At 39.4% G+C, this 1,153,433-nt stretch overlaps 14 protein-coding genes, 2 long non-coding RNA genes, 2 other non-coding genes and 4 pseudogenes across 79 annotated transcripts; 8 read left to right on the top strand and 14 right to left on the bottom strand.

Moving 5' to 3' along the window:
- Nucleotides 1–22,902: 22,902 nt before the first annotated feature.
- On the bottom strand, nt 22,903–87,408 carry KCNMB4 (potassium calcium-activated channel subfamily M regulatory beta subunit 4). Of its 3 annotated transcripts, XM_087868935.1 has the most exons (4): nt 86,921–87,408; nt 59,069–59,196; nt 29,227–29,309; nt 22,903–26,432 (listed from the first exon to the last, which is right to left on the bottom strand). In XM_087868935.1, the coding sequence occupies exons 1-4, from the start codon at nt 87,254–87,256 to the stop codon at nt 26,359–26,361; spliced, it is 621 nt and encodes a 206-aa protein (XP_087725061.1). In that variant the 5' UTR covers nt 87,257–87,408; the 3' UTR covers nt 22,903–26,358. The 3 variants fall into 3 exon arrangements, with proteins under 3 accessions (XP_087725061.1, XP_045645542.1, XP_087725060.1); XM_045789586.2 differs by lacking the exon at nt 29,227–29,309; XM_087868934.1 differs by lacking the exons at nt 22,903–26,432; nt 29,227–29,309 and adding an exon at nt 47,588–49,760.
- LOC148108672 (uncharacterized) lies at nt 87,270–87,935 on the bottom strand (the record flags this gene model as incomplete). The annotated part of the gene is made up of 1 exon (XM_087868967.1): nt 87,270–87,935. A coding segment is annotated over one exon (666 nt), but the record flags the coding sequence as incomplete, so codon positions are not given.
- Nucleotides 87,936–100,604: 12,669 nt separating this feature from the next.
- On the bottom strand, nt 100,605–217,736 carry CNOT2 (CCR4-NOT transcription complex subunit 2). Of its 7 annotated transcripts, none has more exons than XM_045789589.2 (16): nt 217,599–217,736; nt 170,297–170,439; nt 143,570–143,692; nt 133,879–133,945; nt 123,485–123,632; nt 122,570–122,752; nt 120,176–120,255; nt 117,205–117,330; nt 115,295–115,419; nt 114,242–114,362; nt 113,994–114,150; nt 111,091–111,152; nt 110,952–111,001; nt 108,916–109,016; nt 106,974–107,118; nt 100,605–100,960 (listed from the first exon to the last, which is right to left on the bottom strand). In XM_045789589.2, exons 2-16 carry the CDS (start codon nt 170,342–170,344, stop codon nt 100,874–100,876), a joined length of 1,623 nt encoding a protein of 540 aa, XP_045645545.1. In that variant the 5' UTR covers nt 170,345–170,439; nt 217,599–217,736; the 3' UTR covers nt 100,605–100,873. The 7 variants fall into 7 exon arrangements, with proteins under 7 accessions (XP_045645545.1, XP_045645543.1, XP_045645544.1 ...); XM_045789587.2 differs by having other exon boundaries at nt 170,297–170,369; nt 217,599–217,732; XM_045789588.2 differs by lacking the exon at nt 217,599–217,736 and adding an exon at nt 149,985–150,072 and having other exon boundaries at nt 170,297–170,437.
- LOC123787335 (small nucleolar RNA SNORA18) lies at nt 160,537–160,669 on the top strand. Its single transcript, XR_006778146.1, has one exon. It is a non-coding gene; the product is annotated as a small nucleolar RNA SNORA18 (small nucleolar RNA).
- LOC123787133 (uncharacterized) lies at nt 217,599–407,703 on the top strand. Of its 32 annotated transcripts, none has more exons than XM_087868938.1 (11): nt 217,730–217,769; nt 218,185–218,255; nt 237,378–237,441; nt 266,991–267,025; nt 286,894–286,982; nt 380,572–380,720; nt 388,441–388,575; nt 388,961–389,082; nt 391,171–391,433; nt 392,871–393,103; nt 405,077–407,703. In XM_087868938.1, the coding sequence occupies exons 9-11, from the start codon at nt 391,196–391,198 to the stop codon at nt 405,242–405,244; spliced, it is 639 nt and encodes a 212-aa protein (XP_087725064.1). In that variant the 5' UTR covers nt 217,730–217,769; nt 218,185–218,255; nt 237,378–237,441; nt 266,991–267,025; nt 286,894–286,982; nt 380,572–380,720; nt 388,441–388,575; nt 388,961–389,082; nt 391,171–391,195; the 3' UTR covers nt 405,245–407,703. The 32 variants fall into 32 exon arrangements, with proteins under 32 accessions (XP_087725085.1, XP_087725086.1, XP_087725092.1 ...); XM_087868937.1 differs by adding an exon at nt 240,996–241,147 and having other exon boundaries at nt 217,758–218,255; XM_087868947.1 differs by lacking the exon at nt 237,378–237,441 and having other exon boundaries at nt 217,716–217,733.
- A 103-nt stretch (nt 407,704–407,806) lies between these two features.
- Nucleotides 407,807–536,966, bottom strand: MYRFL (myelin regulatory factor like). 4 transcript variants are annotated; one of them, XM_087868926.1, is made up of 25 exons: nt 534,312–536,966; nt 525,505–529,991; nt 497,660–497,750; nt 483,594–483,661; nt 483,234–483,495; nt 482,288–482,379; nt 475,704–475,854; nt 472,311–472,506; nt 470,196–470,272; nt 468,180–468,290; nt 466,608–466,698; nt 457,257–457,457; nt 448,939–449,047; nt 447,844–447,953; nt 431,263–431,426; nt 430,554–430,617; nt 425,799–425,884; nt 422,977–423,051; nt 422,844–422,896; nt 422,535–422,714; nt 415,622–415,684; nt 414,904–414,991; nt 412,877–412,951; nt 409,600–410,108; nt 407,807–409,217 (listed from the first exon to the last, which is right to left on the bottom strand). In XM_087868926.1, the coding sequence occupies exons 2-24, from the start codon at nt 525,548–525,550 to the stop codon at nt 409,631–409,633; spliced, it is 2,931 nt and encodes a 976-aa protein (XP_087725052.1). In that variant the 5' UTR covers nt 525,551–529,991; nt 534,312–536,966; the 3' UTR covers nt 407,807–409,217; nt 409,600–409,630. The 4 variants fall into 4 exon arrangements, with proteins under 4 accessions (XP_087725052.1, XP_087725053.1, XP_087725054.1 ...); XM_087868927.1 differs by having other exon boundaries at nt 525,505–525,687; nt 527,191–536,966; XM_087868929.1 differs by having other exon boundaries at nt 407,815–409,217; nt 409,600–409,674; nt 409,991–410,108; nt 525,505–536,966.
- Nucleotides 536,967–537,100: 134 nt separating this feature from the next.
- RAB3IP (RAB3A interacting protein) lies at nt 537,101–669,556 on the bottom strand. Of its 4 annotated transcripts, XM_087868931.1 has the most exons (12): nt 669,405–669,556; nt 650,819–650,897; nt 565,749–566,024; nt 564,751–565,009; nt 554,289–554,384; nt 548,323–548,400; nt 547,479–547,682; nt 544,563–544,691; nt 543,187–543,299; nt 539,832–539,931; nt 539,674–539,743; nt 537,101–537,458 (listed from the first exon to the last, which is right to left on the bottom strand). In XM_087868931.1, the coding sequence occupies exons 3-12, from the start codon at nt 565,997–565,999 to the stop codon at nt 537,376–537,378; spliced, it is 1,383 nt and encodes a 460-aa protein (XP_087725057.1). In that variant the 5' UTR covers nt 566,000–566,024; nt 650,819–650,897; nt 669,405–669,556; the 3' UTR covers nt 537,101–537,375. The 4 variants fall into 4 exon arrangements, with proteins under 4 accessions (XP_087725057.1, XP_045645552.2, XP_045645551.2 ...); XM_045789596.2 differs by lacking the exons at nt 650,819–650,897; nt 669,405–669,556 and adding an exon at nt 579,377–579,573; XM_045789595.2 differs by lacking the exons at nt 650,819–650,897; nt 669,405–669,556 and adding an exon at nt 578,496–578,944.
- LOC123787136 (uncharacterized) lies at nt 579,611–598,753 on the top strand. 4 transcript variants are annotated; one of them, XR_015727190.1, is made up of 5 exons: nt 579,611–584,489; nt 588,474–588,640; nt 590,853–590,982; nt 593,259–594,067; nt 597,587–598,753. It is a non-coding gene; the product is annotated as an uncharacterized LOC123787136 (long non-coding RNA). The 4 variants fall into 4 exon arrangements; XR_015727192.1 differs by having other exon boundaries at nt 579,615–584,489; nt 593,902–594,067; XR_015727191.1 differs by lacking the exon at nt 588,474–588,640.
- On the top strand, nt 612,489–648,790 carry BEST3 (bestrophin 3). Its single transcript, XM_045789598.2, has 10 exons — nt 612,489–612,702; nt 614,247–614,417; nt 617,538–617,632; nt 618,098–618,331; nt 627,069–627,223; nt 628,374–628,451; nt 628,540–628,692; nt 632,079–632,159; nt 633,888–634,039; nt 645,288–648,790. The coding sequence occupies exons 2-10, from the start codon at nt 614,266–614,268 to the stop codon at nt 646,225–646,227; spliced, it is 2,040 nt and encodes a 679-aa protein (XP_045645554.2). The 5' UTR covers nt 612,489–612,702; nt 614,247–614,265; the 3' UTR covers nt 646,228–648,790.
- Nucleotides 669,557–673,632: 4,076 nt separating the features above from the next.
- On the top strand, nt 673,633–676,765 carry LRRC10 (leucine rich repeat containing 10). The gene has a single exon (XM_087868933.1). It carries the CDS (start codon nt 675,836–675,838, stop codon nt 676,673–676,675), a length of 840 nt encoding a protein of 279 aa, XP_087725059.1. The 5' UTR covers nt 673,633–675,835; the 3' UTR covers nt 676,676–676,765.
- A 4,039-nt stretch (nt 676,766–680,804) lies between these two features.
- CCT2 (chaperonin containing TCP1 subunit 2) lies at nt 680,805–697,489 on the bottom strand. Its single transcript, XM_045789600.2, has 16 exons — nt 697,342–697,489; nt 696,509–696,583; nt 696,342–696,407; nt 695,570–695,681; nt 695,179–695,255; nt 694,949–695,061; nt 693,947–694,149; nt 691,975–692,075; nt 691,683–691,810; nt 689,803–689,906; nt 686,693–686,812; nt 686,184–686,312; nt 685,888–685,991; nt 685,500–685,599; nt 684,415–684,556; nt 680,805–681,094 (listed from the first exon to the last, which is right to left on the bottom strand). The coding sequence occupies exons 1-16, from the start codon at nt 697,342–697,344 to the stop codon at nt 681,064–681,066; spliced, it is 1,608 nt and encodes a 535-aa protein (XP_045645556.1). The 5' UTR covers nt 697,345–697,489; the 3' UTR covers nt 680,805–681,063.
- Nucleotides 697,490–700,872: 3,383 nt separating this feature from the next.
- FRS2 (fibroblast growth factor receptor substrate 2) lies at nt 700,873–812,680 on the bottom strand. Of its 10 annotated transcripts, none has more exons than XM_045789605.2 (13): nt 812,515–812,680; nt 774,793–774,891; nt 770,043–770,166; nt 764,090–764,185; nt 763,140–763,182; nt 753,110–753,156; nt 727,546–727,646; nt 716,799–716,893; nt 711,443–711,534; nt 709,986–710,172; nt 708,749–708,907; nt 708,195–708,358; nt 700,873–706,648 (listed from the first exon to the last, which is right to left on the bottom strand). In XM_045789605.2, the coding sequence occupies exons 9-13, from the start codon at nt 711,506–711,508 to the stop codon at nt 705,701–705,703; spliced, it is 1,524 nt and encodes a 507-aa protein (XP_045645561.1). In that variant the 5' UTR covers nt 711,509–711,534; nt 716,799–716,893; nt 727,546–727,646; nt 753,110–753,156; nt 763,140–763,182; nt 764,090–764,185; nt 770,043–770,166; nt 774,793–774,891; nt 812,515–812,680; the 3' UTR covers nt 700,873–705,700. The 10 variants fall into 10 exon arrangements, with proteins under 10 accessions (XP_045645561.1, XP_087725094.1, XP_045645558.1 ...); XM_087868968.1 differs by having other exon boundaries at nt 770,043–770,294; XM_045789602.2 differs by lacking the exons at nt 770,043–770,166; nt 774,793–774,891 and adding an exon at nt 736,548–736,655.
- Nucleotides 750,090–750,377, top strand: LOC148108673 (small ribosomal subunit protein eS26 pseudogene; annotated as a pseudogene).
- Nucleotides 793,088–793,194, top strand: LOC123787337 (U6 spliceosomal RNA). Its single transcript, XR_006778148.2, has one exon. It is a non-coding gene; the product is annotated as a U6 spliceosomal RNA (small nuclear RNA).
- A 68,508-nt stretch (nt 812,681–881,188) lies between the features above and the next one.
- Nucleotides 881,189–899,543, bottom strand: YEATS4 (YEATS domain containing 4). Of its 2 annotated transcripts, XM_045789613.2 has the most exons (7): nt 899,269–899,542; nt 896,597–896,716; nt 894,010–894,076; nt 893,802–893,896; nt 889,159–889,251; nt 888,982–889,069; nt 881,189–881,845 (listed from the first exon to the last, which is right to left on the bottom strand). In XM_045789613.2, exons 1-7 carry the CDS (start codon nt 899,317–899,319, stop codon nt 881,676–881,678), a joined length of 684 nt encoding a protein of 227 aa, XP_045645569.1. In that variant the 5' UTR covers nt 899,320–899,542; the 3' UTR covers nt 881,189–881,675. The 2 variants fall into 2 exon arrangements, with proteins under 2 accessions (XP_045645569.1, XP_045645571.1); XM_045789615.2 differs by lacking the exons at nt 893,802–893,896; nt 894,010–894,076 and having other exon boundaries at nt 899,269–899,543.
- A 10,365-nt stretch (nt 899,544–909,908) lies between these two features.
- LYZ (lysozyme) lies at nt 909,909–915,541 on the bottom strand. The gene is made up of 4 exons (XM_045789616.2): nt 915,320–915,541; nt 913,798–913,962; nt 911,868–911,946; nt 909,909–911,104 (listed from the first exon to the last, which is right to left on the bottom strand). The coding sequence occupies exons 1-4, from the start codon at nt 915,513–915,515 to the stop codon at nt 911,038–911,040; spliced, it is 507 nt and encodes a 168-aa protein (XP_045645572.1). The 5' UTR covers nt 915,516–915,541; the 3' UTR covers nt 909,909–911,037.
- Nucleotides 915,542–931,211: 15,670 nt separating this feature from the next.
- LOC123787099 (tRNA-splicing ligase complex subunit RTRAF pseudogene) lies at nt 931,212–933,942 on the top strand (annotated as a pseudogene).
- A 19,359-nt stretch (nt 933,943–953,301) lies between these two features.
- LOC148108674 (uncharacterized) lies at nt 953,302–968,254 on the bottom strand. The gene is made up of 3 exons (XR_015727194.1): nt 964,680–968,254; nt 954,050–957,265; nt 953,302–954,007 (listed from the first exon to the last, which is right to left on the bottom strand). It is a non-coding gene; the product is annotated as an uncharacterized LOC148108674 (long non-coding RNA).
- Nucleotides 968,255–975,287: 7,033 nt separating this feature from the next.
- Nucleotides 975,288–1,005,815, bottom strand: CPSF6 (cleavage and polyadenylation specific factor 6). Of its 4 annotated transcripts, none has more exons than XM_045789617.2 (11): nt 1,005,684–1,005,815; nt 997,548–997,757; nt 995,929–996,032; nt 992,021–992,166; nt 990,946–991,119; nt 990,705–990,815; nt 989,757–990,261; nt 987,297–987,412; nt 986,641–986,794; nt 984,423–984,615; nt 975,288–977,681 (listed from the first exon to the last, which is right to left on the bottom strand). In XM_045789617.2, exons 1-10 carry the CDS (start codon nt 1,005,741–1,005,743, stop codon nt 984,429–984,431), a joined length of 1,767 nt encoding a protein of 588 aa, XP_045645573.1. In that variant the 5' UTR covers nt 1,005,744–1,005,815; the 3' UTR covers nt 975,288–977,681; nt 984,423–984,428. The 4 variants fall into 4 exon arrangements, with proteins under 4 accessions (XP_045645573.1, XP_087725096.1, XP_087725098.1 ...); XM_087868970.1 differs by having other exon boundaries at nt 984,423–984,618; XM_087868972.1 differs by lacking the exon at nt 990,705–990,815.
- Nucleotides 1,005,816–1,020,106: 14,291 nt separating this feature from the next.
- On the bottom strand, nt 1,020,107–1,020,663 carry LOC123787100 (mitochondrial import inner membrane translocase subunit TIM14-like). Its single transcript, XM_045789554.2, is given in 4 exon segments — nt 1,020,107–1,020,202; nt 1,020,417–1,020,463; nt 1,020,466–1,020,489; nt 1,020,492–1,020,663. Coding segments are annotated over 4 exon segments (333 nt in total). The 5' UTR covers nt 1,020,658–1,020,663.
- Nucleotides 1,020,664–1,040,376: 19,713 nt separating this feature from the next.
- On the bottom strand, nt 1,040,377–1,041,112 carry LOC148108675 (PEST proteolytic signal-containing nuclear protein pseudogene; annotated as a pseudogene).
- Nucleotides 1,041,113–1,066,532: 25,420 nt separating this feature from the next.
- LOC123787289 (cell division cycle-associated protein 3 pseudogene) lies at nt 1,066,533–1,067,219 on the bottom strand (annotated as a pseudogene).
- Between the last annotated feature and the right edge of the window lie 86,214 nt (nt 1,067,220–1,153,433).

Raw genomic sequence — 1,153,433 nt, forward strand, 5'->3', positions numbered from 1 at the left:
TTTCAGTCTAATCCAGAAAATATTTATTCCTACCCTCCACCTGTCTAATTTTAAATCTCCTTAGCAACAAATATTTCACTATCTTCCCTCCCGCCGCCATCAAAGACTAAATACATTATCTAGTTGATCTGTTTATTAAATTTAGGAGTGGGAAGATTTTCCTTGACATTCAGCTCAATTGGATGTATTTTAATTTAATCCCGTCACGTGTGTTGTCTCGGTAAACACTCTGTTTCCTGTCGTGGTGGGTATCCTGCTTGCACCTGTGTGCTCCGCTTTAATCATCCAGGCTTCAAAGTGCTTTTGAGCCATCAAATCTTGGGAGAGTCCCATCTCACATCTTAATCATTATTTATCCAAGTTCTTTATAATTAACTCCTTTAATCTCTACTCATTAAATCGATTTCGTATTATCATTCTGCTGCTCTCTGGATAGCAGCCAGCTTTTCAGCTCTTGGATCAGATTTTTCAAAGGCTCATCTCCCTGCCTGGGCCTGTACATATTTGTCCTAAGTAATTCACCATCCCTTAACACGCCTGAGTCCCTCTTTTTTTCACTACTTGTTCCCTTCTCCTTCTTTGAACATGTTTGTTTTCCCAGTCGGATGTGATTTTATTTATTTTCTGTTCATCGTATCTCCTTAAACCCACCGGCATCTCATAGTCTTTTCAGGCTCCACATTACAGAAGTGATGACCAGGGTTTCACTTTCAAATACTAAAATGGTCATGGCACACAGACATGTTGGGGACAGTTTTATTTGGAAGGGTCTTTAGTTAATTTTGTTATTACCTCTTGGAGGAGAGCCCGAAATGACATGGGAAAATAATATGAAGCCTCCAAGCAGATGTCCAGCAATACAAAAATAGACCTCACACGCTATCCTTCACACTCCGATTCTCTTGCCTTGGTGTCTCAGGATCCAGGTCCTTATATTAAACACTCTCCTTACTTTTTTGCAAGAAAATTATTGGCCATATACTCAATTCCCAATTACTTAGCTCTCTGAGTCTTGGAGGTTGGAATCTGGAAGCCAGAAACTGGCCAGATCTGTGTGACAGCAAATGAGAGGGTCTGAGCCCCAACCTGGAAGGCTCTAGAGTTTTAATTCAGCCACATGAGCCATGCCAAACCTGACCTGGTATGAAAAAGCAGTAGGAAATAGCTGCTTGTTTGAGGTGGTAGTTCAAGGACTTTCCAGGCTCCATGAGGAAATGAAAGTACTTCACCAGCCAAAACAGAGTGCCAGGAAGGAATGGCTGATCCTCCCCCAGGTGGCTGTGAGCAACCCTCAACCCTACCTCATTCCTAAAGAGTCGGAGTGAAAGGCCATTATCAGCCCAAATGCCCTGTTAAGCTTCCGAATATTTTTAACCAGAGATTTCAAATCACATCAAGTATTCAAAAGAAGTTTCATATCAGAGGAAAACCTGTAAATCATGATTGCAGAAAGCAAGAGAAATGATACAAAGAAGGGGAAATATCTGAAAAAGGGAATCTAATCAGACGTCATTAGGAAGAGAAAATGGCATCCTTTCTGTGTGTCCAGACTGTTCTTTGAAGATGTCATGTTTCTATTAGGACATATTATCCTTTGGGGGGGGGGGCTCTCTTTGACTTCACCAGCCGGATGATTTAGCCAATTAAGCAATTGAATTGATTTATTTAGTTTTGTGAATTGACCAGGTGTTTGACTAAACTGATTAAGCTTGGACTTCAAACACACTACCTTAGATTCTTGTAGTGGATGATGCTTTTGAAAGTGGCCATTTTTGTTAAAACGCAGGGTAACATTTGATACAGCCATGGTAATAGCAAAAATCTGTTCTGTTCTAAAAACGTTTCTAGCAAAGGAAATATTTCTGACTAAAAGAATACTCTTGACTTGTAGGGAGGCTCCCTAGGAATAAATGTATGCAACAAAAATAAGGCATTTTATTTTTTTAAAGGTTGCCTATGTAGATGCATTCATGAAATAAGGAAATTGTTAGTGAACCTCTTAAAAATAGAGGTTTATGTAATGGAAATCAAGAAATCTATTAACAGATTTACCAAAGATGATTTTTATAGCCTATATGCCAATGTACATGATCTTACATAAGTTACCAAAGTAAGTCGTTTAACGCTGTGAATAATGTCAGACGAATGTAATGTGCCCCTTCTAGAACCATCGCAAAAAATGTTAGCTATGGCTGTTTTCGGCCTTAAGTAATTTCTTGTAGGAAATACCATCTTCATAAGAGCAAGCTTTCAGGTATGTTTGAGATGTTGTATTTTAATAGCTGAGTGAGTAGGTAAGCATCCCAACAAAAAAGGAGCATATCAGTTATGGCTTTAGGGGTTTGTAGTACGGTGGGACAATGTTCCTTCTGCAAGCCGGGGGGAGAGTGCAGTGGCCTTCGTGAAAGTTCCTACTCTCAGCCACATTGACAACCAGGTGCACCAGGGTGCTCACCTGGAGAGCCCTCGATCTCTGGTCTTCCACGTGGGACTCGTCGGCCTGACATGTTCTACAAAGACGAGGATCAAGTCTTTAATCTTGTCTTTATTGCTACCTTGTAGAAATTATTTCACAGCTCGTACACGTTCCGCATACCCTTCTCGAGTAGAAACATCCCAATACTTGGATGTTAGGTAGTCAGTGTCTAATACCAATACCATCCACAGAAGCTCATGTGGCTACTCCTTGAGTTATGTGCAGCTTAAATAAACACTGTAAATAAATCCAGCAACTGAACATATTATGTTCTATAATAGAGCACTTTCGTGTTTTTAATTTCATGTATTCTTTCTCTGCAACTCTGGTTATTTAAAATGGCAGTAGATGCTTTTATTTTTTCATACTACTGTACCTCCCCGCAATATTGTGTTTCTAACCAACTCTATTCAAACAAACAAGTTCATTAGTCTTCCTATTTAAATTATGTATTTGCTTAATATATTTACACATTTGTAACTGTGGTCAAAAAAATCTCCCTCGTGTCTCACGTACCTTCTCACTAGTACAGGAATAAAACTGCTGTTTGTTGAAGCAAAGTGTCCTGTCTTCTCTTCACCTGGTTCTCATTTGTCAATTTCTGTCATCCTTCTGCTCAGGAGAAAGGTCAGATGTGACTGCTTTTAAATGAGAGAAACCTTCCAGGCCATTATCCTAAGAATATGGTTGTCTTAACCTTTACTCCTGCGAGTGCTGAGTTGGTTACCTAGGTTATCATGTACGTTATAATAGACTCTCTAGTTGACTGTCTCCAACTAAATTCTTGTTTTCAGTTCTTTAGTTCATTAGTAACCAAAATGTCATCTGTTATCAACGGGGTCAGCGTAGTCTCGGAGGCACTGCCCCAGCTGGATCACCGCGAGCCCTTCAGAAGCACTTCACACGTTAGCAGGCAGTGTGACATTTGGTAAAGGGCTGCTGTGCCTATTTCCAGAATTATTATTTTGCCCTTTGCCTTTTCATATTTCAGTTGAAAGATCAGTGTCCTTCACAACTCCAGTATTTCATTTTTCTACGACTTACTCACAGAAATCACTATTTTTTAAAAATGGGGAAGAATAGATTTACATATAAAGCCATTCAATCAAAGTAATGCTTCTCTTTAAAACAGTTTCTGGATTCAAATAATCAAGTTAACAAAATAACTTGACTTACGAGCCTGGACTTTTTTTTTTCCTAAGTAGCTGCTTGTTTGATAGAATTTACTCTTAAAGAATTTGAACTGGGGCACCTGGGTGCCTCAGTAAGTTAAGTGTCTGCCTTGGGCTCAGGTCATCATCCCAGGGTCCTGGGATCGAGCCCCAAGTTGGGCTCCCTGCTCAGTGGGGAGTCTGCTTCTCCCTCTCCCTCCGCCTCTCCCCCTGCTCGTGTGTGCTCTCTCTCTCTCTCAAATAAATAAATAAAATCTTAAAAAAAAAATTTTTGAACTACAGGCACCTGGGTGGCTCAGTCAGTTAAGCCTCAAACTCTTGATTTCAGCTCAGGTAATGATCTCAGGGTTGTGAGATTGGGCCCTACATGGGACTGGCACTCAGCATGGAGTCTGCTTGAGATTCTCTCTCTCTCCTTCTGCCCCCCCCCACTCACACGAGTGCTTGTGTGTGCTCGCTCTCTCTCTCACATAAGTAAGTAAATAAATAATTAAATAAACAAATGAATAAAATCTTTGGAAAAAAAAGAATTTGAACTAATCACTTAGCAATGTTGTTGTTATGTGCTCCACAATCATAAAATGTTAGAGCTAGAAGAGATGGACAATGAAGGAAACCAAGAGCCAAATTTAAAAGTGATACGGCAAAATAGGATAGCGCTAGAATTGAAGTTTGTCTTCCTCCTACTCTTGGGGGAGGGCCCGACCCGTGTACATGTAAGTACACACAAATAGGAACTCTGCTCAGGAGCCAGTGGATGTAGCAGCCATGTCCAACACTGAGACAGAACCTCCAATGGCACTTTCAGCGTATCGTGTAATTGTTCCTCTTATTTTTATATCTCTTATGTCTGAAGACATCCATTGATTAGACAAATCTCAGACTATATTTTAGAGTCATGCCTTAGCAAAGCCATCACAATCTTAAAGCTGAAATTTGAATAGAAAAAGAGAAAACATGATTTCCCAACATGATACTATTATAGAACATTATTAAAGCTAATTAAATCCAACCACCTAAAACCAGAAGAGGTTCAACAGTTCGATTTTGAAAGAATTCACAAGGTTTTGATGTTGGCAATAAAAGGAGCATTCATAATAGAAGGGTAAAAATTAACCAGTAAAATTCAAGTTTGAGTAATAGCAAAAACCATGCAGGGATGGTTCTGTATAGGAGGAAATACTTACCTTTTTACCAAAGGAGGTAACCAATCCCAAAGGCCATGCTATCTCCCCAGCCCAAGATCTCCAAAGGAAAATTGTACTATTACATCAGAAAACTGTTGATCTGAGTAAAGCTTGCGCCCTTTTTTTGGTGGTTTACTACAATGATGCAAGAACCGTTGTGTAAATTATCTTAAATTATTTTTCTCTTTGCTCTGAGTTCTTGACCCCAGGAAGAAATTTGGCATCCATTTTAGTCTTTAAGAAAGAACTAGCAATGGAATATGTTTCCTGTTTCTGCTACTCAGTTGGAAGCCATTGGTGGCCAAGAAAGTTCTGTGTCTTAGGGCTTGCCAAAGAGCTAAGGTAAAAATAACAATAACAAAAATCAAAAACAAAAAGCTGACAGTACACCTATAAAAACAAAGGGCATTCATTCTGGAAAACAGTACGGAGGTTCCTCAAAAAGTTAAAAATACAGCAACCCTACAACTCAGTAATGGTACTACTAGGTATTTACCCCAAAGATACAAATGTAGTGATCTGAAGGGACACCTGCACCCCAGTGTTTACGGCAGCAATGTCCACAATAGCCAAACTATGGAAAGAGCCCAGATATCCAAAAATCATATCCTAGGTAAACACTAATACAAATGTCAGTTTAGAGGGAGTTGGGGGGTGGTGAATGAAATGGGAGGAGGGGATCAATAGGTCTTAACTTTTTTTTTTAAAGATTTTATTTATTTATTCAACAGAGATAGAGACAGCCAGCAAGAGAGGGAACACAAGCAGGGGGAGTGGGAGAGGAAGAAGCAGGCTCATAGCGGAGGAGCCTGATATGGGGCTCGATCCCATAACGCTGGGATCCCGCCCTGAGCCGAAGGCAGACTCTTAACCGCTGTGCCACCCAGGCACCGCAATAGGTTTTAACTTCTAGTCATAAAATTAGTAAGTCATGGGAATGTAATGTACAGCATGGTGACTATAGTTAATAATATTGTATTACATATTACGTAAGTTTATATGGTGACAGGGCAAACTACACTTATTGTGCGGATCCCTTTGCAGTGTTTACACATATCGGATCATTTTGTTGTACACCTGAAACTAATATAATGTTATATGTCAATTATACCTCAATCAAGATAAAAGTAGATATCCACCACTTAATTTCACCTTTGAACTGGAGTTGTATGCAATTAAACTAAGTAATTTGAGATTTTGAACTTTTAGGAGAAAATTTATTTTAAATACATTTGTGTGATATCAAAAAAAAAAAAAAGAGCCCAGATGTCCATCGACAGATGAATGGATAAAGAACAACACACACAATGGAATGGTACTCATCCATCAAAAAAATGAAATCTTGCCATTTGCAATGATGTGGATGGGAACTAGAGGTTATTATGCTGAATAAAATAAGTCAATCAGAGAAAGACAATTATCATATGACTTCATTCATATGTGGAATTTAAGAAACAAAACAAAGGAGCATAGGGGAAGGGAGGGAAAAATAAAACAAAACGAAATCAGACAGGGAGACAAACCATAAGAAACTCTTAATCATAGGAAACAAACTGAGGGTTGCTGGAGGGGAGGTGGGTGGGGGGATGGGGTAACTGGGTGATGGACATTAAGGAGGTCACGTGATGTAATGGGTGTTATATACAACTGATGAATCACCGACCTCTACTTTTGAAGCTAATAATACACTATATGTTAATTAATTGAATTTAAATTAAAAAATAAAATTAAAAAATAAAAACAAAAGGCATTAAAAGTAGAAAAGTTCAGGGGCGCCTGGGTGGCTCAGTCACTTAAGCATCTGCCTTCGGCTCAGGTCATGATCCCAGGGTCCTAGGATTGAGTCCCGTGCTGAGCAAGGAGCCTGCCACTCCCCCTGCTTGTGCTCTCTCTTTCTCTCTCTCTCTCTGACAAATAAATAAAATCTTTTTTAAAAATTAAATAAATAAAAATAAAAGTAGAAAAGTTCAGAAGCCAGGGAACATTGCCAAATCTAACCTCACCAAAAAATACTATTTGTAAGACATATAAATTAAATTTTTAAGCCATATTTTATTCCTAAAGAACTTTCCAATGACCCCTGGCCCAGTCTTCACCCAACAGATGCTCTTTTCCCACTTATGTCAGATGTCTAGGGAAGAAAACAACTGTCCTCCAGCAAAGAATAACCCATTGGCAATAAATAAAGGCAAACAGGACAGAAGAGAAAGGAAATGAATGATCTGCTTTGGTGGAAGACTGTGGGCAGAAGGCAACAAGGGAGTGAGAGGTGAGAGGATCTGAAGCAGCTATGGAGAGTCTCGGACCCTTTGCAGTAGCAGAGGATTTTCTAGTTTAACCTAAGAGAAAGCCATTCTAAGTCCTGTTTAAAGTGCTACAGAAGGGGACATGTTTAATCTCTAGGATGGTCACTCAAAGTTGTGACATTAAGGTTATTATCTTATTGAATGCCTTCACCTGCCGTATACTGTAGATTAGTCAATGTTCCCACTTCATAGATAAGGAAGTAGAGGCACAGAGAAGACCAAGAGCCTGCTCAAAATTAAGCAGCATAGGAACAATCGCTAATGCACACACACACACACACACACATACACACACACATAATGTAACTCTTCACACACCCTAGCTTCTAGACTTATGTTGGAAACAAGGAATCTGAAGTTTAAAGAGACAAAGTAACTTGCCCAAGGCCACAGAGTGCCGAAGCTCAGTTTCCAGTTTGAAACCTTCTGACTTCACAATGTGACCTCTCAATCTCTGTGCCAGCATATGCCAAAGTTTGGTACCCAGGCCAGCAGCAATGGCATCACTTGAGACCTTGTTAGAAATGTAAATTGTCAGCCATCAGAAATGACGATTACCCAACATTTGCAGCAACATGGATGGAACTGGAGGAGATTATGCTAAGTGAAATAAGTCAAGCAGAGAAGGACAATTATCATACGGTTTCACTTATTTGTGGAAAATAAGGAATAGCAGGGAGATCGTTTGGAGAAGGAAGGGAAGAATGAAGGGGGGGAACGGGGGGGGGCGAACTCTGTTGGACTCTGGGAAACAAAGTGAGGGTTTTAGAGGGGAGGGGTGGGGGGATGGGCTAGCCCCGTGATGGGTATTAAGGAGGGAATGTATTGCATGGCGCACTGGGTGTTATATGCAAACAACGAATCATGGAACACTACATCGAGAACTAATGATGTACTGTATGGTGACTAACATTAACAAGAATATAAATAAATAAATAAATAAATAAATAAATAAATAAATAAATAAATAAAAAAGAAATGCAAATTCTCAGACTCACAACCCCAGTCTCATTGAATCTGAAACTCTGGGGGTGGGGCTGGGTAACGAGTGTTGGAACAAGCCCCTGGGCTCTGCGGATGCGTGCTAATCGGCATGAAGTTTGGGCAGCCTCTCTGCTTTGCAGTTTCTCATCAGTCCAATCTAGCATTTGAGAAGAAACTCTATCAAACCAACGAGGACAAAGAAGAGGAGTAATGTGCAATATTTTTGAGCCTTCACACATAATAAGCACTTAACGAATGTTGGCAACTCTTATCATTATGCACGGAGTAGCACTCTGAACTGCCTTACCTGCTTTATTTCAATTAAGCCTCTCCAAACTAAATAAGGGAGGGACTACAATGTTCCCATTCTACACAGGAAGAAACTGAGGCACAGAGAAAGTATCTTGCCCTAGGTCACAGAGCTAGCAAATGTCACAGAGCTAGCAAATGCCTTATTTTGAACACAGAGTAAATTCTGGATGGAGCCTGGCCTCTGAACCACTTTCTCCTGTATCAGGGTTTGGAGAAAAGGTTGATTAAGCTCCATAGCTAATATTAAATTCAATTTGGGGCCTCCAATTCTCAATTCTGTTTTGCAGACTCTCATATGTGCTACAAATCACTTCCCTCCACCCTTAACTATTGACTCTTGTTAAAAGCCCCATTAGTCCATTAGCCCTGATATTGATGTCTCTCCCAGTTTAGACTGAACGTGGTAGCACAGTTACGTATTCGATGCAAACCCTCTGCTCCCTCTGGGGCCTCGGAGCATGCTGCTCAAAGATTCTCCAGTGACAGGAAATTCTTCGTGCAAAGGGACAATGATTGTCCCACGCAGAACCGGTGTGTCACCTCAGAATGAGAGCCGTATAGAAAGAGAATAACCACAAAGAGGAATCCACACACAAGGCAGAAGAAACAGGCTCCAAAAAGCAGCTCTCAACTCACCGGATTCAAGAGGCTATAAAGGTCAGGCCAAAATGACTGCTGAGCTGTCTGGGGAAAGGAGAGAAACAGGAACACTGTTCAGAGCCGACAAGATAAAGCAAACGAGCATTCCCTAGGCCCTGAAGAGTGAGACAGAATGAAGGACAGGGAGGCCAGGACCTCAAAACTGCCACTGCTACCGTGTCCCCCAAACCTAGGCACGAGCCAGAAAGGTGTGACAAAAGGTCCATTCATGAATTCTGTTGGGTAAAGCCAGCACGGATACACGAGTCAGGGGTCCAGCAAGAAACGGGGGTGATGAGCAGAGCTCCTCAAAGGGACCATTGACCAAGAAGTAGGCAGTCTTCCTGGATCCCCTGGGATTTCCCTGGACCAGTCTCTCCCAGCAGCTTCCCAGGGCCTCGGCACCCAAGGCTGTGCACACTTTGCTGGGCAGTTCGACACAAGGATGGAAGGGAAAGTAATAGAGTCAAAGCTATGTGACTTGATGAAGGCCGAAGGACCAGTTGTCTTTTCTACTCACATTCCTGAACAGGAAGTCATCAGTTCTTATTTCTACTAACCCAGAGAGCCAGCCCTTCTCTACCTTGCTGTCCTGCCGGAGCTCAGGTTTTTTCTGAGCCAAGCCCAGAAGTTCTCTGTATGGTCTCTGTACTTCCGTCTGGCATGCCAGTCCTCCCTCCACACTGCCTGCAGAGTGACTTAGCTAAAATACATGACCACAGTCCCTCTGCAATTGACCGGTGACTCCCCGCTGTCCACGACATGCAGTCCAGGCTCCTTGGTGGCTCTAGAAGGGCTTCCGTGGCAGCCTGTGCCTTCCTCCCCAGCTTTAGCGGTAGCCACACCTCTCCTTGCCACTTACGCTTTGCGGTCTCAAACTCCTCGTGGTTTCTAGAGTGCATACTGCTGTTTTGTGCATTTTTGCTCTCGTAGAGTCCAATTCACCCCGCTAAAATAGTTCCCACCAATTCTCTGATTCCTGGGACACATCACAGAGGGGGCAGGAAGGTCATGAGCCCAGGCACCTTCAAAAAAGCCTACAGATATTGCCCTTTGATTTATCTATGAAAAAAATTAAACGTAGACGCTCAGAGATGCAGACAGGAATGAGATGTGAAGACGTGCTTCATATAACTTTAAATTTAGGCCCATTATTGGATCAGTCTACCTGTAATGCATTATAAAGAAATTTTTTCAATAAATCTTTTCATTATTTTGTGAATTAAATAACTTTCATAAGCCTCCTTAGATTTTTTAAATTTAAAGCTCATTTTTATTATGCCAGAAACCTTCAAAAATGGCCATGACCCTCCCTTGACATCTGACACTGCTGCTGACCCGTTCTCTAACTTGTCTCCCCTAACTCCCTTCTTTCCCACATCACTTCTGTATCTATAGAGACATCTTTTGCTCTGTTTTCCCTATTAGACAATGAGCTGATTGAGATCAGATTCTCCTAGGCACCAGGCAAGCAAATTTGAGACAAATTCCAGATATTAGGATAATAATAACACAGTAATACATAACACTAATATGCACATTTCAACAAAGTGCCCTGCATCTTTCATTGGACTGTAACACATTTTAATGGACTCAAACCTCCCAGAAATCCTCTGAGATGAGAAACTGAGACCTAAGAGTCACAGTCAAGAAACGGGAGAGCCAGGATTCAAACCCAGACAATCCAGCTTCAGAACAAGTGTGCTCAGCCACTCCACCAGTGGTTCTCAAATTTCGGTGTGCATCCGAATGACCTGGAGGGCTTATTACTGAAACACAGATTGTTGGGCCCCAACCCTTGAGTCTTTAAATCAGCAGATTTATACCATGCTGTGGTGCTATGAAAAATAATGAACCAAAATGTTTAAGTTATTCCATTTACATTCCTCAATGATGATTTACTCTGATTAAATAGATAAACCATATTTCAGAAAATAAGTTTGTACCTTTTAAGAAGAAATCAGCTTTTCAGAGGATTTTGTAAAGACTAAGTTCTCATATGTAATTGGTCATTTCTCTAAAAGAGCACAGAATTTTGAGACTGATAGGTCTGGGTTCAAAAAGCCCCTATGACAAGCTCTGTGTTTGCACCTACTTTACAAGGGAAATGGGTGCAGGGAAATAAATAACCTATTCAAGTTGCTAAGCCAGCATGCACCCCTCTGGAATGGCCGCCCTAAGAATAAGGCTGAGCTCAGGGCAAAATATTCCCTGGTCGACTATCTGATCATACCAGCTCAGCCCACTGCTCCACACCCAGTTCTTTCTAGCCTTGTTTATTCCTCTCTGTAAAAGTAAAACCCTTCTCTGCCTGACCTCTGAGATGCTTGCAGACCTCATGGATGGAGCATTCTCCCCTTCGGTGGTCCCCTTACCCCATTACAATCATTTCTCCCCCATCCACCCCCACACCCACTTGCAATGATTCTTTCAAATAAAGTCTCTCCTTACCTAAATCTGGATTTCTTTTGTATGTGACACCAGTTTGGATTTGCCTAGAAATACCAAGATTTTTCACCTACCTGGAATCCTGCGTACCTGCTGAGACATAATCTCCCAACAGCATCTTCCAACAGTAAATGATCCCCCTGAATTATAATGAACAGGAGCTTCGAAGTGCTTACTTCTACCACTTCTGACTTACTGGGATGTGACTGCATCATGGTCTGTCATGTAAATCTAGGGTACATTTTCCTAAGAATGTTCTAGATCCCCACAGAGCGAGCTTCTCTGGGGGTGCCGAGGAGACACACTTGTTTAAGGAGCTGAGCTCCGATAAAGCTCTGAAAAGTGATGCAGTGTGTTCTGGAGGTGATTATGCAAGAAGCCTACCCTCTCTGGGTTAAGAGGGCATTTCAAGCTTATGTTTTCTCAGCAGTTTTGGGATGCTCGAATCTGCCCTGCAACGTCCTTGTCCTCACTACGTGGTTGACAAATATTGGGAAACTCAGCACCCGATTCCACATTCAGGCATCTCCAGTAGAAAGCACTTCCTTTTCCTGAGGTAAATATGCTCTGCCTATAACTTCCGTCCATTCGTTCATTCATCCATAATACTCCCCATCCTTTGGTTTGTGTTATGCGTTGAATTGTGTGCCCCCCCAAAATATTCTTACGTTGAAATCCTAGCCACCAGCACCTCAGAATGTGACCTTATTTGGGAATTGGCTTGTTGCAGATATAATTAGTTAAGACGAGGTCATACTGGAGTACCATGGCCCCTAATCCAATATGACTACTGTCCTTATAAAAATGGGTATTTTGGACAGACACACTCATTGGGAGAATGTCGTATGAACATAAAGGCAGAGATCAGGGTGATGCTTCTACAAGCCAAGGAACCTCAGAGATTGCTAGCAAACCACCAAAAGCTAGGAGAGAGGGAGGATATAGATTCTTCCTCACAGCCCTAATTTTAAAAGGAACCAACCTTCTCAGACTTTGAGCCTCCGAGACTATGCAACAATAAATTCTGTTGTGTAAGCCACCAGTCTGTGGTACTTTGTCCTGGCAGCTTAGCAAACTAATACAGATTGTTATTAAAGATAATAATAATGATGATAGATGCTAATATTTATTAAGTCCTTACTCTGTCCAAGAACTCTTCCTCAGTGCAATGCTATGAGGTAGGTACTTTTTTTAATCCTCATATGGTAGACAGAATAATGGGTCCCAAAAGATGTCCACATCCTCACCCCTGAAGCCTGTGAATATAAATAGGATAGATTGCATGGCAAAGGGGAATCCAGTTTGCAGATGGAATTAAGCCTCCTTATCAGCTAACTCTGAGATGGACAGATTATCCTGGATTCCTTGAGTAGGCCCAATGCAATCATAACAGTTCTTATAATTGAATAGTGAAGAGAAAAGAAAATCAGAGAGAGAACAATGTGAGAAGGGCTTGGCCTAGCATTTCTGCTTTTGAAGATGGAAGAAAAGGGCGAGAACCTGAATGGAGGTGGCCTGTAGAGGGTAGAAAAAGAGGAAATGGATTCTTTCCTAGAGCCTCCAGAAAGAATGCAGCCCTGTTGATATCTTGATTTTGGCCCAGTGAGACCCATTTTAGAGTCTGACGTCCGGCTGTAAGACAATAAATTTAGATTGGTTTATGTTGGTATATTCACAGTAGTTTGTTATGAGAACAACGAATATACCCCCGTTCCACATAAGGGATCTATGGTCTAGAGAGTCTATATAATGTGCCCAAGGCCATGCAAGTAGCACAAGATGAAGCCAAAATTGGAACTCAGGTCTCTATAACACAGAGCTTCTATTTCTACTTACCGTGATAAATTTTTTAAAAGATTTTATTTATTTATTTGACAGAGAGAGGGAGAGAGCACAAGCAGGGGGAGTGACAGGCAGAGGGAGGGGAGAGGAAGAAGCAGGCTCCCAGCTGAGCAGAGAGCCCGATGAGGGGCTTGATCCCAGGACCCTAGGATCATGACCTGAGCCGAAGGCAGACACTTAACCAACTGAGCCACCCAGACGCCTTTACCATAGTAATTTGTAAAAAAAAAAGTTCTAGTCCCTCTAGACAGCTATTCACATATTTGTAAGTAGGTATCATATCCTCCTTTAGTTTTCCCTAGAAAAAGCATAGTTTCATTAGCCAGTCTTCAGATGACAATTTCAAGTCCCCTAACCATCCTGGAAAATATGGCAGCCAAGCTGAACACAGCGCTAGTAATGCTCCAACACCACCTTTGTGCACTTCAATCCACTTTGCCAAAATGGGATTTATAACGCATAAAATTTCAGCAATATTTTTTGAGTTTTTCAAAAAATGAAGTGATGGTTTTCTTATATTGACAAATTGGCTGTGAACTTAATGTTCCTACAAAATGAGTCATTTGAATTGGAACATTAATTTCTTTGAGCAGCCGGGTCCACATTAGTCTGAGAAAAGTGCCATTGCTCTGTCCCCACACAGATCATCGCTATGAAGTCCCTAACTTGGCCGTAGTCGTAATAGTTCAGGCGTCCTTCTTGACTTCCCACCCCAGTTCTCAGATCCTGGAGGGGATCAGCCCCCTCTGGAAGAGCGTGTGGTGTGAGAGGTACCCGGCCAGCCTTGCTCCACCTGGAGAGATCAGCTGTGGCCTGAAACAGATTGAATGAGACCACGTGCTTTGTATTGGAGACAAGGTCTTCCTAAGAAAGAGTGGCTGGGAGAGTGTATCTTCAGGTGTGAAATAACCACACGACCTGTAAGAACTGCAAATGCATCATAATTAGGGAAACAGAGAGAAGAATACACCCAGCTCTCACAGTGTTTTGGTATTGGCCCATGAAAGCCAAAAGTTAACTTTTCGCAACCAGTTGTTAAAACACAGCCATTATTATAAAGTAAATTATATAAACTTACAACTTCACTGTTTATATTTTTAAAAAGGTATTAAATCCTCAAAACTCATCACTTCCTAATTATTTCACCACACTGGACTATCATCTCGGCTCTCGAGGTTGTCTTTGCTCTATCTCTATGACTGGAATACCGTACAACGGCGCACTGCGGCGCATATCTTCCCAACACCGAGTTCAGCGATGTCACACTGATAGCCCGCCCTGAGCCAAGTGGGTAGACTTACACCAAAGAAATCGGCAAACGCTATAAATGAGAGCATCCCTCTCACCCCTGGTTGGGTGTCATTTAACAGCGCACCACTTCCCATCAGGAAACCTTCCCACCTCGCATCCCCCAAACACACACAAACACTCCACCCTGCTCCCCGCGTCCAGGACTGAAGTCATCAGCCTCATCATTTCATCCAATAATTATAAAGGGCAAAGTAAACATCTCTGTAGGTTTTTTTCTTTCCTTTTAAACATTTTTTTTTTCTAGCTTGGAAGATTTTATTCACACATTTATACTTCATCTGTTTCCTCTTTAAATTTCAGAGTAGATTTGAATTTTATAATAACACAGAGTTGGCATTTAGGATATGCTGTCTCAGAAAGGAGAATTTTAAGAACTAACGCAGATACCGCAGTGTTTTGGGTGTCTTTTGGTCTCATGTATGGGATATTATGGAAAACCTTCCTGGGCACCCCTCTTCCTAAGTGACCTTTTATGTCCATTGTCCTGAAGCTCTGTCATTGAAGATATTCCAAGGTTTGCTCTAGAGTCCTAATTTCATTAACCTTACAACTTAATCAAGATTCCCCTCTTTAGCCACAAACATGCTTTTGAAAAGTTGTTGGGTTTGGCCATTTATTTGGGGTGAGTGGCAGAGAAGGAAATGGGCTCAATTATCAGGGACAAGGTATTCTTTCACTTTTCATTATTAAAATCAAATGTCACTCCACTCAGTCCCCTTCAAGAAAGAGTCACCTTACAGGGTAAGGAAGGCAAATGTAAAAAATTGAACTCCTCCCTCACCTTACTGCCGGCACATAAGTGGAACGGAGTCAAATGACGGAAGGAAGGACGGAGGAGTACGAGGCCCCTGCCAATCACGCTAGATGAGAAACCTGTGAGGACCCGTGGAGCCGAACCCTGAGTTCAGACAATTAACCTGGAGTTTACAGTCTGCTCGGAGGTCTAAGTAAGGAAGGACTAGGTAATTAGGGGATTATAACGTAGCTAACGTTCATTGAACACCCATTTTGTGCCAGACACTCTATTAGGCATTATGCATTTTGCATGTATTATCTGTCCATACATTATCTTACCAATTACCTTAACTAAATGGCCCAGAAGAGTCAATACTCCTCAGAGTGTCTTTACACACTTCCAGGAAAGAGATTTAAACAATCTGGCTAATAATGGCAAATAAACCTTAAAGAAACCAAAAACTGCTTCATGGCTCCAATAAGATGAATTTTGTGGAGATCCCAGAAAAAAAGCTGTTGAGCAAACAAAGCTGAGTTTATTAAATTTACACCAGCAGGGGAGATGACCTTGACAAAGCCTTGGGAGTTACTCCAAAAGAGAAAGTAAGGATTTTTGGATTTTAAGTCTGAACCCAAGTGGTTTAAGGCACTCTTTGAAGGCACAGAACTTACTGGGACTGAGGCAAGTCCACAGGATAATAGTTGAGGATTGGTGAGGCAACGAGGTGAGCATCATGGAACAAGTCTTGATTATTGTCCTTAATAAGTGAGCTTCTTTCTGATTTTGGAGGGAATCCCTTGTATTTTGTGATAGATTCTTGGAACTTCTCCAAAGATTTGGCCCTCTAGGGCATTGTGGAAACAAGATTCTTGGAAGGTGTTGTCTCTCTGTCCTAAAGACCAGGTAGGGCATTTCCTTTAACCTTCATGTAATCCTCTTTTTTCTTATGGCATTCCACCTCCTTAAGAAACATTAGAACACTTAAGAGTTTCTTAATCATTAGACCATTTTCCTTTGCTTTTTTTCATACAGAGATCTAGGTCTTCAGTTCCTTCCAAAACAGTCCCCACGTCGTGTGGTTGGTATTAGCTCCCCTGTATCTAGACAGCTGACAAGTCCTGGTGAATAGAGTGCACACTGCCTTCTGGCTCACTTTGGCTCCAGTAAAGAGTTATTATTCCAGGAGTGAGTTTGTAACCAAACTAACGTGAGTTCGCTCCTTGGTGAGTCACAGATACAAACAACATCAGGGAGTTGTCACACAATAAAGTCTATTTGTAACAAATTAGGAGATCACCGGGAATGACTTCCCAAGCCGTGACTCCCCGAGCGAGGGTGAATGGGTTCCTTTTGTGTGGAGTTAGAAGGAGTATTTAGGTGGAGAGGCAGCAGAAGTTTGCGCAGGCACCTTGAGGAAGCATGTCTGTACCGACATTGTATGTTATGTAAATGAGGTTGGTGCTCCTTCTGGGCAGAGATTTTGGTATTCAAATGAGGTAAAGCTAACTTGGTCACTCCACGGTCCATCTGTGCAGGGGTGAGTCAGGTGTTGAGTTCGAATGAGTCTGGGTGGTCTGGGCCCCTGGAGTTCTTGCTTCAGGGGTAGTTCATGTTTCCATCGCAGAACATTATGCCCATTGGGTCTTTTGTCAGAGTTAAGAGATAAACTAGAAAGAAGAGCTCAAGGAAAAATGTGGGACAAATGTCGGTGAGTACAAGCAGGTAGGCAGTAAAGGTTAGGTCTTGGGGTCGAGATGGTGACAAGTTGAGATCTTTTTTTTGACATATCCAGCCTGTTAATCCTTGTTTTTGTCTTATGGTCTGACATGTTAACAAACAAGGTTAACTCTGGGTTTTCTAGAGGTGTTCCTAATATATTTGTTCAGGGTATGGACTGTTCCTGGTCAGAGGTTAGGCAGTCATGGTTTACTCCTTTGGAAAAAAAAAGAAGAAAAGAAAAGAAAAGAAAAGAAAAGAAAAGAAAAGAAAAGAAAAGAAAAGAAAAGAAAAGAAAAGAAAGGAAAGGAAAAGAAAAGAAAAGAAAAGAAAAGAAAAGAAAAGAAAAGAAAAGAAAAGAAAGAGAAAGAGAGAGAAAGAAAGATAAAGAAAGAAAGAAGAGAAAAGAAAAGAGAATAAAAGGAAAGTAGCAGGACTTAAAGTATTATTACCCGGGAAGGAAATGTGTGAAGGAGTAAGTAAGAGATTTCATGAGGTAAGGCTACCTGCTAAGAAATACAGTGTCTTTTTAGTAAGCAACGAAGATTGTGTGGTGTTTCTCCCAATCCTATGAGGCCTCCAAATGTGGGGCAATGATGGCTGGAAGCCGGTGGCGTGGGCGGTGAAAGGATTCGCGGGACGAGATAGAAGTGTATGGAATACACCGCAAGGGAGCTGCGGGCAGGGCAGCAGAGGAGAGGCTCTCTGCCCCAAGGAAGTGAGTGGGGGCCATATTTAAAGGGGAAAGGTAAGGAGGTATGGCGACATATGGAATTCTCCCTTTTTTTGATAACTGTGCCTGGTTGTAAGTAGCCAGTTAGGGTCTCTGGATATTTTGAGGTGGGTCACCCAAGGGGCCTGTCTATATTCATTCGGGGGGCACTGTGGCCCTTTCTACGTTCCATCACTCAAGCCTCTGTGCCTAGAAGTGGCCTCTACAGATTGCACATCATGAGACCCCACAAGTCTGAGGAAGACCCTCAACAGAGTAGTCTTCACTACTTTAGCGGCTGGTACTATGACTCCGGGACTAGGAAGGTGGGCTTTTGCCACTGGGTGAAAAGAAAAGCTGTAGTGAGCTTTTCTCTGATAAATACTGAAAAAGGATTTCAACTCCCTCCATTTTTACCTCAGTCTGTACTTTCTAATTGACTAAGTGCTTTCCAGCTTATCTCTTAACTCAGGCAAAAGACAGGGTGGGCAAAACATCCCGTGATGGGAACGGAAACTACCCCTTCAGGCAATAGGGACGCCCTGACGCCAGCAAGACCCTGCATGATTGGCCCCAAGACGGTGATTGACCTGACCTTTACTGCTGACCTGCATGTACCCACCGACCTCTGTCCCACATTTTCCGTACATAACCTGGAAGTATTTTCAGTGCTCTGGAGACAGTCTTTGAGACGCTAGTCCACTGTCTTCCTGGTGCTGGTCTCATTGAAATAAATCCCCTTCTTGTTTCACCACCGCTTGTCTCTCTGCCTCTGGATTTTGTAAGTGGCAAGTGGCAGAAGCTGGTCTGTTTGGGACTCCAGGTGTTCTTGAACCCTTAGGCCCCAGTTACAATACCATGAAATTGAGTCAAAACAACAAAGGCTTGTCCGGATTGTTTATTTATGAATACGTAGAAAGGTTTAAGATACTTAAGTTGACCCAGGGTAAGAAGATGTTAAAAAGCTCACTTTAAATTACAAAATGTCAGCTCAAGTTTGAGTTCCCAAGGAAGAATTTTGATTACTGATAACGGTAAAATCACAAAGAGGCATAGTCATTTTAAAACAGTTGGAAACTAACCGCCTGCAGTAGTTATAAGATCCAGGCAGCCTCTCAACTGACTATGAATGAAGTCTGAACGGCCTGGGAAAGTTTGGAACGACTGTCACCTGTACGAAGTGAGAGATTTGCCCCCTTGGGATTAGTCTTGTCCTAGGTGATAAAATTTGTTTTGACAAAATTATAACATTCCTTCTAACATAAAGTCTTTACTGAGTTAAAACTGTTAAGAAGGTAAGACAAGAATTGCAGGGAAACTTAAGGCCCATAATGTCCTAAGAGGGGGGGCCTGGATGGCTCAGTTGGTAGAGCATGTGACTCTTGATCTCAGGGGTGTAAGTTCGAGCCCCACGTTGGGTGTAGAGTACTTAAAAACAAAATCTTAAAAAGAAAGAAAGAAAGAGTGAGTAGAAGTAGGAGGGCACCTCATTAAATTACTTGAAGCGTAACTGGTAAGGCATATTGTCGACTCCCAGGAAAGCTCAAGCAGGTTTAACTACCTCAATCTAACATAAGGAACTACTACAGAAAGCATAGCACAGATATAGAAGTCTAGAATATGTAACCCCACAATGAAATAGTTTTTGAGTTTAGTGTCACAGGAAAGTAAAGAACGGCTACTTTATTTATGAGTCTGATGTCCTGAGCAAATCTAATCTTCGTGCGTTGAGTTTCTTGACAGGACAGGACAGATACAAGTTGTACAAGGACCAGTATAAGTTATGATGATCTTTTTAGTAGGTTTCAACTCTTTTGCTTACTGCTTTTAGACGTTTTTATGCAAGCTTGGATAGGTTTGAATGCATCGACATGAACCTTGATGGAGTCAGCCCTCAAAATTCTTTTGGTTTAGAAATAATTTTTAGTTCATAGGAGTGCGGAACTTCATGAAGACCTTCAATCTGGTTTTGATTTAGACACAGGGATACCAATAAGTTAGTTTCCAAATTAGCTTTGGCGTGAGTCTGAGTAGGGGAATGCTTGGGACTCTCAAGAAAGACATCTTCACAGGACACTTAATCCGGCAGACCCTTCTGCATAATAGATTCTTCCAATGACATCAGCAGGTTAGTGTTACAAAGGATAAAGGAATGTTCCTTGGTTAAAGTCCAAAGGTAAAAGTTATGGGCTGGGACAGAGAGAGGGCTCAGGATTATTCGAGCTCCCACCTCTGGAGAAGTTTGTTGACCCTGAGGGAGAGGCGATATAATAACGCCAGGGCTTACGGTTGGTATTGAAGCTATCCACTACCAAAAACATTTGCAAAGCTGTCATTTAACATTTAAAGAAATTTCAACGTGTGAATTCAAGAGTAAAGAGCTCACTACATGGCTCGCCTTCCGAGCACCTTTATTGTTCACTCACTGTAATTTTTTCCTTCCTTTTTTTCACTAGAACAATTGTTTTCCAACACCTTTCCTGCTAACAACATCTACAGGCATCTTTCTCGGGAGTTTCTCTCCCATGATGCTTTTAGTAGTTTTATCTACTAAGGACATTAGTTTATTCCCATTCTTGGGTCCCTGGGGCTTTATCAAAAATTTCCCTGATGTATTAAAGATCTGGCAATGGGACTATTCCCAATTTTGGTCTTTGCTTGCGTGTTAACACCCCTATTTCTAACTTAAGGTTATTCATAAAAAGTGAGGAAAGAGCAAGGATCACATATGCTTCACCGTCTACTCTTGAAATCTATCTGCTGTTACTGGCAAGTCCATTCCTGAAGTCTCCAATGACTTCTTTTGGAAACTTCTTCATGTCAGCCAAAAAATGCAGACAATTGGGCTTTGCTTGCTTTTAGTGCCTGTCAAATGAATAATTGTGTTCTTATCAAAAGTTCCCTACTGTAATTCTGCTGGGCTCCTCCTTCTTATGTTTATTCCATGTAACGCCTCTAACCCATGCACTTTCTAATTGGTGGTATTTCACCAAGAATATTTCAAAATTATAGCAAAGCCACTTCCTGATTCCTGACTCTAGGAAACAGTAAGAGAGAATAAATGTCTGCAGTTAATAAGTATTAGTTGGAGGTTATTATTATTATTGTCATTATGGACCAAAAAAATCAATAAGCTATGTTTCTCGTCTCAAAAGGTGGGGAGGTAAGGAAGAAGTAGCGATTAATAGGCATATAATACATGATAAAATCTTGCAATACATGCTGAATTCCGAGAAGAATAGAGTTATGTACAAACTGCCATGGGATCACAGAGGGGGAAGAGATTAATTTTGCAGGTAGGATGCAGGGAGGAGGTTGGGCCTGGAAGGGTAAGGTAGAATTTCCGCAGACAGGAAAGGATATAAGAAACAATGTGTACAAAAAACATAATGGATCCTGGGAGCATTCATTCATTCATTCATTCATCCACCCAATAAATATTTATTTAGCACCTTATTGTGTCGGGCACCGTGCCAGTAATGGAAAAAAAATCCCACCATCATTCTACCTTCACGGAGCTTATCATCTAATGGAAAAGATAATAGGCAAGAAACAAATAAATATATAAGTATAAGCAGCAATAAGTACTACAAAGGAAGAAAGCAGGATAAAGAGGAAGAGGATGACAAGAGAAACCTACTTACATAGGATGGTTAGGGAAGGCTTCTAGGAAGAGTCAATATTTAAGCTCACCCCTAATGGATAAGAAGAAACACATATGCAAATACGGTGAGAAGAGAGGTCCAAGTCACAGCACAGGACGGCATACATACAGACCCTGAGGGGAGTACAGTGCATCTGGACTGTAGGGCATGGGATGTGAATGTTGAGCTATTAGGAAAAGGGTTCTAGGGGTGCCTGGGTGGCTCAGTCAGTTAAACATCTGCCTTCAGCTCAGGTCATGATCCCAGGGTCCTGGGATCGAGTCCCACATCAGGCTCCTTGCTCTGCAGGGAGCCTGCTTCTCCCTCTGCCTGCCACTTCCCCTGCTTGTGCTCTCTAACAAATAAATAAATAAAATCCTTTAAAAAAAAAAAAAGGAAAAGGGTTTATATGCTTTGATATATTTCAGTTAATTTTTCATAAGGATGAATTATCTGAGCCACGTAAATGATTCCCTATCCACGTTGTCTGATAATATTTTGTCCCATTACTAATTCTGCCATTGCATTGTCTGCCCATCACTGAGCTTCAGACAAAGACCTACGAAGCCATCAGAGCTCTTGCAATGTGTGTTCGGGGCACGGAACAGGTAAGGACAGGAGGTAATAGATGTGGGAATCACCAGGTAAGACCATTTAGAGAAAAGCAATGTAAATTATCTCTCCATCATAACAAAAGTCGAAAATATGTGGCTTTGGCATTGTTGCTAGGCAGCTGGTAGCAAGAAAACAGAGACTGCAGGATGGAAAACTAGAGACCCTTGTTATGCTCTGATCAAACATTAGGCAAAACGGTCACTGGCAACAACTCAGAAGGCAGACCCATAGCGGTGGGGAGAGTGATTAGGAAAAAGCAGGGATGAGGTGCACTGGCAGCTTCTCGCTGTTTCTTCAGTAAGGTACCATGGAAAATGGTTGAGTGAGACAAGAAGAACTCGTTTATGAGGAGGGTAGCACAGCTTTGTTAGAGGAGTTGTATCTACGTCCTGCAGCCCACTGCTTCTGTACCCCAAACAGCAGGAAGTTGGCATGTAGAACCTTTCTTAGGAGTCTCCATTGACTAATATTGGCCAGGCAATGGGAGTAGCTCCGCAGAAAAGATCAGATAAAGGGCATTGCATTCCCACTTAAACTTGTTCCAGAAAGCTTCGAGGTGCCTGCCATTGAATTGAGGACTGGAGATACAACCAGAAACTAAGTAAGATGCTGTTGGCTTCAGAACTATAACAAGGGTAGGCTTCGGGCGTGGTTACTCATGTGAACAAACTGGAAGCAAACAGAACAGAAACCTACCGTAGTTCTGATGAAATTTTATCACTTATGTTGTGGGCACCCCTCCAATGGACGGCCTAACCCCAAATTTGGTTTGGATGTCAAGACTAATAACCACACACACATCAAGAGGGTATGAAAAGGTTTATTATTCACATCTTTCTGGGGAGGGCAGGGCAGTCCCCACGCAGGTCCAAAAATGAATTGACTGGTTTGGCTTTTATTGTTCTTAGGGTGTGAGGCTGGAGAAAGGGTTCCTGCTTTCGGGCCAGGCTTCTGTGGTTTGAACTTCCCACTGGGCCAAAGAAGGAGGCCCCCCCACCTTTCTAATCAGCTTGCCCAGATGTGGGACACAGCGGGGAGGGGGAGTAGGGGGGCATGAAAGCTGTCAGCCGTCAAACATAAAAAATGGACTCAATCTCTTTATCACAGACAAATGAACAATAATCCTGGTTTATAAGAGCCTCTGACTGCTCAATGCCTAAGGAAATCTAGGTCTACAAGGGCGGCCCAGCAGGCAGGAGCCTGAAAAGGCTGTGATGAACCCCCGAAGTTTCAGGTGTGGTTATGAGTTTGAGGAGCAACAATTTCCTAGAGGTCGAACCGGGGACCACAGATGACAACGGACAAGTTTCTCCAAGAGAGCAGATTCAAGGTTTAACCAAGGACCTTATTTCCCGTTGGGGCAAAGGATCTTTGTAAGCCCTGCTCAGATTTTCATCATGGCATGGGGCACTGACAGCTAACCATCATTCCTATCCTTGACTTTAGTGGCCTTTGGCACCTGAGTGGCTCAGTTGGTTAAGCATCTGCCTTCAGCTCAGGTTATGATCTCAGGGTCCTGGGATCGAGTCCTGCATTGGGCTCCCGGCTCAGCAGGGAGTCTGCTTCTCCCTCTGCCCCTCCCCTCGGTTGTGGGTACTCTCTTTCTCAGATAAATAAATAAATAAAATCCTTAGTACTCTTTCTGCCCCTTTTAGAAATAGAATCCTTCCCCTGGAGATTTAGGGGAACGTATGTCCATCTAGCTCAAGAGAACGTGTCCCTGCCTTCCTTGAGGCTACGTATAGCTATGTAGTAAGTACTCAAGAATAACTGTGAGCAAAAGGATGGGTGAAATTTCCTTAAAAAGAAATAGCTTGCTCCCAACTTCCTCTCTTTCCCAGGCTGCAAAGTGGGTGTGTTTCTTTGAGCCAATTTTGACCATGGAATGAACACCACCCTTGGTAATAAAAGAAGAGCGAGATAGATGAATCCTGGGGCCCTCCATTACTGTCTGAAACAGAGCTGCCCGCCGGGCCCCGGACTTCTCTGCTGCCTCTGGACTGCTGTGCGAGGAAGAAAGAACTTCTACGAGCTGTCATATTTCGGGGTCTCTGTGACAGCAGCTTTGACCATTTCCTCACATGTACAAAAAAGTGAATTAAAGTGTTAAGAAGTTAAGCTTCTTTACCTTTTTGTGATCTTAAAAATGGCCTTTCCTTGTTCCTCTGGATTTTAGCTTTAAGGACAAGTATAAGGGGCCTCAAATTTAACTAGCTATAAGCAAGTAAGACCTTAAAGGTACACGTGACCTCATGAATTCAGCGTTTCGCCTCTTTTCCAAAAATCAACCTACAGAATATAGTCATGTCTATTCTTTGAGTCTAATTAGAGGCCTTAATTAACATAAACCTATGAGTGTCAAACTGATGCATGAAAACTCAGATCACTATATATTCAATTTCCCTTTTTTCCAACACATCACACATATCCCTGCACTATTTTTATCTAGTCTCTGTAATTAATTAATCAGAGGTTATTGGATTAAGCTATAATGGCGAGTGTAGACTTCCTCTCCCACTATGTGGTGCAAAGATGATGGTAGTCTCAGGTTCCCATTCTCGAGTAACCGTGCTTCCCAACGGCTCACGGTGTTGCTAAGACAACAGGGACGCCGCAGCACAAAGCCGGCACTGAGGTCAAGGCCCCGGAGCTGCCCGAAAGGATGTCATCAACAGCGTGCTCAAGGCCGTTTTCACAGTGAAACTTGTAACACTAAATTAGGAAAAAAGGATCATATTCATTCGACACCCTCCCGTAGGAGACTGTGGCGCTCTCAGTGACTTGCATTCTAAAATTAAGAAAACAGCAGGATGTGAACGAAAAGTCAGGAGATTACCATCCCACTAATATGTCTCTTTCTTAGAACCCTGAGCAAGTACTGTCCTTAAGTGGCCTTCATTCTAAGAGAAGCATATTTGAAGACTAAGAGAAGAAAGCAAAAAGGAATCAGATTGTCAGCTGTTCCTTCACTAAAAATGTACCTCTCATCTAAACAGAGGTTTGATTCCACCTGGTAAATACCTGGGTAGGCGTGATAGCCACGGAGACCTGTGACTGATATTTGGAATCTGACTTTACGGACAGATGCCAGGAAGCATGGTCTCCTCCGTGAACTTCTGAGAAGGCACAGAACAGGAAGCTTGGCGGCGGCAGGGACGGGCGCGGGGCTGTCTCTCCAGGTTTGTCCGAGCAAACGGACCTTCTGCGGCAATGTTCTGGTTTTAATACTGACAACGTCGAGGCAAGAACAAAGAAAATAAAAACAAAATACTTGAACTGATTTTGAATATTTTTTTCTGGCCTAAAAGAAGAAAGGAACAAAAACAGCAGCTGAACAGTGTCCCTCACGACAGGTGCATTCTGCTGTGCCGAGATACAATCCATCAAACCCAACACGGACGCGGGAATGAAGGAGCTCGAGGCTCTCAGAGCCAGGACAGACCTTGTTCAGAATCACCTCCCCTCTCTCAAGAAATAATCTGGTGACAAATAACGGAGAGGCGAAGGCAAGTGTTGGAGGATATGCTTTTCCGATCTTTGAGGATCCCTTGATGAAGAGTCACAGAAATGGCTGAAGACGGAATTAACAGGGCACTTTTCATTTTTCAAGCAGGAGTCAAAAGGTAGTCCTTAGCAATGGGAGGTGGGGATCATATTGTGAGGTCAAGACGTGGGCAGGGGTCCTTAGCTCTAAGTACAACTTTAATCTAGCAGAATCGAATGAATCGGATGAAACCCTTGAGACCCTTTTTTAAAACCCTGGTGTTCTAAGCATAGAAAAGGAAATAGAAAAAAAAAAAAAACCACGGACCACTCTATTTTAATATTTTTAAGTAGCATAAATCATAATGGTTTGTATACTACACTGTACAATTATATACGGTTACTTTCCTAAGAAAATGAACTTCGTATGGGGTTTTCTGAAATGGTTACTCCATTAGGTTAAGAGCTTGCCCCCTTGGCCATCGCTACGACACATGGCATACAATCTATGAGGTTCCGAGTCTTCCAGTTGTGCCGGTTTCTGCTGCCATCGAGGCAGGAGCCTCTCGGAGACCTCCCATAGCCCCTTCCATCTCCTGCGCCAGGAAACGGGCTCTGCGGGGACATGTGTGCCGATGGGCGCAGCTTCTGTGCTTTGCTTTCCACAAGCCTTCTCCCCTTTAAGAGAACTTGCGCTTCTTCATGGCTTCTGCTTTGACTGCCAGGCTCTTGGCGCAGATGGTCAGGACCACAATGAGAACGCCCACCACAAATGTCACCAGGGGCCAGAGGAAGCAATGTAGGAGGACAATCTCATCATGCCTGCGATGCAGGAGCACATCATCTGGTCTGCAAGACAGTGGAGAACAGGAAAGCAAGAAAGAAGCGTCAATTGCCTTGGCACGGCACAACTCTGCAACCTGGAGCCCAGCTTCCTTTCTAGCCCAAAGGAAATAATCGTCACTGAAAGTGAAGACCTCGCTCTGGCTATAAATACTGTATTTTGAGGTTCAAATCCGTGACAGAAAGATCTGAGGTCTTGAATCAAGCAATGGGTGCAAATTCGTATATTATTTATAATATAATTTACACGTTGCAAAATGTCAAAAGTGTAGCAATCTTTTACATTATTATTGTCCTCCATTCTAAGTTGTTTAACATATTCCATTTTCTCACTCACCTTTTAATGTCTGCTGGTCAAAGTGGCACGAATCAGTTACTTGTGGGTTGACATTCTCAAACCCAAACTAGACCTCGGCACTTAGACAGGACCCAAATGATCTTAATTCATGAAAACAGTCAGTTAAAGTCACTGTTTGAGTTTAATCAGAAAGACCTATAGTGTAGCCTGCAGGTCAACTCAGCTCCATTATGTGAAGGTTTTTATTGATGAACAGAGAAGTGAATGGTTAGATTTAATGCATTTTTCCATGCTTCGGGGTGGGGGGAGGATTAGCCCTCATTTTAAACCACTGACCACTTTCTTGATAAATTTTGCAAAGTCTTAGCAATATATTTCTATCTTCTCAATGCAGGGCTCTATTTTCAATTTCAGCACTGGTCTCATTGTCAGGAAGTAAAGATGAGATGCGTTCCGCAAGCCATGATCTCTCATCTTGGGCCATTAGAGAGACAGCCTGGGAATTCAGCCTTCTACAAGAGGTTTACATTTTGCAAGATATTTCCATTTCATCTCCAGGGAGGTTTGTTCTATTACACTAGAGTAGCGGTGCTTCCTCCAGGCAAGGAAGAAGACGATGTAGAGTAAGTAGCCCAACTGCCCTCGAGAACTTCAGAAGCTTTAGAGTACAGGAGCAGTGCATTTAACAGAGTGCATTAGCGAGAGTGCCGTCTAGAGGAGCTCTCGCTAATCATCACTGTCATAACGCAAGACCTGTTCTTCCAGAACACTGACAACGAATGTTGGGTATTTCTCTTCTACCTATAATGCAGCCATCATGTGGCACTAACAAAAACAGTTTTGCAGGTTAGCTTGGAAATTACAAAATCCTTGCCTTTTTTTGTGCATCATTTCAGATTTTGCACATATTTTTGTTGATATTTTATTTTATATTATTTCAACTAAACTTTGGGCTAAATGAATGCAGAGCCATCGTAACAATTAAGCAAAAAGCATCCCAGCTTACAGAAGTTACTCTTTTTTCCGAATTCCTGGAGCAACAGACTGTCTTCAAGACTTGCGCTATCATTCATTTGTGATGGATATTAATGCAATACCGTTTTCTCCTATAAGGCCCTTGACTTTGTCATTGCCTGTTATTCTATACATAGATGCTATTAAATAACACTTGCTCTTGATGGTGGGAAACTGTGTCTATGGCAGCATGTTATCCATGCAAAATTTCAAGAAACTTCAAGTCTTGAGTGTAAGAAAGTAGAGGCCTAGGTCCAAATATAGTCAGGGCACAATATAGCTGAAGTCATATTTTACAGTCTTTGAGATCCCAACCTCCGGCACTGCCACAACTCTTTTCCCAGCTAAGAGAACTCACAGCTGTCAGCTGCCTCTACACAAGTGTGCAAAGGAAAGTAAAAGCTGTCTTGTTTTCAGATCTCACATTTAGGTCTTTAATCCATTTTGAGTTTATTTTTGTGTATGGTGTAAGAAACTGGTCCGGTTTCATTCTCTTGCATGTAGCTGTGCAGGTTTCCCAATACCATTTAGAGAAGAGACTGTCTTTTTTCATTGTATATTCTTGCCTCCTTTGTCATAGACTAATTGACCATATAATCATGGGTTTAATTCTGGGCTCTCTATTCTCTTCCATTGACCTATGTGCCATTGACCTCTTCCACTGACATTTTTTTGTGCTGGTACCATATTGTTTTGATTGGTATAGCTTTGTAATATAGTACATCTTGAAATCTGGAATTTTGATACTTTCAGCTTTGTTCTGGATTTCTCAAGATTGCTTTGACCACATCAAAATAAAAAGGTTTTGAAAAGTGAAGGAAGCCATCAACAAAACCAAAAAGCAAAATACTGAAAGGGAGAAGATATTTTCAAATGACATATTCAATAGGGGATTAATATCCAAAATACATAAAGAACTTATACAACTCAACACCAAAATAAATAAATAAACAAAATAACCTGATTATAAATGGGCAGAAGACCCAAAGTGACATTTTTCCAAAAAAGAAATATACATGGCCAACAGACACATGAAAAGATGCTCAATGTCACTAATCAACAGGGAAACGCAAATCAAAACCACTGAGATATCGCCTTACACCTGTCAGAATGGCTAAAATCAAAAAGACAAGGAATAACAAGTGTTGGCAAGGATGGGAGAAAAAAGAACCCTACCTCACCGTTGGTAGGGATGTAAATTGGTGCAGCCATTGTGGGAAATAGTATGGAGGTTACTAAAAAAATTAAAAATAGAAATAGCATATTGTTACACAATATCATATTGTGTATTTACCTAGTGAAAAAGAAAACACTAATTCAAAAAGACATATATACCTCTATGTTTATTGCAGTGTTATTTATAATAGCCAAGATATGGAAACAACCTAAGTGTCCATCAGTAGGTGAACGGATAAGGAAGATGTGGAATATATATATATATATACACACACACAATATTATACAGCCATAAAAAATATGAGATCTTACCACTTGCGACAACATGGATGGTTTTTATGCTAAGCAAAGTGAGACAAAGACAAATACTATACGATTTCACTGATATGTGGAACCTAGAAAACAAAACAAAAGCATAAACAGAAAAGCTAAATCAGGCCTACGAACACAGAAAACAAACCGATGCTTACCAGAGGGGAGGGGTGGGGGGGATGAGGAGAATGAGTGCAGGGGAGCAGGAGACACAGGCTTCTAGTGAGGGAATGAATAAGGCCCGGAATGAAAGGCACAGCATAGGGAATATAGTCAGTGGTATCATAATAGTGTCGTGTGGGGACAGACAGGAGCTGCACTTGGGGTGAGCACAGCATAACGTAGAGAGTGTTGAATCACTACGCTATCCATCTGAAACTAACGTAACAGCGTGTGTCAGCTACACTCAAATAAAAAAGAAAATAAACTGTAGCATTACTGATTTTTTTTTAGAAAGGTGTTTGGGATGGCCCTTCCTTCCTAACCTCCCTTCTTCTCCCCCCCTTTCTTAAGGGTGAGGGTACACAATGATGTGAATGTACTTAATACCACAGAACTGGACGCTTACAAATGGTTAAAACGGGGGAAAAAAAGGGGAAAAAAAAGGGCAGGGGGAGTGACTTGTATTTTTAACACTATTTTAATTATTTTGCACGTAATTTCCATAAGTGCTTTGCAGTTAATTTTCTAGTAAAATGCTTCAGTGAGTATCCTCTTTTGTGTTCCTTCTCTGGTGTTGATATTGAATCCTTTACCACAATACCATACAATGGAGTCAGGAAAATAGCCATGGGTGAGGTGGTGGGACCCACTATACATATTCTCTGAAACATTTAATTAAAAAAGGAAAAGAGGAGTGAAAATAACTGAAAATGCTGGGCCCAGATATTTGTTTTATTTAGAAACTTCTTGGCATTCCACCTGCTTTAAGAGCCCTTGAGGCAAAATTTTATTTTACTATTTCAGACAACAAAACATGATTCACTTGAGATAGCTATGTTGAATTTGCAAGAGCTTCAAAAGCATTCTTTGAGGCAGAAATAGTATATAAAAATGTTCACATTTCTTTCAAAATAATTAATGTCTGTTTCCAGTTCATCCACTTCTAAGATGCCCCATTGAATCCTTCAATGGAAGGAAGGGAAGCAGAATATGCCCCTTTGGCATAAGGATTACTTTGAGCTGAAGGCAACTGAGAAGAAGCAGATATTAGAAAGCTCTTTGGGGCGTCTGGGCGGCTTAGTCAGTTAAGCGGCTGACTCTTGAGAACTTCCACACGGTCCCAAGATGCACTTGTCAATAAACGTCTCTGTTTTTCTCTTGTTAATCTGTCTTTTGTCAGTCTAATTTACAGAGCCCCAGCCTATGAATCTGAGAGGGGTAGAGGGAAAAGTTTTTCCTCCCCTATAGGAAAAACGGATTTCTCCGCACAGGAATGCTTCGCTTCATTATTCAGTTAATAGGATTTGCTGAGATTATCTCTAAATTGATCCTCGTGACACAATTAAAGTCTGGTTCATTCAAACTGGGACTTGAGCGTCTTGATTTAAAGCACTACCCTACCTCAGTTTCCTCCAATTTGATCAGGCAGCCCTGCATTTAGAATTCAGTTTTCCATAATTCTATAATGGTAGGACTAAAAGGGAACTTTTAAAAAAAAATTACTATTTTCAGGGCGCCTGGATGGCTCAGTTGGTTAAGCGTCTGACTCTTGGTTTCAGCTCAGGTCTTGATCTCAGGGTCATGAGATTCGAGTCCTGTGTTGGGCTCCACGGCGGAGCCTGCTTAAGATTCTCTCTCCCTCTCCCTTTGCCCCTCCCCCACTATTTAAAAAAAATACTAACTGCAGTATTTGGCAAACTGGATAAATGACCTGATGAGATCTGAATATGCTGTAGTATAATCAGGATGGTGAGGAGGATGTAGGCAATATACAAAAAAGAGGCTGATTACTCTTATCTGAGGACTTCAAAAAAGTAACCAAGGGATTTATTTTGGGATATGTAGAAACACTAATGGAAAGCGCTCGTAAATCCTGAGAAAGGGTGGGTACAAGTATCACAAAACAAGAGAAAGTGCTGTGAGTACCCTTAGAAATACTTTCTTAAGGCTTGGCCCTACCCTGAGTCAAGCTCTGAAAGTATATTGTAGGTATATTAGAAAAGAGTTAGCATTCATTAGGTGCTCTGGTAGGGCATTTAATCCCACTCGATCCTTAAAATAACCCTGTGATGGAAAAATTTTTAATTGTCATTTTACAACCAAAGAAACTGAGGTAAAGAAAGATGAGTTTACTCAAGATTACCCGACAGAAAATAATAACGCAGTGTTTCAAAACCCTATCTGTATGACTTTTAAACCTGTACTCTTTACCCCTCAGCTGGCTTTTCTCAAATTTGAACCACCTCTGGTGTTTGTTGAAATGCAACTTCCTGAATTTCAAGTCCTGGTTGCCTGCATCAGAATATGAGGCTGTGGGATCCAGACATCTGCATTTGTGAGAGGCTCCAAAGCTCTAATAGTTAAAAAAAAAAATTGGAGTGAAACAAAAAAGCTACTCAGCTGGCTATTTCTGAAACTGTCTAATTAAATCTTATGTCCAGGTTATTTTCTTGGCCTCCACATACTTTTGGGCAGAAGGGGCAGTGTATGAAGGTGTCCTGGGACAAGACAGGAGGAGAGAAGGGGTGGGGGTGGGGAGTAATGGGGGTAGGGTAGGGAGTAGAAATCCAGTCCTGATGTTAGATTTGCTCAGAGGGCGTTTTTGTCCTAATTAGCAAACAGCACCCCGTAGATTAGCAGCAATGTACCACATAAAAAAGATAAAGATTTGGTGTGTATCATCTTAAATATTAAAAATACATTCCCTTTGACTTTGTCTCGCCAAATGAGATTTCTTCCATCTCTCAAAACCTGTTCTGTTGGCTAACAAGAACAGAAAATGATGACCTCTTTTTTTAATGGGCTGGAAAATTTCTTTTTTTTTTTTTTTTTTAAGATTTTATTTATTTATTTGACAGAGATAGAGACAGCCAGCGAGAGAGGGAACACAAGCAGGGGGAGTGGGAGAGGAAGAAGCAGGCTCATAGCGGAGGAGCCTGATGTGGGGCTCGATCCCATAACACCGGGATCACGCCCTGAGCCGAAGGCAGGCGCTTAACCGCTGTGCCACCCAGGCGCCCCTGGGCTGGAAAATTTCTTAAACTTAACTCAAAGTTCATATAAAAATCTGAACTGTATAAGTTACTGGTATCCCATGATGGTAACTGCACCGATGAAGAGAAAAAATGATCTACTTCCAAGTACTTTCTCCATGAGAGCCTATAGAAAGCAGCAATCTTTTTTTTTTTATGATTTATTTATTTATTTTAGAGCGAGAGACCATGCGCATGAGCGAGAGAGCACGTGTGCACGAGTTGGGGGGAGGGGCAGAGGGAGAGGGAGAGAAGCAGAGTCCTGCTGAGCGTGGAGCCCCATGCAGGGCTGGATCTCACAACCCTGAGACCATGACCTGAGCCAAAATCAAGAGTCAGCCACTTAACCAACTGAGCCACCCATGCGCCCCAAAAGTAGAAATCTTTTTAGATTTATTATCACAAGAACTTTTTGCTTATTTGAGCAGAGAATTTTCCTTTTCATATAGGCTGCTAGAAAGCTCAAATTTTGGCTTGCCTTAGCAAGATCATACAATTTTTTTCTGCCAGCCAGACCCTTCTTATTTTCTGCACATGTTTCTAATTTATTTTATCTTGCTAAATTCTATCAGGCTTAGGGCACTTCTTAAACCCTTCTTAGAGTAGGTACAGATCAATTCTCTACATTTACATATCATATTCAATAAACCTTGGAAACTTTTTTAGTTGTCAGCTTTATCCATATTCGGCAAACTGGATAAATGACCTGAGAAATACAATCCTACATCATTACAGGACTTTGCACTTGTGTATTTTGTGGAAATCTTAAAGTCTACAAATGCTTCATCATATCACAATCATAACACAATTGTGCAGGCATAATGGCAGTCCAACATGCCAGGCCTCTGGTAGAGCAGCAAAATCCAATGACAAAAAAAATGTGATGATCTCATCCTCCAAACATTTTGAACAGGTCCTCTCTATTCCTGCTGTAAACCTTGCTTATCACTTATAACATGACCTACTTTTAAAAAGAATCTTAAATAGATAACAATAAAAACAAAAGACTTAAGTAAGATAAAACTCTTAAACTGACAGTAAAGAGCAAATACAGTGTAATTAGGATAAGAAAAAAATTGAAAAATAGAAAAATAGAAGTCCAAGGTTAAGAAGAGCTCCTGCCTTAAGCATTAAGTGGAATTTACCTCTGAGCTTCCCAGTACCCAAGGGAAAAAGGACAGAGATGAATTACACAGCTGCCGCTATATAAAAAAAGGGAAGCATGCCAATTCATCAGAACAAACTTTTTGCTAGGGCTATACTTAATACATGAGATGGTGTGTATTTTTACATAAAGTAATTTGTGTAACACATTTGAAAGGCTAAGAGCAGCTTTACAAAGCTGGCTAATGAAATCACGTGAGGAGTTTTTATAATTCCAATTCCAAGGTCTCGGATCTACTGAGTCAGACTGAAGTGGTTGTTTTTGTTTTTGTTTTTTTAAGATTTTATTTATTGGGGCGCCTGGGTGGCACAGCAGTTAAGCGTCTGCCTTTGGCTCAGGGCGTGATCCCGGCGTTATGGGATCGAGCCCCACATCAGGCTCCTCCGCTATGAGCCTGCTTCTTCCTCTCCCACTCCCCCTGCTTGTGTTCCCTCTCTCGCTGGCTGTCTCTATCTCCGTCAAATAAATGAATAAAATCTTAAAAAAAAAAGATTTTATTTATTTATTTATTTATTTATTTATTTATTTATTTATTTGAGAGAGAGAGAGAAAAAACACAAATGGGGGTGGGAGGTGGGCAAGGGGAAGCAGATGGAAAGGGACAAGCAGACTCCCCACTAAGCGTGAAGCCTGACCTGGGGCTTGATCCCAGGACCCTGAGATCATGACCTGAGCCAAAATCAAGAGTCGGCTGCTTAACCAAATGAGCCACCCATGTGCCCCAGACTGAGGTTTTAAACAGCTTTCCAGGCGATGCCAATAATTACTCAAATCTGGGAATTACTGACCTTAATGCTTCTTAAATATCAAATGTATCAGCTTGGTTTTTGACAATAACTGAAGAGCCAATCGTTCAAGACTGAAATCACTGACAAGCATCCTATGTTATTGGCTGAAAGGAGAGTCTATTGTCAGGTTAGATTCCTGACACGGAAGTGACAAAATATAATATTTTATAACGAAAACCAAAAATCTGACATGTATTCATTCTCAGATAATTTTCTCTACTTGGAGCTAGGTTTCAGACACCCTTTGAAGGTTTACTCTGAAGCCTCAAATGTATCAACAGGTATTTAATTGAAATGCCACACGTAAGAGGAGACTGTGTATAGAAAGTTTTCAGGCAGAAATTGCTGACCACTGACTTCTAAACTAGAAAAACCTTGATGTGGGTATCATTAAATGTTTTAATTTTTAGCAAGACTCTGTGCTATGGGCTTTCTAGAAGGGGACTGAATTATGACTCGATCTATTGATTGATGATTTTTAAAAGATTTCAGAAGATTTTTTTTTTCTACCAAAAGGCATTGAAGATTGGCTGGTAAAAATACTGAATTTGGTTTTGGCATAAAACCGTCCTTACTGAGGGTAATTAGCCAATGTGTTTAGCTGCTATTTGAAGCAATTTTAAAACCTTGGCAAGAGAAAAGTATGCTTCTCTTATATGACCACGGGAAGGCACTTGAATAGCTAATCTGAAAGCTGTATCAAGTTACACTATAAATTACAGTGCGAATACAGAGACCAGAACATAGAGATCCTCTGCAGTACTCTTCGTGAGTGTGCGTTCTATCAGGAGCCCATCTTTGCCCACTCGAGTTCAGCAATGATATTGTGATAAGGGCTTTGAAAAGCTTGTGACGTACATCAACACCGTAGCTTTGCCCCACAGACGGTTCCTATCTACGGATGAAAGGCTGCTTATAGATCTCTAAGTGTTATAAATACCCTTACATCTTCCCCACTATTTTCTCCAGTTAGGTAAACTTAGAGTCGTAATATTTAATTGTATAGGAGCTGGTCCTCAAGCTTGCCTATTCTTCTTGGGGGAAATTAAATCAAGCCTCAGACCTGTGGTTTCTAGAGAGAAAAATTTGCATTTGGCTTTGGCAGGAAACACAGTAAACTAGCAGGTGTGTTATTTTGGAGCAATAAAGGGTTGAATTAATTAGAAACAGCAAGTCCACCCTGATGGGAAGTCCTAAGTAGCCTTGCAAGTGTAGGGCAGTGTTTCAGAACATGAACTTGAGTTAGACAAACCTGGGTTTAAATATGGGATTTACAACTTGCTAACTGCATGATTTTAGGAAAAATACTTAATCCAAAAAGAAAAAAGAAAAAGAAGAATACTTAACCCCTCGATGTCTTAATTTTTTCAACTGTAAAGTGGCAATAATAATATGTACCTTACAAGGTGGCCCTGAGGAATCAATGAGATAATGTATGTGAGGGGTTTAGGCAGATGATTGCTTAATAGCAAGTCTTTAATAATTCAGTAAGGGTGGTAATAATGATTATCATTACAGATTGGGGGCTCACAACTCAGAAGATGATTTTAAAATGTTGGCAGCAATGTATTATTTGCAAATATCTTCTACCATCTAAGACTATCTGGCTGAAGTCACAGGAAATTCCTTTGATCAAATTATAATTTCTTTTGGTAGAGACGTCTTCGTCCCCCCTCCGCTGCCTGTCCCCTCTCTAGTCAGCCTTCCAGTCCTATAATGGTAGGCTTAAAGGTGGCAATGTTAAGAAACAGATTTAATAAGCAAATGATTCCTTTCAATTTTAATACGTGCATCAAGAAACAAAAAATTCAGTAATATCAATCTCTTGATTAAGAACACAAATAGAAGTTACCCCCTAAATCTATCCCCCAAGCCATCATTTAACATTAAGTTACTGTGATGGTTGGGCTTAGAAAATGTTTTCTGACTGGTTAAGATGGTTGTCCTTACAGGTGCAGCCCAGACAAGGAATTGTCTCAATCCAGGTGTTGTAAAGCAGAGGCCCCGGGAAACCTCTGTGGCCCTGAACTCCCAGAGAAACAACTTCTTTAAGGCTTTAGTCTCACTGTGTGGTAATTATTTTTTATATGTGTCTTTTTCCCAACCTGACCCTAAGAGCCCTGAGGTCAGGAACGAATGAGGGATAATCCCTGCCTGAGAGGATATCTCCTGAGTTCTCAGAAAGAAAGAGGTGTTATTGTCAAACCAAGAAAATGCTTATAACGTTTTGTCTTAAAAAAAAAAAAAAAGCAAACCAATGAATCCATCTTATTCTGAGGCTGCAAAAAGCAGAAAAAGGTTTTATTAATTATAAATCCTCTGTTGTTCTCCCATTGGAAAAAAAATAGGAAGAGAATTTTTAAGCTATCTATATATTCTTTGAGATTAGACCTAAGAAACAGCATTAAATTTATATCAAATCCCCTTCCTTTTCTACCAGCTGCTCAGGAAGTCACCTGTGTCAGTGACCGAGAATGCTGGAGAGCATGACTTCCGGTTGGCTGATTTCACCAGAGAAGTGAAGAATTTTGTAAACCAGATGACAGTTTTGGTCCAGCAATTCCTGTGAGCTTTTCTTAAGAAAAGTACACTGTTCTTCAGTGTGGTCTTGTCTGTGGTGTCTCTGAGTTACCAGGTGAGTTATTCATTTCACATAGGGCTAAAGTGTTTTCTGGACAAACTGCTGAAATTTGGGCTGTAAGGAAAAATATACCGGAGAAAAGAAGAAAATCTATATTCTTCTATTTGAGACAAAGACAATTTTCATCATAGTTCTCACCTTGTGTACCTATTTTGTAGTTTCAATTTTAAAGTGCTAATACAATACCATTTTATTTATTTATTTATTTATTTATTTATTTATTTATTTATTTATTTTACCAATACCATTTTAAATCAGTGAAAGAAAAACGGATTATTCAATAAATTGCGTTGGGACAATATTGGTCATTTGGAGGAAAAAAAAATTTGCTCCCCATCTTATTCGGCTCATCAAAAAAAGAAAAAAGAAAGAAGTTTTAAAAAGAAAAGAAACAGAAAACAGAAAATCCAAACACAACAAAAACTTAGTTGTAAAAAACAAACCATGAATGTTCTAGAACACCTGAATTTTGAAAAATAACTTTGGAATGAGAAAAAAAAAAAAGGTCTTTCTAATGGTTTTGGATTTTTTGTTTTTTGCTTTTTGGGGTTTTTTTTTTTTTGGCATAAGTATGTCCCAAGTATTCTATTTGACTTCTTTATACTAAGAAATTATTCACTGTTTATCAGAAATTAAAATTTAACTGGTGTCTTATATTTTAATTTGCTAAATCTGGCAAATTTCTGATTACCCTAATTCCTTTTTTTTTTTTTAAAGATTTATTTATTTATTTTAAAGAGACGGAGAGCATGTGTATTGGAGTCTGGGGAGGGGCAGAGAGAGGAGAGAGAATCCCAAGCAGACTCCCCACTGGGCGGGAAGCCTGATGTGGGGCTCGATCCTATGACCCTGAGACCATGACCTGAGCCAAAATCAGGGTTTGAACACTTAACCAACTGAGCCGTCCAGGCACCCCTGATTACCATAATTTTTAAGTAAGACAAAAAATCAGAAATTGCTAAGAAAAAATGGATGATCCAACTAGAGAAATGGAAGCATTTCTGTAAGCCAGTAAAACGCCACAAAGACCCATGGGGAAAAATAAAAACAAATAGCTAATATTTATATGAAAAGATGCTTAATTCCATTTAGTAATGAAAGCAAATAAAAAACAAGATACCATGTTTTACCTATCAAACTGGTGAAAAATAAAAGCCAATAATATTCAGTTCTGGAGTGTGTGTGTGTGTGGAAACAAGAACTCTTATGTAAGCTGGTACAACTTCTTTTTGAATGGTTATTTATTAGTATCTATTAAAATTTTAGATGTGTATGACTTTTGACTCAGCAATTATACATCAGTGAATGTATTCCTCAGATATATTCCCATTTAAAAAAAAAACAAAGGCAATAGGCAATTCTTTTCTCTGCGAGATTAAAAAAAATTAAAATAGGAGCATAATTTAGGATATTTTCTTTCAGAATCTAAACTTTTCCATTCACTAGAGCAGTCATTGGTTCTACTTGAAAATTTCCCCTCTACATCTTGTTTTCATTTTTCAGTTATCCTGCCAATGTATGTGGACAGATTGCTATGAGAGCTGCTGTGAATACGTTTACTTGAACACATTCTTCATATGATAAATAACAGAAATCTGTTATTTCTGAAGTCTTTCAGTATAAGCCCATACTGTGGTCCGACATTTTACACGAAGCTTCTCTTTATAATAGGACTTTTCCAAGAAACCTTCACCAGCTAAACAACTGCAACTCGAGGAGAGGGGGAAGAGCCCCTAAAGAACAGAGCGAGGTTGGACTGGGAGTTAGTTCTTCAAGGAGATGAGGTTTGCAAGGGCATATAAAAGAGATGGAAGGGAGGGTGCAGAACCAAGGATGAAAAAACAATAGTGACATGAACCTACAAGCACACAGCCAGGAAGGCAAACTCGGAACAAGAGGAGGCCGGGGAGAAATGCTGCAGACGATGGAAAGGGTGATGAAATCTGTGTTTAAAGGAAGAATCAGAACAAAAACACAGGCTCCATCCTAAGGACAGATGACACAGGTGTTAACAGAGAGAACCTAGAACTAATCAAATCTCATTTTTCTCCTCTCCTCCATGGAGCAAAAATACTATTATATATGATTACATATTTAAAATATTATTAAAATAAATTATTTTATTTTAATCATAAATTTAATATTTAATCATTAAATTTAGTATTATTAAAATAAATTCTGACCAAAACCAGCACAGCTGAAAGCCAGGACAGCAAGGAGATGGTAAGAGATGACACTTCCGGGGCGCCTGGGTGGCTCAATCACTTAAGCACCAGACTCTTGGTTTCAGACCCAGATCATGATCTCCGGGTCCTGGGGTCAAGCCCCACATTGGGCTCTGCGCTCAGCGGGAAGTCTGCTTGAGATTCTCTCCCTCTGCCCTTCCGCCCACTCATTCATGTGTGCTCTTTTTCTCTAAAAATGAATAAGTGAATCTTTAAAAAAAGAGAGAGAGATGACACTTCTAAGGAACTTCCTCTGCGGGCCACAGGGAAGCCCCAGGCAAGAGTGTTCCTACTTCCAAAACAGGAATGATTTTCCACCTTTCCTTTTCTCAGGAAAGAATATAGCTCTATGAAATTTTCATCATATCATCATTGCTTTCTCAATACAATGAGGCCCCCAGACAGAGACTTGCAGGTCCAACAGGGATCTGTGGGTCCCCAGAGAGAACACTGGCTTTGGATTTTCGTTAAGTGCTGACTCTCCACTGACTTTGGCCAGTGACTTGTCTCACCAAGCCTCAGCTCCCTCATGTGTAAAATGTGAAATAAACTCTCATTAGAAAGATCAAATGAGGGTATTTATGTGAAAAGCATTTTTCTGTAAAACCATACACAACATAGATGGCCTCTGTGAAATAAGACACACCTATGATTGGTCCTGGTTCCTGACACAGGGGCTCCTAAAGCCCTTGAAAATTCCTAAGTGATAAGAGAACTAAGAGCATCTTTTGTTCTCATGAGGAAACTCTAGGAAGGCAACTGGAGGGCTCCTGGGTGGGGACGGTCACCAGAAAGACCAGCCATGATTAGAAGCTTAGAACTTTCAGCCCCACCACCCTCCCTCTCTAGAGAGGGGCTGGAAATGGAGTTCATAATTGATCACACTTAGGGGAGAAAGCCTCCGTAAGTATCCCAATAGTAGAGGGCTTAGTGTGCTGGTGTGGAGAACACACGCACACCAGGAGGCTGACACACACCAACCCACAAGCACGGAAGCTTCTGAGCTCAGGACCCTCCCGGACATCACCCTGTCTCTTCATCTGGCTCTTCATGCGTATCCTTTATCATGTCTTCTAATAAACTAGTAAACGTGTGTGCCTCTTAAGTTCTGCGAGCCACTCAAGAAAATTAATCCAACCCAAGGAGAAAGTCATGGGAGCTTCCAATTTGTAGCCCCGTCAGACAAACGTCATGGGTGACCTGGGGACCTACGACTTGCACCTGCATCTGAAGTGGGGGACAGTTTTGTGGGACCGAGACCTTAACCTGTGGGATCTGGCACTCTCTACCAGGGGAGAGCGTCAGAATTGAATGACGTTGTAGGACACCCAGCTCCTATTGTGGAGAATTGCTTGGCATAGGGGAAAAAAAACCTCACAGGTTCAGTGACGAGAAATGTCAGAAGTGAAAGTGTTCTGTATGAGGGGTAAAGATGCACAGTGGGGAGACTGCACTGAGTTTTTTCACCAAAATCAAGCCTCAAGTCCATATCCAAGTTTCCTAACCTTGGAAACTGAAATGAATTTGTCAACCCACAGAACATAACAACACAGAGCCAGAATTTTTTTAAAATGTGAAGTGAAGCATGGGAGACATGGACTCTGAGAAACAAACTGAGGGCTTCAGAGGGGAGGGGGTGGGGGGTTGGGATAGGCTGGCGATGGGTAGTAAGGAGGGCACGTATTGCATGGTGCACTGGGTGTTATACGCAAATAATGAATCATCGAACCTTGCATCAGAAACCAGGGATGTACTGCATGGTGACTAACATAATGTAATAAAAAAACATTAAAAAAAATTAAAATCTGAGCGGGGGACTTTAAGAAAAAAAAATGTGTGGCATTTTCAAAGCTTAGAGTTGAAGGAAAGCTCACAGACATTCATTGTAAAAGTCAGTTACACTTAGATCTATCTATAAATTTCTACCTGTATGTTTTCACCGTTGCTGTAACAAATTTAGTGGCTTAAATCAATGCAAATTTCTTCTCTTACAGTGCTGGAGGCCAGAAGTCTGAAATCTGATTCACTGGGCCAAAATGAAGGTGTTGGCAGGACTGTTGCTTCTGGATGCTCTAGGGGAGAATCTGTTTCCTTGCCTTTTCCAGCTTCTAGAAGTTCCCTACATTCCTTGGTTCATGATGCCTTCTTGGCCTCACTCCAACCTCTTGCTTCCAAAGCCACATCCACTATCACTCCTCTGACCTCTTACCTTCCTCTTATAAACACCCTGTGATTATATTTGGGTGTAACTTTTCATTGCAAAGTCCCTTTTACCATATATGGTAACATAAGGTAACAAGGTAAGGTGACGCAAATCCATGGGGATTAGGATGCGGATATCTTTGGGCGCTAGTATTTAGACAACCACACTACCATAAACTGCTATCTCATATTACACATAGTTCTTTACTAACACAAGTTTTCTATCCCTTGCCCTAATTAGTCATTGAGAATTAAAGCATCAACAGAACATCCAAAACAAAGCAGTGGATGATGAAACTTCTGTTTATTATCCCAACCTGAGTTACAAAAAATACTAAGAGGTACAAACTTGCAGTTATAAAATAAATAAGTCACGGGGATACAAAGCACAGCACAAGAAGTATTGTCAATGATATTGTAATAGGCTTGTACGGCAGCAAACGGTAGCTGGACTTAACTGTGGTGGGCAGTTCATACTGTACAGAATTGTTGAATCACTATGTTGGACACCTGAAACTAATATAATATTATATGCCAACTACACTTCAATTAAAAATAAAAATAAATGCTAAAAAAAATATTTACGGTTGTCATTCTTTTCCCAACATTTGCCCTTTTATTATGACAAAGCCATTTACATACAAAACACACCTGCCCAAAGATATTAACAACACTTCTCTTTTCTTCATTCACACCATTCACTTCCATTGTGCCTTTGCCTACTTGGAGCTCCATTATTTCCCTCACCAGCTGCTGTTTCTAACCACATCATCGATCGAACTTCTTCACTGAAAACTTCCATAAGGAACTGACACCTTATTTTCTATCAGATTTCCTTTTTGTCTTAGTAGTACATCTTTCCTCTTTCCTTCTCAATTTTATTCCTTAGCCAGTGTCCAAAGATTCTTTTTTTTTTTTAAGATTTTATTTATTTATTCATTTGACAGAGATAGAGACAGCCAGTGAGAGAGGGAACGCAAGCAGGGGGAGTGGGAGAGGAAGAAGCAGGCTCATAGCAGAGGAGCCTGATGTGGGACTCGATCCCAGAACGCCGGGATCACGCCCTGAGCCGAAGGCAGACGCTTAACCACTATGCCACCCAGGTGCCCCAGTGTCCAAAGATTCTTGATTCTTCTTTACTCAGATCTTTCAGGAAACAATATGTCACTAGTAACTCTCTGTATTAATTTTAACCACAATCCTAGGCTACATCATAAGTTTGACCTTCCTAAACCTTCTCTCCATTAACTATCCTTCAGATCTTTTTTTAAATTCTGAATTTTAAAACTGAGGTAGGATTTCCACATGTGGAAATAGAGGTAGTGAGGGTATAGTTTGATCAGATCTTCATGTCATTTCTTTTTAAAGATTTTATTTATTTATTCGACAGAGATAGAGACAGCCAGCAAGAGAGGGAACACAGCAGGGGGAGTGGGAGAGGAAGAAGCAGGCTCACAGCAGAGGAGCCTGATGTGGGGCTCGATCCCACAACGCCGGGATCACGCCCTGAGCCGAAGGCAGACGCTTAACCGCTGCGCCACCCAGGCGCCCCTTCATGTCATTTTAATACCATTGATTTCTGATCTTTGCACTTCTATTTTATAAAAAGAGTTTTGTAATTTCTATTCAATCCATTTTACTATTTAAAAACTCACACTGTTCCATACAATTGTTTTTCTCATATTTGAAGATCAATAATGTATTATTAAATAGGAATTTAGCAAGAAGTAGGGAAGTTTAAGGGTGGGGCATTGTGTTGCCAAAGGAAGTCTTTCAGAGCCCATTTTCCATCTCAGCACTACCTATTCCTGGAGAAACATCCTCAGAAAATGGAAATGTTGATGTATGATGTTCATGCTCAGAATACCCTCTGTTTCTCAATTCCTTATCCACAGGAACTAACTCTTGAATATCAGTGACACACATTGTACCCAGCATGTCTGAGAATATGGTGATACAGAAGGGACTTTTAAACAAACTAGGGCAGGAAGAGACCAGAAACAACAGCACTAATTAAACCAGGACATCCCAATATTCCCCTCACTGATCAAAACAAAACAACAGGGCCTCTTATTCACTCTGTGAAGCCAATGCCAAATAGAGAAAGAAGCTGTCGTTATAGAGAAGGCTGCACACATCGAAAGGATCATCAGTGAGCAAAGTAATGATGTGCTTTTTTCCTCAAAATCCTCAAAAACAGGGTAGAAGCTCCCCTTTGAAATGAAATAAGATGATATCCAAGGGCTTAAAAAGTTGAGCCGGTGTCTTGTATGTCCGTCTAACACCATGACCCTGAGGTCCAAGTGCTCAAACCTACTCCAGTCTTTCGGGAGAAGGAGTCATGGGCTGCACCCAGCATAGTCACTACGCATAGAAAAAGACTTCCGAGGGGCGCCTGGGTGGCACAGTGGTTAAGCGTCTGCCTTCGGCTCAGGGCGTGATCCCGGCGTTATGGGATCGAACCCCACATCAGGCTCCTCCGCTATGGGCCTGCTTCTTCCTCTCCCACTCCCCCTGCTTGTGTTCCCTCTCTCGCTGGCTGTCTCTTTCTCTGTTAAATAAATAAATAAATCTTTAAAAAAAAAAAAAGAAAAAGACTTCCGAAAGAGCACATTTTCTTTCATTTGCCTTAGCTAAATCATGTTCTCAGCCCTTGCTCCGTGCACAGAGGACACTGAAAACTAGCAGAGGATATAATCACAGATCACACACTTGCAACGTGGGTGTGAGAAACCGTTTCCAGGGAGAAATGACAAACATACAGATGCACCCAAAATATGCATATGAGCAGGGATTCCATTGGGTGTTTGTAAGGTTGGCAAGAGCTTCAGAGTTTGGTTCTCAAGGAAATAAGGCGGGTAAGGAATCCCCCCAAATGTCAACGTGTCTTCTTACCATCTGAACAATACTGGGCACATGGTGTGCAGTTGAAATGTGGCATTTAAAAGGAGGTTGAGAAACATTTTCCCCATGATTTTTGACTTAAAATCAAGATGGCGGGGGTTCCTTAATTAGTAAAATATCAGTAGGGACAGAGCAACGAGGGTTCATTCACCCACCCCATGACTGCAATGCAGATACCCTCACAAAGAATAGTGGTCTCAGTGGGTCTGCCCAATCCACAAAGCCTGGATTTTTCTTCCAATGGTTTTCACACCTAGAAGAGCATCATGCTGTGCTAAGCTCAAAGTGAGAGCTCAGTAAATGTTAGTGCAATAAGAAGGGAATGAAAATCCAATGCCACAGAGTTTCAGTTAAGCAAATCTGGGGGGCGGGGGAGCTGGTAGGAAGCAAGATCTTAGACTTCATAGGAATTCTCTCAAGGGCCCACATGGATTTGTTTGAGATCATAAATACCATGGACGTATTTGCATAAACAGTCATGTGTATCTGCTTGTATCTCTACAGACTGTGCCAAATATTTTCAGAAAATTTCCAAGAGAGAGTGATCATGTTTACTATTCTTTTCGTCATTACAAAATTTCTTTTCTTCCTGCTTATTTTAAAATCTGTCTCTAGCCCATCCCACCAACCCCTGCGCACTTAACTATCTCGCTCCTTCAACTCACGAGCCCCACCCCCACTTAGATGCTTTGCCCTGCTTGAGAAGACTTCCCTCAGTGCTGCTCCCCCAAACAGCGCTGCCCCGGACACCGCACACTAGCAAAGCAGCCAGCACGAGGGAAGCCAATACCAAATAGCCCAAGCGGGTGAAGAGACATTCTCTTTTCCCCAAACCTCGGAAAGAAATCCTGTATCCCATTCCACAATGTACTCCTAGGAATCATTAATGTCTGATTCAGTGAAGTCCAAGTCCCTGTAATTAGAGCCTCAAGGTAGAAAAATTCGCCAGTCACCACGATTGACTTTCTTTTAAATACCTCTCCCATCAGCGTGGCTCCATTATTTTGGCAGCTCTGAAGACAGGATCTGAAAAATGCATCCTGGGTGAACTGCATATCTTCTTTAGTATTATAAAAGTTCAAAGGAAACAGCGCTACCTCCTGTTACGGTACTGTCATTCTAGAAGCTTCCCACCTGTTAAGAACTCATTTTATTAAGATGTATTATGCACCAAATTGCTGGGGTTTTTTAATTAGATAATTAGTAGAGTAGATATACTTTGTTGCGGCATGTAGGAAGATAGAAATAGGTTAGCATTTCCATCGAGGCTAACAATGAAGCCAAACTAACTGCTAAAATATATAGTAAAGAGTTCATGAATAATGGCTTTATATTCATTTTTGTTATAATCTGTTAAGCAGTTATTTCTCTTGGAAAAGTGCACTGAACATAACACTGAAATACTTCTACACAGTAAAATTAGTTAAATTAATTGCAAAGCTCTTTTCCTAACTGATAAATTGCTATTTGGAAAACAGAAGTTGTATACAGAAATATGCATAACAAATTGATGATTTATGGTACAATAGAATTTTCAAAATTTGAGTAATTAAAAAGATCCTATCGGTCAATCTTAAATTTTCTCTGGGATATGTCAGTAACTTGATTTTACCCTGGTCACATGTGACATTCAAAACTCAAGAAAATACATGTTAATAGTCACCAGATTGTTGGAACTACACATGATCAATTGTTTGAAAATCACTAAAAATTATAGGCATGTGTATCCCTGGGGAAATCTGTTTTCATTTCCTCTGCCATGAGACTGGTATTAATGTCCCAGAGGGGGGCCACTCCTTCAGCCGGGGTCCAGAAATGATAATGGCACAGAGCAAAGCTGCTTATAACCCAAGATAGACAGGTACTGTAAACGGGAAGTAATTTCTCACTGTGAGGAATACATAGATTTTCATGTTGTTATTAGCATAGTACAATTGAGTCTAAGCTGACCAAAACACCCAGATAAAGGCTGGGGACCCTATAACTTGGCTAAGTAAACAGCCATGATGGTCAAAATTAGTCGTCTCTTAACCTCAAGCACAAAAACAGTTTGCAGATGCACATTTGAGCATCTTAAAAGACTTTCTTGGTACTTAATTCGCTTCCAATTAGCCATTCCACGGCATCTGCAGAACACGGACACAGGGCAGGCCCCAGGGCTGTGCCGTGGGGGGGGGGGGGGGCTCTCCCGGGCCAGCCGCAGGCTTGAGGGCAGGAGCGCCGTCTGCTCTGTGTCTGTGTTCCCATTACCCAGCGCAATGCCAGCTGCGCTCTCCAGGCGCACTGTGAAAGTTTGCTGTTTATTGTTGAAACACTGGTCAAAATGCAATGAACATTTATACTAAGGGCAGAGGTAATCAAAGAGGAGGACTGAAGTGTGCCCAGAGAAGTAAAAGAGAAATATCTTTTGAGAAGACATGAAAGGAGAACAGGTGTTTAGAATCCAAATTGCTTGGGAGAAGACAGAGCGCACACGAAACACAAGTCCTTCGGTCTGGCATTTCATATGATTGCGCCACCGGTGGTACATTCAAAGAACGCTATGGTAGCAGTCTCGTAGACCAGATTTCACTGAGTCCCTTACGGTATCCTATCCCAGTACGGGCTGGAATCCTGGCCCATATCAGCGGTGGGACAGCAGAGTGTTTCAGAACATGGACTCTGGGAACAGGGTGCATAGGTTTGAATCTTGCTTCAGCCACTTGGCTGCTGTGTGACTTGGGCAAAGCTGCTTAACTTCTCTGTGCTTCATTCCCTCATGTATAAAGTGAGGACTGTGACAGTAACACCTTGGAGGGGTGTTCCACAGACTCACTGAGACTCAATGTATGGAGCACTTCAAGAGTTTCTGGAACAGAATAAGCACGATACGAAGGTGCCGGTCATTCCTGGGTAAGGCCGAGGGAAGACCACCAGCTGAACAGTCAGGTGTCTGTCTGCGACCCAGTCCTTTCCAGCATTTTTATCAATAACTTGAATAAGGGGATCGAAGTCATTTTGATTTTACAATTAGGATTAACATTTTACGATGAAAGAAATAACAAATATGATGTGTGCCAGGATCAAGATTCAAAGTAATCATAAGAGAGTGGAGGAATCAGAAAAATGTATACAATAAATAAATACAATATGTATTTAAACAGCGATACATTCTGAATTCTTGCATTTAAATGCAGAACACCATCCTTGCAGGTTGAGAAATGGGGGGGGGCCTGTATTAAGAGTAGCATGCATAGAGCCGATGTGGGAGGACTCAGTCTGATTAATTATAAGCTCTGTATGAAGCAGCAGTGTGCCGCGGCTGCCCAAACAAACAGCGCTCCGTCGGGCCCGTTAACTGAGTTTTAGTCTCTAGATGGCACGATGGTGGTGGGAATGTTCTGCCCTCCCCTACACTGGCCAGCTCCAAACGCGGTGAGAAGAGCGTCACACACGGTGACGGCAGTGATGGCAGTGTGGACCGTAGGACGCCTATGGTCTGAGGGTCAAGGTCTCGGGTTTGGGTCCTTAGCCTGCTCCTCCCTGGCCATGGGACCTTAAAGACCATTTCCTCTGCTGTAAAACAGTGCGCTCTGCCTCCCGACTGAGACCATCGCGCTAACCAAGATGAAATTGCTTTTAATGTGGCGAAATAAAATGTAAAAGTGGCCATTTTAAGTATACGATTTAGTAGTGTTAATTACATGCATCATGTTGTGCCACCATCACCATTATCTGTTTCCAAAACTTTTTCGTCACCCCAAAAGGAAACTCTGTAGCCATCGGCAGTAACTCCCATTTCCCTCTCTCCCCAGTCCCTGCCGACCTCTAATCTACTTTCTGTCACTAGGCAGGTGCCTATGCGAGATATTTCCCAGATGAGTTGTTGACAACTAAAAACGTCTGGAAATAGAATGGGCTTCTTCAGGGAGAGGGGATATGTCCATGGTCACCAGGGTTGTTCAAATAGAACATGGGGAATTCTTTCCAAAAAATGTAGTGGCAGGGATTCGCTTTGGGTTGGAGTGAACGACTAGACGTCTCCCAGGTTTGGATGCCCTCCCTGTGCTAGAGGCTAGATCTGGCCTTACCTTATCTGAGACAAAACTGAGGCACGAGCTCCCCAGTAAGTAGCCCAAGGTCACACAGCCGGTCACAAAGAGAGCTATGGTTAGAACCGAAGTCTCCTGACGCACGGCCCTGCCCTGCATTCCACCCTCTGACGATGCTGCACTCTGTGACCTACTTGTCCTACGGTTCTTGTAGTTTTCCTCCCCAGTTCCCCCAGAGCTTTGTTTGATGGCTGCATCCACCATCTTAAATGAAAAGCAATTTAATGACATCCAATTCTTAGCTTTATTGCCACATGATAAAAGCTGTTAGGAGATTAATCTGCAAGTGTAAAAACACTTTGAATAACCATCAGGAAACAAGCCCTCAGGTTTATATCATAAGTAATGTACAGCCGTTTGGATGTCAGACTTTGAAAAAACATGGCAGTGAATTCCACACAGATTCCGTGGCATACTTGGAGAAGCCACGGCAGTCACCACTTTTTTTTCTTTAAGTACAAATTTCGAGACTAGAGAGAGCTTTCAATTCTGATGTAATCTCCCTTAATATGTAACCAGACACAAATGTATATGGAAAAGATTCAATTTGGGTAAGATTCCAGGTTCACTGTTTTATTCTTTAAGACTCAAGATAAATCGTTGGATTCGATGTCTAAAGAGAAAGCCAATATGTTCTTTTCAAATTTTACTACAGAACCAGTCTCTTCTTTAATGACACATTATAAGAAATATTTCTCAGAATAAATAGAAACCAAAAGTAAAAAGCTCTATTAAAAATTGCATTTTTACCAAAGATCAAGTCTAGTATTTAGTAATTCATTCAAAACGCAATAAAATTACCTTATGGAATTTGTTTAAAATATCAGTTCCTATCTTTATATACACATTTTTTCCCCATCTGTATCCCAAGAGGTCTGCCAGCAAAGACGAGGCTTTTTTTTTTTTTAGTAATTTGTCCTACAAAAAACCAAAGGAAACCTTAGAAGCCAATGAAACAATTAAATTCACCATATAAATATATTCAAAGAAATCTGGTTTTAGGACTTCATAAGACAAAAATAAATGCAAAGACATTGTGAAATTCATCTACAATTGACCAATTGTTCGTCACCATATTGGTTACAAATGTATGCAGAGATATGTTTATAAGCATGTTAGGCGCTGTTTGTCTCACATAACGAGAAATCCAGAGGTCGGCAGGCGGGGGAGAGGCAGCCGCTCAATGATGGCGCTGGGAGGCTGGCTCTTTCTATCTTTTTGCTCTACTCTTTTCAATGTATGGATGTCCTTCCTCATGCATGTCACCTCAAAGCTGCCCAGTGGTTTCTGCATTCCTGGCCTCAAACCCCATCTCTCCACTTTTCTGCCAGAACAAGGGGGTAGAAACAGGAGGCAGTGGTACTTACACCAGGAAAGCAGAAGCTTCCCCAGAACCCCCCCCCCCCCCAGTGGATGTTGCCTCCAATACACTTACCCAGGACCAAGAGCTAGAATCATCCAATTCCACCCTCTTCTTAACCTGCCCCATCAGGCATCTTGTGCATCTATAAGTTGGTGGATTCCACTTCCTTCAAGTCTCATGTCCATTCCCTCCCTTCCTTTCTCCACTAATTCTGCCTCTGCCCAAGCTGTTTTCCGCCCTTGCCGAAGTTGGTGCAAAAGTCTATCCTCCACACAGCCAACAGACTGGGAATTCTAAAACAAACGCGACTGTCAGTCCTCCACCGCACGTGAAGTCTAGAACGCTTAGCACGGCATAAGAGCGCAGTACTGTCACCTGAGTCAACCTCGTCAGGTTCATCAACACTTCTCCCCTCAACGCACTTTCCAAGCATATGAAGCTCCTCACATTTCTTTCAGCTGCCCACGATCCTACAAATCGCAATGCTTTTGAACATGCTATCATTTTCCCTGAAATCCCTTTCCCTGGCCCTCATTTGTCTGGAAAAGTCCTACTCACTCTAAAATTCAACCCAAAGTTTCCCTATATATCTATATCTATACCTATATTCTGTATCTATCACTATCATTATAGAACTTATTCTACTGCATTCCAATTATCTATTTACATAAATCTCTTTCATGCTAGTCAAAGAGTTCCTTGAACATAGAGACAAAGTCTTATTATCTTATTATCTTTGACCACTGCTGCCTGGTAGATTGCAGGTGATTAACAAATGTCTGTGGAGTCAATGAAAGCCTAAGTGACTGCAATGGTGGTAATTTTATGGACGAAATCAAGGACACAGAAAAAGGTAAAACCATAAGAGAAGAGTGAAGACGATTTTGTAGCAGGAAGACCTTTGTAGCCCCTAAAATGACATTGTTTATTTCTAGAAGAGAAAGTAAATATTCACGTAAGTGAATTTTCCAAATAACGGAAGTTTAACCTTTTAAGGTGAATAAAAACTAACAGAGATGCTAAAATATTATTGGTAAAAATCTTTCCAAAACTGCATTACACATTCCCTTACCTTTTAAGGACAGCACATTGAACCAAATTTAACCTTTTTGGATGACTCAGTGTCATCATTATGAAACTCAATTATTGTTGAGGTAGGAAGACTGTCTGCTTCCCCATTAAATGGCTCCAGACTGTGAACCACTTAGTTCTTTGCTAATTTTCTTTCTCTTTCACCATTTGGGTTTTTATCTAGCATCTTAAGCTGTTGTAATTGTGTGTACAAGCCTTCAGAATCAGAGAATCACAAAACCATAAAATTCAAGAGCTTAAGGGAATCTTAGAGATCATTTCATCTATCAGTCTATCAAATTTTATAGATAAGAAAACTAAGCCCCAAGTGAGTGAGCGGTCCTTTTCTAACCGGTTGCTTTTAATCTTCTATTTTTATGGCTTTCAAACTGTGTTCTAAAGAGAACTCTACTCAATTTCAGGTCAGACCATAATGTTCATCTTCCTCTAAAATGCTAAGGGTAAATTAAATTTAAAAAGATATACTATAGGACAAAACATACTTTGAATGAACTTAAAAATGAGGATATATCTGTGCAGTATCAGAAGTACAAGATAATCATTTTAACAATAGAATCTCCTCTTTTCAGTTATTTTGTGCTTGTGTTCTATTTTGCTTTACTCATTAATAAAACCCTTACTGCTTATTCACTCCACACCTCACTCAGCCTTGTCAGTGAGTAACCAGACTATTCACTGAATAGTTGTTTCTACCCTAGGCGTTAGAAATTTGCAGGGCAAGGAAAGAGAAACACATCAATTTGCCAAGTACTCACTGTTATGCACTTTTTCTCCAATGTCAATGCTCGCCATGCTCTCCCTCACTCATAGACTCCCTGCCATGATGGCCTTTCAGGTCCTAAAACCCACCAACCTCTCTCTTGCCTCAGAACCTTTACATACGGTGGTGTCTCCTTCTGAAATATTGTTCCCCTCACTTTTCCCTAGCTAACTCTTGAACACCCTCTGGTCTCCACCTAGTCACGATTTACTCAACACAGGCCTTTGAAACCCCCCACCTTGTTGCAATATCTCATGGCAGCACCCTCACTTTTCCTTCACAGCATTTACCCTACTTGGTAATTATCTACGTAATGGTGTGGCCACAGACTCTAAACTCCGCGAAGGCATGAAGTGTGGCTGGCTTTTTCCCCCCCTGCTGCTCTGTTTTTGTTTCCCCATGACTGGCACAAAATTAAACAGCCGAAGTTGGAGCTAGAATTGGAATGTATGGTCTTTATTTTATGGACAATAAGAAGGCAGAAAAATTTAATTGAGGATTGTGACGAGATCGAATGGAGGTTTAAATAAAGCAAAACAAAACTTTGTGTAGTGCGGGTGAGGACGAAAGGCCAAGGCTGAAAGACTAGTTGAAGATCACTTCAATAATCTAGATGAGAAATAGTGAGGCCCCGGACCAAGGGAATGAATTCAAGACTTTGCAGGTGGTGTGGCTGGACTTGTTGGTTGGACAAGTCTGTGTGTGTGTGTGTGTGTGTGTGTGTGTACCTACTATGTGCACTCTTTAAAGTATTATCCACTTAGGAGGACAAAATATTAAAAAGTAGACCTGCATGAAAAAAAAAAAACCACTATGCTCTGCATAAAAGGAAAAGTTCGAAAAATAAAGACCCATCGCTCCTCCCAGACCTTTGATCCCGAGTGAACTGAGGAATGAGTTAACCATTTTCCAAGGAAATGCTCTCTTCAAGGTGAAGCCAGTCAGGCAAAGATGAAGTAGAATTATATGACAAGTCTGGGACTGCAACGAAATTTTTGGTCAATGGAATGAGGATTTCAAAGCATACTAAATAAGAGGGCGTGAGTTCAGTTTCACGGAGAAAGGATAAGCTAGGGAAAGGCTAAGAGAAAATAAAATGGCATAAGCAGGGTAAATGGGACTTACCTATGTAAAAAAAAAAATGTGCAAAAGGAAATCCCCCCATTGGAAGGAGATTGTGAGCCCCGACACTGAGGGAAGCAAAGAGCTGAATGATTGTCTGGGAAGATCACAAATGGAAGCAGCCAGTGCCGGCCATCAAGCATGGCTTCCTCCCTGCGGGTGGGAAAAGGGATGAGCACTGGGGTCTGGCCTCCCATCCCGGGCATGGCTGTTGGTGGCTGTTCTGGCCACTGCAAATTCTACTCCTCAGTATAGCTCTCCTACATAAGACTTAAATAGTGAAAGCTGAGATTCCAATAATCTCTGTCTTCGATTTTCAAAATACTGTAACATCCTTTTCTTGAAAATGGAAACTTCTTGGTAACTATTCTCCCCAATTTCCTGCAGTTGAGTGAAATCTAAAGGTTACTTTAAATATAAAGTTCATCTTATTGAGAGCATCTGGGCGTCTCTACAGTAAGTCTATTTTTATCTCATGTTTAGCAGTAGTAAAAAGTGTACTGAGAGTAGACGGCACCAGGGAGCTGCCATTTTCACACCTCCAACCAGTGCTCGTTTCCTCTTGCATATGTCGTGGTACAGGAGCCAGACTCCAAACTTCTGATTTTCCCAGAGTCGTTTAAAATCATGTCTTGAGTGCTTCTGGGTGGTGATAGACTGCCCCCACTTCTATCTACACCCCCGACAGCTTGGGAATGGGACAGGGAGACCATGGTAGGGAATGGGTACCATTCCGAAGGAGGTATGAAGGGCTGACATTTCCCGTTCAAGTGAACACAAGTAGCATGGAATGCAGGGCTAGGTCTTTCAGAGAGTTCTCACCACTCTGGAGGAATAGTCCTTCTTGTTGGGGACTTGAGGATATTCAGAATTCATGCCCACAGGAGGCAGCTGTGTTTGGGGGACGCAGCCTTCAGAGATGCCTGAGCGGGGAGTGAGGGGAAGTTTGTTCAGATGACCACCAGCTGGTCAGGACAGCCTGGGGGAGGGGCGCCCCTGTTCCCTTCCAGCTGCACGCTCCAGCTCGCCCACATCTGAGACCAGCTCCTAGTCCAGGGCAGGAAGCGTGAAGGATCACTTGGTTCGTTCAGTAGTGGGTTCAGAATCAAACTGTCTTGACCTCTGGTGCCTAGTCCCTGTTACCAGGCTCCCACCTCACAGAGAGAAGACCACTACTCCTTAACCTTTTTATTTCATCCTGCCTCATTTTCTTCAGGGTGTGTTCATTCCACTCCACCTCATTTACTATCTATGTTCAACAAGAGAGCTTCTCTTTTCCTCAGCAGTTTTAGTCTGTAGTGGGCTCATTTCTCTGAACCCATTCCTGCTTCCCTTGAATTACCTCCTCCCCAAACTCTTTTTCCAGATATGGCAAACTTCTTGAAAGAGTAGTCAGCACTTATTAATGCCCTCACATTCTCCCCTCAGGCTCATATAAAATGATTTCTAACCCCATTGCTCTAAGATGGCACCTATACTCTTTTCACAAAGACTGCCAACAGACCTCTGATTGCCAAAACCAACGACTTCTCAGTGGTCCCTTTTTAATTACCTCTTTCTCATTAAAACACTCCCCCTCCAAGACACTATGCTCTTTTGACTCCCCTCTCACCATCTGGCCACTTTCTCTACCTTCCTTCTCCCTGTACCTTCAGTGCAGATGATTGCAAGAGTTGTCAACACTTCTCCTCTCTCTGGGTCCCTGGTATGCATTCTCTCTTTGATTCCGCTATAGCTCCCAGACCTGCCTAACACTGGCCCTGACCTCCTGCTCCTGAACCAAAAGTCTGCATTTCTAGGGGCCCCTGGGTGGCACAAAAGCGGCTGACTCCTCATTTTGGCTCAGGTGGTGATCTCAGGGTCCCATATCAGGCTCTGCGCTCAGTGGGCAGTCTGCTTGGGATTCTCTCTCTCTGCCCCTCCCCACCTTCTTACTCTCTAAAATAAATAAATAAATAAATAAATAAATAAATAAATAAATAAATATCTTTAATAAAAATAAAAGCCTGCATTTCTAACTCTTTCAAGCATCTTCTGGATATCTTATGAGTCCCTCAAATTCAGTGCAGAGCCGGCTGTCCTTTCTCACACCCAGGCAAATGTGCCAGTTTCCTGTTTCTCAGCCCTTACATTGTCATTGAGTTCTGTTGATTGGAACTCTCACACATCTTCTTGACCTACCCCTCTGTGAGCTGCTTCTACTTCTACTGCTCCTCTGGGCCCTCCAAAAGCTTCAGGAGGACCAGGAGACAGTTAACAGAAGGAGCTTCGGAAATCAGACTAACTGGAGTCCAGTTTTTCTCACTGAATAGCATGTATATCGGGCAAGTTACTTAACTTCTTTAAGACTCAGTTTCTTCATATGTTAAATGGAGCTGGCACTTAGAACTACTGTAAGAAATTTGGTGAGCTAAATGCAATGTTATTCACAATGGTTGGCACATGGTAGCCACTCAAAAAGGTTATCTTTTTCACTCAGTACTCTCCTTACCACCCCCCATCACTGAGTTAGCACACTCTGCCCATAACTCCATTCAACACTCAAACCGGTTACTTTCTTTCTTTTTTAATTTTAGATTTATTTATTTATTTATTTGGGAGGAGTCGGAGGGAGAGCGAGCGAGAGAGAGAGGATCCCAAGGAGGCTCCATGCCCATCGTGGAGCCCGACGTGGGACTGACCCCACCACCCTGAGATCATGACCGAAGCTGAAATCAAGAGTCAGAAGTTCAACTAACTGAGCCACCCAGGTGCCATAGCCCGGTTACTTCCTAAATCAGAGATCCACTCAAGTCAGTCTTTGGTTAAAAACAAAACAAAACTTGTCACAAATTGTCATATACCCATATGGTACAATCTCCTTAGTACGGCATTTATAACCCTTTAGAAATCTAACCTCAAATTACCTCTCCACCTCACAAATTCACCACTCCTTATTATATAACCTGAACACCTGATGTATCTTACATTGTCAAGCCTTCATTTCTTTATTGCAGCCGTCCTATCTTCAAGGTCTTTCCCCTTTTCATTTCTAGCTGATGAAGTCATATTTCTATCTGCATAAGCACCTGTTCTTCCCAATAAATTCTAATTTCTTGGAAGGAAAGAACCTTATTAATCTGGCACATTGCATTCATTTATTCATTCATTCACCAAACTTTTATTGACTGAGAAGCAGGCATTGTGCTAAGTCCCAGGGATATAAAGCCAAAGAAGATGGGTCCCACACCATTAACCCCTATACAGTCTTGCGAGGAAGATGGGTACACAAATTATTCCAGTAGAGAGTGATAAGTGAGAGGATAAAGCAGTGGGTCTCAATCTGGTGGCATATTAGAACCCCCTAAAATCAATTTTTAAAAATGCTAATGCCTAGGTTCAACCACCAGAGACTCTAATTTAATTGGTCTGCGGTGCATTTCTTTTTAAAGCTTCTCTGGCATAGTCATGTCAAGTGCGGATTGCAGACCTCTGGGCTACAGCGGTATAAAGAGAACGGGGAAGACACACCTTGTAGCTGGCACTTTTGACGGTTCCGCAACATCTTAGCCCCTTTCTTCTTCATTCCTAGCTACTCAGGTGTGCACGCTTTCTCCACCCGACTTAAGAGATAGTGCCGCACCCCCATCTCAGTGGTATATTCTGATTATTCTTTCTTGTGACTGGTTTAGGTGTATGCAAAAGAACTCATTCTAAACAAGGATACTAAGCAGAGGTCAGTTATGGGAAGTTGAGAAAATGTTGCCTAATTCCAAGAAAAACATACTAAGAAGGGGGGGATAATCAGAAGGGGGAATGAAGCATGAGAGACTATGGACTCTGAGAAACAAACTGAGGGCTTCAGGGGGGGGGATGGGATAGACTGGTAATGGATAGTAAGGAGGGCACGTATGCATGGTGCACTGGGTGTTATACACAACTAATGAATCATGGAACTTTACATCAAAAACCAGGGATGTACTGTATGGTGACTAACATAATAAAAAAATATTAAAAAAAAAGAAGAAAGATAGTTTTATTTTTTGTAAAGATTTTATTTGTTTACTTGAGAGCATGAGCAGGGGGAGGGGCAGAGAGAGAGGGAGAGGCAGACTCCCCTCTGAGCAGGGAGCATGACATGGGGCTGGATTCCAGGACCCCAAGATCAGAACTGAGTTGAAGGCAGACGATTAACCAGCTGAGCCACCCAGGCACCCTGAGAGATAGTTTTCTTTTTGCCTTTGGACATTGCAATGCCTGGCTGCGACATCTGGAACCACAGCAACTGTACTGTAACCATGAGTGGATCTGAGGCAGAACTGAGATCCCGAAAGGGCCTGGTTTCTTGATGACACGGTTAGGTTATGCATCAAACAACCCTAATGTTGGCCTACCGGTGCATTTCTCAGTGCATGCGATCATAAATTCCTTACGATACTTTGAGTCAATTTTCTGCTTCCATGCAACAGATGGCCTCCTAACTAATATACAACTAAACCAAACTTGGAGATCAAGGAAAACAGCCCAGAAATGGTGATATCTATGAAGAGTCTTCATCAAGGCAGTCAAGAAGCAGGAGAAGCAAATAAAGAGGCATGGATATAAATGTATAAGATATTATGGAACTGCACATAGTTCAGAATGGCTATTGCAAAGAGTATGGGCATAAAGATGCGGCTGGAAGGATGGGAGTCTGGGGCAAGAACTCGAGGAGCCTTGTAGGCTGTGGCAGGTTAAATATGGCCACAAAACCTTTGCAGCTTCTTGTATTAAGAAGCAGAGTTGATTTTCACACCCCATGAATCTGGCTGGCTTCCTGACTTGCTTTGAACAATGGAATATATCAAAAGTGATGTTATGTAAATTCCAGAGCCAAGGCCTGGCTCTCGTGAAATGCTGTCCTGAGGCTACCATATTGTAAGGAAGGCGATCTACTGAAGGATGAGAGGCCCACGGAAAAGAACTGAGGCACTTTGGCCACATGGTACTGAGAGGCCATCTTGGCCCACACAGCTATTCCAGCCATCATCTGACTGCCCATAAATCTTCAAGCCAACCCACAGAATTACAAGAAATAATAAACCATTGCTGTAGTAAGCCACTAGATTTGGGATGGTTTGTTAGGGAACAATAGGCACCTGATGGATAGGCCATGCCAAGATGTTCGGACTTTACTCTGAAAACTGGGAGGAGTAACCTGATCAAATTCATGTTTTAGAAAGATCGCCTTGGCAGCAGCATGAACAATGGGCTTGGCCTGGGGGCAGGCTGGAGGTAGGAAGACTGGTTGGAAGACTGTTGTATTAATAGAGCTGAGAAATCATGTGGCTCTGACTTAAGACAGTGGCAGAGGCAAGGCAGAGAAGAGTCATGGAGGTAAAATCAGCATGACGGCGAATATAAGTTACAGTACGTAAAGGAGAAATGTGAATTGGGAATTACAGTTCTCTGGACTAGGTTAACGAGTGGGTGGTTAGCGTGCTTCACTAAGAGGGACTATGGGAGGAAGAGAAGGTTTAATGGAACTGGAACATCTAAGTGGAGAGTACGGCAAGGAGCTGTGAATACTCAGTAAATGTTTAATGAGTAAATCAGTGTGCTTAATCTGGGTGGGTCCTGTAGTATTCTTGTCCAATGAGCCATGGTTATATGGCATAACTTGAGTTCTCTCTAAATCAAGTAAGTTTTAATGGTGTGAACTTGTTTTCTTTTCTTTTTTTTTTTTAAAGATTTTATTTATTTATTTGACAGAGACAGACAGCCAGCGAGAGAGGGAGCACAAGCAGGGGGAGTGGGAGAGGAAGAAGCAGGCTCATAGCGGAGGAGCCTGATGTGGGGCTCGATCCCATAACGCCGGGATCATGCTCTGAGCCGAAGGCAGACGCTTAACCGCTGTGCCACCCAGGCGCCCCAAACTTGTTTTCCTGATACATCATCGGAATAGAAAGGAAAAGGAAAGTAAGATTTGATGCAGTCCAAGACCTTGCTCACAAACCCACATGTCGCTCAGTTCTGTGCATCGGTCTGCAATTCTCGGGGAGCACTTCTAGTATCTGATGTTCCTATCTGAAAGCACTTTCTTAATCTATCCAGAGGGTAGCGCCATGATACACAGGCTCTCTCTTTTTGTCCTGCGTATTTCTCACTTGCCTTCCAGCTTGTGGAGTAAGTGGCTTCCCTAAATCCATGCAAAGAAAGAGTTGAGACTATCCCCATGTCAGATATTTTGTCAAATGAGCATAATCCACAATTTATTTTGTAATAAACTACAAAGGCTACAAACCACTTTAATATGCACATGTAAATACTTACTTACCTCTGAAATTGATTAAAATAGCAAGTAAATGGCTGGGAGCCGATCTCATCCTTCCAGTACTGTTGCCAATTCATGACGCTTTCCAAGTTCTTCTGATTTTCTCTCTTACAGGGAGGAATATAGGAGCACTGGCAAAACAGAACACAGAAAGTAAACCTATTATTCTACAGAACATTGAAATATAGTTCTTTTTTTTATCGAGAGATGGTATTATGCACAAAGTAAATCTAATTCTGACCTACCTAATCTTTAATACAACCAAATTGAAATTGTTAAACTATATTTCAAATTTCCAATTTGGAACAATTACAGAAAATATTCCAATTAAATGCAGCAAAAAATTATCTTTAGTCATTACAGTATGAGGATAGATTATAAACAATTAGTTACAATCCAAAAGCAAATTAAAAGCAAAATATACTCTCTTTATTGTGGGCCTGCGAATCAATAGAGGGAAGCAAAAAAAGAAAGAAAGAAAGTTAATTTTTATCCCCTATTGCTATCTATAGACCTTGGTATTTTCCTCTTCCACTTTTAACTACCAAATCAAGCACACAGCTCTTCTCAGATACTGCTCTCAACTGCTAAAACTCAAGTTTTCTTTTCTTACATAATCAATGCATTTTGCTAACCAATGCCTTTTCCTAGCTCTGCCTCTAACAAAGTGGTTCTCTCTGAAGGGACCCAATTACTCTAAGCAATACAGAATCAGCAGATTTGGAAATTATTCTTAACTCTAGATGTTAAAATTAACCCTTAGCATTCTAATCCATTTTCTCCGATTCAGTTTTTCTATTTTTTAGATTTTCTTTTTTTTAAGACTTTCCTTTTTTTTAAGTAATCTCCTCACCCAACGTGGGGCTTGAACTCATGACCCTGAGATCAAGAGTCAGACGCTCCACCGACTGAGGCAGCCAGGCGCCCCTCCGATTCAGGTTTTTATAAAGATGACGATCACAGTACAGACGGTGCCAATTTACTATCACTGAAGGTTTACAATACGCCCGACACCGCAATAAATGCTTAACGGGCTTTAACCGTGTGCTTCTTACAACCACCCTAAAATGATCTCCATTTTACAGATGAGGAAACTGAGATTTCTGTCAGCTCTACAACTGGATGCTGGTGATTTTATCACATTCGACTCCCAGGTGTTCTAGGAAAGTTTCTGATGTTACGGAATAGGGGGGAAAAAACATTAGCTTCACGGTATAATTTTTTAAAAGATTTTATTTATTTATTTGACACACACAGAGAGAGTACACAAGCAGGGGGAGCGGCAGGCTCAGGGAGAGGGAAAAGCATGCTCCCCGCTGAGCAGAGAGCCTGATGCGGGGCTCGATCCCAGGACCCTGGGACCCACTGAGCCACCCAGGCACCCCATCATAGTGTAACTTGATTGGCATTATCTTAGAGCGTATAACTTGCCAACACCTTCCCACTATTTTCTGGTAAAATACAAACTTTTTAGTATGATGTACAATCCTCTTCAGGATCTGCCGTCCCCTGCCTCGGACACCGCCATTCCTAAGCACATAGTCCCAGGACGCCTGGGTGGCTCAGCCAGTTAAGTGTCTGCTTCGGCTCGGGTCATGATTCCGGGGTCCCCATCCTCTGCATGGGGCTCCCAGGTCATCGGGGAGTCTGCTTGTCCCTCCACCTGCCGCTCCCTCTGCTTGTGCTCTTTCTGATAAATAAATACATAAAATCTTCAAAAACAAAAAAAAAGCAGCAGCACACAGTCCTCAGATCTGCCACGTGCCGTCACTCCCACTGGCTGGTGCATACTGCTCTCTCTTCTTTTAATGCCCATTTTCTTTTAGTTCCCTTCTTTCAAGATGCAGCTCCGGTGCATCTGCCTGGGGGAATCTTGTCTTTCTTACCCCAGTTAAGCCCCCCTTCAGTTGTCCTGCCACAGGCATCACTGCCCACGTGGCCACAGCTCTCATCCCAGTATCACACTGATTGGTCTGTTTTATATCAGCCTCCTCAATTCACTGGCAAGTTGGAACAGGGCTCTTTTCTCTCTCTCTCTCTCTCTCTCTCTTTTTTTTTTTTTCCTGTATCTTCACACTTGGGACTATGCCTGGTAATAGTGAAATTTCAAAAATGTTGGTAGAATTAATAATAACACACTTACATATACATTTTTTATTCAAGATGATGAAGCTATTTTCACAGTAGTTAAACATTTCTCTTAAATTAACAGAAATATTTTAAATTTTAGTAAATTTGGTTGTTTTCTATTGTATGTAACAAATTTACAACATCTTATGCAAATCTTATTTCAGTGATTGGATCACTGCATGTTTACCCTCTGCATGTATAGTTAATGTTCTATTAATAACAGTATAACATATATAAAGCTAAAAATTTCTGTGAATTTCTGAATTCTGAGATCTTCCAACGCAGCAGGTGGGTTTAGAAGCAATAGAGGCCATTAGATATGGCTCCAGTCCTACCATTTTTGGGGTGTTTGGACTTGAGTAAATTACTTCCTTTTTCTGGATTTCATTTTTTCTCATCTGTAAACTCTCCAAAATAACTTCTAGCTCTACATTTCTATGATTCTCTTCTTGGCGATACACCAAGAAAGGACCCAGCAGAAGGCAGGACTACACACACTGTTGCAATATTTTCCCCAGAAAAGATCCTGCCCATTGGGCAAGTGGCTGGGCAGCCTGACCAAGCCACCATTCCAGCAGCAAAAAGGACCTTTCTTGGGGACCTATACGTTGCATAAGGGGCCTCTGACTTTTTCTATTGTTATGTCCTATAATGTGCTGGACATTTCCTTTCCTTCTATTAGAACATTTTTTTCTTTCTATACCGTGGTCAATTAGGTTTATAAAGTGAGAGTAGGTACCACTTGATTGTGTTCTTCGAAGGATGTGTGAAACCTTAAAAATCCGTCAGAGCCTTTTTTGCAATGGCGATACTCGACACAAGAGGTACACTAAACATTTTAGGGAATAACAACTAGCGACCAAATGCAACTAAGGCAGATTTTTAAATTTTGCAAGTTAACTCAGTTGGAATTCTTTGCTATTTCGTTTTTTTTTTCCGGGGGGAAATGGTTTTAAAGGAAATATCTACACCAAATGACAACTCTATGATTTAACCAGGAGAATCACTCCACGTGTTTCTGAAAAGGTCAGACAAAAACTTTCACTGTAGCGTGGATGGATTTTTAGAAGCAAAGTCTTTTTTACATTAGGAAAAATAGCCTGTGATCAAAATTCAAGTATTTTTTTCGTGGACTGCCTTCTTTCCAAGAGTATCATAGATTAAATTATGAGCTTATAATACTCTAGTAACTTTTAAAGCTCACATCACCTTAAAAGGAAAAATTTTTAAAGGCTAAACCTTACACTTTCTTAAAAATCACTGTTGTTCCTTTCCTTGTATCTTGATTCTCCAATTACATTGTCTTTAAAATTTCTGTGAAGCCCTACTTGGATTCTCCGGAGATTCCTTCTCAACTCCGGAAGATCAGTGTAGATTGTTAAGAATTTTAAAATAAGTAATAAATACCAATCCAAAGCAGTGTTCTAGGAAAAAAAAATTCAGAAATTCAGTCAGAGACTCCTTTCCTCTCTAGGCTGTTCAAACCTGATGGGTTTCCAGGCGCTACCCCAGCTCCACCATGAATAGCTCACCTTTGGGGGAGGGGCACAGCCGATCATACACCCCGTATCAGCAGCTCCACTATTGTCATCGTGGCTAACATTCATTGATTATATGTGAAGCATCTCATGAATTCAAATCTCATTTAATCCAAATCAGCAAATGGTATAATCACCTCTGTTTTACGGACGAGGAAATCGAGGGGCAGAGGTTTAAGACAACTTTCCCTCGGTTATGATGGCAAATGAAAAAGTTGGGATTCAGACTGCAGCGTGTTCTTAACCACTGCACCACACTGCCCCACGTCTCTATCTTTAGGGCTTCCCAGTTTTCTCTCTTTGAAGCTCCCTGACTTCTGCACCCCCCTCTTGGAGCACCAGGGTAATGATCCTTTGGGAATGGCGTTGCTGTAGCCCTCCCAGACGGATGGGGGTGGACAGTCTGTGACCGGATGGGGGGGGGGGCAGTCTGTGGCCCCGCTTTGCTTTCCTGCTGCTCTCTCACAGAAGTGCGCTCTAAGTCTTCGCTTGTGCCCTCCTGTCTCACTTTGGCTCCAGGGTTGGTTTTTGGTGCCATGGATGTAATTTCACTTACGTAAATTTAGAGACACGATGTCTTTGGTCATAGAGGACAACGAGCGTTCCCTTGGAGAACCTTCTTCACACAATTCTGACCTTTTTTTGTTTTTCACTTGGAGAGGCAGCGTTTCCCAATTTCTAACATCATTATCACCCAAACAACCTTCGCTATTGTCTGTGTCACTTGCTGCCTAAACTTGCATGAAATCACTTTCTTTAAAAAGTCAAGAGAAAATGAGGAAGGTGATTTAAAAAAAAAATGTTTGTTAATACTTACCTGGTAGAAAAAATTTTTTTGACTTTTGCATTCACAAACCAAGTTGACAGAATCGAGTGGGCTAAGACTTCAGTGAGTTTTTTAAGGGAAGACACTATCATCATTTGACGGGGAATATTTGATTATGTACTTATTATGACTTATATTTCCATTAGCTTATTTTAGGGTTTATCAAGATTTATAATAGCATTCTTTTCAGCCTATCACAATGGATTTGTATTTTAATAGTACCCTCTTGAGTGTGTTCTTTTGTGCCTTGAGGATTGCATTTCAATCATGTGGGCAGAGTAGGCAGAATTCACTTTCTTCCTTTACTGAGTCATTTAAAAAACAACTGCACAAAACACGTGTTCCATTTAAATATGGGGAGTGAGTTCTATGTTAGGCATTATCTAAGAAACGGAAATGGAGAAACTGGTTTTCCCTCCAGTTTCTTTATTGACTTCATTTGGTTAGGGACGAGAGTATTGAAAGACATAATACTAGAATAGGTTTAGCTGATTAAGTAATTTCCAAAGTAAACTTGGTTAAAAAATGAATTCTTGGGGTGCCTGGCTGGTTCAGTCAGTAGAGCATGCGACTCTTGATCCTGGGGTGGTTAAGTTTGAGCCCCACATTGGGTGGAGAGATTACTTAAAGAAAAATTTAAAAACCAGAAAATAAATTATTAAAACATTATCTATTGGAACATAGGTCTAATTATATTTTATACTATAATCCCCCATTTTCTGAAATCCTGTAAGATACTTGTGTCAGCTATGACTTGTAACTTTAACGACATTTTTTGACAATATAAGCATATAATTAGGAAAACACTATGGAATAAAAACTGTAGCTGAGCCATTTATAAACTCCATAATGTTTCATATGCCTCAACTTCATTAATTGTGTACACACACAGCTTATGAATGTAGGTTAATTTAACAAACACATACGAAATTATATGTCAGCTAAAAAAAAAATTAAATTCTAGGGCAGGTGGTTCCAGAATGTGTATCCGAATCTGCAAGCTAAATGAAAATAATTTTGTGGAAGAACATGAAGGTCAAACAAATGGCTTAGAAAACATAAAAAGCAAGGCTAAGTAAGAACAGGAGAAGCTCAAATAAGCTCTTCAGACAGACTAGGCTGGGCAGTTACAGTGTGGTGCCCAGTGCTCGTCAGTCTGCTCCACGGACCACTTGGGTCGCTCATCAAAAAGACCCTGAGGGTCTGAGTGAGTAAGACCAGGAATCTGTATTTTCAGCAGCTCTCCTTCCCCTGGGGATGACAACTTTTTAAAACGTAATTATTGGAACTGATAATGCAACGAACCATTCTTGATTGCTGAGTACTGGACAGAGTACAAAGATTAGATATTACTCACCCTTTACTTGTCTCTTCCCTCCCTTCCCAGGAGCACGCAATGTCGTAGTAGTAGCTTATTCACAAAGTGCTTTGTGATTACAGAAGAGCAAGTGAAGACTTTGGCTTTGCGGGTATGAGAGAGGTTTCACAGAAGAGATGATTTTGATTTGTGTCTTTATGTTTGAACAGGAGTTTGCTTCTCAGAGAATGGCTTGGGAAGCTGACATTCCAAGAAGAAGAAATGGAATGTGCAATGACTTTGTGTATAAATGTCCCAGAAAGACTGAGTCATCTAATGTGCTTGGAGGATAGGGGGCATGGAGGATAGGATGGTGTTGAAAAATGCCCCATTATCTGAACTGCTACTACTCACTGAAGAACTGCTCTTCTCTCCTTTAAATGCTTCAATGAAAAATTGCACACTACCTTCTGCATAGCATTTCCACCCACCCACCAATGCTCTTTTAGTTAGAATTTATTGTCATGTGTTGATACTATCTGCATTCTGTAATTTAGTAATATTCATTTAACTTCTGGATTCAAGCAGACTGTTCAGGTTGGTGATTGTATTAAAACTGAGAGAAGTTTCAAATGACATTCCACTTTCAAGAGAAAATAGTTCATTCAGTGTTAGAGTTAGAAAATAAAAATACAGTGTCTTTACTAAAAATACAGATTGAATCTAAATGGAAAAAGTCAAACCAAAACAAGATTTATCCGGAAAAAGCTTGACAGTTATTACTTATAACAAGCATGACAGAAAATGTAAAAATTAATTCCATGGTGTATGATCTTAATTTAAAATCTTTGAGGAGATGACCAATCCTCATGACCAAACAGAACACTGAAATAAAAGTTTCTTAAGCGTTCATGCATGCATTCAGATACGCCTCACTGATGGCATTATTTGTGTGCTGTATTGTATATTGTACACAAATTTCAATGTGTGTATGTATATTTAATGAAATATTACAACCATCATTTCTGCATGAAGGAGACCAACAAGCCCTGTCCATGCTAAGTGCCCGAGGACCAGGATTGATAGATGATGGTGATAAAAACTTGATGTTTCCTACTTGTGGCTGAATGTGTTTTCCAAAGATGGATGCACCAATGTTTATCCCATTTCACAAGCATTTGCAATGTGACATTGACACTTTTCTATTCAGGCGTGCAGCTTTATCTTTCCTTCCCTAGAACATGAATGAGCCTGTGGTCCTGTGTGACTTCCAAGCCTAAATCAGGAAAGGTGACATAGCTTCTGCCTGCAACTCTCTCTTGGAACTGCCTGCCCTTGGAATCCGGACATTATCCCATGAGGAAGTCAAAACTACCCCATGCAGAGAGATCACACAGAAAGGCCCACGTGGAGAGGAACCAAGACCGCCCCCCACCTCCCCGCCAGCCAATAGCCGGCATCAACTACCTGATAGGTGAGTAAGTGAGCCTTCAGATGATTCCAGCCTCCAGCCCTTGACTATTCCACTGGGATCAGACACCATGGAGCAGAGATAAGGTGTCCCCTTTGTGCCCTGTCTCAATTTCTGGCCCACAGAATTTGCGAGCATAATAAAAATAATTTAATCCACAGGGATCTTTGACAGTGGCTAACAGATGATAGGACCCCTAGGACTAAAAAGATGAACACCCTTTAAGGTTCTCCTTGAACTACATACCTGAAAAACCCTGAGGGTTGGTGACATGTAGTCCAGTGAGCCACTGTGACATACGAGAGGGCTCCTCATCCAATCCCCAGGCCAAAACCTCCTTGAACAAAGGGGAGGCTGGTCATCCTTGGGGACAGACCCCTTGGTAGCACCTGAAGGAGCACCTACTGAAAATTCTAACCTTTCCCCAGAGAACATGCAGACATTTACCACAGCCGTTGTGCAGGGGGGAAGGGCAGACATTTATTTATTTATTTTTGATTCTAATCCCAATATAGCTAACATACAATGTTATATTAGTTTCAGGTGTACAATATGGTGACTCAACAGTTCTATACATTACTCGTACTGTTACTTTCCTTCACCTATTTCACCAACCCATACTCACCTCCCCTCTGGCCACCATCATTTGTCCTCTATAGTTAACAGTCTGGTTTTCGGCTTGTCTAGACAGGGCAGACATTTAGAGTATTTTTGGACACTGGTTCTGTGCTAACCTTTATCCCTGAGGACCCTAAGTATGACTGTGCTCACAATGGGGGCTCATAGCATCAGGAGAAAATGGAGTTTTGGCCCAAGTTGGTATCACGATGGGCCCTGAGAGTCCATGTGGTTGTTCCTTCAGATCCTGAAGGTACAGGTGCAGTAGACAAACTGAACATTAATCCTCAATTCCTCCCTTGACCCCCTTACTCACAGCCAGGAGCTATCTTGGGGGATGGGTCTGAAACTACCTACTCTTTCCCCAAGTAGTAAACGAATAAACCAGTACTGCCACCCCAGGAAGTCACAGAGATTACAGGAGTGGGATTCCCATCTTGTCCCTATTTAACTTGCCTATTTGGCTCCCGAAGAGGGCAGACAAGTCTTGGAGAATGGCTGTATTGTTAAATGAATCAGTGGTGGCTGTTTCAGATGTAGTCTATTTATTGGAGCAAATCAACTTACCTCCAGAACTTGTTCTATGGCAACTGATCTGGCAAATGCTATTCTCTCCATCCTTGTGGACAAAGAGCATCAGAGACAGCTATTTTTACCTGGCCGAGAGAGTGCAGACTTTCCAGTCTTCCTCAGGACTGTCTCACTCAGCACTACCTCAACTCTGTCTGGCTGTTACGCTCTACTCTGTAGGGACCTTGACCCCCCTCTCTCCCACAGAACATTACAGTGTACATTGATGATATCATGCTGATTACTGCACCTGGAAGCAGGGAGTACAAAGTGCCCTAGATTCTTTGGTAAAGCACAGGTGTGCCAGTGAGTGGGAAACTCGGGGCGGGGAGGGCTGCCACCTCAGCGATGCTTCCGGGAGTCTAGTGGTCTAGGGAATTTCTGAATATCGCTTCCAAAGTGAAAGACAGATTGTTGCATCTTTCACTCCTTAAAAATAAGAAAGAGTCACAAAGCTTGGTGGACTTCCTTATATTTTGGCAGAAACATATACTCACTTTGAGATCACTACTCTGACCCCTTTACTGAGTAACCCATAATGCCACCAGCTTTCAGTGGCAGCCAGAGCAGGAACCCTCTCAATTCACCTCTTTGGTCCAGTGCCTGCAACAACATGTGAGGTCTGTGCCAGATTGGGTAGATACATGTAGCCCACCGAGAGCCCTGATAACATAGAGCAGACCCATGCTTTCTTTGACAAATATACTCCTTCTAAGAAACCACTGATTTGCTACTGAGTGCCAGTAGGGTCAGAATGTTTAAACATGGAACATCAAGTTACCACGCTACCCGTTGTACACAGGGCTTTCTGACCCACTAAAACATGAGTGTCATTTACAGGGTTGAAGCAGGTCATGCTGGGAAATAAGTGTCATAAGCAAATGGCTCACACTCCCAGCGCGCCTTCTCTTTTTATACTATCACCTTTCCCAACATGTCCTAATAAATAGTTGTTAATCTAGGCCTGTTTTTCTAATACTGGAATAAACATACCCCCAGGAGTCCTCTGCGGTGTGCTAGTGTGTGCTTGACCAGTTCGGGTGGATGGAAAAAATCTGAGCTCAGTGAGCATCACCTTGAGCAGAACTTCTGACTGTTTCTCTTATAAGGAATGATGTTGAAGGTACAGACCTACACTGATTTATGGACATTACCTAACGAAACTGCATTTCAATTTAAGGGATGAGACTGTGTTAAATTCTCAGAAATAGAACTCTGATCAAAACATAAAATCTTAAAGTTGTATTTCCCATGCATCCTTTCTCAGGAAGCTACTTGAGGATGTACTCCACTGAAACAAAGGTGTAAACCAAGAAATAGTAAGGCACTTTCAAGGAAACAGAGTACTCAACATGGGGAAGACACAGCAGGTCTAAGGTGTAACCAGTTGATTTCAGGGCAGTAGTAGGCTGAAGGAATCCAGAAAGGGCATCCCAGGAGATTTCTTTAAAAAGAAAAAAAGTGGAGCTAAATGGTTACCTGTTATGAATAACCATATGAAAAATAGTGTAAAAGTAGTTTGATGATTCTGTGGGAAATTTTTGGAAAAGGAAGAGAAAGGTGCATAGTAAAGTAAGAATATATGAAAAGGGGATGACTATCAGCTCAAGGAAAATAAGCATTTATAGAGATGAACACTCATTCACATAGTTAAAATAAGTTAATGCTCAATATTAGTTTAGCCAAAAATTAGGATAGAACCATATTTAAAGGATGAAGGGCAGAAAAATGGGGTGGAATGGGATGGTGTAAGAAAGCTAAATCCTCATATTCTATTATGTGTGGTCAAGAGTATCTAAAATATACACATCAGAAAGCCTACTATTTGGAAACATGGAGATTAATATCAGAGAAAAAATAAACTAAAAATATTTACATTGACAATAAAATATTGTCTCTGGGTTGCAAAAGGGATTGAGACAGAGGAATCTCTATAAAGAACTACCCCCTCCCAATAAAGTTATAGCACTATTTGATTTTTTTTAAACTATGTTCATAATAACAATAGCAAATACTCATCAAAGGCTTACCATGCTTGAGGCCATTATTCTAGGTGTTTCACACATACTAACTCATTTAATCCTGATAACCCAATGAGATAGATACTATTACAGTTCATTTTATAGATGAAAAAAAACTGAGGCAGAGAGGCTAAGTAACTTCCAAGGTCATACTACTATTTTCATTAAAAAATAAAGTAGGGGCACCTGGGTGGCTCAGTTGGTTAAGAGTCTGCCTTCAGCTCAAGTCATGATCTCAGGGTCCTGGGATCGAGCTGCCCCCCCCCCCCCCGGGTTCCCTGCTCAGCGAGGAATCTGCTTCTCCCTCCCCTTGGCCCCTCCCCTCTGCTTGTGCGTACTCTCTCACTCTCTCTCTAATAAATAAAATCTTTTAAAAAATTAATTAAATAAAGCATGATAGATACACAAGGCAAAACCCCCAGGCAAACATGCTTAACAGTTGTACATTCTTATAGATGTTTCCTACATTTTATTTTAACATGAATGTGAATATACTCTTTTCTGTCTTAATCTTTTTCTTTCATTTAACAATATATCTTGATGCTTTCATATCTGCATAGAGAGGTCTATCTCATTGTTTTTTCAATTCTACTACATGGATGTGCAAGAATTATTAATTTGTCCTCTACTGAAAAACATTAAAGGTGTTTCCAGCCTTTTGCAATTCCAAAGGAGCAACAAACTTCCTTTTACAAGCATCTACACATACATATGTGAGAACAGGAAAAATAAAAGTGTGTATACATTCAAAACTTAGGACTGTTGTGTTCCAAAGAGATTGTACCAACTGCACTCCTGCTAGCAGTTTACGAAGGGTGCCTATCCTCATATCCTTAAAAAAAATAAAAAGTAATCTGGTATAAACTTTCTGATAGGTGAAATATGGGACTTCTTGTTTTAATTTGCATTTTTTAAAAAGATTTTTATTTATTTGAGAGAGAGAGAGCACACGCACGAGAGAGAGCATGAGGGGGTGGGAGGGGCAGAAGGAGAGGGAGAAGTAGACTGCCCGCTGAGCAAGGAGCCCAACTCGGGGCTCCATCCCAAGACCCTGAGGTCATGACCTGAGCTGAAAGCAGACGCTTAACCAACTGAGCCACCCAGGCGCCCCTAATTTGCATTTTTAAATAGAGGTAATATTTTTTTCTGCATTTTAAAAGCTATTTGTATTTCTTTTCTGCAAATTGACTATCCATGACCTCTGCCCATTTTGGTCATTTTCTTAGGGATGTTTAAGAGTCTTTACACAGCAAAAAAGCTCATCTTTATTGCCAATTTCTCCCGTTTAGTCTCTTTTGACTTAATTTGTGGTATGTTTGCTATATAGACATATGTAATTTGTATCAACTCGGTCTGTGAAAATTGATGCAATTAGACCCACATCAATGACAGACCCATTATCTATAATCACTGAAACAAGGCCGCATCACTTTTGTGTTGTCTTAGGCTTACAAAATAAGGTATGTGACACTGTTCAAAAAAACACTTTAGAAAATATAAATAAGCAAAAATAAAAATTTAAACCTCTGGGGCTTCCATCATTGCAATTACCATTGTTTTCTCACTTAGGATTTTGTGTAAATATTCTTTTTTTTTTTTTTTTAATTTTATTTATTTATTTGACAGAGAGATAGACAGCCAGCGAGAGAGGAAACACAAGCAGGGGAGCGGGAGAGGAACAAACAGGCTCATAGCGGAGGAGCCTGATGTGGGGCTTGATCCCATAATGCCAGGATCACGCCCTGAGCCGAAGGCAGACGCTTAACCGCTGTGCCACCCAGGTGCCCCATTGTGTAAATATTCTTAAGTGAAGTTGTCCCATAATTTTCATCTGAACATGTATGCTATCATAGGTGTTTGTTTCAATGTACTCCTAAAATTATAAAAACTTTTCAGAAGTTTTCCTTGTTTCTTGTGTGCTCTGGCATATTTTAAAATGGATTAAAGGTGAGGAGAGTGTGGGGAAGGGGTAATTGGGTGATGGGCTTATTAAGCAGGACACGTGATGTAATGAGCACTGGTGTTACATCAACGGATGAAATCACTGAACTCTACCTCTGAAACTAATAATCTACTATGTTAATTAATTGAATTTAAATAAAATAAAAATTTTTTAAATAAAATAAAATAGGATTAGTTATCTGTTTTCATAGACTTGACCTGGAAACATTTACAATTGGAGTTTCTTGGAATATTAGTGAGATTACACACATTTTCCATGTGTTTGCTTAGTTGTAATTCTTCACTGAACTGCCTGTTCACACGCTGGCCTTGTGTATTAGTCAGGGTTCTCCAGAAATACAGAACCAAGAGTATATGTGTAGACATATAAGAGATTTACTATGAGGAATTGGCTCATATAATAAAGGAAGCAGTCTGCTGCTCACAGATGGAGACCCAGGGAAAGCGGGTGGTGTAATTCAGTTCAAGTCTAAAGGCCCCCAGTCAGAGGGACACCAAGGCCGTGTTCCAGCTCAAGCAGAGAGCAAATTTGCCCTTTCTCTGCTTTTTTGTTCTATTTAAGCCCTCGACAGTTCAGATGATGTCCACCGGCATTGGTGAGGATGGAACTTCTCTACTGAGACTACCGATTCAAACGCTCATCTCTTCCAGAAACACCCTCATAGATGCACCTAGAAATCATATTTTACTAGTTCTCTGGGCATTTGTTAGCCCAGTCAAGTTGGCACATAAAATTAATCTTCCAGCCTAGTGTACTACTGAAGAGATGATCATTTATTGCTAAGAGCTCCTCGTATGTTGGGTTTTCAATCATTTCTCTACCACAGTGCAAATATTCTCCCCAGTTTGTCATTTTTCTTTAAATTTTAATATTTCTTTTAAACATATATAAGCTTTTCTTATTATGTCATTAAACAAATCAGTGTTTTCCTTTATGATTTCTGCCCTGGTGTCATGTTTAGAAAGGTGTGTACACCCCTAAAAATTATGTAAATATTACCTATATTTTATCTATTACTTTCCGAGTTTATTTTTATACATAAAAATTGTAATTTTATTTTAATTAAATCTGTATCTTATTTTTACCAAACTTTTTCCAAATAATTTGAGTGTTTTCCAAATAAATTTTATTTGGAAAATTAATATTTTAAAATAAATATTTTTCCAAATAGTAGGGAAGTTTTAACACCATTTACTGAATTAGACACCTCTTTATGAGTTACTTGAAATGCCAAAATTTGCAAAGCAAATCTCTTTTCAGCATTTTTTTCTGATAACAGCTTTATTGAAATATAATTCACATACCATTTCATTCACCCATTTAAAATGTACAATTCAGGGGCACCTGGATGGCTCAGTCGGTTAAGCGTCTGCCTTCGGCTCAGGTCATGATCCCTGGGTCCTGGGATTGAGCCCTGAGTTGGGCTCAGCAGGGAGTCTGCTTCTTCTTCTCCCTCTGCCCCCCCCAATCATGCTCTCTTTCTCTCTCTCAAATAAATAAATAAAACCTTTAAAAAATTAAATTTTACAATTAAAAAATATTAAAAAATAGAATGTACAATTCAATGGTTTTTGGTAGATTCACAGAAGTTGCAGTCACTGCCTCAAAAGGTTTTAGTATGTTTTCATCACCCCAAGAAGACATCTTGTACACATTTGAACACATTTTTATGTGCTTATTGGCTATTTGTGTACCTTCTTTGGAAAAATACTTATTCTCATCTTTTGCCTATCTTTCAGTTGGCTTATCTGTCTTTTTAATTGTTGTTGAGTTGTAAAATGTCTTTATTTATTCTGGATATTCAATCTTTATCAGATGTATTATTTGCGAATGTTTTTCCTCATTCTGTGGCTGTCTTGTCACTTTTTTGATGGTGTCTTCTGAAACACAAGTTTTTAATTGTGTTTAAGTCCTATCATCAAGTTTTCCTTTGGTTGCTTGTGCCTTTCAAGTCATATTGAAGAAACTATGCCTAAATCAAAGTCATAAAGATTTACACTTATGTTTTCCTCTAAGAGCTGTATAGTTTAAGCTCTTACATTTAGGTTTATGACCCACTTTAAGTTAGTTTTTGTATATGGTGTGAGGTAGGAGCCCAACTTCATTCTTTTGCATGCATACAGTTGTTCCAGCACCATTGGTTGAAAAGACTGTTCTTGGGTGGGGGGAGGGGGTAACAGGGTGATGGGTATTAAGGAGGGCACATCCTGTGATGAGCACTGGGTGCTATATGTAACTAATGAATCACTGACACTGTATCAAAAACTAATGATGTACCATACAGTGGCTAACTGAACATAATTTTAAAAAGAAAAAAAGAAAAGACTGTTCTTTCCTTGTTGAATGCTCTTGACAGAACTGCCAAAAATCAATTACCCATAAATGTGCTCATTTACTCTGGACTCTCAATTCTATTTCATAGATTGGTATGTCTTGTACCACACGGTCTTGATGACTGCAGCTTTCCAGTAAGTTTTAAAATTGTAAAGTGTGAGTCTTCCACCATTGTTCTCTTTTTTCAAGATCATTTTGGCTATCCTGAGTCCCTTAAATTTCCATATGAATTTTAGGATTGGTTTGTCAATTTCTGCAAAAAAAATCCAACTGATAGGGGTTATAATGGATCTGAAGACCAATTTGGGAAGTGTGCCTTCTTTACAATATTAAGTCTTCCAATCCACAAACAAAGGAACATCTTTTCATTTATTTAGGTCTTCTTTAATTTTTCTTTCTTTTTTTTTTTTTAAAGATTTTATTTATTTATTTGACAGAGATAGAGACAGCCAGTGAGAGAGGGAACACAAGCAGGGGGAGTGGGAGAGGAAGAAGCAGGCTCCCAGCGGAGGAGCCTGATGTGGGGCTCGATCCCATAACGCCAGGATCACGCCCTGAGCCGAAGGCAGATGCTTAACCACTGTGCCACCCAGGCGCCCCTTTTTAAATTTTTCTTGATAGTGTTTTGTAGTTTTCAGGGGGTACAAGTCTTTTACTCTTTCGTTAAAAATACTCTTTTATGAGATACATTCCTAAGTATTTTATTATTTTGATACTAGTGTAAATAGAATTGTTTTTAATTTCATTTTTAGATTGTTCATTGTTAGTATATAAAAATGCAATTGATTTTTGTATATTGACCTTGTATTCTGTAACCTTGCTGAATTTATTATGTCTAATAGGTGGGTTTTTTGTTTGTTTTGTTTTTGGTAGATTCTTTAGGAGTTTCTTTATGCAAGATCAAGTGATTTGTAAATAGAGGTGGTTTTATTTCTTCCTTTCCAACACAGCTGTCTTTTTATCTCTTGCCTAACTGTCCTGGGTAGAAGCTCCAACATTTCTTAGGGGGAAAGTTTTCAGTCCTTCACCATTAAGTATATTAACTATTCATAGTTGCTTTTATCAGGTTGAGGAAGTTCTCTGTTATTCCTAGTTTATTGATTTTTTTTAGTCATAAGAGGATTTTGTGAAATGTTTTTTTCTGCATATACCGAGATAATCATGTGATTTTTGTCCTTTATTTTATTAATATGGTGTATTACATTGATTGATTCTAGCACACTGAACCAACATTGCATTCCTGGAATAAATTCTGCTTGATCATGGTGTATAATCACAAACTCATCCAAACAATAGAAGAGGGAACACTTTCCAACTAATTCTATTACCATGATACCAAAATCAGACAAAGATATCACAAGAAAACTACAGACCAATATACCTGATAACCATAGATGCAAAAATCCTCAACAAAATGTCAGCAAACCAAATTAGGAACATATAAAAAGGATTACAAACCATGACCAAGTTTGGAGAATGGGGAATGAATACTACTGTGTATGGAATTCCTTTGGGGAGTGATGAATATATTCTGAAATTAGACAGTGACGATGACTGCACAATTTTTTGACTATACTAAAAATAATACCTATTAAAAGGACAAATATCATTTTAGTGAATTACATGCAACTTTTTTTTTTTAAAGATTTATTTATTTATTTGACAGAGATAGAGACAGCCAGCGAGAGAGGGAACACAAGCAGGGGGAGTGGGAGAGGAAGAAGCAGGCTCACAGCAGAAGAGCCTGATGTGGGGCTCGATCCCAGATCGCCGGGATCACGCCCTGAGCCGAAGGCAGACGCTTAACCGCTGTGCCACCCAGGCGCCCCTACATGCAATTTTTTTTAAAAAAGAAAGTTGCCAGCGCTCTATATTCTCTTTTCCTCTGTCCTACTGCCTGAAAGGTAGACATGATCAAGTTGGTGAAAAACATGTTAAGGGATGGTAGAGCAACAAGACGGCAGGAACCTGGGTCTTCAGGTAACCTTCCACATCAGACTGGCACAGCCCCATGCCTACAGGCTCAGACATTTACAAAAGAAAAAACAAACAAAAAACAAACAAACAAACAAACAAAAAACACTAGTACCTGCTTTGTTTAGATCACTGTGATTAGGTTCCTGTTAAAGTATCCCATCCAATATCCTAATTAATTCAATTAGGCTGTTTCTACTTTTCACTACCACACACAATTCTGCAATGAAATTCCTCATATACATATATATTTCCCTGGACATGTGTTAGAGTTTTTTTTTAGAGAATATACCTTGAAGTGAAACTGTTGGGTTGTCAGGTGTGCACAGCTTCAGTTACACTTAATACGTCTGATTATTTTCCTAAAGTGGTTGAACCAATTTTCTAGCAATGGGTAAAACTTAGCATTTTCTTGAATCCTCACCAACACTTGGGTCATATTAAGTTTTGCCAAACTGATAGGTGTGAAATGGTGTTCCATTATTGTTGTCATTTGAATTTCCCTGAGATTAGTGGAATTGAGCATCTTTTCACATTTATTAATCATTTGAGTTTTCTTCATGAATCACTTGTACATATCCTTTGCTCATTTTCCCATTATGTCATATACCATTGTCTTAATGATTTTCATTTTTGTTTATTGTTTATTACTTGTTTGGCTGTTATTTTCCACTAGAGTTTGGTTTATACTTCCACTTTGTTTATAATAATTTTAGTCATATAGAAATTATTTTAATGTCTTCAAATGTATCAGTCTTTTCCTCTAATGATTTGTTCTTTTAGCCTCATTTCAGAAAATATTTCTTAAACGTATGTCATAAAGATATTTTCCCATGCCACCTCCTGAAAGTTTTATAGTTTTCTTTTCATATTTAGTTTTTCTTCCATTTGGAACTGGTTCTTATGAGTGTGAAGAATGTGTCAAATTTTCTTTTTTGTGTAGAGCTAATTGTTCAAGCACCATTTATTCATAATTTCATTCTTTCCCTGATGAACTTCCCACATTTTCTATGTCTTTCAGTAAAACTTAACAATTGCTACTTTAATTTCACTGAGGATATAATCTTTATTATTTCACTCCTTTAAAATTTGTTGAGGCTTACTTTATGGCCCAGGGTATGATCAGTTTTTTGTAAATGTTATAGGAGCACTTAAAATAATGAGCACCTTGCTACAACTGGATACACTATTCTATATGTCAGCTGTGTCTGTTGTTAAACATGTTATTTCAATCTATTATATATGTATTGATACTATTTTTGTCTGACTGTTTATTAGTCACAAACGGAGGTGTGTTAAAATCTCTATCATGATAGACCTGTGTATTTCTTCTTTGAGTTGTTTTATTTTTTTTTTTTTTTACGTATTCTGAGGCTATATTTTTAGTTATACCCCAATATTTAATTGTTAATTTATATGTTGAATTAAATTTTTTATAATTAGAAAATGTCCCTTTTTATCTAGTAACAAATTTTTTGCCTCAAAGTCTACTGTATATAATGCAGATATTTCAGCTTTTCTTTTGTCTTTTCTTTCTTTCTTTTTGATTGATGTTTATATGCGTATTTCCCCATCTTTTAACTTTCAACTGTTCTGTGTCCTTATATTTTATGTGTGATTCTTAAAAACAGCATATATTTCAGTTTGTTTGGCTTTTTTTCCAGTCCACAAACTCTGTCTTTTAAATGGAAATTAGCCCTCTTATATTTAATATAATTACTTATAAATTGGGGTTTAAATGTACTATCTTATTATTTTTTTGTTGTTGTTGGTAATCCATCTGTCTACATTTCTTTTTCTCTTTTTCCTTGCCTTCTTTTGGACTGTTTGCTTTATATCATTTCATTTTCCCCACCTATTAATATACTTTTTTACTGTACAAACTCTTGAACTTCAACACAGAACTACTAAGTCAGAAACTGGAGTGGTGTTTCTGATTCAGTGCACCTATGATGAGACTTGAGAATGTGAATTTCTAGCAAAATCACAGATGATACTGATGCTACTGGTCCACTGACCACACTTTGAGAGCCCTTGGTTTGCAGAATGAAATGGACTATATATAAGGAAATCAGCAAAGAGATATTGAAATAATCAAAGCAAATGATAATGGTCTTAACAGGACAACACTGGCAGTGAAATTTTTTACAAGTATTAATAGCAGAGAATAATAGTACCATTGAAAGAAACAAAAGGTTCCAGAATAGAAGCAGGTTTTAGAGAGATAAAGATGAATTTTGTTGCCATTTTTATCCTTGAAATAGAGAAAACAGAAAGTAATTATAATCATCAGAATTGAGGATTTAGCATTCACTAATCAATACTATTTTCTGGTTTTCTATTCTTTAGAACTATTTTAAAATAAAGTTCTCATGAAAACAATTATATAAATTAATTTATTACAGAAAAATTGGATTAAACTTACAAGACTTAAGATTTAAGTTTAGGATTTAATTTTCTCTAATGAGATGCATCATCAATATATGCTACTGCAATATAGGTAGATTACAACTAGCAAACTGGACATTGGATAAGGTTTCAAAGTCCACTTCAGTCTGCTGTAACAATCAGATGAGTGATACAGAAGAATTAGATGAATGGATATTCCTTCACATGTACATCAGAATACAGACAGACCTTCTAGTGACCCAATCTGCTGGATTCTGCTACAGAACAAGGCAAATGCATGAAATACATTTATTTAAATTAGTTTATTTACAAAAATAGTCACCAATTAAATAATTTATATAACCCATGAATTTTAATTTATAACACCGGTTAATTTAAAATAAAAGGAGAGGATATGACTACAACTCAAAAGTACCATTTTTTACACAGTTATGTGTCCTAGAGAATAAGTCACAGCATGAGGAACAGTGAGAAACATACGTAATATTAAAAACCATTCTGTTCAGTATTTTACTTGAATAATTATGGTAATTTTAATATAAATGTATATATTATTTACCTAGGAACTCAACTGAATATGAAACTCTACTAGAGACTGGGGGAAAAAAATGAACCAAGGTAAATAAAATGTGACATCTTCATTCATAGATGAGTGCCAAAAAATGATTTAAATAAACAAAATGTGTCTCACACCATACACAAAGATAAACTCCAAATGCATGAAAGACCTCGATGTGAGACAGGAATCCAACAAAATCATAGAGGAGAACATAAGCTGTAACCTCTTTGACATCGGCCACAGCAACTTTTTTCATGACACATCTCCAAAGGCAAGAGAAACAAAAGAAAAAATGAACTTGTGGGACTTCATCAAGATAAAAAGCTTCTGCACAGCCAAGGAAACAGTCAAAAAAACTAAGAGGCAGCCCACGGAATGGGAGAAGATATTTGCAAATGACACTACAGATAAAAGACTGGTATCCAAGATCTACAAAGAACTTCTCAAACTCAATACATGAGAAACAAATAATCAAATCAAAAAATGGGCAGAAGATATGAACAGACACTTTTCCAATGAAGACATACAAATGGCTAACAGACACATGAAAAAGTGTTCAAAATCGTTAGCCATCAGGGAAATTCAAATCAAAACCACATTGAGATATCACCTTACACCTAGGAAATGGCAGTTAAATGGCAAAAATTGACAAGGCAAGAAACAACAAATGTTGGAGAGGATGTGGAGAAAGGGGATCCCTCTTAACACTGTTGGTAGGAATGCAAGTTGGTACATACACTTGGGAAAACAGTGTGGAGGTCCCTTAAAAAGTTAAAAATAGAGCTACCCTAGGATCCAGCAATTGCACTACTGGGTATTTATCCTCAAAGATACAGACGTAGTGAAGAGAAGGGCCATATGCACCCCAATGTTCATAGCAGCATTGTCCACAATAGCTAAGTTGTGGAAGGAGCTGAGATGCCCTTCAACAGACGAATGGATTAAGAAGATGTGGTCCATATATACAATGGAATATTACTCAGCCATCAGAAAGAACGATTACCCAACATTTGCAGCAACATGGACGGGACTACAGGAGATTATACTAAATGAAATAAGTCAAGCAGAGAAAGACAATTATCATATGGCTTCACTCATTTATGGAACGTAAGAAATAGCAGGGAGATCGGTAGGAGAAGGAAGAGAAAAATGAAGGGGGGGTAAACAGAAGCAGGAATGAACCATGAAAGACTACGGACTCTGGGAAACAAACTGAGGGCTTCAGAGGGGAGGGGGGTAGGGAATTGGGATAGGTCGGTGATGGGTCTTAAGGAGAGCACGTATTGCATGGAGCACTGGGTGTTATACGCAAACAATGAATCATGGAACACTACATCAAAAACTAATGATGTACTGTATGGAGACTAACATAACATAATAAAAAACTATTAAATAAATAAACAAAATGTGCCAACAACTTATAGAAAGCTTTATAACTGAGGTAAGTTTGTGAGAAAATAAATTCATTTTCCCCAAAATGTAACCAAAATACATTGTAACATAACAAATCTCTTTTGTAAAAGTAAAAAGTTTTGTAAAAGTAAAAAGTTTCTGATTAGTGTTTTAGATACATAATTTTGGGGGATCCTAGAAACAACTGAAATCTTCATAAACAACAAATATATTTCAGAGATGGATCACAATAAGTAACCTCAGACAGGAAAATCCTAGTAGTCCACAGATCAGATTGTTTCTAAAGAGCTATAATATTGGTGGATTCTTAAAGTTCTGACCCTAGCTTTAAATATCAAAGCATTATTACTCACCTACTCAAAAACCTTCCTTGGCTTCTGTATTAGATTCCTATTGTTGCTGTAACACAAACTTAGTGGCTTAAACAACACAAAATTATTATCTTAAAATTCTAGTGGTCAGAATTCTCAAATGGGTTTTCCTGACCTAAAATCAAGACACCTGCAGGGGCTGTATTCTTTTCTGGATTCTCTAAGGGATAATCTATTTTCTTGCGTTTTCCCACTTCCTTGCAAAGGGAGGCTGCCTCCATTCCTTGGCTCGTGGCCCCTTTCTGTATTCAAAGCTAGCAATGGCTGGTTGAGTCTTTCTCATATTGCATCACTCTGACCTCCTCTTTCATTAAAGGACCCTTGTGATTACCCTACACCCTCCAGAATAATCTCCCTATTTTAATGTCCACTGATTAGCAAACTTAACTCCATCTGTAACTTTAATTCCCCATTGCCAAAGAACATAAGATACTCACAGGTTCTGGGGATTAGGATGTGGACATCTTGGTAGAGGGGAGCATTATTCTTCCTATCAGGGTTTGCCAATGTCACCAAACCCATGACGGCTGTCAAGGACTTGGACATGATAGATCCCAATTTACTCTCCTGCTTTAGCCATAAGACTCCATTCTTTGTACCCGGTGCTCCAACCACATGGTCTATCTGGTGATTCCCCCCAACAGCCTGTACTCACATAGCTCCACAGCTTTGCTCCTGGCATTTTCTCTTCCTTAATGTTCTCTTCATTCCTCCCTACTTTTCCTCCCCAGATGAAAATCCTATTCATTCTCAAAATTTCATAGTAAATGTTTCATTCCCCATGAAGCTTTTCTCCTAATCTTTCCTCCCTAAATTTTTGTATCATGGTGTTTGTTCTTCCCTACAGAACTTAACAATGCATTTCCTTTGATAGTTATAAGTGTTCTTTGCTAGAGAATGCTCTCATTGAGGGCAGGAACACATGGGTTCATCCTCACTTGTGTGTCTGATAGACATATCTAGGACTAAACTCTTGCTTTTCATTCATACTCCTCCAAAACTACTCTTCTCTAGATTACCATCTAGTAAAATCACCTCCCTTCACCCAGTTGGGCTTACCACAAACTGTGGAGCCATCTTTGACCAGTCCATCAGTGAACTGCACCAGTGCTCCCTTCTGATCTCACTTATCATCCTCATTTGCCTACTGGACTCGTTTTCAATCTTGCCCCTGTATCTCTCCACTTACACGTTCGAGCATGTGCGTATGCACGGATACACACAAACACACACGAATTCTATTCTCAACTCAGCGTCCAGAGGGATCTTTTACATTGTGTAGAAGTCTAAGCCTTATTATAACTCAGTCCTGCTTAATGTCAGACAGCTTACCACCACACGTAGAATAGAATCCAAAATCCATATCATGATCTGTAAGGTGTAACCTCCCACTGTTTTCCATCTTGATTGCTGTAGTCCTGCCTCACTGTCATCCTCCCTGTTGCTCACATTAGCCTGGCAGCCACTTGCCCACGGCCTGTGCACTTGCTGTGCCCTCAGCCTGTGAAACACTCTTTCTCCAGACAGCCGCATGATTGACTCTTTTATGTCCTTTATGCCTCTACTCATGTCCTCGTGTTCTTTGGGCCTCTGTACAAATGTCACTTAATCGACCATCCTATGCAAAAGGGTAGCCCTTCATTTCTTCCACCACTGTCTGTACCCTTACGCTGCTTGAATTTTCTTTACACACCTGTTATGACATGACATCACATTATAAATCTATTTCTTTTCTGCCACCATCCACTGAAACATAAACTTCATCAGGGCAGACACTTTATTTTGCTTTCTATTCTGGTCTCAGAACCTGCCAGTGTGCATAGCACAGAGTAGGCATTTAACAAAGTTAAATGAATAAACTTATCTTTGTATGTCCTCCTGTTTCTAGCTCTGTTCTTTGACCACAGATGCTAAGCAAGTATTGGCAGAATTGGATTTTACTTACTTACCAAAAGTTATTTAATATAATTACCAGAGGAAAAAACCATAGCAAACCACTTTTATCATGGAGTATTTCTCTATGACAGGCAGTAGAGAAATTGTCACAACTCAGCTTAGCCTTTTATTACTTAGTTTTCATATGACGGACCTCCCTAGGTCACAAAGTATATCACACCGAATATTTATTTCAAGGATGGAGTTCAGAAATTAACCCCAGCAATAAAGAAAGGGGTGGGTAATCAGAAGGGGGAATGAAGCATGAGAGACTATGAACTCTGAGAAACAAACTGAGGGCCTCAGAGGGGAGGAGTGTGGGGGAATGGGATAGACCGGTGATGGGTAGTAAGGAGGGCACGTATTGCATGGTGCACTGGGTGTTATACGCAACTAATGAATCATTGAACTTTACATCAAAAGATAAATAAATAAAAATTAAAAATTAAAAAAAAAAAGAAATTAACCCCAGCAGACCACCCTGGCTACACAGGATGTGTGGCTGGGGAGCGGGGGACGGGGGTTCAGGACATGCTAGTATGGATGTGAAGGATACCAAGAAGGTGACTGCAAGCCGCAAGAGCGCAGTTAGGGACACCCAGTTCGGGGGCATACACTCCAAGTCTAAAGTGTTTCTTCTCTTCAATGAATTTCTCTTTCATAATACTGGTTTCTTAGAAACAGACTTTCTTCCTTTGTGTCTAGGTTTTTCAGACCAGAGAAAGAAATTAAAAAAAAAAAAAACAACTCAGAACAAAAATAAAACATATAGCCTCTAATCACCCACTCTCTTGTTGCACATACAAGAGGTAATTTTAAAAATTCATCTTCTCTTTGCCACCCAGTGTATACATTGATGCAAAATCAAATGTCTGGAACTGTGTAAGTTCATTCCATTTCTACTATACCCATTTTCTTTTCTTTATTTTATTTTATTTTATTTTATTTATTTTATTTTTAAAGATTTTATTTAGAGAAGAAAGAAAGCAGGAGACCACAGAGGGAGACTGAGAGGGAGAAGCAAGCTCCCCGCTGAGCAGAGAGCCCCATGTGGGGCTCGATCCCAGGACCCTGAGATCATGCCCTGAGCTGAAGGCAGACACTTACCCGACTAGGCCACCCAGGCATCCCCTATACTAAACCAATTTTAAATGATCCTTTCTACACTAATGTTAAATGATTCTCTTCTTTTCCTTCAGAATTCCCTTGAGTCCCTCCTTTTATACCAGCTCCCCGTACTCAGTAGCAAGAGTAACATCTTTTGACCTAAACACACAAATATTAATCACAATGAATCCTTTTGGTTATTTAACTTTTCTTGCCCAATTGATGAGTATGTTTTCTAAGCCACTGGTTTTTGACTCTGTCTACAGATTAGAATTAGTCGCAGAACTTTTTTCAAAAACACCAAGGCTCAGGACTCCCCCAAGACCTGAGGGCAGGACCCAAGCATCGGAATCTCTTTTTAAAGTTCCCCCCAGTGATTCTCTGGCACGGCCATGGTTAAGAACCAAAGCTCTTATCCCACACAACTGTAAGCCCCTCAGAAATAATGCGGTGATGGGAAGAGTAGCAAGGGGAAGGTGATGCCACGTTTAGATTTCACTATGGTTAAATCCCAGAGCAGGCCATCGCCCCATGTTTAACTAGTTGACTTGAATACTATATTACATGACTGGATAGATGTAGTGATTACCCTTGACAATGTGCATGGGATTCAAAACATAAATAAGCTGAATGGTACTTAAAGATACTTTAAAGAGAGTATTAGTCAAAGGTCACATTTATACACACTATCTTCTTTGGTAGTCTGTGGCTTGAGAAATTATACACTTGCAATATTCTTTTCCTTTCCCTGACTTTTAACTATAATTAATGCAGCAAAGTCAAGGAGGGGAGGGGTCCTTGTTCTTTCTCCCCCCCCCCCCCAAGAAGTGATTTGCTAAATGGTTTCTTGTATAGCAGGTTGCAAAGAAGGAAAGACTGAAAGTGATTAGGATCCATGACACTGAAGGGAATCCAGACATTCTACAAAGGGCCTTCGATAAACAGGCAATGTAAGGCGAAGAAAAGATGTAGGCACCCAAGAGGCAACAGAAGAGGGCAATGGGTATTGCCTAATTACAAGAGTACTGTGGGCACATTTCGCTTCTGTACCAGACTCTGGCACGATATTCCGGCTATGTTGAATTTTTCCATCACTAATTGCTTACGACAATTTCCAAATTGAGCATTTAATCGTCCAAAAGTAGAAAGGTGACTGCAAAAAAACCAAAGTTAGGCTCTATAAATGCTATAATGTAATCCTAATTTGGATAAAGAGATATATACTGACTGGTGCAGCTGAGGAAACCTTGACTAAATTGACGGGGATTGTTGTTCATCACTTTTTGGTAGCATAAATATCTTTCTCCAGCTCCGTCATTTCTTGAATACTTTACTTTATAAAATGTCATTTTGTTCAGATACTTCTTCAAAACAATTTTTGCCAGGATCTGAACTGGCACTGAAGAAAACAGATTATTTGCAACAAAAAGAGAGATAAAAATTGTAGTATTACATAAAGCATTATGACTGCTTCCAAGTGATTTTAAAATCTATGTCCTAATGATCTCAATTTACTTTTTCTGCCAGATCCTTCAAAATTGCCTGGAAATTACAAAGCAGGCTTTTTGCAGTAAACTCTAACCTCTCAATGTCTTGATTAGATATTAGCCATTTACTAGTATATGTGTATACTAGTTATACACATGTTATATTATTAGTGCCTGAAATACTATCTTAAACTAATTAGCAGTGTTTAACCAATTATAACAATGCCTCCTAAATGATGAATTACCATATAATTTCTAAATCACTGTTATTGCTTGGCACCATCTTTCATATTACTGGTTTAATCCTGAAAAAAAAAAAGTGATGTTTCTAAAACTCTAAGATTTCTTTGAAATTCCTGAGTTTTAGCAGATTAACTTAACAAATGTTGTTTTTGAGACATGGCTACTTCAAGACATTGACCATTATACCTTACCTAATCTGTATTTTTATATTTACTTTTTATATATTATCTTCATTTTTAGGCAAATGAATATACATTCGTCAGCAGGAGCACATCTTTTTTTTTTTTTTTTAAAGAGAAGTCATATTTTAAAAAAGGAATTCCTTTTTTAAAATTTCCCAAATTCAAGAATTTACTGTTTGTTTAGGAAACAAGACGCGGAGTTTTACTGCAGAGAAATAGTAAGTTTGTTTTAAGTTCTCTTAAAATGCTAATATAGAAGTGTTTTCTTTTGTAGTGACACATCTTGTCACATTTAACAGAAAGTTTTCCTGTGTACACAAGAGTCATTCCCTTCTGCACTGTTTTTCTGCCTGATCTTTGGGCAGAGCCCTCACAAAGAAAATGACAGTAACTTTAAAGAAGAAACACACCTTTACTCCATAGTTAAACGACTAGAATAGTAAAAACAGACCAAGAGAAGATAAAAAAAAAAAAAACAAAGAAATGTCTTCTTGCAGAAACAGGTACACTACAAAGCTCAATTAGTTCACAGACTGAGGACACTGCTTTTTACAAGTTTTTTTCTCCGCTGGGAACAGTTTTCTGAGTCTCCCTCTCTCTGCTCTCCATCCCTCGAGTCCTAACCAGGTTTTCTCTTTTTTGCTTGAGAGAACGAAAAAAGTTGTCAGGGAAGGAATATTCGGTGCATTTCACGAAGGGTTTTCTATTTTCAGTAAGTTTTACCGTTCTCCAGATGGCTCCCGATAGTCCCTAGACACACAGAGTCACCAGGCTTCCTCGCGACCCTTTTGAGAATATATTTCATGAAAATCAGGAGCTCTCTGTACCCCCCAAAACCAGAATTCGCATGTGATTTCCACGTCGTTTTCGACCCTCATCTTTGCATCCCAAGTTAAAAACGTCTGTTTAGAGTTGAAAGGCAAGGAAGCCTCTAACATCTTCCAAGGGGCCTAAAAGACCCCCTCGACCTCCCAAAGCGAGTGCTGAATGCGGCCAGTGGGAGCTCAGACCTTGACCGTGCGCCCGGGTAGGTGGATCCCTGCTACCCACTGGCTTTAATGGGAGGAAAAGTTAACTTTCGGCTCCTTGCAAGTCTCCAAAGTCCGTCTTACTGTAGGCGCCGGACTGAGCTGGGCCAAGGTCTCAAAATGTGAGACGAGGCAAGAGAAATGTGTAAAGAAAACCTCAGGGCACCACAAGTCGCCGCACGCAAACCCATCTGAAGGACCGGGCCCCGGGGCTCCCGGCTGTGCCCACTGTAGGTTTGAGTACAGCCTCCAACGCCCCCGTCTCCTCCTAGGAACGAGAGCATACCTCGAGCCCACCCTGCGCGGCGTCTGACACCGAGGCTCCCCCAAGCCTCAAGACCTCGGCAGGAGCCAGGCATCCCTCGCGGGGCGTCCTTACCTTGGGGTTGGTCAGGAGCTGGTGCTCGTCGCTGTGCAGCAGCGCTCTGGAGTTGGACTCGGAGTTGTTCACGTAGACCTGGACGCAGGGGTACTGCGAGGTGCCCCTGCAGTCGGCGCCACAGGTGAAGGTGCACTCAAAGACCTCGCCGATCTGCTGCACCGACAGCACCGTGCAGTTGGCCGCCGTGGCTTGCAGATCCTGCAGCGCGGGACTGAGCCAGCAGAAGCCGAAGATAAAGAGCGACACGACGCCGGAGATGATGAGAAACAAGCCGAGCCGGATGCTCTTGTCCTCGGCTTCCGTGTACTCGTAAGCCACCCGGAGCTTCGCCATCGCCCCCCACTCCAGGCGGCTGGCGCGCTCCCCCCGCCCCCTCCCGCCCCCGGCGCCGAGCCCGACTGCCTCGGGCGGGAGGAGCCGCCGCCGCCGCCGCCGCGCGACAGCAGGGGAGTGGGCGGCGAGGGGGAGAGCGCGAGAACAAAGGGGCCGAGGCCGGCGACGCCCCCGGCGGCGGCAGCGCCCCCGCCCCCCCCCAGCCCCGCCGCCAGCCGGGCCCCGGAGGCTCGCGGTGCGACCGCTGCTTCAGAGCCTCCTGCACCCTCGGGCGCGAGGAGCGCACGGGCGGCTCCTGCCTCCAGCGCCCCCTGCCAGCCTCCGCCCCCGCGCTCTCCCCGCCTCCCCCACCCCGCCTCCTCTCGCCCGGTGTCTCCCGGTCTCCATCGCCCGCCCGCCGCTTCTCCGCTGGCTCTCCGGCCAGCTGCCCCGAGGGCAGGCGCGGCTGGGCTGGGCCGAGCCCGGGGGCTCCCCCGTGCGGGAGGCGGCTCCGCCCGGCCCCACCCGCCGCCGACTCGGGCCTTCCCGCCCCGCCCGCCCCGGGGACGTCTCCCGTGGGCGAGGGGCGGGCGAGCACCGGGAAGAGCGGCGGCTGGCTCTTGAGATCCTCCTTAAATCCCCCTTGGAGAAACGCCTGACATGAAAGCTCAGGATCGGTAGAGCTTAACCCGAGTGAAAGTTAAAACAAAAACAGAAAACAGGCAGAGGGCGTAGTGCAAGTGGAGCGGCGGGAATCTTGAACTCTACACCGGGATTGGTCAGCCAGCCGGGAGAGCGAGCCAGCGGCCGGAGAGCGGGCGCTCCGGGGAAAACGGGCCACCCGGACGGGCGGGTGGGGAGGAAGTTCCCCCGGCGAGAGGCGAGCCCTGGGCGTGCCCTGGGGAGACCCCGCCACACGCTCTCAGGCCTGGGCGGGCGCGCGGATCCGCACGCGGTAGGGCTGGAGGCGTGACCCGCCGAGCCCCCCCTCTCCCGCGCCGCCCTTCCACGCCCAGCGAGCGAGATAACGGTCCGGCCGCGGGGTCCTAGCCCTGTCAACCGCCTCGGCGGGTGCCCGCGCTCCCCGGCCCCCAGCCCGCCCCGAGGGCGCCAGGACAGGAGTAAAGAGGCTGATTCAGGCGGAGTTTGCTGTGGAGACGTCGCCCGTGGAGGAGACTGCGACTGGCAAGACCAAGGAAACTCGTTGCCTGGGTGCTGGCTGGACCTAGCAGAAACTTAGGTCTCCCGCAGCCGGGTGGACCCCAACTCGAATAGGGACCGAAGGAAACAGGTGGAGAGGTTTGCAGCCCTGGAAAGAGCCACCACTTTCCCCATCAGGATGGCCCCCCTGGCTCCCGGACTCCCGAGAACAGAATCATTTCTGTTCTCTTTCCTTCCTTAGGAAACTTGCCACCCTTGGCCCACCCCGGAATTTGTAGATGAGCTTTCCAGGAGCGCTGTGCAAGGCGACAGCAGCGTGCAGACCCGCTTTGGGACAGGTACCGTTTCTAGAGCTGCGTCCTGCTCTCTTAATTCTTCCAGTTGCTCCCTCCACCCCCACCTCCTCTGTGCATACCTTCAGCCTCTCTTCTTTTAATGACATTTTTTAAGATTATCTTTTTCCAAGCCACACTTCTATCATAATATGAAAGTTGAGAACTATTTCGACCTACATTTTGAAGAATCAGAATGTTCACTTCTTTGCAAAATATGTAAACATATCTTTTTCTTGACTTGCAAGTCCCAAATGGATATACTCATTTAAGAATATTTATTAATATGTAAACACCGTATCATGGAATTCTTGGCTTCTCTTTCTTGGATTTCAAATGTTACTTAACGGGTACTATCTTTTAACTGCAGTTCTGATATTTTACTTTGAAGTACTCCATTCTTTTATGTGGTGGGTAACAGTATTTCCAAGCAAGGGGCAAAGCAAGTTGAATTACAGGAAGACCCTAAGTGTTTTTCTGAAAAAATTAAGATACAGGGGTTGGAAAACTTCCAAATCAGGAAGACACTTTGTACTTAAATACTTTCCAACTTTTGAGAGAGATTTCCTTCTTTCCTTACCTAAGAATTATTTTTCCCCTCTTGGCATAAAGACAATTGTTAGTGATTACATTACCTGAAAGGCAAATGAGTTTAATTGTTGAAACAGCTTAACCTGAGATCACAGATCTTCAGCCTGAATCTTTTTCCTACTGCAGGTTATAATCGTTTTCCTTTTCAAGAATGCTCAAGCCAGTCTAAGATCTGAGGCAGTGGTGAGCAGATAACAAGATCCAATTTTCCCCATTGGTGTGCTGAGAAACTTAATCTTGAGGCAGAACTAACTCCTGTTAGTGCTCAAAAAACACAGGGCTGGGGTGCCTGAAGATAATTTCATAAATATGATTAATTTTTCAATGACTCCAGAGCTCCAAGAGTTCTGTGAATGAACCCTCTGCCTCAAAACTGAAGCAAGATGGTCTTCAAGTATCAGAAAATTCTGTCTTAATTTAACCTGAATTCTTAAGGGCTTTTAAATCCATTTTTCCCTGGTGTTCTCCAGTTAGTCACTCTTCTTCCTTATAATTAAAGTATTTGAAGAAACAGTTGCCATCTAGCCTTCTGTTCTTTAAACATTTACTTTTCTCCCTTATTTCCTATTTTTAAATTAGCTTTGCTTCTCTTCTAAACCCTTTCATTATCTTCATATCCTTTTTATTGAAAGTCAAACCTATCAAAAGACTTCCCACATTAAATAAATTTCTGTTTTATCCTTAATGGAACACTGTGTTTGTTATTAGTTTCATTGACTTGAGGTGGAGCTGCCATATCCCATTTCTAACATTTAATAAGCCCCTCAGTTTCTGAAAACCAGTCACCAGGGACTCTCTAAGTTCAGGTAGTGGCACAAACCCTTGGGAATCTCAGAGATGCTAAGCTCTGAAGTCACTTAGCATCTTGTTTCCGGTGGAGGGCAGAGGCAGCACAGAAATAAAAGCTAGTTCTTTCTTTGCATGTTTGCCACCAATTAGAATTAAGATAAAAACTGTGATACACAGAACCAGACCGACTTATTTGTTGTACATCATTATCTGCAGCAATGTTTTCAGGAGAATCATAGCCAAGCTTTAATGTTCTCTTTAAAAGAAAAATAAAACCTATCTAAGCAAGAACATTAAAACCATTGCTACTTATAATTTGTTCTCTTGACCAGTATTCTTCAAGAAGCCCTGTGACTAATGTTAAAGTTGCAATATACAATTTTATGTGTATATATCTTCTATTAAAAGATTCAAAAAAGAATTATCATAAGGAGAGCTTTGGTATCCTAGGAATAGAGAGGAATTTAGAGCATGTTGGGAAAATGTTTATACAATGGGTTTTTATTTTATTTTTTTAAATTATTTTAATTTTTTTAAAGATTTTATTTATTTATTGACACAGAGAGAGAGAACGAGAGCAAGCGAGCACAAGCAGGGGTAATGGCAGAGGGAGAAGGAGAAGCAGACTCCCCGCTGAGCTGAGAGCCTGATGCAGGGCTTGGTCCCAGGACCCTGGGATCATGATCTGAGCCAAAGGCAGATGCTTAACCACCTGAGCCACCCAGGCACCCCATACACTGTTTTAAAAATTGGTGCATTGTGAAGTTTTTCAATGACAAACTGTTACTATACATTTGAATAAAATACATAGGAGAGAAAATATCATTATTATCACCTAATTAAAATTCACTTTCTAGATAGGTTTTGGACATTTGTAACCCGAATAATTAGATGATAATAAACATGAATGAAAGCATGAGTGATCCAACAAAGAAAACTATATAGAAAATTTTATCTTTTCATTCAGCTTACACAATTGACAATTTTGTTGTCATAGAAAACTGTTTCCACTTTAGTCTTGACTTAAAAATGTTTACAGTTGAACTAAATCATTTCCAACTTGAGGATATAAAAAAACTAACTTTCTTGCCATGCTTCATGGCAAATATTACATCGTAGACTCAATTTTAAATTCGAAAAAAATTTCCTGGGTAGTCACTATTTTTCTATTTTTTTTTCCTGCATAAACTTTACCTATTATAGTGAGCATATAATTATACTACTTACTACTTTCTATACTTACACTAAGAGAGTAAGGGCTCTTAAGTATCACCTAATTTAACATTAAGCAGGAAAGGAAGCTCTCAAAGACTGCATTTTGTTTGAAATAGTAAAGAATGATTATTAAAAATATTTTTTTAAGTCTGGATTTGTTTGCATATAGCCTCTATGTTTGCAGTTGAGAAAGAGAAGCAAAAAGCACAATCACTTCATATTAGTAAATTCATAATATGGTAGTGGAAGTATGGCTAGAGTTCCTAAATCTTACCACATGTTACCTTTCATGTTAATGGAAGTGATCTTCTATGGGAGATAATATACACACATATGTAGTAAAAGGAAAATCAGCTTTGGAATTAGAAAGCAAGAAGCTAAAAGGTTTTAATCCCAACATTTAATACTAAATAATTTGACATAAATAATTCTAGTTCTTACATTGTTTCCTCCTCCTTATATGAAAGGGTTGGACTAGACGTTTTTCAAAAATTTATTTTAGAGAGAGTCATAGCATGGAGGGGCAAAGGGAGAGGCGGCCTGACAAAGGGCTTGATCTCATGACCCTGAGATCATGACCTAAGCCAAAAACAAGAGTTGGATGCTTAACTGACTATGCCACCCAGGCACCCCTGGACTGGAAGATTCTTGATTCTATGATTTTTATTCCAAGTTGCCTTTGTTCTTGTCCTATTCTTCAGAAACTTAGCTATTACTATCTACCAGCACATAGTCAAGTCAAAAGGTCTTTTAATAATTCCAAATTACGGAGATAACTTGTAGCTCAGTGGCTGAGACAGTATTTATCTTTAGAAAAATGGGCTTACATCTACTGAGCACCTAATATAAACAAATACCCTAATTTAACCTTCCCATGAGATGAAGAGGGAAGAAGAGATTAAGTAAAGCTACACACATATCGACAGTGCCAGATTTCAAGGCCCATTTTCTGCTATACTATACCATCTCTAAGAAACTTCTGTAGTTAGTAAAAAAGAATAGGTAATACAAATGGATTTAAAATGTGCATTGTCAAATTCAGGTAGAGTTAGGCTTCATCGAAATCCCTACTATAAAACCTATGAAGGGGGACGTGGGTAGAGGATGAGGATCTAGTGATTTAACCAGTTCCTCCAGCTTAATTTTACTCTGAATCACTTGTGTTGAAAATAGCTCTTTTTTAGATGCATAACAAATGTAAGTAGTATGGTTTTATGTGTAAGAGAAAGATTAAATGTAATATCGTTTTATGTGGAAGAGAAAAATTAAGTGTAATATTTAGGTTTCAGATAAGCTTGTTAGAAATTCAAGTTAACTCAAAGTAGAGTAAACACAGGGAACAACTGGATGTTAGAACAAGTAATAGTTCTAGGGTAGAAGAGCCTATCCTGCTCCTAATGCAGGAAATTGCATAATATTTCTAATAGTTTTCTTGCCTTTGCTTGGCCATTTCCAGTGATGAAAAATTAACTCCCAAGACTGGCCATTTGATCTTTGGATCTTTAAAAAAATTTCGAAGTAGTATTTTCTTGTAAATTGAAATCTGCCTTGCCATAATGTCCATGTAAAGATTTTCAATTTGCCCTCTGGTATTTATGTGGGATAACCTGCTTTACAAAAAACTCCAATTCCGGGGCAGCTGGCTGGCTCGGTTGACAGAGCATATGACTCCTGATCTCAGGGTCCTGAATTCAGTTCCCACGTTGGATGTAGAGCTTACTTAGAAAAACAAAAACAAGAACGAGTGATTCCACTTCAAATGGGGGATAATCCTGTTCCTTCTAGACTTTTTCTTCTTATGCTACTCTTCAGTTTCTTCAGTATTCCCTTTTGATACTGGTTTAGAAACTATGATCATATTCTTACCCCAAAATGCTAACAACAACAACAAAAAAATTCCAAGTTGGAAAGGATATCCAGTTTTAATATTCTCTAAAACAAGAGTCTACACCTTTCTTTTCCATGCTATCCAACCTATAACACTTCTAGGATGATGGATTTTGTTGTTCATTAATTAACAACGTCATTGCCAATGCAGAGAGAAGCTGGGAAAATTATTTTGGCTCAAATAGACAGAATTTGGATCCCAAATAGTGATGTGCAAGTCAACTAATTTAATAGTCAAATATTAAATCATTTAGGGTGAACTGAAAAAAAATATGGAACTTCAGATTAGAAAAGGAAATCTGGAAATAACTTTTCGAGCAGAGTAAATGACTTGCATTTTAAAAAAAGGCATATTTTCATTCAACTTGTTTTATATTTGAAGGATATTAACCATTTGAATAAATTACTTTAAACATTCAAAATAAAAAATCAAACATGTCTGACTCTTAAGAGGGGAAAATATTTAACAGCTCACATTTTAAGACAGCCCAGTTTTGGGGTGCCAGGCTGGCTAGTAGAGCATGTAACTCTTGATCTTGGGGTTGTTTGAGCCCCATATTGCTGTGGAGATTAAAAATAAAATCTTTTAAAAAGACAGCCCAGTTTTCATGCAACTGCTACATATGATAATTAAAACTACATCTTAAAATAAATGTTCAGTATGTAACAGACTTAGAGGTAGCTTCCAAACATTCTGGCTGCCCCAAATCTTTATTTTTATACAAAAGATGAAACTATTTATGGCATTCCCACATGTAATTTCTTCTCATTGAGCTGTATATTTTTGAAGGATAATCAGTGTTTACTCTTTAAAATATTTTTTTCATTATAAATGAGTACCAATAGCGCTGATCCTAAGAAGAATCAAGCAGAATCAGCCATTTGTCGACATCATACCACCCTTGAAATTTGTACATTTCTTCCAAAATGTTTAAAGGAACCTCATGTATCGTAACTAAAGTTACTTTCAGTATATACTGGAGAATTGATTGGCTTGGAAGAAAAACATCACTTCTTCAAAGTTTTAAAAATTATGTAGTCAAAATATTACTTAGGCAAATACAAATGCAAATTACGGGAATATTACTTTTCATCAGGACATGTAGAGCCCTCTGATTCACAGTGAAAAATTCTATTTTCTTTACCTGGTATTTTCTACTATCGTTTGAAGGAACTGCCACTTTTGGTATAAATAGGGCCTGTTTTTTTTTTTGTTTGTTTGTTTTGTTTTTTTTAAAGATTTTATTTATTTATTTAACAGAGAGAGACAGCCAGCAAGAGAGGGAACACAAGCAGGGGGAGTGGGAGAGGAAGAAGCAGGCTCCCAGCAGAGGAGCCTGATGTGGGGCTTGATCCCATAACGCCGGGATCATGCCCTGAGCCGAAGGCAGAGGCTTAACGACTGAGTCACCCAGGCGCCCCAGGGCCTGTTTTATTTCACCTTCTCTAACAAAATGTCAAAACATATTTGTAGTATGGTAGATGCCTATCAGGCCTCGGAAATGAAAACGAAGATGAAGGAAAAACTAGTTTTGCTACATAGTAGTAGTCTTAGGGATGCCTGGCTGGCTCGGTCCATACAGCATGTGACTCTTGATCCTGGGGTCGTGAGTTCAAGCCCTATGTTAGGCATAAAGATTAGTTAAAAACAAGATTTTTTTTAAAAAAGTGTTCTTATTAGCTAAACATTTTGGCATGTGTCAGTTGGGTCTTCAACAGAGATAGGAAATTATTACAACAAAGACGACTTAACCGTGAATTTTATGACATTTTCAAGAAGTCGTTTAACTGAGGGAAAACTGTATGGCAAACATCTGGAAATGATTAGCTTTTTAAACTGAATACTGAATTCTTACAATAAAGAAGTAGATCATTACATTTTTTCAGGTCATAGTATTTATATAACAGAATGACTAAAGACAAACTTTCAGTTGTGGACATAGAATTGATAATGCATATAGTTACTCTTAGCAGTTTTTATGCATACAAACTGAAGCGGAAACCTAAGGTCTGGCAAAATGTCCCCAGGAAATAGCAAAGGTTTAAAAAGAAAAAAAAAAAAAGAGTCCTTGCTTTTTTATACTCAGGGATGGATTTAGCTTTCCTTGTATTCTGCTCTAACAAGTACTACTGTAATAATGTGGTTTCTGATCTGGAACACTGGATACAGGAAAAAGTAAATGAATGCCCCCGATACACAGGAATGCATTATCCCAGTATTAACTTAGTTGGATTTCACCTAAACTTTAATATTTTATTCTAGTTAGTACTTGCACAGTAGGCAAAGTATAGTTTAAGTGTAAACTGTAGTTCACTAACTTCAGAAATGACCTGTATTTACTAGAGTACAATGGATTCCTGGCCTCTCCCTATACATTTGGTTCAGAATATCTAAAAATGAGAACTAAAACTGACATTTTTAACATGCTCCTCGGGTGATTCTTACGCACATTAAGCTTGAAAATTACCTAACTAGAGGGTTAACTTTGAGTCTGATGAGCTCCCACACCTCTCTCAACCCGAACTAAGATTTTTATACATCAAATTTAATGATGTTTTCTTTTTACATAAGAAATCGGATTACTGCTTCATCTAATTTTTGTGATCACTACTGTAGCAGAAAACAGGAGACTGAACACTAATGCAATGTGTGATTTCAGGCTAAACATTTACCTTGAAACTTAGCAAAAATGGTCTCGTCCCTCCTTTTAAGGTAGCATTAGAACACGTAAATGAATCTAGTGAATATATACACGATTTACTATTTGTTGTGCTTTACTAGTTTCATATTCTTACTCCTAAAGTAAAAAAAAAAAAAAAGTTGAATAGAGTTGCTTCTGTAATTTTTTTGATTATTTAAATCTCTCCAAAGATATAGCAGTAGTTACAAGTAAACACCTTATCCATGACTCACAGAAGAGCACATTTTAGAAGGGTCAATGCTTCCAGCATTTAGCATTTAAGTATTGAGCATTTAACTTTCAGCCCTGAGGACATCATATTGCTTAACTTCAGACCAAAAAAGGGTATCAACATCTTATAGAGCTGAAAAGAGGCCTAGAAGTTATCAAATCCAAAGTTTTACTCAAAAAGGCAGTCCTCTCAATAGCAATTGATAGTCATCCAGTTTCTGCTTGAACATTTTTGTTGAGGAATCCTTACTTCATGTAACAATACTGTGGGACTGATACACAGAACCAAAATGTATCTCCCAACTTCCATCTTCTGGTTTGAGACTTGCCCTCTTCATTTAAGACCTTCCAATATTTGAAGACAGCTGTCATGTCTCCCCTTGTCCATTGTCTCTTCTCCATGGTCTACATCTCATCAACTCTAAGATGCACGTTCTTTTCATGCATGACATCTTTGAAATCGATAAGCATTTTTGTAATTCATGGTTTTTCACAGTTTAATTGAGCCTTTTCTTCATTAGTGGTACAATTAGGTTGTACCTAATGGTTCACAACTAGGTTTAAAGTAATTACCCCACTTTAACACTTTTCCAATGAACAGGAACATTGAAGTTCATCCAGTTCAACTCCTTACCTTATGCACAGAACACTGTCCAGTCAGTCTCTCCTTAGTTATGTTCTGGGGTTGAATCTAATGCCTTACAAAGCAACTCATTTCATAATCTTAATTACCTCAGTTTTAATACTGCACTGAAATCTTTCTTTTTGGTCCTAGTTCTGTTCTTCAGACCGGCAAATGAACAACTCTTGAACTTGATACCTGAAGATAGATACCATGTTTCTAGAGTTTATTCTCTAATGCTAAACTTTCCTACTTTTTTTTTTTTTGATATTTAAAATGTAATTTAAAATGGGGATACTAAAACCTACCTTATGATGCTATGCTAAAAGACAGGATACAATAATGCATGTAAAACACTTAGTATATTGCATGGCAGCTAGAAGGCATGCCACATCCTTTTCTCCTTCTGCCTTCCCCAGTCATAGCAGCTCTTAAAATATAGCAGACTTCCTACCTTGTTCTGAGCACCATACTTCTAATGTAGCTGAAAATTACATCGGTATTTTTGGCAATAGTTACAATTTACAATGATCTACGTATGAACCACTCTTAAGACATGTTACATTCCACCATCCTTTATTCTTTTTTAGCAAGTGGGAAAATAATTATCTTGACTCGTGTATCCTATTTGATGCAACTCAACACACAAAATTACTGGGTTAGATTTAGATCCGGATTTTGACGTGTACTGTGTTTATTTGCTTCATCTCCTAGATCTGTCATGTATTTATGATATGATCTAATTCACTGGCAGTGGCAAGGAAAGAGCTTTCCGTTAGGACCCAGCTTTTTAAAAAGCCATTAAGTCTGGCTTATTATCCACAGACTATCTTAATGGAACCAATGAATAGGTATTTCTAGATCGTCTCTTTTAACTACACAAACTATGGTTAAGAGAACATTAAATATGGACATCCCTTTTATGCACGTGCCCATTTAGATTTTTAGTGACTTTCTGCAAAACTAATTTAGTAAGCAAATCTAAGTTAAATAAATGTGCCCTTCTTTGCAGGCATGCTCAGATGCCCCATATTTTACAAGCACTGGGTGTAACAGAATGGAAGATCTGTTTCTGAACGAAGGATTCAGAGGAAGAATCAACTAGAAAGGGTAGAGTGGGAAAAATTTGAAAGTTTCGAAAGTTAATTGAAAATGCTTTAAAAAAGAATTTTGAAAATGAAATTACAGCAAAAAATTGTAAATTATTTCAAAGCCCAATGCTTTAATTTGTACATTTTATTTTCAAATTGAAATACCAATTTATACCATTCAATCAACATGTATTTATCAAGCACCTACGGTGTACCAAGTTCAGTGGCAAAAAGGAAAAGACCAGTTAAGTGGTTGGCTTTATATTTTACTGTAAGAATTCAAATAAACTTTTCAGTTCTTAAAAATTTTTTATATCTAAGGAAAATTTTGTGCAGTGAAAAAAATCCCTGAAAATGGAGTTTTATCATATAAATTATAGTATCACCACAAGAAGCACAGAATATATATTTGATACTAAATAGGTGAAAGGACTTTCTTTTGCAACTAAATAGCTTTTTACTCCTAGAGCCAATTATAATCACAAAGTTATTTAACATCGTACATATCTATGTCACTAGTTATATAGGGAAAATTTAACAGAATTAAAACTAAGAAAGAAAATGTGAAATATTAGTTCAGGTCAACTTCTGTACATGTATAACCACAAGTTATAAAATCAAAGAATATAACAGTGTGTTATATTAAAGAGTTTAATATAGCACTTTAAAGATTTCAAATAGACTTTTAAAACTTGGATTTGAAGTCAAGAGCATGGTAATTTCGGATATTAACAAGTTATAAAAATTGGTTTACATGCAAGAGTTTTCTCATTTTGATGATTCAGGGTAAAGAACTTAAAAACTGGAAAAGTGTGCATTTAAAACTTTCTAAATGGCCGTTAAGACAAACAATTAGAGTCAAGACAACAAACCACCTGATATGAGCTATTTTGCTTTTCTGAGTCATTCACAAAAGTACCAATCATGATCATGGTGAGACTTTATACTGTTATGTTTGTACTCATAAAAATAAAGATCCCCTTCCCTTTTCTTTCTTTTTAACGGTTTCTCATGGTTATGTAGGAAAAGTTACACTTTACAAAGTCAATTATTGTAGAAAAACATATTTTTTTTTAAAGAAGTCAATTTCTAGGATTTGATTCTGGTTTATGTCAAATATGTGAGAAGGTTTTGTGCACAACAGTTAGAACTACAATTATGTAAGTGCCATCCTTCCTACAGAGGAGATGCTTTGGTTTAAATCTGAAAGGTTAAAAAATCCTGATATTTTTATGTCAGTTTCTCCATATCTCAAAATACATAGAAAAACGTAAATCTTAAGTCATTTCATATTCCTGATACACAAACACAGCAATGTCATAAATGTTTCATTTTCAAACATGATTTGGTAAATGTCAACAACTTTCACTCTTCATAGAAAAATAGGTTAAAAATGAAAATTTAGAAAATCAAAACTCACTGCCTTTTTTACTCTACCTCTAGCGTTTGTAGCTTCAGTCTTCAGACATTTTTAAATACAGTATTTGCCTTTAGATGGAAAAGAATCCATCAACTTGTAAATGTGAAATATCCAGGCCAGCAAACTGAAGGTAAAGTCTACCTGACCCCTGCTTTTGGCTTACCTTAATTTGTGTATTACTTCTTAATGATAAATCTTAAAGGTCTATCAAGAAATGGCTCATAAATTTCTCACAAAACTATTTTGATTGGGTCCCGTGAGTGTTCAGGAAGTTTTATTTCTAATGCAGCCACAATTATTTTTAAAAATTGTTTGTTTTGATGTGGTTAATAACTAAAAATGCACCTGCATTTTTAACCTACAAGTAAAATGATGTACGGTTCCATCAAATTACTTGTCAAAAGCTGAAAAAAAGACTACATTTTAAATTGTTTAGTCACACCATTCAGTTAGATATTTGTAAAACTTGAGGGTTTTGGGAGGTCTACTTTTCATGTTGAAGAAATAATTTCACAATTCCAAATCAAAGTCAACACTGCAGTGAGGAGAGCTTTTCTACTTTATTACAAAGAGAAGAAGCCTTTATGTGGTCAGAAAATACAAGATTGATCTTTTTTTCTCTTCCTATGAAACGCTGCTGTTCAAACAGCCAGAGTGAATTGTCTCAGTTCACTTCTTTAAGTCCCATCACATTCACTTGGGTATGGATGTCCTTGGCTGCTGAAAATCTGGCCCTTTAGTGCACAGGGCGACAAAGTCCCCTGACCAGCAGTTCCAGAATGTCCCATTTTCATATATTGCATCCATGCACACCTCCTAAAAATGAGGTACAGCAGGGCAAACATTTTCCAAAATAGATGTCATATATATAATATATACACATTCGTACATACATACCTTTATTCATGTGATGTCCAAAAATTTAAAAAAAATGTACACATTTATTACAAAATCGTAACAAAGACTGGACAGTGTTTTGCTCATTCTGGAAAGATGAAGCTCAGTAATAACACAACCCTGGAAACCATCCAGAGATTGTGGCAATATCTTTCTTCTAAACAGTCAGATATTCTTGCATTAAGCTTGGCGAAACTGCCTTTCAAAAACAGAAGGGGAAGTAAAATGAAGGAAGCAGACCTTGCTCATCTTTCCAAATGAAATACGAGAAGGATCTTCACATAAAAATGCACAAACATTTGTTATTTTATTACCAATAGTGCTACAATGAACAATGCAAATTTTGTGGTCTAATTTTGTTGAGTCTTTTGTGGGTTTTCTTTTTTACATTTTAGAAACTAAATGGTAAACTTCTGTCAGTGTACTTGCTTGTCTTTACAGACTCAAGTCTGTCTGCTGGCAAAAAAAAAAAAAAAAAAAAAAAAGAAAAGAAATGAAAAAAAATTCAGACCCTGCTCAAACTAGAGAAAAACAAATTACAAATTTAGTTGTTGGGCAGCACATAATTAGTAAGGCAGGACCTCAAATGGTGACCCTTTGCATAAGCCAATTGCCAGATCCTCAAGGAATTAAAACCAGGGTGCCTGAGCCACATCAGTTCTGCAGTTATGTTGAGTATTGTGCTGAGACAGCCATACCCCAAGAAAAGGGAAGTCTTTTTTTAGAAGGCTTGCTGAGCAGGGTTGTAGTTGAAGGTGGATGGCAGGTGAGGCCGTTCTTCTAATTTGTCATATTCCAGATGAAACTCCTATAAAACCAAATTTAAGAATTTAGATGATTTCCTCTCCCTCTGATCTCAGATTTTTGTCAAAATATATTTTACTCGATGAACAAAATACCTACATGTATGAGAATGAACACAGACACAGATGTACCAAGTCTTTTTTTCCCTCTAAAATACAGCTTGAAGAAAAGTAATGTGCTGCAGTTTCTGATAAGTGTAGAAATACAGACTTTCTGTGTAAAAGTCAGAGACTACTCATGAATATCTATTTTATAACCACTGAAACTATGCAATTTTTTGCTCAAAAGTAGAAGTTTGAGCAAGAATTATGGTATTGTCAATAAAAAGCACTGAAAGCTGCAGGATATTTTAAATAAAGCCAACCTCCAATGACGTAAAAAACCAAAAAATTTACTTTTTCCTCAAATAAAAAATTTTTCCAATTTGTAATTATTACACCTACTTTTTTTAAAAAAAGCAAACATATAAAGTTATTCTAACCTTACAACTCACACATCTCCAGACTTTCCACTTCAAACCCAAACACTGAAAAGATAAAACTGCCACTTAAAACTAGACAGTGGTTTTGCTGGAAGCACATCTGAACACACAAACTACGTAGCTCATTTTAAATTAAACTTTCAAAATACATTAACTTCATGACAGTTTTAAAATTTAAGAATAGTGAAGTAATTTCTTCATGATACTTCCCAAGATCAAGAGAGATGCAGAAGATAATTTTGTATGTTAAAAAAAACATACCTTTGCAAATCCAAAAAGAGGTTCTAAAATCACAAATTCTACAATCTGAATTAAATAAAAGCACAAACTAAATTCCATTTAAAACATTATGAAACTTAATTTATACTATGTATTAAAGAAAGCCAACAAGTAGTTAGCACTATGGGTTAACATATCTTACCATACCTATCTTGTTTCAAATGGATTCTAAAAATGGATGTTCCCCTTATTAAATTAAAATGAAAACCTAGGTCATAATGGTTAAATTTTGAGATATAAAACCAAGCATTTAAAATTTAAGAATATTACATTAACAACTGAAAACCTAGTATGTGCCAAAACTAGAGACACAGCTAATTTTATTTTAATCTTTCTGATTATATCTTTCTATAAATATTATCATCTTCATTTTGCACCTGAAGAAATGAGGTTCACAAGTACCTGCCCAAATCAGACAGTAAGTGGCAGATCTAGGATTAGGATTCAGACCTATGTAGCACCAAAGCCCATGACCTTCTAGTGTTAACACGTTATTTTTAATAGTTTTAGCACAAGATCCAAGTAAATTTACTTCATTACACCCCTTATGCAGAAATGCTGAAAAAATTCAGTTCACTGACAAATGTTCTTAAAGAAGGGACACTGTAATGACTTTGATCTAAAAAGGTTCACTTTATAGGACAGAGTAACTAAGGCACATAGGTTATTTGCTTATCATTAAAACTAGCAAACTCCAGAATCACCATCGCCCCCCAATGCACTGTGTAGGCACCACTCTTTCTCTCCCTACCCCTAAGTTTTTAAAAAGCAATTTATTGCCTGGAAGAATATCAAAATGAGTGAAGAAAATATCTTTTTGTTATATCACTCTTTAGAAAATTAAAATTGGCAATTTAGTTCCAAAATATGTGTAGTTGGAGGGTAAAAAGTCTATTTGTAACTGTAACAAATCATAGGCCCCACTAAGTTACATAGATTAAATTTTGTTTGGTTATCCTGTCCTTATCATTGTACATTGGTGAACTACACAGTATTACTGGAATTTAAACTAGAGTAACTTCATCAGTGCACATACTTTCCCCCCTTTCATATTAAAAGAAAAAGATCAGTTTAAACCTAGGGAGCATAATAAATATTTTAATATCATTAAAAAAACTCATATATCAGAGATTCAGAAATTAAATAAGTCAAATTTTGTCTTCCTTTTTCTTATATATTTGTTTTGGTCTTTTATGTATTTTTATTCTTCTTAAAATACGTAAGTCTTACAATATATACTGGTATCTCTTTGCTCCCTTTGATTGTTGGTAACATCTCTTGTTGGTATGTACACACACAACACCCATGCACACATGCACTGATAGGGACAAAAACAGGTCTGTTTTGTAATACCACTGCTTACTTCCTTTGAATATAATGCCATGCTCCTAACAGGTACGTAATTAATGACGGATGAATTAATAAACCAAGTTTTTTCATTTGCTTTAGGAACAAAACATTACATTTTAATGATTTAAAAGGCTATAGAGTGTTTTAGGTAATTTTAAAAACAACTTTTAAAGTCTTTTTCTATTAATCAAATTAGGCTACATATTCTCAAAAGGTCACTGTAAGCAGAACTGAATTTACGTGTACTAGATTCAGATAATCAAATGAAATTATTATGAAAGCATTAATGTAATCACTCATCAAATCAGAGAGAGAAGCATACACTGCAGGAGTATTTTCTCAAACTCTCAAAAATGTCAGCTTTCTCTTACCTAAGATAAATCCTCCAATTTTAGGAAGTTGCAAACTACCTTAAATATACTTATTAGAAATAATTTTTTTACTACTTTGAAGAAAAGTACATATTACTGATTAGAGTATAAAGATATACTAATACTAATGTGTACCAGTGAAATTAACAACAAAAAAATCACATTTATGTCAGGATATGTTATTATAAAAAATTCTAAGCATAAGAAATCCTATTCAGTGTTGGATCCACAAGGTGAAGTCAGGCTGAAAGAATTCTTCAACTTTTAAGTCGTTAGTTTGAGAAAGCTACTGATCACAGAGCAGCCTCCATCACCTGAAAATTCTGTGGATGAAATTATTTTAAAAATTCTACTCATTAAGAATATATACAATCTGAATGACCACTATTTGTAAATTAGTGAGATAGTGAGTAATTCTAGCTAAATTACAAAAGATAGACCACATAGCCTGCTGACAAGTCAAGATTATTTAAAAGGGGAGAATAAACACAGTGTCAAAATTTTTATGGATCATCGACATACAAAAAATACTTTATTTAATGGGCTGGATCCTAGAACTCAGAGTTATGGAATTTTCAGGGGTAAAAAATACTTCCAATTTAAATCACTGAATTTCTTACTAACAATTCTTCAAATCTCTGAAAATATTAAATAATCTGCAAAACAGAAAGAACCTCATACAAGACATTGTGAGATGGAGACCTGACCAGAGTCTAGATCAGGTCAATACTTTTCAACGACAATATGACAACATCAAACTATTGCTTATAATACTAATCAGACAGCAAGTTTCTTACAATGAGTTCAAGTTATTTGATAATGCATGTTTACCTGTGAGTAGTAAACCACACCCACTTTACAGGTGGGAACTTTAAGGTTAAGTCAGGACATGACATTTTAAGGGCTTTTCTGCAGTTTGATAAACTGTTAATACATTATAAATGGAACTAAATGTCTTAATTCCTAAACAATTTGAGAAAACACTGAAAACATCTTTAAAACAAATAAAAAACCAGAAGCCATTGTGAAAAGTTTATTCTGCAAATACAACTTAAAAGTTTTAAGTTCATGAATCTGTATTTTAATATAACAAAAGTGAACTATGTATAATACTTAATAGAAACCAATAATTCTGCTTGCTTTTATCATTGTGAAAATAATTTTGATGAAAAGTGTCGGTGCCAGTGGCCAGCAATTACTCAAAAGAGATTTCTTAAAGAAACAGTTTAACGATATTTCTCAAATTTTATTTTCCAACTTCAGAGCTAAAAATTATAAAGGTAAAGGTTAAGACAAAGCTCAACTGTACAGGAGATCAGATAAAGATGGGCAAAATTATATATGCACACTACGTATTTATACACACACACACACACACACACACACACTTTTCTTTACAATGACATGTATCTGACTGGGGAATTGCTTTTTATGGGAAAGTAAAAGGGTCTATTAATGTTTAAGTTGCTTCTGAATATTTAATTTTGTGGAGTGAAAGTAGTACTGGAAACTGACTTTTTTACATAAGAAAATCTGTCATATATATTAAACTAAAACTTAACTAAAAAGATACATCAATCTACTGCAAACAGCCATCCTTCTTGCATACAGAAGTTTGGAATAACTTACAATGACACTGAACAAAAAGCTTCAAATCGAAAGGAGAAAACTTCAGTTATTTTCTAACAGACTCTTTTCCCCCTGCAAAGATACATTTTTCTTTCCTGTACAATCGACTGACTGAGAAGATCTCAAAGTATGGCTCCAGACAAAGACCATCAAAATCACTGGCATCACTTAGGAAACCATTAGAAATGCAAATCCTCAAGGCCCCATCCATAGACTTATTAAATCAGAAACAATGGCTCAGCAACTTATGTTTTCAGTGACGCTACCAGGTAATTCTGATGCAAGCTAAAGTTTGAGAACCACTGACCTGATCTAACCAACAGTTATAATTTTTCCATCTTTGAAGAAGATTAAGAACACCGATGATAAAAACAGCAACAAACTACAACTACTCCATGTACCAAATACCCAATATATGCTAAGCATTGTACTCAGTGTGTGTACGTGTGTGTGAATGTAAAATCTCATTTAATCCTCATGACAATCTAGAAGCAAATATGATTTCGATTTAAAAGATAAGGAAGCAGGCATGGAAAAGAAACTTGCACATGGTCAAAACATAAACAGCTGAAACAGGAGTTAAATTCAAATCTATGATACAAAGGCTATTGCTTTCTACCACACTATACTTTGTAACAGGTAACATACACAGTGTCTCTTGTACTATTTGTAATGAATGTAACTATTTCCACTTAAAAGGTCAGATCATGGATCTACCTTTTGAAATCAAGATATGCATATTAATTATAATTGTTAAAATAACTCGAATACAGTTTGGTGGTCTATGGACTTCGTCTGAGAAGTAACGACATTTACCACTGACAAACACCCAAAAGTAATAATAAAAAAAGATTTAACCTCTTTTATGTGTCTTGTCTGGTATTTTTACTTGGGAACATCTTTTCCTATTTCCCTTTTCAAGTTTTATATGAAATCATCTTGTGATGTAAAACATTTTTGTGATAAAGATCTGGTAAGCATTTTACACTGTCTTGTTAAAATGTTTTTTTACTTTCTTATTAATTTAGTAAAGTTGACTCAAAGGATAAAAAAGCCCAAACCAACAAATAAAGAATCATCCAATGGACTAATTGGACTAATTGTCAAGAAATATTTTTCTTCTGTTTAAATTTACTGAGAACAAACAAAACTAACTCTTTAGTTTTTAATCCTAAGAATCCTCAAGGGAAAATGTATTCAGGGAAATCTTGGGAGTTATGAAATCAGACGTTGGTTATACTCTCTACTAGGTAGACTAAATGCATACATAAGATACTACATACAAATGTGAAATATGCTATGGCACTAACGAAAATTTTGCACATGGGACAGTTAAATAGGTGTTTTCGTGAGGAAAAGTTGCAAAACAAAACATGACCACCAACTTTTTCCATAGCCCTCTTCCCTCCAATATTCAGCATACTAGTCATAGGAATAATCATGGTTAATGCTTATAATTTTTGTTATATCACTTGCAAATAAAAACTCAAGCATCTTTCCTGCAACGAGTGCAAGTGTTTTAAAAAGCCTATTATCTGTTTATATACCAGTTTCAGGAAAATCTCCTACTTGCTTAAAGTAATAATATAAGAATACATGAGTGGGATTGCAAGAGGGTGATCTTTATTTTACAATTGAGTAGACACAAAAATATTTCAACTGTTACCAAGGCTTGTGAAAAATTACAAAATTTCTTACCAAGTTCAATCATTTTCCTAACTATGGGTGAAATGAGTTGTTTCTGGATACTCCTGGAGTTTAAATCAAGCCAAGGAGGTGAAGACAAAAAAAACTTATTTAGCAAGTATCTGGCACATTATTGGTACATATAAACAGATAAAAGAGGATACTTCTTTTTAAAATCTAGATTTATACATTTACACATTTGCACATGGAAAAAAATATACCTTAGCTACTTTCCTCCAGTTAAGACAGTCAAAGAAGTAATATGTTCCCCTCTCATATGTATTGGTTTTCATTGTTGGCTCCATGCCTGGTGCCCTGGTAATCCATACTCGTTCTTCTTTGTGGTATCTCCAATCACGGTTAAAACTTCAATTTTTAAGAGAAAAAAACAATTAATTTTTTCCTGTGGCTCACATCAAACATTTTCTACATTTTGTAATATTTTTCTCAGAAAATAATTATACAGAAAATATATAAATATGGATGCTTCTTTACCCTGACTTTGTTATTAAATACAATGTTAGTGAAATAAATATAGGAAAAGAATTCCTTAATTTGTCCAGAAAGCACACTCGTTAATTAATATACACATCTTTATTTAACTGAGGAGACTTTTTAATGCAAACATAACGAGATCTTAAAAGCTCTATGAGCAATGTGATAAAAACTTAGGCAGACCAAATAAAGATACATTGTGTTCCAGAAACTTCATTCCTTTCTCGTTCTTCTTAATATTCAATAGAAATTGAGATATCTATTAAAACAAAAACCCCAACTATTTGTATTATTTTATAAGGAACAAAATAGTCTTTTTATCTATTTAAATCACATAACTTTGTAACTATGTTGAAAATTCTTAGTGAATGTATTACGTTTATTCTTTATTCAAATCTCACTGATCCTAAATTCTCAAAAGCTAAAAGGATATCCATTAGAATTCATGCAAGAATCAATAAGAATTTAATATCACTTGTAAACTGGGGAAGTAACATCCAAAGGAGGTAAAAGAATCAGTAAACGTCTCTGGTGGAACAAACCTCCATGTAACAAATACCCTCCTAACTAATACAGTGAGATAATTTTTAGACATAAATAAGATATGAGACAGAACTGCCAGTAATGGATAGATGAATGACTAAATGAATTTATTTACTTATGAATAAATTAAAAGAAACAGGTAACAATTTTTTTATGTTACAAAAATGAAGGGAAAACATGGGAGAAAACAAATTCTCAATAGAGAAATAAAAAAACCAATTTATTATCAACACAGTGAATTTTACATTTTTAAGTATCTGATCCAAGGCCATTTCTAGAAATGTTATTAGGAATATTATAAAATACTTAAATCTGTAAAAATTAGGTCTCTCAATCATTTAACACTATAATTTTCTTTTTATAAGCTCTCTCCCAACGTGAGCTTTGAACTCATGACCCCAAGATCAAGAGTCACATGCTCTATGGACTGAACCCGTCAGGCACCCCATAACATCATAAATTTTTATTAACAATTTACTCTAGTTAACATGGTTAACAGAATAGTCTACTGGTAACAAAATATATTACCAATTGGATATATGAGAAATGACACAAAATTTTTATTTTTAGAGCATCAGGAAAGAACAGAAATGCTCAGGAAAAAACATCCAATAGACCAACTTCTTAATACTAATTTATTTAAGTTGGCCAACAGGCTTCTGATAATGAATATGGACTTCATCAACACTTCTAAACACACAAGATGTATGCAGTGCCTTGCCCATATAATACTCAACAGATGTTCATTAATGATGAAATTCACTATCATTAACATATGTGGTTCCACAGAAGATATGCCACAGTTATGAACCATATCTTATACTTCACATACTTATAAAAATTAGATTTACCAAATTCCTAAGCCAATTCTGTCTTCTTACAAATTTAGGATTATTTAAATCTGAAATAATTCTTTTATGTATACAGTGACCATTAACCATGGTAATATAAACTTTCAATCTAAATTAACTTTATTTTACTAAATGTAAAAAATTATTTTTTGATGGAAATATTTCCACTTTAAGAACAAAAGACAGAAACCATAGTTATCATTTAAAAGAAAAGCTTTCAGAATAAACAAGATCCACTCTAATACAAAAGTGCTTAAAAATACTTTGAACATACAGCTCTACTGCAGCTAAAAGTTGTAATACGTCTCCTCCATTCATGTAATAGAGATAGAAGAGCAGGTCTTCTCCATATCGGCCAAGTTTTATTGCAGCCAGCTGGAAAAGAAAAATCAATTATTCTGAAGTGTAAAATAAGTTTGAAAATCCTAACATATTGCTACCACTGAAGCAAAAATAAAAAGATAAACAGAAACTCTTTTCTTTGTAGCAGATAACCATTATTACATGATTTCGCAGGTAATTATAATTTTAAGAGAGTTTTACCATTTAAATAACTGAAGTCACTTAATTATTTCTGGTACATCCATTTTATGTATTAACAGGATAAGAAGCTATATAAAAACTTCTAACCAAGCCCAAATGCTGTTTTACTCGAGGGCTTATTAATACCCAACATGGTAATAATAGTGGAACCAGTGTTCAGAGATGCAGGACTTATATTCAAGACCTGGTTCCATTATTTACAAATATGACCATGTCCAAGTTATTTAATGTCTCTAAACTTCCATATAAAATGCAGAAATGAGACCTGCAAGGTTACTAAGAATGTAAATGAAATTGATAAAGTATCTGTATATGAATGTACCTTAAAGAGTGCCTCATATAACACAGAAAACTTTTAAGAAATGTTAGCTGAAGCTACATTGGACAGTGATTGACAAATCAGTTGATTATGTATTTTTAGCAAACCACAGACGGTAAATACAAAAATCATAAAGGGACAGCTCTTTATTTTGTTTAAATGGATGACTAAAAGATGACTGCCTTACGTCCTTCCACAAAGCAGAAACATTAACTGCCAATCAAACCATAAAACATTGAGTTTAACAGTCTCGAAATCTTGTATTAGGATAAACCTTTACTTAAAAGCTCACCAAAATAAAAACACTTTTATCTCTTCACCTAATTCTGTATCTAAATGTTTATTTAACGGTTACACAATCGTGGAATATAATTTTTCTCTCCATTCAAGCAGCAGTTTTGAAGGTGACAAATTCTCCTAAATCAGTATTTCTTAAATTGCCCTATGAAAAAGTTCTGGAACCCTTACGTAATTGGAGCAAAAAAGCCCTATCTATGGTGGAAGTGGAAGAAAAATCACACAGTCCACAAACAGAAAAAATTAGTTCTATTTCATACTTCTTGTCTTCCACTTACTCAATTATTAAAAGACATATTGAAAAATATCTCTTTACTTGCCTGTCCACAAAATCAACATCCATTTGACCATGCAACTTCATGGTACAGACACAGAACACCGTCATTTTAATATATATTTTATATATTTATGAAATATTTTAGATTTATACATAAATATATAATACATATTACACATATTTAGATACGTTATGTGTAACATATAATTTTTAATAAACTATATCCCTTCCTGAAGGCCAAAATCTAGGGACACAATTTCTAACAGAAATGAATACTTAGTCTTTCCCCTAAACAAAGTATTTACCATTTTCTTTTTTAGAGTAAAAAGATTAAAACTGTAATCTGTTAATAGTTACTTTAGACTAGAATTTTAGGTAATTAAAACATTTTAAAAAGCCAAATGTCATAGTTTTTAAATATATACTTATATGTTGTTCCATTGAAAACACTGTATCTGTGACATTTGTAAATATATATGTATATATATATATATATACACACAATATATATACACATTTTATTGATAAGGGCATAAAATGAGAATATCAGAAGGAAATTTATCAAATTTTCCAAAAGAGTTTATTCTCATCAACCATGGTTATACCATTATTAATAACTCCAAGAAATATTTTACCAGTCCTACCATTGTTTTGAAAACATATTCTTTAAATATAACCCAGGATCTCATCAAAACATTAAGAAAAACAAAAGTAGAAATAAAACAGTTTTATATAATTGAATGGACACATGAAAGCACACCCCTGAAACCACTTCTAATTATTTCAAAAAACTTTACACCTTCTGAACTGAGAAACAGTGCCTGAAAAATAGATACATTCATGCTGACTGAGGAGAATAATAAACTACACTCACCTTATCCCTAATGTGAATGTTCGTTAAGTACTCAGATGGAACATGGAAGTCTGGATAATAAAATGAAAAAAGCCTTATTAACTGATTCTCAGTTAAAAAATATTTTTTAAAAGGTCTGAACACAAACAGATTCTCCTACCTATGTCTTGAGGTCGACAAGGTGAAGATGCCCAGGGTGATGCAAATTTGGGGTAGAGATTTCTGAATAAGAGGGGGTGAAAAAAAAACACAAACACTCTGAAGTCCAAAGTAGAAAAAATAGATTTCAATTTTTATTTCAGGAAATCAGGAAAAACAATGACTTCAAAAGTAAAATGAGCATCTTTACTTCTAATTTCTTTTCACGTGTTTACTATGACTTACACAGCAGAAAAATGAAACAAGGTTAACTAGGTTATGTATATGTGTGTGTCTATGTATATATTAAGTTATATATATATATTCACACATATATATGTAACTTCAACTCAGAATGCTTTAAATTCATTAATAGCATGTCCCCAAGTAAAATTACTTTCCCATTTATATGCCCAGAAAAAAACCCAGTAATTATTAAAAGCAAAAGTTCAAATTCACCAAATATTTACTGAATGCCCATTATATGCCTGGCACTGTTCTGGGTGCTTTGGACACATTAGTGAATAAAACAAAGGCAACTGACAACATGAAACTTATTTTCTGAGGATGACAGATCAGAGGGAGGCAGACAAAAATAATGTGCATAATAAATAATATTCCATGTTCATGGAGGGGTAGGGATGGGAGATTAATTGCATTAAATAAAGTAGTCTGGTTAGGTCTCATTTAGAAGATCAAATTTGAACAATGATTTGAAAGACATGAGGGAGTCAGCCATATTAATTATCTGGCAGAAGACTATTCTGGTCAAAGGGAACTGCTAAAGTAACTAAAGTGGGGATGTGACTGACATGTCTGAGGTACAGCAAGGCGGCCAGTGAAGGTGGAACAGAGTGAACAAAGGGAGAAGCTGTTGAGGTGGGGGAAGGAAAACATGCCTGTAGAGATAAATAGGCCTATAAAGATTTTAGGTTTTTTTAAAGATAAATCTTATAAAAATCTTACAAATCTTATTTATAAATCCATAAATACATAAATCTGTCAGAGAGAGAGAGAGAGAAAGGGCATGAACAGGGGGAACAGCAGGCAGAGGAAGAAAGGAGCAGGCTCCCCGCTGAGCACGGAGCCCGATGCGGGATCCCAGGACCCTGAGATCACAACCCGAGCTGAAGGCAGACGCTTAACCAACTGAGCCAACAAGGCATCCCCAGATTTTAGGTTTTTAATCATAATGAAACCACAAACCCTCACTGAACATCACGCAGGAAATTAAACTTTTCAAAAAGGATGGTCCTGGCTCCTATATAAAGAAATGATTGTGAGGGACACAGAGAGAATCAGGGACACATGGTGATTGGCTAATGGAGTAATCTAGGCATGAGAGGATGCAGAGAGATTCAAACCAAGGTGGCAGCAGCTAAAAGCAGTGAGAAGCATGCAGCAATGAATCTACTATGTCAAACATTGCTGACAGGTCAAGGAGGATAAGTTCCTACAAACCACCACTGAATGTAGTAACACAGAGGTCATTTGATGACCTCGATGAGAGTAGTTTTAGTGAAGTGGTGAGGCAAAATCCTAACTGACCTTACTGAAATGGGTTTAACAGAGAATGGGAGAAGACAAATGGGAGATGCAAAGATGGCTTTTTTTGAAGAGTTTTGCTCTCCAAGAAATAAGAATAAAGAAATAAGGGCAGTAACTCATAGAAGAAGTTAGATAAGGAGAAGGTATTTTATTAACATAAAGGAAGTAATACAATATTTGTATGCTGATGGAAATGACCCAACAAAAGTGCAAAAAATTGTTAGAGCCATGTCCTTGAGTTTTCAAGAGACATCTTAAGTAGAAAGCATGGGTCAACTATAGCAACAGGGTGGAAGACAAGAATAAGGTGGGTACAGATGGTAGTAGATAGACAGATTTGGGGGTAGGACTATGCTGACATTCTCCTCTGATTATTTCCATTTTTCTTAGTAAAGTAGAAATAAAAACGCAAGGTCTTAAGTCTACACCTGAAACCAGTATTACACTGTTTGTTAACTAACTGGAATTTAAATAAAAACTTGGGTACAAAAAAAAAAAGCAAGGTCTTCATCTGAGAGTAAAGGACAAGGAAAAATTAGATGTCTGAAGAGACAAATGTGAAATAGTTGCACAGAAGAACAAAAGAATGAATGGACCAGGCATGCCAGTTATGAGTGGCAGAATTAAGGGCCCACTTTTGAGGTTCCTGGTCATGAACGTGAAATGAGATCAGGCAGTGAAGCTGTATGTTTTTTTTCTAGCCAGGTTCAGTAGCAGAGGTCAAGAATGGAAGTCAGAGTATATAACCAGGGTTGTAGTTTCTGCCATGCAATCACGACAAACAGCAAGAGAGGGGCAAAGCAGTCAAGGGTATACATAAATAAACAATTATGAGTGACCACATAATTTAACTGGATAAGAAGGAAGTGAGTTCTTCTTACTAGAAGAGAAAGATGTTGCAGAACAGTGAAAAGGTAGAAGAACCAATGGATTAAAGATCTCAAAGAGTCAAATGATTATAGGAGCCAGAACTAGAGGGAGAAAGATGGAAAACAGGAAGTGTCATGGGAGCACAGATAAAACTATAGAGAACCGAAGTTACTGATAATGGCAAAGTCAAAGGGATGATTAAATATATAAGTAGCTGAGACACAGCAGAGGGTAAAATTTTTGAAGGTGAGAAACTCAATGCAGCCAAGATTTCAGGATTTTGGAAGGATCATATTATGTGTATTCTGGAAGTGCCAGAGAGGAATGATATTGTCAGGTGACAGTGATCCAGGAGCTAACATGAAAGGGAATGACCAAAAGAGTCAAGACATAACAGCAACAATGAGTGGCTGCAGGTGATACAATCTGATCACTTGAAACTAAAAACTAGAAATCTGCAAGTAGGTATTATATATAAATGTGGAAGAAAAGAAAAAAAAAACTTACTCAGGAGAGTTCAGATTGAGGCCTAATGTTGTTAAGTCACTTCCTAATGCAAGATGTACCATTCCTGGGTCTGTCTCTGCTGCCCTGATAAACGTTAATAGGCCAATCATTCCAAATTGGTCCGTCACCATCCCTTGAGGAATGTTAGTAACCCGACCTGGATAAGAAGAACATAATAATTTTATCTTTAAGGAAAAAGCAAAGAAATGAATTCTATAGTATCTCTGACATATTTTATAGAGTCCCACCATCAGGTAACACCTGGATCCCTTTTTTCTGCTGGTTATTATTTTGTGTTGTTGAACTTTTATCTCCAGGGAATTTGGGTCCATCTGTACTTGAAGTTGTCTTGCCAGATGTATTCAAATTCTAACATGAAAAAAATGAAATGTGACATTAAAACTTGTTAAATGTAAAAAGTTCAAGTTCACATATTGGTTACCTTTCTATTCATTCTTTATTATATTTAAATTAGTAGTAAATTATTACCTGTTTTTTCAAGTTCTACCTGAAATTTTTTGTTTCCACAACTGTCCCATGGTTTATGAATAAATCCTGTATTTTACACATTTGAGTATTTAAAGGACAAAAAAATATATGGAAAATACTCTTATTTATCTCAGATCTTCGGTCACAGAAAAAAAAATCTCAGAACTTTGTTTCAAGTTTCACTTTTCAGTAATTTAATTTAGAAGAGAAAATAACATATAATGTTGCCTATAATATCAGCATAAAAACCTCCAGGATAAGTTAGAATATATAAACTTCTAAAATTCATATTTAATTCTTACCCAATAATCTTCTTTATCAATTATTTTAACAATATATACAAATTCCCATCACACAAAAAAAGCTATTTTCAGTGAAATGTGGAAGAAATAAACACATTTGTTAAGTCAGAAAGAGGAAGCTGAGTTGGCTGAATCAACACAGGAATAAAAATGTGTATAAAGATTCTTCAAGGAGAAAACTTACTCAAGAAAAACACAGCTCCTTAGAAGGCTATAATATCAAACTTCATGGGATCCAGCTGACAGGGACTACAATAAAAGTCTAAATTAACTCTGAGAAGTTCAACAGAAATTTGCAAACCTATATGAAATAGGAAAAAAATAGGCTATCTTCTAAGTTATAAAGGTTTTCCACATTCTTCAGAAGTTAGACTATAACAGATATTCAAGATAAACAATTTTGTAATAGTATTTAGTAAGTCCTTAATATAGTCTATAAAACTGTTAATACAAGAGAAATCTGAAGGGAAAAAACTACATCACTCACATATATAATTCTCAGTTACTTACAGATTTACTGTCATCATTACTTGATGTTGGATCTTTATAGCTGGAACCAGGTAATGCTGGAAAATCTTCGTTGTGTATTGAGAAGTCCTGGGATTGCTCATTTGCTGGTTTTGTTACCATTCCAACTATGTAATGAAAATAATCCAGAGAATTGCAATTCATATTTATGGTATTCTTCTACAAATTATAAAAAATTAACTTTCCTCATGATAATGTACCAAAACGTTTTTTTTTTTTTAAATTACACTATGAAAGCACACTTCAAAAAATTAGTATTCAGGATAACAATGAAGAACTAAACTTTTATATACTGATTAATAACTCAATATACAAAATAATACAAGGGAAGTTAAGTGGTAATCCTACAATTCTAAATCTAATGTCATATATAGATGCTTAAAAACATAATTTGATATTGGTAATAGTTATCAAAATTTTTGGTTTAAAGCTTGATTTAAATATTTGACTAGCTATTATAAACACCAGTTAATTGTCAAATACAAATGAACAAAATAAATTTTAAAAGAACATGTCAGTATTCTACTTGAAAGTGACTTACAGAGTGAGCAAATTGCAATCAATTATAAAACAACTCCATATTATTTCAGATTTTCTTGGACTCCATGTAATAGATGTAAAACATGCAAGAACTGGGAAGTAATCCTCCCACTATACTTGGCATTAGTCAGGCCCTTATTGGAGAACAATATCCAGTTTGGGGCTCCACAATTCAAGAACGATATGGAGAAACTAGAGTTGGTCCAAGGAGAGCAACGGGAATGATTAAAGGGATGAAAAAATGGACCTATGAGGAAAGGTTAAAAACATTAGAGTCTGAACTGAGAATCAAGTAGCTAGGTACTCAACTTCCAGGGCAGATCATTTTTTTTTTGCTATTTTTGGAAGACTAATTTGGAAACTTTAGAATATTAACAATATATTTTTCCCTTTTTAACATATTATTATTTGAATTCATATTCTGAAAGGCAAAGAAATCCTTCTTGGGTGAAAATAGGAAAAACAGTTATCTTAGAAAAGTTATGAACCGATCCCTCTAAGTTCATTGTTTCTGCTACTATTATCTACCAGATTCTTCCAAAAGGAAACAATTATGTGCAATGGATAGTAAGAATATGGCTGCATTGCTGTTATACGTAATTTTCATGTCTGAATTGTTATTGCACACATTTCATGCCCCCCCTTTTCATTTAGCCAAATCTCTTATTAGAGACAGTTGAGAAAGAGTTTTAATTGTGACCACGAGTCTACATAAACTATCCATGACCCATGAGCCAGTGGTTTTTGACGGAAGGCAATTTTTTCTCCTACTGGACATTTGTCACTGTCTGGAGACACCTATGGTTGTCACAATGATGGGGAGGGGGTACTATCGGCATCAAGTACGTAGAGGCCAGGGATATTGCTAAACATTCTATAATGCACAAAACAGCTCCCTATTTACAAGGAATTATCTGACTCAAATGTCAGTAGTGTGGAGATTAAGAAACTGGCTCAGAAAAAAACCTTCAATGTGTGGTTGGTCATTATTAATCACTAAGAATGTAGGACTGTGTGATTTAAAAAATGTGTGATGAATTAAGAAGAGAAAAGGCAGACCACAAATAATCATTAAGGTGTACTAAGGCAGAAATGCCACAAGAAAATAATCTCTGAATACCAATGAGGATTTCCTTTTGGGGTTTCTGTACAGTTTTCCCATTTAACTTTGCTATCATGGTATTCTGGGAGGAAAATGCACTTTGCATATACCAGCTCTGACAAATTATACTACTCTGATTAGAAAACATACACGTGTGTGTGTACACACACGCACACGCATATAAACGTGTATATGCGTGTGTGTGTGCAATGGAAAGTTTCCATTAGCCATCATTAAAAAGCTTAATTACCATAAGGAGCTCTTCCAGCCAAGGGGTTTATTAATGGAGTTGGGTTACCACTTCCTTCCCTTCTGTTTCGGTCTGCTAATGCTGGAAAATCTGAAAGGTCCAATCCTGTCACATTTTCGCTTCCATCTAAATAATGAGAAAGAACATTAGTTATTGATTCTACAAATACTTTATTTTAAATAAGCTCTATGCCCAATATGGGGCTTGAACTCACGACCCCAGAGATCAAGAGTCACATGCTCTACTGACTGAGACAGCCAGGCACCCAGATTCTACAAACATTTTAAAGAGATTATTAAAGACCAACCATAATATAATTTGAAATGACAGTACCTTCTTCCTAAATAATGCACAGCACTCTACTAGGTACTTGTAGGTGTACAATAAACACATGAACCAATTTCACACAAAAGAATTTCATGAATAATACAGCAAAGCAACATGTAGCCAGCATAATAAAAATCTCAAATCCTAGAGACTTAAGACAGACAATAAGGAATAAGGTGGTACATTATTTCCCCTTGAAGGGTGGCACTCTAAAGTTATAGCTTGTTAGCTAACAAGAGAGACTATTGTGATATAACTGTTCTTTTCATTATATTCAGAAGCGAGGTAGTATCTGGATGCTTGGAGCTTTAGTTATACACAGGTATGGTAATGACAGTGCCTCTTGCAAATGACCATAATCATATCTGAAACACAGGCAGTGGAAGCAGAAACTCTAAGGACTTCTGTCCTGTGACCTACTTGTCCCATACACAAATGTGTGTGTACATGTGTGTGTTTGTTTTGTGTTTGGGGAGTATAAATAGGGTGGTATAGACAGGGTATAAGCAGGGTTCCCATGTCTGGCAAGAGTTTGGGAAGCATGGGAATATGATGCAAAGTTCAAAAGTTTATATTATTTATTACATAGTAGGCGCTCAATAAATATATATTAAATGAATAAAATTATCGTTCATTTTAAATGAAAAAAATCAGCTTGCTTCCATTTAAAAATTAAAATTTAACCCAACATTTCTACTTTGCCTATTTTATTTTTTAAATAAGATTTTATTTTTTAGTAATCTCTACACCCGACATGGGGCTCAAACTCACAACCCCAAGATCAAGAGTCACATGCTCTGCCAACTGAGCCAGCCAGGCGCCGCTCTACTTTGCCTATTTTATCCCCTTGATTTCTTTTCAACGTTTATTATTCTATTATTCTTATAATCTTATATTCTTAGTTTTTGAAGAATTTAATTTTCTACCTTAGTTTTAGCCTGCATTATAGCTTTTCTTTAATCTTTGTTTTGTCTGATGTTTTAATGTTTTATACCATTCTCAATTTATTTGGCCTTTCAGTTAACTTTAAATTTTTTCCAAATTCCATAATTAGAAGAATCTCAGAAACTAATTATCTCAAGATTACTTTGTTGATAGAAAAACAATATACTCTATTAACATTCCAAGTCAGGTTACAATTTAAAATTATGAAAAGTAAAAGATAAAATCGTGCCCACTATTTCTAAACCAATTGTAGTTTATGAACTTTTAATTTTAGAAAGATACTACTACATAAAAAGACGAGAAATTTATACAGTGTTTCAAGTTATAATAATCTTTCTTAAATTATTTAATCACAGCTATACAGTTATAAATTAACTATAAACTCTGAATATATATTAACTTTTAACATACACCTTTAGGTCCTATAAAATGCAATTTAAAATGGCCATGTTATCTGAGAATAATTTTAACCTAAAAATTAGTTAATAAACCCCCAAGTTATATTTTTAGGTAAAGACTTGGAAACAATTTCCCTAAAATTAGTTAAAATTTAGTTAAAACTGAATTTTAAAAATAATTTAAAAATATATGGAAGTGTATGAAACCATAATTCAGAATATAAGATGGTATTGTCAGACACATTGTTACTTTATGGTCCATTTAGGGAAAAAATATAACTTGCCAATTAAACTATGATACATAGCCTGATTTCAGAGATAATATGAAAAAAGTGTGCATTTCAGAAACAATGGGAATATGGTACTTCATAGCATTTTAACACCTTGAACACAAAACTAATTTTTAAATGCTAAAATTTGGAATTTTGAAGTCTAATTTGATCAATCTATGATGCTAAACATATAATAACACTTAAAAATTAAAAGCTCATAGTCACAAATGACATTTCATTACTAAATCCTGTCTCCTGCTTCCACATATGCTCCATTTCACTGCTCATTCTTTCCCTTCCATTTCCTTTATATATAGTTCTCTCTGAACGATCACATTCATTTTTGCTCCTATGGCCATACAACATCCTTTATTTCTTTTCTCAGGAAAGAGTCTGGAGGCAAGGGTGGAAGAGGGTGAAACCTGAAGCAGAATAGAAACAAAGCCTCTTGTTCTCTTCTCTCTGAAGCAGTTGATAAAAGAAATAAACCAACAGACTGCAGGAATTCAAAATCAGAATTCTATGTAATTTACACTTAAAACTGGATAAAAAATCCAAGAGTTAAATGCCAAAATTAGTATTATTAAAAGTATTAAGAAAAAATTGTTAAGTGCTTCAATATAATTTTAAAGGTTTCTTCAATCTGGGTCTCTAGAGCCAGAATACCATACCACTCAACCTAATTTAGACTATAGTGACAGGACTGAGGCTAGGAAAAGCTCTTGAAGCAAAAGAGATTCTGAGGCATAAATATAGACTAAGTTAAAGTTTAGGCTTTCTCTAGGTGTTAAGGAAATAGCCCTAAAGTTATAACACTATGCTATTACCATGTCAAGTGAAAAAATGTATTTAAATATCTCTCAACTGTTCACTGAATTAAACCGTATTCCTGTCAAATTCTCACTAAATTAAATTCTACCAGTTTAACACAAAAATCCTATAATATTTTAAGACCAGTATGTTGAATTGCTTTATATTTCAAAGATCTACCATATTTTTTATAGGGTACTACCTCCAGAATAAGCTTACCTGTTCCATTAAAAATGTTACTTGATAAGGAGTTATTCATTCCAAATGCCTGATTCCTGTTCATTCCAAATCCAGACATACTGGGTACATAGAAAATAATTTTAGATATACGGTAAGAACACTAACTTTCAGATGAAGAAAAACAAAAGTGTATACTTTTGATCTCCTCATATAAAACAACAGTATGTTTAAAAACAGATGCTGATTTTGTTTTTCTGAGTTTAACCTTTATTTAAAAACTCTCCTGAAGTCCTTCCATGAGTGAGAACCAAAATGTCTTAAACAGATGATTTAAAAAACAAAAAGTAAAGAATTTACACATAAGCCTTGAGGAAAACAGAGATTAATGGTACTATTTTAGGTACTTGGAGAACCAACTTACTGGATACACTGGCAGAAGTAACATCTTAAAAACATGCAGTTTAGGGCGTAACTATTGTTCCTGAATACTTGTTTTCCTCCCACTATTGGTAAAGTGTGCCACTATCACTTGCCATAAAAGATCTTCTTTTATACAGTCTTCCCCATCTAGAATCTAAATTTCTCAAGGACAGGGTCTATATCATGGTCATCTCTGCATCCTCTGCCTTTAGTGTTCAGGAGGATAAAACAGGCACTCAATACATGTTTCATTTACCTGAATTAAATGGTGCTTTCCTTTTAAATGAATTTCGTGTTCTAAAAAAAACACGTCATTTTAATCTAAATATTGCTTATCTTTCATCTACTTAAAAGAAAAGGCAAATCTCTCCATAGTACCCTCCATTCTAAATTAACGCACAACTGGTACTTGGTAAACAGTTACAGATGCCTCCCTTTTCTGCACAAGGCTAAACATGAGAACAGAAACAAGTCTGAACTGAAAGCAAAGCCAGAAGTAATTAAGAATGTCAAAAAAAGCTGTTACTGCAAATTTCTACAATGAAAGTATGTATCTTTAACACCAAATAATCTGATAAAAGACAGTGTATCAGTGTTATGAGTAGGGTTAAACTATTTGAAGATGACGGGGTTTTTTTGTTTTTTTTGCCTAACTTTGTAAAACTAACTACGGCCAAACAATATTTTCACAAAATGTGGAGCTGGTGAAACAACAATATTCTAGAGAAGAGTAGGAAAGCCATTAGAAATACTTGTTTAATTAGCATGTTAGAATTGCTGATATAGGTACCTTTAAACACTGAATAAGTACTAAGGGATGAAAACATTCTATAACAAATACAACTTATCAATAGTAATAAGCAGGGTTACAGAGACCCATGTTTCATTGACAATTTATAAGCAATGTATTTTTAAAAAACAATTAAAATGTGAAAAATATGGAAAGGCAAAAATTTAAATATACATTCAATGAATAATGCTACCAGAAAAGATGTGATAAAGTCCAAGAAGTATATGATTAGGAAGCTATCAAGTAGATAAGAATTTTGATGACCCTTTAGAAACAGTATTTATTTTTAAAATTAAGAGCAGTAAAATTATTAAGAGAAATACTCATAAATCTAAATAAAAGACCTAGAGCTTATGGGATGAAGATCAAACAGGAAATGTGCTAATAACCTATTTTTAATCCAGATTTTGCAAGCAGTAGATAAAAGAAAGTGAATTAAATGGGTAAGATGATAGCAAATAGATCAAGATCCTTTTTCCTCATACAGTTCCCCATTTTAAAAAAAATTGGCGAAATTAAACATGATTTTTTCAAGCTACAAAGCCTTATACTGTAGTCATCACTCTCATACAAATTTTCTGAACAGCTTAAAAATCCTAATAAAATAGACAACTGGTCTTCATATTGCCATTATCACTTGCACAGCAAACATATGCAAAAGGACAGTGCAAAAAGGAATGAAAAAGCACAGCAGCTCATCTTCTTGTTTTAAATCCCAGGACGTGACACTACTTTTGAATATTGTAGATGTAGTTTTAAAAAGTCTTTGGTCAGTAAGTCTCCAAAGCACAGAACTGAATTTCAGTTGAAATGGTACTGAACCAAAGCATAAGTGAAGCAAGGCAGTAATAGTCAAACATATCCCTGGTACTGTTCATAAGTCTGGAACTCTTATACATATAAGTGGCCAGCCTCACTTAACAGACGAAGGACATGTCCACAAAAATCTGCCTTGTGGCAACTTGAGAACAATTCTTTTCTAACAACAACAAAAACCTTTAATGTGCTTTCCAAAATCAAACTGATTTTCAAAAGAACATGTCTTTAAGTTTGGAGAGATTAAAGTTGTAACACATAACAGAGAGAATCTTTGGTCATAAAAATATGATGAAACAAACTTATGAGACAGAAGCCAAGACTCAAGAACAGAATGTTGAATATGAAAAGGCAAATTTGAAAATTCCCAGAAAGACAATTATACACAGTATCAATAAACATCTTACCTGTTCACAGTAAAAGGCTGTCGAGAAGGCTGCTGCTTTGGCATACATATTATGCTTGGCGAGCTTCTGTTGGGGCTACCTAACCCTGAACTGCTCATGCTATTTGTCCTGCTAGGAATTCCAATGCCCTGACCAACCTGGGAGTGGTTCATCATATTCCTAGGATTCATAGGCAAAATACCCCTGAAAAAGAAGTCCATCATACTAAATAAGCTCTCTACAATCACTCATTAAAATTCTCTGTAAATAATCAATTGGCCTAACCCCAGAACCTCAAATATACTTTCAAATTACACTAATTTTCATTAATTTAACTCTTCCATCTGGTCATTCTAGCTCTTTGAAAAGTCAGACAAACCAACAAGAAATTGGGTAAATTATAGCAGAACTAATACAAGGTGATATTTAAGATGAGAAAACTATTGGTGAACTAGGATATAAAATAATATAAATGTATTTCACACATATATTTAAAATAAGTTCATTCCAAAGGTATGGCATTCTATCTTCTTCATACTAATATGCACCATCTATGTAATCAGTCTTGTTTTATTTTACTCACTAGAGCAATGAATGTGTGTTGAGGGAAAAATAATCATACTTATCTGAGGAATGATTTTAAATTGCACATCCTCTTTTGAGGAAGAGCTGGCTTCTGAAAAAGCTCCCCAGGTGATGATTAACCCTTGATACCCACCCAGCTGACAACCAGTATGCTAGATGCATGATAAAAACATCTTACACTATACTTATCAATTTGCAATGAAATGAGCATAGGGTATTAACTTTTTTTCCCTTAGTGAAAGGCACTGAACCAGAAAAATGAAATAATTAGTTATCTTATTAAAAAACTAAAATGCTTGCTTACTCTACAAAGATACATTTTGAGAAATATTCTGGTCCATCAATAAATACCTGCTTGGAGATGGAGGCGTGTGAAGTGACATTGTTGGTACCCCTGTTGTTGGCGTGACGTGGCTCGGTAACTGAGTGCCTTGTGATAAGCTGCGATTTAACTGAGGGGTATTGTTGCTCATCCCCCTCATTGGAAGGCCTAGTGCACCTATTAAAAAAATTCAGAAGAAGGAAATTCATTGCCATCGGGAATGAAATTGTTATCCATCTTCTGGAGTTGGCAATTTAAAACATTTTTAAATGACCTAACATGTAATATAATATGCAAATTTTAAATGGATATATTCAATTCACTCCAAATGGACTCTGATTTTAACAAAAATGTTCTAACCTGAAATTTAATATTATGAATGGATACTGACTTCATATTTCTATCTTCTGTTCATATTTCTATCTTACAATAAACTATGTCTGCCAATGGTTTTAACAAATTAGATGATTTATGTTTCAATGAAAACATTTTGTACAAATATGGCTTTAAGAAATTTGCAATCTTGTGTTTTTATGTTTTAAGTCAAAACTGAGGCACACAGACATTTAACCCCACTTTGCTGAAGTAGCTTTAATTTTTATATGATCCCTTTAAAATGCATTTAAGAAATCTCTACTACTATTTATACATACATTTTTCTCAACATTACAATTTTTACAAACCCAACATAAAATGTCAGCAACTCTTAAAAAACTCAAGCTGATATAACTATAAGAGACAAGAATTTAAAAGACTTTAAAACATTTAAGTTTTCAAAGTACAGTGACCTTCTATTCATCTGGTACTCCTGGGGACAGATGTAAAAGGATGGATGTGTTCCAATAGGCATATTTTAGAGACTACTTAAGTTTCACATTCAGATACAAAACAAAAAAAAATTGGGATAAACATTTCAAAAATGTATGACATATTTCCTTTTATTAATATGAATATAAGATATTAATTTCTTAATGATTCAGAAATATCATGGATATCTAATATTCTAGATGTTTAGATATCCCCCTTACCCCTTTCATCCCTCAGAGTAAGAATGTCCAGCTGTCACCAGTTATCATATCTGCCTATGAATGCCTCCATTTGCAGACCCACACTTTTTGGTGCTTTCTGTTTCTAGTCAGCTGTGAAATGGCTTATCAGTCAACTAAACTTATTCTGAACTGGAAGTTAAATAAAAGTGTTAAGATGAAGAGCTAATGAATACATAGATTACTTCAGTGCTAGGGATTTAAAGTGACTTTTTTCTTCTGTTTTTGGTCTAATTCCAGAAGCAAGAATTTCAAGGACCTGAATATTTTGAAACCATGACCTCCAAAAAAGTGGAGTATATGTATGTTCTGAATGTTTTACTTCAAGTACCTTTGCAACATTTACCTTTGGCATAACAATGTCATACCTAACCTAAGGACAGCACTGGACCACAAAGATTTCCACTGGAATCTACCAGCCACAGTACTCAGCTTACAGCCTAACTTTGCTTCTCGACTGAATGAAGCCCATAAATCCAACTCAATGTAGCTACTATATATTCTGTGTACTATATGTACTCTTTTAAGTCAGGTTCCATAAGGACCAGAGGTTAGTTCTACATTTCTTTCAATGACATGAAGGGAACTAACTGGCCTAGATTATATGTTGGTTTAGTTCACCATATGTATGTCTGGTCCCTACAAGTTTTGTGACCATGAATATACCACTGGCTGCAGATACTTTCTCTAAATTGGGACAAAATAAGGAAAAATGGGATTAAAAATTAGCCATATAAGACTTCTTCAGAAGAAATCAGTCTTTTCCTTCTCTTAAGACACTCTAGTTTTTCTGAAGGCCCTCTAGGCGCTCCCACAGCGAACCACCAAAGTGATACTTTTCATATCACACATTCAGTAAACATTTATTGAGTGCCTACTATGTGCCAAGCACTGTGCTAGCTGCTGGGGACACAGCAGTGAACAAGATAGAAAAGGCTCCTACCCTCAGGGAGTTTACACCCTTCTCCCCAAATAACGCTGTCCTAAAGTCAACTATAGCTGCGAATTAACCACGGGAATGTGCTTCACACAATTACTGACCACCAAGAAATATTATACAATTTTAAAGCCAGAAGGGACCTTAAAGATCACCTAGTCCAATGTTCGCATTTTACAGATGAGGAATCTGAGCCTCAGATGAGTTAACGGACTTCTCCAAGGTGACACAAAGAACCAAGACTAGAATTTAGATCTCTTAACTCCTAGTGTTCTTCATGGCAGCCCTATGGCAGCCCAACATAACACTAAGTGAACACCCCTTGAGAGTGCCTACCAATCTGTAACACCTCTTACCTATTTTATGTTTCTCTTGCTTTTTCTTTTTTAAAATATTTACTTCTCTTCAAATTTTTTCTAAACCTCCATCTCTTGGTCTCTTCCCTCCATTTTCTTTCTCCCTCTCTTACCTATACCTGAAGTTTTCTTTCTTCTAATTTTACTTTCCCTTTCCTTTTCAATCTCTCTTATACCGTTATCATTATAAATAAACATACACTTTATAAAAATCTAGCACCCTTTGGCTGTTTTCTAATCATCAATATACCTTACAAAAGACTCACTGAGATTTGTTTACTTTAATCCTTCATGTACATATTATTCTATGCTGTATCATGAAAATCTGTAACTTCAGAAATATCTTAGAGACTGGAGATTATCTGAACATTAGCAAAAAACTTTTGGAGATAGAAACAGGAATGGGTATGGTTATTTATTTAGTCAATCAGGGGCTGGCACATAAGTTAATTTATAGTGCTGAGAATGGAGGAAGACAGTAAGAAACTCAAAGATTAGTGTTTACTTTTATTTTTCCTTCAACACTCTTGATTTCATAAAACAGCTAATAAATTCAAACAGTCTGAGTTGCATTTTGTTGAACTAGGTAGGTATAAAAAAAAAAAGAGATCATCAAGAAAAAAAACCTGGGATCATCAAGCTCTGAATACCTTTATAATCAAGCTATTTCAAATTCAATTAAAAACTGAATTCTTTTAAAGCATGAAGAATATCACTGATAGGAACATACAAAGATTTATTTTTAGGAAACAAAATACACTACATCATTAAATTTGAGTTACTTGAGTCAATGATAACTGGGTAAGGTCAAAGAGAGAGAACTTTACTCTTTTAGTAATATATTTAGAAACAATCACAGAAAATCTTCTCCAAAACATTACACCAAGAAGAAGACATGCAAGCCAAAACAAACAAACAAACAAACAAACAAAAAAACAGGAAAAAAAAAACCTCATAAAAAAATTTGGCAAAAAACAACTACGACAGGTAAAAAATATTATAAATAAGAAATAAATGAACAAAAAAAGCTAAAAAGTAGCTAAAAAGATTATAGTTCTGAATAAAATTTTTCTTTCAATTTAACAAATTGCTAATAAAGAATAATACAATATTAGGAGAAATATATGAACACACTCCAAGTAGATTCCTACCTCTAATTTGGCAGGGTGCTAAACAGATCGCTTTTCAGAAATCCAAAGGAATATGATCTAAGAAATGTTTTCATGAATTATTTCCACTGCACAAACTGATTAACAGAACATCCCTTAAATATCTTATGCCTCCTTTATTCAATCTTTTGCTAAAAACAAACAATATTAATAATACAAGTTATAAGAAAAAAAATCCAACCACAGCAACCAAATCCTTGAATGCTCATACTTAAATGAAGTCTCCTGAAATCTTTATTAAGGGTAGAAAATCCCTAATTGCTGCAAAAGGGCTTAAAGCACCCCCTCTTCCATTTATTTCCAAAGCAAATAGCTTCCCCTAGGAACTCACTGTCCTGCCCACACTGATGAAGAATAACCGCCTTCTAACCTCCAACCTGCCCTCACATCTTCTTACCTCCAATCTCCCCCACACTTAGCTGCTTAATCTTCTCTGTAACATTGTTTTGTTAACTATTTTCCTTCACTGAATTTAAAGGATTTGAGAGATAGAAAAGTCTCCAGAGATCCAAGTTACAAAGAACATCAGGAATTAAGTTACTTGCCAAAAATCACAATGAAGAATAAAAATACAATCCAATTTCTTAACTCTTATTTTCATCCTTCTTTCAACCAATCACTTTCCACTTCTTACAGTAGATGCTAACTTTTACATCACCTGTGGAACGCCAACATCTGGGTCCCATGCCCAGAAACTGTCACTCAGTCTGAATCCTGGCAATTCATGGCTAGTAAAAACTCTGCAGGTGTTTTTAGGGGTAAACCCAGAGTTGAGAACCACTGCCCATTAATATTATATCCAATCACAGTTTAGTCTTTTAAAATTCTGTCAGGACCAAAAAGATTCTTCTAATCTGTTTTCTTAGCCCCCAGCTTTACTGAGATATAACTGACATGCAACTCTGCTGAATTAATATTTTACCCCAATATAAACTCTTTATACATACCACATATTTTACTTACAATCTTCCTTCTTTCCCTGGTCCTCTCTCCAAATCTGTCCCTGCACTTTTATTCATATCTGTCTCCCCACCTAGAATACATTCCCTTCTCTCATCCTATAGAAATACAGAAGAATATCTTTTTTTAAAAAAGTCATGACGCAGGTATTTACACGCAGCAGATGTACAGTGTGCTTTGACGTATATGGGAGAGACCACTAACTCAGATGTAAAAGTAAAATGGATTTGGAATCAGAAAATGTTTCCTGGAGGAGATAGCACATGAATTAAATAATGAAAGAGACCTAGTTACATATTTGGTGGTAGTGATGAGGAGTCAGGAAGGTAAAAATGTTGAAAGAGTTTAGTCTGAAAACAGCAAGATGTATGAAAATGAGGACGTGATATGCCTGGAGGAGGAGTGGGTTTGCTTTTGGGTATTAAGGCTGTATGACAAGAAAGAAACATGGATGGAGTTAACTGGCTTCAACATCCTCAACTAGGAAAAGCTGATGTTATGTTAGAACCAGAAGAGAGTACCTGACAATGGCTGGCTGGATCTTTACAGCAGCTGGCACTCTAGCACCTATGGTACATCCATGTGAAGCTCCGGTGTATACTTTGTACTCCTCCTCAACCTAAATTTCCATTATAGATTCATGGCACCCATTCACAAAGTGATACAGGTCTCAAACCTTAGAAATCCTGGGTCTCTCTTTTTCACATCCTGTATCACCAAATCATATTAGCTCTATCTCCAAAATATCCCAAATCTGACCACTTCTTAACACCTCTACCCCCAGTCCAAGTCATCCTATTTTCTTGTCTGGACTACTGCAGCTTTCTTATCATTTGTCCCTCTCCACCCAGTTCATTTGCTACAGAGCAAAGTGATCTTTTAAAAATAAAATTGTATCTTAAAATCCTTACCATTAAACTTAGAATAAATCCAAATTCTTTATCAAATCGTTATAAGACTCCATGATCTGACACCTGGTACTCTATTAACCTTCTACTTTCTTTGTTCACTATACTAGCCCTCTCACTCTTCCTTTAACACATTATGTTCTTTCTTACATTTTCATAAGGAAGCACTTTTGCATTTGCTGTTGTCTGTACCTAAAGAGTTCTCCCTCAGATCTTTCCAAAGATTTCCCTTTCTCAACATTCAGGTTTCCATTCAAATATCAGCTCCTCAGAGATAGCCTCTTTGTCTGCTCCATGTAAAATAGTAATTCCATCTACTCACCCCTTAATCTGACTTAATTTTTATAGTACTTACTAGAATTATATTACTTAATTGTCTGCATGATTATTCTTTCTCAATTAAAATGTAAGCTCCATGAAAATAAGATCCGTTATTTGCCATTCTCTTAGCTCTTGGAGTAATATTTCACTCATGGTAGAGGTAGCTAACTAAATACTACCATAATTCCCCGATCAGTAGACCCTTGAAATCTGTGGATTTAACATTTGTTGTTTCTACTATGTGCTAATGGCCCTCTAGGGTCATGACATTCAGTAGTAATATGTAGCATCCAGGTTTCAAAGAAACTTTTGTTCTCAACTCATGTTAACATAGTTACGCTTCCTAAGTAATATAATCCTGGCTCTACTAGTTACTGCCTGTAAAACCTTGGGCAAATCCCTTAACGTCTCTTGGGATAGATGTGAAGACTAAATGAGTAAATTCATACAAAATACTTAAAATAGCACCTGACACACAGTAAATATGCAGTAATTATTAGCTTTTGTGGAATGGGTGGGGTAGAATGTGAAACATGCCTATGCAAAAAAAAAAAAAAAGAGTAAACAGGTGATCCTAAAGGTGAAAGTGAAGATTACAGTCTAATGAAGTAATGGTTTTCACCAGAAAATCATTTTTTTCTGTGGGAAAACTGTATGCTATAGTTCTGTTCTTGACCTCAGAAAGTGGTAAAGATCTTGATACATCCCACAGAACTGTAAAGACTGTACTTCTTAAATGAAACCACTGTAACAGCCAAATAGGTTTCCCTTGCCTTGATAAACTAGACCACTCCCAAATCTACCCCATGCTGTGGGTGTTGCTCCCACTACTAGGAACAACCTTATCCAGTCTCTTCAAGGCCAATGACAAACATGACTTCATCTGTAAATCCTTTCCTGATCATTCTCCCAGACACGTGATCACTCCCACCTCTGAAATACCCAGAAAACTCTGTACTTCTTCCTCTGCTCTGTAGTAAAATAACTTGTGTACTTATCTACTACATTATATGCAGGAACCATATCTTGCTCATCATGCATTCAATAAACATTTAAGTGCCTGTCATGTACCGAATACTAAGGATGCAAAGGCAAATGAAGACATGCAATAAATAAAAGTGGCAACATCATAGCAGTATGTACACTGTACAGGGATGGCATAAAGAGCCTCTCCCACACAGTTGCACTACGCAGCATGATGCCATTACACGGTACTTACTCAGTAAGTAATCTATTAAACTCAATTCCCATCTCCTTTTTGAAGCTTTTCCTTACCACTGTAGCTTACTGTCCTTTTCTCTCTAAACCCTAAGTCTGTCCATACCACTCAACATGATATCTTTTAACCTATGTATCAACACTGTAGGCTGTTACTTAACATTTTATACATAAATGTCTTGACCTCCCCAACTATACCATGCGCTTGACCTCCCCAACTATACCATGCGAGAGCAAGAACTCCCAGAATATTAATCCAAGTACCTGTTAAATATTCCTATAATTTCTTGAAGTTATTAAGATGTGTCATTGGCCTAACTGTACTATCAGTAGCATCACTTCTGAACCACCCCACCTGTGCAAGTAGCCTTCACCTCAGTGTTCTTTAAATACGAAGCCAAAGGAATGTTGCTGAAGCATGAGAATATGCCACTGCTCTCAAGTCAGGAGTCCAGATCCCAGAAAGACAAGTTTATTTCTTTCCCCAGATAGATGCCTGGGTCCTCTGAGAATTCAGATACAAGTATGTATCATGGATTCATCCTGACAGCTAGTTAACCTACGTGCCTATAAGACAGTAGGCATATACGAAGCACTCAGTAAGTAGTAGTTTCCCTTTTCTCCAATTCTCCAAGACTCTAAATCCTGTTGGTAAGAAAGTAAAAGTCACTCCAACTTTATTACCACTTAATTTCAATGCACTGAATATCTAGGAGAGATTAATTCCTGGTTCCCTATTAATTCCAATCTAGGAGACAGCTTCGGGGAGCCGAGGGGGTCTTTAAACCTATAAGGTATACCTAAAATCTTATGCACACTTGCAAGAAGATAAGCAGAAAACATCATGCAACTTGAATACAAGATTTCCTTCAATGGCTTCTATAATTATCATTTGGTACACTGACTGTATTCACATGAACTTCTAGATGAAAAGTCAGTTACATACTCGGATACAATCAGACTATACTGGGACCTGTAATCATACAAGGCACTAGTCCAGCATTTTCTAGGTACCCTTATAAACTACACAATTACTTCTACCCGAATCTGGCAAAATGTAGGTTTTAGCAGCTCTGTATCCATTCCAAGAGGGATGTCCTCCCTTGTTTAATCTCAGTGAGAGTACCCTCAGTTTTGGGGGGTACTCTTCCTTCTTCATCTCTAACCTCTGTAATCATCAAGAACACAAAACAGATGGTAGACCTCCATTTTAATGGTACGAATTCCTGCTGAACTTTACCATGAATACAGAGGTAATGGTAGTATTCAATACACTTGGGAAGCAAAAGAACATTTGTTACATCAAGCCTAATGCACAATTACAATCTGTTGCCATAAGAATAACATCAGTAACCTATCCTGCCTGCTATTCCTTCTATCTCTCCATCCTTTATGACGGTTAGCTCCTCAAGTTTTATCATTCTAATTTATACTACTGAAACCCAGACCCTCAAGTCCCCCAGATTAGTTGGTGTTCTCTTTGACAAGGTGCATGCTCAGACTACTCATCAGCTAATTGAGCTATTTGGCCCTAGGGTCGGTCCTAACAGACAGAGACTCGGAATCCAGCCCCCGTCTTTTTTCACTAGTTGTAGTTTTCTAGATCTATACCCTGGAAAGGAATAACTATACCCTGACCTGAGACATTTCAGTTCCAACTGACCTAAGGTTCAATTTTTCTGTAGACTAATACCTACAATGCCACATTAAAAATGCTGATTCACAATTGCTACAGGAATTCAGCCATTTAATATACTAAATTCCAACAGGAAATATCTGTCATATGTGATTTCTTTTATAAACTGAGTACCTTAAAATACTTCTCCTAATGAAAAAACTTTGCTCGTTTATTAATCTTTGTATATCCCTAATAATCAGCACCATCATTTTACACAAATTAAGAAGCTAATAAATATCTGATACCAATAAAATAACTATATTTCAAACTTAAACCATTCTATATCTTAGTCCAATTACAATTTCACATTTGTAGGTTAAAAAATTACATCAGATTTCAGAAGTCCATGTAGCTGATTATATTGTAAAATAATTGCCATTCTCCTTCATAAAATAACCTTAGCTTCTCATATATAATTTTTCTCCATTCCATATCTATTTTCTACTGTGATAAATTGTGGGCTTTAAAAAGAAAACAAAGTAAGTTCTTTGCAGTTACTCTACAGAAACAAAGGGCCGCTTTAAAATTACTAGATATTTTCATGATAAAGGTTGCCAGAAAGGTGAAAGTAGTAGGTTTCATACTCAAACACAGGATAAATTAAGCAAATAACTAGCTAATAATATCCCCTCAGCAATTAGAATGAACATTTGTGAATAAATAAGCAATACCTCTTTAATGCAATATAAAGCTTTTTAAAAATGTTTTCTACTTAACTAGAGGAAAACTGCTTAATATCTGTAAGCAATTAATATTTTATTTACTAATTCTGTATTAACAAAATTGCATTACATAGCAAAAGAGGAAGGAAGAAAAAGTAGATGGAAGCTATATTTGTCTAACAAAATAAGTTCCTTCTACTAACTTCAAAATAAATTTGAAGAATAAAGTGGTCTGACAAACTATTCTGATACCTATCAAAACTTTGCTTTTTTATTATACTAGAAAAGGGTTCCAAATCAAATAACTGATTTTTATTTGAAGCTGGTTAAAATACTCAGTCGTCAGATTGTTTTCTCCAGTTACTCTATGTCCTGTAATCTTTCATGGGAATTTACATCCCTTTTAACACTCCCCTTTCATTAACAGAGATGAGAGATCGGCAGTCTCTGACATTAACAGAGATAATAAGATCTTATTATATTTAACAGTTTGGAAAATTAATGGAAAAAACAGGAAGACTTTATAACTTAGTTTTATAAAAATTTTATGTGATAATAATAGCAAACATTTATTGAGCGCTTACTATGCGCCAGGCACTGTGCTAAGCGCTATTAAAGCATTACAGTACTTAAAAAGAAATAAAATCTTATATGTGGAAAAAGCATTGAACTGTGAGTCAAAAACATATATTCTATATCCAGATGAGCTAAAGTAAAAGAAGAAATATTTGCTAAACAAAGAGCATTTCACAGACTGTTAAATAATGGTCCTTCATTAATAAAAGGGCCAAAAACCACAAACAAAACCCACTCAAATGACCAAACAAAAAAAGTTTAACTTCCTCTCACTGAAAACAGAGGATGTCTATTTTTTTTTATTTGTTTAGCAAATTCTTCTTCAAAAATGCTGTACTGCACAGGAACATACAGATATAAAAGATGTAAAAATAACTTTCAATCTATCCTATATCCAAATAATAAAAAATTTTGAATTAGAAAAGGTCTGAAATAATGAGGCTTTCCTATGTGAAATAAGGAATACTGAAAATTAAAAATCTCTCCTTTTAATTCCTAGAATTGACCCATAAGGGCAGCACTGGTTGTTCTTTATTTTGTTGCTATTTTTTTTCTTAAATAAAGCATCCCAGAATAAATACAAAATTCTTACTTTGTTGCCCGTATAAACTTGCCCCAAACTGAGACAGCTGACCTGATGTAGATGGTGATGCCAGCATCTAGAAACAAATTAATTATATTAGAGCATAAAGAAAGTACACAAAGCAATGCATTTACACTTATGAATCTGTACAACATATTATATGTGAGAGCCAAACCACATTTCCCATTCTTCAAAAAAACATAAACATTAAATAATAAATTCCATGTTTCTTAAGAAAATATCACAACTGGATAAAATTAAAATGTACAAATAAAACTAATTTCTGATTACAAGGTTTTTTTAAGTTACTCTATATGAAACTATAGCAGCATCATTACTTTACTTAAAAAACAAAAAAAACCTAGGCTAACAAAAACATGAAGACAGTATCTCAAAAAGTCAGCCTCCAAAAGTTAAATTCTAAATTCAGTTCATTAAAAGTCGAAAATAAAATTACCTAAACAGACAAGTTTAGTATTTTGTAAGAATATTTCCTAACATTTATATATGCAAATAGTTTATATACAAGATGGGTAGAAAAATCTAACAAACATACAATCATATAATAAATGGAGAGATGACACAATACCAAAGGACAAGTCAAAATTACTTACAAAAATACACAGACATGGTATATAATGTATACTGTCAGTGAGTGATGTGACTGTCTTTCAATTTATTGCATCAGCATCTTTTTTTCCTAATACAATACACGTTTTTTGAGGGCATGTTATACTCATGGAACATGTTGTTTATTCCCTCACAGAGACTGCCACTGTATGTGGCAATGCTATACACAAAGTAGATACCTAAACTGAGTAAATAAAAATGAGTACATGTGAGTGCATGTTCAGGTATTCTCCGTCTTATATTAAGCAACCACCAAAACAATTTAACTAAATAATACTTGGGCCATGGCATCAAATGGGTTATAATCTAACAGAAAAAGAGAATGAATTATGTACCTAATTATACTCTAAGGCACAATGTGGTAAATCATCTTAAGTATCACAAGAGGAAAATAATTCTAAACAAAGGTGAGGTAACAAATATTTTATAGAGCAGTAACATCTGATGAAGGATATTCCAGGCTGAGAATATGCAGTGAGTGTTAAGTATGATAAAAGTTAGTGACATGATTAGAATACAAACAAAATAAAAAAACATTAGTGATTTCATAACAGGTAATTAGTGAAAGGAGATGAGGCATATACCCCTGTGCACATTTGGGCAGAAACAGAAGAATGGGAAATAAGAGTACGCTGGGGCCAGATGTAAAGGGCACATGACTACCGACTGTGGCAATAAAAAGAAAAAAATAATATTAAGGAAAGAAGTGACCTGATCAGGCTCTGCTTTAGGGAGATAATTCCAATAGCAAAACTGGACGGAAATGGTAAGATACTAAACCAGAACAGCAGAGGTGGGACTACAAAAGAGAGGCCTTCTGTGGGGAGAAGCAACAGTATTTCATGACCTGCTGAAATGGCTGCAGTTTAGGGAAAAGGAGGAGAGTAAAGAATCACCAGACAGGGAACTATCAGAGGCCACCTTGGCTTCCAGTGAATTGTGCTAACATTGACTAAGTTAGAAAAACCAGAAGGAGAAATATTTAAACAAGAGAGGTTTTATAATACACATTTCATGCTATTTTCATGTCAAAATTCTGAGTTGTTCTAATTATTTAAAAATTCACAAAAACTTTTATATAACAGTAGTTTTAAATTAATGATACACAACACTCTTCTGAGGTAAGGCTAGTAACACACTACCCCAAAACCAGCACTATTTAAAATAAAGAAACAAATTTTCTAAAAAAGCATCAAACCTTATAAATATTCCTTCTCAAATCCAGAGGGTACATAATCTGAACAATTAAACTGAAAGAATGTGCATTTTATGCCTGATCAAGTTCTTTTGTTAGGTACAATCATCATTACTGTTAACCACATAACTGGAAATATCTCAAGCACCTTAAAGGCTCATTTCCAAATTGTAAAAACAAGATCAAAGAAAATGTGTAATATATAATAAAGCTTTAGTTGGTGACAGAAAGTAAAAGGTTTATATAAAATACTGAAAATCATGATATTCTGTTATCATTGTTAGGTTACGAATGAAAGTAAAAGAGCAGTTTCCAAAAGCTACAAATATAAGAGATTGGCAAATATGATTGCGTGTCTTAGAATGAATGATCCACAATATGAACATGTTAGAATGGACCACTTAAAATTTTACTTTTCCCAGAAATTTATGTTTACTGAATATATAACTCCAAAGAACAGACATTTTAGTCCACTTTCTCACAAAGGTTATATATCCACAAGGAGTTACAGGTGTGCCAAGATATCAACCCTCTCAGCACTAGGAAGCTAAGAGAGGGAGGCACAACATGAAGGTAGACAGGGCATGGCTCCCTGGGCCAAGCACTGGGGATCAAGAGCAGTAGGGTGATCCATTTATAAGTGTGACATAATAACTACTATCATTTCCTCTATGTGTGAGAGTACATGAAGAAGGTTAGTAAACAGTACTTTATAGGAATATGAAAGTAGTTTATTAAACTTAAGAGTTCATAGCCTTTAAAGCATCCATGTAAAATAAGCATTAATCAGTTACGCGAACAGATGTTAAAACAACTGCCTCAAAATGTCAAAAGTGCAAATATATAATTTCTTATAAAACCAGTCCCTAAATGGTATGTATTTTTAAACACTGAAAGCATGCTTCATGAAATATGTCTGTGCTAAAAACATATTTAACACACAATGAAGGAACGTGAATGGGATATAAATGCTATTTATGCGGGCAAAGAAAATGCACAAGAAATGTACCATGGAACAGCAATAACTACAATTAACAGACAACAGAAAACTTATCTATTTAAATGCTGAAAGTTAATAATATAAAGATAAATTTCTTAGAGAAATATAAAAACTTTAGATCAAGAGACATATTACAGTAGGGAGGGCAACATAAGCCCAGCTTTGGAGTCAGAAAAAAAAAATCTAGGTTTGAATCCTGGTTCTGACACTTACCTATGGGAAAGCCAGGCCTCTGTTTCTTTCCTGTAAGATGGAAATAACACTACCTACTTCACAGAGTTGAAGTGAAGATTAAATGAGATAAGATATGGCATAGTATGTGCTCACTAAATGGTAGCAGCTGCTGCTAATTATCTAATTTTCATCCCAATGCAGGACTCCCTTTAACAGCAGGCAGAGGGTCATCCAACCTTTGGGGAATTTACTGCATAGTACCTTACATTTACATTAATTTCTGTCTAAGCTAAAGAAAGAAGTTCATCATCACAAATTTCAGGTAAAATAAGTAGAGGTTGTATTCGTAGATGGGGGAAATGGCAGGAAAGAATTAAATATAACACGACTGGTAGAACACTGAACCAACAAGAAGGTTACTACGTTCCCAGTCCAAAACCTTCATTTCAATTATACTCTTCTCCTCATTTCTCAAACAGTCTATAATATAAACTATATTCAAACAACAACAAAAACCAGGAAGCAACTAGAAGACACAATAATGTGATTCGAGTTACTTCTGTGACCCAACAAAAGCCCATCTATCCTTGGTTTATTATATAGAATGTTAAGAAAATCAGTAAGTTAGAAACTGTATTTGAAAAATTATTTCCACTGTTACTAGATACAACTCGGAAATCCATGACCAAAAAAAGTTTTTAAATTTTTTGTTTTAAAAATACATACATTTGAAAACTTAATAAGCAAATCTGAGTCCTGCCCTCAATCCATAACAACATAAAGGTATTAATTATCCTGTGCTTTCCAATAGTGACCACTTCTCAATTATTCCCTCCAATAAACGTACCTTCAATCACAAAAACAGATTTTGGGACATTAAAAATCAGTTTAGTCAAGAAAGTATTTTCTCAATAACAAATGACTTCAAAATGCAAGAAGATTTGGTTAAATAAAAATTCCCTGACCACAAAAGCAATTAAAAAATGAAATAAGTTCTTAAATATCCTTTAAAAAATTCATTGTATGATAATACTTAAAGGTGTGGTAATAATATAATTCCTAACATTCTGTTAACTAATCCAGGACAAAAATAACAAAGTATAACTTTGACTATATCATATCTACAAACAGGAAGAAAAAAAAACCCACAAAGGGAAAGAAGTTCTAAACCTAGGACAGAATCTGAAGAACATTTAAAATTAAAAACAGTATGGTTTAAAAAATGAAACCACTCATCACAATGAAATCTATCTCCTAAGCATTATTATATATAGGTTCTAAGAACATATCAGTAAACTAGACAGGCAAAATACTTGCCCTTGTTAAATTTAAATTAGTGGAGTAGAGAGGATAATAAACAATTGATGAATATGTACTTTTAGGTAAAGAGGTGTTACGACTGAAAATGCAAGAAAGAATTTAGAAGAATACAGTGGAAGTAATGCTGATAGTATATGCAAGGCTACTTAGGAAAAGAGAGAAGTCTTCTCAAAGAAGTTATTTTAGCAAATATGTGGATATAGTGAGAGAGAGAACCATGTGAAGACTGAAAAACAAAACAGAAAAACAGTGCCGACGTCTTTAGGTAGAAAAGCAATGTGAATGCAATGAGCTGGAGACTCAGCCAAGCAGGACTCCAAAAGTAGTTAAATACTAATTACGATGATGACAATAATGGTGAAAGAAGGCATCTTTATAACAGATTTTCATGAAATATTGGTTATTAATTGGCCTGAAAGAAATCCTAGCAGTCATAATTGCTGTAGGCTAACAAGTACAAAAGCTAGTAGGTATGAGTTCAGAATGGTGGCTGTTTGTCAAAACAAGGAAGTGGTCTATTTTTATCAGTTTTAAGAGTTTCTGTAAACATAAGGAAAAGGTGTCACATTTCATGTCTTTACAGCATGTATTAAACCAAAGGAAAAGGGTTTCCCATGAGTGTGTGCCTTTAAAATGATTACGCTTAAGAATCATCAAGTGCACAGACTCATAGGACTAGAAAATGTTAGCAATTAAAATACAAATATATTTAAACTGTACGCTGCTTAAATTATATAGTCCCCAAAGAGCTGTCTATTAACATCTTATGTGAATGCTTTTAATTTTCTATAATGTCCCCCAAAAGAAAATAATTATGATAAAAATGAAATCAAGTCTGTATCTGCCTATGATTTAATCTTGTGAAAATATTCAAATAACATATCTGTAGTATTTATAAAACTAATTGTATACTTCAAATAGCAAATTCACCATTCTATAGAAGGATACATACATATACAGGTTATCTCTTGATATAGAAGGCCTTGGAAAGTAAGTAGTAGTCCTAAAGAACTATTCAGCAATTTAATTAGTATAGTCACGTAAAGAACACCTTCCCAAATACTTCTACAATCATGCATATGATAGAGTTAAATCTTATACTTAGTGGATAGGGTAAATCAGGATTTTGTTTACAAGTAGCTTAAAGACTGACTCAATCACTGGCCAGTTTTTCTTTATCATAAATTATAATTTGAAATTATTTTCTCACTGTTCCCACAGAGAAAAAAATTACAAAATTATCCCAGTTACTTATGTTTAAAAGCTTTCTCTTCAATAATACATTTCTCTTCAACTGTTTTAATAATAGTTATTTGCAGATGATATACATAACTACATAAAAAAAACCCAACAGAATCAAATGGAATAATACTGTTATTATTGTTCATATTAGTAGCAAAATTTACTTACTGTTTACTATCTGGTCTTCTAAAAGTTTTGCATACAGTTATTTATTCAATCCTTATAACACCCAAGAGTCATGTACTATTTTTCCTATTTTATAGATGAGAAAACTGAAACACACAGAGCCTGAGTAACTTGCCCACAGACAACTAGATAGTAAATCATGTGAATGAGATACAAAGTCAAATAGCAGGACCTGCAGAGCTCATGTTCTTGTTCCTAGTCAACAAAAACTAGGTAAAAGTTTTGTTAGGTAGTTGGTTATAAAGTAAACACACACGCAAACTGTTCTATATATCAACAAAAACCAATCAGAAAAATGTAACAAAAATGGCAACCATAAAACCCTACTTACTAAAAAAGCATAAAGAACAACAGAAATAAGAGAGACACAGACTTCTGAAAGAAGGTAATCATCAGCATAAATGTGCAATAGTCGAAAATATTTTTATAAAAGATGTGAAAGACCTTACCTAAGATGCGAAAATTGTCTATAAAGCTACAGCAATTCAACTACGTTGTAGTTTTGCCATAGAATCAGTATGAGAAACAGAACAAGAGTTTAGAAACAGGCCCAAGAATACAAACATTAATATATTAAGGGAGGATTTCAATTAGCCTTAAATGAATGGTCTAACTCAGGGGTGAGCAACTACTGCCCAGAGGCCGAATCTACCATACTGCTTATATTTGTAGGGTACATGAACTAAGAATGTTTACTTTTTAAATGGTTATATATATACTCACATAATATACTTCACTTAGCCTCTTGGCCAATAAAGCCTACAATATTTATTATATGGTCCTTTATGGAAAAATTTTCTAACCTGTGATCTAAATTATAACTGGTGTTGGGACAACGAGATATTGGACAACCTCAATGAGAGGGCGGGGGAAGAGTACAGGGGTGGAGATCAGGGCACCATAATATTCACACCTTAAACCAATTTTGTTTTGTTTTGTTTTATTGAGAGAGAAAGAGCGTTGGGGGGGGGGGGTAGAGGGAAAGAGAGAATCTTAAACAGGCTCCACACCCAACACATAGCCCCATGCAGGGCTCAATTTCATGACCCTGAGATCATGACCTAAGACAAAATCAAGAGTCAGATTATTAACCAACCAAATGAGCCACCCAGGTACCCCAACCAAAATACATTTCTAAGGCAGCTAAGTTATATCTGAAGAATGAAGCACAAAAATGCTAAAGAAAGTAGATGGAAAAAGTCAAAGTATGGTCTCAAAAACAGAAACCACAAAAATAGAAAAACTGCTGAGTCAAATTCAGTAAGAATGATAAATATTTTTACATTAAGAACCACTCACTAAACTGTAAGCAAAAAAACTGGGGAAATATTTTTAACAAAGCACAAGAGACCATTAATTTATGGAAAACACTTAACAAATAAACAAGACTTACCATCTCAATAGAGAAATAGAAAATGGCACAAAAATAGGTAATCCACAAAGGAAGACATACAAATGGCCAGTAACTACATGGAGAAAATACGTTGAGTGTGTGTAAATTTAACAATGTCTTAATGTATTTTTTAAGGGGGGGAAGGGCAGGGGAAAAGGAGAGAGGGAATCTCAAACAGGTTCCACGCCCAGCACGGAGCCCCACACAGGGCTTGATCTCATGACCCCGAGATCATGACCTGAGCCAAAATCAAGATCAAGAGTCAGACGCTTAACCCACTGACCACCCAAAGACCCCTGTCTTCATGTATTTTAAAACAATAAACTTCTTTTGTATACTGCAAAGACTTAAAGGTAATAGCTGATAAGAGTAAAAACCGGTATAAACTTTCTAGTGGAAAATATGTGTATGTCCCAGAGATTTACATAATAATATTTTTAAAATAAAAATATCTGAAGTATTAAATCAAAATTTTAGGTAAATTATTTCTGACCGGCAAAATTATGGGTAAATTTTCTTCTCCCTTCTCATGCATGTTTTCTAAAATCTGCAATAATGCCCCTATTTTGTTATAAAAAAGGTATCAGCAACAGCAGAAATGTATAAGTAGCTATTATATTATTATCCCCAGTTTAAAGAAGAAAAGGCTGAGGCTTGGAGAAGTTCTTGCTAACAGAGCCAAGATCCAAACACACATAAGGAAAAGGCTTTAGAGCCTGAATTCTTTTTTTTTTTTTTTTTTTTTAAAGATTTTACTTATTTATTTGACAGAGATAGAGACAGCCAGCGAGAGAGGGAACACAAGCAGGGGGAGTGGGAGAGGAAGAAGCAGGCTCATAGCGGAGGAGCCTGATGTGGGGCTCGATCCCAGAACGCCGGGATCACGCCCTGAGCCAAAGGCAGACGCTTAACGACTGAGCCACCCAGGCGCCCCTAGAGCCTGAATTCTTAATCTCTATGTCTTATTAACTTGTCAAAGTTTTGTAAAGCAAATCATTCTGTTATTTTTGTGACAAACAACTAAACAGAAATGGTATCCAATATATGTAATTGTATTTAATCATTCTGACTAAAAACCTCTGATATATATTATTTCTGCTCTCTAGAAGACAGACATCTTTGTCATTCTCTGTACATACTTTATTAAAGATTTCAGTTTGAAAGCTTCATATCTTCCTAATCAGAATGAGTGCTTTTCATCAATAAGTAATATTCTACTACCGTTTTTTCCCCCAAACTTTACTTGCACTATACAATCACAGTAATACACACATGGATTAGTTTTATATATTTTGCAAGCAACACCACCAGAAGATATCCCAAATTCTTTAACTAAAGATCAACACATAAACATAGAAACTTAAATAAAAACAAATTCAATTATAATTTACATCCAAGAGAAAATAGCTAGATGGTCAGTAAAGTAACAGAAAATTAACTAGATGACATTATTCAAGGACATCTACTGTATTTTTTAAGGCAATTAAACTGCGCACTAATTATAAAGAAAGTCACCACATATTTTGAAAAGAGTCTTAATAACATAGCTGATACACTGTTGCCAAAATGACACGACTTTCAAATAAAAATAAAGGGGAGTAACACCACAATAGGAGGGGAAAAAATTCACCAAAATCCTAAATATAAATTAAGCCAACTTGTGAAATTCTAAGACACAGGAAGTGATTTACTAATGATCAACTTAAATGAAAAATGAGAGCACCTGTTCATATTTTAGAATTTTATAAATGCTTTAAACATCAGTAAGAATCTCATTAGGTTAATAACTAGAATAAACTGTTATATAGGTAGAGAAATTAGGAATAGCAAGTTTATAAAAAGGGTTGAAAGGAGAAAAAAGCTGGGTGGGTATAAAGTACAAAAATGCAACTGGTTTGACTACTACAGTATATAGAGGCTTACCAAATTTGAAAATAGCAATTTATTTAAAAATATTTTATCAATTTGCTAATTATGATTTGGCTGTGTTAAATCCTTTCATTCCAAATGGGATTACTGAACTACTAGCCTTCCAAAGCACTTAATCCACACCTCTATAATATAATCATCTTCCATGTTTTGAATATAGTTCTTCAAAAATTTTTCTATAGTAGCATTCCTAACAGCTGAACAGAGGAGATGCTCTTACTAACTAAAGCTTAGGATTACAGCCTGAAGATTACATAGCAAAGGTAAAGTTTCATTTAATTTTGCCATTATTATCTTTAAATCTTACAAATCTACTTTCTACTCTGTATGCGTATTTTAATATAAAAATAAGTTAAAAAAACAACTGATGATCTAGAAGTAATACCATGTTTACCTCTTGTCTTTGAGTACTTCCACAGTATTACCATATCCCAACTTCAGAATCACAGGACATTTAATCTCCCATTAAAATCTAAGTTCATCATTTTTGTATCCCCAGGGCCTAGCACTGTGCCTAAAACATAGTCACTGAACCAAACACAGTATTCTGCAATTCATAAGCTGATTTTCAGAAACCAGAAAGAAACAAACATACACTTCTGAGTAAACACAATATAACTGATTAACTTACATCTTTTTCTGACCGATGTGGAAACATAGAAGACTGGCTGTAGTACATGTTTTCGTCATGGTAGTCACTGTCGACCCCCTCTACAAACTTCTTTCTTGAAGCACCAAACATGCTGTTTGTCACCTAAACAAAAATATTGCTTTTATCAAGAGTAATATTTTGGAAAATGTCAAGCTCTACCAAACTCTTATGTGGAAAACAGAAAATGAAGGAAACAATGCTAAGATAAAGAAACAGATCAACTAAGGAAGGGCTAATGGGGCATGTGAAAAAGTCATAAATCTAACTATAAGAATATAGCATTACATTTTTGCATCCAGGCTCTAAAAGCCAAGAGAAGAAACTTAATAAAGCCTATCATGCAATAATTCCACTTACTCTAAAGAAATAAGTATCACTTTTTCTTGAGAATTTGCAACCTCAAATACAATTTTCCCACAGAAAGATGTTTTAAAAATTAACTTTGGATCTAACTATTCAAAATCTTCACAGGTATCGTCAATATTAGTATCTTTGTCATCCCTATGTCTACTTTGTAAATGAGCTGTTTTTCAGAGCATATCATCTTCATTTACAATCTAAGTTTATTTATTTATTTATTTTTTTTAAGATTTTTTTTTTATTTATTTGACAGAGATAGAGACAGCCAGCGAGATAGGGAACACAAGCAGGGGGAGTGGGAGAGGAAGAAGCAGGCTCATACCAGAAGAGCCTGATGTGGGGCTCGATCCCAGATCGCCGGGATCACGCCCTGAGCCGAAGGCAGACGCTTAACCGCTGTGCCACCCAGGCGCCCCTACAATCTAAGTTTATTGAGATACAGCACTTTTTGAGTCAGCGTATAATGGCAAACTAGAAACTTCATCTCAAGCCACAAGCACCCACTCATAATAGTGATGTTTCATTTATCATCTTGGTGTAAATATATGATTTCTGTTATGTAACCTAAGTCTTAACCAAATATAACACTAGTAATTTTGAGCCCACACCAATACAAATAATTACTAAATCTATGTTAGTTCGTTCGTTCTTTCTTTTTCTTTTTTTTTTTTTTTTAAGGCAATGCTAGATAATGGTCTTCATGCTTCTTTTACTTAGGTAATCTCTCCGCCTAATGTGAGGCTCAAACTCACGACGCCAAGATCGAGAGTCGCATGTTCTACTAACTGAGCCAGGCAGGCGCCCTGTGCTAATTTTTTTTCCTTAGGATGACCTCTTTATAAAGTTTCCAAAACTTTCAAATGACTAGGTTATTTATGGTCAATGTGTCTCCCAACAACAGTACTTTGTAGTCCAAAGTAAAGTGAAATGTCATGATGGAAGACATTTGGAAAGACTTGAATACATGGTGACTATATCTTTTCACAAAAATTTTGGGGGAAAACTCACATCAAATTTGACATCTGTCTTGTACACTCATTATGAATAAAGGTATTTTCTTCAATTATAAATAAGAAATGAACAATTTCTTTCATTTCTCATTTCAAAATAAGACAGTGTAGTTACTACTGTTTATCGGTAAACATGGTGAACTGATAAGCTGCAGTCTTTAATGACCAAATTTGACATGCAAGTTTTTTGAAAGCATCAGACTATTTAATAATTGCTTTATATCTTAAGGTCTCTATTAAATTTTTAAGAAACTCAAATATTTAACCATTCTTCCTTTTAAGGTCAGAGAAAAAGATACTGAGTTAAATATGAGGAACAGTCTGATGACAGCTCAGCCACTGTTTTGCTGTATGCTTTGGGGCTATTAATCTCCTTAGATGTGAAATACAGAAAGTTATTTTTAAAGGGTTTATTGTTTTGTTAGGATATACTTCATCTTTTTTAGTAGTAGACTCCCTGGTAAATCTCATAAACGCTCTTCTGTAATTTTGAATGTTTTTCAGGGAGTAGAATCCCCACATGCCTATCCACCAACCCCCTAAGTAGTCCTTAACAGGAAGAAGAAGTGTTTTTTAGGGAGTTTTATTACAGAAATATAACAGCGGAAAAAAGCACTTTAGTAGCAAATTAAGACTCTTTTACAGATGAGATTTTAAAAGTTTACTTTGAAAAAGTTAAGGAGACATTTAATTCTCTTTAAAGGACCATTACTACTGAATTCTAATTCTAAGAAAGGATAAACATGGGGAAATGGCATGATACCTAGAGAATTAAGTAAAATTTCAGGAGAATATCACTGTTGCTGCTCATCAAATCATACACACATAAATTAATTCGATGGACACAAAGCAAACTCTTTGTTGACAATTTTTGTATAACATTTACCATCAAAACCAATTATAGACTCGTGGAGTTCCAAAATTGAAATGAACTGTATAGAATAAAAAGCTTCATGCTAATATTGTTTAAGAGGCTTTAATGTTTGAAAGAAAAACTAAACATATGAAATGTCTCAGACAAAGGAAAGCAGAAATGTTCCCTGTTCATTAATATAAGATTTTCCCTCACTCACTGTGTGTGTGTGTGTGTGTGTGTGTGTGTGTGAGAGAGAGAGAGAGAGAGAGAGAAGGAGGGAGGGAGAAGGGAAGAGAAGGAGAAAACACAATTATGCAGAATTTCATTTTTGTTTTGTGTGCTTCAACAGAGAAATTATTTATCAGTGAAAATACTAATTATTCTTACATGACTTCAGCAAAAAAAGAAAGGTAAGAGTGTTAATACTCTGCTCTCCAAATGCAACATGAGTCCAGGAATGGGTACTAAGATGAAACAAAGAATTATCTGATCCAGGACAAAAAAAGGAAAGAAGGAAAGAATGGAGAGGAGAGGAGAGGAGAGGAGAGGAGAGGAGAGGAGAAAAAATGAAAAGGAAAAGGAAAGGAAAAGACAAGGACAGAACAACATAGTACATTTCTTATAAAAGCTAGTTTATTTTTAAGGGCCTGTGCTTTAATCTACATAGAATGATGCAACGGAGTAGGAAAAGTATTTTAGAATAGCCACAAAAGATGAAACTAGAAGATAACACTCAAGCAGAGAAGTAAGGGAATCAACTAGGCAAAGACCTGTAGGAAGAACACTCAACAGAGAGGGAAAAATCAAGATCCTCAGTGGTGTGACTCAAGCAGTAGGAACTTAGGAGAGAATGGGAGAAACTGAAGTCAGAGATACTGGTGGTCCCAAATCATGCTGTGCCTTGCAGGTCCTAAGGGACTTTGGATAAAGGGTTGGGGATAGTTTCAGTAACATAACTTGGCATATATATATTTTTAACGATTGCAGCTATTCCGTAAGGAATGGACAAAAGAGGAAGCAAGTGTGAAGAAGGGAAGCAGGCGGTGAGAAAGGACGGTAGCTCAGACTACAGTGGTAGTGGTAGAAGTGGTGAGACGTGGTTGGAAAAAGGATCTATGTTGAGAAAGACCTGACACTAATGGATGGATGAATGGATGACAACAAAGGGTAAGGTAGTCAGGGTATCTCCTGGAAGAGAATAAGTAGGAATCAAAGGAATCTAGAAATCAATTTTTGTTAATTTTAAAGAAGACATATCTTCTTTAAATATATACATAAATATATAAATATTTAATATTTATATACATTATACATAATGTACATAAATATATAAATAATATAAATAAGTAAATACAAATATATTTATAATGCCAAATATATTAGTCAATTTGGTAAATAAAAATTTTTAAAAAATTAAAATTAAATCATACTACATTTTACATTATATATACCATAGAATCTTTAGTATACACAATTTGTCAGCTTTTTTCAAGTAAACATATCAAGGGCTTACATCAACTTTGTTAACTGACCACCTTTTCTCTTGACTTTCATACCAGATGTTTAACAAAAGAGAAGTAAAAAGTGAGATTTTTAGCAAGAAAGAATACATGACATATGTATACACTAAAAGTAGTTTCTTAAGCCTTTTTTGAACATAGATCTAAAACATTTAGTAAAGACATTTTATCTTCCCTTTGATTCCACAAACTCTAATCAGAAAGTATATACATAGGTTAGCTTACACTACTCCTTTCTATCAGCCTAAGCCCCCCAAACCCCACAAAAGAGTTGGTCTCAAAATGTAGTAGTAGAGAGAGGGGGATTAAAGTGACAGGCAGAATGGAAGCACTAAGTTGGCTGGATTTTCCCAACATACTTCTTCATAATTTAATTTGGACTAGCTATGAATTCCTAAGGTATGACACTCTCAACATTTAAACACAGTATTTCAAACTCAAATGCAGTAAATCAGAATAATCACAAAAAAAGAATTTGCAAAACCCCAAATTTAAGATGATCTAAACCATCAAAGACTAGTAAAGTAGCCCCAAGTGGGATAGATGACAAAGAACAGAAGGAAAAAGAAGCAAGGCCTGGAACTTTATCAAGGAAACAAAACCAGGACACTTTATAAATGAAAACCTGAAAATATATATGTGTATATACATATGCAGAAAAAACCACATAGGAAAGGGTGAAAAATAGACTCAGATCATATCCAAAGCAGGATGATATTTAATCTTACACATATTTCCTTCAGCAAGGCCTCTGGAGAGGAACTTACTCTGAAATCATTTATTGTCTATAATGCTGGCAAATGTCCCAGGCATGGAATCCTATTCCCAGGGACAGAAACACATCCATGGCAGAATGGTCCTTTTCCTGATAGCAAACAAATGCAGGCTGATTTCAAAATCTACCTCCAGGCTTAACTCAAGGTTCTAGCAGCAAATTTTAAAGTACCCCTATACATTTCTACCTGAGAAACACAATTAATAAACTAAATCAGTTAATATTTAAAACTGATTTTCCAAGTTACTTCCTCTTGCTTTGTTCTATACATCCAAGTTCTATCCTTTCTTCAAAGTGGCTTTCACATCTGTTTTTGCCATTCTTCCTACCATCATCTTAGTTTAAGCTCTGGTCTAGTTTGTTTTAGCCTCCTGACTGGTCGGCTTTCACATTTCAACAAACTTACCGAGAGAATACTGTATGAATTACACCAAAAGTCGTGATAATGTGGGGTGCCTAGGTGGCTCAGTTAAGCTTCTGCCTTCTGCTCAGGTGGTAGTCCCAGGGTCCTGGGGTGGAGCCCCATATTGGGCTCCCTACTCAGCAGGGAGCCTGCTTCCCCCTCTCCCTCTGCCCCCCCCCCATGCTCTCTCTCAAATAAACAAATAAAATCTTTTTAAAAAAATTATGGTAGTGAATACAAAAGCTGAATAAGTAACAGATCAATGTCTCAAACAAGCTCATAGTCTACCTGGGAAATGTTATCTGTAAATAAACAATTACAATACGAAAATCTGCACAGGTATTTTGGGAACACAAATAAGGATGTATCTGTGTTTGTGGGAAACGGATTGTAAGATTCTATTATAAAAGAACTAATGTTTGAACAAAGACTTGATTGAAAAAGATTAAAAATTTTAAAAGTTGAAGTGTGTGGGGTGGGAGGTGGAAGCAAACCTGTGGCACAAGAGACAGCAGCATACGCAAGTGCTCACAAGTGAGAGAAAGCCTGAGAAACAAGGCTTTCAATACAGCTAAAACAGAGGAAGTCTGGAAGAATGGTGATAGGTGATAAGGAAAGTAGGCCTGGACTTCAATGCCAGGTTAAGAGGGAAACAGTATAGGCAGGAAAACCAGGTACAAAAATCTAGTTTATTATGGTGCCATACTAATAACCACTACACTGACTCACTCTTGTTAATTTCTTCTACCTAGAGGATACAGACCAAGATTTCTGAGATCATGACCTTAATGTAATCGTGTAGCAGTAATTATCTCAAAACCCCAAACAAAATTTATGCCTCAGCTTAATTTGAGTTATTCACAGTTGCTCCTATTCATGTTAATCTCTGAAAAATGCCATCTGTAACTTCTATGATCTTCAACAATTAAAACTCAAGCTGACTAGACTAACTTTAAATACTGACATTATCCATATCTTTCCTAGCACAAGCATCTCCAATATCCTCCAAACAGATTTTTATTAACCCATTCTTATTCCCCTCAAATCTACTCTTACACATCAGCCAAAGTGAATTTTTAAAATAAAAATGTAATTGTTGTAACCCTACTGACTGAAACACCTCAAAAGCTTCCTAAGACAATATTAAGGCTCACAAGGTCCTATGTAAACTCTCTGACCTTAACTCTCTTCACAGGTCCCCTGCCACCACTAAACTGTTGCCACACCAACACAAGATCTTTCCCACCTCAGGGCCTTTGTATATGCTGATACCTCTATTTAGAATGTTCTTCCTCCGTTTGAAACTTTCACACTAAGTTAAGGCTCCTGATTTACAGTCACTGAAAATACTTCACCGAAACTACAATCATACAATAAAAAATAACCTTCATTGACCACTTACTATGTGCCAGGCAATATACTCTAAATGCTTTAAAATGTATTGATTTATGTAATCCTTTAAGTATTTACCTGTGTAGTCCTCATTTTCAGATGAGAAATGGAGAAGTTGGATAACATGCCCAAGGTCATATATCTAATGTGCCCAAGGTTCCATTATCTGATAAGGGACAGAGACGGGATATGAATCCAGGCAATCTGCTAGAGTTACACCCTTTTAACCACTATAGTACACTGATTCTCAACATACAACTAATAGTTTAATGTGTGTATTCTCCCCAAACCGTAAGCCTCAAGATGGGAAAAGGAGTAAGGGGCAAAAAGGGGAGGGTGCTTATTTTGCAGTGAACGACGTAGAGGATGTTACAATCAAATATTTGTGCATGTCAAAAAGATCTCTTTGGCAGAAAAATGAGAATGAACTGACTAGAGGTACATAAAACAAAAGCCACTCACTACCAAACTGATCGTACCTATTTTAGACAAAGTTCCATTAATTTTAGGATAGAATTATGCTTAAACGAAAGAACACTATTACACCAATTAAAAAGTAATTACTGTTTCCATATTCCAAATCAACTAATTTTTTTTTAAAGATTTATTTATTTACTTATTTGAGAGAGAGAGAGAGAGAGAGAGACAGCCAGCGAGAGAGGGAACACAAGCAGGGGGAGTGGGAGAGGAAGAAGCAGGCTCCCAGCGGAGGAGCCTGATGCGGGGCTTGATCCTAGAATGCTGGGATCACGCCCTGAGCCGAAGGCAGATGCTTAAGGACTGAGCCACCCAGGTGCCCCCAAATCAACTAATGTTTTTAAGTACTTTCTAAATACAGTGAAATAATTTAATCTTTCAAGGAATTAGGATTATAAAACCTCTAAATTTCATTATAAACCACTAAAATAGACATTGCAGTGTTAAATGCGTAGAATACCTCCATTAAATGGGTTCAAATAAGAACAAATGCCTAACAGCAACTTCTTGTGAATTCTCTCTCTAATGGAGCCAGGAGTTTTACTGTTAACACGCTGATACATTTGCCCCACCATAAAAAGCAACTATTTCACAACTTTAAAGTATGAAGACTTTTCGATAGTCATGAATTTTTTTCATTTCTAGCAACAGAATTTGCTCCTACCTTGCATTATAAAAGATAAAAAGCACCAAATATAAGTCATATGGTGCCTTGGAGGAGAGGTGAATAAACTGTTCCTTTCTTATACTTTCCCTAACGGAAATTTTATTAATTCACTCTGCTGAATAAAGAATCCACATTCACTATCAGCAAACACTTCACATACATATACACACAAATTATCTGTTGTCTACAAAGTAAGCAGAAACTAATAAAAATTACAGTAATTACCATTAATATTTATCGGCTTTATCAAGATGTAGTCAATCAACATGTGAAACCAATCATGAAAAGCCACAGTATCTGAAGATAATCTGGTATTTTTATTATTACCCATTACAGAGAAAAGTGACAAGTCAAATCTCACTGAGATATTGCCCAAACTTTGTGAAACCAGAACATCCCTATATCAAACATTATACATGGCAACCTAGAAATATCTATAACCCAAGGAATTTTTGTTTTAGGAGTATTTTTCAGTAACGGGATTCTGAGCTACCAATCCCGTTTCACAAGTATTATAAATAATCCTTATTCTATTTCATTCCTGAAAAACAATAAAAAAAAGAAATGGGCTTAAGTAAAGGAAAAAAGGATACATATGCTGGGAAAAAAATAAAAATCTAGCTTCTCAAAAAACAACTCAATATCTGAACATCTTTAGAAAAAGAACAAATGATCTTTCTCTTCTCATATAATAAACGTATTTCTTATGAAGTCCTACCAGTTCCAGAATACTGTGGCTTGATATTTACAATATGACAAATACATAATGAATAGTTTATGAATCTGCTTAAGATGGATCTAAGAAAAGTGAAGGTTTAGATAAATTTTAGAGGTAGAATTTCTAAATCCATCAACTTGAACCACTAGTATAGAAATAAATAAAAGCCATTCACTTCACTTTTAGCAAATGCAGAATGCCCAATAAATGAACAATAAAAGCTTTAATAAATACTCAAAAGGCAGTTAACAGGTAGATGCACAGGAACATACGACGCTGGCTGGGAAAAAAGTGATTCAGCCAAAAACCAGAGGCCTATATGAACATATCCATAATTCCTATTTTGGAGAGCAGGTAAATATTCTGGCACAGGGTTGCTTCCAGGGGTTACAGAGATATTTTGTAAGAGGTCTCAGCCAACAACAACAACAACAACACCAGGGTAGCACTTATCCAAGAAGAAAATGGAGAGGGCAAGCGAAGACAGAGAAAAGAACACATCACTCTTCCTAATCCAAAAACCATCTACTAAAATCTGTTGCCTGAAGCTGCTTTACTCAGAAGATGATAGTCCCCAAAACCATGTACACCATCTCTTAAAATGCACCCCAAAAATCTACAAATTCTCTAAAAAGTGTTACTAAGAGTCTATAAATGCCCCTATCAGTTTGATTTTGATCTAGGGAGAATATGTTGTGAACACCTCAACATGAAGAAACTGATTTTGTGATTTTCCAGAATCTTAAAATCACCTGTATCAATACGCCTTATACAGATTCAAGAACGAACCACCAATATGTAAGCTTTAAAAAGTACGTCATCCTAAAATAAAACCCTAATAACTCAAAACGTGCTAATCCACAGAAGAAAGCACACAACTGTATACCAACTAAAGAACCAACTGTCATTGGTATGCCTTAAGAGCAGTAAGTTTAGAGTTGAGAAATCACATAAATAGGTCCTAAAATTAAAATAAGCAGTACTTCACCCTTAAATTTTAGGATACAAATCTATCATGTACAAGTGAAAGGATATACAACAATAGAAAATCTTTATGTTTAGGATACAAAACAAATCCTATAAGCATAAGGGAAACTTCTGAATGAGAATGAATATCTTAAACCAATCTTAAACTTTAAGAGGGAGGATCAGTCTAAGAGAAAGGGAGGAAGGGAAATACAGAAGAACTATCTATGGTCTGCTTTGTCAAGGGACTATGCATTTCTACAAAGCTCCTAGTAAACTTAGAACAAAAACAAAAAAACAAGCAACTCTAGAATTTACGGGAAGAAAAGGGGGGATAAACTGCTGAGGATTCTATACTTTCAGGACCTAAAGTGCCAAACAGTCAGTGTCCCAATCTCTTTGAGTGTGACACACTTTCTCTAAAGAAATGTTAGCAATCATAGGCCACATTAAGTCTCCTTTCCCTGGATATAATTTTGAATTATATGTGCAAAAGAATGTAGAAATCACTTGAATAAGAATTATACAGGAGCAATGTGGGAGAATGAAAGAAACAATTTCTGAAGGCTTTCTGAGAAGCAAGAGCCTAAAAGGATAGTACTAGTAAGCAAAGCAGTACAGACCTAGGGCTACAATGCTACAAAATTATTTCTAATAACCATACATTAAGGGAAAAAAATCTGTAATGTTAGATCATGATTTCCAGTACAATGCAGACAATGAAAAAATGCATGGAGTGTTACAATTTCTCACACACACACACACACACACACACACACACATACACAAACAATATGGTGACCTTATTCATTCAACAAATCTTTGCTGAACTTCTGTAGCGGACATTATGCCTTCACTGTTCCTACACTCCTTTATGTTAACCTCAAACCTTAAGATGGTAGAAATGTTCCAGTCTTCTTGCCTAGACTTCAGAGAAAAAGATACTTGAAGTTTCTATTCCTGCAAATATTAAAAATACAGCTACTTGCCTAAAATCTCAAGAAACAGAAGAACAGCACGTCTAAAGCTACTGGAAGGAAACTAAATCCTGCCCCATTCTGAGACCAAGTTACAAAATTTTAAGTCTACGAATTTACACCTTCCCCAACTTTTTTTCTTAGCCTCTTTTCTGAAAACAAATTTTCTGGTTCTGCCGTACACTGTGGAAAAATATGAAGTTGCTAAAAAAAATCTAATAACCTTCCTTTGTATTATCATATTAATGGTTTATTTAGGTTAAGGTTTTCTGTTTCACATCTAACCAACAAAAAAGTAAAATTATTTCTTAGGACACTAGACTGTTCTATTTAATCATTTATGATAGTTTTATGAGAAAAATAATTTACAAAAACATTGTATTTTTAAGCTAACAAAATGACTCACTGGTAAATGGCCCAACATCCACCCTCAAAATACTGATGACAGTACCATTTTTCCCCAGACTTTCCCACCACATACTTACCTGTGCAACTTCTTTCAACATTTGCTACTCTGGGGATTGGAAAGCTCAGAGCTGGAGGCTGAAGTGAAGAAGGAAAGGTTGGAGGGTGAGCCATGACACCAGCCCCACACTAGGAGCTCCCCTGAGATACTACAGCAGGGTTGACACCATAGCTCTGAAGTTCAAACTCCAGCAAACGATAAGAAAGGAGTCCAACCAGAACATGATAAACGATGGGATTCTTCTGCTCTTTGAAAAATAAGGAAATCATGCTATAAAGATCTGAACGTCCAGTTTCAACATTATGACTCCCTGTTCACATCTTCATTATTCCCAACCCCAGAATCATCTCAGACTGATTGAAAGTATGAATCAAAAAAAGGACAGGGGGCAAAGCTTTCTATAAACTTGCACACTTTTTCAGAAAATGAAAGGATAGGGCTTACCTGGCGGTCATGAAACCATCTAAGACAGCATGTTAAAATACTTTGCCTATCCACTGCTTGTATACTTTTTCTTGTTCTCCTAAGCACTCAACATTAAATCTTAGATTCTCATATAGATTAACACCATCAACCAGCAGAATGACAGCTAGACTATATGGATGTATTTAAATCCCTAAAAGTGGACCAGTGAATTTTCTGAAAACCAGGAATACCTTTTGGTATAAGTATATTCCTTGGGAGGAAATGATTGAGAACATTGCATTCCAAAACAGCAGAATATATATTCTTCTCAAATGCACATGGAACATTCTCCAGAATAGATCACATACATTAGGCCACAAAACAAGTCTCAATAAATTCAAAAAATTAGAATTTCTTAAACATGTTCCACTCTGATAAAAATAAGGACCCTTCAATTAAAATAACTTGAAGAAACTAAATGATGAAGAGAAAAATGTAAAGACTTTTAAAGAAATCAATAAAAAAATAGGACTTAAAATGTGAATCTTTGTTTTATAATACAAGTGAATTACTGATTCTGAGAAAACTAGATTCCATTATGAATACTACTAGGGCTAATAGAATAAGCCTTCAGTTATTTAAAGATAACATCTATTCAATAACAAATATTACTGAAGGTGGCAAATATTCTGAAATTGTAAACTATAGAGGAGTATGAGAAAAATTATGTTATATGAAGCAGTTAAAAATGAAAACTATTCCTTCAGCAAGGGAACACAGGACCTTTATTTTATTTTATTTTAAGATTTTTTATTTATTTATGTGACAGAGAGACAGCCGGTGAGAGGGAACACAAGCAGGGGGAGTGGGAGCGGACGAAGCAGGCTCCCAGCGGAGGAGCCCAATGTGGGGCTCGATCCCGGAACGCCGGGATCACGCCCTGAGCCGAAGGCAGCCGCCTAACGACTGCGCTACCCAGGCGCCCCAACACAGGACGTTTAAAATACTTCTGAACACCGTGCCATATAAATTAATTCAATAAGCATTTAGTAGGCATCTACCATGAGCTAGATATCACTTTTCTACTCTTACCTACTTTATCCACCTGATGCTCAGAAATAAAGGAACATTACAAATCAAAGGGAACAGAGGTGAAAACACATTTACAATGGCTTCCACAGCATTGGTTAAGTTACCCTTAACCTCTAAATCTCCTACCATTTCCCTTTCTCTTATTGTGTTCCTGCCACACTACTTCCCCACTCCTGTCTCCAGGCCTTTGCACTTCTATCCTCCAGGAATGCTCTTCCCCTAGATATGTAACTATATAGCTTCTTACCCCACCCAACTTCAGGTAGAATCATATTAGTGAGGACTCCCCTGAATATTGAAAATTACACACCCATTCCCCAACCCCTTAGGCACTCTCTATCTCCTTTCTTATTTTAATTTTTTCTCCACAACATTATCAACATATAATTTGTAGTGTATTTTGTTTCTTTTGCTTACTGTCTTCCTATGTTCTAAAATGTCAGCTCCATAAGAACAGAATTTTTTGTCTCTTTGTCTCCTTAGGATCTGGAACACTCACTGCCTTACAGAGTAGGCCCATAACATGAATGTGTCCTCATCTTACTGCCATTACCTGAGTGTTATTTGACACCAATGAACTGCTTACAGCACAGGGCAAAAATTTTCTGACACAACAATTATTTTTAAAACTAATGGAATTATGTTGAAAAATTAATGTTAAACTTTACATTTCTGAAACATATATAAATAAAATTGTTTTATGCCTTTTCCCACTGAAATTGACAACCACTTCCAAAATACCTAATAGACTGCTAAAAACCTTCAGTGGTTAGAGTGCCATACTATGAGAAGCACTAGATAAGAACTGGGATATTAAAAAAAAAAACCTTTTTCCATTTCCTTAATTTTTTTTCTCAAGTTAGATTGCTTTTTTTTTTAAAGTTGTTTTGAGAGCAAGACGTGTCTCTTTTGTATCACAAAATCCCACTAGAAGAATTATACTACTTAGAGCCACTGGGTTGCACTGTAGTCCATGGGAATATGCACTCCTTGGAGTTAGCCAAACAGTGCACTGCCTGAGCAGTCTAACACAGTGGGCCTGCTACAAATTAAGCACTAACAAGTACTGAATGTTTACCGAATGATAAATACTGCTCAAAGCACTGTGTGTGTATGTATGTGTATGTATGTATGCATACACGTTACACAGGGACATATATACATAATGCACATATATATAAAAACTCACTTAATCATAACAAAACCTCTGTAAGATGATTACTTTTACCTCAAACTGAGGCATGGAAGGGTGGGGTCTACAGGCTCTAGATAAATCAAAGATGTTCCCCTATCACAGTTAATCAGGAGAATAACCAACCCCTGTGTCTCCAATAAGATACCAAAGGTTTGTTCTCCAGAAAAAAACCCAAATGGATAGGCTCTAAATCTTGGTACTTAGCCAAAGTGCAGGGGTGAGGCATGGACCTGAAAACTGAAGGATGAAGATTTACATCTGTAACTGTAAATGTTCAATCCTTCTCTTTCTTTCCTTAACCTGCTTATAGAATGCCACCAGTGAAAATGTAAGAACCACCTCTCTGTCCTCCTCTTGTAAGTATATATTTTTTGTGGAAAACTGAAATTGCTCAAGGGAAATGAATGTCACATACTATCCAAATGAGGTACTTACCCAACAAAAAGACTAATTTAACTACATGGTAATAAGCTGTCCACAAACACTGTCACCATGTTTTAAAAACTTCTTATTCGCAAATAATTTTAGACTTGCAAAAATAGTACCAAGCTCCCATATGCCCCACTTTCCCCTAGTGGCAACATCTTATATGACCATAGTACAAGTACCAAAACTAAGAAAGTAGCTATTAACTAAACAATTTTATACAGCTTTCACCAGTTTTTCCACTAATGTCTTTTTTCTATCCCAGGATCCACATTACATTTGGTTTTATGTTTCCTCGGTCTTCTCCAACCTTGGACTTTACCTGTTTTTCCTTGCCTCTCACAACACTGATGTCATTAGTTGTACTTATGTAACTACACCATAAAATGTCCTGCAATGTGAGTAGGTCTTATGTTTTCTCATGAGTAGATAGAGGTTACGTACTTTTAAAGCCACCTCACTGCAGAGGTAATATGTCCTTCTCCAGCGCATCCTACATGGACATATACAGAAGTGTATATGATGATGATATGTCTTATTACAGGTGATATTAATCTTGATCTTGATTAAGCTGGTACATCGACCAGTCTTCTCAACTATAAATTCCTATTTTCCCATTAAAACACTGAATGTTTTGAAATAAGTTCTTTAAGAGTGTGCAAGTATCTGTTTGACCTTAAATTTCTGCCTACTAATTACAGCAGTCATCCACGGATATTGCTTGCAGCATCTATTACTATGATGCTCTAATGGCGATTTGCTATTTTCACCTTCTATACTGTATTTGTTAACTGAAATGCTTCTACAAGGAAACCAATCAGCATTTAAAGATCTCACTCTTAAATATGAAGAGTGTCAAAGACTTTACCTAACTGGTCCAAAGTAATACAATTAGAAAGTAAAGTATAATATCCCAAAAATGTTACTCTACCAATCATATTCTTTCAGCTTTATTACAATGCCTTTACCCCACTAGAGAAGAATAGGTTTAAATTTCATATGTCTCAAGCAGTCTCTCTTGACATTTCTGGCCCTAAATAAGAAAGATCTTCATTTCCTATTTATTTCTGAAAAAATATCTTCCTTTTTCTTTTTTTTATTAGCATATGTACTATGGTGTTGTTAATTTACTGAGCCAGGTTAAATATTAAAGAGATGATTTACTATTCTATGCTACAGAACACATATTTTACTAGGAATACTAGTAAAATTATTACCTCAGCTGAGAAGATAAATGGCTACTGTATTTACAGGTCTATTAGAGTCTAGGAAATCTTGAGGAAGGGAATTCAAGGGAAATCATGCAATTGTTTGCTTTAGGTTAAAGAGAATCACAGCTATGAAGACTTCATGTATGAACTGTAATATATTTGCTGACCTGCACTCTTTTATGTGTCTTTCCAAATGACCTTAAGTGCTGAACACAGGTCTAATATTTCTGTGTATTACAAACCACATAGAGTCTTACACAACAAAAAGTATTCAAAAGCCTTAACTGAATATTGACACAAAAGCTTGTTCTCTTTATCAGAAATGACTTCTCATCTATCTTCTCAACCAAAATATAATTAAAAAAAATGAAATCTTACGAATTGTACTTCTAACCAAGATGGAGTAGGAACAACCTTCCCTCCTGCCTCACCTGAAACAACTTTAAAAAAGGACAAAATACATGAAGCAATGGTTTTCAGACACAGGACATAAGGCAGTTCAAGACAATAACCCCTGAGAGAGAAAGAATTGATGCGAGCCCTAGAAGTGCCCTTGCTTACACACTAGAGGAGTTTCTGCGCTGCAGTGCAGAGAGAGGAAGCCCTGGTGGAACTCAGAAATCTCTGCAAATTGAGGAAGTGTAGCTCAGATCAAGGTAGGCCAAGGCAGCTAGAGAAAAAGTCTAGAGTACCAGACGGAAGAGTGCTGCAAGAAAAAGAGTTATAGAGATCTGAACAAGGTCCTTCCTGAGTCTTCAGCTAAATATTGCTCCACATATGCACAAAGAAAAATACCAGAGGCTGGAAAAAGACACAGTGGAACACTCTCCAGGACTCACACAGGGCTGTTCCCACAAGTCAGAGTATTAAAATATAATTCACAGGGCACTGTGTAGAGTACTCAGAAGAGTACAGTCTCAAAGTTGGGAAAAATTAGCCTAGGCTAAAGGCTACTGGGGTTCTGTGTTAAAAAAAAACGTAAAAGAAAAAGAAAAGAAGTCTCAAAGGGCTCAAACAGCTTCTAAGTAACTAAATTCTGTCCCCAAGGAAGCTCAAGAATATTAACCAAAAAACATACACAGCACTGAAAAGGTTAAATTTCCAATGACTGGCATCCAAACAAAAGTTACTAGGCATACAAAGAAGCAGTAAAATAAAACACATAATGGGGAAGAAAAAACCCAATGATCAACATAAACAGACCAGAAAGGACACAGATGATAGAATTAATAGGTAATAACACTATAACAGTTATTATAACTACATTTTGTTTGTAGAAGTTAGAATAACTGCCGTGATAAAGAAAAAATTAGTGAAACTGAAAACAGCAATAAAAACTAACCAAAATAAAACAGAGGAAATAAAAGAATTTAAAACATCAGTAAGCTGTAGGACAACTTCAAGTGAATCCCCAAAATAGAAAAGGGATAGAATAAACATTTAAAGAAATAATGGATAAAAAATTCCCAAATTTGATAAAAACTCTAAACACAAAATCAAGAGGCTCAATAAATCTCAAACTTATACCAAGATATATCATTCAAGATGTGTAAAACCAGGGGTGCTTGGGTGGCTCAGCAGGTTAAACATCTGCCTTCAACTCAGGTCAAGATCCCACCCGCATCTGGCTCCCTGCTCAGCAGGGAGTCTGCTTCTCCCTCCCTCTTTGCCTCTCCCTGCCACTCCTGCTCTTGCTCTCAAATAAATAAATAAGTAAAATCTTAAAGGAAAAAAAAAAAAGATATATAGGATCGATGATAAAAAAATCTTAATACTAGCCAGAGAAAAAGTTACATTACGTAGAGGATTAAAGATAAGAATGACGGATTTTTTGTCAGAAATTACTGAAGCTAGAAGACAGTAAAGCAAAACCTTTAAAATACTAAAATCAGAAAACCCTGTCAATCTTGAATTACACACCAAGCAAAAAAAAGAAACTTTCAAAAATAAAGATGAAATAAAGACTTCTGCCGACATACAAATGTGAAAGAATCATCACCATCAGGAATGCAACATAAAAATGTTTTTTAGTTAACGTCTATCCTGATGGGTCTTTATCCTATAGACTCACATTCTTGGAAACACTTCATGGAGTAAATATGTGGTTTGCTTTAAGCACAGAACTATTTCTTAGATCTGTAGGAAAAGAACTACTTGACAGAGATACTATATAAGGTCTAATAGTCATTTTTTTTAATCTTAGGAATTGGTCTACCCCAAAGATCTGTACTATTCCAGGGTGTGAAACAGTTTAGGAGTGAATACAATTTCAACTGACACACATATACAGGGTGTCTGAAATTGACCACCAGGCAGATCCAGCTATTCTGACCCTAAAAGTGGCCCTAAAATAAATGGCTTGATGAAACTGGGTCCCAAAGATTACAGGTTGGAAATTTTTGAAGTATGTAATCAGTACGTCCCTATTCAAGTAGAGATCAAAGAAGCCCAACTAAAAGAACTGTGGACAAATGGACATGACAATTGTGGGTTAAGCAAATGTTCTTTTTAAAAAGGCTATATTGAAGATTATGACTCAAACTTTGGAGGAACCAAGTTGATAGGGGAAGGAACCACAACATGCGAAATTCCTTAAATAAAAACTTAATGACTTTAAATAATTCTGCCTAGATTACACATAAAATAAAAAACTTAAAAAGCTCTTCAAGTAGAAGAAAAATGACACTATAAAGAAAGGGAAGGAAAAGAAAGGAAAGGGAAGTGAAGGAGGCAGGAAAGAAAGGGAGGGAAGAAAAAACAAAAGTAGAAGAAAAGAAGAAAAGGAAAGGAAAGAAAAAAAACTATCAAATTTTTTCAATTATGGATGATGATAAGAAGCAGAAATAACACCAGCCCCCCCCCTCAAATTATAACGAACAATAAGAATATATAATAGAAACAGGAAATGCTGCCCTAAGAAGTGAAATTTCAGCTGACACCTACAAAATGATCAAGATATATATTTCTGGTACTAGGGTATACTCTAAACAAAAAACAAAATGCTCCACTCAAAACCAACTAAAAAATGCTCCATGAAATATTGATTCAGCCAACCAACAAATATTTACTGAGCGTATGCCAGGCATTATTCTCAAATGCAGATACAGTGTGAACAAAATATCACTGAAAACTAAGACAGTGATTACATTTTTATTTTTAAATGAATTGTTGAGCCTGGGACGTTGGAAAGGAAGGAGAGAAGGAAATTCAGCACCCCAAAACAAAGTAAAAGCTGGAGTACAGAAAAGCCACAAGTTTATACCCCTAAAGGGGAATCTGTCCAAGATAGAAAACCTGTTAAAAGACCTTCTCATAAACCAGCACCTTTTAAAAGGGTACATCATAACTGTGATAACCTCTTAGTAAAGAAGGCACTTGAATGTCATGATTTTGATGTTAGGCAGCAAGAGGTACAGGAAAGCTCTTCTGAGACTCTATAGCCATAAACCAGCCTGAATTCATAATACCTATGTGGATTGCAACCTAAGCTAACATTTTATTTTTAATTGGTCCTGGATTGGTAGTCCCTTAGGCATCAGCAAAAGCAAATGAAAATCAAATCCCCTTGGGAAAAATGTCCTTCCACCTAATATTCAACAAATTCCCAGAGTTCTAGGAAACATGAAATGGTAACTTAACACACACACACAAGGAAATAAGGTACCATAAGGGAGAATCAGCAGAAACAAAAGACATCAGAATGATCTGTAGCAACTTCCAATTGTTTGATTTATCACACATCAAACATACGAATGTATAAAATAATTAAAGAAATAAAAGGGTATGATCTAAAGAAAGGAATAAATAATGATAACATGTAAATAATAATGGGTAAATATGTGGGTAAAGAAGATAAGAGACACCAAGATTAACAAATCTGATCCAATGAAGAGAAATACAGCCAATACACCCACCAAACGGTCAATATGCATTTTGTTCAAGTTCGTAAACAAGTAGGTGGTACCATATTAATCATATTCTATAGCTACAGTGGAATTACATGAGAAATCAGCAACAGAAAGATAACTAGAAAAATCTCATCATAAACACTTAAGATTAAAAAACATTACAATAAACCCTAAGAAGTAATTAAAGACTGATGAACAAATACAAAATGATGAATATGAAACAAAAAATAAAATAAAAATAACTAAAGCTAAAAATTCCTAGTAAAACTGACAAGTCTCTAGCAAGACTGACAAAGAGAAAAGGGACATAGACAACAACCTTAAAAATGAAAAAAGTGCTACAGAGGAAAAAAATATTTCTTTATCCTGATAAACTACATCTATAAAAAAGATACTGCATCAAATATTGTATTTATTGCTGACAACTTAAAGCTTTTAGGACTAGTAACAAGAGAAAGAGTTCTATTAACACTTCTATTCGACAATGTCTGAGAAGTATTAATGAGTTCAGAAAAGAAATGTAAGTAAAAATTATGAAAGTATCCAAACTGTAATTTCCAGATATGTTTATTTATATGAAAACCCCCAAAGAACCTACAAATAAATTTGAGATTTAAAGAATTTAGCAACACTGATACAATAATCAATTTAAAAAGTTGACTGTATGTCAATATAATAGTAACACCTACAAAACACAATTTTTAAAATACCATTTACCAGAAAACCAAAACTGTATGCATAAATCTGGGTCTATTACTAAAAATATAATAAAACTTTACTGAGAGAAAATACAGAAGACCAGATCATATGAATTCAGGAGAGGAAGACTATCATAAACATATCAATTCTTCCCCAAGTCAATGAAATTCCACTTATAAACTCAATACTTTTTTATATATATTGTAAATTTGTCATTGAACAAAAGGCCAAGAAAGTCGAGACACTCAGGAAGACAAAGGTATAATGAAAGACGGACATGAAGATTTAACACAAGGGTATAGTAACTAAAATTCAGTACTGGTGCAGGTGTAGGCAAACACATCAAAGTAATAGAACAGAGATTTTAAAAACAGACCCATGAATATAAAGTAACTTGATTTATGATAGAATAGTCCTGTTAATTAGTTGAGGAAGGCAGAAAAAAAATCACTACATGATTCTGATAAAATCATCTATATGCCGAGGAATGGAAATTGGACTCCTAACACTGTATACAAAAATCAATTTCAGATAGATTAAATATGAAAGATAAAAAAATCTTTCAAAAGATATCGAATATTTTCACTTACTTGATTTCAACAGGGAAATGTTTCACACAACCTCCATAAATTCTCTAAAAAATTAAAACTTTGACATCAAATGTCATCAATATGAACACTGATGAGGGGGACTCAAAATTAGTAAAAGCACTCCTAAAAATATTCCTGAAAGACCTTTTGTGAATTTAATTTTCCTGAATTTTGAGAATATATCTGGGTTCAAAAAACTTTTCTAACTTCATAAAGCTCCCTCTTCTGTTGTTTTCATGCAATGTTTAAAAATACAATGACTTGTTTTCTGAGATTTTTCTGGCTCTGTTCTCCTCTACCATTTTTATCTGGAGGTTCTCTTTCCTCTGTCTCTGTTGCTTCTATACTGCTCAATTGTGATTCCATTCCCAGAAACTTCTCAGTAGGGTCCTGGGAAAGAGCACTGGTAGGCCAGTCTTTCGAGTTCATAGACAGGACTGCTCAAGTTACTTCAGGCCACAGGTCCTCTACCAAGATCTAATATAGTGAGCAAAATTTCTCCTAGTTTCAAATTGGATAATCACACTTAATCACTTTCAAATTGGTTGTTCACCACCTTTGAAATACTTCTATTCTCAGGCCAGACATTCTAATCCTTCTTTCTACTTTCTCACGCACCCAAAAGTGTAGGTTTTTTGGTTCTCATTTGTTTATATTTGGGGATTCATGGAGATACCTCATGACCAAGTTCTGTTACAAATGTTCTCATGGGTTTGGGTTTTGCTACCTGGTTGTTCTATTTTTATGTGGAAATTCAGAAAGATTTAAAAAACTAAGCTGCCACCATTGATGCAATCATCCCAGAATCTAAGCAGAGCCTGAGTACATTTTAAAAAATAACTTTGTTTACTTCTATATTTTTTCTGATTCACAGAAATATTGCACTAATGTTTTAACTTTCTGTTTAATGATGAACACATTTCATATATATGATTGAGGCAAGCTCCTTAAATGAAAATATTTTTTTTCTTTTTAATGTTTTTTTATTATAGAAAATATTTTTCTGAAAGAGAACATAGTATTTCTTGTGTAAAAACCTATGGCCTAAGTTCCCAAAAGGAGTACCACAGTGAATACAGGAATGCTGCCAGTATTTTAAATCTTGGGGAAACACTGCAGTATCTGTCAGATACCATGCTAATTACTACTGTAAGTGGCTTAGAACTAATTACTGAACAGAGCTGTTAGTTACTTCTTTTGGCCTAGGGGCACTGTGAAAAAGTTACTAAGATACTAAGGGTACAATATACCATGTATCTTGGTGAAACTTGCTTTTTGGAAAAAAAAATCATCTTATTTGATGATTTCAGAAGATGAGGAAAAGAAGATAAGAAAATATAATGCAATCAAAGAAAGGCTAACATTGTTAGAGCCCTGTAAAAACGAGCCAACCAATGAGTACCTTGGGAATTCAATTAACTTCGCGTTCTTGGTTGGCCAGAGAAGAAAAAAGAGAGGTGCCAAAAATAACAAATAAATGTCAATTTATTAAGAAAATATTTAGGTTATGGAGTCAAAAGGACTTCTGTTGTTGATAATGTGATCGTGACATAAGCAGAAGCATCACATTTAAAAGTGTAAATATAAGAGCACCCTCTTCGTGTAACTGCAAGTGAACAGTCATCCATTTTGAGTTTTTTCTATCCCCTTGCTTCATCTCTGGCTACAGATAACAGGTTACAGCCATTTGTTTGTAAGAGTTTCAAGGGAAAAGAAGAGTAAGCTGTGAGCCAGTTCATTGGTTTCAGACATATTTTGAACTAATTCCTTCCTCAGCTATTTCACCTTAACCCAACGCCAAACAGTAACAATGATGAAGCCTCCATCTTTCTGCTCTGGGCACCAGATCAACTTGAATTGCTAAGTACCCCTTTTTAAAAAATTCTTGTTCACTTTTTTAAGTATTCTTTATATTATGTATCTTTAACATACTTTAACCTATTACAGATTCTAAGATGCTCTGATGTTGGTGCTGTTTTCAGTCATACTATAAGGTAACCAATCATTAATGGTTATAAGCTATAATGTTACAACTATGACTCTAACATACCACGTGTAAGATGTATCCTGACAGCAGAAAGACATAAATTTTCAGTAAGGTATAACTTAGAATAAAAGAAACAGGCATTTCAGTCCTTATTTACATTACATTTTTACTGCAGTACAAAAGATAAAAATGTAATTTGTATATAGTACTATGTAGCTGTCTTGCAAACTGAATGGAAACACATCTATTCATGCGTTTGTATGTGTTAAAATAATTAAGCAACTTGTTTAAATGCTTTATCTTATGCAAAAATACTTGTATAGTCAGGTAATTGAGGTTTTTAGCAATATCTGGGAAATTGTTCTGCATGGACTGGAAATTCATTATCTTTTTTCCTATATGAAGTAACGAAATATACAGTACCACTTTCCCCAAAATGACCACACAACACATAAAGGAAAGATGCACCTGTATATTCTGAAACACGCATATAACAAAACTATAAAAATAAAAAGAAGGAAACACAAAATTCAAGCTAGTGATTACTTCTGGGAAGGAGGCAGGGGAAAAAGGGTGGCACACAGAAACTTCCCCATTAAGTACAACTTGCAAGCGCAGAAAATGCATATTTGTTAAAAACAAAGACAACAAATCACATTTGCACCTATATGTCACTAGAAAAGATCTAAAATGATACACTAAACAGGGTAAAGTTTCACATTCTATTTTATATTTCCGTTATTCTTCAAAGCTTTTGCAATGTGCCTCTATAACTTCTGCGATTTAAAAAATTAATAAAAAGGAAATGAAGTATTTAATGACAGGGGGAGGGAAGAGGAAATGGCTATACAATCACCACCATAGTAATATGACATGATATATTCCACAAAGTTAATTAACGTAGCATTTTAGACTGTGAGGTATTTCTTCAGGAACATATGGACTGGGATGCATTAGATCCACATAGATAACCCTGAACCAACCAACATGACATGATCAATGACCTCATATTATAAAATGCTCCATTTGGAGTTACATTTAAAAATCTTGGAAATACCAGTAGTATGTTACCCAGCACACTCCACAATTTCTTCCTTTCACTTATTTTCTTGTTTTAATTTTATTAAAACAACATGCATTAAACACCTATTGTTTACCCAAAATCATGGGTAATTATATATCAGCATTGACACTGGCATATATTGGCATTACCAAAATAAGAAAAAACATGGCTCCAGTTTTCAAGAAGCTTGTAACATACAAGCTGTGTAACATACAGTAACACTGCAATGACAGAAGAGTTCTACACCTGCACTGTTTGATATGGAAGTCGTTAACAGCAGACAGCTGGTAGGAATCTGAAATGCGGCTAACACAACTCAGAAACTAAATTTTTAAATTTAAATTTAAATGAATTTAAACAGCCACTATGGCTAATGCATACAGTATTAGACAGCACAGGTAAGACAAGGACAAATAAACAGGTAACTACAATGTATTACGGTCAGCACTAAACTAGAAGTATTACAAAGGGTATGAGAGCAAGGAAAAGGAGCACTGAGCTCATCAGGGAAGAGTTTCTGGGAGTATTGATAACTAATTCTTTTTTTTTTTTTTTTAAGATTTTATTTATTTATTTGACAGAGATAGAGACAGCCAGCGAAAGAGGGAACACAAGCAGGGGGAGTGGGAGAGGAAGAAGCAGGCTCCTAGCAGAGGAGCCTGATGTGGGGTTCGATCCCACAACACCGGGATCACGAAGGCAGACGCTCAACCGCTGTGCCACCCAGGCGCCCCTGATAACTAATTCTTGAATGATGTAAACAAAGGTGAGGCATTACATGAAGAGGAACTAAAAACAAAGGCTTAAAAGTGTAAAAGTGTATGGGTAGGAGATTAAAATCAGCTTTATATTCCTAATTGAAAAAAATTCATACTAGGGAGTCAGAGAAGAGACACTAGAACGGTAAAAGCACGTTGGGGTCAAAATGTGGAAATACTGTATTATGTTTACGAGCTTGGTTTTATTATATAAGAGAAGTAAAGCCATTGATGAGCTAAATTAGTAATTAATGTAATTAACATGGTTAGATTTGTACATACTTACAGCTGAAGTAAATTAGTGTAAATAGGAAGATAAGAGAATACTAGCGAAAATATTCCCTGGAAAAAGCCTGACAATCCTTCCAAAAAAGAATGAGCTATGAATCATTTAAATAAATTCTTACCTGACCTAATATAGCAGTCTAAGCAAATAAAACTCAACTACTCTATTCAAACTCCAAAAACTTAACTGGGCCTAAATTTATTAAGGAAATGAAACAAATTAAATACCAGTATAAAAAATCAATACTTCAACCAACACCCATTTGAAAGTCAGTAGTTTTTAGCACAAAGGTGAGCGAATGCATATTCTTACACTAAGTTCCTAAGGCTTCCATCAGGTCTATAAGGAAATGAGAATTAGAGAAATTTTATCCTTCTTGTTAAACTCTGGAATATTAGCCTATTATTATCAGGATGCTTAAGTATCACTATAAGACATCAAGTTCCCTACAAAAACAAAAGCCCTCAAAGATAAATTGAGCGTACGAAGAAATCCTACCTTACCCATGAAAAACAAAAAAATTCCTCAAAACAGAATTTTTAAAAATCCAAATCCTTTCATCTCAGCATATACAAACTTTTAGTGCAACCCACAAAAATATAAGTGATCTATTTAATATTCCTTTGAATTTCCCATATGCTTTTAACATACGGATCAACATCAGATGGGAAATTATATGTCTATACATGTAGTTTTCAGGAGATGCTTCAAAAATAAAATAATTTTACAATGGAAATTCAAACAATTGTTTCCAAGGATATTTCAACATGCATTAAGTGTCACTAAGTAACAACAAAAGAAAAAAGGGGAAAATATTTTCAGCCAGAAAAACACTACCCACGAATTTTTTTCAAGTAAGTTAAAGAAGCTAGATTACTTATAAATAATGTAACTGGAACAACAGAATATTTTTAGAGTAGGATGAGCAGGAATTAGGAAATCTCTTCATATGTAAAATATAATTTCATTTTATTCCTTTCTTAAATGTAAATTTTGGAATTCTGTATTAAGATGATTCCATGAAGAAACTTGACCATACTATGTAATCATACAAAAAGTTCTATACTTACACTTTACAAACTTGATTATGAGCACCGAAAAGCCACATAGCCTTGAATCACAATATTCTTAAAATAATTTAGCAAAACCTATCAAAAGACACAACAGCCCAAGTAGTGTGACCAATTAAAATCTTATGAGTCAAGGTAGTTGGAAGTGGTTGTAAGGAAAGAGGAGCTATAGCAAGTACGAAAATTAGCAAAGGCCATGCTGGTCAAGTCTATGAGAACTCTGAATAGAAAAGGTTACAGGGAGAACTGATTCTGCATAGTCACAGTTATGTCTTATTAAAATCACAACACTCTGGCAAGAAACTTCAGACATCAAGTTAAGTGAAAGGGAGGATAATTTGACACTATTTTTATTAGGCACAGTGCCCAAACCAGAACCTTAATCGAATAATCAAAGGCTCTTTGCTATTAACACCATGAAGACCCATTCACAATTTTTTCCATTATCTATCTTTCCAATTTGAGGGAAGAAAAGATTAACTGGACTAAAATAAATAATTAGCAGATAAACGGTTAGTGAATCAAAGCTGTTATCATACTAGTTGCCTTCAACAGTCTAGAGGGAATGAAACTGGCAGGTGAAAGGGTCTGAGGGAAGCTGAATATGTATCAGTGCAGAAAGCCTAAAGCTTATTCCTACTTGAGCTTTGAACTTTTCTGTATTCTGAATCACTGAATAATTTGGTAATAACTTAGTATCAAATTTAAAAAAAGGAGATTTTTTTTGAAAAAATTGAATTTAAAAAATGTTTTTTAAATCACTACTTCATATCACTATCTTTCACCTTCTTTTAAAACCTAAGAAAGAGAGAGGAATATTACACTTCAACCATCCTTTCAGCATCTTTACATGCTACGTAGGGAATGGATATTATTAACCAACTTAATAAATGACAAAACAAAAACCTAACATTATAAGGATAGCAAGCTAATGAGAAATTCAATAGAATTTGGGTCTCTGAACGCCCTGGGATTCATTCGCATTTCTATTTCTTTTATATTATAACCAATTTTATCTACATTTCTGTGATGTTCTATTACCCTGAATATAGCCTAAGAGTTCAGGTTTAGTCATCCAGGAATAATACATATAAAAGTAATCAGCACTTTGTTTTACGGAATACTAGCTCAGAACCCAGCCATGGAGTCATAAATTGTGTATCAGATAATCTACGTTTTGACATACACATGAAGCACCAGAAAAATGTTTTGACATTAAAAGAATATACATTTATCATAGCATGATTTATTTTGAAAAATGTTCCCAACTATTTCAACTGTCAAAGCCAACACATGTATTTTAAATTCTAAGCCAAATTTTTCAAACTGAAGTGTATCTAATCTGCTGGTGTCCGTTAAATATAACACATTAAACAGTTCAATACAGCTATATGAACAACAGAGAAAAAGAAAAAAAAACTGATCTTACCTGGTAGTTTCTTTTCTCAGATAATGTATGTCCATCAGTCCTCACCATAGAGTCGTGTCCTTTCCTCACAGTACTGGAGGCAATCAAATAGAACTGTCACTCAAGGGTCGTGTCACAGGAAGGACCGCCCACCAGTTCTCCCTCTAGAGTGGAATTATCCAAAAGCCGTCAAAATTACTAACATGTAAATATATGAACAGTAGCAAAAATATCCAATATGATACATAGAAAACAAAAAGTACTTTTTTTATGTCATAACTGATCTTCTTCTTAACCACCTAGGGAGGGCTAGAGTGGCAGATACTTTGAGAAATTATTAAATATAAAAAACTCTTCCCTCCCACTTCTCTCCCCCATTAAAACTGTCCACCAGACCTCACACACAAGGAAGACACTTACGGTGAATAAAAAAGTGGACCAAAAAACTAGCCCTCAACTGACATATTTCTTTTAAATATTCTCCTCTTAGTCTCAGAAATATCCAATTAATTCAAATTCAGTCATGTAATTTCAAATCATTCTCCAAATGCTTGTTTATACAGCTGTTATTCATTCAGTTTATGAGGTTTATTCCTATGCCATAAGACTGGAATACATCATATATTCTCTGGATGATTAGTAGATGTGAACTTAATTCAATTTTCTATTAAAATTTACTCCAAGGAAGAGGAGCAACACATGCCAACTTTCTGGATGCCTTTGTCCTTCAATGCGCCAATTCTGTACATGCTCTACTACAATGTATTTCTTCACATTAAAGCAGAAAAATAATGAAGCTCATTTCTTAACCTGAACAGATAAATAATTCCAAAATGATGAGGCACTGTGCACCTCAGGTACCCCCCCAAAATCAATGAAGCAGAGGTGATAGTCCCCAGAGATATGCTAATTCAAGAATACAAATTGAAAATGAAAGATCAAAAATTCAAAAGTGGGGGCGCCTGGGTGGCACAGCGGTTAAGCGTCTGCCTTCGGCTCAGGGCGTGATCCCGGCGTTCTGGGATCGAGTCCCACATTGGGCTCCTCCACTGTGAGCCTGCTTCTTCCTCTCCCACTCCCCCTGCTTGTGTTCCCTCTCTCGCTGGCTGTCTCTATCTCTGTCGAATAAATAAATAAAATCTTAAAAAAAATTTCAAAAGTGATACAAAGAATTTGTAACATATCTTTTCTTTTTTTTTTAAGATTAAAAAAATTTCAAAAGTGATACAAAGAATTTGTAACATATCTTTTTTTTAAGATTAAAAAAATTTCAAAAGTGATACAAAGAATTTGTAACATATCTTTTCTTTTTTTTTTTTTTTAAGATTTTATTTATTTATTCGACAGAGATAGAGACAGCCAGCGAGAGAGGGGACATAAGCAGGGGGAGTGGGAGAGGAAGAAGCAGGCTCACAGTGGAGGAGCCCGATGTGGGACTCTATCCCAGAACGCCGGGATCACGCCCTGAGCCGAAGGCAGACGCTTAACCGCTGTGCCACCCAGGCGCCCCTATAACATATCAAGACCAATGTCCCTCATCTAAGTTTTAGTAAAATGTTTACCCTAGGGAAATAGTAAGTATACCTATTAAACTAACAGAATAACAGTTGCTAACCACTAGAAATTACATTCAAATTTAGAGCAATTATTTAACATCATACTATATTTACTTTGGGAGAGGATAATAAAAACCTCTAATTTAAATTCATAGTAAGTATGAATCAATTTTATTAAAACCAACCAACACACACACACACATACACACACACACACACACACACACACACGGATTACCTCTAAAAAGCAATCTAATAAGGATAGAAAACGTTTTCAAGGAAAATAAATCATTGAAAATTAATATTATTACATTTAACTTTTAAAAAGAACTCACTTAATGAAAACCTATATTCCACCTCTGGTTTTATATTTGATCACAAACACAAAGTTAGTGGGTGCTATATTTTTACTTAATTTTGACCATCTTACATTTTATGTTTGGCTGAAATACTTTAAGATGCCTGGCTCTAGGCCAAAATGTTAATTGTTCATTACCAATTTATATGTACTACTGATATCAAGTATGTCTCTCTCAAAAATAACAGACTTTTTATTTTTATTTTTTTTAAAGATTTTATTTATTTATTTGACAGACAGAGACAGCAAGAAAGGGAACACAAGCAAGGGGAGTGTGAGAGGAAGAAGCAGGCTTCCCAATGAGCAGGGTGCCCGATGTGGGCTCGATCCCAGGGCCCTGGGATCATGATCCTGGGATTATGACCTGAGCTGAAGGCAGACGCTTAACGCTGAACCACCCAGGCACCCCAAGAAAGACTTTTTAAACCTAAGTATAATTTACTGCCATAAATGTAAGCTTTATCATCTCTCAAGGAATTAGGTTATTCACAAAATAAAATTACCAAGTGAACTGATGTCCAAGAATAGTTAAGTGACACATATTCAGCTCCAACTTAATTTTCATGACTGTTATAAAATGAGAGCAAAACTATTTTATTATGCATCCCATAAAAAACAGTAACCCCATTTTAATGTTAGTATTTTATAAAATTAGTAATTTAAAACACTACTTGCCTTAACTCATGGCAACTCTGAATTCAATGGATAATAATGTAAAACTTCAGTTTTTTCTTACAGGGTAAAAATGTTTCCCTTATTAAATTAGTTATGTTTAAATTAAAGTGCATGCATTACCTTCACATTATGCTAGTTTCATCAAAAGATGTTAGAAATCTAAAAGCAGGCAAGGCAATTTTCAATGTAATTTAATGTATGTCGGCATAACCTAAACTATAAAAGTTATAAAAAGACAATTAGGACTTTACATGCTAAATAATACTTAATAAAAAATAAAAGTTATTATTTAATCTGTAAACTTACCAGCGAAAAGTAGTAACTTTGGAACACTATGAATTTTAGTACAAAGGAAAAACTTGTTTTTGTTCATTTCTTGTTTCTCCCTCTTGGGATAACTTCAAGTATTTCATGGTTTAGGGTTTCTGTCAACAGCCACTATATGCTCTAAGGATTATATGAATCAATATTCTATATTGATCAATAACTAAGACTCATCATCTCCTTTTGATAAACAAAGGGAAAAAGGAACAAAAGGTACTCTATTTTCTTCTAGGTAACCATAAAGAGCTAACGTTTTTCACCATTATCTTGTATTAAATAAAATGTTCACTAATAGATTGCACTGACACTCACTGGGAATGAAAGGATACACAATAGATGAAAGAGAATGTAAGTATATACGTAAGAGTATGTGAAAAGCAGCAAGTATGAGAAAACATGCCTTCTAAAGCTGCCTTCATTCACTGAAGTTTATACATTGGTTTTCCTACAAAGTGCTAAATATTCAAAAGTCAGAAAAGACCAGTATTTATAACACTACAGTGAAATTTTCTATAAGGCAGGATGCCTTCCCAGATGGAAAAACAAAGGCTGTATTTATCCTCCTGCCTTAAATAACTAGAAAATTAAATAAAATATATAAAACAATAATTTTCAGACAACGGACATCATCTCAGGATCTGTGTCCTGAAACAACAGAAAAAAGAACAAATGAAGGAATAAGCCCTACTGCTTATGGAAGTATGAGGCTAAAACATAGGGAGGGGGAAGGCAGAACCTAATCGAAGCCCAATGGTTTCAGTGAGTTAAAGATCCAGAGCTAGGGGAGACACCAAGACACCTAGAATTTGCAGGGCAAATGAAGAGAAGGAAGCTTAACGATTTATTTATTTGTGGTAGAGCAAAAGAGCAAGAGAGAGCGAGCGAGCACAAGGCGGGGAGGGAGAGAGGGGCAGAGGAAGATGGAGAAGCAGACCCGCTGCTGAGCAGGGAGCCTGATGCAAGGCTGAATTCCAGGACCCTGGGATCATGACCTGAGCTGAAGACAGACACTTAACTGACTGAAAGCCACCCAGGTGCCCCAGATGAAGCTACTTCTAAGTGCCGTAAATGTAACCCAAAACAAAACCCAACAATATTTAAAATAATACAACATACTCCCAGCATTAAATAATATAAAATTAAATGGCATCCAATCAAAAATTACCTGTCATGCATAGAAGCAGGAAATACACCCTAAACAAGGTGAATTATCATAAGTGGAAAGACAAGCAATGATACAGGTGATAGAATTAGTAGACAAGGAGATTAAAACAGATACTGTAAATATACCCCATACATTCAAGAAGATAAAGAAAACTATGAATATGGTAACAGAAATGCAAGTGCACGGAAAAGACCTAAGTTAGCAACACAGAGGAATTTATGGTGACAGAAAAGTTCTGTTATCTTGCTTGTGGTGGTGGTTATAGGACTCTACATGTTTGATAAAATACCACCAGAATGATAAAGACATACCAAAAAAAGTGAGAGCCTGCAAAGACTGGTAGAATCTGACTTGTAGTCTAGTTATACTGTGTCAATTTTTTGCTTCAGTAATGCACTACAGTTATGTAAGATGACGTCACTGGAGGAAGATATGTGATGGGCATATGGGACTTCTCTGTGCTATTTTTTGCATCTTCTTACGAGTTTATAATTATTTGAAAGTTAAAAAGATTTTAAAAGGCTCAAACTGATCTTCTAGAAATAAAAATTCAGTATCTGTAATTAAACATGCACTGGATAAGATTAACAGCAATCTTTTCTAAACTTTAAAGAAAAGTTTAATGAACTGAAGATACAGCTAGCAATCAAAAAAAAAATCCAAAATTAAACACAGTGAGAATAAAAGGAACTGTGGGACAATGAAATATGAGACATTATTAAGCGAGACAGTGAACTACAGGGCAATAGCAAGCAGCCTAACATTAACGTACTAGTGCCCCAGAAAGAGTGAAAGAGAAGGACAGAAAACAGTGGCCACATTTTTCCTAAATCTGATGAAAACTATACTCATAGATTAAAGAACGTCAACAACCTCCAAAGAGAACAAAACCCTCACAATTTTAAAGTCAAGTTGCTGAAAAACAGTGAAAGAGAATCTAAAAGCAGACAGAAGAGAGAGTATATATATAGAGAGAAAAAACAGGAATGACAGCGAACTTCTCATTAGAAACAATGCAAAGCAGGGGAGAGTAGATCAACATTTTTAAACTATAGAAGAAAAATATCTATCAACTAAGAATTCTAAATCCACGGGTGACTGGATGGCTCAGTTGGTTAAGCATCTGCCTTCGGCTCAGGTCATGATCCCAGGGTCCTGGGATCAAGCCCCAGCTGGGCTCCCTGCTCAGCGGGGAGTCTGCTTCTCCCTCTGCCTCTCCCCTGGTTTGTGCTCTCTCACTCTCTCCCTCACACGCGCTCTCTCTCTCTAATAAATAAAATCTTAAAAAAAAAAAATTCTAAATCCAGCTAAGATACCTTTCAAAAATAAAGACAAAACAGCCACTTAGGAAGAATTTGGCAGTTTCTTAAAAAGTTAAACACAGACGTACCACACAACCCAGCAACTGTGCCCCTGGGTATTTACCAAAGTGAACCAAAAATTTATGTTCATATGAAAACCTGTTCATGAACATTTGTACCAATGAAGATGTCCTTTCAACAGATGAATGAACAAAATAATATATCTATACAATAAAATTCCACTCCACAATAAAAAAGAACAAGCTATTAATTCATGCAATACAAATTTTAAATGTATTTTGCTAACCAAAAAAATAACCAAATGTATTTTGCTTTCCATTCATATGACATTCTGGAAAGGCAAAACTACAGAGACAGAAAATAGATCAGTGGTTGGCAGCAGATTGGAGAGGGGTAGAAGTGACTGACTACAAAGGGGGACATACAGGGAAACTTTCAAAGAGATGGAACTATTCCATATAACACTGAAGTGGTGGATAGATAATACTATACATGTGTTAAAATCCACAGAACTTCACAACATAGAGAATGAACTTGAACGTGTGCAAATTTTAAAAACTCAACCAGGAGGTTAGAAAGGCAGACCTCAAAAAAGACTAATCATAAATGTATGATACAGCCACACCAAAGGGGGTATGTAACCTAAGTAACTTTAGAGAATGATGTTTTGACTACTAACTGTAAGAGGGGAAAAAGAAAACTCTACATAAATAGTGTATTCTAGTTGGTAAAGTGATTCCTCACAGAGTTATGGGTTAATAATTCTGAAACTGCTATGCATGTATACCGGAGGTAAACACGTAGAACAGACAGTGGTTGGTGGGAACCAGGTTTCTCACTATCAGAATAAACTTTGTAGCACTGGATTAGAGTCAGAAACATCTCTATTGGTATTAGTCTGTTCTCAATTTTAAAACACTTTAAATAAAGTAATTGTTCAGATAATTACAGAATCGATCATTTTGCTGGTATATGTCACTTGAAAATAGATTAAAAGTTGATAAAATGCTAGGTGATTAACTGGTATATCAAAATTATATTTTAAAAGATAAGTCTGATAAAAGGGTATTTAAAAGATTTTTTAACAATGTAAACAAACCTTATTTTTAAAAGGCTCCAAATTTTACTGAATATTTGCAACTAAGTTAAATAACTTTATCTCTAATCTTTTCAACAAACTGGTCATAGAATTAAATGTCAGGAATGCACAGTACTCTGTGTAACACATGTATCACTAATGTCTACTCACGTGCAAAAATTTCTCTCAAACTCAAGATACTTTTCAAATAAATTATTGAATACACCAGTATAAATGGAAAAGGATAAACATTTTACACCTCCCTTTTCTGTGCTGAAAACCCTTAAAATAGAGTTAGTCATGCTACCAGCTTAATATCTGACAAGAACCACTGAGGGGAAAATATAAACCAAATCTTAATATGAGGGAAAAAAAACCAAGTAGGCTATTTATTCCAGGTGTTTCCCTAAATCAGAGCCTAATAAAAATAAAGCATGTAATATCTAGAATAAATGATACTTGAACCCCAATTTTTCTTTCAGAAAAAAAAAATTCTCAAAACAAGAAAGTAGTGATCATGAGTAAAATCCCTAGGATATACTTGATTGGAGACTGAAAATAGTTATTAGCTTTACTCTCGTGTTCTTTTAAATTTTAGATGTGACATCATCATATAAAAATGTATACCTTGAATGGAGCAAGAACCAGAAAATCTGAATTCTAGGATTAGCTTGATCAATTTCTCCTCTCTCGCCACAGTTTCCTAAGGAGTTCGGGAATTGTATCTAAAACATCTGTAATTTGGCAGTCTTTACCAACTCAGCTTTTAAACTACAATGTGAATTTGGTCAGGTTAAGACGGTTGAACCAGTTAGACAGGCTTTATTTATTTTTTTTAAAGGGGACATTATATTCCGAGTTGGCTATTAATAAAAACAGACTACCAGATGGGATCAATTTCACTGGAGTTCAATAAAAGCTGAAGTAAGTGCACTTAGCCATTATCTTGAAAATATTAGGGTTTCTCAAATACCAGAACTACATCAAGAAACTTCTTGTAAATAGGAAGACTGTAGTTATAAAATGTTATGAACTTATTTTCTGAACTAATTTTTGGTTCAATCACATGGATAAATGTTTTTAATATTCTGAGTTGATGACCTGTGGTACATATAAGAAACGTGGGCAGATGAAACAGAAGTTAAGTAAAACTCAAGAATTTCAGTTTCATACCAAACTGAGTCTGGAAAAATTGCCACATTAACTAAAAATAGTTTATCTGAACATTTTCATAATACAGGTTTCATGGGGTCTGTAATTATCACGTAAAATGAAAAGTTGCCTATATTTACAAAGAAAAATAAAAGTAAATTGACAGTATTCTCTTAAAATCAATTTACTCTCTGGTTGTCATAATTTCATATTCTGTAACTTAATTTGGTGTGTCTTCGTTCTTCTGCAGTGGTAGCCTTCTTGATGCACTACTTCTAAATTTCTGTGCAGGTCTCTCACATACATGCCAAGGAGGATCGTGGCCACCAGATACACAGCATTTACTATTAGTAGAAAAATCAGTAAACCATCTAAACACCCAGCATCTCAGGACAGAAATTTTCTACTACCCAGTCTTAAAAGTTCCCAGTAAAATGAAATACAATAAAGACAGTCCCACTGAATTTAAATGACAAAAGTTCAAGCTTGGGAATCAAAGCTCGTAATTTATTTTAGGCTTTAATGAAATTAAAGTCCAAATTTAAGACAATCAAGGGCCTTCTAATCTTCCTGCCACCTGAAAACAAGTTGTTTAACCTCTGAGTGATTCAATTTCTTCACGGGAAGATAAGATCTATGCAATCTAGCTCATGACTATGATCAAATAAATTTGTAAACCAGATTTATGATACATAAAACTTCATTTAAGTAACTGTTGTTTGAATTAATTGACCAATCTTATGTGTAAACGGCCAAGTTACTAGTACTTACTAATTTTCTGCCAGTTTACAGCTAAAGAAAGCATTAAAATTAATGAATGTTTTAGAACCTTTCATTACAATTAGCTAAAAATCCACAAAGGTTTCCAAGGACTGAAGTAGCTACTGCCAGAGCAGTCCTTCTAAAATAAGACCAAGTCATATTAGCCTCACAATCTACTGTGGAATGGACACACTAGTTCTATTAATTCAACAAAGGAACTTGCTAAAGTTATAATCTATAATTAAAACGCCTTAAAATATATAACAACTCCCTTGTTACTCTGCCTCGTAGAATGGTTGTAAGGTCATTAAGTATTGTTATTTCATATCAGCAATTAAAAATACCACATGTGAACTAGAAATCTGGAAATTGCAACTCTACTAAACATTTTTATAGGTACTAGATATTTTTTCTCATAATAATTTGTACAAGCTACTGATTCTAGTGATAATGTGATTATCAAAACTGACTAGTTCATATCCACTGCTTAGACCTCCCCACTTCATAGCAACTGATTAGGCTTACCAAATTATCTCTGAAAAAAAAATGATAATCAAGTGATAAAGGGAAATTTTGTGACTTCTTATAAAAAGTAATTAAAAAGTTGCTCTTGAGGGGCACCTGAGTGGCGTAGTCAGTTGAGCAGCCAGCTCTTGATTTCTGCTCAGGTCATGATCTCAGGGTCCTGGGATACAGCCCCATGTTGGGCTTCTCACTGAGCATGGAGTCTGCCTGAGATTCTCTCTCCCTCTGTCCCTCCGCCCCTGAGCATGCACACATGCTCTCTCTCTCAAATAAATATTTTTTAAAAAAGTTGTCCTTGACATAAATCTAACAAATCAATTACATATATTTTTTAACTGTCAAAACTATTTTTCCAGTTTTCATAAGAGTATTAAATAAAGCTTAAGTAAAAGAGCAGAAAATAATTACAGCTGCCCATTTAAAGATAACAGTCAGTGAACACTAACTACATGAACACTTCCCAAACCCCTCAAAGTTTAGTTTTTATACAAAAGAGGCAAACTGTACACAGTTTTTTGTGTGACGGGCAAGGGAACGGCCAAAGGTACTCTGCAGTGGCTTGGTACATGACTTTCTAGGGCACTAACAGAGAGGAAGAGAAATGGGCATATTTATAGAAGACAGAAATAGGCTAAAGGATTTATACTGTTTTTTTATCACAGGATGCAAATAAAATCACCTCGGGATATTTTAAAAAACACTGATGTCTCCTCCCTTGCCCCTACTTTCATTAATTGGAAAAGAACGGAACCTGGTCATTAGGTGCTTTTTAAAGTTCTCCAGATGATTCTAATGTACAGCCAAGGTTAAGGCTATCAGGGCTAAGACTATACAGGAAAGTGAAATTCCAAAGTTTTCATCTCAGCATAAGTATTGACAAAAAACAAACACCATAAATTCAAGGTAGTTTAAGAGCATTATTCATTTCCTTTGCATGCCAATGTGCCCTTTCCTTGCCTCTTATTTCTACCTCTGAGAAATAATGCTAAGCCTTAAACATTAATTTTTAAAATGTTTTAAAAATTCATTGAAATACACTCATAATTAAGTTCAGAAGTCACTAATACAAGAAAGTAGATGCAAACATTACAATAAAACTTCTTTGTTAGAAGAAATTTCTAACACAGTACAGGTTCCCTCACTATCTGAAAGTTTGCATTATGCCACTTAGCTTTTACAAAAGACCTATATTAGTATCTACTTTTGCTAACTGAAAAAAATCCAAAGAGGATTTTCATCTCTAGGAAAAGTTAATTGTTTCTTTGCTTTACGTTGTTTCGCTTAGGTAAGGTTTCATAGGAATGCTCTAGAAACCTGCACTGAGGTTTTATTTTTATTTTTTTTTTTAGATTTTATTTATTTATTTATTTGAGAGACAGAGCACAAGGGGGTGGGGAAGGGGCAGAGGAACAAGCAGCACCCCCCCGCCCCCCACTGCTGGGCAGGGAGCTGGACCTGGGCCTCCATCCCAAGACTCTGAGATCATGATCTGAGCCGAAGACAGACGCTTAACTGACTGAGCCACCTAGGCACCCCTGTACTTAGGTTTTAAAAATATGTCCACAATCTTAACATTCCTTCCTAGAAATGTAATATTACCTATCATTTGCCAAGTATTACGCACTGTGCACTAAATACCTTACCTGTGTAATTTCCTGCAATCCTCAGAATAATTCAGTAAGGTAAACATTACCATCCCCTTTGTACAGATGAGAAAATAAACTGAGAATAAGGTCAAGAACTAGTAGTAACTAGAATTAACAAGGCCAGAATTTGAGTTCATATCCACTTGACTCGAATCCAAGTCTTAACCACTATACTTTACTGCTTCTCACATATATTTTCATGAAAAATTATTTTTTTGCATGAAACCATTTCAAGAAACTCTAGCTGTCAAATAATAATTCTCCTCAAAAGCCTCATTTTTCTGCTACAAAGAAGAAATTTAGCAATGGGGAGAAAAGTAATAGACCTTACTCAGCTGGAGATTCAAAGTTCAGAAAGACCATGATCATGAAGTACCCACAATACCATTTCAGACACAATTTCAGAAGCCAAGCAGAGAAAAAATAGGCACTAACAGCTAAACTGTTTTTAATTTTAAGGCTGGCAGATTATTCTGGTCAACCGACATCTTCTTGTCTGTCTCAGCCACGGAAATGAATAAATTCAATGCATCTTATCTTTACACAATTCTTCATGAAGAATTCATAAACTCCTTCAGAAATCCACTTTCTACATCTCTATCACCACCACCATAGTTCAAGCCACAATTATTTCTTGCCTAATTGGTCTCCCTCTATTTTTCCTCTAAGAACCATTTACCAACCAATTTGGTCTAGGTACCAGTGCATTTTGATATCTAGGAATCAGATGAAGACAAAACAAGCAAAGGAAAAGGAGGGAACAGCAATGAGGGAGATGAAAACCAAGGAGGGTATGTAAGTACGTTCAAAGTTTACCAGGAAAAGTGGTACAAGGAAGAGCATAACAAACTGTTTCAAACACTGTTGATCCAAAAAAAAAAAAAAGACAGAAATTAATCTTTGGGTTTAACAGCATGAAAGTCAATGGGTAATCCTGACAAGAATAATTTTGGTGGAATGGTGTAAATAAAAGCACTGACTGGATCAGATTCATAAAAGAATAGAAAAAAAAATTGGAAACAAAATACAGGCATCCTTTTCAAGGAGTTTTGCCATAAAAGTGAGGAGGAAATGGGAAATAGCTGAAGGAAAATCTGGATGTGAGAGAATCCTTTTATTAAGACAGGAAAACTTACAGTATAAAGGGGAAAGCTGATGACACAAGATAGAGGGAGTAGTACTAGAATGAAGAGCAGGTATGGAGGGGATCTGTAAGAGATACTGGCCTTAGACAGGCAAAAGCACATATCAGAAATATCAGAGTGAAGATAGTAAATGTACAGATTCAGGTATGTGGATAGAGCTTTCACTATGGAATTTCTCATCTGGTTGCTTCTGTTTTCCATTTTCTTAATAAAATAAGAAATTAGGTCACCAACTCAAGAGTGAGGATATAAAAAGAAGTATTAGAAATTTGAGGAGGGAGGAAAAGGTGTGAAACAGTGTTCTAAGAAAGTAGGAGAGTGAAGAGATCAGAGGAAATACTGTGAAGTAGCCCACTTATAGTTGGTATTCGTTGTTCCGCTCTTCTCCAGCCACATGCAGCTGCAGGCGGAGGTTGACTTAACCAAAGCTAGTGAATACAATGAAGCATGAGAAAGAAAAGGAGATTAAGGGTATACGCAAAATAGTAATCATAATGATAGGTAAGAAAAGAAGTGAGGGTATATCTTACCATGTGTCTAAATTCTAACGTATGGCTTTCTTTGTGACTCTCAAACACACCAAGTCAGTTCTCATCCTAGGGCCTTTACTTTTATTGTTCCTTTTCAATGATCTTCCCGCAAATTCTCACATGCCAGTTTCTTGACACTCACATCTCTGCTTACCTATATCTTTCTTCAGAGAGACCTTCCCTAAACATTCACTATGCAAATTTTGTTCTCATGTGTTTACTGTCTATGGACATGGACTCCTTAAAACGTAAGCTCCTTGAACAGAGAAACCCGTCTATTTTGCTTACCATTTAAGTACTTAAAATGGTGTCACGTAATAGATACACTTTACTGATTAAATGAGCCACAAAAATATGCTAAGTCTTTTACTAAGCTTAATATGAAAACACCATTTTCCTTAAAAGTACTGCAGTAAAAAGCATCTTGTCTGATAAAAACAAGCTCAGTAATCACAGGTTAATTTTAAAGTTGCCTGCCGCAAATATCACCCAAAAAAATACATACTTTGCAAATATAATGTACATTTATTCCCTTTGATATTTTCATGCAGGACTAGGCCTTTTCTTTAAGTTTAGGATTACTAATTAGGTTATCATATGATCTTTTTATATAAACCACATCTATAATGCATGTCTTAAGATTTCCAGTTTTAATCTAGTTTACAGTTGAACAAGATCTTAGAGCTACTTAAATAACAGAATCTTTCTGAATTTTTATAAATATTTTCTAGTTTTTTTAGTAATTTTCTCACTATATAGCACTACTGGTTGACTCCATTAACAGTCCTTCTCCGTTGTGAATGCTACGGTTGTTCACATGTTCAACCTTTTCCATATGTGTTAGGGGGAAATACTGATCAGTCTAAGCCAATATGACAATGCTACCCACTTCTCAGCAAATGATTTATGGAAGGGTATTTGAACAAATTCTGGCCATTGAAACGTGAAGGGAAATCTAACGGTAGGATGTTAAGAAAGGGGGAGAAACCAGTCTTTCTTTTTCCCCTGGATGTTGTCATATCAGAATACCCCATCTAGAATTACTTACTGAAGCCATCTCGTAACCATGATGAGACCTAGCTCAAGGAGAATAAGACATTCTAACAACTGGAAACAGAAAGATGGAAAGAAATTGGCCCTGGTGTTAATCACATAGCTGCTGCATTAACCAATACAAAAACTAACACTCCTCCAAATAGGTGAAAAAATTAGTTTTCTTTACTGTTTAGTTAGTTGAACCAAAAGCTTCCTAAACCTTTAGACTTATCTAAACCTAATCCATTAGTAATTTTTAAAGCACTTTTGGTAAAAGTCTTTCCAAAGTATCCACCTTGTTTTTTATTAAAACAATTCTTTCTACACTTCTATTTCAGTAGCTTAGGTCATATTTAGCCTAAAAATTACATTAACGTGGCCATAAAAACTGATTCTTAAGCATATAACTAACCTGACAGGAGACAGATACAAAAGAAAGCGAGAGTAGTTCACTAGCTGTTAAGTGCTCAGAATACTATGGACTATAGGAATTTGAAGCAATGGTTTAAAAGAACATGCCAGTTAAGTGGAAGTTTGTAAGGACATCAGTCACAAACACATTTCTGTGTGTAATAGATTCAATATACAACAAATAAATATTGTCTTTGAGGGGACGATAGCTAAAAAATCCTATAAAAACTTAGGACAAAGGTTTCCAGGAGAGAAATTAGAATTAGAGAAAATCTAGAGTCAAAGAAATAAGAATATGAGCCTATTTAGTCTCAACTCCAGCCAAGCAGCACAGAAGAACACAGAATCTATAAAGAACCTTTACCCCAATATGTATTGTTTTACTGCAAATGAATTGACAACACTGACAAAATTCCGCAATTCAAAATTTTCAGGCAATAAAGACAAAATGTACTATTTGCTTTATTTGCTTAAGAGCCAAGTTCATTTTATCATGTCATATTAAGGATAACTATAGCAGTGTGCCATTTCTAAGGGATATTTGTATCCCCAGTTAAGAACTACTAACTAGGTAAGTTATTTCAAATAGAAATTCATCATTTTGAAGCAACTATTAGGTATTAAAACAAAGATCCTTGATACTAATAATAATCATACTCTTCTAACTTCCTTCCAAAAATAATTACTGAGCTCTACCATATGCTAGGTAATAAACAAATAGTAAAAGAGAAAGTGAGAAACAGCAATAAGAAATACAAAACTAGAGAATTTATTTCTGTAATAAAAATTCCACTTGTAAATATCCTGGGGTCAGAAACCATGTTTCCAAATTACTCTCCACGGAGTTATAATGCAATGAAGTAACACCAAGTTACAAATGGCAGTAATATTCACATCTTGATAACATTCCTTCACTAAGAAATTTACTTAATATGTATCAAACATCATTTAATGTTTACCTAACATAATAAACAATAACTTAAATGTCTTGGTGGCCTTATAGGAGCAGTTCTTAACCTGGGTTCTACAAATCCTTAGTCTGTTGATGAAACGCAGAGGATTCATGAACTTGAATAAGAAAAACATTACATCTTTATTGTAGTAACCTCTGACTGGAATTTAGTATTTCCTTAATTAAAAATATAAGCAACAGGGCACCTGGGTGGCTCAGTCACTTAACAGTCTGCCTTCAGCTCTCAGGTGGTGATCCCAGGGTCCTGGGATGGAGTCCCACATTGGGCTCCCTGCTCAGTGAGAAGCCTCCTGCTTCCCTCCCTCTGCCCCTCCTCCCTGCTCATGCTCTCTCTCTCTCTCAAATAAATAAATAAATATCTAAATAAATAAATAAAGTAAGCAACAAACTATAGCAGTATTACTTACACCTGTGACTTTGTTACCATTAGATACTACAGGTATTTTCCTATCATTTTAGTTGCTTCAAATCTCAAATTTTCATTTATGCATTATTAGATTAAAAATCATACATCACTTGGGGCACCTGGGTGGCGCAGTCATTAAGCCTCTGCCTTCGGCTCAGGGCGTTATCCCGGCGTTATGGGATCGAGCCCCACATCAGGCTCCTCCGCTATGAGCCTGCTTCTTCCTCTCCCACTCCCCCTGCTTGTGTTCCCTCTCTCGCTGGCTGTCTCTCTATGTCAAATTAATAAATAAAATCTTTAAAAAAAAATCATACATCACTAGACTTTGATACATGCATTACTGAATTTATTTGATATTAAAAACATTCTAATACGTAATTAGAGTCCTCATAAGCATATACATTTAATTTTGCAGGATTAAGATACTACTTTGGGAAGGGGTCCACAACCATCACCAGAGAGCAAATGAGTTCAAGGCCCAAAAAGAGGTAAGAACGCCTAGATTAGAATATCAGAACATGGATTAGATTGTTTGCAGAAGGTAACGCCAAAGAATTTAAGGACTGAAAAGAGCCTCAGGAGCGTATTTAATTAAAATTCAGAGACAAAGAAATTGTGGCCTGGTGGGACTTAAGTGCCTTCTTCAAGGTCACACACCCAGCTATTTAGTGACAGGGCCAGAGAAAACAGAACCTAGGTTTTCTGATTCACAAACTAAGACTAAACCAACTTTGATGTGACTGGGATATAAGAAAGCAAGACACGGCAAAGACAGCTCTGCAAATACCTGCCAAAAAGTTATTAGGAAAGAAATGAATTACACAGGAAGAAGAGCTAATTTGAAAAAGAAAATGACTGACTGAGGTGTTAAAAGTGTTTTAAAATATATTCTAGGGGCTTCCGGCCGGCTCAGTCAGAAGAGCATGCGACTCTTGATCTCAAGGTTGCCAGTCTGAGCCCAAGGTTGGGTATAGAGATCACTTAAAAATAAAATCTAAATAAATAAATAAAAATAAAAACAAATTCCACAGCATGACATGCCAATACAAATGTTGAAAAAAACAGTCAGAAAACAAATAGGTGAGACCCCTTTTGCATACTGAACACAAAGAAATGTTCTGAACATCAATATTCTAAACATTATTAAACATGATTAACATATGCTGTTTCTCCCACTTTTCCTGAAACAGGAACTTCTCAGTCTGTTTTCCCACTTTATAGAGAGAAATGGGTAGACTGAAAATTTTACTTTCTTCCTGATCTATAAGAATTACAACAGCATAAGCACAACAGTAAATATCAAATAACAGCTGGAATCAGTGTGAGAGAAAAGAAAGCTGAAACTGTGGCAACTGAGGGAGTCTGTGAACCACCTAAAGAAGGTAGTTGCTCTGCTCATCTCTAGCTCAATGCTACAAGAAGTGTCAACCCAGAATTCTGGATGGAACAAAAGTAGCCTTCAAGAATGAAAATGAAATAAATACATTTTCAGATGAAAGAAAACTAAGATAATTCATCACAAGCATACCTGCTCTGAAGAAATGAATTTTATTTGGACAAAGAGAAACAAAGCCAGAATTTCATGAACAACAAAAATGGCAAATACGTGGGTATGTATAACAGACAAGGAGTTGGCAAACTTTTTCTGTAAAGGGCCAGCCAGAGAGTAAATATCTTAGGCTTTGCAGGCCAAATGGTCTCTGTTGTAACTAATCGATTCCGAATTGTAGAGCAAGAAAAACCATAGATAATACATAAACTAACTGGTGTGACTGTATTCCAATAAAATTTACAGACGCAGGTGGCAAGCTGGATTTGGCCTGCAGTAACAGTTTGCCAATCCCTGTGATACACTATGCTTTTCTTCTTAAATTCTTTAAAGTATGCGAAATAATTGAAAGCAAAACTTACATCACTGTCTCAAGAGGTATTTGAACCATGTGGATGTAACAACTACAACACAGAGGAGGGTGAAGAAAGGAAACTACATGGTGACAAGATTTCCATTTTCTAATTCAAGTAGGAAAATATAAATTTTCAGTGCAGTAGGTTAACTGTACACCTGATTAAGATATATTCAACACCCCTGGTAGCTCTGAATATAACCTTATTGGACACAAAGCCTTTGTAGATGCAATCAAGTTAAAAAGAGGTCATACTAGATTTGGGTGGGCCCAAATCTGATGACTGGTATTTTACAACAAAAGAGAGTGAGGCATAGAGACATACAGAGAGCAAAAATGCCTAAGTGAAGATGAGGCAGAAATTGGGGTGATACAGTTATAAGCTAAAGAATAACGAGTGGTGACAACCACCAAAAGATAGAAGAGGCAACGAAGGCTTCTTCTCTAAAGCCTTCAAAAGGAACATGACCCTGCTCATGCCTCCATTTCAAACTTCTAAACTCCAAAATCAACACACAATATGAATTGTATCTACTGGAAAAAAACTGAATTCACAGTCAAAATCCTCCAGGCCCAGATAGTTTCATCACTGACTTCTACCAAACATTTAAACAATACCAATTCAAGACAACATTTTCCAGAAAAGAGAACATGACGGATTACTTTCAAAGTCATTTTTACGAGACTAACATTATATAGATACCAAAACCAAAGATAATTCAGGAAAAGAAAAACCTTAAAAACCAATATTCCTCCTGAACATAGATGCAAAAATTCCCACCAAAATATCAGCAAATTAAATTCAACAAAATACCCAAATATTAATAAACAATTAACAAATAAAGCTTATTCTGGGAATATACTTGCTCTCCTTCTCTCAGTTTCTTTAAATAACATGAAATCATATGAAGGAATAATAATAACATATTGTTGGGTCTGTAAAATATATGCCTGTAATACGTATAACAACAGCACAAAAAAGAAGAAAAGAAAATAAAGGTACAGAGAAATATGGTTTCTACATTTCACTGGAATTAAATTAGGGTTAAGTCTGAAGTAGACCCTGATACAGTAAGATGCATATGGTAAGCTCTAGTGCATCAATTAAGAAAATACAAAAGAACATAGTGAAAATTGAAAGGAACTGAAAGCTTACATGGGTGGAGTGGGAGGAGAGACACTTGATGCAAAGAACACATAAAGGAGAAATTAAAAAAACATGAAAACATACAAGAAAACAAAGCAAAATGGCAGACACAGGTTACACTACATCGATAACAATATTAAATGTAAGTAAACAATCCAACAAAAGGAAGTGTCAGACTGCAACAAACCAGAACAAAAAAATTACATGCTGTCTACAGGAGACACACTTTACATTTAAAAATGCAAATAAATTGAGGGTCACCTTGTGACTCAGCTGGTTAAGCATCTGACTCTTGGTTTCAGCTCAAGTCATGATCTCCCCATTGAGAGACCAAGCCCCTCTGCTCCTCCTCCTGCTCAACAGTGTGTGTGTCCTTAAACAGAGTTTAGAAGTTTGAGTGCGTGCACACTCTCTAATAAATAAATCTTTAAATAAATTAAAAAATAAAAATAAAAATAAACTGAAAGTAAAAGGGTGGGAAAGATATATCATGAAATGCTTCTACAGCCAATATCAAAGAAATGACTGCCTATGTTCTTCCAGGACTTTTGTGGTTTCAGATCTCATATTAAGGCCTTTAATATGCTGAGTTTATTTTTGTATATGGTGTAAGAAAGTGTTCCAGTTTTTTTCTTCTGCACACAGCTGTCCAGTTTCCCTAACACATTTGCTGAAGAAACTGTCTTTTCTCCCTTACATATTCTTGCTTCCTCTGTTGTAGATCAATTGACCATATAAGTCTAGGTTTATTTCTGGGCTTTCTATTTTGTTCCACTGATCTATGTGTCTATTTCGTGCCAGTACCATACTGTTTTGATTACTACATGTTTGTAGTATGTATTGAAATTTGGGATTATGATACCTCCAGCTTTGTTCTCTGTCAAGACTGCTTTAGCTATGTGGATCTTTCATGGTTTCATACGAATTTTAGAATTATTTGTTCTAGTTCTGTGAAAAATGTTAGCATTTTTAGAGATTACACTAAATCTATGGATTGCTTTGAGCTGTACAGACATTTTAACAATATCAATTCATCCAATCCATGAGTGTGAAATATCTTGTTTGTGTCATCTTCAATTTCTTTCACCAATGTTTTTATACTTTTCAGAATACAAGTCGTTCACATCTTTGGTTAAGTTTATTCATAGATATTTCATTATTTTTGATGCAACTTTAAATGGGACTGTTTTCATAATTTCTCTTTTTGCTACTTCATTATGAGGATATAGAACTGCAACAGATTTCTGTATTTTAATTTTGTGTCCTACAGCTTTACTGAAATCATTTATCAGTCTGGTGGAGTTTTTAAGGTTTTCCATTTACAATATCATGTCATTTGCAGACAGTTAAGGTACTACTTCTTTCTTACCAATTTAGATAGCCTTTTCCCCCCTTTTCTTGTCTGACTGCTGTTGCCTAGGACTTTCAGTACTATGTTGAATGGAAGTGGTGACAGTGGACGTCCTCATCTGTATTTCACTTATTTCTGCTCCAATCTTTACAATTTCCTTCCTTCTAGTGGCTTTGGGCTTTGTTCTTTTTACAGCTCCCTTAATTGTGAGATTAGGTTGTTTATTTGATATTTTTCTTGTTTCTTCAAGTAGCCTGTATTACTATAATATTCCCTTAGTATAGCTTTTGCTGCATCCCAAAGATTTCCGGCCATCTTGTTTTCGTTTTCATTTGTCTCTATTTATGTTTTGATCTCCTTTTTGATTTTTTGGTTGACCCATTCATTCTGTAGTAACATGTTAATTAGGCTCCATATATCTGCATTCTCTCCAGGTTCTTTTGTATGATCGATTTCTAGTTTCATACCATTGTGGCTGGAAAAGATGCATGTTATGATTTCAATCTTACTTAACTCTCTGAGACATGTTTTGTGGCCTAACATGATCTATTCTGGAGAATATTCCCTGGGTACTTGAAAAGAATGTATATTCCACTGTTTTGAATGGAATGCACTGAATAAATCTGTTAGGTCCATCTGGTTTAAGGCGTCATTCAAAACCACTGTTTTCTTGTCGACTTTCTCTCTGGAATATCTATCCACTGATGTAACTGGGGTGATAAAGTCCCCTATTATTGTATTACTATCAATTTCTTCCTTTATGTCTCTTAATACTTGCTTTATGTATTTAGGTATTCCCATGCCGGGTGCACAGATCTTTACAACTGTTATATCCTCCTGTTCGACCATTCCTTTTATCATTATGTAGTGTCCTTTTCTGTCTCTTGTTACAATCTTTGCTTTAAAGTCTATTTTGTCTGATAGAAGTATTGCCACCCCAGCTTTCCTTTCACTTCCATTTGCACAGCAAATGATTCTCCATCTCTTTACTTTCAATTTGCATGTGCCTTTAGGTCTGAACTGAGCCTCCTGTAGGCAGAAATATGGATGGATCTTGCTTTTTTATCCATTCAGTCATCCAACATCTTTTGACTGGAACATTCAGTCCTTTTACATTTAAAGTAATTATTGATAGATATGTACTTATTGCCATGTTGTTACTTGTTTTACAATTGTTTTGTAGCTCTTCTCTGTTCCTTTCTTCTTCTCTTGTTCTCTTTCCTTATGATCAAAAACATTTTTCTAGATATCTCTCTTCAGGCAAGGAAAATAAAAGCAGAATTATACTACTGGGACTATACCAAAATAAAAAGCTGTCACACAGCAAAGGGAATCATCAACAAAACAAAAAGGCAACCCACCAAATGGGAGAAGATATTTGCAAATAATGTATCTCATATGGGGGTTAATATCTAAAATATGTAAGAAACCTATACAACACCAAAAAACCACAAATAATCTGATTTAAAATGGGCAGAGAACCTGAATAATCATTTTTTCCAAAGACATACAGATGGCCAACAAATAACATGAGCAGAAGCTCAACATCACTAGTCAGAGAATGCAAATCAAAGTAACAATGAGATATCACCTTGCACCTATCACAATGGTTAAAATCAAAAACAAAGTAACTGTTGGAGAGGATGTGAAAAAGGAACTCTCCTGCACTGTTGGTGGAAATGCAAGTGCACCCACTATGGAAAACAATATGAACATTCCTCAAAGTATTAAAAACTGAATTACCATATGATCCAGTAATTCTACTACTGAGTATTTACCCGAAGAAAACAAAAACACTAATTCAAAGGATACAGGCACCCCTATGTCTACTACAGCATTATTTACAGTACTTGATATGGAAGCAACCCAAGTGTCCATTGACAGATGAGTATATAAAGATATAGTATATATACACAATGGAATATTATTCGGCTATAAAAAAGAACATCTTGCCATTAGCAACAACAAGGAGGATCTAGAGGGTGTAATGCTAAGTGAAAGAAGTCAGTCAGAGAAAGACAAACACCATACGATTTCACTTGTGGAATTTAAGAAACAAAACAAATGAACCAAGGCAAAAGAGACAAACAAAATAACCAGACTGTTAAATACAGAGAACAAACCAGTGGAGGAATGGGTGAAATAGATAAAGGGGATTAAGAGTACATTTAACTTGATGAGCACTGAATTATTTATAAGAAAAATAAAAGTTATGTATTTGTGTCTTCAAAAATTTTTAAACTTTTCTATCATTACAGGTCAACAAAATTTGCAGGGTTTTAAGGGATTTTAAAAAGACTTCAAGCTCATTCTCTTACCACATGAGTCTGCAAGAAATGATTCTACAAAAATAACTCTTCATTAAGCTATCATGGAAAAAAATTTTCTAGAGTTCCCTGATTAACCAATCTAGGACAACATAGTTACCATCAACAAATTCTTACTCTTATGTATCTAAAAGACAGAGACCCTTTCTTAGTATTCAGTGAAAGGCAATATTACTATATTTTCCATCTCTAAAATTACTTTAACTGCATTCATCAGCTATTGCCCAAAATTCAGAGACATAACAAAAGTACTAGTTCTTGCTTTGGCATTTGTGGGTTGTTAGACTAACCTCAGCTAGGTTGGCATCAAGCTGCTGGGCTGAACTAGGGCTACTCCATTTTCTCTCATTCTCTTCAAATCAGTGGTTTCCTGATGGTCTTCTGGTGGGGAAAAGCAAGAGCACAAAGAACAAGCTCACCTCCACCAAGGCACTGAAAGTCTATGCTCACTCTGTGGGTGAACTGTTTTTGTTTTTAAATTTAAATAAAAGATTTTTGAGAGAGAGAGGAAGGAAGAGAGCACGTGCATACACACAGGGTGGGGGCAAGGGCAGAGGGAGAGGGAGAAAGAAACTCAAGCAGACTCCCTACTGAGCCTGGAGCCTGATACAAGGCTTGATCTCACAACCCTCAGATCATGCATGACCTGAACCAAAATCAAGAGCTGGACGCTTAACCAACTGAGCTACCCAGAAACCCTAAAACTTATTTTAAATGAAAAAATAAAATAAAGCCTATGCTCACTTGCAATTCACTAACATTGCTTTGGCCAAAGCAAATCACATGTCCAAACCCAACATCAATGGAGCCAAAAAATAAACTCCACTGCTCATGGTAGGAACCACAGTCATAAGGCAAAATGTGTGGAATGGAGGACAAGTGGAAAAATAATGTGATCTAACGACCTATTCTCTCTCTTTAAACTAAACCAGCAGTCCGTAACCCTCCTAGGAACCTCAGAAGACCCCACAGAATCTGATAAACCTGTATTTGAATGTTGGCTTTTCCACTGACTAGCTGGGAAAATTCTGGGAGATTATTCATTTTTTCAGGCCCCAGTTCTTGAATCTGTAGAAGGGGAGAGGAAATAACTTTTTATGACTGCTGGGATAACTAAATGAAAGAGTACACATATAAAGCTTAGCATAATGTGCTACCTATAGTAAAATGTGCTCAGTAAATACTAGCTTTCAATATTGGGTCATTCAATAGACATTTAAAAAAAAATCTATTATGGGGCGCCTGGGTGGCGCAGTTCTTAAGCGTCTGCCTTCGGCTCAGGGCGTGATCCCAGCATTCTGGGATCGAGCCCCACATCAGGCTCCTCCGCTAGGAGCCTGCTTCTTCCTCTCCCACTCCCCCTGCTTGTGTTCCCTCTCTCGCTGGCTGTCTCTGTCAAATAAATAAATAAAATCTTTAAAAAAAAATCTATTATGAAACAGCAATCACATGAATTCTGGAATAGCTCAACTAGTAGCATATAAAATAGACAAAAATATTTTTAGAGATAAAGAAGAATATTTTCCTATCATAAATGGGTCAATCATGAAGAAAATGTAATTATAAACATTTGAAGCAAGATGAAGCAAGATCAACAAGCCAATAAGACACTTGAATACTAATATAAAAACTGGACCTAACAAATACATCTAGAACACCTAACAACAGCAAAATACGCATTCTTCTCAAGTACTAATGGAACATTCTCCAGGATAACCATATGCCAGATATAAAACAAACCTCAACAGATTTAAAAAGACTGAAATTATGAATATAAAATATGTTCTTCAACCAAAATGTAATGACATTAGAAATAATAACAAAATGAAACTGGGGAAATTTACAAACATGTGGAAATTAAACAATACTTCTAAATAAACAGGGGGTACAGAATCACAAGGGAAACTTAGAAAATATTTTGGGAACAATGAAAACAAAAATAAAAGATACCAAAATTTATGGAGTGCGGTGAAAGCAATAGTTAAAGGGAAATTTATAGTTGTGACATAAAACATCTACATTTAAAAAGATGTTAAATCAATAACTTACCCTTCTACTTTAACAAATTTTTTAAAAGATTTATTTATTTGAGAGAGAGACAGACAGGGAGGGCGCACAAGAGAGAGAAAAAGAGAGAGCAGAAGCAGGGAGGCAAGGAGAAGCAGACTCCCCATTGAGCAGGGAGCCCAATGCGGGGCTTGAGCCCAGGACTCTGGGATCATGACCTGAGCTAAAGGCAGACGCTTAACCAGCTGAACCACCCAGGCACCCCAACTTTAAAAAATTTTTAGAAAATAAGCTAAATCAAAAGCAAACAAAAGAAAGAAAATAATACAGATGGGTTCAGAATAAGTGCAATACAGAAAAGACAAGAGAAAAATCGAAAAGACTCAAAAGTTGATTTTCTAAAAAGATCAACTTTGAGCTAAACTGTCCAAGAAAATGACTCAAAGTACTAAAATCAGGAATGAAAAAGGGATAATAATACAAACCCTACAGATAAAGGACAGTAAAGGAGTAGTATGAACTGTGTGCTAACAAATTAAATAACTAGATGAAATGGACATATTCCTAGAAAGTCACAAACAACCAAAGCTGTCTCAAAAAAACAGATAATCCGAACAGACCTATAACAAATGAAGGGATTGAATTAGTAATTTAAAAACTTCCCACAGAAAAAATAAAAATAAAAATAAAATAAATAAATAAAACTTCCCACAGAGAAAACCCCAGTGCAGGTGGCTTCACTGGTAAATTCTATACCAAACATTTAAAGAAAGAAAAATTAACAATGCTTCACAAAATCTTCCGAAGCATAAAATAAAAACACCTGGAAGACGTCCCAATTCATCCTATAAGGCTATTATTTATCCTGGTAACTAACACCAAAGACATCACAAGAAATGAAAACTATACATTAATATCTCTTATGAAAAAGACACACACAAAAAAACTAACAGAATACTAGGAAATCAAAACCAACAAAAAAGGAATTATACACCATGACCACGTAGGATTTATCCCAGGAATTCAAAACTTGTCAACATCCAAATATCAAATGATGCAATACACTGTATTATTAGACAACGAAAATCACATGGTCATCTCAATAGATGCAGAAAAATTATTTGAAAAAAATCCAACAGCCTTTCATGATACTTAACACTCAACAAACTAAAAATAGAAAAGAACTTCTTCAAACTGATAAAGGGTATCTAGGAAAAAAACTACAATAAGGCTGTCTACTCTTGCTACTTCTATTCAACACTGTACTTACTGAAAGTTCAAGACAGAATAACTGGGCAAGAAAATGAAATAAAAAGTACTCAGGTCAGAAAGGAAGAAGTAAAACTATCACTATTTGCAGATGTTATGATCTTCTATATTTAAAAAAGCTTAAAAAGTTACTAAAAAAAAGGATTATGTTTTGTCAGTTTAATAATAGTTTAAATTGTAAGAGATTTTATAATAGTTTAATAAAAGAGTTCAGCAAAGTTGCAAGATACAAATGTGCAAAAAAAACTGCATTTCTATATACTAACAACAGAAAATCAAAAAATGAAATTAGGAAAACAACTCAGGGCACCTGGCTAGTTCAATTAGCGGAGCATGCTCCTCTTGACCTTGGGGTCCCATGAGTTCAAGCCCCATGTTGGGCCTGGAGAAAGAAAAGAAAGGAAAGGAAAAGAGAAGAAAAGAAAAGAAAGGAAAAGAGAAGAGAAAAAGAAAAAGAAGAGAAAGGAAACAATTCCATTTGTGAAGCATCAAAGAGAATAAAATACTTAGCTACAAGTTTAACCAAAAAACTACAAAATTAATATTCTGAAAACTACAAAACACTGCCAAAAGAAAAGAAGATGAACTATATAAATGGGAAGACACTCTGTGTTCATAGATCTAAAGGCAGGTAGCACTCCCCAAACTGATCTACTGATTCAACACAATCCCTATCAAAGTTCCACCTGGCTTCTCTGAATAGACAAAGTAATCCTAAAATTCACATGGAAATGTAAGGGACCCAGACCAATAAAAATAATCTTGATAAAGAACAGCAAAGTTGGAGGATTCACACTTACTGGTTTGAAATTTTCATATTGTAATCAAGACATACTGGCATAACAATAAACATACAGATCAACAAAATAGAAACAAGACAGAAAAAGCATAAGCAACAAAATAGTAAGCTAAATTTCATCCAAATTAAAAATATTTGAAAATCGCATATCCAGGGGCCCCTGGGTGGCTCAGTTGGTTAAGCATCTACCTTCAGCTCAGTCATAATTCCGGGGTCCCACAATCGAGCACCACGTTGGGCTGGCTCCCTGCTCAGCGGGGAGTCTGCTTCTCCCTCTCCCACTGCCCTTCCCCTCCCAGCTCGTGCGTGCTCTCTCACTCTCTCAAATAAATAAAATTAAAGAAAAAAAAAAAAGGAAATCGCATATCCAATTAGGAATCTGTACCTAGAATGTACAAAGAACTCTTACAACTCATTAATAAAAAGACAAATAAACTAAAAATAGATATAGGACCTGGATCTGACTAGATATTTCTCCAAAGAAGATATACAAGTGACTAAATACGTACACTCAAAAATGTTAATGTCATTTAATCATCAGGATAATATAAATGAAAACCACAATGAGATCATACACAGTAGGATGGCTATAATAAAACAGATAAAACAGTAACAAGAGTTGGCCAGGATCTGGAGAAATTAAAACTCTCATATTCTGTTTGTGGGGATGTAAAATGGTATGCTGTTCTGGACAACAGTGGGCAATTCTAGAGGTTAAATAATATTACTATATAACCAAACAATTCCACTATGTATGTAACCAAGGGAAATGTAAATATATGGCCACAGAAACGATTGTACAGAAATATTCTCAGCAGCATATTCAGAACAGCCAAAGAGTAGAAACAACCCAAATGTCCATCAACTGATAAATGCATAAATAAAATGTGGTATATCCACACAATGGAATATTCTTCAGCAATAAAAGGAATAAAATGCTTCCACTTGCACAATCTTTGAAAACATTATGCCAAGTGAAAGATGGCAGTCATGAAAGAGCAAGTATTCCATCTACATAAAATGTTCTGGACAGGCAAATGTATAGAGACAGAAAGTTGATCTATGGTTGCGTGAGGGTGGGTGTTGGAAGGAAACAGAGAGGGCCTGCAAAAGAATGTCAGATTTCTTTCTGGGGTGATAAAAATGTTCTAAAATAGACTGTGGTAATGGTTGTGAGACTTTGTGAATATACTAAGAACCACTGAATTTCACATCTTAAATGGGTGAGTTAATGCATGGTAAATGATAACTCAGTAAAAATGCTCTAATAAGGAGTGTCAATCAATACAATCTACCATATCAATAGGCAAAAAAACCAACTGAACTTATCAGTTAATACAGAAAAATTATTTGGCAAAATTCAACATCCATTCATCATGAAAACTTTCTGTGAACCAGGAACAGAACAGAACTTCCTTAATTTGACAAACTTATATCTATCATTATACTTAATGGTAGAAGACTGAATTCTTTCATATTTTAAGACTGCAAATCAGGGAAGGATGACCCAGGCAGTGCGATAATGAAAGAAAACAGAAACAAAAGGCATAGATTGTAAAGACAAATAAATCTTCCCTATTTGAAGATGATATGGATTGCCTGAGTAAGATATGCAGAGCAATTTGCAAAAAAAGGTCCTACTATGTGAGCTTTGCAAGGTCACAAACAAGATCAATGTGTGAAAAAAATCCTATTTTCTATATGCTAGTAACAGTTAGTACAGCACCAAATAATTTCTCCAAAATGGGATTTTAAGTATAAATGAAATACATGTTTATAAATCTAACAAAATAGGTACAGGATCTGTATACTAAAAACAAAATCACTGACAACTAAAATCAAAGAACTAAATAAATGGGGAGATATATATACCACGTCTAAGGACTGGAAAACCCAATATAATTAAGATGTCAACTTTCCCAAGCTTATCGATCAATTAATACAATGCCAATCAAAATCCCAATGGGATTTTTTTATAATGAGAAACATTTCCACTAGTCATTAGGGAAATCCAAATTAAAAATCACGATGAGCCCAAACTCACGATAATGGCTATATTCACAAAAACACAGTAACAAGTGTTGGAGAGAAGTGGAAAAACTAGATCCCTCATACCTAGCAGGTGGGAATGTAACACTGTTCTAGGTGGATACACAGACAAGATACTAAGTAAAAAATAAGGCAGGCAAAGTACCTGCTCTCATGGAATTTTCATCTAGCTAACAATTAACACAAATGATTTCTGATAGTGATAAATGCTAAGCAAGACAGAGAGTAATATGATACTATAGTAAGGAATGGCAAAGGTATAGTACCAGATAAAAGTAATCAGGCATGACCTTTTCTGAGATTACAACTGATATGTCAGTGGAAGGATGAGATGATAATTTCAGTTATATATTTATATAGAGAGAGGGCTCACATGTTCAACAAAACTCAAAAATATTTTTCTCTTACTTATGACTTTATTAGATAAAATGGTTTTTCTATCTTTATTAAACATATGTAACTACCAACAAGGGATTTTAATCTACAGATGACTGCGGTTACCATAAATGGATATGTTTTTCATGAAAAGCCAAGAACAGTTCGTTTTAATTTGCCTGTTCAGTCTCAAAGTAAACTAAAATTTTTCATCAGGTTTGCAATTTTTGAAATAATGAAATAACAAATACACCCCTATCTTCAATGACCCTTTGGGTTCTAAGGCACTCAGGATTAAGAACCACAAGCCCAAATGAAAATGTTTCTGGTCGGGGCGCCTGGGTGGCACAGTGGTTGGGTGTCTGCCTTCGGCTCAGGGCGTGATCCCGGCGTTCCGGGATCGAGCCCCACATCAGGATTCTCCGCTATGAGCCTGCTTCTTCCTCTCCCATTCTCCCTGCTTGTGTTCCTCTCTCGCTGGCTGTCTCTATCTCTGTCAAATAAATAAATAAAATCTTAAAAAAAAAAAAAAAAGAAAAAGAAAATGTTTCTGGTCTATCTGAATGCCTAAAAACCGAATGCTAGTTTTTAAGGATCTTATTTTAACATTTTTTATATCTTCAAAAGCACATTTTATTACCTATCCCACATTATCATTTACAACGTCCTTTAACCCCCACTGTACTTTTTCTACTAAGTTCTATCTTGTTTATCTTCTACATTATATATTTTCAGACTGAGCCATCCTTTCTTCCGTTTTCATCTAATAACTTTTCAAAATGAATGTGCGCTTACAACAGCATGTTTGGTTTAGCCACTTATCAATAAGACAATAAATCAATTAAACTTAACCCATAAAATTTAAGAAAAAATGTAATATACTGGCAAACAGTAAATTTTTGTAGTGAAAAAAAAACTACTAAAAGATATCCTTCGAAATTTAGTATCCCTACTCTAAATTTTGGGGTTTTTTAAGTTTTTACTTAAGTAATCTCTACACCCAACGTGGAACTTGAACTCACAACCCCAAGATCAAAAATCACATGCTCTTCCGACTGAGCTAGCCAGGCACCCATCCTTATTCTAAATTTGCTATGTATACCAAACACAAGCACAAAGCCTACTACTGTTCCTCCAACATTTTAATTTTTTCTTTCCAAAGGTCAAATCTAATTTGATACAAGCATAATCAGAAGTCACTTAAACCATATCAATGTTTATGGTCAAAATATAAACTTTAATAACCTTTTAGTTATTTAGCTAAGTTAAAACTATCTTCTGGTCACAAGCACACATTACTGATTTAATCTGCTAAAAAACATGTTAATTTGCTTCTGCTCCAAAGCCAAATAAAAATATTAATGCATTCAACAAATACACAAACACTTATATAATACTTAAATACCAGGCAATAGCCTGAATAGGGGATTAAAAAGAAAAAAAGCATTAATTTCAAAAGCCCACAAACAGTGAGGTATGTCCTAGATATCTAGTAGGCATTAAATTAAAATTTGCTGAATAAATAAATGGTATGTAGAAAACAACTACTACAAAATCTGACTCAAATAACTGTTGGTTTCCTGGTGCTTTCTCCCCATTAGCATTTTACTCTTTGAAATTATTATCTGCCAATAATGAAAGAGTTAAAAATCACTATTTTTTTCATCTTTATATTTCACCAAGCCTTTCAACCTGTGAAAAAGTTTATGAATCATCCTTAATTATAATTTTAATTAGCAAAAACCTACAATTTTATGACCTAAAAGTAAACTAATCAAGACCTAAAAGTAATCGATTTCACTAGATGAAATTTTAATAAGCAAAAACATGTGTTTCTTCAAACCATTAATGCCTACTAATAAATAATATAAAACTGCAACTCTATGGGCAGGCACAGTTTTGTTAGACAAAAAGCAGACACTAAACACCTCTGTCCAAAAATCACCATTAAATTAATTACTATTTTTACAAAGGTCTAATACATTTGCTTTACATACAATACTTACATGCAGTTTCTTTAGTATTTCAACAACTATAATAACCTTCACCTTAGAAAAGAGGAAACTAAACTTCAGAAAAGTTAGGTAACTTGCCTGTAACGTATAAGGTGGCGAAACAAGGATTCATGCCAAGGTCATTTAGCTCTCTAAGCCTTGAATCACTATTCAAGGCTTTCACTATTAAATCATCCCATTACATAATGTATACACAAATTTAAGTCAAGCGACACGCATACACAGTCTAGAAGAGGTTTTAGCATCCCCATGACAGAAAAAGAAATGCAGCAAAATTGTGAAGGGAGGGATATTACTGTGCTAAATACGTAATCATTCAACAAACATGTTTTGGGCACCTCTTAGAATAGTGCAACAAAATACTAACCAAAAATGAATGATTGATACATAAAACACCACCGATGAAAAATGTCACGCTGAGCAAAAGATGTCAGACACAAAAGAATGCATATTGTACAATTCCACTTGTTTGAACCTCTAAAAAAAAAAAACAAAAACTCTAATCTATAGTGACAGAAAGCAGATCGGGGGGGGGGGGGGTTGCCTGTGGCCACAAATGAGGACTGCCTGAATGATAAACTTTGAATGTGATGAGAATGTTTTTATTTGAATTGTGGTGATTGTTACACAGGTGTATAAATTTGTCAAAACTCATTGTAAGGGACACTTAAATGGGAGCCTTGTATTATATGTACATTTCCTTTAAAAAGTTGACTTAAAAATAAGAATGGTAATAAAAGCACTTAAAAAAAATGGTACTCATTCCTATAGATGTCAAACTGAACATGGATCTTGCCCTGAGAAAGAGAATGGTAACAGAAGATATTCGTATTTTTTAAAACTTCCTAGAATATATATATATTTTTAAAGATTTTATTTATCTATTTATTTGACAGAGGTAGAGACAGCCAGTGAGAGAGGGAACACAAGCAGGGGGAGCAGGAGAGGAAGAAGCAGGCTCATAGCGGAGGAGCCTGACGTGGGGCTCGATCCCATAACACCGGGATCACGCCCTGAGCCGAAGGCAGACGCTTAACCGCTGTGCCACCCAGGCACCCCAAAACTTCCTAGAATATTTAAGTCACATATTAAATTCCTTAAAAAAAAACTGTATAATAAATGTTTCACAGAAATTAGTAGTAGTAATAGCAGCATTAGTTGTTGTTGTTTTTTTTTTTAAGATTTTATTTATTTATTTGACAGAGAGAGACAGCCAGAGAGAGAGACAACACAAGCAGGGGGAGTGGGAGAGGAAGAAGCAGGCTCATAGCGGAGGAGCCTGATGTGGGGCTCGATCCCAGAATGCCGGGATCACACCCTGAGCCGAAGGCAGACGCTCAACGACTGAGCCACTCAGGCGCCCCTAGTCTGTTGTTCTTAATTGCCCTGTCCTCTTAGACTTAATTCAGCCATCTGAAGTTTCCTTACTAACTTGGTAGTTTTTCTGCAAGAAAAATTAAAATCATACATGAACTTTCAAATGTATACATATATTTTTATAATCTGATCGCATAATATGTTGCTTCCCAACCTAAGAGCTAGTTCTATAGATATAAGGATTTTTCTTAAAGTAAACAAAGCAGCCACTCTTATAATTCAGAGCCAGGGATAAATTTGGAACTTCCGGCATTGTAAAGAAAACCATGCAGTGATTTTCAAACAATGGGCTCCAACAGTGGGCCATGAAATCAATACACTGTATTAAGACTAGCATGTTTAAAAACATGTTTTATAATAGAAAGTATTTGAATATATTTTGCACCAAGGGAACTGTTTTCTGAGCCTTTTTGTCCCTCCCCAGTCACACACACATGCATGGACACTCGCCCTGGATCCACACTATAAATCCTGGTTTAAGGGGGGAAAGGGGGAAAGTGAAAGCCTCTAGAAATATGCTAGGACAAGAATGACAGTGTAATGAAACAGCCATAAACTTTGAAGTCAAAGACCTAAGTTCATATCTTGGTTCTGCCACTCATTAGCTATTATGACTTTGAAGAAGTTAACTACAAGCTATCCTACAGAACCTTTATTAACTGTAAAATGGAAAGAATTCAACCAACTATATACCAATTGTGCAGAGTACATATGAGATCATTGTACTCAGAGTTAAGGCCAAAGTCCTTTTAATGGCTTACAAATCTTTCCTGACTAGCCTCTGGTCCCCTACCTTTTCTGCACCTACCTACCATTCTCCCCCTTTCCCACCAGACTAGTCAGACAGACTTCCTTGCAATTCTTCAATCTTAAAACATCAAATCATAAGACATCCTTTCTCAGGGCATTTGGTCTTAGTTGTTGTCCCTTCCTGGAACGTCTTTCTCCTGGATATGCAGAGGATTGCCACCTCACCACAGGCTCATTCAGTCACCTTCTAGGAGAGGACTTCCATGACCAGCCACTTTAAATCTGCATCCCATACATATTTCATACTCCCCTGGTCTCTTTTTCTCCATACCCCTACTACGTTCTACCATGTCTTATCTTTTATTTTGTACACTATATTCTCTCAGAACAGTGCCTGGCACATAACAGGAGTTAAATACATATCTGCCAAATAAATAAATTAAATAAATGAGTAACATACAGAAAATATCTAATACTTAAATGCTACTTTGTCTAACCCCCACTATCAAACCACTTGCTCTTTTCAAATTCACAAGGGATATCAAATTGAAGCCCTCCAGACAACATAAGCCTAAGAAAATCGTAAAAATACAACCTTATTTTGTCATTTAACATAACGTGTTAGCTACATTTTTACTGCTGATATAGCAAATTAAATTAGGCAAAAATCTCTTTAACTTTTACATTATTCGTTTATTCGACTTGAACCACTTTTGTGGTGAATTTTGGTATCAAACTTCTATATGTTAACCTCACTTCGTATTTGTGTGATATTAAATATGATTTGCTTTTCCCCCAGGATATATAAAATGATGCTTGGGAGAGTACCAGAGACAGGATTATAACACTTTATTATTTTACACTTATTTTTATTCTTAGTATTATTATTGAGAATGAAAGATATGAACAGAAAACACATTAAACACAAATTACACAATAAAAACGATCCACTCTTTGAAAAACAAAAAAACATGAATTTTTAAAATTCTAAGTTTATGCCTTCAAATTTTAGGACCAAAAAAAACCATATATATATATGTTTGTTTGTTTTTTAACACAACCATACTCAGTGTCATTAACAATAAAGCAAAAAAGACAATTCACACATAGCTGGTGAGAATGTAAATTGGCAAAGCCTTGCTGTAAGAAAAAAAGTAAACACTAAAAGCTTTGGAAAATAACCTTTCATACATTCAACAATTATTTGTCAGGCCCTACATAAGGTTTCAAATAAATATTAGTGAACAAAGCTGACTCGATCCTTACTCATGATCTATCTAGTGGTAGAATGAGAGACAAAATTGTTCAAATAACGACTATATGATAAATGCTATAGGAAAAGGAGCCTATTTATGAAAGGGCAGTTGAGGAATGCTATAGGCTGTGCTGTTATACATAGACTGTCACTCCTAACAATCCTCTGAGGTTAAGTGTGAATATTAAGCCTCTTTTACAGAAAACACCGAAGCTTGAAAAGTAATTTCACTAAAAACATAGCAATTACTTAATAAGCATTGGAACTACCTCCAATACTTTAAAATAACAATTATAGAAGCATTTTTTTTTAAGTAGGCACCACACTGGGCATGTACCCCACCAAGGGGCTTGAACTCATGACCTTGAGATCAAGACCTGAGCTGAGATCAACAGTCAGACGCTTAACCAACTGAGCCACCTAGGTGCCCCTAGAAACATTTTCTAAAGAAATATTCGAACGAGCAAACAAGAATTCAGGTACAAAAATGTTCACCAAAGTGCCATTCATAAAAATGAAAAATCAAAATAAAATTAGATGCTCAAAGGAATTAAGTCAGTTATGCTCTGGCCATTAGGAATCATGTTTTGGATAAATACTGAATGACAGTGGAAAATGCTTATGATCTAACGGTATTTGTTTTTAAAGATACAGGTTGCAAAACAGTAATTACAGCCCAATTTCTCTATTACAAAAATGGGAACAGTGGTTGTCTCTGGATCTTCTCCATTTCTTTTTATACTTTAAAGTATTTTTTGAATATTCCACATCACACTGTCACTTTAGTAATCAAGTAGAAATACAAGAGACCATAGTGTTTTACACACACACACACACACACACACACACACACACTTATCTCTGCCCAGGTTAATAGTCCTCTACTGTGCAAGATTGCCAACTAATTTTTATTTTTTTCTTTTTCTCATCTTTATTTTCCACTTTTCTATAAGTATTTGCTATTATTACTTTTCTACCAGACTCCTTTAGCATGACCTCCCATTTTATTTGCTTCATAAAAAATTTAAAACTAACAAATACTAGCATTATTTCCTCAGTATACTATAATAATGTATATCTATATTCAAGAATCCAAAGTTATAAAATACGTTAAGTTATAAGGAAGTCATTTCTATAACAAGTCTTCTCTTTTAAAAAAAATTCAACTTCTCAATACATTAATTTGAATAATTTTAGAAATCAAAAGAATTTAACTTCTTTTTCTAAGCCAATTAATAAATCGGAAATAAAGATAAACTGTTTCTGAAATAGTGTTAAAACTGAGTTTTAATTTTGTAAAATCAAAACTCGGGGTGCCTGGGTGATTCAGTCGGTTAAGCAGCTGCCTTCGTCTCAGGTCATGATCTCAGGGTCCCAGGATCGAGCCCCATGTTGGGCTACCTGCGCACAGGGAGTCTGCTTCTCCCTCTTCCTCTGCCTTTCCCCCAGCTTGTGTGCTCTCTCTCGTTTGCTAGCTCTCTCAAATAAAATCTTAAAAACAAAAAACAAAAAACCTACATTATCTTTGCCATGTCTTAAAATTTCAGCACACTATTTACCCAAGACTGGCATATACAATTAAAAATAAAAGCCCTTTTACCATACAATTTAGAATGTAAACTATTCTGAAAAATGAATTCTCTAGTTACTCCTAGTCAATTTCAATTTTACAAGGATGACAGTAAAAGCAATGCCTTTCCCTTCAATGAACAACAATCATTTTCCAAATTTCGTTACTCTGTGATTCACTTTCCTTACTCTGCTACTCCAACTATTTAGTACTGCTTTCCTTATATGGTATTTAATGCCTCAAAGGACTCAGTACCCAAGAGATCTTACAGATTTAAGGGAAGAAAAAGGGGAAAAAAACCCAGTAAAAGTTATTCATACACATTACATAAACAAAGAACATACAACAGTTTCAAACTACTGCACTGATACTCTCAAAGCTCTAGTTGTAAATTACAAATGAATTTCACTTGTAGGGAAAACAGGCATGATGTTCACAAAAGTATGTCTGACTAACAATAATAAAGAGAAAGCACACAAACACAATTACAAACAATGGAATAACCTAAAGAACATTTACCATCTTTCATCCTTAACGAAGAGGAAATGAAGATGAGGTAGACTTCCTTCTGTATTTACTTACAGAAAGTATCAGGACTTCAGCATGCAACAGCATCCAAGTATTAACTGGCCTACTATGAGGAACACTCTCCACACTCCCTCCTCCCAAAAGTCCAATAAGCCAGATACTTAATTACATAAAAATAAAGGGAAAACCACATGGACACAGCAGTACCACAAGGTAAAATAAAATGAATGAATGAATCACACAACTTAAAACTATTGGTTGTATTACAACCATTAATAATCAGGAATCATTACCATAACACTTTTCCACTGCTTTACAATTAATCAAATGCTCTTGCTTTCATTATCTCAATTCTCATCAGCAACGTTAAAATATATAAATGACTAAAAAGCTGAGGCTCTTCAATAGTAATTGATTTGCCCAAACACAGAGCTAATAAATTCATGGAACCCAGACTAGAACCTATTTTCTGAATCCAAGTGTGGTAGTCTTTCCAAAACAATATATCTCCCTCTGTTAAAGATGAGCATATACTCAAAGGTAAATAAATGACCTGAGTTTCTCAACTTTAAAAAAACAAATGATAACTTCTATGCTAATTATTTCCTCTGAACTTCCTCCAGTATTCTGGAATATTTACTCTGCATAAAGGAAAAGAGACATAAACCAACACTGCTATAACTCTATTGTCAGATGTTCTACATGATCCTAAGAAGATATTTTATTCATTTTAAGGATATGAAAACGGAGGCAAAGAAAAGAAACTAGCTACAGATAGCTCGACATACCTCAGGATGTAAGTGGTAGACACCTAAACTAAGGCTCTCTGCATTACGTTTACCCATTTATCAAAGGAATTACTAAATGCCTATTATATGCCACACACCATGCCAAGAGCTTCAGATAGAGCAATGTTAAGATGTATTTATGTTACTCAAAGTACCACACAAAATCCTTAACACAATGTCATCTAAATGAAATTTCTCGTAGGAAAAACATGTGTAGATTCTTAAGAACAAAACTGCATTCTCCTTGTTTACATTTACAAATTTGACACAAAAAGAGCATATAATGCACTCTGAAAAACTGTGGCTAATTCTCTTTTGCTTCAGAATCTCATCTTTAAGTAGCAATCCCACTACAAAAACAAAACAAAACAAAAACTCCACAAGAGCCTTTATTCTTTACATCAAATCTATTTATCCACATTTTTCAAATAAGAAAACTGAAGTTTAGGGAGGATAAGTGAGAGAGTTAATTAAAAGTGGTAGAATGGTCATTCCCATTCAGATTGGCTAGTACCAGAGAATTTAATGACATCATGTAAAACTGAAGCACAATTTAACTCTAATAGGAGTCATAATCAGTTCCATCTTATTCAGCCAAAAATGAACTAAATAGACAATTAGGTAACTTGGGCAGCTCCAAGTCATAATGGTAAATTCATTAACTTTTGCATACTATCAAAGTACTAATTTGCTCAAACTGCATTCTTAGGGAATCAAATCAATTCTTTCTATTTAAAAACATACATTTGAGGGGTTTTTTTGCATTTTGGAATTAACAAATAATGCTAACAACGTAAAATGAGTATGTAACTGTCATATAGTATTTTGAATAACATACACATACACACGTATCTAAGCAATGTAAAACAAGCATTTGTAACCTAATTCAGGTTTCTGCACCATCCAAAAGTAAAGCATTCCTATGAAACCGTGCCATAAAGAGAAGCAATTATCATTAATTCGTATGGAAAAATTTTTGAGCATTCCCAGAGTCCCCCAAAACTTTTTCAGGCTTTGCTGATATCTTAGGACACTTCTTGCTAACAAATGCAAAAAAAAAAAAAAAATCAAGAGAAAGCCAGGTGGCCTCAGACACAGTTCAAAGCTATGGAAGCTTGATGCTGAGTGTGGTTCCCGGGGAAGGGCCCCTCTTGCTGCTCAGAATACGCACTGAAAGGCTCAATGTAAAACAAACTAAACGCTTTTTTCATTTTTCACCCTTTCTCATAAAGCAAAAATCCTCTTCTTTCAGTTAGGGAAAACAGATACTAATGTAGGTAGTTCATAAAAGCAAAAGCAAAGTGGCATAATGGGAACTTTTCAAAAGGAGGGGATACCTGTATATGTACCATTTCCTATGAATGAATCTATCACTAACTCGTATTTTTTGGGTTATTCTCATTTATCCAAGTAATGTTAAATTTCATGACTGCAAATAATGTCAAATAACAACATTTAAATTTTGCCTGCCCGAAAATGTATGCAACAAGTCTCATCCATTAATGTAAAACTTTTAACTACCGATATTGGCTTATATGCACAAGTTCTCTGGAAGATAGAAACTTAAGAGTTTCAGTCATACAGTTCTTAATAAATTAAAGATCCTGCCAGTATGAATAAAATACTCAATTTTTCTAATGAAGAAAATATATTCCTTCAAGAATTTCACACCATCAAGCTCGTGATTTTAATTATATTTTGACTGTGGAATCTAAAAATCACCCCCCAGCACAATCTGATTATCACTAGCAGTGCTTAAAAACAAAATTGAGGGGCGCCTGGGTGGCACAGCGGTTAAGCGTCTGCCTTCGGCTCAGGGCGTGATCAGCCCGGCGTTATGGGATCGAGCCCCACATCAGGCTCCTCCGCTATGAGCCTGCTTCTTCCTCTCCCACTCCTCCTGCTTGTGTTCCCTCTCTCGCTGGCTGTCTTTATCTCTGTCAAATAAATAAATAAAATCTTTTAAAAAAATAATAAAAAATAAAAAATAAAAACAAAATTGATTAATTATTCCTCATCATGTAAAAAAGTGTCCCACACTATGGCAAGTTCATTCCTTCAGCCAACTTCTCATAAGGTCCCAGAACTCCATTAGAACTACAGCAGATTACTTTACAATTCTCCAAATCCTACATGATTCTCCCAAGCTCAGGCTTGGTGTATATGCAATGCTGATCATGTGCCCTCCCCCACCTAGTGAACTCCAATTCACCCTCCAAAACCCAATTCAAATATCTCCTCCTTGAAAACTCATTAACTCCCTCAAACAAGGTTGCTCTACTCTAAGATATATCCACAGCATACGCCACAAAAAGTGAACTTCAAGAATTATTCAGTCACACCTATAACAGTGCATGGCAGTGTACTGAACCGTACAAGGAAACCTGATTAAACATGAAAATCATTACTAATTAATTTCTAAGGAAAATCTACTATGACCAACTTTGCAAAACTAAAAACTCTTAAAGCATTTGATTATTCTATGCGAATACAAAACGTTTAAAATTTACTCTCCTTTATAATCTTCCACTAATACAGGCAGACTCCCAAATCTATCTGATACAGAAAACATCATGGCCTCTTAGTAAAAAATAATCCCTCCTCCCTAGAGCTTTCTATAAAAGTTATTATAAATTACTGGATCCACCACAGTATTTTCAACAGTTGAAAGACAAGGATTGTCTTAATCATCTCTTTTTCCCTTTAGAATTTACCCCTATTTATGCTGAAAGCACTGAGTAACTGTTGATGAAATTTCTTGTTATCACATGCAAAATTTAACCCCATCTCAGGGCCCTCTTTCTGTCTGGGAAGCCATTCTCCCAGATTTTTGTATGGCTTTCTCTTCCTTCAGTTTCTGCTCCAATGCTACCTCCAGAGAAAGGCCTTCCCTCATCACCCTACTTAAAATGGTTTCCTTCTTTCATCCCTAATCAATTGCTATACCCTTATCCTTCTTTATTCTCTTCATTACAATTACTATCTGAAATTATTTACTTGTTTATTTTCTGTCTCCCTCTCTAAGATGTAAGCTCCATGAAGGCAGAGACTTTTCTTGTTCACCATCATATATACCCAGCACTACAGTAATGTCTAGACGAGAATAAACACTCAAATTATTAAAGAGTTTATGTGAAAATACTTATAATTCTAACATTCAATCACTTGAGCCTGAAATTTAAACTTGAACAATTTCTACCCAAATGTTACTCAAAAACAAGTAAATTCTATGAATTCTGTATCTGCAAGGAGACGAAAAAGTCTTGACTTTCTAAAACCACAGAATTTTAGGGTGGAAGTGACCACAGCGATCAAGTCCAGTGGTTTTCAAACTATGCTCTGAAACACCTAAAGAGCAGGTAGAGGTCAGATTCACTGAAGTGCTGAACTACAACTGTTTTATACATATACATCTATTTTAGGATGTGTGACACACACACACACGCACATACACACAGAATACCAAAGTACATTTTACATCAAATTTAAATACTTTGGAGACTGCACTCTGTGGCCAGGGTAAACAGTTCTGCCATGGATCTCAAAGTTCGCTTGACAGGTCTATGAATACATCCACAATTTCTCCTAAGTGGGCATTAGAAAGGTTATAGCTCTACTTTTTTTCTAATCTAAGGCCAGACATGCTCACTCATATTATAAAAACTACACCCCTAAAGCACTATTTTGTGCACTAGTAAATCAAGGCAAAGCTCAAGGCATATCTGCTCAGCACATGCTGTCCTTCCAAAGTAACTGTGCAATAAGTTTATAAAATGTGGCATCAATGTGATGTAATATTACTACCTATTCTTATTATAACACAGTATTATTTAAAGTTCTGGCATTTCTTAATAAATATGTTTACAATATTTAAAAATGTGAACTCTTGTATTTTGCCAGAGTCAACCTCCAAACAAAAAATGTCCTGCTACTTCTCTTTCAAAAAGTCTGTATTAATTATCCTGAATCTGCAAGATGACCAATTAAAAACAAAAACCTTCCACTTATACCTCCTTAATCTGATCAGGATAGAGTAGCATTAGCGTAGCATTAAATTGAGAAATATATTAGATGCTGAGTCCAATCTAAGAATAAAATGGTCTTTATAATTCCCAATTACTAATTTTATTTATTTTTATTTTTTAAAAAGATATATTTATGTATTTGTCAGAGTGAGAAAGAGAGAGAGAGGAAGAGTATGAGAGTGCGCACGCAGGTGAGCACAAGCAGGGGGAGCCTCCGGCAGGCAGAGGGAGAAGCAGGCTCCTCGCTGAGCTAGGAGCCCGACACAGGACTCCATCCCAGGACCCTGGGATCATGACCTGAGCTGAACGCAGACACTTAACCGACTGAGCCACCCAGGTGTCCCACCAATTACTAAATTTAATAATAATCAAAGCAGCTTGATTGTTCTATCTCTATGTTAATGTTAAAATATAAACTTACTTAAAAAGTGAACATCAAAATGACAACCATGTAAAGTTGAGATAATGGGGGCACCTGGCTGGCTCAACTGAAAGAGCACGCAACTCTTGATCCCAGGGTTGTGAGTTTAAGCCCCATGTTAGGTGTAGAGATTATTTTAAATAAATAAGTAAATAAATAAACTTAAAATTGAAATGATGCATATGAAAGTGCTTTGCAAGCTGTAAACCCTTTTTTAAAATATTAAGTAGTAAAATTAAGCAAAAGGAATCAGGTCTTTTGAATGACATTAATTATTGAATACTGTTATGATATCACTCTCTAAAAACTCTTACAACAGTAAATTAAACACAAAATTTGTATGAAGGATAAGCATAATTTACAATGTAAAAAGGAACACAAAAACACATTCCTGCCAAATATGACACAAAACCAAATGTTCCTCTCCCAAACACATTGTACTACATAATCAATCATTACATTTTGTCAAGATGCTGATACAAAATGGAGTTGTTTCAACATCCAAACATATAAATGGTAAAATGGCATATCGATATGTTCAAAAAAAAGCAAGTCTACTCATTGTTACCTAAATTGCCAGGACACATAATTTTCTCTTGCTTATTTTATCATTCCTTGGCTAAATAAAAAATTACTAAATGTGGTTCTCATCTATTTTCATATAAGGAAAGACATTTCAATTCAGTAAAAGCAGAGAAAGGATTGGTGTCCTGAGTACTGGATCAAATTATCTTTTTAAAAAATATACCCTCTTTCTTTATCTTTAGTCTTCAATCATTAAAAAGTCTCTGACAAATATATAAGCAAATGAAACATAAAAAAAGATTTCTAAAAACTTAAGTGAAATGTTAGCATCTCCACTAAATGCAATTCAGGAAGCGTCATTTACTCTGATTTCTACCTCTCAAAAAATGGACACAAAACTGCTGTACAATCTCTAATTCAAACCCTTAAAGGGCAGATGTTTCTCAGAATTTGAATTTTTCAGGTTTTAAAAAGATGAAATAGTGTATATATCATTTATAACCTAATAGCTCCCAGAGTGGCCTAGGCAGCACCAATAATCAAATACATTAACATTTCTGCAGCAGGATGTTGGAAAATCAGATAGACCAATAAAGACTATGGCTAGTTTTACCAATTTCAGTTGGAATTAGCCACCATGCTTGCAAAAAAAAAAAAAAAAATCAGTTTCAGGGCTTTTTAGGCTTTAAACTACCAATAAAGATATATTAAATCATCTTAACTAATTTTCATAAGGAGAATGGTATTTGAACTGGAGAACTAAGCACTCAACCATTAGGAGTAAAAAGGTGAACAAAAAAAACACAAACAATCTAGCTTCAAAAGTCCAAATCCAATAGGAGCTCGTGGTTAAGCAATGGCAAATATATATTACTGTGTAAATAAAAATACAGATCTTCCTCAACTTATGATGGGGTCATATCCGGATAAACCCGTCGTAAACTGAAAATATTGTTATGTTGAAAATGCATTTAATATTCCTAACCTACTGAACATGACGGTAGCTTAGCCTAGCCTAAGTTAAATGTGCTCAGAACACGGACATTAGCTTATAGCTGGACAAAATGCCACAAAGCCTCTTTTATAATAAAGTATTGAAAATCTCATGTTATTTATTGAATATTATACTGAAACGGAAAAACAGAATGGCTGTATGGGGACAGAATGATTTTAGGTGTATTGGTTGTTTACCCTCGTGACAGCATGGCTGACTAGGAGCTGAATGGCTGCCTCTGCCCAGTATCACGAGAGTATTGTACAGCATATTGCTAGCCCAGGGGGAAAAAAATCAAAATGTGAAGTACTGTTTCTACTGAAAGAGTACCACGTTTGAACCGTCATAATGTCAAAAAATCGTAAAATTAATTAACCGTCATAAGTCTGGGACTGTCTGTACCAAATATCTCCGTCAACCAGTGACCTTAGCCATACAAAATACAGCAAGAAATACAGACTTAAACACTCCACCAGAGGCACTTTATACTAATATCCTTCCCTTTCCTACACTTACTCTACATACATTTCTCTAAGAAGCTGGTATTCTAGCTTCCTCTAGGTAATTAATTAGATGCAAAATTATAAGAAAAAATTCAAGGAAGCAAAAGAATACAAGGTGGACCTTTTTTCCCATCCCCTTTTCCAGTCTGTTGTTTCAGGTCTATGGACTGGGAAACAGCACTCTGAAAGCATGGAGTCAGAAGATGATCTGGCCCCAGTTCAGTTTACTGCGTATTTATTGATAACCTACTGAGTACTATGTACTATAGAAGGTACTAGAAATGTAAACATAAAAAAACAAAGTCCTACCTTTTAGGTAGGAAGGTACTTACAGTCACTGGAGGTTATTGGCAGATAGGGATGGACAGTAAATTATAATGCAGCATGACATATTTAATTATAGAAGTTTGAAGACTAAAAGCAGTACAACAGAAGGATCTGGGGACTCAGGAAAGGTTTCATTTAAAAAGTGACACCAGAGTAGAGTTTTGAAGAGTAAGAAGTTTGTCAAACAATAGAGAAGTGGTAGTAAAAGTACTCCCACCCACCCACACAAAAACATACGCATGAAAGCAAAAAAAAAAAAAAAGGAAAACTTTCAGGGTAGCAAATATGTCCCAAATATCTAGCTATATCTAAATAGACTTAGACCCCAAATAAGCATATACAAAATATTAAAGTGTATCCAGAAAAGGTAAATTTTTTCTCCTATATAAATTCTTTTATATTTCCATATTATGTAAGCTATGAGATGTTACCAAAAAACAAATACTATAAAACATTTTATTATTTCATAATGCAGCATACCCCCAAATGATATGTCAAGAGATGTGCATCTGCATCTCAGAGAATAAGCTGTTAGACAAACACAATAGGGAATTCTTTTTACAGGTCATCCCTAAAGTATAGACAAAGTAAATAAAGGAACAAGCCATATCAGCATGGCCTGTCATAGAGAATTTTAAGAATTTACAAGAAAGGATGCCAAACAGAAAAACTAAAGCAACAAGAAAAAATATACATAGTATTTAAATTGAAGATGAAGAGGTTCAATGAAAAAAACCAAGGTAAAGTTTATAATTTTAAAACCTGAAAACCCTAATGTCCATTCTATTTCTTTTCAAAGACAGACTTTCTGTAACAGACATCAATTTTATAGCTCTTTCAAAATACCTAGTGAAAGTCACAATGTTAAGTATCACAGGTAGATATTATCCTTAGTAAGGCAGAATAAGCACCTGTATCCTCAACCAGAATGATTCCTATCACAGCACGAGATCCCTTGATATCAATATTGTATGTAATTATATTCAAAAATTACAGTGCAACTCAGATTAACTCTGTCTGTAAAACTGCCCTACCTGGTACCTTGGTTTCTTTTGCTTCTTTGTATTACAAAATCCACCAGAGGTCTAGGTAACAAACAAAATCTTACTTAGTAGTATCTTTTCCTAAGACTGTATCACTATTTGCATAAGCTGTCCTCACTGCCTATTCAAGTAAACACACAGAAAGTTTGCTTTTAAATATGTAATAATAGAACAAACTTTGTAAGTTAAAAATTTCAACATAATTTAAAAATACTATTTATCACTGCTTTTAAGGAGCAAAAAACGAACTTATTTTTACAGTCTATTAATGTCTACTCATTATTTCATAGATATAGATGTGAAGCATGCCTCTACTTCCTATAGTATCAGAAAATCTTATGAAGCAAATTTGTCACTGAACAGGGCAAAATTATAAGTTCCCACGGGTTGTGAAAAATTCGCTAAGAGTCTTTTAAGATACAAGTACCTTCAATACCATTATCTACCGAAGAGATAAGAACCAGAACAACTAGGTTAGAAGCACTTCTAATGAAATCTACTCATAAATCTGAAGTACTTATTTTCTTATGAACAAAGAGAAATTTCAGGTTATAACTAATTTAAAGTATCTCTGAAAAATCAAAAAGTAAATTAAACATCCAAAATTATTAAGTAAAAATACAGGTAATTAGTTCTCTTGAAGAGGAATATCATTCTGAGTTTTATCTTCATGATCAAGTACCTCTCAAATGAAGGGGATATAAATACACTCTTATATTTTGCCCTAATTTTTCCACCACATAAATTTACTTTAAAACGGAAGTATTACAGAAACTGAAAATTTTTTAAAGGCTGTATTTGTTGCTTGGTTAAGCATACAGGCAATTCTCATTCCCCAAGAGTATCAGATTAGGTTACAGATATCTCTATACAGTATACTTAGAATAAAGGGGTTCTGCTTGCATTAATTTGTTTTTATTGATGCAACATTAATTAGGATGCAAAAAGTGTGAAAGTTTCTCAATTCCTGTCTAAATTACAAAGTATGCACCGAAGTCACTGCAATTCACTGCCCTTAGGAAAAAATGAGAAAAGTACCTTTTTAAAATTAAGACCCTTACAAAATCAAAAAAGTGGAACAGTTTTGTCTGTTACATATATAGTTATTTTTCTTTAGATTTATTATCACAAAAGAACTACAAACTAAAGAGGAGTTCAACATACAAGGCTTACTAAAGATCCTGGTCCATTAAGCAGTATTTCAATGAAAATATCTGAATGTAGACATCTCACCATTTCAGTGCAGACATTTTAACCATTTCAGGCCACTGTGATTCTGAATCAACCCTTTCAATCTGGGATAAAGTTATCTTCCAAAATTGCAAAAGATTATGTGCTCACTGACGTTTAAGAAATAACTGCTATCAAATATACTAACAATTCAACTTACACTCAGTATGTAAACAGACACTTTGAAATTTCTATTCAATACCCCATACTTTATTTCCACTTACGCTATTTCAAAAGGCAAATCAAAAGTTACACTTAACGATTCTAGGTCTAGAAATTCCTAACACCAAGCATGACAGGAAATGTGTTCAACTCTGAACTCGAATAAATTCAGGTACAGCCTCCCTCATGAACAGATTTTAACTCAGTACTTTCTACCATTTCGCCAAGAACGTAAGCGTTGATATCAATGTACTTAATTACTAGAATAGGTCCAGAAGATTAAGAAAGGTGTAAGATTCTCCGACCAAGAGTTCTATGAAAATGAAACAGAATGTGTTGTATTTGGTCTTCTGGATGTTAAAAAGTGAAGGCCTCTCTTAGGATTCAAAGGAAGTTCCGAGAGGGTGGTACCCGTATGTAAGACTTTGTGGCGGTAATACCATACCCATAGAGGCTGGAATAAATGCAAATTCTAAAACCTTGGAAGTGCTTTTATAAAAGAAAACTAGAATCCTCATTCGCTGAGGACTAACAGTTAACAAGAGTTAGAGGCTTTCTCTCCTAGATTGACAACAGCTTCAACTAAAAACTAGGAGGACCTTTCAATCCCACTCATTTCTTCCGTGAAACTTTTTAAGTTAGACCCAAGACAGCACAAGGTGGAGAGGCCCCGGCGGAAGTAGAAACCTAGGACTGGCAACTTCACAAACAGAAGCGTCTCAGGTTCCTCCGCCGCCCCAGGACTATCCCGTCTCAGTCTCTATCACTCCACGCAAGCTTCACACTCCTGGTGCCGTGGCAGAGAAAGCATTACAGCTGCATTCCTCCTCATCCCATCAACCATACCCTTTGGCATCCTAGGGCCTGGGGGCTCCTGAGGCCCGTTAGCCAGTCCCCAGTCCGTCTCCCCCGCCCCCCGCCATCTATTACTTACACACACACGCACACACACACACACACACACACACACACACAGCAAGTCGCAGGTGATGTGGGTGTACTGAGAAAATGTGAACAGCCAGAGACCGCGGCAGCTGCTGGGAACGCGGCAGCCCCGTCTAAAGCGGACCTGGGCTCCTCGGCCACCGCTGCTGCCGCCTTCTCTTCTTCCCCAGGAAGCAGCGCGGCGGCGGCGGCTCCTCCGCGCTGGCGGGAGCCCGGCGGAGCAGAGTCTAGGGGAAGCCTCAGCTCCCGCCGAAGGGACCAGGCCTAGGATCCAGGGCTGCCGCTGCAGCCACCCAAGTACAGCGACGCTTTACGTCCCGTCCACCACCCTCCCCATACACACCCCCTCCCTCCTCCACCGCCGCCACCCCCCCTCCCCGCCCGCTCCGCTCTCCCTCTCTCGATTGGAGCCGAGACAAAAGCAACGGGAAGCGGCGGGCCAGGACGCTGCCCGCGGACCCCGGGCGCGGCCGGACCGGCCCCGAGGCATTCCCCAGCCTTGAGGGGGCCCCGAATCCGCCGCCCCCGCCGCGCGCCCCGCTGCCAGACTTCCGAAAATTTGCCAAAAACTCACCGCATGAATTTTCTTGTCCCGCGGATCCAAGATGGCGACGTATCCACCGCGGAGGCTGCTGGGAGCAAGACCTTTACCCTCTGACCCCCGCCGTGACCCCCGTCGTTCCGGCTTCACTCAAGGCGGCGGCGGAAGGTGGGAGCGGCGATTGCCGACGGGACAGGGTTGGGGGTGGGTAGACCGCTTCCCGCGCGTTCAAGAAGGGGTGGGGAGAAGCGCTTCACTCCCTCACCTTTCTCTCCGCGGCTTCCAGCATGTCTCCCACCAACTCACTGGGAGGCGCGTAGCCTCTTCGCAGCCGTTAAAACGAGCAGGGCCTCTGCGGCCGCTACAGTTCCCCTGGGGCCGGGTTGCTCTGCGCTGAGCACGGGCCTTGGGTCCGTGGCGGGCCGCGGGGTCCAGGGGCGGGGAATGGTGAGGTGGCGTCGGCCCGCCCTCCCTGGGGACGCGGAGCGTGTTTGTGTTTGTGTTCGTGTCCGACACCACGCCCCTCCCACGTCCGCCTGGAAGGGCCCCCACACCTACCCCACCCCCGACTGCCACCACCTGGAGCAAAACTGATCGCTGTCCCCTTTTCGTCCCTCAGCACCCGCAACCTCCGGTTCTTGTGCACGCACTTCCAGGGACTGGCAGCACGTCACCATCACCTCCTGAGAAGTGAGTTCCCCTCTGCTGAAACCGTTGGTATTTTCTTCTCACCACCCTTCCTTTTTTTTTTTTTTTTTTTTTCTTGGTGGGAGGGAGCTTATTGGGGAGCAAGTTTTTAAAGCACTATTGAATGAGCTTGCGCTAGCAAAGTTAGATTTGTAGCACTTTCTCTCGCTCCTACTCCCCAGTCCCCACCTAAGCTTGAGTGACCGGCTGGGCTGTGAGCAAGACCCTTTGAAATTATCGTGGCTTTGGTGGAAACCTCAGTAGAGTGAAGTCTCTGTTTTTCAGAAAAACAATTGTCACTCAAAATTAAATTTACGTTCTTTGAAATAATCTCTTTATTCGTTTGTATATCGGTAAACGCTTCCCTTTTTGTTACTATTCGAAATTTTTGGACTTAAGAAGAGTCATTGCATGTGTGTTTTGAATTGTGTAGTTTCATAAAGTGAACTGTTATTTTATTTTCTATTCGAATGATTGAACTTAGTGTGAAGTACAAGCCATTTGGAGTAAATAAAATTTCTACTTCTTTTGTTGGTTTCTTTTATACAATCACCTTTTCCTCCAAAACTCACTGTAACCCAGTTTTAAATTTATCATTGAAGGGCAGAGGGCATCTGTCAGTCTTAAATAACAAGAAAAATAAACATATGATAAAATGAAAGGTGACTTTGTTATGTTTACAGAATGCAAGGTATTTTTACATATTAGTAAATGTTGTGTGAATTAATTTAATCTCCGAATGGTGCTGATGTAGCCGGTAGAAAATGTTTTGCCCGATTATTCATTTCATTAAATATTCTGCTTCACTCTTTTTTACTTCAGGAAAATTCGAGGAGGAACAACACCTCTGTATGTGCTTTCCTACCCTACCCCTAACAGTTCCTTCCTGCCTCTTCAGCATTCTCTTCTACTTTGTTAAGATGGTGTGTTAAAACACTGAATATGCCTCTAAGTATATGTAATCCAGCTTCATTCTGTTCTTCCCCTTCTGGTTGCTTCCTTTCTATTTCTGTCATGTACCAACCTCTTTCTGGTCTGTAGCAGAGACTGTTAGTTGTCGCTAAAATTTCTCCATTTTTTTAATACTAATAGACATGGACACATGACTGTCCAGAATAAAGACTGTTTTCCAACCTCCCTGTAGCCATGTGGTAGTTCTGGCCAGTGAGATATAAGCAGATATGTCATGTGACACTCTTTTAATACCATCCTTAAGAGACAGTTGGTGCACACTTTCAGTCCTTCGTTTCTTATCCTCTTAATATCATGAACCCTGGAATACGGATGTGATGGCCTGGAACTCTGTCAGTTTGGACTCTAGGCAAAATCTAAAACTGGTGGAAACCTGGATCCTTGAGCCCCTTGTGGAGCACCATACCAGTCCTACACACTCTTTACTTTCAGATTTTGATGTGAGGGAAAAGTAAACTTCTATCTTATTAAAGGCACTATTTAGGGTCTTTTGTTCTCAATTGAATTTAATCTTAACTGGGACTCCATCTCAGGACCTTTGCACTTGCTTTTTTTTTTTTTTTTTTCCTGCCTGGGATGTACTTTCTCTATGTCTATATGGCTAACTCATTCTCATCCTTCAGGTCTTAACTCAGAAATCATCTCTGACAGGCCTTCTCTGGCCGCCATACATAAAGTAGCTCCTTTTCCCACTTACTCTGTTTTTTAATAGCAGTTGTAATTTATCATTATTTTTATTGTTTATTATCTGTTTCCCTTCATCCTACTAAAAATTTAAGTTCCACAAGAGCAGGGAGTAGATTTGTTTTGCTCACTGCATTATTCTCCACACATAGTAGACATTAGGTAAGTCATGTTAAATAAATGAGGCAATTAATAAATAAACCAATGAATGAATGAAGTAGATTCTTATCCAAGATTAGGTAATCTTTTTTTTCTTTTTAAATATCTTGAAAAGTTTCCTTCACATTATGTGTAAAATCTAAGCTAGGAAGCAGCTAGGAAAAATAGGGCTAAACTAATGGAATATGCTAGCTTCCAACCTAATGAAGACGTATACTTTTTTTCTGGGAAATTGATAAGGCCATTACATGAAAAACAGCTTAATTGGTGAGGCATACTGACAGATCATAAGAGTGGTCAATATCATATCTGGGGCAGAAATTCCCACTCCGTAGCGGTCTGATTTATTATGTAACTTACTGGACCTCAGATTCTTCATCTAAACTGTAGGTAAGAGAAGTGCCTAGGTGGCTTGGTTGGGCGTCCAATTCTTGATTTCAGTTCAGGTCATGATCTCAGGATTGTGAGATCGAGCCCTGTGTTGGGAATCCATGCTCAGTGGGGAGTCTGCTTGAATTTCTCTCCCCCTACCCCTCCTCCCACTCACACACACACTCTCTCTCTCAATAAAATGAGTAAATCTTGAAAAAATAAAAGTAAAATGTAGGTAAGAATCTTAAGCTTTGAACAGTAATATAAAAGTTTAATAGTCTGGCTTATGAGTGATATAATGTGTTATACATTAATTTGGTCTTCAGGTGTTATTTTGACAAGTAATTATGTCTTGATAATACTGGCAAGGATTCAGAGAAACAGGGCTTCTTAAGTGTCTGAGAATATAAATCCCCACACTTCTAGAGTGCAGTTCGACAGTATGTATCAGAAGCCTTGAGCATGTGCATTTGACCGTACAATTCCTCTTCTAGAAATGTATCACAAGGAAATAAGAATATGTGTAACAATTTGATTGCAAGAGTATTCATTATTGCATTGTTTATGAGGATATTGGTTAAATAAGTTAAGCTACATACATAGAACAGTATTCAGCCATTAAAGATGATGTGGAGGAGGGTCACCTGGGTGGCTCAGTCTGGAGAGTATTTGACTTGATCTTAGGGTCGTGAGTTAGACTCCCATGTTGGATATAGAGATTACTTAAATAAAACTTCAAAAAAAATGAAGAAAATTTCACTGACATGATATATTGAATGCGAAGAGAGAATTTAAAATGTAGACTTAACCCTCGAATAATGCAGGGGATGGGGCGCCTAACCTCCTCCCCTGCATAGTCGAAAACTGATAGCATACTATTGACCAGAAGCCTTACTGATAATATAAACAGTCAGTTAACACATGTGCTGTATGTTATATGCTTTGTGTATTGTATTATAACAAACTAGAGAAAAAATATTAAGAAAATCATAAGGAAAATACATTTACAGTATTGTACTGTATTTGTTGAAAAAAATCTATGTATAAGTGGACCCATATAGTTCAAACCTGTGTTCTTCAAGGGTCGACTGTAATTCCAGTTTTGTGAAAATTTGTAAGTCTCCCAAAGATCTAACATGATATGCACAAAGGGTTAATTCAGCCTTGCAGAAGTATTTTCATTTACAGCTATTTTTATTTCATTATTTCTATTTAATAGTTTTTTAATTTCCATAGAATAAAAATTGTGTATAATTCTAATTAAAAGGCCACTTCTCTCTTTATAGAAACAAGTCGATAATTTGGGTAATAATATCACATACTCATTTGCCGAGCCTGATCTTTATTCTTCTGTCCTATCCCCACAAATAATTACCAATTCTTGTGTATTTTACCTTCTAATTAAGATATAGTAATAGCAGCAACCGATGTAGCAAACACTTAAGATTCACTACATGCCAGGCACTGTTGTAAGCATTTTACCTATATTAACTCCTGAAATCCTTGCAACTACTTTATGTGCTAGGAACTGCTAAAATCTGTAGTACAGCCTAATTCTCTGTTAGATCGGGGAAAAAAAAAAAGAGGACTGGTGTGTCAGGGATAATTTCACCAAGTGGCTGTTTAAATTCCATGTTGAATGGTTAGATGTGGATGAAAGGAAGGGACATTTTCAGTGAGGGCAATAACATGAGCAAAGACAAATTATATTTGCTAGGGCCACCATACAAAGTACCACAGACTGCGTGGCTTAAACAACAAATTCATTTCCTCACAGTTGTGGGAGCTAGAAGTCTGAGACAGTTGGTTTTTCCCCAAGGGCCTCTGTCTTTGGCTTGTAGATGGCTCTGTTCATAAGTTTACATGGTATTCTCCCTATATGTGAGTTTGTTTCCAGATTTCCCCTTCTTGTAAGAACACCAGTCATATTGGATTAGGATATACTCATATGACTTCATTTAACATTAATTACCTTTTTTAAGCTCCTGTCAAAATACAATCACATTCTGAGTTACTGGGAATTAGTACCTTATAAATTTTTGGGGAACACAGAACAATTTGGGCCAGCTTAGAAGCAGAAGTGAGCATGGGCCAGAAACTAGAACCAGAAACTAGAGTAAGGTAAGCAGAAGGAAGCTAGTGGAATTTATGTAGAATAAGGTGGCAGATTTTGGAGTGTTTTAAAATGCATAATGTAGAAATGTTGATAGATGGCTTTTAATAAGTCACTTCTAATCAATCCATTCCCAAGGTTTAGTCAGTACCAAAAAGGAAAAAAAAAAAAAGTTAAATAGAGGCACCTGCATGGCGCAGTCGGTTGGGCATCTGACTCGGTTTTGGCTCGGGTCGTGATCTCGGGGTCATGGGATCATGGGATACAGCCCCACACTGGGCTCCGTGCTTAGCGCAGAGTCTGTTTAGTTTCTCTCTCTGCCCTTCCCCACTGTGTGTACAAGCGGGTGTGCGTGCTCTCTCGCTCTCTCTAACAAATCTTAAAAAAGTAGAATCATTTGTAGTATATTTTTTATCTTACCCACTTTTATCACCTAACATCACCACTGTCATCTTGCAAAGATAATTACTTTAAATTATCTATAAATCATGTCTAAATTAACGTGATATAGGGGCGCCTGGGTGGCTCAGTCAGTTAAGTGTCTGGCTTTGGCTCAGGTCATGATCCCAGGGTCCTGGGGTCGAACGTCGAGTTGGGCTCCCTGTTAAGTGGGGAGCCCGCTTCTCTCTCTCTCTCTGCCTGCTGCTCCCCCTGCTTGTGCTCTCCCTCTTTCTCTACCTCTCTGTCAAATAAATAAATCTTCAAAAAAAAATAACGTGATGTAATTTTTTCCCATTCAAATCACTGTTATACAATAAACGTTTTTTCCCCACATCATGCAAAAGAATCAACAAAATACTTTTTACTTTCTTACTCAACTACATCAGTTGTTGAATGTTTAAATGCATGGTTAAGCTGTTTTTTTAATAATGCCAATTACTCTATGTATGAATTATAAAGTAGCTTTCACTTAAAAAAGTAAACTCCCCCAAAAGTTTCAAGATTCAATGAATAAAACACATGTAATGAGCCAATACATTTTTTCTGGCCGTGAAAATTAACTGAAATCTGTTTAAAAGAAACAGGGATTAAGTACTGAAATGATAGCAGAAATGAAATTAATATATATACATACACACAATAGGTTGATGAAAGAATTATCTGTGCTTTTTAAATAGTGATGGATTTAGCGATAGCCATTCAAATGCTGAATGTTAACCTGTTTTGTAACTGAGGAACTTGAAGTGAAAATACGTTCAGTATAAAAGAAAATGAAGATTATGAAGACACTGAAACAATAAAGACTATGAAATATATAGATCCCAAGAAAACCTGGGTCCTGGGAGAAGCAATCTAAATCGCCCCCCCGCCCCCACTTCAACTGATTCCGTCCTATTCAGTAATCTTGCTCTCAGGAACTGTTTTATGTTTAACCTAAAATTTTTACATTGCTTTTTTGTTTTTGGATTTTATTTTTATTCCTTGAAACTGCCCACACTGCGAATTGTTCATGGATGAGAACTTAGCAGATTTTTTTTCTACAAAACTATGGTATAAACTTGCTCAGTTTTCTATCTTGCTAATAAATGTTATACCACGGAGTTTGTAAAAGAAACCCTTTAAGGACTAAATGTGTAGAGCATGCTGCAAAGTACAAGAAGTAAACAAAAAATGAGTATATAAACCTACATCTGGACCACCACAGTACTGAGTGCTGGCAAAATCATAACACCGGAAAAGTTTTTTTAGAGAGGTGCAGTTCAGGGGCACCTGGCCGGTTCAGTCAGTGGAACATGTGATGCTTGATCCCCAGGTTGTAAGTTCAAGCCCCATGTTGGGTGTAGAGATTACTTAAAAATTAAATTAAAAAAATATATATTTCATTCCTGAAAGGGTTAAGTAGAAACCTTAATATACTATTGCCTCTAACCATCCATCACACGTTACAGTGCTTGAAAACAGTCAAAAGTCTGGCACAAAAAATTATACACATTCAGTGTACATGAGAAACAGTAGTTTTTTAAATCAAAAGTAAGTAACTTGGTTAATAATTGAGAAACATTTTGTTTCATAAGGGAACTCTCTGTCAGTTACCTGGTTAAATATGAACAGTTAATTTAGTTCTCTAAAACTGCATTGGAAATTTTCTGTGAGTACCTATGATACCAGTTACATTTAAAGATTTATTTTAGAGAACGAGCAGGAGGGGCAAGGGGAGAGGGAGAGAGAATCTCAAGCAGACTGCCTGCTGAGCACAGACCGCAATGCCAGGCCTCATATCATGACCCTGAGATCACAACCTATGCCCAAACCCAAGAGTCAGTTGCTCAACCGACCGGGCCACCCAGGCACCCCCATACCAGTTTCATTCAAACAAAATGGTTGTCACAAGTCTGTTCAGTAAGAGGAATAAATAGTTCACTAATTAATACATACACCAGGATGCCTTAAGTTGCCAGGGTTTAGGAGAGCTCAGCAACAAGTTAAATACACTAGTGTTCAACTCTGAAACCTTTCAAAATACAAAGGGAATAAAGCCTTTAGCTCACCTTCCCAGTGTGTGACAAATTCAGTAGAACTAATGAAAATGTAGTTATTGGATCATCAACTCAGCTTCTGTGCATATTTTTTAAAATCTCATAAAATAGAGCATAAGATCTAAAAATTAAAAAAAAAAAAACAGGAAAAAAATAGAACAGGGGTGCCTGTGTGGCTCAGTCTGTTAAGCATCTGCCTTTGGCTCAGGTCATGATCTCGGGGTCCTGGGATCGAGCCCCATGTTGGGCTCCTCACTCAGCGAGAAGTCTCCTTCTTCTGCCCTTCCCCCTACTCATGTGTTCTCCCTCTCTCTCTCTCAAATAAATAAATAAAATCTTTTCATAAAAAAAAAATAGAACTTACTGTACTTGAAGCATTTACCATTCTAAAATGAGTCATGATCTCAGGTACATGAGATAGAGCCCCGAATGGGGCTCTGTGCTCAGTGCGGAGTCTCTTTATCTCGCTCCCCCCCACCCCTCCTCGATGTGTGTGTGCTTGCACATACATGCTCTCTCTCTCTCAAATAACTAAACAAAATCTTTAAAATGAGTCATTGTGATGGTAAATGACCAGCATCTCTAATAATGCCATAATTTGGGAGGGGGATATGTTCCATTGTACGTATTCTTTTTAAGATCACTTATTGAGATATTCTGTACAGATATTACTGTTTATTTATAAAAACATTTTATACTAGAGAATCAAACTTAAGCATTTTGTGAAACCTCATTATGACGTCCACAGTGACTATCTCAAACACAAATTTATCTTCAACCTGTTACCTCTACATTTCATGCAATATTTGATACTTAAAAATACCAAAATGACAATGAAAATAAAGGAATTTGGACAGTCCCTTAGGGTTTATTATATAAGAATTTCTCCTATAATTGTGTTTCGAAAGTTTTGCATTATTTTCATGGCATTTTCTGAACTCCGTAAATTTTCTGTATCCTTGTAGAATTGTTTTCCAGATACAAACATAAAAGGATGATTTTAATGTGACCGGTTTTGAGGATAATAGAATAAATGCTTCCTCATCTGAATATATTGTTCTGTTCTGACTTGGTATCCATTTATTATTCATTATTCAAATGTGATTGAATCTCAGGTATGTGCCACATACTGTGTTTTATTGTCATGTAATTCTCAAACTATGTGATATAGGTATAGTAGTATAATTTCCTCCATTTTCTTTTATGCCACAGGTATGTAGCAGATCTTCTCCAATTTAAATTTGTAAGCCATATTTTGCCCTTCAAATATCCTTATCCTTATATTGAATTTCTGTTTATTATTCATCACGTTTGCAATGGATCACAGCAACATTAAAGCTGCTTAGTATTTTGACCCAAACATTAAAGATGTTATTACCCTCCAGTGCTTTTGTGGATTACTATCTGTAAAAATAGGTAGCGTACAAGGAAAAACCAAATAAATAAGGTAACCAGTGGGAAGAATATAAGATTCTTAGAAACTAGAAATAGCTGCAACAAACCAATCAGCACAAGAAAACCTCAAACAGTAATTAGAGATAAAATAGGAGGTCAATATTGGCCTGATAATAATTATAGCTACACTTAATTTGGCATCTACTAAACTGCAAGCACCATAATTACATTATTTCACTAAGCTGCATAACATGAGGTAGTTAGTATTCACACTGTACAGATGAGGAAATGGAGGCTCTAAGAAAGGTTGCATTTGATTATACAGATTATTTCCACCTTCACAGCCTGTTCTCTCTTTAAAAAAAAAATGTAGTTTATAATAGTATGTATTTTATATGTATATGTGTGTGTATGTCTATAAGTATATATTATATATAATAAATATATATAAATATATATATACACACACTTTTTTTTAAGTGGGAAAGAGCCCACAGATTTCATAAAATTCTCTAAGTGCTCCCTAGTGAAAAGCTCTTTTTTTTTTTTTTAAAGATTTTATTTATTTATTTGACAGAGATAGAGTTAGCCAGCTAGAGAGGGAACACAAGCAGGGGGAGTGGGAGAGGAAGAAGCAGGCTCGTAGGGGAGGAGCCTGATGTGGGGCTCGATCCCATAACGCTGGGATCACGCCCTGAGCCGAAGGCAGACGCTTAACCGCTTAACCGCTGTGCCACCCAGGCGCCCCTCCCTAGTGAAAAACTCTTAAGAACCACTAAAATTCACTGTTAGGTGGGCAGCTGGGTGACTCAATCAATTGAGCCTTCAACTCTTGATTACAGCTCAGGCCTTGATCTCAAGCCCCACACTGGGCTCCACACTGAGCCTACCAGATAGGTAGATAGATAGATAGATAGATAGATAGATAGATAGATAGATAGATAGATAGATATAAAACCACTTCTAAATTAAAGTCAGACTTAAAAACTTCACTGTGGGTTCAGTGCATTTATTATGAGAAAGAAACTCTAAGATAGTTTGGCTGAATCAACAAATGAATAAATATGGAGAACCCGCATAGATAATTAAAATTCTGGTTCAACTAACAATTACTGAGTTCCTATTATGCGCCAGCCATACGGATTATATAGTACTGTTGCTCAATCTTGAATGATGCAGGAACACCTTAAAAGAATTTTTGTGTATTCCCAATATGATAATTTACTTTTATTATAAAGTTACCCTAACATGTGCTATATGAACATAGAAAACTTGGTGTAAATCTGTGCTGATAGCTCTTTTTTAACTTTTAAACCAGAAATAATAGAAATTAAACTAAAATATTTGAAATTAATAACATTAATTTTAATGTAACAGAAAAAAAACAATATTGTTTTGCTGAGCCTAAATCATCATTGCAAGTCATTAGAAATTAATACAGCACACATTTGTTTTAATTTGGAATACCTATATTACTATGTGATAATTCAATTTTCCCACCAATTTTCTCTGTTACATTTTTTTTATTTTTTTAAAGATTTTATTTATTTATTCGACAGAGATAGAGAGAGCCAGTGAGAGAGGGAACACAAGCAGGGGGAGTGGGAGAGGAAGAAGCAGGCTCCTAGCGGAGGAGCCTGATGTGGGGCTCGATCCCATAATGCCAGGATCACGCCCTGAGCCAAAGGCAGACGCTTAACCGCTCTGCCACCCAGGCGCCCCACATTTTTTTTTTTTTCTTAATCTTCGTTCCAGAACCAAGCAGTCTCAGTATTTGACCTTTATCTGGCATGTATGCATCATTCATTTGTTTGTTTTTATTCTTTATTATAGCCCAGGGCAATTTAAGTTTTATAACTTGGCTCTAACTCAGTTATAAACACAGAAACCTGGCATTCAAATCAGGTGAAAGTATATATAATGGTCTTCCCTGTGATCTAAAGTATAGTTATATTTTTGCATTATTTTTGAAGTGAGATTTCAAAACTTAAGGTTTTTGATGAGAAATCACAAATATTCAAGAATATATTACTGAATCATCGAGGATTTGAGAAGCAAAGGTTAAGAGCTTGGGGTTTTAGAATAGTTCAGAGCTGGAATTTTATCCTACTAAAACACATGCAAGCTGAGGTCCCTTGGACAAGATGCTTAACCTCTCCAAGCCTCAGTTTTGGTTTACCTGAAAATTGTATCTAGAAATATTACCATGCCTTTCAGGGTTGTTAAAATTTTTATGAGATGATCTTTGTAAATCTTAGTATAATGTAGAAAGAAGCAAACAATTATAAAATAGTAGTTGCTGTAATGATATTTTTATGTGATATACTACATGTAATCTAAGAATTTTAAATAGGGAAGCTAATTATTAAGGCAGCATCTGAAAGGGGAAAATGCAAAAAAATGATAGATAATATATACAGCCATTTTAAAAAAGGACAACAGACATAAATGTGCTAGCTGGCTGTTACATGTTTTCTGTTGAGAAATAAAAGTAGGTAAGGTAGGTATTGAAACATATTCTTAAATTATTACATTTCATAGCACCAAGTACTGATTATGTTATACTTTGCTACTGTAAGAATAATTTTTTAAATAGTGGGGTTTTCAAAATAAACATATTAGCTAATCTTTCAGTTTCTGTGATGATATCCTTTCTACAATTACTAACAGGCTTTTAAAAGGCCGATGACTTTTTAGAGACATTGTTTACAAGAAGATAGTTATCAAGTATTTACAGTAATTTTCAAGTAACTTTGTATGAAGTTACTTCATATAACTCTATATGAAGTAGCTAGAACTTATAATCAGTCAGTTAAGGTGTTTTAAGGCTGCCTGGGGAGGTGCCTGTCTGGCTCAGTTGGTGGAGCTTGCAACTCTTAATCTCCAGGTTGTGAGTTTGCCCATGTTGGGTGGAGAGATTCCTTAAAAATAAAAATCTTAAAAAAAAAATAAAAATAAATTAAATAAAAGACTGCTTAGAATAGAGGCATACACCATATGTCACAAAACACTTGTATTTCATCAGGGGCGCCTGGGTAGCGCAGTCGTTAAAGCGTCTGCCTTCGGCTCAGGGCGTGATCCCGGCGTACCGGGATCGAGTCCCACATCGGGCTCCTCCGCTATGAGCCTGCTTCTTCCTCTCCCACTCCCCCTGCTGTGTTCCCTCTCTCGCTGGCTGTCTCTCTGTTAAATAAATAAATAAAATCTTTAAAAAAAAAAAAAAAAAAAACACTTGTATTTCATCAATGTAAGTTTAGTTCCTGCTAGCTTCTATATTTTAAAAGTTGCGCCATCTGCTAAACCTTTGACTGGTGATGATGGTGATCTTTGAAAAATATTATCTCCGTACCTTCTCTTTTCCTTTTAATGAAACAGCCTACAATTAGAAAATCAGTCTTCATAAGCATAACCCACAGAAGTGGGCATAGAATAGTTAAATGGCAAAACCCAAATAAACAGCCAATTATTCATTTACAAGTTCAGCAGCTGCTACTAAGGAGATATTTGATAGTGTAGCATAAAAAGAAATCATAACACATAAGACTTCTAAATAGGAGAGAAGACCTTTTCTGGTAGCCTCATCCCAAAAGCTAGTTTTTCCTGCTAAAAGCCAAGGAATCTTTTTTCTCTTTTTCTTTCTTTCTTTGTTGTTGTCGTTGTTGTTTTTAACTCTTACTATAGTAGCAGAGGAGGGAGAAAAAGCCTCTATTTTGAATGAACCAATAACAGACATCTTAGTAGACTTCTTTAAGTTGAAGAACTTTAAGTTGAAGAAGCATAGATTTATGTAGTTCCTTGTGGACACAAAAATTACTAAGAGGAAAAAGAAGAAAGGGAGGGAGGATCCAAACTGGGTTCCTCAGACTAGTTTCATGAGAGACTGGTAAGTACTCTGTGAAAAAAAAGGATTCTACTGTAAATTAAGCATACGGAATGCTGAGTTAAACCAAGTAAAAGAAGTTTCATTAATGCAACATTTGTTGGAATTTTTAACATGCTAATACATGTGTCTCAAAGTGCCTTAGTTGATTTTAAAACTTAATGCCTCACAAAACCATGAACTATCTAACTACATTTAAGAAAATACTTGAATGGCTTGAATTTTGAATTCCTGTAGACAGAGATTGAGGATTCTCCACCATCAACTTTGTTATAAGGAACTGGCATGGGATATGAACTGGATATTGCAGTTGTTTTGAAGAGGACCAAATAAGAACTATTTCTCTTACCACTTAAGTCTAAGGTTTACCAATATATTAAGCAAGGACTGAGTGACATTTAAAATCACAACAATACTATAGTTATAGCTGAATATTTATAGATAAATTACAACAATGTTCCCCATTGTAGGTTAAAATAACTTTAAAAAACCCCACAGTATTAACTGAGTGCCACAACCGGCCTATCACCACCACTACCACTCCTATCTACTCTTAGTCAAAAAAAAAAAAAAAAAAGAGAGAGAGAGAGAGAGAGAAAGGATAGCTGTTGGAGAAAGTGTTTATGGACAAGCTGTTCCCAACATGTAGTTGGGGTGAAGAGTGCTTGAAGAGAGTCACTTCTAAAGATTGGATTTCTAAAATGGGGGGAGACACATATCTTTTCTCTGTTGGACATTTGCTTAGCCTCAGGACTTTCTCATCTAGAGTGCTGGAGGAGAAAGAGGATTTGAACCATGATAGACTGAGAGGCCAGCAGGACAGCAGGGAAGTAGCTCTATGCCCATCCTTTAGTGTGGCAAGAATAATAAAGTTTCCTGTGGGTGGTACGAATCCCAGGAAAGGCTTGAACCATTTTGTCAGTATGAGGGCCGACTACAGCAAGAGGGAACCATTGCAGCAAGAATGAAAGTGCTCCAGTAAGCTGGAACACAGCTTTTCGACACTGTCACATAGACGTTACCAATATCCAGTCAATGAAGATTGCATTCTTACCCAGTCAAGTAAGGAAACATTTGCCCTTTCTTCTTTCAAGTAAGGAAGCCTTTGCCCTTTCCTTTGTCCCTTCTCTTTGCCATAAACAAGGGCACTATATATAGAAGAGGAAGGAAAAACAGGTGTCTGAAAGCCAGATATTCCCCGACTCCCTCCAAGTCACTAGAGCTTTACCTGTGTTGGGGTTGGTGGGTAGGTGGAAGAATGAGAGAAGAGTTTTTTTTTTTTTAAGACTTTTTTTATTTATTTATGTGACAGAGAGACAGCCAGCGAGAGAGGGAACACAAGCAGGGGGAGTGGGAGAGGAAGAAGCAGGCTCCCAGCGGAGGAGCCCGATGTGGGACTCGATCCCGGAACGCCGGGATCACGCCCTGAGCCGAAGGCAGATGCTTAACAACTGCGCTACCCAGGCGCCCCGAGAGAAGAGTTTTGAATTGAGCTAGAGGGTGAAGCTTTCAAGTTAACAAGACTGATTCTTTAATCTTAGATTGTTAAGTTTTAATAAAGTGGCTGAAAATCATAGGGTATATATGTATGGTATCACTAAAGGAGCCACCCCTCTGAAAAAAAGGAAGTTCTACCTAGTATTTTTGGGGATAGTTATTGAAAATAAGAAGGACATTTCTTATTTATTCTCTTAAGAGTTTGAAGCATTTTAAGTATTTGAAGACAAATACTTAAAAACATTTATGCTTGGGGCACCTGGGTGGCTCAGTCAGTTGGGCATCTGCCTTCAGCTCAGGTCATGATCCTGGGATGGAGCCCTCCCTCCGGCTCCCTGCTCAGTAGGGAGTCTGCTTTTCCCTCTTCCTCTCTCTCTCTCTCTCTCTCTCAAATAAGTAAATAAAATCTTTAAAAAAATTATGCTTAAGTTTTATAAAAAATGTGATTTCTCTAATTCTTCATCAATCTCTTTTGTGAACTTTATACATTTCTGAGATTTGAAACATCCTTACAAGTATTTTAGAGGTGTATCCATAACTGACAGTTTGGGTGAAGATTCTGGGGTCCAGACAGCAAAGTACGCAACACCCTTTACAGAATGTAGTTTTTAAAGTCCTGCTCCTTTTTACATTTGCCATCCATTACAAAGACAGGCAGCTATGTCATTCAATTCTGCTATTGTCACCCAGCCCAGATTTTAAACCAAAAAGTAGGATTAAAGAGCAAAGGGGTCTAAACTATCTCTTTGCTTTTTACACTGGCCTTGTTTAAGTTTATAAGTCAAACGAAATTTCACAGAATTTTAGATCAGTGTGTTTACTTCAAATTCAATAAAATTGATAGTTTCGCCCAGAAAAGAGCAAAGAATAAACCTAAAACTTTTATTTAATATGATTTTAGATTTAGGGGCGCCTGGGTGACTCAGTCAGTTAGGTGTTTGCCTTCAGCTCAGGTCATGATCCTGGGATCCTAGGATCAAGCCCCACATTGGGCTTCCTGCTCAGCAGGGAGTCTGCTTCTGCCCTTTCCCCTGTTCCTGCCCTCTCTCTCTATCTCTGTCTCAAATAAATAAATAAAATCTTTAATATGATTTAAGATTTAATCTTCCAGCTCAGAAGTGAATTCATTGATATTTGATGGAATAATATGTAGCATATATATACCTGTTCAAATCTTTTAACCATCTCACTCAATATGGTATGAAGCATGAAGAATTATTCTTTGTTTATTTGTTTATTAGTGAGAGACTAATACAATACAAGTGATTGCTTAGCAACTTCAGATCTGGGGACAAACAATTGGATCATTCTCATATGAAGAACAAGATGAGGGCATGCAAATTCCCAGTGCATTCATGCTGACAAATATTTACTATGTGCCAGGCACTGATCCAAACACAGGGAAATAGAGCAGTAAGGAAGGTAGATAAGTTCCTTGTTTTCCTGGAGATAGACAATAAACAAATATTTATCATTATATTATGGAATGATAAGAATTATGGGGGAAATAAAACAAGATAAGGGCTGGAGAGTGACAATGGGGTATGGTGCTCTTTTAGATAAGGTTGTCAGTGAAGACTTCCCTAAGAAGGTAACTTTTGAGCAAGTGATCTGCAGGAAATGAGGTTGCACAAGTTCGTTTGATAAACCAGTGATTTTGGTGTCAGCTCTGTTAGCTATGAATTTGCTATCCCTTAAAGACAGGTGGGTAGATAGGTAGGTAGGTAGGTAAGTAGATAGATAGATAGATAGATAGATAGATAGATAGATAGATATAGACATATCTATAGATAGAAAATCAACAGCCCCGTCCAAGAAACACAGTTAACTTGTCTTTACAAAAAGTAGCATATTGCTATGTATAGTTATCTCTTCATAGAAACTGATTTTTTGTTGCTTCTGGTCTCATTCCTTTCATTCCATTTTAATTCAACAGATCTTTATTGAGTGATTGCTATATTTCAGGCTTTATTATAGGCTCTTGCCACATGCCAGTAGGTAAAACAGAGGAAGATTTCTGACTATGTGGAGATTACATTCTAGCAGGAAAAGATAGATGATAAATAATAAACATAATCAATTATACACTGTGTTAGGAAATGATTTATGCTGTACAAGAAAAAGTAGACCAGAGAAAGGGAGATTATAAATATGAGGAGGAGGATAGGTTTCTTCATAAATAGGCTAATCAGGGTGAGTCTCAATGAGATGAGACCAGAGCAGACACCTGAAGAGGTGAGGGAGTTAGCCTAGTGCCTATCTGAGGAAACGGCTCTCGTTGACACATACCTACAACTTACACATATACTTGTGCTTTTGTTGTCAAGGAAGTTACTATCTTTTCTTCAAAGCTCATTATTTCTTTTCTGCTTCACACCCCTCATGGAGCCTGATGTGGGGCTTAATCTCAAGACCCTGAGATCATGACCTGAGCCGAAATCAAGAGTCAGACGCTTAACGAACTGAGCCACCCTGGTGCCCCTCAAGAGTCATTATTATTTGAGCTTATAAAAAATAGAGTGGATATGATATACTATCACTATATATAACTACTTGAAGGGGTAAATCTGTTATCTTTTATCTACTTATATGATAGCCACTATAGATAGATACAGTTTTTATCATCTGAGATTATGAAGCACTACCATTTTTTTCAAAGCATTACCATTTTAAAAGGCACTAAAAAAAATAGCATGATTAGAAATGTATATATTTTTTATACTGGCATGTGTAGGCCACACAGAAAATATACTATATCTTTTCTTTCTTGATCATAGGTGTTGGTGTTAGAAGTTACGTTAGAAATCCAAAATAATTTAAGATAAATTGGAAAACATGATAGATTACTGACTTCACGCTGTAAATTGAATGCACGCTTAACAAGCATCATGATTTCTTAGTATGAGTAGTTAGAAAAATAGACTTTTATGAGTTAATTCAATAAAATTAAAATAATTTAGATTCTTTCATTTTATTTTTGCTTCATTCCATCTGTTTTCCAGGTTTCACTAAAATTACTATAAATTTGTTTAAAGTCAACCCTCATCAATGTACATTCAATGTTTGTTTACTTCTGCAAAGTAAAACCTTCTTTTTTTTTTTTTTTTTAAAGATTTTATTTATTTATTAGACAGAGATAGAGACAGCCAGCGAGAGAGGGAACACAAGCAGGGGGAGTGGGAGAGGAAGAAGCAGGCTCATAGCAGAGGAGCCTGATGTGGGGCTCGATCCCATAACACCGGGATCACGCCCTGAGCCGAAGGCAGACGCTTAACCGCTGTGCCACCCAGGCGCCCCTGAAGTAAAACCTTCTAATCTTTATGTTCCTAAGCATGACTTTTTAAAAAAGTAACTAGACAATTACAACTAGTCATAAAGATATAGTAACTATTTCTCTTCCATTTTCAAATTTCTTTCTGTTTTAATTTTTTAAGGACAAAATTACATTTCACTTCATTGGTTTGTACTTTTGAATCAGTATTGGGTAACAGGCAACTTTTTATGACTTTAATTTTTTTTTTTAAGGAGACTCCACACCCAATGTGGGGTTTGAACTCACAATCGTGAGATTAAGAATCACATGCCCTACTGACTGAGCCAGCTAGGTGCCCCAATTTTTTGTAACTTTAGATACCATTATCTTTCACTGGAAGGTCACATATGTTTCATTAACTTAAACATTTTATGTACTTCTTTTACTAACATAAAAATAATATGTTTGATTTTCTAAAAATATTTTAATTTTTTTTCCTAAAGCTCTTCCTTTCAATCCCAGTCTACAGTGTTCGCCTTCCTATTCTGAACTTATTTTCTTAGCATTTATTTAACACTTACTTAGTAGATGCTGTCTTCTGTCTGTTTTAGCTCCCAAAAACAGACTATACATTTTCCAAGGACAAAGATCCAGTTCTTATCTGTCAACATAATGATTTTTCACAAAGAAACTGTTTCACTGGCACTTTTTGTTTGATTGATGCAAGTATAACTTGTATAACTCAATATTATACCACTGAAATATTGTGATTTTTAATAGTCTTTATTTGGTTTCCATCCCCATTCCTGGCAGAGTTCCTAAAACCCTTGGCGTTTCCTAAGTGGTAAGAAAGATAAAGATGTCTTGTTATTCATAACAATGCCCTGTAAATCACACCTGAGACTGTTTATGAGGTGACTTTTGGAAAGCCCCTAAGGATGGGGGCTGGCTGCCAGGCGAACCGTGACTAGACCTTTCAGCACTGCCCCCACCCCTAACCTCCAGGGAGAGGGGAGGGGCTAGAGCTTGGCTCAATTACCAATGACCAATGATTTAATCAATTGTGTCTACTGTAATGACCCCTCCACAAAAACTCAAAACAATGGGGTTCAGAGGGCTTTCAGGTTGGTAAATATATGGGAGTGCTGGGAGGGTGGTGCACGCCCCACCCCTATACTTTGTTCTAGGCATCTCTTCCATCTGGCTCTTCCTGAGTTGTATATCTTTTAAAATAAACTGGTGATCTATTAAGTAAACTGTTTGCCTGAGTTCTGTGAGCCACTCTAGCAAATTAATTGAACCCGAGTAAGGGACTGTGGGAACCTCCAATTTATAGTGAGTTGTTCAAAGCATAGGTAACCACCTGGGCTTGGGATTGGCATATGAAGTGGGAGCACTTTTGTGGGACTGAAGCTTTAAACCATGGAATCCGATGCTGTTGTCGATATTGTCAGAATTGAATTGAATTGTAGGACACCCACTGCTGTCCACAGAGAATTGGAGAATTGCTTCATGTGGAGGAAAAAACCCACACACTTAATGACTAGAAGTGTCAGAAGTGAAGTGTGGGTATTGTGTGTGTGTGTACGTACATACTATAGTGTACAAAGTTATACTGTACTCTGAGTTTGAAATGTGTTTATATGGTATGCCTCCCTTAGCTAGGAAAGGAGAGAAGTCAAGCTTTCCACCATTTTTCCTTCCTCTGTTGCATTTGGGGTTTTATTACCTGAAAAATTGTGTAGCCAAACTGGTAATCATCAGCTTTTAGATACAAAAAGTTGGTCACGAAGAGTATTGAGTTTAGCCCCAAAATGTTTTCATTTTACATTAATACCAAAATGTTTTTTCTTTTTTTTTTATCTTTTTTAAGTAATTTCTAAGCCCAACGTGGGGCTCAAATCCATGATTCTGAGATCATGCTCTATGGACTAAGCCAGCCAGGCACCCTGTTTTTGCTCTTATATCAACAGTCTAAAGATTCAAAAAGATAAGCAAATGAAAGGGCAGCATTCTATTTTTCTCCCCTAATCTGCATAAATGTTAAATATAGCAGTAGAAACATTCTGGCTATTAAAATAGGAGCATTGTATTTTAAAAGCAGCCACGAGAACTCTGCTGTCTGAAAGACTTAATCTTTGAGTAACTAAGGTAACGCATTCTCTGGTTCTACCCAATTAGACATGCCCTTAGCTACTGATGCTAGTTCCTATGTCAGAAACTGTTGTGTCTAAGATGTCCTTAGAAAAACAAGTTAATCTTTGACTCCTACCCTTTAATCACTTTAGGTACTCATCACTGATAAGTACTTTCTTTCCTGCAGGAGCACTCCAATTCTATCATAGATTGGGTATGGAAGAAGATAAACCCCATCTTGGAGAAATCAGGTACTACACAAGTTATCAAGGCCTAGGGACCCAACTACTTTAACTAGAAATATTATAGGAAGTTGAAGGAGGATTATTAGCCAATTAACCTAATGCAGAATAATGTGATCTATAGCCACTATGCTCCTTCAGTTTTTCCTGACCAAAGACAACATTGACCCATTAGCTTTGGGCAGAGCTGAAGGTTCATGTGAAATTTTAAGTTTAGAACCGTAGGTAGTGGAGACAGATTGAGCAATTCATACTGACTTCCAGTTTCCCAGAAATTTTTGCTGCCATATTTCTCCTCAGTCTGCCTTTCTTCTACCTACTCACATTCTCCATAGAAATTTACTTGTTCTATATATGATCTTCTTAAAGCCAAACAATCCTTACTTTAAAAAGGGTATCAGGTAGTTAGTTAGCCTGATTATACAACCAAACATAGAAGCCTATACTCCTACACAGGTTGCATGCCCATGAAACTGGCCCTCTGATTAAGTACAGGATATATTAATGAAAATTCTAGAAGTCTACTGCAACAAACACAACTTCTAATCTTGTCTTCTGCAAGAACTCTTAAGAATACTTACACTTGTTAAGGTTTTATTTGGGAAGTTATTTGATGATATAACTGTAAGAGTTGTCATTAGCCTATTTTCCCATAGTCCAAATTAAAATGTATAGCTATGTTAAAAATTCAGAAATCAGTATTAGCTAAATCATAATTTTTGTTGTTTTTCTAAGCAGATATAAGTTCAGACTTTCTGAGAAGAAAAATGTTATTTTTCAGATTAAATAAGAGGATGAAATTTCATTAAGCGGTCCTAGGCCTTATTTTCTGTAAGTTAATGGTATCAGCTATGAATTATCATAGTTTCAGTAGAATATTCTGTTGACCTCATTAATAAAAAGTTATGCTTTATCATAGGAACCCTAGTGTTATGCCAAATAACTCCTTCATTGGCCTGATTATTAATAATCACTAGACAAATAACTAGAGGGGAAAAAAGCCACACACATTTCACATTTGTCAGACAAGCTTCCAACTGTAGAACCTAAAAAGTACAGCAGGTAAATTGCAATGTGCTTAATCAAGCTTTTGTAGTTTACATATTCTTATAATGTGGAAACTGGAATTTGACCAAGAACCTTTCAACTTAATCTATAACAACAGATTTAATAGCCCTTCTCTTCTTAAAAACTTTACAACAGTTAAGAAAGCCAAACTAACTTGATTTTTTTTTTAGACTTCTGGTTTGGATTTTTAGGTTGGCCACCTGATTAGTGGACAAAACTGATAAACAGATAAATTCTCATTGTGACAGTTCTTTGTAAAAAAAAATGATGATAATAATGGCTATATAAATACAAAACTTAAGTTTCAACCCTCCTAGATCACTCTCTTGAATTTTACAACTTACTCTTGGCCTTGAGAAACTGGATCAGTGAATGAAATGTCTTCTCATATTACCCTCTCTCTAGCAATCTACTATGTGCCAGGTGGAGATACCTCAGTTAGCAAAACTCAGGCAGCAAAGCTGCTTCATGGAATCAACTCTAGAGAGAGTGAGGCAGGCAATAGCCACTAATACATAAGCAAAATTTTGTTACGTTAGATGTGGTTAAGTACTAGGAAGAAAGAGAAAGCTGAGAAGGAATATAGGGAGTTCAGGGTAGGGGTGTGTGTGTGTATAGGGGAAGGGTTGAAATAATAAATAGGATGAAAGGAAGTCCTCTCTGAAAAGTTGACTAAATGGAAACCTGGAGAAAGAAAGAATATGAGCCATTAATGATCTGGTGGAAGATCATTGCAGGCAACAGAAAACTGTAAATGCCAAGTCCTAGAGTATTCAAGGTCCAGCAAGAAGACCAGTAAGCCTGGGAAGGAGTGAGCAAGTGGTAGTGCAATAAGCAACAAGCTAAGGGAGGTCATGAGGTGAGGGTAGAGAGTCTTGTGGAGAAAGGTACAGGTTTCAATGACATAGTCTTTGTAAGTTACTTTGGTAATTTTGACTTTTACTCTGAGATAACAAGCCATTGGAGGATTTGGAGCAGAGCGGGGACATAACTGAGTGGGGCAAGAAGCAGAAACAGGGAGGCCAGTCAGGATGCTATAGCAATAGTCCAGATTAACGGAGGTAATGACTTGGACCAGAGTAATAGTAGAGGAGGTGATGAGAAATAGATTCTGAATATAGAATAAAGTAGAATAAAGAGCTCCCAAATCTATTTAGTTTTTCATTGATTGAAATATTAATTTGTATAATTATTTGTGTTATACGTTTTCATGGTAAAGGGTGATGATCATTTTCCATTTAAATATTTTCTACCACATAATATTAGTGGCTGTTAGTGTAGTTTGGATATAGCATAATTTAGCCATTGTATAGATAGAACAATTTATTAAATCAGTCTTCTGTTGTTAATCATTTAAGTATTTTCAGTTTTCCTCTATTGTAAATACCATTAAAATGAACATCCTCATTGTTATATCTTTGCAAATATAATTACTACATAATTTAGGGACCTCTGCCTATTGATTTTAAGAATTACTCTGCTAAATTTGAACTAGAAAGGAGAAACTAGAAAAGCCAAACTGTTTATAAGCCAACAACTTAGGTTGATATATTTTTTTAAGAAATCTCTACACCCAACATGGGGTTCAAACTCATGACCTCAAGATCAAATGCCACATGCTCTACTGTCTGAGCCAACCAGGCACCCCTTATGTTGGTATTTTTTCAGCTACAACCATAAAAAGAAGATTATCTACATCAGATGTGCATTGATAGAGCTTAAAATATTAAAAAAATATTTGAATATGAAATATTTATAAATTCCTGTTCAAGGTTGAATGAACATTCTGTGTTTTCAGAATTTGTTTTCTATTTCTGATAGACTTAGTTATTACTAGGAACAGATGACCAATTACAAGAATTGTCACCATTTTAACATTCTACATGAACTGTAGCCAGGCTGGAGTTTTGGCACCTGAGCATTCACATCCATCTGTTTATAGGGCATTATGCCCACTCATTAGATTTATGCTAGTTTCAAAAAGTCACGTGTAAATCAAGATAAGCAATGTATATTCTTTGAGATATAAATCATCTATTACTTAATCTCTTTGAATTATGTTTTTAGAAAGACATTTAACCACTTACTGATTTAAGATAACTTTCAATTAGGCCTATATAGAAAGAAAAATATAAGAAAAATTTTAACTTTATTTTTTAAATTTTTTTAACTTTATTAAATAATAAATAGAATACCAACTTTTTTCAACATGAGAAAGTTGAAATTAGAAAAAGGGTGATGACAAGTCCTTTTAAAAAGTTTTGAATATACTATTCGAGGGAAAGAAACTAACATTTATTTGGTAACTGCTATGTGCAGGGTACTTTTACATAATTTGTTTCTATAATTTTCATAATAATCTTATGAAGTAGGTACATTATCCCCATTTTGCAGATAAGAAATTAAAGAAATGACTTACCTAGGATCACACATAGGAAATACTAAGATAATTTCAAGCCCAGTTTAATCCGACTCCTAAACTCTTGCTCTTTTAGCTATACAACACTGTGTAAGTGGTTGGGATTCAAACATCAGGGTGAATTTACAAATCTGCGATGTGGATTGAAAGTGGTTTTTACGAGTTAAGAAAAAAAATCAACCAGCTAAAAGATTGCTTTACTCTTAAAACTCAGCTAAACATTCCAAGGTAAGTGTGACGATATACATCAGCTCTCATTATCAAGAAGGCAATACCAAATAGCAATTAATTATTTTCACTGTAAGAGAATATCTACTTCCTGAAGCAAATAATACATTATATGTGAATTTAAAAAAATGTTTTAAATGTAAATAATAATAATAAAAGAGAATATCTAATTATATGAAATAAGAGGGAAAAACCAGTCTGATGAACTGTTTGCTTCCCTATGAATCAGTGATTTTTTTCACACTAAAAAAAAAAAAAAAAAAAAAAAAAAAAAAGCTATTTCTTTTTCCCAAACAAAACTACATAAAATAAATGAGAATGGTTGAAGCAAGGGTGCAAGTGGGAGGTAGAGGCTGTTTGTTCCCTGTCCAGTTTCCTCTCCCAATATTGCCGTGACCTCTGAAGGAATGCTTGCTTATAAATCCCAGGACTCAGAATGTCATTTAAATCCCCCATGTTGTGGCTGGAACACTTGGTCGATCAGCTTACCTTTTCAGTTAGTCAACTGATTTATTTTGGTTATCTACCGATCACAGTAAAAATATGACTTGAAAGTGGTAAGAAAGTTCCTAAGGCAATAGTTAAGAACTTTTTATTTTATACTGAATTGTCTTTCCTTCTTTCTCCTGGTCAAAATCAACTAATTTGTCTCAAATGTTTTTGAACCTCAACTGAATGCTAGGCACTACCTTGATTCCTACCTTCAGGAAGCTTAGATTCTAGTTGGTAGAGGCAGATAATAAAGAAGCGAAAAACTCAACATGTGCTATAAAGAAAATAAGTGTTTTTAGTAAAGAATGGTTATTGTATATTTGGCTACTTTATTTTTGTCTTATTAGTAAATGTTACTTGTATTAGGTTAAATGTGTTCCTCAAAAGTTCATGTCTACCCAGAATCTCAGAGTGTGATTTTATTGGAAATAGGGTCTTTGCAGATATGATTAGTTAAGATGAAATCATATTGGATTCCTAATCCAATGACTCCTGTCTTTATGAAAGAGAAAATGGAGACAAAGATAAACAGGGAAGAAAACCATATAAAGGAGATATATTGGAGCGATTATAAGTCAAAGAACATCGAAAATTGCCAGCAACCACTTAGAAGCTAGAAGAAGCAAGGAAAGAAAGATTCTTCCCTAGAGCCCTGGGAGAGAGCAAGGGCCTTGATTTCAGGTTTCTAGACTCCAGAACTGTGAGAGTAAATTTCTCAGTGTTTTTTATTATTATTATTATTATTTAATTCATTTAGCCAACATATAGTACATCATTCATTTCAGATGTAGAGTTCAATAATTCATCAGTTGTGTATAACACCCAGTGTTCACATGGCCTCCCCAATGCCCGTCACCCAATTATCCCATCCCCCTACCCACCTCCCCCAAACTTCTGTTGTTTTAAGGCACCCAATTTGTGTTAATTTGTTATGGCAGCCCTAGGAAACTAAAACGCTACTTTAGATAGAATAGTTAGGAAAACTTCTCTTAGTAGATGATATTTATTTATTTATTTATTTATTTATTTATTTATTTATTTATTTATTTATTTTTAAGATTTTATTTTTAAGTAATTTCTACACCCAACGTGGGGCTCAAACTCATAACCCTGAGATCAAGAGTCACATGCTCCACCACCTGAGCCAGCCAGGTGCCCCATCTTAGTATATGATTTTTAAACAGAGGCAAAAATGATGAGAATGACCCAACCAAGATGAAAGACTTACTGGTGTTATTTTATCTTAATGGTAAATATTCTACAGGTATTTAAATTACTAGTTCTAAAACAAAGTTATTATTTTTCTCCTCTCTCTGAATATCTTTCCTTTGCAAAAACTGTATAAAGTAGATATTAATATCACCAGTTTTCATATAGAGGCTAAGGAATTTGGACAGGGTCACACACGTAGGAAGTGGTAGAGTCTGGATTCAAACTCAGGTAGCCCGGCTTCAAGAGCCTAAATTTACCAGATTATTCTGGCACTATCTCTCAAGTTTCAGGCAACATGCTTTAATTCTGTCTCCAGGCTTTCAGGGTTGCCCATTTGTGATATTCCACTTAATCTAGTCTTACATGTGGAATGTGGCTTTTCTCTTTTGTCTCCTACTTATATTAGTAGTAATAACAATGATAATCACAACTACTAAATTTATTGAACACTGAGCATGCCAGCTCTCTTAATCCAAGCAACAACCCCATAAGGTAGCTATTATTATTATCCCAATTTTCTGGATGAGGTTTCTATGGCTTGAAGAAGTTAAGTAACACATAGGATCTTAAAACTAATAAATGGCAGACCCTTGGTTGGTCAGATCTATCCGATTCAGAACTGGCTCACTTTTTAAAAATTTTATTTTTTAAAACAAGATATAACTTACATATAGAGAAACACACACACAAATATATAGTTCTAAGACTTGATAAGCTATACACCTGTGTAAAAATCATCAGAATATTCTGAGCTCAGAAGGCTCCCTTATGCTTCCTCCTAGAGATAATCTTCCAAAGGTAAATACTGCTCTGATTATCTCTCACCATGCCTATTCTTTTATTATTATCTCTCACTTTTCCTATTCTTGAATTTTCCACAAGTGGAATCATCCGGTGTATACTCTTTGGTGTCTTGTTTTCTTCCAGAGTCTTTTAATGACCACGTTCTACTCTCTCCAACAAAATTGCCAAGTCTTCTGCCTTACTTTCCTAGGCTTTTGCTAAGTAATTAATGTTGATAGTGTAATAAACTAATTCTTGCTAAAATTTTGGTGGAAAATGGTTTAAATTACTTTTTTCTCCAGATAACTTATTAGTATTATAACTGACCTTAAGCCTAGAAGAATGGCTATTATGGAAATTCTAAGCAGAGTCTGAGAGACTTTTTGAAGGGGGAATAGAGAGATTTTGTTTTTCCTTAAATCTGAATGCATAATTTTTTAACTAGTATACTAATTATGAACCTGTAAAATTTCTTTCCAAAATGTAAAAGCTGAATCTGTGACTGCAATTTAAATACTATAGAAGAAATCTTAGATCCATAAAAAGAAAAGTTAATATGATACAGAAAAATGAGCGTTAAAGTTGTCAAAAGTTTTGTGTTCTTTTTCCTGTTGTGCAACTTACTAGCTAATTACCTCTCTTAAGTCACCTAATCTCTCTGAGTCAGCTTTAATATGAACATAAAAAAATTTGCCATGCTTGACAGGATTGATGTGAAGAGCAATTATGAAATAAGCTAACGTATATTAGAGTGCTTCGTAAAGTCTCATATATGATACTTCCCATATACATACATATAAAACCTTACAATCACACTTCCATAAAACAGCTCATATGATAGTGGATATGTGTAAAATTGCATATTCTGACCATCTGATGTAATAGGAAGTCTTAGTGAAATTTCTTTTGGAGAACTTTTTAATTTGATAACCTTGACTACCAATCGCTTAATTCAGGTTTGTCAGATCTCTAAATGAGTTGAGACAACAACCATTTTCTTTCTCCTTTCCTTTGATCTTGCTTTTATATTTCACCTCTCCTCAGGTCTGAATTTTGTTGGAATGCAACACAAAAGTTTTTACTTTTAACTCTTTCCTTAGAATTTTTTGTATGTCACATCTGAGTTTGTCTAGGGATTCTCCTGCAACGAGAATTATCTAAATGCCACATAAGAGTGTAAAGAATTTATTAGAAATAAAAATATGGAAGACTTTTCTCATTGATAACCACTTACCAATCAATCTATAACCAATTAAGAAAAATCTTAGGTGGAGGATTTGAGTAAGAGAGGGTGGGTAGTAGCAGTTATGTTCAGCTTTACTCTGGAGCGCCACCTGCTGGTAAATCCAGTCTAAGAGTGTTTGGCAAACAAAAATAAGGATTATTTTGGGAGATTAGATCAACTTGTTTTATATAAAACACATACTAGTTATTAGAATTATTGTGGAAAATGATTTGATTTACTAACTGAATGATTCAATTATTAAAGAGAGTTTTCTCAAAGCTTTTTTTGAAGGAATTTATTTATTTTAAATTCTTGACCTTTGATCAGAAAAACCACAAATATGAATTGAGGGTCCATTATGTTAGTCAAATATTTAAGGGTTTATGTATCACACTGTGCTAGACACTGTGGATGCCATGGTGAAAGGAATAGATGGAATCTTCTGACCCTCGTGGAACATAGAGTTAAGAATAAGAAGAAAAAGTGACAAATAGATTGCTGAAAGTTGATAAGAATAAAACAAAAGGCAGAGGGAGAGAATACAGGGTGGCTGAAGGAAACTGCTTTGGATGGAACTTTTAGGAAAGGCATTTCTGATAAGACCTTTAAGAACTTGTTCTTTGCTATACTCCTAGCACTGAGCACAGTGCCTAGTACACTGTTAATGCTCAGTGAATATTTGTTGAATAAAAGGATGGATGACACTGAATGATAACCTTAAATAGGAGCATTGAACATAGCTGAAGCATTAACAGCTTCTCTTTTTGGTCTGATCATATGTACATGGGTCATGCTGGGCTAATGATACAAAATGCGGTAGGAAAGAAAGTACAGGGAAGCTGCTGGAAAATGTGTAGCATAATCTTTTTCTTTTGGAGCTGAGCCAGCTTATAAAATCCAATCCAAGTTCAAAGAATGATGAGATGATGACTCAGTTTAAACTACTTTCACTTTAGTTGACCATTCAACTATGAAACAAACAGCGCTAGGGATACAAATGACTGGATGCAGCTCCCTTCTGCCTTTCTTGTACTTCACAAATGTCCAAGTTCAGTAATTGAGGCAGCCCATGAGCAATCAGATCAAATAGTTTGAGAACTCTACACCTTTATAACATTAGGCTGGGTAAAGGGTCGTACTTGATCTAACCCACTACCATATAAAAAGTTTATCATTGTACTATCTGGATGCAATTTGTTTCTTGATTCATCACCTGCCCTACACTGCACCTGTGGGCCTACCAAACCTTCAGTGAAACCAAATCTAATTGGAGAGCTAAGAGTAAGATACAAACTTGCACGGAATAATTGTTAGCTTAGAACTGGAACAAAAATTGAATGAGAAAAAAGGGAAACAACTTTTTTAATGACCTGTCTAAGTCTTGTGAAACTGGCTCCCATTGATAGCCTTTTATTTTGTATTCGATAGACACATCTATCATGCATGTCTTTTTCCACACATAAACATATGCAAATAACATACCTATGAATACAATCTATAAGCATTGATAAGTCCCCTTCTTCAGTAAGAGAACTCTGAATTTTAGTTGGGCATATTGTTGGTGCAGTTAAAGACTATACTTCTTAACCTAAAGCTCTACTATGAGTGGCTATGTGATGAGTTCTTGGCCATTGAGTTTTAGGAGGAAGTATCATGTGGTATTTCTAGAAAATCTTGAAAGAGAAAGAGCGAATACATATTCTTTCCCTTCTTTGATACTGCTGCTTGGAATATAGTTGTCGTGACTGGTGCTCCAAAATTCATGTTGGACCAAGAGGACAAGGGCTGTACCTAAGGCAAAACACCAGAAAACTGAAGGGATCTTGCTATGGTGTAGAGCCACCCCTGGACCATCTCTTGGACCACCCCTGGACCTTCTCTTGTCTCCTTTTATGTGAGAGAGAACGAAATGTCTATCTTGTTTATGACATTGCTTTCTGGAGTTTCTATTACTCTGATGAATTTTATCCTAACCAATCTGGTGAGTAATGTAGATTTTGCTGATGTCTTCCTGACAAATGGAGGAGAAGGCATCATTTCACACCACAAAGCAAACAATCTTTTCATTATACAAATTTTCTCTCTAGTCTCTTTCCAGATCCAAATTCTCATTTGCCCACCTCCCTCAACCACAACCATCTGTAACATTTTTTCCTCTCTTGGATCCCACTGTCACGTCTCTGATCCTATAGTAACACTTGGGCGGGAATTCTATTTGCTTCAGCCCTTCTTCAGGGATTCCTTTCCCTGTGAAGAAGGCCTATTTTACCTGAGCCTTTCCTCAGTGAATATTTTGATGCCACAAGGTGAAAGTAACAGTAACATCAACAACAACCACATGATTAAATGCTTACTAGAGGCAGTCATTTAATTCTCACAACTACCCTATAAAGTGTTATCTTATTTTACCGAGAGGGTAAGTAATCCTCCTTGTGGCAGAAGAGGCTAGCTGTCTACCCAAAATTCATGCCCCTCTTGCCCTAGAACAGAGTTTTCACTGAGAATTCGCTGTCCATCACACTACGTATATATTCATAATTGTCATATTTTCCTAATATATTGATCCTTGATCATTATGAAGTATCCCTTTTTGTCCCTAGTAATACTCCTTTCCCTGAAGTTTATTTTGTCTGATACTAATACAAAAACTCCTGCTTTCTTGTGTTTACTGTTTGCATAGCGTATCTTTTTTCATCTTTCTTACTTTAAATCCATTTGTCTATATTTATTTATTTTTTTTTAAAGATTTTATTTATTTATGTGACAAAGAGACAGCCAGAGAGAGAGGGAACACAAGCAGGGGGAGTGGGAGAGGAAGAAGCAGGCTCCCAGCGGAGGAGCCCGATGTGGGACTCGATCCCGGAACGCCGGGATCACGCCCTGAGCCGAAGGCAGAAGCTTAACGACTGTGCTACCCAGGCGCCCCCCCCATTTGTCTATATTTAAAGCACATCTTGTGTAGACAGCATATAGTTGATATTTACTTTTTTACCATTCTTATTTTTTTTTAAGATTTCATTTTTAAGTAAGTTCTAAATTACTCAAACTCATAACCCCAGGAGCAAGTGTCACATGCTGCACCGACTGAGCCAACCAGGGGCCCCTATTGTGTATTTAAATATGTGGTTTTTTAAAAATTTAAATTCAATTAGCCAACACAATATGTGTTTTAATAAAAATAAAATTTGTATTTAATATGCATATTAAACATACTTCATATTTATTATATATATTATATATTATATATATTATTATATATTTAAACTTATTCACAGATCTGCCATTTTGCTATTTTCTATTTATCTTATTGATTTTTTTGTTTTTCTGTTTCACATTTCCTTCTTTTTTGTTAATTGAATATTTTTTAGTATCCCATTTTAATTCCTCTGTTGACTTTCTAACTACCTTTCTCTTCAATACTTTTTTAGTTTCTGAGAGTTTTTATTTTTTTTTAAGATTTTATTTATTTATTTGAGAGAGAAAGTGCATGAGAGAGAGCACAAGTGGAGGGCAGAGGGAGAAACAGGCTCCCCACTGAGCAGGGAGCCCAATGGCAGATGCTCAACTGACTGAGTCACCCAGGCGCCCCTCTGTAGGGTTTTTAAAAATGCATTTTTAACTTATCCCAATCTGCTTAAAGCTATATTGAATTACTCCAGGTGAAATATAGAATACTTGCAATAGTATAATTCCACTTACCCCTTGTTTTTAGTGCCATTTTTGTCATATACATTACATCTATATTTGTTATAAACCCATCAATATGGTGTTACACTTTTTTGCTTTAAACAGTCATATGTCTTGGGTCCCTGGGTGGCTCAGTTGGTTGGGTGTCTGCCTTTGGCTGGGGTCATGATCTCAGGGTCCTGGGATTGAGCCCCAGGTCAGGCTCTTTGCTCAGTGGGGAGTCTGCTTCTCCTTCTCCCTCTGCCCCTCCCCTTGCTTGTGTGCATTCTCTCTCTCTCTCAAATAAATAAAAAATCTTGGAAAAAAAATAATGTCATATGTCTTTTAGATGAAGAAAGAAGAAAAATATAAACTGATTATTTTTTATACTTACCCACATATTCACTATTTCTACTCTTTGGTATAATTTCACTCTACAATCAAGTATCTTGAAAAATATATGTGTATTTTAACTAGTAATTGCACTTACAGAAATTTTTATGGCAATAATTAGAGATGGGAATAATTTTTTTATAATCATGTTTTTCTCATTGTTTCTTATAATAAGATTTGGAATAATTTAAGTGCCTAGAAAATAAGAAAATCATTACATAAGCTTGTGTTACATACATAGGATGGATAAGCATATTTTTTTTTAGGATATTAGTTAACTGAGGCATATATAATATTGTTTAGTTTTTAGGGAAAAAAGACTGAAAAGAAATCTATCTAGATATTAATAGTGGTTCTTTCTGGCTAATGGATTCTTTGTTTGCATTACTGCCTTTTGTTTATTTACACTTTTCTGCGTTTTCTAAATTTTTACAATATATGTTCTTTTATAATCAGAAGAAAAGTGAAATGAGAAAAATTTAAGATTAGGGAGGTCATTATGTAAACAGTGGACAGGATCTTTGAAACTAGTGAATCACAGTATTGAGAATAAATAATTTTCATAAATATATTTATCAACTTGAATTCAGGTAACATATATCTTTAGTTTGACAAGTTTGAAACATAGAACATAAGAAGGCAAATTGTGGCAAGAAGTATATGAATTTATATATTATTCAGTATATTAAAGCTATACTGTTGGTAGGCTTAGCTTTTCTTGTGTGATTTAAAGATTGCTACAGGTCTGTAAGTGTCTCAAAGTATCTCCCTCACTATGGCTTCATGAGCCCTTGAAATTCCTATGAAGCAATTCCTTTTATTTTCTTCCTCTGGAGAATAGTATGGAGGTTTCTCAGAAAGTTAAAAATAGTTAAAAGGTTAAAAAAGTTAAAAAACTCTATGACCCAGCAGTTGCACTACTAGGTATTTACTCAAAGTATACAAAGTATACAAAAATACAGATTCGATGGGACGCCTAGGTGGCTCAGATAATCGGGCGTCTGTCTTCGGCTAAGATCATGGTCTCCGTGTCCTGGGATCAAGCCCACGGCTAAGATCATGGTCTCCGTGTCCTGGGATCAAGCCCACGTCGGGCTCCTGGCTCAGTGGGGAGTCTGCTTCCCTCTCCCTCTGCCTCTGCCCCTGCTCATGCTCTCTCTCTCTCTGTCTCAAATGAATAAATAAAATCTTTAAAATAAAACAAACAAAAAAAACAAAAATACAGATTCAAAGTGATACGTGCACCCTGATGTTTATAACAGCATTAGCAACAGTAGCCAGACTATTCATCGACTGATGAACGGATAAAGATGATATATGGGTATAATATTTATAATAGAATATTATAATGGAATATTATAATGGAATATTACTCAGCCATCAAAAAGAATGAAATCTTGCCGTTTGCAACAACATGGATGGAGCTAGAGTGTATTACACAAAGTCAAATAAGTCAGTCAGAGAAACACAAATACCATATGATCTCACTCACATGAGGAATTTAAGAAAGAAAATAAATGAACATACAGGAAGAGGGAGAGAGGGAAATAAACCATAAGAGACTCTTAACAATAGAGAACAAACTGAGGGTTGATGGAGGGAGGTGGATGGGGGGATGCACTAGATGGTGAAAGGTATTAAGGAGTGCACTTGTTGTGATGAGTGCTGGCTCTTGTATGTAAGTGATGGATCTCTGAATTCTACTCAGAAATCAATATTGCATTATATGATAACTAAGTAAAATTTAAATTAAAAAATAAACTTCGTTTGTTTTCTTCCAATGAAGTCTACCTTATTTTACCTAGCAGGGTAGCATCCATCGACACATAACCATGGATTATTGTCCCAGACTCAGGACATTCTGATGAGGAATATTTTGACAGTTTTGGTAAAGACCAACAGATACATAGCTGTTGGGGTAGGGCAAGTCTAGGCAGAATTCTGTGGTGGGGTGTTCTAGAAAGTTCAGTGTCAGGGTGAAGGTACTGGGCACTTTTTAGGGTTTTAAGTGGGTAGAAGGGAGAGTAAAAGAAAAAAAGAAGAGAGAATACCAAATAGGGATGCAAGAATCATCCAAAATTTATTCAATCAATAGGCTTATTGGCATGCAGTAGCTATTAAGCTTGTATTCTCCTTCAAGTGGCATTTGTCAGTGACCATTTACTCCCACGGTTCCTTGCTGCTTGCTACTTCATTGAGATAGACATTGAAGTCCTTTGTAAAGTCTACAGTTCTTTACCTAGGCAAGATATGTTTATTATTTTGCCCTTCACACCTTCAAATTCCAAAGAGTTGCCTCAGTAGTTGAAGAAATTAATATCTAACAAAGGGACATAGTGAGTGTACCATACCAGGGGAAATATATATGCTAGTTAATCAGGGCCTCCCAAAGATTATACCTCTTCTTCCCTGGCTGTCCCACATGGTGACAACTCTTTAAGATGAAATTTAAAACTAGATGAGAGAGAAGACAGAGGTCTGCAGATGCTTTTGCTAGATGGGCCTTTCAAAGGATTGTAAGGCAAGTTGCATTGTCAGCCTCTGTTCAGTCTTCTTATAGGAGCAGTCCAAAGGAAGGAATTCTTAAATACACACAAAGTCAGAGATTCAGAATATGTAGGGATGGAATAAATTGAAATCTAACCCTTTCATTGTACAGATGAAAAAGATTTAAGTCTTGACATTTGATTGACTTAACCAAGATTGTAATAGCAGAGCTAGGATTAGAACTCAGGTCTTTTAGCTGCTAATCTAACGGGTTTCTACAATATCACACTGCCCCAAGTCCAGGTATTAGATACACACCTTCAAAGCCCATAAAAACACCAAACAAAGCAAGGCAAAAAGCCAAAAGCAAGATCCTGCAGGTCTGATATCAAACACTGGGAGAAAATGTGTAAACAATAGGTGAATTAGAATCTTTAAGCCACACTTTCTTTTGTTAAAAGTGGATTATATCAACTGTACTAAATAATTTTTTCCTCCTAAAATTGCTAAACAAAAGAAAGGAATTTAGGTTGCTACTTTGTTGGGCCCGGAGACATTTTTTGATATCAAATGATGACTATCATTTGAAATCTTGCGTCAACTGATGTGGGCAATACTTTTTAGCAGAAAGAGTAAGAATGAGCCTGTTGTGTCAAGATGCCTGGCTGAGTGCCACAGGAGTCAGAATAAGGTCATGTTTATTCTATTGGACATTTTATTCTTTATCTAGACTCTATGAAGGCAAAGAACATGATAAGGAAGTCCATTTGGTCACCTAAACTGGGAGGCACTGTCAATGTGAATGAGGGCTGGGAAGTAAAATAAAGTAAATACAAGTTTAAACATGTATGCCAGGGAAGATACAGCAGGACTTCACTTCGGAAGAAACCTAACAGCTTGGAACGGAAATGAGTTCCAGAAATTCTAGGGATAGGAAAGTCACTGAAAATGATAATGACTAAAAAAGAAAGGGGGAATTATAACAGCTTACAAAATGATATAGGATTATAATATGGTGTAGAGAAAAAAAAAATACCCCAAACAATAAGGTACAACTATGCACTTACATACATTTTACATTACATTATATACATCTTCCATTTTGAAACCTTTAAGTAGAAAGATTTCTGTTATTACATTGGGACTATAAATATTTTTCCTGTGTAATTGGAGGTGGTAGCAAAATAACCAAGAGGTGAATTGCATATAAAAGGGACTGTGAGTACAATGTGAAGGTTTGGTAGTATCCTCAGGATCCCATTTAAATTAAAGACAAAAGAGGAAGAATTGGAAAAGAGAGAGAAAGAGAAGGAAATTGCCATTTCTGCCTTCTGTTGTCTATTATGCTTTTGTCTCTGCTGCTTCATCTAGGGCAAAAAAGCAGATTTTTTTTTCCTTAATAAATCCTTGCTAATTTCTAGGTCTAGGAAAGAGCACCCAGGCCACAGCTACAACCCATGGCCAGGTGGTCAAGGTGAGGCTCCCTTTATAATCCTATGAGTATTCTTATGTCTCAGGGGACCAGAGCCAGGGCTGGTCAATTTTTTATCATTCTCCCATATTTTTTAAATTTGAAGGGTTAGAATTCTCTCCATGTGTCTTTATCAGAGCATATAGTAGTCTGTTCCCCACTATTTAAGTAATGTCATGATGAAATTCAGCACATGTGATTGCAACGTAGTAAGATTCTTTCAGAAATCATATGCCATTAGACCAGAGATAGACTCCCTGCACAGTTGGAAGGAGTAACTGAGGTGCCCTTTTCAACAGATACTTTTACAGAAGCCCCCCCTTATCCATGGGAAATGTGCTTCAAGACCCCCAGTAGATGCCTGAAACCATAAATAGTACCAAACTCTACATATACTATGATTTTCCTATACATACATACCTATGATAATTTAATTTATAAATCGGCACAGTAAGAGATTAACAACAATGACTCATAATAAGAACAATTATAAAAATATACTATAATAAATGTTATGTGAATTTGGTATCTCTCTTAGTCAAAATATCTTACTGTACGGTACTCACCCTTCTTGTGATGATGTGAGATGATAAAATGCCTATGTGATGAAATGAAGTGAGGTGAATAACATAGGCATTGTGATGTAGCATTAGGCTACTAGTGACCTGACAATTGATGAGAATATGTCGGGATATGTGAGGTTCATCTGCTTTTGGACTTCAGGTAACTGAAACCTTGGAGAGCAAAACTGCAAATAAGTGGGAACTACCTTACTTCATGATAGTAAGAATCCATTAAAGATTGCAAGAGATATTTAAATTAAAGGCTGACTTACCCAGAAATGTTGAAGGACCAACATATACAAATTCTCATTGAGCCATAGGGAAGTAGCAGTTTAATTGTTCTGCCGAAGTATTATAGAAATGATAAGTGATGTATGAGAAGTAAAAGGGAACAGAATTATAAGAAAAAGAAGCATGGTTTTTAGTAAACATCCATCTAGCCTCCAGTTTTAAGACATTGATTCACCTTATAATGAAGTAGTAGTCATTATTAACCAGCCAGGCCTCCTGGGATCTTAAAAGCAACAACTTTAGATTATCTCCCAGGAGAAGATTTTCCACTTCTGTATTCTGAAAGTCTGGTTGTTTAAAAATTTCAGATGTAACATAGCCATCTAGAGTGCTCTGCTCTTCTCCAACTGGCACATATGCTGTTTGTGGTCATTTTCTCAGACCAGCATGCTATTTTGACAGAGGGCACTGTGTCAGCATTAATTTACCTCACTATATCGTTTCATGAACCAATCCAGGGAGTCCTAAGCCACATCTTTCCTTTGCCTACTCAGTTCTGTGTATCTAAAAGATTTAACTCATAAAGAAATTCAAAGAAAGGCCACAACTCTTCAGATTTATAGAACAACAATATTATATGTGCTGTATTTAAGAGATAGTTGGATGCGAGTGTGTGATAATTGGATGTTTCTGTTAAACACTGAGATTTGGTAGTCAACAGCATTTAGGCGTAGTTAAAATTATGACAATATTAAAAATCTCTCAGGAAGATCAAGTAGAATTAGAAGAAATATGGACCATATGGATACATGGATAATTGTTAAACTAGATTAAAAGTATATATATATACACATAGATATGGTTTTAGGATTATAGGTGCGTGTAATGTATATTTCATATTATAATAACAGAATCATGATAAATAATAGCACCTCCACTAAATTTGTAAATAAGACATGGTACTAATGATCTTAATATTATTTTAGATTCAAAAAAGAAGAAGAAGAAGAAATATGGACCAAGTAGAGAAACTGGGGGAATTCCAACAAAGGTGTTTACATACATAACAATTTCAAAACCTGAGACAACTCAAACCACAAACACAGGCTGCTGTTTAAATACCCCAACAATGCAATATTAGATCTATTTTAGTGATGATTTTAAATCTACATTAAGTTCATGTCTTTCTTTACTTAGACTTTATATTTGTCTATATCAAATATTTTAATAAGCATCTCCACTCCCACTCCAATTAAATTACCAGAATTTTTTTTTTAACTTTGAAGTGCTTTCCTTCTTTTCACTGCTCTTTGAAAACAGATTTGGCAGCAAGTAGAGATTTGAACTGAGGTGAGGCCATCATATTTAGCCTATGATTTTGCAGATTGCTAGTGGTGGCTCCAAAATTTCTACATAGAAAGGATTTGGGCTGGTTGAAAGAAGGTGCTAAAGCAAGATTTAAATAAAAAATGTTTTTACAAGGATTGAATGTTTCTTTGGGAAGAATACGGGTTGATGAAAATTGTGCACGGGGTGGAGGGGGCTAAATTTTCTATAGAGCCTCCACTTGGCTCCATGATGCTGTTTCACATAATTAAATATGTAGCAATTAATGTTCTTTCTTTCTTTCTTTCTTTCTTTCTTTCTTTCTTTCTTTCTTTCTTTCTTTCTTTCTTTCTTTATGAGAGAGAGAGCGCGTGCGCAAGCGTGAAGGGGAGAGGGGCAGAGGGAGAGGGAGAGAGAGAATCTTAAGCAGGCCCCGCACCCAGCACAGCACAGAGCCCAATGCAGGGGCTCCATCTTACGACCCTGAGATCGTGACCTGAGCCAAAATCAAGAGTAAGATGTTAACGGACTGAGCCACCCCGGTGCCCCTGTAGCAATTAATATTTCCAGCTGATATCAAAACTAACCCTCTAAGTAGCTAGTAATGTGTCAATCTGAAAAATATCTCCTGCAACTAAATTGTGCTAAGCCACATCTTCATTGTATATCTAATACCTAGTGTAGATTGTTGATTAAATTACCTATTAACATTCCATTCTTCAGTAGATTGAGGTTGCTTTTTTTTTTTTAAAGCAATGTGGTAGAACTTTCAAATAAAATCACCCGTGGCAAAACACAGCTTTGCTTAGCATCTACTATTGTTGGCTCTCAGTCTTTATACCAGAATTTTTACATAATCATCTAAATCCTTTGTGGGAAGAATCAGAGTATAAATAAAAATGAGTAAATAAGTATATACAGCATTATACTTATTATGATAAATTATATATGTTCTACATCTCATTCACTCTTATGTTGTAAATGACATACTTTGATGTTTGTGTCACAAATTTAATGTTATATGAATGTGCAGGAGTAGTAAGGAACAGAGAACAAACTTTAAAAAAATTGTGAGCTATTGTGTATATATTAATTAACAGTAATTTAATAGATTATACCTCATTGATTTGAAGAATTAAAGCAATTAGTTTCCTTGGCACAGAGTTTTCTTCCCAGGAGAAATTTAGGCATTACAAAATCTGTCATGTAACTGTAACATCGGAAAAAGCAGAGGCAATGTCTCTGTTGTATATGCTCTCTCTAAATAACAGCTTTGCAGTAGGCAATTTCGCCTGGAATCGTTGCAATAGGTCCAATTAAATTGAAGCTTACTAAAATCAAGGTGGTTTTCAATGTCCAGTTTCATGATCAAAACAATGTTTATTGTGATGTTCTGGGAATGTCAATGCATGGCTACTTCTTTAGCACAAGAGATAATGTTTGGTTAAAGAATAAAAGTATGGCAACAATGACTTTTTCCAAAGGCTCATTTCTTTCAAAGAATGCCAAAGAAAGGGCATTTTATAGCAACAGAGTGTGCAAATTTAGAGCAGAAATACTGAATTACATCTCTTAGGACCTCAAAGGTGGTGGTTAAATTTTTTTTTATTTATGAAGAAGAAAGCATATAATAAGAATAGGAAATACAGGTTTGAAGAAAAGACATTCCATAGCTTATTCCTTGTCATAAGAAGTTGGAAGTTAGGCACTGAAGGTGAGATTTTAGTTAATGAGATAGATGATTATATTACCTAGTATTTCTTAGGAAATTTACCTCTGATATGTCCTTTTTTCCCCCCTTAGACCTGATATGAATTACAAATTTCCTAGGAAATTCTCATAAAGTCTGCGGTTACAGATGCATAATGGTAATGTTTACGGGAACATATCTCCCCTGCAGAAAGATGTCAAGTACTTCTTTGGTCTGAATTTTCTGGTTTCAAATTGAAAAGGAACCTCAGAATGTAGGAATCTGGAGTTTAAGGATGACTAAAAAGGAAAAGTCTGCATAGAAAGGCTAAAGAAAATTTCAAGATCCCAAGGTGGTTAGGGGTAACATTTCCACACCCACATTTCCTCTGCCGTATTCCCTGAACATGAACAGTTCAAAAAAGACCAAGGAAAACATACTTGAGAGTCAAAGAATACCAAAATAATGTTAATAGGGAAAGGAACTAAAAAAAATTCATTCAGATATATATAATAATTTTCTTATGGGTCTTCATTCATCAGAGACATAAGTTTTATTTATATCATCTTATGAAAACCAGATCACATGAATGACCAAGAAATCCAGGCAGATGTTTGTGAAACAATTTTGATAGATTTTCTGGGTTTAAGTATGTGCTTTTACTTAATCCACTTTCTAGTAATGTATAATTAATCCACAGTAAATTATAGATTCAGTATTGGTTGATTTTGGGGTAACATTTATATACCTGTGTTACTTCTAGTCATATTTTCAATTTTAAGAAATGGCTGGTTTGGGTCATAATGTGGTTTGTTTTCTATTTTTATATAATTATACGTACACATATAATATGTATTATTTATATTTTATATAAATAATGTTTATATTCATAATTACTTTTTGTTCTTATTATAAAATGGACTCTAAACTGTTATGTTTCAAAATGTTAATTTGCCTGATCTTACATATAAACACAGATTACTTAGTTAATATCTGAATGCCTGTGAATGTTCTTCCATCCCTTTTATCTTCTCCAGTTCTCTCTGTAGCCATCACTTTCAGCCACAATTCTCACTCCATACTGTATCTCCCTGTTCCTGCTAAATCATGTTGAAATAGCCTTTTCTAGGAAATTGTGAATTCAAACATAGTAAATCTAGATTTGGCAAAGGCTGTGAACAATATTTTCATTTAAAAAAATCAAACATTTTCTAAAGAATCTAATTTAGAACAACATTCTTGAGAATGGACATGCAGCACACAGGGCACATACAAGAAGATCCATGGGGTATGTGATGAAACTGCTCCTTTTTCTGTTTCTATTTATGTTTCCTTATTCTCTTAAAATTTCAATCTTCACCTGTTTTACATTGTACACAACTGGTTCATAATATATTAGTCTAGTCGAGCATGTGTAATTTTTTCTTTTTTTAATGCTGGGTGTAAGATCAAAGAAATTAAGAAATCAGAAGTGTAAAGATTAAGAACACTTGCAAAAAAAAAAACATTTGCTTAGTAGTCTGATAGACTTAAATATGATTGTTACTTCTTTTTTTTTTTTTTAAAGATTTTATTTATTATTTATGTGACAGAGAGACAGCAAGTGAGAGAGGGAACACAGCAGGGGAGTGGGAAAGGAAGAAGCAGGCTCCCAGCGGAGGAGCCCGATGTGGGACTCGATCCCGAAACGCCGGGATCACGCCCTGAGCCGAAGGCAGACGCTTAACGACTGCGCTACCCAGGCACCCCCTATGATTGTTACTTCTAACACACACTAGCCATGTGATCTTAGACAGGTTACATAATCTCTCTATCCCTCAGTGTCCTCATCTATGGAACAGAAATAATCATATGATACTTACCTTATAAGTATTATAATAATATAATACTGTCTTGAAAAGTAAATTAAATGATGACTGTAAAGCACTTAGTGCTTAGTATATATGCAAAAATATTAGGTACTTGTATGACTGGAAAAGGTCATGTGGAAACCTATGGAATAATAGACCCAAACTCAAGGTTTTCTTTCACTGAGACATGGATTTGAATTTTATTATGGTCTGAGAAGTTTCAATTATCACATATTATTTAGACAGATCGGTTCATATTTTAAAGAGCAGACTACAAAATCACTTTTCTGAGACCAATGAATTAGTACATAATGGCCTGAGTTATATACAGTGTTAATTTTAGTCCCATTAAAAATATATTTATTTACTCAATACAGATAGAAATTGAATGCCTAAGTACAAAATTCTTGGATCCCTGAAGGGTTCTTTTCATATTTTTCATATATGAAGTTTGCTGATTTCCAATATTATTGCAAAACTCATCCCATTAGAGAGATTTTTTTTTTTGAAGTAATATCTAGGTCCAATGTGGGGCTTGAACTCAAGACCCCAAGATCAAGAGTCCCATGTTCTACTGACTGACCCAGCCAGGTGCCCCAAGAGAATTTTTGATTTTTGTAAAGAGGTAAAATAAAGTAACTGACAACCATTACCCACTCAAAAATTATTGTGCATCAAATTTGTGTGTGTATATATATATGATGAGCAAAAGCTCATTAATAATAAATATGGGAATCCTGCAAATCATCCTAAGAAAACTGATCTATTGATACTTGCTCCAGAATTACAGAATAAACAACATAATTTTTAAAAATCAGTGAGAAAATAAATTTTTATTCTCAGGAATGTAGTCTTACCTCACTGAAATTTGGAAGTCTTCTTCAGTCTTTTATAGTAGAACAGGGTTTGCCCCCTCCTCTCCCCCAAAGCTTTGATAATATCAGATCAAAATACATTTTAAAAGGTTTGTTTTATTTTTCAGTTTAGGCTGTGTTGACCCAGTCAGTCACAGTTGGCCCGACATAAGACTTTCATCTAAATCAACATGACTTTAGAAGAAATTTATCTTAAATAAATATACAGTGAAAAAGCAAATTCAATAATATATTGATAAAGGGCTCAACATGCTCAACAAAAATGTATGAAGCACCTATTACATACAAAACATTGTAAAATTCTGGGAGTAAGGTTGGGAGAGATGAAAAATGGTAAGATATACAGATGAGTAAGACATGGCGTTTCACCCCAAGGAACTTACACTCTGGTGAAGGAGATACACTCATACAAGGTAGGCATAGAAAATATATATTTTTTAAAAACTGTAGGGTAATAGAAGACAACTGGGGTTGGATCTTAGGCTTGGACTCAAAGTAAGTTTCTCTTACTGGTTGAGACTAAGTTGCCGCATAAAAGACAAGACAGCAAGTTAAATTTGAATTTTAAGTAAACAATGAATAAAGTTTTAATCGTAAGTATATTCTATTACATGGGACATACACTAAAAAATTACTTTTAAAAATCCGAAATTCACATTTAACAGGGTATTCTGTATTTTTATTTGCTAAATCTGGCAACGTGCTGGTTATTTATGGTTTGCCAAGTCCATCCATCCTTTTCTGTTCTGTGTCCCTCCTGGAGGCTGACTCCTATACTCTCTTACAGTTGGCTTCTTGTTGAATTCAGTCAGTGGGAGGACCTCGAAGGAGGGTAGACAGTATGAGGGGAGAGAAGTTAGGTTTTCTTCCTTGCCTCTTCCATGCCTCAGCGAAGCATGGTTGGTGGTGGCAGTATTCCTCTATAACTACGGGTCATGCCTGACAGTTCTTCCTACATGACTTCAGCTTTCCTGAGACTCTGGTCATACTTTTTCCTCCCATTGCTCCTTCAGTGTTAGGAAGAGCAACAGCTTTCCTTTGCTGCTAACCTCTGGGTGCTTCAGCATCCTTTTTGGTTTCCCTAACTTTACCCATTTCTTTGTAGGTAGTCTATTATTTAGAACCACTGAGTTAAATTCTGTTTTCTTCCTGGATCCTGGCTGATAAAGCAAGTCTCTTTAACTTCTTTGAGTCTCATCTTTTTATTTTATAAAATGAGGAAAATAATACCTCCCTCAAACATTTTTTGTACAGAGATTATGTATATGGATATTTTGGTGGTGGCTCTAAAATTTGAATTTATATTTCGCACACTGCATTAATTATTCTTTCCAGCTGTGGTATGGCTGAGTAGTGCCAATTGAATCAAATCTCCTGTAGATAACAACAATAAACTCCTGACCAATTTCAACTCTCTGAAGGAATTGGATAATGACCCAAAGCAGGCAAATAGTGTAGTAGAGTTAATAACTGCATGAAGGGAGCAGTGCTGAGTAAGTTTCTCATTTGTGTAGTTTTTGGACTGAAGACATACCCCAGTCTGCACCAAATGGGGTGGCTAAAAATCCAATAGTCTTACTGACTGAAGAACCATAGGACAGAGTTTAGGGCAACTATAGCCACTAGAAACTGAGGGAGGAAATCCAAGAAAGGAGAATTCTAGAAAGAGGGAGTTCCCAATTGTTTGTATAAACTCTTCCCAAATATCTGGCTGACCCCTGAATCATGCCTATGTGGGGCAGACTCAAACACGCCAACTAAAACCAAAGAACAGTACCAAGATTTAAGCTGCCACCTATTGCAGGAGAGTTGGTAGCTTGTGTCCTGCTATTTTAAGTGTCTATTAAAACAATGAACACTTTTCAGAGAACTATAAGAGAATCTAGAGTCTCTACAACATATCACTCACAATGTCTAAAATATAATCCATAATTGCTTGATGAAGAAACAGAAAACATGAAAAATTTTGAAGAGAGAAGACAATTATCAGAGCTTGACCTCTAAGAAAACACAGATGTTGGAAGTACCAGACACAGATTTTAAAACAGCTGTTATAACTATGCTTAAGGATATGAAGAAAAATATGCTTACAACATATGAAAAGATAAGAAATCTCAGTAGGAAAATAGAAACTATAAAAAAATAAAAATTCACAATAATAAAAATATAAATAAAATATATTAAATATATATTTAAAATATATATAATATATATTATATAATATATAATATAAAAATATATACTTTATATATAAAATATATATTAAAAATATAAAGAAAAAATAAAAAACACAATATATGACAAAAAATATCCACTGAATGGGATTAGCACAGAATTCATATGACAGAAGAAAGAATTACTGAACTCAAAGTCATTTGAAGTTATACAAATTAAAGAACAGGAAGAAATGATTGAAAAAAATTTGCAGCCTCAGGGCCTGAGGAACAATATCAAAAGATATAACATTGTATAATTGGAATCCCAGGAGAAGAGAAGAGAGAAAATGGAGAGAACAAGATATTTGAAGAAGTAATGGCTGAAATTTTCTCAATTTGGTAAAAGAAAGAAATTTATAGCTTCAAGAATCTCAGAGAACCCCAATCAGGATAAATCTGCAGAAAAGCCACACCCAGTCATAGCATAGTGAAACCCAAGGTGAATAGAAAATCTTGAGAGAGAGGGCTGAGAAGAATGACACATTGTGTAAAGAGGAACAATTTAAATGTTCAAATGAATTCAAACAATTTAAACAACCCCATCAGTAACAAGGAGGTTAGAAAACACAAGAACAATATACTTAAACTGCTAAAAGAAAAAACAGAAAACCCAGAATTCTATAGTCAGCCAAACATATCTTTCAATAATGAAGGCAAAATAAGCACATTTTCAGTTTACAAACAAACAAGAGAATTCATTGCTAACAAACCTGAGCTGCAAGAAATGCAAAAGCAAGTTATTTAGGAAGATGGAAAATGAAAACAGATAGAAATTCAGATCTTTAGGAAAGAAGGAAAAGCATTTCGAATGGTAAATATATAGGTAAATAAGTATTTCCCAGCATTTGATATGCAAATATTTTTTCTCAATGTAGTGTAACTTTACAATAATGTATATAAATATATGTGAAAGAGTAATAGATCAAAAGTTTCAATGGACACACCAAGATACAATAGAGTCCCCATTCCAAAGGGTACCATAATCTAGATGCAGATTTTGAAAGGAAATAGCCAAGAATATGTTAGATGATTCACCCATGTTAAAAGTATAAAAGGTTTGGAGTTTTGGAAGGTTGAAAGATTTTTAATGATGATTAATTTAGAGATAGCTATGTTGTGCTGTAATTACCAACATTTACCATCTAAAGGGATTGGAGTAGGGGACCTGACACTTAAGTCCAATGAAAGGGGCCTCAATGGGACCATTTGGCTAGCTTGATATGTGTTTCCCATGATTGAAGGGCACAAGTAGTTTTATTTGCTTTTTATTTGCTAATTCCGTTTTATTGAAATACACATATAGTAAAAACCTTTCTTTTTTAGGTATACAGTCCTATGAACTCTGAAAATGTATATAGTCCTATAAATAACACCACGTCATTACCTCCAAAAGTTCTATAGTGCTCTTTTGTAGCCAATTTCCTTATACTCTCAGCTACTAACAAACACTGATTTGATTTTTGTCCCTATAGTTTTGTCTTTTTGAGAATGTCATATAAATAGAATCATATAGAATATAGCTTTTTGTGTCTGCCATTTTTCAATTTTCATATTGCTTTTGAGATTCATTTGTGTTGTTGCTTATATCAGTAGTTTTACCGATGAATTTGTCCTAATCACCAAATGATTATTTTGGGGTTGTTCCCCAGTCTTTCGCAATTATAAATAAAGCTGTTTTAAGAATTTACCTATGGATCTTTGTGTGAACATGTCTTCATTTCTCTTGGGCTAGAAGTGGGGTTTCAGTGGGCAATATGTTAAGTATATGTTTAACTTTATTAGGTTGCTGTTTGACTCTACTTAGCAAATCAGCAAGACGGTCCTTCAACAGCTTTAGCAGGAGGCTGAAAGAGTGCCATCTGCTCTACCAGAGTTTGCTGGATTAAGGAATACATGAGTACTTACTATAAATCAGATAACCTTTGTATCAGTTATTTATTACTGCTTAAACAAAACAAAATGCAAACACCAGCCCAAAATATAGGAGCTTAACAACAAGAAGCATTTATTTGCCTACAATGCTGCAATTTGGGCAGGACTCAGGGCTGCCTTGTCTCTGTCATGTTGACTGGAGTGTCTTCACTCTGTGTTGCTGGAGAATCTAAAATGTCTTCACTCCTGTATCTGGTGCCTCATGGCATGACTGAATTACCTGGGGTCTGGCAGAGCTTCTCTCTCCAGCAGAGTAATTGGACTAATTTACATGATGACTCAGACTTCAAAAGTGTAAAAATGGAAGCTGTAAGTTCTCTTAAATTCTAGGCCTGGAAGTCACATAGCATCAGTTTTGCCTCATTTTATTAGGATCATCCCAGTTTCAAAAGGAAGGAAAATAGACCCCATTTCTTCATGGGAGGAGTGAAAAAGTCACATTGCAAAAGGGAAATGGGATGAGGGGTGAATGTTAAAGCTAGCTTTAAAAGCAATTGGCTTAGCCAGCACTGCATCTGTACTAGATTCTATCCAATATTGCCACTTGGAAGGGTAATAAGGAACTCAGAAGAAGGGAAGTGGAGATGTGCTGTGAGGTTCTAGGAGCTGGGAAAGAGTAATTAACTACCAGAATAAAATCCATTCACCCAGATCAAGGGCACTAAAGTTGAGAAGCCTTTAACAGGGTTGGAGATTTCCAAAGAGCCAATAAAAATGTCCCATGTGAAAAAAGTCAGTTATACATCTTCCAGTCCCAGAGAGCAGAAAGCCACCTCACAACAGTAATAGTCTCATTCTTTTCATATCTTTTCTCATTCTTTTCATATCTTCTCCCTTTCTCATCCCGACTTCAACCCTGTTGGAAACAGAAAATCAGAAACCATTGTTAATATGCTAGGGGAAAAAGGAGGAGTTCTCTTACTCCCAACTTGCTTATGTCCAGCCTGCAGCAGGCCCTTGTTGGGAGAGGCGGAAAGATTTTAATGTTAAAACAATTTTGGCATTTTGGTTATTATCTTTTGTTGGTCATTTATAATAATGCACTCAGACTGTATTTGTGACCTAACATGATTATAAGACTTTACTTAAGGGTGGCCAGAAAATATAGGCGGCCTGCCTGAGCTTTAATCCAAGGGCAAGAGAAATACAACTCACATTGAAAAGCTTAAAAAGAGTAGTGGGAAACAAATTATTTAAAATATCAGTTATCTTGTTAGGTCTGCAATAGGTGAGTTTTCATGATAGTTAAAGAATCATTTAAAGAGTGAAAAATTCAATTAACCAGATATCTGGTATCTCATGACATATACTAGAATGTTCTATCATTTAACCAACTGTGTAATCATAGGCAAGTCGATCTCTCTGTGCCTTATATTTTTTTCGTGTGTAAATGAGATAAATTATATCTGTCTCGTTGGGTAGATTAAGTGCTTAGAACAGTGCCTGGCAAATACTAGTTGTTCAGCAAATGACAGTTATCATCATCATCTGCCCTAAATTGTTTTGCTGAATTGAGTTTTTTAGCAAGTCAGTTTTTCATTTTCCTTTTCTAAGTAGATACTCATCTTTGGACTTTAAAAAATAATAATGTTTTTATAATGAAATGATATCCTTAAAATGATTGACATAATGACTGGAACATAGTAAGTGTTCAATAAATGGTAGTTGTTATAGTCACTTCAAACACCTTCACTGTTCTTTCTTCCCTCCATGTACTAGCTATATACCATGCTGGTGCTCCATTTAACCTCTTTGAATCTCAGTTTCTTTATGTGTAAAATAGGCCTTTTACTTAATTTACCTACCCCACAGGGCTGTTATGAGGAATAAGATCGTTTTTGTGAAAATACTTACAAAACACTCTACAAATATGAGTTAGCATTCTTGTTTATTGTACAAGTTACTTCTTTTTTATATTATATTTACATCTCTTTCAAATGACTTTGAATGATACGCAATATTTTTTCTGTAAGAAAACAGAGCTGAAATCTCTATTGGCATATAAACTGCTTTCTAAAAGTAGTTGTATATTTTCTAGCCCTTACACGTAGATGCTGTGATTGCACGGGATGTACACCATCCCACTAGCCTGCCAGTTTTTCTTCTTTTTGTTGCTGAGCTACTCTCCTACCTCACCTGGAATTTCTTGATTAGTGTTTCTAGAAGGATGGACAAGAAAGTTCTAACATCTGATAACACATTCATATTTTACCTGAAGAGATAATGCAAACTTAGGCATTGAGAGAGGGGACTGTCTCCCAAAATTTCTCAGAGTGAATTAATTGATTAACTAGCCCAGAGTTAGCTAAGAGCATCCATCCTACAAGTGTGAGATTGTAAGATGGGTACATTTCAGCAGAAGAGCAAAACATGATCACAACCATCTAAGAATAAATAGCTCAACAAGCTTTTATTCTATTTATGCTCAACAGACGGTGGCTGCTTCCCTGAGATGCCTCCCACCAGATGGTGACTTCTCAGTTCATTTTTAACTACCTGCAAAATCATGGCACATGGCTCTGACCTCATTTCATTTTAGAATTCACCTTTTGTTTTAGCAGTATATCACTATCACTTCTGATTTCCATCTGGGCAAAAAAGTTCTTCAAAAGGCAGGATGTCAAAGTCATGGGCAAACACATATGCACATGAATATATTTTCTTTTACAAACAACTTACTCTTCATAATCCATCTGTAATAATGGGCAACTGATTTTTTGTTTCAGACCAGGTTCCGCTCTCTACATATATATTAACAATTATCTCTATTGACTTATTGACTCAGAAATGAAAACTGATTTTAAATTATTCTAAAGAAAACCTAATTATGAAGACATTGGAAGTTCTCTCTATATAATGCATTGTAAAGTCAATCCAATAGATTGGATTATCTACATCAATCCTCATTCCCCAAATTTCCCTTTGTTAGTATTCATGACTGAGAATTGACAGCACAATTATATATTAAGCCTCTAGGAAAATCAGGGTAAGGAGTCACTAGGGACCTTAGCCATCACTCTAATCAATTACTTTGTTTTGCCTGAATTTATGACCTCACATTGCCCCCTTAAAATTAGCCTGGAGAAAATGCCTTTTTTTTAAAGTAAACTCTACTCCCAACATGGAGTTTAAACTCATGCCTCTGAGATCAAGAGTCGCATGATCCACCGACTAAGCTAGACAGGTGCCTGAGGAACAGAGATATCTTAGAAGTAGGTGCTGCTTGTAGGAAAAGGTATACAGCCTGTAGAAGGATCAGGATCTGCTCATCACTACTATTGGGAAAATAACTCACAATAAGCAAAAGATGGGCTATTTTGTTATTTTCTTGAATGCAATTTAGCAACTGATGTTTCAGAGAAATGACAGTGATATACTGCTCTGCCATCAAATATAAATTCATCTCAACTATTCTCATCTTTCTTTTCCAGGGTGAATTGATTATTGTACTGAGTACAACAAACAGGTAACTGGGGGAAATGATATGTATATATAAAAAATAATATTAGTTAAAAAGAAATGAAAATATTTATGATATAGTTTCATAACTAATGATAAATCACTACCAGCATCATATGGAGAACTTTTATTGCTGTATACTTTTTAAATTTTCAGATTTTATAGTATAGAACATTATAGCTATTACTCCAAAAAACATGAAGTTGAAAAAGAACATTTGAGAATAACTTGTCCAGCATCCTAGTTTTACATATGGGGAAACTAAAACCCACAAAGATTAGGTGACTTTCCCAAGAACAGACAGCTAACTTATGGCAGAAGATCATACCAAATGTGATCCCACATCTTCTGACTCTTAGTTTTGCATTCTTCTCACTCCCATGCATACCATACGGATAATTGCTTTTATATTAAAAATTAATTCATGCACATAGTTAAAATTATACTAAAAGTGTAGTCCTCCATCTTAGACACGCATTAAACTTATTTGGAGACGGGTGCCTGGGTAGCTCAGTCAATTGAATGTCAGACTCTTGATTTCAGCTCAGGTCATGATCTCAGGGTTGTGAGATCAAGCTCCGAGTTGGGCTCCACACTCAGAGTGGAGTCTGCTTGAGATTCTCTCTCTCTCTTTGCCCTTCCCCCTGCTCACTCTCTCTCTCTCTCTTTCAAAAATAAATAAATAAAATCTTTAAAAAAAATTAGCTGGAGAGCTGTTAAAACTATCAACACCAGACTGTATTCAGATCAATTATATCACAACGTCTGCCAATGGGATCTAGGCATCACTAGTTTTCAAGGTTCCCCAGGTGATTGCAATGAGCAGCCAAGTTTGAGAATCACTGTACAAAAGTAATTATAATAGTTATAATTGTCTTTTGCCTAACTCCTTCTAATTCCCTAGTCTACTTCCTATGGTAGTTCTCAAAGTTAGGGCCTAGGACCAGCGGCATTGTTAAGAGCATCTTAGAAATGCATATGCATGGAGTACATGCCAACCTACTGAATCAGAATCTTTGAGGATGGGACCTAGTAAACTATGATTCTTACTCATGTTAGAATTTGGGAATCCCTACCCTATAGGCTTCCATTTTCAACTATTTTTAGTGATTTTCTCTGTATTTACCTCCATCTCTGAATATGCTTATAATACTATTTCTTGTTTTGACAATTTTCTAATTCATCTATTGACTTCCTGCTATGGCAAATCAGAATTTATTCAGTTCTTTGTACTTTTTCTCCTGCCCTCATCCTTCCAGTAGTTATGTCATATTTTTTTTTTTTGCTGAATCAATCGGTCTGTGTTTACATTATGAATACTATAAAAAGTTTCCTAGAAAACCTAGCTAAATCTATGTTTATATGCTTTTTCTTATAGTTATTGTTTTTCCTGAGATTAATACTTGCTTGGTTGGTTTATTGGTTTGTTTTCTATATATCTATTCTTATTTTTTCGTACATACTCCACTATATCTCTTATGCCTACTAATATCATTTTCAAAATATCCAGCTATGAGATTTTGTGTCCATCCCATTTGGAATCCTATGCTCCTCAGCCCTCCATCCTCCTGTTCTGATTTGGACTGCTTATTCTCTGAAATCTGTGATACAGCTGATATCCTAGAACTTGGCATCATCCTTGACCTCTTTCTCTCACGCTATCTTCAGTCTGTAGGCAAATCTACTGCTTCTACCTTCAAAATGTATCTGGAATCTGATGCCTTCTCTTGATCTCCTCTGCTACCATCCTGTCCTAATCACCATCATCTCTCACCTAGACTGATCAAAATTGTTTCCTTAATTCTTCCACCCATCACCCCCCCTTCAAACTATACTCCACACTGTGGCCTTTAAAAACATAGCTGAGATCATGTTTCATGTATTTATAGCTAAGTGTAAATAAATAAAAGAGCTACGTGTTGTTTGTGAAATGTTTGTTACTTCATGTGTATGGGCTGGGTGGAGATGGGCTGGGGGAGAGGATAGGTGGACAGATTATGGGTGTGATAATTCCATATATCTTCTCACTGATTGCCCTGTAGTAGATCTATGTTATGGGGAAAATAAACAAAAAAATGAAACATTTATATAGCGAATACTTACTATGCACTGTAAGGATACAGAAATAGAACATTTGATGCTAGCCTGTGAAAATTTACAAATTTTTATAGGAGATAAAACATGTACATACATTACACTGGACAAAGCAAGGTTGGATTATATGTGGAAACTAGTGTTATAAGGCATCCTTAGAAATTCAGAGAGTGTATCATTTTGGCTGACTAATCAGGAACACTATACAGAAGGCAGGATTTGTGTTGGGATTTAAAATATGGGCAATATTTTCATGTGCAGAGACTAGATGGAGAAATTTTAGAATGAGGTAATGCTAACAGTAAAGTATGGAGCAAAGAAATATAAGGAATATAGATTAGGACAATTTGACTGATATATTGAAACTGTGCCAGGGAGTAGCTGAAAATAAAATGCAAAAGGTAGATAGGTTTTTATTGATGTTGAGCATTTAGTGGATTGGTTACCCTTTTTAAAAATTGATTTAATTAATCCTTTGTATATTATGGGTAATAATAATAGCTCTCAGCTAACCCAAGAAAGTAGATTTTATTGTCTCCATTTTATAGACAAAGAAACTTGAAACCCAAAAGGGTTAAGTAATTTGCCTAAGGTCAGAACACTAGAATGTGGTATACCTAGTATTTGAAACTATGCAAGCTCATTCTTGAGCCTGTGTTCTTAAATACCACCTATACTGGCTTTATTTGCCTATTATTTATGTGGCAAATACTTTCTCCATTTTTCATTTATCATCTTAACTTTGTGTATGGTATCTTTCACTGTGTCGACATTTAAAATTTTTATGTAGTCACATTTTCAATATTTAAAAAAATTATTTACTCAGTCTTGTTTCATACCAAGAAAAGCTTAGTATGGAGAGTAATAAAAATATTCTTCTACTGAGTACACTTGTCATGATGAGCACTGGGTTATGTATGGAATTGTTGAATCAATATACTGTATACCTGAAGCTAACATAACACTATATGTTGGGTGCGTGGATGGCTCAGTCAGTTAAGCGTCTTCCTTTAGTTCAGGTCATGATCTCAGTGTCCTGGGATGGAGTCCTGTGTTGGGCTCCCTGCTCACTGGGGAGTCTGCTTCTCCCTCTGCCTGCCACTCTCCCTGTTTGTGCTCACTCACTCTCTCAAATAAATAAATAAAATCTTAAAAAAAAAAAAAAGAAAGAAAAACTATGTTAACTACACTGAAATTAAAATTAAAAAATAAAAATAAAACATATTCTCCTACTGTATTTTATTCTGAAGTTTTAGGTTTCATTTTTAACTTTATGATAATTAATCTTGAATCTTTTTACTGTGTGTGTCTATGGTCTGAGGTAGGGATCTAACTTTATTTTTGCCCCAAATGGAGAAATATGTTATTTCAAATTATTCCAAAAATATGTTCTTTCTTTAGTGAGTTGACTTGCCACCTTGATATAGTTGATGTTCAGAAATTAGCCATGTTGCCACACAGTATACCAATTAGTGTTTCATTATGATTAGGCATTCTTTTAGAAATCCAACCCTGGAAGGAATACCAATTGGAAACACTACACTGTAAATTAGTTAGATAATGTTGGTTTCTTAATACCCAGCTGTGATAATGTATCCAAGAACAGAAATTTTGGCTCTGGAGGTCAAATCTTCCAAAGGAAAAAGATGATGAAAGAAGAAAAGTTGATTTTTAATTTAGGGTGTGGGTGGGAGAAACTACTACCTTCTTCACAATTTGGTCTTTCATAGGCAAAATTCTCACATTTTGGATGACAATAATTAGAGAACATCTGGCACCAGTTGAAGTAATGAGGATTTATAACCTGACTTTTTAGTAAGCAAATCTTTCCAAATTTTTCTAATATTCCCCAGCTTTGGACCAAAGGAAAAACCATCAAACAAAACAACCATAAAGATAAATAGTGCAATGAAGGCAATTTCCCTGGAAATGTGAAATTTAAGACGGATTCTGGGGGGAAATGACAAATCTTTTCATTTCCTCCAGGACAAGATCATACATGTATATCAGTGGTCCTTCTGTATAGAGTAGCAAGAAATCTACATGCACATATTGAATAATTTCCCCCCATTTCACTATGTGCGTGCTCTGAACAATTAATGTCCTTACTTGCCTTCGCAATGGTTCAGTGTGATCTAACACAGATTCAACCATCTGTCTGTGTTTTCTTCCATTTGCAACATTTGTTCTTCCTGCTGATCTGACTGCTTCTTTTCTCTGCTTTCTGATTCAGACAAAGCAATCTGTTCCAGAAACGTACTTGTTAGCCAAAAATGAGTACCTTGGACTACAGAAATATAAAACTCACCCCAGCTAGCATTTAAGAAAACCGCTCTTTTGTTTTTTAAGTATATTGCCTGGCAAGCATTCCAAGTTCTTAATGACAGACACTTTTTAACTAGTTGACAAAATCAAATATATATAAATCTAAAACCATGCTTGGAAGAAATAAACAGTTTTCTTTGGACATGGCTCTGAGGATCACTAGTGTCCTGTTTCAGTAAAGTTTCAACATTCCTTCTTGAGATGTGCATCTGAGAACATCCAACTGAAATCACTTACTTTCTTCTTGAAGTACTTTCTTTGGTGGTTCTCTCAATGTGAGTCTTTTAGTGGTAAATCCTCTCAGTTTTGCTTTTTTTGTGGGTTTTTTTTGATAGTATATCTCATTTTCATTCTCAGAAAATCATTTCAATTATATATTATTTCAGTATCTTCTAGCTCCCATTATCATTATTAAGACATCAGCTGCCAGAGTAACTTCCTTGTGGGGAATCTATCTTTTCTTTCTAGCTGTTTTTAAGATCTTCTTCCTGTCTTTGTTGTCCTGCAACTTCACGCTATGTATCTATGTGGGTTTTGTAATTTTTATTTTATACTGCTTGGAATTTATTGGGCTTCCTGAAAGTGATGGCCAATGTCATTCATCGATTTTAAAAAATTCTTAACCTTTATTTTTTCATATGTTGCTTTTACTTATTTGAGTTACCTCTTCCAGGAATTCTAATTAGCCCTTCTCACTTTATACTTTATGTTTACAAAACTCTCTTTAGTGTTTTACACCTATTTGTCTCTCTGAGCTGGCAATCTGAATATTTTTTCAATTCTGTAATCCCATTATTTATTCTAATCAGCTGTATCTAATCTGCTTTTTAATCCTTTGGTTGAGTTTTAAATTTTATTAATTACATTCTTCACTTTTAGAAGTTCAGTATGGTTAGTTTTCAAATCTTCCTGATTAGTTCCTATTGTCTTTTTCTTATTGCTCATGTATTTCAATCTCTTTTATATTTCTGTAAACATATCAAGTATAGTTATTTTATATTTTTGTCTGATAATTCCAATATAAGAAGTTTTTCAGTGTCTGGTTCTCTGGTATATTATCTGCTTTCATTTCTGGTGGATTGCCTTTTTTTGTGTTTGTGATTTTTAAATTATTATTAAATAATACTTAGAATTCTATCTGGAGAAATTTGGGCTAGCCTAACATAAGAGCATGCTCTTCCATGGAGGGTTTGTGTTTTCTTTTCCAGGGGCCTAGAAACACAACACACCAATTCCACTTAAATTTCAACATTCCATTAGAACAAATTTAGGCTCCAAACCCTTGTGAAGGGCCATGATATTGTGGAGAGACTTTTTTTTAAAAACTTCTACCCAGAGCCAATTCTGAGAAGAATCATCTATTTTATTATCAGCAGGATCAGTTTTCTTTTTTCAAAAATTTCATTCTTGCCTTGAAATTATAGGCCTCCCAGGATTCCATCTTTATACAGTATGATCTCTGATCTACTCAAGACTCTTCCTACATACTCTTCTGCATAATAGTTCTAAGCTACCCTGACTCATGGTTGGCTAAGAATTTGATGACTTCAGGGTTCAAGTATGTTTCTAATCTTGTGTTCCTTGCTTAAGCCTGTCTTCAGGAGATTTCCATTATTTTGTTGCAGACTCATTAAATAATTTTAAATGAATTATCTTTAATTTTAGAGAAAAGTTTTAGCTGTCCTGTGGCAGGAAGGTTTTAAGATCTCTAATCCACCATATTGCCATACTACTGACATTTTTATTTCTCTTTCACTTTTGAAGGATAATTTCACTAGATATAGAATTGCTTCTAAGTTGATTTTTTTTCTTTAAGTGTTTTAAATATTTCACTCCACCCTCTTCTTGCTTGCATAGTTTCTAATAAGAAGCCTGCTGAAATTCCTCGGTAAGTAAGGTCTTCTTTCCCCTGGCTTCTTTCAAGATTTTCTCTTTGTCTTTGGTATTCTGAAATTTAAATATGAAATGCCTAGGTATGGGGGGGTTGTTTGTTTCTTTTTATTTTTGTATCACTATTGTTGGTGTTCTATGAGCTTGCTGGATCTGTTGTTTAGCATGTCATTAATTTAGGAAGATTATTGGTTATTACTGCTTCAGATATTTCTCTTGCTCTGTTTCCTCTTTCTTCTCCTTCTGGTGTTAAAATTATACATATGGTAGACCTTTTGCTATTTTCCTCAGTTCTTACATGTTCTGTTCCATTTCTTCTATTCTTTTTTACTCCTTGCTTTTCAGTTTGGAAAGTTTCTATGGATCTATCTTCGAGTTCACTGATTTTTTCCCCAGCCATGTTGAGTCCACTGAAGGCATTCTTCACTTTTTTTTTTTCATTTTAAAATTATTTTTATCATTTCTTTCGATTCTTTCTGAAAGTTCCCATTTTTCTGCTTATGTTACCCATCTGTTCTTGCATGTTGTCTACTTTTTCCATTAGAGTCCCTAACATATATTTTAAATTTCCTATCTTATAATTCAAACATCTGTGACATATCTGAGTCTGGTTCTGATGGTTGCTTTGTCTTTTCAGACTGTGGTTTTACTTGCCTTTTAGCGTGCCTTGTAATTTTTTTGTTAAAAGTCAGATATGTTGTATTGGGTAATTGCAACTGAGGCAGACAGGCCTTTAGAGAGAGATTGTATGTTACTCTGGCTAGGAGATGTACTGTTTAATGTTCACATTTCTCTAGAGCTATTATATTTTGGTCTCTCTTCTGAGGAGGTACCAGTGGGTGTAGAATTTTTTCAGCTGCAATCCCTTATTATTATACTAGAGCTTTACTGGTATGGTGGTAGAGTATGTTGGAGGAGGAGCATTTTATGATTATCTAATTGAGTCTCACTCTTAGTGGGCTTATGCCTTGGGAACTGTGGTCTTCACAAGTATTTCTATTCCTTCTTCAGTTGAATAGTTTTTACCCCATATTCCTACTCTCTGGCTGCAATGTTCTCAATCTATTTTCTTAAAGCCTTGCCCCCTGTGAGTAAGGGTTTTGTTTGTTTTTTCCCTCTTTTAAGACAGGAAGGTAAAAGGGGTCTGGAATGAGGAGGAATTCCCTTTCCTCTCCTGGGATAAGTTTGCAAAATTGTGCTTTGGCAACAACTTTTTCCCTGGAGAGTAGTCTTTTTTTTATGAAGACTCTGGGTGTGGTTTGCAATTGTTACCTTTCCCACCCCTCACTCACCCATTGCCAAAACCAAGGATGAATTTTTGTGGGATCCTTACCATGAGCACTTGATGGGGTTTCTGGACAGAGAACCCATAAAAGTGTGGGAGCCCCTCAAGACCGCAGTTCCTAGGGGTTTTTCATTCTCATACTAGTCCAAACACAACCTTTAGCAAATTGTCAGAATTGCTATTTAAGTGTACTTACCAGTTTATTTCTCCAGTGGTTTCTGCTTCAGGTAGGCAGATTTTGATTGCTCTTTTTCTCTGGTACCTGCCTTTCCAGAATTCAGGGTATTGGTTTGCAATAAGGCATCAGTTCTCAGATGGATCCAAGAAATGTCACTGATTTTTCAGTTTGTCCAGATTTTTCTTGTTGTAAGAATGGCAGTGAAAACTTCCAAGTTCTTTACATGTCAGAGCTGAAATTAAAAGTTTCACTATTGGGGTGCCTGGGTGGCTCAGTCGGTTAAGTGTACAACTCTTGATTTTGGCTCAGGTCATGATCTCGGGGTCATGGGATCAAGCCCCACACTGGGCTCTGTGCTCAGCGTGGAGTCTGCTTATCCCTCTTCCTCTTCTCCTCTCCCCCTTCCAAATAAATAAATAAATAAATAAATAAATAAATAAATAAATAAAATCTTTTAAAAAAAAAAGTTTTATTACTGGGGCACCTGGATGGCTCAGTGGGTAGGGCATGTGATTCTTGATCTCAAGGTAGTGAGTTCAAGCCCCACACTGGGCATAAAGCTCACTAAAAACAAAACAAAACAAAAAATTTCACTATTGACTTACATTTTCTTTGCAGTTTGGGTGTTTTGTTTTCAAACAAAAGAAAAGAACATTGACTAACTTATATAAAAAAGTATTTGTGGGACATCTGGGTGACTCAGTTGGTTAAGTGTCCAACTCTTGATTTCAGCTCAGGTCATGGTCTCAGGATTGTGAGATTGAGCCCCAAGTCAGGCTCCATGCTAGGCATGCCTCCATGGTAGGCATTTGCTTAAGATTTTCTCTCCCTCTCCGTCTGCCCCTCCTCTCTCCCCAGCTTGTGTGCTCTCTCGCTCTCTCTCTCCAAAAAAAAGGGGGGAGGGATATTGGGATATTGAGAACCAAGACAGCTCTGGGGCATTAATTAATAAGAACTATAGGGAAAAAACTTTTGGAGGGAGGTGGGTGGAAGATGGGCTAAATGGGTAATGGGTATTAAGGAGGGCACTTGTGATGAGTACTGGGTGTTCTATGTAAGTGATGAATCACTAAATTCTACACCTGAAACCAATTTTACCATATATGTTAACTAACTTGAATTTAAATTAAAACTTGAAATTACAAAAAAGAAAAAAAAAAGAATGATAGGGACAACTATAAAAACCACTATAGTTGTTGTTTTATCAGCAACACTTTAGTTAGGATACCTCCACTGAGATGAGTGAATTTCAACTACTTTCAGTACCTTAATTAGTATATTCAGGATTCAAATTTTAGGAATTCAGGGAAGGAGGTAGCAGAATTTTCTCAAATCCTTATGCAAAAGTAGGCCAAGCAACTAGATAGCAAAACTATTTGGAGAGGATTTTTAACAGAACTAGATGATGGATGTCCTCCCAAACCCCAAAACACCAATATCTATAGGTCTGTGTGTTATCACTGCCTTGGTAGAAGAAAGCTGGGGGAAGCAATAAGGCATGTGACAGAACTAAGGAACAGCGTAATACCTGAATAGCCAACAGGTATTCCTGGAAATTACAGTGGATCAATTTGAAAACAGCAGCTGCAGCTGGGAAGAATTTTGCCCAATCCAGTAGATGGTAAGGCATGATGTAAAGACTGCTGGAAGAGTCTATATCCAATTCTCAAAATTAATTCACCAGAGTTTTCTTGCAATACTGAGCCACACACTGAAAGAGAAACTTCTGAGAGTAACAAGTTTTAAGAATAGTGGCAACAGAGACTTAAAAAGGGCAAGATTCAGAAAATAATGGGAGAGGGAGAAAGCCAGAAAATCTTAGAATAAACCTCTAATTTTTTTAAACACTATGTGATAAAACAACAGAAAGAGCTTTATATAGGGGCACCTGGGTGGCACAGTTGGTTAAGCGTCTGACTCTTGGTTTTGGCTGGGATCGTGATCTGGGGGTCCTGGGATGGAGCCCCGTATTGGGCTCTAGGCTCTATGCGGAGTCTGCTTGGGAATCCTTTCTACCTTTCCCTCTGCTATTCCCCCTCTGCCCCTCGTGTTCTCTCTCTCTCTCTCAAATAAATACATCTTTAAGAAAAAAAAAAAGAAAGAGCTTTATGTAGTTAGACAAGCTATCTGCAACAACCCTCCTTCTTATAGTTTGAGAAAATTAAATTCATATAAAATTGTATAGAAAAGAATCACAGTCAAATCGCTTACAAAGTTACTGTAACATAAGGAAGAATAAGGAACAGTTAATTTCCTTATAGACAATGAATCATGAAAAACACATACAAAAATCAGATCAGTGCTGTAATACTCTATTTCAAAACAAGCTAAAAGACATTAAGAAAATGATGCAAGGCATAAAAAATACATAAATCAGAATCAGAAAAGATCAGAAATAAGGTGACACTCTCAAGACAAAATTAAAAACAAAAGAAAATATAATTTTAGAAAAAGATAACTCAAAGATAATGTAAGCATTAATAAACATATCAAATACTTCTTTAATAGAAAAAGAAGTAAAAAGGATGCAAATTTTGAAAAGGAAGAAGAAATAAAAAAGGGAAAGAAATTTAGAAAAAAATGACAAATATTAAAGACAGGTAAAGAAGAGCCAATATATAAAGACTTTGTGGCCCAACAGTCTATATTGTATAATATATTGTAATATGTAGCACAGACATATAAAACGTGGGGGAAATTGGCACAGCACAAACATTTTAAACTGAACTAATATTAATTGGTATTGGTATTGGTATTCTGAGACTACTGTGTATGTATGTGGGATAAAACAAATGAATAATTATGGGATATTATGACCTGTGTTCTTGAAAAATGGGACTCAGTAAGGAAGAAACTTCTGGTTTCCCTAGTTTCTTTTTATTTTATTTTATTTTATTTTATTTTACTTTATTTTTTTGTCATAAGTGTAGTCTTTAATCCCCATCACCTTTTTCACCCATCCTCCTACCCCCCTCCCCTCTGGTAACCAATAGTTTGTTCTCTATAATTAAAAGTCTATTTCTTGATTTCTCTCTCTCTCTCTCTTTTTTTTTTCCCCTTTGCTTGTTTCTTAAATTCCACCTGAGTGAAATCATATGGTATTTGTCTTTCTCTAACTGACTTATTTCACTTAGCATTATACTCTCTGGCTCTATCCATGTTGTTGCAAATGGCAAGATTTTATTCTTTTTTATTGCTGAATAATGTATATATTATATATATAATATTATGTATATTATATCACATCTTTATTCTTTCATCTATCGATGGACGCTTGGGCTGCTCTGACAGTTTGGCTATTGTAAAAAATGCTGCAATACACAAAGGGGCACATGTATCCCTTTGAATTGGTGTTTTTGTATTTTGGGGGTAAATACCCAGTCGTGCAATTTCTGGATTGTAGAGTAGATCTATTTTTAGTTTTTTGAGGAAACTCCATACTGTCTTCCACAGTGGCTGTACCACTTTGCATTCCTGTTAATGGCACAGGAGGGTTCCTTTTTCTCCATATCCTCACCTACACGTTTTGTTTCTTGTGTTTTTGATTTTAGCCATTCTGACCGGTGTGAGATGATGTATCATTGTAGTTTTGATTTTCATTTCCCTGATGATGAGGTATGTTGAATATCTTTTCATGTGTCTGTTGGCCATTTGGATGTCTTCATTGGAGAAATGTCTGTTCATGTCTTCTGCCCACTTTTTTAATCAGACTATTTGTTTTTGGGGTGGTAAGTTGTAGAAGTTCTTTATATATTTTGGATACTTTATGTATTTTGGGTACTAACCCTTTATTGGATATGTCATTTGCAAATATCTTCTCTCATTCAGTAGGTTGCCTTTTAGCGTTGTCGATTGTTTCCTTTGCTGTGTAGAAACTTTTTATTTTGATGTAGTCCCAATAGTTTGTTTTTGCTTTTATTTTGCTTGCCTCAGGAGACATATCTAGAAAAATGTTGCTATGGCCAATGTCAAAGAAGTTACTGTCTATGTTCTCTTCAAAGACTTTTATAGTTTCAGGTCTCACATTTAGGTCTTTAATCCATTTTGAGTTTGTTTTTGTGTATGGTGAAAGAAAGTGGTCCAGTTTTATTCTTTTGCCTGTAATTGTCCAATTTTCCCAACACCTTTTGTTGAAAAGACTGTCTTTTTCCTGTTGTATATTCATCCTCTTTTGTCAAAGATTAATTGACCATATAATTATGGGTTTATTCCCAGGGTTCTAATCTATTCTATTAATTCATGTGTCTATTTTAATGCCAGTACTATAGTATTTTAATTAGTACTGCTTTATAATATAACTTGAAATCTGGAATTGAGATACCTCTAGTTTTGTTTTTCTTTTTCAAGATTGCTTTGGCTATTCAAGGTCTTTTGTGGTTCCATACGAATTTTAGGATTGTTGGTTTTAGTTCTGTGAAAAATACTGTTAGTATTTTGATAGGGATTGCATTAAATCGGTAGATTGCTTTGGGTAGTATATACATTTTAACAATATTTGTTCTTCCAACCCATAAGCATGACTGTCTTTCCCATTTCTTTGTATTGTCTTGAATTTCTTTCATCAGTGTTTTATAGTTTTCAGAGTACATGTCTTTCAACTCTTTTGTTATGTTTATTCCTAGATATTTTATTGTTTTTGGTGCAGTTATAAATGGAATTGGTTTGTTAATTTCACTTTCTGCTGCTTCATTATTAGTGTGTAGGTATGCAACATATTTCTGTACAGTGATTTTGTATCCTGCCATTGTTTGTTATGAAAAATTATCTATCACTTGTATTATTGTTCTGCTATATGTTACATGTCTTTTTATTTGTCTGCTTTAAGATTTTCTCTTTAATTCTGTTTTTCAGCAATTTGGCTATCATGCACGTAGTTGGGGTTCTCTTTGCATTTATCCTACCTGATGGCATGATGGACTTCATACTTTCTTGGGAAATTTTTGCCCGTTATAGCTTCATATTGTTCTGCCTCTATTCACTCTTTTCCTTCCCTTTCCATGACTCCAATTATATGTATGTTAGATCACTTGATATTTTCTCACAGTTCTATTTAAGGTCTACTTATTTTCTTCATTCCCCCCCTTTCTGTTGTTTAGATTGGGTAATTTCTATTGTTAGTTAACTGATTCCTTCACTTCACTTACCTTTTCTTTTGTCAGTTTTACCTGAAAATTGTCTTTTTTGGTCTTCATCTTTGGAGAGTACTGTTATTAGATATAGAAATATGGGTTGAAATTTTATTTCAGCACTTAAAATGTCATTTAATTATCTTATGTCATTTCTAATTTGCCGTATATCCTAGTCAGTGAATTTTTTTCTTAGATATTATATTTTCTAGATCAGAAATTTCCATTTGGATCTTCTTCTAAAAATAATTTTTATCCCTCCACTTACTCTGCCCTTTAGTTAATTAATTATGACTAAATTTTAATAGCTGTTTTTAAATCCTTGTCTACTAATTCCAACATTTGGTCTCTATCGATTATTTTTTCAATATGTCTATAGGCCATATTTTTTCATTTCTTTTCATGTTAATAATTTTTTATTATGTACTGGACATTGTAGGGACACTGAATATTATTACTGAAAAATGTTAGTTTTTTTTGGCAGAAGTTGACTTGACTAGATACAAACTCAGAACTCTGCCTCCCTTGGATGGACAGTGGCTGAAATGTGCTAAATACCCTCATCCTTTCTGCTCTTGTTTTCTACTGGGTGCTTTAGAGTTTCCGGTTACATGAGTGTAGTTCTGGGACCCAAAGACTTGGATGGAATTTTTATGCATTCCAGCCACTGTGTCAGCTCTACACTTTGTCTTATGATTCCTTGTGCCACTAATACTGCAGCTTTCTACTTGACTTCTAGCTACCCCATGCTCCACAGACTAGGAATTTCCCTCAGGCAAAAAGCCACAAAGTGCATTTCCCTAATTTGAAAAGTCAATGTCCCTTTAGTTTTGTCTCCTTTTCATTGTTCCCCACAGCCTTCAACTATTTTTTTTAATATTTTGTCCAGATTTTAAATTTATAATATGAAGGAGGGTTAGTCTGATGTATGCTGCTCTGTTACTACTGGAAGCAGAACTCATTCTAGTAATCTTTTCCACTGTGTATGTTTGAAAGCAAAGAGTGCTAATAGCCGTGAGCACATCTAGCCCAGGTTTTGATTTTAAATACCACTTTCCACATTTATACCAGTTCTGTGATATTTCTGACAAAAATGTACAACCAAATCTAATTACAAGAAAAGATCAGACACACAACTTGTTAATCACCCTGGAAATGGCCTGAACTTACCAGCGTACATAATTCCAAAAGTGGGATTAAGTAGAATGGTATTAACTGAGTGAATGGTGCAGGTTTTCCCAGCTGGGCCTTTTTACTATGCTGTGGTTCTGACTGGATTATGACTTTTTTAAAAAAATATTTTATTTATTTATTTGACAGAGAGAGAGACAGCCAGCGAGAGAGGGAATACAAGCAGGGGGAGTGGGAGAGGAAGAAGCAGGCTCCCAGTGGAGGAGCCTGATGTGGGGCTCGATCCCAGGACTCTGGGATCACACCCTGAGCCGAAGGCAGACGCTTAACGACTGAGCCACCCAGGCACCCCTGGATTATGAATTTTAACATACAATCATAGAAAATATTATGGTCCTTTTCCTCCAAAAAGTAACAAGTGGGGTGACTGGCTGGGTTAGTTAGTAGAGCACGTGGCTTTTGATCTTGGGGCTGTGAGTTTGAGCTCACATATAAGTTTGAGTTGATATAAGAAGGTACCAAGTTAGGTGTAGAGATTACAAAGAATAACTCAAAATGAAAACAAAACACTAAACCATAAAATATACAATTTATATACTGAAAATAAAATAAATATCTTCTTTCTAGGAAACAAAATAGTCATTTGGAAAATGTTCCTATGTTTCTTCATTTAGCTTGCCTCTCAATGTTGGTTTCTATACAGTAGATGAAATAACCACTTCTAGTCTTGAAGAAGTGGTCTTGTGTAGGAGGTGATATTTTTTGTTCCAGCCCTGCCCCAGCTCTCAGTCACCTCTCAAACATCTGTGCTTGTCCAAGTATCCTATTGTATGTTTAATAGCTCCTAGTAGTTGAGGATGTTCTAAGAACTGTCAGTGTACCAAGGAAAGAAACTCAGTGTGTAGATTTAGGCTGACTGAAAGCCAGACCCTCAGACAGAAGCTTTTAAAAGTATGTAAATATATACAGTCCCAAGGGGCCACAAGTATAAGTCCCACTGGCCACCAGAATCAGGTGATCTGAAAGTATCCTTTGGGTGGCAATCACAAAACTTGGGGCTTCAGATGAGTGTATAAACTTGTTTCTGGGAGATACTGGCAAGCTAGAGGAAGGCAGAGGAAAAGTGCCAAGATGGCATCCACAGCCTACATTCCTTGAGAGTAGCTGTGTAGGCCACTAAATGTATGCCAAACCTGAAGCCTACACCTCAGTTCAAAGCTCCAGGACAAGCAAAGTGGCATCTTTCACAGAAAGACTGGGGACTGTGCCTCAGTCTGCTGTCTGTGCCATGCCTTGGAAGTGGTAGCCTGCCAAGAACTGTCCATGTATTGCTATAATCCTGTGCAACCCAAGGGTACAAACCCTTCTGTTCACCAAAACCAGGCAATCAAAGAGGCATCCCTTGGGCATCAGCTGCAAAAAACAGGCACCAAATGCATGTAAATCTCCCTTCAAAAAGACTGACACTCTGGAGCATGACAGAGGGCGAGCATAAAGATTGTGCCTACCCACTGAGGTCTTTGGAAGGATTATAGTAATTTACCTGATAAAGAGTTCAAAGGAATGGTCATAAAGGTGCTTGCTGAGGTGCGGAGAAGAATGGATGAACACAATGAAAACTTCAACAGAAAGATGAAAAATACAAGAAGGTACCAAAAAGAAGTCACAGACCTGAAGAATACAATAACTGAATGAAAAAAAAAATACACTAGAGGGGTTCAACAGCAGACTAAATGAAGCAGAAGAAAGGATCAGTCAACTTGAAAAGAGGGCAGTGGAACTCACTCAATCAGAGCAGCAAAAAATAAAAAGAATGAAAAAATGAAGATAGTTTAAGGGATTTGTGGGACAACATTGAACAGATTAGTAGTTGCATTATAGGGCTCCCAGAAAGAGAGAGAGAAGGAGCAGGAGTCTCATTCAAAGAGATAATGGCTGAAAACTTCCCTAACTTGGGAAAGGAAGCAGATATCCAGATCCAGGAAGCCCAGAGAGTTCTAAATAAGATGAACTCAGAGGCAACTGGGTGGCTCAGTCAGATAAGTATCCAACTCTTGATTTTGCCTCAAGTCATGATCTCAGGGTCGTGAGACTGAGTCCCATGTCAGGCTCTGTGCTGGGCATGGAGCCTGCCTAAGATTCTCCCTCTCCCTCTGCCCCTCCTCCCCAATACCCCTGTCCACTCGTGCATGTACACTCTCTCTCTCCTTAAAAAAAAAAAAAAAAAAAGATTAACTCAAAGAGACCCACACCAAGACACATTACAGATCTTCCTCAATTTATGATAGGGTTACATCCCAATAAACCCACTATTGTAAATTGAAAATATTGTAAGTCAAAAATGTATATAATACACCCAACCTACCAAACGTCATAGTTTAACCCAGCCTACCTTGTGAGCTCAGAACACTTACATTAGTCTACAGTTGGGCAAAATCATCTAACACAAAACCTGTTTTATAATAAAATGTTGACTATTTCTTGTCACTTATTTAATACTGTACTGAAAATGAAAAACAGAAAGGTTGCATTTGGTACAGAATGGCTGTAAGAGTATCAGTTCTTTATCCTTGCAATTGTGTGACTGACTGAGAGCTACAGTTCACTGTCACTGCCCGGCATCATGAGAGAGTATCATATTGCATATCACTAGCCTGGGAAAAGATCAAAACTCAAAATTGAAGTACAGACTCACAACATTGTAAATGCATATTGTGTATTCAGTAAAAACATGTATTGCTTTCACACCATTGTAAGTTGAACTATTGTAAGTCAAGACCATCTATATAATTAAAGTGTCTAAAGTTAAGGACAAGGAAAAAAATATTAAAGGCAACAAGAGAAAAATAACTTTCCATGTATAAGGGTATCCCCATAAGACTATCAGCAAATTTTTCACACAAACTTTGCAGACCACAGGGGAGTGACACAATATATTCAAAGTGCTGAAAGAAGAAAAGAAAACTTACAATCAAAAAACTCTACCCAGAAAAGTTATCATTCGGAATTGAAGGAGAAATAAAGAGTTTTCCAGGTAAACAAAAGCTAAAGGAGTTCATCACCACTCTATTAGTCTTACAAGAAATATTGAAAGGACTTCTTTAAGCTGAAAAGAAAAGGTGATAATTAGTAACAAGAACACATACAAAAGAAGAAATCCCACTGGAAAAGTAAACATACAGTAAAGGTAGTGGATTAATTACTTACAAAGCTAGTCTAAAGGTTACAAGACAAAAGTAAGAAAAATAACTATGATCAAAATAATTAGTTAAGGGATACACAAAATAAAAAGAAGTGAAATCAAAAACATAAAATGTGTGTGTATGTGTGGAGAGTAGAAATGTTGAGCTTTAGAAAAAGGTTCAAACTTAAATTGTTATCAACTCAGAATAGACTGTTATAAGTTGTTATAAGACTCATAGTAATCACAAAGCAAAAACCTATAGTAAATACACAAAAGATAGAGAAAAAGGAATATAAACATACCACTAAGGAAGGTCATCAATTTACAAAGGAAGAGAGCAAGAGAAAAAGGGAACAGAAAGGAACTACAAAAACAGCTACATAAACAATTGACAATGGCAATAAGCACATATCTATTGATAATAACTTAAATGTAAGTGGACTAAATTCTCCAATCAAAAGACATAGAGTGGCTGAATAGACAAAAAAATAATACCCATTTATGTCCAGCCTACGAGGACACACATGAGATGTAAGGACACAAACAGACTGAAAGTAAAGGGATGGAAAAAGATATGCAAATGGAACCAAGAGAAAGCTGAGTAGCTACATTATATAGACAAGATAGACTTTAAAACAATGACTGTAATAAGAGACAAAGAAGGGCATTATATAATGATAGAGGATTGAATCCAACAAGAAGATATAAGAGTTATAAATATTTATGTATCCAACATAAAAGCACCTAAATATATAAGGCAAATACTAACAGACAAAAAGAAGAAATAGACAGGCGCCTCTGATCCCAAATTTCTTTCAAGCAAATGGAAAGAGAAGGAAAAGTCAAATGTTATACAGAAAAAAAAAAAACCCATTGTCAGAGAGAATGACTGGCTTACATCATTTGGAGAACCAAGACTCAGAAGGTATCATGGTCCTAATCTATCCTGACTTATCTGTCCAAAATGCTAATAAGCAATATGTGTAGGGAATAATTTTTGGGATAATTGATTATCCATTTTAACGTTAAAATATTATATATCTCAGATGATCATTTAAAAAATAATCCAAAATCTCATACACATTTAGTAAACAAAACCATGTTTTATTTGTAATTGGAAGCTACCATATTTATTTTTCTGAAATACTAATGTTTTGACTTTCCTTCTCTTTCCATTTGCTTGAAAGAATTTGGGATCAGAAGCACCTGGGTGGCTCAGTCGATTAGCAAATGTCTTCAGCTCAGGTCATGATCCCAGGGTTTTGGGATTGAGCCCGCATTGTGCTCCCTGCTGTGAGGGGGCCTGCTGTTCCCCCTGCTTGTTCTCTCTCTCTCTCTCTCTGTCAAATAAATAAAATCTTTAAAAAAAAAAAAAAGAATTTGGGATCAGAATGAGAGACACTGATCATCATTGATAATTTAAAAATCAAATGTCAATATTGAACGAAACAAACCAAGTATAGACATCAGCTACATTAACTAAGGTGGTTGAGTATGCAATTATTTGATCCAGAACATACTCTCTATCTCTGCTGATCATTCATTGCTATTAGTAACTATCTGAATACCTCTGGATGGCATTCTTGGGAGACTGACTCAAGGATGTCTGTGATTGTCTACATTCACTTATAAAATATTTACTGACCAGACAAATGGTCAATCAGCACTTGAGAAGATGCTCAACATCATTAGCTGTTTGAGAAGTGCAAATTAAAACAAAATTAGACACCACACCTACTAGCATGGCTAACGTAAAATGACAAGCAATAATAAGCATTAGTGAGGATATGGAGGAATTAGAACTCTTATTCTTTGGTGGGATTGTAGAATGGCTCAACCACTTTGCAAAAACAGTTTGGCAGTTCTTCAAAATGTTAAAAATAGCGTTACCATATGACCCAGAAATTCCACCTCTTGACATATACCCATGAGAGTGGAGAATATATGTTCACACAAAACCTTATAAATGACTGTTCACAGCAGCATTTTCATGATAGCCAAAAAGTGGAAACAACCCAAATATCCCTCACCTGATGAATGGATAAACAAAATGTAATATATTCATATAATTGAATATTATTCAACCATAAAAGGAATGAAGTGCTGATATAGGCTACAATATGGATGAAACTTGAAAATACTATGCTAAGTGAAAGAAATCAAGGCAAGAAAAGGCTACACATTATATGATTCCATTTATATAAATGTCCAGAATAGGCAAATCTATAAAGACACAAAAGAGATCAGTGGCTTCTAGGGGCTGAAGGGAGGAAAGAGGATTGCTAATGGGTGAAGGTTTTGTGATGATAAAAATGCTATAAAATTATATAGTGGTGATGGTTGCACAACTCTGTGACTATAGTAAAAAGAAATTGTATACTTTAAAAGGGTGAATTTTATGTTTTTTGAATTATTTCTCAATAGTTCTGTTATAAAAAAATATTTATTGACTGCCCGTTCTGTGCGGGAAACTCTTCTAAGTGCTGGGAATCGTGTAGTGAAGACATCGAAGACCCAGCTCTCAAAATAGATGGGTCTGCTGAATCAAGTTTGTGTCCCTAACAGACTGCACATAGGTTGGGGTCCTACCACTTTTTGCTAGGCAAAAATTTGGCAGAATAGTTTTCCCCCATAGTAATTTTCACTTTACCCTTCTCTGTAGCTTTTTCCACTAAGAATATATAAAAAAGAAACCGTCAAAGAAGTAAAAGAGGAGAATGAGCTGTCACAGGTTACAAGAATTTCAAAAAGGTAAGAATGAACAAAATTATCAGATGTTTCAGAGAGGTCAAGAAACATACCCCTTGGATTTGGCAATTAGGAGGTCTATAGTAATATCCCAGTACAGTTTTGGTGGAATAGCGAGGGGAGAACAATTTTGTAATTGTTGCACATAGCAGAGTGCCTGAGACATAGTGGTTGCTAAAGATAATATTTGTTGGATAGAGAATAAGTGTGCCATGAGAAAATAAAGACTATACTTACCTGAAGTCCTCATGAGAAGGGAAAATAGATAATGGGTGGATTTGAGGGAATATGAGTTAAAGGAATTTATTTTTATATAAGAGAAATTGATTGTAGTCTAAGAACATGTTGCTATTAGAGAACAAAAGTTTGTATGTAGTAGAAAGACAAAGGCAGCAAGGTCTGGAAGGTGAGAGGGTTCCCCTGAGATTAAATTAGGTCTTTGTGGATACAGATATATGTGCAGGGATCGGCAAAAGTTTAGGGAAATAATATCTGATGGCTTCAAGTTTATTAATCAGGAAGTGAAATCATCTGCAAAAAATGAGGGTGAATAGTAGGGAACCAAGAAAAGGGCTTGAAAAGAGCAGCGAAGATTCGGAAACAATTGTAAGGAGTGGAAATATAAACTTGCCAAGCACGATATAAACTTGCCATAAAAGGATTGCCAGGGCACGGTGAAGTTTCCAATATAACTGATAAAATTATCTATTAATATGCCTAAATGCCTAAGACTGTGAAGTTTTCTTGGACATACTTTCTTTAAATGTCTTCCAAGAGCTATTTAACTTCAAGGATAAAAAAAATAAGGTGGGTTAATGCTATACTGACATTTTCTTATGTGTGTGGATCTTATTATTTTTGAACTCAATTTAAAAATAATCCAGACTATAAGCCATACTTAATATTTTCTCTTTAATGAAATTGTCAAACATAACTTGTGTTAACTCAGATATCATCTTTGTTCTCTTGGGCCACCTAAGACATGGATGAGACTGAGTTTCCATCATCATCCTGTGGATTGTAGCTGTTCAAAATTTTCCTCAAGATGTATGTGTATTCCCTGAAATCTTGTGATCTCATAATCGTTTCTGGCTTGGAGCTCCTACTTCCATTTACTTGGTCTAGTTTATAGATCATGCACCTTTCTGCTCATGTTGCCTGTTTCCTATCATGTTAACCCAGTTGTGGATTTTGGTTTTCATCCCAGTAGCCACTGGAAACATTCACAGAGGCAGAGATACGTAGAGATGACTTTGCTGAAGGTGGTAATATGCAAGGGATTCTTACATCACAGAAACAGAAAATAGCTCAACTTGATGTCAGCCTCCTATACTTTTCTTACTCTTCTTACTTTTCTGTCCTCTGTTCTAGGGAAGAAAACCTCAGTTCCTTCCACTCTTAAATGGAGAGTCACTTAGCTCACTATGTCTCCTGCTGTCTCCAAAGTAGCTCTCTATGTCTCCATTTAGCTCTCTATGTCTCCAAAGTCAGATTGAGATACATCCTGGCCTATGCAAAGCCAATAATATGCTCTACTGAACAAATGGACTTGTTTTAGAAATCTTTCTGTATCCGTTACATAAGTCTCTAGCCAATTTCATTTTTTTTCTTTTTCAGAACTTATCATTAAAAATGTTGTTTTTCTTGCAAAAGATAAGGCCATTAGGCAAAATAATTCTTTATCTGAACTAAAAAGAAACTTAGATGCAGCCCTTACTCCTGTATTGTACCAAAAAGAATTCCAGTGAGAGGCAGGTCACATAGCTTTTCAAACTACTGAGTTTTATTTTATTTTTTTAAAGATTTTATTTATTTATTTATTTGAGAGAGAGAAAGCATAAATAGGGGGAGGGGCAGAGGGAGAAGGAGACTCCCTGATGAACAGGGAACCAGAGGTGGGGCTTGATAACAGGCAGACATTTAACCAACTGGGCCACCCAGGCACCCCAATATACTCCTGAGTTTTAAAAACTCTTCTATATAACTCTTTTTTTTTTTTTTTGAGGGTAGAGTGGGGCAGAGGGAGAGAGAGAATCCTAAGCAGGCTCCACCCTAGGGCAGGGCCTGGCTGTGGGGCTCCTCAGCATTTAGGGCTTGGGGCTTGTCACCTGGAGTGTGACCTGGGGATGGATCTCACAACCCTGAGATGACCTAAGTCAAAATTAAGAGTCGGGTGTTTAACTGACTGAGCCACCCAGGTGCCCCACTTTTGTATAAATCTTGTAGTCTATAAAACATGCCAAGTTTTCAAAGCAGACCATGTTTTTCATTAAGGCACCAAAGTCGTGTAATCTCTTCAGTGTTTTAATTTAAACTGTGGTATAGTTGATAGGGATCTCCTATTGATCATCGTGGTGCAATCATTATTACATATACTTAAAAATCCCCATGTCAGATTTGTCACCAAGAGAAAAAAAAAGTTTACTTTGGTAACAGCTAGACCTCATTTTTCTTAGTTTGGTGGAGCTTTCTTCTGAAATAGCCAACAAGGTCCCATCTCTCTTCCTGAGGGTGGTAGGTTGAGCTCCATGTGGAGAATCAAGAAGACTGGGTTTATGTCATTAGACCTACCACTAGCTGTTTATGTCAGCTAAGTGCCATAACTGAACCTAATTCATTAATTGTTCCCTTATGGAGGGACGAATAAAGAAGAAAAGGGATGGTTCGAGAACAGTTGAGAAATGTAAAGAAAAATCTTTCTTATTAGATGTGCAAGCAGTGAAATGGCCCAATGAGTTCAAGATAATGCTGTAGGGGTTTTGAAGGAACCAATCAATGGTGAGGAAGGTGACAAGAATATAATCACATGCTGTCCTCACCAGTGGGATAGTACCTAACATATCAAGAAGAATAAACAGGAAGTATTTTAACAGGAGGATGAGAAGGAGCCTGTGATTTGAGCAAACCAATATTCTTATTTCTAAGGAAAACACCCTCCTAGGATAAACACAGCAGGCTTTTCATATACAGAATGGTTCAGCTGTTACATTAATGCAATTGTACCTTAATGAAAAGGATTTCATGCTGTGACTACAAAATGTGACTGGAAATCATTACAATAACATTAATAACAGTAAGGTAATAAAATGTCCAGGGCATGGATGGTCTTTAAAAAGTCATTACTAGCAGCAGTAACTCAGTGCTGTAATATGGCATTGTAAGGAATAGAGAAAGCAGGGAGATCACTACCTGGATGCGCAACATAAACCTCGGTGAAGGAGGCCCTGGGCTTTGTGGAGAAGGGGAAAGAGATGGCTAAGATACCAGAGATGTGGGGTGCTTGGATGGCTTAGGCAGTTAACCGTCTGCCTTTGGCTCAGGTCATGTTTCCAGGCCCTGCACTGGGGGGAATGGGCTCAGTGGGGAATCTGCTTCTCCCTTTTCTTCTGCCCCTCACCCTGCTCATGCTCTCTCTCTCTCAAATAAATAAAATCTTTAAAAAAAAAAAAAGAATACCAGAAGATGAAGAAAACTGGAAATACTGCTAGCTAGGCAGGGAAGAACATCAGTGGCCACACATAAAAGAACACCTTAGCCAATACTCCGTGTTATTCTGACTCTGGTGTTGTATTTCTTTTTGGACATCATAAAATTGTAAAATCGATGATCAGACTTTTTCTAGGACCTTCTGAGGAGTTAGAGAATCCTTCAGAAATAGAAGACTGGAATTGGTAACTTAAGACAAAAAAATGAATAGAATATTGATTGGGCTGGAGATATGTGCAGGCCATTATTCACAAGTGAACTATGGATAATAATAATAGTAACTACCATTTATTGAGTACTTATTCTATATCAGGTACTGTATTATGCACTTTACAAATGGCACCTCATTTAATTTACAAAATAAGCAAGGTATTTTCTCATATATATGAATAAAGGAAATTGAGGTTAATTAGATGCATTCCAAAGACTAGAATCTGTAACATAAATGGGAAGTTTCAAGCAGGCATACTTATAAAGGAAAATTTAGTAAACTCTGAGACCAGAGATGATAACCATCTGGTGTTATCTACTTTGAGCTTTATAGCAGAGGTTAAGTCTTGGGCCAAACTTGGGGTTTTAGTGGAGAAATAATTATCAAAATCTTGTCCTCGTCTTGCTACTTTTTCAAGCACTACTCAGTAGTTGCTGATATTACTATGCTAAACAAATGAAAAGAACCTCAGGGGCGCTTGGGTGGCACAGCGGTTAAGCGTCTGCCTTCGGCTCAGGGCGTGATCCCGGTGTTCTGGGATCGAGCCCCACATCAGGCTCCTCCGCTATGAGCCTGCTTCTTCCTCTCCCACTCCCCCTGCTTGTGTTCCCTCTCTCGCTGGCTGTCTCTATCTCTGTCGAATAAATAAATAAAATCTTTAAAAAAAAAAAAAAGAACCTCAAATCTCATGGAGCTCACATTCTAGTGTGGGAAACATCATAAATAAGTACACAAATATTAAAGTAATTTCAGATAATGATATCGCTATGAGAAAATGTGAAGATGAAATCAGGGAGGTTAACTTTAATTAGGGTGGTTTCCTGGGGAGGCAAATTTGAACCTTTTCTCAAATAATGTGAATAGGTCAGCAGTCTGAAGATCTGGCAGAAAAACATTTCAGATAAACAAAGTAAATTTTGGGAAACGATCTGATTGTCAAATATGGATGTCCTAGACTATTTCAAGATTGCCAGTATTTTGGTAAATAAAAAGAGCTTGAGTTTGTCTTAATGTTTCCCCCAACTCTTTTACTATTTAGATACTCGGTGGTCCAGTCTGCTTCTAAGGTCCCACTATAAATATAGTTGGTGTCCTCTTGTGTGGAGGCCTCTTGTGGCCTTTTCAACTTCTGTCCCAGCTCCTAAAGGAGAAAGGCTTTTTTCTAGCTGTAGTAATTGTTTATAAAGACATCTGCAATGATTCCTCCCATCTGTGTACAAGTGTTTCTTTACAAAAGTGATCTTACTACTTCCCTCATCAAGAAATAAAATCCTTTCCCCACAACCTTGAATCTGGCTGGCCTTGTGACATGCTTTACCAATAGAATGCAGTTGAAGTAACATTGTCTGGCTTGTGAATGTAGACTTCAAGAGCTTCTGCTCTTGTCCTCTTAGGACACTGCCATCCATGTAAAAAAGTCCCAGCCAGTCTCCTCAAGAATAAGAAACTACATGGAGACAGTGGCCCAGTCAAAGCATCACCAACTACCAGACTTTTGAGTCAGGCCAGCTTTGATCATGCATCCCTAATGGCCTCATAATGCAATGAGTGACCATCAGCAGAATGAGTGAGATCAGCAGAAGAACCACCCGACTGTACCCACCTCAAATTTCTGACCCACAGAATTATGAGCAAATAAAATGGTTGTCATTTTGAGCCATTTAGTTTGTTTTGCAGCAATAGATTATTAAGAAACTAACTAGGCTCCTAGGATCTTTCCTTTCGGCTTCATGTTACCTTGCTCTGACCTGAAGTTGCTGACTGAATGCTCCTTCAAGAGATCTCTTGAAAGGTGCCAGAATGCATTATACTAATCTTTCATACCTTTTTCCAAGTACATCAATTCAAGTTATTTTAAGTACGTATATCAGCAGAAAGATTAATTCTCCTTTTTTATAGAGAAAGTATTCCTTACTTATTATTCTGAACTAACAGATATATGACACTGCTAAACCTGAACAGATGGATTCAGAGCCCTTTCTCACTGTTCCAAACTTTCGTTTTCTTTTAGCACATGCCCTAAATTCCCAGTTTAGGAAACTTTTATATATTATGCTACTCACCAAGTATAGCTATCTAGTGTCCTGAGCACTAGAATCTTGACTACGAATTGTCTGTTGATTCCTGGTGTGTCAGGTACCTACCATTACTAATCAAAGGGACAATTTTGATTTGGGATGTTATAAAGATATAATTGAGAATACTAGCGCTCACATTAATAAAGGAATCATACATAGTTCTAGCATACTATGTAGCTCTGGCCTTAATTACTGCTTCCGCCAGTAAGCAGTAATTTGGATTACTAAGATTTGGAAGGATATGAAGACGCTGGTTATGACATGTCTTTATGGTTTTCCATTGTTATGGCTACATTTGTTCCTTTTTGCTACTGAACAGATCCAGGCTGAATAATTCTTCAACTATAGAAGGATGCCTGCTGCAGTTCCTTTTAGGCACCTTTTTGTTGTTGTTGTTGTTGTTGTTGTTGTTGTTGTTGTTGTTACTATGATAGTTTCATAAGGATCTATGAAGTTTGATGAGTGATCAGTTTCTGACATGGGTGTTTACTGAAAACCCTTCCTCTGCTACTCATAGTCCCACCATTCTATGGTTATTTGGTGTATCATTTAATCAATATCCTTTTTCTATTTTCCCATCAGCATCAACTGTGGTGAAAGTTATCCATTTGCTGACCCACTGGGATTTGTGTGGTTTATCCAAGCAGGCGGAGTATACCAGTCTCTCAAATAATAGACTGACCATATAATACCTCAGCCAGTTTCATTTTTAACTCCAGCTTTTCTGCATGGTGTCATATCCCTTTTTGACCACCCTCTTTCTGTTCCTAAGTTTATGTTCCCTTTTAGACTAGGCACTCAACTTCCTGCTTATTAGAAAAACAGCTCTCAGTTTAGAGTAGAAACAAATGGTATTTCTTGAACTCAATCAGTTGTTGAGATTATGCTCTGGTCATTCGCTGCATTGAATATCTCAACGGTTCCAAGCTTTTTGTTAAAGCTTTTTGCCCTTGACCGTGGAGTTGTAGTTCATACATAAAGAAGTCAGCTTATTTTTATTCTTTTCAATGGCATGGGTCACAAGAGAATATTCCTTTCAAAATACAGATTTGAGGAATATAAGATAATAAGTCAGGCTGTGCGAGGCATAAGTTGGAAATATATTGTATTATGCCATAAGAGGTAAATGAATTGATAGCATCCAAATAAATGACTCAGTGTATTATTTTGATATAATTTCAGGTCATACTAAATTATTTGCAGTTTCTTGGCCATACCATGAAGTTTTATATCTCTGTACCTTGGCACATCCTGTTTTCATCTTCCTGGAATTCCTTTTTCTCTACCACTTTTGTCTATCTAGTCTATTAGCTCTTCCCAGTGAGCTAATACAGAGCATGTGCGCTTTCCTCATGCAGTGTTTCAGGTCGTACTGGTAAAGATCACCTTCATCAGATCCAGATCAGTTACTGTGCTTTTTGTAAAGGGACTTATTATTTACCTCTGCTCTTGTCCTTATTGTATTATATTATCATATTATTACTTTTGTCTGTCTCTGTCCCTTACTTCACTGTGAGCGTGACCATCCATCACATATTTGGCATCTGGAGGTGAGTTGTAAATGTGTGTTAAATGAACTGACACTTACATTGCACTGTTCATGTGCCTTGACTTATCTAACCCCTAAACTTTTGAACTAATCAGCTATTCATTTATTCCACCCATTCGTTTATTTATCTCATCTATCAGTTTTATCCATCTGCTTATCCAACTCCATTAGCCTATCCATCCATTCCATCTGTCCCATTCATCCATATCTATCCAGAAAATACTTAATATTGATTTTTAACACTGTTATTGGCACTAGAGATAAAAAATGAGAAAGATGTGATTTCCGGTTTCAAGGGATTCATAAAGGCGAAGTGGAACAAGCTAAAAAATAAATCACTTTTCTATTTTTTGCAGTGATTAAAGTAAGAAGTTAAAGTAATAATAGCATTATTTTTAGTTAACTGCATATTTTTGTTTTCCAAAAATACAATAAGTATGTGTTTATAAGTGAAGTAGGATTTTACATTTTTCCTGGAATTGAGCAATTTTATGGCATAAGAGATAATATTAATGTTCTAGAAAAAATATAGATCTGCTTTTTCCATAATCCAGCAGACTTTTAAAGCAATAGTAGATAATGTGGTGTCTTCTGATATAATGATTTTTACGATTTTTTAATGCTCAATTACTACATAGAGATTGACTCCGTGTAAATAATAAAGCAAAATGTATGAGCATATTTTATTTATTTATTTTTATTATTATTTTTAATTTAAATTTAATTAAGTAACATATAATATATTATTAGTTTCAGAGGTAGGGTTCAGTGATTCATCAGTCTTATACAATACCCAGTGCTTATATGAGCATATTTTAATGTTTATTGTTTTTAAAATGTTTTTTTCAGCCAGAAATAGGTAACTATTCTATTTTAGGAAATGAAATTAAGCAATAAAATTTTAATATTAGATCCAAACAAGATTTTAAAATGTATTGCACACTGTAATTGAAAGAACAGAGAGGAAAGGCCAGCCTCCTTCCACAAGTGGGTAAAAGGACGAGGCCTTGGCTTTCTTACCACACTGGCCAAATGAAACCAGGAAGTGGAAGAGAGACTAGGAGAGCATACTGTGCATGAACACTGACCTTTAACATGGTGTCCCTACCTACTAGTAAAATTCAGCTCCTTCCCAAAAAAGATTCTGATTGATGAGATGAATAACTCCTCATCCCAGTGGTCAGTGTCAGCCCAGAAGTACTCAAGTGTTTTTTCAAGACTCACAGAGCTCCCATCTCAACCTTGAGCAGAATTCTATCTTCCCTATGTTCTGAGGTCAAAACATAAGGAGAGGATGAATGTTTGCATTTTGTAAAACGTTATTTTATCTGTGGATAAAATTATTGCTATGACTTAGGGTATTTGGAGGCTAAACAAAGAATGTGAAATAAAATTTTTCAAGCTTATTACACTATATTTTTATAGTGTATATATTGATATATATATATAGTGTATATATAGATTATATTATTGATTATATTGTTCAACATTGAAAGTAAGCATACTGATATTCTGCTGAACCTCTGGTAGACTTAGACAAATATTCTCATTGAGTTTCTTTTACGAATAAATAAATTGCATCTAAAACTACAATTAACTTGCTGTTTCCTCTAATATAATGTGCATGAACTTTAATGAAATTTATAGAAAATTATGTGTTTCAAGACTATAAATGGCAAATGATTTAATCATTTTTGTATCATTAAATAAATCTCAGTGAAAGAGAGAACAATTTAAATCTAAACAAATATACCTCTAGTTTTACTACCAAAAGTTATCTAAAACCAACATGCAATATCTTATTTTAGTTTTTTAAAATTGTATTTTGAAAGACTTTGTATTTCCTGTTTTTGCCACCTATTGTTATCAACTGGAAGAGATTTGATAATGGGGTTATTTCTGCTATTTTTGTGTACATAAAAATTCAAGCCTGCTGTAAATATGTATTTGTAAAAAAAAGATTTCAAAGCTGAAAAGGTACTTTAAAATATTTTATCTGAAAGCTTATTTTGGTGAAAGAAGAAGATAGAAAAATGAGAAAGTTTGCTACTATGAAAATTAATAATCAAATTATTTTTGTAATTGCTCTACTCTGTATTTACTCTAGAATTAAGAGACTAAATTAAAGCTAAGTCCAAATAGCTCAAAAATCCAACTATTTTTATATTTTTTAGCAAAGTAGAAAATAATGGCATACTGCTCTTTCCTTTGGCTTTCCATTACTAACTCTCATCTGGAAAGTTGCATAGCATAGTATGTTAATTAATTCCCAAGGCTTTAATATAAACTTCCTTATAAAATACGATCTATATACTAATCTTTTGACAATAAGTCAATGTAATATTCTTTAGGAAATGCAGAAATTAAAGGAATTAACAAAAGATATCCATATTTCATAATTAAAAGCACATAATTTATATCAAAGTACTTTAGAAGATAGAAAGTGCTGTGCAAATGTAAAATAGTAATTTAAAAAATTTTTAATCTTACTTTTTCTGGTGTTTTTCCTATTTATAGGGCTTCTTTATACCTTTCATGCGATCCCTATTCCACTTAAACTTTTAGCCAATCCTATCATGCAGAGAATAAGGAAGAGATAGGGAACTAATAAGCATGGTATTAGGCACTTTAAATAGTTCATTTAATCTAAGAGCATGAAAAATCTTGTTGTTGGATAGGCCAGATGTCTGTTTCTCTTGTGGCCATAAATGAAATGGGTCATGGTTGTTGTTTTGTTTGTGTCTGCTTTTGTCTTGATGTTGTTATTTCTGTTAGTTTCCTTGCTGCTACTTTAATGAACTTGAAACCTTTAAACAAAACAATAAGCTATCGTCTAATGATTGGACTCGAAGAGATGTTTAAGGATCCTCAGACCCGATCCATTCTTCATTGTAGAGATAAAGAATCTAAGGGCTACTGGGAGGAGCACTATAAAGACTAAATGCCACAAGCAATAGTTAACTTTTTCCTGTTCATTCTTAAACTACTTCTCTATTTAGCATCTGTAAGTGTTAGGACAAAAGTATGCCCGAGGTGCCATGATAGCATAAGGAGGGATACTTAACAGAGGGGTGTGTGTGAGAGAGAAAGAGAGACAGACAGACAGAGACAGAGACTGAGAGTGACCTCAGCACCCCAGTGAACAACCAGGAGGGAAATGGGTGGGGAAAGGCTTCTGGAGTAATCTAGACAAAGATAAAGAGAGAATGGCATGAAACTCAGAAGGAAATGGCCTGTGGAAAGATACGGAAGTTCAGAGAATATAGGTGTGTGAAAATGAATGAAGAATTGGACTGATGTAAATGGCCAAAGGAAAAGCATCTCTGAAGTTTTTATTACTTCTAAAGAAAATATCGATATTATGAAGACTCAAGAGGTAAATTCTCAAGAGTTCTGAAAGTGTTTATTTTTTTTAAGATTTTATTTATTTATTTGACAGAGAGAAAGACAGAGAGAGAGAGAGGGAGAGAGAGAGAACGAACAAGCAGGGGGAGCAGCAGGCAGAGGGAAAGGCAGGCTCCCCACTGAGCAAGGAGCCCAATGTGGGATTTGATCCCAGGACCCTGGGATCCTGACCTGAGCTGAAGGCAGATGTTTAACAGACTGAGCCACCCAGGCATCCTTGAAAGTGTTTATTTTAATGATCTTATATTTGTCTAATTGTTCATCCTTCCCCCCATGTTTTTCTTTTTTCCCATGGCTACCAGGAAGCTTAATGCTTAATATTATATTTAATTGTTGTAGCTTCTCTGAGACTTATTTTTCTCATATAATTTTGTTTATCTTTTTTTTCATTCCCTTCTCAGTTACTTGCTTTTCATTATTTTTCTCTTGTTTTAAGTTGTCTCTAAAAAATTATTTGTGCTTATTTATCAATGGCCTGGAAAAGTCCCTGATTTGGAAGAGAAGGGAACATCAGAGCAACCCTGCCTACTTCCCTACTCTGGCCAGGGCTGCCCCTGTATTGACCAATGGTTCCTTTTGTGAATGTGGAGAATAATTTTTTGGTGATAATAGACACAATTCAATGGCATAGCCATTTAATTAAAATGTCAAAGCTTAGATGCAAATAGCAAAAATGAAGACTGGTGGCTCAAGCACAGAGTAATCTTTTATAACAAAAAGCATTTCCTTTATTTCTTCCAGTGATTCAAAGTTTAAATAGACTTCTTGTATTCCACATAAAATACATGGTTAAAGTTTCCAGGAAGGTACTTTCTGGAATTCTATTTTTTTTTTTTGATTGATTCTAAAATTGGGATAATGTGCCACTCCCAAATTTCTAAACATAAATTATTTTTTTCATATCTGTCATCACCTGATCTGTTAAAATTACTTTTTTTCTTTTGTCCCATTGTGCTGCATGTATCACTGTAAGCCATATTCAATTCTCTTTGAAAGGAGGCAAGGTATAAAAAAACAGAAGAGTATTTACTAAGTACCCATCTTGCACCAAACAAGATTATAAAGATAAATGTTCATAGCCAATTAAGGAAGGCAAATATTTTTTGAAACTGTTATGGCAATGTTATGGGCTGAATATTTGTATCCTCCCACCAAGTCATATGTTGAAATCCTAACCCCCAGTGCAATGGTGTTAGAAGATGGGCCTTTGGGAGGTGACTAGGTCATGAGGGTGGAGTCCTTGTAAAATGGGCCCCAGAAAACTCTCCACCTCTTCTATCAGGTGAAACACAGAGAGAAGACTGCCATCTATGAATCTGGAAGTGGGCTCTCACAAGACACCAAATCTGTTAGTACCTTGATTTTGGACTTAAAACCAGCCTCCAGAACTGTGAGAAATAAATTTATATTGTTTATAAGCCATAAAGTCTATGGTATTCTGTGAAAGTAGCCCAAACTGACTAAGACAGACATGGCGTGGGAAGTACAAAAGTAGAATTCTCCTATGAAGTTGTCATAGAAAAGGAAACATTTGTGCTGGTTCTGGTCAGCAACAGGAAGTTTGCTCAGTGGTATCTGTGCTGAGAAGTGAAGATTATGAGTAAGGAATTTCATATGCACACATATAGGACCTTTAGAGACGAGCAACCTGGTCAGATACGCTGGACTAGTAGATACGGCAGGATCCTTTGTGATGGCAGAATCCAGAGTGAATGATTGACAGAAAGGTCTAGGGGTGGGGGGTCAAGATCTCTTCAAGGCAGGATGCTACCTTTTCTTTATCCTTATAGTTCCTATAGAACTTTATATAAAGGAGAATTAATAAGACCTACATACAACACAGTCTTCTTCACAAAGTAAATAAGTCCACAAAAAAAAAAACAACCCCAATCCATATCTAGATGCTGGAGATATTTATCACTGCAGTTACTTTAATATGATGTGCAAAGGGACAGAAGGTTAGAGAAAATTGAGATGGGCTTGAAAGGGCAGGCTGACATCTATAATTCTTATTCTTTGATCTTTGCCTCTGGTCTTTGATGTTATAACAATTATTAAATAGCAGTTTGATAATGGTGAATACTGTAATTGGAAGACCTTGTAATTTTCCAATGGTGAACATTCAGTACGGCATTAAAGTGATTTTCAGCAATGTGCCCTGGATTAGGCTAGGGTATTTTCATTCAGCATCACATTATTTTCTGTTTATTATTGGGTATAATCAAGACAATGAACTTATATAGGCTGGAACAGCACAGTTGCCCATATGCTATGGCTGTGTTAGTGGGCATGCTCTGTCTAGAGCTGAAGCATGGCCTCCGTGTTCATACTGGTTATTTTCATGACTGATTGTAAAGTATGTGGCTGGACTGACAATGTAACCAGTCACTCCAACCTGTTGTACAGTAGTTACTTTGTACTTAACCCATATGGGTCAAAAATATTGCCAAGGTAAAGCTTTGTCTAAAAATATAAATTTTATAGGTTATCCATTTAGCCATCACTTCTCACTTCTGTCCTTGTTACTCTATTGCCTAAGCTATAAATCAAAGTTCTCACAATTACCACTGAATCTATCCCAGATGACCGTGGCTACAATGAAAACATACTATTCTATATGAGGAATAGACGTGTTTTTTTAAGGGTTTCATGTAAAGATTTCAAATCCAATTTTTCCGTTGCTTCCATTAACAGACAGATGTTTCCACAGAAAATTTGTTAGCCCTAAGGAATAATAAAGTCACTCTTAAGGAAGCAGCACATCCTTTACAGTAACTATTTTAAAGGAAAATGTCATTATGAATATATCCCTGAGAAAATAAAACAACTTTTCCGTATTACCACCACAGAATTCTTTTGTAGACAGAAGTTTCAAAGGCTGCCCATAAACTGTAGAATAAAATCTAAATTTTTAGTATAATATCCTTGTATTAACTTACCAACTTCCTCTGCACTATTCTTCCCTAAGAGATCTCTGCTCAAGTCTTACGTTTTTCTTGCCATTCTCTGAAGATATGCTGTGATCTTGCTTCAGGATTTTTGCATTCAAACTTCTCTCCCTCTATGCTTAGCAAGCTTCTATTCACTTTTTCCTCCTCTTACTGCTATTTCTGTGCTTACTTAACAACTTATGTCTATTACATTATTTAATTCTCATGAATAATCATGTATGTGGCCATGGATTTAGTTACACAGGTTCATTGTAACAACAATAAGAAGAAAAAAAAACTGGAAAAAAAAATCAGCATCTAACAATAAAATATTGATTAAATAAATAATATGATACATCTATGTAATGGATACAATGCATCCATGAAAATGATTTTATAGAATATTTAATATTATGAGGGGATATTGACAAAATACTATAATTTTCAAAAGCAGGTTATAAAATACATATAAATAATCCTATTTTTAAATATACAAATGTATAAAGGAATGAAAATGCTTAAAAAGAATATTAAACTAATTTAATATTGTCTTTTAGATGGTAGAATACCTGATAATCTTTGTTTTTCTATATTACTATTATTACTCTTATAGTCAGAGAGAATTTGTAGTTATTTTAAAAATCATCTACCTATTTAGATGTCTATTTCATCTAGGTTGGTTATAGGCTCCTTTATATTATAGAGGTAGTTAACATATTAATTTATAAGTATATTTTATATTAATTAACATATTTATCTTTGTATATAAGGAATCTACCATAGTGACTGGTACAGAATAACCACTTAAATATTTGTTAGATGACCAGTAGTATGGTATTTGTCACTGCCAGTTTGTTGATTAAAACTCTTTACAACTCCTTTTTTCATTTCATCAGTGAACTATACATTATTTTACATATAAGGCAAATTCGTTATTTATTATTGAAAGTTGGCCTACATTAATAACTTTTAGGAATTATATTCTGCTGCTTTAGGCTTTGGTGAAACACAAAGGTGGTTCTTATAGAGAAAAGTTAGTATTTTTCAGGAATCAACTTTTACTTGATAACAAATCACCCCAAATTTAGGAACATAAAATAACTACTATTTCGCATGGTTTTGTGGATTGGCTAGGATTTCTGGCCTGGGCAGACTTTAGCAAGGGTCAGTTGGTAGTTTAATGGGGCTGAAAGATATAGAATGCTCTCACTACGTGTCTAGTGGTGGGTTGGATGTCAGCTGGAACACCAAGGCTGACTTGACCACAGCTTCAGTTATCCTAATCAATCTAGGCTTTTTCACACAGTAGTGGTCATGGGGTTCCTAAGAGCAGCAAGACAGCTGCCTTAATGCATAAGCACTTTCAAGACTCTGCTTGCTTCTTGTGTGTATGTCTCATTGGCCAGAGCAAGAGACATGGCCAAGAAGCCTGATTTCAAGGACTGAAGAAGTAGACTCCACCACTTAATGGACAGAGCTGGAAAGTCACTTTGCAAAATGATGTGTATATAAGGATGGGAAGAATTCATTGCCAGTTTTGCAATCTACTGCAATTTGTAATAGTGATATTATTGGGATGATGGAAGATACTCTAGGTATATTAAATACATATTTCAGATTTGAATAACTATTATAGCTTTTGATTTTTTTAAATAAAAATAGAATGTTTACCCATAGTTTACCTTAGTTGCTCAATACATGTGGTAATTATTATGTACTGAAGGAAATTCATCCCCAGAGCATGAAACAATACTGTGAGTAGACAGTGACTGAAATGTAAACTCCAAAGTAGGGAATGGTAAGTGATAAGGTTGAAAATATAAACTAAAGCAAGGTGACAAAGGACTTTGATGTCAAAGTTAAGGAACTTGGATTTTATCCTATAAACAGTATAGAACCTGGGAGGCTGTTAGGCAGAGGAATCGCGGTGAGATCGACTTTTGAAAAGCTTAATCTGAGGTGATATGAAGGGTGAATTGAAAGGGGGGTAATTTGAAGGCTGCTGAAATTTCCAGGCAAAAGAAGAAAAGGAGTCTGATGTTGGGGAATAGATACAGTTGGAGAAATTGTTAGGAAGTATAAAACTGCAAGGTTTTGTTTTTGTTTTTGTTTTTTAGACTGATTGCTGTGGGGATAAAGGTGAGGGAGATGTAAAGGAATAACACTTGGATTTAGTTTGCATTTCTGGGGAGATGTTATTCCAACAATGGAAATGAATAGAGGGCTGGAAGAGGAGATGAATTTAATTATGGAGTGTTGAGTTTTATTTAAAAAAATTTTTTTTAAGTTTTATTTACTCAAGAAATCTGTATGCCCACCATCACTCTCAAACTTACAACCATGAGTCAAGAGTCACATGCTCTTCTGATGGAGCCAGCCAGGCACCCCTAGTTTTAAATTCTTGCGGGGCATTCAGGAGAATTTCAGTAGGCAATATGAGTCTACAGCTCAAGGGAATATCTAGGCTAGAATTAAAAATGAAGGCAGTGATGTGCTGGTATGTGTTTAACAAGCAGCTCTGGGATGAGTGGGAGTCTTGATTTCTAGCATTTGCCAGTTTCTGTGATGTATACTCCCACCGTAGCCAATTTTGAGCAATCAATGTGATATGATATCACTGAGCATGGAGCTGGGAAGAAATTGGTATAAGCCCCTATTGTAAGCCGTTGGGAGTGGGCTTCAGAACACCACCAGTCATCAAAATGTTTTGGGTCTAAGTATTATCTAAAATAAATCTAATTCTCAAAAACCCCAGCAAAAAAAGGTATTCTTCTTCTTTTTTTTAATGAGTACATGGCCACTAATGTTAAAGCTCGACTCAAACCCAGCTCAGTTTAGCTCCAAAAACCACGCTTCAGAGTTAGTCCATGAATTTTGGTAGTAATTCATCCAATTTTCTTAATTATCTCTCTTTTTCTCTCTTTTTTTTTTTCTGCTTAGGAAGCCACACAAATTCTGTAGTTACATTTTATGTTGAAAAGTTATCGTGAAGGAAGTACATACTATATTGGAAATAAGGATAAACGTTTCTGAACAGAATTTCAATTTCTGGCTCAGGGCCTGATTACTTCTATCAAACATATATATTAGGAATATTAATACATTACCCTTGTCTGCCTGTATTCTTAGGTTGGGTTCTCCCTTGAAGCAAAGCCTGAGAATGATTTCTTGAAAAGGTGTTTTATTGAGAAAGTTCTTTCTAGGAGAGGAGTGACAGAAGGATTTATGTATGGTAGTCAAACAATGTTCGTGCTTTTCTTCTTCCAGAAACTATATGTTGAATATGGGTTTTGAAAGAGAGAAAAAGAAAATAAAGAGCCTGTTTCCAATTACTTTAGGATTATATAACAATAAAAAACTCTGAATCCACACAATTTCTGTCCTGAACATTAGTATTACTACGAATTTTTGGCACTGTGCAAAAATTTTGGAAACCAAACCTTATTCTTGGTAAATTGAAAGATATTAATCAATTTTTATTTCTCCTATTTCAAAGAGCTATTCGAGGAAAAGGACACCATTGATAAGGGTTTTCTTTTCCTCTGACTGAATTTTTCCAAGCCCTTTTCATAGTCATAAATTGAGGAGAATTGGCTCAGGTGCCTAAGGTCCCTGTAGAAAGGAACTGATCTTCAGCCATCTAGTAAACTCTGCAGATGAGGATGTTTTGCTGAAAGATTGTAGAACAAAAATGCAAAGCTGTATACGCCTTATAGTTGGGTCCAGACTAGGCAAAAATGTGAAAAAGACAATGTTTTTCTTTGGTGTTCCTGACCTCTCCTTTCATACTCCTTTTTCCATCTTTTTTTTTTTTTAAGATTTTATTTGTTTATTTGAAAGAGAGCAAGAGCAGTGGGGAGGAGGCAGAGGGAGAAGCAGACTCCCTGATGAGCAGGAAGCCCATGATGAGGGGCTGGATCCCAGGACCCTGGGATCATGACCTGAGATGAGGGCAGACACTTAACAGACTGAGCCACCCAGGCACCCCTTGAGAAATAGTATAATAGTATTCCAATTTCTTTTTGTGGAATTATTTTTCTGCTATTAAGTGAAAACTTGATGAGACTATAAATCAAGGTACCTGCTGAGGAGTGGGCAGACAACACAAGAGTCAGACTCTTCCTGGTTCTTTGGCTCTTCAATATTCAAGGATGTGGGGAAAACAATGGTTGGCTCCTCTTGTTCTATGAAGGCTCTCTGTCAAAATAATGGAACAGTTCCTATTCCTGAGACCACTACAGCTTCCTGGTTTTTGTCCTTTCTCATCTTGCCACTTCAGGCTTTTGCTTCCCTTCTGTGATAACTTCCTTGTCTTCCAACACATTCTTTCTTGCTTAGGTTAGCCAAGGAGGCTTCTGTTGCTTAAACCAAACACCCACATCTGACTCAAGGTGTGAGGAGACATGATGGCTCTCTGTGAAATACTTTGCATCTCCAGTTTGGTGTTTTTTCTTTCTTTCTTTTTTTTTTTTTTTTTTCATGTGTGAAAAGGAAGTGGTCAGACTGCATGGTTTCTAATTTCCCTTTTAACTCTAAAAAGAAATAAATATATAAGGCTAACTCTCCTTAGAAGTCTTTAGTAATTCTGAGCATTTGCCCATTCCTCGGTGAAATGGTTGGGGGCTAATGCACTTTCCCATTAACTATGACTTCTAATTTGGTTTCTTAGCATGCCTTCAGCCTCTAGGCCTTGGAGTCCATTTAAGGTCATTTAAGTAGAGGCTACATCTGTGGTATCTGAATTATCTGGCTAAGCATCTTAAATTCACTGGATATTTGCCAACCATATGCCAGATCAGGGTCTGTCAGAATGGCCTCATTTTGAAAGACTATTTAAATGCAAGAGAAATTACATCTGAGAGAAAGGAAAACATGGGCCAAGAGCCCAAGGAACTGGCACAGCTGGGTATCATTAACAATAATCAAACCTTACCTAGTATAAAAAGCAACAGGAAGTGAGATGGGGCAGTGTGTGTATGTATGTGTGGGCATGAGTATGTATGTATTTATGTGTGTTTATAGGTATGTATGTATCTTTGTAGGAGAGTAAGTGTGTAACATTTTTTAAAAATGTGTTTCCTCTGCCTGCTTTTCCCCCTCACTCCTAACTTGAATCTCTGTACTGTGTCCCAGTGGGAGTGCTTGATGTATTGAAATCATCTTAGAATTTCACAGTCTTTGAAGCAGTGACTTTGATGCTAGAGACCCAGAAAAGGGTTAAATAATTACTTTATTAACAGGGGAAAAAGTGCAAATACTAAACAGTTGCTGGAGAATCTAAGATGTTTGAAGAACAGATCCGTATCGTTTTTCTCCAGTTATTATGTGTTTTATAATGATTTATCTTCTAATAACAAAATAATACCTTTATTTAGAAAATAATAACTTGAAAAATAAATGAAGTATATATAAAGGAGCAAACAAATATTACCTATACTCTTACCACCCAGAGGTATCCATTATTAATATTTTTGTATGTATCTTTTCAGTTGCAGAAGATGGTCTTTAATGAAATAATTCAAATTTGGGATATACTGAGCCTAGTTTGGAAATTTTTCCAATTCTGAACATGCATTTGGTCACCAATTTGCTTAATAGTCTACTTGGAGCAAGAGTTCCCTTAGCAACTCTTAATTTTTTACAAATAGACTTTAAAAATAGTTGTCCTGCAGATTTTCTTTTTGAAGCTTAAAAGTATTTTACTCTTGCTCCTCCCCAGCCCCACTCCCTTTAACTCACTGTACTGTACCGTCCTCTGCTCACTCCAAATGTAAGCCAAAAGGCCCTCAACTACACAAATCCATATTATATGTCTAAGTAGGAAGAGATAGTCAATAATTATAACTGAACACATGTGGCAGGTACCACACCTAAGGCTTTTTATGTGTCATCTCATTTAATCCTCACAAAGCCTTATGACAAACATACTACTAATACACTTATTTTATTGATGAGGAAACCAAATATCAGAGACATTGCGTGACTTCCTCAGATGGCCATAAGCTAGTTTCTGGTGAAGCCAACATTTTAGCTCAGGTCTATCTGATCTCAAAGCTACTATGATACTGCAGCATATGAGACCAAAGAAAAGGCATGCCTAGACTAAAGTCTGTATTTTGTGCTCTCGGTGCCCAGCCAGTAGGAGGCCTTTTTGCAAATAGTGTCTGATGAGAAGAAAAGTATCCATGAAAGGCTTTCTCTACTAAGGTAAGTGGGATGGTTTGAACATTATGATGTTCACAGGGAATATTGGCCTCTAGAACATCAAAGCTGGCATCTAGAGCTATACTAATTATAGTATGATCTCATTAATTCCTTCAATTTACAGATAAAAAACTGAGGCCTGAAGAGGTGAGGTTACAATTTCTTGGCATAATAAAGTATGGCTAGAATCTGGGTCTCTGATTCTCTCAACCTACAGCTTTCTATCACACCAAAGCCTCTTTGTTTTCATAATGTAGTCGAATCTGATGAAACAAAATGGCTTTATTTATTTTTTTCTTCCAAGATTCTATTTTAATTCAAGTTAGTTAACATATAGTGTAGTATCAGTTGCAGGAGTAGAATTTAGTGATTCGTCACTTACATATAACACCCAGTGCTCATCACAACAAGTGCCCTCCTTAATGCCCATCACCCATTTAGCCCATTCCCCCACCCACCGCCCCTCCAGTAACCCTCAGTTTGTTCTCTTAACTGTAGAGTCTCTTATGGTTTGCCTCCCTCCCTGTTTTTATCTTATTTTATTTTTCCTTCCCTTCCCTTATACTCATCTGTTTTGTTTCTTAAATTCCACATATGAGTGAGATCATATGGTATTTGTCTTTCTCTGACTTATTTCACTGAGCATAATACACTCTAGCTCCATCCCCATTGTTGCTATTGGCAATATTTCATTCTTTTTGATGGCCAAGTAATATTCCATTGTATCTATATAGCACATCTTCTTTATCCATTCATCAGTCAATGGACATTTGGGCTTTTGCCATAATTTGGCTATTATTGATAGTTCTGCTATAAACATTGAGGTGCATGTTCCCCTTTGAATCAGTATTTTTGTATCCTTTAGATAAATACCTAGTAGTGCAATTGCTGGGTCATAGGGTAGTTCTATTTTTAGCTTTTGGAAGAACTTCCTTACTGTTTTCCAGAGTGGCTGTACCAGGAGACAAAATGATTTTAAATGGACTTTAGAAGGTATTGCTTTTCTATCTGCTAGATGAAATTCTCTAGGTTCAAATTTTTTTGGGCCAAGACCACATAGTGACTAATGTTTACTTTCAAGGTTTTGTATCTTTCTGGTATTTTATCAACAGAAGCACATGAGATTCAACCAATTCATATCACTAAGTTTTAAAATTCCCATGTGAAAAAAAAATTAAATAAATAAAATAAAATAAAATTCCCATGTGAAACTTCTTCTGCACCATCTGTCCCATGTGTCATTTTAATTTATATGGAATCATTTAAGGCAGAAGTTGTGCCTGAAATGGTTTCATATTACAATGTTCATTCTTTTTTCCCTATTTGGCTCTTTGTTTTAATTGTTTAAATGGAAAAATACGTTAAAAACAAAGAATAACTAAATGAAACTACACTGTAAAACACAGTCCCTTCATGAAGTTTAATCAAACAGTGTAGAAAATAAAAGGATAAATTGATCCATATAGATTTATATCTGTTTGAATTCCTATGACTTGATCTCTAATATACTTATGTTAGAAGAGTTCATTCTGAAGTTTTCCATCATGAATTCAGTGCTTTCCTTCAACCCAGAACTCAAGGCCTTATTTAAGCCACTTTACCTTCAGTTTTAAAGGTGTTTGTCTTTCCCATGGCTTTGACCTTAAACTCAGTCTTGGGCCTGAGTTTGACTACTTGAAACAATTAAGATGCAGAAATAAAATCAGCCTTTCTCATTAGGATAGAAATGATGAGAACAGAATGTCCATTTAGTTTTATTCTGATAAAGTGATCTGGAATTCCCAGAAGATTGAATAAGAATAGATAATGAGGGCAGGCGTTATCAGATTAGTAGATTTATGAAGGGCGCCTGGGTGGCACAGCGGTTAAGCGTCTGCCTTCGGCTCAGGGCGTGATCCCGGCGTTATGGGATCGAGCCCCACATCAGGCTCCTCCGCTATGAGCCTGCTTCTTCCTCTCCCACTCCCCCTGCTTGTGTTCCCTCTCTCACTGGCTGTCTCTATCTCTGTCTAATAAATAAATAAAATCTTTAAAAAAAAAAAGATTAGTAGACTTATGAAGTAATTTTGTCATTTGACTAAGTATGTTTTGGTAAACTAAACTCTGTCAGCACCACACCCAGGACATTTACTATAGCATGCATTTCTTATAAGCATATATATTTTTTCTATATTGATGCTTTTTTTTCTTGAGTTTGCTAAAGCCTTGGGTGTGTTCAATGAAATACAGAGAAGAAAGATATTTAAATGCTGGGTGACAAATGAGAGTGATAGATGCCTATAATTTATACATCTAGGTCTATCATCCTTGAGAAGAAAAGCATAGTATATGATTAAGGAGTGAGCTACTTTTATAAATCTCTTGCATTTAAGAATGCTTATAAATTAAACAATTTCATTTATATTTAGGTATATATGGACATTTGTACTTCTTTTAAAATTGAAATATATTTGACATATAACATTATGTAAATGTAAGGTGTTCAAAATGTTAATTTGATACATTAATATATAATATGCCATTGTAGCAATAATTAGCACCTCTATCATGTTACATAATTATTATTTCTTTTTAATGGTTATAATAATTTGCTAAGTCTCTTAGCAAGTTTGATGATTATAATACAATATTACTGTCCATATTCACTTTACTCTGCATTAGATCTCTAGGGCTTATTTACTACTCGTTGCAAGTTTGTACCCTTAAACAACATGTGTCCTATCCCCCAATCCTTCCTGGTAACCACCATTTTAATCTCTGTTTTTATAAGTTTGCCTTTTTTGATTCCACTGAATATCATACAGTTTTTGTCTTTTTCTGTCTGATTTATCTCAGTATAATATACTCAAGTTTCATCTATGTTGTTGCAAATGTCAGGATTATACATACATATATAATTTATAAATGATATGAAATATAAATTCTTTTATATATATAAAATATTTTATGTATATGTATGTGTGTGTGCATATGTATACATGTGCATATGTATATATGTGCACATGTATACATATGCACACACACACATCTTTATCCGTTCATCCATAGATGGCCACTTAGGTTGTTTTCATATCTTGACTATTATGAATAATGTTGCAATAAACATGGGAGTGCATATATATCTTTGATATCCTATTTACACTTCCTTTGGATATATACCCAGAAATGGAATTCCTGGATCAAAAGGTAGGTCTATTTTTAATTTTTTGAGGAATTCTTTATTGTTTTCCATAGTGGTTGAACCATTTGCATTCCCACCAGCAGTGTACAAGTGTTCCTTTTTCACCACATCCTCACCAACACTTGTTACCTCTTGTCTTCTTGATGATAGCCATTCTAATAGGTGTGAGATGATACCTCATTGTGCTTTTGATTTACGTTTCCCTGCTGTTTAGTGATGTTGAGCATCTTTTTATATACCTGTTGGCCATTTGGATATCTTTGAAAAATGTCTGTTTAGTTCCTCTGCCTATTTTAAAGTCATATTGTTGTGTTTTGTTGTTGTTGTTGTTATTGAGTTGAATAAGTTTGTACATTTTCATATTCACTAATTATACAGTATTCAGAAATATCCTATGTCCTTATAATATACCTTTGGCACATAACATAAAGAAAATTGGTAGCTTTTATGCATACAGAAATCCTTTTCTCAATTCTCTGACAGTGGCAAAGGCTGAGGGGAAAAGAAGAGTTTCCACATTTTTTTAGTGACAAGTCCTGTTCTATAATGTTGGGTGATGAAATCCTATGTGGGGCTTAGATTCATTTACTGTCAAATATTTACTAAATGTCAACTATATACCAGGCACTGAGCTAGGTTCTGGATACACAGTAGTGAATGAGATATCTATTACCTCTGCTTGTTGATGCTTTCAGTCCCATGGACAAGACAGAAAAGATAAATAACCATGAATTGTGAAAATGCTTTAAAAGAAACAAACGGAGAACTCTGGTAGGGAGTATGTGGGGTAAAGGTGATGGGCAAGGAAGGCCTCTATGAAGAGATGACATTTAAATAGAATACATGGGGGCACCTGGGTGGCTCAGTGGGTTAAGCATCTGACTCATGGTTTCAGTTTAGGTCATAATCTTGCAGTCGTGGGATCAAGCCCCACATCAGGCTCTGTGCTCAGCTTGGACTCTGCTTCAGATTCTCTCTCTTGCTCACTGTCTGTCTGTCTTTCATAAATAAATAAATAAAATCTTTAAAAATAAATAGATAAATAGAATACATGAGGAAGTGGGGTAGGGGTGAGGTGGTGGTTTTGGTTACTATCATTTATTGAGCTACAGGCCTGGGCTAAATTTTTTAATATATTGTTTAACAGCTCTGTAATATGATGCCCACATTACAAATGAAACTTAGTTACCAAGGTTACAAAGCCAGTCAGAAGAGGAGGGGAAATAGGGAGAGGGGGACATAATCCTGGGTCTGACTCCAGAGTTCATCGCCTTTGAAGCTATAATTCCATTTCTAGTAAAACTATCATAAAGGAATGACCTGAAATTAAATTACAAATTTAAGTAAAAGGATGACTCTCTTAATTGTCTGTTTTTCAAATTTCTGCTAATCTTTCATTTTGGGAATGAGGAGTGATTTCAGATTGAGTTCCAGGCGCATTTAATAACACTTTATTTTCCATTTTTAAATGATATACGTGTAAGAGGCTATAAAATAGGTAAACATAAAAATTGTAGAAACGTGGTCAGATTTTATCAGGTTGTACTTGGAGAAAGGCAAAGAAATAGAGTGGGAAGGGAACATATAAAATGAAAAGGCAAGAAATAACCACAGAGGAGATGGGTTTTGAGTAATGAGAGAAAGTCTTCCACGTTAGATGTTAGCCTGAAAGATATGATTTTCTCCCTCTACCTAAAGCTAGTGAGATCTCCAGAGTTACCCTAAATACAATTACAGAAGGCACTCTTGGATGTTTTTCAGGAAGCTTGAACAAGGAATATTCACATACAATGGGCACATCTCCAACATTTCCTTAATTCCATGGATTTATAAAAAATATAAATTACCTATTTATACAAAATAGGTATAAACAGAAAACCTAGAGCAACAGAAAATATATTTGATGAAATCTATGTAGCTGGGTTTGAAAGTTATTATACTTTAATTTTTTAAAATTTTTTGAAGACTTTATTTATTTGAGAGTGAGTGAGAGAAAGAAAGAGAGCATGAGCATGAGTAGGACGAGGGGCAGAGGGAGAGGGAGAAAAATAGGAAGAAGCAGACTTCCCGCTGAACAGGGACTCAGGATCATGATCTAAGCCTAAGGCAAACGCTTAACTGACTAAGCCACCTAGGCACCCTAAAAGTTGTACTTTTAATGACTGACTATTAAATAAAACAAGCAGAGAAAATAAAAACTCTTGCTTGATTAGAATATTTATATCCTGATTTCAAGTGGGTTTGGACCCACCTAGATTATGGTCCTGAAGAAGCTAAATAAGGAAAGAACATGCCAGAAAAATTACCGAAAACTTCAAAACTTGAAATAAGGCATGTGCATGCACACATACACAAACACACGTACACAATGGGCAACATGTTTTTCATATAAACAGGGGCAAAGGCCACTCACGGATTGTGTAGGGAATGTACATAGTTCATTGCAATGCTTACTGTCGATTGAAGGCCCATACTTTGTGAGTTTGCTTTGTTAACTTAAAGACTTTGTCAGGTTGAGATGGTGGAGACCGGTAGAACAGATTTATGTTCTAATATAACATTAGAGATTTATGGCCCATTGGTCATTATCAGTTTATATCTAAACCAGCAATCTCAACATTGCTTTGTTAAATTTCCTATAAATACCCCAGCTTCTTAAATTCATTTTGAATTGTCATAACATCTTACTGGTTCTCTCATTAGTTAATGAGTTAAATAAAATCTTTTACATGTGTTAATTTTATAGTCATGATTTTTCCTTTTTTTTTTTTTGAAAAGTATACTTTAACATAGAGGATAAAGACTCTTCCCACATTAGTAATTTTATTGTGTTTTATTGATGCCCAGTGAAGTGGGATTTGTCATTTGTTGTGACTATTTATTCCTATTACTCAATTTATAATTCACTTTGTATATTTATGCCTGTTAGTTAAACCTCCACAGAGGAAATTTCATTCTTTTAACTTAGTGCTTTTGCAAACAAATCCTCAAAAATTTTAATTAGGTGAAATACTCAAATTTGGTGGACCCAATTAACATTTGTAGCCAGGACCCTGATGCCCGGAGTAGACAGACTAAGGAAAGGCCAATCTTGTGTTACAGCTAAGTAGAGCTGACATCTGATTTCCTCCTTTGTCTCATTCTCCTTTTGTCCTCCTGTATACACTTTGCAGGGTATTTCTAGACAGGTATTTTAAAGAGCAGTTGAGTGGGCCAGTACTTCATATCTGTTTGCATTCCTTTGTTATTTGCCACTCAGTAAAGTGAATAGATACCCAGTTGCTTGACAACAATCACATATACTTAGGTTCTATGCCTACAATGTTTCACTGATTTAAAAAACTATAGATTTCCATTTCATAAGTGGTGCTTATTAATGGATTTCTCCATTTCCTACACTGGAAGTTAATGACAGATAGTTGAGATTGCTTTGAATTATGAGGAAACTTTGATATGAATAAAGCGTACTGATGATAAAGCATTCACACATATTTATCTACATTCCATTAATTCTATACGAAGTCATGCTCTTTGACTGAGTGTTTTGTGTTTGTCAGCTAATGTACTAAGGAAAAAACATCTTTTATATATTCCCAGCTCAAAGTATCTTGGTATAACAGTTGAAAGTGATAACTTGAGCTTTACTGGGAACTATATCAACACCATCAGTATTTTTCACTTTTGTAAAACAACAATAACAACAACAACTACTACAACGAAGAAGTTGAAATGTAAATGCTCTAATTTTGCCTAATCATTGTGTCGGGCACCTTCCAATACTGATAGCTATTATGTATGAATCCCGTTAGTCATCTTTCTGCAATTGCATGGGAGGAGATAGGAGGGACCAGGGAATTGCCATATTATTGAAAAAGAGACTAGGGGGCTTCTTTTTGTTTTATATTTACTTGCTGCTGATAAGTCAAACCCTTGTTAAAATCCTGGATGCTAAAGTTCCAAAAAAATCTCAAGACCTCTCTTCGTATCCTGAAACTTTAACCTTTTCTCAAACAATTATCTTGCTTTGACGCTAACTGGTGAAGTGATGTTTGGCAAGTCAATTAATCTCTCCCTTCTAAGTTTCCTTATCTTGAGGGGGTGGTTATTGAAACAGGTGACTGGGAAGATTTCTTTTAAGTAAGAATTTTTTGAGTCTTTAATTTGGGCCTTTGTCTAGTGATATCCAGGAATTTATAAACTCTAACTAATTTGTGAGCTTCCTCTTAAAATAATACTTGACACCAGTGTTTACAGTTAACAAATTACTCCCAGCAACAGGTTTGTCCGCTTATAACTAACAGCTTGTAGTACATAGTGAATGCTCAGAATATATTTGCTGTGAATTAATACATTCTGCTATAAATGTTTAAACATTCCTATTTTCCAAGTACTAGAATAATAATAGATGAGGAAAACATTTGGCCTTGACTCATTTTCTTTCTGGACATGAGTTAATTATAATTCATTGTAATAGAAAGTAAATAATTTCTTAAGTGATTTGCAAAAGGTAGAATATCAAAAGAACATTGGATTTGAATATAGATGAACTCATTTCTAGTCTGGCACTGCAACTCAACTGGATAGTTCATATCCCTTACCTGCAAAGTGGGAATTGTATCTCGTAGAGTTGTGATACATATGAAAGCACTTCATCATCTGTGAAGTGCTTTACAACGGTGAGATTTTCACATTCTTTGACTAACTTATATAACCCTACATACTATGTTAAGCTCTGTTAATTATTTTTTCCAGGGATTAAAATGGAAAACTGGAAAGGTTGATGGACTTATGTTCACACAACCAAGCTGAAAAGCCAGGGTGGTTATGACAATGTTAAAGTCTATCAGAAGTGAATGAAACAGAAAGGTCAACCTTCCTAATCATTTTGATCATCTGAATAATGATGACTGACCAATTCATTAGATTGGCCATTGACATCCATAACAGATGTGATCAGCCCTACCATAGGTAATTTAAGAAAAAACAACCATTAACAACACAGGATTGGAAGTAAAGAAACCTGGATTTAGACTCCTGCCAATGACAAGAAATATGATCAAAAGTTAATCACTCAGCCTTTCTGAGCCTCAGTTTTGACTTTTGTGAAATTATGGTTGGCAGTAAATGACTTTCATGTTTCTTGTTTGGCATTATTGCTGATTCTTGTTCCAGCCATGCCTACCAATGATGGAGTTGAGTTAAGTATTTTCTTTTTGTTACATTTTTATGTCTTCTCAAATTTATCTGGAACAGCCTTTTAAATTGTTCTTTATGTGCTTAGGAATCATTGCATTTTAGATTAGTCAAAACATCAGTCTTGGCTTTTATGATTTGATGTTTGAAAGGATATTTCCAAAGGAAATTTAGAGAGACTAATAATTAAATTTACCTGCTCACAATTCAGAGAATAAATTTGTCATGTTCTTTTAATAGCAAAAATTATTTTCTCAACATAGTCCAAATTAATAGTAAACCAAAATGATTGTATTCTAAGATTATGTATATCTAAATCATAAAATGAGACTACTGATTTAAATAAATCAGATTGAACAAGGTTTTTCTTCAACAGCACATCATCATTCAAGATTAGAAATATTTTGAAGGTAAGCAAAGCAATTTCCTAAGCTTACTTTTAGAGAGAGAAATTTGACTTAGGAAAACTAAATAAGTAGGGATGGTAAACTGTCTTCTAAGGACACTGGAGAGTGTCTCCCTTGAGACATGTCAATATGTATCAACCTAGTGAGGCAATTCATGAGTCAACCTTAAGTAACTAAAGTGAATTAGTATCTCCCTATGATATCATATACCTTGTCACCATTTACTCATTTACCTGTCAACCTTCTTTGGCTGCTATAAAGGCCAAATAAGCAAAGAAGTGATAACTCAGGTAAATGCCTCAGGGCTGTAAAGTTTGAGATTGAGCAGGATAGGGGCTGAGCACTGGGTCTTTGCCGCTGGCAACCCCTTGTAGCTATGTTACTGTCTGCTACATTGGGTAGGCAGTTACTGGTATAAAGTTAGGGTTGTTTCCAGGGAAGAGAAAGAAAGTAGCTATTGCTTAGGCAACACTGTCTTCCACACATATTATCCAGCATACTCATAAATGACTAATTTCCTCAAAGAGAGTACCTGTTCAGTCACGATTCCCAACTTTTACTCCCTTCCTTTTAAGCTACAGGGCCACTAGAAAAGAAAATAGAAATCTGTGCAAAATAGAAAAAAAAAAAACAACAACCCAAACTAACAACTTCTTTCACTTGAGTATTACTGAGGTAACTGCCATGGAATCATAGAACTCTGAAAAAGTTTATAAAGCACTATTTTAGTTTGTCATTTTTTCTTAAATTGTGACATCCAAAAATAAAGACCTAATTTGGGGCTAGTTTGGCGTGCATAAAACTGATCTACCAACTCATTTTTTTATATTTGGTAGATGGTTTTTTTTTTTTAACCCAACCTCCATTACAGATCAACCCAAACTCTCCATTCCTTCAGTAAAACTTACCCATTGAAGCCCACAGTGCTGAAGATCCAAGACTAGGGAGGTCATTCTCTAGTGTACTCTACATGTCTTCTCTCTCAGTTGAGTAGTATACTTACTGAGACTCAGTTGTGCTTTCCCAAGCTGTTTATGATAGTTGCACATGTTCCTGTAATAATGTACTTTGAGTATTATGTAACAAAATAAATATGAACACAAAAATAAAGTTGTTTTGTGAGAATGAAGTTGACAAAAATTAACCTGAAATGGATCACTGACCTAAATGTAAGAGCTAAAACTATGAAACATCTGGAAGAAAACATAGGAGACAATCTTTGAGACATTAGGTTAAGCCCAAATTTCTTAGAGAAGACACAAAAAACACAAACTATAAAAGAAAAAAAATCAACAAATTGGACTCTCATCAAAATGAAAAACTTTTGAGCTTTGAAAGAAAATGAACTGGGAGAAAATATTTGCAGCACATACACCTAGTAAAACACACATCCACAATAATAAAGAAGTCTCACAATTCAATAATAAGATAAAGAACCCAATTAAAAAATGACCAAATGGGTTGAACAAGTAAGTAAATGGATGGTGGCTGTAACAGCCTGCTTTCTCAGCGTTGGAGAGGAAGTTACAGGATGAGCAAGAAGAGAAGGTTAGAATGAATCTTACAGTACTGGATTAGAGGTGGAGACATCTTATGTATTAGCTTAATATGTGCACAAACGGATAGATACAGAGACAATTATAGATCTGTGGTTTCATACACATAACCTAATTCTGTCTGCTAAGAGGGCATAAGGGATTTCAAGTACAGCTGGGCCTCATCCAAACAGAAAAGTAGTCTTTTCAATCAGGCCTCAAGAACTCATCAGGCAGCATCTCTCTCTGCCTCTACTGCTCTCTGTGGTCACATGATGTCTTTAATATCTCACCTAATGCTGCTACATTTACCAATTTTCTTGCAACTGGCTTTTCCAAAAATGGCACTTTTATTTAAAAAAATAGCTATATGTTTGGGTCCACTTAGGATCTCTATTTTGTCGTTGATTTATATGTCTATCTTTATGCCAGATCACAGTGTCTTGATTATTGAAGTGTTATAAAATGGTAGTGTAAGTCCTGAATCATTGGTCTTTGCAAAATTTGTTTTGACTCTTCCAAGCTCTTTGCATTTCTGTACACATTTAAGAATCCACATATTAACTTCTTCCAAAGACTGGAGAAATTTTGAATAGAATTGTATTGAACCTGTATATTGATTTAGGAAGAAGTAACATCTTAATAGTATTAATTTTTCTGGTCCATTTTATCTCTCTATTTAGATTTCTCTTTAATTTTTCTTGCTAGTGTTTTATACTTTTCAGTGTGTATAAGACTTATACATATTTTGTTAAATTTATTATTAAATATTTCATGTTTTCATGCTATTTGAAATGTTATTTTTTTTTTGAAGATTTTATTTATTTATTTGAGAGAGAGAGGGAGAGCATAAAGGGAGGGAGAGAGGGAGAAGCAGACTCCCCACTGAGCAGAGAACCTGATGTGGGACTTGATCCCAGGGCCCTGAGATCATGACCAGAGCTGAAGGCAGACACTTAACTGACTGAGCCACCCAGACACACCAAAGTGTTAATTTTTAATTTTATTTTCCAATTGATTGTTACATGTATATATAATGATTTTTTGTATATTGACCTAGTATCCAATGGCCATGCTAAACTCACATTTATTTTAATAGTTTTTTTGTAGATTATTTTTGATTTTCTACATAAACAATCATGTTTGAAGTCAAAAATATTTTTTTGTTTCCAATCTGTATGCTGTTTATTTCTTTTTTCTTGCCCTGTTTTGCACTGGCTATATTGAATTAGGTAGTGAAAGTGAACATCCTTACTTTGTTCTTAATTACAGGGAAAAAGTGTTCAGTCTTTCATTAATAAATATGATATTAAAGTTTTCCATAGATATCACCAATGATTTTTCAATCACAACAGTTCTTGAATTTTGTCAGATGCTTATTCAGCATTTATTATGGTGATCATATGCTTTTTTTACTTTAATTTGGTAAACTACATTGATTGACTTTTGAATATTAAACCAACCTTGCATTCCTCAAACAAATCTCATTGTCATGATGCATTTACTTTTTTATATGTTGATAGATTTAATTTCATATTTAATTTCAAATTAAATTTCAAATTTAAATTTCAAAACTTTTTTATTCTTACAATGTCTATCTGATTTTGGTATCGGGATAATGTGGCCTCATAAAAAGAGTAGCAAAGTATACCTTTGTTGTTTAATTTCTACGTTTGTGTGAGATTACCATTTTTCTCCCTTAAATGCATGATAGAATTCACCAGTGAAGTTCTGCTCCTTCTGATTTCACTTTTCATCCTATTATCACAGTTAACCCCTTTTAACTCTTTCCGACCTGAATTCTTCTGGATATTAGCTTAGCCAGAAGGTATTCGTTGATAAATAAATACTGCCTGAGATAAGTTAAAAACTAGTCATAGCTTAAAGAAAAATGAAAGTTCATCTCACTTACATTATTCCCATCTTCTCTCCTCCTTCATATGTTTTATATTTATATTATTTTTAGTTCTTCTACTGTACATCTTTATAGCTATAATATACATTCATAAATTTCTATTTTTTGTTCCATTGACTTTCAACAATCTCTTTTAAGTCCCCATTATGTTAAGATGATGGTATGAACACATCTTTTTTTTTAATTTTTCATTCTCTTTCTGTAACCCATACTCTGTCAATGAAACTGTAAATTTTCACTGTCAAAGATGTTGAAATTTGCATTTTGTCTTACAAACAACAACTAAGTCTTCAGTATTCTACCCTAAGTTAACTCTAAAGGTGGAAAAGCGATACATAATCTTTATATTATTATGGTAGCGAATTTTATTTAGTGCCAGGCCAATTTATTGTGCCAAATTATATTTCCCTTCATTACAAATTCAAAGCAATAACCTCTGGCCTTTTTGAAGGAATATGTATACTCTTTGTTACACTCTTATTAACTCCCTTTGATCTTTATTAACCAGTGGCTGCACTTTAGTTTGTTTCATAGTCAGAGCATGTCTTCCATGTGTTTTTATTTTATTTTGTTTATCCTGGTGTTTCTTTTTTTAATGTCTTTTTTTTTTTCTAAGTTTTATTTCTTTAAGTAATCTCTACACCCAACATGGGACCCAAATTCACAACCCAGAGATAAAGAGTTGCATGCTCTTCTGACTGAGCCAGCCAGGTACCCCTGTCCTAAGGTTTCTATTTATCTTTCTTTTTCCATTTGCATTATTTGCTTCTGTCTTGTGTTAATTTCCCATTGCTGCTATAACAAATGACCACAAATGTGGTGCCTTATCATAGCACACATTTATTATCTTACATTTCAGTAAGACAGAAGTCTGAAGTGGGTTGGTGAGGCTACATTCCTACTAGAAGCTGTAGGGAAGAATTTGTTTTCTTGCCTTTCCAATTTCTAAAGACTATCCACATTCCTTGGCTCATGACCCTGCATTACTCCAGCCTCTATTTCTGCTGTCATATCTCCTTCTCTTACTCGACCCTATTATAAGGACCCTTGTGACTATGTTGGGCCTACCTGTATAATCCAGGATAATCTCCTCATTTCAGGATCCTTAATTTAATCACACCTGCAAAGTATTGCCATAGACAGGTTCTGGGGACTAGAATATGGACATCCCTGGGGAGCCATAGTCCTATATACAATATTTTCCAACTTCTCAATCATATTTTTTTTTTACTCCATCAAAAAGTAAATAAACATTAGATATTTAGGAGGGTCCTGGAGAATCAGGTTTTCTACAGAATTATTTCCTAGTTTGTTTATTCCTCCATGCTTCTTCTGGCACTAAAATTAGTCTAGAACATTAGTCTGGAACATACTGTACCTCTGTACATCTCCAGATCACTCGACTATCATTTATCTTAGATATTAGACAGAAAAAGCCTTTTGAGCAAAGATGTGTGTGTTTCTCTGTTCGTGGTTCAGCTGAAAGTTGAACTAGAACCTTCTTGTAGGAAGCTACTTAAGGCCTCAAAGTAAAGTCAGCACATTCTTATTCAAAATTTTCCTTCCAAGTCTATGAATGTTGTTGCCTTATTAAATACAATGCCTGAATCCCACAAATCAATGGACAATTAGCTAGCTGTGTGCCACCACAGAACAAGGACTCACACTCAATTCTTTAGTTAAATGAAAAAGCTACTCTGTGTGTACTATATAATATGATAACTCCATAATGGATATAGTAGTGAATTTAATAGTTTCATAGTGATTTAATGAGACTCAATACTGGGCTTTTATAGGGACATTCTATTGAAAACTAGAATTTTTTTTCCTTTAGGATTGTTGTGCAAATAGAGATATCAATTTAGCCATCTTGGTATCACAAGGGGAGAATCTGCCTGAGAGCAAAACCAACAAAGAGAAAAAGCAGAGCCATGAGCTGGAAAAACAGATAGATGAAGAGATTAAGTCCCAATGAGAATTTTTAAGCTTCTTGATCTGGTTATGTCTAAAGCCAACTGTATATGTCAGTTATGTGAGGCAGTAAATTCCTTTTTTTTTTTTTTTTTGTTAAGCTAGTCGGTCTTAGTTTTCTTCATAAAGTAAGAATGCTTTTAAGATAAGAAATTCATGGGGGCAGACACATAGATCAATATTTTACCCATTTGAAAATTTCCCTGAGATAACTTAAAGCTCTCTTCCACATGTCTTATACCATCTTTTCTCAAAAGGTGCAATAGAAAACATAGACTATTGTTCCCTAACATAGACTATTGTTACCTAATGGTAATTTCTGTTAGATGTTTATTTACTCATATCTCAGAAAGAAAGTTTACAGTGGGAATTGGGTGACCGTGACTTTCTAATGGAGGGGGGGAAAGTCCTTTAAACTCTTTAAAATTGCCATTCACTTTATAGTACGTTAAGTTTTATCCCACCTCCCCCCCCACCCCCCGCCCCCCACACACACACTACAGAAAGAAACTGTGATATTCCACAGATAGTTTTAATACTAAGGTCAAAACCATGTTCTTTTGCGGGTCAGTCCTCTTTCTTGTACATAATTACTTCTAAGAACAAAAAAAGAAAAAAAAATCCTTGTTCCAAGCATATGTATATTTGCCAAATAATCCTCCTGCTGCATTTACTTTGGATTTAGTTCTCAAAGATAGACTTTAAAGTCTTTAACTGAAGGGAAAAAAAACACCCCCCCCCACACACACACACAACCACCACCACCATCACCACAAAAACCTAAAACACAAATAGACTTTACCCAGGCTCTATTCCGAATTCTAAGGAGATGCCTCCTCCCCATGTTTTAAATTTTAAGAAGAACCATCTCATCTTCCAATGTCCACTTTATTTTTTTTTTAAAGATTTTATTTATTTATTCGACAGAGATAGAGACAGCCAGCGAGAGAGGGAACACAAGCAGGGGGAGTGGGAGAGGAAGAAGCAGGCTCATAGCAGAGGAGCCTGATGTGGGGCTCGATCCCATAACGCCGGGATCATGCCCTGAGCTGAAGGCAGACGCTTAACCAGGCGCCCCTTCCAATGTCCACTTTAAAAAATATTTTCAGTACTCTTTCTGACTGTTATATGCTTATAAATTTTGGAATTGTTTGTCTAATGTTATTTGCAGGAGAGTGACTTCTTGCGGCTGTTACTACTGTGCTGTGTCTCCCTCCCTCAAATCCCAGGATAATCTCCTCTGAATGTCTGACAGACTTTATAGAATTATTATGACATTCAGAGTGCTCTCAGGGCTCTGAGCCACAGAAAGTATTTTTCAACATTATAATTTATCTGTGATCCTTTTACTGCCATGTCCTCTAAAATACTCAGGAAGACAAAGTCAGCATGGCTTGTTCTTGGGTACTTTTTCTTTTGTTCTGGGAAGACAACTTTCGGATCTGAAAGTGGATAACGCTATACTCACACTTTCCACTTTTTATCATTTATGATGAGAGACACCAAAGAAATTGGTGGCTTTAGACATACATGGCTTGGCTGGCCCTTTGTAACTCTGACAGCAACATGTACCCAATTCTCAATATTTGGGGCTCCCATACCTAGGTTTATTACTTAGGGTAACCATCACACAAGCTTTGATAAAGCTGGCTCTTAGCTCTGGTCTGGTCCTGAATTTGCTTCATAACCCTGAAGCCTTGCGGGTCCCTAAAGGGACCTGATACCAAGAGAGGTGGCAGAGCGGGCAGAGGACCTCTAGACAGCTATTATAGAGTAGCCCTCTGTAGGCAGGCCCATATAGAGTCATCCCTCATCACTAGCAATTTAGTAAGGAATTGCTTTATTCTGAAGCTATCGCCTCAGAGCACAGCCCTGCAGAAATAGGGTTTTGATGTGGGGAAGTGGTAGGAAGAACATTTTGAGGCCCTGGATATGTTGCCTAGGTCTATATGGCACACTCTGAAGGGCATGCTGGCTGCTGTGAGAATCAAGACTACAAGGGAAGAGAAGAGAGGGGAAGGGCACCAAATTCAGATCAGTTTGTCTGTCTTATAGTTTTGCCAAACAGTGGCTCTGTTTCAGGGCTAAACCCTTTAGTAAAGGATTAGGGAGAAACACTCTGAGTTTATTCCCCTCCCCAATCTGATGCTTGCTTGGAGTGTTTTTTCTTTGTGGTCACATCTGAGTTTGCTGACTTCTACATGCACAGAAGCAGTTTCATGCTGAGAGTTTTTACAAAGTACATCAGTGAATTAAAAATAAACCAAAATGTTTGCATTTTAGGTCAAAATGTTTATACTGCCCTGATGAAGAAACCCAGTAATTTTTTTCATTATTTAAATGACATATGTCTACAAGACATTCCAAGGACCCGTCTTTTTTGTAGCTACAGATAAGAATTTCTTTAACTGCTAGCTCTCTACCAGACTTCTATTAGCAGAGCACAAAGTAATTATAGTTGTCTGATTGGCTGGTATTATTTGGAAAAAAGTAATTGTCCAAAAGAAGAGAATATGCGGACAGAATGATTTAATAATTTGTCTATCAAATTTGCCCTTTGGGTGGTTGTCATTAACATATAAATTAACTTATAAATTATATTCTGAACAGTGTGTAAACCCTGGAACAATTAGATAAAATAAAACCTCTCTACACACTAGAATTTCCCATAATTCAGAATGGAGAAAGAACACAAGATTCTGAAAACACATGAGACTGCCTCACTATGCCATTGCATTTTGAATCTCTTCCAGTAAAAGGCTTTCTTTAATATTTGGGTGTAGCGCTCTTGCCAAACAGGTCAGCAGAAGGCAGAAAATGCAAGCGTTAGAAGATCTGCCTTCATGTCCAAGCATGCCAAGTCCTGCTTGGCCACTGAATATTCATACTCTACTTGTAGCTTCAAAATGAGGGTGTAGATTCTGCAAAAAGCCCACTTGAGAACAGACTTTTCAAATCTATTAGAATAAAGCCCAGGAATCATTGCAGTAGTTTATACTATCTGGTCTCAAATGCTTTTGAAGTCCAGGAAGTGGATCATGTCTAAAAGGCCCAAGATAGGGTATTTAAGATATTATAATATCTCTAAAAATATTTATAAATGGCCAAGCACACTAGATGCTAATCGATTCGGTAACCAATGAAAGACATCTTTGTTAATTTTTTTGTTTTATAAAATCCTTTTTCAAGGACACCTGGGTGGCTCAGTCAGTTAAGCGTCTGCCTTCGGCTCAGGTCATGATCCCAGGGTCCCGGGATTGGACCTGCTTTCCAGCTCCCTGCTCAGCAGGGAGTCTGCTTCTCCCTCTGCCTCCCACTCTGCCTGCTTGTGCTCTCTCTCTCTCTGTCAAATAAATAAAATCGTTCTAAAAAATTCTTTTTTCAGATTAGTGAGATCTCTCTCTCATTTATTTATATTTGGGGGGGGCCAAAACATAGAAAATGTAATAAATATCTATGATAAATATTTGCCACAAAAATGAAAATATTAAATTGTATTCCCTTCAGTTATTTTTTCTTTTTTAAGTAAAGCATTAAAATCTCTACATTTTCTCTGCCAGGCCCATTATCTTCCCTTTCCAAAGGTCAGCATTATCTAGTGTATGTATCCCAACTACATTTTTGTTCTTGTATTATATTTTTTTATATTCTTTAACAAAGTTATGTAATATTCTCCATAAGTGCCTTGCCCAATTAAAACATTTTTATTATATTTTCTAATCTTTATTGTTAGTATGGTATTTTTTATTGTCTATCAGTCGTAGATTTGATAATCTTCTGAATTATCTTAATTTTACAAATTATCTGAAGTTTCTTTTGAATTTTCTGGGAAGATAATCATATATTCTACAAATAAAATTTGGTCTTTTCCTTTCCAATTCTTATACCTCTTTTATCTTGTGTTTTTCCTTTGGTTAGGAACTTCAGTTCAATGTTGAATAGTAGAATGAATATAGGCAACCTTGTCTTATTTCTTATCTTACTTGAAGTGCTTCTAAAATTTCACCATTTAGACTGTTTGTTGTTAGTTTTCGATAGATTTACTTGATTAGGTAGGAGAAATTGCCTTCTATGCACATTTTTTTAGGGTTTTTTTCTTTCTACTTTATTGAGAGGAGCACATGACATTTCTTTGTCAATATCTTAATGCAGTAAATGTGATGATTTAATTCGAAGATTTTTCTAATGTTAAATTATTCTTGCTTTCCCAGTGTTAATCTATTTGGCCATTATCTATCTATCTATCTATCTATCTATCTATCTATCTATCTATATCTATCTATGCATTCAATTCCACATGGCAATTTGGGGACTTTTTAGTTAATTACATCATTCATTTAAACAAATATTCATTGAGTACTTCCTATGTGCCAGCCACTTAGGCAATAGAAGTACAGTAGTGAACAAAATAAATTTTTAAAAATCCTTGCCCTCATAGATTACATTTAAGAAAACAGTCAACAAGCAAGATTAGTAAGTAAAATATATAGCATGTTAGATAGTGATTGCTATCAAAGAAAAGAATAAAAAGAGAAAAGGGATGTGAAATCCATGTGAAAGGTTGGACTTAAAATTGAGCATCCAAGAAAGTCTCCACAAAAATGTTAATCTGAGGAAAGGCCTGTAGGAAGGAAGAGGACCTAACTATGCAGCTAACAGAGAGGCCTAGTCAGAGAAAGAGCTGACTTACCCCGAAGCAACTTCCTTGCTTGGATCAGGCCAAGGCGCTGTGAGTTATAGACACTCTAGGAGTAGAATTAGTAAGACCAAGGACAATGTCTCAGACAAATGGGATGAGACACTTCGACTAGAGTGTATTAATAATATTTTATGATGCTATGATATCTTAGGGCTTTAATAGGTAGAGATTATCCCTCTCAGAATTAGATAACTCCTAGAGATAGCAAACACTGACCTGAGAGCATAATCTTTAAATGCAAATCAACCAATCCAGAGCCCATATTCTCAACCACCTCCTTACTGGGCCAAGCCACCATAACCCTGCCTTAATCATCCCAGGGCCAGGTATCAGACAAGTAGGGGCAGTTCCTATGTCTCAGAACCCACCAAAATTATTCAAACTAGCCAATCCTAGGCTTGTCTACTTTGTTTATCCTGCCTGGCACATTCCTTCTTCTCTGTTCTCCTTTGTACTGATGATTCTTTAAGTTTTAATTGCAACTTCTATGCAACCCCAAGCTTATGCAGGTGGTCAGCAAAGGGTTTGAGAGCAATGGCAAAAAGAGGGCAGCTTGTGCCCTTGTGGAATCACCAAAGAGGCTATCTTGCAGAATGCCTTCATGCAAATAGCAGTCATTTGCTGAGTAGAGTCCAAATGGCAGCATGGTATAGTTAGGCAGAGAGACAGAGATTGGGCTAGCAGTACCAAATTTTCATGAGCTCCTCTTGAAAAACCACAATAAAAGCTCTCACCCATGCTTACCTCTTGCTCCCTCTGATTCTTGACTGATCCTGGTGCTTCCTCATTTGGCCGCATATGGTATGCCATGCCTCTTATTTCTAGGGATCTGTGAATATAAACTTCTTCCTTGATGACAATCATTTCCGTTTGTGCATCTTACCATACCTGATTAGAACAAATCCTGGTACATTTTAAAACATAGAGGGCCACATATAGAACATAGGCCTGTGTACTCAATACCATTAGGATGTTAAAGGTCCTTTGCAACCAGATGCCATCTTAAGAAGAAAGACATTTGGGAGGAAGGAGAAGTATTAGAGTCCTTAAATGGGGATTTAAGTAGTTCACAATTCCAATCTCATAGGTAATGAACTCATTGCTGCTCTTGGTGGAAACTTTTTTTTGTCAAACTTTACCTTCCCAAGGGTAGTGGCAAGTGATTATGGATGATACTCCTGTAGCTGCCTAGCCCCAACATTTAGCACCATTAAAAGGCTTCTGAGTGTAATTCTTTAAGTTAGAAATTTTTGTTTGAATGTCCGGTGCTTTAGGCTGCTTGAAAGGATCACAGAAGTAGCATCACATTTTGCTAATATTTAGCATTTCTTTATCAGAACAATGTAGTATAGTGTAATCAAATTGCCTGAGTTCAAATCTAGACTCCATGACATGGGCTATGTGACCTTACACAAATTATTTAACCTCTCTTCACCATAGTTTTCTCACCTATAAAATGAAATCATTATAATAGCACTTACTTCATAGGGTGGTTGTAAGTAGTAAATGAAACAATCCATAGAAGTTACCAATATAATACCTGGCACTTACCAAGCACTCAGTAAATGTCAATTATGATGTTAACTAGAATTATTATTAGTATGTCTTTGTGCAGGTACTGTGCTAAGTGGTCCCTGGCTTCCTCTATCTTCCCAGGACCCCATGGTAGTATTATTAGCTAGGAATAGAGGAGCTGGGCTTGAGTCCCTTGATTCTACACCCTTACTTTTATTAATCACCATCCCCCCATGACTGGAGGTTTAAGAGAGGGTAAATCAAAGAAACAGTTCGGGAATTCTGGCACCATTCTGCTATATCAGCTATCCAAGAGTGAAAAACAAGAGAATGTAGGACGCCTTGTGACATTTCTCATGTTGTCACCAATGTTGCTGGTATTTAGATCACTCAGTCCAAGCTGTAGTCTACAAGACATCTACAGATTTCCTCAAAACATTTCAAGAATGTTATGCTTTTTTTCTTTCCCACAAAAAGGCAAACATTATTGAAACATTTCATTTTTGTTTGGAAAAAGATGTTCTTTGGCATCGAACATCTAGCATGAGGATATTCTCTGGAACATCAAACAATTATTGATAGCTAACAATGATGGTTTTGCTTAAATGAAAGCCATTATGAAGCCACCAAATTGTCATTTGCCAAGAACCATGAGCTTCAATAAGTTATGCAAACATCAGTTTCAAAAGGAAAGATATTTTTCAGCTAGTACAGAACCTGAATGTTAATATCCTTTGGAAAAAAAAAAAAGAGGCAAGGTTGAAGGACAGTGAGAAAGAGAAAGAGAGAAAAAGAGGTTCTGGTTGTTATTTAAAGAATGTACACCAGTGAAACAAACTACTCCAAGTGCTATCATGTCATCGTTTCAAATTAGAAGCAACACTGGTTAGAGGTATAAAATAGTATTGATAAAAATTTTGTAATTAGAGTTTGAGCTCTAAGCGATTGCACTAACATAAATAGTAGTGTGTAAATCCCAATCCAGTAGGGAGTGGGAAACTCCAAAGAGGGTCACCAAGCAAAGAAGAGTAAGATAAAAAAAAGAAGATCTAGACAGGGAAGGACGGAGATTCTCCTTTTGGTCCTCCCAGCTCAGGATTCACCTACCCCTTAACAAGGATTAGAGCAAATACCAGAAGCACCCAAAGTATTATTTGTAGTGTTGTGTTATGAATGATTGCTTAGATTGATACTGGAGGAAAAATATGCAATATAGCATTTATCCTTTTACAATCAATACAAAGTCCTGAGTAAAAGACCTCCTTCAGACATTGTTAATGGAACTGGAGAGAATTCAGCTGATAATTGCACTATAGGCCTGTTACCCTCGCAAACTAAGTTTTTATTTATTTAAATAATCTCTACACCCAATGTGTGGCTTGAAACCATGACCCCAAGATCAAGAGTCATGTGCCCCTCAGACTGAGTTAGCTAGGCAACCCTGTCCCTTGTAACCTTTCTTAAGAAAGGAAAAGACACACACACACACACACACACACACACACACACAGAGGAAAAGAGAGAAAGAGATGGGGTGGGGGGGAGAGAAATAAGACCTAATGTCCTAGGTCACCATTTTGTGTAATGAATTAACTTCTCTTCTTTGCAACTAGAATGTTACTATTTGTTATGTGCCATTATCCTTGGAAGAAAAGATAATACTCAACTCATTTTTTGGTAGAGTTTAATTTTCTTGTGGAACCTGCATTGAGAAAGTCTGCTAGAAGATGTCTTCCAAGGAGGCCTCATGCCATCTGGATGTGTCACAAGTTTCACTGATAAACAGATATATTAAGCTATTGTTCCTTGGTACTAACACTTCCACCAGTGGCTTTAGAATACCCTTTGAAGTATTAACTTTGGAGCTTAACAGGCATGGGTTCAAACTCTGGTTCTGCCACCTCCAGGCTGTCTGATTTAGGGAAAGTTATTTATTTGCACCTGTGAGAAGTACATATATATGCCATAATAGGCATGGCTTCCTTTCATGGCATGGCCATGATGATTTCATGGGACTATGCATGTAAAACAGACCTCAGCACACTATGAACACTCAACAATTGTCATTATTAACCACTGGATGTGACATTCCTGGGAACCCCCACCGCATAGCTTTCCTCTTGGGGAGATTGAGAACAACACAGAACCATTAGTCCTGTCTCCTACTAAGCCATCTGGCATTGATTTTTCAGCTACACATCCTGGGGACAAGATGCACATCACTAGTGCCATAAAATAAAGGAAGCAATAATTCTCCTCTGACCATTCAACTGCTAAAATGAAGGGACCTGGAATTTTACACCCTCTAGGATAGCACAGAAAGCTTTGTAATAGGTTACCCCGTTGCTGGTTTCAGGACTGTTAGCTGAGGGGGAAGGGGCAATTTGTATGCCAGAGGCTTCACATTATCCATTAGCATTGTGGTCTCTTTGAGTTCTTGTCATAACCTGCGAGGTGTTTTATGAAAGAATTAACCCCAAGTAGCTTTTGCAGAAATAAAATAATATGCTACAGAAGACTTGCTCATTCTCTGCTTGTATTTTACTGCTACGTAAGACATGGGGAGTGAGAAAATGGGAGAGAAAAACACGAAGAAAGGCAGAGAGATGTGCAAAGAGGAAAGAAGGAAGTATATATTGATCCTATTCTCCTCTGCTTCAACTAAATATGTGTTTTCTACATCTCTGTTTCAGACTACCAAAAAACTAGCAGGGCCAAGTGTTATTTATTTATTTAAATTAAAGACCACATACTGCTTTTCTTTCTAGTTTTAAAGTATGACATGTTTATTATAGAAAATATGGAAGCATATTTTAGAAGAAAACATTTTAAATTTCCCATAATGTTGTCAACCAGATGTAACCATTTGTAACATTTTGGTGCATTTTGTTCTAATGTGTTTTCTATGTATGTATGTGGAGACCATATTGAACATAGTTTTGTATCTTCCTTTTTTTTTTTTTAATCATTACTAGGTATATTTCTCCACATCTTTGAAAATTCTTTTAAAGATAAAATCTGATCAATTCATCATACCACACACAAAAATAAACATTAAATGAATCAGAGATCTAAATGTTAAAAAATTGACCTTCTAGCAATGCTAGAAGAAAACATGAAGGATTTTTTTTATGGTCTAGGTGGAGGGAAAAGTATCTCAGTATGACTTAGAATTCGGATGCAGTTTAAATAATTGATAAATTTGATTACATGAAAATTAAAAACCATTTTCATGGTCCCTCCCCCACAAAAAAAACCAAAAACCACCAACAGCAAAATCAAAGGACAAACAACAAATTGAGAGTATATATTTGCAATGTATATCACAGATAAAGTACTAACTTCTTGAATATATCAAAAACTTTAAAGATTGAAGAGAAAAAGACCAAAATTCCTATAGAAAAAAAATGGATATGAGATATAAACAATTTATATGTATATGTGTGTATGTATATAGCCCTTAAATAGATAAAGAGATGTCCAATTTTATTTATAATAAGAAAAATACAGATTGAAAGGAAACTGAAATAGTATACCCAAACGTCAGATTGGCAAAAATTTAAAAGTTTAGCAAGGCTGAAAAGAAAAGAGTCTCTCATACGATATTGGTGGGAATGCAAAACGTTAAAATCTCTATGGAGGGGTGTGGTATAATAATAAATATATTCGGTCTTTGTCCCAGTTCCTGGCACAGAGCTCTTAAAACGCTTGGAATTTCCTGAGTGATAGGAATATCTTTTGTTATCCATAACAAGCCTCTTTACATTAGACCTGAATTTATGCTAATGAGGTGACTGAGGCTGGGGGGACGTGGCGGGGGACTGGTCCCTTAAATGTCTCGGGATGAGGCCAGTGACCAGAAAGACCAAGTAATTAGAGGATTGAAATTTCAGCCTCATTCCTGACTTCAGGGCAGGAGAGGAAAGCAGAGGTGGAGATTAAGCTCTATAGCAACTCTTGAACAAGGAGGTTTGATGAATTTGGGGCTGGTTAACACTCAGGTGCTCGGAGGTGGTGTCCTGGAGAGTTTGGAAGCTCCACATCCCCCCACCTTGCCCTAAGCATCTCTTTCATTTGACTGTTCCTGAATTGTATCCTTTGTAATAAACTGGTAAATGTAAATAAAGTGTTTCCTGAGTTCATGAGCCATTCCTATCACCTATTTTTTGTACTCTTACATTCAAGAAATTCACTTTCTGAATGGATGTGGAAAGTTAGACACTAATTGGGACAGGAGAATGGTGAATAATAGCCTGGACATACCAAAAATCATACCCTATGGCTGGGCACTTTTCTTATGGGTAAAGACCCTGAACAGCATAGCCTGGAGATGGGCATGGACAGAAATGAAGGGTCTTCTCACTTTCCTTCAGGCCAACAGTCTCCTCAGTGTTAAGAGAGTAATATATTTATAGACCATTTGAAAATGGATTCGCAATCCAATTACATCTACTTGTGGTTTATATGTATACTAGATTTTGGCAAAAGTTTGAGAGTCTTCGATTTTAGTATTATTGTAATTGTCACATTTCTTCCCATATCATTTCTAATCATTTTAATGGGAAATTGGTAAAAGTTGCATCAGAAGCCATTTAAAAATGTGAACTCTCAAATTTTTTACAGTAGTATTCTATGAAATCCCTTGGGGGATTTATCTGTCATTCTTCATTTTTATAACTTCTCTGGATAAACTGTTGACTTCTCTTGATTTTGATTAAAGAATTTAATTTTTTAGATAAGTGAAAGTTTAATAAGCACAACATTTAGAATCTCTAAGCTAAACATCTCAGAGAAGGCTCTAGTCCTCATTGTTTTCTTATTAGGTTGCTAGGGCTGCCGTAACCAAGCATGACAAACTGGGTGGCTTTAACAACAGAAATGTATTGTCTCAGTTCTGGAGGCTAAAAGTCCAAAATCAAAGTGTTGTCAGGGTTGATTCTGCCTGGCGGCTGTTAGAAACTGTTTTATGCTTCTCACCCAGCTTCTGTTGGTTTGCTGAAAATCTTTGGCATTCCTCGGCTTGTAGAAGCGTTATCCCAATCTCTGCATTAATCTTCACATAGTGCTCTCCCTGTGTGCATGTCTGTGTCCAGATTTTCCCTTTATATAAGGGCACTCATCACATTAAATTAGGGGCCACCCTACTCCAGTATGAATTCATCTTAACTAATTACATTTGCAACGACTCTTTTTCCAAATAAGGTCACATTCCGGTGTATAGGACATCAACAAATGAACAGGTGGGGCCTATAACTTAACCCATACCATTTACTATATAATAAGCAGATCTCCAAGAATTCTAATCCTACCCCCCCCCCCATACACTTATGGCCAACTTTCTAAAGTAAAGACAGTGGGAAAGGACAATTAAAAGGCAGAGGTAAGAAAGTGAAATAACTTTCACTGAACTCTTGTAATGTGCCAGTTAATATTAGGCATCTGAAGCATATTATATCATTTTATCTGGTATCAATTATATCAGGGAGGTAGGCACAAATGACAAAAGCTGAAACTCAAAATATTACATCGCTTTCCAAGGATCAGTTAGAAACTGGATTCAGATTTGGATATGTTTGACTGCAAAGCCCCCACATTTTCCTCTACTCCCTCCTTGCCTCTCTGCAAAGGCAAAATATTGGTAATGTAATTATAAGAATAACAACAACAGTAACTCATGGAAATGTTTCATTAAAGCAACTGCTTTCTTCCAGCATAAAGCAAAACAACAAACAAAGCAATAGATGCTATTTCTGACAGGGTGGTTCTGTTCTCCCTAAACATTCACAGCAGGATTTTCCTTCCTACAGTCCAATAGAGGTTCATTTCTAGGAGATAAAGGGAGAAAAGAAACAATAGAACCCAATTTAAATATTTATGAATGTCAAAAATGAAAAACTCATATTTTTTTTACATTTCATTTTGAAATCTTCAGCCTGATGATAAAGACAGTGCAATCCCAAGACTTTCATAACAGCAAAGCTAACAATTACTGACGCCTCCTATGTGCCAAGCACTGTGCCAAAAGCTTGTCATATGCGAACTCATTTAAACCTCATACAATCTTGTGGGTTAACAGTGGCATTACGTCTACTTTACAGATGAAGAAGCAGAGAAACACAGCTCATCTTCAAAGCCTGGTCCTCAAACTTCTTGGTGAATAGAAATTAAACCACCAAATGGGAGTTGTCTGTGATCAAAATTATGTTTTGTAGTCAAACATGGCTTTGTCTAATGGAGAATTATAGTGGTTGGAGCAAGGAGTTTGGAGTCAGACCTGAAGTCAAGTCCCAGTTCAACCCTTATTAATTACGTGAACTCAGGCAAGTCGTTTAGCCCTCTTGGGCCTCATTTATCATTTTCAAAGTTGGGATAATAATACTTTCCCATAGGGTTATTGTGAAAATTAAGTGAGATAATACATGCAAAGCACAACCACTGCTGCATAGTAGTAAGTATTTAATTTATTATTTTTATGCAATAGGCATAATATGCATTTGAATATTATTCAGATACGTTTCCATGTCTTATAAATCTTGTTAACTGGCAACTTCTCATCCTATAAAAAAGAGAGTTCAAATGCTTCAGGAAAAGGAGATCGTTGTTTATCTATTTCTGTGAGATTGAAACGAGACTCAAAAGCCAACTTTTGCTAAGAAAGAAATGATTTTTAAATTTCTTTTAGCTTTATTAACATACAGAGAATTGAACCTGAATGTCTAAAATATAAATTTCTTTCTTTGGGGAAGGAAGACACTTCTTTGAAGTCTCTCTCCACTGGCTTTCTGTCTAGATTAGAATAAGGACATGGCATAGAGGAAGTAGGGATTAGAGGAAGAAGCACAGCGAAAGGAGATCAAGGCAGTCAGTAGCAGGGTCCTTGTAACAGCTGTTTCTCCTTAGAATTGCGAGCACCAGAAAGCACCTCAGGAAAGTGGGTAGAAAGAAGCACTTTCAGAAACATCCAGGAAGGTAGAAAGCCTCCAGAAACATCAAGGCTAATGGCCTCTCTAGGCATAATATAGGAAGGCTGCCAACCTCTTGGAGAAGTCCAACGTGGAGGGTCACTCTGGGAAGGACATGGCCTCGCGCAAGATGTCTTTCTATAGCTGAAGCAGATCCTGAAGGAGCTGTAAGCCAGAGACCATCTGCTGATCACTCTCTCAGCTACCAAGGCAGCAAATCTTTCCTTGAAAGGGGATCTGGGCAGAGATCCTTATGTCTACCACAGCCAGTGTGAGGCAAAATTCCTAATTCCCCCTACCCGAGGTACTCTGAAGTACCTACTAGCCCCAAAGAAGCAGACTCTTGAGTACTGAGAGGGTAGAGGATGGAAAGGCTGCTGAATAGATTTGCAGACAAATAGGGCCAGTAGTCCCTTGGTGAATGCCATTTGAGAAAGCATCCTTCCAGCCACTGGACATCGGAGACCAGGAGGATTCTGAGACCAGCATAGATTTGAGGACCCCCATCTTGCCACCTAAATCACACCTATATTACTCTTCACATCCAGATGCCATCTTGAAGTTGAGCAAAAGGAGCCCTGAAGCATTTAGCATTTACCGGAGTTAAGAGACCAGAGATTGAAAAACCTAAAGAGATTTTAAATGATTGGATCAGACTAAGATCCCATATTCAGACTAAAACTGGGTTTTTAATTTTCCATTATCTAGCTGGCTAAGGGATCATCCGGGAGAGAACATCAGTTAAGAGGTACTCAAGGAAGCTGCATCTGCTTTGTACATTTGTGTGTGGTGTGAGGTACATTTTGTATCTGCTACATTACCAAAGAAAAACAAGCACCAAAACTTCATTTAACAAGAATTCCAGACTTGGAGGAAAAAAACGAGGTGGGAGGAGGGGTCAGGATAATGTTTTTTGAGAAGATACATTATGCAATCGCTAGCTTTTGTTGGTGGACAGTGTAATTTTTCATACTGGCTTACTTCCTATATGAAGTTCTGAAATATTAGGACCTTATTCACTCTTGCTGACCATAAAAATTATATGTTAAACAAAGCCTAAGATTTAGTAACCTACAAATCATTTCTGACTTCCTGCTACTGTGAAAGCCTATACCCATAGGGGGAAAAAATGGTTGTAGTTGATCATAGTTCCCTATGAAAATTACAAACACCAAAATCTTTGGCAGCCAGAGACTAAAGAAAATTAAATTCACATAAATCTCTTCATCAGCAAGTAAAAGCCAAAAACAACACAATTGAGACTCTGGGATCAAAGAATTGCAAGATGTGAGAGGCAGGCCATCTCCTGTCAGGAGTCCCAGGCACAGCTCAGAATTGATGGACAGAACTTCAGATGAGAGAAGCCTGGGCCATCCTTTGGCTGTGCCGGCCCCTTGAGAAGGAAGCCACAGATGAAAATGTCAAACAAAACCTCGGACCACTGTGGTTTGAATTCAGTTTAAACTTACTAAACCCTTCAAAATGCTCAAATGCTCAAAATGATCGTTTTCACCATGGCTGCAAAAGTCTAGCTCTGGAAGGAGTTGCAGTTCCATTTCTGAATCAGTTTTGGGGGGATAACGGAATGGAACCTGGAGGATGTATTATATAGTGTTACGACATGTGCTCTTAGGCATGTGAACATATCTTTCCAACCTCCCCAAAGTGTCTATAAGTGAACTCCTTTTCCTTTTTCCATCTCCTCTAGACATCCATCATGTTGCAAATAAAACTAATTTTTAAAAATAATAATATTAACAACTGACAGTTACTGCACTTTGACTACATGCCAAGCACTGTTTACTAAATGATTACAATCATTTTTTTCTTTTAATTCCTCTAACTCTTCATGAGATAGGCATTATTTATTATTATCTCCATATTATCTTAAATAATATGAAGCTCAAAGAGATTAAGTAACTTGCAAAGTCACACATTGAGGGTAGAACTGAGTAAAGAGCCAGAAAAGATTCCCAAGTGAGGAAAAGCATGAAATTGGCATAATTTTGTCTATGAATTCTGTGGTGTTGTCTTAGTCTGGGTTACCCAGAAAGCAGAGCCTGAGGCAAGGATCTTATGGTATGTCTACTTGATTAGGGAATACATTTCCAAGTGTGAGGGACGAGGGGAATGAAACAGAAAAGGAGGACCCACTATGAGACAAGATGATCAGGTTGGTAGCTGCCAAGTGAGACTAGTTTGTTCAAATCCACAGGATCGTCCTCCAGGAAGGTATATAAATTGCATCTCAAAAAGTCCATCTGGAGGGAGAAAGGAAGGAGAATTTATCTACTAGCTGTCTGTCTCCTTTTGTCAAATGTTTGCCTCATGGGGCATTCACTCCCTGTATTTCAGTGATTCACATATGAGAGTCCTAAACAGAATCCTGTGGCATTCTGTATCTTGGCATTAACCCCTCCGGGGGTGGAAGATGAGAGGCACATGGTGCAGTCTGAGGTGAGACACTGTCAGCAGGAAGCCATATAGAACTGCTGGTGCTGAAACAAGAGTGGGACGTGGCTGAGAGGATCTGAAGTGTTGCCTCAGAGGTATCTGAGACCTGTGTGTCTTTTTTTCCCTGCAGGATAGAAAGAAGCAACTCAGTTCTAGAGTGCTACAAGTGGTTGGGATGCTTATTAATGACTAGGATGCGGAAAGCTAACTTGGAGTCCCACGGAGACATTGAAGTAAATTCTCATGCCTTACTCTACAAAGCAGTCTTGAGGCACGTTGCACACTAGCAGTTTCAAAGCATAAAAAGGGCCAAAAGTGGAGGAGAAGAATATGAAAATACCCACTTAGTCATTGATTCTTCCCAGAAAATAAACTGGGGGCGGGGGAGGGGGTCCAATCAGTTCCTGGAGTTTCCCGAGGAATCTACCCTTTTTCCTGGAGTGGGAAGTGCAACCAACTGTAGTGTGATTTCATTTTGGTTGGACCATCTGGGTTCAGACCATTGAACTGCATAGAGTGCCATTGCATAGCTCCCTCATCTAGATAGAGTCTGATAAAATGTCTTGGTCCTATGCAAAGGCTTCAGGAAACAAAATCCCCTTTGTTTTGGACTCAGCAGGGTACTAACAGCCACAAGCCCACCTGGAGTCTATGACAGTTAAAATTAATTTAATTTGAAATTAAAATGCAGGGCTTTTAGTGATAAAAGTTGGTAACTCTCCATAGACTAGAACTAATCCCTATTGTTCTAAGGAAAGTGGACCCTGATAAGGAAGGTCTTCTGATTTCTAGAGCCCAAGCCACCTGACTGAACCCTAATTGCAAGGGCAGCTAGGAAAACATCTGTCATTTTTAACTAATATAGTGGGTAGTAATCTCTGCCTTACAAATGAGAAGAATTACCCAAATTCTAGGTAGCCAAAAAAAATGTCAGATGTCCATTTTTGCTCCTTTTTCCCTTTCCTGTTAACTGATTCTTTGCCTGATACCAATGCTCTCCTTGTACCTATGTCCTTGATATTTACTGCTAAATCTCCTTGATAGTTAGCACAATCAAAAAAAAAAGAGACATGGCAGAAATAATCTTGCAGGTTTATCTGGCACTCCTTGTCTGGACTGTCTTGGTTTGGTTGGTCCAACAGCTGCCCAAGCTTGGAATATGATGCTTTGCATTTCAAATCTGCACATAGGATCTGAAAATTGGAACCACTAGCAGAAACAACTACATCACACATAGTTATCCAACTCCCCAGTAGAGTTAATGCTGATTTATTATGATATAGGAGACTTGAGTTATAGCCCTTGCTTTTATTAACTAACATTAACCAACTGTGTGATCTTGAGGAAGTGACTTCATTACTTTGTATTTGGTTGACTAATCTGGAAAGGAAGAAGGGAAGGGAAGGGAAGGGAAGGGAGAGGAAGGGAAGGGGAGGGGAGGGGAGGGGAGGGGGAAAAAGGCTGTGGGATTAAGGATAGGGGAAAGAAAACTAACACATGGGAGTACTGGTAATGTACCAGGAGTTTTACTTTCAGCCTTTACAAAAAGCTGTAAGACATTTTGTTGATGAAGAAACTGAGACAAAAAGGCCAAATCTTCCCCCTAATCATAGAATTAACAAACTGCTGAGCCAGGATTTGAGTCAGTTTCATCCAGCCTCAAAGCTCTTGCTCTTTCTTCATTTCTCTTTTGAAAACATTTTGAATTATAGAAATAATAAGAGCATTATTTTTTTAAAAATTTAAATGAAAAAACTCGTGTCTCCTTAGACCATCATCCCTCCCCAGCCCCACCCTGCTCCACCCGGACAAACCTTCTCATGTCACCATATATAGCACTCTTAGCATGTTAGTGTGTATCCTTCCGGAGTTTTTCTATGCGTTTGTACACTATGCATACAACCATAGAAAGCATATCATATTGTTTATATGTGTGTGTATCTTTCTACAAAAAATGATGATATCATTTTCTCTATATCTTTTTGCAGCTTGTTTTTTCATTTAACAATGGGTCTTGCAGCTCTGGCTGTGCTAATACATAAAGAGCTCTCATTCCTTCTAGTGGCTGCACAGTATTTCACTGCAGAGAGATACAAGTTTCTTTAGCCACTCCCCTGCTGACGGATATTTAGTATGTTTGCTGTGAGCCCGTTTCTGTTCCAACATGGTTTTCTGTTCCCCCACATCCACAGATGAGTCATACAGCCTCTTTTACCTCAAAAATTCTGTGGCGTGAAGAAAATGAAACTAGTCTGAGGACATAATAATTCACTTTCAAACAACTCATTTATTAGGTAGTGAAATAACACCAAATTGTGAAATGCATACGTTACCATGAAAAGAAAAGAGCCAAAGAGACTAAACAAAAGTATCCAAACAAGTCCAGGCAGGCTAACTGGCTCTCTGGCAACTAGAGACAAACCCAGAGTCTACTTCGTGTTCACTTAACTATGTGACTCAAAGTTTTCATGGATATTCTTGATTACAGCAGTTTATTCTATAATAGTTGAGGTTTAACATGAAAGCATGAAATGTTCTGGTTACTATGCATATCATACTATTTTTAACTATAACGATAATCCTTTAGAGCAAAGCTTCTTATCTGCATTCCATTGGTGAAACAGACTGAGTGTTAAAGAGGCTAAGTAAGTTTGGCCAAGGTCACAAACTAGTGACAGGACCAAGTTTCAAACCCAAGTTGTCTGTCTTCTTTCCACTGTCCGTCATCCATTCCTCTTAGCCAGAGTTAATCCAGAAGGACCTGATCATAAAGAACAGGTTCACACCTGATGAAAAGGATGTCAACACCTTCTCTTGTGCTTACCTCTTCACTTCATCTCCCACTCTCTTCTCTCTCCTGGACCTGGTCTTAAATTACTTATAACTCCCCCATAACACATTGCTATGGATTGCGGGGCACACTGTTTCTCTTTTTCTAGAATATTCTTCTACTCTTTGTTGGGGCAACTCCTACCCCTTTTTCAGCTCAAGCATCACTTTCTCCAGGAAGCCTTTGCCGTAGCAGCCCCACTTCACACTTGTCCACCATTGGGTTAAGGACCCTTTCCCACAGTGTTTTCTGTTTACTTTTGTCACATCACTTGACAATGAATGGTGCCTTTTTGTTGCTTGCCTGTCTCTCTACTTGCCTGTCTTCGCAGTGAACTCCTTGAGAATAGGAACCACGGCTCATTCGTAATTGAATCTCTAGCCTTAGCATAGTGCCTCATGCACGGTAGGCGTTCAATAAATGTTTGATGACTAAATCTTAGAGTGACAGCGAAATAGAACCTGGAAGTGGACTCTTTAGCCCTATACATGCTGCTTGCCCCAAGATAGTCACCTTAGTGCTCCCCTTCCCCCCACCAGCCTGTTGAGCTTCCCAACTCCTCACTTCCTGAGCTGGCAGGCATTTTTTTCTGCATCAGATAACATGGGGAGAGTTCGGCAGATGGGTTCAGGAAGCCGGGAGTTTCGAAGCCTGGGAACCTTAGAGACAAAGTCTCTGAAGACAAAGCAACCCTTCCTTATGTAGAATCCAGGTTTATTTGATCTACAAAAGATGGGGCATTCCTCTACCTCACATGAAGCTGGCAGAATAAAAGGCTAAGTAAGAAAAGGGAGCTGAATTTTATTGAGGAAAAAAATACATTGTAGAAGAAAAATAATGGAGATCTCCTAGGAAGTGTCAAGGAAAATGTATCATTCAATAGTTTTAAAGAGCAAAAATCCAAAGATCCAAACCAGGAATGTGTGAAACATAAACAAATTTTGCAGATGATAAATCGCTCTCCTATATGCATTTTTCTCTTTTCAGTCACAGATCATTTGATGAAAAGAATCTGTTTATTCCAAGTTTGCCAACGTAGTTTTTGTTTTGACAGTTCAAGGGATGTATCAACTTTCCTTAATGGCCTTCGAAGCCTCACAATGTAGAAATTTGGTATTCTAGGCAATGTTTAAAAAATATTCATGGAACTGAAACATACAACTTGTGTTGACTAAATATTAGGAAGGAATAAAATAGTAGCATCGGAAAGAAATTGCCATAAACTCCAGAAAAGGTTGATACTGCCATCTGAGTATTTGATTATTGTTAAAAATAATAGGTAACAATTCTTTTTTTTTTACTGCATGCTGACTATATGCTAGCCATAGTGCTAGACTCTAGCAATGCAGCAGGAAGCACAACAGGTATGTCTTGCCCCTGAGTGGGTAGATATTAAACAGATAATTACACAGATATGTATATAATTATAAAGGTTGGTAAGAAGAGAGGATTTTAAAGAAAGAGTAATGGGGGAGACCTACTCTAGATTGATAATCAGGGAAAACCTCCTTGAGAAAATGGTATTTAAGCTGGGACCTAAAGAATGAGAAAGAGGCAGCCAGGTGAGTAGTGGTGGGGAAAAAGTTATAGTCACACAATATATAGATATCTTGACATAGGAAAGAGCTTGGCCTTTCTAAGGAACTGAAAAAACCAACTATGGGTTGTTTTCCTGCTGGTTGTGAGATTAATTGCTGCCCCTACCCCTATCCCTGGTATGTAGCACAGGGGCCTGACCCCTGCAGCCTATTTCAGGCTCTCTTGTCAGGAGACTCTACTGAATAGGGCCAACAGTACGAACTGGTAGGAGACTAGAAGGTAGGCAAAAGGGAGAAGCTAGGGTATTTCTACCTCTTTTTTTCTGGTTCAAGAGAGACTGTCCAGCAGTGGTGATGTTTTCTCCGTGGCTTTAGTTTTTTGGCTTCGAGTAAAACACAGTGATAACCGCTGTCCTTTATTTTGGAACTAAGATCATTCGCTAGGGACACAATCCTTACCGTTTAATGGCACCTCCTTGTACACAGGGGCATAGTGGTGATTACAATCAACCTAGCTGCTTCCTTCGAGAGGGTCATAAGTTTATAAGAAATAGCAAGGCCAACACATTGCAGCATCCACAGATTAAAGCCCCATCCATTTTCCCACTAAAAGAGGGAGGAAAAAGAACCCTATGACCCATTTCTGGAACAGCTTGCAAAGCCATTAAAGTTTTGGTCAGGCAGCCAAGGTTTTTAACAGTGACTCACATGATCAGAAATCCACATGGAAGCAGCTGCCTGAATTTCTCTCTCTCTCTCTCTCTCTCTCTCTCTCTCTCTCTCTCTCGGCTAACGATAGTGAGTGGGGAAGTCTACCCTTGGCATAGGAAAATTGCACATGACCTAGAGTGAGTTGAGTATAACTCACATATTTATAATAATAGTGATCATTAATTGGGAACTATCGCTGTTCTAGCATCCATACTAGTTACTTTACAAATAATATTAAACTTTCATGATAGATCAAAATCACCCTCAAGGTTGTTAGTATTATTTTGTCCTTTTGTAGAAGGGAAACTAAGGTTTGAGAATATTGTGAAACTTACTTAAGTTCAAAGAGACAGTAATTTGATACAAGTTCACATCTGTTTGACTTTAAAATCCATAATATTGTGCTACACTACAGCATTTCCGTTTTTGTTGGTAATCTCAGAATAGCTCAGTTTCAGAGTGGAAATAAGCATTACAAAACTAGGGAATGAATTATATTCAGCTTTAAATATCAACAGTAATTGACCCAAGACCTCTAATTTGTGACTGGTGGCAATGAAAGAGAAGCAAAAGGGTGTTAGATCCTATTGATCTATGGATTTACTTGGGGAAGCCAGTAGTTCTTCAAAACATTTGTTTTTGTTGTTGTTGTTGTTTAAAGATTTTCCTTTTAAGTAATCTCTCCACCCAACGTGGGGCTTGAACTTACAACCCCAAGATCAAGAGTCCTATGCTCTACCAACTGGGCCAGCCAGGTGCTCCTGTTGTTGTTGTTCTAAATAAAAATTTCAGATATGTTGCTCTGGCCCCCAGGTAGTGTTTGATACCCAGGATCCATCCTCTTTGAGTATGATGATCAGCGCATTCCTTATCACAGAAGGCACATGAGAGGTTGTTTGGTGCTAACTACAACTAACCTAGTGGCTGTCTGGAGTATTGTGCAAAAATTCTTCTGGGAATGAATCAACAGAACAGCGTGCCTTGACATCTGTCATGACTTTGGAGTATGATGGAGGCAGGGGGAAATTTATACTTGCCCTCCCTGCCCTAGTAATCCATGGGTGGTACTGACAATGCCTTAAGTGCTTTGTGTTTCCTTTTTCTACTGGATTTCCCAGTCCGGTTCTTCAAACCCTTACAAAACAGTTCATTATAATACATGATATTGGATAGGGAAAAACATATATCTCTTTTTCTTTCTTTTCGTTTTTGAAATACAAAAGTAGGAACAAGAAAAGAGGGGAGTTTGATAATGGTTGCTGATAGAGCACGCACAGGAAGAATGACCTCATACCACACACACTAGACCTCTGAATAGAGTTTATTCAGAGAAACTTACAGAAGCAGGAAGAGGAGCAGGTGTGCAGCCCCTCCTTTGCCTGTTGCTCTCTGAGACAGTGCAAAGTGATCTCGCAAGCCTGCAGTCTAAACTCTGGGCTAGTAAGCAGCGTGCAAGGAAGATCAACATCAGCTGTGGTATGAGGAGGGCCTAGAGTCCCAGCCTTGGACTTTGCCTGACACGCCTTCTCAGCATTCATGTTTACAGCCATACCAGACCCTCCCTGGCGTGAACAGGAGCTCAGGCACAAGTCTTGCAGTTTCCAATGTATGGAACCTTGGCCTCCCAGCCTGCTCCTCCACCTCAGTTCTCTCTCAGGATGCTTGCCAAATAGTCCCGCCCTGCAGGAAGCCTCCCTCATTCTGGGAGGACTTCCAGGGGCTAGTCTCAGATAAATGAACCTTTACTTCTCACTGCAGCATAAACCTGAAGCCCTCTGAGGACCAGCTGAATTGAGAACATCTTATCAGAATGTGTTTGGCTGGGTCTTTGCCAGCACATCAAGTATCTTGGCCTATAGTACTTATATTGTCATCCTATCAGTCAAAAGAAACTGATCAAATCAAAAGTCTTAATTTCACAGCTCAGAGTTGTTCTCTCCAACACATCTGTCTAAATTCTTGGTAGTTTGATTATAAGCAAATATGATCCTTCTAGTAGCCTGACTGATCAGTTCCTCAGAGTTTTTTCCTCCACTGATATTGTCCTTTACCCTACCTCAGCCGCTCATGCCCACAATCACATCATGAATCTTATTATTACCAATAATTGCCACTTATTTATTATCTGAATTTAATATCCGCACTTCTCATCATTCCAATTCGCTGCCTCTAAAGTTCAACTTTAACAATGCTTTGACCTCATCGGGATTTCTAGGCCGTGGATCCTGGTACATTTTCCCTGTCCTTCACCGCCTTTGGGCCTCCATCCCTTCCCCTCTTAAGTCTGTGACAACCATTATCATCATTTTGTGCGTGTACCCTCAATTCCTTTGCTTCTCTTTCACATAAACTTGGGAAAACACAACCTTGATTGAATCTCTCTACCTACTCCTCATAGTTTGTGGTTGAAAGGAAGCGCTCTACCCTGCTATTATCTCCATTTTAAATTCGTAATTACAAACATCAAATGCGCCTGATGCTGCCTGGCCATCTCACTGGACTTGCCAGCTCCATTCACCATGAAACTTTCCTACACAACTCTTTCCACTTTCTCGTCTCTCTTCAGACCCTAACAAACTTCCTCCTCCATCCTTGCCCTCAAATGATCACCTTCTTTCCTACTCCCTTAGGAGAACTGAAGCACTCATAAGAGAATTTCTTCAGCTCCCTGCTGCCTATCTACCCTGTAGTAGGACCTGCACATGCATACACTGCCTTCCTGCCTCTTACTAGAGAGGAACTCTCCATGCACCTCGGGCCAACACCGCCAGTCCCCTTCACACGTATGCAAAGACATCACTCCTGTGAATTTCTTTCCTTCTCCTATAGCATTATATTTCTCCCATTAAAAAAGAAAAACTTTCTTGGTCCCATCTCCTAAAGCTATTGTCCCCATTTCTCTGTTACTTTAGCGGCAATATTTCTCAAAAGAGGCTTCTATACCTGCTTTCTCCAATTCCTTTCTACCCTTTCTGTCGTGAATAACCCAAAGCAGTCAGGCTTTTGACCCCACGACTTCACTGGACCTGCTCTTATGAACTTCACCAATGATTTTTACATACTTAAATTCAGTCAGTCTCTGGAGCATTTGGCAGAGTTATTCTCATTCTTCTCCCTGATGCACCTTCACCTAACTTCTGGGATACTACCTACTCTTGGTTTTCTTCACACCTCACTAGTAACTTCTTATTGTCCTTCACTGATTCCATCTTTTTGCCTAGACTTTTTAACACTGGAAGATCCATAGCTCAGTCTGCGGGCCTCTTCTCTTTTTTTAATCTGCATTTATTACCGTGGTGATCTCATATAGCTTCTCTAAGCTTTGTTAGAAAGCATCTAGGTTGACCTATACTCCAAGGTAGTTGTCCTTAAGGTGTGAATGTTCTGGAGTCTTGACTTAATTCTGTAGATATCCCCTCTGCCTCTCCACCTAGGTTAATTAGAACTTGAACATTTCCCAGCCAAGTGCAAGCTCTGGTAATTGTTCAGTTTCTTCTCCAGGAGTTAGGGTTGCCAGATAAAATATACTTGGAACATCTACAAACTTATTTGTTGATTTTCTGAAATTCAAATTTAACTGGACAGTCTCTGTTTTTATTTACTAAATCTGACAGCCCTACCAGTGTTTGTCCATCCTTGTGGAATTTCAGTCTGCTTACACATAACTTAGGAGTTCAGCTAAGAGCTCACAGTTCCCCTATACAGATTTATGGAGCCTAGTTCTCTAGGTTGTTTTTTTCTCCCAGTACTCTGTTCTACAAATTCTTCTTTAGCCTCCACCAATTCCAATTTTTTCTTTTCAACTCACTAAGAAGACTGTGCTCTACCTCGGCATACTCACCCTTTGCCACAGCCCAGAAAAGGAACCCAAGCAGAAAGCCAGGGCAACTGTAGGGCTCACTTAATTTGTTTTGCTTCCCCCAGGGATTACAGTTTTGGGCTGCCTATGGTCCAATGTCTGAAGACAATTGTTTGGAGGATTGACCATCCTGCTAAAGAATTGTTTGGAAAGGCCCTGAGGCTACCTGAGAGAGAGCAGCCAAGAGGAGTCCAGTCTTTTAGTTAACTCTGCCAGGGTGCCAGACCCTCTAGACTGGCTCAGTGGCTAGCTGAGTACCACTAAGTGACATAGTCATTGCTATGTACAGTGAAATCGTCGCCCAGCCAGGACACCTGGGTGGCTCAGTCAGTTAAGCACCTGCCTTCAGGTCAGGTCACGATCCCAGGGTTCTGGGATCGAGTCCTGCATCAAGCCCCACATCGAGCTCCTTGCTCAGTGGGGAGCCTTCTTCTCCCTCTGCCTGCTGCTCCCCCTGCTTGTGCTCTGTCTCTCTCCCTCTCTCTCTGACAAATAAATAAATAAAATCTTTAAAAAAAATAGTCGCCCAGCCAAATCCTATTCAAATTCCTAACCCCCAGAATCACAAGGTATAATAAAATGGTGATGTTTTAGCCACTAGTTCTAGGGTAGTTTGTTATATATGAGTACACAACTCTAACAGCTATCCAGCTCCCCCAAGACTTTTGATTAATCCATCTTTTTTTCTACTCATTTGATTGTTACTTTTATCATTCAATTTTCTTTTGTAGACCTATTTCTTAATTTTTTATTATGTTTTAATAATCTTCTATTATTCATTTACCAGTTCCAAAATGGTTCATTACAGTAGTTTTATGATATATTTACTATCTGGTAAAGCTCATACTATCATGTCTCTTGTTTTTCAGAATGCCTCTGCCAATTTGTGCATTTTCACATGAGGTTTTATACAATTTTGACATGTGACAAAAAGTTTACTGTTAGTATTTTTATTGGGACTAGGTTACTTTTCAATCTGAATTTGGAAAAAATTCACCGAAAATTTAGAGGAAATTTTCCATTTATTTTTCTTCTTTGATGAACTTCATTTGTTTAAAATTTTCTTTATGTAAGTCCTTGGAAAATTCTACATGAATAATTTACATGAATAGTTTACCATTTTTGTTATTATAAACAGAAATTAGTGTTCTGTTTTTCCAGTGTATTGCTGCTTGAATGGAGGAAATAAATTGGCTTATAAATATATATATATAATTTTTTTTTTAGTAGGCTCCACAACCTGCGTGGAGCCCAGTTCAGGGCTTGAGCTCACAACCCTGAGATCAAGACCTGAGCTGAGATCAAGAGCCAGGTGCTTAACCAACTGAGCCACCCAGGCACCCCCGGCTTGCATATTAATTTGAAACTATTCAATGACCACGAGTTCTTGCTTCTTACAATTATGAATTTGAAATTTGTAGGTTTTCTTTACATCACCCACTTACAATAATAATTTTGCCTTTCTTTCCAACATCAATCTTTTTAATTTTTATTTCTATATTGTAGGCTCCATGAAGGCAGGGATTTTTGTCTCTTTTATGTACTATTATATCTCTAGTACCCACCGGCCAGACATGTGATAGATACTCAATACACATTTGTCAATTAAATTAATAGTGCAATAATTAGGAGGCAGGCTTTGGAGTCGGACTGGCTGGGTTTGAATTCTGACTGCTACTTGTTTGATATATTACTTTATCTCTGAGTTAAATATTCTTAATCTCAGATTCCTTTTTCATCAGTAACTTGGTGTTCAATAGCATCTATTTCATAAAGATGTGAAGATTCAATGAGATGAATAATCCATAAAAAGATCTTAATGGAATACTTGACACACAGTAGGTTCTTGATGTATTTTTCTTTTCTATTATTTCTCTTCATTATAGACTATAATAATAGTAATAATAGTAAATTGCCCCTGCACAATTTACCATTGCCCCTGGCTATAGAGTTTATTCTTTGTCACATGAATTCTATAAATCCTCTTTTTTGGTTTGCACAAGAATAAACCGAATAATTTATTCTGAGCAAAATTCAAAATTATAAATATTTTGAAAATCCTTTCAAAAAACGTGTAGTAACAACATATATTTAATGTGTGATGATTGTACGTTTTAGTTTTAATTTTTTTCCAGTTTTATTGAGATATAATTGGCATAGAACATTGTATAAGTTTTAGGTGTACAACATAAAGAGTTGCTATATGTATATATTGCAAAATGATTATCACAATAAGTTTCGTTAACATCCATCACCACACATAGTTGTAATTTTTTTCTTATGATAAGAACTTTTAAGATTTACTCTTTTAGCAACTTTCAAATATACAATACAGTGTTGTTAACTATAGTTATTATGCTGGATGTTACGTCCCCAGAGCTTATTTATCTTATAACTGGAAGTTTATACATTTTGACCACCTTCATATAAATGCTTCTTTTGCACAGACTTTTCTTCCTTGGCAATTTTACCTGCCGTTTGTCCTTACCCTCCAACTCAAATTGCCAATGCTAGCCTTAACCATTCATGAAAGCGTTAATGATAAAAGGATTGCCTTTATTGTATACAGAGGATATTAAAACTGCTTCCTGTTTATTTGAGTTCTGGCTGCTGTGGCCCCTAAAAGAAATAATTTGAAGAACCACATTTTCCCCAACTTCCAAGTCTTAGTCTGACAAAAGGATTTTTGTCCAAATTTATGAATTTATTTACATAAAAATCCTATGAAAGCATAAAAAGTAGTCATGTTATTGTGCTTCTAATAAAGCACCTTTGCTAAAAAGAGTAAATTACATGAACTTGAGACTATCTCAGGAAATTTCCAGTCTTCTAACTTAAGTTTGAAATAACACTCTTTTAATTCAGTCTTGGTTTACTTCCATGGATACATTGGCCTTTTATACTTTTGACTTCCTTAAATACTTTTATTTATACCACGGTTATAAATATTTCCCAGTGCCCTTGGATTTAGGATTTAAAAGATCATTCTTTCTTCCTGTAGCTTCCCTTACACTTATGAGTTTTTTACCTGGATGAGGTAGAGGCTTAAACTCTTTTTGTGGGTAGATTTTGCATTTTAAAAATGTGTATTCCAGGACCTAAGGCTCTGACTTTCCCATGTTGCTGGAGCCAGAGTTCCAAACCTTGTGGGTGATCACTCTCAGGGCCAGTATATTATCTCACCAGAGCCTCACATCCTGGGCCTATTATTGCCTCTACCTGCCAGGAGCATTGTCTGAAGCTGACAGTGTTTTCTCCTCACTGGTATCCCCAGCCAATCTAAGGCTACAGAAAGCAGCAATAAAAGCTGGGTGATTTATTGGTTTGTGTATTTGCTTTGGAAGTGTCCTCTGGTGCCATGTTTCTGGGCCAATAATTTTCAGACATTTGTTTGTTAAGGTAGCGTAAGACTCTCTTCCAATATAATCTTACATGGTAGCCCAAGAGGTAAGCGAGATGGAAAGGTTATTGCTCTGGTTGATGTAGGGAAAGAGTCTGGAGCCCTGTCTGCTCAGTGTTCCTCATTCCCTATTCCCTCACCTGGAACAGCATCTGAAGGTCTTCGTGGAAGCGCTGGTGTCAAGGTCCCAAGAAGGTAGAGTCTCCAATGGTAGACCTCAGTTTAAATGATTCTGTTAAGTATTCTGTTGGGCCTGCACAGCGTTGTCCTTTACTGTATTTTTTTCCAGCTGTTTTATTTTCAAAGTAATCCCAGTGAACTCTTCCAGCTGCTTAACTTGATATTTACTTTGACATTTCTAAATGGGATGCTTACTGCCATTTTGGATTTGTGGGTATTAGACATTATCTACTCACTTCCTACCATGGGAGATGAAGATTAAACTCTCTTCCTATTTCTCCCCACATCTCTTTCTCTTATCTTCACACTATAATTTTTAATTTAACCAAGAGTAAGCATTTCTCTTATTATGACAATGTAAATATTATTTGCATTTGAGTCAAGTAGGATGTTAGTTTGGGTACAACTTTTGATTTTTCTGAAAGTTAATAAATGTTTTACAAATTATTTTGCTTATTTTTTTTGGACCTTAATTGCATACTTGAATTTAATTTTTCAAATGCTCAAACATGCCGGAAAATATATCTTCCATTCCCCTCTCACACCCCAGTTCTCCTTCTCTGCTCCGGTCTGCACTACCTGCCCTCTAAGTCTGCTGCACAGCTAACATCATGGGTTCTCTTCCATTTGGGATTCCTGTGTTCTGGATGCCATGTTTTCCAATTTTTTAGTTTATCTCCTCTTTTTGTTGGAGCACATGCTCTGATTAGCCTCTTGAAAAATGATTCATGGAAGGCACATACTGCATCTTTGCTGTCTGAAAATGCCTTTTTGTACCTTGACAAAACATTACATATAGAATTCTAGCTTAGAAATAATTTTCAATCAGAAATTTTAAGTTATTTTTCTGCTGTCTTCTAACTTTCTCTCTTCATAAGGATACCCATTGCTGTGTGGCCTTTTTTGCTCCTTGCACTGTGCATTCAGTTGGCCTTTTCAATCTGGAAACTCCAGTTCCTTTAGTACTATATTGTATTATATGTCTGAGTGAGACATTTTTAAAGTATTAATTGAATGCTAGAGAGCAGCATTAATTAAGGATAAGTTGGGGAACTTATTAAATTGTCTGTAGGTAATAACAATGATGACTATGATTGGGTAGAATCAGCAAGTTAAGATATTAATAAATTTCCTGAAGGGGTCTACACATCAAATGCTTTGATTATTTAATTTTTATTTATTTTATTATTTATTTATTTGACAGAGAGAGGGAGAGAAAGAGGGAGCACAAGCAGGAGGAGCTACAGAGAGAGAGGGAGAAGCAGGCTCCCCACTGAGCAGGGAGCCTGACATAGAACTCGATCCCAGGACCCTGCGATCATGACCTGAGCCGAAGGCAGGTGCTTAACCGACTGAGCCACCCAGGTGCCCTGGTTATTTAATTTTTAAAAAGAATCCATCTGGGCAGTTATATACTGTGCTATTAAGGGGTTAAACAACTCTCTCCTGGCCTAATTTTCCCATTTGGAGAACATCCCCTAGAGAAATACTCCTGGCCTCTCTTCTCACTTCTTAACTTATCCCTTCCCTTAGGAGGAAAATGATGTGACTGAATTTATGAGTAGGAACTGAGCATGCTCAGCTTCTCACGTTCTAGTATCTCCTTCTTTGCAGCCAGCCTGGCCACAAGAGGCATGCTGCATTAATCTTTTCTCAGCCTCATATTTAGGGGCTTATCTCTGTGGGGTAAGTTGTCCATCCTGCTTCTGACTAGGTGTGTCTAACTTAGGAGAATATATTAGGGAGTCCATTGTAACCATACACCTGTGTTTTCAAATATCAGTTCAATAATAAGGTAATGTTTGTATTTTAATTGGCTCTGAAGTCAGTAAAGGAAAAGAAATGTTATTATCCCCCCAAATCCCAGCATGTTTGTTACTATATGTGTATATATGTGTACACACACACACACACACACACACACACAATGAGTAGAGGATTATTTACCCCAAATCATGGGTGGTTTAAGGGATTCAAGAGCAATTTTGATATGGCTTGGTTTTTCCTGTCTCACTGCATTTGAAACCCAATACCCACATCATCTGTAAAGCTAGCATACATTATTCCCAGCAAAGGAGAGTGAACTTCATATTTGCTAGCATGTTCTTATAGCCTTATTGAGTGGGTACTGTCAAAGCTAACAGTGACCATTTTCATTAGTAACATAGGGAACATCTGAAGCTGTTTTCACTATGATAAATTCCCAGAGGGTTCAGTTTAATGAAGACATTCGCCTCAATGCACTTGTGTGGCAGTAACATATTTCTAAAATAATAGCAGACTCGCTGCTATTAATCCAAACAGGACTCAGATCCACCAGCTTTTTTAAATCTCATGTTTGTTAAGAGGGTTTATGACTCCATCACCTTTTCAGTGTGACAAACTTTTTCCTATAACAAACATCTAGGTAATCCCAGCCCTTACAGATATGCTGCATGACCAGATCATAAAATGGAAAAAACACCAGCACCTTTTTTTCTCGTGTCTAAAAGATTTTTTTCCTTCACCCATTTAATTCCTTCCTCCATTCATTGAACAGATATCGTTTGTTTATTTGGTGTCAAGCACTATGTTAGATACTAGGAGGTAAAAAAAGAAAAAGGTCATTATGGAGAACACTGGCATAGAATATAATGATAGTATAATATAAGCTGTGTAAAGATATATGCGGATTGCGTTGGGAACTCAGCAGAGGGGGTGATTTTCTCTGGCCAGAGGAGATGGAAAGGTTTCCAAAAAAGACAAATTGCTACATCCTCTTGAGTTTAGCAATCTCACAATTAACTTCTTATATCAGATTTTGACCAAAGGGCAACTATATGAACAAATATATATACGTGTGAAGATTTGGATGAGACTTCAATCATGTTAAAGTTATTTATATTATAAATTATTATTATTATTATTATATTATATAAATGAAATTCAAAAAAAGAGTTACTAAAGCCCAGAGGGAATAGGACTAAGATTGTGTTGTAGTCCATTTAGTTTGGTATTTGGTCCCCACAAATGTAACTTGGAAAAGACCACATAAAAACAAAAATTACATAATTTTTGGTAATGCAAAAAAAAAAAATCTGATTTGGAAATAATTCCTTCCAGAACTCCAAGTCTAATTTACATATTTGAGTAGCAGAATTAGTCTGTGAGCAATTCTATTTGAAAACAGTGATTAATTAATGCATAAAACATTTTTTGAACATGTATACTGTATAGGAAAGAATGCACTAGATTCATGCAGTGGTGGAGAAATAAAATTCCTATATAGATAAGGCTGATAATATAAAAGGCTGAATCAGGCTATAAAAGGCTGAATAGAGAGTGATCAAGCCCATGGTGAAATGCAGAATGCATACCTTACCCAAAGAAATTTTAATTTTAAAAAAGTGGGCAGGCCAAATAAAACACATTTGGTAAGCAAATCTGGCCCATCGATCAGTTTGAAACTCTTGGATTCAGGCAATTCAAATACTAATATGATTCCATCCCTATCCATGGAGTTCCCAGACCATTGGAGGAGATGGACTTGTAAATAACTTTGGTGCCATAGTTTCTGCACTGGTAGAGGGTAGCTGAGCAGTGCTCTAGGAGCGCAGCTCACCGCCTACTCAAGACTGGCAGAAGTCCTAAAGTGGGAGTTAGTACCATCATCAGTCAATAATTCTACCTGTTATCCTGTAAATCATCCCCTTCTTAAGTATACTTCAAGTTTTCTCCCCAGTATTGTCCACAGCTTACTTTTCTTCATTACATATTCTATTATCATTTACCTATATGGAAAATCTATTTTTTTCTGTAATAATTTCAGTTGAATACATTTGAGGTTTTTCAGTTATACAGTTAACATCACACATATGAACAATTTTGCCAACTTCTTCTTTTTCGTTATTTATACTTCTTTTCTTTTTTGGTCCATATGCCTTGGCTGAGACTTCCAGAACAATAATGGTGTATAAGTTTGATTGTGGCCACCCTGTGTTGCTCCAGCTTCCATAGGAATTCTTCAGATATTTTGCATGAAGGTCACTTTAAAATATATTAAAAACTAATTTGAAGGGTATATACTTAAAAGAATCGAAAGTAGGGACTCAGATGCATATTTGCACATCAGTGTTCATAGCAGGATTACTCACAGGAGTCAAAAGGTGGAAGCAACCCAAATGTCCACTGATGGATGAATGGATAAACAAAACATGGTAGTACATACAGTGGAATATTGTTCAGCCTTAAGAAGGAATGAAGTTCTGGCATATACTACAATGAGGACGAACTTCAAAGACATTATGCTAAGTGAATAAGCCACACATAAAAAAAACAAATATTGTGTGATTCCACTTATATGAAGTATCCAGAATAGTCAAATTCATAGAGACAGAAAGTAGAATAGTGATTACCAGGGGCAAGGGGTGTGTATATGGGGGCTGGGAGGGGTTGGGAGGGTGGGGTGTGATAATAAGAAGTTACTGTTTAATGCGTACAGCTTCAGTTTGAGAAGATGAGCAAGTTCTGGAGATGGATGGTGGTGATGATTGCACAACAGTGTGTGTGTACTTAAATATGATGAATTTTATGTTATGTTTTTTTTACCACAGTAAAACGTTTGGAAGTATTTATTTATTAATTTTTTTCAAGTAAGCTCTATTCCCAATGTGAGGCTTGAATTCACACCCCGAGATCAAGAGTCGCATGTTCTACTGACTGAGCCAGCCAGGCACCCCAAAAGTTTGGAATTATTTATAGCATTCCTTATATTCTGGAATAGTTAAAATGATGTAGATCTTAAAGTGGCATCTGTTCCTTGAAAGTTAAAAACAATTCACCTATAGAACATTCTGAAGCTAATTGTCCATTTTTTCTTGATATCTGAGATTTTTTTTTTGGATCTGAAACAATTGCCAACTTTTTTTTTCTAAGACCAATTTTTATTGGTCAGCTTCTATCTCCTTTTTTTTTTTTTTTTTTTGATAGAAAGAGAGTGTGTGAGCCCAGGGTGGAGGGTAGGGGCAGATGGAGAGGGAGTGAGAGAATCTTAAGCAGACTCCCCCACTGAGCACAGAGCCCCACACAGGATTCAATCTCAAGACCCTGAGATCACAACCTGAGCTGAAATCAAGAGTCCAACTTAACCGACTGAGTCACCCAAGTGCCCCAGTTTCTATCTCTTTTCAAGAGAAAACTTGGGTAACTTGTATTTTCCTAGGAACTAACCTATTTTATCCAAGCTTTGTACTAGCCAAAGCATTTCCTTGTAATTCTTTGAATATTTTGCTATATCTTATTTCCCTGTTATCTCTTAGTATTTTGTATATTCATGAACTCTCCACATCCCCAGTGAAATAATAGGCTTGCTATATTAGTTTTATTTACACACACTCCCCCCACCCAGCTATTGTGTTTCTTAGTTCTAAAGTTCCATTTAATTCTTTGTTATGTTATTCTTTTCTGAGATTTTCTTTTTTTTTAATTTGTTTCAAATATGTTCACAAGTGCTTGTTAAGATATTTTTATGATGGTTGTTTTAAAATCCTGTCCGATAACTCCAAGGTCTGTCTCATCTTCTTTTTGGCAATTGTCGATTTGTCTTTTCTCATTAAAGTTGAGGTTTTCCTGGTTCTTTGTATGACAGGTGATTTCAATTATATCCTGGACGTTTGCGGTATTGTGTTGTGAGACTCTGTTTCCTCTTTAATCTTCTTTTGTACAGGTAGTCATCCTGTTTATGTTTGCATTTGTTAAATGTCTACAATTATAATACACTACACCTTTTGCAATCCTGTTTTGGCATTATTTCACTCTTTTTGTACAAAGAGCTTCTCTGAGAAGCCCCACATACTTTGGCTAACTCCATTGTCCTCTTTATAATTAGGATAGCAAGAAATACCACTTGTTTGTGTACTGCTCTTATTTAACTTGTAACATCTCTTCTTTCAAGACCTTCAAATATTGTCTTACTTACCTTCTCCCACCAAGGGCTGCCCCAGGCCATTTTCATCTATCCCATCTAGTCTAGCTTGTCTTCAGCAGCTAATTAGACACATCGGTATTTAGCTTTATAGTCATCCTGCAAATCTTTCTGAGACAGTTAGGCTTTCTCCCCCTCCATCCTCACTTCATAGGCAGCCTGGGGTTCCAACTCCCCTTCCCAGTCCTTCCTCCTCTGGGGGCGCCTGAACTGCCCTTCCAGAGGGGATGTTTGTGCCCACACTCCCTTCAGCAACAGCTGCTGCTAATTAACTTATTCAACTTACTCCTCCTGGAAGAGTGATGTAATGGCTTGGAAATATTGGACAGAACTACTGCTTTTGGGCATTGTGAAATTATTCAACCGGCACAGCAAGCAGTAAAATCAGAGTTCAGTAACATTCTCATCAACACGTAGGCTCTAGGCTCTAAAGGAGGAAGGCTGGTAGGGCTGCAAAAAGGAGGGAGAGGAGAGGAACGCTAGACTGTCTGTAGGGTCAGAGCCTAAAGACCCCTGAAGCACTCCAAGCCTCAAAAAGACTTGGAGAAGTATTAGAAAGTCAGTTAAATACATGTATTCTGGCTAACAACGAAGAAAACGCCTGGACTAGGTGGGATATGAAAATGGCCTGGGACAGCTGTAGGTGGGAAAAGAAAAATAATGAAATAATTGTAGAACTTGAAAAAAGAAGAGATGTAAAAAATTAAATGATAGCAATAGTAAACAAACAAATGGACAGCCTTTCCGCTTTCCTAACTTTAAAGTGGACAGTGAAGTTAGCCAAAGTATGGTGTTGGGCTTCTCAGAGGCTCTCTGTATAAAAAAAATGAAAAATGCCCAAACGAGATTTTTAATACTATGGCATATTGTTTACGGTTTACATTTAACAAATTAAAGCTTTTAACATCATAAAAAGGAACAGTGTGACTGTGTTCTTCACGAGAAAGTTCTAGATTTTATTTTTTTTTAAATTAATGCCCATGATGTAGTCGTCCCAGTTTAAAGTGTGTGATGAGCATTCCCTTCCCCTTCAGATCTGACAGTGGTGCCTTCAGACTGAATGTGTAACCTTAACAGGAAATGGAGGCCTTTTGCATGGGAAGCTTGGGTCCAAGAGAAACGCCTCCCATCCGGTTGGACTCTTGAGTAATGTGTTGAGCAAGGTGACTTGCCTGCTCATCTGTTACTCATGTGAGAACTTGTTTTAACTGTGCTTCCCTCATTAGGCAGATCAGTGGGCCTGCGGGGGGCTAGTGCATGAGTAATAAATAAAATAAATAAATAAAATAAATAAAACTCCTATGTAGGACTTGACCTACTACCTCCATCCTGTTTTCAGGCTGGCTATGGGACAGATGGTGGGAAGATAGTAGGAATGGGAGGAGAAGAAAATATTTGTCTGCAAGCAGGAAATGAAGGCCTAAGTCCCGAACAGGTTGAGGGAATGCGGCCTCTGATCTGTAGACTGATGGGTAGACTGATGGGTTGCTCTGCAGGGCCTGCATCTCAGAGATAGAATCGTATGCATGCAGGGCAATTGTACGCGTGCAGTGTGTTTCTAGGCTTGCACTGTAGCTGTCTGTGTGTCTCTGTCCATGTATGGGTGGCTTCCTGTCTCTATGCCACAGGGCATCTCAACATCTGGCTTGCTTTCCAGGCCCCCTTCTCACTCTCCCATTTTGTTTCTCCCTGTGGGCTTGGTTATTTGATTAAGGAACTCTGAGAAATGAATCCATTTCTTTATCCATCAATCCCCCAGAATTCCTTAGAGGCAATTTCTCTCCCCCACTTCAAGGGCCTCTTCAGTCTCTACTGTCTCTGCCCTTCTTGTCAAACATGGCTCCCAGCAGATCTGATGAACCCGCTTGCACTGAGGAGGCCCCTTCCCTTCCCAAAGCATTTGCATCTGCAAAGGCGACAAAGCTCCAGGTCCACCGAAGCAATTTCCAGGTGGGTAATCCTAGGCACCAGTAGAAAGAGACTCTCTTTGGAGGAGTTTGTAGCGAGAGGTTCTCTGTGTGTTTAGAATTTTAATTTAATAAATAAATTATTTTTAAACTTATAAAATGCAGGTTATAATATCAACACAAAAGAATTTTTGAGGTTTAAAGTGATAGAGTGCATATACCTAGCACAGTGCCACAAAAGAAAGTGAGCGTTTGAGAACTGGCTGCTGTCTGCTGTGGGCGCTACCGCTCAGCTTTGCTTCTGCACCAGGCTCTGGGCGAGGCAATGGCACGAGCACCCGATACAATAGTAACAAAACTGTTCTCTCCAGACCTCCAGGAGCTCAGACTAAAGAGAAAGTTTGCACATGGACAGCTCAGTTCCCTCTCCCCGCAAATGTTTTCTTATATATTACCTCACTCAATTCTCTCTTTGTGCTTGGTATGTGTAATTTTTAACATTTAACAAAGGAATTGTCCAAGTTCCACACCCAACTTGTAACAGGTGTTCTTTAAGTGAACATCAATCAAAAGTATGTATATCACAGCAAAATACTCTCAATACAAGTAATTGTCACTAAATTACTGAACTCAGGGCTATGCAAGAGGAAGACCAATGAAACCAAGAGAAAGTCCTCAAATTTTTGTTTCTGAAAGCATGCATTTGAGTTAGGGTTCAGGAAATATGATCACTGGAAATGTATTATGGTAATTGGAAGTTATTAAAGTGCTTCCTAAAATTGAGCTTTTATTCATGGTTTCATACTGTAAGAGCCATATGCCAGTCTGTCTCCCCCTCCCACCCCCGTGTGTATGTGTGTGTGCGTGTGTGTGTGTGTGTGTGTGTAAATGGGGTGGAGGTTAGTAGAGGGATAATCAGCATGAGTAGTTAGACAGTAAAATAAGCTCTGTGTTGTGGTATATCCTCCATAAAAGTGAGCATTCAATTAATTCCAGAGTACTTCTGTCATTTTATTTTATTTTATTTTATTTTATTTTTTTAAAAGATTTTATTTATTTATTCGACAGAGAGAGAGACAGCCAGCGAGAGAGGGAACACAAGCAGGGGGAGTGGGAGAGGAAGAAGCAGGCTCATAGCAGAGGAGCCTGATGTGGGGCTCGATCCCACAACGCCGGGATCACGCCCTGAGCCGAAGGCAGACGCTTAACCGCTGTGCCACCCAGGCGCCCCTCCTCTGTCATTTTAATTATGATTCTCTCAACAAGTTTTAGTGCCTGTGAGAGGTGCTCACATGAACTTATGTTCCACCTTCCCTGGCATGATAACAAAGGAGGACAAACTGTGGTCAGTGACTTTACCCCCTCTGCTTCCGTATGGGACCTGGATACCGGAAGACAGGATTCTAATTAAATTACGTGGCTTGTTCCTACATATTTCCCAGTTTTTGTTGCTCTTGTGCATGAGATCTATTTTTCTATGCAATGGTTAACTCTTTATTGCTAACATATACCACTATAGTTTCATGGCTCATTTTGACAACCCAAAATTTGATCTTCTCTTAAAGATCACTCTGTTCCCCGGTCCCCTTGAGGATAGAAATGTGACCATGTTGGTGACAGAAGAGGACGTTCTTTGCGGGGTGGGGGAACAATTTTCTAGCAAGTGTGGGGTAGAGGCATCTGGGTCCTTCTGTGTGGCATTGGAGGAGCTCTGGAAGTCCAGCCCTGAGTAACCACAGGGACTGGAAAGTGGTGGCAATGGGGTCTTCACTACACCCTGCGAACACTCGTATATATAGTGAGGCTGGCCATTCCTGGTTACATGGCTTCAGGCTCTAGTTCTCCTGCCCTCCCATAAATTCTGCAAACTGGCTAATATCTTGTGATATGTTCCTTCTCATTTAAACCAATCCTAGTCTCTTACCTAGTCTCTTTGGATTGCTCTGTAGCAGTTAAAAAGAATTCAATAGGTTATACACCCTGACACGAAATGCCTCAAACACTGTTATGCGATAAAAACAAAATGCAGTATCACAAACAAAATGGCACATTTCTTCATGTATGTATATCTTTGCAAATGCATAGAGAAATGCATCGAGAACTTCTGAGGAACTACAAACCCAGATGATAACAGTGACAGCCTTTGGGGAAGAGAGTGGGAGTACGGAAGGGAGTCGGGGAAATGCATGTAGACTTGTGCCTTTTACTCTGTATACTTTTTCTCGAATTTCTACAAAGAAAATGCTTTCAAGTATTGCTTATGTACCTAACACAGCAAAACAAAACAGAAAAAAGAAAACCAGTGAGCCAGAGTGTAGCAAATAGAAAGCAGGAGTCTCCAGCCTATTATCAGCTTGATTCCACTGAACTAATCTTATAAGCGTTGTACCATCTACTCCACACAGCATAGATGAAACTGCATAAGGGAGGGTCTTTCTGCTCTCAGGGGGCCGGACAAGCAGACACATAAAGAGATAAATACTATATAGTGTTGAAAGTAGAAGGATAGCAATACAAAGAGGTTTTGTGGGAGCCCTGGGTAGGGTCCTTCTAACCTGCTCCAGAAAGAATGATGGGTGCTACCAACAACTCTTCCAGGCAGTGTGTGGGCATTTACAAAGAATTTACCCTATAAAATATTGAGGCCTTTTTACAGGATCAGGTTGTATAAGCTCTGATGGGCAAACCAGCCAACACTTGTCTTCCCTGCACTGTGCCCTACACCTGTGGCATTGTCCCACCTTCTTGTTATTGTCTACTTTATTCCTTTCCATCATTTTTCCTACTTGATGTCCTCATGGACACCAGTGGTCAGGACCTCCCAAAGCCTGCCCCCTAACCATTCTTCCCAGCTTCCCAGTTTGAATATCCAGACTTTACCCTTGTCTCAGAAGCCAATCTTTGGCGCTACTAGTCTGACTTTTCTTGGTCTACCTAAGTCTTGGGGCCAGTCTGATAAAGTGAGCCTGTCCATGTGATGATGGAGGGTGATGGCTTGATGAGTTACTCCCTCTGGGTAAGAGATTCATATTTTAACCAAGCCTCCAGGGCAAGCCATCTCTCACCCCAGAGAAAGACACCAATATGTGGGGAAATTTAATCATAGTCTACCCTTCTCCTGCCATCTTGGTCAAAATTAATAACTTGGGCTGTGCCCTGGCTGTTCTAGGTCATCCTCTTGTCCCGTGCTTTGAGGTCCCTGCCTCTATCTCCATTCTTGTCTGTAAACTCCATGAGGGCAGCGCTCAGCCTGACCCTGCCATAGCAGAGCTCAATGCAAGTTGGCTGAGCTCACTCATCCAGCAAATCTTTATTGAACTCCAACTATGAGCAAGATGGTGTTAGTTCTGGAGGCAAAAAGGGGACCTGCTCTGAAAGAGCCAGTTCTTTGTGTGCAAAACCATTCTGCTTCCAGCTTTTGGAGGGTTACAGTGGGTGAGTGAGAAGAGATGGTCCAGGCATAAATAAACCTACCAAGAAGCCAGACACATATAAATAGCAGTGCTTCCCACGTTGCAGCAACAGCTCAGCTGAGTGAAATATATGGACAGATTCCAGGACCCTGGTACTGGGAGGAGGACAGTCTTACATTTGAAGAGAAAGACTTTTTTTGTTCCCCTCAAGTTTTCTATTTTATTATGAAGCATTTGGAGCAGTAAAGAGCCAGTATAGAAAATATCTTTATTCAGACCACATAGATTCAGTGATTGTTAAACATGTTGGCCTATTTACTTCATTTCTTTAAAAAAAAAAAAATAAGGAAATAAAGACTACATGTGGAGTTGTAAGCCCTTATACTTCTCCCTAATTCTATTACCCTGACTTTTTGCCAGAGATCACTATTCTTCTCAAGTTGCTGTGTTTCCCTCTGCTTATATTTTTTATTCTCTTGCTCGATTTATGTGGTCCAATAAATATGTATGGCACTGGTTACGTTTTTAAAGTTTACATGAATGCATTTATACTTTGGATATTTTTTGTAAAAAGTTTCTTTAGTCAACATTTTAATGACGTAATGGTATTTATTTGTTGGATAAACTTCAATTTGCTTGTCCATTCATACATTGATAAACATTTGGCTTAATTCTGATTTCTTATATGTCTCCTAGCAGTGGAATTTCTGGCACATAGGGCATAGGCATCTTAAATTAAAATGGGTGGTGAATGATATTGTTTTACAGATAGTTTTTCTGTTTTTTATGACTATTTATATACCTTTTCTTACTATGTCTATTTTTGTTCTTATTATTTAAAAAGATTTCCATCAAGGCCTCATGCATTATCAATTAAAAGCAAAGTTACACACATTCAAGTACTCCACCAGAATATTCCCAATACCTTCACTCCTTTTGAATGACAAGGTCACCTCATTTAGCCACTCTCTGCCTATCTGGAATCTATCAATATCTTCACTAGGGCCTTGTGCGTATCAGCTTGAGACTGTGTATTGGGAAGAGCCCCGGGGATCTGTCTGCTAAGATAAATAGAAGATTCTCAGGAAGGGATTAGCTGATGGCGTCATGACTAGCCTCCCATATAAAGTGAGTGCACTACCTCAAAACGCTACCATTGCCCAAAACAATTCTTCAAAGCCGCTCAATTTTTGCAATAATGGTCTATTGTGTGGTCATTTGATATTTAAAATAAAAATGATTAAGCTCTTTTTAGGGGTTAAGCATTGAATCAGGTTCTTCAAATTCGTTAAATCTCTTAATCTTTATATAGCCTTCAGGCATAGGTATCATTTATATCCTTTTTACCAATGAGAACATAGATGCTGGGCTGAGGTATGTAACCTGCCCAAGATGACAAAAACGACAGAGGCGGGATTTCAAACTGAGTCTCATGGGGCTCCAGAGCCCATGGTGTTGGACGAAGATAAATGACACGGATTTTCACCTTCAAAAAAATACAAAAAAACCCATTCCTGTAAAAAATGAAAACTTGAAGGGCGCCTGAGTGGCTCAATCAGTTAAGCATTTGCCTTGATCCCGGAGTCCTGGGATCAAGCCCTGCATCAGGCTCTCTGCTCATCAGGAAGTCTGCTTCTCCCTCTCCCTCCTCTGCCTGTGGGACCTGCTTGTGCTCTCTCTCTGTCAAATAAGTGAATAAAATCTTAAAAAAACAAAAACAAAAACCGAGAACTTGAATCGAATCAAAAGAAAACAAACCAAACTGAAGGACATCCTTCAAAACAATTGAGATATACTCTTAAAAAATATCAATGTCATGAAAGACAAAACCTGAGGACATGTTCCAGATGAAAGGAGGCTAAAGACACATGACAACTAAATGTCATGAGTGATACCGGGTCAGAGCGGAAAGGATGCTCTAAAAATGTTACTGGGACTACTGGCAAAACTAAACACAGAATGTATTGTAGATAATAGTATTAAATCAACATTGAATTTCCTGAATTTATCATACCCTTTATGATTAAGGAAAATACCCTTGTTCTTAGGAAAAGCATTTTTCATTATCAGTAATACTGATTACTTCTAATATACCTGTGGATTACTTGTAATTCTTCTATGAATATTCGATTGTTATCTTTTGGCAATTTAAAAATGAGGGAATGATATGACTGGATTGATTTCAGTTTGTTTTGTTTTTAATTGAATGTAATTGTATGCATATTGAGTGGATCACTGAATCAAGGAAAGAATTGGAACAACCAGGCTGGAGGAAAAAGGAACTGACATTTGACAATGTCATTTTTAAGGATTTGGTGGGTTTCTTCAATATAAGAACCCTGCCCCTTACTCATTAACCATTCTCTGTAAGGGCCATGACTTCCTTCTGCCTCATTAAATGCCAATTACACTCTTAGTTTTTAAACATGGCATTTGCACCTAAACTCAAACTATCGTTATATTAAAAATACATTAGCTTGCTTTTAATTTAAGACCTACAGTCTTCAACTAATTTAGGGGCAAAAGGGAGAAAACCACATTATAAAATTTTAAATTAAATTGCCCTAGCAGGGGAGGGAAAATAAGAAGGGCTTCTAGGCCCTATAACCTTTTGAGACTCAATCTGAGGAATACTCCTCCATGAGGCCCTTCCCAGAGGCTCAGATCTGGCGAAGGCCCTTCCTTGATAGTCTGCTGGTACTTCTTTGGCACTCGCGTATAACATTTGATTATTTTGTCAGGGGCAGCCGTGGGTGTCTGTCTTAAGGAAAGATACTGAGTCAAAGATATTTCCTTTTGACCTCCAGTGTCCAACCCAGTGTCTGGCATACAGAAAGAGGTGCATAAATATGTAATGGATTAATCTAAATTTCATTTTTAAAGAAAAAGCATATCCATGTGTATGTATATGTGTCTCTGTGCCTATATCTAAAAGTCAGTGTCTGAGGACTACAGGGGCCATCCTGCCTAACCCTTTATTTTATTTTATTTATTTATTTGCCAAAATTTTCTTTAAATTCTAGTTAATTAACATATAGTGTGATATTGGTTTCAGGAGTAGCATTTAGTGATTTGTCACTTACATATAACACCCGGTGCTCATCATAACAAGTGCCCTCTTTAATACCCATCACCCACCTAGCCCTTCCCCTCCCCTCCCTCCAGCAACCTTCAATTTGTTCCTTATCAAGACTCTCTTATGGTTTGCTTAACCTTTTATTTTAGATAGAACTCTAATAAGCACATCTAGTTTCCCACCTATAGTAGCAACAAAAAACTGAAACAAAAAAAAAGAGGGAATGTAGTCTGCTTCTAGAAGAGAACATTCATGGCAGCAGTAAGTGAAAGACCGACAGAGATGAGGGAAAGAAAATTAGCAAAAATCCGAGTCTGAAAATATTTCCTGTAAATGATGTCGATAAGGGCGATGCCAGTTCACCAAAAGATGATTCAGGTACTCCAGAGCACTCCAGATACTCAGGCAGAGAAATAGCTGTTTGTAAACGTTAAAACAAAAATGTTATAGAACGGGGGGCGCCTGGGTGGCACAGCGGTTAAGCGTCTGCCTTCGGCTCAGGGCGTGATCCCGGCGTTATGGGATTGAGCCCCACATCAGGCTCTTCCGCTATGAGCCTGCTTCTTCCTCTCCCATTCCCCCTGCTTGTGTTCCCTCTCTCGCTGGCTGTCTCTATCTCTGTTGAATAAATAAATAAAATCTTTTAAAAAAAAGTTTTAGAACGTTCAAATTGTTTTTTTATTTTGACATGTCATCCCTGTCCAAAGTTTAATAAGTGGGGAACTGCTATATGTGTTTTTTATTGCTGTTTTTCCTGGACACTCATATGGTCCCTGCTTTTAATTTTAAAGCAGATGAATTAGAACATTTTGTATTTCTCCCTTCCAAAAAGATTCCCAAAATGAATTACTTTTGTGGCCCTCGACCAAGTTTTGTCAGAAATGAAACATGACTTTCCTCAGGCACCATTGCGACCTCCTGAGAAGTGACAAGAGAGCCGGGCGCTCTCCTTCCCTCCCCCCACTCACGTCCACTTCGTAAACACGGCCCCAGCCTGCGTGGCCGGCCCAGGTGGCTCAGAAGACAGGGCTTCCTGGCCCTCCGTCCTCCTCCTGCACAGCCAGCCCCCAGCCTCCAGGCTTCGGGAAGGGTAACACCTTGGGTACAAGCCACCTCTGTCGGTCTCCACCTCCATGGGAAATAAACTCCAGGGGTCACTGTAGTGGTGGACGCCGAAGCATCAGCCATCGGCTCAGGTTCAGCCAGCTTCGCAGAGGGCCTCCTGGGAGCCTCGGCCTGCACGTCCAGCACGGCACACCAGGAAGCCCTTGGCAAGGCCTAACTTTTCAGAGCTCCACGCAGCTGTCCTGGCTACCCAGTTCCTCTTCCTGGAGCCAGAGACCCTTGCGGAACTCCAGCCTCTGGTGGCCAAGGCTTCCAGCCTTTCAGAGACCAGATGCTGCTGTCCCTAACCCATGCTCCCTCCGCTCTCAGAGCTCCAGAAACTGGAGGGTTGACAGGCTCCTTGGGTTCCACCCAGTTTCTCAGGGCTCAGCCCCACTCTGAGGAATCCGGCCTCTTTGCTTTGCTAGAGCTCTGTGCACTGTGGTGGGGGAACTGCGGGACTGTAGCTCAGACCTTGGGATTGGGCTGTGTCAGCAAGGCACGAGGACACCAGAGAACAGGAAATCGTCACATGCCCCCAAGTCCAAGCAGCCCTCTAGGATTAGAAACACAGTGGTGGCCTGGTCATTAACTTCTTCGGATATTTTTGAGAACTAAGAGCTGTGTGACTAGATACTTATATTCTAACCCTTAACCCTTTAAGAGCTACTTTTTAAAATAAACGATAGAAACCACCTAAGCACATGGCAAGGCTCTATACAATTTTAGAAAATTTGGGCATTTCATAAAATTCTTTATATTGCTGAATTCAGTAACTAAAGAGGTTCAGAGATTAGAATAGATCTTTGGAAAATATGTTCCCCAGCCATCTAGCATCTGCTTAACTAGAAAAGAGTTTATTTAAAAAAAAAAAAAAGGCAAAATGACAGATATGAGATATGAGGAGAGGGAAGAAGTGGGCCGAAATGGAATATGATGTTTGAGAACACTAAAATTTGAATTGGCAAAAAATGCCCCAATGCCTAAAAATTGATTACCTCCCTACACTTTGTTCCTGTCCAGTGCTGCCATGCAAGGCCATCTTTAAAGTGCAATCCATCCTTAGGCAGACACAGTACCAGTGTCGTGCGGGCAGGTCATGGTGAGGACCTAATACACTGGCCAAGCATGGGAATGCTGGGTCAGAATGATCAGCCACCAAGAGTCCTCTGTATATGATGACACCCAAGCCCACCTGAAAAAAAATGATGAAGGAGACATATGCTATCTGGGCCAGGACACCGGGATTAACATTCCAAATAAACAGAAGAGAGCAAGGCTGCCCCAATCCCCAGGCGTAGAGTTATCCAGGAGAGCTCAGATTCACGAGGACAGGCCTCCATCTGAGATGCTTCTAGGTTGTCATAAAGGAGTGCTTTTAGTGTGACATCACAGGACAACTGGAAAGATGAAAAGCATGGGTTGCTGGAGGACATCATTTTCACCACTTGGCAAAAGCTTGACTGCAGTAGGAGGGAATGAAGCCAATGGAAACCACAATGAGAGACTAACATGGGGCAAGCCTCCTGATGATCTTATTGGAGGCCCTGAAACCACTCATCGCTACTAGTTCTAGTCCCAGACTTCCCAGTTATGTAACCCTTGTCGGTTAAGCTGCATTGGTTTTCTGTCATATGCAACCAGAACGAACTGACCAACTCGGTAGTTGTTTGGCATCATGTATTTCCTCATACTTACGGGAGCAGAACCACAGAAAGAAGAGCTCATAACTCAAACGTACAGGAGAACAGTACTCTAGAACATAGAGAAACAGAATAAAAGGATTGTGGGAGTAGGGGCCATTATTTCCATGGTATAATTTGTGTTATAAATAATAATGCTAGCTAATTACATCTATTACACCTTTCTTCTGAATGTCTTTATATACTAATTCACTTAATCCTCCCCAAAACCCATTGAGGTAGGTGCTAATATTATCCTCCCCATTTTGCAGGTAGGAAAATCAAGGCATAGAGACTGAGTAACTTGCCTGATGTTATGAAGCTAGAAAATGGAAGACCTGTGGTCCAGATTCCAGGTAGTCTGGTTCCCCAGGCTTAACCACTATACACAGGGTCACTCTTTAAACAGAAAGGAATTTGCTGGCATGACTGGTAGGTTGGAAGTCCTGCTTGTAAAAACTATTATAAATGTTTTGTTTTCTTTGATCTATTGCATTACTCTCTTAATGACTGATTCCCTTGGAGAAGCTAGCCACATAAGAAAATAAAAGACCAAAAAGCAAAAGCCTGCTCAATTAGATTTATTTGTCCGTGTTTCAAGATAGAGAACTGTACACTATTTCACTCATTCCCTTAAAAAATTTTAGTAACAAAGCTTGTGAATATTGTCAAAAGAGGAAATGCAAACAGAACCTCCACTCGGGTCTATATTGCGGCCATTAATAGGAAGAAAAACATGAGGAAGGAAAAAGCATGATAACATTAGAAGAAAAAGGGACCTGAATAGATTAAAAAAAATGTGAAGAGATGGAGACAGCAAGGCAGAGAAGGGCAGATATTAAATTATGAAAAAGAAAGGAATATACACTCGCAGACTAGACGCTCTGACACTAAGAGAAAGAGAGAGAACGAGCACCACAGGAACAACAAAATACTACCTGCAGAAATCGAGCTAGACTGTCAGCTCCCTGAGGACAAGTCCTGTGTCTGATTTGTTGGCCCCTATTCTCCCCAGAGCCAAGCACAGTGCCTGACAGAGAGTAGATGCTCAAGAAATAACTGTTGTCCAAGTAAATGAAGGAGGGAGATAAAGAAACACAGAGAAGACGACAGCTAAGAAGGACGTCTGTGTACTCATTAAGCATGCAGAGTTTGGAATCAGGTGGCTCTGGGTTCAGATCCTAGCTTTCTATCTCCAGATTTGTGCGATTGGGAGTAACGTACTCCCTACTTCCAGTATTTTTGTGTCTCAATCTCTTCATATGTAAAAGTAAGGCCAGGCTCCGGATATTTAGCTATTTTTCTCTTCAGACCAGCCCTCTGTATTCTGCTCCGTGATGCTGGGGCTGCGACCACACGTCGGCTCTGCCGGCTGGCTGGGGAGGAGGAAGGGGCTTGTTCCCGATGGCATGATTTTCCTCAAAGCTTCTTCACGCGAGCCACGAGCGGTTCTCTCCTATCGCAGCAACGAAACCCAGTTTGCAGTTGCTCCAGCACCTCTGGGCCCCCCTCAGATGCCTCAGCGGCAGCAGAGGCCCGAGATTTGGGTCTGAAGTTTGATGATCCCAGCCTCTGCCCTTTGTTTCCCCAGTCCTAGCGGTGGTACCTGCTTCCTATAGCTGCTGCCTCCTTGAAACTTCGAGTCTTCTTTTTACTCTTTTAGTTAGTAATTATCAGCTTTATACCTGGTTAACAAGTCTTTCTATGTCATTTTCCCTGTTTATTTAATTAATTTATGTATACATCCATTTATTTATTTGTTTATTTATTTATTTTTAGAGCGGGGGAAGGTAGAGAGGGAGGGGCAGAGAGAGAGCAAGAGAGAGAACCCCAAGCAGGCTCCACACCTAGCCCAGAGCCTGTTGCTGGGCTTGATCCCGCTGCCCTGAGATCATGACCTGAGCTGAAATCAAGAGTTAGACACTTAACCACCTGAGCCCCCCAGGTGCCCCACCATTTTCTTCCTGGAATTTGGAGTGTGGATATCTGATGTGCTCAGAGTATTGCCTGACACTAGTAAGAACTCAGTAACTGTGAGCTAGATAATGTAGAGAGACACAGCAGAACATTCAAGCAGTAACACCGAGGATGACACCAATGGGCTTTCGTGGAGCAGTACCTTGACTCTATGACCTTTGAGGACTTCGACAGCTGTGCTCTGCCTTCGCTACGGGCGCAAAGTATCCAAGTCAGAGTCTGTATGCCATTGAGGCTAAGATGCCATTGATTGTCACACACACCGCTAATCCTGTGTATTACTAAGAAAATTACTCGTAACTACCGCTTAAACTATGGTATATTGTAGATTGTGAGGCTCATTCTGATAATCAAAATATTAAAATGTGAAAAAACGTATGCCATTGAATTGATGAAATATCGTATTTACATTGAACTGTGGTGAATTTTAGGTAACGCTTGGATGGCTCTGTAGTCATTCTTTATCTCTTTCTCTATAATACCAACACTAAAAATACACACACACACACACACACTTAGGAAAAGTGAAGATGAAGAAACACATTTCCTGGCCCCGTATGGATCCTTATTCAAGAGTCCCTGAGGAAGCCAGCACTGGAAACTGGCTCCAACGAAATAAATCTTTGATTTGGTGTGGCCTGCCTGTGTTAACCAAGGGCTCACCTCCCTCACCCAGCAAAGCCTTCCAGAGTATTCTGAGCAAAATAAGTGAGCACACAAACCACAGGCAAATCAGAAGTTTGCCTTCCATTCAAACTGAGGAGGAATGGGAACCTAAAGTGGAAAGTGCCCTTGCTTATTAGCCTGACCAGTGGTCTGAACTAAAATTATCCTGCGCTCAGAACACTCTGTGGGCTTTTATGCATCAAGCTTTTTAAAGCTCCAATCCAAGTATGTTTTGGAATATGGTTATAATCAGAAAAACAAGGAATGCAAAAATAACTCTTTATGAGTCAATGTATTTCCTGCCCCAAAGTTCTTACTATAGCTGGCCCTGCACAGCCCTGATCTCGTAGGGGAAACAGCCTGGGCCTGATGCCACATCACGCACCGTCCAGGCTGCCTGCCTCTGTAGCAAGTCACTGACCACAAGAAAGTGATAAATCGATAGGCAGAGGGAAGACGTGAGGGGCAGGAGCAAGGGAGAAACATGAGGGGGCGCCTGGGTGGCTCAGTAGGTTAAGCGTCTGCCTTCAGCTCGGGTCATGATGCCAGGGTCCTGGGATTGAGCCCCATGTCGGGCTCCCTGCTCAGCTGGGCTCCCTTCTCTCTCTGCCTGCTGCTCCCCCTGCTTGTGCTCTGTGTCTCTCTCACTCTTGCTCTGTCTCAAATAAATAAATAAAATCTTAAAAAGAGAGAGAGAAAGATGAGTGTGAGACGGATTGGCACTTGAAGAAAGAGGACTAAATGAAACTCTTCAGACGGCTTTCTTTCGCCAGGGTTGCTTTTCTTGAATTTTCACCCACTGGTCAAATAGGGGGAAACGGCAGTCTGTCTTTTTCCACCCTCCATCTTCTGACTTGATCTGAAAGTGGAAAACTGCCAGAGAGCCTCAGGCCTCTTCTACAGCTCTGTGCACTTGTGGGCAAACATTTGTTTAATAACCCTTGCTGTGCTTCTGTCTTAACTCCCACATCTCTGCCTGAGCCATGTGAAGAACGGGTTTCGTGGCACTGTGGAAGTGTTTGTTTTGTGGAGATACGAGTCTCTCTCCGAAACCCTAAACAAATTGCTGGAAAGAATACAGAGACTAGGCATAGAGAGGGAGTTAGATTAATCAGGTGTTGTATGAAATGCCCTGTTTATTGCGCACCCCATATAACTAGCATTGTGTGAGGCACTAGGGATACAAAGACAAATAAGAGAGTTCTAGCCTCTAGAAGCTCATGTCTAATCAATGTGTAAACAATCAACCCAATACTTTCCAAAAGTAAAAGCTGAGTTGAAGGGTCAGGGCCCACAGAAATAACAGAGGAGGAAGTAAATAAGAGGCAATCACCCCAGGACCTTTGCACTTGCTATTCTCCCTCAGCTGGAGCTCTCTCCTGAGATATCCTTGTGGCTCACTCCTTCAGCCATGCTCAGAAAAAGGCCAGAATCAGGGAGAGGGAGGTAAGATAGACGAATCTGTAGGGTTTGTATCATCCCTGGTATCTTCCAATCAAACCAAATGTACCAGATCTCTTACCATATTACTCGCCAACTTTGCTCACAGCACGTTCTCTCTTCACATGTGTGTCAGCTTTCTCTGTACCGAATCTCTCAGAGATGATCAGTATTTCTGAATCACATATATTCTGGGATAAGCCCCTCACAGAAACCTAAGTCAAGCCCCCTCCTTGGTTACTCAGTAACCAATCCAGGTCCCCATGTGCAGTAAAGACATGACCCTCCGGAACTCTAGGCGGCAGCTGCCATGGAGGTCAAGGGCAACGTTGTGCTATTGCTGGCTGGCATGGCTCACGAGAACCAACAGAGTCTTAAAAATTTTGCAAGCCAGCGGCGCCTGGATGGCACAGTCTGTTAAGCCAAGGGCTCTTGTTTTCAGCTCAGGTCATGATCTCAGGGTCGTGAGATCAAGCCCCACATCAGGCTCTGTGCTCAGCATGCAGTCTGCTTAAGACTTTCTCTCCCTCTCCCTCTGCGCCACCCCATTGTGTGCTCTCTTTCTCTAAAAATAAATAAATAAATAAATAAATAAAGATTATTTATTTATTTATTTATTGCTAGCCAGCTGATGACACGTTGGTAGCTTAAAGTCAGCCTTGGCATGATTATTGAAACCATTCACGTCAGCCAGTGGTACATATCAGGGCTCCTTTTCCTTCTGTAAAGCCTGTTGTTAAGTATTTGCTAGCACACCATCGCCAAGGATGGTCCTTCTGGGTTGCAGGGAAGAGCTCTGATCAAATGGCTCCATTAGCAAGAATGAGCCAAAACGTGTGCAAGGGGACAGAGCGCCACACCCTCCTGGGCCCCACACAGGGACCAAAGTCCTCACATGCTCCATGGTCAACTACTCCCTAAGGAGGGGTTGGCAAATGTTCTGTAAAGGGCCAGAGAGTCAGTATTGTCAGCTTTGCAGGCCTTCTGGTCACTGTGGCTACTATGCAAGTCTGTCTTTGTGGCACAACAGTAACCATAGATAGTATGTAACCATTTGCTGTGGCTGTATTCTGACAGAATTGTATTTATGGACACTGAAATTTGAATTTCATATCATTTTTACATGTCACAAAATATTGTTCTTCTTTTGATCTTTTTCCAACCATTTATAAATGTAAAAACCGTGCTGAGCTCACAGGCTGTGCAAAATCAGACAGTGGGCTGGATTTGGCCCATGGGCTTACAGTTTGCCCAACGCTGCCTCGAAGTATAACATATTGAGTAGCGCCGAAGTTGGGAAACATGACCCCACGTCTCAATGAAAAGCAATAACAATTCTCATTACTGAGAAGTTTTTGCACTGAGTGCTATCTTAAGAGCTTTATATACATTTGCTCATTTAATCCTTAAAACGATCCAAAAGTAAATTATATTATTAATGCTTAGAAAAGAAAAATAACATGGTCAAGGTCACATAGTGGTAACATGGCAGAGCTGGCTAGGATTTGGATTCATTTTTGCCTAATTCAAACGTCTATTCTCTTAGCCTCTGCGACCCTCGTTTGAAATCGTGGGTCTTGTGTGCAGGAAATAATCCTGATCGTTCGCCACCAACGCCTGTATTTATCCTCCTTCAGCCATTGCTTGTGGCCAGCCCATCTTTCCCTTTTCTTCCCCCCATTCATGGGCCCTACAAGCCATCCAGCAGACTCACCCTAGGATGGTCAAGGTCACATTTACAACTTTATCTTTTTAAAGGAACTCCATAAAATGTGCAAATAGGTTGAGTAGCACTTGCAACTTATTGCCAAAAATCAGCCGAAAAAGAGGCACCTGGGTCACATGAGGATTAGTGGAGCCCTGGGCTGGCTCCACCCTTGAGGGACATGGGGCAAGTCTAAGCTGACAAGTGTCTTCTCCATCTCAGGAGCTGGCAGGACAAAGCTAGGAGCTCTATTTTAACCATTTTTAAAATAAGGCACAGAAAATTAATTCTTGAGAAGACAGTGACTCCTGGAGGAAAAAAATTTACTTTGGTTTTGCGTGTGTTTGTGTGTGTGTATTTATGGAAGTAATGTTCAGAATATTCAGAAATGAAAAAAAAGCACAAATTATAAGGTTAAATTATTTCTAGGAAATTAAATGTCATAATTTCTGTAATTACCTTACTACTACTTTAGTAAAAAAAACTTGATGAAACATATTAATATTTCCAGCCCTAAGTGAGATGTTTCATTAACAAAAAAATGATAAATGCCTTAAACAAATAGGATGAAAGAACAAAAGACAGATTTTCAAGAACATAAATAACTTTGTGTACCTTAAGTTCTAAGATAAATCAGATGGTTGGTGACCTGGGTGCAACTGAGTGGTGTCCTGACAATGATTTTCCAGTTTAGGTCAGCCCTGACCACAGATGAGCCTTCACTTGGCCATTAATTTTACTCAGCTTTGAAATAAGTCCAATCTATCCTTGCCAGTAAAACTCAGAAATCCAAGCACACGTTTAAAGGAAAATTTAGTTCAACCTTGAAGACCAGGATGAACATTCACTGGCTTATGGAGAAAGTTGATTTGTCCCCTTGGGAACAAATCTTTAGCTCTTTAAATAATACAGTGCCCTGCCTGCTTAACCTTGGAAAAGGTCAAGCTATTGGTGATGGAGCCCAGGCTTCCAAAGAAGAACCAGATGTCACAGTGGGAATGATCAAAAAGACTGATACCGATGGTGTCTAGTGCTGGTGGGAGTTTGGGGAGCTTCGGATGGAAGTGTAAATTGGTGCAACCTTGATGGAGGAAGGAACGTTCCTGGAGAAAAAATTGGCAACATATAGAAAAGCCTTTTTTAAAAAAAGTCTTTGCTGGAAGGGAGGGGATTGGAGGGATGGGGTAACTGGATGATGGACATTGGGGAAGGTATGTGTTGTAATGAGCACGGGGTATTATAAGACTGATGAATCACAGGCCTGTACCCCTGAAACAATATATTATATGTTAATTAATTGAATTTAAATACAAAACAAATTAAAAAAATAAAAATAAAAGTCTTTGTCTTAGAAGTCCAGCCCCTGGAAATTTGCCTTAAGGAAATAGTTGGATAAATGTGTTAATATAAACAAACAGGTTGGTAATTACCAGAGAGTTTACAGTACTGATAAATTTGAAGTGACCTGAGCATTTATCAATAGGAATTTTGTTAAATGATTATGGCATATCTACACAATGAGAAATATGAAGCCATGAATTAGAATGTTATGGCTCTGTATTTGTAGACATGGAAAAAGAGATGTTTATAGACTTGTAAGTGGAAAAAAGCTATGTGACCTCTGATTCTACTAGGGAGGGGGACATGTGTGTGCGTGTGTGTGTGTGTGTGTGTGTGTGTGTGTGTGTGTGTAAGCATGCACACAGAACAAATCTGAACAGGACAATTTTTACAGAAATTATTTTTGAGTAGTGTCAGCTTAATTTTAATCTTTGTATTTCTCTGTACTTTCTGAATTTTCAGGAATAAGTATGCATTATTTTCTTAATTAGAAAAAAAATTACATAAACAAAAATTCTCCAAGAACTAGCTAGTGAGAGCTGGTTATCCTCTTCCTTTAGTTTTAACCCTCTAGTTAATTCTGATACCCTTTTTTTCTTTTTCTTTCTTTCTTTTTTTTTTTTAATACCACTTTTTTTTTCATGACATCTGCTGTGATGGGTTCTCTACCATAGGCTTCTCAGAAGTTGAGGTATTCAGGTTATTTCCATTTTCTTTTGAAGCTCTTAGCATACATGTGTATGTTTTTTAAAGGTGAAAAAACTAAAGAGGGTTCCAAACTTTGTAGTCTATTAGAACTATTTACATTTAACAAATTACTGTTTTTATCATCAAGAAAAGCATTCTCTATAGTTCTCTCTAACAAATCGGATTCATGGGGAAGGTCTACTTGCACTGTATGCAGACCGTCCCGCGGCAGAGAGCACAGTTCAGTAGTAGAGTGCAGTCCCGTAATTGGCCACAGATTTAAAGTAGTATCACGAAGTTCCTCCTCTTCCAACTCTATCTGGCTGTATACACCTTTGGAGATAATATCAGAAATCAAAATATCCAAAATCAAAATTTGAGGCCCTTTGGGAATGTGTGCGTGGAGCCACGGGGCCCTCCTGACACCTTCGTATGGGCTCTGTCTCTGTTCCGAGCTAGACTGGTTCAGTACAATGGCGTACTGCGTTCTATCCAGCCCACATTTCCCTCAGTCTGGCTTTTCCAGGCTGTTCTCTCAGTCTCTGGGCGTAGAGCTTCCAAAATATGGTCTAGGTGCCCCTCAGACTATTTCACCAACAGCTTTTACACCGGAGAGTGCGGCCCTCTGAGAAGCCTGGCTGCCTGGTGCATACAGAGAGGGCCCAACTGCACACCGTCCTGCTGCGGTTTCTCTGCGGCCTGGAGCACCAAAGTTCTGGAAATAGTGATTCGGGGGCTGTGACAAGACAACACTGTCCATGATGGGGAACTACAGTGCTAGGGGTGGACGAAGGAACATTAGACACGTGTCCGTGTCCGGGAAACTCCAGATACAGCCCAAGAACCATAGAGGCACTAACGTAAAAGCCGGGGTCATGTCAACATTTCTATATGACGGGGAGACTGGGCTTTAGCATCTTGAGCAAGACAGAGATGAATCATTCACACAGTGACTTCCTGGAGCAGAACCAGCTGAGCCGGCCGCCATGATGCTTCTTTTTGTGCCAAATTCCTCTGCAAGCTGGACAGAAGCATTCACTGGGAGCTCAGAGTCCTCAAGCAGCTTCCACGGTAAAAACTGAGCAAGGGTGGCCATCACAGAAGAGGAGACAAAACACATCCAAGTATCTCTGTGAGTCATACGACCTACGAGTAGCATCAGGAATGGACACAACAGACAGACATCTTTGGCAAGTGGTGCCACAAACAGGGCAGATGCTCTGAAAAACATTTTTTGTTTATTTGCTTTTGAGTCTTCTATTTAGTGACATCAATAGCCCATGCAAGCCCTCTCCTTTATTTGACTTATAAATTAATTTGTGTAATAATGGAATTATTACACATGCTCCCCATGGTCCTTTCATCATAGGCAATCATTTTCATGTATTTAGTGTGCATATTTTAATTGCAAGCATTTTTGCAAAACATACAATGTTTTGCGTTCAGGGATTTTTAACTTACTAAATGGTTACGTTAAACATCTCATTCTGTTTTCCGGCTTTTCCACTAAACGTGAGTGTGGCTGTATGTTGCTAGCTTCCATATTGCTGTATGTATAGCTAATTCGTTGTCCCTGGCTGCTGCATAAGGTGCCACTCCTGTATCTCCACAACACGTTACCCATTTGCTTTCCAGCGATGGGCAGACACCCACAAATAATATTGCACTTAACGTTATTGCACATGTCTTCTCATAGACCTGTGTGAGAGTATCCCTGGGATATATACCCAGGAACTATATTGTTGGAACACTGGATATGTGTATGCTTAATTTGACTAAACTCTGCATGATTGCTTGCCAGAATGGTTGTACCAATCTATACGTGCATTAGCATTGTCTGAAAACTCTTCTGTCTCCACATCCCCAGGGGAGGGATCATTTTCAAGGAGTAGTTCACAATATGGAACCCCTCCCTTTTAGACTATGGACCTTTTGTGTCTTGTTCCCAGGCTGGGTGCCTGAGCTCACAGCACCAGAGGAGCTCCTGGGAATCCGTACCGAGAATGCCCATTGCTAGTGCTTCCTGGAAAAAAGATGAATTAATGTGCCCACTGCGAGTCAGTCATTCAGCACATATTGAGTGCCTACTACGTGCAAAGCTCCATAACTAATGGAGAAAGTCTCATGTGGTATCTTTTTTGTATTTAGAAATTAATGGGGAAGAATGGTATTGATTTAAATTCTTTTTTAAAAAGATTTTATTTATGTATTTATTTATTTGTCAGAGAGAACACAAGCAAGGGGAGTGGCAGGCAGAGGGAGAAGCGGACTCCCCATTGAGCAGGGAGCCCGATGTGGGACTCGATCCCAGGACCCTGGGATCATGACCTGAGCCGAAGGCAGACGCTTGACAACTGAGCCACCTAGGTGTCCCTTGATTTAAATGCATCTAAATAAATAACCACAAGCACCCAAGGTTATAAATGCAAATTTCAGAATGCTGTGGGAAACCTTACTTAAACAAAAATGGAAGCATCACAGGGACAGGGAGTTTCAATACTGTACTCCAGCTTCCAGAAGAGTGCCTGACATCGAGTTGTCCCTCATAAATATTTGCTAAATGAATGACTAGATGAAAAGAGGGTCAGTGTTTAGGGCGGGCCTCCCTAAGAACATGATGCTCAAACTAAGCCTTGGAAGATGAGCAAGGGTCAGTCAGGGCAAGGTGATGGTGGTGGTGGTGGCGTGGGGGTAGCAGGAGCTCCCCCCGGAAGGAGTTGGAGCTGGGTGCATAACGTCAGCAACGCCTAAACCTATCTATGCAGATACCCTCACCCGTGGCCTCAGGCACAGGTGCCCCGGAAGGCTGATCCCTCTTCTCAAGAAAGCTGCTGGGAGCAAGTTCAGACCTGTGAGGCAGAGCCATAAACAATAGTAGGAAATCGTGTAGCCAGGAGCAGAAGACAATGTTTCTATAGCATGAATTGGGAAAAAAAATTATTTTGTAGTATAGGAAAAAGAGAACACGTTTAAAATCAGGCCCCTGGATTTGAATCCTCCTGCTCTCTCTCTCAGCAGCTAAGTAAACATGTACAAGTGACCTAACCCCTTTAGCTTCCTCAGGAGCAAAAAATAGGAAGGATGATACCAACTTTATAGGGGTTTTGGGATATGTTATATCTCTAAGACACTATATAACAATAAGATCTATTATTATGATGATAGTAGCTCTTGTTGAACACTTACTTGCTAAACACTTTATTTAAATTTTCTCTTCTATCCCTAGTACCTACTTCATAGCGTTCTGTGCGCACGTAAGCACTTAGCGCCTGGTGCAAAAAGCCCTCAAAAAAATGTTAGCGATTATCTAACATAAATAACATAAAACTTCCTATTTTACAGATGAAGAAACTGGGACTTAGGGAGTTAAATAACTTACTGAATTCACCTATCTAATAAGTGGTAGAAATGAGATCAAATGATCCTCAGCCTCTGTGCTTTGTGCCGAAGGCAGTGCCTGGCCCCCAGTGGGCCTCCAGACACATGTTAGCCTCTCTTCTCACCCATCTCCTGGCCTCCCATTTTCCTCTCCTGAGGAGTAGTTAGCAATGAGGAGCTCCATAAAGGCCTTCGAGGGTGGACAGAACTATTAGTACAGGGCATCTAAATGTTCTTCTGTATACACACACACACACACACAGAACTTCCAGATATTTCTGTCTAATGTAGAAGGCAGGCCACAAATATTGTAACTGGTCCTAAACAGACACACCAGAATGTGCCAGCTTACTTCTGGGCACTCTGAACCTTTATGACAAACATCAGTGGACTTCATAAGCCTTGTTTAACACTGGAGGTAATTTAAATTAGGAGATACTGAGTCACTTCTTCATTTTCCCTTGAAGAAATAGGAAAATTCTATTACGGTGCCTGATAATTACTACCTGTTTAATTTCTGAAGGAATCCAAAACTGGGCCAAATCTAGGTCGCTGAGTTCCAGATAGTCAGTTGAATTTTCTTTTAAACAAAATAAACCCAAGGCATGAAGATGTTCAAGTATTCCAGAGAGAGGATTAATCATTTGAAAGAGACATATGGGAGCCTCAAGCATTCTTCTCTCTCTCTCTCTCTCTCTCTCTTTCTGTAATTTATTTTCCAAGGAAGATTTCACTCAGATGGACTAATCTGTTTCCTGAGAGAGTCCAGGAATTCTCTTTGGGTCTCTTGAGGCTCTGGTTGAAGGTACAGTGATTAACTCAGTCCAGATGAAGAACCAAATGTTTTCTATCCATTCTTCCCAGGCTCCCTTCTCTTTCTCTCCCCTTCCCCCAGCTCTTTGAGTTTTTAACCTTGTGATCTCTTCTTAGCACATGGATTTTCAGAGAGTGTACTACCAGAGATGGAAATGATTTATTTTACAAGATGGTCTAGATATCTCGGGCTTTCAGCCAGGCACAAAAAGGACTTGTGACAGTGTGGAAACATACAGACCCAGGGAAGAAAATCCTCACACACAGTATGGAGTGGTTCCTGACCAGAGTTGTGGAGATTTCACCCACGCTCTCAGAAAGGCGCTCAGACTTCCGTTAGAGGAAAATCGCTGAAATCACACACACACACGGAGTAGGAGAAAGGAAGATGGAGGGAAAAAATGGAGATGATTTAGATTAGGTGCAGTTCATATTAACGGTATACTAGGCAGGACTTGAGGGAATAGCATGATGAATAATGAAAATAAATCCAAAATACAATTCTTAGGGCCCCTGCGTGGCTCAATTGGTTAAGTGGCTGCCTTCGGCTCAGGTCATGATCCCAGAGTCATGGGATCGAGTCCCATGTCGGGCTTCCTGCTCAGTGGGAAGTCTGCTTCTCCCTCTGCCTCTCCCCCCACTTGTTCTCTCAGTCTCCTCTTGCACGCTCTCTGTCAAATAAATAAAATCTTTAAAAATAAAATAAAATTTTTAAAACCTGAAAAAATACAGAATCTATTTTCAGAATGAGTATAAAAACTATAGAAATTGTGTCTTATCATATTATATTTCCAACTGGGGATGATTACACAGAACAACTTGTGAAATGAATTCTTTCCATCTCTGGTTAGGATACTCCCTTTTCTCCTGAATTGGAGTTCCACAATGAGAGGGATGTGTGTGTGTGTGTGTGTGTGTGTGTGTGTGTTATCACTATCTACATAAATGGATACTACGTGTCATATTGATTTTCTAGTAATTCAACACTAATTCCAGGCAAAGCATCCTGGGAAATTCCAGACTTATGAATGCTTTTCTGGAAGGTCACAGTCAAGATGTGTAGAAATCCAACTGGATTCCAAACAATTCCTGGATTCTGTTTTGAAAGCAGGAAACACAACTCCTGCATTGGTTTTTCTCCTCTTTAAGCAAATGCCTTTTATTAAATTGCTAGTATTTTAAGAATTTGACCTAATCCTCAAAATACTTCAGTAGGGAATGTGACAAGTGTTACCACTACAATTCTCCAGAGATTAAAGAGAATGCACTTAACAGGCCAGTGGTAGAAGTGAACATAAATGCCAAATTTCATGACTCATAGGATAGTGAAAAGTCCATTACACATGATCATTTCCTTGCCTCTAGAAATCAGAAATAAACTGTGCTTCACTTAACTTTAAAACCTAGGTTTTCTTTAACGAAAATAAAGGGAAGCTGTTCTGTTAGATTCTTTTTCACACAGCGACAAATTATTCAGTCAATTTAGTGAAGAAAAAAAGGAGACAATTGAATTCAGCTGGCATTAAATAAGGAAAAATAACCCAAAGTTGGGTCAGTTAGCTGCAAAGAGATAGATGCTTCCTCCACCTGAATAGTCTCCTTTTCCCTGCTGTCATTTCTCCAATTTCATGCACTTTATTTCAGGTCATTTGAGCTCAAGCCAATGGGTAGCACTACTCTCACTCCCACTACTACAAAACAGGAATAATGAACATGAACACGTGTCCCCTAGGCTCTTTGCCTATAGAAATGGATACTATTATCATTCCCATTTTACAGATGAAACTGCCTCAAAGAGTGTTGAGTAAACTGCCCAATGTATTGAGTAAATTGCATGCTAGTGAAAGTGGAGGAGCAGGGTCCAAACCCAGGGCGGGGCAAAGTTGAAATCTTCATGGAAGGCTCAAGAGCTGACCATTTGCTAACCTTCCCTATAATTAAACTGTTCATTGAGGTGTGACCCCTCCCACACTCATCTGCATTTCAATAAGGACTTGATTAAAAAGGAAACTCTATCAGGTAGGGATTTGGTCTATTTTGATCATAACTGCATCCCTGGGGCTTAGCGGGTGGTAGATGATCCCTGATTAAAGTTGGCTTCATGGGTTTTCCAGCAGAGCAGTGGCATGGGGCCCCCCACTCAGAAGGGCTCCACACTTGGTGTTAAGGCTCTGTAGTCACCATCTTGAAATTCTTAGTGACTGTATCTTTGAATTTGTGTTTTGTAGATGAAATCTGATGGGACAATGGAGCATGGGCAGGGCACTTCGAGCCTCTGCTCACATGTGGTCCCACTTCCCACCACCTCTGCACCTCCTGCTTCTCTGGGTTCTTGGCTGCCCACTCCCCACCTGTAGTGCTCTGGGTGGCAAGTAAGGTAGGTGGTCCGGGTAGGGGGATTTTGACTCTGGCCGGGGTCTGGGCATGGATGCCGAAAGGTTGAAGCTGGGTGCCTGTGCCCTGCTGCATCTCCCCGAAGGGCATGGCAGCAGCTGTTCCACCCTGGACGGGCAGCTCCACAAGTGCGTTTAGTGGACGACTCCACCGTGGGAAGCCTCTTACCCACACCTGATCCAGGAGCCAAGTGCATCCTGGTGGGAAGGCTGCAGTGCCTTTGAGGACTTGCCTGTCCCCAACATATCAGGCGCAGTACTACACAGTGACTCAGGAATGGGGCCCGAGGTGCCTGCAGAGATCACATTTCCCCGGGCGCGTCCCTGTACCCAAAGGAGCATGACATTAAATAGCAAAATTAAATTAAATCAGATTAGTTTAAATGAAATTAACAATATTAAATACACACGGAATAAAACACCATGACAGATCAAGAGAGAACCCACAAAAGAAAAAGGTTAATGTTTTAGTATTGTTTTTTAACAATTATTTTATTTTTAAAGATTTATTTATTTTAGAGAGCGAGAGCGTGAGTGGGTGGAGGGGCAGAGGAAGAGGGAGAGAGAGAGACGCGAACTCCCCACTGAGCATGGACCCTGACACGGGGCTCCACTAGGGGCTCCATCTCGCGACCCTGAGACCATGACCTGAGCGGAAATCAAGAATCAGAGGCTTAACTGACTGAACCACCCAGGTGCCCCTGGTATTTTAGTATCTTTAATCATATTTTCCCCTGCTTTTTGAATGGAGACCATACATTTTCATTTTGCAAAAGGACTCACAAATTACGTAGCTGATCTTGTCAATTATGTATTAAGTTAATAGTTTGGACTCCTGAAAATCAAAACTTTTCGGTCTCAAAGCAACAAAGCATGAAGATCCAGAAACAGTAGCATCGTGGACTGGAAGGTTTTCCTTGACATGATATTCCCCAGGGACAATGGATGAGCAATATTGTACACCCAAGAACTTCTTGACAATCAGAGCTAGGATGGGCCATCTACAGACATCTAAGTGAAATCTCTCGCATGGTAACTCTGGTTTCCACAGGCAGATTCACCCGTAGACATTTATTATTTAGCCAATAAGGTCCTTAGGAGTTGGTATGATTGCTTTTTGGGCTAGGCATGTCATTTTCTAGTTTGGACCCATTTCCTGTGCCGCCCTATTATCTCACATTTGACTGCTTCTCGTATATTCTCACGCTTGTGCATATGAAGCCCGGCCCCTAGAACATTTGTGTGTTTTATTCCTGTTTCCAGTATCACATTTGGGAGGATCTGTCATGCCTTCTTTTAGGGCTGTAATTCTATGAATCTGATACTAAAGAGAGTTCACAAACCCCATGAGGTATCTGAGGGAAGTAATTATTTATTATGGGGTATGATATTTTTATATTCCCCTCTTCCCTACTGGACTATGGACTTTATTTAAGGACACATGTATTCATTGTGGTAGTCTAACTCCTGAAACAAATAAGCCTCAACTCTCACAGTGGCTGAAAATAATAAGGGTAGCTTTTTTGCCCTCAGGCCTGGTCCAATGGGAGTGATTTACTTCACATTGTCATTCAGGGTCCTAGGTTCTTCCATCGTGTGATTTGTTCAGCCCCTACGGCCTCTGAATCTTCTACTAGTTCATTAGCATTTGGCTGACAGACGAGGAAAAATAGAGCCCATTTGGGGATTGTGAGAGATTTTTAGGGGTCAGGCCAGGAAGTGGTATGCATCCCTTCCACGCACATTCTACTGGCCTAGACTGTCACCTCGCCTTCCTTAAACTATGGGGGAGGTTGCCAGGCCTTAGGCATTTCCCTTCTAGTGAAGTCCTTTCTGAAATTCAGATAGGCATGGGATTTAAATAGAGGGAATGGTCAGCTAATGGTCTGTTTTTGAGCCTGTGGTCTACATTTGAACTTGGCCGTACCCTAAGTTCAAATCCCCCTCTGCAACTTTACTAACTGTGTAACCTTAGGCAACTTATTTAATCTTCTCTTAGCCCATTTTCATCTAGCTGTGTGCCTAAAACGAGAAGGAAATAGATTTCACTGGGATTGTTTTTGTTGTTACAGTAAAGACTGTGTGGTGTTTTCTTTATATATATAATGGCTGGCACTAGGAAGTATTCAAAAATTATCTTCCAAATGAAGAAATAAATGAAGTGGGTTCACTAGGATGGGGCAGATTCTGGGAGCAAAAGGAAAATTCTGATCTGGGTAGATTTAAAATGAGAGAAGGAATGTTATTTAGAAAAAAAAAAGAATTCAGGGGGTTGACTGGAATTATTGGTTTGTGTTTGGCCTCTGATCCAGTGACTAAGGAGCTAATATCATGTTCAAACTCAATTTCTCTACCCCATTTACTCTTCTTCTTTTAGTGAATTGCTTTTTTCCCTGTTAGATTCCTTTCTTCTCATATTTGTCTATTCTCCAAAAACTATGCCAAAGGTTTTCCAAATTCTGATCCTGCTTTTTCTGTGGTATCATCAATTGCCTTAAAAACACCCTGCAAGACATTAGTGGCTCAGCGGAGCATAATAAACTTCAGCTTGGCTTTAGGACAAAAGAAATGCCACACAGACATAGACTTCAATGACGCATCTTCCATAAAATAAGCTGCCCCCCAAGTGGGGAGAATATAAATGTAGTGCACATTATCGTAGTAGCAGATAGTCATCTCCGCCCACAGACTCGAGTATGCCAGGATTATTCCCTTGGCATTTTCTCATTTCCTTTAAATCAACTTCATTTTTTCCCTAAGCTCCCATCCCACCTGTCTGGTGCAGAGGTTCATTTTAGACATTATTGGAGGCTGAATCTCTCCAGAATCTGGTTTAGAGCCCAGAACCAGGAGAAGGTCCTCTAATCTCTAGCTTGTCCCAGTTCCTCCTTAGTTCTGTGTTGCCCAAACCAAAGTCCAGATGTCCTGGCTTCCCTGACAGGCTCGCGCTCAGTACCTCAGTGGTCCAGCATCCCGGAAATACCACGTGACCATCTCGTGTGAGGCCTTGCCTATGTGGAGGTATTCAGGGAGTCGAGATTGAAAGTTAATGGTGGAGAAGAATACAATCAATGATTATTAGTAAGGTTTGGTGTCACTCCCTTGATTACTGCTAAGGAACTGTCACTGTTACCCAGATTGCTTTTGCAACATCAGTGCAAATGTCAACATAGTGGCTATCGATGGGAAGACCTCAGCTATCTTGCTAAGGGGTACTTTTTAGGGAGACAAAGTCCATGGCACCTAAAAATCTAAGTTCACACCATGGTAAGGAGTCAGAAAATAAGTTCTATATGATGTTAAAGCAGAGAAACCCAAAGCTGAGTTGGATGGGGTAAGTTCAAGCCCAACATATAACAATAAACCTTTAGAACCTTTGACCCAACATCCAAACCTGGATTCAGTACTCCCACTTGCTTTTCTGCTCTATTTCATTCTTCTGTTATAAGAATTATAATTATGTAGTTATATTACATTATTGTTTCCTAACTAATTACAGTTGTCAATCTAAACATGAAACTAGCAGAAATAGACTAAGTTCAGACACTGCTTTTTTTTACCCACACAATAAATATGGCCATTTCACAAAGAATTAAACTTGAGTTTCTTAAGGATGTTGGATTTCAATCATTACCAAATATTGTGTAAAAATCCCACTAAGAAATTAGATTTCACCCCCTGGATCACTTGGAAAGAGTAATAATAACACTACCTTATGTATGTAGCAAAGCAACTATAATCAGTCAGTTTGATCATCATCCCAGCTCAGTGTAACATAGAGTAGCTCATTATTAATCCCATTTTGCAGAAGGGAACACTGAGAAATTATGTGATTTGCCCATGGTCATATATTTATTAAGTGGAAGAAATGGGACCATAACTCAGGCTATTGTCTAAAAGCCTTTAATCCTTTCTGCTCTCTGTTTATGTACATTTTGGCTCTGTTAAATTATATTGTTTTTATTTTCCCATTAGCTCAAGGACAACATCTTAGTAGAACATCTGGATTTAATATTCTTTTCACAAACTCTTCAGAGTCTATTCATTTGAATGAAGGGCTTTTGTCAACAGTTAACCCTTCAGTCTGCCTCTTAGAAAGGCAAAAGCAAGACAGTACAGATTTGGAACTACATTTTATAGTAGCCAGGGAATAGATTTTACTTCCTAATTCAGTAGAATGAATATTTACAGTCAAGATAGACCACTGGAGCAACCTTTATAGGTCTTTAAGCACCAGACATTTCCAGAATCCAGAAAAGAGAAGGGGTCAGTCACTGAGATGGTTTGTTTATGTCAAAATCCTGATCAGGCATCATTAGAATAGAGAAGATTTAGGAAGTCTGAGATTCCAACATATTTGCAGGGTGGTCAAAGATGTGAAGTCTGAGCATAGTAGGTAGGCCAAGGGAATATCAGTCTTCTCATGAGAGGGAGGGCAGAGGGGTAACACATGAATTCTAAGGTAGGTCCACAAATAGGCCCTGTTCACAGGGGACGGGACAGCAAGATGGGTAGCACAACAGGAAAAGGGCTCAAGCCAAGATCTGTCATGAGCCCCCTATATCCTATTAGGGAAGACATGACACAGCTACTGGGTGTTTGAACCAGGATTACAACCTAAGCAATCCAGCTCCAGAGTCCCCAGGCACTTAATGGCCCAACACATAATTGGTAAGGGCATTTAGAGTATTACAGGGAAACAGAAGGGGAGAGAGACAGGCAGATGCCATTCTGCCTGGAGGGAATAGGGATAGCTTCAGAGAATAAGGAAGGCTTCATGGAGAGGTGCATTTGAATGGGCTTGGATATTGGGGAACAATTTGATAGATGGAGAACAATGTGAATGATGGAAAAAACCCACTTAAGACAGTTTAGGCAAAACAGAAACGTTTTGGCTTATATGCCTAAAAAACCTAGCAACAGCTGTGGCTTCAAGCTCAGCTTGATCAGGGCTCCTAGTAGCATTGTAGGAAAGGAAAAGAAAATTCATCTCTGTACCCTCCTACCTCCTAAGCTCTCTGGCTGGAGCCCTACAAATTAGACTGACAAAAAGCAGATTAACAGGAAAAAAACAACGTGCAGTGTGCAGTACGCAGGAGAAACTCAGTGGCGAGTAACTCAAAGTGGAGGCTAGAACTTGGGGTTAGAACTTGGGGCTCATATAGCATCTTAACAGAGAAGAATAAATTTGTACCGAAGTGATAAGAGAAAGGAAGAGGTTTTAGGCTTCCAAGGGCAGCAAATTGTGGGAAGGTACATTTACAGGGAAAACAGGTTTGTGCAGGTCCATCTTGGTGCCAACTTTTTATCTTCTTCGTTACCATAAGACTTCTGCAGGACAGGACAGTCCTCATTTCTCTGAAGTTTCTGATTTTCGTCAGATGGTAGAAGCTCCAAGAAGGCTTCTTTCTGCATCCATTGATTCTCATTTTCCTCCAACTCAAAATAATCCTTTTGCCAAAGTAGCATATTTTGGGGTGGGGTATTTTGATTTCCTGAAGCATCTTCAGGACCTGGTTTCCCACTCTCTCTAAGCTCTGCTTTTGGCCATGTTGACCTCACCCTCACGCAGGCCTTCTCTTCCTGGAAGCGGGATGGCTGTAGTAGTCCCGTGGCAGGCAGATGGTCTCCAGGACTGCATTCTTAACCACGATACCGACTTGCTCCAGTGTAAAGGAGCTTACACTTTATCCTTAGGAGAGAAGTTTTTGTATGGAGCTAAAAATCAATTGCTGGTACGTTTTTGTGCCCCAGTATCTGAACTACCTTCATACTTGCTCCAGCCTCAAGCTATGTTAGCCTCCATGGCTGTATGGGTAAGTGGGGACTGAACCTATTTGACCAAGAATCAATCTGCCAATGGCTCACCAACTCAGAATGCTTTCAAAATCCCAGCCCTCCAAGAGGAAACACATGTAGAGCCATTCAGTGGGAAACCAAAGGACCTGTCGGTGAATTCTGGAGGTTTGGAGTAGGAAGGCAAACCAAGTCATCAACACTTGTGATGAATGTGCAGTCAAAACAAAAGAACCAATTGCTTGAGAATTGAGTTTGATGAGTTGAAGTTAGGCTTTGTGAATTTAGATTTGTTGAGTTAAAAAAAATATCAAATACCTATGTATGGCTGAATTCTTCAACTAGTTTCTACTTGCTCATTTTGTACATATTGGTTACCTGATAAAACCGATTGGTCCACCCTGAAGATTTTTGATGGCCCTCATTGTTTTTCTCTGGCTGCATAGCAGTTTCTAGTTCATCTACAGAGAGGAGCACCAATCTACCAAAATTTTCTTATTCCACAAACAGGGAGCCACTTAAATGCACAAGGACTCTGACAAGTGCTAAAGACACAGTGCCTGACCTCCAGTGGGGGCAAATCAAGGACAGAGGAATAACTGGTCACTATGGAACCAGTTAAAAGTGACTTGGAGGCTTAATTCAGAATTTCAGCACATGCTTCCCTTCTTACTATAAAAGAAGTCTGTCATCTGGCACTATATGATGAATTCCTTTAAACAGTAACCAGAGTCCAGGGCCCAGCTCCTGAGCCAACAGTTTTCTCCTTCCTCTAACGGTTAGAATTGGAATTTATTTGTAATGCTGGCGGTTTCAGGATCTCTACCACGTCTGTGTCCACAGAGTTTCAGGGAGGTTGAGGACTGAGGGGTGCTAGTTCTAGACTCGTGAAATCTGGATTTGATTCCCAGTTCCACCACTTACCATTTGTGTAAACATGGCAAATACTTTGCCTCTCTAAACCTCAGTTTACCCAAATATAAAATGAACATTACAGGAGTACCCAATTTATGGAGTGTTGTGTGAGGGCATATTAAATACTATGATGTGGATAATAATATGCCACTCAAAATATGCCACTTTGGCATAAGAATTATTTTGAACTAAAGGCAATTGAGAAACGACACAGAACAAAGCTCTCTACCTCCACTGCACCTGCCTCAAAGCAGAGTGTAAATTTCCTTCTGTGCAGGTGTCCCCCCTGCGCCTCGCTCTAGTGCCAGGACGGGCAGAATGACTTCATCACCCGAGACAACACTAGACTCTTATCAGCCCCGTGAGAGCACCGAGAGGAATCTGCATTACAAACCTTACGAAAACGAACAACTCTTATCTTCCCTTAGTTTCCCGCATATATTTTAACTTCCCACAAGCTCAAATTCTTTTTCTTTTGTCACGTTGTATCGCCACATTTATCACTCTTCGTTAAAATGGTCTAGAAGCCTTCCGGTCTGACTGCCTCTTTGGAGTTATCAGTTCATTTCTGCGTGACCCCCCATATTCATATGAAATAACCCCTTTCTCCTGCCAGTCTGTCTCTTATCAGTTTGTTTTTCAGGGCCTCAGCCACTGAACTCAAGAGAGTAAATGAAAGCTGTTTTTTTCCTCCCCAACAAATATCACAGATCAGAGGGTTTGCTTCCATCCTAGCATGGTACATGCTCGGTTAATGCTGGCGGTTCCTTCATGCTCGAGAAATACAAAACCCTGGAAGTTAGAAACATTATTCTTGTTTCGTTTCTGCCTAATGCCACTTTGTCCTACAGGTGGCTCTCAGCTTCAGCAGCCTGTGAAGCAGATTAGTATTATCTTGTCCGTAACACTATTCATATCGAACTCTTAGTGGGAGCTCAGCGTCTGCCAGGCGGCCAGTGTAAGCCAAGCACTATTACTATGCCTGCCTTACAGATGCCCAATGCGAGGCTCTGAGATGCGAAATGACTTCCTCAAGGTGACATGGCCTGCGTGGATCATTATTACGTGATACTACCTCCCGGGGGATGCGGTTGAAGATGGAGAGGAGAAGAAATGCTAAGAAAGAAGGTGAAGGAAAAGGATCTTTAGAAATGGTCTCTTGTTCAACAGTGCCTTGCACTTGGCCGGTCCTTCAATATTTGCTCAATGAATGACTGACCAGAAATAAAATTAAATGAACAGCTAAGGAGGCCAGTCCTCCTCCTGACCACAGGGCCTCAATCATTTCCATATTTTCAGAAAGGGCCAACTGTTCATCCACCCCGAACTTTGCAAAGACGGATTCCCCATCCGTTTACCTTTAAGGCCTCCTCTATCAGGCAATCACATCACATTGCTCTGTGTCCCATTATGTTTTACGTTTTTCTCTCCCTCCTCCCCCCCCCCATAATGTAGATGACAGACCAGCTGGCTGAGAAGATTAAAATCCCTTTCTGCCCCTCCCTTAATGCAGCTCTGTGGCTTTGTTCTATTAGCAAGACCGGATGGAGTGTTGGTGAAACAGCAGTGAAACCTCACGGAACAAGATGAGATCACTCCTGCAACGGTTCTGCCCCCGAGCATATTTATAAGCGAGTAAGTTCCACGTCATTCCTTTCAAATTCTCTTTTCCATCAGCCAAGCACAGAGCTGTGGAAGATTTGATTATTTTAAAACTCTTTGAATGTCATTGGCTGACAGCATGCGCTAATTTTTCTGGGCCAAATCGTTCAGGTTCAGTCACATTAAGGACTTCCATGAGCAGATAAGTCAAGTCCTCTCTGCCCTTGACCCTGTAATTAAGACAGATGAGGCTGTGGCCCCAGACTGCATTTCTACATAGTTCAGAATTCAGTCCAATTGCCTGAGGAACCACTGTAAATATTAATAGAAAACCCCAAAGTTTCTTCCAATTCTCTAGAGAAGATTTCAAACAAGATATGGCTTTGCTTAGCGTCCACAGGTCTGAGTCAGATCCCCCGTAGGCCACAAGTTGACAAATTACATTCTAGTTAGAAGTATTGTAGTTTTAGCTGGGCTGAGGTAGAGGGGTCATCCGATGAGGTAATATGGTCACTCTTGAATGTACTCAGAGTGGGAAAAGGATGGCCATGTGGCCACTGTCTCCCTTAGAACTGGGCAACTAGGTCCTCCACGCTAGGCCCTTCCTCTGACAAAACCCTCTCCATATAGTGAGGAGTCCATAAAGTCGAGAAGACATATCTGTCCTGAAGTTGGCCCCTCACACCTAGAGCACCCCCATCAAATGGCCTGTAGCAAGTATCAGATCCTGCTTGGACTTCTGTCTTGGGTCTGTCCTCCCAAAGGTAGCCATTGCCCTATGCACAACCCTGGGCCTGCGAGATGGCCAAGGAGTGGCTATTGGGCAGGCAGGACTGGGGCAGAACTTGGACTTGATAGCTGAGGAGTCCTCATGGATGCTCACGTGGTTCCTGATGTGAAGACTAGAGCCATCAAGGGGAAGGAGAGGGGACTAAGACACAGCCTTGAGTCCTCCATTTGTACTTTTGCCCTGAGCTCTGCAAATGGCCGGAGTAGGCCTGTAGGCAGAAAGGGTGTGAGGGGATCCCCACAAATGTGCAGGTTAATTAATTTGATTTTGATAGAACACCTTAACATGGCAGCTCTCTGGTGGTCAGTCTCATGCAAACCCACCTCTCAAGTAAGTGGTCGTACAAACCAAAGGCCAGTTCACTTACAATGAGAACCAAAGCTGCCGGCCTGACTGGGATGTTTCAGCCAGTTGATCAAATATTTGTTCCCTATAGGAAATTCTATATGGAAAACCTGATTCTAATCAGCCATGTTCTTGGCAAACATGGATTCAGAGGAAGGGGAGTCAAGAGCAAGGCCTGTGCTTCAGGCTGGTCTTCTCAGACAGCCGTCTCCGGGTTTGCGGATACACCTGCTACATGCACCCCGTGCTTACAATGACAGCTTCTCCTAAGAACAAGGCGAAACACTCGCAATGTTTTGATCTTTGGATCCTCCGTAGACCACCCCGATTTGGTTTGTGGATCCCAAATTCTATCTCTACATCTATTAATGATGATGACTAGTTACACATTTCTTCTCCTTTCACACATAATTTGAATGTACTTCTAGATTTTTGCTTTTCCTGCTTGGAATTCATGCCTTTTAAACTGAAAGTTTCAGAAAGAAAGTATCAGTTCATGGTGTACTGGACTAAATACCAGTGACGAGCCTGGGAGAAAGTTCAGGAGTCTCCAGTGGCCATGAGAAGACTAACCGCTTTACGAATCTCCAGTGATTCCCATCCCTAGCAGAGGAACTGAAACAGAGAAATTCTCAGTTTTTATTAAAATGACTTGCCAGCATTTTTCTTTTCACGTCCTTGGCTTATGATCTGCAGTAACTTGCACTGGTTATTATAAATATGTTTTTCCGTATCCTGGGTTTGAAAGCAAAAATGCAACAGGGAAGGTTTTTGAGCTTGCTGTCCTCCCTTCCCTGCCAGTTCCTCCAGTCATGATTGCCTTTCCTGTTGTTGTTGTTGTTGTTTCCTCATCATGATTCCTCTTTAATTCCCATCACCCACTTCCCCTATCCTTCCACCCACCTCTCCTCTGGGAACCATCAGTCTGTTCTTTATAGTAAAGAGTCTGTTTCTTGGTTTCTCTCTCTCTCTCCTTGGGAAAAAAGCTTTAAAAGCATCAGAGAGGATTACATGAAGACCCAGAGACATCAGGACGCACATGTCCGTCTCGGTGTGTTCGGTGCTTCTGAGGACACGTGTGAGCGCATGATGCGTGCGTGTGGCTGCGCAGGCTTGGGTCCCTCCGGCTCGGTACTCAGGGCATCTGCACAGAGCCTGGGAGGCAACCCGCAGGCCGCTGCTGGTCTCTTCTCCGCCGAGATGCAGGAAGGAGGAGGAGGAGGAGGACACATGCATAAGGGGCCTGAAGGTAAAACACAGGGTGAGGGATTCCGGGTTTCGTAAGCCAAGTAATCCATTTCAGAATGAAATCGCTGTTGAGGTTGTCCAGACGTCCGTGGCTTATTTATGAAGAGAACGGAAAACCCTCACAGTGATTCTAAAGCCATCCCTGACTTGGTATCCACATCCACGCTATAGTAAGGGTTTATAGCCGGCGGCATCTAAAGATCTCAGAAAACCCTTTCTAGACGATGCCATACTCATGATTGCCTCTCGCCTTTCTGTCGTTCTCTCCGCATGCCATCTCTGAATCCGATTTAGCAATCTCAGGACGGGGCGGGGCCTCACGTTTAGCAGCTCCGTGCAGGGGTGCAGGGGGGCAGAAGCCAGAAGGGAGCCAGTCTAGATAAAGGCGCTGCCCAAGGAGACCCCGTTAGTGGAGACCCTACTGAGCACGAGGCTGGCAAATGGCGGTCATCAGCCTCACGAAGTAAGGGAAGAGTGCCCGCTAGAAAATGCCCCAACCGCTGTGGGAAACAGAGCCCAGGAAACAGCAGCAAAAAACATTTACAGAAAATAGAATCACACCTCTAAGCTCGGCAATGAAGGACATTTGCATTTAGAATAATGAAAACAGAACATAAATTGTTAGAAAATTTTGGTGGAAACACATTGCAGGATGAAGTGGAAGGTAGTTGAGTTAAATCTTCATCTACTGTAATGTCTAAATTGACGAACGGTAGCAGCGTAAGCATATTCTTTAGAAACGGCCTCGTTCAAGAACAAAGAGCAGAAATTCCTTGCTGCTGGTGTGTGAGAGAGAACTGTATCCTCACCCGTGAGCTCACTGGTCCTGTTCAACTCCCGAAATCACATGCATGTATTATTCTGATAAAATAACATTTAAAAAATTGAATTTTGTCCACTTCCATAACTCAATGCATAGGGAAGTCAGCATGACTAATTCCTCATTCCCTGTGTAAAGACAAAAGATCACAGCTTCTCCCATCTTGCACATTCCTCAATTTGGAGCCCTTTATCCTCCGCAATCCAAAAACACTGTAACTGGGGCAGTGAATTCCCCTGGGCTAGCCTGTCTATGAAGGTCTATTTTCAACATTTCTGGGTTTTCTGCACGCACAGGCTTCACATACAGGAGCTCTTGTTGAAGGAAGATCATTTGATGACATTGAAACACTTTGCAATGAGACAAACATTTGCAATCATTTTTAGGGGAATGTCCGCCTTACATTGCAACAATGAGAATAATTTGCATTCTGAATGAAGAGGAAAACAAAATAGTGAAATGTTAGGCATGTCTTGGTTTGTAAAGATGGGGACTAGCCCCCTGGAAGTTTGTACAGTTCCTCCCGTGAAGCCGTTTGTACTTCTTCATTGTGTATTTGCACATACCTGGCTTCACACAAGTAAGAAAAGATTTTTGTTTCTTCTGCTTATCCCTTAGTTGTACACCAGATGCCTTACCTGACACTTGAAGACTGGGGCAAGGCTGCTCCAAACAAAAGTACCAAAGCTCTGAGCCAGAGAGTTCTCTGGACACAAAGGCGTTGCAATAGAGAACTGTATAACGGGGCAGGAGGGTCAGCAGCAGACGGATGCCCCCGCCCACAGCCCAGGCTAACCAGCTCCCTTACCTTCCTCCGGGATGGAGATGCCAATAGCACTCGCTTCAGCCAGGTAAACGCCGATTCTAAACCCAGCCATCTCCAGTCTCCGGGTGGGGTTGGAAATGTGTGCCTGGGGAGAGCGATCCCAAGTCCTGGACTGAGGGAGCGCTCCTGACCTGCGCACCAGGGACCCCGCCAGCCAGTTCTACGGCACCTGTGGCTCAGCTCGGGGCTCCTTGCCGTTCAGTCCATACTCCAGGGCCCTCCAGGTCAAGAAGACAAATGGAGAAAGAAGATAGTTCGGTGATTACTGTTGCCCAGGCCACCCATGGATCTGTTCGGAATATCAAAAACCTGTTGAAAACCCAGAGTGGCAGTGAGTGCAACGAACATCATAATGGAATAGAAGTCAGCCAGGTCTCTAGGCATCAACTAGTTACTGTCTGCTACAGAGCAAAAGCTCCATCCTAGTTTGTTAATAACATTGAAACCACTTAAGCTTTTTGGGCCTCTGTGGCTCTATATTAAAAATAAGGAGGTTGAGGTGATGCGTAATAATGGTGCTAACATTTATTGAGCACTTACTATGTGCCGGGCACGGTTGTGAACTAAATATTTTAGTTGTCACAAAAACCATAATCTCTCCTTTCAAGATAGAAGGAAATCAAAGCACAGAGAGCTTTCTCATTTGGTAAGAGGCAGAACTTGGATTCAAAACACAGCCCCTGTGTTTACCCATTATGCCTGCCTTGACTTCTAGCATATACTATTCTTCTCGTTCTGTTGTTTTTATCAGTAGGAAGATGTTTAATCTCTCGTTCCAATGCTCTATATTTGACTTCTCATAGATCAGTCCTCTATGTACCCATCAGCACCTGAGCCTCCAAGCATCACTGAATAGCCTATAATTATAATTCAGATATGAGAAGCTAGGAATTTTGTACCCATCTGTGGGTAAAATATGAAGTGGAGAAGGACAGTATATCGGATGACAGAATCGCCAACCAAACATGCTAACAAGCCCCATCGGGAGCAGATGTCACCAGAGTCAAGGACTAGGGACGCACAGCCGTGTGCTGTAGGACCAACGCTCTGAAACAGAAAAGCCGCAGTCGGTCATTCCGTGAGGCCCATCATGGGTGGAGGGCTGATGTGTGCAGACGAGCCGCAGTCCCGTGGGCGGAAACACAGGCCTCGGATTCAGATGACTGAGTATGGGTCCTCCTGGTTGCATGCCATAGGCAAGCTTGTTTTCCTCACTGAATCTGCCTCCACTTCTGTAAAATGGGGATGCGTCAAGTACCTCACAGGCCTGTCCTAAGAATTGAATGGGGTGCAGAAAGGATGAATGCCAACCATTTACATCCCCATGGATGGAACTGGAGGGCAATATGCTAAGTGAAATAAGTCAAGCAGAGAAAGCCAATTATCATATGGTTTCACTCATATGTGGAATATAACGAACAGTGCAGAGGACCACAGGGGAAGGGAGGGAAAACTGAATGGGAAGAAATCAGAGAGGGAGAAAAACCATGAGAGACTCTGGACTCCAGGAAACAAACTGAGGGTTCCAGAAGGGAGGGGGTGGGGGGATGAGGTAACAGGGTGATGGGTATTAAGGAGGGCACACAATGTGATGAGCAGTGGGTGTTATACACAACTAATGAATCATTGAACACAACATCAAAAACTAATGATGTACTGTATGTTGGCTAATTAAATTTAAATAAATTTAAAAAAACTGAATGGATGACATAGGAAAACACTTGACAAACAAAGACCTGCTATTCAGAGAGGTTCCCCAGACCAACAGCATCAACATCACGCAGGAGGAGTTCATAACAAGGCAAGTTCTCAGGCCCCCACCCCAGACCTTCCGAATCAGAACCTGCAATTCAACAGGATCCGGATCCCGAGGGCAGTTGTGGGCACAGTAAGGTTTGAGAAGTCCTGCTCTGGGACACTGAACAGCCTGTTATCTGAGCTCTGTTTTCCTTTCATATCTGGCCAGTGAAACACAACATGGTCAAATGTAAAGGACTGGGCCTTCTTAAAGTTTCTCCCACCCTCCTTCCCCGGTCCTGCTGAATTGAGCAGCTATGACGGGACAGGTTATTCCTGGCGAGCGGTTAGTTCTCCCAGCTCAGGAAAGGACCACTCAAGAGAGGCACTGCCTTATATAATCCTGGGCTATTTTTGAGGTGGGAGAACCGATAAAATGCCAACCCACATACACAAAACTGTCTCAGCCCTGGGAAAGTTAGTTAAATATGAGACTGAATGTAAGTAGCAGCCAAAGTGGAGTTGAAGTGGATTTTGATCTTTCCCACTCAGAGTCCTTGAGAGCAACAGTTCAAGGAAGCAAGTCAGAGTGGGAGGGTGCCTTTGAATGCATTTGTCTCTTATTAGATCCCTATGGAGTGTGAGAGACTTATAATAGGTACTTCACATATACCTGTTAAACTGGGTTGAATGCTCTATCAGCTTCCTGTTAAAAGATCTTAAATACAATTGTAAGCCTGTTCAGACACTGGGGGTTAGATAGATAGAATATAAGGACCCCTTGATGTTTGGCTAGTGATGGGGTTCAGGACACACTACCCCCAAATATGGCATCTTGAATATTTTATTTTTTCCTTTTCTTTTTTTCCTGAGGTATAATTTTTTTTTATTTAAAAGATTTTATTTATTTATTAGAGAGAGAGAGCATGAGTGGGGGTGGGGAGGCAGAGGGAAAAGCAGGCTCCCCGCTGAGTGGAGAACCCAAATTGAGGGCTCAATCCCAGGACCCTGAGGTCATGACCTGAGCCAAAGGCAGATTCTTAAACAACGGAGATTCTTAAACAACGGAGCCACCCAGGTGCCCCTTTTATGAGGTATAATTGACATATGTTATATTAGTAGCAGGTATACAACATAATGACACAATGTTCGTATATACTGAGCTACGATCATCACAATGAATCTGGTGAACATCTGTCACCATACGTGGTTTTTTTTTTCTTGTGATGAGATCGTTTAAGATCTACTCTTAGCAACTTCCAAATATGTAATACAGTATGATTAACTACCGTCACCATGATAAGTTACATCTCTATGACTTATTTATTTCATAACTGGAAGTTTGTGTCTTTTGACTCCCCTCACCCATTGCACCGAACCCCCCGACTCGTGCAACCACCATTTCTATGCTTTAGATGAAACAGACACCTCACCTAGTCTTGAAAGAGTGACCTCCCATAGGGGATAGGCCGTATCACTCAACCTTGCCCTCGCTATTAGCTGTCTCTCAAACTTCTGTGATTGTCCCAGCAGCCAATTTTATTTTTAATAGCTCCCAGTAGTAGAGGATGTGCCAGGACCAGTCAGTGTCACAAAGGGGAGAATCTCAATCAGCACCTTAGAGTCAGGCTGATTGGAAGTCAGACCCTTGAGGCTTTTAAAGAATGCAAATGTAAACCTTTCACAAGCATAAGCCTTGTTGGCCCTCAGAGCCGGGTGATCTGGAGGTGTCCGGTGTCTCCTTGGCAGCAGTCACAAAACCCGGGGCTCCAGACCCGTATACAAGTTCGTTTCTGAGATATCGGTGGGCTGTAGCAGGCAGACGGAGAGCGCCAAAATGGCGTCCCTCTGCCTAGATTCCCTGAGAGCGCCTCTGGGGCCTCTAAATGTGCGCCGAGCCTGAAACCTCCTCCTAAAACTAAAGCTCCAGGACTAGCAAGTAGGTCTCTCACAGAAAGCCTGGGTTTGTGTTTCAATCTGCTGTGTAGGGCCCTGGGGTGGTAGCCTGCCAAGAACCGTCTCTCCCATTGTTACAGTCCCCTGGGACCCAGGAACACAAGCCCTCCCCCCACCACCAGCCCCCACCCCCCCAACCCCGGGGGCCAGAAGAACCAGGCGATCAAGGGGGATCTCCTAGGTGGCAGCCCCAAAAACCAGGACAACTGGGGTACCGGACACCTATAAAAGCTCCCCTCCAAGAAACGCTGGCGCTCTGGAGCACAACAGAGGGAGAGCAAGACCGTAGTGCCCACCGTCCAAGGCCTCAGAAAAGGTTCCCAATCAGCCCTTAGAGGTGTGCTTCATTAGAATCCTGCCCCTCAGGCTGCGGCTAATTGATCAGCAAATAGGCCTCTTTCCAAAACAATTGAGCTCCTTGGTCTGCCGTCTCTTGCTGTGCCTTAGGGGCACTAGCTTGACTGCGAACTCTTTCTCTATTGGCCACAGTCCTGTGCCACCTGCAAGCGTAGCCCCATTGGCCACCAGAGCTAGGCAGCGTAGAGGTAGGTGTCCCCTGGCAGCAGCCACAAAAATCAGGGCACCAGAGAAGGGTATAAGCCCTTTCCTGCGGCATACAGGGGGAGCCAGGGCGAGGCAGAGGGAGAGCGCAAAGGTTCTGTTCACCAAGAGCCCCTTTGATGCCTGTAAGTGTGCCAAACCACAAGCCTGCCCCTCAGACCAAAGCTCCCAGAAAAGCAAATATGCCTCTTTCTCAGACAGACTTGGGTGTGTTTCAGTCTGCTGTCCATGTAGTGCCCTAGGTGTGGTAGTCTGCCAAGAACTGTCTCTCCAAGTGTTACAGTCCGTTGGGGCCCAGGAACACAAGCCGCCCCTACCCCCGCCTCCGGATCCAAACAATCAAGGGACATCTAAGTGGCAGCCACAAAAACCAGGTCACCAGACATAAAAACCAAGGCACCAGACTTGCGTAGAAGCTCCCCTCTGTGAGATACTGGCACTTGAGAGTGGCCGGGGAGAGCATAACATGGTGCCTACTGGCTGGAGTGAGACAGAGAGGAAGTACAAAGATAAGACTCACTGAAAAAAGGGTTTTAAAAGGGGGGGTTGGAAGAAAAAGGGTGAATTTTTTTACAAAAGTAGTGATTGCCCACGTCAGCAAAGAAGAGGGAGAGCATGGAAGACGGCCCCCACTAGGTGGAGCATAGCAATGGCACCCAAGGGAAAGGGAAAAAAAAGATGGCACCTGTCGGCTTTAGCAATGTGGAGGGAAAGCAGGAAGGTGGCATCCAACAGTTTCTCTCCCTGGACGGTATCCCTGCAGCCCCCTGCCACCTTAGCCCAACACTTTAAAATTAGGAAATGAGCTACTTTCACACAAAAGGGGACTTTTCAGAGGGCTGCTTCTGCACTGGCCCTGGATCAGGTGAGTCGACACACATTCCCTTTAAGAGACTCAGTTTGCCATAGCCCCGTGGGTCTGGTGGATAGGTGCCCTGATGGTCTTCAAAGCTAGATATTTTGGGGGCTTGTCTCTCAGGTGCTGATCTTAAAACATGGGATGCAAATGTGGAATATGAACCCTTTGCTCCTTGGGGAGAAGCCCCAGGTTTTGAGTTCCCAACCGACTGTGGGTTGCCATCTTGAACCGGAGCCCCATATTGAATACTTTAAGCTGAAGGAGTTGGAGAAACAGCAAAGTGGACCCTCTTCCCATAGTTCTTCTCTTCTGCAACAGGTCATAAAACCCCCATTTGAGAGATGTCCTCCCTGTACCTGGAGGAAAGGAGTGTTCTTATCTCTGAAAATAAAGTGACACCATCAGGAAGAATCTGAACAAACAGGCGTTGCTCAATTTCCCCCAGTTTACTACACTTACCTCATACTTTTTTTTTTTTTTAAAGATTTTTTATTTATTTATTCGACAGAGATAGAGACAGCCAGCGAGAGAGGGAACACAAGCAGGGGGAGTGGGAGAGGAAGAAGCAGGCTCATAGTGGAGGAGCCTGATGTGGGGCTCGATCCCATAACGCCGGGATCACGCCCTGAGCCGAAGGCAGACGCCCAACCGCTGTGCCACCCAGGCGCCCCTACACTTACCTCATACTTTTTGACCTATCATATTTTTACATGACTGTCCACTTCCCAGCAAACGTAGCATAAAAATATTCAGGTTTATCTGTTTTTTTCGGGTCTTCATTTCCTTATGAAGATTCCTGTGTCCTGTAAAACTTACACTAAATAAATTTGTGTGCTTCTCTCCTATTAATCTGCCTTTGTCAGTTTAATTTTGAGACCCAGCCAGGAACCCTGAGTGGGTGAGGAAAACATTTTGCTACCTTACTCTAGCTTGACTCCAAATTATGTGCATAGACACACACACACACACACACACACACACACACACACACACCCCATTGTTCCTACTTTTTACCACTCATATCATTTTCTCCATCTTCCAGTCCCCTGGTCAAAAATTAATCACATGGGGGCGCCTGGGTGGCACAGCGGTTAAGCGTCTGCCTTCGGCTCAGGGCGTGATCCCGGCGTTGTGGGATCGAGCCCCACATCAGGCTCTTCCGCTACGAGCCTGCTTCTTCCTCTCCCACTCCCCCTGCTTGTGTTCCCTCTCTCGCTGGCTGTCTCTATCTCTGTCGAATAAATAAATAAAAAATCTTTTTAAAAAAAATTAATCACATGAACACATAATTTTAATAACCTGTCAAAGTGTCAGAATGGAAATGGAATGGTGCCATTTGTAAATCACTATTTACCAAAAAAAAAAAAAAATATTTGCATTTCAAAAGTGATTTAAATAGATGTCCTAAATTTGGTTTGTTTAAAAAACAGTCTGTTCCAGAAAGTCTGTGACTAAGACATGAATAAAAAAACTAAAACACATTAAAGAAGTATTAGTATACAGACTTAAATAATTGGGCATTGTTCTAAAACTTCAAAGGTCAGAGATCTTTGGGTCAGGGAAGAGAAAATTTCTCATTTGGGTTTATGTGCTTCTCAGGAGCAGTCTATTCTCATTTTTTGTGTGTTTGGTTTTGCTCTTCCACAAAGGAAAAATGGAAGCCAGCCTACTGGAAGGGCCAGGAGACCCTCTTTGAGAAGTTAGCTGCCAAGCACCAATTCTCTGGTGTAAGGCGCACACAGTGCCTGAGAGGACTTGGTTGCCAAGATCCTCCTGCGCCCAGGAGCACAGGAGCTGAAGTGGAGCTGTGTGGGTCCTGGGAAACATTTGCATCTCTAGAAAGGTAGATAGGAGTTGGTTTGACTCTGCTTCAGAGGTAGGATTATACAAAGCACAATTTGATAACAGTAGAAAGTCTGTCTGAAAGTGCATGTATTTATTTACATTTTGTTCTAAAATCTACATTCACTTAGGATTCAAGCACATCTGACTATGGGGTGAGTCTCCAGGGTCTTTTAAATGACAGACCAAGGGAAGCAAGGATAGAGATACGCATCAAGTTTTAGGTTCTAGGACAACACTGCAGCCTCCTGGGAGGTGTTTTTAACACAGTAAAGTCCAACTTTCAGATCATCCCCCATCCAAGTGGCATGAATTCAGTCAAGGCCGACTCCTCGGAAGAGGAGGCTGCCAAAACAGAACTGCCTTAGCACAGGGTCCATGGAGGACCAGCACTGGCATCACTAGGCCCAGCACCTCTTGGCTGTGGTGGCAGGCAGAGCCCTCGGGACAGGCGTGCCAGAGGCTGACGGGCTTGGGGCATCTTTGGTCAATATCAGTGGGGGAGCCAATGAATTTGGCAGTGGCGGTGACCAGAGACAACTCCCCAAAGAGCCACAAAAGAGAAGAGAGAATGGCACCTGTCCCATCACAACGGAGGATGAGGACCCCTGCTGTGCATGAATGACATTCCTTCAGGGACACTTAGGACTTGGGGGGGGAGGGAGGGGTGAGTCCTGCACAGCGGGTCCCATCAGGGACAAAGAAGCACAATTTTGCGACTGTCCTGATGAGCTTTTCCTTCCCTCCCCTCCGCCCCACGCCAAGACGGGTGGATATGGGAGACAAAGGCGAGAATAGAAGAGTCTCGCGGTGGAAGCTGAGCTATAAATCGGAGACCCGGCCACCCACGCTTACTGAGGGCCCATGCGGGGCCCTTCATAACAACACACGGCGCCTGGGGTCGTGGCATTTGCTACGCACACTTATAAATTAAGAATGAAATTCTCAGCTGCCTCAGCTCCTGCGCAAACCCCCACAGGCGCCCCGGGCACGGGGCCCACGGTTCTCCAGATGCGGCCGCTCGGGAACGTTCTCTAGCACAGTCCTCACGCTCGCCTTGCCTGCTCGAGATCCGTGGTTCAGCTTTCCTTCCTTGATCTGCTCTTTCCAGATCACCACTGATCGATTCTTTCAAACCTGGAGGTGGGACGATTAAATCCTTGAAAATGAAAACTAGATAAGACCGCGATGCTCAAGAAACGGAGGCCAGCTAATCCACGGCGGACGCAGCCGCGCCGAGGAAACAAGCTGGATCTGGAATGAAAAGTCTGGGCTCTCGGGTTCCACCTGTGTCCCCTACCAGTCGCAGGGTCTCCGACTTAACCCCGAGTCTTCTGTGAAATGGGGACGGGAATCCTGTCTGCGTCTCAGAAAACCAGGGCCCCCATGGGCTCAAGCTGCTGTCCCGAAGCCGCTGGCGACTCCCTTCCCTGCCACGCTCCCTGCTGCCCCGCACTACCCTCACCGCGCAGGTCGGAGGGGCCACCGCAGCCCGCGGGGACAGCGGAGCCGGGCTCGACGCGTCCCTCAGCTGCCCTCCGCACGTGCCGGCTCCGCGGCGCTCGGCGCGAGCTCCTCTCCCGACAGCCATTGCGCCCGGACGCCGCGATAACAATGCGCCCGGCAGCCCCAGGCCTGCTCCCGCCCGCGGGACGACTCCCACAGGGTTACCGCCTTGCTCCCAGGTCCGGCCAAACGCCCAGCCGGGGCTGCTGAGCCCCAGTCGGGGCATAGCGTGACCCCTGCCAACCGCGGCCGAAGGCGTGCGCGTCCCCTTCCCGCCGCCCGGGTCACGTGCTTCCGTGGCGGGAGAGAGCGTGGCAGCCTCGCCGGCTTCGCAGAGACAGAACTGCAGCGACCGTTCGCCAGGGGCAAGCCGGGGGGACTGTTGCCAAGACAAGGGGCAAGTCATATGGGGAGGACTTCGAAGAGATGCTCCCAGCTCTTCCCACCGTGCGCCCTGAGGTACAAAAATGAGAAGTACATTTTCTTTAGGAGGGAACACTCGACTTTAGAACGGGCAGACGCTGCAGCCGGCCGGCCGTCGCCCCCGCGCAGATATTTCTCCCGCCCGACCACGGGGAGCGCGGTACCTGCGGAGGAGCCAGGCTGGTCCTGAGGCGCCGCCGCCGCACCCGCAGGCTCCGGGCCAGGCCCCTGAGTCGCGCGCGCCCCGCCCAGCGTGCTGCGCTTTTCCCACAGTTCCCCCGAGTCTCCTGGGACAGACGGCTGGCTCCCGGAGCGGCGAAAGGAAGGGGTGGCTTTCCGAAACAGGAGTGCCCCTCCTGTGAGCAAAGCCGGCAGAAGGGCGGGCTCAGGTGGGTGGGGTGGTAATTATTCTCTCGGCAGTTCCTGGTGCGCTCAAAATCAGATTCTTTCTTATCAAGAATTGATTCGTATGTAACCTCGACCTTTTTAAAAATTTCTGTTTAAAAACGAAACAACAGACAAAACCAAAAACCACATACCGTTCTTTCAGAGCCGGATAGCTCAGATGTCTCTTCCTGCCGGAAGCCGCCCCCTTTCCGTCCTTCATCCTCTTTCCCATGTACCTGAGAGCAGCCCGAGCGCCCCTGCCCTGTCCCCTCCCAGCACCACGTCCATGCCAGTTAGACGCTCGTCCCGTCGTTGGGTGGCTAACTGTGCAGCCCTCTGGCTGGTGCACCGGCTTGGGGGGGGGTCTCAGGAGGATCAGGGATGATGTCCTGCTCCTCTTGTTCCCTAGAGTCTGGCACATAGAAAGTCCTCCCCACATGTCTCAGTGAAGGAGCGAGAATGAGCCAACTGTTACCAGCGCTCGGGGCGAATGTGTGAAAGATCATCTACAGTGGAGTGTCTTCCCAGAGGTCAAGGGGCCTCTCCTGAAGTAATGAAGCCTTTTGCTTCTTCACATAATCTTGAGTAGCTTCTCTACTGCCGATAATTCCAAAGACTGCTCTTGAGAGCCAAGAATATCTGCACTAAAAGGAAATGTTTTTCGGTAATCGTACAGGATGATAGGCCTGAGGTCTTACGACTCACTGCAGGGGAAAACCTCAGCAGCCTAATTGCTGTCGTAATGCTCCATGTTTGGTTCTAATATGAAACATTCACTAAGTGCTTTATAATTCATCTGCAATTAATTTAGATTCTTATGCAATTGTGCTTTATGGGAAAAATCAGTATAAATATAAATGATGAATAATAGGCAGGAGCTGACTATCAGGGTCTAAACTCCTCTAACGTGCAATAGGCCGTGTGATTTTCTAGTTTTTATTGGAAGTCATTTAGAGGTGATTTAAATGTGTTTGGTGAAGAGTAATAGCCTATTATTCCAAATAATAGCAATAAAAAATAACAGTGAAAGAGAGAACAATTCAAATCTGGTTTACTGTGCCATCTTGCCATATACCCTGGCAAATATGAGGAAATTTTTTATTTACCCACCTTCCACTTCATACATATTAATTGAGCATCTACTGTGTGCTAGGCAACATGTTTTCCAAAGGAAGAAGTTGGTGGATGGGAAGGTAAGTCACTTCCCCTAAGCATAACGGACTGAAGCTTGTTAAGAGAAGTGAGGATTTCCAGCTTCTTATTCAGTTGTTCAAAATAATGTCTTCCCAAGGACCCTTTTTTTTTAGAAGATTTTATTTATTTATTTATTTATTTATTTATTTATTTATTTATTTATTTGACAGAGAGAGACAGCCAGCGAGAGAGGGAACACAGGCAGGGGGAGTGGGAGAGGAAGAAGCAGGCTCCCAGCAGAGGAGCCTGATGTGGGGCTCGATCCCAGAACGCTGGAATCACGCCCTGAGCCGAAGGCAGACGCTTAACGACTGAGCCACCCAGACACCCCCCCCCCCAAGGACCCTTCTTAACGCACCTGTGCCGTGTTCCTGCGGCACCTCCCGCCTCACAAGATGGCTCACGTCAATTTGGCATTCAGTGTTCACAGTAAATCTTATGTGGGAGGACAATCCTGGGTCCGATTTTGCAACCAGGGTAGCGAAGTACCCAAGATGACACCAAAGGCCAATTGTTGAGCCAGGCCCCAAACCAAGTTTCCTGGCTCTGGCCCCGGTTCTGTTTCCAGTCCCTCTGCAGTTAAACAGGAGGTCAGACTGGTGCGGCTAAAAACGGCCTGAGAACTCAGCTCTGGCAAAGACGTGTTATCAGGAGTCCTTCTCAACTGTGAGCTCATTTATGCTCGGGTGGGGCCGTAGAGACGCGGAAGGGTTGAGACTGTGATCTTGGCACCCATCCTTCCCTCCCGTTACGTGTCCGAGACCGTCCCCACTCACAGAGCCCGGCCAAGGGACAATGGGGTTGTATGCGGAGCACTGCAGACAAGTTGGGGGTCCCCAAAGGCTGCACGGCTGCAAGCTTCCCACGACCACTGTGAAGAACGCACTAGATTCTGAATCCTCGGATGCTGCGTAAGAGCTCATCTGGCTCTTCAGAATCAGACGCGAATCAATGACACGTGTCCTTGAAGACAGGAAAGCCCGAACACGTTCAGCTTTGCCGAGGGAAGATTTTCCCGAAGCGTTCCTCGGCCTGCGGGAGGTAGTTAGCTTTCTTAAGTGAGCCCTTGAGCCCCAGTGCAGTATTGATGGAGCCGGGTGGCCACAGGAGATCCCCCTCCTCTCTGTCCCTCTGCCCTCTCTCAGCTCTGGGGTCGGAACTACATGGCCTCTAATAAATCCTCTCAGTTTACAAACCCTGGTGAGTGTAAACATCGCTTAGCAGACTATTCGCCTGTTAATGCCTTTTGGGTGGGTCCATATCTGAGTGGGTGGTCTGTTGCAAACTCCAAGGAGTTGTGAAGTAAGGAAAACATTTCGTGAGGGTAAGTGATGTAATGGTCCTGACTGAATCTTCTCCCTTTGGAATTCCTACGTCGTAGCCCTGGTCTCCAGGCTGTGGAGATGGGGCCTTTGGGAGGTAATGAGGTTTAGATGAGGAGACGAGGAGAGAACCCTCATGGTGGGATTAGTGCCCTTCGAAAAAGAGACACCAAAGAGCTTGATTCTTCTGTCTCTCCACCTGTCTGCACAGACACACAGCAAGAACGCAACTGTGTGCAGCACAAAGATGGAGCCCTCACCCGACGCTGAGCCTGCTGGACGTCCAGCCTGCAGCACTGTGAGAAGTACACGCCCGGTGTTCGGGCCACCCGGCCTCAAGTCTTGTGCGGTGTCGGCACTGACGAAGATGGCCACATAGGGGAAAGGGATGAAACGGAGCACCAGAAAACCTGGCTCGTCTCTTGTCCTTGCTTAACCTCTTTGTGCCTCAGTTTCACCTGCAGGATGGGGAAATAGAAGTCCCCTCACTGCCAACATCACGAGGTCGTTGTGAGAATCCAGCCAGGGGAGGTTTGAGAAGGGCCGCAGGGTTGATCTCATGCATGCAAATTTTTTAAGTGAGTTTTTATAATTTCGTTGTCTAAAAATCTGATAGAACTTTCAAAATCTTGTTGAGTTTATTAGAACCCATAACATTATCATAATTCTACTTGTTTAGATGATGTGATTACTTTATATTTTAAAGTGGTTATATTTTATATTAATAGCATGTGCTATGACGTTAGGGGGCAGTTAATTAAATTGATATGCAGAATCGGACAAATAATTGGCAAAGTAGTTACTGTGTTTCATATACTGTAACTGACATATAAATGACCTGAGTTTAAATTGTACCTGTTTTTCAGGACTGAACTTATGTTATCACAAATGGCAGCTGGTGGCCACATGTGATATTTTAGCCCAGCTCTTATGTAGACTTCTTTTCTGACTTTTTTAAAATATATTTTTTAAATTTTAGAGCAGATTTAGATTTATAGAAAAATTGTGAAGCTAGTACACAGAGTTCCCATAAACTCTACATCTCATTCCCCCTATTATTAACATCTGTCACAATAAATGAACCAACATTGATACATTTTTACTAACGAAAGTCCAGACTTTACTGAAATGTCCTTAGTGTTTATCTGCTGCCCCTCTTTGGTGCCAGGCTCCCATCCAGGGTACCAAGGCAAATTCAGTTCCCACATCTCTTTAGCTCCTCCAGGAGCTTTGACAGATCCCCAGACTTTTCCTTGTTTTTCATAACCTTGAAGATTTTAAGGAGCATTGGTCAGGTATTTCGCAGAATGTCACTGTTTGGATTTGTCTGATGTCTTGCTCATGATCAGACTGAGGTTATGAGCTTTGGGGAGAAAGATTTATAGACCGTACTTAAATTTGGGGATATTCCAGTAGAGAGTCAGGCCATTCTCTGGCACAAGGAAACATCTTTTGACCTGAAGCAGCATGGTCCACAGCAGACATCTCACAACTGGGGAAGTGTTTCCAATACAAAGAGAATCTTCCAGCAAAGTTTATTCTCCTAGTAGGCTTAATGGATCCCAGGATGCCACAGATTGCCACAGGTCTGTTCACTACGTTAACCCCTTACTTTCTGAAGACTTTCAACGCAGTCTCCTGTAGGACATTGTTTTGTTTTGCTTTGTTTTGTTGTGATGGGAAAAAAGACTCTCAGTTTTGTAATAGAATTTAATTTTAAAGCAGGATTTGTTTGAAAGAAATCCTCTTTTGGCAATGTTACTGAGCTACATTAGGTATATGACCCCCCCCCATTATCCAGAACCTAAGTGCACGAATAAGAGCATGGGGTCTGTGTGCTAGAAAGAACTCTGTAACCCCGCTGCTGACAAGATTCCTTTCCTAGTGGAAGAGTCAAATTAATGGAGCCTCTCCCACACCAAGCACCTGGGATGCTATTAAAAAATGAAATCTCTAGACGGAGGTCATGCTGGGACAGACTGATAGGACAACTGAGGACAACCAAGTCTGAATTTGAAACCAAGCAATTGCAGGAATCCTGAAATCCTCCTCCCAAGAATTAACTACCTTATTTAATTTCCTATCAAGGCTATGCTGTTAGTAAAAGGGAGAGCAATTTTCCAAATATAGAAAAAAATATAAACATTATGTAACACACATGCATATGCTCTATCTGCAGTTTGGTTTTGACAGTTGACCAACGTGCCTGATGTACGTGGGAGTGTTCAGTGACTCAACCCCTTATAATCCCATTGTAATCGTTGCAATGATTCTGTGACGTGCAGTTATAACAATAGTAGCTTATATTTATTTACGGCCTATCTGTGCTTGACATATTTTATCTCATTTAATCCTGTCTAAATACTTACTCTCCTCTTCCTTAAAAGAGGAAATTGAGGCTTTGAGAAGTTAAATATCCTGCCTAAGGTACACAGATAAAGTCAGGATTGAACTCAAGGCATGGACTGTTTAGATCCGAAGTCTCAGTCCTACTGGGCTAAGCTACCTCTATGTCATTGAGTTCATTTCAAAATGCCTTCTGGGAGATCAAGGACCATATCTCTCTTCTTAATAGATGGGGTCTCACAATTAATTTCCATTCACGTGGCACAGGTTTAGTAATATTTGAAAATAAGAAAGAGGAGGATATATTATTACTACTGATCATCACTGTCAAGGTAAAGAAAAAAAAATCAAATACTCTTATCTCCTAATTGACTCCCAGGCCAACAGCAAGATAAGGGAAGGCCACCACTCAGCAGCCTTGTCACCTGAAACTACAGCTAGAGGGGCTCAAATCTCCATGTCCTAAGATATAGTGTATTAATAGAAAATTTGAGCTACAGGAATTGCCAATGATTGCCACTAAAAAGACAGTTTGTTACAGTTCCCAAGAGAAGGGGATATGCCACATGTGGGGGGGCGGGGGCACAGTGGAAAGCACCAGGGTCAGTCAGGAGGCAGAGGAAGAGGGAAGAGCTATGGGCAAGGGCGTTTAGTGTGGTTTCTATGGGAAAGAACAGGTGAGGCAGTGTGAACGGGCTGGGGATGGGCTCATCTGAGTAATTTCAGCAGGCTCCGGGACACAGGGGCTGCGCCTAGTTGCCTGGTACCTGGCCCTGATGTGGTCAGGGCAGGGGGAGTGTGAGAGCATGGCACAGGAGGGGGGTTGCAGTGTGGACTCTGGATTGGTTAGTTTGTATTTGAAAAGCACTCATGGGCACGTTGTTTACTCTCTCTAGGAATTGTCAAACCCTAGGAGGTAGGGGCCCACTAGGGTCAGCCAGCTCCCCAAATGTCAAAACATCAGAATACAGAAAATAAAAGACACCGTTGATAGTCTCCAGCTAGAGGATTTCTGGCCATTCTGAGTAGGGAAAGCATACAAATGTAGCTATAAGCCAGACAGAAGTATCCAAAAGCTAACTCAGCTGTAAACTGGAGACGGGAACTAATGCCTTGTAAGAGAAGACCTCGAATGTGAGGAAAAACAAAACAAAAAAAACCAATGACAGCTGGAAGATTAAATGCAACTCTCTAGGCCTAGATTATCTGGGTTATCTTAAAACACTTGTCACAAGTTAGTGCTTCACAAGAGAGCACAGAAAACTTCGTGTCCATCAGCGTTACAGGGTATAATTGCAACTATTTCTCTTAAATCCAGCTCATTAGCAAGCTACGTTCTGTACTCTCGTGTATATAGTTCTCTCTCTCCCCCTCCCCCCCACTCCTCTCTCCCACAAACACATAGCAATAGTTTGCGTAAACGTGAGCTCAGGTATCAGACACCACCTATCTGTCCCCCTAATACAGACCATATCACACACTCCAAAGAGTCTGGTGGGTCCAAGTTGACATGGATAAAATGGGCCTTTTTATTTTCTCAAAAGCTCCAGTAAGAAACACATTGGACAAAGTAAAGTTAGACCTGCCTCTTTGACCTCATAGATTCCTTAACATCAGAAGCAGTATTTTCAAGCCCAACCGTGTTGTTTACTTCAAGAAATGTTTTCTTCATAGTCATGGTAAAAATCAAAGACCACATCATCTCAAGTTGCAGCAAACACTTTATTCTCCTCATTGATGGCTCGAAACTGTTGGAAGCCTGAAAGGCTTCACCTTGATAAAAAAGCCCGTAAAAGTCCAATGGCAATAAATGTGAATGTTTTACAAAGAGAAAAAAGAAATTGCGAGAGGTTATGCTTGTGTTGACCATATTTCTGAGTATTTTTCTTCGGCAAAGTCCTCAACCAAACTCGAATAAATTAGACACAGTGCCGATAGAAGTAAAAGAAGTAATCCGTAAAGAATATCCCAGCAAAATAAGGATCGGTTGAGCAGTCCGCTAAATCCTGTCAGAACAGAAGAAAAAAGAAAAGATGAATGTAAGAAGTAGTTAAAGAAATTGACTGATTGGGGGCGCCTGGGTGGCACAGCGGTTAAGCGTCTGCCTTCGGCTCAGGGCGTGATCCTGGCGTTGTGGGATCGAGCCCCACATCAGGCTCCTCTGCTGGGAGCCTGCTTCTTCCTCTCCCACTCCCCCTGCTTGTGTTCCCTCTCTCGCTGGCTGTCTCTATCGCTGTCGAATAAATAAATAAAATCTTTAAAAAAAAAAAAAAAAAAAAAAGAAATTGACTGATTGATTGATTTAATGTCTGTTTCTTTCTCCTTGGAAAGAAAAAGACAAAAAAAATAAATAAATAAAGGCAGAAGCAGAAGCAGAGGCAAGCTTACCGGCACCGCTACACGGAAGTGGTACGTGCTGTCAAAGAATGGGGCCACGGGCAGGCTCCAAATGTGCTGATAGCCCTAAATAACCAAGGAAGGAGAGATCCGTGTCATAACCACACCGTGCACTCCAGTGGAGAGACGACAGCCTGAGAAAGCATTTTTTTGACTCCACTAGGAAAGGTATCTGTGGCAGCAGTTCTTGAGAGGAGTGGCTAGGACAGTCTGCAGCCTCTGAAGGACCCGTGGAAGACGCCACGCGGAGCCCGGTGACTAGGGTCAGGCAGCAAGGAGAAACACAGGCGGGCGGCTCGGGGCATCCCTCTCTCGGTAGGGAACACAGGCTGTGCCACAAGTCTAGACACACTTCTTCGGGAACGGGGCTGGAATACGTTACCTGTGTCATCTCTTGGGAGACTTGGCGGCTTTGTGTCCCTTTGGCTCCCATTTTGCCATGGAAACATATATTTCCAAGGGTAAACTGGCACTGGAAGACTATCAATGGCTCTGTTGTGCTTCAAGAGAAAGGGCAAAGGAAAAGCAGTTACCAGCTCCACTAGGCTACACTTGATAAAAAGAGGTACGAATGGAAACATAACTTGGAAATCATTCAGTTTCACGTAAGCATTTTGTTACACGAAGCTCCTCAGTGCCAATATGCCCATTCACGTGTCCTTATTACAGAAAGTCTCAGGATTTCTTGTGATACACTTAATGTTCTTGTTTCCCTCCCCCAAATTCATATGCTCAAATCCCAACCCCCAATGTGATGTGTGAGGAGGTAGAGCCCATGGGAAGTGACTAGGTCTTGAGCGTGGAGCCCTCATGAGGGGCATTACTGCTCTTCTAAAAAGTGCTCAGAGTGCTCTCTTGTTCCTTTGCCAGGTAGACACAGTGAAAAGACGGCCTTCTATGAAACAGGAGGCAGACCCGCACCAGACACCGGATCTGCCCGTGCCTCCATATGGGGCTGCCCGACCTCCGGAACGGTGGAAAGCAACTGTCGGTTAAGGCACTCAGTCTACGGTGGTCTTGTTAGGCAGCCTGAACCGATCAGAACAACCTGAGGCAGCATATGGCAGTCTCTAAGACCCGATCTCATGACTGAAATCACTCCAGCAGCAGAAGTTCTTATCACCGTAGATCTTTAAATCATTTTTGGGGCGCTTGGGTGGCTCAGTCAGTTAAGCGTCCTACTCTTGGTTTTGGCTCACGTAGCGATCTCAGGGTCGTGGGATCAAGCCCTGCATCGGGCTCCGTGCTCAGCGAGGAGACTGCTTGAGTTTCTCTCTCGATTCTCTCTCCCCCTCCCTCTGCCCTTTCCCCTTCTCGTCCTCTCTAAATAAATAAATAAATAAAATCTTTATAAATAAATAAGTAAACAAACTCAGCTTTGGAGCTATCCCTTCTCTTTTCACTGGCAACTGAATTTGCATCTACCTGCAGTTTCCAGGATTTCAGATTCTACAAACCCCTGATCTGAGTACGTACTGTTCGAAGCAGCAAGGTAAACAAGCAGGGAGGGATGTGGGGCTGAGCCCCGTTAGAATTTACCCACCGTCGCAGCTATCAGAGTGGAAGGCCTGCCAGAAAGAATGATTCTCCCCTGGAGGTTAGCCCATTAATTACCATCAAGAGAATGAGGTCCATCTGTCTTTGGAAATGATCTTTATGCACAAGTGGGACAACCTACAACCTCAGTTGAGTATGTATGTTATTTTTAAATCACCCATATTAGAAAAATGGTTCTTAAACTAAGAAGCCTGGTTCAGTGGCTCACAATGGTCTCCTGCCACTTCAGGGGATACACCATTTCAGCTTACTTCGCTCCATCGAAGCTAGGAATGAGTGAGCAGAGGCTACTCCAGGCTGCGCAGGGAGCACTAGAAGACAGTACGTTAAGCTCTTGCTCCGCATGAAATGTGATGAGTTCTGAGTCACGAAATACTTGCTGCTTGAAACAAACCTTTCCAAGGCAAGCAGTTGGCTTGAGTGTCATCACCTCATTGTAGAAACAAAGTTAATGAGAGAAGGAGTATGGAGCCTGAGTGAAACCGAGCTAGGGACAAGAAGCGGAAATGGATGGAGGTGGAACGACAGAGCTGGGGAAGCAGAGGGGAAGAGCGGAGGACAGAGGAAAGGGAAGGAGAGGGAGAAACAAAAGGGACGAAGAGAGGAAATGTGGAGCGTGGAGAAAAGGAGAGACTACAATCGAGAGACACAAAATAAAAACCATCTATCCTCCCCGTGAGTAGCTCATTGCATAATTTGAGTGAAGTGGGTCGAAGTCTTAAAGTACTGTAATTATTTATTTGGTAAGAAGAGATTAAATTAGAGCTTTGTGGTTTTGAAGGAAAGGTAGTCATGATAAAAGCTACCATTTATGAAGCACCTACTATGTGCCAGGAAGGGGCAATGTCCTTACATCTCTCATTTCATCAGGAAGGCAGGAAAGTGGTGGTTTAAAGGATGGGCAGAGTTTGAAACCCAGCTCCACAGCTTCCTAGCTGTGAGTTTCGGGACAAGTGTGTTTGATCTCTCCAAACCTAAGTGTTCCCATCTGAAAAATATAAACTAGAAAAGAAAAACCAAACTTGGAGGGTTATTGTGAGGATTATATGACCCACTATTAAAGTGGAGAGTGTCTGGAATATGCTCTGTGCTCAGCAAATAGTAGTTATTAATTTCACTGTTATTAACAGTGATTCCCACAGCAGCTCTGCTTCTCGTGGTATTATTTCAAACTCATTTTATAGATAAAAACAGCTCAGAGAGGATAAGTGGTTTCTCCAAAAGGTTATAGAATTAGTAAGTGGCAGACATAAAATTTGAACCCTGGTCTGCCCAACTCCAAACTCTGACTCCTTGAACTCCCCTGGGGAGGGGGTGGTGTCTGCATTACCACTGCTGCCAGAAGCTCAAAAAATGGGCAGCTCCCCACCCAGGGGATGTGCTATTCCTCTTGTTCCCACCCCAGTTCAAAGGGACACAGTCCGGGGTAGTCTGCAGCTTGTGAGCATCAAACCCAAGGTCACTCCCATTCTGCAGGTGTGAGTGTGAAGCCTAGAGTCTTTCCGTTCCACTGAGGGAGGCTGGAAGACCCCAACCTTCATTTTGAAGACTCCTCCCTCCAGCTGGCCCACCTCTCAACCCGACCAGCATCAGTTGACTCGGACTGGTAACTTCCCACCCTCTAACTTACTGATTAAATTGTGTAGTAAGTTCAGACGTGCTATCCAAAGAGTGACAGAAGCAGAATCGTTTTCTACATTTATGCACTTACTTGATTTCCAGAGAGAATTTGACATTCGTAGGTGTGTGCTTATTAACAGGAATATTGTAATTGTAACTTCCAGGGCTAATTATGGAAAAAATAAAAATAAAACCATAGATCAAAATACACAGGAAAGGCTTTGAAAGGCTTTTGTTACTCGTTATATACTATGTAAGCTGTGAACTACTCCATAACACACACAGAAAATCCAATTTAGCACAGTAGGCTCTCTGTTTTTCAGAGACGTACCTGTCAAATTTCAAAGTGATTTCTTTTAGGTCGTAATATACAAACTCTACCACAAAGATTTATGGCTTGTTAGAACACACGGACGGAATGATGGAAAGCCAAATCCCAGGCCAAATGCATAAAACCGAGTGCACAGGAAACGACTCCGGCCACCGTTAAGGAGACGGAGATTTCAGGAGACAAATAAGGCAAAGCCCCAAACCAACAATCCCTCTGGAAAGGAGGACTGAAAATAATGAATACCAGCTTCTCTACCCCGAATCACTCCCTTTCAGGCAACCTTCGCAGGAAATACCATGCACTTTGAGAACTTGAATCAACTACATTCTGATAGCCCTCATCGCCATTCTGTGATGGAGGAAACTAGAGCCCCGAGTGCTTCCACAAACGCTCCTCCCCCACACCCCATGGAGGGGAGCTACTTGGGGCAAGGAGGGGGGGGCTTCCTGAGATTCCTACTGTAATGAAAATGCCAGCAGAAAAGCTTAGTGTATCTAACACAAATTCTTATGACCAGGCCACACCTTGAATTATATGGAGAAACAACTTAAAACCAGATACACTGGAAGAAGAGCTCGTCATTTTCGATTCCCTTTAAAAATCCTAAAGTAAGTTGTCAAAAATGAGAAAGCAGAAGTAAAAGGATGAGGGATGCCAGAAGTAAACTGGGATCAGGAGAGCCTTGTTCTACTGGAAGAAGCTGAGAGAAATGGAATTCACTTCCCACCATGTGCCTCCTGGCATCTGCATGCTTCTCGGCAACCCAACTCAGCCGCCTCCTCTCACAGATGAGAAACGGATGCTCAGGGGGAATAAACAGCTTGTCGAAGTTCTGGAATTTGATACCGAATCGTCCCACTCTTCTCCATTATGTCACCCTAGCACAGTCACTAATGACTGTCCCACTGAACCTCGGGTTCCTTAACAGCAGAATGGGGATCAACTATACCTCATAGGGATTTGGGGAGAATTCCACGCGACAATGAGTGTCAAAGCCATAAACAAGTCATAAAGCACCATACAGCTCAGTTTTAAAGCTCAGGGTCATCAACTTGAAGTCTAAGTGACATCAGGTTGCAGAAGAACTCCGGCTGACAATCCCAAGGATTTGTGACACCAGTTCCAAGCACAGGGCCTTGCCTTTCACCTTGCAGTCACCCTGTAAATGTTTATCGGAGAAAGAAAACGAAGTCCCCATTCTTAATGCCTTCGACTTGCATACTGTGCTAGCTGAAGCTACTTGTAGTCTGCTTTGATTCTAGATGCATCGTTACCTGACGGCACACAATAGACAGGTTGCTGATGACTTTTGCAATATCTGGATTTTTTTCCCTCCTAACTGAAAAAGCCAAGATAAGCTTTATTATTTAGCAATTAAAATAATGATATTCCTTCTTATTAAAATGTACAAATGTCAGCTCATTCATCACTTGGTGCCATCAGTAACAATGTCTTTCTTGTCGATACAATTAACCAGCAGCCCTGTGCCTATGGTCTGTGCATCCTCAGAGAGTCACCCGCAGAGCTGCCCCCTTAGCATCTTGCTTTGGACTCACATGAAAACAGGAGCCTGGAATCACTGGAGTTGTGGGTTATTGACGTTTGCTAATACCCGCCATTTTATGATTTCCTCATCTACCATGTAACAAATGTGTTTTCACGTAAGGAGCGATGTAAGCACACATTGATTTTTACCATGTAATTTTAGCTTTCAGAAAAGCCTCAGAAAACCGGAGCCCTGAGTAAATTCCAGAAACCATCAGGGTAGAACGGGGAGGCTTACCCACCTGCACTGGAGGCCTCCGCCACAGTACCGATGATCTATTACTTGCTGGATTTCCATGATCTGAATAGAACTAATGGTTGTATCAATCCCTGAATTGAGAATAAATAGAGAAAAGAAAGTCAACTCTTCTGCAGAGGAAGAGTACCAGACTTCAGCAAGGGCTCCAAATTACCACAAGTGAAAGACAAGTTTCCTAGATAAATGGGTTCCATTTACATTCAAATGGAAAAAGAAGGGGAGGGAAGGGGAGAAGGCTTTTGTGGTTGTTGTTATAGTAAATTTTAAGAAAACTCATAAAAATCCAGGTTCCGATAGGCAGTCCCATAACATCCAAAAGAATTTCTGGGCCCTGGGAGTCCTACTAAATTGACATTTATTGAAAAATGGATGGTGCAGTGTGAAATGAAATCAGGCCAAGAAAGAAAGCTTTAAAAAACTTAGAAAACAAACTAAAAGTACTGTCAGAATTGAAGAAGGTAAGAAGTTCAAATAAATTATTAAAATCCATGGAGATCAACCTCCACTCATCTAGTAGTGAGCGGCCATCTCTAACACCTCCATGGTTGGGCTGGCATTGATTATAAAAACGTAACACCCCTGAGTGTTCACGGCAGGGTGCAGCCTTTGTCCCCTTCCTCACTGCTGTAATGCTTTTACAGCCTGTCGTTACTCTGCTGGGCTCCAGAAGCCAAAGGATGGTCACTTAGATGCAAACTTACAGTCACTCCCCCAGTCAGGGCTGGTTAGAGCATTTCTTGCCAGGAATGACAAGCTTCTGTTTTCTGAAGAGGAAGAAAAGTCTGTCAATATTTAAGGCTTGGTCAGGATGAGAAGAAACCCAGTGTGTGCCCCTTTGTCTCTGTGGTTGAATGTTTCCTCACCCGTTCTCTCTCCGACCTTTCAACCCATCCAATCCCCACCCCATTTCTTGCAGATCTAGAATGTTCTCACCTTCCTCCAAAAAGCCATCTGTTTTTGGATGAATTGTGTCCCCCAAACTCTTGCGTGGAAGCCCTAACCCTTTAGAATATGACTGTATTTGGAGGTAGGGCCTTTCAAGAGGCAATTAAGTTAAAATGAAGCTGTTATGCTGGGCCCTAGTTCAATCTGACTGGTGTCCCTCCCTATAAGAAGAGATTAGGACACTTGAGACACCAGGGACAGGCAGAGAGGAAAGACCTTGTAAGGACACAGCGCAAAGGTGGCCATCTGTGAGTCCAGGAGGGAGGCCTCCGAAGAAACCAGACCTGCTAACACCCTGATTTTGAACTTCTGGCCTCCAGGACTGTACGAAAATAAATTCTGTTGTTTGAGTTGCCCAGTCTGTGGTACTTTGTTATGGTGGCCCTAGCAGATCAGATCACTGTGGGTCATGGCCCCTCCTTCCTGAGGTCACAGCCTGACTACCGAACGCCCAGGTGGTGCTCAGTTAGTGATCTGTCACCACATCAAAAGCACGTCATCTCTGTTTTATTACTTAACTTGTATGTATTTGTGCCCTTTCTTGACATCTCCAGAATAGGGAACCTCTATTAAAATTCTCGGAATGCTCTGTAACTCCTAGCATGATGTGATCCACACAGGGAAAAAAGAGAGCTTAAAGCCCAAGGTTGCGGGGCGCCTGGGTGGCACAGCGGTTAAAGCGTCTGCCTTCGGCTCAGGGCGTGATCCCGGCGTTATGGGATCGAGCCCCACATCAGGCTCCTCTGCTATGAGCCTGCTTCTTCCTCTCCCACTCCCCTGCTGTGTTCCCTCTCTCGCTGGCTGTCTCTATCTCTGTCGAATAAATAAATAAAATCTTTAAAAAAAAAAAAAAAAGCCCAAGGTTGGGACGGCGGTGCCGAAGCATCAGATCAGTGGTGCAGGCTGGAGTTGGCTTGTGGGGAAGAGAGCGGGAGAGTGGCTTTCCGTGTCATAGCCGAAAAGGCATTTTAAAAGCAATTTTGGAAAGGTAACTATTCGGATGATTGTTGTTAAGGCTCTGGGGGGAAAAAACATATTCTTAAAGTGAACACTGAAAGCAATTATTTAGTGGGTTGCTGAACAAGTCTTTAAAAAGAATTTTGAAGGTTTTGCCATCTTCTTTTTTAATTTGCCTGTTTTTTCTCAAGTATATGTACTGTTCACTGTGTTCCTTCATTTGCATTAGATAATGTTTATATTTTTCAACTTAGTTTGGGGCAAAACACAAAGACAGTAACCTCATTTAACAAGAGACATAAGTTAATAAAAGGTGTGCTGCTTTCATGGGAAGCAAAAGAGAGGCAAGATCTAAAACAAAGTTCTATTCAAGTTTCTGTGTGGAATTTCAGGAAAGCAAACGTGAGAGTGCACGTTACTTACGCACCATCCCTCCTAAGTAAATCAGCCCTGGTTAGTACCTTTTACACTGGACACATGGGCTTGTTTACCTGTCCACAAAACTGACTGTGAGCTTCTAGAAGCCTGCACACATCTTGTGCACCTGCCATGGGCCCTGGCAAGGCAATCCTGGGCTCTCTGCAGGTGCTCAACAAATATTTGTGGGAGGATGGAAGGAAGAGAGGCAGGGAAAGAAGGAGAGTCAATCATATACTCTCTAGAAAAATGTTTCCTCTTACACACTCAAAGGGGAAATTGCCCCAGATGGGTGCAGAGGGATGCTGGGAATGGACATGGGAACCTGAGCTCCTTCACCCTGTTGGCAAAGGGGAGTGAGATGGAATTTGAAGGAGAGGCAGGTTTCCTGAGCATCTTGCCTAACATGATCCTTTTCATTAAAAAGAAATGGATCTTGACACATGAGGATTTTCTAGAAAATGGAATATATATTTCCCTTTAGATATAAATATGTGTGCTGTCTAAAAGACCTCTAGATTTCTTGGATTCTAGCTATTCCAATAATAATTGTCAAACCCATGTCCCCTGCTATGAGTTTTGCTTATGATTGCTTCCACAGAAGGTTGTAAATTTATAAGGCAAATGAGGCATAAAAAGAAGAGGAAACCAGAACTTCTCCATCCTGTCTGTTTTCATCCCTTCCCTTTTTTTCTACTTTCCCACTGAATTTGCAGGAACAGGGCTCATTATAAATTTTGGCAACAGAATTACAGAGTTGCCTCACTTCCACAGAGGCATGTTTTCAGGGGCACCTGGGTGGCTCAGATAGTTAAGCGTCTGGCTTCAGCTCAGGTCATGAGCCCAGGACCCTGGGATTGGCCCCTGTTGGGCTCCTGGCTCAGCGGGCAGCCTGCTTCTCCCTCTCCCTCTGCCTCTTCCCCTGCTCATGCTCTCTCTCTCTCTGTATCTCTCTGTCTCGAATGAATTAATAAAATCTTTAAAAAAAAAAAAAAGGCAGCATGTTTTCAGGCTCCTGGAGACAAAGAATCCTATGATAGGATTTAGTATCTGATAGGATAACAGTATTTTTAAGAACAGTAATAAAAAGGTAAAGGTGAGGAGAGATAATCCTGCAGATTCGAATTATGAAAATCGCTTTTCAAATGCAGGATTGGAAATAAATTTTCAATCTCCTATAAAACATCTCCAATTTGTCACTTCTCTGAGGCAAGACTATTCAATTCTGACAGGCTGGTTATTGGAAAACCGTAAATTCTTCTGTAGTCAAACAGGGGTGCCTCTCATTTTATAAATGCCTTCCAGTAATATTCACTATAAACTTAATATACACCCCCAGCAGTTTTCACTGTGAAGCTGGAGATAGATTTTGCAATCAGCAGAAAAAATCTCCCAATAAACTAAATTAGAAACTTCTGGAGAGGAGAGATTTAAGATGGTGCCCAACCAAAGCACATCCTGTTGTGGTAAAAGGTGTATATAGCATTACTTATAAAATTGTGCTGTATGGCTGAGTTCCAAAACAGCATCTTGAATACCTTTTTCTTTCCTGATTGAACCAGACTCATGCCAAGAAAAAGTCAATGAGCCCAACCAACTGATGACTGCGTCCTTTAATACAGGGAGCCAGTTTTTTTCTGCCATTTGCTCTTCTCAGAGTTCTGATCTCCAAAACAAAATAAGCATGAAGCCCCATGCCTTTTAGTTTCCTGAGATTTTTAAAATCTTCAACAATATTCTTAACCTCTGTAGAATTCCATAGATTTTTTTCCTCTCAAGCTCTTTACTTTTTCATATCTAACTCTGTGTATTTAAGTCTATATTGGTTCCATAGATTAAAATCTAATCCATCACACTCAGTTGGCTCCTCAGAGTAGAAGCTCAATATTCCAAAATATCTACTCTCCACCTCCTGATTAGTTTTACCCAAACCTTTTATATTAAGTGGGGAGAGGGGATAGCCTTTCTGAAAGACGGTTTACACAATCCGCTTGGGCCCAAAAGAAGAATAATGACTTGTGCTCAGCATATCCTAAAAATGCTGATTTCCCTTCCCTTATTTTACTAGTCGTCTTACTCCTTAGGAAAGAAGCTCGTAAGTGCATTCTGGGACTTGGTAAACTGCTAGATATTACTCTTCATCCTAGAGACTTATTCCAACTTGGTTTTTGTTTTTTTTTAACACTTGAACTTCTTTTTTTAAAATTTTTAAAAAAATTTTTTTAAAAGATTCTATTTATTTGTCAGAGAGAGAGCACAAGCAGGGGGAGCAGCAGGCAGAGGGAGAAGCAGACTCCCTGCTGAGCAGGGAGCCCAATGTGGGACCGATCCCAGAACGCTGGGATCATGACCTGGGCTGAAGGCAGACCCTCAACTGACTGAGCCACCCAGGCATCCCCATTCTTTAATTTTTAATTAGTTGTCAATGCCTCAGAAACATCCGGTTGAAAGAGTTTGCCTGGCTTTCTCTGCTTTCAGATTGAGGAACCCCAGTGTCCAGGACAGAAGGATGGATCAGCAGCAGAAGAGAAGAGGCTTTCTTTACACCCTCAGAAATAACCCACATCGGGGACATCTCAATGGCTATAGGCAAACTTGGGGGAGGGGGATGCTGTAGGGGCTTTCTGGAACCATGGAGGGAATACTTTCTGCTTCCTCTAGAGTTGATCCCTGGTGCATGTGCACACGGTGCCCAGATAAAGAAGGCACAACGATAGATGGGCAGGAACCCTGGACAGGGAAAGGGGGGCTCAAGTTCCCATTCCAGCTTTGTTAGTAACTTACTGCAGAACCTTAAGCAAGGTCCTGGGTCTCCATTTCATCAGCTGGAAAATGGGTGAGTTGGTATCAGTCAGAGGTTTTCCTGACCCAGGGATCTTGGAACCCCAGGTGATTGCATAAAGTGGTCAGTGGTGTCCGTGGACTTGAAAAGTAACAACTCTCCCACGGATTTGTACTATTCTTCAAATATTGCTGCAGGATTAACAAAAATGATTTGACGAAAAGCTTAACTGAGTTTATAGTAACATTCTTCCTCCTTAAGTCTAACCAATATAGACTTAAATACATTGTAAAAAAAAAAAAATAATTGTAAAAGAATAATGAATTAATCGTAGATTCTACAGGTCAAAAAATTAGGTACCACTGGTATACTGCTGACATTCTATAAGACTCTAAATCCCCAAAAGTTTATAGGTTTCTAGAAGGGACAGTTAAGAGAAAGTAAATCCTTTCTGTCTTTCTCCAACTGGAAGAGGGAAGAGGGAACAACTCTCCCCCTTTATCAGGGAGCCTGCTAAGGCAGGACTTCACTTTCAGCCAGAGAAGCTGATAACCGTGTCTAGGAGGGCACAGCCAGGCCCTGTGGAGCAGCCCCTCTTTCTCTGGGAGTCTCTCCCGTGTCTCCCACACTTATGGCAATGTAAGACATGCGGCACCCAGTGTCCCAGAGAGGAGAGCAATAAACCTTCATCCGCTTTGATAAGGCTGCTCTGCCCTCGAGGTGAAGAGCTGGTTGCTGCAGGAGTGAGTCAAGAACATTTTTGAAATGAAGATTGATCAGTCCATGACCTCTCCCTGGGCAGGATCCACGGTTACACGTCTCTCACAGGTGAGAGAGGAGGAGATGAGGCCTGCTCTCAGAAAAGGCCACCGAGTACACCCCAGGGGGACTCCCAAGGTAGGAAAAGGGTTTACTAGCCACAGGGTCCATGTGCTTTCACAGAGATGAAGGTTTGAGGGGATTTTTTTTTTTTTAACAGTACTGGACTTTTCCATATTTGAAACTACTGAGAATATGTTGACTGAAACGAATTCCTTTCTTCACGTTGAAGCTTTATCTTTGCCCTACAGTGAGGGGTCTGTTCCCAAGTTCAATCGAAGTTGCTTTTATGAGAAAAGCAGCGCGAGCATTGCCTCCTACAGGTGCAGGGAAAAACTCTCTACGCCTCGCCCCCGCATTGGAAAGAATGGAGATAATAGTGCCTGTCTTTTAGGCTTGTGAGGATGGAATGGCTTGGTCATGTAGATTACTTATGGTGGTGCTTTTGTATACAGTAATAGCTCATTACATGATGATGATGACGGCGGTGGCGATGGTGAGGATGATGATTTGTGAAAGTTATTTATTCAACTCTAGGATATGGAATAATATCCAAAGGAAAAAGAAATCACATTGCTGCCCCCAACTTCAACCCCTGACCATACTTGTCAGTCATTTGGACTGCTCAAAAATATTCTGGTTCATCTTCTAGGCATACATTAGGTCTGCATTTTATCAACTGTTTTTAAATGAGACATGAGCAAAGTCACTTGCTTTGGCCAATAAAGTGTAAGCAGAAGTGACACGTGCTACACCCAGGTGGGACCTTTAACAGCCATGTTCTCCTACCACGGCTACAGAGATTGTAGAAATAGGGACTGAGGGGGAGTCTCCATTAGTAGGTTCTAAAGGATATGATGAGTGAGAGCCCTCTTTTGACCCACATTTGACATAGAGAGAGAGAGTTAGAAATAAATTTTTGTCCCATTGAGTCACGGTAATTTGGAAGCTGTTGTTGCCACAACATCCTGATAGATAAGCCATGCTAATAGGTATGTATTGCTATCATTGTCATCATTATTCTATATACTGGTTGTGGGTTTGCAGAAGGTTCCCCATAACAATAATGAATTAGTATACATTCGGTTGTATTATATATGGTTTTACAGAGATAATTATACTTTTAGCCCTTGATCAAGTCTCCATAATTTTTTTAACATGAGCAATCTGCTTCTTAAGAAATTCTCTGTGTGTGCGTGTGTGTGTGTGTGTCTATGTGTGTGTGTGTATGTGTCTATGTGTGTGTGTCTCCCTAGGAGGAAGAAGCAGATATTCTGACAGTGGTGGTGATTTTCACCCTGAACTCATCAGCGTTCCAAAGCCTTTTACATTTTGCCCTACTTGGTTTGGGCAGAGAGCCCAGATACGACATCATTTTATAAGTTCCAAATGAGCCAGAAAATCTACCCAACCACCCAGGATTACTTTACATGTTCCACTATTACTATCGCTGTTGGCAATAGACAAATGAGATCTTTTCACTTGACTCAGTCATAATTTCATCCCTGGGCAGGGAATTCAATATTATAGAGGACTGCAAGTTTGCGTACTTGTGTTTTTGAAGATCTTGCTACCCCAAAGAGAAAAGTAGAACCATTGTCTGGAACCATTAACAGGTTAGGCAAGTAAATATTTGCAAAGAAAAACACGTCAGGTTTCAGAGTCCTAGATGCTTCTCTTTGAACATCCTTTACCTGCCCACGGCCTCTGATGGGTTTCCTCCTCCTGAGCCCACCTTCGTGCAGGACTGGAGGGGACTCTTCTCTTTCCCCAGATGGGACAGCAGTAAGTCTCCTGACAGGGCAGGATCTCACAGAAAGTGATTTCTGGTACTTGGAAGGAGGACTGTGTGGTTGCCAGGGATGTATTCGGTGCTGGAGAGCATTGGGCAGAGGGGAGGGAAGCGACAAGGTTAACCTGAAAGGCTGGTTCTTTTGTTGACAATTCACAGGAAACACAGGGCTGGGTTTGAGAGTGAGGAATGTGAAAATCTTAAATCCTACCTGAGGGGGAGGCTGTGGGCGGCAGGGCCGGCTCCTGAGAGCTTGTGCTATTGCTGGAGGAAGAAAACAAAATGATTAATGGAGGCTTTCAAGAACCCTTCTCCCCAAAGGAAAACAAGACCAAAACTCTCACCTCAGAGGGAGATTTGGGGCACGTTGGTTTTGATCTTTTAAGCTAAGTATGTAAAGGGAGACTATCGTCAAGGCACTGTTTAAAAAAAAATAAGAAGGAAGCATTATGTGACAGATTTGAGTTCGTCTATATCTCACACAAGCAGCTGGCCAGAGATCTACTCTCGCACGGATGGGAGGGGGTGCGGCCACGGCCACAGAAGCACCATGGAAACCAGCACAGTTCTGCTTCTCTGCCCTGCTGAGAGAAAGCCCTCGCCTTCCTAGAGCAAAGGGGCTCTGGAGTACTCCCGCACTGATGGATTTTTCCAGAGAGCAGACCCCTGGCCTGGCAAGCTGCCTCAGAAGCGTCTGCCACTAGTGGAAGATTACAAGAGGAAGCTGTAAATCGCTGGAGGCAGCCCTCTGCTCCTTGCAGGAAAAAGTCAGAGCAGAGTTCACATCCCACTGGTGGAGGGCGTCCGCACCGTGGCACCGGGAGAGGAAAGGCCGCGTGGGTTTAGTGAGCTGTAGACGCCAAACCCTTCAGCTGCTTCTCTAACATCTTCTGGCTGCCTGTCTTTTCAGAGCACAATATACCAAATTGGAGGAGGGAGGAAGGAAAAGAAATGCAATGTAGCATCCATTTCTACACTGTGTGACATCCAAATAATGACTCTGTCTTTTTTCCTCCAATGACCAGAACTTATATATTCAAAAAGAAGCTTTTCTTAAAGGTTCTGAGCCTTGGGAAGCTATTCTCAACAATGCTCATGCCTCCAAACACTTAGCATTCTCTTCTCACGGGGGTGTCTCTGGAACTTTCTCATGAGCCGCACAAGAGAGTCTGCCGATGACATTACAGTTCCACTGTGTGCTGGGTCTGACACAGAGTGACCTAACTTGACTTCCTGCCAGCTTGATTCCACACCTGCTTCCCTAGACTCGACTCCCCGTTATATGGTTCCCCTTCAAAGGTGGTGGCTTTACTATTATTAAATACACACGAGGAAATGTGCCGCACATTTGAATTCCACTCCTAAAGAAAAAATTTCCAGAGTGTTCTCAGCAGCAGCTGGCTACTGCCCAGCAGGCACAACCCTGTCTGGGGAAAGTGGTGCTGAACCCCAAAGATGCCCTCAGACAGAATCCATTGTGTCGTGCTGGCAACTGCTTGCAGTGATCCAGTCTCCCTCACTTTGTTCTCCCATACCCCCCACTCTATCTCCCTATAACTAACCCTGAAGTGCTCTAATTTGTCTCTGGCATCTACTTCAGCACATGACCCAGAGAACTTCTAGAACTGTAGAATGAAATAGACATCTCCTTTCTCTGGGGGCAAATTCTGCTTTTGACCCTTCTTGCCACCACAGGCCAGAAACAAGAAGCCCAGTAACCTCCCCTTTATGATCTTAGTGGTCAACAATACTGGAATTCGTAAGATCATTCTGATAAGCATGTTTAGAAAGCCGTCTCTGTACATCAGTATTAGACTTCCTATAATCTTGCCACTGGGCTTTCACGGGACCCTATATCTCCAGAGAATGTACTCCGTATGTTTGCTAAAGTAGATGCTCGCTCTCTTCTGAGCTGGGAATCCCAGGGGAGGACAGCTCACTTAGGAGAGTGAGAAAAAGACAATGGCTTCAAACGGGAATTCTGTGTCGTGGTGTCAGATCCTCGGGGATGCCTCACACGTGGGCAGTAGCAAGTGAAAAGTTGGAATGCTGAGGGGAGAGAAGGGTACAGAGACACTCACACTGTCCTCCGTAGATCAAGGAACTCCCAGCACCGTGGCACCACCCTTACTCTGCCTCTGAGAACAAATGTCTCCCTTGAGACAAGGCCCAAAGGCCATCCCTTCCCACACTCACAAAGCATTTTTTGAGTGATAGATAAATACCCCACTGACCCTGCAAATGGACAAAGAACAAGAAGACCCAGAGGACATAGGTAAGATGACCAAGGCCTGAAGCCTGAGGGGCCATCCCAGCAGCAGGAGCCTGCAGACCAGAGCCCCAAGGAAGAGCCCTGCATCCCAGTAAGGGATGCCTCCCACTGTCCTGCCGGGGCCGGAGGGCAGTCAAGTCCCCCATCACTTGCTGCAAATCCTTTGTCCTTACTGTGTTTGCTTGCCCCCACTGCTGAGTACATTTGGCTGCAGTTTCAATATATTATGTATCTTGGGGTTATCTCATAGTCCCTTTGGTGTGAAGTCTTCACTGAAGAATCTAGAAGAATCCTAACAACAGGAGTGTTGCCCTCTCACTCCTTTCCCCCAAGTAGACAGGAAAGAGAACTAACAATGTCAGACAATTATTTGTAAGACTGAAACACACACACACAGCATAGTGAGCTCCTAAAAATTATCAATTGATTGAAAAAAAAATCATTCTTCATCTCACATTTAAGAACAGAAAGCCCATGCTTTTTTCTTCAGAATAAGAGTTTAAAAATGGCCCCCTCGGGGCACCTGGGTGACTCAGTCAGTTAAGCGTCTGCCTTCAGCTCAGGTCATGGTCTCGGGGTCCTGGGATCAAGTCCCATGTCTGGCTCCCTGCTTAGCCGGGAGTCTGCTTCTCCCTCTCCCTCTGCCCCTTCCCCCTGCTCATGCTCTCTCTCACTCTGTCTGTCTCTCTCATTCAAATAAATAAATAAAATCTTAAAAAAAGGGGGGGTATGGGGTGCTCCCTTATCTCTAAGCTAAATCCAAGGTCAATGCCCAGGTAAAGGGCTCCTTGTCTTCAAAGTACATAAGTCAGTCCCCAGTTCATAGGTGAGAAAAGGAAAGAAGATGGGAAGAAAAAAGAGCTTGACATAACATAACATTGAAGTTTTTCTTACCAAAATGCCATCACAGCAATGAGAGTTATAACCAAGGTCTGGAAAACCCAGTTAGGACACAACTGGTTTTTTCCTGAAAAATAAACCTGTAAAACAGATTCAGTCAGGAGCTCCGATAAACCAGCGATGCCAATTGTGAGAAGGACCCCTGGGGCCTCACTCCCAGCAGGGATCTTTGTGGCTCCCAGTGGGCTGGCCAAAGTGCTCTCTTCAGCCTACATTTCCCTGCTGTCTGCCCCCTGAAAATGAAGTTCTTCCAAAGCCTCGCTCAAGCCTCTCCCTTTCCTTGACACTTCAGCTTATGGTCATCTGTTTTCCTGGGCGTCCTGCAGGACCCACGTCTGTACCATTCATTTAGTGCTTATTCTCGAAGTTTTAGGAGAGCAGAGGACCTATCAGACAAGATATCGTCAGAACCCAGATGTTCATCTCCTTTACTACAACACTTGTGAAAACCAAAAGGTCTTCAAGACAGGATGGAGTAAATTCCAGTGGAAGAATTTCAGGCATCATGACGCACCATGGAAAAGACTTTTATGGTACGAAATACGAAGTACTCTTTAAATCATCCACATCGGTATTCAATTCTGCTACCTGTTTTTAAGGACAGCTCTGAGCCTGTGTCTTATTGATTCTTATACCCATTCAGCAAATATTCATTAAGCACTATTATGTATAACACTATAGGGAATCTAAAAATAAGTAAGTTCCGGTCTCTAGGAAGCCAATGAGGCAAACCTCTAAGACTGATACATACTGGCATAGAAACTTGCATATGAGGAAAAGGACCGAGAACTACAGAAGAGACAGCTGTGTAATTGCTGGTGAATCTGGCTGAAGAGATAGGAGAGGTTTTCTGTGCACTTTAATAAGGTGCCCCTGAAATGGGAGCTTTTCTGCTAATGCAATAGGGAATGTTATGTTTGCTTCATCCTTCGGGGTACAGGGTGGAATCATGCTTTTGGCTGGAAGAGAATGAAGGATGGTGGTAGTTAAGAAATAGCTTAAAATTGGCCTTTATTTGAATTTCTTGGGCTGGTTATCTGAATAAATAAGATGTTTCTCAATGTTATATTGGGGTTTGGGGTAGGATTAACCATGTAAGTTTTTAACAAATATACAAACCCATAGGGCTCTTATAACCGAGTCACCCTAAGGGCAGCTGGAAGCCACTCTGAATACAGGAAGTGAATAGCTTATACCGTTCCTCATCTCACTGGAACTGTTCAGAGGAGGGTCTGGTCTAATAATGTGCTGGGCAGAGAAGGGACTCAATGAAATTTGTTGAATCGATTGGAATTAAATAGCACTAGTCTCAGGAAAGGAGCTTCCCCCTCCAACCTACTCCCCACAGCTGCTGGATTATTTTCAATCTCCATGCTTTTGCTTCAAATCCTCTGACCTAGTCTGGGGACATGCCCTAAGACCTGGAGTCAGGCTTGGAGTCAGGTGCTGAACAAGTCGTCTGAATGTCATTGATCCGCATTTCCCTCATCAATGAAATAGGAATGAGAAAATAATACCTGCCAACATTTCAGAGTAATTGGGTAGGTCCAACTAATTGTGCAGTGGTTCTCAAATTCAAGTCCACATGAGAATTACTTTGGAATTTATTAAAAACCAAAATGCCCGAGAAAATTCTGCTCAAAGGCCTGAAGGCCTACCCACCTCACCCCAACCACCAACACACAGTGGGGATCACCCACCTATCTCTTGGAGGTAGAGAAAGAGAAGGAAGGAAGAGGGACACTAGATCGGATGAGAGCTACTTGGGAGGCCTTGATCTGCCTCCGGAACAAGCGCCACCATTGGCAGTGGTAGGGAAGTCGAGGCAAGGCCCAGCCAGGTTTCTTACAATCTGGTAAGGCCCACCAACGGCTCACAGCCAGCACTCTGCTCATCAATGTGCCCACCAACCCAAAAGCAGCACACTCCACCCACACACACACGTGTCAGTGACCCAAGGATCACGGAGGCTCTGGGGAACAGAGGATGCCTAGGGGTTGGTGTCATGAAAGGGATAGCGAACCTCAGAGAAATAGCCATGACCTTCTGCAAGGACAGCACAGGGGAAGCGAAACATCCCCATGACTTGTACTTTATCAAGTTCCCTGGAAGACTCTGATAACATGCCAAAATATGAGAACCACTCAGATAGTGGGTTTGAAAATGCTAATAGGAGTGAACACCTGGGGTGCTTGGGTGGCTCAGTCAGTTAAGCATCCGACTCTTGATCTCAACTCAGGTCTCAATCTCAAGATCGTGAGTTCAAGCCCCGCATTGGGCTTCTTGCTGGACATGGAGCCTACTAAATTAAAAGAAAAAGTGGGGGAAGTGAACACTTATCTAGCACTTATTATGTGCCATATTCTTTTCTGAGTGCTTTATATATACTAATTTCTTTAGCCCTCATGATAATCCTTAACAACCCTATGAGGCAGGCACTGTTATTATCCCCAATTTATGGAGAAGGGAAAAAATGAAGGCTAATTTCCTTATGCAAGATCACACAGCTAATAAGTCACAGAGCCAGGATTTAAACCCTCAAACATTTGGCTCCAGAATCTGTGCTCATAACCACCATGCTCTGCTGCTGCCCTTTTTCTGGCTATAAAACAAGAGAACGCTATACGACCTAGAAATTATCGTTCTTACACAGAAGGTTTTCACCGCTTACCAAGTGAACTCCTTAACAGGTGGTCCAAGATATCCGAGGCCTACCTGTATTTTCAGCCTTATCTTCTACTCTCCTCCCTAACCAACCCTTACCTAATCCTTCAAGGAAGCCAGTGCCAGCTCCCAGATCTTTGCTTACGCTGTTCCCTCTGGAACCTCTCCTATTCCTGCGCAGAGCTTACTCCTCCTGGAAGGCCCGGCCCCCATAACGCTCCTGCAGCCCTCTGAGCCTTTGCGGTATTCACCACATCCAGATACAACTGTTCTTTGTATTGTCCTCTGATCTTCCCTGGCTACCTAGAAATTCCTTGGGCGAAGGGGCCGTGTCTTACTCACCTTTGCCTGCCTCCCACAAGGCTGCAACAGCAACTCTAAGAGGTCTCTGAGTTGAATGGGTGTCCTTTAATACCTACATAAATCTTGTGTCCACAACCCAATCCCCGTCCCCCCCACCCCCCACATACCCAAGAAATTGAACCACTTAATGTTTTTAATTTAGATTGTGAGCCTTCAGGGAAGATTATCAGACTGGGCTCTCCATTTATGCATTCATTTAACAAATTTTTCTTGAGTACCTACTATATGCCAGTCCCTGGGGATGCAGAGTGAGGAAGGCAGACATGGGGCCTGTTCTCATGAATGACTAGTTACTATTCTGAGATAACTGCAAAATAAAGAGATTCTCTGGGTGCAAAGTGAGAGCTACAGAGGTTGCACATGACCAAATTGTACCCATCAGGGTCACCATGGGTGTAGGTACCATTCCCTCCATCCCACTGCAAACTGGTTAGTACAAAGGGCGACTTTCTTACACAATATTTTTAATAGTTTATGTTTATCGAGCAAACTGCTACCTGCTGAGCACTGTGGCTAAGGGCTTCACCTTATTTAATCCTATCAATAATCTTTGCAAGGTAGATAACTATTAAAATCTTTATTTCTCAATGCCATTAAGTAACTTGCGCAAGGACACTTCTACATATATATTTATCCATGTATTTATGTTTATTGGTACACTAAGTAGCTTGTCAGCAACATAACCTTTTAGCAGTTTTTAGTAGAATATTAAACTCTTTCTGAATCCTTTTAGAATAGGTCAGTCAGTGTAACAAGAGCAGAGATAGCCCACACACCGGGTCAGCCCTTAACAGGATATAGATTAAGGTCAGGAATATCTTCTCCTGGGAAGGGCCACCTGCGGAACACTGGTGGGTCAGAGGAAGTAAGCTGAGTCTCCCGGCTATCTGTCTATGAATTGCAGCTAGGAAGGGAATATTGCAGCTTCTCCCTCACTGACACTTCTCTGCTTAGAGAGGGTGAACTTTAAATTAATAAATGATTAACCTTCACCTTTTACTGTACACTTACTGTAAATGTTACCCTGTTTGATAAAAGTTCTCTTTATTCATTAAAACAACCATTACACTTTACCTTTGAAAGAAAGTGAATACCTATTTCCCCATTTGCACAAACAGTACTAAATATCAAAGGGAAAAAAGGGATTTGGGGATTAATGGAAGTCCCTCTGGGATCTTCCGAAGCCACAGATAAGGAATTAGGTCCAGTTAAGGCATCCACACAGAACTTGCAGCCAAGGGCCATATGCATGTGGAGGCTGATGAATTTCACTTGGGGGGGGCGGGGCAGTATAAACAAAAACTGGCAGAATAATATTTCTGAAATGAACATGTTCTGTACTCATTTCTCTAAACATCTTCTGAAAAACTAGTTAGTGTCTATTAAAGCGGTAGTATTTAAATGCCTAAAGTGTTGGGGCGCTTGGGTGGCTCAGTCAGTTAAGCATCTGCCTTCAGCTCAGGTCATGATCTCCCTCTCCCTCTTCTCCCCGCTTCTCCCTCTCCCTCTCCCTCTCTCCATTGCTCATACCCTGTCTCTCTTTCTCTCAAATAAATAAATAAAATATTTTTTAAAAATACCTAAAGTGCATAAGGATGCAAACTAGGGCGTCTATCAGCAAATAAATGAAGAAAAGCATTTTTGATCAATTTCTCTAAAGACTTTTGGGGGAGGGTGATAGAAAACATCATCACTGTTCATTACAAATTTAAGTCTATTTACCTTGTTGGGTTTTTTGGGAATAGCCCTTCTTGGAGAAGATGCACTAACAGCTCTGCTAAATTTGCTTTAAAAAAGAGAGAGAGAATGTTAATTACTATTCAAATGCCTCTCCAGGAGTTATAAGACAAAAGCCCAGGCTGCCACTAACACAGCAGTATGGCTTTTTGTTGTTGTTGTTGTTTTTGTGATACTGTGGTAATTTTAAAAAGGAAAAGTCAAGGCAATTGAGAGTTCCTTTTGTGGAAAAGAACCTTAGTAAGCATAAATGAATGCATTAAAATTTATATTTCTCTTTTTCTCATAATTAGACCCCAGGAAATGTGCATTTACCTCCTTAAGTAATGAAAAAAACAACCTAGAAGTTTTTTCCCTGAGAACCAAACATGGTTTTCTAAATTTAGAAACGACCACTTCTCCTCCTTAAAGGAGAAGTCATCCTTTGCTAAAACGTAACATTTCCTATAACACCTTGCTCTTAAACAGATACTTCATGTTTTGTTTCCTTTTTCAAGCAGCAACAGAAAAAATAAGAAAATCACCACATAAGGCAATTGTGTTCCAAAACATTCTAAAAAGAGAGGAGGGACCACATCACAGGAGAGTAACGGTTGCTGCTGCATCAGAAAGACCATCTCAGTGGATCTAGTTACAGAAAGGCCCCGTTCTCTCCTTCCTCCCGACTCCTGTGGCGCTTGGGGAGGGGAGGTACCTGATGGAGCTCGCTCCGCTGGCGGAGGACTTGCAACTACTGAGCCGCTTCAACCTGGCCAGCTTTCTGTTCCATATTTCTAACTCTTCTATCCTTTCTTCAAGGTTGTTGGTTAGTTTGCAGAGTTGCTTCACTGCACCCACATTTTCCATAAAGATCTGGTCCTAGAAATGAAACAGTACAGAGGGCATAAATCTACAGTGTGAGACCACCAGGGAACTGTCCACAGTCCATTCGAAGACAAGTGAAAGATACCACTGAAAATGATCATCCACATACACAACCTCGAGTTCATTCAAGATAAAACCAGAGAGGGTTGCAACTTAAAATGATCTCACTAAACTGCTGGCTGTGTAGTAAAACTGCTTGGGTTCAATTTGCAATAAAATGGAAATATGTCCTTGTAATCCAAGAGACAGAATAGAGCTGAAGGACGTTGTCAAGTTTGGAAGCTGAAGATTTATTTTGTATGGCCATTATACTATATTTAAAACTCATAAAGAGAAAGTCAGAACAGGCTTTGGAATGTTGATTCGTGTATACATCACTAAATCCTCGTAAGAAATGATTCTAGTTCTTCCTGGTAAAAATGTGCATCGAATTGCTCAGGTGAAGGAGAAAGGAACGAAGAGCTGGGATTTTCTCTGAGTTCTGCCGCTTACTAGATGTGAGGCCCCGCATCAAACAGGACCACTCTCTGAGAGTCAGGATCTTCATCTATGAACGAGAAGACAACTCTTGTGTGTTAACTTCTGCTTTAACACCCCATGAGCTATCCAGTACAATTCTATTTAGCCTAACTCCCAAACAAAATTGAAAACAATAACACTTACTTCTATCTGTTTGGAGAAGGTCACCAATGCACCAGAAAGAGCAAGAAAGGGAAACCAACCACAGCCAGAGTGTGCCAGCCATGCCTTCTCCCACCCACACACTTCGGTTGTCATAGAAACATGTGTGTCTCTCTCAGCCACAACAAAAACACTGGCAAGCTCTCATCAACTCACATCCTGATCCTGTGACTGCCCCTCCTCGCCCTCTCTCTGTTTACAAGTTCTGAAGGCCACAGAATTCTTTGGGGCTCACAGAGGCCTGTCCACTGTTGTAAAATGATGAGCTCAAGGCCAAAAGAAAAGGATTGTTTTGTAGTTGGGGTATCAAAGTCGGGGCTGTGTGTCTTTGAGATTCTCGTGATGCCAACTGAAGCTTTAAGGGTTTCAAATACTGTAAAACAACCTCTCAGAAAGGAATCAGAAGCTGAACATTACACACTCAAGGCTTAGTTTATGAAGTGTAAAGACACGCATACCAGTATAAAACACACCAGTAAAGGTAAATATGTAGTCCATTTCAAGATACTATACTACTGTACTATGATGGTATATAAATCCGTTTACTCTAGCAGAAAAGTTAAAGGACAGAAGTACTAAAAATAACTACAGCTACAATAATGGTTAATGGTACACACATAAAAAGAGGTATATTATGACATCAGAAATATAAAACATGGAGATGAAGTAAAAGGGTAGAGTTCTTGTATATGATCAAAATTCAGTTGTTATCAGCCTAAAATAAGCTATATCTATAAGATAGTTTATGTAAGCTTCATGTGACCACAAAGCAAAAACCTACAAAAGATAAAGAGAAGGGAGTCAAAGCATACTATTACAGAAAATCAGTTCACAAAGGAACACAGCAAAAGAGGAAGAAAGGAACAAGGGAACAGCCAAAAAACAATTACTAAGATGGCATTAGGAAGTCCTTACCTATTAATAATTACTTAAAATATAAATGGATTAAAATCTCCAATCAAAAGGCATAGAGGGAGTGAATGAATTAAAAAAGAAAAAAAAACAACGTTGCTATATGCTGCTCCCTACAAAAGATTCACACCAGCTTTAAAGACACACATATCTTAAGGAATGGAAAAGGATATTTCATGCAAATGGAAACCAAAAGAGAGCAGGGGTAGCTATACTTACATCAGACAAAATAATATTTAAGTCAAAAACTGTAACAAGAGACAAAGAAGATCATATACTGATAAAGGAATCAATTCATCGCTGACAAAGGGGGGTAGTCATCAGAATATGACACTGTAATTATATATCTCTATACTCTATATCTATCTCTCGAGAGAGAAAGAGAGAGAGATCCAACATCAGAGAACCTAAAATTAAGCAAATACTAACAGACCTGAAGGAAGAACTAGAAGCAATATAATAATAGTAGGGGACTTTAGTATTCTACTTTCAATAATGGATAGCTTATCCAGACAGGAAATCAGTAAGGAAACATTGAACTTGAACTATGCAGTAGACTAAATGGACCTAACCAACATATCAGAAATCCCACCTAACAGAGCAGAATACACAGTCTTCTCAAATGCATACAGAACATTCTCAAGGCTAGATTATATGTTAGGTCACAAAACAAGCCTTACAAATTTAAGAAGATTAAAATCATACCAAGTATCTTTTCTGACCACAATGGTATGAAACTAGAAATTCATAACAGGAGGAAAACTTGAAAATTCACAAGTAGTGGAAATTAAACAATATATGCTTGCAAAACTAGTGGGTTAAAGAGGAATTCAAAAGGGAAATAAAATACCTTGAAACTAATAAAAATGGAAATGCAATATAATATAACTTACAGGATATAGCAAAAGTAGTTCTTTTTTTTCTTTAAAGATTTTATTTATTTATTTGTCAGAGAAAGAGAGAGGGAGAGAGAAAGGCAGGCAGAGAGAGAAGCAGACTCCCCATTGAGCAAGGAGCCCGATGTGGGACTCAATCCCAGGGTCCTGGGGTCATGACTTGAGCTAAAGGCAGGCTGCTTAATCGACTGAGCCACCCAGGTATCCCAGCAAATGTAGTTCTAAGGGAATTTTATAGCAATAAACACCCACATTAAGAAGGAAAAAGAAAGATCTCAAATAAACAACCTAACTTTACACTCAAGGAACTATAAAAAGAACAAACTCAGATGTAGAAGGAAAGAAATAACAAAGATCAGAGCAAAAATAAATGACATAGAGACCAGAAACACTATGGAAAAGATCAACAAAAGTAAGAGCTAGTTTTTTGAAAAGATAAACAAAATTGACAAACCTTTAGCTAGATTAAGGAACAAAAAGAGGGAAAACTCAAATAACTAAAATCAGAAAGGAGAGGTGACTTTACAACAGATACCACAAAAATACTAAGTATCCTAAGAAACTACTATGAACAATTATACTTCAACAAATTGGATAAGTTAGAAGAAATGGATATTCTTAGAAACATACAACCTACCAAGACTGAATTATGAAGAAATAGAAAATCTAACAGGCCAATTAAGAAAAAGAGATTGAATCAATAATCAAAAACATCCCAACAAACCAAAGTCCAGGACCAGACAGCTTCACTGGGGAATTTACCACATGCTTAAAGAAGAATCAACACAAATCCTTTTCAAACTCTCCCAAAAAACTGAAGAGGAGGGAACACTTCCAAACTCATTTTAAAAGGCCAGCATTACCCTGATACCAAAGTCAGATAAAGACATTACAAAAAAAGATAATTACAGGCAATTATCTCTGATAAACATGGATACTCAATAATACATTAAAAGGGTTATACACCATGATCAAGTGAGATTTATTCCTGGGATGCAAAAATGGTTCAACATATGCAAATCAATCAATGTGATATACCACATTAATAAAATCGTATGATCATCTCAATAGATGTAGAAAAAGCACTTGACAAAATTCAGTATCTTTTCATGAAAAAACCTCTCAACAAAGTATAGATGGACTATACCTCAACATACTAAAAACCCTAGATGATAAGTTCATACCTAACATTACACTCAATGATGAAAAGCTAAAAGTTTTTCCTCTAAGACCAAGAACAAGACAAGGAAGCTCACGGCCCCCCATTTCTATTCAACATAATACTGGAAGTCCTAGACAAAGCAATTAGACAAGAAAAAGAAATAGAAGTTATCCAAATTAGAAAGGAAAAAAACTGAATCTGTTGCAGATGATATGATTTTATACATAGAAAGTCCTAAAGATTCCACCAAAAACTGTTAAAATTAATAAATTTAGTAAAGTTGCAGGATACAAAATAACTATGCAAAAATTAGGTGCATTTTTATACACTAACAATAAACTATTTGAAAAAGAAATAAAGAATCCCATTTACAATACCATCAAAAACAATAAATACTTAGGAATAAATTTATCCAGGAGGTGAAAGATCTGCACATTGAAAATTACAAGACATCAATGAAAGAAACTGAAGACACAACTACATGGAAAGATACTCTATGTTCTTGGATCAGAAAAATTAATATTGTTAAAATGTCCATACTTTTCAAAGCCATCTATAGATCCAATGTAATCCATATCAAAATTCCAATGGCATCTTTCACAGAAACAGAAAAAAAAATCCTAAAATTTGTATGGAACCACAAAAGATCCCCAATATCCAAAGTAACCCCCAGAAAGAACAATGCTGGAGGCATTACACTTCCTGATTTCAAATTATATTATAAAGGTATAGTGATCAAAACAGTACTAGCATAAGAATAGACATATAGACCAATGGAATAGAATTGAGAGCCCAGAAATAGACTCAGACATATCTGGTCAACTAAAATTTGACATGGGAGCCAAGAGTACTTAATGAGAAAAAGATAGTTTCTTTAACAGTGTTGGGAAAATTGGATATTCACATGCAAAAGTATGAAATTGGACGTCTAGCTTATACCACTCACAAAAATTAACTCTAAATAGGTTAAAGACTTAAATGTAGACCTAAGACCATAAAATTCCTAGAAGAAAACATAGGGAAAGAATTTCTTGACATCAGTCTTAGGAAACATTGTTTTGGATCTGACACCAAAAGCACAAGCAACAAAAGCAAAAATAAACAAGTGGGACTACATCAAACTAAAGAGTGTTTGTACGGAAAAAGAAACAATCAACAAAAGTAAAAGGCAACCTGAAGAATGGAAGAAAATATTTGCAAACCATACATCTGATAAGGGGTTAATATTCAAAATATATAAGGAACTCGCGCACCTCAATAGCAAAACACAAATAATTTAACTAAAATGTGCAGAGGACATGAATAAACATTTTTCCAAAGAAGATATACAAACGGCCAAAAGGAAATGAAAGGATGCTCCATATCACTAATCGTCAGGGAAATGCAAACCCAAACTACAGTGAGATATCATCACGTACCTGTTAGGATGGCTATTTTTAAAAAGGCAGGGAAAAGATAACAAGTGTTGGTGAGGGTATGGGAAAAAGGGCACCCTTGTACACTGCTGGTAGAGGTGTCATTGGTTCAGGCACTATGGAAAACAGCATGGAGATCCCCCCAGAACTTCTGGGTGTATGGCTGAAGGACATGAAATCACTGTCTCTAAATCACTGTCTCTAAGAGATATCTGTACCCCTCTGTTCATTGCAGCAATATTCACAATAGCCAAGATATGGAAACAATCTAAGTATCCACTGATAGAAGAATGGATAAAGAAAATGGGATACACACACACACACACACACACACACACACACACACAAATGGGATATTATTCAGCTATAATAAAGAAGGAAATCCTGCCATTTGTGACAACATGGATGGAATTGAGGGCTTGTGCTAACTGAAATAAGTGAGAAACAGAAAGACTGTGTGGTGTCACTTATATGTGGAAACTAAAAAAGCCAAACTCAGAGAAGTTTATCTTATTTCTCGATATCTTATATCTCAATAAAGTCAACAAATTCAGTTTGTAAGGAAGGATAGTTGGTGGGAGAATTGAATAAAATAAGATAGGACACAAATTGAAAACTGGCAAATCTGGGTGAAGTATATACATGGATTTCACTATTATTCTAAGTTTGCATATATTTGAAATTTTTTATTAAAAATGTTAATAAAGAAATAAATCAGAAAACAAAAACCGAAAATTTCCAGACAAAAGCTCTTTAAAATTTTCTAATTCTGGTACAAATATTCCTTTACTTCTAAATTTGTTTTAATAAAAATAAGGCAGAAATAATGAAGACAAGAATAACATTCTATGGCTCTAAATCACAGTAAATGTCATATGACCATTCACTATGTTTATGCTGTACAAAGCCTTACACTCTAATTATAACTGGTCATTATGTCCAAGCAGTGGTCCCAAACAGATTCCCAGCCATCATCTCTGACTCCTCCCCATCTGCTCCCCCAGGGGCAATCCACCATGCTGTGCTATCAGCTCAGTTTCCCAAATCTCCTGAATCCACCCACTTTTCTCCATCCTCACTGGCACTACTATACCTAATATTCTTTTTTATTTTTCTTGGCAACCAGCTTCTTCTTTTTTTGATGTTTGCCTGAAAGCATGAATTTGTGATTTAGCCCAAACGAGAGCAGACCATGGAGGAAGATACTTAAGTCCCCTCTGAAGCAAGCATTCTGCAATATCTACCCAACAGGACTTTCAATGCTGCCTCATGAGATATGAGCAACTGGCTGCGATTGTCCAGTTACTTGTAAATAATGATGACAAGCCAGCTCTGATTTCTCCAGCTCAAATTTGCTGGCACCATACATCTTCCAGGTAGATCCAGTAGGCGAGAAGATAATTCATGTGTTTTCCTATTTAAGAGGACATAAAGGTAGAGAGGAAATTTACTACTACCTTCCTGGTTATAATTATGGCCCTGACTTTATGGATCCAATGGAAAATTACCAAAAAATAAATTTCTAGGACATTATGTTATAGGGATTGACTCTGACTAAAATTCTTCTGACTTCCGTCCTCTCACACCATACTGACGCCAGTATAAATATGTTCAAAAAATAATAATCCAGAATTTTCTGAAAGTGTTCTTTTCTATGCAAGTGATAAGGTCTGTGACTTCACTTGAACCATGAACATACAACCAGATGCCTGGGAACTTTGTTTAAATACACACATCCGGGTCCCATGTAAAGGTTTGTATTCATTAGGACTCAGATGGGCATAAGTCTGGGGCATTTTGAAAAGCTTTCCCCATCTAATACCCAGTGTTGGTTTATAACTATTTTATAATTGAACTTAATTTAATTATTCATCTCTGTCCAGTTATCATTAACAATGTTAAAGGGGACCCACTATCTTGGCTGAAATGTACCTTTACAATTGTGATGCAAAAATGATTAAACCCCCTTGCCACCAAAAACTGCTCATGAGACTCTGGGGGGGAAATAGGAACTACTTCAAATCACACAAGAATCTTGTACCCATTTATGACTTGCTTTGGGGTGAAGGTACAAATGGACAGCATGACATATTTTCTGAAGGACACGTGGAGCAGTTTGGCAAGTATATGACACATGAACAGGAAGCATTATGAAATCAGGGCCATTACTGAGCTTAGAGCAGGTCCCTTACCTAAGCCTTCTCCTTCACCATAGACTCTGTGCTCTAGTCACGTTGAACCATTTGCCCTTTGTCGAACATCTCAAGCTTTCTCTAGTTTCTGGAGCTAGCAGAGAATAGGCTGCTCCCTCTACCTGAACCACTCGTCTCCCCCACCTCCCACTTCCCTTCCGCTTGGTGTCATATTTACCCATATGATAAACACCCAGCGACACATCGTGTCCACAGTCAGTTCGCAGTACAGAGCAGGAACTCAGTATGTATTACACGAGTGAATGCTCTTACAAGGACTGTTCATGTCATGCAGCATTGGGAGGCCATAGCACAGTTCTCTAGCGAAATGAAGAGAGTGGCCAAACTTCTAGCTTATTCTTTTATTTGAGGCTGCTCTCAGAAAAGCAGAAAGACTGAGGTCCAAATTCCACTTCCGTATTAGGAAATATCCATGGAAATTTGGGTGAATTAAACAAAGAGATAACAGTGTTTCACATCCTCAGTGCAGCCGGGGATGGGAAGCTGGTTTGACTCTAGCCAGCAAACTGGTTTCCACTCTGATCAGGTCCTTTCCACTTCGGGAGGGTTTGGCTCGGGAAATGGGTAAAAGTTCCTTCAGTGCACCCTCGCTCCCTAGATAAGCCTTGAAGAATGCAGTGTGCAAGCTCTGGGCCCCCTCACCCTGTCCTCCAACAATACTTAGTAAGGGAACTCAGCCTGATCGCAAAGAAAGCTTGGAGAAGTTGAAACAGGCTGTTATTTCTTCCCCAGTTAGAGTCACAGACATGAAAATTTCTCCTCGTGGCATCTGATGTTGCATGGACTAATGTTTTATAATAAAATCATGGGAGGGGCACCTGGGCGGCTCAGTCAGTTAAGCATCTGCCTTGGGCTCAGGTCATGGTCCTGGGGTTCCTGGGATTGAGCCCCGTGTCTGGCTTCCTGCTCAGTGGGGGGTCTGCTTCTCCCTTCTCCCTCTCCTTCTGTCCCTCCCACTCCCCCTGCTCATGTTCTCTCTCTTTCAAATAAATAAATAAAATCTTAAAAAAAAAAAAACAAACTTTTCCCTATAATAAAATCATGGGAATACTATAGCCTGCAATTGAGCATCACGAGAATGACTGCCAATGGGAGAAAAACTGTCTTTAGCCAATGGATGTGCTTGGCAATTATTTGGGCTTTGAATAAACTCGGCTTTAGATCTTCATCCAGGCCTTGATATGGATTTAAAATAATAGAATCCCTAAGCCAGAAAAGCAGACTGCTGAGTTACACTTTGGTAAATAAAGCATAAAATTCCAGGTATTAAATCAGGGGCTTGAATAAACAGGCCTGATTTTCAAAGTATTGCCACCACCTGGGGCCACAATATTTAAATTGCAGTTTTAGGTGTCTGGAACGATGTCTCCTTTTCCCAACATTTTATTACAAAAATTTCCAAGCGTATGGAAAAGTTTTCAAAACTGTACAGTAAATGCCCATAAACCTACCACTTAAATTCCACAATTAGCTCCAGCCATCCATCCAACCGTCTTGTTTAAATGCATGTGTTAAAATAAAAAACAAATGGAGACCAGCCTTGAAAATTCCCTGAGCAGACAAAACTAGTGTAGTCATATAAACAAAGCTTAATCTGACTTATTTTACACAACTAACTTGACCTGTATCATCTCTTGCTTGTGCGTATGGAAATCATAAGCAAAACCTGAACTGCTTCCCGAGGTTGATATGAAGTAACCACTGACCCATTTCCAATCACTTAAGAAATTCTAATATGATAACCAACCACAGTGAAGAATAAACAGGCACTACTTTCTCTGTCTACAAGCTGCTTCCTCAACTGCCTTATTCCATGTTTTGGTTTCAGTTTGCAAACTGTCTTTTCTGTGTGTGCACAGTAAAGTCTTACTAATTACCACCCTGGTGATCCATTGGTTTTACTTCTGTTAGTTCTGAACTTTTAACACATGAAAAAAAAATGAGCAGTAACTTTTTTAAAGAAGACATAATTACAAAAAGAAGTTTTCCAAGAAAACAATAGATTTCCTATTTCTCTTTGAAACGTTTACCAGAAACAAGAGGATCTTCTCCCTGCTTCTGGTGTGAGGAGCTCGTAAGAAGGAAGAAGATGGCCTACGAACAGGTGATCAGTTGTTAAAACAGCCAGCGTTGGTTTTAATAAAATACTAGCTCTAAAGGAATCATTCAGCTTGGAGTCAAATCAATCTTGTGAGCGCAACAGAGAACGCTTTCCCCCTACAGGACACTTACCGCCACAAGCAGTAAATGAGTTCTGAAACCTCCCTTGGCGAGAAAAGACTGGATTTTTAAATCAACTGGACATTTAAAAGCCCCATTTGGGGTGCAGGGGAGTGGGAGGCACAGGCTCCCAGTTACGGAATGGAGAAGGCATGGAAATAAAGGAGATACAGTCAGTGGCGTTGTAATAGTGTTGTGTGGTGACAGAGGGCAACTACACCTGTGCTGAGTGTAGCATGACCCACAAACGTGTTGAATCCCTACGTCGTACCCCTGAAACTAACGTAACATTGTGTGTCAGCTATACCTAAATTTAAAAATGTAAAAACAAACGAACAAACCAATAAATAAATAATTGCTTCCATTTAGATTCTGGGCTAACCATATGAGCTCAAACTGATAGAATTTTTTTTACCACTCAGTTGTTCTGAATAAAAAAATAGTATATGTCATTCTATTAAAAAAACATAAATCATTTCAAAGACACCTGAGGTGGTAGCATCTCTGACTGACATCTGGAAAAAAATTTCCTAACAATTAACCATTTATTAGGTTATACTATATTATAGACCTAAAAGTGGTGGTCTTAAGAAAATTTTTATTAACCAAAATCATTTATAAAAGCAATTGTTTCAGTGGGGGAAAAAGTGACCAAGGTAGAATTTCAACTTGCCATACTGAAGTCATTTTTACTGAGAACTGTAAAGAATAAAATAATTTGTTCTGGATAGCTGTGAAAGTGACCTCATTATCCCCAAAACTTGCTGAGCCAAGCTTTGGACAAAAGTCTTATCTGATGTCGAAATTCATGCGCTTAACCACTTTGCCATGCACTATGGGTGATTCCTCAATTATTAAAATCAACAACATTTTGTTAACATTCATTTTCTCCTCATCTCATCTCTTTCCTCCTCATGTCCATATCCATCCTCTCTGCTCACTTAACTTTTTGACACTGTGCTTACTCCATACTCTGCTTTAGCCCAACCTTCTTGGCCTTCCCAGGCCTTTTCCTTCCCTCTCCTGGTCCTAACTGACAGGAATCTGAGCTTTTCATCTACTTGCTTCTCATTCCGTAAGAACTGAAAGCCTCCAGGCCAGGCGGGTAACAGGAAGCAGTGATGGGAGGGCCCATGAAGTCCTTCTAAAAGGGAGCCACTCCTCAGCCTCATGTCGCCAGATCCAATGGTTTGAGGGAACCAGAAGTCCAGAATTTGTGTGAGGACCTCCTCCTCATTTTTAAAAATAGGCAACAAATTTGAAAATTTTAAAACACCATGAGGAAAAAAAAAAAGTCTTCAGGCCAGACTTGGCCACAGGTTTCTGATCTGTGACCTGCATCCATAACCTTTCCCTAATGAATGAATACCTTCACCATGCTGCAGCTTCCCCTCGGGCCCCAGCTGCTCTCCCAGCTTCCACACACCCGGTCACCTCTGGACATTTTCATCTGAATATTCAGCTGACATCTCAAACTCAAAATTGAACTCGTTTTCCCAGCAGAAAACCACTTTTCTGTCAGACTTCCTTATTTTAATGGAATCACTTCTCTACCTTTCAGTGAGATTCAGAAACTCAGCCATTAACTTAAACACATCCTTACTGAGAACCCACAATGTACAGATACGGTGCTAAACAACACAGGATGGACAAGGCACATTCTCTGACCTTGAGAAGCTCACAGTCTAGCGGAAGAGATATGGAATAGAAAGGGAATGACAACACAGTGTGACAAATGCCCTAGAAGATGTATATTCAGGTGCCTGAGCCAACATAGAGACAGGAGCGATCAAGACATCACAGAATTTATTAATTCATTTAGCCAATATTTGTTGAATTCTTATAGTGCTCTAAGTCCTGGGGTTGAAGCCACAAATAAAGTATTGGAGATATAGCTTTGAAAAATATAGAAGATTTTGGGGTCACACAATGAGCCGGGGAGGCTGGTAAAGAATAAATAGGCAAATAAGATCATTCCAGCTTGGGACAGAACTCTCCAGATCGCCGTGAAGCAGTCTGCAGTGTGTGCCCTGTGCAGAGGTCCGGCTGAGGGGGCGGGTGGGGTCTGCAGCAGAGAGAGGAGACCCGTCTCTCTAATTACAGCAAGGGCACTACGCACGCTCTCCGTAGCCCTGCATCTTACAAAAAAGTGAAGCCAAGTGATGCGGAGACTGTTCTAGATGAGGTGATCGGGAGGGTCTTGGCACTGAAATTCAAATGGCAAGATCATCTAAAGGGAGAGTCTTCAGGGCAGAGAACACTCAACACAACAGCTCTGAGGCAGAAACAAACCCGGCGAGCGTGAGAACAGAACAGAGCTGGTGGCAGAGGGGCTAGCAAACCAAAGGTGCCGGCGTGAGCACAGACGTCCTGTTCTGAAGGCATCTGGGGCCTGGCGGGCTTGGTGTATTAGGAAACAAGTTAGAAAGAGAAGAGATTCCATCCAGATGGTGGAGGGGTGATAATAAGCCAATGAAGAGCCAAAGGGGGTAAGGGAGATTGTACGATCAGAGATGTTTAGTTTTGTTTTTGTTTTAGGGAGAAAACTGGGAAGCATAAAAAGAATAAAGAGGGAAGAGAATAGACAAGAGAGGGGGCCGACATTAGAACAGCAGCACTGGGTGTCAAATCGGATATTGTGCACGAGAAAAAGGAAAAATGGAAAGTCCCCTGCAATGCTCCTCTCCCGCAGCCACACCTTCCGTCCCCAAGGTCTGCCACTGTCTTCTTTCACTTGTCTCTCAGTCCCCCCTTTCCTTTCCATCTGCAAGCCCTGCCTGGTGTCCACAGACAGGAGCACTGTGCATCCCACGGCACCTGTCACGCTGTCACTCAGAGCTCTGTTCTCATGTCCTGTCTCATCACCCGGCTTAGACTGTCAGCTGCCTGAAGACAGGAACCCCGTCTTACTTATCTTCGCATGACTTGAACACACAATTCCTTCCAGTCGAAGGAAAAGGAATATCAATGAGAATCAACGAGCGAAAAGGAACGACATACTAAGGTATAGTAGGGGAGCTTTATAACATGCATTTCGTAAAACACACACACGGATTATACAAGGCCAGTCACTCACAACGGAACCTCATCTTCATACAGACTTAGCTGTAAATACGTTCAAGGCCACTCTGACATTTGTTGGGCACATTTTTCTTACACCAAGTACATCTAATAATAAGCTCGAGAAATATAAAAACCTACTCCCAAATAATCACAGAAATAAATAGAGTTGCCAAGTGAAGAGACAGATGAAGAAGCCGCAGGGCAAAGCCCTAGGGTCTCACGCAGGGTTAGACTATGGCGTCCCCCTCCCGTGACCCCCTGGCTCTCAGGACCATCCTGGAGCCTGCTCATACCACCTCCCATCACTGAGCGTTCACCGGGGCACGCAGATCATGAGGAATTTATGAGAAGAAGCAAATTACCCCAGAGAGGAGAAGTTTATCTTACATAGTCATCTCTTCTGAAAGAAAAATGATTTATACCTTCTTCGGCCAGCCTCCCTGTCTCCAGCTATGGTTGGTCACATAGACCGTCTGTAAAGATCCAGCCATTCTGCTTCTTAGTTGTGCATAAAGTTGCAAAGTACATTTGGAAAAGATACAGCAGTCATGAAGGGCAACATTTCAACATTTTCATGTGCATTTCTAGTTTGCACTTTAGCTTCAATAAAAATTTCTTTATACAAAAGGACATTGGGTAGAAGAGAAATGGAGTGCAGAGGGGGACACTGTAACTAAAACTGATCTCCACCCACTGCTATAACACGTGTGGCCAGGAGGTCCTAGAGACATTCCTTAAAACGAGCAGTCCTGGGGCGCGTGCATGGCTCAGGCCCTGATCCCAGGGTCCTGGGATTGAGCCCCACATTGGGCTCCCTGCTTAGTGGGGAGCCTGCTTCTCCCTCTCCCTCTGCAGCAACCCCCCCCCCAAATTAAAAAAATAAAATCTTAAAAAAAATAAATAACAAGCAGTCCTGAATGTGGCAATCAAGGCCAACATGGTGCCCACACAAATGGGTAGGAGGCCAGGAAAGCAAGAGGGTCTCTGTATATCTTGCTTATTGTACAATTAACAGAGAGTGTGGGACAACAGGAGTCACATTATCTGTGGGTTTTTTTTTTAAGATTTTATTTATTTATTCGATAGAGATAGAGACGGCCAGTGAAAGAGGGAACACAAGCAGGGGGAGTGGGAGAGGAAGAAGCAGGTTCATAGCGGAGGAGCCTGATGTGGGGCTCGATCCCATAACGCCGGGATCACGCCCTGAGCCGAAGGCAGACGCCTAACCGCTGTGCCACCCAGGCGCCCCACATTATCTGTGTTCTTAATAAGAAAGAATAAAGAAGCAGGACGCCTGGGTGGCTCAATCAGTTAAATGTCTTCAGCTCAGGTCATGATCTCAGGGTCCTGGGATTGAGTTCCACATCAGGATCCTTGCTCAGCAGGGAGCCTGCTTCTCCCTCTGCCTGCCACTCCCCCTGTTTGTGCTCTCTCTCTGACAACTAAATAAAATCTGAAAGAAAGAAAGAAAGAAAGAAAGAAAGAAAGAAAGAAAGAAAGAAAGAAAGAAAGAAAGAAAGAAAGAAGAGAGAGAGAGAAGAAAGAAAGAAAGAAAGAAAGAAAGAAAGAAAGAAAGAAAGGAAGGAAGGAAGGAAGGAAGGAAGGAAGAAAGAAAAAAGAAAGAAAGAAAGAAAGAAAGAAAGAAAGAAAGAAAGAAAGAAAGAAAGAAAGAAAGAAAGAAAAAAGAAAAAAAGACTAAAAGAGCTATTCTGTGAAGTATTATAACGCAGTGGAGGGATATTCCACAGTGTTGGGGATTACACCAGCAATTGAAGTCTCTCCTCGGAAGTGCTGAAGTGGAAAGCCAGGCCTCAGAGCATGGAGACGTTCACCTGCTCGTAGGGTTACAGATTCTGTGCGTGAGTGTGGCCTTGGTGATGGCTCCACAGACTGAATCACTACAAGATCCTGTTACTAAGGGAATCACAGCTTGTCTCTTCAAGTGACTCCTGCCAGTTGTAATTACTTACAAACTGAATGCTGCCTTGGTGTGGACTGCTCCTCGGAGGACAAACGGACCCGGTGCCTCCACGAGGAATACCACCCCTTATTTTCCCAGGGCTCTGGGCTTGCCTTCTTCGGAATGAATTTGGGTTGTAGCCTCCCCGGGGGGCAAAGGGGGTGGGTCGCCCTCAGAGCCGCTGCTGCTAATAGTCCTGACTCTCCTCATTCAACTTTGCTGGGAATGGGAAGATACTGGGCCGGGGGAGAGCTTACTGTTTTCCTAGAGAGCGATAATCGTAAGGCCCTGGGCAGCTGTTAACCCACACAGAAAACGCCGACATGTCTTTCCTGGGGGTTCTAGGGGAGGGCCACTGCCAGAAGTGACATGGCTGCTACCAAATGAGTAACCCCAAGGGCCCCACCTTGACGGCCTAAGGGCACACTCCCAGGGCTGTGCCCGAGTCAGACAGCTGCGCCTACATGTTTTTGTCTCACCCAGAAGCTTCTGAAAAGGCGAGAGTGAGGGTGACCTTACTACATGAATACCGCAGGGTATCTTTTATCTTATATTTTAAGTAAATAATTGAAAACGTCATTATTTTATTACTAAAAATAGATTTCTCATGATACACCTCTCAAGGGAAGCGACAGCCCAGTTGGGAGACCCAAGGCGGGTGGGGGAAGCAGGAGGAAGTCCCTGGCTTCTGCCGCCCCACCCCCGAGCACAGGACAGAGCAGCCCATCCACACCCCGTCAGCCCAAGCAGTATTTGTTGCCGAGAACCCAGAGGAAGAAGACTGAGGAAGGGCCCCACATAGAAAGGGACCCTCCACCTCGCTGCTCCGAGTGTGGCTTGCTGACCAGCAAGACCGGCAAAATCGGCACGACCTGGAGGCTGGTTAAACGAGCCAGCTCTTGGGTGCCACCCCGTTCCTGCTGAATGCCAGTCTGTGTTTTAGGCAGTTCCGCCACTGATGCGTGTATGCTTTGAAGGTGGAGAAGCACTGCCCCCGTGAACGGACAAATTACAAATTAGTCTGCACTCAGACATCTCTCCCCACGACTGTAATAGCCCCGCGTCAGTCAGTTTTCCCACAAGTATCGAATACAGCAGAGCGATGTACAGCGGGTCCGCTGCGGAGCGAGTCTGCGGACCTTGCCACAGACCAGGATTCACAGAATTAATAAACACGGTCTCGGAGTCACTCACACCAAGCAAGCAAGGGAATGGCCGACTGAGACCCCTGTACCACCGCAGGGGAGCTCAGCTACAAGGACGCAAGGATGGGGACATTCCTTCAAAACAGAATGATTTGAATATCAAAGAATTAAGACAGGCCCTTGGCGAAAAAGATGAGGCTCATGAATATCTTTGTAAGAGTGACCCCTTTAAGATCGTGCTGCGGAAGTGAAACATACAACCTTGAGAAACTGTGCTGGCAAAGAAAAGCCAACGCTTCATTCCATCTTCAATCCTTCTACGAAATTCATCATTCTATTCTCACGATAACCTAAAGTGTATTCTGGGTGAGAAATTACACTTTCCGGAGTTCTAGTTCCATTTTTTAAGACAAATCTTATCACAGTTTGTTGTCACTATTTCACGTGTCGTTAGGTCCTTGGTTTAGGTGCACGCCTGGTACGTGGACTTTGCCCAGGTCGGTCTCCCTCCAACAGGAAGGCCCACTGACCTCTACTGTCACTGTTACACATTCCTTTTTCTTTTTCCCTTAGGGGGCTTCTTTTTGGTACCTATACCCGGGGTGGCATGGCTGATACCAATTTCGGCACAGCTCAGCGAAGCTTTCTTGTTTCCTGGTTGGATGCTTCAGTGCATTGCGAGGCCACAGAAAAGGGGTCCCCCATGGGGTTGTAGTTCCAGAGGCAGACCGATCCTGTAGTTACCTTATCGACCATAAGGAAGTTCTGCAGCGTCTCTCCATTTTCACAGGTGACGTCACCAACCTCTCTGACGGCTCCAGGCAGGATCTCTCGTACCTCCTGGGCAATCATCCCTAGACACAAACACAACACGTTTAGTCAGGAAAAGAGCTTTCTGGAGAAAATCTTCTCAGGCCTACATCAAAATGGACCGCTGACAGCCCCCCAGGACATCTTTGCAAATAGATGCTTATTATCCCTTTTCAGCTTTTGCTTTGATCTATGATACATTTGAAGCAAAGAAGGAATTTTGAGCCCATAACCACTATAGGATTAAAAGTAGAGGTGTCATCTTCTTCACTTTTCCTTGAGACTCTGGGCCAAATGTTGGGAGGAGTGGGTAAACACCTTAAAATCCCTGTATATAGAAGTAAGAGCAGGGGCGCCTGGGTGGCACAGCGGTTAAGCCTCTGCCTTCGGCTCAGGGCGTGATCCCAGCGATCTGGGATCGAGCCCCACATCAGGTTCTTCTGCTATGAGCCTGCTTCTTCCTCTCCCACTCCCCCTGCTTGTGTTCCCTCTCTCGCTGGCTGTCTCTATCTCTGTCGAATAAATAAATAAAATCTTAAAAAAAAAAAAAAAAAAAAAGAAGTAAGAGCAGAGCATTAGCTTGATTTCCTCTTTTCCTGCAGAAGGATTTGCCACCTAAACGGTCCCTGTGTCTTTAGGATTCCTGGATTGGAGTATAAACACCACTTTGCCCCTTCTCTGACCTAGACCCACCTACTCTGCCACCTTCCCCTCTCCCAGGTCTGCCCAGTGCTGCCCCTCCTACAGTGGGAGCTGCCATCTGCCCCTGAGCCCTCATCCCATGAGCAAGACGGCACCAGTGAAAAGAAACAACATATTCAAAATATTCCACCAGTACCGTGGGGTGCAGGAGTAGGGATGGGGGTGTTGAGTAAAAATGACACAGAAATTTCTCTAACCTTTCCCATTCTAGTGATTGTGGATTTCACAGAGCAAACCAATGCCATAGCACATAACCTCCAGATAAAGAGGGAATTAAACTTTCATGAGTTGACAACACAAAATTAAAAAGGGAATTTGTGGGCATACCTGTTTGATGGGCTGTGTTTATTCCCATTGAAGATGCGAATTCAGGTTTGTAGTCATATTCCACAATCCTCATTTGGGCTATTCGTCTTAGCTGTTCATTTGTGTCAACCTAGTTTAATTAAAGAAGAGCAGGTTTCAGCCACTGAGATATTTCCTATTTAAATCAATGCTCAAAGGGACCCAGAGAAATTAGGAATGTTGACAATGGGACTATTCTTTCCTCTTGCCCAAACTATTTTAAGAGAAATTTATGTTTTTTTTTCTCAGAGAAACTCAAGCATCATGGTCCATATCAGTAACTTCCATTTACTGACAAATTGAGACAGAGTTTTTATGTCTAAATTGCAGGGTGAAAGCTCCCTCGTTCACTACTCTTGCCTTTTTTTCTCTCCTCTGAGAGTCAAACTCTCCTTCTGAGAATGGAGACTGATTACTTAGGAGAGAAACAACTGCTATTCAGGAGTGCAAGGGATCACTTCCAAATGAACATACAGTATAAACACCAAATAAATATAGGCCAACCTTGTATTTACAAATTGAAAAGGCTTAGTTCAAGTAACAACCTTTAAGGAATAGATATATCCTATATCACTGAATTCCTTTTGGACACCTTGCTGGAGAAAATCTCCTTAAGTGGCAGGTTGCAGGCCTGTACTGCCCACCTGCTAGGTCTTTCAAGATCCAGACTCCTCTCTGCTGCAGATAGCTTCTCCCCAACCACTCTGGTCAGGGGCGGTATGCTCCTCTGAGTTCACTGCTCTGACAGGTTACTTAAGGTATTTCCAACTTTCACTGCAAATTCCTCAAAATAATGTCACCGGGTCCCAGCAAAATGACAATAGACAATAGAGTGATTTTTTCCTAAAGCCAAGTGTGTTTGACTCAAAGGATTCTCTTTTGAGGTGGTTTTTTGTTTTTTTTTTTAAGATTTTTTCTTTATTTATTCGACAGAGATAGAGACAGCCAGCGAGAGAGGGAACACAAGCAGGGGGAGTGGGAAAGGAAGAAGCAGGCTCATAGCGGAGGAGCCTGATGTGGGGCTCGATCCCAGAACGCCAGGATCACACCCTGAGCCGAAGGCAGACGCTTAACCGCTGTGCCACCCAGGCGCCCCTGAAGTGGTTTTTTTTGTTTTGTTTTGTTTTTTTGTTTTGCTTTTTAACGAATTCAGGGTACCAGCAGAACCTATTTTTTTTAATGACCTTATTCTATAAGGAAAATGCTGGCAGCCCTTTTTCTTTTAGGATATAATTTTCTTTTAGGATATAAAGATTACAGAACCAGTAGTCTCTTGGCAATTAAAATTATACTGCTTGGACATTCATCCATGTGTTAGAGTAACCAAAAGTGCTTCGTTTTTCTTGTTATATGAAAACCCCTGACATGGCCCTCAACTCCTCCTTTGACCCACTCTGTTGGGTGAGTGGGAAATCTCCTCCAATATCATTAAAAGCTCCCTGTCCTTCACTAGTTTGGCTGATTGTGAAAGGTGGTGGCTTGACACTGAAGTGGCTAAATGGGAAAAATTTAAGTTCTTCTTGTAAAGTATAATTTAGAGCTCACTGTTATTTTGATACCTGCTGTTATTAAAAGCTTGGTTCAATTCATTCATTTGCTGTTTTATTCAACTAACATTTACCAATCACCTTCAACATACCATCTACTACACTAAGTGTTGGCACTTTAAAAAATGATTGCCTTTATAAGTTTGTGTTCTACCAATTGTCAAACCTGAAACCATTAAGCTCCTAGAAGAGAACATAGGTAGTAATTTCTCTGACATTCACCATAGCAACATTTTTCTAGATATGTCTCCTAAGGCAAGGGAAACAAAAGCAAAAATAAACTATTGGGACTACACCAAAATAAAAAAGCTTTTGCACAGCAAAGGAAACCATCAACAAAACAAAAAGGCAACCTACTAAATGGGAGAAGATATTTGTAAATGATATATTTGATAAAGGATTAATATCCAAAATACATACAGAAGTTGTACAGGAACACCAAAAAACAAATAATCTGATTGAAAATGGGCAGAGGACCTGAATAGACATTTTCCCAAAGACATCTGGATAGCCAACAGACACATGAAAAGATGCCCAATGTCACTAATCAACAGGGAGATGGAAATCAAAACCACTGAGATATCGCCTTATCCCTGAACGGCTAGAATCAAAAAGACAAGAAATAACAAGTGTTGGTGAAAATGTGGAGGAAAAGGAATCCTTGTGCACTGTTGGTGGGACTGTAAATTGGTACAGCCATTGTGAAAAACAATATGGAGTTTCCTCAAGAAGTTAAAAATAGAAATACCATATGATCCAATAATTTCACTACTGAATACCCAAAGAAAATGAAAACACTAATTCAAAACAATATAGGCACCCTACATTTATTGCAGCATTATTTACAATAGCCAAGATATGGAAGCAACCCAAATGTTCAATCATAGACAGATGGATAAAGAAGATGTAGTATATTCATATAATGGAATATTACTTAGCCATTAAAAATGCTAAGATCTTGCTATTAGTGACGACATGGATGGACCTAGAAAAAATCATGCTACGTGAAATAAGTCCGAGAAAGATAAATACAATATGGTTTTACTTATATGTGGAATCTAAAAAATAAAACAAATGAATAAACAAACAAAAAGCAGAGTCAAACCTATAAATACAGAGAAGAGACTGATGGTTGTCAGAGGGGAGGAGGGAGTGGAATGGGAAAAATGGGTGTAGGGGGTTGGGAGGTACAGGCTTCCAGTCATGGAATGAAGAAGTCATGGGAATAAAAGTGCAGCGTAGGGAATATAGTCAATGGAGTGGTAGTAACAACATCGTATGGTGACTATCCTTGTGATGGACATTGCATGACATATAGAATTATTGAATCACTATGTTGCAGCCTGAACCAAATGTAACATTGTGTGTCAATTACGCTCAAATAAGAAATAAATAAGCAAAATAAAAATAAAGAAAATTTTAAAAATTAAAAAATAGAGAGGTTTTCTGATTGTCTTGACCTTGTATCATACTGTTTCTATGGGATTACTCATTCCAAGTTTCCTGAAATTTAGACTTATTGAATGAATATCAAAAAATTGTTGGTCATCTGAACAGGAAGGCAGACTCACCACATATGATTATATTACAATGTGAGAAATGCAGAGTAATAATGGAATTATGAATAGAGAATTATGGTAGCTCCAAGGAGATCTCTAAAATATTCCTAGGGGATCATAAAGGAAGCCTTCCCAGAGATGGTGAAGCCCCACCGAGATCTTGGCTTATTTTGGTTCTCAAACAAATTCTGCTCCTTTCACTTCCAGCCTTTGGCTCAGGGCATTTTCCCTGCCTCAAAAGCTCTTCCTTCCTACTCTTACCTTCTCCTCCCCCAGCATAAGCATCCCTTCACCAGGGAAGCACTTGGTGATTTCCAGTCCTACGACGGGTCCCTCTGCCTTATGTGCTAACGGGAGCTGTTGTTTTCCTGCATAGTGCCAATCAAAGTTATCACCAGGCTACTAGCTGTGTCACCTTTATTACCTGTCTTCCCTATAGGATATAGACCCCATGAGGGCGGAGACATATTTAAGGCCGTGGTTTTCGGTTCACCACCGTATTACCAGTTTCTAGTACAATTCCTTGCGTGTAGTTGATGCTCAACTAACATTTGTTGAATAAATTAATAATTTGATAAATAAATCTAATAAAAGTAAATTTGAGGTAGGAGTTAGGGAAAGAGGCAAGGTAGGGAGAAAGGATGGAAAGGGTGAGACCAAGGCAGGGAAGTTAGGCAGAAGGAACACCATGAGCCGAGCCCCAAGAGACTAAGTCCCCTGAATGTTGTCTGCAACAACCGGGGCAGAGGTGGGCGCTACTAGACTGTAAAGATTAAGGCCAGAGCGGGGAGGGCCTTGCAGGCCATGCTGGGAAGGGGCAGTCACACATCTCACACTGAGCTCCTTCATTCATTCAACAAATATTTATTTTTTTTAAGATTTTATTTATGTATTTGAGAGAGTGCATGAGCACGCGGGGAGGGCCAGAGGAGGAGGGAGGGGGACAAGTCATTCAGCAAATATTTAATGAACAGCTACTATGTGCCGGATGTGTTATACCAGGCATTGGAGATTCAGTGAGTATTTCCTACTTGGAGTTTAAATTTTTAAAAAAGTTCTATTTTTGAGGGTAAGGCCCACAGCTAGCTCATCTCAGGACCTCTGCAGTGCCTAGCCGTGTGCCTGACATGTAACGGCACCCAAACCCTCCAGTGAAAGCAGCAGGAATGAGAGGATGAAGGGAGCGAATGGCCGGACAGTCCCTGACGCTCACAGAGTTGAAGATGGGCTCAGGCGGGAGCCAGCTTGGACTGGCCTTGCACTGGCCAGGCCCTACCCAGTCCCCCTTGGGAGTTCTCGGCCTGCTTTGCTCCTCTTCCTTCTCTGACCCTCACGGGGGGATGTCTGCCCCCAACAGAAAGCAGAGAAGGCCGTGCGCTCGCTCAGGCTGTCCAGGCCACTGAGAGGGAACATGAGCCGGGGTGACTAAGCCGCCTCCTTTAACGCACCTTCCCTGAAGACATTGCTGGACACAGTGATTGGGTTCCACAGTATTATTATCGTGGCACTTCAGACAGATTTTTGTCTGAAGAAAATTTTGAGGGTTGGTTTCGGGATCGAAATACCTTCTCTAACAATGTTTCTGTAAGAAAATGCTCTTCTGGTTTCTGATGCGGGGTTGTACACTTTCCCAAGCTAAGTATCGGCGACCTGTTCTGCGCGTTCCCTATACACACCCTAGCCCTAGGGAAAGCCCTGGAAGCAAGGGCTGTGCCTTCTCGGAATCCTCCTCCAGGAAGCAAACACTGGTCAGCACTTAACACCACACCTTGCTCATCCATGTGCTTGAGCAAGAAGCTAGAAGCTGAATTCAGGTGTCTGATTTATCTCACACATGGCAGTTTTGGAAAGTTTTGACCCTGATGCAAATGGCTGTCATTGTCTTGTGGCTTCATGCCCAAGGCTTCTCTAAGATTACCTCAAGAATTGCACCACAGAAAAGGCATTCTTGGCTCTGGGCCTGCGGTTTGGTCAGGGAGGGAGATGTTGTTATCCATCACCTGGCCACAGCCTAGACGACCAGTCTCCCGTCAGGAGCGGCTCGACACTTTCGTCTTTACTACACTGCTGATGCGGCTGGGGAAAACGATCTCTGAGCATTTCGTCTTAACGGATTTCTTTCCTGGCTTTTATTTTTGAATTTTTTGCAGCCTTGTTTTCATTCTTCATAACAGAATTTGACTGATGCGTTCGACTTTCAACTTCCTCACTTTTTTTGCATTGACCTTGACGTTTTTCATGCTCCTTTGTTTTTCAGCCTATTGGTTCCACCCCAGTTTCCGGGTTTCCATTGTAAGGGCTGCATTTCCTTCTACCGTCTGTCTGTCGTCCCGTCAGTAAACACAACGTCTGGCTAAGTGAGGCTGCTGCTCACTTAGGCTGACCTCATCTTCCCAGTCCTTCCACGTCCCAGGTTTCAATCACCTCTGCCTTGTCGTCTGAGTCTTGGATGTGTGTCCGGATGAGCACAGGGATCCCCACCAGGGCTCTCTATGCAGAGCGCTCTGTGCTTAATCCCCACAAAACCACCTCCGTTGCCCTGAGCGAGGAGGCGCAGAGCAGGGCAGGGCAGCAACGTGGATTCACTTTCCCCAATCACCGCACCGGGCACCGCTTTTGGCCGCTATGTTTTGCAACAGCTATCCAGAAGCCACCCTGGTTCCCATGCATCCTTAAAGAATGAGAAAGTGCCTCCAGTCCTGGGCTTGTATCAACCAGAGGTCCACTTCTCAGAATGGAACGGCTATTTTTAAAGGTTGGAAAAACTGAGTCAGGGGGAGGTGAAGATGAAGCTCACACATCTGTCAGCCCCGTCATCATTGCCATCACCTCTCTTGTCCATAATGGTGAATAGGACTGATAAGTGTGGTGTCTCTCCCGATCAGATGGGGGCCCCCAAATGTGAGGCGACCCACCTGAGTGGAAGCTAGCAGCATGGACAGTGAAAGGATGTATCCAAAGCAGAACAAAGGAGGCAGACGTTTACTGAATACAGCACAAGGGAGCTGTGGGCAGCACAGGGAGGGAGAGGCTGTCTGCGCCAAGGCAGTGGGTGGGGGCCGTATTTGAAGGGGGAAGGGGAAGAGGTATGGGAACGTATGGAATCTTCCCTTTCCTGGTGACTGTGCCTGGTTGCAAGTAGCCCATTGTTCAGTGAGGGCTTATGGGTATTTTAAGGAGGGTCACGTGATAGACCTGTCTGTATTCAGCCAGGGGGGCCCTCCTGGACCCCTGTGCATTTCATTGCTCAAGACTGTGTGCCTAAAAGTGGCCTCTAGGATAAGATTTCTAGATACCTACATTTCATAAATGTGGATAACCCTATTAAGAACAAATGTATTAATATGAAATAATTTAATAAATGAATTACATATAATCTTATACAAGTGAATAATGATAGTATGTATTTGTACAGCTAAAGAATGCTTCATGTATGTGAGCTGAGAAGACGCGCCAAACACAAGTGAGTTGAATATGAGCTTTCCTGGTTCACAGAAGAATAAGCAGAGACATAGAACATGTCTGTGCCAAGGTTCCTGGGCCAGTGGTTTCCAGAATCATGAAGCTCTGGCCTTTATGTTTCCACAAGCAGGAAGGAGATACAGGAATTCCACATTTAGAGCCCGGATTGGGGTAATATTTGATTTATCCGAGAAGGCTGCCTAGAAGAGGTTTGAGAAGTTCTAGGGAAGCTTGTTATTTTAAGACAGTGTGTTTTCTTCAACCCGAGACTTTGGGTAAGTGAATTCCGGGTGGTAGCTTGGTGGTAGCAGGAGGGGCTGTAGAGGACTCCCCAGCTTGTCATTTTCCGTTTGCATTTAGATAAGATCTGGTAAGGAATTGTATAGCCAATTGCAAAGGAGTGAGTGAGTTGGTGTGATCTGAAATGCAGACAGTTTATCTCTCTCTAAAAGTCAAAAGCACAATATCTAGGACTGGGATCTGGAAATGTATGTGAGAACTTTCTAGCCCTAAGAGTTCCCATCCGGCAGTAGGTCACAGCTCTTCTAACATGAACCACAGCTTTGCAATCAGTATAAAAGTCTACAATTACAACCATTCTTTGGAATCCACTCAGCAAAGGAGGACATTCCTTGGCTGGTTCAGAAAAACCAGTGCACATTTGCACTGGGAAAGGAATGCAGTCTGGAAGAATGGCCAATGATTTACAGATTATGCCTCCTATTAACTAAAAAAGACTGAGGAAAGGAGGTTCAAACACAATTCTGCCACAGCCTCAAACATGCTAACAGGAGAAGCAGTGTGAGTGAGAAGATGGGGAAATGGTAGAAACAATGACTGAGAAAGAGAATTAAATGGTGGACGAGCTAGAACTGAGTGTGGTCTGGCTAAGGGATAAGCATCTTAATCCTAATCTCTTAGGCCTTCATGGCAGTTGTGACTTTCCAAGACGATTCTTATCTCAATGGGTTAAAAACTATACAAGACTTGGTAGGATTGAGCAGAGAGGCACCGTTTCCACCTTCCAGATGAAGGCAGTGGGTTTGGGCGGAGTTGTCTTATCTAGGGCCACGTTGCTGGGATGAGCCCAAAGTGGAGAAACACATCCTGATTTCCAGGCCTGATTTCTGGTTTCCACCAGGTGACTATCTCTCCACAGATAGGAGAAGGTCTTGGCCCGGAGCCTTAGGTGATGGGATAAACCTCATTGGAGGGAAGAGGGGGAGGAGAAGCTCCACGAAGTGCTCCTCAGAGAAAGACGATGAGTGAGGAAGACAATGGCTGGCAGGGTCTCTGGGAGGAAGAGGCTGGGAGGCTCAGGAGAAATACAGGCAGGAACTGGACTGAGACAGTGCCTGGAAGATGAGCAGGGAGATGGACATCTGGAGATGGCAAAGGAAAAGGTAAGCTCCAGCAGCTGACAGTGCGTGGAAGGAAGGGCGGTGGCCCGTGGCCAGTAACTTGGAGACTTCCTGCTTGTGAAGCCAGCGCCGTGCTGTCATTGCCCACCGCTCCTGTCAGGTAAGTCCACTCTCCTGAGTAGGAAGCACGTTACAGTCTCAGCAGAGATGCCTTTCGGCTCCCACACTCACAATTGTTAAGCACTGTGTTCGTCTCACACCAACAGGAGACGTGTAGAGATGCCCTTTGCTAGGCATGTCAGCGTCCAGGAATGCCCAGCACACCTGACTCGGGTGTCAGAGCAGGTGCCCAAGGCCTGCCCTGTGCTCACCTCCTGGATGTTCTGCTTAGCCCGGCTGTCAGAGGGATGCATAATCGTCCCCATCACTTTCATGTTGCCACAGACGACCAGGGCTTCATCCGGGGCATCTGTGTTTATTCCCACTCGACTATGACAAACAATAGATTCTGGAACTTGTCCTCGCTGCCATAATGCATCACTGTCATTTTCAAACTGCCCAGGGTTAGAGGCCTGGAAAAAATACATAAATATGTTACAATTAAAGTTACAGTAGCAGGAAGAGATGATTGCTTTATTCCTCAGAGCAAAGGAAGACAGAATGTTATCTAAGCCTTTCACCTGAGAATCATATGTTCGACGGGACATTCTGACATATCCAAATAACTGTGGCCCCACACTGAGCCAGGAGACTCCCCTAACTGCTCTGCTCCCCACAAGCAGGAGCTTAGTATGTCACGGTTTGGGACGTCCAGGCTCTATTGCAACTATCTGGAAATCAGAATGTGTCAGTTACACTGGGTGGATATCAGGAAGAAGGAAACTCAAAATGACCTTCTTTTCAGGGATAAGAATTTAAAACCAGAACCTTACATCAGAAGATATTCTAAGCTTATGAAAGCCCAGAGACATAAAAATACTTTGTATTTAGCTAGCTCTTTTATAGTATTAAAACACTTTAATATTTATGATTTCATATGCAATTGACAAGCAAATGACAGCACAAATATATTTAATACACTTCAACTATTCCCTAAACACAGATGACACTGAAGAAAGAATAACAACATCTACATTTGTTGTGAGCTAGTCCACTCCCCCATTCTATGAGATGTGTACTATTAGCCTCATTTTATAGATATCCAGAAGCCTTGGAAAGGATAAACAAATTGCCCAAGGCCACAAAGCTAGTAAATTCTGGAGCTGGACTTACACTTCCCTTAATGATTAAATAATGATCCTAACTTTTCCTATTAGAAGTAACCCTGGCTGGGGGCACCTGGTGGCTCAGTCGGTTAAGCGACTACCTTCGGCTTAGGTCATGATCCCAGGGTCCTGGGATAGAGCCCCACATCAGGTTCCCTGCTCAGCGGGGAGTCTGCTTCTCTCTCTCTCTCCTTCTCCCTCTGCCCCTCCTCCTGCTCGTGTTCTCCCTCTCAAAAAAAAAATTAAATTATATTTTTAAAAAAGTAACCCTGGCCAAATGCAGTCTTCAAAGAGAATCCAAGTGAAACGATGAGACCAAAGTTCTGGAGATTTTACTCTTAAATAAAATTCTTTGCTGAAGAATTTTTCACTCTCCTGCCTTCCCTCCACCCCACCTCCTATGGATTCTGAATATATTTCCAAATATCTTTAAGTAAGGATCTCTGAATCCCTCCAAATCCTCACAACAAAATTAATTTGTTTTTAAAATTATGGCCTATTGTTCTAAATCCGATTTTTGTGTGTTTGAGGCAAGTTGTCACAAATTCAGACCAACAGTATAGACCCTGATTATCTAAAAAGTCAACCTTAATGCAACGTCTTCACTCTCTGCCTTTCTGGGCAATGCAGGAGACTGCAAACTCAGGGCCTGGATATGCATGGATCATCTCTGGAGAATACTCAAGACACCAATAACAACGGTTTCTTCAAGGACAGGAACTGGGAGATGTAGAAAATGGGCTGGGAAGGAGATTCACTGCTCAACATACACACTCTTGGTATCGTTTGGATTTTTCTTTACCATAAGCATGCGCTACCCATTTTAAAATAATAATTTTTAAAAAACACCACAAAGTTTAGTTCTTAGCTTGGGTTCAGTGAAAGAACTTTTAGGTGTCTTCAACTTTTTTGTTGTTGCCTGTTTGAAATTTGAGCTGCACGACTCAACCATTGACATTTGATAGATTAAAGCAGTAAACGAATAGAAAGTAGTAACTTTGGACATTATTTTGTGTGACTTCACTTAAACAAAGTACTTTGCTACAAGGTCCCTAGAGCACCCTTGGTCGTGAATGGAAAATTGGCTTTGACTCAAATCCCTTTACTGCGAGCGATCAACTCAGTCCAAAGGTATACCGTATAAAGGTTGACGCATTTTGTTCTATTCTGAACATAACGAGCCACTTCAAGGAAGCAAAATAGACAGTGATGGATTTTTTCCTTAATGAGCTTTGGGATAATTATTATCATAAGCCTGATATCATGTTGGAACAGCAGATATAAGTAGACTTAATTTTTTGGAACAATTCTAACAATCTCACTTAGCTTTCATCAGATGAAAAATCGGATCCCTAAAATACGTCCAAGTCATTTTGGAAAGGGCCACAGATCTGCAATTTTCTAAATATATAGACCTATGGAGGGGTCCTCCTCATCAGTAATGGGAAATGTTATAAAGTCTGTAAACTTTTTTCCCTTCTCTGGAACCCACAATCTTAATGGGTCAAAGCAAACCGTCACATACTACCTCTTTCTGAAATTATGAAGCTGTGTTCCCATGTCGTTCAAGGGTGGTTCATTGATATCAAACCCCAAAATGAATTAAAGTCTCTAAAATACTTTTCTTACTTATCCCACAGCCCCATATATTTAGGGAAGACCTGAACGGTTTAATCTGTGTTATGACACAAACTGGCTCTGTGGTCTTGGGGCAGTCACTTAACCTTTCTGTACCAGCTTTTTTTCTTTGAAGAATAAAGATAAAATGACTTCTTTACCTATCTCACAGTGTTGTGGGAATTTATTGAAATCACGTATAAATGAATACTTTGCAAAAATGAGGATGAATGGTCTCAAATTATCCTTCACACACTGCTGTGCATAACAACTACTGTCCAACCTACACAGGCATGCCTCTGTTTATTGAGCTCTGCTCCACTGCACTTCACAGATAGTGCATTTTTTTTTCTAAATTACAGGTTTGTAGCAAGTCTATATCTAGGAAGTCTGTCTGCACCATTCACGACTAATGCCACAGCATCTGTTCATTTCATGTCTCTGCCACAGATTTGGTAATTCTTGAAATATTTCAAACTTTTTCAGTATTACATTTGTTATGGTAATCTGTGATCAGTGCTCTCTGATGTTACTATCGTGATTTGCAGAGCCACAAGCCATGCCCATAGAAGACGGCAAAACTTCATCAATATGTGTTCTGTGGGTTATTCTCACGGTTCCACCAACGAGCCATTTCCCCACCTCTCTTCCTCTCCTCGGGCCTCACTATTCCTCGAAACCAACAATATTAAAATTAAGCCAATTAACAACCTTGCAAAGGCATCTAAGTATTGAAGTGAAAGGAAGAGACGCATGTTTCTCACTTTAAATCAAAGGCTAGAAATGATTCAGCTTACGGAGGAAGGTATGTTGAAAGCTGAGACAGGCTGAAAGCTGGGCCTCTTGTGCCAGATAGCCAGGCTGTGAACGCAAAGGACATTAAAAGTGCTGCTCCAGTGAACACACAAGTGATAGGAAAGTGACCCAGCCTTATTGCTGTTGTGGAGAAAGTTTGAGTGGTCTGGATAGACGATCAAACCAACCACATTTCCTTAAGCCAGAGCCTTATCCAGAGCAAGGCCCTAACTCTCTTCATTTCCATGCAGGTGAGGGAGCTGCAGAAGAGAAATCTGAAGCTAGCAGAGGTGGTTCCTGAGGTTTAAGGAAAGAAGCCATATGTATAACACAAAGGTGCAAGGTGAGGCAGCAAGGGCTGATGTCGAAGGTGCAGCAAGTTATCCGAAAGCTCCAGATCGTTCAAACAACAGATTTTTAAAAGATTTTATGTATTTATTTATTAGAGAGAGATCATGACCTGAGCCAAAAATCAAGAGTCGGATGCTTACCCGACTGAGCCACCCAGGTACCCCTAAAGGACAGATTTTTAACATAGATGAAACAGCCTCCTATGGGAAGAAGAGGCCATCTAGATCACACCTAGAGAGAAGTCAATGCCTGGCTTCAAAGCTCCAAAGGACAGGCTGATTCCACATTGAAGCCAGTGTACATGGACCATTCTGAAAAGCTTCAGGGTCTTAGGAATTTATGCTAAATCTATTCTGCCTGTGCTTTATAAATGGAACAAAACCTAGACGACAGCACATCTGTTTACAACATGGTTTACTCAATATTTTAAGCCCACTTTTGAGACTTACCACTCCGAAAAGATTTCTTTCAAAATATGACTGCTCGGAGCACCTGGGTGGCTCAGTCCGTTAAGCCTCTGACTCTTGATTCTGTCTCAAGTCATGATCTCAGGGTCGTGAGATTGTGCTCAGCAGGGAGTCTGCTTGACATTCTCTCTGTCCCTTTCCCTCTGCTCCTCCTCCCCCTGCTCTCTCTCTCTCTTAAATAAATCTTTAAAATAAAAAAGTATCCTACACCTTAAGAAAAAACAAAAAACATATGACTGCTCATTGACAATGCACCTGGTCACCCAAGAGCTCTGACGGAGACGTACAACGAGGTTAGTGTTGTTTTCATGCCTGCTCACAACATCTCTTCTACAGCCCATGGATCAAGGAGACATTTTGACTTTCAGGGCTTATTATTTAAGAAATATATTTCATAAGGCTATAGCTACCATAGATAGTGATTTCTCTGATGCATCTGGGCGGAGAAAGTTGAAAACCTGTAAAGGATTCACCATTCTAGATGTCATTAAGAACATTCCTGATTCATAGGAAAAGGTGGAAATATCCACATTAGCAGGAATTTGGAAGAAGTTGATTCTAGCCCTCATGGAGGACTTTGAGGGGTTCAAGCCTTTAGCAGAGGGAAGAAACTGCAGATGTGGTGGAAATAGGAAGAGAACTAGAATCAGAAGTGGAGCCTGAAGATGGGACTGACTCGCGGCAATCTCATAACCTAACTTTCATGGATGAGGAGTTGCCTCTCATGGGTGAGCAAAGAAAGTGTTTCCAGAGATGAAATCCACTCCTGTTAAAGATACTGTGGAGACTGTTGCAGTGACATCCAAGGACGTAGAATATTACATAAACTTAGTCTATGAAACACTATCAGGGTTTCAGAGGATTAACTCCAATTATGCAAGAAGTTCTACTGCGGGTAAAATGCTATCAAACAGCATCTCATGCTATAAAGAAACCATTCATAAAAAGAAGACTTCGTCAATGATGCGGCAAACTTCACTGTTGTCTTATTTTAAGAAATTGCAGGGGCCACCCCAAACCTTCAGCAGCCACCCCCTCGATCCTGCCAGCATTGAGGCAGAACCCTCCACCATCTCTAAACCATTGCATTACTCTCTGAACGTTCAGATTATAGTTAGCATTTTTTAGCAATAAAATATGTTTTGATTAAGGTATGTACATTGTTTTTTAAGACATAATGCTGTTACTTACTAGACCATAGTATAGTGTAAACATCACTTTCACGTGCACTGGGAAACCAAAAACTTCATTTGACTCGCTTTATTGCGGTGGTCTGGAACCAAACCTGCAATGTCTCCAAAAGGGGCCTGTAATCACTTAATCTGCTCTCCTCAGCGACAGACCTGCAGAGTGGCACAATTCTGCGAGGAAGCTCCACTCGCTGAGTAAAATATAAATGGCGCCCTCTGCAGGTGCTTGGAACAGGAAACAGCAGTTAATAGTAACTTGAGATCATTCTAAGTTTGGAATGGAAAGCTGGAAATTCTTTGTTTTACCATTGTTTGAGCTTCGAAAAGCAGCAGCCAAAGAGCATATTAGGAAAGCTTGAGTTGAGGAAGACAGTTCATAACAAATTTTTGTTCCTTTTGAGAGGGCTCGTGGAAAATGGGACTAGAAATGCTCCCTATCAGTGCAGCTCAAAGTGTGGTCTGAAGGTCAGCAGCCTCTCCTGGAAACTTGTTAGAAATGTATATTCAACCTATTAAATAAACTGTGGAGGGAGGATCCAGGTATCTTTGTTTTACTTTCTGGGGGATTCTCTGTCCCATACACTCCTGGTCGAGTTACCCCCTCCAGAGTTAACAAAAGTTGAATCCCAACCACGGGGTGAAATGGACATTGCCCCACATACTGATTCCTTTGGGTAAATAAAAATTCATCCAGGGGCGCCTGGGTAGTGCAGTCGTTAAGTGTCTGCCTTCGGCTCAGGGCGTGATCTCGGCATTCCGGGATTGAGTCCCACATTGGGCTCCTCTGCTGGGAGCCTGCTTCTTCCTCTCCCACTCCCCCTGCTGTGCTCCCTCTCTCGCTGGCTGTCTCTCTGTCACATAAATAAAATCTTTAAAAGAAAAAAAATTCATCTGAACTCCAGAAGATTGGTGTGTGTGTGTGTGTGTGTGTGTTGTTGTGTATGAGGGGAAGGAAGGGAGTTTTGTAGAAAAGGGCGAGAGCTGGTAAAAATGGAGCTGGGCCCTGGGATGGCTCGGCTCTATACCCATGCCTCACCATCCCTTGCAGCCCCATTATTTCTTTTGCTTTCCCTGCCCCTGTTTGTAGGTTTCTCATCTTAGGACTGTGCAGTTTGCGGGGCAGTAGGGGGCATTTCTTGGGGACGTGCGTGTTTTTATTCTTCTGGAAAAGAAACTGGAATAATGTATTCATTTTCAAACTAGGAAACCCCGTGCATCTTTGAAAAGGCAGACAAAAGTAATCATCCCTCCTGCTTACAACACAGCACTCCAAACCAGGTTTAATTATGTGTTTTAGAAGGAAAGTGGAGCTGAATGAAAACCTAGTCATTAACAAGGAGAATCTGAAGGAACTCCGTGGCAGAATGCTCCCAAAAACAAAAGACCTGGGAAATAAATCTGTCTTTGGAGTAAACCTTAATTTCCATGAAATTGGTCAATTTACACGACAGGACCATAATATATTTCTAAAGCTGTTCTGATTGACAACCCAGATGAACAATTCCTGGGTCTTGCCCATCATCCTCTCTCCAAGGAGAATTCTGACAAGCTAGGTCTCCTGAAGTCTTCCTGGAGGCCGGAAACGCATCTAGTCTAAGCCTCATACATTTGCCCTCACGTTAATCTCCGTTCTTGGGAAGAATGATTCTCAGGCCTCAACATGAATCTGAATTTGCTTAGTGTAACTGGCAGTTCTCCATATAACGTAGTCTGCTCTTATAACATGTTCAGTGGTCAAATTTTTCTTCCTTCATTCCCGAGCTAAAACTAACAGACCCAGGTTATGGCCTAAGAGAGCACATCTGGCTGTTTTGGAGAATGTGGGCTGGTCTGCCCTCTGTCCAACCATAGGTATATGTCCAAGGCATAGAATCCTAGGCGCAGGAAATGTGCTCTGTGAACATTTCAAAAACTCACTCATTCGAACAATATCACCATTTCTGAAGCTCAGTTTTTTTTCTCTTGGTTGGTTTAAATGTTAAACAGTTAAATAGATTCAAAAACTGCATTCATTTTCACTTCTGCATTTGGGGTAAGAATGAAATAATATCAATAAGATATTTCTAGTTTGGGGGAGGAGAATGGTTTGCACTGTTTACCATTCTCCTTCTTCTCATTGTTGCTAGAGTAACCCCTGTATTACCCAGAGCACTTCTAGAATAGGGCATCCTCTTTAACCAAAATTTATGGCTAGAAGAAAACAATGAAATCTGGAATATAATCACTTTTTTTAAAATAAAAATTTAGTGAATAACGTGACATCCAAACTATACTAAGTGTAATCTAATGTTTTTTAGTATTCATAGCGAATATGAATTGCAGGAACACTCAACCTTTCAAAGTGATCATGAATTAAATCACCACTGCGTCTGGATATAAGGAGGCGCCAATTAACAGAGTCCCGGTAATAGAATATTAGACAGTAGCACTCTCTCGTATTGTTGCTGTGTGGACTTGACCGCAGCCAGAGGACAGAGCTTCCAGCAGGAAGTGGAGAAACCAGACACCAGGTAAATTATTCAAGGTACGCAGGTGACTCGCAGGCTGCCTGACTCAGGCATGAGTTTCCCAGCTCAAAGCAGTACTTCCATAACATCTAACCTATGCTAACTCTGAAAAGAATGGCGTCGTCTGTCTTTACTCCTCCCAGGCTTCCAGACTTGACTTTTAAATCGCATTTGTTAGTGCGGCACAGCAATCCCAGATGACATCAGGCCAGGGGTCGAAGACCGCCCTGAACCCTGCTGGGGGATGGAGAACCACTGCCCTCAGCCCATGACCAAGGAAGAGGGCCCCACCAGCCTTCACTGCAGGGGAGCCTTGCTTGCCACAGATTAGATCAGGTCCCACAAAAACCGGCAGGGACAGAGCCTGGCCTTTACCTGGGACATCTGGACATAGGGGTTTTACCTCATTTCCATCATCCCTTCACCTCCATTGAAGCTTGGAGATGCAGTTTAAGGATTTCCACTTACACGTAGCCTATGATTTTTAATTGATTTAAAGAACTATACAGAGGGCCCTTTGTTTCCGAATAGCCCAATGCAAGAAAGGAAAGACTCATCTCCCCAAAGAGGTACATCTGGTCCCCAGGCCCAAGAGTAACAGCCACAGAAGTTGCTGTACTGAATGATTTTTCCTGTTGGACTTTACATGTCCTCCCTGTGGCACAACACAGCCCCTCCCCAGCTGCCAGGCCTGCAGTGACCTGTTACCTTAGGCCGCTGGTATTCTCAGCGGTGGCCAGCCTGGCCTCACACAGCTGCAGCTCCGGCTGCCAGCAGTTTTCTGTGTCTGTGGCTGCCAAGATTCCCGTCCACAGCCGTGACCAATCATTCATTCAGCAAAACGTGCCGAACCGTTACCATGCGGTAGGCAGGGGACCAGATGTTCCCTGGGTCACCAACATTTGGGGTAGGGCATGCCTTCTTATTACTTTCCCCACCCTGTGGGCTTCAGGATCAGAGAAAACTAGGTTGCAGCCCAAGCCCCATCAGTCACAAACCGCGATCAGGACGAATTGAGTTTCTTGCCCTCCTGAGCCTACCTCCTCTGCATGTGAGGAAGGTAACGGAAGTGTGACACAGTGTAAAATGACGTCATGCTGAAATTAGTCAGCCCAGTGCCTGGACCAGAGTTTCTCAACTACAGCACTACTGGCATTTTGGAAGGGGATCCTGGCTGCAGGGGTATCTCGTTCATTGAAGGTACTGAGCAGCACCCCTGGCCTGGACCCACTAGAGGCTGGTAGCACCCCCAACTGTGACAACCAAAAAATGTCTGCAGACATTGCCAAATGACCTTTGAGGGACATAAGTTCTCCTGGTTGAGAACCATTATGTGAAAATGAAAATAATAATATCTGCCATTATCATCATCATCCTTTGAGAAACAGCAGACTTCCAGCATGCCACTGAAAATGCAAATGAAAAAAAATTTTTTTAATTGAAAAAAAAAAAAAAGAAAAGAAAATACAAATTCTCCTTCAGAGGAGAAAAGCAGGTGGGATCCAGAAACGTCAAAGAACTGAAGCTTACCCTTACAATGATCCGTTCAGAGATGTGGGCAGACAATAGATAGCACTGGTCCTGGTGAGCAGCATACAGTCCAACCACCAACATGAAGTACCTAACTCAGAAACAGCAGATCAACACATCAGGAAACAGAGACACGATTTGTGCCAGCAAATACCACCCAACACTTCACGGTGAATTTACCTAGATAGGTTTGCATATTTAAAGATTTTTCTAGTCTCCTCTAAGTTGCCCTTCCTGTGAAATGAAAGAACAGTCGATTCACTCAATATTTTTCTGGGTCCACCCTCGGCCGGGTCTGAGGTATTCGTGAGCTGTTCCTCACATCACTGCTCACAAACAGATGCACAGCAGGTGGCCACCCAAGAGGTCCCTTTGCCCAGAGCCATGCAGGTCACGCACCCTATCCCAGCAGGGCCTGCCCAGCCGCACTGGATCCCTCCCACCCCGTCTGCTCTTCCCCTGTACACCCTCCACTCATGACTTTAGTCAAAGACCTCGACCCTCCCTCCAATTACTCCCAGTGCAATTTTCATCAACGTTACTTCAATTACTTCTTCCTATGTAACACTGATGAGGCATTTTTAAGATCAGATCATTTCTTGAAAGTCAAAATAAAACTATCCCTATGAGAGCAGCTTTGGCTTTAAGAACGGCATGTGAAAACCTTCCTCTGTAACTCCACAGAGTCTCTAATCCTTAGAGAATAAGAGTTGTCCCCCGTATCGAAAGTAAAATAGTTATAGTAATAATTGTTCTTTTCATTACAAACATTAGCCGTCATCTGAGTCCTCAAAATGTGTCATACGCTGGGCTAAGCCGTTCATCTACAGTATCTCACTTAGAATCGAGAAGGATATAGTCGTTGTTCCCATTTTACAGCATGGGTTAAGTTACATGCTCGAGGTCACCCAGCGTATACGGCAGGATCAAATTTCAAATTCAAGTCTTTCCAACTCCAACACTTACGTTCTAAAACCAGTGTTCCCAGATTTGAGGGTGCATCCAAGTCACCTGGAGGATTTGTTAAAATACACATTACTGGGCCCCACCCCAGAGTTTTCGATTCAGCAGGTCTTTGGTGAGGCCTGAGAAATTGCACCTCTAACAAGCGTGCAGGTAACATGGTCTCTGAGAGTCTGGGGCCACACTGTGAGAACCACAGGTTTAAATCATTAGTTCATTTTCCTTTTTTAACCAGAAAAGGCGACAGCAGAGCTCCAGGACTCAGGGCTTTATACTGGTGACGAGCACACAGGTTCAAGCAGGGCGGTCTGACGGTCCTCAGCCTTTGGACAACAGTGAGGCATAAACGTGTGGTCACTCCAGAGAATTAGGGAGGGAATCAAGGCAAGCAGATTTGGAGCTGGACAGGGGAGCAGGCACTGTGGGGGTGAGGATGGACAAGGAAAGACGCCTAAGGGAAAATGAGATGTGTTAATAAATGGCAAGAGTCCAAGAAGGGGGAAAGGGGCCATGGGCGGCCTGGTTTACAGGCTGGTAGGACCGAGAGGACCGAGGGGCCTCCGGAGGGCACCGGCTGGCCACGATGGGTGTGCACGCAGATGCTAGTACCTTTGGTCAGGATTTGGTTTGCCCTTCTTCCTCATGTTATTCGCTGTAGTCTCACTGAAGTGTAACCGGCCCAATGTAACTTTGGTGACCTGGTCAGCCAGCAGGTCGATTCTAAAACAGACAGCAGAAATACCAAGACACTGTGAGAGAATGTGGACTCTGATCACCTCTAACTCGTTCTGAGATTCCCAGGTATGTTCGGTCCCCCGTCCCCATCACAGTGCGGAGGACAGTTTACTCCAGGCACTGATTTTTAATAAACTCTCCACAACACGGGCAGGAATGGCTGCCAGGGAATTAACTCTCGGAAGGTGAGACATGCTCATTTAGCAGAAGCTCGAGCCCAGCGTTTCTGACTCATCAGGGCGGTGTGCTCCCCACACCACGTATGGGTTCCTTTAACTCCACCACGGAGAGAAAGGACTTTTCATCTGTGCCTCTGCCACTGTTGCTAGGGCACTTGCCTCCTGACAAGCACTGTCTCTACGTTCCTCATGAATTCCTTTGCCTCGCCTTCTGTCTTTGCCTTCTCCTGGCCTGGCTCCCACGGAAGACCACGCCCAGCCCGCCCCGGCAAGGGAGAACCAGAGGCACCAGGCAAGTTCAGTACTGCTCATACATGTGGCTCCTGCCTGAGCGTCAGCCTGCGCTCCTGCTTGGTCTCTCCAGGCAGTAGGATCTTCTTTCCAGCCCAGATGGGATTGACTCAGGGTCAAAACACTGAGATGTCTCAACTACATCCCAGCCAAACAGTCCAAAAGCAAATCCCACTCTGAGTCCTTCCACAGGGTGAATGCTCCCTTTGGACTGCCATATTGCTTTGGATAATGCCAGTCCTGCCTGCTATTTTGGAACCCACCGGGCAGTCCATCAACATAGCTTTAAAAAATAAGAAGAAATGAGTTCTAAGCACAGCATGAAATTAAAAGAAAGGTCTAACCATAATCTATGTCAAGGAATCCAGGTAGTTAGCAAGGGTGTTATAAACGGTTGTAAAAATAATGATGACTTGGGGCCCCTGTGTGGCACAGTCAGTGAAGCGTCTGACTCTTGGTTTCGGTTCAGGGTCCTGGGATTGAGCCCCCACATCAGGCTCTGAGTCCAGCGCAGCATCTGCTTGGGATTCTCTTTCCCTCTGCTCCTCCCCCCTGCACTCACTTTCTCTCTCTCTCTCTCATGAATAAATAAATCTTAAAAAAAAAAAAAATAATGATGGGGCGCCTGGGTGGCACAGCAGTTAAGCATCTGCCTTCGGCTCAGGGCGTGATCCCGGCATTATGGGATCGAGCCCCACATCAGGCTCCTCCACTAGGAGCCTGCTTCTTCCTCTCCTACTCCCCCTGCTTGTGTCCCTCTCCCGCTGGCTGTCTCTATCTCTGTCGAATAAATAAATAAAATCTTTAAAAAATAATAATAATGATGATGACTTACAAATGGAACTTTTTACAAGAATTTGTTTGAAATTATTCAATGCATTTTACTTACTTTGTTTTTGTTGCTAAGCATGTATTCACAATATTAACATATTACTGATGTAGTTTTTACAATGGGATTCCTTTTATTTTTTATTTACATTTTTTAATTGAAGCATAGTCGACATACAATGTTACAGTAGTTTCAGGTGTACAACATGATGATTCAACAACTTAAGCTATGCTCACCAAAAGCGCAGCTCCCATCTGTCACTGCACGGCATCACTACAATACCATTGACTCTATTCCCTCTGCTGTACCTTTCATCCCCGTGACTTACTCATTCTATAACTGGAAGCCTCTGCCTCCCACTCCCCTGCACCCATTTTACTCCTGCCTCAACCCCTCCTCTCTGCCAACCATCAGTTTGTTCTCCATATTAATAGGTCTGTTTCTGCTTTTATTTGTTCATTTGTTTTGTTTTTTAGATTCCACATATAAGTGAAATCACATGTCAGTGGGATTCATTTTTAATAATATAAATTAGGCAACAGGTCTTTCTCCCAATACATTCACAAAGGAATTCAGACAAGAAATTCTTACTTAACAGGATTGAAAATCTTTTTGCTTCTATCTGCTTGGGATTGCTCAATAGCAATTATTTGATTGGTGGCTTCTACCTGTGTGGAACAAGAAAAAGTAAATTAGTTACCAAATCCATACATTCATTTAATAATAAAAATGTCCATTAGTAAAGCAAGTCCTTCAAAAGTTTTCCAAGCCATCATGATAGGCACTGGGTAGAAGGAACAAGTCACCGAAAAGATGTATAAGACAATGGCCTCAACCTTAAGGAGTATGCTATTGGTGAGAAAAGAAATGAATACGTGTAAAACTAAACAACAAAAACACAAGACAACAGAAAACTTCAGGTGAGCAGTGAAGATGGTGTGAGCTCGTAGATGATTAAAACAACAGGAGCAAAACAGGAGCAAGGCAGCTCAAAGGGTACAAGCCTCCATCCACTCATTTACTCATTCATTCCATAGACACTTGCTGAGCACCTGCTATGCACCAGGCACTGCTCAAGGCATTCGAGATGAGCCGTGGACAAAATTAACAGAAACCCCAGCCCTTACAGAGTTAACATTCCAATAAGAATAACAATAAACAATGAAAATAAATTAAATACAGAGAATGGCATTTTTTTCAGTACTTGCTACAAAACTCTTCTTGCTCTGAACGAATTGTGGCAAGGGTGTGGTGAGATCTGTCCTGTCATATATGGCCTGTGGGTATTAGCATAAGGACAATTTTTCTGAAAAGCAGCCGGGCAACATACATCAAGAGTTTTAATAACGTTCATGCCTTTATATATAAATTCTTCTGGAATGTATCCTCATGCAGAGACAGGTATACATGGATGTTTACTGAAGTTTGATTAACAATGAAAAATTGAAAATAAGCGAATCTTATAATAATGCAGGAATATGGTACATTTATACAATAGAAGCTATATATTCTTTGTAAATGATATTTTATAGGGTCTTTAATAATATCATATGTTATTTTCATAATATACTATTAACAATATGAGATTAATTTTAGTAACAGAAAAAATTAGACTACCAAATGCTGGATCCCAAATATGAATGAATTTTCTCTCTTCTTTATAGTTGTCTATTGTATTTCAAAATTTTCACAATGGATTCATATTATTTCCATAATCAGAAAAATATGTTTTGTTGTTGTTTATCTGTTTGTTATCTGTGTTTTCTTCTGTTTTGTTTTGGTTTGGTTTGGTTTAAGAGCTCAGTTTGGAGCAAGAGCACCTCATGCGTCAAGCTCTATTTTGGGAGACTCACTGCCTAAACTCAGGTTAATAATTGGAATAAAATATGCAATTAATGGATGCTTCTCCCCCTAAGCGCTGGATCTGAGATAATAAGGTTACAAATCCTTGTTGACCACTCAGAAGTCATCCTACCTGTATTCTAAACCCAGCTCCCTCATTTACTCACCTTGGGTGAATTGTCTAACTTTACCATGACTCAGTCTCCCCTCTGTTAAACTGAAAAAGTGGGGACATTGACTAGATTAATGGCTCCTTGGCTTTTTTAAGTCAGAGACCTATTTGAGAATTTGGTGAGAACTACAAATCTCTTGCATATGAAAATGCACCAGCAGCAAAAAGAATAAAATATTACAGTTAGTAAAAGAAGTGCAAGATTTTTATAGTGAAAACTATCAAAATGTAATTTGAAGTGATGCTGTACCAGTGTCTGAGCCAGTTTCAGGCTTAAGAAGTTGGCAGTTCCCACTTCCTATGTCTTGGAACATTTATTCTTAGAACTTATCCACCATGCTGTGAGGAAGCACAACCTATCCCACAGAGAGGTCCACATGAAGAAGAGCCAAGGCCTCCGGCCACAGTCTCATTTGAGCTCCCAGCCAGTGGCCAGCCCCAGCCTGACAGACATATAAATGAGCCATTGTGGAAACTGGATCCAGGCCCAGCTGAGTCTCCCCAGCTGATGACTCCTGAAGAGACATGAATTGCGAAAGCCAACCCCTAACCAACCAGCACATTTGTGACCCAAATAGAGATCGTCATTATTTAAGTTGCTAAGCTTGGGGGGGGCGTGTTATGCAGCGATAGATAAATGGAACACTTAATAAATGTTGGCTTAATTGAATTGAGCTCAATAAAAGACTTACCTTAACCCCAAAAGCTTTCAAGTAAAACATTTCTATTGGTTTCAGGCCCATTTGGGTTTTGACAAATTTTGGAGTTCCCCAAACTTGGATATGGATGGTTATCTGAAAATGGTTCTTCTTTTGGCAAACAAAAGCTTCATCTGCTGGTGAAAAATTAAATCCTTTGTCTGTGACAACTCGGTAGCCTATATCAGGTCTATGAAAAGAGGAATCAAGAAAACAATTTAACAAACATTTTCTACATATTTTCTTCCATTAATAATATTAATAGTATAAACATTTCAAGAAAATATACTGTGGAAAGTGACTTTTGCTATATTTAATCAATTTTGTGGATTTTTGCTGAGGAAGTAAAAATGCTATTTCGAAACACAGATGGTTATCTCACAGCATTTTATCTTCTCCCAGGGAAGAAGTAGTTCTTGACAAATGGAAGCACTGTCTCCTCAGCCTCTCTCTTCCCTTTGTGCTTTCTAGAATTCTAATTTGACTTCACCATACCACAGAAAGATGTAGTCTAGAAGTTGAGAAGTACCGCATTAACTCAGACCTGTGAAATACCTGGGATAAAATTCATCTTTTGCTTCCCTTAAAAAAAAGGCCTAAATGTCATCAGCAACACCACACGCAAACAGTCCCTCAAATGAGTGAATATTCAGCCTACTAGTGGTTAGAAGAACAAAGCAGGCTGGTCAAAATTACTAGGAATAGCTTTAAGCCAGATTAACCAGAGCCAGTCAGAATACTGATTGAAGACCCATTTTCACCAGAGTTTGGTCATTTCCTTTTTATCCTCCTGATCCGGTAACAGCACTCAAAAGCTATTATGCTGTTTACTTCTGCTGGGAACAGAAGTGGTGGGGTGGCTAATCAGACCCTTCCTATCAAATTATTTTCAATATCAAGACTTTGTATATCACGTTTAATTAAATACCTTTAAATGTTAATAAAACTAAAACACCCTACATGTGTACCATTACTGAGTAGAGAAGAGAATATAGAAGGTGAAACTTTTTTGGTGAGTTTTTCCCATACATGTTGTAGATATGGAACATGATTTTTAATTCATCAAGATTCCTAAAAGTGGGTTTTTCCTCAGGAAGGAAGCTCCTTCCCAGGACCGGAAGCAGAGGAGGGCAGGACTTACTGCTCTGCTGCCGTGTGGTTCTGTGCTTCCTGGGATCTCAATTTGGACGGCTGCCATTAGAAGGAACAACACTGAGTTTCTAAATTTTCCTCTAATTCCAGAGACAGAAAATATGAATGAGTCTCTTGGGAAAAGAGTGTTCATTTTCTTTGCAAGTTAAGCACCTTCCCCATGGATCACGTCACTGGGTCACTGATTACTTCCAAGTAGCTGATTCGTCAAAGGCTCCACAATCATAGTGCCCGCCAGCAACAAAGTCAAGAACATTCACTGAATGAAGGATTTGATAAAGACCACATGTCTTAGGCTACCTGGAAACTTCATATTGACTCACGTTTCTAGAACTAATCTTCTAATTTACTTATCTAAAGGCTAGATGAATGGAGTTGTATAGATTTTACAGCAGAGGGTAATAAGAACTGTCTTGGTTGAGAAAAAAGGAAATACCTTTTTGTGATCTTCCATGTTTCACTATAAAAAACTCTGAAGGAAGGAGGTAAGGTTTATAGCTCAGTCAGCTATAAGCATTAGCCTGAAATGTAAAGACAGCTAGAAACAGAAACTGAATCAACCAAAAGCAATTATGCGGCTGAAGATTATTCTGAATCTTTAAACACCAATCTCTAGTTATAGAAATCTGTTTACCTAAAAATAGTGATTCTCTGTCTTTGATATCAAAAGTTAGACATAAAGTCAACTAAACTGGGTTTTTAAAAGCTCTTTTAACACAGGTTTTAAATATCACTCAAAAAAAAGTTTTTAATAAACCTTCTATCCCCTAACTTTATTGCTTTTAGGTAATTTAAGGAAACAATATTTTTGTGGCAAATTAGACATAATAATCTGAGACAAGTGATTTTCTGTCTCAGTGATAGGAGTAGTGAAATCAAGACAACCTGAAGTCTAATGTAGATTAATGTTTTCTTCTTCTTGCACTTAAGAAAAATGAATTATGTCTAAGCATTCAAAATAAATCTGCCTCTATAGTTTTGAGCTGATACCATCCATGTTCTCCTTTTTTTCCAGATCAGTGGAGCTTAGATAGGCTGTGCAAATAAACTTAAAAAATCTACTCAAGTAAGAAGAAGAATAAGTTGTCTCAAAAACTTGATCAAGGGTTTCATACCTCAGTACTCATATTTAAAATAGCATATGGACTACCCAAAAGACAACCAAATGAAGGCTAAGACTCGAAACCAAGACCAGTGGACCCTTCCTTTCTTTTTCTAATTGTACACAGTGGCAAAGACACGAAGTTGTGACATTTCAATGAGACAATTAGTAATTTGCTTCATTCTGCTTCCCATTCAACACACCAACTCCCAAAGTCTGTTTAAGTCCTTAGAAATTTTTTTAAGGAAAAGATTTCTTCCTTCTAGTTCATTCAACATGAAAGTCCTAGAGATAAGTTTTGCTCTTAAAGAAGCAATATTTGATTTGGAAAATACCATGGAAGGCCCTCAAGTTTGCAGATCAACGTTTCTCATTTCATATTATATTTATGACTTGAAAGTCCTATTCTTTAACCATTAACATTTTTTAGATTTTTCAAGAAGGCATTTATAATCTTGAAAATTCTAGAAGACTTAGGTAGGTGAATTATGCTCTAAGGAAAAAGAGAAGGCTCTGAGGATGTTTAAGAGCAATAATATGTAAGTCCACATTTATTTTTTAAAACTATAATGTCGTATGATTAGGATGACAATTTTCCAGTTTAAAGATAGTTTGTATGGCTTCCTTTCAGTCTCTACACACAAAGCCACGACCAGCTAGGATAGTTGCAATGTATGTTGACAATGAGCATGAAAATACTGATTCACAGCGTAGATATTGTGTGTGGGGGGAATGTCACCAGCTAGCTATTTAATGTGGCCACCGAAACAGTATTCTGTGGAATTTTTAATTAACAGCAGGATTACATGTTACTGATTTGGGAAATCCCCATTTTCCAGTTTGGAGTTTGAACTGGGTATGTGATCTCAGATTCACTCTCCCTCCATCATTAGTGGGTCAACTGTAATGAGATAGAACTACAATCCGGATTCTAAAAGGTCAGAAGCCCGTGTCCCAACTATTCATTAGTTGGAATGCAAAACATAAGGAGTAAGACACACTTCCTCATGGACCCACCCTATTTGATCAGAGGTGGCATCAAAGCCCAAATCCTTGGATTTAGTCTTGAGAGTTATCACTGCCTTTCTTCCCTCACTCCTCAGTACACCACCAGGAGGCCCTGGGCCACTTACAGTTTTTCATAATGACCATTGAATAAACCGTGCCAAGGCACACTTTGGTATGGCTGCCACTTCAGAGAAGGAGAACACTGGTCCACTGGCGTCATGTTCTGTCCCTCACTGTCGTAGTCTTGCACTTCGCTGCTGAAACTCCTACTTGTCACTGCAAAGAAATCGGTGTGTTAGAGCCTTCCTCCAAGGCTGATTTTCCTAGACTCACAGGCAGTTGCACAGAGCAAATGAACTGGCCACGTATGAGAAAGAGTGACCATGTGGGAAGTGACAAATGTTGGGAGGCAGGAGACATGTGGCTAGCCTTGTTGGAAACTAAGCCCTCAGTGTCCATCTACCCTATTTCCTGCCTAGCGTCTCCCCACTTCAAGTCAATGTGGTTCCAGTGAAGTCCACTCCCAGCCAGAGGAGGACACGGGGACCCAGGTTGGATCCGTTAAAGTACAGTGTTTACTACTTGCATCAATAATTGGGTCAGGTTGACTCATGGCCCAATCCCATCCAAGCAGAGTGAATCTCAGCACTTCAGGAGACACTGGTTCAAAGATGCCAACTCTTTCCCATGAGCTTTAAACCCATGAGATACATCCCCAAGAGCTGCTGGCACCATTTTGGGACATGAAGGCAAAGCCTGTCTGGGAATGAAGCCCACACAGCAGAAGGCAGAGTTGAGGATGAAGGGCACCCAGTCCTGATGGTGTGACTTAAGTTCTGGGATCCAATTCTACACTCTTGGGGGGCAGGAGCCAATAAATCCTCCAGTTTTGTGGAGGGTTTTTTTTTTGTTTGTTTGCTTGTTTTTTGCTTCAGGCAGTTTGAGGTTTTGGGGTTTTGGGGGTTTTGTCCTTTGTTTCTTTGTTTTTGTTAATTGCAACGAACACATTCTAATCTGTTACAGGTCCCTTGTGGCACTAGCTTTCTGAACTTAGACGAGCTAATTATTCACTTAGTGTCTTACTTCCCTCAACTGCAAGATAGAAATTAAAACAGATGTCTTGCCCATCTTGCAACGTTATACAAGCAGAGAGAATATCATAGTACAAGTGAAAGCACTTTCAGAAGCTAATGCCAAGATAAAGTAACAGAAAATGTCGTAAGTATGTAGTATTGACTATATGAAATTGCTACTGTTCTGTGTTAAAATAACAGCAATTTCACATGCGCAAGCTACTATTTTTGCATAATCCTTGCAAATTGTCTTAATTTGAGTATGCCTCCAAACCGTATGATTCAACCTCAGATAATTTTTATGTAAATTCTATTGGTACACTTTCTGTTTCTCTTTTCTTTTAACTCCATGACTATCACTCATGCCTGACATCAAGAGTGAAAGGGAAATGGTGGGTGTTCACAAGATCAGGTGCAGGCCGAGAGCAACAACACAGAAATATGAGCTGAGCTCCTGGAGAGCGTGCACTTAGCCCGCACCTTGGAAACTGCAGGGTTTTCTTTCACTCGTCTAACTTCCTTTCTCTATCCTTCCACTGAGGACTTCCTCAAATGAATAAATGACGGAGCTGCTTTGGGTTGTCTCTGATCTCAAATGTCAAAGAAAATGTGTTTACCTTGGGGTAACCCTATTATGCGTCACCTAAGCAAAACATCGATTTTTCCAGGTTTGTAAACAAGCATTTTGAAAAGATTTCTCAAAATCATGAAAAACTATTTCCCAGCTTAGAATACAGGAGGTCAGCAATGCAAGGACCTCTTCATACCATCTCTCCTCTAAAAGTTATCAGACCTAAAAACTTTTCAAAACAAACACCTTCCATGGTTCTCCCACTTTTACCAAATTCAGAGAAAGGAAGAAACCAGTTCTACCAGCTCTCCTTCCTCTGTCCTCCAGTGGAGAGAGGGTAAAGGAAATTCAAGAGCTTGGGGTTTGGAATCAGTGGGCCTGGGCTTGAGTCCCAGCTCCACACTTACCAGCTATACAATCTAGGGAAACGGTTTCTGGTCTCGGGGCTTCAGTTTCCTCATCTACAAAATGGGAGTAACTGTATGAAACCTCCCGGGGTTGGTGAAGGGATTCGACGAGTTAGGTCTGTAAGTGCTTAGCACAGTGTCTGTCCCCAGAAAGGGTTTAAACAATGGAGCGTTTTGTTTATATCATTGGCACTGTCCTCATCACATGGTCTTGTGTCAGCTCAGGTGACTCGGTTATGTCTAAGAAGCCTCATCGAATACTTCTGTTCTTGGCCTCCATGGTAACGCTCTCTGATGTGAAATAACTCACACCAAGTGCCTGAGTGAGTATCAGCTAACTTGGGCCCTTTCCCACTCATGCATGGTAGCAAAGTCAAGGATAACAGCATATCCTGCTTTTTTCCATTTTAGCAGAAAAGGGATGGGGCAACCACTCCAACAGGACTGACATAGCCATGGCTTCCCTGGGAGCTGGATATCAGCTGGTGAGACCCAGAGACCACAGGTCCATACTGAAATTCGAGGCACAAGCCTGAGCCCGATACTGGGACCTATTACTATTCACACTAATAATAACATCTACTACTCCTGTGTACTTTCTTTTTTTTATTTTTTTAAGATTTTATTTATTCATTTATTTGAGAGAGAGAGAGGGAGGGAGAGCACAGAGGGAGAGTGAGGAGAAGCAGACTCTCCACTGAGCAGAGAGCCTGATGTGGGACTCGATCCAGGCCCTGAGATCATGACCTGAACCAAAGGCAGACGTTTAATGGACTGAGCCACCCAGGCTTTCTCCTGTGTACTTTCTGTACCACACGCACTGTCCCCAAGTACACCAAGACATTTGACATAGTTTCTCATCAACTCTTCAAGGTAAGGATGCCTTTGTTTCAATCAACTTTCTTTACTGAAGTATAAGATACATAAAGAAGAATACACAAATCATTAGTACACATTTTGATACTTTCTAATAAAATGAATTATACTGCGTAACTATCATTGGGCCAAGAAATAGGACATGTCCGGCACTCCAGAAGTTACCCTCATGCCCTCTTCCAGCTACTACTTTCTCCTGCCCAAAAACAAATCACTATTCTGAAATTAATACTATAGAGAAGTTTATAGAAGTGGAATTATATGATATGAATTCTTATGTGTTGGCTTCCTCTGCCCAACATTATGTTTACGGGATTCACTCATTGTTGCAAATGGCAGTCATTTGTTCATTTCTATTACTGTAGGAATATACGACAATTTATCCTGCTTTGGATAGTTGTTTGGGTTATTTCAGTTTGTGGTTCTTGTAAGTAATGCTGCTGTGGATAATTTCGTGCATGTCTTCTCGTGGGTGTACATACACATTTCTGCTAGACATATTCCCAGCGGTGGAATTACTAGGTCATAGGATATGCATTAGTCCATGCAGCCAAACTGATTACAGGAGGTTATGAGATCAGGATTCCTAATGTCATTTAACAAATGTGGAAATTGGGGTTTAACCATCTGAAATAACTTGCTCAGTGTCACAGCTGTTAAGTGGGAGAGCCAGGGTTCAAGCCATCCTCTTCCCTTCACGCTACACTGAGGGTCCCTAGAGAACATGCAGCAGAAAAGGAATAGAAGTGTGAAGGCAGCAAACTGACCAAGTTTCCACTTTTTGGAAAAATTCATAGCTTGCATTTTAATGTCTTTCAGAACATTCATTTATACATTACTTTTAAAAAATCTTAGAAATGGGTGAAGTAGAAATTATGATTCTCTTTGATAATCAAGAAAAGTCAGTCTTAGGGAGTCTGGGTGACGCAGTCAGTTAAGTGTCTGACTCTTGGTTTCAGCTCAGGTGGTGACATCAGGGTCCTGAGATCCAGCCACTCAGTGCAGTTTCTGCTTGTCCCTCTCCCTCCCCTTCTGTGCAACCCCCACCCCCATGCTCTCTCTTTCTCAATTTCTCTCAAATAAATAAATAAATCTTTTTTTTTAAGATTTTATTTATTTATATGACAGAGAGACAGCCAGCGAGAGAGGGAACACAGCAGGGGAGTGGGAGAGGAAGAAGAAGGCTCCCAGCGGAGGAGCCCGATGTGGGACTCGATCCCGGAATGCCAGGATCACGCCCTGAGCCGAAGGCAGACGCTCAACGACTGCACCACCCAGGCGCCCCAATAAATAAATAAATCTTAAAAAAAAAAAAAGCCAGTCTCAGAAAGTCCCAAGTTGCTGAGGAGATGAGACAGATACTTTTTCTGACTTTACAGCGTGAGCTCAGCCAGTGCACCTCCCTGGGGGCCAAAGGCCACAACTCTGGGGCTAAAAAACCCTTTTATATTTGAGGTTCACACCATGAGTCCATGAACCCTCTTACATGTGGGGTTCAGGTCAGATGGAAGCAGGAACCCTCTCATATGTGGGGTCGAGGCCATGTGGGGCTGGAAACAGCTAGCAGGAGGCTGCCCACAAGCTATTTGCTCTCTAAGCAAGATTTGACGTCTGCCCACAGCAACCCAGTGATTCCACATTGTGAGCCTATAAATGGTAATCTTGGAACCCGTGGACAAAATGAGCTGCTCGGGAGAAGGTCACCAGAAAAGCCTTCCTGAGTGATTTAGAACCTCCCCTCCCATCAAAATCCCTGTCCAAAAAGGATCAGACTAGCATAAGCTCCTCCTTCCTCCTCCCATGTACCATTTCCCCAGGACCTTCGTAAAAACCCTTGGCCTCTGCCACATCAAATATGATTTCTTTACTAGAAAACTGCTAAAAATATAAACTGTAATGAAAACATAGCATTTGGATTTTTGCCCCCTCCCCCCACCCCCCCAGCCCTGGAAACCTGTTCATTTACATTCTGGAACCATTGTCTGGAGCCAATTATCTTTAGTCAGCTTTTCAGTGACCTTCATTCGAATAGGACTTAAACAAGGGATTCAAGGTTTCCTATCTGTTGAGACATTTCAGTTTCTCTCCCATGATTTTCTCTGGAGATGGTGAAAAATCAATGTCCTCTCCAGAGACAGGCAGCAGAAAAATCATTACAGGATGGAGCTTAACCCTGAAATGGCCAGGATGATTTGAGCAGCAATCTGGTTTGATGAGGAAACGCCTGGAAGGTTTGGGTGGCTTGCCTGGTTCTCTCAGTGGGCCGGTGCATCTGTGGGAGAGCAAACAGATGGTTCCCTCGTCTGGCTAGGAACTTACTCAGCCTTTTGTGTTTGAGAGTCACATAGAAGCTGTAGGCTAGATGTAAGGGTTCTTGAAGAAATTAAAGTACGCTTACATAGGAGGCTGGATGGTGAGCTCTATATTACCCAGAAAGGAGACTTCAATTAGCATTTTGTGTCTCAATACGAAAACTGAATAAGAAAAACCAAGCAGTGGTTGGCCAGGGTGGATCGATGCAAACGAAAAGGAGGCAGTGAGAGGTTTGGTTCATGCAAGGACTAGATGCCCAGGGTGGTTCTACCACAGCACTCCCAGGGGGCAGCCACATGTGGGCCTTGGCTGAAGGACCCTCCAGCTCATGCTGGAGCTGAGGCCAGACATCCTTGAAAGGACCAGCAGGCTCCACAAGCAAGCACAGAGGACTGGCTCTAATCGCGTGGCAAAGAAAGACAAAGGCAGCAGCTCAAGCCGGTGAGGAAGCCACCCACATCACCTTTCAGGGCAGTAGAAAGCCCTGGAGTTTGGGGACAATAGTGGGAAGGGGAGCCCCAAAACAGAAATCTTGAACATCCTGCCAAGCTGATGCATGGGAATAAAAGAGATATACCCTGAATCTGGGCTGCTCGGCACAGTGCCTACACCTGATTGTTTACAGCGGCTAATAGAGGAGGCGTGGAGCATTGTCCTTTTGCCTAGTAAGTGCCATAGCATTTATTCTGAAAGTTCAAGGCTGCAGACTCCAAAACCCCAATTTGTTCACAACTTGAAGGGGTCTCTAAGCTCAAAACATGATGTGTCTGTCACCCATTAGGTAGACCAAAAATAAGGTAGGCTGACCACTTGGGCATCATATGATTCTGCTGAAAGTCTTCGGAAATGATCTTACGAAATCTCAAAGATCTGCTTGGAACCTGCTAACTTGAAGCGAGTGCTAGGGGAGCTCAACCCTCTGCCTTTCTGCTGCACTGGAGAAACCCTCCAAAGCCTGCTGCTCAGAGCAACTTCCGTGGGCCGGCCGCACTGGGAGCACCTGGGAGCCGTTGGCAGGGCAGAGTCTCAGACCCCCTCTCACGCTTACTGAATCAGAACCTGCATTTTACCAAGACCCTATTTTATTTGTGTGCACATAGAGTTGAGAAGGGTTGTGATGGACAAAGCAATAGCACGACAGCAGGCCATGAACGTGCCGCCACATTGCAAGCTTCCACCGGCCTGGAACCTATGTCCTCTGAGACACGCTGCCCCTAAAATCGAAAGGACTGGCATTTCATCTCCACCAGCGAGAGAGAGAGAGAGAGAGAGAATGGCATCCCTTCCTAGGTCATCTGCATGACCCCACCTAAGACTGCACGAAACATATCAAGAGGAAAGAAATAAACTCCCAGGGCTTACCCTTGCCCTTCCATGAAAGAGAAAATAATTTTGTAGGGCTACTACAAGGCTGTTTAAAATCCCTGACTTAACGGCGAAAGCAGTGACCGGCCCCCCGGTTGGCTCACTTGGTCTGGAGTGGTGGGCCCACACGTGACAGTCCCTGGAGTCCTCCAGCGCCTGTGTGCACTTCCTCTTCTTGGTTGGTGGCAGTGAGGCTCTGAAATCAAGAACCCAAAATGAAGGTTAGGAGTTTTTGCCCTCCACATTACATTAAATCAGATTCAGTTTCCCAGGTCTCTGCTCTCGGCCTTCTTAAGACTAATTGCAGTCGGTTAAGACTGCTTGAGGCGAACCGATCCGCAGTACTTCCAGGCTGTACGTGAGTGGGCAGAACAAGCTCCTACTCCAGGAGCCCTACCAGTCTGAAACGCAGTTTTCCAATTTCCAATAGATCTGAGATTCACCTACTTGAAAAATAAATGGACAATATTTCCAAAGGCAGAGGACTCATTGACAGAGAAGATATGAACTTGAAATATAGTATATAAAAATATAAAATAGAAGTGTATAAAATATGTATACACTTTACACCTGACATTTTTTTTTCACATGGAATTTTACCACAATATTTGAGGACCTTTACTCTTTCTGCCATTCTTTAGATTCAGAAGTAGGATGAAAGAGAAAAGAAGAGGAAGGAAAAGAGGAAAAAAATAGTATATTAATGCTTAATCAATAGGTATTTTTCTGAGAGCTCATTCACAAATTACTTGCGTATTCTAGCTGAGGCTGCAAAAGCAAACAGTGCTTTCTCCATCACTCAGAACGTCCCCATATATTTCTGACATTTTAACTTTCCATTGAATGAGGACTTTGGGTTTAGTTGACTTTTAATTAGAAGATGGTCTGAAGCCGAGAGCACTGGGGGCCTGTGCGGTATCTGATATATGTCTCAACACCGCCATCTCCTGGAGAGAACGCCACTGTTCAGTCTTTACCAGCACTGCGGGGTAGGGAGGGGCGGTGCTGGCTGCTCTGAGGTCTTTCATAACTAAATATCTTGCCCTTTACCCAGGGCTGTGGCACAGAGGCTGCTGATTGTAAGGACGGCTTATTCCCAGATGGGAGGACACGCACTGGTCCGGGGTGGTCGTAAGATGACTGGTGTCTGGGCAGCAGTTGAGAAAGCTGCTGCGGCTGTGGGCAGAGCTGCTCATTTCACAGGAGCTCTGCGGCCGGTATCTAGGTAGTGTCCTGGGAGCAGCTGCAGACTGGAGAAGAGTAGCTGGAGTCTTCCCGGCCCCAGGTCTCATCACGGCTGGGCAGCATGCACCTGGGGGAACACACCGGTGAGAAGGGCCTCTCTCTCTGACCACCCAGTGTCCAAGAAGAGGGGCAGGGCAAGGTGTGCGGGAGGCAGAGTGCACTCACCTTTGATCTGTGGAGGGGAACAGGAGTCTGATGCCGAATAGGGTGGAGTATCTGGGAGCTGCTGCTGCCTGAGGATTAGAGACGCACATTGCTTTTTACTGTGACCTGTTCCATCATTATAGCATTGTCACAAATGGGAGACAGCCCTACGTACTGCATGCACAGCGCACCGCCGGGGCCAAAGCCCACCAGATCATGCCTAGTGTCCTGTGTGAAGTAAATGGGCTTTGAGGCAGATGGAACAGGGTTTGGGGTCCCAGCTCTTCCGCTTCCTAGCTGTGTACCTATGAACAAGACTTCAGTCTCTCCAGGCCTCCATTTCCTCACCTACAATATGGGAATAACCATCATGCCTTCCTCATAGCATCGTTGTGAGAATTAAATGAGCTACTGTATATAAAACCCATAACATGATGCCCCCAAACGGAGTGCGTGCTGTTATAGTTTATATACATATCCATATATATGTATATATTTGTTTATTACAGTTTAATTAACAGTATTGTTGCTTCTTAATGTTTTCAAAGCACTTATACCAGCGAGATGGTTGGGCACACTGTTTGGGCTAAAGCCCTATATAAAGTCACCACCAAAGCAACGGTTTTCCATCTGTACGCTGGGAAATCCCAAAGCTCTTGGAATGAGCTCAGTGGTTTTACAAAAGAAAAAATTTAAATGCCTGGGGGGGGGGAAATCATAACTTTTCCTGTTTCATATATTGAGGTGCAAGTAAAATTTCATTTAAGAAAAAATGAGTACCACCACTAAAAAAGTGTGAAATTTTCTGTTCCAAAAAACCTACAAGTTCCTTCTCTGGGAAACTCCGTGATTCTAAGGCATTCATCAGCACCACCACCCTCCACTTGATTCTCCTGCTGGAAAGCAAGCCATCATGCTTTTCTTGGTTAAGATTTTAACCTCATACAATGAAAAGCCTGTTTTTATTGTTTACTAGAAAACTTAGGCTTTCTCCTCAAATTGGCCCTTTATAATTTATTCAATCTTTAGAAAAAAAGGAAGAGAAAATCTTCCTCCAAAAATGCCACCTTCCTCCAAAAACGCCACCAAAAAATGAAAGTAAAGGAATAAAGAGGCGTAAACACGAAAGGACATAGAGTGCGTGTGCAGAGTGCACAACAGACCACATTTTAATAACACTGGGGTAGACAGAAGTAGGATGGATGGTAACTGGATTAACAGAATGGAAAAAGCAAAAACAAGACTGCCTGGAGATGGCAGAAGGGACACAGCCAACAAGAAATGATCCAATTTTAATGCAACTCCAGAAAAGCCCAAGACATTGGAATCACCAGGAACCTCTGAACTCAAGCTGAAAACAAAAGAATCAGTTGAAAGTTTGATTAAGGAACAGTTGGACGCTTAGATTAGCTTTCCCAACCTGTGCAGCCAGCCAGCCACCTCCATCAGCCCAACAGGAGTTAGAAAGGTTTACTCTCTGGAGAAAGAGATTCCAGGGACACTGTAAAGCTACTGAGCTAAAAGTGGAAAGATTCATTAAAAGTCTAAATGCTGAACCCTGAGACCCTTCCTCAGTTTGACTTTGCAGGCATCCAAGCAGATTTCCTACAGTAAGAAATTGGAAGATTGCTCCCCAGAAAAATGGAATGTATTCAAGGGGGAGAAAAAGATTTTGAAGTTCTCCCCCACCCCCTAAAATGGCCCATCCCTGCTTAATCACTCTACGATGAGACTCATCCCCTGAGAATAACGGCTTGCACACAGAATGTCTTACACAGGAACAAAAGATGAAGGGCCAGACATTTCCAGAAACCTTTAACATTAAAGACAAAGAACAAACAACTAGATAAAGAAGGGATGCAAAAAAAAAACCCGCGAAGAGCTCTTCTGCTTTTGATATCACTGGTAAGCTCCTACCAGATTTGACCTTTTCATACTGTGAATTCTGGAAAATTAAAAAAAAAATCTGCCTAAAAATACTGGAAAGTGGACAAAAACAAGAAGATTCTGGGGGGACACTGAAACTTGGATGAAGGTAATAGCATAAGGTGAGTTACCTGTTTACAGCTTTTGGCCTTAGGACCAGTTGAAGGCAGAACCACAGAACAGTTAAAACTTCAATAGAAACATACAAACTTTCTCACCTAAAAAACCAGAGAACAGAGTTTGGGACAAACAGCTGCTTAAATTGAAAGGGGAATCTTGGGGAAAAGAGATTCAGAGAGGGGAACCCCTGATTCTGTGTAAAAACCCCTGCCAAGAGTCTGTCTGATTCCCAAGCCATCAATGTATGGGGCTGACTGCACACAGTCCAACAAAAAAAAACTCAAAAAAACTCAAAAAAAAAAACCCCAAAAAACAAAAGAGCAAAATGAACAAACAAACAAACCTGAACTAAAATTTGAGCTACTGCCCAGGAGACAGAGTTTATAATTTGAATTTAAGGAAAGTAACTGCCTAGTAAAACAGAAGTATATATATACTCTTCAGAAGAAATTAAAAAAAAAAAAATCCAGACATTCACAATGTCTAGAATACAATTAAGGATTACTCAACAAATGAAGAAGCAGGAAAATATGGCCTAACCTTGAGGAAAAGAGCAATTAGTGGACACCAACCCAGAGACGATCCAGATACTGGATTAGCAGATAAATCCAGACTTTAGCAGCAGCTATTATAAAAACAGCTGTTGTAACTAAGCCTAATGGAGTAGAGGATAATGTGTTTGGAAAGAATAAAAAATACAAAATCTCAGCAAAAAAATAGAAACTCAAAAAGAACTAAATGGAAATTCTAGAACTGAAAAAAATCAGAAATGAAAATAAAAATAGAAAATGAAAAAATCACCGGGTGGTATAACAGAAGAATTTGAAGACAAATCAATGGGTATAATGCAGTCTAAAGAACAGAGAGGGAAAAATGAATCAAAAAAGTAGGAGAGAAAGAGAGATTAATGAACAATGGAGGGGATGTAACAGAAAAATAATTAAAGATATAATAACCAAAACCTCCCCAAATGTAGTAAAAGACATAAATTTATAGGTTCAAGCAGCTCAGCAAATCCTAAGTAAGATAAATACAGAGAAAACCACACACAGGTCATCAGAATCAAATCAGCAAAAATAAAGAGAAATTTTCTTAAGTAACCAAAGAAAAACAGCATATTACATGCAGGGTAATAGTGGTTCAAATGACCAATGACTTTTCATCAAAATCTCCAGAAGTAAGAAGACAGTGCAACAACATCTTTAAAGTGCTAGTGAAAATCAAAACTGACAATCTAGAATTTCATATCTGATGAAGATATCTTCCAAGAATAAAAGCAAAATAAAGACATTGTTAGATTTAAAAAAAATTTTAAGTGAAACCGTAAACAGACATGCACAATAAGAAATGTTAAAGACATTATTTAGGCTAAAGGGAAAAGACATCAGATGGAAACTTGAAACTTTAGGAAGGAATGTACAGAATAAAAAATTGTATGCATCTGAATGCAAATTGGTTTTTTTCTTAATTTCTTTAAAATACATAGGACTCTTTAAAGCAAAAATTGTGACATTATCTCATAGCATTTATAATGTATGGAGGTGTAACACTTAGGACAACCATAGCACAGAGGAAGGGAGTGGGGGATAAAATAGAATTACACAGTGGAAGTTTTCTACACTTTACGTAAAGTGATACAATATTAATTCATTAACTCTAAGTAGACTGTAAAAAGTTAATTATGCAAAGAGGTATAGCTAAAGTCAATAGATAAAATGGAATTCTAAAATTATTCAAATAATACAAAATAAAGTAAAAAGGAGTTACAAAGAAGAAATAGCAAGGATAAAAAGAAGACAATAAAATGGCAGGATTAAATACATTATAAATGATTACAAGATATATTAATGAACTAAAAACTCCAATAAAAGGCAGAGATTGTAAGAAAGGATTTTTAAAAAGCAAGACCAACTGTACATTGCTTTTAAGAAACACTTAAAATATAAAGACTCAGATAAGTTGAAACCTAATGGAGAAAAAAGGTGTGAGAAGGCAGAAGTGATTTCCTGAATAATAGGTAAAATAGACTTCAAAATAAAGAGTCTTACTAAAAATAAAGAGGCTCATTCCATAATAATAACAGTCCTTTCATTAAGAAGGCATATCAATTATGATTGTTTATATATCCAATAACAGGACTTCAAAATCATGAAGCAGAATTGACAGAATTAAAAAGAGAAATAAATAATTGTATAATCATAGTTGGAGATTTTAACATCCTTCTCTCATCAATTGATAGAACAAAAAAGTCAGTAATGACAAAGATCACTTGAGAAATTTTTTTTTCTTTTTTTTTTTTTAAGATTTTATTTATTTATTTGACAGAGACAGCCAGCGAGAGAGGGAACACAAGCAGGGGGAGTGGGAGAGGAAGAAGCAGGCTCCCAGCAGAGGAGCCTGATGTGGGGCTCGATCCCATAACGCCGGGATCACGCCCTGAGCAGGAGGCAGATGCTTAACGACTGCGCTACCCAGGCGCCCACTTGAGAAATTTCTTAAGAAGAAAAGGAACTGGTGTGTTTCAATACTGAGAGGAATTTTGCAGTTCCCTTCAGAGAATTTGTGGGAAGAATTAATGATAGTTATATTCAAAGCCAAGAAGATCATGAAAAGAAGGCTACGGTTCAAGAAAAACAACGAGATCAAGAAACAAAATATAATCATAATAAATTACACGTGACCACATAGTGATAATAATGTAAGCCCTGGGTACTGACCTAACTAAAAATTTTTATAGACCTTTCTGATATTGGGAGGCTGGTGCTAGAAGTGGGTGTCAGATGTGATATAAGAAAGTTAAATCCTCCCTGAAGATAATATTAAGTTCTCAAAATATATAAAAGTAAGAAGAGCAATATAAAACACCATTTAGATATAAACCCAGAAGTCAAACTGGTCAATGAACTCACACAGCCTTTAACAAGCTCTTCTCACAGAGCTACGCGGGCTACCTGACCCCGTTCGCAACACCGCAGTAAAGGGCTTCTCAGCCCCACTCCATGGCGGCAGAACTAGAGCGAGCAGCTGCTGGCGACTCCTAGCTCATTCTGCCAGCCAAGCGCCATAAGCCAAGTCCTAAGTAAAACCCAGAAGAAGCTCAAGCATTTGAATGAAATGAAATAAAACCCGCAGTTGATGCCTCATGGACCTCATGTGTCTTTAAGGTCCACCTCCTGCGAAGTCCCCCAGTCAAACCTGCGAATAGGTGTCACCCCAGGGCCCTCAGCTGGTTCCCTCTTACCCCGCAGGTAGGACCCCAAGGCCAGCCTGAAGCTCACTATGATATGACCTCCACTGACCACACTTACTCAAAACAAACCAAATTATTTGGTTTGGAACGTAGGAGGTGATGGGGAAGGAGGCATGTTTGTGTGGCTTCTCAAACTATAATGTGCACGTGCAGTCCATGGGGAGCCTATTAAAAATGCGAGTCTGAGTCAGCTTTTCTGGGGGAAGGTCTGAAGTGCTACGTTTGTAGCTCCCAGGTCAGGCGAGTGCTGCTCCCTGACACACACTTAGAGTAAAGAAAGGAAGCAGGTGAACCTCTGGGCATTTTTGAAGGAAACAAAGTCCGTTTTAAGATTCACTAGTCTCTTTTCTGGAGTCTCCCTTCTATAGACACACACACACACACACACACACACACACACACACACACACTTCTTGTCCTTTTTCCCTGCAACCTCCGGGGTTTTATGCTATCCCCTAAATATCTAGCCCCCTCCCTTCAAGCAGCTCTCCATACCTAGACATTTCCTAGTGTGTCCTCCAGAGCTTACCTGTGTACCTAGTAGGTAACTGGCCGGCTAACCTATAGGGAGACCAGAGGACTTCAGCCACTCCTCCTGGGCAGACAGCTGCCCTGGACTCTGCCACACAAGGAAACAAAGGGTTAAGGGCAATATTCAGAAATTTTCACGTGCTGACAGGCTGCCCTTAGCTCAACATACCAATTAGATTCACACAGAAAAATGAGAAAGTCCTGAGGGGCATATCCCAATGCTCATGCGTGGGTACCTGCCTCCCAAAATGGGTCCGTGGCCAAATAAATTTGAGAAACACTGTATACCGCCTCTCTTCCCCAGTTGCACATTAGCATGACAAAAGCTCTGAAAAGTCCTGCGGTAAAGTTGATTTAACTTTGTTTAAGCCAATGACTCATAAGCTTATTTACTCATCATGGAACTTTTCTTTTTCCCCCCACAGCATCTCATGGGACCAATTTTGCATAAAGCATCTAAGGGCATCTGTTTTATAGGGCCAGTAATTCCATTTTTTAATATGTTTGAGATGTGAAAATCTCCCTGTTAGATTCAAAGTGGTTCTCATCAATTTAGCAGCCTAGTGGTTTCTTAGATCGTTTAGGCAAAGAGTTGTCACTGACTTTTTTAAAAGCATAATTCATAGGCAATACAGTAGAGGGGAAGTAACTCAAGATTGGTCATGAACTTAGGTTTGAATCCTAGCTTTGCTACTTATGAGCTGTAAGCCCAGGCGAGAAGACCTGCATCTCTAGGCTGTTAGGAGGAATGCAATTAAATTGCAAAAAAGAGCCAGGTATTTAGAAATAGTCGACAATTGGAGTATTTGAATAGGTTGTACAGATGTAATGATCTGCGGACCCGCTGAACAGCCCCATGGTCGTGGATGCACTGGAGCTGTTTCCGTGCTCAGACTGTTAATGCAGCCTCACTTAACCGCATGCACCTGAGTGGTTTTTATCAAGCAGTGACAGGTTATCTGATTATCGGACTTTTCTTCAATGCGCATGGACTCTGACAATCTTTGCAAACTATAGCACAGACCCATCCTGAGTCACATCGTTTGTCAGATAATTTTAGATGCATTGAATATATTTCCCCGAGGTTCATATTCCTCCAAAATATGACCTAATTAATCTAAAAGCTGCATAAAGAAGAAAGGTCATGTGTTGTAGAGCCAGGCGCATTTGAATTCCAGTCTTGCCGCTTATTGACCTGTGGAGAGTTACTTATTCTCTTTGCACCTCCATATTTATAAAATATAGATGATATTGTATCTATTTGGGAGATTTGTTCAGAGAATGAAATGTGTGAAATCAAATATGTAATTAAATAAATGAATGCATAATAAGTGCAAAGAACATTGCCCAACACTTGGTAATTGCGCAACAATATTAACTCCCTCCTCTACCTCTATTACACCCGACCACCCCTAAAGGTAGAGAATGAATCTGGTTGGGCAAACCAATAGTAATAGCCTATAAGGAGATAATTCTTTTTTTTTTTTTTTAAGATTTTATTTATTTATTTATTCGACAGAGATAGAGACAGCCAGCGAGAGAGGGAACACAAGCAGGGGGAGTGGGAGAGGAAGAAGCAGGCTCATAGCAGAGGAGCCTGATGTGGGGCTCGATCCCACAACGCCAGGATCACGTCCTGAGCCGAAGGCAGACGCCCAACTGCTCTGCCACCCAGGTGCCCCCATAAAGAGATAATTCTGGTCCTATAGGAAGGATCATTGTTATCCTGGAAACTACGACCATATGGCAGATTTCAGACTTCCCAGATAAGAAGACAGTTCTTTGAAGAGACTTTTGTTCACTTCTCCCCGCCAAACAGCTAAAGTTTGTTCTGTGACTTATAAAAGTGATCCAGATGATTAAACAGAACCCTGGTACAATTAGCTGTACCTTCTCTTAAGGAGCAGTTACATAGAAGAGACACTAGACAACTTCTGGCAGATTGTTTTCAGGCCAGAGATGGTAAGGATACATACTGCCCACTCTTTCCACAGGAATTCACACCAATGGTTTGGATGGAGTGAAGGGGAATGTGAGGGAAGGCACAGGGGCAATTATTGTCTGAGTTCAGCCCACACAGTGCCTAGAGCAGAAGAGCCAGATCAGAGGTGGGCTCACACATTTGGCCACCCACCAGCTGTGTGTGTTTGTGCTTAACTAGCTTGCAAAATGTTGAGCTTCCTTCATTCTGTGGTCATTCAGCAAGGATGTTCTTGTCAGCAAAGAGCAGCAAGAGCCAGGTACCAGAGATTTCCACAAATTGGTTTCCTCAATCCTGAGATCAGGTCTGGTTTCACTCTTTCATGGGCTGGGTGTGGGGGAGCATTTACAGGTATACCAAAATAAGCTCAATAACGAAATGGAGGTGACAGAGGAAGGTCAGTGAACTTGAAGACAGATCAGTAGAAATTATCTAGTTTGAACAACACAGAGAAGAAGATTGAAAAAAATCAACTGAGACTCAGGAATCTATATACAGTATCAAAGGTCTAGCATTTGTATCACTGGAGTCCTAAAAAGAGGTAAGAAAGACATCGGTACAGAAAAATAAACGTGAAGAAATAATAGCTGAAAACTTCCCAGATGCAATGAAAATTATAAATTTACAAATTGAAAAACATTATGATCCCAAACAATATAATCTCGAAGAAAACTAAGCCTAGCGGTGCCTGGGTGGCTCAGCTGGTTGGGTGTCTGCCTTTTGATTTTGGCTCAGGTCATGATCTTGGGGTCGTGGGGTCAAGCCCCAAGTCGGGCTCCAAGCTCAGCACAGAGTCTGCTTGTCCCTCTCCCACCCCCTCTGCCCCTCCCCTTGCTCGTGCATGTGTGCAACCACACTCTCTCTCTCAAATAAATAAATAAAATCTTAAAAAAAATAAAGGCATAGAGTTTGGGACATACAACAGTCCCAATTTGTAAATGACACGATTGTAAACATAGAAAATCCTGAAAAATCTATTTAAAAAGCTCTCAGAACTAATAAATGACTTCATTAAGATTGCAGGACCCAAGCTTAATTTATAAATATCAATACTATTTTTATATGTTGGCAATGAATAACTGGAACCTAAAACTTTGGGGGGGAAATTGTTATTTACAATAGCTCAAAGAGAAACATGAAATATTTAGATATAAGTCTAACAAAATATGTGCAGCTTTACCATGCTGAAACCTATATAACGCTGATGAAAGAAATCAAAAAAGGCCTAAACAAATGGAGATATATACCATGTTGATGGATTAGAAGATTCAGTTTTGTTAAGATATCAGTTCTCCACCTATAGGTCTCTGGACTTAAAACAATCCTAATCAAAATCCCAGCATGACTGTACAGATATCAACAAGCTAATTCTAATATTTATATGGGACACCAAAGGAACTAGAATAGCCAAAACAGTTTTGAAAAAGACAAATTTGGAGCACTTACACTACATGATTTCGAGACTTATAATAAAAGCACAATAATCAAGATAGTGTAGTATTGGCAAAATGATAGGCACATAGATCAATGGAACAGTGTAGAGTCTAGATACAGATCTACACAAATACGGTCAGCTGATTTTTACTACAGTGTAAAAGTAATTTAATTTAGTAACCTTTCTAGGTTATTCAACAAATAAATCTGGAATTGTTGGACGTCCATACACAAAGAAATTAATCTCAACCTATGTCTCAAACTTTATACAAAAATTAATTCAAAATGGATCATAAGCCTAAATGTGAAGTGTAAGACCCTAAAACTTTTAGAAGAAAACAGAAGAAAAGTTGGGGAAGCTTAGATTAGGCAATATCTATACTTCTTAGATATAAAGCATGAACCTTAATGAAGGAAAATCAGATAAGTTGGACACCATCAAAATTTTAAACTTTTGTTCTGAGAACGATACTGCTGAAAGGATGAAAACTTAAGTTACAGAGTGGGAGAAAATATTCACATATCTAACAAAGTTCTTATATCCAGAATATTGAACAATTCTCTAAACTCAAAGGTAAGAAAGCTCCAATTGGCAAAAAATTTGAACAGACCCTATACCAAAGAAAAATGTATGGATAGCAAGCAAGAACACAAAATGATACCCAACATCATTAGTCATAGGAGAATGTAAGTTAAAACACAATGAGATGCCACTGTAGCATGGCTTTTTACTTATAGAATGGCTATTATAAAAATTTTCTGAACTGACAATAGCAAGAACTGGCAATGAAGAGAAGCAATTGGATGCCTGATACGCTGCAAGTGGTAATGGAAAATGGTATGGCTGTTCTAGAAAATTTGGCAATTGCTATAAAGTTAAGCTTATATTTACAATATCACCCAGCGGACTTCGCTCTAAATATTACCCTCAGATCCTCATGGGGAAAAACAGAGCTTTTCCTCTATGGTCAGGAACAAGACAAGGATGTCCACTCTTACTATTTAACATAGCACTAGAAGTCTTAGCCTCAGCAATCAGACAACAGAAAGAAGTAAAAGGCATCCAAATCGGCAAGGAAGAAGTCAAACTGTCAATACTTGCAGATGATATGATACTCTATGTAGAAAGCCTGAAAGACTCCACCAAAAAATTGCTAGAACTAATACACGAATTCAGCAAAGTTGCAGGATATAAAATCAACATAGAGAAATCTGTTGTATTTCTACACATGAATAATGAAGCAGCAGAAAAAGAAATCAAGGAATCGATCCCATTTACAATCACACCAGAAATAATAAGTTACCTAGGAATAAACCTAACCAAAGAGGTAAAAGATCTGTACTCTCAAAACTATAGACCACTTATGAAAGAAATTGAAGAGAACACAAAGAAATGGAAAAACATTCCATGCTCATGGATTAGAAAAACAAACATTGTTAAAATGTCTATACTACCCAAAACAATCTACACATTTAAGGCAAACCCTATCAAAATAACACCAGCATTTTTCACAGAGCTAGAAAAAACAATCCTAAAATTTGTATGGAACCAAAAAAGACCCCGAATAGCCAAAACAATCCTGAAAAAGAAAAGCAAAGCTGGAGACATCATGATTCTGGACTTCAAGCTGTATTACAAAGCTGTAATCTTCCAGACAGTATGGTACTGTCACAAAAACAGACACATAGATCAATGAAACAGAATAGAAAACCCCAGAAATGGACCTGTAACTATACGATCAACTAATCTTCAACAAAGCAGGAAAGAATATCCAATGGAAAAAAGACAGTCTCTTCAACAAATGGTGTTGGGAAAACTGGACAGCAACATGCAGAAGAATGAAACTGGATCACTTTCTTACATCATACACAAAAATAAATTCAAAATGGATGAAAGACTTAAATGTGACACAGGAAACCATCAAATTCCTTGACGAGAACACAGTCAGCAACCTCTTTGACCTCAGCTGTAGCAACGTCTTACTAGACATGTCTCAGGAGGCAAGGGAAACAAAAGCAAAAATGAACCATTGAGACTTTATCGAGATAAAAAACTCCTGCACACTGAAGGAAACAATCAACAAAACTAAAAGGCAGCCTATGGAATAGGAGAAGTATATTTATAAATGACATTATTCGATAAAGGGTGGGTGTCCAAAATTTATAAAGAACTGATCAAACTCAGCACCCCAAAAATAAATAATCCAGTTAAAAAATGGGCAGAAGAGGGGTGCCTGGGTGGTTCCGTCAGTTGAGCTTCTGGCTGTTGGTTTCAGCTCAGGTCGTGATCTCATGGGTCATGGAATTGAGCCCTACATTTGGGCTTTCCACTCACCAGGGAGTCTGCTTGAAGATTCTGTTCCTCTGCCCCTCCCCCAACCTATGTGTGTGCATGCTCTCTCTCTCTCTCAAATAAATAAATAAGTCTTTAAAAAAGAATGAAAGAAAAGAAAGGAAAGAAGGAAGGAAGAAAGAAAGAAATGGGCAAAAGACATGAACAGACATTTTCCAAAGAAGACATCCAGATGGCTAACAGACACATGAAAAGACGCTCAACATCACTGGGCATCAGGGAAATGCAAATCAAAACCACAATGCAAATCAAAACCACAATGCAAATCAAAACCACAATGCAAATCAAAACCACAATGCAAATCAAAACCACAATGCAAATCAAAACCACAATGCAAATCAAAACCACTTCACACCTGTCAGAATGGCTAAAATTAACAACACAGGAAACAACAGATGTTGGCGAGGATGCAGAGAAAGGAGAACCCTCTTACATTGTTGGTGGGAATGCAAACTGGAGTAGCCACTCTGGAAAAGAGTATGGAGGTTCCTCAAAAAGTTAAAAATAGAACTGCACTACGACCCAGCAACTGCACTACAAGATATTTACCCAAAGGATACAAAAATATGCATTTGAGGGGCACCTGAGTGGCTCAGTCGTTAAGCGTCTGGCTTCAGCCCAGGGCGTGATCCCAGAGTCCTGGGATTGAGTCCTGCATCAGGCTCCTCTGCTGGGAGCCTGCTTCTTCCTCTCCCACTCCCCCTGCTTGTGTTCCCTCTCTCGCTGGCTGTCTCTCTCTCTGTCGAATAAATAAATAAAATCTTAAAAAAAAAAAAACAGTAACTATACAACAGAGAAATTGAACAATGTTTTAAAAAAAATAAACATTTGAAGGGATACATGCACCCTGATGTTTATAGCAGCATTATCAACAATAGCCAAACTATGGAAAGAGCCCAAATGTCCATCAACTGATGAGTAGATAAAGAAAATGTGGTGTGTGTGTGTGTGCGTGTATATATATATGTATATATAATATATACATTATATTATATATATGCACACTATACATATATATAATGTAATATTACTCAGCCATCAAAAAGAACGAAATCTTGCCATTTACAATGATATGGATGGAGCTAGAGTATATTATGCTAAGTGAAATAAGTCAGCCAGAGAAAGACAAATACCATATGATTTCACTCATATGTGGGATTTAGGAAACAAAACAGATGAACATATGGGAAGGGGAACAAAAAGAGAGAGGGATGCAAACCATGAGAGACTCTAAAAGATAGAAAATAAGCTGAGGGTTGATCGAGGGAAGTGGGTGGGGGATGGCCTAAATGGGTGATGGGTATTAAGGAGGGCACTTATGAGGAACACTTATGATGTAAGTGATGAATCCCTAAATTCTACTCCTGAAACCAATATTACACTCTATGCTAACCAACTAGAATTTAAATAAAAATTTGAATAAATAAATAAATATTACCCTCGGAAATTAAAACTCTTGATCACATAAAAACCTGGGCATTAATATTTATAGAAGCTATTCATAATGGCCAAAAACTGTAAGTAATCCCAATGTCCTTGAATGGGTAATTGGATAAACAAACTGAGTTATAAACGTTCAACAGAGTCTTTCTCAGCAATAAAAAGAAATGAACTATTGATCAAAGACTTTATGCTTAGTGAAAGCAGCCAGACTAAAAACGTTTTATCCCACAAATTTCATTTATGAGACATTCAAGAAAAGCAAAACTATAGGGACAGAGAACAGATCGGTGGTACCAGGGGCTGAGGTGGGTGATTTGTTTGACCACAAAGGGGAAGCACAAGGGAAGTGTTTCAGGTGAGGGAACAATTGTTTGTGTTGATCATGATAGTGGTTCTACAAGTCTATGAACTTGTCAAAACTCACAACACTATATACAGGATAAAAATTGAATGTTACTGTATGTAAATTAAAAATACAAGAAAGCTGGAGCAGCTATGTTAATATCAGAATGTAAGAGCAGAAATCAATAAAATACAAACCAGGAAAACAATTAAGAGTATACATTTAGCCAAAAGCTGGATCTCCCAAAGGGTTCAGAAAACTGATAAACCTCTTGCCAGATGGACCAAGAATAAAAAGACACAAAGTATTGACATTAAGAACAAAAGGGTTATCACTATAGATTTTATAGACATTAAAAGTGATATTAGGGAATACGATGAGCAACTTTATGCCAGTGAATCTGACAACTTGGATGAAGTGAATAAATTCACCGGAAGACATTAACTGTCTAAGCTGATAACTACCAACAGATAACCTGAATAGCCCCAAGGCTATTAAAGATACTGAATTGGAAGGGGAGGACCTTCCTGTAAAGAAAATTCTAGGCCCAGCAGACTTCACTCAGGAAAACTGACGGAGATTAATAGAAGAAACAATACCAACATGCCCTTTTGGAAAGTAGAAGAGGAGGAAACACTTTCCAGCTCATTTAATTATTCCATAACTTATAAAACATCAAATGGAGAGCAGTGCTTTCATTACTTACAAGACCCCCAGATCGAAATCATTGCCCAAGAATTCCTCCAGCAGACTTGTATCCAGCACCGGGTTCTCCAGAGTGTCACTGGGCCCCTGAGCTGCAAAGGCAAATTAAAAATCTTGAGATTCATGAAGATTTCAGAATGGCTAGCATCTAAAAACATTGACATGCCTGCACCCAAGAATTCTAAAGCACGTAAATAGTACAATACATTCATCGAGAGTGTGATCTTTCTTCCATTCAAGTATTTCTTTTAGAAATCTCTTTAGGTCGTGATTTAATGAGCACTGGGTATTATATAAGACTGATGAATCACTGACCTCTACCTCTGAAACTAATAATACATTATATGTTAATTAATTGAATTTAAATAAAAAAAAAACACTCTTTAGATGTTACTCTCTTCCAGTAACCTTCCCGAACTGTCTAAGGCTGGTTTAGGTGCCTTTTTTTGCGTGTGCTTCCATTAATGGCCTGTGCTTTGCCTTATGCACTATTATAATTGCTTGCCTTTGTTTCTCTACCTAAAGTCTTCAAGAGCAGGGACCATGTCCTTCTTCTAGTACCCACAAGAATGTATCGTATAAAAAAGGCAGCAATAACCACTTGCGGATGGATGGATGGATGGATGGATGGATGGATGGATGGATGGATGGTTGGATGGATAGTTGGATGGAAGGAAGAATGGATGGTTGGTTGGTTGGTTTGTTAGTTGGACAGATTATTTCCAGTTAAGTTAATCAAGAAGTACCTCGCTTCACATTTTTGTTGACTTCCCAAAATGTAACACAATATTTTTGTCCTTTTTCTTGGTTTAAAAAAATGAAAATAAACTTACTGGTTTCTTTCTGATCATAATAAAGATGGTAGAATTTTAAAAGAATGATAAAAGAACATAAAACACAGGAATATCTAATCAAGAGGACAAAACAATATTTATTTGCAGATAACATGACTCTATACCTAGCAAACTCAGGAGAAACAATTGGCAACAATTAGAAATGATCAGAAAATTCGAAAGAGTAGCTGATTAAAACTAAATATAAAAACAACCAATCTTATATATATCTTATATATAAAAAACAACCAATCAACAATTACAATCAATATAATGAAGAGGATTCTATTCAAAATGACAAAAAGTATAAAATACCCAAATAAATATTTAGGGACAATATTTTTTTAAAAAGCTAAAAAAACTCTATGAGGGGTCATAAGAAGAGATTTGAATAAATGGAAAGGCATTGATCTTAGGCTAAAAGATTCAGTATCATTGGGGCGCCTGGGTGGCTCAGTCGTTGAGCATCTGCCTTAGGCTCAGGGCGTGATCCCGGCATTCTGGAATCGAGCCCCGCATCAGGCTCTTCCGCTATGAGCCTGCTTCTTCCTCTCCCACTCCCCCTGCTTGTGTTCCCTCTCTCGCTGGCTGTCTCTATCTCTGTCAAATAAATAAAATCTTTAAAAAATAAAAGATTCAGTATCATAAAAACTTTTACTAGACATTGTTTAGAACATCTGCCAAACCCATATATTCATTTTCTGAGAACTTTCTCCTTGTGAAAATAGTCTCCAGCAGCCATATTTGTAACACAACCTCTACAGGCACCCAAATCAGGAAGACCCAATCCATTGGTTGATCAGTGACCAATTCTATTATTTCTCCTAAGAATCTGAACTAGACTTTAGAGCTAGTGGTTGAGATTAAGTCATGTAATAACTAAGGCGAACTAGAATGATAGTTTAATATTTCCATCCCGTTAACCCAGGTCCTTCCTGATTTTTTTGTCCTAACTGAAGCCTGGTTGTTCGATTTTCACTCCAAATACATGACAAACTCTTGGGTATACCCAATAAACCCTTTTGAATTGGTTTGTGTGTTACCTGAAATTAAATAATCCCCAAGTTAGTGTTCTGAAATTCTTCTGGAAAAATAAATAGCCAAAAATCACCAGAAAATTATGGAGGAGGTAAATCTGAGAAATTTACACAAGGACATATCAAAGGATGTAGGATATATCTGGGATATATCAAGAAATATCACATATACATGTAATGTACAAGGACTTTTAGTACACAATAAACAAATCCTTTGACACCAGTGAAAAAAGATTTATTATTCAATAAAAGTCTTGGGGAAAACTGGTTAGACATATGAGGAAAAAAATCTGGATTATTTTCCTACTTCCACACCTAAATTCCAGATAGAGAAAAGATTTCAACATAAATAAATACAACTATAGAAAGAAAATATGAGTTAATATTCTTATGATCTTGGGATAAAGGTTTTTCCAAGCATGGCATGAAAGCCAAAAACTATAAAGCAAAAGACTGATAAATTTCACTTTCTACATTTTTTGAGAAGGAAAGAATTTTTAACATTTTATTTTGAAATAATTTCAAACCTAAAGAGAAGCTACAGGAATTTAAAGGAACTCACTTTTGCCCTTCACTCATATTCACCAATTATTAACTTCATGGAGTTTTTGTCCAGGTACGATCTAAATATATAACACCTCAACTTTCTACCCCCCACACTAATATCCCTCATGTGCAGCGCCTTGTATCCCTCCCAGGGGCAAGGTACTTTCACATTCAGATCACTGCACTAGTTGTAGGAGAGCCACTGTATGTTCAACTTTTGGCTTGCTATCTCATTTATTAAAATAAAATTTAAAAAATCTTGAGCACCTCCCAAACAAGCAAAACTGATGGATGCCAGAGATAGATGGAAAAGAGGGAGGAAGAAAGAGAAGAGGAGGGAAAGAGCAGAGAGATCACCAACTCTTTTCAGTTACATAAACTAAGAGCAAAAAGGATGGAAGATATTCTTAAACGTTGTGATGGTCAGAATTGACCTCATAGTGGCAATTTAGTCTTGAGGGAGGCTTTGAAGAAAGGACAGGATGGAGATGAGCAGGATAAGACACATTCATTCTCTCACTGATTCAACCAATACTTATTAAGCACGTACCAAGTACATGCCAAACACTGTACAAGGTTCTGGGGACACAGCAGACAGGAAAAAAAAAAGACAAATTCCTTCAGAGGGCCTGAATTCTCAGGGAAGGAAAGGAGGCACCGGTGGGGATGGCGGAGGACAGATGTGACATATGAGAAACAATAAATAAACAGGATTTTTTCACATGAAAATGAAACAGAGTGGTGTAAGAGGCTTCAGGGAGATAGAGATCCTTTTGATTGGGAGGGCTTCCTCAGAAAAGAGCCAGCCATGCAAAGACTGAGGGCCAAGCATGCCAGGCAGAGGGGAACAGTAAGGGCAAGAGAACAGGGGCTGTTTGAGAAATAATTTCAGGATGGAAAAGCATAGGAGCACAAGAGAGGGGGTAGGAGAGGTTGGTCAGAGCAATGGGAAGGCTTTGGAAAGTGATATGATATGCTTTACATTTTTAAAAGTTTTGCTCCATACAACCACTTTGACAAACAGTAGGGAGGTTCCTCAAAAAATTAAAATGATCCAGCAATTTCACTACTGGTTATTTACTTAAGGAATATAAAAACATTAATTTGAAAAGATATATGCCTCCTGGTGTTTATTGCAGCATTATTTACAATATCCAAGATATGGAAGCAACCTAAGTGTCCATCAATAGATGAATGGATAAAGAAGATGTGGTATATATCTATAATGGAATATTACACACTCATAAAAAAGGATGTGATCATGCCATTGGCGACAACTTGGATGGACCTAGAGGGTATTATGCTAAGTGAAAGAAGTCACACTGAGAAAGACAAATACCGTATGATTTCACCACGTGTGGAATCTAAAAAAACCCAAAGGAATAAACAAACAAAAAGAAAAAAATGAAGACATTTATTCTGGTTGTTTGGTGGGAAAGGACTATAAAAGGATAAGAAAAGAAGGGAAATGAATTTGAATGCCATCCCAATTGTCCAGGGGCATTCAGAAGTGGTTTGGATTTCTTACTCTGAGCTAAGCCAAACTAGCGGCACTTTACCTGACTCATTAATCCTCATAACAGCCCTAGGAGGTAGACACTAATATCCCCAGTTTACAGGTTAACTAGCTTGCCCAGGGTCTCACAGCTAGTAAGTGATATGCAAGGAAACCAAGCAGGCTGCCCTGATTCCTGAGCAGGTGCTCATTCCCCTCCCCACCATCACCGCCCATCTCACGCTCCAACAGCAGACAAGAATGACTTGCTTCTACTACTTCTTTGGGCTTTGGTCAAGCTGATGGCTAAGAGACACAGATGGAGGGAAGAATCTGCTTAATTTCCCACTGAAGCCCCTGCTGGTGTCCCATCTGCTTTATACAGCACGTGTGTGTGCACATGTGTGCACACACGCACACACACACACACACTCTGCCCCAGGCAAAAATTGGAGGTGGCCCACAGATGCTAAGACCTGACCAATGTATCACTTGCTTTATATTGCCTCCCCTCCCCCACCACCATCCCCAGGCAGAAATAGGAGATGGTCCACAGCTCCCAGGACCTGCCCCATGTGGCATGTCCAAACACCTTAATGAACAAGGAGAGATGATCCCCCCCCCCCGAGTAGCCAGCTTTCTCTAGGACTCCAAAAGCACATCTGTGCCTTCCAGACTCAAAGGAAATTACTCAACAAGATAAATCCATAGTGTCAGATAAAATTGTTTTCAGGAGGCTTTACACACACAGGGAAACTCTTAAATGACTGTTAAAATAAATCTCTTGCTTTTAAAAATAATCACTTAGCTATAAATGTCTTAAACACTTATTTATTACACCCAAACCTGCAGAGATGGCATTGTTGGGCATCCCACCCCCTGTCAGCAAGATTCGGTTTCAAGCTTTGATCCCACCCTGCTCTACATTTGTCTTTCGTGGCTGTCACAGTCCTGCTCAGAACAGGAGCAGCTGCCAGGCCTCCTGGGAGTGCCAGAGAACTGCCCCCTTTATCGATCTCAGAAAAAAAGCCCTTCTTCACCCTAGTTCTCTGCCTCCCCCTCTAGGCTCAGGGACATCTGGCACATGGTAACCTGTCCTGCTGCTCTTGGCCTTGGGCAGACAAGAAAAAAGCACATAGTTAGAGGATCAGTCCACCAGGGAGTACCACAGACAAGCCCAAGTTGAATCCACAGGCCTACTAATAGACATACGTATACCTTTGGGGAAACAGTGCTCCCCAAAGGTGTGAGTAGAGTACACAGCTCGAGGACCTTGCTTCCTCCATCCACCTGTCCATCCACCACTCACTAGTCCTTTCTTGTTACCATCTGATAGGTTCTGTTCCCATATCACCTTCCTCAAACCAGATGTCCCGTTTCTTCCTTTATCAACTCTCACCTTTTGTCACATAACATCACTGCCCAGAGTATTCCGAAAACAGCCAAGATGACAAAATTAGTCTGTTACAATAACTCTAGGTTTTTAAAAGATTCTAAAAAGCAACAGTGAAGATCTCCTAATGGTTGCCCTTTGGATTTAAACATAAAGAGAGTTTCCCTCTGATACACCAGTGTTCATGAGAATTTTGAGCAGAAATATTCATAAATATTCCAAAGAAGAAGGAGGAGGAAAAGAAGAGAAGACAGAGGAGAGGAGGAGAAACCAACCATTCCCCTTCTCTCATTTGCGAAGGATATTTTGACTTGAAAATAAAGTTGGATTTTAAATCTAATGTTGGTGTTTAGAGCCACAGACAATTCAAAGTTAGATGAGCAAAGATGACATTTCCACTCATTACTTCACTAATTGTTTCATTCATTTATTCAACATTTACTTAGTATCCACTATGTGTTCAGGAATAAAATCAGAGATGAGTTCACAACCCAGTGAGAGGGACAAGAAAATCAGCTAGAGCAGTACATGGTATTAAGCGTTAGGACGGCTGCAGATAGGAATACCATGGGGCCTTTTGATTAGGCTGGCTTGGGTGGGGTGGTGGTGGCAAGGACTCCTTGCAGGTGACACTTGAGAAGGAATTTTCAAGGATAAATATGATTATTAAGAAAAAATTCTAAGAACAGAAAAGAGCATGTGCAAATGAATTCTAAAACTCAGCAGGTGGACTTGTGTGGAAATGTGCCAATAGTATGGCAAGAGCCAAGTGACGGACATGTATGAGACTGAGAGCAATGCCTGTTGTGTCCCCCAGTGAGAGCTGGATGCACTTCTGTTTCAACCACTGTAGCCCCTAGGTGATGCGTGTCTGTCTCTCTGCACTGAACTCTAAGCTTCTCTAGGGGAGAGACCGCCTCTTTTTGTACACATCCTAGAACAAGGCCTGGAACCTTGTTAGACCTGATTATTCAACAAAAATTGCATCTGTTGGATAAGTAATAAAATTTGAATGAATAAATGTGATTATGAATAGCGGAAGGTGTATCTAGAGAAACTGGCAGACACCGGATCATGAAGGTTCATAGGTATCAAGGTAAGGAATTCATCTTGAAAGTTATGGAGACATTGAAACACTTTCATCAGATGGATAACATGATGAGGTTTATAGTTTTGAAAGGTCATCCTGCTTGCTGTTGGGAGATTAGGCTGAAGCTGAGAAGAATAGAGCAAAGAAACTAGTCAAGGATACTGCCAATATTAGCCTTCCCTCACTACTCAACACACAAGCAAAAGGCACCTGCTATGGACCAGGCAGAGTGCCAAGTGCTAGACACACAAAGAAGCCTTAGTAGTTAAAGGTCTTGGTTCTACAATCAGGCCTGGGTTCAAATCTGACTCTAGATTTGTGCAACCAGCTATGCAACCTTGGGCGAATTATCTGGCCTCTCTGTGCCTCACTTTCCTTATCTGTAAAATGAGTATAATAAGAGCATCGACCTTACAGTTATTGTGAAGATTAAATGAGATAATGCACTTAAGATACTTAACATAGCTCCAGCTCAGTAACTACTACCCTTTGTCGTTACTATCAGTTTCTGTGCTCAAGAAGTTCATAGACCAATGAGAAAGACTGACATAAACACATACCATTGCGTTGTGATATGACAATGAAGATGTACACAGGGCATTACGGGTCACCTAAATGACCCAACAGAAGCAAAAAGGTATTAGGAAAGCTTCCAGGAACAGGGCTCCATGAGGCTAGAATAGCCAGCAGGGACAGATTCGTGCGTCTTGAAGGCCATGAGACTCTGATCTAGTGCAGTGGAGGTCGGGGCAGGAAGGTGGAAGAAAGCACAGTGCCTGGAGCCAGCTTGTATGAGCCTGTGCACATCTCTCCCCAACTCCACATTCCGTGTCTTCATGAGAGCAGCTTGAAATCAGCCATGGAGGGAGGATTTACACCATGGAAATTGGCAAACATTACGAATTGGGAATTTTTTTCCCCAAAAAGTTGGTTCTTGAATATTCACCAGCACACAACTGGGTGTGAGTGGTATTTGAGAGGAGAAGCCCACTAGACTCTGGGACTGAATGGAAGGAATCTAGGCAATTCCCTAGTCCCTATTTTGCCGTGGTTTTTGAGTAGGAGGTGGTGCTGGTGCCTTGAGATAAGAAAAATGAGAGAGTCGGGTGAGGAGCCAGAGAAGGAGCTTGGGGATTTCATCTGCTCTGGCTGGTACCATGTCATCCTGTTTTTGCGCTCAGAGACAAAAGGGAGCAGCAGGGCACTGCTCCCAAGAGGAATTCCACCTAAAGACCTGGAAGCCTGCGAGTCTCCCTAGTTCTCCTTGTACAGGTAGTCCTACGTTGATCCAGGAAGAATCTAATCAGCTCTTTAAACCACAGTGAGCACAACCCATTGGAAACAGTGACCAAATTAACAGACTGTCTGTGGACTTTAACATGATATGAATCACCTGAAATTTATGTGCCTGATAATCAAAAGATAAAGTGGATATTAACCTTTATTCAACTTGAGTAAAATACTTCAAGCACATTGTGTAACAGGATGGCCACGCCCACAAAGGTTTTCCAGAAATTTCACAGGTGCAAAATTCTAGAAAGGATCACTAAAAACTTGGCTGCTGGACTCAAGAACAGCAGAGGACATCAAAGAACCTGTCTGTGCCCACCAAGAACTAGCCACATGGACAAACTTCATTTCCTTGCCTGTTCTACTTCCCGACCAGCAGATTAGAAGACTCTCCATGGAAATGTGTCTTTTGACTTCAACTAGACGCTTAACAAAACTGCTAATTAATTCATTCAACATTTAATAAATATTTAATGAGGTGCATATGGGGTAGCCACGGGAATACAAGAGTGAGCAACACTTGATCTTACCCTCAAGGTAGGGGAGGGGCACAGAAAAAGAACAGGCAGCACCCACACAGTGTGATAAGTGAGGCCCAAGGAGACTCCTGGGGAGGCTTCCATCTGATTTGAGGGAGGCAGTCAAGGATGGTTGTATTTGTCGCTAAGATGGAGGAAGGCAAAGGAAAGTACATTAGGATCAGGAGAATTTATACCTGGGAGAAAAACATACCCCAAAATGCTAACCCGGAGAAATCCTAAAATTCAGTATAAAATGGCTCTGTTCTCCTCCTTGTCAATAATGTTATTTGTGATTTTTAGAATTATAAAGAAGGCAAACTGGCCAAGTATGCAGATGACCTGAAGGAAGTAAGCGGGAACAATATGTTTTGAAAGAGTCAGGCCTAATCTCAAGCTGGCTCACTCTGACAAGATGACAGCAGGTTAGGCATTCAGCTCTACATTGACTCTAAATCATATAAACAGGAGATGGGGAAACTTGGCTTATGAGTGAATAGGTGACACAGACAAAGGTCTTTCAGTTGGGCCATCATGGGGAAGTATTGGAAAGACAAAGAAACGAATGTAGAATTATACTAATAAAATCATTGAGTACAGAACTAGGGTGGTGAGGTCCCTGTTCCTCTATGCACAGATCTGACCTTGATGACCTGGGTCCCACACATTCAGAGGAATGTTGACAAATAGGGTGTCCAGGTGAGATCCAATAGAGTGGGAAAGAATCACAAGTCAAGCCAGAGGAGAGATTGTTAATGGAAAATAATAATAATAATAATAATAATAATAATAATAATAATACTTGCTAAATCTGCTGAGCACTTTTTATGTACCAGCATTGTGCCAAGGATTTTACATTTCATTCTCATTTGATCCTCACAATAATTTTATTCTATCATATAGGTGCTATTATTACCCCCATTTTTCAGAAGACCAAATATTCTTAGCCTGCTTAAGTAACTTATTCAACTTGTAATAACACAATTGTTCTTGCAGGGTCTCAGGTGCTTTCTACTATACCACTATGTATGTGTTCTTGAATAACCTTGCTTTCTGCAAAATCATGCAAAAGAATGAAGGAAAGTAGGGTTGGGTCAAACCACTCAAAAACTAATAAAAAACAATAACATTCTTGGTAAAAAATGTAAAGGACATGTCAAGTTATTATTAAAATTGTTAGGTGCTTCAGTGAAGAGAGGAATTTATCCTTTATAAAAAGGATGATGGAAGGGTTTGCAAGAGAGAGAGTTACAGCTGCCGAATTATGAGGACAAGGGGAGAGAGAGGAGGAACTTGATACTTGATTGTGATACCTGATTTAAATCAATTATATTAGAGCTTACCCTTCCTGAGCTCAAGGACTCTCCTCTTCTGTCTGAATGATAAAGCTTCTGCCAGCAGAAAAGAAGGTAGCTGGGCCACAACTGGGAAGGCAGCTGATGGTGTCTGCCATATACAACTTAAAAATGTCGCCGATCTATGATCTTCCAGCATTAACGTTATGACATTCCCAGATGAATGTGTCCAATTTGCTTTTTCACAGACTCAGGAGCCACTCAGTATAAATAATAAATGATTGCTGATTGGCTCAATACCTTTGGAGAGCTGCCCTTGTGGCAATTTGCATGGCTTCTCAGTGAATAATCTAAAAATTTGCATGCGATTTAAAGTGGGAGGGGAAAATGGTCAGTCTACTGCACTATGTTTTCATGGAAATATTTCAATGTCTCACTAGTTAGTTATCAAGTTCACACTTCTTTTCCTTTCAAATTAATGACTTGCAATATAAATTAAGCAAGATCCTCTGGCCTTTCTGGGAATCTGGGAATCCAGTTTTCCAGGAGTTTTGGAAACTTACAGCCGAGGTTCCTCCCAGCCCTTCAACATGAGGATTAAACTTTTATGCTTTGTCCACTTTCTCTTCGATAAGCCTATGGGATATCTACCCATAGGCTTTACAGGTGGTTTGGTTCCTCTGGAACGTACAGTGTTGAATAGTAAATCGATGCCCCCAGTGGGGGGACCCTGCCTGGCACAAATTCAGGGAAATGAGTCATGGAAGCTGCCCACCCTGTGCTTTCAGGAGCACCTGTCCTGCCTCAGCAGTGCCTTCCTATCCTGCCAGGCCAGGCAGACAGGGAGGGGACAGCCCAGCAGGGCACTGACCGAGGGCTGAGTCATCAGCCAAGTGTGGGACAGAGACGCATGTCTTCTTGGATGTGAGACATAAAGGAGGGAAATCCAGCACACTTGGAAGGAGACCAGGCTTGGGGTTTTTATGTACTGATTTGATAAATATGTTGGAGTGACTACTATGTACCAGTCCCTGGCTGCTGAGGCTGAAGGAATGAATGAGATCTAGTTCCTTCCTTCCGGTTGTCCACAGGAGGCAGACACAGAAAAAGGCAAGGCCCGCTTTTAGAGGTGAAGTGCAAAGTACTACGGAATACACAGAAGCCCTGACGGAATGATGCCAAAGTGGAGACCTCATGAGTGAAGAGCAATTAACAGGGGAACAGGGCAGAGAAGGGTATTCCAGAAGGAGGGAGCCTCCTGTAACGTGAAAGCAAGGAAAAGCATGAGATTTGGAGAACTGCCATCAGGCCAACTTGAGATAAATTCTAGTTCTACTGAACTTCTCTGGGCCTGTTTCCTTATCTGGGGTGGAGGGGGGATGAGGGGGAGATGGGTTTTTACCACCTTAGAGCATTGCTCACAGACTAAATGTGATGTGTAATCCTGCTGCTGACAGATTCACTCCTGGATCAAACTCTACTCAGGCCCCTCTGAACTTTTCAACAAGGCCTACTTTCATGTTTCTGTCTGCATTGGCCAATTTTAGCAATTGGCTATTTGTCAGGACAGTTTAACCAGACAAACCAGTTCAACCAGAATCTCCCATCCTCCGTATCTGATCACCCTTGATACCCAATCGGGTTCCTCATCCCCCACCTTGCCTTGGTGATGTCTGGTCACCCTAGCCTGCTTTTAGCAAGAATCCTGTTAGGCTGGTCTAGCCAGAATCCCCCCTTACCCTACTCTGGGGCTATACATTCCCACTTGCCCATGCATATTCCAGAGTTGAGCCTAGTCTCTCTCCCCCACTGCAAAATTCCATCCCAGTGGTCACTCTATCTGTTTTGATGGTCCCTCCCTTGAATAAAGTCATCCTTAACAGGCTTTAATAAGTATCGCTGAATTTTTTTCTTCTTTAACACTACTAGTGCTCAGCGCATAATAAATGTTCTTTCCCTTCTTATTCCTTATTTGCTCCTCATCCCCACTCCCCAAACACAGGACTCAGAACAATAAACCAATCGCTTGAAGTCAGGCCAGATCAGTTTCATCAAAGCAGGGGGCTAAGTGAAGGCCCAAATGATAGGAACTTGCCGGCCCTGTTCTGGAAAGTAGATGCAGTGAGGTAGCCAGTGGCCGATTTGTGGGAGATTAACATGGTGACTGGGGACAGGTAAGGAGAGGAGGACAAAAGGGAGGAGATTTTTCCAAAGGCCGGCTATGTTTACTGAAGTATTAGTCTGACATCTACCCTAGAATATGGAAGCCAAAGAGGCAAGGCAAGTGTTAACCGCTTTTTCCTTTGGGAAAGCAAAGTGGAATGGAGAGGGAAAGAGCACTGGACTTGGAACAAGAAGACAAAGGTTTTGCCACCACCACTGGCATTTACCAGGCTGGTTTTAAACACATCTTTCAACTTCTTTAAGGCCCCATTTCTTTCGTCTGCAAAATGCCTTCCTCTCAGGATTGCAAGAAGGACTAATGAGTGACAGAAATGAAAAGAGTTTGTAAAATGTCAAACTCCATCAACAAGCGTAATACAACTGGAAGAGTGAGAAGAAAACTTGGAGGATGGGTAAGGAATGAACTGGCAAAATAAGACAATGTCAAAATTGGTGGCTGGGTATGGATTTCCATTTTTTCCAACATTTCCATAAATAGCCAGCAAAGGGAGGACCAAGTTCTGAGTACGGTTTCCAGTCCTGACTACCATGAAAGGTCAGTTCAGATCTTCACACAGAAGCCTGCTTCTCCCAGGAGCAGACTGTTGTCTTTGTCTTATCCCCTTGCAGATAAAAAGAAGAAATGAAAATTCTCCAAATACTTCTTAAGGCATAACACTTCTTGAGATGCAAGGATAATAGATTTTAAAGTTCCCTTCTACCGATCAATTAGAATTAACCAAGTCATGCTAATAGCTAGATCTTACGCTTTTATATTTACGCACAGAAATCATCCCAATGTACATTTACTCTTTGCACAAGAGTCTTGACCAGCTCCTTCCTTGGCAAATTTATAGGAAATAGTCTGTAGATAGCCTTTCTGCCTCTTCCGGCATATAAAACATCTTGTGACTTAAGAGATTTGTTTCAAAGCAATGAGCTTGCTTAACCCACCAAGGGAAGGAAGAAAAGAGGATCACTGCCTCCACTCTTCGCCTCTAGAGAATCCCACCGCATGTGTAGAATGCATATGGGACAGGAGAGGAAAACTCCCGTTGAGATACTCTAATCTGCTTTTGTACTGTTTTAATACAGACACATGGAGAAATAACTATGCAAATTTTAAAAACTGTTTCTATACATGCTTTTATGAGCTGTTAAAAATACAAGTTGGACTGGAACACTTTATAGGATATTAAATAGTAATACACACTTTCTAGTCTCTTTGGATTTCTGACCTTTACCTCCTGATTATCCACAGGCAAAAACAACAAAAATAATTAAAAGCATTAATACCTTTCAAAGAAGAAGAGAATTTAGTTCAGTTATGTGCCTCAAAGCCAATTTCCCTAAACCCTGTCAATGCCTGGTTGAATGACGTGTTTGAGGTCAGCAGTCACCAAGGTCAGCAGATAACATCCTTCATATGAATTTTATATCACCCCAGCCTTTCCGGAAAGACACTGACAGGTCAAAGAACTAGTTCTCCTACGGTGAGAGCGTCCTCAGAATATAGATTACGTGAAGCAAGCTCTCTCCTTAAACTAAATTTGCAGTCTCCCATCTTCAGACCTTCTTACAGATTTATTGTAAAATTAGCACAAAATGGTTTAGACTATTCAAGAACAGGACAATAATAACAATATATTCCTTTCAGCTCTGATCCCACCCCCAAACAAGGAATGCTCACAAACCTTGGAAATAAAGTACTTTCACGGTTCTGTCTTTTCTGAAAAATGTTGATTTCAAGACCAATATGGAAAAGCTGAACCTTTTGCAATAAAAGGAAATACTCAGTACTTTGTCCTATGTTGCTTGGCAACTAAGGGCTATAAATGGATTTTATGATTATAAAGGCTCTGGAATTAATGTGAACATGTAAAAGTTGTAATAACTCCCTGGAGACAGCAGTGTTTCTTTGAAAAATAAATGTGTGTGTGTGTGTGTGTGTGTCTGTGTCTGTGTGTGTGTGTGTGTGTGTGTGTGGCTTGTACTCATTCTTGTTTCAAAAGCAAACAAGCAAGCAACTTGGTTCCTTTGCACTTGTAAATGTTAACATAAAATCAATAACTATCATTTATTTCATCATTTATCTCCATAACCCTAAGAAGTAGATGTTATTGTCACCATTTTACAGATGGGGAAAACTGAAATTTTAAAATGTTAAGTAATTGGCCCAAGGTCCCACAACTAAGAAGCAGAGGAACCAGGATTCAAACCCCAGTCTGCCTTGGTTCACCAAGGCCTATGCCACCGCCCACAGCCGTAAATTCATAAGCAGCATATTTCTTGGCTCCTAATATTCGAGGCTATTGCTCACTTTCACCCTAGGGGAGTGACACTCTTTCCAGCTACCAAGTCATCTCACGTTCTCCTTAGAACACATCACCTCACACTGCATACATGACAATTGTTTCTTATGTTGCTGCCATCAGGGTAACAAACATCAGAGTATCATCTCACTGGACTTCTTGTCCTGACTCTGGTTACCAAAAAAGCCAAGTTGGAGAGTTTATATTTTCTACTTCACTTCTGAGCAGCCCCGCTGCCTAAATCCCCGCTGTAGATGCTTGGGCTGCACCGAGCAGTACCTCAGGCCGGCGTTGGTGCTCTTGTATCTTTGCATTCTAATTGTAGCCTTATCTTTAAGGTATCTAGCTGCCCGCTCTACGAACATAAACTCTTGCCTTTTTACGACTAACACCTCATCTGATGGCACTGGAGCTGGGCTTCAAAAAAAAAAAAGATGCCAGATGGCACTAATGTACCAACCTCACTCCAGAATAATTTCACCTATGGAATGGAATTACATGCAAATTGGTAAATTGCCACACACACACACACACACACACACACACACACACACACACACACACGTCCTGGTTATTTGAACAGGAACCGGAAGTTCCACAGCTAAATCTACAGATGTTCCCCTGCAACCTGTTTAGAAAACACTGGGCAGAGTGATGAGGAGCGCAAGCCTCCAGAGAAAGACAGGCTTCTGTCCAACTCCAACCTCTCAGACATAACCGCTGTGCTACTTTGGGCCAGACACAAACCTCTGAATCTCTTCTTCCTCATCTGTAAGGTGCTGATAACATTATCTCCTTGTTCATGTTGTGCAAATTAAGAATTAATACAGCTAAAGGTTTAGCACAGTGTCTCCCATAAAGTCAAGTGTTCATTACATGGTAGTGCTTTTCTTACTGATCACAGGTGCTTCAGGGAGCTCCTTTAAAAGAATACACATTTTCTTAATTATAGGTTACGGATAATATTAATTACTTCATTGGGCAGTAACTGTGGGTCAGGCATCATGCAAAGCACTTTGCATATATCCTCTTACTTAATTCTCACTCCTCTCCTATGAAACAATATCTACTTCATTTGAGAGATGAGGACACGGTCTCAGAGAGACTCAGTCCTTTGCCAAGGCTGCATCCTAAGTCCATGGTAGAGGTGAGGTGGGATTGGCACCCAGGGCAATCCAGATGCAAAGCCTGTGCTCTAACCACCATGGCACTCATCACCACACATGCGGGTTACAGTCAGGAGTTCAGGGTTAATGTGTGGGATTTGTAATGGTGCCTGATTTCCAGAGGTGATGTGGTGGCCTGTAAAATGTGGGAAAGACATGTAATCAGGCAATCCCCAAGATCATTCCTACAACCCACCCAGGGCCATTACCCTGACCCTGTCTCCTGGTGCCTGGACCTTTTTTTTTTTTTTAAGTGAGCTCCACACCAAGCATGGAGCCCAACACGGGGCTTGAACTCATGACCCTGAGCTGAGATCAAGAGTCAGATACTTCACTGACTGAGCCACCCAGGTACCCTTAGACCTTTATCTTTGCTCAGGACTGCAGCGTCCACTCCCCTGTTAGACTCCAAAAGTCTCCTGATGACTTCTGAGTATTGATTCTGATTCGCGGTTCATGGCCCAGTTTAGGTTAAAGCCTGAACCTGTCATAAAGGGACTTGGGTTTTGAATCTCTCTGTCCCCAGTTAGCATCTCCGCCACATTTTCTGCGGAGCACCACACCACCTTCATTCCCCTCCTGCTAATAGTTCCTTTTAAGGAAAACGGGGTAACCACACTAGAGGAAGATCACTACTATAGATCACAGACCCAAGAGTAACCTACATAACAAACCTCGATGAGGAGCTGTACACTTCCCCTCCAGAGCTGGTCTGGATATTAAAGTATCTGTGAGAAAATGAGCACAAATGGAACCACCACCCATTTCCCCACCAGAAACTCTGGTCAAGAATCTCACTGACTTAACACACGTTCAACAAACATCTTCTAAGTAACTGCAACATGCAAGACAGTGAGCCTGCAAAGACGAGCGAGACAAAGGCGCATCCTCACACGGAGCAGCTTGCATTATCCCCTGAGGGAGACAGACATGTAAAACACAGAAACTGAACTCTAATGTAAAGGGCGCACATCCAAAGGTGTGGACACAGTGCTGGAGAAGCATGGAGAATTTTGCTTCTAACTTAGCCCAGGGAAGTTTGCTGGAGAAAGAAGTAGGAAAGTGCATTCTGGGTAGAGGGCACAGTCAAAGATCCAGTGTTATGAGAGGGCAGGATGCATTCAAGAAACCATGAAAAGCTGTGAGGCTAGGGTATAGATAATAGTACGGACAATAATGAAGATAATAATAGTAATGACAAACATACAGTCATCCAGGGACTGTTCTGAGCCTCTTGTATACTGCGTCGTCCAACCTTCCCAAAGCCTGTTAGACAGTTACGCGTAGGATTCCAGTTTTATAGATACACAACTGAGACACTGAGAGATGAAGTAACTTGACGAAGGTCACACAGCTAGCAAGGGGCAGGGTCAAGATTAGAACTCTGGCCCTGGAGCATGCCCTTAACCACTTTTATCAAGCCACCTGTAATAGATATGAGTGTGGAGGAGTCCCCTGCGATAAGGACACCTGGAATGTTATCTTGGGACAATTATGCTAAGCTCAGGCAAAGGAGATTCCACAGAAATATTTAAGCAATGGCATCCACATGAGGCAACGGCAAAGTGAAAGGTGGTCAGCAGAGGGACAGGAGTTAGGAGACTCTTGCGAGAGATGAAATGTCTGAACAAAGGGGTGGTTGCAGCTGAAAGACATTTCTGAGGGGGAAGCAACAAGCTGATAAATGATTCGCCATAGAGTATAGAAGGAGTGATCAAGAGTGACACCCCAGTTTCTGGTTTGGGAGGTTTGTTGGAGAGTGAAGGGCATACGGGAGGCAGAGAAGACTGAAATCTGAGAGAAGGTTAATGAGTTCCACTTTGAACGTGTGGATTTGGGAAAACCGAGGGACACCCCGGCACATACGTATGTACTTTAAACAGCTCTAAATCTAGGTCTGGAACTTGGCAACAGAGTTTGGGATATGCTGATCCGTGGGAGTGCCCATTCAGGGTAAGCTTTGGTGTTCAAATAACAGTTTCTGAAACAGGACGCGTGGGCAGACAAGGAGGGGGTGAACTACTGAAAGCACCCGAAAGGACACAGAGGCTGGAAGAGAACCAGAAGAGAAGGTGCCAAGGGACCAAACAGGAGAGAGCTTCCGTGAGCGAACAAGGGGCAATGGTGAAAAATCCCAGAGACACTGCCAGGAGGATGAGGGCCGAAGGGTTTTTAATGCAATCTAGCAATGAGGAGAAATTCCAGAAGAGTAAGTCAGAGCAGAAGCCTGACTAAATTGGGTTGAAAAGCAAACAGGAAGTGAAGAATAGAGAGGGTATTTTTCAGAGTTTGGTGATGAAAGAGAAGCGAATATCTGGAAGGAGGGATAGAGTTGAGAGAAGAGATTTAATTCCCCTCAGTGACCCACGGATACCTGAATTCTGCTATTATTAACACCCCCCCCAGGATGTTTTATTACCCTCTCCATTCCCTTGTATTGACTTTATTTTAAAATGTTCTGTAATGTAAAGTATTCCCAGAATCTTTTTAGAAGCAGGCGAGGCACAAATAATCAACGGATGTTGCTCAACTGCCACGAGCTTCCTCCCAGCAGACTGGGCCCCCGGAAGCCGTTCTTCAAGGGCTTCGGGCATGCCCCTGGGGACAGAAGGAAGCCCAGGGCCAAGGAAATAATCACCTTTTCCTGGTGGTTTTTCTATACCCACCAGTAAAACTGAGAGCAGACTTTTAAGAATTCACTCCCTTTGTGGTTCACTTTGGTATAAGTGTTTTCTGATACGGTGACAACTCAGAATATAGAGACGAAACCCTTAACTTTTTTCATCACTGCTTTTAATCCTGTCGCCAAATCTCCCTTTCCCATCTCAACATTTTAAATAGAACCTGTAAGTTTCTAGACTCTGATTGTTGAAACATGCCCCCATCTAGGATCTTCTCCCTAGTTCGAAGTGCATGCTCTCCATCACAGGGGGCTCCAGGCTGGGGCTCCTTCAGGAAGAGCAGGTGAGAGAAGCCACCAACAGCCTAAGACCAGAGCAGGGGTTCCTCACTGCTTCTGAGTCATAGACCTCACTGGACACCTGATGAAAAGTATGGAGCCTTCCCCTAACCCCTACACAAATACCTATTTCCACTCAGTGTCAGAGGCTTCAAGTCCCCCTGAATCTTATCCCAGGTTAAGGACTCTAGGCATAGAGTATCTTTTTAGTCAAAAAATGAAAATTAATATCAGACAGCAGTCCACAGACTGATTTTTTAAAAACTTCCAAGCAGATAATTTGGCAATACTTAACCAAAGAACTAATTTTTTAAAAAATCTATATGCCAGCAACTCTATTTCAAGGAGATTCATACAAAGTAAATAACTAAGGGTTGGGGGGCAGATTTAATCGCAGTATATGTATAACAGGTAAAAATCTAGAATAAGCCCAAATGTCCAGCAATTAGAACTGGTTAAAGTACAAAACATCTCATTTACCCCAAAGATACATAGTGAAGAGAAGGGCCATATGTACCCCAATGTTCATAGCAGCATTGTCCACAATAGCTAAATCGTGGAAGGAGCCGAGATGCCCTTCAACAGATGACTGGATTAAGAAGTTGTGGTCCATATATACAATGGAATATTACTCAGCCATCAAAAAGAGCGATTTCTCACATTTGCTGCAACATGGACGGCACTGGAGGAGATAATGCTAAGTGAAATAAGTCAAGCAGAGAAAGACAATTATCATATGGTTTCTCTCATCTATGGAACATAAGAACTAGGAAGATCAGTAGGGGAAGAAAGGGATAAAGAAAGGGGGGTAATCAGAAGGGGGAATGAAGCATGAGAGACTATGGACTCTGAGAAACAAACTGTGGGCTTCAGAGGGGAGGGGGTGGGGGAATGGTATAGGCTGGTGATGGGTAGTAAGGAGGGCACGTATTACATGGTGCACTGGGTGCTACATACAAGTAATGAATAATGGAACTTGACATCAAAAACTAGGGATGTACTGTATGGTGACTAACATAATATAATAAAAAAATATTATTAAAAAAAAGTACAATACATCTCAAATAAAGTTTCTCCCACATGTTCCTGGGGGCTGAAAAGGGGAGATATTCTCCTTGCCCTTCTGCTATTTTCAGATTAGCTTTCCTCCTCCCTTCTTCTGAAGAAGCGCATGCCAGATGACTAGCCCCCTCCCGGTAGTGCCCCCTAGCAACCTCCTGCTCACTCACTATTCCTGCCTCGCTGAGCACTCAGCATGTGCTTCCCTCTCTTCCTCTCTGTAACACCACTCTCGCCCTCACTGCTGGGTGCTTCCACATCCAGCCGATACTCTCCCAGCCTCTCAGCTTCTTAAACTCCTCACCTCCTACTACTTTTTCTCCTGTCATGGCGCTCTGTGAAACCCTGGCATCAAACCAGTAACCGCACCATCATTGGAAGTCTCACTTCCAGGTGTTGTATTCTCTGACCAGCTCATTCTTTCCACTCTGACACTTATGCCTTTACTCTAATATTTCACCCACTGGGATCCCCCATTCATGAACCCTACTGCCACTTTTCCACACCTCCTTACCGCCTGCGACTCCCCCTTCCCTTCTTACCCAGCTTAGATGTCAGGGCCCATCCCTCCACCTACTACTCCCTTGCAATGACTAGTCACTCTCTTCCCTTCTCTCCATCTGTGTGGCTCACCTGGGAACACCTCAACTGTGTAAAAATCCAGTTCTCCACCTGCCCCAAGCCCGCACTGAAGTGGCTGCACGTTGCTGAGAAAATCACACAAGTGTAGTGACGGACCTCACTTAGAGTAACTGAACACAAGCCTCACACGGACATAGCAGGGACCAGCAATCCTACCCCTGTAGACGGCTTGCAGGAATATCACCTCCCCAGAAGCTTTCCTGATTACCTGAGCTCATGTAACCACTCTCCCTCCCATCTTCGGCCTTTCGCTGTGCAATTTTCCTCATAATTAAGGACGCTCTGAACTCCTGATAGTAACTTGCTTACATCTTTATCGTCTTCTTTCCTCAGCCAGAAGAGGAGCTGCTTCTGAACAAGGACTCTGCTCATTCACCACCGAATCCCTAGCCTCGGGAGCAGCACCTGCCTCACTTTGGCTGATAAATAAAGGACAGGGACACACGGTGAATGCGCAACCATTTCCTACCTGGATGGCCCTCAGGCAAGTGAGCCTCGGGCACTCTGGATTCTCACGGGAGGATAAAGGTCCCTCACAGGGCTGCTTTGAGGCGACACAGAGAAAACGATAACAAGGCAACAATGAGAATACCGACCGCTAACATTAACTGAGCTCTCTAGCCAGGCTTAGCCCTTTGCAACCGTATTTTGGGATAATACAGTCATCCGCATTTTATAAATAAGGAAACTAAGACCTGCGGAGTTTGACTTCTCCATCACCCTAGAGGCAATAAATGGCAGAGCGGGATTCACATCGCAGACGACTGACTTAGAATCCATGTTCCTAACGAAAATTCTATACCCAGCACATAGTAAACGCTCAATAAAAAAAAGTCATAATTGCTAGTTATTATCGTAGGACGTGGCCAGGACACAACAGGATGTCCAAAATTCCACCACCAGAGAGCAACCAAACCTATGCTTAGAAATGGTAACCTTTGGGGCGCCTGGGTGGCGCAGTCATTAAGCGTCTGCCTTTGGCTCAGGGCGTGATCCCGGCATTATGGGCTCGAGCCCCACATCAGGCTCCTCCACTGGGAGCCTGCTTCTTCCTCTCCCACTCCCCCTGCTTGTGTTCCCTTTCTCGCTGGCTGTCTCTATCTCTGTCAAATAAATAAATAAAATCTTTAAAAAAAAAAAAAAAGAAAGAAAAAGAAAAAAGAAATGGTAACCTTTATAACTCATTTGATCAAAACATCTCCGTGTCCTATGAAAGCACGTGGAGCACAAGACTCTGGAGAGATGTATGGTGACATCAGATCATTTGCTGTTTGTATCGTCTGTGCAAGCCCAGGTTTTATTGGCACAGAAAGAAAAGGTCATAAGGGTGCTGGGAGGGTGAGAAAGTGGTGGTCCCAAAGTGAAAGAAAAACAAAGCATTGAGACCCTGGCCTGAGGCCAAAGATACCCTTTCCCCACAAGACCGCCCTGCCTAGGGCCAGCCCCGGCTCTGCAGCCTCTGCCTCCCACACCGCTGGTAGCCGCTCGGAGCTTCTGATGCCTCTCACAGGAGGTCAGAGTCATCAACCAGCTAGAGTTGGTTTCACTTTTGGAGAAATAACGTGCAAGGACCACTTAACACATTTACCATTCATCTGAGGCCTTCGTTCAACTGGAAACACTCTGTCTGCTCTGCTTCTGTTTATTCTACTCACTGGACCTTTCCACGTACTGGGCAAGTTTTCCTTCTTCCTGTATTTGACCTTGCTGGGCTCTCCAAACCTAGAGTTCAACCACTCTTTGTGGATTAGAATAGTCTTTTGCACTGTTCTATAAGCATATAGACACTCTGCCAAGCGACATCTCTCTTCCCCTCAACAGTTCTGCTTACCTTCCGTCGAAGCCTTTCTAGATCCATCCCATGGGGGCTGGGCATTTGAGTCACTGCTCCAGAGCCTTCAGCATTATCCCCATGTTCCTAAACACTTGGCCTCTCCATGGTATCCCTGTACAGTTCATGGGCAGCTGATGTTTTTGCCTACCCTGCATCCCTACACTCTCATTTAATAACAGCTACCTTAAATCATAGCAGAGAGATGGGGCAGAAACTATTTGGAAGTTTTGTTGACAGCTGCTTCCTGAATGGACCGTTCTTCCTCTTAGATCTCAGAAGCTGTCAGGTGGTTCCTGCCTATCCACAGCTTCGGGTTCTAGAAGCAGCCTGCTCCCCAAACTTCTATGAGTGTGCTGGAGTTTCAGTGGACCAGTGCCTTTCTTGTGCTTCTCCTTGTTATCTGCTCTTACTGTGTGGTTTTTCCCACTCCCCTCAGTCAGGGCAGGAATCTCCTCTTTTGCTTTCAGCAAGTGTTTGAGAACCTACTTCAGGACATGACCAAGAAGAAGAGCCAAGTAGGTTCTCAATTCAGCAAACTTCCTCTTTAAAGATTAAATAAAATGAACAATTAAATATTCTTCTAGAATCATTTTTTAAATTTTTTTAAAAAAGATTTTATTTATTTATTTGTCAGAGAGAGTGAAGGAGAGAGAGAGAGCACAAGCAGTGGGAGCGGCAGGCAGAGGGAGAAGCAGACTCCTGCTGAGCGGGGAGCCCGATGTGGGATTCGCAAGACCTGAGCCAAAGGCAGCCGCTTAACAGACTGAGCCACCCAGGCGTCCCTCAAATCAGTTTTTATAAAATGTTCTAAAAAGACTGGGAATAACAGATGAGCTCTCTGATATCAAGATAGTCCAAAAAAAAAAAATACCCATAAGGAAACATTAAGAATGTGAAGTCCCAGCTTTCAAAAAAAAAGAAAGAAACTGAAGAATGAGATTTACTGCATTTCATTTGCTTATTCCTTTTACCCAGTGTTATTGTAAGAATTAAATAAAATAATGAATGTAAAGTGAATAGCATGGTGCTGGGCACATGGTAAATGTATAATAAATGTTGTTATTAATCTGGTTCAAACTTAGGGTGAAACTGATAAAGTGTCCAAGGTTAACCAACTTAAAACTTTTCAAGTATTAAAGGATAGCTATTTTTAAAGATAAAATCATGACTTTCATATAAATATAAGATGAATGCACATCAAAGATTTTATTTAAATACCTAATTTTTTTTAGAAGATGTATTTATTGAGAGAGAGTGCAAGCAGGGGGTGGGGCCGAGGGAGAGGAGGAGAGGGAGGGAGGGAGGAAGGGGAGGGGAGAGAGAGAGAAGCAGATTCCTTGCTGAGCATGGAGCCTGACGTGGGGCTCGATCCTACAACCCCAAGATCGCAACCTGATCTGAAACCAAGAGTCCGACACTCGGCTGACTGAGCCACTCAGGCACCCCTTAACTACCTAATTAACAAAAGAAGCAGGAAGATGTTACAACTGGCTCAAGGTGAACTGAAAGAGCAGATCTCCACCAAGATCTACAACACCTGTATCTATCTATCTGTGCCATGGAATGAATTTACAAGTGAAGGCAAAACTGGCTTTTATTAGATCTGTCGATGCCCCTAAAAGCAAATTCATTTGCATATCTATAGACAAACTCATTTACATGGATATCAGTTATCTACAATGCAGAGAGTTTTAGAATAGCTCTAAGACAAGGAAAGGTATAAATCCCACAGAATCTGGTAGCCCAGAAGGATGTGATCTAGGCATGGTTTTCCAGGGAAGATGTCCATAATCTTTTTCATCTGTATCAAAGTCTTTTATAATTTTTTCTTTATATATGGATCTTAAACGGAAGAGTTTTGCTGAATTAAACTCATTCTCCTCTATTTAACATAACCTGATTATAACATAATACATTTCAATTACGAAGCGTTTAGATAATAAAGAGGAAAATGAAAATCCCCATACTCCTATCACTAAGAGAGAACAACTATTAATACTTGAAGTGTATTCATCCATGATGAGGGAACAGAAGGCAAGCTGAGGACAAAGCAGAAACTGACACCCTGCAACCCCCCCCCAAAGGGATGTATGTGACATTCCTCAGGCACTCCTGGCTGCCCTAAAGGACAAAGAAATAGTTAACCTATAGATACCACAATCCTGCAAGACGTAAGTCTCCCTCAGTTTACAAATGTCTTAGCAGTTTATAAAGAACGAAGCATTTCTACCAATAACCTAGCTTCCGGAAGGGAACATAAATACAATTAAATGTCCTTATAATCTGCAGCCTCCAGGAAGTTCCCAACCATCTTAATGTTAACGCCTTGCTAGAGGGAAAAACAACCTTAACTTGACGATGGCAAGGCCTCCGGTATCCTGTGAATCTTCTTTAACATATGAAAGTATTTTCTCAACCTCCCTTTTTCCTTTCCTCACCCAACCCCATGGTATGTAATCAGCCACCCCTCACAACGCGGGGCAGCAGCTCTTTCTGCCCACGGGTCCTGTCCCCGTGCTTTAATAAACCACCAATTCTGCACCAAAGACGCCTCAAGAATTCTTTCTTGGTCGTCGGCTCCGGACTCCACCCCACTGAACCTCACTGATATTCCCCAACCTCATCGATCCAGTTGTTTCTATGTGTATGTGTGAGCATGTATGTGTATACACTAACTGTTTTCAATCAGTTTTAACAAACTTTGTTCTGGGAAGTTATATATATGTATATATTGATACATATATACATATTAATAGTATATACCAATTTATAACCCACTTTCCTCCTTTATTGAATGAACATTTTTCCTTATCATTATTTTTAGTTATAAAATATTCCATTACATGGAAAAACCATAATTCATTTAATCCACCAATATTAGAAATTTAGCTTGCAACTAAGTTTTAGTTATTATAAATAAAATAATGCGATTCTCTTCTAATAACCTTTCTCTTGCAATGGTACCAGCTTTCTTGAAAAAGCCAAACATGTCACATAGCCTCAGTTTCCAGAGGGTGTTGGGATCCCCAGCATACTCGATCTTCCTCTGCTTAGTTAATTGGCCTACCTATTGCATCAGTGGCAGACTGGGAATTAGAATTGCCAGCTACCTAAAACCGCCCTTTGTTCTTGGCATTTTCCTGACGCACATCATAAAGATTTAGGCATATCTGAAGTTTAAAATCTAAACTAAGATCATCGTGAGCTTTGACACTCAAGACCATTTCACTGAAAATGATACTGTCAATCCAGATACTTTTTAATTCTATTATTTTTTAAAGATTTTATTTATTTAAAAGAGAGAGAGTGAGGGAGAGAGAACACAAGCAGGGAGAAGCAGAGGGAGAGGGAGAAGCAGACTCCCCAGTGAGCAGGGAGCCCGACCGCAGGGATGGGACTCCAGGATCATGACTGGAGCCGAAGGCAGATGCTTAACCGACTGAGCCACCCAGGTGCCCCAATCCAGATACTTAAAAAAAATTTTTTTTTATTAAGTAGTCTCTATGCCCAGTGTGTGGCTTAAACTCAGTACCCTGATGTCAAGAGTAGCACGCTCTACTGACTAAGCCAACCAGGCACCCCAATCCAACATGTTCATAAGGAAAAATGCATTTAAGGCTGAGTTTCTTAGAATGAAGGGTCTGAGGAAACAGAGAAATATAGCTTTCAGCTAGGTAACAAATTGCCACAACTTTTCTTGATTTTTCAGACCTTGATTTTTTCAATGCAAGATTGCACTTAATTAGAATTGATAGGGGTGCCTGGCTGGCTCAGTAGGTTAAATGGCCAGCTCAGGTCTTGATGTCTGAGTTGTGAGATCCAGCCCCACGTCGGGCTCCATGCCAGCAATGGAATCTGCTTAAGATTCTTTCTCTCCCTCGGGGCACCTGGGTGGCTCAGTCGTTGGGCGTCTGCCTTCGGCTTGGGGCATGATCCCGGCGTTCTGGGATCGAGCCCCGCATCAGGCTCCTCTGCTGAGAGCCTGCTTCTTCCTCTCCCACTCCCCCTCCTTGTGCTCCCTCTCTCGCTGGCTGTCTCTCTCTGTCAAATAAATAAATAAAATCTTAAAAAAAAAAAAAAAAAGATTCTTTCTCTCTCTCTCCCTTGGCCTCTTCCCTCTCTCTCCCTCTCTAAAACAGAAGAAAACGAAACAGAACTGATACATCACCAGGAGCATGAGATTCAACAACTGTCCATCCTCATGAGAATATCATATCTAGTTTTGAGGTCCTCATTCTAAGGGATATTTGAGAAAGGAATCACCAAGATCTAAGGGAAAGACTTCAAAGCCCTACAAGCTACCATTTAAAAGAGGTGGTTGTTGGGCTGGGCATATGGTAGGTGTTTAATATTTGCTGAATAGTGGAGGTAATAAGAAATTGACAAGAAGCTGTGTGGTTTTCAGGGGCAAGGGAATCACTTAAGCTAGTGCCTCTATTTTTTTATTTCTGAGGAGAAATGACTGCTCCCTCATGAAAAGAAAGGCTTAATATGGAGAAACAGAGTTTGGTTTAAGCTAAGAAAAATACTATTAAAATAATAATCAGATATTAGCAAGTTGCAGAGAAGACTCGTGGAAACTGTATCCCTAGAGATGTCTGAAAATAAGACAGTGAGAGTCTAGGAATACTACAGGTATAACAGAGCTTCCAAAAACCAGAAGAGACCAGATTAACTTTTTAGCGCTTCACCAGCTCTAGAAGGAAATCAAGTAGATTTTATGCTTTTATAAAATGAATCGATGGTTTCCCTAAAATAAAGCATATGTAACTGTAGCTTTGAGCTTGCTACCCACTGCTAGATGAAAGTTGCATAGAATATAAAATCAGGCAATAACAATCGAGCTCCGTTTGTGTGCCTGTGTCGACACACTGATTTGGCCAGTGTCAAGAGACCAAATATCCAATGGAATGGATCACAGCAGAGATAATGTGATAATTCTGTCTTACATTTCTTCTTGTCACTTCTGGCAAAATCCAAGCCACAGGAACCACCATATTGTATTGATTCCTTCTGATGGTGACCCAGAATCTCACTACTTCTTCAGTGTGATCACTCTGTATTTGGTACTATTTGGTGTTGGGTCAATTCCATTCAACCTTTTAACATCTGGAATTTGTCAGGCACTCTACTAGTCACAAGAATGCCAAAAGCACCTCTCAATATGCTGCGAACTGCCCTCTGGATTCTGCGAAGAAACAGGTCTGCCCTCATTTCTCCTACTTCCTCCTGGGAAATACCTTTGAAATGTGTAAAAGCTATGGTCACAGTTCCCTTCACGTGGAAGTCCAAGTGTGGCTGATGAAGAACCAAAGCGGCACTGAAGTCTCCAACGGCAAGTCCTTGCTGACATTCTCAACAGACTCACCATGAGAATATCAGCCCCACTAAATATGAAAACCTTTACTGCCCGCTCAGATTTTTAGAAGGAAGATAATCTGTTGTAACCATGTCCTATGTCATGCCTCTCCCTTGGGGAAAAAGCACTCATTCTTGTAGTATGCATGTCCCTTCAAAAACAAATCATTCTTCAATTGCACATTTTTAAAGTGTTGTGAGGAACACCTGGGTGGCTCAGTCAGTTAAGCGTCTGCCTTGGGTTCAGATCATGATCCTGGGGTCCTGGGATCGAGTTCCGCTTGGGCTCCCTGCTCAGCGGGGAGTCTGCCTTTCCCTCTGCCTCCCCATGCATGGGCTCATGCTCTCTCTCTCAAATAAACAAATAAAATCTTAAAAACACACACACACACAAAGTGTTGTGAAAAACAAAAATAGGAAGGGGGAGGTGTTCCTTTGCTGTTTTATATTTAACTATACTCAGAGAAAAACTGTCTTAATAAAATCTTACATCTTTCTTGTGCTATATTCAGTAACTTTAGAGACAAGACAAACCTGCACTTTTTGAAACGTAGGGGATTAGAAGAAATATAACCTAGCGTGGGACAGAGAAAAACACTAAGAACATAGATATGCTGACCCCGTGATTCTTTTAACCAAGCTTAGAAGATGGAAATCCTGTGTTTTTTTAAATCACTACCATTGATTTTTGCTACAAACAGAGCAAATAAACCTCCACTTCCAATTTTAGGCCAGTTAGTACAATAGCATTTCTTCCAAGGCCAAGTTTACGTGAATTCCAAAAAGGTGAAACAGTGATCGCAAGCAGAGCCATTTCTCAGAAGCAGGAAGTGCATGTTGGAAACTGGCCTCTTACCTTCGAAGAAATGCTGCAGGGCCTCATTTTCCCCTAACACATCCATCCTGGGGTCCTAGTAATATTTCCTCCCGGAACAAGTGTTCTCAGAGCTCGGGAAGCTAGTGCTGTCCTCTCGACTTGAAGCTTATGAATGCCCTTGAAAAATCTTCATTTTCTTTTTATTGGAGCGAAGCCTATATTCTGCCAACAAATTGTGTCCAGAAAGATGGTTAGGTTCTCAAAATGATTATAAAGCCAGGATATGTGACCATGCAGAAAAAAAAAAATTCATGAAGAGGGAAGTGGTAACAAATCCATCTGTCTTCCTGTAGGGAACTGTTTCTACTCTGCTTTTCGTCTTTGTTTTAAGGACCTTTGTCCTTGGTGACACATGTAATTACATAAATGGGCAATAAATACATAGTCTTATCTCTTATTTGTCCTTTTACACCAATATATTTATATCTCCCCCTCTATCAACCAGATCAATTTAGCCATCACCAGGCAAATATACAGAGTTTGTGTGTGTTTTTTACTTAGAGAAAGGGGGCATATCAATATAACCATTTTTATAGATACTTTGAATAGCAGATAATTTAAACGGGCTTGTGCTAATGAAAAGTGAGGATTTGTAAAGTATTTCCAAATTTAATTACAGTGGAAACTTAAATTCCTTTGATACACACCTATCTCCTCCAGGTTTTATTTTCTTTGAAAATAGAAAGTATGAGAAGCCCCTCTAATGAGCAACAAAACTGTATTTGATTCAGTAACTCTTACAACTGAGTATATATGGTTCACTATTAGCTGGTTTCGCTCTTCAATATAAAAGTTTTGCTTTCCTGCTCAACTATTAATTTACTTAATAATCGTCTAAGAATACAATTAGGAAATTAAATTGTCTCTTTTAGTCCCTTCCTTTTCTCTTTTCCCCCAACTTTTTATCTTGAAAGTTTTTAATCTATAGAAAAGCTGCAAGGATAGTACCATGAAATAAATACCCACTTACTCTTCATCCAGATTTACTAATTACAAATATTTCCCCACTTTTGCTTTTTCTCTCTTGCTGTATACATTCTTGGCTGAGCTGTTTGAAAATAAGTTGCTGACATCTTGACATTTCACCCAGATATAATTCTGTATATGTCTCCTAACAAATAAGGACATTCTCCCTCATAATCACAGTATTATTATATCTAAGAAATGTAATATAAATTTAATACTAATATTTCATTAGTATTAACCCCACTGTCCCCAAAATCTCTTTTACGACTTTTTGTTTTCTAATCAAAAATCTAATGAATGTTCGTGCATTGCCTTTGGTTATGTCTTTTAGAGATATAGAACACTCTTGTCATTTTTAGTTCTTTGGCTTTTTATGACATTGACACTTTTTTAACAATCCAGGCCCATTGTCTTATAGAATATCCCACATTCTGGATTTGTCTGATTGCTTCATTATTGTTAGAATTAGCATAGGTGATGTGGTATGCTTCCTAATAAGTATTTTTTTTAATTTTTTTTATTATATTATGTTAGTCACCATACAGTACATCCCTGGTTTCTGATGTAAAGTTCGATGATTCATTAGTTTCCCTAATAAGTATTCTAAAACCTCACACATATAAACTGTTCCTCGAAAACAAGCAAGGTAATTCTATATTGGAAAAAAAGAGAGAGAGAGAGAGAGGCTTAAAATCTTACTTTGAAGGTCGCCTTGGGCTCCAGACCTTGAAGGACAAGTCATCAAGTTGCTTAAAGAAATAAATTTTCTAATTTTTTTTTTTTCCAGTTCAACTTGGGTTAAGCTCTCTGCTGGGTGCAGGAAGGAAAAAGATGAGTAAATAATGGTCTTGCCCTCCCCAGGTTTAAATGCAGGGCATGCGAAAAACGCAAGTAACTTTAACTCAAGGCAGACTCTGATAAGGCTGGGAGAAAACATCTCAAGAGAACAGAGGAAGTAAAGATTTATTTAATCTAGGGGGTGTCATTGAGAGCTGAAACTGGAAGAGACTCAAACAACAAGTACGTGTATGCAGGAATGGCTGTGGCAGTGTGTGCTTCATGGAGAGAAAAGGTGGCAAATAGTCCGAAGAAGGATTTGGGCTGCATCTGATCCCATGCATATTTATACTCTCTGTTGATGACTGCTATTTAGGTAGTGGTCATGCACGATGTAATTAAATCTAACTGGAAAGAGAGCTGTGTTGGAATGTGCTGGTTAGGGCGGTAACTAAAGTTAGACCAGTCATAAAGCCTGAAGATGGTATAGAATCCAAAATTGGCTACTGATTGGATGTACAGAGCAAGGAAGAGGTCAAGTGGTATTTTTAAGTATATGCCTTTAGGTGCAATATGAATTAAGATGCTGAAAACATGTAGCCCAGGGCTCAATCTAGACTCCAAGAGAAGTTCCCAGCCACGTTTTCTGGAGGCCGTTGGAAGTTAAGTCATCACGCTGTATTCGCTGCCAAATGATGATAGAGGATCCTATCCAACAGTTCACCCAGACACCTCACGTTCTCAGCAGCAGAGTAATGAGAGAGTGGAAACATAATAGGGAAAGAAATTAGACTGCAGGTAATGGGCTGAGAAGCAAAGGTTAGAGTAGGGTCCCAAGCTCCAACACTTACCAGGCCAGGCAGATAAGTGAGTTCAATGGGTCAACATAAGCAAAAACCAACCATGTAAGCATATTGATAACTGACAAGTGCCCCTTTACTCTTGATGTCAGGAAGACAGGGGTGGTGGGGCATAGAGCAAACAGAGGCTATAGGCCCTGCTAAAGGGTGGAGTTACCCAGCAGGTATAATCACTTAACTTCCTCCAAGAATGTGAATTCAGTGTTGTCAAAGAGGCCAATTTTAAAAGTGAAGCTAGAAATGCAGATTTTAATTTTAAATCTCGTTTTTAAATGATGCAACTAATTTGTTCAGAAACAACTCAAAGGTAAAAATAAACCAAAACATTGTCAAGGACAAATACCACATAAGTGAAAATGGGATTCAGCCCACAGGACTGCAGTTTGCAGCCTCCGGGTGAGAGGCTAACCTGTAACAACCAACATGGTTTGAGGAAGGTAAAGAGAATCTAGAAGAAAGTTGTTGGAAGGCCTGGAAAATATAGCTGTGTTAATTAATGAGTCCAGAACACACAGCTGAAGGCACAATCCAGCTGGTGACAATGGGGGTTTAAGGTTTCTCCCTCTCAGAGAATAACAAATAACCACCCATACTTCCCTGATCATGGTCTTTGTCTCTAGTCCTAATTCTATTGGGCACCCCCATTTTGCAGAGATCTGGTGGAGATCCATTTCTTGAGCAGTGATCTAAGGTAGCCATGGTTTAGATGTTTGGGTACTGATGTTTCCTAGAGAACTCCAACAATAAATAGGTAAAGGCTGAGCTGCTCTGGTTACACCTGGTGCTGTGGTTCAAGTTGGGAATGTAATGACGGGGATTTCGTCTCTCTCAATTCTGTCCCTGAGATCTACAGCTCCAGAATTCTCGTACTCATACCACAGTCCCACCTCTTGCCGTTAGATTATAGGTGGATTTGTACTTCCTAGAGAGCTGCTGTTAGGGGTTCTACTCTTCTCTATATTTCAGCAGCTTTGCACATTTGTGGTATTGAAATGGTTTTATTTTAGTTTTTAAAAGATGCTGGCTTGGACTGAGTGGTAGTGGTGGACGTGGAGGGAAGTGGAGAGACCCAAAGTATGTTTTGCAGAGTTGATGTGACTTGCTGATGGATTGGATTGGAGGTGGTGGTGACAGAAACCAAGAACAAGCCCTAGACTGTTGCGTAAGCAACTGAGCTAATGTTGGGTTTGAGACGCCCATTAGAAATCCAAGCGCAGGGGCTGACAGGCAAATGGATACCAGAGCCCGAAGTTATGGAAGGGATGTCAGAGTTGGACATGTAGAGTTATATGCAAATGGTGCTTGGTTTTCAAAGCCAGGGGCCCAGATGAGATGATATAAAGAATATTTAGATAAAGAGAAGGGGGCCCAGGGCAAAACTCTAGGGATTCCAGTATTTAAAAGCTAAGAAAGAGCCAGCTAGAGTTGTGACCAAAGCTGTCACAGAAAACCTCAAATTCCCCACCGTGGCTTACTAAGACCTACATTGTCTGATCCATGCCTCCCTCTCCAGCTTTCTCTTACCAAACTCCCTGGCACCAACTATACACTCAGTCTTTCTGCCGTTTTTCAAGTTCATTTCTTCCTTAGGGGCCGTATGCCAGCTTTGAGTTCTCTTGCTGCTTGCCTCCCTTCACAAGCCTGGGTCTGGTCAGAGCCCAACCTGAAAATGTGGCCTTTCCTGACCACCCAGTCTGAAGGACTTATCCATTCCCCTTCTAGCCCATTACCCCATCTTAAGTATCTTTAGAGCACTTATCTTTTAGTATTTCTTTTTGTCCATTTCTCAGGGAACTGCGAGCTCCACAAGACTGACCTCACCTGTCTTGCTCACTGCTCTATCTTTGGCACCGACAGCAGCACCTGGCACACACAAGACCCAAAAATGTGTGAATGAGGAGGAGGAATTCTGTCTAGAAGTTCTGCACAAAAATTAACAGACACTGCTGGGCCCTTATGTGTCTATATAAAGACAAGAAACTTAGTTGTCTGTTGAGATGGTAATTGTACTGCATTCCATGAAAAAAATAAAGAACTATTTTTCTAGCACAGAAGTTAGACACAAATATAAATTCATACTGCTTTGACCTGTCTTAAACATTTTGTCAAAATTACTGAGGGAAAAACACAACAAAGAAAACCTTTAAAAACAAAGTTTCTGAGTTAAGAGCAGACCCATATAAGACTCTGGCTGCATGAAACAAAAACACACAGCATTCACATGGTCGTGCTGCTAAGTGGATAGGTGGGTGGTTGCCACTTCAGGTCTGAGACCCAATGCTCAGAAACCAAACCTTTGCTAGGGCGCCTGGGTGGCTCAGTCGTTAAGCATCTGCCTTCGGCTCAGGGCGTGATCCCGGGGTTCTGGGATCAAGCCCCACATCGCACTCCCTGCTCCACCAGAAGCCTGCTTCTTCCTCTCCCACTCCCCCTGCTTGTGTTGCCCCTCTCGCTGGCTCTCTGTCAAATAAATAAATAAAATCTTAAAAAAAAAAAAAGAAACCAAACCTTTGTTCTTCCAGTGTAAATGCTGAGCTAAACGTTGTGGATTGTTCTAGAGCTGGGAGAGACAAGAGAGAGTACTTGATTTAGCCTTCGTTGAGGAGGTCAGAGAGGAGTGGTGACCTGCCTAACCAATCAGTGTTGGGAACCACCCCTGGAGGATGCAGTTCTCCTGAGCAACTCCTGATCCAACTTCTCTCCATCAGGCCAGGCTCTCTCCTCAACTCTGAACCTATTTATAGAAATTCATCAAAGAGTCTTTTCTTCTTTTTTAGACTTGGTAGTCTATGCAATTAAATTCTGTCCAGAAATACTCTCCTGAGCCAAGGTTAATCAGCACACTAATGATTCCATCTCCTTTGCCTCGCCATTTCTACTAGCTCCTCTGTAGTCAGTCTTCTTTGCAGGCTGTTTCCCTGTCATGGTTACATAGGGCCCAGTGCCATACTTCTCCATCTCCAAAGTATCCCTAAAGCTCCTATTTGGTCCCAGGGCTAAACTACTCCCAAATGTATCACCTAGCCTGACCTTATTGTTGAAGTTGAACCTGTATATCAATACCTACTTAACATCTCCATTTTGATGCTTAATGTGCATCTCAAACTCAACGTGGCAAACACTGAGTTCTTGTATCTCTTCCACACTTACATAATTTGAACCTATCCCAGATCTCCCCATCTCAATAAATGCAGTAATAGCTCAAGCCAAAAGCCTAGGATTCAGACCTGACTTCTCTCCTTCTCTCTCTCCCAAATCCAATTCATCAGCAGGTTCTGTTCTGCTCTTTGGTTGTGAATGCAGGAGCATTGGACTAATCATAACCCTTGGTTCATAACACACCACCAATGGTCTGCGCACAATCGTCCTCATTCATATACGCACTCTTCATGACAAGTGAACCCATCATCCAACCCAGGGACTAGAACATCCACAATGACTTATACATATGCTCCTCCCAGTTCTCTCCCTTTTCCTTCCTCCTCCATACCAGAGGTAACCCTAACCTGAACTGTGGGTTTATCACTATTTGGATTTTTAAAAAATAGTTTTGTTATATCTATACACACACACACACAACTGTTCAGTTTTAGTTTTTGAACTTTATGAGAAAAGTATCATACGGTCTTCTGAGCATTTTGCTTTTCCACTCAGTCTATGTTCTATTCAGCTGCTGTGCTGCATGTAGCTGCTGTTCGTTCACTTTGCCCACCACGTGATAGTCCCCTATGTGAGCGCATAACGCTTTACCCTCCTGTTAGATGGACATGTGGATCTTTTCCAAAACATTCTTAAAGATGTATTTTGCGGCACTTCGTGCAAGTATTTCTCTTGAGTATATGCCTACAAGCTGAGCTGGTGGGCTGTGGGGAATGTCCAACTTTTCAAATGAATGTTTTCTCACAGTAGATATACCAATTGACCCTTCCATGAACAATTTATGAGTAATCCTATTGAAATTCTCTGACTTCATTGGGCTTAATTTTTGCTAGTTGAATTTAAACCTGTCACTGTGGTCTTGATTTGTTCCCCTGTTAATAAATGAAGACCCATTTAATAGTTTATTAGCCTGCATGCACTTCCAACTCTGTGGAGGACCTGCTCCAGCCATTTCCCGTTTTTTGTTTTTTTTTTGATTTGTAGAATTTCTGTATATATTCTTGATACTAATCTATTATTGGTTATGAGTTTTGCAAATATCTTCTCATAGCTTGTAGTTTGGCTTTAACATGCCTTTTGATGGACAGAAGTTCTAAATTAACAATTTATAACATAGCGCAACTTTCATGGTTATCTTTTATGGTTTCTTTTGCTTTCAGTTTAAGAAGTTCTTAGAAGCAGATCAGGAAGGTATCCACCTATATTTTCAAAATATATTTCACCTATAATTTCAACTGTATTTTCTACATCAGAAGTTCTACAGTTTCAGGACATTTAAACAAGAGTTTTTGTGTGTGTATGGTGTAAGGAAAAGATACAATTTCATATGTTCCTTTGTCTTTGTCAGCTCCATTTAATGATTAATCCAATCATTGACCTACCTGTCATCTCTGTCAACATGAGATTTACAAATACGTGTGGATCTACTTTGGAGCTCTCTCTCCATTGGCCATTTTCTCTATTTCTGCACTGTGTCCCTCCTTCTTAAATACTTCAGCTTCATGAAAAGTCCTTCTGGCAGGATGAACGCTTCTTCCTTTCTTGTTCTTCAGAAGTGCTTCAGTCATTCTTCATCCTTGACTCCGCCACATAAATTTGATCAATTTGCCAATTCCAGCAGATTTGGGGATTTGGTTTGGAGATGCACTAAATCTACACATTCATTTAAAAAAAAATAATGTCCTACTCATGAACATAGATCACTCTAGTCCTCTTCAATATTTCCTTTAGTAAAGTTTTATAACTTCCTCTCCATAGATCTGACACATCTTTGGTTAGATTCATTACAAGGTACTTCAGAATTCTTTTTGCAATTGTTTGGTGTCTTTCTAAAAATCTTATTTTTTAACTGTGGCTGTATGTAAGTACAATTCACAAATATATATTGATCCTGTATTTAGCCACCTTACTAAACTCTCCAATTATGTCTAATAATTTGATGGAAGACTTTATTTTCTATGTAGACAATCATACCATAAGGAGTTTTATTTTTTCCTTCCCAATCACTGTATCTTTATTTTCCTCATCTTGCTGCACTAACATTTATTTACAATATAATTTTTATTTAATACAAATGAGTACAGTAATCATCTTTGTTCCACTGTTGACTTTAAAGAAAATGTTTCTAACATTTCCCACCTTAGGATGGTGTTTACTGTAAGATTTTTTAAGCTATCCTTTATCAAGATGAAAAGATTACTAAACGTTTTTCTACAGCTATTGATCAGATGGTTTTTCACTTTTATTCTGTAAATGTGAATTAGATTTATAAACATACCATTTAAAAATATTTTTAAGTAATCTCTACACCCATTGTGGGGCTCAAACTCATGACCCTGAGATCAAGAATTGCATGCTCTACTGACTGGACCAGTCAGATGTCCCTCTAATATACCATTTTTGCATTCCTGGGATAAATGCCACTTGGTCAGTGTGTTACATTGTCTGTTTTTGCATATCTACCAATGACAAAATGGACCTGTAATCTTTCTTTCTTATACTGACTGTCCCAATCTGGTTTTACTATCAAAGTTATATTGGTTTTTGATGTATGAAACATAGTAATTCTATTCCTCAGAAGAATACATATAATTCGTTCTTTAAAGTTTGTTAAAGTCATTTTTTTTTTAAAGATTTTATTTATTTGACAGAGAGACAGCCAGTGAGAGAGGGAACACAAGCAGGGGGAGTGGGAGAGGAAGAAGCAGGCTCATAGCGGAGGAGCCCAATGTGGGGCTCAATCCCAGAACACCGGGATCACGCCCTGAGCCGAAGGCAGATGCTTAATGACTGCGCCACCCAGGCGCCCCAAAGTTTGTTAAAGTCATTTATGCCTAGAGTTTTGTGACAAGATTTTTAACTACTCCTCTCCTTGAATAGTAATAGTACTGCTCAGGCTTCTGATTTCTTTTTAATCAAAATACATTTTCTAGGAATTTTGCCATTTTGTCTAAATTTTCAAACATATTGGGATGTTGTTCATAATATTCATGTTTAATATCTGCAGTATCTATACTGACATACCCTTTTTCACTCCTGGTATGGTTATTTGTGTATTTTCTCTTTTTCTCCGTGACAGAAATTTGTGTCCATTGTGTTCATCTTTTCAGTCAACACACGACTTTGTTGATCCTCTATTGCATCCGTTTTCTATTTCTGTTCTTATCTCCTTCCTTTACTTTTATCTTGTCCTGTAACTTAAATGAACACTTAGCTCATTTTAAAAACATGTAAACATTTAAAGCTGTAACACCCAGTGCTTTCACCCAATTATGCAACTGATAAATTACTGATCACTACATCTGAAACCAATGATGTACTATATATTGGCTAATTGAATTTAAATTAAAAAAATATTTAAAGCTACAAAATTTCCTTTGCAATACTTTCTTTTTTTAATTGAAACACAAGTGACATTAGTTTCAGGTGTACAGCATAGTAATTGGACAATTCCATATATTATGTAATGCTCACCACAGTATAGTCACTGTCACCAAAGTTATAATATTGACTATATTCTCTATGCTGTAACTGGAACTTTGTACCTCTTAATCCCCCTCACCTATTTTGTCTGATGCCCACTCCCTTCCTCTCTAGCAACCACCAGTTTATTCTCTGTATATGAGTTTGTTTCTGTTCGTTTTTTAGATTCCACATTTAAGTGAAATTATATGGTATTTGTCTTTCTCACACTTATTTCACCCTGCATATTTATAATATCCACTAGGCTCCATCCATGTTGTTGCAAATGGCAAGATTTCATTCTTTTTGATGGCTAATATTCCATTGTGTGTGCGTGCACACACGTGCACACATCACATCCTCTTTATCCATTCATCTATTGATGGGACACTAGGGCTGCTTCCGTAATTTGGCTATTGTAAATAATGCTGCAATAAACATAGAGGTATTAGGGTGCATATATCTTTTTGAAGCAGCGTTTTCATTTATTTTGGGTAAATACCCAGTAGTGAAATTATTCTGTTATTTTTCATAGCAGCTGCACCAATTTATATCCCCACCAAGAGCACATGAGGGTTCCCCTTCTCTACATCCTTGTCAACACTGTATCTTGTCTTTTTGATACTAGCCATTCTGACTGGTGTAAAGTACCATTTCATTGTGGTTTTGCTTTGTATTTCCCTGATGATTAGTGACATTGAGCATCTTCTCATGTGTCTGTTGAGCATCTATATGTCGTCTTTGGAAAAATGTCTATTCAGGACCTCTGCCCATTTTTAATGAGATTAGTTTTTTAATGTTGAGTTGTAGGAGTTCCTTATGTATTTCACATTTGGTATTATTAGTCAGCCCTAGTATTTTTATATTTCAATTATTATTGTTATTATTATTAATTTTCTTACTAAGTCTTCTTGGTGAACTCAATTTTAGCATTAGATAGCACCCATCTCTATCCCTAATAATGCTTATGTTTTAATGCCTGTTTTGTCAGATAGTAGTAAAACTACACTAGCTTTCTTTTGGTATTTTCCTTTTTCCAGGCTTTTATTTCAACCCTTCCACGTCCTTATGCTTGGTGTATAAATATATGACTTCCATATCACACTATTCATTTCTCTACTTGACCTTTTTTTCTTTGGTCCTTCACATTTAATTGGTATCTCTCTCTTCCATCTAACAAGCAAGACTGGAACTTTAATTACCCTCACAATCTCTGGTCTCCTCCCACTGCCACTGTTAATTAAAGAATTCTAATTCTAGATTGTTATATAATTTTCTTTAGCCTTACCTTTATTCTTTTAAAGTCATCCACAAACTCCATAAGTATCTCTTTTTTCCCCCATATCTCTTGCAGCATCTCTCGGATTTGTTTCTCTTCATACTTACTTTCTCCAAAAGTGTTTTAAATTTGCATTTTTGGGTGGAAAATTTTCTGAAGTTTTGAAAGTCTGAGAACATATTTATTATGCCTTCACATTTGAATAACTATTTATCAGGACATAAAATTCTAGTTTCAAAGTTCTTTTCATGTTCAATTTCAGATTCCTGAGCTGGGCATGGTAGTGATGGTTTCTACCACACCATACCATTCTCAAATATCCTTTTCTCTGAAGATTCCCACCCATCCTGGTGACTGAATCTTCTACAGGTAAGGTTGACCAATCTCTGAAGACAGGATTGAAAACAATGCCATCTTCAGAAAACTAGGTCTCTCATACACTGTTGCTGTAAAAATAAATTTGTTCAACTTCTGTAGAGAGCAATTTGGCAAAGCAGATCAAATATTTTAAAATACACATATACCTTGACCCAACAATTTTACTTCTAGGCAAGTCTACACGAAGGAGACAACCCAACAATGTGCAAAGAAGTACGCATAAGAATATTCGTCACAGCATTATGATATGAAAAAAAATTTTAAAGCTAATTTCCAAACCAATTATATTAACATCCTATAGTCAAAACCATGTAGTGATTAAACACATGTAGAAAAAATATTTAAGTTAAAGAAGAAAGTCTACTTTTTTTTCACAAATATGCATATGTAGGTAGAAAATATCTGAAAGCTGAAAGGCTCTTCTTCAGAAATACTAACAGTAGCATTCTCTAGATGGAGAGATTGATTTCTTCTTTTTGTCTTCTTTAAATAAAATCCTTCTTTGAAGTCCAATCTACAAAACAGACAAAAATAGAGCCATTCTTGTGGGGGGACAGAGCCGATCCTGTCTGCTTAGCCTTCTTCCTTGCCCCTCACAGGCTGCTGTGCAGTTTGAAAACTACGTTTTCAATACGTTCTGCTTACCCTACATGCCATGTCAGAGCTAGAAGAGAAAGCAAAAACATATTCAATCTAACGTTGATGTATTTCTTTATTTAGCTTTTTTTTTTGCAACTATAAATTACAATCACTAGTACACCTGTAATTCTTCACAGTGTGTTCAACTAAAGAGTAAGCAAACACAGCATAGGTCAATTTAAAAGAAATCACAGTACTTCTCAGTGTAATCTGCAAAAGAGGGAAAAAGTCTTGGGCCCACTCCTTGGAAATAAATATCAAGTAACCATAAAAATATTCAGCCATCTTCCAGGTATTCAGGGAGGTTCACGCATGGTCCCAGGCAGAGCATCAGAGTTCCTCTTTGAAATATCCCAGCTTTGCCAAGGACATCTCTTTTCTCAACTGCATAACTTCCCAAAACATCTGATCAACTATACAAATAAAAAAGGAGACATGTAAATCATAAAATATCATCTTAATTATTTTTTAGCTGTATCACTGAAAATTTAACATTAACTGAAATGCCAACTGGGCATTTCCTAATGATGTACCTAATGCCTCGCCATTTTACTGCTAATTCACACAAATTTTTTCATGTATTTGTGAGCATCCCAGTTTTATCAATAAATGAGCAATATTCACCAGTTTTGCCACAAGTGTTTGTCAGATACGTCAATGACCACTATAGCCCAACAGAAGGTAGATGCTTCAGTGCCCTGAGTAAATGGCAATCGTGTTGCTGTTGTAAGTAATTACATTCGATCCTCAATTATTCTAACTTAGTGATCATCTTGCTCTAGTTTGCTACGTCTTGGCCATTCCACGGTTTATTAACACAGAGTAAAACAGGAAAAAAAGGAAAACAAAAGACAGTCCAGAGAACTTAGTAACATTCTTTTTGAGAAATAACAGAGAAAGGTTTTGTATATGGCTCAAATTAGAAATAAAAATAAATGTAGAGACTGATCTGTAAATTTCAATTATCTCTACTTTGGCAAGCCCCCTCTGTAAATGGAAAAAAGTTGGCTTTATATTTCTGATAAAAAGTCTTCCTCTGACATATCATCAGAATAGAGACTGATTTCGATCAGCGGTTTTCCACCAGCGGAGATTTTGTCCTCAAGGGTACATCTGAGAAAATGTCTGGATCCGTTTTTCATTACTAGCATCTACTGAGTAAAGCTTAGCAATGGTGCTAAACACCCTACAACGTACGAGACAGCACACGCACCCCCCACGACAAAGACTCATCCAGCTCAAAATGTTAATAGAACCAAGCTTGAGAAACCCTGCTTTAGATTTAGCTGCCCTAAATCCTTTCGGGCACAAGGCACAGATAGTACACATATTTTAAAATTAGTAATATTTATTTGCTACAAACCCACACATTATATGATATGTACCAAGTACTGTGAAGTGGAAGAGTGACAGAAACCAGAGAAGAGGCCACTTTTATCACCATCACCCCCACTACTAGTCATGACAATTTCTCCCTATTTTCATAAAGGAAATTATCTTTCACCTTCCCTACAAAAACTTACTTTAACAAGGAGAAAAAACACACTTGACAACTTAACATAAATCATCTGTTCTGTGGCTTAAATCCTATTATCCACCAACAGGTATTCAAAAATATTTCAATTTTATTGAAGTCATAAAAACTATTATACACTTTAAAGACTACTTTATGCTACTCAGCCTTTTGAAATTCAACATTAATGAGAGGTTTCACCCTCACTCTTTTAGGCATTAAAATCTAATTATATGGGGTTCTAAATAAATATGACTCTTCTCAACACACCAGAGCTTTGAAATGCTAAATTAAGTTTTTATCAGCACGACTAACCTTCCCACAGAATTAAGATTCACTGGTTTACATGACTGCAAGAGCAAGCTTCTAGTTTTTAATATAAAAATATTTTCAGTTCCCCAAAAAATATGAATAGGAAATTTCCTACAACTTCAAATACAAAATGCGTACGGACTTATCCCTGGCTTACTATCTGCTGTTTGTTTTAAAACAATCACATGTACCCAAGAAACACTGCTTTGGAGTTGTTGGGCCTTACTGATGTTTAAGACATTTGGCTACAGAATCATCAGTAATCATGAGAGACTGTATTAAAAATATGAAAACACTTGCATGAGGTTGGCTTTCTTGGATATATCATCTATATGTTTCGGCTGATTCAGAATACAGTAATCTTTATTCCATTCAGAACTATCCTCATGACTGCTTTATTAATTCACACGTGAAAGTACAAAATACAGAAAAAATTAATTGTTAGATCCCCATGGCTTTCACCAATTAAAATGAATCTGATCATGTCTAGAGCTTACTCATTTTTATTTCTCAGGAGTAATTTCAAAAGCTTTTTACTCCCCTCACTTTTACCATCTGGTTTATCAATATACCCCTTAAGAGTTATAACTGATTCTGCTTAAAACGTGTATCAGAGTAAAATGAGGCGGTTTTAAGGGTTAAATACGTTTTAAAAGACATTAGTTCCCAAATTCTCCACACATTAGAACTATGAGAGATTCAATATGAATGTACCAATAATAAAGTTTGAGCATTACTACTATGTTCTATACTTTTTGCTGAAAGTTTATGTACGTATTTTGCAACCAATTAAGAACACTCACCATCCTGCTGTTTCACGAGCCCCTGCTGAATATATCGAATGTATGTAAAAAAGTTACATACAGAGGTGATCTAGGCCGAAAGGGAAAAAAAAGTCATAAACAGTCAAATGTCTCATATCAAAGTGAGCTTTATTAAAATTCATGGCTCAGTTACTTACCCTGTATCTGCAAAAAGGAGAAATATAGTAATAGTTGCTTGAGTCCCCTAATTTAATTCTGTGTTTACAGGACTTACTCTGGCCAGTCAGAGCACATTTTCTGTAAAACAATGACAAAATTTTAGTTTTTTAAAATTGAAAGCATTTTGCTCCTAACTTCTGTAGAAGTTTCATATTCACTAAGACAACAAATATTTGAGACTTAGTACGTACCCGGCACTATTCTAGATGCACGCAGGCCTGAGAAATACAAAGAAGCCACCTTACAAAATACTGACTCTCAATAACTCTATAAGGGGTGCACTATACTCAGACATCCCATCCTTTCCATTTGCAAACTACTACAGACTCTCAGATTTGGTATGACAGCTTTCTGGCTGGAATGAGACGGTACGTCTCTAAGGGGCAGAGACCGTATCTTATTCTTCTTTAAATGCCAGGCACCAAGCAGGTGCTGGGTACACACCAGACATTCAGTGACTGTTGGTTAAGTGATGAGCCACCTCTCACTCCACTGCTCAATCCAGTGATGCTGGCTTGTCTATCAGGGCAGACTCTGAAGCAGCCCACCTGTTACCCTCCTAAGCTAGGACCATGGCTGAACACAACTACCACTCCCTATCAAGGCAAAATGAGTATAGCTGTAATGAAGATAAAGTGGTCGACAGCATTTTAAATAACATAAACTATATAACGAAGAAAAATGTTACATGAACATTAAATTTCAGCTATACTTATGAGAAATATGATACAAACGTGCCTCCATATTAAGAAAACAAATGGAGAATGTGTATTTAAAATAGGGTCATTTTGGGGGCGCTGGGATGGCTCAGTCGGTTAATCGTCTGACTCTTGGTTTCAGCTCAGGTCACAATCCCAGGGTTGTGAGATCAAGCCCCATTGTCGGGCTCCATGCTCAGTGTGCAGTCTGCTTGAGATTCTCTCCTCCTCTTTTTCTCCCTCTCCCCACTCACACGCTCTCTCATTCTCTAAAATAAATAAAATCTTTAAAAAAACTTTCATAAATAGGATAATTTTGGAGGTGGCCATTCCAACCACAGAAGAATTCTCATATTTTTGAAGAAAGCTTGCCTCATTGTTCCTTTCTTAGAAAATTCCTTTAATGATCTATAACAATATTTTTAAAACACTAACTACTAGCTTAGGAAGGATAGAAGATCAAGAAATTTAAAAATGGGACAAGTACTGGAGGTCCTTGGAACTTCCAAAAGTATAATTTACACAAGAAGGAAAAGTAAGCATTTAACTATAAAAATCGATGTATACACTACTCTTCTGGAAACAGACATATAACTGTTTGTCTAGTATTTTGTCTTAATTTTGAAAGGGCTTTGCTAATGTGGTTTTAAGCATCAACTTCTGAAATAATGAAAGTGTTTCTTACCTCATTTCTAAAGCCATCTTTGAACTGTCACAGCCAACACATTCTTATTTGAGCTAAGGTTCAACGTCGAGTCTTCTGACCTCCAAGGCCAGTGTTTTGTTAACATGCTACACTTCCTCAACACCTCTTGGCAGCTCTAGTCCCCAGATTTTAAGCCCTTCCCTACCATTTTCACTTGGGGATGTCAACATGTCTAAATCTAGACCTGCCGTCTTCTTCCCCAAACCAGAGCCCTTCCCACTAACTTCGAAATATCACCCCATTCTTCTAGTCGGCCATCTTTAACTCCTTTCCTTTTACTATCCCCACCTGAATCTCTTCCTCTCCAAAGTTCTCTTCAAATTTGTCACATCTTTCCCTCCATACACTCGGCATCCTCTGAACACATGGTTTCTTGTTTCCAGACCTTCACTCATATGTACTCTTCTTTACCCAAATTCCATTCCTGCTTCAAAAACCCAGATCAAATCTCCCTCCCTCTGAGAACACCCCTGATCACCAGCCACGAGATGGGTCTTGGCTTCCTCAAAGTTCCCACAGCATGAGCCATTTACATCTTCACCACCTAGAGCCTTGGCCAGGGCTGAACTTCACATTTCAGAGAAGAAAATATCTTCCTGAAGCTTCTCCACACAACATGCACTCCAAACACCTTGGCATCTAACCCCATTCCTACAAGCACGATATTCCTAAACTACATAAACTGTTTCCTAAACCTGATCTATATAATTATTTTACTAAAATATAAATTCACTTTAACTGACATCCTCATTTGTCATCATGTGATATTTGCACATGTACGTGTTATATATAATGCAAGTAGAAATTTAAAATTCTATAATAAAAACTGCTATATGCTATATTTAAAATAAGGTATACACAACCTTAAAGCACAAAAACTGCTATCATTGATGATCAGGATAAAATACTTGGGAGCTTGTGGAAAGAGAAGAATTTAGAAATGTAAATCCCTTCCCCAAGACTTAGAGGCCGCTGTGCTACAGTCATGGCACAGAGGGAGTGTGGTGGACGTCTGGCTCACAGAGCAAACACGTGACCAGGCACTCCCCACAAACAGCTACCTGAACACTGACACTGTGTGATCAGGAAGAATGACACGACTCTACAACAGGCTTTCACAGACCTGTCAGTTCATCTCTTCCCTTCTGCCTTCACAGTGACCCAGACAGGAGTCAACTACTGCTTTCTAGGAGCTTTCTCAGACCTTCCGGTCCCCTACACAGATCTAGTTCTTAACCACCAACTAAGCACCTTCCTCCAAATCTTTCCAAGTCACTTCACAAACTGCTTTGCCAAAGGTTCTAGGAACCACTGGTTTCAGTCTTTCCTCCTCCTAGGACTGGGGAGTAAAAGGCCTGCCCTGCCATGAAATGTGGGAGTCTTACCTCTGAAGGTTTACAACTACCAAGTATCTGTCATGTATGAAAGACAGAACCGGTTATTAACCAAAGTGACAATCCTTTATATGATAGTATGAAAGGGAGGATTACAGAAGTCTTTCTGGCACCCTGTTTTCATGCTTGATAAGACCTGGTCTAATTCACTATCTTCCCAACCGATTTTTAATGGCAACTCTCAGGAAGAAATATTTTACACCAAAACTTGTATGTATATGTGTAATAGACAAAAATTCTGCTTATGACCCACTAAAAACTGATTTTATGATCAACTAATGAGTCACAACATATGGTCTAAAAAATGTTTCTAATACCTGGTCTAAAATATGTATTTTTTTTAAATTAAAAGGGCTCTCTTTTGATGCTAAATTTGAAATGCTATATCTCACACTGTCTGAGGATTTGTCTTCAGGCTGCACAAACTACTAACAAGATATTTAATCACATTTAAAACTAGAAAAACTAAATATTTACAACATATAAAATTTTTAAAACTCAGTGTCTTCCCCAAGACATGGTTCTGAAAACGTACTTGGGTCCTCCACATTCGACTGCAGAAGCTTTCACGAATCGAACAGGTTGTAATCCCACCGGTTCAATGCTCAGAGTATTGTTTTCCACAGCCTCCAGAACAGCTGAAGCCAACTTCAAAAAAACAAAGTATCAGATGCTATGCTGGCACAAAAATATTAAAATTGCATTCCACAGTAAACTGGATTTTTAAAAATTATTCTTTCCCCAAACTCCACTAGTTTGGTCTCAGGCCAATGAAAAAGAAAGAAACTACATAATCTTGGTTTGAATTCTTGTAAGATGCAAATATTGTTACAAAAGGCAATTCAATTACAGCTAAGTAACTTTTATCATTATCTAGAGGAGGACTGAGGGCATTAATTCCAATCTGTCCATGTCTTACCCACAATTTACATCCATTATTAATGCCACTGCAAAATGAATACCCCAATGCTTTATTTTGCTAAACTAATACACATTTTTAAATACTGGTCATTCATAACACAGCAATATACACAATTACAGCTATGTTTTCTCAACTTGTATTTACATGCACAAGAGTGACCTACAAAAGAACTAGCTGGATTACCAAATATTAAATGTCTGGAGATGGTAGTAATTGACCAACAACAGATGAAGCCAGCAAACTTCTTCAGTCTGGCAAGACTACTAATCTGGAATGGACTCCCCCAAAACACACACAGAGCCATAATGAATAACATGTACCTATCAAAAGTGTCTTACTGTCCATCTTAATTTCTCCTTACAGGTCATGTTAAAATTAAGTCCTCTGCAGACTTAACATAAGACTCTTAGGATTACATTTCTTAAACAGTGATTGACAGGATATTTGTAGACAAACCTTCCACATGTAAGAACAGATTAAAATTATGACCTTACATCTGCATAGTACCTTGTATTTTTTTTTTTTAAGTTTTCGTATGTACGTAAAATTCACTTCATTTCATCCCCTTAACTCTGTGACAGAGGCAAGGAAGCCATTTTTTTTTTTCTGTTTTAAAGATGAAGAAACTAAATGTGATTTTTTGTCATGTACAGATAAACCCAATAAACACCTCGGAGTGTGGAGAACTTCCTTTCCACTGACCTGCAGACTAAGAATCAAGAAATAAGCCTCACCCCCAATGCACATTTACTACTTCACTCTGGTGTAACACATACTCCCCAGTGAATAAGCCTCTACTCCAGGGAGCAAAGATGTTCAGTAACTCAATGCCAAGAAATGATCATGGTCTTTGTTTGGAATGGGGGAAATGATGAAACATGACATGTTATTATAACTTATTCATTTAAGAGAAAATATACAACATGATTTAGCAAAAGGTACAGGAACAACCCTAGTGCATTCCTATTTAAAATAAAAAAAAAAATTACCTCACTTTTTGAGAACGTTAAACATGGAAAGATATCTTCCTGATAAATTTTGTCTAAGAAAGGACAGGATCTATCCATTGTGGGATCATCCTTCCAAGATCTGAATTCATTATACAGAGATAAGTCAGCCTGACAAACAAACCAAAAGAAAACACAAAATAATCTTTTTAAAGGTACAAACATAAAATCACTTTATAAAACCAAAACCTGATTTAAACATTATTGAAAAAGAAATCCTCTTCATTTAAAACGATGAATTGAACCATTCTTGATTAGTTACAATACATGGTACCAACTTTCTTTTAAAAAAAAAAATTCAAACTCCAAATGACTGACTAGCTCTTCTCAATGGATCCACTATGGTGTCCAATGATGCTACCTTGATCCCCACCCCACCCCCCAAAAATGTTGGAGCTCCTCTTAAGACACATGTGCACACTGCTCTGAATATAAAACAAGTGATGAGAAGTCTTTTCTGAAAATAATCAAAAAGTAATTTGGAGCCAAGTTAATTAAATAAAGTGTCTGAATAAACAGAGACTAAATTGTCAAACCTAGTTTGGGTCAAAAATGACACTACTTGTTCTGCTATTATCTTGACGGCATTTTCAAAAGAACTTCGAAAATGTTTACTGTATAAACAGCAAGACTAAAAGCAGCACATACATAATCTCCTAAATTGACTACCTTAAAACATAACATTTATTAAGATATATTTTGGCATTGCAACCATCTGAATTATCAATCCAGGCTGGCACCCATCTTCCTATTCACCCTTCCAGTTGTCCCTCTTTTCCCTTCCTCCTTTTAATAAAATTTCCCCAAGTATTCTTCCCTCCGGATGCCCTCTACTCAGCTCAATCCTACCTGTCACACACACACAGCCACACCTGCCCCCAGCTGCCCACTCACGGCAGTGCCCCCCATCCCCCTGCAGCCCTAAGCCACTCTCATCCAGAAGAGCCGGACACACCATGAATGACACACTGACTAGCTATGGCCTTCACGACAGCTTAATCGGACATGCAGGTGATTTACATGACGGTAATAAAAGGCTGAGTGTATCCGAGCTTTCCTACAGACTTTCTTTTAAGGTATATAATGGCAACTTCAGTGTGAATTTTTTTCATCCCAATCCATAAATTCTTTGAATCAAAACTAAAGGCAAAAGGATAAAAAAATAGCAGATAAATAATACTTACATTCCCAAATTCATTTTCTTTGTAAAGTTTACCCTTTAGTGGACATAAACCCCAAAGCAGGTAAGCAGTACTCTACGGAAAGATTCTAGTTGAAAGGCAGTCATTTAAACTATTAAGAGCCGACCCTGCGCCAGGAAGTACGGCAAGCACTCCAGAGATGCCTAATCCTCACAGCTGTGCAAGACACACATTACGATCTTCATTTTTTTTTCGGTAAGAAAACTAGGGCTTAGAGAGGTAAAGTAACTTGCCCAAGGCTACAGATCAAGAAACCTGTAAAAGTTCAAATTCGTGTCTCAGTGACTCAATGGCGAAGCCCTGCATAATGCATGTGTACGAGTACAAGTATAGACATGTTTTAAGCGCTTTTAGAGGCTACATTGCAAATGTCGTTTCTGACAGCCTGTCTCATTTTCTACAGAAACATGGACATGTTTTACTTTCTTCCCAACTGTTTTACCTCTTTCTAAGGCTTACACAGGTCAACTTTATGTGTTTCCTTTGTCTAATTAAACTTTTTGATAAGTTTTCACAAAACATTAGAATATGGGATATACCTGGAAAGCAGAAAAGTTATCATTCTGGAGTTGTTTGCTGCCTATTCATATTTCATGAGACCTCATAAATTAAAAACAAAAGTTTAAAATGTCCCATGAGAAAACATTTAAATTTTGTTAGTGTAAACAACAGAAAACAAGGTATATAATCACACATACCGAGAAACCGCAGCAAAATACAACTTGTACCAAGCAACTAAAAATGCTAATTAAATTCAAAGAAATTGAAGTTATGACTAAAAAAAGTTTCTGAAATATTTAACCAACATGATTTTAGATTCTGTCACATTCAGATTTGGCCACGTATTGAACTTCTCTCTCACTAGCATCTCTTTTATTAATAAGCAACCAAAATGCAATTCAATTAAAGTAAGTAACGACTTTGGTTATTCAATTTAATAAAATCCTGGCTTCCATGCAAAAACTTAACCAAATGAGCAGATACAGCTTCTTAAAGACTGATGATGAATCTGCATACAACCATGTAAAATACCGCTTTTCAGAAAAAAAGGGGGAAGGGTTGCTCCATGATCAATCCCCTTGGAAATGCTTTCTCATTGTATGCAATGACAGAATGAAAAAATATTTTATAATTACACAATTTTTACTCAAAACTCAAAATATTTCCACAGTATCTCAATTACCTTCACAACATATCTTTTAAAATTATAAGGAACCATTAGTTCTATTTTTTGTTGCTTAATTATCTGAATTAACTCCAAGATTCTCTTACCGATATAAAACTCTACCTCCCCCAGAATTTAAGTAAAAGCAATGTACTGTTCAAGAAAATCACCTTATTTTCACACATTTCTTATATTCATATTCTGTTAGAGCATCTTACCAATTAATTTTGACTAGTCAGATCATTAAAGCCACCCACTCTCCTTTATACAACACATGACAGTTTGCTCCCTAAATGAAATATCAAGATTAAGAAACTTACCAAATTTCCAGCAGGTAACTCCAAGGTCAGCCAAGTAGAGAATGGAACTGAAGATTCCCTGAAAGCAGCCAGCTCTAGATAAAGCCTCCCCCATCTTAATATTGCATATTTTGCACTAAAAATTTTGCTGGCAAAAATCATAACTGACACCTCAGTGATGAGAATTAATAAGTATCAACAGAGTCAGAGGGGACAGTCCTTGACGAGTTACCTCTTTGCAGTCTTTTACAATTGGCTGTATCACACTGAGGTCCTGATGACTGCCACTCAGAGCACTGCTCGTACTTTTATTTCTTGTATGCCCCTTTTTAAAAGGTGTCTTTCCACCTGGCAGAGGCTCTTGTGTAGGTGATGTTGGAGAACTGGACAAGACAAGTGTCTTCAATGCAGCTACTTCAGCTTGAAGGACATCGATCTTGAAAAGAAATCAACAAGTTCTGTATACTAACTATGTTTTATGACAGATTCAGCTAAATGCTAGCAACCTGGTCAAAATACTTTCAAAGAAGACATAAAAGTTTAATTTGTATTTGCTGTGGAGTAATAAAAAGAAAGTGAAACCAAGTTGTTTAATATTTCTATATGGCTTGGATTTGGCTCTTATTCACAATGTGAAATGAAATTTTTTAAATTACCAAAATGTCTGACATATAATTCATGTGAATTTTCAAAATCTTCAAAATATAAATAGCTTATGAATAGTTGTGGTTCATTCCCAAAATAATAAAATCTATTAACAGTTTGGTGGCTTTTTTTTTCCTCAGTGACTTAACAAAAAATACTAACTTTAAAATGTGATTATATAATCCTTTCCATAATACATGTGATTCACAAGACGTAAAAATCCTTTGGTTCTAATATAAATGAGCACCGACTGTTCACTATTCATTGCATCTGTGTGGTAGCTGTTTTCTATTTATAGTTTCCTGTAGTTTCCACATCTTCTAAAATAAGCCCTAGTTTACAATAGGAACAAAATCTAATAAATGTTTAAGTATCTTTAAAACAGTAATCACTGATTTTATTTTTTTACTATTAATGCAGCAAAGACTTACTTTTCCTTGTGCTTCCTTTAGCTGTTTTTCTGCTGTTGCCTGCTTGACATTTGCTTCTCTCACCATCTTATGAGCTTCCTGAAAAAGTTAAAATCTCAAATTTTGGAAACAAAGTATTTAGCCTTTGTTTTCAAAAATCTTTCAACAAATGTCTATGACTACAGCAAAGATAAACTACCAAAATTTAACCTGAAAATAAATATTCAATGTCAACTCTTGAAATAGCAATTGTCATCTGATAGGTAAACTGGTAGGAATTAGGAATAGGTGCTTTCTTTTAGTACTAGTATCACTGACATAGCCAAGTTGAATTCAATCGTCCTGATCAATGTTTGTGTAAAGACTGAAAGAGAGGAAAGAAAATAAACATCCCACGTGTCAAACCCAACCTCTTTGTACTTAAGTTTCTGTAATTTGGCCACAATATATATATTCATATGATCAGTCATAGCAAAGACATACAGAAGGGACAAGTCAAAATATTAACACATCAATAATGTTGTAGTTTACAGGACTAACAGCTGAGAAGCCTTAGAGCTTCCAATAAAAACATTCACAAAATGATATTGACAACTCTATGCAGAGCAATCTCAAAGGGCAAATCAGAGATTAGCCTTTAATAAGGTCTTAAGTTTTCAGTACCATAAATATGAAACTCTAGGTATTTAATTCTTATATTTATTCATCAAAATTTACTCATTACATCTCTTTGTGAGGTACTATTCCAGGTGCTGTCCTGGGAAAAAGAAACAAGGTCCCTCTCTTAAGGAGCTTACATTCAGTTTATTCTAATAACCAAATAAAATTCCAAGTAAGAATTCTGGATTTTACTCTAAGTGCAATATGAAGCCTTATGATCTTTTAAGGAAGAAAGTCACTGATCTTATATTTTTAAAAAAATTACTCTGCTGTATGGAATAGTCCCATAAAAGATTAAGGATGGACTAGAACCATATATAGGGTGCTTGAGATAATCCCCTGGGATTTAAGGACACATATGTTAGAACTTCAATTTACAGTTTATGAGGGGGAAGTGAGGGAGGGAGGAGGTAAGCAAAAGAAGAAATGAAGGAAGAAAGGAAGAAGGAATGGAGGGAGGTAGGGAGGTTGGTTGGTTGGTTGGTTGGAAGGAAGGAAATCAGCTCAAAGACATTTAATACATGTCTGACAATGGCACCTTTACTAAGTCTGTCAACTGTTCAGTGGAAGAGTAAACATTCTCCACATCAGATTCTGACAGCAGCACTTCCATTTGCTTTTACAGTAGTAACGAACTACAGCTTGTTTATATGCCCATGAACATGAGTCTACAGACCACATTACCTCAAATAAGAGGTGCTTTACTATCAATGCTTTATAATGAGATGAGATTCACTGTGAAAATCTTCCATGCACAATTATGCTGGTTATCTTGTATCAAAATCCTTAAGAACTTCCAATTTAATGAGTAAAAGTGGTTTTCCTTTTAAAATAACAAATGTTTCAGATTTGCTAAATTTTTCTGTGATGACAAGTGGCTGTCAACAGATCACTATTTGGCAGATATTTTCAAAATAACAAACATAGCTAATCTGACCCTTCAGGATTGACTTTTAACTATAAATGCAAAAGTAACTCATGATAAGGAGAGATTATTTGTTTAAATGTTTGGAAATGGACTCTGCTTTCCTTAATAGTGGACAATGCAACGTGGACCAAACCGCCCATGGAGAATAATTAGAGAAGCTGGACAAAAATTTTCTTAAATGTGTCTGACAGTATTAGAGAGCTAACAAAATAGTGAAGAACGAAGGAACCAAGATCCAGGAGAAGATGTAAACCTGGAGAAGAGAGCTGGAATCTGGGGGGACTTTTCCTGGAGGTATGAGAGATACAGTGAAAAGGTGTAACCTACACGTAACTGCAGTCCCCAAAGGAGAGAAGAGCACGCTGGAAATGAGGCAGAAGCAGTAGCTGAAAAGATAGCGCACAGGATTTTGCAAACTGACAAAAGACATCAAACAGTAGGTTCCAAAAAAGTTTGAAAATTTTCTATCACTCTGTCATTCTAAAGGTGAAAATGATACAAGTATCCTCTACACCAGGAGTCAGCAAACTCCTTCTGGAAAGCGTCAGACAGGAAGCAGTCGGGGCTCGCGGTGGTGTCCCTGCTGTGGTGTGAAAGCAGCCGCACACAACCCATCAACAGTGAATGCGCCCATTTCAGTAGTTACCAGCACTGAAGTCTGAATTCCAGTTTTCAGGTCACAGAGTAAGACTCTTGGTTGTTTGTTTTTTTTTCCCCCTAACCACTTAAAAATGTAAAAACTGATCTTAGCTCAGAAGGCTGCCCTGCAGTGGGCAGAGACTAGTTCTACCCTGTAGGCTGTAGTCTGCAGACCTCTGATATAAACGTTCAGGTCTATACACTTACAGACTTTGAAAATGGAATTCTCTTCCTATCTGGTTAGCAGGGATTCAAACGAAGGTGTTTCTCTTCTTTCTTTCTTTAAAATAATGTTTAAACTCAACGATCTTCTTATTAATTTGCAAAGACAATGTGCTGCTATGAGAGAAGACAAATTCACTAGAGGATATTCTGGAGAAACCTTCACATAACCAGTAATGAAGCTGAAAATTCAGTATAATGGTTTCATACAGGGAAAGATGTACTTCTTCCATTTGGATCCATATATTTGTAAGTTATCAGCTGCATTACATCTAATTTTTAAAAAGGAATTTAGAAATTTCATCTGAATCATAAATTGTTAAAACAAGATTTTCAAAAACAAGGTAAACATATTCAATCATACTCCTCTCATTAAATATACACATACACACAACATATTATAGTGAGACTAAAATATTTTTGTACAATAAAAAACTTAAGTGTTTATTATTGTCTTGCTTTTTAAAACTGTTGTTTTATAATTTACGTAACACGTTCTTAGTGTATATATGTAATTTATAAGTATATATGCTCTTAAAACAGTGCCTACCACATAGATAGGTAACCCTCAATAAATATTACTTCTTTTCATCATAATAAAGGTACATGGAGTACATGATCTCAACAAAGGTCTGGCGTCTATTGGTCTAGGTAAGAAGGAATGATGGCTTGTAAAATGGTGTTAGCAATATCACAGTACAAAGGCAGATGGATTTGCCTTACATCCCAGAGGCAGTGTCACAAGATTTTCCTTGTGAATGCGGGATACAGGAGAGGCTTCAGTGAGGACTCCTTTTCTGTGGCCCGAGACAAACAGAAGTACCGCTTATGATTTTCATAGTACTTAAGGCAAGGGTCAGGGTTATGAACTTGAATCCCAGCAGTGCTCCTTAACCTCTTATGCCTCATTGTCTTCACAGATAAAATGACAGTAATTTGCACTGTATGCCATTATGAAGCATTATGAAGAGAACACTCGGCATTATCAAAGATATTGACTAAAACTGGCTGACAAAGTGTAAAAAAAAAAAAAACAACTTTGTAAAGCATTCTTTCACCCGACTTTATTTTTATATTATCGCAAAATCTGAGATACTAGCTGGAAATATATATACATACACACACCTATATAATTTTAGAGTTCTTATATTTGGTAATTTTAAGACCCAACTTTGCTACAAAGTGTAATTATATTCAAGATTATTCATACACAACAAACTCCTAAGTTGAATTTACATGTTAAGTCTACCAAAGCTGTGCACTGTGTTTATTCAAAATAATCCTTAATTCTTAAAAAACTATATATACATATACCCAAAATACAAGCAAAAAAATCTTTTCATAAGACAATGGAAACTGAGATCACGAACACACAATAGACCACAGAAAAACTTCCAGCACCTTTTTACAAAATTCATAAGTAACTGGTTTGAATACAATTTTCTTCATTACTGAAATCATCTTTTGTCAATGTAACTTCTTTCGCAGAAAGCATATATACTGTCAAGGCTATTAGCCATTGTCAGGTCAAGGATAGATCAGGGACCCAAAAACTTCAAGATATACCTTTTCATTTATTGCAAAAACTGCATTTTTGGTCCTTCACATTCTGCTATGGAGAGGGAGAAGTTTCCTCCCGTTTGTTTTCCTCCTACTTCATCTAACAGAAGCAGGTCTAAAATCTTGGGCAGGCAGGTGAGAAGCTTAATATATTTGCTTTCTTATCTAGTATCAATATATCATTATAAAATTCTCTTCTGGCCAGACAATACTGGAAGAAAAAGTCTAAGGTTTCTATCTACCCCTTCTACAAACAAAAATGTAGTAAGTTGTATACCTCCTGTCCTCTAGTCTTTGATGACTCGCTAACAAAAATAATAATAAATCAGTTTTTTAAATGTTCATGAAAGAAAATGACCCCCAAAAAAGACAGAGGACAGGGCAAAGGGGCATGGAGCAGAGGGGCCAAAGAAAACCCACATCTGAAGAAACCCACATGTAACTTGTTAACAATGTTACTTGTAATGATAGAAATGGTGGAATATGCAGTTGGTGGGTTATGACTCTCATGACAATGACCATGTAAATTAACATGAAAACACGTTATTTGAAGAAAAAATACGAAATATATTAGGATTACAATTATGTAAGAAAATATGCATACCTCTAAAACTGAAATAGATCTGTATAAATAAAAATATCAAAAGGGGAAGAAAATTTTCTAACATCTTTCACTACAAAGTTTTAAAAACAAATTTTTAGAGAAAAAAATAATTATTTTATTTAAAATAAATTATTTAAATTATTAAATTATTTAAAAATAATTATTTTTTTAAAATTTTTATTTTTGTAAGTAATGTCTGCCCCCAACATGGGGCTCAATTTAAGACCCTGAGATCAAGAATCACATGCTCTACTGAGTGAGCCAGCTGTCCTCTCCCCACCCCCCAGGTTTACAACTTATAAAAGTTGCCAAAATGATCAAGCAGTATGACTAGCATTTCGGGGCCAAAGCCAAGAACGCTGGTTAATTTTATGTGCCAACCTGACTAGGCTACCCGATGCCCAGGTATTTGGTCAAACACTATTCTGGGTATTTCTATGAAGGTGTTTCCGGATGAGATTAACATTTGAATGGGTATGTTAACTAAGTCAGATTGTTCTCCATAATGTGGCCCGGCCTCATCCAATTAGCTGACGGGCTAAATAGAACAAAAAGGCTGATCCCCATGGAATACAAAAGAATTTTCCTGCCTTCAAACTTCAAGTGAAACATCAGCTCTTGTCGGGTCTTAAGCCTGTGAGCCTTGGGACTAGAACTGCACCATCAGTTCTCTGGTTCTCAAGCCTATGGACTTGGACTATAATTACACTATCTGCTCTTCTGGGTCTCCAGCCTGCTAACTCACCCTGCAGATCTTGGGAAGAGCCAGCCTCCATAATCGCCTCATTCCTTATTATCGGTCTCTTTCTGTATACTGTGTATGTATATATACATATCTTATCGGTTCTATTTCTCTGGAGAACCCTGACTAATACATCAAAAATACAAAATGATAATGTCAATGGCACCCCTCATGAGAAAGACTGCTCAAACTGGGCAGAAACTGTGGTCCGTTGGCAGGCTGGAGATAAACAGGTGGGCCTTCTAACAAGTAGATGGGCCTTCTAACAATCCTCAAACAATTGTCTATCAGATAGCTACCTCAAGGGCTTGTTCTCTTTGTTGTGGAGTCATAAGATTACCCTAAAGCAGCCCCTAAACACTTGATAAAAACCAAATTAAAATATACCTCCTTTCTTTCCACATGGGCGTTTTTTAAACAACCTGATACTGGTAACCCACAGGGTCTTTTCCTTTTCCCATCATTTTTTAAGTTGTAGACTCTACATTTCTTAAAGAATTAATTTTTCTTAGATGACTTATAAATTACGTGTGAAGCTAAGCATATCTTTTCCAAGATTCCCTCAAAAAACAATTCTATCAATATATAAAAAATCAAGATGTTGCTCTTGGCCAAGACATAAATAGACCAACCTCAAACAGACTAGCTGTGAGCTCCTCCAATTCCTGTCCAAGTTGATCTCGTACTTTAGAAAGCCTCTCACACTCTTCATCTTTTAACTTCAGTTCCTATGAGAAATTGATCATTTTATTTTGAATTTCCATGGTTTGAAGTTAGATTCAGCAGACTATATAATCTTTACTAATAAAATTACAAATTATTAATACTGTCCCCTCCTACAATGTTCACACTGAAAATATTTAGCACTTTCTATGTGGAAGACAATCAGGCAAATCTAAAATTATAAATAATTCTAACTCACATATTAAGTTTTCATGTTTCTTCCACGAGACATCCAAAGATTAAGCATGACTTACATATTACATGTGAAAATAAACAATTAAATGACTTCATTCTTTTTTCCCTTTTCTCTGAACATATTTCCATCAAGCAAGGAATCTAACTGCATTTGTCCATTTCAATAAAAACTCAGTGGGCTTTTTTCATATTTACTTTAAAATTTGCTCACTTATGGATAACTTTATGTACCATATGGCAATTAGTCTAAAGTTTCCATTAGGAGACTATACCCATTTAGTACTGCACCAGAGGCAAATGACACATATTTGCACTAAAAACTAAGAAAAATGTTAATGACAAAATCACACCCTCATTTATACATGACTTCTCAAAAGGTGTCACGTAGATGTGTAAAAAATCCTTTAAGATGCAATTTTGTATGTTGCCCTAAATTAATCTTTCAAATTTAGGGATAAAAAAATCCAAGCTTCCTATATATTGGTCACAATTACATTAATAAAATAATGGGTTAGTTGTATTGTAATTGTGGTAGCAGCATAGCTTTTGAATCCCCCAAAGACAACTCCTGAAAACCAAATACACCAACTGAAATATCGAAAGAACCCAATGACCACGAAATCTTCCACACTAGGTAAGGGAATCCCCACAAATCATAGGCTACAAGAGAAGTGGCTACACTGCCAATATGGCAGAATCAGCAACTATGTGGAAGGGACAGCAGGAAGTGGAAGAGACTAGAGGTAGCCTATGAAGCCTCAAAACCCAAAAATCATTACATATACCCCAAAGGAGAGGACTTGACCTTAGTGGAAACTAGGAGAATACGAGAACAAATGGAGAAAAAGGAAAAACAGGCTGCAAGTTGCAGGTGGAGGATGAAACCCTATATGCAGTCCTGAGGCAGCAAACAGTACCGTAAAGCCCTTAACTCTCAGGAACTGCAGAACATCCAGCAAAGAGACCCTTCCAGGACACAGCCCACCTCAAGGGAAAAACTCATGAAATCTGAAACCAAATTGCAAGACAGGAATAATGGAGACTAAGAGAGAGAAGGCTCAGACATTAAAGAAGAGAGAGGGTGGCAAGGTTCCAAAGCAAAAAGATCACAGAAGGTAGGATAAAAGTATTTTCCTTCTAGGTCTAGAAATATTATTTCTAGACATAATGTAAAACGCTGTAAATTTTGCAGAGACACTGGGCTAGAGGAGAAAACCTTCTTGAACAAGGCTTACCTCCGAGAGACAGAAGTGGTTACACAGACAACGCCAGTAACAACAGAAGGGAAAGCCCTTGAACATAAAATTGAGAAAGCTATCTTAGTTTATTCTACTCCTTCACAGGAGCCTCCTCCTGGCAGTTCAGAGAAATCCAATCCATTTAAACATGGAAAACAAACACAAATTGTGAAGCTACCATAATAAAAAAGTTAAAGGCAAAGCCAAGTCACCTTTATAAGGTAAAGACAATCAGACTGGTATTAAATGTCAATAGCATAAAGCTAGAAAATAGCAGAATAACATTTTGAAGATACTCAAGGAAAAAATGTGAAATGAGGGTTTTATATCTAGCCAAAGTGTCCTTCAAGTGTTAAGGACAGAGACCAAGAATTATAAACCTATAGAACTTTAGAGAATACATCTCGTATAAGCATGATTCAGGGATCAAGAACAGAGATTCACATAATCCAGAAGAAGCTGAAGAAGCTTTAACACTAAGGAACTGGGGTTGAGAAGCAAATATATTTCACTGTAGAACTACAACTAAAAGATGAGCATATCAAGGAAATGAAATGACAAGCCACAAACTGGAGAAAGCACTTGCAAAAGACCTATCTGATAAAGGACTGTTATAAAAAATACATAAATTCTTAAAACTCAACAGTAAGAAAACAAATAACCTGAATGAAAGATGGGCAAAAGATCTGAACAGACACTTCAACAAAGAGGATATAGAGAAGGCAAATACGCATATGAAAAGATACTCCATATTATATGTCATTGGGTAAATGCAAATTAAAACAATAATGATACACACCGATTAGAACTGCCAAAATCCAGAACACTGACAATACTAAATGCTGACAAGAATGGGAAGCAATAGGTACTCTCATACATTGCTCCTGGGAATGCAAAATGGCATAGCTATTTTAAAAGACAGTTTGGCCATTTTCTATCCAAACTAAACATACTCTTAACCATACGATTCAGCAATCTCACTCCTTAGTACTTACCCAAAGGAGCTGAAAACATGTCTACACAAAAACCTGCACACAGATGTTTATACATTCATAATTGCCAAAACTTGGAAACAACCAAAATGTCCTCAGCACGTGAATGAACAAACTCTGGTACATCCAGATAATGGAATATTACTCCGTATTAAAAGGAAATAAGTTACGAAGTCACGAAAAGACATGGAGGAAAATAAATGCATATTATTAAATAAAAGAATCCAATCTGAAAAGGCAACATCCTGTATAATTCCAACTGTATGACATTCTGGAGAAGGTAAAAATACGGAGACCGTAAAAAGATCAATGGTTGTTAGCATTTAGTGGGTGGGGAGGAATAAATAGAGTATAGAGAATTTTTAGGGCAGTGAAAGTATTCTGGATAATACTACAACAGTTGATACATGTCATTATACACTTATCAAAATCAACAGAACATACAACAAAGGGAATCCTAATAGAAACTCTGGACTCTGGGGGATAATGATATGCCAATCTAGGGTCATCGATTATAATAAATGTACCGTTCATAATGTTGAGGGGCTGTGCAAGTGTGGGGACAAGAGTGAATAGGAACTCTGTACCACCCTCAAAATTTTACTGTGAATTTAAAATTGCTCTAAAAAATAAAGTCTATTTTTTTTAATAGGGATAAAGCTGACAAAACAGCTATTGAAATGTTCTAAGCTTTAGGAATATAAAAATAATACACACACAAAATATAAGAGAAAGATGACATTAAATTCACAAATTTCTTAAATATTAATGGGAGGTAAAGGGCTGTAACTTGAGGCACACAACTCAACTAGTATAAACCTAAATGTATCTAAGAGCATAGAGATTAACACTGAGATAATAGTCTGACTAAAATCAAATGATATAAGAGAAAATCAGTAACTACATAAGTTTAGTATTGTTTATGGGAGGGCACAAAGGCAGTATCTAAAGAAAGGCTAAGATACAGATATCTATATATATATCTTGAATTAAAGAAAGGTAACAACTAGGATGGAAATCAAACCTTCCAAGGTACCAAAAAGGAGGATGACACAAAGAAAACAGAGCACATAGGAAAAGGTTTGTATACACACACAGTAGACATCTGAAAGCTATGTGACAGAAACAAGCCCAAATGGAGCTAGTTTATCAATAAATATGCGTACATATAACTCACCTAATTAAAAAGAAAATGATTTTCAGATTGGCTTAAAAATGCAAAATCCATCTCTATGCTCTAGATAAGAGACATACCTAAAACAAAGTGATTCAGACAGATTAAAAGAAAGGGCAGAAGTCTACTAAAAAGTATAATACAAATAAAAATAAAATAGGAATCTGAATCTGGTATCAGACTAGACAGAATACAGGACAAAAACCATTGAAAACAAAAAATCTTCACAATGCTGAAGACCACAATGCAAAATGAAAACTTTAAAATACTGACAAATACAGAAACACAAAGGTAGGCCTAAACAAACAGGAAGAAGGACATACCATGTTCTTGAGTAGAAAGACATCATAAAGATGCCAATTCTCCCAGAGTTAATCTATAAATCTATAACTGCATAAATTTAATGCCAAGTTCTTTCAAACTCCAAAATTTCACTATTTTGTAATTACATATGAAAACTAAGTCAATTCATTCAACATTTCCTACTAGGTGGTCACTACAGTAATCCTCAAGCTACAAAACCAAGTAAGATACTGCTCCTTGAGAAATCTGCCATCGGTTAGAGCAATACATATGTCATTCATGAGGGGAAAATTCTTGAATAGCTCCCTACCATGTACCAAAGTGGTATAAACCTCACCCTAATTCTAGAAGCCCTCTGCATGTGTTCAATTTCCCTCTTCAGAGTTTTCTCCCTTGATCCATACTCCAAAGCTAGAGTTAAACTGATCTGATTCACTCATTTCACTCCCCAGCCTGAGCCCATCCGTCTAGTCTAATCTCTTCCCCATAAACATCTGACTACTTTCTCTCTATGCTTTGAGATCTATCCTCAATCTACCTATATGAAGTCAAAATCATATTTCATGTGAATATTTTTTAGAATTTCTACTTTTCATGATCAGAATCTTATATTGTATAACTATACATATCCTATATGTATACATATACATACACTGTATATATGTATATATACACATATACTACATTGTAACATAGTTATTGAAAATTCATTCCTTCAACAAACATTAATTTTGTGTTGATTGAATGCTAATTTTTTGTTAGCATCAGGCATTCATCTAGGTGCTCGAGACACAGAAAAGTGAGACCCGGTTAATGATTTTCACAAATACCCTGTTGAGGGTAGCAAATCTTTAAACAGATTCACAGGGCAATTTGATAAGGGCTATAGTAGTGTGTATACACACCAGAAAAAGCAGGAGTTTGCCAAATGTAGAAGAAGGAATAAAAGAGTATGTTTTATAGTAGCCAAAGACGAGAAGGGATGAACACCACAAAAAGATAATGCCAGAAAATTAAGTGTATGCCCCATCCTAAAAAGCACTGACTTGGAAATCAGGGCCATGGGAAGTCACTGAAGGATTTTAAACAGGATAGCAACAATCAGATTTGCAATTCAAAATTGTTACTTGGAAGTATGGCGAGGTTGCTGAGGTTTAAAATACAAAAAAAAGGCTAGAGACAAGAAAAATAGTTCACTGATTACTGCTGTATTTTAGGCAAGAGATACAAATTTAGAATGGTTGTACTGGAGAAAAAAAAATTTAGAGATATTCAAAACACAGAACATCAGGACTCTGATCAAGTATATTCTATCAAACTTAAGACTGGTCTTTAAAATAAACATTTTATATTATCAAGAATGAAAAAAAATGCTGTCAATGAAACTACATTTTTTTTTTCACTTAGAATTTTCATTTTACATTTATAGTAAGAACTCTTTTAAGCTGACAGAGATTTTTTTTTATATACCTTTATGTTTCAATGTCCTATCATAGTGAGGTCATTTTGAAGATATTTAAGTCAGTAATTAAGACCAACAAATACAGAACCCAACTCACATAATTCAACTGAATTAATCACAACATGAACAACTACGACCAAGTTCACACACAAGTAGGCAAAGATGAGTGTCATGATGGTTAATATGGGAAAAAAATGTACAATTCAGAATCAGTGAAACAGGACCATGTATACATGTCTTTTCTCCCCAACTAGTAAACACCTAAAGACAGGGTCAAATCTCATTTATTTTTGCCCCCATGAGGCCTTGTACAATGCTGTCAGTACTAGGACAGAGAACTTATCTGTTTATGAAAGAACATAGTACATGTTTATGAACATCCATAGCCACAGTTGGTAGGACCATGCTGAATGTGAATTTGACACAGGTATGTGTTTCTGAGTGACTTTATCTGGGCTGCAAGCTATTCCACTAAATTTTTATTTTCCAAGTTATTTCATTCTCTTTTAAAGAAAAATAATTAAAAATTGGAAGTAACACATTATACCAGTAGGTATCACACTTAGCAAATATAAGAATCAACAAGGGAGTTTATTAAAAATGCATATCCTCAAGCCTCAAAACAATAATTTTATTTCAGCAGAATCTGGGGTAGAGTCCAGGAAGCAACATTTTAATAAAGGTAAACTAAAGACCAACTTCCACCTCAGAAGTCCATCAAAACTGGTCTTCAGCAGCGACCTATGGAAGGCCAAATAAGTGAAGAACTACATCACCTCTGGCATCCCTGCACCTTGATCACGAGGGTATTCCCCCTATACACAGTATGGATTTGTAGCTGGGGAGTGACAGCCCAGCCAGGGACTACATTTCCCAGCCACCACACATCTAAGTATCAGCAGAAAACTGGTTTGCACCAATGGAATGTGAACAAAAGTTATATGTCACTTCTAAGCCAAGGCTTCTTAGAAACAGGTGTGCCTTCTCAAGCTTTCTTTTCCCTTCATCTCATTGGTTAGATACAGATAACAATAAAATTCGAAAAGACTACAAAGATCCAAGACAGAAGAAACACAGATCCCTGAATTATTTCATAAAGAACCACATACCAACTATGTGCATCTGCTGCAGAATGCTCAATAAATAAAAATTAATTTCTTTTAGGTTAAGTCACTAAAATTAAGGGGTTGCTTACAAGCAGCTAGCATATCCCTAACTAATATGTGTGTCTATTCTACAATAATGTCACTGTACACACATATATATATTCATTCAATCAACAAAATGTATTGAGAACCCATTATGTGTTCAAAACGTAAGCTTGAGCAACAAACACTTGCAATCTCTATCCTCATGAAGCTCAAAATTACTGGAGCATGTGTAATAAGTGCATGTTTTTGTGTCAGGGTTACTGGGATGGTGCAGAATAAATAATATAAACAGAAACAGAACTCTGACTCCCAATCAAGTAACAGGGATCATATTTACAACCCCATCTGACACAACCAAAAAACTGGAAAGAAATTACATAAAACAATTTTTAAGACACTAGGCACCCGGCAGCAGACAGTGATCCTCCAAATATGGGAAACAAATTAGGTGAGCCCTACAATTTGGCCCAACTTATCACCCAAAAAGATGAAAGCATTATTAGACAGGATTAAAACACTTACTAAACTGAATTTCATATGTCTTGAGAAGCTAGAGGAAAGACTGAAGTTATTAAAAAGAGCGAAAAAATATTAAAGAGACCCAAATCAAACTTTCAGAGACAAAAACCACAATGTCTGAGATAAAAAATATACTGCATAGGATTTACAGATTAAATTTGCAGAAGAAAGGAGGAGTGACACTGAAGAAAGAGATAGCAACAGAAACTATCCACAATGAAACACAAAGAGGAAAAAAAAAAAGATTATAACATAAATGAACACAACACCAGTGAGCTGTGGAACAACTTGAAGCAGCCTACTGAATGTGTAATAGGAGTCTGGAAGGAGAGAAGAGATAGGGGAGGCATGTAAAAGTTTTTTAAGAAGTAATAGCCTAAATTTCCCAAATCCAATGAAAATTAACAAACTACAGATTCAAGAAGCTCAACCAATCCCAAGCACAAGGAACATGAAGAAAACTACACCAAGGTACACCATAATCAAACTGCTAACAGCCAGTGCTAAAGAGGAATCTTACATCACATGCAGAGGAACAAAGGATAACACCTCACTTCTTGTGAGAAACAATGCTAGCTAGAAGACACTGGAGCAACATCTTTAAAGTACTAAAAGGAAAAACTATCAACCTAAAATTCTTTACCAAGTGAAAATATCTTTCAAAAACAAAGGTGAGGAAAAGACACCTTTTCAGGTACATAACAACTAAAAATAATTTATCGCCAGTAAACATACACAACAAAAATGTTAAATGATGTCCTACTGGTAGAAGAAAAATGATTATCAGATGGAAATCAGGATTCACATGAAGAAATGAAGAGCAATGGAAATGGCAGCTATATGGGTAAATACAAAGATTATTTTCTTATCATCTAAATCTCTTTAAAAGATAATCAATTGTTCAAGCAAAAAACAGTAACAGTGCATCGTGGAGTTTAAACATACGAACAAGTGAAATATATTACAACTGTAGCACAAAGGCTACAGATAGAACTACACTTTTGTAAGGTTCTTACGTTATATGTGAGGTAGTAAAACATTACCAGAAGATAGACAGGAATAAGTTAAATACGTATACCATAAACCCTAAAGCAATCACTGAATTAGTACAACAAAGGTATATAGCTAATCAGCCAAAGGACATAAGATGAAACCATTAAAAAAAAAAAAATGTGGAATTAATCCAAAAGAAGGCATAAAAGGAAAAAGAAGAAAAAGGAATAGATGGAATAAATAGAAAACAAAACAGTACAATGGCAGATTTAAACAAAACCATATTGGTAACACATTAAATGTAAATGGTCTAAATATACCAATTAAAAGGTAGGGATTACTAGAAAGGAGAAAAAAAACAAAACCTAATCATATATCACCTGCAAGAAACTAACTTTATATAGGAAGACCAAAATAGGTTAAATGTACAAGAATAAAAAAATGGTAACTATCTGGTCTCTCTTAAAAGAATAATCAGAATAAAGAGAACGGCTATAGACATAATTTTGATTCACAAGTTGCTATAATTCAAGAAATATTTTCATATTCAAGAGGCATTTTCAAGCCTGAGCTCTAAGTATTAATACTATCTTGTACTCTTCAAAATTCACCATATATATATGTTCACATCATTATTATTTCAATTACCTCAAAAGGAGCTCTAAATACAGCAAATTAAAGATTTCAAAAGAAATTTCCAACCTGAGCTAAGAAATTAGCAATCTGTTCTATCAATAAGGAACCACCAATATATTCTCAATGACGGATATATATGTTCATTAGTTTACCTCTATATAAACTGTAATTTCACTTAATACTGTATATGAAAACAACAGAGTCTGATCCAGATGACAGAAGCCAAATACAATAACCTCTCAGCAACACCTTCCCTTTGGAAAAAGATAAAAAAGGCTATTGATTTTTCTTTGATAAAATATATTTAACCAAAAATGTTTTAATATACCTGCATGGCTATTTAGTTATCAACCATTCACTGGAGCATTAATAAGAAGACATATATTCCAGGCATTGTATTGTATTATGCTAAGCACCAGGGATACAAAAATCAGTGTTAAACTCTTAAGAGACAGGGGCGCCTGGGTGGCACAGCGGTTAAGCGTCTGCCTTCGGCTCAGGGCATGATCCCAGCGTTATGGGATCGAGCCCCACATCAGGCTCCTCCACATGAGCCTGCTTCTTCCTCTCCCACTCCCCCTGCTTGTGTCCCCTCTCTCGCTGGCTATCTCTATCTCTGTCAAATAAATAAATAAAGTCTTAAAAAAAAAAAAAAAACTCTTAAGAGACAAGTCTGGTAGCAAAGAGGTGGGAATGTATGTTTGTGAAGTGTCATAACATGCTAAAAATTACACATATAAAATGTCCTATCTTATCAAGTTTCTAATGTGAATTGGTCCACTGACCTAACTTGTCAAATTTACATAGTAGTTCATATTATTCCTTTACTGTATTTCTGACATCTGCAGCATCTGCAGTGACATCCTGTTTCATTACTGCTATTAATAATTTGTCTTTTTTTGTCAGTCTTCTTAGATGTGTCATTTTGTTGATTTCTTTTAAGAATCAGCACTTTGTTTCATTCATCTTCTCTAGACTTTCCAATTGTCAATTTCATTAATTTCTGCTCTTTATTACTTCCTTCCTTCTGCTTGCTCTGATTTTGCTATTTTTTCCTGAGTTCTTAAAGTAAGAGCTTAGACTGCTGATTTAAGACTTTTCCTTCTAATTATAAATATTTGGTGCTATAAATTTCCCTCTGAAATGTAATTACAGTCACAGAAAAAGAGTAAGACATAGCGACAAATTTGGGAATAGATAGCAGAAATTTTAAAAATGACCAAATGGGAAATACAACAAATTACCAAGAAAAGAAAACTCTCCAAGGTAAGGTACAGAAAATATTCAAGCCCAGCTGAATGGCAAAGGTAATTATTACTAAACAATTCCTCAAAACAAAATGACTTGGACCTAAATGACTCCAAGTGAAGGACCATAAAGTCAACTACATACAAGAAGGGGAAAACCCACACATGGAACATAACCCACGAAATCTGCATTGATGATGACTTAAGACAGGGAGCAGGCAATGTAGGCAACACAAAAAGAGTTTCAGATTCTCATTTTTCCAGTGAGTACTCTCAGATGAGCTTCTTTACTACTCCACCAACTTCCCAGATGCCTAGATGCTGCCCAACAGGAGCTGAGGCTGTGCATATGGAAAGGTAAATGTAGAACTGCAATGATTTCATTTGAGTTGCCCCACATCATGAATACATGTTAATTTCAAATACAAAACACGGAAGAATATAGCATCTTTTTTGCTTACCCTCTGAGCTTTTGCAAGTTCTTCTTTTAATCTTTCATAGCCCTTTTCTCTGACTTCCAAAACAGATGGGCTTCGTAAACGGGACAGACTATCAGTACTCAACCCAAAAATATCGTCACTGCCATCACAAGCCTCTGTTATAGTAGCACCCTGTAAAAACTCCCTCTCTGCATTACAGTTGTCCTTTTTCGTAGTTAATTTTGTTATCCCAGCTGTGACTCCAGAGGTAGAACAAGGCGCTGGATCTGTAACATGGATGCTGTAAAGGACAGTTCAGAAAACATCAGCATATGCTCACAAAGAACTGGCATAAACACAAAGGTCTAGAACTGCACGATCCAATGTGATAGCCACTATATTTAATTAATAGCATTAATTTAAAAATTAAATTAACTTATAAATTAATTATTAATTAAAAATTAAAATCAGTCAAAGCTAAAGCTAACACATTTCAAGTCTAGCAGCCACAAGCGGCCAATGACTATCACCTTTTCATCATCACAGAAAGTTCTATTTAATAGTGCTACTCTAGAACAGGGGTCAGCAAACTAAATGCAGACTAAATCCAGCCTGCTACCTGTTTTGCAAGGCTCATAAGCCAAGATTTATTTTTACATTCTCAAGGGGTTAAAAAAAATCGAAATAATAATATTTTGTGGCACAGGAAAATGATATAAAACTCAAAATTCAGTGTCCATACATAAAGTTATATTGGAGTTTATTCATTTATGTACCATCTGTGGCTACTTTCAGACTTTAACAGCAGAGCTGAACAGCTGCAACAGAGGCTGTATGGCTGGCAAAGCCTAAAATACTTAAAACATGGCCCTTTACGTAGAAAGTTTGCTGACCCCTGCTCTTGAACATTAACACATATTGCTCCTCCTTGTGGACAAGCTTATTCAAATTTTCTAAAATATTAAAACTTAAGACAACCAAGCAAACTGTCCATTTGTTTAACATGATACTCCAAAATAAGGATCTTGATGATCTCCTACCTGATACTAGATATTTCTGCACAATTTAAACGTCTGGGGGATGAATACACAGGTTGTGTGGGAAGGTCGGAAACATCTAAGGCATTAGCCTGAATAGGGGCAGAGCACAGAGCTGAAGGATGTGGCCGATAGATGACACCTGGTGAGGTAGTCTGCTCTTGAGTTCCTGATTCATACACACCAAGAAGGTCTGGAGAAGTAGGTGAAGCAAGGTTTACTTCATGGAAGCCTTCCAAGGGGTCATTAGCCATAGCAAAAGCCTCATCATAAGATAACCTATGTTAAAACAAAAAGCAGGCAGTTATTTTGATAGTGACGTTTAAAATTAAATTAAGATGTATAACTTATAAAACATGGTTAACAGTCCATTATAAAGTATAAACTTAAAAGAGCAAAGGAAAAAATACCATAATCATTTAACATTTATTAAGTGACCTCAGAGTATAAATATTGCAAAAGGCAAAAATCTGACTTGAAATAACCTTGAAAGTTATAGCTAATGCTGTTAAACTGAGTAAATAAAGTACAATGAAGAAGAAATAAAAATTTGCTTAATATTTTTAACTTTTCCATGATACGACATTGGTTAGAGTAAGTAAGAGAGGCAGTAAAGATACGTACATATATGCACATGCTTGGAATGAAATATATACATTACACTGTATAGTTGACACTTGAACAACACAGCAGTTGGGGCACCAAATCCTACACAGTTGAAAATCCATGTACAATTTTTGACTCCCCAAAATCTTAACTACTGTTAGCCTCCTGTTGACCAGAAACCTTACCAATAACATAAACAGTCAACTAACATGTATTTTTGTATTATATGTATGTAATACATATAATATTCTTGTATTCTTACAATACAGCTAGAGAAAATATTAAGAAAATCATAAGGAAAATACATTTACAGTACTGTATTGTATTTATTCAAAAAATCCACATATAAGTGGACCCGTATAGTTAAAACTCATGTTGATCAAGGATCAACTGATAATCTCAAATTTAGGTAAGAGTTGCAGAGTTTTTATATACCTTTCACCCAGATTATGAAACTGTTAACATTTTGGACCATCTGAGAATAGGTTTTTCAGGCATGTTGCCCGTTATTGCTCAGTATCTCAATATATATATCTTAAGTACAAGGACATTTTCTTTTCTAACCACAAAACCATCAAAATCAGGAAGTTAACACTAATCGATATGACCATCCAATCAACAGGCCCCAGTCAAATTTCACAGATTGTCTCAATAATGGTCTTATTTATAGGTCAGGATCCGATCTAGGATAATGTGTTGTCTTTCTCTAACCCTTAAATTTCTCCTATGATGGGGTAAGAATGGGAATGACAACATTCTCTCCATTCTCCAGGGTGCTGTAAGGATTAAGACAGACAATCCAAATAAAGTACTTAGTAGTGTGCTGTGTAATTGGTATGCAGTATGGCCTCAATAAACATTTGTTACCATAGTCAGCCATTAACAATAACATGGACACTTCAGTTTCTCCATAAGGAAAAAGTATTTCATAACTACTCAATTACATCACAAAGGTTACATTAAAACTAAGAAGTGTTTTTCATTTTTCACGTGAAGAATGTAAATCTTATAAATGCTTTGATTTTCCAGTGTCTACAGAAAAAAGTCCAAACTTAGCCTGAAAATCAAGTCTTCTATGATCTGAACTCAACTTTTCTTCCCAATTTTTTCCTCCCTACAATAAAAATGTGATAATCATGAGTGACACCCTCCCAGAACTTCCCCAAATCCCCAAACACAAGCACCAATGTAGCACCTAATTTCTTCATAACACAAAATATTTCATTCATTAAACTGAAAAATTCTACTTTTTCATATCCTTAATAAAAAGTGTTTAAAATAAGACAGAGAACAAAAAGGCTGCAGTAAAGTTGGGAAAGAAGAGAGGTGACCCAATATGTACACTCTTTCAAAAGCACAATTACAACATGTCACACACCTTCAAGGACATATACGGACAATGAAAACTATAACTATTAAATCTGCAACTGCCAAATTTCAAAACCAATCAACATTTTCTTTGTTGTAGCAAACAGTTTGAGTCCTCAAAATGAAACTAATTTTTGTTTTTTCACCCAAAATATTCACTTGCCAAATGAAACATCATATTGACAAGGAATTTAAAGTGTTTAATACTCAATTCATTATTTTTCATCCAAAAGAATATTTTTCATTCCTTATTCATAATACACACAAGCATACACCAACCATCTAATCCTGAAAATTTCATTTTCACTTGAATATAGTTTACTAATCAATTCACTTTCAAGTAGAAGAGGTTTTCATTAAACTTTGACATTTAATCAGTAACTACTTGATACTTCCTTTCATCAATCCTATATACTTTAAATTCACATCTTTACACATTATAAGTTCACTGAATCATAGAATGTGAAAGCATTTGCAATTCTGGAAATGAAAAATGGTACAAATCCTACGGAGGAAAATTTGACAATATCTGGCAAAATGACATATTCATTAAACCAACATGCCCACTTTCAGGGCTTTATCCCAAACATAAACTGGCAAAATAAGAAAGAACAGATACACGCATAATGCTAGCAACATTAACAAAAGACCGAGTACAGTCTTGTTACAGCAAAAGACTGAATGAGCTAACGTACATGCTCATAATGGAGCGCTGTACAGCTGTACAAAGAAATGAATAGTATCTACATATGCTATGAAGGGATCGTGAGGATATACTGACAAATTAAAAACCAAGATAAATAACTATGCACAGGAAGCTACCTTTTACCTGAGAAAGGAGGAAATACAAATTTATTTCCACGTACATATATAATTGTATGTGTATATATGACATATAGATGTCTTAGTATGCATACAGACTCATATTTTAGAAGTGGAAGGATAAACAAAAACTAATGAAAACTAATAGAAACAGGGAATCTACAGGAACAGGGAGAGAACAGGAAGAGAAGACAGGCATGAAAGCTAGACTTTTCCAAATGGGCCTTGCCTTGTAGATTTGAATTTGAGCTTGGAACCATGTAAGTGACAATACTAAATTTTAAAAAAGAATCCCTAAAAATAAAACAAATAAACTTAGCTGTGTATTGAGACAGTAACTTAACAACACAGAAAAGAGCTATTGCAAGTGGTTTTAAAACATAAAATTGTATACACTTACCAAATATATTCTAAACACAAAAGGATGTGAAGGAAGTTTTTCACTATTTTCAGTACTCATATTATTAATACTGCTGTTATAAAACTATTATTTATAACATTAAGGAAATAAGTTACTATATTAATGTCATTCAGAATTAAGATTTTCAGCATGAGAAGAAATATAAATATAAAATCAAAGAAGTAAAAACTCTGAAGTTCTAAATATGGATCAATCAGAAAAAAAAATTTCCATTAAAACAACAAATTCCTAAGTTTATCCACGGAGGTGGTAATAACAATGGTAACCAACTCAGGGTCAATGAGTAAGTACCCCTTGTGCCCAGAGTAATAATACCATTTCCTACAAAAAAAGAACAAGGGCTCCTCAGAGAAATAGCTGATTTCCAGGCCAAGGGCAGTAACGTACAAAAAGACCCTGGAACATCCTGTTATACCAGGAAGCAAGAAAGCTATCAAAGACTACTGGAGTGGTATCAAAAGGATTCCCACTAACCAAAGATAGGACAGTCTGAACATCAAAAAGATAGTATCTGTAAAGAACTGAAACAAAAATATTTTTAAATCGTTGAATTCATGATGATACTAAAAATACAATCAAAATCTCACTGGTCCCCTTGGATTGGTGCTAGGGAGTCAATTCATTATTTTGAACACTGGTAACATTAAAGAATCAGGTACAAGTAGGAACTAATGAGAAAGATAAAGCCCTTGGAAGGGCTTTTCGGGCATGTCTAAAGTATGAAAGCGAAGTATTTATGGAGAATACAAATATGCTATAAACTGAAGCAAAGCTAATGAAAACAAAATGCAAGTCTCAAACAGAGGCAGGTCTGAATCCTGCTTCCGTCAAATTAATGGGTCAACCTATGCCTCGGTTCTCGCATATGGAAATGTGTGACTGGATTGTTTTGTTTTGTTTTGTTTTGTTTTGTTTTGTTTTGTTTTGTTTGGAGAGGGAGAGAGCAAGCTCGAGCAGGGGTAGAGCCGGGGAAAGGGAATGGAAAAATCCCACGCAGGCTTCAAACCCAGCGTGGAGTCTGATGCAGGGCTCAATCTCACAACCACGAGACCATGACCTGAACTGAAATCAAGAGTCAGGTGCTTAACCAACTGAGCCACCCAAGTGTCCCCTATGCCTGGGTTTTCTACATTTCATGATGAGAATGAAAAGAAACACACATAACACTTAGGACAGCACCTCTGGGCCATGCCTCTACCAACAATGTTTTCATTCTGGAGGATACATTTAATCTTTGTTTAAATTCAAGTCACTTCTGAAAAGATTATTTTAAGATTAAATTCAGTGCTTTTTTCAAGCATACGCAATTTCCATAAAATGTAACTTAGCTGGTAATGAGCCACCAATCACACTCATCTGAAAATCTTTTGCTCTTTAAAATATATGGAAGCTTTAAGATTTATTTCATATTCAAAGTTTTTATATGAGTAAAATAAGCTGCTATTTTTAAGCAGTAGTATTCTTTGCAACAAGTAATGAGTAATTTAAAAAAATTAATTTCTTTTGGAGATTATCCCAATTCGTAAACTAAACCTGTTAAGGATCACTACCAATGTGTGAAAAAGTTGACCACGTTAAATTCTTATGGGTGAATTACCAAAGCAGCCTACCTGGCTTTATTATTACTGAATTCTAAGCAATAAAGCTGACACTGAATCATAACGAAAAGCTGACCAAAACAACTTACTTCTGATCACCGTATGTATTTCATGTTATTTCCTCTTTCTAGAAGTCAGTATTATCACAGCAAAAACAGCAATTATTTACTGAAAATTAACTATGTGTGTCAGATACTGTTGCTAAAAATACATGTGAATGTATTAACTCATTTCATGAATGCCTAGAGAAATCCTAATAACATGTCATAAAATTCTTTTTTTCTAATTAACATGAATTTTCTAATTGAAAATAAAAGGCATCCTTAGGATAACTCAAGAAATTAAGATGAATTGCTGATACAATATTTTCAATTAAAAACTGAAGCACTTGGATACTACGGATATGAGTACATCATTTAAATGAAATAAGAAACTCAATTTATATTAGTAGTCCAAAAGAACAAATAAAATCCATTTTCCCACAAAAAGCACATCCCCTTTGACTTACTTAAGTGAAAAACAAAGGATTTACTTACAGGGAAAAAAAAAACACTTTAAAGCCATAATCTTAATCTTTTTCCATATCAATTTAATATCTTCAAATTAAATAATCTTAATTCTGTATTTACTACAATTCCTCCAAGCACACACTTTGGAAAGTAAATCCTTTCCAAGGCAGGAGGTTATATGCATCACAGCAGAGCAGAAACACCAGTACCTGAGGAAGAAAGCTAAGGTTTTAGTTTTAACAACCTCTAACTTATACCTGCAAACTTGGGCAGGTCATTAAACTTCTCCAAGCCCAAATGTCTTCATCTACTTAGTGACAGAATTGGACCTAAAGATCCTGACTGCAAGGTTGTGAGTGGATCTGTATGTTAGAGGGAAGACAAGGGTCTGACTTCCCAAAGGGAAGAATTCCCAGTATTTGTTACCTCACCAGAAACCTTGTACTCTGGAACTGGACTCAAGTCCTAGTTCGACCAGTTACTAACAATGTGACCTCAGAGCTCTAAGTCTAAATTTCTCACCTGAAAAATGGGGCTAATAACTGTACCAAACTCATAAGGTTGTCTGAGAATTAAGTCAGACAATACTCATCAAGGGCTTAGTACCACAGCTGCCACTGGCCAATTAAAATTAGTTATACTAAGTATAATGATCTCTAAGGTATCTTCTAATACTTGCCAAATATTCTGTCACACTATCTCAGCACAAACATTATCATCATCATCAAAGAGAAAAAAAAATGGTATTTTGGTTTAAAAATATTGCTAAAATTATAGGCCTATTCTTCTAAATGTTCTTCCTCAACAAAGCAAGCACCTATATATAATACTGCATATATATACACACTGTATATAACAGACATAGATGTCTACATATGTATTATTTTCCTCTTTCAATTTATTGACAGACTGCTGGAGGATGGAAGGCAGGAAAGAAGGTCCAGATGCTTTTATTAATTCCCAAATGACTTCTTAATTTAGCACAAGTTCTGGAAGAAACAGCTTCTGTCATTAAAAATTAGATTGCTATTTCAACAGTGTATAATGAATTAAAGTGTTATAAATTCCAACAATTAATTCACTTCCTTAAAAACCATAAACATTTAAAACATATTAAACACATTTTATCCATATACAGTATTAGTGCATTTAATAAAATTTTTTACCAATTGTGTTTCTTCTATTTAGAATGGAAGAATGATCGCCAGCTTCATCTCCTCAGGGCAAATCCTGGCACCAAGTTCTAAGAATGGCGTTATGAAAATGGACTGAGCTATGAAAACGGACTGAAGAGATGGCTCGCAGCCTGTTGTGAGCCGCTAAATGATTACCCTGAGGGCTGTGGGGAGAAGGGAGGGGGGTAAGGAAATGTTTCAAGGAGAAGAAAAATATGTTAGATTTTAAATGCTGAGTAGGAATCCAATAGGTGGACAAGGCAGGGCATTTAACAGGACAGTCAGGAAAAATGGTTTGGCACAAATGAAACTAACAAAGGACAGAGTGACAGAAAATCAGGCTGGAGAAGCAAATATGTGACAGATTATTAAAAGCTTCATTTAACATGGAAAATACTGCTTGTAGTTTATCCTGAAGAGATGGTCAGATCTGCATTTTAGCAAGTGCAGGTAACTGTGATGTAGTCATTAGAAAAAAATGACTCCCAAGGCAATAAGGACTTTAGAGAGAAGAGACTAGAGGCAATTGGTTAAGAGTTATTGCAACAGTCTAGCCAAGAGGTTATAAAGGTATCGCCTAATGTCAAGGTCATACTTTGAGACCGGAAGGGATGGAGGCATACATATACACACACACGAAAAACATTCAGAATAGTGTCATCGATATTTATACATACATACACGTTCTGTATGTATGACATACACACTTATACATAATATACAATATTCTACTTATTCCTCACAGCATCCCTTTGAATGGATTTTTTTTTTTTACAGAAAAAGAAACAGGCTCAAAGAGAATAATTAATTTTGTTCAGGCCAAATGGTCAATAAATAACAGCTAAGATTCTAACCCTGGTGCATCTGATTCTGTCACCTGACTCCACTACATCCGAGAATCACTTCAAAGGGAAAACTGACTGGGAGGGGTAGAGGCAGGATTCAGATAAAGGGTAGGTCAAGATAGAGGCTCTCTAGGGCAGGTCTCACTCAACGACCTATGAGTGAGTGAACATTCTAAACAGAGTACTGTTTAATCTCTGAACCCTTGTCTTACTTCCAGAAAGTCAAAACTAAAGTTTCTCTAACGCACGGCTACTGAAATGAGCATTCACTATAGCTTTGTGTTTTATTCTTTTCTCCTATATTCTCTTTGCTAACATCATTTCCTCCTCTATTCACCTGCTATGTGGAATTTAAAATACTTACTCAGCCTATAGAACTTGGCGGGGGGGGGGGGGAGCATATAAGTAAAAATAAACAGAATCTTGATTTTTTTTTATTGTGGTCTTATGCTTATGTGAAACTGTGGACATTTGATACTAAGGAATTATTGTTAGTTTTTTAAAGTCTGTAACAGTATTGTAACTAACTGCCCTTCATTGTTTAAAAAAACACACTGAGGGGCACCTGGGTGGCACAGCGGTTAAGCGCCTGCCTTCAGCTCAGGGCGTGATCCCGGCGTTATGGGATCGAGCCCCACATCAGGCTCCTCCGCTATGAGCCTGCTTCTTCCTCTCCCACTCCCCCTGCTTGTGTTCCCTCTCTCGCTGGCTGTCTCTATCTCTGTCAAATAAATAAATAAAATCTTTAAAAAAAAAAAAAAAACAAATATTTACAGATGAAAGTTTACAATGCCTGGAATTGGCTCAAAATAATACAAGAAGGGGAGAAGTAGATGTGGCAGGACTGACCCTTCTTGCTGACTCCTGGGCTAAATGACAGGAACTTTGAGGTTCATCACCTTTTTGCATCCACTTATTTTATTTGAAATTCTCCATTTGACAGCTTTCAAATTAATTCAAATACTATATAAATAAGAAAAAAACCCAAAAAAGTATGTATGTGTTATTTATATATATCAATCATTTTCTCATTAACAATCACTATAATTTTAAAGTTGGCTTCCCAAACATTTTGGTATTAACAACAACCAAAAAAATCAGATTTATATTTTAAGAAGCATTCTATAAGTGTAAATTCAATAAATAACCGAGAGGAAAAATTAGTCAGATGGTCAATCAAGCTACACAATCTTCCCACTCTTACTAAAACAGGCCACAAATTCAGTTCCATTTACTAATTCTACGGGACGCAAATGCACAACATGACATATTCAGAGATGCTACTCACTGCAGATTAAGGATTTTCAGAAAATGCTCAGAACTTAGCAACTGGCTTATTAATATTATATTTAACTACAAATCCTTAGAACAGAAATATAAAAAAATGTTTTCCAAGTTTCTTTTTCTTAATAATGTAAGTCTCCTTATTTTGCATATAGAAGAATATATGTCATCATTCAGTAAGCACTGAGGTGTATACTGATTGGATAAATAAACAGTCAGAGTCTTTAGAGAAAATGAATAGCAAAGCAGAAAGAGTAGATAGAGTGATTCCAGGCTTCCTCTGTTTCAAAAATAAAGGTGAAACAGTTAAGTACCTTGAGAGAATAACAAGACTAGAGAAACTGAGTTTTTAAAAAGTTTGGGGAATCCTGAGCATTTTATCTAAGTGGTTCAGAAAACCTTTCTAGTTCAGGTTTTACAAGTCACTTAATTCCTCTGGGCCTCAGTTTCAACATCTATAATGGGTGGTATTATCTCCCCTGCCTCTATCTGACAAAATCAAATGGCTTGTCCATCAGTGTAAAAATGTTGCATAGATTGCAAAGCACAATACAAACGTGTGCTCTCTGTAAAAATCTAAGAAGGAACACACAAAAGTGAAAATCACAAGATACTAAGGGGTCTGTCTTACCCCAGAACAGATCCTTATTTATCTGACAATAAAAGGGAAGAAAAGGGAAAGCATGTTTTTTTTCCTGAGGTATAGAGTTCAAATATAACCCTCTTCCTAGCAGGAAATTAATGCACTTTTACTTATTGTTTTCTGAATTTATTTTGGTTGTTTTTTTATATTTTACCCTGATCTGTCAACCAGGTGCTCCCAAACAAATACTCAATACTGCTATCTAGACACATCAAATTACAATTCACTTATTTAATTAGTTCTAAGCTATCATCTGTATGCTCTTTTAAGCTTCTAAGGTACTTCACATTCTTGCAGAGTTTCTTTATACCAGACTGTCGATTCATATATGTAGAATTCTATCGACTTCCGTTAATGCTTATGTTTACAAATACGTTTTTAACTACAAGACACGAATCCCCCGCAAACTTGAACTATTTCAAAATTTTCCATTCTTTTCCTCTGATCTAAGTAATCTCAGCTAACGGCTATAGCTATCTAATTTTCTTTTGTCGATATTCTGAGATATATCAAGATTACTTTTTTCACTTTTTCTAACCATGACTAGGTAGAATTTAAGCTTATGAAACTACCTCATTTAGTTGTAAGTTGAAAGGGAAAGCAGAAGGGAAAAAATAGAGATAGCAAGTTAATGCTAGCTGCTGGAAGTATATCCCTCTCTTCCTTCCATTAGTCCCCACAGTTCTTACTCAGAACACATTTCCATTACTACTGCTAGATGAATTTCAATACATCCTAACATTCTTCCACTGAACCCATCACCAAACACAGCCCAGTACCTACGGGGTTCCAGGCCCGGTGCTAAAGCTATAAAATGGGGGTCAGGATGACTTACGTATGCCCTGACTTCAAAGCACATGGGCACTAGGGGAAGAGAACTCACTGTCAACAAACATTTACAATACACTATGAATACCAAGACTAATAAATACCAAAAGACAGGCATGTACTCAGTACTCTGAAAGCATAAAAGAGAGGGGGAAAAAAAAGTACTACCTGGCAAAGCTAGGGAGAATAGTAAAGGAGGAATTAGCTAGCAAGGAGTTTTCAAAAACTCAGATATTTTGTTTTTAAAATATCCAAGTGTGTTTAAGTAATTAATTTAGTAACCAACTTACTATCCTTTAATGAACTACACCTTAACCAAAACTCTAAGACAAAGCTTTACACTTGAAAAAGTGCACTCCCTCAGAATATCCTGAAAGCTTTCCCTCATTACCTCAACACACGGTATCTCCATCCACGACTCAGCCTTCCTCCCCACTCTCCCAACTATTCTAATGCTCTGTCTTATTTGGCATGCATTAAAATTACAACACATATATGTGAAACATGCCTTCTAAATTTTGAGAACCTTATAAAAGATACAGGAAGGATTATAAGGCCTGCCTTCCAGACTCCATGAATACTTTCCTTCAACCCTCCACTGTGACTCGCAGAGTAGATGCTCAATGAATATTTGATTTAAAAATCTCTGGTGACACATAAAGAATTAGTTATTATACTAATATTAAGTATCTCGTAAAAACTCAATTAAAAACAATTCAGCATAACCTACACATGAAGCAGGGGAGTGTCGTGGTGAAGAGCATGGACATCAAAGACAAGCTGCCTGACTTTTCTCATCTGGTCCTGTCGCTTGATTAGCTGTGCCATCTTAAAGCAAGCTAATAACCTTTCAGTGTCTCAATCTTCTCAACTATAAAATGGGATAAAGCATTAGCTAACTCCTAAGTCACTGTCAGAGTAAATGAGTTGGTATAGTGCTTACAGCAGAACCTGACACGTGGTAAGCGATAAGCTCAAAAGTAAGAGTAGCAAGAGCGGTACCACCATCACCAGAAAATCTGGATACTTTTAACCAGAAATACAAATGACAATAACACCTTTCATCTGCTGTCTCCTTAATTACAAAGTTCCTCTACAGAAGATGTGGACAGGAATGGAAGGAGCAAGCGTGTGACGAGTTCCACTTTGGGCAGCCACATTCAGTTTTCAATCCTGGCTTGGCTCTGCCATTAATCATCTATACGACCACTGACAACTAAGTAATCAGAGGCAAGTTATTTTACCTCTCTGAGCCTCAATTTCCTAATCTGTAAGATGTGGTAATACCACCTATATCCCAGGAATGTCCTGAGGACCAAAGGGGTCAAAGTACCTAGAGCAACACAGTGTATGGCCCACTACCAAGCTAATATTTGTTCTTTCCCCTACCCCCCACATCTCACACGGAATATATAATTTAATTCTCATCCCACCATTAAGATGTTCATATTAGTTTAACCATGCTAAAAACAGTTGAAAACTGGCAGTCACGTGGTTTGCCCTAATACTCTATCCACTTTTACAAATGGAAAAAATAAGCTCCGAGAGGTTAAACGGTTTACTTCAAGGTCACATGCGCAGTAAGTAATGGAGCTAAAACTTTAAAACTGATTAATAATTTTTTATATCACTAGGTAACTAATTGGTTCAGTCAGTCCTGCTCAGGAAAGAAAAAAGGTGAACTAACTACAATACAAGCAAAACTACGGTCACCTACAAGTTTTTGCTCTGCCTTATTAAAAATTGAGATTTCTAAGAAATCTTCCATTGTAAAAATTATTTGTGGGACGTCTGTGTATGTGTTGTGGGGAACTGAGGGTTTAGAGACAATTAGAAGAAAAAAATACTAAAGGGAGCATATGCATAACTATACTAATTCAAAAAGTACAAGTGTATCCAATTAGAAAACCCACAAGTAGCCAAACAGCAAATATCCATCCCAGGAAAAGGTAAGAGGTATTCAATACCACAGTTGAATTGTTTGTCAAACACATAGGGAGAAGTTACATTCAAGTGTCCGCTTTGGTTAATAAACATATGGACTAATATCTAAATTTACTGTTATAAATATATATAATAAGAAATACACTATTGTAGTGAAATTGTAGAACTGCTAAACTAACTTCTGTAAATTCCACAACGGCTTTAGGATTAGATCACATAAACCATAGTTGGGATTCAATGTCTGTCCAAACAAGAAAAGTTCCATCAAAATGCACAGGACTAGTAAATAAATAACAAATGTTAACAGAACAAGGCCCCATAAAACTGGTGGAATATTTAACAGTATCAAATATTTACTATGATCGGTCTACACATCTATTCTGCCTCTTTCCTCCTTGATCTGTCATTCACCGTTTTAAAAAACCGTATGAACAACAAAATAAGAAGGAGGTTAATGAACAGAAACTGGGTCTTTCAATCGATTTACAATAGAAGTTTTGTTTTAATTCGCTTATCGGTCTCCTCCAATTATGTAATCATTCCACGGCAAAAGATTACACGGCTTTTTTTCCTCAAGGAAGGAGTTGGAGGGGGAAACACCGTGGAGTGTGAAACAGGTAGCCTCGGAATATGCTGTATTTCCACGAAACTAAATTGCTTCTTAGGGGTCAGTATGAACTCAGCATTCTGAATTTTCAAGACCTTACCCTTTAGCCATTATAGATTTGTTTTCTTAATCCCATAACAACTAGCAACTCTTCACGTAATGCGGATTCCACCTAACATCATCACTTCTGGAGTCCGTAAGAGCTTGCTGGTCCCCGGGCGGTCGGAGAGAGTTGTCAACGCTGGAAGGGCAGTGTAATTACAATTACGTCGGTGCAGCTCGTCTCAACTCCCCCGAAACAAGAGTCTGGCCGAAATGCGCCGCCACCTAAGGCGCGACTCCGGGCGCTTGCTCTGGCCCCCCAAGTTTCGCCGAAACCTGCCGAGGGTGACCTCTACGCCTCGGCATGGAACCTCGCTTGTCCTTTACTAAGACCGCAGATCCATGCCTACTGCTTCACCCCACTCCAGGTCCCGCGCAGAGCCGGGCTCCACACTTGTTCGGGAACTCTCTTAGAACCACCCCCCAACTCCGCAACCTCGGCCCCCCCCCCCCGCCCCGCTCCGAGCTGCGCGCGCCCCGCCGACAGGTAACCGGGATTCGGGTTCACAGCCGCGGGCGCTCGGGACCGCGCAGTTAATGAGTAACGCGCCCGCGTCCGGGGGACGGGGGAGGAGCCGCCGCCGCCGCCGCCGCCGCCGCCCGACGCCCCAGCGGCCCCAGACACCCCGAGGCGCCGAGCCCTCCCGCCGCCGCCGCCTCCTCCTCCAGGGGTCCTAAAGCCCGCGTGCCGAGCCGGGAGCCGGGGGAGCGCGCTTGCCGGACCGGGGCTGCTGGGCCGGGTCCCCACGCGCTGCGCCCGCACCTGCACCTGCCACGGCTGCCCCTCCAGGCCGGCTCGCGGGAGGGAGGCGGGCGCGCGAGCGCCGAGGGGGGCGGTGCTCCGCGCCTGGGGCCTCTCCCTCCCGCGGCTGCACTCACCTGACGAAATCACCGCGGTCACTGTCCGCGCTCAGGGGCGCTCTTAGCGCTGGACGGAGCGCGCCCAGAAGCAGCGAGAGGAGAAAGAAGACGGCCGGCCGACGCCGCTACACTCAGCCGCAGTGGGCGAACTGCGCTGGGAGCCGCCGAGGGAGCGCGGGACTGCGCCTGCGCGGGGAGCGGGGCAGAGAGCCGGGAGCGGCCTGGCCCGAAGGAGAGAAGGCGGGCCGGGGGCGGGGCGGGGCCAGGGGCGGGGCTGGCGTGGGGCTGGCGTGGGGCCGGCGTGGGGCGGGAGGAGCCGACGCGCTCCCGCGCCCCCTGGCGCCAGGCGGGACTCTTCGCAGGTGCCGGGGAGCGTGCCCCAGGTGCCTCCGCGGGCGGTTGCCCTGGGAACAGAGCACTCGCCTCGCTGGACCGTGCCTCCCTGGGCTCGACAGGAGGCCTTGAGTTAACTTCGTGTCGGACTGTCCAGGAGTCGGATAATGAACCTTCGATGTGAGTTAAGGACTGCTAGAACCAACCTGAAACTTGACGTACATATATATCTTACAACGTGTGCGCGTAGTGTGTGTGACTGGGGATGGGAGCAGAGGAAGCCTGATAGAGCCAGATTCCATCATTTGAGCAGCGCCTGGAGTATTCGAGAATGTCCTTTCTGTACCCGCCTTCTCTCATCTTTTGAGTCAACTTTTTTAAATCAGACTTCCACCCCACTTAAGGTTCTCCAGGTAGGAAAAGTGAAAAATACAGAACCGAGCTCCCAAAATCAGATCAAAAAGAGGCGATCACCTTATGTGTCTCTATGTATAGTAGCAGACATGCAATTTATGTGACATTGAATAGAACCATCATTCTAAATATTGATCACATTTGTTAGAGGCGGTGAAGAAGAGTACATTATGTGTATGACTACAGGAATCAGAATTCCTGGGATTGAAATCGCTGTGGCTAGCTGGGTGACTCTGGGCAAGTTGATCTCTAATAGTTCCAATTGCCTCATGTAAGTAGTGATAATAAGCATATCTACTTCACAGAGTCGTTGAGAGATTAAATGGTCTAATACATGTAGAACAGTGTACTGCATGATGCAGACTGCCTAATGAATATCAGCTGTTATTAATAACATTATTACTGTTACTGGGCACCTATAATCCAAACAGAAACCTGTAAAGTCATTACTTACTCTCTTATACCCCATCGCCAAAATAGCAAGTCTTATCCATTCTAATTCCCAAGTAATTCTTAAATCTATCCCATTTCCTATTCACTGTCACTAGATAACCTTCCTCCATCAATGGACTCCCAACTATTCTCCCTTACCCCCTGTCATTAATGCCATGTCCTGAATGAATACTATTATCCATCATTTACTGTGCTCCATCTCTGTGCTTACATGGGGACAAAGAAACCATTACACACAATCTCCACCCCAAGAACTGGAACATAGCAAGAGAGACAGGCATAACAGTAACTAGGTAGAATAAATAAACTCAGCATACAGCAGACTACTTGGGTTCTCCAGTCTTGTCATACTCTCTCATACATATGTTTACATATGCTCCTTTTGCTTAAGTCCTGACCCTCCTCCTTTTCTTTACCTAATTCCTGCTTATCCTTCATTATTCAGTCTAAGCATCAATTCTGTTGTGAGCTCTTCCTTATTGCTTGCCACCCAACCCTATCCCATCACAGTATGGGTTAGGTGCTCTTAACTGTGCTCCCATAGGACCTTGTCTCTTTCTAGCACTTATCACATGGAATGATAATTGTAGTTTTGTCTATTTTCCTAATTACTATGAGCTTCTTGAGAACAAGTATGACATGTAGTAGGACTGGCTCAATATATGCAAATGAGTAAATGACATACATGCAGATGTACTGTCTTGGTATATAAATGTTTAGAGGTTGGGCACCTGGGTGGTCAGTTGGTTAAGCTTCTGCCTTTAGCTCAGGTCATGATCCCAGAGTCCTGGGATCGAGTCCAGCATCTGGCTCCCTGCTCTGTGGGGAGCCTGCTTCTCCCTCTCCCTCTGCTTGCCACTCTCCCTGCTTGGGCTTTTTTTCTCTCTCTCTCTGTCAAATAAATAAAATAATAAATAAATAAATAAATAAATAAATAAATAAATAAATATTTAGAGGACAGGCCCTATGATATGTTTTATGTAGAAGTTAAGACATGGAACATCTACAGGAAATAGTAAGTGGTAACCTTATGCCTGAGTCCCAGGCTGGTCCATTTGCAAATCACCTAGCATCCAAGAGTCTCTTTGGAATGTACTTAGAGGTGTTTCCTCTCACATGCTTAACCTGTGAGCACAGTTTGAGAATGCGAAGAGCAATATGAGTGGTTACCTATAATAACATTTCATTGTCTTTGCAGCACAGAGACCAAAATATGTTATGAAGTGTGAGACACTCAGAATCTCAGCCTGCAAAGTATATAAAATGTTGTAAGCATCTTAGGTTAGATTGCTCACCCATATATTAAAGGGACAGACCCTTCACAAACTTTAAAAACATGATGATAGATTTTGTAGTGTGCTCAAATTTGCCTTCTTTCTCTTTCATTAAGAAGTAAATTATGCAATTAATGTCAAAGACAACATATAAAATAATATCGTATTTTTTAAAGGAATCCTAAGACTTTCCTATCCATATCTGACGCGATGATTACAAATATCTAGAAATTTTAAATTGAACAAGTCATTCTAAGGTTGTTATCCTTAGTTATAATTTTTTTATTGCTTGTTTGCCTCTTTTGTTTACAAGTCCAGAAAATTTACAGGGTACTTTCCAGTTTCAAACTGACTTCACACTAATTATCTCATGAGTCTTTTACAGAGAACAATTGGACATAGGTAGAAGAGTAGTTAGTCTTCCTCTTAAAGATAGGGAACTTGGGCTACCAAAGTTAGGGCCTAGGTCTTCAGAATACACGGTAATATCTTACAAACAAATCAAGTTAAAACTCTAAAAAGCATACTGGACTTCATGTCCAGTAGTATGACAGACCAGAGAATGACTGGTTGTCCCACCAAAAGCAACTCAAAGTGCTAGGTAAAATATATAAAACATCTCATCAAACATTTCAATAAGCTGACAAGAACATAAGAAATCCTCAAGGGCAAAAAACTAGGTAAAAGCAGGAACCCAGACAATAAATAATAACAATGCAAAACACAAAAGACAAAAACAAAAGAAAAAAAAAAAGCTGGTTACAGGGAAAAATAAACCAAAAATAATCTATCGTTTCCTTATCTAACAAAATAATTATTTCTAAGCCAGTGTTTACATTCCCATAAAAATTTGCTTTTGCAACTCCTGTACAAAAACAGAACTGTCTCTGAAGTGTCTTTTATTAGATCAGTTATGGACAACTCTGCATTTCAGGCCCTTTTTCTGATGTTGGAATAAACAACTGCACAAATTTGGAAGGCTGAGAGAAAAGGTTAACAGAACAGCTTAGACTCTAAAAAGTATGGTTCTCTTCAAAAGAGTCACTTTAACAAGCTACATACATAAAGGAAAAGTTTTGGTAATTGGCTTCAGGTCCATATTATCTCACAGACAACCAAATTGCCATCTATTAAACATGTATTTATAGCTTTGCTCTGCCAGGTACATAAATTATCTGCAGTAAGAAGAGAAGGAGGGGTGAGACACAATGAGAAGACTTTGTGGCTTCCCCAGAGTCCCAGATTACAGTCTATTCCTGAGGCTTCCTTCATTCCTACCCATAGGTTCTGTGACAAATCCTTGTATTCTTAAAAGAATTCCCCATTCTGCTTAGATTTTGAAGGGATTGCTATCGTTAGCTACCAGAAAATTATCCTAAACAATGTATAATGGAGGGGTTAGTTTCTATAGAAGTTAAAAACTCAAAATAGCAGTAGCTTACACAAAATAAAATGATTTCTCTTATATAAGTAGAGACAGTTGAGGGCTGGTATGGTAGCTCTCTGATCAACGCAGACACAGGGTCTCTTTACCATGTGGATTTACCGTTCTGAACGTGCTGTTTCTACCTTATGATCCATAATGGCTGCTCAAGCTTCAACCATCACATCCTTATTTCCAGCCAGCAGAAAAGATATAGGCGCAGAAAAGGACACATCCCTCTTAAATATTTAAGAACACTTGCAGGGGCACCTGGGTGGCTCAGTCAGTTAAGCGTCTGACTCTTGGTTTCAGCTCAGGTCATGATCTTATAGGTCTTGGGATTAAGCCCTGCGTCAGACTCCACACTCACCGAGGAGTCTGCTTGAAGATTCTGTCTCCCTCTGCCCCTCCCCCCACTCACTCTTTGTCTCTCTATAATAAATGAGTAAGTCTTAAAAAAAAAACACTTGCAGAACTTGTATATGTCACTGCACTTACCCCTTATTGGTCAGAACTTAACTATAAGTAATGTTGAAACATGTCATTTCTATTGAGTAGTGATGTGCCCAGCAAAAAATCAATAGTTCTAATAACCAAAGAAAAAAACAGATATTAGAGATAACTAGCAATCTCTGGCTCATCATCTGAGATCAGACTTAGGAGGAGAGAAATGGTGATGGGGAAGAACATAAAAATACAGCAAAGGCATTTGCTCGCAATGTGCTCAGTGATGGGGAGCCCTGCAGATTAGGGGCACGTGGAACAAGTACAGGTAGATAGTACCTGGATAGATATGTGGCAGCCAGACCCTGGGAGATTATAAATGCCAAACTGAGGAATGTGGCATTTGGGAGTCAGAAGAGAGTTCCTAAAAGATTTTGGGTTGAAGGGTGAAATGATGAAAACGGTGCTTTAAGAAGAGTAATGTGGTGGCAATGCCTAGAATGTACTCGAGGGGGAATGGGAGGCAAGAAGATTAGATAGGAAGCTACTATGAGATAACGAGTGCCAATACCGTAATAAATAAGGAAAGGAGAAATATTTCAAAGGGTGAATTTGTTTAATGCAACAAGTGATTAAATATCCTCTCTCTTTCTCCCTCTCTCTCTCTCTTTCATGTTTAGCATCCATTATACCTTTTTGAAATCAGCACAGTGATTTTATTTGGAGAAGTACCCTTTCACCATGTTCAGTCCACATGATTCAAGTGGAACCGAATTCTGCCTCTTCAAGGGTGAGCATGTGACCCAGGCTTAACCAATCAGATAAAATGTCCATGACTATAGATGTCAGAAAATATCAACAAAGCACACTTTTACACAAGTAAGTGACTTACCTTAGGGGCAAAACCAACAATCCTGCATTTGAAATAAGGGGATCAAGTCTATGGGTTAGCAGCAGTGCCTCCAGTCAACCTGATTTATTATAAAAGAGAAGGAGGGAAGGCACAGTTGAGAGAGGGATGTTCAAGCATACCATATATGCGGGAAGCATTCTGTTGGTGAGATGAGATGGGAAAAAAAGTGCAATTGAGCAGTCCTGCAACTGCCAGTCTCTTAGAGGGAGAAATTAAAGGTAGTCATGCACGACCTTTGTATCATAAGGATTTCTGTTAGGCTGGAACATGATCCAAGCCCCTCCTCAGCACAAACTTTCTGCACATAGCGTATCTTAGAAAACTTGGAAAACCTCTTCTTCAAAGATGAGTAACCAATCAAAAAGGAACCAGCATGCAATGATACCAAAAGAAAAAAGAAGGGAATGGGGGGGGGGGAAATGCCAAATTAAAATTTTCATTTAAAAAACTTGCCATTGGGTGCCTGAGTGGCTCCGTCAGGTAAGTGACTTCCTTTGGCTCAGGTCAAGATCCCAGAGTCACAGATTTGAGTCCTGCATCAGGCTCCCCACTCAGTAGGGGTCTACTTTTCCCTCTGACCTTCCTCTCTCTCACGCACTCTCTTATTCTCTCTCTCAATTAAATAATATTTAAAAAAATAAAAAATAAAAAATTTTAAAACCTGCCATTAAGCAAAAGAAAATTTTAACCAAACATAGAGCCAAAATCAAGAGTTGGATGCTTAACCGACTGAGCAACCTGGGCGCCCCCAGAGAAGCTTATTTAAATACAAATGTAATATACGATATTTTTGAACAAGTAAGCAATATGGTTTTCATGAGGCCTTTTGTAGGACAGGAGTAGAGAATTAACTTCAGCCAAACAAGAGATGAATTTAGGACCAAACCAAATCAAACCAAACAAAAAACCCACAAAAAAACAACTGGCAGTGATCATTGAATTCATTTAACTGTAGAATTAAATCTAAAACAAGTGTTACAATTATGGTCATAGAACAGAGAGTAAATTATAGATCCTGACAATGTAGCAAGGAAACAGCCAAAAGAAGTTGAGAGAGAAAAGAAATAAGGTGAACGCTACAAAAAAAAAAAAATAATATAATTAGGGAATGGGAGAGGAGGTAGAGGAAATATATTGCTTATTGCTTTGAATAGTATCTAAAAATACAGATATAAAGTTATTAAGATACCCACTGGAACAGAAATACATGCTTTCCAAACTCAAAAACATGCATACAAAAGAGTATAGAGGCCGTATAGTGACAAAAAGTTAAACAAGTAATATAAACTAAAAGTATAACCAAAAAAATGATAGGTGGACTAAAGTAGAACATAGCTTTCATTTCGATAAATATAAAAAGATTAATTTTCCCAATTAGTTGAAAATTTTTCTCAGAATATCAAATCAAATCCCAACTATATGCCATATACATAAGATAACGAAAGCAAAGTGCTTTAGAATGAAAATAGGAGAGAGAAATTATACTAAGCAAATGAAGCCAACATCAAAACTACCTCAAACAAAACTTAATTCAAGGGAAAAGCATTAAATGAGACATAGACAGACAGTTTTAACAATAAAGCATGAGATACAAAATTAAGATCTCACACTTATAAATATCTATATACCAAATTGCATAGCATTTAAATTCATAAAGAAAAAACTACAGAAGTTTCAAGGAGGAATCAACAGGAAACATGATGAATTTACCTCTCATGCAGAACAGATCAAGTGGTAAAAAATAATAAGGATAGAAAAGCCCTAAGTAACATAATTAATAAGGTAGATTATATATATGTTTATAAATTTATATAAATAGATGTGACAGAGAATAAGAATATATCTCCTTTTCATATACTTATGCACTATTCACACACATTGACTATGCATTGAAAGGGGCTTCATACAGGCCTTAAGGCAGGGGAATGCATTTTTATTCTCTGTCCCCCTTTACTACAGCTAGCTGTTCTTTATTTCCTTTACATAGTGAATTTCCAGATAACAAAAAAAAAAAGTTTGAAAACCACTGTGATACACACACACTTAACAAAGTAAACGTATTTATTTTTATTTTAAATTTAAGATGCACAACCCACCTCCCAAATGTATGGAATGGAATGTTATAAAGCAGCGGTATGCAGCAGGTGACCTAATTGACCCTGGCTGGCTAGAACACAGAAAGCTTTCAGGGGCTCTCTCTGCCAGCAAGGAATTTGGGAAGTTTGGCATAAGCATGGGTGTTTTGTCTAGGTGGGCTATCTGCAGTGAAGTGCGGTGGGAGGGAATGCTTCAATCCTAACTCAAGACAAAAGAGGGGTCTGATGTTCCTCACATCCTTCATCAGGAAGTTTGTGACCTGAGCTGCCCGAGATTCTTTTCCTGGTGTAAGAATGGAGGCTGTCATGGTTGTCAGTATGTTTTACGCCTGTGCCCTTAACCACCAGCAGGCTGGACGAAGACAGAGCAGTGTGTACAGTTGGGTTTGTTTTAATGCATTCAGGCTAGACTATGGGCACTAGTTAAAGAGGTGTTTTGAGGTCAAGGACTTTGGGGAATTGAAAGGGCTCTCAGAGGCCCAACTTAACTCAACGTGCGGGGGGAGAGATTGTGCTTTCTTGCTGATCTGATGAAACACCTGAATACACTGAGCTTGAAACCGTAGGGGAAGGGAAGGGCTTTTGTTTCAGGAAATGAGAGCTCAAGCTCAAACCAGGCATGTGAATTGAGCTCGTGGCAACTGGGCTTAATGGAATTATAGATTTTGAGGAGCTGCTGTACTATTTTGGTAGGCATAAAGTCCAGATTTCCAAAAACACATGCTTTGATGAATATGAACCATACTGCAGCTGCTTTTGGCACGCCAACCTCAAGATGTGTTTGAATTACCAAGTAACCCTTCTATCTGTGCAGCTTGGTGACAAGAAGAATTTAATTTCACAGACCTGAAAAGGAACTATACTATCAAAAAAGACACAATTTAATTAGAATTTGAGAAGTGGCCTATGAATCACAAAATTGTGCTGAATTCCTGTCTACATGCTCTCTTTCTGAAACTACTGCACTCCAAGCTGATGGCAGCTCTCAGTAACAACAATTTGGAATAGAAATAACCGTACGCTGCTTGAATACAGTCCAGACATCTCAAGAATTGTTCGGTCACATACCTAACTATATTGTCATTGTCATAAAAAAATGAATCAGTGAGTTTCTGCTTTAGGTAAATATTTTTCAGGACCAGAAATACTCTGACATCATCCCCATGTGAAATAAATCTTGCCAGACAAGCAGGCACTTTTGGCTGCAAGGAATGGACTTCTGTCCCCAATTCAGTGCCAGCAATGCCAGCTCAGTACCCGAACAATTCAGATCATTGTAGAATCTGACCTTGAGGCAAACTGGAAGTAGTATGGAGATATCTGAATACTGCCTAGCATGGTATTTTATACAGGGTAAATGAATAATATAAACCCTTAATTGGTCTGTCTCTTGGGGTCTTGAAATTTCCAGCCTATCATAATTCTGAGACTTTAGCAAGGCCTAGCCAAGAGACATGAGTCATCCCTAGTTTTGGTAGGCTTTTGCACATTTTATTAACAGTTGACTAATTTTGAAGGACTCTTTCAATGCTATCCTAAAAATCCCTCATTTTGAATATCATTAGAGAGATGTTTCTGATTATCCATAAAATGTAGATATCACTATTCTAAGGAATTAGAACTTTTGGTATGAACATGACTAGCTATATTAGTATTTTCTCTTTCTACTTTTGGAAGTCATGTAAGAGCTACAAGGATTATAAACACAACCTACACCCCTCTCCCCCAAATCCACAAACTGTTTTTTTCTTCTTTTGCAAACTAGGATACTAGTATACCACCCAGACTCTGAAACATATATAGGAGTTGCCAAAAACAGCTAAAGTTGGGTAGGAATTATGTGGGAGAAAGTAGACAGAAAAAAACATACGGATGGATCTCAACAGCAAGAAGACCCAGCTGACACTGCTAGCAAAAGTGTAACACATACAGGTAAGGAACAGACCCTGAGCTGAAGAAATTTTATCCTTTGTTTTACAAAAAGGGGTGTGGAACCTGGGGCAGGCCACACTGGGATTGAGCCCTATATTAGGTTCCCGCACTTAGTGAGGAGTCTGCTTGAGGATTCTCTCTCTCCCTCTGCCCCTCTCCTCCTAAAATAAATTTTAAAAATCACACAGGTAAGCCATATTTGCAGAGGCAATCTGTTCATGTGGCAGGAGAAGAGAGCCCATACCTAGTGAAAATGAGCTTCCTCGCACCTATACTGGAAACTCTTACAAATCGTTAGTCCAGGAAAACACATTTCATTTGCTGATAAGAAATAAGAAAGGAAGTACACAGCACCAACATAAAGAAACTATACACAAAAATCTGGGGGGAAAGGAGTAAAACTTAACATGGGAAGCATACTTTACCAGTAAAATGTCACTATGACATAATTTTTTTTGAAAGCTATCTTTCCCTGGGGTGCCTCGGTGTCTCAGTTGGTTAAGTGACTGACTCTTGATTTCGGCTCAGGTCATGGGATCTCGCTCAGCGGGAAGTCAGTTTGAGATTCTTTCCCTTCCTGCCCCTCCCCCCAGCTTGTGCACTCTCTTTCTCTCTCTCTAAAATAAATAAATACATACATAAATAAAACCTTTAAAATAAAAGACAAATAAATGAGTCAATCACCTCTATGAAAAGAAAACAAACAAAAACATAAAGCAGAAATGCAGGAATTCAAGGAAGATTATGGCAAACCTCAAGATAGAATAATTCAGAAGAGAGGCAGTAGAAAAAAAGCAAAACCTTCAAAGAAATAAAGACAAAATTAAAAGGAAGGTAAGAGAAAAGAAACTTAAGATAACAATATAGAGAAAAGAAGTGAGAACAACAAGCAAAATAAAATGACAGTCAAAAAGATTCGAAACAAAATAATAGATATAGAAAACCATAATGGAAGAAAATAAACATTTAAAGATATGATTGAAGAAAACTTTGCTCAATTAAAAGACAACTCTTCTATTGAAAAACTGTATTATCATCCAAGGACATTTTACCAATGACATTCACCATGCTGACTACAAAGAAAAAAAATAATCCTTTGGGGAAGTTTGCAGATAATCAAGTAACTTATAAAGGGAAATTGTCAGGCTGGTCTTTCATTTCTATATAGTAATGTACATTATAAGAAGACATCGGAGCAACATATATAAGATACTTAAATATAGAAAGTGGACACAAAGACTTTAAGTCTAACCAAACTGTCTTTCAAGTATAAAGACGAGAAACAAAGAGTTTTTAATATGCAAAAACCCAGGTACCATTGTTCCTATTGGCCTTTCTTAAGAAAACAACTAAAAGATGAACTTCAGGCAAAAAGAAGATAACTGGCAAAATTACAGCAGAAGTTCTGCTTGTGAACATTGTGTAGTTAAATGAAATCCTTCCGTTGTACCCTCTGGAATTCAGGCATCATCAACCAAATTCCCTGTATCCTCAACTTCTTCTCTGAGCATTTCATTCACCTCGTTGCTCTGGAAACCTAGTTCTTCCCTGAGGATACTGCTTCCCCTGCGACCGTCTCATATATAGTGACTGGTTTTCTCCCACGGTCATATACCTGGGCCTCAGGTGGGGTAGGCCACCTCTTTGCTCTCGTTGTCACTTTCAGACTTTTCTCATCCCACTCACTAAAATTCCCCAGCTTTAAAGCCCTTGCTATCAGATTAGTTCACCTAATAATGTTCATTTTTGCTGTCCTCCATTGATACTTAGGTATTTGCTCTTGTTTCTCAATGAGATTAGCTACAGTCTGGTAATCTCTCTCTTTAGTCTTAATTCTTGGTGATTTTAATAAATATTGTAGGTGATCCTTCCAACACCATAGTCTTTCAGTTTTTTGAACGCCTCCAATCAACCTGTTTGTTGAACCTATTGTTCTCACCATACCTCAGTCACTCACCCCGTAGTCCTGCTCTAGACCTTGTCATTATCAATAACTTCATGATCTTAATTCTATCATTCTATTTGCTCTCCTCTCACTTCCTATCTTTCCAACTTACTCCGTTTAGTGCCCCAACTCCCAATAATCCTTTGATCCCTAATCAAGGGAAAAATGACATATATGAAGTTATTCACTGCAGCATTGTTCTTAATACAATACTAGAAACAAACCAAATGTACATCCTTAAAGGCCTCATTAAACTATTTGTTTAAGGAAGGAGGAAGTTACTTGAACCAGGAATAGGAAGAAGGCTGAATGGAGAGCGCTGCCTGACCGGAGCTCTCACCTTCTGACAGGAGATGCAACCAGCCTGTGGTGACTCACCACACAAGGAACTATGGAAGTAAGTACCTACCCTCTCTCCCATCATTCTCTGTTGTTTTCTGCCACTGACTCAGAATCAAATAACAATTATTAAATTGCCTTTTAAAGGCCACTATAAGAAGAGTATTAGGCAGAGTACAAGTTTCACAACATTAGTACCATCTAGGAAATGATAAGAAAATAGCTGCCTAAGAAAATGGCTACCAACCTGGGGTCTCTGGAAACTTGAAGATGCACAAAGGTCATTATGGGGGTCAATAAATGATTTTCAACATTTCAAAACACGTACTACGTAGAAATTGTAGAAGAAATGTCTTCTGTACAAGCAAATGGAAATGTCATGCTTTCTAGCCTGAGCTGGTAGAGTGTGAACTCATGCTGATCAGAAATGTGATAGGTGGTAGGTATTTCCTGATCTTAGAAATCACTGAATCTAGAAGGCATATTCCATAATTTAGGAAATTATTTTATGACTAAGAATCACGAAATATATTCCATAATTAAATTATTATAACTAAAAACTAGTGGTTGTAATTTGTTCACCTGAAATTATCAACTAATTCTCCAGGCTTAATATGATAAATAATCAATAAAGTGGCATAAGATGTGTGCATTAAAATATTAAATGGCATCATATAAAATAAAAACATACTGTTTTGGTTCTAAATTCAGGGGCCAGGTTTGTTTTTTTAAGATTGTAGAAGCTTTCTTTGGTTCACTCAACATTACTAGTCAACCACTTTTAAGGGCTAAGTTACACTAATAATTTTGTCTTTTCTATTTGGTCTGATCGATTTTTTAAATAGTTTTATGTAAAATTTGATTTATGTTTTATAACAGGTCCATGTTATTAAGATTCTCTGAGAAAGAAATCAAAAGGGCACTAGAATAAAGAATATTTTGTATCCTATAGTATAATTAAATCTATTGTCTGAGGGGGTTATTTGACTTTTAAAGTACAGTGATGGGTTTATTACAGTCAGAAAAATTGCAGATTTGAGAAATGCCATAGTTGACCACTGCAGGATAAGTAAGAACGGATACCAGAGTGATCGTCAGAGGTTGTCGCGGTGGGCTGGAGACTGATGGGATGAGCTGCCTGAAAAAAAGAAAAAGCAGATGGAGTCCCTGTTGTTCCCCATAAGGGGTCATTACCTTCAAAACTGTCAAGATGTCAAAACATTAACAAGATAAAAACATAAGGCAAAAGAATTTTCCTCCAACATATGCCTGAAACCTGAGATAGAAGATATGTAAAATTTGCCATGTGGTGTTTTTCTTATCAATGAACACTTCAAACCCCTGGTCAGGGAATGCACAGTCTGGTCCAAGTTCTCACCCAGACGCCATTGCCTGACTAATTACATCTCCCTAGATGATGGGGCTTGCGAAACCCAGACTGGGCAAGTCAGAATGCATAGAATTTCATTTCTTTATTTCTTTAAGACACTTATTCACTGACAAAATGCTCAAATGGAAAGGCTTTGAACACATGCAAAAATGGAAAGTAATCTCTCTGAGTTAGGAGCCTCCCAGGAGGGTAGCATGCTGTATTGATGTTGCAGACCTCCAATTGAAAAGCCAGCAGATTGCAGTCAGGGACATAACCTCAGAACTGCCTGACCCTGGGCAAAATGCAATAGGGCATAATTAGTGCGGTCACAAGGATCAGATCAGTAAAGCTCCAGACGAGTGTGGTGGCTGATTTTAAACAAGATCTTTCTCTTCAAATTATTTTTAGCACCCTAAATATGTCCTCCAGAGAGACTCATACATGGTGCTTAAGGATAATTACTGTAATGTGGAAAATTGGGAACAACGTGAATGTCCATCAATAAGGGAAATGGCAAAATAAATTACGGCATATGCATTGTCTTGAATCGTAGGCATTTGTTTAAAAGAATGATCACAACATACTGATGGCCAAAAATGGCTTCGTAATTGACAAAAGCTGATAATTTCAGGTGAACAAATTACAATGACTTTTTATTTATTTATATTTTTTGGCTATGACTTTTTAAAATAAAACAAGTATTAGAACAACATGTACGATTCCGTTTTTACAAAATTTCCATTTTGCAAATCAAGTGTATTGGATGCAATCTTTGTGCACCTTCTCAGATTTCCTCCACTGCTTCTTCTTGCTGAAGGCAGCCCTGACACCCCTATTGTATCCTTAACACAATCATTGCCTTTGCTGAACTCCTGAAATGCCTGGAATTCAAGTGGGAACCCTGGTCCTGCCTAGCCCTTACTCCCCACACACTAAGCCTTATCACATCAACTTGTCTCTAGATTTGGATGAAATGCCACACCTTGGAGCATGGGAACTCGCTTCCTGAGTGACTGCCAAGAGCTGAAAATATAAGGAGTTCCCTCCCAATGGGGTGAACATTGGCCAATGGGAAATGAGAGACAGAAGCGATCTCAGCAGAAAAATCGCCCCCACTACCTTCTTACAGAGGACTACTCTGAAGGACGGCTTTTTCTTGCAGCGTTTTCAGAGGAGTCATGCATACCAAGCAACAGACCTGCCAAGCACCTGCCATATCTTTGCCAGGCCTGTTAGGAAACTCTGGCCGGTGTGGTGACACATCACATGCCATTGTTTGCATCATTTTTACCTAATTTCTATTGTTTCTTCACCCTCACCATCTTTGGCTAGCATTTTCCAAGTAAAATGGCCACACTTTCATCCTTGCCTCTGATTCTCTTGTCTTAGAGGACCCAGACTAAGATCACAGCAAACTAAATATTGAAGCTATACCGTAGTCCCCCTTTATCCGTGAGAGATACGTTCAGGATCCCCAGAGGATACCTAAAACCACAGATAACACCAAATGCTATATATACTATGTTTTTTTCCCTATGAATACATACCTATGATAAAGTTTATTTGTAAGGGACAACTCCCCTTATCTGTGATTTCAATTTCCAGGGCTTCAGTTACCCATGGTCAATGATGGTCTGGACTGACGATCTTCCTTCTGACATGTTGTCAGAAGGTCATTGGTAGAGTAACGCTACGTCACAGTGCCGACATCCTTCACCTCACTTCATGTCATCGTGTTGGCATTGTATCATCTCACGTCATCACAAGAAGGGTGAGTACACCACAATCAGATATTCTGAGAGAGAGAGACCACATTCACAGAACATTTATTACCGCATATTATTCTTGTTCTATTTAATTACTAGGTTATTATTTTTAATCTCTTCTGTACCTAATTTATAAATTAAACTTTATCATAAGTAAGTATATATAGGAAGAAAGAGTGTGAATAAGGTCGAGTACCACCTGTGATCCCAGGCATCCCTGGGGGTTTTGGAATGTCTCCCCTGCAGATAAGGGGGGACTACTGTAACCAACTAAACTCAACTTTAAAAAGAATTCTGTTTTCGGTAGGGTAGCCCTAGTGTTTGAGAAGAAGAACATAAATAAGATGTAACAGCAGAAGGTGACAAGTCAACAACAAAGAATTTAGGTTGGTGGTGGAAGTAGCAATTACCACGATAAAGAATTTAGGTTGGTGGTGGAAGTAGCAATTACCACGAGTGAGAGCTACCATTTCATGGCCTGGAGCAAGGCCCTCACCCAAAACCTGGTCTGACAGCCCTCCTTTCAGTAGCTTCAGAACTGCAACAACAAAATTAGCCAACTTTAAATTACAGCCACGGGTGGGGAAAACAGTTGACACAGGCAAATACTCCTCTGTGCAATTTCTATTATCCTGGTACCATGTGCCAGGAAGTGTTCTAAGTGCTTGCGATTCAGCGGTGAAGCAAAGGGACAAAAATCCCCACCCACATGGAGTTTATATTCTAGAACTGGGAGGGGGGAGTGGGTTGGGAGGGAATATAACCAAAAATTACAAAAATTAATTTTAGCCCTTAGTTTCCTAGCAAGGCTAGCTCTGAAAAAAACTTGTCAAAGCAACAGAGTTCTATTATTTTCTTCCCCCCTCACTCTCTTTATAGCCCTGTCTGCTCCCTTCTGCATCTTGCTTAGCAGCTTCCCCACCCCCATCCTGCTTCCTCTGGGCTGTGTGTCTAGTCAACTGAATCTCAGGCTCTTGGGATGAAGCCCACCAATCTTCCCCACCCCACCCGCCCAAAACCCTCTCCAGATGGTTCAGATGATCAGCCAGGCTGCTCCTCCCTGCTGCCACCCATCAAAATTTGCCCAATTTGTGGTTTTTCCCCCCAGGACTTGCTCACTGCATTCCAAAGTGATGCTGTTAGCTCAAGCTAATGTGTTACTTTATTTTAAAAACTTCATGGTTCTAATAGCCTCATATTTGCAGAGTGCTTTTGTGTTAGCATAGCATTTTCATATACACTATCATTTTGGTCACACTCCTACCCCAAGGAATAGGCAGGGCCAGTTTATTCCCCTCTTTTTACTGCTGCAGAGACTGAACCTCAGAGCAGTAGAGTCCTTTGCTCAGGGTTATTCTGCTGGGAAGAGCAGAGTTGGTATAAAGATCCTTCCAATTCCTTAATTGTCCTGTTTTCCCTGTTCTTTTGCACTGTTCTCTCTGGATGATCATTTGAATGATTTTGCTGACATTTCATTACAACTCTAAAGGTGGAAATGCCAGGCACCAGGGTAGGCTGACAGAAAAGAATCCTGGGACAGGTGTTCCTTTGGTGTCTTAAATCAACCGGACAGATTTTCTGGTCCACTTTCAAGAAGAGCCAATGCTGTCAGAATCAAAATCACTATCAAGTCATAGATATGCAGCTAATTAGACTAAGTGATACAGCCCGTGGGCCAGTGTTTATTGGCAAGTGGGCTACTTTCTGTCCCTTCGAGCGCTGCTGCTGCTCCTTCTCCCGCGGGCTGGCTGTCAGGAGCCAACTGTCCCTCCCACACACCCCCACTACTCAAGAGTCAGCATCCAGATGGTGCCACTCTTTCCTCCCCTCTCCCCATATCTGAAATCGCTAGGGTGACCATGTAACTTATTCTCTGAAGCAGAGCAATTCTGAGAGAAAACGAGGGCAGAATTAATAATTATGCCAGGACCACAGGTGTAGACCAGGATTGTTCTGGCTAAGCCAGGACCCTACTTCTCACCACCAGATAAGTGGTGAAACTTTTTAAAAAGCAACTGAGTGAATTAAAATTCATTTTTTCTTTCTTGGTGTGCTTCTGATAAAGGTGCCAGTCCGTACAAACATATCCTCACATCACACAGAAAGAAATATGCCTGAGAGGTTGCAGGCTATAGAACGCCTGAGAAATTCAGCTAGTTAAGGACGCTTGTGACTTCTTTGAAAATGTAAAAAAAATCCTTTCACAGTGCCTTTCCCATGTCCTGTGTAAGGTCTTGAAATTTAAATTTTCTATAGCAGTGTCTCACCAGGTAGCAATCTATCCTGGCCACAGTTACCCATAGTAGAATATTTAATTCCCACAAAACCCCTGGAGAGCAGCGGTAACAGTGAGCACAGGGAAGGACTCTGCATTGTTGAAGAATCCTACTGGAGCGGATACTGCTGCCCAGTCTAGCAACGAAATCCTCACTCACGCAGCGTTTGCTCTGGGTTTTAATATTGTAAAATAGCACGCACTCATTGTGAACAAAAATTGAAAAATATAGAAAAGTGAAAAGTAGGAAAACAAATCATTCATAATCATTACCTCAGTAGTAACTATTATTAGCATTCTGTATATTTAGTTCCAGATATTTGTATTTTTTATAACTTATTTTTCACTTAGTTGGGCTCATTCTATATCATTCTTGCTTTTCACTTAACTTACATTACATGTATTTCTCCATGTCATTATAAAGTATTTATAAGCGTAATTTTAAATAACTGCACAGTAATCCATTATGTAAAGAACATCCTGTTCACTTAACTATTCGCGGCTTATAGGGCATTTAGGTTGTTCCCCACTTCTTATAAATAATGCCACAATGAATACCTTATACTAAAAGCTTTTTCTGTGCTTCATGTTATTTCTCGAAGCTAGATTCCAGAAACAAATTATCTTAAAATACATGAACATATTTAAGATTCTTGTTATATGTTATAAAAAGCCTTCCAACAGGCTTTTATCCAGTTTATATACCCATCAATAATAAATATGACCCTCGCCAGCACAGAATTTATTCATATGCGAAACATGATGTCTTTTGTTTTGCATTTCTTTGATCTCTAGAGAGGCTTAGCTATTTTCCATATATGGCTAACTAATTGTATTTTGTATTACACAAATTGTTTATATCATTTGCACACCAGAATTTTTACTAATGTCACAAATTAGAAACGTGTAGTTGTATGTTAAAAAGCTCTGTATGTTCAGTATTGATAAAAATAGCAAAAAGATCCACTAAGAATTATTATGTGGATTATAGAATTAGAATAATATACAATTTTCTATAGAGAGCATTCAAGACATAAGTATATAAGCAACAAAACAGTGATACTCAGTGAGATCCTGATACTAATATCCGTCTTCATCAAGAACTGGCAAAACTCGGAGCCAGGGAGACAGCAAAGACGACGCTGTCAGTCCTGGGCACTGTGTGTCACATTCGGGACTCATTGTCTCACTTCCCTGAGCGTCTTCCTTTGTGCTTGAATATTTAATCATTTCATGCCTCCTGTCGTAGGAGCTGAAGCAGATGTTATTGTCATCTTCACGGATAAGAAGAACAGAGTTCAGCAAGGCATGCAGCTTGCTCGAGACCACGCAGCTAGAAGAGTCAAATGCCTTCTGATTCTAAACGTCAGATCTTTCCACTAACGTGCTCCTACCTGAAGTCAGATGTCTAAAGGCATTCAGAAAACAAGCAAGCAAGGGACCTGAAAATGTACTACAGCAGCAGCTGTCAAGTATTGGAGATGCCCTCGCCAGACTACACCGAGCATTAGTAACATAAAAACATTCATTTCACGCTCTGGATTATACTTTTCAATGTTTATAAAAATTCCTACCTAGCCACAGGCTGGTTCTTTGGGGTACTAGCTTACCTGAAAGGCAGGCTAGCGTAGTGGGTAAGGGGACAGGCTCTGAAGCCCACCTGCCTGAATGTGAACCCCAGCTTTGCCATTTGCCACATTGTAACCAGGTAACATTACTCCAATGCCCGGTGCCTCGTGTGTAAAAAACAGGGAGGAGGTGGTAATAAGAGGACTTACCACACAGAGTTCTAGGGAAGAGTAAGTGTAGTAATACATGCAAAGCACTCAAAGTGATACCTGCTACAGAGAAAATACTCAAGTAATGGCAGTGGTTGCTGTCATTAAATGTATTAAATCATTTAAACTTATTACAACCCTGTGACTCTATGCCTACCCTGCCGTGATCTCCCATTTACTGATGAGAAAACAGAAAAATTATACCAATTATAAAAACGTAACATAAATACTGTTTAAACCTAAAAAAGGATCCCTGGCTATAGGTGTGAAGCGGGCTTGAAAAACACAATATATTTTCACATCAGCGAAGTATAAAATGTGAAGGGAAAAAAGTTACATTTTACATCAAAAACAAAATTAAGTAACATTAGACACTAACATAAAGGGTTTTTTTTGTCAACATTGAATGTGCAAAAACAAAGAAAACCATTGAATGTGTGAGAAATATTGCAGAGATTTATAAACGGTTTTCTTAGAAGTCACTGACCTAGAACAGTGACAGGGATTCCGACAGATCAAGCCGTCATCCTCCTTTGTCCTATTTAAATGCCACGTATCCCTATTCTCAATAGGCTTGAATAGGCTTGCTTTCAGATGCCTGTGACTCATATTTGTAAATAATAAATGTATTAAAAACATATTCTGTGCATCAACATATACTTTCACTTCGAATGAAAAGTGCACACACACCCAAACATTTTTAATTTTAAATCTTTATCCTGAACACAACCATACATCAAAATCCTAGGGGAAGTCAATATAACTAAAATATTTTTACGAATGCTGTTCTTAACAAATACGACCCTGGGGAAATGGTTACACTCCTCTCCTTCCTCCTCTTTCAAATATGGGGATAATGTCAGCTGGTGGATGGCCTCCTGCTGTGTGCTGGGCACCCCAGGCCTGACTAAAGAAGGCAGGTAAAGGAGGGGAGCAGAGGATGAATTGCAAATGTGAAGACCTAGAAGAAGTTACCAATGAATGGCAATCTAAATGTAAGAACCCTAAAGAAAGAGGAGATGGTGGTCAGTGAAGAAAGAGGTAAGACACAGCAGAAAAAACAAGAGGAGGGGAAAGAGATGAGGACTAAAATGGCATGCAGGCCACAGCAGATGGGTGAGATTCACCTTTGCAAAAGGAAATCAAGCTACTGAAGAGACCTCTGGGCTGTGGTGGAGAAAAATGAAGTGGTTTCTTTCTAGGGCCACTGAAACTATTACATCCAAGCCAAGAAGTATAAAGCATGGCAAAGAACGAAAAAAAAACAAAAACAAAAACAAACAAACAAAAAAACACCACAAAAATAAAGCTTCTCAGCCTATTGCTGTGTGTTTACAAGATTTACACACTCCACAGGACAGCAAACAAACTACTTATCTAATTGAGTTTACTTATATGTAAACCTGACCTGTGGGGTCTCCTGGTTTTCATCTACTGGAGTGATTGAATAGCTGGGACATCTATATCAGCAAATCTGTATAAGTGACAACCTAGCTGCGTTGCGGGTTGTAACCTAAGTAATTCCTTGAACCATCTGGCTTCCTAGATTCACTTTAGCCATCCTGGAGATGAATTTCAAGTCAGTATTGAGTCTCCCTGAGAAGTGACGTAAATATTGTGTTCAGAGAAGAGGGAAGAGCATTCAGATGGGTGGGGCAATGGGCCATGGGAAGGTTTGCTAATAACATCTGAGAGGATGGCTCTCTCCTCCTGACCACTAACCCCTGAAGTTCCCTGAGTGTGTGCTATTTCACACCTTTGTGTTAATGCTGCCCTTCAAGAGCAGATTGTAATCTCTCCCCACCTGACAATGATGTGTTTATATACCTGACTTCCTTCTAGACAGTGAATCCCTTGCAGGAAGGGTTTGGAGCCTTACTCATCTTTGTATGTCTAGCTCCCAGCACCAAGATGGACACATAGCTGTTACTCAATATTTATTTGTTGAATGAAGGAATCAAACGCTCGAATATATTTTTTTAACCTATGAAAATTTTTTGTTTATGAAACTTTCTTAAAGCCTAAAAAATAAGATGGAATGCATTGTTTTGTGTTCAAAATCACATTGGCCCCTGTGGCAATCAATGGAAATTTATGTAATCTGATTATTTATGATGTCACCAAAACTTCCAGAGTTAGACACAGACTGGAGGGTTGGACCCAATTAAAAGAGACAGACATATGAGTACTTTGCACAAGTGACAAATTAATATAAATAAATTTAAAGGCTATTAAAATTTACATCTTGGAGTTAACCCTAAAGTAGGTATTCTTAATTTAGGGGCCAAGGATCCTTAGCAAGGATGAACTTTGAGGGGCATATCTAGGAACCACACAAAAAAGTCGAAGTCAAAATGAGGTATGTGAATATGTGTATTTTGCAAGGGAGGTGGTGCATAGCTCTCATTAGATTCTCAAAGGTGTCTACAGTCTAAAAATAATACAATCCATTCATGCAGACACTTGTAGAAACACGAAAAGAAATATGCACAAGGATGTTTGTCACAACATTTTTTGAAAATGGAAAATCGGAAACAATCTGAATGGACTTCAGTAAGGGAGTGTTGAACACATCCACAAAACACGTGTGATGTGCAGATACATATCACAGCATGTTGTTCAGTGAAAGAGCAGATTACCACACAGCATGTATAAGATGGCCTCATTATGGAAAATAACGTGCATGTGTATCTAGGCATAGAACGTGTCTGGAAAGACTGTCATCAAATGTTAACAGTTATTGTTGATTGGTGGAATTTGGGGTGGTTTTGTCCTTTCTTTTTACTATTCTGAATTGTTTGAATTTTTACAGTGAGCATCTTGTCATTTTAACAAATAATAATACTGTTTTCAAGAATTGGAGGGGATGTTTAGAGAAATGTACGGAAGGTGGAATCATAATCGACAACTACTGGAAACTTGGAAATTAGCCTTAAAGTTGGCATCACAGAGATCACTGCTGCTCCTTGAGTGGACAACAGGGGAAGATAAATCGTAAGGTGGACCCAGCATGGCACTTCCTATGTCCGAGTTTAAGAGCATTCAAAGGAAGTGACAACTGGTCTTGTCAAGCTCACCATGAACTGGTTTTTCTGTGAAGACGCAAGAGCTCCATACAATAATAAAACCATGTGTCTAAGAAGTAGAAACAATTGCATATTACCACTTATGGTTGTGCCAGTCAGCCCGGTATGTGGCATGACCAGTTCCTGGAAGAGTTCAAGTTGCTCATCATCTGAATCAGGATCAGATTAGATTTTTTTTTTAATGTTTTTAACACCTTTATCGAGGTATATTGGACATAATTTTTATTTCTTTTATTTAAAAAATGTTTAATTCCAGTATAATTAACATACAGTGTTGTATTAGTTTCAGGCATACAATATAGTGATTCAACAATTCTATACATTACTCAGTGCTCGTCACACTAAGTGTACTCTCAATCCCCGTCACCTATTTCACCCATTGCCCCCACCTCCTCTCTGGTAACCACCAGTTTGTTCTCTATAGTTAAGAGTCTGGTTTTTTTGTTTGTCTCTAGAAACTTCTTTCCTCCTAAATGGTCAAAGACCTGCTTTCAACCTTAGCTTTGAAATGTGAAATGTTTATTTGTGAGATGAAAACCCTTCGCAGAAAGACTATGTATGAATGCACATTTGCCCTGAGTAACCGTTGTCCCTTTTAATAGTTCTTCATGGAAGCTCTCTGGTTTGTTGTCACAGGTATATGCCTCAAAAACTATGCATTTTCAAAATGTCCCTTTGCTTGGTGCCCCCCCCCAAATTTCACAACTTGAAATAATGCATTATAGTAATATTTGAGATGGCCAAAAGAATGATTTTCTTTTGTCAAGTAGAACTATGAAAGGAAAGCACATTAATTTTAGGAGAGAATATATATATAAGGAAGTTGTGGGTCTAAAAAAATGATTCTTAAAACTTTTCATGCCCCTTTACCTCCTCAAAACCCTCAGGTATATACCAGGAGTATGTGTACCCCAATTTGAAAACCATTGCTTTAGTCTACCTCATTTATTCATAGATATGGAAACTGAAGCCCAGTGTAGTGGCCAAACCAAGATTGAACCCAGGTGTTTCAACCTGCAGACCAAAGGCCGTACCATACTGCCCTTTATTGTGACATGGAATGTATTTTTCCCCCTCTTTAAGTCTTGTTTTGCTCATCTGTAAAATGAGAGAGATAAACTATCTCAATACTTGATGCCCTCCCTTTTTTCCTCCACATCCACTTTCCAAACTTCTGTACTCTGCTCTGAGTCCCTAAAGGTGCATATGTTTAAACTGACCTCCAGCTTCTGTTTGGGTACAGCCAGCTGAGGCCCTGGCAGGAGCTTGGAAGGCAGAAGAGGAGTAAGACTGGGCCATTTTATTCACCTGGCTCCCCTGCTTGGTTACTCTTGGTTGGTTGTGTCCTACCCCTGAAGGCACCCACAAATCCCACCCAGTGTCCTTTTCATTCAGCTACCCTCTTTGGGTTCCACCAACTTCTCCTTCCCCTCTCTCATTCAGGCAGAGGGGTGGTAACATTTCCCAGATCATTCCATCCCACTGGATTCCCTCACCCACATCCTACCCCACCATTTTCCTATTTCAATTAAATCTTTTCTCTAGGAAGGGAGAGGGATCAGAGGCAACTTAATTTAATAATCCCAATTTCCTTCCTTAATCCCTTGGTTTTTTTGAAAGGGAAAGTAATGATGTCACTCTACCCATATTTTCAAAATCTTGGCTCAGCCAAATGTGAAAACAAGCAAAATAAACAAAAAGGTTTTAAGTGAGAAAGACTTTTTAAAAAATTTATTATTTTGAAGAATTTTAGACTTAGAGACAAGTTGCACCAATTGTACAAAGTTTCCATATACCCTTCATCCGGCTTCCCCTAATGTTGACATCTTACCTAACCACAGCACAATGGTCAAAACTAGGAAGTTAGCATTGATACAATACTACTAACTAGTCTTCAGACCTTATCCAATTTGACCAGTTGTCCTACTCATGTCCTTTTTCTGGTCCAAGATCCAGTTGTCATGTTTCCTTAGTCTCCTCCAGTTTGTCACCTTTTCTCAATCTTTCTTTGTATCTCACAACCTTGACACTTTCAAAGAGTACTGGTCAATTATTTTGTAGAATATCCCTCAATTTGTCTGTTTTCTTGTTATTAAGTTGAGGTTATGCATTTGAAATAAGAATACAATGGAGTGAGGATGTGCCTTTCTCAGTGCCTCATCTTAAGGGTTCGGATGTCAATGACTTATTAACACGGTGAAGTTGACTTTGATCGCTTGGCTATACAGTAATGGCCATGTTTCATCTCTATAAAGTTACTACTTATTCCTTTTGTAAGTAAAACTATCTTGTTAGGAAATACTTTTGAGACTATGCAAATACCCTATTTCTCAACATTCTTAATCTTCACTACTTTTAGTGTCTATTAACTCTTCTTGTCTTTGCCTTTTGGTGATTTTCTATTCCCATCATTCCTTCTATATTTGTTAAAGAAGAGCTGTTCCTTCTCTCCATTTACTTATTTACTTATTCAATTATTTACTTGTGTCAGCATGGACTCAGGGATATTTATTTCACTTTCTGGGTTATAATCCATTTCTATCATTATTTATTTTTTAGCTCAACTTGTCCCAGCTTTCATTAGAAACTCTTTCAAGTTGGTTCCTGTATCATTTTTACACATGCCATCATTTTTTAGTACTTCCATACTTTCTGGCAACGTAAGATATTCCAGACTCATCTTATATTTTCCCTGGAATCAATCATTTCTCAAAGAAGCTCATTACTTATTTGTTCAATCCTAGTATACATAGAAAGTGTTTCAGAATTGCTAACCCATACCCCTGAGGAAAAAAATTTACTAACTAGAGTATAATATTTGCAGGCAGTTCTGTCTTTAGCCTTACATTATACAGTCTAAATACTATTTTCCAGAGTTAGTTGGTTCTTCCCCAGCTTCTTTAGAAAGGTTATGATATTTATCAGTAATACATTTGCACCAATTTGTTACTCTTTGTATGCCAGATTGGGGTCCCCCCACATCCTGGTTAATTTTAATTCTTTATTTTTGGGGTATGTGAAACAGTACTACAGTTCTAAGAGTCAGAGCCATCCCAAACTACAAAACAGAGTATCAGGTAAATGTCATTCTCCCAACCCTCCTACCCACTCCTACTTCCTCATTCTTCCCACCCCGCTCCCACCCAATCCTGAGTAACCGATTTCATTAGATTTAATCCTTTTATATCTTTTGCACAAATGAACAAATACCTGTATATTTTCTCTCCCCCTTTTTCTTTCATGAAAGGAGGCACTACTATAGGAACTCTTTCTTTTGTACCTTTTTAAGGTACAATTCATAGACTATAGAACTGTCCATTTTAAAGTGTACAGTTCACTGGTATTTAGTACATTCGCATGTCATACAACCACCAGCTCTGTTTGGTTCCACTGCCCCAAAAGGAATCCCCATTACCATTAAGAAGCTACTTCTCATTTCTCCTTTCCCATAGACCCTGCCAATGACTAATCTATTTTCTGTCTCCATGGACTTACCTAGTCTGGAAATTTAATATAAATGGCACTATACAATATGTGTGACCTTTGGATCTGGCTTCTTTCACTTAGCATAATGTTTTTGAGGTTCATCCACACTGTAGCATGTATCACTACTTCATTTCTTTTTATAATTAAATAATATTCCATTGTATGGATTTACCACATTTTGTTTATCTGCCCATCAGTTGATGAACAGTTGGGTTGTTTCCACCTTTTGGCTAATGTGAATAGTGCTGCCATGAACATTCATGTACAAATATTTGTTTGAATATCTATTTTCAGTATTTTGGGATAAAAACCTAGGAGTGGAATTGCTGGGTCATAGGGTAATTTCATATTTAACTTTTGGAAGAACCACCAAACCGTTTTCCATAGCAGCTGCACCATTTTACATTCCTACCAGCAATGTGCAAGCTTCTCAATTTCTCCTCATCCTTGCCTACACGTGCTATTTTCCATGTTTGTTTATTTTTTAATTATAGCTATCCTAGTGGGTGTGAAGTGTATCTCATTGTGATTTTGATGTGCATTTTCCTAATGACTAATGATGTCAAATATCTTTCCACATGCTTATTTGCTATAGGCACTCACCCTGGAAGTCACTCCCTATCAATTTATAAAGATCTGTAGTACTTCATTTTGTGGATTACCATAGTTTGTTCCACCACTTACCTACGTAAAGGCATTTAGGTTCTTTCCAATATTTTGCAGCAACAAATAATGCTGCGATTGATTTCTTGGTACATAAACATTTTTGCATTATTGGAGGCATACTTCAAGGTGGATTTTTGGAAATGGGATTGCTGAGTCAAAGGTGAGTTAATATGTAATTTTGTTAGATATTAATGAAGTTTGCAAAGATGATTCTCCTAAATAGTTCTCTTAAATAGTCTAATGATAAATACAACAAAATTAAACTTTTTAAAGATGGGTTTGCAGAAGGGAAGCCAAAGAGAAAAAAAACAACCCCCTAGTTTTACCATGAGGGAAAGGAAACTGTATGTAACTTACCTTTTTCTTTGGTCTTCTTATAACAAGATAATGCTATGCTAAGGGAAAAGTAGCCTTGTCCACACACAGACTTCATTTTCCCAAAGGCAAGATTTATGTTTTTATAGGATGCCATGAGATCTATGAGCTGAATTCTATGAGTTTGCTTTTATGCAACTAATTTTTGTGCTTTTAATTAAGTCTAATCATGAGTCTATGTGAAAAACAGATAAGAGTGAATGTGAGTCATCCCAAAATTATCAGGGTATGTAGACGGTAGTAAAGAGTGAAAATAAGACTTAATTCTCAACTTACCTCCATTTTTATGTCACAGAAATACTGAAATATATCAGAATATGCTCTGAAATACCCTTTAACAGAATATCTACACCCCTCATATACTATTACTCTGCTATTGGGATTTAGTCATTAAAATTACACTAAAGGACTTTGGTAATTTAATCTTCACCAAGAATCATATCCCCTATCCCAGGAGGGCATGCAAGGTCAAGAACCTCGAGGCACCTTATGTGCCACAAGAATGATATCACCACCACCTAGACCATCATTAAAGAACATTTACTGTATTCATCCTTTCATTACCCTGTTATTTTAATGGGTGTGCAATGCATTTGTCATCAGCAAAGTGAGTGCTCAGTCCCATGCCTGGAACAAAATGATGCTATGAAGTAGTCAACAGGAAGCAGAAGGAATCAATTTATTCCTGCCTCTCTCCTTATTGCTATTTAATACACAGTGGTGTCCTCATCTGAATCTCCTTGAGGGCAGAGTAAAAAAAAAAGCGTAAGAGGCAGAGTTACAGATATCTGGATGCCTGGAAGAGGCCATTCACACCCCTACTCTCTAAATTCCTGAGTTAGCTAAGGATACAAAACTTCAGAAGAGAGATGACCACACAATGCAGGTGTAGCATTCCACAGTCCAGAGAGAACGCAATACTCAGAGGTCCCTAAATGGTATCAGTCTTTCCCTCTCTGGAGTGCTGTAAAACTGCTGCAGGAAAAATACTGAGACTCCTCATTTTCATTCTATAAAAAGTGTTTATATGAAAAGGATAGGCTAAACATCTGAATAAAAATATATGTTCTCTTATTCATTTCACAAATATTTATTGGGTGCCTATTAGATTCCAGACACTTTCCTGGGCATTAGATACAGAGCAAGTAACAAAATAATGGAATCTGTTCTCACGAAGTTTACATGAGAAAAAGTGGAAACCTCTCTAGTCTCTTTTTAGATGTACTCATTCAATAAATATTTCTTGAACTAGGCATTGGACGCACTTTGTTTTCATCAGTGAGAAAAACAGTCCCCTGCCCTCGTGAAACTTCCAATTTAGTAAGGATGAGTAGACAATAAACACAACAAATGTGTGAATTAGATGGTATACTTAAAGGAGATAAATGGCATGGATAAAAAGCAAAAGGATAAAGGGGATCAGGAGTGCAATGGGGAGAGAGGTGTGCTGGGTCAGTATGCAATTTCAAGTAAGATTATCAGATCACTGAGAAAATATTTGAACAAAGATTTGAAAGAGTGAGGGAGACAACCCCTCAAATACCTGTAGGAAGGGCATTCCAGGCACAAAATGAGCCATTCCTAAGGCTTTAAGATGGGACCATGCCAGATATATTCCAGGAAGGAAAGGAGACGAATGTGACCCATAGGATAGAGGACAGTAATGGGAAATGAGACCTGAGAGGAAATGGGGCAAGCCATGAACCTTGCAGACTGTTTAAGGCCTTGAGCTTTTAACAGAGAGCCATAGAGGGGCTGACATCACTCACCTGACTTACCTTTCAGTATGAGCACTCTGCCTTTTTGTCAGAAGCCTGAAGGGAGGAAGTGGAAAGCAGGAAGGTGTGCTAGGAAGCTGCTAGAATAAGCTGGGAGAGTGATGATGGTGGCTCTCGGGAGGCGGGAGAGGAAGAGACAGGGATGTGAGGACGAGAGGAAGAGAAGAGAGTGAGGTGACAGGTTCTGAGTCTATTTGGACTGTGGAGGATTTGTGGGTGACCACAGTGGTATGAAAAAAGAGGAGCTGAGAATGACTTCAATGTTTTTATCTTTTGGAAGGAAGGAATTTTCATCAACTGACATGAAAGGTTGCAGGTGGAGCATTTTTTAGAGAAAAGATCAGGAGTTCAGTTTGGGGAATGTTGGATTTGAGATGTTGATGAGAATATGAAGAATATTCTGGAGTTGGGTGAAAGATCTGAGATATCAAATGAGATTTTTTATTGCATATGATTAAATATGAAAATATGGATGTTATTTTAAAAATACAAAATTACATGGAGCACAAACTGAAGTTTCTCCATTCTCTTATTCCAAACCCACTACCCTCTCCAGCAGCAGCCATTAAGCAGCAACCCACCATATGAGAGAACCAGAACCAACATCTGTTTTTCATTTCCACATGCGTTTTACCTCAGACAGAAAGGTGTCTTAGAGGTGTCCAAATATTTATGCTTAGAATTTTTCTATTTCCCTATACCTTCCCTTTGCCCATATAGTTCTATAATTTCCAGATGACCACCTTCTACCATAACGGTGGTGAAGTAACAGAATTTCTCAGCTGTTTGGAATAAACAATATACTTGGATTTGCATGGTTTTTCATGTAAAACTAAACTGTTTTTTAGTTGGTTCTATGTTGCAGGGTTTTTTTTTTCTTTAGTGATCAGGAATGTACCTGAGCTAAGCAGTACCATCCATTTAAGAAATATCATTGATTAGAAAGCCCAGGATACACTGACTCTAAGCTTCCATCCCTAAAATAGAACAAAGTTTCTATACCTTCCATTAGAAAAAGATAACCTTCAGAATTTGAACTAATGCATTTCTGTTCGGCTGAGTTGGCAATTACTCGGTGTAAAGAAAGTAATGATGACTCTTCAAATATCCAGTCTCTTATGAGCTTAGAGCTTCATCTGTAATAAAATTCAATAGTCTTTCTAATCCTAGAGGTTCTCTATTTCTCCCCTGAAGTCAAAAAGAAAAAAATTACTTAACCCCGCTTTGGTTTGGTTTTTGCTGAGTTCTGTCGCTAACAAGTATCAGAAACCTCCATACATCCGGCCTGACACATGGCTTGTCCCAATCAGCTGCTTGCTATGCAGGGATTGCGTGCTTCATGGCAACCAGTAAATAGGGAAAGAGAAACAAGAAAGACTAAGGTAGGAGTTCTCAAGAAGCTTACAGTCTCTCTGAGCCAATAAGAAATTATCTGTCAGGAAAAACTCACAGTGCATGGTTCTCAGACCAACTGAACCAAGATACTCTGCTGTGGGAAAAAAAAAATGCATGAATGAATGTTCTCAATTGAAAGTTTACTCTGTGAATTTTTCTTGGGCTTTAGCACTGACTGTTATCTATTTCAGAGAGATCCAGCATCTAGCAAAATGAGTAAGTGCCAGAAAAATTATTATTAACAGAATTATTAACAGAAAACCTGAGGATTAGCTGATCATACATAATTTGACAACTTGACTTTTTATTGGCACATGAGCTCTTACTTGTGATTTTACTTTGCACCCATTTTTTTCTGATAAAATGTTCCTATTTGCAGGATCAAAGAAAACATCAAAGTCACATGGTGCCCTACAGAGAACTGTGTCACTTGAACAAATTTGAAATCATATTCTGCAGTTCTTGTTCTTCATAAGCAAACGGGTTCAAAGGACAAAGCAAGAGTCTATCAGACACATCTTTCCTCCTCCTCCTTTTGCTCCCCCCAGCCCCTGCAACTTTTTCTGCCTCTGGTGGTAGTTTTCCTCAGGGCTCTCTCTCACCATCCTTCCCCTGCATTCCACTCACCCACCACCCAGTTCACACCAGAACAGCCATAGTAACTCCAAACTTGTTCCCTTCCTATTGTCCCTGCCCACTCAAATCCATCATACTCTGTGCTCACAGACAGGTTTTTTTCAAACCCTTTTCCTATTCAAAAACGTTTGCTGATTCCTTATTCCCCATTTAATAATGTCCAAAAGTGGGGCACCTGGGAGGCTTAGTCGGTTAAGCATCTGCCTTAGGCTCAGGTCATGATCCCAGGGTCTTGAGATTGAGTCCCGCTTTGGGCTCCTTGCTCAGCAGGGAATCTGCTTCTCCCTCTCCCCCTGCTTCCACTTGTGCTCTCTCTCTCTCAAATGAATAAATAAAATATTTTTAAAAATCCAAAAGTCTTAGAGTCAGAATTCAGTTCTTCAAAATACAACTCTGGCCTTTGAATATTTGAAAGCAAAGTTTTGCATGCACACACATGACCATGTTCAACCAAACACTCCAGAGAAATTTGGTAAAGATTTCTCACATCAATAAAATAAATAGAAGAGTCTAGGGACGCCTGGGTGGCACAGCGGTTAAGCATCTGCCTTCGGCTCAGGGCGTGATCCCGGCGTTCTGGGATCGAGCCCCACATCAGGCTCCTCTGCTATGAGCCTGCTTCTTCCTCTCCCACTCCCCCTGCTTGTGTTCCCTCTCTCGCTGGCTGTCTTTATCTCTGTCGAATAAATAAAATCTTTAAAAAATAAAATAAAATAAATAGAGGAGTCTAAAATGGCTGTGGTGCTTTTTAAATAGCTGGTTCTCCTCAAGGAACTGGCAGTGGCTACCTCAATTTGTTCTTGTTTGCCCTTGAGAAACAACGGGTGATTTATCCTGACACCTATGGATGAATATCAGTATTTTCATCACTTAGAAGTGATCAGTTGTTCTTTTTTTATGAATTTTCCTGTCACTGGATCTTTACTGGAATCAAAGACAAATGTGTTTATTAGGATTGTTGAGAGCCAGAGTTTTCAGGATCACATAACCTGATGTTTGCTGTCAAAAGAAAATATGACTGGAATAGTGTATACACACACACACACACACACACACATATATATATATACACACACACATACATATATACATACATATATATTGCTTGTTCATATATTTATATATATACACACACAGAGAGAAATGTCTATCATATTGTTTGCTATTAATTATAGGAGTTAAAATATTTTCTACAAAAATCTAGAAAGACAAACTTTATGCCAAATGATTGCCACTCATCTAGGGTATCATGATAGAGTATGACTCTGTTCTTTATATGTTGTTTTATTTTTTATTTTTTAATAAGCATATGTTATTTTCAGAATCTGGAAAAATGTCTATTTTTAACAAGAAACTTTAAAGTTTTCTTCGAAAAGTCATATGAACAGTTAACTGTGCAATTTGGTGTTTGTTGGATATTTTGAAATGAGCTACAGTGGCTTGTCCGCTTTAATGAGTTTATCTCTGAAAGACATCTTTCGAGACATGTTAGAAATAGTCACCGGACTCAGAGCTCAATAGTGAAAGTTTGTTCATTTAGTCTAATCCTTATTGACTAACGTGCATTTAGAATGTGATCTCAACCATTAATTAGTCATTCCTCAAAACAGCGCAATGGGAAAGATGAATATTATTAACCTTGTTTAAAAGTGAGACAGGCCAACAGTGCCCCGCAGAGGAGGCCGACTCCCCCGGTTACACAGTCATGACTGCTAGTAAACATTTCAGGGCCACCACACATCCAGTAGGAGACACAAAAGTGAGAATTTAAAAAAATACCTCCCATGTTTCTATTTCACAAGCACTTGGGTTTAGATTTGCTCAAATTCTGTAACATTGATCAGTCTTGCAAACCCTTATAAATGCACCATCAGTTCTATCCAACCACTTTTCATGGCAACCAAATGCAAAATGTGCAGCATTTTATATGAGCTTTTAAAATGTTCACAAATTCCCCCAAATGTACTGACAGAGTATCATAGTGATGATAAGATGATAATCAAACAACAGATGCATATTGAATATCCATTATACACAGAGCTTCATTCTGGAACTATGAACAGGGATGGGGCAAGAAATCAGATGCCTATGCTCCGTCTTTGCTCTAGGGTACTTATAGTTTGATAAAGAAACCAGGTAAATGCATATAAAACCTTAAAATGCTGTAAAAAAAATCTTTTCAATGTATATTTCTCAATTGTAAAATAAGCATCTTTTTTAATTCTTTTCTCACAAAAATATATGTTTTTCATAGTCACTTCAGTTAAGCTGAAGTTGCAATGCCTGGTGTACGTATTACTTTAGAAGGTTGCAAAGGCCCTGAATTGACCTGGAAATTATTTATTTCATTATTTAAAGAATGCCAATGAACTCCCTCTTTGAAGAAGGACACTATTGGAAGCCATTTTGAATTATTAAAAAATGTTCCTAGCTGACCACGGAAGGATGAATCCGTGTTTTATTTTCCACTACACTTAGCCATCGCACATAATAATTTTCTATGCTCTTATAAAATATGCACGCGCGCACACACACAAACACACACATGCTTACTTTTAATGGAAGAGCATTCTTGACACCTCGCAAACGAGAGAAAATCTTGTTTATTTTCTCGTCTGCCCCAGTTTATAGCCTCACAACAACTCACTCTTCATCCTAAGCACACACAGACTGTCCCGATTCCCCTTTCTGGCCCGTGAAGCTTCTTCAGAACACTTTAGGGGAAAATAGGTTTTTCTTCCTTGATCCCAGGGTAGAATCAAAATGAAAATAACAGACTTCAAGGGCCCAACCTCCTTCACGTCACCTCCGACTTCTCATTCAAAGGGGTACTTTGGGCGGCAGGTGGAGTTATAATTATAGAGTAGAAAAAAGCTACATCAGCAGCTGTTGCTTCTGTTTGTTCCCGGCTATAACTGTCATCAGTGGGCAAACTGGCATAAACAGGCCTCCACAAGTGGAAAAACATTTAACTCCTGGGCTTGTCACACTCCGGGTCTTCTCGGTGGCCAGAGAAGGAAAGAAAATCTGAGTGTGCATGAGCGAAGCGTGAAGCTGAGCGAAGCGTGAAGCCGCGAGCAACACCGACCTGAAGGCTCCTCTTCAGGGGGAGCCCGAAATTGGAAGATCTTCTTTCCCGTCGGAGACTCCAAACCCAAGAAATAGGTTAGTGCGCAAAGAGTACCCATGCATTTTCATTCTGACCTCTACTCTATCTGACCTTAGTTTTTCTGAAGGCTGAAACAGAAGGGTGAACTGTTAAAGAAAGTTGAGGACTATTATCTAAAACGATGCTGCCCGTGAGAACAAATTATGAAGTGGCCTTAATTTATTATGCTCCTCTCCCCCAATTTTGGCTGTACTCACATTAGACAGATAGACAAGGTAAAGATGGAAAAATGAGACTGGTTTTGCAGCATAAATCCCAGCCTCTCGTATCTTACTTACACCAAAAAGCCCCTGTTTCTTTACTAACATCAGTGATGTTGAAGGCTTAAGTTTGTGAATATAGTGCCAGAGTTTTATTTCTCTAGGGAAACTAGGCAAATTAGAATTTGATTGTTTTCCCACCTCTGAATAAAGATAGGAAGTTTTCTTGTTTAGATAAAATGTGTGTTGCAGGCTACTTCATGTAAGAAATCTGCTAGAGGATTTATTTCCTGTGTCTAGCCCAATTTACCTAAAACCTCCATAATTTCTGTCTAAGTAGCTCTGTAGGACCCTCCTCATAGATCCTTTTGAAGCAAAAAAGATTTCAGAGATGTTTCATGTTATCTGTATATGCTCCACGTTAGAGAGTAGTGGTGCAGGATTTTCAAACAAAGATTAGTTCGGGCCAACTCAGAACCTGAATGCTTGCTGTCTGGTTGAAAGCAATGGAATTCCAGAGAACTCACTGGAAGTAGGCATTGGGGTCCAATTCTTATCCTCCTCACATCTATGAAACAGATCCAAGAAGAAAGAGCCCTAAATAATGGCCTCATTTTGGGTCAGCTCCAAACAGAAAGTGAACCTCCCTAGGTATTTAATGCATGACTTTTCCATGGGGAAAGCACACCTTCCCTCCTATCGCGGTGGCCCTACCTTGTGAAGTCTACGGAGTGCTCACCGTGCACTCAGAACTCCACTAGAGAGAGATCCACATCCTACTAAAGCCACCAAGTGACCCATGAATTGAATTCCCACGAGAAGCTTCTTTTCAACAATACCTCCTGATTTCTAAGAGAGCTGTAAGTTCCCCTTAGGAAATTTAAGGCTGAAATAAATACTTCTTTACGTACTTTATCAAATAAAGACCCAAACAGTTAAGTTTGGCTAGTGCTTTTGAAAATGACAATTAATAGAGCATATTGATACCCTAAATCTTCCCATGGATTAAGAAAATACATGACAGGCATATATCAAGACATATTTCACATATCATATTTGTTCATTCAAATATTACTGAGTGATGACCATAAACCTGAAAATAATACTTAGAAATGAAGGCAAGTTCTAATATCACTCTTTCCAGAGACTACTTTCCTCCCCTTTCCTACTAAAAGATTCAGCGCGGAGATGGTGCTTATCCCCAAATTCCAAATTGTTTAAACAGAGAAAGGTAGAATGGGGAGATGGCTGGTCAGTGGCTTGAGCTTCTTTCGGACATAGACTTATGCTCAATCTTAAACATTGCTTTTTACTTGTGTTTTGTCTTCTTGCTCTTCTAGGGAAAAAAAGCTTTCCGGGATGACTGTCACGTACTCCAGTAAAGTAGCAAATGCGACTTTTTTTGGATTTCATAGGTTACTCCTCAAGTGGAGAGGCAGCATCTACAAACTACTGTACAGGGAATTTATTGTCTTTGCTGTTTTTTACACGGCAATAAGTTTGGTGTACAGGTACCTTCCTTTGCATGTCTCACATGGCCATCAAATCTCATGTAAGAATACAGTCTCAAAAATCTGAGCCTTTGGTTGCCGCTGACTTTTGCATTATGTAACCTCCTCCTTTGCATGATCCTCTCTTGCCGCCTTCAACTCAGGACAGGGTGTTTTAATCCACACCTAGCCAAGCTTAGGATGTGAAGTAGACGCCGACTATCGTATTCAGGTGGCTCTCATGCCAGCCCCACGGTAACTGGTCACAACGAGGTATTAGTCATGCTGTCAGAACGTTGCTAGAGGTATAGAAGGGAAGACTGATACTTAAATCCGCACTCAGGGATGATTTTGAATGGCAAAGGCCACAGGTAATCATTTGTGCCTATCTCAGCTATGTCACTGACAATTTCAATTTGTGATTTGACAGCTTATAGCAACCACCTAGCTGATTAATGTGTCCGTGTATATCAGGCGACTTTCCTTTCTTTTGCCTGGAATGACAAGATCTTACCCAGGATGGTGCCCGCCAATCCTGCCAATACCTCAGCCAAATAAAGGCCTGTAAAAACTAATTTATTTTATTTATATCTTCTGAGCTCGGGGCATGTTATAGTCACAATGGGAGATGTTTATTCTTTATAACATCACAACCTATGCCTGTCAGATTGACAGAAAATTTGAGCAAAATCATGCCCAAGAAATACTTTCATGATTAAAATCATAGCCTTAATAAAATTTTATCCGTAATACAAAAAAGAAGCTTTATAAGTTTTTTTTATTAAAATTGATTGCATACATTTCTACTCTGGGGGAAGTTAAAACTTAAAAAAGCTAAAGGTTTTTGAGGCTGTATTTCCACCCTTTCTATGTACTTCCGTTTGTTCTTTCCTGCATACAGATGAACAAATTTGTATTATCATTGCTCTTACCCACCTTCTTCTTTACAGCAGCAGGACTCCATCTGAAGAAGAGGGATAGTAATTTGGCCAGCTGATAATTATCAAAAGTAGACAAGGAAGAGCTATTTTGCTGCCTATCAAAAATATCTGTAAAGGGAAAGTTTTATTTACAAACCTCTAATAATCTTTCAGATGTGTCTTATAAATACAATATTATTTGGACAATTTATTTTTGTGTCACCTAATCCTTCAAAATATGAAATGGTGGAAGGCACATGACGTTTCAGATTAATTGTCTCATTAGTTTATTTTTACTAATGTGAGTTTATTGCTGCTACTACTGCTTGGGACAGAATAGCACTTAGGGCAGCTGCGTCGTAGCCAGAAATGCTCCATGGGGCCTCAACTTTTGCTCCAATATCTTATTTATACCCCATAAAATTGTATGCGTATATTTTTTCTAAAGACCAGGAAGTGCTTACATTTATAACAATGATCAACTGTGCAAGTCGTTCTTCATTTTTTTAAAGTTCAACCGTAAAATCTTGTTAAAATAGATGCTTGATCTCGACTGAAGGTGTACCAAGAACTATAAACTGGATTTACCAAGAAAATCAAACATACCTGTAGAAAAATATAGACATACTGTCATTCTCATGTGTACTAATAATCCTAAGTTTTAAAATTCTATTATAAGCCAATAATTATTATACTCAGCAACAATCACAAGCCAAAGCCAGAATTCATTTATTTGATTATATCTCTTTTTACTTTTGGATGAACTTGACAAAATCACCAATTTAGTACTTTCTAGCTAGTAAACTTTCTGTGTAGCTATTAGCTGAATATTTTTTCCTTTGGCCAATTATTAATAATAACCACTTTATTACCGATTAAGCATGACACCATATGTTAAGTAGTTGTATATACAATATATTCCTTAAGCCTCATAACATTCCTAACACATAGGTATTATTCTCCCCATTTATAAATGAGAAAACTGAGGCTCAGAGAGATTTAAAGATATGTTCCAAGTCCAAATCTGTAAGTGGCAAATCTGGGATTCAAACCTGGCTTCATCTGATGTTATGGTCTGTGCTTTCCACGTTTAAATCCTCTTTGACCATTTCCATTTGAGTGTCAGAAACTGTTCTGGCTGTGACTTGTCATTGACATGACCTTGATAGGCCCGAGCAACCTGTTCCTGACTTCAGAATTTCTGACACCTCCTCCAAAGCTAAGGCGGGAACTCCAAGCCCACCCTGCACTCCAGCTCTTCTGTCAGCACTAGCTCTTCATCTGCAACTGATTGTTGGCTCACTGTTACCTCATTATCCCTCTGCTTCCTTTATCCAAGTTCTGCTGACTCAAACAGGCCTTTGACACATGTTATAATGAATTTCCAAGGGATTTCTTCCTCCCTTGGAACAGCTGTTCTCATTCTTTTATGCAAATTCATCTGTGTTGCTCCTCTTTGTAGATCTTGACCATTACAATTAACCTGCCTTGAGACTTTCTTCTTACTCTGAATCCCCGCCCTATAATATAAATATCAGTAATAGTTTCATTAAATGAATTTATGTCGAACAATGCCAGAAAATGAGTTTTGGTCAGATCTGTAATATAAATTTTTGTATTTATATTATATAACTACAAACCCACCAAATATAGTAATAAAAATTTTTACTTCTTCATATCTGTGTTATTTTGTATTTTAAGTAATTGTAGGCTTTAAAGTGAACAGTTATAATATCCCTTGAAGTACAGCACATATAATCAAGAATGTGCTAAGTAGCATATTCAGGAGAAAGTAAGATCAAGATGCCGAATTTAAGGTTATTATTTAGTAATTAACTTAATAACTATAATTTACTTCATCAAGACACTCTTTTTTTTAAGCATACCTGATGAATAATTGAAAATTGGACTCTTTCATGAGGTATTGTGCTCTATGTATTCATCATACAAAAGCTTGAAATACAAAGTATTTAAAAATAAAAGTTAATAAACCCCACTGTCTAATGGCCAATAACATTTATGTGCTAAAAACATTGGTACTTGAACCATTCAGCAATTAAAAAGCTTTTGAGATACATCAGCTTAGGTAGAAAAAGAACATTATTGCTCCCTTAAAAAAATTACAATTATTTGTGCTTAATTGTTTGCACTGAATATCACTTGCAAAGCAGGTGCAAAAGTATAATATCATAAAGGGCTGTGCATTTTATTTTTGCTCCAGATTGTTACTTACAGGAGCCCAAAAACGTTACTTTGAAAAATTATCAATTTACTGTGACAGATATGCTGAACAAATTCCAGTAACCTTTGTGCTTGGTAAGTATAGGTCACACGCAGAATGCAGCCACACAGCTGTCTCCGTTAGGATGACACCGATGACTCTGCATGGGAGTGTTTCCAAGCTCAGAGGCATGCCTGAAAAGCCACTGCTTGCAATAGAACCAGAACCACCCGTAAGGTTTGCCTTCAGAGCTGCTTTTGCTAAATTAACACCAAACAAGTTTGAGGTCATCATTTGCTATTGGACAATCAAGCTTCCTCTTCACTAACAGTCCATTTTTGCTGTCAATATTTGAACTCTAATACCCACTCACTGGGTGCTATGGCATTGCCAGGCACAAATTACTTATTTTTTTTTTTTTGGAGGGCAAAATCATAAGATATGGATAAAACCATACTTTTACACCCCAATCCCTAAAAAGGCTGAAATTCTGCTAAAAAGCATCAGGGTCAACATGTCTGCTGTAAGAAATTGCTTTATAGTTTGCTATTATTTTACAGGGTTTTATGTTACTCTGGTAGTGAACCGATGGTGGAACCAGTTTGTGAATCTGCCCTGGCCAGACAGGCTGATGTTCCTCATCTCCAGCAGTGTTCATGGAAGGGACGAGCACGGGCGGCTGCTCAGAAGGACATTGATGCGCTACGTCAATCTCACGTCTCTGCTCATCTTCCGCTCTGTGAGCACGGCTGTGTACAAAAGGTTCCCAACGATGGACCACGTGGTTGAAGCAGGTATCGTGAATGGCTTTGCCCTCCTTGGACGCCTCTCAGCCTAGATGGGAACCTTCAAAATTCCTCTGAAATTTTCTTTTATTTATTCATTCATTCAAGAAACATTTATTGATTACCTACTATGTGCCTCAAACAGTTTTAAGAGGCAAAAATGAATAAGACGTAGTTACTGCTCTCAAGAAGTTTACTTGGGGGGCAAAAGAGGGGAAGTGGCAGACAGTCAACTTCAAATTAAGTGGCAGAGAGTAACATGGCCTTTAGGTAAATATACCATAATAATAATTACCATATTTATTAGAACCATTTTAATATCATCTGATCTTTTCTAAAAGTAGATTCCTGTAGGAACCAGCAATGTGAGTTTTCATCTAGGCAGTGTGGCTCTGTTGTCTCTCCCCCACTCCTCAAAGTGGATGGAGATGGGGGCACCTGGCTGGCTCAGTCTGCAGAGGGTGCAACTCTTGATCTCGGGGTTGTGAGCTCAAGCCCCATATTGGATGCGGAGATTACTTTAAAAAAAAAATAGATGCAGTTATTCTACCTGGGCTCCTGGACACAGTATGCTGAGAACAAATCCTGTAGGGAGGATGGTTCTCTTTGGTGTGTTCATATTTAGAGAGAAGCTGTTAAACCAGCCCTCCATGGGATGAGGATTAAGTGAGATCATTGTTGGCAGGCACTGAATAAAAATTGGTTGTTGTGCTGGGTTGTTCCTAGTCGATCTGATAGTGTGTTGGGATATGTTAATGAATACACATTTAAAAACCATGAGATGATTCTGCCTTTATATTGAGTACAGTCTCAGATTAGGTTGCTGTATCCAGTCTCCTCTTCTGAAATGTCCTTGAAAAGAGATTTTCTAAAAAGATTAGTGCTGGGGGGCTTTTTTGGAAGGTTTTATGCATGGGCATAACGAGCCTCATTCTGACTTCAGTTACTCAGTTAGTTTGTGTGGAGCCTCAGAAGAAGGACAGAACTGACGGAGCCAGGAGGGGGCTAAGGCCGGCGGGTGCCTCTGGGGCCACCGCTGACATCACAGTGAATATGTCCCTGCTGTTCTCATTCACACCCAAGTGTTCTCACAAAAAGCAGAAAAGGCGGTAGCTGGACAGCTTGTGCCCACAGGAACATAAAGTTTGTGCACTGGGCAGCAAGGCAAAGGTTCCAAACCACTGCCTGGAAGCTGGGGGAGCCACTCCAGAGGCCGGGTCCTTCCTGACTCCCCATGGCTCGCCGCATGAGTGGGCACCCGCTCTGCGGACTGGCAGCCGACTCACCAGACTCCTTGCTCCTTTCCCCAGCAGACAGGGCTGACTCAGTCTGTACATGGGGTCAGTTTCTAAGCTCCCCCGGCTGGATACATGCCTCCGCCACTGTCTGACTGTCCTTGGCCTGTGCCAACGTTTCTGGGAAGAACAGGAAGTTCAGGGATGGCGGAAAATGTTTGGCAGAGGCCTTGAGCCCAGAGCCAGGACACCTGCTCCACCGAAGGGCAGAGAGGGCTGGTGAGTAAAGCCCAGGGGCCCCAGAGGTATAGGGGCAAAGGCTGGAGGCAATGTTGAAGGCACAAGAAAACCTACTTCCCGTCAAGTGACTTTCCTACATAAAATTGCCTGTCAGAAAAAGTATGTGTTCTCAAACCTTAATGTACGTTAGGTATTGTTACAGATCAATATTGCCAAAAACGCAGATCCCGAGACACCACCCCCAGAGATTCGGATTCAGTAGATCTGGGGTGGTGTCCAGCAATGAATGGATTTAACAAGCCCCTGGACACTTTGAGGCAAAGTGGTCCCTGGATCACATTCTGAAAAACAATGGGTTTTAAGACGATTGGAGTTTCCCTGTAACCTCTGCCTGGCTTCAGGGAGGGTCCCTGCCACAAAGATTCAGGACCAGCCAGGAGAAACTGAGTGAGAGGGTGGGGAGAATAAAGACCAGCATCTCCTTCTGAAGCATCTGGCAATCTCTTGACCGGAGCCGGAGGAGCTAGGTCATTCACCTGCTAATCCCTGAACTTTCCTTGCTTTTAAGTTGGACAGTCAAGTTACGGTACTCTGGAATATTAAAAGGACCAAATGCATGCTATTGGGGTAATACGTATGCTTTGATGTTACAGGTTAAATTTCTCAAATTAAAAATAGAATGGTTTCATTTCTGCTCACACGAAAATAGAAATAACAGTAGAGTGTAAAATAATATCTATTATGCTGAAAATTCCCTAAACTGGTCTGTTATCAGTTATTTACCAGAGGAGCTATAACAGAAGAGTCTCTATCATTTTGCCTATTGGCAACAAACCTGGCCTGGAAAATTCCAGTCATTCCAGTCAGCAGCCCTGGAAGATGTCACTCACCCCGTCAAATCAGGTGTACAATTCCAGACCTTCGCTGATTCAAGCGATGGCCTTAATTGGGTGTTTGCATTATGAAATGAGACTGAAACAAAACATTTTATCTGGTGTTTCACAGTGATCAGAAGAAAAAATATTTCTCTTCAAAATTACTCACCAGAAGCACAAAAATAAGTAATGGGAAATTATCTGCATTCCTCTAAAAGAAACGTCACTAAAGCTGTTGCTAAATCTGTCATGCATTTGCTTATTTAACAAAGATCTGTGGAGTGTATATGATATGCCAGGCACTGTGCTGAGCACGGGAGCACAGCTATAAGCGAGAATAGATATGGTCCCTGTCCTCAAGGATCAGTAAAAATTGCTACAAAACTTTGCTCACATGAATCATTTTTAGAGACAAACACAAATGTATTTACAGCTGAACTTTATATCTGTACATCGCTTTTCTATTTCTCCAAAATTATTTCCTTCTGTGCTTGGTAGCCCATAAAAGTGATTAGAAAACAGTAAAGTTTGGGATGCCTGAGTGGCTCAGTCAGTAAAGTATCTGATTCTTGATCTCAGCTCAGGTCTCGATCTCAGGGTCATGAGTTCAAGCCCCACATTGGGCTCAGGCATGGAGCCTACTTTAAAAAAAAGAGAGAAAGAGAGAAAACAGTAAAATTTGAAGAAAGGGCACTGTTCAGTTTTCCTAAAGCCCCAGAATCTTAACATGAAGTTCCTTGAGCTTCTCCTATGAGAGAGCCTGAGGAGAGACCCCATCAGAATTTTTAGTGGCACTTATGGTTAACAGACATTAACACAACTAAGCAAGCTCCCAATTGTCAAATGGCTGTTGAGACCTAAGTTCTACCTTTAGATGCACTGGCTGGAAGGCTAGCCCGATACTTAGATCATGTAACCTGTGATCTTCTCTCACTAAGTAAAATCAAATAGATGTTGTATAGTATTGACTTTCTGCCCTGTGTTCTGCTCTTCAAGTTCTTTTGGATGCATTCCATGGCGCCGGGGCTCCTTGATCCTTGTAAAATCTTCAGCTACTCTGCGCTCCAGAGAGAGGAGCAAGGGGATGGTGGTATTCACAGCTGTGCCAGTTTTCCCTGTTGGCTGAACTTTTACAGGCTGAGCCAGTTACCCCTATAGTCTCACATGATGTGCCCAGAACAAACCAAATGTTATTCCGTGAGTGAAACTTGACTCACCTGTGCACACTTGCTCTACACAGGAGAGAAAGTACACAGAGGAACTAGCCCTCCTTGAATTAATGCCATGGATGCGTAGTCTCAGTGGGTCAAGGTTTGAAGATTCCACACAGTTCTAAAAGTTAAATCAAGGCATCCACTCAATGTTTCTCAAAGTATGATTGTAGACTACATTCATTTATCACAGGTACTTTAAATTGCACGTTCCTGGGAAGCTGGCGGAATCAGAATATCTGGGGCTTAGCACCCAAGAACCCCATTTCAGACGAGCTCCTGGAAGCACCACAGGATGTTTGAACTGGGCAGAGGATGCTAAAATGGCATAGCAATTCTGTGCACTAGGGTAGACGTTCCTAAATTTTGTTGCAAGTTGAAATCACTAAGGATCTTTTAAAAATACCGATGTCTGGCTCCCACCTCCAGAGATTGGGATTTGATACATCAAACACCTTGGGCATCAGGAATTTTAAAAGCACCCGCCCCCCGCCCCCGGCCATTCTAACATGCAGCAGAATTTAGGAAGCACTGTACCAGAGCATAGAGCACTTCTATTAACTCTTCCAACCTCACCTGCAAATCACCTCGGGTCTATCCACTCAGGGCAAATGAAATTCTGGGCCACCCGGACAAGTGAGGGTTAAGAGCACTGATTTGGGGGGTGTTATTTCCTGTGTGTCATGTGTAGAAGGCAGTGAGCTACCAGGGGACAGGGATATGGCTGAGTAGAGATGTTTTACTCATATCAGGAAAAGAGAGAAGGTTCTCTGTCTCTTGTCAGCATTGCTATCCTAGAAACTGATTTTACTCAACCATATCCTATTTCAAGCTTTTCAAACTGTGGGTTGTAACTCATTATTGGGTTCTTAAGTCATTTTAATGGCTTCAACCGGCATTTTTAATGGAATGGAATGGAATAGAATAGAACGGAACCGATCAGAAAATATCAGAGAGCCCACCAGCTGGAAGAACCAATCATTGTTTGGGAACCCCATGCATCTTACTGTGGATCATGGTTTAAAAAAAAAAAAAAAGTCTGACATACTGCCCTGCACAGAGCTGTCACAATGTGATGCCATCTCTCTCCCCCTTACCTCCCTTTGATTTTTCTAGTTGACAGGATTTCTAAACCTCTACCATTGAGTTTAAACGAGAGCTATAGTTGAATCGTTCATTTCGGAAGTACAGTAGAGAGATGAAATTGAGCCAGGCACATTGCAATCTTCCTGAAAAAGTCATCTCTCTGAGAGCGGCTCAGATGCTGAATGTACAACTTTCTCTTTCAGAAAGAACTGGCAATGAACCCATTCTGCCTTCAAGTTTTGAGATGCCAAGCTTTCAGTTCCTCTGCTAATAGAGTCTCATTTGCACACTCTGCTTTAAAAGCAAAAGACATCTGCCTCAGCTTCAACTGAGGCTAAATAGACCAACTGTACAGCAGATGAAAATCTTTTAAAGACTGCAATATTGTTTATCAGCGGACTTAATTAGGCCTTTGGCTTGAGGGCAATAACATTTTGCCTTAAAGTAGGAGGTCCTACTCCATCAAATTACAATCCAAGTTGCAAGTAAAAACGTGTGTGTGTGTGTGTGTGTGTGTATGTGTGTGTGTGTTTTACTCTGATTTGAAATATTAAGGTTTCTTGGGATAAGTATGAAAATTGCTGAGCAGAGCTGAACTGGCCAGAAAGCCAGAAGGAAGAGAGAGGAGTGAAGCTCTGGGCAGATGTTAACAGCAAGATAAAACAGCAATGTCAGGGTTGTGGATAGGGCCCGAGGGAGCATGGCATGGAGACTGACAGGTCAAGGTCACAGGGTCGTGTGAGGACCAGCCCAATTGACAGTGCTACCAAACTGTGGCAGATCAGTATCTGCAGATCACACAATCCTAGAGATGAGAGTAATGACAGCATTCTGAAAAAGATCACTGGTCTCCGGTTACAGTGGCCTGAGGTACTGATAAAGGTAACATTCCATTTCATAACAAAAGTTCTTTCAATTGATTTGACCAACAATTTATAGATTTCCTTGTAATCGACCAATGCCTTGATTTCCAAAGACGGGGTTACTTTAGATGAGACGTGTGACCCTGTGGGGAACAGCAAATACCACCGTGCCTGGGCACTCTCGGAGGACGCATCACTGTCTGTTTGTCATCCATCTTCCACGGAGCCTAGCAAAGGACTCTCTGTACCTCGGGGCTGAAAAATTAAAAATCACCAGCTTTCCTTGCTCTGCACGTCCCCTTCCGGTTGGTGGGTGTGCTACCTGGGGGAGAAGCTAACTCTAGCTTTAGTGTCTGCACTGAATAACCCTCACTCTGCTAACAAGCCAAGAAAGAACTTGCAGGAACAAATTGATCCATACTCCTGAATAAAAAATAAGCAGAGGTAAAGTTATTCTTTGGTCAAATGACACAGATTGCAGCCAGTACATAAATGGGGTAATTTTTGAAAATTGCGGTATAAATCCCAAGAATATAACTACTAGCCAATTGATATGAAATGTCTGAGAATAGGTTTCCAGGGAAAGGATGAACCACTGCCACAAATCTTTAAGTACAGAGCCAAGACAGGTCAAGTTTATTAACTTCTTGTAACAAGGTTCAATCATGCTCTGCAAGTCTTTAAAAAGAAAAAAAAAAAAAGCAGAGTATTTGGATCAGGCAGCAACTTTGAGATGCCCTGAGAAACAAGAAGAGAATGATCAGGCTCGTTGTTCTGACATCCAGAGAAAGTCCGGTTCCTCAGGCACGGGCAGAATCCTTCTAAACTAATATAAATAACCTGAGCATTATCTAAAAGGAGTCTCCTGTTGGTAAATATTGGCTTTGTAGTTGATACTCTGTTTACTTCAAACACTGAATAAATAGAATCTTCATTCGGCAGGGCAATAATTTTCAAACCTTGCTGTGTGTCAGAATTTCCGGCAGAGCTTGGTACACATGCGACTGCCTGGACCCAATTAACGTTAAATCACTCAAGAAGATTTCAATGAATGCTGACGCCCAGACTCACTCTAGACCAAATGAATCGGAATCTCTGGGGATAAGCCAAGTTATTTTCTAGAAGTACCCATGTGAGACTCTAACGTGCAGACCTGGGTTGAGAACTCCTGCCCTTCTGAATCTGATTTAGTAGGTGAGGGTGGAGCCTAGCCCTCTCCCCATGTGTGACAGATGTCACAAGTCACTCAGATACCCATGATCAGTGGCCCTTATTCTCAAAAACACTGACCAAGCTCTAGGTATCTCCAAGGCTCTATGAATCAGTAACTCTCAAAATGAGCATGTCTCACTTCTCCTTTGACTCCTTTGACACCTCGGAAATAAAGCTCAGCCTCCATGGTAAGGAAGGGGGATTACTTACAGCGGAATAATCAGATTCATAAATACGATTAACTAGAAAGCAGCCATTAAAAACAATAGTGCTGCTCTGTATATATTAACAAAAAAAGATCTCCAAGATATAACCAAAAAATAGAAACAAATGACAGATATGTATGTAGTATAAAGCCATTTGTGTTCTTAAAAATTAAGCATGTATGATATTTCTCTGGAAAGATACACAGAAAATGGTCATAGTGATTCCTTCAGAGATGGAAACTGTGTGGCTGGGAAAATGAGACTGACTTTTCTTATTAATATTCTTTTGGCCCCTCTGGAATTCTGTACCATTTGAATGACTCAATCAAATTAAAAAAAAAAAAAGTCAAGTGTAAATTGCAAGCTTTTAAAGTACATACTTTAGGGGCGCCTGGGTGGCTCAGTCGTGGGATCCAGCCCTACAATGGGCTCCATGCGTAGTGGGGAGTCTGCTTGAGATTCTTTGTCTCCCTCTCCCTCTGCCCCTAACCCCCCCAAAATATATATAAATAAAAAATAAAGTACATATTTGTATGAACAAACCCTGGTACATAGTAGATATTCAGTAAGTGTTTGTTTATTAAATAAACCTGCTACCTTGTTTCTCCTCTCTTCTTATTCAAATCTCTTCTTTCCTTGGTGTGCAGGTTGGGGGTGGGGTAGATAGCTAAAATTTCATAATGTATTATGCCTTGGCACTTACTGAGTGCTAAGTATGTGCTAAGTGTTATGTTAACCTCTTGACATGTATTCATCATCTCAGGAATTTCTGCAACATCCCTGGGAAGGAGATATTATCATTTCTCTTTTACACCCAGGAAAACTGAAGCTAGAGAGATCACTGCAAGCTCAGGCAAACTGTGTTTTATAGACACGCACACACACAAATAAAGATTTTAAGAAAGAAGGGGGTAAACAGAAGGGGGAATGAACCATGAGAGACTGTGGACTCTGGGAAACAAACTGAGGGCTTTAGAGGGGAGGGGGATGGGGGATTGGGATAGGCCGGTGATGGGTAGTAAGGAGGGCACATATTGCATGGTGCACTGGGTGTTATACGCAAATAATGAGTCATGGAACATTGCATCAAAAACTGGGGATGTACTGTATGGTGACTAATATAACAAAATAAAAATTATTTAAAAAATTATACTTTTAAGATATGCTTTGGGCACTATGAAGATCGTACGCTCTTTGCCCTTCCAAAGGGTCTTGGCAGGAGAAATCTTTATGTATGACATTCCTATAACATAAGGTAACAGAGAGCACTGTCGGGGAGCTTCGAAGGGGAGAAATCCCAGGGGAGGGAGAAGACAGGCATCAAGGAAGGCTTCACAGAAGGGGACCTGGCTGATCAGGACTGTGAAGGGAGCGAGCGGTCAGGAGGAAAAGCGTGCTTTATATGTTAACGGCTTTTATTCTTTTAATCCTAACATTTCTAAGTATTCTTACTCCCAATTTTAGATGAACAAACCAGAACCTAAAGAGGAAACCTTCCCCAGATGTTCTAGTCCACATTTAATGTCAACTTACTTCCTACTGGCCATCTCTACGAGGGATTACCAACATGCCTTGCCTTATACATTATTGTTAGATAGCTTGCGTGTGCATGCACACACGCATGTGTGTGTGCACTCACACATACACATTCCTTATGTCTAATACAAATATAAACTACTTGAGGCAAGAACCTTCATTTTATGCATTTTTAATATCCCCCCATTGTATGCTCGCGTAGTAACCATGAAAATATTTATGGTAATGTATTAGTGCTAAACTAATTCTGCATAATTGCGCTGTTTTTATTTTGTGCTAAAGGTTTTATGACAGCAGATGAAAGAAGATTATTTGACCATCTCAAATCTCCTCATCTGAAATACTGGGTTCCATTCATCTGGTTTGGAAATCTTGCAGCTAAAGCCCGAAAGGAAGGTAGAATCAGAGACAGTGTTGATCTGCAATCATTGATGACTGTAAGTACATCACAAACCATCAGTATAAGATGCTAATCAGAGACCAACAGGGATTTGGATATAACAGGTCAGACCAGGACGAGTCTGCTTTGTTCTGGTTCCAAAGGAACCAGAAAGACTGGGCTAGTATCAGAACCCTCGACATGCAGGACAGGAATAATACACAGGTTTTAAGTCACATTGATTCGTGGTGGTAGCTTAGAAACTGTCTAAACAGAATTAGGCTTTGTAATAGGCTCTGTGCTGCCACGAGTTCTGAATGACCTGGCGCCTACGTGGCATATTTACCATTCCTGGCTCCAGGATATTAGAATAAAATTTGGAGTAAAAATAAACCTGCCCAGTCGGTTCCCCCAAACTGGAATTTCCTGAGGTTAAGCCAACTTTTCAGATACGCCAGGAAACAAAATGATGTTTTCATTAAATGAAATAACCCCAAGTTCATCTGAGAAACAAATTAATGGAAGGGCTAGATAGACATGTATCATGACAATCTCCTGCCTGAATTAGGCCAAAAGGAATGAATGATATAAAAATAACTCCCAAATTAACACAAACTCTTCTTCCCAGCCTTATATAATAACTTATGCATGATAAAGGAATATTCGATGGATTCGAGTCCTTCCTGCTCCAAACCGAGATATTTTCTATCAATATAAGTGTTGTAAAGTCCTCATTTGGGGGAGGGGGTGCAGGATGTACCTCTTTTTTTCTAAAATCTATAGTAAGCATGTTTTCAAAAGAGGGAAACCAACAAAAAAATTCTGCCCTCCACAGAAATTAACCAAATGGATAGAAATGACTTATTTAAATACTAACCCCCACCTTTCCACCACCACTTTGGGCCAATAAACATGTTGGAAATTATGGATTCAACAGAGTAGGGGATGGTTCTATAAAGTCCTGATTTAATATTTTTTTAAATGTCCAACTGTAGTCGTCCTTTTTGCCTCATGGAATGATGTTGATTGTCATATTCAGAATTTTCCTTTTGGAGTCGCCTTCAGAACCAATTACCAGCCTTACAAAGTCAGCCTCATCCTTTTACAAACATATTCATAAAAGCCATGGCCACATTATGAATCTCAGGAAATATTTATTGCCACACCCATCATTTTAGTGAACTGTGTTTTATTTGTTTCTGGCTTAGGAAATGAACAGATATCGCTCTTGGTGCAGCCTCTTATTTGGCTATGACTGGGTTGGGATTCCACTCGTCTACACCCAGGTATCAAACATTTGGCACGTGGTTTTTCCTTGCTCCTTGCCGCGGGTGCCTGGCGCGGGGCTCTCACTCAGGCTTCTCTCCACTGCAGGTTGTCACGCTGGCTGTCTACACCTTCTTCTTCGCCTGCCTGATTGGACGCCAGTTTTTGGATCCCACCAAAGGCTACGCGGGGCATGACTTAGACCTTTACATTCCAATCTTCACTCTCCTCCAGTTCTTCTTCTATGCGGGATGGCTCAAGGTAGCCCACAGTCTCCGTGCTTGAGACCTGCTCTGTAATCCCTGTCATGTTCTACACTCTACACACCGGTCCTTTACTGAGTTGCTCGTTCATGAGCCCTTCAGAGGGAGATTTAATATTTAATCACCCAGAGGTGTTATTACTTTTAAAGTAGGGATTCAAGACATGTGGTGAGTACCGTATTACAGCAATCTGAAGCGAAGAGATGACAAGAATACTCTTTTATGGCTACTGATTTTTTAAGTCTCTGTGTGCTCCCATCAGGATTATAGTAATGTAATTAAAGAACTGTAACTGCCTTGAAATTTTATGCCACAATAGGCAACTAGGCAGAAAAAGGGAGTAGATAAGAAGCCTTGTGTATCAGACTTAAGCATTAGTATTGTATTATTATCTTGGTTCGGCTAGACTCCGTAGTTAACTGTGACTCTCGGAAATTCCACTAGCTGTCCCACATTAACTGCATCCCATTTTCAAAACCAGAACTGAGCCTCAGAAAATGATTCATCAGAATCAAAACCAGAAATATCAGGATATGACGACATTCAGTTTGCCAGGAAATTAAAAACAGGTCAGAGCCGTGAGAAGGACTTGTCCTGCCATTAGTGCAGAATTGCATTTGTTCCCCCCCACCCCCCCACCCCCCACCGTGGACGCATGCATTAACACCCCAGCCTGAGTCTTCCAGCTCTTCTGTGAACTTCCAAAAGAGAAGTGCACACACAAAGGCAATGGCTCCATTAAGTTAATTGAAATCTAATGACAGTTTGAAGATGACTTGAATAAAATCGAATTGTCCAATGTTTGACCTTCCAGCCAGCCACACGCTGCGTGCAGTGAGGCGGCCTTCCCGGCTGTGGCAAAATTTTCCCCGCCAGTGCCTTTATTTTCATTGGTTTGAATCTCAACCAGGAAAAATAAATATGTTGGCATTTCAAGAAGTAAAGGTGTGTCCTTTATAAATGGCAAAAATATTTTCAGCCGGGTGACAGTGATTCTTAATTATTTTTCCCCATTTAAGAGAGAGAAAGAGCAAGAGAAACAAACGAATAGCTCTCGTCTCCCATTAGAGAAAAAAGCAGACTCTAGTCTTATAAGCAGAAAATCCCCAGGCTGGCCCAAATGCTCGATCATTCTAGTCTTTTATTGTTCTGTCCCCTGAGTTATGCTGAGCTTTTCATTCTTTGCTTGGTGTTCATGTGAGGTGTCTGACCAGCCTGTACGGAACCATGAGCAGTTCCTACCTTCCGAAATGCTCTCTAAAACATTACCATTCTGTTACTTTATAAAATACTTTTAAAGGCAAAATATGAAAAAACAATCTTTTTTTTTTTAAGATTTTATTTATTTATTTGACAGAGATAGAGACAGCCAGCGAGAGAGGGAACACAAGCAGGGGGAGTGGGAGAGAAAGAAGCAGGCTCATAGCAGAGGAGCCTGATGTGGGGCTCGATCCCATGACGCCGGGATCACGCCCTGAGCCGAAGACAGACGCTTAACGACTGCGCCACCCAGGCGCCCCTGAAAACACAATCTTATCTCCTTTAAGAGACAGACAACCCTAAAAGAAGTGTTTTCCCACCCAATGGATTATATCTCAATTTCTAAGCAGCTGTTTTATCTTGCCCATCCTAACATTTATAAATCTTTTCAAAGTGTAAAAGAACCTATCTTAACCTTATAAACAGTATATTACTCAGTTATTTGCTGGAAATGGAGCTTCTAAGAAAGTAAGATAATCAATTCAGACACCTAAGTATCATTTGGGTGGGTAAATGTAGACTCTAATACTATATAAGGGATTGAGACCATAAAAGTGAAATTCTGAATGTAACAAAAATATTTTTAGGGCCTATCCAGTGGCCCATTTAAGGAAAACCCTGGGCAAGAAAGGGTGGATAGCCCCCTGGAAGTTGCAGTAAAGGACTTTGACATGGATCTTGCTGTGAGGCTGGCTGATTCTGGGCACAGGCCCCGCCCAGTTTTGTCCCTTAGGATAAGAGTTGTGCCCCTCCAAGCCGATGGTTCTCAGCTCCAGCCAGGCACTAACATCTCCTGGAGCTTCACTCAGTACTGATAGCTCAGCTCAACCTCACACCCCTTAAATCAGAATCTCTGAAGGGGGGACCCAGGCATCAAGTTCCTTTAAAGCTCCCCAGGAGCTTCATCCAAGGTTGAGAAGAGGTGCTCTAAGTGGTTAGTGGTGAGACTTAAATCCTAAAACTTAAGTAGGTAGATTTTCTACCAAATAGTCTGAGAACATAGAAACTCAGCTAATCAATGGTGCCTTTATTTTATATACTTGTTTTTCTCATTTATGCCCAATGTAAAATTTTTCTCTCTCTCTTTCTCTCTCTCTCACACACACATCTAGATAATAAAAATCAAAGGGATTATTTTTTTTTAAGATTTATTTATTTATTTGAGGGAGAGAGGGAGAGTTCGAGCAGGGGGAGGAGCAGAAGGAAAGGGAGAGAGAATCCCAAGCAGACTTCACACTGAGCGCAGAGCCCCATGTGGGGCTCTATCTCACGATCCCAAGATCATGACTTGAGACGAAACCAAGAGTCGATGCTTAACCAACTGAGTTGCCCAGGCGCCCCTCAAAGGGATTATTTAAAAAGGAGATAAATAGGTGAGTCATATTTGGCATATAAATCTCTCATCAAGGCTCTTCAATTCTGAAACATGATAAGATCATTTCATATTGATCAACTATTAGAAAATATGTGAAAAAAAATGCGTTAAGGAGCTACCTAAACTTTTCCCAGGGGGAAAGCTGACATACCAGGTAAAGGCAAATCCTTTAGAGTAAAACAAAGTGTGACAAATTTCAGCTTTATGACTCACTAGCTCTCTGACTCATTCATTTAGCTGTTATATCCAATAATTGTGAAAACTCCTTGTGTTATTTTAATTGTGCTTTAAGTCTTTCTTGGCTGTTTATCTTCCCCATGGTTACATTTTGTCTCATCACCTGGGCTACGTAAATTCCTTAAGATCACAGGCTACATAGCCCTGCAGGTGCCTAGCACAGTGCCTGGCGTCTTGTCAGTGCTCCTTCAACTTTCACTGGCTTGATTTGTACCTGAACATCAATTATTTGGCTCCTAAATGGTACACAGCTTCTCCTGGGGAGGGCCTGCACCTTCCCCAGCTGAACAGACAGATCCACTGGAGAGCAAACCCATGCAGGTGCCTCATTGGTGGTCTGAGAGTGCAGTCTCACTTGTGGATAAATATTGGTGTCTGTGGAATGACCCACTCCCCTCTGGGCTTCATGTTATGAAGGTGGCAAAGGGCATCAGCTTCATCACTGTCAGCCTTCTTAGTTCTTAATCTTCACAAACATCATGATGGACTTACTCTTACATTCTCAACTGCAGGTAGCTGAGCAGCTTATCAACCCATTTGGAGAAGATGATGATGATTTTGAAACCAACTGGTGCATTGACAGAAATCTGCAGGTGAGAGGAGCTTCTCTTTCCTGTACAAACATTAGTAATGAATCACTTGTGATGTTTCAAATCTGAACAGACTCTGAATGCAGGCCCCTGAACTTCAGAACTTTAGCCACAGATGAAAGAGATTTGGCTTTTCAGTATGTTGTCTCACGTCCTTCCAGAACCTCACAGGTCCTGGGTCTCCGTTGCTGTGAAGTTTAGTCCCTTTTAAATAGAATATCAAGCCAATTTTTTTGGTAAGTTTCTTTATTAGCTTCCCACAGCCTCTTCCATCTTACTGCAGAGTAATATTTTCATCCATTCTTTCATCTGTTTTCTGTTGCCACCCACGTGAGGTTAGCAAGAAGATAAAATGGCAACCAGACATGATCTGGTGTGAGGTGAGTTCCCGAATTCATGTGATGTAGGAGCCTGCTGTCAGATTTCCACACAGCTGGATACTGGGCACGCGGGCCACACTGACCTGTGTCTCAAATCTGCCTGAACTAAACCAAATGGACCCCAGGACCCTGACCCCAAAGCATTATGCCAGAGAGGTTTTTCATGAAGAACCAGCATGAGAGAATTTTCCTCTCTAGCAGGACTCTCCTCAGACCATTCTCTTCCTCACAGGCTAGAAAAGAATTTCAACTTGTCTACTTGCTTCAGGCTCTTACTCAGCTCCTAAATACGCTCAAATGTTTCACCATAGATCACTGTTGGTTCACAAAATGGCCTGAACATGAAGGGCCAACAGAGAGGGAAGAAAGGCCACTTCAGATTGGTAGGTGGCAGGTTGACTAAGCAAGGGGACTGACAGACCAGGCTTGGCTTGGGTGGCCACAAGACAAGTAGATCCCCAAGCCCACCTGCCAGAATCTTCAAAGTTTATATAGAGGCCTTAACTGGGTTCAGCCACACTTTCAGTCCAGATGGTCTCAACCACACTTTCCTCTGTCAAGGCTGTGTCCTTGAAATGGCTGCACTGTGGGAACAGTAAGCACAGTGTACATTCCAGTGACAGGGGAGGGGTGGGGGGTGAGGGGCCTCTAATTGTCTGGGTTCAGCTCTCAGGTCAACAGAGGTTACATCCTCTCCGTGACCACCTCCAGCAATCACGCTGTCAGTCTATCAGGGAGGAAGCATAATGGTTAGGCCACTCACTCTTTGTAAAAATTGGATTTGCAGAAGATTAATAATTTATTCATGCATCAGTGTGTCAAAGTCAAGAAGAGAGACCATAGCCCCAAGCAGTATAAACTTGCTGATATACTTTTCCAAACAAACAAACAAAAAATTAGGGTCCATAAGAAATGATATCAAGTATGTTTATGGCATCCACTGAATGGGATATTGAGAATCTTCAACTTCCTGTAACATCTGGAACTATGAGCTTGCTCTCAGGATAGCCATTAGACAACATGGTAACTTTGAACAAAGAAGAAAAAGGTGTCTCTCCTGCCTCCAGGTAAAATGTAGCTAGCTCCATTCTGGGCATGTGGCTTGATAAACCAAGTCTGGGCAGTTTTATAGTCCTACTTAACCCCCATTGCCAAGGGCTCTTGTGCAGTAAACAACATGTACAACTGTGTGGCAGCCCTGGTTACAACAAATATGAGCAATAGATATTTGTATATTTACTCTTTCAGACTGTTCTATCCTCCTGAAAATCCCATCCACCAACTGGAACTTACTCTCTTTCTTTATACAACTCACATCCAAATTACTCTAACAATAAAACAATGATTTTAGGTCTCTCTTTTAGCCGTGGATGAAATGCACATGAGCTTACCTAAGATGAAGAAGGACATTTACTGGGATGATTCTGCTGCTCGACCACCTTATACACTGGCAGCTGCTGACTACTGCATACCCTCATTTCTGGGGTCAACGGTTGAAATGGGGTAAGTGCATTTTTTTAAATCATCAATATTTGGAAAATAACTAGGGCACTGTTCTGATATTTTTATGCCCTGATCTTGAATTTACTTTCATGACAACTCTCAATTATTAATATCTTAGGAGGGTAGCCTTTTCAAATTATCAGATATAACTAATATGCCCAAGAAAATTTTAGAGTAAAGAGACTTTAGTTTCTGAATTAAATGTGGTGCGTGTGTACACACCTGAGTGTGTATTTGGGAGTAATTTGCACTTTACCTTGTTTTTATACCCCAGAAAACTTTTCCAATTGTTATGAAACTATCCTCTTTTTTTCCCTTCCAATTTGAAAAGTAGTTTAATTATTCAATTATACAGTCATTTAATCGACTGTCATAATTAAATGTATTTGTAACAAGTACTAATTGAGTGTATACACGCGCAGGCACTGTGTTAGACTACACAGAGACAAGCAAATCTTAAGGAATGAGATAAGTTTTATCAAAAGTTTTCTCTATGATTTTGATTCAACTATGTTTAATAGACAAGTCAGTCTCTGTTCTGCGGTTTTAACATAACAATCTGTCCCTGTGTACTTAGCTTTAAATAAATGGGCTGAGGCCTGAAGTAAATCATGCACAGTTTTTGAATAATTTTATTAAATCTGATAATGTATTTGATTTTGGAGAAATGTGTGAATGTGGGGGAAGTTTAAGTATACTTGCTGAAAGCAGATGCCACAGTTTCCAAGTAACTTAAAGAGAAGTCTGTGGACAAATTTAGAAAAATAAGAAGAACCCCTCTAAAAAATTGTAGAAAAGGCAAAAACTTCTGCAGGATTTTTCTTATAACTTTTGGCAAAACTGTGTTTGCTAGTCTTTGAGGCTCTCAGCTCTCAGCAGATTTGTGAGGCGAGTTCATGTCCTGTTGTTGCCACCCGGGACTTTCTTTCCTCTCCCCCACAGTATTCAGCGTCCCTCTTTCCCTACCATCAGGCTATCTAGCTTCAACCCTATTCCCACAAGGCTTTACCCTTGGCCAAATGTCTCTTCATCCTGACAAATAATGGTTGGTGGCATTCCTCCTCCAAAGGAGCCTCTGAGGCTGAAAGCCTTTCAAGATCCAAAGGAAAAGATGACAAAGTCAAATTTCAGGAGTTGTGGCAAATAATGAGATGATTTACGAGCCGGGAGATTTGCCTTGTTGTCCTCAAAGCACATGTTAGAGAAGGTTGCATGTTCCAGGGTAGGCCTCTGCTTCTAGAGGCCTGCTGAGCCCCGACTCTCCTGGCCAGGGCTTCCTCCAGCCTGGGGCGCTCATTCCTTCCCACCAGCTGGTTGGTCGGGATCCACGAATAGTCATTTACTGCTGTTCCCACTTCTCAGCGTTTTGTCATTCATTCTGCAGGGGCAATTTCATGGCTTTTGAAAACCTTCTCAATTTTGAAAAATAACATGTTGTTCTGTGAGTTTGTTTTTGGAAAACTCAGTAGGCTTTAACCTTTCCCTTCATTCCCATCACTGATTAATACAAAGTGTCTAAAGATCAAATTTGTAGAGAAAAGAAACCAGCACATTTGATAGGGCCAGGGAATCGTTGTGGTGATGCTGTTTAAACTATTAGCATCGTTGGGCTCCATTCGCCAACCCTCTCGTGCCTAGAGTAACACTGCCCAGTAGAAACATGATGCAAGCCACATATGTAATCGTAAGTGTTTTGGTAGCCAGATAAAAAACGTCAAAATAGACAGGTGAAACTGATTATAACTAACTCGATATTTTATCTCAGGCAAATACCCCGTGCTGTTGTCCCTTTAGTTATTTTTGCAGGATGGTTAAAATAATATTTTTTTGGTCTTAAGATTTTTATCTTGATCTGCATATTCATCCTAATCGTCATAATTTTACATTCTCATGGAAGTGTCCATGTTCTTTAGAAAGTATTAAGGAAAAAAAAGTATTTCTCCTATTTCTAAATATAGAAACTCAGAATTAGGGATTTACAAGACCTCAAAGTAAATATCTACCCCAAACAATTATTGAGAAGATCAAATGAGATTGTAAACATAGAAACAGTCTAGATATAATCATAGAGCATTGACAGTATTGACTTGTATAAATCTCTCATTTGTGGATGTCAAAGTGAGGTATAGAAAGAGTAAACAAGTCTAAGCTATTATTTGTATTAAGCTAGTTCTGGGAAATTAAGGACAGAAAATAAAATGCTTCAGAGAAAACTAGGAGATACGATGTTTAAGCATGCAGCAAGGTTTTTAGCTGTCAGAGAGAATTCCTGTAATTAAGACGGGCTGTTTGCTAGCAGATGGAACAGGCACAAGCAAAGGCCAGAGTCTGTCAGGGGAGGCATTTAACTGGACTCCTCTAGAACCAGTTGATCAAAGAAAAATTAGGCAAAAGCTTACTTGATCTTAATTTTCTGTATGAATGAGGACCATTCAAGGGGAGCCTCACAACCAGGAAAAGTCGCTACAAGAATGCAGGCTTTTGGAGAATTCGAAGAACTGCCCTCTTGATCCATCACTGCTGATTCCTTCCAGGACTGTGATATTAGACAAGTTGTTTCTGGTTGCCTGTGATAGAAAACCAACCCCAGCTAACTTAAGCAAAAAGGGGTTTCTTGGGTCACATCTAGAGACTGGCCTCGCTTTGAGTGTAGCTGGCTCCAGAGGCTCAAAGAATGTCACCAGGACTCACTATTGCCCTGTCTTTCTGTTCCCACTTTTCTCTCCACTGGCTCAGGTTTCAGGCAGGCTCTCCCCTCCTGACGGCAAAATGGCAAGACAGCAGCCAGAAGCTTTAGGCCTATGACCTATTTTCTGAGCAAATCCTACGGAAGGAGTATCTCTCTTCTCCAACTCTTACAACTAAAGTACCAAATTAATTGGCTGGGCTTGGCTAACATGCCCATTCTTGAACCAATCACTATCAACAAGAAGACATGATGTTTTAATAAGCCAAGGCTTGTTCATGTGTCCATCTTTGGACCAAGGGGTGTGGTCAGCCCCAACCAACCATATGGACCACATAATGTCTTAAGAAAATTAGGGTGGTATTAGCAGGAAAGGGTGAATTGTTTGCTAGGCTGACAAAAGCAATAGGTGTCCTCTGAAATCACAAAAGATAATTCCCTAAGCATTGTATTGTTCACTCACCAAATACAAGGTCAGTATCAATAGAGCCATCTGACTGAGGCTCAGGGAAAAGGGAAGGTAAAAGTAAGGATTATTGTAGCACAGATGATTTTATTGATGATGACTGAGCTAATGAGCCCTTTGCATTAGAATAAAGACCAGGTGTCAAAATAGTATGGATGCAAACATTTCAGACAAGTGTTTGCTGCTTGATGTGCATATAAAATCCTTTCCTGGATGAGTACATTTTTTATTTTCTTATTCTATTGAGGACGCATGTTCCCAGTTCCCTTATCTTTTTCATATCAATGTTTCAAGCTTATGATCACAATTCCCATGACCCAGAAATTCTAAAAATCAAGGCGATGCCCTTCAATAACTGAGCAAAAGTACTATCCAGGGGCAACCTGAGAAATTACTCTGTTTCATATTTCATTCACACTCGGCACACTGCTCATTTCCACATAAAAAGGAAATTCCTTAGAGACAATTCCTCTCTTCTCTATATTCAGGAACACGTTCAAAATATTGCCCTATTTTCTACACATTTACCAAATGTACATTAGTGAAATAAAGTAAGTTTTTCCCCCATTTTTTATGTTAAGTACAAATTTAAAATATCATGTTTTTCCTTGTATCTTCACATATGCAATGAACTCATCCAATTATTCCAGGCAAAATATGCTTTCAGGGCCTGGTATGTGGTAGCTTCTATACCAAATGCTAGGCAGAGGCAGAAAACCAAAACCAAAACCAAATAAATACCTCTTAAGATCACAGACATAATGAAGAGACAGTTTATAATACAATGTGGTAAACACAGCAATAGAGGAATGCTCACCCAGCCCAGTGAATCAGACAAAGCTCCTTAAGATGAGGAGTCTAATGTGCATCTTTAAGAATAAATTAGGAGCTAGCACAGATAGGAGTAAGGGGATTCAGCACAGGGTAAATTCCAAGCCAATATAAGCAAAAGCAGCAAGGAATGATAGTGTACTTCAAGTAACAGGGGTTTTTTTGTTTTTAATTTCAGCTTTATTGAAGTATAGTTGACATATAAAATTATAAGATATTTAAAGTATACATGGCAGTGATCTGCTGTTTTAATTAAGGCATCTTGTCATTGTCTTTGCCGTGGGGACACTGTTAACCAAGACGAAGAGAACACACACAAGCAGCCATATGAACAGCTGTCCATCAGACACACGAAAAGAAAACACGGCCCAAGCCCTGAAATGCAAAAGGGTCTTCTTTGGGCACTACTAAACACTTATGTCTAATAAACCAAGCTTTACCACAACAAACCTAGAATGCTTAAACTCATGCCAGCATTGCTGAAAATAAATTTCTTTTTAAAACAAACAAAAAATAAGATCCAGGCCTAGCCTACCACAGCTAGCTGGAGGTAGAATGCTTTTCACATTATACCACCATGAGTCTCTCCAAAATCCTTATTGTTTTTTAAATACCTGGGATTTTCCATTAGTGCAAATTTATAAGTCTCCGAGGAATGGAACACAGGGAAATGAAAAGACCCAAATTCTCCTAACTCCCTTGAATCCTGTCTTGAAAATCAAAACCACCAAGAATCCCTTAAAGGCGCTGGAAAAACCCTGATGAAATATCTATCCATAACAGCTGAAAGATTCCAAATGCTGGAGAAGAGGGGCTGTAGCTGCTTACAAAATGGGTCACTCAAGTGTGTACACGTGGGACTGTGCTCGCTCTCACTGTCCTGCTGATGTAGACGCATGCTCTCAGCCTGGGAACCTTGAACTGCTGGCTGCAGCGCCATTTAAAGAACACTGCTTTACTGGGCTTTCAGCCAGGATTCAAATATGTCACCACTTCCTCACATTTAGAGCGAGAATGGGTCTATGAAGTCAGTTCAGGACATTAGAAAAGAAGAGAAATATACAAATGTTTGTAAGAGTTCCTTCTAGTTCCGAGCTGAGGGATTTATTTAAGATTTATTTGGTAGTGTTAAACAGTAACCACTTACCCGGAAAGAATGACTTTTACTTATCTATCTTTATTCCAAAGGTTCTAAGAATATGTAGAGATAATACAATTATCTTTTTGCAATTATACATATATACTTAACGTGCACAAAGCATTAGGATTGCACAGTATAGCAGAAGTATTTTTAGTGATACTAGCTGAAATATACCAAAATATGCATTTAATGAGCAAATAGTTTATTAAATTATGGTTAAATATACTTCTAGATGGATGTTTTAGTCAGTAATCCTTTCTTAGCTAACTATATTCAAATATTTTAGCTTTACAAAAAAAATACAGTCTGATATATACTATTGCATGCTTGGTTATAAACTACCAAAAATATCTCCATTTCTGAATCACTAACTTCAACAAAAATGTATTCTTGGAACATTGATCTTCACTTAATGTACCAGAAAGGAAGGAGAGATGGAACCTCCCAAGGAGATGGCATTAAGTTTGTAATTTTAGAACTTTCTCAGGGATTCTTTCATATGCCGACATGGGTTTACCCTAGGCACTCAGTTTTCACCTTCTAAAAGATATAAGAGGTATAGATGACTTAATTTCCTTTTCTAGCAAAACTCTCATAGAATACAACAGTGTGGAAACGTGGGGGACTGTAAGTGAACCCCACTTTGGGCCACAATTTATTTTTGAGTCAGTCAGCAGAGGCCAAGTGAGCATAACCGGAGGGTAACATGAGGCTACGTATGCCTGTTCTTTTACCAGATTTGCCATAGTCCTTGGTCCAAACTAGCAGAGAGGCAAGAGAGAGGTAGCTGGAGGGTCACCAGCTCTGTGTGCACCTCTCTGGGCTAAGCAAATCTCCTACGATGCTCCACTTCTGGACTCTGTCCCCCAGCAAGGGAGTTGGGAGGAGCGCTGCTGGGTGGATACAACTTTCTGTCTGCTGGGTTTTCCTCACAGTGCTTGGCCCCACAGCTCCCAGCTCAGTATGAGAGTTACCTTTCCCATCTCACAAATCCTGGGCTACTGCTTTGACAAGATTCTGCAGCGCAGAAGGTTATAAATAACAGCCTTCGCCTCCAATGGGTTTGAAGAGTGCATTTTGCTTTGCCATGAATAAATGGTCCTCCGCACGTGCTCCTGCTGCCCTGATAGATTTTCAGGCAAATTATCAGCTCCCTCCGAGGCAGCTGCCTGACTTCGAGTAACACCAGCAATTAGAAAACAATCAATCTGATGTGAGAAGTAGAACTCATCCTATTAGATATCAATTTCCTAAATTCCTCATTAAAATTCTGCTAAAATGACCTAAATTCATTGAATTTAAGTTGTCAAAATACCATTTTAATTGTGGCACAACAAGAAAAAAAAACGGCAACCATGTGAGGTGACAATGTTGGCTAACCTTATTGTGGCAAACATTCCACGATACACACGTGTATCAAATCATCACATCGTACACATTAAACTTCAGAATGTTCTATGTCAGTTATATATCAATAAACCTGGAGGGATGATTTAAAAAAAAAGTGGCCCAGAGAAAAAAAGGCAAGCATCATCCACTTTTACCCTTCAACCTTTTGAAGCTCTATGTTTACCTATCATTACATGAGAAAGGGGTTGCTTTGTAAAAAGCTTGCTCCAAAAAAAATGCATTAAATCTCTCAAGTCATCAGGGCTGTTTCGGTCTTGCCATATCAGACACAACCCAAGAATTCTGAAAGTCGCCGCCGTCTCCAGCAGTCCTGTCCCCTGCCTCTTATTATGGCAACAGGAGGTGACAAGTGTTCTTCGGCACTCTGACCAGCTCAAGCAGCTTCTTGAGAGCCCTTAACTAAATCACTGCTGCTCATGCCCTCAGATATCTGTCACTGGCAAGGGAGACTGTGGGGCTGATGGTGTTGTCGGTGCTCAACATATATTGTGAAAATGTGGTTTGTTGGTCTTTTTTAACAGCTGAGATTGAAATAAGAACACATCCAATCCTGGTGCCAGTGTGACCTGTAGAAATAATGCATGCTCTCCCTCCTAGGCTCGGCTAGCACCAACTAGCCTGACTGGCTTAACGTAACCTATTCTTGGTGCCCCACCTCCCCTTCTCTACCCCTTCAAAAAGAGCCCAACAGTTGGCATAACCTTCCTTATTCTCAATTCTTCTGTACTGATGATTTGCCCTGTGCAATCCATGTTTACTACAGGATTTGGCCATGTCTGCAAGTGGTACGAAAACCACCTGATAAGCCCCATCGTCCTTCTCCGGAAGAATGCAGTTTCTCCCATCCCCATGCTTCCTCTCCCTACATTCAGTGCCCTCGTCCATGAAATGACTGCTAGAGTTTTCCCTTCTAAGGTGTTCATTGTCAGTTGGCAGCTCCAAGATGTAGTGACACTTTTAAAATATACTCTTGGAGGAGAAAAGGGAGTAACCTTCGGGCAGACGCTACCCTTCAACCAGGTGCGAGAAGTCAACGATGACTTAGAAGTCAACGATGACTTGGAAGTCACCTCTGAAAGTCTGCCAGTCGCTGACAGAGTCCTTTTCATATCATCTACTCCTCAAAGCTTTTCCATATCTATTACTCCTTTTGAACTCCCAAACAGCCTGTGAGGCAGGTAGAGTACTGTTGTCCTCGTGTATCAAGTATGATACTGAGTCACAGAAAGGTTCAGTGGCTCTCCTAAGGTCACACAGCTGGTTAGAGTCAGCCCAGGCAGCAGAAATCCTGGCTTTGCAAGCTCCCAAAATAAATCATTTTCCTCACCACAGAGGCAATTCTCAAATTCCATCTTCTGGACACTAATGGCTGCATGGCACTTTCCATGAATGTCCTCCTAGCTCTAATTACCTGCCTATCTAAGTCCAAGCGAATTCCAGAATGTAAGACCTTTTTCAACTGACCTTCTCTAATGTAAAGCAATATAATGTTTCTGCTATCATTGTTTTGAGGCATTTTAAGTGGTGCTATATTTGGGCCTCAGGATTGTACTAACCCTTCACTAAAGGTACACTTTAAAAACCAAATAAGGAGGAGAAGAAAGTCTAAAAGGACCTAAAAGGTACATCCAAACCTCCCAACTGGGAAATGAAAAACCTTTAATGTTTTCTATTCTGTGTACTCTAAGTTTTAAACCATTTTGTTCTTAGACCATGATTTCTGCCATCATATTGGGAACCATGACTTTGGGAGAAAGGAGATGGGGATCTCGTGCTGGCAGTGAAACGTTCGCTCACGGAAACATTTGGATGATAGGTCATTTGGTTCATCATGCAGGGGAGTCTCACTACTGCTCTTTGATAGCATAAACACCCAGAGGGCCTCCTTCACCACATCAGTCCCCCAAATCACAGGCCACTGAGTGTTCTTCCAAAGACCCACTAATGGGTCCTTCTGACTAACAGCATGGAAAGTTCCCATGTATGTTTCTCATCCAAAGCATTTCTAGATGACAACATTCATCAATGTTGCTTTCCATGTAGCTTTTCCAGCTTGCACACTACTACCAAACAGCACACGATCTAGTTATGCTCTCCATTCGCGGAGTCCAGAGCTGCCCGCTGCTTCTGCGGTAAAGTCCAAATCCCTTCACCTAGTATGTGAGACTCCTCAACACAATCCAAGGCTGTCTTTTCAGCTGTATGCCTGACACTCTTCTGTGCTTGATACAACACAAGTATCTCCCATTCCTTACAAACACCCTAGAGTTTCCCCTGTGTTATTTGCTCAAGTCACTTCTTCCCCTTGGAATACTCTGTCTCTTCTCTGCTCATTCGATTCCTACTAGATGTCAAATGTCAGCTCGAAAACTTACTTGGCCCCAAATGTAGCTATTTATATACAAACCTACTCCCTCCTTTTAAATGATGGGTACGGTACTTATACAGCCGATTCATTCATAGCCTGTGCTCAATAGATTGAGTTGAGTAAGTGAATAAATCTCATGTGTCCACACCACAGTCTCCTGAGGCAGGAAGGTACAGTGGGGTCTCGTTGGCAGCCATGCCTGGTGTCAGCTGGTGAATCAGTATTGATTGAGCAAGAGCACTGCCCTTTGTGCAGTTTGTTCTTCGCAACTGGTTTGTTTTTCTCTAATTTGTGACATAGAACATACACATCCATCACACCAGTGCATAGTTAGAAAATTGCATCCTTAGGATTTACAAAGTTTTGAAGTACTGATAGTATAACCATGTTTCCTGGAAGATGTTATCGTGCTTTCAGGATTGTGTGGTTTAGAGGTAGTCAAGGAAGACAAATCCCAAATAAAAAGTCAAGATCCCAAATGGAGGACAGAGGCTCACCTATAAAGGGGGATCGCCAGCTCCACCTGAGATTCACAGCGTGGCGATCTGAGCAAATGACCGCACTGTCACTCCTCCAGTGCCCTCCGTAACCGAGTGCAGTCCTGAAGTGTGACTGCAGATCTGACCTCATGAAATCCACCAAGCCGGGCGGCCAAGGCCGCGGAGGCATGAGTCTGCGTTTCTCAAGTCCGTGTAACAGAATCAGACCATGCACAGCCGGGGGTGCTGGCCAGAGGCTATCTGGTAGCCAAGGGCCCTGCTGGGGCTTTAGAATAACAGCACGAGGTTGTAATCGGACACCATCCAAGGACATTTACCCAGTTAATCATCTCGATCAGCCATCTTTTATTCATAAACACGGAGGAACGTTTTTGCTGCTCACTTTGCCCTTTCAGGTTACATCAATATCGTGCTTTTCCAGCTTTCTCCTTTGGATCACAGAAAGTGCACCTGGCACTGTGTAGGCATCTTGTTCCCATGGATGTCCACACGAATCCTGGACCCGGGCGGATTGGGCATGGTGGCTCCCAGAGCCCGTGTGAGCATTTGCAGTTTAAGGGCGAGGTTTAAGTAGCTCTTCTTCGAACCTCAGTAAGACCATACACGCACCATGTACTCTGAGGCCAGACTAGGCCTTATTACCCCAGAGCCCTCACTGTCATCCCAATTATCCATTTTATTTCGGCCTTGAAGGAGATGATTCAAAGGGTAGGGTTATTTATTTTATGTCTCAAATGTTGAAAATTCAACATTATCGAATCAATCAAGCTTCAGCACTGGGGAGCCCAGCCACATTTCGAGGCCCTCCTCGATGGATGTGCTCTTTCCACAGAGTTCATATTTCTCCTTCCTTAACCCTAGGTGAGCAGACCAGGGATGGTAATAAATTACCTGTGGGCAAGGACCGTCTTACTCATTAATCTGCACTCCTCCCGCCCCCAGCTCTACCTTATCACCTGACACCCATGTAGCAGACTTTATACAAAAGAAATTAAGAACAAAGGCTTCGGACTTAGATTTCTGAGTTCTAACCCCACTGGTTACAAAGCCTTCAGGAATCTCTCTGGGCCTCAGTTTCTTCATCTGTAAAGTGAGAATCATAATAGTACCAGTTCACACAATGAATGTGATAATTAAGTGAATTAATGCATGGGAGGTTCTTAAATGTGAATGTCAGTTGTGTTTTGCATGGTCTTGAATTTATCTGTGGTCCAATGTTTTGGGGCATTTTGTGGATCCTTAGTTCATGGCCTTAGTTCACCTGTAATAAGGGGGAAGGAACACACATTGTATCTTTTTCTTTTTAATCTCCAAATCTCTAGATTAGTTATTTTCAAAGTGTGGTTTGGGAACCGCTAGGAATCCCCAAAAACCAAGACCCCAAGACCCAAGCCCTTAAGGTCAAAACTATTTTTGTAACAACACTAAAATGTTATTTATCTTTTTCAGTCTCATTCTTTCCTGAGTGTACAGTGGAATTTTCCAGAGGCTCCATGCTCTGTGATGATGTCATCACTTAACATTTAATGGAATGTGTGCTTGCACATTCTTGTATGTGGGGTTTTCTTTTTTTATATTCCTCGGTTATTTCTAATACAGTAAATAGCAATAGCTAGAATCCACATAAACAAATATCTTCGGGGTATTCAGTAATTTTTAAGAGTTTAAAAAGCTTCTGTGACCAAAAGTTCCAAGAACCTCTGCTGGACTATCTCAAGTTAAAATCCCCTCCATTTCAAAATCTGGAATGTGAAAATACCAAACTCTGTCCTTAACTTTGAGATGCTACCCAGAGAGTCGGGGCCTCGAAGCTGCGCTGCCTGCATTGTGTCATTATGTGTTTCAGATTGTCCGGGTCCGACTTCCCTGGTGAGGAATGGCTGTGGGGTTATGAGAAGCATGGCCACCGCCGTTCCGTGATTAGGAGAGTCAAGAGGTTCCTGAGTGCCCACGAGCACCCCTCCAGCCCCCGGAGGAGAAGCTACGGCAGGCAGGCCAGCGACAGCTCCATGTTCCTTCCCCCAAGCGGTGATGTCAGCCCAGCCAGGGATCTGCTGGATGTGCCCTCGAGAAGCCCCCACCGTGCCTCAGCCACCCAGAAGCAACCCTGCTCCCCAGAGGAGAGCAGTAAGCTGTACTCCAGCCTGGGAGAGCTGTCCACCATCAGGGAGACCAGCCAGACGAGCACTTTGCAGAGCCTGAGTCCACAGTCCAGCGTGAGGGTCTCCCCCACCAAATTGCCGCAGGTCCCCGAGGTACTGATCACAGCGGCTGAGGCACCAGTGCCTGTGTCAGATGGCTCCAGTGCCTCCATCCAGAGCACAGAGTTTACTGGGGTAGAGCCAAGCAGGACTGGACAGCAGGAGGTCCCCGTGGGATTGACTCCATTCCCCTCAGAGAAAGGGACACCTCCTAGGGACCCCAGTCCCCAGACTAGTTCGGCCAAAGATGAAAGAAACATCCTCCCATTTGCCTCTGGGGAAGACCCTAATGATGACAAGTTGCTGAAAAGGTGGAGCCTCCCGGGGTTCCTGGAGTCCAACCACCCCTCCCCGGCAGGCCTGAGTCCACATCCCATGAGCCCTGAGCCTGTTCTTTTACTTGACACAGAAACATCCTCAGAGACCAGTGGAATCAACATTGTGGCTGGCTCTCGAGCCTCTCCTGATATGCTGTATTTAATGGAAAACCTGGACACCAAGGAAACAGATATCATAGATTTTAACAATGAGCAAGCTGAGGCATCAGCCAAAGGAAGACCAGAAAGGCCAACGACCTGGTTCTAGATGAGGCTCTTACTTTCCCAAAAGTTCAGCATTAGTTCCAGAACATACCTAGGGACTGGTCAACTTTTTAAAAAGCCACCATACTGTATAAGCTACTTAAAACTGAAGGGCATTATGATCCTGAGTTTCTGAGAACTGAGAAAATCAATACATTCACATCATCCATTACAAGGTGACTTTCATGGAAGTCACACAGACCACAGCGACCTATCTTAACCAAACAAGGAATCTTAATAGTATATATGTGACTTATAATTCAGGGATTGTTAGATTTGGAAAGGGCTTTGTAGACGATAGTCCCCCCGTTTCGCCTACAGGAGACAAAGGACGCTCTCCTCCCCACTTTTTCTCTTTTCTTTGGCTCCTCAATCATAAAGAGAAGGGAGAGGGGTCACACAGTGCCGCAAAAGCTCCTTCCTAATACTGACTCTTCAAGGTTTCTAACCGTCTCACTCCCACTTTCTAGAACTATTATCACTTCTTGATTCTTAAGCTTCATCAACATCACAACCACCATCTCCCTTCAATTTCTTTTTCTTTGTTTTCTTTTCATTCTCCATCCTTTTGTCTTTCCCTTCTACTCTGTCCCACCTTTCAGGATGTACTGTTTTCTCTTGCCTACCCTGCTGCTTACTTTTCGCCACTGTTTCCAAACTATGAGGCGTTAGCAGCACCTCCCACAGGGCAACCAAAGATATCAGCCAAGTCCAACCTGACACACTTGGGCCTCCCAGTGGAAGGGGCGGGAGGGCTGATGGCAGCCATTGCCATTCTTTCTGTATCCACCCCCTGGTCTTGAACACTGGAGAAATTGGAAGCCAAGAGGACAAGGAACCTGCATAACCAAACGCTTATGGAACCAAAGAATAACAAGGCTTGAGTGTATTTAACTCAAACTCTTAAGCAAAAATCCCAATCATGTCACAACATGGGACCAGTTACTGTGTCTGCCAGGTTGTTTGGCATAAGGTAGGATACTGGAGCTGGGAGGTTAAGGGGGTCCAGGATGGCACGATGGGGACAGGACGATGACCAACTCCCTCCAAGGAGTTGTTGGGGGTAGCAGTTGGTTGGGGCCTCAGACTTTGTGTGGAGAAGGCCATGTCTTAGGAGTGCTGCTCTCACTATCTCTGTCGTATGATGAAGCTTGGCTACATGTGACTTAAGAAATAAAGTAACCCTAACTGCTACCATTGATTGAGTGCTCAAGGGTCCAGGCAGCAGAGTGTAAAGTTCACAGGGAACCTCACTAATCCTCACAGGAATCCTATGGGTCGATATACTATTTTCTCCATTTTAAAGATGAAGAAAACAGAGCTTTTGGAAAAGCATAATAGTGTAACTAAAATCACATAGCCAGAAAGTGGTAGAGCTTGGATTCAAACCCAGGTTTACCTGACTCAAGAGCCCACCCTCTTAACCTGTGCACTCCCTCACTGTGTCATGCCACCTGTAAGGCCCTGAATTGGCCAGCAATTTGCCCACAATTCTGGAGGATGCCCCAAGGAAGCCATGCCTGAACTTCTCCAGCCTTGGAAGGCCCTCTGGGTCCTCCCTGAGTCTACCTGGTTTTTTTTTTTTTTAAGATTTTATTTATTTATTTGAGAGAGAGAGTGGGGGCGCAGAGGGAGAGGGAGAGAATCTAAAGGAGACTTCAAACTCAGCATGGAGCCCAATGTGGGGCTCAATCCCACGACCCTGAGACTCTGACCTGAGCCACTCATGAGGCTCACAAGACGCTCAACTGACTAAGCCGCCCGGGTGCCCCTACCTGGTCTTTTATGCAGACAGGAGGGCATAGCTCCCCCTTTGAGCCCAGCCATGGTCCTCTCCATTCTTCTGACAGAGCCCTTCCCTTCCTCCTCCCCAACTTCTCCCAACATGCAATGTTATAATTAGCACATTTTTACAAGACACTGCATTTAACTGGGCCACCCAAGCTGTATGACAGCAGTGACATTTACTTTAACTGGGTTTTCTCAAAAGACTAAAACGAAATAGTATTGGAAGAAATACTATACACTGATGGTTCTCTACGTGGGTCAAGAGTGTTAGCACCTGGGAAGGGACCGATATTCCCAAAGCATTAGTATGGACTATGCAATCAATCCCCGATATCACGCAGCTAAGAGCCAGGAACACTAACCCTCCCCCAGCCTCTTAATGCTATTTTTTTGGCTGTTTCAACTTAAGTCCCTCTATTCTCTTCTCTTTGGCTTTATCTGTTCCTCAAATTCAAACAAGTTTCCACTTAGCTGCTTTCAAAATATAATCAATTTTTGTTCATAAATCCAAGGTGATAAATTATACACAGACTGTATGATTCTAGGAGTCCACTCTCCTGGACTAGGAGAGTGTTCATTCATCTCTGCTTCCATCCATCCCTTAAGCACCATTATTTAATTTCCTCAATATTTCATCAGACTCCGAGGTGGCCTCCCATTTCCTCCTTGCACTGGAAGCTGAATAATGACTCATTCAATGAGCCCATGTGATTGAATTCAGCTATAAATTCAAGCTAGCAATTGCCCAGATCAGAAGAAGAAATTCTCTGTTTATTCTAAAATGAGTTTTTACCCAACATGGACCAAAGCTGCAAAGGAAGAAAAGAAAGAAAAGAAAAAAGAAAAGAAAAGAAAAGAAAAGAAAGAAAAGAAAAGAAAAGAAAAGAAAAGAAAAGAAAAGAAAAGAAAAGGAAAGAAAAGAAGAGATTTCTTCTCTGGTGACTGATTTCATTGCCTGCCTAGCCTATTTTCTCCTGAGCTCTGGAAACTTCTACCCCCTGCATGAGTGGTCACCTGGCCTGGTGGCTTAGTCTTTTTGGCTTGTCCATTCCCAGAACAGGCTCTGCTGTGCTTTAGAGGCACTCCTCCAGCCAGAGAGCGCAATGAGGCTGAGCCCCCTCCGGCACCTTCTCTCTCTGCCCTCTGGAGCTGGCTGTGCCCTGACGCCTGTCCACAGGTCATGGAAGGTAAAGGGCTGTGAACTTTTTCTCTGTTGTCCAAGAATTCAGGGATGACCGGCCCCCCAAAAAACAAAGAATTCTCCCCCCTCTTTAATTGTCCCATGTACTTCATGGCTCACCACCTCTGCCACTCCAGCCATCCACTTTCAGCTGGGTTGAGCTAAGACATAGAAAACACATTTTAAACGGAATGGAGAAATGTAAAATTGTCCATTTGTTTAAAGACTCACATACACTCTTTTTCAGTGTCTTCCCCCTCTAGCTTCTTCTCCAGAAAAATAGATTCGGTCCTCAATCATTTTTCTAAAATTTTCTCATCATAACATCTACTCTCTGAGAATCTGCTGAGCCCGGGCGGCCATGTGATGTAACAGAATGAGGAGTACGAAACCGTCATGTTGACTTCTGCCCCTGTAGCTTTATGAACTTGAACGAGCCCCCATCCTTCTGACTCTCATAGTCTCACCTGTGAAATGCGCTCTTCTCTGCACCATCTCACTGGCCCTTGTAGGAGCTGAGGGGGGATATGCAAAAAGGCCGGGAGCCCCAGGCAGCAATGTCTTGTTGATGGGTAGGGCTGGACTTGATGCCCCCATGATTCTGCAGGAAGAAGGACTTGTCCCTTTCCACTTTAGCCATTTGCTTGTCAAGATCCCTTTATTCTCAAGGATTCTAATCTCTTTCATTCAAGAAACCTTATTATTTCTCTTTTGGCTTCATTTTTTTTTCTTTCATATGCTTCCCAGCATCTCCCACATCTTCCTTCTCTCCAGTGTCTTGTCATTCCTTCACTTCTCACCATACATAGCCCAGACCTCATCACCATGGTGATGAGTGCCTCCTCCGCCCAATCAAAATGTGGAACTTGAAACAATTAATTGCTCCTGTTCTTTCCACTGTAATTCGAGAGGATTTAGCAAACTTCAAACTTGGTTTGAAGTTTAAGGACCATCTTAGGGCATCTAATCTTCCTAAACCTGGTTCTATATCAGGTAATTTTTGAATAAGCACCACAACTATAAAAACTCCTAAGCAAGAGCCAAATTCGAATTTGATTCCACCTGCCCTGCCCTCATCAAATCATCATGAACATGACCCACAACAAACATTTTCCGAAGTGCTAGGGAGTATTAACAGTAATAACCAAGGATTTTCCTTATTTCGTCTTAGCCAACTATCTCACGGAGATCCTCAATCCCTTCACATGCACTCTGTTTTTCTTAGTTCTATGAACCCTAATTTTTAGGACAGTCGTTCCCACTGAAATGGCCACTGAGTCAAAGGAACCAATTCGAGAATGCCCGCCTTGTCCTATTGCAAATCCTAGAAAACCCAGGAGAAGGATTCCAACCCACTGGCACAGCTGGAGAGAGGCGACCCCAGCAAACATTCACCTCTTTCCAGCCGCTCTTCACACCTCTGCCGAGCATGCATCCGTGGCCAAGGCAAACAGGAAACAGAAGCACTTCCCCAGGAAAGCAGCCACACAAGAGCCACATTTGCCCTAATGACTCAATTAACTCCGACCAAGGATTCTGTTTTTGCGCTGTGTTGTTTTGTTTCTGAATTAATTCAGGAAATAGGCCCAAACCTTTTTGCCACAGGTGGATGTGGCCAGAGGATTACCTGGAACCATCTTCTTGGAGCTTCTGGTTTTAAACATTTACCGAACAGAGTCAGCAACGGGAATGCTGCATCTTGTATCCTGAAACAAATAAGAACATTTCTAAAATAGATTGTGTACAGGGGCGCCTGGGTGGCACAGCGGTTAAGCGTCTGCCTTCGGCTCAGGGCGTGATCCTGGCGATCTGGGATCGAGCCCCACATCAGGCTCTTCTGCTATGAGCCTGCTTCTTCCTCTCCCACTCCCCCTGCTTGTGTTCCCTCTCTCGCTGGCTGTCTCTATCTCTGTCGAATAAATAAATAAAATCTTTGAAAAAAATAAATAAAATAAAATAAAATAGATTGTGTACAGAAATGCTGATGTGTCCCCCGGCTTCTCTGTGCAGGCTAGTGGTTCTCCACTGGAGGTGATTTCTTCCCCAGGAGATATTTGGCAATGTCTGGAGATGTTTGGGGTTGTCAAACTGGGGAGCACTACTGGCATCTAGTGGGTTGAAGCCAGGGTTGCTGCTAAACTAAGCATCCTACAATGGACAGGACAGACCTCCGCAACAGCTATCCAGCCCCAAATACTGAGTTTCGGAACCCTGATTTAGGCCGATAGGAAGGTTAAAATGAGACAACCATCAAGGAGACTAATGAAGAGAGATGAGGAACAAATAGGACTAGGAAAGAGCAGATGAACTCAGTCACTGGCTGACCTACTCAGTGCACCAGCTGCAAAGCTAGTCATCACTTCTTCCTGACGCTAAAGGAGCTGATAGGTCAAATTCAGAAAAGGGGGAACGAACCCCGAGGTTCACCCGTAGAGAATTCCTCAGATGTCTCTTACCAGGAAGAGTGGCAAAATGCCATTGCTAGCCTGACAGTGTGGCTCACAGAAAGGGTGGCGACAGTATAGTCTACCAAATACTACATAAGAACTTGTGCCAATACACCGCTAGATAACGGAGAGCGACCTCATCCAGCTTCAGCCTTTATATATGTCTCCCTAAGGACCAAATAAACCATATCTTCTAGAGAAATAGTTTGGCATTTTATTTTGTATAGAAGGGTTTTTTTAGCAGAGAATTGTTACAGTGGGTAGGATGTCTACCTCCTCCCCTCCGGCCAAGCAACCTCGTGGATTTCCCAGCGCTCCCAGAATAACATCAGAGAATTGGTGGTCTTGGATGACATCGCCAGCTGGACTTTTATTCAAAGTCACTTGTGAGACATGAGGCAACTGCTGAGTGGAGGACATTCAGCTGAAGCTGGGCAGGTGGGAGTTAGGACCCTCGGCCTCCCGCATCATCTGTCTCCCTCTTCCTGAAGTTCAGCCAGTTTGTATGTTTGTTTCCTTTCATCCCCAATCCTCCTCCCCTCTGAACTTTGTTTTAATGTAAAGCCCTTTATAAACATTCTTATACAACCTGTATTTGGGTGTGAGGGTTAACTTATGTAAATGATTTTATATTATAGGTCTCATCTGTTTGTGTGTTTGTTCCCTCAGTACAATGTTTTTAAGGTCCTCCCAAGCTTCCTTGTGTACCTCTCATCTGTTGCTTCTAACTCTGGCATGTTCTAAGATGTCTTATAGCTCACCTGTCTACTGCCCTATTGCCTCCATCCCTTCCACGATAAGCTCCTTCAAAGGCTTCCTTTATGGCCCCATGGAGTGCATACCCTGGAGCAGCGCTGCAGGGTCCGGGAGTCTGGATATACTTAACCTGAGACCCTCCTGCCAGACGTGCTCCAGAACTGTAGCTGCAAGCACAGCACATGGTTTCTCCACCACCCCCTCCCTGCCCCTGCTTGGCACCACCTAAGTTTTGAATTTTTCCAGTCTAACAAGTGTAAAGTGACACCTAATTGTCATTTAATTGACATTTACCTGCCAATTAAGTATTATTGATCACTGTATGACATTTACCTGATTTACTAATGACATTAAGCGCCCTTTTATATACTTCTTAATTCTTTTGGGACTTCTCTTCTGAATTGCCTTTTCAAACTCTTTGCCCTTTAATTTAATGGGGTTTCTATCTTTTTCTTGTTGACTCTCAGGAGTTCCTTACATTCTAGAATAATAGTAGACCCTTGTTCGTTTTGGACATTGCAACAATCTTTTCAACGCTTCGAGTGCTTATTAAAAGTGTCCGTGCTGTTATTTGTTGACTAGAAATCCTTAATTATAACATAATCAAGTTCATCAAGGTTTTTTGTTTTATGTTTTTGCAGTTTTGGATAAGAAATCCTTCCGCACCCCTATGTCACGATGCTCTCCTACTCGCCTAGATTTTCCTATGATCCTACGGTGGTACATAGGTATCCAGTTTTATCTTCCTCTATAGATTGAGGCAGTTTCCCCCTATTGCCTCCTGCTAAGCGAGCAGTCTATAAGTTCCATGTATTTCTTGAAAGGCAGATACACTGGTATGATGGAAAGTAGCATCTGAGAGACGAGAAAGACGGAGTAGAACGGGAAAAGAGAAAGCTGGGTCATAACTCCATAAAACTCTAACTCCTCTCCACTAAATACAAACTGCTTCCAAAATGCATTCCCTCCTGTTGTATTTTGACTAGTGATTTGCCCTGCCTGGGTGCCTGAAGGGTGTAAACTCCTAGTATACTCGACTGCATAAAAACCCGCTAGAAATAAGCCATCTCTTCCATCAGGCTGAGACTGACCTGTAAGAGCTGAGCCTGGCACGCAGGGAGCTCTCACTGAAGAAGATACAGTGACTGCGTTACAAGGATAGCTCGGGATCCTGCGACGGTCAAAGGAAGGCAGGATGGAATCCGAGAGGTGGAGTCCACAATCATACCGCCATCCAGCCCTGGGATCCAGGGGGGGAGGGGGTTACAGCGGGAGGCCAGCTGTAGGTCTGCCCGGGACCCTCTAGGGCTTTCCACTTTCCACAGTCGTCCTCATCCTCCTGAAACAGGCTTTGCTCAGAGATGGGTGATGCTGGGTGTTCACGGCCACCCTCGGCCCAGTCCTGAGGAATCAGCTGCCGTGCTTGGGACAGGTGGCAGATGGTTTCAGATGAGAACTAATCTCATCTCCCCTTTATTCCTCAGGAAACAAAGCTTTCTGAAATGGGCAGCATCTTTGATACTAACAATACACTTGTTATTCAGACACATGGTCACTGGACCCCACAAGCTCCAAAGGAAAAAGCACTGTTCAAGATTAGAAAGTACTTTCAAACAAACCATCAGTCGTACTTTTCCCCAGTAAAAATGAATCTCAATTACATTCATCACTAAGGAATGTGGGAACACAGGCAAGTTCCTGAATGACACCTTCCCTTCTCTTCACCATTACATTTGCTCCTCCTGGCCCCGATTCGGAGGCTCTGTGCTCCCCTGCTACTCTGCCAAGGAAGAAGGTCCAGGTTTAGCTGGGAGAGGCCAGGTGGGACCGTGCCACCCTCGTGGGTATAGTGCAAACCGTGCATATTCCCACATGTCCTAGGAGGCAGCCATACCCCTTCCATTGGGTGTAAGCTCCAATCACTGTCTTGTTCAACCAGGGTATCCCCCTTGCTAACGACACTGCCTGACATGTCTCCAAAAAATATTAGATGAATGAATGCTAGAGAGAAAGAGAAAGAAAACTGTATCCACATTAAATCTAGATCCAAAGTTAAGAGACCTGGAAATCTCAATCAGATGTGACCATAACCTTAGCTGTGTGGTCTCAGTCAAGTTACTTGAACACTCTGGACTTCATTTTGCTCAACTCTAAAATTAATGGTTAGATTAAGTGATTTAAGGTCTCTCAAATGCACGTTCTAATAACATTTCTGGAGATTCTAGGAATGCGGGAGGAAGGAAGAGACAGTTATGATGAATATTAAGAGTGGCAGAAAGAAACAAATGGCAGAAACAGAAAGGGGCAAGGGATGAGGGGAGGGAGAATCAACACCTCTCGGGTACTTGGGGTGTGCCAAGTGTTCAACGCACCTCACTTCGGCCGGTCCTCCAAAAGAATTAAGAAGTACATAAATTAAGAGGTATATAAAAGTATATTACCCCCTCATTACACGGAAGGAGACAGAGAAGCTAACCAACTTGCTGAAAGGAACACAACCGTTAAAATTTCAATCCTGGATTTCAGCCCAGGTCTCCTAGGCTCATTGCTGATTCTACTACTCCACACTGCATCTAAAAAACTATCAACCAGGAGAGAATAGAAATTTCTGTATTCAGAACACAACAGATCAGCAGTCGATGGCCGTAACTACTCAGCCAGCTGTGTTGACATAGCCTCCAAAGTCTGTGGGGACCCCGGGAGGCCAAGACTGACTGAATACCTATCATGTTTTAGGCGTTATGCTAAGTGTTATACGCGCGCTCTCCCAGTTGATTCTCTTAATAAACAGGGAGGTGTCTCTATGCCCATACTACACATAGGGAAACTGAGGCTCAAGGAGATGAAATAGCGTTCTTACGTCACAGGGCTGACAACTGGCAGAGCTGGGGCTCAAAATCAGGTCTGCACATAAACTCTGAGGCTAATACATCATTTCCCTGAGGGAGAGCCCAGCTCTAGAGCCGATTTCTCTATAAACACCTTTCTTGCAGCTAAACCTGATCTCCTCGCAATCCCTTCCTGCACTGGGAACAATTTAAACCCATGGGCATAAGACAGGACTGTCCTTTGTCTTTAGTTAAAGCCGGGGTGGGTGCGTGAAACAAGTCTGCGCATCCAGAGCAGGACTACTAACTCCTTCTCAGTGCACATGGAATGGCTGTAGGTGTATCCTGGAGAACGAGAGAAGCCTAGGAAATGTGTGTGATCTGGATGAATTCAAGGAAGGAGAAGCACGTGTACACACGTATAAAGAAAAGGACCGCCTCACGTCCACCCTCCTCCCCAGGGAACACAGGCCTCAGAGGGAGTGGGAGACAGAAGATGGGGATGCCACCCCATCGGCTCAGTTCCAGTATGCGGAGAGCGAGTCCTGCGTGTGAAGGCACAACACTAGACCTCCTCACACAGTTTGGCTCCTAAACACAAGCCGAGCATTGTCTGCTGTTCCACTGAAACGCTTCCAGTGACTTTTAGTATCCAGGCACGTGGGTTCCCGAGAAAGATCCTAATAAAGTGCCCACCATGGTCCCTCCCTAAGAGATTCTCCGTGGTAATTTCCACTCTACCAATGTTCTCATTACGTGCTGGATTGAGGGTCTTGCCTCTGCGTATGCTCGCTGGGAGACATTCACTACGCAAGGATCGATACAGGGGCATCCCAGAAGCCCAACGAAGGGAAAGTGCAAGGGCAAAAGTACTTGAAACAGCTGGACTGTCTGGGCCGAGCCAGAGTTGGATGTATGACTTGGGTCTGCAGAGGAAAACTCACGGCCGGTGGCCTGGATCTGAGTTCCTTACAGTTCTTGCTTGTCCAGGATTCTCGGACTGATCACAGTCTCCACCACTGCCCACTGCCCCAGCCTGGGCCTTCTTCACTCCGTTGTGGCCTATTTGGCCCTGGGGGGTATCCTGAGTTGGCAGCTCTTTTACTAAAGCATCCACAGCTCCATGGAGACCTCAACCACTGTGAGATCCCTAATCTGTGCAAAGAGGGAAAGAAGAAGAAGATGCAAAGCTAAGGGTGGCGGGTCATTATTCTATGTATTACTCTAAACTCCAGCAGCCCCAAGCTGCTACCCACACGTGATAAACCTGTATTCTCCCCTCTTTCTGACCTGCTTCTCTGGGTGAGCTGTACAGTTGAGATGTTCTCCCTGGCTCGCTGACAGCGCAAATCATTTGAGACGCAGGGACTCTGGCACTAGCCGGCCGCGCTTGACCAGGCCCCATTGGCAGCAGGCCTTGCAGGGATGTCAGATCCAAACAACCCAGGAACAGCATGTCATTTGTGTGTCATTCCCACAGGAGAAACTCTAGCCTCTGTTCATAGTAGCCGGCCGGCTGGCTGTCTCTTGCCATGGGCCGAGGCAGCCTGGAGCCCTCCTGCTATTTCCAGCCATCGACCTCAGTCTGAGGTCAGCTCCCAAGCAAGCTGCATGGAACACTGACTAACAGGGGGTAGCTCTGCAGAGAGGGCAGAGAAAAGGATATGTAATTTTTAAAAGCCAGGTTCACCCCCCGCCCCCGTAAGGAAAAGGGCAGGTTTACTTACTAGTAGGAGAAAAAACAGCTAAGCCCTAGTTGGTAAACCCTGTTGGTGTGGGGAAGGGATGGCTGAGAAGGAACCTCTAACAGCCATAAGTAACTGGCTTTGTGTTCAGCTCACACCAAGTCCAGAGTCACTTTCCTCAGAATATACTTCAAGGGACACTCAGAGAGCCTGTGGGAGGCCCTGAGGAGATGGAGAACCAAAGTAAGACGCCCAACATCAGAGTAGAAAGGACCCTCTCCCTGTGTCCCGTCAACATTTGGGGTTGGGGTCCGGCCACCAGGTTCTCTGCAGCTGCCTCACCTCTGTTACCTGAGGCCACCCCCACGCATGGCTTTTGCAAACCCCACTCTGTTGTTACCCCACCAAACAGGCAGTTCAATTCTGCTATAAACAGCACTGCTAAGATCCAGAGCCGTCTGGAGTTGGCGGCGACATGGAGAACCTGCAAGCTACTGGTATGCAATCCCATCCCTCAGGGCCACCAGGGAACTCAGTGAGCAGATGGGGGTCACGTGGGCACCCCAGCTGCCCAGCCCCCACAACCCAGGGCTCGCACCTTCCCATGTATGTATCAGCGGACACGCATGCTTCTGCCAGTCCCCAGGGAAGGGCCCAGGGCATCAGGGCCGCAGAGGGCGGAGGGAGCTCTTGGTTTTACTTCATGTTGCACTCAGAAAACTCAACTTCGAATGTGGCCTAATCACCTTTTGTCAAGAAGAGAACCTAAACGGTATGAATGTAAACTTTTGGACGTGGACGGTGTGGGTTTGAATTCTGGATCCACTGCTGCTCGTGCAAAGTTACTTAATCTTTCTGCGACTTGGTTTCCTCGGAGATAAAATGGGGATCATCGTAATGCCTGTTATTGTTAGTATTAAATGAATTAATACAGACAAAACTCCTAGTACATTGCGTGTCATACAGTAAGCACATAATAAATGTTTGTTGCCATTATTATATCCTCATGGTATTAAATAAGATGGTAAGTAAGAGCTGGGGGACAGGTTCTAGTCAAGCCCAGACACTTCCTAGCTGTGTGACCTAGGTCATGTTGCCTGACCTGCTCTGGCCTCTATTTCAACAACTATAAAATGGCGTTAATTCCCGTATCTTCCTCACTGTGTTGTTTTAAAAATCAGATGAAGTAGTGGATATGAAACAATTAACAGAGGACCTGATGGAAAGTTATGGCTCCCTAATTGTTAACAGTCTTTACCATTATTTAATGAAGTGGGCCTGACTTTAGAGCAAAAGTAAGATTTGAGAATGTTTAATATTTTTTCCCTGAACATATAAAAAGGACTCCTTTCCTGAATCAAAGATCGAGTTACATAATTTCTTAAATGTCCTGCCTTAAAGTGAGTTGGCAAAAGCGTATCGCAAACTCCACTTGCAGAGGCAAAGGCCCAGGAGGGGGACAATACGGGGGTGTTTCTCCAACAGTGCAGCCCCGACCTGCCTCCAGGTGGCAGCATATCAGCATGTCGAACTTCGGGAAGCCCCGGGTCAGACCCTCCAGTTTCCTCCACCTAAACCAAGGGTCATCCTGATGTTTATCCCTGAGGGCTGCTGAAGCTTCTCAGATGCACTAGAAATTGCCCCTGGGAAAGGAAGTTTGGGACACAGACAGGACTAGAGAGTAACCAGGGGCATGACTAGGGTGTGCGAAGCCCCTCTCTGTATAAACAATTTGAGTCACCCCAAATCAGAGTGCCTCTTCTGGAGGCCCAATCTTATGCCAAAAAAGAAGAAGAAGGGGGGGGAGGAGGAGAAGGAGGAGGAAGAGCAGGAGAAGGAGAAGAAGAAGGAGGAGGAGGAGGAGGAGGAGGAGGAGAAGGAGAAGCAGCAGGAGCAGAAGAAGGAAGCAGAAGAAGCAGAAGCAGCAGAAGAAATTACACTCACCCCAGCAGTGATCCACTGGCCAGGAAAGTCCCTCCTGGAACCAGGTCCTGGTCACAGGGTGCAGGACACCCCCATCAGCCTCAGGACACCCTGCCTGGATGGCACTGTCAGCCCCACCCTCACCCCAGTCCCACTGCCAAGGAGGGCCTTGAATGTGTGAAACCAGAGGAAAGCATTCCAAAGTAGGGAAGGGCTTCGGGTGGGAAGGCGGCTTACTAGGGGTGGGGGTCCCCAGTCTAAGATGATAAAGGAGAAAATAATGGAAGTATGGGGTGGTGTGGGAGAAAAGGGGGAAAGGCAAAAATGAGGAGGGGTATCCCATATAATCTCCCAGGCCCACTCAGTAATCCCAGTGCCTTAGGTGGCCTGCCTCCTCCTTATTCTGAACAGCAGGCCAAACACCCCCTCCTGTGATCCAAGGGCATTACCAGATTGGAACTAAGGACAGCCCAGTCACACATAATTTGTTTCGAAAAACTTTGGTTCACATTTCAAATCTCTTCTAAATGGGTTGCTTACCAAAGAGAAAAATCTAAGAAATTGGCAGCTAAGAGGCTTATCAGGAGGGAAAACAATGTAATAAAGATGAGCGTGTTGTCTGAGATCAAGGAGGTGGTTCCACAAGCCCCTCCAGATGTGTGTGCTCAATGCCTGGGGATGTCAGCGTGAGGAAGTAGATCAGGAAGTAGATCAAAGGCTGCCTCAGTAAAAAGTCTGACACACTGGTCTGAGCAGAGCTGGGGAGCTTCAGCCTTCACCATATCTTGCAGGCCCCTCAGATCCAACTGCTCCTCTCTTCTTGAATGGATGGGACATTATGGAATAGAGAGGCCCTTCATCAGCAAGACACTTGGGGGAACAGACCCCCAAGGTTGCTGATACCCCACTGGCACCAGGCTGGTTACAGAAATGCATCCACACTGGATCTCCATATCACTGATCTGCCAGTTCCTGGAAACTCGGGGTGGGAAGGAAATTTTGGTGTCGCCTAGTTCAGCACCCCACTGCATGACAGAATTCTCTCTACAGTATCATTGCCAAGATTCTTCCAGCCAGAACCTTCCGGTGAAAGACAATTCACCCCTCCTAAGATGACCCACTGCGTGCTGGAACATCACACTCAGTAGATGGCCCTCTCCACATTGAGCCAAAAGCTGCCTCCTGGCAGCCATCCCACTCGCCCTCCAGGTTCATACCTAATTTGTCCATCCTTCTCCACACTGAGGGCCACCCGCAGACATTTGAAGGATGCCATTACGCTGCATCTACAGAAGCCTCCCACACGCACGCGCGCCCATATGCACGTGCACACGCACGTGCACACACACGCACACTTTTCTTGAAACCAAACCTTGCCAAATAATCTTTACATTTCATGATCCCTTCCCCATCCTTCTCTCCCTCTCTCCACTGAAGTGTGTCATTATTTCAAAATGACCCTACTCAAATGCGTACCCAGAAGCAAGCATAATACTCACAAATTTTTGCGGTTTTTCCCCACCAGTGCACAGTGGAGCAGCACGGTCCACTTCCTTGTTACAGACATTTGGCTTCTATCCATATAGCCCCATAATGGGGGGAATCACCGCCATAACGCCTCCCCTGGGTGGACGCTCAAGAAAGATTTGTTTAGTAAATGAATGACATTTTGAGAGTATAGGCTCACTTTTGTTTTGTTTCTGTTGTAGCAGTCGGTAGTGATGGTGGTTGTTAGCAGTCAGGAAGAACTTGGGGATATATTTAACCCTATCCAAGTAGACACATCAAATGGACAACTGGATATCAGACAAGTCTTGAGATTAGAGGAGTGGTCAGGGCTGGAGAGAGATAGTGGAGTCAAAACTCGCAGAGAGTGTGGCCCTCTTTCCACTTGGTCTCCTAGGGCCAGTAACCAGTAGAACATCAGCTTCTCCTCTGCACCCCACTCAACCCAGATAGTAGAACGCCCCGACTCACTCACCTGCCGCTCTCTGTCCCCACTATGCCCTGGAGATTCCAGTCCCGAAGGGGGAATGCTTGCCTCTTTGCCAAAGGGAGCCCCACAGGAAAGATCGGCATCCATCACATGTGCATTTCTGTGAGCAGCATGACCAGTTTCCACTACGGCTAGAGAAAGTCAGCCACTTCCAGCTCTAACACGAATTTCTACCTCAGTCCGTGGCTGGGAACTCAGAGATCCGCAAGCAAGGCAGGGGCATTTGTGCGCTGTCTCCTCACGTCCATCTACCTAGGACAGGCGCATGAGAGTGGACTCCTGGTGTCCCCCGTCCTGTGGACTCCCGGGGTCGGGAGTGCCCTCTGCTGGTCACAACAACACGGATGCTCCGGCGAGTAACTAAGAACATCAGGAGCCCATTAGTGATCATAATGACCACCACTTATCGTGAGCATTTACCATGAGCCAGACTGGTAATAAAAATTTTACCCAGATAATCGCGTTTATGCTCATCCTAACCTTACCAAGCCCACTATTCTACTGTTTTCCCATTTTACTAATGAGGAAATTGATCAGGGCACTTAGATGATTTTCTCAAAGTCATCAAGAGGAGGTTGGCTGGTTTGCTCGTGGTCAACCCCTTCAAATGCCTCAAGACAGACATAAGGAAAGGGGGAATTTAAACATGTATTTTTTCCTTGTAAAAGTAAACACCTTGTTTTGGAAAAACTGTCAAGAAAAATACATGGTTCCACATCGAAACAACTGTTAGTGTTTCAACATGTTTCCTTTCAATCTTTTTTTCCCCCTCCTTTCCATTATTTATTTTCATAACTGAAATCAAGGCCTAGTATAAATTCTTCACTGAAGAAGATTCTTAAAGATTTTTTTTCTTCAAGAATTTACTGTTCTTAGACGAAATTTTCACATGTTTTAGTCAAAGCAACAGGTAATTTACTTGGACCTTCAGGAAGAATCTGACCTAGAGTTCCTTGCCAGCAGTTCTATAATATCGCGGCCTGCCCAAACGCACTTCCCGGAGAGCCAGGGCTGCTATGGAGACTGAATGTGGCCAGGAAACCTCAGGACAGGTCACAAGACCAGTCAGCCAAGGACACTGCTCTCAGGGCCGGTGTCCAGGGTGAGCTTTGGGGACTGCTGCCTGGCACACTTCCGGCAGAGGTTAGCACAGAGGCTCTGAGCAGGGGGAGCCCCCAGGCAGCCATCTCCAGGGCCTGGGATTCTTGGCACGTTTCCCTCCGGCCGCCATAGGGACGTGGCCATGTGGCAGCCCCCTCCGTGAATCTGTTTCACTTTTCTGCACTGTTTCCTGGAAAGTGGCTCTTCCTTACCAGAAGCCTCTGTGCCTCTAACTTAGAATGAAGATACTCCCCTCCAGTGCTGTCCCTGCAGACTATGGCATCTTTGGCCAGACTCCCAACTCTGCCACTTCCCAGCTCCACAACCTGAGCACTGCTGAGATTCTCAAACCTGTTTCCTCGTCTGGAAAATCGGGGTAACTGTTCAGATTCCCCACAGTGTGGTTAGGAGAGGTCAGTTATCTGAGTACCAAGCACATAGTAAAAGTTCAATGAATGGTGGCTATTGTTCTAGAAACCTTCTCCAGATAGACGGCTCCTGAAGGAACATGGAGAGCAACTGTCTGCACAGAAGGCAGCTGGAGACCACTCATCATTTATTTGGAATGTCCAAATTCCCAGATCCTCTGAGTTCTATACAAATGCCAGTTCTATACATACTGCCTGAATCCTCTCCTGCTCCTCCTCCCTTCTCCCCTCTTCCCTGGACCACTTCCCAAGAACACAGGAAGGACTCTACCAGGGGTAATTCTCAAATTATGTAAAAACTCAGACTGAAGAAGTATGACACCAGCCATGGAGCTGAAACAGGGTCTTGGGAGCCTCCTGTTATACCAGGCATTACCACCCTATTTCCTGGATTGTGGGGAGGTAAGGGGTCTCGGGACAGGGGCCAGAGAAGCTGGTGCATTGGGAGAATCCTCAGAAGACTCTGGGCAATAGTTCTTTACCAACCGATATAGCAATATGTTTACATTTTAATAAATATGGCCAAACCACCATGTACTAACGGATTTATCTCCAGTTGAGACCCCAGGAAGGTTATTCTGGGACCCCCTCCTCCCAAGAATATAAGGGGCCACAGAATGGATGAAGCCCATTTGGACTCGCAGAGTGAATGAGTTGGGGAGAAGAGCTTTACTGCCCAAAAGTCTACTTAAGTGTTAAAACACCCCTATCCATGTCATTCCTCACTGCACGCCTTGCTGTTACAATAGGAAGAAGAGATCTAGAAGTTGGGTGATCCCAAGTCAAACACCATGGTGAATGCATGAGATGGGATGTCAGTGTTGATGTTCCAGACTGGGCCTAGAAAAAGAACCACCAAACCCAGTGTTGCAGTCCAGCATCAGCCCCTTATGCCCAGTCATTCAGTCATTCATTCCACCAATACCCACTAATCTCACCTTAGGTGCCCAGTGCTGTCCTGAGGGCTGGGCATACAACACCGAGCAAGACCACTAGCATCTCTGCATTCATGGCGCTCAGCCTAGTAGGGGAGCCAGACATAGCAGTATAATACAGGGTGACAAGAGCTACGATGAGGAAAAGACAGGGTGTTAAAAGAGCAAAAGGGGGCACCTAACCCACAAGTCTCACTGCATTAAATAATGTGTTAGCCAAGCCCTGAGGGCGAGTGGGAGCTGGCCACATGAAGAGGCGGGGAGAAGCATGCAGAAACGTGGGCCAACACTGGAGGCTGGCCGAGCCCTCAAAGAGCAGAACAGTCCACCTGAACGTCAACATCATCGTTTTGATGTGTCAAGTTTGGGATGCAATTAATACTCACATGTGGACCTGACTTCTGACTTAACCAGAGAGTGGTCTGGAAAGACTATGACCCCATAAATCTAAATTTCCAAGCCAAAGGTGCAGGCAGGTTGGCAGGGAGTCCAGGTTGGGTGGGAGGCAGTGTCACAAGGGGCTAAGTGTTGGACTTTGTTGTCCCATGAATTCATGTTGAAGTCTCGTCTGACTCTGCTTCTTAGCTGGGTGACTTTAGCTGAGTCAGCTCAAGCTCTCTGGGCTGTAACTTCCCCACCTGGAAATGGAGAACAAGGCAGGTATGTACTGTGTAGTAGCATTTGAATGAGACCAAACATGCAGTCCTCAATGTGGGAAAGAGCGCGGGGCTGACTCTCGTTACAGGCAATCCACCCCCAACATAAACATCATTCTGTGCCCAAGCATCTCAAGTGCTTTTGAGAACAGAAATCCGACCTAATCCAAAAGTCACAGCTAATACTTATTGAGAGTTTACATACCCCAGCCCTGTCCTCCACACCTTATGTGGGTAGCTTTATTTCATCCTCACAACAACCCAATAATAAAGGTGCTCTTTTCCAGATTTCACAAACTAGGAAACCAAGACTTAGTGACTTGCTTCAGGTGATCAAAAGTTTCAAGAATCTAGAACACTGACAATACCAAATACTGGCAAGGATGTGGAGCAACAGGAGTTCTCATTCACCGCTGGTGCGAAAGCAAAACGGCATAGCCACTTTGGAAGGCCATTGGGCAGTTTTTGACAAAACTAAGTATTCTCTTCCCATATGATCCAGCAATCATGCTCCTTGGAATTTACACAAAGAAGTTGAAAACTCTATTCATAATTGCCAAAAATAAAAAATAAATACAAAAACTTGGAAGGAACCAAGACGTCCTTTAATTGGTGAATGGATAAACTAAGATACATCCAGACACTGGAATATTAATTGATACTAAAGAGAAATAAGCAATCAAGCCATGAAAAGGCATAGAGGAAATTTAAGGGCATACTACGAGGTGAGAGAAGCCAATCTGAACAGGCTACAGAGTATGATTCCAACTATATGACACTCTGGAAAAGACAAAACTATGGAGACAGTAAAAAGACTAGTGGCTGCCTGGAGCGCCTGGGTGATTCAGTCAGTTAAGCATCCAACTCTTGATATAGGCTCAGGTCCTGATCTCAGGGTCCTGGGATCAAGCCCCGAGTTGGGCTCCGTGCTCAGCGGGAGGTCTGCTTGAGATTCTCTCTCTCCTCTCCCTCTGCCCCTCCCAGTGCTCATGCACACAATCTCTCTCCAAAATAAATAAATAAATTAAAAAAAAAAAAAGATTAGTGGTCCCCTGTTAGGGGAAAAGGAGAGATGAGTAGGCAGAGTACGGAGGGTTTTTAGGGCAGTGAGACTATTCTGTATGATGCTACAATAGTGGACGCATCACTGTACATTTGTCCAAACCCATAGACTGTACAACACCTGCAGTGAATCAGTCAGACTCTGGACTTTGCAAAGGTACTAATGATGTGTCAGTGTGAGCTCACTGATTTTAACAAGTGTACCACCACGTGTGGGATGTCCATAGTGGGCAAGGTTGTGCCTGTGCGGGGACAGGGTTATGGAGGAACTCTCTGTACCTTCTGTTCAATTTTTCTATGACCATAAAACTGCTCTTAAAAAAATAAAGTTTACTAATGAAAAAAAAAACAAAACAAACAAACAAAAAAAAACGAGGCTTCAAACCCAGGAAGTTTGGCTCCAGAGTGCACCTCTTTAACCACCATACTATACTATCTCCCAACTTCTGATGATAGAAAAATCCGATTTTTGATAGAAGTAAAAAAGAAAAAAAAAATCTGTCCATGTAAAGTGAAACAAGATCGCTGGGCTTTGGAATGTGCTTCCAGCTCAGGCTGCCAACCCTTCCTTAATCCTTTCTAGGGGGCTGGCAAGCCTTCCCAGCTGATTACGCCGACTCCTGCCTCACACGTCGTGGTTGATGAAAAGCACCTGACATGTGGCTAGGGGCCAGCATCCCCAGGGCTCTTTGGTCTGGAGAACAGCTGTGAGTCATCTGGGGCACGGGGAGGAGAAAGTTTTATCAGCTGGCCTGTCGCGAAGCTGCCGGCAAGACTATCTGCTGGTGTAGCCACACCTCCAACTGCCCTATTTTTAGAGAAAGGCATTCATTCCAAGGCCGTGCTTCTGACAAAGGAGCAGGGCAGCTCGGCCCAAGGTACAGCCAATGACCATCAAGCCACTTTCACTGGTTTGCCTGACTTAGGGCTCATTTTCTGCAAGCTTGTGGACCGCCATCCAAAGCATTTAATGAAAGGATTTATCAAATGCTCGCTCCTCCTCCTGCTGAGGGAACCTGGTGTGATACTGCTTTGTGCCCCTGGAAGGGGGACATCAGACATTGTAAGACTATTCAAACAGCAGCATCTTGCCAACATGTCAAAGAATACCATTCAAGGTCAATACAAAGCTGTTTTTGCTGTATGGAAACAAAACATCTGTATGGAAGACCATAGGATTAATTTCTGTTTTAATACACCATGATGGGGAGAGGAGTTGGGGGAGTGCATAGTGGACCAAAGGGGTATAGAATTGGCTCAGTGGGCTTTGGGTCTACCCAACACCGAATCAGGAAGCCAGCTGGGGCCCAGAAACTGAGAGAAACAGCCCCAGGGCTGGCCATTAGGACTCCCTGCAATAATCCCAGCCCAATAGCTAATCATAACACTAATAATAAAAGGATAATAATATCAACCGTTTTTCAAGTGCCTTCTAGTGTACAAGATACTTTAAGCACATTATCTCGTGACAACCCCGTGTGCTGAGTGTGACTACTCCAATTTTACAGGTAAGTGAGCTGAGGCTCAGAGAAGGGAACAGCAAAGATACGCAAAAGGGAAAAAAAAAGGAAGGCTGGGTCAAGGTCATTGCGATTTTTACTTAGTGTCCAAGAATTTAAACTAGAACAAAAATATCAACATTTTTCTCAAGCACAGTCCCCACCCCACTTACCCACCCTAACGAACCCGCATTTGCTTGGCTGAATGACACAATGTGTGTGGGGACATTGAAGTCATGCAGTGCGAAGCCTGTGCTGCCAAGCTTAATGGGACTTTACGGACTACCTGGTCCAACCCTCGTGTCTCCAGATGAGGGAAAGGAGAGGGCAAGAAGTTAAACAACTTGCCCACAGTCATACAGCAATTAGAGACATTCCAACACAGATGCCTGGAGTCCAAATAGCGGCCTTTCCCATAGCACCCTCTCCTGCCATCAGTGTGACTCTGACTGGGCAGGATTCGAATGGAGCCCAACAATCTGAAAGATAGCTTTGATCGGGCAATATTGAACGAATGCTAGTCCTCCCTCCAAAAGTAGATGGGAGAGGGGCGCTTGGGTGGCGCAGTAGGTTAGGCGTGCAATTCTTGGTTTTGGCTCAGGTTGTGATCTCAGGGTCATGAGAACAAGGCCAGCATCATGAAAGCTACTTCAGATTCTCTCTCTCTCCCTCTGCCCCTCCTGCTCATGCTCTCTCTCTCTCTCTCTCTCTCTCTCCCTCTCTCTACAATTAAATCAATCAATCTTAAAAATAAAAACAAAAACAAAAACATAGATGGGAGAAACTCTCCAACAAGAGAAAAAGAGAAAAACATAGCTTGCCTTAGGCCTCTGGGGATTTCAGTTTAGTTTGTGGCCCTTCAGAGCTAATGTCCCCAGACCCCCACCCAGTCTACTCACAGAATCTACTCCTGTAAATCACATTAACTGCTCTTCTGTCATTCTCTCATGTAAATACACTTCCTAAGGGAAGTGTCACAGATAGCTCCCAGCAAAAACTTGTGGCTGGTGGTCTTTCCCAAACTCCTCCAGAGTCCCTGCTTCTCCAAGATGATGCCTGCAGAACTTCACTTGGATCAAAGAAATCCTGACAATCAGGCCCATCCCCAGTTTCAATCTGTCCCATCCCAGTGTCAGCTCAGCAGTGTATGGGGGATGGCAGGTGACAGTCAAGGAGAGACGGTGTCACAGCCTCTGGCTGTGCCAATGTTCCCTTAACTCTCCACACCTTGATGAGCTAAAGGCACAGCAGAGTCTCCAAGATCAGCTTCACTGTCCTGGTTCAGTGGCTGCCCACTACTCACCAGGTTTTTGAGAGCTCACTGGTTGCAAAAGTTGTGAGGTTGCTCCATCCATCCTAGGAGGTTCTAAGTTAGCAGGAATTTTAATGATGTGGCTGGAGCTTGGGCAAATATTGACATTCCATCGCACCAAGCAAGTATTGATTGATAAGAGAGAAAGCATACAGTGGGAAGGAGAAAGCTGACACTGTATTAAGCTTCTACTACATTCTGGGCATTTACTGTCATTCAATCCTCACCATGACATTATTATCATCTCTATTTGACAAATGTAGAAAGACCTTCAAAGAGATTCAGCGACCTCTCAAAGGCCATCCAGGCAGGAAACGCTAGAACTACAATTCCACCCCAGATCCACCAAACTAAACTACCAACCCACACACACGAGGCGTGCCCATGGCAGGCACTGCTGGTTTCCCACCGAACCTCTCCTTTCTTCCTTGCTCATGGAATCCTGTTCGCAGGAGGCAGCAATGTGCCCAGCCCCAGGTGGCCCCAGAATTCAGTAGCATCAACCATCCTCTGAAAGCCCCTCTGGCTACTGGGCCTGATGCTTGAGCTGCAACTCAGAGTCCCATTTCCTCATGGAAACCACATCTTATACACAGAAGTCAGTAAGAATGCAACCACTGTATCATCACCGTACTTCTGTTGTTCTATGGATTAAGCCAATTCTTGTAGATTAACCTGGGATGCCACCATTTATAGCATTGTTTCTACTGGAAAATGCATTAAAGATTCACCCACCCCCTGACCCCTACTCTGCAAAAAAACAAAAGAAAGAAAAAAAAAAATCCCAACAAGTTATAAGAGCGTTCATGAGTCCTTTATAAAGTTTATAAGCAATTCCAATTTCCAAAGCTACTTTCACATTATCAGCCCTTTACTCATCAGAAAGATCTAAGAATATGGAGAATGCCAAGGAATTTCTTGAAAGTATATACAATGGGTCTTTCTATACCATCTTACTCCATCTTATTCAATTGAAAGAAAATCTTTCCCTGGCTGAAAAAAAAATGTATTCTAGTCAAGATGCTAAAATACTAGCTACTGGCTACTGCATGCATTTTACAAATACAGCGCTGCTCTTCCTGGAGAGAGCTGGCTGGCATTAGGATACAGCCCACAGTGTCCAACCTCGGCACCGGTGACATTTGGGGCCAGACAATTCTTTGTTGTGGGGGCTCTCCTGTGCATTGCAGAATGCTGAGCGGGATCCCTGGCCTCCATCCACCGGACGCCAGGAGCACCCTGAGTTGTGACAAACACAAATGTCTTCAGACATTGCCCATGTCTCTTGAAGGGCACGATCGCCCCTAGACAAGAACCACGGGCAAAGGCTGACAAATTGGGAGGACCGATTTCCTAACAGGGCTGCATTAAACCTGCCAGAGCCATGAGACACTCCAGGGAAGGAGAAGGTCCTGATCTGTGCTCCACTAGCAAATCCCGCCCCCATACAGTGGGGGGCGGAGGGTCACCGAGGCCTTCAAGAAAGCCCGCGGCAGAAGAGGTGTCCCCCTCACGGCCGGCTCCTCAGGGTTGCCAGGCAGAATCCCTCAAGGCCCGCGTTCCCGCCCTGGGTCCTTCCACTCACCTGCAAGCTGTGAAGCGGCGGCCTGTCCCACTTCCTGTCACTTGGCGCCGGCCCTCGACGCGGTGAGGAGGAGGAGCTCCTTCAGGGCTCGTGTTTCGAGCTGCTCACTTGGGAAGCTTCCTTTGCTCAGCTCAGCAGCGGCCACGGCCCGGATTCCAGCAGTTGCGCACCGAGAGCAGCTCGGGAACCTGACAGAGCGTCTCGGGAGCTCGGTGGGAACCCGCCGCCGCACCTGCGCACCGAGCGGGCCGGGCTCCTTCCGGGGAACCTCTGCGCTTCCGCCCCAGCTCTGCCCTCGGGAAGGTAGCGGACCGTCGTGTATCCTCCAGGTTACCAAGCACCTGTCAGCTCCTCTCCGGGTTCTTCCAACGCTGTGCAGTCTTGTCAACTATTCTGGGTAAATCCTGAGTCTTTCTCAAAACTCACTCCCTTTTACCTCAGTGATAATCAACGGTAGAGAAAATCCGTTTGCTCAACATACATCGTCACGTTACTGGCTGCTAGGGATTTGAGTTTCCCGTATCAAACGGCGAGTAATACATGCGCCCGTCCTTCATTCAGATGCTCCGGGAAGGCAGGGAATTTGGTCTGTGGCTCATCACTTATTTTGGGATAAATTAATGCCCACTCTGTCTGAGGTGCTGTCGCTGTGCTAAGAGTGCAGCAGTGACCAGAACTGGCACATCCCTGGCCTCACAGGCCTGCAGGAGAGCAAGAGAACTAAGAAATAAAGAAAACGAACCCAAACTAAGAGCTAAAAGGGAGGGAAACTGTAGAGCGGAAACAGTCTCACTTAAATAGGGTGGTCAGGGGACCCTCTTTGAGGAAATGCTCGTTAAGCTGAGACATGAAGATGAGGAGCTGGCCTGAAAACATTTTCAAGGGGCCACACACAGAAACACATGCACACATGCGCATCTGCACACACACGCATACACCCGTACACATGCATATGTACCACACACATGCACGCCACACACACAGATACATGTGCATATGACCAGACACACACACACACAAATGCGCGCACCACACACACATGCACACATGCAAATATACGCATACATGCACACACTACACACAAATGCCACATACAAACACACATAAATACACGTGCACACATGTACACACATGCGTGCGTACACACACACATCCCCTTTGCTTCAAGGGAACATTTCAGGGCTAAGGGAAAAGACTCTACTACAAAGACCCTGAGACTTAGTTCTTTGTATTACTTAGTAATAAAAAGTGTGGAAGACACTCTATTTCCCACAATTACCACAACACTGGGTGATATATATGTAAGAAGACCTTGACCTAGTAGTGCTGGGGGTGATGGGAAAAGAGAAGCCTTTATTCCTAGGCCTAACCTTGGACTTACTCCAAGATACACAGATTTGATTTGATTTGACTTATATAGAGAGTGTGAGCAGGGGGAAAGGGAGAGAGAATCTCGAGCAGACTCCATGCTGAGCGTGGAGCCCAAAAGGGGGATCAATCTCACGACCCTGAGATCGTGACCTGAGCCAAAGTCAAGAGTCAGACGCTTAACTGACTGAGCCACCCAGGCACCACAAGATATATAGATTTTAGGACTATGCGCTTAAGATTTTATTATTTATTTGAGAGAGAGAGAACAAACAGGGAGGAGAGAAGGAGGGAGAGAGAGAGGGGCAGACTCCCAGCTGAGCGGGGAGCCTGACACAGGGCTTGATCCCAGGATCCAGAGATCATGACCTGAGACGAAGGCAGACGCTTAACTGACAGCCACCCAGGTGCCCCAGACTATGACCTTAGAAGTAGTTTTTATTTAGGGAAGAAAAAAACTTTACCAGTCAGAAAAGTAAGTTTATTATTGCTTATCATTCTTTATCTGAAACTATCCACCACAACTCCCCTTTTCTCAATGAAACAATTACCTTTTTTTAAAAGATTTTATTTATTTAGTTTGAGGGGGCAGAGGGAGAGGGAAAAAGCAGGGGCTCAATCTCACCACCCTGAGATCACCACCTGGGCCGAAACCAAGAGTCAGATGCTTAACTGACTGTGCTACGCAGGTGCCCCAACAATTACTTTTATAATGTAAAACTTTATATATATTTATATATCACATTATAAGTACAATCAGGCGTGTGTGTGTGTGTGTAAAACTCAAGGTTTTTTATACAAGGTACTGATGGGCATAATAAATCTACAGCAGTACTGATGGGCATAATAAATCACATCTGTGTTCTTTCCTATATTTAGTGCTGTCTTTAGTACTTAAAAATAATTTTCTGTATGAAATCAAGGCCTACTTCACCGGCCAGTTGGCATCAGCTCGTTTATTGCTGCTTGCTGAGGACCTACCAAGAGCCAGGCACGGAGGTGGAGACAGACAGATGCAACAGGAAGCCAATCCCCGCAGATCTGCCCTTGTGGAGATTATAGTCCCATCGTGGAGATAGGCAATCAGTAAGTTTTACAGGCAAGTACTGTCAGCACCGTGTAAAATCACTAGACGGAGTGAAACCCAGTCTGAAGGGTCGGGACAGGACATGCACGGTACAGCGGCACCAATGAGAAGAGTGGAGAGGGGTGGGGGTGGGGGAGGGTATCCCAGGCGGAGGGGCTGCACGGAGGGGGGGGGGTGTCCCCCCTGATGCGGGGACGGGTGGAACATTCGATGAGCCACAGGAGGCAGCAGAGGGGAAGGAAGCTCCCAACAGGCTGGAGAGATGGGCAGGGCCGGATCCTATAGGGTCCTGTAAGCCACGCTGAGGAGTCTGGGCTTCGTTCTGTGGGAATCAGAAGCCCCTGCCCAGACTTGAGTTGGGGCTTTGATGCCACAAGGAGGCCTTGCAACCAACAGGTGGGAAATGGGTAGGTGGGGGCTGGTAAGGGCAGAGTGAATAGAAAAGCAGATGAAAGGCAGAGATGAAGTGGTCAGTGCTCCTCTCCTGAAGCTTCAAGATCAGGCCATGAAGGCGCTTGAGCTCGGAGCCCTTGGGAAATGTCCCAGGAACCAGTCATTGTCAGCAGCAAGCCTGTCTCCCCCATCTCCTGCTTTAAACTGCTGCTCTCTCACACTCAGGCCGCTGTTCTGACACTCCTTTTCAGAGACTTCTCACCAACTGCAGTTCTTGGCTGAACTGAGCCCTGAATATCTCCTACCTGTCCCCTGTCCCCTTAGATCAACCAGTACAGAGCCCTTTGGGGTCACAGGAGTCATGTGATGCATTTTATATATTCAAAGACATCTGTAGCCATAGAGGATGTGGTCTTTCCTATGGCTTTGTGATAAAGATCCCGTGGGCCTATGAAATGCAATCAAATCTGCAGGCTGTCCCTTTGCCAGGGACAACCACCGAGGTCGGTCAATACATTAATCATGGTTAATCCATAACCCTCTGTGCTTCTCAAGGGACATTCTATTCACTTTAAACCCAATACAAAGGCGTGAAAAGTGACGGCAGGACAAAGTCTGAAAATACTATAGTATGGCTAGTTATAATCTTCTTCTGCTCTCTCCATTGTTTTTGTTTTTTGATTTCTTTTATTCTGCTTATTTCCATCTCCATCTTTCACACAAAAGAACTTTCTCAACTGTGTGGTTATCCTTAGCTACCTGCTCATATTAGGGGCTGGTATAAAGTGCCAAGTGAAGGGGCACCTGGGTGGCTCAGTCAGTGAAGTGTCTGCCTTCAGCTCAGGTCCTGATCCCAGGATCCTGGGATCAAGCGCTGAGTTGGGCTCCCTGCTCAGCGGGGAGCCTGCTTCTCCCTGTCCCTCTGCCTGCCGCTCCCCCTGCTTGTGCAGTCAAATAAATAAATAAAGTCTTAAAAAAAAAAAAGTGCCGAGTGGAAGTTCTGTGAGGGCAGTTTGTCAGCTGGTGGGAACTTCACTCCCGGAAGAGAACCCACCACTCTCGCTCTCTCGCTCTGGTGGAATTGTACCCTTTGTAAGATAGAGTCCTAGCTATCTTGTTAGCCACAGGATTCCTGCATCTAGAATTTAGTGGGTGCTCGATAAATATTTGCTGTTATTATGAAACCTCTTGGAGCCTCAGTTTTCTCATCTGGAAATTGGGGATAAAAAATATTTATCTGAGGAGTGCCTGGGTGGCTCAGTCGGTTGAGCATCCAACTCTTGATTTCAGCTCAGGTCGTGATCTCAGGGTCCTGGGATCGAGCTCTGCATCGGGCTCTGAACTCAACGGCGAGTCTGCTTCTCTCTCTTTCCCTCTGCCCCTCCCCCCTCGCTACACTCTATCTTTTTTAAAAAAAATGTACCTAGCAGGTGTTCTGAGAAGAGATGGTAGATGGAAAGCACCTGGCACAGTGCTTAGTATTTAGCAGATTAGTTACAAATAATAACAGGTAGCAGTCATTGTTCCTGTTATTTCCACAGGCAACAGGGCAGTGGCTTCATGACCATCTGTGGTCATCAGTGGCCAGGCTAAATATAGAGGCAAAGCACAGTACTTGTTGAGACGCTAGTTATTATAGTACAAATCAAGGAAGCAAGGAGAAGGCTCAAGATAACAGCCTCTGACATTCAAAGTGTAGAAAATCCGAGGACGTCCAGTCTTGAGCTGTGACTGAGAAGAAAGGTGGGTAGTGACGCTGCAGCACCAGAGACTCTGGAACAGCCATTCGCGTAGAATGCTCTTCTCCTGCTCTCTCAGGCTCTTAGGAGCAATTGAGCGGTAAAGGCACTGGAGGAGGGTAAAGAATATGCCAGTCCTCCCCCTGAACCCAGGCACGCTATCCATATAGCAGGCAGGCTGATGGACTGTCTCTTTTGGAATAGGTTTAAAATATATGTCTATAGTTTAAAGAAGAAAAAAATATTCAGACAGCACAAGAGGGTACTTGAAGAAAGATGGAAAGGTCAGGATTTCTATCACCCCCAAACCTTCACACAGATTCCCCAGAGATAATCAGTTATGTCTCAGTGATCTTTTTATGCATGCACAAGAATATATGCCTATTTTTTCACAGATGGGCTCTAAAAAACTTCTGAAACGTGCCTCCCTCCCCAGTTCATTCATCCTGAATATCTTTGCATATCAGTATATTTAGACTTACCTCATTTTTTAACAAATGCTCTATTCGTTAAGATAATGTAATAGATACACTCCCAGATCTGGATGGTTTAACAAAAGTGAGGTTTATTTCTCATTTATCTAAATCCAACCCGTGGCAGGGAATGTGTGTGCAGGGAGGCGGGGAAGTGTGCTGATCCTAGCACTGATTCAGGATGACCAAGGCCCTGCCAACTTCAACACGTGACTTCCACACGGTGGCTTCTAAGGTCACCCTGGGTGTTGATATCCAGGAAGCAGATGGGGAGAGTGTGGAGGAAGGCAAGGTTTGTTTTAAATGAGCCAGGCCTAGAAGAGACATGTATCACTTCGGCCTACATTCCACTGGCCAGAATCAGACTCTGTCCGAGGTCAGTACTAGGCCCGGTCCTGGCCGGACAGCTGCTTCCTACGGCTGGACACTGTGGAGGAAAAGCACAAACCTTAGGTTGGCAGTTAGCTGCTCTCTGTCACAGACACACTGGAGAAATACGTCATTTATTTAAGCCTCAAGAGGCCAGCTTTCCTCTTCATTCTCTTCTGCTTTTCTACTTGACTTTTGTCAAAGGCAAATTGTAAACTATGGAAAAGTATTACCTGGGACGATATGTACACTGGTTCAGATGTGGTGGGGTGGGGAGGAACACTATCAAGGAAAAGCCTTTAAAAGATGCATATATTTGACCCAAGAACACATCTAAGGACATGTCCTAGGGAAATTCGTGGGTAACTGCTCACACTGCATGTAGGAGGATGACTGTAAGCCACCCAGGTGCCCGACATTAGAGACCTGTATACACTTACGATGCCTCCATATAATGGAATACAGGTGGTTAAAATAATTGTGTAGATACCTGCAAACACAAAAATGTCCATAGTTATGATAAAAGACTCCTAAACAGTATTAGTAAATTTTTAAAAATAAATTGGTTACTTGTGGCAAAAAAGGCTGGAGGACATACATTAAAATATTCATAATATTTATCCCTGGGTAAGAGGACTATTCTCTTGTTACGCATTTATATAATGCCTGAATGTTTTACCATTTGAAAAAAACAGTGAAGCTATTTTCAGCTTGAAACAAGCAAACAAAAAATGTAGATAAAGGCAACTGGAGCTTAGGTGACTGAAAGCAAGTATGTGAATCAGACCTGGCGTCCCAGCCCCTGTGCGGCGGGCCTGTCACCCGACACTCAAGCTGCTATCGTGAGCACTTTTCCCTGTTGAAGTGACTGGCTTTCGTCAGGCCGGTCCCCGGTTATAATGGGAGACAAGCGGCCTCCGGGCAGTCCACAGCAGCCCCCTCCCCCGGCGCGCCCTGTCGGCGGCTCGGCGCGCTGGGGCGCGCGGGGCCTCCGGCCTCTGCATGGGGAACGCCATCAGGGCCCTGGTGGCCTTCGTGCCCGCCGACTGCTGCCAGAGCTACATGGTCAGAGACCTCCGGGAGATGCCGACGGACAAGATGGTGGATCTGAGCGGGAGCCAGCTCCGCCGCTTCCCCGTGCACGTGTGCTCCTTCCGGGAGCTGGTCAAGCTCTACCTGAGCGACAACCACCTCAACAGCCTGCCTCCCGAGCTGGGGCAGCTCCAGAAGCTGCAGATCCTGGCCCTGGATTTCAACAACTTCAGGGCTCTGCCTCAGGTGGTGTGTACGCTGACACAGCTCTGCATCCTCTACCTGGGTAACAACAAACTTTGCGACCTCCCCAGGGAGCTGAGCCTGCTCCAGAATCTCCGGACCCTGTGGGTCGAGGCCAACTGCCTCACCCAGCTGCCGGATGTGGTGTGCGAGCTGAGGCTCCTGAAGACGCTGCACGCCGGCTCCAATGCCCTGCGTCTGCTGCCAGGCCAGCTCCAGCGCCTCCGGGAGCTGCGGACCATCTGGCTCTCGGGCAACCTGCTGACGGACTTCCCCGCTGTGCTGCTGCACATGCCCTTCCTGGAGGTGATCGATGTGGACAGGAACAGCATCCGGTACTTCCCCAGCCTGGCCCACCTGTCAAGTCTGAAGCTGGTCATCTATGACCATAATCCTTGCAGGAACGCACCCAAGGTGGCCAAAGGTGTGCGCCGTGTGGGAAGATGGGCAGAGGAGACGCCAGAGCCCGACCCCAGGAAAGCCAGACGCTATGCTTTGACACAGGAGGAAAGCCAGGACGGAGAGGGACCTATCCTGCCGTCTCTGCTTCTTTCTCCCAACTCCTGAAGAGCTTCAGTTGTCAGTCAAGGCCAAGGACACAACTCCAGCATCTTCTGGAGGCCTCTCCTTTAGAGTGCAAAGGACTGCTCTGGGACATGTGGGGCCCTCTGCCAGTCGGGGGCTGATGTAATGAGAAGAAATGCCTCAATCACACCAAGAAGAAAACATTTCTGGCCAAAACCTCCCCCAAAGCGAAGCTGTGTGCTCTTGGTAGCAATGAGGACTTCCCTGACAGAAAATCAGCTTCTCCAACAGATATTTTGAAACACTGAAGAGCAAGAAGGGCTAGGACATTTTGTCCTTCTCCACTCTCCACAAGTGGCTGGTCATGATGCTCATGAACTCCTCAAATAAGGTATTTATGAAAGAATTCACCTGAGTTCTGGTGGCCTGGCTCCAGCCCTTCGCAGGATATACTGTGTTAGAATAACCATAAGTGATATGAAAATGCTAATTCGGGTCGTTTATAAAAGACATTTCACCTAGTCAGTCAGACTCAGAGACTCTGTGCTGTTGAAAGGCTCAAGATGAAGCAGCTTAGTGAATGCTGAGAAGACCCCTGATGGACAATGCCTCCTGGCGGAGCCCAGCTGCCACCGTACACTTGACAGAGGTTCACGCTAACTTAGCTGGTTTTCCCTTAAAGGCTTTGACCCAAGGTCTGCTCTCAACTGCTGTTACTCCAATGCTAGAAGTCATCTAGGAAGTAGAACCTCTGGTTGGCAACGTGGCCTTATTAAAATCAAGCCTAGTTGTAATCCTGCCTGCCTCTGTAGAGCAGAGCCCCTCTGTGTATTCACATTAACGAAGCAGAGCTGAACTGAATCCCCTTCCATTGAAGGAAACCACATTTTCAGAACCATATTAGGATAAAGCTAATAGGTGACATGTTTACTTGAAACAAGCATCTGGAAATCTGAGTTGCAGGATGTGGTATACATAGGATGCTTCTGCCTCTAGCCATAGCTTCTCAGCCTTTGTACGGATTTAATTTTTGTAGATAGGGTCTTTTGATGGTCAGTGTATAGCTTATGTATTTTGGCCGTTGTTTCAAATGTAAATTGTGACCTTTTCTTCTTCCCACAAATACATCAACCTTAAACACACTGCTGTCAGTGGGTGATTTAATAGGGTCCTTTATGTTCTTGAACCTTTCCAGCAAGGACACAAAAAGTATCATCTTAACTAAAACTTTCATGTGTTCAGCTTTTAAAGTTACTTTTGTCCTAAAACCGTCTTTACCCAGCAAAGTTTGGTTCTAAAATGACACCGCACAGCAGACTATTTTCATGTGTTTTCCTACTATAAATATTTCTTACTAAACCAGAGGAAGAAAGTTTATCACAGCACTCTTCTATTGCTACCTTCCAGGCTGTAGAATATGTGCAACCCACTGATTAGACTGCCAACAGATCCCTTTAATCATTCAGTTAATAGGCTGTCAAATATTTAATTCCTTTAGTAACCAGTCCAGATTTCCATTACACAGCTAGAATTTATAGTTTATTTTCTCATGTCTGACGTTTTGAAACAAAACTATACTTAGTCGATGCTAGAAACATGATGCCAACTGCCTTCTCAGCTGCATCTACAGCCAGCCTTAAGATGGCTCTTTTTCTTTTGACCATGTTTTCCTCCTCCCAAGATTAATGGGCCCACCTTTTCTAATACTGCTGTAGGTTACGCCATAAAACAGGGTGACACCAATTGACCTGTACAGGGTTCTCATCTAATGAGCTAACTGGTCTGAATCAAATGTCAAATTATAAACATCTGACACTAGTCAAGTGGTTTTCTTTTAAAATAATATAGAACAAACATTTCTCAAACAATACGGTTAAGGGTTCACCAGTGATTTTGCTACCCGAAAGTTTTCGCTATAGGATTTCAATCAATTTTATAAAGTAACCATGTCAATGCATATTAACATTTCCATAACCCTCTGATGTTTTCTTGAAATTCTGACATAATTAGAAAGTTAAAAAGGCAGAAATGAAGCACCCAATGTAACTTTTTTTTACTCATAATTTTAAAAGCCTTGAAACCCAAAAAGTTATGCATCAGAGAAGAATCTTTTTGAAAGATTTGAGCGAGCGAGCAAGCACTCGAGCAGGTGTGTGCATGCATCAGGTGGGAGGGGCAGAGGGAGTGAGAATCCCACGGAACTACTACTAGACAAGACGGGGGGTGGGGGGAGATCAAGATAGTACTGAGACAGCCAGATAGGAGTGTTAAGAGCAGCAGTCACCACCCATGAGGTTGGATGAACAGGGAACAGCAATGTTACCCTACTCTAGTAAGAGCTAAAGGGCATGAAGAAAGGGTTACCAGTGCAACTGTAGTGATAGGTCTCACAGGGATGCAGCCATTTCCAGAGACAAAGAGCAAAAGCAGGAAGAAAATACCAATTCCCTATCCCCATATCCTGCTGGTGCCTCCTGAGTTAAACCACAGGAAGTTGCGAGGCAGTCAGCAAGGAAAGTGGGCCCGTGGCCTCCAAGCAGGCGAAGAATGGATCCTGGCTTGAGGACAGTAAAAGGAGAATAAAGAGTATACATAGTATCCTTCAAAGAAAAACTGAAGGCTACCTAGAATAGATTTAAATATCCTAAGCACTTTGACAACTTTTCATGTGGTTACTATTAACATACATTCCAAATCTCTCTTTACATGTCACAAAAGTTTTGTGAAAAACTCGTTGCTTCCACATTTACTGTTTCTGAGTTACAAGAAACTCCATCCTAAAACTGTTACAGGAATAGTGGGGCCTAGGTTGGTATTTAAGTTCTGACTGAAAAGACATTAAAATTCATGAACCTGAGATAGTCTAGGTTCATGACAACAATGTAAGGGCTTCAAAGGATATGAATTCAAAGAGGAAAAGAGGAATGGGTGTATTCTTGGATATAACAATGAAGCTCCCATGTTTCTACCTCTTTTTAGATTAATACTTACAGGTGTAGTCTTTTCAAGACCTCTGGAGAAAACATGCCCAAGTACCCTTTTAAGATCTTACTCCAGGCTATCTAGTACTCTAAGGACAGAGGTTTAAACCCACTTCTACTGAAACCTCTGTAGGTCTTCTTGGTCATGATATGCTCACCTGTTCCACCTGAGGTGTGGAGATGAAAACTGATGTTATGATGTGATAAAGCACTTTAGAAAAAAATCAGTACAATTCTCTTTGATAAACTCAGGAAAAGTTTCTCCTTTATGTGAATGTTGGGAGGACATACACTAGGACCACAAAAAACCACAAGTTTTCCCAGCTTTAATAGCTTCTATTAATAATATTAATATTATTAAAATGTTGAGACCAATTTTTTAGACAAAAACAAAACAGTCTGGGGGTGCCTGGCCAGCTCAGCTGGTAGAGCCATGTGACTCTTGATCTCAGGGTCATGGGTTCAAGCCCCACGTGGGGCCTACTTTAGAACAAACACAAGAAAACAGGTTGTTTTATCAGCATTTCTTTGAAAACCCTTTTGCTCCTCTATGGAAATGAAATGTTTCTCCATTAAGGTATCAGAGATACCCTGCAAAAACTCAACCTACTGCTAGGCTTTCTCTCATTTCTTGGGCATTCTTTTATACAATGATGCATTAATAACCTCCAAATCTAAATACACCTTTAAACCATTAACTCAGTACACATCTATCCCTATTTCTACTCTTTCTCGAATCCATTTGCCAAAAACAAAAAATCCTAACTAAACAACCAACAATGCCTGTATCTAACCACATCCATCTTCAAGAAGGTATTACCTGTTAAAGCACCAAAGGTGCTTGAGAAGAAGCGTACCAAACAACTTTCAAACCAGGACTCTTTAAAACCTGAAGTAACAGAAACCACGATCATTTTGTCCTGTGTAAGAGATAGTACTTAGACTACACAAAATTAAATGAGTACTAAACTTTAAGATACTTTCACTAAACAAAATTAAACAGCTAGTAAAGGTTACATATGATTACAAACCAAGAGATTAACCTATGTTTATCACATCTGACTTGGACTTAACAAGATCATTATTTCATAAACATGTAAGGTCAATCATTAGTTAAGCCGAACAACTCCATACCGAGAGTATAATCATTTGCTTCCATTAAATTTAAAAAAAAGTACAACTCACTAAGATAAGAACAATTGTTCAAATTTTTATTTTGATGCACAGTATGAGAAATGAACTTTTAAATCAACAGAATTTTATGGAAAATGAAACAGCAAATAAATTAGACCCATGTTAAAACAGAAGGTCAGTTAAATGTCCAAACTTAAGGATGTAAGAGCCACAGATAAACTTCGATTCCACAGTCTTCTTTAAAAGGTCGAAGTCTTTCAAACACAACTCTGCCATGAACTAACTGGTCCAGAGCTCGACAGCAGATGGGAATGTTTAACAGGGGTGGTGATCAGGGACACGTTTCCTGTAAGTATTACAAAACAAACACTTAAGAAAACACAATGGTAAAATTGAAAAGCATGATTATAACCAAAGGTTTATATTAAATACAAACACAGCTGAAATCCTAATTTTATCAAAACCATGACAGCCAATTCTTTATAACAAAGATGTTTCTCTACTTCATTACTAACATCCCTCAATTATTACTGTATTAGTAAGAAGGCAGTACAAAATCTGCGGAATGTGAAGATCTGTAAGTATTTAGCAACTCTCAACTTCTCATCCAAACAACCTATTTAACAAACACATATTCTCCAGAAAAAGGTTAATTCCTCTTTTCAACTAATGTATTAGGGCATTTTACTACATCAGTCAAAGACAAAGACAGTTTACTCTTAATCAGAAGTTGTAAAATGACAAGGCTTTGGGGCCTCTAGAAGAAAATCTCTGGATCACTATTCTAAATGAATGAAAACGATGCCAGTAGATAGGCTAGTGACAGGGTCAGGTAACTCACTAAAGTATGTCGAAGGCGCCTTTCACATACATCTTAGACGTTAAACTTTTATTCTCTGGTGAGAAAATAACGAATCCCTCAAGGAGGCACGGCAGGGGTACTAGAGAACTTTTTTACTTAATGCCTATGTAGTAAGCACTGCTTCTAGCGTCAAGTACAGATCCAAAGAGACCGTATAAAGAGAACGATCTTCCAAACCTGGAAGCTTAAGGGAATATGATTAAGGATGCTGAAAGATATCAACACAGAAAAAGTTCTCCAGCAGCTGTCATGGGGCAACCAATCTGGAAAACGAGTCCCCTGGAGATTAAGTAGAAAAGTCCCAAAGAGTCCTTCAGGAAGGTTGATTTAAACACAATTACTCATGTTTCCTTACTATAAATTACGAAGTACGTCTACTAAACTCAATAGACACTTAAACCACTAAAACACGGATATCGGATCAAATGAGGTATTTTAGTGTATCAAATGTGGTTGAGGGTGCCAAGTCACTGCAAAGATTCCTGAGGGTGGGTGTGGTTATGTGATCTTGCCGCCAAACCAGGAAACTGTACAGACCTCGGTTTCCTTTTGGTATCCTTCTGCTTAAAGACAGGAGAAAACAGAACCACACTCAACCATCTTTGCTGGCACAGTTTCCAAGAAACTTTCTCTCAACTTCTCCTTCCCACACCAATGTTCCATTCCAAAATATGACCGTTCCTCATTACCCTACCCTACTACCAGGGGCAGAGAATCTTCAGATTTTTCAGCCCAGTCCTCCCTCCATTACACCACAGTAGGTACAAATACCACTCCCCTTTTCTCTCCACATCCAAATCACTGTTTTCTCCTCTTTCCTTCTAATAATAAGAGGACAGCTGCCATTTACAGAAGCAAGCCACTGAAATGGGTGCTACCGGATTTTGCACAAAGAAAGTCCTCATAACACAGTCCATTTAAGGTGCAATCTCCTGATAGTGCTCCTCCTTCCCTCCTGTTCCCAGGGACGAACTCCCCTGTGCTCCCCGTGCTTCATCGAAAACCAAGCCCTCCTCTCATTCTCCCATTCCTTCTCACAGCTACTCAGTGGGCTGCTCCCTCTTCCGCATCCATCATCCCCTACAAGATCGCTCCCACATACAGCACTGTTCACAGTGAGACCCACGTCCTCTAACTCCCATCCCACTTCTCTGCTTCCATTCACAAGAGACTCCCCGAGAAGGCAGTTTATACACACTTCCTCCGATTCTTCTGTTCCTGGTCTCTGTCGCACCTACTTCAGATTTTTGCCCCCTCCACTCCACAAAACTGCTTGTCAAGAATACCAACGGCCTCTGTTGCTAAATCCAATCTTTAAGGTCAATTTTCAGTTTTTATCTTACTTGACCTATTTGTATCACTGTGGCAGTTGATCACTCCCCATCCCTGAACACTTTTGTTTGGCTTCTGAGACACACATTCCCTGGGTTTTCCTCCTACCTCAGTGGCACCCACACCCCCAACCTTTAAAATTCAAGTATTATGGAAAATTTCAAATGTACAGAAAAGCAGAGATTATATACAGAATCCCCATGTATCCATCACCCAGTTTTAATCATTACCCTTTATCCATACACTTCATGTTCCTTTTTAGTGTCCTCTAGCAGTCGCTCCGAATCTTTCTAAACTTATTACTCGAATCTCAAGCAGCCAGTGCCTATGAAACCCCTTCCCTTCCTTACCTACATTCCCTCTCTTGGGGACACAACCAATCTCATGGCTTTAAATACCAAATGTAGGCTGACAACTCCTAAATTTACAATTACAGAGCAAGCTTCTCTGCTTCAGCTTCAATTACCTAACTGCTTTCTCAATGGAAAGCTTGAATGTCCAACTCTGACACCCCCACCCTCCTTCTCAAAGTCTTCTGCATCTGAGATAAGAGAAGCTCTTTTCTCCCAACAAAAACCTTGGATTATCATTCATTCCCTTTCCCCCCACAACTTATATCCAAACCATAATCAAATTCTGCTGGCTCTACCTTCAAAATCTTTTATCAACCCCTTCTCACCACCCTTACCCCTATCTCCTGGTGCAAGCAACCATAGTCTCCCATCCCCCAACATTTTAATAACTACTAGTAACAAAATTAAAATTATTAACTGAATCTTCAAAAGTTAAGATTTTTCTGGCTACTTAACTATTTTTTGTTTGAATGAGTTTCTGAAAGTTTGACATCTTAGAAAAAATGATGAGGGGCCTGGGTGGCACAGTCGGGTAAGTGTCTGACTCTTGCTTTCGGCTCAGGTCATGATCTCAGGGTTGTTAAGATCAAGCCTTGCATAGAGCTCCGAGCTCAGCAAGGAGTCTGCTAGAATTTCTCTCTCCCTCTGCCCCTCCCTGTGCTCATGCTCTCTAAAATAAATAAATAAATCTTAAAAAAAAAAAAAAGCCAAAACAAATGAACAAAAAACCTGCTGAAATAGGAACATGTAAGAACTCTGCACACTATGAGCTTAAGATTATTTATATAAAAAAAGTGTACCCACGACAGAAAATGACTGGAGTGGATTCAGCCTGGTAAAAAGACATTCGTTCTTACCCCCATTCAATCGGGTTCTTGACCTTTCCAAGCGTGGCTCTTCATGTGACCTTTCAATTCTGAAAGCTCCCCCGTGTCATCCATACCTCTCTCCCCCTCAGCTTTTGACTTAAATCTTAGAGTTGTGACTATGTATTTTAAATAATGTGCATAATACCTTCAGCTAGGCAGAAACGCCTTTTTCCATCAACTACAATTACCAAATACACGTAATTATCTATTTTTTGCTTCCTACAAAATGTTTGTTAAAGTGCTACGATACCTTGGTGCTGCTTTAATAATGTTGTCCACACGAAGAATCACCTCTGCTGCTTCGGCTGCACTCAAAAGAACTTGTCGCTTCACTTGGAAACTTTCTGTTATACCCAGTACTGCCATATCTCCAACGGTACCTTCCTTCATATCTGAAAAAAGAAAGTATTTACTAAATAAACAATGGTTTTAACAGTGAAATTATCGAAGTATCTCTAATGACTTGTAACAAATAAAATTAATCCTGTTATAAAAAATGAGATCACAAGACTCAACTACTCAATTTAGTTAGAGCATTCTCATCAGCCTAACACTCAAGGAAAGCATTTTAGAAAATTAAAAGGTCAACTACTCATCATCTGTATTAATGGAGGACAATTAGCTCAGGTAATGGAAAGTGTACACAGAATACTCAATCACCTATCTTTATTACATACATATGTGTGTGTGTGTAGTGTGTATGTGTACATACGTATATAAAATCACTACAGAAAATGTGTTCATCACTAATTACCAGGGATTCTTAAGAACTGGAAGAGAATTCAAAAGTCATCTACTTTTCCTCTTGTGAGAATCCTACTTCACTTTCTGACAGATCATTATTCATTAGCTCTCTCTTCTCTAGTGACACAATTATCTACCCTCTGTAACTATTCCTGCAATGTCCTGGACAGTTCATTGGGAAATTTTTCAATCTGAATTAAATCTATCCTTCTGGCCACTTATCTATGTAAAGATCTGCACTCAAGAGTATCTTATATCTGTGAGATTAGGATGTAATATTGATATTCTATAAAAATTTTAATAAAGTTTGTACTTATTTCAGAATATTAGTACTATTTATATATTTAAATCCTTCAGTCACCACATTGTAACTAAGTACAAGCCTTCTAACTATAGTTTCATACCCCTTATGGAAGAACAGTTCTGATAATTTTGAAAATATGAAGTTACATTCTCCTAGGATATACAATGGTTACTGAGGCAAGCACCACAGAAATCTTCTCTATGCTTTTAAGAATTCATCTTTAAAAAAAGAAAGAATTTGGTAAAGAATTACTCTTAATCACTTCATGATTCCAATCGCTTTCTTACCCAGTCCAGCAGTTGTATTGCCTTCACTATGGGCAGCTCGGAGCTGCGCCACCAGATCTGCACTGTCATAGCCTGCGTTATCAGCTATGATGGTTGGCAACTGGAACGTGAAAAAGACAAATGGTAAGTATTCTCCTATAAGAAAGTTGACTCAGTCCTAACTAGGACAGCTTTTTATAATTACGCCTTTAGAAACAATGTAAAATTGTTCCTTTTAATTACTGCTCATAAAAAAGATATGCTCCAGAATCAAATTTAAGTGGTGTGAACCAGCTCTTTTTCTTAAAGCCAAAAATTAGCAAACATGTCCGAGAGAGAAAAACGTATGCATTTAAAAAACCATCAATACTCACAAAATGTGTAAGTTCACATGTCTTTATCAACTTACCATTCTCAGGGCTTTAGCGTAAGACTCCATTGCAACAGCTTCTTTGCCTGGTGTTCTACTGGCAAGCTGTGTCACAGCATGAGCCATCAGCATCTCAGAACAGCCTGCAGATGAAAACGAAATTCCAATAAAATATGTTATCTCCCAACACAATGAATTACTGATTTCCCTTAGGACACATCAAACATTTTAAAATTAATTGCAAAAGCATTATATATAAACTTTCTAAAAATCATTAAAGCCAAAACCATTACTATACTTTAATAAAACATGTTCAATATTTTGAAAACGTTTACCTCCTCCATAAACTGTTCTAGTATCTTTCACAGTTTGGGCAAGAACACAAAGAGCATCATGCAAAGATCTTTCTGCTTCATCTAAAATCTGTTGAGTGGCACCACGAAGAACGATGGTACAAGCTTCACCTAAAGTTAAAAAATAATATTCTTAGGTCACAGTGAATACAAAAAATAAGAGTTTCCTTTCTATGATTTATGTAGATATCGGTTATGATTATCTGGTTTTAAAAGCTAACATGTCCTCTGCTGTTATACATTCTTTCTGCTAATTATCCATGTTCACAATAGTTCTAAGTTATCTAAAAATCACGTTGAATATACACTGTTCAGAAAGGCAAGGTGTTAACCTGGGTTTGACCTCAAGAGACTGAAATTAACCTGCATCCCATGCTTCTCACGAATTAAGACACATCATATTCTAGTAAATACAGTAACTATTTCTTTCAACTTCAACAGAGCCTATCAAAGATTTAGGAACCTAAAACAGGATCTGCATAATCACTCACCAAGAGCTACGCCAGAAAAGTGGATGAGTTTATCTTCTCCAATCATGACTTCCTCAATAAGCTTGCAACTTCCAAGCTTCACTAGCTCTGGGTGGTCAAAGGTAGAGGCAATTTCACCACCTATGAACATAAACATGTTAATTAAATGTACAACATGTTTAAAATTTGTTTTCTAACAAGAACTAAGGAACAGAGAACATTAAGTTGACTGCTTACTATACACCAAGCACTCTGAAGCACTTCACATAAACTAATCTTTACAACAACCCTCATGAGAGAGGTTGTTGCTATCTGATACAGAAATAATAAAACTGAGGCAAAGAGATACTCTGTTTCTTATTCAAGGTTACATAGCTCAAACAAATATAGGGTGAAGCTGAGATTCAAATCCAAGTAGTCTTACACTTATATGTGCACACTGTGTAATACTATTTCTCAAAAGTTAAATTGGGACTTTTAACATTTACTTTTAAGTCTGAATTTAAATCCCAGATTCTCTTTTGAACCTAGTCTACAAGACCAGTACCCTTATGATCCAATTTCCCAAAACATGAGAAGTATTTGACTAGTTCTATGTCAACAGATGTAGACATTAGAAACTGCTTACAGGAGCACATGATACCTGCTAATCATCATGATAACTGAAGTCTCAGAAAGTCCCTATAAGGCCTAGAAAAAGGGGAAATGTATACTGAGAATTTCCCAGAGCAGACCTAATGAGGTGTCAAAAAAGTAAATTTATTTTGGGGCACTTGGGTGCCTCAGTCTGTTAAGCATCCGACTCTCGGTTTTGGCTCAGGTCATGATCTCAGGGTCGTGGGATCCAGTGGTGCATCAGGCTGGCACTCAGCGTGGAGTCGTCTTGACCCTCTCCCTCCCCCTCTGCAGCTCCTCCCATGCACCCTCTCTCAAATAAATAAAATCTTTTAAAACATAAAGCAAATTTATTTTATTCTTGTGTCTTATTTCTATTCCTATTTTCCCTACATCTTCCACGGTGTAAACTGAAAGGTTCAGCTATTTCCTTCCCTAGTTCTTATTTGCAAAAGTTCAGTTTCCATTTTAAAAGCCTTTTGTCTAATTTTTTACTCTCCTCTAATGAAGTAGATTCCCTCTACCATCATCAACCAACCCCTCTTTTCCTACTCCTTACTGCTAAGTCTGAATAATCAATACTTTATATCTGCTTTACAGAAAATTTATTAGAAGTACTCTTGTCTTCCCAACTCTACTGATTTATGCTCATCTGTATAGCTGAAGTTTTTTTTGACTTTTGATTGTCCTGAGACTGCTTTGTGTTCTAGATGTGACGCACAACAGATATTTGGGACCCCATACCCCCCAAATGAGACTAATTTCACTTAGGAGAATTTTCACTTATCCTAAATTCACTCACTTATCTACATTTGCCGACAAAATATTTCCAGACATTTACAAGAACAAATTTCACACATCTTGACAACACATAAGTTAAGGATGGAAGGCACCATGGGGTCAACTTTGCAGTGGGTTGTGCTTGGTGCAATGAATTTTCTTCTGAGTGTATGTGGCAATTTCATGTATCAAGTCCTTATGGTATCAACTTATCCCACGAAGGTGCTATCATTCACATTTATTTCTTATGTCATATCTTTAATTTTGTTGCCTTGAAGGAGGAATTACACCATAAATTTTATCACCTTAAGCATCAAGTATGTAATGGCTCTTAAAGAACTTTATTTAAAATAAGGAAACCCACTTCAAAGTAATTAATGAAAGAAAAATGTCTCTTTTTAGGTCAGAAGACTACGCTTCTCAAAATATTAAAAGTGGATTAAGAAGTTCTAAGATGAAACCAATTCTACCCCCTTTACATTAGTATACTTTTATTTCTAATACCCATGGCACTTGAAAACTGAATTCAACATTCCTAGTGGCTTTTATCTCAAACCCCTCTCCTTAATTCTCATTGCAAGATCTCAAACCAACTTCCCAACCCATTCATTCATTTTCAAAGGCCTGAAAATTAGAGGATAAAGGCTGCAAAACTTAGTCTTTCAAGGGCTACTTAGCAGTTACTTTGAAAACTATTACTACAATAAAAAGTCAACAAGCTGCATGCTATGTCATTTTGATGTAGACATTACCTTAATTATAAACACATTTTTATTCCACACAACTGGGATTATGAAACTCATAGCTCTATTAAAGGGTATTATAGTATACTAACTTTTCATTATTCATTGCTGGATTGTTTCACACTTATTTCAACATTACTTCAATTTTTTAAAAAGATTTACTTGGGGGAGAGAGACAGAGTGTGCACACGAGCACAAGCACACAAGCAGGAGTGGCAGGTAGAGGGTAGAGGGAGAAGCAGGCACCCTGCTGAGCAGAGAGCTGGATGTGGGGCTCAATCCCAGGACTCAGGTTCATGACCTGACCTAAAGGCAGATGCTTAATCGACTGAGCCACCCAGGCGCCCCATTACTTCCACAAATTTTAAAAAATAAACAAAACATTTAAGCACTTGACCCACTCTCTGACATATAGTTAAGTGTTCAACAAAGGTTACCATCATAACTTACTACCACAAAGGGCACAAAGCATTCGACTACTCAGCACTAGAAATAAACAAATGAGGGGTGCCTGGGTGGCTCAGTCGGTTAAACATCTGCTTTTGGCTCAGGTCATGATGTCAGGATCCTGGGATCAAGCCCTGTGTCAGGTTCCCTGCTCAGTGGGGAGTCTGCTTCTGCTACTCCCTACCCCCATGCTAATAAATAAAATCTTTAAAAAAGAAGAAAGAAATGAATAAACTAGATAAAACTAAAAGAGTCCTTTTTTAAGCTTTAGTTTCTTCAGACAAGGGGTAGAACGTTAGTCCTGTGGGTTTGTGAGAAAAGATGTAATATCTTTAAAACAATGTAACAAAAAGGTATTTATAACCCATGGCAAACATGGCAGATAATTTGGTATCCAAGGATGTTAAACCTATACAATCCGATTTCAGAATATTTATGTTCTAAGCCCCTTAAAAGTATTTCTTTGTATTCTCAGAAGTTACATATCTAACATTCAATAAATCCAAGAGTGATTAGTGTTAGAAATTAATGCCTTTTTCGCCATACCTGTGACAAGAGCTAGGCGTTCCACACCTGCAAAATCTGCATGTTCAATCGCCATAACACCAGCAGCGCCAAAGAGCTGTTCAGGATAATTATAAATTAACTGCCTATAAATAAAATAAAAATGTTGTTCAAAATGGTTATTTCCCAAGTCTAAAATACATCAGACTAAAAAACATGGAACCATTTTTACCAAAATACAAATTAGAAATACCATATACAGTAATTCATAAATTACACAACGTAGGGCATCCATGCTAGCAATGCAAACAGGTCATTTTTTATATTGCTATTGATAGGATAAACTGAATCATAATTCTGAACAGCAATGCACCAGAAATGCATGAAAAACTGTATCAATGTTCACATGCTTTAATTCCACTCCTGAGGCTCTACAGCAAGAAAATGAATTCGGATGTTAAAAATCTTTAATGAAGGTATGTATAAAAATTTTTACAGAGAACAGCAAAACCTGCCAATGACTTCAATGTCCACTAAGAGTGTTTGTGTAAATCACAATTTACCAATTATGAAAACTAATTTTAAGTAAGAATTTATACTGTTAGGTTTAAAAAAAAAAAGGCAAGTTACAAAAGTTTATAGCATGTGTTCCCAGCTAAGTGAAAAACTGAAACTTGGAACACCACACACACATACATACGCAAGTCGGCTTCATGAAAGAATAAATTTCAGGAAAGTTAAACCTCAGATTCTGTTTCTTCTTTATACTTTTCTATTTTCCAAAATTAGCAGAAGTTATTTTTTAGTAGGAGTAAAAAGGACATGTTTAAAAGTTTGGAACTTTAAAAAGGGCCAAGTATTTTTTTAAATTCAGTATAAGGGACCCCAGGATCGCTCAGTTAAGCCTCCAACTCTTGATTTCAGCTCAGGTCATGATCTCAGGATCGTGGGATCAAGCCCCATATTGGGCTCTGCACTGGGCATGCAGCCTGCTTAGGATCCTTTCTCCCCCTTTGCCCCTCCCCACAAATATTTGATTTTTCATCAAATATTAACTGTCTGTCAAAATATTTTCACCATTTAAAAAACCCAAAACATCTAAGGGAAAATTGGACACAAAGGCCCTGAGGTGGGAATGAGCAAACAGTTCAAAGCAGTGGGTTCAGGCCCCCTGATCCTGGAGGGGAATAGTGGACTTCTTGCCAAAACTTCAGCCTGAGCTTCTGGAGCAAAAGGGGGACACGGTGAGTACGAGACTCCTCTGCTACCCACTCTAGACCCTGCTATGAGGTGGCACGCACTGGCCAGACAGCAATGGAAGAAAGCTGTGAGCCCAGAGTGTCTGCCACCTGGACACTGATTCCATGTTTATGCTGCCTCATGCCACTGGCGTGGGTAAGATTCATGACTTTTTATAGAGCCTTTCCTAGTTTTACTGAAAAAATTTTTCCACTGCCTTTGAAAAAAGATACCATAAACACTTTAGATACTAACAATTAAGAATACATGGGAAAAGTTTACCCATACTTTTCCATACAGATTAAAGCCCTAAAACTGTTACTTTTCATCTCTTCATTCTTTTTTATTCCATTGCTACTAGCTTTTTACTACTTCAAAGTCCCATCGTTTATTATGAAACTGAAGCTCTCCACCAAATACATGTACATTATAGGCCAAAACTAAAATGTAACTGCAGATCAGAGAACTGTTGTGACTATAAAAAGGTTTATTAGTAAAGTATACTAACATAAAACATCACTAAAATTGTGATGCCAATGCCCTGCTGTGAAATTCTAACTGTATTTGGAAAAAACACCAGTTCCTAAACAAGTCACTAATTCAATATGAAGTATTTGCATATGTCTTTGTAGACAAATATCATTAGATTATTACAAATATTGTTAGCAAAAGCACATACACACCTGTTAATAAAGCAGTTTATCCCATGCTTAAGAATACGTTCAACTTTCTCCTTCATTTTTTCCTTTTCAGCATGTTCTATTTCGGCAACCTTTGCTGTAGAATCAACTCTTACCCTGGAACCAAATATCTAAAACAAAGGAAAGCATAAAAATAGCATCGCTTTCATTACTCGAGTCCCACAGCATATTTTTATGAAAATAAGCTAAAATTACATATTTGAATATATTCATATATATTCTAGGTTTTTTTAGTGCAACTGAATTAGAATTCCAAGAAATGTAGTTAACATACCTTTATTTTGTCTGTATCCATACCAGTATTTGCAATGAGAATTTTAGCGTTTTCAATTCTCTTTGGTTGGTTTACTCCAATTTTTTTATCCAACAGAAAACCTACAACACAGAGTATTGTAGTAAATACTTCAAAGCTATACTGATAAATCTTTACGTCTGCTTTATCTTTCAAAGAATGCATTTAAGTCCAATTCACGAAGCTACTAGAACTTAGAAAGCATTCCACTAAAGCAAGTGATCATAAAAATCAATTTAGCAGTGGAAATGTAAGGGCACAACACAAATCTTAAAAGTTTCAAAATACTGTGTTTATTCTTGTTTCACATATATACAAAATATGCAGGTGTGGATTATAATATAAAGCTAGTAAGTCCACTTTCATTAGCTTAAAACCAACACAACAGAAAAACTGTGACGATTCAGGAAAACAAGGTATTGCTAGAGATTACTGAATTTTTTAAAGAACTGAGACTGGTGATAAAATGAAAAAAAAACAAAAACCAAAAAAACAAAAAAAAAACCCCACACAAAAAACCACGTATAATGGAGTCAGATAAACCTAACCCGCATCACGCCCATGCTGCTTACAGGCTATGCGTACAACCTTGGACAAATTAACCTCAGCTACTCATCTGTAAAACAAGAGTTATCACCACTGGCACAGCGCTAGTTTCCAGCCAATGGGCCTGTGATTTGGAACTCTCTCTCCAGGTTTCTTTTAGATGCACGTATAACTTTTACCTTTTTAAGACATGATCATCTTGGGTTTTCTGCCCTATTCAGATGAATTAGGTTCATCATGAGGAATAAATAAGATTTTAAGTAAAATTCCCATTAGTATGCTTGCACAGAACATTCAAGAATGGTAGCTATCCTTCTTTTCATTATCTTTCCCTACCACTAGCCCCTATTAGAAATGCTACACAGTCCTTGCATATAAAATCAACAAAGAATATTTTTAGAATTGTTACTCCTTTGAAATAGACACAAATGGGGCGCCTGGGTGGTTCAGTATGTCTTTAGCTCAGGTCATGATCTAGGGGTCCTGGGATCGAGCCCCACATCAGTGGGGAGTCTGCTTCTCCCTCTTCATCTGCCCCTTCCCCCTGCTTGTGCTCCTCCTCCTCTCTTCTCTCAAATAAATAAATCTTACCAAAAAAAAAAAAAAACCACGACTACAGCAAAACCTGGAGTACAATCACTGGTAAAGCACAACTTGTTCCTATTTCTCCTCTATAGAAGAGAATGCTTACACATTCCGCACCATAAGACATTCTGTAAATACAATGTAGATGTTTTGAAAAGTTCATACTCTTAAGAACAAAACACACTATTACTAAGGAAATAGCAGTTGCTAAGACTTACTACTTTTTAAGAACACCAAGAACTATGGGGCGACTGGGTGGCGCAGTCATTAAGCATCTGCCTTTGGCTCAGGGTATGATCCCAGCTTTCTGGGATCGAGCCCCACATCAGGCTCCTCTGCTGGGAGCCTGCTTCTTCCTCTCCCACTCCCCCTGCTTGTGTTCCCTCTCTCGCTGGCTGTCTCTATCAAATAAATAAATAAAATCTTTAAAAAAAAAAAAAAAAGAACACCAAGAACTATGACCTCAACACCAACCAATTAAATATAACTTACAAACACTCTTCCTAGAAAAAGTGCCATTTGAGAATAGCTGACTTTCACTAAAACTACAATTTCTCTTTATTAGAGATTGCAAGAACTTCAAGGTATAAAATAAAACCTAGAGATTATCAAAGAAATGCTGGGATAGTGTGAAATGAAGCATACAGTAAGTATAATGAATGGATTAAAAAGACAAAAATGGTTGTAATATGATTTGTATTCTTAAAGACAAATTTTCTGGCTTTGTAAAGTGTCAAGTCCTGACCAGCTAAAAAATAGGATTCACTATTTAACCCTCAACATCTGATCAAAGCTTGTTTTCCCATATTCAACATATACATACCTTCATCTAAATAGGAATCTGCCAGACTTCCGCCTAGCTTCTTGATGACGTGAATTGCCTCCAGATTACCAGAGCCCTTCAGTCTGAGAACAGCTTCTACAGCTAACTGAGTGAAGTGGTCTTTGTGATGAGTAAGTAGTTTTGAGGATAATGTTGTTCCCGCAATGTTCATTAAATCTTGACGGAATTTAACTTCGTCAGAACTAGAAGAAAAAAAAGACTCATGCCAGTTTTTAAAATGCTTCTTCAAAGACATCAATCCTATTTTTCTTTTCAAAATTTATCCAAATACTTGTCAACAGATAATTTCACCGTAGCTGGGGCTCTCAGCCACAGCAAAAGAATTAAAGTTCACCACTAATCAAGAAATGCAAAATTAAAGGATACTATTTTCCTCACCAATCTGGCAAAACATCCAAAAAGAAACACAAGTAAACAAAAGAATACCAAGTGCTTCAAGAACATGGATAAAAAGGAATTGCTATACAGATATTAGGAGTGAAAATTAATAAAGGTTTTCTAGAGGATTACTTTTAAATAAAAATGCATTAAAATATACATATACATTTGGACCCAACAATTATACTTCTTGAAACATTTTTCTAAGTAAGAAGTTTGTCACAACTATTATTACAAATCTAACTTATCAAAACAGATCTCTAACTATACATAGGTAAATTACACTACAAATAACCAAATGCATACCCTCTACTAACTATTGCAGAAAATATCAACACCCAGAAATATGCTTATTAATCAACTAAGTTAGAATGACTACACAATGATTCTATTTGCTTTTTTTCCTGGGATTTTTACATGCGAAAAACTGGAAACCCAACTGCATCTGGAGTGTAATGTGGGGGTTTGTTTTGTTATCCGGGCAGGATAAGGCAATAGGGTCATGTTTGTGTATGCTTTTCACTGTTTTCCAGACTTCCTGCATTGAACGTATTTTGAAAAGAATGTTAAATGTTTAAAACACTATTATTTTGGTATACCAACCCATGATCAACTGCAGAATTCAACAGAGCCTGTCTTGCCGCCTTTGTGGCTTCTCTCCAACCCGCAATGATGGTCTGTGGGTGAATCTTTTTTGCAATCAAAGATTCTGCTTCCTATTAATAAATAGTGGAAAACATTCACCAATAAAAAACACATAAAAAGGATCTAATTCTGATACAAGAGCAAAAAAACAAAAAAAAATGAGGTTAAGGTTGCTCAGATACTCTTACCCTTAATAATTCTGCAGCTAAGACAGTAACAGAAGTAGTGCCATCACCAACTTCATCATCTTGAACCCTTGACATATCTAGAAAGAAGCTAGTTAGTAACTCATTTATATTTGATATAAATGCATTTTAAATTACTTCTCCACAGCTTACCTAATTCTCTAAATATATCCACTACCAACCTGAATCTCACTTATCTATGTTTCCTCACCTGACAAACTCTCTGGAACTTCTCATCTGAAATGTTTTATTATTAATAATTGCATGGCACTCCAGAAGCTTATAGTTTAATAATGATAATGATTAAAAAGGACATTAATTGAAAGTAGTCCACAAAGCTTATTTAAAAATGTGTTTCAAAATGTTAATGAAACCTTATTATTTTCAGACTCACCAACTAAAACTTTAGCTGCTGGATTGTCCACACCGATGTTTTTTAGAATAGTTGCACCATCATTGGTTACCATAAGAGAGGCATCTCGTCCACTGCTTAACAGAATTTTATCCTAAAAGGAATATATTTGATTTAAGTTAGGATATAAATACATCTGGAAGAATGCATGGGTCAAACCATACTCTCATATACTGCTAATGTGTAAATACTCTGGATAGCAATTTGGCAGTATCCATCCAGATTTTTTCAGTGCATATACTCCATAAGCAAACCCTGTTGTCTGCCCCAAAAACAGGGAATAGGGAGACATTAACAAGGTTGTTTCAGCACTGTAATAGAGAAAACAGTGGAAACAAAGTGTCCATCAATTCGGTAATAAATATAAAATATAAGTATCTACACTGAAAGGGATTTTAAAAAGCAACCCTCAGAAAGAATACACACAAATAATTACAATAAAAACAAAATATATATAACAAAACACATAATACATAAAATGCACATAAATCTACATAAAAACAAATACTGGGAAGACTTACATCCAAATATAACTACGGTTGTCACTAGGGAAGGGATTGAGGATGGTGATCCAGGAGGGCTTTAGCTGTAGGAGTACTGTTTTGATTTTTAGAAAGGAGGACATATCCAGGTCTTACATATACAAGAGTTAACTTTCAAAGCTTAAAAAGCATCCCAGAAGAGTGAGCTAACTACATTCCCAACAACGGCTCTAAAGCAATATCAAAACATAAAGATTCCTTGTTTTTCTTACCATGCCCTTAGGTCCTAGTGTGCTCTTTACCAAGTCTCCAATAGCGATGGCACCAATAAAAGAAGACTGGAATAAAAATCAGAAATTAAAAGTAAAAATCAGTTTTACAGTCTTAAAATTCCTAAAGTACAACTGGATCTTTAAAAGAATGGGAGAACAAGGCTTACCAGCCGAGCAGTCTCTGCTCTCTCTTCATCAGCTCCAGCCTTGAAGATATTAACAGGTGCGAGGGAAAGGGACGCCTACAATAGAAAACAGTGATCAGTCTGAATACCAATATTTAACACGTATACCTAGATGCATTCCGCCAGAAATACATGTACATATTTAAGAGAAAATTAATTTACAGCATAGCGTACTTTTTCAAACAAATGATCTCCATCACCGGAGCGGTCATTTACTTAGGGGGAGTGAGGGACTTACACAACCTGTGTAGGGGAGTTTGCCTTTGGGGTCTACAAGTGGTCTACGAGTAAAAATTATACACCAAAAAGAATAGCTGTTAAATATGACAAGACTTAAGATGACTCTAAGGATAAGGCAGGCAAGGGTTGCAGGCCACTCGCGCAACAACCGTCAAGGCGGACTAGGCAACGCGGCCGAATCGCCTCCATCTTCACCCTCCACCCCTTCCAGCCCCGCTGCTCCAGGCTCCGCCCCCAGGCGGAGGGCGGGGCCTGTCGCACCGACCCGCCCGGGGCACTAGAAATTTCTTCGCTCGGGTTGACCCCCGGGCCTCGGGTTCTGAGACTATGGAGAGGCCGAGTTAGCACCAGACGCTGGCATGGAGGCCCTAACCTCCCGGTTAAGTATGGAGGGCTTCGCCGGCGGGCCCGGCTCAGGCCGCACGCCGCGCCCCGTGCCATGTGCTGCGGTCTCTGGGGACAGACATGAGGAGACCGCGGCCATGGGAAGACAGAAGGGGCAGCGGGCGGCAGGGCGCGGCAGGGCGCGGCGGGACGCGACAGGGTTTGGGCAGGGTCGACGGGGCCGGACTCACCATGGTTCCGACGAGTTCGGCACACAAGCTAATCCCTCAGCTCACGCCCGGGACCAGAGGGAAGAGAAGCCGGAAATGACGGCACACGCTCTACTGCAGGGGGCGGAGCCCCGGCAGGCGCGCAGCTCCGGCCTGGCACCGCCCTCTGGGGAAGGGAGGGGGTGCCAGTTTTGAGTGCAGGAGCGCGGTCAGAAATGCAGCTCGTCATACTGAGGGGCGGGGCTTTGACTCGCGCTCCGCCCTCTGCGGCACCACCGGCTCGGGACCAGGGAGGGAAGGATCTGACGTGTTGGGTGGAGCCGGGCAAACTGGGAATGGAACCCCCGAAGAACAAAAGGGACGCCGCGATGCGGGCGTTGCTATAGCAACGGAGTTCCTACTCGCATGTTTAATTTTTCTTAAATTTAATCTTTAAAAATGTGCCTTAAAATACCACATAATACACAGCTTAAAGTGTTACATACTAATAACGAAAAACAATTCACCAACCTCAGCACTTCCTTCCCCAGAAGCAAGCACATTCAGCTTTTTCAGTTTGTGTGGGAGTGTTGGGGTTACCATTTTATTATTAAATATCTTTATTGCTATTTTAATTTTAAACGTTATTTATTGAGTTACGAGGAAGACTTACATTCCTTTCGTTGAATTTTAAAAAGCTGTTTTAGATTGGACGTTGACTGTCCAGGATAAAGTCTTGTGAACTCTGATGGAGACATTTTATCTTTGCCCTGTTTGCTCATTTTCACGTCTCACATTTCACTCGTTCTTTTCCCCTCCACTAGTAGAGATGACTAATATATTTTTACATAGTGTGTTGATAGAGACCAAGATTGATTCCAAATATTTCAGTTTATTAAAACAATTTTCTACTTAACTCTTTAAGTTGTCCGCATAGGACAGTTAAAGTGTTTGTGCTTTAAAAAAATCTATTAGTTTTCTATCATCTACTGATACTTTTCTCTCCCTTTTTGAGTAATTGATCACGTAGCAAGTGCTTGGACTTACCAGCAATTGTTATTAACATTGGAAGATGTTTTCAATTTTTAATTGTTTTTACCCTTCAGATATACTTTAAGAGGGTTACTTTACCTCAGGGGTTGACAAACTATGGGGAGGGAACCAAATCCAACCTCCCACCTATTTTTTTATGGCTAGAGAGTTAAGAATGTGTTTTACATTTTTTAATGATTGGGGCAAAAAAAGGCAGCTATTTCGTGATACATTAAAATAATATGGAATTTGTATTTTGGTGTCCATAAAGCTCAGTTGGAACATAAGCATACCCATTTTGTTTAATATATATATTTTTAAAGTTTGTTTTTTGTTTTTTTTTTTTTAGTAATCTCTACACCCAATGTGGGGCTTGAACTCATGAGCCTGAGATTAGGCATCACATGCTCTTCCAACTGAGCCAGCCGGCTGCTCCTACCCATTCATTTTTATACTGTGCAGTGTGATACAGAATTATACAGTAGCAGAGTGGTTGTGACAGTCTAGCCCATAAAGCTTAAAATAGTTATTATCTGATCCTTTACAGAAAAAATTTGCTGACCCTGGTTTACACTATTCTCAAGGTCCATCATGAAAAGGGGTGTTCAGATTGGACAAATCATTATTTTAAATCTACCAAGATTTTGAAAACTTGCTCTTCTTGCAGGAAATGCACTTTAATGGGTAGATCCCAAATCACATACTGGAATGAGAAGAGTCACAATGAGCAGCACAGATGCCTGCACAATATTAAAAAGGGCTATTTTCATTGTGGGCCAAATCACTTACCTGGAAACATTATCTCCTCCGGCAAGCCTGAGACTTACCTAAGATTGAGACCCTGGGTGATGGAGAAACCAATCAATGCCCCCTCCCTTCTTGGCTTTAGTGAAGTTGGAAGATAGCCAGGGGCATTTGGATGGGGACTGGGAGGCAGGCCTTGCCACCTGTGGAGCTAGGCCAGAAACACCCAGCAGACCCCCTATTTGGGGACTCAGCAATTTGTTCTTTCCCCTTTGCATGTGTTTGTGACTCTTCCTTTCCTACTTCCTTTGGTGTCACCCTTGTACCCAAGGGGTTAAACGCTCAGCGTCTGTTGTCTGTTATCAGGCTGCACAGGTTTGGATTTCAGCTCTTCTATTTATTAGCTTTGTAACTTTGGATGGGTTCCATAGTCTGCCCACCCTGATCTACAGCAATGGGAGAAATAACAGGATTTGTTGCTTTAAACCACTATGTTTTAGGGTGGTTTGTTGCACAATAACTAACCTAAATACTCTTTCAACAATGCCTTTGAAAAGGCATTTATCCAGTTTTGCTTCCATTTTTATAAGAGCCTAACTCAGCCTCCCTGCTTCATTAAAATGTCACATCCTCCAGTGTTCCTCCATGTTGATGTCAGAATAATCTTTTGAACTATTGTTTCTCCAACGTTTAAAATCCTCCAAATTCTCACCTCATTTAGATTAAAACAAAAATCCCTTAGTATTCTACACCTATGTGCTCTCATTTCTTCTTCCTTCTCTATCCCCTACCCTGTCTTTGCAATCTACGCTCCAGTCATATGGAACCACTTGCCGCCATTGAACAATCATGATCTATGTATAGTTAAATACAACTGTGCCTTTGTACCTTATTCCTTCTCCCTAACACATCCTTTCCTCTCCTCCTCTAAATCTATGAAGACTCTCATCAAACACCTTAGGGATTACCTCCTCTAGGTTTTTCTCGAAGATCTCCATTCTTAGACCGAGTTTGATGCCCTTTTTTGTGTGTGTGTCTATATCATACCACATATACTAAGAATTGGAGTAACAATTTTGTTAATTCTCCTAAGGTATACAGCTAGTACCATTCTAGAGGTATCAGAATAACTTATTATATACAATTTGCCTCAGGGCTTAGTTCTCTGGGGGCGGGGGAGAAGGGCATTGCCCCCATTAGTAAAGCTATTCTAAACTACAAATCCTTTTGAGCACAAGGACTGCTATCTTTATTAGTAGCAGGGAACTAGTTTGTGCTCATCCATTAAATAAGAATAACATGTGAATAACTACTGTCTTCAAAGGAACTCAAAAGAAGAATACAGAAATAATCCAAAGAAGTTTTTAATTTCTGAGAACAAATGCCCAAATTTCCCAAGATGCGGTCTCTGCCACATCTTAACCAATCAATCTATGGGTTCCATGGTGTTTGGCACATAATAAGCAGCCAATCACATGTGGTCTTGTCTACCCCTTCATTGTTTAAATGACCTCCATCTTGAGCCGTACCCAAATAGAAAGCTTTGCATTTTTTACTTAAAAATAGGTTTGGAGTCCCAAAGCTGAGAACTACTAGTTTGAATGACCGCATAGATAAAACTGTGAGGGAGTCTGTCAAATACTTAAAATTTCATTTCACTTTGATGAAACATGATCTTTAACCCATTCATTATATATCACTTTGAAAATGGACGCAATGATATGAGACTAAGAAATAAACCCTCTTATCATAAAGCTTTAAGAAATGTATGAAATATAAATACAGGAAAACTTTAAATAGGTATCCAACCAAACTTTTATTGGGGTTTTATTGCAATCTACTTTCGGCAATAAGGGGAAAGTAACCATAAGAACTCTGATCAGATTTTATTCAACAAAGCAGTTTTTCATGAATGCTTAAGGTCAGTGTATATATAGTCAGCTCAGCTTCCAGTATCAACTTGAGTACCTCATTAGGGAAATTTATGCCAGAATGACAACAGTAAGGCATTGCAAGATCCTAAATCATCTAAGATTAAACCATATTTTACATATAATTTTTAGGACAGTATACTAATACTCTACAATAAATAAGGATTTTAAAAATGTGTTGCTTAGCCCTTGTTGAACTAAATTCAATTATTAGCTTATTAAGTACTCCAGTTAATAAAGGTTCGATTGTACTCCAAGAACTCTGACTTTTCCAAAGATAAAAAAATTAGTTCTCATTTGTTATGACAAAAATTAAGCTTAAAAGCACATTCACACTTGTCCTTAAAAGCATGTTTACATCATATATGAGATAACTTCTCATGCCTGGAGATACGGTTTATATGGCAAAAAGTCATATGCAAAGAACGACTAGAGGGCAATCCTCCCAGCTCCACATCCTCCAAAAAGCCACACTTGGCCTCAGTGTAAAAGTTATATTTTATTGCCATGCTACAAAATGTATGAAGTTGGCACTGATAGGGAGAAACAGAGAACAAAGGGTGGGAAGGGATAGAGGGCAAAAGGTGTTGTTACATATACAACAAGGTTTTAATCAACAGTGGTAAATTTTGCCAATATTAAAAATGCAAACCAAAATTTAAAATGCTGATATGAAACAGCATTAATATACAATTTATGCATAGTACAGTATCACTTATGTCTTTTATTAGAGAAATATGGAATGTTTATAAAAGAAATTAACCATAGGGGATAAAATTCCTATTTCATATACAATTTGGCAATGGTAGTCCCACTGTTAGACAATTTTTTATAAAAGAAAAAATTAAAAATCTAACAAGCTACCTTTATACAAAGTTGCTATATTTATGCCTTTACGTAGGAAAAAAACATTTATAATGCAAATTAGGACGTACAATAATCTTACAGTATTATACAATGTAATGAAAATAAAAACATAACACAAAATTTTTCCTTTATAAAATGTATATTTTGCATTTACTAATGCAAATGTGGCACACCGGTGACTACTGTACTATTAATACCAGTCCGTTTCCATGCTATTATTGTCCAATTGTCATAGAATTGCAATTCTATCGATGCTACAAAAGAATTGTGTTATACGCCCCAAAAATGAGGAAGTAGGAATGGGGAATAGGGATGTAAAGAACAGGATAGATAGGGTGCTGGTTTGGGCAGAGTATATTGTGGTATGTCATAAAGTATCTGTTAGTTTTTCAAGCCAAAAACATTTTCTATACATTCTGTAATTTCGTACCAATGCCTTTATTCAAATTTGGCAAACATCGGGGAAAAGGTAATTAGTACCATATACCTCACATATCAGAAATATGAATAAGATGCCAATACATCAGCTACTTCTGAATGTTGTCTCTGATGGTATGTCTATTCCAAGGAGATATAGATATATATATATATATATGTATATACACATATACATATATATATATTTACACACACACACACACACACACACACACACTACACATTGCACAAAACACTTGGGCATTATAGGTTAGGAACAGCACAGGGGGAAGCGGGAAGTACTTTTTAGCTTGTTAAAACCTTTACCTTGAGGCAAAAATATGGTGGCACATTATTGGGAAATTATGAAAACATAAGGCCCCTGTCCCATTTTTAATAGAACATTACTGAGGTACATTTTTATATGTTGTGCCACAGATTTTTTGAGGGGAGAGGAATAAACATACATTAGCTTGACTGATAACATTGAACTGTGGGGGTCAACATTAATATCTATAAAAACAAAGACTGCTTGGCAAATTTTCATAAGTCCCAAATGTGATCTATTCCGGATATACTGGGAAGTGAAAAGCTTTTTGCTGAGTCTTCAAGAGTAAAGTGCATATCTCATCACTCCACAGCAGCAGTAAATAAAAGGAACTATTTGCCAATCTTCCTGGAGGGAGGGAAGGCACCATATTTGCATTTTTAAAGGAAGATGAAACTGGGAAATAAAACACATGAAGAAAAAACACAGGTAATACCCACATCAGTTTCCAACCTCTGATCTGGGATGAAAGGCTGTCATCACCTGTATGGATAAAAGAGGACTCTATTGGGGGGAAAGCATCTGAACAGTGATTATATTTCAAAAACCAAAAAGTGGGATCCCATGGTCTATCAATGGAACAGAATATCTAAAATTAGGTTTGTCTCAGAAAATCTGAAACATATGGCCACAATTATATCCCAATAAAATATCTCATTCTAAAATGCACCTAGTACCAGGTACATTCTTCCAGGACAGAGCTTAATGCCCATGACTAGACTACTGCAACGGACAAGTAGTGTTCTACATCACTTTTTATTAAATAGGAGCACAGGTGATTTCCAGAGACACCTAGAAATAAACACCAGTTGTATACATCTTCCTAATACTCATAGTACCTAAAATCAAATTCTTAGCAGACAAATTGGTCCCATTTTCATTTTTAAAGCACACGGTATTTAAAGCATAAACTGCGATGATTATATTGGAGCTACCTAAAATATATAAAAACTAATTAGAATCTGGAAGGAAAATGAAAATGATGAGGAAAAGAAAGAAAATAAAGTATCCAACCTCCAAAATGAATCAGCAGGTCAGCCCTTTCATTTGGAGGTTCTGTTCTGACCGCTCGTTTTGGAGAAAACCACGTGTACTGCTTCCATTATAACTCTTACTCCACCTTACAAAAACCATCACATGGATTTGGCACGATCAGCAATCCACTCAGAAGAAAGCATAAATGGAACAATATATTAAAAATGGAAACCACACACCTATACCACTGTTCTCTTTTTAGAGAACAGTGAACACTTTAGTAAGCACCAAGTTCACAGGGAAAAAAAAGAAAGAAAATTCTGCTATGCACATAAACCAATGGCACTGAAAATAACAAAGACACCTTTAATAATTTTTTTTCTTTATAATGGTCCCACTCTATTATTCTGCTAATCCATCCACTGTCCTATAATTAGGTTATTTACTGATCAGGTTGGGTGCTGTATGACTGAAACCTTTTCATGCTAAATTAACCTTAGTTACATCTGGTAGATAGATCTAAATCATGACCTCAGACTTCCTCAGATTTAGAGAAAACAGTAACCTACGCTTTCCACTCCACTGTCTCTTGTCTTCTCTAGTGTCTGAGAAACTGGAACATTCTTGATTTTCCAAGAGTTAGACATATGGACTCTCTTCGGTTTTATATAAACTTCAATTCATTTTAAATCCTAAATTATGACACAATCTCATTGCTATAAGACTTCCACTGTACCTGCTATGCTGGCGACAATCCTAACATTCTAATGAAATCAAGGGGTAATCAACGATCCAGCTATGAGTGAAAGGACAGCAGAGCTGAGTAGCACTACTGTGGGCAAAGTACAGTTGCAGCCATGTGATGAGGGAATCACTGCTAAAGTGCTGGGGAGAGTGCCCACAGAGAAAACACAGTACCTTTAGGGAACTTTGCCTGTTAAAAGAAGTTTCCTTTTTTTCTCACTGTTAAAGAGATCACCTATGGGCACAAGTGAAATTTCAAATTGAGCGAATGTTTTTATCAACTTGAAAAGTAAACAGCATATAAATAAATACTGGACAAGGGCAACCCTGTTATAGAATAACAGTAAGTTCCAAATGAACCTTCAAAACCACAATTTGACAAAAATGCAAACTAAGCAACAACGAACACATAATCCAATTTCAGAACTATATACAAACTCAAAACATTTTAAGTTGAAAAAAAGACACTAAACAACAAAATAAGACATCCCAAATACCAAAGGAACAAACTGAAGGTAAATGGCAACCTAATGGCACAAATGCCTCCAGAAAACAATGTCACTGTTAATAATCTAGAGGAGAGAAACTTTCAAGAGATCGTGGTTCAGATTTCCAAATGTGTTTGGGTAAAGTGACCTGAGGCTGATTTCTTGAGTCTAGTGTAATTCGGATTAAGATACCTGGGCATGCCCTTCAAATGACATCATGAGATGAGTAAACAGAAAATCTTGTCTCCTTCCTGCCTTTTGATACACCAAGAGCAAATCATATTCACGGGCACAGGGCTCTTTCTAGTAACGCAGAAGGCAAAGGAACTGACTGGTATACAAGGAGGTGTGGTACTTCTATTTCCTTTACATATGTTTTGGCTCAAGTCAAAAAGCCTACAATTAATGAAATAAAGGATTCCTCATGTTACATGCTGGAGGCCATATACCATGAATAGTGAATCTACAAATATTACTTTCAAAGCCTAGAGTTATCTGTTAGCGATGCACATTATCAAGAGGCTTTATAAAATGGTTTAAATGCCAACCATGACTTAGACATGAATGATATGCGTAAGTCCAGAATATTGGTAAGAATCACCCAGCATGTCACTCACTTCAGCTCTCATTTGAAATAGGCACTGTGAAAATGGGAATGCTGCTGCACAGTACTGAGTAGTATATACGGAAACTAGTGTTCTTTAATGAGTACCTGCTCTACATTAATTCCCTTTAGTTAAAGAAGCACAGGAAATATTCAGAAAAAATCTTATCAGTCTATAAAGGGAGTTAGTGTTTAGAAATGAAAATGAAGCACTTGCATCTTCATTTTTTAAAACTTCACAAAGGTGCAAACAAGGTACCGCTTTCCGGGCTCACATGGGCAGGTCAGTACTATTATGTCTAGTCTTCCTCGATGTACCGTCATCTCGTGGCAGTGCTTTCTGTAAATTTGACATAGCAGCAGTTCTCTCGATGTCTATCACAGCATACAGCTCTGTACGCCTGGTAGGGGTTTGCGGAAGGGGAGTGGTAGGCGTTTTTGGAGTCTGAGGGTTGTCAGAGTCACTGCCGCCTTCCAAGTCGACCTGTATGTAATTGAGCTGCCTGTGTTCTAAACTTGGGCGTCTGATATCGAAGTTAAAGACTGTCGGTGTACAGTCCCGACGCCTCGAATATTCTATCTTGTGAGCACTTGCCGGCACTGTTACATTCTCCGTATTTACATAGTTATGCATTGGGTCTAGATTATTATGGTAGCCATTTAGAGATGGCGTCTTTGGTCCTAAATTGTCATCTTCATCCCTACTAAGCTTGCGGGCTTCCCAAACAGGAGGCAAAGATGGTAAATTTTCATAGTTTAATAACGCAGTTCTTCTCTGAGCTGAGTTGTTGATATTCTGGGTATCTGAGGTGCTGGATGTCAGACGACCCCTCCTGACCCCTGAGGCACTAGGGATAGATAACCCATTTATGTTTTCATACACCAGTTTGTTAACAGAGGGCGCGTCTCTTCGCTCGTCACTGTCATAGCCAGTGTCCCATTCTGTGCTATTGGCACCACTTCCGCTCACTTGGTCTCTTCCGAGTTGCTCCAGTTTCTCTTTTTCCATTAACTGCTTTTGAACAGGGGTTGGTCCTAAGACAAATTTGACTCCTTCGGGTTCAAGAAGAATCTGAGGGTCCCTGTCTTCAATACTACTTGGTTCTTCTTTTGGTGTGTTGCTTTCAGCATTTGAAATCCTCGCCTCCAATGGGACATGCACACTTGTGCGGTTTTTCCGCTCTTCTTGCACGCCTGTAGTGTTGACATAGGTATGTACCTAAAGCAAAATGGAAGAGTGGATAAATAACTTGCTTAAAACAGAATAAAAAAAAAAAGGCTGACCATATCCATTAAATGTTATCGATTAACTTTCTCCCTATACTCTTCCTTCAAAGCTTTTGTATTAGTTTTTCACCAATAAAAAGGGGGGAGAGGGGAGGAATGTGGAAATACTTTCTTTACTTGATAAAAGAATAATTAACTCTAGGGGCGCCTGGGTGGTTCAGTCAGTTAACCGCCTGCCTTTGGCTCAGGTCATGATGTCAGGGTCCTGGGACTGAGTCCCATGTTAAGCTTGCTGCTCAGCCGGGAGGCTGCTTCTCCCTCTCTGTCTCAAATAAATAAATAAAAATCTAAAAAAAACCCAAAAAAACAAAAACAGAGTAACTACTCCCAAATAACACATAACAGTGTACTTGATACATGAAAAGCATTCTGTTAAAAAAACATCAGGAACAAATTGGGATTACCATTTTGATGTTGTTTTAGAAATTCTCATCAATGCATTAAAACATGATTCAGAAATAAGGAATAACAAGAATTAAAAAAGAGAGAGAGACAAATTTATCAAGATCTGCAGACAATGGGACCAAATAAGGAGTTAAAAACCCTGCTAGATTTAATAAGGGTTCTATAAAATGCACTTATACAAAATAAATACTACCTACTAAGAAATCATCACTATTTAGAAAAGGTCAACAGTATTTTGCGGGAACAATATAAAATGTTTGGAAGACTAGGGGCACCTGGGTGGCTTAGTCACTTAAGCAATGACTCTTGATTTTGGCTCAGGTCAGGATCTCGGGATCTTCGCACTGAGCACCGGCTTAGGAGGGGAGGTCTGCTCGGAATTCCCTCCCTCTCCCTCTGCCCCTCCCCCTGCTCATGCGCGCGCTCTCTAAAATAAATAAATTTAAAAAAAAAGTTTGGAAGACTATATATAAAATTTGAAAAAATTCAAAAATAAAATGCAAAAACTGCAGGAAGTATAACTATGGTAAATAAGAATTAATTTAACATGTAAAGAACACAGAGATATAGATTTTAAAACAGTAAAAATTTCTTAATGATATATGACCATTTGGTTTACAAAAGATAAGAATAACTAATTAATATATAGGCAATGTTCAGCCAAATACTTCATTCCTCAAACGAAAAACAGAATAGTCAGAAATATTACATAGCTTCATAAAAACACTGACAATAAAATCTACCTTCCCGCTAGTAGTCCACTGATACAAAAGGAATTTAAATTCCAAATCCACCGGAGGTTACTGTGACAGGAACTGACCATTAGTTCTACCTGTCTTCATCTACAGATGTGCCCCTCCTGAGCCCACGGGCTACTGCGATGCTGTTTCCCTCCACACCTGTATGCATTCGGCATATGTTAGAAAACACATGCGGTCTCCTCTGATTCTTCACTACAAACATCACCAACAAACGGTGAAAGCTAAAATTCAGACTAGAACTTCCACGTATCGTGCAGCAATGCTTTAAGGCCACACAGTCAATCCGCCTGTTAGACAGCAGTACGTGCTTACTTGCTCCTCCGCCACAAGCAGAGGGTGCGTAGATTCTTCACCCACTGACGGCAGGCGTGCGCTTCCCACGGAAGGATGTCTGCTTGAGGGATGGGACGAAGCATCTCCAAACGAGGGGTAGCGGGGATAACCATTAGGTAAATTCTGAGCAGCAAACCCTGGAGCTGAGTTTTTGTTTATTGGTTTAAGAAGAAAAGCAGGATATCGGGGCAGGACAGAGAGATAAAAGTGAATGAGAATGGAATGTGCGCTGAGAAAATTAAGCAAGGTGTTTCTGGTAAGACACGACAGAAACCAGAGCACGAACGACACCCTCCTTCCACCCCAACTTTCCATTCACGTTTTAGATAACATAGAACTTTTAATGTTTTCCTACTTAAAATATTAAAAACGTTTATAATTATAAGCTCTAACAGTGTAAAACAAAAAACCTGACTACTATTACACTTATGTTAGCCAATGGTGACTTCTAAGGCGTTACAGATTAAATACCCATAATCCAAAATTTATAAATGTCTACTATTCAAAATACAAGAGGGAAAACTGGTACTTACTTGTAGGTGTTCGAGGTGTTCTGGGGACTTCCAATTCTGTCTGATGATTATTCCTTTCTACAACTGGCTCTTCCACCACATTTATACTATTATTTTGCATAATCTCTTGCAACATGTTAAATAATTCTTCTGCACGGGCACACTTAAAGGCAAAGATTCCTACAAATATAAAAGAGAAGGGGAAAACAGTAGCTATAGCTTTTTTTAAAAAAACACAGGAACACCTGTCAAGAACGAAACTGTAAAGTAAGCATTCTATGCACTGACAGGAAGAAAGGCCTTTTAAATAGATGCCTGATAAATTAATGATATTCTGTTTCAAAACATAAACCCAAAAGGAAATTCACGGAATTTTCCTATGTCTGAGGGAGCTGGCCCAAAACAAGGCAGACAAAAACAAGATTTGAATACTTACTTTCGTCTGCTTTTTAACAGCAGGGGGCGCCCAAATCGCCATTACCAAGGTGATCCTTTACTATTTGACAGTCCCTTCATGGATAGTTTACAACCCTTACCTTGTTTAACCATCACAACAGTTCTGTGAAGTAGTGATTAGCACTGCCCACGATACAGAAGAAATTTGATGTTCTACCAAGATCATGTAACTTGCCCAAGGCCTTTCAAGCCGTAGGCCGCAAAAAAACCAAACCATGCTCTGTTTGACTCTAAAGTTTAGGTTCTTCCCCCAAAGGGTTATAACAGTAAAGATACATAGTCGATTTACTGGAGCTAATCATCTACTGAAAATCTTAAATAATATGAGTCAAAATTCTGGACATAGAGAATGTGCTTAATAAATTCCTGATAGGGGCGCCTGGGTGGCACAGCGGTTAAGCGTCTGCCTTCGGCTCAGGGCGTGATCCCAGCATTATGGGATCGAGCCCCACATCAGGCTCCTCCACTAGGAGCCTGCTTCTTCCTCTCCCACTCCCCCTGCTTGTGTTCCCTCTCTCACTGGCTGTCTCTGTCTCTGTCAAATAAATAAATAAAATCTTTAATAAATAAATAAATAAATAAATAAATAAATAAATAAATAAATAAATAAATAAATAAATTCCTGATAAATGAAGACACAGTCTACTCTATCTCTTTTCTTAACAATCCACTTAGTTGGGGAAATTTTTTTTCTATCAGGAAAAAAGTAAAGTATTTATTTAAACATTGTAAATAGAATAACTGAAAGAGCAATTTTCAAATATGATACTGTTTGGGGAAAAAAATTAAAGGCTCTACCTACCTTGTCCAGTTTGACACCTTCGGCCACTTTCAAAAGAAAAGAGATTTGAATCATAGCCATAGCGCCGCAGGCAGAGATAGTGCCATTTGACCGAGTCACGTTTGCGAGTGTATAAAATCAGCTCTGTGTCTGTAAGTTCCATTATGCCAGAACCTAACTCATTCCCATCATCATCCACATTAATGACCTAAAAAAGAAAGTTCAATTAATGCTAACCTAACGTTCCCACTTGACAGTCATACACGAATTCACCAATCTGTCAGTAAAATGCACTGCTGCTGATTGGTTCAGTTATTCGCTCCTTTGTTAGTTCATTCATTAACCAATGTGTGTGCCGGGCATGGATTATGTAGCAGTGAAATATCCTGCTCTACCCACAAGAAGCTCACATGCCCAGTGAGGATATAGGATATACAAACACGAAGTCAACAACACAACGCTGTATATGAGCGATTGACAAATGGGTGCGACAGAGGCTGCAAAAGGCAGGAAACGTGGCCTAGGTGGCTGGAGAAGCCTTCACCCGAGAAGAGGAGGGACTTCGGCTGGGCCTCAGGAGAGAACTGATGGGTCAGGGGCTGTGGGGCACATGCTGAAGATGCAGTGCCGTGGCAGAGACGAAGAAGGTATGCTTCAGAGAGACCAAGACAAGACTGGCACAGAGCTCACGGAAGGGGGAGGCCTCGCACTGCTGAGTTTCTGAAAATGGCTAGAGACTACGAGGAGTAGGAAACACTTCGAGAAAACGGTCTATATTCCTGGGACTGGCAAAGCGCTTTCCACATATTTTTCCCATCTAATCCTCAAAACAATCCCAAACTGCAGGTAATACTATTTTCTCCGCTGTACAAAACTGGAACAAACACACAGTGATAACGTAACCTGCCCAAGGTCACAAAGCTACAAAGCAACAGGGTTTCGACTCACACCTGGGTCTGTGTGACCCAGAGGCCACAATGAGTAACAACCTGAGGTCAGACTACAAGAGACACTAAATGGCTGTGGAGAGGTAAGAAATGGAGCATCTGCGCTCTACGTAACAGAACACCAGAAGTTTTAGAATGACGGAAGAGTAAGATTAATATGATGTCAACTGCAGGATGGGTCACAAAGGTGACTGACTCAAGGCAGAGCTAAGAAGTTACCCAGGCATGAAGCAATGACTGGGAGGTGGTGACCAGACTGAAGAGGCACTTATAAAATGGCATTAAAAAAAAAATTTACTAGAACTGTATGGCTCTAATTGGATACAGAGGACCAGAGGGAAAGCAAAAGAGGATTCCACACTGTCGGTAAGAACATACCGTCATCATTTGTTAAAACAAGAAAAGGCAGAGTGGACACAAAGAGAAATAGAAGAGTCTGGAGATAAAAGTGAGGAAGTATGATACATTATGTGAAGAAAAAGAAGAACATCCGACTAGGCAGAGAGATATAACTCAACCAGTTTTACTAACCTTAAACTTGTTCCGATGGTTATCTGGGACAGTGTCTTTATCTGGACAGCTACAACAGCTACCCATGGCTTCTTCAGAAGACCATGTGAGCACTACATGAAAGATAATTTGGAAAAAATTATTAAATGTAGGATACAAAAATCATGAAACAGAAAGAGACAGAAATCATCTAACACAAGTCCTGCATTATTTTGATAAGGAAATTTAAGCCCCAAGAAGGTACAGGGCTGAGCTAGATTTCACACACTCAGCTGGTAAATTTTGCTCAGTGACAAGAAAAATAATTTTGTGAGGTAGACTTCATGGAAATCTCAAATTTCCAGTTTAATTTGCAAAGGTCTGCTCTATTTTTAAATTATCTTAAAAAAAAAACAAACCACAAACCAATTAAGGTCTCATCTCATATGTAACACTATTTAAATAAAGTCGTTCATGGAATTAACCCTCAATGGTTTATCAGAAATTTCATGTCCCTCTTTTAATAAAATTCCAAAGGGATGTTGAACTTCAAGGTTGGAAGGTATTTTGATTCTTATTACTCACTGTAGTATATCCTTTATGTATCTCACCAGGCAAAAGTTGATTGGCAAATAAGACACAAAAACAAATTTGGACTAGTTCATTAAGAGAGAAAAACAACCCAACAATCAAGGAGTAACTCAACGTAGAAAGTATTGGCAAAACTGACACAGCGTGTCTGTCTAATCCTTCTTTCCCACACAAGATTAGAGATAATAGGTTACAGGTGACATTAAGTGTTCAAGAAAACTCCAAATGAACAATGGAAAAATTCAAAACATCACTTAAAAATTAAGGGGGAAGAATCAGAATGAATGTGACAATATTTGGAAAAGGGGGAGGGAAAGAAGCATAAAAAGCTATTAAATTTTAATCAAAAACATAAATCTGATAAAACGGGCTTAAAATTCTTCAGGGGCTCTTCACCATGTTTAGGAAAAAATTTGAAGCTTATCAGCATGAAATGAGGTTCTTCACCATCTTGTCACTGGCTACAGATCTAGTCTGAACCCTCTTTGTCGCTGCTTCAAGCCCTCCCAAGTCACACTTAACAATTTCCCCAGAGCAACCATCCTTCCATGCTGCTCCTTTCCCTTCTCAAGATTCAACTGCACAGTTCCTTCAGGAAGCCTTCTCTGATTCCAAGCAACTGGGAGAGTTACACTTCTTACATACCTCCCAAGGCACCCTGGGCTTCCCAGTATCATAGCATTCTTCACATTGCTTACTTAGTAGAAATTGTGATAGACCATCTGTTTACTTAACCATCATTCCCCCTCTACCGAAGCTCCTTCCCAAGCAGGAAGAGACCTTATGCAGTTTTGCATTCCCCACACCTAACATGTTACCTAGCACACAGCAGTGCTCTAAGTCTCCTGTGAGCTGGATGAACTGAATTGTGTTAAACAAAGGTAAAGAATGCTGGCAGGTATTAAGCAGATGAAAAAGTATACTAGTGCACAAACCAAAAGAAGTGATAAAGTAGTAAAGTTAATTAAGACTCATATTTGGTACTTTGCTCTAAGTAATATGCCAGCTAAATAACATGGCATAAAGATGATTAATCACAGCATGTACTTCTGAAGAGTCATGAGTCTAAAGGGAAAGACAGAGATGTAAACAGATAATGCATTATGATTAAATGTTATATGAGAATATGAGAAGACTTCTGCGGGCACAGAAAAGGGAGCAAATAACTTTCTGGGTTAGCAGGGCAGGAAGCACCATCTGAGCTGGTACTCCAAAGGGTGAACGGAAACAGTACACTGGGCAAAAGATAGAAACTTGAGACAGATAAGAGTACAAAGAATACAAAGACAAAGGTCATGAAAGATCATGAAAGATGGTACTGCATTCAGAAAAAAGTGAGGTGTCCAAGATGACTGGAGCACAGGGTCAGCTGTAACATAAGCAGGGGCCAAACCATATAAAGGGTCCTGAACAACGAGGTGCGAACTGGGACTCCAAGTAACTTGAAGCTAGACGGCATCCAGTGTCTTCCCAGTCAAATGGACATGACTCTATCATGGCATTTATCACATTCTACTGTAATGTTTATCTGTCTCAACGTTCACTTCACTGTGATTTCCCTGAAGATAGGAACCTTCTCTTCTTAATTTTCTAGGGCACTAAACGTACCACCTGACATAGCCACGTCCTGACGTGGTCCGCAAGTGTTTAATTTAAAAAAATTAATACAGGCATACCTTGGAGATATTGTAAGTTTGCTTCCAGACCACGGCAAAAAAGCAAGTGTCACAATAAAGTGAGTCAATCACTGTTTTGGTTCCCAGTGCACATAAAAGCTACGTACGCGCTAGACCACAGTCTAGTCACGTGCAACAGCAGTATGTCTCACAAAACAATGTACGTACCTTAGCGAAAAAGTACGTCATTGCTAAAAACGCTAACCATCAATCCAAGCTTTCAGTGAGTCATTATCACTGATCCCAGTTCATCATAACAAATAAAATAATAATGAAAAAGTTTGAAACACTGTGAGAATTACCAAAATGTGACACAGAGACACAAAGAGAACAAATGCTATTGGAAAAATGGCGTTGACAGACTTGCTCAAAGCAGGGTTGCCACAAACCTTCAATTTGTAAAAATCACAGTATCTGCAAAGCACAATAAAGCAAAGTGCAATAAAACAAGGAATGCCTGAAAACACTTAATAAATTATGGGATGAGAGAGAGGCAAAGGAATACTAAAAACATTTTTTTTAAGTAGAGGGATAAATGCCAGAAACCAAGTCTTCTTGAAATTACACGCCCATCCTCCCCACTGACCTGCTCCTGAACATGAAGAGCTAAGAGATTCCTACAGTGTAGCTTCTGCTTCACAAGGTGGGGCTTCAAAGGAATAATTTTAAACTATTTCTCAAAAGGAGTAGAAAATCATTCTTTTTTTGTTTTGTTTTAAAGATTTTTTTTTAATTTTTTTAAAGTAATCTCTATAGCCAACATGGGGCTCAAACTCACAACCCCGAGATCAAGAGCCACACGCTCCCCCGACTGAGCCAGCCAGGGAGCCCTAGAAAATCATTCTTCTACTTGCCACCTCCCGGGCTACCTATGAAGGCAGCACCTCCTGTGTCGTCAAGGACATGTGGGCTGTGGCGCAACCTACTTGAAACTCTATCCACACGGAATGTTTCAATTCAGTACAACACTAATTAATGAAAAGCCTAATATGCGACCCAAAAGCCTTGTATGCCATACTAAGGAGAATGAATTTTATCCTACGCATGATGGGAAGCCAGCGAAGAATCTGAAGTAGGAAAGTGAGGTGCTCAGAATTTCATTTTAAACATATCCACCTGCAGAATAAATTTAAGTGGTAGTTCAGCTCAGAGAAGAAAAACCAGTTCAAGAATACTGAAAAATGAAATATGCTACAGACCTAACTCCAGAGCAGCAATACTAGGAATAAAGACAAAAAAAGATGAATTTTTAAAATACTCAGGGAGACCCGTCAGCAGCATGGAGCAGTTGGCTAAGCAGACAGGAAGGGAGAGGCACTTTCTAGCGTGGCCGATGATGGGTGCTGGTTCCATTACCTGAGACAGAAAACACCACGGTGCTCTTCAAGTAGAAATGGTGGTGGTTAGTTCAGTTTTAGACATGTTAAGTGGAGATTCTAGAGAACCACCAAATGGAGATATGCAACAGAGTTAAATACATGAGTATGGATTTGAGGAAGGAGGTAAATTATTGATACACACATGGTATTTGAAGCCATAAAGCAGAAAATACTGCCCAAGGACAGTATCAAGAGGGGTCTATAGTTGAAATTCTGGGGAATTTCAATTCTAATTCTGGGACACGTGGAAGTACTGGAGGAGAGGGAAGAAGTGAAGGAGAAAAAAAAAATCAAAATAGTACCAGCTGAAAAAAGAAAGTGTCAAGAAGGAGGGTTCCATTCACAGTAGACTGCTAGAAGCAGAAACCAAACCGAAGCGAAGAAATGGAAGATAAGGAAGCAGCCCCCCAGGGAATGGAAACTGCTGTTTCAAGAACAGGTTCAACAAGGAGAGGGCAGAGTGCTTCAGTGTAGAAAGACATGGTTTGAAAAGAAAATATGTTGCTTGAGTTATTTGTTTTCAGATGACACAGACTGATGCGGGTTTGTGACCAGTAGGTCAGGAAAGGTTAAAATATTTAGGAAAAAAACCAAAAGAAAAAAATGTGCTATATGATGGCTCAAGACAGAAGGGGAAACTGGAGAAGAGGAGTTGCAGGACCCAGAATGAGAAGTCTGCCCCTAGAAGTAGGAATGCCTTGTCCTCTGAGGAGAGACGGAAGAAAATAAGGATGGACGAAGCATAGTAGAGAAGCTGAAGAAGGTAACACCTCTCATCCTAAATGTCCTTCGTGAAATAGAAGGCAAGTTTGCAGAATGAGGGACTTGAGGAGAATGGCAGGATTATTCACAGAGGGGCTGCCCAAGAAAGGCAGCAGGATGATTAAGCAGGCTGCCCTGAGGGCTCAGTAGAAGCTGGAGGGGAAGACTATGCTGTTTCTGCAGCAGCGCTCGGCAGTTCAGAGGGCAGACTGTGCAAGTGACCCAGGGTCAGAGGGTAAGAGCGCAAGGAAATTAAAGGATATTGGCAATAACGGGGGTTTGAAGTGATGGATCATCAGGTCTGGTCAGGACAGAAGTAAAGAAAGAGGCCTGATGAAATGGGGAAGCAAATGGAGGCAAAAAGGAACAGGAGGCCTCAGTAAGGCTGAAGAACAGGCTTAGTAGGAGCAAGAGACTGAAACAGCTGGAACAATGGGAAGCTGTGGTCAATCCTCCAACACAGGAGACTTTTTAATGTGGAGTCTCATCCACATCTCTGAGTCCTCCTCCTGAACCACAAACTCCTAGGCGAGGGGAAAGGCAAGATACCAGATATTCTGCATTTACGACCACCAGGTTAGTATTTGGAGACCACATCTGAGTTGTGTAAGACCTAATAATGTGCACTAATAAACACTTGATGAGAAACCATATGATTTCACCATCTTACCCAACCAAATTCATAACCCGGCAAAAACATAACTATGCTCCCTCGAGAAAGCAACACAGGAAAGTAACCGAGCGTACATTCAAGAACAAAAGATAGCTACGGTTTGGGAAGATTGATACTGCAGAAAGTTGGCTAAATATTTTAAATTCGTAAACACTGCCTTAGTTTAATTAAAGCCATTTGTCCTTATTCGCTGGAGGTGACAGCAAGTCAAGGAGGCAACATGATTGCATTCAAGAAAGCTTGATTAAAATCTCTTGTTTAAAAGAATATAATGTGAATTTGAAGTTTTTTCTTTTCTCAGGTAAACCTCAACTTACCTAGATCTGGCCATTAATATTCTTAGCCTCTTCTGCAGCATCAGGAGTTTAATCATACTTCAAAATACCATGTTTTCTTTGTTTGCTGACTTAACCTAGAAACAGAAAAAAGTCAAGAATTTATTTCTTTTAAAACAATGATTTTCCTTATGAGACTTTTGGTAGCACTGTTAGTTCAATTAATCTATTTCAATAAACTCAAAAGTATAAAGATCTGATTAATATATAAGATTTATTTTTAAAATGAAAATGACCTGTACAGGTTATCATTCATACAGCCAAGTAAAAATGCTATAGTCTAAGTTCTAGGATGTTTGGATATCAGAACCTTTAGAAGCTGTTGACTCTGGCTTCTCCACTATAGCTATGACACTGGACAAATCACGTATCTCTATACTTAAGCCTCCTCAGCAACAAAATGAGAGGTGAGACTAAACCACCTCCGAAGTTCCTTTCCAGTTCTAATTTCACCAAGTGGCAGACTAATTCTCCACCACCAGTCACTTTCCTTAAACCTCGCCGCCACTCCTCCCAAGAACAGACTCTTCAGAGTCCACCCACCGTACCTTTCTAATCTACAAGACCCTTCCAGAACCAAATCAGAGCACTCAGTCATCAGGAAACGGTCGATATGAACAAGAATGCCACACAATCAGGATAATGATATACCTTATAAGCAATAAATTACAATCTAGAGTTTCAAGAGATTTCAATATACTTTTAGGAAATTTCTGGTCAATCTATTCCCTTTTTACAACACAGAAAAAATCAAACTCAAACATGGGCGCTAATGTTTACCGAATAACTACACTGTATCAGGCATTAGGGGTTTTGCAAATACTCCCATTTTAATCTACATATTAACTAGAGTTAAATGATTGATATCCAAAACGAACACTTTCAAATCATGAACCCACGTGCAAACAGAATTTTCAACTCTGGACTTCAAACCAGTATACAAAATAAGCAGCTTGGCCAGGCGTCTGCTTGTGCCCCTCATCAGCTGCAGCTGCACCCCATGGTAGAGTGAGCAGCACCCCACCGCCTCTGCCTCAGCACACCCTTCTTTTCTCCAGAAGCTTAATATATATTATGCTTCATGTTTGGCTTGCAAAGTTATCTAGCTAATTCCAACAGAAATCATTTCTCTTATATGAATACATATTGTTTGTTCATCTCTCTCTCTTCTGGGAGATGTTAGCCAGCCAATTAACTCAGGAAAATCCCTCTTCCTCTTTTTATTCATTCCATTTATAAGTATCTTACAACTCCCATCCTGAAATAAGTTTAATCATAGTAAATAGGCTTAAAAGAGGTGATCCTTCCATAACCCTAAATCAAGGAAAAGTCTTAAGTTTTTTGAAACACATTAAAGAATCAGTGTACCAACCTACACAGCTCTTGAAAATATTAAAAAGCATCCAACAAAATCTCTGAAAATTTCTGTCCCACCTTTAGACTTTTTCCTCTTTTCCTAATTTTCTTTGAGTAAAAGACACATAAAATTTACCATCCTACCTATGTTTAAGTGTCCAGTCATGTTAAACATACTCAATAGTGTTGTGCGACCACTATCCAGAACTTCTTACAAAACGGAAACTCTGTACCCATTAAACAGCTCATTTCCCCTCCCAGCTAATCCTGGCAACCACCATTCTACTTTCTGTCTCTATGAGTTTGACTGCTCTGGGTACCTCATATAAATGAGATCAAACAGTATTCATCTTTTTGTGCCTGCCTTCTTTCACTAGGCATAATGTCTTGAAGTTCATCCATGTTGTAACAGGTGTCAGAATTTCCTCTTAAAGGCTGAACAATATTCCATTTATACACATACACACACACACACACACACACACACACACACACACACATTTTCCTTATCCATTCATCTATTGATGGACATTTATCCACCTCTTGGCTATTGTGAATAATGACGCAGCTGTGAACATGAATGTACAAATCTCTTTGAGACCATGCTTTCAATTCTCCTGAATACAGACCCAGAAGTGATATTGCTGACCACATGGAGATTCTATTTCTTATTTTTTGAGCAACTGCTATACTGTTTTCCATAGCAGCCGCAGCATTTACTTTCCCACGAGCACTGCACATGAGTTCCAGTCTCTCCACATTCTCACCAACATGTTTTCCGTTTTTGTTTGTTGGTATTAGCCATCACAATGGGTGTGAGGTGGTATCTCAATGTAGTTTCGATTTGCATTGCCCTAATAATGATCTTGGGGATCTTTTCATGTGCTTATTATTAAACATTCATATATCTTCTTTGGAGAAATGTCTATTCAAGTCCTTGGCCTATTTTTGAGTTGGAATGTTCTTTTGTTTTGGACTTTTAGAAGTTCTCTATATATTCTGGATATTAATCCCTTATCAAATATATGGTTCACAAATATTTTCTCCCATTCTGTGGGTTGCCATCTGCAGTCCGTTGAATAGTGCTTTTTAATGTACAAAAATTTTTATTTTTCATCAAGTCCAACTTGTCTATTTTTACTTTTGTGGCCTATGCTTCTGGTGTCATATCCAAGAAAGCACTGCCAAATTCAATGTCATGAAGCTTTTGTTTAATGTTTTCTTCTAAGAACTGTATTGTTTTATGAATTATATTTAGGTCTGTGATCCATTTTGAGTTAATTTTTGTATGTGGTATTAGGTGAGGGTCCAAGTTCATTCTTTTGCATCTGGATATCCAGTTTCCCCAGAATCATTTGTTGAAAAAATTGTCCTTTCACCACTGAATGGTACTGGCACTTTTGCCAAACTTCAGTTGACCAAATATGTGAGGGTGTGTTTCTGGATTCTCTATTCTATTCCATTCTATCTATTCTATTCCGTTCCATTCCAAAAACCATGTTGTTTTGATTACTGTAGCTCTGTAGTAAGTTTTGAAATCTGGAAGTGTGAGTCATCCAGTTTTGCTATTCCTTTTCAAAAGATGCTTTGGCTATTTGGGGTTTCTTGAGATTCCACATAAATTTTAGGAAGGGTTTTTTTCTATTTTTGAGAAAAAAATCATTAGAATTTTGATAGGGGTTGCACTGAATTTGCAGATCTCTTTGAACAGCACTGACATTTTAACAATATTACATCTTCGAATCCATGAACATGAGGTGTATTTAGTTATGTATTCTTTAATTTCTTTCAGCAATGTTTTGTAGATTTTACTGTACAAGTCTTTCATCCCCTTGGTTAACTTAATTCCTAAGTATTTTATTCTTGTTAATGGAACTGTTCTAGTAAATGGAGCTGCCTTTGTAATTTTCCTTCAGATTGTTCATTGTCAGTGTAGAGAAGCATAACTAATTTTTGCCTTTATGTCCTACTACTTTGTCAAATTCGTTTATTCGTCCTAAAAATTTTTTGTGTGTGGAATCTTTCAGTACATATAAGATCGTATCATCTGCAAACAGATAATTTTACTTCTTTCTTTCCAATGTGGATGCCTTCTATTCCTCTTTCTTGCCTAACTACTCTGGCTAGAACTTCCAGTACTATGTTGAATAAAAGTAATGAATGTAGGCATCCACACTTTGTTCCAATCTTAGAGGAAAACCTCTCAGTCTTTCATTACTGAGTCTGATCACTGTAGGTTTTTCATAGATGGCTTTTATTACGTTGAGGCAGTTTCCTTCTATTCCTTGTTTTTTAATGTTTCTACGAAGAAAAAATACTGAATTTTGTCAAATACCTTTTAAATGAGATGATCATGTGGGGGTTTTTTCCTTCATCTCATGAATGTGGTACATTACATTGCTTGATTTTTCTATGTTGTACCACCCTTGCATTCCAAGAATAAATCCTACTTTGTCATGGTATATAATTTTTTAAATATGTGGCTGAATTTGGTTTGCTGATATTTTGTTGAGGATGTTTGCATCAACGTTCATAAGAGATACTGGGGGGCATCTGGCTGGCTCAGTTGGTGGAGCATGCGGCTCTTGATCTCAGGGCTGTAAGACTGAGCCCAACGTTGGGTATAGAGATTACTTAAAAATAACATCTTTTAAAAAAGGGGAGGGGAGGATATTGGTCTGTAGTTTTCTTTTCTTACAGTGTTTTTGTCTGGCTTTGGCATCAGGGTAATGCTGGCCTCATAGAATGAATTAAGGAGTGTTCCCTTTTCTTCAGATTTTTGGAAAAGTTTGAAAAGAGCAGATACTAATTCCTTAACTATTTGGTAGAACTCACCAGTGAAATCAGTCCTTTTCTAGTCAGGATATTTTTGATTACTGATTCAATCTCCTTACTAGTTACAGGTCTATTCAGATTTTTCTTTCTTTCTTTTTCCTTCTTTCTTCCTTTCTTGGTGTTTTTTTTTTTTTTTTTTTTTTTTGGTGATTCAGTCTTGGTAGGTTTTGTTTCTAGGAATTTGTCCAATTTATCAAAGTTATATAATTTGTTAGTATACAACTGTGCACAGTACTCTCTTATAATTTGGTAGAATCTGTAATGATGTCCCCACTTTCATTTCTTATTTTAGTAATTCAAGTCTTCCCTCCTTTTAAAAAATAGTCTGTCTAGCTAAACATTTGCCAACTTTGTTGATCTTTTTAAAGAATCAACTTTTTTATTTCTATTCTCTATATCATGTATCTCTGCTCTAAACTTTATTTCCTTCCTTCTGCTAGTTTTGGTTTTAGTTTATTCTTCTTTTTCTAGTTCCTTAAGTTATAAAGTTAGGTTGTTAATTTGAGGTCTTTCTTATTTTTTAAAGTAATAAGCATTTACAGCTGTAAATTTCCCCCTTAATACTGCTTTCTCTGGGTCCCATTAGTTTTGGCATATTGTGTTTTATTTTCATTTATCTCTAATCATTATCTAAGTTTCCTAGTGTTGTCCACTGGTTGTTTAAAAATGTGTTAATTTCCAGAATTTTGTGTTTTTTTTCAAGTTTTCTTTCTGTTATTGATTTTTTTTTAAAGATTTTATTGGTTTATTTGAGAGACAGAGTGAGAGATAGCACCAGAGAGGGGAGGGTCAGAGGGGGAAGCAGACTCCCCACTGAGCAGAGAGCCCGATGTGGGACTCAATCCTAGGACTCCAGGATCATGACCTGAGCCGAAGGCAGATGCTTAACCAAGTGAGCCACCCAGGTGCCCCTGTTGTTGATTTCTAACTTAATCTCCTGTGGTTAGAGAAGATACTTTGTATGATATTAATTTCATGTATAAAAAAATAATAAAAATTAAAATTAAAATAAAATCTAAGACTTACTTTGTGGCCTAACATATCATCTATCCTGGAAAATGGCCCATGTGCACTTGAGAAAAATGTGGATGCTATTATTGTTGGGTACAGTGTTTTGTTTTGTTTTGTTTTTAAAGATTTTATTTATTTATTTGACAGAGAGAGACAGCCAGCGAGAGAGGGAACACAAGCAGGGGGAGTGGGAGAGGAAGAAGCAGGCTCCCAGCGGAGGAGCCTGACGTGGGGCTCGATCCCAGGACCCCGGGATCACGCCCTGAGCCGAAGGCAGATGCTTAATGACTGAGCCACCCAGGCGCCCCTGGGTACAGTGTTTTGTATGTCTGTTAGCTCTACTTGGTTATGCTATTTTCTTTCCTATATTCTATTATTGTGAGTAGGGTGCTGAAGTCTCCAACTACTATTGTAAAACTATTTCTGCCTTCAATTCGTCAGTTTTTACTTTGTATATTTTGATGGTCTGTCATTAGGTACATAAGTGTTTATAACTGTTATACATTCTTGCTCTGTTGAATATTTTATTGATATGTAATATTGTTCTTTGTCTCTTATAACCTTTTTATTATTTTTTAAAGATTTTATTATTTGACAGAGAGAGAGAGAGAGCACATGTAGGGGGAGCAGCAGGCAGAGGAAGAAGCAGGCTCTGTGGGGCTCAATCCCAGGACCCTGGGATTGTGACCTGAGCCAAAGGCAGACATTTAACCAAATGAGCCACCCAGGTACCCCTCTTATAACCTTTTTAAATTTAAAGTCTATTTTATCTGATATTAGTATAGCCACTCCTGCCCTCTATTGGTTACTATCTGCATGTAATATATTCTTCTGTCTTTTTGCTTTCAATCTATTTGTCTTTGGATCTCAAGTGAGTCTCTTTGTAGAGAGCATATAGTTGGATCGTGTATTTTTATCCATTCTGCCAGTCTGTCTTCTGACTGGAGAGAGAGCTTAATGCGTTTACAACTAAAGTAATACCTGATAAGGAGGGACTTCTGTCATTTTCTATTTGTTTACTACATGTCTTACGCTTTTTTGTCTCTCATTTCCCATATTGCTGTCTTCTATTGTGTTTAGCTGATTTTTTATAGTGAAATGTTTAAATTCCTTTCTAATTTTCTTTTGTGTGTATATTCTATAGCTATTTTCTTTGTGGTTACCATGGGGATTAGATTTCACATCCTAATGTTATAATGGTCCAACGTGAATTTATCCCAGCTTAACATCAATAACATACAAAACCTCTGCTCCTTTACAGCTCCATCCCCACTCCTTTCAGTTACTGATGTCCTAAAGCTATCTTTATACACTGTGTGCCCAAATACACAAACTAATCATTCTTTTAAATGTATTAGTCTCTCTTTTTTTTTTTAAGATTTTATTTATTTGAGAGGAGAGAGAGAGAAGGGGGGGAGACCAGAGGGAGAGGGAGAAGCAGACTCCCAGCTGAGCAGGGAACCCAATGTGGGACTCGATCCCAGGACCCTGGGATCGTGACCTGAGCTGAAGGCAGACACTTAACTGACCGAGCCACCCAGGCACCCCGTATTAGTCTCTTATATAGAGAACAAATGAATTACAAGCCAAAATTACAATACTAGCTTTTTCCTCCTTTAAAACATATTAGTTTCTTAATCATGTAGAAAACAAAAAGTGTAGTTACAAATCGTTCTTACAACAGTACTAGCTTTTATAACTCCCCTTTATTTATCTTTAGTGAGACCTTCATTTCTCCGTATGGCTTCAAGTTACTGTCTAGCGTCCTTTTTGGTTTCACCTTGCAGGACTCCCTTGCATATTTCTTACAGGGCAGGTCTAGTGGTAATGAACTTCCTCAGCTTTTGTTTATCTGGGAATGTCTTAATTTCCCCATCACTTTTGAAGGACAGTTTCACCAGATACAGAATTCTTGGTTGACAGTTTTTTTCTTTTAGCTCTTTGAATATATAAGCCTACTGCCACCTGGCCTCCAAAGTTTCTAATGAGCAATTTGCTAATAATCTTATTGACGATCCCTTGTATGTGATGATTTGTTTTTCTCTTGCTGCTTTCAAGATTCCTTGTCTTTGGGGTGTGCCGGGGTGGCTGAGTTGGTTAAGCATCTGCCTTCAGCTTGGGTCATGATCTCAGGATCCTGGGATTGCGCCCCACATGGGGCTCCCTGCTCAGCGGGGAGCCTGCTTCTCCCTCTCTCTCTGCTCTCCCCCACTTGTGCTCGCTCGCTATCTCTCTCTCTCAAATAAATAAAATCTTAAATAGAAAAGATTCCTTGTCTTTGGCTTTAGGAAGTTTAATTATAATGCATCTTGGTTGTGTCTCTTTGAGTTAATCTTATTTAGAGTGCAAAGAGCTCCCTGAATGTTTATATTCGTGTCTTTCATCAAATATGGGAAGTTTTCAGCCCTTATTTCTTCAAATATTCTCTCCTCCCCTTTCTGTCATCTCCTTCTCGCACTCCCATATGTACGTCGCTCCACTTGACTATGTCCCACAGGTCTCTCAGACTCTGCTCATTTCTCTTCAATCTGTTCTTCTTCCATTCCTCAAACTTAATAATTTCCATTGTTCCATTTTCAAATTTGCTGACTTTTTGCTCTGCCTACTCACATCTGCCTTTGAAACTACTGAATTTTTCATTTTAGTTACTGTACGTTTCAGCTGCACAATTTCTATTTGATTTCTTCTTGTTTTCTCTTTATTGGTATTTTTTCTGTTTTCCACATTTTCCTTTAATTCTCTGAACATCTTTAAGACCATTGTTTCATCTTTCTGTAACATGTCTATCATCAGAACTTTTTCAGGGGCAATTTCTGTTGATTTTTTTTCCCTTTAAATGGACCACACTTTCTTATTTCTTTGTATGCCTTATGGCTTTATTGTTGAAAACTGGATATTTTAATAAAAAATATGGTAATTCTGGAAATCGGATTCTCCCCTTTTCCTTTTCCCCTTTGCTGTTTTTTGTGATTGTTTTTATTTTTATTTTTTTGATTGTTGTACACTGGCTCTGTGCCAACAGTCAGCCTGACATCTGAACTCGAGTGCTTGTCTTTTCAGATCTTTTCTGGGCCTTTTTCTGGACAAGTGTGGTCACCTTCAAATTTTCCCTGTATAGGCAGTTGTTTTTGAATGTTGTAGTCTGTAATGTCTGTTTCCCAAAAGGGAAAAAAAGAAAAATGAATGGGGCAAAAGAAGGTGCTAGTCCTTTAAAATCCTAGAAGTCACCTTCACTGGAGGGGAGGGGCTTGCAACAATGGCGGAGGCGCAACAACAATGGTTGGTTGCCCGCTTCTTTGTGTGTACCTCTGTGATCAGAAGCAACAATCAGTGCCCAAGCACAAATCTCTGACATTTGGCAAAGAGGATCTTTTTTGCCTATCCTGGCTTTCACAAGCTGTGTGTAAGCTGCGCAGGGCTGGAGGAAAAGATGGGTAGCTGTGCTAAGAGGTAAAACTGACTGAAATTAATTGCAATTTATAACCAAGCCTTCTGGCACATGCAGGTCTTCAACAACTTCAGTAACTTGGAAGCACTAAAACAGCTATGTAAGATTCTGCCAGTGCAATTGTGGGGAAAGATTACTGATGCTTCCTATTCTACCATACATTTTGAGTATCAATATATATTCAGTTTTGTCATTTTAATTCCTTGATTATCAGCACTGCCAAAGTATTATGAAGTTTTTACTTGCTTTTATTGTTTTTCAATGCAAATATTCAGCATGTCCGTTTTATCAGGGATTAAAAGACTTTATGGGCTTCATTCAAAAGGATACTTCCTATACAAAAACACATTCTGAGTTCCAAATAACTGATATAAAACAGCACTCCTGGAATGAATATAACCCAATGGACCAAAGGTGTCCTGCATTTGACTCTGAAACATGACTGCTATCCATGAAACAAAAGACTATCCATGACTTGTTAACTGTCTTTGGTTTCTTCCCACCAGCAAAAGGCTTAGAACCAAAAGGTGATTTAGAGGTCGTGAAAGGAAAGAGGTAGCTACAGACACTATATGGAGCTATAATCTTGTTGTAACATGGATGTTACTTTGTATATCATTTTGGTGTATCAGACCAACTATGACTCAATACTCAAGAAGAATACAATGATTTTACCAGGAAAATAATCAAGAAGCTAAAAATTATACTAAATATTTTCTATAGCAAACTGATTTTAAAGCCTTCACTGTACACTACACATAAATGCATTTGGATTATCTCAATCTAGACAACCGCCCTGGGAGGTAGGTACTACCATTATTTCTGTGTTCCAGATGAGGAAACCAAGGCTTGAAGAAGTTAGGTAGCTTTCCCAAGGTCAACAGCTGATAAGAGGAAGAGCCAAATTAAATCCAAATCTGACTCCAAAGCCCAAGTTCTTATTAATCAATATGTATAAAAAGCTTAAACCAGTCCCTAGTATATAGTAAGCAATTAGTAAATGCTAGCCACTGAAATAATAAGTAATTTATTTTAAAACAGTGTTTTAGATGGCAGTCAGTCAACCTTTCTGTGCCTAAATTTCCTCATTTATAAGATTAGGATAACTATTTCACAGAGTTATTGTGAAAACCAAATAAATTCTAGCTATCAAAACATTTAGAAAAATATACGGTGTTTAAAAAGACAAGGAATTATTATATCACCACTGCAGGTAAAATCCTGTCTCTTGTATTACAAAGGAGCCTTTTGCACTATAAGCACAGAAGCCTAAAACTTAAGCACTATCCTCATAACAAGAGTTACATTAATAAATTTAGTAAAGCTGTCTTAAATTATTCCAATATGATTCTTGCAGAATGACAAGCAAAGAGAACAGTGAACTCTATTCATGAGTGTGATTATAAATTTGGTGCTTAGGAAGGTATATTTGCTCTTTCAGTTCAGTAGCACTGGGGGTGAATTTGGCTTATACTACAGTAGTTCTGTTCAAATGCAGCCAGGACAGAATATCTATAGTTAGAAGCATAGCAATATAACTCTCAGTTTAGGGCATAGCTAACTGCCACATTTAATTACATTAAAACAATCAAGAGAATGACATTCAAAAACCTTGTTCTTTATGTCAATGGTCTGACTGGTAATTGGTATGTACGAGTTTCCCGCTTATTCTTAACACTTAACTAAGGATTTTTTATTCTTTATATTATTCTGAGGAAGAGTTAAGAAACTAACAAAAAACAAGCTAAGGGGAGAGATTTCTCAGTATATTCTGCTAGTCACCAAAACCAGAGCCATTCTGTGAAAAGTAGGGACACCTGCAACATAGTTTCCTTGTTAGCTGAAAACTGAAGTACACACAAACACACAAAATGAAAACAGTACCCAACCATTTTTTAAGTATCTATTCATGAATATGGTTGTATCTGCATATTCCTAAGTCTATACAAGGAGATTGTTCTTCCTTTAGGTTTTTTCTTTTACTAGGGACTGTGTTGGTGAACCACTTTGCAATTCATAACCATTTAACCACACCACCCTCCTTTTTAGACTCTTCAAAAAATCAATGACATTACTTACACACTTCAATATCTGGTACTTTATTTTCTGGATACTCTTTATGTCTAATCTAAATTCCTGGTACTGCAATTTAAACCAGATTCCTCTCATTTCTGTTTTCTCTGTAAGAGATAAGTAAAACCAGCATGATCAAGAAAAATTAAGTGCATACTTATGTATATTTAAACTGTTATCAATTCATTTTCCTGTGGATAAATCTAAAATATTAACAAAGTGACATTTCCTTATTTCAGATATAGTTGTTTGACTTAAGCTAGCAAAAAATTACTTAGTAAGGTAACAATAATTTGTAAACAGTTATCAATATTAAGGAGAGAATAAAAGAATAAAAAATTGAGTTCATTCATTTCTCCATCTTCACACTGAAGCATTCAAGCAATAATTCTCTTTGCTAGGCACTGACTTAAATGCTAGAAATAAGATACACACATATTCTCTGACTTCAAGGAACTTACTGTTTAGTGAGGGAGACAGATAAGAAAATGAAAACAAGATTGAGTTACGAGCCCACAGACCAGTGCCATCAGAACATCTCACAGCAGATGGAAAGACAAGTGACAGAAGGCCTCCTGAGAATGGCAACCTCTAAGTCAAGTCCTAAAAGACTGAGGGGAGTTTGCTAGGGCACAGGTAATCCAGATCAAGAATGCAGGCAAAAGCACAGAAGCATAAAAGGACATGGCTCGCTCCAGACGCAGCAAATAATTCCTTACAGCTGGAATGTAGGGTGTGCATGGGAAAATATTAAGAGACAGGTAGGAAGACAGGCTCGTGCCATTAAATGAAGCAGTTTGCACTTTCATAGTTCACATTCTCACTTATAAAGATACCACTAATGTCTTACCAAAATACTGTCCGATAGAAGCAGAAAATCTAGAGTCCATAACAAGGAGAACTTCTAATTCCTAAGAATACAATTAATGGTGTTTTACTGTCTATGACGCCCAAAGTCTAACCTACCAGTCACAGCATCCACCTATGAACATAAGCATTCTCCCAACATCATTTACCTGCCTACAGTGAGTGTCACTATAGGATGATGACCTAAACCTCAGATAATCCTTCTAGACCTAAAAGAGTTACCCACTTTAACCTCATATTTCACACTGATTTTGAAAAAGTCATTTTCAATCACACATTTTGACTTTTAAGAATGAAATGAAAGAATCTATAGCTATATCTTTACCATTTATCTACCTATAATTTTATGTGTGCACTTAGCAAATACTCAGAAAATGGTACTAAAATTGCTTGATAAAAATAAAACAAGAGAAATTAAAATGGAAGATGATATAAAACACCACTTTGGGCGCCTGGGTGGCTCAGTCAGTTAAGTGTCTGCCTTCAGCTCGGGTTATGATCTCAGGGTCCTGGGATCGAGTCCCACATCAGGTTCCCTGCTCAGCAAGGAGCCTGCTTCTCCCTCTCCTCCCTGCTCATGCTCTCTCTCTGTCGCTATCTCTGTCTCTCTCAAATAAATAAATAAAATCTTAAAACAAAAAAACACACCAGTTTGCCTTTAATTATACTTGTCATAATTCAATCCCGGAGTCATCTATAACCTTGGAATATACTTATATCTAGAAACACTGGTGATGAAATTTGTACAATTAAGTCTGAGTGTCCATAATCTCTGACCTAAGATATAAAAACACACTACAGATGTGCAAACCCAGCAGATGAGTCACTCTGCCTTAGCTAACTCGATAATGTAATCAGTACCAATGGCAACAATCCCAGCACCTTCAATCATAGGAAAAAATATCATCAACCTTGGGAACTCTCGAAGAAACTCTTAGTATAGTACTTTATGTTGTGAATAAAAATATGCACAAGGAAATCAAATACCGTCCTCCAGTAACATTAAAGTGATGAACGTTCTATGTAACAGATCACACAGCTCTCTCCACTAAAAATCCACAGACTGCACCACAGAAAGACATATAATTTTAAGACAGCAGTAAGAAAGTATAGGCATTCTCCAGAAAATATTTATCACTAGCTCTGAAAACTGGAATATATTTGATCTTACAGAGATAGTGCATTCAATTTTCTGAAAGTACTGTATATCAGAATTCCATGTTCATATTCTTCAACTCAGTTATTTCTATATATTAATTCATAGAACTGTATCAAATTAACAAATGATGGCTTAACCCTCACAATAAACCTCTAGTTTATAAATCTCCTAATAGAAGAGTAGTCCACTAGTCCAGACTGAACTCTAGCATAATATTTAACCTATAAGGTTTTACTAAACAGAGCAACAGTAAGAGGTAAAACCTAAGTATGAATTTAACAGTATTTTGCTTAGTAGGGTACACCAAATAGTTCTTTAAAAGCACCTGGTTTAATTCTGTAAAACAGCAAACATTAAATGCAAGCCACTCTAAACTTCAAACTTCATGTTCAAGGATGAAACTTATTAAGTATCAATCAAGCTGTCAACATCTACAAAATAATACAAGACATGCAAGAAAACCTCTAGATATCTTCGCTTTTTCTATTATATGCTTAACCTAGAACTAAATAAACACTAATGAAGGATATCAGCAAAGGAAATAAAGTGGTAATTGTCAAAGCTGAATCCTTAAGTGCATAGGTAGAATATACCATAAATCTGTATTTTCAAACACAGGTGGGTATCATGCAAGTACCAGACTGATTTGTGTATATAAAATGTACGCACACAATCTGCCTAAAACAAGGTTAGGCAAACGCCAAGCAACTCTAAATAACCCTCAAAACAAATTGCTTCATGAACAGCTCACCCGTTTCTGCATTAACTCAACCTAAAAATGCTCTTAAACATATTCTCTAAGGAAAATAATCTTGATTATTTTCTACTTTTAGAGCAATGCATTAAAAATCACTGTTATAATCTAGCATTCAAATTACCTGATTCAAGTACACCACTAAGAAAATGACTGATGTGTGTGTGTGTTTTCTAACACTCCTCAACCTCACAAAATGCCACCCAACACACAAAGTTAACGAGAAATATTTACATCAGAGTACATCTATCCATTTGATGAGCTCTCATGGGGCCATTAATAAGTATTGTTTAAAGAACACTTAATGACCAAAAAAAATGTTCATGGTCTGAAGTTAAGCGGGAAAAAAGAACAAAACTGTTCTTTTAAAATGCAATATGGTATCCTGGGTGGGATTCTGGGACAGAAAAAGGACATCAGTGGATAAACTAGGGAAGTTCAAATAAAGTCTGTAGTTCACAGCATTGTGCCAGTGTTAATTTCTTAGTTTTGAAATATGTACCATAGTTACATAAGATTAACATTAGGGAAGGCCAGGTAAAGGGCATATGAGAATTTCTGTATTATCTTTCCAACTTTTCTGTGATTCTAAAATTGTTCTGGGGAAAAAAAAAAGGTTATGTTAAAAATTACTCTTTGTGCCCAGTAGCAAATACAAGAGGCTTCTCATTTTAAAAAATAACATTCACACTTACTTTTCTCTCTCCCACCCCTACACACAACACATAAATCCAGAAAAAAAAGACTAGACTAAAACACACTAAAATATTAACTTTTGTTCACTGGTGGTAGGATGAAAAGGAAATTTTTCTCTTTATATTTTCTATAGTGAATTGCTTTTATAATCAACAATAAATTATTAAAGAATATACAAATCAATACTTTATTAAAAACTTCTTTTGAAAGAAAAGCTATAAATGTCTAAGCAGAGCCCAAAGGCAGACTGCATACAAAACAGTTTAGGGCAGAGGGTGAAGAATGCAGTGGCCAAGGGAAATTGCCAGGAGTAGTTAAGTAGGCATAACCTAATTAGTAAATGCTGGAAACCTGCCAATACACAGAACTTAACATCCACTCTGAGGCTAAAGGTGCTCACAGCCAGCAAAGTTATGCTCAGAATTCACATGTCTTAGGGGAATGTCCTGAAAGGCTCCCGTAATACTAAGAATTTGTGGAGATATATAGCTTGGGTTTGTTTCAAACAAAAATAATGCAGTTGGAGATGCCTGGCTGGCTCCGTTGGTGGAGCTATCTGACTCCTGATCTCAGGCTTGTGAGTTCCAGCCCCACACTGGGTGCAGAGATTAGACAAATAAAATCTTTAAAAAATAAATACTAACAATGCAGTTGGACATCTGGTGCACAACTGCCCACTGAGAGCTTCTAGAAACATTCTTCACTACCATGGTGTGCTCTTTAGGTATTTCTCCTCTACTTTTTCCTTCTCTAGCACCTTCCCACAACCTATGCCCAACCTTTAGCCCTCAGGCCTAAAAATGTCACTGCAGAATGATGAGGATCTAGAGACCACTGGGATTATACAATCAAATCCTATTTCAGATGTCTGAAAGTTATCACAAAAGTTATTATTCTGATACCTTCAGGGCAAAATATGTTCTGGAACTCCATTAAGCAATAGGAGGGGAAACGTAATCAATAACAAATGTTTCCCGCTCAAAAGTGAAAAAATAAAATATTTTGTCCCTTAGAGGAAGAGCCAGTGGGACCAAACAGACTGCATTTTGACAGAGTTTCTTCCAAGCTATAATCAGGCTGATTTACGTGTATCAGGCTGTCTGTCCCTACTTAACACTAGCAAGTGCTATGTGGTCAGTGCCGGGTTCTGTGTTGTTTTCAAAAGTTTTTTAATTCTTTGTATAGGGTCACCCTCATTCTCAGTTGATAGTACAGCAGGTCCTAGAACTCTCACTTAAACATGTATGTGCTTTTTTTTTTTACTCTTGAATCCTTGTGGACTCTATAATCGGATAACTAAGCCTATTAAGAATGGGTGCAAAATATGGCCCTGTACTCAGAGACAAAGGAATATTTAATGTTAAAATACATGGTATTTATTTCATGAGTTTTATTACAGCACTTTTAAGCATTAGAAGCATTTTTTGCTTACTTCCTGTCATAGTTACGTTTGAGAAAATAGAAGCGACCAAAAAAGATCCTCAGGTATGGAGGACACAAGAACAATGTATTACTGTTGTTATTATTTTGAATATCAATGGAGATACACACTGTTTTTCATCAAAGCTAAGGCACAATTGAGTTTAAGGCTGATGTTTTACACACCACTAAGAAAAAAACGTTGCCCACTGAACTATGACATGCCACTGATTGTTAAGATACACCTAAATTTCTATTAATAAAATCGGAAAAAGTCTCTTAGAATCAATGAAGTATAAGATACAATGAAAACTATCAACTCATTACAAATGACACTAAGGGATGTTTGTTACAAATCTTTTCTTTGCTCCTTCCCAGATGTTAAAAGATAGTTACAATCAAGTGACAGGATTTCAGTGTCCAAAACCCAGTGTTCTTCTGAGTCTTGATAAATATTTGTCTAGAGAACAATCTTTCAGTGCAGACTGCTGGGAACTATTTTCTTCATTCATATGGGGAAATGAAGTGAAAAAATTAATCAAAATTTTACTAAAAGCCAAATTTAGAATTTTTAGTTTTCCTGTCTACCACTTTAACAAAGACAATATTCACTCTTTCCCTAAAGGTTTCAAGGTTTGTTTTCCTTCAGTTTTACCTGGATCTTAAACTAGGATACCAATCATCCAAGATCAAGATAATTCTGAAGAGCTATCTTCAAAAGTACAGCTAAGATCACTGGGGATATTCCCTTTGAGCACAATTTATGATAAAATATAATTTTAAAGCAATGGTGAGAATATTTTTCTTTTTTAAAGGCAAATGTGGAGAAAACAAATGTCTACAGAAAACAGTGAGAATTTCTAAGATGTTTTACTCTGTCTCACTCTCCCAATATTTTTTCACGAGTAATGGCTGAAAAGCTATCACTTTAACTCTTTTTTTTTTTTAGAAATCTGTGAACTTAATTAATTCAACAGTTAGCCACAAAGAATATTAGTCTCATATAATTAGGTACATGTAACATTCTTGTCAAAGCCTTAAAAATTTTCTACATGCGAACCGCAAATGTGAATGCTCTGAAACTATGAACCCTGCTAAATATGAGGCAGAATGCAGCTAGGGCAAGATTCTCCTTCTCATATAATTGATAAATGGCTTACAACAGCTCTGCTGTCTTAATATATTTTAATACACCACATCAGAATCTAAAATAAAAGGCTTTATTTTCAGCATCCTAAGTCCCCCCGGCAGGAGGCAGTATTAATGCCAGCAAGGCAGCATGACAGAATGCAAATATAATGGGCTTTAGGGCAACAGAAATCTGAATTCTTATTTAACCTCTCTGAATCTACGTTTGCTCACAGGTAAGTTAAAAACACCACCACTCCCTACCTCATATGGTTGTTACAGGTTTGGAGGCTGTTGCAGTAGTAACAACTGGGGGAAGGGTCTGAATTAGGGTAGTGAACAATGAAAATGGAGAAAGATGGATTAGAGCAAAATATAAAAGTTCGAATCAATAATGATTGATTCAACTGGGAAGAAAAGCAAGGCTCCAGGAATGAATATTCATTGAGCTGGGCTGGGGAACACAGACGGACACAAGGTTTAGAACAGTTTTAAACACATTGTGATGCCTGTGAGATATCCAAGTGGGAATAGGCAACAGGCAAACAGAAATACAGGTATGGAGGTGGGAAAAAGATCTGAGTTGGAGATATAAATCTAGGTTGTCAACTTACGGATGCAAGGCTTGGGACAAGATGAGACCGCCCAGTGAGAAGAAAAGTAAGGCCTACAGAAACTCAGAAACACTAATATTTAAGGGAACTGCAGAGGAAGGGAAGTCCAGAAAAGAGACTGGACAGGCACTGTCCAAGGACCCAAAAGAAAATCTCAAAGACGGTGCTATCACAAAAGCCTACGGAACAGAATGATTCAATGTGAGATGGGATAAGAAACAGTGTCTCATTGGTAAGACTGCAGAAACCACGGGAAGTTTGAAGAAAGTAATATTTAGCAGTAAGGAAAAGCAGAGCAGAAACAGTCCGTTTTCATCAAATTTCTTTCTGCTTCATGGAATAACAGACTTCACTTGCTCCTAAAACAGAAATTAAACCAAAACACAGAAGTCGGTGAGAATAAAACAGACTTCATCTTCTAGAAAGAACTGAGTTCCCAGTCACTAGCAATGTTCAGTAGATTCCACTACCGGTCAAGAAGTTGATGAGATGACTTTGCTCTTTTCTTCAAATGAAGGAATTTTCAAGGACTAAACAAAATCTGAAACACCTGCATTAAAAGGACAAAGGGAGGGGCACCTGGGTGGCTCAGTTGTTAAGCGTCTGCCTTTGCCTCAGGTCATGATCCCAGCGCCCTGGGATCAAGCCCCGCATTAGGCTCCCTGCTCTCTGGGAGCCTGCTTCCTCCTCTCCCACTCCCCCTGCTTGTGTTCCCTCTCTAGCTGGCTGTCTCTCTCTCTGTGTCAAATGAATAAATAAAATCTTTAAAAAAAATAAAAAATAAAAAAATAAAAGGACAAAGGGAAAGATACAACAAAAAGGCTCTTAAATATTTAGAAATAGAAAGTAATGGTTCTACGAAGTTTTAAAAATCATTTTCAATTAATTCTAAGTAAAACACATAAAAGAGAGAAAAGCATTTTTTTAAAGATTTATTTAATTTAGAGAGAGCATGTGCGTGCATGTAAGCAGGAAGGAGGGATAGAGGGAGAGGGAGAGACAGAATCTCAAGCAGACTCCCTGCTGCGTGCAGAGCCTGACATGGGGCTCAATCTCACCACCCAGAGATCATGACCTAAGCTGAAATCGAGTCAGATGCTTAATCGACTGAGCTACACAGGCACCCCAAGAAAGGCATTTTTAACCTTGTAAGTCCAAAGTAAAACATTTAATGTGATATAAAAACTTGTAGAAAGTCATCCAAGATGGTGGCACAGGAAGAGCCTGAACTTCCTCCCATGGACACACCAAATCTACAGCTACATATGAAAAAATTCCCACTAAAAAAGAACTGAAAACTAACCATCTGAACAGCTCCCTCCAAAAGTGATAGAAGGACCATATCAAGTTAGGCAAGTGAGGCAGAGACACAGTCTCACCAACTATCCTACCTCCTCCCCCCCCCCCCCCCCCCCCCGCCACAACCACCCACAAGAAGTAATCTCACAGTCCGGAGCCTTTCCCCAAGGAGTGAAAATCTGTGCCCCACTTCAGGCGCTCCAACCCTGGGGACCTACACTGGAGAGATAAGTCCCCAAAAACATCTGGCTCTGGAAACCAACAGGGTTTATGTCCAGGGGACGTGGGGAGCGGTGGGGATCTGAGATACTCCTTTTGAGGGGCTTGTGTGTGGACTCACTTATCCCTGGATCCAGTGCAAAAGCAGCAGTTTGAGAGGTAACTGAAATATATGTGAAGGAGATTTATTTACTAATCTTAAAGTATCTGCTAGAGGAGCAAGAACCAGTTGGGAGTTTCTTTGGGGAGAGAGGTACAAGCAAGTGCCATTTTTGTACCCTCCCTCTACCTTACCATTGCAGGCAGGCACATGCAGACACAGCCTTGCCAAAGCCACGGGCATGCCCCACCCCCAAAGTTCTTTCCTTGCCTCATGAAGATTGCAGGCTTGTTCTACCCTTGGCACTCTCTAGCATGCTAGTCTCATAAAGCCCATGGGTGAGCACAGTCCACACAGGGGATGCCCCTTGACCACCTGGCCCTGGTAGCCAAAGGGGCTTGCATTTCTGGGCTCCACAGGACTATAAAAATAAGAAAGACAGTTCTAGGAAGGTTATTACACCCAAGGCACTGAACAAACAGCAAACATAAACATACCCTCAGTACCAGGAGGTACAGGCTTCAGGTCTGCCACACACTTAGAGGTTATAAAGGAGCTCTCAGGGAATGTAAGCAGGGAGCCACCACCTGGGCTGCACCACAGATCACTGTTACTTCCCAGAAATGAACTTACAGACTTCTCTGAAGCCCTGATTTTTGCAACTGTGGCCCAGGGGACATCTCCAGATCTGCTGGTCTGGAAGTCAGCAGGGTTTATGACTACAGTCCCTCAGTACTGTATTTATTTGCATACTTTTAAAGCCTGAGGATCTGGCTTCCAACTGGCCTGAAACCAGGTACTGATTGAGATCACTCCCTCTGGAACACTGGCAGGTCTTGGCACATCCTCATCAACTGGGACCTGTTGAGAGTAAATCAGGCTACTGAGACAATCACAAAGGTTTGAGAAACTACCAAGAGCTAGAGTAAGGCTGAACAATAGGTTCATCTAGGTTCATCATCTACACAGGGCCACTCCTTCAAGACTGGGAGAGATAGGTGATTTACCTACTACACAGAAACAAATACAGAAAGACAAGCAAAATGAGGAAAAGGAGGAATATGTTCCAAATGAAAGAACAAGATAAAACCCCAGGAAAGACCTTAATGAAACAGAGATAAGTAAGACAGTTTACCTGATAAGGAGTTCAAAGCAATGGTCATAAAGAAGCTCGCCAAGCAGGAGAAGAATGAATGAACACAGTGAGAACTTCAACAAAGAGATAGAAAATATAAGAAAGTACCATGCAGAAGTCACGAGAATATACTGAATTGAAAAACACACTAGAAGGGTTCAACAGCAGACTAGATGAAGTAGAAGAAAGGATCAGTAACCTGGAAGACAGAGTAGTGGAACTTACCCAAACAGAGCAGCAATCAATCAATCAATCAAAAGTGAGGATAGCTTATGAGACCAATAAGAAAAAATCAAGCAAACCAACATTCATATTATAAAGGTCTGAGAAGGAGAAGAGAAAAAGAGAAAGGGGCAGAAAACTTATTTGAAGAAATAATGGCTGAAAGCCTCCCTAGCCTGGAGAAGGAGGCACAGAGAGTTCCAAATAAGATGAACCCATAGGGATCCACACCAAGACACATTATAATTAAAATGTCAAAAGTTAAAGATAAAGAATCTTAAAAGCAGCAAGAGAAAAACAACTTGTTACCTACAAGGGGAACCTTCATAAGATTGAATTTTCAGCAAAAACTCTACAGGCCAGAAGAAAGTGGCATGATATATTCAAAGCGCTGAAAGGAAAAAAGTTCCAACAAAGAATATTCTACCCAGCAAGGTTATCATTCAGAATTGAAGGAGAGATAACAAGTTTTCCAGACAGGCAAAAGCTAAACCAACCTTACAAGAATGTTAATGGGACTTATTTAAGCTAAAAAGAATAAGAAAAGGATAACAATAAGAAAACACAAAATAAAAATCTCACTGGTAAAGGTGAAAATATAGTAAAGTTGGTAGACTAATCACTTACAAGCTAGAATGAAGGTTAGAAGACAAAAGTAGTAAAATTAATTATAACTATGATAATTTGTTAAGGGATACACAAAATAAAAAGATGTAAAATATGATGTCAAAAACATAAAATGTGGTAAGGGAGAAGCAAAAGTCTACAGAGTTTTTAGAATGCAGTCAAATTTAAGATTGCTCTCAGCTTAAAATAGACTGTTAAATATATAGGCTATTCTGTATGAACCACATGATAACTACAAAGCAAAAATTATAATACAGCCACAAAAGATAATGAAAAAAAAAATCTAAACACAACACTAAAGAAAGGCATCAAAACACAAGGGAAGAGAGCAAGAGACAGAAGGATGAGAGAAGAACTACAAAAACAGCCAGAAAACAATTAATAAAATGGCAATAGATACATATCTACCAATAATTATTTTAAATGTAAGTAAACTATGGATTCCGGGAAACAATCTGGGGTTTCGGGGCGGGGGGAGGGGGATGGGGTGCCCCGGTGATGGTTATTGAGGAGGGCACGTGTTGTAATGAGCAGTGGGTGTTATATGCAAATAATGAATCATTGAACACGACATCAAAAACTAATGATGTACTATATGGTGACTAAAGTAACAAAAAAATAAAATAAAATAATAAATGTAAGTAAACTAAATTCTCTCATCATAAAACAAAGAATGGCTGAATGGATTTTTTTTAAAGACTCATCTATACTTTGCCTACAAGAGACTCACTTCAGATCTAAAGACACACACAGACTGAAAGTGAAGGGATGGAAAAAGACATTCCGTGCACGCGGAAATGGAAAGAAGGCTGGTGTAGTCATACTCCTATCAGACAAAATAGGCCTTGAAACAAAAAGTGTAATAAAAGACAAGGGTATTACATAATAATAAAGAGAATCCAACAATCCAACAAGAGAATATAACACTTGTAAATATTTATGCACCAGCATAGAACACCTAAATATACAGAGAAAATATTAACAGGCCTAAAGACAGAAATTGATGGCAATACAATAATAACAGGGGATTCTAATATCCCACTTGTATCAATAGATAGATCATCCAGAGAGAAAATAAACATTTATTTAAATGAAACATTTATTTAATGACACAGATGTACTTAATAGAAACATACAGAACATTCTACCCAAAAGCAGCAGAATACACATTCTTCTCAAGTACACAGGGAACATTCTCCAGGATAAATCATATCTTGGGCCACAAAACAAATCTTAACAAATTTAAGAGGACTGAGGGGAGCCTGGGTCCTCAGTGGGTTAAAGTGTCTGCCTTCACTCAGGTCATGATCTCAGGGTCCTGGCTCCCTGCTCAGCAGGGAGTCTGCCTCCCCCTCTCACTCTGCCCCTCCCCCCAGCTTGTACACGCTCTCTCTCTTTCTCTCTCAAATAATAAAACATTGTTTAAAAATTTAAGAGGACTGAAATAATAAACATCTTTTTCAACCATAACGGTATGAAACCAGAAATCAGTTAAGAAGAAAATTGGAAAAATCATAAATGTGTGACAATTAAACAACATGCTATTGAACAACCAAGGGTCAATAAAGATATCAACGAGAAAATTTAAAAAATACCTTGAGACAAATGAAAATGGAAATTCAAACATCCAAAATCTATGAAATGCAGCAAAAGCAGTTCTAAGAAGAAAGTTCAGAACGATCCAGGCCCACCTCAAGAAACAAGAGAAATATCAATCTGTTATACTTAAAGGAACTAGGAAAAAAAGAACAAAGCTCAAAGTTAACAGAAGGAAGGAAATAATAAAGATCAGATTGGAAATAAGTGAAAGAGAGACTAAAAAAAACAATAGAAAAGATCAATGAAACTAAGAGCTAGTTCTATGAAAATATAAACAAACCTTTACCTAGACTCACCAAGAGAAAGGCCCAAATCAAATCAGAATTGAAAGAGAAGATAGAACTGATGCCACAGAAATACAAAGGCTCATAAGAGACTACTATGAACAATTACAATCCAAAAATTGGACAAAGAAGAAATGGATAATTTTTAGAAACACAACTTCCAAGACTAAATCAAAAAGAAATAAAAAAATCTGAATAGACCAATTACTAGTAAGAAGATTGAATTAGTAACGGAAAACCTCCCAACAAACAAAAGTACAGGACCAGACTTCACTGGTAAATTCTACCAAACATTCAAAGATATTAATACGTATCACTTCCAAACTCTTCCAAAAAGCTGAAGAGGAGGGAATGCTTCCAAACTCATTTACAAGGCCAGCATTATGATGTACTAAAACCAAAAACACCACCAAAAAAGGAAGTTACAGGCCAATATCCGTAATGAACATAGATGCAAAAATCCTCAACAAATATTAGCAAACCTAATTCAATACATTAAAAGGATCACGCATCATGATCAAGTAGGATTTACGCCAAGAATGCAAAGATGGTTAAAATATGCAAATCAATCAATATGATACACTACAATAACATGGTGACAGATGGAAACTAGACTCATGTGATAACTCTGTGGTGTATACAAATGTGATATTATGTTGAATACCTGAAACTAATACATTCTGTATCAATTTTACCTCAATTAAAAAAGAAAAAAAAACTTCTGGGGCACACCTGGCTGTCTCAGTGGGTGGAGCATATGACTCTTGACCTTGAGTTTGTGAGTTCAAGCCCCATGCTGAGTGGGGAGATTATTTCAAAAGATAAAATTAAAACAAAACTTTTAACTGTCAACCAAATTTTATGGTTGATTTTTAGCTGTAATAATCCTGTTTCGTTTAATGTCATTAAAACCTACCCAACTGAGTTTTTATAACTTCTACTACTAAAAAAGTAATTCTTTCTTTTCGTCTTTTTAAAGTGCAGGCACATAAGTTTGTTTGTTTGCTTACTTGTTTTTATGACAGAGTTTAGAAGCTATTTGCAATTCTGGCTATTTTCCATTTGACCCTCCAGAGCCACTCACTCTGTTCTGTTCCCTAGAAGCCTGACCTGCACGGAATGCCGCCAGACCAGGTTGGCTGTGGCTCCATTCCCCACTAAAGCTTTTTTGATGGCTCCTATCAGGAACCACCCCCCCCCCCAACCTCCGTAAGTATGACTACTGCTGGTTCAGGTAATCATTTGGTCCCCTGTCCCTTTCAGATCTAGAAGTGGTAACAGCTTCCTGCTATTGCTAACTAGCTTGGTCATCATTACGTGCTGCTTTCCTTTAACCTGCCTACACTTTGCAAATAATCCCATCATTGAATTATTTTCTATTATACTTGTCAGTGTCCTGTTTCCTGCCAGAACGCTGACTGATACAAGTTGCTACTGATGTTTTCAATATAGTAATTATATATTGCCCTCTAACCCCTGGAGAAAAGAGCCTATGGTCACCAGCTTTTACATTTCTTACTCAAACCAACAAAATACCTAAGAATAGAAAATAAAAATTGCCAACCTAAAAATAATTAAAAGGGAAAAGGATTTTTTACCAATTTTTAGGGGAAAAAATCTCTTTAACTTCACTAAATTTTATTATGATTAATACCCTCAAATCTCGTAGTCATCCTTGACCCCTCACTCTCACTTTCCAATCTATTAATCCTTTCAGATCTATCTTCAAAATATATCCCAATGTCAACCACTGTTTACCATTCCTACCACTAATTCTCTGGTTCAAGTTACCATCATGTCTGAATTTTTGCAATAGACTTCTAATTAATCTCTGCCTTTGCTCTTGGGCTGCTCCTTTCCTCAACAGAGCAACCAGATTAATTCTATCAAAAAGTGTCACTGATTTTTTTCTAATGGTAAAAAGACATGACTCATACACAAAGTAAAATAAATATGTCCAAGATATTATTGAAGTCATTAATTAATAAGGGAGTCATTAAAATGTTACAACTGGTTCAAAGAAAAACTCCAAGAACCACACACACACACACAAAAATTGGGAATTCTGGCGTGAATTTACAAATAGATCCAAAATTCTGAGGGCAATAATCAATTGTATTCCGCTGGACACAATTCATTTGCACTATGAATGTGAACTGTGTACGTTTTTAACGGTCTTCTACAAATTACAGAATTAGAAAGTAACTCAAAGAAAATCCGAGACAGATAAACCCAATAGATGAGCAAGATAAAAACCTGCTTATCATTTTTTACCCATTTCAAAGTTGTTCACAACTTTTCCAGACAAAACCTTGCATGTCTCCTTCTATTCCCCTAAAAGTAAAAAAATTAAAGAACTTTTAATGGCCTGGCCTACAAGATCCCAAATATTTTAGTATTGTTTCCTGCCCTTCTGGCTCCACTACTGATCTCGCGTACTAACTCTCCCCTTCCGCATCTGTTCCAGCCACACCAGCTTCCGGGCTGTTTCGAAGACACTAAGCGTGCTCCTACCTCAAGGCCTTTGCAACTGCTGTCCTGTCGAAACCGTCTTCCTCCAGATACCCTTGCTCCCTCACTTACTTCAGGTCTTTACTCACAGATCAATTTATGAGAGGACTTATCTGAGCACCTTACATGAAATAGGTAAACCCCTGTGCCACAATGGTACCTCCTTTCTTCCTTTTTTTTTCCTTACACTGCTATGTTATTCTCAAATGACTTATTACCAACTAGCATGCTACATACTGACTTATTTTTGGATTCCCTGTTTCTCTCCTCCATAGACACCACAAAATGTAAACTTCATAGGAGGGCAAAGACTTTGTTTCCTTCACTGCTATATCCCCAGTGGCCACACAGTGCCAGACACATACTAAATGCTCAGTAAGTTTCAGCTGAATGAATAAAAGGCACTGGATAATGTTTCACAATTACAACATAATTACTGACACATTCTGCCCCTGAATTTCTTCAATATAAAAACATATCAATAAAACTACAACCAAATAATCGTACATTCTTACTAATTGGCATGTTACTTAACAGTTTTTTATTAAGATTACGTTTTAAAATAGAGCTCAAAATTACTTAGGTTGGTCTGAACCCTGACGGTTATTTCATGAAAAATGCTTTAAAACTTAGCATATGGTGCCACAAAACTTCTCTCAGAAGCAACGTTATCCTGGCGCTGTCAGAGTGAGCAAGTATACTCACAAGACTCAGGTGCCACCAGATGTCCTCCTTCTCATTCAAAGACTGTGTGATACCTGAAGAGTCTAACTGGGCAACTCAACTGCCTCGAAATCATTGCCCAAGCTGTTTTATTTCCACCAAGCTATGTCAGGTCACTCCTTGAAGTTCTATAGTCTTGGCACAGACCTAGGTGAAGGTGAATAGACTTCTAGGATTGAGACTACTATTTACGTTGGATTTCTGATCCTAAACCTTTTCCTAGCCACTAGACCACCAGGGAACTGTGTTGATCCTAAACCTTTTCCTAAGCTCTTGTAATTGTTAACCTTAAAAGATGCCTAATAAATTAGAATTTTCTTTGAATAACACCTGAATTACCTACCATATGCAATGGCAATACTAGTATCTTTGGTCTACTTATTTGATATTTCTTTGGTCTTGTTATTCGGTAGCTATCTCTGCTAAAAGAGGAATACGATTATGTAAGTGGAAAGCATGAGTTTGGAATATCACAGGCTACTGAAATGATTTCGCTATCAACATTCATTAGCTTCTTCAAATATTTTCTTTCTTTACGCTAGTGACTCAAAAATCTGCTTAAAAATTCAAAGGACAAAAGAGCTCCTCTTTTTCTTCTTCCATCTACAAATAAACCGAAAGTAAAGCTGACGAAGTAAGGCTTTGCTCCTCTTGTTGACAGGGTTGCAACTGTTCGAGACTGGGTTTGTCAGCATGCGCATTTTCAGTTTTTAATAAAATGCTACAAATTAATGTGTCTATTTCGTCAAAACCAAGTGTGCTAGTAGGGGGAAATATCCAGCACACTTCCCCAGCCCCACCCCCCAGCAAGAAAATAGGTGGGTTGGGGGCAATAAATGCTATTTTCCTAATATATGGCCCCAGTGACACTTGCTTTAGTAATAAAAAAGATAACCGTATCACCATTCAAGTGCCTGAGACAAATTTATTCTGAAAAATAAAGAAATAAATTAATTACTGTTTGAAACCAGTACTCTCTTTAAATTATTAAAAATGTGTTAAGATTAAACTAATGTAACATTATGCCTTAACTACACTCAAATAAAAAAAATAATTAAAAATGTGGTAAGATGAGAGTAGCCTCTGAGTAGCTCGGTTAGGTGACGGACTCTTGATTTCGGCTCAGGTCATGATCTCAGAGTCATGAGATGGAACCCTACACAGGGCTCCACGCTCAGCAGGGAATCTGCTTGAGATTCTCTCCCTCTCCCTCCACCTCTGCCCCCCCACCCCCAGCTCCTGCATGCCCGTGGGCACGCTCTCTCTCAAAGAAATAAATCTTAACCAAAAAAATGTGGTAAGATTATATCAAAGAATAAGAAAGGGCTTTTAAGTAACAAACTATACATTCAAAGGTATGGCCAATATTTTTTAATAAAAAGTTTGATTGGTTTGAAGATAAAAAATTTCAAATGATACTAAAAAGGACTTAAGATCAATAAATAGAACTTTCTACCATTTGAGAGTAGGCCAAAAGCTGGCATTAAATACATTATAAACATGGGCCTGTTTATAAGAATCAATTATGTAATACCCTCAAGCAAATTGCTCTTTTACTAGACCTTTAAAAACTTGGGTTCCTCCAGGACTAATATGTATTTAAGAGTGGAATATGAGCAAAAATCTAGTATAAGTTGTTAAGTACATGATTTCTGGGTTTAAAAACATACTTAAAGGACATAGTGGGTTTTTTTAATAAACTATTTTTAAAATAGTTTTAGAGTTAGAGAAAACTTGAGGTGATAGTACAGAATTCCCACAGACTGACACCACAGCTGGTGTTACATGTTAATAACATCCTACGTTAGTACGGCACATTTGTTACAATTAATAAACTAATACAGATATATACTTATTCACTAAAATCTATACTTTATTCAAATCCTCTTAGTTTATACATAATTTGCTTTTTTTGTTGCAGGATCCTATTCAGGATAACATATTACATTTAGTTATGTCCCCTTAGGCTCCTGTTGGCTACAGTTTCTCAGAATTTCCTTGTTTTTGATACCTTAACAGTTTTGGGGAATACTGGTCAAGTATTTTGCAGAATGTCCCTTTACTGCGACTTCTCTGCTATTTTTCTCATGATTAGACTGGGGTGATGGGTTTTGGGGAGGAAGACCACGGAGGTAAAGTGCCATTTTCATCACAGCATATCCTCTGGAACAAACTATCGATATGACTAATGACTACTGACATGGCTATGGTAGTGTTTATCAGATTTCTCCACTTTAACTTTACTCCAGGAGTAAAGTTACTCCTCCCAATCTCCTTTCACTAGTGTATTCTTTAAAAGGAAGTCACTATGCACAGCCCACACGCAAGGAGTGGGGAGTTATGCTCTCCCTTGTTGAAGATGGAGTATCAACATAAATTATTTGCAGTTCTTTTGCAGAGGAGATTTGTCTCTTCATTATTTATTTATTTATTCAACAACTTATTTATACCATATGGAGCCATGGGTATTTATTTTATACTTTGGGTTATAGTCCAATACTACCTTACACTTATTTTCTTGCTCAAATTTTTCCACCTTTGACCACTGGGAGTTCTTTCCGTTGGCTCCTACGTCCCTTTGATATAGTCCCATCGTTATGAGTTTAAGCACTTTCTTACTTTCTGGCGCTACAAGATGCTCTAGGCTGATCTTACATATTTCTTGCCCCAGTCCTTGAATCAGCCATTTCTCCAAGGAGCCCCGGTTTCTTTTCATAGAGAACTGCATTAGATATCAAGATCTAGGGGCGCCTGGGTGGCGCAGTCATTAAGCGTCTGCCTTCGGCTCAGGGCGTGATCCTGGGATCGAGCCCCACGTCAGGCTCCTCTCCTGGGAGTCTGCTTCTTCCTCTCCCACTCCCCCTGCTTGTGTTCCCTCTCTCGCTGGCTGTCTCTCTCTGTCAAATAAATAAAATCTTTAAAAAAAAAAAAAAAAAAGAAATCAAGATCTAGGAACCAGGTGTGCTCTTGCTCCTGGGATGGCACTGCTTCCAAAAGGGCCTGTTTTTAACTGAATTTTATGTTATTTTGGGATAACTTGCATAACAAGATATAGAAATACTTTCATGCATAGACTGTGCTAGACCTATGTAGTTTTAATGCAATTATAGATGTATTTATCATCATTTTACAGATTTCTTTTGAAAATAAGCTGAAAACCATAAAGGAGACTGAAATTTTTTAAATATAAAATTGGGACATGTCCCCTTTTTTTGAAAAAGGAGAGGGGGACAAATGCATAATGTCAGAAATACAAATGAAATGTCATTATGATTTCTGTAGGTCAGCAAGCAGTTCAGCAACTTTTTGGTCTCAGGACCCCTTTATGCTTTTAAAAATTATTTGAGAATTTTTTCAAAGAGCTTTTACTGGGTTATTATCTATGGATATTTACCAAATCAGAAGTTAGATGTGAGAAATGTTTAAAATATTTGATTTATTTAAAAGGATAAGCTTATGATGCATTAATATAAATAACATCTATGTGAAGAAAACTTTTTTAAAAAAACTTATTTTCCAAAAAACTTGGTAAGTAACATTATATTTTTGCAAATATCTGTAATTTCTGGCTTTATAGAGGATAGCTAGATTCTTAAGACTGATTCTGCAATATGCTGTTTTGGTTAAAGTATATAAGCATATGAAGAAAATCTAGACTCATTACAGATATAGAGTTGGGAAAGAGAATATTTTAATAATTATTTCAAGTAACTGTTGATATTCTTGAAACTATACCTGAACTCAACAAATGGTCATTTCCTGTAGGTTAGAGGATTCTAAAACTGTATCAATGAACTTTTCATATTCTATTACATTAAAATCCACTGATTTATCTTGCGCTTTGAATGGATCTTTTACCCACATGTGATTTAGTATCATGACACATTGGTCATTTGGAAAATACTGATTCACTGAGTTATGCAGGTGTTCCTCAAAATTGACACAATTCAGAATACAATATGAAGAAAAAGAAAAATACAACATTCTTTAATATCATTACCCACTTTGCAAGAAAAGCCTTCGAGTATCTGGGAAGCTGTCAAGCTCACAGTATAATGTACAAGTTTTCCAAAATTCTAAATTTTACTTGGAAGTTTTTATTTTATTTTTTTTACGATTGGCTACAAATACAGCTGTTTTTCTTGAAGTGTTAGGCCCACTTAGTTCATTTCTGAGAAAAACAAATGTCAAATACATAAGTTCAAATAATCAAAGTTTGCCTACCCTGTTTTTTCAAGAAAGAAAAAGGTTGTTACAGAAAAAAGCAGTAGTTCAGCTCACACCTCGGTTGCGCAAGTACTTTTTCTGAAGATGAGTATCATGCTTCAGTATACAGGACGAGTACTCGAAGTCAAGATCTAAGGAAATCAGTATTTTTGGGCGTCTGGGTGGCTCAGTTGGTTAAGCGTCTGCCTTCAGCTCAGGTCATGATTCTGCAGTCCTGGAATCAAGTCCTACATCAGGCTCCCTGTTCAGCAGGGACTCTGCTTCTCCCTCTACCCCTCCCGCATGCTTGTAATCTGCCTCTCACCCTCTCTCTCAAATAAATAAAATCTTAAAAAGAAATTAAAAAGAAGTTCATCTTAAAAAGAAATTAATATTTTTATTGCTTAATGCAAAAGGATATTCTTTTTTTTCTTAAGGGGGGAGGGGCAGTGGGAAAGGCTGAGCAGTGAACCTGATGCAGGACTTGATCCCAGGACCCAGGGATCATGTCCTGAGGTGAAGGCAGAGGCTTAACTGACTGAGCCACCCAGGCGCCCCACATCAAGGACATTCTTAAATAAAACTGGATTTTAAAAAAACTATGAATGTACGGCAGTGAAAAATATAATACATCGGTTTGATGCCACTGCGTTAATTTGTGTTAAGGTGTTAGCAGTTTTATTCACCATTGCTTTTACGGCATCACTGCAAATGTCAACACAGTGGAAAAGAAAAAAAAAACCTTATTATGAAAATAGTTTTGACCTTCCAGACCATCTGATCTCAGGGACCCACACAGGTCCCCAGAACAGTTTGAAAACCACTCAAAATTAGGTATTTCAAAGATAAGAGAATATTACAACAATATCATACCAAAAAATTAAGGAATTTAGATGAAATAGATAAATTCTTAGAAAAAATTAACTTGCCTAATCAAATTCAAGAGGAAACAAAAATATGAATAGTCTTAAATCTTAAAATATTCAATCAGAAATCAAAAAATCCTCCCATAAATTCCAGGCCTAGATGGCTTCACAGATGAATTCTGTCAAACATGCACTTAAGAAATAATTTTACACAACATATTCCAGAAAATAAAGATACCCTCTCTGACTCATTTTGAGACTTGTATAACCTTGATACCAAGCACAGCACAACAAAAGAAAATGATAGGCTGATGTCCTTCATGAATATTGGTGCAAAATTTCTTAAAATAGGAGCAAACAACGTCAAAGTTGGTTTAACATTAGAAACACCAAAGCAGAGAAAGACAATTATCATATGATTTCTCTCATCTATGGAACATAAGAACTAGGAAGATCGGTAGGGGAAGAAAGGGATAAAGAAAGGGGGGTAATCAGAAGGGGGAATGAAGCATGAGAGACTATGGACTCTGAGAAACAAACTGAGGGCTTCTGAGGGGAGGGAGGTGGGGGAATGGGATAGACTGGTGATGGGTAGTAAGGAGGGCACGTATTGCATGGTGCACTGGGTGTTATACGCAACTAATGAATCATCGAACTTTACATCGGAAACCAGGGGATGTACTGTATGGTGACTAACATAATATAATAAAAAAACATTAAAATAAAAAAAATTAAAAAAAAAGAAACACCAAAATAATTCTCCATGTTAAACAAAAGAAGAAAAAAAGGTATCAATGTTAATAGTTTCAGAGAAGATAAATCTTTTCAGATGTTTCTCTCAACAGAAAAGTAAAGCTTTAAGGCTGTTTTGGGAAAGCCAGGTAGCCGAAAAGGACTAGCTTCCTGGCCTCAAGGAGAAATGAAGCTGCAGTATTCCCAGAAAGAAGCCTCTGTAAGAATAAGGTGCTACCAGTATCACTTTTTCCAAAAGAAACAAACTAGGGTCAAAATCCTAAGCAAGTTTTTCTTTTAATGTTTCATATTAAATGCAGTCGTGGTGTGCCCTCACACATCTGTTCCAACGTCTAACAAACTTCTTAACAATCAATTTGTAAGACAAAGATGGCCTATAATTTTGCCCCTAACTTACTACGAATCATCTGCACTAAAGGGGAGATGAATGGTACAACTGTTCTTGCACTGTTATTCAGAACACCTGGGTACACTTGCCTTTTTCCCTATCTTACTGCTACTCACACAAGGGCTCCCCACCTAAAGGAAGCAAGTACTCTTTCCACTGCCACAGATATTAAGCAAGTTCAGTAAAACCCATCTCGTCCAATTTAAAACAGACCTTAAGTTGGTCAAATCAGAAAATTAATTGTGGGTGGGGGTGTGTGTACCTTGAACATTTTATTTTCGCTTACACATAAAAAAAAATGTATGAATTATCCAAACTTAGAGTTAGGAACTTTTTTTTTAATGGAGGCCTGCTGGTGGGAATTCTGTGCCACATTTATTACATAAATCTTACCTAAAATGTATGTTTATTTGAAATGGATCAAGGATTTCCGTTTTTGGCAACATGGTAGGTTAGATGCGCAGACTGGATCTACGCATTCTAGCCTACATCTAGAATGCTGTATAAATATTTCTTCAGTATTTTTAAATTTCCCAATTTGGCACAAATGTACAGAGAAGGTGTACATTTGTACAAATGTACTGGAAGGTGGCTCTTGACTTTAAGGTTACCTCACAACACTACTTTGAAAACTACAGAGCTGGAGACAGGTTGTGTACCCTGAGACTCTCCAATATGGGCAATGTAATCAAGGAACTTTGCGTGTAGCTGACAATCCAAAAGGCTACACCTGCAAAGCAGAGCTGAATGAACGGTAAACCTACTTAGCAGAAGCTGAGAACAAGCACACTTGCCTGCTTGACCTTGGTGCCAGTAGAAGGAAGAAAAAAAATCTCGTGTAAGAATTTATAACTACAGCCAGCTCTTAAATGAATTTGTAGAGAAGGAAAAAGAGGAAAAGGGGTAAGAAACATGGAAAATAGATTAAGAAGGCCTAATAAATGTCATCAATGTTACAGAGCCCTTGTTTCCAAGACAACCATGAAAAGAAGGTACAATGGTTGTGTCAAAAAGGGCTGCAGCCATATACAGCCTATTTGCTACACTTAACTGCACCCAACAGCTTGCAAAGGACAAGGTCATTAAGAAGTTCATCACTGGAAACATAGTAAAGGCATCAGAGACATTTCCAAAGTGAGTGTTTTCAGTGCCTATGCAATTCTCAAACTGTATGTAGAGCTATATTCTTGTGTGAGTTGTACCATTCACAACAAGAAAGTCACGAATTATTCTCATGATGCATGGAAGGACCAAACATCCCCACCCTAATTTAGACCTATGCTGCCCCATGACCTCTGCCGAAGTCCACATAAGAAGCTGAGTATTTACGTTCTGAAGAAAAACTGTCCTCTGAAGGGAAAGAGGAGAAAATAAAGAAAGAGAAAATAAGAAAATAATAGGCCATTATTCAGAGAGATAATGGTCAAGAATTTAACATAATTGTTGAAAGACATCCTCAGATCCAGGAAGCCCAAAGAATCCCAGGTAGAATTACAAATAATAAAATAAAATAATAAAGTAAAAAAAAACCCCAAAAAACAAAAAAATTCTTCAATACATTCTATAAAACTAGGAACACCAAAGGAGGGGAAAAGGTTTAAAAAACAGTCAAATAAAAGATTATTTACAGGGTCGCCTGGGTGGCACAGCAGTTAAGCGTCTGCCTTCGGCTCAGGGCGTGATCCCCGCGTTCTGGGATTGAGCCCCACATCAGGCTCTTCCACTGAGAGCCTGCTTCTTCCTCTCCCACTCCCCCTGCTTGTGTTCCCTCTCTCACTGGCTGTCTCTATCTCTGTCGAATAAATAAATAAAATCTTTAAAAAAAAAAAAAAGATTATTTACAAAGGGAGGGCAATTTTATTTCGCAACAGCAACGGTGGCAGTTAAAACACCAAAATAATGTCTTCAATGTGATGAGAAAACTTAGAATTCAATACACAGTGAAATTATCTCTCGAGAATGCAGAGGAAATAAAGACATCTTCAGACTGGGGGGCCTGGGTGGCTCAGTCGTTAAGCGTCTGCCTTAGGCTCAAGTGATGATCCCAGGGTCCTGGGGTCGAGCCCCGCCCTCCCCGCCAGCCATCCCCGCCATCGCCATCGGGGCTCCCTGCTCAGCAGGAAGCCTGCTTCTCCCTTTCCCACTATCCCTGCTTGTGTTCCCTCTCTCGCTACCTCTCTCTCTGTCAAATAAATAAAATCTTAAAAAAAAAAAGCCATCTTCAGATTAAAAAATAAACAACAAAACCATCGTCCACCTTCACCAAAAGACTTTCATTAAAACAAAAGTTCCAAAGGATGTACTTCAGTTAGAAAAAAATTATTTCATGTGGTAGGTCTCAGATAATGAGCCAAGAAAACAGTAAACAAATGTAAACAAAGATAACTACCTAAAACAATAATTTGTCTAAAATTTTTTATGTATGCAAGAGATAAATATGTTAAAACTAAAATAATAGACAATGGTGTTATGGATTTCTGGAAGGAGGACAATCAGAGCATTTTAAATTATTACATTATTCAGGAATAGGTTAAAGATACTGATTTAAACTCTTCCTTTTAGAAAGGACTTCTTAAAAAAGCTAGAGCAACCACTGAAAGAATAAAAAACATATTAACTTACAAACAAGAGTGCATGTGTACAAGGTGTTAGGGGGATTGAAATGAGAAAACACGCCTACATGAAGGCTTCAAACATGTAACTCCACACAAAAGATTAGAAGACTAGGATGGAAGGGGAGTAGGACAAATAGACCACAAAACAGAAATAAATCTAAATCTACCAGTATCACAAGTGACTACAATTCCAGTAAAAAATATTGTCATTCAGAACAAAAACACAATTTAACCATACCCTGTTTACAAGACACAAACTAAAATACAGGACCAATGAAAAGCTAAAGGATGAAAAACACTATCAACCAAAAGAAAGCTAGAATAGAAATACGAATCCAAGAAAACAGCCAACCACAACAATCACAAAACTTAAGGCAAAAAGTTTTGGATACAGCCTTTCATAATGACAAAGTTCGATTTCACAGAAAAACAATTCAAAATGTAAGTACTTAATATAGCACAGACTCAAAATACATAAAACAAAAATTACCACATCTAGAGGAGAAACTGCCAAACCTACCATCAGGTGAGAGGCATTAATATGACTTTCTCAGCAAAGAAACAGATAGGAAAGTCCCAAAATAAACCCAAACCCAAATCCAAACAAAACCCAGGCAAACCATGAAAGATGTGAGTAGAACAGTTAACATGAACTCATGAACATATATGTAGCACTACACTAAACAATAGATTTCACATTATTTCCAAATGCATATGGAACATTCATGAAAACTAGCCATATGCTAGGTCTTAAAGTTAGTCTCTACAAATTACAAAATTATGGGGTCTGAACATAATGAAATCAACTTGGAACACTATTGCAAAAATTATATTTACAAAGTTAAATATTTTGAAATTAAGTATATACACTTTTACATAACTCATGAGGCAAATAAGAGCTATTTTTTCAATGAAAAAAACAAAAATACTGTATATCAAAACTTGTAGGAAGGCAGCTCAAATGACACGTAGAGGCAACTTTAAACACTAAAAACCCCAATTCAAAAGTCTTTGTAAAAGGACAGAAAAAAACAAAAACCTGAAAGTTCTGAGAAAGTAGAAAGAAATAATAAATAGCAGGACCTAAAAGGACAGAAAATATTTACAACAAGAGGATAAGCTAGAAGTTCATTCTCTGAAAGAGTAATTATAATTATAAACCTCTGGAAAAACTAATTGGGAAAAAGAAAAAAACTAATAATAAAGTAAAAGGAAATATGATTACAGATGTTGTAGAGATTAAGCTGATAAAAGGATACTGTGGATAATTTTATGGTAATAAATTTAAAAGTCTGGAAAGATTTTTTTAAAGTGTTTAGAAAATACAATCTATTAAAAATGAATCAAAAAGATTTAAAACTTACACTTTCCAATTTCAAAACTTACCATAAAGCTACCGTCATCGAGCACCAAATCACCAAGTGTGGTACTGGCTAGAAGAGAAATATAGATCAAATGAAAGAGAATTGAGAATCCAGAAATAAATCCGTACATTTATAGTCAACTGATTTTCAAAAGGGAGCCTAGATAATTTGATGTGGAAAAAACAGTCTCTTCAACACATGGTGCTGGGACAAGTGGATTTCCAAGTGCAAAGTAATAAACTGGGACCTCTACCTTATACTATATACAAAAACTAACTCAAAATGGATCAAAGACCTAAATGTGAGAGCTAAACACCATAAAACTCTTGGCGCACGAATCTTTATGACCTTTAGGCAAAAGTTTCTTTGATATGATACCGAATCACAAACAACAAAAGAGAAAACAGATAAACTGGACTTCATCAAAATAAAAAACTTCTGTGCTTCAAAGGACACAATGAAATAAAATGAAAAGACAATCCAAAGAGTTGGAGAAAATATCTGGAAACCATATATCTGAAGAGTCTAAAATCCAGAATATATACAGAACTCTTAAAACTCAACAATAAAAAGACAACTCAATTTTAAAATGGACAAAATTTCTAAATAAATATTTTTCCAAAGAAATTATACAAATGGTAAGTCCATGAAAAGATGCTCAGCATCCCTAGTCACTAGGAAAATGCACATCAAAACCACAGACTCTACTTCATACCCACTAGGATGGCTATAAGCAAAAAGGCAGACAACAGCAAGTGTTGGCCAGGATGTGGAGACGCTAGAACCCTCACACACTGCTCGTGGGACTGTAAAATAGTGCAACTGCTTTGGAAAACAGTTTGGGAGATCCTGAAAAGGTTAAATATAGCATTACCATATGAGCCCAGCAATTCTATTCCTAGACACAGAGCCAAAGTAACTGAAAAATCTGTGCATGCAAACCTTATATGTGGAGATTCACAGCAGTATTCATAATAGACAAAAAATGGAAACAATCCGAATGTGTGTCAACTGATTAACGCATAAACAAAATGTGGTATAGCCACACAATGTAATAATATTCTGCCAAAAAAGGAAAGATATACTGATATTGGCTACAAATGTGAATAAACTTTGAAAACATTTCACTGAGTGAAAGATCCTAGACAAAAAAGGCCACATATTACATATTTCTATTTATAGGAAATGCCTAGAACAGGCAAATCTATAGAGAAAGTAGATAACTGGTTGTCAGGGATGGGGTAAGGGAAAATAGAGAGTGGCTGCTAATGGGTATAGAACTTCTTTTGAGGACAATGAAATATTCTAGAATTAGTGGAAATAGGTATACAATTTTGGGAATATTAAAAAAAACTGAATTTTACACTTTAAAGAGGTGAATTTTATATGTGAATTATATATCACTTTTTAAAGGGCAAATAAATCAACTGAGCATTTAAAAATAAGAAATAGAGAATCTAAACAGAAAAATAATAATTAAAAAATCAAACAGTGGGGTGCCTGGGTGGCTCAGTCAGTCAAACTTCTGCCTTCGGCTCAGGTCATGATCCCAGGATCCTGGGATGGAGCCCGGCATAGAGAGCTGCTTTTCCCTCTCCTTCCCATTTGTGCTCTCTCTCTCTTGCTATCTCAGTCTCTCTCTCAACTAAATAAATCTTTAAAAAAAAAAAATCAAACACTTACAGTTTAAAATCTTTCCACTAAAAAAAAATAATCAAACCCAGATAGTTTGACAGGTAAATCCCACCAAACACTGGAGGAAAAACAAATTAAAAAAATTTAAACAAATTCTTCTAGAGAACAGTAAAAAAGAAAAACACTTTCTAATACATATCAAAATCCAACCAGGACAAAGGATGCCAACACCATTCAATGGAGGAAAAGACCACTGTTTCAACAAATGGTGCTGAGAAAACAAGATATCCACATGCAAAAGAATGAACTTGGACCCTTACCTTACACTTTATACAAAAATTAACTCAAAATAAATTCCTAAATATAAGACCTAAAAGTATAATACTCTTAGAAAAAAACTAGGGGTAAAGATTCATGACATTGGATTTGACAATAATTTCTTTGCTATGACACCAAAATCACAGGCAACAAAAATAAAAACAGATAAACTGAACTACATCAAAATTAAAAACTTCTAGGCATCAAAGGAAACAATTAACAGCCTGAAAAGGCAACCTATGACAGAGGAGAAAATATTTACAAATCATATATCTGAGAAGGGTGCTAATATCCAGAATATATAAAGAACTCCTACAACTCAGCAACAATAGTAACAACTACACAAATAACCTGATTAATGGGCAAAGGACCCGAACAGACATTTCTCCAGAGAAAATACACAAATGGCCAACAATTATATGGAAAGATCCTCAACGTCACTAGTTACTAAGGAAATGCAAATCAAAACTACAATGAGATATTACTTCACAACCGTTAGGATGGCTACTATCAAAGAAACAGAAAATAGGGGCATCTGGGTGGCTTCAGTCAGTTCAGCATCCGACTCGTTGATTTTGGCTCAGGCCGTGATCTCAGGGTCCTGAGATGGAGCCCCAAGCCCCACATTGGGCTCTGCTCTCAGCGGGGATCTGTTTCTCTCCCTATCTCTCTGCCCCTCCCCCTATTTGTAAGGGCACACACGCACCCTCTCTTTCTCTCAATAGCCTTAAAAATAAATAAATAAATAAATAAAATAAGTGTCGGCAAGTGTATGGAGAAACTGGAACCCTTCTGTACTGCTGGTCAGAACATAAATGGTGTAGCTGCTATGAAAAACAGGATTGCAGTTCCTCAAAAAATTAAAAATAGAATTACCACATTATCAGCAATACCACTTCTGGTTCTATATCCAAAAGAATTTAAAGAAGTGTGTAGAAGAGATATTTGTACCTATATGTTCACAGCAGCATTATTCACAATAGCCAGAAGGTGGAAGTAACATACTTGTCCACTAACAGAGGAGTGGGTAACAAAATGTTTATACATACAATGGTATATTATTCAGCCTTACAAAGGAAATTTTGGTACATGCTACAACATTATGCTACATGAAAAGCCGACACAAAAAGATAAATACGGTATGAGTTCACTTCTAGGAGGGATCTATAGTAGTCAAACTCATAAATATAGGAAGAATGCTGGTTGCCAGGGTGATGGAAAGGGGTAGATGAAGAGTGTTTAACGGATACAGAGTTCCAGTTTTGCAAGATGAAAAAGTTCTGGAGATCAGTTGTACAACCAATGTGAATATACTTTACACTACACTAAACCATAAACTTAAAAACGGGTAAGACGGTAAACTTTATGATAGGTATATTTTAACACAACTAACATTTAAGAAAAGAGAGATGTTAAAAATCTAACCAGGATGATAAGAGAATGGAAAATTAAAAGCCAATCTGACTCATGAACACTAATGTAAAAATCCTAAACAAAATGTAAGCAAACCGGATCCAATAATTTACATAAAAGATAATCCATATATGATTAAATTGGGTCTATCCCAGCAATGCTTAGGTGTCCTAATCTGAAAATCAATGTAACTGACCACATCAACAAATAAAGGAGAAAAAAATTTAATCATTGCTGAAGTTATACAAAAGCCTTTCAATATAGTTCAACATCTATTCATGATTTAAAACGAAGAGATAAACAAAAGTCCTAGTCAGGTAAGAACAGAATGAAACTTCTTTAATTTGGTAAAGACCATCATTTAAATTACACGTATCATTTTAAATGGTGAAATTTGAAAGCATTTTTTTTGAGGTGATGAACAAGACAAGAAATAAAACTGAGATAGATATCTGAGATATCTAAGATAGTACAGTAATGATTCAGAGGTAAACAAAAGATGGGGCGCCTGGGTGGCTCAGTCGTTAAGCGTCTGCCTTCGGCTCAGGGCGTGATCCCGGCGTTATGGGATCGAGCCCCACATCAGGCTCCTCCGCTGGGAGCCTGCTTCATCCTCTCCTATTCTCCCTGCTTGTGTTCCCTCTCTCTCTGGCTGTCTCTCTGTGTCAAATAAATAAATAAATAAATAAATAAATAAATAAATAAATAAATAAATAAAAAGGTAGACAAAAGACCAATCGTACAGAAGAGTGAGTACAGAAATAAAACTACCTATATATGAATACTTGATTTATGACATAGGAAATTTCACATATCAGGGAAGAAATGAAGAACAATTTTAATAACTAGTGCTGGGATAACCAATTATCCATACAGAGAGAGTGAATTCATACCATACCTGTCACAAAAATCAATTACTAGGAGATCTGAGGACTAAATGTGAAAGGCAAAACCATATTTAGTTGATAGAGAATGCCAAAGGTATACCATGAGAACAACCAACTGAATTCAATAACAGATTATTTTAATCTTTTAATTTCCCTCCATATTTTATAAATTAATCGATTAAACAGCAATTGTGTCAAAGTAGCCTATCTGTTTAAGAACAGGGTGCTAATGTAATACAGAGCTGCCAATGTCCAGTGACTTCACATCTTAAAGATATTCCACATTTATGCTGTCATTTAAGATCAACATGTTATTGTCAGGATTTGTTAGCAAGGATGGAAAAAACAAAAAAACCTCATGGTTCATTCAGTGTCTATATCAATGTATGTGGCTATATCTCATTTCAAATATTAGCAATGATGTCCATGGTAAAATCTAAATAGTGTTTCAGGTAAGTGGGCTTGTTAGTTTGACACTTCCTACTGTTCCTTGAATCATATTTTTTTACCAAATGCCAAACCTATCTTTGGATGCTTCAGGGAAGAAACACAATGTATTAATATAAGATCTCCCTTGGGAAGAGTAAGAACTATAAAAAAAAAAGTTGGGGGGGAGGGGGAAGAAATGGACCAAATAGACAACATATTCTTAGGACTTTCAAATAATTCTGAAACTAAAAGTGTCCAAGATATAGAAGGAACACATCATTCACTTGGGGAACTAATAACACTGCACATGTGACTGAAAGGGATGAGTTGGAAAGAACATTTATCCCAAGATAATTTTTGTTTTTACAATACGAAAGTATGTGTCCATCATACAATATAAATTCATTCCCAATATATCTACCATCAAACACCCTCCCCTTCACCCAAAACACACACATAGATTTATACGAGGTAGATGTTTTCAGTCTAAACTGTAAGCCTCTGGCTCACATGAAAACAAAATGATTTTACCCACACGGCACTGAGCTCTAGCACTCAGATTTGTAGTTTCTCCATGCTGCCCACACAGCACTTTGAGAGCATGTGATTAGGAGGAATGATGCACAATCACACCACATTCCTTCCCTCAGCTCACACATCAAGAACTTGCCCTCTCAGCTGCATTCTTCTCCAAACAGCCATGGTCACCTTAGCAACCCAAGGCTCCTAATATGGACAGCTGGTCCATTTAAAGTCAGCCCTTCTTGGCAGGAAAAATGCTTGTTCTTCAAATTGGGGGAGAGAGGAGAGGTTTTCCTTTCAATACACATTACAGGGGTTGATTTAACTTGATCAGCACTTTTGTTCTGTGGCAGCAATTTGTGTCAAGTTTCAACCTATTCTGAGTTTTTGGTTTTTTGGTTTTGTTTTTCTTTTTTAAATTTGAAAGCAAGTGGCTTTAAAAAAAAAAAAAGCCGCTCACATGGAATTCTAAAGAAGACTGGAACATGAAACAAAAAGGTATCTGAAATAACTGTAAACTTTTATAAAAAGATAAAATTATCCACATTTTTTAAAGTTCAAATTTACTTAAATTACATTTGGAGTCTCACTATACAATAAGAAATCAGAGTCAGAAGACCTGTCTTTTTAACACCATAGCCTATTTTTGAATCACAATAACATTGCTAAACTTCAAAGTCCTATAACTCCAATCTACTCAATAGACTATGAGTCAATCTGTGCTCCTTTATCCCACCACCTACATGTGAAATCTCTCACAATCTTTCCACAGGATCAAATGTCAATGAGGTATTGAAACCAAATGGTTAGTATATCCAAAGATAGTTCAGACCTAGAATGCCCCAGGATAATGCCAAAACTGGATTAGTCAAAACCAAACTTGATCTGTACTTATACCACTAAAGCTGGGCCTGAACCAAATTAAGTCACTCAAGAGAAAAGATACAGGTTTATAACACAGTTTTCCTGATTTTCACACTATAAACAAATGATTTGGGGGGAAGGGATTACCATACTCTGAAATATGTGAGATCAAATTGCTTATTCCATTCCCACAAATCGGCGATTCTAATTCTCCCATCCATCAAAACTAGACACCTAATTCTTAAGTAAACAGGCATACTCTAAACTTTAAAAAAACTAAATTTATGGTATTTGTTATAAATCGGAAATTTTTTTTTAAGATTTTATTTATTTGAGAAAGTGAGAAAGCGCTCAAGTGCACGATGGGGGGAGGTGGCAGAGGGAGAGGGACAAGCATATTCCCCACTGAGCGGGGATCCCCATGTGGGGCTGGATCCCAGGATCCTGAGATCATGACCTGAGCTGAAGGCAGACACTTAACCGAAGGAGCCACCCAGGTGCCCCAAATTGGAAATATTTTTGAAATAATGTTCTATGTAACAGTAATGGACAAAATGCAAATTAATTTATTAAAGCTATTTTAGTGAACCTTAAGGTTAAGTGATTATCAATAATTATTCACTGGTTATAGTTTTGTTTGTATATGTGTGTTTTTTAACTTTTTAGGCTCTGAGGTTCTTCTAGTTTAGAAACATTTCTTTTAAGTTTAAACTAGTAATTAAAAATTCTATATAGAACAAAGTATCAGTTGACAGGGTGGCAGCACAGATTAGTAAAAAGATCCTAAGGCTCACTCCACTTTAGTGTCATCATTTGTAAAATGAGAATACTATCTGTTTTTCTTATGCCATCTCTTAAGATAACGAAGTGAGAATAATGAAATTACTATGCCATATAAAATACTTAGAAACAAATGAAACTAGAAAAAGAGACTATGTTATCTGATGTCTAATTCTCTGAACTGTTATTTTTAAAAAGAGCATGGGGAGTATTCAACAATGCATGGGATACTAACTCAATAACAACTTCCAGAGTTGCTGGTCTTCTCACCAGAGATCTTACAAATACGTCAGTGTTCACATATAAATAAATAAACAAACAAGCCTCAACACTGGCTTCACTTTTAGCAAACAAGAATTCCCTTACCCTTTTCCATTCCATTACTGAATCAGTAACACATTTTTTCCTAACCCCCAGAACTAAGTGACCCTAAGTTCCTCCTCCCACACAAACTGTTCCCCACAAGGTACCTTTAGCTTTTTCTATCTGTTGGAAGCCCTTCCCTGATCTGATCACAGCCGTCATTATCCTCCTCCTAAAGTCAGGAATCTGGTGATTCCTCTGGTGAATCACCAGATCCTCTCATAGGAGCAGTCCTCTCTCTCTCCTCTTCATTGCTGCAAGGCATACCATCACCATGGACCTGGAGCTTCTAAAGTTCCCACTCTCTGGTAGTTTCTAGTTAGGGGATCCAAGAGAAGTTGCTTTTCCTGATAATGTGCTACTATAGATAAAACTGTATTTCTGCATCCCAAACTTAGAAACCTGCTTTTGTACTATTCTTACTCTGTGTTAGATTCAGTGATGGGAATTCACAGAACATGATTATGCCTCAAAGAAATAAAAGAAAAAATATGATGAATGTTCAAATATAATACAATGTAGAAACTAGTAAGTAATAGGTAATGGGGAAGTTCCAAAATATTACTGGTATCTTTCAACTATTAAGCTTTTGTGGGCTAACACTGAGACCCAAGCATTTTAACACACTGTTTCTAGAAGAAAAATACATGTTTTTGGTAGGTCCCACAATTCTTTCCTTTGACTGTTCTAACACTCTTAGCCTTTGAAACAGATGTTTATATTTCCATAGCATCTAATTCCATTCTTTAGATTGAATTCTAATATAAAAAAATGAACACAAATTGGACTTTTCTTAAATGCTCACTTAATGTATCTTATACATTTAAGGAATTTTACATTAATAGCTTCATTTTAATAAATAACCTAAAATACAATGTACCAGTTAGACAAGACAAATTAGATGAACACTCATCAGCATAGCCAGATCTTAGAAATAAAGAGAGAGGTGGGTGAAGGGGACCACAAGAATTCGACTAAGACCTAATATATAACTGAAATACATGAAATAATAAAACCTTTTATAAGACATAAAAGGATACATATCAAATATATCAAATATATTAAAAGGTCACCTATATGGGGACTAGTTATAAAGGAAAACAGAGAAACAGTCCTTTAATGAACCAATGATGATGGGTATGACACAAACTAAGGAATATGATTAACTCAACACTCCTGTACTTGAGGTTAAATACTGATACTTCAAACATAACCATTCTCTTTCAGAGTAAACAGAGTTGCTCAAAAATTTAAACAATTTTTTAAATTGCAGTAAAGTATACATAACATAAAATTTACCATTTCAACCATTTGCTAGTATACAGTTAACAATAATTTTTATTGAAGTTGTCATTGTCCTTTTAATGCCTCTGACTGTGTAGGAGGATGATACTATATAAATATGAATAATCTTGTTTTGATTATCTTCTACTCTAAAAAAGCTATGAAAGGATCTGGGCTTTTATAAAAATAAATATTTACTGAACACTCACAGGAGAGCCCTACGGGTACCAAACAGTATGACCCATCATCACTGTACCATAAATTGTATTAATGTTTAAAAATTCAAACTTCATTTGCCCAAAGAACAAAGACAAAGGTGCAACAGATCAAGTTCACTAGGATTAAATCTTCTGAAATTTCTGTTTTCACTTTAAGCACAAATGGTCCAGGAAAAGAACGATCTGGATTTCTCCTCAAGTACTGCCTTTGAATAGTGCCCTGGAGGATCAGATAGTGCTACACACAGGTTCCAGGACTCCCTCCCTTAACCCTCTAGAGATAGGAGAAAAATACAGGGGAAAAGCTTCACAAGAAACTTTAAAGTGAAAACTATTAATGTTTTGCTCCCCACTCCCTCCTCATGAGCCAACGGGTCTCTTTATTTTAACCCTTTGTTTTCAGTTATCAGGATAAAAACTGACCTGATTAAATCTGTGGCAATTCAAAAATAGGTGGGAAAGATGTGTTTGAGAGTGCATGTTCCCCTCAGCACAAAGGACAATAAATGAGAAAGAGCTATTGACCTGAATAATTCACTTTATAAGCATTTTCCAGTTGACAGATTAAATTCATCTGCAGTGATCACTACTACCTGTACCAAAGAGTTTCAGAGAAAATTTAAACAATGTAACTTCTTAAGGCCAAGCAATTGATTTTAAGTTCCTGGCATAGGGTTATAAGCACATCAACAGGTGATTTTACTACCTACTCAGTTGAACATTTCATCCTTCAGAAGTCTAAAAAGTGTAACAATCTAAATCAATGATGATTAAAAATTCATTGTAAAGATGATCATTTAGGATTTTTTAATACTAAATGTTACTAAATATTTTATTATCTACCTAGTAGAAAGCATTCCACTTTTTAAACTAAATGTAGGAGTTCTATAATTTTCATAGGTAGAAACATAGGTAAATAATCTCCCTTAACTTACAGCCCCTACTAGAGCTTCTATGACTCCACCACCCCACGTCATTCACTGACGTAAAAGTTCAATGGGCCCCAAGGGAAGAAGAAAACTTTTTTCCTAAAACGGACAAACCCAATCCTAAGGATGTTAGGAATAAGTTCCTTAATAATGCTAGCAATAAGGATGCCATGAAAAGCAGTATTTGAGTTTCAAAGGTGACGACTTTTATCACACTCTTTTAATCTTAACTTCAAATAAGATGAGATGCACCTTGTTTGCAAAGAAGGAGCTAACAAACTTGTGATAATCTTGTAATAATCAAGAAAAAATGTGAAATAAATACAGGGAAAAGGGATTTAAAAAAATCAAGAGCAATTAAGCCTATATTCGACTATATTTGTTTTATTACTATATTAACAATTTCTTACCTTGTGGAATTCTCTTCTGAGAAAAATAGATACAATTCTGTTCCTAAAAAAAATTTCAGGTAGAAAAGTTGAAATGTTAGTTTCAAAACAGGAAGCCTCTTAAAAATAAAAAGTTAACAAAATACTGATAGAGTACATTCAGAATACCATGACATTTGGTATTACCAAAACTTGAGACAATAAGTCTCTAATAATAAAAGTTATTTTGATATTTTTATTAAAATATTTATAAAATTTATTATTTTTATTATTATGAAAACATTATTCTACTGACTATCAAATCATTTCTTCTAGGTACATGGTGATATCTTGGCACATTTTCATATTCTAACTCAGTTGCGTTTTACTCTTACCAAAATCTGGTATCCTGAAGGGTAGTTTTTAGGTATTATCCATATGTCATAAAATTCACCCTTTTAAAGTGTAAAATTAGTGGTTTTTACTATAGTCACAAAGTTGTGTAACCATCACCACCATATTATTCCAGAACATTTTCATTACCCCAATAAGAAACCCTGTACTGAAGAGTACATTTTTATTCGCAGGGAGTAACATCTGAAAGAAATTTAATTTTAAAAGATATAAAAGAAGCATACTCTTCACAACACTATGATCAAAAATGATGTTTTTTAAAAAATGTATAGAACAGAGACTGGGAAGGAAAACAAATATCTAAACATTTTTAAAGTAGTTGTATTTGGCTAGTGGTATTATGGTGACTCTTTTTCATATATTTCCTCTAAAGCTATGATTTTATAATATTACCTTTATGGTTCTTAAAAAGGTACGACACAGACATACATTTTCTAGAGCTGCATGCTCTAATTTGTACTACAATCCAAAGTAAAAACAGAAATACAAGTTGACACTTAAGAAAATGTCCACTATACTTTTTATTAAGTGTTTTTCAAAGTAGATATAAAGTTTAAAAAAATTTTGGCCACACTTACTAATCTGGTTGAAAAGCCACAGCTGCATCTTACTTTATGACAAATTGACTGTTTCATCACTTTTGCATCTGGGCATCTACTTCTTAATGGTCATTTCTGAAATAAAGATGTAGTCATTAAGAATATATTATAACAAAAACATAAATCTGTAAGGACAATTTTCTAAACTTTAGTGTCTATAAAAGGAACTATCAAAAAATTTCTTCAGCAACCTTCTAATAAAAAACATTAACAGGGCTGAGGATGAGGTGAGAGAGCTGGAATATATGCCATCATCCCACAGGTCCCGAATTATACAGTTATGTTACACATACTGAGTATAAAGAGCTATAAATTCTTCAGTCCTCAATGCTTTCCACCCACCAGGGTCTTGCAATTCCTAAGAATGCCATTTACAGACTGGAAAAAGAAAAAAGGAAGATGTAGGAGAGGAACCCTAAAACTCCACATTCGAAAACAATAAATTAATTGATTATGCGTGTTTGTCTCTCCCCCCACCCAACACCTGTAAGAAAGGAAGCTCCAGAGGAGATTTTTATTGGCTTTATTTACTAATACCTTTTGAGCACTTAGGACAGTGACTGCCACACAGTAAGTGCTCAGTAAATATTTATTGAAAGAATGAATAAACTGATGAGTGATGTAACTGATGAAATATTTAACCTGGTACTATTTCAAAATGGCAAATTCTCAAAATGCCATTTCTTCCACACATACACCATTGATATCAATGCCAATTACAACATCGTTATTGTTTCTTCCCCAGTAAACAAAGCCCATAATTAAAAGACAAGATACGGTACCAGCCTTCAAGGAACAGAACAAAGGGCATAGATCACTTTGTGATTTTGTTACTGCAATCTTTGGGGAAAACTTCTTTTTTTTGGGGGGGGGGACTTCTGAAAGAGGAATTGCTACATATATAATTTTGCTAAATACTGCTAAATGTTGCAAGTAGGCTGTTTTTTTTAAACATGTATGTTCTTTAGCTGCTTGTTGTGGAGATGCTAGGAATATAAGAAACTCTTTTACATGGAATAAAAAATTCACAAGTCTCAAGAATAACCCTCAAGGAGACCAGTAGTTCCCTACTTCCCATGCTATACCTGAGTTAGCTTCCACACAATGCTATTCCACACAATGCTATTCTTTTTGTAAAAAAAAAAGGGGGGGGGGGATAGGACGACAAATATTAACATAGACTGGTGGTTTTTTTCTTTCAAAAGGAAAAAAGCATTGGAAGGATAAACCAGAATCATTTTTAAATGGTTAGCTATAGAAAAAAGAGAAAGCAGGATGGGAGGGACAGGGATGGAAGTCAGACTTCTCAGAACTTGTTTTACAATTTTTACGTTGGAGACGTGTTTTAAGGTCAAATGAACATCAAATCATAGTGACATTTTGAACATAAAAATGGTAACGACTACCACTGATTGAAACATTAATTTTTTTTCTTTTAAAGATTTATTTATTTATTTTATTTATTTATTTCAGAGAGAGAGAGAGAGAGAAAGAGAGCACACGCAAGCAGAGGAAGGGGCAGAGGCAGAGAATATCCAAGCAGACTTCCACTGAGCGTGGAGCCCAACGTGGGGCTCCATCCCATGACCCATGAGATCGGGACCTGAACAGAACACCAAGAGGCAGATGCTAAACTGACTGAGCCACCCAGGTGCTCCGAAACATTAAATATATTTTTAAAAATCATGGTCATCTCTAGAGGTTGCTATAGCACTAACTTATTATTCTAAAAGTTGATAAAGGGAAAGAATCAAGCACTTATCCTGGCTTTCTTATATGAAAAATACCTTAGAGTAACCAATCAGTCAATAAGTGAAAGCTCTTTTTTATAGGATTCCAAATTATAAATGTAGAAGGAATGATAAAACTAGAAAATCATCATTTTGTAACATGTAATGAAATAACGGATCTAAAAAATGATCAATGGTTGCTAAAACCATTAGGTAGAAGACTAATGGGAAACTTTATAATGGATAAATTAAGTAGACAAAATTTGAACCCAAGAATTAATCTTAACATCATTTAAAAATGGGTCAATCAAACACTATGTGCAGAAATATCCACTGCTACCCATTAAGTGTTCATCCTGGGAGCTCCAGTTTCAAAAGACATTCATAATGTTACCACTTTTAACACTTCCACTCTGACCACCATGGTCCACGCCACCTTAGTTCTCATCTGCATTACTCTAATAGTTCCCTATCTGATCTCCCAGCTTCTCCCTTTGCTCACCTCAGTAAGTCAGTCAGATTCGTCCTTTTCAAAAGAAAGTCAGATGTCATGTTTCCGCTCAAACCCTTGAACTGAGTCCATCTCACTACTCTAAAAACCAAAACCCCTATCAAAGGCCATAAGGACCATGATCTGATATTTCCCTTCCACATCTCTTGAACATCATCTCCTACCACTCTCCCCCTTGTTCACTCCATCCCAGCCACACTGGCCTCTTTCCTTTCCTTAAACACTTCAAGCACGTTCTCACTTCAGGGCCTCTGGACTTGTCTTTCCCTCTGCCTGGAATACCAAGTATCTCTCTGTCTTATTCCTCCTCCACTTCCTCTAGGACTCAGTTTTTACAAGTTATCTCATCAACAGATAGGTCCTGTACCCTAGGCGAGCCCAAAATATCTGCCTCAGATTTCCTTATCTGGCAGAGAATATGTAAGGAGAAATATTTTGGGGATGATAATCATCCAAAATATGAAAGTCACCAATTACCATATCTTTGTGTCTAAACATCTGGAGAACTATACTGTCCCTTTTAAAAGATTCTTACAGGCCCAACTCCAAAGAATTAATGAAGGTATAGCCACCATAGGGCGCTTTTATTTGTTGTTTTGTTTTTAAATCATCTGTATCATAACTCTAGGGAGGAGTGGTAAATGATTTGAATTAAAAGAGTCCCATTAAAGGGGCACCTGGGTGGCTCAGTCGGTTAGGCGTCCGCCTTCAGCTTAGGTCATGATCCCAAGGTCCTGGGATTGAGCCCAGCATCGGGCTCCCTGCTCAGCGGGGAGTCTGTTTCTACCCCTGCTCATGTTCTCTCTCTCAACTAAATAAATAAAATATTTAAAAATAAATAAATAAATAAATCCCTTTAAAAAACAACAACTAGCAAAATAAATGGCCCTTTCCACCCACTCCTTTAGGGACGTCTCTTTGGGATTACATTGTAAAGTTCCCAGGAAAAGTTTAAATTACTTTCAAATTTGTTACCTTTAAGCACCATGACCACCAGAAAGAATCAAAAGAACTCACTAACTCTAACATGACTAGACTAGCTACGACATGGTAGGGATGTTTGAACTTAATTATTTTTCTTTAAATAAACAAACTCCCCTGGGCTAAAGCCTACTCTGCCTTTTAAACATCCTGTGGCTGGCAAGCTTCAGAGTCTTAAGAGAGATAGCCAGGGGACAGAGAAAACAGCAAGTATGACTCAGTGATCACATTTAATAGTCTCTGAAGACCAAAACAAAGATACCAGTTCTGGCAAGAGATCTCTAGAAGTGCCCTAAAACTGACTTATCCACATATCTTTCATCTGAACAATCTATTTTCACTTAGTTTAAGGTTCACAAAGCACTTGTTATGTGCCTATCAGACCTTAGGTACAAAAATAAACCAAGAGTACAAGAAAACAATCAGCAGGGGTTCCAAGAGTTGGATGATGAAATTTAACGTTAAAATCTGCTTTGTTTGGGGAGGGGGGTGAAGAGAAGTCTTGAGTATTTTTGTGCAGAAATACCCCCACTCATTTAGAAATCAGACTTCAGCAAGTTCAACCACTTAAAGAAGGCTTGTGATATTAAAAGTAACCTTTCTTGAGCAACTCTTTTTTTGAGAGAGAGAGAGAGATGGAGAGTACGTGTGAGCACAGAAGGGGGGGGGCGGCAGGGACAGGGAGAAAGAGAGAGAATCTCAAGCAGGCTCCACCCCTAAGCAGGGCTTGATCTCATTACCCTGAGATCATGACCTGAGCCAAAATCGAGTCAGACGCTCAACTGACTGAGGCACCCAGGTGCCCCCTTCCTGAGCAACTTCTGCGTGCCAATTATTGACATTAGCTCACTTAATTCTCAGAACTCTATGCGAAAGGTATTAACAAAGCACACAGAGTGGTTAAATAACTTGTCCAAACCAGAGAGAAACAGCTCCAGGATGCAAAATCTCTCTTTCTTTTCACTATTATAACCTGCCGTAAACTGGAATGAAATTATTAGTCACAAATACCACATACGCCCTGTAAGAGTAACATGTAAATCCAGGTGGCTCATGTAAGAAATGTGTTCCATTCTTCCAAAGCTGCTTTAGATAAGAGAACAAAGGGGGAAGATTCACTGTTATATATTAATAAGAAAACTATGGCATTAAGAAATGAATCAGAAAAATATGCTACATTGAGATCTAAGGGAACTAAGTAACTAAACTAGTCACACCAGAGCTCACTAACTAGTATTCTTTCACAATGATTAACCTGTATCACCTCTAGGTCACTGATGGCTATTCCATACACTCAGAGAAGTCAGGGAAAAAATACTAAGATTTAATAGACGGGGTACACAGGTATTTATCAAAACAGTTTTTGTACTTTTCCGGATGTTCTGAAATATTTCTTTCACTCTTGACATATAGATACATACAAATACATACATTAAAGTATCCCATTTGTTTCTTAAAATTTACAACAAAATGAGTAAAGATTCCTAATTTTCCTTTTGTAGAAAATTCTCTCATGTGGAACACCTTACTTCCTGATTCCATGAGATAACACTTATTGGCCTCAGTTCTTTATACTGAACAGAATCTAATGTTTAATGAGTCATCAATCAGAAAATATTTTGTAGAAATATCTTTTCAGAAATGTAAATTTGATTATTATTAGATGACCCTACTGCCTATGACACAATAAAATAAATAAAAGTAACATACTTATTGTAAAATAAAAAGGCAATTACAATCAGGACACATCACTGAGGAAAGGTACCCTTGCGTCACTGATGTCCCTAGTCATGTGGAGGAGGTGAAAATTCCTTGGAACTAATTATTCCCACTGACTAAAAAACACACCATTTAAATGAGTGGACTCCTTTACAGAGAAGAGATTCAACAGATTGATGATTTAAAGTTTCCAAAGGCCTAAATACATATGCTGGTCCTCTAAATACTTGATTGTGTCCTGGGAATTGTCAGCATAAATTAACACAAAAAAAAATCTCTCTCAACTTTAATTCATTGCACTAATGGTTAGGAATGATGAAAGGGAGGACACACTCTCTCCCAGAACACCAATTATGAATAATACAACCTTATTTTTATTAAAAAAAACAAACCCTTAGGATTTTAGTGTTTCTCTCTCAATGACAAAATACTTCATGGGCAGACCTATCATTAAGACTAAATAAAGATAATGGGATGGCCTGTATGGTTCTGAAGTCAATGTCGGGGGCACCACCTACAGCATTTGCTACTTTTGTTTTATATTTTAAGAAAATGGAAGTACACAGCATACAGAGTATTTTTTCTTAAAACTTTATCACACACACAATCTCTCCCTACCGTGAATGTTTGTCTCTTTCTCTCTCTCCTTCCTTTCCTTCCCCTGGCACTCACACACACAGCATGAGTAATTATCATTTTTAAAAACTTTTGTTTTGAATACAAAAATGCTAGGCACATGTTGGCCATGATATAAAATGTATTTCTTACTAAGAAACAATAGAAAAATCTTAACATGTGATTCTATGTAGAACATCAAGGTAAATATTTCCAGAGTTAATTTTCTTCTATGTTTTCAACATTATCCATAACAAGGAGATCTATACAAATCTAAGTATCAGAGTCTGTGGCTTTATTGTTTTTCATGAATTTTAACACTATACACAATAAAATAGTCACTATGGAGAGTGTCTTGATATTAAAGCAGGTTTACCTTTCTTTCAGGAAGCTGAGTTACTTGAATACCAAAAGACCTCAGTATTTGATACCTTCTTCTTGAAGACGCTGTCATCATTAAGGATGTGTCCCAGGAACTGTCACCCAACTCCATTAATGTCCTCAAAAGTGGAAACAATGTTTATAATGCTCACTTCAGCCCTTTTCTTTTCTAGGCGGTAACCCATATCTTCAAAAATAGAAATCAACCAAGAAGGAGTAATAATTTTTTTCTAAATTCCTCCTTTATCTGTTGGGAAGAAAATACCATCTTCATTCTTTAGTAGTTCTGGTGGGCTCTAAATATTTTTCAGCAATATATTAGAGACTTTTTTTTCCCCAACCAAAGTCTTTTAAGATAATTTCTCATGATAGGTATTGTAGAAGAGACAAAAAGAAAGAAGGAATGACCAATGTCTTCAACTAGTTTCCAGCGAATTAAAAAGCCGAATTCATATCACATGAAAAGACCTTCAATAAACCCATATCCTAAAACACCCAATACAAGCTATACCTGTTTTCTTTGAACTACAGCTATTAAATACCGTTTCTCCTAAAAATCCACAGAACTTTTAGTTACAGCCATCAGATAATTCAAAGGGATTCAGTTGCCCTACATAACTTGTGCCTCCTTCATGATACATAAAGAACTTGCTTAATATTCTATATTTAAATGGCATGTAGGGGGGAAAATGCTAGGAAGGAGGGTGAGAAAGACAAGCCTTATAAATTGGCCATATTAGAAATAACAGAACAGATTTTGAGAGTAGCAGGGGAAAAAAACTGTGAAATCATTTTATATTTTACAGGTGAAGAAACTGAAACAGCTTATGAGCAAAGAAAGAACTGAAGTTCACATTATAAATGGTATTTTTCCCCAGAGCTACCCATCCCAACAAATCTATAATAAGTATTTTAGCTTAATGCATACATAACACAATCAGAACGGAGTGCCATGCTGAAGAGTTTAAAAGAATGCACGAATTCTGAGTACAGTACGTTAAGTTAAGGGAAATTAGAAACGGCCTACGTGTCCTTTAGGAATGACAGAATTCCAATAAGTAACCTGTTTCCCTGCTGCAGCTCTTTAGGACAGTCTGCTCTTTAGGACAGTCTGGGTTGGATGGATCACCGTTCTGGCCCAGCAGGACAGCTCTTAAAAGATGACTAATTAAATTCACCATTAGCTAATGTCCATAAAGATAAGAAACTTATCTATATGAAAACATCATATTTTCAACCTGGTAGCTTAATAAAAGGACTACTGCCCATTTGAGGATTGCTGGCCCACTAAAAATGTTAATAAAAGAGGCTTAAATCTCAGGGTAAAGTAGAATAGTCGAGTAAATAACATAATTGCATTTATACAAAACTCCTTTGTATACAGCCGGCATTGGACAAAACAAATTCATAGAAAAATAAGAGTTCTCAAATTAAAATTTATATCCTAAGAAAGAACAGACGGAGGTAAGGACAAGAAACATAGTATACTCAACATTAAAAATGTAATATGTAAAGATGACGAAAATCACTTTTAATTTCATGGGCCTTTACATCATGTATTTCTCTAGCACCCACCCCACATTTAGACTGCCTACGAGAGTATGTATGTGGAAGGGCACTTGATCTACTCACTTTCACAAAAATTATAGCTGCCCATTTAGTCCCAAAGGCACAAGTGAATAAAATAAGATTATTATAAAGCTCTATTTTGGTAGCATAGAAAAATCTGCAGGACAGACAGACTTGTGCTAAAGCAATAATTAACAAGAGTTGTGGTTTATGAAGAAATACTCCAACTTGGCTGACATCATAGTAACTATGGGAGTTTCTCTTTATGATTCTCCCCCCCACCAAACCAAGTTGGATACATCCCAAGTTAAATAACAGCTCCTGTTTATTACCCCTAGATATCACATATTTTTTTAGCTTTAAAATAGAAGTACATAAGTCAATTTAAAATGGAAACTGGTACAGAGGCTTAAAACTCACTGTTTACTCTAAAGAAAGCACTGAATCGAACTTTAAAAAAAAAAAAAAAGCCCTCAATGACTTTCCTAAAGCAGAGAAGGGGGAATTCCACCATGTTTCAAGCTGCCATTACAAACAACAAAGGACACAAAGAATGATGCTGCTTGTAGGGTAACATGTGTGTCATGTCCCCCCCCCCCCCAGCATTCCTTCCATATGTATTTGTGTCTCCTTGGTGTGTGTGTGTCTGATATTTCTCCCTTCCTGCCACAGTCTTGGTCACTCTACCTCTCCTTCTTGTCCATCTGTCTCCCTTACACTCAGCAACTGGCTTCCAAGCACTGATATTCCGGAAGAAAGCACTGTATCAGGCTATAGCCTGTGGCAAAGTCACAAAATGAGAAATGACAATTCACAAAATGAGAAAAAGAATTAGAAATTATTCAGTCATTTGATGGGGGCGCCTGGGTGGCTCAGCGGTTAAGCGTCTGCCTTCGGCTCAGGGCGTGATCCCGGCGTGATGGGATCGAGCCCCACATCAGGCTCCTCTGCTATGAGCCTGCTTCTTCCTCTCCCACTCCCCCTGCTTGTGTTCCCTCTCTAGCTGGCTGTCTCTATCTCTGTCGAATAAATAAATAAAATCTTTAAAAAAAAAAAAGAAATTATTCAGTCATTTGAAAATAGAGAAAATTAAAGCCACAGATTTTCAACTTCTTTTAAAATACCTAAATACATATAAATGCCACATATAAGATTTTAATAAACTCAGTGGTCAATCTAAAGGTTTATTTACAAGATTTTGAGATAAATGTATTGGGGGGATTTTTTTAAAGAGTCAGTTTAATACAGAGGTTATAAGCACAGGCTTTGGAATCATAGCTCTGAGTTTGTGTCTCGGCTCTGAACTGACTAACTGTAGGATCTCTCTTGGCCTATTATTTCATGTCGATCGCTGTGAGGACGATCTGTGATAGGGCTTGTGAGACACTTTAAGCATGGTGACCATCACAGTGAGGACTCAACACATACTACATATAAAACATCAGATGCAGTCAATGTTTATCTTCTTTTTTTTTTTTTTTTTTTTTGTCTGCCTAGCATCTGAACTTGCCTGTAGTTTGGGAACTTCCCCAACTTACGATTTCAGAAGGTCAAATAGTTTTCCGCATCTAAAATTTGAGAATCCACCTCCCCAATTTTATGACTTCGAAAGATTAAACACTTTCCCACGTGTCCTATACATGTAGGACATGGGTTCTGCCAAATACACATGCCCAGCCCAGACTACACAAATGGACAACTAGTGAGCAGGCGAAATCGAGACCAAAAGGAACTCTCTCCCACATTAACGGTGGAGTAATTGCAGCAAGGTCAAGTCCAGGGCAGAGGTGGCAGAATTCAGAGTCATCCAGAGCTAGCCGTGTCACTGGGGCAGGCTGTGGCGTCTGTCAGTCTGTCTCTAGATGCTACCAGCATCCTCATGGGAATCATTGTGCAATGTGATTTTGGGCATTGTTTCTGGCTGCTTAGCCCTGAATACTGGTTCTCTAACCCTGGAGCAACAATTTGATGAGCCCCTGAGCTCCACTCATATCCTTTTAAAATATGCGATATGCTTGAATTGGTTTTTACTGCCACCAGGAATTCTTACTGACAAATCAGGTAAGGGTAACATTCATTTTTACTTGCCCCACCCCGACATGGGAAAAGAGACTCTATTTTAAATCTCTCTGGAGACACAAAAGTATTGTTCACTTTCAACCAACTGATTTATCATGTAAGGTCTTAGAAATCTTATTCTTACACATTTCAGATAATCGCTCCTAATTTAGAAGATGAGAAAAAACTCATCAATTTTAGATTTATTTCAAAAGAATACAATCAATTATAAGCAATGACACAAGAAAATAACTAAACGCAAGGAGTGACTATACTAGGGTAACAGAAATTACCCCAACACGCCTAAAACCACCTTTATCTATTCTCAACAGCTTTCTTCCCGGCAGGAGTTATTCACTTGAGGTTCTACAACCAAGGGGCAACCTCTGCCTTTTTGGGGTCATTTTAAGGTCAAAATTTAAAAAAAAAAAATTATTATCAAAAGGCCTTAAATAGTCCTCTTTTGTTTTTAACAAACAACTCGGTAAAATATCTGTATTTGACAAAACTATTCAATTCTCTGTTAAAACGGTGCAGAGCAAGTAAGTGCCTGATTGCCACAGGCTGACTTTTCAATATATAAAACACACTCCTCTTCCTCTGCCAGATTTCTCTGCAGGGCTACTTTACAGTTCATTAATGCTTTCCCCACTGTTTAGAATGTTAAAGCTCAAATATGTTAATTTTATTACTTGTCAATATAAATGTGATACAAGGTTTGTGGGGAGGGTGAAACTGGGGGACTCTATGTGTTTTGTTTTGTTTTGACTCTCAGGAGCCAGTTACCATATAGAGTTAAAACTACACTTTAATGACTAGAAGAACAATCTAAACAAAATCAAACATAGCTTTAAAAAAAACTGATAGTCTTTTCAGATTAAAATTTAGAAAAAATAATCAAGCATTTGGAAATGCATACTGACATCTAATAAATACCTAAAGCATTAAAAATTCAGTAGGAAAAAAAACTGAATTTTGGCAGGGATTTGTGGGGGAAGAAAAAAGGCCACAGATTTTTAGGGTTCATGACAATCATGCATTAGATGTCCTAAATTATGTTATAGGACAAAAGCAGCCGAGGCCATAAAAGTTAAAGACAGCTCACTCAAGGAACCTACCTTCTGATTTCTAGCTGAGTAATATCATTAAAACATCTTCAGCCTGTCCTTCAAATTGAGTCAAAATAAAGCTCATTGAACACCATATGGTTTTAATTCCTGGATTTAAAAATAACAAAAAAAATATTAAAACCAAGGCAAGTGATTTCAAAATCCAACTGTTAATACTCTTTTTAATATAAATAAAGGTCTGATTTATGATACCTTAGAAATACCCTGGACTTATCAATGTAGAAAAAGTCATCAAGAAAAGTAAATACTTTTTATAGTGTCCATAACCTCATTTCTATATAACTTTCAAAATGTGTTATAAAGCGAAATCATTTTTGCCTATGTGCTAAGGGATATTTCATTAATCACCAGTTATAATTTATTGATTGTAGTTTACTACATAAATTATACCTAAACAACATAAATTCAAACTTATGCCATTTAACAACGACAAAATTTTTCTGGTTATAATCCACCTGCCCTGAAAGAAGACTATAATCCCTTACAGAAGAGTTCTTGCATTTGATTGAAGCTAAACATAGCTTTCTAGTTAGGGAGTAAGAAGAAAAAGTTCACACAGAACCTAACTCTTCTTTAAATGAGACATGTTCAAAAAAAATAAAATAAATGAGGCGTGTTCAAGTCAGCCTTACAAGCTAGCTCTATTTGTGTTTCATGAGAGGCCTAGAAGAAACAGGACTAAAGAGGACCTAAGGCTATTTCTGGATTACTACTCTATAATGAGGAATAATTTATGCTATCAAACAACAACAGTAACAATCAAAACGCTTTAAAAAGCAGGCAGATGAGAGCTAACAAACTCCTATCAAAATAAGGTACAAGAACAAAAAATACTTGAAAACCCGAAGGGAAAAGGAAGTGACTATGTGCACAAAGAGACAAAGTTTAAAGCAAGGAGAGCAAACCCAAGGTGATATACAGCACTGCTACTTCCCCTCTTTCAAAACTGACCAAACGGGTAACAGGTGACAGCTCTATAGAGCTTGGCAAAAGCCTCGGAAACCTCTAGATGGTTATCACAAAGCAATGGGAGTTGTCAGACCAAACAAAACACTGCCATTTCTGGTTTAGATTGACTGGAGGAAGATTATAGAGAAAAACCATTAAGGAGGGAATGAGTATAAGGAAAACCAGTAACAGGAAGAGCCCCAAATATCTACTGAGGTTTTTTTTTTTAGGTTACATACAGTGTTCCATTTAATGCTCACAACAAACTTTAACACAGACCTGTGCGCTTTACCACTCCTCTTAACGGATCATGGAATTCAACAACTGATCTAACCCTCTAGTCATCCTCCCACATAATTGGACCAGAACAGATGTTTTAAAATACAATGTTAATTATTTAAGTAATATCATGTTTTGTTTTTTTTTTTTTTTTTTAAGATTTTATTTATTTGACAGAGATAGAGACAGCCAGCGAGAGAGGGAACACAAGCAGGGGGAGTGGGAGAGGAAGAAGCAGGCTCATAGCAGAGAGCCTGATGTGGGGCTTGATCCCATAACGCCGGGATTACGCCCTGAGCCGAAGGCAGACGCTTAACCGCTGAGCCACCCAGGCGCCCCTCATGTTTTTAATTGAAAGCCTGGAAAACATAGTGGATGTACCAAAAGTCATGTCTTTTTTTACTGTTTCTATAATTAATATTTTCATGAACACCTTGTGCATAAATTTCTGTGCACATTTTTATTCCATTTATAATACTTTATAAATGGAATTCTGGGTCAAAGAGTGTGAGTACATTCTGCCAGAACATCTGATCTTCATATTACCGAAATGATGAAGGGATGATGGTTCCTCGAGAAAAACAATTATGCCTTCTTCTTGCTTGCATCCACAACGCTTAGGTGCATAAGCAAGTTTTCTGTGACTGCTGACCGAATGGTGGAGGGTTCTCTTCCCTCAGCACACTGTCTCGGAAGTGAGATGTTAGAAGACAACAAGCATGCCAGAAACGAAAGTCACCAATGAGCTGCCTGAAACTCTTCTTAGGAAGAAAAGAGCATGAATATTGACAGTGTTATCTAATATATTTCTGTTGAAAAGAATCTGGGGATCTTAGATTATATTTAAAGAATACAGAATTTTAACAGGTATATAACACATGGAGGACACTACTTCTCCCAGATTAAATTATTATCTAGATGCCATTATCTGTTATCTAAGCCCATGGAGATCATTTCAGAACATGTTCATATACAAAAGACAAAGAACTAAATATTTTAATAGTAGCTAGATTTGTCATTTTACTTTGATTTTCTATCAAAAATCATCATCTATTATCATCAGATGCTAATGATATTATAGGAGGTAATCTTCCCATAAAGACGAAAAAAGGCTTCACCATAAAACAATGTGCCAGGCATTGATCTAGCCTGCAGAAGTAGTCATTTAATTCTCACAACATTACATGGTAGCTATTACCTCTATTTTATAGGTTAAAAAAAAACTAAACCACAGATAGTTTAAGAAACTTGCTTATTTATCTGAACCCAGGCATTTTCACCACACAGAACGACCTCCAGTAACAAGCAAAAAGCACCTAACAGTTTCTGGCATAACTTTCAGTAGACACTGGTGATAAAGGGCATGAGGACAATATACTTGCTAGAAAGCAGGAAATGCAATCAGTCCAGGTGGATTAATTTTCATTTAGTAAATAATTATTTATTACTTATTGTGGACCAAAAACTGTATGAGAATGTGGGAATGCTCTCCAAACCTTGTGAAACACTAGGCCTAAGAAAGAAAGGAGACAGATCACATAATGTAGTTATCTAGTATAGACAGACCCAATGTAGTTAGAATGATTGACAGGTGTCATGGCCCAGAAGGAGAAATTAATTCTGCCAAGGGCACTCAGAGAAGTTGCACAGAGGAGGAAATACCTCAACTACACTTTGAATAACAGACTTTTACAGAAATTTCTAGGTAACAGTCTATCACCCAAAATCACTCCCCACTTCTGTGCCAGGCTCTCACTGCTATGAAACTGCTGTAGCAGCAGAGAATATGTCTTAGCACAGTGGGCCCATCCTGGGTATGCTGGAGGGAGGGAAGAGGAGGTTGTAATAGGTCTGAGGAATCAAAACCAGCCAACCCAAAAGGAATCAGGGATAATGAAGGAGCACATCTATAAATCCTAATTTGAGAGACAATACAACTATAAGTCTGTCTTTATTTGTCTGGCACACCTGTATCTAAATTCCTAATTAAAAAAAAAAAACAACTGGGGCACCTACGTGGCTCACTTGGTTAAGCATCTGACTCTTGATCTCGGCTCAGGTCTTGATCTCAGGGTCATGAGTTTAAGTACCATGTTGGGCTTTAAAAAATAAATAAATAACTGGGTGCCCGGGTGGCTCAGTCAGTTAAGCGTGTGCCTTCAGCTCAGGTCATGATCTCGGGGTCCTGGGATGGAGCCCCACATCACACTCCCTGACTCCTCAGGGAGTCTGCTTCTCCCTCTCCCTTGCCCCTACTCATGCTCTCTCTCACTAGCTCTCTAATAAATATTTTAAAAACTGAATTTTAAAAATGATAAACGAGGAATTTAGGGGGGGAGAGCAGATCTTCAGTTAAGCAAGACTGACCTTGACTCCTTCCTAAAACCTCACCTTGAAAGGTTAGAATTTTTAGAATATAAAACCCGTAAGAATAAAGAAAATGAGAACGATACAACAGCAAATGAGAGAAGCCAACAATATTCTGGAAGCCAGAAAGGGAGAAAAGTGGTAACTAAATTAACGAGAACAAGAAAGCTGAAACCTAAACCCAAGAAGCAGCCATCGAGAAGCAAGCTGGTGAAGACAGGAAGTAGAACGGTTGCTAGGGGCTGCGGTGGGAAACGACATGGGGAGTTAGAGTTGGGTAGGCACAGCTTCAGTTTGGGCTGATGTAAAAATTCTGAAGACTGATGGACAGTGGTGATCATTACACAACAATGTGAATGTACTTAATACCACTGAACCATACACTTGAAAGTGGTTACGATGGAAAATTTTAGGTTATGTATATTTTATCATATTACATATCACAATAAAAAAGAGAAGTAAGTTGATGCATGCTGGAGAAATTCAGATATTGGAAGCGTGATGAAGACAAAAACGCAGCATGGGGCTAGAAATGAGATGACAGACTGAAACTTCATTTAAGTGGCCTCCTCCCAAAAACCAATCTTCTCCTCATCCCTGACGAAAGTCTAGAGATGCATCTCTGGGGAGGATGGAGCAGAGACCCCGATCTCAGGAACACAAGCCACAACTGAAAGCAAGACGAAATTCCTTACTGAAAAACAGGAAGAATTATGTGAAAGTCTGCATTCTACATAGGATACAGAAGGCAGTCTCCAAGAAGAAAATGAGGCAAAGAGACTGCCTGATATATCCAGCCATATTGAAAGCTTCTTAGATTTGTCAGAGAATTGCAAATGGATTAATAATAGGCACAAAGCACATAAAATTTCAAACTCGGATAATTATTTGAAAAAACAATTAAGTTGGACAATAAAGGAAACGCAATCCCACTGAATTTGTGACTCAGCTGGGAAAAATATTTGCATAGTCATAATAATTTAAATACTAAAGAATTTACCCAAAAAATCCGATAGCCTATAAAAGGAACATGACAGAAAAGGAATTTTATGCAAATGTTTGCAGGCAGTAGATTAATTACAATGACTAATCCTCATTTTTCTTAGAAAGAAGTCTAAATGAACTACTACTAAAATGAACTACTACCTAAAATGAAAAGCCAACACAAAGCAGAACTGACTTAGAATATCAGAACAAATAGTTAAAAGAACTGAAACTAATTGCCTCTAAAGATTGGGAATTAGAGGTAAAAAGAGGAGAGGACAACCGCTGTTTTTATAAGCTTTCAAATATTACTCGACTTTTAAAACTACATATATGCAAATATCACTTAAATGTTTAAATAAAAATAGAAAAAATAAAAAAAATTGAAGAGGTAAAGCAGATTCTGTCATGTTAAAAAGATCTAAAACTGTCTCAATTGAGTATACATCACTTTTTCAAACTATTATGTTGATTTCTGTCAATTCTACTGAATTTTCAGTAGTACTGAGGCCCAGTGTACTAAATACCTTTCTTATAACACAATTCATGAGCTGATACAGTATGCAATTCACTGGAGGAATACTTTGGGCATGTAGCAATTCTAAAGCCTAACTGTTTAAAACTACTCCATAAACACAGTGTTTTATTTATTCCTTTCCCCCAAGAATATATATTTGGATATATTTATACAAAAGCTTATATTATTTGTAACTCTTGGGTCAAATCCAAATTTTGACATTTTCAATGGCTAGCATTTGTAAGCACCAGGGATGGTAGTGTTTAATTTACCTTTAAGTATGAATGTCAAACAATACACATGACCAAACTGAAAGGCTACCTCATGGAAAAATATACAAAGTACTAAATATGCAAAAGAAAACAGGAAACAATCTTATCTGCAAGAACTGTAGCAACTTGCAACTTTTTAAAAGTCACATTCTTGTGGGTACAAATTCACCAACTAAATATAATCTAATTAACATATTTCTTCTTACACAGTCAAAACCAAGAACCTCATTCCAGAAAAAGAAAACGCTTCAAAGCACAAGATTAAAACCATGAACAACTACATCAGAATCTATTAATTTTTTAAATTAATGAAGTTCTCTTCATATAAAGATAAAAACCATGAGACTCGGTTTCCCTTTCCAGTAGTACTAATGGACTATGCCGATTTACAACATATAACTGCTCAATTTCATGTACTGACTACGTAACAGATTTCCAAATATAAACAACTACAAGGGCTTAAGAGCCTTAAAATCATATACAGTAATCCCCCTCCTCTTGTCCATGGTTTCAGTTACCCACGGCCAACTGCAGTCCAGAAGGAGATGATCCCCTTCTTACACAGTGTCCGAAGATCGATAGTAGCACAACGCTATGTCACAATGCCTACGTCATTCACTTTACTTCATCTCACCACGTAGTCATTTTATCATCTCACATCATCACAAAAAGGGTGAGGACAGTACAATAAGATATTCTGAGAGAAACCACATTCACATAACTTTTATTACAATATATTGTTGTAGTTGTTCTATTTTATTAGTTATTATTAATCTCTTACTGCGTCTATTTTATAAATTAAACTTTATCATAGGTATGTATGTATAGGAAAAAAATATAGTGCATAATAGGGTTTGGTACTATCTGCGGTGTCAGGCATCCTCGGACATATCCCCTGCAGATGAGGGGGGTCCACTGTATATTATTTACATTGAACACCCATGTACTGAAACAAGAAACAGACTGAGAGGTACAGCAACCAAAGAAAACTTAAGTATTTAACAATGAGTGCCCACATGTTAGGAACCATGAAAGGGAGAGATGCATAAGAGACAAGACTCCTGTACTCAAGGAGTTTGAAATTTAGCAATGCAGAAGAGGTGTGAAGTGTGTGTGGTGGGGCTTGCCAAGATTAAGACATGAAAACAATTCATGAACAATATCAAAGAGTGAAACTGCTGAGTATTAAACTATGAAATATAAATGATAATTATAAATTTAGAGAAGAGAAAAATAATAGTTGCCTTGAAAATGAAAAGAGGACTTGAACTGGGTCCCAAGTAGAAAAACATTTGAAGAAACTTGAAGAGAAAGATCAATGCCTCTCTTTCTAGATTTTGCTGTATACTTAAATTTTTTCATAATGAAATACTGAAGGCAAATGTATGCAAAATTTTTAAAAAGTAAACTGAAAGAGAACTGACCCAGGAAAAGGGAAATGAAGCAGTAAACAGAGGGAAAATTATCCACGAAGAAAAAACAGAACTTAACCAATAACCATATATCTTGTGTATCAATAAATGTTCACATTATTTTGATTAGTCTCACTCCGTTATTTAGGGAAGAATAAAAGTGTTATAATCACACTTCCATAAAGAGACTAACAACGTTTTGTTTAGCAACAAAACTATATAAGGACAGCTGAGATTTCCTGATTCCCAGTCCTATAATCTATCCATTATACTGCACACAACTTTACATGTTAAGTATTTTACACTGGATTGATTTATCAACCTCAATCTCCTGTAACGGCCAAAACCATTAGAATGCTACAGCCACTGTAAAAAAGAAACAACACCCATTTTTGAGTAAGTGTGGTGTAATACATGCTAGCCAAACAGGTCTTACTTAAGGCCATCAAACTTTTAGGACCAGAAACATGGTCTTTCCAATAAATTGAGATATGCTACCATTCCAGTGTGTCCTCTAGGTGACAGGCCATTCTAAGGGTCAGAGAATGGGAGGATGATGCTCGGGCAGCAAATTTCGGAGCTAGAGTCATGGTTTCAAGAATTCATATACAGAATTTTTTCAGTTTTATCTAAATTATTTTGGTTGTAAGCTGACAGCAACATAAATAGGGATTAAAAATCAAAGAAGGGGGGCGCCTGGGTGGCACAGCGGTTAAGCGTCTGCCTTCGGCTCAGGGCGTGATCCCGGCGTTCTGGGATCGAGCCCCACATCAGGCTCCTCTGCTATGAGCCTGCTTCTTCCTCTCTCACTCCCCCTGCTTGTGTTCCCTCTCTCGCTGGCTGTCTCTATCTCTGTCGGATAAATAAAAATAATAAAATCTTTAAAAAAAAAAAATCAAAGAAGGGGCACATGGCTGGCTCAGTCATAAAGCATGCAGCTCTTGATTTTGGGGTCATGAGTTCCAGCCCCACACTGGGTATAGAGATTACTAAAAATAAATAAATAAATAAATAAATAAATAAATAAACAAACAAACAAATAAACAAACTCTAAAAAAGAAAAATGCTTAATATGCCTAAATGAAGCATTGTAAAATAATCACATTCATGAAATACACAAGTTATTATGCCATATGGTTATCAGTCACAAACTTATTATAAGCTTTCTCAAAAATTATATTACTTTTTATACCTAAATTTTTCCTTTCTTTAAGTTAATAAGGTCTTATTAGTTTTTCCACATCTACAAATGGTACCCATTCTTACTAGTGTATTCCAGACTAGATTACTATTCATCACAGGGGCACCTGCGTGGCTCAGTCAGTTGATCATCCCGACTCTTGGTTTGGCTCAGGACATGCCCTCAGGGTTGTGAGATCAGGCTCCACACTGAGCTGAGAGTCTGCTTGTCCCTCTCCCTCCTTTTCTGTTCCTTCCCCCGCTTGTGCTGGTTTTCTCTCTCTCTCTCTGTCTCAAATAAATAAATAAATAAAATCTTTTAAAAAGTACATTCATCACAAACTGAAAAATACTCATTGGTCTAGCAGGTAGGAGTCATAGTCCCTTATATTCTCTCTCACTTCCTTCTGCTTCCCCATAGGCAAAAGAAGAAGATTCTCATGCTTCCCCGTTACACTCCCACCTGACACACCCCTGAGCAATAGCCAGGTGCTTCCTCCTCCTTCCACAGAAAGCCACCACTGAATTAACTGATCCCATTCACTTAGTATACAAAGAGTGTAAGTTTCCTTCCAATATTTTTATGTGTGTTTTATGTATGACTGGAAGGAGCAGGGAAAAGAAGTCTTGAATAGAGGCACAAAATAACCAAGCACAACCTTCAGCCCTTTATTTTTTTTTTTTTTTAAGATTTTTATTTATTTATTTGACAGAGAGAGACAGCCAGCGAGAGAGGGAACACAAGCAGGGGGAGTGGGAGAGGAAGAAGCAGGCTCCTAGAAGAGAAGCCTGATGTGGGGCTCGATCCCAGAATGCTGGGATCACGCCCTGAGCCGAAGGCAGACGCTTAACGACTGCGCCACCCAGGCGCCCCAACCTTCAGCCCTTTAAAGCAGCTGTGACACAATACAAAAAGCAATTGTACCTGGAGTGGGAGACCAGAGTCTTAATCCCAGATCTGCCCCATTACTACATCTTAGTTGAGTGATCTCCTTCTAGCATTTCAACTTGCCATGCTTAGCCTCCAATGGCTCATCTTGGAAACTACCTTAACTTAGCAGTCTTTAATGATGATGATGATAATGATACAGATGCAGAAAAAGGAGATGAAGCAGAAGCAGCAGCAGCAGAAGTAAAAGAAACAGAAATACAGAAACAGAAATAGAGAAGTGGAGCTGATGGCAGTAGCAGTAAGCCTTAGGAATTGGTAAACATTTGAAGGCTGCAATATGAAGAGACTGAAGGATCCTACGATTCTGGTAAATGACTACAAAAACACATGAACTGTTCTGTAAACTGTAATTTAAAATCTCATTTAACCAACATTTATATAGTGCTTATTATGTGTATCACTATTCTAAGCACTTTACAATTTATTTAGTCTTCATAACCTTATGACATAGATACCAGTATCCTCATTTTACAGATGAAGAAACTGAAGCACAGAGATATTAAATCACTTACCCAAGTACCCAGCTAAGTGGTGGAGTCAGGATTCAAATTCAGGTACCCTGACCTTAAAATCCATGCTCTTACTCCACTAAGCAGACATGTAGCTGTGGATGAATTATTTGTACTTACCTTTGGATATATTGTGTGATTTTTAGTACACATCTTCCTGACCACAACTGTCTTAGATAAACATTTAACATTTTAGTGGCATCCAGGTGGCACAGTCAGTTAAGCATCTGACCCTTGGTTTGGGCTTCAGTTGTAATATCAGGGTCGTGAGATCAGCCCGTGAGGTCAGGCTCTGTGCTCAGCGAGAAGTCTGCTTAAGACTTTCTTTCCCTTTCCCTCTGCCCTAGCCAGCCCCACCCCCTCCTGCGCATGAGCGCATTCTCTCTCTCTCTCTCTCTCTCAAATAAATAAATTTTTTTTAAAGGGAAGCTAATGAAGGTTTAGTTTCTTTTTTAAAGATTTTATTTGTCAGAGAAAGAAAGAGTACAAGCAGGGAGAGAGGCAGGCAGGAGGCAGAAGCAGGCTCCCTGCTGAGCAAGGAGCCAGATGTGGGGCTGGATCCCAGGACCCTGGGATCATGACCTGAGCCAAAGGCAGACGCTTAACCGACCGAGCCATTCCAGTAAATAAATCTTAAAAAAAAAAAAAAAAATTAACATTTTATTATCTGTATCCTATCTATAAGGAAGTAACTGTAGTGGGTATCAAGAACAAACCAGAAACTGAGATTAGTATTTTATCACTCATATTCACAAACTCAGTAATGAATAGTAACAATCATTAAAGTACTACTAATTTAGTCTTTCAGGAATTTATTATTTTTAGTTTTTTGAAAATATATCAGTTCATGTGCCATGCACACACACAAACACACAGAATATGGACTATTATGTATTAAATTATTAGTCTGTTTCAATGATCTGTATTAGACTAGTTAAATATTTGACCAACAAAATATACCCTAATGGACAGAGTTAGACACCATTTCACTTTAGTTAAATTTCACTGATAACTATAAAAAATGCTACATAAACTTCCATATCTTACTAAAAATTACATCATACAATTTTTAATTGCTGCCACCACAAAGTTTTAACTAATAGCTGAGCACAGTATTAACATTTATTAAACAGTTGCATTAAATATATTTGTTATTAATAGTAGTATATCTTATTCAAATAATTTCCCCTAAGAATACATATTGGCACTTCCCAAATTTATCAGCATAATTACATTTGCATTACCATTCTAGAATACTGGATAAACTAGACAGAGGACTAAAAGTTAATTTTAATTTTATGAAGGATCTGGGATCAAACCGAATGTTACACAACCCAATTAAAACGACAAAATCAAATATATTCTTTGGAATATAGGACCAAAAACCAGACTTCTGGAAGTCTTATTAACATTAAGACAATAAACTAAATTTTGAAACAATTCCCAGAAGTGTTAATGCTAGATGTGACTCTTCTCCGTGAGGAGAAATTTATGCAAAATAAGCATGTCTTAAAAGCCAACTCAAACAGTGTTAGGGTGAAAATAAAAGACATCTGAAGACAACTTTACTGAACACTAGGAGAAAATTTTAGGTTAAAGTAGTATAAAAACATTAATTGAAGAATATGTGAAGAGAAGAGAAAAATTAGTAAAAAAAAGAAGGGGAGGTTCTAATTAACCGAAGACAAAAATAACAGAAAACAAACAAGGAATTCAAATGCAGGAACATTTTTTGGAATTTGCACTGAAAATTAATGGTACAGAGTAATCATCAGAAAATATGAGGTCTCAAAGCATAAAGAGCGTATATCACATTTTTCCAAGCATACTCAATGAAGACTTTCCCTCCGCTACAAATACACAAAAGGTTTTTGTTGGTACAATTTACTATGCCTATTCTCAGCCCTAGGATATTTTTGTACCCAATCTCAAATTGGAAATGGGATACTATCTGTCCTCAAAATGTCGAGTTACTGGCAGAAACTTAGCTCCATGTCTAATAAAACTTTTATGCTCCACTACAAGTCTTTTAAGTGGTATTCTTGTTTATTTGTAACTAAGACCACCTGTGTATTTTAAAATATAAATCAAAACTTATGGGACATACTGTTCACTGATTTAATAGATCTGAATTTCTCCCTAATATGAGAATACAATCTTAGTTAGCACTTATCATTAAACCCTACTATTAAACAGATTAATTCATAGTATGTGTATCCCTCATTTTATGGAATTAGTTTTCCAAGGTTAGTACATAGTGAATCCTACTTTCCCCCCACTAAAAAGCAGAAAAATGTTCCCACAGAAATATATTTCCAACACATAAGCCAGAAACCGTCTACTGCAAAGGAAGGCTGACATTTCCTTTGCTTCCATTTCCTCATAGGTAATATCAGATACCATATGACATGCAGTACTCCTTAGGAATGGAAAGTGGAAACGTGTTAAGAATTAGAAGATTTCTACAACCAGATGCACAAGGGTGACCAACTTAGGAAGCGTGGAATTAGAACTTGTTGTCCATTTACTCACGTCAGACTCTATGATTCTACTTTGATGATGAAGGAAAAGTTATGTGTGTGTTTTTAAAGTTAAATTAATATGCATTAAGCATAAAAGACATTATTACATTATAAGAATTTCTCTACCTGAAAAAATATATTTTGTAATGGGATGCAATTGTTAATATAGTAGACAAGTTATTGTCCTCTATCAACTATGCTTTGTTTCATTAGTTTTCCTAAATAAACTCTCATTTCAGTCTCCCAGATCTATGCTTTAAATTCCTTTAAAAGCTCTGTATTTTAAAAAATCTGTAAAGGGGCGCCTGGGTAGCTCAGTAGGTTAAAGTGTCTCTCTTGATTTCGGCTCAGGTCATGATCTCAGCGTCATGAGATCAAGCCCTATGCCAGACTCCCTGCTCAGCGCAGAGGCTGCTTGAGATTCTCTCTCTTTCCCTCTCCCTCTATCCCACTCCCCCGACCCACCCTGCATGCACTCTCTCTCTCTCTCTCTCTCTCTCTCTCTCAAATAAATAAATAAAATCTTCTAAAAATCTGTAAAAATATTTAACTAATACCAATTTTCCTTTTTGGGAGGCAAAAAACCCTTGGTGATCTAATTTCTATGAAACAGCTAAACTCTAAGCCCCAGGGGTGAAGTAGGCCTTGAGAACCTACCCTTCTACTCTGCTTTCTCCCCTGAGCCACCATTCCCTGTCTCATTCCTAGCACTGAGGAGGAAAATGGAAAAACACTGCTCCACCACTCTGACTACTTCCTACTAACAACTTCTGACGAAACTCCTCTAAGGAGCCCAAGGGAAATCCATTACTATCACTGCAGAAACTCATGATATCTAATTAACGTACCGAGGACAGCTGCCGATGGTCCTCTTCACACACAGCAGTGGCAACTGCAATACTTACTGGCAGCCGTGCAATGGGGACCATCTGTGGTATGAGAATTTCAAGATCCAAGATCTGTGCTTCCCAGTGTACATACCCTGCATTGTCCGTGTGAATACGATAGATTTCATTCCCATGATAATGCTGATTTTTAAGAAGCTGACTTTAAGAGGGGCGCCTGGGTGGCTCAGTCGTTAAGCGTCTACCTTCGGTTCAGGGCGTGATCCCAGGGTCCTGGGATCGAGCCCCGCGTCGGGCTCCCTGCTCCGCTGGGAGCCTGCTTCTTCCTCTCCCACTCCCCCTGCTTGCGTTCCCTCTCTCGCTGGCTGTCTCTCTCTCTCTCTGTGTCAAATAAATAAATAAAATATTTAAAAAAAAAGTTGACTTTAAGAAAATGATTATTCAGGTGGGCCTGAGCTAACCACATAAACCCTTAAATCTAGGTCTAGAAATAAGACAGAAGCCAGGGAGATTGGAAGGTGAGACACACTAGACATGAGGATATATTCTCCATAGCTGGCTTTGAAGATGCAAAGGGCCATGTGGCAAACAATACAGGCAGTATCTATGAGCTAAGTGCAGCTCCTACGTAACAACCAGCAAAGAAATGGGATCTCGGTCCCGCAACTGCGAAAAAGTGAGTCCTGCTAACAAGCTGAGCTTTGGAAGTAAGCTTTGGAAGATCCTCTATACAAGAACTCAGCCCATAGGACAACTTGATTTCAGCTTTGTGATGCACTGAGTAGACAACCCAGCCACGCTGCACCCAGACTTCTGACATACAGAACCACGAGTAATAAATGAGTGTTGTTTTAAGCCACTGAGTTTGTGGCAATTTGTTACACAGCAACAGAAAACGAATACAGGGACTCTGTGGAGGAAAAGGGTGTAGGCTGCTACTGCGGCAGGTTTCTTTTTACCAATAGCAACACCACAACAGGAAGGCCGGACACAGAGCATAAATTTGCCTGCAAACTAAAGAAGGGTCGCCATAATGAAGAACATGCTTGGAAACTGGAAACTGCCCTGCTTTCATTTCCTTCATATTTATCATTACCAGACCATACATATTCATTCGTTTGCTGCTTGTTTCAGGCAGTGGAATGAGAGCTCCATCAGAACAGGGACATGTCTCTTATTCTCTGCTGCATACCCAGCACCTTAAAAAGTGCCTGGTACACAGGCAGGCAGAAAGTATTTCCTGAATGAGTAGTCCACAACCAAAATTCACAGTAAATTGTGTTATATATGAGGTTTCTTAGCATAAGAAACTGAAATAACTACATTATCAATTGGACATGCTGCACCCAGCAAAGTCCATCTTAATAAATAATTTCCCTTTAATACAAAACAGATAGGTGTTTCTCCATGCATAGTTGTTTCACAGATGCTCTCACTGATGCCTAAACCGATGCAATCCATTAAAGAATGCTTGCAGCCTGGTAAACATATCAATAATAATAGAATGGCATTTTAGTAAATAATATGATAATGAAATCCCAACACAAAACTACTGAGGAATTTATTTTCAGTAGATGGGGTCAGTTCAAGTCTTTGCCTCTTTCTACACAACTACCCCACACTCCGCAGAGCCAGAGTTGAAGAATCCTAATACGCTTGAAGAAACTCAGAACGAGAAAAATCTCCAGATGAGCAGTAGAGCCTATTTGTACACCGTGGATCACATTTCCACCTGGTTTCTTTGTTGTAACAAACCGAATGTTGCTCAAAATAAGTTTAAAATAAGTATAAAGGCCCTAATACAATATAAAAGAAATATCATAATAATCATACTTCCACTAGAAACAGACTTCAGACTTGGGCACTTTCCAGGGCATATAATGGCAAAAGAGATACCCAACTCTCTTTTAACACATTTCTTTTCTGCCAGAATCAATTACTTCTACCGCACTTCCCAACTTAAACATGGTACATTCCAAAAAATGATTTCTTGGTTGGTTGCTTGGGAGTCATGAACATCTTTCTGCCCCACAGAATCACTGTTAGAAATGGCGGGTCAGTGATGCAGTACTATACTTCGGGATGGCTGGGGGCCTGGCAACTGCCACTATGTATTTTGTCTACTTATATTTCATCTCATTCTTTAAAAGCGGGCAAGGGACTAAGGCTGAATCATCTTATGTATCAATTTAATTAATTTTCTCAAGTATTACAATTCCTAAATAACTCTTTTTTTACATCTAAAAAGGTTAATCTTAAATCAGGACCACCTAAAGTCAGCCTGAAAAAACGTGTGGAAAGCACATATTCTACTTAGGTATTCTTGAAAATAAATTTTATAATGCAGAGAACAACAAAGTACTATTATGGGTAATTCACAGAATGATTTTAGCATTATGAACTCAAAGAACTTCCAAAACTTATTCAGAGTTCAAGAACAAATTTTCATTTTAAGGACAACAAAAATAAAAGTAAAGTGTTAATACACTAATTTCACCAACCCACTAAAAGTAAAAAGAACTTCACATCTGTGACCAGTGTTGGTTCATTCCCTGGAGTATGACTCAGAGACAAAAACTCTGCATAATAACTATTCCTCAAAATTACCCCCTATTCCTATGAAGATATACAATCAAATTGCCTCAGAATAGGCTCCAAAGGGGGGGAGGGCTCCTTCTTTCTCTTTAGGGAAACCGTAATTGTGTGCACGCACACGTGTGCGCGTAGGTATGTGTGTTATGTATTTGTCTACATATATGGCAGCCTAATTCATGTTTATGCCTCAATCTAAAATTTCATTTACTGAATCATTACTATTGAAGTAACTAGTCCTGCTAAAATCTGTCATAAGCATAACATAACCAAAATAGTGTTCTAACAGTTACTTATTTGAAAGCCATGAATATATTTTCCTCATAATTGTCTTGTTCCTTCTCCACATTTCTTTTCACTATTTATACACCCCAGATAAAACTTGCTAACACACCGAGAAAGTATTTTATCAATCTCCACATGTTTGCCAATGGGAATTGGCTGAATCCAAATGTATGAGAAATCACCAGAATGCGGAAACTTCTTGGTGTTAATTAAACAGACAACACCACATCCTGATACGCAAGTTATCAAAAACCTTTCCTTGATTTTTCAGCAGCATCACATATACCTTTTTGAAACTCCCTAAGACTTGTAGGACATCATCGTTCTCTCCCGCCTCTCATTTGTCTGATCACTAGCTGCCTCCGTCTCCACAGAAGGTTCCTCATCCTCTATCACAGCTCAGCATTTCCCAAAGCATGGGATATATACCACAGTAGGTGACACATATATAATAATGAATCGTTTCATGAAAAAGTTATTAGCTTGTCAAGGCCTTGGGCCTTCTAATTACAAAGTCTTACTGTTTTTTCATTTCTTTTGGTTTTTTATTGAGTAGACTTAAACTCAGAGGATTTAACAGGTAATGGTATTTAGCTAAAATTTAATACCATTATATTTGGTGTGATCACTTTCATTTTTCCATTGCCAACTGCTTAAAGCAAGTTACACTTGTTTGCCATTTTTATAATATAATGTTCCCCTCTAAAATAAATGTATATAAGCAAAAGAGTCACTTAAAGAACAATAGTAAGGAAATAATTGCATTTTGGAGTGGTCCTCAAAACACTGATGCGTCATAAGTACTGTTCTGACCAGAACTGTGGCTATTTCTAAACTCAGTCCTTCCTCCACATTTTCTCACTGTGATCACCGCAAACACTCAGAGAAGCTCCAGATTTCCATTTAAGATATTGTGCCAGCACATCTGATTCAATACCTTCAAATTAAACCCATTCTCTTCTGGATCACTCTATCACTACCAACACCACTTCCAACTTCACCATCAAAAGCTAGCCAAATTCCCCTTTACCACTATTCACACAATCTCAAAACCTAGGCGTTATCTTTGTCTATTCACTGAATTCCAGCAGTTACTAAATTCATTCATTCCACAAACACACGTTGGGTTCCTGTTGCATATGAATAAAATTACATCATCTTAGAAAACCATTTTCTTTAAAAACTTCCTAATCTATGAGAAGAGAATCTGACTTTGTAGACTCCTTCTCTGGGGTGGGGGTGCACTCAGAAGGACATAAGATGAAAAAGAACTAAAAAGGAATGCCTGAGAATATTAAAAGTGGTTATATTTCTAAATGACAGAAATAAAAATAGGTACCATCTTGTCCACATTCTTCTGCATTTTATACATCTACTGTATTTTTAAAATCAAGAAAAAATATATCTTACAAAATGTTCCCATCCAGACTCATCTCTCCGTTCCTGATATTCAAGCATCCTAGTTCGGACTCTCATTATGTCCTCTTGCCTAGCCTCTAAACTGACCTTTGTGAAGGTTGCTGCCCAATACATTATACATACAGTTGTGAGAATAATATTCCTGAAAAGTTATCTTTACTAAATTACTCTTTCATTCAACAACCTTTAATGGCTCTCTATTGCCTGTAATAATAAGAGTTGTCTGCTCTACTAAAGCTGGTTAGCTACTATCAGCTAGCCCCAATCCTACCAATATAAAATAAAGAAGAAAAACAGTATTATCGCAAGTCAAATATTAATGCTTTATCAAAAAGTTAAATGTAAGTTAAAACTATTTAAGATTCCAAATCTGGCGTGCTATTAAGAATTCTGTACCCAGTGCTCATCATTTCTTATTAGTCACTTTTGCCCAAGAACATGTGTTCTAGGATGGGAGATGAAAGATGCAAAAAGCTCCTCTCATACTATTCTTCAGTTCCCAAGGAACATCTAAATGCTTAGGGGTTTTATTTCTCCTATCATTACCAGAGAACACTGAAACAAAACCTAGAAGCCGCAGGCTGGTGTGGGAGAACTTTCTCGTATGTGAGAATTAAATGCTAGGTAAGCACTTTGAAAATCCTTAAATTTTGTGCCTTAGGTGCCTCCTTGCTTCACCCTAGTCCTGGCCCAGGGTAGAGCCAGGGGTACTGCTAGACATCCTTTAATGCACGGGACAATCTTTCACACCAAAGAATTACTGCCCCAAATGTCCACAGTGTTAAGAGTTAAGAAATCCTGATATAAATGAAAAAACACCGTTAGAATGTCAACTACAACTTATTAGCTAAGTGACCTTCAGCAAATTATATAACCTGTTCACGACAGTCTCCTCATGTTTAAAATGGATATCATCCTTATGCCAAAGGATTTAGGAGGATAAACTGACACAGAACCCTTTAGACACCTAAAAATGTTAGCTTCCATTCTTCAGAAAGAGTACAAAAACTTCTCTCAGACGTAGAGCTCTGGCCCCCTCAAACATAAATTCAAAATATGAATGACAGGTGGTACTATAACTGATTTATTTTCTCAATTTCTTATCAAAGTCTAAGCAACCTGAAGGCAGAGTCCTTACCTTTGTATCCTCAGCCTCTAGAACAAAGTAAGCATTGGGTAATATCTGTTAAACAGCTATACAGGGCTCGCTTCGGCAGCACATATGCTAAAATTGGAACGATAAACAGAAGATCAGCATGGCCCCTGTGCAAGGATGACACGCAAATTCGTGAAGCGTTCCAGATTAAAAAAAAAAAAAAAAAAAAAAGGCCAAACAGGTAAACAAGTTCTAAGTGTTTACCCACAACAAGTCATTCATTGCATTGCATTGTGGGAACTACCAAAGAGTATATGATAACATAACTCTTGTACTGGAGAAAGTTAAAAATAGTAAGAGATAGCTAACAAAACAGAATATACAGATAGATTCAACACAGAATAAGCACTCAAAAAAAGCTCATAGGTTGAAGAGCAAAATTTACATAAATACTGAGGCCACAAATAAAAACTAATGGCATGCACACAAAAGAATTAAATAAGTTTAATCAGGGAAACAATTACTCTTTTATGAGTAATCTAAGTAATCTAAATCCCAGTGTAAAGAAATGAGTCCCTTTACATTGTCTTCTATTTTTTTTTAATGTGTTATCTGTTCTTTCTCCTAGTTATCATGTCAAAAAGTGTAAAACTTGTAACTTTGTTGCATTCACAATGGTATTTCTATTGGCTGCTATACCTAAACTAGTGAGGAATCACTCTGTTTCTATAAATATGCTCATTTTAGGATACATTTAGGTCACTATTTTATAGCATTTGAGCAGTCACTGTATTTCATTAGATCTAAGACATAGTCAGTTGTATGATACACTGTCATGTTAATTACCATCAAGAAAGAACAATAAAAGAAATTGACAGTTAAAAAAATTTAATCAGGGAAAGGCCTATTTTTAATTAGTATAATCCTTCAGGGTACCTGCAGCTAATCTCTTCCAAAGGCATGAAACAGTACACTTAAAGAACAAACATCAAAATGACAAGTGCTATCATTTGACATTTTAGCAATACTCAGCTAAATTTCATAATTCATATGATGGTAGCATATTTTAACATACTTGAAGGCCACTTTAAGCAATTTTTTAAACCACATTAGATTTTAATGGAAGCTTATCAAATTCCTAACATCCACAATCCATCTTAATTATCTTAAATGGTCTGACACAGAGTAAGACCAAAAGGGCTGATGCCCAAATGTCTGAGTACTTTGCTGAAAAGGCTGAGCTCCAGCATACCCAAAGTGTGTTAGAAGCAACTTTTAAAATGCACAAATGTAACAATTATTTTTAAACCGACAATTTTAGAAAAATAGCAGTTCCTATCTAAAGCTTATATAAATATAAGACATTGGGTTTGCAAATGTCAGCAGAGTTTTAAGATCCCTTTCTAAAGTAATAGTCTCCTGTTTTGCTTGGTATCTTAATTTGCCTTTAGTTTCAAAACTAAGCTTGCCAACACGATTCCTCTCAAAACCTCAGGAATTCCATTACAGTTTTAAGCTAAATTAAAGGAAAACAGACGCATTCAACCCATGGCAGAAGTGTGCACAAAGTGTTTGTTGACGCTCATGAACAGGCTGAGAAACGCAGCCGCGTCTGAAGCACAACGGCCGTAGAGTCAACTCTGTTTTGCTCCACCAGGGAACCAAAGAGAAAGAGAATTATTGCTACCACTTCAAATGAGACCAGACCAGATACCTTTAAACCACCCGGGATTTAACAGAACATTCTCTTTAAGTCAGAACCTTTGTGTATGTCTCCTCTTCAAGGAAGAATGGTTAGAGTACCCTTTAAAAAAATCCACATGAAGCCAAGATGTCACTATTCTCTCCCCCAAAACAATGCTTAAAATGCCCTCAACACCGCTCACCCACTCGCCTCCAAAAAAATATAAAAGATTAAAAAAGAGAAAGAGATAGCTATAAATGCTTTACAGATGGTTCTTTGTCTTATCACTAGAAATCTTTTCTATTCCACTTCCCTATCCTCAGCCTCTATAAACCTTCTGATATTTATAGACATTTTCACTCCTCATCCCTCTTCATCACCTCCATCAAGGCTTAATTAATCTCAACTCACCTGAATCCCAGGTATCAGGATCTCCTGAATGGGACTAATAAAAGAAGTAAGTTACTAAGAAGAAAAAGGAAGGAAAATCCTGTCTCCCTCCCTGCTCCCTCCCTTACTCTGTCCCAGCAGAGCCAGGAAAAGGAAGGAATAAACCGCCTTCAGTTCACTCTATTGCTCTTTCTCACTCTTTTACCTCCAACTCATTCACTACCCCCTCCAGGCATTCTGCTCCTCAGGCATCACCCTATCTAACCCCTAGTCTCCAGCCCCAGGTAATGGAAATCACAACCCAGCTCCCTAAGGTAGGGATGCAGCAGGATGAATTTCCACCAGTATTATAAAGGGTGTTTTGAATACATTGTGATATAATGGGTTACATCATTTTTTTATGGCCTGACCTAGTAAGCTAAACACCATTTTCACATGATTAATTAGAAGAATAGGCTCCTAATTCCAAATTCCTTTTTTCAACTCCCAATTTCCCCTACACCCAACCCTTAGCCAAAACCCTTTTTAAACAATTCATTTACAAGATACGGCTACCTATGTAAAAGAGTAAAATTATAATGACTGCTAGTAATTAAAACAATACATTTTGATGAAGTAAACAAGTGAATGTCGCTTGTGCAATGTGGGCAATCCATTTGCAACCACCTTATTAATAAAAATAAGGAAAATAAATCTAGTTATAAACAACACGTAACCAATTAGCGATCATACATTTGCAAACACTGCCTTACAAAACTAATATTCTAACTTTAGAAACGAATACACCAAGAACAATTTGTCAGTATCTATCAAAAATTTTAATGCATATGTATAGTACTGGCAAAGAATTTGCACTTCTAAAATTTAAAGTACTGATATATTTGCACAGGAATGAAATATGCATACAATACTCACTACCACATTATTTATAAGAGATAGGAAACAAGCTTAATGTCCACCAGAAAGGGAACTTATGGTATAGTCAACACAACCGATACAACACAGCTAATAAAAATAGTGGATACAATTGTAAATGTAGAAAACTTGCTACAAACAGCAACTGTCTCAAGGGAGGGAACCTACAAGACAGGGAGGTAGGAGACTTGCTTTTCACAATAAATCCTTTTGTAACTTTAAATTTTGGACCATGGACACATACTGCCCCTTTTGTTAAAAATGAGTAAGTTAACAGGCACCTGGCTCAGTTTGTTCTCTTGATTTCAGCTCAGGTCATGATCCCAGGGTCACGAGCTGGAGCCCTGTGATGGGCTCTGCACTCAGTGGGAAGAGTACCGGAGATTCTCTCCCTCTTCCTCTGTCCCTTTCCTGCTCTCTTGCTCCCTTTCTCTCTCTCTCTCTCTCTCTCTCTCTCTCTCTCTCTCGCACTCTCTCTAAAATAAATAAATCTTTTAAAAAAGTGAATAAGTTAAAAATTTGTTAAGGGATTTAGACAATTCTCCCTGATCCTCTGATGCATAAATAGTTCCACTTCCTCTTCTGCAGGCAATGTTAACTAGGACTAGGACCGAGAATCTGCACTACTAGAGGTTACCCAACAACCAACGTACCAGAGTAGAGGGCTCATCTCCTCCTTAGTGGGAAGATGTACAACTACAGCAACTTCGCATCACTCAAAACAAAGCATAACAGCTGAAGAAATGGGTGAAGAATTTATCTCACTCAAAGCAACCTTCATTACAGAAATAAAACTGGATGCAATGTAATTCTGTCAGCACTCTTAAAAACTGTGCTTTACCAAAAGGAAAAAAAAAAAAAAAAAAAAGCCACCTGGCTGGAATTCCTGGTTAGGGTCTAGATCTCAAATGGCTACATGCACCAAAAATACTTAGTAAAGAATCTAGGTGCCAAAATCGTTGAATCCAAAAGGCAGTTAAAAAGCAGGGGGAAGGGGAAGGACAAAGTCATAGACAGTAAGTTTCAAACGGCAAAATAAAAAACTTTTAAGATACCATTTTTCTAATGGAATTTTTCTCTTTATCTCTTAAATTCCAAGTAACATCGAACACAGCAGTCCCTCAACTAAAACTCAAGAAATTAAAAGAAACAGTTCAAACTCTAAAGCTAATTTTTAAATGTTGCTACTTAAAATGATTTTTGGTTTTGCTTCTAGATGAAAAGAACAAATAATAGAGCTGCTAATACTAATCTGATGCCCTCTTCCTCCTTCGTTTCAAAAGTTTATTACAATCTGACTGTTCAATTATAAAATCAGAAAAACTAGGGAAAAAAATCTTGAAACGACAGGGCGCCTGGGTGGCTCAGTCATTAAGCGTCTGCCTTTGGCTCAGGGCGTGATCCCAGCGTTCTGGGATCAAGCCCCGCATCAGGCTCCTCCGGTGGGAACTTGCCTCTTCCTCTCCCACTTCCCCTGCTTGTGTTCCCTCTCTCGCTGGCTGTCTCTCTTTCTCTCTCTGTCAAATGAATAAATAAAATCTTTAAAAAAAATCTTGAAGCGAGGTGGAGTATATAACATGGTAATATGTAGGGAGAGGATCACATTTATTTTTTGTAAAGTAAGAAATCCTTTTATTGGGTCTCTTATTAACAACACTGACTTGCATCTGAGCACCCAGCTATACTGCTATGTACCATTCTAAATTTATAGACTTAATGATCTGTTTAAAACAAAACAAAACAAAATCAAACTAAATAGCACAAAGGTTTGTTGTCATAACCAATTAGTCTAATGAGGTCTAGAATATATGCAGTAAATGAAAGATGCTAGCTGGCATATAAAAAAATTCATACATTCCCTGGCCAGATTCAAATATTCGGACTAATGCAAACAACAAACTCATAAAATAAAGATATACCTAAGAAAACAGGAGGTAAAAAGTGCCTCAGCATTATTATGTGAGGTTTATATACCTTGACATTTACAAAGAAATAGGACAAGAATGTTATCAACTGACAATTTTCACTTTTATTCTATATTTATTACTAAACTATTTGTTATGCTCAAGAGTGTCTGAGGTACTTGGTACACTCAGAGTACTGCTAAAAAAAAAAAAGAGTACTGCTAATCATAATATTAATTATAATCAAATCAAAGTCAGGGATTAACAACTACACAAATGAACATTTAAATTCATATCAGTGGTTCCAGTCCTGAGTCAAGGACCACCTAAGGTAAAACTGAGAGTTCCTTAATCTATTTTCAAGCTTTAAAAATAGCCTAATAATAAAAAAATAAAAATAAAAAAAAATAATAAAAAAATAAAAATAGCCTAATAGTCTCATATACTATCTGAAATACAGCTTTCTATGCTAACTAAAATAATTAAATTTCTTTTTGGAGGGCTGGAATTAAAACTCAATGTGGAAACACCAATTATCTCATAGTGATCAGAAGCCCTGGTTGTAGTGATAAAAATAGAAAACCCAATGAATTATTATGTAATACATGTATTTTATTTTGTGGCAAAACTTTTTTGGATTCTAACATCTGGAAATCAATGGAAATAGAGTATTTTAGGGGTGTGTGTGGGTGGGTGTGTGTGTGTGTGTGTGTGTGTGTGTTTACGGTTTAAAAAAGCAAAATGCAAAACTAAAAATACATACCAGACTCTAAATATTGACAAAACTTTTATCAGGAAAAGGTTTATGTGTTCTGGCTGAGCACAGAAAGACACCTATAAATTACAAGAAAATATCCTTTTCTTTAAATCCTAATGGCTCAAACCATGTTTCATGAAACAACAAGTACTGACATGGATAAAAATGACTGGTCAGATCCCAAACTATGAAGGAAACTTAACAGGAAAAGAGCAAAGTTTATGTCTGTATTCTCCACTCCATTTTTCCCCTTTCGGTTTTTTATTTCACAATTTCCTCAGCAGTTACAACACTGCAAGATTTTAGCCATATTTCTCACATATACACATCCAATATAAAATAAAACGAATGATTATAACCCAAAATTTCACCTGGGTATGCGCTCTCATTTTGTACAGAGTTAGAACAAAAGAAATACTAAAGCGCAAAATAAAACTAGGACCCAAGACGTGGACTAACTACAAAAACACTACCCCAAGCATAACCTGAAGACCACTCAAGCGTACTCATGGAACTGGCTGAATCTGATGAGCTGAAAGGCACTGAGCACCTGCATGGCAGATATGAGGACATGCTATATTTGAATCTATACGTATTTCAGGTACAAATCCTGGACTCTATCACTTATTAGCTGTCTGACCTCGGGAATGTTACTCAACTCTCTGAGGCCTCAGCTTTCTCACCTATAAAATGCAAGTAAGAACAATAATTCAGTAGAAACTCTTTTAACAGTCCTCTATTTTATCCTAACTTACAGAAATAAAGCTCTCCAATCCCTCCATAAATCACTCCCTGATGCCCACCACAGGCTGACCACTTGCACCTGGTAGAGTCTTCGAAGTAGACCACTTTCTTACTATGTCCCCACCCTTCTGCTCTCACCAAATGAGCTGGACGCTTAACAAGAGCCAGCTGTTTCTGACAGATTATGAGTGTGAAAGGGGTCGTTTTCTCCGAAAGTTATGTTGTAAAGTTCAAAAAGATTCAAAGGCTAATTATTTTTGAAAAAGTTATTATGGAATTAGGTGTATGTAAAACAGCTTTAAAAGAATAAGGAAAAAAGCATAAAGCCATAGAAAGATTTTCTAGAACACACTGAAGATGCCTTAAATTCTCTCTTCTATAGGAAAGGGATACTGTTATGATATCCAATAGATAATGCCTCCTGGGTACAGATTATGCTAAAAAGACAATCCAGATTTTTTTTAAGATTTATTCATTTATTTTAGAGAAAGAGAGAGAGTAAGTGGGGGCAGAGAGATAGAGAAATGTGCAGAGCACAACATGGGGCTTGATCTCAGGACCCCAAGATCACGACCTGAGTCAAAACCAAGAGTCAGATGCTTAACAGACTATGTCACCCAGGCACTCGTAGACAATCCAGATTTCTAATCAAAGGACCCAACCACAAAGAAAAACATTGACGCTGTAGAGGGGGAAAAGAAACTGGTAAAGGAATGCAGTATATATTCAAGTTAACATTACAAATAATGTATCATTTTTTGATTCCCTGCTAGCCAACTTTCTCAATTATCTACTCCACATTGCAAATGAGATCTTCATATCTAGCTACCCCAAAAATTTATGGGAAAATTGTGAAGACTAAATAAAGTACTTGCACAGTGCATGGCACTTAGCAACATTCAACTAAAAACTGTTCTACTTTAAGGGTTATGTTACTACTACCCTTATGGTCTACTGCTCTAAGAATATAATATTGCTGTCTTCTAAAACATACAGAAAAGTAAAAGGTGTACAATCTCCTTGTATTATTTTTTGTATTCATGAACACTATACACACCCCATACGTTATTGGCCATATAAAATTTCTGTAGTGGCCATCAAAAAAGTGAAGACATTTAATACTAATGAATGCCCCAGAATACTGTACAGAGTCCCCAGGATTATACTTAACCATAAGGATAACATCACAGTAATGCATTAACATGTCTGCATGACCGTGCACTTAAAGCTGACAAGAACATAGGAAAAATGAATGAGGTGCCGGTATGGTACCATTGGAGGGAGCAGCCATTCTCTGATGAGGGAACAGACAGGGGAAAGGTCAAGGATCCAGACTGAGGATAGTAACTAAGAGATAATGGCAGAGACTGAAGAGAAGCAATGCAGAAACTGGCAATCATTTGGAGGTAACAAACCCGCCAACTAAGGAGGTTACAGTTAAGGTAAAGAGAAGGATCTGGTGATTCAACCTCTTCCTCAGAACGGTTGAACACTAACAGAGATATTAAAATGCTTTCTAAATTACTTAAAAGCAAAATCATATTTTTAAAAGTTCATGTCATTCTGACATTACAATCAATTTTCCTCTTCAAGGAAAACAATGTTACATAAAGCATTGCACTCTAAAATTAGAACAATGAAGTACCTTTTTCACCTTATTAAGTTGGGGGGGCAGGGAAGTAACACTAATATCCACTCTAAGAAGGATACAGTGAAACAGTACTAGTAATACTATCCTCTTGAGAAGCAATTTGACCAAATGTTTCAAGACTAATAAACCTTCATATCCTTTGGCTCAATATCACACATCTGGGAATCTGCCCTAAGGAAATAACTAAAAAAATGAAGAAATCAATATGCTCAAAGGTGTTTTCTGCAACATTTCTTATCATAGTGAAAATTAAGTACGATGGTAACAAAAAATATTTAATATAACATTAAGTTTAAAAAAGCAAATAAAATTGAGCATATACTAAAAATATGATCTAAAATATCATATGAAAAAGGCTGTAAAAAAAACTCCAAAATGGTGACTATTAGAAGAGTGGTTTCAAAATATGTTTTTTCCATCGTCTAACATTTCTGAAATGTTATTTTACTTTTAGAATTAAAACAAATTATATTTTTAAGATACGCACCTCAAAAGATTACGTACTGTATTATATCATTCACACAATACTCTCATAACGGCAAAACTAGCGTTGGGTAGTGTTGTGAATACGCAGAGGAAGCACTAGGGAACTCTTCTGTGGTGATGGAACAGTTCTGAATCTTGATTACGGTGGTTACACCAAACTATACATGGAATAAAACTGTACAGAACTATAACACATACACAGAAATGTGGATTTTAAAAAATGGTGAGACCTGTATATGGTCTAGTTAACAGTAATGTACCAATACCAATTTTCTGGTTTTCATATTGTATGACAGCTATGTAGATGTCACTACTGGGGAAAATGAGTGAGAAATATATAGGACACTACTATTTTTGCAACTTCCTATGAGTCTCTACCTCAAAATAAGTTTGTTAAAAAAAAATACATGTGCTTGCAAATAAATTACGTTTTTTTTTTTTTTTTGAGGGGTTGGGAGATAAAGGAATGTAAAATGAGCCGTGAAATACAGAACTTTCAAGACACTACTACATACTAACTGTGCACAAAACCACATATGAGGCAAACAGCAGTCTTTAGATTGAACCATAACTTACTTAGGTCAGGCTTTAATAAAAGGCTTCAATTTAAATGAAAGTATCAGTCAATTTTCAGAATATGCTTAACTGTCTAGTTCTGAATCTCAAACCCTATACTTACACATTCCATTAAGCAATAGCCCTCAGAATCCTCTCCCTTGCCAGATAAGTTCCAACAGATATAAATATGATTTTCTTACATATATTCAATTTAAATATATAAATGACTAACACAGACAAAGGATATAATAGTTCATGACCTCTAGTCTGTGCTATATGACAGCAACCACATCCATCCTAATCCTCCATTTTAACCTCAATGCCTAGCAGGGTTCTTGATACCTACTGGGCTTCCCAAGAGCTATTTACTGACTCAGTCAGCCAGTGAATGAATTCATGTTCCAGCCAAGACTCAATGCCCACATCCCTCCAGCTTTAACCAAGAATGGGAGATAGAAAATAAAAGGTAAGAGAAAAAAGGCATGAATTTGGCTAGGGCCCAGCTTCTACCAATTCACCAGGTCAAAAGATTACATTAACCAACACTTCATCCTACTTTGTCAAATGCAAAAAGTGACCTTAGGAAAACCCTGAATCATTTCCTCTGAATCACCTAAGTCTTAAAAGAATTGTTTAATAACTAGAAAAAGAATTGAACTAGCATCAGAAAATCCACCTCACTAATCTTCATCACCTAATGTTTTCAAGGAAACCAAATTTTCTTTGCTATAGGCAAATACATCAAATCTTTGATCTGAAAGATCTTTTTTTTTTTAAAGATTTTATTTATTTATTTGACAGAGAGAGAGACAGCCAGCGAGAGAGGGAACACAGTCAGGGGGAGTGGGAGAGGAAGCAGGCTTCCAGCGGAGGAGCCTGATGTGGGGCTCGATCCCAGAATGCCAGGATCACGCCCTGAGCCGAAGGCAGAGGCTTAACGACTGAGCCACCCAGGTGCCCCATGATCTGAAAAATCTTAACTAGAGTTATGCAAAGCATCAAAAACCCCTTCCACACAAGCTCTAAGCTCTCAGTGATTATATGTATGTAATTATACATTATAGATATCTATATGTATATATAAACATAAAATACATAAATAACAAGATTACAATAGAACACCTGTCAGACAGCAACTCATGTCTATGTTGTTGGGTTTAAGATTTTATTTATTTATTTGACAGAGAGAGAGAGCGTGCACAAACAGGGGGAGTGGCGGGGTGGGGAGGGAGAGAGAATTAGGGAGCCTGATGTGGGGTTTGATCCCAGGATCCTGGGGTCATGAACTGAGCCGAAGGCAGACGCGCTTAACCGACTGAGCCACCCAGGCGCCCCTATGTTATTTATTCATTCAAAAGTCCAAGGTACTGACGGTGTAACAGCGAACAAGACACAGACCATGCCTAAGTTTACAGTCTATCTTGTAACCTAAAAGGCAAGCATAGCTAGTAAAAAGAATCTTAAGAAAACCAGCGTTTGAATTCCAATGCCACCTCTTATTAGCTATGTCTCTGAGTCTTTTTTTCCAGAACTTTCAAATAAAATCATAAAATATAAAAATGCTTGGCAAACTAGAAGGCCCCATAGAAATGTAAGGTATATCACTATACTTAGTTTTTCATCAAGAAAAAATAAAACACTAGGATACCTCCCTACAGATTATTTATTAGTTGTAAGGGGGAAAAAAGTAACTATACAGTAAATAAACCAGGTAATACCTTGAGCAAAATTTAAGAAAACAGGAAATGAACCTCCAGGGGTTTATTTATAAGCTCTCACCTATACAATTTTAAAGTACTATTAAAAATCACTCTGTAAAATTAATACAGCAAAACAAACAGCAGAATCATATCTGCAAAGACTTCAGATATTGGAATAATCAGAGACAAAGTATAAAATAAGTATATTTAATGGGTTTTTAAGAAATAAAAGACAGCTTGAGAACACAACCAAGAAAAAGTATGACAACCAAAAAATAGTAAAGATAAAGCAGTCTTAAAAAGGAACTACCAGAAACTTCTAAAAATGAAAAAAGTATAGTAAATAAAATTTTTAAAAACTCAGTGAACATGCTACAGCATGAATGAACCCTGAAGACATTTTGCTAAGTGAAATAAGCCAGACACAGAAGGACAAATAGTGTATAATCCACTTATGTGAAGTACCTAGAATAGTCAAATTCATAGAAAAAGAATGTAACATAGTTCTTGCCAGGGGCTGGGTGGAGGAGACAATGGGAAATTACTGTTTAATGGTCACAGATTTCAGTTCCTGATGATAAAAAAAAGTTCTGGGGAGGGACAGCAGTGACAGTGAATGCACTTAGCATCACTGAACTGAGCACTTTCAAGTAGTTTAAAGTGGTAAATTATACTTATGTATATTTTACTATAAAAATGAATATAATAGTTAAAACAAAGTGAAAAAAATGTTTAAATTCAATAAACTAGTTGAACAGAGATGAAGCAAGAATTAGCTAACCGGAAGAAAAGATCTAATTATCCAGAACACAACACAGAAAGATAAAGAAATGGAAAATATGAAAAACAGGTTAAGAGGCATGGAGGGTAGAGTAAGAAGACCTACTTCAAATACAAGTTCCAGATAAAAAATATGGAAGATAAAATTTGAGGAGAAAATGGCCAGAAGTTCTCCAAAATTGTTGAAGGCACCAGTCATCGGATTCAATGGCCTAGTGAATTCCAAGCACGGAATAAAAAGAAATCAACTTCTAAACATCAAAATGAAAGTGTGGAAAACAGATGCTAAATATTCTAAATATAGTTATAATAAAAGAATGACAATTAGACGGATTACAGAGTTTTCAACGGCAATAAAAGCCAGAAGAGAATGGAATAAGATCTATAATGAGCAACAACAACAAAATACTGCTAACATAAAATGCATACTCAGAAAAACCCACCTTCAGGAATGAGATAAAGACATTTTCAAACAAATGAGAAGTTTTCCAACAACAGACCCTCACTGAAGAAAATTCTGAAAGATATATTTCAGGCAGAGAGAAAATGACCTTAGATCCCAAACAAGAGGTCTGAGATGGAAATGAAAATGATGAGCAAAGATACTGTAAAGGCAGAGGCAAATTAAAGCAAGTGTTTAAAACAGTAATAATATCTAATTTGCTGGGAGTTAGGGAAAACTAAAATAAAGGAAAACTACATAAAGTTTAACTTCCAAACTGGAAGAGAGAGGGAAATAAAATTTCCTTTAATTCATGAAAATTAAAAGGAAAAGGGAATGATTAACACAAAATTAACACAAAATTTAGATGGTGGTCTCTCAGGAAGTGTGTCAGAGAACACAAGTAGTAAGGGTTATAAATTGACTTCAAAGATACTGGCAATGTAATTCATTTTATAATTGTTTAAATTGTACATTCCGTACACTGTATGCTTCTGTAATAAAAGTAAAATTTTAAAATCAACACAGAAGAAAAAAAAATCAAGACTAGTGATCACTCTCTAAAAATCAAGAATACTTCGCAAACTTTGGTCTTAAAAATTGAAACAACAAGGGAACCTAGATGGAGTGGTCAGTTAAACCTCTGACTCTTGGTTTTGGCTCAGGGTGGTGAGATCGAGCCTCACCTGGGGTTGCACAAGCATGGAGTCCGCTTCAAGTTTCTCTCTCCCTCTCCCCCCAACATGTGCACACTAGCGCTCTCTCTCTCTCTCAGTAAATAAATCTTTTTAAAAAACTGAAACAATAAAAATATTATTTGAGAAATATTTAAGAAATACTTACCAAGGGCCTAATTTTGCCTATAACTGAGCATGAAGATTTCTAACCTCCCTTCTCCATGTCTTCCTAACCCCTGATAGCAGCATTATCTCTAATACAGTACAGTCACTGGCCGCAAGTGGGGCTATTCACATTTAAATTAATTAAAATCAAATAAAATTTCAAATTTAGTTCCTCTGTAACCCCGGACACATTTTAAGTGCTCAGTAGCCAAATGAGGGCCACTATATTGAATAGCACAGATACAGAACATTTCCATCATTACAGAAAGTTCAATTAGACACTGCTTCTATATTTTTTATAACACTAGAAATATAGTGATCATGAATAATCTTAAATACAAAGAATATCTTAAAATTGATTAAATCTCCTTTTAAAGGCATTTTATCTCTATGAAACTACAGCTCCTTGGTGGTATTCAAAACAGTTTGCTGTTTGTTAAGAACATATAAAAGCGTCAATAATTGTCCACTATCCCGTGTCCCACCCTATCCCGTGTCCCACCAAAACCCATCAGAACACAGCATTTTTTTTTAATGAGCCAAAATTAAAAGGTGAAGCACAGAGCCACTGAACTGCAATACAAGCCATGTCACAGAGATATGAAAATCCACAGGAAGAACATACCGCCCCTTTTTGGGGGCACCAATTTTAGTCGACTTTAAAACACTGTTTACATCTACATAAAATAGCAAAACATGAAATTCATGTGAATTTTTAAAAATAAAACCCTACAGGAATCATGAAATTTCTACTTATAGCAGGACACTTTGGGCTACCTCTCCAGACTTCTAAGCATACCATTCATTTCTGCCAGTAGGAATATTCTGGAGGAAAAATGTAAGCATTGTTAAAATAAATGAATTCTATATGATTCTTTTATTTACCAGAAACAATGATATACAACGAAACTCTATAAAACAATAACATCCTTAATACCTAAATCAGCAAACCTCCAGTTTCCTTTAAAATTGAAAGACAGAGGGCCTAAGCTTTTCAGCCTAATCTGAAATTTTGCTTTAGGCATTCTAACACATATTCAGTATTTCTATAGCACTCCCAATTTTTAAAATTACCTAACCAAAAACACTAAAAGGAAACAAATGTTAAGCCTTAATTTAACAGTCATTTAGGCCAGGTCTGCACCTTAACTTTTCTGCATCTGCCTCTCAACACTAAGTGAACGAGGGAGTCAAATGCTTCTCATCTAGACAACTGAATGTAATTTCAATAGCGCTTATGCTAATAATTGGTTTGTGTCCCCAGGAGGACTTCTGTGGCTCCACTTACATAACCCATTATGCAAAGTGCTGAACTATTCTTTCTCTAGAAGGCATTTTGAATACTGATATTTGTACAAGGTTTACTTGCTTTATTAAATAAAAAAGCTTTTCTTGCTCTAGCGTCAAAGATCTTCCCTGCAGAAGAGGTGAAAAGGAAAGCCAATTTCTACTACTTCACTATGTCAAAGGCTAGTTATTTATCTTGTTGGCTAATCAACAGAGTAATGACTTTCAGCAGCACCCCCAGGCAGCCCCCCCACCCCCCCAGTTCACCAGTTTCCTCTTGGGACTCTGGTTGAGAAATACAGCCTTAAATAATTTGAAGCAACTTGTTTGAACTGAAAATAATCTGAACTGCTCCCTGAAAGTCTTAATGTAAAATCTGACAACATTAAATTAATTCAGTCGTGGTGAGAATCAAAATACAGTTCCTATAGGATAATACAACGGCAGAATGTACTCCCAAACCTAATTTGACTATGTATAATATATTGGATGAGTAATCTCCCCCAATTCCCTGGTTCTGTTTAAGCCAAGATTTTCAGATTTCACAGAACCATAATCTTAAAAACAAAACTGGGGGACCAGAATAGAGTTGCCAACTTTTATTTTGCCAAGAACATTTAAAAAGAAAATAACTACCAATTACCACCACCATAAAAGAACTAATATGCTTACGTCAAAAATGGTAAAAGACAATTTTAGAAAAAATATTATCTTTTAAATTCTACAGGTTTAGCTTTACGAAAAGCTAACCCATTCTCATTTCAGACAAGTGAAAACTCTGTCAGGGACTGACACCTCTCCATAGTCCAGCACTAGGGAACCACAGGTCTAAGCAGCTAACTCCCAGCTGGAAAAAGAAAACAACGGTAGGACATGCCCAAACCAAATATTAACCTATTCAATAATGAGGAAGTAGAGGCTTGGAGAGGTTTAGGGACTCTCCCAACATCGCAGACCAAGAATTTTGACACAGGTCTGTCTAATTCCAGAGTCAGAACTACTAACCATTATGCTAAGTTTCCTCTAATATTCTTTCAGTGGTATAAAGATCCATCCTAATCCAGTCACCTTTGTGACCAATGACAACCGAGGAATTTCCAAGACAGCTGGCTAGAGGTGTACTTCCCTGGCCATCACTCAGACCGAAGCTAAATGGAACTCCTGACCTTTGCCTCATTAATACCAGGCTCACTGCAACTAAGCCAACCAGCCCAGACAAAGCACACACAAAGCCCCCTGCCTCCGACAAGACTGACACAGGACTCTTAGGACATTCCCAAGAGCCTGTGATATAGTAAAAAACATATTTCTCAAAAACAAAAGGAATGTATTAATTCTCAAGAAGGAAATAAACACTTCCCTGGTAACTCGGTCTAAAAATAATAAACTTGCCCTCAAAAAGTTACAACTCTAAGCCTCATTCTGCAAACTATTACAATCTTTTACACAATACTCAGGTTCCGCATATTTAAATAACAAACAGAAAACTACATGAAACTCCGTAAGTTTATAGTCCTCAGTTTCCAAATAAAAATAGTTTTTATAGATGTATCATTACATGATGGATAAAGGCAGCTTATCATTCCATCCCTCTAGGATAATCAGAACATTAAAGACAAAACTACCTGTGTTAATCAAAAGTACTTATAAAAGAGAATTGGAAGAAAAATATGTAATTAAATACCATTTTCCATGAAAGGCACTATTAGCAGCCAGGAGGAATAGGAGGGACAAAAATTATATTTGAATATTCAAAGGCTCTTGATATTGAAACCAAAATTGAAAGTCATAAATATGAATAAATAGAATACCTATCAGAGATGGCTTCCAAATCCTCACGTATCACTTGCCAACAAAAGCCCAAAAGAAAACCAAACAGCTCTTAAGTAACTAAAGCCTAACACTCTGTAACAAGTGAGTCTGAAATAGTTCATCCTCCATGAAAGCGGGTAATGATAGCATAATATCCTTGCTAGCAAAGGCAAGAAAATTTTATTTCCCAAATGGATTTTCAATGATCAGATTCTTTGTACTCCATCTGAATTTGCAATGAGAGGGAGCAGAATACAGTACAGACTATCTTTTCCTTCTGTTTTCAACAGATGCCATCTAAAATAAAGGTTCGTTTTTTTCTTTCCTTGTAAACTCCCTCTCAGCTCTTTCATCTCTTTACACGGATTCAACTAGTACATCTATTTGTATTATTCTCTCTACACCCATGTTTAATATATGCCTAGCACTGACCTCTCTCATGAACTACAAACCCACATTTCCAAAAGCCTCTGGGCAATTCCAGCGTTTTGCAAGTATATAAAAAACTCAACCTCTTCAAAACTGATCTTATTATGCACCTCCTTGCCTATATTTCTAGTAATAGTACCCCCATCACCACCACCCACACTTAAAATGAATATAACTTTCAACTTCCAGGTTCTCCAAACCTTCCCCAACAACCCCTCCTCCACCACTCCATCTCAATGCCACTGTCCTTGCCCAGTACAGATACTACATTGAAAGCTGGCTTTCTACAACAAATCCCTTCACATCCTACACTATTAGACCTAGCAGTTTCTCAATACCTCCTAAATGTTGAACTCCTAAATACAGCATTTAAACATGCTCCTCAATCCAGACCCACTTAAAATTTCAAACCTCATCTCTTATTTCCAAAAATGAACCCTATATTCTAAGTAATCCGTCCACTAACTTTTCTGTGTATACAATGAACTTTCCCACCTCCAGCCTTGTGCTTACATCACTCCCTTTATCTGAAAAGCTTTCATCCACCTACTCCCAACCCCTAAATTCTTGTTGTAGAAAAGTCTTACCCTCTGCAATGTGAAACTCAGGCTACCAGTTTATCAAGAGGTAGCATGATAGAGTGGAAATGCACAGGCTTTGGCACCAGGCAGACCTGGATTCAAACTGAGGTTCAGCTACTTAATATATTTGAGCACTGTCCTCTTATTTGTTAAGGAAGACGCTTATATGTTGTTGTGAAGCTTAGGAAATGTATGGAAAGCAACTAGCACAGACCATGATGCTAAGTGCTCAAGAGCTTCAGAGTTATTTTTTACCTCCCCACTTTCCACTTTTTAGCTGATTACTCCAGTTAAAAATGAACCCATTTTCCCTTCATATAACTCCAAACTTTAGGCCCAACCATTCACACAGTAAGTATTTACATATTTTTATGTAAATATCTTACATCCCCTTCTAGATTTCAAATTCCTAAAGACCAAATACTTAATCTTTGTACCCTGTAATGCCTGACAGTGCTTTTCATGAAACACACAACGCTCACCTACAGTTAGAAAAAAATTGTAATATGCCTAAGCAATACAATTTACCTCTTCATGATTTCTGACACACCTTAGAAAATTATTGCCAAAACATGAATTTTAATGGTTATGGCTGTATATGTGTTCCTACATGGTTGCCCAACATAGCTTGATGCCTAACATAGCAAACATTCTGTACCCATTGACTTGAATAATACAATAAAATTTGCAACGCAAATACTCAGTATCTACTGAATGGACTTGAACATAATAAAATTTACAGTGCCTAAGTAACTCCCCGATTACCTTTTTCTGCTCTTACAATTCTTGAAATATTTCCCTTCAAAACACATTAGCTTTCATACTCTCACTATGGATCCATAATATTTAACTTGACTCCTTTTGCAGATTTTCTCAATTCCAAAATTCCAACCATAAGCTCTGAACAATTAAGTACTTCAAACGGCTAAGAATCTACAGTTTCTATCTAAATCTAAAAGTTGGGCAACTAATCTTCCCTCCACAATTTTTTCCAGGGACTTTAAAAACCAACCACCCTCTGACCACAATCAATAAAGGAATAAAAGAAACAGAATTTTTAAAAAAATTGATCCACCCTTTGCCTGCTGAAAATCAACAACACTGAAAATTTCTTTTTCACAGGAGAGCTCACCGAACTTACCGCTTCAGTCTATTTTCCCTAACGCATGATATTACCTCCCCTTTCAGTAGTAGGAGGAGAAAGAATGAGATAAGCACCCAAAAAACTACAGTATAAGTCCTAATATAAGCACAAGATGAGAAATGCAGTTAAGTGTCATTGGTTTCACAAAGGTGGCTTGTGTATACTTTACACTGCAAAACAATGGTCACCCGCACGCAGTCACAACCTGCAGTAACCACATTCTCTTGTGATCATAATTTAAAAATCAGTACTAAATGTAGAAAACCTTCATCACCGACAAACCTTCCAGCAGTTTACTACCTGAAATCTGTTCACTAAAAAAACTACCTACATCACTTTCTTCTCTAGGAAATTCTTAATTTATCCCAGGTGAACATTTCAAAATATAGGTTCACACACACACACACACACACACACACACACACACCTCGGTCCACTTGTGTGAACCTCTGCATTGCAGCACAACTGTGAAGTATAGGGAGCCTCTAAGGAGTTACTGAGAAAAATTTTTCTTTAAAAGTTAAGGAAAATGACAGGTCCAAAAATGAAAGTATACAAACTTAGGGGAAGAGGAGGTACAATTAATTCTCCAACCCTCTGTAATCAATTCGTGCTATAACTGCAGACTGAACTCGCCATTCAACTGTGACTTTAGATAGCCACCAGAATTAGGAGTGCGTATTAGAGAACAGCATCCTTTTTTTAAGTCTGCAAGAAAACAAGGGAACTTATCTTAACTACTGATTTTCCTCAAGCAAGCTGTTTTTCTACATGACTTCAGCAACAGCTTGAGCAAGCTTTCCAGTGAGTAAAGATCATGGGAGGCACGCTGGTGCCACACTGACCTAGGTATCCAGAACCGGTCCCAAGCGCATTCCAAATCGATCCCGGGCAACCCCTAGGCGGGTCTGGATGAAGAGCTTTGCAAAAGATCCCCGGCATCTACACATTCATCGCCCAGCCCTGGGGCTGAGAAGACGACACCCCTGGGACCCGGGCTAATTAGTGACCCGAGGACAGACCCTGAGGACGCGAAAGTCGGGAACTGGAGCCCAAGAATAAGTCCGGCGTCCAGGTTCCCAGCCCCAGGTGAAGAGAGAAAACCCAATCCGGGAGGCAACGCGAAGATTTGGGGGAGCAGAAATGAGGAGATCGGATGGACCGAGGCCCAGCCCATCCCCACTCTCAAGTCCCAACGGCTACAACAGCTCCAGGAACCCCCTCCCCGGCTCCGCCCCGCCCACCCCAAGGCCCCGCCGCCCGCTCCTTCCCGCCCGGCGGAGTCGGTAAGGACGTCGGCGATCGACAAGCCCCTTCCCCGAACCCCGACAGCCGAGCCCGCAGCGTTGAGCGGGCAGCGGGGGCCCGAGAGCACAAGCCCTGACGCGGCCCGAGGCCGTCCGGGTGTGCTCCCCCGGCCACTCACCGTCGGCCCGGGCGCTGGGAGGAGGCAGGCGCGGGTCGGCGGCTGTGGACCCCCGAGCTCCAACCCGGGCAGGAGCCCCTACTCGGAGCCGATCGAGGCTCAGCAGCTGTGCCTACAAGGCCTCTCTCCGGCCCGAACCTTGGAAAAGCACTTCCGGGGAAGCGGGGGAGGGAAGAGTTTTGGCACCGGAACTGCTCGCGGGCTGGAGCTGCCAGGGCCTCCCAGGCGGGGCGGGGCGGGGTGGGGCGGGGCCTCTCCCGCTGAGCTCCGTAAAGCCGCCCCCAGACTCGTCACTAACCCTTTCTGCCCCGAGGCCCCTCGCATTTCCCAGCGACGGCTACGTCTCTTACTGCTCTTCCAGTTATTCCACTCTAGCCACCTAATTTTACAGACCACGAAACCGAGGATCGGAGAATTTTGGTGCAGGGCGTATACAGCGTATACAGCCGGTCTCCCGACTCTCCAGTATTCTCTCCACTCCAGACCGCCTCCTTTAAAAATAGTGATAGTTAACATTTATTGAACGCTTACTACGCGACAGGCGCTGTATTACGCGCGCTTCGGATGCTTCACTCAGTCAATCATCCCCAACCCCTTGGGGTTGTTGTTATTATCTGTATCTTGCATCGGAAGAAGCCGGTCAAAGATACCAAACCCAATACCACAAACCGTGGCTCTCGACTTTAGCTGGTGGTGTGTGTATAAATCTCATCTACCCCTAATAAGATTTTTAAGCTATTTAAGGGCAGGAGGCAAATTATATTCCTATATTTCAGCATTACTTGGAATTTGAACAGAAGCCAAGAGCCAGGAGGCTCTGGAATCTTATTGCCTGCATCCTGTTATGCACTTTCACTTTTTCACCTTGAGCAAGTTGCTTGACTTCTTTAAGCCTCGGTTTCCTCATTTGCATATGTGTGTATCCGTATATGTATAATCACCTCTGGATTGTGTGGGAATTCAAAATGAACATGCATGATAAACACTTCAGTGTACCTAGTTCCAAGTAGGACTGGATAAAAGTCCACAATTCTACGTCACCATCAACAGGAACGGTTTCTCCTCCTGTGGATCACTCTAGAAGGGGGCAGTTTGGAAAACTGGGTTAGCAATAGGCGATAGAAAAGCTTAGTTAAGGAAATAAAGAGTAGAGAGTTTTGTTATAGGAAAAATGAAGGTAGGTAAGCCAAAGAATGTCATGGGGCCGGCCTGGATACTTGTGACGCTGGGAGCTGAGACAGCCTGAGGACTCACAGGCTCAGATGCCAAGCAGGGAAAGGAGAAAAAAAAAAAGAAGAAGGAGAAGGAGAAGGAGAAGGAGAAGAAGAAGAAGAAGAAGAAGAAGAAGAAGAAGAAGAAGAAGAAGAAGAAGAAATTCCTCAGCCACAAAATCAGGAAGGCACTGAACATCTGAGGCAGATTCTGTATCTGAGGCCAGATATGGGAGGAAGGGTGGGGGGGATCCTTTTAACATGCATAGTGTCTGCAAAACATATTTACAAGCATCTCTTAAAACTGTGGGGGAGGAAGGTTTTTTAAAATTTTCTAGTAAGAAAGGCAGGAAAATGGAAATGGTTCAGAACCCGTTATTATGAATTTAAGATGTAAACAATACCTTTGCCATTGGCTTTATTTACAGCACTGTCTTGTTTATTTTATTTTTGTGTTTGCAGAAGTGTTTGTAAATACTTCCCTAATACCCAAATAAGCACCCTTCCATGCCTCACAGTGTGAAGAAGTGAAAAACAGAGCCTGGATTGGCAGGACTCACTAACTTCTCTTTCCACGGAGAGGCTTAGAAGGATAGTGAGAAGGAATCCTGACCTTGTCAGGCTCCTGCAGGACTCAGATATGCTGGAGGTCTTTCACCGAACTAGTTATCTAACTAGTAAATGGCGCAGTCAGCATTCGAATGTTGAGTCTGTCTCCTCAGATGCTTTTCATCACTATGCCAGTGGTTTTCAAACTGGTAAGTGCATCAGAATTTCCCAGAGGGCTTGTTAGAACACAGACTGCTGGGCCCCACCCCCCCAATTTCCCTTAACCATGCTAGTGCTTCTCTGAGGTGTCCTCCCTGGACTAGCAACATCAACATCGTCTGTAAACTTGTTACAAATGCAAATTATTAGGCCCTACTCCAGACCTCCTGAATCAGAAACTCCAGGGTGGACCCAGCAATCTGTATTTTCACAGGCCTTGTAAGTGACTCTGATACATACTCAAGTTTTAGAAACACTGCACTGTACTATCTTGTCTGTCACATAACTCTTTTTTCTAATTCCCCCCGACAGGAATAACCCCACTGAAGCAAAAGTTCTCCCATTGAATTAAACGATGTATAGAAGCATTTTTATTCATGTTTTGCTCTCAGTGGGAGATGAGGCTAGAAAAAAAAATGAGTATTCATGGAGGATTCTTTTTTGATTACTTTAAATCTGTACTGAAATTTAACCAGATAATACTGGGTTAGGGGTGGAACTAATCTTATTTGGGAACTACTCTGTGGCAGGGCTTTACATGCATTTTCTAAATTAATCTTCACTACACTAGTATGAGGTTTTATGGTCTTAATTTTACAGAAGAGAAAAACTGAGACCTAGGTGAAATAATTGACTTAAGGCCACATTCTTACTGAAAGGGCAGAAATCTGGATTGTTCAAACAAAGATTTCTCTAATTCCAAAACTCATGCTCTCTCCACTTCGTGGCAGGAGCTTGAAGAACCGAATTCCAGTGTGGGCTCCACCACCCAAACTATGCAACATTGAGTAAGCGACTTAATCTCTATTACAATTTCTCCATCTATAAATAATGTTATCATAAATCTTCCCCTCCCACACTGGAATGTTAGAACAAATGAGGAAATAAAAGTATAAGCACTTTGAGCTTTTTGAAGAAAAACAGTAAAAAGGCAAGTTATTACAATATTGTAAATTTAACCAATGTGAGCCATGTGAGCCTGAGCGTCGAATCTTTCCTGGTTATCTGCGAACTCATACGTAAGGGGTTCAAAGGCGATACTTGATGCCAAAGAAAAAGTTGTTTGACTTCATTTGTCAGTGTCCCTAGAAGTTAAAGAAGATGACAGAGGGTTTTATGTGTCTCTTTTAAACATCACAGGGAATCTCTCACCAGGTTCATAGGCTCCAGATTGTTGCCAAATTGCTGGCCCACCCTCATCCTAGAGATCTTTCCTCCAAACCCTTTTCTTCTCCCCATTACAGGCACCCCTCCACCCTCCTGCCTCCACCCAGTAGGCAAAGATTTAAAATTCCTCTTTATTATGTAGAAGGATTTAGCTCAATCCTCCTCTCAGGCCAGACTCCAGGCCTATCTTTGTTGACAGAGTTACCAGGTTGCACAAATCCAGGGGGTACCATTCATAAAGAATACAATCTGAATGGTGCTCGAGGGGGTGCCAATTGCACGAGCCACAATAGGAATGGTCCCCCTGGAACCGTGCAAGGCTTGGCCCTGTCCATGCAGAGCTCCCACCCCAAAAATCCATTAAGGTGTTTTGTGAAACAAAAGAGCCATCTACTTGGGTGTCCACCGTTTGCCAAGCTTTCAAATAATAGGCTTCTTTGTTTTTTGTCTGTTTTAACCTAGGCCTGATCGAATGTTTAACTCACCAGGCTTAAGTCCTGGGTTCCACCCTCTGCTACAGCATTTTTCACTCTCTTCTCTGACATTATTGCCCATCTCCCCATTAGACTTGTGAGTTTTGTAAAGACTTTGTCATATTTTGTCTTCCCCACCTTTTATTCGTGCCTTAGCACAAGTGCTTGGAAACCATGTGCTGATTTGACTAACAGCACAGTGTACTTGTATGTACGTGCTAGTATAATTGGCCGATATTTGACAATCAATGGCCCTCAAATGTGTTGTTTGACCCACAGACTTTTGTACTAAGAAATAAATCGAGACGTAAAAATTTAAAAAAGAAAAGAAATAAATTGAGTCAAAAATTTTTAATTGAGAAATATCACGTAAAGATCCCAATTTCTGGCATCCCTTGAAAATTTAGACACTCTGGCACACTAACTGTGCATCCCCCAGGGCGTCAGCGTCTTTAGCTCAGAAGCAGCTCCTTATTCGGATAGTACAGTAAGTCAGCCTCACTCACGTGCGGAATCTTCATGATGGGCCCTGAGTTTAGAGCCTCTGACTGTTGTGCGGGGTCATATGGATGTTTTGAAGAAACAAGTATAGAAGATTGTAGATGTCACATGGGCTCATAACTACTTATCGCAATATATTTTAGGGTAACTTTAAATTGTTTCTCTGGGGTAGACAATTGTGGGATACCATGTTGTACCATTTCTCAGCATGCCAGATTATAAATATAACCACCAATATTTTAAAGGCATTGTAGCTAATGTTATTTGTCAACAGCCTTGAAAATAAAAAAGACAAATAACAGCAAATACTTGAATAAATTTCATGATAACTAATTTAATGGAGAATGAGCCTTTCCCCCCCACCCCACCCCCCACCCCAGCTGGAGAGACACAAACATCACTAGTTTAGTAAGTAATGGAGCCAGGATTAGAACCCAGGCAATCTGTCTCCACAGACGTGGTCTTAACCACTAAATTAATACTTTTTGAGCCTTTCCCATGTGCTAGAGCCATGACTGCCTCTCAACTGAGACTAGCAGATTTATGGAAGAGTGCTTGCTATCTCTTCCGGGCTTTTAATAGGTATTGTAATAAACTCACACAGAACCTTCTCATCTCTCTCTCTCCCAAGTCATGTTGATATGTTTATAATCTTCAGTTTTGAAGTGTGTAAATCTAAAACTAAGTGCCAGAAATCAAGACTTCCTTTAACTCCAATATAATTCCTCCACACAGTTTGTTTTCATTGCAAGTTATCATGAACAGCTGTGTGCGCGCAGCAAACGAAAGGGTATCTTTGAAAAACAATGGAAGCAATTTGAAGCAATATAATATTGACACTGGAAACCAAGATCTGAGGTTAAATTGTGCCTGTGTGGCGAAATGGGAGATAACAAGGTTGAATTCAAGCAAAAATGTCACATTGACATAGATGCAGTGAAAGTTCAAAAATGGAATAAAATCTTCAAAAATGGAAGATCTAAAAGCAAATGGTCATCAATCTTAAGCATATTTTACATTTAATTTTTAAAAGATTTTTATTTATTTATGTATTTGAGAGAGAGTGCACACGGAGGGAGAGGGAGAGGGAGAAGCAGGTTCCCCAGTGAGCGGGGAGCCCAACGCGGGGCTCCATCCCAGGACCCTGGGATCATGACCTGAGCTGAAGGCAGACACTTAACCAACTGAGCCACCCAGGTGTCCCTTACATTTAATTTTTAAGTAAACATCGAGAAAAAATATTAGAACTGACACTTCCCTTTAAAAGGTTTCAAGAATTAAACTTCTGTTGTTGTCCAGATTCGGCTGTTCAGTGAGTCTCCAGACCTTAAGAGGTCGCGTTTCCACCCTCCTTGTTTCTTATGCAGCTGTGGCCCAGTTTACTCTGCCTCAATTTCTCTTTTTGCAAGATACGCACAATAAGTGCATCTTGTAGCATAGAGATGTTGTGAGACACAGCTAATAAATGATTATAAAGCACAGTTCTTTGAAGTATAAAGCACTGCATAATTACTAAATACTATAATAATCATCCTCATAATAATAGTAATTTTCAACCAACACATCAACCAGACCCAGATGCTTATTCACCTCCCAATTAGGCAAAAGTCTATATGCCACCTATGAAATAAAGTAAAAATCTTAAGCTACAGATGGGTTCCACCTCCATCCTCTTCCCTGTGCAGAATGTGAAGTCGGCCTGCCAGAGACCTGTCCCAGTTGCATCATGCGCTAGCTGTATGATCCAGCTTGCATGAGAGAGCGAAACCTCTCCAGCCTCTACTCCTTCCACTATACAATGACAGTGATGGTAATGCCCACCTCACAGGACTGTTGTGACAGTTCAACCAGTGAGTACATGCAGAGCTGTGCGCAGTGCCCGGCAGACCGTAAGAGCTCACTGACTGGCAATGGTGCTAATGACTAACAGCGATATCTGAGAAGGACTAAGAGTGGGTAGCTGTCAAACCATGTTACTGAATGAAAGAAAAATCAGGACACTCAGTTTGGAGGATGATCTGAGCTGCCCTCCAGATGATGTGAACGTTCATCAAATATAAGCATTTAATATTAAAATTTGATAGCAAAGTAAAGATTGAGAGGAAAATGTGGTGGAATATATACATACATGTTTACTTATATATAGTGGAATATCACACAGCTATAAAAAGAATGAGATTGTGTCATTTACAACATGGATGGAACCAGAGGGTATTAAGTTAAGTGAGATAAATCAGACTGAAGAGCATTGTGTGGTGACAGATGGGAGCTACATTTGTGGTGAGCATGGCATAATGTATAGACCTATCAAATCACTACATTGTATGCCTGAAACTAATGTAACATTATGTGTCAACTACAGTCAAATTTTAAAGACTAAAAAAAAAAAAGAAAGAAAGAAAGAAAAGGTGAGGCATTTTACTTTCCCCGTGTGTTTATTTTAATACCTGTACATGGAATAAACGACCACATTTTGGGTATAGATGATGAGGGGAAAAAATAGAGTAAAATGGAAAAGTACAATGCTCCCCATTCCCCAGCCCACTCTTGTCTGCAGGTGGAACCACTGTTAATGATTTGGTGTTCTCCTTTCCAGACCTTTCTCTGTGCATTTACATTCACGTAAATAAAACAGAATTACCCAATAGGCAGATAAAGCATGTACTTAAGGCACCAACAAACCAGGACCCCCCAAAATTTTTTTCTAAAGAAGTTGACATTTTTACAAACGCATAGATTTTTAAAAATCAGAATTTGTTGGGACTTCCTTATGCTTATTTAATTTTAGCATGGTTTTAATCTTAAAGTAAATAATAGGGATATTATTTCATACGTACCATAAGCTCTTTAGAGCTTAGGACCTTTCTTCAGATCTTAATCTAAGCTCGCTTTTTATAGGATATAAATACCTGTATTTTACAAAACATAAATATAATCGTGTTGTTTTGCAGCTTGCTTTATTTGTGTGAGTGATTTCAAACATTGTGCTATTTACTTACTGGCAACCCAAATAAGAAGGAACTTTTCCCATATCTGTCATTTTACTCCACCAAGAACTATCCCTGTTTAAGGGCCTTATTAGAACAATTTGAGTTTCAAAAGCTTTCTTTCTTGGTAAAGCAAATTTCATTTTCCATCAGATTTTCAAGCCAACGTAATACAATCCTTTTTTAATCTCCTCAGAGTGTATGATGGAGAGAAATCCTGCCGACCAGGAGCTTTCTAAATGGTGACTATGGAGAGACGCCAAGGAAATCAAACGGTGCCAAGTGCAGAATCCTCAAGTTGCTCTCTAAACTAACAGAAATTCGTTTAGAAGCTGGATTTTACTGAGGCAGGAAGCATTTCACCCACAAAGGTAGTGCACATGTGGAGCCTGTATTTGGGACCAGGGAGAAGAAAGAAGTAAAGTAAAGCTACATTATACTTCAGAAGACAGTAAGAAGAGAACACTCCCTGAAGAGAAGATTGATGACCTTTTGTGAAGGAAAAAGAATGCTTAAGCAGTAGTTTGTAACTACATGTATTTAAAATATTTCCCTTATAGTAAATTAACTGCTGAAATTTTATTACTCCTTCAATAAGCTCAACATACTTAGAAGATACAAACATATATGTAAAGAGAGAGATCAAACAGATAGCGATAGAGATCTATAGATATAGATACACTTGAAATGACACTGACTCGAAACTACCAGAAATGTTTATTACACACATACTGTGAATAAGACACAGGGGGTCTGAGGACACTAAGAATTCTAGTCACAGAACCTGCCCTCTAAGACTCAAAAGGCCAGTTGGAGAGAGAAGTTATGGACTCATAGAGGAGGAACCACAATAGTGCCAAACATGCTGTGGTAAACGCTAAATGAATAATAGAACCTCTTACCTTTGGAGACCTCTTCCTTCACGCGTGGCCTTAGGACCAAGTAAGAGGTGTAACTTACGTAGTGTCTTAAAGGATTTGTAGAAATTACAGGGAAAAGAGGGAAATAAAAAGGATCCCAGCTTTCAAAAAGGCGTAGTAGTAGAAAAGCACAGAGCGCATTCAGAAGACCTTGAGCACGTCCCTGCAGCTAAAACAAAGAGTTTGGGTAAGCAGGTTGGGCCTGTAGTCTGAAGGGTGCTGACAACTAAATTAAGATATGTGGGCATTATCTTTTCAGGCAGTAAAGAATCAAAGCTGGTTTCCCTACTATGAAGCAACATAATTAAGTTACGCTTAAAAAAAAAAAAAAGAAAAGAACACAGCTTGTTTTTGTTTTTATTTTTTTGAGATTTTATTTGTTTATTTGACAGAGAGACAGCCAGAGAGAGAGGGAACACAAGCAGGGGGAGTGGGAGAGGAAGAAGCAGGCTCATAGCGGAGGAGCCTGATGTGGGGCTCGATCCCAGAACGCTGGAATCAGGCCCTGAGCCGAAGGCAGCTGCTTAACGACTGCGCTACCCAGACACCCCGAGTTTTTGTTTTTGTTTTTTTTTTAAATGAGAGGCATTTGCAAAACACAGAAAAGCCTAAGAAATAAAATAAAAGTCACTTGGAAAACCACCACCCAGAAACATGTTACACTTTCGCTGGGATCACATATAGCACTTTTTTCTGGTCTTATATTTGTGTGTGTACATGTGCATGTTTGTGTATAAATTGGGATTATTCTTTCTTAACTCAGCATGATTTTGTAAGTATTTTCTTATTAAAAATCACAGCTGCACTGTATTTCATCATGTAAATGTAATATATTTTTACTTACTCAATTTTCCATTTTTTCATCTGGGCACAAAAAACTAAAATTCATCCAAGGTTAACCTAAGCGGTATAAAGAGAAGATTGGAGTAAAGGATAAGCTGAGAGTGGGAAGATCACTTAAGAAGCTATTGGCAGAGGACAGCTTATATAAATTAAGGCAATATTCAGAATAGTTTATTATATTACAGTATAATTACTGTTTCAAAGAATGATGCTGTTCCTCGTGTACTATTCTGGAGTAGTCTCCCAGACATATTTTCTCTTCTCCCCAGTCCCCTGAATTTGGAATGTTCCAGAACTCAGTTCTCTCTTCTTCCCCATTTACATTTATTTCCTCCCTTGGTGATCTCCTCTGGTCCCAGGGATTTAAATGTTGTCTACATGATAACCACCTGATGGCCTGTGGAAAGAAAGGCTATTCTAAATTCAGGAATGGATAGAAGTTTTCCGAAAAAGTATTTGAAATTGTACATAAAAAAAGGCCTGCTCCACTCCGATGCTATCCAATAGGAGATGTTACAAATACAAAACGCAGGTGTCCTGCTCTGGGAGGGGTCCTTGGAAGTGAGGGGCCTTCTATGCTATAGCCGAAGCAAGGGCCTGGAGAGAGGAGCAGAATGATATGATGAAGGAATCAGTAAGGGGATATCACTATTTCAAAGTCAGGGGATGGGGTGGGTGGAAAAAAATCACCCATGGATTTGGGCAATTTGTTCTTTGCCTTCTATTCATTCAGATGTCTATAGAACAATAACCTGAAACTATCATTTGATTCGGCTTCCTAAAAAAATGGTACATTGCTCATTGTGAAAGGGGGTAAAAAGAGAGTTTCTGTGGGCTACTCAACAAAATAACGCTCCTGAGACAGCAAGCAAATGTGCATGATTCTCCACATCAAAGTTTTTCTCACCGCCTCTATTGTAAGCTCTGCTTTTCAGCCAATAACACGCTCAGCTAAAATTTGCAGAGAATTCTTTCTTTCCACATTGAAAAGGCCTGGCTACTTTGATAGGACTGTAGTCTGCCCCTCATTATACGTGAGTACAAACATGCAAAAATATTTATACATCTCTCCAATCTATAGAAAACCATTCTGGGGTCTTGAAAACAGTCTCTTTACAGATGGAGAGAATGTGAGAGAAATGCCCTCAGTGTGCTGGCTAAAAACTGCAATGTCTGCCCAGCACTGTGCTTCCTCTCATAACAGGGGATGCTCTGCTGAATGAGCCCTTGTATGTCAAAATTCAAAAAGTTCTTGTTTGCTCCAGTTGAACAAAGCTCTCACAGACAGTGGGATCTGCAGGGTAGCCACCAAGTGTGTTGAACCCATGTTCCCTCCACCACACTGCCGAATAGTTTATCGTAATGGCAGTTCTCACCTCCATGTATAGGGCCCGGTGTTCGCGGTGCCGTCCTGCACAGAGCTCCCACTGACTTCAAAGGAAATGACATAGAACAGAACCCCATGGTGTAAGGAGAAACAAGCAGCATCTGATCAGAATCAGGCCATATTTTTTTTCATTCTCTCTGTATAAATGGCTAAATTTATACACAGAATATTTAAAGGCTACCTTTCACTTCAGCAGTTTATGAATTGTCAGATATACACATACTTATTAGGGAGCTCAACACTGAACTGCTTATATAGGAGGGAAAGGGAGACGGCTGTGTCGTAGAGAAAGCCATCCCAGTTCCACGTTTTTCTTGGTCTAAAAGACCCCCCCCCCCAAGAGACCAAAGCGATTGGGGCTGGCTTAGTGGCTTGTTATCTTAAAGCTGGCCTTAAGGCAAAACTTGATGAAAAAGAATGAAGAGACAGAGGAGAATAAGAGGAGAGGGAAAGGGAGGAGGAAGGAGAAGAAGGGGGGATTATTAAATCCCTGCATAGGGGAGGTCTCTTTTTAAACTTTAAGGGGAGGAGGAGTCACTAAAGAACAGTAAATTTAACTACAAAAAAAGAAAAATTTCACATGTCAAGAATCAAAAGATAGATTTAAATGACAAAAAACTGGGGAAAATATTGGTGACAATAGGTAAAGAATTAATATTCTCCTGAATTTACAAAGAACTCAGGAAAGCTGATTTAAAAAAAGAAAAACTCTCCCACAGCCAATATCACACTCAATGGGGGAAACCTGAAAGCTTTTTCTCTAAGATTAGGACAAGACAAGGATGTCCACTCTTACCACTTTTATTCAACACAGTACTGGAAGTCCTGGCCAGAGCAATCAGACAAGAAAAAGAAATCAAAGGCTTCCGAATTGGTAGGGAAGAAGTAAAACTGCCGCTATTTTGAGATGATATGATACCGTACAGAAAATCCCGAAGACTCCACCAAAAAACTATCAGAACTAATAAATGAATTCAGTAAAGTTGCAGGATACAACTAGTTAATTGGAATCTGCTGTGTTTCTATACAATAATAATGAAGTAATAGAGAAATTAAGAAAACAATCCCATTTGTATTTGCATCAAGAATAAAATACCTGGGAAAAATTAAACCAAAAAATAAAAAGTGCTAAAATTCCCATAGAATGAAAAAGGATCCATACAATTCACAAAAACATAAATTTAAATGGCCAATAAACATTTGAAAAATGTTCAGTGTTACTAATAACCAATAAGAGCAATGAAATAAAAACAATGTTTTCACTTCAAACTGGCAATTATGAAAAATGAAACTACATATTGTAGCCTTTTCAAATATAAGCAATAATCAGAAAATACATCTCTTTAAAAATGCTTTTTCGAAACACCAACAAAACAAATAAAATACCAAAGGCTATACATAATAAGATATGCAAAACCTAAATTTAAAAAAATGAACTTTCTTCCTGGGCAGAAAAGCCTCATGGGGGACAGGGCCTGCTCAGGGAGGGTACGCTAGCATGGCGGCAGCCTAAAGGTGTCAGGAGATTAGCTACACACAGGGAGATCAAGCAAGTTAGTAGAATCTTGAGGATAATGAGAGGCAAGTTTCTCACTGTGAGAGAAGAGTGGTATAAATAGTGATGGGGGAAAGCTAGAATGAGCCCCGTAGTACTGGATTGGAATGGAACATGAAAGCGTGAACTCACGGTTTTCAATATAGGTAGATAGACACAGAAATAAATATGGATGTAAATGCGTATTTTTATATATGTATACAAGTGTATGTAAATACATATTTATGTACATAAGTATATGCATACATTAATTTCCTAGCTCAGTCCAATGACAAGGCCAGGGAGAAGAGACACTCTGGTAACTGATCTAGTGTCTAACTAGTACCTTCTCTTCTCCACATGGACTTTGTTCTTTGGGGAGCCCACCCATTTCCTAAGGCTTCATGCTGAAGCCTATGTCAAGATTAGACCTTTCACCTAAACTCCAGATATTCAATGTATTCAACATATTCAAACTGCTAATATGACTTCTCTACTTTGCTGTCTCACAAACATTTCAAACTTAACATAGTCAAAACAGAATGTTTAATTTCCTTGTGTTCTCCCCAAGCCATTCCTCCCTATCTCTATAAATAATAACACTGGTCACTCAGTCACTGAAGTCAGAAGCCTGGGAGTTATCCTAGCCCCCTCCCTTTCTCTCACCCTTCACAGTCTCTCCATCAGCAATTTCAAATTGTTCTACTTCCAAAATATACCTTGAATTAATTCACTTGTCTCCATCTCTACTTGTGACCATGCTAGCTTAAGCTGACACTCTCCCTCTCCTAGATTGCTGCAAAGCTGTCTAACTAGTCCCTCTACATCCATGGGGATCTCCTTACGTTCCATTATCAACACAGCCAGAGTGAACGCTTAAAATGTAATTGAAGCATGCCTTTCTCCTCCTCAAACCCTTAAAACCCTTCTATGATTTTCCGGCCTGTTAGAACAAATCCAAGTGTCTGACTACGGCAAAAAGACCCGGCATGATCTGGCTACCTGCCTAAGGCCTCCGACTTCATACCATGCACTTTATCCCAACAGTTACAAGTCTGCATTCAAAGTTCCTAGAACACCAAGCTCTTATCTGTTTCAAGGTTTTGTTTTGTTTTGTTTGCACTTGCCCTTCCTTCTGCTTGCCATGCTCTACTTTCAGCTTTTCACATGATTGCCTCCCTCTCAGTCTTTAGTTCTTAGCTTAAATGCCAGTTCCTCAAAGCAGAATTTCTTGGCCATCCTACCTAAGTAAGATCCTCTATTATTCCCTATCACAGCCAACTGTTTATATACTTCCTAACACCTGTTGTAATTGTTTTTTTATTTTTTATTTTTTTGTTCTATTGCCTGTCTCCCTCAGTAGAGTATAAGCTGTAGGAGGGGAGAGACCTTGTCGATCCAGTTTTCTTTTTCATTCCTATATCTGCTATATACCATGCAGTTGATACATTTTTATTTTATTTTATTTTACTTATTTGAGAGAGAGACTGAGATAGGGAGAGAGAGCACGAGTGGGGAGGAGAAGGAGAAGCAGACTCCCTGCTGAGCAGGGAGCTTGATGCGGGGCTCAATGCCAGGACCCTGCAATCATGATCCGAGCTGAAGGCAGACGCTTAACTGACTGCACCACCCAGGCGCCCCTGTAGTTGATAAGTTTTTATCAAATTCAAACAACTTATAGAAATTTACTATGTATTAGATGCGAAGGATGCCGAAGTAGAACACAAAATTTCTCCAACTGGCTTACAGTCTAGAAGGGAAGCAAAGAAGCAATTGCAACTCTGAGCGGGTAGTACTGTAATAGGGAAAGTCTCATATGGGAGAGGCCCCTAATCTGGGCTCAAGGCTTATTGGACACAAAAGGCTTATTGGAGGCAGTGACATCGTAGTAAAACCTGCTGGATAGATGAGTGAGTCATCAAAGATACAATGAGGTAGGGCAGAGGCCAAGAATAGCATGTGCCTAGAAAGGAGGCAGACCGTGACATAGTCAGGAGGCTAAATGCCAGGGGTGGAGAGTAGAGATGAGGGTGATGAGAGTGAACAGCAAGAGATGAAGCTACAGAAACAAGGTGACATAAGGGTAAACCCCATTAAACGGTTTTAGTAAAAATCCATCTTGACCCATCTTGAGGAAGTGGGATGGTCAGTGGAAGGTTTCATGCAGGGAGTAACCTGATCAATTTTGTGTCACACAAAGGTCATTTCGACCACAGCATGTCTAAGGAATGGAAGACCAACAAGGGTTAGGGGGCAATGGCAGCAATCTAGGTAAAAGTCAAGCAGGATGACAGTGACTGAAACTAGGGGAGTAACAATGGGAATACAAAGACTAAGACAAAAAGAAGGAGAAGGAGGAGAAGAAAAGAAGAAGGAGGAGGAGACAAACTTGGGGACTATTTTAAAAATAGCAAGTGCAGAAACTGGCAATTCAATAAATAATGTGTTAAATGATGTGAGGACAAATGGTTAGATATTTGGAGGAAGGGTTAGAGCCCTACTTCAAAACTATCAAAATCGGGGCACCTGGGTGGCTTAGTCGGTTAAGTGTCTGCCTTGCGCTCAGGTCGTGGTCTTGAGGTCCTGGGATCAAGTCCTGAGTGGGGCTTCCTGCTCAGTGGGGAGTCTGCTTCTCCCTCTCCTTTTGCCTCTCATCCCCTCCCCCTGCTCATGCTCTCTCTTTCTCTCTCTCTTTCAAATAAATAAAATTTTCAAAAAAAAAAAGAGTACATCAATATAAACTCCAGGTCAATTAAATATTCACATTTTCTTTATAATGAAATTATAAAACTGTCAGATTTCCAGTCAAAATGACACTTTAATGCACCCCATCTCTTCCAAATCTACAGTTCACCCACTTATGATAAGAGGTAAAAAAAACAAAGCCGATGACAACCTTCTTTCTGCCGTTAGGGCATTATAGAGAGCTACAGACGTGACAAGGTGTAAGAACAAAGACAGCAGCCAGGGACTCAAAGATGTGGGCCACTCTCTCGATGGCTGGATCGGCAGCATCCTGGATATCCCAGAGTTATTGCAGGAACTCTGAAATGCCGCCCAAGGACATGATTTTGGATTGGGGGGAACAGACTGAGTGGAAGGAGCCACAAAACTGCTGGATAAGGAGAAATGAGCACAGGAGGTGTGAGAAGAAAATAAGCGAACCACAAACAAAAGAAAACCTCTTACTCAGAATGAGTCGAAAACCTAAATCCTCAAACACATGAAACAACACTAACGCTTAGGGGAAAAGTATACATAGTAAACAATAGGCATGTGGATTCACTCCAGTTGTATAGAACAGTCTGACAATTATTTTTTTAAAGATTTTATTTATTTATTTATTTATTTATTTATTTATTTATTTATTTATTTATTTGTTTATTTGAGACAGAGCACGAGCCTGAGGAGGGGCAGAGGGAGAAGCAGACTCCGCGCTGAGCAGGGAGCCCAATATGGCGCTGGATCCCAGGACTCTGGGATCATGACCTGACCTAAGGCAGACACTTAACAGACTAAACCAGCCAGGGACCCCCAACAATTATTGTTAAATAAATGTTTTTAGGATGTTAAAAAATACAAGTCAAGGAATAACTTCTATTAATATTAATAATAATTTATAAAAAGTGAGTATACAGAAAATAAACATCTGGATATAAAAAAGAAGCAACTAAAGATGATTAGAATTTACACATTTTTATAGCCATTACAAACTTAACAGAGGAGCTAAGCTCTAGACTAGATACATTTGAAGAGTGACTTTACTGAATTGGAAGACAGTGCTGAGAGATTTACCTAGAACACAGCACAGACAGCCAAAGAGCTAGCTAGCTAGCTACTTAGCTAGCTGAAGAAAAAGCAGTTAATTAGGAGACATGAAAAACAGATTAAAAGGCTCCAGCCTGCATTCAAGTTTCAGAAGAAGGAGGGATGCTGGAAAAACAGTATTTGAAGAAATAATAGGCAAGTAATTATAGAATTAAAACACACACACACACACACACACACACACACACACACACACTGAGTACTAAGCAGCATACACCTACAATTTCAAAAGCTATTACAGAATTAATATGATGGTGGTAACACTGTAAAAAAGAGTGAACTTCATGAGGTTGTACTTCAGAAAATAGATTATATGGAGAAAATTAAATTTGTTTTCTATCTCATATCATACATAAAAATAAACTTAAGAGGAATTAAAAACTTAAATGTGAAAAGCAAACCTATAACACTTTTAAAAGAAAATTTAAGATAATATATTCATGCCTTGGGGTAGGGGAGGATTTCTTAATTAGGATTTAAAAACGAGAATCATTAAAAAAGTGAATATATTTTCCAAATTTAAGAAGGAAAACTTTTATTTAACCAAAGACACCATAAATGAGTGATAAGACAATCCACAAACTTCTCTTTGCAAGGAAAGAACATATTTTCAAAGCCTGTATTATACCACTGGAGGTAGACAAGGGGTAAGTGTCCTCCTTGAATTGCTAATTAAGCTTTTCTCCTTCCCTCCGTCCTTCCTAAGACCCTCTGTTTTGATTAACATGTTATCTGACTATACCACTCACTTCACTTATTATACCCATTCTCCTCTCCTGAGACACCTCTCTTTCCTTGAAGATTTTAGCTGGCAGTTCACTGTCATCCCAACACCATTCTTGTTATAATTCTTGGTGATTTCAATATCCATTTCCTGGGGCGCCTGGGTGGCTCAGTCGTTAAGCATCTGCCTTCGGCTCAGGGCGTGATCCCTGGGTCCTGGGATAGAGCCCCACATCAGGCTCCTCTGCTGGGAGCCTGCTTCTTCCTCTCCCACTCCCCCTGCCTGTGTTCCCTCTCTCGCTGGCTGTCTCTCTCTCTCTGTCAAATAAATAAATAAAATCTTAAAAAAAAAATCCATATCCTGATATGGTCTTTCAACAATCTAGTCTCTAAGTATTTGGCCTTCTCTTCTCCAGTAATGTTGTCTTCCAACTTAGCCACTCACTAACATGGTCAAATGTCTAGAACTGCACTCCTCAATCTGGTAGCTACTTGTTTCATGTTGCTTTTAATTTTAAACTTACTAAGTTTAAATACAATTTAAATTCCATTTCCCTAGTTGGCCCATTTTCAGTGATCAGTAGCCATGAGTGGCAACCATATTAGACAGTTGACACGAAAGAGTCCGACCATCACAGGAAGTTCTATTGAATAGTACTGCTCTAGATCTTTTTATCGCCCATAGCTACAACTCCTCCCTAATGTCAATATCAAGCCTCACACTCTCTGACCAAGACCTTCTACTTTTTAAGCTTATTTCTGACTCCAACAATTTGTCAAATATATTTGGACCTATAATCTATTGAGTCTTCCACTATTTTATTGTTCCTTACCCTGTGCCATGTTCTACTTCCATTATTATCCAATTTAAATTCCACGATCAACCATTATGTACCTCCCCTTGCATACATCTTAAACTACTTTCTCCCTCTTACTTTTTTTTAACATGATAAATTCTAGTTAAATCTAACTTTCTGCCTGTTTGTTATCTGGATAAATCCAATGCTCCACTTAACTCTGCACCCACACCTCTGCTGCTGACTGTGGGTGGAGAAAAAAGAACAAAAAACCCACACAGCTATCACTAACCTCAAGTAGGCCCTTACTGCTACCTACCAATCATTATTGTTCCGCAGTGCATTCAGTCTCCCATTCTCTTAGACTACTTATACTTTCTTCTCATTTTCAAACCTCTGATAACTTCTCCCTATTCTCACTCTCAGCTAATGATTTACATCTTATTTAGCTGAGAAACAGAAGTGATCAGAAAAGAATTACCATCTGCTCCCACCACCACATCTACTCACCTACCTGCTGTTGTGCCCATTTGCTCTGTCTTGTCACCTGTTGCTATGAACAGACTGTCTATAATTCTAATGAAGACCAGTCCTCTACTCTATACTAGACCCACCCCCTCCAGCCTATCTAGGGATCTCAGTACACCAATTGTCTACTTTCTCTTTGGCATTATCACTTTTTCCCTTTCTACTGGATCCTTCTTATCATCATGAAACTATGGTTTTATTTATCCCATCTTAAAAAAAAAAAAAACTACCACTGACCTCACTTTTCCCACCAGTTACTCCTTCATTTCCTTCCTTCCCCTTTAAGCAAAAATCTTTGAAAGAATAGTCTGCTTGTACCCACTATCTCTAACTTCTCTCCTCCCACTCTTGAATCCACACTGGTCAGGTTTTTGTCCCTACACTGCGTCATCAATTCTCTTGTCAAGATCACCAAAGATTTTCATGTGGCTAAATTTATTGGTCAATATCAGTCCTCATCTTGCTTGACCTATTAGCAATGTGTGTGACCCAGATGATCCCCCCCTTTCTTCATGAGACCCTTTCTTTACCTGACTTCCAACCTGGTTTTCTCCCTACCTTACTATTTGCTCCTTCTCAGGCTCTTTTGTTGGTTTTTCCTTATCTCCATGACCTCTGAACATTGAAATATCTCAGTCTTCGGATTTCTTCTCTTCAATGTCTGTACTCACTTTGCGGTAGATTGAACTATGGTTTACAACAATTTGCTCCCTCCCTTCTATGAAGATTGTACATCCACACTTTTGGATTTGTCTTGAAATGCCTCCTCAGTGCACAATATACATCCTTGTCTCATTGCAGGGCTGGACTATGTGACTTTCTTTGGCCAATGAGTGGAATAGAATGTAGGCATGTGTTGTATGCCACATACAAAGAGAAGCTTTAAATTGGATTGCATTGTTTAGTTTGGCCTCTCTTGCTTCTGCCCTTTGCCACGAGTGTGCCATGTGCCAGATAGTGGCTGTTTCTTCAGCTTAGGGCTCAAATTAAAATACGTTTGGATCGGACATAGCTGGCTCACAGCCTAGAGTGGAGCCATAATCAATTTGCCACCCATATGTAACAAGAGCGAGAAATAAATGTTACTCTAATCCACTGAGATTTGGGGGTTATTTGTTACTTCAACAATGCTGACTAGTAAAACTCCCTTTAAATTCTCCTGAACGCGTCGTTCATATGTCCAGTTGCCAAGTGGGCACCTCCACTTGAATGTCTATAAGGGAACTCAAATTCAAGAGGTCCAAAAATGAGCTCCTAATCTTCTCTACCAAATCTGATCTTCTTGAAGTTTTTTCATTACTAACTAATAAAAACTCTAACCTCCTAGGATTAAAAAACAAGACAAAAGCTAAAGTCATCCCTGATTTCTCACTTTTACTTATATTCCATGCCCAATTTATCAACAAATCCTGTTAGTTCTGCTTTCAAAGTAACTCTAGATTCTGAAAACTTATTGCTACCTTTACAGGTACCACCTTAGCCCATGCTATTACCATTTTTGCCTGTTTACTGTTATTGCCATACCAATCCCCACCAAAGGGTTGGTTATCTTTGCTTTCTCCATCCACACTCTTGGGTCCTAAGCATGACTAGAGAAAGTTCTTCTAGAGTAGAAAAACAAAAATTAATCAATAACTACCCAACAAATGCTTCCCAACCTCAGCTCGGTCACAGTTACTCATAAGTTATCTTTTCATCTTTTCTGATCACTTTTTACCACCTCAGTAACGCCTGAGTCCATGATCTTCCACCTGGATTATTTTGAAAGCCACTCACTTTACTTCTGATCTTGTACCCCACAGTGGGCCTTTTAAGCCAGTAAGTCAGGGCACCTGTCTGGCTCAGTTGGTAGAGCATGCAACTCTTGATCTCAGGGTTGTGAGTTTGAGCCACACATTGGGTGTAGAGCACTTAAAAGAAATAAAATCTTGAAATATACAAACAAACAAACAAACAAACAAACAGTAAGTCAGGTTGTGTCACTTCTTTGCTCAAATCTTTCCTTTCCTCAAATGGCTTATCACCTCGCTGAAAGTAAAAGTCAACTCCTTGTAATGGTCTACAACATCTTTTACATTCTGCACACACACCTTCCCCACCTTACTGCTCAAATCTCATCTCTTGTGACTCACTTTTGGCCCCACTGGCCTCCTTGCCGTTCCCTGCACAAACCATTTATGCTCCAGCTGCAGGGCCCTCGCATTTGTTGTTCTAAGATGCTCGTCCACCAAATATCTCTGTGCCCTGGATCCCCAACTTCCTCAGGTTCGACTCAAACGTCAGTCTCTCGGTGAAACCTTCCTTGACCACCCTATTTTAAGTTGTAGCCCTTCCCCAGAACTCCCTATTTCCCTTTCCTGCTTTATTTCTGCCTATAGCATTTATCACAGGGTATGTAAAATCTAATACATATAAACATCCCTTATTTATTGTGTTTATTGCTTCTCTCTCTATACTAGAATGTATGTCTCAAGAACTGAGTTTTTTCATGTCTGTCTTGTTCACTACTATATCCTCTAAGTGCACTAAGTGCTCAATAAATATTTATTGAGGAAATTATTGTAACTAACAAAGGGGAATATGCAGAATATATAAAGTGTTCCTACATGACCAAGGAAACATAAAAGCAACCAACTGAGGGGTGCCTGGGTGGCTCAGTCAGTTGGGCATCTGACTCTTGATTTCAGCTTGGGTCATTATCTCGGGGTCATGAGATTGAGCCCCCCCGTGGAGTTCCGTGTTGGGTTTGGAGCCTGCTTAGGATTCTCTCTCTCCCTCTGCCCCTCCCCCTGCTCTCTCTCTCTCTCAAAAAAAAAAAAAAACCCCACAAAACACAACCAACTGAAACATTAACTGAGGATATGAATAATGACCTCACAGAAGAAACACATAATCAATAAACATAAGGGACCCAACTTCAAGTGATCAGTGAATTAAGTAAGGTGAGATATCGTTTCATAACCATCAGATTGTCAAAAATTTTAGAAGTCTTACAATACCAAGCATTGGCAAGGATGGGGAGTGTCAGTAACTCTCACACACCTGCTGGTACAACTTTGGAGATGTGAAATAGCTAGTAAATACTGGAAATACACATACCCTTCACCCAGCAATTCCAGTCCTAGAGATAAGCCCAAGAAGTATGGTGCTGACAAGTCTTTTTATGAACGACATGTAAGAGATTCTTCATTTCAGCATTGTTAATAATAGCCCTAAACTAGGCATTCAAATGTCCATTAATAGAAGAATAAATACATAAATTTGGTACATGCAAACAATGGGGAATTTTATAGCGATCAAAATGAGTGAACCATAGCCAAACAAGAACACAAAGACTAGATTCCTGACCCCCGGAAACTGTGAGATCATATTTGTTGTTTGTGAGATAATGTTTATTGTTCCTTGCCATTAAGTTCTAGAGTATTGTGGTATACAGAAATGAGTAAGTAACACAAAAATGGTGGTATTGGTAGGGATTATTAGAATTACTTAGGGGAATTTTTAAAATTATTAATACCTGCACTCTGGTGTGCTGGTATATCTCACAAATTCTCCACACAAGGACATGGGAGAATATCCTATCACTCAGACGTGTCTGTGGAACAGTGTGAGAATCATTTAGTAGGTCTGAAAAGGTTGCTATTTCTTTTCCTCCCAAAACTCTAATAAAAAATGAGAATTTAAAAATTACAATCATTAAGTACAACGGAATGGAAAATGAGGCAAGGGTAGATGAGAGATATCAACAAAATCTTCAGAGATGAAAAGTGTATGGAGAAGTAGTAACTGTGGGGTTTTACCTTCTCCATTCTGCAATGTGCCTGCAGAGCGGGAAACCTGGGGGAAGGATTCTTATTCCTGCCACAGACCCTTAGAAGTCTCAGGTATATTCTCTTTTACTGCCCTTGCCCTACTGTGGTAGATGTCATGGATTATCTTGATCAACAACTATTCTAATGCTTCTGGTGTGCAGAGGCTGGTTGGAAAGTTTAAAAAAAATGCAGACTGTTTTATATCTAGTTTTCGGGTTATGAAGCAGGTTCCAAAAATGAAATGCACTTACATTAGATCTGGAAGGTAGAAATTAGGTGCAGGCAAACTTCCTGTTCCTTTGACTGTTGCTTCCAGCCAGCACGGATATGGAGACAATGAGTTTTTCTGCTAAATTCTAGGTCTCAGATTTGAGAATGTGGAGATACAGCGACAGCATGGCAACGGTGGCTTCATGAGCCTTGGGACACAGGTACTAAATTTAGTCTATTTCAACCCCTGGAGGCTTAGCCTCGCCTTCTTTCCAAGCTCTCCCAATGAATTTGGAAGCTCTTTATTAGTTGAATTAAACCCCTCTCTGATAAAAAAAAAAAATCTAGATTGGCTTCTGTTTCGTCTAATGAACCATGACTGATATTCTTACAGAATAAAGGATATTTACAATCTGGAGAGGTACCAAAAATGGTACTAAAATATCACTCCATGGATTATTTGCTGATTGCAAGTGAAAAAAAAATGTAGTTTCACAGTGGGGAGATCTGGCTGTTGCCTCCTTAACCCAGTAATAAATGTTAGCATCAATAAAAGTGGACAATCAGAAGTAATGTGCCTAAAATGATATGCGATATAAAGTACATAAAACCAGTTACAAATATTCCTCACAAAAATGTTTAACTTGAATTGAAATCAGCCTTTATATTTCATCTCCAGTTTACAGGAAATATAGGGGTAGATGAACATGTTAAATGACACCAAAAAAGAAAAAGAAACAATCAAACCAATCCAGAAGGTGGGACAATGCTAAGAACAGTGGGCCCAATTCATAATTCAATGACATAAAAAAGAGGAAGGGGAGCACCGTTGACATCAAAAGAAAATTAAACCACACAGCAACCTGAGGAACACGTGGTTTTTATTTGAATCCTGGCTTGGGAAAAAAAAACAACAACTGTGAAACATATTTTTTGAAACCATTGAGAAAATATGAATATGGTCTGTTACATAATATGAAGGCATTATTATTAGTTTTGTTAATTATGATAATGATATTGTTTCTAAGAGATGCATTTTAAAGTATTTAGGAGTGAAATGTCATAATGTCTATAACTGAATTTAAAATGCTTCATGAAAAGAAAGATGAAGAGGAAATGGCCAATTGTTCAATCTGGGAGCAAGTATATTGGTAGCTACTACGGTATTCTACTTTTCTTTTGCTTTTTTTTTTTTTTTTTTGAAGATTTTATTTTTAAGTAATCCCTACACCCAACATGGGGCTTGAACTTACAACCCCGAGATCAAGAGTCACATGCTTTACCGACTGAGCCAGCCAAGCACCCCTTTACTTTCCTTTATATTTGAATATTATAATTAAACTACAAATAAATTTAGTGGTAGAAATAAAGTAATGAAGTCATAGCTTGAGGCAGTAACTGAGTCAAGGTTGCTTTTACTGTGGACATATTTGTAAGTTGAAGGGAAGAAAGCAATACAGAGAGACAGGGAGGAACTGATGGAGTGAAGTCAAGAAGTGGGACAGAATGGATTGTAAGGACATGTGAAGAGTTTGAACCCAGAAAGGAAGACCAGCACCTATTCCTCTAAGACCAGAACAAAAAGTAATGAGTGAAGAGATGAGAGCATTCTAAAGTGGAGTCAACCAAATGGGAACAGCCTTCCACCGGAGGAAGGCTAAGGATAGACCAAGGATAGTGAAGGTAGGTGTGGGGACTTGAGGAGAATGAGAAAGTTCCAGAAATGATGCTGGGTAAATTCTGTAGAGATGCATTTGTGAAGAGAGGTGTTACCCAGATGAAGTTAGATAGCATCCATTCATAAGTGAAACAAACCAGCATGATTTTATGATTTCCTTCAGGCATGCTCATCAATCTGGGAATGGAAGAAAAAGCAGAGAATACTAGATTTGCCTAAAGTGGAGGAAGGGAAAGTGGGACAATCCCACAAATCAAATAGGTGAGTGCGGGTGTTTCTGTGTTTTTAGTAAAGCCATACACAACTAGCTGCTCATAGGAAGCCCCCTGTATGGAGCTTTGAGTAAGACTGGAAGAGTATTAACACACTAGGACGAGAAAGGCTGAAAGGGATAGGAAGTCATGTTTGCTGTCAAGGATGGTGGAAGAGGAGTGAAGATGTGGGACAAGTAGAGGGAATGAAAAATTGTAGTCAAGACAGGAAGCACAGAGGGTGAGAGTCTGGAGATTATAAAATTCCAAGTGGTGTTGAGGTCCCATATATGACCACCCAGATGTGTAACTGAAGTAGAAACTAGTCAGCCAAGTTATTAGATGAAAATGAACATGGATGTAGTAAGCAGCCTCTGAGACAACCCCTGAAGATCCCCACTCCCGTTACTCACACCTTTGTCTAATTCGCTCCTTTTGACCACAGACTGGACCTACTGACTTTTTTTTTTTTTAAGATTTTATTTATTTGTTTGAGAGAGAGAGAGTGTACAGAGCAAGAGAGAGAGCACCAGAAGGGCTGAGGGGTACAGGAAGAGGTAGAAGCAGACTCCCCACCAAGCAGGGAGAGCCTGACACGAGGCTCAATCCCAGGACCCTGAGATCATGACCTGAGATGAAGGCAGATGCTTAACTGACTGAGCCACCCAGGAGCCCCTTTACTGACTTACTTTTAACAAATAAAATAAGGCAGAAAATAATGGGTTATGACTTCTGAGATTAGGTTGCAAAAAGACTCTGGCTTCCATCTCACTTGCCCTCTCGCTTTTTGATCTGTTTGTTCTATACGAAGCCAGCTGCCATGTTGTGAGACGCCCAGTGGAGAGACCAGCCAGGCAAGGAACTCAGGAAGGCCTCTATCCGACAGTCCATGAAGACATGAGTCCCACCAACAACCACATGAGTGAGCTTGGAGTGACTCCTCCCCAGCCAAGCCTTAGATGACGGAAGTCCAGCTGACACCTCATTGCACCCTGTGAGAGTCCCTGAGCAGAGAATCCAGATAAGTTTTGCCCAAGGGCGCCTGGGTGGCTCAGCCGGTTAAGCATCTCACTCTAGATTTCCACACGGGTCACGATCTCAGGGCTGTGAGATTGAGCACTGTGTTGGGCTCCACGCTGGGCATGAAGCCTGCTTGAGATTCTCTCTCCGCCTGCCTCTGCTCCCCCATCCCCTGCTCTCTCTCTCTCTCCTAAAAAAAAAAAAAAAAAAGAAAAGTCTTGCCCAGATTCCTGATGCACAGAAACTGTAAGAGAATAAGTATTGTTTTAAGCAGATAAGTTGAGGTGATCTTATATGCAACCGTAGATAACTAACACAATGGATGTTGATGTCTGAAGAATGACAGGGGACAAGACAGAAAGGAAAACCACGCAGCCAGGAGCAGCAGGCATCCTGAAGATTTAAAGCAGAGCTTCTCCAACGTTGGTGTGCATACAACTCACTTGTGGGTCATGTTAGAATTCAGATTCTGATTCGGCATTTCTGGGGCTTGAGGTGGGTAAAGGGGAGTTAGGAGAATCCAAATCAAATGCCTGTGAAAGGGGTCAAACCATTCACTAAAATAAAGAGGCAGATTAAGGCATACGTAAACCAGGGCCTACGGTGAGGCCAGGGAATAGTAATAGAAAGATCAGATAAGGAGATCAGTCTGGGTGAAAACGTAATGCGCTGAGTATTGCCTAAGACTAGCTTTTATGGGTTCTCCACGGTATAATGTTTGGACAGGTCTCTCACGGTTGGGGAGTAGGAATCTCTCTGTCTCTCTGTCTCTCTCTTTCTCTCTTAATATCTACCTACCTCTATTTAATAAAAACTAATTTAGAAAGGCCATTAGGGTAGATGGAGAAATAACTCATTTATTTAGCAACCGTGAACTAAGCACTTGTTATGTCCTAGGCACTGAGCAACAAGGTGGATGAGAGAGGCCCTGTCCCGGTGATGGAAACAGGAGGGGAGCTAGACACATCAAGAATTGCTAGAATACAAGGTGATTGGCGCTATAGTAGAGGTATGAAAGTTATGGTAGCCTGACCGGGTAAGTGATTAATTTTTCCCAAGAACCCAGAGGTAGAAGAAGTTTCAAAGAACAGGTGAGGTGTGCACTGGGAGTACACATTGAAAGGAAGTCAGGGAATTCTAGGTAGATCAGTTTGTAAATAAAACTGTCTCAGAACCCTTCCTTCTACCAGTAGCTGATGCTTACACAGCAACAGACTTCTACTTTTTGTTTGGTTTCATTTGTGGGAAGAGAACTTTCAAACTGTCCAACATAAATATTGCCCCACTTGGCTGCTATATTTCTCATTGTCAATGATTAAATTGATTTTCTGATACAAATTAGACTCACGTGAGTTTGGGATGCAAGACCAGTTTTTCTCGGGGCCTGATCAAGCCAGGATAAGCCCAGATTGAGTGACCCAGATCTACAAGGACAATCCAGAAGAGCAACATCTTTTCTGACCAACCCCTCACTCCCCTTCTGTACACAGTGAATGACAAACCTAAAGAGGACTCAGGTGATGCTAACATTGTTTACTGAAAGGTACAAAAGGCAAATACGGTAAGACTTAGGGTGGGGTAAGAACCTTGAAAGCAAGCTAGCCAGAGACCTAATGAACACATTTGAATAGATACAGAATTTGGGGGTACTGCCATCCTTTGCGTGCATCAACGGGGAGCCCTTGGTGCCATGCTTTTATGCTTTTGGGGGCAGCAAAGACCAATAAAGAGAAGAGAGCTTGGTGCACTGTTCCTGGAGCTTCTTTGAAACTGTACAGAAGGTCAGTTTGACATCACACACTAATGTTCTGCTTGATCAAGTCTGACCAGTTTTTCTCTCAGTTAATAGGGCAGTACTTTCCCTGCTCTGGGACTTGCCACCGGCCTGGAGCTGCTGTGGTAGCAGCAGGCACTGATGGAACCCCAAGCCCAGGTGCATGTGCATCGCTGAGCAACCGCAGTGAAGCTGCCCTGGGCGGCCGCGCCCTGTCCCCGCTCCGACTGGAATGTTCTCGAACACGGCCATCCCAAGATAAAACTGTCACCATTCAGAGAGGGAGGTGGGGGAATGGGATAGGCCGGTGATGGGTATTAAGGAGGGCACATATTGCATGGTGCACTGGGTGTTATATGCAAGTAATGAATCATGGAACATTGCATCAAAAACTGGGGATGCACTGTATGGTGACTAATATAACAAAATAAAAATTATTAAAAATAAAATAAAAAAATAAAACTGTTGCCGTGTCCTTAGCCCGCCCTCTTGTATTGAAGTCTTCAGGTTTTGAGTTCCACGTCTTGTTTTTCTCTTCACAGTATAAAATCCTATGTGGGGGTCCTCAGAAGAAAATTCCAAAGGCATTATTTTCCCCCACTGAAATTATTCATTATTTGACAGCGAGAGAGACAGTGAGAGAAGGAACACAAGCAGGGGGAGTGGGAAAAGCAGACTCCCCACTGAGCAGGGAGCCGGATGCGGGGGGGCTCCATCGCAGGACCCCCGGAATTATGACCTGAGCCAAAGGCAGCCGCTTAACCACCGAGCCACCCAGGCGGCAAACCCCCATGTCACAGTGGATCTGATTCACATACAGTGTCAAACATTTCATTACTTTTTATTTACTGCCCAGTCTTTGTCAGTCTGTGCATGCGTATTTTTACGTTGAAATCAGGGTGTTCGGTATCCTGTTTCTTAAGCTGGTTTCACATTTGCCCCTTTTAGACACAGACACGGAGACATAACTCGTGCTTCAGGGTAGACCAGATTCTTATCATTTAAAGTAGGTACAGAGTATTCCAGTGTATTGAGAGGGCGGGATTCGCTTAGCCCTGCCCTTTATTATTGCGTTTTGTTTTGTTCTCAGTTTTGAATATTATGAATAAAGCTGTTACGTACATCCTTGTACAAATTGCCCTTTTTTCTCTTAGGTTATTGACTTGGAACATATTTCCCCAAGGAAGGAGGCAATGCGTAAACAGTGAAGAATCACTGAAGGATTTTAAGCAGAAAAAGGGGCATGTCATATTTTCATCTTCAAAATATCTGTCCAGGGAGGACAATATGTATTCCAGGGTTCTTGCAAACACTAAGTGAGGCCAAGACGGTGAAAGAAGAGTAAAAAAATTATGCAGACACCCATCATTCTACTCAGAATGTTCTCAGGAAGTCTATCTAACAGAGTCTAATCATAGTTAGCTGCAGACCATCCGTGGCTTGCATCACACGATCACACACTCAGAGTGTTTTTCTTGGGTTCTTATTTTATCTTTGTATGCTGAGGACAACACAGCCCATGAGAAGCAGTGGACCTCAACAAATAACCATTACAAAAACAGACCTGTGCTTTGTCTCGTGGGTAAGCACCTGTTTCAGGAACCCAAACCAACCTCAGAAGCAGGAAAGTGGCCTCCTCTGCAGCATGACAACTTCGGTGACCTGAGAAAGAGAAAGGAGACATTATCTAGTCTAGACACTGGCTTAAGGGCAGCTCCTCACATTTCTCTGCTCTCTTTTCATTTTATCCATTGTAATCCTCTTATTATATTTAAGTCCTGTTTTTGCTTCTCTCTCTGCTCTTAAGAGCACCCAAAATGCTCTGGCTTCACCACCTCTGGGCTCTGTTTTCTACTGGAAGAGCTGATCTTGATGGTCTCTTCTGGCCCTTGTAGCTCTGAGATGGGGGGTTCTGTAGTGCTGCCCACTTTCTCGATGGCAAGGCCTGGTCTGGCTCCAACCTCAATACTCTCACACCATGAACCCCTGGCTCTTCAGGGAAATCTGTCAAGGTGCAGCATCAGAGTCATCTTAAAGCTAAAATGTAGAGGTTCCTGGTTCCAGGGTTGCAGAATCAGAAGCTTGGGAGTCATGCCTGAGGAAGCTGTTGTTTTAATCAAAGGCAGACATGTATTCAACAGCATGGCTACTGCCTTAAAGGAACACCTATCCCTGCAAATCCCTTCACTCTTTACCATCCCAGGCAGTGGGTCTTCTTCTTCAAGGTTCTGCTTTCTAAAACAGGTCCAAACAGTCACATTAGAGTCACACCGGAGACATCAGGTTCAAATGACAGGACTGGCATCAGAGAGACGCACAAGGAAGAAGACCTTTTCAATCCCACGGATTCCAATCCTACCTATCTGCAGTTGCCTAATCTATACCATTAAGGCTGGCATGGAATGTGACATTGGAAGACTGTCATAGGTAGAAATGTGTCTCCCCCATACCCCACCCCAAATTCACACGCTGAAGCCCTAATTGCCAGTATCTCAGAATGTGAACCTTATTTGGAAATATGGTCTTTACAGATATAATTAGTTAAGATGACGTAATACTGGAGTAGGGTGAGCCTCTAATGCAAGACGACTGGTGTCTATAAAAAGGGCAAATTCAGACACAAAGAGATAAGCACACAAGGAGAAGACCATGTGAACATAAAGGTAAAGATTAAGGTGATGCGTCTATGAGGTCAGAATGCCCCAGACTGCCGACAAATCACCAGATGGCCGGAAGAGAAGCATGGAACAGATTCTCTCTCCCAGCCTTAGGAGGAACCCACATTGCCAACATCTTGATTTCTCTCTTCTAGCTTCCAGAACTGGAAGACAATACATTTCTGTTGGCAAGCCGTTCAGTTTGTGGTACTTAATTATGGCAGCCCTTTGCAAATGAACACCGAGAACTTGGTTACAGTCCTGGCTGGGTCATGGGGACCTTGGGCTATCACTCTAACTCCTCTGAGCTGTGCCGTCTCATCAGAAAGACAGAAAATATGTTGTGTTCAACATTGAGATCTGTGTGACAGCACCTGTGAAGCACTGACTGTTAGTGAAACTTATTGTTCACCAAGTGGTCAATGGGGAACAGCTTTGGGAAGACCATCAAAGAATTCCTTAACCAAGAATGATCTTTACCATGTAAAGACAGCACCAGATTATGTAGGTGTCTTCAGTTAGCCAAAATGTGTGGTTAGTACAGAAGAACTCCCTGTGCTCCCGTCCAGAGCCAACCCCTCCACTTGCATACCAGACCGCATCCCTTCTCACCCGGTCAAGAACATCACGTCTGCATTCCCCCCTTTCCTGATTACTCCATCTTGATGTCCTTTGCTGAGTCCTCTTTTTCTCTCAACTCATTATTGTTGGCATGCTCAAAGGCTCAGTCCACAGACCTCTTCTCTATCCCACACTCACTTCCTTAGTGATCTCATTCAGCCTTTGGCTTTAAATACCGTCTGGATGCCAACAACTCCCACATTTATAACTCCATCCCAGACTTTTCCCCCGACCTCCAGATTTGTATATCCAATAACTTGCAGCCTTCTCCATCTTGATGATCATAGGTATCTAACTCATCTGGGGTTTTTTTGTTTTGTTTTGTTTTTTTGTTTTTTTTTTACTTTCGTACACACCATATCTGATCCACAGCAACTCTAATTGGTTCTACCCGCAAATGCTACCCCAAATCTGACTACTTCCCACCACGTCCACTATTACAGCCAGCATTATCTCTTCTTGACAAATGAAATTGTGTTCTATAGGGTTTCCTCCTTCCCACTCTTGCTCTCATATGATCAGCTCGCAACAGAGTAGTCAAAATGATCTGGTTATAACATAAGAGCGAACATGTCACTCCTTTGCTCAAAACCCTCTAATAGGGGGCACCTGGGTGGCACAGCCGTTAAGCGTCTGCCTTCGGCTCAGGGCGTGATCCCGGCATTATGGGATCGAGCCCCACATCAGGTTCCTCTGCTATGAGCCTGCTTCTTCCTCTCCCACTCCCCCTGCTTGTGTTCCCTCTCTCGCTGGCTGTCTCTATCTCTGTTGAATAAATAAATAAAATCTTTAAAAAAGAAAACCCTCTAATAGGGGGGCGCCTGGGTGGCTCAGTTGTTAAGCGTCTGCCTTTGGCTCAGGGCGTGATCCTGGAGTTCTGGGATCGAGCCCCATGTCAGGCTCTTCCGCTGGGAGCCTGCTTCTTTCTCTCCCACTCCTCCTGCTTGTGTTCCCTCTCTCACTGGCTGTCTCTCTCTTTGTCAAATGAATAAATAAAATCTTAAAAAAAAAAACTCTCTAACAGAGTCCCATGTCATTCAGAATAAAAATCCGACGGTGTAAAAGTAGAAGTCTCTACAGTGGTCTACAGGTCCTTGTTCCTTCTCCCATCTTCCACAATCCCCTCCCTACTCCACCCCACAGCTCCAGCCACCCTGGCTTCCTGATACTCTTCAAAAATACCAAGCACATTCCTTTGTCTGATGCACTCTTTCCCCAGATGTCCACTTGGCCAATCCTTTCAACTCCTTCAAGTCTTTGCTCAAATGTTACCTTCTCAATAAGGCCTACCCTGACTATTCTATTTAAAATTGCAACCAGCCCCCAACAGTTTCAATCCCTCTTATTCTGCTCTTTGTTCTTTTTCTAAAACACTGATAGTCTCCTAGCATACACTATATAACTTACTTATTCATTAGGTCTATTGCTAATTACCTATCTCTCCACACTAGAATATAAATCCCATGAGGGCACGAATTTTTGTTTTGCTCATCGATCTATTTCAATCTCCAAGAACAGTGCTTATCACATAGTATAGGCACTCAAATATTTGTCGAGTGAGTGAATGAAAGATTAAGAAAATAGGAATTTATATTTCTCTTTAGAAAGGATTAGTCTTATTTTTTTGGTACAAATTCTCATCCTGAATTGAAAGCTAAAGGACTCATCTGTCAAGTTCCCAGTGAGTGGTTTGGCAATTATATCAACTACAGGCAGGTCCTCTTAGGTCGATAGACACCTGAGGCTATTTATTTTATTGGTGAAAGCTTGGTGTGAGAGCATTTTGGTCCAGTTCACGAAAACAGCAGTGTTCTAACCAGCAGCTCCAATAAATCTTACACATTCTTGAGCCCATAAGTCCTGGCCTCTTGCCTCTCTACACATCCATTCATCCAACTAAGAAGAACTTCTTGTTGGAGCACACAGGAGCACTTGATTAGTAAGAGCAATGGGAAGGAACACAATCTTCTTCCTTTTCTGCCCTGGGGACAAAACTTTAGAGCGACCAGCTCTTTGCTCCGCACATACAGCATGTGATGAGAAAGATTTTGCATCTCTTTCCACAAATACTGGATGGCTTGCCCAATGACCAGAGACAGATAAAGTAAACACATGGAGCCATACGGTGATACAGTCGTATTCCAAGGCAAGTTGTGTTTACCTCTGGGATTGTCAGTTACTACATGGCCATCAAAATCCATAGAGACTAGTAGGCTAAGAGACGATTCATTCCCAAAGAGTATGTTGCCCATAATTTTCTGATTTCAATCTTCCTATCTATATCTCTTGCTTCTCCTTTGCTCCAACAACTACACTAGCAGTCTCTCGTAACTGGGACCGTGGCTTATTAATTCATGAACTCTGAAGCCAGATTGCGTGGGTTGAGTCCCAGCATTAGCACATACCAGCTTGGACGAGTTATTTAACCTTTCTGTGCCTTGATTTTCTAGACTGTTAAATGAGCACAATAACACTACCTGCCTCATGGGATTGTTGTAAGGATGAAATGAATTAATATATGTTTATATATAAAAAACTCTTAGTAAAACATCTGGCAATAGGAAGGTATAAATATAAATACTATAAATATATATTCATGTGTGTATATGTATATGTGTGTGTCCTCATTCATGTAATTAAAAGCATTTTGTATTTTGGTGAGGTGACAGAAATTATCTAAGATTGTCTAATGTAACCCCTGCATTAGAATCATGAATGAGCCAGCTGTTTGCTGAAAAGAGTCTAACGAGATGTTAGGGAAAAGGGTTGAAGCCTAAACCCCAACATGATTATATTTGGAGATAGGGCTTTTAGGAGTTAATAAGATTAAATAAGGTCATAAGGTTGCAGCTAATCTCAAACGATTGATGGCTTTATAAGAAGAGGAAGAGACAGAGATCTCTCTCTCCGTGCACCCACTGAGGAAAGACCATAAGAGGACGCAGCAAGCAGGCAGCCATCTGCAAGACAGAAAGAGAACTCTCCTTAAGAATTGAGTTGGCCAGCACCTTGACCTTAGGTTCCCCAGCCTCCAGAAGTGTTAGAAATGAATTTTTGTTGTTTAAGCTATCCAGCCTACAGTATTTTATTATGGTATCCTGAGCAGACTAAAACAAGTTGAAACAGGATGTGTGCCCAGATGATCCCTGATAATGGGGGTTTGTTGCTGGGATTCATGGGCCACCATGGGATGTCCTCTGCTTTGTGACAGCCATTCTTTTTTTTAAAGATTTTATTTATTTATTTGACAGAGAGAGAGGCAGCAAGAGAGGGAACACAAGCAGAAGGAGTGGGAGAGGAAGAAGCAGACTTTCCGCTTAACAGAGAGCCCGATGTGGGGCTTGATCCCAGAACACTGGGATCATGACCTGAGCTGAAGGCAGCCACGCAGGCGCCTCAAGTGGCAGCCATTCTTGGCCACAGAGCTTCCCAGACAGGGATATCTATAGGCTCATGGAGAAATGAAACAAAAGCTCAACATGGATTGGGATATTGCCTACTCTTTGTTTAGTTAGTATCTGTATTTCCTGTTGAGTAGATTTGTCACCATCTAACACAGAGTGAGCCCTATCAGGCAGTTTGACACCAAACTCTTCTTGCCTCCTTCTGACTAGCTCATTGCCAGGAAACTTTGGTTCTAAGGATGTGTGGCTGGATTAGTAGCAGTGGTTTCACATGGTAAGAAATATAACAACTTTATGCAGAACAAACCACAAGGGACCTATTTCTCAGAAAAGGGCTGTGGGCCTAGAAGACACTTGAGAGCTTCAGGGGTTTCTCCCCGGTATAGAGTCTAGCCCTTTCCACGACAACAAAGTTTGAAAACAGCAATTTTGAGGTAAACTGTCCTATAATGCTCCTTGTGTTTATTTTCTAGGGCTGCTGTGATAAAGTAGGACAAACTGGGTGGCTTAAAACAACATAAATTCATTCTCTCACTGTTCGGGAAGCCAGAAGCCCAAAATCAAGATGTCATCAGAGCCATGCTCCCTCTGAAGGATCTAAGGAAGAATTCTTCCTTGGCTCCTTTTTTTTTTTTTTTTTTTTTAGGACTTTATGTATTTGTCAGAGAGAAAGAGAGAGTGAGAGAGAGAGACAGGGAGCACAAGCAGGGGGAGCGGCAGGCAGAAGGAGAAGCAGGCTCCCCACTGAGCAAGGAGCCCAATGCAGGACTCAATCCCTGGACCCTGGGATCATGACCTGAGCTGAAGGCAGATGCTCAACCGACTGAGCCACTCAGGCATCCCTCTTTCTTGGCTCTTCAAACTTCTGATGGCCTCAAGCATCCCTTTGCTGTATCAGCGTAACTCCTTCATCTTCTTACGGCCTTCTCTGTGTGCATCTCTTGCATCCCCTTCTATTCTTCTAAGAACACCAGTCACTGAGTTAAAACCCATTTGAATCCAGTATAACCTCATCTTAACTACATCTGCAAAGATCCAATTTTCAAATAAGGTCAAGTTCTGAAGTTCTGGGTAGACATGAATTTTGGGTGGGGTGGATGGACACTATTGAACCCACTATATTGCTTTAGTTAAGATTCTTTAGTTGAAAGGTACAGAAAAACACAGGAGCCATATTATGAGGGAAAAAAAAAGGAAGACTTTATTTCTAGGACACAGGAGTGTTTTACAGACCCATAAAGTAGTCAGGGCAAGAGAAAGAACCCAGAACTGTGCAATCATCCAAAGTATTAATCCTCTCTCTCTCTTACTCTAATCTCAGTTCCCCCTTGCCTATCAGCATCATTCTCTCTCTAGACTGACTTTCTCCACATCTCCCCGCCCTCAGCAGGCAGCAGATGACCAACCCATTGCTCCACAGTTTACATTTCTGTTCGAATAATCAGTTCGAACTGGATAGACTTGGTCCTAATTCTAAATTCCCAGGAGAATCTGATTGGCCCATCTAGGATCAGTTGTTCAAACCTGGTCCAATCCATTGTGGGTAGGTGGGTGGAGTGATGTAGTTAATCCAACTGGGGGATGGGAAAGTGACTCCCAGAGAAAGATGAATCACTGGGAGCTGGGTGGGTAACCCAAAAAAGGTCTACACATGTCTTGTGTTTTATAGCACTGAAGAGAGAACAAAGTGTTTTTGTGTATAATCTCATTTGATTTGTGCAAATTCATCCAGAGTAGGCATAACTGGCCTTTTGCCTACTTTACAGATGTAGAAACAGACTCAGAGATGAGATAACTAGCCCATAAAGATGGTCACTGTCAGAGGCCAGACACAACATCATGTCTTCTGACTCCCGGCCTGACGCTTTAACCTCAACACGCAACTCAGCTTTGTAGTTTGCATTGCAACCCAATGTCACTTACGCCTAGTTTCATTACCCAAGCTTACAAATATACTTTCAACAATAAAATTTCGCAGCCTGAAGATTACAGCCATTCTACTCTTGTCCAACTCGTCCAGTTTTTTTCCACCTCTCATTTTCTTCTTCTTTCCCGGGGCACAGTTTCTTCACCATTCTAACCCCCCTCGACATTCTCCCAGGAAGTTTTCACTGGGATTTAGTATACTAAAATAAACAGGGAAATCATTTTCCTTTTCACATTTGAACTCAAACCCCCCTCCTTTGCATTTTGTTATTTCCTTCTTACTAATTCTGGCATCCACTCAATTCACAGTGTTTGGGGAAATGGGGCTGTTTGGGGCTACCCCTCTGTGGTTCTTTTATTCATTGCTTACATTTTCTCTGATTCAGGCTCCTTCTCATTTTTTTACTCATTGGATTTCCCAATCCATGGCCTCTTAGTAAATGATTTTGCCTCCTGTTTACTGAAACTCCATTAATTACTCAGGCCTTGTTTAATTCCCTTGAACTTTCTGTCTCCATTTTATATTCAGCTTCTTTCCATTATCTCAGGGAAAAATCATTCCTCTTCTCTTTAGAGATAAAAGTTTTCTTTCCTAAAGCTGCCTAGCACCATCAGCCTCACATAATTCCTTCTTTCTAACAATTGTCTTTAGCTTACATTTTTAGGTTCTCATTTTTTTCCTAGGGAAAAACAACAACAATCCAAACCTTTGCTAGGCCTTGCTGCCCCTTTCTGTCTTTGCAGCCATCCCTCTGGAAAAAATGGTCTCTGCCCCATATCGTGCTCCCCATTCCTTCTCTTTTCTCGGTCTGGTGTCTTTCTCCACCACTCTGTTGAAACCGCACTTTTTGAAAATGTCTTCCATTTCTCTCTCATTTTGTTCATGTTTTCTTTTCTTTTTTTTTAAGATTTATTTATTTATTTATTTATTTGAGAGAGAGAGAGAGAGAGAGAGCACACAGAGGGTGAGAGAGAGGGAGAAGCAGACTCCCCGCTGAGCAGGGAGCCTGGCATGGGGGTCTATCCCAGGACCCCAGAATCATGACCTAAGCTGAAGGCAGATGCTTAACCGACTGAGCCGCCCAGGTGCCCCACTTTGTTCATGTTTTCACTTAAATAGTCAAACATCATTATAAGAGCTGCTTTAACATTCTTATCTGCTAATTCTATCCATCTTTATCATTTCTGGGTCCTTTTTGGGTGATTTTTCTTCTAGTTATAGGTTACATGTTCCTGCTTCTTGGCACATTTAGTAAATTTTTATTGGATGCTGGACATCGTGAGTTTTACATTGTTGAGTGTCTTGGGTTTTGTTGTCTTCCTTTAAAAATTGTGTTTTGTTATGGTAGGCAGTAAAGGTACTTGGTCCTTTGAGGGCTTGTTTTTAAGCCTTTTTAGGATGGACATAAAGTCGCCTTTATTCTAGGAGTAGTTTAGTAACATTACTAAAGCATGGCTTTTCAAGTGTTTCTGCAGAACACTCCCAGTGATCAATGAGGACACTCCTCTCTAGTGAGAACTTGAGCAATTCCAGCCCTGTGTAAGCTCAGGAACTGTTCAGTTCACAGCTCCCCAGCCTCTCTCTACCTAAACTGTGGAATTTCACTGTACTCAGCAAAGATTCCAAATATACCCATACAGACTTCTGGAACTCTTTTTCTAGGTAGTTCCTCTTCTCTGCAGCTCTGCCCTACAAACTTCCAGCAGCTTCAGCCTTCCTAAATTCTGATCTTTGTTACCTCAACCTAATAAAACTATTGTGTTTTACGTGGAATCTACCTTCCTATTCTGTGGCCAGGCAGGTGCCTCCAGGCAGAAAGCCATGGCCATCTTAGAGCTACCCTCTTTGAGGGATCACAGTCCCATGCTACCTGTTGTCCAAAGTCTGAAAACAGTTGTTTCCTATATTTTGTCCAGTTTCCTAGTTGTTGAAGGTTAATCCCAGTTCTAATTATTCAATCAAGGCAAGAAGATGGAGTGTCTGAAACTGGTCTTTTAAGAATACCAGTGATTGCTTCGAAGTAATTCCAAAGGCTTTTCCTTATTCTTCTCGTGCTGGTGGCAACATTTGGGTCACAAAATTCTCCTCCTTGGACCATCCTACCTCTCTTACCATTCCTTCCCTATCTGTTATTATCTTTTCTCCTCCAGAGTGCCTGATGATTAGGCAAGCTTGATTATAAAGCAGGTCCTAGTTGATGCTAGCAATTTCCAGTTTGATCAGGGAACATAGTTACAAGTATCTAGGCAGTGGTCTCTAGACAAAATCACCACAGTTAGCACTTAACAAACATTTGCTGATTGATTTTAGGTCCTCTGTACCCTCATCCATTAGTGGATGGTTGAGAGTTGACTGTGTTTAATATGTACATATTTTAGTATTAATACTATTATTTTCCAATCTCAATTGTGGGAGTTCTGAAGACTTTTCTATTCTTAAGAATGTGTGCTTGGATAATTTGAAATTCAAATTATCAAGAATGTAATATTTGCCAGATTTATTGTATTCCATTATTTTTCTTGATATGTCTCTTTTGACTTGTATAATTCCTCTGTTGGTTCTTCCCAGAGCAGACCCGATATTTATTCTTTTTTTCTTTGTATATGTATTTCTGTTCTGGGTAGCTTAGCAATATGCTAAAATTTTCAGACTTTGTTATCTCAGATAAAATTATGTAGGTTAATATCTTTATTGTAAATTATGTTTTTCATTTACTTTGGCTAATGATTCCAGACCCCTACAGTTAAGAGTCATCCATAAATTCAAGATGATTATGCTGCAACTGAGATGGAAGCCTCATTTTTCCCCTGAGGACATATCCATTAATTATACATAATTCCTCCATGTATTCAGTATGAAACAAATTTAACTGCATCAAAAAAACGTCTGTGATAAACAGAATAATGACTAAAAAATAATCTAGTATTCCACATTTATCAAAACAAAATAACTCAGATACTCTGATCACTTGCTGTAGCTTTTATTGATACAAGATGACATTAAGATAACCAAACATTAAGCAAAAGTTAATTGTGTATTTTTCAATTATTCTTCCAACTCTCATTCGAGAAACTTGTCAACACAAGCTTGATGTCTTGAGAAATAATGCCACTTTAAAGGAGTCATTATCAAGCTCAAACTGACAACTCAGTGTTTAAAATCAAGGACAATGAAATATTTGCTTATCATAGGCATTAATTTTATGCCCTTCAGACCTTGTTTCCCCTCCTTTAAGAATGTTTAAAAAATTAGGGTGCTAGGTGGCTCAGTCAGTTTAGTTCTGCCTTCGGCTCAGGTCATGATCCCAGGGTCCTGGGATAGAGCCCCACATTGGGCTCTTTGCTCAGTGGGGAGCCTGCTTCTTCCTCTGCCTCTGCCCCTTCCCCTGCTCATGCTGCCTCTCTCAAATAAATAAATAAAATGTTTTTTTTAAAAGGTATGTTTAAAAAATGGGCAGACTGATTTTTAAGAAATGCCTCTCATAGATAATGGTTTACTTAAAAAGAGTTTTTAAAAACCCTGTGCTGTTTGGCATCCCTGGCTGCCTATGTTTGAAAGAATATAAACTGAGGTGGCATCCACAAATATACAATATATTTTAAAGATGCAATAAGAAAACTGACACTGAGTAACAGAATCTTTCTCTTAGCCTAAAAACAATGGTTGAGGCAAGGGTATATGCTAATATGACTAGAAAGAAGGAGATAAAATCCCAGAGCAGCAACAGTGAGTAGAAAGCAAGTCAATCAGGGATGGAGAAATAGTAAATACAAAGTGGTGCATTAGGGGACTGGTGATGGCTTCATGAGAAACACAGTGAGTTGCTTGTTCATGCCATATGGAATCATGGTGCCCAGCACGGTCCTTCAAGGAGGAAGGGAGAAGAGTTAATGTACTAGCTCCTCGTCACCTCCTGTCTTTCTTTGGTCAAAGTAGACCTCACAGGATGATAAATCCCTTGCACTCCTGGGCAGTGTAACCCAAGACCTCTGTAGGCAGCCACTGGGGAAGCCACAGCCTGAGTGAGGCTCTGAGTCTGGAAGTGGTAGGTGGAGTCAGAGGCTCCATGAGTCAGGTTGAGCTGGCTTGACACTCATGGTTCCAGGGCAGCTCTTACTGTGTGGGTGCGATGGAGGCCACGCCGGAGATGTTCCTCACAGCAGGGGAGGTAAACATCATCAGGACTCTCTATCAGTGAGTAGCTTGAAGGTCAGTAAGGCAAATCTGGGGAAACATATAAAATAGGTCCAATATTCTCTTAAATGTTTTTTAAACCTCCTATCTCAGAGTTCCATTTAAAACACATTTTTTTGAGCCTCTACTATTTGCCAGCCTTTGTGCCCAGGGCATATAGATAAAGAAAACAAGACCCCTGGTGTCATAATTTTTTTTTTTAAGATTTTATTTATTTTACAGAGAAAGACACACAGAGAGAGGAACACAAGCAGGGGGAGAGGCAGAGGGAGAAGCAGGCTTCCCACGGAGCAGGGAGTCCAATGCGGGGCTCGATCCCAGGACCCTAGGATCATGACCTGAGCCGAAGGCAGACGCTTAATGACTGAGCCACCCAGGTGCCCCCCCTGGTGTCATAATTAACTATAGTTTAATATAATAGCAAGACACTGGGACTTTATTTTTTTTTAATTAATTAATTTATTTAAGTATTCTCCACACTCAACATGGGGCTCAAACTCATGACCCTGGATCAAGAGTCACATGTTCTACCCACTGAGCCATCCAGGTGTCCCAAGACACTAGGACTTTTTTTTTTAATATAATAATATTTTTTTATTATATGATGTTAGTCACCATACAGTACATCCCTGGTTTTTTATGTAAAGTACGATGATTCGTTAGTTGCGTATAACACCCAGTGCACCATGCAATACATGCCCTCCTTACTACCCATCACCAGCCTAATCCATTCCCCCACCTCCCTCCCCTCTGAAGCCCTCAGTTTGTTTCTCAGAGTCCATAGTCTCTCATGCTTTATTCCCCCTTCTGATTACCCCCCCTTCTTTATCCCTTTCTTCTCCTACCGATCTTCCTAGTTCTTATGTTCCATAGATGAGAGAAACCATATGATAATTGTCTTTCTCTGCTTGACTTATTTCACTTAGCATTATCTCCTCCAGGACTTCTTTTTTTTTTTTTTTTTAATTTACTTATTTATTCTAGAGAGCGCGCGCGCAGGGCAGAGGGAAAGAGAAAGAGAATCTCAAGCAGACTCTGCCCTGAGCATGGAGCCCTAGGCAGGGATGGATCCCATGACCCTGAGATATGATCTGAGCTGAAAGCAAGAGTTGGATGTTTAACCAACTGTGCCACCCAGGTGCCCCGACACTGGGACTTTATTTTTTTTTATTTAAATTTAACTAATTAACATATAGTGTATTATTAGTTTCAGAGGTAGAGTTCAGTGATTCATCAGTTGTATATAACACCCAGTGCTCGGGGTGCCTGGGTGGCTCAGTCGTTAAACGTTTGCCTTCAGCTCAGGGCATGATCCCAGGGTCCTGGGATCCGGCGCTGCATCGGGCTCCCTGCTCTGCTGGGAGCCTACTTCTTCCTCTCCCACTCCCACTCCCCCTGCTTGTGTTCCCTCTCTCGCTGGCTGTCTCTCTCTCTGTCAAATAAATAAATAAAATCTTTAAAGAAAAAAAGTAACACCCAGTGCTCATTACATCATGTGACACTGGGGCTTTAAATGAAAGAAATGAATTATCTTTAGGAGACAGCAAGTAAAGCTACAATGATGAGAACACGGATGGATGAATAAGGTAGCGTTGTCTAATTTGGGTGTGACATGTGGAAGGGAAGGGTAAAGACTGGTGAGAGATGTAGAAGATTAACCGACAGTATGCATTGTATCTTTTGAGCACAGAAGTAGAACTATACATGAGTGACTACCTCTAGCAGTTTGGGATCTCTTGCTTCTTAAACTTTCTACTGTGATGTCCACATATAAGGCAATGTGGCAATTAACAAAATATCCAACTAATCATGACTTAAACTGTGGGTGCACCAATTACTGACTTAAGTTCCAGGCAGGTTATCCCAGAGTGGTTTTGGAAACAAAACAGTGTCACCATAGTTGGTTTGCAACTTTGAGAATTCTCTAGGTGAAATCTGAAACTGGCCCCTATGCATGGGGGCAAGGAGACATCAAAGAAAGAGGAGGACCACTCCAGATTGGTAGGTGGCAGTTTTAATAAGCAGGGGGACTTACATATGAGGTTCATCTTGGGCAGCCACAAGACGAGTAGATCTCTATGTCCACTCACCAGAATCTTAAAGGTTTATATAGAGAGGCCTAAATGGGGTTCACATACACAGTTCAGATGGTCTCTACAACACATTACTTCCTCAAGTTGTGCCCTGGAAATGGCTCTGGCTATAGAAATTGGTGGGCAGAAAGGTATACTCCAAGGACAGGGAAGAAGGTGAAGAACCTCTGATTGCTTGGGTCCAGTTTGTGGGTCAACCAGTGGTCAAATCCTCTTGATGACCTCCTCCAGCACCAAGAGCCCAGGGTATATCTTGTGTTCTGCCATCTTCAACTTGTTGCTTTCATCCTTAGACTCACTGCTTCACAATCTCAAAATAATTGCTACAGCTCCAAACATTATAGTCTTCACAGAACAACATCCAGAAAGAGAGAAAGAACAGGGACAACAGAAGCTTCCTCTCAAGTCCTACGTATCAAAGCCTACTTTCCAAGAGGCTACTTATGGACATCATTTTAGACCCTGTTAACCTAAAGTGGACTGCATGTCCCAATTCTAGATCAATAAGTGGATAAAGAGATTAAGATTGCCATCATTAACTTAAATCAGTCGAGATATATCCTCTGTGGTTGAGTATGTAATTGCACATCAAAATTGGCCTCCTTCTTGATCTTCTCGATTCTAGTCAGTGTGTTCTAACAAACTGATGATGTCACTGTCATGCTTGAAATCTTTCTGTGGGTTTTCCTTGTCTATAGGGCAAGTCTAAATTCCATGACCATTCATATTTCTCTGTGTTTACTCTTCAATTTCATCCTTTCCAGCTCTGCCAAGGGCTCTCCGTTTCAGACACATGGAATTAGCTGAAATTCTCAGAATGCACCATGCCTGATGTTACCTCTAATGTTTTGTATGTGTTGTCTCTTCTGATTTCCACCACTGCCTTCACAGTGACTACAACTTCTTTTTCTTTTTCTTTATTAAGTTTTTTTTTTTAAGATTTTATTTATTTATTCGACAGAGATAGAGACAGCCAGCGAGAGAGGGACCACAAGCTGGGGGACTGGGAGAGGAAGAAGCAGGCTCATAGCGGAGGAGCCTGATGTGGGGCTCGATCCCATAACGCCAGGATCACGCCCTGAGCCGAAGGCAGACGCTTAACCGCTGTGCCACCCAGGCACCCCTTTATTAAGTTTTAATTTTAATTCCTGTGTAGTTAACATACAGTGTTATGGTAGTTTCAGGTGTCCAACATAGTGATTCAACACTTCCATACATCACCCAGTGCTCACCACAAGTGCACTCCTTAGTCCCCATCACCTATTTCCCCCATTCCCACAACCACTTTCCCTCTGGTAACCAACAGTTTATTCTCTATCACAACGTATTTTTCAAATATAGACTTAAATCCTCTCTCCTCAGAAAGCCTTCCAGGATGTTTCTCTTCTTGTCCCAAAAGCACCCTATTTGCACGCCTCTGTGACATTTACAGCCTTGTGATAATTATTTACTTCTTCATCTATCTCCTTAACTTGACTGGAAATCCCCAGGTGCCCAGAATACAGAAGCCACTTAAAAAGTGCTGATTAAACGTAAAATCACTATGGATGCATGCTACCAACCTCAACCACATCTTTATTTGTTTGATTTGTCACTTGTTGTACACTAACCCTGGGGACTACTGCTACATTCCCCATCCTTCTATGGCCCAAGTGAAGTCCTCACCTCCCTCTTCCTCAGCAGGCAATCTCAACATCTACTTCTTAGAGTCCACTGATGACATTAAGTTCAAAGTCCTTAATCTTCCCTAATTTTCCTCAAGTCTCATTCTCAATATTTAACCCTTCTCTCTTATTCTCTTCATCCCTCTCATTTGAAAGGAAAAGGTCTCTCTTCTTCCTATGGATCTCATGACTTCTACCTCCTCCCTTGGACCTCTCTTTCCAGAATCTTCCATCTTCTCTCTGTTACCTGCTAGCACTCCAGTCTCTAAAACACCCAGCAGACTGGTTATAGCTTAGAAGATTCCTCTCCTCCCATCAAAGTCTTCAAACCCTGCAGAGGTTGTTAGTAACGGTGACTCAGTTACCAGATACAATGTATAGATGTGTTTCATTTGACTGACATATCTTTAAAATTGAAAAATTTCACTTAAAAATAAGAATTTCAGGGGCGCCTGGGTGGCTCAGTCATTAAGCGTCTGCCTTCAGCTCAGGGTGTGATCCTAGCGTTATGGGATCGAGCCCCACATCAGGCTCCTCCACTGGGAGCCTGCTGCTTCCTCTCACACTCCCCCTGTCTGTGTTCCCTCTCTCTCCAACTGTCTCTCTCTCTCTGTCAAATAAATAAATAAATAAAATCTTTAAAAAAAAAATAAGAATTTCAGTCTTCCCTGTAAAGGTCAGGTAGCTGGCTGTCCTGGGTCATTCTTTCCATGTGGCAACAATGGTCTGGGCATGGCTGCTACCTTTGGGTGGGGCATGTGATCGATCACCAGATCATCATAGTCTCCTTGCTCACTTCTGTCACCTCTCTGGTCCTTATAAGCATTTGGGTTTGCAATTCCCTGCTAGACTTTTGGTTTTCTTCCTGTCTTTCAACTGGAGGTGCCCTTTTGAAATTTGCCACTGATCTTCCAGTTATGTAATACGTAGGTGTTTCCTCCATCCTCATTGTTCTTGAACTCTCAGCATCAATAACCTCTCTAGAAACCACACCCAGCTTGGCTCCCTTAGCCCCCTATTTCCTGTTCTCTTATATCCCTAGGACTGGGGAATTTTGCTGGCTGTTTTTCTCCTGCCCCCTAAATGAAACCTTTTCCTAAGATTTAGTCATGGAATTCTCTAAGACCCTACTCACCTCCATGGACTTACTGAATCATGTGGCTTTTGCCACCCATCCCTTCACGTGAAGAGCTTCTAAATTTCTCTGCCTCTAATGTCTCTTCCTCTCATCCCCATGTTCTTTTCACATATCTCTAATGATCTGCTGGAAGCACATCCAGGAGGATATTTCCAAGGCTTAATACATCTGAAATGTAATTCATCATCTTGCCTCTTGCCCCCTCCCCCTGACCAAAACAGATCCCTCCTGACTAGTTAACTGCTGATGGAGTTCTCACAGTGACCTGTCTGCAAATCACTTTATTCCTTTCCTTTGACTTCTGAGGCATTTCTTTAGGCCTTCAAAACTCCTGGCCTCCCAACTGGCCTCCCTGACCTCCTTCCCCTCATCCAGATCTCATTCTTTGTACCCTGGCAAAACTATCCTTCCAAAGCACTGCTGTGGTAATGCTGTGGTAATGTCTTTCTACTACTCTACATTCAGTAGCTAAAAGAATGAGACATATAATTAGTCAAGATTCCTGTCCACATTCTTCTCAGCAACACAGCCATATTTAAACCTCAAAGCAATGACAGTCCACCCTCCCACACCATTCTTGGTGCACCAAAGACTTTTAGTAGTTCTCTATCATTTGAAGAAGAAAATCCCAAACTTATGAGCCATCTGAAGGTTTCCAACCTACCCTCCCACCATTTCCTGACACCTACTTAATGTCACCTGGACAACATGAAATTCACCAGACAACTTAGATACCTCATGCTCTCTCGCAGATCTTGTTTGGAAGGTCCTCCCAACATCCTTTTGAGTCCCATCTCAAATATTTCACTGATAATGCCACCTGTCACACACAATCTTATATTGTATTTATGGCCAGGTCTTCTCTGGCCCACTATGTTGTATGCTCCTTGAGGAAAGGGACTGACTCCTGCTCCATCTTTTATCCCAGCAGGGTGCCCAGAACATGGCATCCTTTCAATCAACAAGTATTTAGACAAGCCTTCTGTAATGGCAGACATGGAGCCAGGTGCTGGCATACAAAGATGGATGAGGCACAGACCCTGCCCTGATGGGGTTCACATTGGAACAGGTGAGAATGCCACATAAACATGTGACTATAAAGTATGGTGAGCAGTAGAGGAATATGCAAGTAAGGGAGGATTTCACTCATGGAGGAGTGACTGAGAATTGGAAAGCGAGGGTTCAGAGGATGTGACACTTGAATTGGGCACTAAAGGAAGAAAGGTCAGAGAGGTGGGCAGGAGAAACGACTGAAGTGAAAATTAAGTCAACTATATTTAAAATTTACTGGCAATGATGACAGTGGGCAAGTAGCCAGGTTGAAGGCTTAGCCCAAATGTGTTTAGATTATGTAGGTTTTCATTCAGTATGAAACAAACAAACAAGAGTTAACTACCACACAAGGATGGAGTCTACCAGGGGAAATAAGTGGGGGAAAATCAACCAAAGTCACTTTAATTCTTGGTTGCTGACGCTCTCCAAAACATACATCGCTTTGTTGACAGGTGAATGTTTTAGACTAGCAGTTATTTATTATTGACATTTAACAAAGATAGTTGGCAATCAGGATTTGGTACAGATCAGAAAACTAATAAAAAGTGCCTTCTACAAATTGCAAGCACATTATCTGCAGTCCAAAACTGACTTAGATTTTGGAGCTCTTCCATCCTCTGAACATGACTTGAACAGCATCACCACCTGCCAAGGCTGAAGTCACTGCTAAAATGGCTTCCCTAATACAAGACAATCACCAGAATCTGTCTTTGGCCTTTGGCCTTTGACCTCTGGTTTCTTCACTAGAATACACAGCTTTATTTGACTGAGATAAACAAAAAAAGTCAGAAACTTTAAATATGACTGATTTTATTTGATCACCTTAATTGAAATCTCTACATGAGAAAAGATTCCCCATCAGCGGTTTTTTAAAGAGACATCTGGCTTCAAAAGCTTTTACTGCTTTTTTTTCCAATTGCAAAAATATTAACTCAAGCATTTCTGGGGAGGCATGCAACAAAAATGCCCACATCAAGCTAAGTCCTGCTGATTTCCACGGACACTGTTTCCACAATGACAAATGGCTGCTGTTTTTTTTTTTTAAGAGAAACACCAATAAATAAACAGTCCTAGAAACACAGCACATGGATAGTGATCAATAACATTAAATATTTCTTCATTCGAAAGCTAGTCCTAAAACATCACAGGATTACTAGTAGAGAACACTGATAATTAGACTTGTAAAGCAAAGGATTTACAGTCATAGCAGTTTTAGCCTACCTGCCCACGCAGCCTTTAAGCATTAGGAGGTGGCCATCCTTTCTCATCTGCTCAGAAGCTTTGAGGACATTCAGCTGAGATCTTGAAAATTTGGCCCTGACACAACTGGGTACTGACCATCCATCTCCCACCGATGGCATTCTTACAATCAAAATTAAGCATTACACACCAACTTGAGAGGAAAGTGAACAGTCACAGATGATTTGTAATTTTAAACCCAGACCCAGGTGAAGCCAGCCTAGGTAATCCAGCAGTGGTGGGAGGGTTGCAGGGAGCTGGGCAGGGAATGTGACTCACTGTGTGTCTTGAACTGCCCTTTGAACCAAATCAATGGAAGTCTTTCCTTACTTGTGATAAGTGCCTTCACACACTGATAAGCGCCATTTGGAAATCTTCACCATTCTGATAAACACCACTAGGCCAACAGGAGTGTTACTGAATTCTGGGTCTTTCCCTGGGGCCAGACAATCGCTTTGCAACATGCCTCCTGGGCAAATTCCAGTTCCCTAGCTAGAGGACTGTAAATATGACAAAACTCAGGAGAATTTCCTTTTATTGCTTGCTAGATAACAAATTAAACACATCAGAGGACTGAAAAGCCTCTAAGTTGTTTGTTGCTGTGTTGTTTCATGGGCAAGAGAACAGCTGACTCATCAGGGTGAATTCTTTGTACCCGTTTGCTCTTTGAAGCACAGCGTATACATAAGAGTTAGTGGGGGCGGCAGAAACAGAGATGGGATGCGATGGTGTTTTCTACTCTTCTGCCACCTGAGGTGGGACCATGGGCCCGGGAGATGCCAGGCTTGGAGAATCCAACTGCCTCTGGCTTCCAAGGCTGGTGTAATGGCTCTGTTCTCACAGAAGTGCTGACAGAACATGACAAATAGAAAACAGATGTGAACTGACTTTCCAAAAATGTATTTCAAGGCTTCTTAATCTTCATAGGAATCCTTCAGAGTGAGAGATGCCACCTTCAGGCTGTGATGCATATGACATTTAAAGAAGGGCAGCTGGACACCCAGACACCCAGGACCCCGTGGACAGTCCCCTACTCTGTTCTCCTCCCACCCCTCCCTTCCTGCATTGCCCTCACACACACAATTCCCCTCAGAGTCCATTTCCCATGTGGTCATCTCCCTGCACACATGCTTTTGTCCCACCTGTCCCCACACACAGACAGTCTTGGCTTTTATAGATGTACCAAGCATGAGGGACATTTCTTTCCCATTTTGGATCCATACTTGCTTTGAAACTGTCACTGTCACTGGGTCCATAACCAACTCCAAATACATTTGTGAGACTAAATATTGATTTGGAACCACTGAGTACACTGGACTTTTGCCCACTTAAGTTAGAAATACTAGAGGGGCCCCTGGGTGGCACAGTCAATTGAGTGTCCAATCCTTGGTTTTGGCTCAGGTCATGATCTCAGGGCCGTGGGGTTGAGCCCTGCGTCAGGCTACTAGCCCAGTGTGGAGTCTGTTAAAGTTTCTCTCTTCCTCTCCCTCTGCCCCTCCCCCCCAAATGGATAAGTAAATCTTTAAAAAATATATTAATAGAGGGGTACAAAGGCCAACTGGGGAAACAAGTTTGAGGGTCCCTGGCTTTGAGGACAAAATACTGCTTCATATGCACGTGGGCTCACACTCTGCATGATAGTATGACTTTTGAATTGCTCTGCTTATGTTCTTTGCAGACATCTGTCTGCATCCCGCAAGAATTTGGGTGAATTTCCCAGAGTTTTGTCCTCCCGATGACTACAATATTTTGTGGAGGACTTTCTTCCTTGCCCAGTTGTTGATGTCTCACAAAACAATTTATGGCAACATCTCTCCTGAGAAAGAAAGCCGTTTAAGTGCAAGGCAGTGCAAATTCATTCCTAATGCCACTGATGAAATCAACCACATCACCCCAGTTAATCCCAAATTAGTCTGGTTTCAAAGGCACTTCTCAGTGGGCCAGACCAGCTCTTACCCTTGAAGTCCAGAGGATTCTCTGTTTGACAAGTAAATGCATTCCCCTACTTCCAGACATCATATGCCAAAAAATTCCCATCTTATTTTGAAATAAATAGAAAGTTCTGGACTAAAGTGGATGGAGTTTCTGGAACTTAAACATTTATTCTTTTTTTTTTTAAAGATTTTATTTATTTATTTGACAGAGAGAGAGATAGCCAGTGAGAGAGGGAACACAAGCAGGGGGAGTGGGAGAGGAAGAAGCAGGCTCATAGCGGAGGAGCCTGATGTGGGGCTCGATCCCATAACACCGGGATCACACCCTGAGCCGAAGGCAGACGCTTAACCGCTGTGCCACCCAGGCGCCCCGAAACATTTATTCCTGTATCACTTAATACTAAATCATTTATCCAATTTGTGGGGTAATCAAAATGCACTCTTTATCAGAATGTGGAATTGTTATTTAGATAGTTGAACTTTGCAAATGAATAGAAAGTGTCAAACATGCAATTTGTGTGCATGAGCTCAGTTAGAGTGATGATAATCCTGAGACGGGTAATATTATGTCAATTTTATGGAATAGATAAATGAAGCTTATCAGTGTGAAATAATTCATGTTAAAGCTAATAAACGGTAGAGCAGGGTTCAGTTAATCTTGTCTGTAATGGAGGCCTTGTCTGTAAAGGGTTAGATGGAAATGCGGGCAGAGGACTTTTCTTGAAACTGTGTTTGCATAGCTAGCTCATCGCTTTACTTAGTGTATTTATTTGGGTTAGATAGAGGGGGTGATGGAGACCTGGGGCCTTTACCCCTCCCACTGCAAGCTGCTTCTTGGGCTGCCATTGCTTCTCTGACTCCAAGATCCATTCTCTTCCAATTGATATATTTGCAACATGAGATCCCAGGAAAATATTAAAAGATGAATATGCAATTAGTAGATTATTGACCCATAGATCTATTAACCCAAAGTTGCATTCCCTGCTTTTCTGGTTCATTCTATATCACCACCCCTCACACATTTGGGGATCCAACAACATGGTGGAGTTTTTTTCAGTCTTTCCAAGGCCCTGCTTTCTCACTTCTAGATCTGTCTTTGTACATGATCTTCCCTGTACCTGGAACACTCCCCTTCTCATCCCTGCTTTCTCTTCTGCCTACACCCACCCTTCCCCCCCGGCAAACTGTTAAACCTCAGCCTCAGGGCTCCTGGATGGCTCAGTTGGTTAAGCACCTGCTTCTAGCTCAGGTCATAATCCCAGGGTCCTAGGATCGAGTTCCTGATCAGGCTCCCTGCTCAGCGGGGAGTCTGCTTCTCCTTCTCCCTCTGTCCCCCCCTTGTGTTCTCTCACTCTGCTCTCTCTCAAATAAATAAAATCTTAAAAAACAAAACAAAACTTCAGCTTCAAAGGCATCCCCTCCCTCTCATATCATTCTATTATAACCCCGTCATGGCTGCCATCTTTAAGGGAGGCATTCTGGAACACAACCCACTGCACTTGAATTCCGTCTTTGCCTGTTGTGCTACTCACTAACCCTCTCAGGGATTGACTTTCCTCCCCTTTAACGGGAACAAGAGTGGCACCTGAGTTTTAGAAGTAGATCCAGGTTCACTGAGAAAACACCTTTCCACCTCTTAAAGCCAACCTGACTTGCAGTAAGCCCTCTATTCATAGTAACTACTACCATCGGCTACAGTAATGGAGGAGGGACTGTCACTAGGCTCGTCACCACAGCATCCCAGCACACATACAGTGCCTATGAATTATTTGCTGAATAAACGAATCTCCAGTTGCACAAATATAGCATGTCCACTGCTCCTGACCTCAACCACCATGTTTTATCTGGATTCTGAAATGTACTCCTGCATCTATCTTGGGTCCCCTCTGGTTCATCCACAGGGATCTTTCCAAGCTTAATGCCGATCACACTGCTCTTCTGTTTCCTCATCTCACTTGGAATAACAACTGAAGTCCTCACCTTCTGCTACTCTTCCCTTGATCACTCTGTTCCAGCTGCGGTGGCCTCTTGGGTGCTCCTTGAACACGCTAGTATTTGCTTTTGCTTTAGAGGGTACACTGTGGCTGTTCCTTCCGCCTGCACCACATTTTCCAGAGAGAATTGCTAACTCGACCCCCTCCTGTACTTCTTGCTCTAATGCCACCTTCTCAATAAGGCCGACATAAATCACTCCATTTAAAATTGCAACTTCATGACACAAGAAGAGAATAATAAATAAAGAGGGCAGGAGGAAACTTTTGGAGGTGACGGATCCATTTAAAGCATACAGAGTGGCGATGGTTTCACTGCTGTATATGGTCTTCAAACTCTTCAAGTCGATACATTAAGTATGTACAGCTTTTTGTACGCCAACCACACATCAGTAAAGTGGCTTGGGAAAAAAAGTAAAAGAATAAAGTCGCAACCTAGTCCATGCTCACCACGAGTGCTCCCAACCCCTTTCCCTCGCTTTAATTTTCCTTAACTTCACACCTTCCGACTTCACACTTCCGTTAGCTTCTTTATTCTGACTATGTTTTGTGTTTATTTGTTGGCTTTCTCCTCTCAAATGCTGGCGCCACCAATACAGGGATCTTAGTTTACTCACAGACAGATTCCCAAGGGCTTAGAGAGGTACCTGGCACTCAGAAGGCACTTGGTAAATATTCTTGAGTAAGTGGTCACACATACACTTAAAGGTACCCTGATCCATAGTTTCAGTTTGTAGTTATTCTGGGTTAGTAACGTGAGCAGAGGGCCCAACTCTTCCAGGAAAAGCCAAGACATCAATCGCCATTTGTAGTTTTGACATAATGCCCTCGCTAGATTGCATCTAAACGGATCTTTTCAACAGAAGGGGTGTTGCACAGAGCTCCATCTCTGTGCAGCCTGGACACTGTCTTTGGCAGTTGGGGTGCTCTGCTGTCTGGGTGCGGCCCTGGATGTGTGGTCTTGTTGGGATGTCCCGATTAGTTACCAGATGGGCCTCAGCAGCTCTGGGGCGTAGCCCGTCAGCTCAGGTCTCACCATGGGAAGCGGATCTCATTAGCGGTTCTACTGCAACCCTTCTTGGGCTCTCTCTCCTTCTGCACCTCGAGAGAGCACTCTCCCTCAGAGTCTTTTTTTCCTTACTGACCACTAAAAACAAGCAATAATTTCTGCATTTATGATCACTCTGGTCGTTTTGACTATTTCAACCCCATTCCGACAATTCTGCAGTACCATGGAATATTTTTTGTCTTACTTATATTACAAATAAACTATAATAGAAATGTGACTGTGTAGAAGTTACAGGGCAATACATGCAAACTCAATAGAAGACGTTTGAACAAAGAGAAAATCAGGATATAGAATGTGCTGACTCTTGACATGTAAGATTTCCTAATCGTTGGAGAGGATTCGTATGACGAGAAGAGACAAATCATACAGACAGAAAATGAGTGGTCATCTGGGGCTGAAGGTGGGAATGGGGAATGAATGCAAATGGGGGCAAGGTTTCTTCTAGGAGTGAAGAAAATATTCTTGGATTAGATTGCAGAACTGTTAATTTACTAAAACTCACTAGATTTGACATGAAAATGGGTGAATTTGATGGTATGTGTTTTAGTTTGCTAGGGGTGCTGCAACAAAGCACCACCGACTGGGTGACTGAAACAACACAAATGCATTGTCTCACAGCTGTGGAGGCTGGATATCGGAGATCAAGCTGTGGGCAAGGTTGGTTCCTTTCAAGGGCTGTGAGGGACGGTCTGTTCCAGGCCTCTCTCCATGGCCTGTAGATGGTCATCTTCCCCCTTTATCTTCATATCATCTTCCCTCCATCCATGTGTGTGTCCAAATGTCCTCTGCTTATAAGCACAACGGTCACATTGGATTAGGGTTTACCCTAATGGCCTCTTTTTAATTTAATTACAACTTGAAAGAGCTAATCTCTAAATGCAGTTCTTTTTTTTTTTTTAAGATTTTTTATTTATTCATTTGACAGAGAAAGAGAGAGCACAAGCAAGGGGAGTGGCAGGCAGAGGGAGAGGGAGAAGCAGGCTCCCCGCTCCATCCCAGGACCCTGGGATCATGACCTGAGCCAAAGGCAGATGCTTAACCAACTGAGCCACCCAGGCAATCCATCTAAATGCAGTTCTATTCTAAGATACCAGGGGTTAGAACTTTGACATAGGAATTTGGGAGGGCACACAATTTAGCCCGTAACACTACAGGCATACCTTAGAGATAAGGTGGGTTTGGTTCCACGCCACTGCAGCAAAGCAAGTATCACAATAAAGCAAGTCAAGTGAAGTTTCTGGTTTTTCAGTGCATATAAAAGTTGTGTTTATAATATACTGTAGACTATTAAGTGTGCAATAGCATTGTGTCTAAAAAAACCCATGTACCTACCTTAATTTTAAAATATTGCTAAAAAATGCTTCCCATCATCTGAGCTTCCAGTGAGTTATAATCTTTTTGCTCAAGCAGTGTTTTGCCTCTATGTTGATGGCTGCTGACTGATCAGGGTAGTGGTTGCTGAAGTTTGGGGCGGCTGCGGGGATTTCTTCAAATAAGATCACAACCAAGTCTTCTGCATCAATCGATTTTTCCTTTCACAAATGATTTCTCTAGCATGTGATGCTCTCTGACAGCATTTTACCCACAGAAGTTCTTTCAAATTGAAGTCAGTCCTTTCAAAACTTGCTTCTGCTCTATCAACAAGTTTATTTAATAATCCATATCGTTCCTTGTCATTTCAACAATCTTCACGGCATCTTCACCAGGAGTAGCTTCCACCTCAAGACGCTACTTTCTTTGCTCACCCATACGAAGCAGCTCCCCACTTGTTCAGTTTTATCATGAGGTTGCAGCAATTCAGTCCCATCTTCAGGCTCCTCTTCTCTTTTTTTTTTTTTTTTTTTTAAGATTTTTTTCTTTATTTGAGGGGGAGGGAGAGAGGGAGAAGGAAAGAGAGAATCTCAAGCAGACTCCCTACTTTGTGTGGAGCCCGACGCAGGGTTCCGTCTCACGACCCTGAGATCATGACCTGAGCTGAATTCAAGGGGTGCATGCTTGACTCACTGAGCCACCAGGAGCCCCTTCAAGTTCCACTTCTAATCCTAATTCCCTTGCTATTTCCACCACATCTGCAGTTACTTCCTCCCACTAAAGTCTTAAACTTTCAATTTAGAAGAAGGCGGTGTCTGTGAAGTGCGATAAACTGAAGCACAATAGAAGTATGCCTATGTGTAAGTTGTACTTCAATAAAACTGTTTTAAAATAACTTATAGTAATTGAGCATTCACTAGGTTGTAGGTACTATGCTAAGTACATTACATATATCATCTCATTTGATCTTCTCAATAACGGTATCAGGTAAGTATGTTTGTGCCTACTTTAAATTGAGGAAAGCACAGAGCAGTTATGTAATTTACCTGTGGCCACAAAGCCAGTAAGCCACGGAGCCACGATTGAATCCATGTAGCCCAACTCCAGAGCCCACACGTTTAATTCTGATGCTAACACCTACATGTACCAGGCACTCAGGCCCTTTAAGTCAGTCCTCTGATATCAATTTCATAATCTCAATTGTATGCAAGAGAAAACTGAAGCTCAGAGAAATTAAGCACCCTGCCCAAATCAACACAAGTCTAGGATTGGGCCTTCTCCAAAAACCCAAGCATTTTCTAAATATGTCGTATTTCTGATTATGTATGACTATGGCTCTCACCTTTTTGATGGGAGACCTCCTGGACAAGAAAAAGCCTCTCAGCACAATACGTGCTCGATAAATAGTTGTGGAATGAACAAGAACATACTGGAAAGGACTGGTCTGTAGTTTAAACTCCACTGTGGTGGATAAAGGAAACTGCTCATGCTGGAGACCTGAGCAGCCTCAACGTGCAATTCTAGAGACTGACTACTCAGGCCGCAGGTCAGGGGATCGATCATCTTGCATGTGCAGTTCATGATACAACTCCACAAATTACCTCTTTTTTTTTTTTTTTAAGATTTTATTTATTTGACAGAGAGAGAGAGACACAGCAGGAGAGGGAACAGCAGCAGAGGGAGTGGGAGGGGGAGAAGCAGGCTTCCCGCCTAGCAGGGAGCCTGACACAGGGCTCGATACCAGGACTCTGGGATCATGACCTGAGCCAAAGGCAGACGCTTAATGACTGAGCCACCCAGGCGCCCCCAGAAGTTACCTCTTGGCTGAATGCTTTTGTATGGGGAAATGGCACCCTCATAGTCTACTGGTGGGAACACAAACTGGGATGAACTTTTCATTGGGCAACCTGGCAGTGTGTATCAAAAGCCTTAAACAGAACACACGCATACACACATACCCTTACGTCCTGATATCTAAGAATTTATAAGTGTTAAGAAAAATATTGGAAACAATCTAAATATCCCATAATAAAAGAATAATTACGGTATAAGTCAGAATGGAATAATATGCAGTCTTTATTAATGATGTTGCTTTTTATTACTGTTATAAAGTTCCTGTTATATATTTAGTGAAAAAAGAGCAGAAAATAAAACAGTTACATGGCAGTTCACAGAAAAAGAAATGCAAATGGCCAGTAAATGTATGAAAAGATAGTTATTCTCATTCAGAATGCAAAGTGCAAATCGAAACCCATGAGATCAGCTAAGAGTTGGCCAGGGGGGTAAACATGCACTCGAAAGCACAACTTTTTTTTTTTTTTTTTTTTTTAAGATTTTATTTATTTATTTGCCAGAGACAGCCAGTGAAAGAGGGAACACAAGCAGGGGGAGTGGGAGAGGAAGAAGCAGGCTTCCAGCGGAGGAGCCTGATGTGGGGCTCGATCCCAGAACGCCGGGATCACGCCCTGAGCCGAAGGCAGACGCTTTAACCACTGTGCCACCCAGGCGCCCCGAAAGCACAACTATTGATAGTATAAATTGGTACAAACTTTTGGCAGAAATTTGGGAATATCATTAAAATTAAAAATACATATTCCCCTTTATGACCTAGCAATATTACTTCTGGCAATTTTACTTTGTCCTATAGAAATACATATATATGCAAAGATATTCATTACAGCACTAACTGTAGTAGCAAAAAACTTGGAACCAAGTTTTCATCAATAGCCAAATGTTGAAACAAATGTGGGAAATCTGTACAGTGAAACATAAGCAGCTCTTAAGATAAATGATGTCAACCTCTGTGCTCATTTGCAAAGACATTTACATTAGTCAGGGTCCAGCCAGGAACACAAAATTCATGTTAGATAACTCAATAGAGAAAATTTAATATAGTAATTGATCATGAACGTTTGGAGGCAAGCTATTTTATATCAGAGGGTGGTGATTCAAGGACACAGGCAACCCTGCAGGCAAGGCACAGGCAGCTGGGAAGTTGGGGGGGCAGAAGCAAGATTACTCCACCCATTTCTTCAACTCTCCCTTCTCTGTGTGGACCAATTTTCTATTCTCCACGCACACAGTAGCACCAGCTCTAGTTCAAGCACTCGTTAATGGCTGAGGATAATCCCAGGAGATAATCCGATTGATCCAGATTGGGTTAAGTATCCACCCAAATCCAATCATCTTTGGCCAGGGGGAAGGGCCACATGATTCACCTCTGTGAATAGAGATTGTAGTTCTCACTAGAGGAGCCTCGGTTGGAGAGATCCTGTATACTGTTGACAATATGGCAAACCGGAGGTACTGATGCCATCTACCAAGGTAGGGAATTCATGATGGGGAAAAGATCAGAACGGATGACAATAACTTAGGTGTGGGGCATGTTCAATTGAGATGCCCACAGAACATCTAAATATATTCTCTAGGAGGTAAATGAATGTATGGTCCAGAGTTCAGCATGGGAATTTGGACTAGAAATCTAGGCTTAGGACAATTAGCATAAAAACAATATTTGTAGCCATGGGTAGGTAAGAAAAAAAAACTTGGTTCAAGAGAGAACCCTAGAAAATAAAAAATATATATATTTACAGAATAAACAGAGGGAAAGAGGGAACACTAAAAGAGCCTGAGAAAAACTGGCCCAAAGGACTGGTGAGAAAACAAACAGACAAAAAAAATCATGGAGGAGGAATGCAGAGAAGAAAGAGAGAAGAGGTTTCAAGGAAAAGAAAGTGATCAATTCAGTTAGATAAGATAAACCCTGAACATGCCCAGTTGGATATGACCCCAAGGTCTCAGATGATGTGGGCATCAGAGTGAAGGAAGAAACCAAATTGCAATGCATTTAGGAGGTTAGGAAACTAATTCCTAGTGATGTAATGCTTTCGCAGCCACTCATGAAACAGGGAGGTTAACAAGCCTCCGTGTGATTAAATAGAAGAAATAAGTTAGTGTCCTTGTGCTTCATGGTTCTTTTGCAAAGCTCTTTTGTATGGGATAACTTGGACTAACCTAGTCAGCTCGGGGACACTGACAAAGGCCCAAACGGAGGGTTCTGCTCTGAATTCAGAGCAAATCCTAGAGCTCCCTCTTGGGGTTGGTGATTCTTGTATATTCCTAGTCTTGGAAACAGAAGAATCAGCAGACTAGGGCTCTGGGGCGGCATCTGGCCCTCAGCCCATTTTTGTATGGCCTGTGAATTAAGGATGATTCTTTACATTCTTAATGGTTAAAAAAATTCAAATGAAGGAAAACATTTTGTGATATGGAAATTACAGGACCTTCAAATCTCAGTGTCATTAAACACGTTTTCATTAGAGCACAGTGCTCACTTGTGTAGGCACGGCGGCTCTCATGCTACAACAGCAGAAGTGAGAAGCAGTGACAACGTGTAGCCTCACGAAGCCGAAAACCTCTCTGGCCCTTTTGGAAAACGTATGCAGACCCCTACCCTAAAAGATTGGACAGGGCAGTCCTGGCACTTTAGGTTGCTCTTTGAGATATAAAAAAAGTTTAGTTCAGGTCACCAAACTCAACAAAAACACATTATAAATTTGTCAAATTTCCTTAAGTCTTTTTTTCCTCTCTTATTATTATTATTTTTAAAGATTTATTCATTTATTTGAGAGAGAGAGAGAGCCTGCATGAGCTGGGGGTGGGGCAGAGGGAAAGAATCTCAAGCCGACTCCCCAATGAGTGTGGAGACCGACATGGGGCTGGATCCCACGACCCTGAGATCATGACCTGAGCTGAAATCAAGAGTCATATGCTCAACCGACTGAGCCACCCAGGCTCCCCTTTTATTGTTTTTTTATTATGTTTTTAAAGTTTATTTATTTTTTGTAGTAATCTCTACACCCAACATCGGGCTCAAACTCACGATCCCGAGATCAAGAGTCACATGCTTCACCAAGTGGGCCAGCCAGGCGCCCCTAAATTTCCTTAAGCCTTAAGTATGAACAATGTCATCATATTTAGACCCACATGAATTGCACATTTTAGGCCAAACTCAGTTTTCACTTTCGACTCATTTGTGCTTGTGGTATCTTGGGACACAGCGGGGCAAGACTGTGTGCCCAGTCCTGGGACAGGCTATACTCAGTCAAGCAAAAGCCGAGATCTGCAACTAGAACTGTGCCTCAGTGTGGAATAGACCTCGTGCAGATACTAAAAACTAAGTGACAGAGAATACTAAAATGCCAGTGACTGTTTATTGACCACTTCCTATGTGCTAGGCATGCCAAATGCTTTACATACAATTGTCAAGATAAACACAATGAACTCCCTCTCTTTTGCCAACAGTGAAGAAAATCTGAAGGATGGTAATAGAAGTGTATCATAGTTTTTTCCCAGCAGGACGAACTACAACACAAAAGAGAGCAGAAGCAAGATACTATGGTAGTTCAGAGGAAGTGAGCTTACTTGGGAGTAAGGAAAGGGAAATTTGGGCCTGGAAGAAAGGAAGCATTTTAACAAAGGAAGAAGATGGAAGGTGTATGAGCGGGAGAATGCAGGGTATATTTAAGGAACAGCGTGCAGATTCTGCTGGATGAAATGGAGGGTGTGTGTAAACTAATTTTTTAACTTACAAATTTATTTTCAATTTGCCACGAAAGCCTTTCTGACTCTGCCTAACAGGGAAGATCTTGTTAGGTTCAATGACACCTTGACTCACAACGCTGATGTAGACCACACTCGGATACTCCAAAGGCCAAGCACGGGCACCACGGATCGCCACCAACACTCCCAGGAGTCCTTGCAGCAGTCGACTGAGCAAGCAGCTTAGATCTAAGGAAGCAAGGTGCTCATCAGGCAAGCACAGAAGCTGCCTTGGCTTACAGGCCTCACTCCCTACAGGAGCCGATATCTCTTGTAACCACAGGTAAGCTTCTAGGGTTTCTATGAGAGACACAGCAATTACTAGAGTCACAGCACTCAGGCAGTCCAAAGATGTGACTTCCGGCCAGGGACTGATAGTTCTCTCACTCCCGATGTCATTTACCAGAGAGGGATCATTTTTCCCATGTGCAATGTTGCCTAGCAGCAGGGAGGACACTCTATCTTTATCAAGTTGCCTGAGAAACCAAGGGTCAGATCCTCACGCATGAAGGGAAAAGGTTTTGTTAACCCTTTGCTCATCCTCCCCAACATCCACTCCAATTTCAGTACTTTCTTCCAAAAGTAACTCCTATTAATTACTTTTAAGAATTTACATAAAATTGTGTACATATTGGTAGGCATTTAATTTAGATTCAGTTTTTCACTATTACAAACAAGCAATGAACATCCTCATGTACATGAGAGTGTTTCCTAGCAGTGAAATTATTTGATTAAATGATAAATATAAAATTCCGATAGATAATATTAAATCGCTGTTCATCTTAATGCACACCAGCAGTGTATGAGTACCAATTCCCCTTCACTATCTGTGACGCTGTTTATTAGAAATCTTTAAATTTTGTCAGTACAATGAATGAGACATGGTCTTGTATTAATTTGCATTTCCCCAATAACTAGTGAGTTTACAGATCTTTTCAAATGTTTATTGACCACCATTTGTATTTTTTCTTTTGTGAATTACTTGGTCATATTCTTTGCCCATTTTTCTATTGAGTTTATGTTTTTATTGATTTGTTGGTAATATATATCTATAAATACACCCATATCTTTTTTTTTTTTTAAGAGGGTGGGGAGGAGCAAAGGGAGAGGGAGAGAGAGAATCAAACAGGCTCCACACCCAGTGAGGAGCCCAATGTGGGGCTCGATTTCACAACTCTAAGATCATGACCTGAGCCAAAATCAATAGTCCAACGCTTAACCAACGTAGCCGACCAGGTGCCCCTTATATCTATATTACTATATATTATATGTATTATATACTACATATATGTACTATGTTAGGCATATATGCATACTACATATATATTACTACATATATATGGCATACAGAAGTGTTGTTTATATACACACACTTAAGTATTTGGGTATTGTCAGATATGTATTGGGGATATTAATGATTTTTGATCAGGACAGCTTGGTGCTGGGAGTGATTAAGACTGGGGCTTTGGAGTTAGACTTGAGTCTGCTCAGCTCAAGTGCTTCCTAGAACGTGTCCTTGGGCAAAGCACTTAATTTCCTTGAACCTCAGTTTTCTTATTCGTTAAATGGGGATAATAATATACATTCACTGGGTTATCTTTAGCTAAGTTTGGGGCCATAAAGTATTCAGTAAATGGTAACACTTTTTATATAATGAAGTTCAATTTATCTATTTTTCTTTAGTTGCTTGAACTTTAGGTGTCATACTCATATGGTATGTGTAATTCACATACCATAAAGTATATAAGTCAGTGACTTTTTAGTATATTCACAAGGTTGTGCAACCATCACTGTTATCCAGTGCCAGAACATTTTCATCACCCCAAAAAGAAATCCTGTACCCAGTTATTCCCCACTCCCACCCCCTGGCAAACCCTAATCACTTCTTTTTTAATGTAAGATTTTTTTTTTTTTTAGATTTTATTTATTTATTTATTTGACAGAGGGAGAGAGAGAGAAGAAGAGAAAGCACAAGCAGGCAGAGCGGCAGGCAGAGGGAGCCGCAAGCTCCCTGCTAAGCAGAGAGCCCGATGCAGGGCTCCATCCCAGGACCCTGGGATCATGATCTGAGTCGAAGGCAGACGCTTAACTGACTGAGCCACCCAGGCACCCCTAAATTTTTTTTACAGTAAGCTCTATGCCAAATGTGGGGCTTGAAATCATGATCCTGAAATGAAGTCACATGCTCTACTGACTGAACCAGCCAGGAGCCCCTAAACCCTAATCACTTTCTGTCTCAATGGATTTGTCTATTCTAGTCATTTCATATATGTGGAATGATACAATATATGACCTTTTGTGTCTGGCATCTTTCATTTAGCATGTTTACAAGGTCTATTCATATTATAACATATTATAGCGCTTCATACACTTTTACTGCCAAGTAATCCATTGTACTGACACACCACATCTGATTTATCCATTCATTAGCTGATGGACATGTGGAATGTTTCTACTTTTGGCTATTATGAATAATGTTGCTACAAATATTCATGTATAAGTTTTTGTGTGGACATGTTTTCAATTCTCTTACGTATATACCTAGAAGTAGAATTGCTGGGTCACATAGTAACTCTACGTTTAACTTTTTTTTTTTATTTATTTAAGCAATCTTTACCCCCATTGTGGGGCTCAGACTCATGACCCTGAAATCAGAAGCTGCATGTTCCACCTACTTAGGTAGCCAGGCACCCCCGTGTTTAACTTTTTAAGGAACTCCCAAGCTATTCTCATCAGCAGCCGTACTGATTTACATTCTCACCAGCAATGTATGAGAGTTTCGATTTCTCCACATCCTTGTAAATACTTATTGTCTGTCTCTTTTATTATAAATAGTCATCCTAGTGAGGTGGTGTCTCGTGATGGTTCTGATTTGCATTTCCCTAATAACAAATGATGTTGAGCATCTTTTCATGTGCTTATTATCCACTTATAATTCTTATTTGGAGAAATGGAGAAACTCAAATCTTTTGCCCAATTTTTAATTGGTTCTTTTTATTATTGAGTTGAAAGAGTTCTTCATATGTTCTGGATAGTAGCCTCTTTTCAGATGTATGATTTGCAAATATTTTCTCCCATCCTGTGAATTGTCTTTTCACTTTCTTGATAATGATCTTTGAAGCATGAAAGTTTTTAATAATGAAGTTCAATTCATCTATTTTTCTTTAGTTGCTTGAACTTTAGGTGTCATACTCATAAGTATTTTATTCTTTTTGATGGTGTTATAAATAAAATTGTTTTAACTTTATTTTCAGTTCATTGCTAGTGTATAGAAATGTAACTGACTTTTGTATCTTGACCCTATATCCTGCAACCCTACTAGACCCATTTATTAGCTCTAGTAGTTTGCGTGTGTGTTTCTTAGGATTTTTCTAAGTACAAGATCATGTTATCTGCAAATAGAGTCTGGATGACTTTTATTTTTTTCTTGCCTAGTTGCCTTGGCTAGAATTTCCAGCATGATGTTGAATAGATGTGGTCAAAGCAAACATCCTTGTCGTGTTCCTGATGTTAGGGGAAAAGCATCCATTATGTATAACGGTCACTATGAGGTTTACGTAAGTGCCCTTTATCAGGTTAAGGAAGTTCCCTTATATTCCTAGTTTGATGAGTATTTCTATCATAAGAGGGTGTTGGATTTTGTCAAATGCTTTTTCTGCATCTGTTGAGATGACCATGTAGCTATTGTCCTTTATTCTTTTAATATGGTGTATTAGTTTGCTAGGGCTGTCACAACAAAATGCCGTAGGCTGGGTGGCTTAAACAACCAAAATTTTTCTCACAATTCTAGATGCTGGAAGTCTGATTGGAAAGTGTCCGTAGGGTTGGTTTCTTCTGAGGCCTCGCTCCATGACTTGTAGATAGCTATCTTCTACCTATGTCTTCATACGGTCTTCCTAGTATTTTTATAAGGACTCGGTCATATTGAACTAAGACCTACCCTAATGACTAATTTTAACTTTATTATCCCATTAAAGGTCCTATCTCCAAATACAGTCATATTCTGAAGTACTGGGTTAGGACTTCAACGTATGAATTTTGAGGAGACACAATTCAACCCATAACAGCCTGTAACACAGAGTGTTTTTTACATGTTGAACCAACCTTGTATTCCTGGTATAAAGCCCACTTGATCATGAGATCACTTAATCCTTTCTATATGTTGCTGGATTCAGCTTGTATTTTGTTGAAAATTTTTACAAACAGCTAGCTAGAATTATTATTCTTTATTCCTACCATTCAAAGTGTTTTTACATACGCTGTTTCATTTTCCCTTAAACAGAATTCTATGAAGTGGGCAGTTTATTCATATTCACTAAAACAAACTGAGGCTCAGGAGAGTGAAGCAATTTTCCCCCAATTATAAATTTGCAGTAGTAGATAGTATAGACTGGAATCAAAACTATAGATGGGAAGAACATTAGGGGGATGAAAGAAAGCAGGATTTGGTAAGAACAAAGAGAAACTTTGGCTGGCTGGAAGTGAACAGGGTCAATTTGAATGGCATCAGTGATCTCAATGATGTAAGAACTGAGGTCATCTGCTGATGTGCACACTAAGAGTAAATAGACTTGTGCTTTCAATTCATGCATGTAATTAAACCAAGTAGGGATGACAATTCTCATTAATTTTGAGATGATTTGACCAGATTAGCTGAAAGGAGAATAAACCAAAGTTTTGATAATAGGGATTTGACTGTATCAGTAACAATACATCCCTCCTTCATTCTTGGAAAGTTAGTTTCCAAGGTGACTGCCAATTCATACAATTTTGTCTAAGCCTTGATGGAGCTGCACCTCTCTAGTACCATGATTGCTCAGTCAGAAAATGCTGAATTCAAATTCTACCTCTGGCCCCAACAGGTTGTGTGACTTTGAAAGCCATTTAATTCCTGCAAGACGGTACTCCCTCATCAAATGGGGGAATTGAATTAGATGTTCTCTAAACTCCCTTCCAGCTTTATGACTCTTAGCGAATAAAAGTGGTGATTCAGTTCACCGGAAATTTTCAAATAGCAATGATGAATTCACTAAGGATAGACTAAGGAATTACTGAAGAGCAATGAAGCCTAGTGAAGGATAGAGAACAGTTAAGCCAGGCTGGGTAGCCAGTGAAAGTGGGAAAGTAAACAGCCTGGGGTAGGTGAGGGGGAAGCTACCCAGAGTTAGGAATATCATGGGGTATATTATACAAAGCTACAGAAACCTAGGTGGCCAATTAATTTAAAAAATAGCCAAAAATAATTACAAATAATTAAAAAGCCAGACCAGAGCATACAGGCTGGGACAGAAGACAGATAAAACCCCAAACTTTTAACCACTTATTTTTACATCAGGATCATGATGTTATTTATCCCAGTTCTCACTGGATGATGCACTGAAGAGCAAGGATCTTAACCTGAGTCCCTCCAGTAAAGTTCCTGAAGTTCATCAGCTTCTCAAATCATTCACAAGTCATGTTTCATTTCTCTGAACTGTCACACGATACTTCATAATGATCTGGCTCACAGGAGGCAATGTTCTGATAATCAAGATATCTCTTTTTCCTGTTCATTGAATTTTAAACTATTTTGTTGTTCTTTTCCACTCAAATGAAATGCACTCACTGCAAAAATTCAAACATACACATACATAATGTAAATAGTGACAGTCCCTATAATTCCTCTTCCTACTGTTAAAATTGGTAAAAACTCCTCCAAGTGATTTTTCTCTCCATACTCTAACATATTATTTACAAAAATAAAATCGTGAAGTTTTGCAAATTGCTTTTTTCCCTCTCACTAACAAGTATAATCCAGATATTTTTTCATGTCAGAGCATACAGAGCTTTATTCATTTTATTTTAAGTAATCTTTACCCCCAACATGGGGCTCAAACTCATGACCCCAAGATCAAGAGTCGCATGCTCTTCCGACTGCACCAGCCAGGCGCCCCTAGATCTGCTTTATTCATTTTGACAACCACAGAGGAATCCATTTTATCATCATAGCATAATTTATGCACATCCTATTGATGCCATTTACCTTGTTCACAATTTTTTGATACTGCAAACAATGCTACAGTGAACATCCCTGTATATGCCTTGCATATATGAATAAATGTTCCTAATCAATATATTCTTAAAAGTCGAATCACATCAATAAAAAATTAAACAAATGTAAATTTTAGAAGTAAAATTACTGACTCAGAGTAGTTTAGTAGGTATTGTCAAACTGTCCTCCCAAAATGTTGAACCAATTTACAATCCCACCAGTGTAGGAGAAAAAGCTGTTTCCCCACTCTCTTGCTAGCACTGGGCAGTCTTGTTCTGTTTTGTTTTTTTAATCATTCCTATCTCAGGTAGACGTAGAATTGTCAAATAATAAGTGAAAATATAGGACATCTAGTAAAATTTGAATTTCAGATTAAAAAAAATAGAAATTACCCAACTCCATCTGCCAAATGGCCTGTTTTTAGTCTATCCTTTGGTATCATCGATGGTGTCTTCTGTCAAAAGTTATCTGAAACATTTATTTTATCCTAAATGGATGCGAAATATCTACTATTTAAATTTGTTTACTCTTAAGATTTGATGATATCGAGCATATACTTTGGCCATTTCTATATCCTCTTTAGTGAACTACCTCTTTTTGTCATTTGCTCCTTTTGCCAATGGTTTGTCTTAATGATTTGTAAGAATTTTTTTATATTAAGGAATTAGACCCTGTTACATGACCTAGTTTTCCTTTTGACAATTTTTTGTTATTCCCCCCATTTAGAAGTGTTGCACTTTTATGTAGTCCAACATTAAGCTGTGCCAATATGAGTTTCTCAAATCACCTGGATACTTGTATAAGTGCAAATTCCTAGCTAATCAAATTTCTGAGAGTGAAATCTGGAACTCTCTCCTTAAAATCCCTGTAGGGGATTTTCTTCCTTTCTTCTTTCCTATCCTTCTCTTCTTTTTGTATCCTTTTCTTCCTCCCATCCATCCTTCCAGACATTTTGGGGGGTGGGGAAGGAAAGGGAGAGAGAGAATCTCAAGCAGGCTCCATCCCCAGTGCGGAACCCCTCTCAAGGCTTGATCTCAGAACCCTGAGATCACAACCCTGAGATCATGACCTGAAACAAAATCGGACACTTAACTGACTGAGCCATCCAGGCACCCTCTTCCTTCCAGACTTTCATCATATCCAATCAAGAGTGAAGAATTTGCTAGAATTATTAAAATAAAGAACACAGAAGTTAATATGTAAACTATGCAAATGGAAGCTTGCCATCTTCTCAGTGTGTGCTGTTGATTAAAATGACTTATTCTGGGGCTCCTGGGCGGCTCAGTCATTAAGCGTCTGCCTTCGGCCCAGGGCGTGATCCCGGGGTTCTGGGATCCCTGCTCCGCTATGAGCCTGCTTCTTCCTCTCCCACTCCCCCTGCTTGTGTTCCCTCTCTCGCTGGCTGTCTCTGTCAAATAAATAAATAAAATCTTTAAAAAAAAAAAAATAAAATAAAATAAAATAAAATAAAATAAAATAACTCATTCTTTATCAGTTCTTGACTTCGGGGAGAAGAAAAGTAGAATTTTAATGGTTTCTTCTATCTGATGTTAAAAAAATTTTATTACGGAAAATTTCAAGCATATACAAAAGTAGAAATAATAATTCCTATTGCTCAGCTTCAAAAATTATCTATATAGGGTCAATCTTGTTTCATCTATATGCCCTATTCCCCCTACCATCTCCCATTCCCCAGATTATTTTAAAGCAAATCCCAAGAGATTCCCAAACTCATTACATTTGAGATCCAGAATTTTATTATTTGAGTTTCCCATTGTACTTTGAAAGTTCTTTCCAACTCCAAAAAATATTAACTCATGTTCTCGCTAGCTAATACCTGCCTGATCTCATTTTCTTTGGTTTCAATCTCAAGAATTTAAAGTCTATTACTATTTAGGAAAAAAAAAGACAACAAAAAACCTGCAGATATTAGGGATAATGCAAGGAACAGGTACCTGAAATGTCTTCTACGTGAGATTCCAAATATCTATTCTTTAATATTCCAGCCAATCGAGCTTAACACCAATATTTTCTTAAATGTTACTAATAGCTAGGCAGATTCTTATCTCAATGCTTTGCATTCTTGCCACCTGATGTTCCTATTTGATTGTCTTAAATTACTCCAACTACTCAAAGAAAGGAGATTTGAGAAGTATTTAGGCATGAACAATAATTAAAAATGCTAATGCTTTGAACAGAAAAATTAAGTCTTATAGAGGCAGAAAGGCCTATTAATATCTGAGTCACATTGTTGGTTGACTTAACATCTAGCTATAGTCCCTTTGTCTCCTATATATAAAATTTGGATAGTAACACTATCTACCACACTGTTTAGAAAACTGAAACTTACGCTTTCATCTTCTTTTAAAAAGTGAGCTGCCTCATTAGCTGTGTTTGTTTTTAGTCTTTAGCTCGAATTAATCCTTGGTAAATACTCTCTTTCACTTGGAGAAGAATGAGGAAATAGAAATCAAGAGCTTGTAGAATATTTTTAAAGTTTGTATAATCTAGACAAAATTTGCCACTTAAATGTTTAAAATATTTTGAGATCAAACTTATAGTGTTCATTTAAACCATTTTTAGAATGTACAATTCAGTGTTTTTATATATTCACAAGAGTGTGCAATCACCACCACTAATTCCAGAACATTTTATCACCCCAAATAGAAATCCCCTTCTCCCCATCCCCTGGCAACAACTAATCAACCTTCTGTTTTTACAGATCTGAGCATTCTGGCAATTTCATACAAATGGAATCATATAGTATGTGGCTTTTGTGTCTGACTTCTTTCACTTGGCATATGTTTTTAAGGTTCACTCATGATGCAGCAGAATCAGTACTTATTTCCTTTTGGCTGAATAATATTCCATCGTGTGGACATACATTTCATTTATTCATTCATCAGTTGATGGATATTTGGGTTGTTTCCTTTTTTGGCCATTATGCACAATTCTGCCATGAACATTCACATACACATTTCTACATGAACATGTTTTCATTTCTCTTGGGTACACACCTCAGAGAATTACTGGATCATAAGCATAACCAAGCTTAACTTTTTGAGGAATTGCCAAACTATTTTCCTAAGTGGCTACACTTTTTTACATTCCTATCAGCAATATATGAAGAGTTCCGATTTCTCCACATCCTCACCAACTTTTCTGTCTTGTTTTGTTTACAATTATAGACGCTTGGTTGGTATAAAAGTGGTATCACAGTGGTTCTGATTTGCATTTTTCTAATTATGAATGGTATTAAGCATCTCCTCACGTGCTTGGTGGCTATTTGCATTTCCTTCAAGAAATGTCCATTCAATCCTTTGTCCATTTTTAAATTGGGTGGTCTTGAGTGATAAGAGCTCTCTGCATACTCTGGAGAGATCGTACTTAAAGTCAAAACAAAAGTGAGAACTGATGGAGCACAAGATTGAGCCATAATGACCTATTTTGGACTCTTGTACTCTTCTACGCCTAAAGTCAGATCTACTTCCATGAACCAACACATTCTTGGGGGCTAATCTGACTAGAATAATGGAGGGATAATCTCCCATGTCTGGATCCCTTAAGTAGAAAGGGACTTTTTCCCCCATTAGTTTTCCTGGTCAATCCCCAAGCCCACCCTATACTGTGGGCATTGGATAGGAGGTAGGGGAAAGATGAATGATGCCTAGCACAATGAGAAGTGCCATTTCCAATCCCATAGGCCCTGGCAGAAATTTTAAGGCCACAGAGATCTTTGCACAACCTCGTAATGCTTATAAGTGCCACAACTTAAAAAATAAAGCAACAAAGTAAATACTCAAAGTAACCTATCGGGCAGATACAAAGAATCAAATGCTAGAGTAGATAGTTAAATAAGAGGATACAGAATCCTTACATTAGGTATAGGCATGGTTGCCATTAACTAATATTGTTACATGTTTTCCAAAATACTTTCCTACCTATTGTTGTCCCTAGGCTGCCTAGACAGATCAGCCCATGTGGCCTTAAGTACTACTACATGTTCCAATTAGATGAGTCCAAAAGTACAGGGTTCACTATGTGGCTCTGAACAGGAGGCTAAGGAGAAAGTGGAGAAATTAGGGGCCATATGTGAAGCTGATACATAGCTGATGTATCTTTGGAAAATGTATGAGGGATTAAGTATTTTTCTGTGTGAAAATGAATGACACTGTGGTAGTGAGGCAGAACAACACTTAAAATATCATCTTTGCCATGTCTAAGCGACAATGAGTGCCAATAAGAGATGTGTGATCATAATATAATGTAACTAATTGTAAGGAGAGAGATACCGGCACTTCATCATCGAGTAAAACACACATCAAGAGGCAGACACAAGATCTGTAAACTACATTTATTGAGTACTTATTGGGCAGTTGGCATAACAGATACAAAAGAGTGAGGATGGGGACAGGTAAGAACTTAAAAAATTAAATATACATGTTAATTTACCATCTAATTCTACCAGGAAAATACAAAATTTGTACAACTTATACTTTATTATGAAACTGTGATGCCTGTCAAAAGGATAAGCTATACATACAATGCAAATTTTTTTTAAAATTGTGCTTAACATCATTAGAATTACCCCAAAATGGGTTGATAAAATGCCTAAACAGCATTCATTCTTATTACACACATATATTTCACTTTAAAGATTGCTTGAAAAGTACAAATCCTTTGACCCCATTGCTGGGAAATCTGTGGTCAACACCTACATGTGTCGTTTCTCTAAGAAACACCAGGGCATTTGCGGTCCGTTTCTCACTTAAAAGTCCACCTTATTTCCAGCTAGCTTACTAGCAAGTCCTCTTAGAACTGTTTATATATCTTTGGTCTGATCATCTTCTTCAAGTTTCCTGATTTCATTTTTTAAACAATTTATAGTTTCACGACTTGCCTTTAATCTCTCCTTAAGCTCTGCAATTTCAAAGCTTGTTTTTTTTTTCGCAGCTTCTAATTTTTCTCTGGTTTTCACTTCAAGTTCTGCAACTAAGGAAAACATATTTTTATTGAACTATTTCATTTCTCTCACCTGCCTAAGGTATGTCAGAGACTAATAAATATGGCATTTTCTTAGGTCAGTTTCCAAGATGAAATATAAACAACTTAAGATACATTAAACATAGGGAGGTTGGGAGAAAGTCTAAACTCTCACAAGAGAATCTGAGACGCTTTCTACAACTAAGAATGAAATTCTGGCCACCCACATTTTATTTCACAGTTAAGATGTTTACACATAATGTCCTTGTTTTTCTCTCCACACACATATTAATCTGGAAATAAGGTGGCATACAATCCAAGAGACACCCAGCTAAAAAGAAGAGCTAACTAAATACAGTGTTCTTAAACATATGTATGTACAGGTAAAACTTACATAAACAAATTCACACTGGTAAAACAAACCCCTATCTTTTTAAAAAAGATAGCACTAACCACCTAGGTCTAAATTCCAGCTGTACCATTTACTAGCTGTGCCACCCTAAGTTATTTATTATTTCTGTGTTCATTTCTCATTATAATGATGTATGAGACTGTAACACCTCATATTACTTGAAAAAATTTTTTAATTTTTTTAACTTCTAGTTTTAATTGTCTCCTTTAATATATTTTGCAACCTAGTTCTTTCCCCCAAACTAGTCTTAATGGTTTTAGAGAAGTTCTGGCAGATAATGTGCTATTAGTTGAGCTTTTCTATTTTCTTGGTGTTTGTGGAATGACACCTACTGGTATTAATGACCAGCTAGTAAAGAGGACCTAACATCTTAGTAAGCAGATCTGTAAACTTTTATTTTTAGTTCATATGTAAAACTTCATTCAAAAATTTTAAATGAATTAATGTACATGAAGTATCTAGAATACTGTCAAATACAAAAAGCCATCCTAATTACCATTATGACAGAGGAACATTAAATGATATTTAAAACATTTTAGCTGGTTATATAACAAATTACTAAAGAAAATATCGTTACTGCAAAATAGAACACACCTATTTAAATACCCCACTTGGATAATGTTTTACATTTATATTATAACATTACATATGTTTTACAAAAGAAAAATGCCTACTTTCGTCCACCATTTCCATCTTGTGGTCATTTCAGGTAACTGCTGCTGATGACTATTAAAGCACAGCTGTACTTTTGATAAGGTAATCACTATTTGGAAGCAGCATGGTTTGGTGGTGGGGGTAAAACCCTTTGAAATCAGAAAGACTTCAGTCCAAATACAATCTTGGCCCCTTATTAGCTAAATGCTGATATCCCCTAAGTCTCCCTCAATGTGGTTTCTATTTGGTACAGTTAAAACTGTATTTCTTAGAGAATATCTGAGGATTAAGTAATCAATGTAAAGCATCTAGCACATGAAAACATGCAATAATATTTATTTTGTTTATGGCTGGTGGCTTTCTTTTTATGATACATTTTATAATACAGGTAAAATTTTATATTGCCAAAACAATCCTTAATTTTCTTTGTAATTTCTTTCACCACTTTTAATGAAAATTGTTTTTGAGGGGCGCCTGGGTGGCACAGCAGTTAGGCGTCTGCCTTCGGCTCCGGGCGTGATCCTGGCGTTATGGGATCGAGCCCCACATCAGGCTCCTCCGCTGTGAGCCTGCTTCTTCCTCTCCCACTCCCCCTGCTTGTGTTCCCTCTCTCTCTGGCTGTCTCTATCTCTGTCAAATAAATAAATAAAATCTTAAAAAAAAAAAAAAAAAAAAAGAAAATTGTTTTTGAAAACAGGAGTACCTACATATGATACAAAACTAAAAGGCTGAAAAATGTAGATAATGAAAAAATGTCTCCTTCCACCTCTGGTCCTCAACCAACCAGTGTTTCTTCCTGGAGATAATCAGTTTTAGGTTTCTTTGGTATCTTTCCAGAAATATTTTGTTCACAGACGAGCACACATCTAAGTGTGATTTCTTCACACCCCCAAAACAAGTGGTATCATACTATCTACATATGGTCTACATCTTGCTGCTTCACTTAATATTACGTCTGAAAGCCCATTCTGTATCCTATAGCTGTCTCATTCTTTTAATGGCTGCAGATGACTTCACCCAATAGACATACATAACTCATTAATCTGTCCCCTTTGATATACATTGAGTATTTCCATTTTTTCTTTTATAAACAACGTTATAATGTGTATGGTGTGAGAAATTATTTCAGTATATTTATGGGATAATCAGTACACTTGTAGGATAAATTCCTGTAAGTACAATTGTTGGGATATATGTACTTGTAACTTTGAAGGAATGCTGGGTAACTCTTAAAGGTTCTATTACTTTACAATCCTACTAGCGTTGTATGTGTTTGCCTACTGTATCAACTTCTTGATCTCAGTTACCCCAACGGTTAAAAATGGTATTCCAGGGTAAATTTAATTTGTCTTTCTCTTTTTACTACTGAGGCTGACCAATCTTTTTATGTTTAGGAGAGACATTTCTCCCTTCCTTTTTATGGATTGTCTGTCTTTCCTTTGCCAACTTTTTAAAAAAGATTTTATTTACTTATTTGAGATAATGAGCAAAAGATTGAGCGAGTGAGAGAGAGAGAGCACACGAGCAGGGGCAGAGGGAGAGGGAGAAGCTGACCAATCACTGAGCAGAGAGCCAGATGTGGGGCTTGATCCCAGGACTCCTGAGATCATGACCTGAGCCGAAGGCAGATGCTTAACCGATTGAGCCACCCAGGTGCCCACCTTTGCTATTTTTCTATCACATTATTGGCCTTTTAAAAAAATTGAAGTATAAGTGACATATTAGTTTCAGGTGTACAACATAACAATTCTACATTTGTATAAACTGCAAAATGATCATCACGTAAGTCTAATATCTGTCACTACAGTTACAAATTTTTTTTCTCCTGTGATGAGGACTGTTAAATCTCTTAGCGACTTTCAAATATGCAATACAGTATCGCTAACTATAGTCTCCATGCTGTACATTACATTCCCATGACTTATTTATAACTGGAAGTTTGTGCCTTTTGACCCTTTCAGCCATTTCCCCAACCTCCCACCCCACCTCTGACAACCACCAATCTGTTCTCTGTATCTATGAGCTTTTTTTTTTTTTAAGATTTATTGATTTTAGAGAGAGTATGTACATGTGAGCAAGCAGTAGAGGGAGAGGGAGAGAAGCAGACTCCCTGCTGAGTGCAGCACCCGATGTGGTGCTCAATCTCATAAGATCATGACCTGAGCCAAAACCCAGTCAGACGCTTAACCGACTGAGCCACCCAGGCACCCCAGTTTTTTTTTTTTTTTTTTAAAGATTCCATATGTAAGTAAGATCCATTTGGCATTTGTCTTTCTCTGACTTACTTCACTTAGCATAATGCCCTCAAGGTCCATCCATGTTGTCACAAATGGCAAGATTTCCTTTTCTTTAACGGCTGAATAATATTCCATTGTGTATATATACCACATTTTCTTTATTCATTCATCAACAGACACTTAGGTTGTTTTTGTATCTTGGCTATTGTAAATAATGCTGTAATGAACGTAGAGGTATATATATCTTTTCAATATTCAAGTTAGTGTTTCTGTTTTCTTCAGATAAATACCCAGAAGTGGAACTGCTGGATCATATATGGTAGATCTGTTTTTAATTTTTTGAGAAACCTCCATGCTGTTTTCCATAGCAGTTGCACCAATTTACATCACTGCATCAGGGTTCCCTTTCTCCACATCCTTGCCAACACTTGTCATTTCTTGTCCTTTAGAAAATAGCCATTCTAACAGGTGTGAGGTCATATCTCATTGTAATTTTAAGTTGCATTTCCCTGAAGATTAGTGATACTGAGCACCTTTTCATGTGTGTGTTGGCCATCTGTACGTCTTCTTTGGAAAAATATGTATTCAGATCTTGCTCATTTTATTTTTTTTTATTTTTTTATTTTTTTTTAGATTTATTTATTTGACAGAGATAGGAACAGCCAGCGAGAGAGGGAACACAAGCAGAGGGAGTGGGAGAGGAAGAAGCAGGCTCATAGTGGAAGAGCCTGATGTGGGGCTCGATCCCACAACGCCGGGATCACGCCCTGAGCCGAAGGCAGACGCTTAACCGCTGTGCCACCCAGGCGCCCCAGATCTTGCTCATTTTAAAACTGGATTGTTTGCTTTTTTTGCTGAGCTGTAGGAGTTCTTTATATGTTTTGAATATTATCCCTTTATCGGATATATAATTTGTAAATGTCTTCTCCCATTCAGTATGTTGCCTTTTCATTTTGGTTTTGCTTTCCTTTGCTGTGCAGAAGCTTTTTAGTTATTGGCCTTTCTTACTGATGTGCAGGAACCTTTCATATATTAAAGAAACTAGTCATTTGTGATAGGAGTACAATAGTTTTTCATGGCTTGTCTGTCTTTAGACTTTGTCTAGAATGCTTTGTTTTACTAAGCAACAATTTTTATTCCCTTGCTTGCTCTCTCTCCACACCAATTAAAAAATAGATACTGAATGAAAGGCATTTTGTGAGATGTTGGGGTAAGGTAGATGATAAGACAAAAAGAAAAATGCAGTACAGTGTCAAAGGGACCAATGAGAGCAGACTGGATTCATTCCAGCGTGAAAGGGTGTGTGTATCAAGGGACGCTTCTTAACAGCAGTAAAATCTGAGTGGAGTTTTATAGAATGAGAAGGAATTAGATGGATGAAGCAGACATCACAGGCCCTGGAAATAGCACATATAAATTTGGGAAACAACAAGGAGTCATGTACAATGGTTAACAGGTAGTTTTAAAACTAGTCAGGAAGACCTGATCCAACTTATTTGTCAAAAGGACAGCATTCACTGTAGGTATAGATTCTTGTTGTTTGGTTTAGTCATTACACTTCATTTTCTGACCAATCATAAGACTGCAAAGGGCATGATATATTTGGAAGAAGACCTAATCAGCAATGAGATCATAAGGAAAAACATTTTAAAACTTTTTAGCTTGTTTCAGTTTTCTCCTTCCTATTTATTAAATGCTTATAAAAGAAAAATTTGTTTTAAATTTCTCAGTTAAGCCTCAATTTAGAGTAAATCAACCCAAAGAGAAATTATTATTTTTGCACAGCCAATATAACTTACTGGTTAGAAGCACAGAATGTAAGGCTTTTACACAGAGATAAAACAGCTTATTGATAGAACAGACAGAACAGCTTGGTTTCAGGTTAAATCCTGGCTCTGCTGGGTGATTTGAGACAAGTCATCAAGTCTCTCTATACACTAGGGCCTTGATCCACAGAATGGGGCTAATAGTAGTATCTTCCTCCCAGGGTTGTCACATCCATAATTCAGTAAATTCAGAAATGTAAAGCACTTATCTAGTACACAATAAGCTCTCATTAAGTGCATACTATTGTTTTAATTTTTCCTTGTAGAAGCAATTATTAACAGCTAGATCACTGTGCTTGAGCAAATCTCCAAGAATTTATTATGAGTATAGTTTCATGAACTTTTAATAAGCTTGATAAACGTATTCTCTGACTGGATATTTAAAATTTAAAACTCCAACCATCTCCTCCCACCAAAGGTGTTCCCTTCCCTGCTGTTTTTCTCCATATCACCTAATTACTAACTTACACTTAACTGTTCTCCTTATTTAATACCTGCCTTTCTCTCAATAGAGTGTAAGCTTCATGAAAGAGAGATTTTTGTCTGGTCTGGACACAGCTCTACCTTCAGAACCTAGAACAATGCCTGTTATATAACCAGCACTCAATATACACTGTAAGCAAACGAATGGAAGATCCAAGAACCACTGAGTGAATGGTGACATAAATGTTAACACAAGGATGGCAAACAGGTATCATCTTGAGTGCCAACTGCAAATGATTGGCAGTAGCTGCATGGAGTGTGATGTGTAAGGGATTCTGACGCCATGTCAGCTTAGAGGGAAAATATAACATGACCAATTATCATTGTGTCATTCTAGTATTCACCACCCCAGCATTGATCTGAAACTATGTAAAATGACATAGGTTAACCAAAAAGAGATAAGCTAGTTCACAGTACAGTAGTCCCCCCTTATCCATGGGGAATACATTCCAAGACCCCCAGTAGATGCCTGAAACCACGATAATACTGAACTCTATATACACTATGCTTTTTCCTATACATATAGACCCATGATAACATTTAATTTATAAATTAGGCACAGTAAGAAATTAACAATAACTAATAAAATAATTATAATATACTGTTATAAAAATTATGTGGTCTCTCAAAATATCTGATTGTACTGTACTCACCCTTCTTGTGATGAAATGAGATGATAAAATGCCTAAGTGGTGAAATGAAGTGGTGAATGATGCAAGCCCTGTGACACAGCATTAGGCTACCACTAACCTTCTGACAATGTGTCAGAAAGAGGATCACCTGCTTCTGGACCACCACTGACCCTAAGTAACTGAAACCTCGAAACGTGCAATCATGGATAAGAGGGGACTGCTATACACAAAAGTATACAGCTGACCATTGAACAACATGGGTTTGAACTGCGTGGGTCCACTTATACTTGGATTTTTTTTTTCCAGTAAATACTACGGTACTGTAAATGTATTTTCTCTTCCTTATGACTAACACTTTTTCTCTAGCTTACTTTATTATACAGACTAAAATATATATAATATACAATATATGTGTTAATTGACTGTTTTATCAATAAGGCTTCCAGTCAACAGTAGGCTATTAGTAATTAAGTGTTTGGTAATTGAAGAGTTATACAGATTTTTGACTGTTGGCGGTAGGGCAGAGGAGGGTGGTCTGCACCTTTAACCCCTGCGTTGTTCAAGGGTTAACTGTAATTATGTTCTGTGAGGTTTTTCACAGATTTTATTAGCAAAGACTAGTAAACAGGTTGACTGACAGGTTAAGCAAGATTAATGAAAAGCTATGCTTAAATGTAATTAGGGAATAAAAGACAGTATTTCAGAGAATGTGAGAGGCTACTTTGTGAACAATTTAAAAATCCTTCTTTGAGGTTCTATAGTAATACATATATTTTGTAAATCCTAAAAAATTTACCTTTATATATCCTTAGAAAAAAATTTAATAGTCACTAATCATAATGCTTTCACCATTACAGAATACATTATTTTTCAGGATTAATTATGAACTCATGGCACTTACATTCTGTTTCATGTTTATAGGCTCCTAATGTTAGCTGGCGAGATGTTGTTAATAATTGTTGCATCATTGCTGTTGGGTCTTGAAATATCTAATGGGACAGAATGAAAAAAAGCCCAATAACTTCAAAGTTCTACAACTTAAAATGCTTTTAAAATTCTCATTATAAAATCTTCTTACCATTTCATCATAGAACTCTGAAACCACTGTCTTTTTCCCCAGCATTGCATTGGTGTCTGACTGAAACAGCTTTAATAAATGATAGAGGGTTACCTGTGAAATAAAAATAGATGTCACATCTGTGCAATGGTTTTCATCATCGTGAGACATCATGATTTCTGTAACTGAATTAGAAAGCAGAATTAGTTAACATGCCAAATTCAGGATCTTATTTCAACTACAAGTTACTGTGTGGCAAACCACTCAAATTCTGTACTTTTATTTTTCTATTAGGTATTATTATCCATCCACATCTACTAAACATGAATGTTTTAAAAAGAGGAGGTATAGATGTTAGAAAACATCTCTACAGAGTAACTATGTAGAAAAATAAAATAACAGCTATAGAAATTAAACTGGAAAATCACTAAGATACGAACTTTTTTACTTACACAAGTAAACTTAGATTAATTTTGACAGTTATTCTGCGAAGATTAAAGTTTACAAATTTACAGGGGGAGGAAAGATTTGACACTTTCAAAATAAATAACCAAAACTAAAATGCTCAGTGAAGGCAAGATATTTTCTTTGGTGATCTATAATATTATTACACAAATAACATAATGAATAAACAAAAGTTAATGATAATTCACTTTGGTAGAAGCAATATGTCCTCAAAATACATAAAAACAGGTATAATAAGACATCAAAGGAAAAGCTTTGCAGCACAATATGTGATTACTTGAGCAAAATAAAACCTAGCTAATAAAACAGCAGAGCTGATGTTGGTTGTAGAAACCAATTCAGAGCCCTCAAAGAATTTTCCAAAAGGTTGGTTAAAATAATTTTAAGGAGGGACGCCTGGGTGGCTCAGTCGGTTAAGCGTCTGCCTTTGGTTCAGGTCATGATCCCAGGGTCCTGGGACCAAGTCCTGTATTGGGCTCCTTGCTCAGAAGGAAACCTGCTTTTCCCTCTGCCTGCCACTCCCCCTACTTGTACTCTTTCTCTCTCTCTCTCTCTCTCTCTCTCTCTCTCGCATGCGCTCTCTCTCTAGCAAATAAATAAAATCTTTAAAAAAAAATTCTAAGGAGCATGCATTATATGCCATATTTAAAGCAGATAATTTGACAAATTTCTCAAGTAGACAGAAAGGAGGTGAGACTACACAAGTGGATAAACCATACAGAGAAATTCACAACATGAAAACTTAAGGCAGAAAACAGCATCAGAGGTTGGAGCTAGTGGAGACAGGGAGGCTCCAAGCCCAAAGCTGGCAAGCGCGGAAATCAAGAATGCTGTGTGGTGGCTGGGCCTTTTAACCTTCCTTCTCCCATCACTCAGAGATGAGAGAGCATATCCCCCTGCGAAATTTAGATGTTTTTACCCAAAAAATCAAGTATGCGGTAAAAATAAAGATATTTTCAGTAGCAATGGCTCTGAAGGTTTATTTCTCAGGCATTCTTTCTGAAAAAATTCCTCCAGAGAAATGAAAAAAGAAGCCGGAAACAATGAAGAAAATGGATCATCTGTTATCACATGAGGTGGTGACAGGTGCTATTGAAAACTGAAAAATCCAAATTTAGAGATTTAAATATATGAGATGCATGGGAGTAATTTCTAGAAAACAGAAAACAATCATTATAGTTTTCCTAGGGAAGGGGCCAGAGGTGGGAGAAAGATGATGTTATGGGTTGAATTGTGTCCCCCAAAAACATATGTCAAAGTCCTAACCCTCAGTACTAGTAAATGTGACCTTATGTGGAAATAGGGTCTTTGCAGATGTAATAAAGACAGGAGTTACTAGGGAAGGCCCTAACCCAATATGACTGGTGTCCTCATAAGAGACACAGACACAAGGAGGGAGAGGAGCCAGGTGACAATGGAGGCAAAGATTTTAGTTATGCCACTAAAGCCAAGAAACACCTGGGGTTACCAGGAACTAGAAAATGCAAGAAAGGATCCTTCCCTAGAGGTTTTGGAGACAGCACGGCCAATACCCTGCCTCCAGAACCATGAGAATAAATATCTGTTGTTTTTAGCTACTCAGTTTGTGGTGCTTTGTTATGGTAGCCCTAAGAAACTGACAGAGGAGACTTTTTTAATTTTTAATATCTTTTTTAAACCACGTGCATATAGTACTTTTGTAATTTAAGAACAATTTAAAACTGCGTCATAAAACTGTCCTTCCTTGAATTTATTATTCATTTAGAGGCATTCATGTAGATATAGACAATGAAAAATGTCAAGACAGATGTCTCTAATTTTGAGGGGTGTTTAAAGATTCTTAGAGCAATGAAAATGCCTAAACTAGCCACGAAGATATTCCTAGTAATAAAAGCCCAATTTTAGCATTTTACTTTTAGGAACAATCATTCCTTTTATAATGGTTTGATCTATAATCTATAATGGTTTGATCTATATATTTTTAATCTATAACCAGGTAACAGGAATAAAACACACATTACCGGTATCTTTCTTTTGTATCTTAAATAAAACTTCATGACTTAAAGTGCCAATAATTAAAAATGGATAATGGTTTCATTATACTAAAAGAATACAACAACAGTTTTTGGGTAATAAAATTCAGACCTTTGTAGATCTATATGGAACCTATTCAATAAATTAATCACTGCAGAAGTACAATAACCATTCTTTTCAAGAGTGGACTTTGAGAGTTGTCTCATAACAATGTTATATGATATAATGATTTCTTTCAGAGATGTATTTTCCAATTGGGAGCGGTGTATAGGACAGATGAAAAAGAGATAGTAAGGCAACATATTCTCAAAGTAAAAATGAATTCAAAGTAATCTTACAAAGTTAAAAAGAGTTTCTGCCCTAGTAGCATTACTGATTTCTCTTCCTTCTCTCTCAACATCTGCTGTATTTCTGTGTTCTATTCTCCCTAACAGACTATTTTCATTGAAGACAGGAGCAGTAGCTCATCTTTGTATCCCACCCCTTGAACAATATCTTGGGAAATAACGGATATTTAATAATTTCTTGCCAGATAGAACATAATGTCTGTTGAGAGTGTTCTAGAAGGACAAAAGAATGATAGGACATCTGAAAACCTTATCACATGGAAAACACTGAAATGAGCTATAGATGTTTTTCAGGAGAAAAGAAAATGAACGAATGAATAGTCATCAGTAAAAAGTTCAAGGAAGCTTAACATGAACTAGAGCTTTCTTACCACTAGAACTACCCCAGATCTTAAGAGGATGTTTCACTTAATGACAGAAGTCAATAGTCTCTCTACTGGATACAGCAAGCCCAAACAAGACTGTTATTTGAAAGACTGCCTAAAGGAATTCCTACATAGACGAGTATGGCCTACACCTATGGGTCCTAAATCTTACTGCACACCAAAATCACCTGGGTGATTTTGAAGGGTGCTGGCCCCTCTCCAAACCTACTAAATCAGACTCTCCAGGGGATGGGGCCTTGGAGTTTGAATTTTTAAAAAATAACTCAGTTATCTCTGGTGCAGTCCACTAGGAACTAATTTTCTTTTTTTCTTTTTTTTTTTTTTAAATAGATTTTAGTTATTTATTTGACAGAGACAGACAGCCAGCGAGAGAGGGAACACAAGCAGGGGGAATGGGAGAGGAAGAAGCAGGCTCCCAGCAGAGGAGCCTGATGTGGGACTCGATCCCGGAACGCCGGGATCACGCCCTGAGCCAAAGGCAGACGCTTAACGACTGCGCCACCCAGGAGCCCCAGGAACTAATTTTCTGAACTACAGACCCAGGTCATAGCTCCTTTAGAAGCACATACAATTTTAAAAATGTAATCTGATTATTAAAGTGTAAATGTTTGGTGCTAAAGGAATGCACTGAATCTATCAAGATGAAAATTAATGGTGATGACCTGATACTGGAGTCAAACACCAACGACACACATGTGGAATGAGAGAGCCATAACTGAGTCGTGACCCTATGGATTTACAAACAAAACAAGCTGAGTAGTTTTAGTCAAAAGAAAGGGTCACGGAAAGAATGTGAGGCCTGAATGCAAATAACCTGGGTTCAAAAACTAGCTCTGCCACAGTTAACTGTGTTTTTGACCATAGGACTTGATCTCTGAACCTTAGTATCCTCACCTCTAAAATGACAATATCATATACCTCACAAAACTGCTGAGGGATCAAAGTGAAAGTTTTTACATTATCAAGCAACAATCTGATAAGAAGAGAACAAAAGATGAAAAAATCAGTGGTTATAAATAAAAATTCATGAATAAAATAAAGCTGCTAGTACTGGCAGCAATTTGAAAAAGCAAAAAGACTGTTGCTAGGGCTGTTAACTATAAAAAGCAGATACTCTCATTCTAGACAGCAGATGGACTCACCCCGTTTATTACTAATAACCAAATAATATTAACGAATTTTAAACTTCTTTGCTGTAGTAATCACATGATTCCATGGTTTCTTTCTGAGAAATATTCACATTATATCCCTTCTTTCTATACTTGAAAAATAAGTTTTGAAAGGCACTTCCCATAAAAATGAAAAACCTTAATTCATGGCAAGATACACCATGCCATAAGCTTACATAAAATGTATCTGAATAAAAACGTCAACATATAACAAACTATTACGTATGTTACGTTTTCACAATACAAAAATCTATTCAATGTTTGCAAAGATTATCATTACTCACAGGTCTCTCATTAGGATCAATGAAAAATATTTTGATGATTATTTCAAATTCACCCCATCCTGTTTCAGTAATTTCATATGGAGGCTTAGTAACAACTGAAGAGAAAAAAATAAAACAATTATAAATTATAAATTACTGATACAGTCTCCTACACCTTTTAAATTTGTTAAATAAATTTTATATTATGAATCAAAAAACTGTACTGTACCTCTTAAAGGATTGCCATAGCTTTCATGTAATTTAAATTGGATTTTCTTCACATATGCGGACATATCCTAAAATACAGGGGAATTAATAAGTTCTGCCACCTACATATAAAAACTACGAGGAAAATACACTGAGCATCGTACCTAATTTTATAAAATATACTTTGCCTCAAATTTTATGGAATCTAATTTTTTCTTTTCTTTTAATTCCAGTATAGGTAACATACAGTATTAGATTAGTTTCAGGTGTACAATATAGTTATTCAACAATTCCACACATCACCCGGTGCTTATCCTGACAAGTATAACTCCTTAATCCTACTGGAATCTATAATTTTCTAAAAAACGTGAATTATACCTAGGTTTGGTTTAAAACAAAGGAGGCCTGAACTGAATTCTTTCATAACTCATAACATACAGGAATATACATGTTCCTAATTCACTTGTTTTGCAAATCCTATTTTTACATATCTCCACAGACGATGCTCTAAATCGATTTTGATTTTCTATAAAAATAATAGTACATTTCCAATATATTTTATAGAAATAAGCATATAAACTAAAGCACATCTAAGAACTACACAACTTTAAAGAACAAAATTATATTATATAAAGCTAAGGTCAACTAAAATAAGCAACTTAAAACCATCAGATATAAAACAACTCCTTTTCCTAATCTTACTTTGAACCACAGGAGCATATTCATGAGTTCTGGCACATAAAAGGGATTCTCCTAGGGAAAGTGGCTTTTTCAAAAAAAATTCATTGTAGAAAAATAGGAAAATGCAAAACCGAATCAGTCACACTCTACAATAGTGTTCTTAATCTTTTTATTTGCTTTCAGGTAATTTTTCTATGTGATTATCGACATTTTTTTAAATTGGGGTCATAATGATGTACGAGCATCTGCATTCATCACTTAACATTGTATTGTCAACATTTTCTGAGGCAGCTTTTCATAAGCATATTTAAGACTCTTTGGGAATACTTTCATTCATTTTTTTCCTACAAATGACCAATACCGGGTACCAGATGCTACAATGGTAAATAATAGACTCTTGTCTTCATGGTAGGGAGTAGACAAGAAAATCAGCATTTCAATGTAATCTGTGTTAGGAGGGCAGTAGGTACAAATTCGTAGGAATGGCACCTAATTTAATCTTTGGAAATTGAGAGAGTAGTTCAAAGAAAATACACTTAAACTAAGACCTAAGGGAACAATAAAAATGGAGTAGGTAGGAAGGAAGGAATGAAGACATTTAAGAGTGTCCCTTTGGGAAACAGAGTAATCTAGTATTGATGGAAGGTAGGAAATGATGAGGCAAACACAGCAAGGGATAAGGCTGCAGAGACAGAACTGGGAAAGACCATGGCAGGCCTTCTAAAACTGTTTTTTGGTTTTTTAAAATATTTTATTTTTAAGTATTTTCTATACCTAACGTGGGGCTCAAACCCAGAACCCCAGATCAAGAGTTGCAAGCTCTACTGACTGAGCCACCTAGGCGCCCCTAAAACATGACAGTTTTAACTTTATCCTGAGAGCAATAGGTAGTCATTGAAGATTTTTTGTTTTGTTTTGGTTTTTCCTAAGTAACAGTTTTATCAAGATATTCACACACCACACAGTTCACCCATTTATAGTAACTATTCAATGGTCTTTAGTACTTTCAGAGTTGTACAACCATCCCCACAATCAATTTTAGAATATTTTTATCACACACAAACTCCATACCCATTAGCCACACACTCCTAAATCCCTCTTCCACCCATCCACTGGCAACGACTAATCTATTTTCTGTGTCTATGGATTTGCCTATTCTGGACATTTTATAAAAATGGAATCATCCAATGGAATTATCCAATATGTGGCTTTTGGTTTGGCTTCTTTCACTTACCATAACATTTCTAAATTTATTCCATGTGGTAGTAGCATGTATCAGTCCTTTATTTCTTTTTACTGCCTAATAATGTTCTATTGTATGGATATACCACATTTTACTTATCCATTCATCAGCTGAAAGATACTTGGGTTGTTTCCATTTTTTTGGCTATTATGAATAATGGTGCTACAAACATTCACATATAAGTTTTTATGTGAACTTTAAACGGTTTTAAATCGACAAATTTCATTCAAGGAATATCTGCTGAACACCTACTATATATTGACTGTATTCCAGGCATTAAAGATTCAGCAGCAAAACAAAATTACCAGCAGCCAGATTACAGAGGAGTTTTTTGTCTTTCATCTTCTCTGATGGTATTACCAAATTGTTCCTAGAAAGTATGAACTACTCTTCCTGAAACACCTGATTAAATACGAGGCTAACTTAAGACATAATGATTGGCAGATGTGCTGTTTATAGCATCGTTCTTGTTATCATAACTTTAGTTAGAAAACATTACTGGAAAACTGATTTCTACTAACAGTTACGTGATGACAACTCTCACTTTATTCTTTCAACTTTTGGGGGGTAACATTTCTACAATGGGCCAATTCTATAATCAGAAAGTTACTATAATACTACAATTTATCTTCAATCGAAAACAAACTGTGGCTTCAAAAAAGTTATAGGAGAAACAAGTGCCTACCTCATTTCTATATGGTTTTACATACACTGTCCACTGATGGGTGTGCCCATCCTCTTCTCTTTTCTTTCCAAAATAACGAGCAACATTACCGTAAACTATTGGTTTAACAATAGTAACCCCCTAAAAGAAAAAGAATTTCAACACCAATTAATATTGCGTCATTACCCAAATATACAGAACAACAGCTCTGAAAACTTGTTTTAAGGAACGGCAGGCAATCTAAACACCTAGAGATTGCTTATAACATGGATTTCTCTCAACAAATCAGTATCAATTATCTTCATATTAACACAAGTAACTAAAAATCCAGATTAATTACAATGTTCTCACTTTGAAAATGTCTATTTAAATCATGTAAAATACTTTGAGAGGTTTTTTTTTTTTTTGAAGAAAGGCAAAAGGCTCTTTATTTACAAACTTTAAAGTGAGCCTCGGGAATCAAGACTGCCAATTTTGACTGCCATCACCTGATGGTAATAATGTCCTGATTTATCAGCTTACAGCAGTGTTTTCCAAAGCACAGTACAAATACTAAAGGCAGTCTGGGAGAGGCTTTTAGGTAGAATTAGGGCAAACATTTTTCAATTTATTATTAAGTTCTGAGATGTAAGTACATGTTTCTCATCACATCTTGTATGCATAGAGGTGGTGACTGTTGCCAGATTATCATGAAAAGGAGACAAAAAGTTCAAGTGAGGAGAAAACTGAATGTTGCACATGAAATTTGAGACTAATTGTTCAACAGCAGGAATGTATCTGAAGGTCAAAGAGCAAGATATACCACATATTAAAGGTGCTGCGCCAATGAACTCAACAATTAAGCAGCAAGGAAAAGCAGTGAATAAAGTGAAAAACTTTTCATTTTGGCTGGAAAATCAAATCCAATCCCCATTAGCCTCTAGTTAGTTCAAAAGAAGGCAAGCAGTTTGTATGAGAATTTAAATAATCACAATAAAGGCTATTTGACACTTGTGGCAACGATATAGATGGGGCATCAGGTTCAAGGCCTGAATAAATAAGCGTAAGGAGCATTGGCCTGGCGAATGGCTAATACATCCTGCAGCTATTACTGTGGTGCTAGAAATTGCAGATTTCCTCAGTGATGCAAAGGGGGTTCATCAGTCAATAGACTTTCTAGCTGAAGGAAATTTATCTGAATTGGAAAAAGATGCCTACAAAACCACCTAACAATCATCAAAAATGAGAAATAAATCCTTAATTTTTAAAGCTTTACATGACTAACTCACAGGCATTTTTGGTGGAAAAGCATTTGAGAACTACAAGCCTAATCTCCTCAAATCACTTTGGACTTAAAACTTTTTGAACCTTACATGATTACAAGTAGAGAAGTTTTAAGTTCTTCTCCAAAACCTAATATTTTAACACTTTGGTAGTACTTTCCTATCAGTCCAAAGTCTTGCCCAAAGCTTGGGTAAAATGTATACTTATGATGAAGTTTCTGATACTATGAATTTTACCTAACATCTTTCCATTAAATCTTGGTAGTTTCTGAAATTTTACAAGAACTCCTACTTTGCACGTGGTATTAAAGAACTGTGCATAATAGTTGTACACACGTATAGTCAAAATTATGTAAAAACAGTATGACACAGATAAGGACTCGATGAAAAGCTAGAGTAGATTGGTGCAAACGTGCGTGACTTCTTTAAGATTTTACTTATTTATTTGACAGAGAGAGCAAGCACAAGCAGGGGGAGCTGCAGTGGGAGAAGGAGGAGGCTCCCTGCTCAGCAGGGAGTCCGATGTAGGGCTTGATTCCAGGACCCTGGGATCATGACCCCAGCGGAAAGCAGCCACTTAACCATCTGAGCCACCGGGCGCCCCGCGTGTGATTTCTTTTTGAAGAAAAATTTTCTTTCTACAATATATCTAAAATCAGAAGGGGTAAAAATGGGTGTTTTATCCAGAACCAGATAGCCCTGCCTTAAACACTAACGTACCAGGGGATGTATGAAAATGAGAGGGAAATAGGTTGGTGTCAAACATTACGTTAGGCCCTACGCTAACAACTTTAAAAACAAAACTAGTATTTATTGAATTATGTGCGGGCCAGTGTTATGTTCTCTGCATGCCTTGATTAATATCTTGGCCGAAGCTCTGGGGCTTTGTGAACATCAAGAACTCGCGCAAGTTTTCTGAACTTTTCTTTCCCCACCCCCCCCCGCCCTTCTTCAGTTCTCGCACTTGCACATGCTGGGTGGATAAGCTTTTGTGAGGCTGCTATAGGGACTGAATAGTTGGCTACTGTGCTTGGCAAGGTAAAGGCGGACTTGAGTATCTGAAGCTCTTATTATCCTCACAATCATGTGGAGGGCACCCCCAATTTACCGGTGACCTGGGCTGGCAGAAGATGAGTACCAAGCCCTCAAAGTAGCTATTTTCCTCGGCAACAACGTGCAGCTCTCCCCCAGGCCACCACCGGTTGTTTTTTGGCGGGGAGGGTAGGGGGTGGAGAGGCGGTCAAATCGTCGCCAAAAGAAACACTGATTTTCCCGCAGCGGCTTTGACTCGCTCTCCCTCTAGAAACCACTGTTCAAACCCGAGCTCAGAGGGCGCGAAAAGGAAAACAACCGCGCCCTCCCCACGCTGCGCGGGGAGGAGCCAGGACGTGAGAGCCACTCCCGGAGGGGAGGCGCGTGCTGGGCACTGACCTTCACTCTCCCGCCGGAGTCAGGCCCAAATTCGGCCATTCTCTTGAACATATTGTCCTACGGAAGAAGCCGCCGCCGCCAGGGAAAGAGACCGGGGCCGGCGGGGTCGCCGCTCCCCTCAGAGGCCCCGCTCCTCCCGCGCGGGCCCAGGTGGATGGTTTCGGGCTAAGCAAGGGCGAGTCTCCGCGGCTCGCGGCGCTGAGGAACAACCAACTCCTCGGAGCGGGCGGCGTCCCGGAAGCGCGTTTAGTCCCGCGCGGTGGGGAGCCCAACGGAAGGAGGAGCGGTGGCGGCGCCGTGCGCAGGCGCGAGGAGCTGGCGCGCAGAGTGCGCAGGCGCCGGGCCGGGGCCCTACGGCGGGGCGGGTCTAGGTGGCGGGAAGCTGCTGGAGTCGGGGTGGTCCAGTTATCTTGACGACCTCCCCCTCCCCATCACTTGGGTACGGAATAACCGAGAAGTTGGCTTTTGGAGCCAATACCTTTTCATCGTTAAAGAATTACGATTTTGAAATCAAATTCATCAAATCTACTCGCCTGCCCACAGCTTTTCCTTGTTTTCATCTAGACCTCCGGGCTTGAACGGCTAATTTCTTATTTACCCCCTTCTTTCTTTCCTTGCTATCTTTTCCATTCAGAGTTTGTAGTCCAAAGTCCATAACTTGACGCAAACCTTCCCTCTATTGCCAGTTCAGTGGCACCGATAACTGCGCAGATTCGCAGCACAGAATTAAGTCAAATCAATTGAAGTCATAGATGCTAACCAGAAGTTCTCGCTCCTTTTTCTCCACTAGTTAAACTTTCCCCAGTCTCAAACCTCCAACTCGGATATCAACCCTTTCACTCATATCGGGTGACTGTGCATGTAATTCATAGAGAAAACAAACCTCCATGCCCGCAGACCTAAACACAAGCTTTGGTTTGCCTAGTACCTTCCATCCCTTTTCTTCTGTTTAAGAGAAAATCTTTCAGTTTAAAAGCAGTTCTTCAGTCTTCTTTGCTTCTTCAAGGATTTTGCCCCATCAATCATACCCACTCCACTGTGTATCTTTAGCTTTTCCTCTACTTTGGCTTTTTCCCATAGTAAGAGTTAAGTTTAAATCTTTCTCATTAAAAACAGTATGGAGAGGAAGCCTGGGTGGCTCAGTCAGTTAAGCATCCGACTCTTGGTTTTGGCTCGGGTCATGATCTCAGGGTTGTGGGATCCAGCCCTGTTTTGGGCTCCATGCTCAGCTGGGAGTCTGACAGAGATTCTCTCTCTCTCCTTCTCCTTCCCCCTCTAAAATAAATAAATCTTTACAAACAAAAAACAAAAACAGTATGGAGGTTCCTCTAAAAGTTAAAAATAGAACTACCCTAGATCTAGCAATTGCACTACTGGGTATTACCCAAAGGATACAAAAATATGGTTTTGAAGGGATACATGCACCATGATGTGTATAGCAGTGTTATCAATAATAGCCAAATTATGGAAAGAGCCCAAATGTCCATCAACTGGATAAATGGATAAAGAAGATGTGGTATAAGGGTGCCTGGGTGGCTCAGTCTTTTAAGCCTCCAACTCTTGATTTCAGCCCAGGTCATGATCTCAGGGTCCTTGGATCAAACCCCTCTATGGGCTCCATGCTCAGCAGGGAGTTTGCTTCAGGATTCTCATTCTCCCTCTCCCTGTGCTCTTCCTTTCACTTGGCCACACACACTCTTGCTCCCTCTCTCTCTCAAATAAATAAATCTTAAAAAAAAAAAAAGGCATATATATACATACACACACAATGGAATATTACTCAGCCATAAAAAGAATGAAATCTTGCTGTTTGCCATGACTTGGATGGAGCTAGAGAGTATTATGCTAAGTGAAATAAGTCAGTCAGAGAAAGACAAATACTTTGATTTCACTCATAGGTAGAATTTAAGAAACAAAACAGATGAGCATGGGGGGGGGGCGCGGAGAGGCAAACCAGGAAACAGAGTCTTAACTAGAGAACAAACTGAAGGTTACTGGAGGGGTGGTGGGCAGCAGTTGAGTTAAATAGTTGATGGGTATTAGGGAGAGCACTTGTGGTGAGCACTGGTTATTGTATGTATGATGTATGTATGATATGTGTATGTATGATGAATCACTAAATTCTACACCTGAAACTGATGTTACACTGTATGTTAACTAGCTGAAATTTAAATAAAAACTTGAAAAAAAACTTTCTTATTAAAAAACCAACCAACCATTTTTAATCCTGCATATCTCTATTTTTGTATTATCCTTAAAAGTCGACCTTGAAAAGGCTCTCAGTATTTCCTGTTTGTTACCATATGCTCCTCAGTCCATCACCTTCTGAATTTAATCCTCACTGAAACCTGTCTGACCAGAGTTATTGACTTCTTTATTAGTAAATACATTAACTGCTTTCCCCTAACTCATTTGACTTCCTGGCAGGATTTGACGCTGCTATCCACTGCCTCCTTTTGTGATGCCCATTCTCTTGGTTTCTCTGTTGTTTTCCAGCAGCTGATTTCCAGGTGGTTAGTCACGCTTTTCTTTATATTCCCACAGTGCCTAAGGGATTGTAACACTTACCATGTTCTATATTAATTATTTGTGAACTCCATAAGGCAATAACTGTATCTTATTCACCTTAGAATTCTTAGGCCCTAGTGAACTTTTCTTGTGCCCAATAATCAATGTTTGTTGAATAGTAAATAAATGAAAAACGGAGAACTCAAGAAGACTTGAGGCTATTTTTCCAAAGGTAGTTGAAACCAGCGAGACCTGTCAAAGCACACTGTCCTACAAAATCCTTCGCATCACAACACGGGGTTTTTTTTGTCCCCTGTACCCTCACCCGAATTTCACCTTTTTCACATTACAGCTTTCAGAATGTGATCTCTGGAACCCAAATTTGCTCTTTACAATTATTTCTACAGATTTCCTCTTTCTGCTTTTCTCCTGTTTCTCAGAGATTTTTTATTCTTTGCTTAAAATATTACTCTAAGTATTTTTGAAGTAAGATACATTTAATAAAATAAAATTAAGCAAATACATAAAACATATTGGGAACTTTTGTGGAAAGATAATGGATTGAATACATATCTTTTGCCTCCTCCTGAAACTCCTTTAAAGCAAGTAAAGAGATTTTCAAAAAGGCACACACCTTTAAGGAAAAGAAAATGGGGGGGGAAAAGAAAAAAAGTAAGAAGAATGGGAGGGAAGGCAAAACAAAATTTGAAATCTGGAATACAAATGGTGGTATAGAGCAGTCCTGAGAGCTAATAGCCCCCCGACCAAGTCTCAAGAATTTGTGTTTGTGGGGAATCTCTGGACATAAGGTGAAGGAGATGGAAGAGAGAAGCTAACAAAGACTGGTTGAGAGTCTGTTTCCTGGGTGGCACAGTTGGTCAAGCCTCAGGCTCTTGGTGTTGGCTCAGGTCACAATCTCAAGGTCTTGAGGTCAAGCCCCACTTGGGTCTCCATGCTCAGCATGGAGTCTGCTTGAGAGGAGATTCTCTCTCCCTCTCTCCCTCCCACTCGTGCTCTCTCTCTCTCCCTCTCTCTAAAATAAATAAATTAATCTTTAAAAAAGAAATATTAATATAATCAAGCAATTACCTGTTATTTACCACCAAGGAATAAAAGAGGAAAAACATGATCTCTGTTTTGGAGAACACTAGATAGAGTTGAAGGAGGAATACCATACAGAAAATAGGTAGATTAACGAAACATATGCTCGCCAGGTGCTAAGACCTCTGTCCCTTACTTAACTTTTAAAATGCTGGCAACAAGGCCTTTGTTTTCTTTTTCTTTTCTTTTTTTTTTAAAGATTTTATTTATTTGACAGAGAGAGACACAGCAAGAGAGGGAACATAAGCAGGGGGAGTGGGAGAGGGAGAAGCAGGCTTCCCACTGAGAAGGGAGTCCTGTGTGGGGCTCGATCCCAGGACCCTGGGATCATGACCTGAGCTGAAGGCAGACGCTTAACGACTGAGCCACCCAGGCACCCAGGCCTTTGTTTCCTAGTAGGCAATAGGAAGAACTTTCTCTGGGGAATCTGACCAGTCCGATGAGAAGAGATCTAAGGATCCCGGATGAAACTGACTCAACCCAGCTTGATCATCCTTCAGCAAAGTACACATGGTCGAATCCACATAGGCCCTTAAAACTCCAAATTAAACTTTTAGTTTTCCACTCCTAAATTTAAGTAGATAACCAAGGATTACCAAATAACTGAGAAATGCCTCTAATATGAAAGGTACAATTCAAAATAAACAAAATGGTAGATTAGACGAAACATAGGGAAGTAAAGTAAAAACTAACAAAACAAAACTATTATCATTATTATATTCAGATAAAATAAAAAATAGTAAACATGACACAAAACATTTAGAGAACAAAAGAGAGCTGTTGGAAATGTAAAATATGATAGTAGAAATGAAAAAAAATCAATTAAAAGGCCAGATGGTAGGGCACCTGGGTGGCTCAGTAGGTTAAGCATCTGCCTTTGGCTCAGGTCATGATCCCCGGGGTCTTGGGATTGAGTCTGGATTTGGGGGGTCCCTGCTCAGCGGGGAGTCTGCTTCTCCTTCTGCCCCTCCCCCTACCCCCTGCTCGTGTTCTCTCTCTCTCTCAGAAATAAATAATAAATAAAAAATTAAAAAAAAAGGTCAGATGTTAAAATCAAAGAAATCTCCCAGAAAATAGAACAAAAACCAAAGAAATGGAAAAGAGGAAAGAAAACATAAGAACATCTGTATTAGTTTGCTAGGATGGCCATAACAAAATACCACAGGCCGGGGGACTTAAACACTAGAAATTTATGTTCTCACAGATGTGGAAGCTAGAAATCTAAGATCAGGTTGTTATCAGATGTGGTTTCTCCTGAGGCCTTTCTCCTCATCTTGCAGATGATGACCTTCTCGCTGTGTCCTCATACGGCCTTTTATCTGTGCATACACATCATTGGTGTCTCCTCCTCTTCTTATAAAGTCCTGTTGGATTGGGGCCCCACCCTTATGACCTCATTTAATTACCTTAATTACCTCTTCAAAGACTTTATCTTCATATACTGTCACATTGGAGGTTAGGGTTTCAACGTACGAATTTTAGAGGGACACAATCCATTCTGCAACTACATCAGACGACCAGTCTAGGAATTCCAAAGAAAATGAAGAAAATGGAAGGAAGGAAATAGTCGATAAATGATTCAAGAAAATTTTCTTGTACTTAAGGTTATGAGGTTCTAAGCTGAAAGATCCTACCAAACACCCAGAACAAAGATGAAAACAGATCCGCATCAAGGCACATCATTTGGAACTTCCACAACACTGGAGATAAAGAGGAGATCATATGTACTTCCAGGTTATCAATTCAGAATGGCTTCAGATTGCTCAGTAGCAACACCGTAATCCAAGGGAGTAATGGATTTCCTTAGATTCAGTTCCCTAGGTAGTCCCATTTCAGTAGACCACCTTCAAAATTCTGAAAAGAATTGATTCCAGCTTAATATTCCATGCCCAGCCAACTACCAACCAAGTGTGCAAATAGAACAAAGACAATTTCAGACAGGCTAAGTCTCAAAAAAAGTACCTCTCATGTACCCTTTCTCAGGAAGATTCTGGAGATATGACCCACCAGAATGAGGGAATAAATCAAGGATGAGGCAATTATGAAATACAGAAAACGCAATAAATATCAAATATGGAGATAAGAGAATCCCAAGATGATGCTGAAAGAGCAAGACCAGGATGATAGGAATGTTTTAGGCGCAGACAGAAACCCGTCCCAATTAGATCTGGTGGGAAATCTTTGGGAATTACTGCTTTAAAAAGATGAAATTGGGGCACGTGACTGGCTCAGCCAGAAGAGTATGTGACTCTTGATCTCAGGGTCATGAGTTCGAGCCCCACATTGGGTGTAGAGATTGCTTAAATAAATAAATAAGCTTAAATAAATAAATAAATAAATAAGCTTTTAAAAAAGGATGAAATTGACAAAATCCTAGCTGCATCTGAAGACTTGAGAGATTTAAGTACTTAATACTTAATGTTTAAACATTAGACCTAGAGTTTGGGAGGTAAACCAACTAGATACACAGAAAACTAAGCAAATTTAAGAGTCAAGCAGTTATTAGTTCTAGGGAAAATACAATCTTCCATTAGAGAAGAAAATAATTATGGTTATGTAAATACTGAGTATTGGTCTAACAAAAAATATATAATTACATTGGAAGGATGGGCACTGGGGAAGGGTGCCATGTGTGATGGAGATAGAGGAGGAGGAAATAGAGCCTAATCCTTAACTTCTATAATGGAAAGTCAATATCCTAATAGTCCAGGATGATGGAGAAATCAAGGAAATGTAATATTTGCCCAATACTTAAAAGCATGGAGGTAAATATGAAAAACATTAAACTAAAAGAGTAGAAAGCAGTTGCATGTGACAGGGGAGAAATGAGGACGTACATCTTTCATAAATTTTGTGGAACTATCTGACTCTGTAAACATTGAGAATTTATAACCTTATTAAAATTAAAATTGATTAAAAAATATAATTGCATAATAGACATGCATTTAATTGGAAAACATTGTATCTATGAATGACATTAGTCACTCCTCATTATAATTTTTATTAATTCCCTTTCACAACTTCTAAGTAAATATTTTTTAAATGAGTCCACTGTGGGCGCCTGGGTGGCACAGTTAGTTGGAAGCCTGACTTTTGGTTTCGGCTGGCGTCAGAATCTCAGGGGTGTGAGATCAAGCACCACATCGAGCCCCAAGTCAGGCTCCGCATTTGGTGGGGAGTCTGCTTGAGAATCTCTCTCCCTCTCCCTCTGCCTCTCCTGCTTGTTCTCTCTCTCTCTAAAATAAATAAACAAATCTTTAAAAAAATCATAAACGAGTCCACTAAATAAAAGTGCAAGAAATGTGTTCAGGGCTTAGTTATAATTAATCCCACATAAAGAGCTAAGTTATCATCTGGAATATCACTTTGCATTTTAATAATACCCTGGGGTAAAACTAAGTAACATACAAATTGAGTTTGATTTTTATTCCATTTCCAAATAAGAATAGAAATTTAGTTTGGGAACTTGACTGTATGAAAATAACAGGTATAAATAAGAAATGACAGTTATCAAAAACATTAAGCAAAATCTCCAACAAACATTGCTTTCCCTCTTCAGCCAACTTTTGCTAATCTCTGGTTGTTTCTTCAGTCAGCCTGTGTCGCTGAGCTATCCTGGTGCTTTCTGGATATATGCCATCTCTGCATCTGAGCCATCACTCATCAAGTCTCTCTCCCCTACCTTGACCAATTCTTTATACACCTTTGGGTGACCTAATACGAATAAACCCATATTTTTTCTGGGTTTAATCATGTTAGAATGGTTCCAGAATCTTGAAGCCTGAGGCTGCAACTGTGTTGGGGACCTCTGCTGCCCTCCCATGGCTGGTCTATGCATTACAGTCACATAGTCTTGAGACCTGACCCTTGGAATCCCAGAAGCTGTTACACTGCAATCGTGTGGTCCTAAAGAGTAAGAAAAATCCTAGAATGGTCAACATGGAGGAATATACTAAATAATCAGAAAGAGAGTCATTTGATCAACTGTTTACTGAGCACATGTCATGTTCCAGGCATTGTTTCAACTGTTTGGAATATAGGTATAAACAAGAGTAAAAAAACTCTGCCCTCCTTCCTATCAGAACAGTGACCCAGTATGACGTGTCAGAGATGTAACACAGTTAAAAGGGTGTGCAGATGTGGAGGAAGGGGTAGCCAATGAAGGATATCAGAGCCTGAGTGGAGAGGGTCTACTCCATGGTGTGGCAGTGTTGGGAGATTGGTTACATATAGACAAATTGATCAAATACATACATGTACTAAGGATACATTATAAAGCTATTAAGGACAATGGATAGCAGGTTTCTTACTATCAGAGAAGGAGTTAATAACATGGAAAAGGAGAAAACTAGAATGAACCCTGTGGTGTGGGACTGGAATTGGAGATACTGATATGAATTCAATATAAATAGATATAGTGATCAATATTGTGTAAATACATATATCCTCTAGTTCTGCCCACTGGCGGGGCCTGGAGACAAAGACACTCTAGTGCCTCGATCTTGTTTTTCAAATACCATTGCCAGGGCCACCTGGGTGGCTCTGTCGGGTTGAGCACTGGACTCTTGATTTCAGCTCAGGCCATGATCAGCGTCATGAGATTGAGCCCTGCATCGGGCTCCACACTCAGTGGGGAGTCTGCTGGAGATTTCTCTCCCTCTCCCTCTGCCCCTCCATGCACACTCGCTCTTGCTCTCTCTCTCTCTAAAATAAATAAATCTTTAAAAATAAATAAACAGGGACGCCTGGGTGGCATAGCGGTTAAGCTGCCTTCGGCTCAGGGCGTGATCCCGGTGTTGTGGGATCGAGCCCCCATCAGGCTCTTCCGCTATGAGCCTGCTTCTTCCTCTCCCACTCCCCCTGCTTGTGTTCCCTCTCTCGCTGGCTGTCTCTATCTCTGTCAAATAAATAAATAAAATCTTTAAAAAAAATAAAAAATAAAAATAAACAAATACCATTGTCCACTATGAGGAATCAGTACTTTTTGGAGAAATGGCTGATTCCAGCGCTGGAGCAGGGAAAGAACAAGGTGAGTCTTAGCACATCTGTGCCAGAAAACAAGAAAGTGCTCAGGAAAGATGGGGACATGTCAAAACGACACAGAAGCTAGCTTGCAGAGATGCTCTACTAGCCAAATTACGGACAATGTGAACATCAAAAGAAATGATAGTAATGGATTGCAATTCACTATAATTTGAATAAAATAGGAAGCCATGGGTCCATATTGATATAATAAATAAAGGCATGAATTGAAAATTTGATAAGGAACAGTCTCAAAGTACCTTACCCCTTCGCAAATAGTTCACAATGGAGGTCACTTAATCGAATTACCAAAGTAAACATCATCAGTAACAGAACATTTCAAAACTGCGTGCCACCTGAGAAGATACAATGGGAACAGCACAGCATCATTTCTGTGTACTTCTGCTAAAGATGCACAACCTAACCTAATCGAGAGAACATCAAAATAATTTTAAGACATTTTGCAGCATAACTGGTCTGTGGCCTTCAAAATTGTTAAAGTTGTGAAAGGCAAGGAAAAAAACTGAAGAAATGATATAGACTGAAGAAAACTAAAAAAAAAAAAAAAAGGCAACCAAATACAACACATAATTCCGAATTAGATCTTTCTATTGTGAAGAATTTATGGGGACAATTGATGAAATTGAATGGGATGTAAAGGTTAGGTGGTAATAATGTATCGATGTTAACTTCCAGATTTGGGTGATGTTTTAAGATTATGTAGGAATCACACGCTGAAGGATTCATGGCCACATGGGCACCAATTTACTCTCAAACTGTTTAGAAAAATTAAGGCCTTTGTACTGTACTTGTAAATTCTGGGGAAATTGAGTTATTTCAATGTCTTTAAAAAGTGGGAAAAATCTGTTATTTTAGAAGTTATATTTCAGCAAGAAGAGACAAATAAATTAGTAAAATATGTAGTCTATCAAATAACTATAGGCTTGAGTTCTGGGCACGCCCTCAATCAGAAACTAAACAGCAGAGGAAAGGCCAGGCAAGGACTAAGAAGGGGCAATCCATGAGGCGGGATGTGATCAAGGAGAAGCTGAGGGAGAAAAAGCTTTCTAGAAGTATGAAGTGGTTCACTTGGTCAAGTGCCACTGAAAGATGAAGGGAGATGAACAGAGATCACTAGAATTGGCCCCAAGAAGTCTCAGGAGGATCCTGAAGGAGAGGTTTCAGCTGACTGAGGACAGCAGCCAGGTTTAGAAGGTTTGAAAGGAGAACAAGAGGTGAGGTCATGGAGTCAGTGTGTATAGAACTCTCATCCCACAAGTCAGAGTGATGTGGTTAGACGCTCGTGTGGGGGTAATGGAGTGTCTTTGTAAGATGCAAGGTTACCAGAACATTTTGTACAACAGCAGGGGATATCCAGCAAAGAGAGAGAAACTCAGGATGCAGGAAACACTCCGCTAACTTGGAGTGGTGAGAGGGATGCCATCAGAGATTGCATGTGGAGACTCTGGCATTGGCCAGAGTGGAGGAAGAAAGGATGTGCCCACGGGAAGGTGTGACCTCTGTTACAGTGGCAAGGAGGGAGAATTGCGTATGAGCTTGCTTCTGTTTTCTCAGTGTAATGTGAGGTCAGGTCATCTATTAAGAACAGAGACGGTGGAAGGTGAGTGGTTCGATGTGTGTGCTGGGGCTTTGAAGAGAGAGGAAGAGAAGTAAAATAGTAAAGTCATTTTGGGGAGTGGGCACTCCAACACAGAAGGAGTGCAGAGAAGTGACTCAGATGGCCATGCAGACTGAGGGCCCATTAAGATCTGTGGTTATCAAAGTGAGATCTGTCAGAATGCTTGTGGATTTTTTCCCAGCAATATCCAGCTGTTTGGGTACAGGTAAAGATATAGGATATATCTTATACTAGAGATGTATTCGATAGGTAAGTCTTCAGATAAGTTTTCACCCACATTATTTCTATTAGCAAACTGAATAATTCTTTTTCAAATACACATATTTTTTTCTTCATAGACACTAGCTGGATTTAAACAAAGAAAGACAAGTTATGAGTTGCAAAGCCTTTAATGATAATATTTGTATTATTTTTATAACATGCATAATTTCACACCTGTGGTTAATCAGCAATTATTTCAACACTTGCAAAGTCATTTGCCTCAAGATTTAGTCATAATGCGTGAATGCAAGTTAATAAAATCAAAGAACAGCAGAACAGCAACAGCTCATCTAATCCTTCTTTATATTCTTTCATGATCAGAAAGATGCATAGAAGGGTTCTTTTAAGTGCCAAAATAGATTGACATATAAACTGTCAATTTATTTTTAAAGCAGTATGAAAGCAACATTTCTGAGAAAATACTTAAACAAAGGTCACACTTTAGAAAAGCAAAATTCTTAATTCGGGCTCTCTTCATTTTTAGCCATTTGGCATTCTGCTCCTCTTTAAAATTTGTATTGCCCAACAGAGAGTGGTTTTGGTTTGTTTTGTGGTTTTTTTGGTTTGTTTTGTGTTTTTGTTGTTTTTTGGTTTTTTTCTTTTTTTACTGTTTTTGGAGATGACTGAACAGATGCCTATTCAGCTAGGATTTTGCCTAAGATCAGTTTGTTTTTAAGATAATCTTTTGTTACATTTTTATAAACTATTGGGGAGTACTAAAGATTAAGTTGCAGTTATTTCTTTAAGAACTGAATATCCTGGAGATGTATTTGATAGGCAAGATTTTATTTTATTTATTTATTTATTTTAAGATTTTATTTATTTATTTGACAGAGAGACAGCCAGCCAGATAGGGAACACAAGCAGGGGGAGTGGGAGAGGAAGAAGCAGGCTTCCAGCGGAGGAGCCTGATGTGGGGCTCCATCCCATAACGCCGGGATCCCGCCCTGAGCCGAAGGCAGACGCCTAATGACTGCGCCACCCAGGCGCCCCCTATAGGCAAGATTTTAGATACGTTTTTACCAGCATTATTTCTATTAGCAAACTGAAAAATGTTACAGGCTATCAAATAATAGATACATTCGTAAACATGAAGCTTTTTAGAAGAAAGACCATATTTTGTTCCTGCTTCTGTAAAAGTGTTATCGTTTGAAAGAATGGTCGTGTGACCTTTCACTCAACTACTGCTCCCTTAATATGAAAAAGAGATAGAATGAGCTGCAGAAAGAAAACTCCAGTTACACTCCACAATTCCGAACATATTGAGAGACATCTCGGTTTTCACAGTGTGCTCTCCATGCCACCCTGTAGAGAAAAGTGAAATAAACGTTGATAAGGTTAAAACATATCTTCATTGTAATAGACACACTTCACATCCTCTGGGAGAACAGAATGTTTTACTGGTAAATGGATGACACGCTCCAGATAGATTCCAGTATTGCTATTTATTAAATGGAGCTATGTACACCAAGTATGTCACTTCTCCCCGGAACCCACACGAGAGCACAGGACCCTGAACATGAACGTTGATCTATGCATTCCACAATAGCAACTGCACAGTGCTTTCCACATTTACTTAGCTCCAAAAGCAATTTCAAGATAAGACAAGGAACTGGTAGTATGTTGAAAATCTTAAAAACTCTAGAAATCCTCTAAAATAAATTGAAGGGGAAAAGAGTAAGATTCTGAATCAGATGAACCAGGTTGTTTCTACGAAACTCATTGCTTAGGGTAAGTCTAAAGCTGCGGTGTTCAGTTCTCAGCAGCATACTTTGGTCTTCGAAAATCTCTCACTTCTTTCTTAACACTAGGGCAAAATAGCTGTCCCTATTTATATATTTATTTATTTATTTATTTATTTAATCTTTTGAAAGAGAGAGAGAGGGGTGGGGGGAGAGGAAGGGCAGAGGAAGAGAGAGAATCTTAAGCAGGCTCCATGCCCAGTGCAGAGCCCAACACAGGGCTCGATCCCAGGACCCCAAGATCATGACCTGAGAGAAACCAAGAGTCGGACGCTCAACCAACTGAGCCACCCAGTCACCCGCCCCACCTTAATGCTTAAACGTACCATGCACGAATGCCATTTGGATCACTGACAACCCTCTTTGCACATGCTACAGCTTGAGTGATGTCATCTGTCAGCAAAGCTGAAAAAGAGGTGGTGAGGAATGAAAACAGCTTCCATAGAAATTTCATGTTAAGTTTAGGTTTAGTGAGCTTTATTCTCTTAGGAGGATGACAGAACATTAAGATTATTTTCCAAGAGTCCATTTATCTGTGCATGTTGGGGGGGGGGAATTTTTCTTCATTCCATCTGATTTGGCATGAAATAAAACATTCTGTTTCTCATTTACCAAAGTCATGGGAAACTCTGGAATTGTTAACTAATGTGACAGAAGGTTCTCTTTTTACTATTTACTAGGCACTGTTAAAACAAAACAAAACAAAAAAGACCCAAACAAACAAAAAACCAAACACAGACTAACAATTTTTAAATCAGCAGTTCTACTACTGGAAATTTTATCCTAAAGAAATAATAAAAAATGTACCCAAAGATGTACGCACAGGACGTTTTATAGCATTTAACAAAGGGGGAGAAGCTGAACAACCTAAGTGCCTACCAGTAAGAGTTGGACCAATAAGTTACAGAACATTTATTTGTGGAGTTCTTTCCATCCTTTAAAAATAATACATATCTGTATTTGTTGACATAAAAACAATTTTGTGTGATAAAGAGCAAGCTGTAAAGCAGTATATATAATACGGCTTCATTTTTCTTCATGCACATTGCTTACATGTTTGTATGTACGTACTTTTGTGCTTGATATAGCTTTACATTCATATACATGATTGATACATATTGTGGAAGAATATATACCGAAAGTTACCAGTGGTCATAAATCTCTGGATAGTAAGGATTTTTATTCAATGGCCACATATTATTATATAATACAAGATTTTTAAAAAATAAATTAAAAATAAACTATCTGGATACAAAATGTATTCTTTTTTTTTTTTTTAAGATTTTATTCATTTATTTGACAGAGAGACAGCCAGCGAGAGAGGGAACACAAGCAGGGGGAGTGGGAGAGGAGGAAGCAGGCTCCCAGCAGAGGAGACCGATGTGGGACTCGATCCCGGAACGCCAGGATCACGCCCTGAGCCCAAGGCAGACACCTAACGACTGCACTGCCCAGGCGCCCCACAAAATGTATTCTAAGACTACTCTTGTCTATTAAGAATTTTAACATTAAAAAATTTAGCAATATCAATTTTACAATGCTTCTCCAGTATTTTATACACTAAAGATTCCACATGTTGTTTCTATTTTTTCTATAAGTTCAATAGAATATTTGTTTCACCCCAATTAAACAAATCCACAAATTAACTTGTTAGGTATAACAATAATTATATAAGCACTGTATTTTCCCAAGATGCTAACTGAAGAGTTGAGAAACGAAAAGTCACCATGTTTCTAATTCACTTTAAAATCATGCAGCAAAAAGAAAAAAACCCATACACATAAAAAAAAGTAAACATGACAAAGTGTTAACAACTGTTAAAGTATGTCATAAGCATACGGCTATTTATTATACGAAAGTCTCTAAATTTCTATATACTTAGGACATTACAAAATAAAAAGTAAAAACAATTTTTAGAAAAGGGCCACAGAACCAAATTATCCCTAAACCATCCCAAAGGCAGCGAGAGAAATGGCATTGTTTTCTACAAAGCGTCAATACATCCATTTATGATAAATTAGTAGATCATTTTAGAAACTTGTGTACATTAGAAAAAATGAACTTTTTATGATATCACCAGCTCTTTAACTTCTTAGGGAATTAAGAGGAGGATCATAGTTTCTAGGCACTGAAATAGAGTTTTTCTAGGTCCCTGATGAACCTTTCAAGACTTTTTCATTTGTACTGAGCCTCTGTTCTCGTGTCAGTATGACCAGAGGAGCCCTGTGTCATCACTCAAACATCATCTTGTCTTACCGCTGCAGGGTATGCGACAGGCGTTCACGGCTCGGGGCGTTTTGCCATCATTACACCAGTAGCGGCTATTGATCTGAAATATCCCATAATCGGTGCTTCTGCTTCCGGGATTGTAGTTTGTAGCCCTTGTGTTATAACTACTTTCCCATTTGGCCAAACACACCCCTGAAAAAAACTTATTTTTAGTAAGAAACATCAACATCACATGATGTATTTTGCATACCATAATCAGTTCCATTTTGCTATTCTATTTTATTAATGACTTACTTTATAAATATAAAGGTATGTTTTCCTTGTAAAAAAATATATATATATATTTAAGATTTTATTTTTTTAGGTAATCTCTTACATCCAACATGGGGCTTGAACTTACAACCCTGAGATCAAGAGTTGCATGTTCCACTGACTGAGCCAGCTAGGCACCCCCGAATATATTTTAACATTTTAGTGAGAATCCTTTTGTTAGCAAATCATTTTGTAATACTAATGAACTAGATAACATACTTTTAAAATATTAAAATAGCTATTTCTTCCATTGCCATTACCCTTCCCCTGCTCCCATCCCTCAGGCAAGGTTTAGCCTAGAATGGAAAAATCAACAGAGTTGTTGAGTGGATTTTATAATTAACAGCAGATACATACACACACTGATGGAAAAATGCTTTTTATTAGGAAAAATAATTTTCTTGGAGAAATAAATTTTCTTAAGCTACCTAAAGATGAATTTTGTTATCAAATCAGAATCTGAAAAACAAGAGATATAAATAGGAAAGACTAGTTCATGCATCCATCCACTCGTTCATTCAAAAGTAGTTATCGGGAGGAAATGTTTGAATTCAACCTGAAAAATACAGTGATCACATTGACAAAAAAGAACCAAAATATAAAGTAACTTTTACTTGGCCATATCTTGAATTACGTGGAAGAAAGTGACAAACAGTTAATAAACAATACTGAGTAAGAATAATAAAACACTATTACAAGCTGCATTTCAGGGATCCTTATATAAACAGTCACCGAGGGGAAATAGGCTGCTACTGCCCCTGCACTGAGAGTTCAACATAGGGTTTTCAAACTTTGCTGTTAAAAATCTCATGTCATGGCCGAAGAAAATACTCATTGCTCTAGGTTCATTATCCTTGAAACCAAGTTCCAAACAGGAAATGCTTGGCGTCAAGCACCAAGGACTTGACAGGTATCCCAGATGCTCAGCTAGACCTTTTAGTCAGCCTACATGTGCCACCGAGTCTGAGGCAACCGACAAATTTAGCGGCACCAGAAGAGCGCAATGGTCCTGGTTTCCTTAGAATGGCAGAGAATTTTGCCCTCCCATGCCCTCATTCCTTCATCTGGCATATCCGATTCTAAAGAAACAAGTTGATATTTTTAACCATTGTAAGTATACAGACCCTCAAAAGAAACAAAAGAAGTCCATTCATTCAAAGCCTCTTTATTACTATTCACCCTCAACCTATCCCACACCTGGCTAACTATTTGGAAGTAGGAAGAAGAGTTAACTTACAGTTTGCCAGGCTGACACCTTTAAAGCCAGCCAGCCCAAGTCTTTTCAGAGTTCTGGCCAGTTCACACCTTTCAAAGACCTTGCCCTGGGCGGTGATGGAAAGGAGGAGAAGCCCCAGAAGAAGAAGAGCCTTCATGTTGACTGGGAAGCCAGACCTCTGGGCTGACCAGGGAGGGTTGTCCTCAGTATTTAACATCTTTTAACTTCCTTCTTCTCCTAGTGGTTTGGGGGTTCCACACTTTGAGAGATGTGAAAAACAGGAACTCTTTATTGGTTCACTGACTTTAAAAGCTTTTTTTTTTTTTTTTTTTGAAAAGAGCTATTCTGATGTCCTAAGAATTAACCTACAGGAAAATGATGAAATGGCATTGTTTAAAGAACTGGCTCAGGAAGAATTGGGAAGTGGGACTGTTTGCAAACCAGGAACTATCTCCTGTTTTATTATGAATTTGAGCAACTACAAAGAAAAGAAGAAGAAGAAAAAAAAAAACCCTGTGTGAACATTTTACACAACAGAAAAAGAGCTCCAATTTTTGATTTTGCATTCACTGTGTTGTCTTCATCTTTTTCATTCAAAATTATTTTCTATACTCTTTCCCCAAAAGCACATAACATGTTATCTATCATTTTAGTGGGTATATAGCATGATACCATATTGCTCAGCCATATCCCACTCTAAACTTTTTGTTGCTATTATGCATTTTTTTGCTTATAAATCAGTGTTTTACTATTATAAATAAGCCTCATGTGAACAATGTTTCTAACTTTTTGACAATGCCTTATCTCACATTTTGATCTTAGAACATAAGGGGTCATTTTATTTTATTTTATTTTATTTTATTTTTTTAAGATTTTATTTATTTATGTGACAGAGAGACAGCCAGCGAGAGAGGGAACACAGCAGGCGAGTGAGAGAGGAAGAAGCAGGCTCCTAGCGGAGGAGCCCGATGTGGGACTCGATCCCGGAACGCCGGGATCACGCCCTGAGCCGAAGGCAGACGCTTTAACGACTGCGCTACCCAGGCGCATAAGGGGTCATTTTAAAGCAAGGGAATTTTATAATCAAACCTAAAGAACAGTAGCAAAATATGCCACCTGAAAATCTTCCCTTTGGCACAAGGATTATTTTGAACTGAAGGCAACTGAGAAAAAGCAGATCCAAAAAATCTCCCTGCCTTCCCCCTATATACCTGAAAACAGAACCACCTAGGTTTGTACGGGGAGTTAATCACTGACAACTCTACATGCTTATCACTCCCAAGACAGCATCACAGGACTTCACATAACAAATTTTACTGACTAGCTATTATCTTCCAGTGGCCACTAAATATTTATCTTCCCAGAGTTTGCTGCCCTTAGAAGCCTAAAAGTCAGGGCGCCTGGGTGGCACAGCGGTTGGGCATCTGCCTTCGGCTCAGGGCGTGATCTTGGTGTTATGGGATCGAGCCCCACATCAGGCTCCTCTGCTATGACCTGCTTCTTCCTCTCCCACTCCCCCTGCTTGTGTTCCCTCTCTCGCTGGCTGTCTCTATCTCTGTCAAATAAATAAATAAAATCTTAAAAAAAAAAAAAAAGAAGCCTAAAACTCTTTTCCTCTGTCTTGTCATTCTTCTAAAAATGTATTGTTCTTTGGTTAAGATGGTATATAAGCCCAAATTCTGGCTACCTCTTTGAGTTACTCATCCCTGTATTTCTCTCAAATATATATAAGATATCCACATTCCTAAATTTACTTTTCTCTTGCTAATCTCTCTTGTTTTAGATATAAAAGTCCAAATCTTTAAAGGTATCTCTACTTCAATTGTGACTCCAAACCAATAAGCCTTTTTATGGCTTAAAATCAGTAAGCCTTTTATGGCTTAACCATGGACACAGAGAGAGTGCAAACGATATGACCCTCTCAAGATGCAGAGCCCCTCCCAAGATAGCTTAAGAAAGCAAAGAGCCTCACTGTCACAGGTGGTAAAGAAAGTTCTATCTCCCACAGAGGAGACACTTTAGTTCTACAGATCCATGAATCTGTGTTACCAGAATGTGATACTGGAATAGGAATTTTCCTAGCACAAATGAGGAAAGGATAATAGAGACAGCAACAGCCTCCTAGCCTGCTAGCCTGCTGCCCCGTGCAAGCCTGACAACACGCACTCCTCCCCTTCCCCCGCACAGGTGGCAGAGACCAGAGAGAATGTTCTCACTAGATACAAAGCCAGGTTCTCAGTACCTGAAACAAGACAAATGAAGAGTCTCATCTTATGATTTTTATCCTTATGACAAACAATATAGAAGACAAAGGAAAACATGACTATTTCTGGGAGGCAAAGAATCAATAACCTGTAGGTACCCAAAACTAAATTCACAAGAGTCACGATTCGAGACCCGTTTTTACAAATGTTATTCTTCTGCCATTATGAATCTGGAAAGGAAGAGACAAGAAGAAAATTTTATACTCTTCTCTGTCTGGGCACTATAGTCAGAGAGCTGGGAGACTGACATGGTAAGGTCTCTTACCTTCTGCTGATCTGTCATCAGTTCCCCATACATCAACTGCAGTCTCTAGGGAGAGAAGAGTTTTCCAGACGCCACTCTCCCATCCTCATCACCAGAAACTACAGGAGGAGAAAATTTGCCTTCTTTCTACTCTTTTAGGGTTTCAGCTGGGGCTGAAACGCAGATTCATGGACCTGTAGCACTAAAGTATCTCCTCTGTGGGAGATAGAACTTTCTTTACCACCTGTGACAGTGAGGCTCTTTGCTTTCTTAAGCTATCTTGGGAGGGGCTCTGCATCTTGAGAGGGTCATATCGTTTGCACTCTCTCTGTGTCATGGTTAAGCCATAAAAGGCTTACTGATTTTAAGCCATAAAAAGGCTTATTGGTTTAGAGTCACAGTTGAAGTAGATATACCTTTAAAGATTCGGACTTTTATATCTAAAAGGATTTTTAAGAGAGCTCTCATCCTAAACAAATGTCCTATTGGTACCTACAGGAAGATCAGATAAGATAGAGAAAGAGAAAGAGAAAGAGAAAGAGAAAGAGAAAGAGAAAGAGAAAGGAAGGAAGGAAGGAAGGAAGGAAGGAAGAAAAAAAGGAAAGAAAGAAAAAAAGAAAGACAGAAAAGAAAGAAAGGACAAGAAAAGAAAGAAGAGAAAAAAGAGAAAGATAGGAAGGAAGGAAGGAAGGAAGGAGAAGGAAAGAAAGAAATAGAGAAGAAAGCCTTGGCTAGTATGATGGGGGGAAAACCCCTATACTTCCTTAACTAGATTAAGAAGTAAAGATCAGACTCAGAGCAAACATTAAAAACTGCAAATGGCACTCAAGCCGGTATGAAACATGAAAATACTGATAGCCAGGAAATAGCTTTGACAAAAGCACAGAAAATGCACAGGAAGGCTTGATTTATTTGAGCAGATCCCACGAGGTCCAGGCCTTCCCATATTTCTGGCCTGCACTGCAGGAAAAAAAAAATCATCCGACTGTCCTACCCTTAATGAAAAACGGAAAACTTCGTAAAATGACCCTCGGTTTTTGAGAGCAGGCAAATATGCCCCTGAGTTCCTTCTTAGATAAACCTTATATACTTTCTCAGTACCTTGACAATATTAATCTTACCATGTCTTTGAAATATAGGTATCCAAGGAGAAAACTGGCTAAAGCAACTTCTGAGACTGGAAAAAGACAGGTTTTTAAAAAAACAAACTGCTACTTCATATTTCTATAGGCTCCTTGCCCAAAATTTAGTACACAGCCTCTATAAGATTATCTACTAAAGACAAACAAAAATCTTAAAAGTTTTCTCCACAAATATTGGTAAAATCTTTAGCTATCTAAGTGGGTAACCTTAACTTGTTCCACCGGCCAGAAACACCATTTAGATCTAACTGTTCTTTAATAAGCTAGTGAGTTTTGTATTATTGTACTTGATATGTGGCTAAAATTTTTCAGTGAAAGCTACGAGATCTCTGCTTGCATCTGTCTGGATGTTTATGTGTGGCAATGGGTGTATGTTACATAATATGTGGTGTTTTTCTCCCTCTGGATGGTAGTCCTAAAAACTAACTTGTGGAAGAGTTCTATTAATTACTTAAAGAAAATATAAGTACTTACATAAATTAAGGCTGGTCAAATTAGCTTACGATCATCTCTACTAGATATTTGAGATTATAAAATTGTAAATTCAACCTAAGAACAAAACATACAATAAAAATGATTTGCTGGGACACCTGGGTGGCTCAGTTGGTTAAGCGTCTGCCTTTGGTTCAGGTCATGATCTCAGGGTCCTGGGATCAAGCCCCACATCGGGCTCCTTGCTCAGCAGGGAGATTGCTTCTCCCTCTGCCTGCCACTCCCCCTGCTTGTTCTCTCTCTCTCTCTCTGACAAATAAATAAATAAAATCTTTAAAAAAATTTTGCTTAATATATGTCAATATGGCAGAACATGTTATATGTGAAAATTTTGTAACTTTTTAGGTTCTTTGAGAGACTAAAGATATTTGGGTCTGTTAATAACATATTCCTTTTACCACATCAAAAAACTGAGCTATAAAAATGCATGTGTAGAGATTACAAAGTGGCATATTCATAAATATACTAACCTACTCACAATGTTAGGATGTAGCAGACAGTTCACAACTGCTTACTTCTTAGCTTTTATTGGAAACTGAGTTTACTAAAGGTTAAGAATTCCAATGAATATAAGTGAAACCTACATATAGAAATAATAAGGGTAAAGAAAAAAAAACTTTAAGCAAAGCACACAGGGATAGTAAAATGTGTTCTTGATAGGGAAAGGTATGAGGTATGACAATGCATTTTTGTCAAGGGAACAGTAGTAATTTGTCCTAATTTAGAGGTTACTTAAAGGTTATTTTAGACTAGAAAAAAAAAAAAGAAAAGAAAGGACAAAACCTAAATGGACATAGGAAGTTAAGAAAAGAGAGTGAGAGAGGCAGTGGCGGGGGTGGGGGGGCGGGCAGAAGGGAGGAATTGTTATCTCGTGTGGTCCACCTGCTGAAAATTGAATGAATTTATTATAAGGGTTTTAAAAGTGAGCTTTAATAGCATCAGGGTGTCTATGCAAAACTGGAATTTAATTTTCTCTCTCTGTTAAAAGGACAAAGTTTTCTTGGATTATTGTAAAAGATTTTTCTTTACCAGATAAATAACTTGCCTGGAAAACAAGGATTCTGTGTCTCATTAAGATAACTGCTCGTGCTTCACGTTCTTTATCAGGCCTTTGATTACTAAAAAGACTGAGTCTTCTCAATATTAAAAGGTTTTTTTTTTTTCCTCAGATGTATTTGCCTCTAGAATCTTTTATTGTCAGTTTGGTTAGATAAGTAACTAAATACTGTTTCAAGTAATCTGTCATCTTATTTAATCAGTGTTCAAACCTTTTGACATTTTTTACAACGTTCCCAAATCAAATTTTAAGTAAAGTCTTTTTGACCTTAAGCTAACTGAGATTTGCCCAAGGATCCTTGGAAAATCTCAAAGATTCGTTCTCTGTCATTACAAATAGAGAAATGTTAAACCAATTAGGTTTATCTGCTATGTTATATTACATGAGAAATATTGTCAAATGAAAGGCATGTTTAACCTTCCTTGGGTTATATTTGTATGGGTATATGTTATTAATATAAGTGTTCCAGAAATTGTAAGAAATTCCTAGAAATCTGATATGTCCTGGTATTATGTTATCCGTCAGAATTCCAATTAATCATCTTGAAATGTTGTATGTCACATAAATCCCCACATTTCCTTGTTAATTGCATTTAAATGAGTTCTCATCAGATCTTTAGCCACACTATCTTTTTAAAAATTTTCTTAAAGATTTATGTATTTATTTTTAGAGAGAGAGAGGACGCGTGTGAGCAGGGGGAGGGGCAGAGGGAGAGGGAGAATCTCAAGCAGATTCCCTGCTGAGCCCTACATGAGTCTCCATCTCACAACCTTGAGATCATGACCTGAGCCGAAACCAAGATGAGATGCTCAACTGACTGAGCCACCCAGACACCCCAAACCACACTATTTTAAGTCTTTTGTCGGCCACAGAGTTATTACTGTATTCTTTTTTTTTTAATGTTTTTTTATTATATTATGTTAGTCACCATACAGTACATCCCTGGTTTTTGATGTAAATTTTGATGATTCATTAGTTGCGTATTACTGTATTCTGATTCTTCTGTGAAAACATTTGAAACTGCTAACCCAAGATTGAGCAGAGCAAGAATTAATTACATGGGACTAAATGAACTGATGAGGTTATTTACAACTTTCTAATGACTTTTTGTTTAATACACTACTGGAATGTTTTACAAAAACAAAAAATTAAAAAGAAAAAACCAAAATACTTTTTCCTTCCCTACATTGCCCAAACACATATATCCTACTACGTGCTACCTTTAAAAATAGTTATCTTGGGATGCTCCGCACATTTGAAAAAACTATGCTGGCAGAACTCAGAAGGAGTTGTTCTTCTCTGTACGTGCGTATGAAGACTGGTTCTGAGCCACACGAAATGTCATAATTTTGTAATTACCGTTATTTTTTCATCACGGGTGGTCCCTTTCTGCTGGGCTCTAATGTTATTCACTAGTTTGACTCTGAGTGACTACTTGATTCTTGTTATTTGTTCAACAATCAAGAATAACTCCTTTCTTTAGGCTACACCTATTTTTGATTCTTTAATAATAAATAGACAAATTCTCAGGACCCAAAGAGAGAGAAACCAGTTAAAAGAGGTAATCTTTGGTTCTCTTTATATTCTTCCCAAGTCAATGCTAAAGAACATCTAATTATTAGCCATGCTAGTTTTGACCTGCCATTCATGGGATTAATTTATCTTTTCACACATCTGAACAGTTACAATTTGGTTGGATTGCGTATGGAAATATTCTCTTACACCACATCCTGAACCAAACAGATAGCATGATATTGTGTGACCACTTCACAGGAAAGAGGTGTTTTGATCCCCTTAATTATATCCCCTGGAGCAGATATTATGGGCGATGATAATATCTAATCATAATTCTATTATGTCATTTGAAGTAGGTTTAATGAGCAAGTTATTTAAAAATAAAACAGCAAGTAAGCATGATTTGGAAGCAGAGATTTTTTCCCCCCAGAAATTCTGTACGTATCACATGTTATATTTGATGCAATATATGCATTTTATCATTTTGGGAAAGATGGTATGCATACCAGGTTATTTTGTTGGATTCTAATGGACAATAGTTATAATTTATTCTTTCTAGTTGTTTCCCATGATAAAGAAAAAAATAATTATGATGTGTCTGACAGTTTGATCTCTCAGGCTTTTTTGACTATTTCCCAAAACTAAAATTATCCTTAAAAGAAAAAGATTTGCCAGGGTTTAAGATATTCTAAAGAATGTACTATAGGACCTCTGTTAAAAGTCAAGGGTGAACACACAGGTTTATCTTTGCTCCCTCCCCAAATCCCATTAAAATATCAACAAAATGAGTTTTATTTTTTTTAAATATTTTATTTATTTATTTGACAGAGAGATTGAGAGAGAGCACAAGCAGGGGCAACAACAGAGGGAGAGGAAGAAGCAGGCTCCCAGTGGAGGAGCCTGATGTGGGGCTCGATCCCAGAACTCCAGGATCACACCCTGAGCCGAAGGCAGCCGCTTAACGACTGAACCACCCAGGCGCCCCCATCTGTTTTGTTTCTTAAATTCCACATATGAGTGAAGTCATATGGTATTTGTCTTTGTCTGACTGACTTATTTCACTTAACATGAAACACTCTAGTTCCATCCATGTCGTTGCAAATGGCAAGATTTCATTGTAAGTTCCTTTCTTAGATAAATGTCTGAACCAAGAGAAAGGACCTACATACACTAATATTTGAGGCCCACAGTGAAATGGCCAGTCTTCCCCAATGGTCATTGGTGAAATCCACTCAAGTTCACAGATTTTCCACTCAGCTTTTTATGCTCAACTCTTAAATATACACAACTAGCAAAGGTTGCCAGATACTTGGGACAGCAGAGTGTGCAACTCTTAATCTCAGAGCTGTATGTTTGAGCCCCATGTTGGGTATAGAGATTACTTAAAAATTAAAAAAATAAAAATAAAAAATAAAGATTGCCAGATACTTGATGAAAGCCACTGATGTGAAAGATCAAAATAAACACTTAGAGAAGAGGACCTCAGAGGAAACAGAGCAAAACAAAACAAAATCTAAATCATAACGAATATCTCAGAGAAGTAAAAGAAAATATCACATCTAAGGACACATGGGTGGCTCAGCCAGTTAAGCATCTGCCTTTGGCTCAGGTCATGATCCCAGAACCCTGGGATTGAGTGCCGCATTGGGCTCCTTTCTCAGTGGAGAACATGCTTCTCCCTCTGCCTGCTGCTCCCCTGCTTGTGCTCTCTCTCTCTTTCTGACAAATAAATAAATAAAATCTTAAAAAAAAAAGGAAAATATCACATCTATGTAACAAGAAAGGATGCTATAATAACAAAATAATCAGAGAATTTTAAAAAAGGAGCCCTTGAGATTTAAAAATATGACCACATAGGGGCGCCTGGATTAAGCATCCGACTCTTGATATCGGCACAGATCATGATCTTGGGGTTGTGAGATAGAGTCTGTTGTCAGGCTCTGTGCTCAGTGCGGAGTCTGCTTGAGGATTCTCTTCCCCTTCCTCTTCCCTTCCCCCCCATGCATGTGTACTCTCTCTCTCAAATAAATAGATAAATATTTTAAAAAAATATGACCACATTAATAAAACACTTAATAGAAAAATCAAGAGATAAATTTGAGAAATATTCCTGGAAATAGAATAAAAAGACTGAGATGAAAAACAGGAGAGAAAAGATGAGAAAATGAGAACAATAGGAATTCTTAATAGGAATTCTTAAAAGGAATCACAGAATAAAAAAATATATATAAAATAAATGTGAAAAACTGAAGGACACAGATTTCCACATCAAAAGGCAACCAAGTGCCTGAAACAATGGTATGGAATAAAATTTATACCAATGCACATCCTCATGAAATTTTGGAGACAGAGATAAAGAGAAAATTTTAAAACTTAAGGGCAGTGATCTTCAACCTACAGTCCTATATGCAGTCAAACCATCCAGTGTGAGAGAAGGAAAAAAAAAAAAAACATTCTCAGATGTGTTAGGACAATAAAACTTCACTTCTCTGCACCCTTTATCAGGAAGCCCCTGAAGGACATGGTCCATTTTAAAAAGAGCTAATAAGAAAAAAGATGTGGGATCTAGGAAACAGGGATCTATCATAGGAGAGAAGTGAAGGAAATTACAAGAAAAAAGAAGTGTTGTCCAACATTGATAACCTTGCAATTGGTTAAAGAGAAGCCAATTCAGATTATAGCAAGAGGATGAATGGCTCCAGGAGTGTGGACTCCAGCGGGAAAACCACACTTAGAGATGGCTTGGAATGTCTGAACCTATTGAAGGGAGTTTAAAAACTTTGGCTGAGACTTTGGGTAATGAATTATTACATGAACAAGTACATGAAAAACTAAGCAAATAGAAAAACAAGGCAATTATTAACACTACGAAAAACAAAAAGTTAAGAATGGAAACACAACCAAATTATAGCATCATATTATAGTCACCTGCAAGTGTTGGTGCATGCTTGTAAAGAAAAAGAACAGAGGAAGGGAGAGGGGTGCCTGGGTGGCTTAGTGAGTTAAACATCTGCCTTTGGTTTCAGGGTCCTGGGATCGAGCCCCACGTCAGGCTCTCTGCTCAGCGGTGGAATCTGTTTCTCCCTCTCATTCTCCCTCTGTGTTCTTCCTCTCTCTCTCTCTCTCTCTCTCTCTCAAATAAGTAGATAAATAAATCTTAAAAAACAAAACAAGGGAAGGGGGAGTTGAGAGAGAGCTAAATCTTTATTTTCCTTGGTGGAAATAAATAGAAAATGTCTATGAAAATCAAGAAATAGTAGAATAAACATGCTCTTGAGATATATGGCAGTAAATACTAGAAAAAATAAATAGCTAAAGAAGTTAAAAAGAGATTACCCTAGTGTTGGGTATTAGATGGCAAAGATTAGGGCAATTTTTCATTAAATTTAATTAATTAATTTAATTTCATTCAGTTTTCATTAAATTTATAACATTTTATTTTACTCTAAAAATAAACACATATATTTTGTGATGAAAAAAATGAAAGTTAAAAAATATGTTGTGTGAGAAAAAGAACTAAAAGACATACACCAAAATTTTTACAGTGGTTATTTATGAAAACTTTTCAGAATTTTTATTTACTTTGTTTTTTTGTGTTTTTTTTTGCATATTCTAAGTGTTCTTTCAGCAATTGTTACTTTTGCAATTAACGAAGTAATAAATAAACACACAGGGGATGCCTGGGTGGCTCAGTGGGTTAAGCATTTGCCTCTGGCTCAGGTCATGACCCCAGGGTCCTGGGATCAAGCCCCACATCAGGCTCCCTGCTCAGTGGGGAGCTGCTTCTCCATGTCCCTCTGCTGCTCCCCCTGCTTGTGCTCTCTCGCTCTCTCTCTCAAATAAATAAATAAAATTTTAAAAAGTAAAAATAAATAAGATGTTAAAAAATAAAAGATTTAGCCTCAGAAAGCAACTGACACTAGTAAATCAAAACTGTGTCAGGGTGCCTGGCTGGCTCACTTGGAAGAATGTGCAACTCTTGATCTCTGGGTCTTGAGTTTGGGTCCCACATTGGGATAGAGATTACTTAAATAAATTAATTAAAACTTAAAAAAAAAACCTGTCTGTATTAATGGAGGGAGGCATTGGCATAGGTTTTGTCAGAGGGTGTTAAGGAATCACTTGCCAATGAAACACTGCGATTTCCGTAAAGCTGGTAAAGACCTTGGGAGACCATGATCAGAGTAGCTGTACTCGCCTCCTTACTCAGCTGATGCTGTCTCTGCGGAGTCTGGCCCAGGGGTGCAGAGGACCTAGTCTCATCTCTCCTGTGGCAGCATGGCTCCTGGGAGAATATGCAGGGGTGGGAGAGATGGAAGGGAAGCAGTGGGAACACCACCTCAGGTCTCCAAGGACAGATGCTGAAAAGTTAAGGTGAAGTATTTTCTCACTCAACAAGCGGGGCTTCATCTAGCTTCGTAACAGCCTGGGCAACAGACGCAGCATCACTAGCAGCTGCTCCTTCCAAGCCCAGTAGCCTGGACACGGGTCAGCGTGGCTTCCTGTGGGAACATTTCCTGCTTCAGGAGCGGGGCTTGACCCCAATCCAAAAGTGGCATTTTGCTGGCCTCTGTATCCATGGGTCACTGGCAAATGGTAAATAATTTGGGTTTGCCTAATCTAGACCAGTGTATTTATTCCCCCACGGCTTGGTGATCATTTCTGTTCTTTTAGTTCTCAATATCCCCGTGATTTAAGCTCCTGCTCTTTGCAAGGAGATCAAATAAGAAAGATAATTTCTTTCGGTGTCTCCTGACCATCCAAGCTCTAGACATCATTTAACTTTTGCCCCTAATTTACTCTATGGCCTTGCTGTTGCTGTGTTTTGAGTGAGGTAACTGATTCATACTGAGAGGAAATAATATTTAACATACACCGGAGGAATCATTGCTACGGTAGTGCCAATACTGTGCTACACGAGTCTCTAGTTCCCGGGCTCTAGCACGGAGGCATGAGTTACTGAGTATGGAACCATCATCACTCAGTCTAATAAACAGGCCTGGCCTCGGAAGGTCTGCCATATATTCTACCTGCAGTTACAGACGCGATTGTGCCATCCCTGGGATTTGCTGCGCGCTCGCTCTCTCCTCTGCCTCCATGCCTGCCGTTTCTGCAGTCGTCTATGCAGACCCCGAAAGAAGGGCCCGGATGTCTGGTGAACTACGGCAAAGAGCAATGAGGCTGGAGGGTTGAGCAGGGTCAGACAGGTGGTTAATACCAAAGACAGTGAGATTTAGCACGTAATCCCAAAGACAAGGGGAGACTGTTTTTGAGTATTTAACTGGAGAGTAACAGGATCAAAATCTTTTGTAAAAATCACTCTAGATTGGATTCAGGAATTGTGGTAGAGAACGGCCAGGTCATACCGATGGCAGACAATGGTGGGGAGTGGAGACAACTGGGGGCTCAAGAGATAGTTAGGAGGTTTGAAAAATCACTTTAAATACACATAATCTATAATTTTTACAGGGATCGTAGAGGTAGGTAATATTTCTGCTCTACAGATGAAAAAACATGTGCCCCAGAGAAGCAAAGTCACTTGCCCGGAGAAATAGAGCTGGTAAAGGACAAAGCTCCGAGTTAGACTCAGTTCATTTCCATGGCCTTTTCAGTGTACCACACTACCTTGTAAAAATTGAAGTGGAGAGAGAAGAAATAAATATTGAGACCCAATTCTCATCCCTTGACAAAGCTATAAATTCTTTGTCTATTCCTTGTCTAATTTTAGTTCCTGATATAGTTTTGCAAACCCATTTATGGTTTTGCACACCCATTTTATACATTTATTTTTAAAGTACGAGTTATCTCTGAGAGGTTGGTCTCACACTTCTTAGATGCCACTGAACAATTAGAGGCTATTTTAAAAATCAATATGCTTGGTGTGTGAACAACTAATAGAATAATTCTGGATGGCTTTAGATTCTTTGTGAATACTTTCTGAATACACTATTATTTCTGCTATCTTTAAGCTGCCAGCGTAAATACAGTTAGAACTTTGGCTGGATCTCACTTCCCTGTTTCACATTATAAACAAATATTTTCCTTCCCACTTTGGTCAAGTTACAAAAATCTTTTCTCAATTTACACAATAATTGAGCATTCAACATTGAGAAATTATGGTGAAATACTGAACTGACTTTTCCAATGTGTGATAAAATGTAGTCTTACTTGCAAAGAGATGGACATGTTCCCATTTTGATTTCCTCTTTCCAGAAGAGCATTCTGATTTCATTTCTTTATTGAGTATGATCTTTGGGTTTAAGATTCTGTATGATCTTTTCATTTGTGGCAATGCCATTACATTTTCTTTCACTGAACTAGAAACCAGTGATTTCAATCTGTAGATTAGCTCTGTATAATCACAAAACGTTGGAGAAGGAGAGGAAAAATTGTTGCAAGTAGGAGAATGAGATCATATACTTGGGTTGTATTTTCCTTACCTCTTGACAGACATTTTGTTGCTACCCTTAGCAAGCAAATAAGATAATATGCTTAACAAATTAACAATAATTTATGTGTATACACGTAATAGAAGATAATGCGATTCTTTCTCCCTTCTGGCATCACTCCAAGGTGTTTTGGATGCAGCCATACTATCTTTTCATCCCTCCACTACCAACCCCAGGTCAACTACCTCTGTGAGGTAGCTGGTTGCTGACATGAAAATATTCTATTTCCAACTCGGTCAGGTAGGAACTGAACTCACAAACATAGTGCCATTTATTACAGGTCTCACAATGACCTGACGAATGAAAAGATGATGAGAGCTATATTAGTGTCTTATTTATTGATTTTGGAAAATAGTTCCTTTGACTGCCGATTCAAAATTCTTTTCAATTAAAGAATAACTTAGTAAATTTAGGAATATTATAAAAATACAGAATGGTAAGCTCTAACCTGTTTTAAAAAATGAGTAAGGGGTGCCTGGGTGGCTCAGTCGGTTAAGCATCTGACTCTTCATTTCAGCTCAGGTCATGATCTCCGGGTCGTAAGACTGAGCCCCACATCAGGCTCTGTGTTGAGCGTGGAGCCTGCCTGAGATTGTCTCTCCTTCTCCCTCTGCCCCTCCACCTGCTTGCTGATGTGTGCGTGCACGCTCCTTCTCTCTGGGAAAAAAAAAAAAAAGAGTAAATGTTTCAACATCTAGGAACCTAAATTTCATGACAGAACTACTGACAAGGCTTTCTCAGTAGTCTCTTCTCCAAATTCTCTCCCCTCCAACCCACTCTGCACCCAGAGCGTGTCAGCCTTGAACTCAGAGGACTCGGTGTTTGTAACATACATATGTCAATCACATGTTTCTATGACTTTATTGTGGTTTACTATCATATCGTCCATATATTCAACATCACAAGCTCTTCAAGAGCTTACTCACCTTACAAGGCTTCTCCTCTGGGGAAGCACACTTACATGTATAATATAGACATTCAACACAATGGATAAATTCACTGTGTAAAAAATGCATTCCACCTGCAATTAAGGTGTTACTCTCTTCTCTTGACCACATGTTAAAACAGGTTTCTGACATTACAAACCCTGCAAGTAATACAAACTCACAAATAAAAGCCAATCACAAACTACAAAAGAATGTGTTTCTCGAACATTAGAGAAGAATTAGAAAGGCTAGAATTTAAAAAAGAGGGAAATTACTTTTTAAAATAGAAGGCTAACTCAGGCTTCCGGAATAAATTAGAAATACAACCATATGTTTGAGACACAGGATTCCTCATGCCAATGTAGGTAAACCATTTTTGAAGGTATGATTCAACACTTCATTTAAAGTTAGTAAGGGAAGAAGTCTCCGCTTCACTTGCCAAAAAATTATATATGAGTAATTGAATTATGTAAGAAGTTTCTGTGTAACATTTGATTATAAAATTTAATAATTTGTCCATTAATTCAATAACTAATAAGGTTTGATTGAATATCTTCTATGTAAGGGGCACTGTATTAATGCTGAGGCTAGAAGGTTGATTGTTTTCTTCTACAGGACATGCAAACCAACAATTACAATCCAATATAATAGTTGCTTTTTTAAAAAGATTTTATTTATTTATTTGTCAGAGAGAGAGAGAGAGCAAGCACAAGCAGAGGGAGTGGCAGGCAGAGGGAGAAGCAGGCTCCCTGCTGAGCAAGGAGTCCGATGCAGGACTCAGTCTCAGGACCCTGGGATCATGACCTGAGCCCAAGGCGAACACTTAACTCACTGAGCCCCCAGGAGTTCCTATAATAGTTGTTTTAATGTTGGTCTGGACGAAGTACTGATGGAGTGTGGAGTGGACCTGAAATCTGTGAGGAAGAAACAGTGATGGCTTCACAGCATTTCAGCTGAATAAGATTTGGAGGAAGAACAGGATTATGTTTGGCGGCCAGATGGATTAGGAGACTCGTGGTAGAAAATTTCTTTTTTTTTTTTCTTCAAGATTTTATTTATTTATTTGACAGAGAGCAAGAGAGCACAAGTAGGGGGAGCAGTATGCATGTTTTTCTCAGAAGACAGTCAAAAGCTTTATTTATTATTTGCTCTTAAAGGGAAACATACCTAAAATATGTTAACGATCATTGCTGAAGGTAGTGTAGATACTCTGAAATATTCTGAGCAAGAAAAATGACACAATTTTATTTTTCGCATAAAAATAACTTTTTGGTAGCACAGACTAAAGTGATAGTGTGTGCATGTCTGAAAAAGAAAGGCAGGAATAACGGCAAGACGATAATAAAGACAATGATCTTCAAACTTTTTTGATCGTGGTCCACTTTGCAACAGGAAGAAATGATCCCATAACTTAGCTTACCATACCACGGCCACTCTCCTGAGGAAAAAGAACTGAGTCTTTAGGATGAAAGGCCATTTTTTTAAAAACCGAAGTTTGGTGGAATGGTACATACCTCTACTTTATCATTCAGGTTGTGAGCGTGCATCGTTATTCCATAAAAACGAAGGAAAAAAAACCATTCAGTTTTGATCAATTAATACTCTTAGGGGGACTGTGGACTGCAAATCATTCTTTGAGAGACCGCTATTACTATCTACAAGAGAAAGAAGAGGCCAAGATAGAAGAAGGTAGGAGGTACAAAGAGGAGAAGACAGATAAGACATATCAAGGGATCAGAATCAGCAGAATTTTTTGATTGCTTCAATGGAAGATACAAGGCAGAGCAGAAAAGCTTGATATTTTTGGTTTCCAGTGAACCGAATATGGGGCATGCAGGATGGCAGATAAACCTGGAGGAGGATAGGGTGGGTAGGAGATAATGAGTCCAATTTTGAATATGCTGTGTTTGAGATCCCAAGTAGACGTGCCTTGCAGGCAGCTGGATTCTGGGATCTTTCAGTTCAGTAAAGGGGTCTTGGGCTGGAGCTATAAGTTCCTAACTTAGGAAAATAAAACATTCATATTATAGTCTGATTTCTCTATCATTTATAAGAATAAATAGGAATTCCAATTAAGAATTTTTTTATGATACCTCTTGGAATAAAATAGAGAAGTCAGAGCCAATTAAGAATCGCTGAGATACAGCAAGAACAACTACATACTTAGGACTTGAAATTCTCACTGAATGAAGATACCACTGCCTAATTTCTTGAAATTATGTTCCATGCATCTTTTTTTCTCCTTACCAATCTCTCCCTCTTTAAACCATGGAATTTAAATGTTCATTTACTTGTTCTGCTGCTATTGGGGCTGTTTTTACTTTTTATTGATACATAATTTACATTTAGCAAAGTTCACAAATTTTAAGTGTACAGCTGAAGGCATTTTTACCTATTTCTGTGTAGCCAGCACAGAGACCAATTTAAAGGATTATAGCCAGCAACCCAGAAGGTTCACTTATGCCTCTTTCCAATCAACACTTCACAAAGCTAGCCACGATTTTGATCTGTAATACTGTTTGTCCTTTTCTGGGCTTCATAAAAATGGAATCAGGGAGTATGTTTTCTTTCTCTTTTTGAAGATTTTATTTATTTATTTGTTTGTTTGTTTGTTTATTTATTTAACAGAGAGATTTATTTATTTATTTATTTATTTATTTATTTATTTATTTATTTATTTAACAGAGAGAGAGACAGCCAGCGAGAGAGGGAACACAAGCAGGGGGAGTGGGAGAGGAAGAAGCAGGCTCCCGGCGGAGCAGGGAGCCCAATGTGGGGCTCGATCCCAGGACTCTGGGATCACACCCTGAGCCAAAGGCAGATGCTTAATGACAGCCATTCAGGCGCCCCAGGGAGTATGTTTTCTTCATGTGTGGCTCACCTCATTCCACCTCACAGTAAGTCTTTGAGATTCATTCATGTGTTGTCACTTCGTTGCAGTAGTTCATTTTTTCTGTGTAATATTACTTTGTATAAATATACCACAGTTTGGTCCTTTTGCCACTCACCAGCTCCTCTTCACCTCTCCTCTCCCCGTGCAAGCCCGGGGCACCAGACTGAGACATGGGGACCATGTCCCCACACAGCTGACGGCCCTCAGCTACCACAACCCTGCTGGCTTCAACTGCAAAGATGAAACAGAATTTAGGAACTTCATTGTTTGGCTTGAAAACCAGAAAATCAGACACTACGAGACTGAAGATAGAGGTGATTTAAGAAACACCCACAGCAGCGACTAGCTCCTTCTCAGAAAAGTATCTCAGAGATGTAACTATCCATTCAAGATTCAAGATCATTGTCTCTAAGATTTGCAAGTTTCACTATTATATGCTGGGGTGTTGACCTATTTTTATTGATTTTGAGGGGAGTTCTCTGTCCTCCTGGACTTGGATGCCTGTTTCCTTCCCCAGATCAGGGAAGTTCTCTGCTATTAATTTGCTCCAATATACCTTCTGCGCCCCCCTTCTTCTTCTGGGATCCCAATTATTCCAATATTGTTTCACTTTATGGTATCACTTATCTCTCGAATCCTCCCCTCGTGGTCCAGTAGTTGTTTATCTTTTTCTCAGCTTCTTTATTCTCCATCATTTTGGATTCTGTATCACTAATTCTCTCTTCTGCCTCATTTATCCTAGCAGTTAGAGCCTCCATTTTTTATTGCATCTCATTAATAGCCTTTTTGATTTTGACTTGATTCGATTTTAGTTCTTTTATTCCTCCAGAAAGTGATCCTCTAGTGTCTTCTGTGCTTTTTTCAAGCCCAACTAGTATCTTTATAATCATTATTCTGAACTCTAGTTCCAGCATCTTCCTTGTCCACACTGAGTAGGTCCCTGGTAGTCAGTATTGCCTCTTGTTCTCTTTTTTGAGGTGAGTTTTTCCATTTTGTCATTCTTGCAGAAAGTGGTCACTTTTCTATTTGTAGAGTTGCAGCTATTCTTTTCTTAGATCTCCGGTTGAGTTCGCAGGCGTTCAGAATGATTTGATAGCTATCTAGCTGAATTCCCAGGACCAGACAAAACTAAGGTCTCCTACTCCTCTGCCATCTTGGATCGGAACCAAGATTCAAGATCAACAAGAAGCAATTGACTGGCTTCTTGGTTTAGCTGTTAGGCTTGAATATGGAGATTAATGCTGAAAAATACAAGGACTTGGTAACTGATAATACAAAAAATTCTGACAATGCAGCTAAAACTGCAGAGCCATTGATCAATTTGGATGTAAATAATCCCAGTTCCAAGGCTGGTGTAATGGCTTCAGCTAATCTTCATGAGAATTACCTGGTAATGCTTAAGGCAATTTGCATTTTGATCCAGAAGCACCTGACACAGAATGCAGTTGCTAAAGCAAATCAAACAAAAGAGGGCTTGCCTCTTGCTTTAGACATATTCTTAGTTTTGACAGAGGAGATGCGGTTCTTAATGAAGTTGCTCAAATCCTGCAGTTGCTGCATATAGAACAGCTACAGACAAAAATTCACGAAGCCAGAGTAGCTGTTAAGGCAATCATTGCTGATCCAAAGACAGACCACAGACAGGGGAGAGTTGGAAGATGAACCTTTCAGGATTTCAGCTTCTCTCCTACTTAGTATGATTGGGAACCAAGTATGCTCTAGCATGTGTTTGGAAATCAAATGTTCCATTTTTGAGGGAAGAATTCTAGAAAATTGACAATAGTCTCAAGATTTAACATCATTGTTTTTTCATTAAGTTCAGGAAAGTGGGGAAAAAATATACCACAATTTGTCCATTCTACTATTGGTGGAGTATTTTTTTTCATTTTTTTGTAAATATGAATAAAGTTGCTATGCACATTCTTGTACATGTTTTTGGTAGGCGTATGTACTTGGTTCTCTTGAGTATCGTCCAAGAAATGAAATTGTTGGGTCTAGCACAGGTGTTTGTTTAGCTTTAGTAAATTCTGCCAATATCCCAAACATAGTGTGCATACTAGGCTTCCACCAGCAGTAATTAATGTTCCCAATTCTCCACACTCTTGGTATTAACAGAACTTTTCATTGTAGTCTATCTGCTGGGTAGGAAGTAGTATCTCTCTCTCTCTCTCTCTCTCTCTTTTTTTTTTTTTTTTGCTTTGTTCTGTTTTGTTTTAAGATTATTTGAGAGAGAGAGAGAGCGTGCAAGAGTGGGGGGAGTGGCAGAGGGAGAGGGGGAGGAAGAAGGAGAGCAGCAGACTCCTTGCTGAGTGTGGAGCCCCACAGGGGCTTGATCCCACAACCCTGAGATCATGACCTGAGCTGAAATCAACAGCATCCGACTGAGCCACCCAGGGACCCCTCACATTGTTTCTTTTTTTTTTAACAGCTTTTTTGAGGTATAACATACATAAACTTCATATATTGAATGTCCAAATTGAATTCTGACCTATGTATACACCCATGAAACAATCACCATGAAGACAGTGAACATATCCATCACCTCCAAAACTTCTCTGTGCCCCTCTGTAATCTCTTTCCCCTCATCCTTACCTTCCTATTTCTAAACAACCACTGATTTGTCATCACTATAAATTTGCATTTTCTGGAGTTTTAGGTAAATAGAATCACACAGTATGTGTTTTTTGTTGTCTAGGTTCTTTAAGTCAACATCGCTACTTTGACATTCATCCTTACCATTACATGTATTGATAGTCCATTATTTTGATTGCTGAGCACTGTTCCATTGTATGGCTATTTCACAATTTGCTATTCCATTCATCTGTTGATGGACTTTTGGGTTGTTCCCAATTTTTGGTTATTACAAAAAAAAAAAAGCTGTTATGAACACTCTTGTTCAAGTCTTTGTATGGACATATATTTTCTTTCTCTTGGGTAAATACCTAGGATTAAAACTCCTGGATTACATGGTAGGTGTATGTTTAAGTTTTTGTTTTTTTGTTTTTTTAGAGATGTATTTATTTTTATTTGAGAGAGAAAGCAGGGGAAGGGGCAGAGGGAGAGGGAGAGAAAGAGAATCTTCAAGCAGACTTCCTGCTGAGTGTGGAGGCTGATGCTGGGCTTGATCCTAGGATCCTGAGATTATGACCTGAGCTGAAATCAAGAGTCCAACACTTCACTGACTGAGCCACCCAGGTGCCCCTATGTTTGACTTTTAAAGATACTGCCAAACTGTTTTCCAAAGCGATTTTAACACTTTAAATTCCTAGTTTAATACTTTAAATTCCAACATGCTTGCCAACACAGGGTATGGTCAGTCTTCTTAATTGTAGCCATTCTAATAGGTATGTGATGACATCTCAATTTGCTTTTAATTTACATCTCCCTAATGACTAGTGATATAGAACATGTTTTCATGTGATCATTTGCTATCTTTGGTACATGTTCTTTGGTAGTGTCTGCTGAAATCTTTTGCTCCTTTTTAAAAATGGGTTGTTTTCTTACTGCTGAGTTTTGAGCATTCTTTATATACTTTAGATACAAGTCCTTTATTAGAGATTTGCTTTGTAAATATTATCTCCACGCCTGAGAACTGTGTCATGTCCTTTAGTCTCCTAACATGGTCTTTTGAAGAACAGCAATTTTAAATTCTGATGAAGTCTAATTTATCAATTTGTTCTTTTATGGATTGCGCTTTTGGTCTTGTATCTAAGGTCCAATGATTTTCTTCTATGTTTTCTTCTAGACAGTTTTAGGTTTCACATTTAGGTCTATGATCCATTTTGGGATGATTTTTATATATGGTGATATGGCACAATGTATGAACCCAAACTGATTTTCTTTTTTACATTTGCACACACACCCCCAAACACACACACCCCTTACTAAATAACCAGAGATAAAACTGTAATCTCAAAAGAAAATAGATTTCTTTCTGGGTGGTGTTTGCCACTAAGGACTATTTCCAGATGTGTCTCCTCTTCTCCATCAGGCTATTGGAAATTAATCTGATCTGTAGTTGAACTGTGTCTGGCTGTGTTATGGTTTTAGTGTGATTCAGTTCACCACTGGCTTCAAATTTGTAAGAGTGAGATCAGGACTTTCTTTTCAGCAGAACCTGGGATCTGAAAGCTAACAAGATCCCAAAGAACCACCTGGGCTTCATAACCACATCATCAGTTTTTAGAACTATGGGGTTATCTCCTTGCCAGTTATTGGGTTGCTCGGGAGATTTCTTTGTTCTCCAGTCTAGCTTCCTTCTTCTGTGCTTAGACATCTCCTTCAGTCTTGCTGCCCATCCTCTGGCCTTTGGAGGGCAGCTGCCCTTCTGTCCATAGAGGTCCAGAATGCCCAGGGGGGTTTGTCCCAGCCTGCCTGCTGAGTTTTCAGGCTTTGGTAGTTGGAAGTGTGGATTGCTTGCAAGGACTCCTGACCCATCTTCAGATCTTCGTAGCTGGACACTGGAGTACCTCTGGTGGACTTTTCTTGCCAGCCTCATGAGCTGTTCCTCTTGACTTCAGAAAGTAGCTACTTTTGAACTGGCAGGAGACTCTGTATGCCTCAGTGGAGGACCTCTTTGAGCTTTCCTTCTCTCCTCCCAACTTTCTGCCTGCTGCCCCTGAATAAAGACCCATAAGAAAGAGTGAACTGGGTGGATGCAGACTTGCTCTTGGCTGGGTGTCCCTGGAATTTTGATCAGTCAGGGTAGCCCATATGTGGCCATTATATAGTGACTAAAACTTAGCCAATTCCTACTGACACCCACCTATGGCAGGTTCTTTTTCCTGCTATTGCTCCACTGATGAGAGCAGCTCTAGGTCTCTTCTCTCCTAGGAAGGACTCATCAGTTTCGGAGTTTCTTTGTGTTTCTTTTCTATGTTCCCTGTGTCTTCAGCTCTCTAAAGCATTTATAAAAACTGTCTGGCTTGTTAACATGAGATTGACAGTCTTTTGTGACTGTCTTACAACTAAATCAGAAGCAGAACTGAGATGTGTTCTTAGTAATTTGAGAATTGTGGCTTTACAAATAAATTTATACTTTATGTCTAAATGGGTAACTAAGGTTAAGAGAAGAAATTTCCCAAGGTAAAAAACTAAGGTTGGGGCTGTCTTGGTTCAGCTGCCATAACAAAATACTGTACATTGGGTGGCTCCAAAACAAAAGGAATTTATTTCCTCAAAGTTCTGGAGGCTGGAAGTCCAAGATCGGTGTGCCAGCACAGTCAGGTTCTGGTGAGAGCTCTCTTTCTGGTTTGCAGATGGATGAATTCTCACATGGCAGAGAGAGCTCTGGTGTCTCTTCCCCTTCTTGTAAAGGTACCAGTTTAATCGGACCAGAACTGTACCCTTAGGACCTCATTTAACCTCAGTCACCTCCTTCAAAGCCCCATCTCCTATTACAGTCACATTGAGGGGTAAGACTTCAACATATGAATTTGGGAGAAACACAATTCAGTCTAGAGCCTAGCTGAATTATAACCCAGAAACTTTATTTCCAGTCTTTCCAGGGTAAAGACTAAGAAGGTATATATGGGGTCAAGGGGGACTCTGGGTCAGGTTAGAGTTTTAAAAGCATGGGCTGTGAAGTCAGAAAATCCTGAGTTTAACTTCTGGCTCTGTACTAAAACTGTGGAATCTTGTGAAGGGTCTTCATTTCACTGAGCCTCAGTTTCCTGGGAGATGTGAGAGTTCAGTGGGATCATATATGAAAAGTTCCTATCTGTCTTGATCGTATCTGTGGGATTTTAATTTATGGAGGTGACTGAATGATGATACAGAGAGGCTAATGTCATTGAAAGATTTTATTGTTGGGGCACCTGGGTGGCTCAGTCAGTTAAGTATCTGCCTTCAGCTCAGGTCATGATCTCAGGGTCCTGGGAATCGAGCCCTGCTCAGCAGGGAGTCTGCTTCTCCCTCTCCCTCTGGCCCTCCTCCTGCTCATGCTCTCTCTCTCTCACTCACTCTCTCTCTCAAATAAATAAAATCTTAAAAAAGAAAGAAAGAGAGAGAGTGAGAAGAAGGAAGGAAGGAAGGAAAGAAGGAAGGAAGGAAGGAAGAAAGGATTTTGTTACTCAGTTCCCAAGACGAGGGGCATATGACAGCATGCAGGGCCACAGTGGTTAAGCACCCTGGTCAGGAGGCTGAAGGAGTGAGGGGGAGAGCATGACTTAGAGTCTTTATTGTGCTCTCCACAGCAAGGAAGGAATGAGGAAAGGTAAACAGCTTGGATTGACTAGTTTGAATAATTTCAGTGGGCTCTGGGCTATGCAGTATTCTGTAGTTGTTTGGTACTTGGCCCTGGGGTGATTTAGGAGAAATGCTGGCTTGGCGTGTAAATGGGGGAATTGAGAGTATGGGAGTTGGATTTAGTAGGTCTGCATATGAAAGGTAGTGTTCCCAGGCAAGCAATTTACTATCACTAGGAATTAGCTATCTCTGGGAGGGGCAGTGTTTCCCCACCCAGCAAGGCCCCCAAGATGTCAAACCATCATAAAATCCAAAAAATAAAACATGATTAATACACCATCCCAGTTTTTGGCATATTAGTATAGGCTTTATGAGTGCTTGTCTCTCCCTTTCATAGTCCCTCCTTTGTCAACCCCCCTCTCACCTCAGCAGCTTCTGAAAGATGATTCACTTTTTTTCTTTGGGTGATCCAGGACTTTGTTTCTCTCTGTCATAGCCACAATTGATGCATCTGGCCTGAGTAAGGCTTAGAGCCCTACTAAGAAGAAGCCCTTCTAGACCATGATGGAGGTGGGAGGGCAAGAGCAGGGAATAAGAGTAGTCTGTTAGGGGTCAAATTGTTGAGGGACAGACATCCCTATCCTGGAGCTGGAAGAAAGGGAGTCCTAGTTTGAAGTCCCATAGGATGTCAATCACAGGTCACTATGCATCAGCATCCCAGCAATAGAGAAGACAAGCAGAAAATCTGTTCCCCTTGACTGAGCTGCTCACATGTTTCAGCAACAACTGGTCTCCATACTGATGAAAGGGACAGTCTGTTAGCCTCCCCTCCAGAAGGACTAAGGCTTAGCAACTGCTATGATGAACAGGTTATTTTCTTGAGTTGTCTGGGTTGTCCAACTTCAGGATGAAGTAGGGGTAAATAGGATAGATACTCTAAAGTGAATAAGTGTCCTTGGATTCCTTGAACATCAAAGAAAAAGATGTTTATAGAAGACAGAACATAATTTTCTGTTAAAGTAACCAAGTAAAGCCTTAATTGGTAAGGCACCACTCAATGTCAAAGGTGCTTTACCAAGGTGCTAAGACAGGACAGCATTCAGGATATCGAATTATGAAACCCAGGTACTCGATAAATAGTTTTTCTTTTCAACCTCACCCTACCATGAAGAGGTTAGCCATGGCTGAATTATCACCAACAGAGCCCACAGTTTCTGTGAGTGATATAACCTTGGCACCAGGTGCCTCATACATATTTGCCCAAGTAACCTCTCCAAAAGAAAGATTAAGAAGCTGCACGCATCTCTATGATCCTGGTCAGTTATTCATCCTCTATGAAGCCCAATCTCCTCCTGTATACACTGAAAGTACTAATGTTTACTTTGTAGCTTTGTTGAAATCATACTAGGAAGATTACAGTAAAGTTTAAACAGTCAAGAAATGACAGCTCCTTCTCTTCCCCCCTCCAGTTCTCTCTCGTCTATAAACAATAAAAATAAGTTATTATAAAGTAACCAGAACAATCAAACTGATATAAACTGAGCACTTACAGTGCATTAAAGACTATTCTAAGTGCTTAGATGTCTGATCTCATGATTCTATGAATTTAATAACCTTTTGAGAAAAATTCCAGACTTTGAATATATCACATGCCATAGCATTTACACATAACACTCTCCTGACTATGTGAATAAATCACAAATCCAAACAGATGCAAATAAGATGAAAAGATTTTTATCACAGTTGATTCAACCTGATACTAGAATAAGAATGAGAGAAATCAGAGAAGAGTTGTTACCTTCATGGCATCTATTTATTAGGTGATTTTAGAAATTTTTGAGAAAAAAAATAAGAAGATGCCAGCTGAAAACACAGCTGTTAAAAATTGATCATAGTTACCAAGATTGGTATGATATTGAAAAAGAGACAGACACACAGATCAATAACAGAACAGAGAACCCAGAAACAGAAACAAATATGCTGACTTAATTTTTGACAAAGGAGCAAAAGCAATTCAACAGAGGAGGCATGGCCTTTTCAGTAAATGGTGCTGGAGTAATCGGATGGACGTCCATTAGCCTAAATAAATAAATAAATAAAATTTAAAAAGAACACAACCTAAACCTCACACCTTATGCAAAAATACGCTCAAAATGGATCACAAACTTTTTTTTTTAAACAAGAGTATCATTTTTTTAAAAAGATTTTATTTATTTATTTGACAGAGAGATAGAGACAGCCAGCGAGAGAGGGAACACAAGCAGGGGGAGTGGGAGAGGAAGAAGCAGGCTCATAGCAGAGGAGACTGATGTGGGGCTCAATCCCACAACGCCGGGATCACGCCCTGAGCCGAAGGCAGACGCTTAACCGCTGTGCCACCCAGGTGCCCTGGATCACAAACTTAAATGTAAAACTGTGAAACTCGTAGAAAAGAATATACAAGAAAATCTTTGAGAACTAGGGCTAGGTAGAGAGTTCTTAGACTGGACACCAAAAGCACAATCCATAAGGGGAAAAATAGATAAACTGGACCTCATCAAAAACCTTTTCCTCTCCCAAAGAGCCCATTAAAAGAATGAAAAGACAAATGAGATACTGAGAGAAAATATTTGCAGAAAAGACAAATGAGATACTGAGAGAAAATATTTGCAGATCGCCTAATTTGCAGATCACACAAAAGCCTTATATATAAAAAACCTTCAAAATTCAACATAAAAAAAATAATCCAATTAGAAAACTGGACATTGACACAGAAAAAACATTCACAGACATTTCATCAAGGAGGATATACGTATGGCTGGCAAATAAACACATGAAAAGATTTTTCAATCTTTTTTTTCAATCAATTTTCTCTAATTGTTTAGAGAAATACACATTAAAACTACAATGAGATATGATTATATACATATAAGAATGGCAAAACTTGGGGCGCCTGGGTGGCTCAGTCGGTTAAGCGTCTGCCTTCAGCTCAGGCATGATCCCAGGGTCCTGGGATCAAGCCAGCATCGGCTCCCTGCTCAGTGGGGAGCCTGCTTCTTTCTCTGCCTCTGTCTCTGCTCCTATCCCCACCCCCGCTTGTGCTCTCTCTCTCTGTCTCTCAAATAAATAAATAAATAAAATCTTAAAAAAAAAGAATGGCAAAACTCAAAAATAGTAATAACAGTAAATGCTGAAAAGGATATAGAGAAACTCCATCACTCATACAGTGCTTGTGGGAATGTGAAATATAACACCCATTCTGGAATATAGCCCAACAATTCCTATCAAAATTAAAAATGGATTTACCATACAACCCAGCAATCCACTCATTTCCCAGAGAAATGTCTTATTTCCATGTAAGAACTTGTACATGAATGTTCATAGCAACTTCACTCTTAATAGCAGAATCTGTGAACTATCCAAATTTCTTTTATAGGGTGAATGGTTAAACAAATGATGGTGTGTCTACACTATGGAATACTACTCGGCAATAGAAAAGGAACAAATTATGGATACACACAACAGAAGCTTGAAGGAACTTCAAGGAAATTATGCCAAATGAAAAGAGTCAATCTAAAAAGGATACATACTAGATGATTTCACTTATTGAAGGTTGGAGAAATAACCTAACAACAGAGATGGAGAATAGAATAGTGGTTGCCAAGGGTTTGAGATGATAGGGAAGAGATGGGAGTGGTTGTAACTTGGTGACAGGAAGGAGTCTTGTGGTGATGGGTACAGTTGGAAATCATGGTTGTGGTGGTGACTGTCCAAAGCCCCTATGTGAAATATAGCTTCGGGTCACACACGCAGACACAAGTACATGTATAACTGGTGAAATTTAAATAAGCTCTATAGAGTATATGCGTGTCAATAGCTTTGGCTTTGGCATTGTACTACAGTTGTGCAAAGTGTGAACACTGGAGGAGCCTAGAGGAAGAGCATACAGGGTTCCTCTGTATATTCCTTTGCAAGCCTCTATGCATTTATAATTATCTCAAAATAAACAGTTTTTTTAAAAGCTGTTATGAACCTTTAAAATATATGTGATTTATTTATGATAAATAGGTTTGCAAGATATACGGAAAAGAGTTTTATATCTGTTAAATTTTCCTGAAATTAAAACTCTCTTCCTTCTCTTCCCTTTCATTGAAAATCTCACAACAGAATTATTTTAACAATATAGAAGTTGGTATGGACAAAACAGGCCAGTGAGAAATATACTTTTATGGTTGTCAGGTGTCCATAAGTGGGCTAGACATTCTGTCATTTTAGGAAAAAGAAAACAACAAGCTGGGCATGAAAATACAGCATTTATCTTTAAAGGTTTTCCCTGTATGTATTGCAGGTTGCTTGGACCTCAATATTGTTTTACGTATTTATTTAATTTTTATTTTGGTTTTTTTTTTAAGATTTTATTTATTTATTTGAGAGAGAGAGAGCGTGCAAGCAGGAGCGGGGGAGGGGCCGAGGGAGAAGCAAACTCCCTGCTGACCACAAAGTCCACCATGTGGCTTGATCCCTGGACCCTGAGATCATGACCTGAGCCGAAGTCAGACACTTAACTGACTGAGCCACCTAGGCGTCCCTATTTTATTTTATGACAAGAAAAAAACACAGATGTTGCAAAATTGTGAAAGAATTATTTTTATAAAAGAAAGTTCTGCTGCCTGCAAATCAAAATAGATTCTAATAAAAATATTAATATTAATCAATATTATTTCTGTATTAATATATTATTATATCCATTAATATCATTTTTTTGGAAAGCAGATAAACTAATTCTAAGGTTCATACAGAAAATGAATGGTGGTTTTTAAAATATGTCTACAAATTCTTTAAGAAGTGGAGCTTAACTCTCCTGTCCTTGAGCGTGGCTAGACTTACTTCTAGTGACTATGATGAAGTGACAGTGTGTCCTCTCTGAGACTGCCATTAAAGTTATGTGGTCTCCTCCTTGCTTTCTCTTTTTATGTCACTTGCTCAGGAGGAAATCAACTGCAACACTGAGTATGCTCAAAAAGGTCTATGGAGGGGTCCATGTAGTGAAAAACTGAAGCCTTTTGCCAAAGCCCACTTGGAAGTATATCCTTCAACCCCCACTAAGCCTTCAGATGACTCCAGCCTCTTGACTACACCCTCATGAGAGATCTTGCACCAGAAGAACACAGCTTAGCTGCTCTGAAGGTCCTCACCCACAAAAATGGTGAAATTAGTAATTGATTATCATTTAAGTCACTAAGTTTTGGGGGTAAACTATTATACAGCAATAGGTAACTAACCTAATGAATAAGTAATAACAGCCATGAAATCTTTTTAAAAAAAGGGGAATTAACCTGATCATATAGTAAAACATATTCTAAAGCTTCAATAATTAAAACAGTATGTTAGTGGCGCTTGGTGGCTCAGTCGATTAAGCGTTTGCCTTCATCTCAGGTCATGATCTCAGGGTCCTGCGATCAAGCCCCGCATTGGGCTCCCTGCTCAGCGGGGAGTCTGCTTCTCCCTCTCCCTCTGCCCCTCCCCCCTGTGCATGCTCTGTCTCTCTCTCTCAAATAGATAAATAAATAAAATCTTGAAAAAAAATAAAACAGTATGTTACTGGCATATGAATGGACATACAGATCAAAGAACTATAATAGAAAGTTTATAAATACATATATCCATGTGAAAATTTAGTATATGGTAAAGGTGACATTTCAAATCAATGGGAGGAAAGACGGCATTTAACAACTGAAGAGCCATCTGGAAAAATAAGTTGGATCCATACTTTACATTTTATAATAAAACTGAATTACGGATAGATCAAATAGTTAAATATAAAAGAAGGATTAAAATAAATTATGGGAGAATAAAAAACATTTCTGAGGGGAAACTCAAAAGCCTTAAAATAAATGATTGATAAATTTGATCATACACTTTCTGCATGGCAAAAACATTATGGACAAAGACAAAAGACAAACTGGAAAAATACTTGCTGCTCACACCCCAAATAAAGCACTTATCTTCCTAATTTATAGCGTTCTAATGAATCAATAAGAAAAAAACAACAACCCCCAAAAAATGAGTAACCTGGACACCTGGGTGCCTCAGTTGGTTAAGCGTCTGCCTTTGGATCAGGTCATGATCCCAGGGTCCTGGGATTGAGCCCCATCATTGGTCTCCCTGCTCAGTGGGGACCCTGCTTTTTCCTCTGCTTGCTGCTCCTGCTGCTTTTACTCTCTCTCTCTCTGGTGCTTTCTGACAAATAAAGTCTTTTAAAAATTTTTTTAAAAAAGAAAAAATACAGCTTATCAAAATTTATGGAATGTAGTGAAAACAGTGCTTAGAGAAAAATTTATGGCATTAAGTACATATATTAGTAGGGAAAATCTAAAATAAAATATCTAAGCTCCCACCTTAGGAAACTAGAGAAAAACCAATTAAAGCCTAAAAAAAAAGCATAGGGGAATATATATAAATTAGAGCAGAAATCAATGAAATTGAAAACAAGAACACAATAGAGAAAATCAACAAAACCAAATATGGTTCTTTGAAAGGATCAATAAAATTGATAAACCTCTACTAGACTAACCAAGTAAAAGGGCAAGAAGACACAAATTACTAAATTCTGATACATATGCTGATTAGTATCAGTACTGATACAAGAATGAACCTTGAAAACATCCTAAGTGAAAGAAGCAAGTCACAGAACTGCATATTATATGATTCCATTCATATAAAATGTCCAGACCAGAGAAATATTTTGAGAGATAGAAAGTACATTAGTGGTTGTGTTGGAATGGGCAGGGAGAGATGTTAACAGATAGATGGGTGATAGCTAAAGGGTATCTGGTTTCTTTTTGAGGTGATAAAAATGTCCTGAAATCAACTTTGGTGATGGATATACCTATCCGTGAATATACTAAAAACCACTGAATTATACACTTTAAATGTGTAAATTGTATGGTATGTGAACTATATCCAATAAAACTGTCTTTAAAAAAAAAAGTAAGGTGCAAAATATTGTGTATAGCAGGTTGATATTTGTGTAAGAAAAGATGCGAGGGAGGTGACCAAATATTCAGCACAAAATGCTTATCCATGCCTAGTATTTCAGGGAGGACTCAGGAAACTGAATGTATTTTTTGCTCCAACAGAGAACTAGTAGCTGATGGACACATTTGGAAGGAACTTTACATTATATTATCTTTTTGCACTTTTGACTTTTGTACTATGTACAATATTAATAGGCTGATTTACTAAAAGTTAATGAAGTTTAAGCTTTGGGACCCCTCATTTACCTGGGCTCTTCATAAGGCCCTAGGAGGGACCCTAATAATATGTTTACACGGTCATATGTTTTTGTAAAATTTGCAAAAATAAGATACGGTAACTTCAAACAGTTAATCCTGCTGGTTCTTTCCACTCCAAATTCCCCTCCATTCACTTCCCCTTTTATGTGATGTGTGGGGGAGGGAGAAGCGGGAATCTGGATATAAACATTTTTGGGATGTTGTTAAGGGAAAGCAGGCTCAAGAGATACTTGTAGTTGGGTTATGTGGACAGCCATCACTTCCTGCAGTTAAATTACTGCTAGTTGATCTGGTGTTTGAAGTGACTTCCAGAGATCCTCTTGTTATCCGCTGTGCCAATTCATCTGGCATCGCAGTAAGAAGGTGCAGGGATGGAAGTCATATTTTACAATGAACATGTCCTACCATACTTGGCACCATAAGCAATTGGGTATGAAAAACGAGGTTTGAAATAGTCACAAGACCATCTGGGAAATTTTTTTCCAGTTCTCAGAATACAATTGTAACCAGAAGATTAGTAAAATGCATGTCAAAATAGAAGTTCTTTCCTGTCAGAAATGTACCTAATGCTGCCAATATCATTCGTCATTTAAAAAATTTTTTAGGGGTGCCTGGGTGGCACAGCGGTTAAGTGTCTGCCTTCGGCTCAGGGCATGATCCCGGCGTTATGGGATCGAGCCCCACGTCAGGCTCCTCCGCTATGAGCCTGCTTCTTCCTCTCCCACTCCCCCTGCTTGTGTTCCCTCTCTCGCTGGCTGTCTCTATCTCTGTCGAATAAATAAATAAATAAAATCTTTAAAAAAAAATTTTTTTTAAAGTGATTTCTAGCCCTGGTGTCAAACTCTATAGCTCTTTCACCTGTAAAAGTTTAGATACATTTGCCTAAACATTTTCATATCACTTTCATAAACATTTCATTACATCTTTTTTATTTTAAATATACCAAAAAAAGCCATTCTAATTCCATTTTTGAGCCTCACATTGGTATTGATCCTTACACCATCTTTCATCACTCCCATCCCCAAAATAGCTCATATCACAGATACCTGTTATATTAAATGATTGGCAATGAAAACTAAGGTTTTAATATTGTGGCACAGGAGTGTCAAAATATTTTTTTTAAGGATTTTATTTATTTATTTGACAGAGAGACAGCCAGCAAGAGAGGGAACACAAGCAGGGGGAGTGGGAGAGGTAGAAGCAGGCTTCTCAGCGGAGGAGCCCAATGTGGGGCTCGATCCCAGGACCCCGGGATCAGGCCCTGAGCCGAAGGCAGACGCTTAATGACTGAGCCACCCAGGCGCCCCAGGAGTGTCAAAATATTTGTAACAACATCTTGCTTTATTCCAGGCAAAGTAAGCAGCACAATGTAAAAACACGAAGACTTTAAACAGTTCAGTTCATTTAGTGAAATGCCAGTAGTTTACGTGGCTAGAATATAGGATAAAAAGGGGGCACAGCCAGAGAAGATACTGAAATATAAGAGGGTCAGATGATGAAGGGTTGGGCTAAGGAGTTTCCATTTTATCCTATAATGTTCCTAATTTTATATGAGCATCAGGAGTTTCAGGAACCACTTTGAAACTCAATGCAAAATATTATATGTGCATAATGTATATTTTTCTAGGGAGAGAGTCCATAATTTTCACTCATTGTCCGGGATCCCCTAAAGGTTATTATTATCCTTACTGCCATGAATAAGCATGGAAGAGGAAGTTGCATGATTCATTCACTCAAGAACTTTTGTGTGGGTTTACTACATGTCAGGTATGGTGCTTCCTTGGCTAAAGTGTGGAGGATGATTTGGAAAAGAGGTAGGGCTGGGATGTAATCATGGGAGGGCAATTTATAGACTTTGGTAACTAAGGCAAGTGGTAATAAGATGAAATAAGATCAAAAGAGATACTGGAAACTTGAAGAAGGTAAACTAAACGAGATTTGCTCTCCAGTTGGCTTTGGGAAATGAAAGAAAGGCAGATGTCACTCTCGGTTTTCTAACTTAGATAAATGAAGACGCTATAGGGTATCATCGCCAAGAGAGAGGGATGGATTTAGGTATAAATATTATGAGTTCAATTTTGGACATGTTGATTTGAGTAGTGTGTGGAATTTCAAAGAGAAGAAGTTTCTATCAGGATCTGGAAAGAGAGAACTCTGGGATAGAAGTGAACATCGCAGGTCCTTATAAGGTAGAGTTGAAACTCTTAAGAGTAGATGAGAACACCCAGAGAAAATCAAAAGAAAAGCTAAGTAAGAACCCTGGGAAACACCATTTATAGCCAGTCAGATTATTATCAAGAACTATTAAAAGAGATTGAGAAAGACTGAGCAGAAAAGTATGTAAGTGAGAATAATGTGGTGTCCTGGAAAGCGAGAAATTGAATTTGCTATTGGGAAGCAATTGGTGATCTTTTGTCGGATTAATTTTTAGGAGTAGAGGTGATATACGCCAGGCTGAAGTGAATTAGAGAGAAAGGAACGTGAGAAAGTAGTTTTTTTCTATTCTTTTTTTCTAAATCATATTAAGACATAAGTTGCATTCAATAAAATTTACCCATTTTAAATGCACTTTGATGAGTACTGACAAATGTAAACACCTGATTATCATTGCAATGAAAATAAAAACATTTTCATCATCCAAAAGAGTTCTCTCTGCCCCTTCTAGTCAGTACCTTCTGACCCTGACTCCATGTCCACACTGACCTGTTCTTTGTCACTATGGATAGTTTTTTCTTTTCTAGAATTCCCTAGAAGTGGAGTCATACTACAGATACTCTTACATCTGGATTCTTTGGTTTATTTCAGGATGCTTTTGTGATTTGTCCATGTTGATGAATGTATTAGTTCATTGCTTTTTATTGCTAAGTAGTAATTCATTGTATGGCTATACCATAATTAATCCATTCACCTATTGATGAACACTTGAATAGTTTCCATTTTTAAGTTATTATTATTATTATTTTTTAAGATTTTGTTTATTTGACAGAGAGAGACAGCCAGTGAGAGAGGGAACACAAGCAGGGAGAGTGGGAGAGGAAGAAGCAGACTCCTAGTGGAGAAGCCTGATGTGGGGCTCGATCCCAAAACACTGGGATCACGCCCTGAGCCGAAGGCAGACACTTGACTGCGCCACCCAGGCGCCCCAATTTTTTTAGTTATTATGAATAAATCTGCTACAAATATTGTGTTCAAGTCTTTGTGTAGATATTATTTTCATTCCTCTAGGAGGAGAACTGCTGGTGCATAGGTGTATATGGTTAAAGCAGAGAGCTAAACTGTTTTCCACAGTGGCTGTCCCATTTTACACACCCAACAGCGGTTCCAACTCTGTAACATTTCACATTGTCAGACTTCACAATTTTAGCCTTTTTAGTGTCTATATTACAGTATCACATTGTGGTTTTAATTTGTATTTCTTTAATAACAAATAATGATAGACATCTTTTCAGGTATTGTCATTCATATATCTTCTTTTGGGAAGTGCCAAGTTCAAATCTTTTGCCTGCTTTAAAATTGGGGTAGTTACTTTTGATTAGTTTTTAAAGAATTCTTGATAATACCCGTTTACCGGATATATGTATTGTGTGTGAATCTTTCACCCAGCCTGTAGCTTACCTTGTCTTTAAAAGAGTGTCTTTCAAATAGCAAACATTCTTAATTTTTATGAAGAAAAATTGATCAATTTTTTAATGTGTTTTCTGTGTCCTATTTAAGAAATCTATGCTTATCCTAAAGTTGAAGATATTTTCTTCTACGTTTTCTCCTAGAAGATTTATAGTTTTAGCTTTTATATCTAGGTTTAGAATGTACTCTGAGTCAGGATTTATGGGTATGAGAGTAGAGGTTCACTTTTTTCCATAGAGCTATCCTGTTACTCCAGTACCATTTGTTGAAAAGACTCTCTTTGGGGCGCCTGGGTGCCTCAGTCGGTTGGGTGTCTGCCTTCAGGTCAGGTCATGATACCAGGGTCCTGGGATCAGGTTCCGCGTTGGACTCCTTGCTCAGGGGGGAGTCTGCTTCTCCCTCTCCCTCTGCCCCTTCCCCCTGCTTGTGCTCACTCTCTCTCAAATAAAATCTTGAAAAAATAAAAATAAAAAAATAAAAGCATATGATTTGGTAAGTTTTTACATATGCATACACCCATGAGGCCATCACCACAGCTGAGAGTGAACATATTCTTCACCTCCAAAAGGATTCTTGGGTCCCTTCAGCATGTATATGCTTTGCAAAGATTTTCTCCCAGTCTTCTCATTATCTTAGCAGGGTATTTTAGAAAGCATCATAAATATTTAAACTATGTTCAAGTTCAATTGATCTATTTGTTCCTTTCTTGATTGTGCTCTAAGAAATCCTTCCCTAACATCCGGTCACAAAGGGTGTCTCCTATATTTTTTTCTAAAACTTTTACGGTGGGGTTCCTGGGTGCTCAGTCAGTTAAGCGTCTGCCTTCAGCTCAGGTCATGATCCCAGTGTCCTGGGTTCCAGCCCGACATCAGGCTCCTTGCTCAGCAGGGAGTCTGCTTCTCCCTCTCCCTCTGTGGCTCCCCCGCTTGTGCTTTCTCTAGGTCTTAAATAAGTAAAATCTTTAAAAAATAATAAAAATAAAACTTTCATGGTTTTAGGTTTTTCATTTAGGTCTGTGATCCATTTTGAATTCTTTTTTGTATGTGGTGTGATATATGGGTTCAAGTTAATTTTTTTGCACATGGATGTCTAATTGTCCCAACACACCATTTGTTAAAAAGCTATCCTTTCAGGGCTCCTGGGTGGCTCAGCCGTTAAGTGTCTGCCTTCGGCTCAGGGCGTGATCCCATGGTCCTGGGATCGAGCCCCGCATTGGGCTCCCTGCTTGGCAGGAAGCCTGCTCCTCCCTCTCAAACTCCCCTTGCTTGTGTTCCCTCTCTGTCTCTCTCTGTCAAATAAATAAATAAAATCTTAAAAAATAAAAAAGCTATCCTTTCTCTACATTGCCTTTGTGCCCTTAAAACATTTTTTATATTTACAGAAAAGCTGCAAAGATAGAACAGAGAAGTCCATCACCTGGCTTCCCTAATGTTAATATCTTAGTTTTGACAAACAAACTGGGGTTATGTAAGATGTTAACATTAACATTAGTATGTTACTATTAACTAAATTTAGACTGTATTTAGATCTCTCTAGTTTTTCCACTTATGTCCTTTTTCTGTTCCAGGATCCAACCTAGGACACTATATTGTACTTATGTCTCCTTATGTTTCCCTGGTTTACACATAAATCAAATAAAAATGCACCAGGCCAAAGCCTTATAACACAGACAAGAAAGAACATTATTATTCTGAAGTGCTAGTAGTTGCAGCTATTAAGATTTTAAAAGCAAAATACAGAATTTCCCTTCAGAGTTCATAATGAACAGTGGCATTCTTAAATAACAAACATTTCATGCAAGTCATCAAAATAATTGCTGCTTTTAATCCACGAGCATCTGAGAAAATATTAAAATGAGAAAAGCGAATTTAGCACGGATCCAAAAAATTTATTAAGAGTTAATTTAACAATGGGAAAGTATGTATAAAATTAGGTGGTTAAAAATAAGCAAATTAGCAGGAATTAATAGGCAATTATTGGAGATTTTCAGATATGACAACCCTGGTCAACTGCTGACTGTTATATAATACAGTTATGATAGAAAACCGTAGGCTTAATTTTTAACCATCTAGCTGTGGCTGTATTCAACAAAGTGAAGCAAGTTCTGGATGATGTGAACCTACTGTTGAAAGACATTTGTGATCAGTTGTATAACAACACAGGTGTAATGACAGGTGTGAACAAAGTGTTCTTTAAAAACATGAATAAGCACACAATTGTGCTCTGTCTAGCTATTTTTTTAAAATCTCATTGGAGAAAATACAGCTTCTTCGCTACTAGGATTTGCTGACTTGGATTCAACATTTCGCAACTATTATTTGTATTCTTTTCAGATTCATCTCACAGATGAAGTATTTTACAGATACCTGCCAACTAGATGACCTGCCCATGATGAAGCTGTTCAAACTTTGCAACATGGGCTCAAAAACATTTTAAGGACTCCAAAATATATTTTCAAAGATTTAAAGAGAAACCGAATCATAAAGATGCAACATGTTTTTTTCTAAAAGCTGATAAAGCTCAAATACACCACTAAATTCCTTTTAAATAATTATAAGACTATAGGAAAGTTGAAAGAATATTATAAAAACTTTCCCTCAATCATTTGAGAATAAATTGCTGAACTGATGTCCATCACTTTGGTGTATTCTTACAAACAAGGACATTCTCCTACATTACTACAACCAAAATCAGAAAATTAACACTAATATGTTAATCTGATCCTCAGTCCTCATTCAAGTTTCACTAATTATCCCAATACTGTCTTTTAGAGCAAAAGAATTCAGTTTACATTCACATGTTGACTCCTATTGTCCCATCTTTTTTTTTAGTCCTTTTAGGCTAGAACAGTTCCTTAGTCCTTTTTTGACTTTTATGATCTTGACAATTTTGGAATAATGGTAACTTATTTTGTAGAAATGTCTCTCATTTTTGGTTTGTCTGATTTTTCCTCATGACTAGATTCAGGTTATGTGTCTTTGGCAGAAATATTACAGATACGAGGCTGTGTTCTTCTCAATGCATCCTATCAGGTAGCACATGGTATCCATTTGTTCCATTACTAATAATATCCACTTGATCATTTGATTATGGTGGTGCCCACAAGGCATCTTCACAATAATGTTTTCCCCTTCATAATTAGTAATTTGTGGGGAGATATTTGAAATTATGCAAATATCCCATTCTTTATCAATTCACCCTTCAATTTATTTGTTTATATCTGTACAGGCTCATTCTTCTTATTTTTACAATGTGTTAAAATCTTTTACTGTTTTTGCAATTTAAAAAATTGTAGTAAAATACATAGTATAAAATTAACTAAGTGTGCAGCTCAGTAGAGTTAACTATATTTACATTGTTGTGTAACAGATCTCTAGAATTCCCTTCCTTCCTTCCTTCCTTCCTTCCTTCCTTCCTTCCTTCCTTCCTTCCTTCCTTCCTTCCTTCCTTCCTTTTAAAGTAGGCTCCACACCCAATGTGGGGTTTGAACTCATGACCCCGAGATCAAGGCTCACATGCTCTACTGACTAAGCCAACCAGGTGCCCCTCTAGAATTTTCTCATCTTGCAAAACTGAAAAACTGAAAGTCTATACACCACAGAAAAGCAACTCTCCATTTCTCTCTTCCAAGCCCTGGCAACACAATTCTACTGTTTCCACAGTTGTAACTGGAAATTTGGAATCATGATCGTGACTGGGGATCGCTCTAGATATCTCATGTGAGTGGAATCATACAGTATTTGTCCTTTGGTGACTGACTTACTTCATGCAGTACAATGTCCTCCAGGTTCATCCATGTTGTATCATGTGACAGGATTTCCTTCTTTTTAAAAGCTGAATAATACTCCACCGTGTATCTGCACCACACTTTATTCATCTGTTGAGGGATCTTTGGGCTGCTTCTGCCTCTTTGATACGGTGAATACTGCTGCAATAAACATGGGTGTGCAAATGTTTCTTCAAAATTCCTCTTCCAATTCTTTTGGATATATATTCAGAAGAGGGATTGTATGGTATTTCTATCTTCAGTTTTTTGAGGAACTTCCATGCTGATTTCCATCATGGTTGCACCATTTTACATTCCCACCAGCAGTGCACAAGAGTTCCAATTTCTCTACATCTTCACTAACATTTGTATTTTGTATTTTTTGATAGTGGCCATCCTAATGTGTATGAAGTGATATCCCACTGTTATTTTGATTTGCATTTCTCTAATGGCTGGTGATGTTGAGCATTTCCATATTACTTATTGGCCATTTGCATATCTGCTTTGGAGAAATGTCTATTCAGGTCCCTTGCCCATGCTTTAATCGGGTTAATTGCGCTTTTGTTAGAATTATTTATTCTGCATATTAACCCTTTATTACATATATGATTTGCAATTGTCTCCCATTCTATAGGTTGCCCTTTTACTCGTTTTCTTTAATGTGCCAATATTTTTAGGTTCGATGTTGTCCCATTAATATATTTCTGCTTTTGTTGCCTGTGCTTTCGGTCTCATATTCAAAAAATCACTGCCAAATCCAATACCATCAAATTTTTCTATGTTTTCACCTAGGAATTTTATAGTTTTAGGCCTTACCTTAGGCCTTTAACCCCTTTTTGAGTTAAATTTTGTATATGGTGTAAGGTAAGGGTCCAACCTCATTCTTTTAACGACTGCGCCACCCAGGCGCCCCTACAACCTCATTCTTTTGCATGTGGATATCCAGTTTTCCCAATACCATTTGTTGAATACACTGTCCTTTCCCCATTGTGTTCTAAAATCATTTGACCATATATGTGAGGGTTTATTTCTAAACTCTCTACTCTGTTTCATTGGTCTATGTGTCTGTCCTACCACTTTTTCTGTTGCCAATTGTTCCCAATTTGGCCAGGGGAGCACCCATTTTAACTGGCTTCTGGGTCATTTTGGTATGTTTCCATTTTCTGAGAACTTCCTTGCTTTCTAGCACAAGATGTTTTGTTATTACTATTATTAGTATTACATTATTATTATATTTTATTTTTTTAAAGAGAGAGTATGCATGTGTGCACAAGCGGGGGTGGGGAGGAGCAGAGAGAGAGAGAATCTTAAGCAGGTTCCACGCTCAGTTCAGAGCCCTACGTAGGGCTTGATCTCACCACCCTGAGATCATAACCTGAGTTAAAACCAAAAGTTGGTCACTTAACCAACTGAGCCACCCAGGCACCCCTACTCTGTTATTATTCACTTTGCCTTTGACAGCCTCAAAATCAGCCATTTCTCTAAGCAGCCCTAATTCCTTTTGGTGGATATGATATTTAGAAGTCAAGATCTAGATACTAGATATCCTCATTGATATTAAAGTGTCACTGTTCACAGGCCCTCTGAGTGGATAGATGTAGGAAATATATTTACATAAAACTCCAACAAAAACAAAAAAAAAACCCCACAGGGTTCATTCTATTTTTCATCCTTTCTATATTTTTAACTTCCTTCTCAGACAGTGAGAAACCTGTCTTCTATCTCCCTTTTCCTGTCTACTCAGTTCCCTCATATGTACCCAATCTCCCATCTTCATTGCTACCCTCTTATACACAAGAATATCTCCTCTCCCTGCTTGGGTTCTGCCACTCTACACCAGGTCACACTCCTGCATAGATGCCCTTCCTCATACCTGCTTAGCCTCAGACTCCCCATGTTGGGTTACTTCCATACATGGTTGCCTTCCTAACAGTACAGGCTGTGGCCATAATAGGCATTCTTCACCTTACTCAGGATCTGACTCACCATGCCAAAGTGCAGCCCATCACGAACCTTTTCCTCATTTACTTTGGGCTGTAATGCTCTAAAAGGCTATTCCACAATGTGGGCACTTTGGACTCTAACCTCGCCTTCCTTCCTCCCTGCACCACACACACACCCCACCTATGCTACTCCTTCAGTATAGACACCCTGCTAAATGGCATCCGGGCTCCAACAGCCTATGTGAGGCTGCCCCCATGTGGGCAGCCTCATCACCCTGCTTGGCTCTGCACCACACACTAGACCAGCTACCATGGATGGAGTCCCTTTTCATCCTGCTCAGTTGAGACCAGGACACCCTGTTCTATTCTCTGGAAGGTTTTGTGTAATTGGTGTCATTTCTTCCTTAAATGTTTGGAAGAATTCATCTGGTGGTTTCTTTGTGGGAATTATGGAATTCAATTTCTTTTTTTCTTAAAAGATGTTATTTATTTATTTGAGAGAGACAAAGAGAGAGTGCGAGGGGGGAAGAGCAGAGGGAGAAACACACAGACTCTGCGCTGAGCCTGGAGCCCGATGTAGAGCTCAATCTCACAACCGCAAGATCATGACCTGAGCCGAAATCAAAAGTCGGACGCTTAATCAACTAAGCCACACAGGTGCCCCTCAATTTCTTTAATAGACAAAGGACTACTCACTTTTCTCGTTTCGGTTTTGGTAAGTTGGTTTTTGCCCGGCGGAACTTGTCCTAATTTTCCCCTTTTCATTCCTGATGCTGGTTGGTTACTTTTTCTTTCTCAATCTCTATTAGGGGGGCTTAGCTTTTTAATTACCTTTTCAAAGTACCAATTGTTGACTTTGATTTTGATTCTCTGTTTAGTATTACTACATTCTGCATTTATCTCTGTAACTGCTTTCTATTTCTTTTAAATTTCCTGTTGTTTTGGTATCTTATCAAGGTAGCTTAGATTGGGGGCTAGCAAACTTCTGTAAATATTTCTGGTAAATACTTTAGGCTTTATGAACCATAGAGTAGTTATCACTATGCTGTTAGAGTACAAAAGCAGCCACAACATACATATATGAATGAGTGTAGGTTTGTTCCAATAAACCTTTATCTACAAAAACAGGCAGGGGGCAGGATTTGACCTATGGGCCATATATTGCTGGCCCTGGCTTAGGTCATTCGATCCCTTATAGGTCTGTTTCCATTATCGGTCATTTCTCTTAAGTTCTGTCCGTAACTTGTCTTCTATAGGTAAATCAGGTTATTTTTGATTGAGTGCCAGAGTTGCATTCGAAGGACTGTAGATAGTTTGAAACTCTGGATGATGTTAATCTTCCTCCAGATAACTCACTTCTGCTTCTGCTAGGCAGGTAGACTCACTTGCAGTATCTTTAATCCAAACAGGGATTAAGAGAATTTGAAGCTGGATGAGCTCTCTGGGGTCCCAAATGAAAATCTGATGTGTATACCTTTTCCTTGCAGTCCTCGACTCTAATTTGTGTCTCTTTAGCCCCATGCATGTCAAAAATTGTGTTTAGCTTCTAGACCTCTTGGCCTCTACTTTCAGAATTGAAATTTTAGAATATTTTTCAGAATCTCACATGCCAGACTCATATCTCCTTTCCTACATTTTAATCCTGCAATTCTTCATGCATGCTTGCTTTTGATGCTTTCAAACATACATAATTTCTCCAGCTTTCTCAGTTGCTTTAGGTGAGAAAGTAGGCCTAGGCCATTCATTCTGCCATCAATGGAAACAGAACTCTCTTTGTACTAACCTAGGACACAGTGTGCCTTTTCAATGTAGAGATTTGAGTCTTCAGTTCAGAAAATTATGTTGATTTTCTATTTAGAACTTCAATGATGTTAGGGTTTGTTTTTTTTTTTTTTTTGCCTGCCTTCCTCCTATCCCCATAATTTTAAAATAGCAATGATTTTTAAACCTTAAAAAAAAAAAAAACCACTTACCTTGCTGTGCTCCTTTTCAATTTTATTTTCATTTCTATTACGGTTTTTCTTCTTTTCTTTCCTCAGTCTGTCATTTCATATTTCATCTTCTGTTATCCCGCCATCTATATTTTTGTATTTGACACTGTTTTCTTCTGCCATAGCAGTAACTGCTTCATGGTTTGCAGCTTTTAATTCATGGCAAATGTTTGACTGGTTGACTCCTTTCATTTGCAGGGTCTGGGGCAAGAATATAAATGGGAGCCCCTAACCATATGTCTAAATTTAAAAGTTATTAAACTTTAAAACGATGAAATAAAATACATTCAGCCCTTCTACCTCAACAAATATACCTTCAAAACAACAAGAGATGTGTAAAGCTGTGGTTTTTATATGACTGAAACTCATATAACGTAAATATCAGGTAACTAAATTTAATTATTACTGTACATGTCTAGGTGTTCTCTTGGGACCAGCAATGCTGGCATACAGCATAAAATAAGCACATTATTTCATAAGTTATATTACTTATCCCATGAATTTTATTGTTTGCCTTTATTTCAGCAAATCATTAATAATGTTATCCTATTTTCACATAATTTGCATTCCACTGACAGTAACAATTTTCAAGACTACAAATTTAAACATAATCTTACTCAAAGTATACCAAATTTGTACAGAGGTATATACACTCTGGTACACTTTGAACATAAAGAGAAGAAAATCAATGCTTGGCACTTAGTGGGAAACTGCTTTGTTATGCAGGAATCTTTTGCATTTGTGCTAAGGAAGAACGTGACAATTAGTCTTTTCTGTGCCCCCAAACTTCGGACACCCAAAGCCTCCTTGCTCAATGAAGCAATATCAGTAGCAGCACAACCCACAAACCTGCATGGTATTTGGACACAGTTGTCTTTTGAAGATATTAGGCAAAAGATGTGCAGAAGCATTTCCCTAGGGCCTGAATGCAGTTATTCACAAGAGCAGGAGTTTAGAGTTACTAATTGCACTGTGCTGGCACTGAGCATCGGAGTCAAAGTGACAGTGCTGCCTGTGTGTTAATATGTTTGTGTGCCTGTGATACGTGGGTCCCTCTGAAGTGTGGGACCCAGAACAGGGACTCCTTTTGTCTAGATCCACAGGTGGTACTGGAATTTGGTTATAATTTTCATCTTCTGCACAAAATTTTTTCTGGCTACTTTTTTTTTTGTCTGATGCCAAGTTTTACTTCTCTCCTTGCATTTTTTTTCTTTCGTATGTTTGAATTGGTGCAATGCCAAATACTTCACACCATATATCCTTGCTGGCTCTTTCTAAAAGCTGCTCTCTATCCCTCCTCCCCCACTACTCCAATAGTATCCATTCGCACTTGTTTTTAATACCACTTACATCTTTTGTCATTTGTGGATTTTGGTCTATAATCCAGTTTTACAGGTCAAATTGTGTCTGTTCCCTTCTGCAAGCCTCCCCCCCCCCCAAAAAAAGGATATGTTGAGGTCCTAACTCCAAGTAGCTCAGAATGTGACCTTAGAAGTAGGGTCACTGCAGATGGAATTAGTTAAGACTGAGTCATACTAGAGGGTGGGCCCCAATCCAACATGACTTGTGTCCTTATAAACAGTCATGAAAAGTCAGAGACACACAGGAAGAATGTCATAACGAAGGCAGAGATTGGAATTATGCAAATACAAGCCAAGGAATGCCAAAGACTCCCAGCAAACTACCAGAAGGTAGGAAGAGGAAAGGAATGTCCTACAGTTTTCAGAAGGAGCATGACCCTAAGATCTTGATTCTGCACTTCTAGTCCCCAGAACCGTGAGCCAATAAATTTGTCGTAGTGCTGGTACTGTTACAGCCGTGCCAGGAAAATCATACGTAGGCTGGCCCTCCTGCCTGCTTGTTGCTCTGGTCAGTGTCTAGAAGGTGGAGGAAACTTTGGATCTAAGCTGTCACGGATTTCACTGCCTACCATTCTCCACATTTACAAGAGAACTCTGTCACTAGAATTCCCTACATGATTACTCCAAAAGGAATGGGTTCCTATTCCGCATACTAACCTACAAAGGATCCCGAATAAATATATACAAGGAGTATTTTCATACATGGAGGCAAATAAACTTCTCCATAGTATAAGTGTGATGACAATATGGAAAACTTCTGAGTTACTGTGCGCTGGTGTCCTTGCTAAGTGCTTGCATTATTGGGAACAAAGGCTCTCTATAAGTAGCTGCACAGTAAGTTCTGGTAAAAGTCCATTATGCCCTCTAAATCCCATATGAGACACAGGCTTACCGTGTGAGAGAAATGGGAAGCTCCACTGTTAGGACTATGGAAGCCTCAATGTGGTCACAACTCTAGAACTTTAGATACTTCTGCTATTCCCTGACCAGTACTAGCTCACTGGAAAATACCTATTTTGCAAAATTGTGTACTTCTTGGGGGCTTCAAGTTTATATATAAGAGGCTTTTCAAACAAGTGCAGAGGGCTTGGCCACTCTGAATGAATCACCATGACACTTGATTTGTGCAATACTCCAAACATCTATCGAGTAGTAACATCCCTACCCAACTACTTTCCCATTTATTTGCTCTTCACAGTATTCTTTTAAAGACTATCTCCTTTAAAAAACAAACAAAAAAAAATTAAAAAAAAATAGACTATCTCCTTTCTCTCCTCCCATTCCCTTCCAAATTAATTCCATTCATCTTTTTATGCTCACCACTCCACTAAATCATACTATTCAAAGACACCAGTGAATTCTGGATTGTCAAATCAAATGGTCGATTTAGTCTTCACCTTACTGAACCCCTCAGTAGCAGGTGACACATTTCACATCCTCTTTTGTGAAACTTGGCTTGAGACACCCTCCTGTTTGTTCCTTCTTTCCTCTGCTTCTCCTTTTTCTCCCCGCTTCCCACCCGTTCTTCTTTTGGCTTTCTCACCTCACAGGCTGCCCCCTCTCAGTATTCTCGTTGCACCATTCCATTTTCCCTATTTCTAGCCATAAAAGCACCCTATAGTTCAGTCTGCTGACCTCTTCTCTTTATTTTCTCTCTGCTTTATTTTTTTCATTGTTTTTTTAAAATTTAAATTCAATTAATTAACATATAATGTATTGTTTCAGGGGTACAGTTCTCTAATTCATCAGTCTTACACAATACACAGTACTCATCACAACACCTACCCTCCCCAATGTCCATCACCCAGCCACCCCATCCTCCACCCCCCCTCCCCTCCAGCAACCCTTAGTTTGTTTCCTAAGATTAAAAGTCTCTTATGGTTTGTCTCCCTCTGATTTTGTCTTGTTTCATTTTTTCCTCTCTTCCCCTATGATCCTCTATTTTGTGTCTTAAATTCCACATGAGTGAGATCACATGATAACTGTCTCTCTGACTGACTTATTGCACTTAGCATAATACCCTCTAGTTCTGTCCCGTGGTTGTAAATGCAAGATTTCATTTTTTTGATGGCTGTGTGATATACATATACCACATCTTCTTTATCCGTTCATCTGTCGATGGACATAAGGACTTTTTCCATAGTTTGGCTGTTGTGGACATTGCTGTGAGCCCACTGCTTTAAATTCTATTTAGACACTGGTATCTCCCACAGTTGTATCTCCAGTCCTGAAATTATCCCTGAATTCCAGGTAAGTATATCCAAATGACTACTTGATATCTCCACTTAGTGTTCAAAGTTTTCTCAAACTTCATATAACCAACATGAACCTTTTGATATCTGTTCCCACCCCATTCTCCAGTCTTCTTCATCTCAGTAGAAGACAACTCCATCTTGTTTCTTAGGTCAGAAACTTTAGAGAGATCTTGACTTCTTTCTCTCACATTCACTTCTTGTCCATCAATAAATGAAATTGGCTCTACCTTAAAAATATACTCGAAATCTGCTTCATTACTCCAATCTAAACCGCTATAATTACATACACTAATGCAAAATCATTCCAATTGGTCGGCCTACTTACACAATTCCTCCCAACTGCCTGTTCTTCAGATCGCTACCAGTGATAAAATGTAAGATTATTACTTTTTGCTCATACCCTTCCAAGTTTCCTGTCACACCACGAGTAAAAACTAAAATCTTTACCATTCCCCATAAAGCCCTGCACAATCATGTTCCCCAAATACATTCCCAAATCCATTTCCTACCATTCTCTTTCCTCATTTTACCAGCCTGCTTCACTGACCCTTAAGGGCATTCGCACTTATTTCCTCTGCTAGCATGGTCTTGATATCTACATGACTGACACCCTACCTTCAGACCTGTCCAAACTGCACTTTACAAGGGCCTTCCCTGATGAGCCCATATAAAAATACCGTTTTATTTCACTTAATAACGTTAACACCAACTGGTGTATTTCACCCCTATCTTTCCTCACTAAAAATAAGCTCCAGATGAGGAATGTTGTCTGTTACATTCAGTGCTGCATTTCTAGCACCTATATCGGTGGCCAGCATGTTTGTTATATGAACACAGGACTCCTACTAGAGAGAGATGCTAACCATACAATGTGCTGATTCAGACACCATATTTGACCTCACATAAATTCTTGTTCCAAGACTTCCTGAATACTGAAGCACCACCTCTTCTGGGGCTAACCTTGAAAAGTACACATATAAATGCCTAAAAAGTGAAGTTCCTGAGCTGTATCTTCACCCAAGTTATCTCCATCATATTCAACAAAAACTCAATCATAGCAGATTGGGAGCTCTCCAAACTGACGAAAATATACCACTGCTTCATAGAAAAATTACCTTCTCATCTCTTCACTAATTTTGAGATGAAGGCATTTTTTTTTAGTTTGGCCCTACAACAGTGTCTGGCATCTAGTGGGCAACTCAGTAATTGCTGGAAGAATGAATACATAGAACCCATTGGTATTTAAACCTTTCAAGTACTGGAAGACACTATTCGCTACCACCTGATACTAGTTTCCCAACCCAGCCTGGCCTGCCACCTAATGTTAGTTCCTTCCAATACTGTGCTAGGGCCCATTCTGTCCCATGAAGCGTCTGGTTTTGATGACTTCCATCTCAGCCAATTTCTTCAGGAAGCAGACACCAACTGAGGTTACCATTCCAAGATCTGGGAGCAGTTAGCGCAAATGTTGGGCTGAGATACAGGCTCACCAGAGTGGCTCTACAAAGCATAAAATTCTAAACATTTTGCTCAGTGAGAAAGGATGGCTCTTCAGACTACCTCTAAGTACATTACTTTTTTTTTTTTTTAAAGATTTTATTTATTTATTTGACAGAGATAGAGACAGCCAGCGAGAGAGGGAACACAAGCAGGGGGAGTGGGAGAGGAAGAAGCAGGCTCATGGCAGAAGAGCCTGATGTGGGGCTCGATCCCAGATCGCCAGGATCACGCCCTGAGCCGAAGGCGGACACTTAACCGCTGTGCCACCCAGGTGCCCCTAAGTACATTACTTTTATTTATCATTGCATCCCATCCAAGACAATGAATACAGACACTTTTGTGTAGCCTCATATGCACCTCAACGTTTCAAAATGTTTATCTTGTTACTGACCATCACTGACAATTGCACTTCTCCCAACACCCACTCCAGTACCCTGGACCAGACACTTGGCTTCCTCTACCCAGTACTGTGTGAAGTACCATGTGAATTTTAAGGCTGTTCCAAGAGAAATTAGTGTCATGGTCTCACTTCTGATAATATAAACCTTATGCTCTCCTTTGATGTTACTTGAAATCTTAAAACATAATCAAAGCAACCATTCCGAGAAATAAATATACCTTAGGAGCCCCTGTGGAACAATTCCCTTGATTGTATTCCTTTACTATGCTGAATATCGTTAATGATTTCCTTGTATTACTTTTCTATCATTTCCCTAATACTCACACTCACAATTTTGCCTGTTTGGGAACTTTATAGAAACGGAAAAACACTGTAAGAACTCTTCTGTGACTGCTTCTTCCAGTAAACATAATTTTAAGATTCATTTAATATTGCTGCATGCAGCCAGAGTTCTTGTATTTTTAGGCCAGAGTACTTAATTGTACAAATGTCCTAACAATCTATTGTCGGTGGACACCTGAGCTGTTTCCAGTTTTTGCTATTAAAAATGTTGCTATAAACATTCTTGTAAATGCCTTCTAGTGCAGAGATACAAGTTTTCCTAGTGTATATATGCTCATTTACAAAGTAATGCTAAACTGGTTTCCAAAGTGGTTGTACCAATTTACACCCCTTCCAGCAGTATTTTTCATTGCATCACATCCTAGCCAATACTTAGAACCAATTAAACATTTTTTGCCTACCTCATAAATATGAAATGGCACCTGTGATTTTAATATGCATTTCTTAGATTACTAATGAAGTTAGAAATCATTTCATATACTTATGGAATGTTCTGTGAAATGTCAGTTCATATCTGTGGCCCATTTTTCTGTTGGGTTTCTGTCATTCTTACAGATCTGGTGTTTTATATTCTTGATATTAGTCCTTCCAGATTGCGGCTTCTCTTTGCACTGTCTTTGTGGTTATCTTCTTTTTTTTTTTTTTTAAAGATTTTATTTATTTATTTGACAGAGATAGAAACAGCCAGTGAGAGAGGGAACACAAGCAGGGGGAGTGGAAGAGGAAGAAGCAGGCTCATAGTGGAAGAGCCTGATGTGGGGCTCGATCCCATAACGCCGGGACCACGCCCTGAGCCGAAGGCAGACGCTTAACCGCTGTGCCACCCAGGCGCCCCTGTGGTTATCTTCTAATGAACAGAAGTCCTTAATGTATTCACATGTATCAATCTTTCCCTTTGATTTGTACTTTCCCTTACGAAATTCTAATCCACAGACATAAAATTATTTTCTAGATTTTCTTACATTTTCCTGTATTTTCTAACTTTGCCTCTCACATTCAGTCCACATCTAATCCACCTGGAACTGGTACTTATGTAGAGCATTAGGTAAAAATCTTAGTTTTTCTCAGTATAGTCCATAGTAATCTCCAGTCTAGCATAAATCTAGCTTTCATATATGTGGTTTTGGCCTCTCTATTTTGTTTCATAGTCTGTTTGTCTATTCTTACACCAAGACCTATTACACTCTACTATCTTAATACAAGTTTTGACTGACAGGGCCCCTTCCCCTGTCTCATTCTTGTTTATCATTTGCCTTTAACTTCCACATAAAGTTGAGAAACAGATTATCAAGCTCAATAGCAAAAAGAAACAAACCTCTTGGAATTTTAATTGAATTTGTACTAATGCTAGATCAGTTTGGGGGAACTGTCATATTTATAATACCCTTATTCATGAACATGGTATGTCCATTAATTTGGATATACATTAATGTCTTCCAATAAAGGTTTAAAACTCTCCAAAAGAGGGCTCTCACATCTTTTATTAAATTTAATACTAGCTACTTTGTTTCTGATTTCTGTATTTTGTGTTCACAGAGCTTGCTAACTTATTAATTTTAATAGTTTAACTTCAGTCTTTCATATCATCGCCTATCATCTGTAAATAACGACCACTAACAAGACCCACTATTACATTCTCTAGGGTGGCTCCTCTGACTCCATGGTAGAGGGGATCAGTGCTTTGCTACTGAATCTTTCTAAATTTGTTTCCTCATCTATAAAATGAGGAACCCCAATAATACTGTTTTGACACTTACATGAAATAACACATGGAGTGGCCAGCACATATTACTCTCATCAATTCTTTCTTCCAGACAGCACACTGCTTTCTTTCTTTGTATGCTCAAAGTATTTTGCACATTGCAGTAATTTTGAGTATTCATTGAATAGAAACTAGTCTGGCTCCCCAAAACAGAAAAAATATTCCTTGGATTATAGCTCATTCCTGAATTCCATACTTAGCAGAGAGTAGGCACTCAAATGCTAAAAAAGATAGGCTTTCACCTAGGGTTAAAAACAAAAACAGTATTATATAATTAAATAAAGGTAAGCCCACTGTTACACCTACCATGAGAATTCTGTTCGGAATGACATTAGGATACTACATACACCTCTTCAAAGAAACATTAAATATATTCTCTAATTAAAGTAACAGTCTCTGTAGAAGTACAAAATTTGCAGGTACAAAATACCTTCCCTTCCAATGACTTACTGTGTGCATTGAGCAAATTCAGAAATATTTTCAGTATAAGGATGGAAATAAAAAAGATTTTATTAACTGATTAACTGGCTTTATTAACCATCAGAAAAATCAGGGTATTATTTTTATTACCTCATCCTGGTTTGACCATACTGCTGTGACTTACCAGAGATATTGGATTAGAAAAGTGTCTTTCGGATCTTTCTTGGATATTGGAACTTGGCTTGGATCTTTCAGTTCTTGTGTCTGCCCTTTATTGGTTGCATTAGTTTGGGCCTGAATGCATACACTGAACTCAATTGTAAAATGGAATTACTAAATCATGACTTACCCTTTTCTTACATAAAGCTATCACTAGATGGCAGCATACTAACCTTTTAACATATTTTTAAGTGTTTAAAATATTTTAAAATATGAAAACATTTAAACTAAGTCATTGTAAAAATCACAAGATATTTAAAAATATGATACCAGTTTTCACCTCAAAAATGGGGAGGGAGAGAGATATATTTAGCAACCATTATTGAAAAGTATGTAGAGAAATGTGATTTTTCACATACAGTTGGGATGAAGGTAAATCAGAGGGCAATGTTACGTGTCAAAAAACCTCAAATGTTCGTATTCATTGAATCAAGCACTCTAAGAAACTACTTTTTGGAAAACAGATCTTTAGATTTATTTACAAGGATATTCACTGCTGTATCTTTCATACTAGTCAAAAATCAAGTGAAATAACCTGAATACCCAATGACAAGAACTGATTAAAACTAAGTTGAAATACCAGGTAGCCATTAAAAGTTTAAAAACCCAATTTGTTGATCATTACTGTGCATAAGTCACTTGGGCATCTTGTCCAAAACCAAATTCTAATTCCCTAAGTCTGGGATGGAGGCCCCAATTTAGCATTTGTAACAAGTTCCCCACTCAGGTGATGCTTACATTGGTACTACAGACCACGTTTTTAGTAGAAAGCTTATAGACCACTTAATAAGAAAATGTTGATACTGTGTTAGCACTCAAGTGGCTCCCATATAACCTAACTACACATTTTTTCTATAAACAGACTTATTCATATAACATACATGTCCAAAAGCAACTTTTTAATTTTTTAAAAAATAATCTCTACACCCAATGTAGGGCTCGAACTCATGACCCCAAGATCAAGTCACACGTTCTCCCGACTGAGCCAATCAGGTGCCCAAGAACTCCTGCTCTTACTAATTACATGTTTACTCTTCAGTTGTGTTTGCTCTTCAACTACGTCAATAGTAGTTTTTTCTGTGACTTAGTGGCTTTCTATCATATAAACCAGTGAAATGAGTGTAAATAGACTTGGTTCAGTGAAAACTAAGCTTCATATTTTGGAAAGACTCAATCAAGATGAGTCACTTTAAAAATCAGTTGATAATGGCACATTACTTCATACCCATTAAGATGGCTACCATCAGAAAAATGAAAAATAAGTGTATGTTAGGATGTGCAGAAACTGAAGTTCTTACACATTGCTAGTAGGAATACAAAATGATGCACCTGCTGTGGAAAAGTTTTGGGGTTCCTCAAAAACTTAAACAGAATTACCACATATGATCCAGCAATTACACTCCTAGGTATCTACCCAAAAGAACTGCAAGAAGGGACTCATACTTGTACATGAATGTGCACAGCAGCATTATTCACCACAGCCAAAAGGTGGAAAAACCCTAATGGCCATCAACAGATGAATGGATAAAAGGTGCTATACACATACAGTGGATTAGTCACCCATTAAAAGGAAATTCTGATTCATGTTACACCACGGATGAACCTTGAAAACATTATGCTAAGTGAAATATACCAGTCACACAGGACCACATAGTATTATGACTCCACTTCTATGAGGTACCTAGAATAGGCAAATTCATAGACAGAAAGTACAGTAGAGGTTGTGAGGGGCTGGGGGTGAAGTGGGAATGGGGACTTATTGTTTAATGGGTACAGTGTTTGCTTAGGATGATACAACAGTTCTGGAAAGGGATAGTGGTGATGGCTGTACATTGTGAATGTATTTACTGCCACTGAAATATACATTTAAAAATGGTTAAAGCGACATTTTAAACAAATGTTTTACCATTTAAAAGATGCTGCTGAATTAGCTTTTACAACTACTATTACAAGTTTCCCTGCTAACCAAAAGTAATAAAAAGGCATAAAGTGAAGGAATTACCATTAATTTATATAGAAAACTTTTTGAACATTCCCAGACTGAAAAAATAACCTCAGGCTTTTCTAATACGTTAGGACACATTTTGCTAAGAGATGTACAAAATAAGTCAAGATAAAGCACAGATGCTCACAGTTTGAAGCCAAGGTGGTTTGATCCTGAGTGGTTTCCAGGGAAGGAGCTTGATGGTGCCACTCAACCGCTCAGGGTACACACAGCCTCTGTAACAGCTGGCTGTAAAACAAGTGCTTAACACTATTTTTACTTTTTACCTTCTTCCATAAAAGCAAAAATCCTCTGCGAATTTCCTTTGGTTAGCAAAAAGAAGGCACTAATGTAGGTCTTTCATAAAAGTGAAGTGGCGTAAATGCCAACTTCTGAAAACTACAGGATACCTGTATAAGCTTAAGCTAACAAGATAACGTGGTAGAGCTGCTAATTTAAAAGACACTCATTCACTCATTTACTAAACCTCTATGTGGCACACGCTGATGTAGGAACTTAGGACTTAGAAAATAAGCAGAATCCTTGTTTTCATGGGCCTGCATATTCTGACAACAAACGGACCATACATTGTTAGGGTAACCTATATTGTGTTAATAAGCACTTGGGAAAAAGCAAGAGTAAGGGAGTTAGCAGGTTCCATTCTTCAATAGAAGGTGAAAATAAACCTCATTAAGATGACAGTCATGCAGATATCCAAAGCATTCCAGGTAGGGGAAATGGCCCCTGCAAAGGCTGAGAGGCAGAAGCATGCCTGGCCTGTTTTAAAAAAAACAAGGCCAGAGTGGCTGGAATGTAATCAGTGGAGAGGGGGAAGTTGTATTGGGAGATGTGGTCAGAGAGGTAATGGGGCCATATCATGGAGAAACCTTTTAAACACTGGAGCTTTCCTGATAGAAATAGGGAGCCACTGCAGGATTTTGAAGAGATATGATAAAAAAAAAAAAAAAAAAAAAAAAAAAAAAAAAAAAAAACCCAAACACAAACTGACAGTTGTGCTGGGAAGACTGTAGGGAGGCAAGAGCAGAAAATGGGGAGACCTATAGGAATTATTGCAGTAATTTTTAAAAATTTTTAAAAAGATTTTTTTTTTTTTTTAGTTTGAGAGAGCAGGGAGGGGCAGAGGGAGTGGGAGAAGCAGGCTCCCTGCTGATCAGGGAGCCCAACACAGCGCTCAATCCCAGGACCCTGGGATCATGACCTGAGCCAAAGGGCAGAAGCTCAACCAACTAAGCCACCCAGGCGCCCCTACTGCAGTAATTTAACAGACAAATGATGAAAGCAGTGGAAGTAGTAAGTGGTCAGATTCTAGGTATTTTCTGACAGAAAAAAAAGACTTCCTGATGTATTGGATGTGAGGTATTGAAAAGTCAAGAGCAATTTCAAAGTTTGGATCTAAGCAACTGAAATGAGTGTTAGCTATTGAGAAAGACTGTGGGCTTAGCAGATGGCGGGGGAGTGAGAGAGGATGAAGAGTTCAGCATGTTGTTTGATGTGCCTATTTAAAGTGCCTAGTAGACAGTTTGGGGAAAAGGTCTGAATTGGAAATATAAACTTAGAAATTGACAGCATATTAAGACCTAAAGCCAGGAGACAGGAAAAGTGCACCAGTGCACGCAGGGAGGCAAGCCCCTCGGAGTACCCCAAAATTAAAAATCTAGGTAAGAAAAAATAGCAAAGGAGAGCAAGAAGGATGTAGGGAATAATAAAATGTAAATAAAAATCTTCATTTTTAACTCCTGCCTACTTACGTTAACTGGTAAGAGGGCATGTTCCATTTTCAGTATTTGCATAAACAGGGGTAGCAACTGGTAAAAAATAACCTTAGGAAGATTATGGCCCGGGTATCCTCGAGATGAGAGAAGTTGTGCCACTTATCTCCATCCTCCATTTCATGTTAGATCATTTAGAAAGTCAGGGACAACATAAAACAGACTGCTATAAGCTTTAGATAGACAGTCTCCCGGTGTGCACAGACACACAGCATGTTCACGAGTAATGTGAAATATGGAAGAGCTTAAGTTTACACATTTTTTAGAGTTCTAAATTTTATTACAGCTATAATTAACCATTTTTTACCTTTATGATTACAATTTGTCATTTTTATCTTTTTAAAGATTTTATTTGAAAGGGACACACACACACACACACACACACACACACACACGCACGCATGCACAAGTGGGGCGAGGGGCAGAGGGAGAAGGAGAAGCCCACTCAGGACCCTGAGATCATGACCTGAGCCAAAGTCAGATGCTTAACCAACTGAGCTACCCAAGAGCCCTGTAAATTTACACATTTGGGGTAGAATGGCTGCCAGCAATCCTGGAATAATTTCCAAGTTGTATAAAAATAACTTGAACAGGCAAGTGTTTACAATGAATATACCATCAACTGAAAAGCCAGCCATCACTAAATTCAGTAACAATTAGCTCTGGTCTTCACATTCTGCAAATCACCTTCTAATATATTGAACATGTTCTTGGGGTAAGTTAGGAACATTTTTTGCATTTTGTATTTTCACTTAAGGTGATTCCCCATCTAACCCACCCCCTACCTGGGGAAATCTAAAGAAGCAATAATGTAAACTGATTTAGGCAGTTTGGGGGATTAAAAAAAACTGAAGTGGTACACAGTGGTATGTATCCAAGTTTCTATACTGTACTGGAGTGAAACCCAACTTTTTAGTCAACGTCCAAATCTTCCACAGTGTTAACATTTCCACAAATGTTATACTCCTCTCTCTTATACCTGATAGTTATAGTAATTATGGAGGTAGAACCCATGCAAGTATTCACATATTTAGAAAAAAAAATACCACTAAGTTGCTAAGGCCTGTCTAACACAGAAGTATCCAGCATAGTATATTGTACAGAGTAGGCATGCTCAGTGTTTGTGGAATTGTAACATTTAAAAACATGTTCCTAAATGCTTACAGTTCAGGTAGGCATCGATAAAGCTTAAGTTAGCACTTATAATGGGGGGAGGAGGGTTCAGTTTGATGACATTTAGCAAGTAAGTGAAAAACGCGGATTTGGAATCATAAACACATTCTTAACTTCTACTTACCATTCTGCTAGTAGTCCCCTAACTCTTCAGAGCCTGTTGGCTCACTTGATAAAGGAGAATACTATCTTATAGGGTGATTTAAGAAACTAAGAGAATAGGCACTACAGCAATTTAAAAAAGTGCTGATGGCACCCCTCCCCCACCATCAAAATAACCAACCATCAAGAGGGCATGGGTGACTATTCTGCAGGTGGGTTGACAACCTTTAAACAGAAAAGTGATGACAATTATTAATGCCTTCCCCATCCGGGAGCTTGATCTACCTAACTTCTGGGTGACTGAATGTGTTAGTAAGTGGAATGCCACCACAAAAATGGAGCCTACTTTCAGCTAGACTAAATCCCAAAACACCTATCAACATCAGTTCATTCTCCCAAACTTAAGCCACAATGCCCTGAACTGTTTTGAAGTCACTAGATATGTCTTTAAACTACCACCTACCTTCAGCCCACAAACGTCCATATATTTTTATCTACCTACACTTTCCCTCCTGAGGAAGGAGTGTTTCTCATCTAATCCAAAGCTACTTGCTCTCTGGGCACCTGGCTGGCTCATTCAATAGAGTATGCAACTCTTCATGACCAGGTCATGACTGCAAGCGCCATGATGGGCATAGAGCTTACTTCAAAACAAAAAACCAAGTTTCCAAAGCTATCTCTTCTCATGCTTACAAATGAGCATCATTTCCCAAATGAAAAACCTGGAAGTTGTACCTGACTCCTCACCTCCCCTGCCTCCCCATGTACTGGTTTCTTCTCTATTCTGTTACTACAAAGTTATGGCTTTAACCCACATCTTCAAAACTCCAAAACTATGTAACTAATTACTACTTGCTATTTCTTGGATCTCAAAGGCACAAAATTCATACTATCTCCACGTTTTTTCCCAAAATTTCCTGACTCAGGCAATGGTATACCATTACATAAGCTTTAAAAGCCATCCTTTCTCACCTCATACCCAAACATCCAGGAAGTATTTGCAATTTAGCTTCCTAAGTCTTTCACTAAATCAACTTTTCTCTACATCTATTATCCTATTTCCCTGTAGTCGAAGACTTCTGTAACAGTTTCACTGGTTTACCCTATCTATTCTTTTCCTGACTTAAACTTACAGCCATAAAGTTTTTTGAAATGCTAGCAATCAACACTTCATACACTTCGACAATTCCACATCATTCGTGGGGCAATCTTTAATGTGATTTACAAGCCCCACAGTCTTGGCTTTTGCCTTTTTCTTGAAACCCATACAGGCCAATGTTTCTCACTTCCACTTCAGCCAAACTGGCATTCTTCCAATTCCTGTTAATACACTCTCTCCTGAGACAAAAGCCCTCTTCAATTCTCATTCCTTCTTCAGGTCTCAGTGTTATCATTAAGGAAGTAAACTCTATTTCCTCAAGTTTTCCTATAAAGCTGCATACAGATTTCTGAAAGTTAAGATAATGTATATTTATCCTTTATTGGGCATGGACAACAGCAGCTGACAGAACTGATACAAAAATCCAACAGCTCTGTTAGTGAAAAATAAAAGGGTGACAAGATGGAAACAAGAAGCATTGGAACCCACTTCTAGTAACATTTCTTGTTTCATAGTAATGGTTAGGTAATACAACTAGGAGACTGGGTAAATTCTGTCTACCAGTCCTTTAAAAAAACAAAGAAGTCCATCTTTTATGCAATCAGGCCTTGATTGACTGCTATGGAGTCTTGTGTGGCATCTGGTTAAAAAAAAATGTTCCTAATAATATTTCTTTCAAATACTCTGCAAAAGTCTCAATTAACTCAACAAAAGGTGGATCAATGAATGCAATCTTCTTCAAAATGTAAACATGTAACAGAGTAACAGCGAAACTAACAAAACCTGAACCACAATTTTAGTGAGGCATGTAAAGGGATCCTAGGAATAGTAATTTACTATTATTTCTCAAATGGTTATTACTGTATATAGACTTGTTACCTTCGCCATACTTTGAAGCCTACAGGTGAGAAATCTTGGGCCTGATTGTAAGAGCCGGCATACAAATCCTTATTGAAATCACAATCTGTTACTGTTTTAAAAGTATTCTATGTTGTTTCTAAGCTAGCAGGTGAAATATTTTTGCTGTAATCTAGAAACATTTTTATTTGATTCAAGTCTACTAGGGTTAATAATCCCCTAAACCTAAACATAATGTGCTCTGAACCTTAGGTTTGAGAATAAAACAGCCTAGAACTGTTCTACGTTTCTAAAGCCTAATTTTAAGCTAGGTATCATCTGCTTTAAAGACCATTACAATTCAATCCAGAAGAAAATAACCTCTGCCTAGGAGGCTGGCTTAAAGAAAAATACAGACAACAGTCCAATTTCTGTTATACTGTATACTGCCAATAGATATGAATTATTCATACCATACACAATGGTTAAATTACAAACCAAATAAAAAGGACAAACTGTAAAGTATTATCAAAACTGTGTTTTATTTTCAATACAAGATAAATACCATGCTTGTTACTAGTGCAGTTTAGGGCCAACAATGGCCATATAGCAAACTGCTGAACAGTCACCTAAATGCTGAAGAAAGAAAAGACAAAGTAAACATTAAACACAAAATTGCAATTACAAACATTTTAATAAAATGGAATGAGCTTTTTAATAGAAGCTAATATGGAAGTCTAGTTCTCATGGACACCAAAAAGATGTCTATTTGATCAAATATCACCTTACCTTTTGCACAGAAATCTTATTGTGAAGTCACCAGAGTCAATAGCTAAAATTTTAAGACTTTCTTTGGCCTTCTGGTATTAGACAAATTATTTACAAACCGTGATTTAGTTAATTCATGGATACTGGTAATATGATACAATTTTTTTGTTAAGGGCTTTCCATTAAAAATTGTAAAACAACTTTGTAAGGCTGTACAAGGCTGTAAACTACTTTGCTAATATACCATGGGATGAAGAGGAAAAAGAGTAAGAATAGACCTTTTTTTAAGGCTAAAGTCATCAATGTTATAGATGCATTCCTTAGAATACATTATGATTTACCCCAAGGATCCTTTCCCATTAAATACCACCTGAGTACTACAATTTTCAAAGTAAAAAAATAAACATGAATTCACCATTGTATTTTAAAATAATTTAACTTACAGAATGCTGAGAAGTGTTATGCAGTAACAGTGTGACAAAAAGAACACATCTTCAAAATGAAATGTTTTTACTAAATGCTGGGTCTGTCCAATTATGAAATTAATGCAAAACATTTACACCCATGGCAAATTTTAGGATGCTCGCACATGAAAAACTTTCTGTAGTATTTACTATCCGCTGATACCATTTCAAGATTTGTGTGACTTCAATTAAATTCTACCTAATATTTTAAGACTCCTATTACAATATGTTAATATAGCAGGAAGTCTTTAAAACATTAAAATCTGTCTACACCTAACCAAGTGTTTATATGTCCCATACAAAAACCACAGTAGCTGCATACTCAGAGTGAATGCCAACAACCTGAAATTTTAAAGAAACATTGGTTAAGACAAACCTAAATCAATCTAAACTGGATACAATTGCCTGAATATTTGTAAAAATTCATATTGCTTCTTTCTAATGCCGAGAAAGAAGAGTATAAGAACTTCCTCCCAGAAGCCTAGACATTTTAACACATTTTCTATTTCAACTTACAATGAAACTTTAATCCAGAATCTTTTGATTTCTCTAATCAAAAATCTCACATTACAAACACAAGGAATGCTATATGTAAGGCCACATCTTAAGGAATTTATAATTTTTGGTTGAATATTTATTAAAAAATTAGTCTAAGGCTTCTAAGAGTCAAGTTGCTAAAAAAATGAAATAAATACTCCAGTGTTTAAACTGAAGGTTAATGTAAAAAAACAACACACACACAGAGTAAGAACAGAAAAATAGAATGCTTTGCTACAAAAATCCCACTTAATATATTTTAGCACAAAAATGTCTAATATGTACAATGGATAAGCGTGCATTTAAGTACATACAACTGCAGGAAACATTTACAGACGGCTATGGGATGCAAATGAACTTAATGAATAAAATTTAAAAGGCAGTTATCTGTAAAACAGTTAAGACTCTCAATACTGTATTCTCAGTAAAGAATCAGAACATAAACTTCCTCTTAAAATAACAGGCTAAAGCTTAAAACACAAAATTGGAGCCATCTTATAAAATACAGAAAATGCAATGATCATTCAGGTATGAAAACCAAAATTTTGAGAGCACTCCAACAGAAAGTCTCATAGTAGCATTTCATTGTATAAAACAGTATGTATTTAGGTTATTGGCACATTTAAATACATAAGGGAAAGAGAAAGTCTTTACCCCTCCAACAATTTTCCCCTTTCACTATAAAATGTTATACAACATTCATTAAAATCCCGTGTTTGTTTTAAGAACTGACCTTAAACTAGTAAAAAACAAAGCAATATTCTCCACAGGAGAATTAAATGAAAATAATACCTTAAGCTACAATCCATAAGTTATCTGTGAACTTCAAATTGTAGTTAACTGCTTAAGAATATTCTAGATAAAGGGGCCATTAAATGGGCTAAACTGTGATCAACAGACATTGCAACTTACTCCAAATCTTGCTTATGAAAACTGACAAAATAAACACTTCCAAATTTACACTGGAATATCCCTTCCAAAACGTATGTCCTTTAACTAAAAGTAGCACAATCGATTCAAAGTGTTGCTTCAGAAGCAATACGACTGAGGTGCTGCATCACTCATTCGTAACTACTGGCTGAAAGGAATGTGACCGCATAGCACTAATAAAAGCCTATGGTTTAACGTTAAACTCAATTTGTTTTCTTGTCCACTACAATTATTAGTAAAAAGAAATGAAAAGGTCTCTGAAACTCTCTTTCTCTCTCAGTTTGTTTTTTTTTTTTTTTTTTGGTGTTTATATAATGATTTCTCTTTGGATTGTTTTTACATGTTAAAAAAAAAAAGAAAGAAAGAGTTTTCAAATAACATTAGATGAAGAATAAAACAAGGCTTGCAATTTTCACCTTTACTGCTATACATTCGTGTGTTATCAGGTAGAGGACTGTAAAAATTAATGGGTCAAACCAAAAAGTTATTTCCTTCTGACAACACTTAAAAATAATGGACTAGCAGCAAACAACTCTAGTACACTCACATTGTTTGCAACAAAAGTTACGTAATGAATTCAGCCACGTAGGGAGAAGAGTGATATAGAATGAGCAAGTAAAGGGTTCCACTGATAAAAAACGAAAAGATAAATGATTTAATTAGTACAAAATTTCCAGTTTCATCTCAAGTTCAAGCAGTTAGATTTTTAGAACTCCATTTAAAAACTGTCAGAGAGTATCTTATTCTCATGGACATTTACTTACCTTTTAAGCTTACTATTAACTAACTTCCCTTGTAATATAGTTATGTCCATACTTCTTCACATTAGGGCATTGTAATTAAAATATAAAAAAGCTAAGGAATGACAAAACACCTATACACAAAACAAGAAAACTGATTTTGGTACAACTCTCAAATAATGTTAAAAAGGCAACTGCATTTTCAACAAGATAGAACACTCGAAAAATTTCTGAGAGCAAACAGTTCTGATAAACGCCAGTGATCCCATGCACAAACAGTCTAATCACAAAATGTTTTAAAATAAAACTAGCAATAATATGAATAACTTTTTGAAACAGCTAATTCTGTGAGAACTAGTATGATAGCGGACAAAATGAAAAGTGAAGAACTGCAGTGCAAATCTCTGGAGGGTTTCTACAAGTTGCACATGACATAATATCCAGGGTACCTAAATACTTTTAAGCATTGCCCTAAAATTTGGCTATATTTTTAAAAAACCAATGTGTATATACCAGATTGCTCCAAGATAATCAGATCTTAAAAACAAATTAACTTGCCTAGGATTTCAACTCAAATTTCTGAAATAGTGATTCGGAATGACCTTCCTATAAAAGTATCTAATCAAGTTGACACTCTGCCTATGCTAATTTTGCAATTAAGAACACATGCTAGCCAAGTGCTTTTAATGTGGGCCTATATGCATGGCAGATTTGAAAAAAATCTTTGATTAAGTCACTCTAGCATGAATCAAAAGGTTGCATGAATACACACAAGACTCCTTAAACTGTGGTGACAGGGTACACCTATAGTCACCCATTACACATACAGAACACAACTCGATATTAGTAAGCATCACGCCCTTCCAAAATCTATAGTAACCAGAAAATAAAACTAATGCTCTCCTTACTCACATTTGTCTGCTGCACGGCTGTATTTACACTGCCTATGGCTTCAAAAATAAACCATAAGCACTATTAGTATAAAACAGCAAATAACTGCCGCATCAAATCAGAATTGTCAAAATATTTCTTCAATGCTAGCAGTTTACAATTAAGCGTTTCAGTACATCTGTGTTGTAATTAAGCTGCATTACTGTAGCAAATAACGTATGGGTTTTTACTAAAATGTTAAAACCACAAAATTTTTTTTGACCCCTAAACACATTGACTGGATTGCTATGTCTGTGAAATTTTACAAGTTTACATACCATTCAGCAAAATCACAAGCTAACTAGGTAAAAACAGCTAGAAAAGCAGAATATAGAAATATTAAATATCCATGTAATCGCCTATTCTAATATCAAAATCAAGGGCAAGAGACACTTAATTAGTATGTTTAATTCACTGAACCAAGATTAGATTGGTGCATATCCAAAAACGCTATTGCAATGCTTTTTTAAAGGACAGTATAAATGTCATAGTAACATTATCTTTAGATATTGCTGAACACAAGACTTTCCCTGAGGTGTAAACATCAAATAACTTGAACAGCTTTACACATCAGCCCCATTAAACAGTTTATTACAACACTACATCTATTGTAATCAAAGTGGTGCTGTTTACAGACATTATCATATGAACATTTTTAACAAGAACAAACTACTATAAAAACAAGCATTTACTTGACGTTTTTTTCCAATTGCTTGCACATTATAATGGCCAAATGTATATAACCAGTAATAAAGTTGCAAAAGCTATTAACTTTTTAAATCACACAGGTTTCCTTCAAATAAAACAGTTAAGCAACATAAAAAATAAAAGTAGAGCTACTGGTTACCATTTATGCAGATTTGCTTTATTCAGATCTATTCCTGTTCATTTTATCCATGAATCCTTACAGGTTCAGTTCAATCACAAGAAGCAAACTGCTGGACAAGCGTCATTTTTCCCCCATGAAGACTGTTTTGTCTTGGAAGGTGTTCCTCTTCCTTCAGCTGTAATGTGTCAAAATTTGTGATGTAGATTTTGCTATTCCCCATAATACACAGAAAAACGCTGGCTTAACTATACATACACAAGTCGTGCATCTACTTCACTGTTACGTATTCTAACACAATAAGCATTGACTGAAACAGTAGCTGCCTTTATGGTGGAGAAATGCTCCCAATTTATGTGCTGATTAAAACCGAGACATTCTGATTTCATTCTTCTTAGTTATTACTGCCTTATTAATTTAATGACTGGAACAGAGATGAAAATATAGCAGCTGCTGTTTCTGTGATGATGGAAACATTTATAACTCATTTTCTAAAGTATGCATACTACAAAAATAAATGGAAAAATGCTTGAATGGTTTTAATGTAAATATTTTTCATTCACCCACATATCAATTCTAAAGAACCCATTAACAAATGTGAACTGAATATAAAATGCAATTAATTATTTTACAAATTAGTTGTATTTATTTGACAGCATACAGGAACTTCTGCAAATGTTATAAATCAAACTTTCATGTTACAAAATTTATAAATAAAATTTATATATAGCTCAGTATGCACATTTAAATAAATATGACATCCACGTACAAATCTTTAGACATAATACAAGTTTAAAACATTTACTTTACTTTCACTCTATTCCACCTATATTGAAATAACTAATGTAATATATAAGCTAACCAAAAACAAGCTATAGAATCTACAATGATAAATTTCATTGAAAACTCACACAAAGAAAAAAAAAACAGTAAATTTGATAAACTAAAATTTCAAGAATACAAAAATATGCAAACTTCAGGTAGAGGTTCACAAAAGAAACATTCAATTAACTTGCATGTAATGATCACTGAAACACCAGATATTTAAAATATAAATTCCAAGAGAGCATTTTAATAAGATGATGTAGTAAGAGGTAAAGGGCACAATATTTAGTGATATTCTTGCCATAAAAGTAATTGGAAAATACTTTCTGCTTTGTAATTAAGAGTAATTCATATTCTGTCACAACTATAAAATGTTATATTTTGTCCTTTCCTCCCCAACTAGGCTGTAAGCATCTTAAGAGCATCAATACATATATGCATTCACATTGCCTAGCAGTAAAAACCTAAATTTTACAACTGCAAAAGAAAAAAAAAAAAACAAACAAACCCCCCCCCAAAGAGCCCCCCAAAAACTAGATGTTTTAATCCTGGACTTTCTCTTTTAAATAGTTTCTATTTGCCAATATTTTTCAGTGAGATACTTAAGCCATTTCAAATGTTACCTTTTATTGTACCTTTATCTTATGTTGATGAAGCTTTAGGTGGAATTATTTCATGGGAAAAAAATCTAGAAAGGTAGCTTTCATAGGTTTTATTGTTATTCCTTGCAATGTATTTTTAAAAACTGGTATTAAAGAAAGATAAGGAATATGTTCTAACCTGAAAAGACGCACTACTAGGAAAGTCATAAATATTACTGCAAAAGTATGTTATCTCCTTAACCTTTTTGTTGTGATGTGAGAGAGAAAGAGAGATCTGGTCATTAAAGAGGGAAAAATTATTTAAAGTCACAGTGAGCAAAAAATACCCAATCCTTCCAAAAAACATATGGCATACACTGCAACTTATTCTTATTCATCACTCCAAAGGAGAATTTTACTACTTTTTCTGCAGAGAATCCTGTTTGTGAAATTATAACACACATCTTTTTGCAGGACAAATGCACTCATCTTTTGCTCGATTATACTTCATAGATCTTTACTATTAAGAAGTCCCTCATTTTCACCATACAGACATAAAATCTGGGGGGTTGTCTGACAGTTTTTATTTCTCTTTCTAAACACTTTACATTTATCATTTGGAAATACAAATTTTACAAACTCAAATGGAAGCAAATTTGAAGGCAATACAACCCATTTCCAATAATCCAATCCCATATTATACTCTCAAATTTCTAGGTAGACATCTACATAAACAAAGATATCAAAAAAGCTTAAAAGTGACATACATTCAATGCTCATGTTTTCAGAATACCATTTAGTCGAATATGTTAATGTCAAAGTCACACAATTAACTTGTTTTAGCTATCAGTTATAAAAAGATCTATGTAAACACTTGTTAAAAAACTAAGAAAAATGGAATCTACAGCTCTTTAATGAAGTCTACAAAGTAAGCACTAAGTAAAATTTCAATACAGAGAAGCACCTGTATTTTGAGATAATGTAAGATCAAGCCAATTCTAACAACTCAAATTATGAGCATTTCTGTTAGAAACTTAAGTAAATTCGTTAGCATCAGTATTTCTAAACTCATGGCCAATTCACCTTTCTAGTAAGGTTCAAATATATTTTTGATATGGCTCTTTCACAGGTTTTCACATTTATATTGAATTAAAAGAATTAAATGAATATTGAATTGAAAGAACTCTAATACACATTTAGAGATGTGCTTCTATTAACTCAGTGAAATAAAATTCACTTTTCTGAAAATTTCTCCTTAATGAGAGGAATGAGGATGGAGTGGGCAAAAGAAATAGAAGATTCTGAATATAAGTCAACTCTTGTAAATCAAAATTCCTTCTTGCATTGACTAAAACATTGTACATAAAAATTCTGTTTATTGCAGATATTTACAAAAATTCCCTTACTACCACAACATTTGGTATTTCCTTCTTTCTATCTGTGGACATAGTACTTACCTTACCTCATTTTAACTAAAGTCTTTCATTACACTATAAAACATGTATATACAAATGGATGCTCTAGGCAGTTCACTATAAACTTCACCACAGTCAAGGAAAACTCATCTTTGTCCCCCAAATTTCACAAAATGGACATTTCAAAATAAGCTATTTAAGTGATTTAGAATTTCCTGTGAGGATTAAGAATACCCTACCACAGAAGGCAAATTAGTAAATTTGGATAGCATATATGGCACACTTACCCCTTTTTGGTTATTAGGTTTTCTTTAAAACCATGCTAACTAAATATTCATTCAAAACATTAGTTATTCAAAGTGATCTAATTTACAAACTGAAACAATGGTAGTAAATTTCACACTGAGATGAAGGTGAGAGCAAGGTGACTCACATTGGCACTGAATTTTCTTTTAACAGGGAACATTAATCATTTGTAAACAAAACCCATTCTTAAACCACAGTGAGCAAAAAACACGCTATACATCCATTCAAGGGAGTACTTCCTATCCTCCTGTCACTTCAACTAAGATAGCTGTGTAGTCAGGTTTCACAAATATTAAAAGCAAGGAAACTTGGAGCAAAAGAAGTGAGAACTAGCATATCGGGATGAAGCACAGCAGTTAGGGTATATGGGAAAACACAAACACAAGGCTGGATAATACTAGGCAGATCTCAGATGACCTAAGAGTTGCAGAAATAATTTTTAAATACCATTACCACCAGTATCATTCATTGGATAATTAAGAGAACTTAATTTTCACGTTGGCCTCAAAGTAACACTAAATCTTAGCATATAAAAAAAGAACTTTTTATTCTTTTGGCTTTTTTTGTTTTTCTCAAATTAACGAAAAACTATAAACTAAATAAAGAATGCAAACCACACTAAATCTCGTGCAATAACAACACAACCTAAGATTATGGTATCTATGGTAAGTCTTACAACAAAATGTAGTTATTTAATCCATATTCCACACAAGATGCTTAAAAATTTAATCGAAGAAATGGACAATGATTTGAAAATATGTAAAACCTCATATTTCAGGGAGAGAAAAAGCATGAATAAAGAGTATATTAAAAAATATTTTGGACTCATTACTCTTTGTACACAAAGAAAAACTAAATCATTTACAGAAATCTGTTGTGTGGCATTGTTCCAAACAAGTAATAAGAGGAATGCAATCTAAAAGAAAGTAACTGTGAAAGTAAAATTATTTCTGTAAGAAGTGTACAATCTTAAAACACTGAACTACTTTTGTTTTGCTCAGAGTGGTCTGAGAATAGAGGCAGAAATTACAGAATATGAAATACAATGTATTTACATACTGAAAATTTACAATACTGATATTCCCATTAAAATATTACCTACTTGAACTTAGATACTGGATGTTTTTAGAAAAATTAATACATATTTTAAATGAGAGAATGCAATTAACATTACCAACAGTTCAAACACAAAAAAAATTAAGATGGGACAGACATTAACAGCTTGCCAACATCATTAAGATTCCAGTTAAATTAAGAACTTGCCCTTTTAGCCATTCATCACTTAAATAATAAATTACATTATTGTTTTATTTATATACACGCTTACTGACATTCATGTTAACTTCCAAGTTACTTGTATTCCATTTAGTCCATTTAAGATTTACATGAAAGCTCAAAAGGACTCATATTTTAAAAACTTCTAAAAAGGTCGACAGACCCTATTACGATAATAGTTAATGTGCAGATAGTTTTTTTTGTTTGTTTAAAAGTTTTTCACTTGAATATATTTAATCCTAGCTCCCAACCCTGTAAATTCACATCTACATCCGCAACAAATACTGTTTGGTATAGCAAAGGTACAATATTCCAGGATAACAGAATTTTTTGCCCTAGAAATGCTTATGTAAAATTTTGCTTGGATGAAGGCACATAACAATATTACAACTCAATTCTGATTAATGTACAAACAAAACATGGGAATTTTGGTATGGTACACATCAGTGATTAAGAAAAAATGTCAACAATAGTTTGCAAGTTAGGAATTCATAGTTAATGTCTGAATGTAATGAAACTCAAGCCATGATATAGTTAGGTGTACCCATTACTGGAATGTAATGTTAGTTAATTCAAAGTATTTAAAATTAACAATGGACTTTTCAAGGCGTTTACTTGGCTAACTATGCTAGTTTAACTAAAACCAGGAAGAAAACTCATTAATTAACTTTGGTATAATCTGGTTCAGAAGCCCCTTGATGGGCACATCCAATCTTGAAGATTAATTAAAAATGTATGAAAGTTTTGTTATCATGCCTTCAATAATTAAAAGCTTGTAGATAACTGGCAAAGTCTAAATAAAAATATAATGTGCAGAACCTGACCTTACTATAAATGAAATGGCTGATATAGTTAAGCATTCAAGTAATAAGTTGGCCATTCACCTTAAACAACTGATGGACACTGAGAATTTTTTCATAAGATGGGATTAAGATTTGTTCAACCCAAGGGGGGGAAAAAACTACATCTTTAAAATTTAGTGTTTAGATTTTACATGACACAACATTTAATCCTTACATCCAAAAACAGTATTAATTTCAATAAGCTCAGTTTTAAAGTAAGAGATGTTATGCTTCATACTAGATGTTTTGAGATTTACATTAACTTCTGAAATACAATACATGGAAAACTATTTTAAAATTAAGGTTTTGATAAATAATTTAAGATGCATGTTCGAAATGCTAGGAAAGTATTAAAACTCGCCTTTCACTTCAAATAGCCCATAAAACTGTAAATAATGTAATAGCTAATGTACCATAAAAATAAGACTTACATGTTTATTTTATAAATAGTATTATTCAAAAAGGATCTCATTTGCTAAAATATACCTATTATAGTTAAAGAAACTGCTATTCTGTCACAGAATTACATACACTTGATAGCCTTTGGTTTTGCCCATGACAATTTAAATACTAACAATTACCACGACTAAATTTTCAGTGTTTCCCATGATTATGGAAAATAATTGTGTAGAGTAGTTACCTATAAGGGGTTTGTTTTAGCCTAATTTAATTTAGATATGCCACCAACATATAAAGAAAAATTATTTGTTTACAGAATAACCTTCGTGTCACATGCACAAGCCTCATAGTGCCCTCCCCCTACTTTATTCACATGAATAAATGCTGTTCACAAATATAAAAATAAAATTACACGTGAAAATGAAGTATAAACAGACAACTTCCCGCTTTATGAAAAATGTACACAAGAAATAGTTTTAAAATACAGAAAAAAAGACACAATGATTATGGTTTATGAATGAAACATCAAAGAAAATTATTTCAAGGTTATTCTAACCTGGGATGCATGATTTGATACAATTTAAAATTCTTAGATATGGAGTACCCTGAATCCATTTTAATTAAGTTTCATATCTTCTTCGCAAATTAAAGGATATGGTTTCTTTTATTTTAAAACAAAAACCAGATGCCAGTAAAAGTGTCTTTTCTAAAGAGTATTTTTTTTAAAGTACAAAAGCTCTTTCAATGCTGAGAAACCATCTTCCTGTATTATAAGCTATTATAGTGTTAGATTTTCTTTAAAAGTTTTAGGGAGTTAGTTCAAGGAGAGAAACTTTCGATTTACTTTTAAAAGTCCAAGCACATTTCATATATATATGTATGTATGTATGTATATACGTATATATATATGAATTAACTTCCTGTATTTTATATTTCAAATTACATACAAACTATCTATATAATTAAGACAATTCCAATTTTTAGATTTTAGAAGTAGACATGAGTCCTCTTGATTGTTTTCTTGCTTTCTTAAGACCATTAACAATCTCAAAGTTTTAACTCAGCAATACAATATTCAAGGATAAAAGGTCAAAATTTTTTTTTACCTGTCATTACTCACCTGTCATTTGTCTCAGATGTTTCCAGAAGATTAAATTCAGAACAAGTAGTTGGACCACTTAAAATGTAGGTTTATACTGTATAAACGATAGCCTTGGAGTTATAATTACTGTTAATAACACATATGCTAAATATAACAGGAACAAGGAATACCCACCTTCTTCTAACGATGACGATACTCGCGTTCTCGGTCCCGTTCTCGGTCCCGATCTCGGTCCCGGTCCCGGTGTCTCTCTCGCTCTCTGCTTCTCTCTCTATAATAATCATCATGACGATCTCTACTACGGGATTTATGACGCCGACTCTTTTCTCGTGATCTACTATGGTCCCTCTCTCTTGATCGTTCACGTCTTCTAAAAGAAATTACTGGATTAATGCTCTCTGTAAGTGGATAGCAGTGTTTAAAAGTACCCAAGGAAAAACTTCTTTACAAATCTAGTTTAGACTTAGCATATCCTGAAATTCCAATAATGATTTACCAATTCACCAACAAGCATGAATAAAAATCCCCCCTTTTTTTTTTGAAGATTTTATTTATTTATTTGACAAAGAGAGACAGCCAGAGAGAGAGGGAACACAGGCAGGGCGAGTGGGAGAGGAAGAAGCAGGCTCCCAGCGGAGGAGCCTGCTGTGGGGCTCGATCCCAGAATGCTGGGATCACGCCCTGAGCCGAAGGCAGACACTTAACGACTGCGCCACCCAGGCGCCCCAGAAATCCCATTTTTTAAAATATTCACCCCCAAACTGGGAACCAGACACACTGGGGCAATACATCGTATCTGCTATAACATCTAATAGCCTAAAACAGACATGTAATATTTACTGAACAAAAAACAGAAAGGTAAAGGAGAAAAATTTTCAAAGGACAAGCTGTTTCAAACTAAAGACTGTACAGAAGGTAGTTTTTTAGACATAAAATTCATGAAATTATGAGACTTAAATACATAAAAATTACCACCCATTAACAGGTGACCTAAACTTATATCTAAGTATCAATTTTACATTTGTAAGTATACCAAATATGATTCATCGTAAGTCCTACTCCACTAAGAAATTTTCTTATATATGTTTGCTGCACGGATGTGTGACAGGGACCTGGGGAACATGGTGAGAAGCAGAGTTCAAAACTCAGCACTTATGACCACTAGAAAATATTGGGATACAATTCACATTGTTATTCAATAAAAAGAAATGTTTCATGAGCTGCCTTCAAAAATAAACCAGGGGCACCTGGGTGGCTCAGTCAGTTAAGCGTCTGCCTTCAGCTTAGGTCATGATTCCAGAGCCCTGGGATCAAGTCCCACATTGGGTTCCCTGCTCAGCAGGGAACCTGCTTCTCCCTCTTCCTCTGCCTGTCTCTCCCCATGCTTGTGCACGCACACACTCTCTCTCAAATAAATAAATAAAATCTTTAAAATAAAATACGTAAAATTTCAAGGTTAGCTGCAATGCTAAAAAAAGGAATTACCTAATTAGAAAACTGAGAACAGATCATTTATTCATTAACTCCCTTGTTCAAAGAAATATTTATTTAGCACCTATTCTGTACCGAACACTGTTTAGTCATTAGAAATACTGTAGTGAAGAGGACAGGTAAGGCCCCTTCCATCTTCCAACATCTGTTCTAGTGAAAACAAATGTGCAATAATAATAAATAGGGATGCCTGGCTGGCTCAGTCGGTTAAGGGTCTCTTGGTTTCAGCTCAGGTCATGATCTCAGGGTTACAAGACTGAGCCCCATGTCAGGCTCTGTGCTCAGCACAGAGTCTGCTTGGGATTCTTTCCCTCCTCCTCTCCCTCCCCCTCAAAAAAATAAAATCTTAAAAAAAAAAAAGACTATGGAAAGTACTATGAATATTCTAAGTACTATCGAAGAAATAAAAAGAAAAATATGACAGAAAAACCTGGGAGAAGACCTCTCCTAGAAGTTAGATTGAGTTGAGGCATGAAGAGTAAGAAGCCAGCTATGTGAAGAGCCAGGGAAAAGGGCTCCCAGCAGAAGGAATACCAAGTATAAAACCAGTGAGGTGATTAAGTATTGATGTATCAAGGGGAAGAGAAGGGAGACCACCATGACTAGAGAATAGTGGGAAAGGGGTGAGGTACACAACGAGGCTGAAAAGACAGGCGGGTATTACACAGTGCCTCAATTTTTACAATCTTATTCTAAGAGTAACTGGAAACATCTGAAGGGTTTTAAAAGCAAGCAAACACCTGACATTTGATTGAATGTAAAAAAAGAAAAAAAAGTTACTCTAGCTGTTTCATAAACAGTAACAAGTAAAATCAAAGTCCTATTTTAAAGTCCCAAACACAGTATTTTTTCTATTTGTAAAGTAACCGTTTTAAATAGACATGAGACAGGAAAGTTCTACCTTGATCCAGAACCATAAGACTTGGATTCAATTCCATGAAGGCAATCTTGCAAAGAGCTAATGAGAACTTTGCAACGATCATCAGCAGATACTTTGGATTGTTTAATTAAAGAAATTGCAGTCACCAATGTCTCAATAGCACTCCCATAATCACCTAATGAGGGAAAGGAGAGGGGGTTGAAATCAAATAAATTGTTTCCAAAACACCACCAAACCACTTGGGGTTAAGAGTAATAAAGCATTTTATAAAAGACCGCTAAAATTAAACTACAGAAGATGTCTTAATTTTTTTAGTGTTTCACCATTTGGAAAACGCTTTTATTATGTGTATGAAATTAGCACAATTTGTTATTATTACAGCTGTGTAAAGCAGCTATAGTAATATGAGAATCATATTTAAAATATGAGAATCAAATTTAAGCCATTAAATATATGGACTAAAACTTAAATCTACACGTAAAAATTTTAAATTATGGCTCTTGTCATTAGTGTGACGCATAGTTTCTTTCGATGTCTTTTAAATAAACACAGGTATGATTTGGGAATACGACTTTAAGTACTAAATGCAAATGACCAATCTTCAAGATTGCACATAGTTTTAGGTCATTCCTAATAACATAAATAAGAAATATTAATACAGGAAGAAATATACAAACCAGCACTGGCATCAGACACAGCTCTTGAAATAGCACTGCTTGAGATTGCCCTATTTCTATTCATGATTTCTTCAAACTCAGCTTCACTCAATGGCGTTCTTGCAGTATCCATTTCCCTATAAAATAAAAATAAATCTTAAATTGTACTCAACAAATTTTCTAAGTTAGTCCTAACAGTATAAAACAATTCATACTAGTTGCTTTTGACAAGTGTCTCAGAGCTAGTAGTTATTTTTCCAGAATGAAGCATACTATTTATCCTACAAAGAGAACTAGTCTAAGCAAAATTCTCTTATACCACTATCTTTCAGGCGAAATAAAGTAGCAACTTAGAATCCCTGTCTTTCTGGAGGCCAGAAATAATGTATTTACATATCTACAATATAATATTTTTCAGAGTCACACAAAAACAGATATAATAATAAACTGTTCTGATGAATATATATGATAGTGATATATCATTATATCTTTTACTTATATATATTTTTAAATGATGGCAACAAAAAATACAGCCCTACATGATTAAGGAATTTGGTTACATTTATGTTTGGATCCTCTAGGCACAAGGCCCAACTCACAACAGGATAACAAATGTCTGATTAACTAACAGAACTTCAGGCGGGTACAAGATCTTAGACCATCTTGTTTGCCCCTGAATCCCCAGAAGAGTATCTGGCAAATAAAAGATAGTAAGTATAAACAACTGTTGAAAAAAATAAGTGCCAAAATTTTCGGAAGCTGCTTGACAACTTTAAAAATTATACATGTACATTGTGTGTCAACTATATTTCAATAAAAAAAGAAAAAACTGTACAATGTACTGTATAGGAAAAAGAAAGCTTTTTGCCATCTGAGTTACTAGTTACTACGTAGGACACTGAGTTGAGGGAGGCAGTAGCAGTTCATCCCAATGAAGAGAGAAAAGAGTTAATCTATCTTTTGCATGCTTTCAAGGTATTACTGTTATTCCCCAAACTTTATAAACATCCTAAGCAAATTACAAGTTGTTCAAAATACAAGTATAATTTCAACTAAATGCTGTGACTTGTGCCCATCCTATCCCTCTTAAAAAAAAAATCCCATGTATGAGTTTTCTCTAATCTTCAATTAAAAATTAGTCATTAATAACCATCAACCCACTCTTGAAAACGTAATACTGCAAAAATCCGATTATGTTAGGAAAAAGATATGAAACTCAAATTTTAAAGAGTCAAACCAAGTCACATAACCCACTCTTCTATACTAAAGGTGAACACTTAATATGAATTCACTCATTGGAATTAAAGTGAACAGAAGTTATACTTCAGTTCTAATAGTTTTCTTTAAAAAAAGTATTTTTAAAAAAAGATTTTATTTATTTACTTGAGACAGAGCGAGCACAAGTGGGATGGGTGGGGGTGGGGCAGATGGAGAGGGAGAAGCAGGCTCTCAACTAAGCAGGGAGCCTGACTTCGGGCTCGAACCCAGGACCCTGAAATCATGACCTGAGCCGAAGGCAGACACTTAACCAACTGAGCCAACCCAGGTGCCCCCAAACAGCATTTCTGACAGTCATGCAACCTCTACGAATAGATAATGGTCAATGGACTTTGCTTACAACATCGAATTTATTGCCATGTGCCTGTGCAATTGCATGGAATTAGGCAGATTCTCAAATCCATTCCTTCAGGACATTATCAGACAAAATGAAATACAAAGCAGTTTAACAGTGATAGTTTAAAAATATAAACTCAGGAAGAAATTAAAGGGGGCAAATTCAAATAGTTCCTAGAGATTATAAACCTAGCTCTCTAAATTATGTTTTGAGTTATGGATAGTTTTTAAATGACTTTCAAATGACCTTCAATAGTGTTTCCACCCAGCTCTTCTCCAAGGATCACCATTAATTATTTTAATTTCCACAAAAACTGTTTTATAAGCCTTTGTCTAACTAAATACACTTATAAATTATTGAATGTTCCCATTTTAATTAAAAGTTGGTAATTTGCTACTCAGGACTCCTGATCAGCATGAGATAATCAATAGTACCCATATAAGAAACTGATCTAATTCCTAAAATGAAGAAACTTTGGTGCTCTGTGTAGTATCACCAATGGTAAGTGAGATCCATTTTAAAATCTTAAAAGTAGCTTAGGGAATCCCATCTGCTCACTTAAATTATCTTTCTTAACCTCTTTTACCTTAAAAAATAATGAAAATGAACCCCCAGGATTAGTGACTTGCTCTAAATCACGCAGCTTTATTAAGTGGCAGAGGTAGATTATTCCCAATGCTGTTTTGTATGTCTTTCACCATACGATACTGCCTCTTCTAACAAGAGAAAACAATACAGAAAATGAAATATCGGGGAAAAGGCCATAATTTAAAAAAAGCAAACAAAAACTTAAGTGATGAGAGTGTGGAATATCTTTTACCAATCAAATACACCAACTCTACTGTCATCAATACATACTAACTTACCTTCCAGGAGGACCATAGTCACCCCTATCATATGGTGGGGGTCGGCCATATGGATCTGTTGGTGGTGGACCCCGACTATCTGATGTAGGCATGCCGCTGTTAGTCGGTGGAGGAAAGAAAGCTGGGTTCACATGTGGAGCTGGTGGTGGGGCACCTGGAGGTGGTCCAGGAAGATGCGGAGGAGGAGCAAGTGTAAGGGGTGGCCCAAGAGGACCAGGTGGGCGAGGTGGAAAGGGGCCTGGAGGTGGAGGTGGTCCCTGTTGTGGAGGTGGTGGACCAGGAGGGGGGCCGTAGCCTGGAACTGGAGGTGGAGGGCCAGGAGGAAGCGGACCCAATGGAGGCTGCCCAAAAGGTTGTCCAGGAAAAAGAACTGGTGGTGGAGGGCGATCTCCTCGATTAGGAGGCCCAGCTAAAGGAGGAGGCAGAACCTGACCAGGAGGTGGAGGACCCGGTGGACCAGGTGGGCCTGGAGGACCTAAGGGTGGACGCGGTGGAGTCTGTCCAGCTATAGTATAAAGGAGAGAGGAGAGAGAGAGAGAAAAAACACTTCAATAAAGTACTGTAACCTTTATGCCAAGATACTTTTAAAGCACAACTCATAGACCAAGATTCTTTCTCTTTAAATGAAACCCGTAAGGTAAATGCTACACTAACAACTACAAAAGTGAAGTATATCTTTACAAATTTAGCTAGTTCAATTTATGCTTAAGAAAAATTATTGAAACAAAAAATGTTAATAAAGATTACAATGCTTAGAGATAGTTTCCATCTTTCAGCGTACACACATTTCTTACAGTGAAATCACCCACCTTATATTCTACTCTGATGCCAAGCTAGAAAGTGAAACAAGGAAAAATGGTCTTGAAAGGATTTTTTAAGAGGTAAGAAAATAAGACGGATGTAAATATTCTATATATAAGTCAAGCAAGTTTGGAGAAAAATAAAGACCTTTTAGGCCAAAAATGGGTATTTCCTCTATGCTGTGCCCCATATGCCATGGAATCCTAGTTTCCAGGAACAAAGGCCGAGTTCCTTTAACAAGATGCTTGATCAAATTTCCTGGATTCCAAAAATAGCATAACAAGGAGAGTAAGTCACATTAATAATGCATTACTTGAAAAAGAGAGAAAAGGAAAAGAGGTATTAAGGTAGACACATTTTATCCATGGTAATTTAAGAAAAATTTTACCTGGAAAAGGTGGGGGTGGCCCTCCTGGTCCCGCTGGTCCAGGAAATCTGTCCCCACCGGGAACAGCCCCTGGAAAACGGCCCCGTCCTCTACCACCTTGTGGAAATGCTGCACGTGAACTGCCTCCTGGAGGACCAGCTTTACCTTCCCCAGACATTTGTCCTGATTGTGTAGCTGCAAATATCCAAATACTCATAAATAGCATTTATTAAAATAGTCCTCTGAAATGTAACCACTGCTATTAAAAACAATTCTATTTCAAAGTTCACGTATGCTATGTGCTAACTTGCAGATGCCCTGGGCCTGTCCATACTACATGAAGAAGTACTGGTTAGGAAACATTCATATGTAGTTAAGTTCTTCTCGAGTTTCAAAATATCCAGACTTAAATGTATTTCCAGTGAGTAAATATGAGTTACTTTCAAAATACTAGTACTCTACAGCAGCCAAGACTGAAATTCCCCCAACAGAAATCTGAATTTCAGTGAGCATGGATAATTTAAATTTTGTATCATATTTTCAGTTAAGTCTTAAGTGCTAGAACATTAAAAAAAAAACCACCACTTGAATTTTTGTTAATTGCATGATCATCCACCTTATCTCTTTAAGTGATAGCATTCATTAAGTGTGTAATGGCAAATCTTTTCTATATTCACTTTACCAAGTGGTGGAAGGTCTTGGTGCCAAGCAGAAAATCAACGAGTATTTTCTGGTTACCAGTGGTTTCTCCCCCACCACACACACATCCACATAACTTTCCTTCAATCTAAGGATTAAAATGTAGTTTCTTCCTTTCTCTAGGATGGGAACAACAGGATAAGAATGGCAGGGCTATAGAACTTGCACACTGTTGTATAATACTGGGTCTGAGACATGTAGAGAAAAATGGGAATGGGTTTTCAGTACACAGGACCACAGTCATAAACCAGATTTAATTCAAAGGATAGACTTTCTAAAAAGGACTCTCCAATGAATTAAATATTAAGATGACTTCTCTAGTGTAATATCTAACAAATACTAGCAACATTCATTAAAATGCACATCTTTTAATAAAGGCCTCTGAGGGATTGCTTACTTTTCCTGGACTGCATTTCAAATTGACTCAGGAACTGTTTATTGCATGGAGTTACAACAGGATTCTGACCATGAAGTTCTCTTTTAGGCAACAGATCCATTAACTTTTTTGAGGATGCTTCAGATCCAACACCAACAAGGGCAAACCTAAAAGACGTTTAAAGGAGTGAGGAGGGTAGGTGAGGAGAGATTAACAAAGCTACTGTTACTAAAAAGGAAATGGTATGAATTTACCTTTATCTAAGACAAATGAAAGTATTTCTTAAATTAAAACTATACAAGCTCATACTTTCATCTTTAACTTTTTCAAAGTAACAACATACCATACACTTCACTCATTTAAAGTGTACAATCCAGTGTTTTTTTAGTATATTCAGAGTTTTACAACCATCACCACAAACAATTTTAGAGCATTTTCATCTCAAAATGAAACTCCATACTCACTAGCTGTCATTCCATTTCCTCCCATGGCTCAACCCTAGGAAGCACTAATTCACATTCTGTCTCTATGAATTTGCCTCTTCTGGACATTTCATATATATGAAATTATACAATATGTGGTCCTTTGTGATTAGCTTCTTTCACTTTAGCATAATGCTTTCAAGGTTTACACATGCTGTAGCATGTATCATTACTTAATGTCTTTTTATGGCTGAATAGGATTTCATATGGATATAGCACATTTAAAAAAATATCCATCAGTTTATGGACATCTGGGTTGTTGTTTCCATTTCTTGGTTACTATGAATAATGCCACTGTGAAAAGATGCCCAACATCATTAACTATCAGGGCAATGTAAATCAAAACCACAATGAGATGCTGTTTCATATCCACTAGGATAGCTATAATCAAAAAGATAAAAAGTGTTGATGAGGACGTGGAGAAATTAAAATTTCATACACTGCTGATAGGAATGTAAAATGGTGTGGTTACTTTGACAAATCGTCTGGCAATTCCTTCAAAGGTTAAATACAGAGTTAACATATAACCCAGTATTTCCCGAGTGTGTATGTATGTGTGTATGTATGTACGTGAGTGTATATATAAATACACACACACACACACCCCCCTAACAGAATTGAGTATGTGCTCATACAAAACTGGTACAATATTCAAAGGGGCATTATTCACAATAGCAAAAGTGGAAACAAGCCTAATTTCCACCAAATGATGGATGGACTAAAGACGTAGTATATCCATATGGTATTTAGCCATAAAAAGAATTAAATACTGATACATGCTACAACATGGCTGAATCTTGGAAACATTACATTAAACGAAAGAAGTCAGTCACAAAGGACCACATATTGTATGATTCTATTTATATGAAATGTTTAGAATAAGCAAATTCATAGAGATAAACTGTTAATGGGTATGGGATTTCTGGGGGTGATGAAATGTTCTGGAATTAGACAGTGATAATAAATACACTAAAAACTATCAGACTGAACATTTTTATTATTTATTTATTTTTAAAAAGATTTTTATTTATTCATTTGTGTGTGGGGGGGAAAGCATGCATGCACACAGGCAGGGGGAGCAGCAGGGAGAGGGAGAAGCAGGCTCCCCACTGAGCAAGGAACCCGATGCAGGACTCAATCCCAGGACCCTGGGATCATGACCTGAGACGAAAGCAGACACTTAGCTGACTGAGCCACCCAGGCATCCCAGACTGGACATTTTTACAAGGTTAATTTTATGGATGTGAATTATATCTCAATTAAGAAAAATAAATTTAAAAAAGAAAACAAAAAAAGAAAAAGAGAAGGAAAGAAAAAATGAGAAAAAAACAAATGGCTACCAAATTTCACACAGTTATAGGATATTCTAGATTATTCTCAGAAGGGCTCGTAGCAGCTTAGAATCCTTCTCTTCCTAATGTTCAAAATGGCCCTTTAACTAGATCCTTATTCTAGTCAACAAATTCTGCTGTGTGACTCAACATTATCTTCGGTCACAACACTTAGAAACAATTTAATGAATTCATTAATTTAATAAATATTTATTGACCACCACCACCTACATGCCAGACACAATCCAGGGCTGGGGACACAAGAGTGAACAAAACAAAATCCTTCCTCTAGTGGAGCTTACTATCTAATGGAGACAGGACCAATAAGTAAAATATACTTTAATAAAGAAAAAATAAAGAAACACAGTGAAAGGAGCAGAAGGTAATATTTTGTATAGGACGATCAGGAAAGAAAACTCTTAGTCCTGAATGAAGTGAGAGAGAGAGATCCATGTGGATATGTGGAGGAAAAAAAACAACCAAGAATAAGAAACTACTAGTGTAAAAATCCTAAGTAGGAAGGTGTTTGAAGAACAGCAGAAATAAGTGTGCCTTAAACAGCATAAGGAAGACGAAGAATGGTAGGATCTAAGGGCAGACAGGTGGTGGGGAATAGATCACATAATGCCTTCGAGGCCACAGTAAGATTCTGGCTTTTACTCTAAGTGATAGGGGACCATTAGAAGAAGATCTGAGCAAATACTGATGTCACTTTTTTCCAACGTTTACATTGTGCAGTAACATAAGCTGTAGGGGATTTAGGGTAAAAGCAAGAACACCAGGTAGGAAGCTATTACAAAAGTTCAAGTAAGAGATAATAGTGGCTTAGGACCAGGTAATAGAAGTGAAGTTCGTAAGAAGTGGTCGGATTCCACATATATTTAGAAAATCTTTTTTTTTTAAGATTTTATTTATTCATGTGACAGAGAGACAGCCAGCGAGAGAGGGAACACAGCAGGGGAGTGGGAAAAGAAGAAGCAGGCTCCCAGCGGAGGAGCCCGATGTGGGACTGATCCCGGAACGCCGGGATCACGCCCTGAGCCGAAGGCAGAGGCTTAACGACTGCGCTACCCAGGCGCCCCCTCTTTTTTTTTAAATTTTATTTATTTGAGAGAGAGCACGAGCACCAGTGGGGGGAGGGGCAGAGGGAGAAGTAGACTCCCTGCTGAGCAGGGAGCCAGATGCAGGGCTCGATCCCAGGACCCTGGGATCATGACCCCAGCTGAAGGCAGACGATTAACTGAGCCACCCAGGTACCCCTATTTAGAAAATATTCTTAATGAAAACTAATACACTGAATATAAAACAAGAATAAACTAAGGCATATTCCTTATCATTTTGCATGTAGCAATTTATCTTTAAAAAATCCAAAATCCGGGGTGCCTGGGTGGCACAGCAGTTAAGCGTCTGCCTTCGGCTCAGGGCGCGATCCTGGCGTTATGGGATCGAGCCCCACATCAGGCTCCTCTGCTATGAGCCTGCTTCTTCCTCTCCCACTCCCCCTGCTTGTGTTCCCTCTTTCACTGGCTGTCTCTCTCTCTGTCAAATAAATAAATAAAATCTTAAAAAAAAAAAAATCCAAAATCCGCACCTGAAGGTTGTTTTGTTTTTGTTTTTTTTTAAAGATTCACTAAAATCTTAAGAGTGATCATTTATGGATGGTGAGTTTGTGGATTTTTATTTTCCTATTTCTGGGTACCTGTATTTTATAATGTTGCTCTAATGAACCTATCTCATTTATATAATTTAATAGTTAAATTAAACAAAACATTCATGTTACATTATTCTCCAGTTGCCCATCTTTCCCCACCCCTTAAGCACAAGATAATAATTCTTCTTCAAACTGTCTTATCAACAATCATTTCAACCACAAATGGAGAAAACTCAGGAAAATTAAATAGACCTAATCTATCCATACTTCCATCTTCACTACTTTTAGTAAGTTAGATCACAGGGTAAATGAAATAAGTGAAATGAAGGGAATCTCTGCCCAAGAACCTTCCGCCAATGTGGATAATAAAGCATGCGTATAGTTAGCATTAAGAATAGTTACTCCCAAAATTATAATCACTAGCTACTAACATATTAGGGGAAAAAATGAAATTAAAATTCTTACCCCTTTGACTGGCCATTTGCTCGATTTTCAAAAAATTTTATCTCCAAAATATCATTTACTCCCAAAGAATGAACTGCTTCAGTTAAGTCTTCATCTGTTGTCCACTGCAAGACATTACCCCCTCATCAACCATCAAAACATATCCAAGATTTTTCTTGTTTTAACTTGTTTTTAAGAGTAAACTCAGAACCCAAGAGACAGTTAATGCTCAGTGCAAATCTAAGCAGAGTTACTGCCAGTTAGTCTTTAATTTTTAAGTGGCATAAAAGCACCTGAGGACCTAACTTTATCCCTTGATAAGAGTTACAGAAATTAGAAGGTATATATCCTTGGAGATAAGTGGTTTTTTTGTTTGTTTTTTTTTAACTCTTAAGGAGTTTCTGGTCTCTCCCAACTTTAAACTGCTATGATGTTAAATTTTTAATAAAACCAATCTCACTTATCACTTCTCTCCTTAAAGGAAATTATTTCGGGAAATAAATTCCACCTTATGTTTGAGTACAAGATAAAAAAAAAAAAAAAGCACTAACATGTATCAAGTACCTATCATGTACTTTACATTAAATATTTAACTCTTAAAACAAGCCTGTAAGTCCTATTATTTTTCCCATTTCACACATGGTGCAAGGGAGAAATTTAAAAAAGCTTGTCCAAGATCAAAAAAGTAAATGAATGACAAGCTAATATTCAAAGTCTTATTTAGCAATCACACTCCTCACAACTACATTGATACTGTCTCCAACATTTTAAAACTGCTCAGATTGAGTGGTTGGAGATAACGTTAATTTTTTTTTAAATGTGAACATTTTAAAATAAAATGCTACTAAGGAAAAGAGAATGACAAATTTTTATTTCTAGACAATTTTTAAACTTTCAAATGTATATACTAAATGTTTCTAAGTAGAGATGTAAGGATTCTATAGGACTATTTCAATAATATTTAAGATTTAACGCTAATAAGAGCATAAATATACATTGAACATCCAGTTAATGAAACTCCCAATCTCATAAAAAAACCCAAATTAAAGTACAATGTATATAGCAGTGTTTCCATAAATGAGATTTCAAATTTAAAAGCAGAAATGAAATTCAACAAGTTTTTAATATAAGTTAGATAATGAAAACTTCTTTTTAAAAAGATTTTTAAGTAATCTCCACACCTAACACTGGGCTCCAACTCACAATCCCAAGATCAAGAGTCACAGACTCTTCCGAGTGACCCTGCCAGGAGCCTTAATAACGAAAACTTTTTAAAACCCTAGGTCAAACTGTTTGTTCCTACAGTTCTGAATGCTGGTTTCAGACCTTATGAGTATTTTTCTTTGTAATACCAGGATAGCAGAAATGTAGAAGTAGTAAAGTAAAAAGAATATGTGATTTAAACTCAAAATAACTGAATTATATTTAACTGGAACCTCTACCAAGCTGAATGACCACAAAATTCAAAACTGGATTTGGAATTTATTTAAACGTACTTGAATTTCTCTCTTCATTGCATAAGCAAGCATACAGGACAACAAATCTTCAAATTTCTATTTTATAAAACTGGAAGAAATTAACTACTTGAACAGTTCAAAACCAACAATCAATAGTTTAGTTCATATGTTAAGTTTACTTACCCATGTTAAATTTCCAATATACAATGCAATTCTCTTTCCAGTATACGTATAGACAACATTTGGTGCTGCTCCTTTACCCACATCATCACCAACAGTTGGTGGGAGAGTATCCATGTAATCACGGTCTTCTGGCGCATCTCCATTATTTGCAGATGGAGAGATGACATCATCATACAAATCTATCTGATCATGCCCACCATATTCAGCTTCCTGAGACACAGAAATAATGCTCTAAATTATACAACAGTTAGACTACCACTAAACAGATTTGAATACAAATTCATTCAACTATTTTGTTTTAAAAATCTGGTAGAAGATAAAGCCCCAAAGATGTCAGTAAAAATCTTCTCTTACTTTACGCCATAGATGTATTCTTGAATGGTACCTAAAAAGTGAATTTCTATACAATAAATCCTATTTTCCCACTTACATATTCTATAATATAGGAAATAATGTTCCTCAGGGAAAAGAATGATATGGAGACAAAATAAACTAATAACATACAATTTTCCTTGGAAGTACAATACTCTTAGAGTAGAAGTAACAATACATGAATGCAAACAGATGGGCTTCAAAAAAATGACACAAAAATATCACAAACAAAACTCAGAGCCATTATAAATCTTTAATATTTAACTGCAGAAAAATACAACTATTATTTTCTATGGTATTCAGGATCTTGTTTACCAACCCTGTGAAAGGTATTAGTTTTAGACAAAAGCAGTGAGCTAAGCCAAAGGGAAGGAATGAAGAAATGTGGGTACATAAATTATTCCAAATGTCATAACAAATGAACAAGGAAAAAAACAAATAAAATATGCATAAAACTATCCAAATTAGTATATAGCAATAGTTTCATTATTCTCAGTCAACAAAGAGTTAATGCTTACCTGACTTCTTAGATCTCTAGTCAATTAAGCAAGAGATATCTAGTGGATTAGCAAGAGAAAAGTGATATGAACAAGGATCTAGTAAAGCTATGCCACTGAGTGTCATCAGCAGAATTAAAACAATGCTAGTGGATGCCACTTACATGCCTAAATGGTAAGCAAGGAAAAAAGGAAAACAAAAAAGAAACAGAAATGTATACAGAAAAATGAAAAAGGAGGGTTCTACCATAAATAATTACAAGAAAAATGAAATGCAGACTTTGGCAGAACACTCAACACCACTGAAACTGCCCCTAGTAAGGGCTACAGGCTTGACTAGCCAGAATCAGAAGAAAATCCACTTTTATCTTCCTTTCCATTACTAAGTATCTAAATCAATGTGAACTATTTTATTTTTATGAGATAGAATATTTGAGACTACAATATGGGTTATATCCTCTTAATACAATTTATTAAGGATGAACTGTTATATAAATGGCATCTAAGGAGGAGATAAAAGTTCTAATAGTTTTAAGGACTATTACAAGAATAGAGAAATGACCCAGAGAAAGCATTTGTAATAGGACTATAAACAGATCAACAAAATATTGTTATTACAGGCCCCAAGAGAATTTAGCTATTGCTTTGTTATCCAGAAGAGCGTCAGGGTTAAGATTTTTTTTAAGAAGAAAAAAATCTAAAAGGGGAAATACCAATTATACACATAGCCAAAGGAATCTGAAATTACAAAGTCATCTTCAGGTAATCTTCTGCATAACTGAGTCAACCGATTTACTACTTATATAACAGCATCTTTACATAACATTTTGTTATGAGGTAGAATGTCTGTAAGACTTAATCTAATAAAGAATCCAAGACCTCTAGGTTAAGCCACAGAACAAAGCCATCCTAGCAATGGGCAGAAACTAAGACCACAAGTCACTAAATTATGCCTTGATTTTATTTTGTTTGTACAGCAATATCAAAATAATCTTTTAGAACTGAGTTTTTGTTAAACAAAGTAACATGCTCAAATTGCAGTGATAGTAAAAATTAGAAAAAAGGAGGATGAGTTTTGTTATGAAGTTTCAGTGTAGCTGAAGCTTCAGGTAGCGTGGTTGCAGCAGTGGTTCCATACCCTTAAAATACTAGAAAGATTCCCACAAGTGTTAGTGGGCATTTTAGACTCTTGCAATCCAGTTCTGTACATCAAGTGGAATTATTATTATTATTCAAAAGGAGTTGTGTTTCCATCCTCCTCAGCAGAGACTATAATCACAATATATGGTCTGAGGGAGAGTAAAAAAGAATGCAAGGATTATTTAAATTTACACTTTCATGAAACAGGTTAACACATTATTTGATTTTTCATTAGCTGTAAACCTAGGAAAATGTTTACATAAGTAGACAATAATTTACAAGCATAATCACAGCTACACTAACCTGGTGAATCACAATCACTTACTATTTTTGTCCATCCACGAATTCCTATGTTGACACCAACCAATTTTCCACATTGATATGATTCTACCAATATTTAGGATCAGCCATTTTGTCTGGTAGTTGGACTGCTTCCAATTGGTTGAAGTATGATGCTAATTGAGACCAGGGTCCTGGGGTTTGATATCCATGTGGACTAGTTAGCTTCGCTCTGTTCCAAGGCCACAGCCTGTATTTCTAGCCCCAACGGTATGCATTTGGACGTGGTGAAAAAATATTAATGAATCTGAATACATTTGCTGCCATTACTAAAAATGCAACTCAAAGCACATACTCTTGAAGTATCAGTAATCCTCCTTTTCAGCTTCAGCGTATCACATCTATCCTCCACATTAGGAAAAAAAAATATACAGAACACATCTACTTTCTGTTCCCATTTTAAAAAGGGGGGAAACACATATTCTGAAATTATGCAAAATGTGTATCATAGGTCATATACGAAGGTGAGCTCTGAACATCCATTGAACAAAAAAACAGCTTCTACTTTGTCAAAGAGAAATGGCCAACAGTGTCAAGTTCTATTACGGAAAGAATCTTTTCAATTATTATCTTTAGGAAATTTTAATTGCACTCAAAAACAAAAACAAAAATCAACACTGCCTCTCTAAATACTTTAAATGCCAAATGCTGCCCAGTCTATCTACTTTTCATAGTAACTAATCTACTGACAGAGCAGCACATTACCTATAACTTCCAATAAAATAACCATTCTCAAGGTTTGTTAAAAAAAAATCTGGTAATATTTTTCGTTCCCTACATTCTTAATCACTACAGTCATTCTAAAGGCAAGGCATCCTTTTAAGATTTTTACACTTCAAGCTTATGCTCTACATGATACACAAGTAGCTGCTGCCACATTAGAAAAAACAGTTTAAAATAACATGGAGAGTAAAATAACCAAAATTCTATTAGCTCCCTTTTATTTTTTTCTAAAGATTTTATTTATTTATTTGACAGAGAGAGACAACCAGCAAGAGAGGGAACACAAGCAGGGGGAGTGGGAGAGGAAGAAGCAGGCTCCTAGCAGAGAAGCCTGATGTGGGGCTCGATCCCAGGTCGCCGGGATCACACCGAGCCGAAGGCAGACGCTTAACGACTGCGCCACCCAGGTGCCCCTCTATTAGCTCCCTTTTAAAGGCAATGTTTCTTCTTCCCTCCAAGGACTTATTTTTAGACACATTTTCCTTAATCACTTCCCATAAAATTTTAGTATCATAAATGTCCTGTATATACATTCTGTATACCATCACTGGGCTGACCATGGAATAACTGTACTACACTCTTCATTCTCCCTGACAAGCCCAACAGGGCTTTCGGTGATTCTAAATTGTAATAATAGCGTCCCTGCATTATATGAGAGTACCAGTAATGGTACAGCAAGGGCCACTTGTTTCAAAGCCCCTCTGTTTAAAAAAGGAGGAGGAGGAGGAGGAGAAGTAAGTAAAAGAAAAAAGAGAAAGGAACTTAAAAGCCATTTCCATGTGGAGAAATATAAAGGGGGGAGGTTTTCATTTTATATTTCCAAAATGTATTCTATACCAAGGAAGAAAAATACTAGCATGCAAAATCCAGCAGAAGATAATCTAATTCATATTTATATTTATAGAAAATACATCATTTTCTGATTTTTATCTACTTAAGTTTTGAGTACATTTGAAAATTAGTTTGTAATCCCTGTAAAAAGGTCAACTAATGGTAAAGAAGCCAACCTGGTACTCAAAATTTGCCACATGAACCACAAATGGTGGACAATTCACTGGCAGTTGAATGAATAAACTACATTCATAAATTATAAAACTGGGCGGATAGAGTTCTAGCTCCCCTAAATATTGCTACCAAAGTTTCTGAATCAATCTCTACCTATCTCATTCTCAACCTTACAGCCTTATCTCAGAGGATTTTCTATTAAACATAAATTTATCAGAAATAAGGTTTCACTGACTTTTGACTAAGAAACTTATTTTCCAGGGGCGCCTGGGTGGCACAGCGGTTAAGCGTCTGCCTTCGGCTCAGGGAGTGATCCCAGCGTTATGGGATCGAGCCCCACATCAGGCTCCTCTGCTATGAGCCTGCTTCTTCCTCTCCCACTTCCCCTGCTTGTGTTCCCTCTCTCTCTGGCTGTCTCTATCTCTGTCAAATAAATAAATAAAAAATCTTTAAAAAAAAAAAAAAAAAAGAAAGAAACTTATTTTCCAAAATCGGCTAGATAACTGGCTAGAGTAGATACATAATGATTAAATATAAAGAATAATAACCCATGAAATAAAGGCAAGTTGACTTATGAGACTGTCTAGGTCCTTAATTTCTAAACCAATTTTTTCCCCAGCCACAACCTATATACATTTTCATTTTAAAACTCAATGGTCAAATTACTGAATCAGCACTGTTAACCAGTAACCGAATATTAGACCGATCAATGACTAAATTCGGTATTAAGAGCTTTTGATCTCCAAACAAGCAAAACATGCTTCAATGTATACAGTGTAAACTTCTCTGAGGTTCCTACAATTTCTGACTTTCCCCATCAATAAAAATTCTACAGATACACATAAAGGAGTTTTATAATACATGACCTGTCATAATGTTATAATTACGTAGATGTCTTTCACCCCCACTACAGTGCATTGTAAAGACTATCTGAAATTTGTATCCCTCCTTGATGGCATATAACAGATACTCAAGAAATGTATTTGAACAACTGTGTCTGAAAATTTTTTAGTTAGTGTTGGTCAAAATTAAAAAGTCTGTAATTATTAAATATTAGGTTAGTAACTACCACATTAGAGTACAAATTCCAGTTCAAACTGGACTGACACATACTATAGAGGCTAAAACAGAACTGCTTTCTTTTCAACTCCAAAATCAAGTAATGTAGAGGTTTGGAAGTAGTTCAAATTCTCCTTCCACTGGAGCAACTAACTGTTCTCAATTTGGTTACATCCAAAGACCTTTAAGAATTAAAGAGCACCAATGAAGAACAGCCAAGTCCCTTGTGCCTTCTCCCTCCAACTTGATTCTCCATTCTTAAATTCATCTGGTAAAGAAAGAACTCTATAATTTCACTAAACTTATTCTCACCCCATTCTGAAATTAAAGTTTCTTCTAAGACAGCTGACTGTCTCATACTTTTTGAAATAGTTTTATACTGTGCTTAACCAAAATACACACCTGAAAAAAAAAAGCTTCATAAAGTATCACTTAAAACAGAAGAAAATGGAAAATACAGACTACAGATAATTTCAAAGTACACAAATGCAATTAAATCTGCAGCTCACAGTGAAGAACAAGGCTTTTTTTTGAAGGTTTACACCAGTTTAGAAGCCAAAGTCAGTCAACTTTGGTTACATTTAGTAAAACACTTCACTCAACTACAGTTAAAAGTTATAGTTTACTATAGCAACCAGTACAAATAAGGTCACCAGCTCACAATAAAGTGAAAATTAAGTCAGTTATAATTCTGTAGTTGCTTCTAATTCTGATCAGTTTTCAAAAAAATATTTCAATGACAGTAACATTTTAAAAAAGAGGATGGACCTTGAAAACGACCAATTATCCTTTTGTGGCCATATTTTGTACAGGAATTACCAAAGCAAGCAGATTACAAAGGCCAACGATATGCAAAATAATAACAAAAACAAAGCCTCTATTTAATCCCATCAATGTATTCAAAAGTATGAAGATTTTACTGGTAAAATTATACAACTATGTGAGAGATAAAACAAAAAGCTACATTTTTAAGAGAACCCTATAAAATAGTTCCTCGTCAGGGCCACAAAATTTTAATCTCTTCTTACCTCCTGCTCAGTCAGCACTAGTTACTGCACAAGGATAAGCAAGTATCACTCCTTCCAGCTATATATATTAGAGAAATGGCCATCCCAAATTAAGTATGGGGAAGCCTAAAAAAACATCTTTCATGAAGAGGTCCTGAAGAAAGCTCAAATTCTAAAACTGTACCCAAATTTTTCTTTTATCATAGGGAAAAAGGCAAAGCAAATGTCTTTTCTTGTTTAAAAAAAAAAAAAAACTACTTAAGACAGTCTTGAACATTTAATTGCTCCTTTACTCTCGGGTATGGCCCTCTTTTGGATGGAATGTTATAACCATTTGATAAATAAAAAGAAATTTCCTAGAGTTCTTTGTCTACTGATCTGAAAAGCATTAGACTCTGATTGTAGTGCCCAAGATAAATTTTCTAATTTGCCACTGACACAACTCAGGCATCACAGATCCAAAATACAAACACAATAAAAAGAACTAAGATTTTAAAACTTAACGTTTGATGACAACATCCAGTCTTTAGCGGAGTAGCAACCATTTAAAGCTAAATGAAAAATATTTTTCTTTTCTAATACTTAAACCAGGAGCACAGTTAAGGATTTCTAGCTTTCCCTCTTTTTAAAAAAATCTTGAGCCCCTAGTCAGAAATAAAGTCCTGAATGTAGTGGGGGGAAAAAAGAAAAACACATTAACCACTAAAATTGTATCGAGCTTCTCTTACGGACCTGGAATATAAAAAATAAAGCTTTTAGGTGCACTACAGTTAGGCACAATTTAATTTTTTAAAATGTGTTACTTAGGCAGTAAAGATGCGAACAACAGGCTTAGAGCTTACACGTCACTACTCTAGTAACAAACAAGATCTTTTGCAAGGATGTCCAACATGAGACATCACAGCTCCGCGGCTAGTTCTTCTAGTCAACTGTGGCTTGTGAGATACCGGAAAACCTTCCATTCTCACTTTCTCCAACCTTTCAAAACGTAAATTAGCAGATCCCTCGGAGGGCACTTTACATTTGCTTTTGAAAACCGGGTCTTACTTACAACCCTTTAAACTATACTGAAAGAATTTCGGGTGAACGTTCTTTATTTTAATCACTCCTCTTATCTCTCGGTGAGCTACCATCTCCCCCCCCCCCCCTCATCCAACCAACACGCTTCCAAGTCTTTCTTTTGGCTCAGGCCATCTATCTTCACAGGTATTTTCATCACAAAAGGAAGGACAACTGGGCCTCAAAAGCACTGCAAGACCTCGACCACCGAGGCACGGCCCGCGCACCGACTTTTAAACACAATCAATCGATGGTGCAAAAGTCAAACGACTTGTTGCAAACGTGCCCACACCGAAGCAGGCTTCAGAAAGCGTGAGGCGAGGAGGAAGAAGGCGCCACGCCGAAACCTGTCGCAAACGTGAGCAGGAGCCCAGGAAACTGGGCGCGCGGGATACAAAGGGCCATGAATGCGGCCTTCCATGAGGCGACCGTGCGCGGCCGGGGAGACAAAATGGAGCGACGAGAGGAATCGGAGCCCGAGCTGCAGGGCCGGGGAAGAGGCGGCGGCCGGCGCGCGCCCCGCCGGGCTTCTTCCTCGACCTGGCGGCGGGGGAGGGGGCGCGGCGGCGGCCCGTTCTCCCGGCCGCGCACACGCGGCCCCACCGCCCGGGCCTAGCGCGGCGGGAAGCGCCCGCCGGCCGCCGCCAACAATGGGGAGGGTGGTGGCGGCGAGGGAGGGGCCGGCGGCGGCTGCACGGTGGCCCGCGTCCGCGCACCGGGCCCCGCGGCGGGCCGTAGCGCCCGCGGCCCGCGAAACGACGCGGTAGAACGAGGGGCGAGGGGGGCGCCGCGCCGGGGTGGGACGGCGCGGCCCACAGGCGGCAAGGGCGCACGGTCTGCAGCCGCGCCGGCTCGCAGCCCGCGGCGGGCCCCGGGTCAGCGTCCGGACCGCAGCGCCGCCCGCTTCGGCGGCGTGGGCCCAGGCCCTCACGTACCTGATTGAACTCTTCGCCCACATCCGCGTAAATGTCTATGTGGTCCACACCGTCCGCCATCTTCTCTCGGCCGAGGCCGCCGCCGCCTCCTGCAGGTCTGCCCGCCGCGGCAGCAGCAGCGGATCTAGCGGCGGGGGCGGGGCGCGCTGCGTCACTTCCGAGGCCCGAGGGACGAGGCGGGGGCGGCCGGGGGCGGCGGTCGCCTCTGCAGCCCGGCCGCTCGGCGAGCGCAGAGAAAAAGCTTGCGTCTCTACTGGCAGAGGCGGCTTCTTTTGTGTGTCTAGGTTAGGCCTGGGGTTTGGGGGGACGTCCCAGCTGTTTCCAGAGACTGTGTTTTCACGTTGCGTCTGACACACTCAAACGTTTTGTAATATTTTCATTTCTCAGTTTTTCTTACAATTCTCACAGCCAAGGCTTCTAGGGAGGTGGAAGTTTTATGTCCATGATTAAATACGAAGTATAACCCAGCATTCTGTGAGCGCCTTGAGAGCGAAAACAATGTTCTTATCCCTGCGTCCTCAGAGACCCGCAGATTCATTTGCCTAGTAAACGCAGGATTCCCGTGGATTGTTATGTTGAGTAATTTGCAAGATACTTAGGTTATTTGCATGCTATTAATGTTTGCATCTCTATCTCCTGTCACCGTCTCCTTTCATCTCCCCCTTTCCCCGTTCGTTGACCTTCGTTTTTCCCCCTTAGATCGCCGTTGGTTTTTCTCTGTAATAGTTCAAACGCCTCTAACTTGAACGCAGCCATCCTAGAGCCCACCCAACAAGGTAAAAGCATCTTGAGGCAAGGGGCTTCTCCCTCAGAACCATCGAATGTCTGAGCGAGAAGGGAACTGGAAAAGGTGTCATTAGGTCCAAACATCTATTTTTCAAATGAGGGAACTGAGGCCAAATAGAAGGTTAAGTGATTTAACCGGGATCACGTGATCAATAGAGAAAGCTTTTACCACCAGCTTTTTATTCAGAGATATCTCTCCGGTTGGAAATCTTACTCCATTCTTTCTTTTTCACCCATTTAAAAACCCACCAAATTAGAGTATGTTTGCTAAGATACAGAAATGTTTCACACAACGATAAGCCAAAGACTATTCCAGTTATAGTTGGTATGTTGGCAGAAGCTTAGTTGGAGTCTTTTAATAATGTGGTGATGAGGATACCAATTACTAGTCAGTCAGCTTACCAGCTAGATGACCTCAGTCGAGTTACCTAACCTCTCTCTCATGTTCAATTTCAGAATCTTTAAACTTGAGGTAATAATATTTACCTTACCAAGGTTGAAGGTTGGTGGTAGTTTAAATGAGGTGATATGCAAAATGCCCTATCCTTTTCTACTTCTTGGAAATACCGATTTTCTAGGCAGGATGGGCCCATCATAGATGGCCATATCCCAATCCCCAAAATCTGTGACTATATTACTTTACATTGGAAAAGGGATTTCACAGGTATTATTAAATTAAGGATCTTGGCTTATCCTCTATTTCCTGGTAGGTCCAAAGTAATCACAAGGGTCATTATAAGTGAAAGAGGGAAGCAGGAGTGGGGAGATTTGATGATAGAAGCAGTTTATGTTCTTTTAGTGCACTTAAAAATCATTCCAGGGTTCTGACTTCTGTTGCCTATGAAAAATCTGCAGTCAGTGTGACTGTTTCTTTGAAGGTCATTGAGGTTTTTTTTCCACCCCTCTGGCCGTTTTTAAGATTTTTTTCTCTTAGACTTTGGTTTTCTGCTCTGTTACTATGTATGTTAGGAAGTGTATTTCTTTTTATTTATGATGCTTGGGATTCACTGGGCTTCTTGAATATTTGATTGATGCCTTTCATGAGTTCTGAAAAATTCTCAGCCTTTACCTCTTCAAATATTTCTTCTGCCTCACTCTTTCTTCTCTCCTTCTATAACTCCAATAAATGTATGTTAAATCTTTTCTATAAACTATTTCTCTTACCTTCTCTTTTTTGTCTTCATGCTTCATTTTGAATAGCTTTTTTTCTGATATATTTTCTAGATGACTAATTCTCAAATAGAAATAAAAATAAATAAATAAAAAATAATGGGGGTGCCTGGCTGGCTCAGTGGGTAGAGCATGCGACTCTTGATCTTGGGTTCACGAGTTCAAGCCCCACATGGGGTATAGAGCTTATGTGAAAGAAAGAAAGAAAGAAAGAAAGAAAGAAAGAAAGAAAGAAAGAAAGATTACTAATTCTTTCTCCTATGATGTCAAACTATCTATTTAGCTATTAAATTTGGTTTTGGGTGGGTTTTTTATGGTAATTTTAATTTTTAGAATTTCTATTTGATTCTTTTTAAAATCTGTTATGTTCATTTTTATAGCATTCTATTCCTTGACAAAACAGTGAGTCTTGGCTTTCATCTCTTTGACTGTAGTAATCATTGTTGGTATACAATCTGGGTCTCTGCCAATTCCAATATCTGGGGTCCCATTGAGTATATTGTTGGTTCTTTGTTTTAGTTATCTGTTGTGGTTTTGTTTTGTTTTGTTTTGTTTTGTTTTGTTTTGTTTTGTTTTTTGGAAAGAGGAAGAGAGGCGGTGGGGGCCGGGGCGGGCAGAGGGGAGGCAGAATCTTAAGCAGGCTCCATGCCCAGCCCAACACAGGGCTCTGTCTCACAACCCAGAAGATCATGACCTGAGCCGAAATCAAAAGTTGGACACTTAACTGAGTGTCTGACTGAGCCACTGAGGCACCCCTATTTGTTGTGTTCCTTGTGCTGTTTCTCACTCATGTTGTCTTATTACCTGACTGTCTTTGTGTGTTGGACATCATAATTGAAATACTTGAAGAAATAATGTGAGTCCTAGGATAAATTTTTTTTTCCATAGAGGATTTTCATTATATTCTGCAGGGCATCTCGGGACACTAATAAATAGGATCACCCTAATCCAGGTGACCTCTCAGCCATTTCTTTTGAATCTGAAATGCAAAAGCACTCTAAATGTATAGGCCTATCCTTTCTACATCTTGACCAGGTAATTCCTCACTCCCTGGCTGGCTTTTTAATGATTTTAAAATGTTACAGCAGCGCTTGGGTGGCTCGGGTTCGTTAAGTGTCGGACTCTTGATTTCAGCTCAGGTCGTGGTGTCAGGGTCATGAGATTGAGTCCCGTATTGGGCTGGACGTGGAGCCTGCTTAAGATTCTCTTTCACCCTCTGCCCCTCCCACCCCTGCGCTCATTCTTGCTCTCTCTCTTTCCCTCCTTCTCTCTCACCCTCTCTAAAAAATAATAATAATAAAAAAATAAGATGTTGTTACAATAAGTTGTTGTTACAAATAAGATGTTGTTACCTGCTTACTTAGTAATGTTCAAGAAATGAAATATTGTAGATTACAAAAGAAAATGCATAATAATAAAAACAACAAGTGAAAACTATACACTTATTCAGTACTTCTATACACCATCCTTTTTGTTAGACCTCATCTATGTACATTAATGTACATAGATGAAAGATTGGAGATTTGGGTTTCTATCCTGACTTTACAACTAACCAGCTAGGTAACCTTAGACAAGTCCTTTACCTCAAGTCCTCCATAAAGGTCCCTCTCAGTTTTGAAATTCTATTATTCAAATCTACACAGAATTCAAAGTCCAGAGTGCCTTGAGAGGAATTTAACAAAAAGGTATTACCAGAAATGTAGTGGCTTGAAACAACACAAATTCATTGTGTTATAGTTCTAGTGATGGGAAGTCCAGAATGGATCTCCCTGGGCCAAAATCAAGGTGTTGACAGGTCTGCATTCCTTCTAGAAGCTCTAGAGGTGAATACATTTATTTGCCTTTTCCATCTTCTAGAGGCTGCCCACATTCTTTGTCTGAGACCCCCTCCTTCCCACAATCACATCACTCCAATAATATAAACGATATAAAATCAAAATATTTAAGAGTAACAAAGAGGTTGGAAGCAGGTAAATACTGTTCTAAGGTTCTCTGTACATGTCCTTCCTTTCTATATAGAAGAACTTTCTCTCCTTTTCTATGCACATGTCTATGCAACAATGGCAACCTCAGCTCCAGAGTTCAAACAAGCACTGTTCAGGAAAATGGCTATCTGTCTTAGTTTCCAATCACAAAATCTAAAGAGAAAGCAACTGTTTAGCTCAATTTTTTAGGAGTCTACTTTTAGTCCAGTCAAGTTTGTCTAAGGAGATGGAGTCATGGGTAAAAACACAGCTTACAAAATCTGCTCTGCGAGTTAGGAAAGGGTGGAAAATTGTCAGTGAAAGACAGTTGCTCTGAGCTAAGCTGATACCCCAAAGCTTGTCTAACGCATTCCACCTATTGGATGACAACACATAGACAAAAGCCTGATGGCTGGAGAAGGAAAATCCAAATCCATCAATATTTAACACATATTATCATTCTGACTTACTTCAAGTCAGTCAATTCCATAATCACCATAGGAATATGATTTTGGTTCTAATGTACTGTAGGTCATAGTTAAGCTCTATGCTCCCCAAACTTTTATTTTTAAATTTTTTAAAAAAGATTTATTTATGTATTTATTTGAGAGAGAGAACACAAGTGGGTGGGGCAGAGGGAGAGGGAGAGAGAATCTCAAGCAGACTCTGTGCTGAGTGTGAAGCCCAACATGGGGCTTGATTCCTTTACCCTGAGATCACCATTTGAGTTGAAACCAAGAGTTGGACACCCAACCAACTGCACCACCCAGGTGCCCCTGCTCCCCAAACTTTAAAAAATACCCCTAACATTTTAAACATGCAGCCATAATATATGTATATGTAAATATTATTTTATAAGTCATTTTATATTAACATTTTTATACCATGAACACCTGTACAAATATATAATTTGAAGGATGAAATAAACAAGATTTCTTAAAAGATTTTATTTATTTATTTTATAGACAGATAGAGAGCACGAGCAGGGGGAGGGGCAGAGGGAGAGGGAGAAGGAGAATCTCAATCCGACTCGGTGCTGAGCATGGAGCCTGATGTGGAGCTCGATCTCACAACCCTGAGGGCATGACCTGAGCAAAAATCAAGAGTCAGTTGTTTAACCGACTGAGCCACCCAGAAACTCCAATAAATAAGATGTTTTAAACACATGGCTATTATAATGGCCTCATATTATCATTAGTGGATATAAATCCATATTTCAAATAGTCTTGAAATTTTGGTCCTGCTCTTGTCAAATCTGATTACATCATCCTTGTTTTCATCTCATTATGGGACTGACAAGAATTCATACTAGGAGTAGGTGTTGGCTCTGACACTTTCTTGTCTTTCACTTGTATTTTCATTATTAGTATTAGCTCTGAACCATGGTTTCTTAGGATTCTTTTTAAAACTCTTGGGCATTTTGTGATGGTCAACTTAGTTAAAGCAAGAAAATAAAATGTCTAAGTCCATGTAACTGGGCTCTCATAAACTGCCATGCATCATAATACACAGCAAGTGAAGAGTATTAAGTGCCTGCATGAAAGAATCCCTTTAGAATCCTCTGTGTTGGGGAGAAAATTCCCCCTCTTTCCTCAGGACTAACCCCAACAAAAGCAATTATGTGGGAAGTGAAAAAAGTTAATGATTCAAAATCCCTCACTTTCCTTGGCCCCTTCCATAATTTGTCTAAAACCACTATTCCTTTCCATGCCACTTCCCTCTTTGTCATACATTGTCCCCTTTGTGTTGGATGGGGGTTGGTGAGGCAGCGGCCATATTTTTGCATCTAAGCGGAAGTTGAATGAGGGGTTACATTTAGTTTGGATTTAATGGAAAATATTTATGTATAAGTTATTGTTAACCATCCTGACATAGGAATGCTTTCCAGAAATATTTTTACTGCCACTATGCCAACTCATCCAACTTCTGCGATATGAAAATGCAAAGCCAGAGGTCATATGGTGATCTGAGTGTGTCCAACCATGCTAGGCAATAGAAGTATGTGGCTACTGGAGGAGAAACAAAATTTGAAATGTATGGAATCAGATACTATTCTTCAGAAAATTAGTATAAAGAGACATGCAAAATTACGAGTGAAAGATTTGGTTCTCATTAATGCTTAGTCAAAGTGGAACTCTCTACTAGCAGGAATATACTACATAATGAGGCATATAAAATTATCAACTTGCTATATATTCTTTTTTTAAGATTTTGTTTATTTATTTGAGAGAGAGAGAGGGCATGGGAGAGAGAGAAAGAGTATGTGCGGGGAGGGAGGGGCAGAGGGAGAAACAGACCCCCTGCTGAGCAGGGAGTCTAATATGGCGCTCAATCCCTGGACCCCAGGATCATGACCTGAGCTGAAGGCAGATACTTAACAGACTGAGACACCCAGGTGCCCTCAACTTGCTATATATTTTTTTAGTGAAAAAAATCACAAGAAATTGAAATTCCTGTGTTTCTTTTCTTTTTCTAAATAACAATTTGCTTTCATACCTTATTTTGTATTATTTTTTTGTCATTTTCTTTAAGAAAGCTCCCAAAATATGAATATATCAGCCCCCAGGAAGCCTAGATTTATGCCTGCCACATACCTTAGTAACATGAAATCATTTGACATATGAATTGAGCAAGGACACTATTTCTATATTAAATATTAGTTAATCTTAACTTTTCAGTTTTTTTATAAAAAATATAAAAATACATGCTCTATTATCTTTCCATATCCCAGTCAATATGTATGCATTCTCCAGAAATAATTAGTTAAACCAATTGCTATGGCTAAATAAGAAAGACTTATTGCAACACCAGAAAAGTGGGGCATTATACCCTTGACTGTTCTCCTTGAGTCAGTCAGTTCCACATTTTTTTAAGTACTCCATGCCCAACATGGGGCTTGAACTCACGACCCTGAGATCAAGAGTCACATGCTCTGTGACTGAGCCAGCCAGGTGCCCTCAGTTCCACATTTCAAACACTGCACTTCCTGTTACTAAATTCTGTTAGACCGTACCATATAAAAGTGCAGGCTTTATGGGTGATAAATGGTCTAATGCTGGCATATCATTGGCATTGTATATGTGGTATTCACCCTGATATATCATTTGGAATGCATTTGGCGGCAAGTAAAAGAAATAAAACTCAAACTGACCTAAACAATGAGGAAATGTATTGTGAGGACATCAGTGAACTCATAAAATTGACTAAAGGCTTGAGAACCACTTTTGGAAAACAGGCAGAAATCAAAGGGGAGGTAAAATAGAATCAGGATCACGCTGCAGAGATAAACTGCTTAGGAAGCTAGTGCTGGCATCGGTGCCGCTAGACCATTGCTGTCACTCTACTGAGAGCCACCATTGATGGTTGCTCAGCTCATTGCTAGACTGCCACACCTTTGAATAAGCGCAGTCACCTCGCACCAACTCTAAGTGTTGTTTTTTTGTACATTCCCTTGAGATTCAAAGTCCAGAGCTGCAACATTAAATTTATAGCATATGGCCAGGGCGTCTGGGTGTCTCAGCTGGTTAAGTGTCTGCTTTCGGCTCAGGTCATGATCCCAGAGTCCTGGGATCAAGCCCTGCATCTGGCTCCCTGCTCAGTGGGGAGTCTGCTTTGCTCTCTGCCCCTCCCCTGCTCATTCTCTCTCTCTCTCTCTCTCTCTCTCAAATAAGTAAATAAAATCTTTAAAAAATGTATAGCACATGGTCATGCACATACTGCCAGGGTTATCAGCTACTGGCCAAAAAAAAAGTTAATCTCAATTACATACAGACAAAATGCTGCATAGAAACGTGTTCAAATATTAATATCATTTTTGAACAGTGGGATTATGAGCATTTTTAGTTTCTTTTTTATACACTTCTGTGTTTTTAATATTGCTACAGCATGTATTTATTAACTTTATAATCAAGACAGAATTTCAACTTTATTTTTAAAAATAGAAAAGCATAGAGGTGCCTGGCTGGCTCAATTGGTAGAGCATGGGACTCTTGATCTTGGGGTTGTGAGTTCAAGTCTCACGCTGGGCATAGAGCTTACTTAGAAAAGGGGGGGGGCACTTGGGTGGCTCAGTTGGTTGGGTGGCCAGCTCTTTTTTTTTTTAATTAGGATTTTATTTATGTATTTGACAGAGAGAGACAGCAAGGGAGGGAACACAAGCAAGGGGAGTGTGAGAGGGAGAAGCAGGCTTCCCGCCAAGCAGGGAGCCCAATGCAGGGTCGATCCCAGGACCCTGGGATCATGACCTGAGCTGAAGGCAGCTGCTTAACGTCTGAGCCACCCAGGCGCCCCGAGTGGCCAACTCTTGATTTCAGCTCAGGTCTTGATCTTGGGTCGTGAGTTTAGGCCCTGTGTTGGGCTCCATGCTGGGCATCGAGCCTACTAATAAAATAAAATAATAAAAATTAAAAGTAAAATGTTTAAAAAATAGAAAGCATAAAATTAAGATTTTTTTAATGCAGTATAGCCGTACCTTGGACTCAAGATGGAGCTTGACATTTAGAAACCTGTAATAATAATGAGTTACAAACCTGATTGAAAACTAAAAACATGTGAAGGCTACACTGTAGTTTGCCATAAACTTTTTTTTGCAGCACTTGTGTGAACTGTGTTTAAAAAACAGACATTTCTTTGTAGATCTTGGATACCAGTCTTTTATCTGTAGTATCATTTGCAAATATATTCTCCCATTCCGTGGGTTGCCTCTTAGTTTTTTTGACTGTTTCCTTGGCTGTGCAGAAGCTTTTTATCTTGATGAAGTCCCACAAGTTCATTTTATCTTTTCTTTCTCTTACCTTTGGAGATGTGTCATGAAAAAGGTTGCTGTGGCTGATGTCGTAGAGGTTGCTGCATATGCTCTCCTCTAGGATTTTGATGGATTCCTGTCTCACATCGAGGTCTTTCATCCATTTAGAGTTTATCTTTGTGTATGGTGTGAGAGAGTGGTCAAGTTTCATTCTTTTGTGTGTAGCTGTCCAATTTTCCCAGCACCATTTATTGAAGAGACGGTCTTTTTTCCACTGGATTTCTCAACATTTGCTGCAACATGGACGGCACTGGAGGAGATAATGCTAAGTGAGATAAGTCAAGCAGAGAAAGACAATTATCATATGGTTTCTCTCATCTATGGAACATAAGAACTAGGAAGATCGGTAGGGGAAGAAAGGGATAAAGAAAGGGGGGTAATCAGAAGGGGGAATGAAGCATGAGAGACTATGGACTCTGAGAAACAAACTGAGGGCTTCAGAGGGGAGGGGGTGGGGGAATGGGATAGACCGGTGATGGGTAGTAAGGAGGGCACGTATTGCATGGTGCACTGGGTGTTATGCGCCACTAATGAATCATCGAACTTTACATCAGAAACCAGGGATGTACTGTATGGTGACCAACAATATAATAAAAAAAATTTTTTTTAAACCCAAAAAACAAAAAAACAGACATTTCTCACCATGGTTTTAAAGTGTATTGTTTGATACAAGTGGTCTTTTTTTGTGCTATGTAAAATGCATTCATCTTTGTGTTTTGAATGATTTATTTCTGGAAATCACCGAAGATGAAATTGGAATATAAAATCCATGTGAAGAGCTGGACTTCAGCAAAATACAATAACATTAATATGAGTGAAAGTATTTTTCAATATCGAAAACTGCTTTTTTTTTTTAAAGTAGGCTCCATGCCCAGCGTGAAGCCCCACCTGGGGCTTGAACTCAGGACCCTGAGATCAAGACATGAGCTGAGATCAAGAGCCAGATGCTTAGCCAACTGAGCCAACCAGGCACCTCAAAAACTGCTCTTTATGGAGCTAATGGGACTCAAAATTAGTAATCTTACCACTTTTTTCCATACAACTTATACAGCAACTAAATAAATGTGTAAGTGATGACAGAATTTATTCATTCTACTATCCAACAAATATTTTAATGCAACTCCTGCATGGGGGCCACTGTAGTAGGTAAGAATGAATAATACAAATGTGAATAAGATTCCATTATCATGTAGTGAGACGTGGCATGGCAAGGTGTAATGTGACAGATCTTGGTTTGAGACCCAGCTCTGTCATTTTAGACTCAACTGTGACATTTTGGGCAAGAGTTACTGAACTTCAATGGGACCTGTTGAAAAAAATAGAGATCATACTGTCTACCTCAAATAGAGGAATGGAGAGAAGCCAACAATTATTGAGCACATAATATTATGCGCCAGCCCCTGAGATACACACTTCATGAGCATCGACTCAAGTTAGAAAGTATATGTACAGTGTGAGAGATGGGGGAGCTGGTAATCCTTAGAAGTACAGATATTACATTGGAATCTCTGGGAATATGTGGCAGTCAGAACCTGGCAGGAAAGAGACAGTACACTCAACGGGGAAATGGAGTAGAATGTAATGGAGTAACCATTTATGGGGGTTTGGACAGGGTTAAGAGAAACTAATAGAGGATGACGAAGCACTTCAGGGCAAACCTGAAGGGATAAAGGGAGCAAACAATTACTAAAACGAGAGAGAGAGAGAGAGAGAGAGAGAGAGAGAGAGATCTAGCTGTTGAAGAAGGCTGCCTGAATCAGCTGGAGCCTTCAGGCATACAGTGGAGAGATCCTGGAAAATAAATCCTGATATTACTTCTCCCTTGACCTTAGATCTCCTGGTGGGGCCTCCCACTGGCTGAACCCAATTGGAAGTCAGAGGGGAGCAGGTACCATTCGTATGGCCAATAAAGGTCACCCACTGGAGCAGAGAGCAGGGTGGGAAGAGTGGGAAGTAGATCTGGAGAAGCAAAGGAGAATATCTACTACAGAAAGTATAGAAATGAGCAAATGTTGCCTCCCATGTATGTTCACCCGTGGTATCAAAGAGCTGTAATCCACCTTTTTGAAGAGCGGGGACTTAGGAGAAGGCATCTTTCTAGGCCAGGCTTACTTCAGAACCAGCCTTGTTCTAAATTAAGCTCAAAAGTGATGAGATTTAAAATGTATTAGTCAACTCTGGTTAAGCTTTCCACATGGCCAATTCAGTGACTGAATTGTTCAATAGTGAGCATAACTAGTTTTTAAAAATGTCTCCTCTTCACTGAGTCAAGAAAAAATGTTTCATCTCACTAGCTAGGTAAGCTTTTGCAGAGCTTGGGTTCTGACTAGCAAGCTACTGTATCCCTAACTCCATCTCATTTTCATAGACCCTCCCAAAATGAAGCTAATTCTGCCACTCCTTTTTCTATATGCGGTCTCCCTTCATCAAGAAACAACCCCAATTGCATGGATCCAGGAACAGAAATACCTAGGGTGAAGTTACAGTCTGCGCTAGGCTCCAACAATGTTAAGATTGGCCTTGGAAGAAGCAGGCCTGAAGAAAATGAACATAGGTGATGATGATGGTAGTAGTGATGATAATGATGGTAAACCCTTATATCACAGCTCTTACACTCTGAATTCCTTGAGGTCAAGGAACACATTTTTCTCATCTTTCTATTCCCATAGCATCTGGAAGAATGCCTTAGTTGAATAAGGTATTTAATGAATGTTGGCTGAATTGAATTGTTAAAAAGAGTCAACGAATTTCAGAGCTAAGAGGGACCTATGAATCCAAGTCCCCCCCCCCCGCTTTTCCTCTTTCTTTCTTTCTTTCTTTCTTTCTTCCTTCCTTTCTTTCTTTCTTTCTTTCTTTCTTTCTTTCTTTCTTTCTTTCTTTCTTTCTTTCTTTCTTTCTTTCTTTCTTTCCTACAGAAGAAGAAACCTAATCCTAAACAGGTTGATGGTAAAACAGTGCTGGTCCCACTACACAAATCTTTGAATACACAAGTGAATGAACTGAGCTGTAAGTGTTAGCTAGGTAGGGTGGGAAAAAAAAGAAAGGAAAAAAGTGCAAATTGTTGAAAAGCCTAGGTTCATTCAATCTCAGATCTGTTGAACTTTCCTGCAAATATTTTTTTTCAAGATTTTATTTATTAATTAATTAATTTATTTATTTATTTATTTATTTATTTATTTATTTATTTAGAAGTGCAACCAGGGGGAGGAGCAGAGGGAGAGAGAAAACCTTAAGCAGACTCCGAGCTGAGCACTAGCCAACGGGGGGCTTGATTTCATAACCCTGAGATCATGACCTGAGTCAAAATCAAGAGCCGGATGCCCAACTGACTGAGTCACCCAGGTACTGCTTCCTTTCAATATTTCTCAAATACTTTCTATTCTTCTATTATTATCCTGATGCAGACTTTCATCACTACAAATATCCAATATAGATAATCTAATCCAAAGTGCTAATTTTACAATGGAGGAAAGTGATTTGCTCCAGATCATGGTAGAAGAGATGCATTTTCTTCCCTTTTTAAGAGCCATATTCAAGTTTTGCCTAAAGTGAGAATAGAATCCCGATCTGTTGGCAAACACTTTGTTGCCTTGGTTTTCCTAACTTCCTTTGCAGCTAGGATAGCATTATGGCTTGGTTCTGGCCAATGCAACTTAGTTGAAATTTCCACAGTAGAATATGGGAAAACTTTTGCTTTCTTAAATAGGATAGACATAACCTCTCTCCCCCTCTCCTTTTTTCTGTTTTGAATATAAACTTGATACCTAATGGAGTTTGGGCAATTGTATTGCAGCCATGAGACAATAAATGTGGGCAAAACCCAGCATGATAAAGATGGAATGCTGAATATAGCCTGTGCTAAGATTCTGTGCTGGAGTATGATAGAACTATTGAAGGGGCACCTGGGTGGCTCAGTTGGTTAAGCTTCTGTCTTTGGCTCAGGTCATGATGCTGGAGTCCCAGGATTGAGCCCTTCATTGGCTCCCTGCTCAGTGGGGAGTCTGCTTCTCCCTTTACCCCTCACCCTGTTTGTGCTCTCTCCCACGCCGTCTCTCTCAAATAAATAAATAAAATCTTAAGAAAAAAAAAGGAACTACTGAATAACTTCAGACATTGTCAGAAAAAATATATTGAATTGTTATAAATGTTAAATATGTTATTTAAAAAATTAAAGGTGGCCTCCCAAACCAGAGAAACATAATATATAGCCTTTACATCAGGGAGCAAAAAGGTGGTGGGGAGATGGACATTTTTTGCTCATCTAACAGGAGCCAGGAAAGGAGAAAAGAAAGTAAAACAGAAGTATAAATAGAAAACACAAAATAAGATAGTAGTTTATGTCCAAATACAACAGGACACAATACATCAAAAAAACTCATCAATTAGGAGACCTAGGTTATCAGAGTCAAAATGATCTTGACATCGCATAGGAGACACACCTGACCAAAGACGCATAGGTTAAAACTAAATGGATACAAAAAGATGTGGCAAGCAAACAGAAGCTGAAAAAAAGCTGCATAGTGATGTTAATATCAGAAGAGAAAATTTAAGAGAACTCAATCATTAATAAAAATAAAGACAGCAATATATCTTCTTTTTAATTTTTCCCAGTTTTATTGAGATATAATTGACATACAACAGTGTATAAGTTTAAGGTGTACAGCATCATACTTAGATTTACATATATTGTGAAATAATTACCACAATAAATTTAGGTAGCATCCACCATCTCATATAATACTAAAAAAAGAAAAGAAGTATTTGTTTCTTGTGATAAAAACTCTTAGGATCTACTCTCTTAACAGCATTCAAATACACCATGCAGCAGTGTTAACTACAGTCATCGTGTACATTACGTCTTTAGTCCTTACTTGTAACTGGAAATTCGTACCTAGTGATATATCTTCTTTAAAGTAATGTTGGAATGCATAAAAAAGAAAAAGGTAAAAGAAAAGTCACTGTGTAGAGGCAACGACTATTAACATATTGGGTATTTTCTTTGAGTATTTTCCTTTGCTTCTTTCCCTAACTGGAAATAACTGTGTATTTTTTTATATGCTGTAGGGAACTGATGTATGATAATTAGAGAAAAATGTAGACAATGCTGAAAATAGAAAGGGGAAAGTAAAAATTAGCATTATAACTAGAGATAATCCTATTACCATTTCATGTATATCTTTCCAGGTATTTTGATGTGCATGTAGAAATACACACTTGTTTTAAAAAATGGTGTCATGATGTGTGCCCCCTTTTCACCCAAGGATTTAATGTAAATGTCTTTTTATATCAACAAATATCCTTTTGTATCACTCTAATGGGTATATGTTATCTTTGTGTGACTTTACCCTATTTCTCAATGCATATTTTTACAAAGTCGAAGTGGTACTGTGTATCATTTCCCATCTTGCTTTATTCATTTACTATAAAATAAGCAATTTCTCATATTACTAAGATATTTTTCTAAAGATAAATTTGAATGATCAAATGATATTTTGTGGCTGTACATAACTAGCTTAGCTATTGTTCTCTTGTTGAATATTTAAGTTGTTCATGATATTAAGTTTCGCTCAGAGATGCTTCAACAATAATCATATTTCAGAATAATTTTTTAAAGCGTGTAGCTTTGAGGCATTTTATTACAAAAGCTGGCACTTATATACATAAACTAACAAGAATTTAAAATTCACCACACAATTACTTCACTTTTTAGCCTGACTGTCTAGGAAATCTTTAGCTTCATTGATTTTGACTGCTAGATAAGGAGATCCAACCCTATCTAGGTGATTTAAGCATAAGTCATTGGGGCGCCTGGGTGGCACAGTGGTTAAACGTCTGCCTTTGGCTCAGGGCGTGATCCCGGCGTTGTGGGATCGAGCCCCACATCAGGCTTCTCCGCTATGAGCCTGCTTCCTCTCCCACTCCCCCTGCTTGTGTTCCCTCTCTCGCTGGCTGTCTCTATCTCTGTCAAATAAATAAATAAAATCTTTAAAAAAAATAAAATAAAAGCATAAGTCGTTGAAGAGCATCTCTTATTTCCCCTTTATTGGCATAAGGTTTATGCCTACTATTAATGCTGCTTCTGTTTCATCATTTTGGCTTCAGACCCACCTTTGTAATAGCCACCACTAAAGACAGATTTTGGTAGACTTCGAAAAGCGTGTTTTACTTGAGGCTCCAGATGTTTCATGCCTTGCAAAATATAATGGTTTGCAAAGCCTGTGGCAGCAGTGATCAGTCCAGCTGCTCCCATTGTACTGGCCACGGCTCTGGCTTGGCTCCCTGGTCTCCACTGAGAGCGCAGTTCGTCCCAGCACAAAGGCCACGGCCACCAATTCCATGCCTCTCCAGATTAATTTTTAATAACATTTAGATCCCCTAGATTTTCCATCAAAGTTATTATAAATACAAGGAAGTCATCAGCAAGGCATTAATTGAATGTCTAATTAGTTATTAATGCGTATATAATTAGCATATTTGCCCTGGGTAAGTCAAATGTATGATTTAATAATGTTGAATTTAATGTGCTGGTTATATTCTTCATGGTGTAGTTGGTCTTCTTAGGAAATCTATGCAGATAGGACATTTATTTCTCTTTTATGAGACTTGAGCAGCTTATTACAATTTCTAGGTGTTACAGGCTTTTCTAGTTGTTTATTTTTTAAAAAATATTTAATGGGTCAAATTTGTGATTTGTTTGATACAAAGTCTTTTATAACATGATACCCTAATCACAACATTGTTCTTCCCTGAATCCCTGCTTACCTAAGTCATAAGGACCAGCTGGGCTGGTGGGGGAGGTCGGTTGCCTGAAATTGTAAATGTCATAGGAATCAAGGGAGCATGCCAAACACAGACGTATATGGATTGCTGAGCTGAGAGAGCTGCAGAAAAGAATTCTGGGTCTTCAGACTGAAGGTGAGGGTCAGAGACAGATATTAGAAGTCAGAGAATTGTGCCAGGAATTGAAAAGCCAGGGACAGAAGAGTGGAGAAAAAAGACAGATCTGATGAAGAGTCTGTAGTCTGGGCCTGTCTGTATACCTGGTTGGAAACTGTTACTGCTGGCTTTATGCATATACCTCCATATGGCCCAAGAGGGTGTGTTCAGAGAGTTAGGATACCAAGTGTCAGGTATCACCAACATGCCCTCCTTGCCCCTCCAGCTCATATCCTTCTTTAAGTTCAGCAGAATCACAGCTTCCCTATGTTAACAGGTAGAAGGCTCGTGTATTAGTTCCTAAGGCTGCTATAACAGATGACCACAAACCTAGTGGCTTAAAAAGCACAAATTTATTATCGTCTAGTTTTGGAAGTCTGAAGTCTGAAATGGGTCTGCCTGGCCTAAAATCAGGGTGTTGGCAGGGCAGGGCAGGGTTCTTTTCTGGAGGCTTTAAGAAAGAGTCTATTTCCATGACTTTTCCGTAAAAGATCAGTCTTCAGACTAAAACAAATGTCTAGAAGAAACCATGGGCTGTTTGATTACTGCACAAAGGCCTCCATGCCTGTACACAGAAGTCCCTTTTGAAAACTAAGCGGCCCTAAATAGGGCACATTTTGCAAAGCCTACTTCAGATGTGGCTGTGGAGACAAATGGACAAGACAAAACTCCTATAGGACAAAAACTGGGGTCAAGGAGAGGAAGGGACAAGGATTCAGGAGAGAGGTCTCCACTGCCCCCTCCCCACCCCCAGGCAACAAGAATACCAACTGCCAGATGGGATAACCTTGGAACTTAACTCCACTACCAGGACAGGAAGTCTTTGCAATTACTGCTCTGTGGGATTTGATGATTGCTATGAACTAGAGACTGTTGTTTTCTTCCCAGTCTTCCTTCTTTCAGACAGATTTAAAGTATATGTGTATATTGGCTACCCTATTCCTACTCTACAATTTATAACAGGAAGATTGGAGGGCGGATCTCTTATCTTCTAGTTTATAGGCTACCAGACCATGATGAATTATATATGGACATTATAAATAGGACTGAAAATTACCCAGAGATTGTGAACTTTGAGCCAGTTGCAGAAGCTGGATGGGACTTTGGTGGTTTCTTTCCCTGAAGAGGAAATAAATGCATGGGAGGAAGGGTGCACATGGATATTTGGATGACTCAGTGGGAAAAATGGGCCAGAAGCTGTTAGTTGCCCCTCAATATCTTGTTTCTTCTTTCTTAGTATTAGAAGTCTTTAGCTTGGCACATGGCTACCCAGAAAGACAATATATTTCCCAGCCTTGCTTGCAGCTCAATTATTCATATGATTAAGTCCTGGGCAATGGGATCTGAGTGGGAGTAATGTTTGTGACTTCTGGGTTGCACTCCTTTTTTTTTTTTTTAAGATTTGTTTGTTTATTTATTTATTTATGAGAGAGAGCGAGCGCATATGCATGAGGAGGGGCAGAGCGAGAGGGAGAGAAGCGACTCCCCGCTGAGCACGGAGCCTGACCAAGGAGGGGGTCCATCTCATGGCCCTAAGATCATGACCTGAGCCAAAACCAAGAGTCGGAGGCTTAACTGACTGAGCCACCAAGGTGCCCCATCTGGGTTGCACTCTTAAAGGAGTGGCATACTCTCTTTCTCGTTCTCTTTTTTTTTTTCTTAAAGATTTTATTTATTCATGTGACAGAGAGACAGCCAGTGAGAGAGGGAACACAGCAGGGGAGTGGGAGAGGAAGAAGCAGGCTCCCAGCGCAGGAGCCCGAAGTGGGACTCGATCCAGAACACCGGGATCACGCCCTGAGCCGAAGGCAGACGCTTAACGACTGTGCTACCCAGGCGCCCCTCTTTCCCTTTTTGCTGCTCAAAATGTGATGACATTGAGCCACATGGAACCATGGAAACCAAAACAACACCGTGCAGATGGATAATGGAGCAATGAGATGGAAGGAGCTTGGACCCCAGACACTGTGGAGTGATATACCAGACTTCTACATGAAAGAGAAATATCCTTTCTCCTGTAGAGCCAGTACTATTTTCAATCTCTATTTGTGTGACTGAATCAATATCTTAACGTTCAGAAACAGGTTGAATTTGAGGTACCTCTAGAAAGTGTCTTATGAAAAGTGTCACACACACAAAAGCAGAAAGAATAGTACAATAATTTCACGCATACTCACCTTTGGCTTCAAAACTACTGTTTCCTCTTATTTCAGCTCAACCCGAGTTTCCTCCTGTCTCCCCTGGATGACCTGGAAGCAAATCCCAAATGTCAGATCATCTCTTCTGTAACTATTTCAGTATGTATCTCTAAAAGATAAGGATTCTTTTTTAAAAAATAAGAGTTTGAAATGATTTTGAGCAAAACATATGTAGATATCCAGTTGAGTTGAACATCTCTCTTTAACATTCAGGAGAAAGTTCCTGGCCCGAAGGTACTGCTTTGAGAGACAACTCTCATGTGGAAGATATTTAAGGCCTTGGCAGCGGATGAGATAACCTAGGGAGAGTGGTCACCTGAGTTGAAAACAGAAAAATTGCATCAGTTTAAGATGAGCAAAGTTTTCTTTCACTGGTGTGAAGTAGTATGGGGAGTTACAGAAGACAAGGTAAATGTGTATGTGTAGAAAGCTTTCATGGACATTGTTTCCATTACCCCCAAATCCAGTCCTCATCTTATTTTCTTTCCTCAGCTCTCATCTCATTTTCTAGATACGTTGTTTGTTCAGGTTTCGTCACGTATTTTAGTCACAGCTGATGAGACCCAAGGAATGTTTGCTGGGACTTCTAGGAAAGCCTTCTCATTCTTCAGGAACTATTTACATCTGCCTGGAAGGCGTAGTGTGATGGAATGTGCTGGAAGTGTTGCAGTCATTTCGTTATCATGAGAGGATTCTAGAACTACCTTAGGGCCCTGATGTAGAGACAGAGAATGAAGCGAACACTGAGTGGAGACATGGAGAGAAACCCAGTCCTTAGTGACATGGTTTGCATTGCAGTTTCAAGCCTCTTCAAGCCAGCCTCACTCTGGACCTCTGAGTTACATGAGTTATGAGCTAATTTGCCTTTGTTGTTCAAATCATTAAAATCGTTTAAATCATTTTCCATCACTTGCAATACAAAGCATTCTGACTGATAAGAATCGGCCGTGTGTCCAATGTTTTTCAAGACATGGAGGAAGCCCAGTGCTGGTCATCTCAGTTTTAGCTGAGCAGGTGATGTATTTGCCTAAGAAAAGTAACTAGATGCTGTCCTCCCCTTAATATATTTCTTTGGTGTTCACTAGCAGTAAAATGTTGCTTTTTGGCAGATAGGTAGATTTTCTGCAAGCTTCTCTCACAGCTTCTACAGGTACTGGCCAGTTGGCCATGGGTGGAGGGTGGTGGGGGGAGTGCGCGGTGGTGAGGTGGGGTGGGGGTGATCGTGGTGCTTAAAGGTATGGGTAAATAGCAAAAGTGGAACCATCTGTGAAGGAATGTGTTCTGGGTGAAGAAATGCAGTGAGTTGTGGATAAAATATGCTTTGATTATGAGATAGACCTAGTTATTCTCTGCAGAAGCACAACATGGAGGTCTTGCTCTAAGACTTTATACACACAACCAGATAGACAGGAGGATGTAAAATAATGTCTTTTCAAAACATATCCTTCAAAACAGCGGCCAAACTGGTGTGAATGATTCTTAAAGGTAGATATTTCTTTGACAAAATTTTAGAGGGAGGGAAGATAGATGGTGTTAATGGTGGCCTAGGGCAAGATGAAATGTACCATATTGATGAGGGATGACTTCAATCTTCAGGTTCCGTGTTGAAGTCATGGGGCCATCATCGCCTAACTGTGATTTCATTCTGCAGCTGACTCTTCAAGTAATCATTACACAAAGAGTGCTCAGTGGCCGATGATGTAGACAGTTACTTAAGTCACCCCTAAGTGATTTTTTTTTTTAAAGATTTATTTATTTATTTATTTGACAGAGATAGAGACAGCCAGCGAGAGAGGGAACACAAGCAGGGGGAGTGGGAGAGGAAGAAGCAGGCTCATAGTGGAGGAGCCTGACGTGGGGCTCGATCCCATAACGCCGGGATCACGCCCTGAGCCGAAGGCAGACGCTTAACCGCTGTGCCACCCAGGCGCCCCCCTAAGTGATTTTTTTATATGTGGAAGGGGAATCTTTTTTCCATTTTCCATTCCACTGAGAAAAAAGTGGCAGTCATGAAGATTCTTTGCTAGGAAGAGCACTCACACTTTTTAAAAAATTAATTAATTGATTAGAGAGAGAGAGTACAAGCAAGGGGAGCAGCAGAGGGAGAGGGAGAAGTAGACTCTCCGCTGATCAGGGAGCCTATGCAGGGCTTGATCCCAGGATCCCGGGATCATGACCTGAGCCGAAGGAGATGCTTAACCGACTAAGTCACCCAGGCGCCCCACACTCACACTTTTTGACAAGCAATTTGCCTGGGAAATTAGCTGAGGTCACATATCTGTTATTAGATAAATGGAAGACAGCATATGAATATTTCAAAAAAGCAAATTTTGACCTATTTAAATTTAGCTCAGTGTACTACAGCTTGTTCAAACTCCATAGAGAAGGGCCTGTAGAAAAACAGGCTTATTTTCATTGTTAAGTACCCAGAACTGGGAGCTTCATGAAGCCAGAAGGGATTTATTGTTTAATTATAAAATATTTATAAATATTTGCATTAGCAAATCAAGCATCTTCTTTGGACTCTAGATTCTAGGGTAATAGGATTAGTAACCGCATTTGCCACCGTTGGGATCGGGAGGGGTGGTGGCTCTCTTAGAGAAAGATCGCAAAATATCCCAAGGGGTGGGAAGACTCCCGGACACAAGAGTACAGAGCCCCCTGCTGGCAAGAAAGGACAGAGACCAAAATGAAGCATTCACGTAGTGCTGTCAGAAATAATGAGGGGTCAGAAAGTGAAGGTTTAAGGTTGACAAGGCAGATCAGATTTATTGCCATCCTTGGCAGGAGAAGCCAAGAATTTGCAGAGTTGGAGGAACTTGGTGTGTCCTGAGAGACAGGTGGAAAAGTTTACCCAACTGGTACAAACTAAGATAGATGACCTGAGTAGGTGGCAGAGAATCAGCGGTCGAGTCACAAACCAGAGTTACAAGTGTTGGTCTCACAGGGGAGAAATGAATCGGTTAGTGTAGAAGTGGTGATTGGGGTCTGAGGGGCAAACGTGGCCAACCATTTCTCCAAAACTGGAAGGAGTTTTTGAGATGGTAGTGTCTTGAAGTTCCTGGCCAGGAACCTAAAGGTGAGTATGCAATTATTATCTACCCTCCCAAAGCCCTCCCTTCCCCACCCCACCCAGCCCCCTGGACTTATTTACCAAAATGCTTAGGAGCTCTGGCCTTATGATGACTAATGGAACCTCAAAGAGGTCACTATTTGAAATTGCTGCCTGCTGCTACTGGGCCCCAAATTTCTGAATGCCTTAGGCATTTTGCTTCCCTGAGGGCAAGGACTATGGTTTTTTTAAAAATCTTTTCGGGGCACCTGAGTGGCATATTTGGTTAAGTGACTGACTCTCGGTTTTGGCTCAGGTCATAATCTCAGGATCTTGGGATTGAGCCCTGAGTCAGGCTCCGTGCTTTCCCTCTGCCCCTCCCTCTCCCTGCCATTCCCTCTTTCTCTCTCTCTCTCTCTTTCAAATAAATAAATAAATCTTCTAAAAAATTAAAAATCTTTTCACCTCTGACGCTCCCTAATACAATGCCTGGCTAATAGTCGATGCTTAATCCATATTTGTGAAGTAAATACGTGAATCATTAAGCCAGACCTGTGGGAGGTTTATAATTTGGTGATGTCTCAGGAGGGTAATTTACTTATATATTCATTTACTTCTCACTTTATTTCTATTATGTCTTGCTCCACAAAGGATTTGAAAAAGCTTCCAAGAATACATACTATCAAAGAGAAAATATAAATAATAAATAAAGCTAGGATCATTAGAAACATGTATCAGGCAAAGACGAGTCAGTGGAGTAGAATGAGTTATGCAAGCAATAGGGCTCCACATAATTATCTGAGCCACAGATTCAGGTCTGAGTTTTCTGCTGAAAAAAATGAAGGCCAGAAATGATTCTCTTGACTACAATGGCAAAACATTCTAGTTTCTCAAGCTTTTTCTGGAACTTAGTTCTAAAATAAATTTCTGGTGTGAAGCTTTATATCTGGGACATTGAGTGATGTAGTAAACGGTGTCCTCAATGATATTCTTTTTTTTTTTTTAAGATTTTATTTATTTATTTGAGAGAGAGAGAGAGACAGAGTGCATGAGCAGGGGGAGGGGCAGAGGGAGAAATAGACTCCCCACTGAGTAGGGGGCCTGACATGAGGCTCCATCCCAGGACCCCAAGATCATGACCAAGCCGAAGGCAGATGCCCAACTGACTGAGCCACCCAGGCGCCCCTCAATGATATTCTTACAGCAAATCCTATTGGCTTTTTTTAAAGTTGTGTCTTATAGCATGAAAACCTGAGGCTTGTCCTATAGTGCAACTCACAGAAGTAATTTTATAGGAGACCAAGGAGATATGGTTTAAGACTGAAACCTTCTAAAATTTTAGCTAAATTAAAAAAAAAAAATCTAGGAAAGCCAGAGGATTGCAAGTCCTTCAACACTTCCCCATTGAGATCTCCTCCCTGGACCAGACCTTTCATAAGGGTCGGGCTCAGATCTTTGGAGTTTCTATCTTCTCTCAAGGCCTGAAAGGTCCTTGCTCTATTCATTCATTTAAAGTAGCAACACATACTATCATCCTCAGATGAGATTTTTTTTTTACAACGTTTTATAAAAATGGAAGCATCTAACCAAAACCTTCAGGATGGATGGCTAGCTACCCTCTGTTCCAGTTATCTATTGCTGCCTAGCAAACTATCTTCAAACTTAGTGGCTTAAAACAACAATGGCCATTATTATTATCTTTCATGGTTATAAGGGTTGACTGGGCTCAACTAGTCAGTTCTTGCTCAGCTTTTCTCATGCAGTTATAGACAGTGGCTGGGGCTGGGATCATCTGAAGCCTGCTCAGTCATACATGTGGCACCACATTAAGAAGACTTGATCAGCTGGGGGCTGGAACAAGGGGCTCCTTGAGCAACTCTATGTGGTCTCTGCACATGTTTTCCCCACAGCATGGGTTCAGGATAGCTGGACTTCCTACACAGGGGCTCAGGAAGAGGGAGAGAGAGAGAGAGAGAACCAGATGGAAGTCATATTATCTTTTTTGGACCTAGCCTTGGAGGTCAGTCATGCACTGTCATTTCTACAACATTCTATTCATTGAGGCGTGCACAAAAATCTGCCCAGTTTCAAGAGGAGGGAGAAATAGACTCCAGGAGACATTGATGGGGAAGTGGCAGTGTTTGGAAGAGCATGTGGGGCCAGAAATATTGTTGCAGCCATTTTTGTAAGATACAGTCTGCCACACCCTCCTCCTTTCAAAGGTCCACCAAGGGAGTACCTATAACCAAGACAGGATTTTTCTTAAGGACCCCATTCTGAGCCTTCAATAAGTGAATAAAGGGAAGTCTTTCAAGTTTTTTGTTTTTTGCTTTTTTTTTTTTTAGCATGGAAAATTTTCAAATAAGCTTTTTCCAATCACTCACCACTGACATAGAAAAAAACTGCATGACGCTCCCATGGCAAGCCCAGTTTTGCACATGAAAGCCATTCCTAGTTCATGTCTCCAGTACGGAGGGAATGCAGCCGGACCACCCAATAGTTTTCTATCATTCAAAGAGCAGTTAAAAGGAAAGTGTGGGAAGGGGGGAGAATATAGTCCTGCTTTAGTCCTTCAATATAGTTCTTTGGTTTTCCAGGAACTAGATCTATCTGAACACAGATACTGACTCTTGCTAAGATGTTAAAATGCACCTTTTGTATAAGAACCAATAACTAGGAATTAAATACTGTGTTCAGGAAGCTTTGCCTAGAGTAAAGGAGTAAAGGCAGAGAAGGGGTAAGTTAAAACCAAACAGGAAAAACCAACTCTGTAATTCATTTATTTAAGTTTTAACGTCATACCCATTTAATTTCAAGAACCTGAGGTCACTAATAATCTATTATATATATACTTTTTATTCGAGTATAATTAACATACAGTGTTATATTAGCTTCAGATGTACAATATAATGATTCGACAGTTCTATACATTACTCAGTGCTCATCACAATGAGTGTACTCTTAATCCATTTCACTTTTTTTTTTTACAGATATTATATATTAATTTGACACAGAGAGAGAGACAGCGAGAGACGGAACACAAACAGGGAGAGTGGGAGAGGGAGAAGCAGGCCTCCCGCTGAGCAGGGAGCCTGACATGGGGCTCAATCCCAGCACCCTGGGATCATGACCTGAGCTGAAGGCAGATGCTTAATCACTGAGCCACCCAGGCGCCCCTCACCTATTATTTTTGATAATTTTTTTCTGTTAAGTAATAGTAGAGTATTTGTGCTTGTAACTCTATTGAATCTTGTGTAAAGTATCAATCCAGAAATCCTCAGTCTGACAGATTTTAAGGAAGAAATAGGCATTAAGTTTAAATGGAATGTTGAACAAACAGATGGCTCTATATTTTGGAGGAAGTAATTTAGAACAGGCTTTGCATAATTTTGATAGCAGAAAGTCTTTACCTGCTGCTTTATTTAAATTAAGCCTTCTAGCCAAATGGAATACATGAGGAGATGTTCCTGGGTAGCAACCCTAGAAACTATAAATTTCAATGTAGTCTTAGGATGAGACTGGCAGGAAGAAAGGGAGGCCTCCCAGTTATCAGCTGAGATTTGTGTGTATTTGTGCTGACCATAAATAATTATGTCTCCAGATCTATCGTCTTTACTGGTTCTGACAGTAACAACCCAGGCCTCCTCCAATGTTCGTGAAATTGAATTTTAGGCACTGGTTTAAATTTGAAGAAATCCTATCTGGTCCTTCTGCATTCCTTTTACACACCACTGCACCAACCCGAGTAACGATCAGAGGAATATTAACTAGAATATTAACTAGAATTCCAAACCCCCCTTTTTTGGCGACTCAGTGGGGAATGTACTTGAGGTATTGTAGGACGAGCGGGAACCTCTGTTCTTAGACCGCCTAGAGTGGGTGTACTCATTGCTTACCCAATGGTTCCTTGGGAATTTGGGAATAGAACTCCCAGTGGGTTTTTCTTTTCCTTTTTTTTTTTTTTTGTAACTTTTATGGAGGGACAATACGTATACACCAATTGCACCAATCCTAAGTGCATAGCTCAATGAATTATTGTACACATGTCCACTTGTGTCACCATCACACAGATCAAGATGTAGAAAATTCCCAGGACCTCAAAAGATTCCTTCTTACTTCTTCCCAGTTTGTACCCCAAACCATGGGGAGGTAATCATTATTCTCAGTTCTATCATTATTGACTAGTTTTGACTGTTTTTAAACTTTGTAAAAGTGGAAACATACAAGTATGCATTCTCTTAAATTTGGCTTCTTTCACTCAGTTTAATATTTATGAGATTCTTCATGTTGTTGCATGTACCAGTAGTCTGTTCTCTTTTTTAAATCGCTGTGTGGTATTTTATTTCATGCATATACCACGACTTATTTATTCTTCTGTTGATTGGCATTGAGTTGTTTCCACTTTGGCTAATACAAATAAAGCTGTGATGGGCATTCTTATGCATGTTCTGTGGGCATAAGTACTCATTTCTCTTGAGTAAATTCCTAGAACTGGAATTGCTATCATAGGGTTGGCAGTGTTTAGCTTTAGCAGAAACTGTCAAGTTGGCTTAGGAAGTAGTTATAACATTTTACGCTCCCATCAGCAATGTAAAGAATCTCAGTTCTTCCACGTATTTGCCATCATTTGGCACTGTAAGTTCTCTTAATCCAGTCATTCTGGTTGGTGTCTGGTAGTATTTCATTATGGTTTTAAATTTACATTTTCCTAGCAAGTAATGTTGCCGAGCACTTTTTCATATGCATATTGGATGTTTGCTTATCTAATTTTGTGAAATACCTGTTCGAGTTGTATGTCCACTTTTGATTAGGTTGTTCATTTTTTTTCTTTTTTCTTTCTTTTTTTTGGGGGGGAGGAGGAGCAGAGGAAAAGAGAGAATCTTAAGCAGGCTCCATGCCCTGCGCAGACCCCAACACAGGGCTCCATCTCACATCCCTGAGATCATGACCTGAGCCAAAATCAAGAGTTGGATGCTTAACCGACGGAGCCACGCAGGCACCCCTCTTTTCTTATTGGTTTGTAGGAGTTATTTACATATTCTGAACGTAAGTCTTTTGTCAGAAATATGTGTTTTGAATATCTTCTCCCAGTGTGTGACTTGTCTTTTTATTTTTTAATGAAGTACGATTTTTCAAGTTTTTTCTTTTATAATCGTGCTTTTCGAGTCCTGGTTAAGGCCTTCCACTGATTGAATCAGGCTCATTCACATTATCTAGGATATCTCTCTTACTTAAAGTCAACTGATTTTGAACTTAAATCACATCTATAAAATGCCAATATCTAGATTAGTGTCTGATTGAATGAGTGGGGACTATAGCTTAGTCAAGTTGATCAAAAGATCATTGTCATTATTAACATATTTTTCTACGTTTTCTTCTAGAAGTTTTACTGCTTTACCTTTTCATTTAGTTGGACGATCCATCTTAGAGTAATTTTTGTGCATGGTGTGAAACAGGGGTCCAAGCCAAAATAGTTACGGGACAGAATATGCTCAGGGAAGATGTGCTATGGCCCCGGCCCCAGGAGATGAATTGCAGATTGATCCAAGCCAGTCATGGTGATCCATTCATTCAATAAGTATTTATTGAGTCCTTACTATGTACCAAACATATTCTCAGTTCTGAGATGCAACAATGAATAAAACAGGTAAAGTCCCTGCTGTTGTGAAACTTTCCTTTGCAAGTAACTGATAAGAGAATAGGTACATGACCCCATTCTAGGCAATGGTACCTGAAGAGACATGGTGTAGACATCTGGTAAAGGTGTTACTTCTTGATAAAAGGGAGACTTTCAAAGAAAAACTCTGCCTTGCACGTGGGAGCATGTCATATTTGATATTAAGGCAGTCTTAGAGTAATACCCAGAGAATGACAGAAAAGCCAACCCAGAGCCCTGACACCTTCCAGCTCCTTTATTATCCAGTTCTGGAACAGTCCATCTCCAGGTTTCTAATGTGACATAATTAAATATTCTTATTGTTCAAGCCATACTTGGGCATACTATCACTTGTAGCTGTAGATACACACATTTCCTGGCATGGTCCCACAGCTCTCTAACACTTGTGCTATTAACTCACCTTGGTTCCTTTCACTATCCAGCTCTAGCCTTAATATTGCCTTCCACCTTAGACACTTACACTCACAACTTCTCTAGCTTACTTTCCAACTCGGTTTGGCTTTTAATGAAGCAAATAGATCCCTTCTGCTGAGGTCACTCTGCTCCAAAGTTTCCACCTCAAAACTATATCCATCTTAACTTCCCTGCCACGGCCAACTTTTTTTTCTAGTTTGAATTCCATCTCTCCAACCCTCCCGTACACCAAGCCCCAGCTGCAGAGGTTATGACCATAAATAATTATGGTTATGCAGTGCTCAATTATGGTTATGCAGTGCTAGAGCTATGGCTGGTGCATTTTTTGATGCAAAGCCACATGGAATAAGATGCTATGGGGGCACCTGGGTGGCTCAGTTGGTTGAGCATCTGACTCTTGGTTTTGGCTCAGGTTATATCTCAGGGTTGTGGGACTGAGCCCTGAGTCAGCCTCTGTGCTCTGTGGGGAGTCTGCTTCTCTCTCCCGCTTCCTCTCCCTCTGCCCCTCCCCCTGCTCTTGCACACTGTGCGCGTGCGCTCTTTCTCTCAAATAAATAAATAAATCTTTTTTTAAAAAAAGAAATATGATGCTATGGAGGAGTAGAAACTAAAAGCCTTGCCCAGAAGCCAAACTTCAGAGAGTGAAGTGGACATACAACAGAGTCGAGAGAACACACTGTCCCAGAAAGACAGAGAAAGACAGAGAATAGCTGCTCAATGATTTCTGGTTACTATAGGCCTGACTGTATTTCCCACACTGAGTTCCTTGGAAGTTCCTTGAATTCTCATAATGAAACTCTTTCCTTAAGCCACCTTGAAAGAGTTTCTGTTTCTTGCAAACAAATCACCTAGACTATGGCTCTTGCAGTCCCAAAGGGGGCCTTATTCTGTCAAGTGTATAATTCCCTCTGTGAGAGAATGTTTCCAAGTGTTTGGGGGGAGCCACGTATCTGTCATGTACACTTCCAAGCTGTGCCAGCAATGCCTTCTACAGATTCTAGCCTAGGACTCTAAAATAGAGAACAAATCCTTTCCCAGTCCTTCCTCAGGGTGGGTTCTTAAATTCCTAGAGTTCCCTTTCTTGAGAAGCCAGGAGAAGCATTTAACTCTTCGGTCTTAATTTGGGTTGTTCTTCCCCAAAAGCAGAAGCCTTGGACCAGGACTTGAGTTCGGTTAATTTATTTGGATGGTGACTTGAGGAAGCAGGAATGAGGAGCAAGCAGAGAGTGCCACAGGACAGGAGGAAAAAGGCAGGAAGTGGCTCATTATTGGGCTAGTTACCACCAAGTGACAGGAGCTCAACTGCAGGGGAAACTTTCTGAAAATCCATGTAGTATGTGCCTTAGAATCCACCTACTCTGTCCGTCATTGATTGAGGTTTGTCCCCAGGATGTTAATTCCCCTATACTTTCGGGCTGTTCTGCACAAGGGAGAAAGGAACTCTTCTGGCTTCAGAAAAACCCCAGAGGCAGAAGAGCTGAGAATTATAGGACACTCAATGTGGGACACTGGCAGTGAGCATAACTGTTCAACTTCAGCAGAAATCGGAGGTGGGCTAAGGAGATGTGCCCAGACCATCTTCAACATCCTCTCTTTGGGGGGAGGCTTTTATCCAAGTATCATTAGACTTGGCTGTGGGTCCCCAGAAGCAGGAACCCTAGAAGTAAATATGGTTATCTTTTGTGACAGAACTGCCATCCATCACCCAAAAATCCACATTCTTTTCTTCCTGGGCATTCTGCTGGCCCATATTTCCCAGCCTCCCTTGCAGTTAGGTGTGGCCAACTGACTGAGTTCCAACCAATGGAATGTGAGCAGAAGTAATGTGTACCACTGCCAGGCCCGGCCATAAATATCCTCCCATGCATACTTTTCCATGTTCTTTTCCCTTCTGTTGGCTTGATGTCGATTCTCAGGCGACCTTCAAAACCATATGTTGAAGATAAAAGAGCCTCTGCCTTCTGGGTCCCTAAATGACTGTGTGCAACGCACCATCTCTCCCTACTCCTTCTCCCATTCCTCCAGCCCCACCTCACTCACCTGGAACTGCCTTGCTCTGAGAGAGAGAAGAAGCTTCTATGGTGTTTGGGCCATTATACATTTGGGGATTAATTTATTATAGCAGCTAGCTTACCCTACTAACATACCAACCACAACACCTTACCATTCCCTAGGCACAGAAATTGTTCTTCGGTGTCTCTGAACTACACTAATTATGAAAGACTTAAAAGTTTAGAAAGGTAATTATAAAATTGATACATACACAGGTACAAAAATTAAACAGTATAAGAGAGTCTAAAATCAAAGTAAAAGACTCTTATCTCCCTTCTCGCCCCATTTCCAGCCTTAGATAACCATTTTTAACTATTACTCCCCTTATTTTTCTGATTTGACAATCTATATAATCTCCTACTTGTAGTTTTACCAGTGTTGAAAGTATTTATGGTATCCCACTATGAAAGATGAGTAGTTCCCAAAGTTGTTTCTCTGACCTAGGAAGGTGAAAGAGCTGTAGGCAGAAGAAATTATGCGGTGGTAGGAGGACCTCACACCTGCTTTAATTACACGAAGGTGAAGCAGCATGGTGATGTGGGACAAACCCAAACTCTGAACTCAGATTTGTGTGGAGTTTAGCTTCTACTCCTTATTTGCAAGAATCAGAGTTGATGGAAGGAAACAACGCATCTGCAGGTGTTGCTGTGGATTCACCCCTAGAAATGTTTCCACGGTTTTCACACACCACCACGCTCTATGGTAGGTGCCAGTTAATCTTAGTGTCAAATCTTAAGACCAAACCTTTCTGGAGGGTAACCTGAAGTGCCTTGCACGTACATTACCAGAAACACATCTTAGGCCCCTGAATCAACAAATCCACCCAAGTAGGCACGTCTTGCTCCAGCCGATAGAGGGCAGTAAGAGACATAGAGTGCGTTTGCCTTCAGCGCAAGAAAAGTCTTGCTAGCAATCACATCATAGTAGTATTTCAATTGTTGTCAGCCTATCAATGTTGGCCAGAGCCCAGAAGTGTATAAAATCATCCTTCTCAAATGATACGTCCATCTAAATTACTTCAAAAAGACATCCACCAGATTTCTTGAAACATCAACTAATCAATTTACATTTACATCAAAAATAATAAAATAACATACTATTAAACATCATAATAAAATAATATAATAACATTACATATTCATTCAGAAATAATTAACCTACCTATTTAGATATTTTGCTCAACCATTAGGTACCACCATAGGAAGATTATGGTCCTGTTGCTACTGTGTTCTTGTATCAAGAAAATAGCTCATTTTTTGTTCTCTGTATTATGTCCAAAGTGATTCTTGTGCTGATTCATGTTACTAGACAAATGATATTATCTAAAATCTACCACAGAGTATTCTTTAGTGAAACTCTTCTCTCAGTCTGTTTAAATGTTCCACTATGGAATTTTTTAGATTGGAAAAATAACAAACTCCTGACTATTCAGTAATGGGAATTCTCAGGAATCCTTAAATCACATAAATAAATGATGGAGGGAGTCTGCCTTAGGCCGGATGTGCTACCGCGGGTAGAAAGATAAACGTCAGGCTTTCGGACTTGGAAAAATAAGTCACATTTTCCATTGCTACTTGATCTTAGAATTTAAATACATTTTGATTAATTCCAAGTTCAAGTGGGAGGATAATATGGGGGAGTAGGTGTAAGGGAAGAAGGAAGATGGGAATATGCTTCAATATCATTCTTGAATTTCTTCGTCAGAAGTAAGCCTGCCAGGACGGTAGTTGGGAGCCTCATCTTAAGTGGGCATCGGTTGCCAGAAAAATAAAACATCTGACACACAAATGAATTTAATATTAAAATAAAAATAAATTATTAATATATATTTAAAAATCTCTGTGTAATAATAAAAAACTAGCGTTTATCAGAAATTTTCTTAGTTAAATGCACAATTCATTCTCAGTTTTTCTGCATGTATCTCTAGACTCTTTCTTGATTGAGAATTTTCACTGACCCTATGGGTTTGCATATTTAAGTAGAAAAAACACCATCCTTCAAATAGTCAGTTTATTTGGTGTAAGTATTAGAAAAGTTGCCTTTTTAAAGTAAAACTGATCAGGGGGCGCCTGGTTGGCGCAGTCGGTTAAGTGTTTGACTCTTGGTTTGGGCTCAGGTCGTGATCTCAGGGTCATGATCTCAGGGTTGTGATCTCAGGGTCGTGAGATAGAGCCCGACGTTGGGCTCCACACTCAGTGAGGAGCCTGCTTAAGACTTTGTCTCCTTCTGCCCCGTCTCTCCCTCTCTCAAATAAATAAATAAATCTTTAAAGTAAATCTCATCAGGAAGTAACAGACAGGGCTCTGTGTTAGACAGATGGGTCTCCTACTTCAGCTCTACTACTGACTGTCCGTTTGGAATTTTTTAGATTAGAAAAATAACAAACTCCTGACTATTCAGTAATGGGAATTCTCAGGAATTCTCAGGTAAATTATTTAGCCTCTCTTTGCTTTAGCTTCTCATCTGAAAAGTAGGGATAATGATAAAATGCCCAACCCATGGGGTTGTACTTGGAATATGGTAAGCACTCAGTAAATACCAAGGTTGTTGTTTTTGTTTTTGTTTTTGTTTTAGTGTCAGAAATTATTTTTGAGTAAATGACTAAAAAATGTTACCTGCTATCATCACTACCTTGGGCCATAACTTCAGCAAATATGTTATTTCAGCAAAAAAAAAAAAGTTATTTCATTTTTTCCTTTATTACCTGCTTTGGAAAATCTAGAACTGTCCATATTCTGATGCTTTTTCCTGCTCTAGCAAGAATTTTACAGCATCTGTCATAATTATGGTCTTTGGTAGGGATAATCTGTATAGACTGGAGGCCAGGACCAGAAGAAGCAGATTCACAGTTAAGCCTGCACATCTGAACACAGGAACCAGGGCAGGACACATGTGTTCAAGACTGAATTTGGGACATCAGCTTACATGGGAGAAGGAGGTAAAAGGGATGGGAGGGGAGAGAGAAGTATAGAAATATCATTAGCCAATTGTTTCTGCTGAATCCAGAATCCTGGGTATGTAGGACTCAAGACAGACAATGGGTATGTAGGACTCAAGACAGACAATCAATGGGACTTAATTCACCAATATCTGGAAGGTCTTTGTATACAGTTAGTATTCAAGATAGTCATCAGCTGATATTAGTGCCTCCGTCATGAGGACACTGGGATTTAGAGGTAAGAAATCCAGACGCTGCAGAGAATGAGGTACCAGAAGGAATTTGTTTTGGGGGAAGCTGGGGAAAGGAGAAACTATAGGGGAACTCAGGAAGATACAAGGATTTATTTCAAGGGAATGAGTTAAGATTCTCTTGGGCAAGACCACTCCTCTGTGTATGGCCCAATTTGAGTCATTTGGTATCAGTGTGTCAGCGCCACTCGGTGGCCCAATTTCACGTGATTCCAAGGGAAAAGGTGCCTGCTGGCCAGTGGGGCCATATGGTTATTCTCTGTCCTCTTGGAACTGGAACTATTCATGGGCTTCCACGGTGACTCCAAAGGTACAGATACCAGAGCTCTTTGGGGCACCTGGCCAACCCCTCTGTTTGGGGGTCTGTTTGGGGTATGGTGTTGGAAAGTGCCCCAAATTATAGAAATGGGGACTCAGATCCACACAAATCCTGCTCTAGCCTTGGGTCCCATGCACTGGATGGGGACTATAAAGTTTTGAGGAAGGTGCTACAAAGAAAGAGGAAGTGTGGGGCTCAGCTTCAGGGCTCTGCTTGCCCAGGTGCAAGGATGGTACTTAATTTAGGTCAGAGTGAAGTCAACAGCACCTGTATATTAACTTATTTAGTTAGAGTAACTGTCTGGAAAAGGGATTGGCTTAGAGAAGGGATGACGCTAGTTACAGCAGTTAAACACTTGTAGCCGTGACGGTTAAGCATGTTGGTTCTTAGGGGTTGCTACTAACGTTGGCCAGTGGTTCTTGATTCTGGCTACACAGTAAAATTAACTGAGAAACTTTAAAACAGAACAACGCAAACACACACAGTGCTTGGACTCTCAATTAAATTAGAGTCTAAGGGGGTGATAGACTGATATCATGATTTAAAAAAAATCTTCCCAGGTGGTTCATTGTACAGCCAGATTTGAGAATCACTGCCCTAGACATTCCTCACCCACCACCCATTTCTCTGGTGATAGCATTCTTTATTGCCACTTGATTCCTGGGAACTCACTTGGTAGTTTCTGAGCACAGGTAACTGCTCTCCTGCCGAGTCTGGATTACCGACAGTTAGGGAACCTCACTTACTCTTTACTTCTCTAAGCCACAGATGTCGTAGATCTTAGCTCAGTCCTTCCCAAAACTCTTGACTTCAGTCTGGTACTTTCCATTGCTTGCTGTTTCTGTTTTGTATGCACTCCATTGCACACTGTTATTCAGTCAATATTGAGCTGAAAGCCTCAGTATTCTTGGAATCAAACAAATGAGTTGTTTGACCTTGAGACCCTTCAGTCTTACCTGTTTGCTAAAAATGCTCTGTGACCTCTACTTATTTTTTCACCATAAAGTAAATAAAAAGTAGTAGGTTTAGAGATTTCGGAGGTGCCTTAGAATGTCATAAACTAGAATGAAAACCAATTGCTATAAAAATATCTTATCTCTTTAAAATAACAAGGAAAACCCTAGCAGAAGACTTACCATCAGCTCTTTCTTTTTCTTTCTTTCTTCCTTCCTTCCTTCCTTCCTTCCTTCCTTCCTTCCTTCCTTTCTTTCTTTCTTCTTTTTTAAAGATTTTGTTTCTTTATTTGACAGAGAGAGAGACAGCCAGCAAGAGAGGGAACACAAGCAGGGGGAGTGGGAGAGGAAGAAGCAGGCTCCCAGCGGAGGAGCCTGACTTGGGGCTCGATCCCTTAACGCCAGGACCACGCCCTGAGCCAAAGGCAGACGCTTAAGGACTGCGCCACCCTGGCGCCCCCATCAGCCCTTTCTAAAAGCTTATCTATGCACTTAGGCAAATGTCCGAAGCGTTTGTGGGTATTCCTCTCCAGGACAAGGGAAGTCTACTATACACAAAAGGCTCTAAATTCCTCTCTCTCTCTTCTTTCTCTCTTTCTGTCTTTTAAGGCCTTAAATGGCTTCCAGGTGCTCCTGCTGAAGGAAAGTAGATGGAACAAGCAAGCTACCAGAATACTTTTTAGCCCCACAAATCTGATCTGTATTTGCCGCTTAATTAGGAACAGCTACTTTATTTTACAAAATCCTTCCTCAGTGAAGTATCCATCTACCAGCTTTCTAAGTTCTCTCCTAAAGATGCTAGCTTCGTAAGCCAAAGGCATTTATGTGTGGCCTTCCTGTGATATTTTAAAAGTCACTCAGAAAAGCTGAAAACATCTTAATAATAATTTTTATGTGTAAAATATCTTTATATCCTTTATCTCTTTGGAGCCTGATACCAACCTGGTGAGGGGCAAGGCATATATGTCTAATCCCATCTCATTTTTCTTTTTCTTTTCTTTTTTAATTTCAAACTCTCATTTATTAGTGTACCACTCATCTTTTTTTTTTTTAGATTTTATTTATTTATTTATTTATTTGAGAGAGCGCATGAGCAGGGGGAGGGGCAGAGAGAGAGAGGGAGGGGCAGAGGGAAAGGGAGGGACAGAGGGACAAGCAGACTCCCCACTGAACGAAGAGCCTGATGCAGGGCTTGATCTCTGGACCCTGAGATCATGCCCTGAGTTGAAGTCAGATGCTTAACCAACTGAGGCACCCAGGTGCCCCAGCCACTCAATCTTAAAGGAAAGAAAAAAAAGGCGGCTCCAGATAGAGTCTTCTACCATTCTTTAAAAAAGGAAACAGTTTCTTTTAACTTTACACTCACCCTACACCCCATTTTCAAAACATATTTTTTAATTGTCTTGGTCATGGACGTTTCCAAGATGAGATTTTATATTTCGCTCCCATAGCTTCTGGATTTCAGAAAAACCATGCTTCCCTTTACTGAAGGAGTTTGGTCCTGCTGATGTTCATGTATCCCTTCCAATATTCTTCATCCTCCTCCTTGCTTCTGGAGGCGTTTCCTCTGGTTTGCTATCCTCATCTTCAGTAAAAGCTGCTTCTACTGACAGGGTTTTTGGGGCAAGAGTTGGAATAGTTTCTTGAGGCTTCCTTGATCCAAGTTTGATGGCTAAGCTTCCTTTGTCGTGTGACTACCTATGGCAGATCCAAACCTGGACATCTTTGTTGGCTACGTTGGGAGGTCTGCAGCTTCTTCTTCAGTGGATTGCTTCTCAGTGCTGTGACGGCAACTTTCCGCTCCATTACTCTGGTGGCTCTAGCTTGCTGCAGCTTCTCAGGCTTCTCCTCTCCCGCCATTTTCCCCACTGTGGCCTCTCCTGCAGCCACATCAAGCCCCATTTCCTTTTCTCTACTTTACAACCGGAGGACAGAGATTCAGATGGCTTACGTGGCTCTGTGGAAAACACACGAGTCAGAATCAGGACTCAATTCACAAGTCTGGTGCCTCCTCACTATTGAACTGTGAAAATGTAAACCCCCCACATTCATTACAAGTACTGTATTAGTCTGGGTTCTCCAGAGAGAAACAGAACAAATAGGAGATTATATATATGATTTACTATAAGGAATTGGCTCCTGTGGTTATGGAGGCCAAGAAGTCCCAAGATTGTGGTTGGCAAGCTGAAGACCCAGGAGAGCCAATGGTGCAGTTCCAGCCTGAATCCAAAGACCTGAGAACCAAGAGGCTGATGGTACAAGTTTCATTCCATGTTCAAGCCCAAAGTCAGAAGACCAACATCCCAGCCTGAAGACAGTCAAGCAGAGAATAAATTCTCCCTTACTCCACCTTCTGTTCTATTTAGGCCTTCAACAGGTTGGACGAGACCCACCCACACTGAGGAGGTCAAGTTGCTTTGTTCATTCTACCAATTCAAATATTAATCTCGTTCAGAAACACCCTCACAGACATACCCAGAATAATAGTTAGCCAAATACCTGGGCAGCCTGTGGGCCAGTCTAGTCGACACATTCAATTAACCATCACGAGTACCCACTTAATTGTGTGTACACCTCAGTGCTAGACATTCCTGGGACTGTCCCCTTCTTGTGTCACTGCCCAGAAGTCAGAAACCCAACTTGCCCTTTTGGCTTTCACATGAACTGGCTGTGGTGGACAAGTCATTTCATCTCTATGAGTCTCAGTTTTCTCAACGGTAAAATAACAAGGGTCAGATTGAGGTGACTTTGTAGGACACTTACAGCTTGAAAAGGGTGTTTCTGTGATTCTATAATTGAATTCTAAGATTTAAAAACTGATTTATCTCCCACTCCCCCTGCTTGTGTTCCCTCTCTCGCTGGCTGTCTCTATCTCTGTCTAATAAATAAATAAAATCTTTAAAAAAAAAAAGTCTTAAAAACTGATTTGACTACTGTTTCATTCAAAGTTGTTTTCTGGGTCCAACAAACGCATGAATATTACAGGTACTTACTCGTCAAGGTGATCATATGAAGGTGATAATGCTGTATCTGTACAGAGAAATGTGAGCGTCCAGTATGTGGTCACCTTTAGACTGAATACCATGGTAGGTATAGCTATAATTTGTAATACCATCCTTGCACCAAGGACCTTACCATCTGTTGGCAAAAAGATTGGCACAGAAGAAATCCCAGTATGACTTAGTGTGAAGTACAGCCTACGGGAACCATTACCAAAGAAAGCGGGAAGTCAATGAGTCAGGCTTCCCCTAAAGAAGGAATTAGGGCTTGGGCTGGGTTTAAAGAACAAAACAACACAAATAAAAAACACAGGAACAATTTGGATCAACAGCGGCAAAAGAGGAGGACTTTCCAGGCTAGGGAAAACCCAGGCAAGACTAAGCAGGGATCATTTGTATGAGAGCGAGTGGACCGGGAAGACGTGTTTGGATAGGAGATGGCCGATAGAAAAAGGCAAAATAAGAATAGTATTTGAGGGGCGCCTGGGTGGCACAGCAGTTAAGCGTCTGCCTTTGGCTCAGGGCGTGATCCCGGCGTTTTGGGATCGAGCCCCACATCAGGCTCCTCCGCTGTGAGCCTGCTTCTTCCTCTCCCACTCCCCCTGCTTGTGTTCCCTCTCTCGCTGGCTGTCTCTATCTCTGTCAAATAAATAAATAAAATCTTAAAAAAAAAAAAAAGAATAGTATTTGAGGAAGGTATCACCTGACAGCTATGGGAGGATGGATTGAAGGGTTCTCAGAAACTCGCTACCTTTACTGAGTGTCTACTATGTGCCAGGCTCTGTGATAGAATTTAATGTTTGTTATCCAGAATATTTGCAACAGTCTACAAAGTAGGCTTTCTTAACTCTTCATTTTACAGATAAGGAAATTCAAGGTCAAAGAGATTAAGAAACAGTCCAAGGCAATCGAGCTGATAGGAGGCTCAGTAAAAATTCCAACCCAGTTTGAGCTGACTCCATAATAACCCCTTATTGCACATCCCACACTGCCTCTTCCCAAACCAGAAACTGCTGCCAGTTTCAACAAATGAACCCAAATGTGATCACTAGTGGGTTCTGCCGCTGTGGCAGCTAGTTACCCAACAATTGATTACCTTGCCTGGCGGTGCTCTTGCTTAGTTGCTATGAATGTTTAACTCAGTCAGCCACGTGGTGGTCTGTCTTGAGGACAGATGATGATCCAGTGTGTGGCTGGCCATGTGGCCGAGGGCAGAGAATGCGATCAGACTGGTAAGGGCTCTCCTTACTGACACCCAGGGGAGGACTGCAGAGGAGGGCCCTGTGAGGACCAAAGGGCAGTCCTTTATTTGTGCCTCATGTGGAAAAGTCGTTAGTCACGCACCAGTCATTTCAGTAACACCTGCACGTTCCTGGCCTTTGAGCACAAATTAAAAACCAAATTTGAATTCAGACATTGAAGTTATTTACATGAAATGCTCTATAATCATACAGAAGATTGGAGGGAGAGCCAGAAGTAGAAGCCATAGTTTAGGATCCCCATGTGTCTTTTGTTAGTTTCCCAAAGAAATCAGAAGAGAGATGGTAGTATGTTTGAGGGGGGAGGCAGGGACCCTAGTTCTGTACCAAAAAAAATCTATTCAGTTACATTATAAAGACAAATCATTGCATCAATCCTAGTTTCAAAAAACCTGTCTTTTCTTCTTTTAATAATAGAGATTTGGTACCCTGTGCCCCACATCACTGAGGCAGTTCAACCCAGACATAAACAGTCTGATGACGTCACTGCTGCACATCCAGCTAGTTTCTCTATTGAGACCTTCCGAGGTGTTAATTGCAGTTGCGAATTAATCATTATTCTAACTGAGCCAAACTCTTATTTTCCTCTTAAAGCTTGTCATTACTAAGTTTGCTTGAATTGGTTAATTTACCGTCAATGCAAATTAGCATTCTATAGTACACAACTAAACATGCACAATTGTTTTTATTATGCATGGAATTTTATATGTAGAAGAGTCATAATTAACTACTCATTCTAAAATTCTGTTTTCATGCCTTTCTTATAGTTCAGCTTCATGAGCTCAGGATTTTTATCAGGATCTCCTTTTCTTTCACATTTTGAAATCTAAAAGGAAAGCCACAATGGTTTCAGTCATTTCAGAAAGTGACCTATTTCAGAAAAGCATATCAATAAATATTTTTGTATGAGTGCTTTTCAAATATAATATCTCTTTTCTGCTTTTCTGTACATTAACAAAATTTTTACAACATTCTCACCAGGATAAAAATAATTCAGCAAAACTGGTCATTAATCTATCAAGATGACCCTGTATAATTTCCCTATTCTCCAGAAGTTTCCATGGCTCGAAGTAAGGTTTTGTTTTGTTGTGGTTGTTGTTGTTGTTGTTGTTGTTGTTGTTGTTGTGTTTTAATGGAACTTAGGGCTTTTAAAGTGCCTCATCAAGAATAGCTAGAAGAGAGCTGCTCCTTTATTTTGGGAACCAGTGGGACTCGGTAGGGGTCTAACCCGGAGAAGGTTTAGCATTCCGCACAGAATCCCATACTGGTGTGGATCAGGCCCTGGAGATACTGATCTGGTCACATCTCCTGATAGTGGAGGTCCTAACTGGCAACCTTAGGTGTTCTGTGCTAGTCCGGTTCTAGTCCGGACCTGGGGTTGGAAAAGAGAGAACCAAGGTACAGAGATTGGAGCCAGTTTGATGCTCAGCAAGTGTCCACATTTTCAAAAACATAAAATTCAAAAAGAGTCAGAAATCCAGGCATGAGTCAGCAACTAGCTAATTTATCAATGAGCCACCAAGTTGGGTTTCAAGGATAGGCTCTATCCTTGGAAGAGCTGTCTTCAAGCCAAGCTCCAGGCCCAGGAGGGGATGGAGTACCAGCAGAGTATTCTAGAACCACTGCTCAGTGCACTTCTAGAACTCTCTACCCTCTATTGTACTCACTTCCCCTGTGAATACTACTTTAATGTCTTCCCCAGAAGCTCCATGAAGGGAGAGATGCAGCGTGTAGGTTTACCCCGGTATCCAGCCCTGTGTGTGGTTTTCACTGCTCCAGGCCAGGCTATTATCAGTTCTTACCCAGATCATGGCAATATCCAGACTAATCTCTCCACTTCTACTCTTGCATCTGAACAATATATTCTTCACACAGCACTGCATTTCAAAATGCAGATCTGGTTTTGCTCTCAGCCTTCTTATAACCCTTCAGTGATTCCCCATTGTCCTCAGGATAGAGCTCAAATCCCAAACATGGTCTCCAAGCCAACCAACCATCCTGGCTTCTTTCAGTTCTTCATGCCACACCCTTTGCCACCTCCTCCCCAGGCACCCCTTCATCTACCTAATTCCTTCTTGTCCTTCAGCGCTCTGCCTGGCAATCATTTCCTGGAGAAATCCTTCCTTGAAACCTTGGTATTCTCTCCAATGGCGCTTCTTTTTCATAGCGCTTTCCAAGCGTGTGACTCATTCATCAGTATCATTTTTTGATTAATGTCTGTTTCTCTAATTTGACTTGTAAATTCCATGAGTGCAGGGAATGTACTCATTTTGCTCAGTCCAGAACATAATAGGAACACTAAGCTTATGTTGAATTAGCTCATGAATATTTTAGGTACTAAGTCCAGTAACAAAAATGGGAGCTAGGAGAGGCTTGACAAGTGAAGGGTCCTGGGGATGTTGGAATTGGGGCAGCTCCACACGACGCCACTGGGAGGTGGTCTAAAGGGACATAAGCACGTCCCGTCTCAGTTCTAGGGGCCTCATTGACCTCTCCCAGCAATGCTGCACTTCGGTTTAGATGAATAAATTACACCTTTCCAAGATCACCTAGCTGGTCTAGGGGGGACCCAAGACTCCCAACAGGCTTTAAGCTCAGGTGTCCCCTTTCACACCAACGAGCTCCTATTACTAAGGTGCCTGTCTGGGACTTCTGTCTGGCTTCTCCCGTCTCGTTCTCAGTAACGACAGCATCTGCATCACTCAGCCATTCTTCAGTCGTGTCTAGCGTGGGAGCGGATGATGAGGGACATTACCTAGAGGTTTGCGTAGAACATCTGAGTCCCAGGCTTTGCTGCTGGTGATTGTCTTCTGCCGATTCCCGTGGGCTCTGGCGTGGCCAGGAGGCTGACGGAGCTGCTCAGGAAGCCGGATGGGAGCTTGGTCACACTGCGAAGCCACCAGGGGCCGACAAAGCGGCAGAGCGGGCAACAAGCAGTGTGGAATACGGACGTTCCTGTCTCGGGAAAGGCTCGGGCAGCTGCGAAGCAGCAGGCTCAGAAAGAAGTGCCAGAGGCAGTCTGCCCAGCAGAGGCTCAAGTGACATCTCATGCTGGGTGGAAAGCAACGGTGGCCACATTTCCACACACACCGGGAGCTCCCGCAGAAGAAAGACACTCTCCATTTTTGTCGTTTATTCGGTATGAAAGCTTTTTTGTGAGAGGAGATCTGCGGTGTGAAGGGGGAAGCTTCCCTGCCTGGGTGTACTGCATACTGCGAAAGCTATTTCAAGGGACTGAAGACATTGCCTACCGGCTCTTTGTACAGTTGTGTTTCTATCGATTAGAGGACTTGGCCTGGGTATCCTTCTTGGTTTCCTTCATTCATTCACGACCTTGATTTCAAATCATTTGGTAAAGACAGAATTCACACTTACTGAGAAAATCTTTCTTTTCGGAAGCGCATTTTCTGGAGCCCGTTGGAAATTGTAAAACCCCGTCTCTGTCTCAATTCCACGACATTAGATATACAGTTGATACAAAGATGGTCTCAGGAAATGATACTACTTATTACCTTTTCAAAATTCACTTAGAATTCTCACTCCTAGCTGTTTACACAAAAATGAGTTTCGATACTTTTGTCCCCTTTCAAACAATGGCAAAAGCTTTATTTCAAATATCTTTGCTAATTTCTTCCTTTATTTACAAGGTTTACCAAACGACCGCAGTCAAATGGACATCTTCATGAGAAAGTAAATGCCTATAGAAAGATAAAAACAAACTGTCCCTTAATTTACAGACTGTGGGATGTTCTTCATGTGTCCTTGGCAATCTCTAGTGAGTTCTGTTTTTATATCTAGATAGGCAGTATCTGCAGCCACACGTGAACGTGTTTAGAATCAACCTTTGAAATGTTGAACCACTGACTATTTTAAATACTAAATCAATCACATGTCCGAGTCGTTTTAGAAATGAAGGTTACATAACACACTTATATTTCCACACTGTATTTTTGGAAGCTATTATAAACTTAAGATATGCTTTAAATAAGGCATTATGTTTATTATTAATCTCAAGCCCTCTTTCCCCTTAGCTACGTACATTCTTGAAGCAGGGAACATACAAACATAACAACAGTTCACTGATTTGGGGTTTCAGTTCATGAAATGAAAGTTTGCACTTTCTCATAGTCGTTCCAATTTTCCGATCAGACAGGTACTGTTTAATTAGGGTCATAAGATTTCAGGGTTCGAAGGGCCCTTTTGGAATTTGTCTGGACACCATGGGTGCCCTTAATTCTCAGGAACCTGGCCTTGGGAATCCGTCAAAGACTCTCAGCCCTCGGGATGGGAGCTCTTCATGTCTCCCTCTGAGCTTGTGTCATGTGTCATTTTGCAAACCCCAGACTTCAGTTGTTCTCATTCTTTTTTTTTTTTTTTTAAAGATTTTATTTATTTATCTGACAGAGATAGAGACAGCCAGTGAGAGGGGGAACACAAAGCAGGGGGAGTGGGAGAGGAAGAAGCAGGCTCATAGCGGAGGAGCCTGATGTGGGGCTCGATCCCATAACGCTGGGATCACACCATGAGCCGAAGGCAGACGCTTAACCGCTATGCCACCCAGGCGCCCCTAGTTGTTCTCATTCTTGTCTCTAGGACTTGAAGCTTTATTTTGGTCCTTCTTGGCTTCCTAGCAGGCCTCTTGTGAATGTGTATTCCATTCCTCTTTGCTTTATCCAGCTTCAGCCTTATGCCAGATTGTGGCTCCCTTTGGCTCCATGTCTCCCTTCAGGCCAGTCTGACCCACCTTGGAAATAGAAGAGACAAAATTTATTTCCTGGGGAGAAACCTAACCATCATCTAACCTGTAAATGTTTTGATACTGATTCATTCAACGGATATTTATTGAGCAACTCTACACTCTGCCAGGCCAGTGCTGGGAGCTCAGTAAAATGCATAAAGCTCCCAGGGTCCCAGCTCTATTTAACTGCTCTCTGCAGCATTTGGCAGAGTGGAACACTCTCCCTTACCTGAAACCTTTGTCCCTTGACTTGTAGAGCACCATTTCCTCCCTCCCACCCTCCCCATTTTTCTTCCTGTTTCTCTGAAGACTCTTCTTTGTTTCCTTTATGGTTCCTCTCTCTGGTCCTAGATGTTGGGGTTCCCCAGGATTCCATCTCTGGCCCCTTCTTTTCTCTTTCTATCCTTCCTGGGATTTCCTCCAAGCCCAAAGCCTCGGCTACTATTTATGTGCTGATAACTCCCTGGAGGAGGCCTGATAGACTGAAACCTCCAACAGGCCAGTGGTATGGCAAGAAATAAGATGCAGAAGTCTGTTGCTAGGGTGCGGCAAGAGATTCCTTATATGGAGACAAGCTGGACACTTGAAAGATGACCTATTTTCCCCTCTCTTCACCATCCCCTACCCCAAGCTTTGCCTAAAATAGAATAAAAGACAGCAGCCTGAGCCCCATGATTTTGCTTCTCTTGACCCATAGATTCCTCACACCTAGGGACTGCTGGGACCAGAACTCCGCCTAGGGGTCCATGTGCACTCACATGTCCACATAACCTCGATACGTATATATCCTTTGCAGAGTTTGTTTGGAAATAAAATAGACTACAAAGTAGTCTTTGTTGAGTCCCCAGTCATCGTTCTCACAAGTTCTGGAAACTGGACTGGCGTCTGTGGCCTGCCTGGCTCATTCTCAATCCACGGTTCTGGTCCAAGCCTCTCATCCGACAGGCTCATGCCACTGTCTACCAGCCATATTCACCCAGCAGGCCATGTGCCCCACATGGGATCTCCCTCCATCTTCTTGCAAAAGCCTTCCTGGGTTAGATGCCTTAACTCAGTGATTGGCAGTGCCAAGCCATTATTCTACCTACTTGCTCATGTCAGAGATCTGACAAGCAACCTGTTCGCTCCTCTCCACACGATTCCATGTCATCAATGCCTTCACGACTTCACTCCTCCCCTTCCCATGCCCACTGTCATGGCTTGATTCAGGCACCCTGGATCTGTTAAGGCTCAGGGTTACGGCTTAAGTGTGGAGCCAGGAGCCCTCTATGATTTGAAAAATACAGATAAAACTATAAAATGAGATAACTTCATTCCATTATTAAGGGAATGTACTTAGTTATAGGGATTACAGTTATGTTTCTGGAAATGGAAAAGGTTATATAAAAAAAGTTGCCACTGATTTTTACCACCTGACCTACTACACATCTGTTATTTTTGAAAATGACGATTATCTTGCTTTTCCCGAATAATCAAGGAATTGAAGAATTTTTTTGTTGGCTCACTTTCCTCTTAATTACCAGGTCTTTACTATCCACAACTTAAACTATATCAATCATATATTCTCCAGTAACTTTTTTCTTTGTTTGAGTCTCCCAGAGGACTGGAGACCAAGGAAGCAAGTTCGGTTATCTCACATAGGAACACAATAAACTGAAAGGTAGAGATACATGATGGGGCAGGATGGTGCCTGTTGGGGGCCAGGAACATAACTATCACATCCCCAGAACATGCAAAGCTAGTCCCAAACAGCCCTACGTGGATTGAAAAGCTCTCCTAAATATCCTTTCTCTATATTTTCTCCTATTTCTAGATATAAATTATCATTAGCAAGTAATTATGGTGAATAAGAACACTGTCACTTAATTTCCTGCCAGCTAAGGCCTGGCACAGTCGAAGCGTGCTGAACGGGAGAGTGTGCGATTTTCGCATTGAACAATTAAACTCAGGGAAGATGGGAGTAGGGGTTACCGTGGCAACCTGATCCCGCAACCCTGTGTGTGGCCGTATTGTTCCAGTGTTTGAGCCACAAAGGCTGGTTATTATGATTTAGAATACGGGCAACGTTTGGGCACAGATAGTTTCCCTGTGCATGCTTAGGAAGGACAGATACATTGGAATCCGCAGAAGAGGATTATATGATTTTCGGCGAAGTGACGCTGAATTAATGAAAATAATTAGTAGTTGTTAATGACAGTGTGTAATTTTAAACTATGCCATAAAAATAATGGAGATACTGGCTCTGTAAAAATAAGTGCATTGGAATTTAATAATTAAGTATAATTGTATAACTAGTATAACTAATTCATTCAATAATACTGATTAAATCCTAATATTTGCCAACCCTGCTGTAGGTCCTGGTGTTCAGTGAACAAAATAGGGGAGACAATATACAGTAAATAATTTATGGTACTGAGTGTGTTAGAATGTGGTAAGGAGTACAAGGACAAAGTAAAGCAGGGCAGGGGGATTGGGAATGCTGGGGAGAGTAGGGGTGTGGTATGACAGTTTTAAACTGGGTTCTCAAGGAAAGCCTCATGGAGAAGATGTCATTTGAAGAGACTCAAAAAGGCTGAGGGAGTGAGCTATGCAGAAATATGGGGAAGAACATTCCAGGCAGAAGGAATGCCAGTGCAAAGGCCCTGAGGTAGAGGCATGCTTGCTATGTTCAAGGAGCAGTAAAAAAAATTGGAATAGAGTGAGTGAGAGGGAGAAAAATAAAAGGTGAGATCAGTAGTAACTGGGCAAGATCCTATAGGGCTTGGTAGGTCACTGAAAGTATTCTGGCCTTTATTCAGAGAGAAATAGGCAGCACTAAAAGATTTTGAGCTCCTAACATGACCTGTTAGGAGCCAAGAGCAACAACTAAGGGCGGAAATTATGGTGACCAGGGAGTTAGTAATGAAGCTAGGAAGAAGCAATCAGATTCTGGATATATTTTCAAAGTATATACAATAGGATTTCCTGATGGATTAGATGTGGGGCATGAAAGAAAGGAGAGTCAAAGATGACTACAAGCTTTGAGGCCTAAACGACTAGGAATAATGGAATTACCATCATTTGAAATGGGGAAGACTGTGGTTAGAGTGGGTTTGGTGCGGGAGATGGGTTGGAGTGGGAGGGCAGAACAAAGACATCTCTTAGACATACAAGTAGGGAATGAGAAGGCAGTTGGGTATACAGTCCAGAGTTGAGGGGAGAGCCTGGCTGGAGGTATACAATTGGGAGTCATAGGGCAAATAAAGCCACAAGATCAGATGAGACAGCCAAAGCATGGAGAAGAGATAATGGAGCCCTAGGGCACCGTAACAGTAAGATGTGGAGAAGAAAAGATGGGACCAGCAAGAGACTAGGGGGAAGCCAGAGAGATAAAAGCAAAACCAAGTGAGTTCAGGGTCCTAGAAACCAAACGAGGAAAGCATTTCTAGGAAGAGGTCGTTGGTGCCCTTGACTCATCAGAGTGATGAAAGTGAGGCCTGATTGGAGTGGATACAAGAGAACAGCAGGCAAGGAATCAGAGGCAACCTGTAGACAGTTCTTTTGGGGAGTGTTGTTTTTGTTTTTTGGTTTTTTTGGAATGTCAGCTAGAGGGAAAGTACACTCATGAAAAGATTTTAATTTTATTTTTACTTTTTAGGTAGGAGATTTAAGATAGATAAAAACAGGGCGGGGGCACCTGGGTGGCACAGCAGTTAAGCGTCTGCCTTCGGCTCAGGGCGTGATCCCGGGTGTTGTGGGATCGAGCCCCACATCAGGCTCCTAGGCTATGAGCCTGCTTCTTCCTCTCCCACTCCCCCTGCTTGTGTTCCCTCTCTCGCTGGCTGTCTCTATCTCTGTCGAATAAATAAATAAAATCTTTAAAACAAAACAAAACAAAACAAAAAAAACCCAGGGCGAATGGGTGGCTCCTTGGTTGGGTGTCTGACTCTTGATTTCTGTTCAGGTCCTGATTTCAGGGTGGTGAGACCAAATCCCGCGTCAGGCTCCGTGCTCAGCAGGGAAACTGCCTGTCCCCCCTTCTGCTCCCACCCTCCCACTCTCTCTCAATCTCTAAAATAAAAAAATTTTTAAAGAGATGGATAAAATATAGCATGTTTTTATACTATGTATATATGAAATTACTATTTTATATTCCTGATTATTTTATATTGAAATTTATCTTCCGGACACTATAGACCCTATCCCTAGCACCTCCAATAGTTAAGCCTTTGTCTTGGAATATTGATCCTTTCCTGAAGACATGAGTGTTTTATTCAGCCTGGATAACATGGGCAGTCTTTCAGTCTGGAATTTCTCACCAACATGGAGTCTGAATGCCCCCAGGCTTTCTGATACGCCCAGGGTGTCACTCCAACACGAGTGTATCCGTAATATTCTCAGTCTCCGTTCCTAGTCTCAAGTCTCACAGTGAGGCTGAAGGAAGACAAAAAAATGCAGGCGTGACCTGCCACTCGCCCATCACAGCCAGCCCCAGCCAGGCGCTTGGCACTGGGCTGCGTTTCCCTTATCTCTCGTTAGTTACCTATTCAATGGATCCTAGGAGCTGTTTTAGTCTGGGCCAAACAGGAGCATTTGCAGGCCCTGTGCCGCCAGGAAACTCTACCCTGCTGGCCAGAGGACAGGACGGTTGTCAATCCTGCAGCGTCCCTGCAGCCCAACGCGGAGGCAGAGCTCACGGGCAAGCAAGAGAGGGGTGTGCCGTTCGCACACTAGCAGCAGCAGCTGGCCTTCGCGGGAAGACGCAGCGGAGCAATGCAAAGCTCTCTAGAGATCTGTTCAGTGCGATGATGCTCTTGACGGGTGAGCTCTGAGAAGTCACCGGCAGAAACTGAGAATCCTGTTCTGTGTGCACAGACCCTTGTTGCTGGAGTTGGCCATTCAGAAGCTGGCAGGGAAAGAGTGAGGCCCAGGGGGTGAGTAGGTGGTGTTCAACCTGGTTGAAGAGAGAAGACGATCCGCACTGCTTAGGGACCAAGTTTTCCTTTCACGGCCCACGGACCGCAGGGGTCGAGTTGAGTTAATTATGCTCCTTGGCTTGCTTGATGTCTCCCTGCCCAGTCCCACCTAACCATCCCACCCATGCCTTCCTTTTTTTTTTTTTTTTTTTAAGATATTTATTTATTTATTTGACAGAGAGCCAGAGAGAGGAGGGGCGAGAGGCGGGGCAGTGGGACAAGCAGGCCAGGACTCTGGGATCATGACCTGAGCTGAAGGCAGACGCTCAACTGACTGAGCCACCCCAGGCTCCCCTCCCAATGCCTTCCTGAGTGGGGTTATTTATAGTTCGGACAACACACACACACACACACACACACACACACACACACTTTAAAGTTAGCTCATATTCATAAAACTGTGCCAGAATATAGCCCTTATTCCATTTTGAGGGTTCAGTTGTTCTTGCTCTTGCTGTTTTCATAAAGTTATGAAAGAATCCTACTCCGGTAGAGTTAAAGGCCGATCGAAGCTGGGCGGCCCCACTGACAGCGGTAGTCAAGATTTTGGTGCAAAGGGCAAGCCCTTCTTCTCTCCTTCAGGAAATATTTACTGACTGTCCCCTACGTGTAAGTGCTGATTTTATTTTTCTTTCGACTTATAGAACTACTGCATTTATCAAGTATTTACCTGGGGTGCTTTTCTGACAATCAAGTCTCCAACTGTAGCTGCGTGTCCAACAGTTCAATTCAATTCCGACACTGACTACTCAGAGTTAGAGTAGACCGCCCAGGGTAAGGACTCAGTCCCACAAGATCATTCCCATTTCAGGAGCCAGTTGCAAATTGAGGGCCACCCGTACATCTGACCAACAGGCTATAAATCAGAGATTCTCATGATCCCCTCCTCAGGTTCCATCATTCGCTAGACTGGCTCCCAGAACCCAGGAACACACTTCATCCATGATTACCAGTTTATTATGAAGGTCACAACTTAGGGACAGCCAATGGCAGAGATGTGTGGGCGAAAGATGCATATGGGGTGAGGGGTGGGGACACAGAGCTTCTGCGACCTCCGCAGACACACCTTTCTCCCAGCACTTGAAAATATTCACCAACTTCGTTCAAAAGTTTGTACAGAGCTCAATCTCTACCCCCATCTTCTTCCCCAGGGCGGGGAGGGGGTGGGCTCAAAATTGCAATTTTCAAATCACTTGGTCTTTCCAGTGACCAGCCCGATCTAGTTGACCTTGGGGTCCCACCCCAAGTTACCTTGTAAGCATAAACTCAGGCGCAATGAAAGGGCTTGTTATGAATAACAAAAGACATCTTATCGCTCAGGGAATGTCAAGAACTATACGAGCTGAGCTCCGAGCTCCGTGCCAGGAACCAGAGACAAAGACCACACACGTTTTGTCTTCCACCACAGCACCATTTGTCAGTTTCTCCGCTGTGTGGCCCAGATCCCCAACTCAGATCTGAGCCTCATTCCCTCAACTGCTGGGAGTGCTGTTTGCAGTTGACAGCTTTCAGCGTCTGGGAATTGCCCTCAGCTGAGGACAATCACCTCATCCGAGGTCACATAACATCCCTGGGGGATGTCAACTGGCCGATGGGGTGCAAGGCAGAGCCACTCGGAAGGACTTTCCCAGCCTCAGGGCTTACCGTTCATTCTAGTTCAATTTTCTTCTCTGCCCACTCCTATTTCTTCCCTCCCCCATATTGATCCCAAGGGCATTCCTTAGTAAAACTCCTGCACGCACATCTCAGAGCCAGTTTCCAGTTTCCCACCTAAGACAGCAGGCATTATGCTTGGTACTTTACATGTAACATATATTTTAATTTTCCTAACAACCTAATAAGGGAGACATTATTGCCACTTTAGAGAAAAGAATACCGCAAACTAGTACAGTTGAATAAATTTCCAAAAGTCACAGAGCTAAGAAAGTGGCAGAGGCAGGATGTGACGCGAGTAGACTTAACTCCAAAGCTATGCTCTTGTCAGTATGACACCTCAATCTACTGGCCACGTTACCTGTTCGGGTGACACCCAGAGCCTGAGCCAGTCTGGTGGGAAGCAGGGGAAAGGGAAGTGCTAGGGTCAAGTCAGGAGGGTGTTAAGAATGGCTGAGCTGGGGGCACAGGGGTGGCTCAGTTGGTTGAGCGTCTGCCTTTGGCTCAGTCCTGATCACAGGGTCCTAGGATCGAGCCCCGGGACCAGCTCCCTGCTCAGTGGAGAGCCTGCTTTTCCCTCTGCCTCTGCCCCTGGCCCTGCTTGTGCAGTCTCTCTCTCTCAAATAAATAAATAAAGTCTTTAAAAAAGGAAAGAAAAAAAAGAATGGTTGAGCTGTGAGGAAGTAATGGAAGCAAGAAAGGCCTCAAGGTGGGAGGCTGGAGAAATCAACTCTTCCGCCAGAGTGGGGAGGCTGACATTGAGAGGCTGTAGGTAGGAAGAGGCAGAAAGAATGAGTTGAGGGAGTGAACAGTGGAGCAATTTCTTCTTAATCTGCAACCCAGAATTACTTCTGTGTGAGCCCCGGAGTGTCGCTGGTGGACATATCTCTCAAGGAGCTAAATTAAGTGTGACTTTGGCAGTTTCCCATAATTATTATGTATTTTTGTCACTTAAGAAAATCCACTTTTATCCTCTAGAGTTGCCATCAATCCAAGTAATTTATTACACAGATATTAGGAAATGTCCATGTATAATTAAAAAGAGGGTTCACTTACCTGTTCTACCATTTACTGCTAATTCTACATTATTAAGTGTATAATTGTGGTCTGCAGTTTAAAAATATTTCTTTGTCACATGAGAAATCACTATGCTTCTAGGAGGTGTAGGTTTCCAAGTACACTTATATTTTTATTTCTTCTTGCCTTCTTGCCGGTTCATCCTTCCATGAAGGCTTTAAGGAACACTTATTATGTTAAACAGCAGGCAAACAAAAATCAATAAAACACAATTCCTGTCGAGGCATTAATAATCTAGTGGGAGAAACAGACACTGAAACAATAGCAACAATGACAAAAAGGCATGTATAGCAAGCTCCAAGTGCCCATTGAGGGGAGCTACTAACTGATGGGGTAACAGTCCTAGAGCATGCGGCTTAAGGGCAATGTCCAAGATTGGAAACCAAGTAATACTGAGAGCAAAACCAGTGTTAAAAAGCAAAATTCAACTGCGTAAATTCGAAGATCTAATTGGCTTTATGAAGGGATTCGTGAATCAGGCATCATCCCATCTAGTAAGCAGAGGGGAGCTCCAAAGGCCTACAGAAAGGGAATGGTTTTTAAAGACAGGACAAGGAAGTCATACACAGGTTATTTGGGGGAGGTCACCTTCCTCTGGGGACAAAAGGGTCTTATTAGGTGATTACCTCAACTTCCTTTGGGGGATAGAGAGGGCCCATGTGACCTTACTGGTGCTGACCAGAAAATTCCTGACTGGCCAGTTAAGACCACATTTCTGGGGGAGGTGGAAAGGGCCATTAGGTTAGGTAGTAAGCCCTGGTTTGGTGATGTGGCCTAACGTAAGTGATTCCATATTGGACCTGTGGTTTTCTTTTTGTTGCCAGTAAGAATCAGTTCACAACGGGGGTGCCTGGGTGGCTCAGCCAGTTGGGCATCCGACTCTTGGTTTTGGCTCAGGTCGTGATCTCATGGGTCATGGGATGGAGACCCACATAGGGCTCAGCACACAGTCCTCTTGGGACTCTCTCTCTTCCTGTCCGTCTGTCCCTCCCCTCCACTCTCTCTTTTAAATAATTACATAAATCTTTTAAAAAAAGAGAATCAATTTACAATGGATAAGATTAGCCATCAGGAAACATTATCCAGTATGTTGTCTCCCGTGCTTAAACTCTTCATTGGTTCTCTGTTGTCCTTTGGAGTAAGTTCAGACTTATTACCACGACCCTCCATTATCCCTGCTTGCTTTTCCAATTTCATCTCAGATTCCCAGTGATTCATAAGCACTTCAAAGTTTGAGAATCACCTGGGATCATACATGAGAGCTTGACATTTGTGCCAGTTAGAGTCTTTCAGCTCCAAATGGCCTAGATCAGCCTTGTGAAGCTGACTCTGGGCTTTGCCAGCTGGCTTGCCGCTGGGCTCTGCCTACAGGGGAGCTGGAGGGAGAGGGCTGGGCTGGAAGACAAAGGTGACCCGTCCTCCCCTTGTCCCTCCTGCTCCGAGAGCCTCACTCCCGCAGCGCTGTTCCACAGTAGCAGGTCCCTCCTCTGGCAGCAGTCGAATCCCTTTGGCAGGTTTTTCAACATCTGCAGACCCAGCTTCATCATGCCACCTCAGAAAGGCCAGCACCAGCAGATGTCTGAGGGCTTAAATGCGGCCTTTTCTACATTTTTAAGGTTTTTTCTTTTTTTTAAAGATTTTATTTATTTGTCAGAGAGAGAGAGAACGCGCACAAGCAGGAGGAGCAGCAGGCAGAGGGAGAAGCAGGCTCCACACTGAGCAGGAGCCCGACGTGGGACTCGATCCCAGGACCCAGGGATCCTGACCTGAGCCAAAGGCAGACGCTTCACCGACAGGCCACGCAGGAGTGCCTGCATTTTTACGTTTGAATGATTCCAGCTTCACCTCTTCATTCCTCCATCCGTAGTGGCAGTAGATGCCCTAGGGCAGTGGTTGTCAAGCAGGAGGAAGTCCGCCCCGAAGATGTAAGTTCCGCACTGTCTGCAGAGATTTTAGGTTGTCATGATTCAGCAGAAGTGGGGCAGCGCCCCCGGCATCCAGGGAAGAGCGGCCAGAGAGCCGGCAGGCCCACTAAGCGTCCCACAGGGCCCAGGACAGCCCACACTACCAAGACTTATTCCATCTGAAGTGTCAACAGTGTCAACGTTCAGAAACTCTGTTCGTTTTTCAGTTAATTTTATATGCAACAAGTCTTTATATTCGATTCCTTCTGGCCAAATAATTGCCTGGTTTTTAATGGAATCCTGACTCAGCTCTCACGAGTGTTAAAAAAAGAAATCGGATGACTAGGGGAAAGTTGAAGATATCCGTGGTTGAATCTAAAAAATATGTGAAGTGTAAGTGACTTTAATCTTCATGTATCATGATATGAATTAAATGCGTAATGCCTAAAATGTCTAAAATGGATAAATCAAGAGGTAGTGGTATTATATAGGAAAACAGAACTTTTCCTTGGGATGGCACCTGAGAGAGGTGGAGCAGGGGATTGCGGCTTTTCGTTGTAAGCTCTTTATACGATTTTGAAAAACCCCTGCTCATGTATTATTTTGAATAAAATATTTTAAGGAAGAACATTTCATGACTTATGTACTTCTCTAAAGATAGACGACTGAAGCCCCGAGCTGGTGGTGATCGACAGATGTGTTTTGTTTGAACTTCACTGTATTTTTGGCCAATGTTGCAAAGATGTAATATTGTGCATGAAAATCCAATTTAAAAAAACTTGCCTGAAAACTCAGAAAATCTGGCAGTAACAAGCCCTCATTTGCATGTGATAACAATCAGCTATGCTTGAGTGGCTGCCTGCTTCAAACAAAGTCTGTGTTTTCCATTTTGCCACAGTCCCCACGACTCCCCGCTTCTTTCCCCGAGTATTCTTGCGCAAGGCCGGCTTTCTTCTTTTGGGCTACTGGCTTGTGCTTATAGCCTTCAGAGTTTACAACCCCAGATGTACAGTAATAAATAATCTCCATTGTCTTGTTCCACGGTATCATCAGCATACAAAGCCACAAAAGGAATCTACATGAGTAGATCCTGGTTCAGGATTAGCATGGGCCTGGTACCATTGATATTAAGTGAAGGAAAAGAAAGGCTCCTCTTCGCATCAGTTTATGATAATTTATGTGCCAGCATTGTTCTAAGTGATCAGTTAATCCTCACAACAGCTCAGTGAAATAGGTGATAGTATCCATTTTACAGATGAAGAAACCAAAGCCCAGAGAGGTTGAGTAACTTATACAATATCATATAAGCCCTCCCCCACAAGTCATCTATTTTTAACCAATATTAAAAAAACAACCCTTGCAGTTAGTTCAGTTGGTCTTTGAATTACTGGGGACTGTTCCTGCTCCAAATACCGGAAGCCAGCTCGGACCAGTTTTAAAACAAAACATCTCAAATGTGGATTAACAGACTCACACGGTCAAAGCGCGGGATGTCAGCATTGGCTCTGGCCCCAGGGTGATAGCATCCAGCCAGTTGTCTTGTTCTCTCTCTCTAATTCAGATTCTCTTTGTGTGTTGACTTCATTCGTTCCTCAATGTCGCGAGTGATGCAGGCTGGAGAGAAGACCCTGATATGGAGTTTAATGCTCAGAATGTTTATTAAGGTGTACGTCGGGATTAATACGTAGGGAAGGGAAAAGCAGGATACAGGATTGGGCAGAGGGAAAAATCACGCCGTGGTGTGGACCCAGTGCCAGCCTCAGCTGACCTCATAAGCAACAGTGGAGTTTGAATGGCCCGTCAGAATTGTCCCACATCAGATAGAGATGGCCTGACTCCTGGGTCACTCAGTCTTTGGAGGTAGGCTGCCCAGGGAAGGGAGTGACCTTGAGCAAGGAGATTTACTGTAGCTGAGACAATTCCTGAAGGCTGACATTCAAAGCCGTGTGCCAACAACACTCCCCACAGTGGGGGCAAGTCCTCCAGTGAAGGGGAACCTTGGCCAGGCATCCAGTGGGGGATGGGACTGTCAGCCATTCTGGGGTGACATTCTTACAGCTTTCCATCTAAGGAAAGAGAAAAAGATCTTCCCTGAACTCCAACAAATTCTAGAGAAGGACTCTGGTCTACCTTGAATCAAATGCCTACTCATTGGGCCAATCATTTGGCCAGGGAGTGATTACTGTGATGGGCACATTCTTGGTCGTGCCCACCCTTGTGGGCAGCTGGGTGTTCAGCAGAGGACTGGGGTTGGCAAAACCCCCTAGAATCAGGGACAGCATTTCCCCAACAGAAGAGGTGGTGGTGCTGTAACCCCAAGAGGAGGAAGGGAGTGTGTTATGTGGACTGAAGCAACAACTACTGCAAATTTTCCCTTTATCTTTTCTCAGTTCAGCCTTTCAACGTTGACCTGCCCCTGATGATACTGGCAGCCGTATCTTCCACTCAGCTGGAAACCGGAGAAAGGCATGCAGCTATCTACTTAGATGAATTAAAGTCAGCTGGCCCCTCCAGGCCCCCAGGAGTAAAGGATCAGTCATCAGCCAGTTTCTGACCTCAACCTAGCCCCATAACAGAGACTCTTAGTTAGTGCCCAGCTTTGGCGGAGTGTTCCCCCTCCCCCAGTCAACCAATGAGAACGTGGTCAGTCAGGAATTTCACAGTCCGTCTTGCCCCGAGAGCTTTAAGTCAGCTTGATACATACTCCGAACACCTGCCGGCTCACCAAGGTAAGGTGCAAAAATCCTCCTGTCTTAATGGAATATCGTCTCAGATCCTCTTCATCAGCTCCTGGACGGCTTCCTCTTCATACTCATCCCTGTCCCACTCCCGAATGTTGCCTTTATCTTGTGATCCTCTTGCTTTCCTTGACTTTGGTGTTTGCTTTGGATCTTTCAGATGCTGACTTTTGGCTCCTACTCCCTTGGATTCACTGCCCACACCCGTCCTCGTCAATCCCATGATCCCCACTGACTTGACAGCCACGCTCCTATCTGCCTGTTCCCTTGGGGGCGGGGGCTGACACAAAGGGTCGGAAAATGCTGCACTCTGTACATCTATGTGGTTTTAAGTTCTTTGAAAACACCCCAAATGGAAAAGCACACAGTGATTAAAAAATAGAGTCCTGCAAATAGGAAAAGCCAGAAATCTGCCAAGAGATAGAGGAATGGTTACGTGATGGACTTGCCCTGATCCAGGGTCTGACCTTGCAAGTGACTGTATGTGATCTTGTCAGTTGGTTATAGTTAGACATGGTGCCTTATACTACTGAAACTTTACAAAGATGGAAAGTTATTAATAAGAATGATCATCTATTATTTTACAGAGGAAATGTAACTACAGAAGGGACTAGATACTTGAGCCTTCTTGCCAGCACATTCTCTCCTTTATGGCAAATTCCAATTTTGACTACTTTTATAATGTAATAAGGAAAAAGGCAACCCAATATGGCCTTGATTTCAGGAATCTTCAGAGGAACCGGGTTGACGTGGATGAGCTGAACTATTGGGTGGCGGGCAGTGCCACCTTGTGGTAGCTCCCGGTGTCCGCTGGCCCACGGAGCCTGGAAAGGGCACGTTCGGTGGGAGATGATGGCTTGAGGGTCTTTGTTATCTATGAAAGCGTAGTTGGTGTGACATACACGGGAGAGGCAAGAACTGCCTCTGCTCTTTGCGTTGTGCTGGCCTCAGAACCATTTTGTCTCTCTGGGCTGCGTATCTCTGAGCAGTTAATGTAATGTGTTTACATCTCAGAGGGGAAGTTTATTTTCAAGCACTTGGGGGGACAGTTTACTGTCTCCCCTGTGTATAGACCATGCGGCTTGTGCTCTTACAAAGGTCCGGGGAGTGGGGCCCGGCCAGCACTCTTGTGATGCTATTAGAGGCTGTACCCGGTGGAGCCCGTTTCCTCCCGGGTCTCTTGAATAATCCATGTGCTTCTGCTCTGCCATCTTCTGTCCCCCAGCTACCTCCAGGGACTGCCAGAGACCTGCTTCTCTCTAGGAGAGATTTCCAGTTCTTATTTCCTTTGCTTCCTTTTGGATATTTGAATCACCTGGCTTATCCTCAGCGTGATTTTTCAACAGGTGCCTAGCTTCCTGCTGCAGGTCTGCATATGGCCCGTGCTTGGGGATCCAGTTTCTGTTCAAAACTTGAGTGGCAGGTCTAAACTGGACTGAATCTTTTTGCCGGTGTTTGGTCTTTGATCTTCTGTCACAGGAAGGGTGCCCGCTCTGACCTCCTCTGTGTCCTTGCTTGCTCCTTTCTAGCTCCCTCCCCCCTCCCCCCACCCTGTCCAGGTACACTGTAGGGCCAGTGCTCCAAGTGGAGGACCCCAAACTCTTGCTTAAAAAAAAACACTGCCCTTCTAGCCAATCTGACCTAGAATCCCTGTTTGTATTTATTTATTTATTTATTTATTTTTATTTATTTATTTAAAGATTCTATTTATTTATCTGAGAGAGAAAACACACACAAGCACACAGCGGGGTGGGGGCAGGGCAACTGGATCTCAGGACCCAGGGATCCATGACCTGAGCTGAAGGCAGACACTTAACCAACTGAGCCACCCAGGCGCCCCTAGAATCCCTGTTTAGATGCAACCTCCTCCCGCAGCATAATTCTCCAGCACCGTACTTAGTGTTATAGTTGAGCTCAAATACATTTTCCTGTCACAAGCAGGACACGAAAGTGCCATTCTTCCAAGAATCATTAGGAGATGTAATGTAATGCACTTAATTTATTCTTTAGTTTAATAGTTTTGCTCTTTTATTAAGTAATGATGAACAAGATAAATGAGGAAGAAGATAAATGAAGAATATGGTGCATTGGGGGCATTGTACAGGAATATTAGGGGAAAATTAAGCTGAGAGTTTTAATACATTCAATTTCTACATTAATTTGTCAATTCTATCCATCGAGCACTTTTGCATGCTCTATTTAATTTCCATAAATGTATTCTGCAGTGTAGGAAACCTGGACAGAGGGTTTCCTGCATTATGTGACTTCTCTGGTGTAAACCTTATCAGCTCCCCTCCAGTTCTATGCCTCGGCAATCCCAAATGCCAAGTCAAATATGCCGTGCTCTTTCCTACTTCTGATTCTTCTCTCATTGTGCCTGAAATAGTGCCTGTTCTCATTCCAACCTCTAACTGTTGATCTAGTCGTTTCTACCAATCCTTTACATTTCCATCCAGCAAGGTGGAGAAACGTCCCTAAACCTTATGTCCAGGTAAAGTACCCCCCTTATGTGCTCTAGTAACCAGAGCTTCCCAGGGTGCCCACCTAGGAGGGTGCTAAAACAGCCCTGGAAACTCAACTTCTACATACCTGGGGAGATGGAAATCGGTTTCGGGTCTACTGTAGTAAACAACACTTTTGAGTGGAACACTTTAATTTTTTAATTTTTTTCATTTTTATTTTTTAAGATTTTATTTATTTTGAGAGAGAGAGGGAGAGAGTGAGTGAACGAGAGAGAGCACCAACAGGAGGGGAGGGGCAGAGGCAGAGGGAGAAGCAGACTCCCCGCTGAGCAGGGAGCGGATGTGGGATTCAATCCCAGGACGCTGAGATCATGACCTGAGCCGAAGGCAGACGCTTACCCGACTGAGCTACCCAGACGCCCCATTATTATATTATTCTTTTAAAAAACAATTTAAAAATCAACTTTTCCCTATCCCTCACTGAATACATGTAAAGTCATGTCAAGCTAAGAGCCTCTCAGGAAGCCCCCGTCTCGTTCTTGCCGTGCCCGTGGCATTTTGTACTTCTGATGACACGGGACAGGATGTGAATTGTCTGTCTACTTCTTTGTCTGTCTCTCTCCCAGTGGACTGTGAACTCTTAAGGGCACTGATTCTTCACTGCTGTCTGCCAGGCCCAGGTGCAATGCTAACAGAATTGCTGCTCAATCAGTATTTGTTGAACGGGTAGGTGGCTGGCTGGGTATAGCGTAGGGTAATGTCCTCAAAGCAGCCAGCTAAGCGGTGCCGAAAGTCCAGCCTCTAGGTTTCTGTCATTGACTTCTCTCATCCTTCTTCCTCCTAACAAAATCTCAAGGGGCTGCTTAAGTAACAGGCTGCATAGGGCATATGCTCCAATGGCAAACCTCATCCACAGCTCTCGGTCCCTAAGGAAGAGCTCTCTGGGAGGTTCCCGGAGACTTGGGTCACCCTGCTGGGTGATTTTGGAGAGAAAGGGTAGAGGTGCTCTCATTTATTCATGATCTGCCATGTGCTTAGAACCATGTTAGGTACTTGCACATATAATGTTCTCACCTCGTTCTTACGACCATACTGTAAGGTAGGTATTATTATACCCGCGTATACAGATGGGAAAAATGGAGCTCCGGAGCAATGACGGACCTTGACCAACTTACAGGCAGCAAGAGGTGGCGCCTGGGCTTCCTCTAGGGCTGTCTGGCACCGATGCCCAAGCACGCTCTTTCTACACGTACTCCATGCTCAGACAGAATGCTGTGACCTGAAAGGAACTCTAGAGGTTGTCCACGTAATGCAACTTTTGCAATTAAAATAATTTTTTAAAAAAAAAAAGAACTTTGGAACATTCCTCTTGCCAAATAGGATTCTGCAAATCATGATTTTGCCAAGACAAACAAAGAATGCTCAATTACCCTTTAAGTCTATAATTGAGCAACTCTTAAACTTAGCCAGGAACATTTTTGGCCCCAGTGGATGAGTGAGGCAGCCTGCCCTGCCACTCTGCACACCTAGGGCATACATTCTGGCTCTGCTCTCCATAACGTAGGGATGACTTTTGTTTGTCTCCAAGGATAACTCACTGACCGGCTTCACCAGTCTTCAGTGCTGCCACCCGAATCATCTCAGTGAATCCTAACTGTGACCCTAGTGAGAATGTACTATAAGTAACCCCATTTGATCTTCAGGAAAACAATAACTTCCTCACAGAGACTCCACTGGTGAACCGGGTTTGGGATCCCGATCAGTGGGAATCCAGAATCCGTGTTTTTACCACACCTTGCTGAGCTTGCCCTGCAGGCCAGGCAGCAGTCAAGACTTGAGGAACCAGCCCCCCTGCGCTCTGAACAGCTCACATTATCGCCTCCCGCGGGGCAGCATTTCCTGTTGTCCTGAGACCAGGAGGTAGCTGCGACTAGCAGGCTCATCTCCAGAATCACAAATCCCTTTCATAATTAGAAAAGATTTCCTTTGTCTGGATTTTTTTGTAAGATACTTTCCTTGGAAAGACTCCTTTTGTTGAGCAAAGGCAGAGAATTCTGTTTTCAATGTGGGCTCTTGGAAGAAAAAAAAAAGCAGTTACCTAGTAGCTCGAGTGTAGGAGCAGAATGGTTGAGGTTGCAGCCATTTTGGGGAGTTCTCAGTGAACAAGATCTATTTGGCGAGATTTATGTCCTGCCTAGAGCTTCGCAACAAATGATTCATTTGTTCTTAAATTATGAGGATTTATTTCTTAGGTAACACAAAGATAAACAGACAGTAGAAAACACCCTCAGGACTGAACTAGAGGAGTAAGTGGTATGTGCAAACAGCTGCCGGAGAAACTTCTTGAAATTCTGTTTATGATCACCTCCTTCTGGGAGATGCGGAAAGGAAAGCAGATGTCAGCCTGTGGAATATTTTACAGAGGATTGTTTATGATTATGTCACCCTGAGTAGAAGGAATGTAAAAGAGACACTTGATGTTCCTTTGGAAGGTGGGGTGAGGGGGGGCTAATCTGGCCTTGGTGAGCAAGATTGGACCACGCGGACTACTGAGCCAAGAGCAATTAGAGGAGGGGGATTAGTGAGAAACTGGCCCTGCTCATATGGATAGGACGGGGTATGCGTGTGTGCGTGTGTGCATGTGCGTGTGTGTGTGTGCGCACAAATGCATTAGTGCACTAAGTCCTAAGCAAAGACTCTCCCCTTTGGAGGCACGTGTTCTGCAGTGACATCTACCAAGGTCTGACTTGACCCTTTACAATTTCCCGAGAAATTGTAGAAAAAGCAACCAAGAATAGGGACTCTATCCGTGACCCCCTAAAAGGGTCACTAATAGCACATCTATCCCTTGGAAGAATACCCAGGCTGGAGGGGCATCCTTGCAGCCAAAGGTCATGGAACGTGTATGAGGGGAGGGGTTGTGAGTGAACAGGGCACGGTGCCAAATGCTTCCTATGACACCTCTGAGCCTGTCACTTTTCTCTTTTTAAACAGTCTTGTACTTATTAGATCTTACTACATGGGTGGGCTGAGGAGGATTTTTTGTTATCTATTTCCTTCTACAAAAACGTCTCCAGCTAACTCAGAGATGCCATTGGCAATGTAGCACTAGACAACTCAGGAGACTGCCCACTTTCTGCCTCGGCTACTAACGAGCTATGTGACCTTGAGCAAGTCGCTTCAACTCTGGGCTTCAGATGTGTTATCAGTAAAAGGAATAGACTGGTAAAAAGATGATTTCTAAGGTCCTTGTCAATGCTAAAATTTACAGGGCCAACTTTCCTATAAAATTCAAGGCTTTTTGTGTCGGTTCATATGTTGTGTTTTGGGTTTTTTTTCATTTAAAATCACTTTCTTTAATATACCAGAAACACATGAGACACAAAGAAAGCCCAAGAAAATGCTCAGTCCCTGAGTTGGTGGTTTGAGGTGGGGTGAGGGGGCGGTGGGCAAAGACATCAAGCCTTCTAGTCTCCCAGGGAAAGAAGGGATTGAGAGGACACAATATCTCTAGGCCCCTGGTGAACCCAGTGCAGAGGCTATGCACATTCTAGTTCTCCACCAAGTTCGGGAGGTACTGATTTTCCTAGTCCTGGTTCTGGCCCTGCTCCCATACTCAGCCTCCAGTTTTCAAAAGTCATCCAGTTCCCAGAATGGCCCCTTCCTTTCATTCCCTAGCAATTAGGCTTAGAACCTGACGATCAGGGAGTCTCAGGGTCTTTCAAGGGCTAGTCCAAGCCCTAGCTGGCCAAGGGGTTTCTGAGGGCTGTCCTGCTTCCTCCTTGGAGAATACCTGCTTGGAGGGGAGCTCACTCTGGCTCCCGGGGGGCATCCGGTCCTTAAGGGAAAACTGGGTGCCCAGAGGCAAGTTCAGTTCAGAAGGTGAAGTTGCCTGCAGGGACAGAACAGGCTCTGGGGGAAGATTCAACTTGGGGGCTTCGGCCTCAAATACTTCACCCAGCGGTTTCACCAGTCGGCTTGAGGGCTCTCTGCTGCTGGTCTTCACAGGTGTCCTTGCAATGCCAAGGGTAGGAGAGTGGGGATCTGGGTCTTGGGCCTAATTAGGACCCTCCAGCTGCTCCCCGGCTGGTTGGTTTGGCTGTGGAGAGCTCTCCGGCTGGGTGGGAGCGCACAGAATGCTGGCGCCAGGTGAACGGGGGTGCACCACTCGAGCCAGAAGCTTGTTTTCTGGCAGAGGGCACATGGGAGTGACTAGGACATGCTTGGCTGAGCCCATCTGAACCAGGAGGACTCAGGTGGAGCAGGGCCTGGCCTGGGGTGAGGAGGGGTTGCTGGGCCCCCATTCCTTTTCTGGGTGCACAGCAGTTCGAGCTTCAGCTCCCAACACTGAGTTTCAAAACCTCGAATGTTGTATTTCAGTGTCCCCAAATGTAACTTGGTAAAGGATTAGTGATTGGGTTGTGGTGGGAAATATGGGCCTGCAATGGATGGTTTCAGCCTGGAAGATTTCCCCACCTCCTTTCACGGTGCCTAGCAATAAGGAAGTTTCTACATTCTGTAAGCTGAGCTTTGACAAGTCTACACCTACGTTCTTAAAAGAAACATTTGTGGAGGATTCCTGAGATTATTCCTTCATGATCACTTTATTCCTTTCAAATGCAACCTTTATTAAGTAGTCTCATCGCCTTGGATCCTCACTGAGATCTTACTGCATTTTAAGGAAATATGATACTGAGTGAAACCTAACCCTGTATGATCACTCATCTCACGTCATCATAACTTACCTGTTTTCCAAACCGCCTTGCCAGCTCAGCGGTGCGCCCTTGAAGGTAGAAATCGTGTTTGATTTATTTTTCCATTCCCTACTGCTGAGTTTAGCCTTCTGACTCAAGAGTTACCTTTTGAATGAAAGATAATTAATTCATCACGGTCACCCCAGGAGTCACAACTGGGATTTGGCGCACTACTTTCGTGCACTGTTAAGAAGGGCGAGTGGCATGGGATTCATGAGGTTCACCTGAAAGCCTTCTCGGGCTCCTCCTCGTCCCTCCTCATTCACACAGTCTGTGGCAATGGGATGGTTCTATTTCAAAAAGGGTAGCCCCAGATGATTGTAATATGCACATTTCCCATCTTCCCAAGGGAAAAAGAAACACACAAAAGTTGCGCATTTCCCAGGTGTCCCTACTGAGGGCTCTGGGCTCTCTGGCTCCTAGGCTGCTGGAAGACACTATAGCCAAATTATGGAAGCAGCCCAAGTGTCCATCGACTGAAGGATGGATAAAGCAGACGTGGTGTGTGTACGAACTCTTTGCAACGATGTGGATGGAGCTAGAGAGTATTATACTAAGTAAAATAAGTCAGAGAAAGACAAATACCGGATGATTTCACGCATATGTGGAATTTATTGAGCAAAGGGAAAAAAGAGAGAGAGGCAAACCAAGAAACAGACTCTTCACTGTAGAGAACAGAGGGTTACCAGAGAGGAGGCCCGTGGGGGGAGGGGGGTGAAATAGGTGATGGGGGTTAAGGAGTGCACTTATTGTGATGAATGTCGTATAGAAGTGTCGAATCATTGTGTTGTAGACTTGAAACTAATATTACACTGTATATTAGTTAACTGGAATTAAAATAAAAACTTAAAAAAAGAGAGAGATGCAGGGTGGTACAATGCTTTGGGGAGGAGTGGAGACAGCCTCTTTCCCACTGTACGTCGGAGCAGAGAGAGGGAACATAATATGCCCTTCTCTGAGTGCCTGCTCCCCTCTCAACGGGCAAGGAAACTGTACACGTCCAACCGAAGTCTCACGCACCAGGAATGAACATGTCTTCAAGGTCAGTTTGTGATGCAGCCGACAGAGACATACTAAGAAAAAGGGGAGTAGAGAACGATTTCATAAAAATAAGTCCTACCCACCTGCCTTTCAAGCATCAAATAATATAGAGCTGTTCACAAAGAAACCTTGCCAAGAGAAGAAAATTTCAAATATTTGGAAATATTTTTTTTTAAAGATTTTATTTATTTATTCGACAGAGATAGAGACAGCCAGCGAGAGAGGGAACACAAGCAGGGGGAGTGGGAGAGGAAGAAGCAGGCTCATAGCGGAAGAGCCTGATGTGGGGCTCGATCCCATAATGCCGGGATCACGCCCTGAGCCGAAGGCAGACGCTTAACCGCTGAGCCACCCAGGCGCCCCAAATATTTGGAAATATTAAACCAAAGCAATGAAATGGCGTGAAGTAGAAATGTTTGGATTAAGCATTAATTGGAAACAAACCAGAACATCCATTAATGTTACGGAAGTTTGAGATCTTCAGCTCAAATACCGCCTCTGGGAGGGCTTTCCTGAACCCTGATTTAAAGCAGCCTCCTGGAGGGAAGGAAGGAAGGAAGGAAGGAAGGAAGGAAGGAAGGAAGGAAGGAAGGAAGGAAGGAAGGAAGGAAAGAAGGGAGGGAGGGAGGGAGGGAGGAAGGGAGGGAGGGAAGGGGGAGGGGGGAGGAAAGAAAGAAAGAAAGAAAAGAAAGAAAGAAAGAAAGAAGAAAGAGAGAGGAGAGAAAGAGGGAGGGAGAGAAAGAAAGAAGCCTCATGGTCACTGTTTCATGTCACCTACCTCATCATATTGTCCTGTTTCATCTTTTTCCACAGCACACATTATCTGAAATTATCTTGTTTTCTGTAGAACGTCCTTACGTGTAGGCATCCTGTCTTATTTTCTCCTGTGCCCCAGCTCCCTAGGCAGCTGCTTGGTAAAGATTTGTTGACTAGATGACAGAATGAATATTGGGCTCAATGGAGATAGTTCCTTTCAAGATGGTAAAACAGAAAAAACACACAAAAAACCAAACAACAACAACAACAACAAAAATCTCTCTGGGATTTGTCTCTGAAGAATACTTGGAGAGTGTCCTTAGCGTGGTGGCTGATGGCACAGGACGGCAAGTCAGACTGCTCGGCTGTACCTCCTGCAGAACCCAGAAATCACCCACTCACCATCTTGTGAGTCAAAGTTTCAAAATTTAGTTCAAGTTTGTGCCCACAGTTTTGAGAACACATTATTTGGAAAACACTCATGCACCGCGTCCCAGATTGTAGCAGAATGAGATTGACTTTGAGGATGAACTAACGAGGTTCTTTATTAAAACAAATTCCGGGCTTAAGGAACGTCTATACTTACTAACCTCAAAAACATTTTTTTCTTCTGTCTTCCACAATAACAAAGATACTGACATCTTCATACACTCACACGTGCCACATGGTTTGTTCTCTTGGCTGTTCTATGCAACACTGCAGAAGGCCGATTCCAGATATTAGCTCGGGTTCAAATTCTGCCACTCGCTGACTTGAGTAAATCACGAGTCCTACTTCATCTGTTAAAAATTAAAGAAGCGATAATACCCACCGACATTCTTGGCCCCTGCCCCAGGCCCGGGGAGCTAGTAGACGCCAGGGATATTTCGCCTGTGAAAGCGCTTAGTAATATGTCAACTGCGGAGGGTTGTAAGGGTATTACCTATTCTTTACATAGACGATGGAAGAATGTAAGCATGTTATTGAAGCTGGTGTCTGTCTTGTCAGTTCAGAGGAAGGAATGAACACCAAGGGTCACATCACCCCGACACAGCTGGACCGGCCAAGGAACCTGGAGGAATGCAACCTCGCTGGTTTCACATAAAGAATCAAGATATTTTTCAGAATCCGGGTCTCTTGAGATGCAAAAGGCCTCTGAGGGACCAAAGTGGCAGCAGAGCACCTGCTAGGCTGACCTCATGGGCTTCTAATCAGTGGCTTCCACCTTCTCAAGAGACCCCTGCCCCAAATTTTGCGCTTAAAAACCCTGACTTGTTCGGGATTTTTGAGCATTAGCTCTTGTTCTCCTGGGTGGTGTTCCACCAATAAATCCTCTCTCTCTCTTCACCGCAGACATTCGGTGTCAGGTTTTGGCTTGCTGCGCCTCCGGTGGATGGACTCTCATTTGGTTCCATTACATTATGACTTTGTGACTGATGGGAAGTGTAATTATATTTCGGTGATTAGAGTGAAACACTCAGCTGCCTGCACTAGACACACTGTTGGCCTTCAAGATCAAATGAAGTGGTAAGTGCAAGAAATAATAATAGACTAGAAGCTGAAGTTATGGAGCCATTTCTGTGCTAACTGGGCCAGATCTCAGCAGTGTGTTTATCAGAAATTTAGCAACTGGAATAGATATCTAGAAATCTAATTATATGGTCTCTTATCTGCAGTAAGAGCCACTAAGTTGGAAAATTATCTCCCGATCCCACCTACTTATTCATTAACATTCGAATAGGTAAATCTTTTTCTACTCCACCCTCTCTCACCCAGCCCATCAAGATTACCTTCTTATATTTAAAAAAACCTGCTTTCTTCCTGAAAACTTCCTTTTCTGAACTACAAATCTTCATAGGTTAGGAAGTAATAGGCTAAAATGTTAACAGTGGTTACCTGTGGGTGACAGAATTATAAGTAACATTTTCTTATTATATTTTCCTGTCCTTACCAAATTTATCATAATGAGCATTTATTCTTTTCATACTAAGAGAGAAACAAGGAAACAGATTTATTTAGGCAACACTACCCAATGAGTATAATATTAATGCTTGGCAATATCCTGCAAGGAATAAGATACAATATAAATTTGGGAAATACTAGACACTATCTCCTTTTGGGAGAGTCCCAAAACACAGTAGTATATTAAACATTTGCAAGATCCTCCAAAATAAGAAGCCTGCTTCACTTAGTTTAATTCTGCACTTTCTAACATTTTTCGTAAAAGATGTTTTTCATGCAAAATCTGTAACTATTTTGTGGAACTAGTAATCCACAGGATATCTTTTTGGGAAACACAGGCAACTGAGTACAATTTTATTTTTTGAGCAAGAGGATGACACGGGTTTTCTCACCGAGGGTCTGAGGATCCCTAGAGGGTCCACAAGTAGGCTTTAGGCAGGTGCCACAAACCCCAGAAGTTCTTTGCACAATACTGAGTATATGTACATATGTGTGCTTTCTTCCTGGGGGAGATGGTCCCTAACACTCATTAGATTCTCAGGCATCCACATCCTGAAAAGATAAAGGACCATGGACATAGAGTAAAATCAGCTTCTTGACATTTGTCACTCTTGGCTAATTAACACTTTGCCTTCAAAACAGAAAAAAATCAAGAAATCTGTTGCCATATTTAGCAAAAACAAAACGAAGCAAATAGGCTGTCCAATTAAAGGTGACTCTCAGGTGCACAGTGGAAAATTTTTTAGTTTAAGAATACTCCATGCAATATCTGGGACATCTTTATACTAAAAAATTATTTCTTGTTTATCTGAAATTAAAATTAAACTGGGTATCGAGGCGTCTGGGTGGCTCAGTCGGTTGAGTGTCTGCCTTCAGCTCAGGTCATGATCCCAGGGCCCTGGGATTAAGCCCAACATGGGCTCCCTGCTCAGTGGGGAGCCTGCTTCTCCCTCCCCCTCTGCCTGCTGCTCCCCCTGCTTGTGCTCTCTCTGTCAAATAAATAAATAAAATCTTTAAAAAAGTTTTAAAAATTAAAGTAGGTATCCTGTATTTTATCTCACCATCTTAGTTAACTCAAATGTATTAATGCTGGGGCTATGGAGCAACCATCAGAAATGTCTTTGTACTCTATGTTTGACCCATGGGACAGGAACACCAACATCACCTGGAAACTTACTAGAAATGCAGATCCCCAGGTGAAGTGTTCGCATGTTAAAGTCTGAGAAGCCGAGATATGAAGAATTCCTGACCTTGTGGTTGTCAACCTTGGCTGCACACTGGAATCACCTGGAAGCTTTAAAAATACACATGCCTGGGCTCACTCCCAGGGCATCAGATTTAGTTGAGCTGAATGACAATGTGGTCATTAATATTTTTTACTATCCGCTGTCTCCACCCCAAATGATTCTAATGTGTAGCTGTGATATTGTGATTTATAATAAATATATATTTGGTTATCCAGACCATCAAAATATATTTCTCATATATATATTTGGTCTTGTCTATGGCTCCTGGCTCACAGCTCCTAAAACCCTTGCAATTTCTCAAGCAATAAGAGCAATGGGAGCATCTTGTGTTGTAGTTGGTCTCTTGACCCGAAATTGATTCAGAGCCCTCAGGGGAAAATTGTGTCTTGTTATTCCTAACAAACCCCCTTCCACCTGAACTGGGTTTTTGTTAATGAAGTGACTTGGCCCGCACCTAAGGATGGGGGCTGGTTGCCAGGAGAACCAACCATGTGATTGGAGGGTTGGAACTTTCAGTCTCACCCCCCAATCACCAATGGCCAATGATTCAATCAATCACACCTATGTTGTGAAGCCTCCATAAAAATCCAGAAGATGAGGGTGTGAAGAATTCCTGGGCTGGTGAACGTGTGTGGAAGTCCGAGGAGAGTGGGAGCCTGAGAGCGTGCAAGCTCTGTGCGCTTTCCCTGTTCTTTGCCCTCTGCGTCTCTTCCACCAGCTGTTTCCCAGTTATATTCTTTCAAAACAAACCAGTAATGTGGTAAGTAAAATGTTTCTCTGAGTTCTGTGAGCTGCTCTAGCAAGTGAATTAAACATGAAGAGGGGGTTGTGGGAATCCGGCTTAGAATGAGTTGGTCGGAAGTACAAGGAACAACCGAGACTTTCGACTGGCATCTGAAGTGGGGGGAGGGGGACAACCTTGTAGGACTGAACTCCTAACCTGCGGGATAGGACACTCTCTCCAAGTAGTGTCAGAATTGAGTCGAATTGTAGGACACCCAGGTGGTGTCAGAGAATTCTGCTGCTGAGGAGGAACCTCCCCACCCCACCCCCACATCAGAATTAGATGTAGAACCTTTAGGAGCCAAGGTGGCATCCTTACATAAAGTCAGGGACGCAGCCAAGGTGAGGACCTTACCAGAACTACTTGTGGGGAGCTTCCCGCCATACATTTCTGTGCCTGACTAGGTCTGTTAAATCAAAATTTCCAGGTACGCTTGCGATTTCAGAAAGTATCGGGTACAATTCTGCTATATATGCCCCAGTTGAGAACCATTAATGTTTCGGACGATGTAAAATGGGATTCTCCAGCTTCTAGCCAGCCACCAACTTATTGGGAGAAGAGGGTTTACCCACAGGAGCTCAGCATTCAACGTAGGTTAGGCTTGGTTTTCCTCCTGGTCTCCTGGCACCCACAGAAGCACAGGTGGCAGGACTCAGAAGAGCAGGCAGGATGGCCTATGCCCATCAGAGGGAGTTTTAAGAATGTTCTAATTTCTTTGGAGAGCTGCTGAGCTGTCCGAGGATGAAGGTGTTCACTGTCTCTTACCAGATTAAGTCATTTGTTTCGGCTCTTAACATGTGAAATGGCATCCCACACGCCCATTTAGAACACTAAATGAATTAGGAAAAGAGTTCTAGCAGAAGCAGGGAATGATTTAAATAATTCTGAGTTATATTATGCGGTGCAGGTGGCGGCTTGTTTGCCTGCTGATAATGTAAAACCCAGCTGCAGAGAATGACAGAAAGGACTTGTCAGGTGTGTTGGATCCCTGGGCTGAAAAATGGGCTAACCGGCAGCAGTTAAATTACCTCCTCCTTTTCTCTGGCACATGGTAATTGAGTGCAAAGCTTGATAAGAGGCAGGCAGAATTTTCAAAAAAAAAAAAAAAAAACTAAATTAAATCCTATGGGCTTCGTCTGAGGTTTGAGACTGCAAAATGTCTTTGTCTTTTAGTTTTGCATCTTCTTTTAGAAGAAAATGAGTATCAACGGTTTTCTCAGCCTTGGATTTATTTTCCCAGTAATTCAAAGGAATCAAGAAATGCTTGGTTTCCTTGGGGGAGGATGAGAAATGGGAATACATTAAGAGTCAGGACAGTATCTTTAAATGAAGCAAATAGGTCTGTTTCTGGGCTGATGACCATTTGGTAGCCTGAAGGCTTACTGGCAAGTTCATCCGGTCGATGACGTCGACACAAAGCAGCTAGTGGGGTAACTAGCTCAGAATAGACAAGCCAGCGTTCTTCTTTTTCAGAAGTTCAGAGTGGGTCTCCTTCAGGGCTGAAATGTTTGAGGAGTTTATTCAGGACAATGCATTGTTTTACTGTCTTTATGTTGCAGTAAGCCCTAGAATGTGGCATGCATACGGTTCATTGGCGATCTTATTAAAATGCAGTTTCTGAAGGAGTAAATCTGGTGGGGCCTGAGGCTGTGCGTTTCTGACAAGCTCCCAGCTGAGGCTGATGCTGCCGGCTCGCCGAGCTCCCTTGGAATAGCGAGGCTGTAAGGACTTCAGCTGGGTGGACCAGTCAGGGTTTTCTGGAGACGGAAACAAGTAGATACAGATACACACGTGTGTGTGTGTGTGTGTGTGTGTGTGGAGAACGTGGTATTTATTTTAAGGAACTGGTTCCTGTGATTGTGGGGGTGGGCAAGTCCGAAGTCTGTAGGACACACAGGCTGGAAACTCAGGTGGGAGTCATCTGCTACAGTCTTGAAGCAGAATTTCTTTGCCAAGAAACCTTAGTTTTTGCACTCAAGGCCTTCCAACTGATTACATGAGGCCCACCCACATTATTGAAGGTAATCTCCTGAGGTCAACTGATTATAGACATTAACCACACACACACACACACACACACACACACACACACACACACACCCCTTCACAGCCACACCTGTGTGTGATTAGTGTTTGATTAAACAGCTAGAGCCCAGCCAAGCTGACCTATAAAACTAACCATCACATCTTGGAACTCTTTCTTTAAAGGGCAGTTTCCACTTATGCTTAAAAAGCAGAATAGAGAAAGCAGAGAAGTGCTCTGGCTAAGTTATCGCTCGGGGTCCTGGAGCCTGGCCTCTCCTTCCTTGGGCTTCCTGCTTTTCCCAGCTCTGGCCTCCCCACCTCCCATAGTGAGAGAGCCCTAAGGAACGAAGTTTCAAGATCCCTGTCTATTTCTTCCCCCGTAAAATAGAGATAGTAGTACTTGGGATTAAATTAGATGATCTGAATAAAACCATTTAGCGAACACTTGGCACATTTGTAGGTGTCTTATACATGTTAGCTGCTTCTAGTGTTACCATCAGAACTATTGAAAAATAACCTTTCTTTCAAAGAAAAAAAAAAGCCCTAATCTTTCAGTAGAAGGCTCGGTGTATCCCAGTGAGCCTCTAAGATGTATTTCTGCTTCTCCACTTATGCTGCTCACCTGGTGGCAGAGTAGACCAGCTCCTTTCACCTTGGCCCCAGGTAAGCAGCTGCACGGAAGATGAGTTTTATGGGCCCAGCCCTGGGACAGACTCAAAGAACGGAGGGAGAGAAGGTCAAAGGTTACTGCTTTGTTCTCTTGATGGCCTCATGTGGTCACACTTAAACTTCCAGGTCTCTTGACCAAGAGCATAAGGGTGGTTCCTCTCGCTTGGTGGCGGGAGCAGGTAAACAGTAGCTCTTAACTTGAACTGCCAAGAAATCTCACTGCTGCTGCGGAACAATTTTCTGCTATGGGAAAAAATAACCGTTCTCTGAAGTTTCCGTAGAAATTAGAATGTGAAGAGCAAAAGAAGTGACACTTGAGAATGCTGCTTCTGTGTACAGCTAATAGAGGGAATACAAATGTGTTTAAGAAAAGTCTGAGGGGCGCCTGGGTGGCTCAGTCGTTAAGCATCTGCCTTTGGCTCAGGGCGGGATCCCGGCGTTGTGGGATCGATCCCCCACATCAGGCTCCTCCGCTATGAGCCTGCTTCTTCCTCTCCCACTCCCCCTGCTTGTGTTCCCTCTCTCGCTGGCTGTCTCTATCTCTGTCAAATGAATAAATAAAAATCTTTAAAAAAAAAAAAAGTCTGAAGTTGATAAGCACCTCGAGTTTAAAAAATTACAAAGAGGGTTGCCTGGGTGGCTCAGTTGGTTAAGCATCTGCCTTTGGCTCAGGTCATGATCCTGGGGTCCTGGGATCCAGTCCCACATCAGGCTCCTTGCTCAGTGAGGAGCCTGCTTCTCCCTCTGCCTGCTGCTCCCCCTGCTTGTGCTCTCTCTCTCTCAAATAGAATCTTAAAGAAAAAACAAACAAACAAAAACTTCAGAACTACAAAGAATTTTCCCTCTCTAAACACTGGGCTGACAAAACTTTTTTTTTTAACTTCAACTGCATGTTTTACAAAATCCTCCTGGAACTTGAAGGTATAGGCTTTCTGTTTGTCTCAGCGACAAATACAAACAGTACATAGGCTTTGATTTGACAACTGGTGTTTGTGATGCGCGGAAGAGACTAGCCTCCAGCTTCCCGCACGGAGCTGTACTAACCCTTGCAGGGAAAAACCCATGAAATCTTGGCTCCGTCAGTGAAGTGAGCAAATAGAACTTGAGGAGATGCTAGGAATAGTTGCTTTGAGGATGAAGTTACTAATTTTCTGGGCAGATTGTGGGGCGGTTACCCAAGCATTAAGTTCCTGGTCTATAAAATGTAATAACGCTGCTAAAATTTTGAGGATTAAAGAATACCAAATTCTAAGAGATTAAGCGAATCACATGGAATCATCTTTAAACTGTCCTAGGGGCCAACTGGGCCGACTCCTATAGCTGCTTCACTGAGCAAGGTAACCTAAGTGGCTGTTCTCTGTAATCTAGCCTTAGGACCTACCTGATAGGGCTTTTTCCGAATAAACTGAGTAATTTTAGATTTACGAAAAAGTTGCAAAGATAGTGCAAAGTCTTCCTGAATACCCCTCTCCCAGTTTCCTCTATTTACATTTTTGCATTATCATGGTACATTCATCGAGTATCAAACTGACATTAGTACATTACCACGAAACTCCAGACTCCATTCGGATGTCCTTGGTTTTTCCATCAGCCTCCTTGTGTTCCAGGATCTATCCAGGAAACCATTCCACATTCCTTTGTCTTGTCTCCCCAGTGTCCTCTGGTTTGTGACCATTTCTTGATCTTCTTTCCCATGACCTTGATGATTTTGAGGAGTACGGCTCGGTGTCCTATAGGATGAACCCCTAGAGTCTAGGCTTGGTTGTCGTTTCTCTCAGGGTTCGACTGGGGTTACCCCATAGGGTTTTTACGGGGTTTTGAGAGAATCTAAAAGCACTCAGAACCCTTTTGGGTAAGTTTTCTTTATCCATGTGCATTTTTTTTTTTCTTTTTAAGTAGGGTCCATGGCCAGTATGGAGCCCAACATGGGACTTGAACTCATGACCCCGAGATCAAGAGTCTGATGCTTAACTGACTGAGCCACCCAGGTGCCCCAAGCGAGGAGCACTTTTAACACAGGAAGGCACAGCGGAGTTGTGGCTGGGAAGAGCTCCTCTGCAGCCTGGGTCCGAGTCCCCCCACCACTGCTTTCTAGCTGTGTGACCCTGGACATGTCTTTAAACCTCTCAGTTTTCCTCCTCTACAGATAAGGATAATAGCCTTTGCCTCATAGGCTTTTGTGAACATCGAATTGATACATAGGTGAGCTGATGTAAAGGGCTTATTGCCTTCTGGGCACCCGGTCAAGCAAGCTCCCTTTACTTTTTGCTTTTCATAGAGATAGTGTGGCGCCATCTCTTCCCTCTTCAGCGTGACTCTCCATCTTGGGGTAGCTGTTTGTCTACAGCAGGTGATGTCTGTAAGGGTGTGTTTGGAGGGTGCCCATCCGAAGTGTCCTTGGGCAGATTTCAGAATCCCAGCAGCTCCTTCAGCAGCTCCCACTCCAGAGAGAATTTTCTGCTTGCAGCTCCACGCCGCCCAAGGGTGGCACCGGGTGACAGGTGGCGACAGCACCCGGCCTTGCCGGGAGGGGCCGAATCAGGCACACAGAAGGAGCCTGGAGGTGGCTGTCTGTGGGGAGCAGGGCCTCCCGCAGCAGGTCGCAGAGCCTGGGCTAACGTCACGTCTGCTCATCGTCATGCAGGGCAGCTTTCAAGCAGGGCTCCCTTGTTCAGCTCGCAAGGGATGACTGGCGGTTACACCACAGTGTACTTCTAACTAAGCCTGGAACAAACTTCTAAAATTATGCAATTAAAGTCTTGACTAGAAGTCTGAGTGTATGATTTAACAAAGTGGATCAAAAGGGCTATTTAAAAAAAAAAATAGCAGAGGGAAAGAGTGAACGATAAGCCTGAGAAGAAAAAGAAAATTGAAACCAATAACCTCCCTCTCCCTGCTTCCTGCTGTCTCATTTCTGTGGTGCCTTTTTGTCTAGTCTTATTTGTCTCACTCATAGGCTAATCCCTCCCCGGGCAAGAAGGGTGTCACCTTGATTTCAGTGCAGCTTTAGCACGGAGCAATTCCTTAGATGTTTTTGTTTTTTGTTTTTGAAAAGAGCAAGAACGATCACCTCACACTTGCTCACATCCTAAGGACTCTTCTTGCCTCTTCATATTTGACTCCTTCATAAGACCATTTTGAGCTATGTTGTAAATGAAGATTTTAACCCTCCCAGATGTCTTATTAGGTGGGTAGCAGGTATTTCACAAATGCTGAGCACCTACTCTGGGCCAGGCACTGTTCCAGGCGCTCAGGAGCAGAGCAGACCGAGATCTATGCGTGTGTGTGCTTCCATGGGGTGGGGAGCCACAGGCAGAGCATACAAGCACAGTGTGTAGCCGGTGGGCAGTGGGAAGCGCTGTGGGAAACTAGCAGAGGGGACCCTGGGAGTGGTCGGTGGGTTCTCCTTTCTTCCCATTCGTCAGCAGGGAGCTACATTCAGGACCAAGCACTCCCTTCTTTCCCTTACTTCCCCCAGTGTCTGCTCTAAGCTTTGTCTAGCGGTCTCTGGCCCTTTTTTTTTTTTTTTTTTTTTAAAGATGCCATTTAGTCATCTGACAGAGAGACAGCCAGTGAGAGAGGGAACACACACAGGGGGAGTGGAGAGGAAGAAGCAGGCTCCCAGCGGAGCAGGGAGCCCGATGTGGGGCTCGATCCCAGGACCCCCGGGATCACGCCCTGAACCGAAGGCAGACGCTAAACGGCTGAGCCACCCAGGCGCCCCTCTGGCCCTTTTCTATATCCACTATAGACTAGGAAGAAGAGTAAATGCAGTTATGCACTTCTCTCTGGAGCCAAAGTGTCTGGAATCGGTCCCTAGCTCAGTGGCTTGCTTCTCTGTGACCTTGGGCCTATTTGCTTCTCTCTGCTTTGATTTCCCCATCTATAAAAGGTATGTACTTCACAGGGTGTGGAAAGGATTAAATGTGTTACTGTAAGGTGCTTAGTGCGATGTCCTAGCACTCAGAGGTTAGCGTTAAAAAAAAATAGTGGTGTCAGTGTGTTGTGGAGTGGGGGAGGGCTGTGAGTTGGAGAGTCTCTGCTCCTTAAGAAACGAGGGGCAGCATGAAGCACAGGATCCATTTCTATCCCTAAATACCCCTAAACACCCCTAAGCCCAGCTACATGGGGCTCCTTCCTTCAGGAATCCAAAATATGAAGCTTCGTCTCCCACCTTATTCACTGAACAACTTTATGGAGACCTGCTAATACCATGTTGAAGGCCAGAGGCTGTGTCGAAAAGGACTAAGAATGCCCCTCCCCCGCCACCCCTTGGTTCATTCCCAGGAAACCCTCTTCTCATCTTTGTTTTTTGTTTCCGTAAATTCTAATATTCTTTTTAGCTGAAGCTTAATCACACCAAAAAATGGGCGTTAGCTTTGTTGTACAGCTGTCTGAAACAGTCATCGCTTTGACCCTTTTTAGTCCTTGATTTTCTGACGTTTGGCTTCTGCTTTGTTACTACGAACAACCCCACTTCATATTCCACTTTCATAAAATAGCAAAACTTAAAATCCCAAGAGGGATGAAATGGGCCAGGCCATTTTAGGTTAGAGAAAATACTCCTGATTTTTGTGTATTCCTGGGGATTCCTATAAATTTAGGGTTCTCTAAAGCAGAGAATGTGGTGGGTTGAAGGCATCAGTCAAAGGGGTGGCTAGAGAAATAGCCCAAATACCGCCAAATAAACTCACTATATCTAGGCAACTTTCCTGGGGTGGCTTATTTTCTGAGTGAGTCCCAAGGACTCTCCCATAGTAAATTATTAAACTCTGTGCAAGGACTGAGATAAAAGAAAAGAATGTTATGTAAAGTGGAAGGTCAAACACACTTAATGCATCTCTGTGAGCTGGAAACCTCTTCTATCCTTCGTCAGGATGACAAGAACGAGGGGTTGGACAAACAGTCTAGTCCCAATGACTCCTTTTGTAGCACTCCAGTTATCACAAGGGCTGCCTTAACCTTGTCTCAAGTGCAGAAGGTCCTCTTCATCAGGGGAGAATTAAGGAGCTCTGTGTTTTCAGACCAGGCTCTATAGTATCAGGTCAGTCTTTACTGGGAACCTTAAGTGACCTTGTACCCCAATTTCCAATTACTGAAACCCCTTGGTTTCTAATGTGAGACCCCAGTTCCTCCAAGACTGGGCCTTGACTTCTGGCTCCCATCCCCTCCCGAAGGCTGGTGTCCTAACCGTCTTCCAGAAAGATCTACATGTGATGTAGATTTCCGAGACTCTCACTGTTCTGCCCACCTGTCAGGACTTCCTCCTATCCTGGACCCCTCGGCCAACACTGCCATCTTGGGCCACCCGTTGCCCCTGAAATCTGCAGATAACACACTCTACATTCTGGACTTCTTGCACCTGTGTCTCAGCCCTTCCTGTTCCGGTTGATTCTGCTGTTCCCCAAGTTCCCATCCTGACCTGAGAACTGAAAGAGGTTGTAGAGGGCAAAAAGTAGGTTATATGTTAGACCTTCAGTTCTGATTCTGAATGTCAATGCTGCTTCCTGGGGCCATCGTGATCGTTGAATGAATGCATGCATCTAGGTGATACCTGAGATGAAACCTGAAGCATGAGACCTGGGGGAGGAATGGAGGCATTCCAGACAGAGGGACCATCAGGTAAAGAACAGACTCCAGTGTCCACTGCCTGGAGGGCCCTGGGTGTCCCTACGGGACCAAGGAAGTGGTCTTTTGCTGAGGACATCAGGGTCCTGGAATTCCAAGTTCAAAAAGGATCCCGGCACGAGCCTGCTCGGCCACATTTTGCCTCCCTTCCTTCCCAGCTGAACCTAGACATTTTTGATTAGGCTGTAAGGTGCTAATTAAAATCACTAAGTGAACCGCTTTCCGTTTACTCTTAATTTTCAAACACTACTGTACTGCTGCATACTAAATGTGTCAGATTAGCTCGGCTCTAAATTTTAATTTACTGCAATACTGAACTCCATTTATGTAAGTTCTCCTTCCCAGTGGGCTGTTCACATAGCAAGATGATATTTTGCAAGACTGTGAGCATTAAACAGGAGTCCTGTATTTAGCTACTTGTCTACTTACAAGTTTAACTCTTTGTAATCAAAAGTCCCATAAAATGCAGAGTGATACTTCTTTAATGTACATATCTAATTCCTATGCTTATTATCGCCTTTTCCCCAGGAGCATCTTAAATGACTATGTATCATTTTGTTTTTTCTTATGTGTATATTCTAGAATCTAATAAAGAGGGAATATTCAGGGAAAAGTTGAAGGTATTGATTATTTTCTAACTTAGCTCACATCTGGTAGACTTCACCATTAGCATTAAGGATTAATAAGCAAATGATGGCTTTACATTTCCCAACTTGTTTCTCATTCATCTCTATGCTTTAATCTGCATATTTGTGCTGCTACGGGATAAAAACTCACTTCTCACTCTGGTTCATGCAGGGGTCTAAGGACTCTTGGCTGTCAACAATACACGGCATGGAGCCCCTTGATAAAGCTGACCTTGTCCGTCTCCAGTCAAATGGGTTATATCAGCCTTGGAATATGTGCAGTTGGTATGCTTTTGAGACAGTGATTGGATTCATATAATAAACCATGCGCTAGTGGGACATAAGAGATGAACAATAAATTGGGGAAAATAACTATATGTTGTACTGGCAGGCAAGGATTACTATCATTATATAAAGAATTATTTTGAGGATTCATTTATTCAGTTGGTCAGTCTTCATGCATTCATTAATTCAACAGAAGTCCACTAAGTGTATCTGTGCTGAATTATGTCCACCCTGCACCCCTTCCCCCCCACCAAAATTCATATGTTGAAATGCAAACTCCCAGTATCTTTTTTTTTTTTTTAAAGATTTTATTTTTATTTGTCGGAGGGAGAGCACAAGCAGGGGGAACAGCAGGCAGAGAGAGAAGCAGGCTACCTGCGGAGCAAGGAGCCCGATATGGGGCTCGATCCCTGGACCCTGGGATCATGACCTGAGCCGAAGGCAGACACTTAACCGACTGAGCCTCCCAGGCATCCCCTTCCAGTATCATTTCATAATGTGACTTTATTTTTGAGGTAGGTTCTTTACAAGGTAACCAAGTTAAAATGAAATCATTAGGTAGGCCCTAATCCAATACAGCTGGTATCCTTATAAAAAGGAAATTTGGACACAGAGATACACATACAGGGAAGATAATGTGAAGAGACATAAGATGGCCATCTACAAGCCAAGAAGAGAGACCTGCAACAGATCCCTCCCTCATGCCCTGCAGAAGAAACCAACCCTGTAGACACCTTGACCTTGGACTTCAAGCCCTCAGAACTGTGAGATAATCATTTTCTGTTGTTTAAACCACCCAGTCTGTGATCCTTTGTTAAGGCAGCCCTTGCAAATTAATACAAGCCCCACTTTGTGCGAGACACTGTTCTAGGTGCTTAGACTATGGCAATGAACAAAACCAACAGCATATGCTTTTCTGGAACTCACATTCTAACATGAAGAACAATCAAGAATATAAATAGATATAAAGTAATATGTTAAACCCAGATCTGTGCTTTGAGGAAATAGAAGGCAAGTTAAGGAGACGGTGATAGGATGTGTTATTTAGATTGAAGGGAAGCAGTTGAAGGAAAATTTCCCTGAGGTGATATCTGAGCAGAGACCTGAATGAAGTGAGAGAAAACTAGGTGTCTATCTGTGGAAAAATGATCCCCCGTGGAAGGAACAGCAAGTCCAAAGGCCCTGAGGCAGACATATGTTTGACCTTCTTGCTCCCTGACCATATTCTACATTTAAAGCACAGCAAGAGAGGAGGAAGAATGGCAGACAGTGGGGTCAAAGATGAAAGCCAGTGTCAGTAGCTATACGACCAAGCCCTGTAAGGGCTTTGGGTGTTACTGTGATGACCCATCCGATGGTGTTAAACAGGGTAACAAGATCTGATTACTTCTTTTTAAGATTTATTTATTAAAGAGTATGTGAGTGCATGTGCGTGTGTGCAAGCAGGGGGAGGGGCAGAAGGAGAGGGAAAGAGAGAATCCCAAACAGGCCCCACGCTCAGCAGGGCTTGATCCCAGGACCCTGAGATCACGAGCCAAAATTGAGTCAGACATCTAACCAACTGAGCCTCCCAGGGGCCTGGATCTGACTACTTCATAAAGGCTTACTCTGGCCACTGAATGTAGAATAGATGGGAGGGACACAAGAAGAGGAGCAGGGAGACGAGTTATAGCAAAGGCTGTTGGAGTAATCCGGCAGAAATCCCAGTGGCAAGGAGCAACTTGGCAGCAGGAAGGAGAAACTCTTGGATCTATTTCATAGTTAGAAGCTTCGTGATTTACTGGTAGGTTGGATATGGGATGTTAGAGTCAAAGAAGACATCAAAGTTTTTGGCCTGAAAAACCATGTTGAGTCATGATGCTTGTTGGGATGAGGGACACTTAAAGGGGGGGAAATTGAGAGTTCTATTTTGGACGTGTTGGTTGGGAGGGGTCCATTGGACATACAAGAATTTAGGAGAGCGGTCTGAGATAGAGATGTAAATTGCTGAGTCTTTAGGATAAAAATGCCAGGTAGAGCCAAGATCCTGGCACCTAAAGAGTGACTGTAGAGAAGAAAGAGATCCAAGGCCTGAGCCCTGAGGATCCACAGAGAAATGAAAGAGGGGAGAACCCAGCAGAGAGTAAGTGGAGAGTAAGCGGCGCTGAGGGGAGAAGCAAGTTGTCCAGGAAATCAAGGGGGATGGCATTTCAGGGAAGAGGAGTGATAAACTCTGTCCATGGCGACTCGTGGGCTGAGTGAGATGAGGACTGAACTGCTCTTTGGTTTGGCAACTGGGAGACCATTGGTGACCTCAAGCAGGTTTTGGTAAAGTGGGGGAGATAACCACTGGATTCCAGACATAATGGTTAGTGAAGGGGAGACAGCAAAATCTTTTCATCATTCTTCAAGGGATTTTCTACAAGGCAGAATGAAGCAGCAGAGAGGTGGGCTCTAGGGAGGTTTGCTGCTGTTGTTTGTGTAAAGCTGGGAGATAATAAGTCTATGTTGATTTTATGTTGAAGGAAATTATCCAATAGAAAGGGGGAAATTGATGTAGGAATCAGGATTCTTGCAGAGCTGGTGAGAGAGACGGAACCCATGCACAATTGAAAGGTTGGTCTTAATGTGGCCTCCTGGTCTTGTACATTTAGGGTGATTCACCCAGTGTTAGAGAAGGCAGGCTTATGAGAATAGATGGAGAAAGGCAGGGAGATGAACGGTTGGCTTTTCTCAGTGAAATAGGAAGTAAGGTGATGAGTGGAGGATAAGGAGAGAGGAGGGCACGTTGGGAAGTTTGAGGACTGGGGAAGATGTGAAATAGTCCTCTTAGGGAGTAGGTGAGTGGATGGACTCAGAATGTGTGTAGACTCTGACTGATGGGCTCCGCTGAGGTTTGAGATCCTAAATTTAAAGTAAGACTAGTTGCCGTGGTTGTATGTTTTTTCTTCAGCTGTATCTGGGTACTTAGGTAGGAGCATATGAGTAGGGAATGACTTAGATTTCACCCGGGCTATGGTCTGAATTGGGTTTCCCCCCTCCCCCTACACCCAATTCATGTGCTGAAGTCTTAGCTCCTAATGTTACCATCTTTGGAGGTAGGGCCTATAAGGAGGTAACAAATGTTAAGGGTGGGGACTTCATCCCATAGAACTGATGTCCTCCTAAGAAGAAGGGACAACCAAAAGTTCTCTGTGTGTGCCCAGAAGAAAGGCCATGCGAGGACACAGGGAGAAGGTGGCTGTTTGCAAGCCAGGAAGACAGCCCTTACGAGAAGCCAACTCTGACTGTACTTTGATCATGGACTCCTAGCCTTCAGAATGGAGGAAAACAAATTTCCACCCAGTCTGGAATTTTGGTAAGGCAGCCTGAGCAAACTAATTCAACTAGACATGCAGTTCTACCCGGCATCTACAGAAGATGGAACAAGGAATGATCATGGAGGTGGGTTGAATGAGAAAATGTAGAATGCTAAGCCTTCTGTGTGGAACATGGTGATTGCTCAACCACCCGTAGCTGCTGCTAGCTGCCTTCTAAGTGTGGCCTGCTGTCTGGTCCTGCTAGGACAGGTGCCACGTTAGGGCAGTCATGGAAGCAGTAAGGTGTTTGTCCTCAGGGAGCTCACAGTCAGGTGGATGAGACAGATACAGATAGTGTCAATACCATATTCAGTCCTGTCCTAAGAAATTGACCGCATTCTGGTCCAGGGAAAATGTCACAGAGAAGGTGACATTTGAGCTGAGCTGAGCACTGAAGCTGAGAAGGAGCTTGCCAGAAGAGAAGAGGCATTCTAGGCTGAGGGAACAGAAGGCTCCGAGGAGAAAAGGACACAGAGAGGGAGCGCTGCATTTACCAAGGCCTTAGTGCAGGAGGGAGGGACAGGGTGTGGTGGTGAGGAGGGAGTGAGGAGGCTGGTTGTAACCAGAATGTGAAAGGCCTAGAGTTGATCTTACAGTAAGCAGAGGAGTGATAAGGGAGCAATATTTGAAAGGGAACTCAAGGTAGGGGCCAATTAAAGGGGGAGATGTGTGGGAGAGGCAGGTGTAACAATTATCCCTAATTTTCTGGCTTGGATGACTGGGTGTATCATGATACAATCATAAGATAATAGGTGAAAGTCTTTCATGGGGATGGGGCCCGGCGGTTGGAATGGTGTTAATGAGTTCTGTTTTAGACCTGCTCAGTTTGAGGGGCCTGGAGATTTCAGCTGACAGTTAAAATACTGATTGCGTGCTTAGGGGAGAGCTCTAGGCTGGAAAAATGCATTTGATTCTTTCATACAGTAACTGAAGCCACGGGCATGGTTGGGAAAAAGACAGCTGTCACTTAACGGAGTCTTCATCCTACCCAAGCTCTACACTTGATGTGGGTTATGTCCTTGAATGCTGGCAACAGTTCCACTTAGCAGATACTATGGTTGTGTTTTCAGATGAATAATCTGAGGTTTAGAGCGAGACCGTCATCTGCCCAGATTCACATAGTTGATATGTGATTTTTGAACCCAAGTGGTCTGACCTAGTACCCTGCTCTCTGCCCTTGGCCATGGAGAGCTCTGTGTTTAAGGGGCAAGCAAAAGTGGGGTCTCGGTGGGAAATACTTAAAAAATGTATTTTAAATACTTTAAAAATTTGATAGAGCCAAGAAACCAGATGGAGAGCATCAAATGCTCAAAGGTATCCGAAGGGGGTCAGTGGAGATGAGCTCTCAATTTAAGCACAAATTGGATAAGAAGATCATGGATCCACTTCCTGAGGGCAGTCTTCATGAATAACAGGGGCAGAGGCTGACTGCAAGTGCTGAGGAGCGAATGGGGCCGTGTCTGACGGACAAGCCACACAGCGGATCGCATGGAATCCGCAGGTCTGAGGGAGCAGAAGCCTGGCCACCTGGACAGCTCTACAGGCGACAGCACAGGGGCAAACCTCCCTCTAGACCTCAGTCTGGCAGGCTCAGGAGTGGAGTTTGCCGGCACCGGGGCCCAAGCCTATGAGGATTTATGTTTAAAAACCAGAAGGCTGATTGATTAATTGGTACTGAGTAATAAACGACCAAGCAAGCCAGATGTTTGTGGTTTGCTAATGAGAGAATTATAGCTTGTAGGCAAAGGCTAATTATGATCAAAATGTTGCCAGGAAGCCTAACTCAGCAACAGGGCTCACCTGTGATATGATGACTGTGTCATCATCTGGGCTGCGTCGTGTGCCCATCTCCACCGTGGGAGACACTTGCCTTACAGTTCAGGTGCTTATGTTTATGGCTGTGGCACCGTCTCCCTTGGGCAGCAATGGAGTCACACGGACAAATTTTATTTCTCTGGATTTTTCTTTACAAGCCATGCCATTCCTTTTGGAATGATCCCAAGTATGATCATTCTCATACTAGCCCCCTCCCATATTTGCCATATCCATATCCCACAGGTCTGTACTATTATTAGCTTAATTTCTAATAATTAACATAAAAAATGGTAAAGCTATGTATTTTAAGAGAGAATTTTATGTTATGAGCGTAAATGGAAATCCGGTATCTCTGGCCACAAAGAAGTCAACTGTAAAGCTAAAGACAAAGCTTTAGAAAACTTTTTCGATATCAGTTGTCCCCCCAAACCTTCTTAAGCGTTAGCAATGATATGTTCACTATCTTCTAGGAAGTATTCTTCTCAAAGAACACGATACAATTACTTTCTCGGCAACATTCTCAGTTATCGCAACGTCCCCACACCATCACCTGAGCAGGGCAGACTCCCTGAGGCTCGCAAGGGTTAACCTTCAGGACCCATTACTTTGACCTGTCTCTTCCAAAGTCTTGTATGTGCGGAACTAATTTTGGGTTTTTACAAAGAGACCCCACCACTACCATCCTGTATAAGGTTTAGTCCCTGAACCTGTTTCCTCCTACTTCTGGATCATTCTTGGGGTGGCTAAGTTCACCACTGAAAGTTCTTTTTCCTCATTTCCTACAGCAGGAGTAAGTTTGTTTTTCAGCTCTGGTGATGTCCCAGTTTGTCCCCATACCATTTTGCAGGAAAAAAAGATTTGACGAGTAGCTTTGAGGGTAGTTGAGTGTGAAGAGATTATGTTTAGACTAGAAAAACGTGAACATATTCATGAAGAATGGAAAGAACGAGCCGAAGGATGCCTAAGAGGAGAATATTGTTGGAGAGGGGGTTTAGCATGCAGGAGAGGCGCTTGGCCTTCGAGAGGAAGAAGGATCTCTCTCCCTCTAAGCTAACAGAAAGGAGGCAAGAAGAGATATATTTTATGTAGATCAACAAATGCAGGAGTCTCTGGCTCGTGCGGCCTCTTATTTCTTGTTGGATCCTGAGAAAACCTATGCCAAGAGTGAGGGATATGCAGGTTGTGTGGGAGGTTTGAGAAGTCTGTTTGGAATTTTCAATATGCAGCCTGCAAGAGGGGGCTCCCAGAAGCAGGGGAAAGCACAGAGCCACGGCAGCGAAGCAAGCTCCTAGGGTACCAGACCGTGCAGTGCGAGGATGCTCTTCCACGTGACTCTGAAGCCCCCAGAGTCTGATTCTTTCTGGACCTGAGTCTGCGAAGAAGGAGCGAAAGGAGGCCAAAGAGGCAAAGGAAAGGGAGTTGCTGATACACATGTCACTTAAGGATTAACCAGAGATCAGGCTGTTTATATAGATTGGAATTTGGGGACTGCAGGTCCTAGCTCGAAGAGCACACTTAGTGGGAAGAACACGGGGAGAAGAGACCAGGGTCTAAGCAGGAGAGCTTGCAAAGGCACATATATGAGTGATGACAAGGCTGAGGGTTGCCAAAAAGAGACAAGAGGGGTGAGGTGAATGGCATAAAAGAGATCAAGGAATCAAGAGATGGAGGCTAGACCTCACTGAAGACAAGGGAAGGGTTAAAGACCGATCTCTGCACCACAGAACCCTTAATGTAAGGGGGAACGACAGGGCTTTCTGGAGATGAAATCTATAGGGATGGAGAGAGATGGAAAACTATGTCTGTGACCCCATCCCCAAAACCAACAAATAGGTTACCTTACATAACAAAAAGGATTTTTAAATGGGGAGATTATCCTAGATTATCCAGGTAGGATCAGTGTAATCACAAAGGCCCTTAAAACAGGAAAAAGGAGGCAAAAGTGGGAGCAAAAGAGATGCATGACCTGGAAGCAGAGGTCCGAGTGACAACACTATTGCCAGTTTGAAGAAGGAGAGGTCCAGGGCCGAGAGCTGCGCGGCTGGTAGAAGCTGGACGAGGCGAGGAAACAGACTCTTCCCCTAGAGCCTCCAAGGGACGCAGACCTGCTCACCCCTTGCCTCCAGCCCAGGGAAGCCCATTTTGGACTTATGATGTTCAGAGCCGGAAGAGAATTCTTTTGAGAGGTTCTATGCCACTTAGTTTGTGGTAATTTGTTACAACAATGGGAACGTAATAGAGCTGAGAAGCTGGTTGATAAGCATTTTTTTCTCCCTAAAGGAAGGGATTTCGAAAGAATGTGAAAGAGCAGTACTCTGGGGGCAGAAGCCTAGAGCCAAAAGAAACTACCTTTGGCCATCAGAGAGAGCGTGTGTGCTCGAAGACGAGCTGTCTCCACTGGGGAAGGCTGCGGAGGACACAGAGCTCTCCAGGGAAATCCAAGTTTCAGTTGAAGCCAGGAAGGAGAGGAGGTAGTGAGTAACAAGGTTAAGAGTGTAGGGGACCATTGTAATTGTTGGCAAGAGAACAACACTTTCAAAGTGTCTGATGTTAATGTTAGAGGTCAGGTCCTGGGAGAAGACCAAATGGTAGGAGAATGCTTAACAGATCTGTGACCTCCAGGGGTAGCAGGCTGGGCACATACCACGGGCCATCACTGAGATCACTGGGAAAAGGGAGGCAGGGTCTTGAGGGGGAAGGGGATGCAAAGGCCAGAAATGGAACCTTGATCAGCGGTTTATTCAAATGCCTGTTGTCTCCCCCTCCAATTTAGCTGGCTCGTCTTGGTGCATACTGTTTGCTTCTGCTGGTCTTGGCCGAATTCCAAAATAAAACTTTTGCTCTTTTTTAAAGGACTGAGACCAACTTCATACAAAACAGCCCATCATATGCAATACTAATAATTGTCATAAACCAGTCAAAATAAACTCGTTCCTTTACAAGCTATGATACAAATTTGTTTATGCTTAGAGTGTGTCTTGCCCATATTAGGCTCATTAAGTGTTCATTGGACTTAATTAAGTCCCAAAGTGTTGGAATCTTGGATTTAGCCCCACACGAGAGCTAAATCTGTGAATCATGAGAGAACTAGATGGCAGGGGCCTTCTGTGCAAATGTCTGTTTTGGGACTAGAAGACCTCACACCCTTTAGCCCTGTTAGCTGGGCTCAACCACACTCGGATCAAGGGTCTCCTTGTGTACTTTTGGCAAAGACCTAGAACAAAAGCAGGCTTAGTTCTCCACTAGGCCTGCTCCCTGAATCCTGACCTTTAGATGTTAAGTCCATGAGAAAGGCGGGGGGGGGGGGGGGGGGGGAAGCCAAAGGAAAGAGCATTTCTCCGGAGGAACTGGAGCAGAGCTGGCCTTCACCACCCACCCTTTGGTCTTCACCAGGGTAGGGGCCCTTCCCAAGCAATGATTACTCCAAGTCTCTTATCACACCAGCTGCGAACACAAAAAAGAAAAAAAAAAAAATCCAAGAGTGGTAACAAGTAAAAGAGCTAGAAACCCAAGAGACCAGCCATTGAGCTTTTAACCTCTTTGTTAATCATACCCAAAGTTCCACCCCTTCACACCAAGGCCCAGTTGTATCCTGGATTTTCATTTACATCTAACACTCCCCTCACAGGGGTGGAGTAAGAGGGTGGGGGAGTATTGAGTTTCTCCCTCTAAAACAGCAAATAAGTTATTTTCTTTCAAACTCCAAGCTCTTAAAGTTACCGATACATGTGTTAATTGTATACATTCACCGTGTGTTCCTTCCTGCACACAGAGCTGGTTACTTCTTTAAGCACTCTTATTAGGGCTGTTAGCATATTGAACATTTGCAGCTCTTGGTCTCCCAGGGGACCAAGGTATGCATTTTCTAAAATCAGCTGGTGGTGTTCGTTTATACAGTCTATCAGGTGTAAGGAAGAGAATTTACTGCCTTTTAAACACCGATGTCTTCCCTTGCAAGTGGGCGCCCCTGTCGGACCCCAGGCTGTCTGGCTGCGCTCCAGGATTGCCGGAGACCTTGCTCAGCTAAGTCTCCAAAGCCAGACATAAAATTATGTGTCTTAGAACCACTTGTCTGTGAATCCGAGTTACTGTACAGAGAGAGCTGTAGATGAGGACCGTGTTGACCAAGGTCAGGGGCTGTACAAAGAGGATTGAGATCCACAGAATCCCTGCAGTGTCCCCATGCCAAGGCACCATGATGCTCCATTTCAGTAGTTTTCCTTGGTATGGGAAAAGCACAGGGGTTATTCTGATCAGTTTTTTGTTTTTTTTTTTCCCCCATAAATATGGAGCTGGCTATTTTCAGGACTGGTCCTTGTCTTTCTGGAGACCAGAATCTCCAACAGGACCAATTTCGTGAGCATACAACTTGTGTAGTTACACAGGATCTTGCACCTAGAAGGGCCCCATGCTTGGTTTGATGCTCTCTGGCAGCTATTTTGAAATTCTTGTTTTTTTTTTTTTTTTAAGATTTTATTTGACAGAGATAGAGACAGCCAGCGAGAGAGGGAACACAAGCAGGGGGAGTGGGAGAGGAAGAAGCAGGCTCATAGCGGAAGAGCCTGATGTGGGGCTCGATCCCATAACGCCGGGATCCCGCCCTGAGCTGAAGGCAGACGCTTAACCGCTGTGCCACCCAGGCGCCCCTGAAATTCTTGTTTTTTTTTAATTGAAGTACAATTGACAGTGTTATATTAGTTTCAAGTATACAATACAGTAATTCAACATTAGCACATATTGCGAACTGATTACAGTAAGTCTATTATCTGTCCCCATACAAAATTAATACAACATTATTGACTGTCTTCCCAACGTTGAAGTTTGTACCTCTTGATCTCCTTGACTCCTTTCGTCATCACCCCGACCCCAACCCCTTCTACTCTGGCAACCACTGCTCTGCTCTCTCGAAGTCTGGGTTTCGTTTTGTTTTTTAGATTCTGCTTATAAGTGAAACCATGTGGTATTTTGATTTATTTCACTTGTAATAACTTTTAAATAAGGGGCTTAGCATTTTCATCTGTGAAAACGATCATCTGTGATGGGCCCTGCAAATTATATAGCCTACCCTGGTCTCCAGTGTGGTTTCTTTGTGGAGGGCCCTCTAATTTCAGAGTTACTTCTCTCCCAGTCCACAACTCTTTTGCATGCATTTATTCATATCCAGTTTTTCAGATTACAGGTTTCCCAAGGGCATGGGCTTTCTTACCGTTCTCTAGGGCCCAGAAGAGTGACTGACCTATCATAAATGGCTAGACAATGCTTGAAAGAGGCCTCAGGGATATTCCCATAGCCAAGGTAACAAAGCAGACTATTGGGATAGTGCCACATTTGGTATCAAGTTCACCATAAAAGGGGTCATTAATTCTGGACACTCCTACCCTGCCTCCTCGTCAACCACTTCTCTCTGTCTGAGCCATAAGCTGCTTTAATGCTTGATTGCCCACACCGATCCTCTGTTCACCTGATTCCTGATTCCGTAAGCTGAGCAGGGAACCTTGTACTGACCCAGACAACCTGCTGTTGTCAGGGTTCAGAGAGACCGTTTTGACCCCGGGTTTAGGCACCCCTTCACCCTGGCGAACTGAGCCGCAGGGTCCTGGAGAAGAGGACAAACAGCTAGAACTGCTTGGATGGTTATATAAAGAGGTGCCACCTGCCCACACTTGGCAGTCGGATCGCGAATCTGGTAGATACCAGCCCCATAAGTACTAACTACATCTGTGCCGTAGCTTAGAGCGAAGGTACTTGCCTCGGAACATGTCAGGTGCCAGTCTGACAATTTTTACTGCATTTTAAATAGGAGAAGTATTTAAAAGAAGTACCAACATCTGAGGATCACAAATAGATTCATTTCCAACGAATGCCTGGACTACCGTGTGGAAGAGTGTTCTGAGACTGAGGAGCGTGCGGTGAAGAATCCGTACTGCCTGCCTGGGCACGTGGGCTTGCTTGAGAGTCTAGCCACATAGACCACGTAGTAAACGCTCCGTGTGCGTGTGTGACTGACGAGATCAGCAAGGGTTTGCCATTGAAGGGGTGGTTCACCCGCCGCCTCCAGATATGCCCCTCCGTGTGCTGATTATTTCTGCACTTGAAGGCACCAGAGAAACAGACGCAGGACGGGCTCTCTGACCTCCCCCTTTCTACCTAAAAGCAGGTCCTAAGATTTCCCGTGAGAAAGATGCTTTCCCTGTAGCAGGAAGGGAAGAACGTTCTTATCACTGGAGACTGGGGGGCGATGCCTAAAAGGACCCGTGCAAACAAACCTACGAATACAACTTGCATCTCCCATTAGTTTTCCCTCCTATGTTTCCTAGTCACTGTCTCACACTTTACTGTCTCCTGGACTAAGCTTCTTTGTCTTGTCATTTTCCCCAAATTTATAATCCTTTGTGCAGGAAGATAGGCAAGCTTTTGGGCCAAATGGCTTCTTTAGGTCTTTATTTTCCTTCTGAAGGTTCCCATGTATGCATAAAAAATATTAAATAGAATTGTATGCTTTTCTCCTGTTAATCTGTCTGATGTTGGTTTAATCCCTATGTCCCACTCTAAAACCCAAGAGGACAGAAGGAAGTTTTTCCGTCCTCACACCGTCACTTCTCTCAGTGCCCTGGGACCTACGAGGTAATCTTGAACAAGTTTCTCAGTGTGAGCTTCAGTTTCCTTAGCTGTAAAAAGACTTGAAGTAGGGGCGCCTGGGGGGCTCAGTCGTTAAGTGTCTGCCTTCGGCTCGGGTCGTGATCCCAGGGTCCTGGGATCGAGTTCCGCATCGGGCTCCCTGCTCAGCAGAAAGCCTGCTTCTCCCTCTGCCTGCCGCTCCCCCTGCTTGTGCTCTCTCTCTCTCTCTCTGTGTCAAATAAATAAGATCTTAAAAAAAAAAAAAGACTTGAAATACCCTCCAGCCCTAATATTCTGTGATCCTGTCAATCTCTTAGTAAAATGAAGGCTGTTCATGTTAAATAGCAGCCCTGTACAACTCTATTTTGTGGGTGTGTGCCCTAAGGCTCCGTGTCTTTAAGGCCGTGTTGTAGCGACCTGCCTTAATTTATAATGCAGCAAAATAGGTGGTATACTTTTCACAGAATTGCCAGAACACATTTCTTTCGAATCTAGGTCGTGGCAAATCTGGACTGTGGCTAACAATGGGAAATGGGAATTTTAAGAATTACATCTTGACGTGACCACTGTGACTTAGGATCCAAACTCACAAACTTGTTTCTTTAATGTTTTATTCATCTAAGAAATCTACAACCTCTCCAGAAATTTCGGATTCTTCATGGTAAAAACTGGCAACATTTGACTTGACTATGGCTTCAATGGAAGGAGCTAACCCAGAATATAATCGTTGACTACGTTTTTCTCTTTCCTCTTCCCAGCAGAGATCCCCCAACCCACACCTCCCCCCATCTCCTACCCAAAAAATATGCTTTACTTCAAGAGAGCCTGCCCAGGAAACTGCTTAGGAAGATGGTGCACAGGACAAGATAACCAGAGAGCGTAACTGGGTATGTGCAGGGAACTGGTGTAGGATTTGCCGTTTTATTTGTTTTATTGTATTCTGAATGGTAAAGGAGTCCAGTATTTGTGAGCTAGCCTGGTGTTCCTGCTCTGGAGGAATTGTCCAGTTTAATTTACGAAGAGCATCAGAAATGAGGACAGTTTATTGACCACAGAAGCACTGCAGAATTGACTAGTGGGACAGTTTCAAGAACCCTGGGAACCTTCTTGATCCACATGGTTTCCCCTTTAATCTGCCTTGATCTCTGAGCAGCTTTATTAGAGAAGCATTCTTTGGAGTTAAGGTTTTGTCCTCTAATAAAAATAAAATGCCCATGGGAGACATAACACATTTAATGAGTCTCAGCCATTATTAGCCATCATTTTTTGGTTTAATTTTATTGCAAAGTAATATGCTTCTGTTGTTTAAAAAAAAAACACAAAAACAAAAACAAAACCCTAAACTAAGCATTACAGATAATGTTAAACATCCCTTGACCAGGACCACAGTGCTGAACAAATTCACAATGACTTTGCACACAGTGGGTTGGGCAGTGTCGGCCTGGAGACCTTGCCTGTGACCACCTGCTTCTCTAGACACAATCCAGTCCTCCCACAGGAGGGAAACATTGCTATCAGTTTGTAAATCCTCCTAGATTTTTTTCGGTGCATTTGCATACAGACATATGTACCCACAGAACATAAGGAACTATTTTGTTATGTTCCTTTTTATAAAAATGGTATCGTATTGAATATATTACTCTGAGATGTACTTTCTTAAACTTAACAATATTACTTGGAGTTCTTCCCATATCAGTAGATTTATTTTTACATACGAAAACATTGAACATTTTATACATGGTTTATAAAAATCAACACAGACCTAGAAGCAGCCACCCTCAATACTTTTTTCTCCTGGTCCCACATTTCAGAGGGAAGAACTTTTAAGAACTTCTGTTATCAATTCTTCTGACGGGGGCCTCTGGGGTGGCTCAGTCAGTTGCGCGCCCGACTCTTGGTTTTGGGTCAGGTCATGATCTCGGGGTCCTGGGATGGAGCCCTGGGAAGAGCTCCCCGCTCAGAGGGGAGCCTGCTTGAGATCTTCTGCCTCTATCTCTGCCCCTCCCTCTGCTCACTCACTCGTGCGCACTCTCTAATCTTTAAAAAACAAACAAAAACTCTTCGGACATTTATTTATGATCTATCAACTTGAAGTATCATCTGTGAAATCCTCCTCCATCACAACAGGAGGTTAACTTTCCCCTGCTGCCCTTGTGCACGCGCGCTCCCTCGCGCACGCGCGCTCCCTCCCCGCACAGCTCAAGTGCCACTGGTCAGTTTGTACCTTCAACCTGCCGGTCCCCCTGTGCCCCTCGCTGTCAACATAGATCGTGCCCCTCAACCCCTGTTCTGAAAGACCGTGATAGGTGCTTTAGCCTGAACCCTCTTCCACAGCGGACCTCCATTTTTTTTCTTGCTAAGACTGATTATCATTACATTTTATGTCACCGTGATCAATATTCCATGATCTGTAGGTTGGTTTTAGAAGCTGGAAAAAACTACAAACAGCATTTGCATTATAATACCCTGGGCAGGGAGCGCCCCCTGTGGAGAGCAGTGAAGCTTAGTTTTGTACTTAAGGGGGACCTGTGTGGGAGCCCCTGTGCCACCCCAGGAGACCATCCAGAGCTTCAAGTAGAAGTGAATTCTCTCCCACTCTCCCACCTTGAACCCAGATATTAGTATCTTCCAGTAACTAGTTGATCCCCTTTTCTAAAGGAGAACAATCTGAGAGAGGATTTTTGAACGTGAAAGACAATATAATCACCGAGTACAAGCCCGTTTTTTGAATTCTCTTCATTTTTCTATAACATTTGACACTGAGGATCACTCCCTTTTTTGAAACTCTCTTCTCAGTGTTTCGGAGCCTGCCTTCTTTGCTGTCTTCTCAACTTCAAAACTCATTCACCAGCTCTTCCCCCTCCCCCCCGCCCCCAGGTGTCTTTTTAAAGATTCATCCTCATTCTTCTCTTTTCCCTCTATTGTTTCTAATACCCAGAGGCCAAAGACTCTTCAAATCTTTATCTCCCACGCCAACATCTTTCCCAAACTCCGGACCTGAGCTCAGGCTGCCTATGGGACATCTTTGCCTGGGTATTCACAGGCATTCCAGCCTCTACACGCTGAAAACAGAGCGCAGGGTCTTTCCCACATCTGCTTTTCAGAGTGGACCTTATCTTGGTTAACAGAACCCCCATCCAATTAGTCTCTGAAGCTAGAAACCTTGATTCTATCTCTCTGGGGCAGACACTGGTCATAAAGTCATTTCCCATTTTTCCGGAGAACGGCTGAACTACACTCCCAGGCTCCATTGCAGTTAGGTATGGCTGATGGGATGTGGAAGGAAGTGATGTACTGGAACTGGCCCATAGAAATAATCTTCGAGATCCTCCACTCTCTCCTTTTGTGACTCTTTGCTGGCTAGACATTGTCGAGGGCTGTTTTTTGTTGTTGTTTTGTTTTTCTCTGCATACTGGAAAGGGCAATGTTTCATTCTTGGCTCAGGAAGGCAAGTCACAGCTTCTGAAGGGATTGTTAGTGAGAATGCTCTTACTCCGCATTATAGATAATTAGATGTCAACTTGGTGAGACTATGTGCCTAGTTGTTTAGTCAAACACTAGTCTAGATGTTACTGGAAGGGTTTTGGGGGAGTTTTTTTTGTTTTTTTTAGATGCGACTAATGCTTAAAATTAGACAGTAAGTGGGACGCCTGGGTGGCTCAGTCGGTTAAGCCTTTGGCTCAGGTCATGATCCCAGGGTCCTGGGATTGAGTCCTGCATAGGGCTCCTTATTCAGCAGGGAGCCTGCGTCTCCCTCTGCCTGCCACTCCCCCTTCTTGCGTTCTCTTTCTGATACATAAATAAAGTCTTTAAAAAAATTAATAATAAAATCAGACGTTACGTAAAGCAGATTATCCCCCATAATGTGGGTGGGTCTAATTTAATGAGTTGGAAGCCTAAAGAGGGAAGACCGAGGTTTACTGAAGAAATTCTACCTCAAGCCTGCAACATAGAAAGCTTGTGAGCATTTAGCCTTGGACTTGTCAGAGCCCACCATTGTATGAGTCAATCGCTTAAAATAAATATATCCTCATCTATTTAGCCATCCATCTTTTTGGTTCTATATCTTTGGAGACCACTGAGCAAGTACATCAAAGAAAAAGCCAATTTATTTCCATACCTTTTATTTTTTTTTTATTTTTAAAGAGGTTATTCATTTATTCGTCAGAGAGAACACACAAAAGCAGGGGGGAATGGCAGGCAGAGGGAGAAGCAGGCTCCCCGGCTGAGCAAGGAGTTGATGTGGGGCTCGATCCCAGAACCCTGGGATCATGACCTGAGCTGAAGGCAGACACTTAGCTGACTGAGCCACTTAGGCGCCCCTAGTTGGGGTTCTTACCAGCCTTCTCAGGCAGAGAAGAGGTTCAGATATATTCAGGTCTTACACCCTTACTTCCCAATGTCCAAACTCAAAGTCATCAGCTCCCTCCAAACCTCTCATTCCTGAGTCTCTGCTTCTAACTGCCCAGGTTTAAAACTTTAAAGACATTTTGCAATCAGTCCTCTCCTTTAATCTCTAATTTTATTTAGCATCGCCACCCACACCATGGTTTCCATTCAGCCTCCTGACCAGGGTTCTTCCCTTCCATCCATTCTGCACACCACTGCCACATTAATATTTCTTTTTTTTTTTAAGATTTTATTTATTTATTTGACAGAGACAGCCAGCGAGAGAGGGAACACAAGCAGGGGGAGTGGAAGAGGGAGAAGCAGGCTCCTAGCAGAGGAGCCTGATGTGGGGCTCGATCCCAGAATGCTGGGATCACGCCCTGAGCCAAAGGCAGATGCTTAACGACTGCACCACCCAGGCGCCCCAATTTCTTAAATATCTCTTCATTCTGCTACCCACCCCCTCAAAAGACGTAGGGCTCATTGTTTTCCTAGAGCATCAAGTCTCAACAGATGCGCTGTTGCAGAGGAAGGGTAATCCTGAGACGGGTTATAATGAGAGCTCCACCATAGATTCATATTAGCCCTAGAAGCTGGGCAAGTTAGTTAGCAATCCAATTTTATAGGTTTTAAGGTGTCCCGTAAACTGGTCTCCAGGCAGCTGGAAGATTTCCCCTAAATCCTGGTCTTCAAAGTTCCAAGGCCAAGGCTCCCAGGATATAGCTGGAGTGCGTGAATTATTTCCAGGTACTGAGTTTCCTAAATTGTTACATTCCCTATCATCTCATTTTGGGCTAGTAAAGTGGTTATAATATGGAGAGGCATTTTAGGGATCAGAGATAGGATTTTTGTAACCCTTACAAACAGAGAATGGTAATTAAAGCCACGGAAAAGAGTGAACTTTCCCAGAGAGTGAGAGGGTGAGAAGATTGCTGAGGACAAAGCCCAGGGCTGGATCATTTGTTAGATTTCCCAGAACTTAGCTCAATGCCTACCATATAGCAGGTATTCAGTAAACATTTCTTGAGTTGCATTTTATTAAATAGTATGTACATGTTTTGTTCATTGATCCATTCACTCAATAGCTATTTATTAAATAGCTAGAAAGGATTAGGTTACGTGCTGGATATTGAGAATACATAGATGAAAATAAACGCTGTCCTGGGAGTTTACAGTTAGCGAGTGGGAGGGTGGAGACAGTCGATGATCAAATCATTTCAACAATGCAATCACCAACATGATCCGGAGGGTCAGGGAACGTATTTTCTAAGAACGTGACATTTAAGCTAAGATCTAATAAAGACTGGCTGAGTCGTGGGATGTCCAATAAATTATTTTTTTTTATTATTTATTTATTCGACAGAGATAGAGACAGCCAGTGAGAGAGGGAACACAAGCAGGGGGAGTGGGAGAGGAAGAAGCAGGCTCATAGTGGAGGAGCCTGATGTGGGGCTCGATCCCAGAACGCCAGGATCACGCCCTGAGCCGAAGGCAGAGGCTTAACCGCTGTGCCACCCAGGCGCCCCTGTCCAATAAATTCTTATCAGTAGTAACCGATGGCCTCTGCTAGCTCTCCCCGTGAAGAGACTCTGACACGGGATCTCTGGGAGAGAGGAAGCAAGGGCTGTTCAGATGCAGGACAACAGTATTCTTGTCTGCCAGCGAAGCCTACTAAGGTTTGTCAAATCACCCTGTAGGCTGTTTCCCCACTGGGTACCTAGCTGCATTATTTAAGAGGGGTGATATTAAAAACTCGAGTTTGAAAATTACTTGGAAAAATATCACAAGAGCTCATGCAAGGCTTAAGCCTCACATACACAATTTCAGCTTTGTCCTCCTAAGTCACATACTTGGGCGTATCTTTGGAGCAATCTCAGTGGAGACCACTGTGCTTAGAGCCTGTCTAACCCAGCGTCTGGCTCTGTCCTGTCTGGGATAAGAGCACACATGTTTGGCATCAGGCAAGAGCCCAGCCTGTAGCTAAAACCTCCCCTTACTATCATTTTTTTTTTTAACTCCTGGGTTTTCACCTCCTACAGTGTTATTAATTCTTTTTGCCACTTTAAGGACACATGGCTAGGTTAAGGATTAAAGGGAATATGTGAGAAAAGCCTTTCTCTTATTTCATTTTGTAATTTTTAAAGAAAATAATGCTTCGGAAGATGGGATAGAATTTCCCAGCAAAAACCATGAGATCAGGTGGCAGTAGCTGAGTGTCATGGAAAACGAAGGGAATGTACTTTATTATTTGTATATTTTAGTGTTCTAATTCTTTTTTACGTTTAATTTTAATTCTAATATAGTTAACATAAAGTGTTACATTAGCTTCAGATGTACAATATAAAGATTCAACAATTCTATACGTTACTCAGTTCTCACTATGGTAAGTATACTCTTCATCTCCTTCAACTGTTTCGCCCAACCCTCCACCCACCTACCCTCTGGTGACCAGCAGTTCTCTATAGTTAAGAGTCTGCTTTTTATGGAAAAGGAAAAAAAAGTCTGCTTTTTGGTTTGTCTCCCATCTCCTTTGTTCATTTGTTTTCTTTCTTAAATTATACAGATGAGTGAAATCAAATGGTATTTGTCGCTGACTGGCTTATTTCACTTAGCATTATACTCTCTAGATCCATCTATGTTGTTGCCAATGGCAAGAGTTCATTCTCTTCTATAGCTGAGTAATATTCCAGTGTGTGTGTGTGTGTGTGTGTGTGTGTGTGTGTGTGTGTACCATCTTCCTTATCCACTCATCTGTCGATGGATACTTGGGATGCTTCCATAATTTGGCCGTTATAAATAATGCTGTAGTAAATATAGGGGTTCAGGTATCCATTCAGATTAGTGTTTTTGTATTCTTTGGGTAAATATCCAGTAGTGTAGGGTAGCTCTAGTTTTAATTTTTTGAGGAACCTTCATACTGTTTTTCACAGTGCCTGCACCAGCTTGCATTCCCACCAACAGTGCACGAGGGCTCCTGTTTCTCCACATTCTTGCCAACACTTACTGCTTCTTGAGTTGATTTTAGCCATTCTGACAAGTGTGAGGTGATATCTCATGGTAGTTTTGATTCGTATCCCTGATGATGAGTGATGTTGAGCATCTTTTCATGTGACTGTTGACCATTTGGTTGTTGTCTTCGGAGAAATGTCTGTTCCTTTCTTCTGCCCATTTTTTAATTGGATTGTTTTAGGGGTATTGATTTATACAAGTTCTTTTTATATTTTGGATACTAACCCTTTATTGGATATGTTGTTTGCAAATACCTTCTCCCATTCAGTAGGTTGTCTTTTAGTTCTGTTGGTTGGTTCTTTTACTGTGCAGAAGCTTTTTATTTTGATGTAGTCCCTATCGTTCATTTTTGCTTTTGTTTCCCGTGCCTCAGGAGACATATCTAGAAAGATGATGTTATGGCCAATGTCAGAGAAATTACTACCATTGCTCTCTTCTAGGATTTTTGTGACTTCAGGTCTCACATTTAAGTCCTTAATCCACTTTGAGTTTATTTTTGTGTATGGTGTAAGAAAGTGGTCCAGTTTCATTCTTTTGCATGTAGCTGTCCAGTCTTCCCAGCACCATTTGTTGAAAAAGGCAATATAGTTTAATAGGTACTCATTTGTCCAAACTTTGAAAGGCTTCTTTTCATGGGTGCTAGAACTTTCCAAGTCTTTTTTCAGACTAACTGTGAGGCTCTTCCCTACAGGTATTTTTTTCCCTCTCCTCCTTTAACATCTTGCATAAATGAATGTTCTAATCATAAAACAGAATGTCTGTGCAGAAATTTAAAAATGAATTATGAAGGCACCTGGGAGGCTCAGTCAGTTAAGCGTCCAAGGCATGATTTTAGCTCAGGTCATGATCTCAGGGTTGTGAGATCACTCTCTCTCTCTCCGTCTGTCCCCCTTTCTAAAAAAATGAATTATGGAAGCAAATATGATACATGTGAGAAAAACAGGCTATACTGCTTATGTTAGCACCCTGTATTTTCATCTTGCCATTGTTAAAAAATTTTCTCCTCTATCTCTGAGCACATCACAAACCTTTTCGGAAGACATCTCTTCATTTATCTTTCATATTGTTTCTCAGAGCAATTTCATATCTGGTATTTTTACATTTTATAACATCAAGAGGGACAGTTGCATAAAAAATTCATATACAGAGCTGTGATGTCTTCTAAATGTCTGAGTCACAGCTGGATTATTAAACTAGTTAAATAGTTTGAAAGGGCACTTTTCTGAACATGTGAAGTTATTGTTCTATTTATTTTCATTTCCTGCTCTTTTAATGACTAGATCCTTTTATTTAGCAAACATATTTGTTCCTCCTGTCTCTTTGTGCTTGGCAAGTCTGCGAAATCTCTACCAAGCTGGAATGCACATAGCTCTAAAAAAGGGGCTGGACTCACATAGGGCCCAGTTTATCCTTGATCCCCACAATTTATGAGCTCTTATCCCAGCCACTGTTTTTCTTCAGTCAATAGTTTTTTTGTGTGCCCCACAGTCCCATACCTCAGCAAACAAAAATACAGCACCCCAGGGTGTAGAGAACATCATCCCCAAACCAAAATGTTTTTGTTTCATGACTGTCCTTGCGTTGAAAACAGCATGTTTCCAAGAAGCAAGAGACTGAAGCAAGGGGATAAAAGAAGACAGGTGGTAAAGGAGGAAATAAAGCTGGTCAGGATGAGAGAAGAAAGTAAGAAAAGGAAACAGGTAGCTGTGGCTAAAATTTAGCAGATCTTATGGTCTCCAGCTTTGATCTCTTCCCATTACTTGCTGGCCTTAGTATTACACATCCAAACACCTGCAAGGTCAGCGTGGATGGAGGGAGCTTCAACAAACACGTATAGGCCACACGGGGTTCGCCTCCTTTCCGGAGTTGGCTGTGAACTCGAGGACTTTTGTGGGCAACTAACAAGAATGTGTTCCAACTAGCTTCACCAAAAATGGGAAATTCATTTGAATGGATGTTAAGATCTCTCACAGATCCTAAGGCAGGAAGTCTGCTGCACCCACAGGGATGCAAACAGAAATCAGGGACCATGGTGTTTACTCTCTTAGCAGCATTCTCTCTATTTTGGGTCCATGTGGTTTTTTCCACTTCGTACATCTCGGTTTTATATTTCCCTCTCTCTCTCTCTCTCTCTCTCTCTGTAGACTAGCCTTCTCTGCTTCTCAGTGCATAAACTGACCAGCATCTCAACACCCCAAACTGCAAATACTCAGGATAGAAAAGCTTTTAGCTTCATGCCAACCAATGAATGGCCTCCTTCTGGATGAGGTGTCCCCTCTGATCCAGTCAGTTGAAGCCAGTGGAAGGCACAGGGTCACATGGTATAAAATCGACTTTAGGGACCCACAACTGCATAGAAGGGGGATTTGGGGAGGCAGAATCCCCACAACCTATCCATTACATCAATGCCTTAATTTTTGCATATTGTTTCAGCTCCGAGGAGAATTATGGAAGGGAGTGGGGAGGTGAGAAATTCCTGGCTTGTCCATTGAAATCTCTGGCACAATATCCAGACACTGACAAATATTTAGTGAACAAAACAGAAAGGTGGCAGTGTAGGAGAAGTAAAGCTGAAGGGTGGTAAACATGGATGATGGTATTTGATTTCATGGTCATTTTCTTGCAAGGGTCTTTTAAAATTCTCCTTTGGAAATGATTCCAGCATAACTGCTGTACCCACATAGAAATATATCCATACTCAACGTCATCAGGCTTCAGGGCAATGCACATGAAAACCACACCGAAGGGGTGCCTGGGTGGCTCAGTTGGTTGAGTCTCTGACTCTTGATTTTGTCTCAAGTCATGATCTCAGTGTCCTGAGGTTGAGCCTAGTGTCAGGTTCTGTGCTGGGCATGGAGCTTGGTTGGGATTCTCTCTCCATCTCCTGCTGCCCCTCCCCTACTCCCTTTCTCTCTCTCTCTCTCTCAAAAAAGAAAAAGAAAAAACTACACCAAATGTCATTTCACATCCAGTAGAATGTCTAAAATTAAAAGCACTGACAATTTGAAGTAAGGGTGAGAATGCGGAGAAATTGGGCTCTCGTGTATTGTGGGTGGGAGTGTAGAATGGCACAACTTCGAGAAACTGATTATGTATAAGTCTATCTACAATCCAGGAAGTTCACTCCTAGGTGTATTTATAGCCAAGAGAAATGAGTGTCTATATCCACCAAAAGACATATACAAGAATAATTATAGAAGCTTTATTCTTAACCCCAAACTGTAAACAATCCATCTGTTCAACCATAGTAGAATGAATAAATGTCAGTGTAGTTATATAATGGAATATTACACAGCAGTAAAAAGGGATGAACTGTCACCTGCAACACTGATGCTCAGATTTAGTCTTGAAAGAAGCTGAAAACAAGAGTAAACACAATAAGTATACACTGCATACTCATTCTATTTATATTAAGTTCAAGAACTGATTATAGACATCAGATTAATAGTGACTTTTGGGGGTTGTTGACTGATGGGGACATGAGGGAGCCTCACGGTGTGACAAAAATATTCTATATCTAGATCTGAATGGTTGTTACACAGGTGTAGACTTCTAGAAAAAGGAATCAAACTGTACACTTAAAAAATGTGTGTTTTCTACTGCATGTAAGTTATACTTCAATTTTTTTAAAAAAAGATTTTATTTATTTATTTGACAGAGATAGAGACAGCCAGCGAGAGAGGGAACACAAGCAGGGGGAGTGGGAGAGGAAGAAGCAGGCTCATAGCGGAGGAGCCTGATGTGGGGCTCGATCCCAGAACGCCGGGATCACGCCCTGAGCCGAAGGCAGACGCTTAACCGCTGTGCCACCCAGGCGCCCCTATACTTCAGTTTTTTAAAAAGTCTACTTTCTCTCTTCATACAGAAAGGCTGATAGGATTTCTCCAGGACCGTTGAAAGTCCTATTGGAACCCTTTCTTTTCCTTGCTGGTACTCAAACATACTATCTAGCACCATGACTTTCTTCTGAATACTGCTTCTAAATGTCTTGGTTTGCTGAAACCATATGAACAGATAATCATAGGACTCTCCCTTCAGCGTTGTCTGGAGGGGTGGGCTAGGCACAGACGAGTATTTTGGTTTGTGGCAACGTGGGATGCAGATGGTGCAGGATACAAGTGTAGGCACACTTGGCACACATTCCCCACTATGCCTTGGGGACAAATCATGGACAGAAAAACAGAGTTCTACTGGTGTGTTGGTTAGCTCAGAGCCTGTCCTGGCTGGAGATACGGCATCCTCCACATTTCCCTTCCTGTTTCTTGGATAAAAGAATGCATCATGCGGGGGGTAACCAGGGGGTCCTGGAGGCCAGCAGGGCGCTTCCTCGCTGTCGGTGCCCTCCATTAAGGAAATAGGTGTATAGCATCCTTCGTGGTACAATAGCTAAGTAAACCAGAAGTACATCATCTCCCCTCACGTTCCCTGTCTTCTGGGCCTTCCTCAGCACCATATCCTGTCCTGGACGGGCACCTAATAGGAGTTTCCAGGCCCTGGCAAGATTGAGCCTTTCTTTGTGAACCCTAGGGTGGGCCCTTTTCATTAATCTCTAAAGCATCTGGATCCTGTTTCTCAACACAGGTTAAGTAACTAAGCTTCTTGAGCCCCTCTATCTAAGCTCCATGAGAATGAAAAAGGGAACTACTTTCTGAGGGATTTGCCTCAGTTCCATAATGTCTTCCTTATATGAGTTGACAAGGTGCTGAACTCCATTCCCAGGCATGGATGTCACCACAGAGTGGCGGATCATTTTAATTTCTGAAATGGGAGCAGTACATTGTGAGATCAAGCAGAAGCTTGTGTGAAACCTCTTTGACAAGAACGTGAAAGTTTTCTCTTCTCTGTTTTTGATGGTTTGTCGTCACCATACCCTACATCCTTCCCTACCTTCTCTCTCATTTCCTTTGTCTTTTCTTTGAGATGCCGTCCCACTTTCTCACAGTTTCACTAATCTTTCTCTTCCATCAGTTGTACCTCCTAACATCCTTTCCTGTAACATCACTTTTGATATGGGAGTTAGATTGGACCACCTCATGCTATGTAGTCCACTTTTCTTTCCTTCATCCTCTAACCTGCCTCCATTTTACCACTTGACTTGACAAATAAGTAGAATTTTGAGAGCCATTTATGTCGACATTTTCATTTATTAAAACATGTTATTAGAAATACCAATCTGGGGATGCCTGGGTGGCTCAGTCGGTTAAACGTCTGCCTTCGACTCAGGTCAGGATCTCAGGGTCCTGGGATCAAATCCCGCATTGGGCTCCTTGCTCAGCAGGGAACCTGCTTCTCCCTCTGCCTGCTGCCCCCCCCCCTGCTTGTGTGCTTGCTCGCTCTCTCTCTCTCTGACAAATAAATAAATAAAATCTTTAAAAAAAAAAGAAATCTTTTTTTTTCATTTTAACCAAATACACCAGCAAGATTGGTTAGATGACCTTCTTCTATGCCTTCTAGTTTAAGGAGCATTTTAATGTCCATTCTTACCGCTTGAAAATTTCCATGCCTGACTGTTTTTTTTTTCTTTTAATTTGGAATTTTTTTTTTTTAAGAAAGGGGGGTGGAGGAGAGGGAGAGAGAGAGAGAATCTTAAGCAGGCACCACACCCAGCAGAGAGCCTAGCAGGGTGCTCAGTCTCACGACCCTGAGATCATGACCTGAGCTGAAATCAAGAGTTGGACCCTTAACCAACTGAGCCACCCAGGTACCCCTTAATTTGGAAGTTTCAAACAAATATAAAGGTATGATGAATTCCCATGTACCTTAACTTTAATGATTTGTTGATCTTGTTTCATTTATCCACTACACACATTTTCCCTTTTCAGAGTGTTAAAGCAAATCCCAAATGCCCTTTTATTGTCCGTACTTCAATGTATTCACTGATCTTTAAGATTCACAAAGAAACACAAAGACAGAAGGTATAAGGTAATCATTAAAAATGTTTATAAACTGTCCATTTTCACTGGTAAATTTGCTTGGAAATGTAAAAGGCCAATTCATCTATAAGATCACGAAGTCCAGTTGGGTTTTCTATTACTCCAGAGCCTTGCAGATAGGAATTCATGATAAAAGACTTCTATTTTTCAAATACCATTTGTGTTTCCCAGATATATCCACTTACCACACAGCTCCTACCCTTCTTGAGACCCATGGACTGGAACCAAAACATGACACTTCAAATAATAAGTGAGAGGGAAGATGGATGGCCATCACACATTGTACTCTGTGGTTTACAACCAGTAGGGCAACTTATTTAGAAGTCTAAAATATCTTCATTTCTAAAACATCAAGCTCACCCAGTGCCAAATGGTTATTTGATGTTAAAACATTCAAGCAAACCAGAGACCGTGGGAGGCACCATGCATCAGTAGGTCAGAACCAAAGAATAACAATGGTAGCTTTTCTGTCAGGTGCGTTCTTGTTCCTAAGCTCTTCTGTGCTTTTTAATTTTTTTTCCCAATTGAGGTGAACTGATTATTAAGCAGGTCTGGGGGTCCCAGAATTGAAAAACTTGTTAAACTTAGATTCCTGTGCAAAACTCCTAATGAGTTTTGCAAAGACACCCAGATAGGTCTCGACGGTTTCTACTGTAGAAATATTTTACTCTGTGCAAATTCTTTCCTCTTGGAATGAGTTTGGAAGCTGGGATGTTGGCCTTTGGCTTGCCTCATATTAACAGCTTGTCCTTTGAGGGCATTAGGAGTAGTTGAGAATGGCCGGTCTTCATTATAAGTCTCTGGCCAGTGGTGGAGGGTCAAGGGTTCAGCTTGAAATTTTTGACAGTGGCAGCTCCCACTATTTCTATATGGGAGGGGCTTATGAGACAGTAATCTGAGGCTTTGTCTCAAAATTGTATTTGTCTAGTATTTTATGTTAAATGTAGGACATGTCCCTATCAAAGACTGGGTGCCCTGATAGGTTACCCAGGGGATGAAGGGAGAGAATGCTCAAAGGCTCCGGTGCTGCTTCATGTCTACACGTGGGGTAGAATTCCATAGCCTCTTGCATTCACCTAGGTTCCCCACCCCTCAAATTTTTATTTAAATTCAAGTTGGTTAACATATAGTGTAATATTGTTTCCAGGAGTAGAATTTAGTGATTCATCGCTTACATATAACACCCAGGGCTCATCATAACAAGTGCCCTCCTTAATGCCCAACTCCCATTTTGCCCATCCCCCACCCACCTCCCTCCATCAACCCTCAGTTTGTTCTGTCATTAAGTCTCTTATGGTTTGCTTCCCTCGCTCCTTTTCTTTCCTTCCCATATGTCCATCTGTTTTGTTTCCTAAATTCCACATAGGAGTGAAATCATACGGTATTTGTTTTCCTCTTACTGACTTATTTTGCTTAACATACTACACTCTAGCTCCATCCACATTGTTGCAAATGGCAAGATTTCGTTCTTTTTGATGGCTGAGTAATATTCCATTGTATACCTACACCACATCTTCTTTATCCATTTGTCAGTCAATGGACTCTTGGGCTCTTTCCATGGTTTGGCTATTGTTGATAATGTTGCTATAAACATCAGGGTGCCTGTACTCTTTTGAGTCTGTAGTTTCGTATCCTTTGGGTAAATACCTAGTAGTGCAATTGCAGGGTCATAGGGTAGCTCTATTTTTAACTTTTTGAGGGACCTCCATACTGTTTTCCAGAGTGGCTGCACCAGTTTGCATTCCTACCAACAGTGGAAGAGGGTTCCCCTTTCTCTGCATCCTTGCCAACAACTGTCATTTCCTGTGTTGTTAATTTTAGCCATTCTGACAGGTGTGAGGTATCTCACCATGGTTTTGATTTGTTCCCTGATGATGAGTGATGTTGAGCATCTTTCCATGTGTCTGTTAGCCACCTGGATGTCTTCCTTGGAAAAATGTCTATTCATGTCTTCTGTCCATGTCTTAACTGGATTATTTGTTTTTTGGGTGTTGAGTTTGATAAGCTCCTCATAGAGTTTGGATATTAACCCTTTATCAGATAAGTCATTCGCAAATATCTTCTCCCATTCCATAGACTGCCTTTTAGTTTTGTTTCCTTTGCTGTGCAGAAGCTTTTTATCTTGATGAAGTCCCAGTAGTTCATTTTTGCTTTTGTTTCCCTTGCCTCCGGCAATGTGTCTAGTAAGAAGTTGCTGCAACCGAGGTCAAAGGGGTTGCTGTCTGTGTTCTCTTCTAGGATATTGAAGTTTTCCTGTCTCACACTTAGGTCTTTCATCCATTTCAAATTTATTTTTATGCATTTCAAACTTTCTAAAGCAAACTTTCTCTTGGCTAATTCTCTCACATAAGTCTTCAATGAACTTTGCCTATGAATGAACCCAGTCAGAGTAGAGATCATTATTACCATTATTATTAACTTACTGACAGCCTGCTTAGTTTTGATAATCTGAGGCAGCACAGAATATCCAGTTGTCCCTAGCCAACGCTTTTGACTGTGAATTGTAATCTCTGTGCATAGGGCTCATTGATAGACCTAATCCAGGATCAGCAGCTCTCACAAGGTAGATTTTCTTTGACCAGCGGTCTTTAATGTTATCAGAAATATCTATCTTATTTGCCATTCTTCCTTCCATTCTTCCTTTCTGATAAACCCTGAAGTTTATCATCTAAAAGCAAGAGGTTCTTGGGGGCGCCTGGGTGGTTCAGTCAGTAAAGCATCTGCCTTTGGTTCAGGTCATCATCCTGGGGTCCTGGGATCAAGCCCCACATCAGGCTCCCTGCTCAGCGGGGCATCTGCTTCTCCCTCTGCCCTTCCCCCTGCTCATGCTCCCCCCACCAAATAAATAAATAAAATCCTAAAAAAACATAAAAGGAAGGGCTTCTTAACCTCAGGGTGGGCCTCAGGAGGATCTGTGGATGCCCTGAAATTGTAGGCACATTTCATCGGGCAAGGACTTTTTCTGGAGAGGCTACGTTTTCCATTAGATTTTGAAATATTTCCATCACCCCAAAAAGTTAAGATTCATTGTTTCCTATCAAGGTTTCTAGGCAGAATTTAGGAAAAACTTGGAGGAACGTCTGTCTTCTCTGCCTTCAGGATGGGTCTTCACTACTCAGTCGTCATTGTTCCATTACCCTGGACAACTTGAGAAGTGAGTCCTCCGAGTTCAAACCCAGCCTCTCCATTTGTTGAGGCTCTCTATTTGTTGTTACAGCAATACGAATCCTAAAAGGGCCTTCTTGTTGACGTTGTCAAAAGCCACATAGCAGCTGTGAGAAGCTGAGTTGGATTCTCTCCCAAGGGCTTGTCAAAAATTCCAAAAGGGGTAAGGTCACTTTCAGAGGCATGATATGTGCATTAATGACAGAATGTCTACTTGATGTAGGTGAACTGCAAAAAAGTTGGTTCACTTTATCCCTTTTATAACCCATGGATGTCTAACATGTTTAGATATTTATAGCAATATGGTCAAGTGGACTCATACCAACTGTCATTTTCTATAAACTTCGAATTCTCTTTTACCAAATACAGACATAGTGAGTATCCCAGCAATGTCCCTGACCTACTTGGGCAGATGAAGAGCATTTAAAAAATTATCCACAGTGTTCACCTCCATGGATATAAATAATTCCTAATAAGGAATAATAGGCTTTCATTAGAGAAAAAAACTTTCATCTGAAAAGCTGAAATATAGGCATATACTCTTAGTGCCATTACAAAGCTGCCTGGCTTGTCTTCAGAGCGGGTATTGTAAAGCCCAGGCTTTCAGATTTCTAGTTCTGCCTTGTGTGTGTGTGTGTGTGTGTGTGTGTGTGTGTGTGTGTGTTTCTAATTTTCTGTCTCATATTTCTTGAGTTTTTCTTGTTAAGCTCTGAACATAAAAAGGATAGTTGAGGAGCACCTGGCTGGCTCAGTCAGAAGAGCATGAGACTCCTAATCTTAGGGTTGCGAGTTCAAGCCACAAGTTGGGTTCAGAGATTACTAAAAATAAACAAACAAAAAAACCCACAAAAACCAGACACTTGATCACCATCCTTGAGAACATCTCTTCAAAAAGTAAATTCAGGGGGCACCTGGCTGGCTCAGGCAGAAGCACATGCGACTCTTGATCTTAGAGTTGTGAGTTTGAGCCCCATGTTGGGTGTAGGGATTACTTAAGAATAAAATCTTCAGAAAAATAACTTTGGTACCTGTACTTGGAGCCTTCTAAAGCAGAGTTTTCCAAACTGCTGTTCTTGAACCTTTGGCAGATGGTGGTGAAATTAATTTGGAGTGTGGCAATGTGGATTTTTAAAAATGAAATAGAATATAAAATATCAGAGAGGATCAGGTATAGTGAATATAAGTATTTTATGAAATTTTTGTTACTTATGTGTATGTGTTTGACAGTAGTGTGCTGGTAAATATTTACAACTGACTCGGGAAAAGAAGTGTGTGTAGTGTACATATATGTTCATAAATCTATTAGAAATCCTACTGATACAAATAACTGTAAATATACAATATTCTTTATTGTAACTTTCATATAGCCAGTTAATTTCCACAGAATACTTCCACTGATTTTGCCAAGCTTTTGTGTCCTTAGCCAAACTATGGTTGCAATTCAACTCCAATTTGATACAATCAGACTATGAATAAATGCTTGATTTCTATCTGATTCAGGAAAGAAGTCACTCATGAACTGATGAATACGTGTATTTCAACATGAATATTAGTTGATAGTTTCATTTTTGTTAATGAGTAAGATGAAAGTGAAACAATGAAGATGCGTCTGAACTTAACTAATTCATTGCTACATGAGTGAATCTTTGTTGAATCAGATCATAATTTTCAAATGCTACAATATTTCCTTAATTTTTTGTGCCATCTACAATGTAACAGCTACAGACAATTTTAAATTCAATCAGCATTAATATTTTCTCTGTAACTTTCATGAGTAGAGTATCAACAAAACAATAAATCAAGCCCTGATTATCGTGTTTGCCTATTTCTGGTATAAATATTCCCACCTTGACTATGTCAAGCGACCACAGTGACAGCCTAGAATAGGGAGTTAGAAAGAAGTCCACAGAAGCACACAGATAAAAAAGACATAACTTCATGAGCAGAGATAATAGTAAAATGTACTAAATTAATTAGGAAGTGATGAGTTTTAAGTATTACTTTTGTTTTTTTAAATTGAGGTATAATTGACATATAATAATAGTTTCAGGTGTACAACATAATGATTCGATGCTTATATTATGAAATGATCACCACATTATGTCTAGTTAACATCCATCACTATATTTACAAAAAAAGTTTTTTTTGTAATGAGAACTTTTAAGATTTACTCTTAGCAACTTTCAAATATGCAATATAGCATTATTAACTGTAGTCCCCATGCTGTACCTTACATCTCCATTACTTATAATAACTGGAGATTTGTACCTTGTGACTCCCTCAGCCACCTCCCATCACCCCCCACCTCTGGCAATCAATAATTTGTTCTCTGTATCTATGACCTTGGGATTTTTGGTTTTGTGTTTTTGTTTTTTGTTTTTAGCTTTCTCATATAAGTGAGATCATATAGTTTTTTTTGTTTGTTTTTTTAGTTATTTCACTTAGCATAATGGCCTCAATATCCATCCATTCTTTCTTGACGAATTATGTTCCATTGTGTCTGTGTGCCTATGTATCTATGTAGATACATATAACATATAAAAATATATATACTATATGCCGTAATAACATTTTATATATATAAAATTTTGTATATACAATCTTCTTCATCCATTCACCCATCAGTGAACACTTAGGCTGTTTCCATGTCTTGGCTACTGTAAATACTGCTGCGATGCACCCGGGCGCACATATATTTTTTCAAATTAGTGTTTTTATCTTCTTTGGATAACTGCCCAGAAGTGGAATGACTGGATCATGTGGTAGTTCTATTTTTAGTTTTTTTGACGAACGTCAAACTTAAAACACTGAACTCTTTTGGCTCTGAAGATCCCACACCCTTGTGCGTTTTCTCATGTTCCCTGGCCACACCTTCTCCTTTCACTGAAGAGTGTTACAGCGTCCCACGGCTGGTCTTAGGCCATCTTCTCTAACTAGAGTCTCTCCCTAGGTGACTTTATATACCTTCTATTTTCTGGTGCCTCCCAAATTTACATCTCCAGATGGGAGCTTTCTTTCTCATCTTCAGATTGTCTACAGCGGGCCATGTCAGCAGCTCCGCTGGGCACCTCGCAGGCATCTCCAAGTGTTCAGACCCTCACTCACCCTCACTCTCCAGCTCTTCCTTCCCAGGCTTCCCAATGTCTGTGAGTGGAAACCCCAAGGACCCCTCAAAGTCACACTGGAAGACAAAAACCACAGTAGGTATTTGAATAGAGAATTGTTAACTAGGTATAAAGTTGTTAGCTTGAAACCAGGTATAAAGCTGCTAACTGAAAGGGTGAAAATAGGCCTCTAAAGTATGGTGCGTGCAGGAAGCAGCAGTTTCCCTTAGGGCTGAGGGGAAAGAGGGAGGAGGTGGGAATGATTAATATTTAGAAAAGGAAAGGAGGGGTGCCTTGCTGAGCTGAACCTCTGGCCTCTGAGGAGGGGGCTGTGCTCGGCTGATGCTGCCATCTCTCCGCGTGGGGCATGATGAAGTCAGTTCTGCTGAGGGAGGAAAAAACCACGACCTGCATTCAATTGCTGCCGCCAGAGGGAACAGGTGCTGCCCCGGGAAGAAGCTTCACCGGGACGAGGTGCGCAGAAACCGGAAGCATGTGGGAGGAGCAAATCCCTTTTTCCTCCTCAGCCTTCCCTTTCCTTCTAGCACCACGACTGGCCTGGCAGGAGCTAATGCGGAGCCAGCTGGCAAAGCAGAAGGCTAGTTTACAGAGGTCCAGTCTTGGCATCGCGAAGCACGGAAGGGAGTGTTTGCAGCTGAAGACAATACATAGGCTAATAACTGTCACAGCCAACTCCCTGGCTGATCAATCCAGAAGCCTACAAGTGATCATTGTTTCCCTTTTAAATTTTTCTCATATTTAATCTGTCACCGCATCCTGCAAGTTCTGCCTCCAAAGTATATTCTAAGTCTGCCCACGTGTCTCCATCCCAGACACTGCCACCCCCAGACCAAACCACCATTGTCCATGGTGAATGACTGCAGTGGTCTCCTCCTGGTATTTCTCCTTGCTTCCAGAAATGTATCTTCTCACAGTAACCTGAATGGTCTTTTCAAAACAGAAACACTCTCGTAAGCTTCCCATGGCACAGAGAATAAACCCAAACTCCTCACCATGGTCTGGCTTGCTTCTGTCACTCCGTCTTACATCACGCCAGCCATGCTGACCTGCTTTCTGATCTTTGAGCATGGCCTGCTGGACCCAGCCTCAGGCTTGATCTTGCTCTTTCCTCTACCTGAACCCCCCCTGTCCCCCCAGAACTTGCTCCTTATTGTTCACATCTCAACTCAGAGGTCACCTGCTCAGACATTTATCACCTGCTTCCCAGACTACCCATTTTAAACTGCACTCTTTGGAGGCAATTACAATAATCTTGTTTGTTACCGTGGGCCATTTCCCCCACTAGAATGTAAGCCCGAGAGAACAGGAAAATTGCTTTATTGATCACGCCATCCTCGGCACCCACGATAAATGCCTGGCCAGTCGAAGGAATTTAATAAATGATTGTTAAGTTATGAAATTCTTTAGCTCTCAGAACAGTTTTTCCTTATTATACAGATGATGAAATAAGGATATGAAATGGATAAACAAAATCATCCAGTGGTGCCAAAAAAAAAAAAATTGAATCATGTAGTTTAACTATAACCTAAACTCTTAACTTGAATATCACATTTTTAGCCTTTAATTTGTACCTGCAACAACTAGATGGCATGCATCTCCAGAGGAACTATAATTTAAATATATTTTTCTCTCCACCTCCTGAGGAAAGATGTCCATTAGCTTGTCATAGTCATCTGCTCTACTGTGGGAGCTGCCTTTTCACTGCAACTTCTAAAAATCATGGAGGAAATCGACAGCCTGCTTTTTCGAATGAGCAGAGGTAATTATTTTAAGAAGATATAATTTTTCTAAGTGCTGCCATCCACAAATAGGTTTTGAGAAAGAACACCATAGGTGACCTAAATCTTTCTTTCTGAAAAGGAAAACCAAGTGTTGGATTCCGATTAGTAAATAGAATACAGTCGGTTCATCTGAGCTTTCATCTCAAATATTTCCACTGATCTGAGTTGGCTGCTCAGAGTCTAACTGATCTCCTTTCTCTGTCACAGCTCTGTAGTTCACATGAAGAAACAAGAAAAATGTTCTCAGATCTTGCATCACTTTAGAAAACTGAAGTTATAACTCTGGGAGTAGAATCCACATTATCTCAAATTTCCCATGAGTATGCCAGCCATAATGAAAGGTTGCTAAGAAATACTTCTTTCCATCAAAGAACCACTTTGGGGAAATGGAGCCATGGGTGTTTCCCACCGCCCCAGGCTCTCAAGCCCTTCTAGACAGGTTCATCTTCATTTCTTGGGCATTAGCTAGAATCATACTGGAAAATCTGTACAAGATGAAATAGTAATATGTCCCTAAATTATGGGATTATTTTCTGTGCTTCAAGCATTTAAAGTATCTACATGAATTAGCCGTGAGCAAATATTTCAAGATACGGTCTGTACTAATTACCTTGCCTCTTGTTAAGCTGACAGTCCTTCAGATTGCTACGATTTCCCACCAATAGATACCTCATTTACACAGCTCCTCACTTTCCAGTAATTTCGTCCATCAGAAGTTGGCTTGACACAAAGAAGTGGAAAGCTAGGGAACCTGGAATGCTTTTAATAAGACACATGAGAGAATAAATTCTGTTTGTATTCGGGAGAATATATAACACACTGCAAACAGGTTGAACATGTTCCGATTCCCAAATCCTATTGAAAACTTTCCTGGCCTGATGCCTAGCAGTCGCTAGAAGGTACCGGATGGTGAGACTGTCTTATACTCTTCTTGCATAGCTTTGCTTATCTTAAAAATCAGCCACTGCTTTGGTCCTAGTGCCAATTTTCTCATCACACCACAAAAAGCCAATAACTGTGTTCTCCTCATACCCCTATGGCAGGATAATAGCAGGGTAGGCATTTTTTTTTTACCTTGTTCTTAGGTTTTTAACTTCCTAGGAAATACTACACGCCATCATTTCACCTTATCAGATTGGCAAAGAATAAAAGCCTATGGTACCGAGGGTTGACAAGGATGGGGAACAATGAGAACATTCATACAATGCTGATGGGGATATAAATTGGTCAGTCCCCTTGGAAATCAACTTGTCCATATTTAGAATATTTTGAGATATGAATAATCCCTAGCAATACTACTTCAACACTACTTCTAGGAATAAACTCTGAACATTTGCAGAAGAAAAGCACTTAGAGGAGTATTCATTACGGCCTTATTGTTAATTGTAGAAATTTGAAACAGGACACGTTTCCATCAAAAGTAGAATAGACAAATTGTGGCACATTTAACACAATAGAATACTTCTTAGCGCTTGAACTAATTAGAGCAGCATGTTTCCTAAAACAAATATAAGACCTGAATTAGGTATAGAAAATATAAACATTTTACGGCGTCGGGCTGCGGATACATTGATATTCTCTACACTTTCTTATTTTTCTTTTCTTTTTTTTTTTTTAAAGATTTTATTTATTTGACAGAGATAGAGACAGCCAGCGAGAGAGGGAACACAAGCAGGGGGAGTGGGAGAGGAAGAAGCAGGCTCATAGTGGAAGAGCCTGATGTGGGGCTCGATCCCATAACGCTGGGATCACGCCCTGAGCCGAAGGCAGATGCTTAACTGCTGTGCCACCCAGGCGCCCCACACTTTCTTATTTTTCTAATGTTAAACGAAAGAAACACTACCTCTGCGGGTAGTTTATTTTCATTCAGTAAACGGGGTTAAGCATTTTCTAGGGTCAGGTATTAGGCCAAGTGCTAGGAGTCAGAGTCCCTGTCCTCAGAGTACTTACAATCTAGAGGGGGCTGATCCTGAAACCACTTGCTTTGGCCCCATGGCAATTAATTGGTCCCTCTGTTATTGTCTGCTTCATAGTATGGTTTCGGGTTTCATTCCATCTTTCCTTCAGTAGTAGCGCTGTCCAATAGAACTTCTGCAATGATCACAATATCCTGTATCTGTGCAATCCCCTACCGCAGCCACTAGCCACTATGTAGTGATTCAATGCCTGAAACATAGCTAGTGTGACTGGGTAACTGAATTTTCAACTTAACTTCTAAAATCGAAGTATAATTAACAGTGTTGTATTAGTTTCAGGTGTATAATATTATGCCTCAACTCTCTACACTTCTCAATGCTCATCAAGAGAAGCGTACTTACCCCTTTATCTGTTTCACCCATCCCCCGCCTGCCTTCCCTCTGGCAACCGCCAGGTCTCTGTATTTAAGAGTCTGTGGGGTTTTTTGTTGCTGTTGTTGTTGTGTTTTGTCTCTTTGTTCCTTAAATTCCTTAAAATCATATGAGTGAAATCATATGATAGTTGTCTTTCTCTAACCTATTTCACTTAGCATTCTATCTTCTAGGCCCATCCATGTTGTCGCAAATGGCGACATTTCATTCTTTTTGATGGCTGAGGAATATTTCATTGTAGATAAATAACACATCTTCTTTATCCATTCACCTCTTGATGGACACTTGGGTTGCTTCCATATCTTGACTATTGTAAATAATGCTGCAATAAACATGGGGGTGTGTATATATTTTTGAATTAATGTTTTCATTTTCTTTGGGTAAATACCCAATAGTGGGATTACTGGATCGTATATATAGTAATCCTATTTTTACATTTTTGAGAATCTTCCATACTATTTCCCCCAGTGGCTGTACCAACTGGCATTCCCACCAACAGTGCACAAGGATCCTTCTTCTCCACATCCTCGCCAACACTTGTCATTTCTTGTCCTTTGCTTTTAGCCGTTCTGAAAGGTATAAGTGATGTCTCGTTGTGGTTTTCATTTGCATTTCTCTGATGAATAGTGATGTTGGGCATCTTTTCGTGTGTCTGTTGGCCATCTGTATGTCTTCTTTGGAAAAATGTGTATTCAGGTCCTCTGCCCATTTTTAATCAGATTACTTGTTTTGGTGTTGAGTTGTATAAGTTGTTTATGTATTTTGGATATTAAACCCTTATTAGATATACATTTGCAAATATCTTCTCCCATTCAGAAGGTTGCCTTTTCGTTTTGTCAGTGGTTTCTTCCACGGTGCAAAAGCTTTTTATTTTGATGTAGTACCAATGTTTTTGAATTTTAGGGTTTTTTTGGAAAGAGAGAGAAAGAGAGAAAAATCTTAAGCAGGCTTCATGCTCAGCATGGAGCCCAACACAGGGCTGGATCTCATGACCCCAAAATCATGACCTGAGCCAAAATCAAGAGTGAGACGCTTAACTGACTGAGCCACCCAGGTGCCCCTGAATTTTAATTTTTAATTTAAATACATATGGCTAGCAGTTTACCAGATTGGACAGCACGGTTATAGAGCGTATGCTCTTTGAGGGCAGGGACTATACCTTTTTCATCTTAATAGCCAAGCTTCAAGCCCCACCTTCATACCTAGGGCACCTAGCTAGATATCGTATCTCATGGAAGACATTTGATAAATATCTGTTGAATTGACTCCTGGAATGGAGTCCTTGCAGTGCCATTAACTAGGAGGCGTTCAGGGGAAATTCACTTTGTCTCTGCAAATTCATTAATCTATTTATCAAGCATATACTTTACAGCGGTTCTGCTCTGCATTGAGGGGATATAAGAATAAGTAAAACACAGTCGTTTTCCTTGAGGAATTCATGGGCTTGTCTGGGCAATAGGTCTTTTAGAAATAAAATGACAGAGTTAATCCTGAAGATTTCTAAAATCTCCTCCAGCCCTAACATTCTACAGCTATGTCACCTACGATCACTTTGAGAGTTTGTGCAAATGGACAATAAATACAATGGAGACACCTAAGCTTGTCGAGAGCCGTTTGGTCTTAATCACTCATTCAGTTAACACATATTTACCGAACGCCCTCTGCGCACGTTCCGATGATGTCTTTTTACCCTAGTGGTAAGGGAGGGATTTTCACCCTAATATTGGGGGGCGGGCGGGGCAAACACAAAGCCTACACTGGACAGATGAGATTGAGAGCAGTTTATTAGTCACATAGAGTCACAGCCCCAGAAGGAGGACACCACACACCACAGAGGGATTGCACCCAGGGAGAGAAGAGGGCGAGGGCCCCCTGGTTCCTGTCAGAGGATGGGATTGGCTCATTTAACTAATTCCTGCTCCTTAGGAAAAAGCTGAAGCTGTGTCCAGTGCATTTGTTTGGCTGAGAGACCTTATCCTTGAGAGCAGAATGGGCAAGGAACGTGCTGTTTGGCTCTTTCCAGTCCTCCGGATTTTACCAGATGTTAAGGTATAATATTGAGCCTTATCTTTAGGCCTTACACCTCAATGGCCCAGCACTATATACTAGGCACCGTCATGGACTAGACAAGAATAGGTGGTTCCTGCCCTTGCGGATCTTATACTTTAAGTTTCATGAGGATACTGGTACAATTAGTAGACTCTAATGTGGGTTATGGTAGACATTCACTTTCCTGGCTCTCTAACTCCGCCACGGGTCCCAGGGCCAACGGAATGGAGGATGGCTTCTTTTGGCCACTAGAGGGCATTTCCTGCTTTCTGCATTGGCCCCTGTCTCCTTGAGGTTTAACTACAATCGTTGCGGGTGGGGGACTTTTTTTTTTTTTTTTTAAGTAGGAGCCACGCTCAATATGGTCTTGAACTCATAACCGCGAGATCATGGTACACATCAGAATCACTAGAGAACAATTTTAAACATAGCTCTATGCCCCCCAAATTCGGATTGAGTAGGAGGGAGCTTGAGCCTCTGTGATTTGAAAATATTTCCCAAGTGGTTTTGATAGGTAAGCAGAGGTGAACAATTTAATGAGATAACTTACATTCTGATTTTCGGGGGTCCCTATTTTGTCTTTTGTCCAGCCCTCCTGAGCTATAAGTGGCATAGAACGCTGTGTAAGTTTAAGGTGTCCAACCTGTTGATTTGATACACTTAGGTATTACAAAACAATTACCATCATAGGGTTACCTAATACTCTATCAGCTCCTGTAATTACCATTTCTTCTTTAAGAAGACGTGTCAGATCTACTCTCTCAGCAACTTTCAAGTATATAACACGATATCATTAACTGTAATCACCGTGCTGCACATTAGAACACCAGAACGTAGCCATCTTATAACTGGACATTTGCGCGCTCTGACCAGTATCTCCCCATCTCCCTCACCCCTCCAGCCTCTCTGGTAACCAACACTCAACTCACCATTTCTAGGAGTTCGGCTTTTTTAGATTCCACATAGAAGTGAGATCGTACCGTATGTGCCTTTCTCTGTCTGACTTATTTCACGCTTATTAAAAAGCGTAACGCCTTTTTAATGCATATACTTCTTCAGCATAATGCACTTAGCATAAGGCTGCCCTGAGTCTGAATGAAAAAGCTGTGTGGACTTTTGCAGCCAAGTGAAGGCGGGAAGGCAGACTATCCCCAACCCTGTGCTGTGCTTGTCATCTGGGCTCCTAAAGCCCCCCATGCTTGGAAACCACCTCCTTGGGTTTCTGGCTCCAGACCAGGCTTTCTGGCCAATGGAACCTGCGTGAGTGTTGGGGGCCGGGGGAGGGCACCAAAAGAGACAGAAGGATTTTATGACTCCCTCTTTATCCCTCCCTCATGCCTCTCCCAAGCAAATAAAATTTTTTTCTCAAAAAACAAGTGCTTTCAAGCATTCACCTCTGCAAAATATAAAAGTTGGCAGCCTGCAAACAGCTCGGTCTGGATAGTCCTGGCCCAGGTAGGGCATCCTGCCACAAACACATACGCATACAGGCTATCACCGACCTCCCCTGACTTGTTCCCAGCGCATTCAGTTCTGAGAAACAGGAAGTAAGGGGCCAGAATAACTGGAAACAACCTGATTTTCCATCACTTTAACGCTGAGTCACCACGTCTTTAATTGCCTTCTTTCTGTTAAGGTTTTATAGTAGTGGAATTGTTACTGTTGCTTTGTTTTGTGAGAGAAATGGGCTCCTCCCAAAATCTGAAATGAGCTCTTGAGTGATATTTTTATAGTCGCTTGTTTGAAAATGCAGTGGAATTATTTGATTATAAATATTCCTTGATAAAAGTTGAAAGACTCCAGGCAAAGAGAGCCACAGTTATTTACAGATTACAGACTTCCTTTTGACGCAGTTACATTAAAATTATGAAAGATGTACTCCCTGGAAGAGATGAGAGTTCATCTAGAAAAGGCAAATGTTCCACTTTTAAGCTGAGAATTCATTCTTGCCCTCCAGTGATTGTAAATACATACACACACCACTATTCTATTTATTGTCAGGAAATTTTTTTTTAAAGATTTTATTTATTTATTTGACAGAGAGAGAGACAGCGAGAGAGGGAACACAAGCAGGGGGAGCAGGAGAGGAAGAAGCAGGCTCCCAGCAGAGCAGGGAGCCCGATGCGGGGCTTGATCCCAGGACTCTGGGATCATGCCCTGAGTCAAAGGCAGACGCTTAATGACTGAGCCACCCAGGCACCCCAGGAAATTTTTTAAAAAGATTTTATTTATGCATTTGAGAAAGAGAGAGACAGAGAAAGTACAAGCAGGGGGAGGGGCAGAGGGAGAGGGAGAAGCAGACTCCTCCTACCTCTCACTGAGCTGGGAGCTGGATGCAGGATTCGATCCCAGGACCCTAAGATCATGACCTGAGCCGAAGGCAGACACTTAACCATCTGAGCCACCCAGGCGCCCCAGGAAATTTTTTTAAAGCTCCCAGGACTAAATTATAATTGTCCTCTTCCCACCAAAATGGTTATATAAAGGACGGCGGTCTATGCGGTCCTAGAGAGTGGACATCAGAGACGCCCACCAAGCATGCTGGGACTTCGCCTGGCGTAAGAACTACTCAGGGGCTCCTTTTTTTTTTTTTTCTTTTTTCTTTCTTTCTTTCTTTCTTTCTTTCTTTCTTTCTTTCTTTCTTTCTTTCTTTCTTTCTTTCTTTCTTTCTTTCTTTCTTTCTTTCTTTCTTTCTTTCTTTCTTTCTTTCTTTCTTCTTTCTAAACCCAGCCTAGAAGGCTCATTTCTGTGCCTATGCAAATTAGACATTCCTCAGTGCTTGCTCCTGAATTACTCACTTGTATCACTCACTCAACCATACAAGAGTAGAACAAGAATTCACTGACTAATAACTTGAATGAGGTTGACTGTCCCAATGGCCGAGACATCCAACAAAATTGCAAGTACGTCCCAGAGGCGTGGGTGCGTCGGGTGTGGACTATAAATTACCCTTTCTTGAACTCAACATGTAATGAGAGGTTCCATATCACACATGCCTACTTCAGACAGTGCACCAGAAGGAATGATAACAATAACATTTACACTAAAGTAACAAATAATCTGTAATGAATCTCACCACCCCTTTTCATAATTGTCCTCCATTTACAAAATACATTGCTAGGCAAATCAGGCTTCTCAGGAGAGTACGGCAAAAGGTAGGCTTTTCTTGTCTTCTAAAGCCACGCCACCACTTAAACAGCTAATAAGGAGAGCTGCCATTTTATTGAATGCCTGTGTCCTAGGAGAGAGCTACCATGTGAGGGGCTTTACAAGCTGTATCTCATTTAACTTAAGGAACTTGGAGGAAGATGCTGTTATCTTGCCTGTTCTATAGATGGGGAAACCAAGGCTCAGAAAGGCTAAGCAACTTGCTCAAGTCACCCAACAGTAAAGGATGGATACAACACCCACATATAGTTGTGTAAGTCAATCACTGCACACAAAGGCACCCGGCCCAGGGATGAAGAGAGGCTGCAATCCAGCCTGTGATCTACTGCCAAGCCACAAACCATCTGGGCAGCACCCACCAAGAGGAGGCACGCTTTCCTCATAGGATCCCAGGCACCGCTCAGGCTAGCTACGGCCCTGAGAGTAACCTGGAGTCAAGCTCACTGAGCCGACTCCAGCTCCCGTGTGTGTCACACTACAGTACGCTACCTTGCCAAGCACACTTTCCTTTCGTAAAAGGTCCCCCAAGGGTCACAAACTATTCTATTCTCAGTGGCTGGGCTTGGGAGGGGGTGTGAGAGGAAGGATAGGTCTACCCCTACAAGGAAGTGGGCAGATGCCTTCTCACTCTTGGAGCGGCCTAGATTTCTGGTTTAACGGGAAGGGTAGTGATGGAAAGCAGCAGCAAAGTACTGTCCTGGAAACTGCCCATGGCCTGAGCCCTTGGAAGTTTCCTTGGCCTGCTTTATGGAGGTCACCCAACTGTGGGAGTCGAGGTGCCTCAGGATGAATGGCTGTAAATGCCCTCACGGGAGACCACTTCAGTGCAATGAGCCAACAGGAGGGAATGTGGGGGCCGACTCCTCCACAGGCTGGCATTTTGGTCTTTGGCCAGTCATTCAACCTCAGTGATTTCCACTTCTCCATCCGAAAATGCAGACAATGAAATTGGCTGCCCCTCAAGTCCCAAGGGAATGGTGTTTAGAAGGAACACTAGGGTACGTTTTCTCTTTCCTGCAACATTCTCTCCTTCCCTAGCCTTTCTGTCAGGAGGGGAAACATAAACTGATAAAAACCAGTTAGCACTATAGATGTTAGGGATTACAAATATTGACCTTCCCCAAACTATCTTCACCCTACAGAAAGGGCAAGGAAGGCTCTACACAAAGGATTACGAATCACTGTTAGGTGAATTTTAGCGGAAGATGAAGGTTTTGGGTTTTTGCAGAGCCTGTAAATCACGAAGGTAGCCACCAACGATTGGGCTCTTCTGGGAGAACATTAGAAAGCACGTTAAAAAGAAATTACAAGTATATATGTACTTGGTGGGATAGCGTAGTCCGTATAGATGGATATTTACACAAACTATGAGGTGACATCAGGGAAAAGGCCCAGATCTAACGTGATATGTGAAAAGCAGGACCCCCAAACATATGTCAGTTATCGAACCAACTACATAAAAATTATATACACCGACAGAGGGCCTGGAAAGTAATGTAGAAAAATAAATGGTTGAGGTAGTGAGTGATTTTTAAATTTTTAGTGAACATTATGATGACAGGGTGAAGTACATTTAGAAATACTAAAAAAAGGAAATGTCATGTTTATTTTTTTTTTAAAGATTTTATTTATTTATTTGACAGAGATAGAGACAGCCAGCGAGAGAGGGAACACAAGCAGGGGGAGTGGGAGAGGAAGAAGCAGGCTCATAGCGGAGGAGCCTGATGTGGGGCTCGATCCCAGAACGCCGGGATCACGCCCTGAGCCGAAGGCAGGCGCTTAACTGCTGTGCCACCCAGGCACCCCAGGAAATGTCGTGTTTAAAATAGCTGTGGAAAATTCACAGCAGAGGTCATTGGAGTCCCTTGTGTCGTCTCAGGCTGGTAATTTCTTTTACCTGGTACAAGATTTTTTTTTAAGATTTAACATTTCTATAAAGCCCTTAAATGTTGTTTTTGCTGGGACACCTGGGTGGCTCAGTCGATTAAGTGTCTGCCTTCAGCTCAGGTCATGATCCAGAGTCCTGGGATCGAGTCCCACGTGGGGCTCTTTGTTCGGCGGGGAGCCTGCTTCTCCCTCTGCCTGCTGCTCTCCCTGCTTGTACGCATGCTCGCGCGCGCTCTCTCTCTCTAACAAATAAATAAAAATCTTTAAAAATATATATTGTTTTTGCTAATGCAAACACAGTGCTTGCAGCCAAATACTTGAGAAATCTTTATGTGGAGAGGTTCTGTTTCTACAAGACTTGCCAAATGCTAAAGCCATTTTAAAGAAGAGAACCTGGTTGGATGGTCTGTAAAAGCCCTGTGCTGACTCCGAGGACGGGGAACAGTCTGGGGTCCCTTCAGGCCTCAGAACAAATCAGAAGTATGTGCTTCATAATGTTCACCTGATAGACAAGTAAATCCTATTGCTGCAAAGTTCAGGTGAATTTAAAATCTCCTTTAGTTTAATCACCAGCCGTCACGGGGCTTTTGAGTGAACACACACGCCTGCTTGGTAGAAAACTGGTACTTGTAAGTCACTCCCGTCTCGCAAATTAGAGATTTTTCCTAGAAATGTAACGCGTGTTCTAAAGAAAAAATTACAACAGAAATTTCAGGCCCTGCAACTAACTTTTATTTTGCTTGATTTGATTTTCCACTTTTCCACGTACACACCTGGGAGCCTCTGAGCTTCTCAAGGTCTTCCATAACCACCTGTTCTTCACCCTTAACAACAAACAAGCAAACTTGTTGGATTGAGACTGCCAAAGGTAGAAGGAACCTTATGGATTAGTTGTTTCAACTGGCTCGTTTTACAAACAAGGAAATTGTGGCTCAGAAGGTGAAGTGAATGGCTTGCCCAAGGTCACACTGTAGATTAGAAGCAAAAGCAGGACTCTTTTCTTTTCTTGGGGCAATGACCTTGCTTTAAGATCAGCCGATAGATTTAAATTAATGGGTTACCCTCTGCCCCCCATTACAAAAGTAATATATGCTTGCTATATGAAATATGAAACATAACAAATGCTTAAAGGAGAGTATAAGAATTACTCATAATCCCACCACCCAGAGATAAACACCATTAATATGGTGTGTGTGTGTATGTGGGTGTTTGTATATGCGTGTGTGTGTGTATATATATATATATTTTATATATGTACTTATTTCTGCTCCTGTAGGCATTACTTTACACGGGCAGGAGTATGGACAATACATGTGCAGAGATGTGGGCGACACTGCATGGATGAACTCTGGCCAGAGGTAGGATCACTATGCCGGAAAATTCTGTTTCCCTCATGGAAATGCAATCCCAGGTGGTCTATGAGGGGGTTGGTGCTGTTTACATCATGTCCACCATGGGAGAGAATACTGGAAATTTGAGAGCACCCAGTCTGGGGCCAGAGCTGTCCCCCCCCCTTTTTCTTTTCTTTTCTTTTCTTTTCTTTTCTTTTCTTTTCTTTTCTTTTCTTTCTTTTCTCTTTCTTTCTTTCATTCATTCATTCATTCATTCATTCATTCATTCATTTTACTTATTTGTCAGAGCACAAGCAGGGGGAGCGGCAGGCAGAGGGAGAACCAGACTCCCCGCTGAGCAAGGAGCCAGATGCTCGACTTGATCCCAGGACACTGGGATCATGACCTGAGCCAAAGGCAGATGCTTACCTGACTGAGCCACCCGGGCATCCCCAGAACTGACCCTTTTCTGTCCCCTCTACCACACCTAATGCTTTTCAGCGTTAAAAGTGCTCCTTCCTATAGGCTAAAATGCATGGGGCAGGGAGGGGTTAGTTAGCTTTGAGTACTCGAGCTATCACTGAGGCTTTCTGCAGAATGTACTTACAAGTAGATTGTGAACGTTTTCCTGTATCAGTAAACATTCTTCTATATCTTGATTTTTAGACACTCCATAAAACCCCATAAAACACATGAATCCTAATTTATTTAAAACCTGGTTTTGGACATATAAATTGTTTTGTGATTAAAACAATACTGCAAGGAATGTCCTTGAGTGATACTTAAGAATGTGCATATCTACGCTTTCTTCAGGATACATCCTTGGAATAGAATTGCTGGACGAAAGAGTATAAATATTTTAAAGGAATCTGATACTCATTGCCTAATTAACTCCAGAAAGTTAATGTTCAGTTCTACCTATCAGAGTCGGCCTTGTGTTAGGTTTGCCAAAATTTAGAGCTCACCCCCTGCTTTGACTTAGGCCTCACCTCGATTACTTTGCTCAGGACGAGACAGAGTGTCAGATACCAGCAAGTGGAAGTTTCAGAGCCCAGGCGAAGGGGCTTTTTTGACCCTTCATCTTCTGCTCAAGACAGAGCTAAACAACATTCAGATAGTCCCTGAGTTCTGTGCCAACGGGACGCCACTTGGAACGTCTGAGCAGTCCAGGACTTCTGAGCCCATTCAGTTCACTTGGACTAAGAGAAGGACAAAGAGGATTTTGCCCACAGATCAGAGCCAAGCCCAAGGGGTGATTTTCTGAGCCCTTTCATGACCTCTCCTGGGTCAGAAGTGGTAGTCCCCGGGGCCATCCCAACATACCCCCTTTCCTTTTCGAAGGCAGGCGCAACACCAATTTTCTTTCCTCGTTTGGGACATTATTCTCTAATAAAAAACACTACATAACTAAAAAGCAAACTTCCTGGACAAGAAGGGACTTCTTAGAGGCATTTTGCAAACATTAAGTGCTTTTTTTCCCCTTCTCTTCTTGTTCCAAATATTTAAATATTTTATCTAACTTCAGGGAAAAGGATTCAGAGAGCCTAGCGTAGGGTGCTTACTTCTCTCTTCTAAAAGAAAGGGAATAATAATGGCTAACACGTGTAGAGCACCTACTATGTGCTGGCAGTGTAGGAAATGCGTTATGCTTGTTCATTCGCTCCATCTTCAGAACAGCTTGCAGTGGTAGATAATACCATCATCATCCTCATCATCTCCATTCTACAGATGAGGAAACTGAGGGACAGAGAAGTTAAGGAATTTCTGGCTGGAACATGGCAGAGCTGAGAGCACAGCCTGCCTTAGAGACCATGTTCCAAACCACTGCATTATAGCTTCCGGTCTCCTCCCGCCATCTTGGCCGAGAGCTCTGGTAATAGGCTGTTTATTTTTCATTAACAGCAAAGTAGACTTAGTGGAAAGGGTCATCCTCAATTATTCCAGTGGCTTCTGGGTTATCTTCATACCTTTGTCCAAATCTTTCCTTCTTACTCCCTATTCTCTTCTTTGTCCAATGTCATCTCTTGAAGACCATTTCTCTTATGCCCTCGTCTGGGTGTAGTTTTAGGTTCTCTCACCCTGTGAAATCAAGGTGGCTCAGAGTGGTTCAATCTCTCCTGCCTCTCAGCCCACTTTTCAGGCTGACAATGGTTAGTCTACAGTTTAATTGTGGTTAGATTTAATTATGACTGTAACAGTGGTAGGTGTGACATTCAGGAGAAAATAAATAGAATTGATTTAACAAACACTTCTACACCCATGAAAGGTATTTCCATTACTCAAGAAGACAAAAAAAAAAAAAAAAAAAAAAAAAAGACTTTAACTCAGGAAGCTGATGGGAGCAAGGGGACGGGATGGTATGTTGTGTCACTGGCGTGCTTGTATCAAGGTTCTTGGTAAGAATTTCTGGGCTGTTTGCATGCCCTTCCTCCAAGGCACAAAGTATTTGCTCTCTTTTGCAAGCAGGATGGAGCTTTGAGAGGTCATGTGATCTGGTTCAGGTCTGCAGTGGAGGGGGGGGGCAGGTGCGCCCGGTGCTCCTCACTGCCTGTTCAGCCCCTGGCTCCCCACCCCCCGCCCCTGCAGCCCGCTTCCTTCGTTTGTGATGTCACAGGATGTAATGAACCAGACAATCTACACCTGAAGATTAACTTCTTCCTGTGGAAAGGTAACCTTTCCTCCTGCTAATAACCATGCCAGGATATGGGCCCTAAACTTCTTAAGAAAGATCAATCAGCTTGAAAAGAAAGATCACCCACCCCACCTTCATTTATAGTGATATGTGATAGGAGTATCAGGGACCGAAGAAGTAAAAGATGGGTCTCAACTGCACCCTGTGTTGTAACTCTTTGTAATGCCCCCAATATGCTGGTGGTCTCACACAAGGTGCCCAGTCTGCCTGGGGTACCCCTCAGTTTGTACAACTTTTTTCTTAAAAGACATTCTGTCTGTATCTCTCTCTCTCTCTCTCTTTCTCCGTGTAGGTGTCATAAGATAGTGATCTATGACTTATCATAAGATATAATTTATATAAAATATATAAACACACTGGGTAGACACACATATACTGTACGTATACATGTGTGTATACATAAATGTAATTTTTTTACTGTATTTTTTCCTCTTTTTTTTCTTGGATTACCCTTTCTCCCTCTTCTCACATGAGCCACCCGCTAAAAGGAACCATGCTGTTTCATGTCTGTATCCTTTCATAGTTCTATCAGTGCTCATATAACCCTATTTATATAAATATGTCCATATACACACGTTTATACTCATGCATCTTAAACAGGTTCAGTCCTTTTCTTTTGAAGATGGGATCATATTGCATGTATTTTTCTGCATCACGCTTACCTCGCCCAGCATTTTCTGGTGGAAATCCCTTTAAGTCGACTGTACAGCTGCAATTCAGTCTTTTTAATAGCTTTCTAATATTCCATGGTGTAAGCAGTGGGCGTAACTTACTTGACTCTTCCCCTATGGATGGACATTCACATTGTTTCCAGATTTTTGCCACTAAGAACAATACTGTGATAAATATTGTATTTATAATCCCATGCACCTTTTCTCTTATGGGGCTAGATTTCAGGCAGTGAAGATTCTGGATCAAAGCATACAGACATTTTTAGTGGGTGTTACCTGATTGTGCTCTCAAGATTCTTTAGTCAATTTAAAATAAATCTTTGTAGGGGTGCTGGGTGGCTCAGTTGGTTAAGTGTCTGCCTTCAGCTCAGGTCCTGATCGAGCCCTGTGTTGGGCTCCCTGCTCAGTGGGGAGTCTGCTTCTCCCTCTCACTCTGCCCCTCCCCCCCACTCATGCTCTCTCATGCTGTCTCAAATAAATAAATAAATAAAATCTTTGAATAAAATAAATCTTTTTATAGAATACTGCTGACATTATTTTTTACATCATTTGCATTAAAATATTATAGTTATAAAAGTTACCTATTCTGTTTGTTACTATTTTTATGATACAAGTTTTATATAAGCACGTCTTTATTTTTTGTTATAACTTCTTGATTTTGCTCTTTACCTCTCTCTTTCACCTACTGTTTCTGACTAACACTCAGCTTTCCAGAATCAGCTCAATCTCAGAAGTCACCTCCTGTGTATTAACTAATCTTCTTCCATTTACCCCAGGCAGATAGAATTCTCTCTCCCTGTACCAACTTATTTAGTGCCTTGTATTGTACTTGCCTGGCTTTGTCAACCCACTGGACTGCAAGCTTCTAGAAGGCAGACTCAGTGTCCTATTCACCTATATTAAATCCAGCACCGAACATGGTACTTTAATACATGGCTACTCAATATTTAGTGGACAAACAACATACTTAGGTGTTTTTGGTTTTGGTTTTGTTTTTTTGAGAGAGAGAGCACAAGCGGGGGCCAGAGGCAGAAGGAGAAGCAGACTCCCCACTGAGCAGGGAGCCCAAAGCGGGGCTCGATCCCAGGGCCCTGGGATCATGACCTGAGCCAAAGGCAGACGCTTAACTGACTGAGCCACCCAGGCACCCCAATACTTGGGTGTTTTTATGAAATTTTCACACCTAGTTCAAATGACTTGATTAGTGCTTCTAAAAACCTTGCCGGAAAAACAAGATTGGATTAACTCAGGATTCCCAAGTGAGATGACAACAATGCACATTTGTGATGCTTATTTAGATATTTTAGAGAAAGGGCTTATTCACTTCACCACAGACTCTGAACCACAATATAGAGGGAATAAGAACCAATGTGCATTTTCCCCCTTATCCAAAAATGCATTGCCTGCCCGTGTGATGGGCATACTTTTGAGAATATGAAATGAGATATTGATGCAGTTCTTAGATGGCTCCCACCCTTAAGCCTACCCTACTGCTCTACAGAATTTCCACTTGCTCTTTCCCTGTCAGCATCCTATTGGGTAAAGCTTCCTGCAGAAGGTGTGTATGATGCAGAGATCAGTATCTTATTGGGTCATCTTACATTCTTATTTTCATCTTTTATCTACTTCAGTGATTACTGATGAAGAAATGTGAGAATATAAATATTAATGAAAGGCTTGGCTTTGCATAACCCTTTATCAAAAGCTTTTTTTGTCTTAAGAGAACCAGTCAACTTGAAAATGATCAGAATAGAAATATAAAGAAATGATTATCTTGCAAACTCATGTTTGTTTATGCTTCTGTAATATTCTACTGTTTGGAAAACAGCAGTAAATTCAAATTCATCTGAAAGTTAAATTTGTCTTTAATCGGCTGGTAATTCCTGGCAGATAGTAGGTGCTCAATAAATAGTTACTGGATCAAGCGCTGAATTGTGGTAACTGACAACCTCATTTATAACTTTGTTATTTTTAGAGTTGTTTTGAGATACTCACACCCAACATTCTCCAGCTGATGGCTTTTTAAAAAAAAAAAATAATAATTCCAAAAATGTGCATTTGGCAGAAACTAATGTTGCTCAAGGACCTCAACAGGAAACCTATGTTTGGCTTCTTTCCCCTTGGTAATTTAGAGCCAAAAGCAGCTTCTAGTGACAAGCTTATGGCAGTGTTTTTAGAGCATTGGCTCATGTAAATTTTTTTGTGGTTTTGGTGCCAAATCGAAACAGACTGAAAAACTAAAACTTAATCTAAAAGCAGATTTGTCTCCAAAATTTGACTTAGGAATACGGGCCTTAGTCTATAGGTTACTGGGCAAATGATGAGCATGTGAAGGAAGGGATGAGGTTTAATGTGGGCAGTGGTTCCGAAAGGCACAAAATTATATAAGTACGGAGGTGCCATTTAAGGCATTTGGAAGAGATATCCGAGAAGAGAATTCACTTATAGAACCTGTTCGACAATGTATCAGCTCTTTAGCAAGAAATCAAAATATAAAATATTGGGCGCCTGGGTGGCACAGCGGTTAAGCGTCTGCCTTCGGCTCAGGGTGTGATCCCGGCGTTATGGGATCGAGCCCCACATCAGGCTCCTCCGCTATGAGCCTGCTTCTTCCTCTCCCACTCCCCCTGCTTATGTTCCCTCTCTCGCTGGCTGTCTCTATCTCTGTCAAATAAATAAATAAAATCTTAAAAAAAAAAACCAAAATATAAAATATTGCTCAATTGCCCCTTCAGCCAACATTCCACTTTTCCAATATCTGAGAAACTGGGCAAGAGAGGAACCAGACTGCTTCTAATTACCCCGTGGCAGCCAAGGATTGCTTAAACTTTCAAGGTATGAGATGGAGCAAGGGAGAAGATTGAAAATAATAGCTTTCACCAACCTTTCACAGATTTTGGGCATGACAAATAAATGAAAATAAACGTTCTAGTTTTCTTTTGCCCTTGGCATCATTTGCCAAATACCTAACCCTGGTGGAAATTGTTATTTTTTGACAACCCCCATCAGGGTTCTGTGAATCCTCCTTGGGTACTGGAGAAAGAAACAGGTCCTACTGGTCCATCCCACTGTAAAGTGGCTGAATCACAGACATGGACATGGGGATGGCAAGAAGACAATCTGTCTCTCAGAGGCATCGAACTCAAGTGACATTTGATGCAATTTATTTACAGGCACTTGGAATACAAATATGAACGAAAGGCAAAAACAACCTTCTAGAACTTTCTCTTCTCCTGGACCAATGGCGAATTTCTATTAAAATAAGACTACTAGACTAGCTTACCATTCAAAATCTTATCATTTTCACAACAGTGAATTCAGATCATACCAAGTTTCTTTCTTTTTTAAACTAGGAAACTCTAAGACTAACTCAATGAGCCTTCCCCAGGACTGCATAGGTCTGAGGTTCTCCATGAGGCTTCTTACCAACACTTAGCTGGAAGAACGGGTAAAAACGATGTAACAGTGAACTGGAACAGCCAGTTTCTCTGGTATGTGACCATTGTGCCTACAGCAGGGACAGCCTAAACTCCAAAATCTTTTAACCTATGTTTAGTCCTGAGAAGTCCTGAACACAGCATGGTCTACCTCTAGAGACCTAGCTTCATGGTCTCAGGGCTCCCATGTGTGGTTGGTACATATTTATTGAGCACCTACTCAGTGCCCAACATAGTGGCAGGCTCTAGAATACAACCGTGAACAAAACATGCATGTTATTCCCCCTCAGAATTCTCACAACCTAAGGGAGGGAAGCAAGTGCTTACAACAACAACTGTGTAAGTATTAGACGCCAAGGAGCCACATAAAAGGGAGGACTCGCAAAGAACATTGCAACTCTGAGTGTAGTCAGCCCAACCCCCTTTCCCTGTTTCTTTGTGATTAGGCATTATTCGTATCCCAGCCTGCAAACACAAGGAACTGGCAAATAGGAAATGATGGCCAATTATCTCCAATGTCTTCCACCTCCATTTTGTTCCTCAAACACTGCCTTTGTGGCTACTTTGGGAAAATAGAATCAGATGTTACTCAAACCGGTGATAGGCACTCCACCGTGACAGGCATTCACAAATGCCTTTCTGAGGATGTGAGGATAAGCCAGGAGCTGAGACAAATGTGATACTGTGTTAATGTCACGTTTACAAAGACCTCACTCTTTCTGCATACATTTACATAGAACATGCATTTTGAACTCTGGATGTTTCTGATGACAAGTCAAAAAGAGCTTCCCAGGAAAGCAAACTGTCCATATTCAAGACTTTCCACTTGTTTTTGATCTTTGGGGGCAATGATTAAATTTTGTTTTCTATTGCCTTCCACATAGCAGAGTCTGAGTTCAGGCTCCCCAGAAGCAGATGAGGATTCATGTGTACGGGATGCAGTAAGCAAACGCTCTCGCGAGGAGGCTAGGATGGGGGTAAGAGAAACATGACAGGGAGGGGAAGAATGCAAGCAAAAGCACAATTTCAGGTAAAGCCCCAGCTTCTACCTGGTCCTTCAGGAGGGCAGCTCAGAAATGTAATTTATACCTCAGAGTTTGTCCCAGCTGGTAGCCAAAGAGTTGGTCTTCCACAAACCCATTTCGTAAACCTGTATCAGTCTCTCCGTGGCCACCCAAGGAGACATAAACTCCTAGGCACTTGGACAGTTTTTGTGTGGGGGTAAACAGCTTTAGTATCCAAAGGCAGGGCTCAAAGTGAGTGACAGTTGCAGACTCTTTAGGAGTAAGGACACACAGAAGTCCAACAGAAGGTATACAGGACCTATAGAAAGGATCCAAAACGATCTGGGCAGAACATTGATAGAGTTGCTACAAGTGCCTGTCTGTCGTAACAGTAGATACACAAAAGACAAACAGAAGGGAGTCGAAGCATACTACTACAGAAAACCATCAATGCACAAAGAAAGGCAGAAAGAGAAAAGGAACAAGAGCACTACAAAACAGGCAGAAAACAATCAGATGTCATTAGTAAGTTCTTACCTATCAATAATTGTTCTAAATGTAAGTAAACTAAATTTTCCCATCAAAGGGCATAGAAGGGATAAATGGATAGAACACAAGACCCAACTATGTGTTTCCTACAAGAGACTCGCTTCAACTTTACAAACACAAATAGGCTCTTCCTTGCAAGTAGAAACCAAAAGAGAACAGGAGTAGCTGTACTTATACCAGACAAATCAGGTGTTAATTCAAAATCTGACAAAAGACGGGGTCATTATATAACGATAAATAGGTCAATTCATCAAGTGGATATAATAATCATAAATATATATGAACCCTAAATTAGGACCTAAGTATTTTAAGCAAATACAGATCTGAAGGGAGAAATAACAATAGAATAATTGTGGGACTTTAATACTCCACTTTCAACAGTGGATAGACCAGAGAGAAAATTGCTAAAAAAAAAAAAAAATGCTGAACTTGACTATACTTTAGAACAAATGGACTGAACAGACATATATAGAACATTCTATCCAACTGGAGCAGAATACACATTCTTCTTAAGCGCACACAAAACATTCTTCAGGATGAATCATGTAAGTCTTAGGAAATTTTAGATTGAAATCATACCCAGCATCTGTTTTGGCGACAGTGTTTGAAATGAGAAGTAAGTAACAGGAATAAAACTGGAAAATTCACAGTTGCATGGAGTTTAAACAACACACTTCTGAATGGGTCAAAGAAGAAATCAAAAGAGAAAAAACAAATACATTGAAACAAATGAAAATGGAAACAAGGATACCCAAACTTACCAGATGTGGCAAAAGCAGTTCTAAGAGGAAAGTTTATACCAATAAATGGTTATATTAATAAAAGAGAAAAAGTAAACCCAACAACCATACCTGAAGGTACTAGAAAAAATAAGCCCAAATGTTAGCAGAAGGAAGGAAGTAACAAAGATCAGAGCAGAGACAGAGACCAGGAAAACAACAGAAAAAAAATCAATGCAACTAAGAGCTGGTATTTTGAAAAGATGAACAAAATTGACAAACCTTAAGGTAGACGAAAAAGAAGTCTCAGCTCTATTTGAGAAAACTCAAAGTTAGGAATGAGAGAGGAGCCAGGACAATGATACCACATAAATACAAAGGATCATAGAAGACTACTATGAATAACTGTACACCAAGAAATTGGATAACCCAGAAGAAATGAATAAATTCTTAGAAACCTACAACCTACCAAGGCTGAACCATGAAGAAATAGGAAATCTGAACAGACCAATTTCTAGTAAGAAGATTGAAGCAATAATCCAAAAACTCTCAACAAAGAACAGCTCAGGACCAGATGGTCTCCCCAGTAAATTTTACAAACATTTAAAGAACTAATGCCAGTCGTTCTCAAACTCTTCCAAAAAATTGAAGAGGAGGAAGCCTCTCAAACTCATGGTAGAGGCATTAACTAACCCTACTGTGGGAATCATGTCACGATACAGAAGTATCAAATTATCGTGTTGTACATTTTATTTTATTTTATTTTATTTTATTTTAAAGATTTTATTTATTTATTTGACAGAGGTAGAGACAGCCAGCGAGAGAGGGAACACAAGCAGCGGGAGTGGGAGAGGAAGAAGCAGGCTCATAGCAGAGAAGCCTGATGTGGGGCTCGATCCCAGAACGCCGGGATCACGCCCTGAGCCGAAGGCAGACGCTTAACCGCTGTGCCACCCAGGCGCCCCGTGTTGTACATTTTAAACTTACATGTTATATGTTAATTGTATCTCAAAGCTGAAAAAACAATCTAGAAAAGACTTACAGCCAGATTTTTAGACCTACTCTAGGTCTTGAATATCCAGTTGGGATGTTTAATTTTTAAGATAATGGTTCATCACTGAAAGTTTTTGAGAAAGGAAATGATACAGACATATCACTGAATCCTGGGATATATCAAGAGTGCCTGACACATGCAAGGCCCTCTATAAATGTTTGTTGAAAAGAATTGGATATCTTTCCCAATTCCTTATATGTAATTTACTAACATGTAAAAAAGGAAGATAGTTCACTAGGAATGGTCTCAAATTAGAATTTTATAAATTATTATCCTGGAAAGATTTAAAGGATCTTTTCAGTAAGAAAGACTCATAACTGTCCTGAATCTAAAGATGTAAATTCTGTCAACCTATAGATAACAGACTAAATGGAAAGAGCTAAAACTAAAGGAAATATTTTAGTAATTCAAAAGAATTCAACCATCAAACAATAAAATATAAGGTTGGAGTCCAGGGGTGACTAATGAGAATTGGAACAAAATCCTAGCCCTCCTATTAAAAACAAAAACAAAACAAAACTTTACATGGCAAGTCAAAGATGAAGGCCCATGAAGAGTTCTGTAGCAGAAAAGACCCAGGAAATATTGTGGGAAAGAGAGGCACACTTGAGGCCTGAATGCATAGAGCAAAAGATTTTTGGAGTTATGTGACCAGGAATATTGGAGCCATCTACTGTTAATTTTGATTGTAGGACCTTATAAAAAGGAAAGGGGAGAACATAAAAAATCTAAAAAATCTAAAACAAAAAAACAAAAACAAAAGAAACCCCACAAAAAACAACAACCCTGGCTCAAAAAAAAAAAAAAAAAAAAAAAGGCTTGTATCTAGTTGATGCCCAGTAAATATCTGATAAAATTTCATGCTCAGAAGTGCTGACACAAGAGCATAAAAATCAAGAAGCAGGGGGGGCGCCTGGGTGGCACAGCAGTTAAGCGTCTGCCTTCTGCTCAGGGCGTGATCCTGGCGTTCTGAGATCGAGCCCCACATCAGGCTCCTCCGCTATGGGCCTGCTTCTTCCTCTCCCACTCCCCCTGCTTGTGTTCCCTCTCTCACTGGCTGTCTCTATCTCTGTCAAATAAATAAATAAAATCTTAAAAAAAAAAAATCAAGAAGCAGTGTGTCCAGAAGGATAACTGATTGGCCATCCAGCTATCGTTTGTGGAAATTTGGCAAAGGAGAGAAGGTGTTTGGTGGAAAACTCCAGCCGACCCTGAAGCCTGCTGTGCTCACCGACCTCATCTCATGAGAGGAGGACACTCAGTTCTGTCTTCATATATCAGCCATGTCTGTGCCACAGAATTCTCTACTCTAGTCCCAAATGATTGGACCAGGGATTCTTTCTTGAGTGGTGGAGTTTGGTCGGGTGCCTACGAAATGGCAAGATGTAAGGTCTGCCCAGTGGGGTGCTCCATGTTGAATGGTGACGAGCTGAGCCTATCAGATGTAAGATGCCCACAGGGAAAAGAGGAGTGACAACACGGTCCATTTTAGAGCGAGGCAAGATGCCTGGGACAACGGGAGCTACCATTGTGTCTCAAGCAGTTGGAAGTCATGGTTTCGATTCCTTGAGTCTCTTCTACATTCTAGTGTTGGAGATCTAATGGACTATATGCCTGTTCAGATAGTTCCACAGGCTTCCTTAATTTCACGTGTATTGTTATAGTAAGTCCATGTCATCTAAGGAGATCTCGGCATGTCTCCTGCTGGCAACCTGCAAGAAACAAACTATTATAGACTTTAGCTGTAAATATGTATTATACGTGTAACTGTCGGGTGAAAAGGGAGGGCTTATTCACTCTAATGAACCAACTTTTAAAAGTAATACTGCTCCTGCAAACCTGCTCTGTGGGTTATCTCTTCCCTATACCTTAGATAAAATCTAGGACAGGATACATAATTTCTCTGATCGTGCTTAGGTAATAGAAATCTTCCATCATTTCTATCAAAAACAGTCTCTGTAATTTACTACCACTAGTTCAGTGTGCTTAAAACAAGACAATGGACAAAACCCTTCACATGTCAATTATGTTTAAAGGCCCTCCTCTCCCCTTCTCTCTGCTTTCATACTCCATCTGCCCATAAATCAACTGCGGCTTCTGACCCATCCGGGGCAGGAGTAGGGGATGGGGTCAGGAAAGATTGGACTTGCACCCATCTGATGCTGGTTTTCTCTGGCTTTGAATGGTATGTAAAGCTAGCTCTGTTGTAGGTACATTTATGGGTTCTTCAGAGATCCACCTCCACCCCAATCACCACGGATCTCTGCCCGATGCTTTCTAGATGTGGGCACTATACTTGCCAGCTGGCCACATGGACTTCCTCAGCCTGAGACCGTGGGGCTGTAGACCTTCAGCATGTGTCTGCTAAGGTCTCCTCAGCAATTCATGTGGTCTTCTTAGGCAGAATTTAAGATAACAGCTCCTGGGTTCTCCCTCTCTATCCACTAGGACCCTCTGTCCTGGGAATATAGTTACTTTCACACCACAGTCCCCATCCTACTTCCAGGTGAGCTACTTGGGTGAGCCTGGTCATCAGGTGTGAATCAGACTATGGTCCATCATGCACCCCAAGCATCAATCTCCCCTTGAAGCCCTTCTCTAGCCCTGACATAACAAAGAATCACTCTCAATACCTCCCTATGAGGGACATGGGGGAGCTGTGGGACACTTATATCCTCTCTCTTAAAGAATCCTCCTTTTAATCTCCAGGTTTCTGACCACTTCAACACTTTTATACCCAACTGTGGGCAGCTCCTTTGCAAGTCCTACATAGGTAGTCTGGAGTCTCACTTCAAAATGGAGGAGTATTTGGAACCTGTCATCTTGGGTCCTTAGCCAAAAAATGAGTCTGAAGCAGTTCCATTTTAACAATTTGTTGCCTATATAAAGATCTTTCTATAATTCAAGAGACATGTCGATTTTTTATCATTGTTTCACTTTTAAAAAATATTGGCAACAATCCATTAGGCGCCTTTCTTCTCAAATCTACAAAATAGAGTCTAACAGAGTACTCAGTGAGATAGTCAATGAAAAGTCCTTAGCATAGTGCTTGACACATAGTCAATAAACACTAGTTTATTAAATAAGCTAAATAAACACTAGTTCTTCCTATTAGTAGATATCCTTTCACCTACATGAAGAAAGAGAAGTGGCTTTGAGCATCTCAGTTGGGATTAAGGCTTGAATGAATATTTGAGATCCGTTTAGACACTTTGATCTCCATGAATGTGATGAGTGTATGAGGTAATCATCCTAGTATTCATTCTTTTCACTAATTACCATTGAAATCTGTTTCACTCCTCTTGGCCCACCAATGAGCGAAGTACACTGATTAGTCTGAGGTGAAGGATAATGCATAAAAATATACAACCCTTAGAGAACAGAACAATCAGCACAACTGCCTGAAGTCAAAGGATTCAACATCTTAGAAAGGATCCATTCTTACCCCTTGTTCAAATCCCCACCCTCAAGAACATGGAGTTTCATAATCTGTACTCCAATTATCTTATTTCTTTTCATTTGAATCCTATAATGTTTGTCATGGTTTGTTTTTAAGTATGTTAGGTTTATATTATAACAGATGCATCTTGCTGTTGCCATCAGAGTACAGAATAAGAATATACTCTTTTACTATTCAAATTAATAACTCAAAGCCTCACCTATTTCAAGAGTGATTTCTATCACTGCAGAGTTGTTCCTTTATAAGCCAAAAGCTCCAGGAGGTTATTCAATCTAATACTTGTCCTGTTGCCTCACAGAAAATCTGCTTGGTGTGCTGGAAATAGCACATTATTTGTGGCTGTTACTAACGTTTCTGGAATAAGAAGGGGGGGGCGGTGCTCCAGAGTGATGGACATTCTGCAATGCATGTAGAGAAGTGTTTAAGAATACAAGTAATAAAGATGTCTATAAGAGTGCTGATAAATAACCCCCCTCCCCAGATAAAGAGGCAGTCCAGCACTCCACTCAGAGCCTCTGCTTTGATGATGGAGACATAGCAGGTAGTGGTTTCTTTGAAGGGGGCAGGGCGATGAATGCATGAAGTGGGACGGACTCCCATATCACGGCTCCTCAGTGCATACTCTTTCAGTTTACATGAACTCGGTCATTTCCTCAAGGCTACCCACAGTGACAGAGTGGCTAGGAGAGAAGTGTCCCCAGCCTCAGCCACAGGGTGAACCATCACATGAGAATCCTGGAAGGAAACAACCCTAGACCAAACTGCTCTTTCCAGCGAGAAGCTTCTCCTCAGACTCGAGTGCTCTCCTGCTCGGTGCCCTCGAGCTGGGGCCAGTTTAATCTATTAGAGATGTTTTATTAACATTAAGGAAGGGGGTTGGTGCCCGTATCCCTCTCCTTCATATCTCCTCAACCCTTGTACCAGTTTGCCCACTTCTTCCCAGCAACATCCGGCCTCCCTTACTAAAAGGGGCCAAGCAGGTAGAGCTTCCCAGAGCAAAGAAGGTCTATGCCGGACAACTGGATTGGCTCCAGCTAGAACAAGAAACAATACTTGTTGAAATAGTGTCCATTGTTTACATTTGCATGGCAGTTTCATTTAAAGGGGGTGAGGGAAGGAAAATTCATGTTCTCCCCCATTGGCCATCTTGCCACATATGTGGTTGAACCACTTAAGAATTTCAAAATGTGCAGCGCTTCAGGTCAATATTGGGAAGATCTAAACTCCAAGATAGACTTATTGCTACTAACTAGAAGTTAGACCTCTAAGAAGCTAGCAGACAAATCCTCAAGGCCATCCATGCTGAGTGAGTTGAAAAAGAAGCTGCAACATTTTAAGGGTTGACTAGCCTCAGAGCGGATCTGTAATTGCCTCATACAGCACACACCACATGCAGGGCTTTGCTCGTAGTTCATGGGCAGCAACTGTTATGGCAACAACACCTCTGCCATCGGTTGAGAGACATTCCTAACCCAGATGCTGGATGGACTGAGTCACCTGGGGCCTCCCACCCCTCCCACTGCTGGCTGCACAAACGTGTGTGTGGCTTCAGAGGCCGATTTAAATGACTGGGAGATGGTTTATACCACATGTAGGGAAAAAAATCCATCAACACGTATAAAGCTGACCATTTAATTCTTCTGCCTAGAACAAAAAGAATTCTGTCTCTTTTATCTGTTCTTTACTTGGTGGTCAAGGATATGACAGGGACACTAAAGTATATACTATTTGCTTTCAGATTATTTTTGGTAGGTAATCTTGTCTTAACTGTATGGAACATGGCAGCAATGTAAAATTTTAAACTTTTCAAAAACGCAAGGTCAGAAATACAAAAGAAAGTCTAAAATTTCCAGTTGAAATCTGGCTCTAATAGAAGTTTGCAAAATTACACAGATGACAAAGCTCTGAATTGAGGGACAAATTTTGGCTTCCCTGATGGAAAACAGCGAATACAGCATTCATGTCTTGCCACATTTTCTACCCTTTGGTATCCTTCACTTTTTCCTATGGGAAAATTCAGAACTCCTTAGCCTGAAATACAAAGACCCTGACAATCTAGCCCGAATCCTCTTTTTAGCTTGATGTCTCACCCCACCCCCCTAAAACCTCCAATCTCATAGGACTACCCACTTATTCCCTGTATATAACGTATACCATAGTCTGTACTGTTCATAGATGTTTCTTCTATCCAAGAGGTTCTTCCTACTTTCTTAACCTGAAAAAACTTAGCTCAAAGGTCACCTCTTAAGAAAGGCTTTAAAACAGATCACTCCCTCCTCTGTGCCCCTATAACATTAATTTAATCACACTATTATTACACTAATTAATTTACACTATTAATTACACTATTACAAAATAAATTTGATTATTTGTCTACTCATCTCCTCTTTGTTCCTCAAAGCAAAGACAATATCTCATTCTCTGTATCTGCCCTGGGTCCAACAATGCCCGGCACAAAGTTATCTACTCAACAAGTATATGTTCCCTGGTGTGCGCTATTAAGGATCAACAACTTGTGAACACCTCCTTTTTCTGACCCAGAAGCAAGGCACCCAGCACCAGGCTTAGCCTGGCTGGGCTCTAATCCCAGCCACATAGTTACCCCAGAGGACATGAAGATGATTCCTACTCAGGTGACAGAGTAAGAGTCAATGCTCCATCTGCTGTGAACCTATGTTCCAGTTACAGAACCTGGGTTTTGGTCTTGATCCTGGGAACATACTTTCATCTCATCACTGGATCTACACTTCACCTTTGTGCGTCCAAGTTTCTGTGTTCACAACATGCTGTCCCAAGGACTACCACAAATGAGGTTTCTTCCTCTCTCGGTGTAATGAAAATTGTAAGACATCAAGAAGCTAACAAAAAATGTACCATCGTTCCCTGTTAAGTACAATGCTAGGACCACCCATACCTGCAATGCTTCAAGTCCTTGACTTGAGGGTGAGATTCTTCAAGGGTCTAAACCATTCTAGGCATGGCTCACTTAGCAGCGGGGGCTTTCCTAGAGACACGGGTAAAGAAAGGGGAGTGAGAGGAGTGTGTGTGATGGTTCTAAATCATTGCTGCAACTTCTTTGATGTTCCTGCCCTCTACGAGTGGCATCTAGGTTCCCACCCCTTGGATCTAGGTGGCCATGTGACCACTCTGAGCAATCGAGTATGGAAGAAGCATGACTTCTGAGGCTGTATCACAAAAGGCCACAAGACTTCCTCCTAATTCACTGGAAGGTTGCTCTTGGCGCCATAAGCCACTGTGTAAGAATTATGACTATTCTGAGACCACCATGTTGCAGGGACCAAGTATAGGTGCTCCTGTAGACAGTCCAGCCTTCTAGGCATTCCTGCCAGGCACCATTTTGGACCCTCTAGACGAGTCATTCCACCAACTGAATATTGCCAAGTGACCTCTGTCAGTGTCATTTGGAACAGAAAAATCACCTAGCTAAAGCTGGTCCAAATTTATGACCAATATAATCATGATATGTAATAAAATGATTGTTATTTTTTTAAATGACTGTTACGTCACTAAGTTTGGGTACAATTTGTCCATGCAGCCACAGATAACAGGAGCAAAGGTAGAAAATAAAATGCCCTCATCCGTTTGCTTTTTCTCAGGAAAGACTTTGAATTTCTGTAGTAGTAGTGAGGATGCTGATAAACACAATTTTCTTCAATTTTTTAATAGAAACTTAAAAAGCAAACAAATAAGATTTCCGAGGCTTAAAGAGACCATTTTATTGCCAGGGAATTTGTAAATGTAGTATTTTTCTTTCCTCATTACTGACTCGTAGTCCATCTCTGGGAATGGATACACAGACTTGTGTGCTGACTTAAATATAACAGACAATAGTCACAGTGTCTGTTAGTCCCGTCTGCCTCCCTGGAAAAGGAAAACTCATTACATGAGACTGTCGCGAGGTCTCAGAATCCACGCAGGGGATTTTTCCCAAATCTTCCAGAACATAAGCCCAACATCTAGTTCCTCCAAGATTTGCAGGCTACCTAAAATCTCTATCTCTACAGGTACTTACTCCTTTCTACTTTGCCTTTTTAGATAGTTAGGCTTGTTTCTATAGTAATCAAAGCTTAATTGCAAAGGCACAATGTAGCTTAAGCAGGAAGAAATTTTTGGCAGGATATTAGATGACTTGCCAAATTGTTGGGATTAAAGAAACAGAATCTAGATTGAACCTTACAGCACAGCCAAGCCACTGAGGGCGCTGTTGTGGCTGCCTCTGTGCTCAAAAGCCATTGGCTCATGAATCACATCACCACTGCCACAACTGAGAAACCACCACAATCAGGAAGTCCCTATGATCTGGTGACTGTCTCAACCCCAGAACCAAACCATCTTGGTCGCCATCTGCTCCCACAGAATGAGGGCCCTGGACCTCACGGCTCTGAACACCCACACCCAACACCTCAGTGACTGTGGTCATGAGCAGAAGGGCAGAGGAGAAGATGCTGAATTCCCCACAAGTACATAGAAGTAGTTGAACCTAAATCACACCCAGAACCTTGTGGCAATAGAATCTGGGAAATGTGGTTTTTGCCTCCCCCCCCCACCAGCTTTCTAGACTTTGTAGTATAAAAAGCACGCTGGGAGGAAAGTGGGGTAGATTTGAATGCCAATCTACAATATTATCACCATGTGTTATTTCTTCTCCTGAACTATAAACATTTGGATCTCCCTTTCCGTTCCATCCCCAAACGCATCTGTTTGAGATAAGGAGGGGGAATTAGTGAGAAGCAGAAAGGAAAGAGTCCTAAAGTCCTGCATGCCTCTTTCAAGTCCCCACCAGGAAATGCAGTCCTCAAGGGTGGAATGATATGATCTTAGTCTTAAAACTGCCTCTGTCTTATATAGTCTCCATTTTCCCTGCCTGTCCCCAGGTCCGTGTTTCACTCACCCCCACTCTGTTTTGTGCCCTGGGAGGCTGGCCTCTGGAGATGGCGTCCCCTGAGTTCCTGGGCTCTCTGACTTCTGGTTGGACTTAGCCAATGAGAGGCACCAGCAAAAGATCAGATGGAAGGAGAGAGCGTCGGGTCCCTTATTCCCTCTGTTTCTTCTGTACCAGGCTGTGATTCAGCTCTAGCTATGTTCTCTGCCTAACGCCGGTACCCCAGTCAGAGCTGGGGGCTGATAACTGCTCCTTCTCTGGCCTCCTACTGATGCCAGGTGCAGAATACACGTCCATCCTTCACCTTTGCGAGGGTACTGGTTAAGGAGTGTGCCAGTTGTTAGCTGCGAGGACACAGGCTTGGGTGCGATTGTTAGAGTTCCCAGGACCATCAGGCCGCTCTACCGTCTCTTCCCAGCACAGTGCTTTCCACATCCCGTGTTCCACCGATCTGATTCTTCTTTGGCTGAAGCTGGGTCGGCTTCCTCAGGAACGGTGCCCGTGCTACATGAGGGAACGGGGTCTCACAGGACAACGACTGCCCTTGGCCGGCTTTAAGGGCTCAGTTTCACTTCCTCACCAGTAAAGAGAACAGCGACCACCTCTCAGGATTGGTGCAAGCGTTAAATATGGTTATGCATGTAAAACAGCTGAGTAAACCGTAGAGGATTTTTACAAATATGAGCTATGACACAAGCATTTCCGAGGCTTGGCACGCTTTACGTTTACCTTGACTATGACATTCTCCCTTCTGCTAATTAAGTTCCTTATCAGTAGCAAATTGTTATCTTAACTAGGACTGCAGTCCTGGTGGTCTAAATCTTCATTCCAGGGAGAGAGGAATGGCGGGGGGGGGGGGGGGGGGGGGGGCAAAGCAGAGGTGGCATTTAAAAAGTCATTTTCACTCTTAAATAGAGAACATACCCCAGGGGTCCTAAAGTTTCTCACTTATTAACTCAGGGTGGAGAATTGGAAGAAAAAGCCATTACTGTGGTTTGTGTCGGACAGTCAACAGCAACACTGGCCTTGGGCTGAAACAGCCAGGGTAGAGTAATTGTGACAGAATGAAACCAGAGGAAAGTGTGGCCAATCTACCAATTACCATGGCGCTTTGCCTCCCAGTTGTTCCAGACCTCCTCCAGATCTCAGACAGCTTTTAGGATTTTAGCTGAAAGAGTGGCCGAGACAGCTGGACGGCCTGGCAGAGATTTAATGGGTTGGAATCCTGACTTGCCATTTTACCAGACAAAGAAGCTTTTAAAATATTGAGGGGGCTCTAATTACAAGCAATAATGAAAGGCCTCTTAAAGAAAGCAAGCTTCATATAATTATGAAAGATTAAAGTTTTTAAAGAATTTACAGGTATAGAGAGATTAGTTTGGATAGGGAAGATTAAAATTTGGTTACAGGAACAAGAAAAAATTCACCAAAATTTTCCAGGAGACTATTTGAAAAAGGAAGGTCTACACGATAGACCATCCTAATCTGATCCAAGTCCTAAATCTAAATTGGGTCATATTTAAGTCCCAAAGCAAGTCATATCTGGGCTAAAAATTATGACATTCTATTCTGATAATTTATACCTCAGTGCCCAACCATTAACACTTTTAAGAGAACAATGAAAAAGGTCCTTGTCCCCTGACACAGCTATGGAGGACACACATACCTCTTCTCTGCAGGGAAAATGGCCAGAATTCCTAATACCTGGTCTAACAGAGGCACCACCCAAATAGAACAGACCCCAGCATCGTCTACTTTTTGGCTCAACCAGTAGTCCCACCTGAACACCGGCTCCACCTTCACCCCACTCACCAGCCCTTGCTCATCACCTGCAGCAAAACAGTTCGCCATCCAGAGCATTCCACATTTTCCGAAACGAAACTCAAATTCTTTAGGATTGTTTTATTCTTTACTGTCTACCTCCTGCATTCCACTACCAAAGACAACTTGCAAGTTCTTGACAACCCGTAAGAAGGCAGTCCCGCGAATCCAGCAGAGTGCAGCTCCAAATAAGAGGCGTTGGCTTGAAGGAGGCAGCTGGCCTCCGTGAGTCATTGCTGATGGTCCATGGCATGTAGACGGTTGTCGCCATCTTTGAGAGGGCGATGGGGGTTGTGGGCAGCTGAGCAGGGTCAAGGCTGTTGAGATGTCACTCTCCCGCACGAGCCTGGTCACATGGGCCTCCATCCTGATCAGCCCAATAAAAATTCAAAAACAAAGAGTTCCAGTTACCAAAGAGTCAGCCAGCTCAGCCGCAAGTACGTTTTTGTTTTGTTTTTTTTTAAGTTTTTTTTTTTAAAGATTTTATTTTTTTAAAGTAATCTCTATACCCAATGGGGGGCTTGAACTTACAGCCCCGAGATCAAGAGTTGCACATTCCCCCAACTGAGCCAGCCAGGCACCCCTGTTTTTTCAAGTTTTTATTTTTACCTTTTATTTTTTTTTAGTGATCTCTACACCGAACATGAGACTCAAACTCATGACCCCAAGATCAAGAGTCCCACGCTTTTTTGACTCAGCCTGCCAGGCACCCCTGGTTTTTGTTTTTTGCTTTAAATTGAGTAGCTCTTCCTTCAAGCTTCTAAACTAGGCTCTTCTAGCCCTTTGCAGTTTGTTTGTTTGTTTGTTTTAGCTTTTTTTTTAAATTTTTTATTTATTTTATTTTATTATTTTATTTTATTTTATTTTATTTTATTTTATTTTATTTTATTTTATTTATTTTATTGAAGTATAGTTGACATACAGTGTTATATTAGTTTCAGGTGTACAACACAGTGATTTGACCACACCATACATGACGCTGTGCTCACCATGACAAGTGTAGTCACCATCGGTCATCACACAATGTTCTTACAATATTATTAACTATATCCCCCTTTGCAGTTAGCTGTATTTGCAGTTACCATACTAGACTGAAGTCGTCTTCTTAATGTCTGTCTCAACTGCTGTGTCTCTCTTTAAGGGCAGAGGTGTGTCTCACTCTCCTGTGTATACCCAACCCTAATCCAGGGCCAGGCATACCTGACATGTCTCAAAAAGGGTTTGCTGAGGGGCGCCTGGGTAGCTCAGTCGGTTATGCGTTTGCCTTCGGCTCTGGTCATGATCTCGCAGATTGTGCCCTGAGTCAGGCTCCCTGCTTGGCAGGGGGTCTGCTTCTCCCTCTCTCTCTACCCCTCCCCCTGCTCGCGTTCTCATTCTCTCTCTCTCTCTTTAATAAATGGATAAAATATTTTAAAAATTCGAGGCAGGGGGCGCCTGGGTGGCTCAGTCGGTTAAGCATCTGCCTTTGGCTCAGGTCATGATCCCAGGGACCTGGGATCCAGCCTTGAATCTGGCTCCTTGCTCAGCAGGGATCCTACTTCTCCCTCTTCCTCTACCCCTCCCCCTGCCTGTGCTCTGTCAAATAAATAAATAAAATCTTTAAAAAGGGGGGAGGGGTTTGCTGAGCTGAACAGAACTGGTCTTAGTGTGAAGTGAAAAAAAAGTGAAACAGCAGTCTCTCTGGATTTACTTTGTGGTTGATGCAATATAAGAAAATGATTATTAATTCACTATATTTGGCTTAATGTTTTACAGTTATGTATTTCCAGTTTGAGAATTTTAGTAGTTAGTGAGAATGAATTAGACATCCATGAATTGAAGCTCTCAAAGCATACCATTAGTACTATATATAAGCATGAGTTAGGGTTAAACTAGTATGGGGTGCCTGGCTGGCTCAGTGGAAAGAGATATAATTCTTGATCTTGGGGTCATGAGTTCAAACCCCACTTTGGATGTAGAGATTACTAAAAAAAATAAACTTAAAAAAGATTAACTAGTTTGGAGGAAATACCATTTAATTTGCTTAGTATGCTCTTTTTTGAAATTATCTATAAAATCATTTTCTTAAAAGCAACAAAATAATCAGTTTAGTGAGTCTTTTAACTGATGCTGGATTAAAGTTTTCCATAAACAAAAGCTATGACTATTCTTAGTTTTAAACAGATTTGTGAGTTATAGGAAATAAGTAGTATAGCCTTTATGTAAAAAAATAACTTTCAGTGGTTTCACTTTTATTTTTAAAAGGAATATGTATTCATTGATGAAACATGGAAAAAAATACAGAAAAGTTCAAGAAAAAAATCATAATCTGCAGTCCATACATAATCATTGTGAATAGTTTATTCCTTTTAGTCTTATTTCCATGCATATACATATTTTTCCATGGTTGGGATTGTATCGTTCATATGGTTTCATATCTGGCTCTTTTCTACTTAACGTCACAGCTTACACTTCATTAAAAAAATCAAATTGTGGGGCGCCTGGGTGGCACAGCGGTTAAGCGTCTGCCTTCGGCTCAGGGCGTGATCCCGGCGTTATGGGATCGAGCCCCACATCAGGCTCTTCCGCTATGAGCCTGCTTCTTCCTCTCCCACTCCCCCTGCCTGTGTTCCCTCTCTCTCTGGCTGTCTCTATCACTGTCAAATAAATAAATAAAATCTTTTAAAAAAATAATGTTTAAAAAAAAAAATCAAATTGTGACATTGCTATGCTCTTGGTCAGGAACTCCTCCCCCCTTTCCTTTATTTCCTGCTAGCGAGTGACAAGCTGAGCATTTTGTCCTTGTCAGCAGTGCACTACCCTGGGTAGAGATTGGATGGGTTAGCGACCTCCAGCTTTATACACAACAGGGCCTTATTTTTAATGAATCTGGTTTTCTTCTGAAACTCCTAACCAAATCTTAGATTTTAAAAGAGGCAAGAGATGAACCCAGAGGAAAGCAACAAATGTGGTTAAGGGGACATCCGATGAAGGAACGAACTAGGGTTGCTTTCCCTCAATATGGAGAATGGTGACTATGGGACTGTCAGGGGGAACCAGGGCATTATGTTTAGTTTGCCCTTCAGTATTATTCTGGCCCCTTTGCTCCCTTTCACCTTTCTCCACCTGCTCTGTTTCCCGGGAGCCTGGCCCAATGTACTGCTCCCCCAGCTCTCTCACCCTTTGACTGCCAGTTGGGTTTGGCCAATGGGGGGCCCTGATGGGAAATGGGAGGCAGGGTGGAGAGTGACCTTTGCGTCTTTACTCCCTGGCTCCGTCCTTGTGGGGTCACTGCAGGCTGGCTGCGTCGCTCCATGGAAAGCCACAGCTCCGGCTAAGCACACTTCTCCATGTGACTCTCCCTCTCTCTGGCTTCTGGAAATCAGTCACTCTCCTCATCCCTTCAAGCCTGTGGTCCATTGTTACTAGTTCCAGGCACCGCAGCACCCCTGTGGTTTCCCTACACACTGCTCATCTTTTAAATAATCCTCTTAGTAAGCTCTCCTTCAATTACCCAGTTTGAGGAGGCCTTCTGTTTCCTGCCAAGACGGACTGATAGAAACATTCAAACCATACGCCCCTCTCCCAATGCTAGAGTACTTCATTCAGTCTTCAGAATTAAACTGATACCTGCGTTTTCTTAGCGGGGTCATTTAGGGATAATAAATGTATAAATAACGGATCTCCAGGTCCAGCGAGCGGCTATTTATACTGGCCTCGACGGGGTGTCGATGGTGATGACACACATGGTAATAATAGTTCTTGTCCTTTATGCTCCAGAGTGACGCCTGCGCCCGGCACTCTTCCCAGCTGGGCCCAGGCCTCTAGAACAAGTCAGCAAGGTGGCTTCTATTCCCATTTCAGAGTTGAATAAATCAAGTATGTAGGGGTGCCTGGGTGGTTCAGCCGGTTAAGTATCTGCCTTCAGCTCAGGTCATGATCCGGGGGTCCTGGGATTGAGTCCCGCATCAGGCTCCCTGCTCAGTGGGGAGTCTGCTTCTCCCTCTTCCCCCTACCTCCCTGCTCGTGATCTCTCCCGCTCGCTCCCTCTCAAATAAATAAATAAAATCTTAAAAAAATTTTTTTTAAATCAAGTATGTAGAAATATAGGTAACTTTTACCTGCTATCACACAACTAATATATCACGTCCATTCCCTCACCTCCTTCCAGTCTTGACTCAAATGACATTTTCTCGGCCTGGCTCCGTGCTGGCGAGCGACTTGTAATGTTCTATCCCTTTCCCTGCTCTGTTAGTCCTTAGCACTCCTCACCACCTAACCTACTATTTGCTTTCCTCATCTATCTTATTTAACGTTTGTCTCATTCCACTTGCGTGGAAGCTCCGCGAGGGCAGGGATCCTTGTTTTCTTCACTGCTTTCTCCCAGCACTTACAGCAAGTCCCCCCCAACCGCGGGGGCTGAACGGATCTTTCCGAATGAGTAAATGATGAAATCGGCCCCCAGAGCCAGGGCTGCCGGACTTGAAGGCATTGTTTTCCTACGACACCCTCCCTAGCATGGCACAATCAAGGTAGACAGATAATCGCCTCAAAGACAAAAAACAATGGCCGTATTTTTTTCACTAGACACAACCGTTATACAACTGACTGTGCCTGCAGCACAAGACAGCTAATGAAAGAAAGCACAATGATGATCACATATTTGTTTCCCAAAGTGTGTTTACTGTCAAACGCCCAGACGGATGGTAAGGCCACGTGGGCTTTGACAGAGTGAGGTGCCACTGAGGATGCCAAGGAGAAGAACACTGAGCCACGGATCTGGGTGCAGACAGCAGCCTCCCCCTGGCGGCTCGGTGCAGGTGCGCACGGAGTGAATGGAGGCTTTCTTCAGGGTCAGGGAAGCTGGATGACACGGGCAAGCAAGCTGAGCAAGTGTGGCCAACTGCGGGAAGCGTGGGTCTAGAAGGGGCAGACATTCTGGAATTGAATCCTCAATACTGCCTTGTTCTTCCTCTTCAGATGCTTTATGCTCCATTTCCCATGACTCTTGGAGCCGGAGTCCATCATGTCAGTTCAGATGAGAGAATAAACATTAGAGATCGTATCACCCCCAGGCAGGGCTGGACGGGCCGAGGAATATCCAGAAATGGGAATGCTTGCTTATCATTCAAAGGAACACGTAGCAATGTAACCGCGCTAGCCTACAAGGGGTTAATCAGCACTATCTTAAAGACTTAATGAAATCTCTAACATAAAAAAAAAAATAAAAGGTATTTTTTCAGATTCCAAGTCTCTTGAGATAGACTAGACCTGAGGGGGACAGGCTAAGTGGCACTAAAAGTTTTTAAGTAGTGTCTGCTAACGTGGCCTTATAACCTCCCGTCAGTGGTGTCCATCTTCTCAGGAGACCCCTGCTAGCATGACCTCATGGGCCTCTAGTCAACGGTGTCCACCTTTTCAGGAAACCCCAGCCCCCAGTTTTGCCTTTAAAAACCCTCCCTTGCAAGCCAGCGGAGAGTTCAGGACTTTTGAGCATCAGCTCCCTGTTCTCCTGGGTAGCGCCACACTAATAACTCGCCTGTCTGTCTTCACTGCAGAAGCGTGGTGTCAGTTTTTATTGGCTTGTTGCATACCAAGTGGACAAACTCTCATCTCAGTCAATTATACTCTTACTTAGGAGGAAGGGAAGGAAATAATAGTTCATGAATAGATTGATGGTAAGAAATAAGTGTAGCATGGGGCACCTGGATGGCTCCATTGCTTGGGCGATCAACTCTTTGATTTCGGTTCAGGTCATGATCTCAGTGTCCTGGGATCGAGCCCCGTGTTGGTCTCCGTGCTGAGCGTGGAGCCTGTTTGGGTTTCTCTCTCTCCCCCTACCCCGACCACCCACTTCCTGCTCTCACATGCATGCTCATTCTCTCTTCTAAAAATAAATTAAAAGTTTTTAAAAAGAAAAAAGTGTAGCAGAAAGCCATGCTTTCCAACTATTTATAGTCCGTGAAGGTGATTATTACCAGGTGATTCGAGCATGGGCTGTGGCCTCAGGCGTACGTGGGTTTACCTGCCTGCTCTGCCACTCACTTGGACCTTGGGTAAGTTAGTTAACCTTTCTAGGCCTCAGTTTCCTTGGTTATATAACTGGGTAATAATGGTACTTATTTCATTGTTGTAAGGATTATAAAAGATAATCCTTATACCCAGTACATAAGAGGGACCCAATAAATTAGTGCTCAAAATTACAGTCCTTGGGACGCCTTGGTGACTTAGTCAGCTAAGCATCTACGTTCAGCTCAGGTCATGATCCCAGGGTCCTGGGATTGAGTCCTGCATCGGGCTCCTTGCTCAGCAGGGAGCCTCCTTCTCCCTCTGCCTGCCACTCCCCCTGCTTGTGCATGCTCTCTCTCTCTGACAAACAAATAAATAAAATCTCTTAAAAAAAATCATAGTCCTGTACTGATAACCAGATTCTAATGGAGTGGTCTACTG

This window comes from Ursus americanus, chromosome 17, assembly GCF_024610735.1.
Source record: "Ursus americanus isolate L20-20 chromosome 17, mUrsAme1.1.p, whole genome shotgun sequence".
Lineage (NCBI taxonomy): Eukaryota > Metazoa > Chordata > Mammalia > Carnivora > Ursidae > Ursus > Ursus americanus.

Coding starts and splice junctions, on each gene's coding strand:
- KCNMB4 (XM_087868934.1), bottom strand. CDS start 87,256: ATGGCGAAGCTCCGGGTGGCTTACGAGTACACGGAAGCCGAGGACAAG. Junction 59,197..86,920: donor AGCTCCTGACCAACCCCAAG/GTAAGGACGCCC, acceptor CTGTTTTGCCAG/TGCTCCTATATTCCTCCCTG. Junction 49,761..59,068: donor TATTTTAATCAATTTCAGAG/GTAAGTAAGTAT, acceptor TTGTTCTGGCAG/AAAAGTGGAGAGATGGGGTT.
- CNOT2 (XM_045789587.2), bottom strand. Junction 115,420..117,204: donor GGCTGGAAGAGCTCCTTATG/GTAATTAAGCTT, acceptor TTCATTACATAG/TTGGAATGGTAACAAAACCA. Junction 109,017..110,951: donor ACATTCACATTAGGGATAAG/GTGAGTGTAGTT, acceptor TTTCTTTTCCAG/CTGGCTGCAATAAAACTTGG.
- LOC123787133 (XM_087868947.1), top strand. CDS start 391,196: ATGAAGACCCAGAGACATCAGGACGCACATGTCCGTCTCGGTGTGTTC. Junction 391,434..392,870: donor CATGCATAAGGGGCCTGAAG/GTAAAACACAGG, acceptor CTTATCCCTTAG/TTGTACACCAGATGCCTTAC. Junction 393,104..405,076: donor ATAGCACTCGCTTCAGCCAG/GTAAACGCCGAT, acceptor CTGTCTGCACAG/ACACACAGCAAGAACGCAAC.
- MYRFL (XM_087868926.1), bottom strand. CDS start 525,550: ATGGATGTGTTAGGGGAAAATGAGGCCCTGCAGCATTTCTTCGAAG. Junction 475,855..482,287: donor GGCCCACCACTCCAGACCAA/GTGAGCCAACCG, acceptor ATTTCTTTGCAG/TGACAAGTAGGAGTTTCAGC. Junction 412,952..414,903: donor GGCGGAGGCCTCCAGTGCAG/GTGGGTAAGCCT, acceptor TTCCATAATTAG/CCCTGGAAGTTACAATTACA.
- RAB3IP (XM_045789595.2), bottom strand. Junction 548,401..554,288: donor TCACAGCTAGTCTGTTTGAG/GTTGGTCTATTT, acceptor TAACTTTTTCAG/GAAGCTCATAAGATGGTGAG. Junction 539,932..543,186: donor GTCGAATGTGGAGGACCCAA/GTACGTTTTCAG, acceptor ATTGTTTTACAG/AAAATGTGCTCTGACTGGCC.
- BEST3 (XM_045789598.2), top strand. CDS start 614,266: ATGACTGTCACGTACTCCAGTAAAGTAGCAAATGCGACTTTTTTTGGA. Junction 614,418..617,537: donor GCAATAAGTTTGGTGTACAG/GTACCTTCCTTT, acceptor TTTTTGCTCCAG/ATTGTTACTTACAGGAGCCC. Junction 632,160..633,887: donor GCATTGACAGAAATCTGCAG/GTGAGAGGAGCT, acceptor CAATGATTTTAG/GTCTCTCTTTTAGCCGTGGA.
- LRRC10 (XM_087868933.1), top strand. CDS start 675,836: ATGGGGAACGCCATCAGGGCCCTGGTGGCCTTCGTGCCCGCCGACTGC.
- CCT2 (XM_045789600.2), bottom strand. Junction 694,150..694,948: donor AATTCTGCAGTTGATCATGG/GTTGGTATACCA, acceptor TTTTTCTTCTAG/TTCTGACGAAGTTAAATTCC. Junction 692,076..693,946: donor AGATTCCTATTTAGATGAAG/GTATGTATATGT, acceptor TCTGTGTTGTAG/GTTTTCTGTTGGATAAAAAA.
- FRS2 (XM_045789609.2), bottom strand. CDS start 711,508: ATGGGTAGCTGTTGTAGCTGTCCAGATAAAGACACTGTCCCAGATAAC. Junction 708,908..709,985: donor AAGGTGTCAAACTGGACAAG/GTAGGTAGAGCC, acceptor TTATATTTGTAG/GAATCTTTGCCTTTAAGTGT. Junction 706,649..708,194: donor TGCTTGTGGCGGAGGAGCAA/GTAAGCACGTAC, acceptor ATTTTGCTTTAG/GTACATACCTATGTCAACAC.
- YEATS4 (XM_045789613.2), bottom strand. CDS start 899,319: ATGTTCAAGAGAATGGCCGAATTTGGGCCTGACTCCGGCGGGAGAGTG. Junction 896,717..899,268: donor ACTCCGGCGGGAGAGTGAAG/GTCAGTGCCCAG, acceptor TTTTTCTTTTAG/GGGGTTACTATTGTTAAACC. Junction 894,077..896,596: donor TAAAACCATATAGAAATGAG/GTAGGCACTTGT, acceptor CCTGTATTTTAG/GATATGTCCGCATATGTGAA.
- LYZ (XM_045789616.2), bottom strand. CDS start 915,515: ATGTTAAATACTGAGGACAACCCTCCCTGGTCAGCCCAGAGGTCTGGC. Junction 911,947..913,797: donor CTGTCGCATACCCTGCAGCG/GTAAGACAAGAT, acceptor CCTCTTTTTCAG/CTTTGCTGACAGATGACATC. Junction 911,105..911,867: donor CCAAATGGCATTCGTGCATG/GTACGTTTAAGC, acceptor TTTTCTCTACAG/GGTGGCATGGAGAGCACACT.
- CPSF6 (XM_087868970.1), bottom strand. CDS start 1,005,743: ATGGCGGACGGTGTGGACCACATAGACATTTACGCGGATGTGGGCGAA. Junction 996,033..997,547: donor ATATTGGAAATTTAACATGG/GTAAGTAAACTT, acceptor AATGTCTTGCAG/TGGACAACAGATGAAGACTT. Junction 991,120..992,020: donor TGAAATGCAGTCCAGGAAAA/GTAAGCAATCCC, acceptor GGATATTTGCAG/CTACACAATCAGGACAAATG.